A 1,153,433-nucleotide genomic window follows, 5' to 3' on the forward strand; every position below is an offset into this window, starting at 1 on the left:
ACATGAAGGTAAATATATAACCTTTCCTTTGAGGGTGAAAACATTATTTAGGCAAAGCCATGAGAATTCTAAATTATGAGGTAGAAGAAACTAGAGAAGAAATGAATAGAAAAGCAGTTGTCATGGTGAATCTGAAATACATAATAGAAGAAGAGAGTGAAGAGGTAAATTAAAATATCATGAGATTAAACTCAGCAGTAGCAGAAAATTAGATCCAAACCTACTCATCTGCTGCTTGGAAACTGTAGCCAATTCATTTTTTAAAAGTAAGAATTGCTTTCATAAGCAGGACCCAGGATTGTAGAGCTTGGTTACAGTTAGGCTATTATCTGTTAATAATAATGTAATTGTACAAATTTTACTTAAAGGCTTAGTATTTTTTAGTCATAATTTATGTTGTCTTAGTAACAACAAAACCAGACTATGGCTCGAGAATTTGACGGAGCAGAATTCAGGCTGCAGCTTCTAGGCCCAATGTGGTATGGAAGGGTGGCTCCCACCCAGAACAGAGTGTGGTAGTTTTTTATAACATAGTATACTGTAAGGATCAGAGTAGAGTGAGATATGGTGGTCAAAAAATAAATCATTTGATGCCAGCAGCTTCTAGGAAATGGGATAGCCACTTTCAGAAATCATTTGCATTGATTTAGGTGTTTGGCTATCAGGAATACCCAATTCTAAAGGGGAAATGAAATTTAGATTCCCATAAGCCTCAAAATTTATATCTTCTTCACTAAAATTTCTATCCCCACATCTTCTGCCTAAATTGTTGTTTTCCTTATTTTCCAATACATAGACAACCAGAGGCAGAAAACAGTGGCCTCAAAACTCCAACTTAGTGGCCCAGAGATAGAGCACATGGCCCAAGGATGTGACATCTTAATTTTACTGCAATATACTTAGATTACCAGGACACATTGAGGCACACCTTTGCAAAACTTGTGTAATTGGAGACATACATGGAAAATTCTTAAGTATATATTTCCAGCCAGTTTATAAAAGAACTAGGACACTGCATCAGAGATTTACTAATATATCTTCTAAATTATTAATTTGGATAAAATTTTTCTGGATAAAATTTTGATAAAATTTGTTGATATATGTACCATGTGTCAAGTTCCATGCTACATACAATGTACTGGATTTGTTTTACATAGTGGCATTCTGGTAACTTACGTCCTAGTCAATGAAATTGTTCCTAAGAGTGAATTGACTTCATGGGATCTATGAACATGAAATAATCCAGCACGAAAAACCAGAACTTTGAGTGTTTAATTAAATGCATTTCATATAACACTTGTCAAAAGACTGTCTTGGATTTTGAAGGAGCTTGGAAAATATTGTTGAATAATACAGTCATATAAAGGTTAAGAATCACCATATAGATGACTCAAATTACAAAACTGGAGATTTGTCAAAAATATATTTTAATGATAGTATGTGAATTTTTTTATGAGCCATAATATTTCATTTGTTACATTCTTCAGAAAGGTTAAGCAGGATAGAGATAGGTGTACTGATCAGGAACTTTGTTTTCTTATCAGCAATTAATCATATCACTATCTCCAATTTCTTCAATAATTTATAATTTAAAATTTTTTACATGATGCCTCTTAATTAACATATTCAAAAGAGTTTTTTTAACAGACACTTCTAATTTCATAGATGAGAAAACAGACACAGAGAATACAACTTCTGTTTAATATCCCAGAGATGGGCTTCAGATATATCAGACATAAAGTTAGACATATTTTAGTAAGAGACAGTAACTTGTGAGCTTACCATCTAATATTTAAGATGACATTTAACTGTGCATATAATAAACTTTGTATAACTTTTGTTGCTTATTTAGATAAATAGAAATTTTTTATAGTCTGACTAGGAGGGCAGTAATACAGTAAAGAAATATCTTTCTTAATAACATTTTAGAGTTAACTTTAAAAATGTTCTGTCAAATAATCTAGTAGGAGTCGAAACCCAGCAGTTGACACAGATCCACTCAGATATGCATATTTTCTTCAAAAGATATTGATTTCAAGGTGGTCAGGCATGAAAGCATGCATCTTTATTCTGAGCAGCTAGGGAGGCTGAGGAAGGAGGATTTCAATTTTAAGGCCAACCTCAGCAATGTAGTGAGGCTCTAAGCAATTTAGTGAGACCCAGCTATCCCTCTCCTGGGACTGTACCCAAAGGATTTAAAAACAGCATACTACAGGGACATAGCTACATGAATGTTTATAGCAACACAATTCAGAATAGCTAAACTGTGAAGCCAACTTAGATGCCCTTCAGTGCATGAATGGATTGAAAAATGTGTCATATATATACAATGGAATTTTACTCAGCAGTAAAAGAGAATAAAATCATGGCATTTACAGGTAAATGGATGGCGTTGGAGAATATAATGCTAAGTGAAGTTAGCTAATTCCAAAAAAAAAAAAAAAAACAAATACAGAATGTTTTCTCTGATATAAGGAGGCTGACTCATAGGGGAGTAGGCAGGGGGAACATGGGAGGAATAGATGAATTCTAGATAGGGAAGAGGGGAAGGAAGGAAAGGGAGGAGGCAGAGGGTTAGCAAGGATGGTGGAATGTGATGAACATCATTATCCAAAGTACATGTATGAAGACACGAATTGGTGTCAACCTACTTTATATACAAACATAGATGAATAATTGTGGTATATATGTGTAATCAAAATTGTAATGCAAAAAAACCCAAAGCAAAGTACACATATAAAGATATAAACTGGCGTGAACATACTTTATAAATAAAGATATGAAAAATTGTGCTGTATATGTGTAATAAGAATTTTAATGCATTCCACTGTCGTGTATTTAAAAAAATAAAATCAATTTAAAAAAATTAAGAAAAAACAGCCTGAGGTGATGGCTTCTTGGTTAAGTACCTCTGGGTTCAATTTCTCCTCTTATAAAAAAAAAAAAAGACTAGTGAGAGTTGCTACTTTTTTGAGGGATGAAAGTAAAAGTGTGAAAAGCAATAGTAGAACTAAAAGCTCAGGTCATTTGAAATGAACTGAAATATCTATGGAGTCTTCTCATATGGAGCTGAGTCCATGGAAGGAAGGGTTGCGCAAAGCAGGATAAAACTACACTGATGATGTAGGCAATACCAGAAATTCAGCCTCAGAGGGTGAAAGCATGAAGTTACTGTCTTCTAGTTTATTACTTGTGCTTCCCATTTGTAAAATTAATGTAAAAGAGAATGTTAAAGGTAAGTAAATTGAGTTTGCAGGGACATGTAATAAAATAGAGGAAGTATGCATAATGAATGTGAGGTCAATGAGCATACAAGGTAAATTATTGTATATAAAATTCATGACCCATTGTCAAACAAGTAGTTAATGGATAGAATTTCAGTTTTACGGGAATGAATTATTTAGCGTTTTGAGCAATCAATTGATTTGATTTGGTTGAATTACATTTCATACTTCATACTTCATATGAGAAAAAGTAGGCCGAAATTTTCATCATGTCGGATTAGGCCCCTACTTCCTTAACAAGACTCTTAAAGTGCAAGAAATAAAATCAAGAGTTAATAAATGGGATGGATTCAAAGTAAAAAGGTTCTTTTCTGCAAAAGAAACCATCAGTGAGGTGAAGAGAGAGCCTACAGAATGGGAGCAAATTTTTACCACACACACATCACAGCACTAACCTCCAGGATACATAAAGAACTCAAAAAACTTAACACCCAAAAATAAATAGCCCAATCAATAAATGGGCTAGGGAACTGAAAGACACTTTTCAGAAGAAGAAATACAATCAGAAGTATATGAAAAAATGTTCAACATCTCTAGTGATTAGAGAAATGCAAATCAAAACTACTCTAAGATTTCATCTCACTGCAGTCAGAATGGTAGTTATGAAGAATACAATCAACAATAAGTGTTTATGAGGATGTGGGGGAAAAGGCACAATATTACATTGCTGGTGAGACTGCTGGTGCAACCAGTCTGGAAAGCAGCATGGGAGATTCCTTGAAAAACTTGGGATGGAACCACCATTTCACCCAGCTATCCCATTCCTCAGTGTATACCCAAAGGACTTAAGAATAGCATACTACAGTGGCATAGTGATATCAATGTTTATGGCAGACCAATCACAACGGCTGAATTGTGGAACCAATCTAGATGCTCTTCAATAGATGAATGTATAAATAAACTGTGATATATATGCAATGGAATATTACTCAGAATTAAAACAGAATAAAATCATGGTATTTGCAGGAAAATGGATGGAGTTGGAGAAAATCATGCTAAGTGAAGTAAGCCAATCCCCCAAAATCAAAGGCTGAATGTTTTCGCTAATAAGTAGATGCTAATCCATAATGGGGTTGGGAAGGGATGAGCATGGGAGGAATGGTAGAACTCTCAATATAGCAAAGGGTAGGGAGCGGAAGGAAGGGGGCAAAAGGGTAGGAAAGATGGTGGAATGAGATAGACACTATTACCCTATATATATATGACTGCATGACCAATATGACTCTTCAACATGTACACTCAAAAAAATGAGAAATATATCTCATCTATCAAACATATCAAAGTGCATAAATACATTCTATAGTCATGTATAAAAAAATAAAACAAATAATTAAAATTTTTAATAAAGGCAATCTAAGCTGGTCTATAATAGTCCCTATTGAGAAAGGTGTTTTGAAGAAAGATTAGATATTGGGTGACATGATCTATCAAGTTTGAATATATGAGGATTATTTTTTCATGCAGTATTTAGGGGAAAAACTCAAAGATTGATTTTAAATTCATAGTTGAAGCCTGAATTTTATGTCCAACAATAAATTCTTCACAAGTTAGGAAAATAGGATATGTAACAAATTTGTGACAATGTTTTGGCTCTTAAGACAGATAGTATTACAGTGAGTGAACATGAGACAATTCCCAAGAGTTGTGTTCAGTGCTTTGCAAATGTTTTAATTGAGACATAAGTGAGTTAGGATGTATTCCAAGAAGAGGATGTAGCGGAGTGAAGACATTCAAGATTGAAGCACATGTGAGATATTATATAACTGGGATGCTCATCTTTTAGAAGCGATGAAAAAACAAACAACACATTACTATGCATGCTTAGGAAAGAGCCCGTGAGAAAGAAAACAAATTCTTTGTGACTCCACATTTCAAGTAAGAATGAGAACCTGGAAGTTACAGAGCAAGAATTTCTACTGAATAAAAGGAGGAACTATATAACAATAAAAAATAAAAAATTATAATGTGTCTTTGGTGAATTGCTTAAGAAGAATATAAACACATGTTTAGGTGCTGGGAGAATTAAGAAGTAGACAGATATCTAACACTAGACAACCAGTTAATTTCTTCACCTCTTTTTCTATACTTTGGGAAAATGACATACTGTAAGATATAACTTCACTTATCTAAAAAAAAATAGGACAAGAGAGAAAATTTAACCAAAACTCTTATGTGTTACATATTTTATATGGGTTTTGATCTATAGGTTCGAAATTATTAATAGTCATGAAGCCAATTTAGTAGATCAGAAAAGCATTTTCAAATGAATGAGGTGTAATAGATAACATGTGAAAAGTGGAGAAATTTAATTTAGAAAGAGTAAGTTTTGCTTTGGAGAGAGAGAGAGAGAGAGAGAGAGAGAGAGAGAGAGAGAGAGAGAGAGAGAGAGAGACTGTACTCTTTCATGTCATGAGATGCATATTTTGCTCCGGATCATGTTATAAAATTTTTGAAAAATCCTCACAGAACGTCTCTCCCTATATAAAATTTGCACAATTTGGATTAAAATTGAAAAAATAAGTAATAGGTATATTGTAAAAACAAGTGACTACTTGCCTAATTTTTGCAAATGAATTAGTTGATTTGATTTACTATTACTATAATTCCATATTTGCAGATTTCTTCTATATATCTTCCCTTTGAAAGTGACCACAATTTCTTTAAAATGAGATTGAGATCCTCTCAAGCAAAGGAGCGCTTGGGACCAGTGTCCAAATTAAGAAAAAGTAAATGCCTGGGTTTTTATGATCTTTTTATTTTGAGATTTGATGCAATCTTAAGAGGAGTCAGTAGTAAAATAAGCTATAGAACCTGGCATACTTGGATTCAGATATTGGCTATTGCATATTATTTAATCCTAAGCAAATTATTCCACCTCTAGGATTCCCAGCTTCCTACTTATATAATGAAGATTTTTTTTTTTCAGAGTTTGAGTTTTATACCTTGTTTCTTCCCTAAATCTAACTCTATAGTAAACTTTCAGGTCACAGAGACTACAGAAGTCATAACATCTTATGGTGGAATCTTAAGAAAAATAAATGGTGTGAAAATTCCTTCCATCTGCTTATTTTGTAGGTGTGTTACCTCATCTCTTGTAGAGTAAATTGTACCTGTATAACTAGTAAACCCTTTTCTTTACATGAGTATTTGAATCCAGAATAAAACCATGTAGAAAGGAAACAAAGAAATTTGTTTCATTCCAAGTATTTAATTGAGGTAAATGGGGTATTTCCCAATGGTTTTGCCACAGCATTCCAAGGTAGTATGCCAGCTAAGGATTTCAAACAGGTACCAGAAAGGTTATCTAAGAATTATTTAACAAATTTCAGCTATATCATGTCTATTCAGTAATCCCAAATGCAGTTACAAGTGACAATAAGCTGTGGAAAATTAGAAATTCAATATTCTGAGTCTTGAGAACAATTTCCTAAAACTATAAATGAATCACTGAAAATACTATTTGCAAAGTCATAGTTATTTTAATCTGGACCACCAGATTAAATTTAGATAGTTGATATTCACAAACTTCATACATAAGGCTGATTAATTAATCAATTTTAAGTAAAATGATGCTGCTCAAATAAGACGTGTACAAAAACACATCTATGTGAAAAGGGTATAGTTGTATTCAATAGTATGTTGGAACAAGCTTGAAATTGTTCAGAAAGAACCAATTTTTAAATTTTTAGGAGCTTTCAGTGTGGTTGTAAAACACAACTATTGTTAAAAATTAAGTTAGATAAGGGCACATTTTAATGAATCATTTTTAGTGAAGTAAACCCTCACTTACTCAGTCATCACTTTTAATTATGTCATTACGTTTTACTATTATCTTTGTTTTGTGGCTATTTTAGCTGTTTCAGTATGCCGAGAGCCCATAGCCAAGTAGGAATGACACATGGCATTTTGGATTGAAAGGTGACCCTACTCAGGGATTAGGGTGGCTCCTGGTTTAGGGTGGATCCTGCTGGGAATAGGGCAGCTCCAGGATTAGGGCATATCCTGCTGCCTCTCAGTATATTATAATTATTATAAATACAATAATATAATATTCCACATATTTTCCTAATGGTTAGCGATATCATGCTACATAGATATTGTTGGTAGTATTTATACCACAGAAATGGACAAGTATGTAAATAATATAAATCAGGGCTTTTGTAAGTGGGGGTTTTTACATAATTATAATCTAAGAGGAGAATTTTATTAAAATATTTCAAAAGACTTTGTGGGTAACTCTTGTTGGGGAGGATCCAAACTGTGAATTTCTGGCTATTTTAATTTTGTGAGTCTTCTCTACTACCGTATTCGTATTCCATTTAATTCTAGGAACACCAACAGGGAAGGTCTGAGGACTCTTCTAGGACTGCTTCAGGACCAGATACACGCATCTTACCCAGTCTGCTATCTAGAGCCACTGCAGGAAGAACTGAACTTCTCTTTGATCAGACAAGAAGAACCTGAAATATCATTCTTGAGTATGAAGCACGTTTTATTTTGAAGTAATTAGTATTTTCTGACAAAATGATTTTGTTTTTCCTCATGGTAAATAATTAGCTCTTGTACAAATGTGGTTTGAAATTCAAATAAACATGGATTGGAAGGGAGATTTCTATAAGATTATCACTGCATCATTATTGATCTATAGAAATGCATTGCCTTTCAATCATGCATTCTTCACAAACAACTTCTACAAACAACTTTGTTTTAATGTCAAAATTCAATGAAAAGACTAATGTATTATACAACATAACAAAATCTTGAATCGACAGTAAGGACCCTACGGAAAGCTGTGTAACCAAGTGCAGGACACATGGACCTTCATGCCAGCTATAGTTCTAACGCTGCATCAAGAGGGAGTCCATGTATGGGGGTTTTATGTCTACAGATGGATGTATGAATCTACATTACTGAGATACAGTGAAAAGTATGATTTGTTTTGTTTTCTAGAGTTCAGGGTGAAAAAAAATGAGTATGATATTTGAGAAACTAATAGCCTTTGGCAAACTGCTGGTCATGTCCTTTGTGGAGAAAGTTCTTAATGTAGTTTATTATTATCATTTATTTTGAAAAAAAGATATATAATTATCTGAGGTGTAAGAGATTCAAAGATCCATGATATTCAATTGTTCTATTCTAGTAGATGGACCTTTTTTTCCTTCTCATTAATATGCAGTCTATTCTCTTTCCAGAGATGCCATCATGATAATGTCTTTGCATTCACATATTCTTTTAGAAAAATGATGATTCACATTGTAGAGTAGAAGTTGTAGAGATTTCTCATAATCCCCTGCCTCCTCACATGGGTAAGTCCTCTCATTGTAAACATCCCTTATCAGAGTGGGAGATATCACTGATGAACCTGCATTGACATATCCTTATCAATCAAAGCCCATAGTTCACATTAGGTTCATTCTTGGTTGACAGTACATGCTATGGATTTTTAAATATTCTAATGCTTTATAAACTCTGCTTCTAAAAAAAAGGCAGATTATCTAGGGCACACTCTGCTGTGAGATATATCACTAGGACTGAATTTAAAATTTTAGTAAGTGCACCAAGAAATCGATTTATCACCTAATCTTCCCTCTGTATGTCCTAGCAATAAAACATTTAAAACATGTCAGGGGCTCTAGCACTTTCTCAGAAGTGAAAAGTGTCAGTAAAATTGTTATTTATATTTAGTTAAAACGAATGGGGTTTGAAGCACTCTGTAGGGAATTATAGGAGGAATAGAAGTTTTGCATAGACAATGTTTTAATCAGTTTTTATTTGCTTTTGTTGTTGTTGCTGTAACTGAAAGATTCAATAAGAACAATTGGAGGAGGAAAAGTTGATTTGGGGGGCTCACAGTTTCAGAAGACTTAGTCCACAGATGGCTGACTTTGGATCCCAAGGTGAGGCAGAACATTATGGTGAAATAATGTGGCAATCAAAAGTGGCTCAAGAAATGGTACCAGGAAGGAGAGAGGGGAGAGAGAGAGAGAGAGAGAGAGAGAGAGAGAGAGAGAGAGAGAGAGAGAGAGAGAGAGAGAAACTCCCCTCCCAAAGACAAAATATATACCCCATAGACACACCCCCAGAGACCCATCTTTACCACCCACATCCTCACAGCCTCCAGTTATCAACCATTTAATCCCTATTAGTGGATTAATGCACTGATTAGCTTAAAGCTCTCATGACTCAATCATTTCTCCTCTAAACTGTCTTGCATTGTCTCACACATGAACTTCAGGGGGACACCTCATATCTCAACCATAATAGGTGATAAGATTCAGAATCTTCACAGTGTTCTCCATACATTTCAATTCATTTTCCCCTTTGTATTTACTTGCCTTTTCGTTGCTCCATACTTTCTCTTATGAGTATTAGCATGCTGTATAGTTTATTCTTTTTGTATAACGATTAATTAAAGACTGAAGTATTGGAAGAATGTCAAGCTCGAGTCTATACCAAGATAACATTTCATAACCCCGTATTTTGAATATATATTTCTAATAGGAAGGAAAGGTGAAGTTATTCCAAATTAGCATAACCATTGAGAAAGTAACAGTTTTCATCTCTTAAGTTTTGTTATTAGTAAGTTAATATGAAGATCATTTGTTTCAGCTGAATTTTAGTTTAATTTTAAAATTTCTTCTGTGGTGCTGGGGATCAAATCTAGGGCCTCATGCTTGCTAGGGAGTGCTCTATCCCCAGCCTGCTTTTACATTTAGATACATTTTGATTTAATTCTGTAATCTTTATATTAGACAGATAAGGTATGGACTCTGAGGAAAATATAAGGGTTAAATTTGAAAGGATGAAATACGGATTCTATTGTCCTTATTACATTTCTACTACCAAACACTTCCTTAAGTCCCGCTAAGAATTTTTTTGCTGAAGTGGCAGAATTCCATCAGAGGAATGAGTCACTGGCATGCTGGTCAGGGTGGGTAGTTATTTATTTAAGTCATTTATTATTACTTTTTAAAATCTAGCAGCTAAATTTTAAGACCCATTGAGAGGTCATGGAATTGGATTTGGACCTGTTAAGGAGGCTAAATCCACAGACCAAAGGAATAGATTGATTTATTTTACCTTTATTCAATTTTGATCATTTGTTTAAATCTTACCCAATAATATTCCTTATTTCTTAATCTGACATGAGACACCATCCTGTGCTCTCTTCCAATTTTTATTCTTTTTTGATCATTTTTATGTGATAAAAGGACATACAGAAAAACATTTAGCATTTTAACCATTTTTAAGAGTACATTTTAAAAATATTAAGTACATTCATACTGTTGTATCACCATAATCACCTTCTGCGCCCAGAACATTTCATTTGGTAAATTTTGAACTCTACAGACATAAACAATAGCTCCCTACTCCCCTTCCCCCAAAACCCCAGCAGCCACCTTCTGCTTTCTTTCTCTGTGATTTTGAACTACTCTAAGTACCTCATATAAGTAAAAGTATACACTATTTATCTTCCTATGGTTAGCTTAACTCACTTAGTATGATGTCCTCAAGATTCATCCAGGTTGTAATGTATGTTAGAGTTTACTTTTTTTGACTGGATAATATTTGTTGACATTTATATGCCACCTTTTTCTTATCCATTCACTCATCAGTAGACATTGCAACTTTTGTGAATAATGCTGGTGTGGTCATTGGTGTACAGATACCTCTTAAAACTCCACTTTCAATGCTTTTGAGTTTATATGTCAACCCAGAAGTGGAAGTGCTGAATCATATGGTAATTCTGTTTTTATATTTTAAAGGAAATAATATCTATATTATTTTATATTTGCACCTTTTGTGTACAATTTCATATGAATTTTAAAGTAGATTTTTCTATTTAAGAAAAAGTATATTATTGTTATTTTATTAAATATTTTAATTAAACATATAGATCATTTTGGGCACTATTGTCACCTTAACAGTATTATGTCTTTAAATCCATGAATATCAAATATCTTTTTTAAGAGTTTCTCTTTGTTTGCATTTTCTTACATTTATTTAAGCAATATTTTAAGTTTTAATTTTACAAGTTTGAATCTGCTCTGTTGATTCTTACACACTTTATTATTTTTCTATTATGGTAAATTGAATTGATTTTAATATACTTCTTTGGGTTGCATGTTGTTAATGTATAAAATGCAACTGTTTTTTTAAATTATCAATTATCAACTTTGCTGAATTGAATAGGTTAATTTTATTACCTTTTTGTGTAATTTTGATAGCATATTATCTACAAACAGATAATTTTACTTCTTACATTCCTATTTAGCCATCTTTGCTTTTTATCTCATTGTTCAGGACAGAAATGCTAGTATTGTATTGAACATAAGTGAAAATAGACATCCAGACCTTTTTCCTGACTGCAGAGTTGTAGAAGAAAAATTTGCAGTTTTTTACCATGAAGTGTAGTATTTACTGTTAGTTTTTCATATATGGACTTTACTATGTTGAAGTAGCTGTTTTCTATTCATTTATTTTGAGAAATTTTTTATCATAAAAGGTGCTAAATTTTATTAAATTCTTGTTTTCTGCATTAATTGAGATGACGGTACATTTTCCCTTTTTTTTAATGACTATGGGTACTATATTAATCGATTTTAATTCTCGTTATATTGGATCATTCTTGTATTCCAGGAAAAAAATTCTACTTCCTCATGGTGTATAATCCTTTTAATGTATGGCTAAACTAAGTATGCTAGTATTTCCTAGAGGATATTTGTATTAATATATATAAGGGATATTTGCAGTTTTCTTTTAGTGTTTTTTTTTTTTTTGGCTTGTCTGTCACAGTAATTCTGGCTTCATAAAATGAATTTGGAAGTGTTGCCTCTTCTTCAGTGTTTTGGAAAAGTTTGAGAAGAATTGGGAATCTTTCTTTAAACTCTTGATAAATTCCACAAATGAAGCAATGTTCAAGTTTTTCATTGTCGAAAAATATTTGATTACTGGTTTACTATTCTTAGTAGTCATAGCTCTGTTCAGATTTTCTGTTTCTCCCCAAGTTAGTCTGCTAAGGTTTTATTTTTCTAGAAATCTGTGCGTTTCATTGATGTTATTCAATTTGTTGGTTCATAGTACTTTCTTAATATTCTTTTTAGTTTCTCATAGAATTGTTTGGAAAAGTTCTAATTTTTATTTCTAATTGAGTAATTACAGTCTTCCTCCTTTTCTTTGTGGCTGACTTAGCTAAAAGTTTAACAATTTTGTTGGTCTTTTATAGAATATTTTTGTTTATTCCTTTTTTAAATCTGTTTTTTACCTTTACTATAATCTATGATTTCCATATTGCTGCTAGCTTTGAGTTTAGATATTTGTTATTTTCCTAGCTCTTTTTGTTGTTAAAAAAAATTTAGATATTCGACATAAGATACTTTCTTCTGCCTTCAGTATTTATTTGAATTGATTTCTCCTGAACACTTACTTTTTCTGTGTCCCATACTTTTAATGCGTCCTGTTTTCATTTTTATTCATCTCTAAGTGTTTTTTTATTCTTGCATGTGTTTCATTCTATGATTTACTGTTTTTTGAGAGTTCACTGAGGAACTTCTACAAATGTTTGAATTTTAAATTTTATTTCTGTTTCTTTCTAGAGTTATGCCATTTTGATTGTAGTGAATAGATTAAATGATTTCTATATTTTAGAAATTGTTCCAGGTTCTATTTGTAGCCAAAAATGTGGTCTTTCCTAGTAAAAGAGTATTTGGAAAGAATGCATATGATACTGTTCTTTAATAGACTATTCTGTAGAATAGACTATTCTTTCCAAATACTCTTTGCCTAGCAAAAGAGTATTTGGAAAGAATGCATATGATACTGTTCTTTAATAGACTATTCTGTAGCTGTTAGATCTACTTGTTGTATTTTATTAGGTCTGATATTTCCTTACTTATCTTCTGTGTGTTCTACCCAATATAGAGTAGTGAAGAATTAAAATCTTCAACTATTACTGTAAAATATTTTAGGCAAAATATTTATAAATATTTTCTTCTTTTTTTCTTCATATATATTAATGATCTGTTATTTATTAGTTGTTAATGTTTGTAACTATTATATCCACTGTTATATTAAACATTTAGTAATTTATAAAATCTCTGTTTCTTGAAACTTTTTGATACTGTATTTTGTTTGCTATTAGTATAACCACGTGTGCTTGTTTTTAGTTACTATTTTATGAAAAAACCTTTTCTATCCTATAACTGAACCTACTTTTTTGCTTTGAATTGAAACCTATCTAGTAACAGATAATATATATAGTTCTAGTAACAGATGTAGTTCTAGCACATGTTTTAAATCTATTCTGCCAATTGTAATTTTTTTCATTAGACTTTAATGAACTTAGATTTAAAATAATTATTGATAATGAAAGGCTTCCAATGTACTGCCATTTGTTTTCAAGAATTCTTAATTATTGGTCTTTGTCCTTATTGCTTATATTCTGTCTTTGTGTTTTTGCGGGGGCAGTGCTTGTGTGTGATAAAATATTTTTATTCTCTTCACATTTCCTTTTGTGCATATTTTATGGTATTTTATTCTTGATTGCCATAGAGAATCATTTCTATCTCAAACTATAACACATTAATTTGAATTTAGAGAGACCTGTCTTCAATAACATACCAAAATTCTGCTCCTTTCCTCTTTCATTTGCTGGTATCTATCTTTATACATTTTCCATTCAAAAATATGAACTAATAATTGATTTATAATGGAGTTTTCTCTCATTAAATTTTGTATAAAATGAACCACAGACTCAAGTTCACATAATACTAGCTTTCATTGTTGCCTTTGTAATTATCATTATTATTATCTTTATTTCTTCACATAGATTTGAGTTGTTGTCTAGATGTCCTTTCATTTCATTTGTCTCAAATCTCTTGAATTTCTTGCAGGGCGTTTACTAGAACTAGTTACTACTAGAGTAACAGACACTTCAATTTTGTTTCCGGGAAAATCTTTAATTTCTTCTTAACTTTTGAACTTACAAAGGATAGTTTTTGTAGATGTAAAATTCTTGAGTGGTGTTTTTGTTTTTGCTCTTTGACATTTTAAATAAATGAGCCACTGCCTTCTGTTCTCTAAGGTTTCTGATGGGAAATAGTCATATATTCCTATTGAGAGCCCCTATATTTCATGAATCATTTTACCTTTCTTGCCTTCAAGATTCTTTTTCCTCTAGTTTTTTCGTTCGATTGTAACCTGTATACATCTGTGTCCCTTTGAACTCATTATGTTAAAATATTGTTGAGCTTCTTAGATATTTATGTTCATATCTTCTATCAAATTTCAGAAATTTTCAGTCAGTACCTCCTCAAATATTCTCATTGCCCCTTTCTTTCTATTTTCCTTCTGGGAATCCCTTAATGAATATGTTGATCAAAATGATAGTGTCACATTGATCCGTTAAGCTCTGTTCTCATTTATTTTCAGTTATTTTTGTTTCAGAATTAATAATTTGAACTTCAAGTTACTATTTTTATGCCTCTTCAAATCTACCTTTGAATCTCAAATGGTAAACTTTTAACTTTATTTATTTTACTGTTCAGATATAGAATTCCATTTTATATTATAAATCTCTGTATTGATTATTTTCATTTTTTTTCTCCATCATTTTCTTGACCTTTTATTCATCTTCCCTTAGTTCTTTTTTAGAATATTTTTGTACTATATCTCCCTTCAAGTCTTTCTCAAGGATAATTTTTGTTGACTGCCTTTTTTATTCCCCTTTGAAGAAACCATATTGTTTCAGTTTTGTTGTATGCTTTGTGATTTTTGTTGAAAACTGGCTGGTTTAATTTAACAATATAGTAAACCTAAAAAATAGACTTTTCTCTGAGCTAAGAGTTTGAGGATATTTTTGTTTAGTTTTTCATTACTGGAAGCTATCTTTGACCTGATCTATGAACATAGGCCTCTGAGAGTGTCTTCTGAGCTTTTCTTTGAGTATGGACTAGGACTTTCTAATTCCTCCCATATATATGGTTGCTTTTGAATGTCTAGACTTTAATATCTGGTTCCCAAAAGGAGAAAAAGAGAAATAAAAGTAAAAGGGTAAAAAGGCACTTATTCTTCAAATCATCTAGAAGCTACCTTGATTGGAGGAGGAGGGTCACACAATAATGGAGGTAGATGTAACAGTATAGCTATCTTACTGAGTGTGTATCTCCATGATCACAAGAAGAAATTAAGGATCAGAGCATGGATTCCTAATACCAGGAGAACAGTTTCATTAAAGTTCACCATGGGCCCCAAAAGCTTTGTATAAACACTTCCAGGAACATACATAAACTTTCTGCCATGAGACTATAATGTTTGGACAGGAAGGACAAGCAGTGTCAGGCTAGGAGCTAAAATTGACAAAAGAATTAGCCTCATTTTACTATCCATTCCTTCCTCTAAAAGTTGCAAGTCTTCACTGGATTCCAGTGTCCCAAAAGATTTACATCAGATGACTCTGCCAATGTAAATGTTGTCTTGGTTAAAAGAAATAGCTTGTAAATGCTTCCTATTCCCCATCTTCTGATAATCTTCTGAGAATTAACTGTTTGTTTATTCATTTCTTAATATATCATTAAAGTAAATAGAGAAATGGCAGAAAATCATATGTACATGTGTCTTACTACAAATATTCATATTAGTCTTAATAAAAAATATATGCACAAACGACTATAAGGCAAAATAGTACTCTCATGTTCCAACATCTGCTATATTAGTCTGCCATCACAGAAACAAACATTGGCAGGTATTTCAAATTGTATTGCAACTGTCAATTAAGGCTGTATCTCTAAATAATGGTTTAAAAAGATAATTCTTAATTCATTACCTTCGTGCGTTATCTATTATTTTTTAGTATTGAGAATTTGTATATTTGACTTTATCTATTGCCCTCTATTACGCCCTGAAGACTCTTTCCCAGTGACTTCTAGTGTCTATAGACTAGATGTGACTATAAAACTCATATAAACTTTTCTTTGGACTTGGTTTCACTGTTTACTGATATCTGTGACTTTACCTTTGTTTTCAAATTGTTTTGCACTAGGTAGCATGAATGAGTGGCAAAAGATTATTCTAAATGAATCAGCCCAGACACAAAGGACTATGCTCTCTCTTCATTCATATGTTATCCTAGGAAAGGCAAAACTATATAAAGGCCAGAAAACAGATTGATACTTTACATTGATTAGGAGTGGGAAGGTAATTTTCTTCAAAGAGCTGTAGTGTAAATATCTGAGGTGATGAAAGTAATCCATATTTTTATTTTGGTGATGATAAAATAATAAATGTAAATATATGCCAATATTTATTTAATAGTATCCTTTTAAAAGATAGATTTTTATATATTTTTAATATCTGAACTTCAGATATCCAGTGTTTTTTAAAGTGTTATTTTATTTCTTGTATCACTTCAGATATTATTACAAATTTCCCCAAGTCACCAATATCTTAAACAAAAGAAATGTTTATTTTGTTTCCTTCAAAGTCTGAGTTAGTATATTGTCTCTATTCCCCAAAGAAAGCACCACCTGTTATCCCTAACCTCTTATAGTTGAATATTACTGGTCTAGTATCTGCAATACTGTGTTACACCTTATTTTAACAAGTAGCAAAGAGGAAAGACCAAGATGATGATAAAACTCAATCTATTTCTTGTGAGACAATGATTATCATTTTACTTGACTTTTCCCATTAACGAAAATGTGGAAATAAACATAGATGACCCAAATGAGAACAAACACTGGATATTTATTCAAAGGTTGCAAGGGAGTTAACCACCAGTACTTTCATTTGTCAAAAATTCAAAGTCAGGTAGGAATTGAGAAGGATTTACAGTGAAAAGAGGGTTAAGATTCATGTATAATCTCATTGTTTCTTTCTAGCATTGGAATATTGAAAGCAGGCTAAATAGATGTAGGCATTTTATTAGTTTGGAGGCCACTTTTTGTTGTTGTTGTTTTGTTCATCTTGAGTTAGATTTAAAGACAAATTTAGGGAAATGGGCAATTGTTGATGGAGCCCTGATTGTTCTTTCCCTGTTGCTGCTGACATAGTGACTTATTTCCCAAGATGTTTGCTACAGATTTTTGGCATTAGAGTTATTTTGTTTGTCCTATGTAGACTGGCCATGTATAAATATGTATATGGAGCCTACCAAAGAATTGGTCACATGGTAACACTCTAGTAAAACAGTACACTGAGCTTTTGGTAGTTTGCTTTTGGTCTAGGTGGAAACTGTCCAGGTAAAATTATATATCTGTATATAATGAGAAGTCCCAGAGCCAGTTCTTGTGACCATTTAAAATATCTGTTCATATTATTTGTTCTTATACCCAGATTATGCTCAAACCAACCCTAAGAGTGATCATCTCAAAGTTCCAGCTAGTAACTATTTACAATCCAGTCTCTTATATATTTTAGTTGTGTGTTTTTCTCTTTCAGGACCATATGTAATTTCTTGGTGGAGATATTCATAAACCAAACTCAGCCAACATGGTTGAGTTCAAGCAAACGCATTGCAACTCAAATTCCTTTAAGAGATGGAGAAATACATAATTGTCACTATTGAAGGAAGTGATTGAGTCCTGTAATGAAGAAATTTCCAGGAGTAGAATAAATTTCTTGGTTAGCACATCGACTTGTCACTGATCAGGGTTTCTTTCTCCTACAATCTCTAAGTTCCTAACTTGCCCAATGCAGAGTAGTTCTTTGTACCTAATTTTCTATGGCCTATCTAAAGTGAACATTGGATGAAAACATCTTTTGGCCAGTTTGCAAATTACTATTCAATTTTTGGGCCTCTTTTTTATTACTTTAGGAATCCAACAAAGTCCTTCTCAAGCAAAACTAGTAATTTCTTTAAAACATTATTAAGAATTCTCTTTGATGCTGCACAATTTTAAGACACTGATATTTAGGAATAGTTCCTAATCCTAAAATCTATGATCTTTTATATACTAGTTCTGTGATCTTCCCATCACAGTCTCTTTCAATTTAATCACACATAACTTGGGGCCATTGGAAACAATAGGTTTCAGTGAAAAGGAAAAGACCTTTATTCCATTTATGCCACTTGATTGTCTCGTTATCTGGTAGAAAACAATTACTAGGTTATGTTTCAAAAAGCTGAAGGGCATAATCCTATTTCTGGAGAGCCATCAACAGCTTCAATTTAGAGCTGGTTTTTTTTCCCATTTCTGTGGACCTCAGTCATCTTGAAATCAAGTTATAGGCAAAAGGGCATCCTTAGCAGAACTGTTAGCAAAATGGCTTACATAATGTCTAGATTTAGATTACATTAATTCCCAATTTAAAGGACTTTTGTACAATAAGAGAAAAGTAATCACATGCATTAAAATATTTTTCCAATCATTTCCTCACTAATTATAGATTCTATTGGTTCATGGTTTACCTTAAAAGGTAGCACAGGTTCTCTGGTAATCAATAGATTTTTACACAGTATCCTCGATGGTCATTTTCCATGTCACATATTTTAAGTTTTGCTATAACAACATTCTATTTTAGGTATTCAATTTTACATTGGTTAGTGTATCATTTCACTTACATAGAAGAAATTCAAATTTAATAATGATGTAATTAAAATGATCATATTTTTATATGAAAATTGAAGCTTGTAGGTTAAATTTCCATGTTGGAATTTGACATGGTTCTAGACTTTCTCTAGTCGGTTGCTTTTGCGTTCTTAACACGAGGCTTTTATTTCATGGCACATGATGACCACTGCAATGTTTACTGCATTCCAACTGGTTGGGAAGAAGAAAAGTCAAGGATTCTCCTGGATGAATCATATTGAAGGCACAATCAGAGATTGCATAATAGATATTGCTGATATGTCTAAACTTGCCTGGAAGTTAGTTGAAAACTTTTCATCTTTATTTTATCATAGAATTTTTTATTGCACATCACCTAAAACCACAAAAGGGTTTCACCAGGAAAAATGACTGAGACAAAAATACATAAAACATAAGTAGAATTGGCAAATACTTAGGCAAATACGTTTTATTAAACTTAACTTCTTGAAAAGATGAATGTTGAAAAACAAAATTAACAGTAACATATTGGGAAGTACAAGATGTATATAGAAATAACATGTATAAAAATTTTATCTTAATGTAGGGTAAGATGTTAAAAGAAATATATTTTTATAATGTTCTTATATGTGGAATGACATTATAGTTTTTCATTATGCAGAGTAATCAATTAAAGAAACATGTAAATATTTACATCATTAAAAAAGAGAAATATATAAAAAGTCAATAGACAAAAAGTTAACATAATCAGCCATTATAAAATAATTAACTAATTTAAAATGTTAAGTAAAAAAGAAACATTGCATGAATTTTCCAGTTCTAAAAATTTTTGTTTAAGAGTCTAGCCAGTATCCTAAGGAGTGGTTAAAAATCAAGAGAAAAGTTATTATCCTAGTGATTTTAAATACCAGAGTATGTAATTTAGGATGACTAACACAGCTGGAAAATAAGGAGGGAAATTTTTAAAAAAATAAAGCAGAAGACTACTTCTTACTTATACCTGTGAACTAAGTCTAAATATTGCTTTGATCAATGAAGTACAAATGCCCAAGTAATATTCTAAGCAGCACAACCAAGGCTAACAGAACTGAAATTTTTGCTATTATCCACCACAAGAGAGACAGATGTTCTATTTCAAGCATATGCAAACTATTTTCCTAGTCAAATAAGAATATAACAAATAAACAAAAACAGGAACTTCACAAAAAACAACACAACACAGAATATTTATAATGTATCATTCACAATGCCTAGGATCAAATCTAAAATTACTGCACATGTACAAAAAATATATATAACCCTGTCCTAGTCCTTTTAGACTGCTCTAACAAAATAATATGAATGGCATAAACTTAAAAGAAAAAGAAGAAATTTATTTCTTATATTTTTGAAGCCTCAAATGTCCTTAATGTTTAAGGAGATTGATATTTTTTAATCTGATTCAAACATTATACTATGGATTCATGTATTGAAATCCGTATACCCCATAATATTTCTATTAGTTAAAGCTGAATATACCTCAAATTTTTAAAAAAGGAACCAAGAGGAAATTATGAACAAAATATATAATTACTGAAATTAAAATTCATACTATGACAACTGAACAGCAGATTGGAGAAGACAGGAGGGTTGGAAAGACTCAAGCAATCATAGATAGAATAATAGAAATGATGTGATCCAAGAAACAAAGGATATAGGGGATGAATACATAGTCTATCATACATATTATTCCTGTCCTGGAAGAGGGGAAAATACATGGGGGGTAATAATGTATCCAAAGAGCTAATGTCCCCAAACTGTCCCAAATATACTAAAAGACATATATACATTCATCAACTCCATAAACTCATAAAATCATAGGGAAAACTGAACATTCAAGATACAGAAAAATCTTAAAGTACTGAGAAAATTTTGCATTGCATAAAATGGATGGCATTATGAATTACTGCTGATTTCCTACAGGAAAAAAAATGGACCAGACAGTAGGGAAAATATATACTAATATGATAAGCATAATGCCAAACATGTAAAAAAAACTATTCATGATATAAAATATTGAATAATACAAATAAAATTATAGTTTATGAGACTGTATAAAACAGAGACAGTTATTAGCTGTTCACAAGAGTTGTGCTTTAAATATGACTAAAATTAAAATTTGACATGAACTTTGCAATAACACCTATAAAAAGCTAAGATTGCTACATTACTAATGAACAAATACAGCATAAGAAATTGAGCAATTTAAGACAAAATTAATGGTTTTCTTTAGATAAAACAGTAAATTCATGAAAAGAGATAATGCCAATGTCATAAAATCAGTAAATATTCAAAATACATGAGAAAGAACCTGGAAAATTCACATATATTTAAAAGATTACTAGATCCATTTCCTAATAATTGGTTGAGGCCAAAAAACTCAGAGATGATAACACATTTAAACAATTTTAAATCTAAAGACAACTATGAAATACTATAATCAAAGGGTAAAATAAACTTTCTTTAAGAATACATATAAGATCCAATAAGATATTTCACATATTGGGTGATTTTTTAAAAAAAATCTTAAAAATTTTCAGGAATTGAAAATTTCAAAGTGTGATCTTTCACTCTAAGGACTTTACATGGCAATTAATAACAAAAACATCTGAGGGAATTCTGGATATTTTTCAGATTTAGTAACCATATTTTAAACAACTCAAACAGAAAATCATGATGACATTTGGAAAATGTTTAAAACTGAATAAGATTTTAAAATATTATATTAAATTTTATGGGGTCTATGTGTTTAGAAGGAATTTAATAGTTTGAGTGCTTGAGTTAGAAAAAAAGAAAAGGTGTTAAAGGTATTATTTAGGTATTCACCTCAAATTATAGATATTATATCCAAGAAAATAAAATAAATAGTTAAGATTTAAACACAAAAAAATTAAATAAAAAGAGACAAGAAAAAATCATATCAAAGCAAAATTTTGTTCTTTGTAAAGATGAATAAAAAGGACACGTCCCTAAATAATCTGATGGGAGAAAATGGAACAAAACACAAATTGACAATATCCATAAGTAAAGAGAATACACCACAGTAGATTCTGTCTATATATTCAGACATCTGTAAATCAGGAGTTGATAAGATAGTTTTCAAAAGCATATCTTATCTGCAGTCTGATTTGTGAACAAGATTTTATTGGAATATAGTCATAACCATTTGTTTATCTATAGCTGCTTTCTCACTACAACAGCCAAAGACTATATGACCTGGAAAGCCTAAAATATAATCTAGTCCTCTATAACAAAAACAAACAAACAGAAAAGAAAGTAAAAGAAAAGAAAGAGAGAAAGAAAGAAGGAGGATAAAGAAAAAATGCCTCTGCTGAAAATATTAAAGGGACAATAGAAAGGAAATATTATCAACAAAATTTTGTCAATAAATTAAAAAACCTTGATAAATGTGAAAAGTCTATGAATAGGGATTAACAATATAAGTGAAGAAATACACAAGCAGAATAACCTTATATCTATAAAAACTTTGAACTCATAATTTAAAATCTTCCTATAAAGAAAAAGCTAGATCCATTTGCCTGTAATGGAAAATTGTATCAAATATTTCAAGAATAAATTATAATGATTTTATACAAAATCTTTATAAAAAGTTGGAAAGGAAATACTTTCTCTCTCACTTTTGCAAGTTCATCGCCTTCATTCCTAATACTAAGTGAAGAAAAGTCATTAAGACATTTAATAAATAAATAAATAAACATTTAATAATAATAAAAACATTTAATAATAATAAATAAAACTGAAAAAAAGACATTTAATAGTACATAGAAGTACTCTTTAAATATAGATACGATGATTCCTCACAGAAGATTAACAAATCAAATACAGAAAAAAAAATCTGAGGAATGCAATGTTAACTTAACATTTAAAAATCAATTTCATGTAATTCTTTATATTACTATAATAAACAAATTCTATGATAATTGTAAAAGATGCAGAAAAAAATTTTACACATTTATCCTCTGTACATACTTTCAGAAAAATATAAAATCATCAAAATTAAGATTATCTATAAAATTCCTACAGAAAATTTGTGTTTAATGGTGGAAAATGATTACTCTCTCCCTAACTTTAGATAAAAAGTAAATCCATCTGCTTTCAATACTTCTACTTAACATTGTGCTATTGGTTCTAGATGGTGCAATCAAGCAAGAAAAATAAATTAAAACATGCTGATTGGAAATAAACAAGTATTTGTATTTGTTCACAAGTCTGTGGTATTTAAGAAAAACACAGGCAATATGGGCAGAGGAATATCCCTAAAGACAGAGAGATGATAAAGGATAGATACATTGTTTCTTAAGAAGGTGTAGAAATTTAAGAATTTGACTGAAGAAAGTCACAGGCAGGAGTATCAGAGATCATGTGAGGGCATAGATTTGAGCAAAGAGAATGTTGGGGACACACCTAATCAGCCAGCGGAGTGAAGACTGCATTGAGTAACTACTACTTCATAGCATACTATTTCAAACTTTTTTTTTTTTAATAAGCATTTAGATCTCACAGTTTCTGAAAGTTGAGAATTTAGGGTTGGCTTGGCTGAGGACCTTTGAGAACCTCCTGAATTTTCAGTCAAGTTGTCAGTTGGGATTGTGTTCTTACCTGAAGATTTATTTCAGAGTGTGTATGTGAGGGATGTTTTTCTAAGCTCACTCATGTGATTGTTGGTAATCATCATCACCCTGTAGATCATGCCACAGGACACCCTCAATCATCGAAAGAGAATTCCGCCAGAGTGAGTCATTCAGGAGAGAGTCTGAGAAAGAGGACCTGAGAGAGATATCAGTGTCTCTTTAGAAATTAATTTTGAAGGTAAATTTTTTTTAAGAATTCTTTGAAAACAAGTCAGTCTAGCTCACATATATTGGGAGGGTAGTGTTGCTAAGGATGTGGATATTAGAAATTAGGGATAATCAGAGGACATCTTAGAGACTGTCAACCACAGAGTGCTCTTAGCATTTTCCAAGCAGTCTACTAGTAAAATAACAACTGGTATAGAATCAAAGATAACCAAGAAGACAAACCAACATGATAGAAAACAAGTACAAACAACAAACGGAAAAGTTACCTTGGGTAGTGGGATTTTTTTTCAAAAACCCCCCAAATTTGGTGCAAAACTTCTCATTCCTCTGGATTTACGTGATACAAAATCACACAATAGTGTAGTCATATAGAATTATTGTGGAAATAAAATATCATAATATGAACATTTCATTAAATAATTAGAAGACTTAAAGTTAGTGTTTTATTTATTTTATTTAAATATTTATTTTTTTACTTATAGGTGGACACAATGTCTTTATTTTATCTTCATGTGGTGCTGAGGATCGAACCCAGGGCCTCACACATGGTAGGCGAGCCATCTTCCTCTGAGCCACAAGACCAGCGCAAAGTTAGCATTTTAGATGTGAATATACTTAATGTCAACAAACACAATAGAGGTTTGATAATGCACATAAATGAAGAGAATATTAATGATCTACAGATAGGTCAGAGTAAGATACACAGATTCAAATATGACAAAGAGAAAATATAGGAAGTACAGTAGAAAAAGAATCAATGAAAGATCTGACTTACATAATTAGAGGCTCAAGAAAGGAAAGCAAGAACAATAATGATATATTTCTAAATGGATAAAATTATTAGTTGCAAGAAAAAAATGAACATAAATAAGAAATAAAACAGAAAACAATTCAAGATCCATTGATCAAGAGAGGAAATTTCAGAAAATCTGAGTAAAAGAAAAATTTCAACATTGGTGAAAAGAAGATATATTACCTTTAAAAGGACAGACTTTATACTGTTAATTAATGTTTGAAAAGAAATAGCAGAAGCCAGAAGATAATGAAATTATAACTTCAGTGTGCTCAAAGAAAATAATTTACAGTCGACAATTGCATAGACAGTGGAAATGTCCTTCACAAACTGACACAAAACCTCTTCAGACTATTGAAAACTGAAATAGCACACCAATACAGAACCCACATTTGAGGTTTCCTTTAAGCAAAAATAAAACAATACTAGATGGTAGTTCATAGATTCAGGAAGTAGATAAACAACAAAATTATACTTTTGAGTAAATTTAAAAGCATATATTATATATGAAATAATAATAATAATGTTATGAGAGTTATGAACATACATTAACATTTATTATGGAAATAGCATAGGCATTTGGATGGACATCAAGGGAGCTAGAATTTTAGAAGGTATTCATTTTTTTCCCAGTTAACCAAAATATCAATTAATATTATAGTTTAAGTCAAGGATGTATTTTTAATGTATTTTTTAATTTAATTTTTTTTCTAATTAGTTATGCATAACAGCAGAATGCATCTTGACATGTTGTACGCAAATGGTACACAACTTCTCATTCCTCTGGCTGTACATGATACAGAGTCAAACAATAGTGTAGTCATATATGTATATGGGGTAATAATGTCCATTTCATCCCACCATTATTTCCCTACACCCCCCTACCCTCCCCTCACTTCCTTCTGCCTAATCCAAAATTCCTGCATTCTCCCCTCACCCCTCTTTGTGAATCAGTTTCCAATTATCAAAGAAAACATTCAGCCTTTTGTGTTTTGGGTTTCACTTATTTTGCTTAGTATGATATTCTCCAGTTCCATCAATTTACCTTCAAATGCCATAATTTCATTCTTCTTTAAGGATGAGTACTATTCCATTGTGTATATATACCATGTTTTCTTTATCCATTCATCTGTTGAAGGGCATCTAAGTTGGTTCCATATTTTAGCTACTGTGAATTGAGCTGCTATAAACATTAATGTGGCTGTGTCACTGCAGTATGCTGATTTTAAGTCCTTTGGTATATATTTTAAAACTTATTTTATATATTTTTTTTGTGGTAATGGGAATTGAACCCAGGGCTTTGCACTTGCTAGGCAAGTGTGCTACCCATGAACTACTTCCTCAGACTTAAGAATGCATATTTTTAGTATATTTCTGTGATTATAAATATAAACAGGAAAATTGAAATTTTTTGCCAACTAAAGAAAAAGTAGAATAAAAAGAATAAAACAATGATAAGAATAGAAAGTGCATGGGAAAATAGTAGACTTAAATTGAATGCTAATTTAAACATTTTTTTGGAATGTAGATGTATTCCTATAAGCTGTATTTAATTATGTGAGTTTTTTTGTTGTTGTTTTGTATTGTTATTGCTATTTTTTATTTCCCCCAATGATATATTACTGTAACATTTTTTTTCTTTTTCATTTATTTATTTATTTGATTTATATATATGACAGCGGAATGCATTATAATTCTTATTACATACATAGAGTGCAATTTTTCATAACTCTGGTTATTACAAAGTATATTCACACCATCCATGTCTTTATACATGTACTTAGGATAATGGTATCCATCTCATTCCACCATCTTTTTTACCCTAATGCCCCTTCCTTTTCCCTCCCACCCCTCTGCCCTATCTAGAGTTCTTCTTTTCCTCCCATGATCCCTCTCCCTCTCCCACTATGAATCAGCCTCCTTATATCAAAGAAAACTTTTGGCATTTGGTTTTTTGGGATTGGCTAACTTAGCACTATATTCTCTAATTCCATCCATTTACCTGCAAATGCCATGATTTTATTGTCTTTCATTGCTGAGTAATATTGTGTATATATGCCATTCATCTAATTTTTAAATCAAAATGGAAAATAATTATTTAGGAGGAAAAAAGAGACACAGCAGAAACTATACAAATTTGATGTAACATTTATAATAATGCAAGATATACAATGTGACATTTTTACTAATAAAAATTTGAAACTTATTCTTGTTAACATCAACAAATATATAGACAAATGATGAGAAAAAACTATCAGGCAGGATATAAATTTGATATACAAAAATTGTTAATGTCATTGTTATTTAAATAGTTCTCAATAAATTAAAGGAAAGTGTTAACAGGAAACTCAGGAAAGAAATAATGAAAAGTCCCATATAAATTAAGAGGATCTTAAAATTAAATTACATTGCATATGGTCTACCTGAGCTCCCAGGTTTTGGGTTTTTTTTTCACTATCTAATTCAGTTTGACTTTTGTGAATCTGGTATAAGAGGACCAACCAGAAATTCCACTTGATATGAAGCTGAAACAGAGCTGAGTACCATTTAGTGAAAATTCAAAAATCTTTTTAAAAATTATATGTTCAACACAGTGTTTTTCCTTTCTGGAATTTACCCTAAATAAGCAGGGTAATTATCACAAATATTTGTGTATGAGCATGGTTATTTACTTGTTTTATTAGAATTCTGAAACAAGATGAAGATAGAAATGAGTCAAAAATAAACAATAGAAATCATTTGATTTTGGCTGATTGACAGAGTTTCAACCTTGTGTCTATTTTTGTTTATTTGTTTATTTTGTTTTTCTGGCACTGGGAATTGAACCCAGGCTGGTTTACCCCTGAGCTATATCCCCACCCTAGACCCCCATTTTTTCTTTTGGAACAGTCTTGCTAAATTGCTGAAGCTGGCTCTAAACTTGCTATCCTCCTGCCTCAGCCTCCTGAGCAACTGGGATTACAGGTATGCCTCCATGACTGAATAGTCTTGTGAGTATTTTTAATGAATATGTACTAATTATAGAAAATTGTAACATTGTCAGTGAAATGTGTAGAACATCAAAGCGAAATAAAACAAATTTTCAATTTTGTAACAAATATGGATAATTATTTTAATTAGCTTTAATTAATATGAGCAAATATGTAATGATCATACTTTGAGTATTAGATTTATTACTAATTTTAACTTTGTTTTGCTTGATTTTTACACAATTTTTAATTGAAGCTGTATAATTAATTATAAAATGAATGTTCACTGACAATTATGATACACTCTTTTTAAAACAAAGTGATGTTCGGTCTGCTAAATAAGTAATGTTTTGGAAATGATGTATACTGGCTTCTGATAGAGTCCATTCATACATTTTCTCCTAATACTGCTCAGAGAACTCATATTGGTAGCTTGAAATTGGCCAGGAGGAATATTGACACCATGGAAATCTGAAAACACTACAAACCTGGCTTTTTTATTATGGAAGGCTTGTTGTTAAACATTTACCATCACACTCCAGTGCTAAGAAAAAACAAATAAAGATATTTCAGAAAATGTGTCTAGTAAACAATTCACAATTCTCCTGAAAAAGAGTTTGATGACTATACATTTATTTCTTCAAAAATAATAGCTTTCATATATAATAATAGTTAGCAAACATCTTCTTTCCACACTCTTATTTCATGCTGCTGTGTCATCTTACTTGCCATTTAAGTTATTATTTTCATTTATTCTTAAGTCATTTTTGTTTAATGTTTATCTCATGTAATTATGCAAAAGAACCTGGTAGGATTCACACCTCTAGCAGTCAATATTTATGAAGTAAACAAGTCCTAGAGCAAGCTATAGATTTGGTTCCACATAATAACATCATAAAATGAGAGATATATAAATATAACACATATTAATAAAACTGCATCTTGCTGAGAGAAACCCAGGCTTTTTAAATCACGGGTGCTAATGAGACCATACCTGCTGAGAACGAGAGAAGCTGAACATTTTATGTAGATATATGGATACAACAGACACTGTGAACTTTCTACCAATGTCAGCCAGTTCTATTGATGAAGATTCAAAAACTATACAGGGAGAAAATGTATATTAATACTTCTTGTGTTATTATGATTTTTCACATATTTGTGTAGATTTCTAATATCTGTATTTGGATAATTCTTACTAAAAAGGAAGCTTTTTTTTTTTTGCCTTTTAACTAACGAATCCTATAATTCATTGTTGCTCAAAGTATACTCTAAGCGTAAATAAGCATCCCCTAGGAGCTTGTTAGAAAGGTCGATTCTCAGGCCTACCCCAAACCTACTGAAATAGAATCTGCATTATAATAAGGTTCACAGGAAATACATATGTACATCAAAGTTTGCAAAATATCATGTTATTTAATACTCAATGTCATCTTTGTAATTTAAAAATATTAACTACTATTTTAAACAAATGTGACATATTACATTATTCAGGGCTTTATTTTAACACTATAAATTTGTAAGGAATGGTGTAGCTCATATACTGTGTATAAGACTGTCTATATTTAGCCAAATTCTTGTTATGGATACTTCATATGTATTTTCTACAATTACATTACCATACTATTTGGAAAGTAGAAAGATCTATGTTCTTTAGTCTCAGATTTTTTTGTATTATATTACTTAGGCTATCTATATATCTATTTATTTTTTATTATAAATATAGGAAATACTTCATATATTTTGGGGGAAATTAAAATGAATTTGTAATAAAAGCCAGTGCCAAATCAGTTAGTAGAAATCTGTTGATTAGATTCTACTAGTATCTAAAGTTCTGATACATCTGAAATATTGGCTTTTCCTAATTCTCCAAGTCAATAAATATATCAGATACACGTTTTCATAATAAAGAACAATTATAGAAAAGTTAATTAGAACCATTATCTATGAGGTCTTTTAACTATCCTACTAAAACAATAAGAAAACTGTTCTCTTAGCTTATGTGTTAGTTAGCTTCATTGCAGTGACCAAACCACCTGACAAGAACATCAAATAATAAAAATTATTTTATCCATGTATCCAGAGGTTTTAGCCCATAGTTAGCAGACTCAATTGTTTAGGGCACCAGGTAAGACCGAACATCATGATGGAAGTGTATGAAGGAGGAAAGCTTCTCAACTATAAAAACAGGTAATCTAACAGAAAAAGGAAAGGGCCAGGGGACAAGGTAGAGTCTCCAATGTCACACCTCCAGTGACCTACTTCCTCCAACTTGGCCTCACCTGTCTATAGATTCTGTCACCTTCCAGTAATCCATTCATCTATCAATAACAGATCAGTCTTCTCATGAGGTCCGAGTCCTCCTGATCCAATCACTTCACAAAAACCCCACCTCAGGATCATCACTACGTTGAGATAAAGACTTTAACACATAAGATTTTGCAGTACTTTCCAGATACAAGCTGTAATAGTGTAAGAAAGAATGATTCGTGTGATCTGCTCACATAGGAAGCTTTACTATCCATATGGAATTTTTCAAATGTTGAAATATTTTGGCTAGCATCTAAAGAAAAGAATGCCACAGAACTTGAATCCAGTTTCAAGTAAGTAACTACATTGCAATGCTATAATATTATGATGACTTTAAAAATCTTGATACAAAGAAGAATTATTAAATTTGGTACATAAATAATCTTGCAGACAGGGTCTCCTGAATTCATTGTCTGCTTATAGATGTTTTGTCAACAGATTCTTGGGAGGTTGAAAAAATAAGTGCCTTAGATCTTGATTGTCTCTCATACCACGTAAAACTGTAGGACACTATTTTTTCTTAATTTTTTCTCACTTCAAGCCATATTAAAATGTTCACCACAGTGTTATGTATACTAGGAAAATTTTAAACAGGAATCTTCAAATATCTCAGATATTAAAGTGAAATATGATACATTTATACATGGAAGCGGCAACCAATTATGAAAATATTCATGCATATTTTGTTTGTTTCTTTCTTTTTTTATTAACAGGGATTGAACCCAGGGGTGCTTAACTACTGAGCAACATTCCCAGATCATTTTTACATTTTATTTAGAGAAAGAGTCTCACTGAGTTTCTTCTTGACATAACAGCTTATATATATTTTTATGTATTATCCCATCTAGAAGAATATAAATCTACTAATAAAAGAGGTGATCTCTGGTGAAAGGGTAATGATTTTTTAAAAAATTTTTAAACAATTTATCCAATGAATAAACAAGTATCTTATCATAGAGTCTATAAATTTTAGCTTAATATTAGACCCAATTTCAAGTTTAAAATTTTTGGCACATGAACGCATCAGAAAGAAGTTCTTAGGCTTAAATGTATTTCCTGAACTCAACAAAAAATGTCATTTGTTTATGGTTAATTGAAGATAGTAAAATTATTTCAATGTATTACAACTTTCATTTCCCTATGAATCAGAATCTCAGTCAATCAAGATATCTATGTGAGAAATCATATTTACTTTCTAAGAGAAAAAAAATGTAGCTTTGATTCTTTCTTTGTTGGATTTTCCCTCATCTACTATCAATAGCTTAGATATGCTTGATAACAGAAAAATAATTAAAACAATAAATCAAGATAATACATGGCAAAAATGTGACTTTAACTTTTCATAAGTATATTTTTCCTAACATAATACTTTTATGAATTAACAAATTATGAAATGGAGTCTAATATAAAGCTAGTAATTTTATATATTAAATAATAAAATTAATTGTTACATATATTCAGTATTATATATCAATGATACATCTAACAATATTCGCCCTTGATTTCATATTACTTCTGTGATTTGAAGAAAATAGAAAATAGTATTTGTGAATTGAACAACTGATTTTTTTTAAACATTTGGAAAGGGGTCATCCTTTTAAATAACTTCTACAGAGCAAAGCATATTACTTAAGTAGAAATAAATTTGAAACAGTCATCAGTTTTCATGCAAGTTCTTCAAAATTCAAGAAGATTATGATCTATTCTTATTTTATGAATATGTAATTTTCTGATTTTCACAAAGTCACACAGTCCTTTAGTATCTGTGGTAAATCTCTCACACTTATTCTTTCATGTATCATATACTTTCATATAGATTATTATTTTTTATACTCTCTTAATCTTTCTTTTATCACCCTCCAAAATATTCTAGAATAATGTATATCATTTAATGGCATAATTTGGCATTGTAATGAATTGACGGTGTTATTCTCATTAGATACATAGTGGAAAAAATAATAATTGGCAAGAGTATGTTCTCTATTATGAGAGAAAAATTATAGGAATCATATGTAGATAGAGGTGAGTATTGAAAGACTGCACAGGCAGCATATCATTAGTGCCTGTTATGGTTTAGGTATGAGGTAGCCCCAAAAGTCATATGAGAAATAATTCAAGACTTTTCAGGGATGAAATGATTAGGTTATGACAGACATAACCTGATCAGTGGATTAATTCACTTCTGTATTAACTGGAATGTAATTTCACACAGTAGGAGGTGGCTGGAGGAAATAGGTCACTGGGTGTTTGCCATTGGGGTTTACATCTGGTCTTCTGTGAACAGAGCTTTTTGTCTACTTCCAGGATATGATGTGCTCAGCTGCTTTCTTCTATCATGCACTCTGCCATGGTATTCTACCCCACCTTGGACCCACAACAGTGGAATCAGATATCTATGGATGGAGATCTTTGAAACTATGAGCCAATTTGAACTTCTCCTTCTGCATATTGTTTATTATCAAGTATATAGGTCACGGTGACACAAAGCTGACTAAAAGAAAAATTGTCCAGGCATGGTGGCACATGTCTTTAACTCCAGGGAGGCTGAGGCGGGAGGCTGAGGCAGGAGGCTGAGGCAGGAGGATTGCAAGTTCAAAGCCAGCCTCAGAAATTCAGTGAGGCCCAAAGCAATTCAGTGAGACTCTGTTTCTAAATTAAATATTAAAAAAGGGTTGATGAGTGTTTAAGCATTTCTGGATTTAATACCCAGTATCAAGAAAAGAAAATAAAAGAAAAATTGGTACCAAGAAGTAGTGTCTTTGTTACAAATTTGACCCTGATGTTCAGAAGCCTTTGAAGCTTTTTGAAATTTTAGGAAGAAATTTTGAAAGTTTAGAAATGCAGGCTAGAAAAACTTTATAATGTTGTGAGCATAGCTTAATGTATAATTCTGTTGTGAGCTACAAGACTAGAATGCCAGTAGGACTGTGGATGGTAAGGACTGGGCTCATGAGGTTTCAAAGGAGGAAAACTCTATTGGAAATAGTGAGAGACCATTCATACTATATTCTAGCAAAGGAGTTACCTACATTTAACCTATGCCCTGAGACTTGTTATGAGATTGAATATGAATGTGATGAACCAAATAATCCAGAGAAGGAAATTAAAAGGAAGCACAGCATTCAGGCAGTGGCATCGGTACTGCTTGCAGCTTTTAGCCAAGTTTACTTTGGTCATCAAGATCAGAAAGCAAAGCAGAGAGATTTGAAAAATTTGCAGTTTTCCCAGAAAAGTGTGAGTGAAAATGCATGTTTTAGTCAGCTTTTTTGTTGCTGTAATCAAAAGACCTGATAACAAATTTTGATGAGTAAAAGTTTAATTGGGTTTCACAATTTCAGAGGTATCAGCCCACAGATGGCCAACTCCATTGCTTTGGGCCTGAGAGATGCAGAATATTATAGTGGAAAGGTATGGAAGAGGAAAGCCACTCACACATGGAGCTGAGAGAGAGACACAGAGAGAGAAACACAAAGAGGAAGAGAGGTCTCCTCATCAGGGACAAAATATAAATCCCAAAGACATGCCCTCAGTGATCTACTTTCTCTGGTCTCACCCTTTGTGCCCACAGTTATGACCCGGTTAATCCCTATTAGAATTGCATTGATTAAATAAAGGCTCTCATAACCCAAACATTTAATTTCTAAATGTTCTTGCATTGTCCCTCACATGAACTTTCAGGGGACACTTCATATTTAAACCATAAAAACTGTGGATAAGGAAGGTATAGTTCACTAAAGAAAGGCTAAGTATTTTACACAGAAGTAATAGAAAAGATGGCATGAAGACATGTTAGAAATTGGCAAAACTATACCCATCTAAGGTTCAAAGGTGTAAAAGTAAAAATTCTTTAAAATGAGACCACGGGGCACCGTGCTTGCACAGGGAAGCCTAGCAAGTTGCTTCACTTGGCTCAGCTGCCAGGCACTAAGAGGAATCTCCAGGCATGTTTCCAGGAGACTTGGTTACTCCTTGATATGGTAGAAAACCTTGGCATCAACCACATGATTCTCTTTCTATAGGAATGTAGGAGACTGAAGTTAGGGGAAGTAGGCTTCAAGCAAGATTTCAAAAGAAAGCCTGGGAGGTCAGGCATAAGGGTAGACAGGGTCAGAGTCCCACTTGGCTTCCCCTAAGAGGGTAATTCATGAAGATATGATAAGGAAGCCAAAAATGCTGTGGAGAGCCTCAAGATTAAGATATGCCTATTCCACAGGATGTCACCAAGGAAAGCTGAAAATAGAAAAATAGTCAATAGAGTGTCTATGTAGGCTGTAGCCAACAAGGGCATAAGAAGATAGACAAATCATTGGGAGAAAACTTTATGATATATATGCATATGCTGAACGTGGAAGTACATAACTTGCTTACCTACCTGGATTTCAGTCTTTATTTGGTACTATTTCCTTTCTTTGCCCCTATTTATTCCCTGTGGAATGGAACTGTTTATTCCCTGCCATTATATATATTGGATATATGTTGCTTGTTTTGCTTGTTTTGAATCTTTACAGGAGAAGACATGCACGAAACTGCCTTGAGTCTCATATGAGATTTTGGACTGACTTTTGAGTAATGCTAGAACTATAAGTCTATTGGGAATCTTGGAAATGGACAAAATTAATTTTTCATTCTAAGATGGCATACACTTTTGGGGTTCAGTGGCAGAATGTTGTGATTTAGATAGGAAGTATCCCCAAAAATCTCATATGTGAGATAACACATGAATTTTCAGAGGTGAAATAAAAGGTGTATTTGAGATCTGATCAGTGAGTTAATGCACTGTATGGATATAACAGTGCAGATAAGGTGATCCTAGATGAAGTAGGTCACTGCGACCTTGCCTTTGAGGTTGACATTTTGTCCTTGGTGAAGAGAGGTCTCTCTGCTCCTGGCTGTAATTTTCTGAGCTCCTTTTCTCCACCACACCCTTCCATGATATTCTGCCTCTTCTTGAATCTAGAGCAATGAAGATGGCCATCTATGGACTGAGATCTCTGAAACTGTAAACTAAAATAAACTCATTATTGTCTATGTTGTTCTTGTCAAATCTTTTGGTCAAAGCAATATATCAAACAAACAATAAAAAACCTGAGTAAAATGGTGCCCCACCTTTAAGAAAATACATAGATCCAACTTTAATGCTAATGCGTAATTTCATTAGCACTACAAAGCATAAATACCAAAATAAGTGTAGTAAAATATAATTCAGTCATTCATCTTTTATTCTTTTGTTTAAACATGTGGATTGAGTACAGTACTAAATATGTACAAGGACTTCTAATTTTTAATGTGTACTATTGAGAATAATACCATACCTTTCACAAAATATTCACTGTGAAGATAAGACCTAAAGCAATTATAATGACCAAGATTTAAAACATTAAGTATTTGAATAAAGAGAGATAAAATTAGTATAGTGGGAATTTGCAAGAAAAATTAACTTTCCTATGGAGAAGGGATAAAAGTTATAATAACACAAATTTTTCAACTGTAAAGGAAGAATCTTGAAGATGAGGAACTGAAATTTGGCTATGAAAAAGAGATAAGGTATAAGAATCTCTACTGTTTTACAAGCACCCAATGACTTTTACATTTTGATTTCAGGAAACAACTATTGCTTTTATAATTAGAGGACAAAATTATTTGTTGTATGGCTTGATTACTAGATTCTAAATTGTAGGTCTCATGTGCCCACATTAAAATGTTTTGTAACTGATGCCCTTATGATGTCTTGGTATTGTGTATAATCAATTATAATTTTCACTCTCAAAGGAACAAAAATATGACTTTCTCAAAACTGAAATGTGTGTCTGCCACAGTTAAAAAAAAAAAAAACAGTGCATGAGGTTAAGGCTGATGTTAACTTTTTCACAGAGCTGGTCAACTGGGTTATTGTCAAGATTGTGAGTGGCAGTTTCACTTATAGGGAATTGTAACAACACTTTTTGAATGGATAGACTTGTGTTCTCAAATGATTCAACAATACAATAAAGCCAAGCCATAAAAATAGGTAGTTTAAGAAATAGTTATGCATAAAAGTACACTTTGAATTCATATATTTTAGTGAAAACTATTTTTTTAATCGAGGGGTAGTCTGGAGTTGTCAATCTTATTTTTTGTATAATCAGAAAAATCCAATAAATATTTAAGGGATCTTCATGGAATTCATTAACTATGGATAATCCAAGTTAAATATTTTTTTTAAAAAAAGAAAGGTCATAAACATCACTACTAGAAACAACAAATTTTGTTGAACATAAAGGAAAAGTACCCTGATTATAATTTAAATGTGATTTTCCAGATATAAATATATTTCAAACTTGTTGCTAGTTGCTATTTTGCCTGCCTCCCTACAGTTACAGGACATTTACATTCTCATCTGACTTTAGAAATTCCTCAATAAAAGTACTTGAAAATAATCACTCTAGGCTAATATTTATTAAAAAAATTAAATTGTATTTATTTTATTTAACGTCAAAATAATTGTAAATGGTTGTTCTTATCAAATAATTATGTGTTTTAGGAAAGAGTTTTGGCATGCATTTGCGTAGTAATAACAAAATTAAATGATATTAAAATACTGACATAACTTTTTCCATATTGAAAATATTTGGTATGTTATTATAAAATCATTGAATTATAAGAATTTTGATATTTCATTAGGGTATAATTTCTTAATTAATTGCTGTTATTGATCAACATGCTGATGTACCTTTCTGCTAGATTGTGAAGAGGTCAAGAGTACACACACACACTGGAAGGACCCCATTCTGATTTGCTATCTTTTTAAGATTATATTAGATAACATGACATTTTGCATCACATGCTAGTGGCCTCACTGTTGCCCATTCTATGGAGGAAATATAATTCTCTTTTATCATCTTTTATACTTCCGTGTTGTATTTCTATGAGCATAACTTTTATGTACATCATTATATGTCAATTTTATTATTTATTTAGTACTACATAGTTAAAAAGTAATGGTTTAATTAAACAAAATGCACATTCTCAACTGTTTTTGAGAGCTGTCCAATAGGCATCTGAAAATTTTGGCAGTTTTTCTTACTTGTAAACATGCACAACATTTTCCATGTCAGTTCATTGTAGTCAATGCTGGATATTGCAGCATATTTTAGTTTTGATTGTTGAAGAGGAAAATATGATCCCCTGTCATTTAAGAAATTCTATTAATTTGATAATTTACTGATGCAGAACATTTTCTTAAATGTTTATCACTTATTTAAATTATTTATTTTATGAATTACTTTCATGAATTTTTCCATTTTTGTACCATTTGATATTCTATTGGATTCTAAGAACATTTTAAAAAATAGTAATACTGACCTTTTATCCATGATACATATTGCAAATATTTCTAAAATTCTTCCTTGAATTTTAATATTTTTTGTTTCATATTGAAATATGTGAAATAAGTAATTTTCTTCACTTTAAATATCACAAGTTCTTCTTCAGTCAAAATCTCATATGTATACACATAATATTTTCTAAAAGTTATACTAATTTTTCACCTGAAATATTTGTATATTTAGTCTAAACCAAATTTAGTTATTATGAATACTGTATATAAAATCTAATTTTAATTATTTCTTATATCTATATGGTAAATCATTCACTGAGGAATGTATTTTTATCTGCTCAAATTAAATATTTAAAATATTTTGAATTATTTATCTAGAATGTTCATTACAATTTTGATAAAATTTTGTTTACTCAATAAAGTGGTAAACTTCCTTCTAGTGAAAACATGATGGTATCATTCTTAACAATACCAACAATGTTATTTTAATAATCACATTTTGCTTTGCATATTTTCCCTCTTCAAAAAATAACTCTTGCAAAATAAGCTTACTTTTTTATTATATGTTAAACTGTGATTGACTTTATATTTTGATCTTTTGGGTTCTCAAAATAATATTCACATTGTCAGCAAATAGAATTTTTTCTCCAATTTCAATAATTATATTATTTATTTTTCTTGTTAATTTCTTTTTACAATTTCCAAGAACAAATGCCAAATTATTGTTATCCCTTCAAGAATCGTGTTCCTATATTAAATATTACAATCCTCCCCATGAAGTAAACTTGATGCTTGCATGACGTATGTTTACTTATTTAAATGTTGGTGCAAATTTTGAATTTTTAATCATTATCATCGAGGCCACCATTAAGTTTTTCTCTCTGTATTATTCATAGGATGCATTTAAATCTAAGTTGAAATGGTCTTGATATAAATCCATCTTTAGAAATGCTATGTAAATGCTTAATAAAGAATTAATTCAATTGCTGGTCACATATGTATGGCCCCAAATATTGCTAAATAACATCTTGTTCTGTTTTCTTCCTATTTAAGTTGTAGTTGTTGTTTCCTATGTTCTATCAGAATTTGGATCATTAGGTAATTAAAATGGTTTTGGAAATTTTATATGATATGAAATACATTAAACATCATGCTAACTGAAATAAGCCAATCCCAGAAAACCAAAGGCTTAATGTTTTATATGCAGATGCTGACTCACAGTTAAGGATTGGTGGGCAAGGAAGAATAAAAGTATTTTTCATTAAAAGAAAATAAAATGAAGGCATGTGCAAATAGATGAATGGAGTTGGAGAATATCATGCTAAGTGAAATAAAACCAATCCCAAAAAACAAAGGACAAATGTTCTCTCTGATAAGTGGATACTGATCAATAAAGTGGGGAGGCACGGGAAAAATAGAGGAACTTTGGGAAAGAGAAGGAGGGGAGGGGAAGAGGCAGGGGGCAGGAAAGATGGTGAAATGAGAAGGACATCATTACATATATGACTGCACAAATGGTGTGACTCTACATCCTGTACTACCAGAGAAATGAAAAGTTGTGCAGTTATTGCGTACAATGAATCAAAATGCATTCTGCTGTCATATGTACTTAATTAAAATCAATCAATTAATTATTTTTAAAAGTACTTTGGGTTAGATAAAGGAGAATGAAGAGAAAGGAGTAAGAATGGTAATAAGAAAGGTAGAATGAATCAGACATTAGTGTTTTATGTGCACATAGGATACACCAGACCAATGTAATTCTACCCCATGTACAGTAAGAAGAATAAGAAATTATATTCCATATATGTATAGTGTCAATATACATTCTACTATCATGTATAACTAATAAGAACAAATAAGAATGAGAAAATATATATCAAAAATTAGCTAATTTATTTTGAATTTTGGAATATTTTAATTTAAGGATCTTTTGTTTTATTTTTTATTTCAGTTTACCTTTAATCGACACATGATTGTACATATTATTGAGTAAATGTGATGTTGCAATTGTTTTATACATTGTATAAGGATAATATTGGGATAAATGGCATATTCATTATCTTAAATATTTATCATTTTTTGAGAATATTAAAAACATTCTAGCTATTTTGAAATATAAAATGTATTGTGTTAAAATATGTATTCTAAGGACATTTTAGATATCTGGGATTCATTATATATATATATATATATATATATATATATATATATATAGCTAAATAATATTTTGTTCTGTTTTCTTCCTATTTAAGGAAGAATATATAAGATATATAGAGATAGATATATATATATATATCTTATATAAAAATATATATGTACCTAATAAGCAGAAGTAGGTTAGATCTCTTTGACTGTCTTAAAGTAGTAAATTGTTATATAGCCATTCCATTTGTCATGCCTCATTTCTTCTGTAGATGGCTGTCTCCTTTTTTGCTTGTCCTCTATATTTTGATGTCACCAAGGGGTTCTTCACCAAATGACAGTAATACACTCTTTTTATTGTCCAGTCACCAGAATCATAAGCTAAATATACCTATTTAGTTTTTAAACTTTCTAGCTCCAAGTATATTGTTATAGCCCAAAACAAGTAACACAAAACAGACTGAGGCAACTGTTCTTGTTATTTTCATTTTCATAAGAATTTTATCATAGCTTTTCAGGTAATATTTAAAAGTCTACTAAAATTTTTATTGGGATTGTTTTAATAATGTCAATAAATGTGAGAAAAAATTGCAGTCAAGACTATTCTTTCAATGTAGGAGCTAGGTATCTTTTGATTTGTCTAGGTCTTCTAAACAATATTTTAGAAGAAAATATTTTTCATTTTCTTCATTCACCAATATTTTGTGTTTTTTCTGTGAGCAGATATTTTACATATTTTGATAAAATTTTTTAGGTATTTCATTTTTTAATGCTCTTTAAAATTCAGGTTGATACTTCTAGAAATTTATGCTTAGTCTTTAGATTATACAATTATTTAGCATATAATTGTTCATAGTGGTCATTTAGAATCTTTTATTTCTTTGGTATCTTCTTTTTTCTTCCAGCTTTCTTCATTTGAGTTTTCTCTCTCTTTTTTGTTTTAGTCAATCTAGAAGGTTGTCAATTTTGTTGAACTTTTCTAAAAGCCAAGTCATTTTATTGATTTTTGGGCTGTTATTTTCTTCAATTTTATTCATTTCTCCTTCATTCTTTATTATTTCCTTCCATCTGCTAATTTGGCCTTAGTTTATTCTTCTAGTTTCTTCAGATGAAAGGTTATTTAGTTGTTAACTTACTTCTTTTTTTATGTTGGTGTTTACTACTGTAGACTGCTTTGTTAGTTCTGCTGTTGCTAAACCTCATAAATTTTGGTGTGTTATATTCTTATGTATGTTTCAGCATATGAACAGTTTCCCTTTTGATTTTTTACCTATTGATTTCTCAATAATTTTTAAAATTTAATTTCTATATTTGTGAATTTTCCAGTTTTCAGCTACAAAGTTGCAGCTTCATTCCATGTAAATCAGAAAAGACAATGATATATTTATTATATTTTTAATTTATAAGACATATTTTATGGCCTAATACATGATTTGCCTGGAAGAATGTTAAGTGTGCATTTGAGAAGAACATGAGTCTACTGTTTGGAAGAATGTTCTTATATGTCCATGTTAGGTCCAATTGGCCAATAGAGTTGATTTTTTAGTTTGCTGGTACTTTTGTTTATCTATCTGGTTATTCTATGCATTATTAGAATAGAGTATTGAAGCATCTCACTCATATTATCTCTCTAATACTTTCTTCAATTTTGGAATATTAGCCTTGAATATTGGTGTGCTCTGATGTTGGATATATGAAAATATACCCAACGGTCAATCAAACTGCCATGACATCATATATATACATATTAGATATTTTATTTTTTAATGCTCTTTAATATATATATATGTATACATATATTTTACATACATACATATGTATGTATGTATATATTTGTATGTATGTATATGTATGTATGTGTATATATATATATATATATATATATATATATATATATATATATATATATAATATCATGGCAGCTTGATTGACTGTTTTTTGTGTGTGTGTGTGATATAATGTTCTTCTTGTCTCTTGTGTTAGGTTTTGACCTAAAATTTATTTTGCCTGATTTCATATAACTATTTTTTTTGGTTATCATTCACATGGACTACTTACGTCATTCTTTCATGTTCAGACTATTGTCTTAAAAGAAAATTGAATCTCTTTAGAGGTAGCATATAGTTGGGGCTATTTTTTTTGATTGTCCACATTAACATATTATTGTGATTATTTTTATATTTCTGTCTTTTTTTACTCTAAATTATTGATTCATTTGATCACTTGACCAGTCTATGAATTTTAATTGGAGAGTTTATTCTATTTACAGTAGAGTACTTACAGAGAATGATTTACTATTACCATTTCATTAATTAATTTCTGCCTTTTTTATAACTTTTTTCCTCTTTTTCTTTTTGTCTTTATTTTTCATTAACAATTTCTACTGATACTCTTTGATCCCATTATCATTTTCCATGTGTAAATTTTGTAGGTATTTTCCTTGTGGTTACCAATGATCTTCCTTAAGACATCTTATAAGGATAAAAGACATGTAAGCTGATCAACTGCACACAAACTGCACTTCTACTTTTCATCACCCAAACTATATTATTGATATCAGAAATTATCTTTTTTGTATTTTCCATGTTATTATATTATTAGGATTATTTCATATTTTGTCTTTTTGATGCTAATCCAATATTAAGGGAACTTCACATATTATCATTCCAGGATACTGTATTCTGTATTTGTTTATATATTTGCTTGCAAGTAAATTTTATATGCTTTTGTGATGTCTTCTAGTATGCTTTTCTTTCAACTTGAAAATTGATGTAGCACTTATGTAAGGCAGGTCTGATTATGTTGAACTCAGCTTTTGTTTTTACATGAAATCCTGTATTTCTACTTCATTTTTGAAATATAGTTTGCTGAATATGTTTCTTGATTGAAAGTATTTTTTTTTATTATTTGAATATATCATTCTACTACCTTTGGGCCTGACAACTTTCAGCTTAAAATTGTGATGAGAGTCTTACAGAGGTTCTCTTGTATGTGATAACTATTTTCTCTTATGTCTTTCAAAATTATTTGTCTGACTTTTGAAATTTTGAATGCAATATATGTTTGTGTATGTACTTCTTTTTCAGACAGTTTGACTTCTTGAATCTACATGTACATTTTCTTCCCTAGATTTAATATTCCCCACACCCTCTTTCAGCAATCAGTTTATCTGAATATTCTGGTTGTTTCTCAGACCTTTTTTGTGGATGGAACTTCTTTTTTTTATTGGTTATTCAAAACATTACAAAGCTCATGACATATCATCTTTCATACATTTGATTCAAGTGGGTTATGAACTCCCATTTGTACCCCAAATACAAGTTGCAGAATCACATTGGTTACACATCCACATTTTTACATAATGCCATATTAGTGACTGTTGTATTTTGCTACCTTTCCTATCCCCTACTATCCCCCCTCCCCTTCCCTCTCATCTTCCCTCTCTACCCCATCTGCTGTTATTCAATTCTCTCATTTGTTTATTTTTCCCCTTTCCCTTCACAAACTCTTATATGTAATTTTGTGTAACAATGAGGGTCTCCTTCCATTTCCATAGAGTTTCCCTTCTTTCTCCCTTTTTCTCCCCCCACTCATCTCTGTTTCATGTTAATCTTTACTTCATGCTCTTCCTCCCTGTTTTGTTCTTAGTTGCTCTCTTTATATCAAAGAAAACATTTGGCATTTGTTTTTTAAGGATTGGCTAGCTTCACTTAGCATAAACTGCTCTAATGCCATCCATTTCCCTGCAAATTCCATAATTTTGTTGTTTTTTAGTGCTTCATAATACTCCATTGTGTATAAATGCCACATTTTTTTTATTCATTCATCCATTGAAGGGCATCTAGGTTGATTTCAGAGTCTAGCTATTATGAATTGTGCTGCTATGATCATTAATGTGGCAGTATCCCTATAGTATGCTCTTTTAAGGTCCTCAGGGAATAGACTGAGAAGGGCGATAGCTGGGTCAAATGGTGGTTCCATTCCCAGCTTTCCCAGTAATTTCCATACTGCTTTCCAAATTGGCCGCACCAATTTGCAATCCCACCAGCAATGTACAAGTGTACCCTTTTACCCACATCCTCGTCAGCACTTGTTGTTTGACTTCATAATGGCTGCCAATCTTACTGGAGTGAGATGGTATCTTAGGGTGGTTTTGATTTGCATTTCTCTGACTGCTAGAGATGGTGAGCATTTTTTCATGTACTTATTGATTGATTGTATCTCTTCCTCTGAGAAGTGTCTGTTCAGGTCCTTGGCCCATTTGTTGATAGGGTTATTTGTTATCTTATTGTTTAATTTTTTTGCGTTCTTTGTATATTCTGGATATTAGGGCTCTATCTGAAGTGTGAGGAGTAAAAATTTGTTCCCAGGATGTAGGTTCCCTAAGAAGAACTTAAAATATAACTATTTGCGGATGACATGATCCTATACCTAGAAGACCCAAAAGGGTCTACAAAGAAACTACTAGAACTAATAAATGAATTCAGCAAAGTGGCAGGATATAAAATCAACACTCATAAATCAAAGGCATTCCTGTATATCAGCGACAAAACTTCTGAAATGGAAATGAGGAAAACCACCCCACTCACAATATCCTCAAAAAAAAAATAAAATACTTGGGAATCAACCTAACAAAAGAGGTGAAAGATTTATACAATGAAAACTACAGAACCCTAAAGAGAGAGATAGAAGAAGATCTTAGAAGATGGAAAAATGTACCCTGTTCCTGGATAGACAGAACCAACATCATCAAAATGACGATATTACCTAAAGTTCTCTATAGGTTCAACGCAATGCTAATCAAATTCCCAACAGCATTTCTTGTAGAAATAGATAAAGCTATCATCAAATTCATATGGAAAAACAAAAGACCCAGAATAGCAAAAGCAATTCTAAGTAGGAAGTGTGAATCTGGAGGTATAGTGATACCAGATTTCAAACTGTACTATAGAGCAATAGTAACAAAAACAGCATGGTACTGGTACCAAAACAGGCAGGTGGACCAATGGTACAGAATAGAGGTCTCAGAGACCAATCCACAAAATTACAACTTTCTTATATTTGATAAAGGGGCTAAAAGCATGCAATGGAGAAAGGATAGCATCTTCAACAAATGGTGCTGGGAAAACTGGAAATCCATGTGCAATAAAATGAAGCTGAACCCCTTTCTCTCACCTTGCCCAAAAGTTAATTCAAAATGGATCAAAGAGCTTGATATCAAATCAGAGACTCTGCGCCTGATAGAAGAAAAAGTTGGCTCCGATCTACATATTGTGGGGTCAGGCTACAAATTCCTTAATAGGACACCCATAGCCCAAGAGTTAAATACAAGAATAAACAAATGGGACTTACTTAAACTGGATGGAACTTCTCTGCAATTGTCCATGTAAATTTTTGTTGGTTTCTTTGGGATTCTCGTAGTCTCCTGCTTCCACTGTTATCTGTCTGCAATACTTCAGGTTGTCTGGATGTCCACTTACCCCCCATAGCCCAAAAGAAAATAGCTCATATACATTTTTTATTCTTTGTCATCCTCAGGCATCTAGAATATACAGTATCTTATCAGTGCTCTGAATCAGGAAAGACACTAGTCCTTTGAATATCATGATGAATATCTGAAACTTTCTATGCACATTCTATCTCTTATCTTCCTTCAGGAATTAGGGATTTTCTCCTGCTTATAATGTACTGTACAAAGAGAAGTGATTATGATGAATTATAGTCATAATTCTCCTGCCATCTTCAATGTGACTGATTTTGAGCTTTCCTGGAGCAGAGAAAGTTCTTAACTTATCTCTGGATTCCTTATATATGGAATTGGTTTTGTGTATTGCAGTTGAATTTGCATTTCTATTTGTTGAAGGAGAACCTGCAATTTCCTATTCCATCATTTTCCTGATACTACCACTATATAATTTCATTTTTAATGGTTGCTAGCCAACATGTAGAAATTAAAAGAATGTTTAATAGATTTCATTAGTAACCTCTGTGAAATGATTATTTCTAATATCGTTTTTTGAGTGTATTTCTCAAAACTTCTACACAGATAATGATATTATATATTAACAAAAAATTACTTCTTTGTTTTAATCAATAACCATTTAATACATTTGTTCATCGTTTGGCACTCTCTAGAATGGCATTTACTGTATTGGAAAAACAAAGTAAGAGAAGACATCTAATTATCTTTGCCTTCTTTCAAATCAGAAGTGAAGGTATTCAGTCTTTTACCATTTTAGTCTTGCAAGACTAAGGCCATCAGTCCTGTAGAGCCTGTAGTTGTGGGAATGGGAAACAAAAAACCCTATATTGGTCATTGGGAGTGATGGTATATGAAAAACTAGCCTTATTAGTGACATAGGACCTTCCAAATATTTAAGATTTGATAAATAAATTATATTATATATTGGCACCATATTTTCAGAGTGTTTCCTCTGAGGTTATGATATATTTGTACCTGCAAATATCACTTGATATCATCAAATATGATTTAAATGATCCAAAACTAATGCTCCAAAATATTTGATCTTTTCACATTATCATTTTCTTATTTTCACATTGTATTATTTTATACAATTAAATGAAGAGGTCAAAGGAATTACCACACTTTCAAAATTTGGAGATTTTCATTAACCTCCACAGTTCTTTACGGGCTATGGCATTGTTTGCAATTAATTAGGAAGGAAGATAAATTTCTAGTCCTGTCTTTTATAATAAATTTTTACCTCAGAAGACAATTAACCATTATGAGTATTCTCCCAGGTGGTCAGGTAGCCAACATTAAATAGAATTGAAGTGCTGGAAACTCCTATGTATAATGTTGAAGAAGGATTCCAAAGAATCAGGGAGGTAGGATTGTTGCATCTGATTTAAATATTTTTTACCTTTTTGTTTTTTGTTATCTTGACAGTAGAAGTCTATTTTCACATGTTATACCCACATGGAGTATAATTTTCTATTTGTGTAGTTGCACATGATGTGGAGTTACTGTATATGTATTCATATATGAACATAGGAAAGTTATGTCTGACTCATTCTACTGCCTTTCCTATGTCCATCTCCTCTCCCTCCCTTCATTTCCTATTGTCTAATCCAAAGAAATTCTATCCCCTCCCATTGTGTTAGCTTCCACATATCAGAAAAAAATATTTGGCCTTTGGTTTTGGGAATTGGCTTATTTCATGAAGCATGATTATCTCCTTCCACTGGCAAATGCCATAACTTCATTCTTTTTTATGGCTGAGTAACATTCCTTTGTGTATGAATAAATAAATATACATATATACACACATACATATATATATATATATGTATATACATATATATATGTATCATCAAATGAATCCAATTGTGCCCCACAAGAAAGCATGTAGTATAATGTATTTGACAAAGTTTAGAAACAATAACAGCCATACTACCCACAATATCGATCTATAGATAGATAGATATTATATACTACCCATGATATATATATGTATATATAATGATAGTATATACTAACAAAAATTACTTTTTATAAAATATATATAATATATAAAAATATATAATAAAATTATATATTATATATTTAAATATATATTTTATATATATCAAATATGTATAAATATATATATATAAATATATGATATATTTACATATAAATATATTTAAATATATAAATAAATAAATATATTTATATATTTTTTAGTATATAGTATATGCATTTTTTATATTATATATATATATATATATAGTGGGTAGTATAGCTGTTATTGTTTCTATTATTCTTAAAATTTTTAATATTGAGAAAATAATAAGAGCTTATTTATAAACTCACTGGAATCTTTTTAAGATGAACCAAATGCAAAGATTCTTCTGTTGTTCAGTTCTCTTAACTTCCTACTTTAACCAATATACTGAAAAGATGTTCTGAGTCTACCTAGAATAGAGTTGGAGATCTGGCAATTTTATTTTCCCTCAGAGCCCAGTTAGGATGTAAACAACCTCTGTTCAATTTGAGACATGCTAGAGATATTTAATTGTGAACAGGAAGAGGGTACTGCAGAGATATTCTTCATTATTATAAATTTGCTTCTTCATTTGAGATATCTAGGCCTGTGAACTAAATAACGCTTAGAACTAAATGAAAAGTAATGATTATGTATCTTCCCATTCGGATTAAACTTCCCTTGCCAGGACTATTTTGTTGTTGTTATTATAGCTTTTATTTTTTTCCAATTATGGAAATGAAATTAGACCTTAAGAACTTTTCATACATTTTCTATTCGAGGAACACAAAGAACAATTAACAACCAGCAGCAGTTGCTTGGATTACATCAATGTAATGAGGCCCACTGAGGCCCATGAGGCCCACTGCATTGTATGATAACAGTTAAAGTCCTGGCCCTTAATGTCTAAAACCCTAGGTTCACATCTTCCCTGGAGAAATGTGGAAACCCATTTAAGTTATACAACTTGCCATTTGTGGCACAGATAAAAAATAGTGACCACTACAGTTTTCTCTCACCAAATTTTCAAAAATGTATTGTCTTTCATGTCCTTTTATGAAACTTAGTTAAGTTTGAGTTTATTGGTTCACAGAATAAACCAAACCCGACTTCCCTTAATAGTTTGGCCTCCAACCTCTGCATTAAAATTAAATTGCTGGCATCTCGATTTCTGTTAATGTTGGTGACTGTGGAATCTAGGTTGTACCTTTCCAACTGAGCAAAGAACAGGATTATTCTTAACTAGTTCACCTAAAACACATTTGTAGTATCTGATAAATACAACCTCTTGACAAATTTGACATGATCCAAAATTTTGTTTCTTTAGTTTTAGTCTAGCATCTGTATATGCCACAGCCCGGCTGGCTGGGCAAACTAACTGGGGGGTGACAAACAACTTGTGTACATTGATACAGAAGGAGTGGGAGCCATTTATTGTTGTAGGACAGGAGCAGTATATATATATATATTCCACACAGCTTATCTTAATTAACATAAACTAGATACAGCAGTCAACCAATAAGAAATCTCCACACTTAATGGCTCGCTGGCACCACCTCACAAACCACTCCCTCTGGCAAAATGCCAGGAGCCATCCAGACTTGTTTACAGACCCTAACATGTATATCCCATTTTCCATGTATCCTTGTGTAGCTCTGATAAATTTCAAGTAATTAACTTGTATAAATGCCTCATGCATTATCATTCCTACTTTTAGAGTTTCAAGCATTCCCAGGGAATGCCTTCGCTTTTACATGTGAGATCTGAAATGGCTATGATTTGTGACAATAATCTAATAGCTCACAACCTCTTACTTTTCTGTGTTATGCCATCAAATCCCTAGGCCTTTAAAAAAATAAAAGAAGTTGCTTTTAGGAAGTTATAGAAGCTCTCTTTGGTTCTCTGATCATTCATGAAGACTTGCTATTATCTTAACATTTTTATTTAAGGCTTGATAACTATAAGTAATCCATGTTTCAATCCATGTATTCCTCTTTTTGTTGCAATCATATCAATAGAAAATGTACTCTCACTAAGAACAAAATTCTTTTTTCTCTATATGCCATGGTGAAAAAGGCTGAATGAGTCAGTCGTGTAAGTTGAAGCTATATTTCTATATCTTTATGTGTCTTCCTAATATAATATAATATATTTTCTTAAAAAAACAACTCCTCATTGCCTACAAATTCATCTATATACCCAATACTGGACTGTTCTAAGTGAACATAGTGTTATATTAATTTTTAATTGCAAGCTTGGTGATTCCTTTATATAATGATCATTTAGCTGCTCAAGAAAATGTTACATAGTACTATTATCATTGATTTTTGCTGCTGACTTTATTGCTTTCCTTCTATTGTTTCTTCACTGTTCTTTAAAAATTTCTTAATTTTGCTTCAGAATAGCTATGACACTAATTAATGTACCTCTTTAATTGTCCATTGAATAATTACTGAAACAGGAAAATTAACAGGCACAGACACATACATGTGTGTATGTGTGTGTGTGTGTGTGTGTGTATCAATGCCCATAATAATATTAAAATATTTGAAAGTATGTTTTTGAATAATATAAGCATTTAAAAATTTTCTTATATATGGAAATGCCATTAACAGTTGATAAAACTGCAATTCCATACAGTGTAAAATCACCCTAAGTTTTCTCTGCCTCATAGCTCAAATTCCCAATTCAGCTTCAGAAATAGCAGAGACCAAGGCAATCCCATAGAGGCATAAGCAGGGTAATCAATTGAACAGTTTAGGAAAAATTATCTTCTACTTTTTATTTGTGGCTTTTGACCCAGAATAAATCCAGAAAGCTTTCTCTTTTTTATAACCAATTGGAAAAGCCGCTTGCTGTGTTTATCAATTAAAGAAAACGTCAATACCTGCATATGAGTTTCATCTCCATGAATAAATAGAAATCTTTTCTTAAAAACATTTGCAATGTTGTTTTTTCAACACAGTTCATTAATGTAAAAAACTGGACATAATATAAACATTTGTCAATAGTTGATGGATAAATATATTATGGTATATTCATAAAATGGATTATTATTTAGCAATAAACTAAATATGCACTAGTGTGTTAGAATCTGAAAACATATTGCTGAGTGTACTATGGCATACCTGAACAATACATACTACATATTTTGATCTAAGTTAGCTTCAATGAACCAAAATAAATGATCATCTTTGTACATTTAGATTCATAATCAGATAAGACAAACCTCTTTCTCTTTGTCTTAATTAATAAAATGTCAGAAAAAATAATACACTGGAATAAGTAGAGTAAGTAGAATGAATTTTCCAAAGCAGCAAGTATGGGTGGGTTTGGTGTTTAGCAGTTTTATTTCTTCACCTGCCCAGTGCTACATTGCTGTTAAAGTGATGAGAACTACTTTAACTGTGCGATTTGATATATGCACTTTGAGGGGCATGAGTATCTTATCATTAAAAAGAAAAGAATCAAAGTACAGTATTGCAAATTTCAAGTTAAACAGAACCATCATCAACCAAGAAGCAATAAAGGGAAAATATGTTTTAAAGAAAATAATGAGCTTTGAATTAGTAACTATAAAGAAAACTAAAGAATTCTATAGATTTCAAGCAAGAACCAGTGGTGGGTTGGAGGAGAGAGAGAAAGAGAGAGAGAGAGTGGTGGGGGTGTGGAATAAAAGTTCTTTGAAGTAGCTTTTTGAAAGTAACTGTACAAGAATTAAAAAGTATAATAACAGAGATAGTTATCATACTGATCATATGGAAAAGTCTGAGACCTCAAAAAATAATCCAATAAAACACAAAGACAAAAATTATGAAAAAAGCTTGAAAGATCAATAGTTGATTTGGTGTTTCCAATATTCATTTTATTTTTTTAGAAAATCCAAAGGGAGATATCTGAGACAACACATTTATAATAGTATAAAAGTATGATTGAGCTTAATGACCACAGGGATGATGTGGTGGTGCATATCTCTAATTCCAGTGCCTCAGGAGGCTGAGGCAGGAGGATCACAATTTTAAAGCCAGCCTCAGCAATTTAGTGAGGCCCTGTGGGTTAGTGAGACCCTGTCTCAAAATAAAAAAGAGCTGGGGATGTAATTCTGTGTTTTAATCCCCAGTATCAAGAGGGGGAAAAAAAGTAAAGACATCATTGAAGAAGATGTGCCAAAACTTCAGAAAAATTGATGGAAAGAGACCCATATATGTAAGAAAATTATTAACATAAATGTGAGATAAACTCATTAACAAGCATAAAAATATTAAACTCAAAAGTTAAAGTACTCACCATCCATCCAATTGCAGAGGAACAGGGAATATTTTTACACAGGAATGAATGTCATGGCTGTTTTCACACTGCTTATCTGAATTACACCATACTGAATATAGTGCTTTTGAATCATAAGAGTAAACATTTGAACTTAATTTCCCATAGATTGACAAACTTTCGATCAAGTATTATCTAAAAAAATACTTTTGTGACAAGTGAGGACTCAAAAAGTTTATATCTCATATTCCATTGTGGGGAAAAATATAAGAAGAGATGTGGATATAAATAACAGGAGGAGGAAGGGTAAGTACTAAAGCTTATAACTAAGTCTAAATAATTTTAGAGGATTCATTTGAAAAACTTAAAAAGAACTGCTAAGGATTCCAAAAATAAAAAAATCATAATATTTGAATGAATCAGCTTTTTGTTTCTTCCCCCTAAAATATGTAAACAGAAGAAAAAGAAATGGCTGAAAGAATGTTGGTAAAAGCAGTGAAACAAAAACATTTTAGGCAAATTTTCACATCACTCAATATTATTCAACTGAAATGATAATGGCATTTTAACAAGATTTACAGTACAATCCAAGAGGATTTATAACATAAGTCTCAATAAAATGAAAACTTTGAAAAATAATGATGAATAAACTATTAGACAAAAAAGAAAACAGATAATCTCTGTGTGTATATTTAATAATCCTCTTTCAAAAACAGGCAGATAAGTCAACCAAATGAAGTGAGAACATCTATAGAAATTAATAAAGGTAAAGCATATATGGGCATATTTAGATGTACTGAAAATTTTGTGAGTAAATTTATCAATAAAATGAAGCAATTACTATAGCATACACTACAGCTCTTTACATACACTGAAGCCTGATTCTTTATGTTCAGCTCCAATGATTGATCTGATTATTTCTGAGACACTATTAAATGGACTTTATCATTGTGGCTTTAAAGTGGATTAATGATGACCAATATAAATTACTCTTATTATTTCCATTAAAACTTCATTATTAGCTTTGCATCATTTTAATTTTATTAAATTCCTAAGGTGATGAAACTTGAGATGAGGGAGAACTTCATCTTTAAATATCTAAACATAAAGATGTGTTTATGATGATGAAGCTGAGATGCGCCATCCATCCTTTCAACATACATTCTGCCTCTAAGTTCCCCCATTTATTTGTTTCTTATTTTCCTCTGGATTATGGAGAGCTTTCACCTCAACAGCAAACTTAAATTTGAGCTGCAATTTCCTCCATTGCATGCACTTTGTCAACATTCTTTCATCCGTCAGATTTTTTTTTGAAATGTGCTAAAAGTTCTTTCCATTATTGCTAACTGCCACTGCTTCTTGTTCATACAAATTACTTCCCTTCACAATATTTTATAGAAAAGTAAATGGAGTCACTAGAAGGTGAAGCATGACCTTTGTTCTCCATACAAAATTAAATCTATATGTGTAGAAATATGCTTAATTTGCATTTTGCTTTAGGAACCCAGCTGTGAAAATCTTGGTAGGAAAGTAAAGCCAACTGATTTACTTAAACAAATTTATTTTGGGGGGCATATATGTATGTTGATTGCGATTAGTTACCATATAATAATATAAATGGTTTTGCTTTTCTTTTTCTATTTGTTTTCAATTCTAATAAAGTGATTTTAGAAAATCATATAGAAAACTGATAAAGAATCAATATAAAGTTTTTCCTTCTAGAAAATACAATAAATGATGATAAAATATAAAATTATATTTTAAGACATATTTCTGTTAAGACTTGCAATAATTGAACAAACGATCAAAATTTTTTTTTAGTTTGTAATCTATAATTATATCTAGTGTAAACATACTTGTTAAAGGGTCTTAAGAAACTTATTATTCATTGAAGAGGAAAGGGAATAGTCTTACTTAGGCATTATCTAATCTCACTCTACTTACATCTTTTAACTTAATCCCTCTCTGAAAAGGAGCATCTGAAGAAAAGAGACAACAAAAGACATTAGCTGGTCAGTGTTTGCAAAGGATGTGAAAGTGAATTCCTTTCATTAAAAACCTCCACACAATTCATTCTTATTCAATTCTACTGGAGCATAAGAAGAAAGGAACCTTAGTTTACCAGAAAATTGACTGTTTATAGTCTGTCAAAAATGAATTCATGGCCCAGAGATGCTCTGGATCTTCCTATTTTAGAAATTTTTAAAAGGGTTGGTTAATTAGCATGAACATGAAAATGGACATAGGTTAAATGTTGTCTCATGAAACATTTATTTGTGTTCATAATATTCAATTGTTCTAGTTAATTTGATGGAATCAAAATAACTTAAAGGAAATGAATCAACTAGTCCTTTTGCGCTTATCTGTGATAAAAAGATCAAAACCAGACAACATTCATTAAGTAAAGTGTAGCCAACTTTATTGATTGACTCTGTGACTGCTTCTTATTAATGTACTAATATGACATTAGATGAAATAATTTTGTCCAGTTCATTGGAGAATGCATCCATGATCTTTATGGTAAGACAACTGGAATGCTCTTGGTAGACTACTGCATGACTTCATCACCACACATGTTAAACTTCCTTTTCCTGTCTAATCTATATCATATGATCCTTTTTATTCCTGGTCTAAAAAATATCCCACCATCCTGCAAAAAATTTAGAAAACTTGCTAGACTGCATGTTCCCCACACTTAGTTTATCTTCTGCTTCTTCACTACCTAAATGCAGTCTTGCCACTGAGCTCCACCCAAATTCCTCTCTATGTGAAGTCTGTCTCATTTGTTTCAGGTTTTTTCTTTTCAGTTCTGGAAGTTCTGCAATTATTTTCTATCACCCTTATTTATTGCAATACAAAGCTATTTTCTTCTTTGCATTGATGCTTTCCAGGCAAATTCTAAAATAAATAAATACAGGCTATGATTTACACAGCCCATCCACCATGCCACCTCATACAGTTCTACATACAAGCAAGGCTCATGATACAAAATATAAAATGCAAATTAGCAAGATTTAAAACTAGGCATTTTCATTAAACATGGCACCTGCAAGTTTGCTTTACTTTATAACATCTGGTATATTTTCAGCTCTAAATAATTCAGTGACATTTACATTTATAAATTGTCATGACTGTATATCTCACAAAAAATAATAGAAGTCATTCTTTTCTTCTCATATTTTAAAAATAATTAGCTAAATAAGATTTGATTAACAACTGCTTTGATTTCTGAAAAAAAGCATATTTCTACAAAGCTGAGAGAAATACAATAAATACATGGAGAGATTTTTAACACACTTTTGATTTCTTTCCAAGTCCCTATTATGAATATGATTATAAATACATTTGATAAATTATTTCTATGACTTCTATGATAAATTATTTCTATGACTTTCTATGGTGTCCTGTGGTATTCAATGTACATATCCATTTATTTACTCACACATTTATTCATTGAACTCTCCAATTAACATCTATTGATTTAATAGTATGTATCATGACAACTCAGAAATTGTGGGAATGAAATGTGATATGATATCTATATTCATAATCCTTGTAGCTGTATGGAGAAAAAATTGAATACTTACAGTAGAAGTTTGTAGGTTCTACAAAAGAATATGTATGAGATTTTTAGTAACCCCAAGTTTGTATCATACATCTGAGGTGGATTACCTCTTTAATTAAGCCATTTTAGCTGAGTTGTAAAGGAATTATTCCTTGGAAGAGAAGAAGTTATATATAATCCAAATCCACCAACACTCTCGGAAACTTCATGAAAATAGAAATAACCTAACAGGTCCATAAGTGAAATATGTGAAGGATGTCAAAATATGTGACTGGAAAATCATCTTTGTAAGTCATGCCAAGGTGTTTGGGTATTATTCAGAAGGAAGCTTAAGACTACTGAACAGGACAAATCAGAGATCTTTATGATTAAACTCAAAGTATGGTATGAATATACTGGGCCTTGAAGGTAGCCTGCCACTGAGTCAACACTGCCACCGAGATAAATTAACTATGGCAAGTAACAACTTCTTTCTGCCTCATTGTGAAATTAGAGTAGTAACACCAACTAGTTCTTAGAATCATTAGGAGGTTGAAATGAGTTAATATTTATGTTTAGAAAAAAGTTGATGGGGTTTAGGTTTTACTAAATCATTGTTAAATATTTTTACTATTTTTTTAAACTGTTTATCTTTATTAAAGAATGGAGAGTAAGTTAGGATTCAGGAAACTGGAAATTTAGGGAAGAGGATTAACTAAAACAATGTCAATGTTAATAAAGCAATAAAAATGTTGGCAGAGCCTCATATCATGTCCTTTAAATTAGAAGTAGAGGCTGGTCACTCCAGTCTCCTCATTTTACTGATAGGACAGACAATAAATGAGATTATGTGCTACCTGGTATATTTTATCCTCATTATTATAGGTAAAGAGGATTACCCTCTCTAAAAAAGAACAGAAAGGGCATTCAATAAAACCCATTTTAGAACTAGGGCATTTCCAACATTACTGTATCTAGTAATGACACTGATTACAAGTATATAGTAAAAAAAAATAGCAGCAAATATTAGATCTTGGAACAACCACATTTTGATTACACTCACTAGGTAAAGTATCCCAATGAATTAATTCTCCTGAATAAGAAGAAAATATAAAATAGGTATTATCTAAGGGAATCATAACCCAAAAATGGGCTCATAACTGCTTAAAGAAATCTGGACTAATGTGACTTTTTCTCTTTTTTCCTCTTTTGATGGTGCTGGGGATTGAACCCAGGGCCTTGTGCATGTAAGGCAAGTATTCTACCAACTGAGCTGCATCCCTAGCCCTTGAAGAATCAGACCTGAGACCTAGTTTTACAACTTTTCTTTCTTTATCCTATGCATATCTGTGTGTATAGTAAATAAACATAAGCATGTAGAGACAGATGTATTCTAAATTATATGCATATATATTAAACCATGTATGTGATTCACCAAATTATAAATATGTAATTCTTAAAGTTTTTCCTCTTTTTTATGATCTCTCTGAAACAATGTAGACCATAGTTAAAATCTACTTTCTAAATTACAAAATATTAACATTGTGAGGTTATTTAAGGAGAAATGAACAAGACTGAGTAATTTGGACTTAAGAGATGCATGTAATAACTCATGAGACATGAGAGAATTGCTTGAAGAAACATTCCCACATGCTGGAAGGAATAGAGCTGATGGTGGTGCAAGTGATGGTGGTGGAGGTTTATTAATCTGAAATAGCACATTTGGTGTGGGACATCCAAATTGTGAATGTAAAGGAATACATTATTGGAGGATATTTTTGAATACTTGATATCTATTTTAAAATTTCTATCCATACAAGTATTCTTAACCCAGATAGAGCCCCAAACCCTCAAATTTTCTCACAGGACTAGTACATTCATATAAGTTAGTTCTACTAATCTGATATGCATTTTCAAGGGTTGGAGTTCTAAGAAATATGAGTAATGAATGGGAATCAATCTTTTGACAAGTATGTCAATTGTGGCAGTCAGGTCTTTATGGGTAACAAAGTAAAGAAAGGAATGGCATTCTTATAGTTAGATTTTGAAAGAATTGCTTTCACAGTGTGTAAATGAAAGTTTGCAAGAGGGGTGAGGGTTTATGTGTTTAGAACAATTGAAAAATCATTTTAGTACTATAGACAAAAGACATTCGTGATTTGGACCACAAGTGGGATGGTGATCTGGAAAAGAAGTATGCTGATCACAAAAGAACTTTGAAGACAAAACTGGAAAAACTTTTCAATGAACTTCTAGGAATGATGAGGGCCTGTAGCTGGAAATGATAAACCCCAAACCTAAGCTCAACTAAGTTGATAACACATGGGGTGATCAGTCTTCTGAGCAAAATTTATACTGCATTTTAAAAAGTCAAAGGTAGACTTAATTGTACTGTCTGTGAATAAAAAAAATAAATATGAAAAAACCTTATGAAAACAGTCTACAGTGAAAAGTGGAAACATGATTGTCAAAATGTGCTGGAAGTTGTTATTTTTTGTTTGTTTGTTTTGTTTCCGTAAAACCAGGGACAGTTCTTAACCACAAATCCCCATTTAGATTCTTCTGAGCCATCGTTGCTTAAGAATCACTTTTAAAAACAGAGTCAAAAGAGAAGAGAAACAAAATATCATATATCAATTGTTTTTCTGAGTTTCTCATGGATCATTTTTCATCTTTAAATGAATTATTTTACTTGAAATGAGTTATTATTTTAGTCAAGAAAGATGTTAATTTTGCCATTAAGAAATTAGCTAATTGACCAAATTTTTCAATGTTAATAAGAATCCAAGTTCTTCTTCTCAACATGATAAGCATAAAATGATTAAAAGAAAGATTATTAGAGCAGGTGCTGGCCCAGGGTAAGTCAAGTTGTCCACTATTCCTATGAATTTCAGAAATTAGTAATATTCATTCCTCCCCTTTTTGCACTTTTCTTTCCCACAATTCAGTGTATGAGAAAATCATTTCTGTTCATAGACAAGATGAATTGCTACTTTAACAGAGTACCCTCATTTGCATATTTCCTTGCTTAATAAGATTTTAGCTTTTTGTGAAGTGATTTTATTAGCAGTGTGTTTAAGGAAACTAAATATAATGGAAAATTATAGTATGGAAAATAGAGATCTGTTTTCACAAAAGATCAATACCATTCACACACAATGCATATGCACATCCATTTTTAATTGAAGGAATTAGTTTTGATTATAAAATTTCCATATTTGTATAGATGGTCATCATCATCTATACAAATATTTCAACGACTTAATTTTTACTTTTTCTGTACATGATTACATCGTATATTCTTCATATACATCTGTATAAACATTAGAAACATTATCTCATTATGAAATGTTTGAATTCCAACGTGTCTCAACTTATCGTGTATATTACTAATACATTAAAACTACATTTAAAACTTTAAATGCTTATGGAACAGTTATGTTTTGATTTGACTTGGTTTTGCCAAATGAAAAGGTGTTCAGACTTGGTTATTATGTTTGTTTTGGTCCACAACTTCCTTCCTTTTCATTGTGAAAGCTAATTTCTGTAATTGTATGTTAAAATTCATAGAGAAGATCTGTATGTCCTCTGGTAATGGTTCATGATAATTTATAAGATAATGTGTTCATTAAATCTGAACACATTCACTGATAATTAAAAAGATGAATAAAATAATATCTTATTAAATTATTGATTTTGAAAGTTAATTTTAAATGGTATAAAACTAATGAATGAATAGTGATTATAGGAGAAAATACATGAGACATTAATAAGCTCTTAAAATTTAGGCAAGGTTTTATCAGTTATTAAAATAATAATATTACATGCTTTATCTTAGCAATTTTCCTTCTACTTTTCATGTTCCTTCCTATCATATTTTTCCATATATTTCAAACTGAGTACTGTTAGCATTGAAATAGACCTAGTTGTAAGATTTCAGAAATGTCTTATGCTATAAATTTCTGTTCAATTATTTTTAACAAATTTTGCAAAACGATTTTTACTTCACCCAAATACAATGATTTTTCCATCTTTTCCTGCAGCACTATAATATATATAACATATATGGTGCATGTATATATACACGCACATACATATATTATATATTATGGGTGACTGAACATCTGTAAATCTTTTGTATAAGATTTCATGCCAGCGTGGCTAACAGGCTATACATTGGTTTTTTGCTCCAAAACTTACGATTTACTGGAGAAATGAATGATGACTTAAAAATATCAGAGTTTGATGTATTCTCAGATCATCTTTATCAATCTTAAAATAGATGTCACAATTTGATATTTTTTAATTCATTTTGGATAAAAATAGGTTTGACCTGGCTAATCATGTCTTTGCTATTTCTAGCATGCTCCTGTGTTTTTCTTCACCTTCTGAATGTTTGAGAAGAGAAAACCAAGGGTTTTGAAAAATAATTTATTATCTAAGAGATTAAGATAACATTCACATGTCAAATTCAGCATTTCAAAGACACAATGCATAATTGGGTTGTGTGTAGGAAGAAGTCAGAGAAACCAGGAAATAGGGAAATAGTCATATCTAAGTGAAATGGATTTGGAAGGCACCTGCATGTTGGTTTGACCAATTTGGCATCTGTCAGAGAAAGTCTTCCCAGTCAGCAAGTGTGCCAATCATCTCAAGCACAGCTCAGTCATAGAACCTGAATCTTAAAGCCAAACTTTATCTTGAATAACTTAGGCAATTCCTGCATTTAGTTTCCTTTACAATGGGGGCAAATATTTCAGATCATGAACTTGTAGGAAATGATTTAGGGCTTATAAAGAGGGTAGGAATGTGTTCAGCAATTATTATTATTATTATTATTATTATTATTATTATTATTATATGAATTTCTGTGAGTCAGGATGAACAGCATGAACTCCCTGGACTATGATCTTATTAGACTGTTCTTACCTGTATTGTTTGAATACACAGACATAATCCAATCACACAGACTTTAGTTACCTTGGAAGTGAGTATTCGATGTGGAATGCAGTGAAGAGCAATGTGGGTATGGGAGTAGAAGGCTGGATGCACCACTCAGTGTCATTTTTGATGTTTTACAATACCAACTTCCTTATCTCATACTTTGTTTTCAGTTGCCTAGATTGCTGTAATATTCCTCAGAACTGAACTAGCTGCTTGTGTGCACTTTCTACTTGGCCCATTAATATGTTAGTGCAACTAATAATTAACATTTGCATAGGGTTTTATAATAAACTTCTTCCATATTAATTATTTCACTAAGTTTAACTTATCCTACCTCATATAGATCAACCTGAGCTTTTGTAAAGTAAATCTCCAATAGAATCTTTACCAAGCATTTCCATTATTACTTACTATGTTTATGAAGTTTATTGCTGTTAATTTTTAAACTCATTTTGATAACTTTTATTGAAAATTTAGAAACTAAAAATATACAGTGACTTTTAAAATACCCATGATTATGTTGCTATGATATTAGCATGATTCTTAGCTTTTACTTCCCAAGTATATTCACGTTATCCAATTTCAATTTATATTTCTACCAGTTGTGCAGCCACATTTCTTTAGATGGTTAAATGTTGAGTCAACATCACATAAAGAATAGTTTGACTACATATTTTAAAACTTTAACATTTTTATAGTCAATATTTGGATGTGCTTTCCTGAGTTAAAAAAAAAAAATAGCCCAGCTCAGTGGTGCAAGCCTGTACTCTCAGTGGCTCATGAGGTTGAGGAAGGAGGATTACAAGTTTAAGGCCAGTCTTAGCAAAAGTGAGGCACGAAGCAACTCAGTGAGACTGTGTCTCTAAATAAAATACAAAAAGGGCAGGGGATGTGGCTCAGTAGTTATGTGCCCCTGAGTTCAATCCCCAGTAAGCCCCTGCCCCCACAGCACAACACAACAACAACGACAACTTTTTGGACAAAATTTACTTTAAATTCATTGTCAGATAGTTTTAATTGCTAATATGTAAAGAAATGTTTCAGTCACTTTATGAAAAGTATTCCTTGTGGCTTATCTAGTTTATATTTTGGGGGTTTTCCTATATAAATAAATTTCTTTGTTATACAGGAAGCCACTAAATATATATTCATGTGTAAGCATGTAAGGAAAGATAGGTAGATAGAGAATAAAGTGCTGGATAGGTTGTGGAGCTATTTGAACTTGTAGATGTTGGTGAAGAGAATGTAACATGTGCAGCACCTTTGGTAATGGTTTGTTATTTCTCCCTAAACATAAAAGTAGAATTCCCAAATAAGCCAATGATTCCATGCCTAGGTAGATACCCAAGTAAAATGAGAACATACATGTAGGGAAAAATTTTACATATTTGGTCATTGCAAGGTTATTCTTAAAATGGAAAAATGGTGGAATCAACCAAATGGTCATCAACTAATGAGTAAACAAAATGTTCGTTATCTATACAATGGAATAGTATTTAGCCATAAAAAGAAATGAAGTACTAATAACATGCTCCACAATAAATGAATTCTTAAAATTTTATCTTAACTTAGTGAATTCAGACATGAAATATCACCAGGTAGGATTCCATTTCAATGATGTGTCCAGAATCCACAAATGCAGAGACAGAAAGTAGATGAGTGGTTACTGGCAGTTGTGGAGAGGAGAGAATACTAATGGATGTGATAGTGAGAAAAAAAATGTTCTGGATTGATAGTGATGATGGTTGTATATCTTTGTGTGAAGATAATATAATTCATATATGAGAACTTAAAAAATAAAAATAAATGTATGAAATAGGAATTTTACTTCATTTTTTGATAAAAGGTAAGTCATTGTATGTGTCATTGTATAACAAGGTAATTTCCCACACTGATTTATCAATTCTTGTTTTATGATAAATATCATCTTCGACATACTGATCAAACTGAATATTCCTTTGATTCCATAAATAATGAAAACAACTATTTTTATGTATGTTAAGTACTCAGTTGAGATTCTGCAGACTAAATAAAGATATAAGACAATATGCAAAATGTGGTAATGGCAGAGCACAGTCTGGGCTCCCTGGGCAGATTTTTTTGGTGTTAGGTGATGAATTTTGGCTGCAGAGAGAAAAAGGGTCACGTGTGCAAAGAGGATATATTTGGGGATTTCTTCCTTTAAAATGAAGAATATCCATTAATTCATGTTATTCAGAGACAGCATTGGAGAGCTGTCCTAATTAAAAATAAACCTCAATTTGATGTTGCCATACATAACTAATACCTGCTCTGTTTCCCTACATTGTCACTTACTTTTTAAATATATAAAATGCATGCTCAGTCATAGAAATGAAAGACACTGTCTTTATATTATTCACAAATTAGTTCAGTACTGCTAAATATCATCATAAGGATGGCTAATGAGTTGCTTATTTAAGGATTTTAATTAAAATATTTGTTTCCACCTTGAAAAAAAATCCCAGCATAAAATTTCTACAAAACCACTGTTTGTGTCACATGTTGCATTTGGTGATAGCTCCTGGATGCATTAAGATGCATCATTGTAGCTTAGCTTCTGAGTTTATCATATGTATCAGTTGCAGGGAGGGATGTATTCAATTTTTCACACTATCTGAGCAAGTTTTGAATATTAAAGAACAAACACAAAGAAGGGCCACACTACTGGAACTGCTGACAGGGCTTGGGGTCCAGTTAATTGCTGTAAACAGAATGATTCCTAATGCTCTTTTAGTTACGTGTCTGTGGCTGCAAGCAGTGCTCAATAGGGCCTTTATAAATTTCTTCTTTATCTGTGACTCCAGTTGATTGACAAGTGAACCATGAGCTGGTGGTGTTTGAAGAAGTGCACTGGATTTCTATAAAGCTATGAATATTTCCTGAACCATATGCAACCAGATCTAAATACTACAATTCCAACTGTGATTCTTTAATGCCTGAAAGTCACTGGGCAGAAAAACCAGTAGAATAATTTAATGTTCAATTTATTCTTTTCTTTATTGAAAATGCATTCAGTGAGTACAGATTTTATGGTAGGAGTTTCTTATTCAGTATTTACTAAAAACCCTTTTACCAATTTGCCCATTTTTATTTTAATTTGATAATAGATGAAATAATGTTCCTATTTTTATTTGTATTCTCATTTTTAATTAATTGAAAATATTCATGATGCATTTTTTCTTAGTTTAAAATTATTAAGGTTATAAGTAAAGCCATTACTACTGATTTTGAAGAAATATTGTGATTTTTTTATAAAGAGGAGCTATAAAATTTGTTTATATTTGGTTTAAAAGTTCCAAATTAGAATATTTGTCTTTTTCCTCTACTTCCTCTACCTACCTTCTTTCCTTATTCTTCCTTCTTTCCTCTGTTTTTCTTCCTTCTATATTTTTCTATACTCCTGTGTTTGCTCACTATACTTAAATCAAGAAGAAAATTTAACCATGTATAATTCTGTGAAATGCTGGAATAATACTGTTTATAGGAATGAAATTTTAAAAATCTATGTTATGTATTTTGACCTAAAATTATCCATCTTAAGTCTATAGAAATCTCACCTAAGAGAGAGTAATTGAGAGAGAGTAATTTAAACCTCTATTTTCTGTTGTAAAAATCTTGTTAAACCTTTCAAAAGAAAATTATTGACAAAGTGAACTACAATGTGATTTACAAAAGTAAAAAATATATTAGATGATACTACAGACTCTCTTTTACTATGTAGATCACAATATTGTGTGTCTAATCTTTTTGAAAATCAACTTCAAAATACCTTTTTAACTACAACTGTACCTTTACTTTTCTTCTTTTCCTTTGCAGTGTAATTTTTCTTCTTCTTTTTGGTATTTAATCTTTGCATTGACTGATTAAGCAATAAGTAGCTTTTAGGTGTCCACAGTGAATATGGACTACAAAGATGAATAGTATTCTCCAACCAAGGATTGATATTTGACATTTGTTTCCTAAAGGAACATAACTTCTTAGTATGGTTATAATTTGTCTCACTATACAACATTGCATGTTTGCTTCCTATTATTTGGGGATCGAGTTTTCATTCCTTGATTTGCTCCTATCATTGGGATAAACAGAAATATTTTCAGAACTTAAATTACTGACTCAAGTAAAGTTAATTTGAGCAATTTTAGAAGAACAAACTATGTGGAACACAAATTTACTTTCTGATTCAAAGACCTTTTATTGTGTCACTTATACCATGATTATCATATGATGTAAGATTTGCTTGTTGGTATCTCAAGGTTCCAATTTCAAAGTGATATCTAAAATAATGGGTGAGAAAGCAACTATCTCAAAGGGCTTATTATTCTAAAACTACATGTTCTTTCAAAATTTACTAAAATTTAACATGTTTTTTTGTTAAAATGGTATATTATTGTTATATATTAAAGTTATGCATTATTATTATACATTATTGTTATACATTGTGACAGGTTCAAAGGAGCATGTGAGAGTTTGATTAATTTCATTCTGTTATTTCCTTTCTTGTTCCTCTTCTACCCACCTTTCTACCCCTTCCTCTACTCCATTGTTCTCCTTTCTATTTTCATGAGATGCCCACTCCACTTTTAATTCATTATTTCTTTCTATTTCCACATATAAGACATTCATCCTTTGTCTTTCAGAGTCTGCCTTATTTCATTCAGCATGATACTCTTCATTTCACTTCATTTACCAGCAAATGGCATAATTTAATTCTTATTTATGGCTCAGTAGAACCTCATTGTGTATTCATAACACATTTTCTCTATCCAATAGTCTACTGAGGGACACCTAGGCTGGTTCCATGAGTTGACTATTGTGAATTGTGCCACTATAAACGTTGATAAGAATGTATCATGATCAAATGCCGATTTTATTTGTTTTGGATAAACACCAAGGGATGTGATAGCTGGGTTGTATGATGGTTCCTTTCCTAGTCTTTTGATTAATCTCCATACTGTTTTCCAAAGTGGTTGTACTAATTTGCAGTCCCACCAAAAATGTGTACTGTATCATTTTCTCCACATATTTACCAGCATTTAGTATTATTTGTATTTTTGGTGATTGCCATTCTGATTGAAGTCTGATGAAATTCTAGAGTAGTTTTGATTTGCATTTCCCTGATTGGAAGTTATTGAACGTTTTTTTTCATGTTTATTAGCCATTGAATTTATTCTTTTGATAAATGTGTTTTATTAATTATCCCAGTTATTGATTTTTTGTTTTGTTTGTTTGTTTGTTTGTTTTGTTTTGCTTTGTTCTGGTGTTAATTTTCTGAGTTCTGCATATATTCTGGATGTTAATTTCCCATCAGAAAAGGATCTGGCAAAGATTTTCTCCCATTCTGTATGCTCTCCTTTTACAATCTTAACTGTTTCCTTTGCTGTGCAGAAGCTTCTTCATTTGAAGTCATCATTGATTCTTGACTTTATTTATTGAGCATGAGAAGTCCCCAAAATTTGGAGTGTTGACCCTGTTTTCTTCCAGGAGTTGCAGCATTTCTGCATTAATTCCTAGGTCTTTGATATATTGTGAGTTATTTTTTGTGCAGAGTGAGAGAAAGGGATCTAGTTTTAATTTTCTACATATGGACATCCGGTTTGCCTGGCACTATTTGTTTAAAATGCTATCTTTTCTCCAAAGTATTTTTGGACACCTTTGTTAATGATAAATAACTGTATTTATGTGGATTTTTCTGTGTCTTCTATTCTATTCCATTTGTATTTATTTCTGTTTTTGTGCCAATACTATAGCATATTAACTTTCTCAATGATAGTCATCCTCATGCTTATATAGCAATGTTGGATAGTAACATCTTTGCTTAATTTCTTATTCTAATATCATTATAAGAGGGTATTTTTAGACTTATTTCATAAGGTATCAGTTTTAAAGAGAATCCAAACAAAGAGAATCCATTTAGCTATTTGACAGTGATGGAAAAATTAGTACATGTTGAAAAATAATGGTTCTAGTCATGCCCAGGAATCTACAGAATTTGTCAAAGAATACTTTACTCTAAACCTCTGAACCTTACCTAGAAGGAAATAGAAAAAAAAAAAAAGCAAACTTTTCAAGTGGAAGGTGTTTTTTTGATTTTGTTTTTGTTTTTTGTTTTAGTTGTAGTTGGATACACTATTTTTATTTATTTTTATATGGTGCTGAAGATCGAACCTAGTGCCTCACACATGCAAGGTGGGCACTCTACCATTGAGCTACAGCCCCAGCTCTCAAGTGGGAGTTTTATTGCAGTGTCCTACATCCAATTACATCATTAAATACTGTGAAAACAAAATCTATGTATGTATAAGAATTTAAATATATACTATTATATACACACAAATTATTTATCATATGTTTAAATATTATATATATGCACACACATATATTACATATATATAGACACACAAATGCATTTGCTTTATATATAGTCATGCATTTATAGATAATGATACAAGTCATACTTAAAAATATTTGAAAAACACATTTGGTTTTGATAAGCAAGAAGGCACCACACTGAAAATCTGTAAAGGAACATACTGGTGAATTTTATTATACGAAAATAAATTAAATTTCATTTTGTGAAAACAGGAATATTCTGAAAAGAAAACCCAGCAAATAGCCTGAAAGAATTTATTTGTAATGTTTTTAAGTCAATTGATTAGAATATTATTATATAAATATTGTTTTCAAAGGAAAAAGAAAGTATTCAGCCCCACCAAAAATAAAAAAAATAGAGAGACCTCTCAAAGTTCACAAACTGTTATTAATATGGATTGTTCAATTAATGTAAGAGATAATGCAAATGATCTGTAATGTAAGTAAACATGTTAAAAATATTTATTTTCTCAAAGAATCTCTGAGATTCAAATTAAAAGTCATGAAAAATACCGTATAAGATAAAAATAGTTGATAATTGTCAAGATTATGGGAAAGACTCATTCCATAAATGGTGTTGGAAGATTAAGCTGGAGCTGCTCTTTTGAAGTATTTGGCAACCAGATATAAAATGCATATCATTTGATCCACCAATTGCATTTCTTTTATTTATCAGAAAGGTTGGCATCAGAAAGCAAAACTGTACTTAAGGATATCCAATATTTTTTATAATGGAGAAAATTTGACTCAGAGTAAGTTTTGTTATTAGGGAAAATTTTTTGAGAACATTCCAAATTACTTAAAAGAAAAATGATAGGCCTATTTTTCTTACAGGGAAAGATTTTTGGTTTTTTTGGACCAGGAATTGAACACAGGGGTGCCAGCCACGGAGGCTTATTCATATTTTGTATTTTTATTTTTTTTTTAATTTTGAGACAGGATCTGGCTAAGTTGCTTAGGGCCTAAATTGCTGAGGCTGACTTTGAACTAGAGATTCTCCTGTTTCATCTTCTTTCATTCTTTCATTCTCCTGTTTCTGGGATTACAGGCATGAGCCACCAACCACACTTGACCAGGGAAGGATTTCTTCTTTTTTTTTTTTTAATATTTATTTTTTAGTTGTAGTTGAACACAATACTTTTGTTTTATTTATTTATTTTTATATGGTGCTAAGGATCAAACCCAGGGCCTTGCATGCGCTAGGTGAGTACTCTACCACTGAGCCACAACCTCAGGCCAGTGAAAGATTTCTGAGACATAATTTCTTTTATGTAAAACAAAATACAAGAAAAAAATACAAGTATGTGGTACACAGTAGCTTATGTGGGAGGACAGCAGTTTCTGAGGTGCCATGATCCTGGTTGGGAATATTTTAACTTTGAAATGCATAAAATTTAGCATTCTTTGAATATTTTTTTTACAGAAATCTTATTTTTAAATATTTATTTTTTAGTTGTAGGTGGACACACTACCTTTATTTTATTTTTGTGTGGTACTGATGATCAAACCTAGTGCCTCACACATGCGAGGCGAGTGCTCTGCCTCTGACCCACAACCTCAGCCCTAAATATTTTGCCAACAGTAATCATGATATTAATTTTCAAAAATATTTTAAAACAATCCTTTGGTTGATAGTGCTATTGTTAGACTATAATAGTTTGTGCTTTAATATGCACTTACAGGGGTTATGAAAGGTATTTACTTAATCTGTTTATATAAACCACTCTACAACTATGATTTTAAATATATTCTGGTTAGCTGACTAAGGCAAAGTCTTTATCTCTTCATTTTCATTACAAAAGAATAATCTGGCATATATGAGTTTTGAGGTGTTGGAATTTTTTATAAAGCTATTATTTCTTAGGCTGTTGAACAAATTACATGGCTATTTAGCATAAATAACAAAACATTTACAAAATCCACAAAAATATTGATAGACTATCAAATAAAAATAAACTTCTGTAGTATTGAAACTTTATCACTGAAGTAAACATAATATAATATCGTACTTCTATTGTATTACCAATTAGCTATATTAATATAAGTAAATGTTTTCAAATTATTTAAATATCATATTAGAAGATAAGGAATACCTACATTTTATTACAGCCCTATAGTTTCATATTTGTTCAATTTTGTTTTACAGACGTCCATTTACAAACCCTGATGGCCTCTCAAAATTCATAATCGTATCTTCTTCTTATATAATAAGATAGGGAAAGTATACAGAATCAATAAAAGATTAACACATAAAAGGGTCAAAACTGAGTCAAGTCATAGGCATATTTTAAATTTAATTTTTTGTTCTAAATTGTCCTAAAAAACTACGTATCAAATAATACCACAACCTTGTAGGAAAACAACCTCTTCCTCTTTTGATATCATTGAATGGTACAAGATTTTTAAAAAGTTCTTATAATCTGAAAATGTATCTGATCTTTTAATTTTTATGTTATAATTATAAAGCAAAACTAAAGGAGGTTTAATAATGACTCTTGCATTTACAAGTTGTAATACAGACCATCTGGGTAAAATCCTTTTTGGTCTCAGCCATTTAACACATAAAGGAGAAACTAAGAGTGACTGCTTCTTGTGTGCTTGTGGGGATGATAAGATAATTCAAATACAAAATGTAGATAAAGTCTGGCTGAGTAACTGCTCAGTATTTCTGGTGTGTGTTATTATGAGTTCTGGTATCTGGGTTTATTGCTTTCCTTATAATAGACTTCCAAGCAGTCGATCAATAAATTCATGAAGAAAAATATTTTTGGTGCTACAAAATGTCTCTAAAATCATTTTAAAGATAAACATTTGCATATCTACAGGTTCCACATTCATTCAACCAACCCAGATCTATTAAAAAATAAAAATGTGTCTTTACTACACACACATATATGTATTTTCTTGTCCTAATTCCCTAACAATATGGTATAACTAATACCTATCAACACAACATTGCATTGTTTTTTAAAGTCTACTGTAGGTTACATCCAAATACTAGGCCATTTTATATCAAGATCTTGAGCATCTTTGGACCTTGGTATCCAGAGGGGATCCTAGAACCAATTCTCTGTGGATACTGAGGAATGACTATGTTCTTTAATATGATGTCAGGTAAGGATATCTGTGCCTAACCCAAAGGATGACAGATTCTGGCAGTGTGTAGATCATCCATTTTGCCCACATTTATATCAAATATCACCTTCAATATTTTCTAATAATCTCTATAGCTAAATGCACCTGCTCAATTACTCCTGATGAAAAAGTTAGGTATTATAATCATGAGGAAATATTAGTATTAATTTATAATCAGCACCTGTGTGTTTAGTGTCAGATGTTTAGGAATAATGTCTTAAACTTCACATGATGGCATTCGTATTATTCCATTTAATAATACTGAAACATTAACTGTTTAATGTTAAATGTTTCAGTAAACATTTTTAACTTAAAATTTTCTATCATGGATTTTCTTTCAGAGTAATGTTATTGTAACTACCTTGATTATAACATGAACAATTTTAAAGGCAGCAAAAATTTAAAAGTGATCCTAAAAATCTACCAAAGGATGTACTTAAGTACCACTACAGGTTAAGTGTGGTACTTAATGAAAAATTATGATACAGATTTTTTTTTAATTTTCAATTTTTGTATCATCTGCTTCTGTGTGGACACTAGAAATTTCATGACAATTTCTGTGTGTAGTAGATACTCAATAAATGTTTACTGTTTTGAGATTAAATATGCAGATTCTATTAAGACAAATTGCACTGGATTAATGATGCTAGAATTATTTAAAATATCTGTCTTATTGAAGACAGATGCATATATTAAACTCTAGATTCCTTCCTCGACATTATCAAAATTCTGGTATATGGAAAACCTTTAGCCTGAAACAGAATTTTATGTGCCAGACCTCACAACTAAAATGTAGTCCTCTTTCTTCCTCAGTTTAGCAAATGAAAACTTCATCTGTAAGTAGCTTCAAATATAGTGAAGTCATCTTTATCTCTATCATTATAAATAAATTAATATATTTATTTACATGTAGAATGATATAATGATTATTAAACTATAATAATGTAATAACAAATCAAAGAGATAATAAGAAGTTAAAATGGATTAATAATAAAACATAGTCCAACAAACAAAAGAAGAAAATGAACAAATGAAACCAAAAGAGAAGAAGAAAGATTATGGTTGACTTAAATCTGATTATATCAATTACTGCATTAAAACAAATGGTTTAAACATCCAATTAAAATCTAGATATTTACCCATTATATAAAATATTGATATGGAACTATATGCTACTTAAAGCAAACAGTTTAAATAGTAAAATATCATGAATAATTAGAAGTAAGATACTGGGAAAATGCAAAAGATTTAAATACTACAAAGGTACAGCCACATCAGTGTTTACAGCAGAACAATTCACAATAGCTAAATTATGAATTCAACCCAGATGCCAGTCGATGGATTAAGAAACTGTGTTTTATATACACAAGAGTTCTACTTATTCCTAAAAAGGATGAAATATGGCATTTTGACAGTAAATTAATGGAATTAGAAAATGTCATGCTAACTCAGAAATTCAAAGATCAAATATTTTCTCTCATATATAGAAGCTATAGTAAAGTAAAGGAAAGGGGAGGGTGGAATTGGATAACATAAAGACCTAATCAAACATAAATTAACAGATGAGCCAAAGGAAATCTAGTGGATTTGAGTAAATAAAATGGGAGAGGGGAACAAAGAGGGGAGGAAAGATGGGAAGGAAAATGGGGCAATCATGAATGGAAATAAATTTCCATGAATGTATGAGTTTGTCAGGACAAACCCAGCCACTATATAACTAAGCTCTAATAAGAAAAAAAATGAAGATTAGGAAAATTTATTTCATTTATCAGCAGATAAAAGAAAACTGAAGTGCTTAATTATATTTGGGGAATTCACTTTTAAGACTCAAAAAGACACAAAGAGATAAACCAGTAAGGATATAAAGTGCCAAATTCCATGACCTTATGTATACATGTATAACACTCCATACAATAACACAGAATATTTACTGTATTCAAGGGTACTTAAACCTTCACCTAGATAGACAATATTCTAGACAATTGAATAATTATCCATAAATTTAAGGCAATGAAAATTATAAAAAGCAAAAGCATGTTTTTGGGAAAAAGAAATGTAACTAAAAATCAATGTGAGATAATTTGTTATTTGGGAAAAAAGCAAATTAATCTTAAAATTTCATGAATCAAATAATCCTCGTATTCCCATTCAAAAATTTTCCTTCTCTTCTCTTGCTCAGAATAATCCTTTGATAAATACTAAAGTCCATGTTTTATGTATTGGTTTGGGAGTAGTAAAATTTTGCAATGGAAAATTCCACAAATGTGTTAGTATTTTCACTTCAAATTTATCCCAACACCTCCTTTTAGCACTATTCAGCAATAACAATATATTTTTTCCAAGGGGAATCGTTAGAGTGCCCAAAGATAATAATTTTATACCTCTTCCTCTCTGTTCAAACTCATTCTCACTCCTCCACTCTTAGTGAATGACTGTGCATATTAAATTATTTAAGACGCACTAGGCCTGGGACTTCAACCCCCTAAATGTCCTACCATAAAACAAATGAAATGATATTGTAATATTTATTGATGAAATTTAAAGTCAGAGAAGGTAAGTAATACCCCCAATTACTCTTTAATTCATCTCTGCATTGCTACTTAGAAACTTCCAGTGGGCCAAATTAAAAGTACAATATCTGGCTTACAAATTGTGTGTTTATTCAGCTTTAGTAAAGAATATTAAAAAGTTTTCCAAATCGGTTTCAACAAGTTGCACTCCAGTCAATGTGAATGAAAGTTCATGTGGCTCTATGTCCTTGCTAGCACTTGGTATCACTCTACTTAATTTCTGAACATCTTAGGTGAAAACATATATAGTCATGTATCTCTTAACGGAGATACATGTGATAGGTCTATCAATAGGCAATTCACCCTTGTGGGAAGGTCATAAGATATACTTACAGAAACTAATATTGCCACAATGTCACTGTGCAGTATAATATGGTTTATCACTGACCAAAATGTTGTTATGTAGCATAGTTTTATTGTGTGTGTGTGTGTATAATGTGTGTGGACATTTGTATCTTTGTCTATGAAATGATAATTCAAATTTTAGGCCATGGGTTTTCTTTTTTTTTTCTTGTATAGGTTTCTTTTCTATGTTTTGTACGTGACTTTGTTGATTTTGTTTCAACATTTACTGAGTACCGACTATATATGGGGAGTGGGGGGTGATGATGTTCTTTCTATCCAGGAGCTCACATCCTAATCGGAAAAAAAAAAAAAAATATATATATATATATATACAGATATGGATAAAACAAATTCTTTTTTGATACTCAACAACTTCTTAAATAATTTTCACTAATTATCATTGGTACTCCTGATTCCAGTTTATAAGTTCCTTCATGATCTGTTCAGTGTTATTGTTGTAAGATCCATCCATTAAATTCTTAAAATTAGTCATTGTTTCTTTTAATTCTAGAAATAATATTTAGTGCCTTTAATTTTAATTTATGGGGTACAGCATGATATTTCAGTACATGTATATAATGCATATTGATCAAATCAGAGTAATTGGCATGCCTCATCTTAAACAGTCATCCTTCCTTTGTGGTGAGATCATTAAAAATCCTCTCTTCTAGCTATTTTAGAGATATACAGTAAATTGTTGTTAACTATATTCACCTTACTGTGGTATAGAACATTGAACTCATTCTTCTTATCTAAATAATTTTGCACCCATTAACTGACTGGTCCCTATACTCCCAACCCCCTAGCCTTTGCAGCCTCTTGTAATGATTGTTCTACTCTCTACTTTTACGATATCATCTGTTGTAGCTTCCAGTTAAGAGTGAGAACATACAGAGGTTTTCTTTCTGTGTTTGACTTATTTAATTTGACGTAATGTTCTCAAGGCTCAGCCATGTTACCAAATGACATAATTTCAATCTCCTTTATAGTTTATCATTTAATATTAATTTTGTGTATAGTAAATTTTCTTCATAGTTTCATCTGTTAATAGACACTTTTAAAAAATCAGTTATATTCATTTTATGGTTTACTTTATATGTACTAGGAGTCTATTGGAATACTTTGAACAGGAAACTATATCTTCTGACTTACTTTTTCAAGGAATTCATCTGGCTTCTATATGAAGTAAAATAAAAACTAATATTTTTGTGGAGTTTGCTGTGTGCCGAGCACTCAATTAGAAGCTCCATATGAGTTATTTATTGTTCATGATAACTCAAATTGATAGTGTGGCTGGCCTCATTTTTACAATGCAAGAAATTGACTCATAACTAAGTAATTTGCCTAAAGATACACAATGATGATTTGATAACAAAAAGTCAGGAATGAAAACCTAGCTCTTGGTCATGAGGCTATTATGATCATGCAGACAAGAGATGATTGTGGCTTGGACTAGAGTTGTCCAAGTGAAGCTTATGACATATGGACAGACTCTGAATATATGTTAGAGATCCAGTCAAGATGATGAAAGACTGAATACAAAATGTGTAAGAGAATTACAGAAAATTTTTAAAATGATGACATCATGTTTTGATCAGTGGCAGCTTAATAAATGTATCCATTGCAGAAATGGAGAAGTCTGGAGAACAACAATTTGGGACTACAGGGAAGAATTATGTTTTGAACATGTTAGGTTTCCAAAGTCTATTTTGCATCCAAATCAGAATCATTAAGTCAGATACTAGGTTAAACTGTTCAGATAGTAGGTAAACTGAACATGGAGTAATCAATAATTTTATACCTGGAGCACACTAAAAATCTCACTTGGTCACACAATTATGACAGATCTTATATTTCTAAAGAAATAGCATATCCTCTTTCATATGTTTTTTTTTCATCATAGGAAAATTTGTATATTCTATACCTTGCTTTGGAGGTCAATACACTTCAAAAACCACAGCTTAGGAGAATGTTGAGTGCAACTTTTCTGCTAAGGAATATTCAGCTTACCAAATTGAGCTATATGAAAAAAATATTACCTGTATCATGCATTCCTTTTTTTATTTCTAAAAGAAAATTATAGCATAATCTTCTTAATTTGTTTGAATAGATGAGGATAATAGTTCCTTTTTGCATTTCTTTCTGCATTTTGCCACTAAGTCATGTTGAGTACAAATCATTTTTAAGTATATAAAAATATTTGTTTATTAAAGAAATTCAACTCAGTTCAGATAAACTACTATAATAATTTTGTAATGTCTTAGATTATGAAGATAATTTGTATATTTAAATTAAAGTCAGGCAAATTCATTATGTTATAAGTGGAAGGTAACTCAAGGTCAACTCACATAATACCCTGCACAGCAGAGATGGCAACAGGCAAAATAACCTACCAGGCTCTTTGAGAGAAATGGATGTTTGGCAGGAATTGTTTCCTTGTTTTCTTTTTCATTGCTTAAAAGACAATGTTGGGTTTCTTTTGGGGAACTCTCTACTAGGTGTTTGGATGCTTTCAGGTAGTATGATGGCAGGATACAGATGTGACAAAATCATTGTCAGACTTCATGAACCAAATGCTGGTACCTAGATGTGCTGTTTCTTAGCTGATGGTGCCCTGTTGGCCAATCTCAGGCTCTTTTGTTGCATCCAAGAAGGTAATGAAGATAGTGTCATCTGACAGTCAAAGCAGTCTATGTTGCAATCATCTTGCAGAGGCCTCATTCTAAGAAGAGCAGCTATTACACAAAATGGATCAGATCCTGATACTACTGCTCACTGGAAGCTGTGATGCTAACCTGGCTTCTCCACTAGAGTCTCAGATTGCTTGTTCTTGGTGATGTGGAAAATGAGCTACTTCATGATAGTGTGAAGAGGCTTTTCTTCTTTCATCCTGTTTGCATAATCTAACAGTTGACTGATAGTATCTGGGAGGAGATTATGGGTTGCATTGGCCTTGTAAAATGTTTAATGTAGAAGTTTTAGCTCTAGTAACAAGCAAAGGCCTTGTTTGAGTCAATGAGCAACTCAATCATCTTGTTCTCCTGATCTTTCCCTTTCACTAAGTCTTAAAGAGTCAGCTGAGTCATCCCCAGTCTAGTTGTTTTCTCACTTTCTGAGCTGAATGTTGCCGTCCAACATGTAAATGCAGTGTCAAGAGCCTACCAGGTTGTAGAAACAAATGGTCAGATCCCCAGAGGCAACTGTCCTAAATCATTTCTTAATAAAGAAAAAAATATGAAGGGAGTATGTTAAGGTTTAGATATGAGGTGTCCCCCAAAAGCTTGTATGTGAGACAATGCAAGAAAGTTTAGAGGTGAAATGACTGAGTTATGAAAAACTTAATCCATTCAGTGGATTAATCTGAATGGTAACTGAAGGCAGGTTGGGGATGGCTGGGGCAGGTAGGTCACTGGAATTCTTTATCTCTCTGCTTTCTGGTGTCATGTCCTGAGCGGCTTTCCTCCATCACACTCTTTGATCATGTTGTTCTGCCTCACCCTTGGGCTTCAAAGAATGGAGTTGGTTGTTTATGGACTGAGAGCTCTGAAACTGTGAGCCCTAAGATAAACTTTTCTTCCTTAAAATTGATCTTGTAAGGTATTTTGTTCAGAGCAATGAAAAAAAATGACTAAAATAGAGTATATTAAGCTAAGTATTATCTTTCTAGATTTTATTTATTTTGTTGTTATTTTATTGGCTTGATATTTAAAGTAAAATTTCCCTAGGCAAGGAAGATACAATGTCTTCCCTTTTTTATGAGTTTTCAGGATTTCAGGTTATCTAGGATCTCTGAGTTCTCAGAGATATCATTTTTCCTATTGTTAATATCCTGATTGTTCTCTATTAATATCCTAAGTTTCACATTCATATATGCATGCATGCATACACACACAAATAGAAAAATAAAACATACAAAAGTGTGTATTTAACTGTTGCTATATATCCAGAATTCTGTGAAAGCATTTGCTGAGTTAATAATTAGTAAACTTTTCTATATAGTTTTAAAAACATAGATATTTTTTTCTGCCTAAGTCTTTGCATTTTGTTTCATGCCTTGAGGCAAGAATCTAACTTGGTACTTGTCACTCTCTCCCTTTAAATGTTGCTATGAGTGATCTCCATTGGTGTAATAGGAAGGATAATAATCAAGTTTCCTAACAAAGGCCAAAATAGCAATGGCAGAACAAGATAGAATTTTAATGTTCTCTCCAGTGTCATCCAAGTATAAGTAGCCTAGGGCTGCTGTGAGTGTTTCTCAGTGTAGCTCTGACAATCTAAACCCTTGGAAATCACAGTGTAGCCTAAAATTGCTCTTTCAGCTCCTTTCACCAAGTGTATATTGTAATCATTGACTGTTTGGAAAAGGAAGCAATGAGCATGCCCCTTTGCTTGAATGGAATGACCCAGAAATGTGACATGCACATTTGCTTAAATACCATTGGCTGCACATCAGGAATACGGCCATATCTAGCTGCAAATTGATGAGCACAGGTAGTCTCTGGCTCATGAAATTCCCCAAAATATCTTATGGCTCTTAAGCAAAATATGTTAAAAGGGAGCAAAAAGTAATAATGATACTAGCATTATTCATCTTTAAATTATCTTCACATAGACCCATTAAGCTCATCTTTATTTTCAATGAATATGTGGATTTGAATTTCTGGTTCAATATTTGAATTTCTGGTTCCCCAATATATCCTGAATAATTGTATATAAAGTTTGCTGTGTAATCATTCACTTTCTTTGTAATAATTATTTGTAAATTAGCTTTTATTTCACTTGAAGTCTGTATCAGTCCACTTTTCATGGCCATGACCAAAATACCTGACAAGAACAACTTAGGTGAGAAAAGTTTATTTTGGTTCATCGCTTTAGAGGTCAGCCTATGGTTGGCCAACTCTATTGCTTTGAGCTTTAGGAGAGGCAGAAAATTACAGCAGAAGGAAAATCTACTTAGCTCATGGGAGCCAAGAAAAAGGGGAGAAAGTTGGGGGAGAAAGAAGAGAGAGGGAAATTTTGTTTTGAGGGGAACGAGGAACAAAATAAAAAGGGACAACCTCAGTTACCTACCACAGTTATTATGCAGTAATCTGTTCAAAGTCTTAGTACATTAAATGGACTAATCCTCTGATTAGGTCATAACCATCATAATCTAATCACTTCAATTCTGAATATTCTGGCATTGCCTGACATGAATTTTGGGGGTACACTTCATCTCCAAACCATTAGAAAGTCCTTTGTTTACATCCTTCTTTCTTTATCTAATAGATTTATTTTTATGAAACAACTATCTAGTTAACTGAATAAAAATCAGGGATGTTATTGAAAGGAAACCCCAGAGGTAACTTCTCTCTTACATCAATGCTAGTCATTTCTACCTTTCATTTTTTAAATATTTTTATTGATCTCTATGAAGAGAGATCAAATACTTCTGTCATCATTTTACCCTCTAGCCTCTTGCCTAGATATTTTATTCTCCTTGAGTGTCAGTTTTATGTCTTTAAAATAATATTATTCTTTCCTTTTATTGTTCCTTTATGTATCTACGTTAGTTAATTCCTTTGATGCCAGATATATTTTGTTACTTGAACATACCAGTTTTCACACCTATTAAATTAATTAATATGTATCACAGATTTATTTATTTACTTTTAATGTTCCCATTTTTTCTCATCTTTCTGGCATTTTCAGAAAATTGTAAACTCTTTCACATATTACACATATTATGTTTATTTTCTAAAAAGCTTAATTGAGAGCAAAAATTTATTTATCATTCCATAAGAATTCATTCATGAATACATGCTTCCACCTAAGTTTTTCAACTGTCTTTGTTCTTCTAATTCCTGAAATTTAAAGGATAAGAAAGAAGAAATTAACTTTATAATATAGACATCCACAAATTTATAACCCTCTATGTGTCCAGTAAAGTTGATTGTTCAAAGCTGTGGGAAGGTTGATTATGCAATTTTTTCAAGTTTTCATTGAATGGGATTCAGTGGGAAAGTTTGTCCTGATTAATTAAGGTGGAGGTCAGGTTATGACATTATGAATGATTATGTAACAAAACACCGGGCATCCCAAATTGTCATGTATAATGGGAAGTACTTGGAAAAATTGATGAAAGGCAGATTCTATTGCCTAAGGTCTAGGGTGGAACCCAAGGTGATACATTTTTAACAACCTATCAGCAATGTGGATGCTGCTAGTCCATAAACTGTGCTTTGAATACAAATGTGATAAATGTTCTCTAGTCAATTAGACCATTTCTCAGAGGGAACTTTCTTTGGCTTACATAAATGAAGATTCATGCACGTATGCAACAAAAATTTATTAACCCTTCACTTTATACAGGGCAATTTTCTAAGCATAGAAATGAAGCCATGACTAAAATGAGTTAAATCCTTGGCTTCACATAGCTTATATTTGTGTGTGTGTGTGTGTGTGTGTGTGTGTGTGTGTGTGTGTGTGTGTGTGAGAGAGAGAGAGAGAGAGAGAGAGAGAGAAAGAGAGAGAGAGAGAGAGAGAGAGAGAGAGAGAGAGAGAGAGGGAAACAGAGAGAAAGAGAGAAAGAGAGGGGTAGCACAGTGGAAAAAAACACTACAGAAAGAAGAATAAGAAATTGAGACAATAAATAAGTACTTTAACAAGGACATCTTGCATTGAAATATTTATTTCTACTTCCCTTCCAGTAGAACCTAACCTAGCAAGTTGTTCTTCAGAAAATGACAAAACTTAAGTTATTCTTTAGGAAACATGATAGACTAAGAATCTACTTATTCATATCAGAATAAGCTCTACTTATTTTACCTGACATAAGTCATGATATGACAGCATGAATTTCAGCATCAGGTTCCAGAACTTTAAAGGGTCAAACAGGTCAGCTGCATTAAAATAATCACTAGCTGGGTACGGTGGCACATGCCTGAAATCCCACCGATTGGGGAGGCTCAGACAGGGGTATTACAAATTCAAAACCAGACTTAGTGAGGCTCTAAGCAACTTAGTGGGACTCTATCTCAAAATAAAAAATAAAAGGCTGGGGTATGTGGCTCAGTGGTTTAGTATCCCTGAATTCAATCCCTGGTACCAAAAATAAAAGAAAATAGAAAAAAAAGGAAAGAAAAAAATCATTAGTTTAATGAATAGTCTAGACTTCCCACTGCAGAGACACGTCAACATGCATGCCATGTCCACCCCAAGCTCACCACTCCTTTTACCATTGCAATGAAAGTTCCATAAAAATGTCACCACACTGCCACCATAGAAAATAGGAGGATCTTGAAATGTGGAAGAGCAGTCGAGAGTTTTCAAACCTGAAATGGGGTGAAGACAGAAGTTATGAAAAGGGACTATTTTAACCAGTGTGAAAAGAAGGATTTCAGATAGAATTAATATTTAAGGTGAAATAAAAATGATTAAGCTAGGAAAACTGAGATATTGTTAATTGGAAAGTCAAATTGTATTTGTTAATCCATAGGGTGTAGGAATTGGTAAGACTGATAGAGAAGTGGCAAAAAAGTTATAATTTTTTTACACATCTGATTGTAGTGTGAATAAATTAATGATCACATTGTACAGCCACAGACTAGTTCATTAGACCCTTCTCTTTGATTAGCCTCTGCTACAGAGTTCTTTCATAATATCATCACTGAACTGGACACTGATACCATGTAATGGTAACTTATGAGTCCAGGAGTTCAATACCAGCCTGGGCAAAATAGCAAGACCCAGTCTCAAAACAGTCATATATCTTTCTACACAAACATAATTTTGTCTTGGAAAAGGTAAAATGTTCTTTATATTTGACCGTAATCCAACTAAAATCTCAAGATCTTGCTGAATCCATAGGATAAAAATAAATTCAGTATACTGGCTAGATGACCACGATTATTGGAAGTGATTTCTCAAAGAGACAGCAACACCCTCTGACCTCATCACCCCTTCCTGGGCTGTTACATCCTCATATCATACACTAGATAACAGCACTAGGTAATTATTTGGTAGCCTTAGGAGGATAAACACTATCTAAGAATGCAGGAGTACACCTAAATTTAAAATTAGAAATAAAAGTATCATTTTTACCTAAAATATCTCTATCTTGGTTACCTCACTATTCATAGCTTCAAGATCAGCTGTGTGTGGGATTTGTCATAAATCCCCATGACTTCAAAGGTCCATCCTAATGTTGTGTGACCTATAGCAAAGGAGATTACTTGCCATGAATGATTCCAGTCTTTAACCTAGAAACAAGATACTCTTTCAACACTAAGTAATTAGTTTTCCATCTAAATGTAGAAGTTTCAGTTTAGATTTTACTGAATAATCCTTCAACTGGAAGACTAATTTTTCCTTCTTTATTCCTCCTTCCCTTCTTCATCCATCCATCCTTCCTTCCTTCCTTTTCGGTTTTTCCTTTTTTCATTGTACTGTGTAATACTTAGTTTTAAATAATTATTTTTAAAACCATGGGTACAAATAAATGATATGTGGAATATATTATGTCATTTAACAGGACTATATATACTGACAGTTTAAAAAAAACAAACTTCCCTCCTCTATTCTGCCTCTATACCCATGAAAGTAGCTGTATTCTCTACATTATTTATTTTGCCGAGAGGAATGACATATAAGAGTCCCCCTGGCACAGACTGTTTAGAAAAGGTGGTCAAGGCTAAACACTGTTCAAGGTAAAGCAGAATTCTTGAAAGGTTAAAAAAGAAGTAGGAAAATATACATTCTATTATTTATGTGAAAATAGATTTTTTTTTATTCAAAGAGAAAAAGGAATTGGCCCTTAGGGCTTAAAGGAAATGTTAAACTCACAAAAGTCAAATGAATGTTTCTTCTAAAGTTTAAATAATATAATTATCAATCGTAAAAACAATCATAAAAGTCTCTATATTTAATATCCTATTATACTTTCTAAATGCTTTCCCAGATGTTTTCAAATAATTTTGTCCTCATAAATATCCTTGGGAAGGAGGGTGGGGAGTTATTAATTTTCTCCTTTATTCTCAGAGGCAGCCCCAAATCCTTGCTGAGTAGATTAAATATGCATAACTTCATTTTTCATTCCCTGCCTGATTCCAGAGTCAATATCTTAATATTGCTAAAAGAAGTTGCCTTTCTTAAACTAAGGCCTCTGTGATACAGAGAGAATATTTATAAGGTAATAAGTAAAGCATTTTTATGAAGGGAAGCCCAAGTATTATGAAAAAAACATATTTCACCTTTATTATATAACTTTAATTATTGGAGGGGAAATGTTTCAACTAGGAACCCAGGAATTTTTCCATAAAACCAGTGATATAGACTTTTATTAAAATGCATTTTCTTTGAAAATAAATTTTTGTGTGCTTTAAGATTTAACTCTTGCCCATGAGATAAAATTCGGAGTCTTACAAATTCAGGAAGAATTGCCTCACAAATTAAAAGTCCGTAAAGGAGAGCATCAAAAAACTGGTGTCAGAAGTTAAGGCTCCTCCCTGTGTACCAAGGCCTGGAATGGAAGTCAGGGACTCAGAGGAGGTAACAAGCTTCACAAATAAATTGAAGCCTAGAGAGAGGAGGGGAGCTTTAACTTCACTGATGTCCAAGTCAAAGGATGTTAAAATAAGCCACGGGAAAATTGCAAAGATGATGGTTGTATAAAAAGCATGAATATAGACCTTATCTCTAGGAAAAAGTTGTCAAAGGAAGAAAGAAGAAAATCCAAGCAGAAATCTTTCAACATTACTGCCAGAATTACTGTCTAAGACTGCCATAAAAATCACCCATCACTCAGTTAGTCAGAGGTGGTCTTTGCAGAGTTTTTTGCTGCATGCAAATGTACATAAACACATATTACATATATATATGTATGTATACATATATATATATATGTCAATATCTAAATATTTATCAGTCTATTCTATCATCAATATATCTAGGACAGGACTTGCAAATAGAAATGTGAGTCACAAATACAAGGAAATAGGCAGGTTAAAGTTCATAATGAAACAATTAAACATTTAAAAAGAATCTGGTGAAATTAAGCTCATTCAATTTATTATGTCCACAATATTATGATTTTTAAAATATGTAATAAAGATATAATATATAATTAGTTATAATAATATACGTAATCAAAATAAAATATAAAGAAATATATTCTTGAGAAAGGAGAATGGAACAAATGGGATAATTTGTATGGTTATTTATTTCTGTTTCCTTAGAAACTCTAATAAAAAGGCTATGCCTTTGAAACCTGGGAATGGAGACATCTTAATCCATCAGTCATATACATGTATTAGGAAAGAATGTGAAAATTCATTTTCCTTTATTTCTTTGGGTAATTAAGTAAAAAAAAATAAAGATATCCTTTTAGCAGCCACACAGCATTCCTTTGCAAAATTAAATAAATTAGATTAAATTGACTATTTGAGAAAAGTTCTTCCTCCATTTATGCATTCAAAGTTACACTTGCTGATCCACCCTTGGTGCACATGCAATTGACTGAAGGTGCACCAAAATATTTGAAAATGTAAGTCATGTGTAAAGAAGAATTTGTGAAGAAATAAAAAAAAATAGCTTGGACTAAGATGTCAGCTCACTCTCCTTTTCATTCAAATATTTGAGGAGAAAATGTATGCAGGACACAATGGTTCAAAATTGAATTGGAAACCGGGTAAGTTTCAAGCATCAAGATAGTAGAGTTCTGTGATAAGACTTGACTATGCTAGAAAAAAGAATAAAGAATAAAAACAAGTCAAACTCTTTCTAGAGGATGGAGAGCCCTTATCAGGGCCATAGATGCAGCTCCATACTTTTAGATGCTGTAATAAATAAAAATGTTTGTGTGCACTCATGGCTGAGAGGAGGGTATAAAAACTGTCCTCTCCCTAACATTTGGTGTTCTGCCAAGCCCCTTTCTCCACCTCTAGAGAGAATATCTCTGTCTTAGTTGAAGTAAGGAAGATAACCATCTGGATTAAAATATATAGGATCTCTACCCAACGCATTTTTATATTCCCGAATACAACATTTTATGAATTCCATAATTATTAATGGAAGCAAGTTGTTATGACAAAATCATAAGCAATGATTTTGTCATAATTATTTTGTCCTGTTGTTATTCTGGAAAACTAGATAACTGATTGTTACAACTTTTTTTCCCTTAATAGGAAATGTCATGTAACTGTTGCAATGCTGTCACTCAGACATGGTCAGAAACATATCAGAGTTTCAGTCACATATCTGTTTGGACAGCGGTTAGCACAGATTTATTCTACCTTGTTCAAATACAGAAATTAGAAGACCGTCTATTAAAGTACCATAGAAATCTGACAGGCAAGAAGGGAAAGATCAGCTGAAAAAGACTTTCAATGGTTTAAAATAATCCATTTCAATGTCCAGAAGAAGACTTGGGAATAATTAATAGACTCTCTATCTACAAACTGAGAGCAACCCTATAGAAGTGAATTTTAGGGGAAAAGGGGTGAAATGGAAAGGAAGAATGATAAACTACCAAGATAAAAAGATGGTGTCCAGTGGAGAGTGGTGAGGTAGGGAGGCTCTTTTGCACACTGAAATGTTCACAAAAGGTATTTGTTGTATGGGGAACTACTGTTTTTCAAGCTTAGTTTTGTTTTTATGTTTTTAGAAAATCTGCACTGTATATGCAATAACCTTATCAAATAAAAAATTTTAAACATTACATGAAATATGAAGAAACATTGAACAAAGATGGAATTGAAAACAGTTACAGAGATATCAAATAGTGAGAACCCCAAAGTTAATGACTTCACTTATTTCATGCAGACTTTTAGAAAACAGATTATTCTATACGTGTTTAAACTACTCAAGAAAACCATTGCACAACCTAATATACATTTTCCACCATGATGTCTCATAACTGTAACAAGGCTATCACTTGTATACATAATTATAAGCACAAATTATGCTTATAACCAAAGGTAACAACAATTAAAATGTAATGGATAACATAATTTACTATAAATCCTTACATAAAATACTGGTAATATTAGTTAAATATTCTTAAATTATACTTCTAAATATCAATTATGTAAGATTAAGCAGCTTCTAATAGTGGACATGGAATAAAATGTTGTCTTAATATGAGGTACCTCATTCTAGGTTTCTAAAGATAGTATTTTGTTTTATTAAAATTTCTAAGCAGTTATAACTTTCTGAATTATGACTTTCTTCCACCTGATAATTTTATGGACTCTGTTCTATCTTTCTTGATGCTAATGCTAATTTTTATCTTACTAACATGAACCAGAACATCTGAAATACTAGTAGTAGTAGCATAGGCATTATTTTTAATCAAAAGAGAATTTATAGTATCTTATCATTAGAGTATTAACTATTTTTAAAATAGGCATTACAATGATCAATACATGTTTCTGTTTCACTTTTCCTTAGAAATACTTATTGCATTAAAAATCTATATCACATTTGGGTGGGGGTACTAGAAATGAGCTCATGGGCATTCAACCACTGAGCCACATTCCAGCACTATTTTGTTTTATTTATAGATGGGGTTTCACTGAGCTGCTTAACACCTCACTATTGAGGCTGGCTTTGAACTTGTGATCTTTCTGCCTTAGCCTCCCAAGCTCCTGGGATTACAGGCTATACCACCACATCTGGCTTCTATACCACATTTAAATATAGATAGATAGATAGATAGATAGATAGATAGATAGATAGATGAATTTTTCATAGAATTCTCAATAATAATAGAAATGACCAAAGATAAAAAAAATTAAAGATCCTTTATATCATAGTGTAAACTTTATTTATATGCATCACATTATTTTTAATTTGCTGCCATAGTCCTATCAGAAATATTAATAGACTTGTTATGAGACTTAGTGTCTTTGTTATACTGTGTAAGATGGGAAGGGCTTGTCTTTTGTGATGCTTTGGTTGAGTAATTTTTCTTTTGGCCTTTTCTCTTTGCTTATGGATCTTTCTTTCTCTTCTTCCCTATTCTCTCACTCCATCTCTAGTTGTTCATCCATCTGCCACTTTTCAGGGAACTGCATCATCCTCCTCCTTTGGAGCTGAAAGTTCTAGTTGGCTTCAGAAGTTAAAACACATGGAGTCATTATAAGAATGTATTTATCACTTTGACAGAGTAACTTCTAGAGTATTCCCATGTATAGACAAATCATTTTTTAAAGTAATTTTTTTTATTGGTGCATCTTGGTTACACATGACAGTAGAATCCATTTTGATAAAATTATAAAAGCATGGGATATATCTTATTCTAATTAGGAACCCATTCTTGTGGGTGATCACGATGGTGGGATTGACTTAGGTGTTTTCATATGTGTACATAGGAAAGGTTTATTCTACTATCTTTCCTATTCCTATTCCCCCTTCTTTCTTTGGTTTCCTTTTATCTAATCAACTGAATTTATCTTCTTCCCCTCCCCCACCTTTTTATCTGCAAAGACATCTGTCATAGTTTGAATATGAGGTGTCTCCTAAAAGCAAGAGACAAAGCAAGAAGGTTCAGAGGAGAAATGATCAGGTTGCAAGAGTCTTAACCCAATCATTTAATTAATCCCTGATGGAATTAACTGAGTGGTAACTGAAGTGGTATAGTGTTGGGGGAGGTCGGAATTCGTGGCATAGCTTTGGGGTATATATATTTTGTATCTGGAGAGTGAAGTCTCTGTCTCTCTCTGCTTCCCCTCAGCCACACTCTCCCACCAAGATGTTCAGCCTCATCTCAAGCCCTGAAGAATAGACATTCTATTCCACATTCTATGGACCAAGACCTCTGAAACTGTGAGCCCTCAAATAAACTCTTCCTCCTCTATAGTTGTTTTGTTCAGCTCCTTTAGTTACAGCAGTGAAAAACCTCAGTAAAACAATATTCAACCTTTGATTTGGGGGAATAGCTTATTTTACTTAGCATGATTTGTGATTTTTGTCTTTCAAGTATGATCTTGGATTGTTTTTGTTTTTGTTTTTGTTTTTGTTTTTTTGGTCAAAAGCTTAGTGTTAAAACTAACACTCTTAATGTATTTGTACATGTTAAGAAGCAAAGATTTATTCCATCTGAATTTTTGTCTTTATTTTAAAACATGCTAATTTTTATTATGAAAACATCTTCCAAGTAACTTAATATACTTACTACTTATTAACAGCACATAAATTAGCTAACTACAAAATAAATAGGAATACATTATGTCTTTGACAAAGGAATGAATTATTAATGCTAGAAGAAAACTAAGGTACTATGGTAATAAGAAAATATGAAGAATAATCTCAAATCAAGTGTTTTTTTTTTTTTACCCACTTTTCCCCTTAAAAAAATTCCTAAGAAGGAAGTGAATGTGGCTCAGTAGCAGAGCACTTGCCTAGTATGTAAGAGGTGCTGGGTTCAGACCATGCACAATGAAAACATAAAAAATAAAAATAAAAAAACAAAAACCTACATTTAACAACCCTGTTCTCTGAATATAAATAATTAATTCTATAATTAATCCTATGCTGCTGAAATGACTAGGGTAAAACTCACAAGCACATTATTTAAGGCAATTTAAGTCCTTGATTACAAATCATGAGTTCACCTTTTCTGCCTCCAGGTAGCCATTCCATAAGTCCCCAGCCCACTCATACTTTCATTTCTTCTTCCTTTTTCACAATTTCTCACCCTTTTTCTCAATATTTAAGCACAGTAAATCTTCCATCTTCATGTTATGCCTTTGCCCTTGCTTTCTGCTTCATTGGAAATATAATTGAAGCCAAGGGGAAGGAAATCAGTTTCCTCCTCTCTCACCAACTCATGTACCACATGACCTCATGTACCATTATCTTTCCCATGGCTTTTTATAAAGTCCTTCCAAATAACTAGCTGCTCTGATTTGTCCTCTATGCTTGGTGCATCAATTTCCAATGAAACTTGGTTGATTTTAAATATGCTATGTGGTAGGTTAGGGAACTAATGCAGTGACTACATCAGAGCAGACTCCAAAGGGGCCTACCACACCTACAGATTTTCTTTTGTGAGTAAATCATTGTAAAAGATACAGGATTGACATATAAAGTGTCTCAAAGGACTGTGTAAGTCACTACAAACAGGAAGAAAATACCAGTTCCCCAGGGCGAGATGCAAGAAGCAAGCGTGTTCACAGACTGTCACTTTAAGGCATTTGTCCTTGAGAATCTCATTTGGACCCTTATCCTCTCGGTAAGGTTTTGACAGTTTATAATCAATGGCCCTAGAACAGTAAAAGTTTCAGATGTGTTCAGGTTCCTAATATTTTGACACTTGAGCATGTGCCAAACCTATATCTGTCTTTCCAAGCTAACCTGCATCCATAAATCAAAATCCTAAATTAAATACATGCTGTGTAGCAGATAGAGAAAATGTGCTTCTGAGTTTTATATATCCAAATTACCACACTGACTGAAAAACAGGTCTTGTTCTGAGATAAGAAAATGAGTACATTGTGGAAGAAAATGTACTTTATTATAATTGACTTTAAGTAAAGGGAAAAAAAAAGAAGAAAAAGAATATGGTTCCTTAAGCTAGAAACTCATCCTGATTTATTTTTTTTTCATATATTTCCAAGAAAAATAAAAGGCATTTTGAGTCAATGCCAATTTCTTTGCTTTATATTGAATGAAACCACAAGACAGACTTCCATGTGTTTCAAACATGATTAATATTGCCATCATAAAAGTGTATCAATGTAATTCACCAATGGTATATTTAAATTCTTATGCTCCAAATCACTTTCCTTATGAACATTCTGCTATGACATTATCAAGATGAGGTAGGCTTTGAAAAAATAATAACTAATTCTTTTTTAGATACAGTTTATGACAGCAAAGAAAAGAAATAGAGGCATTGATCATGCTTTAATTGGTTGGCACATTTCTTTTGATCTCCGTTTTTCAAGGTGATGGAAATGCCCTTTCATTTTTGCTGATCTGTCATATACTTTTTTGAGTGTAGCAAACTGCTCAAAGAAACCTGACGTTCAATAATATGATGAAAAATTATCTTTCATCTGGATGTAACATTCTTATGATTTTGAAACACCCAACCTTTAGAAAGTGCATTTAAAAGCTTTAGACTGGAATTTGCATCACCTACCACCTCTGAGCTCAGGAATATTTTGGCCAAGAGGGTCTGGAAAATTCCCAGAGTTTTTATTCTTATGTTTTTGTTTTCTTTTTTTCCTTTCTTTCTTTCTCCCTTTTCTTTTTTTTTCTTCATTTATCACTACCACTAAAGACACAAGTCACCTTCACAGTTTAAGAGATTTTCCCATCAAATAGTCTATCTAGAAAAACCCTCCAAAATGCACCTGCTATGTGTCTGTGTCAGAGGACCCTGCTTGATTCTGCACTTCATCATGTCTCTTAGACATTCTTACTCAGGATCATCCTTAACCTTGAGACTGGTTCTCATATGTGCATGTTCTCTCTGAGTGTGGTTTCCATTCCAATTCTAGATTTTGTTTTATGCGCAAATTTTTGCCTCCCTGATCTGTAGCCTGTCCTTCCCCAGGACTCATCCTTTATCTCCCTTTCTATGCTTTAAGGGAGTGTGGGGGAAAAAAAATAAAAGAAAATGAAATATATTAATAACGTTTTCTTTGATATATTGTAGAAAAGAAAAAAAGGTTAAGTCCAGACTGTAGGGCAGATTAGGGCAGTAAAATTTAAAGTGATATTCCTTAAGTTTGACAAAAGAGAGGTGTACAAGAGATTTAAAGGAAGAAAATGTTGGAAGGACAGAGCCCAATTAGGAGGCAGTGTGTAAACGTGCTTTAGAGATAAGTGTTATCAGCAAGATGGACTTCTTTCCTCCATTTTGAGAAAATGGACTGAATATTCCAAGCCTGGTACATAAAATATAGATGAATAAATATTTAAGACTTGTGCTCTTGATTTACAAACAATTACTGGATTTTCTTCAAGTTCATTTGACTTTACTTTTTCCTCTGAATTTAAAAGAAAGTACTTGTTTTTAGAAAATTGTTCCCAGAAATTCAGTCTCCACACCTATGCATGCTGCTCCTTGAATTTTCCAGCTTTTCAATATATATAAATGAACATTTGTATATATTTTGATGACATACTGCATGCAAATATTTTCTATCCCCCCTTAAAATTATTTTATAAAGCTCAAATGATTAGAACATGATCACTTTTGAAGACTTATGACTATGTTTCTTAGTTTGCTATGAATTTTACATCTTATTCATCTTGAGGAAGTTTAAAAGTTTATAGATCAAAAGAAGCAATAAATTTGTTATCAAAGTGTCCATATGAAACATGATCAATTTTGTGTTCTGCTTCTTTGCTTGATGTGATAAAACAGGGAAAAATTGAACATGAAGGGAAAGGTCAATATTTTTTGTTTTCTATATAACATTAAATCATTATATTTCAAAAATTATAAATACTTTGCTAAGCAAAAACTTAACTGTTTATGTGTATATTATCAGATCATATCTTTTATAATTATCATAGACCTATATGGAAGTATTCTATAATCTTACCATATTAGACTGTGAACTTGTGCCTCCTTATGTTTCAGGACTATTTTGTAATGAAAAATGTGTAATTTTCATAAAGCAATGGAATGAGAGAGAAACTTAGAAATCATCTAACCCAACAAATTATTTTATAAGAGAGAAAAATTTTCATAACCAAACCAGAACCAAAACTGAGGTCTTTCACCTCAGCCTACTACAAATTTCACTCAAGCTAGTCTTATTTGTGGATGACATCCTTATGTCTTTTCCAAAAAGAAGGAAAAAAATAGATATTTTTCAATGTTTAAGCATATCACCAACATACAAGTTTTAACTGTGCCTTGGCACAGATATTACCTTGAAAAACACATAAACATGTTCTTCTCTCATACCAGGGACTTGCTTTGTGTGTGCCCAATATTTCCATATTTCAAGTACTATTTTAAATTATATGATATATAAATATATACAATTTTCCCTATACATTAAAGTCTAATCTTCAAAATCTGATTCATTTTTCATAATGAAATAAAGAAAAATTGAAAAAAGTTTAGACAAATTAAATAACAGGAAAAAGTAATTTTTAGCAATATAAGTGTGTGTGTGTTTGTGTGTGTGTGTGTGTGTGTTTGGATGTGAGAGATGGGGGGTTGAACACAGGGCCACTTTACCATCTACCCATGTCCCTAGCCTTTTTTTATTATTTATTTTGAGACAGAGTCTCACTACATTGTTGGGGGTCTGGGTAAGTGGCTGAAGCGGGCCTCAACTTGTGTATTTGCAACTATAGTCAGGTACCACTATACCTGGTGCAGCATAATTACTTTTAAAAATAAGGAATGGAATTTATTAATTTAATGTTTTTAAAATAGGCAGATATATTAATGCTTTGGGATTTTATATGAAAAGCATTGTCTGTTTTAAAATGCAAACATGGATTTTATTAATTAAAAAAATGGTTTCTAAAATAAAAAACTATTATAGCATTAACTGGGGTGGATCTCCTTATTTTGTTTGAGGGTGTATGTATAAACAAATAAAAGAGTAAAAGACAATTATTACTAAAAATAAAATAGAAATGATAATTCAACTAATTTTTTAAATTCATATAACACCAACATAATCCAATACCATATATTCTAGTATGAGGAGAGAGATCATTTTTCCCAGCATTATTTACCTTATTCAGTTTAAATATTATTGTTGGAGTCAGTATGTAAATACATAAAAACTCTTTCAAGTAATTTTATTCCAGATTAAAATTTAAACGCCATCTCTCTGCTCATAATTCCCACAATGACGATTGAAGTGACCCAGTGTTCTTTCTCTCACTTTCCTTTCTCTGTTTCTTTCTCTTTGTATCTGTCAGCTCTGAGTATTTCATACATTCACATGCCTGTCTAATTTGGGAATGGCAGATATTTTCTATAATGGGAAAGCAGTAAGTTTTTCAGGTTTTGTATTATTTGATTTTTCTACCAATTTTTATAAATGTAAAAACCACTTTTACCTCAAAGACCATATGAAAATCGGTCATAGTGTGTTGACTCTTGGTTTAATAACATTTGATCTGATAAAATATGATGTGACCCACAAAAATTTTTAAATTTTCTTATTGTTCATTTTAACATTTCATGTAATTCTGTAGAGTCAGAATATTATTTTGACTTGTAATCAGTATAAAAATTATTGTTGTGGTTTGGATGTGAGGTTTTCCCCAAAAGATCACATGTGAGACAATAAAAAAGAGGTTTGGAGAAGAAATGGTTGGGTCATAACCTTAACCTAATCATTGAATTAGTGTCTGATGGGATAACTGAGTAGTAACTGAAGGCAAGTGTGTGGCTGGAGGAAGTGGCTCATTGGGAGCGTGGCTATGAGGTAATTTTGTATTTGGAGAGTGGAAACTCCCTTTCTCTTCTTTCTGATCACCATGTGATCTGCCTCTCTCTGCCACACTCTTCCACCGTGATGTCCTGCCTCAGTGCCCCAAGAAATGAAGCCTGCTGTCTGTGGACTGAGACCTATGAAACCATGAGCTGTCAAATAAATTTTTGCTCTTCTATGGTTGTTCTGGTTGGGTCATTTAGTCACAGCAGCAAAAATGCTGACTCAAACAATTATTAATGAGATAATTGAGATGCTTTGTTATTTTGATACTGTTTTTAAAATCCCATGCACATTTTTCATTTGCTATCATTTTTATTTTTCACATTTGTGGTTAATGGCTACTATATTGGACAGCATGAGTTTAATCATGTGAAACTCATGGTGTCCAAAGCAGAATTCTTGGTTTTTCTTTATAATTTTGATTCATAGTCTCCCCTTACTTAATGGAGTGTATTCCTCCAAGTTGCTTAGGCCCATATGCAGTGTTTTATTATATATCTTACCTTTTCTTTTAATTCCTCAACTAATTCCTGCTGCATTTGCACCACCATCTCCCACACCCCAGCAACTCCCCAAGTAGAAAGCCCATCTGCGTTTCCCTAGTCTCCATTCCAGAATACTTGCTTAGACAGTTTCAGTGGCCATGCTTCTACATCTGTTCTGATTGTTTCGCACTGTCATGGTATAATTTACTGTCTTGGTATAATTTACCTCTAAATTATAACATGTTGGCCCTCTACTTTAAACTTAAAAATAGCTCTAGCAAGATTTTGTGCTGTCTTTAGGAATTTCTGCATATTATGTTCATGTTATCAGCAGAGAAAATTTTGTCCTTTGACTTGTATGCTTTTCTTTTCCTTTGCTAATTGTTCTGACTAGGATTTTCAATATTTTGTTGGATAGAAGAAGTGAGAGAGAGCATTGTTGCAGAGTATTGGATTTTAGCAAGAAAGACTTTTGGTTTTTTCCTGATTATTATGATGTTAGCTATGGGCTTTTAGTATATGGACTTTATTGTGTTGAAGCAAGTTCCTTCTATATCTACAAAAGATGGCAAACATTGGCAAGAATATGGAAAAAAGGGAACACTTGTATACTGCTGGTGAAAGTGTAAATTGGTATAACATACATAATAGTATGAAGGCTTCTTAATGAAATAAAAAATACAATTATTACATCCTAGCAATCCCAGTTCTGAAATATATCCAAAGGAAAATGAATTCAGTACCTTCAAAAAATATCTTTATTTACATGTTAATTTTTGTATTGTTTACAATAACCAACATATGGAAATAATTTAAGTATCTATTGATGAATGGATAAAAAATGGAGTAACATTCAGTCTTAATAAAGGACATCCTGCTATTTGTGACAACATGGATTAACCTGAAGACTTTATACTGAGAATAAGCCAGACCCAAAAAGACATATACTGTACTATCTCACTTTTGCATGAAGTCTGAAAAAGTAAAATCATAGAAACAGAGTAGAAAAGTGGTTATCAACACTTCAGGATTGAGGCTGGGGCTGTATCTCAGTGGTAGAGTGCCCGCCATGCATATGTGAGGCCCTGGGTTTGATCCTCAGGACTACATAAAAATAAATAAAGATATTGTGTCCAACTACAAATAAAGACTTCAGGGTAGGGATGGTATACAATGTATGCAAATACCAAAATAGCAAGTGGTACACCTGACTATATAAATTATACATATTATAAATATATGTGTGTAATTTTATATATTACTATATATTATTATATATTTCCTACTTGTAAAATATACCTCCCTTAATAAGCCTGCAAAGAAAAAACTTGAAACTTATCCATCTTAAAATCTACCCTCCTTATTATCACATACAAGATCAAACATAATATGAATTTCTTCCTTTACCATCCACTCTATGCCATAAACTAATTGTTGTTTGAGCAACAATTAGTCCATTCCTGAACATTGACAAAGTTTTGAAAAAAATTTTTAAATACTGTGGATTGAACTCAAGGACACATTGCCAGTAAGATACATCCCTACCTCTTTTTAATTTTTAGTATTTTTTTTTTAAATTTGACACTGTGTCTCACCTAATTGCCTAGGGCCTGTTGAATTGCTGAGGCTGACCTTGAACTTGTGATTCTCCTGCCACAAGAGTGATTATAGATAAAATTTTCCCATCCTAAAATTATAAAAATGTACATTAATTAATTTTTTTCTTGCCCATAAATGAGAATCCTGTCTCACCTTTGGTGACATTGAAGTGTTAATGTACTAGCAGTTAATGGAATCATCTAAGATCTGATCTGAGGAAAACCCCAAAAGAACATGGAATGATAATAGACAATCCATATTTTCTGAGACGGAAAGCAGTAGAGGAAATTTTCATCAATATATTTTTTAATGTTATAGGCGAAATAAATTCCTCAACACCTAAAAAATTACTGATGGGAAACATCTGAATTTTAGCATCATTTTTCTTTTTAAACTTGATGCTAGTCCAGTTCCAAAGACAATGTGAGTAGAGGGCCCTAAACATGTTTCTCTTCTCAGTTTTTGATAGGGAAGAAAAGTGACTGAAATTTCATGAATATTCATGTTATCTTATGATAATAAACAGTTCAAAAATAACAATGTCATGTATTTCACACAACGTTAACATGTATCAGAAATTTAAATACAATTTTAACACAATATTTCATAAATATTAAAAAAATGTAATAAAGTCTATTTGTCACTCAGAAAGAACTGTAGACTAGGGGATTCAGGTTAGTGATACAGCATAAGCCTAAGGTACTAGTTTCAATGCCAGCATCACAAATAAATAAGTAAATAACTGTAAAAAAAAACTTGGAATATTTGATTTAAAGTTTTTTGGATTATTATCTAAGACTTAGGTCAAGACAAAATAACTTCATATTTCACATATCTAAATTACCTAGTTTCATTAAAAGAAGTTTTCTGAGACTCAGTTATAGGATTCTAAAAGCCAATTAATAACAAAATGTCTGTTCAACCTCTTTGTTCCAACTAATTATAGATATTAGAAAGAATACATGGACTTTGGTCAATCTATTTCTAAATTTAAGGAAGTTATGCAAAATTATTTCACAATGATTACATTTAAGAAGGCATCATTATATAATTTCACATTTTAATATATGACAGAACTTTGAAGATGGACCCAGTTTTTAAAAGATGTTACAGTATAAAGAATAATTATATAATGTGTACTGTTCATATATCTTTGGGAAATATCCAATTAATAGGAAAATTATTGTTTTCATTCAAATATTTTAATTGTAACATAAAATACACTTTCGTTAAAGTCAGCCTTGTTAAGCAATTGCCCTATTATCATAATAGCATCAAGAAAGAGTTTTACTACAGTCCAAATATGCCATTATTAATTACCACATACTCCAAAGTGTTCTAAATGGACAGTTTGTCCTTCTGATTATTAATTATTCTTTCTCTGATGGCTTTTTTTACCTGTTTAATTACTACTCACAAATTTGAAAATAATATGGTTATGACGTTAATTATACGCAATAAAAATATGATATCCAAAAAACTAGGTGGTTAAAAAGGTCAAATAAGGGTAATTAAAAATCAGTATATATAGAAAAATAATAGTAAAGTTCAAGTTAATAAAAAATAATCTGTGTGAAATTCAAGCATTTCACAAATTAATACCTCCACAGTTGCATGCTTCTCCCATTAAGATGGAAAATATAAAAGAAGCTTGTGTGAAATTTAGCTGTGCAGACTGTTATTGGCATGGTTACCAAATACTTTAAATATGAAACAATATTGTGGTTAAGATGTAGAAAAGTTCAAGAACTTAGTAATTTCACAGGAATTATTCTTTCAAAAATATGCCCTTTTCACTAGAATTCAAGTTCAGTGCATGTATTTAATACATTTTTTATATTTCTATGATGTTTGATAGTTTATAATTTATCAGCTCCTCTTACAGAACAGAAATAGTGGTTTAGAAAAGCAGCTTGAACCAGATCACCCTTATTTAAGAATATAAACTTGTAACAAAATCAAACTGTTCTAACTCTAAATACCCGTTTCACTAAATAATATGATTCTGCACAACATTCTGCTTAAATGTTTTTAATTCATCTTTTGTGGTGAGTTCTGATCTTATTTGTTTTGAATGTTGCTTTTCTCTTAGTGCCAATGGCAACCCCATGAAAATAATCATTGAGAAAAGGATCATTGCTAATAGGGTCAGATTACCTATTTAGAGCACAAAGGAATACGTAATTAATTACAGGCTGTGCAGACTATAAGAATATTAAAACATCTTTAAAACATCAAAGAGAACTTAGTAAACAGTTTGTCCAAGTTTTAAGAATTATATTTTTATATTAACTTAACATCATATTTTAAGTGGAAAAGGTATTTTTTACATTTATGATCCTTAACATTTAAAGTTTAAATGTAGAGTTTGTTTTAAGTTTTATTATCAAGAGTTTGTTGAGGATATTAAAAATATATTTAGCAATAGCCTTAAAATATCTAAGTGGACATTTTAGTTTCTGATTTAATATATTGTCACTATCAAACTCACTACAAGAAAAAAAAATGAACAAACTGAAAATCAATATCACATTTTAGATTAATCAGAATTGAGGTCACAGGAAAAGCTACCATTCTGAAACTCAGAGAGATATGTGAACACAGAGAATCAGAGCTGAGTGGGAGAAGAACAATTGAAGTCCGTTAGGAATGTTTAATATGTAATTTGCAAATTCATGGACATTGAAAATAAAGCAGTTTGAGAGATAAAAATTCCTGACAGCTCAGATTTAAGGGAGCCCTCAGATGTTGTTAGTACTGGTAGAAGCCCCAACAGCTTCTCAGGTTGATTATTGGTGAGGAAATCCCCCTCCTGCATTCATTCTGCAAGAGAAAGAAAGAATAAGCCAATCTGAAATACACCCTGAACACTTTGTTCTCATTAAAAAAAGACCTACTCTCAAGGAAAGCATTTTACCACAGCCTAGCCAAGATGGCCTAAGGGAAATACCCAACTCATGTACCCTTCAGAAAAGTGTTGGAACCCCATCATTGTGACTGGTGTCTGAAGTGAGAACAATCCTGGGAAACGGAACTTTAAACTTATGGATTCTGACACATTCTTGCCTGTTTGTGTCAGAAATGCAAGGCACCACTAAATTGAAGAGCACCAAGTTAGTGTTCAAAGAATGAGTCACTGATAATTAAAAGTAAAGGGATGGGGAAAGATAATCCATGCTAACATGAATCAAAAGATAATTTCGGACAAAGCAAATTTAAGAACTAGAAAATTATCATAATAAATTATGATATTAATAAAGAAAAAATGTGCAAAAAAGAAAGAAAGAAAGAAAGAAAAGAGAAAGCCTGAATGTGTATGCATCTCAATAAAGAATGTCAAAATTTTTGAAAAAATAACTGATAAAACTGCAAGGAGAAATAGATAAATCCATCCTTTCAGCTGGAGAATTATACACTATTATCATTAATTTACAGACATAATAGGCAGAAAATGAGGAAAAATAGATAGTTGAATTGAATATCACAATCACTCAACTGGATTTAGTTGATATGTATAAAATACCTGTGCAATAACATCAGCAGGATACACATTCTTCTAAATTGGAAATCAAATATTTACAAAAGACTATGGTCTGGATCATAGAGCATACTTCAACAAATTTAAAAGAATATCAATCATAACAAATATACTCTTGGAACATAATTGAAATAAACTAAAAATTTAATAACAGCTGAAAAATTCTAATGTATCTGGAGAGTAAATACCAGTTATATATAACACATGGATGAAAGAAAATTTCTTGAGAAAATTAAAAATATATATATTTTTAACCAAAACATCAAAATATAGAGGGTGTAAAAAAGGTAATGCTTAAAAGGATCATATTATATATTAATATGTATGTGAAGTATATAAAATTAACAACATAAGTTTCTACCTTAAGAAATTAGAGAAAGAAGGATAAATTAAATTCAATGTAACAGACTAAAACAAATAGTAAAAAACAGAGGAATTTAATGGAATTGTAATCAGTAGAGAAAACCAATGTAACCTAAAGCAGATGATTTGAATACAATTTCCAAAAACTGAGAAATTTCTAATTTAATAGAAATTAAATTAAATTTATTCCAGGCTAATCAAGGAATAAAAAGAGAAGACACAAATGACTAATATCAGGAGTGAAAGAAGAGCTATTACTACTGATCCTGTATATATATTAGAAGTAATACAGGAATGGAATGAACGACTCTATGTTGAAAATTGCATTAATTTTTTCAAAGATACATGCTATGAAAGCCCAACAACAACAAAAAGTTTTCAGAATAGACTTATGATGATTACAGAAATTCAATCAATGATACCAAAATAGAAAACACCATATGAATTCTAACAATTAAGAAAAAAATGATAATAATTTTGTTTCATAAAATGCTCTAATACCAGTAGTAGGCAAAGATTTACAAGAAAGAAAAACTAAAGACCAGTATATCATTAGAAATCCTCAGCAAGATATTAGGATTTCAAATACATAATATATAAATAATTATAAATCATAACCAAGAAGAGTTTGTTCCCAGATATTCAAGACTTGAGTCACCATTTGAAAATAAATGTAATCTATAACATCAAAATAAAACAGAAAATCAAATGATCACATTAGTACAGTAGAAATAACACAACAGTAGAACTAAGTAGTAGAAAAAGCATTTGACAAAACCCACTGCACATTCATGATTAAAACAAAATTCTCAGTGAACAAGGAATACACTGAAGTTTCCTCAACTTGATAGAAAAAAAAAGATTCTAAGTTGAAACCCTAGATACATGATGATTGATGTTAAAAACTAGAGTTGTCTCTCCAAGACTGAATGATTATATTCATAGAAAATCTTTCTCAAATTAAAAAATACCCATAAACAATGAAAGTGTTTATATGATGCAGAATTTACATTAAAATGAATTAATTTCTAAAATGTCATAATTTGAAATTATAAACAAGACTAGTTACATTAACACCAAAATGATGGAATACTTAAATGTAAATTTAATAAAATATGTCTAAGATATGTAAGAGGAAACCCGATGAAAAGAATAAACTGAAGATTTGATCTATAAATGCATAAATATTCTGTACTGAGAGAAAGGTAGATTTACTATTGTTATAATATTAATCATTGCCAATTTTATTTGTAAGAACAGTCCAATTTCTCTTGAAATACTAGTATTTCAATCTCTTTATATTGAGAAATTTATTTTACAGTTTCTATAAAAAAGCAGAAGATCAAGAATAGCCCGTAAGGTCTTAGCAGTAACAACAACAACAAAAATCCCCCACAGAATCAGAAGAATAGGATCACTTATACTAGAAGACTTCAAAATTCTAGATGGTTATGGCAATACAGATAGTATGATATTGGCATAGATCAACCGATTTATCAATGGAACAGACCAGAGAGCCTGGAAGTTGATCTACACAAATGTAATCAATCAATATTTGAAAATGGAATTAAGACAATTCAGGAGAGGTAAGAGGGTCTTTATATCACATGGTGCCAGGACAACTGTGCATTCACATAAAAAAGAATGTATTTTAAACAGACTTTACACCTTTTACAAAAATTAACTCAAAATGTGTGAGATATAAATGTGAAACATAAAACTATAAAAATTCTAGGACAGGAGATAATTTAAGAAAATCTAGGTAATTTGGGTTGGCAATGAGTTTCTAGATATAATACCAAGAGTAAGATGTATGAAATAAAGTTGAATTTTGTTAAAATTAAACTTTTCTCTGTGAAATACTGTTGAGAAAGTGAAAATGCATGCCAAAAACTTGTAGAAAATATTTCTAGAGCATATAGCTGATTAAGAACTGTTATAAAAAATGTGATACTTCATAAAGGATATACAGATGGCAAATAAGCATGTGCAAAGAACTCCAAATTACAACAATGACACTCCATTATACACCTATTAGAAGTGCTAAAATCTAAAGGACTAGCAACATTAAATGCTGGTAAAAATGTGAAACAATAATAAATCTCATTCATTTGCTTAATGAATGCAAAATGGTGAAGTCATTTGGAAGAGTTTGACAATTTCTTCTAATTCCAAACACAGATTTAGCATGCAATCATAATCCTAGGTGTTTTAATCAGTTTTGCATTACTGTGACCAAAATATCTGAAGAGAACAACTCAGATATTGAAGTTTATTTTGACCAACAGTTTCAGAGGTTCAGCCTTATTAGCTGAGTCCATACCTCTGGGCTCAACATGAAACAGAAACATTATGGCCAAAATGTGTTTTGGAGGAAAGCAGCTCATGTCATGGCAACCAGGAAGTAGCTCCACTCACAAAATATAAATCCTGAAGGCACATACAAAGTGATCAATTTGCTCTATCCACATCCTACCTTCCTACAATTACTAATCAGGTAATCCATATCAGTGAATTAACCTGATTATTAGGATACATCTTTAATAATATAATCATCTCACTTCTTGCATTGTGTCACACATGAGCTTTGAGAGTGCAACTTTTATCTAAAACATTCTATTCTACCCCTGGATCCCCAAATCTCTTGCTTATCTCACAATGCAAAATATATATAGTCCATTTTCAAGAGTTCCCATATTCTTAATGGATCTAGCATTACCCAAAAGTTCCAGTTCAAAGTCTCATCTTATTTGTCAAGTAAAACTCACGGATATTCGCGCCCCCCCTTAAATCTCAAAAGCAATTCATATATACATAATGGCATAGAGTAAACATTTCCATTCAACACTGTATACACAGGGACATAGAAAAAAAGTGAAAGAGCCAAAACAAGACTGAAAACTGGCTAGCCAAACAAGTCCTATGGCTTCACATCCAGAATCTGCAGCACATGCATAGTGATGTTCTCTCCAAAGGGCTTATGTAGCTCTTCCCTTATGGCCTTGCTGATTACAACTCATGTAACCTCTCTCTTGACTCTCTTGCTCAAGTACTGCAGCTTTCTTTAGCAGTTGTCAGTTCTCTTAATCTCAGGACTATCTATTGCAGATTTGGCTTCCTTCTCACATCTTTATGAATCACCCTGTCAGTGGCAGCCAAAAGGAATACTGACCTTGCTACACCTTGCCTGGCTCCATAGGCCTACCTTTGAAATCCCGATGGAAGCCTCCACCACCCCATAACTCCAGCCACCGGCATTCCTGAAGACCCATCATCAAATGATTGATGCCAAGGTCTGCCTACTTCTTGAGCAATAGCTAACATCCTGGGGCCATTACTGTAATACCCTCTAGATTGCCTGATTGGCTAAGTACGGTGAAATAACTTCTTAGGCTTCCTTGTGCACGTAGGTACTCCCAAGGTTTCTTTTCAAATGAATATTTATTTTCACACACTTGAGCCTGTGATGGGTGTGATCTGTCAGTTCCAGAGATGCCTTCAAGCCATCTTTTCTATTATCTCTGGGTAAATAACTTAGCCTTTCTTTAGTGGCTGTAATCACTTTAAGAACCAAAACTTCATTAGCCACAGTTTTATTCACACTTTTCTGGCCAAACTGCAAGTTTTTAAAATATTTCTGATTTGTTTTCTGCTCCTGATTATCAAAGGAAACTTAGCCAAACAACTGTAGCACTATCCAAGCCACCACCTGAATGCTGTGCTGCCTTGAAATTTCCACCACCAGATTAATTTAGTCCATCATTTTAGAAAAATTACACATACAGATTTGATTCTGTTTATATAAACTCTAGAAAATGCCAACTTATCTACAGTGAAATGCAGAATAATGGTTTCTGCATATATTCTGGAATGAGGTGGCTGAGGAAGGGATTTCTAAGGGATGAAATTGTTTGCCATTACAATTGTGGTGGTACTTGCAGAGGCATATATATATTTCAAAACTTACCAAAATGTTCACCATGAATACATTGAATTTATTGGAAGTCAATGATAGCCCAAAAAAATCTTTTTTAATATAAAAATAAAGAATCAATTTAACCTCATTTTTAAAATTTGTTCTTTTTAGATGTACAAGGCAGTAGAGTGTATTTTGACCTATATTATACATACATGGAGTATCATTCCCATTTTTGTGGTTGTACATGATGTGGATTTAAACTTGTTGTGTATTTATATATGAACATAAGAAAGTTATAATTGATTCATTCTACTGTCTTTCCCAGTCCCACACCCTCCTCCCTTCCTTTAATTCCCTTTCGTCTGATCCAATGCACTTCTATTTTTCCCTTCCCACCCCGTTCCTGTGTGTTAGAATTCTCATATCAGAGAAAACATTCAACAACTGGTCTCCAATTCCATCTATTTACTAGCAAATGCCAGAAATGCATTCTTCTTTATTACCGATTAACATTCCATTGCATATGTGTACCATATTTTCTTTGTCCATTCATCTAATAAAGGGCACCTAAGTTTGTTCCATAACGAAGCTATTGTGGGTTGAGCTGCTATAAACATTGATATAGCTGTGCACTGTAGTATGCTGATTTTAAATCCTTTGGGTATAAACCAAGATGTGGGTTAACTGGGTTACATAGTGGTTCCATTCCAAGTTTTCTAAAGAATCTAGTCCATAAAATTCAGTCTCACAGATGTGTCAGGACATGGGCAAAATGTAGACAACTTTTTTTTTCCAGATTTAACACAAATGGTCTCTAGTTCTCTAGTTCACTTTCCAATAATGTCCCATTTGATCTCTGGAACCTCAAGAGCCTTGTCTACTGTACACAGTCCCATGAGCATTCTGGTATTTTGAACTCCTTGCCTCTTAATCTCCACACACAATATTCTAAAGATTGTTCATCTTGTATTTCTAAACTTTTCAAAATTTCTTTTACCAACAAACTATGAAGACTTCTGAACCATATGATCAAGTTATTCACAGCAGTTACTCCATTTCTGAGTACCAATTTTTGTTTTAGTCAAATTTCGCATTGCTATGACCAATGTACCTGACAAGAACTTAGAGGAGGCAAAGTTGATTTTGTTTTATACTTTTGGAGATTCAGTCCATGATTGGCTGGCTCCATAGCTCTTGACCCAATGTGAGGCAGAGTATCATGGCAGAAGGGTGTGGTGGAGGAAAGCAGCTCAGTACATGGCAACCAGCAAGCAAAGAGAAAAAAACATTCTACTCACTAAGGACAAAATGTAAACCCTAAATATATTCCTCAGTGACCTATCTAACTAAAGTTGCCACCCTGTTAATAGTGGAGTTAATGCACTATTGAGGTTATACCTCTCATAATCTAGGCATTTCACCTCTGAAAATGTTTGCATTGTATCAAATAGGAGCTTGTTAAAGGTGCACCTGATATCTAAACCATAATTCTAGATATTTACCCAGATGAGTTATAAATTTACATAAACACAAAACCTGTAAACAAATATTTCTGGTGGTTTAATTCATAATTTCCAAAATTACAAGCAACCAAGATGTCCTCCAGGAAGAGAATGGATAAACAAATTGTAGTATATTCCTATAGTGAAATAAAATGCAGCGATTAAAATAAATATTCTACTGAGGGACTACAAGTCATAGAATAAATTAAAATGCAAATGGTAAGTTTAAAAACTTATTTGTAAAGATTTTATTCTGCGTGACTCCAACATTATGACATTCTGAGAAAAAATTATAAGAAGATAAATTTCCAGTGATTTCCAGGTGATTGAAGAGAGGTGAAGGAAGGGAACAATGACATGACTATGTGGAACTCCCAGGGTTTTTAGGGATGTGTGTGAAATCACTCTCCATTATTCTACAGTGATGGACTCATGACATTATGCATTTGTAATAACTCATAAAATTCTACAAAACAAGGAGTGAACCCTAATGTGTACTTTGAATTTTAATAATAATAATACCATATTCATAATAGAACATTAATTATAGAGAATGTACCCACACTAATGTATGATATAAATAATTGGGGAAAATGTCAGCATGCAAGGGAAGAGGGAAGGATATATGGGAACTATGTACTTTCTGCAACTTTTTTTCTGTAAATCTAAAACTTTTCTGAAAGACAAAGTGTACTAAAGATTTTTTGAAGACAAATGTATATTTTTGAAGACACATGTATTTTGTATTTATTCTAATGACAGTGGAATGAATTTTGACACAACATATATAAATGGAGTATAACTTCTTATTCATCTGATTGTACATGATGTAGAGTTACACAGGTCATGTAATTGTATATGCACAGAGGGTAAAAATGCCCAATTTATTCTATTGTCATTCCTACCCTCATACCCTCTCTCCTCCTTTCACTTTCCTCCATCTAGTACAAAATACTTCTATCCCTCCCCACCCCCTATTGTGAATTAGCATCCACATATCAGAGAATTGGCCTGTGGTTCTTTGGAATTGGCTAATTTTGCTTAGCATAATATTCTCTAGCTCCATCCATTTCCTGGCAAATGCCATAATTTATTCTTCTTTAAAGCTGAGTAATATTTCATATATATATATATATATATATATATATATATATATATATATATATATCACAGTTTTGTTATCCATTCATCTATTGAAGGGCACCTAGGTTGGTTCCACAGTTTAGCTATTATAAATTGAGCTGCTATAAACATTGATATGACTGTATCATGGTAGTATGCAGATTCTAAGTTGATTGGGTATTAACTTAGGAGTAGGATGACTGTGTCAAATGATGTTTCCATTCCAGGCTTTCTACAGAATCTTCATGCCACTTTCCACAGTGATTGTCGCAATTTGCAATCCAACCAGCAACATGTAACTGTACCTTTTCCTCCACATCCACACCAACATTTATGGTTACTTGTGTTCTTGATGATTGCCATTCTGACTGAAGTGAGATGGAATCACAGTGTCGTTTTTATTTGCATTTCTCCAATTACTAGAGATATTGAACACTTTTCATATATTTGTTGACAATTGTATATCTTCTTCTGGAAGTGTCTGTTTATTTTCTTGGCCCATTTATTGATTGGAATATTTATTCTTTTGGTGTTGAGTTTTTTGAGTTCTTTATATATTCTGGAAATTAGTGCTCTATCTGATATGCATGTAGTAAAGGGATTCTCCCATTCTGTGGGCTCTCTCTTCACATTGTTGATTGTTTCCTTTACTGAGAAGAAACCTTTTAGTTTGAATCTATCCCATTTGTTAACTTTTTATTTTATGTTTTGCACTTTAGGAGTCCTGTTAAGGAAGTCAGGATCTAATCCAACATGATGAAAATTAGGACCTACTTTCTCTTCTGTTAGGTGCAGGGTCTCTGGTCTAATTCCTAGGTCCTTGATCAACTTTGAGTTCAGTTTTGTGAAAGGTGAATGATAGTGGTCTAATTTCATTTCCTGCACATATATTTTCAGTTTTCCAAGCACCATTTGTTGAAGAGGCTATATTTTTGCCAATGTATGTTTTGTAGTATTTTATCAAGTATGAGATAATGGTTTTTATGAAAGTTTGTTTCTGTGTATTCTACTCTATACCTTTGGTCTGCATATCTATTTTAGTGCCAATACCGTGTCATTTTTCTTACTCTAGTTCTGTAGTATAGTTTAATTTCTGGTATTGTGATGCCTCCTGCTTCCCTCTTCTTGCTAAGGATTGCTTTGGCTATTCTGAGTCTCTTGTTTTTCCAAATGAATTTCATGATTGCTTTTTCTATTTCTAAGTAGAATCTCACTGGAATTTTAATAGGAATTCCATTAAAACTGTATACCACTTTTGGTAGCATGGCCATTTTGGCAATGTTAATTCTGCCTATCCAGGAGCATGGGAGATCTTTCCATCTTCTAAGGTATTATTTAACTTTTTTCTTTAGTGTTCTGTAGTTTTCATTGTAGACGACTTTCACCTCTTTTGTTAGATTGATTTCAAAGTATTTTTTAAAAGCTATTGTGAATGTGATAGTTTTTCTAATTTCACTTTCAGAGAATCCACCACATATAGGAATGCTTTTGATTTGGGGGTGTTAGTTTTATATCCTGCTATGTTGCTAAATTCATTTATTAGTTATAGAATGTTTCTGTTGGAATTTGGGGGGTTTTCTAAATATAGAGTTATGTCATCAGCAAATAGTGATAGTTTGAGTTCTTTGTTTTTTTTTTGTATTTATATCCCTTCAATTTCTTTATTCTAATTGCTCTGACTAGAGTGTCAAGGATGATGTTGAATAAAAGTGTGAAAGAGGGCATCCTTTTCTCATCCCAATTCTTAGAAGGAATACTTTCAATTTCCCTCCATTTAGAAGTATTTTGTCCTTGGCTTTAGCATAAATAGGTTTTAAAATGTTGATGTATGTTCCTACTATCCTGAATTTTTCTAGGGTTTTGAACATAAACGAATGCTGTATTTTGTCAAATGCTTTTTCTGCATCTATTGAGATAATCATATGATTCTTGTCTTTAAGTCTGTTGATGTGATGTTCTATGTTTATTTATTTCTAAATGTTGAACCAACATCTCTGGGATGAACCCCACTTAATGATGGTGTACTATTTTTTAATATATTTTTGTATGAAATTTGCTAAGATTTTTACTGAGATTTTTTGCTTCCGGTTTACAAGGGATATTGGTCTGAAGTTTACTTTCTGTGATGTTTCTCTGTTTGGTTTTGGTATAAGAGTAATAATGTCTTCATCCAATGAAGTTGGAAGGGTTCCCTCCTTTTCTATTTAATGGTATAGTTTGAGAAGTATTGGAATTAATTCTTCTTTGACAGTTTTGAACAATTTGGCTGAGAATCTGGGCCTACGTTTTTCTTAGTTGGTAGGCTGTTGATGGTGTCTTCTATTTCATTGCTCAAGATTGATCTATTCAAGTTTTGTATGTCCTCCTGATTCGGTTTGAATAAATATTATGTCTCTAGAAACTTGTCACTGTTTTCAAGATTTTCTATTTTACTGGAGTATACATTTTCAAAATAGTTTCTAATTATTTTCTGTATTTCATTAGCATCCATTTTGATATTTCCCTCTTCATCACAAATTTTAGTAATTAGAGTTTTCCCTCTTTCTTTGTTGGCATGGCTAAAGATTTATTAGTTTTATTATTTTTTTTTCAAAGAACCAAGTTTTTGTTTGGTCAAGTTTTTCAATTGTTTCTTTTGTTTCAGTATCATTGATTTCAGCTCTGATTTTAATTATTTTCTATCTTTTATTGCTTTTGTTGTTGATTTGTTCTTCTTTTCTCAGGGCTTTGAGATGTATTATTAGGTACTTTATTCAATGGCTTTCTATTATTTTAATGAAGGAATTAAATGCAATGGACTTTCCTCTTAGCACTGCCTTCATGGTGCCCCAGAGATTTTGATACGTTGTATCATTATTCTCATTTACCTCTAAGTGTTTTTTATTTCATTCCTGATTTCTTCTGTTATCCATTCATCATTCAATAGTGTATTATTTAGTCTCCAGGTGTTAGAGTAGCTTCTGTTTTTTTATTCTGTCATTGATTTTTAATTTTATTCTGTTATAATCTTATAGGATGCAGGGTATTATCTCTCTGTTTTTGTATTTGCTAAGCATTGCTTTATGACATAAAATATGGTCTGTTTTAGGGAAGGATTCACTCATTGATGGATGAAATATTCTGTACATGTCTGTTAAGTCTAAATTATTGATTATATTATTAAATCCAGAGTTTTTTTTTGTTTAGTTGTTGTTTGGAAGATCTGTCCACTAGTGAGAGAGTTGTGTTAAGGTCACCAGTATTATTGTGTTGTTGTCTATTTGATTCTTGAAGTTGAGAAGTTTTTATTTTTTCATGTATGTAGATGCTCCATTGTTTGGGGCATAAATATTTATGATTGTGATATCCTGTTGATATATAATTTCCTTAAAGCAGTATGAAATGTCCTTCTTTGTCCTTTCTAATTAACTTTGGTTGGAAGTCCACTTTATCTAATATGAGGATAGAAAACTTTGCTTATTTACACAATCCATGTAATTGACATTTGGTTTATTTCTAGTTTTTAATTTGACTTAGATTCTTCTTTGATTGACTAATGTTTTTAGTGTAGTACCTCCCTTCATTGTTTTTTTAATTTTTTTTAAATTTTATCTTCATGGAATATTTTGTTGGGAATATTCTGAAGTCCAGACTTTCTTGTTATGAATTCTTTTAATTTTTGTTTATCATGGAAGATTTTCATTCCATCTTCAAATCTGAAGCTTAATTTAGCTGGAAATAGGATTCTTGATTGGCTTCCATTTTCTTTCAGAGCTTGATATATGTTATTCTAGGACTTTCTACTTTTGAGGGTCTGAGTGGAGAGATCAGTTGAGATCCATATTGTTTTTTCCCTATAGGTAATCTGATGTTTTTCTCTCATAGGCTTTAAAGTTCTATCCTTAGTCTGTAGGCTAGGCATTGTCATTATAATGTGACTTGATGTGGATCTGTTGTAATTTTGCACATCCTGAAAGCCACTTGTATTTGATTTCCCATTTTATTCTTTAGATGTGGAAAATTTTCTGATATTATTACACTGAAAAGATCGTGCATTCCTTTGGTTTGTATCTCCATGCCTTTATTTATCCTGATAAATTTTATATTTGGGCTTCTCATCACATAATTCTTGGAAGTTCTGTTCATGGTTTCCTAATATTTTCTGTTCATGATCAACTCTCTTTTCAAGATTATATATTTTGTCTCCAGTGCCTGAGTTTCTGTATTCCAAGTGGTCTTCTGTTGGTGATGTTTTCTATTAAATTTTTAATTTGGCTTATTGTTTCCTGCATTCCAAGAATTTCTCTCATTTTTCCCCCAGCATCTGTCTCTTTATTGAAGTGATCTTTTACTACTTGTATTTGCTCTCTTATATCATCCTTTACTTTGCTGATCAGTTGAACTATGTACATCCTAACCTCTTTCTCTGACATTTCTTCCACTGTGGTGTCAATCGTTTCTGTTATTGGAGTATCTTGGTTTGCTTAGGGTGCTTTGTTCCCTTGCTTTTTCATGTTGTTTGAGTATCAAACCATCTAATATTATGGATATGAGGGAATAGAATTTCTATCTTGTGGACTGATAGTGACCCTGAATGTTTCCAATTCCTCACTGTGTAGGGGGATAAAAATAGTAACTAAAACCAGTGTAAACAATTTACAGCATTAGGCCAAATAGGTCCTACTATGATGTTTATATTGTTAATTATCACAATAAACAGAAATAATATGATCAGTTACTGCATATAATAAAAACAGCAAGTTTGCAAAAGGTTTCACATTTCCAAACGGTGGACAGGGAGAGAAGAGAAGTCATATAGAGCCAGACACATTGGGGCATGCCTGTAGTCCCAGTGGCTCAGGAGGCTGAGGTGGGAGAATTGCAAGTTGAAAGCCAGCCTCACCAAAAACAAGGCACTAAGCAACTCAGTGAGATCCTGTCTCTAAATAAAACACAAAATAGGGCTGGGGATGTGGCTCAGTGGCCAAGTACTCCTGAGTTCAATCTCTGGTATGCTCTGGCCACCAAAAAAGAAGTGAAATAGGATGTGATGATTATGAGGGAAGAAGAGGGAGGACAGAAAAAAAAAGATTAAATAAGAGTGAAATAAAGCACAATAGAAAGAGACTGTTAGAAGAAAAGTGTTAATTGACGGAAACAGTAAGGAGAAAAAAATATATATAAAAATAATTTTAAAAAATTAAAACAAAAAATAAAAGAATTAAAAAACAAAACTAAAATATACTAATCAAACATCCTACTTCATAAAATCTAATACATGTAAAATGATAGGCTTCAAAAATACTAGTGATAAGAAGAAAAAAATGTGAAACTGTATAGATGCCATGTACCATTAAAATTGCAATTAACTGTGAAACAAATTTTAAAAAAGGAAAAAAAAAAGTCTTGATGAAAAGTTAAAGAATTCTTTTCATTGGAGTTCAAAGTATTCTCAGTTTCTCTTCTCAGCAGTTTTAGGTGGGGTCTTCTGGATTGTGAGGCTCCACCCTCTGGATTTCTGGAGTGAGAGGTAATACTGTAGAAGGAATTCCTAGAGGCAAGGTTTATTATTAGGCAGGCTCAAAGCTCTTTGCTAAATGCTAATTGGTCTACAGATTTTAAATCAGCATTCCTCCAGGGCCCAATACTTGCTGGTCCATGTTGGAAGACATTACCCCAGGGATCTCCCTGAGTTCGGATCTCCTCTAAGTTCTCCTCATGTAGTGGGGTAGCCAATTCTTGGTCCCCCGTGTCACCTATAGACACCAGGTTTTCTGGTCTTGGGTTCAGTCTCCAAACAATATTTCCAGGGTCACCTCTTCCAACTTCCTTGCCAGATATGTTTCTACCAGCAGATTCTGCAAGCCATCAGATTGGATGGGGAGGGGTAGACCCGGGTGAGTTTCTAAGTTTCTAAGATCAGTTTTTTACTGTCTAAACCTCTTTTCACGTTTGATTTTTCTGGTCACTTAAGCACACTCTGTGTCATGCAACATGTGATTATTAGGCCTATGTTTGGGGCCAAACTCTGGTTTGCCAGGAATCAGCTTTCTCAGTTGCTGGAACCCACTGCAGATGCAAAATTGTTCCTTCCTTTCTCCTCTATTCGCTTCCTGGAAAGATGGCACGGCTTCTTTCCCCACACACAGATATTGTGTAGTGCATCCTTCAGGTTTGTTTGGCAATGTTCTTGTCTCTAAATGCTCTGTACCCATACATGCCTCAGGCCTCCCCAAAATGCAGGTTCCTTTAATTCCCTTATCCCTCTGCTATGCTTATAGAGGGAGCTCTGTGGATGGAGCTTCTGGCCCAGCTGTGGCAGCAGCTGTGCTGCTGGGGATTTTTTCCTTATTTTATTATATCCAACCTCCCCTGTCCCTATTCTGCTTTGAATTTCCATTTTTAGGTTCCAGGAAAGCCTCCCACCCCTGTTTTTGTTCACTCACCTTGAGGAGAAGCTGCCTGTCTGCTTTTTTTTGGTTTCACACTACACAGCAGCCAGAAAGGCAACCTCTTCTATTCCGCCATCTTGGTCAATCCTCTGTCATTTACAAGGAGAGACCAAAGAAGCTGGAGGCTGGCAAAGTAAGGTAGGAGAAGCAGCAACCCCTTGGGCCAGAGATGGGAGGCAGTGACCAAGAAGAGACAAATGTATATTTTTTAAAAAATCCATGACATGAGAAAAACAATGAAGCAGTACTTTCAAAGAGAATTGAGGTCCTAAAATAAAATGTCTTTGCCTGCTCTTTGTGTTTCTTTTAATTTATTTTTCCTGAAAATATCTAGAGAAGACTAATAAAAATGTAATTTAGAAGCATGTATAAAGATAATGGCTCAATATATTTTCCAAGATTATGAAAGCCTTGTTTTTCTTATTATTCACTGTGAAAGAAAACACTACTACTAAGATGATTCTAAGAGAAATAATATTTATATGACTTCATTTTAGTGAGTGGAGTTGGAGGTTATAATGAAGAAAAATGTAAGATTGACATTTTGTTGAAATTTTTAATGTAACAATAAACTTTAAAAAAAATCTAGACAATAGTAAACAACAGTAAAATATTTACATTCACTTGGATAATGTTTGATGACAAATTAAATATTGCAACTTAATATGTAACTTTTCAATTGTTTGCTGTTTTCATATAAATAAAGTTTGTGCGCTTTCCTTTTATAGCCTGTAAATTTGCTAAATGTAATGCCATATATTCTCCCCTTAGTATGTAATAATCCATCAGTTAAGGGTCTGAACATTTCATTCATATAACAGTTTCCATGCAATTTGTATATATTGTAGACAATTTTATTTTCCTTGCAGAAGAAGTACTCTTAAATACAATTACTCTCTTTGTAAAAGATATGCTGTTTAAATCCATGATATAGCAAGCCTGGATTCCTTCTAAGAAACATTATGTGGATAAAATTATTAAAGTAATGGAAACAAAATCCCACTACATTGCTAACTATTTCCTGAGAAAAATGTTGGAAGGGAACCCCTCCAACCAAAGTTGTCTGACAATATTCAAAATGAATAATTCCAATGAAATGCCGTGTCATCCTCAAAATGGTATGCTAAGTATAATTGTCAATCTTCATGTTTATACTACCATAAACATTTCTTCTTCCACCAATATATGTTCTTTTATCATTCCCTGTTAGTTTAGGATCCAGGTTAATAGCTACCCCCCGACATTTTAAACTGTTTTGCAAAGTCCACATATTCTTTTCTGAAGATTGAATTTATCACTATGATGGAATATTAATTTATTGCAATCCCACAGAAACCAGTTAGTTTCTTTGTTATGTTCATAAATAAAATGATCAACATAAAAGTGTGTCCAGTCATAACTGTAGGAAGCATTATTGGCAAAATGATGCTGGGAATTCTATGGTTCATGGGAGCATGTTCCAATGCTTCTTGCAGTAACTGTAATTGAATTTCACTGCCTGCAGTGTACGGCCTATCTTTAAATGATGAAGGTTCATTACACCCCAAAATATTTCCAACTTTAGCTGTAGGATATCCTTATTAAAACTCATAATTGTGTGCTCATTACATTATATTCTTGAATGTTTATTATTGCAGTCAGTGTAATGTCTGGTTCTGCAGCATATCGCATCCTATTTGCTGTTGGCAGCACTACTTACCACTCAACTTGAAGTGTTTATTTCCAATTGCATATTTTCTACTATGGTAATTTTTAAAATCTTGCATGTGAGTGCCTTAATTACATATTGATTTTGGACTCCTTCTTAAACAAGTTTCCTAGACAAACTCTTGGCTTTGAAATTTAAAAAAAAAATCAAATCTCTATAGATTAATTTTGATATCCCTGAAAAATTATACAAATAATATAACAAAATATGAATCATATCCTGGGAAGATAAATCAAAATTTTGAAAAAAGAAACTTCTGGGTGAAAAGATATGCAAAACAATTGTGCTACCAATTTATGTTTCAAAAACAATTGATTTTTTTTTAAAGTGTCTTTAGTTACCTAATAAGAAACTTTCTTATGAGTCTTCTAACATCAGTAGTACTTTCAGTTTCTTTTAATGCCCTGGGAAAAGAATGAATTCATAGATATGTGCCAGAACAGACTTTATAAGTGTATATGAATAACATGCTATGTTTAAAACCTAAATCATTTTAATATTCACAAAAATGATTTCTTGGCTCTATAGCCAGACTGACAAGATTCACATCCTATGTCTACTTTTCCTACCTGCATGGCTGGGGTAAATAACATAATTGTTCTGTATCTCAGTGTCCCTGAGTTCTAAAGCAATAGAAATCTGAATCCGTAGTAATGAGGGCTGATGTAACCCTGTGTTGTTCCTGGAAGGCATTTTTGAGTCCTGTCCATGTGGACATCCCCCAATACTGTCCCACTTGTGCACTCTTTCTTATGGCTCATACTAGAACATTCTTCCAAGGAAAATCCTAGGAAACTGAAGCTACCTAACACTAAGATGTTGGGCATGATACCGGGTCTTTGTTCTTCTTCTTCTTCCTCTCTCCTTTGGGACTTACAAACTAAGAAATATAAAACCACAAAAATATCCAGTCAAGTACTGGACAAGAACAAAAACGGTGTTTCTTTTATCCAAAGAAGGATCAAGTTTTTGGAACCATTTACCAACTAGAATCCCTTTGAGATGAAGTTTGGTTAGATCTTCCTAAATTCATATTCTTGCCTAAGCATAAAATTTATTTTCCCTTATACTGCTTTCTCTTGCCCTTATCGGACACCCACAAAACTCTCCTTTAATAAAAAACACAATCATAAAAGTTTGTTCTCAGGACCTGTTTCTGGGGAACCAAATCTAATGAGTTACCATTCAATTAATTAATTTAAAACATCACTCTTTCTGACACACTGTAAGCAATCAATAAATGCTCACTTCTATTTTAATGATTGATATGGTTTAAAGGGAAGAAAAATTCATATATTATTTAAAAGGATATTTTAATTTAACCTGTAGGAGATGGTGAGGATGAAAATTATATACAAACAAATCCAATGAAATGATTACTCTTAATGAATTATTAATGATTATTTCATTAGATAGCCAATTTTAAATACATCCTGGTCAAAAGATGATTATTATTTTTAAGGTTAACAAAGCTGGGGAAAAATAATAAAGACTAGTAGGTTGCTGTCTGTGAAAACTGATAGAAGACCTAGGAAATAATTCTTTTTTAAAAAACTTTTTTTTAAGAGAGAGTGAGAGAGGAGAGAGAGAGAGAGAGAGAGAGAGAGAGAGAGAGAGAGAGAGAGAGAGAATTTTTAATATTTATTTTTTAGTTCTCGGCGGACACATCTTTTGTTGGTATGTGGTGCTGAGGATGGAACCTGGGCCGCACGCATGCCAGGCGAGCGCGCTACCGCTTGAGCCACATCCCCAGCCCCCGGAAATAATTCTGTTAAGAATGCACTGGGGTATGAATGTCTGTACATATGTAGTAGAAAAACATTTGAGATTGTGTCATATGACTTCTACCATCATAAAAATGTGTACAAACAAAATTAAAAGTGTCTCTTCGTATTCATATTATATATAATGGGAAGAAAAATATAATGGACTGAAAAGAACAAATTATCATCTTTAATTATTTCTGTGTTTTACACTGTGATATACTAAATAGGAAGGTATGCAACATGAAGTGTTAGTAACCCAATGCTTTGAGAAAACTCGTCTATGGAAGTTTCAAGCATTTTAAATAGAATGGTATCATTAACATTTTACCAACTTGTAATAAGTTTTAATGCCAGAACTGAGTCAATGAGTTCCATGGTTTATGAAAGGCCAGAGGAAAGTCTGAAATTAGTCTCTTTTCCTACTGCCAAACTTCATAATTAAATAAATGATTTTACTTTGCATCAGCTAAATAGCAAAGTCAAAATCTCAGTGTGAAAATAATTAAGTATTACTAAATCAATATTTATTCACACAAGTAATTTGATTTTGTGCTGTTATATTTTAAGGGCAAAATTTGTAGAATTAAATCTTTTATATTTGATTGGAATCATAAATGATTGAATATAACAGATTCTTAGCTGTACTTGGTAACTATTCATTTTCTAAAAATAGTCATTATACACAAAATAAAATTGATAATAATCATAAAATATTATGCTACATAGAGATAAATATAATAATCTTTTTTTGTTGGACATTCTTTTAATAATTTGTTATGCATATATGCATTTTTTAATATTTATTTTTTAGTTCTCGGCGGACACAACATCTTTGTTGGTATGTGGTGCTGAGGATTGAACCTGGGCCTCACGCATGCCAGGCGAGCGCGCTACTGCTTGAGCCACATCCTCAGCCCACATATATGCATTTTTAAAAGACAGAAAACTATAGATTGTTTGTAACATAATTAAAAATATTTTTATATAAATATTATGAACAGCTTTCTGTATCATAACATACTATCTATGAAATTAAGGAAATTATTATATGGTATTCCTTGTTATGATGTCATATTGCATTCAGGGTTTTTGCTCACAATGGATACTTTTTCTTTTCTTGATGTGTCATTTTGTAACTTTTCTGAGATGTTGATTTTTGGGTTTGGATGGCCAAATCTTAAAGCCTCTGTTTTAATTCTGAGAATTTACTTAATTGCATTTATTTAATGTCTGAATATGCCACTTGCTCCTTTTTACTTTTTTTTGAGATATTAAAGCTGTGTTTACAGAATATATGATTGATTATAAGTTCCATTACCACAGATGGCTTAAAGAATTTTTATAATAAACTTTTTATTTTAGAAAACTTTTAGATGTGCTTAAATGTTATAAAGACCTCATAGAGCTGGGTGCAGTGGTGCATGCCTGTAATCCCAGCAGCTTCAGAGGTTGAGGCAGGATGATTGTGTGTTCAAAGCCAGCCTCAGCAACTTAGCCAGTCCCTGAGCAACTTAGAGAGATCTGTATCAAAATAAAAAATAATATGGGCTGTGGATATGGCTCAGTATTTTACTGCCCCTGGGTTCAATGCCTGGTACCAATAAAAAAAAAAAAAAAAGGACAGACAGAATATAGAATAGATTTCACATCTAGTTTCTCCCATTATTATTTCACTTTTACAATTAGTTAACCAAAACAATTATGTTATTATTAACTAATGCAAATACATTATTCAGATTTTCTTAGTTTTTACCTAATGATCTTTTTTTCCTCTGTTCCTGGATTGCATGTAGACACATTGCCTTTTGTATCCATGTCTTATTAAGATCATTTTGGATGTTAGTTTCTCAGACCTTTATTGTTTTTCATGATCTTTACACTTTTGAGGTATAGTGGCCAGGTATTTCTCAGAATGTCCCTTAATTTAGTTCTTTTCTGATGTATTTCTTATTATTAGACTAGGTTATATGTACTGGGAAAGAAGAGCAACAGAGGTAAAATGTCTTTCTAATTGCATTACATCAAGGGTACATATTCATTAGTGTGACTAATCACTATTAACACTAACCTGGATCATCTGATCATCTGGTAGTGTTTGAGAGGTATCTTGACAGTAGAATTTATTCTTATTTCTTCCTTTCCTTATTATACTTTTTAGAAGGAAATTACTATTTAAAAAAAAATGGTGCCAGGGATTGAATCTAGGGAAGCTAACCTCTGAGCACATCCCCAGCCCTTTTTATTTACTTTTTATTTTGAGACAATATCTTGCTAAGCTACATAGGGCCTCACTAAGTTGCTGAGGCAGGCTTTGAACTTGCAATTCACCTGTGTTAGCCTCTAAAATTACAGGCATGAACTACCACACCCAGCTTAGAAAGAAGTCACTATAGTGTGCTAGCCACACTTTAAAAACTGAGAATTGTGGTTTGAGAGTTGAATACGTACATAAATTACTTGTAATTACTCTTCATGGGACATTTGTCTCCTACTACACTAATTTACTTTTGGTGCCATTGTTCTTGCTATTATTATTTTGACTACCTCTTAATTGCTAGCACTAGAAAATGTTTGTTTCATCTGTAGTTTCCCTATATAGCAGCCATTTTTCCTTGGGGCCCTGCTTATACTTTCTTTGATGAAGTGTATCAAAAGACCAAGATCTCAGAGTTAGTTATCTGTAAATCTTATGTCCTCTCATAGCTTAGAAATGTGTGTACTAAACTTATCCATGTATATTGATATTAAGTGAAACAAGAGTTTATACTGATGACTTCAACTTTCATCTATTATCTCATCTGTCATACCAGCATTTTCTGCTTATTTGTCCGTTATCTCTGACATTGAGAAATCCAGTTCCCATGTACTTCATTTTTGAAATTTAGTCTACGTATATAGTGTTTCAAAACTATTAAGCTATAGTTCTATGAAAACAAACAGAAATCTTTCTTAACTAGTGTGCAGTGCTTCACGTAATTCCTTTTGCCTTTAGTCTTACAGTTTCTTTTCACTTGCAAAATTATTTAAGTTTCTTCAGTGAAGCTATTTCATACATTTTTAATATACTAAGATTTTCTTTTGTAAAATCACAGTCTGCATTCCATCCTGGGATCCCATGACATCATGAATGTTTTTTAAAATTTACATATATTAAGGCCCTCTTTTTCTCGTGTAAAGTTTTATATGCTTTGTCATATGTATAATGCATTAAAACCATTATAGTTTCATGATCCTAAAAATCCCCTATGGTTTTCCTATTCAACCCTTGCATGTCCCTAAATCTGCAGCAACCACTGACTTGCTTATCATCTCATATAGTTTTGCTTTTCCAGGCAAATGTGTAAATAGATCATAAATTATGTATCATTTTTAGACTATTACCTGCTTTTTACTCTTTCCTAATTGTTTCTTTTCAGCTGTGATCATTTTTGTCATTTTTTCTTCAAAATTTCCCAATTATTTTGGGTAAATTTTATTTTTTATTTGACTGTAAATTAATTTACATTTTTCAAATACTCATTTGAAACTCTTCTATGTTCAATTTTAAACATAAATCAATTTTTAAAATAAAATAAAATTATAAGCCAATCCCCCCAAATCAAGGGCCAAATGTTTTCTCTAATATGCAGATGCTAGTTTACAATAAGGAGGGGGACACTAGACAAGAATAGAGTTACCTTAGATTAGGTATTTGGAAGTGAAGGGAGGGATGTGGAGGGAATGTAGGGATAGGAAGAATAGTAGAACAAAACTGACATTAGTACTTTATGTATACATGTGACCATATGATCAATGTGATTCTATAACTTGTACACTCAGAAAAATGAGAAATTATATTACATCTATGTATGATATATCAAAGTGCATAAATGAATTTTACTAGTTAATTAAAACAAATTAAAAAACATTCCTCATGGTAAACAAAAAGAAAAAAACATATTTACCCTTTTCATGGAGTAAAAGGAAATAAACTCATGTTAATTACATTTTTATCTTCTCTAATTTTTCTCTTTTTTTTTTAACTTGATTTTTGTTTTTGCAGCACGAAGCATTGAACTCAGGGCTTGGTGTGTTCTGTTTTGTTTGTATATGATAATGTAGATTATGTTTATGCAATTTTTATAAAATATTTTTCAGGTTATAATATTAGTAATATTTGTTATTAATTAGTATGTTAATATTATACATGTATAATTTCTAACTACTGGTATACTCTTATATGTTTAAAAGTTGTGTTCTTTTTAAGTCTTTAAGATGACAATGAGACAAATTTTGAAATCTTTTGTAATTGTATCTTTCTTGTTTTTAACCAAAATGTTTTACAAGAATTTTTCATGAATCATATATTGAATTTTCTTTTCTTTTGCTGCTTATATATGGATTCTTCTCCTTATTATTTTCAAATAATGTAAAATCATTCCACAGTTCATCCTTGTCCAGAGATAATCAATTGCCAAAGATCAGTGTCTTCCTTGCACTGACTGTAATGCTGCCTGTATTGAGATCCAGTTGCTGTTTCAGCTATATAATGTTAAGGGTTTGCTTTCCTGTCCCTTACCATCAGAAATAAGAATGGGATTGTCAGGCATTCTATCAATTTGTTAACTTAAAAATATTTTAAATTATGTGAGAGGTGAAACATATTTTATGGTTGTTTTCAGCATCGAAGCATGTTTTCTTGTTCCTAAATTCCTTTGAACACTTATATGAAAATTTGGAAGTCTAAAGTTCTACAACCCACAGATTCACATTGCTCATTTTTTCTTGAAACTGAAACATTTTAATTTTGTCTTCCTAAATTCTGATGGAATTTTATCTTTTTTCCCTATCATTTTAGATAATCTAAAGCATGTATTAAAGAATAGAGGGCTGATAACATCCAGGATTTTTTTTTTTTGTACCAGGGATTGAACTCAGAAACACTCAACCACTGAGCCATATTCCTATATATTTTTTTTTTTTTGGTATTTTATTGAGAGACAGAATCTCACCGAGTTTCTTAAGTCCTTGCTAAGTTGCTGAGGCTGGCTTTGAACTCATGATCCTCCTGCCTCAGCCTCCTGAGCCGCTGGGATAACAGGAATGTGCTACCATGCCTGTCTTCAGGATATTTTTGATTAATTATCTGGAGCTTTGCACAAAATATTTAATTTGCATTTTTATCCTCTATTTCACTGCTCCTCTGCCAACCACATAAAGAAATTTGTTGTATGCTATAAGGTCTAACATTTTACCTGATACTGACTGAAATAATGGAGTACATTCTGAAATACATAGGGATTTAAGAGATAAGAGCTTAAAATTAAAAGAGCTCCTCTGAGAGAAAAAAGGATCTGACACTGTTATAATGTTTAATAATGTTGCATGATCTTTTTCAGCATTTCCACTTGAGGCTAAGAGACATTTGCATCACTAATATTTCACAAATGTTTCTTTAAGGGATGATATTCTCCAATCTCAAAACAGATACTAGGCTAAGAATTCTCTATGAAACACTAATTAGACCCATGAGTAAAAAAATTTCCATCCGTTTTTAAAGGACATTTGTGTATTAGAAGCAGAGTATTTATACTATAAAATATATTAATTCTAAGAATGGTATAGATTAAAAAGTTCTAAATAACCATTCATAAATTGCCCAGAATTCTCTCTGAGCAACTTTTAAAATTTTTACCTCATTAAGAACTGATGACTAAAATGATAATCCTGAAATATTTACATGTGTTAGGTACTATAAAAATAAAATTATTTAAATATTTTGGCATGTTAAATATGATTATAAATATTTAATGAAAAATAAACCATATATGTTGTATATCAAAACTATTTCACTGAGAGAGACCTAGATCCATAATTTATTGAATTACAGAGATGTGACTTTATTTAGTCATCTCCCAAACACACACACACACACACACACACACACACACACACACATAATTCACAGACATGCACATTCACATTTCATGATACTTAGTAAGTTATTTGCTAGCTATTATTTCCATTTTCATTGTAAAACTTTCTGCCATACCCCCATTATGTTCTGTTCTGACTTCCTTTCTCTGTGGTAATTTAGTGAAATTACATGTCATCAAAGCAAATATGAAAAATATATACACATATTTTACACATGTTTTCTTTTTACTACTCCATGTAGTATCAAATAAAGCATGCACAAAAATTGAACATCCATTGCATATTCAAATTTAATTTTATAAATCTTGGTCCTAAATTTTCTTTGAATATTCTGCCCGTTATCATTGACTTTATAATGACTTTGAACATTTCATAAATTCTAAGCAAGTTAGAAATGTTCCAAAAACTTTAATAAGTAAACTGCACCCTCAGTTTTATCATCACAAGACTCTAATTGGCAAAAAGATCAGATTTATTTTCAATATCTATGTTCATTTCCACTTTTTTTTTCTGCAAATGGATGAAGGCAAATAAGGTTTCCAAATTAACTGTACTCTTAGAGCTCAGTTAGTAGATATCTTCACCCCTGATCTTTCATTTTCATAATAATGATTAAAATTCTATAAATTAGTACAATCTAATTATTTCAGTACAAAAAATTGAAGAGCATGCTTTGGAAGTCCTAACCCATGAGCCTCAGTTTCTTCACCCATTTCCTGACTTTAGCAGTCTCCTCAAAATGTGGTTATAAGCTGATCACTGCTTCTACCTCCATGGATTCCGTGATGCTGTAACTCTCTAGGGTGGGACATAAAAGGAAAAGCAGCTTCTGTCTTGGTCGGTTATAACATCTGTGATTAGAGCCACCAGCTATTATTTAAAATCAGCCCAAGTCAGCTAAACCAAGAGGGAGCCAAGCCACTTGGAGAAACTATGTTTGGCTGGAGTAGGTATTCATTGTGTTCAAGCCTTCAGAGTTACCTGTTCCCATCCTATGTAGGGCATTCTCAGCTGAGGTTCTGGATATTGTACAACAGAGAAAAGCCAGCCCTGCGATGCCCTGTCCAAATTCCTGTCTCCAGAATCAATGCGTTCAACATATTAGGAGTTTTGTGTTACTAAATGTCAATTAATTTACTAAAAGTCAATAATAGCTTTAGCAAATGTCATCTGCCTACAGAACACTCCTAGAAATTCCTCAAAAATATGCTACACACAGGTTGAGGAAAAAGCAAATTAACACAAGGATTCACTTAAAGTTTGTTGGGGCATAAACAAAAGGGAGGCCAAGAAGAACTGTTCTGACACTGTTAGGACATCAGAATAGCAGGCCGAAGTTATGATTGAAAGAGTGCTGTAGACAGTGTTTATGGAATGATTATGCTAAAGTTTGAGAGGAGCGAATTTTAATTTTATTATCAGCACAAAGGAAGGCGCTGTTTCCAACATACTTCGTGTTGATCTTCACTTGCTGTAACATAAAACAATGCTGTGCAAGCCTCTGATGAGTGAGGATTTGGCTATCTGAGAAGCAGGCAAGAGTCTGAACTCACTACACTCTTCTAAACACATAACAAAGAAATGTGTGGGCAGGTACAGCTTGTGTCTGCCCCAAGACTATACCTTGCACTGTCCTCTCAAGAAGGAGCTAGTCTGAAAGAGCGTTCAGCAGAGGAATGACATGGTTTAGCTTCATTTTAAAAATATCACTCTGCCTGTCCCATGTAGGCTAGATTGGAGAGACACAAGAGTAGAATTGCAGAGATGTCTTTGATAGTTCAGGTGAGCGATAGCAGTGCCTTAGATGAAGTAGGCCCGGGGGTGGGGGTAAAGATGGTGAAAGAATACTCTTTTCTGTTTATTTTTCATTAATCTTATTCTTCATCAGGGAAAACCTCTCCACATTTGTTGTTTGAGTTGCTTTTGTGTGTGCTGACATCTACATCTTTACTTTTCTTAAATTATCTATCTTCTTTCAATGATGGCTTTAACTTAATTTGACCCTTATCTATCTACTTGAATGAATGAATCCTCTCACTTTAAGATATTTTGCAAACACTTTCCCTTCTTGTCATTCCCTCTTTTACTTTTGTTTATGGTGCTATTAAATTGCCATTCCAGAGTTTAGACTTTATTCACAAGTATTTGGTTTAACAAAATGTACCACATTAAACATGTTTTTATGTCTGTAATCTAAAGATAACAAAGACCAGAATAGACCCTCTGAAATAATTATGCTCCATCTAAATTTTAATATGTTTTAAGGAAATTGCTTACAGAGTAATTTATAACATCACAGAATATGCTCAATGTGAATTTGAGCTGGGTGTGGTGGCTTATGCTTGTAATCCCAGCCACTTAGGAGGCTAAAACAAGGAGGATTACGAATCCAGTGCCAACCCCAGAAATTTAGTGAGGCCCTGAGCAACTTAGTGAGACCCTGTCTTAAAATGAAAACTTAAAAAAGGGAGGTGAGAGCTGTGATATAGCTCAGTGGTTAAATACCCTGTGTTTAATCCCCAGTACCAAAATAAACAAACAAAAAAAGTGAATTTGATTTTTGATTTCCCAAGAAATATTTCTAGTACCAAAACATCAAATTGCTCAGAGGTCTTTACCCCAAGCATTTTTGGTTTTGTTTGTTTCTTCCCCAAACAGCAAACCTCTGTGTTTAACATCTGATAAGCTGTGTCAGATTCCTTTTAAAATTATTCCATTCTCTGGATTTCTACATGGATAAAAGAAAATGCAATGACTCTCAATGATTCTCTTTTATTTTCATCTGGGTTTGATAGATATGGACAAAGAACAGATTATGTTTTTTAGCAGAGCCCTTTCCAAATCCAAATTCTGAAGCAACAAATACTTCCACCCACACTGAGGGGAAAAAACCAATTTCCATATTTCCTTGTGCATGTCTGTATGATTCCACCATCCCGGAGTAAGCTTTGATTCAGGAACTTGGTCAAGACATTGTCAATTTGTATATCTTAAGTGAATAAATGAATCCTGTGCTGATTTAGATTTAGTTATGAAAGGCCAGTTGTATGAATATTTGATTATTCAAAATTACACCAAGTAATTATTAGTAAATGTCATTTGCTTGTTGAAAATGTGATTAATTAAGAAATCTTAGGGACCACACATATCATCAGCTATGTCTAGGCAAATATGATTTATCTCATGGCATAAGAAGGAAGGGAAGATATTTGATAGAGTACATTCAGGTCTGTATTATTTTGTGGAACTGATTCTCCTATTAACAAATTCATATATTTACTTATTTCTGAAAAAAAAAATACAAACATAAAATGTATAAGCTAAGTAATACTCACTTTTTAGGGGGAGGGAAAAAGTGTCAAGGTAAAAGAAGACAGGAGAGTTAATTTTATGATTTCTATAATCTTTAATTTGTTATCATATGTGCACTAGTTTATTTTTAAATAAAGGAAGACAATTCCCATACATAAATTACGTGTTTGAATTGTAAATGTGAGTTTCTGTGTAATAAATAACATCAACAATTGACCAATTATGTTGCAAATTCATTCTCAGTGCAGAATTGTACAAAGTAACTGCCAGTTTAAAAGAGGTGAAAATGTTTTCTGCAAAAAATGTCTACCTGACAAAACAACCTCCTCTGTGTGGATCCACTCCACTGTTCCTTGCCTAGAACTCCCAGCTCGCTGTGGCTCCAAGTGAAGCTGATTTATTCCAAGGCAATGAGCCATGACAGAGCCCAGGCTGGCTTCCCTGGACAGGGGCACCCTCCCAGTGTTGTTTATACACCCTGAGCTTTTGCAGCAGAATCAAGGTCATTTTAATTATCTTGGTTTTAAAAACAACATTGAATATTGTCTTTGCTATGTCACAATTTATTAATGGATTAAGGAGAGAAAACAACATCATTTCATATACTTAATTCTGCTATGAAAAAGTAAAAGAGTAAGACCTAGGGCGATGTGCATATATGTTAATAACAAAACATTTATATGCAGTTGAAGCCATACTAAATCTAAAAATGAAAAATATCTGTATAATCTGCATCTCTCTTATATGAATATCTTTTCATCTACCTTTCACAGACACAATTTTCTATAGCTATTACTATGTAATGGGTGTTTATATATATATATGGCTGTTTCTCTCTCTCTCTTTACTAAAATTATTTCCTTTTTATTTTAAATCAACTTTTACTGAAAATTATTATTGGTGCAAAGCATTATTCAGTGCTAGTTAAAGATTGTATAATATGTTATTATTTTGATTGAAGCAATTAACCTAAGGACATTTGAAATAATGGTTAAAAGATTAATTTTATCTTTAAATAGATGATGCAGCAGTGCATATCTTCAACTTCTTGGAATTTTTTTTTCCTTAGGATTAATTTTCACAAGAAAAAACAATAAATCAAAGGACATATATGGTACTGATAAATTTTATGAAACTCATTTCTAAGGTGCTCTGCTAATTTAGATATCCCACCAGAAAGACTCTCCATATTAGTATTCACTGTGTTTTTACTACTTAAATTCATGACTGTTTTCTTGTTTCAACTTAATTTGCTTTTCTACTAAAGGTACATTTTCCTACTTTCAGAATTCTCAACTATATTTCTCACCTGCGAATTGCTTTTTCATGCCCATTGCTAGTGTACCTACTGATATATATTTTATCAATATTTAGAAGCTCTTTTCATAAAATGTATTAATAAGTGTAGTTCAGAATTACTTTATATTCACTGGGTATGTTTTGCTTTTTAATTTTTTTCATAGGGAATTTGCTTTTCATTATGTAGACAATTTAGTCATGATTTTCTTTTTTTTTTGTACCTGTGTGCCTAATAATTTCTATATTCTTTTTATTTTGAACCAAGTTTTCCATAATTTGTGTGTCTATATTTATTTTTATGTCCTTCTGGGATTAAGTGTTATTTATTTTTATTTAAAATTATATGCAAATTTTCAGGAATTTATTTTTTTAATGAAAAATCTATGTATAATCTCAACCATGAAATTAACAGAACTAAGGAAAAAAGGTCTGCAATCTTTTCTATAAAAGATAATTTTTGACAATTTATGCTGACATGTTTTATCACAAAAATGGTCACATTTTCTTTTTGTCACTGCAGCAGGTCTTCATGTGCATGATACCCAAAAGGCTGTGTGGAGGCTTTGGATCAGCAGACAGTAGCAAACTTTCAGTGGAATTAGGCCTTCTCTTTCTGAAAGTTGAAAGAAAGTGAGAACAGGCATACCTGGGAGATATTGTAAATTCAGTTTCAGACCTTGAAAATAATCCCAATATTGAAATAAAGTGAGTCACATGAATTTTTTGGTTTCCCAGTGAATGAGTCATGCCTATACTATACTTAAGCTTATTAAGTGTGAAATAGCAGTATACCTATAAAACAATGTATATAATTATAATTAAAATATTGTAATTAAATCTTATACTAATATCATTAATAATTAATCACATTATAATTAAATAATATAAATAAATAATTAAAATTATTTTACTGCTAAAATCTCCTAAGCAATGCCTGAGCCTTCAGTGTGCTAAAGGAAATTCTTTCCTTGATGCTGATGGCTCTTGATTGAGTAGGGTGGTGGTTGCCTAAGTTGTTCCATTCCTTCATTTCTTAACTTTGGATGACAATGTTGTTTGCTGTGTTGATCAGTTATTTTGTTAAATATTTCTCTGTAGCACATGATGCTGCTTGATAGCATTTCGATCACAGTAGAATGTTTTTGCAAAGCTGGAGCCAATCTTCTCACACTCTGCTACTTTCTTAGTAATTACATTTACATAATGTTCTAAGCAGTCACCATTAGTTGTGAGCATTTCAACAGTATTCACAGCATCTTCTCCCAGAGTAGATTTCATCTAAAGAAGCCACTTTCTTCATTCTATGGAAGGCATAGTCTTATGAAATGTATTTTTTAAGTAATAAGAATTGAAAGTCAAATTTACTTCCTAATCCATGTACTGCAGCATGTATTTTGTGTTCCTACACATGAAAAACAAAATTAATTTCATTGTATGCCCCCATCAAAGCTTTTGAATGCATTGCCAATAAGCAATAATATTTTGAAAGTGATTTTTTTTCTGAGAAAGTCTCAGCAGGGCTTATAATATTTAATAAACCATGTTGTAAACAGATGTGCTGTCACCCAGGCTTTGTTGTTCCATTTACAAAGCACAGGCAGAGTCACATTAATATAAATTTTGAGGGCCCTAGGGTTTGGGGGATGATAAGTCAGCTTTGCTTTTACTTCAAGTTGTTGAGAGCCATGGTCAGGTCAAGAAGGTGCCTGGCATTTTGCCAGAAGAGGCGGTTCCCTGCCCGCTATTTTTGAGTTCTCCCGGAGTTCCCGTTGAGTTCCAGTTGAGCTCTCTGCGGAGTTCCTAAAGAGTTCTCTTGGGTTCTCTCCGGTTGAGCTCATGTGGAGTTCCTGGAGGGTCACATGGGTGGCGTTTGCGTGAGTTCAAAACTAAAGTTTGTTCCTGCTTGAATCTACAAGTGGCTCGACCTCCGGGTTATTTGTGCCCAGCCAGACTGTGGCATCAAGTCACTAGCTGCATATGCCTCTTCTGAAAGAATCAGCCTGTAGTTATGAAACTCTGAAACCAGGCATTGACTTTTCCTCTCTTGCTATGAGTATCTCCATCTAGGGCAACTATTTCCAATATAAGGGCAGTTAAGATACACTGAAAATCCATTTTTTTATTTTTAATCCTCACCAGTTATCTTAGATATAGCTAAGACTTCAACATCAGCACTTACAGTTTCATTTTAGTCTTTTATATTTTGGAGCTGGCTTATTTTTTTTCATATTATGAACCTAATTCTACTAGATTCAAATTTTCAGACATTTCCTTGCCTCTCTCAGCCTTCCTGGAATTGAAAAGACTTAGGGCTTTGTTCTAGATTAGGTGTTGGCTTGAGTAAATATCGTGGCTGGTTTGATCTTCCACACAACATGTGGAGATATTGTACCATGGTCATTCCTAAAAGTGTGCATACTGAGCCAGCCAAGCTAACATCCTCTAACTGCTAAAAATGGACATTCTTAGGCTACCCTAGACCTATGCAAACAGAACTTCTGAGGGTAAAGTACTGTAATCTGTGTTTTAATAAACTTCTCAGGTGTTTATGACATGTTAGTTTGAAAATCTCAGAACTACTGGTACACAAAGTGGGACTTATATTTGGCTTAGTAGGCAAACAGAACTTTGTCATTTTCCATTTTTTATGCCTAAAGATACTTTCTTATATATTAAATTCCTGTCTGGACATTCATTTTTATAAAAATTAACTCCTTTTACAAAACCATGACATTTTGGAAGACATTTAATTTATTAAGTATTTTGGAAGTCATTTAATTTAATAAGTATTTGGTATTTTGATGATAATGGTCCTTTTAAAAAATAAAGTTAAATCTGTAAAATAATTGCAATAGATTAGTTCACAAAGATATTATACTGTCTCTAATATGAAGGCATTTATAATAATATAGAACCAAAGAGATTTTAATTAAATAGAATATTTTATTTGACAACAAGTATATGCATGATTCTATGCGAGAAAAAAGAGAAAGAAGTGTAAAGGGGGTTTCTATGTGTTTTAAAATTAGTACACAGTAATTCAAATCCATAGAGGCCGAAAAATTATTACGTAAACACATAAAAAACAAACTATGCAAGGTTATTCTTGATATCCTTCTATATCAGGAGCTATTTAAAAAGGTTTTCAAATTTTATCAGTGTTCTGAGATTATAAAACAGGTTTGTCTGTGTGCATATGTGTGTACATATCTAAATTATATCTTAGCTACTACATAAACATTTCTAGTAATATTCTGGAGACACTGCTAAGTGTCCTACTAAGTTTGTGTGAGGCTTAAATGACATAACATATGCAAACTTAATTATGGCAGGTCCTCCACAGAAATGCCAATGCATAAATGTTAACAATCATTATTGTACTATCATTATTACAAAAGTTATTTAGAAGAATATCATGAGTAAAATATGTTTCTAATGTAAATGTAAATTATAAATTAAAATCACAATAAACATGTATACATGAAGAAAATGTCAACTAAAATTTGATGACTGCTGCTCCATCCCCTATTTTTATATTAGATAGCCTTGGTTCCAATTGCCAAAGTCTTAATTATTTCATAAAAGTTTGAATATAACATATAACATAATAGCAGGCATATAAATATAAATTTAATTTTAGAGACATATATTCATCCCATCTCAATCTTATTTCCTTGATGTTAAATTAAGGAAGCAGTTCATTGTTTAGATTTTTTTTTTCAAGAAACATCTGGGAAAGTAACGACTATCTAAATATGGTGTTTGCAAAATAATAAGAAGCATTGCTCAAAGCAACACTTGTATCCATAGTTATCTTTAAGAGATATAATATTGTGGAAAACCAGGATTATATAAATTGCATATATTCTTTATTATCTTCTGAGGTTTCAGTAGGCACAACTTAAAATGACAGTGTTTTACATAAGCTTATGTAGACTGCTGTAAACTAAATTCATGCAGATATTATTTTAAAACTATATTGACTGTCAACAAGACCTAATCACCTCCTAAAGACCTCAATTCTTCACACTATCCTCATGAGGGTTAGATTACAACAAATAAGTTCTGCCAGGAAAACTAGAAATGGGGGACATATATCTAAGTCATAATAGTAAGGTTCACCTTCATTCTTTCATATGCAAATAATCAGGTTTCCAGCACCATTGATACCAAAGAAAGAATACAGAAATATGCCCTCACACATATAACTAAGTAATTGGTAGAATCATGCATATTCCTGTTATCAAATAAAATATTCTATTTAATTGTCTTTCCTCCAATGAATGGTCCCAGCACCTTTGTCAAAAATCACTTGGCTATATATGTGAGAGCATATTTCTGGATTCTCTATGTCATTCCACTGATCTATATGTCTATACACCATAATTTATATACAACTCTCTGAAATAATTCCTTGAAAATTTTGTATAAAACTTTAAGATTCATAGGATCTATGTAACTTTGTGACATTATAACCAATAGTTTCTTGGGATAAATACTTAAATATCAAATTGTTGGGTAAAAGAGGACGCATATTTATTATTTTTCTAGATATTCTAATAATTACATTATTGGAATGTAAAAGTTTATTTTGGTTAAACTCTTATTTTCACTGAATATAATATAACCAATAGTTTCTTGGAATAAATACTTAAATATCAAATTGTTGGGTAAAAGAGGATGCATATTTATTATTTTTTCCAGATATTCTAATAATTACATTATTAGAATGTAAAAGTTGATTTTGGTTAAACTCTTATTTTCACTGAATATTAACTTTTGCACTTTTTAAACATTTTCCCAATTGCTATGTCATTTGATTTTTTTTCTGTTAGTTATTATATAAGTCTATATTAATTTTAGTAAATTGTGATTATTTATATGTATTAGGGACATGCGATGCATGCTTCAAATTTTCTTTTAAGAAAAATTCATAAACATTAGTAATAGAAAAAAATCACACAAGCAGGCATGCAAAGCATCATATTACTTATAATGGGTGCCAAAAAGAATTTAATTGAATTCAAGATTCTCTTCATGTAGAAGGGAAAGGAAAGAATAATGCAAAATGTAAAGTTGAAAGATTGTGATTGAATGCATTTAAATTAGCTAAATCATCATTCTTTTCTAGGTACCTCATAGAGGATTTTCTAACTTGTAAGGACTCATTTAATATGCCACCCACACAACAATTCTGGAAGTAGTACATAAAAATGTGAAATTAAATAATAATAAAAAGGATAATGTAGTCAAAGGAAAGGACACAAGGCAATAGAGCTAGTAAAGTTTGGTTGTGTCTATATGCAAATTAGAGTGCAGAAAAATAAGGGTGTGTAAGAGGTTAAATATGTTATAGAAAGTACAGTAATCAGAATCTGAAGCACATCATTTAATTTTGATAAATAATTAGAAATGCCTGTTTAAGTATAGCTTACCAGAGTTAATTACAGTCTTCAAGAATGGTATTCCTTAAAAAAAAGGAATATATAATCATTTGTGTCCAAGTGAACAAGATTTGAAATGCATGTGTAGCATACAAAAAGAGATGTAACCAGTTGCCAAAATCTAGATGTTTAGATGAAGTATAAAGGAAGATGATCAATAACATGTGTAATTAACATTCTTCCTTTTATAAAACAAAACAATTTTTGCTTTATCCTGCTATTATAAATATCAGGATAAATTCAAAACAACATTGTATTGGCACCAAAACAGGCAAGAAGACACATGGCACCGATTATAAAACACAGAGACAAACCCACAAAAGTAGAGTTACCGAATATTAGACAAAGGCGCCAAAAACCTATATTAGAAAAAAGAAAGCCTATTCAACAAATGGTGCTGGGAAAACTTGAAATCCATAGGTATTAGGACGAAATTGAACCCCTGTCTCTCATCCTGCACAAAGCTCAACTCAAAGTGGATTAAGGACATAGGTATTAGAACAAAAGAGATCTTGCACTTACTAGAAGAAAATGTAGGCCCAACCCTCCAACATATTGGCTCAAGCATTGACTGTCTTCACAAGACTTCTAAAGTGCAAGAAGTAAAATTAAAAACAACAACAACCAAAACAATAAATGGGATGTCATCTTTGTTTCTTCAAAACAATAAAACAATCAAAAGCATAAAGAGAAAGCCTAAAGAATGAGAGGAAATCTTTGCCATTTGCACTTCAAATAGAGTGTTAATTTCCTGGATATATAAAGAACTAAACACACACACACACACACACACACACACACACACACAAAAGCAAATTATTATATTAATAAATGGCTAAAGAACTGAACAGGCACTTCATAAAAGAAATATGATCAGTCAACAAATTTAGGAAAAAATGTTTAACATCTCTAGCAATTAGAGAAATGCAAATTCAAACTGCACTGAGATTTCATCTCACTCCAGTCAAAATGCAATTATCAAGAATTTTATAGTAATAATAAATGTTGGGAAGATATGCAAAAAAGGTACACTCATACATTGCTGCAAATTGGTGTGACTACTCAGAAAACAGTTTGGAGATTATAAAAAAAAAAAAACTAAGAATGAAACTATCATGTGACCCACCATTTATACCACTACTTGGTATATATCCAAAGGACTGAAATCAGCACACTAGAGAGACACAGCCATTACGGTGATTGCAACTCAATTCACAATAGCTAAGCTATGGAACCAACAGATGAATGGATAAAGAAAGTGTGATATATATACTCAATATATATATATATATATATATATATATATATATATATATATATATATATATATATATATATTACTTAGGCATAAAGAAGAATGAATTATGGCCTTTTCCAGTAAATGGATGGATCTGGAGACTATCATGCTATGTGAAATAAGCCAATCCTCCACAGCAAAAGTTTGAATGTTTTCTCTGATACATGAAAGTTAACCCATAATAAAGGGTGAGGGGGGGGGAATAATAGAAATTCAGTAGATTAGAAATAGGGAATGGAAGGAAGAGGAGGATAGGAAAAGAAAAGACAGAGGAATGAATCTGGCATAGATTTCCTAGGTATATATATGAAAACAACACAGCCAACCTCACCATAATGTGCATCCAGAAGAATGAGTTTCTGAAGAGAATAAAATATATTCCATTCTTACATAATTGTACCAAAATGGATTCTACTGATATGTATATCTAAAAAGAATCAATACATAAAAAAGAATGATTTTCAGAAGAAGTGCAGCCTAACTCAAATATTGGTAAAGGAAAAGTTAATAAGTATGCATCCTTTATAACCATACATTAGCCATGACTTTCTTTATGAAGTGCCTAAAGTCGTGTCATCCAGAGCACCATAATAAACACAAGTACTTTCCATTATTTAAGAGACAAATGGTCTTTAATGGTGTTAGTTTTATTTAAAAATTGTAGAACAAAGCTTTTGAGAACTCAAATGGTACTAGGAATTAAAAACAAATATACCAACCAATGTTTTTCCTTTTGAAATTTAGCTCATGTGATATATTTATTATTTCCCCACCTGTCAATCTCAATTTGAATATGTTGATAAGGGAAGCCTTAGGGTTAATGTCTCATTTTGAATGAATGGCTCCATAAGGCATTGTCAGTACCTTATAGACAGAAAACCCACAGATAGTGTGTTGGAGGAATCTCCAATGGCTTGATGTGGTTGTAATGTCTTATTGTTTTTAGAAGTAGTTCTACTTAGAGAAATCTAAGGCAACACACAGGGACAACAGTGTGAAGCTTATCAGAGGTCTTTGATACATTATAGACATGGTTAGTAAATTTTGTCTTGATTTACAAATTGACACATCTTGGCTTCCATGAATGCCAGAAGTTTCATTTTCTACTCCAAAGCATAAAGGAGCACATGCTAAGGCAGTAATTGAATACTGCATATCTTATGTTTCCTTCCTAATAGTATTAAGAATAAGCATAAGTTACTTCTTAGCCTATTGAATTGTTCTGAGGCTGCCACAAATTATAGAGTTTAAATTTATTAAGAATTGCCAAGTTTGAATTATTTTATGGCACTCTAGATACAATTAACTAACTCTAGGCTGATCTTCAATATAAATGATAATTTCTACAGTATACGAATAGAATGGAGTTTGTGCTGGTAAATGTGAGTCTTCTTTAGTATCATTTTATTTAAAGACAATGTTTAATTAAAAGTGTGGTAATAAAACTGTTTCTGATTTTGTTGCAACTGCATTTACTTATTTCAAGAAAAGAGTGATTAGTTGAACTAATAACTAAATTAATGTCTGCTCATCTTTTTAATACTATTCATGTGCTTATTGGAATAGTCAAATGATATCTTTTATTTTAAGATATATTTCCCTCAATTAGTTTTCCATTTTAAGTAATTGGTAATTGAAGAATTCAACCATTGATAATGTGAGAAATATTTCATTGTCAAAATGTTAATCATTTTCAGAAACAAAATCAGGCCAATGTTCAATTTTGAAAATTTTAGGATAGAATTTGAGGGCTTAATAATTTAGGACCAAACAAAATTGTTAAGAATCATAGTGTTTGCAAATATTATATTTTCCTAATTAGGAAACTCAAATTATTTAACCTGTATGACTAAGTAAATTAATTTTCACCTGAATTTGATTGACTTAAATGTATATATGTTATTAAACATTTAGTCTAATTATTTTATCATCATAAAACACAGTTACTTTAATTCTTCAGTATAGTTTATATTGAATATTGTTTCTGGTGCCTAAGACCTTTCTAGAAAAATTCTTATGCTAAGATGCTACTTTTTTTTTCGTTCCCTCTGAATTTCTTTAGTCCTCTTTATGTACATAAGAAGGAGAAATGGAGTGTATTTTGACCACAGGGAATAAGTAGTAATATTTGCATATATATATATATATATATATATATATATATATATATATATATATATATATTTGCTGTAATTGGTGTGGGGAGCTGCTACTTGTAACTAGTGAGTAGAGTAGGGGTGTCAATAAGTAACACAGTGCACAAAACAGCCCTTATGGAATTATCTGGTCCAGAATGTCAATAGTGTGAATCTGCAGAAAACTTCTACTAAAGTATTAGTGTACACTCATCAAAAACCTAATCTTCACCATAGACTCCCAGTATTTGTTTTAAAGGCCACCTCCCCCATAATTTACACCTCATTGGTGAAGTCTATTTCAAATAAGAGTATTTAAGTGTTGTATTTAGTCAAATCACTTAAATTAATGAGTCATTCAAGCACAATTCACAAATCACCAATAGAATCAATGGTTCCAACATTTTCTCGGAGGAACATTTTCAAAATTATGTAAGTGGAAATCATGCTATGTATGTGCAAGTATTAGGAGGTAAAAACAAAACACTGAAAATATGCAATATTTTGGAAATATGAAACATATTGGTTATGACTCAAAAATGCTTTTTCTCTGTAATTTATCCATAGGTTTTTGCAGTGTTAAAACAAAGGGAATTTGTACTTGTTCACTAAAGCTTGGTAGAATATTAAGATGCCAAATGTTACTTAATATAGCAGCCTTCTCATAAATATAATTTCTGAAAATATTGATGAATGATTTCTTATTGAAATAATATCTACCATTCTGTAGAATAATATAACATATACTCTATACTATATATATATATGATCATAAATGTAAGTATTTATATTGATATAAAAAGGCAGTATCATGCAAAAACTTTCTCATGACTCAAATTAGAAGTTGATTTTGATTAAAAATTTATCAAATTAAAGCTCAGGTGTTGCCTCTTCATAGTGATTACTTCAGTGAAAATTTGACCTAAAAGAATAGCCTAAGTAAAGATTGAATTGTTATGCAGCCCAAGAAGACTTACATTAAGAGAGTTTTGCTGACATTTCTGTTGACAGACAAATGGCTTCTAGCCTTACAAATTTGTTCTCTGTCAAAAGTTGCATGAGCCACAGGGTAATTCATGATATTCATATTCTACACTTTCAATACTTTGTCTATCACACTCCTTTGTAGGTTTTTTAAAGTGATCTTAATCTATAAATCTATAAAATATACAAATTATTTCCTTGAGAAAGAGAATTCCTTCAAATTTTAATATATATCGTATTTATGTGTATTCTCATTCCTAATGCAATACTAAGCAAATAATAATGAACATTCAGTAAAGGTTTGGCCATGGAGTACCATATTCTTACCTATACTAGTCCATCTTGTATTCAATGAATTACATTTATAAAGTAATTTATATGTAACTAGTGAGAGAATTCTTGAATTTGAGATTAAAAAGAGAAGTTTCTCCTAAGTCTTAATTTTACCTTTAGTTCATTTGCTTGGTTTTAAATGTGTGTGTGTGTGTGTGTGTGTGTGTGTGTGTGTGTGTGTGTGAGTGTATACAGACATATATTTGTGTGTGACTATACATATGTATTTTTATGGTAGAAATTCTCTTAGCCCTCAGCCCACAAGCCTTCCATCAATTGGTCTTGTACCTCCAGGTTTTGTATAAATGATGCCATCCTCTCCAGTTCCTGTAACTATAGTCAGTTCTTGGAAGCAACTCAGCATCCATCATTGTCTCCCTGAAGGAAAGACTAACTGGTCTCAGCCCACACAAACTCAGTGTTCAAGGGGTTATTGCTCCCATTCTTTTCTTGGCTCAGAATGAGTTAAATGCTCAGTGAACTTGTATGCTTTTCATTGTCCATACAACTTTAGTGTAAAAGAAAAACTTAAACAGGACAAAATCTACCTTCATAGTGTATAGGGATTTACATCCCTACATGTGTTCTCTGACTCCTTCAGGTGAACTGGTCTAGTACAGTCTGGGAAAAGGGTGAAAGGTGTAGACTTGGAATCCAACAGACTGGCTTATAATGCTGGCTCATCCTATATTGTCTGTGTAATGATGAGAAATTGAAAAATCTGTGCCTAGTTTTACCACCTGTAAAAGAAAAATATTAACAGTATATATCACATGTTTGTAAAAAATAAACTATTTAGAGGAATGACTGGCACAAAGGATCAAATTGATTTTATTATGATGATTGCTTATGAAATTTGATTTTGTAGCCTATTACACACAGAGCACAGACTGCTCTTCCATATGGTCTCTTTTTAAGTTGTACTACACATTTGAATAGGTCCAACAAGCCATCTTTGGTGTCCTAGCATCTATGTTGAGCATATGTCCCACCCAGACCATTTGAAACAAGTTCTTAGGTCCTGTAACCAAAGTGAGGTACTCAAAGTGGGCAGTCACCCATTCTTCTTAAATATCACCTGCTAAAATAAATCCTGTCCCTTAAATTTACAACACAAGTCATAATCACCAGAGATATTTCTTAGTTTGGGAGTTTTCAGGTTGATATACCTTAATCTACTAATACGTATTCAATTTATCCATTATGTTTATTAAATATGTTACAATTTATAAGATGTGGACTATTACAATTTATAAGGTGAAGTCCTGAGTTGTGAAATCGGTATGGAAAATATATGATCTGGAGGGCACTGAAAGCCTAGAATCATATCATTCGTGGCACACTCTTTCAACTTACCATCTTAATTTCTGGTGACATCAAAATTTCATAATGGTCCTTTCCTAACAGCAATGATCGATTATAGATGTTATATGTGAACAATATTAGTTGGAAAAAGTAATTTAGACACATGTATATTTTCCTGGGACATAATTGATGATAAATAAAAAATATACAAGACAATCAAAATATTTTTATAAGTATATGCGTGTATAGTGTGCGTTTTGTGTGTCTGTGTGCACACATATCTATGAGAAATCAGCATTTCTAATTCAGAATTACGTCCTGATAGGACATGCATTTTGGGATATCTGGAGAGTTCCTATTTCCATTCTAATAATGTGTTAACTCTTGAACTCTTAGGAGATAGGAATTACTGTGATAAGCATCTAAGTCCAGGTTGCCTTGTTATTTATGCTCCTGTATGGTGAAATAAAGTCTACTCTTTGATATCTACTCTTTGCTACTAAAGTATGTTTATTTTGTTCATTTACTATGATCATTATTAACTTCATGCTGTCTCCTTTATAAGACAATGACTCATTTGGGGACCTTGTAAATCAATTTATATATCTTACTACCCTAAAAACGTTCAATGCTAACTCTGAAGCTGTCACATCTGTACAGACAAAATCCACTTTTAAATTGTTGTTATATTTCATATGTGCCCTATATCATTGAAAATAAAGAGAGTTTACATTTGGGATATGTAAAATTTATTTATTTTTCCTATGGAAAGGCTCTCTTTCTTTAAAAACTAGGGGAAATTTATAAAGTCATGAATTGACTTATAAATGTACTTCAATCTGGACAGGCAGGAATTTAATGTTTTATAATTTACTAAACAGTGATTATCTTACATTTTCATTATTATTTTATATTGCATATGAAGTGAAGAGATTTTTTAATAGTTGTTGGGAAAACCCATGATAAATTCAAATTTTTCAAAGTTTGTAATAACAAGAAAGCTAGAAGTAGAATAACAATTACTTGATTTTCTTCTGATATAACATATTTATTATAATTCACATAGTATGTGATTTATCTGAGACTATTTAAATCTCAAAAATGTCCTCCCTCATTTAGAGAGAAGGAGGAAAATTAGCTAAACTGTAATGTTTCTAAGGTCATTTTGCACAATGCTAGTTGAGCTCTGATCATAAACATACATCCAGGATGGTATTACCAGTGATATAAGACACATTTGCCTAAAGATCTTGAGCAGGCCTGGTGATTAACAGCATTGTTACCCCATAAAAATGAAATATAAAACATTTCTCTATCAAGTAAAATTGATGGGAAAAACTTCAAAAATACATACAGACTCTGTCAAATATTATGAAATCTATTGGCGAAGAAACTGAACATGCATTAAATAAACACAACTATATTGATATATTTACCAAAATGGATACTGATATGAAGATTGTTTTAGTTAGTTTTTCATCTCTTTGACCAAAGTTCCTGTCAAAAAAAAAAAAAAAACTGAGAGGAGAAAAATTTTATTTTGGCTGGTGGTTTCAGAGATTCAGTTCATGGGCCCAAGGTGAGGCCTTCCATCCATCAAAATGGAAGAGTGTAGCAGAGGAATGCTGCCCCAGGCACGGCAACCAGGGCACAGAGCAAGAGCTCTGCTCACCAAAGACAAACTATGAACCCCAAAGGCATACTCACAGTGACCTAATTCCTCTAGTTACACCCTACCTGTCTACAGTTACCACCCAGTTATTTTATCAGTGTGGATTAGTCTACTGGTTAGATTATACATCTCATTGTTGAACATTTCACTTTTGAAAATTTTGCTTTGTATCATAAATGAGCTATATATTTGAGAGGTACTTCTTATCTAAACAATAATAAGGAGATATACACATACATATGTAACAGTCAGACAATCTTAGAAATTTTATATTATTCTTTAATATTATCCAGCTATCTCTGATTTTTTAGATAAGGGATGAAAGTTAGGCATTGCTGTGTTTTTTAAATTATCAAGCTTTATAGGGACAGATATCTTTGGATCACTGATAACCGTGCTTTCCTAGCAAATATTTGTCACGCGGAGAGAGAGCTACTAATGACACCTTAGAATGTCAACCTTGATACTTCAGTTTTCATGTTTTTTGCTAACATACTGTTTTCCTTACATTTAAAAAAAAAAAAAGTTGTACCAGTGTGGCAGAGAGAGAAAGATATTGACTGCAGTGTTATTTAAGGCTCCATGGATTGTTTGCTGAAGAATACCTGATTGAGCTGTTTGAATCAAAATTGTTCTGCATAGTACCTCATAAAAGACTGTGTAAATAGGCAATATCATATTATGGTAATAACTATCTAATTAATACAATTTTTGTTTATGGAAGATTTTATTAACCCCAACTTTGTAAAAAGTCAAAATCAATGAATAATTGCAATATGATGAAAATTAACAAGATACAATTTCTGGATATATCTAGACAATATACAAAAAATAAAAACCTTATTGTCTGTATTGTTTTACCTGCTATATAAACATGAGTCTAAGTGAAAATATTATAGTGGCACAAACATTTTTACTGTTAATATATATTTTCTATAATTATTCAATCAGGTCTCAAAGTATCTTTATTATATAAATTTGTGTTATCATTCCCTTACTGATAGAAGATAAACATAATATGTAAATGGTAAGGAGATTCATCACCCTGGTTCGAATTCAAAATTAAGATTACATTGTAAAATACCTACTATAACAGATTCTCCACCTTCACTAGATATCTAAGTTAAGGAGTACGAAATGAGAAAGGGCATTTAAAGTTATTCAAATAAGTATTCTAGATAACTCTATAATAAAATCAAGAATGTGAATTTATAATTTATAATTTGTCATAATTTAAGGTGAAAACAATTTTTTCCACCTTACTCAAAAGAGATGTAGAAAGAAAATTATACATAGAAAAAGTATTCAAATAGTTATATATTCCTCCAGTAAATATTTTTCTGTTGCTTTTACTCTTTTAAAATGTGTATATATATATATATATATATATATATATATATATATTAACATGGTCATAATCATTAGATGAATACCATTTTGCTTTCCAATTTTTGCCTTTGTCTTAAAAGTTATTTTTCTATTTTAGTTGGCACAGCTATTTTATTAATGAATATGTCATATTTCAATAAAATGTGCTGTGTTGTAAATTTATCTCATGACATTTTTTTCTTTTTCTTTCTAGTAATACTATAGTATAATAATACATTTGAATATTCTATTCTATTATTTTAAAAAGTCAATGAGGCCTGGGGTTGTGGCTCAGTGGTAGAGCACTTGCCTAGCATGTGTGAGGCACTGGGTTTGATTTTCAGCACCACATATAAATAAAATAAAGGTTCATTAACAACTAAAAATATATATATTTTAAAAATCATGGAATAGGAATACTAGATTAAAGGCTAAAAAGTGTCTATTAATAGTTAAACACATTGCTATGTATGTGACAAAAATTATTGTTCTAATATACATTTCCATTTTCTGTATAGGTTTGACAACAAATAGAAAAGTGTGTTCAGTATAACTTAAAATATAATATCCAATACTATAATAGTATATGGTTTAATCTTTATTTCTTTTCCTACTGGGGATTATTGATTCATTCTACATTTGCCACATCTATATTTCAGTGATTTGTTTTTTTGGACTTTCTTTTTCATTGGTGAATTATAATTACACAAAACAGTGTAATTTATTATGCCATATTTTTATACGTGTATAACATAATTTGATCAATCTTATTCCCCTGTACCTTCTCTTACGCTTTTTCTCCTTCCTTCCTCTGACCCACTTGCTCTATTCCATTGATCTCCCTTTTGTTATTATTGTTGTTATTTGTTCTATTTTAATTTGTGTATTATATTATATATAAAAATGGGATTCATTATGGTATATTCATTTATTATGGTATGCTCATTGTAGTATACAATCTTGTATAATATTATTGTATTTTATATAAGAATTTAATTCCATATTATCATGCTAAAGTTCTATCTTGGTAAAAATTTTCTGCCAGAATTGGTTGTTGATAAATAAAAAATTGTCCATATAATGTAAACAACATAATGTCACTGACCATGCATGATATTCTATTTAAAGCTCTAATACTAGCTATTTGTGAGATTTTTAGAAAGCTGATTATCTTAACTGTAGATTCTATATCTGTGTATTCATATAATCATTTAGATTTACATACACTGAGAGATTGTTTAAATTCATAGTTCTCAGTATGTTATTAAATACAGCTAAAGCATAAAAACATCAGAGAAAGTATTGCTTTATAAAAAGTATTCTCCATTCAATGAAATATATTTATTTCTGTGCAAGATGGTGAAAATATATGTTTATATATGCATATTAAAATCATTAAACTACATTTTATACTCTATTGTTCTATCTAGTTTATTAATTAAATCTATTGTCTTTCTCTCATTTCCATTTAAATCTGTCTTTGGAGTAATCGATTTCAATTACTGTGTTTGTAGGCCTAGAATTTTGATCTGATTCTTGTTTTCATATTTTACTTCTCTGCTGAAATTCTACATATTGTAGTCTATTATTTTTGTCATAATAGTAATAGTTATTTTCAGATCTTTCTGATAACTCCATTTATTAATCATCTGGGAGTCTATTTCTACAGTCTGTTTTTTTCTTTGATCCCACCAACAAGTCATCTCTCATTGTTTTCTCTGCTATACACTTTGCAAAAAATTTTTTTCCCTGTTTCACACCTGGTCATCCTGTAGATCACACAAACACTGGTAAATTTTCAGTCCACAAATGTAGGAAAGTCATTTATATGAAATCCCTTAAAAAATGTGAGTTTTCAAAGACTTTTGTCCCACTATATTGATACAGATTACTTCTCACTATTGTTTCATAGCATTCTCTTTTGCCCTCTTTTTCATAACATCCATTTTTCATAACCTCTAAATTATATAATCATTTTTGATTTTGTTGTTTTTGCTTCTAATTTCCACCCACCATGACCTATTTAGTTGTGGAATATTTATCACAAGTATACTATCATTATCAGTTTATTAATATCCTAGCCTATGTGATTAATTTTTCATTGATAGGTTAATGTATTGATTGAGAAAATGAGACACAATCAATTTTATGTGTCCGTATTTCAGTAGTTTTTTTTGACTACATTAACAAAATGAACATTGTCTTAATTAAAATATAATTGGAGATTACAGATTTTGAATATGAATATTAGTATCCTAAAATGCAGCTAAACACTAATAAGAGTTTAGTTTTCTTCAAATTCTTAATGAGTTAACTATTGCTGCTACTAGCAAGGAGAAGTTAATAAATTATGGCAAATAAATTGAAAAGGTGTAAAGGGCATTCATTTTGCAAAAATGAGTTGAGATTCCTCTTTCTGTTGAATCTGAATTATGTACTTAATTAAATGTGTCTTAAATTATTTCTAAACATATGAATGTGATTTAGATTTCAGTGTATGTTTATCTGTGGGGTGGAGCTAGCCAAAAAAGTATTAAGCATGTTCATTTACCATTTGAAGACTGAGGTGAGGAGGTTCAGGGACATTTAGTAAAGCAGAATAGGAAAAATTTTGAGTGTGGAAAGCAAAGAAAGAAGAGGCACCATGTAGACATAATACCAGGGCTGAGTAAAAAGAAAAGAAGGGCACTGGAGAGTGTTATGCTTTTTTGTCCCCCTTGTTTTTGTTCTTTTAACATACTTGTTTATGTTTGGTTGGTTTGTAATTTATTTGTATGATGTATACATATATGTGCATATCTATGTATTTGCACATATATATGTATATATACAGATACATACATATGGCTTTCTCTACCACTGTCCATTATTATCCATTATCCCATTTTTACTCTTAACATAAATAATCCATTGAAATCTAGTAGTTTAGGAGGGCTATCAATTCCTCAGCTTGGCCAGAGAAAGAAGGAGACTCTTTCTAACTGCCTTGCTTCTTAATGATATACTTCAATTCTGTTCATAGTCCATGGATGAGAATTATTTACATGTTTCACACAGGGTATGGCCCTGGCAGGACAGTCACTTTTTAATGATTATTTATGCTTTTTATGTATGTACACATTTGTATTTCGTCTAACTTTGGTCCATGTTTTTGTTGTTGTTGTTGTTTGTTTGTTTTGCAGTACTAGGTATAGGATTTGGATGCTTTATCACTGAAGTATATCCCCAGTCTTTTGTTGTTGTTGTTGTTATTATTTTATTTTGAGACAGGATTTTGCTAAGTTACTGAGGCTGGTGTTGACATTATGATCCTCCTGTTTCAGCCTCCCAAGTCACTGATACCACCATTCTACAATAGCCCTTATTATTATTATAATTTTGAAACTGTTCCTCACACTAATCATAGAATTCTCGAACTTTACCATAATAGACTTCCTCACTAGATCAAGCTATATTGAGTATGGTATCTTCATTTACATAAGAAAAAAAACATAATTTTTCATTTTATTTTTAGTTTGAGTTGAGATTTATTTCACTTATTATTTCAGATTTGTTGACACAGAACTTTAGTCTTTAATTGGGGAGAACTAATACTATCTTAGGAAAGAAAGTATTGAAGGAATTGAAGATGCCATTGATTACAATAATAATGATTGTTTACTTGATCAATTGATTGAATGATGGTTGCCAACTTACTTGATTAACTAATTGACTCATTCATTTTAAAACATTTTATGGAGGACCTGTAATTTGGCAGATGTTAGGTGTAATATGTTGAAGTTTAAAACAGAAATCTTCCATGATACTACCAAAGTATTACTAAAATTTTAGAAATACAGATTTATTTGAATGGTCTTGATATTTCAGGTGTTTAATAAAAAGTAAAATGTAAGCATGAAATGGCAGAGTTGAAAAAGAGTCACATATTGAACACATGTAATAAGTATTTTGGTGGATTTGTTTTTCACTAAATACTACATTTAGTCTGAGAATAGAGGTAGATTCTTCAAACCAGTGCATCATCTGCATGTATTTGTTAAAACTACTTAAAATTTGGAGTAATACATATATAAACCTTATATTCAGTAGTGTGCTAGTAAATGTTTACCCACTGGGTCTCTAAGTATAACTACAACAAGAGTATTGTCTGATATTTTTATGTTAATAAGACAAAAGTAACATGATGTAGACACAGGTTGAAACTTCATTTGTTTGTTGATGACATGAATGACTTGTTTGTTCAACCAGCAGAGAGCTTTCAAATATTGAAAAACTATTTCTCCATTTTTTTATATTTGCAATTAAATAGCTACAGACACAGTACACTTTTTAGTTGAGTCTGTTATTAATATGTTCCTGATTGTCTTCTCAAGTCTGAAAACATAACAATATAATAAATTACATATTTGCTGATTTCAGTATTACAAATACTCTCATTATGGTCATTTTCAAGTTACCAAAGTCAGGTCACTGAATTCTCTTTGAGGTAACAAAACTATTATTTCCTTAGTTTATAAATTGTCAAATCAGTAAATGCAAGTTTTAGGTCCACTATATTAGTCAACTTTATACTTTATATAAATCCTAATTGTTTTACCCTTAGTCCTCAGTAGGACCAGTTGCAGGTGGGACTGTGCTACCAAGGAAAAAGGAAAAGGTATAGCTGGCTTCTCTTATTCTTGCTTATCACCTCCACACATACTAACTACTATTTCTGACCTTCCCATGAAACTTCTGGGCTGACTGAAACTATTGTAAAAAGAATTTATGAGATCTCTGAGCCCAGAGTGAGATGTTGAGAGTTGTTTATTTTTGTTTTGTTTTGTTTTTAACATATTCTCTGATAGACGTGTAACACCACCATTAACAGTGTGCTCAAGACATCTGAAACTGATTTAGATCTACATTCTGTATAAAGTTATGCATATTATCTATTATTATCAGACTCAAAACCCTCTCTTTGTCATTCAAAAGCCAATAGATGGAAAGGAGGGTTGGGAGGAAGGTGGCAGGGTGCTATCTTTATAAAGAAAATCCACAGAGCTGAAATGATCTCAGCAACTGGTTCCTGTGATCCCGCAGCAAGGCTTTCAAATGGATAGCACAGAGTAACAAGCAGGAATTTAGTAGAGAGAAAGTGAGATAAGCACATTGTGCATGCACTGAATAGATGTCTCTGAGACAATGATGTAGTTCTTACACACAGTCTGGGTTTATAAAGGAATTGGGGTCCCTCTGTTCTTGCCCTAGTTTCTCATATCCCTTTAAGTGTTTTATTGCTCTTTGTATATCCCTTAGCAAATTTTCATTGTGAGGGTTCTCATGACCTCACAAGAGGTGCCTCTGGTAATTGTGACATGGTCTTGAAATGATAGTTTCCTTAAGGGGTTATAATGAACTCTACTGGGGGAGGTTTGACATTCCAATTCACATTTTTCCAGATATTTGTCTCTTTTGATCAAGTTTTCTGCTATCTAAAGTCCTGATTTATGGACTTTTTTTGATGGATATGTCTGATGTTCTCCTTGTAAATTACTGTCCTTCATTGTCCTCTCCCTATGCACCTGCTCCTGGCTGACTATCTACCTAATGCTTTCTTTCCAAACAAAGGTCATCTTAGAAAACTCAACTGCTCAAAGTGGCTTTTAAAGAGAAGAAAGGCTGGTAGTGAGATAATGGGAAGACTTCATGCCAAGGGTGGCATTCAGATTCAGGAACCTTCTTCCATCACTCAGGGCATGTTTTTCTTTCTTTTCTGCCAGTGTGATAATAATTGATCATTATCTTCTAAGCCAGTCCCCGTACCTCTTTGTTTTTTTCCCCACAATTCTTTAAACAAGCACATATTTCCCCACACATTGAACATTAGTCTACTTTTAATTAAATAACAGGATTAGCAAATCCTGGGCCTGAACTTTGATGTTATTTGAAGAGTATCAGATATTCCAAATTCTGAAAAACTAAAGATTATGGATTAGGAGGTCCTGGGACAAATGTTTTTTTTAGTTCCATTTCCTGCAATAACTGATGGTTGCAGTTAGTGTCCCAGTCACTTAAAGGCTGACAAAATGTGAATCAAAGGGGAAAAAAAAACGAAGAATAACTTTAGCAGGGTCAATTTGCATAGTAGAACTAATCTAGAATAGGGTAGCATAAGACACATTCCATTGGCAATATCACTATTTTACTACTGTCTACAATGTGATTCAGTCTTTTTCTTGATATCTTACACAAAACTTGCATTTTAACCCCATTATTACACTATAAAGAAAGTTGTCATCTTCAAGATTTTGTGATATACTCTAAAAGCTATTCTCATATCTCAATAACCAACATACATACTCTTCAGTGGATGAATGGGTAAAAAAAATGTGGTACATATATATACACACAATGGAACTTTACTCAGAAATAAAAGAGAACAAAATCATGGCATTTGCAGGTAAATGGATGGCCTTGGAGAAGATAATGCTAAGTGAAGTTAGCCAATCCCCAAAAAACAACCAAATGTATTCTCTGATATAAGGAGGCTGACTCATAGTGGGGTAGAGAGGGAGAACATGGGAGGAATAGACGAATTCTAGATAGGGCAGAGGGGTGGGAGGAAAAGGGAGGGGGCAGAGGATTAGCAAGGATGGTTGAATGTGATGGACATCATTATCCAAAGTACATGTATGAAGACACGAATTGGTGTCAACATACTTTATATACAACCAGAGATATGAAAAATTGTGTTGTTTATGTGTAATAAGAATTGTAATGCAATCTGCTGTCATTTATTTTTTAAATAAATTGAAACATGAAAAAATGAAAATTTACACATGGATAGAAAAAATATCGTGCATACAATATTTGTTATAATTAGAAATTAGAAAAAAAAAGACAAAGTATTTTTAACAGGCATAGTCAAATATATCCTGATTAAGCTTTCTAGAAAAATCATCTCTCAGCATTTTATTTTGCCCCCATGTAAATGAAAATATAGACATAAATAGCTAGACTCTCTTCATCTTGTGGTTACTGGAGTTCTCTGTCCCTGGTCTCCTTACATTCGACATGGTGGTCATACTTTCCTGTTGGCCAGTTCAAAACTATATTGTAATTTTAATGGCAGTATGCATTCCTTTTTATGAATATATTATTTTTTGCTTAACTAATCAATCATCTACTATTGAATATTTGGGTGGAATTTGTTTCTATGTAAACTGCAGTACTTTGAACAAATTGTATGTGTATCATTTATATTGATTTATTTCCTTTCAGTAACCACAATAATATTGCCTCTTGTGGTGTGCATTTGCATTTTAATAGGTATTAAGCCTTAAGCCAAAGGCACACATTTCTAAAATAGAAATTCAGGTATCAGTTAATGGGAAAAGGATATATTTGAGGGACATATTATCCCTTTCTGTTCCTGGAGAAATCTTAGTAATTAGACAATTGCCTGTGACTGCCTACTCATGAATCTCAGTCAAATTATGTGTGTTATTCCTATGATAAGCCTCTTTTAATTATTAATATTTTGGCAAATAATCTAAAACAAGCTATTTCTAAAAATATTCATTTGCAATGATCCACAGAAATTCTAGATGCTTATGTAAAATTCATTTAAAGTTCTCATGTCTGCTGAATTAGGTTAGCAATCATACTTAATAGTCTCTCTTCTGCATTCCATTGGTTCATTCTCTTGGATCATTTGAAAAAGTTGTTATCCCCCAGAGAATTATGTAATAAAGTAGTAAGAGTGGGGAACAAAATGCAGATGATGCATTATATTATTAGGGTTTTAATATTTATTAGAATTTTAAGAAAAGCATAGATTTTTTTAAGTTATCTATCTCATAGTTTACGATTTATTCAGTCTTCATTCTGAGGATTTCTAGAACTTTTAGAGAAATACCATAATAATACAGGATGGAAGTGCTTTTGTTTCACTGGTATTGCACATTACAGTAAAACACTTGCATAAGAAAAACGTGCATTATCAATGTGGATGGGTTTAAGGAAAGTGCACTAAAGATTCCGAGCTGAAATTGTACTCTTGTCCAACGTTTTAGTCTCTTACTTAACCTTCACTCATGGTAACATAGTGTACATGACAATTGCCTTGAAAGTAAAAACTATAAACTTTTACCAAGTCCCATTCTAGACTGCTCAATAAAATGCACAAAATTGGAAAATGTATGTTATATTGTTGAAAGCTGAGAACTTTTGATTAGACTTTAATTTTTTAAATGTAACTATCTTTACAATCTATCAAATTGCGTCTCCCCCCCACCCTGCAGTAAGAATGCTTCCTTATATGGTTAGTTTAAAAGTGTAAATAATTATAAACCAACGGCAATATTAAATAAAACTCAAATTTATCTGTCATTGAAAAAAAAATGATGATAAATCACCTGTGACGTGAAAAAAAAATTGGGGTCAAGACAACTTTGTAATTAATAAGTATTGTGTCATATTTAGAGGAGCAGTATTTTACTTAATATTTGCAGTCACCAGAAGGAACCATTTGGCATAAATCTTTCATAATTTATATTATTGGAGAGGGGAGGGGGAACGATCCTGTGCCTTTAATTTCCCTTTCTGAGCAAGGGAAGGCTGCACACCACTGACAAGCTCACTTGTTCCTGTCTTTAATGTGCAATCTGTTTTCTCCAGCGGAGGGCACTCAGTGTATCACAAACTCAAGCATTAGCACCAACAAGCTCTGAGCATCATCAGTCTCTGGAAAGCCTTCTGAATTAGACAAGGGCTGCCTCTCAGCACAGCTACAAAACACTTTAAACCTGACCAGCTAAATGGATAAACCTAGCCTGCATAGCTTTTAAACTGGGGTCTCATACAGCACAGGAGGCCTGCTTGCTTCAAGAACTGAAAATCCAGAGGATGAATGGCTTTATCTGGGAATGGCAAAAGCCAGCACAATAAGGAATGCCAGGTATTCTGAAGATTTTATTTTTTTCCTCTCTTTTCACAGAGAAGTTGGTTACCTCCGAGATGGGGCTGTAGCTCTTTTGCACAGATTGCCAATTACTGCTGATGGGTCTCTGGTGAATTACACAATGGTCCTCAGAGCCTAGAGGCCCTCCCCCCTTACCCACCCCCCCCCAACGGCTTCCTCCTCCCTGCCCCTTCATCCCACCCCGTGCTGATTTTTTTTTTAAATATATATGTATATACATATTTTTTTTGCCTGTCTTCTCCGGGGAAGTTTGTATGGGGCTACTAGCTCACATGCGGGATCAGAATGGTGTGAATGACAGCCGCACTGTGTCATGAAGGTGGTGGTGATTTCAGCACGAGAGACCAAATAAGAAGAAAGCTGAGAGAGGGGGGAAACGTTTTTGGATGACAAAGGATGGGTAAGTGAACTTTTGTTGTTTCCTTCTTAGCAAAGCTGATCCTCTTGCTTTCCTAGCCTCCGTCCTGGCATTAGCTGATAAAAGACGTGGAAACAGGCAAAAAGCGGCAGCCTTGAGTTTCCCAGTTGACTCACTAGAGTTGGTATTATATTTTTAGATCATTTTCCTTTTTGCAGTGTTTTTTTTTTGTTTAATCCATAAATGCATAACGCGGACTTAAACAGACTCTAGAGAAATATCTTTAAGACCGTCTCTGCTGCCTGCGTATCCACAGCTTGGGAATTGAGCAGGAGATAAATATTGTGTTTGCCTCTGTTCCTTGTTAATATTAGCCACGCTTGTATTTCTGGTTGCTGTCAGGAAGATTGTTAACACTTTACTGTGTGTGTGTGTGTGTGTGTGTGTGTGTGTGTGTGTGTGTGTAGGGGTGGGGTCCTGACTTTATCAAAGGTTGCACAAGGGCTTGTTTTATCTTTGAAGCTGTATCCTGAACACAGCTTCCAAATTTCCAGCAGTCATTTGCCAGTCTTATTTTTTCAAGTGTGACTGGCTTTATCCCCCCCTCCTTCCTACTGTCTGGGAGAGCTGGAATGTATTTCAATGAGTCTGTAGCTGGCAAAAGGACAGAGCAAGATCGAGTTTTAAATTAAAAAAAAAAAAAGAAAAAGAAACTTAACTGTTTGAGAAGAAGGAAGGTTTTTAGATTAGGGTTTGGCTGAATGCCTCTCGGTTAAAATATGAATATTAAAGAGAGAGAAAAAAAACTGCAGCACACGGTAGTTTTTTTTTTTTTCCTCCACCGTTAAGAAATAATAAATCTACTGTCGACGGAGGAAAGAAGTCCCTTAACATGCAATGACTTGGAAATGCAGCATAAGTGCCAATAGATTGCAACTTTGCAGGCTTTCTGAAGTTAATGGAGGCAGGGGAGAAAAAAAAAGTCAGTGAGAAATGTGAGCAGTTCCGGATAGTGGGGAGGGGGCGAGGAGTCTGCCGTCTCTTTCCTTGTTTATCCCTGAAATTTGCAAAAGCAACTCTGAAAAATAACAGCAAACTAATATACACAAGATTATTTTGCATTTTATGCAACTATTTAGTAAGAATTTAACAATCTTAACTTTGGAGTGTTGTCTGATAAGGGTGTTTCTGTCTCCTAGCTCTTGTGTCACTGGGGTTGGAGTCACAGTATGCAATAATATATGCTTATTAACAAATCCAGACTATCTCATGTTGTTATCAGTCTTCACACTATGCTTCATGGGCTGCCTATGCTAGTCCCAATGCCATTTTTCAGAGCTCCTATCTTTCCATCCCATTACGCAATAAGTGTACGAATTCAGGCAGGACAAACTTGGATTACCTTGACAGCTTCCTGAAGCTCGTTTGCTAAATCACAGGCTCTGTGCTCAACTAGGAAAGATGTGCAAGTACTGGGCTTATCAAGTCACACTTTTGCAATAGTACATTTCCTTTTGATACTGTTGTTCAACACAAGTTAACTAGCCAAGTATTATTATTATTATTATTATTATTATTAAAATCTCAGCTTCTAGTGAAAAGAAAGGCTCTATGCTTTTCTGTTGAGATACATACACAGGAACTCCTGAAACTCGGAAAGCCTTTTCTTAGTTCTACAGCTCTGTGGTGATTTGAAGATCAAGGAAGAAAGAATGAAACCTAAACAGCAAATATGCAACACTGAAGAAAATGATGCTTTAGTTAAATGTGTTCCTAAATCAACTGCCCCATTACTGCACTAGACAAAATGCCCCTGATATGAGTAAGCTGGTGGTGATGTATTTTAATAGCTTCACAATGTGCATCTGTCTTCTTTTTAATATTGTAGGTTTCCATTTAATTACGCAGCTGAAAGGCATGAGTGTGGTTCTGGTGCTACTTCCTACACTGCTGCTTGTTGTGCTCACGGGGGCTCAGAGAGCTTGCCCGAAGAACTGCAGATGTGATGGCAAAATTGTGTACTGTGAGTCTCATGCTTTCGCAGATATCCCTGAGAACATTTCTGGAGGGTCACAAGGCTTATCATTAAGGTTCAACAGCATACAGAAGCTCAAATCCAATCAGTTTGCCGGCCTTAACCAGCTTATATGGCTTTATCTCGACCATAATTACATTAGCTCAGTGGATGAAGATGCATTTCAAGGGATCCGTCGACTCAAAGAATTAATTTTAAGCTCCAACAAAATTACCTATCTGCACAATAAAACATTTCACCCAGTTCCCAATCTCCGCAATCTGGACCTCTCCTACAATAAACTTCAGACGTTGCAATCTGAACAATTTAAAGGCCTTCGGAAACTCATCATTTTGCACTTGAGGTCTAACTCACTCAAGACTGTGCCGATAAGAGTTTTTCAAGACTGTCGGAATCTTGACTTTCTGGATTTGGGGTACAATCGTCTTAGAAGCCTATCCCGAAATGCTTTTGCTGGCCTTTTGAAATTAAAGGAGCTCCACTTGGAGCACAACCAATTTTCCAAGATCAACTTTGCTCATTTTCCACGTCTCTTCAACCTCCGTTCCATTTACTTACAGTGGAACAGGATTCGCTCAATTAGCCAAGGCTTGACATGGACTTGGAGTTCCTTACACAACTTGGATTTATCAGGGAATGACATCCAAGGAATTGAGCCGGGCACATTTAAATGCCTCCCCAATTTGCAGAAATTGAATTTGGATTCCAACAAGCTTACCAACATCTCACAGGAAACTGTGAATGCGTGGATATCATTAATATCCATTACTTTGTCTGGAAATATGTGGGAATGCAGTCGGAGCATCTGTCCTCTATATTATTGGCTTAAGAATTTCAAAGGTAATAAGGAAAGCACTATGATATGTGCAGGACCTAAGCACATCCAGGGCGAAAAGGTTAGCGATGCTGTGGAAACATACAACATCTGTTCTGAAGTCCAGGTGGTCAATACAGAGAGGTCACACCTAATGCCCCAAACTCCCCACAAGCCTCTGGTTATCCCGAAACCTACCATCTTCAAACCAGATGCCAGCCAACCCACCCTGGAAACACCAAGCCCTTCCCCAGGGTTCCAGATTCCTGGCACAGAGCAAGAGTATGAGCATGTTTCATTTCACAAAATTATCGCAGGGAGTGTGGCTCTGTTTCTCTCAGTGGCCATGATCCTCTTGGTAATCTATGTGTCTTGGAAACGCTATCCAGCCAGCATGAAACAACTCCAACAACACTCTCTCATGAAGAGGCGGCGGAAAAAGGCCAGAGAGTCTGAAAGACAAATGAATTCCCCTTTACAGGAGTATTATGTGGACTACAAGCCTACAAACTCTGAGACCATGGATATATCCGTCAATGGATCTGGGCCCTGCACATATACCATCTCTGGCTCCAGGGAATGTGAGGTATGAACCATGATCCTCCTAAAAGCATTTCTACTGCGGGGAAGGAGAGGTAAATGTTTGAAGCTCTAGAGGTGTCTCTAATCACTAGAAAGATTAATGACCCTTTTGCTTTTGGGGTTTTGCTCAGTGTGAAAGGTTACTTAATTAAATTACAACCACCAGGAAATTGACTGCTTTTTTTTTTTTAATGGTTGAAACTTGAAGGAAGTTCATTCAAGGATGAGATTAAGTTGGAATAAAGCATTATGTTAAAACACCTGTTTTTTTTTTTTTATAAACAGTTTGTATACAGGGGTTGGACTTAAACACACACACACACACATGAAACTCTTTTCATTCTGAAACTTATGTCTGGTTCTTGGTATTTGACTTTTGTCATGGAGTAAAGAAGGAGGGACCAGCTTAATTTAAAAACAAAGTAAGCTTACCAAAATTTCAGGAGGTAACAAAGAAGATTTAAACCAAAGAGCACTTTACCCAAGGGTTGATTTTTGTTGTAAATTTTCAGTTTTAATTAAAGCATGCAACAGGGATCTCCTAGCCCTGTCACTTGCCGTTTAGTTATTATACCAGCATAGAGAATGTCAGAGGCCTACTGTGTAATTGTATCAAGCTATTAAGGATCCTTCCTTCTTTCCTTCCTTCCTTCCTTCCTTCCTTCCTTCCTTCCTTCCTTCCTTCCTTCCTTCCTTCCTTCCTTCCTTCCTTCCTTCCTCCCTCCCTTCCTTCCTTCCTTCCATCCCTTTTTATTATTATTTTTTAAATTACTGAGGACATAGATCACTTTTTGAAGGATTTTTTTTAAGTGCTGACTATTTGTGTGAAATGAGAATGAAACTTCAATTCAGTTTTGGCTCTGTCCTGGTAACTGATATCAGGAACAATGTTGTGGATGATTTAGCAATAACATAATGACAGGCATAACAGGAACTATTTGTCAGTTTTGCTGTCATCCCTCCCCCCCAAAAAAAATGACATATGGTCTTGTTAATCTTACCCAAAATTAAATGATGCAAATATTTACAAATAAAAGGAGTAAGGCTTGTTCTGGGTATCTCCCTATCTGTAGAAGCCTTGAACAAAGGTATGCTTTTCATGATATGCTATTTCTGTATACAGGAGAATAAATTCAGACCCAGTTTCGATTATTTAACTTTGAAAATCACTTATAGGACTGTGTTAATGAGTAGAAAAGTAGTCACAAGCTTCTTACTTGTCAATAGATGACACTGGATGTAACTGTTCTTTTCTTGGTAAAACTGATCATAATGTGCAAAGACTCTGACTGCCCAGGCCTTGTTGCTGGAATAAACTAGTGAAGACAGGTTGTGCTCTGGCAATATGCTCTTTTAGTATCTGATTTTAGATGATTTCTTTTTCAAAAGAGTTTTAGTGAGTATTTAAAGACTTTTCCCTTTCTTAGTTATAACAGTTGGAAAACATGATTTTCTCTTTGATAATATATACTTTAATTTTTCCATGATCTTAAATACAAATGCTATTGAAAATGTTTTCAGACAGAGCACTGAATTTGAAACAATATCCAACTCAGTACAAAAATTTGGACTATTGAACTGTTCTCCACAGAATCTATTTTCTCCTTTTTTTGTGTATCATTGAAAAGAAGAAACGAATCTCAGATAATAAATCCCTGAAAAAAATCTGTATAAGCAATTGCCCTTAAAAATAAAGAGAATAAAATATTTCTATAAAAGTCTAACAAAGCTTGATGTTTTTCTTGCAGGCCCACATTGATATAATGCAATGTGAATATAAGTAACACAAAGTTGTACTCTTTTATTCTGGGTTCTCCTTGTATTTTGTGTTCCTCTTAGAGGACAGTAACATAACAAAAGAAAAGGAAAATCCAGGTCTATTCATTCATTCACTCTTAACTTCTGGAATAGAATGGTAATCTTTATCTAGTGAAATCACCAGAAAGAAGAAAGATTCTTAAAAAAATTAGGACCTAAAAACAGGTGTCCTAAAAGTGTTCCAGCATTTAAATTACACAGGTTATTCCTTTAAAATTCTAGGCATTACCATGATAGGAAAAGAGGGAAAAAAAAAAAAGAAAAAGAAAAACTGTGGTACTACTGTGTATTGCATAGATGGAGTATGAGGTTGTGAAATTGCTCCAGCATTATTGAGAATGAAGTGGTTATTAAGGCATTAAAGAAGTAATAATTCTATTAACTATTGTAATGATGCTGTTGAGTCAAAAAGTTTGGTCTGGGGCAGACCAAACTCTCCATGCTGTAAAAAGTGGGAAATGGTAGGCTATATGTTTAACCCTATTGCATTCACTTGGGAAGGTACAGGAGTGCCATCAAACTATATGTAGATGAATATTAACTTGTTTTGAAACACATATATATTAAAGCAAGCAACACAGCCAACTATCTCCCTTTTTGACAGGGTATTCAGTTAGATGTGGATAAAAAAATAAGGAAAAGCAAATTCTAAGAAATGGTTATTACAAAATCCCCAGTTTATCCTGACTTCTTTGTCAACCCAACAAAAATTTATTCCTATTGAGAAACACCCCTGGAGAGAAAACTTTTCTACAAAATGGAGTCAAGAAAGAGGAATGGTTTTCCTACGTTTAAAATTATTTTAGGAAGAGTAAATATATGTTGAATTTGAACTCAGCATTATTCATAAATTTCAAATACCAACAGCTTAGTAATTGAAGAACAATTAATCTATTTGTAATACAATTTTATCAAGTAGTTTTTTTTATTTAAATGCCAAATTCTACCCAGTAAAGACATAAATATTTTACTAGAAATTGTAGCAACAAGTGCTAATTTTCTAAGATTGTGCCTTTAAGAAAAAAATTGCACTAAATTGAAAATTTACTTTCTACTTAATTTTTTATTCAGTTATGATAATGTAAATATAGTTAAAATATTCATTTATCTGTTTCTTTAAAAGTAGAGAGAGGTATCAAATTTTATTATTCAAATGACATCTGTAAGCAACTGCATACGTATAACATGTGATTTTCGAATTAATTAATTGTAATTATTTAAAACTTTGCAAGTTTTAATTTTGAAAAGCCCACATGCATGTATCATACTAATAAATTGAGAAGGAATCTTATAATAACTTAGGCAGTAAAATTTCTCATATCTATAAAAGAGGAATAGAGTAAGATAGTTATGAATAATTAATATGATTAATGGAACGAGTACAAGAGACACATATATCTCAATCATCATACTTTGAGTGGATCAGTGTGCTTGGTTGAACTGAATCATTTAATTTGTCCTCAGTAAGTATTCAGAAAAGAAAACTGAAAGCCCAGAGTATACCCTTTTTCTTAAAACTTAGGTGGGTTATAGAAAAATGGAGAAAAATGAAATATTTACTTTTGAAAATAGATTATGAACTTATAATCATTATTATATTTATCTCATTAAAATTTTCATAGATTATGAAGTTACGACAATCTGTACACCAAACTTTTCCTTAGACATTGTGAAGAATGAAATTTTGACTACCTGATTCTTCTAGGATTTGTTTTATCAACTGAATATAACAATACATTTATAAAATTAGCTAGTGTGAATAGAGGACAAAAGATGTTTCTAGGTTTTTTTATGTTTTAAAAAAAGTACAAATGGTGAAATGTTAAATGAAAGTAGTCTCTAGACATTCAATAATTGAAATGTAATATTTTATTTTTCCATAAAACAGGCAGCACTGCTATTAAAAAATGGCAGTAGAGGTGATAATTTAGGTATATGTTTTCCAAATATTTGACATTTTGATTTCATTCTTTAAAGTAAGCATGATAAAAGAACATATCTGTTGACAGGTTTGAACTTCAGGTACTTCTTTCACTACTGCAGTGGGTGGTATAGGCCAGTTTACACTTATGTTTATTGAAGGCATTAAATCAAGTTTAAATTATTGATTTCATTGTACTATTGACTTCTTTGGACACTTTAGAAGTTGTTATTTTAAAGTGTCCTTAATGGATTCCCAAGGACTCTAAGGCAAGTTCTAGGTTAAAAGAGGATTCTGAGTGAAGCAGATCCAGTATTGAATTTAACTAAGAGTTTATCAATAAAAAGCTACAGAAAATGAACTTTATTTAGGTGGCTGAATACTGTATCACAATAGAATGTTACAATTGAAACTATATATATTCACATAGGATATATTTATATGTATGCAGATGTGTGATTTATATGTGAGTTTGTATTTATATGCACATATGTAATTGGAGCAGGGGACACAAGAGGACAAAGAAATATTAATATTTTTTCATTCGAATTAATGTCCACTTTGAACCTTTTGAAATATTAGTTTAAAAAAATTATATTGGGCTACAAAATACCAGGATTTGTTAGTTAGGATTATATTTCTTAGGTTAAACATTTTATTATCTTAAATAGTATCTTTCAACTTCATAGTAAATCTGTGTCTATCCTTCATATTGTCATTGTTGGGTTAGTTACTTAATTTCTCTTTGACCCGTCACTCAAATGAGTGTATGTTGAAGATTAGCACTGTATTTCCCAACCCAAAGCAATCCTTAGACTAGTAAATCTTGTAAAATTTCTATATCATTTTCAGGACTAAAAAAGCAAGATGAGATATTAAGGGGAAATGAGCTATTTATGTTAATTTGTTGATAAGAATAAAAAATAACTTCTTGAGTTATTAAAAATTGGTGTGTTCAGGTCAACAGTTGTGTACTGTATCCAAGCTTCGGGGAACATGTAACATGCATACACAAATGCATGAGCACATGTGCATGTGCTCACGAATACTTCTCTCTTACATTCTGCCAAGGAGCTAGTTCTTGGGAAAGCACTTAAAGCTATAACTGCTTTTTTAAAAAATTGACTGTCAGAATTTGATCCAATTAAAATCTCTTTTTCAATAGCATTTTCATTAAAATTTGCAAATGGTAGTGGTGAAGAATGACAGCTGCCAAAAAGGTCTGACATGGCTAAATTAGGAAAGATTTTTATACTGACTGAAACTGGTTCAATTATTTTTCTAGAATTAGCTGGAATTTGCATCTCGCGGGCAAAGTTTGAATAATTGGGCGCTGTCTAAAGACTCCAAACTGTGAAGTCTGACTACCATTTTAGGAATATATGGCTTTGAAAAAAAAAACTCATAATCTCCACATGATTATAGAACTTCAATTTGTGAGACTTTTCTACACTCAATAAAATCTGATCATTCTTAGTTCTTCTCAAGAATTGCATTTACAGACAGTTTTAAACTTTAGGAGTTGCTCAGTCATATTATCATTGGAACTTGGTGACTCATCTGAGTTTTCATCAGTTTATCATGATTCACTAAATCAATGTGAAAGAGTGGCAACATGTGTATCACAAGATACTAGAAGTTTTGAAAAATCAGTAGTCTTTTGATCAGTGAAAAGCATGAAGTATTGTTGAATATGCTTTAAAAATTAAAATTGCTTTTTATAGAACCAGAAGAGCCATCATTCATGAAGTCAGTTTAATAAAAATCTCAATATTCTTAAAAGGGAAAAGAAATTATGGGGCTATTTTTCTATTGCACTCCATAAGCCATTAAAATTTTAACTGTGAGCTGAGGAAAGTTGGGTAAAACACAGTATTTCCTATAGTATCAAAACCACTGATTTTTAATGAATATCTGCTGACTACTGCTAGACATGTACAAAGGCTATATATTTAAACTCCTGCTCTAGGGTTTAAATACTGCCAAAAGAAATTAATATCTAGATAAATACAAGATGAGTCCTTTCAAAAAATAAAATATGTGACTTCATCAACAATATTGCAATATTTATAAATACAAGATTTGCAAGTAAAATGAAAGAAAAGCCTTATACACTTTAAGAAAAGGTAGAAAAAATGGGGAAAATTTAAAAATCTTCAGACATATCTTGTACAAAAATTATGAAGAAGCATGACTTATCAAATCAAACAATAAAAAAATACATAACTAAGGTTGTGGTATTTAGAAATGTTGTTTGCTCGTGAAAATGAATTATCCTAATATCTTTTTATGTTGAACAGAAATGATTCTGTTCAACACAAATATAAAAGTAACTAAAATATGATTGCATTTAATGAATGACATACAATTAAATACCCATATATCATGTGTAATTATTTATAAAATGCTGAAATATATATTATATAAAAACAGTAGAGTAACACACATTTCACTTTTGAATAAACCTAGTTCTATCCTAACTTTTCCAGTTTATAGGATTTGTGTCCAAAGCCAACATTCTGGGTAGATACAAAAAAGGGGAATTTAAAGTCATAAAAAAACCCTTCTTGTTGCCTCTGTCATTGCCTCAGTTCAGTCTTTTTCTGAAATTTGGGATCTCCTTACCACCATCTCTTGGAAGGTGGTATTTTCTGCTTTACCCCAGTTTTCCAATTTTTACTGAATTTTCACACTTCAAAGATAGGGGCAAAGACTTATTCATTAAATCCAGCAAGAAAGATGATCTTATTCATTGCCTTATATATTGAAAACACATTTTTTTCTTAATAAAAATAAGTTACAGTACACATTTTAGTCAAGTTTTAAAATAAAATTGTAAGTTCAAAAGAGAAGTTTCAGCTTCAAAACCTCTAGCACACATGTATAATTTTCATTTTTAGCTAATCTGTTAATTATTGGAATCTTCAAATTTCATGGAACTTAAAAATGGAAATGATTTTTTTATATTTGAATATTTATTTTAAAAGCTTACTTGTTTCACAGCCTACAAACTAAGTTGAATATTGATGGGTTAAGAGAAGTTGTTCTTTCTTTAGGATCTAGGAAAAGAAAAACTATATTTCAAAATTGGAATACATAGAGTTATGAATTAATTCTATTCGGAAAATTTTATAGTAAATAAAACCATGTGGACACTAATTTTGGAATAACAAATGATATAGAGAAGGAGAAAAACATGCTTGAGAAGGTTTTGTTCTGAAAAGGTTATAATACTTAATTCATCTGAACTCTATATTTTTACTTTAAAGGATTAACAATTGTTTAGCTACCTTCTTTTAAAAATAAATGTCATTTTATAAAGCAATGAAATTGCACAGATAGTATTAAACAAACTAGCAGAAATAGTCTTTGGGTATAAATTCAATACTTTCTTTTTCAATTTTTCCCTCCTCCTTCAAGTCACACTTACTGACTCATTGGTTCTTTCTTCTACTCCTCGACATCTACATAATTGAGGTGTTGAGAATTATTTAAAGGTGATTTTTTAATTTCTTGTAATAATTCAATAAATGTATGAAATACATTTATGTTCAAATGAATCCCTAACTATATCACTTGTTTATTACATCTTCATTTTGATCATTATGCATCTCACTATTGAAATATTTGTTATTTATAAATTTATTTTGACACCAATAATCATCAAGTATTTCTAAAAGACTAGGAAAAATGAAAAAAAAAAACAAATTAATTATATCTAACTCTTTTTTTGTTACCTTAGATGAAAAATTGATATTCTCTTCTGTGTTTATAGATCTGTAAAAGTAATAGCAGAGAGGTCAGCCTTGAAGCCCTTCAGGTTGATGGTCTAACCACAACATGGACTGATATTGCATTGGTCCAGTGGTTGGATCAAGGGTGAAAGAGAGGTCTCATATTTGAAACTGACTCACTTTACTTCTCTAGTATTGGACAAGTAAATATATATCTGACCTTTCTCTGATATAATTTTTCTATCTATTGAACTGGGATAATAACTTTCCAAGTAACTTGCTGAAATGATTAATGAGGTATTATTTGAAAAACCACTCTGAACTCCTTCCTAAAAGAGTTAGTGTAAATATAAATGATTATTAACTACATGCCCAACTATCTACTGAAAAATGCAAAATTCAATGTGGCTGTATTATTTTCATTGTTATTACTAGTTATATAGATGCTTACAATCCTCCCTGATGTAGAAACAAGTATTGTGGTTACATTTTAACTGAGGTGAATAATAAACCTGACCTTTCAGTCCCTTCTCTGAGCTGTAATTCAGTTTGGGTATCTGACAGTAATATTTAATAATACCTCAAGATTTGTAAAATATTCCCTTGGTTGAACATTTTATTCACCTTTCTCAGAAAGCAGCATTATAATTCTTTTATTGGTACTAACTCTGGAGATGAAATGGGTTATAGAAACAACTTATAAGTTCTCAATCTCATCAAATATTGCTCTTTCAGTTCATTTTCTTAACAAGTGAAGGAAGTTTTAATGCCTCAAATGTTTATGAATCTCAAACAGTGATTTTCAACAATATATGGAATGACCCTTATGGATTAAAAAGTTAATAACTAACTTCAAGAACTGATAATTCTGTAGCATACACACAGTCATTCATGGCTTAAAAACAGGGATGTGTTCTGAGAAATGCTTCTTAATGGAGATTTCTCATTTCATCATTGTGTGAGCATTGTAGAATGCACTTAAATAAACTAAAATTGCTAAACTGTCACTGGGGAATGTAATCCAATGGACCACCATCATGTCCTTAGTACTGGGTCAACTGAGATGTTGATATATAGCATACAGCTCTGTATGTGTGTATACACACACACACACACACACACACATATCTTTAATGCTTTGATGTGTGTAATATTTATATTTGTTGAATATAAACTGAGTTCTTATTTGTTGCAGAAACACGTATTGCATCATTCTTATTTTTGTGTCCTTTTAAGGTGAAATACGTTTTTAAGTTTCCTCATGGACCATTTCCCATAATACCTTTGTGTGCTATTAAATAGAGAAGGCAACAGTGGGAATGGTCCTTAGTAAATTCAAAATCCATACAAACAAAAAAAATAAAATAAGAATCTTCTCTTTGCTAGAGAAGACAAGGGGCATGCTTCGTGATTGGAAAAGCAGAATTGTTCCAGTGTGGGGAATTCTGCTCATTGATATGTCTATTATAATTTGATTTTCTGGAATGGAGGAAATAACCACAGGATGGGTTCAGGGATCCACAGCTCACTATGAGATGTACCTGAGCTAAAACTCCAGTCATCACCTGACCTCCACAAGTTCTTACTCTGACCAGAGGATCACAGTGATGTTTTGGATCATGAGATATTAGTGTCATTTCAATAATTGTCTAGAAAGCCACCAAATACAATCACTTCAAATTACTCAGTACACAGTCAACTTGGCAAACTGCTTCAGATCCCTTTGGGGAGGGGTTGGAGAAATAGGAATACTATAATTTTGGAAAAGGTAGCAGATCTTTTTCTCGATGGGATCTGGCCTCTGTTTCATTCAATGTGTTGTATGTTTGTCAGTTGGCTCACGTCTGGGAATAGCTTGTAGAGTTGTGATTCTCTCTTGGCAATTCAAGTTAGACTTCAGTTAATTCAACCTGGAATTCATGTGCTTATCCAGACCAAGTATGAATTTAGTAGACTGCCCATGTACTTCTTTTCTAGGGACAATGTGATCGTCTAGCCAGCATCTTCTGTCTCTTGTGAACCAGGCTATTCTTATGGCTTTGACTTTGTTGTCATCCTGTTAATGATGCCTGTCTTGTCTATGGTGATGAAGAGCTCAGCCAGGACTGTAAAATCCTGGATCCAATTGTTTTCATTACCTTTAAGGATCTCAAATTCAACTGTTCCCACTACAGTTTCTGAACCATACAGAGCAACCACAGAATTGATAACCCTAAACTTTCTTTACGCATTTTTTTTCTACCTATATTGGGACATGGCCTTTGGTACCCTAATCAGAACTTCTTTTTATTTTAATTTTTATTTAATTTTGAGAAACATTGCTTAAACCAGGCAGGGCTGCACACCTATAATCCCAGTGACTTAGGAATTTGAGACAGGAAGATCCCAAGTTCAAGACCAACCTCTTCAACCTAGCAAGACTCTGTGTCAAAGTAAAATTAAAATAGGACTGGAGATGGAGCTCAGTGGTAGAACACCCCTGGGTTCAATCCTCAGTACCAAAACAAACAAACAGCAACAGTAACAAAATACTGCCTAGATCCCAATTTTGTAATTGTGACAGATTGAAAACTTTAGATATAAAATTTTAACCTTTTGCAAATTACAATTCCTTTTGCTCTCTGTCCACCCATGATGCTCTTTTTTCAAATGACTGGAAAGTAAGAGATGCTTCAGAATCAGTTTCCAACATGTTTTCCCTTCAATTTTGGTATTACATCTTTTTTTGGAATAAATACACACAAGTGAACAAATATGAGTCTCCAGCAAAAAAAAAGTGAAGATGCACAAAGATCACTGGGAGAGAAAATAATTTTTATTCTCTTTCTCATTGAATTTTTTCTGAAAATTTATTGAAACATGGTGATTTATTATATACCAAAATATATCATTATATAATACAATGTTGTCAAACTCATTTCCACCCTACTCATAAAAACAATTAGAAAGACACAGTTTATTCTGAAGTTTGAACTCGAATAATTTTGTGGATTGACTTGATGTGTTTATTTTCCATTGCTTTCTAATTATAAAATAAATGAATGCTTGCATAAAAAATTTTGAAATGTTGAAAACCTAAAATTATTTATAAATGAACCAAAACTGTTACCAAAAAACTGTAATATGCAAAGATACTATTTTAGATTTTCTCCTATCATATGTACAGGTATGTGAGTATGGAAATTATACAAAATTATCTGGTATTGGAAACTATGTAAGTTTGTAAACTATTTCTTTCAAATTCACGTTTTGTGATAAATAGGAGTACTTATTTAATATTTTTAAAAAATTTATCCCTACAATATGCCATGTTTTATTTAAGCATTTCTTTTTTTGGTGGACAGTTATTATGCTCTGTTTCATTGTCATAAATATATCTTAAATGAATTCATGAATATACATTCTTAGAAGAAGAAAAACTTGGCCAAAGGTAATAAACGTTAATCATATTGCCAAACCTTTTAAAAATGTACTTTTGTGTATTACCCCAAGTTTTAAAAGTTTCCATTTTTTGACATATATACCAACATTTTTTATCATTTTATAACAAGTTGATAGGTTATTTATTTGTTTATATTTATTTATTTGCAGTACTGAGAATCAAATCCAAGGCCTCATACATGCTGGGCATGTACTCCACCACTGAGCTATATTCCCAGCTGGACAGATTATTTTTAGTGTTTAATTTTTTAAATCTAATCTAGTAGAATCTTTTTTAAAAAAATGATTTGTGTTATTCGATTTTTTATTTTGACATATACCATATTAACAGTTCTTCAGATCCGAGACCCAAAATAATGAGTTTAAATATAATTTTTAAAATTGCTTTTTTTTTTTTTAAAGAACTTTCCTGTCATGGTATGTATAGCAAACACACATTTTGCTTTGATCATTTCCTTTACAAGCCTATATATATATATATATATATATATATATATATATATATATATATATATATATGATTTACTTTACATACTATACTAAAGAAAGAACTACCTTGCTTTTTGCACCTAATAATTATAATTTTTCAAGGATGTTTTATATGACAGTAATATAAAATTTTCATAATCCAAATCATATTTGTACTTTCAATATTTCCCATGGGATTCCCTTTCTATCATTGTGTCATTCATGTGTTCTTAAACAACATTAAAATTTTACAATATGTTTTAATTTTTATAAATAATTGTCCTTGATTCAACCAGCAAATTATACATGTTTTTAATTATATTGGTTTATCTTCTGTATTTTATTTGAGGTAACATTTTGTATTTCTCTTTTTTCTCCGATGAACATACACATGTTATTTTAATTATGAATATATAAGCCTATGAATTAATTCTTAGATGATGGAAATCTTTAAAATTGTTATAAGGAATTTTTAAGAATAGTATAAAAATGGCTCTGTTTGTTTCATATGCTCTGTTTGTATCATATGCTCTATTTGTATCATGACTCCAGAGTTGATTTGCTTTATTTTAAAGTTCTAAGATATAAAATATATACTTCTATAGCTATATATAGTTATCAATATTTTGATTATATGTATTAAATTGACTAAAATTTTTAGAATACTATTATATAATTATGATGATGTGGAGCAACTATTTTTATTCCTAAAATAATGAGACTGCCTATTGTATTTCTTCCATTTTATATTTCTTCCTTCCTTCCTTTCTTTCTCTTTTCTTTCTTTCTTTCTTTTTTTCTTTCTTTCTGTTATTGGGGACTGGACCCAGGAACCCTTAACCCATGTGCCACATCCTCATACCTTTTTATATTTTATTTTGAGACAGGGTCTTTGAGTTGCTTAGAACCTCGATAAATTGCTGAGGCTGGCTTTCAACTTGTGATCCTGCTGCCTCCAACTCCAGAGCCACTGAGATTACAGGCATACCCCATGCACCCAACTCATTTTATCTTTCTATTTATTCATTTACTTATTCACAAAAATATATGTTTACCTATATCAGTAAAACTGGACTTAGTCTTATTTTCACAACAATGGAAAAAATCACTTTGTTTAGCCATATCTAATTTACCGCAATTAACATAAATAAAATCAAATTATAAAATCCAAATTTAACCAAGATGGACACTAAATTTTATTAAAGGAAATAAAATTTGTTGTTGTTGTTGTTATTGATGAACCTTTATTTCATTTATTTATTTACATGTGGTGCTGAAAATTATCCAATTATTCAAACATGGTAGGCAAGTCCTCTACCACTGAGCCTCCACCCCAGCCCTAAAGGAATTTTTGTCGTCACGTTTTTATTCTCTTGTGAGGCATATCTTTTTAACATACATCATAAGTTTTACATTATAACTTGTATCTTTTTTATTTTATAATATCACATGTTTTTTGCATTTATAGAATAATATGGTCATTAGTTTGTTTCTTTTTTTTTAGATTAGTTCTCACAGAGTTTACTATTTTGTAATTTTTATTATTCAAGTAAGGGCACCCAACATTATATTCTCTTTATTAGTGAATAATTTATAGTTGTTTGTCTTTTTCTAGCTCTAAAATGGTTAAAATATTGTGCAAATTGTTTTTTCCTCAAAATATGTAAAATATACACCAAAAGCTGCCTTTATAAAGCCCCTTATTAGATATATTGAGAAAATATTATAAATTTTATGTCAAAGTTACTCTTAAATATCTTTTCTGGTTATGTGTTTGTTCATTCAATGGAGTATGGACCATGATGCTGAAAATTGTAAATGAGACTCATGAGCTCTTGCATCTGTACACACAACCCAAGTAAGATGTTTGGATCATTAAATGTATTTTTTTCCTTAAAATGTTAAATTCTTTCAATATATATTTTTCCTTTAGTCTTGCTTTTTGCATATCACTTTTGTTCATTTAATCTTGCTTATAATTGCTAATGATCTTAAGGTCTGTAGACTTTTTTTTTTAAAGACCCTGAGGAGAATTTCCTTCAAATAACAGATAATATTATCTATGTTCTATACTACCCATGTCTGAATGACTCCTATCAATACTCTCTTACTTTATAGGTAAATTTACCTTACTAGTTACTTTTCTCTCTCTTATATAGGCAAATCATTTCTTTGACCAGGATCAGGGGTCAGCAAACTCTTCCTGAAAAGACAAGGTAGTAAATATTTTAGATGTTATGGGCCATCTAGTCTAGGGCACATCAACTTTGCGATTGTAGCATGAAAGAAGCCATGAAAAATGTAGAAGGAATGAATATAACTGTGTACAAATATAAAGGCTTATTTACAAAAACAGGCTGAATTTGGCACATGTGCTGCTTTGCTGACCCTAATTTATATCACTTTCATGACTGAGTGTTACCTTTCAAAAACGAAAAACAGATTTTTTCCCACAACCTGAACTCCTATTCTATCTACTCCATCACTATCTTTTTTCTCCCTTTCTTAGAAATAATTTCAGAAGATTGTACTTCAGTCTGCATTTACCCATCAATTGCTCAATTTCAATTCTTTAACCCAGTTGCCACTGACCTCATTATCATTAAATTTGATAACTATTTTATGCTTGGCTTTACTTTGATATTTCAATAATATTTAACACAAGGATATGTTCATCTTTCTTCATATATTCTCCTCTTTGGGCCTCTAAATGTGAAATCATTACTTTCCATTTCCTTTGTAAGCTCAAATTCCTTTAAGTATTACATTTTCCTTATTACTGCTTACTTGTTTTCTCTCCTTATACTACTAAATCATCTCTCTACCCCTCTTTCTTAGCCTTTCTCATTTGCACATATGGAAAAGATGATAATTTATTTACTAAAGATAAGTAGGGTATTGATTGCATGTCTTCTCTATGGTCCCCACATATATGCCAATTTCTTATTTACATCTGAATTCAGATATTTTAGAGACCCCTTAAAATCCCTTTCCAGAAACAAACTATGATCTTTCTTTCCAAATGTGTTTTTCTTCCCATATCTCTTGTCTTTCAAGTGAAGCTTCCAATTTAGGTAAGTCAGTTGTAGGAATTCATCTTTGACCCTTTCCTTGCTCTCCCACTCCTGAAGTAACCTGCCTTAGCATCCAGTTGATTTTTACCTCCTGAATATCTCTCAACTGTACTCGTTGCTCACTACCTTTATTAGTGCCTCCTTTTTGTCCTATTTATTCTAACTCATGTTTTGTTTCATCAGATTTGCTTTCTTACTGCAGACAAGGTACAGTCTTTCAAACAAATGCTTAGTCTCTTCCTCTTCCTTTATTTATTTAAGCCCTTTAGTGGAGCCCTGTTCATTAGAATGAGTATCTAAACCATTAAATAACTAAAAATAAATAAATAAACAAAACAGGATAACCTGTGCCTTCCCATACATTCACACCACTGTCTCTTTGCTCTCAATTCTCTATCCAAGGAGTCCTCTGCACTCTCTGCACTGGATGCCTTTTGTGTCCCTCCTATTTGTAATACTGCTTCCTTAGATATCTTGGCATAATCCCCACTCCAGAATGGTACTCACCTCTTCCCCATACTTTCCATTCAGCACCTCCCATGGAGGCAATTACTAAAATCCTAGTGTGTTTAAACTTCCCTGTTTCCTTCTTGTTCATCGCCATCTAATTATCCTGTATCATACGTATGCAAGTGAGATTATAACTTTTTTTCACAATGATTTCTTTAATACCTTTCATTCTTACTTAAATCTTATATGCCCAAAGGAAGATGATTTAATGATGATGTTTATGTTGAATTTTAAAACAACAGTAACTCACTCCATATCGTATATATAATAGGAATTTAATAAATATTTTATAATAATAAGTAAATGCATTCCTAAATTTTATTTCTTTGTAATTTTCAGCTTTTTAACTTGAATAGATCATCTTCTTTAAAAATTTCTTGATAAAATTAGAGAGTTTGCTTCATTTTTTAAAGTACAAAGCTATAGATTAACTAATTTTGATTTGACCAGTTTTTAATATATACATATTTATTACAAACTGTTCTCACTAATATCTTTTAAATAAAAATGTATGTTCAAAATGAGAAAATGTATAAAAGTAAAAATTAAGACTACCTTTATATATTTTTCTTATCATTTTCCTCGTATATGTGTGTATATGTATTATTATTACCCCCAATAATGTAGGTATTCATTCTTATTTATTATATTTTGAGAATTTTCTGTATCAATAAGCATTCATGTATATATAATTTTAGTGAATTATGTTACTTTACTGTACATGGGTTCCAGTTCTATTTTGTTGGCTATCAAAATATTTGGGGAATAAACATATGTAATATGATCTTTTGAACTTATATTTTTCCAAAGTACTTGATGATTCATAATTTATAATGACATTTCAATTCATCTTCTCCATTTAAAAATTTTTGGTTGTTTTTCCTTTTTGGTGATATGTTTCAGTTAAGCTCAAATGTATTTTCTTCTTATTTTTATTTTGGCCACTTTGAATACTAATGAAGCATAAAACTACTTTTTATATTGTATATTCTAATTTCTATAATTTATGTTAATTTTCTTTGCCTGTTCACAATTTTGTTGACTAATAATAGAATTTAAATAATTTATTAATTCTTTTGCTTCAGTAAGAACAATAAAGTGTTTTATTTTCAGTGAAATTTTTGCTGTATAATAAGAAAATTATTTTTATTCATTTAATTTATTCTATTTATATTATAATTTCTTTGCTGCACAATACCAAAGTTCACTATAGGACATAGTAAATAAATATTCACTTTTGTTTTCATTTAATAGTTTCATGGTGATTGCTTTTTATTTATTTATCATTTCAGCATGAAAATCATTAATTCAACTAACTTTTAAACATTTCTCCAAACTCATTTGTCATTTAATTGCAATGATTACATTTTATTAATTTATAAAGCTGTCAGTAGTTACTTATATATACGTATATTAACATTAACATTTTGTGCATATATATTTATGTAGTGCGAGCATGACTTACATTTTTACATATGTATTCTACATATATACAAATATGTATGAAGACATACTCTTCTGTTAAATTTTCCAACTTGCTGGTGGTTTTGCTATGCGATTTAGTTAATTAAGTAGATTAAGTTATGTTTCATTGTTATTATTTAAAGTTTTTTTGGATATAATTTTCAACCAATTACTGACAAATATAAATATATACATGGGGTTCATTTCTACTGTATTGTTTCTATTGCCTTTTATCTTCTCCAAAAATATAATCTAGAAATATGTATTCTAGCAAAAAATCATTGTTAATACTCTGTTTTGTGTTCTTCTGAATAGTTTCTATGAATATATTTTTCCTTTCTAATAATATTATACTAGCTATATCCACCTAATTCTTGTTTGTCTATATGCTTTTGTTTCACATAATATGCTTCAGACATTCTTCCATGACAGTAAACAATAACTTACCTCATTGTTTTTAACTTACTAAAATAACTCTCCTTTGGTTGACAAGTGAGATGTTTGAGGATATAAAAATGATCTTTAAAATTATGTTGGTAATCTAATAAAATGACTTTAATATATTTGTTGGACTTGTTTTATTTTTAAAGAATATTCCAGAGGGTATTAATATTGTTCATATTCTAAATCTTTCATCTTAAGATATAATAAAATTCTATAGATTTTTATGAGTAAAATATGTAGTAAAACACTACAATGTATGCATATTAGAGAAATTTTATTTTAAAATGATTGCATATTTTTAATTTTTGTTCACAATATAATTCATTTCTTTTCCATTTTTTTGTATTTTTCTGTTAATATAAATGCAAATTTTGTGTTTATGTATTTATATGGCTTTATTTATAAGGTGCATCTTACAACCAAAAATAGTAATATACTGATATTAATTACAATTTTGCTTGAAACTATTATCTTTGGTTTAATAAACAATACAATCTTTGCCCCTGACTTCCAACCCATCCTCATCACTTCAATTCACATTATTCATTTAATTTTATTGACCAATCTGTTTAAATGATATTGATCAATTAGAAGCTCTGAGATTGCTCACCAACTTCCCCTTCTCTTGCTTCTGCAATTGTTCTGAGAAGGAAAAGGATTACTGATTATTTGGGTCAAGAACATGGAACATTCTAAATCATGGAAGAGTATTTTCAACAGATAACAACAATCCTCTGAAAGAGGGAGATATAATAAGATGGTCTGGCAGCAATTCCCAATTAAAAGTCTTCCTACTCTGGAGAAGCAGAATTAGACAAGTTGCTATGAACTATATAAAGAAAAATTTTTCTTTCTTTATTATATATTATTAGGTTTATGTTAGCTCTTATTATCTCTGGAGTAGTGAGAACATGAAAACCAAAATAAGCATGTGAGTTTAGGACAAATTGTTAAGTGTGTGCTCTGTTTAATTTTGACTATAGTTAGCTTTTAACTAAGCTTAGGCAAACTCACATGCAAGAGAGGTAAGTAACATACATGGTACACAAAGGGGCAATGTATAAATAATAAGGATTATTATTTTGTGGGGACTGTGGAGACCTACAGTTTGCACTGTGTCTGTGAAGTCAACCAAAATGTAAACAATGTACTGGGCAAAGAAAATAGTTTAATTGAAAGTTCTGTAGCTGTCTACTTACAGTGACTATCTCTAGGCTTTAAAGGGATGAAAAGCTGTCTGAGGCACATGTTGTCTACTGCTGTTTTCCAAAAATAAGGTTAGGAACAAAAATAATAACAGAACTAGACAGCTAATGAAGTTTTTATTTGCTTAATTCTTTATTTTCACCTCACCTTTATCTTTTTACATCCCAGAGACAAGAGTAACATGTGGCATAGCTGGGCAGGTTCAGGTAAGTGTGTAGAAAACAAAGACCAGGAAAATCTTCCTTTCCTTCAGAGACTTACAAATGTCAAGTCAGCTTTTCTTCCATCTACATTGCCATAGCAAATAAATGAATAACTAAAACTCCTGACCTAGGAAAAGACCTATTAAAAGGTCCTCAGCACTGTTGACATTTTAGGCTAAATAAATGGTGAGGAGAAGGAAGTGAATACTTTAGGCCACATGACTGGCTTCTGTAGATTTTAGCATCAATCCTCATCCTTAAATAGAGACAACTGTGTCTCCAGATCTTGCAAAATGACCCACAGGGGATGTAAAAGTAAAACCACCATGACTGAGAAGAACACAGAATCTGGTCTTGGAATACATTTCATTACCCCAAGACCTCTCACTGTGAATCCTAGAATTTCAAAAGTCAAATGTCATACATAGTAATCAAGATATAATCTACACAGAGATAAGTTATATCTTGATCACCTATACAGAGATAGGTAGGTATCTCAAAGTTAAATGAGAACCATTCCAACTTGTATGTAGGTATTTCACTAATTGGTATCAGAATTTTGTTAATGAAGATGATAATATATTTCACTTATCAAGGATTGAGAAGTTTCTGCAGATGACAGACAATAGAATTCAAGTCTCGGGAAAAATGAAAATAAATAGTAAGTTTTGTGTTACTATTGTGGTATTGTAGTCATAGAGACATCTGAAGGAGTAACAATATGGGGTGAAGTAAGTACATGGTAGAATTTCCTGTGGAATATCTGATTTATTGGAGTAGGCGAACACAAATAGCATCCACCAGCTTTGAGAATACTTAATGTGCAGTTAGGAATCAGTGGATTTAGGAATATGCTTTTGCTTGCTTACCTTGGACACGTATGGAAAGGGAAGAGAATTGAATGAGAAAGTGCTTGCACTTAGTTCAGCATTAGAAACTGCAGAGAAGAAGAGTCAGGGGAAAATAAAAAGGAAAAAAATGGTTTTGAGTGCAGTGAATGAAAATGTGCAGGACGAAACTAGCCTCTGGGAAAAAAAAATTTGGAATCTGGCAAGACACTTCTGTAATTTTCTACACTCTAAGAAGAGTTTTTCAGATGACATGCTCTATTGGAGGAAGCAATTTTCACGGATGGTAGAATTTTCCCCTATTATATGGAAGAGATATGGTTAAACTCTTGATAAAAGATTTCTTCCAATTGAGTTTGAGGCTTATAGGTAATGAAATCTGAACAAATCTGAACAAATGCCACAGACTGACATGGAGAAGCTAAAATTAAAAAGAAAATACTTTTTCTCCCACTTCTTTCTTTAGAAAAAAACCTAAGACTCAAATATTAGGCTTGCCATGCTTCAGCTCTGGGATCATGAACAGACTATATAGGCTATGTCAACATGTTTTCTTATCTATAAAATAATGATTCTCTTTGTATCCTACAGGGTGCTATGAAGACAGCAGGTTGTGTTTGGTACATAATGACTGTTCTTAACAAATGATAGCAATTATTGTCATGTGTTATTCTGCTTCTGATGTCCAAATTTACAACCTTAGACATCACTACTTTTGTTAATGTCTATTAGTGTTAACAGTAATTTAAGCCTAGAATAGTATATGTGGCATGCTATTTTGAATATGCTATTATAGAAAATATACAAGATTATATGTATATGTGTATGTACATGTATACACTGTGTGTGAATGCAGATATAGACTTAGACAATTTTTTTTTCAATTCTTAAGACTATAGAAAGGTGTGACAAGCAGATGATCTGGAAGAAGACCATGATGACAGGCCCTGAAAAAACTAAAACCACAACCTGAAAGGGAAATTTATAGAAATATTAGTCTACATTAGAAAAGAAGAAGTATCTCACATCAAATGGCCAAGTTTATACTTTAATAAATTTTTTGAAAAGAGCAGATCATACCCAAACTAAACAGAACCTAATAAAGATTAAAATTGAATTTATCAAATAAAAAGTAAAAAAATACAGAGAAAATTTAAAAAATAGCTGAGTCCTTGAGAAAGCAATACAATTGAGAAACATCTAATTAGACAGATTTGAAAATATTTAAGACATGCACAGAAATTATCAATAACTGAAATGAGAGAGGTTAGATCTCACATCTTCAAAACATAATATGGAATTGTAGAAACATGTTTTGCCAAATAATTTGATAATTAAGATAAAATTTACCAATCACTTCAAAGATACAAGCTACAACAGTTTACAGAAAAAAATGATTACTGAATATCCCTATGTTTATTTATAAAATTAAGTATGTAAATGTAGGCCTTCCACAAGTAAACATCCATGTGTTGGTGGGATCATTGGTAAATTGTACCAAACAGAAAGAAATAATAAAAATTCTACACAAAATGAAGAAGACTGAAGAGAAAATTGAAAAGAAAAAAATATGATCCAACCCATATAAAGAGGAACCCATTATTCCAGTAGCTTGGGAGGCTGAGGCAAGAGGATTGCGAGTTCAAAGCCAGCCTTAGAAACTAAGTGAGACCCTAAGCAACTCAGGGAGAACTTGTCTCTAAATAAAATACAAAAAAGGGCTGGGGATATGGCTTAGTGGTTAAGTGCCTCTGGGTTCAAATCCCAGTAACAAAATAAAGAAATGAATAAATAAATTATAGAAAAGAAAACTATAGGTAAACACATCTCACAAATATATGTGCAAAAAATCTATACACATTTTAGCAAGTCATACTAAAAAATATATAATCATGACCAAGATAAATCTTTATCACAGGAATGCAGTGTTGATATAGCATCCCCATATCAATCAATGTAATTCATCATAAAATTTGAATATAATCATCTAAATACATGCAGATAAAATCTTGACAAAAATCTAACGTCTATTTTCTAATAAAAATTCAACAAAGTAGGAGCACTAGGAACCTTCTTAAATCAATCTTGAAAATCTGTGAAAATGATTACTAATATTATCAATAAAGGAACAAATTGATGCTTTCACCTAAGATCATGAACAAGACACAGGTATGAGTTATCACCTTTCTATTTAACATTATGCAAAAGTTTTAGCCAGTGGAATAAGTCAAGAAAACAAAATAAAAGATCTATGTTTTAGATAAAAATATATAAAACTAATTTATTTGCATATGATATGACCATCAGAGAATATAAGGAAATATACAACAATTCTAATATTACCTGACACATTTTAAAACTGGCATCAAGATAAACAAGCAGATCACTGGAATAGGATAGAATCCAGAAATAAACCCAAGCACACATATATCTAGTCTTTGAAAATAGTGCAATGCAGTTCAAAGGATAAAGCAAAATATTTTCAGGAAATGATTGATATCTGTACATCAAACACAAACAAAAAAATCCTACACTCAAATCAACTTGATTCTATGCATCATAGACCTGAGAATTCTAAAACCATAACATAAGTAGACATAAATGAGAAATCTAAAACCATAACACCTTTTATAACAAAGCATGGAAGAATGAATATCTTTAAAATATTCTATTAGGTGAAAATATCTTAGATATGACAGATGATATGACCATCACAAAGGTCTGATTCATGAACAAAGTAATAAACTGGACATAATTAAAATAAATCTTATACTTTTAAAGGCATTATTAAGAGAAAGAAAATATAAACTACAGACTAAGAGTAATAGGTAAATTGAAAATAATGGATTACAACAAAAAATTTAAAAAGATATGAATAGGGAATTTCATAAATTGTTGGTGGAAACATAAAGTTGTAAAATCATTTTGAAAATATATTTGGTAGTTTTTTTAAAAGGTGAAATGTGAAAGCAGCATTGTAACATAGTCATTTTATTTGTAGGTATTTAACCAAGAGATATGGAAAGTGCATGCCTTACAAAGACTGTACAAAAAGGTATAGCTGCTTTCTTTGTAATAACCAACTGGAAATAATCCAAATGGCCATCATTAAGTTAATGGATAAATTCTGGTGTCTCCATATAGTGGGACACTACTCAATAATAAAAAAGAACACACTATTGATACTAGGATATAGATTAATCTCAAAATATGCATGCTGAATGGAAGAAGCCAAATGAAAAAGAGAAACTTCTATATGGTTCCATACAATTTCTAATAAAACCTTAGGATATGCAAACTGATCTATAGTGATAGAAGATCAGTTGTTTCCTGGTAAAGAAGGAGACTAGAGATAGGAGAACTAAATGAGGCCACAAAGAAAGTTCTCAGGGTAGGAAATACATTCACAATTGCGATTATGTTATTGGTTTTGTCAATGTCTCTGCTTCTCCATCAAATTGTATGCTTTATATATGTACAGTGTATCCAATGTCAATTATGTTTAAAACATTCAACCATTCTTGAAGTTGAACATCTGGATGGATCCAGCAAAATAATAAAAGAAAATAGGAAAGGCCATGTACAGTCCTAGTAGCAGAAGCAATGGGGAGAAGCAGCCTCATTTTCCATCTGCTTGGATGGAAATCAGAGGATGGACCTTTCTGATCCAAAGGTTTCAGCCTATGGAATATGAAGAGAAATCTAAATGTTGGGGAACTATAGATTGAGTGAACACTAGCATTATCCAACACCCACCAGTGTGGAGGAGAACATGTGACCTTAGGGAACAAGATCAAAGATGATTTGCTTACAGAGAACTAGGGAATGGATTGCCTGTGGCATAATAAAAACAAGAAGAGGTTTTTAAAAGCATTTGGTTCTTCATTTTTAAAATTTAGTCTATTTTTCCTCTTTTGGATTTCTAACCTCATAGGCAGAAGTTTGGTTGAACGTCTGCATCATTATATGCAACAATAGCAGTTGATTTTATCTGTGCATTTGTTTACCTTATTGAGCAAATACTCTATTGCCATCAATTTATGATGATGTCATTATGGCACATCTATGGAGATGATTTCTTTTAACTTATTCATAAAGTAGACTTATTTTATGAGGTGTTCTAATTTTCAACCATCATTGTTTTATTACTAGAAATTATTTCTAGGAATAGAAATTTTATTTCTGTTTCATGAAATTTAATGGTAATATACAACTGAAGTAAATTGGTTATAAAATATTAAGTATTTGTACCAATAACTCTAAAGAAAGCAAGTTAACACTTTTGCAATTTTTATTAGTGAAATTAAACATGATTTTAAAATTATATTGCAAAGCTTTTGGTTGATTCTGAATCATACTCTATTTTAAACTATATAAATATGGAAATAATGCCTTGATTTTATCCTTGTAATTCTTCAATCCTGTAACTTTTGAAAGAAGATATATTTTTCATCATTTTTATATAACTTTTGTGGTCATGGATCTATTGAAATAATCCTTCTCTTTATGAAATAGTATCAAATATGTATTTTTTAGAAATGAATCAGTTTTAAAGATATTCAACATTACATAAAATTAGTCTTATAAATACTTTGATTTTCTGTGCATTCTTGTCTTTCTTGAATGCTGGTGCAAAACATGACATGTTGGCATAAGCCTTTAACCCAGAGACTGGGGAGGATGAAGCAGGAAGATCGACAAGTTCAAGGCCAGACTCAGCCACTTAGCCATACCGTGTCTCAAAAAGGATGAGGGCTGTGGTAAAGCACCCTGGGTTCAATCCCTAGCACCAAAGCAAGCAAACAAACCAAAAACCTGATGTCAAATATATATATTTACACAAACATACACACATTTCTTCTTTCTTGGTTTTGTTTCACAGAGGTTTACATATATTTATTCTGTTTCAAAAATGACTCAAAGAAGTATTTACTGAATATACTATTATGTCTCCAGATTTGTTATCATGAACTCATTTTCCTCATTTAATATTTATTAAATTGTATCTTCTAAATATACATTCTTATAACCTTTATATTAATAAATATAAATTTTAAATTTTAAAATATCCTTTCTTGTAGCATAATGAAAGTATAAAAGGTCATGCTATCAAATTTTGATGCATACATTTCTGATCATTGAACATTTTCAAATGGATTTTATTTTGCTGTTTTGTTTTCTATTTTGGCACTAGATTTATTAAAGAGAATGGTATGGTTTTGCCTGTTTGTAAGTGTTGATTTATAAAATTTTAAAGCAATGCTAGTTATTTTCTAGTTTTTTTTACATTGATTTATTTTTATTTGTGAGACAGATATTTAGCCATGTTGACTAATGTATAGATAATTTAAGTATCACCAGCTCTAGGTATGAAAATTTATTATTTATTTTTGTGACACAACTTTCAATAAATAAACCTTCCTAATATTGTTTAGAAGGTATAATCTCTTGCTTATTAATCTCTTGCTTATTAATCTCTCAAAACTGAGAACTTTGTGTTGATTTTGTAAATAATCCTTACACCTCAATCATTATTTTAATAACAAATTCTTACATTTGATCATTTCCGTTTTTAGTGTGATTAGATTGGTGTATAGTGACATAACTTTATGCTTTTTTAATTGTAAAATTTCAGCAATTTATATGTCTTCAGAATACTATCAATTAGAAATATACATATTGTGACTTTTATATATAAAAATGATCTTTAAGTGCTATTTTTATTTCATTTTAAATTTGTTATCTTAATTTCCAAAAAATGTCCAAATATATTTCCATAAAATATTTTTAATATTTTAGCTGTTATTTTAAATGTAGGGTTTCTTTCAATTTACAGGATGTAAAATAGTTAGCTTTATAGATATTTGTGTTTTAAGAACCACTAGAGCTGGGAAGCAGTGGAGCAAGGCTGTAATCCCTCAGTTTAGGAAGCTGACACAGGAGGATCATGAGTTCAAAGTTACCCTCAGCAACTTCAAGGCGCTAAGCAACTCAGTGAGATCCTTGTCTAAACAAAATACAAAATATGACTGGATATGTGGCTTAGTGATTGGGTGCCCCTGAATTCAATCCAGTACCCAGCCCCCCCAAAAACCCACTAGAAATTATTCTCACATATAATCACTACATTTTCTTGTTTTATAAAACATTTATATACGTTGTATCTTGACCCTTCTTTCTTTTGTTGTCTAATTCTGCACATCAGCTGTATAAGCTTTTTCCTCATCCTCATTACTACTTTTGAAGGTACACACCTTGCTCTGTGTTCTTCAAGAGAGTGTTCTTTTAATTCAATAAATGTATTTTTTTTAAAAAATATTTTTGTAATTATGTGTGTAAAACCCTAAGAAATATTAATTATTTTATTCCCACTAAGATTTTACTAGTCTTTAATCTTTTTGTTCTCTTAAAAAATATATCTTTATGGTGCTCTTAAATATAATTTTGTTATCTTTATTATCACATAAACTACAAATTATTTTTATAATGCATTTTATTTTTGTTTTCCTTTAGAATATTGTAGATTGATCAACAGTGTTTTCCTTTTTTTTCATTTGAACTAATCTTTGTGACCTATTTTATCATCACACCTTAGCATTTGAACTTGCTCATTTTGCAGGGCAACACAATTTCGTTTTACATTATTCTTGAATTTAACTAGGATGTGCCAAACTGTAGGAATGATAATGTTTGGATGTGATGAGCCAATTCCATTTATATATTGAGTTTTTTTCATCTCTGGAATATTTCTAATTTTCATCTGATTATTTTTGGTTTTTTTTAATCTCTTTTTCACTCTCAATTAACCCATATTTGGCTTTTTATTAACTTATATACCTGGTGGTGTTTGAATATTTTCTTCTGTATTTTTTATTTATCATTTGTTTCTTCCTCATTCAGGAATTTATTTTCAAAATTTTCCCCCATGTCACTTTAATTATCAATTGACTGTTTTACCCATTAATACCTCTAATATAAAGACTTTGATCAATCTGATCTTTTAAAATATTTCTTTTAATTTCAAAACTTTTATTTGGCAAGTATTACACGATGTTTTGATATATGCATACATTGTGGAATGACTGAATCAAGCTACTTAAGTTATATATTACCTCACATACATTTTGTGTGGTGAGCACAAATAAACACATTTTCTGAGTAATTTTTATTTTTAGTTGATATACAATAGTTGTATTACTTATGAGGTGCATTATTCTATTTATTTTCATGTATGCAATGTGTTCCTGAATTCATTTTTTTAAACTTTCTCTATTTCTGTGTCTGTTTCTTTCTCTTTCTGTCTCTCTCTGATCCTCCTTTCTATTTTCTCTTCCTGTTGCTTTTATATGCTAACTCACTTTCTAGTTTTTCTATTCTGTCATCTTTATAAATATCACATTTTTTACCATATTGTATTGAACAAAATGAATTGTGTCAACTTTTGCACTTATCCTTTACAAAGTTTTAAATATGTTTGTGTTTTTCTTCTTTCCTTTCCTTTATTTTTTTAGAATTTCCTATTGGACTCACTTTTGTTTTTGATGAAAACAAGGAAAATAGGTACAGTGTTTAAAAAGACATAGGGGTATAGGGCTGACATTGTGTCTTGCCATTAAGTTGCAGAATTATTATCTTAGATCTGCAGCAACTCTGGAAATCAATTTGTGTTGATGATAGGCTCGGTTCAAACTTCCAGTTTTGGGTTTCTGTTTTTTATTTTTTTTAACCCAGTGGCCCTTTACTCTAAGATACCCTGTTCCCCTTTCTGTACTGTCTGATTTTCTTATACTTTGCAGCAAGATAGAATGTAAAAGAACAATTTATATCATGTGCTGCTGCTATCCACATTCTTAGAATGAAAAGAAGTCTTCTGAGTACTGCCCCTTTCAAAATGTAATGTTACTCTTCTCATTACAGAAGAATTTAGGCATCTATAGAGATACTATACTTCTTACTTTCCTTGTTATTTTCTTTTTAAAATTTGCTTTAACTTTATTTCCTATTCATGAATCAACACTTAAACATGCAATGTACAGTCAGAGCCCTCCCACCATTTTTTTTTACTCTCATTACACAATTTTTTTCATTTTCAGCTCTTTGTTTCAAGTCTTCTAGGATAAACTCCATCTTTGAGTAATTATTTAAAGAACTGCACAGGTATAAGTGATATAACTTCTGGATCTTTATATGTATGCATAAGTCTTCTTCTTACCTTCATACTCAAGATAGCAAAGCTGAATCCAAAGTTATTTTTAGACATATACCATGCTACTTCTGATATTTGGTCTTGCAAATGAGCAGTTACATGTGTGAGAATCATAAATCAAAGGTTTTAGTGGCCAGTTTTCTTTGTGGTGTAGTTCCTGAGTCTCTGAGAACAATGGTGGAAAATAAGGAAGAGATTAAATGTTTGCCTGGTTATTTATGTAACTAATAGTTTATGACACAAAGTCTATTTATTCCATGGAATGAACCTGTATATAAATGTCTCACTCTGGCTCCATCATCTAATGGGTTCAGAAAAACCTCCAATATCTGCAAAAAGATTCTTACTGTTCTTCCTTTCAATTCTATTTTAAATCTTTATTTTTTCTATCTGTATATATTTGGATAATAAGTTGAGAGTATGTGTATAAGAGTCTGCTAGCCATATAACATTTTATATTTTAAAAAAATTTCATGCATATAATTTTATATCTATAAATATTAAATTCAAGTGTGATTAGTGTCTTTGGTCTGACCTACCATTTTTAAAGTATACTGATTGAGCAAAATACTAAATTAAGTATTATATCTTTTCTAATATAATATTTTCTATAACAATTGAATTATTTCAACCACATTTTACATAATCTGAATATCTAAAAATCAGGATAGGCAGCATATTCTCTAATAAGAATCTGATATACTCCATTGTACAAGACTGTAATTTTTCTTTAAATATCAAAGAATACCAAGGCACACAAAGGATTGGTGAATTACATGAAAGCAGTTAGAAATAAAAGATCTAGGGATCTATGGACTATTTTTATCATATTGGTCCATCTATCTACAATTCGTACATGTTGTGTTTTTTGAAATATAAAATTATTTTGGCATGTTCCAAGACTGACTATAATTATTTCTCAGGCAAAGTATTTCATGTTGTCAAAATGCAGAAAAATTTTGTACATGCATTTGTCATAAATGATAAGTGTTTCTAGTAGCATGCTTATGAAAATAAGGAAGTAGTTTATTTTCATGAACAAGCTATTCTTGGTATATTTTCTGTTGATTGGTGCACCCATACTTCAGAGTCTATGTTAGGAACAGTGGTTTAAATATTTTGATTAGCAGGAGCCAACTCTACAAATCATATTAAAAGCAGACTTCTAAGGAAGTGGTAAATAAGTGGTAAACATGGTGCAGGTTTATGTAAATAAAATTTTTAAAGGGCACCTATGGAAATTCATTGCTATCTGTTCCCAAATTGTGATATTTTCACAGGTTTAGACAGATTATAGTCTGCTGGATAAGAGAAAACTTGAAGATATCAGAAGTAAATATCATAGTATTACTGAAAAAACAGAATATATAGAAAGATAATTTGTCCATCATTATGTATATTACTTACCCATATATCTGTTAGATTAGAGTAGTAAGCTTTGGTAACAGTGTATTGTAGTTGATAGGGTCACAAGTTGATACGGACCATTAAAGTCCTTTACCTCATACCACATAGTTCAGTGCCAAATGTAAGACCCTTTTTTAGTACCAGGTGCCAATTTGACAAAGATTGTTAGCAAATAATTAAAAAGAGAAGATGTAAGTCATTTCTAGTAATTACTACATTGTTTAGGCCATAGTGTTAGAAATTAATTCATTTTCATTTGTACTTTGTAGTAAAAAAGAACTTTTTGTTATTTTGCTTACTAGATCTGAAAATATGTCACTTAAAATTCCATTAAAGTTTCAACATGTTGCTCTTTCCATTAAATTTTTAAGTTTTTGTTAATTTACTGGCATATACATGAAATTAAAATGATCTTTTGATGTGCTTTAAATTATTTGTATACATAGAAATGTTTAGCTATTTAATTTTGGATTCTTGCTCATGCTAAGTTATCTTTAATATGCTTCATGAATTCAAATGAGAAGGGGTCATTCCTACTATAAATCTGATATTCTTAGATCTCTATCACAATAGTTAGAAATGAGAACTATCACCATTATGAGACAACAAATAACGCATATCTTTGTGCATTGACTTATTTCTTCATTTCAGTACAATTATGTAAAACTGTATAGGGTGCAGTAATCACAAACCATGTGTAAGTAGTTTATAGTAGTTTCTCTTATATTACTAAATATTTATTACATTTATTATAAACTTTGCATGCATTATATGTTTAATCAAAACTGGTATCCCCTATGTTTGATTTTTAATTTAATTATATAAAAATAAAACTGTACATATTAATGGGGTACAATGTGATATATCAAAACTTAAATCAGGTTTAACGTAACTATCTCCTCAACATTTATAATTTCTTTATGTGAAAACATTCAAAATCCTTACTTCTAACTTTTGAAATGCAAAGTATATGACTAGTATTTATAGCCACTCTTTTAAGCAATAGCATCATGAGAGCTTCTTTTTTCTACGCAGCAGTAATATAGTACCCATTGACTGATCCTTCCTCATCCATGCCCACTACTCTCTCCAGCCTTGGTAACCACCATTCTGGTCAAAGCTTCTGTGAGATGAAGTCTTTTAGATCCCACATATGAGTGAGATTATTTTGTACTTTCTTTCTGAGCATGGCATATTTCATTTAACACAATGATCTCCTTTTTCATTTGTGTTGTGAAAAATTACCAGATTTCATTGTGCTTTCTGGCCGAAGAGTAATTCATTGTGTAAGTGTACCACATTTTCTTTATCCACTCATCAGTTGATCAACACTCCAGTTCTTTCCATTTCTTGGTCATTATGAATGGTGCTGCAATGACCAAAGGGGCACTGTTGTCTCTTCAAAATTTGGATTTCATTTTCTTTTTTTCCCTATTTCTTTTCCCTAGTAGAACAATTACTGGATCATATGGTCTCTAAATTTTTGAAACACCTTCATGCTGTTTTCCATAACAACTGTACTAAATTATATTCCATAAACAAAGTGCAGAATTCCTTTTTCTCCACATTCTCATCAGTACTTGTTATCTTTAGTCTTTTTGATTAAACTCTTTCTTACTGGATTGAATTGGTACCTCATTGCTGTTTAAAATTGAATTTCCCTGATAATTACTGATGAACATTTGCAAATATTTGTCATTTGTATGTCTTCTTTTGAAAAATGTCTGTTTGGGTCTAGAGTAAATTTTTAATTGGGTTATTTGTGGTGGGTTGTATTTTTTGCTCTTTTTTACCATTGATATTTTGGATTTCCTTATGTATTCTAGATAACCTCTTGTTAGATGGGTAGTTTGCAAATAACTTCTTACATTCTATAGGTGGTCCTTTCACTGGTTTTTGTTTGTTTGTTTGTTTCCTTTGCTGGCAGAAGCATTTAGTTTAATGTAATCACATTTGTCTATTTTTTTTCATTTGTTTGTTTACTATGCTTTTGGGGTCTTATCAAAAAAAACATTGCCCATTTTAATATCTTGCACCCCTTATATTGTGTTTTCTTCTGGTAGATTTATTCTCCTGCATGTGGTATCCAAATTTCCTAGCATCATTTGTAAGAAAGAATGTTGCTTCTCCAATTTGTGTTCCTAGCACCTTTGTTGAAAATCATGTGACTGTAGATGTGTGGGCTCACTTTTAGGCTTTCTATTCTTTTCTACAGATCCATATGACAAAATTTATAACAAAGTCATGCTATTTTGATTGTGATAGCTTTATAGTATATTTTAACATCAGGTAATATAATTCCTCCTATTTTGTTGTTATTTTCCTCAAGATGGCTTTGGCTATTTGGGACTTTTTTCCATACAAATTTTAGGATTTTTTTCCCCCTAGCTCTGTGGAGAATGCATTCTTATAGAGATTCCATTGAGTCTATAGATTGTTTTGGATAGTATAATCATTTAAATATATGAATTTTTTTCAATCCATGAACATGGAATGTCTTTCTTTTTTGTCATTTTCAATTTCTACCAATATTTTATACTTTTATAGATATATTTAAGTATTTTATCTTTTTGGTTAATTCATTCATAGTTACTTTATTTTTTGTAGTTATTATAAATACTTTTCAAGTTTTTATTTCAGATAATTTGCTATTGACATATAGTGATATTCTTAATTTTTATGGTGATATTTTATCCGAAGAGCTTACTGAATAAGTTATTACTTCTGTTTTCTTTGTGTAGTCTTTTTTATTCCCCCATAGGATATGTCATCTGAAAACAATGACAATTGACTTCCTCTTTTCCAATTTGGATGCCATTTTTTCTTTCTCTTCACTTATTTTTTCTATCTAGGACTTCTAGCAATGTATTGAATAAAATGGTGAATATGGGCACCCTCAATCTTAGAAATCTTAGAAATATTAGAAAATTTCCAGAGTTTCCTCATTTGGTATAATGTTAGGTGTTACCTTATTATCAATAACTTTTATTTTTCTCTACCAAATTTATTCAGTGATTTTTTTTAACCATAAAGGAATGTTGAATTGCATCCATTGCCTCTTCTATATCAAGAATATCTATTGTTCATTCTGTTGATATGTCATATCACATTAATTGATTCCATATATTGAACCATTCTTGTATCTCTAAAATGAATCTCCTTGAACATGTTGAATATCTAATCAGCTCTTAGATTTTATTTTCTAGCATTTTTTTGAAAACTTATGTCTCAGTGTTCATTGAGGATATTGAGCTATAGTTTCTTTTTCTTTTCTTTCTTTCTTTGTTGTATTCTTGTTGTTGTTGTTGTTGTGTCCCCATTTAGTACTAGGGTATTTTAGGCCTCATGGATGTGCTTGGAATTATTCCTTCCTTTTCTATTTCTTTGAATAATTTAAGAACATTTTTCTTTAAATGCTTGGTAGAACTTAGCAGTGAATTTGTTTGGTCCTGGACATTTCTTTGATGAGAGATTTTTTAATTATTGATTTGATGTTGGTACTTGTTATTGGTGTGTTCATGTCTTCTATTTTTCTCATGAATCAGTGTTTGTAAGGTGAATGCATAAAGAAATTTATCCTTTACTTTTAGGTAATAAAACTTGATATATTGCTCATTATTGTATATTGTTCATTATAATCACTGATAATATTTTGTATGTAATATCTCCCTTTTGTTCCTGAACTTCTAGTCTTCTCTTTTCTTTGTTAGTCTAGTTAAGAGTACGTCTATTTGGTTTATCTTTTAGAAGAATAAGTTCTTCATTGATATTTTGCAGTATTCTTTAGTCTCTATCAAAACTTCTCTGCATTGTTCTTTCCTTTTAACTAATTTTGGGTTTAGTTTTAGTTTTGTTTTTCTAGTTCTTTGAGATGCACCAATAAGCTGTTTGAGAATTTCCTCCCTTTTTGATGTAGGTATTGATGACTTTAAAATTTCCTCTTCATACTCCTTTGCTGTATCTCATAGGTTTTGACAATACCCATCTATTTAAAAAAATAGCATTTCCTTTTTACATTGATTTATTTCTTTAGCCATTTATTGTTTAAATGTAAGTTATTTACATATATTTGTATAGTTTCCACAAGTTTCTTTCTTTTATTGTTGTTATTTATTTCTAGTTTTATTGCATGTAGTTAGAACAGATACTCAATATAATCCCAAAATTTTAAATGTATTGACAATCATCTTGAATCCTATTGTATGATCCATTCTGGACAATATTTTATGCACTACTGAGAAGAGTTTGTATTTTTTTTCTTTTGTGTAAAGTGTTCTGTAGATGTCTGCTATGTCCATTTAGTTTATGGTACAATATAACTTTGCTGTTTCTTCAATGATTTTTCTATCTGGATGATCTGACCAATGCTAAATACAGGCTGTTAAAGTCCATATTTAGTCCACATTTAGCCCATTTACTATTATTTCTATTAAGATCTATATCTTTCTGATGTGATCTGCTAATATTTGCTTTAAAATGTTATGACATCAATATTTGGTGAATGTTTATTTAGAATTATTTTATTTCTCATGTTGAATTGATTATTTATGACATTCCTTGTTTCTTTATACTGTTTTTGATTTTTAGTTTGTTTTATCTGATACAAGCCTGACTACTACCGCTTTCTTTTGAATTCCATTTACATGGAATATGTTATTCCATCCCTTCATTTTCAGGTTGTATGTGTCTTTTGAAGTGAAGAAAATTTTCATAAATAGCATAAATTTGGGTCCTTTTTAAATTTTTTTTGTAAATTCAGTCACTCTGTATCTTTTAATTGAATTTAATTGATTTACATTCAAAGTAATTATTAATGCTGGATACTTTACTATAATCATTTTATAGCTTGTTTTCTATGTTTTTAAAATATTGTTTTAGTTGTAGTTGGACACAATAACTTTATTTATTTATTTTTATGTGGTGCTGAAGATTGAACCCAGTTCTTGCAGTGCTAAGTGAGCACTCTACCACTGAAACACAACTCCAGTCCCTTTTTTTCTAATTTTATTGTAGTTCGTTTCTGTTTATCTTACTGTTTTCCTTTCTGGTTAAGACATTTTCTTTTGGAATGTTATTTTATTTTTATTTACTATTTTTGTTTGTCTATTATAAATTTTTGCTTTGTGATCATCATGAAAATTAAAAATTTTGATTATAGCAACTTATTTTTAAATAATTGCAACTTATTATGATAATAAATATAACACCTGAAATTTTTTCTCTCTTTTAAGAGAGAGAAAATGAACTAATAAGAAACTGTATACTTTCACTCCATTTCTTCCCACATTTTGTATGTTAGTCATCCCATGTTACCTTTTCCTACATATCCTCTCTCTAAATATATGTATGTAATTACTTTTAATTGGTTTTTTTTAGCCTTTATACTAAAGATATAAATGGTTTAAAGCATCATGCTATAAATATTAGAACATTAGTAATTTGAATAGTTACTAGTATGAGTTTGTTTTAAATCTTCTGATGTTTCTTTTTAACTCATTTTTCTTTTTATTTGAAAAACTACCTTAAGCATTTCTTGTTAGCCAGGTTTAGTGGAGATCTATTATCTCAGATTTTGTTTGGAAATATTTTTATCTTCCCTCAATTTTTAATGAATAGCTTTGATCTGTCCAATATTATCTGTTGGAAGTCTTTTCCTTCAGTACTGTGAAAAATCTTATGCCATTCATCTGTCCTGTTAGTTTTCTGCTCAGAAGTCTACGGTCCTGTCAGTTCCACACCCTTAAGTGTTATCTCCTTTCTCTTGTTACTTTTACAATCTTCTTTTTATATTTCACCTTTGGAAGGTGAGTATATGCTTGGGGTATAAATGGTTGAGGTGAATCTGACTGGTGACTTTGGGTAATCTTGTTCTTATCTTTTAGATATTTGTATCATTCTCTAGGTTTGGGAAATGTTTTTGTTATTATTCTTTTAAATAAGCTTTTTCCTCCTTTGGCATTTACAAGTATCTCTTGAATCTCAGTAAACCAAATATTTGTTCTTTAGTTCCGCTCCAAATTTTCCAGAAGCTTTCATTCATCTTTGCTCCTTTCTCTTTGTTGTTCTCTATTTTGATATAAGCTGTCAGACAGCTTATTCTTTTGTTTGTTGTTTGTTTGATCTTTCCTTGTATCAATGCTTACTTTCACACTTTTAATATAATTTAGGATATTTTTCACCTCAAGAATTTCTGGTTTTTTTTTTATATTTTCTTCTCTTTGTTAAGCTTCTCTCTTACAGTATTAAATCATTTCCTTTATTATTATTTTTTTTCCTGTGTGAGTTTCTTTAAAATTGATATTTTAAATTCCCCATCAGAGAGTTCTCTTATGACATCCAGCCATGTTCTGGTACCTCAATTTGAGTAGTAAGTGAGGTCATAGTTACCTGCGAGCTCTTGATGCTTGCTGGTATACAATGTTGTCTGGGCATTGAAGAATTAGGATCTTATTCCAGTCTTCCTTATTTTCTTTGGGTTGTGTTTGACTTTCTAGAAATTCTAAGCAGGCTACTTATTTTCTCTAAGTTTACTATAGCTTCCATTATTTCATCTCTGAATGGCATCCAATTTATGTTTGCCACCAGTCAGCTGTTAGTGCATTGCCACTGTATCATATTAAAAGTTGATACAACCCGAGTCTGTCCCAAATCTGAAGTTTTGTTGTTCAGAATGAACCACAGGAGAACCTATAAAGCATAGTTAATTCTCAGAAGCCTCTCCCTGGGGCTGGTGTAGGCCCATATACCTTATTCACAGTCACTGTTCTGTTTCCAGGCACTGTGGTATCCTCCACCATGGATGGAACAGCCCCAGGCTATATTACACCCTGAGCCCACAGCTTAACAAGACCAGCATAGCAATAGGGTAGGACTAAGGCCCACAGTGCTGTAGTCTGCCTACTGCTGAAGTAGACTCATGACCAAGAACACTATAATCAATGATAGGTGGACTAGAAGTTTTCTATTCTAATCAGAAGACACTGGGCTACATATTTCTTCCAGGCACTAGGGTTGTTTCTAAGACTCCATCTATAGGCATGCCTAGGAATTGGGACTGTCAGGATGTGCCTATGTTAGGTTTAACCAACTTGACAGTATTCCTGGGCAACTTTCTGTGCTGGCTACTCTTTCCAATCGCCAAAGAATGGGAACTTTTTCATGCTGTTCTCCATAATTTGGAGTGTCGGTGAAGGCATTGTCTTGTCAAACTAGGCTGATGCTAAACTGTGTTGCACCTAAATCTCATAGTTGCAAGGACATGCACACTTTCAGGCCCATGCCAACTTCCATCCATGATTTCATTGTATCAGGTTATAGATCTCTACCTGGTGCCAGGGAAAATCTTTAACTCTGTCTTTAGACACTTACCTGGCCATACCTGTGCTGTCTGAGATTGGAGGATGGGTGATAGATACAGTAAATTTACCACCAAAAGTGATGCAAACCTATGTCACATCTGAGACTCTCAGACACAAAGATCTGCACAGTCTTAGGTGGTATCTTTCCAGACCAACTCTGTTGCCAAGGTTAGAAGCCAAAATTCAAGTCTGTCTTATGAGTATGCCCATTTGCCTGATTCTGGTGCATGCCTAGAAGATCCATTGGCCAGCTCTGGCCCATGCACAGTGCCCTTGGTTTCTACCTTGTGTTGAGTTTCATCTCCTGGGCCTGGCAGTGAAATCCAAGACAAAGTTCTGTGCTAGCTTTCTTGCCCTGATTCCCAGAAAGTAGTGTCCTATTCTCTTCTTTGCCCCTCAGGGGAAGGATGGTGAAAATAGTCTCTTACCAAAGTTCTAACAGTTCATTCTGCAGGTATTGTTTTGGGCATAGGAGTGATGTGGCTCTACCTAGTAGTAGGTCTCACTTGTTGGGCCTAGTACTTGTTTTCAAATTTCAGGTCTGTACTTAATCCCTCTCCCTTCCCCAAGAAAGAGATATTTCTCTTGAGGCTGTGCTGCCTGGAGTTGGGATGGGGTGACACAGGCAATTCTTCCTTCCTAACTTTGTCAATGTACCTTTTCAGTTTGTGATACAAAAAGCAGACATTATGATCTCTCACCCAGTTTCTGTAGTTCTTGTGCAGGTAATTTGTTATGTGAATATTTGTTCAACTTGTACCTGTCCAAGAGCAATTGCAAGATGATCTTAGCCATCTTGCTTTACCTCCAAAGAATTAATTTTTGCATCTTGGTTAATAATATAGCTTATTTGTTTCTTACAAGAAATATGTCATTCTACTGGACTCATCTTTACAATCCGTAATTTTATTTCTGCCATTTTATGTTATTTTTAAAATAAGTACATTATGGTTTCCTACTTGAAAGTATGTGAGAAAAAAATACCATCTTTTCTAAGACAGAAATATGAAAGAATGGAAATCAACATTCTTTCCCCCAGTTTTTTTATAATTAGGGAAAGAAGGGCAGCACAGTAAATTTTTGAAGCTTATTTCTAAAATCTTGTCCCACCCTGAATTATAAATCTTAGCTCTCTTGGGTTTTCTCTAACATACATACTCCAGCCTCTTTATAACATGATTTCTAACAGTGTGTCTGAATTAAAGTCCAGTTAATATTCATTTTCACCTATTATTTTTCTTTGCAGCAGGAACTCATTGGTCTACAATTATACAGGATTATTAAAATTTTCTTCACTCACTGGGATTTTTTTGCATATTTTCTTCTTGATGTAGATTACACTGTGTCCTATTTAGTCTACTTGCAAAATCACTATCATTTTATATTCGGTTCATTTTATCTTTGATCCTTCAACAGTGGTGCCCTCTTAGGTTTTCCCATAGTTTCCTTGTTCTCTCTCTCTTCTGAATTACATTATGCAACCAACTTTAAGGTTTTGTTTACACATCACTCTTTGCATTTGAATTTGAGCTTTTTATATTTATATTATGTTTATATTTTATATCCTAGAGTCTAGTAAATTTTATGTCTCATGCAAGCTTGTCCACAATAAATTTTAAAAGTAAACACCTTTTCATAAATATTGCAAATAACTCATTAAACATAATCCAATTCTGGAACTTATAATTCTGCTTAAGGTCTTGATTCATTGAGCATTTTTTTTTTACCCTGAGTGTTTACATTCTTCCCACAAAGATTTGATATCTAGGTATTCCTTGGTGTTATTTATTGATGAACATTCTATCAACTCCTACTTGTGCTTGGGCAACTGGGAGTTACAGTAATTAAATTCAGTAATCTCATTTTTTTATTAAGTGTTAAAAACAATAAAAGGAAAGTGTGTTTATCAATAAAGAACTGAAAACAAACAAAACCCTTGAAAATATGTTTAACTTATAAGCATTGGTACATAATCTTACAAAAACAATTTTGAATTTAATGATATTTTCTAGAGTTATAATTTTACATATTAACAATAAGAAATTTAAGCAAATTTTATTTATTTTTATTTTCTGACTCTAGGATTTATCTATTACATTGACAAAAAAATACTTAAAAGAAAAAATATAAAATTTAAAGACAGAAAAATAATCATACAGTCTAACACTGAATCTGTGGCCCCTTTTCATCTCACATCTGTCCTAAGAATATAGGAAGCCGTTCCAGTACAGACCATAAATCTTGCGAAAATATGTAAATAATTCCATGACGCAGTATTGTATAATATGCCATAAAATATAGTGAGCGAATTCTGGGAGAACAAAACAGAGCAAATTAAATGTATCAAAAGCAAGTATTAGATTATAAAAAGACATAAATTAGACTTAAATTCTTGGTTACTCTGTGGCCCAAAGTCCTGACTTTGTGCTTCAAACAGTCACATTGTCTACCTATAAATAACATATTCTTTTCTTTTAAAATATTTTTTATTTGTTCTTTTTAGATATACATATACAGTGTATTTTGACATATTATACATACATGGAATATGACTTCCTATTCTTATGGTTGTACATGATGTGGAATTACGTTGGTCATGTATTTATATATGAACATAGGAAAGTTATATCTGATTCTGAATGACACAATTCTTAACCTGTGCATGCCTAGACATCCTTGGTTTGACTCAAACAAATAAAATAAACGCAGCACATTTACAGTTCACTATGCTGTGGTTTATTGGTAATGCAACATATATGATTTGTGATCTTAGAAAAGCCTTTAGAATCGAATTACTAGTGATTGAAAATAAAACACCCACTATGAAGCGTGAAGATAGAGTTTCCATATCGGATGATAGACAGAATACCTGACATAGAATAGGTGAGCAATAAATGCAAGCTTTTATAAAGATAATTACCATCCAGCTATACTTGGATTATTAGCTTGCTATACTAATCACAGTTAAAGTTAGTACAAGTTATTAGATAGAAGTGTTTTTTTTCACATCATTCTTTCAACATTTTCTAAATTCACATTTATTTTTCAGATTTCAACTTGCACTTTATGTCATTTTTGTTCTCTAGCCAATTAGTTTATTCTTAAAGAAAAATTCACTCAAAGTTCTCTTTCCATGATTTTATCTCTTTGTATTATATACTCACCCATCTTCCAAATAAATTTTTAAAATTTTCTATATAGTCTTCTGGATCTTATTCTAAGGTGAAGAACTAACCTGTTATACATAACTTGTTAGAGGACATACATGTATTGTTCCTTCATACCTCATGGCATTTAAACCAATAACATGAGGTTATATTCTAGGTAGAAAAATATTTGGGGCATACAAACATGTTTTATTTATTTTCATTTAATGATAATTAGTTTTAGTTTAAGTACCTGAATTAAGAAACTTTCAAAATCAGCTTTTGATAAAAACTACCAGTTATTTGTACTAAAATTACAGATAGAGAAAATATCTTTTGCCATGACATATGTATGTGTGTATATATATATATATATAAAATTATTATGCAATTACTTTAAACTTCTTTTAAATTTATCATGTAATTGTCCTTTTCCTCTTTTAATCTTTAATTCTCTGTAATTTGTGTATTTTTATTTTCTAATGTATTTAAGTAGATAGAAAGTTAATCATAGGTAGCTTGTGGTGTTATGTGTGAGATTAAGTATTGTTATGGTATTTTTACGTTTAAAAATACATTATCTTTTATGGCAATTTGTATCTCTTGGTTTTCTTTCTGTCTTTCCAGTTATTTCCTAAAGTCACAAAAATCTCATGTAGGGTATTCGATTTATAAGCCAGTACCTTGTAGGAAATCAAATGAGAAATGCAGTTCCCTCTTGTTCTCTCACAGTTGGATAAAGATTGGTTAAACCATATTGAAAGAAAAAAAAACCAGCAATGTCAAATTACTGAGAACCATCTATGGTCCTTTAAAATATGATTATTTCATCTATTATTTTCTGTTTTAAAAAAGGCACTAATTCAATGTCAGGAAAAAGTTTAGTCATCCATTGACCTGGAACATATAACATTTGATTTGAAATATTATAACATTTTTTATTACATTCATAGAACTGGTTAGAACGTTTTAGTTCCTAAAAATTACAAAAGAACTTTAAAGCAATCTATGCCTGCTGAGAAAACTGGTACATTTTATACTTAGTATCAAGTCCCAAAATAACCTGAAGGAATAAAAAATAAACAACCTCAGCCCCAGTCTTATGTTTGTCTGATGAAACGAGTTAACACAGAACAGCAGTTTCCTTCATTGCTTGGAAGATCATACTGTTTTGGAAATGGAACATTCTATTTTGTGTATCCATAGAAAGAAACTGACAAGGTGTTTCTGAGACAACTACCACACATGTCCAATCTTACCACCCCAAACTAAGAAGCAAAGCACTTGGAAGGGGAAACTAAGAGGGTCTTCTATTAAATGAGAAGACCTGGGATGTTGACTTCTCTGTCCAGGACATGTTTTTCCATGTCCATAGATCCTAGAGGATGAGGAAGCTCAAATAGCTATAAAACAACTATTTTTTTTTCTCTTTTAATATTATGAAACTTCTGTATTTGAGTTCTTGGACAAAGGCAGAATCCACCTACCTTAGTCTGCTCATTCTACAATGTGCAAAAAAGGAGAGGGAAGTAATGGATTTTCATGCCAAAACCAATCCATTAGTTCCTCCCTCCTTTGATAAAGTTCATGGTTAGGAAAGCGGCTCCTGTAGCCAAATTGCTGCATTTAAAGTTCAGTTTTGCCTTGCCCCAGATCAATAATCCTAGGCAGGTTATTTTACTCCTCTGATACCCAATTTTCTTCACCATAAAGTGGACACAACATTAGATCTTGCCTTAAAGCGTCGAAGCAAGAATTCAATGGGCTAACGCACATCAGAACAATGCTTGGCATAGGAAAAGTAGTCAATAAAGTTAGTTAATATTCTTTTTTAATTTATTCTAATTTGTTATATATGACAGCAGAATGCATTTCAATTCATATTACATATATATAGCGCAAGTTTTCAAATCTCTGGTTGTACTCAACATAGAGTCACACAATTCAAGTCCTCATACATGTACTTAGCGTAATGATGTCCATTTCATTCCACTGCTTTTCCTACCCCCATGCTGCCTCCCTTTCCCTCATTCCCCTTTGCTGTATCCAGAGTTCTTCTATTCCTACCATGCTCCCCCCCTCCATCCCCATTATGACTCAGCATTCTTATATCAGAGAAAACACTGGCATTTGGTTTGGGGGAATTGGCTCACTTCACTTAGCATTATATTCTCCAACTCCATTGGTATACCTGTAAATGCCATGATTTTATTCTCTTTTAATGCTGAATAATATTCCATTGTGTATATATACCACATTTTCTTTATCCATTCATCTACTGAAGGGCATCTAGGTTGGTTTCACAGTTTAGCTTTTGTGACTTGTGCTGCTATAAACATTGACATGGCCCAATCCTCTGTATACACCCAAAGGAGTTAGTTAATATTCTTGATAGCAGCAATCAAGTGAGGAAAGAATGAGTAAGCCTAGTGGAAGAGTTGGGAATAGCCATATGGAGAGCTCACAAAGGTTGTCCAGCGCTTTCTTTCCACATAGGTCATATCTGAGAAACCTTCTATCAGTTCAAGGCTCTATCAGATTTGGCAGTTTTGGATGTGTTGAGTGACTCAGTTATGTTCTATTGATTTGCATGCAGCATCCAATTTTGAAGGAAAGGAAAAAGGAAATTAAAACTTGTATAAGAGCTAATCCAGTATTTGTTTCCCTCTCGCTCTCTCATACACTGCACACACACACACACATACACACATACCCCTAAAAAAAAGAAAAAAAAAAAAAAAAACAGATAGGAAATATGCCTTATGTGTCAGTCTTGGAGAGTAATACTAATACTGAGAGTTTTTGTCAACTGTGAGCTTTCATGCTTGTACTTTCTTTTTGCCTCCTGCTGCTAGCATTGCTTGATTTGCCTGCTTCGTTAATAGTGGCTGAATGGAGTAGGCAGAAAGGAATCTATCTAGGATTGAAATGATACATTAATTGATTTGCTTAAGCCTACTTGTGCATGTGTTCACAATCTGAGTTGAAAGATTGTAGGATGAGCAAATCATCCTTAACCCTGGATGAGGCGGTTGCTAATTTTCTGTGGGCTGTGCATTGTGCATTTCTCTTTGTATTGCTAATTCATTACAAATAGAAGAAGTAAACCATCTCACCATTGGGAAAAGGGCAAGAATTGGCACAAAGCATCTCTAAGGAAGAACTGAACACTTTCTGAATCAGCTGAATATAATCTGCAGGCAGGCAACAGTACTGGAGATAGTTTGCAAGGCCTTTGCCTCTTCTCTTCTGTGGCTCCATCGACTGGGCAATCTTGTCAAGGTAGAAATCCACAAACATCAACTTTATTGATTAGTCAGAATTTCCTGACGTTAATAATGGGAGGCAACATGGCTTCATGGAAAGAACACTGGCTGAGTCAGACCCCATGCCTCCCTTGCACCAAATCACAATCCTGCCAATGCTGGCTAAGAAAGCTAATTCTGGGAAGAATGCTTTCTTCTTTTGGTTGTTTGTGGTATCACCATCATAGGCCAAACCAAGCTAGGGCTTAGGGTGAAATAATATTTTAGAAGGGAAACCCTCATATGGTATTTAAAGTATTACTTGAAGTATATGTCTTTTTCCCTAAACCTTTAGCCTTTTCTTGTTTCTGTATCACCTGAATAACATATAGTTGAAGATGAAGTGTGCAATCGTTCCAAAAGGCATGAGGAGCCAGGGACATGAGAGGGAGAGAGGGCAGGAAATGATAGGAAGTACTGGCAGGATTCTTACCCTAACCCTGAGAACCACTGTGACTCAGGATGACTAGCAGGGCAGTAATATACTGTGTACTTCCCGAGGGTCACATTGCTTTCCCAATCAAAGTCACCTGTCTGTTAGTTATCTTTGTTTAGGGTCTGGAGAGATTAGCATCCTGCTAAGGTGCACACTGTCCAGTAAGCCCTGAGGACTTGCTTTTTGAAACCTCCAGAGCTTTTACAAAGTGGACTGCCTATTTGATCTCTTTTTTGTCAGTTGTACTTTGTTAACAGAAAAATATTCATTTCTGGAGTATCAGACTTTCTATACGGTCTTATGATGAGTGCTACAGTGCCTATTAAGAGACTTTCACATTTACCTTCATGTAGAAACATTAGACTTTGACATTAATGAAAAGGTCAACAAGGAAGTTCAATTATTTATGAGATAGAAAAGTCCTTATATAAAAATAAATACTGAATTACATAAAGATCCTTTTCTGTAGAGGATGGATCAAGACTCACACTTTTTAAATTTTCTTTTTAAAAAGATAAAACTTGTCAACTCCTATGTGGCAATTACAGCAGACATCGTCTTCACATTAGAGACCAGTTACGTCTCTATAGAAGTAATTGCCTCTGAAATGACATGAACAAATAAAACTTCATTTTATCTAATTGAAAATCTTGAAAGCACAGATTGCTTTCCAGGAAAGGCATTAGTGTGTAAGTGTCAGTATACTCATACAGAAGAGCATTTCTGAATGAGCAGCCATTTGTGCAAAGTTTCAAAGTTATTCAACGCCAAGGTATTTTCCTATTCAATGCTAAAGTCTTTCCCTTTAAGGAATCCAGTAGGATGAAAGAAATATTTAAAACACTAACTAGCTGCTAATCTAGGATTCTATACCTTTAGATATGTAAATTTTTCTAAATAATCTATAAGAACTCTAATAATTTAAAGAAGGGACTACAGAATAAGGAATGCATATTGGTCCTGAAACATTGAAACCTGAACTGGGATTTTAAAGCTAAATACTATTTGCATAGATACAAAGCTAAAATTACAATTTAAGAACATGTCCCTTTTTCTTTTGTCTTAGATCACATTTTCTGTTCACAATAAAATGATGATTTTTCTGTGAATAAGGTTTGAAACGTTTCCATTGTCTTCATGTAAGTCCTAATCAAGCTTGATAATAAGTGAGATAAAAAAGAAAAGAGAGGGGAGGGAAAATATTGAAAAAGCAGTAGGCAGTAAAAAGTACAGTGGCTTCTGAGGCTGCTGAAAATGAACTTTGATCTAGTAATTTATAATTTATGTAAACTTAAAGAAAATTCTAATCATATTTGAACATGAATCTGTGATTTATAAGATAAAATCATAATATTTCTTGCTTCATGTAATTGATTAAACCTACATCAAATAGAATTTTAAATGCTATGACATTGACAAAGATGCATTTCAAAATTTTTTAAAAGAGGAAAATAGTTTGTCATTTATACCTATGGAAAATTTTAAAATAGAGTTATTTCTTCAGAATGGGTCAGTGCTTTGACAAATCTCATTTTAGGATTTCCTGTAGTGAGGGTGAGTATTTCTAATTCAGAAATTCATTGCTTTTGCCATGGAAATTAGAATTTTTCAGATGCATTGTATTATGTACTTTTATTTTCTATGATGGCTCTTGATTTTCTCAAAATTTTTTCCCCTAAATCCTCTGTAAGTCTTCTTTAGTGTCAATGTTAGATGTTTGTGGCCTACATTCTGTCTTCCTCTATATCTCTCTCACATCCTGGCTCTTGTCACCATTCTCCTTTCCTTCTGTTTCTGGAAATGGACATTTGAAAGCCTAGTAAACCATCTCAATGAAGGATAGTATTTATCACACTCGTTCATTTGTGAGATAACACACATTTACATACACACCCCTCTCTTAAAAAATCATTATTCCATATATTCCTGAATTTATTTTTCTCTTTTAAGTGTAGTGCTTTTAGAAGAGAGATGGATGGTGCTTTTAGAAAAGAAACAAATGTGTACCAAAAGGAAAAAAGAGTGAATCAACTGTAACTTCATCCCTTAAAGAAAACCACCATTTGATTATTTTTCTGCTAAAATAGGCTGCAATATTTTTTTCAGTATCATTATTAATTAACAAAAATGAGGGGAGTACTATTAATGATGTTTATGACTTATTTTAGCAAGACAATCATTACATGTTATGCAATCTTGTAACATTATATGATGATTGCACTCTATAATATTGAAAGTTTTCGAAAATAATTAAGGCTTTAAGCAAAGCGCCATAGCACATGCCTCTAATCCCAGCAACTCAGGAGGTTAAGACAGGAGGATCTGAAGTTAAAGCCAGCGTCAGCAATAGTGAGACACTAATAAACTTAGTGAGACTCTGTCTCTAAATAAAATACAAAACAGGGCAGGGGATGTGGCTCAGTGGTTGAGTGCCCCTAAGTCAATCCCTGGTACCTTCCCCTCTCAAAATAAGATTTTGATCATCACTTTAACTATAATTCAGAGTTTCTAAACTATTCATCATATTCTGAGGATTTTCTAAATATTGGTTTTGGGATTTATTTCTCTTCTGCACAAATTATTAAGAATGCTTTTCTTAAATTGTGAAGTTTTTTTTTCTGCAAAAAATAATGTGTGGCTTTTGTTATATTATGATCAAATGATTCAATCTATATATTTACTGCTTTGAACTTTCTGTATTTACTTTCATAAATTTTGTAAATATTCTAGGAGCACATAAGAAAATGTCCTCTTTGTATTACAGATAATTCAATACATAACTCTAAAATTAATCTGCCAATTATATTATTCAAGTTTTGAAAATTTCACTTATATATTACAATTTTAGTACGACAAGGGTTCACTCTCTTGAAGAGTGGAAAAATTAAAAATTTGGATAAATTTATGTGTCTGACACATATATACCAACATTTTTTTCTCTGTGAGAAGTGGGCAATTAGTTTAATGGAACTGGTTAATTATTTTTAAAAGTAATTTATTCCCATGATGACAATAATACTTTACTTAATAAATGGACATATGAAAATACATGATATTCTTAAATATAGGAAACGTACAAGTAGATATTTAGATGACATCATTGGAAAGAGTTTTAGAGTCTGAGCACCAGAGAGGTAACAACAACAAAAAAAGAGCTCTTCTTTTGCTCTCAGAGTCCATTAATGGACTCAGGTGGTTCATGAGTTTTTTTTTATCTGTAGAAAAATTTTTCTGGGTACATTTTGCCCTGAGTAAAGATTCAATTAATTTAATAATGTTTCAGGTATGTTTATATTAGAAAAGGTCAGAATTGATCAGTAGGGGAATACACACATTTGCTTTTTTTGTATAATAAAACTTTAAACAAAATTACAATGAGAGTGATAATATATAGAATAATATGATGAAAAAAATAAGTTTTCATTAAATAGAAAAAGTAGACCTACCAATAAACCTATTAATGATAAAGTATCAGATATATTAAATAAAAATGGGCAAAGAATATGAACAAGCCAACAGAAAAAAACAAACTATAAATTGGCAATATTTATAAAAATATCTAAATTTAAATGTATGTGAAAGACATTCAAATTATATACTAAATACATTAATTAACTTCTTTATCATGGAAGAATAAATAAATGTATTAAAATTATCACTCTAGTGTTGGTAAGAACATGAGATAATAGAAATGTGCATAATAGGTAGAAGGCAATTTAGAAATATAAAATACTTGAAAATGTGCAAATTTTTTAAATTTAAAAAGACAAGTTTAAGCAACAATCGACATTTATCTTTGCCTGATCTGTGGGAGAAAATTATGTATAAAGAGGTGATAAAATTGTAGATTAGTTTGCTATATATCCTTTCAATAAAATACTACTAATATTTAAAATAGATGATATGGTTGTGCAAATTAGTTTAGCCATTGTTCATCATGTTAGCAACTTGCATGTCTAGCAGTATGCAAAGGGCAATAAAAGTAATACAGGCTACTTGTTCAAGTTTGAAACTTAAAGTTTTGGTATACCCCTCCCCATTAGAAAAAATATTGCCTCAAATTAAAGCTAAACTTCCCATAAATAAATGGAGTATTAGACCCAGCACCACCTGTGTTTCCCATAGGCATGGGTTTGAATTGCTTGAACTGTACAATATATTTGCTCTATTAAGGAAAGGACATTTTTTTTTATCTTTTAGACATTTTAGAGGAAAATTGGTGGTCTCAAAGTTTTCTTGATATCAGTTTTCCTGACTTTCAAGAAATCAATTGTCTGTAATATACTGACTCTGTCCATTATTTTAAACTTACTTTAAAAAGTGAAATTTGAACTTTTCAATATTACCTGGATGAACAAAATTGTATGTTATCATGCTGAGATTCTTCCTGGCAGTCAATGACTAGATTCTGAAAACATTTAAGCTATTCCTTTCACAAAGGTAGGTATTTATTATTTGAACATTCCATCATAGTGCATCTTTATTAGTTTATAAGGGGTGCAATGGGAAAGAATTGATCTCATAAACAACATAATTGACTCATAGGTGATCATTGCTACGTACACTTGAAATAGACATTAATCCTTAGTTATGAACATGTTTTATTAAGAGAGTCAAATATGGCTTCATTGTAAGTCAAAAGAAAAAAATAACTGAAGGGTAATTAAGACTTTATAATTTTAATTTAATGTTTCAGTGCTAGATGTTATGAGATTTATTTGAGTTTTTACCATTGTATTGTCTTGATTTTATTTTGACACTTTTTGATTAAACTGAATCTCACTACCATAATAGTAGTCACTGAAATAGTCTTCAGTGGCCACTTTATATACAGTAAATTGTCTAAGAGTTGGTAGTTCTGAACCCAGTTAGAAAGCCATGTGTATAGGTCAGCACAGCAAGAAATGAGATTGATAATTTATGTTAAAAAATCTTACTACCATAACCAGTTGCAGTCCTACATATCTCAAAACCTACTAAATCTCCTTGTTTTGGGGCCCTCCTCATTTTCTACTTCCCTGTTTTGCATGTACTCTATCTGTCCTCCCTCCTTTCTTTCGTGTTAGACAGTCTCTCCACATGCTAATTTTTAAAATGATTTCCTTTTTTATTTTCTATGAAAAAAAGAGAAAAAAGAATATTTAAAGACCTTCAATGTCATGGTTAATATTTTTTCTGTATTATTGACCCAGAAATAACAACGACAACAACAACAAAAGAAAAACACATTTCTGTCCCAGAATTTTAAAAAAATCAGAAATAACCAAAAAATTATATTTGTTTTAAGCTATAATGAATGGTTGCAAAATGGGAACAAAGCTTACATCCACCTGGCTTACATTCTAAGCAGGGAGTGACAATGAACACATTCTAAATTGCTAGCACTAATTGAGTAAATGATTACTTGTGGGGAGGGAAAAAAAAAGATGTATAAACAGGTTTGGCAAGGCTGTTGAAGAGCTTAAAATTCCACCTGCTAAAAGAAAGTGGAGGAAACTCACAATAGCAGGAAATCTCCTTTTCATTTCTTTATTAGTGTCACATATACAGTGCCAATAAAGCTGTCAGGCAGATGTTTTGGCTTAAATACCCCTGGCAGTAACTTTATTGAAAATCAACACAAATCATGGTCAACTATCCGTTCTTACTCCCCAAAGAAACAATTAAGTCACAGTGACAGCTCAGAAGCCCTCATGAGGCAAAAACCAAAGCTCAAGTCAGCCTAGAAGCTGCTCTGTGTCACAGTTGTCAGGTTGCAGTCAGGTCAATGGCCCTCTCTTTATTTGATTTTACTTATACTCCAGTCTCACTCATTTCTAGAAAGAAAAAAAAAGAAAGGCTAATAGAGCTATCAGGTGAGCACTGTGCATAAAATCAATCTCATTAACCAGAAGAAAGCAAAAAAAAACCTCTTTTGTCTGAGTGATGTTGAGTTGTGCATGTGTCTTTGGTTTCACATGGTTTCTTATTAGGTCAACAGGCTTATCCATCTTAAAACTGCCTCCCTCTGAATTCTTTAATAAACTATTATTCTAAATATTAGATGAATGCTTAATATTGTGTAATGGTTTTTTTGTGATTTTAATATGTCAAGGATTAGTCATTTTCAAGTTGCTTTTATATTTCTGTACTTCTTGATTGCTTTGACAATTCAGGAAAGTGGGCAGCGAAGATTTGTTTATTGCAGTGTCTCCTGAGTTCCAGAAAAATGGAACAAGCATAAATTCCAGATTCTCTGACTCTATACACTTGGCCTGCAGTCTCATCCAAGCTCCTTTTAGGTTTAGATTATTCTCTGCATGTATCTACTTCTGAATTTACGAATAATAATAAATCTTCATATTACAATTTGTTTTATAACAAGTGATACAGATTTCTCTGTGATTAAAAGTGATAAATTCAGGTTGTAATTATGTATCGTTAAATTGAATGAATTGCTATTTCATTCATTCATTTATCCCTTATTTCATATCATTTACCTGGAATATAACTTCATCATGAACAGTACTAAAATTGTGAGGAACCCCCAAATACTGCTTATTCCACTTCTTGCTACTGACAATTATCATTGTGTGGCATTAAGCAAGTGTTGATGTCCCTGTGACAAGCTTCTTTATATGTTAAATGCATGAAATAGCCCTACAACAATGATTTTCTGGGAAGATTAAATGATGTAATCACATATTATTATCACTACTGAACTTCATTCCAGGCTAAGGTCTTGTGTTTATGGAAAGTCCTATAATCTAGGAAAACTATAACAAGTAAAAGTAAGCTAATAGAGTAGTTAAATTTCATGTTGTATGAAGTAGACCCAAAACTGAATTAGCACATACTAAACTAATGATTCTAAGAGAAACACAGGGTAAGTTCCTGCAAGCCTCTCATCACAATACTTTTGTTGATCAGTATATATATTGATCAGTATATAACCTTGTTTTATATGTGTTTCTGTTTAAAGACACCTTATTTAATATATGTTGTTTGCTAACACTGAACTCACAGACAACAGTACTCTAACTCATGCCTAAACAAAGTTCTTCTAACATACATATTTTCTCTCTAGGACATAATGCAGCTTTCTTGAACTTAGTAACACTAGGCGGCACATCAGTACTACATTTGGGGGCAATTTTAAACAATAAAACTACCAGCCAAAAACACAAAAATGCAAAGAATATGTTACAAAGTAGGCCATGGAAAGGACCCTTGTTTACCATCAAAGCTGAAAAGTGAAGACAGAGCATCTCCTTGCCATATTCTCAACTGGGAATGAACGCCCCAAGTGTAGCAAATTTCTCCCAGCTCTGCATATGCCTGAAGTGACTATGAAAGCAACATGAGTATTAGATTTGATTTTACAAATACATTTTAGTGAGGAAGCAAATCTTTGAATACAGAATTTATGAATTATTATGACAGATTAAATGTACATGTGTATGTCTAAGTATACTAGGTGTTAAAATGTATTACAGAAGAAAATAAATCAGGGCAAACAGGGCAGAGATTACTTCTGGTGGTGATAGTGAGTGTGTGGTATGTCTCTAGGGTAGTTAGCAAAGACCTCTAGGATAAGCTGGTTTTGGAACAAAGACCTCCAGAAAATTAAGGAGGATGCCAAGTGGATATTTATTAGAATGACTTCTAGGCAAAGAAAAGCCAAGGGGCTAATGACTTGAATCAGGATCATATGGGCTAGTAAAAGGATGAACAAGAAGGCCAGTGGACTGAGGTGAATGAACTGGGTGATAAAAGGAGATGGAGTCACAGAGGTTGCAAGGGGGCAGATCCTGTGAGGCATTAGAGAAGGAAGTGACAAATCAATCAAGGAAGGCTTGAGGAAATGAATGACATAATCAGTCATACTTAAAATGGATCGCCTAGCTTTTTGTGGAGAATAGACACATTCTAAAGGTCAAAGTCTTCACTTAAGAAACTATTAAAATTCTGGAGTTTACTGTAGTAGTTTGGCTGAGAAAAGATAATCCTTTGGATCAGGAGTTGTTCGATTTAGGATTGTGTTGGAAAACAGAATTAATAAGATTTATTGATGTTGTAAAATTTATGGAAATAGAGGAATTTATGATAACTCTATATCTTTCTGAGTAGCTGGGAAAATGGAATTTCATTCAGTGAGAGAGCAGGAGATGGGTGAAAGGTAATTTGTGGGGGAAGGACAATAATTTGGTTTTATATATGTCAAGTTTCAGATGATCTCTGATACATTGATATTAGGAATCAGCAACATATGGAAAAATTTTAAAGCCAAAACACTAAAGGGATTATTAAGTATAAGCATTGTAAGTGAGGAAGCCCTAAAAGTGAATCCTATACATTGAATCAATAGACTATTTATGGTTTTGATAAATGTGTATGACTGCTACTGGCATTAATCGAGCCCCACAAAATTTCTGTGATTTTTGAGTCCATTATCATGATTCTGCTGTAGTTTAATTCTTATAATCTAAATTTAGAAAAAAAGTTATCTGTTGGAGGGAAAAAGTCAGGTTCTGTTTTAAAAACTGCAGAGTGCAATTTTGTGTTCTATAAGCTGCAAATGCACAATTTTCAGGCAAACATCCTTTAAAATAAGGTAAAGTGTTTTCTCTGATTAGAATCCACCTTATGGTGCTGGTGGACATTCATATGAGCAATCAACAGACAAAAATTTGTAGCTGAACCAGAAACATTCTTACATCATCCATTGCAACAGTGCCTGGCTCCATCTAAACTTTACACATCTGATCCAAATTCACCTGTCTGCACAGAGTATCTTTATTGGGTAGCAAACCAAATGCCTTTTGTAGGTTAGTATTTTACTTGTTCTAAAAATATATTATTTGACTTCCTTTTCAGAAGTACTTCATGCTTTTAAACACTTGCTTTGTGTTATTTGGTCTCTGTTTTATGTAATTTTCCAACATATTTGGCATCAACTTGGTGTGCCTTCCAAAATTCTTATGTCCATCCATCTGCTTGTCCATATGCCAAAACCAGGATATATGGCTCTTAATCCTTAGTTCTTAAGGGGAAAATTGGACTACTTAGGATGGATTACTTATTCTATCTTTTTTATATGGTATGTGGCCATGAATGACATACCTAACAACTCTGTTTAATTTTATGCATTTTAAAATGTTTTCATACCACACCTTCAAACATGTGCTCTCACTGTCCTGTGCTATTTTGTATCAGTCCTAAGAAATTATGCTTTATAAAGCCAATACAAAGAGTGAATTAACTTTCACTTTTTACCCTATGTAAACCAACAACAATACCTTTCAAAGCAGTTTGTAATCTGACATTTCCAAGAATACAAATTTATTGTGATTAACTGCACTTTTAAAAATAAGAAACCTTTGTTATGATCAATTCTGATATTAAACTAATCAGCACTTAAAAATGAGATAATCATATCTACCTTACCTACCCTCAGTAGTTCTGTAAAATGTCATAAAGAGTATGAAGTGCTTTAGAAAAAGAAGGTTTTTGCTTGAAAATGTAATGGATTATAATACAGAATATATGTATAGAAATATATGAATTCATATATATGTTTCAAGTACATATATTATACACACATATAAGGATTTAATCATCTCTCTTTTTCAGAGGGAGATTGATATCTTTGGTTTGCTGCAATTCATCATCTCACTTTCTTAAATCTTTTTATATATTCATCAAAATTAGGCCCTTTATTCTGGAATCAGATGGAAATGAAATAAAGTCTTTGGCTTTCTCATTTGCATAATTGCAAAATTTTGATTTATGTGTTAACCTGGCACTAATTCCCATCTACTTCTTGGCAGTGTCTTTGCTGTTAGCAGCAAGCTTATTTTTTCAGTACATTAGCTCTCTATTACTAAATTTCAGTTTGAATTCTTTGCAGGATTTTTTTTCCCTGCCCCCTGACACATTCTCCTTCTCCATCAAATAGGCTTCTGTTTGGGGAGTTTATTAGTTGCCTTCTGTGAAATAAAGGCGCTTCTGTGTGGGCTGTGGTTTGCCTGCTGCCTGTGCTTTCAGAGGCAAACCCTTGCTGCTTCTTTTGCCCAGGCATATTCTGCACAGTTTAGAGACCTCCACTGCAATCTAACTACTTTCCCAAAAGTAAATACTTAGCCATAAGGCAGGTCAACCTCGCCCCCTCTTGTATTTCCATCTGCATTTGCTTTTGTTCTTCCCTAAGAACGTAGCTAAAGCAGGGTGCGATGGTGCAGTCCTTACCTGAGACACCAGCTACACAGAGAGGGCACAGTTTGGCCACTCCTAAGATTAGTTTTCAATTTCAGCACCAATGTGGCAAAAGCTGGCAGCACACCAAGCACTTCTAAGTCATTAAAATCTCAGAGTGGCCTCCTTCAGCATAAGTTTTCTGTCATGTCCACCTTGTACTGCTAAGATGAGAGAAAGGAAAAATGATCAATTTGCAACTTAGGGTAGTGGACCGATGGGAGTGGATGTCATGTCGTTATGCAAGACACTAGAACCAGAGGGAAGCAGAAAGAAAGGCATGGTGTCAGGTGAAATCATCCAGACTCCTCCAGTCAGAATTAATGTCCCCAAGTCTGGGCTAAGAGCAACTAAGATGGCACCAGAGTTTTGCACCACTAATTAGCCCTGGACACGTCTGTCTTCCTCTTTAGACTCTAAGAACAGTGCAGACATGGTGCCAGATATTTCAGTATTTGAAGATTTACAGTATCTGAAGTATAAATAAAGACTATTTTTAAAAAGTACTTTAATTTTGCCTTCATTTTATAGCCCATTGTGACACAAGGCTCAATTTGCCTGACTTGGACTTCTTGAGTAAAAGATTTGTGTGTAGTCCAACTTTGCCTTCTAAATGAATGGCTCTGAGTCCATATGATTCCCTGGAGCACAACATAATACTAAGCTTGTAGTAAAAATTAAATGGTTGTCATATGAGGACACAGATGGAAGAGTAGAAAACAATATTATTATTATTATTTGTTATAGCTAAGCATATATATAATGTAGATATTTTTTTAGGGGTGGGTGGTATTGAGAATCCAAACTAGGGAGCTTTACCCCTGAAATACATTCCTAATCCTATTATTATTATTATTATTATTATTTTAAATTTTGAGACAGGGTCTCCCTAAGTTACCAAGGCTGGCCTCTAACTTACCATCCTCCTGCCTCAGCCTCCCAAGTTTCTGTAGTTTTGATAAAGGAGTTCTCTGTTGTTCTCTTATCCTTTGGTATTTATTCTGTGGAGAAGCAACAAGGGAGGGGTATAAAATGGATATTACTATCACTGGCAGTTTATTCCATGATGGATATTGATAATACAATAGACATTTGGATGAAAACAATTAAACTATAATAAAACAAAGAAAATACACAAATAAATAAAAATAAACACAAGTGACAGGATTTTTTTTAACCCCTTGGCTAACATCGAGTATATACAAGTGCCTTTGATTGCAACTCAAAATAAACAAGTATGAGGGAGAAAAAGGAATCAATAAATAACCTCTGACATTTAGTCAAAATATTTTTTCAGAGTTGACACATTGATTTTATGTTACACAAAATGTAGCTTCTTTTTCATAAAGTTCTTTTCATTTTTTCCTACTATCCAAAATTATTATCACTTTTTTAAATTTTTTCCTCAAAAATTATATGATGTTTGGAACAAAACAACCTTTTGGAAAGTGTCTAAAGACACTGCCGCATTACAAAATCTACTCAATCTCAGCATAACTAATAATCAGATTGTCCTTAGTCTTAATTTTTTTGACATTTATCATTTTTAGAATGTGTTCAAAAGTTTCCCTCACTGTCCTGGTGGTTAAAAATGCAAATGTTCAATTCTATACATACAAACACGCACTCATAAATGGGTGTGTGAATTAATGTGCACAGAATCCTGGCCCATCTCTAGTAGCATTTCATCCAAGCATCCAGACCCTTAAAGGAATAAGAAAATAACTAACTGGCTGGAGTCATTCCTAATTGTCCCTGGGAGGTAAGAATCCAGAGCAACAACAGCATGGCTTTTGTCCTTTGGGAATTCCACACATTTGAGATGTCACGGCTGGACTATCCATGGGAAGGACCCAGTGTTGCTATCATCCATGAGGGGTCATTCCAAACTGAGAATACTTAGAAAAGAGAGAATTGATGTGTTGTTCACTAGACTCAGTGAAAAAGCCAGGACTCAGAGCTGTCAATGACCTATATCTTTTATCAAACAGACGAGATTTCTCTCCTTAACCAAAAAGACATAACAAAAATAACAACAGACTTTTTAATATAAAAAGCATGTAAAATGTAAGCTTTAGTTTCAGTAACAACCATGAGTTTACAAAAAGAATGTCAATTGGCTGTGTTTTAGAAGCTTACTTTATCTAGGGTCAAATGTATTATTGGCGATAGATGGTTCTAGAAACAAAGAATGAGAAAAGGAATTTTATTGGGCTTTTGTCTTAAACACCTGAATTTGCTGAATTTTAATGAAAAAAATCAATGAAGTAAAGGCCTATTATCACTTAAGTGTTAACAATAATATGACATGAAAAAATGTTTTTAAAATGAACCAGTAAATGGATGCTGTTGTTTATTAGTGGCTTTAGTAAATTGCATCAGCATCTTTACTCCTTGCATTAAGGCATCTCTCCCAGACCATTAACCTCATCTTTGAAGTTATAAAATTCAAAATTCTTATACTTAGCTGCCAGATATTCTCATTATTTTATTTGCCTTGCTCAGTGGTAACCAAGAAAAAATTTGATTCAGATTCCCCTGAAGTAATTAATTTGGGGTCTTTTAAAAACCAGGATTCTGCAGAAGCAGGGTTCTTTCCACTTCCTTTCAATTAAATTCACAAGCCTTGAGTGTCCCCATATGCCCCTTTCTGATAAGCTTTGTTCAGAATTGAAACTCTGCGGAGAGCTGATCTGAATTTAATTCTATTGTTTCTTAGAAATGTATCCCATAGTTAAGTTCTTGTTGTTTTTCTCCAAAACAAAGATCTTCTCCTTACATAAAAAGAGTCATGGTTGCTTAGGGCCAGAGTTAGACAAGTTTTATGTTCTGTGAATGGATTATAATCACTAAGCAAAATAGAATCACAATGGAAAATAGTCCATACTACATTTGAGGAGCCTGCTGTTTTTACCATTACCTTAGGTGCCAGCTGCCTGTACTTATTGTTCTGTAACACCACTCTAATCAGTGCAGAGACCAGAAACACAATGTCTGTGAAAAATGGAGAGATTTTGCTTAAAACAATAAATCCAAACAAAAACTATAACTTTAGAACCGCTACATTCTGAAGGAAAATGCTTTTCAAGATCACTTCTTTTCTTTGGAAAAACCGAATGTGTTATTATTTTGAACCAGGTTTAAGCGCATGGGTGAATGGTAGCCACTTTGCTGTATAATAAAGTTTGGGGGTGTTGGGACTTTTAGCCCCCATCTCCTCCTGACCAGTGGGAGAAGCAGCAAAAGCATGCCCCACCAAAATGAGCCAAGAAAGGTAAAGGTCGACTGGCCGCCCACCCCAGCCATTCCTCCCAGGAGGAGAATCAGACATGCCAGGGAGAACAGTCAAAGCAGGATCTCATTTAATAAGTACACACAGCTTATATACTGCACAGGAGCCAATCAGAATATAAAGGTCAGAGGGGTGGATCAAGTTCACCTGTACACCCACCCCTTAGTCTGTAAGGGAAGGCATGAGCTGTCCACTAGGGCGGAAGAGTCTTGGACCTATCCTGAGGTGGTCCGCCTCCTCTGTCACCCCCGCAGCACCGCCTCCTGGCTGATCACCAGGAGCTGTCTTAGCCACAAGTGCAGCCTCAAGACCAGGAAGCAGGCAGCCACGCCCTACATGGGGGGCATTTGCTTTGTCTCACACCATTGTCACAAGGCAGGATAACAACCATTAGAGCAACCCCTTATAGAATGAAGAGTATCTCTTTGAGCATTTGCTTGTAAAATGCAAATGTTTGGGGAGAGAAAATATAACTCACTATTAAACACTATTGATGTCATGTACTTTTATCTTTCTCACAAGAAAAATGGACAAGCAGTTGGAAAAGTTGTTTTGAATAAAATCCCTGTACATATGAGTCATTCTCATTTACACAATAGTTTGAGACATGTATTATGTTCAATTTGTGGATTGTTGGAAATAACTTGGAATACTTGGAAATTATCCACTAAAGAAAAAAAATTCTATTTATTCATAGATGAAATCTCTGTTATCACCTAATACGTGGCCCATCACTAAGCAAAATAGAATCACAATGGAAAATAGTCCATACTAAATTTGAGAAGTCTTCTGTCTTTAAAATAATAACATATTTGCTTTTTCCAAAGAACACCAGGTTAAAGGTTTTTATTGAAGTTTTTTCATGCCAAAGTCAGAATGTCTGATTTAGTCATTCTTGATATGAGATTATTTAGTAAGTATCTGATATGATTCTACTGTAGGTGATCTATTGGCCACACTTTGATATATCATACATATATGATATTAGGTGATTATATATATTATGATTATCTATGTAAGGTGTAGATATATATATATACACCTTACATACATATATATATGATGATCAATCTTAAACTCATGACATTTATATGCTATTGGTGGTAGTAAGGCGATCAACAAGTCATATTACTGTGAAAGAAATAAGAATTTCTCAATTTCTGAGATAATGAAATATTCTATTTTTCCCCCTTACTGTTATTCCTTTCAAGGGAGACATAGAAATGATTTGATGATAAAATGTTAAATGTTTCATGTTGTATCTCTCCTCATACTCTTTATTTTTGGGGAGAAAATATTTTTAAATAAATGCTTTTGATTACTGCATAAGAAACATCAGGTTAGGGATTTTATTGCAGTTTCTTTTTAAACACCCTGTTTAGTTTCTGATTTAATCATTCATGATAGAAGATTAGTTATTAAGTATCTGAGATGATTCTACTGAAGGTGATCTATTGGCCACACTTTGAGAAGAAAATTGCTCCAAGGAATGGATAATTAATGTTGGTTACAAACCTTGATACCAGTCCCTAGAAGCAAAGATTCTGAAGAACAACAAACCAGTTCACATTAAGAGCTGCTCTATCAATTCTTGTGAAGCTAGTGTTCTCAACATGTGCATAGTCAAATTGAGATGGGCTGATTTATAAAAGTGCCTATAAAAAAAGAGAAGTTACATAGTTCAGTGAGAATCCTTTTTCATATTTTTATGATGCCATTAACAATTAAATTCTATAGGTGGCTTGTGTTTTCTTCCTATTGAACTGTGCTACTTTAAACTAAATATAAATGCTTATTCATTTGAAGAAAAAAAAATCTTAGGAAGGTGTTATCACTGTTCTCTTGAACTTGTTTCCAGATGTCGGATTCTTGCTTGGTCTTACCCACATCTCCTAGCTATACCAAGGTCAAATGTTCTCTGCCATTGCTAGGCTCTATATCAGCCTACCTAAAGGTCATGTGTCTTTCTTTCCGAACAAGAATACATCTCAAGTATTTGGCAGTCCTACTATTTCATCAAGATCAGTTCTAATTCCATCTCCTTTCAGAAACATTTCTAATTCGCCCCTATACTTATATAACTATGTATTAATTAATTCATCAATTAACTACTAGGAACTGTGGAACAAGCTACTAGGAACTGTGGAAGACACTTATGTATAATGGTGCAGTGGTAATATTTCCCATCATTTGTGTAGCCAACCATGTAGCATAACAGCCATGCAGTATACAGAGGAGGTGAGTAATCATTAGCTACACTAGTATTGTAAAATGTATCACTCAAGCTGATTCTACAGAGCCACTGCAATAAAATATGTACCTTTACTTTATTACATTATTCCATGTATTTCAAAGGGGTTCAACCAGGATTAATGTGACAAGGTCTGTGGATGAACACAATCTTAGAATCACTTTCAGGACATTAAAATGTGTAATAACTTATTATGTGTATAAAATGTGGTCACTGTTCTCTGGTGAGTTTTTTGGAGGCTAATTCCAATCATAGAAATCCACTTGTAATCTCCAAGCATGTTCTATAGTGTTGGATTATAATGCCAGTATTTTTATGCTACTGTGAATTTTGCAATTATGAACATGTGGGAGATTTTGATATATTGCTTAAAGAGAATATTTCTATTCATGCATGATATTTAAGATTTGTAATCTTCATTTTGTTTATAAAAATATTTGGACACAGAAACAGAGGCTTGTTATTTATTTGTTATAGAATGATACAAATAACAATTTGATTCTTTCTGGTTTCTTAATCATCTCTTCTTTGAGCCTATCATAGTGTTTGCCTAGATTGTTCTTTATTAATTTAGGTTATCCTTACTCCTCAAATCTAATAAACCCACATACCCACAAAATGAGCCCTTTTTGAGTGTTCACTTAAAATAAGAAGGGTTACCCTAGTCTCGCAATTTTAAAACCATGTGTGCATTGATTTCTGCACAGGTAGGCAATTTGTGATTTTATTTTTCCTTATGCTGATTGCTAATTAGGGCGGATGCAAGACCTGTTTTGTTTCCATTTAAAAGACTTAGCCTGGGAGTATTTCATCATCTGTGAATCCAGCAACAGCATGAATATCAAAGAGAGAGCTGTTGGTAGATCTTCCTGCCACCTGCTCTTATTTTATTTTTTTTTTACATTTTTTTCCTGGTGAGATGGTCGTGAATTTCCATATGCTAGAACATTTTCCTTATAAGGGTTCCTTATTTTCAATGCAGGCAGTTTACTGACTGGTGATGGACAAGAAGAAAAACAGGATTGTGTGAAGAAGTATGAGGACCATCCTGGCTCTAAATAATCCTTGTTGCCCTTTTCCACTGAGCCTGTGCAAATTTCTACAAGGACAGAGTGGTAGACCCCAATGATTCCTGTGTAAGGGAAGACTTTTCAAAGGTTTTGACTCATTACCTTTTGGCCAATGAAATTAATTATCTTAGAAGATTTGGTTCATTTTATGTGTTTGTTTTCTGGTGCTGGGAATTGAATCCAGAGCCTTGTGCTCTACCATTGATCTCCATTCCCAGCCTAGTTGGTTTTGTTTTGATAATGTCTTCTCTCTGTCATTTGCTTGAACAGTATACTAGGAATGCCATAGTGTATACTTCAGAGCTTACAAATTGCCATTTTCACAGTACTGAAAGAAACAGCAAAAAACTAAACTTTATAATAGGACATAGTAAATACTTTGGTGAAACATTGTATGAGACATTATAGAAACAGAGTATATGAAGCATTTAAGCCTGACTTTCCAAAGAAAGTGTCAATTGAGCTGCTAGGTTTAATGAATTGATGATGAGGGGAATAGGAGACAAAGTGCTCTCAATTTCTTTCAGATTGCTGTCAAAAAGGAGGAAATTTGAGTGTTTTTTTTTTAATTTAAATGCTCAAGGGTTAAAAACTGACTAATGTTAATTAATACATGCATAATGGCAAAAACTACCAATACCTTCTTTCCTAAAGCAAGCAGACAGATAAAAAGAGCCATAGGAGAAAGGAATAGCAGTTCAGTCAGCCATTTGAAGCAATTGATTGAAAAATCATTATGTAAAATTCTCAATATAATTTAACACTCCCAACTTGAGTCACCCAAATCAGTCAGAGCAGGGCAAGTTTAGTGTAAAGTCTCTGATGTTTCTAAATCCTCAGAAAAAAATCACATTATCAGTGAAGAAGTTGCTTACATTTTCAATAAGAGCATTGTACATGCAAGTTTTTTTAAGATACTTGTTATTTCAGAAATATCATAAAAATAGTCCCCATTAGAAAAAAGTTGATATCCTTTATGTTTATTCTACAGTACTGTAGTATACTTGTGTTTCACTCCATAATGGTAATTGGTGACATTTAATCCATATGACTTCTGAAGTTCTTAAACATTGCCAGGAAAGGAAGCTGTGTTCATCCAGTTACAAATATGAGAAGATACTGAACCAACACTCAAGTAAACAGAGCCAGGGAAATCCAAATACTGGCACTGCCTGACAATGCTGAATCTGAATACATTTCTCTACACTTGAGGATATAAACAATAATCAAAAAATTAAATACCTGTAGCAGTGCATATCTCTGGGTGATTTTCAATCTGTTTATGATATGGGCTCAACACAAAAACCACTTGAGATAACTTTTTTGTTGTTGTTGTTATCTGGGCCAAATGGACATGCAAAAGATACTATCATCATCTTCAGATTAGCAGCTATAAAGCCTTCTCTTTTACTGATAACAGAAAGCTAACAGTACTTAAGTAATTTAACTAGAATTATAGATAGCAAGGGTGCAGATTCAGCTTTATTTTAGTCCAGAAGTCATACTACTTCCACTACACACAAATAAATGTGATAAATAATATATATATTTTTAAAAAGACAAAATAAAACTGGATTTCAGTTTTGGGAAGCTGCCTAGATCAACTTGAATATGTGGGAGATATTCAGATTATCAGTATATTAAACATATAAAAATACATGTGTTCATCCGAAGCTATCTAGATATTTAGGTATTCAGTTAGTTTCCATATGTTTCCTTGTATTCCTCAGGGTATCAGCAGAGAATGCAGATGTGGAATTCTTTCAATTAGTTCACTCAAGTGGAAAGAGAAATGTAGTAATTTGATTATCATTTTTCTTCATGATCTTAAGATAGATTGGGATTTGATGAAATGGTCATTATAAGAAGAATTATGTGTCTAAGCATAATACAAGGCAGAAGCCCATTGCTAGAAGGCAAGATTAATTCATAAGCATTCAAAATTCCATTAGCATAAATGATTATTCAAAAGCCACATAATTTGATGGTGAGATTTTATCTTTTTTGGTTTCTTCTTTTGAAGTCAAATCCATTTGTACACGAAAAGTATGGAACTTTTAGAATGCATTTTTGGAAAGGAATTCACTTTTCTTTCTTCTGTTTCACTGAAGTATATTTCACTAGAGTTTCATCAAGGTGATAATAAAAAGCTAAATTCTATTTTTTTTAAATCTGAATTTGTGTTGATCAATAAGAGCTATTGTGGTTTTTTTTTGGTGTGTGTGTGTGTGTGGTTTTTTTTTGTGTGTGTGTCTAAGTGTCTGTGGCATTGGAGATTGAACCCAAGAACTTGTGATTGCAGACAATTCTCTGATGCTGAGCTAAATTCCCAGCCCAACAAGAGCTTTTAAATAAGGATTCTTAGTTGCTGTATTTGTATATATGATTTATTTATTTAAATATTGAAAATTACCCTAACTTTAATATGCTGGGCTTTGGGTACATTGAAATAATCACCTTTATTGGTGATCATTTACTTCTCTTCAAGTGATCTACAACTGAATACTGAGTAACAAAGATTAAGTCAAACCAGGCACACTATTCCCATGAATGAGATCAAAGGAAAGCTGAGTTTGGGAGGTGATGGATAATATTTCCTTCAGGGATTTGGAATGGGGGTTATTATTTTATTACTATTGCTGCAAGTTTTAGAGTTGCAATAAAAAAATGACTATCTGAATTTTTTTGAAAAAATAAACAACCTTGTGATATGTTCAAGATTTTCTAAAGTAAGAATTCCCATGTAATATTATGAACTTTTACAAAATTCATGTAAAAGATAATATACTATTAGAAGCAATAAAGAACCAGAGGACATGGTGTCATGTACTCATGGAAATAGGACTATGATTTTCAGTCACTGGTGTATTTAAGATGTGTATTTTAAGACAGCAATTGGAGATTACACATTTAAATTTTCTTCCTTATTTTTAATTTCCATCAAAACAACTGAAAATATAATAAAAGTGAAAATTCCTAACGATATCAAAGTCTAGGAGAGCACCCAGATATGAAAAAATTTCAACAAAATAAATTGTAGAAATTAACATTATAAAAGGAATTTCAACCATCCAAAGAGTCTCTGCAAGGAAGGAAAATTCCACCTGGATCTACATATGGAACAGGAGCTGCACTATGGAATCTCAACTAATTCTCTCTCCTTTGCACCAATGGAAGCCTGAGCCAAAGGCAGCCTTCCATTAGTTGATGAGAAGCAGGAATTGATCTCATTATTACCTCCAGATTTACACCAAACACTGGAGTTAGTTCCATAGCACAACCCTGCCTTGGTGCTGCCTCCCAGGTTGCATTGGCATATATGGCATTTTAAATAAATCAGGGCCGGGTGACAGCTGGCTCTGAATGAAGGAGCTCTAAAGAGTGCCACTGACCCAGCTAATGCCTGTTGCTCTGAGAAATACAAAAAGAAATGGCTTGGCAGAAAGGTGAAGCACTGTGTCTATGCTCTTTCTGGCTACAGCTCCCTTTGCTGCTCCATTCTGGCAAGTGAAAATAGAGTCACTCTAAAACTTGTCCTTTATTCTTTTGTCTGGCTGAAATATTTGAACAGAGATCAACATAATCTCTGTTAGATCCCATCTCAAATCCCAAAGTTGGAAAAGTATCATTGACTGTTTGTACTCTGTAGGGGTGAAAAAAGATTGGACATATGCAAGGATTAGTTTTCAGAAAAAGAGTTAATCTAAGGATTCAAACCAATGCTACCTATGAGGCAGCTTTGCCATCTCTCTTACCTGGATAATTTTAATTGTCACCAGATTGCATTCCTAGTGTCTAGTCTTGTCTTCCTTTCTCTAAATCGATAATGGGCACTGAAGCCAGAGTGAACTCTCTGAAATAAAACCGTGGTAGGAATGCAGGGTGATCCATGAAGATCATCTCTTTGATGGAGACTACTGAGCTGAGATGTGAGGAGCAGAAGAAGGTGCCAAGTGATGGTATTCTGAAAGATCCTTCTAGACAGAAGAGCCAGAAAGGTCAAAATTTTGGTTCAAGGATATCATGTTCATGATAGAAGGACAAAAACAGATTCAGTGGCTTCTCAGAACTGACAGAAAAGAAGGTATAAATATCAATTAAGGGAATTAGGAAGGTTTCTTAGGTCTTATAGTACATGATGTAGAACTAGGACATGTTTTAAGGGCAATATGGAAAGCTGTTATCTGTTTGTAACTAGGAGAAATATATGATATGATTTATATTTTAAATATTCTGACTTCTCTATTGAGAAGGAATGAAGGTTGGTGTGGAGGAAGTTGTCACTGTTTTCCATTTGAGAAGTGAAAGTGACTGGTTTGGAATTGAGGCTAAGAAGATGGATTATGTGCTGGTATCAAACAGAACTCAAAGAGTTTGGGGATGTGCATTAAGAGATGGAAATGATAAGGGAAACAAAAACATCAGGTTGATGTTTAGCCACCCCCATTTACTCAGAAATGGAAATCTGAAAGAAAAACATGCTTTTATGGTGAAGATACAGAAACCCATGTGCTGATGACTTTTTAATGGTAAAGATGTTATTAGAACTCTGTGGAGGAATGATCAGGATTGGCATATGGTGTAAAATTAACCAGAATACAGGGGTATTTAAAAAAACTACTGAGCAAAAAGAGAACCAAGGGATGAGAAACCAAAGAAGGCTTGCTGAAAAAGAAAATGAAACAGGGTTTGCTGAGAAAAAGGAGTCAGAAAAAAGAATAGGTTGGGTTAGGGAATGAGAGGGAATGGAGGATGGTGTTACAGAAAGTTAGAGAAGGGAATGAGTCAGTAAATAATTGTGATCAATATTAAGCATAACAGATAAGATCAGGAAATATACCAGGGGTCCTGCAAATTGATGTCACTTGTGACCTGATAAGAATCTTTTCAACAGAGTAGAAGTTTTACTGAAAAGCAGCCTTTTCCAGATTGGGGGTGAGCATCAGTTAAAAGGGAAATTTTACTTGAGGTAACTAAATATTAAATATTATTTAAAACACATCTGTAGGTAGATGGGAATAATCCCATGGAAAAAGAGAAATTGAGGATGTTGCACAAAACAAGGATAATTTCATGCATACTCGATGGTTGAAGAAATTTTGGAAAACAGATTTCAGAGAAATAGCTTACTTCAGATATGAACATGGACATATAACCTACTTTAGTTTGAAAATGCAGAGTATTTGTGGTAAGTTGTAAGTAGCCTTACCTGATAAGAGGAAAATGAAATACATCATTGTTTTAAACATTTCCTTACAAAGTATTAAGAAACATTAGTAGTTGAGAGCATGATTCTGGGGAAAGGTATTGGAGATTTCAGAGATATTTCAGTTTGGCATAGTAAATAAAAACTAGCAGATTGCAGTACGAGTTTCTGGATTGCTAAGTGCCTTCTTGACATTTATAAGTACAACAGTAAAGTGAATTCAGTCAGTAAGGGTTTGTGATTTTTCTATAGCAATGTTCAGTTGATTGGGTATAATCGGTTCTGAGATTTTGACAACAGAGTTCAAGATGGAAGAAGTGGAGGGAATCAAGTATGTTGAGAAGGAGTGTATACCATTTGTAGTGAGGTTATTCTAAACTAGGTATGGAGGGAAGTGAGGTCATGAAGGAGGTGATGCTGATGAAAACCGTTGATTACAGGCAAGGGGATATTCAGTAATGCCATGACAGTAAGTATCCTGAACTAGTGGAGAGTGACATTGAAGTATAGGCTATCTCAATACAGATGATATTGGAAGTGCAACTTCCAATTAAAAAACAAAATAGCACATGGCAACACAAGTGGAAGGTTAATGTGAAGTGGTAAAAAAAGACAAGTGGAGTGCAAGAGAGGCAATGTGTATGACAGATCAAGCCTGTGGGAACAAAGTGAGCAAATGAGAAAGAGTGACAAGTAATTCTGAGATAATAATGAGGGAGGAGAGTTAAGAAGGAGAAGAGAAAAAAAAAAAACACCAGGTTTGGTCAGAATATGAAAGAAAAGGGTAAAATGGGAGGGACACATATATGTATTCTATTAAGTTAGAAGAGTTTGGTTTGTGGAGGACAAACCCATTTTAGAGAAGTCTGCAATAAAACCAGGGTCATTGTGGGTCAATTCGATTTCAAGTTGGATAACATGAAGGGAGTTTGAGTCTACAAAAATGTTACTGAAGGCTCACCTAGAGTTCTAGCCCCTCTTATTTTGATTTTGGAATAAACATTGAAATACTTATAAAATTTAGCATAAAAATTACATGGGCAGGGTGATAGGGGGAAAGCTGCAATTGTATATTTTTGGTGGGATCACAGATGATGACAACCACTCTGCAAAGCAGTATGGAGAGTCCTCAAAAGCTAGGGATGGAACCACCATATGACCCAACTGTCCCTCTCCTTAGTATTTTCCCAAAGATCTAAAATCATCATACTATAGTGATACAGCCACCTCAACTTAACAAATCATCTAGCTCTCCTAATATTTTTTTGTTTAAATGAATTACAAAATATAACAACAATAAATAAAAACTTTTCTCTCTGTGACATTTACTGGACTTTGATAGCACTCTGAATAATGGCAATTGTTGCTAGTCACATATGTACCAAGAATTTCTGATGCAGCCAGAGTCTTTGAGTTTATTTCAAAGTCTTTTTCTATGTTGTACTTGTTTTATAATGATACAATTTAATTAAATATTATATAAACCCTGGAAATTGTTTATTTTATGAAAACAAACTTTAATGTTTTAAGACATGTGGTTAGAAAAATCACTGAACTCCTCTGCTATGTAGAATTAGATGTGATTGGGACAGTTCTAAATGACTGAGGAAAATAAAAAAGAAGACTCTCAAATTTCCTGACCAGTTTGGATAAGTTCCTGTTTCTCTTTCTTAAGAAATAAAGGTGGACCTCCATCTAAACATAAATAATACTACATGTGTAAATTTTAATTTAAAACTTTAAAAATAAGTTTTGTTTATATTATTTTATGAATATATGCTTTAACATATTTTATAGAATAATCAATCAGGATTTCCAATTTCCAACTGTAATCAATCAAGTATGTAACTGCAAATTATGATAGGGTATTTTTTTAAAAAAAATTGTAATATGTTGCAAGAAGAAATAACTAAGGGAGAGATCATTTCTGTGAGGTATGAAAAAAAGACTTGTGTTGAAATCTGAATTCTAAGAACTCACTAACCAGGAGAATCAGAAGGAAAATTGCTCTGGAGAATCAAAATATTAAGAAAATGTAATCACTATGGGAATGCAAGTAAGAAAATAAAAACTAAACAAAAGAAAAAATAAGCAATATCATGAAAGTATAAATAAAAAGCTTTCAAAATAAATATGCATAGATTAAATAATATATAGGAAATATATATTATTTAATTAAGTAATTAAATAATATATTATATTTAATTATATAATTAAATAATAATAATTAAATAATTATTATTTAACTCAACAATATGCATCTTGCAAAAACTTACACCCAAAGCAAAATACCACAGAACCATCAAAGATAGAAAGGATAAAGGACAAGCTGGACACATGCAAAAGACAATATGAATTTAGATAGGAACATTGATATCAAGAAAATTAGAATTCAATACTAAAAGCAGTTATCAAATAGCATTGATTGCTTCTCTACAAGGATCATATGTGTCATTACAGTTAAGATAGACCACAAAGGAATCTTTAAAAACCAATGCTTTCAAATCAATATTTTTAGAGAAGGTTAAAATGTAAGAAATTGACAAATTAAAATTGTGCTCGAATATATTATTATATTTGACTCTCTTTGGTATATCATAAAAATGACAAGAACGTAGATTTATAAGATTTAAACAGTATTAGTAATAAATTAGGATTAGTATTTCTATACCAAAATTTCTATACTCTATCAAGAAATGTTTTAAAATGTGCATGGAATATTTTTATAAAAGATCATGTCATTACATAGAAAGTATCAACTGATTCGTTTTGGACACTTGGAAGAAGTTAATCTTATGAAAAATAGCACTGAATAAGACTTAGAAGGTGAGAATGTAAGTCTTTGTTCTTCTCCTGGTACACTGAAACTGAGTTATAAAATCTTGGCTTAAAAAGCTACTGTCAATTCATGTCCCAAATTAACTTTCTAGTCTTAAGCATGATTCTCTGTAGGAGAGTCATTTTTCTCTGCAAAATGAAAATGCAGAACCTTTTCTTAAAAATTATTAACAAATTTGAGAATGGTATAGCTTGATATATTAGTTCCATTCCTAGTCTTTTGAGGAACCTCCATACTGATTTTTGTTGTGATTGTAATAATTTACATTCCCACTACCAAGAAATGAGTCTCTTTTTCTGATACATCTTAGCTAGCATTTATTATTATTTTATTCCTAATGATTGGAATTCTAACTGAAGTAAGAATAAATCTCAGTAGAGTTTTGATTTGCATTTCCCTGATTGGTAATGGTGTTGAACATTTTTTTTTCATATATTTTTCAGTTCTTTATACTTGTTCTTTTGAGAAAGCCAGTTTAGTTCATTTGATCATGTATACAATGGGTTATTGGGTTTTTTAGTGTTAATTTGTTTGAGTTCTTTATATATTCTGGATATTATTCCTCTGTTGGAAGAATAGCTAACAGAGATTTTCTCCTATTCTTTAAGCTCTTTCTTCACATTAGTGTTTTCTTTTTTGAGCAGAGTCTTTTTAATTTGTTGTTATCCCCTTTATTAAAACTTAGTATTATTTTCTGGATTATAGGAGTCCTACTAGGAAGTCATTGCCTGCATGTATATGTTGGGTTGTTTTTTCTATGTTTTCTTTTAATAGTTGCAAAAGAATTTCACATTAGCCACAGCAAAGCTTTAAACCAAACAAATGACCCTTCTGAGCATGGAGACTATGTCATTGTGCAGATGTCACAGCTAATCTCCCCTTAAAGCACCTTTCTCTGCCTCTGAACCTCAGTTAAAATGATTTTACCCCATTTTATTGCTGTGGTTTTGGTAAAATTGTCCTGAAATTCCCATTACACATACAGAATATATTTATTTGTTAGAAATGTGGTTAAGGTGAGCCATGACATATCCATTTTCAAAATTCTCAAAATTCTTTTATGTATCTAAGAATAAGATACAAAGTCCTTACTAAGCAATCAGAACTTGGCTTTGATTTCATTCTTGTTCTTTGCTTCCCACATAGAGCTTGTTAGCGAGTTCTATAGGTTCTACCACCCACAACAGTATAAATTTGTCAGCTTCACAACTCTGCTGCTATCCTCCTATTCCATGACACATGGGACTACTACAATAGCTGAAAAGATGGTATCCCTTGATCAATTTGCATTTTTAGAAAGCCATTTTCTACACAACTGTAATTAAGATCATAAGATGCCTTTGGTGGATTTCCATTGCATGTAATGTAAAATTTGAGCCCCCCTCTCTCTCTCCCCTTTCCCATCCATCCACCTCTTCAATCCATCCACCTCTTCTATTCTTCCAGTAGCCTATAAGTAAAAAGTTTACAAGAACATAAAAAATTCTACTTTTAATCATCTGAGATTCATTAAGGACTTGAGACTCTAACTTTTACATATCCCTTTGCCTGAAGTGCTTTCCAGAGTCCACAGGTGGCTCCTTCTCACTTTGTCTGTCTTAATTCGGGATCTTATCCATAGCCCTTACACTTCTAATGGGCTCTCCCCAATTATCTTTTGTTCCTGTACCCCATGGACTATATTCAAAGTAATTTTTGCCATCTGAAATTCCTAATTTATTTATTTAGTAGTTAGTTAGATAGAGAATTGTTGTGCTTCCAGCTATTTTAAAGATCTATGAGAAAAGCATCTTTTCAGTTCGTAGAGCAGTACCTTGAATTTAGGGAAATTGCAAGAAGAAACAGTGCAAGCTTCATTCTTTAACTCCTGTCAGAAAATTTAAAATTAAGGATTAAAAGAATGAGCAAGCACATGCAAGTGTTTTCCCCACATCCAAAATAAGATGCATGTCTGATTCCGTATTCCAATTCTCATCTCTAATCAAGTTCACTGAACCTCCATGTTTCATTTTCCAGCTCATCAGGAAGAACAGAACTGATGCTCGATTGCATCTAAAAATCAATTGACAGATACTTATTGATTGCCTCTTTTAGTCATTGAGCAGGATTAGGTGATGTGGGAAATTAAAAAGTATAACAATATTTGTACGACCTATTAGACGGTACTAGATGTTATCTAAGATGTCACACATGGGACACAATCAAAAATCTTAACAAAATTCATGAGATGAAGATTGGAGTGATGAGGGATGACTTCAGGAAGAACTAGTCTTCAGATCTTCTGTCTGGGTTTTCAGAATGACTTGCAAATGTGGATATAAACTTCTCTAAAGAGATTTTGTGCCACAGTGTGTGAATTGTTTTGTAAATTGCAAAGTGTACATGCAGACTCCATGGAAAATAATTTGGGGATTTATGTTTAGTTAAATTGTGAAGATGCTTCAATGCTAAATCCATTTAAAAGTCAAAATGCAGACAATGAAGATCCATAAATCATTTTTGTAGGGGATTAATATTAGGGAAAGTCGTATGTTAAAATTTAATCTACAGAAATTTGTAGAATAAGCAGGAACTTGGAGCTGGTAGTAAACGTTAGATTATAATTGTCTAGATATGAGATGATAAGTGTTTCAGTTCATATGTTTATATAGAAAATTGCACTGGGAAGATAAACATAGCAGGCCTTTACATGACCAGTTACAGTTTCTTTTGGAAGAACAGAAATCATAATCTTGGTGATTGTTTGAACTCTCTGTGACCTGAAGATGAACAGTAGGTGGAAACTCCTGATATAACTTGATTTCTGCTTTCCTAGAAGATATGTTTCAATTTTTTGAAATTTTTAAAAGTCTAGTCGAGAGTCAGTGCTGATTACAGGCAGTGAGGTGAAGAATAAATAAACTTGTCTACTTTATTTTTATATTTTATACTTTATATTTTATTTATTTTACAATTTATCAAGTGTTCCATTAAAATAGAATCAAAAAACGAATGAAGCTGTCCTCTCCTTTTGTTATTGACTTAAATTGAAATTCAAATGTAAGTCCAAGACAGATAGACCAGGGAAATGTAGTATCTGATTAATGATAATAGCACATGATAATTTTTATTAGGTGTTCTGAATGTTTTAACCCAATGAGGTGTGTGTGTGTGTGTGTGTGTGTGTGTGTTGTGAATGCATGTATGTGGTTTATTATAACTCCCAAACAATTGATTAACTTCTTTTTAAATCAATTATGAAACCACCAAGTAGTGTCAGTCATCATCAAAATATTATATCAAACATTTTAATAATGTTTTCAATATAACAATAATTAATTTTTGTGACTAAATTTTTTCTGACAAACATGTTTGAAATAATAATAGCCAGCCTTCATCCATTGAACATTCATTCACTCTATGCTAGTCTGACCTAAGTGCTAAGAATGTAACACTGAACAAGTCCTACACAATTCCTGATTTCTTGGAATTAATATGCATTGTTACTATAGACCTGTTATTGCTTAACTTTTAACATATGATGGGAGTCAAAGTTTATTGCCGAAAGAAAGAGAAACTGACTCTGAAAGATTTAAGTAGGAGTAGAATTGATTAACAGCAGAGCTGGAGAGACAGGATTTGAGTTGACGTTGCCAATATTAGTGTCCAAATTCATGTCAAAAGAAATGGTCCAGTGAAGCAATACTGGTTGCACGGGGCACCAGAGGCTGACGCTGGCAATGCCAACCCTACTAGCACAGCACACTGGACCCTAGAACTGCCACTTCTAGAAAGTAGATAATTTTGCCACAGTGGTTGTTGCTTTCCATGTTGGATTCTGTACAATTTCTGCTGCTTTATATCCCTGGCTTTTGTTTCCAGGTTGGGGAGGGCGTATAGATTGGCAGTGTCTCCTCAACTGAAAGTGCCCTACTAATGAGGGAGACTGAGAAATGAGGCTGACAGTTCAGTTTCTACAATTTCAGGAATGCTTTGCTTCATGAGGTGGAATATTTCCTGAACAAAAAAATGTCTCACAATTCTGAAATGACAAAGAAACAAAAACAACAAACTTCAACTGTTTTGATTTCTCCCATTAAGGCTTGCCACAACACCAATATTATAGTTATTTTTAAAATGACATAACTGTTGGGCAAAGATTAAAATTAAATAGTAGAAAGGCCAACATATGAAATAGTCTAACTATTCTAAATTCTATTCCAGTGAACATGTGTTGCAAAACTTTCATAAATTTACCAATTTTTAGACTTTTCTTTTTATTCTCCTTTATATTTACAAGCTGTGGTATGTAATGTATTTCTTAACTCTTCTTGGTTTCATCATTTCTACAAAGGGGAGAAATAACATTGGTCTATATTTGTCTATTAGTTTACTTTTTTCATTTTTAAATGTAAATTAAAATATTTAAAATTACCTTAAACCTATAGCCCATATTCACAGTGGCTGAAATCATCAAATTGATAAGATTCTAAACCTTCTATGAATGCAAAATTTCCAATGACAGGAATGTACCATATAAACTTACAAAATAATTTGTTTCTCAATTCACTGCTATTTCTTATATTATTATTCATGATATATGTCACAAAACAGAAGAAATTGTAAAAATAATTCTAGTTTTTCTATATTCAAGATCGTTACATTTCAAATATACCAATATCTGCTGCAAATACATTAAAATTGCTTAAACCTGCCACTTTTCATAAATATCATGTGAGAATTATTATCTATTGATATTATTAAATTTGAATAAAAATTCTGCTAAAAACTAAAAAGTACATTCTCAATTTTATTAGACACACTAAGGAGTAATGTACTATTTGATTTTGGCAAAGATCATCCACTTTAAAAGAATAGCATTGAGGATTACTGTACAACTGGGTATTTCTACTTTTAAAATTGTATCTCAAATAAATTCTTGCTCACGTATTCACACAAATATAGTAGTACCATTCATAAAGTCAAAACTGGAAATGGAATAGACATCTATTAATATAAGAGTGGAAAACAGATTTTTGCTCTATACAATAGAATACTGTACAGCAGGAAAAACATACTTCATTTGTGTTTCATTTTATATTTATATTATTTATATTGTAGCTGCATATATCAACATGAAAGAATCTCAAGGATATAAAGTTATATGAAAGGAGCAACTCACAAAAATCTAAATATGCAACAGGATTCCATTTATATAGTTTGAAATCAAGAAAAACCTAATAGAATCTTATTGATAATGGGACAATTATTAAGAAAGAGATTTATTTTAAAATTATGTGCAGAGTTTCAGTAGAAGGTAAAAAATAAGATATTATAAAAAATTGGTACAGAGGGAGTCTCGAAGGTACTGGAAATATTTAATTTTTTAATCTGTATCAATTTTTTTATTACATTTTAAGTAGTAAATACAGGTGTTATACACTATGAAGTACATAATATAATCACGTTTGATGAAAAATGACAAAGAAAGGTGACTGGCATATAATTCTTTATGCCAAAATTCAAAATCTTAAAATCTTTGATACTAGGTAATAGCTTTGGAGAACCATTAATTCTACTGGGGCTGATTCTATGCAGAGTATATGGGAAAGAATTTGTAACTTTAAAAATTCTGCCCTATCTACCTCCAACCTGCCGCCACCTTTTCCTGATACTAAAGGAAATTAAATATCTTTTATTGTTTTCTCGAACTCACTGTCAGTCAAGATACTCATTTCTTCTCTTTGTTCCATATAGCTATCAACTAGCCAATAGCAACATTGATTTTTTTCTGACCTTCCTTTTTCTATATCCCATATAATATTTTATTAGCATTTTACTCTCTTTTAGTTTATAAGAAAGATAGGTTAATTCAGGTGCCATACATATTTGTTCATATATTAACACTTTTATTAATTAAGGTCATAATCATTATATTAATGATCAGGTAGTTATTTATGGGTCCTGTTTGATACAAGGAGGAATATCCATATTTTAATGATTTTTTTTTCTGAAAAAAAAACCACTTCTTATTTTTTTGACAGTTTGGGTCAAAATGATTTAAATGTGGCTCTAAGAGTATTAGCATGCCTATTACTACTAACACTGCCACTATTCTTCATATTCAATATATGGTTCTGCTTATGATTCACCTGACTTACTTACATTCAGAAAAGACTTAGAGTGATAATTACAATGAATTTAATATTCTGCATGTTGATATCATTCTATAAAAAAACTAAAGAATCACTATAAAGCAAAACAGTTCAACCAAAGGAATTTAGAGACAGGATAAGGAACCCTACCTTTACCTTGTCAAGTTAATCAGAACATTAAAGGCACTATAGTGACCACTGTGGTTTAGACACAAGGTGTTTCCCAAAGGCTCATGTGTGAGACAATGCAAGGATTTTCAGAGGTGAAATGATTAGATTATGAGATGTCTAACCAAATAATTGGATTAATCCACTGATATGTATTAACTAGGCAATACTGTAGGCAAGTAGAATGTGCCTGAAAGAAGTTGGTCACTGGAAATGTGCCTTTGGGTTTATATTTTGTCCTTGGTGAAAGGAGTTCTCTATGCTTCTTTGTTGCCATGTTCTGATTTGCTTCCTTGTGCCATGCATTAGCACCATGATGTTCTGCCTTATCTTGGGCCCACTACTATGGTGTCAGCTGACTATGGACCAAATCTTTGAAGCTGTGACCTAATTGAAACTTTTCATCCTCTGTGTTGCTTTCATCTAGTCTTTTGGTCACAATGAGGCAAAGCTGACAAAGATAGTGATGCATGGATATACAAACACATATACACATACTTCTAAATACACAAATAATTTTATGCCCCTCCCCCAACAATACTGTTGAATCATTGAGACAGTGCTATTCTGTGTTTTCAGCATGATCTTTTATTTTTTCTGTTTTCCTTCAACTTATAGATGCATGCTGCAAAATATGGATCATGTATGCTCAATGACCATGTTATCTTTGGGTAGTTATGCTATTTAAAATGCTCTGAATTAGTTATCAACGCTTAAAAATTGGAGGATTTCACATAAATATTAGGATATCCAGTATCCTGCCGCAGTCTGGCTGGGCACAAAATCACGAGCCACTCAAGCAGGAACAAACTTTATTTCCAAAACTCCCGGGAAAATGCCATGCACGTGGCCTTCTCCCGGGACACACTATGCCAACAGGAAATCCCTCCTCCGGAATTTCTTCCTACCGCACTTCCCCAACCAATGGGAACTCTCCAGGAGACCTCCAAAGTAGCAGGCCCAGGCGGACAGCAGGGGTCTAATCTCCAATTGAATGCACATCTTAACATAATCATTATCATCTCAATGGCTTGCTGGTGTCACCTTTCAACCAAAAATGCCATGCATCATTCCCACTTGGCTATGGCTGTCAGCAGTATCCTATATATATCTCTGTTACATTCAACCTAATGAATGTATTCCTCCCCAAGTATGAGGTCAACCTGAACCCATGTTCCCACTTGGTCTTCATAACCAATCACCAACTATTATCAACTATAGCTTCAGAATGCCTTTAAATGCTATGTATCTTCTCTATACCCAAAGAATTTTTACTACTTTTGATGTTGCAATTATTGTTGATCTGCTGCATTATATTCATAGATCTCTATTTTTCTGCTCACAGTCTCTCCTCATTCTGATCAAATGTGTAAGTATTCCCCTATGTGACAGTTTTTTAATTGTAGTACATTGAGTCTAAAACAAACCTTAGATTGCCATGTCATAGAGGGACAGTTACATTCATTATGGGCAAGCCTGATTCTAGAGCCTCTTGTACCACCTCATTCTCCTACATGTGATTCTGTCTTGAAATTAGCAAATTATTTGCTTATTTGCTTATAGGTCCCAATTTCTCTCTCTCTTTCTCTCTCTCTCTCTCTCTCTCTCTCTCTCTCTCATCTCTTCTTTCTCTCTCTCTCCCTCTCTCTCTCTCTCTGTTTTTATCACTTTACCTCTGTCTTTTCCTAACTAATTCTTAGGGGATTTTCACTGCTCTACTTGTTCTTGTGTCTACAAAACTTTCCCAAACCTTCACTGTGCTGATATGTCACCCTTCTCTTTGGTCTTTTGAGTATTGTGTGCATTCTTCTTCGATCACATGAATTGTTGTCTTATTTATTCATTATTTTAACTACCTAAACAGCTTCTTTCCATTTATGAAATATTTCCTTGCAAGGATGATTTTCTAGCTATCTATCCAGTCTGTAGTAAAGCTAGAGAAACTGCATCTTAAGTTACTTTTTACTTCCCAAAGGATCATTGAGGCACATTCATGGAAATCACTGAGCATTTGTTCCCAGTGTCAAACCTGCTTAGGAAAAAAATCTCTGGAAGTGGGTCTCTGAAATCCACAGCTATTAAACTATTATCTCAGGTAACTTCTATACCTATTGAAATGGAAGAACCTCTGACCTAAATGAATATTTGTCAAGTGTTTCTATTTCAACCCATTTAGACTAAACTTAATTCTGTGATTAACTCTATAATATAGTCATAGAATCTATATTGGATTTTACATCTATATTTCTTATAAAAATACTTTTAACAATTTTTAACATTGGACTTAATGGCAGACAGTTTCAGAACTCTGTAGACACCCCATCTGTAATTGCAAAGGAAACTTGAACAATTTTCTAAAGAACAAATTTTATGCCCAGGACTAAAAAGTGAATCTAACCAGTTATAAGTTTTTCTTTTTCTTTCTTTTTTTTTTTCTTTTTGGTACTAAGGATTGAACTCAGGGGCACTCAACCACTGAGCTACATCCCTAGACCTGTTTTGTATTTTATTTAGAGACAGGGTCTCACTATGTTGCTTAGCATCTTATTGTTGCTGAGGCTGTCTTTGAACTCATGATCCTCCTGCCTTAGCCTCTCAAGCCACTGGGATGAAGGACATGTACCACTGTGCCCAGCAGAAATTTTTTCTTAACTAGGATCTTTTGAACTGATTTTAAGTTATTAGGGTCTATGAAAGTATTATATATTTGATCAGTTTGTTTGGGACCTGGTGAAAATAGTTTGAATTATTGCTAACACTTAATGTACAGAGGCATGTGATCTGTGGCACTATATCAAATTTATTTCTTCAGAATATTAAGAAAATTAGAAGTGAAATGAAACTATTTGTGTCCATTGATACATATCAGCTTCCTCCTACACATTTATCTGTAATATCCCATCTTCCTAAAAGTAAATCAAATGTGTTTTATACTGTCATTGTTTATGACTGAAATCCAAGATATTTTATAATGATAAAAAAGGAAAGTTTGACATAATAAGGATGGAACTTTTGCTAATTATTAAGGATATGATTTTAATCCTGTTAAAGCAGGTTATATCTAGGCACATAGAAATCTACAATATGTCCTCATCTCTCCCTTCCTAGGGTTTCTAAATAAGTCATATATACAGCAATAATAAAATGAGAATCAGACAAGACCTGGGAAAGCCTCAGTTTTCAGTTAAGATGAAAGTGCTAGAAAAGTCCTCTGGGCTCTCTCCTGGGTCTTTACCACCGAGGATACTAGAAACTGAATGGGAGTCAGGCACTGTTGTCTGGAGTACTATTATTACTCAAATGCTTAACACAGATATTTTTTATACTCAGTGGAAGCCCCTGAGAAAGCCAAATCTATATCCCCAAATTCTTTACCTCAAAAATTCAGCCCGAATTTATTTCCCATCTCAAATATTTCACACTTACGATTGTGCAATTGGACTCTCCAAAGATGATAAAATGAGTCATCCATAAGAACACGTTTATATAACAACAAAACATCTTACAGTTGAGCAATACAGGGTCCCACAACATTCAATAGGCCCAAATAAACATTAAAACCAAACAAGAATTTTCTTTTCTTCTCTCTAAAATAGCATCCCAAAGAAGTTGAAGTCCCCAGGTTTGATCAAAATCAACTCAGCATAACTTCACATTCATGAGACTCAGGATGGCAGCCTTGTAAATGGTGAGGAGTGTGCTCTTTGGAAAATCACTTGTCTCCTCTGTGCTTCTGTTCTCCCACCTGTGAAGCATGGGAAATACTAAAGTGAGGACACAGTGAATGGATACATGTGAGAGGCTTGGACATTTCCCTAGCATGTACTAAGTGATTACTATCATTACTCTTGGCTTTAAGTAATCAAATTAGCAAATACTGCCTTTCTTTCACCCTATGTGAGACAAAGGAAGGAAGAAAAGGGAGTGGACCTAATACTGGGAGAGAGTGGAAGTTTTTCACCCTCCACAGCTGTGATGTCATTTATTCCAAGCCCCACAATTTTCTATTGTGAATAAAAAGTACAAAGGCAGTACATTTAGCAAAAACATATCCAGCTGGTCACATTTACTTTGTTATATCTTTGTGTGTGTGTGTGTGTGTGTGTGTGTGTGTGTGTGAGTGTGTGTATTCAAAAGTATGTTCCTTCAATTTTTTTATGGAAAAATGGACCTAAAGAAGGAAGACAGTGAGAACAAGAATCATTTTTATAGCCACCTCACTGCTTTCCCCATCAGAATATTCCAGATAATGTTAATTTTGAAATTCAGACTACAGAGAAGATCAAGGAATCTTAAGAAATAAACTTGATATTTTTGGTGGTACGATTAGAATGATACAGACGCAAAACTTTAAATTATTTTTCCCTACAAGTTCAGTTATTGTTGTTGTAGAAAAAAAGAATAACTTAAAGATGAGCCTGGGGGAGGTATTATGTATAGTATGTGTATATATCACTTTTGTAAAGTGCTCACCTTTAACAGAAGCCAGGTATGCTCTGAAGCTGCCAATCATCTTCTGGTGTCCACAGTGGCACTACAGCCCTGGACAGGAGGTCAGAACTTGCTGAGCTACCCTCATCAGAACAGCTGATTTGTATGCAAAATCTTACTGACTCTGACAAAGGAGCTAATGCCACCTTCTGTGTAGTATGGCACATGTCCTACTTTTTAGCCCCTTGAGAGTGAATAAGAAATTAATTATAGAATAATTTTTAAAAAGGGATATTTTTATAATGTGTTTTCTCTCTTTTGTATTGTTTTCTTAATTTCCCCTAAGGTTCATACATCCAATTTTTTCTTTAAATAGACAATGACTTTTCTGCTTCTTATGTATAAAGGGAAATATTTAAGAAATAAGTTGTACTAATACAATGCTAAAATTCCCATATTCGGGGCTGGGATTTTCGCTCAGTTCTAGAGTGCATGCCTTGCATGTGTGAGGCACCAGGCGCAATCCTCAGCACTACATAAAAATAAATAAAGATATTGCATCCATCTACAACTATTTTTTTTAATTCCCACATCGACATTCATTACTAAATCCTTTATGTGGTAACAACAAGCTAAATCCACCAATACTAGGAATGTTTGCCAACTATTAAACTGCAGTTGGGTCTTCTGTAACATGACATATGTGTTCCTAAAAACCACTGAGCTATGCAAAATTGTGCAATAAAATTCATAGGGCTGGTGAGAAAATGAAGTTAAGGGCATAACACTCCAAAATTTCTGTCAATGACATGTAAAAAACAAACATAAGAAACTAATAAAATTATAGTACAGTTTTATACATATTACATTGGTTAAGGAATATAGAGCAAGGCAAATAAATGGCACATGCCTATATTCCCAGTCACTCAGGAAACTGGGGCAGGGAGATTACAAGTTCAATGCCAGCCTCAGAAAGAAATATAGCTGGGGGTGCAGTTCAGTGATCAGTGATAAAATGCACCTGGGTTCAATCTCTATACAGGAAAGAGAAAAGAAAAGTGGACAGACTACAATAATAATGGCACGCAGCCTTGCTTATGGAAGTGAAAGAATGATTAAAGACTGTGAGTTATTATAAAGTGACAGAAGGGGGGTTATTGAAATTGCACACAAGATGTGGATGAGTATGGCTCAGATTAGCTGATAGATATTTATTTGAATTTTAAGTATTTCCTACCTGGCTGCATTTAGTTGGGTGCAGTTTTCTGTATCTGCTTAGTGTTTTTAAGGGCACAATTGCACATAGGCAAATATATTTATATTTATATATGTGTGAAATAAACATCCATGTAGATATTCCTGCCTTCTAATTAATTACCTTAAAGCAAATTTTCATTTTCAAGGCACATGTTATAACTTATTTTTTTATGTTTTTTTTTAAAGAGAGAGAGAGAGAGAATTTTTAATATTTATTTTTTAGTTTTCGGCAGACACAACATCTTTGTTTGTATGTGGTGCTGAGGATCGAACCTGGGCCACATGCATGCCAGGCAAGTGCGCTACTGCTTGAGCCACATCCCCAGCCCATGTTATAACTTATGATATTTGGAGTTATTTAAGTACTGAGAATCTGATGACAGATTCTTTTCCCTTTACCACATATACACTCGTGCATATTGAACTTGTAATAAAATACCCTTCCTTATCATTTCTGGCTCTTGTGAAATGTTTTTGAAAAGTTATTTTGTATCACTATATTTTGTACTCACTTCACTTTACTTTGTAATAATCAAATTGTGGCAGTTTGGAATCTGTCAAATGGAAAACACTTCTTCAGTCAAAGAAGTTTTAAGTTCATTCTCAAACATGTTTCCCTAACCATGGGTACTTTTGAAATCTTGAAAGTCTGGTTGATTTTTATAGTACTTTTCTATCCCCTTAGAAAGAAGTGATCACTTCAACAAACATGGGTTAAAGAGATTATCAGAATATTCTTTAGGGAGAAAAAAAGAATATTTGCTTCGGTAATGTACATAAGCAGGGGGTTATGATTTTATAGGACCCACATTGAAAGTGCTGTCTTGTTATGGATAAATTCCAAACCCTGACTCTGGTTTATATCAATAAAATGAAAGAGTAAAATCAGTATGATTGATATTAAATCTTAAAAGAGAAGAGGAAAAAAGGTGTGTGTTTATATTGGAACTAGACAAAATTACACTCCACAAAGGACTAATTATTGTAGATCACTAATGGTACTGTTAATCATAAGAATAACCTATTTTTTAATACTCATTATAATTATATTTTGTTAAAGACACATCACTTCAGATCAATATAAAGCAATTGTTCTCAATCAGAGGTAATTTTTACTGCCCAGAGATATTTGACAACTTATGGAGACACATTATTACAACTGGGTAGAGGGTTGGGGAATTGGTATCTAGTGGTAAAACACTGGAGATGCTGCTAAACAGGTTATAAGTCACAGGACAACCCTCCATAAGAAATTAATTATGTGATCCAAAAAGTCAGTGGAGTTAAAGTTGAAAAAGAATAAAATAAAGGAAACATTCTATTTCATTTATTCAATTAAACTATAGTTCGTGTTGAGTGGAACATTTAATAAAACATTGGCCTGTTCTCCCTATGCATATAATATGATGCTGCTGCTGGGTTTTTTCTAAATATTTTTATTCTAATTTGTTATATATGACAGCAGAATACATTACAATTCACAATATACATATAAAGCACAATTTTTCATATCTCTGGTTGTTTACAAAGTATATTCATACCAATTCATGTCTTCTTACACGTTCTTAGGGTAATGATGCCCATCTCTTCCACCCTCATTTCTACCCCTGTGACCCCTCCCTTTCCCGCCCACCTCTTTGCCCTATCTAGAGTTCTTCTAATCTTGCCATGCTCCTCCTCCCAACTCCACTATGAATCTGCCTCCTTATATCAGATAAAACATTTTTTTTTGATTGGCTAACTTCACTTAGCATTTCTTCTCTAACTCCATCCATTTACCTGCAAATGAATTATTTTATTCTCTTTTATTGCTGAGTAATATTCCATTGTGTATATATACCACATTGTTGTTTATCTTTTCATCTACTGAAGGGCATCTAGGTTGGTTCCACAGTTTAACTATTGTGAATTGTGCTGCTATAAACATTGATGTGGCTGTATCCCTGTAGTGTTTTTAAGTCCTTTTGTGTATAGACTGAGAAGTGGGATAGATGGGTCAAAAGGTGACCATTCCCAGTTTTCCAAGGATTCTCCATACTGCTTTCCAAAGTGGCTGCACCAATTTGCAGTTCTGCCAGCAATTTATTAGTATGCCTTTTCCCCCACATCCTCACCAACACTTGTTGTTTGTATTCTTCATAGCTGCCATTTTGATTTGCATTTCTCTTTTGCTAGAGATGATGAATATTTTTTTCATATATTTATTGATTGATTGTATTTCATCTTCTGAGAAGTGTCTGTTCAAATCCTTCGCCCATTTATTGATTGGGTTTTTTTTTTTTGGTGTTTAGTTTTTTGAGTTCTTTAGAGATTAGTGCTCTATCTGACGTGTGAGGAGTAAAAATTTTCTCCCAAGACATAGGCTCTCTGTTCATCTCACTGATTGTATCTTTGGCTCAGCAGAAGCTTTTTATTTTAAATTCATCCCATTTATTCATTCTGATTTTAATTCTTATGCTATAGGAGTCTTATTAAGGAAGTTGGGGCCTAATCCCACATGATGGAGATTGGGGCCTTCTTTTTCCTCTATTAAATTCAGGGTTTACGATTTAATTCCTAGGTCCTTGGTCTGCTTTGAGTTGAGTTTTGCACATAGTGGGAGATAAGGATTTAATTTCATTTTGTTGCATAAGGATTTCTAGTTTTCCCAGCACCATTTGTTGAAGAGGCTAGCTTTTCTCCAATGTATATTTTTGGCACCTTTGTCTAATTTAAGATAATTGTAATTTTGTGGGTTAGTCTCTGTGTCTTCTACTCTATACCATTGGTCTACCAGTCTGTCTTCTTGCCAATACTATGATGTTTTTGTTACTATTGCTCTGTAGTATAGTTTAAGATCTGGTAGAGTGACATCAGTTGCTTTACTCTTCTTGCTCAGGAATGCTTTAACTATTCTGGGTCTCTTATTTTTCCAGATGAATTTCACGACTGCTTTTTCTATTTCTATGAGAAATGCCATTGGGATTTTGATCAAAATTGCATTAAGTCTGTATAGTGCTTTTGATAATATGGTCATTTTTATAATATTAATTCTGCCTATCCAAGAGAAAGGTAGATCTTTTCATCTTCTAAAGTCTTTTTTGATTTCTTTCTTTAGGATTCTGTAGTTTTTATTGTATAGGTCTTTCATCTATTTCATTAAGTTCCCAAGTATTTTTTGAGGCTATTGTAAATGGGATAGTTTTTCCTCATTTTCCTTTAAGAGGATTTGTCACTGATATATAGAAATACCTTTGATTTATGGATGTTGATTTTATATCCTGCTACATTGCTGAATTCATTTACTAGTTCTAGAAGATTTCTGGAACTTTTTGGGTCTTCTAGGTATAGAATCATATTATCAGCAAATAGGGCTAATTTGAGTTTTTCTTTTCCTATCCATATTCCTTTAATTTATTTTGTCTGTCTAATTGCTCTGGCCAGTGTTTCAAGAACTATGTTAAATAGAAGAGGGCATCCCTGTCTTGTTCCAGTTTTTAGAGGGAATGAATGCCTTCAATTTTTCTCCATTTAGAATGATGTTGGCCTGAGGCTTAGCATACATAGCCTTTATAATGTTGAGATACGTTCCTGTTATCACTAATTTTTATAGTGTATTAAAATGAAGTAGTGCTGTATTTTGTCAAATGCTTTTTTGCATCTATTGAGATGGTCATATGATTTTTATCTGTAAGTCTATTAATGTGATGAATTACACTTATTGATTTCTGTATGTTGAACCAACCTTGCATCCCTGGGATAAATCCCGCTTGATCATGGTACAAAATCTTTTTTGATATTTTTTTATTCTATTTGCCAGAATTTTATCGAGAATTTTTGCATCTGTGTTCATTATTGATATTGGTCTGCAGTTTTTTTTCTTTGATGTGTCTTTGCCTGGTTTTTAAGTCAAGGTGATATTTTCCTCATTGAATGAGTTTGGAAGGGCTTCCTCTTTTTATATTTCCTGAAATAAACTGAAAAATATAGGTATTAGTTCTTCTTGTACAAGTCAGCTGTGTATCCATCCAGTCCTGGGCTTCTCTTGGTTGGTAGGCTTCTGATGGTGTCTTACATTTCATCACTTGATATTGGTCTGTTCAAATCATGTATATCATCATGATTCAATTTGGGAAAATCATATAACTTAAGAAATTTGTCGGTGCCTCCAGTATTTTCTATTTTATTGGAGTATAAGTTTTCAAATTAATTTCTAATTATCTTCTGTGTTTCTGTAGTGTCTTGTGATATTACCTTTTTCATCATGTATGTTAGTAATTTGAGTTTTCTCTTTCCTTCTCTTTATTAGAGTAGACAGGGTCTTCTAATTTTATTTATTTTTTTTCAAAAACAACTTTTTGATTTCTCAATTTTTTTCTGTTGTTTCTTTTGTTTCAATTTCATTGATTTCAGCTCTAATTTTAATTATTTCCTGACTTCTGTTACTTTTGGTGTAGATTTGTTCTTGTTTTTCTAGGTCTTTGAGATATAAACTTAGGTCATTTATTTGTTGACTTTTTTTTTAATGAATGTTTGCTCATTGATTTGGTTTGGAACTCTATGCTATCCTCTATCCCAAGAACTCTTAAATTTGGTCTTTTTATGCTCTCCCATATTTCTTGAATGTTCTGCTCATGGTTTCTTACCATTTTCACTGTGTGATCTACATTATTTTCAAGATTTTATAGTTTGTCTTCATTGTCTGAGGTCCTGTCTTCCAAGTGGTCTACACTGTTGGTGATACTTTCAATTGAAATTTTATTTGTTTATTGTTTCTTTCATTTCAAGGATTTTTTTAAGAACCTCTATCTCTTTATTGAAGTAATATTTTGCTTCCTGTATTCGTTTGTGTAGCTCTTTGTTAAAATGATCTTTTGCTGCCTATATTTGCTTTCTTACATAATCCTTTAATTTACAGAACATTTTAATCATGCACATCCTGAACTCCTTCTCTGTAATTTCATCTGATATGCTGGCCATGAATTCTAATAATGTGGTATCTTGAACTTTTTGGGTTAATTTCTTCCTTTGTCTTTTCATGTTGCTCATGTGCTTTTTTTTACAGCACTGTGGATCTGAGGTGTTATTGTTTTTACCCTATAGGCTTATAGTGCTCCTATAGGGTTCCAATACCTCTCCTTTGTGGGTAAGGACAATGTTAACAGATTCCAATATCAACAATATACTACCTGTGAAAAATTTGTTGTTATTAAGATGTTTACAGTTTGGTCACAATGTACAGAAATGTTGAATTTGATTATTATATATAATAAAATCAGTAGGTTTATAAAAAGGTTTGCAGTTTCTGATGGTGGACAATGAAGTGGTAATGAAGCATAGGATGATATGCTGAGGAGGCAGGATATGAGGATATAGAGTTAGTATATCTTAGAAAGTATGAAAGAGAAATCTAATGAAGAGAGTTAGTAGCTGGAGAATACACAGAAAGTAATTTATGGTAGGCAAGTACATGGGAATACGATAGAGTACATAAAACAAACACAGGTATTATGAAAAATAAAGGATGTTAAAAGAGTAAAACTTGGAGGAACAAAAGAAGGAAAAAAGGCATATACAACTCCAGTATAAAATACTCTTCAGACATCCCAGTCCTCAAAATTCTAGTTCATGCAAAGTGTTTGTTTTCACATATGTTGGGGATGTGAGGGTGGGAGAATAGAGGGAGAGAAGTAAAAGAGAAAAAATAAATAAATTTTTAAAAATCTCAAAGGAAGACACTAGGATTGTTAAGTACTTTGGTGTCACTTGCTTCCTGCTTCCCTTCTCCTCCAATAGGTGGGGTTGCCTGTTGTGAGCTGGTATCTCCACTTCAGTTCATAGGTTTCATAGGTAGTATATTGTTGATATTGGGATCTGTTAACATGGTGAAGGTAACCAGGGTGAGGAGGCTGGTCCTGGTGCAGAGCACCTAGAAGTGAGGTGTGGCGCCTGCCAGTCTCTGAAGGGAGACTGCACCTCAAGGGTCTCTTTTTTGGTTCTGCTGGTATGACTTGAGCACTGGGTCCTAGCTCCCAATCTTGCCTGAAGATTTCCCAGGTCCTGGTCTCTCTGTTAGTCTCCAAACTGTTGCACCTTCTTTGTCTAGGAACCTCTCTTCCTGGGGCTCCCATGGGCAGTGTCCTCGTCACTCTGTGCACCTGTCTCACTGAGAGTTAGATAGTCACTGTTCTGGATTACTGGCCGCTGGGGATAGGGGGAAGTTGGAAACTGGATACATGGCCAGCTGGAGTTCTGATCTGGGAGCTGCCTCCACCAAAGGTGGTGAGGAAGGTGACCCAAGATGGAGTCATTCTGCTTCAAGTGTCTGGGTGTCAGATTGGGCTGGGGGAACTGAGAGATGGCATGTGATGTGTTCAGAAATGAGCTCTGCCAAGTAGCATTGGGGCTTTTGGTCATCTTCAGAGCCCGTGGGATATCCCCAGGTGCAGGCAGACTATCACGTAGGTGATTATGGGAGTATCTGTGGAGTCACAAATTGGAGGTGACCCGGTGGCTTGATTTCCTGTGCGTGGGTAGCAGCTGATTGTTCTGTGTTGGTGAGGAGTGGAGTCTGAGAATTTGGCACTGATACTGATGTGGCAATCCCACTAATGAACTCATGAACTCTGCATGGGCTAGTAAGTGGGGAGTTGGGTGTTGGGAGTCAGGTGTCAGGAGTCCTGCTCTAATGCTAAGGCCTGGATCCCTGTGCATGTGCACAGTGCTGGTGATTTCTGCCTGAGAGAAGGTGTGTAGTGGTCCTCTATCACTCTCAAAGAAGCAGTATTCCCACTAGTTGAGACCCCGTCATGGAGCGACACAGAGTTCTGCCTCCTTCTGACCCGCCATCTTGGATTCACTATGATGCTGTTATGAAAGTGCTTTTATTACATATCAATCTCCAACCCATCTCAAAGAAATGCAGAACATGCATTATGTTTTTATCTTATTGATTCTCTCTCATTTGGCAAAATACAATTAATAAAAATTACTAAAAATATTAATAACTAACATTCACTGCTTAACAAGTGTTACACAGTTTTGACTATTTTTACAATCCATGAGATATGTAAAATTTTATTGCTTTACATGGAGAAACAGAGGTTAAATAACCAAGTTACAAAGTTTGCTACCATAGAACTAAGAAATGGGGAATCAAGGTTTACTTATGAAACCATTTTTTTTAAATAAACTTGGAATTTAAGAATCTCACCTTTATTGCAACTGTGCCAAATCATATTTGATTTGGGAGTGTGGAATTGGACATTGAGCGCCTGAGCATATTTAGAATATATCTAAATGTGTTTCATTGATGCTTAGGGAAAGAATAAACTGTAATAGCTCACTTTGATCCCTTTATCACATAGAGGATTCAGAAATTATTTGAAGATTCAGCAGAAAATATGGTTAAATGGAAGAAAAATTAAAAAACAGAAAAGAAGAAAGGAAAGAAATAACAAAATATGGTGGACATTTGATGTGCAAGTTGTGGAAGAAAGGCAAGCCAGCATCAAGTATTGAGAGGGAAATAGCTTTCCTGAGGCCAAGAAAACAAAAACTGGTATTGCCTTACAAAATATGTATAAGACCCAAACAAGAAAAATGAGGACATAGGTTATCATGACAATTTCTAAGCATAAATCAGTTAGGGATGATTCCTTTCTGATGATCATCAGTCTCTTTTTGTCTCTCTCTGTCTCTCTCTGTCTCTCTCTCTCTCTCTCTCTCTCTCTCTCTCTCTCTCTCTCTCTCTCTCTCTCTCTCTCTCTCTCTTCTCTCTCTTGGTTCCTCTGGTATGACTTGAGCACTGGGTCCTATCTCCCAATCTTGCCTGAAGATTTCCCAGATCCTGGTCTCTCTGTTAGACTCCAAACTGTTGCATGTAAACACACATGCAATGCCTTTGTGTCTAAGAGGGTGGAGGTAGTGCAGATGTCTATGCACTGCATATTAATGTACCTAGAGCTCATTTTCAACAATGTTGTAGGAGGAAATTGGCATGATATGTTTAAGACTGACTTGTTTTCTAGTATCTTTCACAGATAGAAAGCTGAAGCATGAATTAATTTATGAAGTAAATTGTTCAATACACTGTTAATTTGAGTCTAGAAATTATCAGGTTTGACAGATACTGATATTAAAATATCCCTATGTTTAAATTTACTTTGTTATCTTGATATTTTCCAACTTCAAAGTATATTTCAACAGCAATATAGGCCTATTTTATGAGGCAAAATAATAAGTACAAAGAGATATGTATGTAAAGGGAACTACATCACCCATCTCTGCCGTATCTCCTCATAGATGTTCTTACCCCAAAATCAACAGTTTTTTTTTTTTTTCAGCCTGGAGCATATCCTTACACAAAAGTAACAAAAGAAATGCATCCATAATTCTTATGAATGAATGCTATTATTACTACAATGATAAGTTTAACTTCAAAATTACAAATTCTTGAGAAAATGGCCTCCTAGAAATTTTATGACTATATGACCGGGTTGGTGTGTACCCACTTCTTTTGCAGATGGACAATATATTAAATATCTATCTGTGAGCAACTAGTTATTACATAAATCTTGGAGCAACTGGGTATTATTAAGAAATAAGTCATAATTATAATTCTTAACTATCATCTTATGAAAAGTCTCTGAATTTTGTCATGACAACCTTCCTATAGAGGATACTTATAGAAGTATCCAATGAACAATTATTTACCTGTTCAAGTGGCCTCCCCTGGCATTTCCTCACTGAATTTAACTCTTTTCAATGAAGATTTTATGGTGTGATTAAGATGTAATCTGTTGGCTCTTCTCCCTGTATTTTTTTCTATTTTTTGTCAAGCTTTTCTCTTTCAATGTACTTATTCTTCTTCTTATTTTTTTTCTAGAATTCAACCCAAGAGTCTTATTGTCATAGATGTGTGGTTGTCTGATACTGCTATACCTATGGATCAATTTGGTGAAAACATTTAATTTAGAAAAGAATCAATGTATGATTTCATATCAAATGTCTATATTAGGAAAGCTATTATGCTTTATACAAAGTATCAGGAGACCCTCCTGTGGCTGTGGAAAAGCTTTATTTTCTCATTGCATGTTTTTCTTTCCCTGAACTCAGAATACTCCACATGCTGTATGTTTTGTCATTCCCATGTCTCATTACCTAACAATACTAGTAAATATAATACAACAACTTTTTAGCCTTTATTGAGTGTCAGACATTCTGGGACTAGAATTTCCTTTATAATAGTAAACCATTTTAAGAAAAAGGTGCACCATTTTCAAAGTCTGCTAAAATAATAAAATGTTTATTGACTATTCTATGGGTGTTTTATCCTCCATGGTACCATTCTTTTCTCTGAACAGCCACTACCAAGACAACTAATTGATGAATCTGCATCTGGTTTGCCTCCTTTCCAGTCCCTGTGGCTCATTGAAGCAGGAAGCATCTTTCACATTCACAAGTTTGTTCAGTTCATCTTTACTCTCCCCTTTCAAAAGCTTTCTTCAAATAAAAACAAATAAACAATAACAACAACAACAACAACAACAACAAAACAGCACAGATTTTACACCCTGGTTAGATTGGCTCCTACCTGTATTTTTCTAGCTCATCCTACAATATTTTCATCTTTTTCTTTCTACTTGAGCCACACTACCTTTCTTGTTAGCCAAGATCTCTGATGACACAGAGCTTTTGAGCATGTCATATTTCTGCTTTTAATAATACTACTATTACAAATAACACATACTGAATGAGCCTTTGCTTTTTTCTAGGTGCACACAAAGATGCTAATCACGATTTGGATCATTCAGTCCCCTTAATGAATATAAGAGTGACACATAAATGGTTAAAAATATCCCATTCCACTGTGTTCAAACCTTTTGTCTCAATCAGACCTCCACCCAAGGGTCATTTCTTCAAGTATATCCTTCAGCTAATATAGATGTCAAAACACAGGGTGCAGGGCTGGGGCTCTAGCCTAGTAGCAGAGCACTTGCCTCCTTCATGTGAGACACTGGGTTAGATCCTCAGCACCACATAAAAATAAATAATAAAGGCATGCTGTCCATCTACAGCTACCAAACCAAACCAAACAAAAAACAGTGTGTTTTCTCCACATAGATTTTAGCACCAAATGCTGAGTTTAAAAAAAAAAGTATCTTTGGTTGCTCTTATTGACTTCTTAGTTTCTCATAGGGTCTAGAATATGTATGGACACACCAAATATTTGCTTTATCAACAATATATATTTTACATTAAGTGTCAAACAAATGGCATACATCCTCAGACCTCCTCATGTCTTCTGACATTGTTAAGAGAAGGGCTTAGTGCCCATACAGCTTTGAGGGAAGTCATGTAGAAGGTGATAATGGAACCAAGTACACTACTTGGTTGGTGGTATCAGTGATAAAATTCTTGTTTCTAGAAAGAAGAGTAGTTTTGAGTTGTAGGACATAAAATTTCTTCTTTCTTTGGTCCAAATGTCCTGAAAATACTACTATATTTTAGGAAATCTGAAATGCTATAAATTGTAAGACTCACTCTTATTTTATATACTCCTTGGAAAGTTACAGGACTACCAGAAGAAATATGACATGTCTTGTTTATTTCACTAATGAAATAATATTCCATACTCATTTTTTAATGAAATGGACATTGATAAAAGGAAAACACAAGGGAAATAAATTGGCCAAGGTATTTCTGAAATCTCTTTATAAACCCTTAAAAATCTCTTTAAAAAACTAATTAAGAACCCTTTTCTTTTGTATCATATTTTTAGCTAGAGTCATCTGTGACCATGCTCTCCCAAATGATATTGTTCTTCAAGATATTGAGAAGGTTGCTGGTCAGCAATTTCTGAAAAGAATGCCTCATTGTGCTGGGTTTCTGTTTTCGACTAAAAGGCTCAGGGGTCACTCCAGTTAAACTGGGCTAGCTGGGCTGCACAAAATAACCTCACAAGAGACACAAATATCTTTTTCTTTGGGGTTGCTGTGACGGCTCCTCTGACCTTAAGGGTCCACAGAAAGAGAGCGAGAGCACGCGCTGATCCCTTTTATTGAGGAGAAGGTATTCAAATGAGGCAAAGGGTCAGGTTTCAGGGGTCTGAGTCTATCTTCATGATGTCCACTGTCAGCAGGTTGACTGACACCTGGGTAGGCCACACCCAAGGGCACAGTAAGAGGAGGGGACACATACAAGGCACTTCCATGGAAGATTCTATCCTAAACAGGGCAAGGGGTTATATTATAAAGGAACAGGTGAGCATAGCTTCACCCATGGGGCTGTAGCAAGACACAGCCCTGCAGAAGACACTGACCCTCGAACCCAAGAAGGGTGGGGAAAGCTTTGCCACATTTCTGTGACTATGCACCTCAGCACCCAGCCCAGGAGTATGACTCAGTCACGTGCAAGATTGGTCTCCCACACCATTGCTGTTTCTGTTTGATTGTATTTTTGCAATGTCTTCTTTTGTCTTTCCAAATCAATGACTTCTATTCTCCACATTTCATTGCTGATATTTTCTTCTATTTAACCAAAAAAAAAAAAATAGAGGCCTTCTAGCCAGTAATCAGCACTCATAACCTATATGAAAAGCTCCTTAACTTGTTTCTTGACTTGAGTATTGTGAAGTCACAGTTGCACAGCTACATCACCAGAAATAACAATTAGACAATATTCAAAAAAGGAAGGCTGTCCTGCTTCCATATGGGTTGATCAAAATTATAAGATGGAAAAAAATGTGCTGCTCATTGAAATTCCACTTGTTTAGTTTTTCTGTGTCAACTATGTGTCTAGCATGGTGAGTCATTATTTCTCACAACTTGGGCCAGATAAGCTTAATATCTCCATTATTCAGATGAGGAAACAAACCAAACGATCAGAGAAAAATCTTCATAAAATAACTAGTAAAAAGATAATTCATAATCTCTCTTCTGTAAATGTGGAGCAACAAAAATATGAACTAATTTGGTGATTGAAAGTATTAAATAAGGTAACATTTAAAATGTGTAAGATGATATTTTTCAAATAGTTGGTACCCAATAAATATTACCAATTTTACATAATTAATTTTTTCAGTAAGTACTTTTTGAGTATCCACATGGAACCAGTTACTGTTCTAGGCATTAGGCAGATAGCCTTAAAAATATTTAAAAATATAAACAAACGGTAGTACAAACAATCATCACTTTCCTAGTGGACTTTTAATAAATATGTATTTTTTTTAATTCTAAGGCTTTTGTGTAGTTACACCAGATTGTGAGCCAGGGATACAAGAGCATTTAGACACTAAGTTTTCCACAAATATATTAAATATTATACAAATTTATTAACAATGTCAGTTCTTAGACCATTTCAGTAGATTTAGTTCGTTGTAGGAATGATTTCTATAAGAGTAAATAAAAATTCTAACATGTACAACTGCACAGTAGTAAGACTTCCTCCTTAAACTTGGGAAAGGACGTCCAAATTTAAATATAAAATGGCCAGTCAAGAATATTCTATTAAACTATTACATGCATTGCTACAAAATCAAATCTGTGTAGCAGAAGTAGTAAAATGTATCTAATTTTCCTAGGGCATCTGAATTTTTCCACTGTCTACTTACCTAAAGGAAATTTCTTTGTGAGCCATTTGGTGTTTTGAAAATAATATGTAGTATAAGACATCATAGTCATTAAAAATAAATTGTATTTACCCTGTCTTTGTGAGAATCACTTCAACATCAGTTAATTAATTCATAACCACTGAATTGGTACTGATTTGCAAGCTTAAAAGAAGCTGCTGAGTTTTCGTTTATTTGTCATTAACATTCTGAGAGATCAATATCTAAAATAAAATTATTTCCACAGCAAACATGTAATTTCTTATTAAACTCTTTAAGAGAAATATATTTCTGTTTTTTTCCCCAATTGACTGCAATCCCATAAAATATTCTTTGCAGCACATGATTTTTGTTACATTCTTCAGTCTGCTTGAAGAATATTCAATTTCATCTATTTTTTCTTTGCCAGAACTATGTTATATTAATTACTATATGCTGACATATTTTATTGTTTCATAAGGCAGATGTAATTTTTTGTATTTAGATATGCAGTATAATCTTTAAGTGTAGCATCTACAGGGCTGGCCAGCTTTGTCCATCTTGTACTAGCTGTAATACTTAAAATAATACTCAACTTTTTCTTTGCTCCATTGATTTACTTATATGATGACAATAATATTGGTTTTGTTCTGAGAATTAAATGAGCTAATGCAGATAAAATAAAACGGCAATATCTTTTAGAATTGGCAAGGTAAGCAGTGTCAGCTATAATTATTATTGGTTGATTCATATTTTCTTAACATAGAAAAATTCATATCAAATATGTTCATATTTTCTTAACATAGTAATATTATTAACTTCTAAATATAAACCTGTTTGGTTGCTGATTGTTATTGCACTAAATTTGGACATAAATTCTAGGAAAATAGTAATCCTTAGAATAATGTTTTAGAACAATTTGTTAGAAATCAGAAAAAATACACTAAACCCATGACTATGTATGTGAATATACATATAATATATATAATAAAATCATATGTATACTATTTTCTTTGTACAAGCATAAGATTTTATTATATATATATAATATACACATACATGTACCTATGTAGATACATATGATTTTATTATTTTATTTTTGACTTTAGTCTATGACATGTAACTGATAGAAGGAGGAAAAGAAAGTGGAAAAAAAGAAGGATAGAGGAAAGAAGATTTTTTTAAGCCTTAAAAAAATCATTTGATATAGGCCTGCTAGGAATTTTAAGGAGAAAATCGTCTCATTTTTTTACAACATTCTGAATTTGCTCAGAGTTTCATTCCCTTTTTGAAGAAGGTTATAGAACCTTAGGCTTAAAAAGGATAACATCATCAGCTTCACATCACTTCAGCATGAATCTCAAAACTGAGCCTTACACTGATCTTTCTTGGTATCTTTCTTTCTGAAGAGCCCAGAAGGGCATTTTTGAGTTATTCTGTCTTGAGCAACTTGTAGGAGTGTTCTTTACCTTCTAAAGGGCAGGGTAGTGCAGTTTGCTTTTGTTCTTAAGTTATGGTTCTATCATAGCTAATCCACAAAACAGCGCCTCTGGTTTACACAGGTCATAAAGTTTTGAGGTTCCATACATGCTGAAGAGGAGATTTCATTTCGTAAAGTATTATAAGGTTCACAAGTGGGTGTATATTTGATAATACCTATGCTTGTGGTTTTTGCTTTTTATTTTTCTAATTATCATTATCAAAAGCAAAAAGTGACTTTTAGATTTCAACCTGTTTGGAATATAGTATTACTTCCACTCTCCCAACAAAATATTTTTTTAAATATAAAATCTGAGTTTAAATGTCATGTTACTATTGTGTTGATTTCTGTATTATACAACCTATGTCAAGATTAAGTTTATATTTTATTCAATTCTGTATTCTGATTTGCTACTCCAGTGAAAAACATAACTTTAGTACATTTCTTAGTTTGGCAATATAGTTTGTATATATTTTAGTCATACATTGTAAATGATTTTTTAGTACTATTCTGTGACCTAGTTATTTTTATTTTAAGAAATTTATCAGAACATGTCATTTATACAATAATTTTACCATTGGTTACAAGACTAAATTTTTGTAACAACATGATAATAATCTTGCTATGCATACAGAAAAACACTCTGCTTTATGCTTAAATGCATACTGTTAATTGTCATCCCTATCTATTGCTTTTTCCCCTCCCATATGGATAAAACTAACAAAAATTGTAAATTACTAATGCTGGGTAAATATGTGTTTAATTATTTCTTTACTAAGGGAAGAAAAAAATGTTTAAAGAGGGATGTATATAATATTAAATCTCAGATAAACAAAAAATTTAAAACATTTATTCATTAAATAGTACACTTTATATTTTCTATCAAACATGATTCAATTAATTTTTGTAATGGACCTTTTATGTTTGTCTTAATCACCTTGGTAACTTTTACAAGAGTAGTGTTAATGTTTTACATTTATTGAGTGAGTTAAATGTCCTCCTAGTAGTATACTTCTTTCTAATTCAATGAGTTTCCGTTCTTTTATATGAAAAGGTCATGCCCTAATTTTCTCAAAGCAACTTGGTTATTTTTAATATATTTTATTTTAAATATAGAGTATAATAGCTCTCACACCATGGCTTAATAAGTCAGTGGGGTTGAGATAATGCAATTACCTTGTTTTCTTGCATGAGTCAACAAATAGAGTTCATTAGATAGTTGAGTCTCTGTATAATAAGAAACTATTGTGAAATGCAGAGCATATTTAAAATTTCTCATGCTTGCCTGCTCAGAATGGCATATTAAATAAGCTAAACTTTTCATGTATAGAAATATCATTGACATTTTTGAATTTTAAACATATTAAACATTTTACTTGATCAAAAATTCATAAAAATCATATATTTTGTCAACAGCAAATGTAACAGGCCAGTATTATTGAAAGGTCATTTTAATTAAAAGGGATATACTTAGCAAATTCATTATACCATGGGTTCTTTCCAATCAGATCACTGTCAAAGCAGATAATCATGATTCTCTTTCTCATCCAACAAAGAATATATATGCTATTATTATACATTAATCATGTCTATTAATATTTAAATTGGCACATATTGTGTGGATTTTCATCTGATAAAAATATTCTTTATTGTAGAAGTATCTAGAACAGACCGTAACTATATTAAGCCCATCTCCTTAAACTCTATTTGTTATTTTAGGGGTTTAGAGAATTGACAGATTTATCTGTACAATAAAACATCTCTGTTAAATGCAGAAAATAATTGAGTATTATTTATCATAAAAGAACTAATATAGAATAAAGTTTTGGCATTTCAAAGTTACACGTTTTAATTTTCTTTCCTCTTTTTAATACATTTTATCATCTAAAGATTGAATATTATAAATTAATATCCATTTTAAATCTCTATAGATTTCTGAAATATATTTATTTGTTTAAGTGCCTGCCATTTCTGGAAGTATGGGATTGTGATAAATTGATCTTTTTTCCATTGGTCCTAAGTTTACTTTCTCCTAACATCAAGCTGTGACTAATTTTAACTTCATTTTTTTACCTCATGAAATCAATTATATTAAGTGTGTAATATCACAAGCACAATTGTATACATATGTAATTAATGTAATTGGACTTGTAATTATTTAACAACCTTAGCATTAATCTTCAAAGACAGATGATTCTCTATTCTTTAGATTCTAGCCATCATTAGCTAGGCATCACCAGAAGACTAGGGTATGTTTTCTGTGCTATAACTCCACCACATTGTTTAAAATTAATAATGTAATTAGAGTTCTTCTTTGAGCATTCTTTCTTAAAGTAGTTCATTAAAACCTAGAATATGTTTTTATGGAGGGACTTTTTAACAATTTTGGTAGTGCTTTAAAAATATTTTCTCATAATATTTATCTTGCTTGAAACTATCAATACCTCTTAATCATATATATATGATTCACATATATATGAATCAAAACTATTAAGGGGGATGCTTTTATTGATTAAATAAATGAAATAAAAATGAGTGAAGGAATGAGTCAAACATCTCAGCAACTGCAATATTGATCATTGATTTATTTTCCCCTGTGGTTATGGAGCAGGTAAATGTAGATTCAATCTTCTGGTTTTGTAGTTAAACAAGTTTTATGTTTATTGTTTAATTTTATCATCACAATTTTATTATATAAGGCAGATACAATGATCTTTCTTTAAGAAGTGAGAGACTGTTCACAACTAATTGACCTAAGAATTTTCAACTGAGTAATAAAGCAATTTGATCGATAGTTGAATAACAAACTTGAAAAATACATCTTATGGTGCAGTGTCTTGTTAGATGTGTCTTCAGCTCTTCTAATTACTTGAAGTCAAGTCTTCAACATTAGCTATGAAATTGACAGAAATTTGAAAACTTGAATCTGGATGGTTGGTAATTATCTACTCATTCCAGTGGCCATTCAGCTACTTTAAATGTAATCTACTGGTTCTCAACCAAGGGCTCCTTTTATTCCCAGTAGACATTTTTCAATGTGTACAGACATTGCTGTGGCAAGAAGAGATAGGGATCCCACTGGCATCTAATGGGAAGGTCCTACTAGCATCTTATGGGTAGGGACTAGGGATGTTGCTCAATATCCTACAATGCACAGGGCAGTCCTTCAGAAGACAAAGTTATTCATTGCATAATGTCAGTAGGGACAAGACTAAAAATCTCTAAAACTGGAGTAATCTGATGCATTAATGTATAAATGAACTCAAACCTTCAAAATAGTTTTCATATTCTCACTCAACAATATCCATATCCCTCCTTCTTTTTATGAATATGGGGTATAGTTTTCAGGAAAAGGAAAATTGCTGTGAGTATATTTGGGTTTGAGTCTTAATTCTACTGCTGGTTGGCATGGTAACCTTGGGCGAGTTACTATATTTTTAAAATAAGAATGTTGCAGTAACAATTTATAACTTATGAGGTTGTTTTGAGGATAAAATAATGCATGTAAAATACTGAATACCAAACCTGGAGAAAGTGCTTAAAAACTTATAGCTATTATATTAATCTTAGTTTCTTAACCTACTAAAGATTATCCGTTTTCTCTTTATTTTCAAGATTGCATGTAAGTTTCTGACTCACATCAAAACCTTTGAAAGGTCCTAGGCCCTTGGAAACTATTGGTCCATTTTATGTCTTTTACAACCTCTTTATCTCCTTAGTTCTCATTTATTAAGAGGTACACTGCTTTGCCATTAGGAAGATATTCTTTTTTTTCAGTCTGGGTTCTGATAAAGGGCCTACACACTTCACTCTCTCTGTTTTGATATCTTAACTATGACATCAGTCTCCGCAGATCTATATCCTCTTTAGAGGAGAGGACCTATTTGATATTATCCTTTACTTTTTGTCTCTGTAGGAAACTTACTAGGGCATCCTCACATATAGACACAATGGTCATGTATGTCCATTTTATGGCTGCAATGTGTTCACATACAGAGAACTCTAGAACCTTGTTCTTTTTGCAAGTCCATGAAACTGGCTTAGGTACCCTTTGCTCTTGGATCCCAAAACTTACTAAGGATTCTCTTATTCCTCTTTGTAGAAAGTTCAGTCAGAGGTGTAAATGTAACTCAGAAAACTGTTTCTCAGAGACCTGTTCCAAAGTCAACTGAATTAATTTGTTCTTCTCCCTGATACTTCCTATGTCTCAATGAATGAAAAGGTTTATCTACTATTGTGTAGAATCTCAATGGCTTTGAAACACGTTCCGTTTCTTTTGTTTTTGTTAGGATTTTTTTTGTTAGGATTCAAATTTTTAAAACTCAAAGCGAAGAAAAAAAATTTTTTTTTCCCCAAGTGTGTTATGGCTTCCCAAATTAATTTATGGCAACATGGCTAAAGGTCTTATAGCAGTAAATAATAATTACATTAGGTAAACATATCAAAGTATTATATAATCAGTATATCATTGTGTTTTACTGTCCAATCTACTTAATAATAAACATAATTCAAAGTTTTTGCTTTTTAGAAATCTAGTATTCTTCAATTTGTTAACATTGGTGCAACATGGAGATGGAAAGTAAGCTTCCATTTAACTTAGCCACCTGTTTTGGGTAGTTTTGTGATTCTGTTTGACCTTTCCCAGTTCTGTTTTCCACAAAATATGTTAGCCCCCGGGAAGGTCTTAACTTTCTCATAGTGTACCTGTGATTTTCTGTTTCTCTCTTCTCTACCGTTTCCATCTCTAAGCCATAATGGTCTGTTCTCCCTGAGGCCTTCTTCAGAGTAGGAGTCCAAACAATCGGAGCATTCCTTGAGGTACAGGAAGATGTCTCAGGGGTTACCAGGACACGCATAGAATTAAGGGATTTAATTTCAAGATCCACATATACTCTCTCTAAACAAACCCACCTGAGGAATGTCTAAAGGCTGCAAATTTTCTTTCCCACTTTCCCCTTCATAGTTGCCCTTCTACCATTCTACAGAAGATATATAACTCTTACTTAGCTACTATTTTTCCACTGGCAAGAAATGTAAATGTCTCCAGGGAACCAGAGAGGCAATTGAAGAGTGTTTTGTTTTTGAAAGAGAGTCTCAAGAGCAAAGCAAAGAAAGTGTTAGGAAGAAGTATTGAAAAGGGGAGTCTTATTTAAGCCTACTTACATACTTACATATTTCTTGTTTACACGTGGAATGAAATTATACTCTGCCCCTTATAATACTTTTTGTCAACACTTTTTGTGTTTTTTGTGTCTATTTCTATACACACAATGCATATATTTATATACGTATTTATCTCTCCCTTCCCCTTTCTCCATGTTTATGTGTGTGTGTGTGTGTGTGTGTGTGTGTATATTCATTTACTTACTTATATTTACATTTATCTCTATCTATAGGCCTCTATCTAAAACAGAATTATAATTCAATAGTGAAAACATCATCACAAAATATATGAATATGTTGATTTTCATAAAAATAAGTAGTCTTCCTGCCGGGTGTGATGGTGCACACTTATAATCCCAGCGGCTTGGGAGGCTGAGGCAGGGTGAGCCCATGTTCAAAGACAGCCTCAACAGTGAGGCCCTAAGCAACTCAATGAGACCCTGTCTCTAAATAAAATACAAAAAAAAAAAAACAGGGCTGAGAATGTGGCTCCATTGTTGAGTGCCCCTCATCAATCCCTGGACCATATCCTTTTTCTATGGAAAAGAAGTCAAATTTGAATTAATTATTATTTGATGATAAAAACTGGATTTTGTCAACGTAGAGATTTTTGTTAAATTGAATGAGATAAATTTGCTCCGCCAAATGTACCTTTTAATAAAAGATACATTTTGGAAGGGTATATGCATATAATTTGTCAAAGAAAATACATCTATCACAATTTGATATCATCTTAAATAATGCTACAGTATGAAAATTTGGATTTCCCCAAATTCATATGTTGAAACCTAATTACAATGTGATAATGTGAGGAGATGAGGGATCCTAGGGAAACCACAGGCATTCAATTCCAACTAATGAGAGCTGCTGCAGGGACTTCACCTAGCACAGTTAGAGGTAGGGTCCTGTGGAGTTTGGGGACATAATCCCCATCTCCATGTGTCTTGAAGAGAGGACATAGAGTCAAAGGAGATGGTTCTTAAGACTTAAGATATAATGTTGTTTTTCCTGTTGGGTTTTCAATTTACTTGGACCAGTTACCTTTTTCTTTCTATTCATTTCTCCCTTTTGAAATAGGAATGCCATTCTCACCATTGTATGTGGAAATCACATAAGTTAGGTATTTTTACAACTATCCAATTGGAAAGCAATTGGCTTCAGAATGAATAATACTTTAAGTCTCATACCTGATTTAGATGATGTTTATAAAAGACTCCAGATTTTCGACTTTTGAGTTGCTGTTGGAATGAGTTAAAAATTTGGGGGTTTTGAGTATGGAATGAGTATTTCACGTGTAAAAAAGAGCACATAAATTTGGGGTGAGGGGCAAGGGGCATAATTGTGTAGTCTGAATGCATACCTTAAAATTCATATTTTGAAATCTAAACCCAATGTGTTAGTATTGAAGTTGGGCCTTTTAGGAGGTAACTAGATCCTAAGGGTGAATCCATGAATGGGGTTATGCCTTTATAAAAGTGATCTTAGGAAGATTGTTCATTCCTTGTGCCATAAGAGAACACATAATAGCTTCCATCCTTGAAGTGGAGACAGCTTTTGACTGACACTGAATACACTGGCATCTTGATCTTTGACTTTCCATACTCCAGAATAGTGAGCAATAGGTTTCTAATTTTATCAATTACTCATATAATTAGTAAGAGTTTTCCAGAGATACAGAACCAGTAGAATATATGAAAAGATAAATAGATAGATAGATAGATACATGCATACATACATACATACAAAAATACATACATAGATGAGTATAATTTATAAAAAGAATTGAGTAAAACAATTAGGAGAATGCAAGCAGGGAAGACAATAGTATAATTCTCAGTCTAAAACCATGGGCTCTGTTGAAAGCCTTGGAATCCAAAAGATGGAGAACCAGTGTTCTGATGTTCAAAACAGGAGAAGAAAGGTGTCCCAGCTCCAGAAGAGAGGATATAGATTTGTCTTTCTTCTGTCTTTTTATTAGATCAGGGATCTTGACCAATTTGATGATGCACACCCACATGGAGGGTGGATCTTCCTCACCAGTCCATGTATTCACATGCCAATCTTCTCTGGAAACATCCTCACAGACAATCCCAGAAATGATACTTTATCATCTGTATAGTTATCTCTTAATCCAGTCAAGTTGATATCTGAAATTAACCATAATACAAATCTACAATATTTTCTTATAGCCTCCCTATTGACCTAGATAATGTCATCATAAGTAGGACAAGAAGTTACCTAATTTTCAAGTTCTTATATAACTCACAAGATCATATTTTTAAATTGACAAATAATGGTGTATGTATTTATTGTGTACAATAAGATGTGTTAAAATACATACATATTTTGGAATGACTAAGCATAGGGAATTAACGTGTGGTTTTATATTTTCCTTATTTTATGGTAAGAACACTTAGCATGTACTCTCTAATACTTTTAAAGGATATAATACAGTATCAGTTCTGAGAAATGTTTCATTGCATTAGGCAATTTTATTTTTGTGTGACTATCATAGAGTGTCCTTATGCAAATCAAGACCTCTACAACGTCACTAGGTGATAAAATCTTATGCAACTACTGCCATGTATATAGTCTGCTGAAGTTTCACAATGTTGTACTTGAACTGACTCTTGAAATTAATCATCCTATTGAACTTAAATTTTGTATTCTATGATTAATCCCCAGTCCTCTCTTCCCTACCCAAATTTCTGGCAACCATCAATCTATTCTAGTTCTATGAGTTCAACTAGTTTACATTCCACATAAAAATGAGATCATGTGGTGTATTTCTTTCTGTGCCTGACTTATTTCCCTTAGCATAACATTCTCCATGTTCATCTATATTGTCACAAATGACAGGATATCCTTTTTTGTTAAGGCTGGATATTATTCCATTAGGTATATATACCACATTGTCTTTATTCATTCATTTGTTATTGGACCCTTAAGTTGATTCTGTATTTTAGAATCATATATTGGCTACTATGAATAATGCTGCAATAACCAGGAGAAGGTAGGTAACATTTTGGCATTGACATCATTTCATTTGGAGTCATATACAGACACACACACACACACACACACACACACACACACACCTCCAATACTGGGATTGCTTTTTTAATGAAACATCGTATTGTGACTCTTAGATCATTTTCCTGGATTATAAACGATACTGCATTATGTATCATCCCATATCTAGAATTGTTCTTTATATGCTTTGCTTCACACTTGCCCACACTGGAGCTCAATTGCCATTTGTCTTACCCTGCAGAGCTTCAAGAGTTCTTCCTGCACTTTACTCCTACTGACTCAGCATTCCTTTGCTTAAAAGAGCTTAGATAGTTCGCTGTGTACTCCCACTTTTAGGTTATTTATAAAAATCTTTAAATAAAATGACTGTCAAACCTGGGGAATGACATTGTTCAACTTTCCTACCCAGTACAGATTTAATTTAGTTCTGTTCTTTTTCTTCTAATTGTGTCTACTGCTTATCCACTAATCAATATGCATTTGTTAAGCAGCACACTATGTGCTTAAAAGCACACTGGAGTCTCAGGGCATACTGATGAATTCTAAGACATTTAAGGGATTTCACTTAATCACAAGGCAATTAAACTGTATTTGCTTTTTTAAACAGTCTCAGTAGTGAAACTTTGCTTAACAGCATATGTTAATTATGTCCACAGTTCACTGTTCTGGTTCTCCTATTAATGAACAATTTTATCTGTGTTTCCTTGTGACAAAACATGGGCTGACTTAATTTTCCTTCCCCGTTTTGAACATTTATGTCATCAATACTGAAATTATTGTGAACCTGTATCTGATTGATGTGGACCAGTTTTTAGAAATATTAGAATATTACAAATAATGGCAAAAGTCAATATTTTGCTGTGGGCAAAAGTCCTTCACTATGTGAATGATTCCCAAATGTCAGACTGTGGGCCAAGGCCAGTTTTCTGATGACAGTTTTGCCAGGCCAATGTGAGCTGATAAAAAATGCAGAGATTCACCATTGCTTAGCAAGGAGGGTTAACATTTATTAAATCAAAAATCTATCCTTATATAATTTTGATTATTTTGTGTTTATATGTATTTGATGATTTGTTTGTATATTTATACACATATATGTGTATATGTATGCATGTATTTGCTGGTAACATTGTTAAAGGATGAGGACTATGGACAATTTTAATGTGTAAGATTATAAATGATAAAGCTTTCAAATTTATGACTGTCTTCTCCCTCACTTCTTGAAATGTTTTATGGTATATGGATTCTAAATATTAGTAACATTTATTTATACAAAATACACAAAGAATTTTATCTATTCAACTGAGCCTTGGTTTCAAGATCTAAATAAAGATAATATATTCCAAGTCTACAGTTATTCCCAATATTGTTTCCCTATGTCAGTCTGACAGTCAAAGCATATAATCTAAGGTAAAAATATAATATCAAAGAGACAACTATGTAGCTACTTCACACAGAAGATTTATCTTTAGCACAGAGCTTAATTAACTCATATTGACCTAAGAAGTTTATCTTCAAACTACCCACATAATACAATTTTCTCTGAATTATGTACTGATGGATCATTGTTGCATATGTTTATGTATGAATGAAATATACGCATGTTTTCACTTTGGCAAGCATGTTATCAAGAGGAAAGTAGTTGATTTAACATGATAAATGCATTTGTTAATGTATACATTATATATTTATAATATATTATTTTTATACATACACATATAAATGAAGAAAGAATCAACCTATGGATATTTGACTTGAAAGTATTTGTTATTTTTTTTACAAATTTCTTTCAGCACTAACAAGTTGCAGCAAGTTGCTTGGGACTTTATTAGGGCTGAAAATGGACTGATGGACTAAACTTAAGACAAACTGAAAACTACAAGAAATCAGAAAGAGAATATAAAGAGCTCTTACAAAAAGTTTGTATATGAAGCTATGATATCTTTAACTTAATATGTACTTTTCATATGCTGTGTTATTTTGGACAAGTAAAACCAAGAAGAAAAACTGAAGAAATATAAATCAAAAGTGTTGAAGGTTTTTAAGTACTAAATTTCTTACTATATGAATACATTTTTATTTGACATTATTTTCATAATTGTAATAGGTTTTTAATAGACACCATGCTTTCATTTTCAAGAACCTGCAACTGTGATTCAAAGATGTTTCATTATTGCACTTAAAATACCATGCATCTAATATATATATATATTTTATATATATATTAGTCTTTGTCCTAGAGATTTGTGGTAATAACTAACATCAATAATAGACATTAGCAATTACTGTTGCTGTCCACAGGCATTTGTGAGTCTATAGCCACACAGAGTCTAGCTTTCATCAGATGAGTGCTATGTAATTAAAGCTAGAATTTCCTCACATTTAAAGCAAGTGTGCAAAATAATTGTTAGTTCTGGTGTATCTTTTGTTAAATAATCTCAGAAATTCATGTCAACAAGGATGAAAATTTATATAATCATTATTCTGGCTTACTTGATGGGTTCTGGAAATGTTCTCTTACTAAAATATTTCACCTTTCAGAAGGGTGCTAACAGAGATATCACATAGTGAAATACATTTTCCATTGGAATAAGGATTTGGTTTGGCTAAGATTAAAACATTCCAGGGGAGAGTGATGAATTAGTTGATGTTTATCATTAATACTTCAGTAGTAAAGTGTTCATGTGATTTTTTCCCAAAGCAATTGTGAGCTAATTTTAGCTCACTGTATAATGAGACAAATTATGAAGAACTTTTGAAGGCCAAAATGTAGAATACAATATCTAGCTAAAGCATTCTCCATGGAAGATGAGTGGAAAAGTTATCTCAATTTTTTTAAATCAAATTTCCCAGTGATCAGTTATTTTATCAACAAGAACAACAAGCTAAAATGTACAGAATGCTTGCCATGTAACCAGGAGTTTGCCCGGTTTGCATGAATGTTAAAAACTCAAGCATTACACAAGACCAGGCATTTTAACTTGATATTATGAGCTTACTGCTTTCTCAGTCATTGTAGCACCTGCCACACACACAAATGAAACATAAATGGTTTAAAAATACATTGATACATAATAGGGTAATGACAAAACACATGAATAGATTATTTTTAAAAAGATGTAGTAAAATTAATGAAGATACAAAACAAATTTAACCTTATTGACAGCTCAATAAATTCAACTTAAGTCAGTGTAAAATTATATATAATTATTCAATGGATTGTGAATAATCATTCCAAAGATGGGTTGTCTTTCAGAATTTTGAAATATGTAAACCATGCCTCAGGTACTGTGAATTAGTTCACGTGGTGTCCATTCCCAACTACCCAATCTCTTTTATGAAGACCCAAAAAACAAAACTTCATATTTTCCTAATACACTGCTAATTAATGAAGTATGACCTTGCAAAACAATTCTGATTGATAAGAAATCAAAGAAGATTTCCTGTAATCACTTGTATATCCACATGCAAAGATAAACTTTTGAAAACAGATTTTGTTTCTTTCATCCTAATCTAATCTGGTCCCTAGATATAGTGTACTTAAGCAACCAATTACTACCACAAGGAAGCTGTGAACAGGGCAGAATCTCAGAGGAACACAAGGGGTATGTTACTGAAGACATTATACTACCCCTGTACTAGCCCTAGCCTTTTTATTATCTGAGACAAACAAAATGCTTATTGTTTAGGTAATTGTTGAAAGATGCTCAATTCTTTGTAGCCAAATGCTTTCTTAATCTCTACAGAGAATGATTGGTCTTTATGTCTCAATAATCTTTAGAAGGATGAGACCTTATATTCAGTAATTTAAATTCTGGGAATTATTCCAAGGAGATGGATTTATACAAGACCTCTAATGCCCTAAAATGAATGAGTTTGGATAATAAATTATATTATATGCAAAATGTGTTTATTTTGGCACTATTTATAATACTGAAAAGTAGAAAAATTAAATGGCAAGTAGAGGATGGATAGTAAACTAAACAAGTCACATTTATTTAGTGAGCCATTATCTAGCAATAAAATGACCCTTGAAAATGAGTAATGGTAAAATAAAACTTATTTTTATAGAAATAGAAATTAAAAATTTAACATTTGAAACTATATATACTATGATTACAACACTATGTTAAACCAACTGTAATGCTAGGTTGATATAAATTAATGAATATTTTGTTTATATTTTATTATTTGTTTCTTTTTCTTAATATGTCTCTTGTAATAACTTAAAAGGAAATTGTAAACTCTTAAACCTTCTATTGTGTGAAATTTCAAAAGCATATAAAAGCAGAATGCTATAATGTTTTGACGGTATTATGGTTTAGATATGAGGAATCTTCCAAAACCTCATATGTGAGATTTTGAAAGAAAGATCAGAGGGGGAATAACTGGGTTATGAGAGGTGTCACCTAATCGATAGCTTAATCCACTGAAATGGATTAGCTGGCTGGCAACTGTAGGCAGGTAGGATGTGGCTGGAGGTGGTAGTCGAGATACATGATGATGAAGTCATGGTTTAAGTGTCATTTATGTCAGCTATCATTTCCACTTAATGCTCACATTTTCTTAGATATGATATATATGAGCCTCTTCAGGTTGATTCCTAAATTCATTTGACACATATAATGATCTTACTTTCTGCTATAGTAAGTTCTTCCAAGCTAATTTTGTACCTCTCCTGCTCAGGCCCTTATTTCTCGAAAGGTCCATAATACATTTTGTAGGAAATGGAATTTAGAACTGTCTGGATAAATGAGATGCTCATTAACTTGTCTTATCTATGAACAAATGTAGAAAATATATGTGCGTACACACACATGTAAACACACACACACACACACCACTACACACCCACAGATTCATACTTCCAGTTAAATTTTAGGACTATAGGAATGCTGACTAGCCTTTTACCTTACAGCTGTATCTCCTTCACCCACTGCTGCACATTGTAACATCTCAGGATATCAGTGTATTTACTAATTTGCTTTATACTCCTGTTAGGCCGACTTTACAGTTACCCTAAAATCCCTACCTCCAGTTGGTCAAGCCCCACTTTAATCCCATCTTCTTCAGTGTGGGCTGGGCACGGTGACTTACTTAAAAATGAACACGATCTGGCAAAAGTGATGGGTGGTCTGCTCCTAGATCAGGTTACAGAGTGTGACTTCTGTCTTGCTAGTTTGATCATGTTCTATCACTGGTATGCTTTGAGGTAATCCATGTGTTGATTTGTCCTCTCGTGACACCAACAAGGCAGGAAACTGAGAAAGACCTCCTGTCTTCAGCCAGAGAAGAACTGAGGCCCTCAGACCAATAGCCCCCAAAGAATCAAACCCTGCCAACAAGCATCTGAGTGAGCAAGAAAACAGATTCTTTCCCAGTTGATCCTTGAGTTGATTCCAAAGACTGAAGCTGTACCTGACACCATCTTCTCACCACCTTTTGAGTAACCTCAAATACAGGCAGCCAATTAAGATGCACCCAGATTCCCCATCTTGAGAAATTGTAAGATAATAAATATTTATTGCTTTACGTTGCTAACCTCTTGGTGCTGCTGCAATAGATAACTAATACAAAATCCAACACACAAAAGCTTGTCTCATAAGAAATCATGCATATCACCCTTGCTGTCAACAATATGAATATTTAAATGTTTAAATTAGTTAGGATTTTTTGGGTCATTAATTTTGTATATAAATTACTAGGGATGGACAGTTATTGTGTTTTAAACTCAATTTAATTTCTATCCATGTGATTAGGCTGCTGCTCAGTACCAAATTATGTTCACTGTTTGTTTCTCATTGTTATAAATTTAGCTTTATTGTATAATGTGACAATATTTACATAGTTTAAAATCAAATACATAATCCAGGAATATTTTTTAAATTTTATTTTTGACCCTATTCCCTCCATTTCATCTTTTATTTAAATCCCATGGATAACTTTCTTTTTTTTTGTAAAGAAATAAAACTAAATAAGTTTATATACTTATCCCCTCTCTTAGGAATATAAGGTAAATTGTAGCATACCATGTACCTAGTTCTTCCCCTTGCTTTTTCTCACTTGCCAACACATTCTAGATGAGAATTTTTCTATTTCGGCATTTTGGATATTACAAGTCACATAAGTCTCTGTTGTGAGGACTGTCCATATCATAAGATGTTTACCACCCTAACGTATTTCTACACAATAGGTGACAGTAGCACTGCCCTGCAAGTCATAACACCACACGTAGTCTCAAACCATTGCAAAAGTCCTTTGGGGGAAAAACATCACTCCTTTTGCATAAGCGCTGTGTTAGATATAAAATATACTTAATTCTTTTTTTTTTACGACTTCATACTATTTATTTTTGTGTGTACACCATTGTTTATAAGCAGTGTCCTTTGCTACCCATTTTGGTGTTTTACAGGTGTTTACTGTTACGCATAGACCTGCATTAAGTAATCTTGAGCTTTTCTCTTTATATATATTTTAAAATATATCATTGGGATATAGTCGTAATATCAGGACTCTATCTGCATCTGTATTTTTGCAAGATGTGAGTAAATTCTACTCCCATATGATAGGGACTGAACCATTTTACTTCCCTACCATCAGTAAATGAGAATGTTGCCCTCTGGCTTTACCACATAATATGTTGTCAAATCGTATTGCTAGCTTTAGAGGGGAGTAAGGGGACCAAAATATCATTTTACTTCAATTTCTCTTATGAGGAGCAAGGCTCAGCTACCTTTCTTATATTTGATGTTCATTTTCACTTTTTTTTTCTCTTTGATTTATCTGATCACATCCCATTGCCCACATACTATCTGTTGTTTTACTTTCTTTTTCTCCTTTGGAGGTCTTTACACATTAGTTCTACAAAGAATTTGTTGCAGATGTAGAAAATATTTTTCCAATTATCTATTTTATTTTACTTGTTATCAATGTTAATGTTTTTATATTCTTTTTAAAACTGTGTTTGCATATTTATTTGTTGTATCAGAATTCTGAGCTGTAGCCAGTAAAACCTCCTATAACCAAAATAGAAGGGGGATTTATTCATGTTTTCCCCTACTAATTGTGTAGTTTCTGAATCATTATATATTCATTCTGTCATATAGTAAAAAAAAACAAACAATTTTATCTTTTTCAATGTGACTTTGCAGTTATTCTAACACAACTATTTTTAAAAGTTCATTTTCCAAACTGATTGGAGGAGGTGCTATTATCATATACTACATTTCCAAATATATTGGGTCTCTCTGGATTTTCAATTCCATTTTTAGCAGCTTTATTGAGGTATCATTTAAATACCATGGAATTTAGTTGTTTTAAGGACACAGCTAAATAACTTCTAGCAAATTTGCAGCAGCATAGAACCATTATGAAATTCAAGTTTAGATAGTTTCCATCATGCCAAAAATGTCTCTTGCTTTCTTTTCCTAACACTACCCATTCCCATCTCTAGCCAGAGGAAAATGCTGATTTTGTATTTGTCTTCAAAAATGTTATGCTTCTGAAAAATTTATGTAAATTCATTCATACATTATTTGATATTGAAGTCTGGCTTCTTTCACCTAAGCATAATGGATATTTTTAGGTTCGTCAATTTTGTTGTATGTACTTTTCATTTTTATTGCCAAATAATATTCCTTACTAGATATACCGCACTTTGAATTCATAGATCAATTTATGAATATTTAGGTTATATGCAGTTTTCAGCTACTATGAATAGTGTTGCTATCAACATTCATGCCCAAGTCCTGGACATACATTCTTATTTATCTTAGATGTATACCTAGGAGTGGAATTTCTGAATCATATGGTAAATTTATGTTTAACTTTTTAAAAAACATTCTAAATAGTTTTCTTGATTTTTCTAATATTAACTTTGGTTTGTCTTTATGCTCAAACCATGCTCATTTCTCTATAGAAAAAAAATATATAATAATATCCGTAAAGTCCCTTCTCAATAAGGTAATTCTTAGATACTTGCTCTCTTGTAATTTTTCAAAATTCAGTTTAAAAAAATGGTAATTTACCTAAGATTCCACTAAATGTGGTGATAACAGACAGTCTTGTGATATTAAGTTTTCGTTTCAAGAATGAAATATAATTTTCCATTGGTTCAGCTATAGTTTTGCATTTTTAAACAGAATTTTGTTTTAAGGTTTTATTGAAAGTCGTTTCCTGGGTATCTTTTGCTTTATAAACTATTTTAAAAGTAGTTTTCTCTTCCATTACATCTTTTAAGAGATTTTGTTGTTTTCTTCTGAAGGCTATTGATTTTTTTGTGTTGATTTTATAATCTTCTACTTTCCCCAATTATCTTGTTGTTTATAGTACATTTCCCATTGACTCTTGGGCTTTCCAGATCTATAATAATATCATCTGAAAATTATATAAAAAAGAGTTTTATATCTTTCTTTCCAATTCTTAAACCTCTTATTGCATTTTCTTTTCTAATTGGATTGGATAATATCTTCAATAAAATCTAAGCAATAGTGGAAATAGTGAGTATTTTTGCTTTATCTGCAGCATTATCATAAAAGGCTCTATAATTTCCCATTAAGAAAAATGTCATTTAGGAACTGAAGTATTTATCAATTTTTATATTATGGAGAAAATTCTCCTATAGAACCAACTGGATCTTAGCTTTTGTTTAGTTTTAGTGCTTCATTTACAAAGTTATTTCTTGCATGTTGACTAACCTTTTTAGGCTTTTGTCTTTATTGTGGGCAATTTTGTTAAATTGTACTTTTCTACTGATTTAGTTCTAGAAATTATGTTTTTAATCTATATTTTTCAACATAATTCCTTTTCTAAAAAGTTTAGCTGATTAGCTGATTCAATAGTTATTTTATCCTTATCATTTTTCTTCCATTTCTCTGAGACTTCTTTTGTTAAAGTGTAGTCTACTCCTGCTCATCCCAAAATTGGAATAGTTAAAACATTGTGTATTTTAATTGTTATTTTTCAATGTTTTTATTAGTGTTTATTATAATTATACACATAGTAATGTTTATTAGTGTTTTAGTTATCATAATATTGGGATTCATTTTTGACATAATTATGCCTACATGGAATATAATTTGCTCCCTTTCCATCACTAGTACTTCCACTACTTCCACTTTCCCTCTCCTCCTTCCTCCATCTGTTCCCCTTCCTCTACTCTCTTGGTGTCCCTTCAATTTATTTATTTTTTAATTTGTGCTTTTCACTGTGATATATTTATTTATATATATACATAATATGATTTCATTGTTATTGTCAAAGATATTATGTTTGTACTTATTAGTTTTACTAAATTTTCTTTTTTTGGGGGGATGGAATATGTTAACAAATAAAATCAGTGAACATGGAAATAAACAAAACAGAGAAATTATATTATCAGTCAGAGAAGACATAAACAGAAACATTTGACCAGGGACTCACTTTAAAGAGATATTTTGTTAGTATTTAGAAGAAAGTTTTGCAAGAGAATAAGATGAGGCATTGTGATATGTTGCTTATAATTAAAATTAATCATCTCAATTTATTTAAATATAAATATCAAAGGATAAAACCAATGGGCTAGTGATGTGGCTCAAGCAGTAGCGCGCTCGTCTGGCCTTCACGGGACGCTGGGTTCGATCCTCAACACCACATAAAAATAAAATAAAGATATTGTTTCCACCTAAAAATAAAAATATGTATATATTTTTAAAAAGGATAAAACCAAAAATGAAAATCTTAAGAAAGTCTGATGTATATGGTTAGTTGCATTTAAATTATATATATAGAGAGAGATAAATAGACATATATTTATATGTCTTTATATAGACATGTATCTATATATATTCTTTTAAGAGCAAAAATAGAAGAAAACCCAATAAGTCTGTTGTTTTCTGAGCATCATTTGTAAGTGAAAATAAAGTAACTATTTTACATTCTTATAATATCTAAATACTTAGCACAGTATTAAGGCAATCCTTAACACTACTTTCAAGTTGTGGTAAAAATCCCAATTCTTGGCTATAGGTATTGATAATGAATAGAAGGGAAGTTGTCATGAACAATTTCATTCATTCAATTTCATTCACTCATACTAGGAAGAATCAACCAGGTTGTTTAGTACAGAGGAGAGGATTGTTTTTTCTCCTCCTCCTTCTCTTTTCTGAGGCAGGAGTATTGCAAGTTCCAGGCCAACCTCAGCAACTCAGCCATCGCCAGACCCTAAGCAATTTTAGTGAGACCCTGTGCCCCCCCACCCCCTGCAAAAATAGCTGGGGGGCTGGGAATGAAGCTCAGTAGTAAAACACTTCTGGGTTCAATCTCTCAGTATGAAAAAAATTCACACCCTCATTGGACATAAAGTCTATTAGGAAGTGATAATAAATAAAATAAAGGAGGAAACCTAAGTTAGGGAACCCATAGGCTAATTTAAGAGTCGATTGATGATAGTAAAAAAAATGACATCATATTTTGAGAGCTGGCAAATGCTATAGAGATAAGAGATAAATACAATAGAATGGGATATAGGAACTACACATATGCTAGCGGAATTAAATTAAAATTAGATGGATATTGATGATTCTTTTAACAAGAACATTTTATGCTTGGCCATGTATGTAACCTAGGGGAAGACCGGACTAGGTTGTGGGAATATCAAACTCAAAGATCTGAGGCAGATGGCACCTGCTGTGGCCCCTGAATAGCAAAGCAATTGTGTGGCTCAGACAGAGTGAAGGGAAAGTGACAGAAAACCTGGGGGTGGGTGGTGCTCTCGTGTGCAAGGCCACATACACAGAAGATTTGTTTTTTTTTTTCCTTTTTTGTGCTCAGACTGCTGAGGCTTTGTACATTTTGGAGCAGAGAAGTTAGGACAAGAGAGATCCTACATCAACCTTCACCTTTAAAAAAAGCCAAGAGCATAAACTTTAGTCATGAAAGAGGAATTCTTCAGGGGAGCGAGTATTGCCTAATAATTTTCTAACATGACCTCAAATTTTCGGGTATCTTTGAGAAAAAGAAATAATATACTCTCAGATTGATGTTTCTAAAAATTCTTGAAAAGATTGAAATGAATGATAATATGTCAATCAACCAGATCATGTTGCATATTATTTTAAAAAATCATCAAAGATGTGACAGCTAACATTTCTATTGTTTCTCCCTCACAGAATGAGTTGAAACGCTCCTCGAGTCCACATTATTAATGTTCTGAAACATACCACAATTTTAGTGAAAGTGTAAACTAAGAACCCTTTGACACAGGAATAGTTGGAATCAGAATGTGTGTGTGTGTGTGTGTGTGTGTGTGTGTGTGTGTGTGTGTGTGTCTTCTTATTGACCAAAAGCTTCCCTGTTGGAAGTTCATACCTGCTTCCTTCAGATATTATCCTGTACCAATGAATTAATTTCCAGGAACTATTCATATAACGAATGCAGTTATGATATTCTTTGGTTCTTTCTCTTCCAGAATCCTTGTAATTCAAGTAGTAGTTTGCTACATTGACCTTGTTTATTAAGTTTTCACTCTTACTATATATTATCTTGAAATTTTGTTCAGTGTGTGTTCTCTTGGACTACAATAACAAAACATCATAGGTTGGGTGGCTTAAACAACACCAAAACATATTCTGCAATTCTGCAGGCTGGAATTTCAAGATCAGAGTGCTAGCATGGTTGTCTTCTAATAGGGTTTGGTTTCTGGCGAGAGTTCTCTCCAGACTTGCTGACAGCTGCCTTCTCAATATGTTCACACGTGGCACAGAAGACCACCAATGTTATCAAATTAAGGTCTTATATTTATAAATTTATTTAATCTTAATTACAACCTAAATGTCCTATCTTCAAATATAGTCACATTCAAGGTTAGATATTCAAAATATTGAATTTCAGGAGGACATAGTTCAGTTCAATGTCAAAGTCATTTAAAAAAATGATCATTGTTGGTATTTCAGACCACAGATTGTATTTCAACAATTGTTTGTTCTGTTCTTCTCAATGCCTTTTGTTTTTTTAAGTATGTACATAGATGTGTGCATGTGTGTATGTGTGTGTGTGGTATGTATGCATGTGTATACATATACATATACAGCATATATACATAATATGCATTCACAAATGTATATACACTATATAATAATATGTACATGTATATATGTACATATCTATAGGCATATATTTCAAATCATTCCTAAGATCTTTTTTTACTTAAGAATTTAAATTGCAGATGTTTTCTTTGTCTTTTTTCATAGTATTATTTTATTTTTATTGACACATTATAATTTTAGGACTTAAAATTATATGCTTATGATGTACAGTGTGATAATTCAATATATATTTTAATATGTAATTATCAAAGCAGGGTAATTAGCATTTCCACCTCCTTGTCATTCTAGTTCTCTATACTATAGCTAATAGGTACTTGAAAACTTCAGCCACCCTAGTGAGTTGTAGAACACTAGCATTTTTTTCCTCTTATATAACTGTAATTTGCTATGTGGTATTCAATGTTGCTTTAGCTCTCTCTCCTCCTGACCTGCTAGCTTCTGGTTATCATGCTTCTAGTTTCTCTTTCTCTCTCTCTCTCTCTCTTTCTCTCTCTCTCAGACTAATTTTTTTCCTTCCACATATTGTGTGAGATCCTGAGACATTTATCTTTTGAGTCTGACTTATCTCACTTAATACAACATACTTTATTACTGTTTATTTTTCTGCAGGTGATGGAATTTCATTTTTTAATGGCTGAATAATATGCCATGGTATACATGTACCATGTTTTTAAATTTTTATATCTGTTAACAAACATCTAAGTTGATTCATTTATTAGCTATGTAAAAACATGGGAGTGCAGATATTTCCTTGATGCAGATTTCACTTCCTTAAAATCCTTTCCTACTAAATTGTCTTCAGAAAAAAAAAAATCCTATTGCAATTTGTCATGTTGGTCACTGTTCTTCAAACCGCTGGCTCCCTTGAGCAAAATTTTAACTCCCTTGTCTACTCATAGTATTCAAGTTGTAATAACCCAACCTTCCCTTTGAGTGTGTGTCCTCAGTGCAGGGACTGGATGGTCCTTACACAGTTCAGGCAGCTAGAGAAGGATTTATTTGTCTGTGGACTGAATTGAATGGGCTTTGGAGCAGAGCCTCTTCCTGGGACATACAAGAGGTTACTAGTTCTCAGTTTTTCATAAGAGAAGGAAAAGTAGGTCTTTTCCTGTTACACTACAGAGAAATAATTTCACACTTTAACAGAGACCTTAGAAGGTAACCACAACAGAAATACTAGCAATATATTCTCAGATGTGAATCTAAGGTGCAGGCAGAAATGATTCATCCCCTAGTGTCAGGGAGATATCCTGGACCAGCAGGTATCCAACAGGTACATTCCACGGGCTCCTACATGTAAAGATACCTGAGAATATGAAATTGACATGTGTGCATCCCTTCAGACAGAAAATAGCCTCTTTTCCTCCTCTCCCATTCTTTTCTATCAGGGTTTCAATATTATGTTAAAATAATATATTCTGTTATATCCAACAGGATATAGTCCAGTAAAAACAAAGTCCTACTATGATTGTTTAGCCCTGTAAGAGCCAGGGCTGTCAGTATCTTTTGGATTTTATTTTTTCTTCCATCATCTTTCAGGGGTCAAAGATCTCAATTTTAAAAATTTATATTCACACAACCTGTGTTCTTGTTTTATTTTCTTGTAAAAAATAGGTTTAGTAATCTAATAAATGTTCATTTAGCAATGATTTTCTGCCTTTGTGTTTATGCAATTCTCTACTAGGTATAATTGAATAAATAATGGAATTGAAAGAGACTTCGTGACCTTCACAAGTTTATTATATAGTGAGAAGTTCAGGCATGATTGAATAAACAGAGATAATTAAAGTAAGCCTAGGATAAACTCCTTGCTGACTTTGATATAAAGTCTTGTAGAAATACAAAATACTGGTAGTCAGAATGAATTTAGAGTTCACAAGAAGATTTATTGGAGATGCCTTAAAGCAGTATTAAAGGATATCATGAATGTGAGAAAGTGAAATTGTTACCTAGTCTATGTAAAAAACAAAATAAACATATATAATATACAATATATAAAATATTTGTTATATATATATCATAAAGTATATATATATATATATATTATATATATGTAAATGTAGATAGATAGATAGTTCAATAGATGGGTAGATAAAGGTGCAAGGGATGTTTAGAAGACTCAGAAGAAAGCCAAGTCTGAGAAAATCTAGTTGGCATTCCTTTTAATATATTAGATTTACTTTAAGATGCACATACATACACACACACAGAGACACACACACACACACACAGACTCATTTCATTTAGTAAACAATTTGTATTTGACTCAACACAGTTCAGGCTTACTTTATAAGTGCTAAACATTTTTGTTTCATTGGTAATTATTAGGTTTTTTTTTACAATGTGATTAGTTGTGCTATGGAACAAGAGATTATTTCAGTGTATAATATTTTCTGATTTAACCAGAATGTCAGTATAGAAGCAATAGAAGACCTCGAATAAGAACTCCACACCAGTTTCACTACTGTAGCTTTAGATAAAATCAGTGGAGTAAATTAGGTATGATTTTCTTAGCAATATAAGATCAGATCTTCAAGGGAAATATTCTAAAGCACAAAAGTGATGCAAAATACATCATTGGAAAGAGGACTAGCCAAGAGTTTAAGGGGATGTGTGATGGAAATTAGCTTAGCCTAATACTATCTAAGCTGTCAACAGCTTTGTCTAGTAAACCACAATCAGGAAAAAAAACAACTGAAAAGATAGATTACTTTCTCATGATCCTTCTTGTATTGCCTTAGAAACTCTTGTGAACTCTTAACATTTCTAGTTTAAATAAAATGGTGAAAGCATATTAAAATGGTAAATCAGAGAAATGCAATTTATAAAACAGGTTCTGAGGGAGGTCCTCTTTGGAGTATAGACTACTTCCCTGAAGGACTTACCTAGCATTAGAAAAGATGGGGGCTGCATGTCATGCGTGCACATAAATTATGAAAGGGACTCTGAATAAGAACATCTAATTTTTCAATCATGTTATTTAAAAGTCAGTTATAGAGTTTCATCCTAAAATTAACAATTTTTCTTATTATTTAAATTGACAAAATTGCATGCATTTTTGTGCTTAACATGATGCTTTGAAGTACATATACACTGTGAAAGGATTAATTCACAAATTCATTACCTCATGTATCTATTTTGATGGTGAGGAAATTTTACATCATTCTCTTAGCATTTTTCAAAAGAATACAATATATAGTTTTGTTTTGTTTTGCCAGGGGTGCTTTATCACTGAGCTATATGAGCAGCTCTTTTTATTTTTTGTTTTGAGATAGGCTCTCACTAAATTGCTGAGGCTACTGATTCTCCTGCCTCAGTCTCCAAATTGCTGGGATTATAGGTGTGCGCCACTGTGCCCAGCAAGTTTACAACAGTGCTATTTGTAAAAGCCAAGATATCAAATCAACAAATAAAGAAAGAAAATTTGTAATACACACACACACACACACACACATACACACAATGGTAGGTATATATCATTCATCCATAAAATGACAAATTAGGAAATTATTTTGAAATGTTTGCTTTACAGTTACACCAGCAAACAGCAGGATAATAGTTCAAAACGTCACATGTTTAAAGCAAAATAAAATACATAATTAAAATGTCTTTTAGAAGATCAAAGTACTGGTACATGATATTTTTAGTGGCTTACTTCTTATCATATTTTCAAATTCCATGCCTATTGTTTTAGAAACATCTACTCTTAGAGAATATCTAGTGAATTAAAGCATATTTTTCAAAGTATTTACAAATAAAATTTAATGTAAATTCTTTTCTAAGCAGAAGCAAATTTAAATTTTTTAAATTATTGAAATTTTTAAAACATTGTGCAGTGATTTTGGAAAATAATTTTGAAACTCCCTTTTCAAAAATGTAGGCTAATCAAGTTGCATTGGAGGATAAAAAAAAACATACTTTTTTATATAACATTTAATATAATTTATTAGCACAGGAAAAATGCATTTGATGCCAGTTATACCCTGTTTCCTTGAAAGCTCTATGTCCTATGGTGAAGATAATAGAAATTTAATACCTTAGGTATTAGTGTTCACTTCAATAATGTTTTTAATGAGGAAAAAATCACTTTTATTGCATTCATATTGTATTAGATATTCTAAAAATAAGTAGTATTTATTTTTAAAAACGTTTTAATGTAAAAGTTGTGAAAAAAATTGCATGCCTTCCCCAAATGATCTTTGATTGATGAATTAAGTAATGAAGGAGGGAATTAGCTGCGGCAAAGTTATAGTCTTATTGATATTGCTGATCTACATCTAGCACCTCCAGCCACATTTATGTTAATGTATGTTAATGTATATTAATGAAGGTATTGTCAGAGGTGAAATGATTAAATTATGAGATCTATAACCTAACTAGTCCACCCTAGTTTGAATGAGGGGACTGCATGGTAACTGTAAGCATGTGAAGTGTGGCCAGAGGAGGTGGGTCACTGAGGTCATGCCCTGGAAGAATTTACTTTCTCAGTGGCTCCTTCCCCATTCTCTCTCTGCTTCCTGACTGCTTTCCTCAGCCACACCCTCTGCCAGGATGGTCGGCCTCACCTCAGGCCCAAATGAGCCTAAATGAACATTACCTTCTCTAAGGTGTTCTTGCCAGGTATTTTGGTCATAATGTCACAGAGCTAACTCACAGTACAGATGCGATTTGTGAAGAGAGTTTGCTGAATCAATGAATAAATAACTTATGGCCTGAGGAGTGACCTTGTGTGTTGCATGTGTGTTGCAATTTAAAAATTAAGGAATAAGATGTGATGGATAATGAGCGTATATTTTAGAAGGGAATTCTTTCTTTCTGTCTGTCTTTTTTTAATGTGTGGTACTGGGGATTTAACCCAGGGGTGCTCTACCACTTAGCTGTATTTCCCAGCCTTTTCATTGTTTATTTTGAGATGAGGTGTCACTAAGTTGCCCAGTCATAGGGATTATAGGCATGCCCTACTGTGCCTGGTTTAGAAAGCTTTTAAAGTAGTTTTTATAACTAGATTTCAAGAAAAATGAAATATTATAGTATTTTAAAGATAACTCTTTGGTTTGGAAACCCGTTTATTTCGTCGCCATATTAATTACTTTATCTCATTTTTAATCTTACCATTTCTTCTTTCTATTAAATGTAGCCCTTTTGACTGGAGATGGGATGTGCAGTTCTAATCTATAGTTTTGTCCAAAGTGGCATGCTTTTCCTAAGTTTCCCTTCATGAATGTGCATAGTAGGAGATACCTTTTAATAATAGTCATTTTGTTCATTTTAAGAATGGGTCTCATTATTGAGAATGAATTTGTACCTATTTTGATGTTAGTCAACTATAAACTTTATAAGAGGTAGGATATATTTATGAACGAACCCAAAGCATTAAACAAAATCATTTACAAATGTGTTTTAGTGCATACCACAAGGTATATGTAATTTCACACACACACACAAAGTGGACTGAATAATCCACGTGGCCAAAGAATACTATTTATAACTAAAGACCAAACAGTGTAATAGCATTGGGCTTTCTTATTTGTAGGCCACTCATGAGCCTACCAATTCACCTCATGGAGGTCAATATTTTTTAGCTGCTCTTGGTCATTAATTTTGCTGTCATGATTTGTTAAATCCATAAGATTTAGAGGGCATAATGAAAGAAATATTCTGCACTACATTAAAGCAGGTTGGAAAAATGGAACCACCATACAAAATGAAAATGGCAAATCATATTTTTTTTTAAAAAAGGAGATGGAACATAGTCTAGGGAAAAAAAATAATTGTGTAATTGCAAATGACATCTTGATTCTAAGCTATATATTCAGGGAATTATTGGGCAATTATATAGATTTTCTACAGTGAATTTCCACCAAAATCTAGTAATCACAAATCAATTATGTTTAGATTTAGTTAATGTACTTGTTAATCACACGTTAGTGACATTTATTTATTTTTTATCTAGTTATACATGTTACAATATCTTGAGAATACTAACTATGTACTCAAGCACTATATTAAGTTCTGTGATACAGAAACTGCTTTTGCTGCCATGGAATTAAGACTAGAAGTATACACAGAAATAGAAAGGAACCCACAATGCAAAATATTTGGAAAAATTTTAAAAGGACTCCTGGGAGATGAAACTAGATGTTGAAAAAGAGTTAACCACACACATAGGTGGGGAGATGGAAAGTTCTGTGCAGACAGAACATTATGTGCTAAGACCTCAAGGGGAGCCAAGGGAGCATGGATTTTGAAAGAACAAAATGGCGTGCACAAATTTCAACGTCACCAGGAAATCTTGACAGCCACCAATTGACAAAGAACAAATTTGATGGATTAATATGCTCTTCTACCTGAAAATTGAAAAACAACGTTCTATTGACAGATATAAAGTGCAGTCTTTAATGTAGTGAAAAAAAATGAACAAGTCATAGCATGAAGAAATGCACTTCCCTGACCAAAGTCTGATATCTGTAGTCAAGATATAGTCATTCTTCCATCATCAGAATTGTCTACATCAGAATGGTTGTCCTAAATACATCCTCCCAGAAAGGAAATGTTATCACGTATTTGAGTAAAGTGGGCAGACTTGTGTCTTCCTTAGTGATTTTTCAGGGAATTTGATTTGCAATGCACCGGAGTGCAAACATAGCATTACAATTTAAAATCATAATCAATAGTAGCTTCTTCCTAAATCACTACCATCAAATCTTTCTAAAGCTTGTTTTGGAATAATTGGATTTCAGTAGGACACTACAGGCTATCTTGTCTAACTTCTTCATACTATATATGACAATGCAGAAGAAAACAAAAAAAAAGCATTTGGAAAATGTCAATGTCTACCTTTGAGTTTAATCTCTGTGTTTGTACTTGATTTTTCCAAGCAGGTAGCACAGGTATCGGAAATGAATTATTGCTACTGAATGTGTGTGAAGGGCAAAAGGGCAGAGCAGGTATTTGGGAAGGACAGAGATATTGCTTATAGGTCACAAGATATTTAAGCATAAATATCTTGCTTATAAGACTACTGCATACTGTTGGTGCTTTTCAATAGTCTTTGTTTTGCTGAGAAAGTATGTTTATGTCAGAACAATCCCTCATCACTGTAGGAAACTGCAAAAAAAAAGTATATCCTCAACTGATAGTAACTTATACTTAAAATCCTGTCCTTGTGGAATTCATAGCCTTTAATTGGTTTTGTTGCTGGTAGTGGCTGTGGTTGGCCAAGAATTAAAGAGACAATTAAAACGATCTAAGATAAATAGAATTATGAACCAGGCTCCTTGGGAGCACAGATCACTAACTCAGACACAGTTTGGGGAAAGTGCAGGAGAAGGCTTCTTTTGGGCAATTGAAGCTAGAAGATAAGTTGTCCATAGAGCACTCAGTATTTCTTTTTTTCACAGCAATTATCAAACTAAATTATAACTATCTGCGTACTAATCTGTTTTGCTGTCAAGACAAGGAGCTAGCTTATTTACATTTATTTCCTTAGCCCTTATTATAGTGCTTAGCTCTTAGGAAGCCATAAGTATCTGTTTTTTTAACTAAAAAAAAAAAAGACAGGAAAGAGGTATAAAGAGAAAGTATGGAAACAAAAGAAGAAAAAAAAAAGAAACCTGATAATAATCATATGGGATTATGAATAGTTTAATTTAAGGTAGCAACACCTTCTTCTCCCAGCTCTCAAGTGCTTTATCAGTAAGGAGTATTACAAAGATTTCCCTATTTCCTCTGTGTATTGAAACATATTTGCAGTAAATGCTACTTAAGGCAAATACTCATTGACATTTTGGAGAAAGTTGCTTACCAACTTAGGGTCCCAGACCTCAACTACCCACATAGTCCAGATATCTCTGAGGAGATTAACCTAACCCCATCAAAGTAGACCAAAATGCAATTGATGTTTGCCTGGGGCTCTCCATTTTTAAAACTCATGCACTTGTATTCACACAATCTTATTCCAGGAGGTGATCATGTTCCTTGGGAGGAGGCTGGAGAAGAGCCCTGTAATGGCCATTTGTGTTTTGCTTCTCAACAACCAATCTCTCTCTGCTAGAAACAGTTTGCCATATCTCCTGTAAGAATCCACCCTGTCATTCTCATATCTGGGTAGAATATTCTCCATCTACTGCATTGCCTTCAGCCCCTTGGAACATCCATTTCCGGATTAATAATGATTGATTCAGAATAGGCAAGTAGCACATTAAATCGAAGGAGATCAAAGAAGCACAGCTGAGCTTTTAAAAGGGAAAGCCTTTCTCTCTTTGAAATGCTTCGTTGGAGTTTAGGAAGCTGAAGCCACTACAGTCACTTGGCTACATGAACAGAGAGACAGCTTGATGATGAGACCAACTCACAGGAAGGGGCCTGAGGCCAGGATCTCAGTGACCTAGTTTGAACCTTAGCTCCAACAAAAGCCATCCATACTTAGGTTTTCGAGTTTGTAAGGCAATACATTTCTTTTTAATTCAATCCAGTTGGCATAAGTATTTCTGCAAAAGACAATACAAAAGACCCTTAATGATGCAGAAAGTGAACTGAGACTACTACTACTACTAATAATAATAATATTTCTACCATTATTAGGAAGGCCAATATTTTATTTAGTGAAATGGAAGTGTGGTCTACCTCAAGAGATGAAGCAGCCTGGGGTTTCCCACATTCTGGGTTTTTATATTTTGACTCAGAACCTCCCTCCTATGGGACAATGTACTGAGGACATTACTGTGGTTTTCAGGCCATGGCTCAGTGTGTCTGAGCTGATTTTTCACCCCGTTGGAAAATTTACATTATTGTCTAAGCAAAACCAAAAGGCTTTTAAAGTCATAATGCAAATTTCCATGAATCAGGGTCCCCCAAAATGATAGTACCTCACTGCTCTGTATGTGTTTTGAAGCTGGAAAGTCCCTTCAGGTGGTGACATCATGTCCTTCTAGTTGAAGAAGGTAGTCTTTGTCCCTGAAGGAGGTGGGCCTATTGGCGGGGATTTTTGGTAATGTTTTCCCTCCTGGTCCCTCTTATGTCTAGCTGCTTTCTCTGGAATTCCACCCTCAAGACTCTTTGGAATTTTTGTCCTACTTGATCCAAAGCAGGTGACTCTGGCAACAGGGCCTCAGACATGAGAGGTTGATAGACTCCAGCAAACCTCAGGGACATCTGCAGGTTGGTGGTCTGTAGGCAAAGAGTAAACAGGGAGGAGGTTCAGCAAACAGGGAGAAGAAGTAGAATTGAGGGTAATGGTCCCACAAAGGGGAAGCCAAGAGGTGAAGGTGATCAAGGAATGGCAACATCAATATTCGAGTGTTGGTCTTGCCACGCCTGCACATGGGGACAAGTCACCTCTACAGGTGAGAAAAATAACTCCCAAAACCCTCCACAAAACCAGAAATATTTCCTGCTAACTTATTTATTTAGAATCTCAACAGAGATCATGCATTTGAAAGCAGTTTTTAAAGTAGTAAATTGATAAATAACCATAAATGGGTATTATTAATACCTCACAGGCATTAGGGAAGATTTATTATTTTTTTTCACTTTTTATTAAGAATCAAACTGATGTCCAAAAGCTAGATAGAAGAAAACTATATGAGGATATTTAAACTTTCTATCCAAATCTGTCATCCACCCTTATGCTGCTTATTTTAAATTTACATATTTCAAGATAATGGATCTCACTCTTCATTATTGATGTGGGATAATTTTCAAAATTATATTCTAATAGTGATGGTAATTTCTTATTAATTTCTACACACTTCCCCCGGTACTGTTATTGCAGCCAAAGTTATGCTTATAGGTTTTATTGCACAGATGTGACCTTGTGTTTCCATGTTGTCATATCTTCAGTTACAGGCAGACATGATTTGAAGCAGCCAATTTTCTTCTTTACCACAAATAATTCACATGTCGGCTGTTGGAAATACTCTGGGGGTTTGCACATCAAGAAGGCATTATCTCAGGATTAAACACTGGTGGCTGCTTGCAAAATGCCTGCAAATACTTAATATTTACTAGGTGACTGAACAGTTGCAATTATAGTATGCTGCAGAGAATTAGGGAACCTTTAAGAGTGGGACATATTAGGAGAGAATGTCTTCTTGTACTGTGTGCTAGTCTTTGTTCACAGATAAATTTCTTTCAAATGACATCCTGTTAGAAACTTGGTTGTACCGCAAGCTGAAATGTTTTCCCAAGACTCCCTACCTCTATGCCTCATGACCTTGACTGTTCCACTCACCTACCTCTCATTCCTGAAACTGAGAAGATATTTACAATGGAGGAGCTTGAGGGTCCCTAAGAATAAGGCCCTGCAGAGGCAGATCTCAGCCTGTGGGATTCAGAGACAGGTGGACAGTCCTTAGGGCATCAGGTAAAATCCATATAAAATCACAACAAAATTGGCTCCCTACTCCTGGGATTAATCCCATGTCCCTAAATACTAGTTAGGCTTAGGGGAGGACAAGGGATGGAGCAGGACTGATATCACAGAATCTCATTTCTAAAATAAAGTTAGAGAAGTCAGAGTACATGCAGTATGGCCACAGAAACCCCAAACTGAAATCTCATTATCAGTATTTCCTGTAATCCTCAAGGCTAAGAGTGACATGTTATTTATTCTTGTCTTTCAGAGCCAAGGACACTAGTTTCTGGGTTAGTGAGTCTTCTGTAAATTGGCTATGTAAATGCATTGGTTTGGAGGTAGGTTAGATCTATGGGAGAATCCCAAGGCTCTGGGATCAAATACTTGGGTAGCCAATTTGAGGAGAAAAAAAAAATGTCACATGAATCTAACCAGCCATCTCATGTTTTGCTGATAAGTAACTCATTATCTTAGGCCTAGTATAGCTTTGGGACACAAAGAAGACCAAGACTAGGTAATAGATGGCCAATAGATTCCTTTGGGAGGTACCAGGGAGAGTAGAGAGATGAGAAAGCTGCCCAAAACTTATGTCCCAGGAAGCCTTTATTGAGTGTTCCTTTTATAGGTAATATTCTCCTCTACATTTTATTTGTTTCATCTTATACTGTCTTATATATTATGCCTTGTGTTTTGAATGCTCATGATTTGTTGTTCCTGGTAGTTATAATCTTGAAAATAAGATTCATCTGTTCTGTTTGCATTAGGTGACCCGGGTGTCTTCCAAGTTTTCAGTGAAGTATTTGTTGAATGGAATTGAGCCTGAGGTAGTTAACTTGCTTACATTTTATGGCATTAGTGTATATAACAGAACCACCTAGAGAGAGTTTCAAAAATAGCAGACCTAGTCTACTCAGCAGATTAAAATGCATTCAGACAATTTTAGAGTTGTACCCATGATTTTGATACCCCACTCTCTCAGATATTTTCCCTTCCATCCCTGGTCAAGAATCACTACATTAGTGAGTAGAAAAGAATGTTGATTCCCAATACTTGCACCCCTAGGATAAATTTCAATTTGAACAAATTTTCTTTAGCATCCTGCCTTCTCAGTCAGGGTTCCTTTTCTCCTCTTATGTACCCCATCCTCAATGGACTTTCCCCGTAGGACCTATCTCACTTAATTAGCTGTCTGCCAGATCGGAAAGCAATCCCTGATCAGGTGTTAGCTAGTGCTTCCTATGGTGTTACATCCTGTAAAGCAATTTCAATTTAATAGGGAAATGCAAAGACCAAAATCTTCAGGGCTTAAGATATCTAATAGGGGTTTTAAGCACCATTGAGGGAACTATTTTCAGAGAACGGAGGTCTTTAAAATAGACCTTAAAAATCACAATAGAACTGGCTTCCTGCTCATGTGACTGGTCCCATTTTCACAAATATCAGACCCCAATTATACCTGACATGAAAAAATTTCAGGAAATTGCTTCCTATTGAATTTTGAAGTTCTGATGTAAGAAAATATTTATTTGTAGATTGTCCTTATGTATATTTTATTTTAAAATCTATGAGACTTCTTTGTTTTTTTTCCTTCGGAAACCAATAGATCAATGCAGATATGGATACGTACATTTAAAAACAAACAATTCTTCCAGAATATCCAAGGAATGCAGCCTAGAACAAGTTCAATGGGGACAGGTTGATTGATTCGTACCATCTCCATTTAGGAACCAAGTAAAGCTTTCTTCTTGGGTGGACATTGTCTACTTTCCAAATCAAGAAGTTGAGACCTAATGGGGTAAAATTTCCAGAATTTCTAGTAGAGAAAAGCAGGATTTAATGTTTATTACACACACATATACATGCACATAACTTTCAGTGGAAGAATGTTTCTTGCATGATTATATATATATATATGAAAATTACTCTATTTTCCCTATAGTTTCTGACTCATTTGTGAAATGTCCTCAATAAGTGCAAATTGTTAGTATCAGTAGAGTAGAACATGCACATGTGACTCATTATAATTTTCTTAACTGACTGTTTAGTTGGCATTCATCTTTTATTGAAACATATTTATTAAACAGATACTCTCATACCTCTACTAGACGCTAGAGATTCAATATATGCACAATTTCTTCTTATGAAGAACGTTAGTTTAATGGGGGGATATAAAGAAATAAAAAAGCAATTATAAAACAGAGTGACAAAGGCCACCATGGGGAACCAGAGTTTGACAGAGGAGGAGCACCTATCCCTGGCAGGAGGGTTTGCAGGCTTCTGGAAGCATGAAGGGCTCCCGGGTAATTTGGATGAATCTAGCAGTCAGAGGTCCAGTGGCTGCAATTTCTTATATTTATGAGAAAACACACAATGAGAATTATTTGTGAACAGAATTTCAGTAAATTAAGAATTGATTTTATATTACATTTCCTAGAGATTTAAATTCTCAACTCAGCAGATAGACGAAAGTCCTAATTAGTGGTAGCATCTTTTAATGACTGATTGCAAATTGGGGTTTACAACCTGGTTCAAAATCCATTTTTGTCTATAAAAGTTATGTGTGAATAAATATTTCAAACCATGATAAATACGGAGCTATTAGGATTTTTAATGTTTTCACTGTGAAGAAACCATAAATGTTTGAGGTGATAGATACATTCACATGGTTTTAAACATTATACAATGTATTTATGTATCAAAACAGTACATGGTGCCCCATAAATATGTATATTTCTTGTTTTTATGTATAGTTCAAATAAAACTTAAATGAAAGTGTTGAGCTATTAACTAAAAAAAAATCACTAAATTTGGAGGCAAGTTCAGTTGCATATATACTATGATGTTAGCATGAAGAAGAAATGTCATAAACAGGGTCCTGGCCATCATCTTATAAAGAAAAATGTAGACAGGAAAATATTATTCCACTAGAAAACATGATTAAAAGATGAGATTTGAGCCCAGCATCGTGATGTACGCACATACCAGCTACTCAGGAGACTGAGGAAGGAGGATTGCAAGTTTGAGGCCAGCTTGGGCAACTTAAAGAAACCCTGTCTCAAAACAAAATAAAAATGGCTAGTGGTTTAGTTCAGTAATAGAGTGCTCGCATAGAATGTGCAAGACCCTGAATTCGATCCCTAGTACAACAAAGACTAAGAAAAAAAAAGAATATGAAAACATCAGTACTAAAAACTGATTCTAAAAATGGAAAATACTGATGAGAAAATATCTTTCCTTGCAAGCATTGATACATTTTTTTGAATATTTATAGCAATAGAAATATCTTTATGTGTGGACTTATTCTTTTTATAATTTTTTAAGAACATTTATTGTATACATTTGGGGTTGACAATATGATTTTATGGAATACATATAGATGGTAAAATAAGCGCTGCAGTGAAATCCATTAACATATCTATCACCACCATAGTTTCTATTTTATGACAAGAACATCTAAACTCTACTTATATAACAAAAATCTCTTATACAATAAAATTTTTATTAATGCTATTCCTCATGTTGTACAATAGGTCTCTAAACTTGTTCATCCTAAATATCTAGTAACTGCATAGTTCATATCCTTTAACTGACATTTCTCCATATCGCCCCCATCCTTCACCCATTATAACTAATGTTTCATTTTCTATCTGTCTCTATTTTTCTTTATTTTGGTTGTTGGTTTTGATTGTTTAGATTCAACATATAAGTGAAACTGCAATTTTTTTCTTTGTGTGTGGTTAGCTTATTTCACTTAGTATAATGATTTCCACGTCCACATATGCTATACTAAATTGCAAGTTCTACTTCTCTTTAAGGTTGAATAATATTCCAGTGCCACAAGATTAATTTGGAATTTTTTCTTCTAAAACTTACCAACAGTATAAAGACAGGTGATGGGTTTGGACCAAGGGAACACATGTTAGGCATTTGTGAATGTTTTCTATGATGTCAGGTTATTTGATAATCATTGTTTTTTCAAAACCTTGAAGGAGAAATCATTCAAACGACCTAGAAAAAGGCTTTTGCAAGAGTATTTAAAGACAATTTTAGAGGTATTTAAATGATCCTAAAAAGTTAGGTAGGATTAAAAATTGAAATTCTCAAGCTGCATATATATGATATTTATCATGATTCTTGCTATACAAATTTAACAACGACTCTAATTACTAAATCAATACAAACAAACAATAAACTCAAAATGAAAAAAAAAACATAAACTCAAAAATGATATGCTTTAGTCCAAAATTAAAACTTTACTCTCTAGGGTATGTTCAGGCATAATTAACACAAAAATTCATCTGTAAAAATGGTCATGCTGTAATTATACCTCATATCCTTAAAAATATTTCAGAACACAGTCTTCTCTAATATAAAGGGAAATTTACTTGATTTATATACATCTTGTTTTCTCCTAGCCAAATTATTTTCCTTATTTGTGTGTGTGTGTGTGTGTGTGTGTGTGTGTGTGAGAGAGAGAGAGAGAGAGAGAGAGAGAGAGAGAGAGAGAGGTTTTCTTGGTAAGATTTAGTTTTAATTACAAGTGAACTCAATAATCTAAGCCCAGGGAATAAATTCTTTCTCTACAATTAGAAATTATTCATTTAAAAGATTGGCTTTATTGACCAACTTAACAGTAGTTAACTTTGTGGGATATACATCAGCAGCCTGCTGAAGGAGAGCTTATTTCTACCCCAGCATTAAGCAATATATTTCCCCAGTTCCTTTCTATTAGAATGAAAAAATATATATTTTTGGTAGTCATATTTAAGATTAAAAATTACTGTATTTCAGTCTTTATTTGTGGATTTGGAGAAGGAAAATATATTTTTCACTGTATTTATTTTTTTTTCAATTGGGGCATCTTAATTGTCCAGAATAGTGAGATTCTTTATGCCATATTCATACATGCACATAGCATAATCTGATCAATCTCATTCCCTAGTTCCTTCTCTTCACCTCCTCTCTTCCCTCTATTTTGTCTTTATATGAAGTGGACATAGTCTTTCCTCACACTGATGGAACATATTTATGTTCAATCCATGAACTGAGAAAAGTGGTCTGAGAACCATCAGTGATCATAGTAACAACCTTATTATTGTTTTAACATAAAATATTTGTTTCTGCTAATGTTAACAAATATGAGCATGAGAAGCAGTATGTGTAAAAATCCCTACTGAAGAACACATTGTATGTAATTGGTTGCTTAGATTAGTAGTTGATTGACAAATTGTCTCAACTTGATATCTTGGTCCAAACTCCAGTCAGTCATTTCCATGGATATCCTCTTTTCTCACCTCTCTGATTTATCCTCTTTTTACCCTGCTTCACCATTGAAGGAAGAAAGGATATTATGGCAAATATCTATCTATTAAAATACGAATGGTGATATTGCCATAGTTTGTTCTTCAATAAATTCTTTCATTTCTTTATCCAGTATCTACTGGTAACATACAAGTTGCTAGGTTTAGATATAAAGACAAAGAAAAGGAAGACCCAGTTGTGCTTTTAAAGACCTCCTTGTTTAGTGTGAAAGACAAGTGAACAAGAAAAGATGGCAAAGAGAAATTAAAAATATGAAGCCAATGGAGGAACACTTTAACAAGCCTGAGAAGAGTCTAGGGGAACTGCCTCATCCCTGAGTGTAGTCAAGCAGAGATAATCCAGAAGACATAAGGCAAGAAGACTCTCAGTAGACATGAGGTAGCTGGATATAAAGAGCTGAATCTTGGCTCTTATGTTCCACTTCAAGCATACTCACCAAACATAGCTGCCAACTCCTTTTGATTTGGGGATTGTTTATGTCTTTTTTTTTTTTTAAAGTACCACTATTACTAAATTTATTGCAGAAGATTAGAACAGAATTCCTGGAAGGATATATGTTTGGATTTAATATGGAACATAAATTGGTTTTAGCTAGGTAAAGTGTGAAAGGGGAGAGGGGAGGAAATGACATGGAGGAAGAAAAAGGGTGTAAAAGAAGAAAGACATATCTCCGTATCCTATGTTGAACTGAAGTCATGTTCAAAGCCTGAGAGATGTATCACATTTAGGGATGTCCATGTTGTTCGACAGAGTAAAAACTATATTTTAAAGGGGCAGAGCGGGAAGAGTTGAGCCACTTCATGGATATGACCAGTCTTTAACATGTTTAGGAGCTTCCTCCACACGCCTCCTCTCAGTTTGGATGGGTGAAGAACTTAACAGTACTGCTGGGCTTTGTAGAATTCACAAAAGGGCCTCAAGTCAAAATTAGCATTTTGCCCATAAATCAAAGTAAATAGTAATAATTTGGTTGCAATTAGAGTGAGACTGATAAGTGGAAGCTTTCAACTTAAACATCTGTGGAAGTTGGGCTTTTTTTATATTAGACTTTTAAAATTACATTATAAGAGTAATTTAAATCATGGCTTACACCTGCTATTTGGGAAAGTTGATTGCAGAGTGTTTAATAAGTTTATAAATTTACCTTAAAAAGTGACATTATCGCATTTACCAATAATGTGAAAATTCAATGATTTGAAAAGGAGAAGGGGGTGGGGTTCACGAAAAACATTGGAAACATTAAATGCCAGATGCTCAATAATTCCTGTTGCTTAACTAAATGTTGTTTTTTTTTAACTTTTACTCCATGCCAGTACCCATTTAGAAGTTCCCTGCAGCCACTTTAATTAGCTTTCTCACCTCTACTGTGAGATAGGCAGATAGGATAATGTGTTAACTCAGTCTGACTCTGGTTTAACTAGGTTTTTTTTTTTTTCATAGAAATCTGAGGGGGGGGGGCTGTAATTTCAAGGTTTTAAGTCCATTTGTCATTAAGCAGAGATAATCAGAGGTCAAAATATAATTTTGATGAATGTGGTAGTCAGAGTATCTAGCCATTATGTTATCCCAGCATTTCTTCTCCTTCTAAAGATTTCATTCACCAATTTAACTTTGCATGAAGGCAAATACATTTCTTTCTCTTAAGAGATTGAAGTGTGTAATTTTCTAAAATGTAGTGCCCAACAGAGACAGGCCTTATATTTTAAAAAATTAAAGTATTTCAATATTATAGCAAAATACTGATATATCAAATTGAAGACAACTCTGTCTGTATTAGGTAGCAGCCAGCTGAAAAATGGGAAAATTAGAGATGATGACAACTAAGGAGAGTGTTTTTCCCCAGCACACAATTACACCAATTTCAAATTTGCTTTTCATTTCTATAAATTAGTTATGTTACCATATTGTAAAATAGAGTGACTTGCTAAATCATAAGCCAGAACATCATCACGCAGCATTACCATAAAAAGAACTGATCTAAGGACTATTGTCATATATAAAACAATAAACTATAATAGAAATAGTATTGTCTTATTTATCCAGGCAAGACAACTTAATGATTCCAGCGGACTCATGCCGAATGCAAACATGTGTCCTTTAAAACTATAATAATAAAGTGTAGGGCTGAAATAAATATCTGTTTTTCATTTAAATGGGGGAAAATGACATACTGGTCTAATTTCTAAAAGTCAAACTAACAATTAATTATATTTAGCTTTGGGTATTGCAGGGTAGAATCAGGATTAGCTTTGTATTAGATCTCAAGATGGTGGTAGAAAATGTGACACATATCTGAGACCTGATAGAGAACAAGGCTTGAAGGTAGGAGTTTTCTAAGCCCACCCCTGTTATCTAAGACCTATCAAATTCCTACCCTACCACTAAAGTTAGGAAACATTGCTTAAATACTTATTCAGTAAAACAAAATTAAAGAAATAAAAGGATTGATATATTTTACAAGCATATAAAAATCACAATTCTATTATTTCTTATTCATTCATCCTTTATTGATATACTTATTAAGCACCTGCTCTATATCAAGTATACTGTACTATATTAAGTCCTGAAATGCAACTGGAACAACACATATATCCTTACCTCAACCCTATGGAAATTATATAAAATAGGCAGGAGATGACCATAATTATCAATGTCTAACAGTGGTGAGGTTTTTGTTTGTTTCATTTTGTTTGTAGTGGGTACAAATGGGAGAATATGTATTAAGACTTTGGGATAAAAGAACAAACTGATTATTTAGAGTTTGTCCTAATCAGGTTAGGGACTTTTGTTATTGTTGTTATTGTCATATCTTTTAGTGAGGTTAAGGGGCTGTCGTTAAAAGGTTTTCTGCATGTTATAGTTTGAATGTAATGTGTCCCCCAAAAGCTCATGTGTGAGATAACACAAGAAGATTTAGAGGACAAATGGTTGAGTTATGAGAACCAATCAGTTGATTAATTCCCTGTTGGGTTTAATTGGGTTTAACTGAAAGCAGATAGGGTGTGGCTGGGAGAGGTGGGTCATTGGGGTCCTACTTTGGGGGTATATATTTTGTATCTGGCAAGTGGAGTCTTTCTGTCTGTTTCCTAACATCACATGAGCTGCATCCCTCCTCCACATTCTTCCACCATGACGTTCTGCCTCACCTCGAGCCCTGAGAAATGGAACAGGCTATCAATGGACTGGATCTCTGAAACTGTGAGCCTCCAAACTTTTTCTCTTCTACAATTATTATTGTCATATCTTTTAGTAATAGCAGTAGAAAACCTGACTAAAACACTGCACATACACAAAATTGTTATGATCAGACTTGTACTTCAGTGGGAATTTCATCTCAGTATATAGAAGGGCTTAATGGAGTTAGAACAAAATGCTTATAAAAACCTAAGAAACAATAGATTTAATCACAATTAAGGTAGTGACCAATGGAAAGTAGAAAAATACGTACACATTTTCTTGGAGAAAGGCCTTATCTATCACTGCAATAGAAAGCCTTGCACATGGTGGATATTCAGTAGATATTTACAAACAAAGTAGGAATTTTTGAAAATTCTAGTTGGGGGATCTAAATTGAAAAGTAAAATTTAAGCTATGGTGACCAAAATCACATACTAATTGAGGGGGTTCAGGGTGGGAATTTGATTCAGGCAGAATGATGTTATAAGAGATTAGGCCATTGCCCAGATGTGAAAACATGGTAAAACAGAGCAAGATGTGAAAACAAACCTAGGAAAAGGGATAATATTGACTACCAGATCATCATTTAGGAGGGAAGAAAGCAAAAATTCAGTTCATGTTGAAAACAGAAGTTACAAGGTCCAAGTCTGTTTCACTAGATCCTAATGGTCAACCCCAGAGTGTGCATGGCAGATTAAAGAGATATTGTAACACTTACAGATATTCTGATAAAACCATCATATATGGTTATTTTAACATAAGTCAAAAATACATTTAATACACCTAAACTACTGAATGCATAGCTTAACAACAACCATGCTCACTGTCTTGATCATGTCAGTGACTGAGAGCTGCTGCTCCCTGCTGCTGCCCATCATCACATAACACATACTGTATATCACTATCTCAGGAAAAGGTAAAAATCCCAAACTGCAGCTACAGCATCTGCTTATGCTTAACATTTCCACAAACTTGTAAAGTCAAAAAATTGTAAGTCAAATCACCATAAGTCAGGTATATTTTGTGGTTGGAACACTACAAATTTAGAATCAATCCCTTATCAATAGAGGATTTTGGTTAAGTGCATATTATTTTTATTTAAAATTATCTTGACATTAAGAGAACACTTGATTTTATGGGCATATATGTTCAATATGTTCCTATGTACAAAAATAATTACATAAAATCTTTAAAAGCAATGAGCATTCTAAAAAATGATAGCCATTTTAAATACAAAAAATAATGGAATTCACCAGAGATTCTAAGTTTGTGAGCATATTGTATTTTACATAGCATTATAACTTGAATTTCTGAATTTCCAGTCTAACCATAGAAGATACAGGTTATATAGTTTTACAAATATTGAAAGATAGACCAATCATTCCTGACTATTGAAATACATAACTTATTTACGAAGTAAAAACTCAGGAAGATTATTTTAACTTTATTCTTGTGGCAGAATATGGAAAGGAAAAAATGGTCATACTTTCAGGGACAGGTTTAGATATTTATGAGAATATAAATTAAAATAAAAAAATGATTATTTATACATTCATTCATTAAAAGATATTTAACATCTCCTATGTCAGGCATTGTCCTAAATGCTAAGATTTAAACTATGAACATGACAAAGTCCATGACATATGTCATAGTGAGGGAAGAGACAAAAATAGATCAAATAAGCAAATTATACTTAATGTAATATTACATTGTGATATATGATATGAAGGAAAACAAAGTAGCCTAAAAATAGAGAAGCAATTTTAAGTAGCCTGGTTGATAAATTTCATCAAGGAGCATGATTACAGAAATGGTAACTGATTTAGATATAGAGTGTTGGTTTGCAAATATTAGCAAGCATCAAATTTCCCTAGATTATTTGATAGAATGCAGACTGTTGGGTTTTCCACCATATTTTCTGATTTAGCAAGTGTTTGGTGGGGCTCAAGGATTTACATGTTTTACAATTTCCCTGGTGAAACTGATATCAAGTACAACACTTTGAGAACTATTCCAAAATAAAGAATTAAGCAAACATTATTTCTATAAAGGTCCAGATGATAAATAGTTAGATAAATATTTAGTCATCTACACTGTTGTCCAAAGTAGCCATAGAAAATATATAAGTACATGAACAAATAAAACTACTTTTGGACAGACACAGTTTTAGTTAGGTTTAGTGTTGCTTTGAGCAAAAGACTTAACAAGAACAACTTAGAAGTGGAAATGTTTATTCTGGCTCACAGTTTCAGAGGTTCAGTCCATGGGCAGCAGATTCCATAGCTCTAGGCCTAAGGTGAAATCAAACATCATAGAAGAATGGTGAGACAGGGGAAAGTAACTTAGGACATGGTAATTAGAAAGCAGGGAGAGAGCTCCACTCACCAGGGAAAAAAATTTAAACCCCAAAGGAATACCCCCAGTGACCTACATCCTCTGTCACACCCCATTTGTCTATACTTATCACCCAGTTAATCCATATCAGTGGATTAATCCAAAGATTAGGCAACACCACTCATGATATAATTATTTCACCTCTGAACATTCTTGCAGTTTCAGAAGAACATGCAAGAACAAAAGCTTTTTTTAAATAACACACCTGATATTTAAATCATAATTGTCACTAAAATTTAAATTTTGTATAATTCCCACAAGTGATGAAATATTATCCCTCCTGACTTTTCAAAAATTTAAATATTAAAAAAACATCATTATCTAATGGGTCTTGCAAAATATAGATATGGGTCAGAAATTTTGAAGACCTTATTCAAGAAGTAAATAAAAAGATGAAAATCCCTGAGCCAGGCACATATTTGTTGTGTTCTAGGAGGAAAAAAAGAGGTGAGAAGCTGCTGAATTGGAACAGCCACCCAAGCCATGAGGTCTTATAAACACTTCATAAATTGTATTTAAATAAATATCTTATTAGATTTTCAGCAAGGAAACAATACCCTCTGTCACATTTTAATGTCCCTTCCTAGTTATTTATATTATCATGAGACAAAACTGCAGAGAAATAGAATAACGCATGAGATTTATCTGGAAACTCTCCCAGTTATCCAGGTAAATGCTTTTTGTTTGAACTCAGGTAATGGGACAGGAGCAATAGAAGACAAGTTTTTTTTTGTTGTTGTTGTTGTTTTGTTTTTAGCTTATAAACCCCTACACATGCTGATAGATGTGTTGAGGGATGAATGAAAAATGAAGTGAGAGACAATTCTGAGTCTTTCAGTCTTGGAAACCGAATTGTAAGGGACAATTACTCAGCAGTAGTTATTAGAGTAAATTGGAGAGCCAATTACTCAGCTGTAGGCAATAGATTGAAAAGGAAACAAGAATTGTAAAAGGGAAGAAGGAAGAATAGCTGTTTAGAAAGAATAAGGAAAAAAAAAAAGAATACAGCATCATGTTATCAAGAAAATATTTCAAGAACAATGGTGCCCAAATGGGCAGATATTGGGAGCTGGGGTAAAGATAAAGATGGATAATTGGCCACTAGCATAAAATTGGAGGTTTCTATAGAACTGTGAGGCTAAATTGTAAAATAATGAATAAGATTTAAGAGATGAGGGAAATACAGGAGAAATAGATTGTTCTAGAAGACTTTTGCTATCACAGAAAACACATATGGGGAAGGGGATAAAGATGTGGAGAAAGAAAATGAAAGAACCTACTAAAGATACATTTTATGGATTGTTCTGAAAGACATGTTAATAAGAACAAGAGGAATAAGAAAGGGGCTAAAAAGATATGAAGACAATCTCTTTCACATACATCTTTTGATAAAGATTGGGAATATTGCCGATGTTTATATGCTCATATAAGTTATCAATCAAGAGGAAAAACTTGATGGAGGGAAATAGATTGTGAAAAATGACAGATTTAGATTACTATTGAGTTGTTTAGAAAAGGATGACTTTCTGTTCATGGTTTAAGGGTTATTACCATATAGAGGAACAACTTATATAGTAAAACCATAGAGAAGAAGGACTAATTCATGAAGATGTATATAAAAGAGATTTGTGGTGGATTAGTCAGGGTTCTTCAGAAGAACAGAATCAATGGGAGATACATATATGTATATATATATATGTATATATACACACACATATATATATATGTATATATATAATGGGTTCTATATAAGACTTTATATATATATGTATGTATATATATATATATATATATATATATATATATTAAGATGGAATTATATTTACTTACACAATCAGAGGCTGAATAGTTCAACTATAGACTTGGAAAATTGATACATTGGTAGCTCTTCAGTCTCTGAAGCAGAAAACTTTAGAACAAGAGAAACCAAGGAAGCTGTCCCACTCTCACAGCCTGGAGGGCCCTGGAGAGTTGTTAACGTGAGTGTAAATTCAAAGCCTCAAGAATCTGAAGTCTGATATCCATGAGTGACAATAGTAGCAGCAAAAAAGCAAAGCAAAGCAAAACAAAATATGAATGCACATGAATTCTTCCCTTCTTCCACCTTTTCATTCCATCTAGGCCCCCAGCCTATTGGATGGTGCCACTCTGTTCAGGGTTAGACTTTCCCATTCAGTGTGCTGACTGGAGGCTAATCTACTAGGAAAATACCCTCACAGACTCACCCAGAATATGCTTTACCAATTTTTTAGTCACCTCTCAATCCAGTCAAGTTAACAACCAAGATTAACCATCACTTGGCAGAGGATGGACCCATTCTTTTCAGATTTCTTCTACTTTTTTTGTGGAATATAAGTGACAAGGAAACCCCTTACACACCTCCATATCACCTGTGAATTGGGGTGAGAGAGAATAAAGAAATCATGGACTTTGAAATAAAGTATCATGAAAGTCTTTTTGAAGAATCCATTTAAAAGGGTCTGATTTGAAGAAGATGTTGAGGGAACATCTTGAAAGAATCTTTTGATGAAGACATATTCTGAGATCCAATGCATCTTGGACAGAGGTTCAGATTAGGTTGTGTATAGCATATAAAGCAAAAGGTGTGCAAGAACAAACTGTTGCAGTTTCTTGAGATTGGGTGTATCATTGCTAGCAATATAGGAATGCTGGAGAACAATGATCACTGACCAGGAGAAAGAAGACTTTTGAGGATCTAAATCCAGTCATTTGACATCAGTAATAAGGCTTGGGGACAGGTTGAGGAGCAAAATGAGCCTGTGGGCTTCTTGTTAAACTCTGCAAAGACCTTTGTTCAGGTACCTGAGGGTAATTTATGAATATAAATTGTAATTTATGTTACAATTACAATTTATATTCATAAATATAAATTGTAATTGTAATTACAATTTATAATAATTTATTAATATACCCTATGCTGGGCCATAGAACATTATCTTATTGACTCACCTTAACATAATAAAACATAATACATCTAGAAGAAAATTATTTGCATTGATGAGAGTGTCTGCATTGGTGTATTGATGAAGAGACCAAAGAATTAGAATTTTGAAGTAGCATACAGTGGAAAGGAAAGTTCCTCTGAGTAAGGCCAGCTAATAGAATACTTTTGAGGCTTCATGCGTAGCATAACAAATAGGAATTTGCTGCATTTAATAATCTGTCTCAATCCTTGCAGTCTCTGAAATCTCTGTGACAATGTATATGTCATTTGATGTTTGATTTGATTTAATGAAGCTCATGTGATTGGGATGTAAACTATTATGTCAACCTTGTAATTTCCAGTGGAAACCCTCACTGCAAGTTTCTATACCTTTGCCTATAGAAAGGGTTTCTTTCTATAGGCAAAGGTATAGAAAGCCAAATCATACTGAAAATGTTAGTTTAAAATTTATTGATAAGGGAATAGCACATTCAATGGAACACATAAAAAGACAATGATATGATTAACTCTGCTCATGTAGCATAAAATAAGTATAAAAGCATGGGTTTACTAGTTAAAAATTTAAATGTTTGGTGGCATAGGTGTTATGTAAGTTGGGGATAGTTTCAAACAAAGAATCACACTGGGAACAGAGGAGACAATGCACATCCTGGAGGCAGGGAATCTTCTAGCTCTGTACATCTCTGGAATCAGCACTGCTGAGATTCTTCTATCCACATCTCCTTTATATTCTTTGACCTGCAAACTTCCACAACCCTAAGGGTTATAAAGATGCATTCTTTTTTAGAGATGATAAATATTTTTATCTGAGTATAATTCTGCTTGCCTGTGAGCCATCAAGTCTCCTTAAAATGTATTTTCTTATCTTTTCCTGATTAATTATCTACATTTAATTAGGAGAAATCAACCTTAGACTTCTTTCATCCACCTCCTCTTTCCAAGTTTCTAAGGTTTAGAGTATTATAATAAAAGAGGACTTAAGAATACAGTAAACCACCATGTAATACAAAATCAGAGGATCTGAGTTCCAGTCTTGATTTTTATAGCTTATTCAGAAATAGGAATTATTACTGCACCTGTTGTACACATTAACTATGGAAATGGGAATATTTTAGTTATTGCGTTATCTACTTGTTTTGATAATCAACTAAACAACATATACCAAAAGAAACATGGGGGGAAATTCTGTTATTAAATATATATATCGTTATTAGATCACAGTAAAAATTATACACTCTCTACACTTAGTGTACATTTGTTGAACAAATAAGCAAATAAAAGAAGCAAACAATTTATCAATCATTGAGTTTTGCTGTATTTGAGCCACAGTTCAAAGATTCTTGTTATGCATAATCTACCATTTTACCTATGGGTAAAATGAAGAATCAAAGTAAGAGAAGACGATAGTAATATGCTGTCCTTAATGTATAAATAGTCTTTTTCTAAGAAACATATATTCAGACTTTGATTTCAATTAATCTTTTTGCTCAACACTGGAGTAGCCACAATGCAAGTTAATCACTTTACTGTTCTTTGTGTTGTTCAGGAAAACATCTGTTGTGTAGGTTGCCTGGTCTTACTGATGAATAACCTCTTCTGTCAGCCATGTTTTGGAAGAATGTATCTCTGACCCTGTTTATCTTCACATTCTCCTGATCTACTATGTATTATTTATATAATGGTTTTCAGGAATTTTTGAGCTTATTTCTTATCACCAAACCACCCATACATGCCCTATGTGATTCACTTAGAAACACTTTCACAAAATGTACACCCTAGAAACACCTTTTTAGTGATTTCCCCCATCTTTTAATTCTCATTCTCTCTCTCCTATCTCTCTCTCTCTTCCTCTCCTCTTTTTCTGTCAGTCCCCCCTTCTATCCCCACTTCCTCTCTTTGTTTTTCCACTTCCTTCATTCATTTATTCTTTACATTATTTTATTGATGCACTATTTTGTAGGGCATAAGAAAAAGAGATTCAGATGATCAGAGATTATTTTATAAGCAAATATTTTGGATTTGCATGCTCCCTTGAGTACTTGATCCAGCATGGACTGAAAATGAAGGTGTATTGCAATATCTGTGGGGTGCATCTTATAGATAATCCCACAGGCATGTGGTCTGAAGCAAAGAACCCAAGGTGGACATCATCTTGGAATGCTTCCATATCTAGAATACTTTAAAAGATCTCTGTATATACTTCATAAAAATCTTTTATTTATCTAATTAACTGAATACTGAGTAATCAATGCTCTTTGAAGTATAGTCATGCATTGTTTAGCAATCAGGAAGTGTTCTGAGAAAAGCATTGTTAGACAATGTTGGCCTAGTGCAAACATCATAGAATGTATGCACCTTAAATTAGGATGACTGTGACATCACTGGGATGAGTAATCTTATCAGTCCTGCATTTTGATGTTGCCTGAGCTGTGTAATGTGGCATAATATGATATAGGACTGTATTAGACTTTTGTTGTAATAAACATTGAGGGAATAAAGTGTTCAAGGAGAAAAAAAACAGACATTAAAATGCTAAATATAAAACTACCATTTAAAAATGATATAACACATGAAAGGGACCTCAGTATTTAATGGGCTGAATAAGAGCTGTTTTCTTCCTTATATTAACTTACTAAATCTTTTTATAATATCATTTCTACAGATAGATACATTAGTTTGCACATACACACATATACTCATATGCAGAAAAGAATGACTTGGTGTTTTACTTTCTGTGCCCACATGACACAAGAAATAGTTATTTTCAGTGGTTTTATTAATAAATAAAACCAACATAGTTAATATTGCATTATTTTACTCAACATTCAAAATAAATCTACCCAGTATAAAATAATACCATTTTACAGAAAAGAAAACAGACACACAGTTTACGTGACATGTTCAAGATCTCACAGCCAGTCAATGACAGTCTGGATCCAAATTCTGATCAGTTCTGATGAGGTGGAGAAGAGAAACCAAGCTGTTAAGTGGCCCAGACTCTTACACATGCGCAAATTCAAGGTGATTTTCTAGCTATTTGAAATGTATGCTACAGGGAACTTCTCATTACTAGACGCAAAACTTTGAGCACATTTTTAATCAGTATTAATCAATTTTATCTGCAAGCTTCAACATTTTGCCTTTCTTTCATAGAAAAGTAGAAAGTTATTTTAACTACACAGGATTCAATTCAGGTTGTTTTCATTTGTTTGAATTAAATAATTGAAAAGAATGTAATTTAGTTCCTCTAAGAGACTATATGCCCAGAACAGGTGTAACACTGGCAAGTGCCTCTGAGTGTCATTTCCAAACCCTGATTTTGTTTTCTCTCAAGTATCTACATGATGAAACAGGACTTGCAATGCTTTTGCTTCTTTTCATAAAACTCATTTATTTTTATTTGTTCTAATAAGTTATACATGACAATAGAAGGCATTTTGACACATCATTCACAAATGGAGTATAACTTCTCATTCTCCTGGTTGTATATGATGTAGAATGACACTGGTCATTCGATCATATATGCATATAGGGTAATATTATCCAATTCATTCTATTATTCTTCCTACCCCCATAACCCCTCCTCTCCCTTCACTCCCTTCTGCCTATTCCAAAGTTCCTCTATTTTTCCCTAGCCTTAGCCCCCCTCCCCCTTATTGTGAATTATCATCCACATATCAGAGAAAACATCTGGCCTTTGGGTTGGGGGAATTTGTTTGTTTTGCTTAGCATTTACCGGTAAATGCCATAATCTCATTCTCTTTTAAGCATTTGCTTCTTGATATGACTATAGTTGGTGGGTCAACACCTATTGGGGTGGTTATTTCATCTTTTAGAAAATTAATAAAAGTAACAAATATTAAATTAGAAAATAACTATTTTGGTTGCCTTCTAAATGTCTTCTACAAACTGAGTTTATCAAGCAGTTAACCAAGTAGAGGAAACTTTCTTATTTACTAATAATTCCTAATATTCAAAAGACATCTGAAAATGGAACTTTCACATTTTCACTGGCCACAAAGGGAGCTTTCTCTGTTTCATGTTTTGCTATTAAGGAACAATGTATTGAATCTCTACAATGATATTTCTGCCCAGGACATCAATATGATTTTCTCTCTTTCAGTGAAGATACACTGAGATGCACTGTGGCTTAACAATGTGAGCTCCCAGGTATTAAAAAGCCTTTTTAGTCAAGGTTTTTCCCAAGCTGGTGATCTTCTGATCATAATTCCTAAGATGTTGAACAGTAATTTTGCTTTATTCTATGAGGTAAAAAGAAAGTACCAGGGGTGGGGTTGTGGCTCAGAGGTAGAGCACTCACCTAGCATGTGCAAGGCGCTAGGTTCAATCCTCAACACCATATAAAAATAAATAAATAAAATAAAGGTATTGTGTCCAACTACAACTAAAAAACAAAAAAGAAAAGAAAGTACCAGCCTGTGATTTCCATGTTTGATGACAATACTGGCACAGAAATAATTTGATTTTTAATAAAAGTTGAGAGCATCAATTAAATAAACCTGTGGACTTTTTCAGTCTTCAGTTCAAGATACATTTTCACTTTTATGTGCCACAATATGTTTTACAAAACTTTTCTTTCCTTCTAAGCATGCAGAGCACATATTTCAAAAGACTGAATGAAATTCAAACCTGCTATAAGTAATTAGCTGATTCTCTATTTTACAACGAATGCTCTTCTTTTACTTCATTCTATCTGCATTTTCTTTCTCTTTTTGTTAAAGAAATTATACAGATTTATTTGTTTTTATTTATCACTGAAAGAGGAAAATGGTTTTTAATAGCTTTATTTTCAGCTCAAAACATGGTGAGAAAGTACTTTCGTTCTCTTCACTGTCAGCAAATCTATTTGTAGAATTTCTTTTGGAAGTCTTGATGTTGCAGGTGACTGCTGTAAGTTTCTTTAGTTAGGTCAGTGACCTAAAAACCTGAGTGAGGATTGCCATGGGCGATCCCAGTAGGAGGACTTTGAAGCTTGACTGATTCTTCTCCATGTTGTTTAAACCTATCCTCTGGAGTTCTGCTGCAAGAAGTAGCCTTGCTCTGCCTCCTTCTCTGTGTCACAGAGAGCAGCATCAAGAGGGGTCTGTTGCATCAGAGAACACAGAAAACAGAGCCAATTTCAGCTTAGTGTGGCCATGCTTAGGCTTGCTCCAGAACCAACTGGTTCAGCAGATATTAATTTATTTTTATATATTTATTTTTAATTCAAGATGGCCAAAGGTTTTTTTTTTTTTTTTAAATCAGAAAAGAGCCATTGCACACCGCCCCCCTTCAATTCTCACATTTAAAAATTCAGGAGATTTCCTTTGACTTACTCTTTGTATAATTAGCAGCACCTTGCTTTTTCAGAAAATATATTTGCCCTTCAATTAGGTTCCATTTCATTTGAATTAAGCAGAGAGCCCTAAAAGAGTTCAATATGTGGATGTCTTGTCCCTTTTCACAAGCTTGATGCCAATTTTCTCTACCTCAATATTCCTTTGTTCATTCAGGTCAACTTTTAATATAGAGAGAAAGGTAGTTTTAGTTGTCAATTCTGAGGCCTTTAGCATTCTCTGTATATCCTCCTTATAATAAGCTTTTGATCTCAGCATTCTCAGACTATTCAGTTAAGTTGTTATATCAGGAACTGATAAAGTTATGCTTCACTGGATAATATAGGATTGTATAATCAGAAGGCAGGATAATAAATCTTAAGTATTTTCTATTTTCATCTGAAATCCCTTTTTAACCTCACATCTGTGGTAGAAGATGGCAGTCTATTGATAAAAAAAAATGATTTAAGATTTGGAAAGTAAAATATATCAGTAAGAAATTAAAGTAAGCTCTGGGAGAAAGCTTTTATAAAGACTGGATTTACTACATTTTGATTAGAAAAATTTCTAGTCTGAGAGATCAAATAAGCAAAATTTACATTTTCTGTCATTCATTTAACAACATTTAACAAGTACTCACAGTGTGCAAAGCTGTGTGTAGGCACTGTGGGAGATATAAAGATGAATTAAACACAGTGCCTACCTGTAAAAACCTTAGGGGAAACAAAAATGTGCATAAATAGCTAGAATACAAGCTGGAAATATGATAAATGCCTTCAGGGGAGCATAAAGTCTATTGAGTTCAGCAGCTTGTGGAGATTATTTTCTTGCTGAAATAAAATGTAGAATATATATGCATAGATGATTCATGTATGTGAACACACGTGGGTGGTTCTATTGTATGTTATGTAATCAGTCTTTGAAATGAATAATTGTTTGGTGGCTTTAATATGAAACCAATACAACTAAATGACCCTGCTTTTAATGTTCAAAGAAATGTTTCAGTACAAATTTCAATTCTAAGACGGGAAATATATGAAATAGCTAATAATAAGCAAAATTAACACCTTGGCAAATGTCATAGAATCACAACTATTTATATCTAATTTTTTCAAAGCTGGCAAAAAAAATTACAAGGAAAACTGGACCATTAAAAAAAATCAAGAAGAATAGCTGATATGATACTGAAATAAATATTAGTGGATGTTAACTCATCAAAATGATTTGTGTCATGAATAATTTGGAATAAGGCCTCTGTCCAATGGTCTTAGAGCAGAGAGATTCCAAAAATAACCCTGGCAGTTTCTGCACACAGAGAGCAGAAATAGTTTAATAATAGCAAGAGAGGCTCAAGTGAGATTTATAAATTTTCAGAAAGAACAAATTCAATATGAAGGAAGCATCAGAGCAACTTACTCAGAATTGAGAATTTATAAAAATTCTGCAGATTGACCAAACAGTCTTGAGTGAAATTACAGATGAGGCTATCTCTTGAAAGCAAAGGCTATGTTGACATAGCCAGAACTAAGTTCAAGCACTGGGTACTTTGGGGTCTCCTTCTGTGAATTGTGACGTTTTTAACCTTCTTGAGCCATTTTCCAAGGTAGATGTCTGAAAGCCCAGGTAAAATGAACATCTACCCCATTGATTGTTATAAAAAACAAATAAGTTTTTACATATGAAGCATAATGGTGATATCATCTCAGAAATTAGGTCTCCGTAACTAACTCTTTCTCACAGACAAAAGCAGAACCTGACAGCAGAGCCAGAGAAAGAAAACACTGACATGGGAAAGTGGAAAGTAATTATTCCTAATGCTATGATAGTTCCTTACTTCCCTGAATGAAAATTCTAAGTAGACGCCAGAAATTTTATAACAGAATAAAAATAATCATATCCTGTTTTTTATTCAAATTATTTTGTTTTTACAGAGTGAATACTTTCCTCTAGTTCTTTGTGACCCTAAATTTGCTTTTTGTGGCAAAATCTCTTTTGCTAACTGTTGCATAAAATGTTCTCATAATAATGGGCTAACATGCAATGTTTTGCTCTTTGTATACATTGTATAACGTGCACAAGAAGTTAAGTATACCTATCTCATCAAGTGTTTATCATTTTTTTTAAATGATGAATACTTTAAAAATCCTTTCTCCTAGCTGTTTAAAATACACAAACTTTATTGTGATTTATGGTCACTATACTTAGCAATGGCACCCCAGAACTTCTTGTTCCTCGTTTAATGGTAAGTTTGCCCATTCCACCTCACACCCATGTCCCAGCTCTCCTTGGCCTCTGATACAAGACTTCAGTTCTCAACTTCTATGAGATCTGGTATTCTTAATTTAAAGTGTTGAGTTGTATTAAATGATACACAAACTTTTATCTGCATTATAGATAGAGATTCCTGAATGTTGCAAAAATGCAGGAACTATATTTGATACTTCACTGTGGTACATTTGCCAAATTAATCACAGGGCATAATATCAAATTCAAATTTCAAATTAACAAGGGGGACTTTTTTGGTGGGTGTAAATATATTCTGAATTTTACATAAAACATTGTTATACGGAGAAATTATTCACTATTAACCTGAAATTCAAATTTAATGGTGCATATGGTATTTTCATTCGCTGAGTATAATAATCTTAGACTGTAGGAAGTCCACACATCTGCATATGCCAAACCCTAAACAAACTAATTAAGGAGTTGTTTATCCATTAATCCATTCATCTCTGTCCTCCTCCTCCTCCTCCTCTCCCCTCCTTCCTTTAGACCATAATTATTCTGACATAAGTAATTCCAATAGCCCACCAACTGCCTCTGGCTTTACTTTCTCCCTTCTACACTCTGTAGTAAAATGATTGTTCTAAAACACCAACCTGATCAAGGTGACTTGCATACTAAAATCTTGTTAATGGCTCTCCAATGCCCTCAAGATAAAATGTAAACTCCTTAGTAAATAATGTCAAACCCTAGGTGGTCTGCTTCTGTCTTCCTCTTCCCTTTGTTGTAAATTAAATTTAGCCACAGTTAGCCTCATCCAGTCCTGATGTGTCTGCCTAGAAAGATCTCAACCTTTCCCCATTTTGCCCCTGGAGAACTCCTGCTCACCAATCTCAGTCTTTGCGCATGGTGTTCACCTTTTCTCTTCACTTATCTTCTAGTGTTCCAATTTTAGCCTTTTATAACATGTATCAAATAGTACTTCCATTGCCTCTTTACTCCTTAGTCTCCCCAGTAGGCTCTGCCCTGGGAGGGAAGGGATTGCCTTTTTTAAGTTTAATACACACCGTTTGACACATTTTATTTAAAAAGGTGCATTGAATGAAGGAAAAGATTTTTAGTTTAATAGTATATCAGGGCTGCAGGTAAGATGTAATGAGAGCATTTTTTTGAAACAATAAAGCAGCAAAAATAAAGCAAAACTTTTAAACGGTTCTTATGTTTTGCTTTGATTATTCATTAATAGCATGGGTTTTTATTTTACAAGTAAATATTATATATATTTATGGTACACAAAATGATGTTTTGATATATATTTATTTAACATTTGGATTTCTTCACATAATTACAGATTTTGTTTTTTGTTTTCTTTTGGTCTTTCTGTGGTGAGAACACTTAAAATCTACACTCTTTGCAATTTTCAAATATAACATATATTGTTTTTAGCTATAGTCACAAAGATGTAACAGATCTCTTGGAATTTTTTTCTAATAGAAATTTAGTGTTCTGACTAACATCTACTCGATTTCCCCAGACCTCAGATTCTGGTGAGCTTTATTCTCTGTTTCCATTTTTTTTTTTTTTTTTTTTTTTACATTCTACACATAAGTGAGAACATGAAGTCTATGTTTTTCTGTGCCTGGCTTATTTCATTTAGCATAATGTCTTCCAGGTTCAACTGCATTGTCAAAAATGGCAGGATTTCTTTCTAAGGCTGAATAATATTCCTTTGTGTCTAGATGCCCCATTTTCCTTATCCATTCTTGCACTGACGAACAGTTAAATTCATTTGTATCTCGGCTTTAGTGAATAGTGCTACAGTGAATATAGGAACACCCTTGACACAGTTCCTGCATGCTAGGTAAATAGCTTCCAATTATTTTTAAAATATTATATATCACTCTAAGCTATAGTATCTCATTTTGATAAGCATTAAAGATAGATGTGAACTTTCTTACTTCTAATTCTTCTAAAAAAGAATTTTCTTACTTCTAATTGGGATTTTTTAAAACTTTGATATAAAACAAATTTTAATAAATTTTAATAGGTAATGAATAGACAGTATTCAAAAAGAACCAAAGGCACCCAGTCGTGTCATGTCCCCCCCTCCCCGCACACAGCCACTGATGTTCTGCCCAGCAGAAGCATCTTCAGAGTTCCTCAAGTGCCTTCCAGAGAATGTTTATTCAAATAAGAGCAAATGTATGTAAATAGAAACACACTTACATTTCCATTGTTTCTTTGGGTAATTAAATCTTTAACTAGTAAAGAATAAAAAGTTAGAAAGTTTTCATCTTACCTACTCAAGCAGCTATTTCATAAGAAAATTTTTTTTTGCTTGGTTTCACTATTTTGATCAGTAATTAAGTAATTAAATATTCATTAATGAAGAATTTGTAATGTCCTGATTGCAAATTTTAAGTGGGTCATGCTCCACAAAAATATGCTCCTTTTCATTGTCTTGAGGTTTTAAAGATTTAAATAGACGGCTTCCCTGAATAAAATGTATCTCCTTCTTTACCAGTTTTTTTCCTCTGTATTGAATTTTTGAACTATTTCTAAGGATCTTTTCTATTTCTCGAATACTTTTATTCATTCTCAATGCTCAAAACAATTTTTAAAATATTATTATTCACTAAGTATACAATGTTAGATATATTTTCATCCAAATATAAGTGAAAGTAAATAAAAATATTTACCTCTAAAACGTTATTTTTCTCTAAAATATTCAATGTTACATATTATAATTTGTGTTAACCTCTCAATTTTAACTATAGAAATAATTTTTAAAATCATATTTGTGGATAGATAATTTCATTTAGCAATTTGTAAAGTTAATGTTACCTGTGTATATAGTAATAAAACTATGTTAATTTTAATTTTTTAGAATCTAAGAACATTTCTGGATGTTAGTGTTAAGAACAGTGATTATTCATATGTATTTTGTCTAAACCTTCATACTTACACACTTATCAGTGATATAAATCACTTCACAGTGCAAAATGCTTTGGCACTGCTGTGTGAAACTTACATGAAAATTTCAAGAATGGATACTTCTGGAAGCGCAAACTGGAACAAGAAAAAAACATAGATGCCTCATAATTCTTAAAAATTATATTTTACTATGTCAGAATCTATTGCCCTCATGGTAACTTTCCAAGTAAATTCATTTATGTTCTTTTTCCTGAGCCCATTCCTTGTTCAAGTGCTGTACATAGTGTCAGAAGCATCATCCAACTTCCCATACATTACAGCATACAAATTTTTCAGAACTCAGAAACAGCTGCCTTTGGTTTCAAACGAATGGGGCAAACATGTTGAAAAGTTCCCTGGAATATGAACAATGTAGGATTAAGTATTATGCTGAACCTGAATGTTGAATTCTGAGCAACAAGATGTCAGTGTGTTCTGTACTGCACATTGTGTATGAGCTTTTGATATATCAAATCCCTCTAAGTCTCTGGACTCCATAGAGAGGCCCCTGTTGCCTAGATTTAATAGTAGCACTGATGTGCTCGCCTTGGCAGCACATATACTAAAATTGAAACGATACAGAGAAGATTGATGGTTGCACTGATACGATTATCAGGTTGTCTGCTGTCCTTACTAATGGTCTCCATGAATGTTCCCCCTACTGGATTCACAAAACCTAGCACAGTGTCTGGCACATATTTATTGGGAGCTCAAGAAACAGAAGGTACCAAAAAAGGAAGGGACAAAGGAAAGAAAGCAGGAAGGGTGAAGTACATTATATGTACATACAGATAGATATCGATGTAAATGTATTTCAATGAATGACAATGACATAAAACATATTCTCATTATAGTGCTTACCTGTAATCCCCTCCACTCAGGAGGCCAAGGCAGGAGAAACACAAGTTCCAGGTCAGCCTTAGCAATTTAGCAAGACACTGTCTCAGTGGAAGACTGCCCCTGGGTTCAATCCCTGATACTGAAAAACAAACAAATAAACAAACAACAACAACAAAAGCCCTGAACATATTCTCCAATATGGCTGCTGCTGTTTTAGTCAGGTTTTTGAGTCATTCTGAACAAAAAGTCAGACCAAAACAACTTAGAGAAGGAAAAGTTTATTTGGTGCTCACAGTTTCAGAGGTCTCTGTTAATGAATAACCAATTCCATTGCTCTGGGCTGAAGGTGAAGCAAAACATCATGGCAGAAGTTTGTGTGGAGGTGTGGAGGAGGAATGCAGCTCAGGACATGGCTATCAGAAAGAGTCAGGTAGAGGGAGCATGCTCTACTTTATCAGGGTCAAAATATCAACCCCAAAGTTATGGCTCCAGTAACCTATCTACTTCAGCCACACCCTGCCTGCCTCCAGTTATTTCTGTCAATGGGTTAATCCACTGATTGGGTTCCATCACTCATCAACTATAATCACGTCACCTGGGAACTTTCTTGCATAGTCTCACACTGAGCTTTTTGAGGACACTTCGTATCTAAGCCAAAATAACTACTTTGGGAAATATTGAGAAAAGACGCATCTAAAACAACTAACAAACTTCAAATACCTAAGTCACTAAACTGAATCACTGCTTTATAAGTAGAATGCTATTATGTTTGTTATGAATGATTTGATGTGCTAACAATTATATTAAAAATAAAAACGTTATGAATTAACCTAAGAAGGAAACAATAGTTATAAATCTCCAAATGCTTATATTATACCTGACTATAACACAACTGCATGAGAGAAAAATAATGTAATGGCCACACTAAAATGAAGGAAAGAAACAACAAAAAAATGGAGCTCTTCTAGATTTATTTCCCCCAAAATCAATTAAACTGTGACTGCATACTCCTTCAGCACTGCTGTCAGAGTTTTGAATGTCTGATGGAGATAAATAATATTCTGGACTTGTAGTTGTGAGATCTGTGTGCCACCCACTGCACAGCCTGACCTTGGAGAGTGACCGAGCCTCCCTCCATTTGGACTGGATGATATTTATGGTTCATTCCGGCTCCAGCATTCCATATCTCATCTAATCCTCTCTGTGAAGATTCATTTCGTTCACTTCATTCACACGTTCACACTAAACTTAAATAACTGTCACTCTCAGGAACCCTTGCTTGTTTTCTTTCTTTCTTTTTCTTTTTTTTTTTTTTTTTTTTAAGATTGAAGTTACTAATCTGACTTTTCCTTTTCCCATGATGGGCATGTCCCTCGGTCTTCTGCTACAAGTGTCAGGTAAATCAATTTATCCTGCAGTGACAAGACCTTTATCCAGGAAGTAGCATAAAGCCTGCATCAAAAGAGTGATTTGAGCAGGAAAAGAAAAAGGAACTCATCTAATCCTCCTCTGTTATGTGAAAATATAGAGAACACATTTATATATCCTGTGCCATATTTTTTTAATGTTTTTGAATTAAGATGTAATAAAGTTTGAGAATATTTTAAATGGTATGAGCCTTATTCAAAGAACATAACATAGACACTAGGGATGTAGCTCAGTAATACAGTACTTGCAATAACATGCCTGAGGCCTTGGGTTCAATTCCCAGCACCATAAAAATAACAACAACAACAACAACAACAACAACAAAAGATAACACAGTGGGTAAAGAAATTTCATTAACTTTTAGACATATGCTTTACAACTCACTACCATTTTCTTAGTTGGTATGATTTTTCTTTAGCTAAGATAGGTTCCTATCAAGAAATATGAAGGTGTTAGCCTGCCTGGAAGCTCACAAGTTAGCCTGGCCATATGTTCACAGAAGTGGACAGGAGGATCAGGAAGATTCTCTGCACAAGAATAGTCTAGTTTCATGTTCATGAGGTCCCCTTACCCACCTCCATGTCCCAAGGGTGATGCCGAGTAGTCCAACTTGATGTTGCACATGCAGTGGGTTTATGAGGCTCTTTAGAAACGTAAAGCTTAGGGAACCCTGATTTTTAAAGAGGACTGCCAGAAAACTGCCGAAATTTTACCCTGTAAGGAGGCATTCTGGAAAACAAGTGATTCTTCCTTTTGTTTAGAAGACATGCAGGGAAACATGAGAAAAATGGAAAATTATCTCCCAGTAGTTCTCAACAAACAAACAAAAATCAAAAGCAAGAACTTGAATATGCAAATCTGCATGCATGTGAATCAGTATGCTCACTTTCATGAGGAAGAAGTAAGAGACACCATAATCAAACGAATTTAGCCATGAGTAATATCTATAAATACCTGCCAAACCCCAGCCATTTCCACAAATTCTTCTAATTCTAAAGCAACTCCATGAAGAATTTCATACTATTCTCCATTGCACAGGGAAGGAAATTAATGTTCCTGCAAGGAATATTTCCTGGCTGTTGGTCCTGGAACCATTCATAGTAGCACTAGGATTCAAATTCCATAAAGAGTATTGAGAAACAATCATTATAAAGCCAGTATGTTGAGGGAAAATGATAAGCAGTTTTTCAACACGATGTTTCTCTTGTTTTATTCACTTTGTAGATTAGTCTGGATATATGTAAGCCAGTTGTTAGGAAGTAGTAATGAGGCTGTAGTGAGAAACTAAGGCAGCACCCAGACCCCCTTTCAAACCTCGATTCTTGTGATGGAGTCAGAAAGATTTCAGATGTGTTGCTCAGAGTAACAGGTAACAGAGTGACAGGTTATTGAAGAGACAGGAAAAGGAAAAGGGGACACTCTCAAGTGAGAGGATGGATACTCTCAGACAGGAGACAGTGTGCCTCTCTTGCACTCCAGTTTTATCCGAGATCCCAGAGAAGTTTCCAGAGAGTCTTGCCCAGGTCGACCTCTTGACTATTGAGTGACAGCAGGATGACATTGGACTTTCAAATCCCCTCGACCATGACAAGTCCAGGTCCTTTTGGCCCATGCTGACTAGTTCCAATTAGATTCTTAAATATAAATTCTTACAAATTTGGTACTTAAAAGGAATTATCTTTATCTCCCCGAGTTCTGTGACCTGGTCTATGAAAAGTGTGACAGAATCTCCCCTTTCAGGGTAACTTGTGTTCCTCTTATTGACATTATTTTTTCAGCCTACAATTCTCCTGAAGATAACAGGTAGTTTTTGCTAAGGAATGTAACATATCCTCTCCACTAAAGCCAGGCAGTTTCAAGTAAATTACTTCTAGGAACAAAAAGCATGTAAGGGTCCACAGAATGGGCCAATTTTATAGAATTATTCATTAACTTTTTGTTCCCACCACTCACATGTTTGTCCCCTATTGGTAGTAATTATCATTCTATAAATAAATTTATAAAATCACTCTTGAGTTAGAAAGCTTATTTATCTAATTTCTCCAATACACTTTTTCTTCTCATCCTTTTCTTTTCCCTCCTCTTACTCTTCCTCATCTTTTCTTTTTCTCTCTTTTTTTTGGCCTCTTAAAATGCAGTTATTTGGGGGAAATTTTGATGATGAATTGGGATCAATGACAATCAATGTCACAATATTTTCTCTTAGAAATAATCTTTCCATCCTCCATATCATAACCTATAACACCTAAAATTGTACCAAATAACATATCATAAGTATATTCTAGATCTTTATTTTTTATTAATAAAAGAGAAAAAATAAAGAAAAAGAGCATCTAATTATTAATTTAGTACCATAGGTGTTAATGGAGTGAGAGTTTGAGGTTTACGATTTCCAAAGCATGTTCTCATGTTTTAAAGTAATCTTTTTAGTCATTTTAAGAATATTAGAAGTTGTGGTTTTTCAATCTGAAGTTTTCTGTCATAGTAGATTTTAGAAAACTGCACTTTTAAATCTTATCTGTGTCAGAACACAACTGCCCGGGCAGTCAGTGAGTGGGTTAATGGTGGAACAAAGAATTGCAGTACATAAATATTATCAGAGCCAACAGCAGCTAAGAGGATTTGTTCTTACCAGTGAATCTGCTTGGGAAAGCTCTTTGGAACCACAGTAAACAGAATTCTATTCTCTTGCTTATTGTTAATGTAGTTGTTAGTTGACTTAATTTTGACTAAGCCCCAAGGATAAAAGGTTGAAAAATGTACAGCTAGAATTATTAATGGAATTTATAAAACCAAATGGGTCATTAGAGTGCAATCTAATGCAGATCGCTTTCGAAAGATTGTATTCTCCATTATCTTTAGATCTGTTTCTTGGACTCCAGGGTTAGCACAGGGAGATCCTGCTGTGATTATTAACCTCTTAAGAAGGCATTACCCAGTGTTGTTAGTGTCCTACCTCACAGTGTGCCCATTCTCCCCTTCTCCTTTCATTTCCATGTGCTTTGGCTTGGCACTTGAAGATGAAAAGAAATTCAGCATAACCAGGAGATTAGTGGCTTCTTGTAAACGCCTATGACTTGAAGATTTTCATGGTCAGATTTTTGCGGAAGCATGTCGATGTAACGTAAAATTTGTGTTTAATAGAGTTGAATTTCAGTTTACAGCATGATAAGGCCATATGTATTAACTTTAAACCTAAGCTTCTTCCATCTTTGCATCCTTGCCTTCATAAGTTCGGGGTTCCATCAACACTGGTTTATTCAGTTTATTCACTTTCCCAGAAATATTATTTCAAATTTTGTGATTTTTTAAATTTTATTTTTAATTTTTTTTCCAATTCCTTCTTTTTCACCAGAAGGAGGTAAAGACAGAGATGATCCAGTTTAGGTCCCATTCTTTTCTTTTAAACTTTTCCTTACACATCAGGGTCTTCAACGATTTTTTTCTGTTTCTTTAACTTCTAAATACTTCTGTTTTTCCTTTCATTAAGATCTCAGTAAAAACTGTCTATTGCTTGTGGTAATAATACTACGAATGTTAATAGTAATAACTAGTATAATAGCAAGGGAAGTAGTGATAACTAATTAACATTTATGGGTAGCTTAGTATACATCAGACATTGTACAAAATATTTTTCTCATTTATTTTTCCTAATAACCTAATAAAGTAAGTGCTTTAAGGAAGTTAAGATAATAGGTACTTAAATAATGAGACAACTTGCATAAAGTCTCACAGCTAATCAATGTTGAAACTGGTATTCAAATAGGTTTTCTAATTCAAGACCTCACATTCTAAACCATCAGACTTTATTTTGTGATTTTAGTGATCTCTTTTTAAAAAATCTTCCTTATCTCTTTAGAGTGCAAACTTTTTGAAGGAAAGGGTAATGTTTTGTACATCTCTGCCTCCCTCACAGAGTCTAATTTGCCGCATTAAGTCATTAATTGAACATTGATATAATGAATTGTAAGTTTGGATGTTTTACAAAATACAAATAAGAGTAATAATAAGACACCTTACTCATTTAAGAATGTCTCTGTCATTGGTCTCTATCCAGCTCTATATTAAACACCTAAATAGCACAGCTTGGTGCAGTGGTTCTCATACTTAAACTTGCATCACAAATCTTTGAAGGTCTTATCCAAGTATGGATTTCTCCAAAGTGTCTGATTCAACAGATCTCAGGTCTTAGAGAGCCATTAGCTAATGGCTATAGAATCATAAATGAATAACTAAAATCTCAGCACTGAAACTTATAAGCCGTGTGAACTTGAGTAAGTGGGTCTCAGTTTCTTCATATAAAGCAAACATTAAAAGTTTTGTGTGAATTCAATGAAAAAGTGAATGTAAATTTCTTAGAAGAGCCAGATAAATAAATGCTCAATAATTAATTGCATTGACTCTTTACTAACACTAATAACTAAATTATGAATATCATATCATCAGCTTCTTACTAGCCTGCCTTTTGTGTGGGAGGGCAAAAATCAAGCATTGAGAAGGAGACACTAGGCTGAGATATTCATTGGGCTATTCATATCCAAAACAATTAACAAAGAAATCAGAAAGCCCCTTGGTGGGGAGGAAGTCTCAATAACAAGAAGGAGAACCCAAGATGATTTAAAAAGGGAAAGAGTAGAAGTCAAGAAAATTTTAGTAAATGAGGGACCCATCTGCAACAGACAAAATGGAAGATGAATTTTCCTAATAACCATAATATTGTCACTACTTCATGGATAGTCACATGATACATATTTTTCTCAATCATCTTATTTGAGTTTATCAAACGTAAGTGTATTTTTAAAATTCAATTTGATACAAATGTGTATCAACTGTTCTATTATCTGTGAATATGCTAGCAATAAAATTAGAAACTGAGTGAATTTCACAATATGTTGCTACTAATGGAGAACCCCAGCAACTCTTTGAATCTGAATTTTTTCCTAAGAATGGAATATGCTGTACCAGGCTTTCACTCAAGTCAGGTTTTAAACAGCCAAGGTAACTACAACATGGTGTGATACCCAAAGATATGAAGAACATAGTCTACCAATTGGTCCAGTATTAGATTTGACCATTTATATTATATCCTTTGATTTCAATTTTGTTTTAAATTCAATTAAAACAATTTAAAGTAATGTTTATTTTTTAATGGTTTTGAGAAGATCAATTTATTCTTAGAAAATAAAGCAGTGGCACGATTTCCTATTTAACACTTTTAAGGAAAAGGGCCTCCTGTGGCCACTGTTGTGAGAATAGGTTCATAATTGTTTTCTGTATCCTCATGAAGCAGACAAGAGGGAAATAAAAGCAGATTAACATTGCCAAGACGATGTAAATGACTGATATTGCCACTGGATTTTCTTTGAATGTAGTCTTGAGGTACTTGCCCCAGAATCAAGCAAGACATTTATAAATTTCTGGACATTGGATCACTGATTTGTAACCTCTGGTGGTAAACACATGAATCGATCCCTGTATAGGTAAAATGAGCAATTTCTTTTCAGAGCATGTAGCTATCTGATGTTGCTCAATTCAGGTTTCCTGTGAAAAAATTATGTATTTTAAAAAATTACATTTTCTTCCTTGCTATGGTTTGAACATGGGTTGTTATTCATAGATTGAAATGCTAAAGGCTTGGTCACCAATGTAGTGGAGTTAAGGTCGCTTCTAGTGTAGTTTAGTAGGTCTTTAAGAGGAACTAATGCTTTTCTCAAGTAAGAGCATTCTCATTGGAAAAACAGCAAGCTTGGCCCTGCCCCAGTTTCTTGCTTTCTCTCTCATCACTGGGTTTCTGCCATTGTGGTGCCAACCACCATGAAGCCCTTATTAGGACTAAGTAGATGTTGGTGCCATGCTTTTGAACCTCCAGAGCTATGACATAAATAAAACTTTTTCTCCATAAGATACTCAGTGTCAGGTATTTTGCTATAAAAACAAAATAAAACTGACTAATACATCTCTTTATGTTAGTTAAGTGTACAAAAATTTTAAGTACATCAATCAGTTATAATAGGTCAGATGAAAGAATAAAACACACAGTAAACAATATTTTACTTTTATTTTAGCTCAAAATGTGCTGCCATATTTTTATGCATACCAAAGATTCAACACAGAAAAATCTTCAAGAGTGTACAATACATGTATTTATTTTAAATGTTTTTACCATGACTTAAAAGACAAGAGGGATTTCTAGTAAAATGTCTTTACATTCATTTTTACTCTGAAATATCTAAATAGATATTTATCTTGCATGATTACCATGCAGATGAAAACATATTGTATAATTTGTTTTTTAGTTTTTTGAGAAACTAAAATATTTCACATACTTGTTATTTATTATATGTTACACACTATATTAACATTAATATTCTTCTTTTTCAAATTTCCGCCATCTTGTCATTGCAAAATAGGACTGATTTTGGTACAAATGTATAGGAAAAGATATCAAAAATACCTAGATGTGGATTTTATGGATACTATTTTTCAAAACTCCACTAATTCATTTGCCTAAAAGGTTATGACAACTTACACTTTCACCAAAACATTAAAAGAACCAACTAAATTATCATCCACATTAGCTGTTAACACATTTTTCATCTATAACTATCATATGGAGAGAAATAGTATATGTTTCTTGCAATCGTTATTTATTTAATTATGACTAAGATTGCAGATTTTGATGCTTAATGATTATTTAGATACTCTTTGGTCAATTCTCCACCTGGGTCTGTTTGATCTTTTAATACTGATTTGAAAGAAGAATTTTGTGTTAAAACAGTTTTCTCTCTTGTTTTTATATGATTACCATGTTATTCTGGTTTATCATTTATCTTTTGATTTGGTTTATGATATTGTCTACTTAGGAGATTTAAAATTTTGTAAAATCAAATTCACTAGTATTTCCATTTTTGCCTTTGGTATTAGTAAATGTTTAGAAATTTTATCTCTTATACTTCTCTAAAACTTAAATCTCTTGCTTAAAAACTCCATTTCTTTGGTGTTCTTAACATATTAATAATATTCATAATTTAAGTTAAATATTAAAAAGTCTAGTTTATGTCAATTATTGTTACATTCCTTGTGTTGCTTCATATGGATAATTCATCTAAAAAGTTTAGACAATTTAGAAAAAATGGAAAATAAAATTTATGAAAATGCTAACACCAAGATACTGCTATTAGTTTATATATATGTATGTATATATAATTTACATCATGTATTATTATTTAGCATTTAGTAAAATTTCAATCCACAAACTTGACCATATTATTATACCATTTAGCATATCATTTTATAAAAAAAATTTTAATATGACCTACCTGATTTCATGTGAAGTCACTTAGAAACATTACTTTGATAGCTAAATAAGGACGTAATCACATAGTTACAATGTAACTTTTAAGCATGCTACTACAAAGTTTTTGCTATTTTACTAAAATTGTGTTGAATATCATTTTATATTGTCCTCTGAATAAAATTATTGTATTGAAATTTGAATTCTTAGGTCAAATTATTGAATAAATTTTTATCTCATTCCATATGCTTCCAAATTGCCCTAAGAGAGACTTTATTGACTGTTATCTCATGAACTGTGCCTCCGCTTTTCCATATAAGTGAAAACTTATCATTTGGTAGTGATTTTTTAAATGAAACAAAAACAAATCAAAAACTAAAAACAAAATATTTGAGAATTTAATATGTAAAGGCTGTTTTTAAGTGTAATTATTGATTTCTATGCACTATTTGTCCTGTTAATTAAGTATATTATCTAATCATTCATAAATTATATTATCTATACTACTTGAGTTTATTGCTAAAATTGTAGTCTCACAGCCTGCTAGTTAAAAAGTATTACTTAATTAAATGTGAGCCTCAGACTTCTTTTTTGCCTGGTTATTAGAAATAAATGTAGCCTTATAAAACTATAGATTGCCAAGCACTGAATGAAAAACTTAAAAAATGGGCACATATCAGAAATAAATCAACCACAAATTAACAACAGTGAGACTGAGAGCATACCTCTTAACTTCAACGAGAAAGACTAGCAAAGAGTAAAGTCATATTTTTAACTTGTTCAGAAAAATAACTTGCAGTCTTCTGACTCACATGCACTACCATTGAAGAAAGATGGGCACATAAAAGACAAGACAAGATAGAAATTACTCATAAGCCTTTTTCTAAAGAACTCTTGCAAAGTAATAATTCAAGAAGAAAAACAACAGTAGCAAGTACAGGAAAAAGAAGAGCAGAAAGTACAGGAAAGTAATGACAATGAACGAAGAAATTGATGATAGACACATAAGTAAATCTCTATAATTAAACTATAAATATCAATATTAATAGCATTATCTGTTGTGATTTCTAGTGCAAAATACAGGCAAAATAAAAGACAGCAATAGCATGCATGTGTGAGAAGAGCCACTGGAGTTAAACTAATCTAAATGCCAAATATTGTTGGAAAGGAGAATAGAGTTGTATATTTTCTTTATATATGGCCATGTCAAATAGTCATGTTAAAATATATACATAAATATTCAGATCATATAAATACAATGCATAACTTCCAATCCAGTGAAAAAATACATAAGGGAAAATACCCAGTTTAAAAAAAATTCATGAAAAAAATAGATGACTGGAAATAGGAAAAAGAGGAGAAAAAAAAATCCTTGGCAATAAAAGCTCAAAATAAAGAGACTGGGATTGTTGCTCAGTGGTAGAGCATTTGCCTTGTACCTGTGGGACCCTGGGTTTGATCCCCAGCACCTCATAAAAATAAACAAATAAAATAAAGGTATAAAGGCATTGTGTTCATCTACAAAAAAGAAAAGGGAAAAGTCAGAAAAAAAGCTCAAAATAAATACAAAACATATTAGTAATTCAAATAAGAAAAATAAAACCTACTCTGAAAAGAAACATATTGAACTTAGAAAGATTTTTTTAAGCAAACACCTCTAAAAAATAAAAATCTACAAAGCTTAAAAGGAAAGAATGAAAAATTATGCTAAGCAACTCCTTACAAATGAGAACATGGGACAAAATGAACATAAAGAGCATCATTATGCACAATGACAAAAGGAAGAATTTACAAGGAAGATATAGTATCTATGAGTGCTTGAATTGTGCAAAGGCAAGCACTCTACCACCTAAACACAGGTAAGCTCTGGGAGCTCCATACACATCCATTTGCTCAATACTTACCATAAAGAGGCAGGAGGGTCCATTGCACCATAAAGATACTGTAGTGGGTGAAGACTGCTATGCCCTGCCTGAGTGCACATATGTGGCCACAGATAAGGTAAATGTGCACCTGGTAAGCTTGGCTTAAAATGCTGGGTAACATGGAGATACAGCAGGTAACATGAAGATACCACCAATACAACAGGAGGCTTTCACCTTAGAGGGAAAAAAAAATATACCTTATGTCCAAGCTCCTGAAAAATTTTAACAGTATCTGCTCAGATATCAGGGTAAAAGGAAAATCTCAGACAGACTTGGTAGTATTAAACACCCAGATCAAGTTATTAATGTTCCCAGTTAATTGTGCATACACATATATGATCCTCTAAAACATTTTATATAAATTTTAAACACACACACACACACACACACACACACACACACACACACACACACACACAGGCACACTCCTTAGAAAAGAAATAGCTCTGAGTCATAATTGAAATATAATATATTGTGCATTTAAGCAATGATAATACCACATATCTAAACAAATGAAATAAATTTAGAGTAGAATTCAAAATAAATAATGTCAATTTAAACATATTAGCAGATAAGTAGAAAACCAATTAATTTTGTTTATCACAAGGAAACTAGAGATATACTGCCAAAACAAGGAAAATAATTATAAAAGTAAATTAATGAGAATGAACATGAATTGAAATATGTGTGTGTGTGTGTGTGTGTGTGTATATATATATGTGTATATATATATGTGTATATATATATATATATACATATATAACCCTAAAATGCATCATTTAAAAAGTAAAAGAAATATTTAGCAAGATCATAAAGAGGGGAAAAATATTGAAGGTTCAACAAAGTAATATTTAATGGGTATAGATAATGTAATCACAGAAAATTTTTTAAAATATGAAAAGATATTGTTAATATAAACCAATAATTCTAAAAATGAGCAAAATGAACTTTGCTTGAATATAAATTACCAAAATATTTTAAAAATATACAAACTGTTAATAGGACAATAAACATTAAAGAAATGAAATTGATTTTCATAAGATTAATAGGTTGAATTATTGAAGAATGGAAAACTAAATGCCTTCAGTTTATCTCATACACTGAAAGACCTGTGATACTCAGAAAGATACTTATATAATTTATTATATAAATTACTTAGAGATTTTAAAATCATGTGGTATTTTGTGGAGAGTTTTGCAAGCATTTAATATTCAGCACTTACTTTTTTAGCACTTTTAACCCGATAAGTAGCATTATCACATGGTTACAGAAAATATCATACCTATTAAGGAAAAGAATTAGAACATTCATGTGAAGTTAGATACTAAAACAAGATTCAAGTTTAGCAATGTCCTGGAGATTTCAGTCTAAGTCACAATAGTTAAAACTAAAGGACATATGATTTGTAAAGAAGAAATAAAATTGTGAAAGAATATGGTAACCCCTATAGAATATTCAACTATTTTTCTACAGAATATTACATGTGACATTTTAGAATTAAAATGGACAGTTTTAAGATAAACAATAAATGATAGTGATCTTGCATATTATAAATAATAAAGTAAGTTACAATTTTATTTAAAAATGGTCACACATTATTCTTTCCCTTGATTTCTAATACCATTCTCCAGAGTTCCTTTAAGAAATGATTGATTCTAGGGCTAGGAAAGAAAACGTATAAGATTACCCTTGAGTATCTTCTTGTTTCAGAAAGTAAACAAAACAAAACAAAACAAAACAAAAATACTCAACACACAAAAACATGGTGGACCTCAATGGCACACAGGAGACAATCTAAAAGAACTCCCCCGGTTGTCAATTCTGGAACAAATTGAACCACAAAGTAAATAACATATTACATCATTAGCCTATTATGCTACATAAAACAAATGAGTCCCTACTGACATAAATAATTCATTGAATAAATAAGTATAAATATATGGAGAAAGAGACAAGTCTCTGCTATAAAAGAATTTCAAGTGTTTCTTATAGATAATACCTCCACTACAAGGAAAAGAAGTTCAATTTCATTTTCCCTGTGTTTGGGATGTGCAAGAGACTTCCTTCCAAAGAGTAAAGGGTTAGAAGATGTGAAAAAGTCAATTTACAGTGGAGAGACCACACATACCACCTCAGCTGGAGGATCAAAGCTGTCATCACAAGATAAATCTTGTTGATAGTGAGTTGAAAAATCATGAAAACCTTACTTTATGTCTCTGGTTTTCTTCCACAAAATCTGTAACATCAGTCTCATCAAGAGAAAAGTGTATAATCAAGGAACATTCTAAAACATCACTGACCAATTCTCAAACTGTCATCAAAATCAAAGAAAATGAGACACTATCACCGACCAAAGGCTAAGGAAACAGAAGAACCTTGATTAGTATTGAGGATGGAAAAGAAAAATAACATGAGGGAAAAACTAGTGAAATCAGAATTCACTGTGTAGTTTAGATAATAATAAGGTAGCAATGTTGATTTCTTACTTGGGACAAATGCAACACAGTATTATAGGAAGGTATCCTTAGGAGAACCTATCCTTAGGTGAATGCTACCTGAAACTGTACTATCTTGATAGTTTTTATAAACCTAAAATAATTCTAATATGAAATTTTTATTTAAAAAAAGTAAAGGGAATTTCTTGTAAAAAGAACACCTCAAGGTGCTTAGAAATAAATCTAACAAGAGGTACAGTTTTCATACCAAAAAATTTTGAAGCACATGAAAACCTGTATACTAGAGACAGTCAATGAGGAAAAAAATAATATCACAAAATTGTTACTATCCTAGAATTAATTTAGAGTGTCAGCAAACCTTGTCCCATAGTTCCAATTCATCCTATGGTGCATGAGTTTGGAGGGTTCATTTGTCTTTGCATTTTTAAAGAATTGAGGGAGGGAGAAGAAACAAGAGAAAGAAATAGAAGGAAGGAAGAAAGAACATAAAAAAGGACTTATAAAATTCAAAATATCTTATCTCCAAGCCTTTATGAAAATATTTTTAATAATATTGATGATAACAGTATATAAATATATAGAGCATTTACTAGGTACCTTGCAAATTGCTAAGGACTTGGTTCATCCTCACATTTTGTTTCCTGTGTGCAGTCTTTATGTATCAATATTTTTCCCAATCATAGGAAAAGAAATCAAGGTACAGGATCAGATGCCAACTTTTCAAGATCCATAGAGCCTGCAAGCAACAGGGAAACAATTCCAATTCAGGCTGTCTTCATCCTGTGTTAATACTTTCTCAGCACTGGTCAGAATGATGATACCAAATATAGGACACTGTTTATGTCTGGGGTTTGAGAAGGGAGGAAAGCTCGGGAGCCAGAGACTTGGTTAAAATTATAAGGTGCTCTTTGGATTCCCCCCTTTCTTTGGCTTCTTTATTTGTGTCCTTTCCTTCAGAGAAAGCTGAAGGTAACTGGAGAAAAATATTAACAGCTTCTACTATATAATATCAAGTACAGGGGTCACAGGCACAGATCAGCGTTTCATGATTCCATTCATAAGAGTTACCTAAAACAGCCAAACACCCACAGCAGAAAAAGGAATGTTGGCTCCCAGGATCTGGAGAGAAGGAAAAACAGGGAGTTGCTCTTCAGTGGGTATGAAGTTTTAGTTATGAAAGGTGATTACTTTCTAGAGTTCTGCTGTACATCATTCTGCCTATAATTAACAATACTATCGATGCACTTAAATTTTGCCATTGCTAAGTATTCTGTTGAAAAATGAAACAGCTAGCAAAAAGGGGATAAAGAAAATGTTTGGGCCTGGGGATGTGGCTCAAACAGTAACACGCTCGCCTGGCATGTGCCAGGCACTGGGTTCGATCCTCAGCAGCACATAAAAATAAAATAAAGATGTTGTGTCCACCAAAAACTGAAAAATAAATATTAAAAATTCTCTCTCTCTCTTTCTCTCTCTCTCCTATCTTTAAAAAAAAAAAGAAAGAAAATGTTTTGTGTGCATATGTCCAAAGTCATCCATTTCATAAGATAAACGTGCAGCTTTTGTTGACATTATTATAAAGTTCTTAATTTTAAAAAGGGATCTCATGTTAAGAGCTCTCATCACAATTTTGAAAACAAATTTGTTTTAAAAAATAAATTAAAAATCCTTATGAGTTTAAAAAAGTGGCAATCTGCAATTTGTAGCATCTAAACCCTTACTGAGTGGTGAGGCTCACACAGAGGAAAAAACAATGAAGGAAGAAAAGAGTAAATGGAGATGGAACTGACATCAAGTTTATTTTAAAATGTTTGGACACAGAATCAGAAGAAACTTAGCAGAAAGAAAAGCTAGGAAGTTTAGAGGATTAGAAGAAATGAAGGAAAGTGAGAGATTAGTAGTATCCTCTGGTAGTCTCTGCAGGAAGTTCTTCTAGAAAGTGGAAACTCATTGGAGAAACAGAAAAATAATATGTTTCTTGCCTTTTCTAAAAAAAAAACTGAATTTTTTTTGTTTTTTATTTTGTTTTTGTTTTCTTCTACTCCAAAATGACCTTTGGAATTTTAAATTTATAGCAACTAGACAAAGTGGTGGTACAACCACAGAATGTTTGATACCGCATCTGCAAAGTAGATATAGATAAATCTCTGGGACCAGATGGTCTCTAGTCAAGAGTTTTGAAGGCAATAAAGGCTGACATCAATAAATTTAATCAGTCATTGTGAGTAATCAATCTGCTGGGACCATCCTAGCCAGGGGAGTGGGTGGACAAGTCCCCTACAAAAATAACTTCTCACTGTGAGCCCTAGAATTATCATCTAGTGAGTTTTCCTTCCATATTAGAAATAATTGGAATCTACACAAAGAATTTGGTATCACTCACATTTAAACAAATACTTTTTAGAAAATTAGTGTGCAGTTTCTATAAAAAAAAACCTTATATGCCAAATTGTAAATCATAATGAAATGGGAATTAGATGTTGATACATGTAATACCCTTTAACATCTGGGTAAATTATGAAGGGAAGAAGTAAACTGACTAATTTCATTGTATTCTCTGTAAGCTAATTTAATTTCCTACCTTCAATATATTAATTTCCATTAGTTCTGAAATCCTATGGGCAGATGGAGTCTGGACATAAGCTTCGACTCTAGCTTCAGATCTTAGCCAATGGAAAAGTGGATGTCAAAATCTCTCTGTTTGGTCTCTCTCTTCATTGTTTGTTTTCCTCTGTAATTGGGCAAGTCCATTTCTATTTTCCACTCCATGGTTTTCTGGTACTGTCAACTAAAGGGCACAGGAAAAAAAATGCAGACTTTTCATTGTGCATCAATCTTGGCTGTTTTCCTACTCCTGCCTAGACTTTTTTGGTGCTATGTTAACAGGAATGTGCACCTATATTAGGTACCATGTTTTCTCCTCTCACCCCAGACCCATCTCATTTCCTTGTTGTTTATTTTCTGTGAGCTTCATATCTGAATGTAGCTTTAAAAATAAAAGAGAAGAGAAGAAAAGTGATGATATTTACATAAAGTCTGAAGTTTTGTTGATTACATATAACACCAAAGTCAAATTCCTGTTTTTGATATTCTGGGTTTATAGAAGATATTTTCATTGGGAGATATTGAGTACAGGGCTCCTGGGAACTCTCCATTTTTACAACCTCTAGTGAATCTGATTATTTTTTCAAATAAAAAATAAAATAAATGAAAGGGAGGGGACATAATGTAGTGTCACAATGACCTCAATATGAAGTACTAATTTTGTAGGACATCTCTCTCATTTTAAGCTTTATATCAACCCTGGATTTCTGCATGTGGTGGCAAACAGCAATTTAAAACAAATATTTTTCTGATGTGTTTTCTCAAGTAAGTTTTATTACAGAAAGAAAATCCTGTTTTTTAAATAATGTAATAATTAATGCTATTTGTTTTTCTCATAATCTATTTTAATACTCTTATAGTTAATGGAAAGTCTTCAAAGATCCTTATTATAAATATCAATCTAAATTTAAATGTGTTAAGTGATTCTTCTTTTATTTTCATGTTTTCAGTTTTGGGGTGTTTTATTGTTTATTTATTTTTGGTGTTTTTTTTTTTTTTTCTGGACTGGGGAAAGTTGCATCAGGGCCTATAAACAGATGCCCTTTTAAGCCAAAAGTGTCCTAAATCTGGTTGGTATTCTTTATGACCCTTTTTAGTAAGCTTTTTTTTTTTTAAATCATTAAGTTTGTTTCTGTGAGCAATTAAATTGTGTTTGACCAGCTGTTCTATTGCACTCATTTCCAGAAGAATTAAATTTGCTTCTGAACTCTGAACTCATAATAGCTAAACTTGGCAAAATATGTTTTCTTATCCCTACCCCAAAAGACCACGCATACACAGTTATTTAATATAATGTGATTTTGACTGTTGGCTGAAAATGAAATGGAGATTTAGAGCAACTGCAATAGTGTATTTTCCATGATGCTCCATTTGTATATCTTGTAGAGTGAAGAAAACAGTGCTAATGCTGAAATATTATTTGCAATTTATTCCTCTTTATTGGATCAATACTAATATATGTGAAGATTTTTTTTTTACCAGACCTCAATGCTTAGGAACCTTTCAGCAGTTTATAATGAAATGACTGTGTATGATTTATGATTTATAATTAAGGGCTTTTAAAAGTCACCATTATTCTTGAAATGTGTTATGAGATTCATTGTGTCTATGAAGAATTCAATAGGATTCTTTGAGTCTGGTAGTGTGCTCTCCACCTAGTAAAATGTTTAACATATAGATAACAATCAGATTTCTAAAAAATTAATAAAAATACAAATAGATGACAGACAACCTATTAAGAAAGAATTCTCCATGGCATTTTTACATGTCTTGGGCATTTTTTGTTCCAGGTTATCTTTTCAAGGATGTTTGTATAAAAAAAAATGCCTTGGAAGATACAGATAGAATCTCCCTCAAGGACACAGGGCAAGTTTGTTCCTGAGAAGAATAAGAAAGATAATGTCCCCATCCCCGCATAGTGTTGGACAAGACTTGCTAGCAGCTTATTTCAATTCTGGAGTTTTCCTAAGGGTGGGTGTTTCCTTGGCTGTAACACAAACCTACCATTTGTACAGCAACCTCCTGTGCCAATTGCACCACTGGGACCTAAGGGTCATGGGAAACTAATGTAAAGATAAAGCTCATGCTTCTTGTTCTACAGGTAATAAAGTCCACTTTCTCTCACCCATGAGTTATGTGTGTTCTGCCTCTATGTATCAAACTGTGGCAGACAAGCTTGTTAGCCTTCAGATACAGGAAAATCTCATTCCCTTCAAGATTCCTGACACAACCATTTAGCATGGTGCACAAGGAGACTTTGTCAGTAGATAAAGAGAGCATGGGGCAAAGAGAAGGTCAAGGGGACTTAAAAGATAGAGCTGAGACAGGTGAGCCAACAGAAAAGGAGATTCTGAAGATTTGTAAAAGAGTTCATGTTGATGTATTCAGGTCCTAGAGAAGAACTCATAGGAGATATTCAAAGTTACAAATAATGAATCTAGATCAGAGCAGGAGGAAGGTAACTTTGTCCTGTGAGGCTGGGAAAAAGTACAAAAAGGTACAAGTGGAATAAAGAGGTGAAAAGTTAAGGGAAATCAAGCCTGGGAGAAACAATTTTTAAGGTAGTCATGGTATCTGAGAGGAGAGAGCTGGGTGGAAATTGAGCAGAGAGAACATTTTAGGGAAAGAATGATTCTGAAATTGTCAGGAAGAGAATGGAAGAGGTAGCTGACTAAATGCAGATAAAAGAAAGGGTAGGTGGTGCTGAGAGCCCAGCTGAGTTCAGAAAATATAAATCGGAAGATTTTTTTTAATGCTCATGGTTGCATTATGGTCTCTGGTAGAATTAAATTGCTTTGAAGTAGGAAAAATGCTAAATTTAAAAATTGACTTTCTTAATAAGCAGAGGGAATAATATTCATTTCTGAATATGTTGGGACAAACCTGTCAATCCCAGGTCCTAACTAATTATAAATTCATGTACGTAGCTGACCATTGAGATAATGGATGAGTAACTCACACTTTGATTCTCAAAAGCTGAGACTGAAAAATGTTCCAACACTTTTCTACTACTTGAGGTGGTCTTTCTTGTATGAGTAACCATATTACAGATTAAATCCGCCTTCTTTTCAAATCATATATTAATGAGGGGCCTTGGGCATAAACTGGTGCTAATTTGCATGAAGACCTCAGTTCCTTTTGTTTGTGAAGTCTAGCCAGACCATGTCACCAAGGAGCTGTGAGTGATGGGGAACTTCAAATGAAGCACTTGGCAAATGCATGTCAGAGAAATTCTTAATAATAATAAATCCTCTGACAAGACAAGAGCACTTAAGTCTGATGGTGACAGTTTAGTTTACAGAAATAAAGCCAATGTACTCTGCTTCATCTTCGGGGTCTGAATGGTTTTAATCATGCTGTTTGGCAGATAGCTACATCAATACATCTTATCATATCCAAATTCTGCCATCTTTGGCTAGTCATCCATATACATATTTCTAAATTTCAAAAACAAATCAGACCTATTTTTTTTTCTTTTTGTTCATCAGTCATAGAAACAGTCACTCATTTATGATGTGAAAATGAATGAAGCACTGAGAAATGAAACAATGCTCTATTTTCCCCAAATTAAGAGCAGAAAGATTACTGTCAAATTAATCTTCTGCAAAGATTTATGTTTTCAAAAAGTAGCACTAGCTAAGGCAGTAGCTACTATGCTCAGACTCTTAACTTGATGAATTAAATATCTAGTCTCACACAGGATTTGTCCCCATTTTCTGCCCTTGCCCAAACTTCCTTATTCAAGGTCAGTGTCTTCCTTTGTTTCTCTCTGGACTTTATTAGCCTCAGATGTACCATATTTCTATGGAAATGCCATATGATAAATAAGTGGACCCAAATCTGACTCATAATATATACAGGTTTCAACTACAGTCTGCTCAATTATTTTTAATGACTTCCTTTTGCTGGTCAGAAAAGTTTTGTTTTGCCTCCAATCCCAGACTTTTCCTGGGATAAGCCTTGATTATGCAAACAGCTTTACCTTTGTATCTTTAATCTCTATTCCTTTTTATATCTTGACCCACAGTGGACTAAAACTATAACTGAACACCAAACCTTATTTGTTTCTTTAGCCTTAGTTTCTATTGCACCCTTGCACTTTATAAACACTAGAAAAACAAATGAAAATATAACATGTTTTGAATTCATACAAACCATATAAATTTGAATCTGTGGTCTGCTATTTTTACTGCATTCAGGGAATCCAAAATTTTCTCATGGGTAAATAGAAATTATAACGTACCTCCTTATTTGTTATGAAAATGACTTAAAAGCTAATTAAGATAGATTATATGTTTACAGATGATAGTGTATATTCCAGGATTCAGGGGTAAATCATATTAGCCTAAGAACAAGGGCAAAAAGTTACTGATAACAAAACTGGATAGAAATCTGCTATGGATTTCATTTCTCTTCTAATTACTGATTTATGATACATGTTCTTTGTTTCCTGAATTTTGTTCTTCTGCATCCCCCAAACCACAAAGTAGAATTCATAGCTGAGTCACCTGGATAAAAATGATATTTCTCTCCATCAGTTCAAATTCCAAATTCCTTAGGAAAAAAAAAAAAACAAACAAGTTTCCCTACCTTGGGCACCTGCTCATACCTACTGTTCCTATGTGAAGGAGGAAGAAAATCCTGCAAAAGCATACAAAAGAAAACTTGTCCTTCTAAGTCAAAACTGATAGTATATGGGCCAGAAGATCAATCTCCTTTTGAGGCAGAAGAATCAAGAGTTTACCAATGCAGAGTTTATGTATTAAACCACATTGTGGAATGAATGACATTGTTCAATGGAGCTTTATATGATGATGGCAAAGAGTACCCAAAATACAATCACAGAAAATAAATGAATATTGTATTTTAATTAACTTAAATAGCCATACATGACTACTGGCTATTGTGTTGATCGTGTAGCCATCAAATATTGTAGTCATCAAGTGGAAACTGTTAGTATGAGATAATCTATAATTATTTAATGAGTGTGTAAAAGACTGACTAAAGGACAAAGCTTTTTCTAATACAGACCTTGAAGGCCACAGAGCAAACTGACATACTATCTCTTACTCAAAAAGGAACAACCCAATCCTGTAATTTTTATATTATAAATAATTACTCCCTTCTTCAGACAATTGGAAATATAAGTATCCTGGGGGTGGTATTGCTCTGAAAGAGTAATCATAACTGAAGGTTGCACTGAAAGATCTGCAAGGGTGAAAGGAATTGCTAGAAGTTGGAGAGTGGAACCAAAAAAAAAGAAGAGGACAAAAGATTTAACCATGTCTGCCTATCTTACAGTCTCACTTGAGGAAAGCTCTGCACAGAGGTTCCTTAAGCACATCATTCAATTTCAATCAGGTTTCTACTTCAAGTAGAAAATGGACTACTTACATTTCCTCTTGTATGTAAGTTTTCTTTTGCTAATAACTGGAGTTATAATCGTAAAGAAAAAGGGCATCTTGCTTTCATATAGCTTATTGTCTAGTAGGCAAAAAAGTAACATAATGCCATCAACAAGTGTAAGTGCTATAGAAACAGTATGTTATAGCTTGGATGTAAGTTGTTCCCCAAAAGTTCACATGTGAGACAATGCAAGAAGGTTTGGAGGAGAAACGATTGGGGATCATTTATGTAATTAGCCTTAACCTAATCAGTGAATTAATTACTGGTGGGAGTTGAATGTGGCTGGAGGAAGTGGTTCACAGCGGGCAGAGCTATGGGGTATATATTTTGTATCTGGAGAGTGGAGTCTCTCTCTTTCTGCTTCCTCATCATCCTGAGAGCTGTTTCCCTCTGCTACACTCTTCCACCATGATCTCCTTCCTCAATGGAGCCTCAAGGAATGGAGCTGTGCTTCTGTGGACTAAGACCTATGAAACCGTGAGACCTCAAATAAATCTTTCCTTCTCTACAATTGTTCTGCTCAGGTCCTTTAGTCAAAGTTGCCAAACAGCTCACTAAAACCCATTATAAAGGGAAGAAGAAGGCATTTACCCAGTTTGGTCGAATAAGAAGCTTTCTAGAGGGATCTCATTCTTAAACTGAGAACTCCAAAAGGAATACAGGATAATTAGGCCAAAAAGTCAAAGATGATCAAGTAGAGAAATCAACATCCTCAAATTGGTAATTGAGAGCACAGAGAAAATGAGAGGTTGGCCCCCACCCAGTGTATATGGAAAGGAGGAGCAAACTGTGACAGTGATGGTAGCAGGAGAGAAATTCTTTCACATCATTTTCACCATGATGTGAAAGAATTTATCTTTATAAAAGAGCCATGGAAATTTACTAAAGAAGGAGAAGAGAAAGGGATCAGTGATGTAGCTAAATTCGTAATTTTAAAAAAGTACGTTGTAGTTTGAGAAGATAGATGGGGGCCATGAGATCCTTTAAGTGACTGCTGCAATATCTGATTCAGAGGTGATGATGATTTAACCTAGAGTGTTGGTGCAGAGAAAATTGATGTATATGAATGATATTTGGTGAGTAGAATCCTTGTGATTAGAGAGGATTATTAAATATTAAAAATAAGTGAGATAAGCAAAATTGATGATTGTTGGATACTACACAGTTGCATGGACATTTGTACTTTTTTACCAAGAGGAGGGATTTAGGAGAGGTAGAAATGACTATAAGCTCATTTTTATAAGAATGGTCTTCAAGATATTTAAGTGAGACATCAGGTGGAAAGTTAGTTTAATTTCCTAAAGTTTCTAGAAGTGTCAATTTTAGGGGCATAAATTGGTAAGTCATCTGCTTATTGGAGCAAGAAAGACTTGGAACAGAAATGAGATGAACAAAAAAAAAGAAAATACAAAGTAAGAAAAAGATACCACTTACAAATAATTTTTGAAGAAATTGTATATTCAATGATTGGGCAAGTGGTAATATGGCTGCAAAGACAATGAATGACTAACCAAAAAAATATCAGGACAAACCCATATACTGGAAGACAAGGGAAAATGGGTTTCAGAAAGAAGGAATGGTCCACGGAGGTGGATGCAATTTGTAAATTAAGTAAAGTGAGTACTAAGACATGAGCATTAATTACATCTGGAGACCTTGGTGAAAGCTGTTACCAGGGAGGAGAATAGAAAAAATCACACTGAGTTGACAAAATCTGTGAGGGGGAGGGAGACCAAAGGAAGCAGGAAGCATGAATGATTCTTTTAACTAAAGTTGGCTTCCAGAAATAAATTTATTATATCTTCATTTATATGATGGATTTAATTTTCAAAGAAACCCACCAATCTGATACATTTTATTTCTGTTTTATATATCATGAATCCATGACCATTGTTTTGTCAATAAAATATGTAATCAGATTTTTAAAAATATACTATGTAATGAAAATAAAGATTAAAAAACTAAACGTTTACAATCCCAATACCCTCATACGTAATTGGTACTTTGTTTTCTGCTTGTAAAGTATAAGTTTGCATCAAATTTGTAGTTAGGGTATTCTGAAAACATAATTGTAGTTTAAATTTATATTCACTTAATATTATACAAATAACTTATTATAATACAATTTTGTTAAATATTTTAAATACAGCATAATATTGGGCCATAAATTTTTCAAAAAATGACCCACAAACATTAGTTGCATATATAAAACAAATATTTTATTTGCTATAATTAATAGGTAGTATTTGCATTAATATGTAGTAAGTTACTTAAGCAAAATTATTCTTATTGATTTACAGTCCTATTTATGTAAAGGTCTTACGAATTAATTTAGTGAAATGCAAAATCTTAAACTATTTACCTTTAATTAAAAACATAACTATAACCAGAGGGGGAAAAACATGAAAAATTTTCAGATTGCTTGATTACTATCTCTTTATTATTAATAATTTTAATGTAATTACAAAAGATATAAGTTTTCTACAGAGTTGAAATACAGTGTTAGCAATAAGTAATTAGACATTATATTGTAGAGACGGGGTTGAACTTTGTGGTCTTTTGAATGTAAGTAAATGGTAAGATTTTCTTCATTGACTAAAGCCTTTCCCTGAGAATATCAGTATTCAGTAAAAATAATTTGGGTAAATCTGATTCTACTTAAGGCTATTTTTTATATGTGAGAGTCAAAATGAAAATTAAGATTCTACATGAGGATAGAGAAAACATTACTCTTTTCTTTTCAACATGATTAATTCTTACCTCTTGCTAATATTCAACTTCTGCCCTGAAAATTAAAAAAAAAAAAATTAGTAAGTAGAGGTTTGGGCCTGAATGTGTTGTTGGAATCTATCAAAGTGATATGTGTCTTGCTAGAAAGATCAATGTTGGTTTTAAAAGTTTGATTTAAATGAACGTTGTTTGTTATCTGCTAAGAGGTAGGATTATATGATTATTGAGGATTTGTTCTACTCTGATAAAACTAAATACAGTGCTTTTCCCACACAATCTATAGCAATGATAGTAACCAAAATGACAGAGGCAGTGTTGCTTTTAGTGTTGACTCTGAGGTATCTGGGCATATTTGATATGCCCGCCTTACTATTAGGACACCTGTTTATTGGGATGGACTCAGTCACTTGTCTTGCTTCTGGGGGGAGAGGCTGACTTGCAGAGGGTGAGGCAGACACCAGGAGATGGAGGTTGTAGCAAGAAGAGGGAGTGAAAGGGCAGAATGGGAATTACAGAGGACAATAGGATTTTAGCCAGCCCTATAAATTCAGGGAAAGTTATATCCGATTTTCATTATGGCTGCTAGGCTGTTAGAGTTGTCCTTTTAAAATATGTCCAGATAGATATTTTACCTCTCAGTGAGCATTTTGTCCTCTACTGTTAGCATATCCTTTCTTGTTTGAACTTGAATCCACAATTTCCTATAATTCTCTATGTCCTTTAAAGTTGAATCAAATTTGTTTCTTTCTCCAAATACAGTGTGTGTGTGTCTTTGATATATATCTCTATTAGTTAAAGTATCATTTAAAGACTCAATTTTTACAGGAATTTTAAATAAATATATGCCAAGGAGCAGAAGGTAAACACTCTGGTGATCAGAGCCACCCGCCCTGCTATGATGTGGCAGGTGTGCTCATGCTGAATGCAAATGTTCCCATGCAGAAGAGTAAATAACAACAGTTTGTTGTTGTTGTCGTTGTTAGTCATCCATGACATTCTCTGCTTCTAAATACACAGTTGAAAAGAGAGCCTTTACCAAGCAAAATTTTCCTTTTGGGATTCAAATTTAGATGTGTTGAGAGGGAACACGTGCAGCTCATTTACCTTTAGTAATTTAGTAACTGTGTTAAATGTGTCAGTCATATGTGGAATTATATATCACTTGTATTTGAAGCTTTCCATTATGCCAAAAGTACTTTAGTTTGAATACTTTAAAGGGTTTTTTTTTTTAAATTTTGAATTCAGAGTTACATACTATGTTTAGTTAAAATGCCAAAGCATTCCTCCTAATACCTTCTTGAAAAGTAGGAGATAAATAATATATATGTAATCTCTGTTCAGTTAGAGCTGTGGTCTACACATAGGGGATGCAGCTATTTATGGTAAATTTGCCTTCTTTTATTGAGGACCTGATGTTAATGAGACAGCATTTTGAAGAGCACATTCATTAGTCATTTACTATTTATGTCACAATTCTGAGTCAGAATGGAATTTCGGGTTGGATGCAAAGCTCGGTAAACCGTATCAGGAAGACAAGACACAGAATACATGAAATTGTTCATGGCCTTGATTCCTTAAAGGACATAAGGGAAATTACCACCACTACTTCTGCTCAGCAAGATGACAGGCTTTGTTAGATTCCATCTCATTGCTGCTATTAGGGTTGATGCTGGAGTCGTCAGTTCAAGGCAATAGGCTATATTCCTAGGAGGATATTTTTTCTGTTCCTGTGCTTTTCTAACTTTACAGTTTCCTTTTCTTTTTTTCTTCCTGGTTTCCTACTTTTTCTTTCTGTTTAACATTCAGTTTTGAAGAACTGAAAATGTTTTTATAGCCAATCACGTTGACATCATATAAAATGTAGAAGTATACTATAATTTTTTATAAGCCATGGTAGAGTTTCCAGTAGATATTAATTATGAATGTAATATAAATTCCAACAGGACAAAATAACACTGTGGTTAAGAACATGGATCCCAGGGATAAACTATCTGGCTGCAAATTCTCATCTTGCCATATTCTTATACATATTCTTTGGGAAGGTGCTTAATATCTTAGGGCCACGATTTTCTCATCTGCACAATGGTGAGCAATAACAGTATCCATCTGGATTCTGGTGAAGATTCATGGCTAAATAAATAAAATTGTATATTCAACATTATATTTAAAAACATTTTACTTGTTGAAGTGAGAAATAGGTTAATATTGACTCTACAACAGATTGGAGTTTTTATAGACTGACTTCTAGTTCTACTCCTAAAAGTCCTTTTTATCTTACCTAAGAAATCTGTAAATCATACACTTGAAAGTGGGACTCATTTATCTGGTTGTCAGGAACAAAAAGTAAAGAAAGGCAGTAGCAGTCATAGTCGTCTATCTTATGATGGTCGCAGTGGCAGGACACAGCTAGCCCAACTACCAACTACGCTTCTGTCCATCACTAACATTTACTCTCCCTCAGACTGACTTCTTCCGGCCAGCAATAAATTCTACCAGTCCCTATATTACTGCTCATGGGAGAGAAGGAAGAATAAGGCCAATTTTAAGGTGATATGTGAATGGATTTGAGTGACATGGACCCCACTCACCTGTGACTAAAGTTCAACCTTTCTCTAATATGTTTCTAAGCTTTTATCTTTTAAACCATCTACTTCAATAAAGTTGTCACATTAGAAATGTTAGATTGTTCTCTGTTTTATGCTCACACAGTGAGAGTCATGTGGAATTCAGTTCAGTTATGTTTATCTTACTTGGACAGTGAAGTTGAATATACTAGAACCTTCTTTCTAGCTAGAAAACACTGAGCATATGGTAAAGGAGAGAATTTGGAATGAATAAAGCTATGAACTCTAGAGCTGCTTCCATCTGGAATTAGTTCTTGGATAGGCTTCTTCTGCAAATTAGCCTACTGGATCTTCCTTTTCTTACCTGTAAAATGTTAATTGCTTTCATGATAGATAAAAATAGAAGGATTTTTAGATATATTAAAGAGGTAAAACATGAAATTTCAACATGGAGCTGATCTAAGATGCCATCAGACTTCACCTTATGTCAATGATCTTTAGTTTCCAAAATCTTGGCTAGTTTTGTTGGCTTGTTTGTGTTATCTTCCATAGGGAGTCTAATGTACAGATTTTAGCATAGTTAGTACATTGAAAAGATAAGTGGCATGTTTTCTAGACAAATTCTTTCCAGTAGTATAGCTGTAAAGAGGATACACACGTAGGATTTCCATGAGCAAAAGATGTAGATTTGAGGGATGAGATAATGTTGAACATTATAATTTGTCTAAAGGAATATTATAAGAAAAAACAACAATGGGGTTGGAGAGAATGAAATGGACATGCAGTAGCATGTCTAAGCAACAGGAAAGGAAGCCTGGAAAACAAGGTAGATTTTATCTTGGAGAGGACACTTCATCTAAAATGAAAGGGAAAGATGGAAGAAGGCACAGAGTTAGATTCATTGCTTACAGCAAAAGGGGGAAGGTTATGCAGTTCTTACCAATTGGCACCCTCGACTTCTACTTTTTACTCAAGGAAGAAGAAAAGATGGTTTGTGAAGAGATTTGAGGAGAGGAGGCATATGGGAATGGAGTGAAGAAATCAATATTTAGAAGAATTCCTAGAGGAGTTGATAAAGAACTAACTAGTTAATTAAAAGATAAAGCCAGTATAAATTTTAACATACTTATTCACATGACACTTGTTTTTCAAATATATCTACATATCCTGTTACATATTTCCCTAGGATCTTCTTATAAGAGAGCAGCAATGAAAACTGGAGCTAAGAGCTCTAAAGTCCAACATTCAAAGGAGTTGAGATATATACAGGAGGATAATTCAGGTTCTATCATAATTAATAATTTAGAGACTATAAATATTCAAATATCAGTGGTGTCTCTTTTTAACTAGAAATTGACCATAATATAACTCAAGTAATTTACCCAATTAAATAGAAGTATAAAGAGATATAAAAAATAAGCATTGGGCTGGGGATGTGGCTCAAGCGGTAGCACGCTCGCCTGGCAGGCGTGCGGCCCGGGTTCGATCCTCAGCACCACATACCAACAAAGATGTTGTGTCCGCCGAGAACTAAAAAAAAATAAATATTAAAAAAAATTTCTCTCTCTCTCTCTCTCTCTCTCTCTCTCTCTCTCTCTCTCTCTCTCTCTCTCTCTCTTTTAAAAAAATAAGCATTATGTTTGGGGTACCTGGCATAACTTATCTCTCAATATACACAACAGTCATTTGAGGAAAGTGTGATTGCCTCAATTTTATAAAAATAAAAGAGAAATTTAAGTCAATTTTGAATAGCAGTAGCTTCAGAATCTAGCCCTGTGTAATAAAATATATGGGCCTCAAATTTTTAGCTTTTCCTACTACATTGCTCTTAACTTGCAGAAAGATATAAGAAGCCTTCTTAATAAAGTTGAAATTTACAACACTGTATTTCATAAATCTAAGCATGCTATGTAGAAAAATACTGCCACATTTTTCTCTAATGAAAAAGAAGCTGACCATATTCTATTATTAAATTGTGTGCATGTATGAATGTGTAACAACAAATTTAACCATTATATACACAGATGATGCATCAATTAAAAAAAAAAGTGGAAACACCAAAAAAGGGGGGAAAAGGCTCAGAATAATGTGGAAACTAAGAAAATTAGGGAAATATTAGATGACTAAATTATAAATTATAACAATATAGTGTGGCATTGAGGAAAATACTCTAAAGAAAAAATAAATACCCAAAAGGAAATCCCAAATTTAAAAAAATATATATATTTTTAGTTGTAATTGGACACAATACCTTTATTTTATTATTATTTTTTTGTGGTTCTGAGGATTGAACCCCAGGCCTCGCACGTGCTAGGTGGGCACGCTACTGCCAAGCCACAACCCAAGCCCCAGAAATCCCAATTTTTAAAGACTTTTATATATGCCATTTTATATCTCAAAGTAAATGACTGATTACATTAAAAAACTCCTTTCACTAATTTGGGTTGGGGAGAGAACCTAGATATAGAGAATCTTGCCTCAAAACATACTGCAAAAAAGAATTTCCTTTGGGGAAAAATTTAGGTAAATATATAGTGGTAAATATATCAAAAATGAAATGAGCAAAAGGCAATCATTTTTGACATAAAACATTGCTTGGGGGAAAAACTAAGAAAATTATTTCATTATATTCTAAGTATGGGAGAGTCTGAAAGTATATGAAGATGCTAATATTGTTTTAGGATATATATACACACACACATATATATATCCTGTAGTTATATGTATATCTATATACTAATGTAGATATTGGAATATGTGTATATTCCAAAGTTTTATTCATAAACAGAGCAATGAAGGGAAGAAATATATTTTAAAATAAGCAGTCTCTCAGAGTGGTGGGTGAATTTCTTACTATATATTTATTTTTTTATATTTTGCCCCATCAGTGTTTCTTCAATCCCTATCATGAGAATTTATTACTTTTAAAATGTTATATGGGTACTAATTTTATTTGAATTAAAATTATAAGTTATTCTTAAAGTTATAAATTTGTGTAATAATGTCATTCATATGTCATCCTTATCTTAAATGTATATAACTTTCAGTTAAGTTCCAAGTTTGTTGTGATAACACCCTGTCTTTTAAATGCCTTTGACCTAATGCCTAATAGAGATCTGGGGATAGAATGAACCATCAAATTTCTTTTGGCAAATGAGTAAAGTTCATATTTATATGCATAACTCTTGGGAAGATTTGAAGCAGATATTTAGTTCACTAGATGTTTTCCATTTAATTAGTATTCAGAAGAACAAAGAATATTGGGGAAGGGTTTCTGTAAGCAATGATTAAAATACCAAAGTATAATCAAATGTGTGGCTATGATGCTCCATTTTCTGTAGAATATTCCAGCTGTGCTAATTTATATTGTGCTATGGGAAATAGAAAAAGGTCAGAATCATCTTTACTCATTTTGATACATTATAATGACACTTTGCAAAATGTTATTCTTATTGTAGTTTTCATTTTATTTGTTTTTCTTCTTCAAAGATTTTTGAAATTAGCCTTCACTTCCATTATCTAAACAAAAAATAGAATTAGTTTAAACATTTTCAAGTTAGAGAAAAGAAATGTGAATGTCATATCTACACATAATAAAATATCTCAGGCAAGACATAATTTAATCTGATTCTAATTCATAACCATGAAACACAAGAGAATATAAAGTACATCATCTAAATAGTTTCAGTTTCTGACAACTTAGGATGCAACTGCACATTTCTTTAAACTGAGGAGGAAGGCAGAGTGAATTTCTAAGGATCAGTACTTTATAATACTGATAGGCAAATGGCACATTATAAACTTTCAAAAAATTTCAAGTGTGTTAATTAAGTTGACCTTTACAGTAATCATAATACCTAGAATATTGTGCACATTCTCATTTTTCAGGTAGAAAACCTGACATACACAAAGCTTAAAAAATAAGTCTAAAACCTCACAATTATTCACACTGGATTTCAGGTATGTTTTCATAATTACTTCAGGTGGACATTGGCACTTAGCCTCATCTACTAACTCCTGTTGTCATTTATACACAATTATGTGACTCTATATTCTAAAATGACAGCATAGTTATAACAAACATGTGGACAGATTTTTTTTATTCCTTTTAAAGGAATTTCTTAAAGTAATATGATGCTTATTATCAATTCTCATCAACTTGAAGACACCTTTTGTGTAATTTCTGATAATACAGTAGTTTCTAGAGGTGCTATATTTTCCTTGTCTGAGGTTTGCAATGTCCAAGTGATCTTTGAAGCCCCCTTCTCTTAGTTTCCACCATCTTCCTAAGTTTTCAGTTATTATTTTCCTTTGAGTTATCCATTCTCCTATTGAAATGTCACTGACACACAGTTAACATTAGACTTGCAAACCCAAGTCTAGGGTACTTCTGAAATCCCCAAGTGGTCATCTTTCCTTTTGAAATGATATAAAAATAGTCTCTAATAATTATTTTTGAGCAGTTGCTGTGATCATGTTATTTCCCTGACTAAAACCTTTAATATTTCAATTAATCTATGATCTAATTAAAAAGAACATTGTATCCTGGTATTCCAGACCTGTCTTTAATTTTTTTCCAATATAAACCTTAAGAAGAGTTGCCATAAATTCCACTGCACTTCTGCCATTCCCTCAGCAGACACTGCATGTATTTGCTTTTTATTTTTGTTTGATACTGAGAAAAGCAAATCAAATCCGTGTTCTCTTTGTACTTTTTCTCTGTGTGTTTTTACCCAATAATAGCATTGTTATAGCAATCTAGCGCCTTGCAAATAATCAGGAAAGCCAGCAATTAGTCAGAATGAATAATGTTACATAGAAAAGAACTTTTCCAACATAGACTCTCTAAGTGGTAGGAAATCTTCTGGAGATGGAACGCAAAGCATTCCACATTACTTTCTATTGTCCAATGTAAGTTATGGAGAAGGCAAGACTTGAAGCTATATTATTCATCCTTAAATTAAAAATCAACATTCAAATTGATTATTTGAAATTAACTGGAATTAGGTGAGGAAATTTCCAAAAGATGCTATTCTACATTATTTACCTACAACTACATGTAGGATAATAAAACGGACTTTTACTTTATTCATTGGAACAAAACAGTAAACACTAGAAGCAAGTTATTAAGCATTGTTTGTAACACAAAATCCATGCATGAGATCATCAGAGTCTTTCTTATATTCAATAGTTCATTTCTATGAGAGAAATTATTTAGTTGCCTAAATTGGTTTTATTTCCTCGTATTTTATTTTTAATCTCCACGTGTATTTAAAACCAATATAGGAAGACTTCTCCAGTGAAGGACAGAGGGATGTGGGCATTGTCTGTGGCCAGTAGCTGGCTGTGGATCTATTACTCTGTTCTGATTTAAGGCCTCTTTATGCCAGTGAAAAGAGGAAGAGGAGTTGGCCTTTCACCAGTGGCTGACCAGTGTGGAGCTAAAAGTAACTCAGCATAATTTACATCCTGGAGACCCACATGGTATCTGTAACTTGAAACCTATTTAAAATTACACCAGGGCTTGTCTCTTTCCTCCTGGGGACCTGCTTTCCCAATTCTCTTACCAGTGTGTGCTAGGAGCACTTCCTTTAATAAAATGCTTGACTTGATGGCTGGCTTCAAATTTCACTTCTGGGAAATTCAATAAGTTGCATAGTTGATTGGGACAGTCAAGTTTGTAATATGCCACTCAAGAGCAGCAGCATTTCCTGGAAGCTTATTAAAAATGCAAATCCCACTGTTCCACCCCATAGTCCCCCAAATAAAATTTCTGGTAGAAACATGTCTTTTAAAAAGATGTCAAAGTAAAATTGTAAAAATACTAAAGTGTAAAAACCATTTGTCTGACCACATATCTCCTTACTTCTTGAAATCCGAGCTTTTCATCTTGGTTTCTCTCCTGTACAAAACATATCTTTTTTCCCAAGTGTTCTTTTCCCATATTCCTTCTCTCATTCCTTTTTTTCTTCCTTCTCTCTTTTTCCTTTTTTCTTTCTTTCTTTCATTTCCTCTAATATTTATATTTCAAAATTATTATTTTTATTTGACAAATTGTATGTGTTTATCATGTACAACATGAAGTTTTGAAGTATATGAACATTGCTGAATAGCTAATTCTAGCTAGTTAACACATGCATTACCTCACAGGGTTATCATTTTTGTGGCCAGAGCACTGAATATCCACTTCCAGAATGGATACAATTTTAAGATACAACTTCCAAGTATAGCATAATTATCATCACCATGCTGCTAGATTTCTTGAAATTATTCCCCCTATATAACTGTAATTTTATATCCTTTAACCAACAATTTGCAAACTGATTTTGGCTTGGGAATTTGAATGTCACTCAGAAGTCCATTTGTAAAGGTTTGGTCCCTAGAGGGGCAGTGTGGGAGGGTCTTTTGTACCTTTAAGAGGTGGGACGTAGTAGGAGGTCCTTACATCTTTGGAGGCACACCTCCAAAAAAGATTATAGGAGCATGACCCTCTCTTTCTCTGCTTCATGCCTTGGGCTGTGACTGATCATTGCAACAAATGCTCCCACCTAACACCCTCACTAGAGGCCCAAACCATTAAGACTGTCTGATCTTGGATTTGAATATTTAAAACTGTGACTTAAATTTTACATTTCTCTTTATTAAGTTAATTGCCATAGGTATTTCATTGTAGTAACATGAAGCTAACTAATACACTCATATCCTCCTGTACTGTTTCTTAATTTTCATCATCTAGCTAATAAGATAAAAAAAAATGAATTCACTAAATTATATTAGGATATGAAGACAATGATTTCATTTAGAAAATTAAACAGTATTAGAACACCAAAAAAGTCAAAAGGTTAAAAGTAATATATACATTAACTATATAATGATATAATTATTTTTATAATTTTAGCATGCTGTCATTATCTCTCTATACTATTCAAAACAAATGTGTAGGAGAAATGTTTTACAGTTTTGTGTGAAATAAGGAAAAAGTTGAACCCATCTGAATGTCTAATAATAGATTATGGGTGTTTTATGTTATGGTTTAGCCATAAAACAACAACACAAAAGTCATCAATCATAAAATTGAAGAGTTTATAAAAATAAAAAAGAATGGTAAAACAAAATGAGCACAAAAGAATATTCACAAATTTATTTCATTTTTGCAAGGAAAAAAGACAATAAAGTCATACTTCCATTAAGTGAAAGAGATGATGCATTGTAATCTTTTTTTTATCGGTTGTTCAAAACATTATGAAAGTGATTAAATTCCTTTTTGTGTGGGTATTAAACTTCTCTTGCATAAAAATAAAACTTCAGTATTTCATAATGCTTAATTTAAATGTACAATTCAAATTTATACAATAAAATTAGCTGTAAATTTCAATCATTTAAAATTATTCATAAATGCAAATACATAAAATTAATTATAGTTACTTATTTTGATTTATGTATTGTTACCAATTAGGCTCTTTGCTAAAAGTCTTGCAATTAGGTGCGTAGTATTTACATATTTATTTGATTGGGTTATTTTTTGTTTCTCTGTCATTCAACTCTACCAAAAAGGCATTTTTAATAGCTTGTACAATAAAACAACAAAATTCAATTATTCTTTCTTATCCTTCATTACCTGGAATTTTCAACACAAATTGAAAAAAAAATCTTTGTTTGGAAAATGAAATTGTAGGGCTTAAGGGATCTCAGTATTGTCCCATTTGGACCAATAGCTCATATTAAAATATAGTTCTATGTGCAGAGGCAAACCTGGTCTCTCCTCAAATGTAAACACCTGGAACAATAAGAACTGATTACAACTCAGTTCCAATAGTCTCCTGGAATAGTGAGTTTTTTTAAATAAGACAGGGCATGCATAAAATTAATTGATATTCTTGGAGTTCACAAAATGACCCAAGGATGATGTAGATCCCTTAATAATTACAAGAATAATCTGTTTTGAATGTATTAGACCACTGAGGGAGAGGTTCAATTTATTCTTCATTGAAATCAAATGTAGGAAACTTACAAATTTTCCTCTGGTGGGTTATACATCAAATCAATAATATGACTTTAATCCTAAAATCTAGTTATTATTCCAACATTAGTAAGATCTAGACAAATAATTGCTCTTATGAAATGAAAGATCAAGCTCAGCATCAAGAGGAGAGAAAACATCTTCTCATAAATGCTAAATAGAAAAGAAAAGGTGTCCTGAAATAATAGACTCTTCACTTATTGCCAACTGATATTCATGTGATTGACTAGGGAGTATGACATACTTATGCACATTGGTGCTCCATTGCTCATTGTGAGTTACATTATCAGGTGTTTCACATATGGTGCAAGTGACTTCTTTACTGAAGTGGTACAGAACTGAAGCAATCTACTCAGAGAAAAAGAGACCAGAAATATCACCAAACATTTCTAAATGTGTTTTGTTGTAACTATTCATATTTCAGCTTAAAAATAATTCTGCAAGCATAAATTATACTGAACTCAAATATATGAATCCTTTTCTTTGTCTGTATTTTCTCCCTGATGTGTAATGTGATACAAAGTATGATCCTTTTGTTTTTCATTTTGCTTAGTTCCTCACATATTAATAATCCAAGAGTCTGCTCTAATGACAAAATGAATCGATTTATATATTTTTCTATACACCTATGCCATAGCATAAAAGTATATGTATAAATCATCTCATAAGCATACATGCATTGGGGTTTGTCCTTCTTTCACAAAAGTATATTATTTTTGTGTCTTGCTTTTATTATTTAGAGCAACTCATAGAAATTCTTCTAAATCATTTGCTATATTTCTGTTTATTCTTTACTAGTCAGTGTTTCAGATGTACCATAAAGTTATTTAGCCCTAAAATACTACTAAAGTAGAATCAGTTTACTTCATGCCTTTTATGTTATATTGTAGCAAATACTGCAGTAAATAGCTTTGTACATACACCTTCAAATATAGTTGCTATTTTTTAATGAAACAGAATATTTGAATTTGGAATATCATGTCCAAGAAACTGCATTTCCAAACTTCATGGATTGTTGCCCACTTCATTTCACCAGGAGCTATAACAGGTTGTATTCACTGGAAAATATTTTGTATAGTTATTTATATTTTTATATTTTCAGTGATAGATTTAAATTGGTATTTCACTCCAATAGAATACTTCTATGTGCAGCCTGTTCCTGTGCCTTGATAAGTCTGAACAAATTTTTATATGATATTTTAACTAAATTTGTTCCAATATGATTGTCAGTTCATATCCTTTATTCTTTGAATTGTTTGTCCTGATTTAGGCAGTTATAAAATTTGCCTTTTATATAAAATAATTCTCAGCTTGCTGATGGAAATTAACTTTTTCAAATTTATCATTTGTCACTTTACCTTGTCTATAGCATTGCTAAAACCTGTTTTAAATTATTTTTATATTGAAACATCTTCAATTTTTTTGCATGGCTTTTGGATTTGTAGTCTTGATTTCAAAGATACACCTAAGCACTCATTAAACATTATTTTAGAGTAATTCTTAGAGATACTTTAGAAAGTCATTTATTTCAAATGCATTACTTTTTCTCAAATTCTTTTAAATTCATTCTCTCATATGTAGGCATCATCAAGTCCTATGTGAGAAAAATGTATGAGAGATAATTTTGGAGTTTCTAATAAGTTAAATGTCCCATTGTTAAACCAATTGTTAATATTGTAGATCTGTGGTCAGGAGACTAATTTGTTTTTATAATTATAGATAGTATAAGATGGACTAAATTTTAGGTTCTCTAGCTAGCTTGGTGTATGTATAACACTAAGCAATTTATAATCCATTATTCACATACTAAATTTGAAGAATACAACAATCTAACTTTCATAATTGATATTATCAAATACACCAGAGATTTATTTTTATAGTCTTTTTATTCTAGTCCATTGACACATTATTTTTTATAACTATAATATGGGTGTGTTTGAAGTATAAGTTTTCTAATATAAATTAAAACATGTATCCTCTTTTTCTGTTATTCTTGAGCAAAAAAAAAAATCTTGTTTTTACACATCTATTTTTCCTTAAAAGATGAAGGAGACCTTAACACTTAATCCCAACAACAAAAACAACAACAACAACAATAAACCATCAATGAAATTCTCACAAGTAGTTGTCTTCATAATTATATGAAATTCATAGAAATTTTGTGGTCCAGAGCATAGACTCACAGAATTTTTTCTGAAGTTGTACAGAACATTTCTTCTGGACTGTTTTCTGAAATTCATTCATACTTTTTTTCTTAGTTGCAAATAACACCTTTTTTGGTGGGTGAGTACTGGGGATTGAATCCAGGGGCACTCAACCACTAAGCTGCATCCCCAGCCCTATTTTGTATTTTACTTAGAGACAGGGTCTAACTGAGCTGCTTAGCACCTTGTCATTGCTGAGACTGGCTTTGAATTCATAATCCACCTGCCTCAGCCCCTAAGCAGCTGAGATTACAGTTGTATGCCACCACACCAGGCAATAAAACCTTTTGTAAAAGAATTTTGATCTACTTTTCTAGGATACTATTAGTGAAGGAAAAGCTAGGATTTTGTTTTTAATGTAATTACCTTATAATTAGCCTATGTACAAAAGTAAAGCAACAATTTTAATGGCTCTTCACTAGTCTCAAAAGTCGCTAAAAAAATGATATTATCTCTACTTTTCTGATGTTATTTCATTTCTTATTGCATTCACTAGAGCCTATAATACATATTTTATTTTAAAAAATGGAGCTAGCTGACATCCTTGTCCAGGTCCTGATATTACTGGAAATGCTTTTAGAGGTTTGACATTTACAATCATATTTTCTGTCAGTTTTAATGGTCTTCTATTTTTGTTTTCTTGGTTTTTTAATATAAGTGGCTGCTGTACTTTATCAAATACCTTTTCATTTAATTTTATCATTAATTTATAGATACAATATTATGGTGATAGAATTTTTATTTTGTGTCTAACCCCTTCTCCATTCAGGAAATGAGTTCTACTTGGATTTATCCATTTTTTAATTAATTTCTTCTATTAGCTATATTTTTGTAAGTTTCTGTAAATGTTTTTTTTTAAATAAGAAGGTGTTATAGTGTACATGGGAGGTGTCCTCCAAAAGCTCTTTAGTGAAATAATGCAAGGCAGTTTCAAAGGTGCAGTGACTGGGTTTTGAGAGCCTTAATCTAGTCACTGCATTTATCCCCTGATAGGGATCAACTGGGTGGTAACTGTAGGCAGTAGAATGTATGTAGCTGGAGAGGCAGATCACTGGAGGCATAACTTTGGGACTTTTATTTTTTTTCCTGTTGAACAGAGTTTTCTCTCTCTGCTTCCCTGTTGCGATATCCTGAGCTGCTTTTCTCCTCCTCACCCTTCTACCCTCTGCCTTGATGTTCTGAATCACTTGGGCTGAGAACAATGGAGTTGGCTGTCTCTGAACTGAGACTGAAATACCCTGAAACTGGGATCCCCAAATAAACCTTTCCTCCTCTATGTTCTTCTCAGGTTTTCTGGCCGAAGTGGCAACCAAACAAACAAACAAACAAACAAACAAAAAACCTGACTAAAACAGATTGGCTTATAATATCTATATGCATTTATTTGTTCATTTCAAAATATAAGCTCAGTGAGGATATGATTATATATAAGCAAAAAGAGAATATATAAAAATATATAATTTTTTTAAAATATGTAGTTTTAACATAATGTTTCTTTAATCTTCCAGATACCTAGTCCTTTAAATATGGTATTTCACTTTATTTATTACTTCTATTTCACTTAACAAGTATTTTGTATCTTTTCATGATATATATATATATATATATATATATGTATGTATGTGTGTGTGTGTATGTGTGTGTGCATGTGCATCTGTGTACAGAATTTTATTTTAAAGTCTATATTATGTTCATTAAAATCATATCAAAACATTTAAACTCTTCTTTCTGTTTGGTCTTTCCTTGATGATTTTCTAACTTTTCTTGTCTTATAAATGGTATTATTAAGTTTAATTATCATATTGAAAGTATAACCATTTAAGCATTTAGATATTTTATGCATAATTTGCATTCCCCAGATAATATATGAAATAATATATCCTCTGATACTTCAGAAGTAAAAAATACATATATGTGTTCACAGGTGCGTGTGTGTGTGTTTTGTATTTTCTTGTCCGACCTTTTAATAAGTAGTTATTTTCATATTTAACCAATATTTATTTGGTACTTAATGAGTAGCAAGATGCTGGTTAAGTATCAAGACATAATACACACATAGATAAAAGTAGATATATAAATGTAGGTTAAATATAATTTATACACACACACACACACAAATAGATATAGACATCACATTATTCATTGCTGACTTTTCCATAGTTAAGACAAGAGCCACCAATAATATGATCTAAAAACTGATGTAAGCTCACAAACTACTCACAGAAATTGAGATCAAATATATTTTAAGCTTTTGTAGCAATTTCACAGAGTACTTTTGCACAAGTGGAATTAAAATATAAAATATGTAGGTGTGTATTTTTACATTTAAAAAAAATTTGAGGATATAGCTCAGTTGGTAGAGTGCCTGCCTAGCATGCACAAGGCTGTGGGTACAATACCCAGCATGACCAAAAAAAAAAAAAAAAAAAATTTTTCTGCATTTTATTTACATTTTGTTTTACAAAACTGTATATCCATGACTGATTTAAAAACTAAACAAATATTATTTTAGCAAATTTATTTATTATGTATTTTATTTATTTTAGCAAATTGTGTATTTTCCTTATAACTATATTAACATAATTACAAAATTCAAGAAACGTAAGTGTGTTTACATTTACTAAAAATATGAGAAACAAAGAAATAGTAGTCTACATAAAAGTTTAATATGAATAATAAATTGTAGTCAAAAAGTGATCCAAATAGCCTCCTATTATTTTTATCAGGTATTGTTTAGGGTACTGGCAAAAAGTACCATTAATTAAAAGGAAGTTATTAGCCTGGTGCAGTGACAGACCCCTGTAATCTCAGTGGCTCAGGAGGCTGAGGCAGGATCAAGAATTCAAAGCCAGCCTCTGCAAAAGCAAAAGCAACTCAGTGAGACTCTATCTCTAAATAAAATACAAAATAGGGCTGTGGATGTGACTCAGTGGTCAAGTGCCCCTGAGTTCAATCCCTGGGTGCCCCAAAACAGAGTGATTAACGACAGAGTTTAGCTAAAAAAAAAAAAAAAAAAAAAAAAAAAAAAAAGTCAGAGAGGATAATAAAAGACATACTGAAAATTTCTGTGATGTGTGTGCCCTTGTAAAGCCATCGCAAGCCTTAGGTCTGATTAGGAGGCAGTGGTTATTGGAAATTAATGGATTTTAGTCTTTATATTTTAATTTTATTATTTCATTTGTTCTTTTCAGATATACATGACATTAGAGTGTGTTTTGACATATATACATACATGGACTATAACTTATCCTAATTAGGATCCCATTATTGTGATTAACCACTTGATAGGATTATGATCTTTGGTCAATGGATAGAATCAAAATCAAATAACAGACAATAAGGAGAAAGCTGAAGAATAAATATTTTCAATATTTTTCTAACATTTTATTCTGATAGTGCTCTACATTGACCAAACCAACTGTAAACCAGCTTTCAAAGGAAGACCACTGCTCCCCTAGGGAAGGAAGGAGAGATTACAGAGTACATATATAGAGGGATTAGAAGATATATAGCATAATATACATAATTTGTGTCATTTTGGTTGTACACAATTAAGAAATATCAATTATTTATTAAAAGATTGCAAGTCATCTGTTTTTTTTTTCTTTAACCAATTTATAAAAAATGCATTGGGATTATTTTTCCCCAAGTAACCATTTTTTCATAATTATTTCTATAGCTACTAAGATTATTATTATTTTCATCATTGTTATTAAGGAAACCCTTATATTTATATTTCACTAATTAAGTCAATATTGTAAGTCACTCTACAATTAAAAAGCCCATCATATATTTCCATGTACATGCATGATTATTCCCTTATTTGATTTCTAAAAGCAGAGTTCTTCAAAATTTTTGAAAAATGTTAAGAAATACATTACAATTCAAATTTTCTGCTCCTAATATACATGGATATTCATTTTTCCCATATCCCAGTTTCTCACATATCCATGTAAGAACATAGATCCAACATATGCATGAATGTACTGACATGTACACATACATCCATTTAAGATTTTTCTGAAAATATAATATTTATACTACATGTAATAATCATACTAAATGTAAATGGTGTAGTAAAACTAATTAAACAATGAAAGATAATGAAAATATATTTTCCAAACAAATAAAAAGGACTTTATCATAGTTAAAACTTATGCTCTGAGCAACACAGTGGTAAAAGAAGAAAAAGCAAGCCAAGTCTGGGAGAAACATTTTCAAATCACGTATCTTCTTAAACTTATGTTTATTTGACAGTGAGATGAAAACAGTTTTTATATCTGGTCTTTATGCAGTTTTCTATAAACTAATTACCTTAATATGAATTTAACCATTTTTATTGTGTATGTTTTTTTAAGAAATTGGCAAGAGCCTTTCACAAACTATGGTTAATAAACTTTATGCACATGTGCATAACAAAATGTCCCCACCAATATAATCTACATTTACTTATGATAAATTAATTTTCTAACACAATTTCTGTCTTTGAATGTATGATCTTTTAAAAAACTCATCTAAAATTTGTGTTGATATTCTTTAAATTTGTATCTTTATATAAAAATTAACTTTTTATTACTGTTTACCAATGTATGTATTTTAATACATAGTTATATTCAAGCAATCACCCTGGCAATTTCAATATACAATATTTCTATAATTTTACCAAGTACTACTTCTTTGTGTCAAACTCTCCCTCTACTTTTAAACCTTAGGTTAAGCAAATAATCTGTGTACCATTTTCAGATATCATATTAAGGGATCATTCATTATGATGTATGTCATATTCATAATGAATTTTTTATTAAGTTATCATAATAACTTTGAAATGCATAATGTTATGGACACATATTGTTCATCTCCTTTCCCCACTTTTGGTATATACTGCTCTGTGGTAGGACGTATAATATTTATTTATACATTCAGTTGGTAAAGGATATTTACATTATCTTCATTTTTCTGTGATTACAAATGTAATGCTATAAATAACATGTATAAGTCTTGCGTGAATATAATATTTCATTTCTGTAGAGTAAATATCTAAGAGTGAGATGACAAATTCATGTGACAAATATTTAACTTAAAAGGAAACTGCTAATCTCTTCCAGAGTAACTTTATCATTTTTCACTCCTGAAGTGTGAGAATCCCAATTGCTGTACATACTTGCCAGAAGTAGGTATTGTCATAGTGCTAGCATTGTAATATTTTTCCCTAGAATGGTAGTATTTCATTATGTTCTTAATTTCTATTATCCTAATGGCAAAGGAGTTTGGACATCTTGTGTCATCTACATATTTTCTTTGAAGAGGTATATGTTCAAATCTTCCACACATTTTTTAAAATGTTGAGTGTTTAGTTTCCTTTATATATTTAGCCCCAGCCCCCATTTGTTTGTTTGTTTATTTATTTGAATCCAGGTCTTGCTAAGTTGCATAGGGTTACCAAGTTGCCTAGGGTCACTAAGTTGCTGAGGCTGGCTTTGAAATTCTGTCCTCCTGTTTACCCTCCTGAGCTGCTGTGATTAAAGGCATGTGCCATCATGCCCAATAGAAGTCCTTCTTAAAATACGTGATTTGAAAATGTTTTTCCCAGACTTGGCTTGCTTTTTCTTCTTTTACCACTGTGTTGCTCAGAGCATAAATTTTAACTATGATAAATTCCTTTTTATTTGTTTGGAAAATATATTTTCATTATCTTTGTTTAATTAGTTTCACTATACCATTTACATTTAGTATGATTATTGATAATGTTTTATTATGTCTCCCATTTTATTGGCTTTTCTTTTTTGTTTTTTTTCTGTTTTCTTTATTTTTTTCTTGAGTTTTGTATTTTTATAATTTAACTTGCAATGAGTGTTTCATCATCTATTTGTATGATTATTTTAGTTGTTGTTCTAGAATTTTGTGTCTGTGGTTTTTAGGAGTTTGATTTAGGATATATCTTCTTATGAATGCTTTTTTAATTTACCTGATTTTGGGTTCTTTGAGTTTCTTCAGTTTGTAAATCTATCACATTAAATGAATTTCAGAAGTTTCGAGTCATGATTTAACCATGTTTTATCTGCACCACAATTTTCTTTTGATATTATAATAATGCAAAAATTAAACTGTTGGAACTTCCCTATAAGACCCTAAGACTCTGTGTTCCTTTTCCCCCAATCTTTTTACTCCTTTTTTTTATCAGACAATTCCTACTGATATGTCTTAAAGTTTACTGATATTTTTCATGTAACTCCAATGTTTTGTATCAAGCCCATTCAATTATTTTTAGTTCTAAAATTTCCATTTAGTAATCTTTTGTCTCCTACTTTTCTACTTGGGTTTGCAAAACTTCCTACTTATTTAAAGAGCATTTACCCTTACTTTCTGCACTACTGTTATAGTCATTGTCAGATAATTTTAACATCTATATCCTCTCAAAAATTTATTGGTATTTGTAATCTTTTTATTTATTTTTTATTCTTTTTAGTGTAATTTTGTCTTTGGCTTCTGTCTTGGATTTTTAGTATAATGTTATGGAAATATAGATCATGTTTACATAATACAGAAAATGCTGATTTATTTTATTTATTTGTTTTATCAAGCTTTTGCAAGTATCATTTAGTGGCAAGACTAGTAAAAATTTTAAGTAGATCTATTTTCTTTATCCTGTCTTTCATGCTATATTTAAGCCTTCTTATCTTTCTTTCCATTCCTTCACTGCAATAACCTAATTTCCTGGGGACTATTATATCAAATATTACAACTTCCTGGAATGCTGTCCCAGAAATTCTATTTGCATGTCTTCTCTACTTTCATATAAGTTTAATATTCCTTCTTCAGAAGAGCCTTGACTGAGCACTTGCATAATTATGTATACACACACATATTATAATCTCTTGTTTTATACTCATAGTACAAACTATAAAGGTTTTTCCTAAGCTATTATTTTTTTCTTTGCAATTAACACAAACATAGCAGTCCTTTTGCAATAGTAGCCACCATATAATGCATGCTCAGTAAGCAAGTATTTACTGAGTAAACAAATCTGTTAAATATGCCTAGAGAGTCTTCTATGATTCTATATTATATAACAACCACAGTCATGATATTTTCAATTTACTTAATTAATTAATTAATTGTTTGCCTTTTTTAGATCTTTCCTGGGAAAGTCAGTATTGGTTACTTAAGGATAATAAGCCAGGTGCGACTAAAATTTGAAACTACATTTTAAAAACAGAATAAAGAAAAAAAATTGTGTTAATGACTGCTTGTTTGAGAGCAGTCAGTCTTCAAAAGCTAGCACAGTGGATGAAATCTAAAACATAAATTCAGGTTCTGGAAACTCTAACATTGTATTTCATTAATATGATACATTATTGTTTGTGAAACATTTTAATATTTAATGACATCATCCGATTAGGTTCCTAGGAAAATCCTATTAACTCTACTATATATATATATATATATATATATATATATATATATATATATATGTTAGAACATATATGTTAGAACATATATATATATGTTAGAACACATGAGAATTCTGTATTTTCTACCAAAAAAGAAAATTTTGTGCCTGTGTTTGTTAGGACTCCTTTTATCTCAAGTGAAAGAGAAACTAGCTAAAGAAAAATAGAGGCTGTGCTGACTCTACTTACCTCAAATGACAGTGGGAGCTGGCTTCAGTCATGAGTGAATATAGGGCTGAATTAATCATACTAGTTGTGTATCTCATGTTTGCCTTCCTGTCAGTGCCACCTTCAAACTTTCTAATTGTAAGTGATCTTGACTCATATCCAGGACAACTTTATCATAGCCTTGACAAGGTATAAATAGTATTTTTGTTTTGTTTTGTTTTGTTCAGAATTTTTGAAAAAGACATTTTTGAACCATGTACCCATTATCAGGATCCTAACTGAGACTAGTGGCATAAAGTACTAAATTTGAACCAGTCTGAGCAAATTCTTCTGCGGTGTCCATGAAATAAAAGTTTACAGAAAGCAATTTGGCTTTCTTAATTAAAAGAGAGTGAATAGGAATCTTGGGAAAAATCAAACCCAAAACAGCAACTCCATCTAGCTCCTACAATTGTTATTAAGTGACTGTTCTCTGACAGTTATTTTGCTTCACAATTTTATACATATTATCCTGCTTAACATAATGTTAACCTTCAAATTAAGTGATTTCATTCCTGCTTTTCCAGTGAAGCCCCTGAGGTCAAGGTACATTAAAAATGATTTGTTTAATATTTAACAACTATTAGGCAGCAAAATAGACACTTTGGATCTTAATCCACAGCTCTTGCTCTTTCACTCTTAGGATTTTTCAGCTTTAACAGTATTGATATTTTGGGTTGAATAATAATTTGTTGTGGGGATTTTCCTGTGCTTTGTAGGATGTTTGACATCAAATCTGGCCTCTATTTACTAAAAACGAGTAACTACCCCAGACTTACACAGCTATGATGGCACAAAATATGCTCAAATATTGCCAATGTCCTTTGGGGGCAAAGCACCCTACTTGGGAAACCACTGATTCCCAACATCTTCTCTGTGTACCGCAATACCTCATTTTGCTCTGTCTTGGCAAAAAAGGAGAGCTCTATAAGTAAACTTTAAAAGGCTCCATATACACTGTAACAAATTGTAAAGTGCACTGATGTAGTACATTGATATTAAAATGCCTCCTAAATTTCCTACAATAATAAAATCTATTCAAATTCCATTTTACTTTATGTTCTTGTGTGTCTAAACCATCAAATAGCTGATATAGAACCTCTGGGATACCACAATGCTTCATCCACCTATTTCAGAACTATTGTATATTCAATTAAACTCTGTACAATTTGTACATAAAAAACAAATATTCTGAGCTGGGCATATAGCTCAATTGATAGAGTTCTTGCCTCACATGCACAAGGCCTTGGGTTCAATCCCCAGTACCACATACACACAAAAAAACTATTCTCTATAAAAAGCTATTTTTTTATACCTTTCACCTTTACAGATAGTTTTTTCCTATAAATGCTCTTCTCCTTCTGGTCTGTCTGGGAAATTCTATCCATGCTTACAAGAGTCATATGAAAGGGTAATTACTTAATATAAACTTTCTTTTTTAAAAATATTGTCAACTGGTTTATTTTTTTCCAAATGAGAAATGGGCTGTTTATGAATAAGCAAATCTCCGATTATGTGTATTAAAATGGCAATCCTATCAACTAGTTGAAATCTAAATGAAAAAAAATATAGATTAAGGCACATTTGATCTGTGAGTTAAAAACAAACCTTCTGGTGTAATGACAGTCATTTCATTTTTATCTCCCAAACATATGAGCATCAAAATTATGTAAGAAATCTTAATATTTAGTAAAATAAAAATGTAAAAAATTAAGGAGGGTCAATGTAAACTTCCTAATCTTCCCCAAATATAAACTACTTTTTTATTAGAGATGTCTCATTCTAACTCAATTTGTCAGGTGGCATTCATTCTTTCATTTATCGGGTGGGTATTTATTGACTGCACACTATCATGCTATACAGCAGTGTGTATGTTTCTTATTCTCATAGGGCATATAATAAGCCATAGGAGAAAAGAAGTTCCTATGTGATTATTAATGAGAATGTGATAAGCACTCTCCTACAGGAAAGATGGATTGTCACAAAGCAGTTGATATAACCCAGGACAGGGGATAAGAAAAGAATTACATGAAGGAGTAATATCACAGCAGAAACCTCAAAGCTAAGCAGTGTCCACCAGGACAATGAAAGTTTAGATGGATGGGGGAGGCAAGAATGGAAGCATAAATCAAATCTCAGAGGCAAAGAGTGTTGTCCCTTTATATAAAGAATAACAGCAGCCTAAGAGGACAGATTGCAGATTTGGGGGTACAAGAAGAATCTAATACAGATGGGGATGCATTTTCTCTACCTGGGTAGTTCCTCCAGACATTGAGGACTGTGTCTGAGTTTTCATGCAGCTAATAGTGTTCGTCCCATGTTACTAAAGAAGTTTTTTGAGTGAATGAACTCTTAAATTATAGTTAGACCGTGGAATAGTGAGGGTTATCTAGTAAACACAATCTTGTCTATAGAGGATTTCATTTCCCTGGTAGAATGTCTGAAACTGTAATTGCAAAGTGCCATATATCAGGGTCTTACACTGCTTCTCTAACTCAGAAGTATTTTATGACATTGTGTGATATGCGCTGTTAAATTTCCACTCTGTATGTAGTCTCACCAATACTTTTTTTTTAGGAAAAAACAAATTTTTACTTTGAAATGTAGATCATGTTCCCTGAGCAAGGTCCATATTTTTATTCTATTAAACAACTTGTAGTGTCAAATGCTCATGAAGAATATTGAAATCATGAATTATGAAAGCTCAATTAAAATTATTTCTGATGCTCAATAAATGATAAATCAAGAGAATACAAACACAGAGGCACCATAAATTATTTTATTTCTATATTAATTTGAATTCTCAGTTCATAATTTTATCCCTACCAATTCTTTCCCATTTGTCTTTCTCAGCATGTGATAATAAAGGTGTTCAAAAGGTCAACAATGCATTATGAGATTTATTATAGTTAATTTGTTGGTATATCAGCATTTAAGTTTATATTCGGTGCCTTGAATGTGAATACCTAAACTTTAGTAAGGACTTGCAATGTGCCAGGTAAATATATTAAACTCCTCAGATCTATTAAGTTATGCAATCTTCAGAGTAGTACTACATGATTGATTTTATTATCATCTCATTTTTATAATTAAAGATACCAAATTAAAATGGAGATTTTCTCCCAAATAGGTGAGCTTATTAGTAGTGGACTTTTGAATCCTAAGCCAGATTTTCAACCATTATTCAATGCTGTCACTTCTATCCATGAATTCATGGATGAGACTGTATATATGTAAATATAGATATTAGAATATGTATGTGTATATATGTATATGCATATATACATCAAATATATGCAGTCAAACATGCATGCTAAATTTCTTCATAAGAATAAATTTTCAACTTTCTTTATTTCATCTTTCCTCTTGGGAACTGCATTGATAATGTGTCATCGGTCTTTTAAAAATATGGCAGAATGTGGAACATCCTATTTCTCATAGCATCTGCTTTACACCAGCATCCTTCAAATGCATGTCAATTCTTTCATATGCAGAATGTAGATTTATGACCTTAAAGTGTTTGCCCACATCTTTGGTCACAGACATTAATGTGCATCATTCTTGTTAGGCAATGAAACAACAGGCATTGAAGAGGCTAAATCAGGTGTGAGAGTTAAACCTCTATACAAGCTTCCTATGACAATCTACTCTGCTCAGAAGGAGGAGCCTGTTCTTCTCTTTCACTCACCATCACATCATCCTCAACCTCTGAGACCAGAGACATGGCTCTATCCTCTTACCTTCCACCCAGTCCTCATAGACCTGTACCCAATCCATTACATATGGCAGAGATGGAGTGGGAGGTGTTAAGAACTAAGAACTAAGAACCTTAGGAACTTTAGCAATTATGGTCTTTCATTTTCCTCATCGCTTTATTGAGAAAACTCATCTATGCATTACCAACAGACAAGGTTTATTTAGTTATTCATTTAACACATATTTATTGAACACTTTCTCCATACCAGGTAGAAATTTAAACATCAGAAAAACCTTTGGTTTCATCTTGCTTCCCCTAGGGAATGACATGGGGAAGACATATACTAAATAATAACAATGATAATAATAATAATAATAATAATAATAATAATAATAATAATAATAATAATAATAATAAAAAATAAAAGCATACAACCCAATAGTGTTAATTATTTTTGACAAAACAAAAAGGAATAGAACCTGCCAGAGAGTCAGAATACAATATGCTGGAAACTGTGGTCAGAAAGACTATCCCAAGAAATTGGCATTTAAATGAGGCATGAATGAAGTAGAGCAAGCCATGGCTTTCTGAACTGCAAAGTGCTATGTTCATATTTGATTTTGTGAATGTAAATCTTTTCACATTATTGAGAGTGTGCACCTCAGAGAAAAGAAACGGGCCAATTTCTTGGAATAATGTGATAGGTAAGACAGAGAACATCCATAGAAGAAGAAATACCTGTCAAAAAGTTCTAGTTCACCTAGCTAGGTATACACATCACTCTGAGGCCTTCAAATCATATGGGGCTTATAAAATGTCTAGTGGAATTTTGTTATGAGAACAGTTGGGCTATTATATGCTGGTGGCATAATACAATTTTGGTGTGTCAAATTATTTCACAAAGCCATTTTAAGTTTAGTGCCTTAGTAGTTAATAACATGTTAACTATTTCTTAAGAGGCTACGCCTCCACTTCATACTCCTTTTAAGTTGAAAAGTGCCTATACAGTCACAAAATTTCTATACTGTCCATTAAATAAAAGTGTGGCTTCAAAAAATTAGACCAGTTTCAAATAATATCAACTTCGATTATGATCTCTTAGAAGATATGTGACATTCTTCTTTGACTTAAATGTAAAAGTTGCAGTAAGAAAACTTCTGTAGCCCAGTTAAATAAGTTCAAGTTTTAAAACAAGGAGAGTAGATACACTAGCCTTGATTGCAGTTGTAAGCAGGGGCTAATCATGGAAGACCCTTGACTCTTATCTGTACCAATATCATGGTTTGGATATGAATGTCTCCAAAAGCTCATGTATTTATGCGGGAATGCTTGGATGTAAACTGATTGGACTGTGAGAGTTGGAACCCTAATTAGTGCATCCTAGTTGGAATGGACTGGGTGGTAACTGTTCGGGTAGGTTGTAGCTGGAGGTGGGACAATGGGGGTGCTTCCAGGAAGGGTTCATCTTTCCCATGGCCCCTTACCACTTCTTTCTCCCTCTTTGCTTCCTGCCGGTCACAAGCTGAGAAGCTTTCCTCCACTGGCTCTTCCACTATGATGTGCTGCCTCAGTGTGTGCCCAGTGTGTGGAGTCTGCCCTCCGTGGACTGAGACCTCTGAAATTCTGAGGCCCAAATAAGCGTCTCCTCCTCTAAGTTGTTCTTATTTGTTACTGTCATCACAGCAATGTGAAACCTGAATAAAACAACCCCTAAACAAGGGTCAGCCACCTTCGATGACCTCCAATCAGGGATAATAGCTGAGCAATAGAGTACTTGTCTAGCATGCATAAGGCCCTGTGTGCAATCCCCAGCACTGTGAAAAAAAAATATTTAAAACCAGGGTAGTAATGAACTCTAAACTCCAATTTGCTGATGGCAGAAACAGAGAAAAAAAAAAAAAAAAACATGTCCTAATCTAAATTTCAGGAAAGATAATTGCTTCAAATTAGGCTCAACAGATTTTTCAGAAAGTAATTTGAAGGAATTTTTGAGAATACATAAATATACGTTAAAGGAATTGCAGGAAAAACATAATCGTTTTGATAAAAAAATTTATTCATGAGCTCACTGTTGTAAGAGAGTGAAAAAGGCTCTCAAAATTTATGGGAGGGCATTTCTTCTCTATCCCTTCCTCCCTCTTCCTTCCTTCCTTCCAACCATTTCATGGAAGGATCAGTAAAACTATTAGGTTAGGAGTCAGCAAGCTCTGACCTGCAGAGCAAATCTAACTGCCTGCTTCTGTAAGTAAAATTTTATTAGAATTGAGGCACTCGTATTCATTTATGTATTGTTTACAGCTACTATTGTTCTATAGCATCAGAGTTGAGTGGTTGTGACAGAGGCTGTAGGGTCCACAAAGCCAACACTATTTGCTATCTACCACTTTATAGAAAATTTTTCTGGCCCCTGCACTCAACTCTAACTTGTCAAGTTTAAGAACTATTAGGCATGACAGATTAACAAAGAATCCTTTATAAGTAGCTCCAAAATAACTTCTCTCTGAAAACTACTGACTGCACTAAAGATACAAATTCAATTTTGGAGGATCTGCCAAGGGAGAATATGGACCTATTCATTTCATCTTGCAAAGTTAGATCAAACATGCTTCTTTGTGCCAACAGAATATTCATAGCATTGCGATCTAGGGAGAATCACACTAGGGATTTTATTACAGTACCTCACAAAATCACATGAGGAAAGTACTATTTTGTTCCTAAGCATTCAAAAACTGGTGCTTAGAGTATTTGAGACAAAAATTAGTGTCAGGATGTTTAAATACCCAAGCCTTTCATACCTCAAAGTACAGCCTCTTTATAATATTAGTATTAAATAACACTGTCTCCAGGGAAACATATTTTTACATTTTGAAAAATTATGTAAATATGTTAATAGTCTCCAATACAAATAAATTCATTTGTAATAAAAGTAGTTACTTATATAATAGTAATTTAAGTATGTTAGGTATGGAAAGAGAAAAATATGTGAATTATTTATGTTAATGTGTATTGAAACTACAAACAATGGGGAAGAAGGATTTCTATTTAATCTTCTTTAGAAGGCATCCAGATCTATATACTTAAATACTAAAAGCAATCTCACTCTATCACTAGATAGAGACATAAAACATCCCCCAATTTTTTAGGAATCCAGGCTAACATAATGAAAATTAGGAGAATAAGGATATAATTGGGTGAATAAATTCATTATTTTCAATAGTGTTGAGTACCAGCTATGAATCAGGCAATAGGGATTTATCAGTGTTCAAAACACACTTAAAATCCTGCCCTCCTGTAGCTTAAACTACTAGAAAAATAAATATGATAAATATTGCAAATTAAATATAATTTTCAAGTAATAAATTCAATAAAAAATAAAAGTAATTGAGAATTCTAGACTAGGTACAGTCTAAATAATATGATGAAGTTAGACCTTCCTAAGCAGGTACATTTGAACAAATACTTAAAGATGAGCATTTGGCTAAGGGAAATTGTAAAGTGTGTGCATTTGGGGCAGGAGAGAAAGCCAGGGCAAAGACCCTGAGAAGGGGAATGCTTGTTAGAGAATAAGCAAGAAAGACCCTGCTGAACTAAAGTTGGCTGAAAAGAGATACTCACTGGAACAGAGACCAAAGAAACAGCACAGAAAAAAAGACCACTCCTTGTTTTTAGCCATTTCAAGATAATGAATTTTATGCTAATGTGGAAGTGATCTGGAGGTTTTGGTAAAATATTTTATGCAGATTGAACCTGGAAAAATAGAAGTCTTGATTCCATTCTGGGTCAATTTTAAAAACTTATAAGTTTTTAAAAGACGGCGAACTATCATACAAAATGCAAATTGATATAAGCTATTAGCAAAAGCTAAACTATTACCATTACCTGTAAGAATTTAGAGCCAGTAAAATTAGAAAGTAAAAGGAATGAGCTAAAGTTAGAACTTTACTGAGACTGTATGAAGGGGAAGTGAGAGTGTTTTAACTAGAAACTAGCATTTGCTAAATGTCCAAAAGATGTTAGACATACTAGCATCTTGGATTTATTAACGGTTGGAACACAAATGCAAGAGAGTGTTTTTATTTTGAAGATGATGCAACTGCTTAATATACTCCATGTCTAAATAATAAACAATAACATCTAATGTTACCTATGGTTGGGATTTGGAAACTGAAAGACAGAAACACTATCAGTGTATTTTAACTAACAGACACATGATCTCTAATAAAACACCATACTACAAGAAAGATGGAGACAAATTTATAGAGACTAAAGAGGAATATAAGTGTACTGTACTGACCCAATATCATACTACAAGAAAGATGGAGACAAATTATAGAGAATAAAGGAGTAATATAAGTGTACTATATTGAAACAAAGGTTGGGGCTTCCAAAAAAGTACACAACTACAAATGCAAAAGTATAAAAACTATGCAATTATATGGTATAGGTGCAAAATACAATGCAATAAAACAACTAGTAACTAATCACATTCTGCAAGTGAGTATAAATCCAAATAAGTATTAAAAAGACATATTTAGGGATGAAGGAACATTTCATTATCATTACAGAGGAAAACATAACTATAATCTGATCTTTCTGTAGTTAATTTATAAGAACAAATGGCTAACAAGTTTTGGTTATTATTTTTTTTTACAAAAGCCAAGTGTAACTTGATATTTGATATGGTCAAGAAACCCTTATGATCAAATCGTAAATCATTACTACACGTACAAAAGTTTGCTAGTTCACTATGTTTTTAAAATACATTAGTGCAAAATCAGGTTCATAATAATGGAGGAGGACTATTCTACAATGTACTAATTATGCAGCTTCTGGTTTCCTTTCATTTTGGAAAAGAAAATCAATAAAGGAATTTAGACAGTATAAAATATGAAGTAGATTTTCCTAGAAAACTTGAAATGAATGTTCTTCCTAGGAAACATTGGCATTTATATTATTCATGACAACATTTGTCACTTTGCCTTGATATTAAAATTGATTTTAATTAGTTAAAATATATTTTCTTGTATATAGCAATAAATTTACAGAATTCAGAGAATCGTCATGAAAATAATTTACATGGTATATCCACTTGTTTTGTAAGTAGTTACCCCACTTCAATTCCATTTATTTTTGCCCTCTAAACACAAGAATTATATTGTCAAGTTATAGTTCTAAAGTTAGAAATTTTACCCCGTTTCCACTATGGTTAAAATTTCTAAGAACACAAGTAAGCATAAAATATGATCAAGGATGGAAAAGTCTACGACCTCAGACATCATTCTTTACATTCTTGCTCACCATATCAGGGCTTCTTCCAGGGCCAGGTTAACATAGAAGGCTTCTAAATAACATCCAGTTTAGGAAGAAGGGATGGAAATGGACCACATTAACTCTCCATTTTCACTCATAACCTGTATGTTCTGTCTTTTCCAACCAAAGTTGAGAATGGTCTGCAGGTCAGCGATTTAACCATATTCCTCAGCTTTCAGTTTACAAAGAGTTTCATGCAGAGTAGCCTGGATGCTGCTTGTTCCCTTCTCTGAGCCTAGTAATTATGCCTACTGTGATGAAGATATTTAACCAAACAGGGCTGTACCTGGGATTGATATAGAATTTAGAAGGGATATTTTTTATTTTTTTCTCCCCCTCCTTTTTTTCCTTACTGGAACTTTGAGGCCTATGCTGTGAAAAGAATACATACCTGAAGTAAGAGAGATTAATTCTAACCTGAAGAAGAAAGCAAGTTGAAGAACCAAAGAGAAAGGGAATAAAATGAAATGAAGAAAGAATACTGTTGGATTAATGAATTTGATCCCTAAAGTTATGTTTTCTTTGTATCTCTAGGTCTACTCATCATCTGCACATTTTTTCCTTAAATAGTATAAATTATTTTTTTAAAGAGAGAGAGAGAGAGAGAGAGAGAGAGAGAGAGAGAATTTTTTAATATTTATTTATTTATTTTAGTTTTCGGTGGACACAACATCTTTATTTTATTTATATGTGGTGCTGAGGATGGAACCCAGTGCAGCATGCATGCCGGGCAAGCGCACTACCGCTTGAGCCACATCCCCAGCCCTATAAATTATTTTTTGAACAGATTATTTTCACTTGCAAACAAAGAGTCTTAATGACTCAAAATATATACAGAGAAATCTTAAACTGAATTTCACAGCTTTATTTCTATAACGGATAAAATGGCATTTTGATGTTTGACAACGTAATCATTTTTCCATAATATAAAAATGTTATGAAATGCTCTGAAATGCTCCAAAATTCATTCCAATACAGAGAAGAAGGAGATTCATGAAACTTTCTGTATTTTATTGTTTTAAATACATGGCTTTACTGACAGAAACAGGTTTTTGTTGACAACATAGATGAGTGCAAACACAAAGAAACCACCCATTATTCTAAAGAGAGCAGCTAACATAGTGACATGTTTTCGTCATATACATATATATAAACAAGTATCTGTGCTTAAAAAATAGCAATCATATTGTACATCCAACTTATTCACTTTATTTCACTGTGGAAATTTCCTTACATCATTAAAATTCTTTTTAAGTAAAGTTTTAGATAGCAGATTATCAACTTATTATTTTTTTGTTAGCTTAGGATAAAACTCACTGAAGAGTTTCTTCTCTCACCACTCAACAAAACATAAACAATTAGTAATATTTTAAATATCCCTATTTTGATTGCAATCAGCCCTATTCAATAAAGCATTATTAATTGGGTACATGTCACCTTTTGTGGGTAGTTAGCAAGTAATCTGAACCATGTGGGCACATTACAAGTAACCAAAATGAGGGAAGCAAACAATTAAATAACAAAATAACTCCCAATCTTTTGCTGAACGCCTAATCTGTACTGAGAAAGTGATTCTCCACCTACAATCCTGTCATTCCAAATCACTCCCCTCCAAGTGACATTAATTTACCAAGTGACATTTCTAAAATACAAATTGGAGCCATTTACTCTATCACCCCAGACTTCTTCAACAAAATCAAGTTTTCTTCTTTAGAGAGAAAGAAGAGCTGGCCTGGCTGAATCTTCTTTGCCTCTCTTGCTTCCCCTTTCCTGCTCCCTCATGCTCAGGTCAGCTCTTTCCTTCAGATTCTTGACCATGACTAAATTCACACCTTCCAGCTGGGCAGGATAATTCAGCTTCTTATTAAAACAATAGGATGATTATCTACATCTGTAATGCCTTCACCCTCGCTCAATTAGGTCAGCTGGAAAAGTCCTGCATAATCCTGAAGACCTAAAACAAATGCTGTCCTCTCTGTGAGTCTTTCCATCACTTTGTTCACTCCTCACACATATTCTGGTCACAGGTATACATCTTCTCCACTCCCTCCCACATGCCCCTGTGTCTTCTGCTTTTAGAGTATTTATGGCCCATGTGACACATTCATTGACACTCCTGACACCTTCACTAATCTGAACACCTTCAAGGGCTGTGCTAGGTACACTTTTATAGTCTTTATACAAATACATTACAGGAATCTTTTTTTTTTTTTAAGCATTTAGCAGTGTTAAACATACTCTGGACATTGCCACTATAGATCCTTGGGGCCTATTTTGATTTTTTTTTAATAGGCTGGTCACCCACTCTGGAATGAACTTTTTCTGAACATAAGATTTTTGTTTTTAGTGTGCTTCTATTCCTCATTTAAAATAATCGCGAGTCCTTCCCATATTAGACACTTATTAAATACCTACCGAATGAAAATCAGTATTTGGTTAGAAAGTCAGAGGGCACAGACAACAGATAGATGTATGATTTTATATGAATGATTATTCTGATATATTAAACTGAATTCCGGGAATTTATTCATAGTTGAGTGTACCATCACTCGTCACGGGAGCACTGTGGACTTGTGAGATGAGCAGGCTGCTGTCCTACAGTGAATCTTATCTTGGGACAACCTGTCTTGAGTGTGATAACCTCAGGTGAAGACACTCTGTCGATAATGTTCCGCAGCTGTCTCAGCTGGGATTCATGAAAACCTTCTCTTCCTTACATTTGACAGGTGAGAAAACTCAGCACAAAAATGTAGGTAGGGGTAATGTGAAATTTCTCTTCCACCCCATGAATTTTCACTGAAATAAACTGACAAGCTCAGATTAAATAGAAGAGGCAAAGACCTATTAACGTGCAGGGGAGGGGAAAAAAGTCTTAGCAGGTGGGACAATCAGGAAAATGTGATTATCCACTAGGATAAACATCGTTCAGAAATTTATATACCCCTGTTTCTGTGGGGTAGGGGGAGTAATGGGGATGTAGGCAGTTTTTAGAGGTCTCTTAGATGATTTTTCAGGGACCCTCAGTGGGTTTGGAGAGCATACAATTGCCTGGGACAATGTCTGTTTGACCCACAGACACTGGTTTATTTATATATGACTCTTTGGGGGAGCTGAAATGGAGGACAACAGTGTGTGACAGAAATCTGGCCAGGTGAGTTGACAGATTTCAGTCTTTCTTCCTGAAATATGAGTTTACTTAATGAAAACTTAAGGAAGCCACCAGAGGTAATTGGTTCTTCGGTCAGTCCAGAGTTAGATAAGAGAATTTTACAGAAAGCCTGGGTGTGCAGGGGGAGGGGGGGGGGAACCAGGGAAGGTCACAGGGACCTTGATTCTGAGGTAGAAACAAAGGCCACTCAGAGTGTCAGAGCACCATGTCTTGTGGGGTATGGTTTTCTGAGTCCCAACTTGAAAGTTGTCACACTCAGCTCTCAGAGATCTCTGCTCCCAGGGATTCTGTACCCAGAGCACATGCAGTACCTTTTTGAGATATCAGGACTGAGGTATAGAAGCCATTCGTCAGCTTGTTTCAATTTATGTGCCTATCGGGCAGCCCGAAATCCCTAAACAGGAATAAATCACCTGCCGAGTTCTCTGAAGAGTCCCGTGTAACTTCTCCCAACGACAGCACTTGTAAACCATAGATCATAGCTCCCTGCACTTTCCCCCAGGGCTTCACATTTTGCTCATGAATGTATAATATATTTGGAAAGTTATAGTTTTAGTAACTGTCATTGTAAAGCTCTAACCCTTATATCCTCAAAAGGTGGGTCTGGAAGTGTACTAATGAATCGGTTGTGATCAGTGAAAGAAGGAGGGCAAGAAAAGAGGGAAGAGGAAAGAAAGAAGGGAGAGAGGGGAGAAAGGAAGATGACATGTGCCCCTCTGTTACTGAAACGTTCCCTTTTCAACTACATGGTTGTAAAAATGTCAACCCAAACAGCACGCTTCAGGATTCTCTATGGGAAAAAAAAAAAAAAAAAAAATCAGTGAACTCTCTGTCAGGGATCGCAGCTCAAGCTGGTGAGGTTGCTATGACTGCCAGAACAGGGGTTTTTATGTGGTTGGGATTTTGCAGAGCTATTATTCAGTGAGACCTAATAGCTACAACCTTCACCCACACCTTTGAGCTCACTTGGACTTTAAATTTAACTTAATCTCAGGTTATATCAAGCAGGCTATGAAGTTAATGGATAAAACCAATTTGCTGAAATTATAACTTTTATTACTAAAAATAGGAGGTCACAGAGGATTTGAGCACAATATGTAATAAGAAATGCAATGCCATGTCTCTCAACACATGTATTTTGAGAAAGGCAGATTCCGGCTGTAAATCTGTAAAATGGTAAATCTGCCAAGCCACCAATTTCTCCCTACGTGGTGTTTTCACTCACTTGTGGTTTGTTCTCGTCCTTTCTCTTTCTGGTGACTTTCCTGCCCTTGCTTTTATAAATCTTTCTGCCATCCTTTTTTGGGCTTCTTATTCTTTTTGTTTATTTCTGCCTCCCCCCACCTTTTTTTTTTTTTTTACTAATTTACATTTGCATACTTCCTCATATGTTTCCCTTTGCACATGAGCTATTGTGATTGGACATGAGGGGGACAGTTCTGTGTCCCCACACACAAAAATACTACCTAGAGAAGGTAGAGCTGTCTATAATTAAATTGAGGAAAAGTACAAGGTGGATAATGAATGTCATCAGTCCTAACTGCTGAAATTACATGGAGGAATAAGGGACCCCACCTCTCCTCTCTCTTTTCTTCCTATCTACCCAATTTATAATATTTTGTTCTTCTTTTCCTTCTGTGACCTATACAGAATTTAAATCATTTCTTCAAATAATAAATGTACCTTGATTAGTAGCCAGTTTTACAGAACAATCTGTATTCTATGTAGCCAATAGCTCTTCATTATTATAGTTATTGACTTTGTTATTAATTACCCAGGGACAAAAAGAACTCTAAATCACCTAAGTGCTGTGGAATGTTGGGAAGCAGCAGGAGCTAAGGATTCTAAAATTATGTAGAAATACAATAGTATCGTATTCTTGGGTTTGTCCCTCTTTTGTGTTTTCTATAGCATTTTGTATTTTGCACAGTGTGAAATTATTTGAAATCATACAACATTATTCTTAAGTTCCATAGTATATAGAAATAGTTTTGTACAAATAATTAGCTTGATTGCCATTCTTCTGTCCAGATGATGAGCTATCCTCCACATTTAATTCAGGAAGAATATACTCCCCTATTTCATAACCATATCTGTGTCAGAAGAGACAACTGTAGATTTAAAAACTAAATCAAACAAAATAAACTTCCATTTGCCTGTAGCATGTTCAGCAACAGGGCCATCTCAGGTCCTTTTATACAAAGTCTTTGAATTCTGAAATTAAAACAAGGATGAGAGGGAAATGGAAGCACATCAGCAGTTCAGCAGAATTAGGGAGAAATTTATTTGTCATATAATGTCTCCAACATGCATGTCATAAGCATGATGCATTGTGACAAGCTAGTAATGGGGAAAGGGAAAGAAATCTAGTTTCATTCAACACATTATCTTTACATCCTTTGGCTAGAAGTAAGTTTAGATTCTATAGATCTTATTAAAATTAGAGATGAGGAGAGGTGTGATGTATTTTGAGTATAAAGAGATATAGGCGGGCTGGGGTTGTGGCTCAGCGGTAGAGCGCTCACCTAGCACATGCAAGGCCCTGGGTTTGATCCTCAGCACCACATAAAAATAAATAAATAAAATAAGGTCTTGTGTCCAACTACAAATAAAAAATAAAATATTAAAAAAAAGAGATATAGATTAGAAAGCACTTTTTGACTATTATTGGATTTATGGCTGGTTCCTTTAAAACAAAAGCACATTAATAAGATAAACATACATAAATTTATTTAATGTAAGTATTAGAACATTCATAACTAAATAGAGACCAAAAGAAATGGGTTTGATGAACATGTTACCAGAGGCCTCAGCCAGAGATCAAACTCCAAGAATCCTCACAAACTAGGCCTGATCACTTGTACTAAAAAGTCCAAATAAAAAAGGCATAGTAAAGGTATAAATGTATTTAGTGTGGCCAAACTTGGAAGAACCAGGAGTGACCAAGAGTCCTCACCCCCTATCTTTGCAATACTGACAAGAGATTAAGGATGTTATGGGGAAGAAATAAAAGTGAGCTAGGAGCAAAAAGTACCCAGGGTCAAGCAAACAGTCTAGGTCAAGATCTGGTCTGGCTGATCCTTATCTCAAATGATGTTCCTGCCTGAGGAGAGTTTCTACTCTCCTCAGACCTACTGTTTCTGAAATTCCAGGTGACTACAGGACAGAGTAACTTGGGAGAAATCAAGGTGGCATTTCTTCAGGTTTAGGAAAATGACTGGGATCTTCTAGGAACCACTCTGGTGGTCTGTAACAAGATGCTGTGAAAATTGGACATTGGTAATCTCTTATTGTGATGTCCCTGTAAATCTTGAGAAAACCTTAGTTACTCTTAGCATTATGTTTTCTTCCTTGAAGGGGAAGAATTTCCAGTTTTAGATGAATACTCATTAAATAATTAATATGTCTAACCAGAATTGAGGAGGAGTCTGACCCAAACTTTAATGTAGCAAAGGAAAGAGATGTAAAATAAGCAGAGTTGCCAAGCTTTCATTTACCTATTGGATATCTGTATGCCCATGTAAAGAATGCTTTGTAGCAAAAGCAACCTCTAATTTCCTGTTTTACATGGAGAGTAGGGAAGGAATCTTCTTGAAAAATAAACGTAAATGATCTACTGGTGATAAATGGTCAGAAAATTAGCAAGTCCTTTTAGTATTTTTTTCTGGATGTTTCTGTGTCTTCAGCAACTTTTCTCTAAGTATAAAGAGGGCACATTTCAAATGAAGGTCTTATAATCTGCTTCAAGGAAGAAGGGTAGAGGGGAGATAAAAGTAAGCTTCTTGCTTCTGCTGTTTCTGCAAAAGACAAGGTACCACATTTTGGGCTTGCATGTCTTTAGTCCCTTCAGAGAGGAACAGCATGGTTTGAATACAACCCTTAATAGTCATACCACCAGGGTCAGCACCAAATGAAGCTGGTGTACTATATGGGGATGGGCGTGTGCAGTTACAAATAAAAAGCTGAAAAATTATTTGATATAATTTCTGAAAGAGTTTCCTTGCCCAAACAAAACAAAAGGGTAGATTTCCCAACCGAGAACAGGAAAGGGTCCTGCAGAAGAAAGTAGAGAAAACTCTGGAAGCAAATGTCTCCCAATACCTTATTTTTATTTATTTATTTTTATGTGGTGCTGAGGAAAGCTTTGATTTCTTTCTCATGCATTTTCCTCTCATTCTTATGCTGCATTTACTTTTTATGATATCTACACAATTTAATTATTTTCCATTCCTCTCTGAAATTCAGAACCTTATGTAGGTAAGCAATGACTTGGCATCTCTATTTGTTTAGCTCATAAGGGTCTTAAACACAATACATGACAACTTGAAGGCAAATCTTTAATAAGATCTACCTCCAGAGCACATAAAGTTTACTTTGTCCAAAAGGATTGAGAATAAGCCTGTAATTCACTTGTCTGTTGGCAACTGTCTTATTTATTAGTTCAGACTCCCTAGAAACAGAGACTGAAACCAAGATTTGAGTACACAAGCTATTGCATATAAATTAGGATAGTCTTTTAGAGATTGCCATCTTTGGCTGGGCTTGTGAGTCTGAGGAAAGAAAACTGATGTATTAGTTCCAAGATGTGTCTTATAATTCTCTGGAGAAGGGATAACTTGTGAGCCTAGGAGCCAACTTAAACACTAAGTGGTTTGGTAATGAGGATGTGGGTGGACACCATAGCATCTATTCCTTTAACTACATCTAATTTATCAATAAATGTTATTTTATTACATTTATTAAATAATCTTTGATACAGCTATTTGCTTTTATCATTCTGCCATCACCCTTGTGCAAGGCATTATTGCTTAAGACAAATAAAATAACCCATTAATTGTTCTTTGAAAATCTGCATGTATGCTTATCTAATTTTCCCCAAATAGTCACTGGCTTCTTTAGAAAACAAAATCATATCACTGACTTACTTAAAATTCTTAGGATGAATACCCAAGTTTATAAAATTACCTATAAAAGCAGAATGGTCTTATTCTTGTCAACCTCCTCAGTCACTGTCCTAACCATATATTCCATACTTCAATTTTTCTACTGGAGTATGTTAGAGAATGCTTATGTTTGTTGCTCTTTCTTCTCCAAAACTTCTTAACCCAAAGTAAGCTCTCAATATTTGTTGAGGAAGAAAAATCAATAAAGTGAAATGAATGTGGGGTAAGGAGGGAAAACTAGAAATATTGCAGTCACTGTAATCAGAGTTCTGTGAAAAATCTCATGTTACCATATTTATTTGAGTCCATTAATAGACATCCATGATGTGCCTGAAGAATTTGTATTCTACTAGTTAGGAAACCTGAACTGAAAACTAATAAATACAAGCCTTATGATTATGAGAAAATCTAATATCATGTGATTTATATTATAAGAGTAATTTTAAGCACTTTCTATATATTAGCTTCTTTTGTCTGTATATAAATTATAGATTATAAATTATAGATTATTGTTTCTATAAGTTTATGGTTGAAGAACTTGAGATTCAGCAAAGTTAAGCAACTTGCCCAAGACAGCACAGCTAGTTATGGTGAAGTCAATGTTCAATCACATTGTCTCATTCAGGATGTTCATACTGTAAAGTTTAAGAATGTGTGTTCTATAATCAGGAAGGTTCAGATTGAATAGTAAACTCTTCTTTTACATGTATGATCTTAAGGAAGTTATTTAAGCTAGCTGAATCTAGTCCCTTTTCTTTCAACCCAGACAAAAAATACCTCTGACAATGCATCCTTTGGAGACCACTCAAATAATACCTATCACCATTGCCATTGGGATTATGGATATTCATTTTTAAGCAGCAGGAAACCTAAGTTAAACTGGTATAAGAAATAAAGGGAAATGGTTCACCCATGCACCTCAAAAGTACCCTGAACTCCTGGCAAAGATTAGAGGCTTGACAATATTCCCCAGGGTTCAGGTTATTTCCAGCCCTGTTCTTTGGCAGTACTAGTTTTATCAAAGGCCAGCTCCTATTAGGATCTCAAGATGGCAGCAGACAATGAAATCTGGCTTCTTTCCAGTTCAGAAAGTGAATGTTTCTCTTTTGGCCACTGGAAAAAAATTCTGGGGAAAGAAGTTCTGGGATTTATTCTGCTTGAACAAACTTTGGTCTTTAAGTAATTCTGGTAGACAGGAGATTTTCATGAGACAATTGCAAAGGTCTGGGTCACTGCTCAGTGGGACAAACGGAATAGAAAAAGGCACCACTGTCTGATCATCAGAGTTCTCCCCAGAAGCCAATCCCAAATCCTGTATCTATGACACAGTGAAGAAAGGTTGATGCCTCCAAGGATGTTTTGGATATTTTTGAGAGACAATAGATATTGGATGGACAAAAAAAATGGATTTTGACTAAAAGTTACGATGCTTTGTTACTAATATTCAAAAAGCAATGTGACAGATAATTGATGCTAATATTTCCATTTTGCACACTGGTTATTGTAAGAAACTGAAAGAAAGAGGAAGAGAGAGAGATTATTTAATCCCAATATCTCAACCTCCCCCTTCAATTTGGTGTGTATATATCAAAATATGATATATTTAAAAGATTGTGTGGAATCAAGACATTTCCCTTTTATTAGTCTACTGGGTACCTGTTTGATAATGATATCTTACTGATATTGGAGTACATCAACATAAACTTTCCATTGCAGAAGCAGTTTCCTCCTAAAGCTATGCCAAAAGCTCATTTTCATCTTTGCCTAACAAATTTATATGAATGCCTTTTTCTGCCCATTGGATTCAGAAATTTCTAACACTTGGGGAAGTGTCTGTTGGTTAACTGTTCCATTTACCTTGTCATTTAGTGAAAGCAGAATCTCTTTTTAATTTAACTTTAATTAAAAATCATACCTTGAATCCCTGAAAGTTTAACCTCAAAGTGGTTAGAAGAGCCAGATATGGAGTATATATTATTAATGTCAATTATTTTACTTAAAGAGGTATGTTTGCAATATATTGGAGAGAGCAGCAAAGTAGCATCATACTGTGGTTTAGAGGAAGTTACCTATATGTAGGGAAAATTGTATTCACTCTCCTGTACCTACACCCAACTATCAAAAAAGAGTGTACTAGTAAAATTGAGGGGCTTATTTATAAATTAAAACACAACGCCTTTGGAAACAAAGTGTTGAATTTAAATGCCAACTTCATACTTCTACCTGTGTGACTTGACTTTATCTTGATCACCTTTGAAACTCAGTTTCTCCCTATGCAATGGGGAGGGGTGTTGATTTTGGAGAAAAGAAAAAAAATATTTTATACTGCTACATCTCAGAATTTTATATTTTTAATGTCAATTTGAAATGATCTATTTCAATCATCTCAAGAAAATGTAGAAAATGGGTTCTATTGAATTTAAAACAATGCTATATAGCAATAGTGGATTTCTTTGTTCTGTTTTTAAAATCCATTAGGTCAACTGCTCACACTAATACTTTTTTAAACCTAGAATTAATACCTTGCCTCATTTTTGAAATCTAAAAATAAAAATCTACACTTGTTCTTTGTATGATGATTTTTTATTAAAAATAAAAATCGTCACTTTTCCCTTGCTAATATTAAATTTGCACATCAAATTTTGGCATGGTTAAAAATATCTACCTAGTGAATATAAAACGTGAGGATATTTTCCTCCAGTTTGGTCTTATTTTACATCAAGTCATAGTAATTAATCCATTTTTCCCTTCTCTTATTCAGTCGACACCTATCTACTGTGTGCTAGAGTCAGGCAACAACCTGGGGTAGTTAAAAAGCTTCAGTTTAGATTTTGTAGTTTTCTCTAGGAGAGAGGACTCTGTACTTCCTGAACTAACATCTACCTTCTGGTTATATAAGATGGATTTAGATCAGAAAATACTCTTATTTATATACCTAAGATTTCCAATAAAAGACAAGCTGAAAAATTGATTTCCTTTGCACGCACACACATATAAACTAAAACATTTTACCAATAAAATCCACCTCCTGCTTCTCTAGGCTTGTAACTTCAATATGCAGAGGGCAATCTGCACAGGCATGCAACAGAGAAACATTTTTCTATGCTCTTATCAAAGGATCTCAAGACAGACAGATTGAAAATGCATCCATTTCTACTAGCCAGCAGATGGTGCTTTTAGTAATAAGGTTGTAAGAGTTTACTTGAATATCATTTCCGTAGAGTTTTAGTTTTTTTTTTTTTACTAACCAGAGATGAGACAAGGTGATATTTTTCCATGACATGAAGCTAAGTCTATGCTTTTTATTGTTATTAACATGTGCTCTTACAGAACTCAGTATGGTTTTCCAGTGTCACTGTTAGGTATTTGTCAAATAATGAGAGATACGAATATCAAAGAAGATGTAGTGTAAATAGCATATCCTAATAACTGATTTAAAAATTTTATGTTTATGTAGTTGGAGTTATTTAATTGCCAGCCAAGTTCCTATTCACAGATAAATTCACATATTTTATCTTAAGTGAGGTTGATTTGACAACCTATTCTCTTTCTGTGTGTAATATATTTGAATAGTAGAAATTAAACATTTTGAATAACTTATATAGGTAAAATTACCATTCAAGTAAGATTCCTGATCTCTTCTAACAAGTATATTAGCATTAGCTCCTAGATTTATTTGGTTTCCTTCTCTGGCTCTGGCTTTCATTTCACTTACATTAACATAATTGTATAATACTATTTTGGTCAGCCACTTTAAATACTATTTAGACAGACTTTGGTTGAAAGTAAATATTTAAGTAACACTAGACAGTATTTTGATAATAATTATAATTTCAAATATGCTATTCAAAGAGATCAGAGAAGAAAATCAGATTGATTTGATATTCATGGAAGATTTATGCAGATCACATTTGAGGTTGTCACAATGTGAAAGATGAAAAGCTATATTATACTGTCCAAAAAGAGTTCCATTCCACTTCCATGGCCAACATCTATGAGGCAGACTCCCCTTGTGTGAAATGAAGGGTGCTGGTGGGATACCCTACAACTTGTTTTTACAAGCTGAGACATGAGAAACTAGGATTGCTTTTATTATTATTATTATTATTATTATTATTATTATTATTTTAACCCTCCAGTCCTGTTATAACATCATTAAGCCTTTTTGTAGTTGTTATTTTCTTGTTCATTTTATTTACAAGTTCAAAGGCATGAAGAAATTTAGCAGATCTGATATTAATAAGGAATGTTGGGGGAGGGCAGAGGCATAAGGATACAGAATGTCTGGGAAAGCTCAGAAAATAACAGAGTAGGGACAACAGGGTGAATGGAGATTCTTAAGTACTAAGACACTGAGTGGGGATTATATTATTACCTCTTCTTTTACAGTCTTCAGTAAAAGTTTGTGAAAAAGAAATGTGTATTCTAATCACACAATGCTCAAAGTGATGTTCTGTATTGATTTTCATAAATATCATCCAATTATACAAGCCTAGATATATTTTGAATCCCAAATGTGTGTGTGTGTGTGTGTGTGTATGTAATTTAAAAATATAGGTGTCATCCATGTATGCCATGTATGGTATGATGGTACACAACTAATCGACTATAAGAGACTCAGGAGGCTAAGGCAGGAGAATAAAAAGTTCAAAGGCAGCCTCAAGAACTTGCTAAGGCCCTAAGAAACTTAAAAAGACCATTTTTTAAAATAAAAATAAATGAATAAATAAATTAGTAAATGGCTAGGCATGTGTGTGTATGTGTGTGTATGTGTGTCTCTTTAGTTTTTAAAAGTCAATTATAATTTTGTGCAAAAATTGATGAACTTGTATGGCTTTCACTCATATTTGAGGACCTTTATAAGTCTGTCCACCAGAAAATTGGACATGTTTATTCTCCCAAAATTCCAAGTTACCTTATTCCCCATAATCTAAGAGAAAAAAGACAAAAGAAAAAAACACCAAGTTTAAGTGGTAAAAAAAAAAAACTCTTCCAGTCTCTGAAAGACTCACTGACTCATTCCTTAGCCTTCCTGCCAGGAATCAACTCAGCTGAAGGGCAGAATGACAGATGGTTAAGTGGAATCAAGTAGCAGGTGGATTTTAGTGGAGTTATTTAATACTTATTGGTACCTACTGCTTTAACCCTAAAGCAACACAGGTGTGTTCCAGTGCCCACCCAGTATAATTAACTCTAGTCCCTGAGACACTTTGTGAGAAATACTCTCCCCAATTATAGAACATAAGCTGTGTCCAGTAATTCTTGGCTACATTATCTTGAAAGATAGAAATTGTACCTCAATGTACCTCTTTAGGTTGGGTGGAGAGACTCCAAAATTAAGAATGATACAAGGTTAACAACTTTTTAAATTACACTAATTTCCATTCTTCACATTTCATTTGAAGTTTGGAGAAATATTTTGGAAAATAGGTTGTTTCTCCCTACCCACTTAGCCATTTCAGATCTCTCAAATTCAATATTAGATCTTCATCTTAATATGTACCTTGTTGTTAATGCAGTTCTTGGTGTGGCCATATACTAATTTAAAATATTAGTCATATTAACTTATCAATGACTTTAAATTTACATGTCCTGATAAACTGAATTAAACATATCCTAGTAGTTTTTCTCTTCCACCAAAATCCCAAGTATTAAAACAGATTTTATTCCTAAAAATGCAACATTCTAATTTTGTTTTGTTTTATTTGAAATGTGCCCTCATTATCAGCATAATAGAAATGCATCAATACCTACAAATTGACACTTAAAATAAGAGGAGTTAACCTTCAAAATCATGCCTGATTTTTTCTTAATAATAATTTCTGTTTGATATGAATTACTCAGTATGAACATTTTGGGATAGTCACTTTACTGCTCTTACCTGTACAGCAATCCCAAAGGTATAACCTGCCCTAAAAAGCAAGGGTTTGATAAACTGAAATAACATCATGTAACCCCTTAGTGGGACAAACCCAGAATTGTTGCTCTTCAAAACAGCACTTCAATCTAGTCATGGAAAATATCAGATAAACAAAAGTCAGAGTATAGAGTATAGAATGACTAGTATCACTGAAAGTGTCAAAATCATAAACAGAAGAAACAAAATCAAAGGAATTGTCACAGATTGAAGGAGCCTGAGGAGATGTTGGGTTGAATACTAAGAACCATTTTAGTGGTCAAACTGGAAAAATTTGAATAGTAATTATAAATCAGTGAAAAGCATTTCATCTATGTGATTTCCTGGTTTATATCACTGTTCTATGGTTTTTGTAGATTGTAAACATAGAGGAAGTTGGACAAAATTGTAAAGGAATCCTATTACTTTTGCAAATTTTCATAATTCTAATGTTATTTGAAAATAGAATGAAAAAAATAGGCATTTACAAGACCATGATAACTCAGAACTCCACAAAGATCATCTGATTTACCTTAGTTTCAAATGTTCATTTTCTCAAATTTTTGTATTAGTGTAGCTTCAACGGAGAATCTGTTTATGCAAAGTATCCTTTAAGAAATTGCCCATACTAAAATGATAATTATCACTTTTGTATGCAAAAATAAATAAATACAACAAAATACATGACACACAAAGGAATCAATACTGCCTCTTCCTTTACCCAAATTAGATAAACTATCCTATTTCAAGCCACAATGATATTAAATAAGAATGTTATTAGATTTGGGCTCTGTTCCTTGAAAAGGGTAGTTCTATTTTCCAGGTGTCATTTTAATTTCCAGCCAGAAGATAATGTGATCTGCAGCAGGTCAATGGAAGTTTCGGGTCTGAGTTTGCTTTCTCATGGTCTCTTTAAACCCATAAATTTTTAGTCAGATCTTCCTGAGTTTCTCCACAGGAGTCCAATCTAACTATTTAAACCTGTGCCATTTATATCAACTGATTTACCATATAAGTATGTTTAAAATAAATACAAGAGTATTAGGAATTTAAAGAAAAATATTGGTTTTGAGACAAAAGCAATAATACAATATTTTTATAACTTTTAAGCAAATAAAATCCTCCATAGGAGTCTTTGCTAACATCCTCACCAAACTACATTGACTTACATTGACTTCAGGTTATTTTGATTGTTCTTAGATGTGAGATTTTTTCTTTTCTTTCTTTTTTTTTTTTTTAATTACCTGACAGTACACCCTCAGTGACATGTTTTATCTTTGTAAGGGAGAAATAAACCAATAAATCACATGTATTCATTTTGAATAAACCAGATTCTCCTCCAAAGTGACTGCAGTTTATGTATACATCAAATACCATAATCCGATGTAGTTATACCTCTCAACATCTAACCTATAAAAAAAGCACAAGGGAAAAAATGTCTGTTCAGGCTGTGAGGCTGTCTTGAAATCATAAAACATACTGGTAACTATTATATTGTTCAGAGATATACAATTTATTATGAGTCTATAGAAAGAAGTTAATAGTTCATACAAATAAAGTCAAAAATGCCAAAAGAAAGCTGTAAGAAGTATCTCATGTATTGAAATCTTTAATTCCTTATTTAGGAAATAATGAACTGAAGGAAAATCTTGCTTGCTTTTTAACTAGACAAGATCTACTAGATGTGGTTACTTTGATCATTTTAACAATTTTTTGTGATTTGTTGTAAAATGACAGAAAACTAAGATTCTAATTAATTTTAACGTTTTCTGTTACGCTTTTTGGACCACAACTAGCTTCCTTGATACAGAATATGTGCATAAAATATACTAAATATGTTCTTTTTCTTCACTTTATATTTTTTCGTTGATATTTTCTCAAACTATAAAACATTCTTACATACAAGTCCTTGGTTATACAGTACATTCTCTTGTACTTAGTTGTAGTTGCCTTATTTATTTTCTATGATTTCTTACATCTGTTCATAATTTTCCTTGTTAAAATAAAGCTGATATGAAAATAATTGAGTAATATTTTGTAATGCAAGACTGTTTCTAAGTCCTAAAAGAAGGACACTAGGTAGGCATAACTTAAATACTTTTGATATTTATTGACAGACCATCCTTCAGAAAGACAATAGCAATTTTTACTTCCATTCCTGGAAGGATTAACCTGTTTGAAATTTAGTCAAATAGAGGAGACTATTAAGACCTTCTTGGTCACTCACAACAATCTTCAATATTTAAAGAAAAAAAAAACCTGTTAGCCACGATTATTGTAAATAGTTTTATCAACTATATTTACTTTATTAATGCTTATGAAATATACTATTATAATCTACAGCATAAGTGTTTTAAAAATGAGAACACACAGACAAAAAACACTTTATACTAACTCTTTGTTATACAAATAAGTTACTTTTCTAATTAGCAGTGCTTTTTAAATATAATTTCCTATACTTCTACACTATTACTCAAAATTTCTATTTGACATTATATCCGTTTTATAATTAGACCAAACCTGAATTTAATATAGATTTAGTTTTCGACCAAAGAATGAAATATGTGCATCCACATACTATTCTGGAAAAAAGAATCAATTTGAATAATAATAAGATTATACTAATATATAATAACATATCTTATTATATAGTATGTACTATGTATTCTAGGTACTTTGGTTTTAGTTCTCTAAAGATTCCTAAGGGGAAGATATTATTTTCATCTGTATTTTTAATATAAGAAATTTTAATCACATAGGCAATAAGTTGTTGTCTTAAGGTCACACAGCTAGTAAGTGACCTTGCAAAATAAGTTTTAATTAGTAAAACTGCCAAGCTTAGACCATATAAGTGACCAAAGCTGATTTAAAAAGTGGTAACTATGTATGACCCTATTCTTAGAAAATGAGTGCAGATATATGTAATATATAAAAGGCTATAAATCAGTATCTGAACTTTACTTAACTCTGTTGAAAGTATAAATTTTATTTTCTATTTCTGTTAATCAGTATATGAACTCAAATTGCATTTATAATTTATAATATCATATTTCATATATATTTATATATTTAAAACTTTTTTCACTGAACACTAAAACACAGAAAAATATATGAAACAAATATGTCTAGAATATAAGGAAGACTATAAATATAGACACCCCCATTATAAATTTTAAGTATTTGAACACTTAAGGAAACCAAATAAATAAAAACATAGATACTTTAAATACTACAAATAAGCCTGATCTAAACCACATGTAAAACTTTTCTCTTTCCAATTGTCTGAAATCTAAATGTCCTCTAGATCTGCAAATTGCCTCTTTAGCCATAGAGGATATTATAAATTGCATTACAAACAATTGGGCAAATAGCAAAGGAAACTGCTTCAAAATTGTATATAACAATTCCCTTGAGAATATTTATTTCCTGTGCCATAGACTTTTGCAATAAAAATAGATAACATATTTTTATTTAAGACAGATAATATCATACTAAAATATTTTGAGGTGCCCATCTCTATGTATTATGCACCAATATATTAGTCAGCTTTTTGTGGCTATGATCAAATACCTGACAAAAAGAGCTTAGAGAAGGAAAAGTGTATTTGGGCTCACAGTTTCATAGGTTCAGTCTCTGCGTGGTCAACTCCATTGCTTTGGATCTGAGGTGAGGCAGAAGGATGTGGCAGCGGAAAGCTACACTGCTGTTGGTGACACATAAAGAAAGAGAGAAAAAGGCCAGAGGGAAGATGAAAGGTTTATGCTTCCTTGGTGTGTGCCCAAGTGACACAGGTCCTCTAGTCATGCCTCACCAGCCTACATTTACAACCCCATTAGTCCATACAAACTAAGATGGGCTGATTAGATTATAGCTCACACAATCTAATCATTTCCCTTCCTGCATTAACACAGGAGTTTTGGGGGACATCCCATATCCAAACCGTAACAACCAATACAACATTTTTTATTTGGGGTGGAGTATGGTTTCCTATGGAATTTGAGTGCTACTGGATAGCCTTTGGGAAATCCTTGGCATTCTGGTTTTTGATTTTTTGTTTGTTTGTCTTTTTTTTTTTTTTAATTCAAAGAGTAGGGTTGACACTTTTAGAGGCAGGTTTCAGGAACACTATCAGTTTTATGTGGGAGGAGAGATTGGAGCAAGAATATCACATATATGATTCTGATTACAATGAATAGAGGAGAGAGTGTATATGTCAAGTCTTCATGAAGATTTAAAAAAAAAGATATAGGAAGATATAGATATAGGACAAACAAGCATCAGGAAGGATGTCCTGAATCCCAGGAGGAAGGAAGAAGATGGGGAGGCTTGGTTAGCACCTCAGTTGCTGGAAGGCTGTTTTGTCATTTAGAGTTAGTTTTGATTTAAACTGTCTCAGAATCTACCTCTGTGGGCTTGACTTTCCTAGTGACAAAAGGAAATAAAACACTCTCAAGAGAAGATACTTACTTTTATAATAGCCGCAATCATTCTAACTCCTGGTGTGCATCATCCTTGTTTTTCCCGAGCTTACCCCTGCACTCCCAGCAATGTGTTCAAAAAAGGTGTCTTTCCTAATAACTCATTTGGCCATATTTTGTAGCTTCAAAATCTTCTCATTGTCTTCCCTAAGCTTTTCATGCCTCTAGAAAGGCCATCATTGTTGGAATTATTTGAATTAAGAGTTATTTTAGTTTTTTCCAGTGAAAATCAGTGTAGATGTATGTCTAAAATATATAAAAGGCTATGAACCTGGATCTGAACTGTGCTTAACTCTGTTGAAAGTATGAATTTTATTTTCTATTTTTGTTAATCAGTATCTAAGCATGAGTTGCATTTATAATATAATTCATTTCATAGGATTTTATTGGATAATAGATTTTTCATTGAACTAATTAGGATTTTATACAAACAATGCTTAATTCACAATTTGAAAAAAAGAAATGTGTGTGTGCAATTTAAGAACCATATAGGTATTATGCAGAGTTGAATTAATTGAACTATAGGTATTAAAAACCAAAGAGAAATAAGAGAAATGATATTTATATATTAATCAATGAAGTGTAAATTAAAAAAACATTTTTTAATTCAAGTTTTAGATTTTTTTCTTTCCTTTTCTTTATTCTCTTTTATTTTATTTATTTTTTGTGCTGGAGATTGAACCCAGAGACTCTCACATGCTACACATGTAGTCTACCACTGAACTAAAATATCAGCCCCCAGTTTTTTTGATTTTTAAATAGAAGTTCAAAGTAGATCATTTAATATGGTCTCCCAATCCAAAATCACCTGATGATGTCAGCAAAATAAAAATGCATTTATATAGTGGTGTTGATACCTTGTTTGTGTAACTGAATAAGATTCAATAGCAACATTTTTCACTGATTGAAGCCATAAAAGTCTAGCAGAGGTTGAAATGCAACATGAATAAGGGGGTCAGCTGTTGTACATTATTAGCAAAATTTAAGTGACACCTAAGTAATATAGAGAAATTATACATTTTGGTAGAAGAGATATACTGTTGAGAAATAGATGGGAGAAAGTGATATTAATGACAGGGATGTGTGGGTAGTGATATGGATAGAAGTCAAATATTTTTTGAAAAAAAAAAAAAAAACAAGACAAAACACATTTCAATAGTTTGAGTGCCCAGGTGGGTATGTGAGCTGTGGGTGGAGGTTATGAGAATTCATCAACACTGTAAAATTGAAGGGTGACAAAAGGGAAATGAATACTGCATCTGGTAGCCATTTTTGAAATAATAAAAAAGAAGATTCCAGTGCATTCAACATGTTTTGTCTCAAAGCCATTTAGAAGTAAAACCAAACTGCTATTTATTTAGTATAAAACTCTTCATTACTTTTTCATGCAATTTCATTTGCTAACAATGTTGAAATTCCCAGTGGTCTTGTGTCTTCTGGATGTCTTTGTTTGTTTTTAATCTGTGTCTGACCTATGCCTCCTGCTTTCAAGTAAATGTCTTGCTGCTCTAAGTGCTGCTTCATTGTTGCTGTCTCCCTTTGGTGGCTTTACAATGGAGGCCTGTTATGGCATCTCAAATCAGCATCACATCTGTCACCATTTATTTAACCAATATATACAGCTTTTGATATATGCCATCTATAGTACAAAACATTTTCTAAATATTAACCCATTTGATTATCAAAACAACCTTAGAAGGGAAACAGGCAGCTGTGTAATCATCTATACTTTAAAGATGTGCACAATGAGGTCTTGGAATGTCCCGATTTGCCAAAGCCAACAAACAGGATTCAATCTAAAGTGATTTCTGACTGCAAATATTAAGCTCCTCACCCAGATATTCTACTTTCTTCCCTATTAACACTCACATCTTATTTACCCTAGATTAGTAATTCCTCCTGAGCACCAGATTTCATGTATATGCCTCAGAGAAACCAGCAAAAATTAAGGAATCTTAATAAACAAAACAATAGCACACAGGAAAGAACATAATAAAAGTCTCAGGCTTTTCAAAAGCAGCACATTTCTACCTTACATTCTAATTTGTTAACCTAGGAAAATGTTTTTAAAAATGCATTTAAATTTGACAAATCTTTTTCCCTAAAACAAACAACAACAACAAAATAAAAAAAAAAAACTCATACCCACAATCAATTTGGAAACATTCTGTAACCACATTTGCAAACCTCTACCTACCTGCCAAAGTAAAGCAAACTATAGTCCAAAGCTTAAGTTCATACTGAAAATGATATACATCTTTCAAAATACCATTTCATATTCTTTTTTTAAGAGTCTATGTTAGGTCAAATGGTAGGTTAAAATACACATACACATAATATTCTATCTTTTCCTCTTTTCATCTATCTATCTCTCTCTCTGTCCATCGGTCTGTTTTTATATCACTTCATAGCTTATTGCCAGGGTTTTTACTCTTAATTCCACAATGATATTACTGGAAGCATAATTAATCATGGTGGTCTGATTCAGGTATTGACATATTGGTTGTAGCTGTCTGATCTTTTCTCCTATCACAGCTGGTAGACTCTCAGATTGAGCAAAGCCTTTGCTGCCACATCAGACAATAGTTTTGTGACAGATGTTCTTTGTTCGATTGAAGGAGCACAGATGAAAATAACAGTCTTTCCATGCTTGTGAGACCACAGTTGAAAATGAGCAGTTGTACCCCTTCCAGACTACTGCTATCAAACTCATAGAACCTTGAAATAATTTGCAGCCTGCCCTGCACTAGGATGAGGCTCACACAGTCCTTGAGTCTGGCAAGTCCTAGTCTACTGAAACACAAGAAGCGTCTTTGTTCCTTTTCTGAAAATTCAGCTGTTATGATTGTCTGACAACCAATGATACAAACAGCCTCAATGATTTACTCATTTTCTGCTTTAAATTATATTTCTGGTAGTATAGTTAACATATTTTTAAAAATAAATTTAAAAAGCAATATAATGACAAAATGAAATCATTAACAATCCTAGTAGTTGAGATAGCCAATGCTGACATTATGGTATATATGTCCCCAAACCAGAGACATGCACATGTACACACAAACAGATTTATAATTACAAACATATAAGCATAGTATGCATAGTTTTATTGCTTTTTTTTTACCCAGTACTAGCTAATGACAATGTTTCTGAGTCAAATATACCTTTTTCTTACCCAAGGGAAGAAAAAAAATTTTTTTTTTCGAAAACTTTTTTGTTCAATGGCAAAATGGCAAATATTTCAGACTTTGCTAGTTAGATGGTCTCTGTCATAAGTAATCAGCTTTGCCATTGTATCATAAAAACAGCCAGAGCAAACAGATTTAAAAATGGGTATGGATATGTCCCAATAAAACTTTATTTTAAAAAGGAGGACGTGCACCAGAATCCATCTGTGGGTCATAAGAGTTCATCCTAACCAACACTGCTATTTTAATAGCTGCATAAACTTCCAGCCTATGGATATGACAAGGTTTATTTAAGCCTTATATGCCCCTGAGGGATTTCTGTACTTTCAGCCTTTTGTTATTTAAGAAAAAAAAAATCCTACCTGCCAGGAATTCTACTACATGTTGCTTCCTGTGGTGCCTGGTATCTCTGGAGCATTATCAACTCTTTCCTCCTGATTAGACTTCCAGGCCTTCCCCCTTCCCAGCCAGAAGGCCTCAGTGGGCTTTGGATTACTTCCACTATTTGTCTCAAGTGTACACCATGTTATCAGAGAGATGGATTACAGCACATCCTTTGATAGGTGTGCTGCTTCATTAGGGCCATATCTGTACCTCATTTCACAGACATTCTGCAAAATGTCTGTGAAAGTTTATTTCTCATGGTTTCACATTTGCTAAATCTTAAAAATAGGAGGAAGAGTTGTACATTTATCACCCTTTCCTTCCTTTATATCCTTAGATTTTTTTTTAGTCCATGTTGTTATTCAATGTTATTTAAAAATTCTTTATTTGAACTCTGCTCCAACTTTTACTATTCTGCATTAGAAAGGATGGGTGAAAAATAATCATAAAACTGCTTTGTTTATGCTTCCTCATTCCTCATAATTTTCATTATTCTTTTCCCTAAATAGATTAATGGTAAAAATTAAGTTCAATTAGACTTCCTTATATGTACATTTCTGTTTGTTTTGTAATTTTTACTACTCATGCCAGGAGATGCTGGATTTGAAAATTATATTTTAATAATTATGAATTTTTGATTAATATTTTTGTTTATTTGTTTCTTGGAGTTATGTTTTATGTATTCTATAGATTTAGAATTTACTTAGCTGACATCACCCCATCCTCATACCCAAATAAATCATAATATAATACAGACTGCTACCAAAAAACAGCTGGCCTAAAAACAAAATAAAAGGTAGAGAAATGTAATGGCACTTATTACCTCACACAGTGTGGATTAAGAGCCATCATCTCAAGATGACAGAACAATAAATTGTGCTTTATGTTATTAACTGATAAAGATAAAAAAGAAATACCTATCTCTGAAACTTATCAGAGGAAGGCAACTAGGAAACAAATTCCTCAAATTAAAATATGAACTAAATTCCCCTTTTTACTGATTGAGGCTTAAAATCAAGAAATTGATTTTCAATCTCCTATTTATATTTAGAGTGTAACAAATATTATAATTACAATAGTGCTGAAGTAGTTCTCTAAGGATTGGAAATTGCACATTAAAAGGGAAAGTACTTGGGTCCTTTAGTTTTTGTTTTGTGTTATATTTAACCATTTGGATCTTTCATTGTGAATGTGAATTCCATTTTATCAATAATAAGTGATTCCTTCCATTTCACACCAAGCATTTCATTATTTTTTCTCATTCTCCTAATTCCTTTCTTTATGCAGAAACAAATACAATGCCAAATATACATATGTGTTTATATATAATAGAAGTGACAAATGTGTATATATAACATCATATTGTTAAATTTTACAAACAAACCTGTATCATAAACATTGAATATAATATGCAGAAAAAAACACTTGTTAATGAATGTGTAAAATCTTGAAATCAGAAATAGTGAAAGGATAAACATAAAAGAAGCACAGCTAAGAAGCGAAAGTGATGAGTAATTCATATTTCAGGTTGGTCTCTAAATCATTTAGATGTTGGTACTCAAAGTAAACTATAAAAATACTTTTAAAGTAAGTAAAATGATAGATATTATTTAATTTTACTTTTTAATTAGGAATTTATCTCATCAAACACAATTTATTTTTCACCATTTAACTTTTTTTGAGGAAAATCAAAACACAACTTTTTCTTTCTTTTTTTCTTTCTTTTTTTTAGAAAAATCAAAGTCACCATATTAAACCCTTTTCTGCATATATTTTAGTCTCATATTCTGACTTGGAAAGGTATCTGCATCACAGAAAATTGCATTGACTTTATCACTAACTGCTCTCAGGTTAACTGCTTTTAGGAGGAGAGAAGGAAAGAGATATTAAGGATTTATCAGCTGCAAAAGCTGAATAGTCATTTGAATACTAGAGGTGTCACATTTGCATAACATTTTGGGATATGTTAGCTCCCAATGCCTCAGGTGTGACTTAATGGAAACTATCAAATTTAAGGTTTTTGCATGATGGGGCCAATCAGCAATATCCAAAAGCCATGATAAATTGCAGTACAGCTATTGCAAGGAGCTTAGAGTCCCAACCTGATATGAGCCACTGTCACTACTGCCTGTCAAGTTGCATTGTTCAGGTGCTTGCAGATCTGTCAGGTGCTGCAGGATGAAAAAGGGCACAAAATTTTGTATGTTTTTTATACATAATAAAGGCAATGCATATTAAAATTTCTTTACTGAAAACAAAATTTGACCTAAAATTCCACTTAAAAATATTTTATCTTCTTTACATGACAGGAAAATTGAAAAATTGGTGACAATATTGAAAAATTGAATTTAAATATATCCAAATATCAAGGATTGATACATAAACTATAGTGCAATCCATATGTTATTGAATATGCAAATGTAGATACTTGGTTAAATTTAAGTAATATATAAATTTAAAAATGATGTGACTCAATTTATATCAAATTTTTAGATATTGAATTATTACAACATGTACAGTTTCAAAATAATCTATGATTCAAATGATTCAGTTATAATGAATGTACTAATATATTTTTGAAACTTAAGGTATATAGATTTATTATTTTATTTGAAAGCAGAAAGTAGATGGTTCTGAGTATACTACTAAGTATATCACCTTGCATATTTTTCAGAAAACACAGTATCCACGTTTTTTTCTCTAAATATCATATCAAAAAATCATCTGGCCAACTTTTAGTAGCCTAACAAAGCAATGATTTTAAAAGCTTGACAGTAACACATGGATATGCAATGAAAATTTTAAAACATGCATTGACTCATAGGACTATACTTGTTGAATATTAGACACCTGTAATTACTAGTGCCCAGTGTACCCTTTCCGACATAATGTGTATAAACTGTGGAAATATTTTAAAGCACCAGTTTTAATAAATAAGTAGCAACGTTGCAAAAAAAAAGTTGACTATAAAATATTTTGTTGTGTAATCAATTATGTTAGCTACCTGGACTGAAACTTTGTTTTCCTATGTGAAGTTCAAAAAATTATTGTGAGATTAGTATTTCAACATCTTGAATATTTATATTACTCTCAAGCATACCTTTGAACATATTCCTAGGTTGTCAGAATTGTTTGCAATTTAATTTTTATGAAATATACACTTGGTATTTCTAACAGAAAAAATAATAGATTTGAAAATTCGTGTGTAACTCAGCAAAGAAAGCTTGATGACTGATGGTACACTGGTTTTGAATTAATTGTTTTGAATTTAGAAAACAATGATTAAATAATAATCCCAAAAAATTAAGTTTTTTGTGTGTCTTTTCTGCCTTACCTTACATGACCCAACACTTGCAGAAATTGATGTTCGTTAAGGATGTTTCCTTCCTTTCATACAGACATGGTATATTACATTCTATGAAGAACTAATGTACAATGCATGAATGAAAGGATTGGCTATCTAGACTGTACATAATTGTAGGCATATTATAAAGGGACCTTGAATGGTATTGCTTTAATAAAATTAAATACATTATGATATTTTAAGAAGATCTGGAGTCAAAAAAAGCATGAATTTGAACTGTCCTGACTGTGGGCTAACTGTGTGATCTTGGAAAAGGTTTATCACTACAAACTTAAGTTTACTTATATATAAAATAAACATAATATAAATTCCACATGTTTATTTATACAGTAAAGGAGATAGTGTATTGAAAGTATTGAGCATGATGACTTATTAAATACTAATATCTCAGTACATGGTAGTTAACATTAATTCAATTTTTTATTTTTCTGGCCTTAGTACATAAAGTCTGACAGCCATTATAATAAAACAGATTAATAAACTCTTGGTTTTTCTGTTTGATTTTATTCAAAAGTCACAAGTATTTTTTCAGGTGTTTTGGTCATCTTTTGCATTGCTGTGACCAAAATAACCAACAAGTACAACTTAGAGGAGGAAATGTTTATTTGGGCCTTATTTAATTCAGAGGTCTCAGTCCATAGGAAGCTGACTCCATTGCTCTGGGCCCAAGTGAGGCAGCATCATAGGAGAAGGGCCCAGAGGAGGAAGGCTGCTCAGCTAATGGCAGGTCAGGAAAAAGAGAAAAGGAGAGAGGGAAGAAAGGACCACAGGAAGATGCACCCTTCCTGGGTATACCTCCAGTGATCCACCTACTCCAGCCATATCACACCTGCCACCAGTTTCTAGTCAGTCCAACTTAGTTGGACTGGTTAGGCTACCACTCTCACAATCTAATCTTTTTACCTCTGACTATTACTGTATTAATAGGAGCTTTGTCGGGGGAGACACCTCATATTCAAACCATGGCATCAGTGTGCCATTTATTTTTTGCCATTTATTTTTAGTCATTCATGGTTCAGAGAAGGTTTGTTACGTAACCTACGTGAAGGACCTCTTGCTACTAAACTCCAAACCTCTTCTTCTGGATTTAGGAAACTGGAATTCACTTTTTATAAGAATTCCATTCTTTTATTCAACAAAACTTTGTAGAATGTATACTACATGATCAGCACTGTTCAGAAGCGCTGAGGATGGAGTGGTGTGTCTTTTGGGAGATGAATGTGTGTTTGATAAGGTTTGAGCCAATAATCTGACCCTGCTAGTGTCCCATCACTCACATGGATAACGCCTGTTTCACTGCATTGCTTTTCTCTCTTCTCTATCAAAAGGAGTGTGTAGAATTCCTTATCTTGTTAAAAAATATAAATTATAAGCACCTACTCTGTTAAAATCTTCAACCTTAGTCAAATCCACTTTCAAATACCAACCTCTGACAATTGCAATTAATTCTGCAGAGAAAAATAGACATAAGAATTTTCAGCAGTTAATTAAAACTTTCAGTGGTATATTTTAGAAAGATTTCTCCGGAGCCCTATAGAGAGGGACATTGGAATCATCTAGTAAGAGGAAACAGGACTTGGATAATAGAAAGCCAAGTATATATACCCTACCTTAAACAGGGAATGATTCAGCCTACTGTACCATATTGTTTCCTTCTCCCCACTCCTGACCACTTTGGGGCTAGGGATTGAACCTAGGACCTTCTGCATGCTAAGCCCATGCTCTACTGCTGGCCTATATCTCCAGGTCCTTGTTTTTTTTTTTTTTTTCTCTTGCCCCCATCCAAGCAGGGTGGCCTTCTACCAAATGCTAGATTGTATTGACAGACTGCATTATCCTAACACACTCTTCACATAACGTAGCCCTGTCCCATTCCTTCCTGAGTATCCCTCTGACAGCAGTCCCCCCATATGCATTTCACAGTCTCAGGAAAGGATGTGTGTTTGAAGACATTTCAGTAGAAAATACTGCAGAAGGCACACCAAGGGTGTTAGTAGATGGAGTAGCTACACCTACTATTGCCAGCACGAATCCTCGTGCTGCTGAAAGAATTCTCCTGGGATCTTAGAAATCAGAGAAAATATGAGCTAATATCTGCTGAAAATACTTCCCCATTCTCATAGAGACTATGGTATTTATTTATTTTATTTTATTCTCACAACACGGTGAGATATATTCTGATTTCAAACCTGTGTGTCATATTCTTTTCATTATTATATCCACTGTGTCAGAGGAACTCCTGTGTTGGGCAATTAACGTTTTTTTGAGAGCCATTTGCAAGGAAATCAGTATCTGAATTACAAGGTTCAGTTATTACCACTAAACGTAGTATACGTTTTATGTAACAAAACTTTAATGTTAAAAATAAAGAGCAGAATTTATTATTTCTTGAAATAAATAAGAATAACTAAAATGATGCCCCATGGAATCAAGACCCAGTAGTACTATGACTCAGTTCTTTATATTTTTTTTTATTACGTGTATAGGTTATTACTTGAAATTTGGAACTCATTTTGAAATATTTTGATGGAAATTTTACTGCCCTAATGTCAGTTTGCTGTGATGACTAGAAAAGGATGTCTTTATTTCTATCTATTCCTCTATTGCTTCTCTGATGCATGGAAAATGAGCTTATTTCTGCTTAACTCTATTTCTACCTAGATGGCATAGAAACTAAAGAAATAAGTCTAAAATAGTATTCCAATGATTTCACCTTTTCTCATTCCTGGTGAGTCTTCCATGACTTTCATATTTTGAGATGTTGCTAGGCAATATCTTAACTTTCCTTTATTTCTTACAATTCCTTAACTTCTCCCTGGTACTGATAAGTTGTGAGTAGAGGTCATAGACGCACAATATCTAATATCATCCCTGTGTTTGAAATCTTTCTATGGTCTGAAAATAACCAAGTTTAATATGAAGGTAATGGGATACTATTCGTTTACAATTCTATTAGCAAAACTTCAGCCTAATAATTCAAACATAGGGAGAAATATAATTACACGAGTGGATTGCCAGCTGCCTCCCACATTCCTCTTATGTCTCATGGGGCAGAATAAAAGTGACTGCAATTATAGTTTAAATCTCAGAGGGATATTAATGTGATGGTTTTAGCAATAGCTTTTTTATTTTTTATCAAGTCATGTTAATAAAAAGGATGGCTCTGGTAATTTGCGCAATATTACATTTTGTTAGTAGTAATTACTACTTAATATAGTCTCTGTGACATAATGACATAAGCATAAAATCTTCCCAGAACATATACCATCCCAAGGTAAAACCTCATGAAATGCCATTCTTATTTCTAAAATACTCACTGATAATATTTTGTGTTGGCAGTGCCTACTTAAATTCTCTTTTGAAATAATTTATTTCATTCATTATGCTATTGTTACATTTTCAAATTTAATTGCTTTATAATATAAAGTAAAAATTACAAACTCAACATTCATGGTTATAAAATTAGGAATCATAACATTCATCCACTTTCTTAAAAAACTGTTTTAAAATGTAAAGTCGAACAGAAAAGCAACATTAAATATTTCATGATACATCTGTTTCATAGTATATTGAAAACATGTAAAGGGTATTTTTTTTCTGATAAGTTCATGTTAGGGCGGTTGACCCTAAACAAACTGAAAAATCTAAACAGCTTGAAAAGGGACACACTGTGACTTTGTGATCCCATTTAAAAGGTAAAAAAAAAAAAAAAAAAAAAAAGGAAAATGTCAATCTATTTAGAGTTATTTAAAGCACTTCTTTTTTGGCCACAACTGGATTTGTATTATGATTTGCATCTTCCTTTAACTTAGCATATGTTATATTTTTTAACCATGAGAGAATAGAATACACAAGATACTGTATAGTGCAAGTTGCCATTCTAATCAAATACATGAGGGTAATAGATAAGCAGGAAGTGAACCCACACATCACACACAAGCATATTAACTATATGCCTCAAGTACTATATATATATATATATATATATATATATATATATATATATATATATATATAGTTGTTTTTGGATACAGTACATTTATTTATTTATTTATTTATTTATTTATTTATTTATTTATTTATTTATTTATTTATTTATTTATATGTTGTGCTGAGTATCAAACCTAGTTCCTGGCACGTGCTAGTTGAGCGCTCTACCACTGAGCTACAACCCCAGACCCTCAGGTCCTTTTCTAAGAAGTACTAACTGATCAGAGAACATGCCTGATGCCTGCATAGATCGGATTTACAGCAGCAATAGCTGCTATTTTTAAGGGCTTCCTATGTGCTAGGTCCTCTATTGAATGATGTGTGCTTGTTATAATTTATCCTTCATTACAATCATATATGCTATTTATTATAAACCCCATATCACAAATGAAGAATTGAGCTATTCACTTAGCACTTAGCCCAAAAATGACACATATAGTCTTTGGTACAACTTGGTCATGATCCTACCTTATAAAAGTGAAGACTATTAACTCTTAATTATTTTGTGTTCTTCTAGGAGTCTAACCAAAGTTTAAATTTTTGGCTTTCCATGTAAATAGTAGTATCAAATGATTAGTACAAATCTTCTAGCTATGATAACAGTTTTGGTTAAAGTAACTGAGTTGTAAAGAATCACTTCTGCAAATTAAATATAAAGTAATGCCATATTTTCTACAAGACATCACTTTCATGGACTGATAGACTATGTGGTCTTCAAATAAATCTCTAAAAGTCATCATCATCAACATCTTGTCCTCTCAGTGACAATGTGTTGCCATATTTCTCTATATATCTCAACATGTTTGCTTTGAAAGGTTAGAAGTTTTTCTTTTAATAACATATAATGTATAAACTCTTTTAAAATATTTCCCACTTTTTAAAACTCTCTGGGTCTTGTGAAGAATAATGTTCTGGTTTTACTCAGACAAGCTTTTGTTTTTCCTGCACTCTGTTTTTTGGAAATAGATGGCTTGAACAAATATTCTACCACCAGACGGAAGGAAAACCACTCATGGTTCTTAGAGGCTGAATTTTGAAGAGTCAATTATTTAGTCCAGAAACCTTCTGTGAATTGTTTCCAAGTTGAATTAATTATCCTTCACTACTCATAATGTAGTAATGAAGAAAACAAATAAGCCAATTAGGAAAGATCATTTGGCTACAAATGTGTGGGCTGTATACTTTGGGTGAATTGCATGATATGTGAATTATATCTCAATAGAGCTCTTTTTCAGAAAAAGTGATTGTGATGCCTACGTACATATATCATGATAATTAAGAACCACCATGCATTTACCAGCTTTCTTTATGGTTGATCTGAATTGTTACAAATGACCAAATAGAATGTCTTATTAAAAATACATGTGTTATTCATTTTAGTTTATAATTGGCAAGATTGAAAACCCTCCACTGTTTTACTAAAAGTTAAAAAATTTTCTATGATATATGAATATTCTTGTGCAATGTTTTGTCTAATGTTTTATAGCAACAGTTTTTATTATCTCCTATATATCTAAAATTCATATTAGATGTTTTTAAAGATCTTAATCAATACTAACCATCAATGATATAGCAGAGTATAAATGAATAATAAAAGAAGATTCAGATTCAATCATGTGTTGGAAAACAAAATGAAGGTGGGATTATTTTTGTTCAAGTTATGTTTTTCCTTCCAATGAGAACAGCAGGATGTTTTCTGGTGAATGCAATTATTAATTAATTGCAAATTTCAGGAGCTAAATTGAGGAGAGGATTGACCAATTGCATTGTTAGTTTGTAATTTTGTTTGATCAATTTTCACAGTGGTTTTCAACTCTGGTGGGAGATAAAAATTGCTTCTAGAACTTTCATACAACATCAGTGCTTGGGTTGCACCATTAGGGAGTGATTGAGTAAGTCTGGGATGATATCTGGAAATTGATTTTAAACTTGCCTTTAGTAATTGTTATATAAAATAATTTTTGAACCATCTGTTTATCTTAGACTCTCCTTAATAACAGAGCCTCACAGAACAGTAGGTGATAGCACTCCCAATGACTGACTAATCTACTTGTCTCTTGATGAATTAGTGAAAGAGGGTATATACTTTTTTCTTTTTGAGTTTCTTACAGATTGCATGTATATATATCATATTTAATTCTCCAGCATACTGTGCATAATTGGAAATTTAAACCTTATGGAATCCTTTTGGCATATATATGTACACAAATATGTGTGTGTGTATACATACATATACATGTATATCTTTTAGTTGGATATCATGATATGATCTTCAGTCAGTCCTGAAGTAGCAATATCCTCACAAGGTATTACCAACAAGGATAGTTTGAAATCTGATGAAATTAGAACAGGAGAACCATCAAAGAGGAAAAGTTTTGTCATTACCTTGCTTTAATTTACTTTAAAGTCTGAATCTCTTGACTCTTTTATTAAAGTAAAAAATCTAAAACTTCCTAGGACAGTTGCCCTAAGTAACAGTTTCTCTTGGCTACAGGAACAGTAAATCCAGGCTTCCTAGGAAAAGAATTAGTTAATCCTTTGATCCCTGGCATAGGAAAGAAAAAGAAAATAGTAACCAGTTGGTGAATGAGGAGAATTCCTACAGATCCCTCTCATGTCCATTTGTAGTTTTTCTTACACCTAACTATGAGTTTTTAGATAATATTCCTAAATAAGAGAGAGTGGCCTCATCAGTGCATAATTAATTGTGGTGACTATAGAATAATTAGGGTGTTCTTTATAAGTCAAGTAAATAATGCCTTATTAAATATAAGCTAATTTTTATAGACCTGCAAGGGTCACATCGTCTATTGTTTTTATTATGATGTAAAATTCATGTAAAGGAGATTTTTTTTTCTTTTAATAAATAGTAAAATACACAGAAGGGGCTTCTACAGCCCCCTTGTGGCATGTAAAATGATTGAAGAAAACTTCCATAATGATTCAAAACACAAAAAGCAGTGGAGAAGACAACAAACAAACAAAAACAAAAACAGAATTTACTAGTGCCAGAATACTGAGGTATCCCTTTTTAGTACTTCATTGGGCTGTGATAAGGGCTAAAGTCCCAGGAACCCTTTTTCCCATCCTTGGATCAGGTCTTTCCATATGACAGAAGCACAGTGAAAGCACAGAAGCTCAGCCTTTGCCACCCTGTGCATCCTGGCTCACAGCTGGAGGGTGGATAGGCATCAAACTAGTATTCCACTCTGAGGCATAGAGAGTATCCCCAGCCCCACTTTCTTTATATCCACATGAGAAAAGGCAGCACTCAGGACACAAGCAAGTAAGAAGGAAATAGGAGTGAGGTGGTCAGTTCACCCTAGGGTATACAAGGCCTGAAGAAGCAAAGAACTTTAAGCAGGCAAAATTCCAATTTATAAATGATGATATGGATATCAGAAGAACATACACAATACAACTGTATATTCTTGTCCAAAAAATGGGCATTTTTATATAAATTAGTCAAACCACCAAATCAACTAAATATTGTAGAAAAATGTTTTGTCTTTTATATTTAGTACATAATTTTAAAAAATTGTACAGAAACAGCATACCATAAATAAAGTAAAGGGCACATAACAAATCCTTGAAAATAATTTAACATATTTTATTACAAAGAATGTAATTTATTACAAAAAAATTAAGTTACCAAATATAAAAATTGAGGGAAAAAAATAGAAAAAAGATTGAGCAGGTAATTCCTTCAGAAAAGAAAGAGAAATTATTTCTATAAAAATAATTTAATGTCTTTAGTATTTTGGAATTAAAATTTGAATTTATAATATACTATTTCATTTCCATGACAGAAGAGGAAATAATAATATAATTATAATAGTTATATTAATAATTAATATATATTATATCATTGTAGTAATATAATTATTACCATATGTATGGTGATTTGAGAGGGTCAAACACTGGATTTTGTGAATTGTAGGCAAGGGTTCTATAACTGAGATACACTCCCAGCCCCTCAAATGTTGACTTTTAAAATATCTAATCATTTGTATTAGAAAAGATATCGGCAAAAGTTGGCTCCAATATATTATATCCACAAAAATCTATGAATTCTCAGGTTGAGACTTTTTCAACAAACATCAAAGCTTATGAAATATTTACACTTTTTATCCATTTTGAGGAAAACAGTCTAAAAAAAGTTAAGTTTCATATCAAGACTTAACTACAAAGATACTTATAAAGAAATTTACTGTAGAATTTGTAGAACAATAATAAGAGCATTGGAAACATATTTCAAACATATTATATTATTAAATTAAATACAATTGTTATAGGCTGAAGTTTGTCCCCTAAAATCATTTTATCCTACCCCCAAATAACACAGTAAGTGACTGTGTTTCAAAGTAGGGTCTCTAAAGGAACAAATAATTTTGTTCACGGCAGACACAAAATGAAGCCAATGTGACCATCTGTGTGAAAGGGAAAGACTACAGTGTTTAAGGCAGGAAGCCAGGCCTTGACCACACTATAGTGCTACAGCACCCAGCCCTCAGAAGAAATCAGCCCTGCTGACACCTTCATTTTGGACCTTTAAGCCTCCAGAAGCATGATAAAACACATTTCTGGTGTGTAACACACATACAGACACACAGACACACACACACAAACACACACACAATCTGCAGTAGTTTAATGACAGCTCAAGCAAACTAATAGAATAAGAGTCAAGTGATAGAACTGGAGATGATGATATGTCAATATTCTTTGTCTCAAGTAATATAAAAGGGTATTATAAGTGTGTCATTTAATGTGTGGAAAAAAAAAACTCCTGCTTGCTTTAAATTTAATACTTCAAAAGAATGACTACATTTTCATTTCTGGAAAGTTTATTAAATTTATAACAAATGACAGTAATATAAGCACTATGACGAGAAATGCTAGCATTATTGCAAAAGTGTAAAGTTTCTGAACACTGGAAATGAGATGATTTTGATTCACGTGGAGTCATTTTAATGTTTACAAATTTTCATGATGATCACATAACTACACTTTATGTTACGATATTTTAATGTTACTTCAGTGCAACAGCACATGGGTTAAATAAAGAAAATAATCATAGATACTGAATGTTTGTTTTAATTTTCCCAGTTTTAAAATACAGGTAGTGATAGAATATAAATCTCATGTACATTACCTATTGAATCTGAGCTCAATTCTTTTCCAGTGTCATTTCAAGTTCCCTGTTGCCATAGTTGCTGCTAAGAAAATGCATTTTTCTAAAAGATTTATAAATAATGATCGCAATGTTTTTAGCTCTTCGTAGTGAAATACAATATCCAATGCCTCTGAGAGGAATATAAATCCAAGCACCAGGGATCCACTCAGGTCACACTTGAGTCTTGTTACAAGATGGGCAAGAAAAGTGTCTCAGTGGTATCCATTAATGTGCACTCTCCTACCCACTCAAAAGATAAATCCTATGTAGTTAAGTTCTAAAAACATGTATAAGACCCTTTTTAAGCTTTATATCTGCTTTTGATACTCCAAAATGTTGTCAAACATAAAGAGATTACAATTCATTAACTGTTCTTTTTTTCTGATATTGCTTATTTACATATTAAATTAAAATGCTTAATTTATGTGAACATGTTTTACAAAATACACACATTCTTACTCTCTCTAGAAATTTTGTAAATCATGATTTTTATTAAACAGGAAACAAAAATACCTAAGGTCGATAATATGATTAAAATTGTGGTTCTTGATCTAATCAAAATATAAAAATCCAAGCCTCATTCCACTCCATTTTTTTTTTACCAAAGACCAGTCATTTCATACTGATTGAATACTTGATGATGTTATTCTACATATACGGCATGCCATCTAAAGTGAAAAAAAAAAATGCACCTTCAAGAAGCCCAAACCAGAAAATAACATAAGTATCTACCATCTAGAGATGAGAAAATTAAGTGACGTCTGTGCACTACATATATACATGCACACACACACACACACACACACACACACAAACATATGCAATAAGCATATATGTTTGGGACACACATCTATTGCATGGATATGATGCAGTAAGGAAACAATTTTTCAGTGACATAAAACAACAAAGGCTTATTTCTCATATTTTTATTTAATACTGTTCATTGAAAGGGTTTGCTCCTTTAGTCACAGGAACCCTAGGTTGGCAAAATTTCTACCTGAATATGACATCACTATCACATCATGAGGTTTCAGGCATTGTCAGGACAGTGGAGAAGAGGACCGAAGCCCCCAGATCTCACAGGAGCAGTGAACGACTTTGGCCTTAGTCTATCATCCAGTCATCCGCATGGCCTTGTCTCTGGGCACACCATGGAGGACGGTCTTCCTCTCACAGGTCTGAAAGAAAGGATGATGTGGCTATGAAAAAAAATCACTGGAAGAGGCAACCACAATGTTTATTTATTCTTTTTCCCATTCTTATTTTGTGCCTCCAAGAAATGAATACTACCTATACGCTCACATAAAATTAGCCTTTATTTTGTGACCTGATCAAAAGAGGATATCCATCCTAATGTGGAGTTTGAATGGAGTGCAATATTTTTATTATTAATTTAAGAACATACTAAGAGCTTTGGCTAAGACGTATTCATAGAAATATGAATACCTTGGTGCTAAAATATAATGACCTCTCCATAACATGTTTGTTTGCTTATTTTTCTCGTCCCAAACAATTTTCTCTTGCTTATATTTCCAAACATTTTGTCTTATCTGAAAACCTGAAGCACACAGAAATTCTGTTGAATATTAGTATGTGAATACTGTATTACTTTTAAGCTTTTAATTTTTACAGGCAATGTTTAAGTTGATATCATTAGCAGTAAATAAGACACTCCTATGGAAATGCAAAAGAACTTATTATAATACATCTTCTAAAAAGTTGAATGGTGCTTTTGAATTAAAAATGTGTAAAAAATGCTCATAGCAGAATAGTTTAATACTAAAATCTCTGCTGACTTTCCTTTTTCCAATTCTTTTGACATAGTTTATTTGAAAAGACTTTTCTTCTATTTCTTTCCCCTGACAAAAACTCCACTTCTTATTCCAAATTAGTTTGAATTCTGTCACAATTTTTGTTAATTCCAATGCATTTACCAGAGAGGTGTAATAAAACTTATCTTTATTAGCATAAATATCATTTACTCCCATCTCTAACCTATAAAATAAAATCACAATTCTTCAGGTATTAAGAAAATCTATAAGAGCTACTAAATATCACCCATGAACTGTGAACAGAACGTAAAATAATAGATCACTCTCCTTCCCTCACTCAGTTGGTTAGAAAGTGAAGTTATATATGGGTTATGAGAGCATTAAAAAAAGACACATTGCCCCAGTATTATCCTCCTATATGAATTTTGCCTACAATGAGACCCAAAGATATCTGAACTGACAAATCAAAAGGGACTCAGGAGACACAACTGTGTCAGGGAACAGATGCATCAAGGAAGAACACAAATTTCAGGAACTCTTAGTAACTCAGTGTGGCTGAAGCATTAAAATAAATAAATAAATAAATAAATAAATAAATAAATAATAAATAAATAAATAAATAAATAAATAAAAATTTTAAGAAAACCCTGAGACTTTATTTAGGTTAGAGAAAAAGAAACTTGGAGGTTGAACTTTGAAGGTGATGAGACAGCACTAATTGCAAGCATTCAAAGAAAGCCACAAGATGCATGATTACTTCTTCCAAAAAAAAAAAAAAATGCATAAGGTGATTACAAAGGTTCTCATCCAACAGTTAACATCCACTTAACCACTTTGGGGTCCACATTAATATAAACTTGGCTTTTTATGTTCTATGATGTATCTAATGAATCACAATTTAGGGTTTTCCTTCTGATCTCCTCTATGTTTTCATTCATTTTCACCTTGTTTTAGCTCATAAAATACTTGATTTCGCTTATAAATTACTATTTAAAAAATTACACCTGATAAAGAGACAAAAGTCTTCATAACACCATAATCAGATGCTACTTTGTTCTGGATGGTTTTTACAATTTTTCTTTGGGGAATTAAGAACTAAATTAACTAGGAAAGGCCAAGAAATAAGATAAAGGGACATTATTTTGAAAAATATGAAAATGAAAAAAAAGAGATAAATGACGTTTTTTTTTGTGTTAAAAAGATTTCACCTCAGAGGCTTTAAATATGAAAAGTATTTTTTTTATTTTTTAAATACTAGAATTGGAAAAAAATCTTATTGCATAATCCTTGGATATTAAATTCAATCATCCTATCTGTTTTGGAGGCAGAAGTAGATCTATTTCAGTATAAGCCTAGGGTTCAAATTATCAATGGCAACCCGCCTATACTCCAGACAACAGTTCCTAAAAATACAAACTACCTTCTTGATCACACATGTGTTATTATTGGCTTGAGATAAAACAACAGGGTTCATTGTCAGCTGTGCATTATGAAGCCCATGGTTCATATAAATGTTAATCAGAGTTATGAGAGTAGCTCCAGAGATTATAATAATTGTGTAGCAGGTAAGGCAAATGTGGATGTGATTGTTCAGGTGTAAACATGTAGTAATGAAGGATTTCATCACTTAAACTGTTTCCATACTCTGATTTAGAAATGTTGGGACAATAATCCATTACCTTTTAGATTTTCCAACTGAAAAGAATAACTCTTATTTTATACTACTGCCTAAATTAAGATATGTTATTGAGTAAGAGAAAAAAAATAAAGTACTTTATCAATAAAGTAATATATATATTGCTACCACTCTGTAAACTCCTTTTACATACTGGAGATGATGAGCAAGGCACAATTCATTACAGCCATATATGTGGACTTGAGACCTTAAACACTATAATAATAAATACAAATACTATATTATAAATGTATTTGCATGTCAGAAAACAACTATTTATTTTTAAAATATTTTAAATATCAAACTGTTTAACATTTTGTGAATGTATAAGCAAAGATAAAAGTAAAGTGGTGCCTTTTCCCATCAGCCCCTCCCTAGTGCCATGTTGTGAGGACTTGAGACGTGAGGTGGGGCAGCAGCCGGTATTATGCACAGTGTGGAGGCCCGGTGGCAGGATGGGAGCCCAGCAAATTATAGCTAGAACCAGGGAACCATCATTATGTTCTAATTGACAGAAGTGGTCACCGGATTTCTAATAGGCCTGCCCAGACTCTACTAAGATATATTGGCCCCCTGGACATTATTCTCACAGAGGTACTCATTGAATTCTCTGGTTTCTAGACAATAGGAGAGAGAAAGTGGTGAGGCAGTAAGGCGCTGATAATCCACCACTTTTAAAGGAAGGGGATCATATAAGGACAAACCATTGGAAAGAGGCACGATATTCTCTTCCTATTTCCAGTGAGAGCTGCATCCAAAGACAAGAATCAGAACCCAATCCAAATGAAAATTCCAAAGAAACTAATCTCAAAGCCAGAAACCACATTGCTAGATCAGAATAAAAGTTGAGTTCAGATGAGGGAAAATCTAGGTAAATGAAAATGAAAATTTCCAAAGATAGCAGCCAAATTCAAACATGGAACTGTCCAGAAAGTGAGTGCAGTTTGAATTTGGAAAAGAGACAAAAGTCCTATTATGCTGGACAGAGGAGCAAAATTGAACAGATTTATGTGTTCTGCCAACAAGAGCCCTGTGCGCTACCAATGAGCATAACATGCAGTCCAGAACCTGGGACTCAAGAAATAGCTCACCACTTCAGATAAACCTGTGACCTTCCTGAGTACAATATCTGAGGCAGTTAATCAAGATACAGTCAAGGTCCAGGCTCAGCAAGTACCTTCTCTGTTGACCTGTGAGCAGCTCTCTGAGTTTTTCCAGCACTCGGGACCTCTGTGGCTAACTGGAAAGCCTACATTTGTTGATTTCTGGCTTGTACTAGTCCTAATATCTCTGCCTCCTCATGACCTATCCTGAAATGAAGCCAAATCTCAGAATCCCCCTAAAAAGGACTCAAGTCCACCCGATCCTGGTCAGGAGGTAACTGATACAGTCTGTGGTAACTGATACAGAACTTAACTGGTTCTGACTCTGTTGCCACATAACTCTAATTAGCAGAGTTAGAACTTATAGAATTACAGACAAATACCCAACACCTCTTAAAGACCTACAGTATTCTTCATTCTTCTATGTGATTTGCAGGGGTGATTTTAGACATGCTGTGTAAATAATAGCATGAGCCAATCATAGGAAAGGAAATTAATGTACTCAGAATTATGAAGTGTGTGTTTTATTGTGGATTAAGATTAAATATTAAATTTCATGTAAAAAAGGTAAAGTGGTTACAGCCAGGTAACTGTATTTTTGTGATTACACCCAACCTAAATTATCCTGAGCAACCATTGGGGAGAAACCTGACAGAAGAGAGCTCCTAGCTTCAAAGATGGCTGGGAAATTGGGAAGCAGGATGATAATAATGAGGTTGAACCATTGATAGTATTCAAAAAGTTATGTGATTACTTTCATTTTCTTCCAAAATATTAATTTTTACAATATAAAAATTTGAATTCAAACAAATCTAGATTCTTTTGCACGTATTTTTTTTTCTTTTTTTCTAGCATATGTGCATAAGGATTGTGTATTTATAATCTAAAAACATTACAATGGTATGTTTATGTATTGAGTACCTTACTTGGGAAAATAATGAATACTGTGTGCCAAGATAAGTAATCTTTTTCACACTTTATGGATATTATCTTCTATAATGGCATTGAATTTCTACATCTGTTCTTTATTTTTCATAAATTAGAAATTTACTTGTTTTGAAGCAAGTTTGCTTCTCATATACCATTATTCTAAAACATTTCTGTAATTTATTGTCTCCAAAATATTTACTATTTATCATTCTTTAATTTACTATTTATTGTTTCAGGGGTTGCCTTATACATTTGTCATTTTGTCTGACTTCTTAGTCTGTTCTCACCATGTCACAATCTTCTGATTCAAAAAGAAATGCTCTATTGTCATGTACTTGTTATGCCACTTTACCATGTTGGTATTTAAAATCTTACCTTGAGTCATATTTACTTTCATATTGCTTTGCTTTTTTCTGTTTTATTTTTGGTTCTTCTTAGTTATACATTATAATAGGATTCATTTTGACATAATTATAAAAACATGGAATATAATTTGTTGTAATTCAGTCTGCAGTACTTCCATTTCTTTCTTCTACCTTATCCTTACTTACTTAGCTTTCTTAAAAATTTTTTTAACTTAGTGTCTTGTTAACAGGATGGTGAGAATCACTGTGGTATATACATAGATGCACTTAGGGAAGTTAGGTTAGATTAATTCTACTGTCTTTCCCCATCCCCTTGGTCCTCCCTTCCCTTCATTTCCTTTTGTCTAATCCACTGATCTTTCTTCTATTATTTGTTTACCCAACCCCTTATTTTGGATTAGCTTCTGCCCATCAGAGAAAACATTTGACCTTCAACTTTTAGGGACTAGATAACTTCACTTAGCATTTAGGGTCTGGTTACATCCATTTACCAGCAAATTCCATAATGTCATTCTTCTTTATGGCTGAGTAATATTTCATTGTGTATACATATCACATTTTATTTATTCATTCATCTATTAAAAGGCATATAGGTTGGCTCTATAGCTTAGCTTTTGAATTATGCTGCTATAAATACTGATGTGTCTTCATCACTGTAATATGTTGATTTTGAACCCTTGGATATATACTAAGGTGTGGGATACCTGGGTCATATAATTGTTTTATTCCAAGTTTTTGTTTGTTTGTTTGTTTGTCTATTGGTACCAGTGATTGAACCCAGGGGTGTTTAACTACTGGGAAACATTCCAGCCTTTTTTTTTTTTTTTTATTTGGAGTCGCCAAGTTGCTGAGGCTGGCTTTGAACTTGCGATTCTCCTGCCTCAGCCTCCTGAGCCACTAGGATTTCAGGTATGTGCCACCATGCCCATCCCATTCGTAGTTTTTTGAGGAATCACTGTACTGCTTTCCAGAGTGGTTGCTCTAATTTGCAGTTCCAACATCAATGTATGGGCATACCTAATTTTCCACATTCTTGCCAGCATTTATCATTAATTGTATTCTTGATAATTTCCATTCCGACTAGATTGAGATGAAATCTCAATGTACTTTTAATTTGCATTTATCCAATTGCTAGAGATGTTGAACATTTTTTCATATATTTAGTGACCATTTGTATTTCTTCTTTTGAGGAGTGCCTGTTTTGTTCACTTGCCCATTTATTGATTGGATTCTTTGTTTCTGTGGTGCTAAGTTTTTTGAGTTCTTTGTATATTCTGGATATTAATGCCCTATCTGAGGTACAGTTGGCAAAGATTTTATCCCATTATATAGGCTCTCTCTTCACCCTCTTGATTGTTCATTTTGCTATGAAGAAATTTTTTTATTTGACACCATCCTATTTATTAATTTTTGATTTTACTTCTTACACTTTAGAAGTCAGTTCCCTGAGCTGACATGTTGGAGCGTTGGGCCTACATTTTCTCCTAGCAGGTGCAGGGTTTCTGGTCTAATTCCTATATCTTGATTCACTTCGAGTTGAGTTTTGCACAGGATGAGAGATAGTGGGTTAAATTTTATTCTGCTACATATGGATTTCCAGTTTTTCTAGCACATTTGTTAAAGAGGCTATTTTTTCTCTAATGTATATTTCTGGCACCTTTATCAAGTAAACAATAACTGTTTTTATGTGGGTCTGTCTCTGTGACTTCTATTCTATTCCATTTTGTCTTCATGACTGTTTTGGTGCCAATACCAAGCTTTTTTTCTTACCTTAGCCCTGTACCATAATTTAAGGTCTGGTATTGTTTCCTGCATCACTTTTCTTGCTAAGAATTGTGTTGGCTGTTCTAGGCCTCTTATTTTTCCAAATGAATTTCATGACTGCTTCTTCTATTTCTATGAAGAACATTATTGGGTTTGAGTGAAAATTGCATCGAGTGTGTGTGTGTGTGTGTGTGTGTGTGTGTGTGTGTGTGTGTGTGTATTATCACTTTTGGAAGTCTGGCCATTTTAACAATGTTAATTCTGCTTATTCTAGAACATGCATGGTCTTTCCATATTCTAAATTCTTCAGTTTTTTCTTTAGTGTTATATGATTTTCATTGTAGAGGTCCTTTGTCTCTTTTGTTAGATTAATTTCCACTATTTTATTTCTTTTGAGGCTATTGTTAATGGGATAGTTTTCCAAATTTATTTTTCAGCAGATTTATTATTAACCTATAAGGGTATGATTGATTTATGGGCATTGATCTGGTATCCTGCTACTGTGCTAAATTCATTTATGAGCTCTAGAAGTCTTCCATTGGACTTTATTGAGTATTCTAAACATTGGATCATGTAGCCAGCAAACAGAGAGAGTTTGGGCTCTTCTTTTTCTATTCACATCCCTTTAATTTTCTTCTCTTGTCTTATTGACCTGGATAGAGTTTCAAGGACTAGGTTGAATACTAGTGGTGAAAGTGGGCATTCTGGTCTTGTTTCCATTTTAAAAGGAAATGCTTTCATTTCTTCTCTATTCAAAATAATGTTGGCCTTAGGTTTGTCATATGTAGCTTTTACAGTGCTGAGGTAAATTCTTGTCTTCCTAGTTATTCTAGTGTTTTAAACATGAGTAAGTGCTATCCTATGTCAAATGCTTTTCCTGCATCTATAAGTTAGTATGGCTATGGATTTGTCGATTTTTTTATCCTTTCCAAAAGACCAACTCTTTGATTTGTTGATATTTTGTATCAGTTTGAATTCATTGATTTCAGCTGTATTGTAATTTCTTCCCATCTTCTACTCATTTTGGTGTTGCTTTGTTCTTCCTTTCCTAGGTCCTGGAGATGTATTGTTAGGTTATTTCTTTGGCATATTCCTATATTTTTTTTTAATGTATGAGCTCAATGGTATGAACCTCCCCTTGGAACTGCTTTCATACTGTATCAGGAAATTTGATATGTTGTTTTACTATTCTCATTTACTTCTAAGAATGTTTTTATTTCTCCCCTGATTTCTTCTGATATTCATTAATCATTCAAAAGTATATTATTTAATCTTCATGTGTTGGAGTGGTTTCTGGTTTTTTTATTTTATTATTGATTTCTAATTTTGTTCCATGATGATCTCTTAGAATGAAATGTATTTTCTCTATTTTTTTGTATTTGTTAAAATTTGCTTTGTGACTTAAAATATGGTCTGTTTTAGAAAATGTTCCATGTCCTGCTGAGAAGAAAGTGAATTCTGTCATTGATGAATGAAATATTCTATAGAGGTCTGTTAAGTACAAATTATTAATTACATTTTCAGTTATGTAGAATATTAGTTTTTGTTTGAATGTTCTATTCAGTAGTGAGAGAAGTGAGCTAAGGTTACCCAGTATTATCATATTATGGTCTATTTGATTCTTAATATTAAGAAAGGTTTGTTTGATGTTCTTAGATGCTTCTTGTTTGGGGGCATAAATACTTATAATAATTGCATCTTGTTGATGTAGGATTCCCTTAAGCAGTATGACATGACTTTCTTTGTCTCTTCTTGTGAATCTTGATTTGAAGTCCACTTTATCTGATATGAGAATAGCAACCCTTGCTTGTTTAGGAATCCTATGTGAATAGTATGTTTTTCCCCCCTTTTAATTCAACTTTAGTCTTGGATTTTTTTGCCTGTGAGGTGAGACTATTGCACACAGAATATTTTGGTGTTATTTTTTACCCCAATCTGCCAGCCTATGTCTTTTGATTGAAGAGTTTAGACCTTTTACATCCAATATTATTATTAAGAAATTATTTTTTATTTTCTGTCATTTTGATTTATTTCTAATATTTAAATTGGTCTTGATAACCCATTCTTGACTATTCTTCTAATGTTATTTCTCTATGAGTTTTTGTTTTCATCTTTCATTCCTTCTTCACAAAGTATATTATTGGATATATTTTATAGTACAGGCTTCCTATTTGTGAATTCTTTGAGCTTATGTTTATCATGGAAGGATTTTATATCATCTAAATTCTGAAACTTAATTTTTCTGGGTATATTATTTTTGGCTGGCATCCATTCTCATTCATAAACTTGGTAATATATTATTATAAGCCTTCCTGACTTTAAGTGTCTGGGTTGAGAAGTCAGTTGAAATGTGACTGGTTTATCAATAAATGTGACCCATTATTATTCTCTTGCAGTTTTTAAAATTCCATCCTTATTTTGTATATTAGGCATTTTTATAATAATGTATCTTGGAGTGAGTCTATTGTGATTTTGTGTATTTGGAGTCTATATGCCTCTTATATTTGAATTTCCACCTCACTCTTATGGTGTGGAAAATTTACTGGTATTATTTTCTTGAAAAGATTATTCATCTTTTGGTTTGTATTTCAGGGACTTCGTTTTTCTAATGAACCTTAAATTTGGCCTTAAAATGCTACTCCAGATTTCTGCTTGTTTTGTTTTTTTCTGGTGCTGGGGATTGAACCCAGGGCCTTGTGCATGCAAGGCAAGCACTCTACCAACTGAGCTATGTCCCAGCCCTACTCCAGTTTTCTTGAATATTCTCTTCATGTCTCTTGACAGCTTTTCTTTATAGTTGATTTTATTTTCAATGTTATATACATTGAGTCTTGAAAATCTATCTTCATAATGGTCAAATCTATTGGTGATACTTTCCATTGAATTTTTAATTTCTTTACTGATTCTTTGAGGATTTCCATTTGGTTCTTTTTCAGAATCTTTACCTCTTTTTTGAAGTCACCTTTTAGTTTTTATATTTTCTCTCTGATTTCTCTCCTTACATTGACTTTTAGCTCTTAGAACAGTTTAACTAGGAACTTTCTATATTCCTTTTCTGATATGTTCTCCACTGTGGTGTCAATGAAATCTGTTGTTGTCACATTATGGACAATTTGAGATGGTTTGTTCCCTTGCCTTTTTATATTCTTTGCACATCTACACATTCTCAGTATAGTTCAGGCATCTTCTTTTAAATGAAGGACTACTTTGTGAGCTTGTTTTTTGCAAGAGCTCTGGGTTGAGAGAATATCCAAATAATGATATTTTAATTCAATGTGTGACATCTGCTCATCCCAATATCAGCACTACTTTAAAAGATACTGTACAGCTCTATTGATTATGATCATTTCAGAGACAAACCTCATACTGTTCAACCTTAAAAGAAACAAAAACTTGTTGCAATTGTTCTTTATGGTTCCGCAAGTTAGGGTATAAACCTATAATACAGTTATGTTATAGATCAAAATTGGTGATTAAAATTTAATAAACATACTATAGTCTTAATTAAGGGCTAAAATGGGGGGTGGGAGAAAGAATGGACAAAAAGTTGATGGATGGGGGAGAGAGAGAGAAAGAAAGAGGAGAGAGAGAGAGAGAGAGAGAGAGAGAGAGAATAAAAATAATTTATACCAAGGAAGAAAAGAAAATTAGATGAATGATTGGTAATTGATGTAGTAGCTGATAATGCAAGAGGATAAGCAGGGAGTAAGAGGAGCAAGTATAAACTAGACCTAGGAAAACAAAGGCTGATTTTCATTAGTACTTTAAGCCATTAGATAAAATAAACTCCAATGGGTTGATGGTATAATGTTGGCTATGAGGCTGACAATTATTATTGAAGTTAAAAATTTATTTAAATGACCAAAGTTGACATTAGAGTTATTTATAGTAAACCATATCAAGATGTAGAAAATTCTTGTGGAATCTTGGTTTAGATTTCATCATCTTGGTTTAGATTTCATCGGGGTTTGGACATTTAGCAGATATCCGCAACTATCTGCCTGTGGATCTCCCCCAAGTTTCAGGGACACAGGAGCCAATTTCCTACTAGCAGCTTCTGGTTTTTCATCTTAGAGGCCTGCAATTGGCTGCTCAGAGGGTGCAGTGTTGTCACTTGACTGTTTCTATTGTGTGCAGTATGCACTTCAGAATGCAGGCTCTGTAGTGTCCCTGTGATTGCTGTGGATCACCATGTACCTAATCCTCTCTGCAGGATCTTTTTTCACAGTAGGAAGATCCTGGTGACTGTCTGTGAATGCAAGAACTCTGGTTGTAACTGGGCATGGTGGCACACACCTGTAATCCTATCTGCTTGTGTGGCTGTAGCAGAAGGATCACCAGTTCATAGCCAGCCTCAATAATTTAGGCACTATGCAACTTAGTGAGACCCTCTCTTAAAAAAAAAGAGGGCTGGGGATGTCAATCAGTGGTAAAGCACTCCTGGGTTCAATCAAAAAAAAAATGAAGTAAAATGAACCCCGGTTGTAGGTTTTCTGTGCATGTTCTATGACACAGAGTTATTCCCCTGGCTTATGCCACTGTCCGAGGTACAGTTGTGGAGGGCCTCAGGTAGTTCACCTGAACTCTAGTTTCCACTGCCCTAGGTTATGAATGGCCCCAGGTTGTGAATGATTGGCATTGATTCCCTCTGTTTCCTGAAATACAATGTCCCACATGTTTTTCAAATAATGCCTTTTCAATTTGCCAATGTGATCAGTCTGTGCCCCAGTGAAAGCTGGACTCATCCGCCTCCTACTGTGTAGTAATTTTCCAATGGGTCTCTATTTCACTAGATATTCAGGCAACTTCACGCTGATAAGGCTCCTTGATCCCAGGAACCATCCCTAGGCTTCCCATCGTACCTCCCCCAAATGTCCTTGGTCAAGGCCTCTACTTTTCTCTGTTTGGGGCCAAAGCTGCTTTCTTGCTATCTCTGTCTGAGTCCTGCCAACAGACCCTGCACAAAGCTTTTTTGCTCTTGCTTGGGTCACAGATGCTGAGCAGGGTTAGGTGCACTCACCAGCACCAGGTCTCCACCAGCCTTGTCCATTTCCTTTGTTTGCTGTTAGTGGGGAAGCAGAAGAGGTTTCAGTGATTTTGGGGCTAGTAGTGGTCCTTCTAGAAGCTCTTTGTGGCCAGATTCTTAAGAGATTACAATTCAGGGGGCTTCCCTCTGATTTAATTTGCGGCTGTCTGGGTGTGGGAAGACACTGTGCTATTTAAGGAGGTGATTGGTCAGCCAAAGGCTCCACCAGAAGGCTGCAGATCCCTGTCTCAGTTTTCTTTTCACAATTTGGTTTTAACCTGTTTTTTTTTTTTTTTTTTTTTTTTTTTTTTTTTTTTATTGTATGGATCCTTCTGTTACTGTCACACTTTAAATTTTGTCTTTCTTTCCAAATGTTTTCAGGTGGTATTGTTTAAGAGATGTTCTACCCACCTTGTCTTTCTCTCTCTGTTGCCCCTCCCCCCTTCTCATCTGCAGGTTTGGGTTTGGGGTTCGGGAACCCTGAGTTGTTTTCTACTCTGGTAACCTATCTTCCATTCTCTCCATGTCTCTCATTTTGTAATATTGAATCTTAAGAGTATTTATTTTGTTGCTCACCTCTCAATTCTGCTTTTATTTTTTTCCTCCCTTTTTGGTAGTAGAGATGCAACCCAGGGTCAATTAATCACTGAGCCACATCCTCAAACCTTTTTAAAATTTTTTTATTATGATTATTATTATTTTATTTTGAGGCAAGCCCTACTTAAGTTGCTTAGGGTCTCTCTAACTTGCTGAGACTGGCAATCCTCCTGTCTCAGCCTCCTGAGCTGCTGGGTTAATAGGTGAATTCCAGCACACCCAGCTCAATTCTGCTTTTCCTCCATTGCCTCCTTTTTGTGTATTGAGGAGACTGGAACTTGCTGCCTAGCTCACTTCCACAATCTTCCTGTCCCCTTTTTCTCTTTCTGTTACTGTTATAGTTCAGATATAAAGTGTCCCACAAAACCTAATGTGTAAAACAACACATGAGTGTTTAAAGGTGAAAAGATCAGGTATGAGAGCCTTAACCCAGTTAGTGAATTAATCCCCTGATAGGGATTAACTGAGTGGTAACTGAAGGCCAGTAGGATCTGCCTGGATGAGGTGAGTCATCGGGGGCATGTCTTTGAGATATATATTTTATATCTGGTGAGTGGAGCTCTCCCTGCTTCCTGATTGGATGTCTTGAACCCTTTGCTACACTCTTCTGCCATGATGTTCTGCCTCACCTTGAACCCTGAGGAATGAAAAAGGCTGTCTATAGACTGAGAACTTTGAAACCATGGGCCTCAAAATAAACATCCTCCTCTAATATTGTTCTTGTCAGGTCTTTTGTCATAGCAATGAAAAAGCTGACTAAACACTAACCATAAGAACAATGCTACTTCAGCTTGCTACCTTTCTGTTTGTTTGTTTTAATAAAATGTCTAGACAAAATATTTGTCTGATGCTTAGCTATTAATTATTGCCCTTTTTGCATGACTTTTTTTCTAGAAAATACAGATATTTCATAAGTGATGTATACATATATTATATTTAAGATTTGGGAATAGCGGGTTAGTAGATATGAAGAGCTTCCAATTTAAAGTAGGTTTTCATCATGATTCCTTTGTTCTAGGATGGTGCGATTCTCCTTCACACAATGCCTGGTTTTCTACATTCTAAAATAATAGAATATGAAACAAATAAGTCCCAAACAAATAAGGTCTAGTTCCCCACTTCCTGAATTTCTCTTATTCCTTTTCTTTCATCCTTATCACAAATAACCTGCCTATTCATTGCATAACCTATACTTAACCAATGAGAATGGTCTAGCTGAGCTTGAACACAGCATTATCCTTGATCTTTGTATAAATTCTCCCCATTTATGTACAGAAAAAAAGTGATGTGATTGGGTGGGAAAAAAAGCAATTTTGCTCTCCTATACTGGTACAAGGAAGAAAGGATAATTTAAATCTGTGAATATCTTTTCATTCTGAGTAAAGAGTGTGGAGTTCATGAAGAATTTTCCTAACTTTTATAAAGGAAATCTAAAGTATTTAATAAGATTAATTTGGAATATGTTTTCTTTCATGTAGCCAATAATCTTTAATTGAAGGTTTATTCCTCCTTGTAAACATGGCAAAAATAATGTCTGGTTATCATTTCTCCTGTTACTTTTATAGAATCTAGACTGTATTGTTGGCCCATATAAAGAAGACAATTTAAAACAAAATTCCTCTTCTTGGCTTCTGCTGTTTGGTTGAATATCAGTACACAGTTTCCACAAATTCACGTTCTCCTCCTTTGCTAGAACTTCTTTCCCCATACATATAATTTTTGGTGATAACTTATGATGAAAAAATGCTATTTGTAAAAAAAAATCATTTACATTTCACAATGCAAAAATAATAGATGCTTAAAGGCCAAAATTAGTTAACATTTAGTATGTTTTAATTAACTAGGCTTATTTTATAATGCAGGTAACCCTTTAAATGTTTCAATTAAATAAAAACACATGACTATTAGTAATTATGAGTTTAAATACCATCTCTATTTAAAATCAATATAAAAATGACAGAGTAATTTATCAATTATACCTTGACTACCTTGTATTCTGTATGTTTAAAAGTATATTCTAATTTTACTATTTGCTGAAATAAGTATGAAGAGTAGTGTTAAACTGTCCAAAAATCTAGAGTTTGACCCTCATATGACAGTAAAAATTCACAGGACAGAAACAATTGTTCAAATTGACTAATCCATAGAGTTCTTTCAAACTGTGAATAACAGGAAACACAGAAGTTTGCCATTTGCTCAAAAGTTTTATCACATGATGATTTTCCCATCAGCCACATCAAAGGCAGTTTGCATGCCATGAAAAAAAAAAGTTCAACATCTACATTTTATGTGTTAGGAAAAGTCATTTATGTTTAATGAAAATATTTTGCTAAATAACTTGATTATGTGGACTTTTTATAGTAAATATTTAGGTTTATATTTAGAAGATTTTATTAATTTAATCCAGCAGTATGTATTGTCCTATTCTGTGTTGTGAAGACAGAAATAAACCAAATCCGTAAAATTTAAAAGGATACCTGAAAGTATGCATTGATTGTCCTGTTTTATTTTATACTATCAGCTTCTATTTTTAATGTTTCTCTTTCTTATGAGATTGCTCTAATGTTCACTTATAATTCCTCATACTATTAAAACTTTTACTGTTTCTATTATCCATATAAAATTTTTCTATGTTGTGTTGGGACAAGATTAAATTTACATAGATTTAATTATACAGAACAAGGATTTAACCTGAGCACTGACATTTTTTTTAACTGCAAGTTGAATACATTCCCAATGCTTTTTAAAGAAAATTTGTGCTAGAACACTTTCAGATACTATTGGCTTTGTTTCTACTGCAAAAAAATTAAAAAGTCAAGGGAAAAAGCGTAGAATGTTATTAGAATAAAGTTTCCAACCCAGTTTTGCAGATATCAGAGGTTTATATCATTTGACCTTTAGTTAAATTTCTTAGCCTCCAGGATTAAAGACTCAATAGTAGCATTAAGTATTGTTGCTCTTATCTTCATCATCTAAATGTAATCTTTAGACTACTTAAGATTCACCTCTCACTGCTGGGCACTTTATTTAACACCTCTGTAATTGTAAAGAGGGCTTTGATGAGTGTATTAAGGTTTCCCTAGCTTCTGAGTGAATTGCCTGTTTAGTAGTAGATAAGCAGATTTCAAGCACTGTTGAGATTATCAACATTCGTTTCCTTTGATTTCTTCATTTTCCAATTTCTTTAAAATATACCTTTTCCTCACTACTGTGAAATCATGCAAGCAAGCACCATGTTAAGGTGGAAGGAACACAGAAGGACTTAGATGTCAATTGCATTTTTAACTCCATCATTAACTTCTAGTAAGATCCTGAGAAAATTAATAAAATTACTTGCAGAACAGAAGAACAGCTCAGAGATCTTGTGACTGGGAAATATTAGGATTATTCAAGAATTTTGTAATGCCTACTATGTATTCTTTTCTGTGATTCATGGACATGTAATATGAGTAAATATATCACCTGTCCAATGAAGTTTTAAGTCTAGTTATCTTTTTTTAAAACTACTTTCTATATTTAATGGAATGACAGAGATTTTTAAAAAGCTAACTATTTTACACATGAAATGACACATGTAATTTTCCAGCCCTTTAGATAAATTTAGACATCCGTATGTGTTATCATCTAACTTTAGGAGTGAGTAACAGCATCACTTTCTGTGACAATAAGTAGTATATTATGAGAATTGTCACTAACAGACCATGGGCATGGTGCCTAGTGTCAGAGGCACTTGTTCTTCCCCCATGAAATGCATCCCAGGGAAATGCATGGGATGGAAGGAGCTGTTAAGTTCTAACTCCCAAATGAGAGTGATTTTCACCTGTTCAACAAAGAAATGAAAACAGTCATACAACTTGAGGATCCATTCCTGGGATCCAGAAGCTTTTAATTTTAGATGTGCAGAAGATAGCAGAGGGACAAGGTGCTCTTGGTAAAAATATTAAGTAAATAAAATAAAAAGCATAACTTAAATTTCTTTATCATTCACAGTGTGAAATATATTTGTCACCTGTATCATGTGTTCTAATTATTTTATGTACATGACAAAACTGGGTGGTCAAGATTTCTCTTCACATACTCTTTCTTGTGCTTGAGTATTTTAAATTCAATGTTTTCCTTAACAGCTTTATCCAAGTCAGGGCTTCTGTTTCAACCATTGGCATACACCTTCCCACTCTTAAAAGGCTGAAGGTATTTGATATGACATATATCACATCTGCTATGCCCATTTTGTAAAAGATGAACTTAGCAGTTGAGAAGGGTTGAAAATTGCCAGCCCTATTATCTAAAGCACAAATCATATCATTCCTTTTTCCTACCATAATAAACTGAGCCACATATGGAAGTGATATGTGAAAATTCCTTCTGTACCTCCACAATTTTTAAAATTTGCCTTTATTATTCATCTAAGTAATAAATTGCTAGTTAAGACATGAAGATTCAATGTTTTTTGTTAGATGTTTAGACACAACAAGCAAGAGAGGGCAGTAGCCAGTTCTCAGTAAACACAGACTCTGAATCCACACATTAAACCAACCTAGGATCAAAACTATTCTCAGTGGGGGAAAAAAAGTACTAAATATTGTGCCTTTTTTTTTCTTGTCATGATTCCCTAAACAATATAGTATAACAACTATTCACATACCAGGTATCTTGTGTTAGGTATTATAAATAGTCTAAAGAGATTTAAAACATATGGAAGGATATGTATAGGTTATATACAAATACTATAACATTTTAGATGGCATATTTGAGCTTCCACTAATTCTAGTGTGTGCAGAAGGTGATAGAATTATATCCACATGGATACAAGGGGTAACTGTATGGGCCATATAAACTCTGGAAACATTATCATGGTTTCCAGGGATCATGAAGAATAAAGTGTCTGCAAACTTAAAAGTGAAATTTGCTAGACTGCTAGCTTCTTGTAGAAATTTACAATGCCTTATTTCACAAGAAGCACCTAAGCATGGTTCCTGGATGAAACAATGGAGTGAATGAAGAGACATTGGTCAGACATTAGCCAAATGAGATTGATATCGATTTCAGATGAAATTCTTGAACCAATTATAAACAAACTTATTAGTGAGTACCTGAAAGAAGGAACAGATACCACTCAGCTTCAATAAGGGTTCACAAGGACTAAGCCATGTCAGACTAATTCAATTTTTCCTTTTAATAGGGTTAGTAGCTTAATAGATCAAGGGATATTAAAGAGGCTTCAGACAGGTCTGGATTTCAGCCAGGCATGACAAGTTTTCTGATGTTTTCTATGTTGACAAGATAATTAAAATGAACTGAATTTAGAAACTATTTCTCCTTGAGGAAAAGTGTACGGTAAAGTATAAATAATTTTAAAGTATTAAAATAACTTAAGAATACTAAAATAAATGGTGAGAGTTATTATGTACTGCAATCCTTATAATTAATTCTCCATTATAGAACAGCAGAATTCTAAGGCATACACATTTGTTTTTCTTCACAAAACCACTTGGTCTAAGTTTGCTAGTACAATTTATAATTTAATAAATCCTGCTTAAATTAAAGAACCTTGTGTTCTTTCCTCATCTTAGAGTTACTATTCAACCAACTTCATGGCTTGTAAGACTCATAATGGTCTATATGTTGCAAATTATTGAAGTTGGGTGGGTGATGGCTATTTGAGAAGGTGATTGTATTAGTCTACTTTTATATATACTTAATGTTTCCATAAAAAAATTTAAAAATAGACCCAGGGATTTTATGACAATCTATCATATTTGTTTATATTATTATGGAAGTCTAACTATTGACTAATAATGTGTGCTAAATTAGTAGAATTATAATAGACAGAAAAAGAGAACATGATGTCTCATGATACAATGATTAAATAACAAGTTAATAATGATACACTGTTTTAACAAGCATTTTATGACAATACATAAGAGACTGAGGCCTAAAACTAATGGTGATAGAGTGCCTATATCACTTGAAAAAAATATTCTCTTCAAACTGTTAATGGCATGAGAAGAATTGGCAAGAAAAATTAATGGTGAAAACTTCCAAATTTGGGGGCTAATCTAGAGTAATCCAAGGGCATATTATGCTAATATAGTTGAAGAGGAAGATATAGATATAGATATAGATATAGATATAGATATAGATGCAGATATAGATATAGATACTCGACCCACACAGCATGTTACTTTTCAAATTAGAAAGTAAAACATGTCCTATGGACTCCACCACTTTCTGCTACATTATCATTTGGCATACTGGTTTTTCCTCCAATGATCACCCTCATGTGCTATATAGTTCAAATGTACCTTGACTGTCCTCGGTTGAGAAACATGCATAGTGAGTTGGCGCCAAGAAATGAGATTTCACTTGCCCTAGTGGTTTAGTGTGGTTGCAATAAGTAAGAATGACTGTAAATGGAAACCAAGTAAAGCATCAAACATGGTTTTAGAGATGATTGATACAGAAAGGACAAAGATGCACCCCTTACAAAATTTTAAGAAGTTCAGATTAGAAGAAACTATACACATTTAAAGTTGGCCATGCTGGTGCCTGCCTATAATCCCCAGTGATTTGGGAGGCTAGCGCAGAAAGATGGCAAGTTTCTCAGCAACTTTGTGACTTTATTATTTTTATTTTAAGACCCTGTCTTAAAATAAAAATAATAAAGTTCTAAGGATAAAGTTCAGTGGTAGAATGCCCTTACATTCAATTAATCCCCAGTTAACTCCTCCCTAAACAAACAAACCATAAGCATTTGAAGTCTAGCAAAAAGAAAAAAAAACAGCATTTTTATCACATTTCATGGGTCATTGTATTTTGAGAAAATTCCTTTTTCTTTGGACAACTCCAATCATTCAGAGGTTCAAAAATGATTTCCAGGGACATACTAAAATCTGGCCTCATCAGGGATCGGGTAAAAAAAAAAAAAAAAAACTATTTCTTTTTTTTACCACGGTGATTCTTCAAACATACAATAATGCTATTCCAGCAATCACCTTCTCCTCTCTTTAGGTTTTAGATAAGATAAATATTATCTCTCCACTAGGTTTGTTTTATATTGCTCTTCAAGCATCATTTTAGCTGTTGTCCTATGAATGTTTGCCAATTTGTCTACATTTCTTTCCATTGTGGTGTTAATGCTTTTCATATCTCAAAGGTGTCCATCAAGCATGCACAGACATATGTGTATGGTAAATTTTGAAGTTTCTTCCAGCTGTCATAGACCATGTTCCATGCAAAAACTATGTTTTTAACCTGTTTTTTAAAAAACTCATTTATGTATACATTTACCTTTGCTAAATGTATAGCTTTGATAGGTTTAATCTCTTATGGTATTTATGTGAACTGTTAAAAAAAAAAAGCAAAGGGATTATGAGGAAACTGAAACCTATCTGCTTTGCCCAAGGTCATATTACTGATTAGAGGTGAACAGGACTGAAGAGGTGCTACAAAGGAGAAGAACCCAGCTTTGAACTTGGGACTTCTAATTATAAGTTCAATGCTCTTTCTACTATGTCATGTGACCTTTCCAAGTAAAATGCCACATCTTTCCAACATGGCAATTAGCTTTCAGTGTGACTTTGAGGCAGTGATTCTTTTGGGAGTGGGGCAAGAGAGACAGAAAGACAGGGAGAGAGAATTAAAAAAAAAAAAAAAAAGAGTCCCAAGTGAAATACTCCAGTTAACCCTAGCAAATGAATTTGATTTATTTTCCTTATGGAACTAATCAGGGTTAGACTTAATCTGAAATGAATAGCTTCAGCTTTCTCATCTTTGGTGTGCCATACAGAGCTACTTTAAAAAGTATTCAGTGACATTTTAGAGTAAATATGACAAGCAAATGTAAATGTAATTATACAACTCATATATAGTGTGAGTCATTTGTAAAGTTCACTACCAATGAGCTATACTGAACAGAATCCATTTGTCACTTAAGAAAATGAGATCATCTGCTTTTATATTTGAAGGGAGAATTTAACAGTGCACTAAGCTCTGTTGAAGCCAGGAAAAAATATCATTTTTCAGTGACTTAGTTTTAAATAACCTAACTATTAGACTATTCCCTCATTTAGTCCTGTCCTAATGAATGCTGGTAGAAAGGAAAGGCAAATCTGAAGAGGGTGTATGTAACGTTAATATTTTGGGTTGAAAGAGTATTTGAATAAAAGAAAGATGCATCTCTCTGCTGTTTAGCTTCTTCTTTAATATCTGCACATCATTTACTTTGGAAATAGAGAAGTTCTCTGAGATAATATGCAGTATTCAATACCCAAACAATTATGTCCTATGTAATGTAACCGGGAAGACCAAAGAAAAAAATGTTAAATGGAACTAAATAAAATCATCTCCATTGCTTCATATATGTATTAACTCTGAAAATATTAAAATTTATATTCTCAGAAAGAATGCTTTGTGTATCATTGTCAATAACTATCTGCAACTGGTTTTGAAAATAACTGTTTTCAAAAAGTATAAAGATTTGAGGTATGTGCCACATTATAGAAAATCATTTCAAAATACACACCTTGGATTGTTCCTTCTGCCCTGACATGTACTCTGAAGTTGTAAGTCACTGACCTTGCCTGGTGCTTTTTAAAGATTGAACATACAAGAGCACAGAATACTGATAGAGGATATGAAGACATTATCTCAAGGACAAAGTAAAATGTGTCTACTGAGATGTGTATACACACCTTACCCCCTTTCCCCGGACTGAGAATGCGTCCTCTATCCTAGATTATTTTTGTTTGGGGTTGTATTGTTAAAGGGTACTCCCTTTAACAATAGACTTAAGCAGAGAACGTTCTCCATTTAAAAATTAGATACAAGGACTTTAGTAGATATTCTGGATGAGTCATAAAGTAAAACCTAAATGTTTTATGCTATAGTAATATATTTTTTAAAAAATCCTCCAAATTAGCCAGGTTTACTGTTATTTTTTGTTTTGTTTTCCAGTGTTGTGGAACAAATGTGGGGTCTTGTGCAAACTAGGCAAGCACTCTACCACTGAGCTACATCCCCAGCTAAGATCATACATTTAACAAGAGCAATAATAGTTGTTTGTTGTCAAAAACCTGTTGACAAATTCTAATTTGATTTTACTAATGTCACTTTGAAATTACTGATTGACTAGCATCATTGTACTCTTTTAGTACACTGGGGAGAAAGAAAAGCCACAGGGTTCTAAAATATTTCCCAACACCAAATCAAAAGCATTTTTGTTGCTGAGTAATATTCCATTGTATATATATATATATATATATATATATATATATATATATATATATGCCACATTTTATTTTTAATCCATTCATCTACTGAAGGGCATCTAGGTTGGTTCCACAATCTAGCTATTGTGAATTGTGCTTCTATAAACATTGATGTAGCTGTGTCCTTATAGTATGCTATTTTTAAGTCCTTTCAGTATAGACCAAGGAGTGGGATAGCTGGGTCAAATGGTGGTTCCATTCCCAGTTTTCCAAGGAATCTCCATACTGCTTTCCATAAAGGCTGCACCAATTGCAGTCCCACCAGCAATGTATGAATGTACCTTTTCCCCCACATCCTTGCCAACACTTATTGGTGTTTGTCTTTATAGTAGCTATCATTCTGACAGAAGTGAGATGAAATCTGAGAATAGTTTTTTAAATTAATTAATTTATTTATTTATTTTTAAAATACACAACAACAGTGGAATATATTGCAATCCTTATTATACATATACAGCGCAATTTGTTGTATCTGTATATAAAGTATGTTCATGCCAAATTATGCCATTATACATGTACATGTATATACCACAATTTTTCATATCTCTGTATATAAGGTATGTTGACACCAAATTTAAATCTTCATACATGTATTTTGTATAATGTGACCATCACTTTCCATATCCTTGCTAATCCCCTTCCCCCTCCCTTTCCCTCCCACCCTTCTTACTTATCTAGAAATAATCTTCCTCCCATGCTCTCCCTCCCTACCCCACTTTGAGTCACCCTGCTTATATCAGGGTTTTCGTTTTTTTGGAGTACTTTTGATTTGCATTTCTATAATTGCTAGAGATGATGAACATTTTTTTTCATATATTTGTTGATTGACTGTATATCATATTCTGAGAAGTATCTGTTCAGGTCCTTGGCCCATTTATTGATTTAGTTATTTGTTTTCTGGTGGTTAGCTTTTTGAGTTCTTTATATACCTTAGAGATTAGTGCTCTATCTGATGTATGAGAGCTAAAAATTTGCTCCCAAGATGTAGGCTCTCTATTCACCTTACAGAATGTTTCTTTTGCTGATAAGAAACTTTTAAGTTTGAATCCATCCCATTTATTCATTTTTTATTTTAATTGAGAATAAAATCATGGCATTTGCAAGTAAATGGATGGAGTTGTAGAATATAATGCTAAGTGAAGTTATCCAATCTCCAAAAAAACAAATGCCAAATGTTTTTTTCTGGTATAAGGAGACTGATTCATAGTGGGGTAGGGAGGGGGAGCATGGGAGGAATAGATGTACTCTAGAAAGGGTAGAGGGGTGGGAGGAGAAGGAAGGGGGCATGGGGTTAGCAAGGATGGTGGAATGTGATGAACATCATTATTCAAAGTACATGTATGAAGACATGAATTGGTATGCATATACTTTATATACAACCAGAGATATGAAAAATTGTGCTCTATATGTATAACATAAATTGTAATGCATTCTGCTGTCATATATAAAATCAATAATAAAAAAGAAACAAAAACATTTTTGTTAACTTCTAATCAAATATCATTCTCCCAATAAAACAGTATGATTAATTATATGAGCAGATTTATTTTTAATATTTATTTTTTAGTTATAGATGGACACAAAATCTTTATTTTAGTTTTATGTGGTGCTGAGAATCAAAACCAGTGCCTCATGTGTGTTAGGTAAGCACTCTACCTATGAGCCACAACCCCAGCCCAGATGAGTAGATTTCTTACCAAATGCTATGACCTTTATTACACCTGTGGTTGTCCCGTGTTCTTTTGAAGTTAAAGACATTTCTCCACAGATAATGATACAGCAGGATGCTAAGGTACATTTAAACTTAAAAATAACCAAATGAACATTCAAGTCCTTGAGTTCCACCTCTTCTAGATACTCATTAACCTTCTGGTGATAGATTGCTCAGTAACTTGATATATATAATGAATAGCAGAAAATGTTCATTCTTGGTTGTTAAAGGCATAGTATTATATATATATATATATGTGTGGGGTCATATGTGAGTACACATATAAGAGAGAAAGCAGTAAATGATAGGAGTGAGGGTTTTGGAAGTACAAAATGTGCATTATTTTTCAAGAGTGGGCATAAATGCTTCTAGGGTAATCAAATAAATGAAGTATTGCTGGAGTTTATTTTTAGGAAAGATTCAAAACATTTTGTGAGGGTCATTTCCTGAGTATTTTCTAATTATTAAAATAAGTAAGAAATATGAATCTGGCATTCACTAATAATAAAAAGAATTCACTGATTACAGAACACTAGGAGATATATATATATATAAAATCAGCCACAAAACTTGCAAAATCAATCAATCCATGATAAATACATTATCATATACTGAGTTTAAGAAGCTCGAGAGTTACATCTGCTTCTAAATGCCATTAGATGTCAAAAGCAAAACAGAAAACAGCAAGTACTTAAATTTTACTACTACTATTACATATATTGCTTTTTATGTTATTTCCAGTGAAGAAGTAATACATTTGTAGATAGCATTTTGCATATAACCCTTTTAAATATTTTAAAAATCTAATATTTTATTCTCATAAACTTCTAAATTTCTGGTTCATCTCATTGTTTCCTAAAAAACTTCCACTTTACATCTATCCAAACTCTTGGTTTATTTTTTGAAAGTGTCATCCACATGGGTTTGAACATTAGCTTATCTTCGTTCTAGTGCTAAATCCATATCAAAATAAAAATAGGATTTTAGCAATTATATTTTTTTTGCTACAGTGATTATAAAATTAAGGTAATAGATAATATAAGGTAGAGGTCTGTCTGTTCACTTCATGAAAGAACCTAAACTGTTGAAAGTAAAACAGATGCTTTGAAAATTATTGGACTTGTATTTAATTTATGCAGTTTTCCCATTAATAGCATTATCTATTTAACACATCCATTACATATCCTCAGTGTTAATTTAGACAGAAAAAATGTAGCAACTTCAAAAGGAAATCTTCCATTAAATTAAGGATATTGACTTTAATGGATGTCCCAAATAGACATGGAAATTAACAGGATGAAAAAAACAAGTTGATTAAAAGTGGTCCCATTATAATTTGTTATGCTGCATAGAATGAAAATATTAAGATGGAAAATCACTAAAAAAACCCTGCCATTGAAAGCTCTTTGTACTCAAAATACATGACTTCAAAACCGTTAAATCACTGAATCATATGTAAAAATGACTTTTCACAATTCTAAATAATTCAGTATCTTGCTGAAAAAAAAATCCACCTTAATATTTAGAAGGTGAACTTCTTGTGATCATCAAGGAGTTAGAGATGATGATCAATACACTTGTTTAATGACTTCATTTCAAGCAATGTCTGTATCATCTCAGGCATGGTGAATCGCTGCTGCTTCCACTCCTCCCTTCCTTCTTTTCCCCATATCCCACTCATTCACAAATAACCATTATCACATTTATTATATTCCTTGAAATTCCTTTTTAGTGATTCACTCATGAACATTAAAATTTGTTTTCCAAGTTACCCTATTAAAGTGCCAATATGCCTGAGTCATCAAGTAACAGCTCAATAAAAAATCATAGGTGGCAAGGATTACCCAACAAATCCCACAAAATTATCCCTAAATTCGCTATCATATATCATGCATTGATTAAAGTCTGAATAAAATACTCAGGTTACAGTGTAAGTGATAACTGTGCTTATTGAGAAGTGGGAAGGGATGGATGGAGAGTTTCAAAAAGGAGTTGGAACATGAGCCAACTTGAAGGAGGACTAAGAATAAACTAAGCAGAGAACCATAGAAAAGGGATTGGACATTTTCGCAAATGAACCCAGCAAGTATGAATGACTCAAAGGTGCGAAACAACATGAAATAGTCAAATTTAAATAATGTCTAATGTTTGATTTACTTGTGTCCATGGAGGAAGTATGCATGGGGCATGGTGGGTAGAAGAATGTTTGAATAGGAGGTAAGAATACATGAATAATCAATTCCTGGATGACAGAAAACTTTAATCCTATTATGGAGGACTTGTTCATTAACCAAAAACAAAAAAAAAAGTGGTAACTAAAAATGGAAGGACAGACAAATGAATAATCAGGTTGATGATATAGAAACTACAGACTGAGTTACAACCTGGGAAATGAATAAAAGGAGAAGCAGAAGATAGGAAGACCTTCAGAGTGGACTCTAGGTACCTATTGAGCTTTAAACCAAAAAAGGGAGAATGCAGATGTGGTGTAATAATGAGAAAGAAATGCAAGAGGGAAAATATAAAGAAGATCCTTGAGATGCAGGCACATGAAGGGAAACAGACATGCTTTCTAGAAAATGCCCTCATCAATATTAATTGTAAGGGCTATTTGCCATATATTTATTGTAATACCAAATTGGAATGATATTTATTTATTTATTTTTTCATAAAAAAAGAGCATTTGGAGGAGAACCAAGCAAAAGCAATCTTATTTTCACACCAATGATCATGGGGAGACCTCACGTCTAAATAATCTCCTTTTAGTGAACACAGAGAAAGGGCAAAAGGATGGAATTTCACAGCCTTCCTTGCCAAAGCTGGAGCAAGACCTATTACCTTTTCAATTTTTTCCTTGCAATTAAGTCCTAACTTTTCAATTTTCTAGGTCACTTTTCTAAGCTGTCCCTTTCTTTCTTAAAAACAGTGACCCAAATACATAACTTATTAAGATAGAGGTTCTTACTTTTACCCAGACCTTTGCAGAAGGATGCAGATGTACAAATGCCGCCTTATCAGTCAATCCAGACATTTTGTCACAGTTCAGATCTTAAGTAATCATGTTTCCACTTTAGCATGCTCCTGTGGCCAGATGACCTCAACTTCTGTGTCTGCCAGCAGTCACAGGTGGGAAAGACATGGCTATGCCGGCGCTGAAAGCATTGTCCTCCAGGAAGCACCCATGTTGCTTAGTTACCAGGCAACATAATTCAGAAATGTAAGGAACCAGGAAGCCTGGAGTTTAGTTCAAGCTCTTTCAAAGAAATCTCTGTTCCCAAGGATAAAACATTTAACCATTTATTCTATTATTATTTGATTTTGGTTGAACATAAGGTTTTTATATGAGGTATATGCAAGACAAACACGGATTGAATAAAGCTCCTTATACACTGAGCAAAAGAAATTAAAGCAAAGACTTAGCAAAGGTCCTTGTTTATAAGCGAGCTCTCTATCATGCCCTGTATAACTAAATGCCTTTTTTTCCCTTTTTTAAAGTAATTATTGAATATCAGCCATTTGTGTGCTTAAATTTCATTTGTATTTGTAAATGGCACTGCCTTAGAATGTAATGGCAGATATTTTGATCCATCAAGTTTCATAAAATGACATATAATCTATTGCCTTAAGGTCATGAGTCCTTGTCGTTAAAAAATGCAGTGTGCTAATTTATTTCATTTATCGTGTATTTCTGCCACTGTTTTATCTCCTTATTTAACATATTAATAGTAAAATAATATTTATTGACCATGATTTATGTGCCGCCATCCTAGATACATTTTGAGTCAACCTAACCAGATCTAGGTTCTCCTATTTTCTAATAAACTGATTAAGAAAATAGACATTAAAATAATAAGAAAATATCTAATCATACCTTTAAAAAGTTTGAAGACAAATGCACAAAGGTATATCAGTTTAGGACAAAAAAACCCACAAACTAGACATGTAAAGAAGGAAGGTCAGAGAAAATATCACAGAAAAATAAAACTTGAGCTCAGATCTGGACACTGATTAGAAAGTATATATGAATAAAGGAGGAAGAAGTGAAGAAATCAGAATGTTCAATGGTTCATTTGTTCCCAGCTTTAGAATATATCAGAATCACCCGAAAGGCTTTAAAAAACACATTTTTGAGTCTCATGTAGAGCCGATGATTCAGCAGGCTTGGGTTGGGGTAAAAGTTGGGGTAAAAGTATTTGCAGAAATTATATTTCTAAAAAGTTCCCAGGCACTGCTGTTGGTCTAGGGGATACAGTTGGAGAACCACTGAATTAAAGGAATTAAAGAAAGATAATTATGGCCCATCTTTTTTAGCCATGAGAATAAATGAATAAGCAGGCAAAATTTAGGGAGATGACAGATTATTTAAAACAGCCTTCTTTTTTTTTAAATTCCATGTTTTAAAAACAGTGGGATGAACTTTTTGGATGTGATCACATCTGTTTTGTAAAAAGATGACTTGGTATGTGTTGCATAGATTGAATCAAAAGGAAACCAAGAATATGTAGTTTAAAAGTAGTTTGGAGACTTTTCTAGGAATTCAGGTGAGAGCAATGCGGGGGTTGTAGGAGTGATGATATAAATATTTAAGAGAGGCAGGAGGATTTGGGGATCAATTTGATAATAGAAGGGACAAAAATGACTCATAAGAATTCTGCTTCAGGCAATTTAGTAGACTCAGGCAAGAAAATTCCTGGAAGAAGGCCAGGTTGTTGGAGATGGAGTGGATAAAAAAAAAAGAGGAACACACGATATGTATTTTGGTGCTGGGAGGATTTTTGTTTGTTTATTTTTTAACGGGAAAAAGTAAAATGAGCATTTATGTATATATTTGGACCTGAGTTGAATTGAGAAGTATGTGCCAAAACAAACAAACAAGCAACCAAAAAGGACATACAAATTTAAAAGTTATGACCTATTGGTGGAATTTGAAATTGCATGTATGGACCAAGGAAAAAAGCTACTGTTAGCATGACACATTATTTTCCTATGAACCTTTTGTAGTACTGTTTTCCCTCTTTTGAGAATGGTTAGGATTTTCTATTTAACCTCAATGCTCTGGCATTTCACCAGAGTATTCTGAAACTTTCTCATTTAAATTTTTTATTCTCTTTCTGGGTTTTTTTTGTTTTTGTTTTTTTTTTTTTTAGAAATTCTAATTGTCTAATACCATGATTATGGAATTCATAGTCCTAACTAGGACATTTTAAAATAAAAAGGAAAATTATAAATGTTCAGGAAAAGCAGTTCTAAACAGAAATATAAAGGGTGTATTTTTGTTTCTTCCAAAACTCATGTTGAAACTTAATCCTGGGTGCAACAGTGTTGGGAAGTGAGACCTCATAGGACATGCTTAGGACTTTGCTTTCATGAATAAATTAGTGCCACTATAAGCAGGGTTTTCAGGAGTGACTTTTCTCTCTTCTTCTTTTCTACTATGTGAGGACAGTGTTCTTTCCATCAGAAGGACACAGTGTTCTAGGTTGAAGGCACCATCTTGGAAGCAGAGAGTGGGCCCTGACGGAGTAACATGCAGGGTGGCTTGGACTCCCCAGCTATGAACATTGACTTTCTGTCACTGTAACAATATACCCGAGTTAAGCAAATTAAAAGGCAGAAAGGTTTATTTTAGCTCATGGTTTCCTAGGTTTCAGTTTGGTTACTTGGCCCTGTTGCTTTGGGTCTGTGGCAGCCCTGTAGATCAGGATGGAAGCACATGGCAGAGGAGGCATGTTTATCTCATGGAGGATAGGAAGCAAAGAGAGATAGGAAGGACCCAGAGAGTGTCTCAATATCCCCTTTAAGAGCACAACTCAATGTTGAGTTAACTTCCTCTTATCAGACCTCATCTCCCAAAGCAGTGACTTCACAGTGGCTACAGACTGGGGACAAAGTCTTCAACACTTGAGACTTTGGGAGACCTTCACGATCCAAACCATAGCATCAGCCTATATCCAGAACTATGAGTAATACATTTCTATTTCTGTAAATTATCCTGCCTATGATATTTTGTTACAGCAGCACAAAACTGCCAAAAATAAGGGATCTCCCTATATGAGTCATATGTTGGAACTTCCAGATTAATCACGTAAATATTTTATTATTTTATTTTTATCTTCTTTCAATCACTTCATTTTCTTCTTTCTGAGATATTCCTTCAGATAATAATGGAACTACAAAAGAGATTATTGGAAAAAATTGTTTAGAGACATGTATTTCCTGGGGCTTTGCAGTACAGAAAACATGAGGAAAATTGGGTGGTTTGGGTTGTTTCTTATTTTCGTTTTCTGGTCTTTTTGGTGAGAGAGGTCACCAAATGTCAATGTTCCAATGCTTTTACTTATTTGTTTGCTTGTTTTCTCTGAATTGTGCAGTTTATTCGACAAACTTCCAGTCTCTGACTTATTTTCAGGAAGTAGATTAGGAGAAGCAGGGAATATCTTTGACTTCATCTCCTTGTTGACCCTCCCTGCCCTCTGTCTTTGCCAGAAGCCTCATCAGAACATTTTACTGTGCCCGAGTTCCTTCACATCTGGAGCCTCAGCATGTCTGTGATCTAGAGAATACTATTCCTGATTCCTACAGTTAGAAGAACTAGGCCTTTCAGACATATTTTTAGCACTCCCTATCCACTATCTTAACTGCTGTACTCTCTGGAGTTTAGTGCAGCTAATAGGCCCTTTTCTCATCAGAATCCCTTCTGCAGATTCTAGGTGTGCACTCTTTCACTCTCGTAAATCCTTTCATTGTACTTAATTACTTGCTTTTCTTTTAGCTTCTTTCTTTTTAATTTTTTTAATTTGTTCTTTTTAGTAATAGGTGACAGTAGAGTATATTTTGACATATTTATACAAACATGGAGTACATCTTATTCCAATTAGGATCCCAGGAGATTCACTGTGGTGTATTCATATACGTACATACATCTTCTTTCTTTTCCAAAGAGTTAAAATATGTTGGTCCTGATGTCTGTTCCTTCCCTTCTTTTCTTCCTCCCTTTCTTGTTTTTTCCTCCTCCTATTCATTCCCCCTCCCAACCCCGCTTCTTTTCATTCATTCACTCATTCACTTATTGTGATTCTAGTACCTTTTATTCTCCTATTTTTATTTTTTTGTATATTGGAAATAAGACACTCTAAGCTTATGTTTTTGTTGTTTTCCATCCTATGATTATGCCATTTAACTTTTGATCTTCAATTTTACCTAATTGGCTGAGTCTTAAATGCACAATTTTTACAAATAACACAGCCAAGGCATCTGATATTCCTTTACGGTGTTTACCTTTCCTGTCATGTTTTAAAAGGCTTTCTTTTTTAAATTAAATTATTTATTCTAATTTGTTATGCATAAATATTATAGCTATACCAAAGACAATAAGTGATTTATTCTAATTTCTTATAATTTATTTCATATTACACATATAGAGCACAATTTTTCAAGTCACTGATTGTACACAAAGTACTTTCACACCATTTGTGTCTTCCTACATGTAATTAGGATAATGATGTCTAACTCATCCCACCGTCATTCCTACCCCCTTCTCCAGTCCTTGGCCTCCCTCCCCTTTTCCCTATCAAAAGTTCCTCCATTCCTTCCATGCTTCCTCCCCATGGCCATTACCTGTTAGCATTCTCATATCAAAGAAAACATTTGACCTTGGTTTTTGGGGGATTGGCTTGCTTCATTTAGCATTATATTCTCCAACTCCATCCATTTGCCTGTAAATGCCATGATTTTATTCTTTTTTAATGCTGAGTAATGTTCCATTGTGTATAAATACCAAAGTCTGAATACTACAGGGACACAGCCATATCAATGTTTATAGTAGCACAATTCACAATAGGTAAATTATGGAACCAACCTAGATGCCCTTCAGTAAAAGGTTTTCTTTTACCTCTAGATGAGGGAGGAGCAAATATCCCTGATGAAAAAGTAATTTTTTTTAGACTTTGCAGACCCATGTCCTCTATCATAACTACTCACTTTTACTACCACAGGACTAAAGAAGCCATGGATGATGTGTATATGAATGGGGCAAAACTGTGTCCCAACAAATATTCGTTTACAAGAACAGGTGGCTGGCTAGACTTTGCCTGTGGGTTATAGTTTTCCAACTTCTGTTTAGAAACATTGTTATGTTTTCAACAAGTAGTGTTATGCTTATATTTTTAAATTTAAATTGTATTCCACCTAAAATTTATATTGAAATATAATATTAAGTAATCTTGCTGCACTTTTTGCCCCAAATAATTCAACTCTTCTAGTATATTTTTATCACTCATTACTTTAATATCAATTAATGATTCTACCTTTATTATATATTAAAGACTTTTATATACTTCCTCTGGCTTGAAAAGCCTTTTTTATAGCTTTTGCATATATTAAATCAAACAAGTTTAAATATGAAGTTATATAGCATACTTCTTTGAACATGTTACTAATAGAACAGATATTATTATACTAGTGTTTTTCTTAAATAGATAATTACAGTAGTTAAAATGCAACTTTATAAATGTACTAAACAAGTAGACATTAAAAGAAACAATACTTTTCATATTACAACTTGCCTTTTATCATTTCCAGTTGGAGTAGAGCCTTTCTTTTGTTCTTTTCTTAGCATATTATGTAGACAAAACTTCCCTCTTAATTTTAAAGCTTTCTAAACTTACAAAAGCCATTCACTGAGTCTTCTCTTGGTGAATGGCTCATTATAATTTCCAAGACCCTGTTGTTTTACCATCTTTGAAAACAAATAAAAGTGACACTTCTAAACACTCTACTAAAACAAACCAGATTTATTCTGAAGAGTTCAGTGAACAGCATTTTGAATGAGATCCATAATGGGCTTTTTAATTAAATGAATATAGTCATTTCATAGAGGCAATTCTCATTAGTTGAGCAGTACTAAGATGACCATTTCATTCTAATTGTGCTGTGTGTTTATATAAGGGGCCTCATTTTAGGGTTGGTTTGAGTAGATTTATATCTCATCATGTCATGACACCTAATGCAAATTTAAAACATAAATATTATAGCTATACCGAAGACAAATAATCTCAATAAAACCAAAATTTTTACTAGCAGTTTATTGTCCTCTAATTTCTGCTAGGATAGAGATGTCACATGTTGCCCTCTATTAATTCTTTTGGTTGACTTAGTTTTCTTTATCTTCTGTAATGTGCTGAATATTTATCTCTCTCCAAAATTCAAATGTTGAAGCCCTAACCCTTGGTGTGGCCCTATTTAGAGATGGAGCCTTTCAGGAATTAATTAAGGTAAAAGGAGGTTTTAACAGGATTTGACAGGATTAGTGTCCTTATAAGAAGAGACAACAAGGAGCATTCTCTTTCCCTCCCCCTCCCCTCCTTCTTCCCTCCCCCTCCCCCTCCCCTCCTTCTTCCCTCCCCCTTCCCCTCCCCCTCCCCCTCTTTCTCCCCCTCTCCTTCTTTCTCTCCCTCCCCCTCTCTCTTTCCATGCACACACACAGAAGAAAGGCCATATGAGGACATAGGGGGGAAAGGCCACCAAGCCAAGATAGTCCTTAGCAGAATCTGATTGACCTTGAGCCATTCACCAAACCAAAACAAAGTGAAAATAAATTTCTGTTGCTTAAGCACCCATTCTGTAGTTTTTAGTTATAGCTGTTTGATCTGAAAAATATAATTTCCAATGTGAAATGATGAAAATGTAACATTCTGAGTTGCTGTGAGAGATGCACAGGTGTTCAGTGGACTTCCATAGGAAAAGCTTGAAGAAACCTGACCTGAATTTTCTATAACAAGTTAGAAACTTTAGCATTTGAAGGTCTTCCTTTGCCTGGAAACCAGTATGAAAAGGAACCAAGAAGTATAATCGAACAAGTGGAGAATGAGATTCCACTTAGAATTTTTGGACCAGGAGATGTCTGGGTGTAGAAATATGTATGCAAATAACTTCTTTTTATAAGGTATAATATGGAAAGATTGGAAAAGTGCAACTTTATAGAAGGGGACAGTGAACAAATACTACTTAGCCATGTGATTAAAGATAATAAGCATTATCAATGATAAGTCATTTTAATAGAATGTACACATACAGTTCGGTGAGGAGGACTATTTTTCTTGTACTATACTCTCAACACTCATTTAATACTTCACTTTAGACTCTAGATATGTGGATTTCTTCCCATGCTTATCAATTCTCTAAACAGGGGCTGAGAGTCCTATAATTCAATTCAATTCTGAAACTATCTATTTGAAGACAGTACAGGATTCCACAAGGTCTGTACTCAGTCCTACAAGAGCACCTCCCACTGCAGATATGAAAGGAAAGTAGTAGATCCCCAGTTTACGTATATATTCTAACCAGTTTTGCTAGAAATTGAAAATTTCTGTGTCCACTTTTTAGGTTTCATCATTTTGTTGCAGAAATTCACACAACTCAAGACAATAGTTTACTTTAGTAGATGACTGGTTTATTAAAGTCGACATACTGGGAATAAGCAGAAGGAATAGATGCATAGGACTAGATATGCGGAAAGGAGTACAAAACATTCATTCTGTCTCTGTGGGCTTCATCTTCTGCATATTCAATAACCCAACCTTCTCCTTTTGGGGGTTTAGTGAGACTTCATTATCTAGGCATGTTTGATTAAATCATTGTCCACTATTGGTTAACCTAACCTCCAGCCCCTATTCTCTCTCTAAAGGTCTGGTGATGGGCTCAAAGTGGCTTCTAAAATTCCTGAGGTCAAGTGAGCCTTCTGCTAGCTTCTCTACTACAAATTCCAGCTACTACCTTGGATCCAATCTCTTATCTTTATCTGTAGGGCTTTTCAAATATTATCTCATTAACATAACTTAAGGGGCCTATTATGAATAATATAATATTCTGAATAATAAAAAAATTCTTCATTTATCTTTATCATTCATATCACTTAGAAAATTCCCAGGGCTTTCGGAGATCTGTGTCAGGAATGGAACAATTATGTTCCTAATTATAAATCCAAATTGGGCAGTAGCTTTGGTATAATGTGTTATTACTACTCCAAACCCATAACCTCAGTCTATCCATGAGAAAAATATCAGACACATCCACATTGAAAAACAGTTTAAAAAATATATGACCAACCCTTCACTAACTTATAAGGGTCATCAAAAACAAAATTTTAAAAACTGATATACTCTATCAGAATCTAAGAATATTAAAAATATAAGAATATTATAAAAAGGCATTGTATTCTTGATGGGATCTTGGAACATGAAAAAAGGTCATTAGTAGAAAGTAAAGAAATATTATTTAAAATGACCATAGTTAAAATGGGGAGAGGGAGGAAGAAATAAGGAAATAGTGGCTTAAAGCAATCCAAGTTCATTTCTTTCTCACGTTTCATTTCCAGCTTGGAACACCAAGGGGTCTTCTTACTGAGGGACCAAGACTAATGGGAGCATCACATGACACTCCATCTCAAACAAGGTTCTTATTTCACCATAACAAGAAAGATACCCTGAATAATTACATATAGGCTTTTCACTGCCTGTGTCCAAAGGAATACTCCTTGCTTTTCCTCATAGCCCATGGGTAGAAATATGTCCTACAACCATGGCTAACTGTAAGAGGATGAGAAATGTAGATGGAAAAAATACAACATTTGTTGCATAATAAATTCACCACACATCCTTATTTCCTTATTCTTTACCAACATTTAGCTTCTTATATCCAATTTGTTTATTATTCATTTTTTTTAGTTGTCAATGGATTTTTTATTTTATTTATTAATATGTGATTCTGAGGATCAAACCCAGGGCCTCACACATGCCAGACAAGTGCTCTACCACTGAGCCTCAACTCCAGCCCCTATTATTATTATTATTATTATTATTAATTTTACTTTCAAAATATTACAAATTTTTTCACTGGATCTTTAAATTCCAGATAGTATATTGTGGGATTTTTTGGCCTCCATTAGCATGTAAGCAAATCTCCATAATAAAAAGAATCTCCTCTTTTATAAAAAAAAAAAAATTAAAAACTCTGCTTAACATTCTGTATTCACAATAGCTTCAGCCTTTTCTCTGGAGGAATGATGAACACTAACACAGATCTTGATTTTCTACCTACAGACTAAGCACAATACTCAGGCTTCTTTTAATTTAAGACTTATGAGTGAAAAGGGTAATAATAAATTTGAAATTAGTGAATCATGACTATTATTTTTAAGTCATTTCCTAGTGATAGGGAAAAGTTTAAGTTACACTGTTTTATCTGAAATCACCATAAGATTATCTCCAATTCCAGCTTCATAAATCCATAAACTGTCAAGCTGTATTTCAATCAGGCTTGGTAAGACTTTATTTTCATAAGGAAAGTACACACTTGCCTTCTAAATTGGGTAGTTTAGAATTCTAACAATCCGCTTCAAACACAAACACCCAGTCACCTATGAAAATGCTATGTTTTGACACTCATTTATTGCATGTGTGCCTATAAGTATAGTTGAATTAGCTTTTGCATCCTGTTGGCAAACTTATTCTATATTTACCTTTCTTAATTACAGCAAGAACTAAAATGTTGACAAATTGGAATATCTTTCATGATGTTGTAGTAGTTAATGGCTATTGTAAAAATGTGTTGGTAAATTATGGGAAGGAGTGGTTTGTTATATAAATACTTTTACCCATTTGTGTAGTGGTGTTGTGTTACAAATCTTATCTGATAATTGACAGCAGCCATGTCTTTACTTACACACACACACACACACACACACACACACACACCATTTATTGATATTTCCAGTATTTTTAATGTTCATTGAAGTAGTAAAGAAAATCGAATGTGCGAAGCCTGGGGAACTCTTACCCATGCACTTCTGCTCTGTTCATGTTCCTATTGTATTGAACTCTTCTAAGAAAGGTCAGAAGAGATTTTCACCCAGGTAACCTGTGTCCTGACCACATCTTTGTAAAGCTGAATATTGTGTAAATTCAAAAAATATTATCTCTTAAAAATGTAATGGGCTTTCTACATTCTGTTCAGACAGAACTATCTCCTGCTAGTTGCAAAAAGGAACCTTATGCTCTATTGAGCTACTTCTATTAATTCACATCTTGAACCTCCTGACACTAAGCTCTTTCTTGCTTCAGACTCTCCAAATAGAATGCTTTCTCCTTTCTTTTTCTGTTTTACCATCCACAATAGTCAATGGAAGTGTCACCTAGTTTGTTTTGACCTGCATGTCTCTTGACATGGCTGGTTCTATTAGACCACTCTGTCCATCAAACATGTAGCTGGTACACATGGAATAATTGAAAAATAAAAGCAGATTTTATCAACATTATAATAATTATTTCCTCTCAAGTTTGAGTACTGTGTGTCCTCTCTGTTGAGTCATGTTTCTTACTATCATAGCCCACTGCTATGACCCAGGACTCCGTTCCTGGGTCTTTACTGAGGCCACTCTCACTCGTTTTTCATTATAGTCTTAGGGATCACTTGTTTTAAGACCTATGCTCACACCTTTTAATCCTGGGTCAGGTTTCTTACCTGTTGACCTCTATATTCCCCATACCTTCCTGTGCAAATGTGTAGGAGGATCCCACCACATCATCATAGCTACTTGTTCTTTTATCTGTGCTTCTTCTATTGCCCAGGGAAGTAAGCATATCTTGATCATCATTTCTTTTTCAATGTGGTAATACGTGGTCCTTGAAACAGGTTGCTCTCAAAAGATGGTTGTTGAATGAATTAAAAATTAAATAATGATGATTATCATTGATGATCTATATTACATTTTTTCTGTGGGTCAGGTCCTCAACATTTTCATTGTCAGGGTTAACAATCCTTTTAAAAGCAGTATCATCATTCTCACAAGTATATGAGAGATGTTTTTGAGAGGCTAAGAACATTTTTTTTGTTGTTGTTCAATATCACACAGCCAGTTAGTGCAAGAGCCAGGATTTATATTTAAGTGTATATGACTCCTCAGCCTATACTCTTCACAGAATATTCTGACGCTGCTAATAATACTTTAGAAGACACTTAATTCTCTTATGTTTGTTTGTTTTATACTTTTTGCATGAACTCTGTGTTAATTTGTGGTCAATGATATATAAGTTTAGTTATTGTAATTTTACATATTTTGATGTATTTGGTAGAAGTTCATTTCCTGTGTTCCTATAGGCTGCCCACTCCACCTCTCTGTTGTTACAACTTTTTTGTGTTATTACTGTTTTTGTTTTTACCTCTGCCCAGTATCTTCTTAAAAATATTGTCCATATTATTCTTCTAGGTAAACTTTATTAGAAATAAGCCTTATTCCAAAGAAGGTCCAGATGAGGTTTTTATTTGAGATGAAGATAGTAGGGATATGTAGCCATTTTTTTATTTTGAAGTTTTTAATAATTTCATCAACATAATACAAGCAAGAATTTAATAGGAATAAAAAGTTCACTCTCCAACTGCCCTTTATGAATTTAACTATTTTGATCTCTGCTTTGTTGTTGCTGCTACCATATATAGGAAGTTGGCAGTACATAGTTCTCTCAAGTACCTTTCATTCAGTTTTCCTTATGGATTACATCTATTTATTTTCTTCTTCTTTTATTATTTTATTGCCATTATTTAGATTCTTTTTGTTTATATCCAGAAGAACTTTTAAAATGTTTCTTATTGGCATAAGATATTTTGTTATAAATTTTGAATTATTTTTTAAATTTTTGATAGACATAATGTTTGTTCATATTTATAAGATATTTTATTCATATTTACATTGTATAGTGATCAATTCAGGGTAATTAGTATATTTTTTATCTTAAACTCTGTCATTTCTTGATGATGACTACATTCAAGTTTCTCTCTTCTATTTTGAGATATATAATGGATTATTGTTAATTATATTCATCCTGCTATGTCATACATCTTATATAACTGTAGTATAACAGAAAAACAAGAAAACTGATATTGCTATAAAATATGATCATAGCTCTATGTCACTTTATTGCATGAAGATATTTATGAAACCATCACTCCAATAGACAATTGAAATACAGAAGTATTTCATCACTATAAATTACTGATCCCATTGTGCAATTGATCTGTTGTGTGGTAATGTCTGCTTAGCTGTTTAGAGAACTGCCAAGCTTTTTTCCATAGTAAATCTGCCATATTGCATTCCCATTAGCAATGATGAGAAATTGACTTTCATCTCATTTGCATCAGCATTTAATGGTGTCAGTATTTTAACTTTTAGTCATTATAATATATGCATGGTGATATCATGGTCTTCCCCAATGTACATTCACCTAATGGGTACTGACATTGAATTTCTTCTCACATGCTTACTTGGCACTTATGTAGTATCATCCTCACTAAAATGTCATATCGTGGTTTTGCCTATTTTCCAATTGAAAGTTTTTACTTAGTTTTGTGCGATTGTTCTAAATTCCTGACTTAAATCTTTCATCAGTTTTGTGATTTGCAAATTTTCTTCCTCTCTAGAACTTATTTTTTATTTTCCTTACAGAGACTTTTATAATAATTTTTGAACTCAAATTTTTCATTTTTCTTTATGGGTTGTCTTTTTAATATCATGTTTAAGAACTCACCAAGCCCAAGGTCTAAAAACTTTTCTCCTATATTTTCAAAAAGTTTTTAAGTTTTATATTATAAATTAAGATTATGGTCTATTTTCTGCAATCTCTTGTCTTGCAATGTACTTGAACATTTTTTATACTATATTGTTTTAAGTATGCCTCTTTGTAAAATTTTAAAGTATTTGCTTTAAGTAATATATAATATGTGTGTGTGTGTGTGTGTGTGTGTGTGTGTGTGTGTGTGTGTGTGTGTAAAGACAAAGGAAGAGGGAAAGTGGGGGGAAGGAAGGGAGGGAGGGAGGGAGACAGAGAGAGAGAGATACAGTTTTACAAAGTCTTCTAGGGTCAATATTTTACCAGCTGAAATGCCATGTGGGAAATTATTCTCTTTTTATATCTCATTGCCCTCCCTCAGTTATAACATAATTGTTTGCCACAACCTGTACAGGGAACGCAAGAAACTGGCAAGGGGGTGATGTGGGATTTAAGAAAGACACAGACCTTTAGAGAAAAAGCTGTGATCTGGTGGGACACTGATCTCTGGTGAAGAAGCAGTGACCTAGAGTTAGTCCAGCTCATTTATTACGTAGGGTCTCATAATCAGGAAGTTAAAGACGACAGAGGCATTGCTCTTTGTGCACTAGAAATTTATAGGGCTAGAAGTACTCTCATAGCTATTTCACTGTTGCAATGCTAGGAGCTTCCTGTGGCACCTCGGAAGCTCATTGTCCAAAGTTTCTATTAAGCTGGAAGGCTTGAAGGTTACAGCACTGATGAAACATTGTAGTTATCTTGCTATGTTCAAAATCCTCTATTCCTGGGAACTTGTGTCTGAGGTCTATCTAGATCAAGAACTGAATGGCTCTGTGGCCAGCAGAGAACCCTCCTAATGAACAGGGCATCACCATAGAAACTGAGCTCTCTCTTACACCTAGAGTATTCCCAGAAAAATATTAGGTCACTTCCTTTTTGCCTTGATAGTTTCTTAGGAGAAATCAACTGTTATTAGACTTTTTTTTTTTTTCATTCTATAGGTCATTTCTCCCTGTCTCTTTCAATTTTTTTCTTATTCTTTAATTTCATAAGTTTACTATTCCGTATGTCAAGTATGATTTTATACATGTTTGTGTATATATATATATATATATATATATATATATATATATATATATGGATCTATTGTTTTGAGATTTGTTTTTCTTGAATTTTAAGCTCATGTCTTGACAGTTTTGGAAAGTGTTGAAGATTTGTTTCTTTTTGAATATTTTCCAAAAATTCTCTGTTCCTCATCCTAGAACTCTAAACATGATTTTTAGATATTCTATAATAGTCTCAGAAGTTCAGAAGATTCTGGTTTTTGTTACTCCTAATCTATGTTCTTTTAGTTGTTCTATATGCACAATTTCAATGGCTCCTTCTTCACAGTTCTTTTTGTACATTGTATTTCTTTACTGAGTTTTTAATTCTTTATTTGTACCAAGTGTATTCATAATTGCTTATTGAAACAATTTTACAATACATGATTTAATATTACCTGTTACTTCTAACATTTGTATCTACTCAGTTTTGGTATCTGATGATTGTCTTTCGTAGTTGGTTGAGATTTTCTTGGTACATTTTATGTCAAGAGTTTTATTTTATTATTAAATCCTGGATAACCAGGGGCCATGTATGAGATTCTGGATCTCATTTAAAGATTATATTTCTTGGTCTTCTTTGGTACTACTCAATCTCCTCTGATCCATGTTCATGGGGAGTAAGGAGCTGAGCAGGTTTTTGTAGCTAGCAGAGGATAGAAATCTAGACTCCACAATGGGGACTTGCTGACACAGATGTAGTTGGGGCCAAAGATTTTTCCCATAAAATTAGGATGAAGTTAAATGGCTAGTTTCTAAAGTCTTTCTATTTTATTTGTTAGAAATGTAGTTCAGTGGCATAGTGTTTGCCTAGCATGCATAAGGTAGTGGGTTTAATTCTCACTACTGGAAAAAAAAAGTTTTCCGTATTACTTGGATACTTCTTTTTTCATAAATTTATTAAAGAGGAGAAGGTTTTTGTTAGGACCATTTTTATTTTCATTTTCTTTCATTTTGGCTGTGCCATTAGTATTTCCAGGCTGACTTTTCCAGAGCACCACGCTTGTAATAGAAGAAAACACAGAAAACACCCCTCTGTCATTCCCTAGACACCCATATTTCTTTCCAGTCTGCCTTCTTCTCCAGTGTTTTTAATTATATTTAGCAGGTAAAGTAGAAAAAAAAATTACTTCCTTTCTATCTTTCCAGAAACAGAGGTTTTGCTTATTTATTTTTCATTCTATCTATTGCCAATGTTTTATTGGATTACTTTCTTAGTCATCTGAAGAACATTTTTGAGCATTTTGATTGTTTCTTAAATGGAATTTTGAAATACTTGTATTTTTGACAATGTCCTTCTGGTGCTATTATTCATATGCTATAACTTGAAACAAAGAAAAAAAGAAAAAATGTAGACACCCATCTATATTTGTATATGTAGATCCCTTTCCCTCAAAATATGTTGATACAATTGTACTACAGCTCTCTGACATTACTAGCATGGAGGAAAATTCCACATCCGATATAAAAGGTTTTTCATTATAAACTCAGTATGTCTTTTTTTTCTCTATAAGAGCTTACAAACTTTTTTGTTGTTATTGTTGTCCTTGAAAGTTGACTTTCTACAGCATAAACACAATGTTGAATTTGTCTCTCCATTTATGTTGCCTGAGAGTTTTTAAGCAATTTTGATCTTCAAACTGAAGTGTTCCTTCAGCACAGAAAGATTCATTTTATTGCTTTTTGATGATTAATTTTCATGTTGCTCTTCCCCCAATCTAGACCATTAATTATATTTTTAGGTTACTCCTATGTGCCTTTCTTGCTCTCAAAATTGATGACTTCTATGCCTTTCCCTTAGGTATTTTCTCAAAGATTTCTTAAAGTTGACATCTAATTCACTCACGTGGCTTTTGACTATATCCAATGGTCCATACACTCCCTCCATCATAGTTTTTACATCAGCTATGATGTTTTTCATCTGAGGTGAAAAACTTCTTTCTCTGAACAACTGTTACCAGAATTTCAGGAAAAAAAAATATTTTACTTGTGGATGAGAAGCTAAGGGAATATTCAGGAAATGAAGGCTGACTATTGAAGAATAATTGTGAAAGAAAGAGGGTATAGAAAATTAGGGTGTGATGGAAAGCTCAGAGACATTCAACATGACATCCCTTGTGGGATTCCAGCACATTTTCAGTGTATGGATGTTTAGTTAATCAATTTTAGTAATTTTGCTTATTTGTGTGTTCGAATGGAATGAGTAAGTGCCATGGTTTATGGCAAAGACAATTTACTATAGCTAGAGTGTAATGAAAGAGACAGAGAGGGTAAAGAGTATGTAATTGGTCAGATATTAGCGTAGCTGTTCAGAAAACCATTGGACTTTCAGGAGCTACGGAGTCAGAGAGGAGTATAAAAGTACAGAAAGAATTAAAGAATTAAATTTCACACAGATTTTTAAAGTCAGAGATGCAACAACATAGAGGAAGGAGACCAGGTAAAGGCCTGGGGAGAAGATCACCATTTGTAAGCCATAGGTGGAGGCTTCAGAAGAAACAATTCTGCCAACACCTTGATCTTGAATTTTTAGTCTCCAGAATTCTAGGAAATCATTTTCTGTTGTTGAAGTGACATGCTGTCTTCCCGAAAAGCCAGGGAGGTCTGCATGAAGATGTCACTTCTTTCTTGGGTCACAGCTCTTCCTTTCCCATGGTTGCCTGCCCTCTTTAGGGTCCCCCACCCTGAGTCATCAGTCAGACCCCTGGTGACCTTTCCCAAGGCTATTTTTGAATCAAGATTTATACTTCCCAGGAACTTTCCTATCTTTGGACCCAGATATTCTGAAATAAAGATCGATTGAAATCTGTTCCACATATTTATGAGGTCAGCTGTTGTCTTGAATTTGATGAAGGACGGTTTTGTTGGCCTTTCATTGGATCTAGTTCTTTCTGTGTTAGATTTTGCCTAGAGTCCTCAAGTTTCTCGCATATGTGTGGGAATATTGATAGTTCTCTGCAAGTGTAGGGGAATATGGATGTTATTTAAATTTTGTTTTAAATTAACATAATTATGCCTCTGAGCCCCCGTTCGTTCAGTAAGCTGGCAGAAAATTCAATCTCAGAAATTCTCAACTTCTAACAACCATTACCCACACAAATACCATCATCCTTAGGAAGACAAATGTCTGGGGCTTTATTTAATGCAGTCACAGTGAAGAATTTGCTAACAAGATAGCATGTAAGTGAAGCCCAGAATCTCAGGTGGACATTATCAGTGAAAGAGTTCAGTGGGTGAGTACAGAGGCAGTGGAATCGAGTATTTCTGAGTCAAATAATATCTCTGCTGTTAGGTATGTGGTCTTGAAATATCTTGTCACCTGTCTTTGTCTCAGTTTTTTTTTTCGCCAGTAAAAAAGTGTAAACCCTAGTTCTTAACATCTAAAGATTTTTGTGCGGATTTAGAGAATAAACACAGGTGAAGGCTACAGAGCAGTTCTTGCACACAGCGAGCTCTAGAAAGTAGTTAATGTTATGCCCCTAGGGTCTTCTCTGCTTCCTGGGGTGGGTTCAGATGACAGATTTGTTGGTTCCCTTGTTGGTCTCAGTCTCCTTTCCATATAACATCTTCTTAATTCTCCTTTCTTCTCCTTTTCCCTGGAACTCCCAAGAGTCCACTTTTCTGAGTTTAAAATTTCACCAAAGAGCAGAAATGCATTTAGCTTCTTTTGGTTATTCAAAATCTGCATCATAAAATTTAAAAGACGAAATACATTCCAGAGCTGGCAAAGTGTAAACACTTAAGGATAATATGAATATTTTATTCTTTTGTACTTCACACAATCTATTACCTTGATTATTTTAGAGGGAATATTAGAGAAGAGACATTAAATCCTTGTGCTTATGCCTTTACCTTTCTGAAAAGCTTTCATTTATTAATTCTATTTTTTTGCAGCTACCGTACTAGAGAATATATATCCTTCTAAATTACATATAAATTTCTTTTACTAGTCGTGATTAATATAATGTTGATAAAATTACAATAATATAGAACTGATAAGAGGTTATGACTCCCTTTGTCTGTCACCAGTGAAGAAATATACAAAGTACACAACATACTCATCTGAAGCAAAACAACATACATTAAGCTTTTCACCATGGATTTACGAATTCACTGTTAAATGTTTATGATTTCATATCATTTCTGAATTTTGAGGAATAATATTTATAGATTTTCATAAAATTGAACCTCATAACTTACTTCAGACTATCAAGCTCGAATTGATTGATTTTCTATGAAATTATAAATATAGAAATTAAAAACGTTTTTATTCTAGTGGAATAGGGGTTTATAGCAAGTATTATTTGGTTTCATTATTTTCTCTCCACAATTTACATAAAATATACAAATATTTACTCTTTTATGTCCATATTTTGATTTGCAAATGAATTTATATTGTTTACATACACGTATTCACACACACAATCACTTTGTGTTTATATTTATCCTGGCAATAAATGCATGTCTGTACATTATATATTAATTAAAACTTAACTGAACCAGTTAATGTACCTATAAGTGCATTCAAATATATATATATTCATTTATATATCATATAAAATATTTCAGAATATTTTTGATTGGTTAATAGACCTTGTTAAGTTCACAAAAATATTCAGCAGAAGGTAACAAAGAATACCATATTTTCCTTGCCCCAATACATATATAGCCTCCCTAGTTTTCAACACCCCCTCCACAAGTGTGATATATTTGCTAGAACTGATGAGCCTGTACTCACACATCATTTTCAGAGTTCATAGTTTACATTCAGATTCACTCTTGGTGGTATACTCTGTGAGTTGGGACAAATTTATAATGACAAGTGCCTACTAGTACACTGTCAACAATTTTGCTTCTCTGGAAATACTCTGTGCTCTATTTTTATGGCCCTCCCTTTCCTAAAACTTCTGGCAAGTGATGATCATTTTGCTATCTTCATAACATTGCCTTTTCCAAAATATCATACAGTTCAGATGACATAGTATATGTCAAACTGATTTCCTTTAGATAGTAATATACATATTAGTTTTTTTTCTTTTTTTAATTGTTATTTATTTTAGTTTTAGGTTGACACATTACTTTTATTTTATTTTTATATGGTGCTAAGGATCAAACCCACTGCCTCATGTGTGCTAGGCGAGTGTGCTACAACTTGAGCCACAACCCCAGCCCCACATTAGTTTTCTCAGTGTCTTTTCAGGACTGAATAATTCACTTCTTTTTGCACTAAATAATACTCTACTGTATGGATATGCCAATTTCACTTGAAGACCACCTTTAGTTGCTTCCATGTTTTGTCAAATTCAAATAAAACTATGAGAGGATTTTTGTGCAGTTTTTTTTTATGTGTGTGTGTGTGTGTATATGTCTGTATGTGTGTGTATAATTTCAACTCCTGTGGGTAGATTTCAAGATGTATAAATACTATGTTTTATGGTTTGGTTCATTCTTGTAAGAAACAGCCAAACACTTTTCCAAAGTGGCTGAACAACATTGCATTTCCACCACCAAAGAGAATTCTTTTTCCTGTACATCTTTCCAGTGTTTGATAATGTCAGTTGTCTCAATTTGGGCCATGGTAATAAGAGTGTATTGACATCTCCTAGTTTTAATTTTTGTTTTTCTGATAACACAAGATTTTGAGCACACTTTATATGCTTATTTGTCATCTGCATATCGTTTTTATGTTTTTGTTGCTGTTAAATGTCTGTTAGGGTCTGTGGTCCATTTTGCAATAGATTGTTTTCTTTTTTTTATTGGTTTTTCAAAACATTACAAAGCTCTTGACATATCATATTTCATACATTAGATTCAAGTTGGTTATGAACTCCCAAATACAATACAACCCCAAATACAGATTGCAGAATCACATCGGTTACACATCCACATTTTTACATAACGCCCTATTAGTAACTGTTGTATTCTGCTACCTTTCCTATCCTCTACTATCCCCCCTCCTCTCCCCTCCCATCTTCTCTCTCTACCCCATCTACTGTAATTCATTTCTCTCCTTGTTTATTTTCCCATTCCACTCACAACCTCTTATGTGTAATTTTGTGTAACAATGAGGGTCTCCCTCCATTACCATGCAATTTCCCTTTTCTCTCCCTTTCCCTCCCACCTACTGTATCTGTTTCATGTTGATCTTTTCTTCCTGCTCTTCCTCCGTGCTCTGTTCTTAGTTGTTCTCATTATATCAAAGAAGACATTTGGTATTTGTTTTTTAGGGATTGGCTAGCTTCACTAAGCATAATCTGCTCTAGTGCCATCCATTTCCCTGCAAATTCCATGATTTTGTCATTTTTTAGTGCTGCGTAATACTCCATGGTGTATACACTTCAGATAGAGCCCTAATATCTAGAGTATACAAAGAACTCAAAAAATTAAACAATAAGAAAACAAATAACCCAATCAACAAATGGGCCAAAGACCTGAACAGACACTTCTCAGAGGAGGACATACAATCAATCAACAAGTACATGAAAAAATGCTCACCATCTTCAGCAGTCAGAGAAATGCAAATCAAAACCAGCCTAAGATACCATCTCACTCCAGTAAGATTGGCAGCCATTATGAAGTCAAACAACAACAAGTGCTATCGAGGATGTGGGGAAAAGGGTACTCTTGTACATTGCTGGTGGTACTGCACACTGGTTCGGCCAATTTGGAAAGCAGTATGGAGATTCCTGGGAAAGCTGGGAATGGAACCACCATTTGACCCAGCTATTTCCCTTCTCAGACTATTCCCTGAAGACCTTAAAAGAGCGTACTACAGGGATATTGCCACATAGATGTTGATAGCAGCACAATTCACAATTGCTAGACTGTGGAACCAACCCAGATGCCCTTCAATAGATGAATGGATAAAAAAAAAAAATAGATTGTTTTCTTATTGGGTTCTAAAATTTCTTTGTATTTCAGATAGGATTTTGCAGATATTTTCTCCCAGTTTTTCTTCTGTCCTTGTTCTCTTTACAGTGTCTTTGGCAAAAAAAAAAAAAAAAAAATATATATATATATATATATATATATATATATATAATTTCAGCTTATCAAATATTTCTATTACAGGTCATGATTGTAGTATTGTTATCTAGTATTGTTGTTAAACCCATGGTCATTTATATTTTCTCCTTTATGCTCTTTAAGTAATATAATTTTTCTTTTATATAAACCTACCATTCATTCTGCGGTTTTCTAAAAAGCATATGGTCTGTGTCTAGATTCATTCTTTTGCATAGGAATGTCCATTTTTTTTCCAATGCCATTTATCGGAAAGATTGTATTTTTCCATTGAATCATCCTAGCTTCTTTTTCAAAACAGTGGACTATACTTATGTGGATCTATTACAAAGCTTCTTTTACATGACACTGATCTCTTGGTGTATTCTTCGGGTACACCTTATTGTTCCTATTACTATTGTAACTTTATAAGTCATCTTGAAATTGGGTGGAGTCATTCTTCCAATTTTGTCCCTCACTTTCAACATTATCTTGGTTATTCTGGGTCTTTTGACTCTTCAGACATTTGTTAACATCTGTTTCTTGATCTTTAAAAAGTAACTTTCTGAGATTTTGATCAGGATTACATTGAATGCATGTATCAAATTTAGAAAACTGATAATTCAATAATATTGAGTCAGTCTTCTTATCCATAATTGGGGAATATTTCCCTATTTCTTTGATTCCTGGATTAATTTCATCAGGGTTTTGTGTTTTTCTTCATATGTTGTACACATTTCATTAGATATATACCTATATATCATTGTTTTAGAGTATACCAGTTTTGTGTTGATATTATAATTCTCAAATAAATGTATATGCACATACTATTCATTTATACACTACTTTGTATTTATTTTACAAATTAATGTACATAATTCATACATATATAAAATATATGTAAAATCTATATATTTATATAGTTGTTGGTGTCCTAGAGTAATTAACTTGCAAAGAGAAACAGTTATAAAGTTAAAAACAAATATACTAATATACTTAATTATTATTATTTAGCATGCGATTGATCAATATTAATAGAAATAACATTGTATTATTACAATGACCAATTGCTTTTATGAATTAGTACATATACTACATGGAAAAGCACAATTTAAAAATATTAATTAATCTTTATTTTTTGTGAACTTTTTTATACCACAGATGTAATCCTAATACATTTCTTCAATATCCACAAACACATATTTTTGGAATAAGATCTGATTCTATTTTTTTTTTTTTGTGTGTGTGTGTGTGTGTGTTGCTTGAAATTTCTCTCCAATCTCTTACCCACAAAATGTTGGCAGAATAATAAAAGCAAAAAGAGATGTGTTGAGTAACTAGGTTATGAAAAATAACAGTCCTCTTAGAGTTCTTATGTGGTTTGTCACTTCCAGGCTCACTGTCTTCAAAACAACAATGGATTTAGCAAAGTAGTTCTTAGTATTATGTACGAAGAATAAATAGGCCTATTAATCCTACAGTACTATCTAAAAGACATCATGGTTAGCCACTAGAATATAGGAGAAAAAAAAGAAAAAGAAATGTTTCATTTAGTTTTATATGGTATGGTTTTGTGACCATTCAATTTCATACATCAAGTTTTAAGCAAATAGAAATTGCACATACAGAATTTTGTAGATAGAATATTTTCAATTCCTTGTAAAGTTGTGTATTTGTTTTTATTTCACATTAACTATTCATATTTCACTCATTTGAAAAGATTGCTCTATTGTCAAGTGGTAATTATTTGCTATTAAAAACAAACTATAATACACTTCTGCACATCTGTTAAATGTGATGTTAAGTGACACTAATCAATATAATTAACAAACAAACTGCCTCCATGAAGTAAGAATTGTATAGGTCACGGTGATGAAGGTGTGATTTTTAAAATAATAAAATACAATAATTTTTGAAGGTATGCATAAGAAATCATACATTGTAATTGTTTTTATATGAACTGGCATATTTTCTTCAGAGAATGGTCTTATAAATTCACCCAGAAGTGTCATATTTTGATTTATAAAAAAAATAAAAACAATAATGATGATAATATACCCTTATCTATGAAGAAGTTTTACACCCATTATCAGTTGATATTTACACGTATATTGTGAGGTAAGCATAGAACTTCAAACTTTTCAAGGTGGGAAAATTAAAGATGATAATGTCTAGAGAAGTTTTGTTCAGTGAAAACAACAGGTCTGTGATGATGGAAATGTTCAATATTTGTTCTGTCCAATTCAATAATAACATGTGGCTATTGAGTACTTAATATATGTTTAATGTGATTTAGGAATGAAATATTTAATTTGATTATAATTGAAATGCTAATATTCACATATTCTGCTTATGAACAATGTAGAACAATATAGTTTATATACACAGTGATCCATTTTACCTTTATAGTGTGTGTACATGGAAGAAATGTTGCCAGAATTAGACCTGTGCTTTCAACGGTCACACTATGGAGCCAGTGAAACTTCTTGCCTAATTCCAAGTTTATGGAGGAGCAGAGAGTAGAAACATTCAGATGGAGATGTCCTCTAATTGCTAAGTAATTAGATAGTAGACTCTAAAGTGTTCATCAGCCACTGAATCTAGTGAAATAAATCATTTTGTCACTTGTAAATGTTTATATCTAGAATCACACACAGTTTGAACTAAAGGAAGCTTTGCCTAATCAACAGTAAAGTTGGCTATTTAAACAGGACTAGAAAAACAAAGAGAAGATAAATAATGCAGCTAAGGATTTACAGAGTATTTAGTGGCATTTAAAATTAATGGAACTGCCTGATCATGATGTGTGGTGGACCAGTGTAGATTCCTGGTAATTAGCAAGGACTGGATTTTTCTCTTGTAAGATTTCAGAAATATAATTCATGTAGCCCAAATATCACTGCATAGCTCCAGATTTCACTCTGAACTGGAGAAGGAAAAGTCAGGTGAAGTTATCTCTCTACCAATGATTGAGAATATTGTTTTGATCCTTCTCATTCTTGCCCATTCCACAACCTTAAAAACACAAAATACACATGCTATAAGTAGACATGAAAAATAATCTATTTTCATAAACTAAATTGAGAGCTAGTTTCCGAAAATTGAAAGCTAGTTTGCTCTGAAAAGGAAAAACTATAGGCTACTTCAGATAGAAACAAGAAACTATCACATACACACACACACACACACACACACACACACACACACACACACACAGACACACACAATATGTTTAAAATAAATCCAAGTTTTTTTTATTTTGGTTTTGTTTTCTTCAGAATATATAATTCTGGGCATTAGTAATTTATAACTTCAAGAATATACTTAGAAATATGTTTAGGGAATAATTTGTGGGGTTTTTTTTGTGTGTGTGTGTGTGCCTTTGGAGATTACTGCTACCTTTTAACTTTTTCATAATGCTTAAGAATCTTTTTTTTTCCCTATTTGTTTCAGTAGATTTTTGCCAAATATGAATTACTGATTTGGGAATAAGAGAACACAATGAAATGCAGTGGTTAATAAAGCCATTGTCTCACGTGTAAATGTGTCAGGAATCTGAGCTTGGTTTACCTGGGTTCTCTGGGTCACAGGGTCTCTTATAAGATTTCAGCTAGGGTTTTGGCCAGGGCATCCCATCAGGACTTTGCTGAGAAGAGATCCAAGTCCAAAGTTACTTGGATGTTGGCAGGAATCTTTTCTTAATGGATTTGGGCTGATGGCCTTAATTTCTTGGTTGACTGCTAGCCAGAGCCTTCACTCATTTTTTCCTGGGACTTCTTTATAGGTTAATTAAAAACATCATTGTGCCTTGCTTCAGCTGGAGGAGGGTGGTGCCTTTGGATTGTGATAGAGACTGAAAAGGAAGGTAGCATTTTTTTCCTTACCAAATATTAAAAATTATGTCCCATTTTTTTTTTGCCATATTAAGTTTGTTATGAGCTTAAGGCCTGTTAGAGCTAACCCACATTCAAAAGGAGAGTATGGAATTAGGACATGTATGTCAGTATGAACCCCACTTTGGAGCCATTTCTAAAGCTGCCTACCATAACCTCTATTTTTAGGTATCTATCAATATCAAGCATTTTTCCCCTTTTGATGCTACAAATTCTCTTTAAAACATCTAGACACCAGTATCTATTATTGATGGTAAAGACCTTAGAACACCATTAAACAAAACTGAAAAGTAATACAAACATATTATTTCAAGGGGCATAATCCAATTGTCCCTTTTAAATAATAAATGTTTAATTTGTAAAAATACACATAAATTTACCCATTGAACTATTTTTAAGTTTGCAATTCAGTACCCTCAAGTCATTAATGTTTTGGGCTGAGTTCTTACTTGCTAAGGGTATTTTCTGTGTTTTCTCTCTCAGGCTCTGCAATAAGTTGTCTCAATGTTTGCAAATCATTTCAAACTGGGACAGGGGAGGCTCTTTGATTTCAGGCTATTTGTGCTGCTTTGGTCTTCTTTAGTATTCTGGGCTAAAAATAAGTTATAATTTTGTTCATCTTTATGATTTTTTTTTTCTGTTTGTTTGGGAGTTTGGTCTTTCTATGAAATTCAGAATCTTATATGGAAGCAGAACTCCAGCATCTGTGCTATACCCACCTACCACCACTAACAGTGAAAGGTTTTGGGGGGTATATTCATCCAATGTACTATTAAAGTTAAGAACCCCAGAAACTCAAGCAGCATGCATGATCCCTAATGTACAATTTTCAACCCCAGATGCTAATAAGAATCACTAGGAGACATTTAAAAAAATATTGATGTCCAAGTTCCATCCAACAGAGATTCTTAATTAATTGGTCTGAGCAGAGCCCCAGGCACGGGTATTTTTAAAAACTCTACCCAGGTGATTTTAATGTTAAGAATTTCTGCTCTAATCATTCTAAATGGTCCAGTAAATCTGAACAATGTGTAGAATAACAAATTCTAGCATGTGAACCATCATAGTTTTAAATAGATCCTAATCATAAATTTATTTGAAGATTTTTTTTAAATCCTACCACTTAAAAAGAAACCATCCAAAACGACATATTTTATACTTGTAGACACATATTCTACCAGAGGCCACATCTGAACTGTAGTCACAGATTATTTGAAATCATTGCAATGACTTGGTTTTGTGAGCTGAGGAGAGAAAGTATCTTTTCTCAGATGTTAAATCAGCCCCCTTGGGCTCTTGTATTTTCATGGTTGAGTAGGCTATCAATGTAGATTCCTTTGAATCCATGGCACAGAGCATTAGGAACAAGGAGGGTTGTTGGCACAACAAGGACATCTATCTCCTTCATATGACCAGGTTTCTCATGGCCTGATTCAATACTACTATAGATAGGCACCTCATGTGTTATATACCCGGACATGCTTATATTCAAAATGGTCTTAAAAAAAAAAAAAAAAAAAAAACAAGACAGATACTTACTTGCTGGCATTCATGAATAAGAAAAAAAATCCTTTGATATTTTGACAAAAATATACTTTAATTATAATATTTTAATTGTCAGATATTTGAATTATATGTGAATTTGCTATTGAATAAAAACATTAAAATTTTGCAGTGAAATTACAATAAAAAATTGGAATTCATAATTTCTGATGTAGAAAATTAAAGACCACCAAAATAATACTATGAACTAAAATTTCCTTGAAAACTTTGAACAGAAGAGTAATTCTGAAGAGAAGCAAAAGGTATATGAAAAGTAAACTTTTGAATTAAGTATTTAAAATGACAGCTTAATAAACATATAAGAACTCAGAAATAGTGCTCCATTTAGGATAGGTTTAAATTATTAACTTGCAGTATAAAAAGAAAGTTCAAATACCTAACTTTAGAGTCATGTGTTTGCATAATGTTCTATGCTATCATATATGATTTATTTGACTGTTCGTAGATTTATGGCAATGTTATTTAATTTAGTCTTTTCTTTTTACACTGTAAGCTCTACAAGGGCACCTACAAGGGTTCCTGCAACATAATGGCTCTCAATAATTATTTACTGAAGAAGTAAATGAATGAATGAATTTCTTCTCTGTACATTAACAAACTTCTAAAAGAGGACAGATAACAATTAGTTGAAACTTTATGGGTCACGTTAGATTAGTGCATATTCTTACTTATAAATTAAAATATAAAATATAAGTTAATATATAAAATACACTATATTTTTACATTAAAAGTGTTTACAACCATTCTTAGCCAGAGTGCTATACAAAACGGGCCCTGGAGCAGATTTAGCCTGTAATGTGTAGTTTGCTGATCCCTGCTCTATACAGAATAAGTGGATCTTAATTTGATTTCTAAGGTTCCTTCTAGTAACATTGCAAAACAGTCCTGTGTGTGTGTGTGTGTATGTGTGTGTGTGTATGCACATACATGTGCACATGTGAACATGTGTTTGGTAGGCACATTTATTAGTATTTTTAAAGCAATAAAAATAGAGACTGTATTTAGAGTTGCTAAATAAAATTCAGGAAGTCCAGTTAAATCTAAATATTCATAAAAATCAAATATTTATAAAGAATAAGAATGTCTCCTCAATATTTAGAACATAGATAGAAAATTTTTTATCATCTACATATAATTCAGATTTAACTGAGCATTGTATATTTTTCTTTTTGCTAAACTTGGCAATTCTACCTTCATTGATTAGAAAACCCGTGGGTAATACTGACAAAAATGACCATTTTATACCAAAAATTATTTTGTCTGTTTTCAAAAACATCTTTGGATTAAACTTTCTTTTGTTTTTTAATTTTTATGTTTTATTTATATATGACAGCGGAATGCATCACAATTCTCATTACACATATAGAGCACAATTTTTCATATTTCTGGTTATATACATTATTATTAAATACATTACACTTTCTTTAAAATTGAAAGAATATTTAAGATAAAACTTGTCATTCTGTGGCTATATCAACTATGCTGTTCAGTCAGTAAATGTTATCACATTTATTATGCATGAAACCCTCATTTGTACCATGAGCAAACTAAGAATCAGAGAATTAAAAACTAAACAGAAGTAAAAGTTTTAGGCTACAATGTCAAACATCTTATAATTATCAAGTGATGGAATTACCATATTTTTCTCAAACTTTTCTTTATGTTGAAATTATATGAAGACCCTGTCCAATTGCCAATTATGCTGCACAGCTTTATGTTACTGCCCTTTGTCCATCTGGAAGTTATTTCTCCCAGTGGAACATTCCATTTTCTCTTTTTTCTCTTTTGATGCTGACTAATTTAGACAGTGTTTTTGAGGAGAACAATAGTGTCTTATTTATATGTACATGGTATACGTCCAGCAGTATTTAGCACAATCTCATAAGAACTTAAAAGTTTATTTGCTGAATAATTTATTAGCATTGAATAATTAATAATTAATCATGTGGTTATTTAGTATATACCTTAAATGTATGCAAAGAATGTGGCTCTTTTTTGTTCTTTTATTCTTTTATTTTATTTTTATTTATATATGACAGCGGAATACATTACAATTCTTATTATACATATAGAACACAATTTTTCATATCTCTGGTTGAATGCATAGAATATTCATACCAATTCCTGTCTTTATACCTGTACTTTGGAAAATAATGATCATCACATTCCACTATCATTAATAACCCCATGCCCCGTCCCTTTCCCTCCAACTCCTCTGCCCTATCTAGAGTTCCTCTATTCTCCCATGCTCCTGCTCCCTATCCCACTATGAATCAACCTCCTTATATCAAAGAAAACATTCGGCATTTGATTTTTTTGGATTGGCTAACTTTACTTAGCATTATCTTCTCTAACTCCATCCATTTACTTGCAAATGCCATGATTTTATTCTCTTTTATTGCTGAGTAATATTTTATTATGTATATAAGCCACATTTTTGTTTATCCATTCATCTATTGAAGGGCATCTAGGTTGGTTCCACAGTTTAACTATTGTGAAAGAATGTGACTCTTAATTTTAGTTTCAAAATAGAAGATTTTAACTGAAAGGGACTGAAAACTCCAAGAGAGGTATCTTTTATGTGCCAATAAATCGAGTCCTAGGCACTGAAAAATTAGAGGAAGGCTAAGAACAACATAACCTTTTTCTCCTACACTTTAGTTTTTCCCAATAGGAAAGACAGACCAACATTAAGCAATGATAGATATAACATGCAATGGGAAATGCAATGAAGAAATGTAAATTGAGATGAGCACATATTAAGATATTGTAGTGGAGGTGATATTTTCTATGAATTGTTTAAAATGGCAACTGTGATAAGTGGTATGTGATCAGAAATTTTTAAAAATGTAAGAGAGCAAACCACTCAGGTATTGATGACACTAACATTCTAGGGAGAGGAATATCTAGCAACAAAACCCTGAGGAGCATGTGCACTTGGGCTATCAACAGAGTCCCATTAGAACTGGAGAGTGAGGGTCAGATTCTGGATATATTCAGGAGAATTTTCAAGATAATTTGCTCACGGTTTGAATGTGAGATATTAGAGAAAGAGAAGGCAAAATGGTGCCAAATAGTTATTATCCAGAAAACTGCAGTTACCATTTAGTGATGTTGGTTAGAGGTGTACAAATTTGAACTTATTAAACCCGTGAGTCTACTTAGTGACCTAAAAGAAGATTTCCTTATAGAGCAAGGAAGGTTAAAATTTATTTGCTTAAGACTCTTTTACAAAATTGAGAAATTGAATGAATAATGAAATACATGAATTTGGACTTTGAGGTTGGAAATGCAAAGTGGCTACTCATTGATTGTGGGTGATATTTTAAGTCACGAAACAAGGTGTGGTTATTTGGGCAATGAGTTTAGAGGAGTATAGAAAAGATCCATGAGCTAAGACACTTTAGCTTTACAATTTATAAATTCAAGTACAATTCAACAATGAAGAATCAGAAGGAGTCACTAGTACAATAGAAGAACAGTCCAATGTGTGGTATTCTGGAAACCAATTAAGAAAGGCTTTCAAAGGATGGAGAAGAACTAATCCATGCTGTCATCCTCCTAGAAGGAGTGATATAATGATAGAGTAATAATCACTTGATTTGGAAATATGGAAGAGATTCTGGAAAGTTATTGATCTACATTAAAAAGGGGAGGATGTTGGAATCTCAAAGGTTATATCCACTAGTCCTTTGGGTTCACTGAGAAACAGGAGAATTAACAGCTGGGTGGAACCCCTGATACAGGCATATCCTAAGGTAATCCCATGAGACTAGTGGAAGTGGACTTTAGATACCAAGTGAATATGACTCCTACCCTCCAGAATTTTATATTGTTTTAAGAAAGTGCTACTCTTTTCCTGATAAGGACAAGGACAGGACACAATAGGAGCACATTGTGACAGAATCTTGGAGGCAGTCCAGTCCTGCTAACTCAGCTTTAATCATTGGGAGAAGCACCAACACTTTCCCCTGGGGTGATCAGTGGGTGAGGGCCCAAGCCTTGAGCTTGTAGCCGTGGAAAGTACAAGCTGACATCAAGGCTCCCTCCATGCATAAGGATACACAGTTGGAGGAACAACAGACCCTTCTCTGATATAATCCAGTACCTGAACCTCAGCTTTGGAAGTAGTTAGGTTTGAATGAGCTATTTGCCCAGCTTCGTCAACATTTTATGAAGCTTTACATGAGACCTGTACCTTTCCTGAGTGGCCAGTCTATAAGAGATTAGTCAAAAACAAGGAAGCTAACTAATCCTTCTCTCAAGGTGGAACAAAACCATATTAATAAGGGTTCAAGAGAACAGAGGAGGGCAGGAAGTGGAATTAAAGAGTATAAATCACAATCACATGGAAGTAAACATAAAATTATTATGTGAAATATAGTAAGGTTTGTTGGAAAGACCATGGATTTGGACAGCACCTACTGTAATTGAAATCTTAGATCTGTTATGCAACTTCAACAAAAAATTGAATCCCTTTAATTCTCAGTTTCTTCAGAGTTTCTCTGCCCAGGCTTGCATTGTGATATAGAAAATTATTATTGTGTCCTCTTTCAAAACCAAGTTAATATTAGCTATAATAATATTTCTGTGCTCCTTATATTTTATTTTTCCAAAAAAGTCCTAGAAGACATGTTTTTGATATATCTATTACAATTTAAATGGTAGCAATAAGAAGAAACATAATAGTCATATCTCATTTTGTTTATCATATCTCATAATGTTGGCATATGCATGTGCAAAAATATAACTATACTTTAAAGACTACAAAATGTGCTCCTTTAAACAATTCTTGTCATAAAGTAATAACTATTTATAAAAGACAACCGTTATTGGGCAATAATTATTGCCCAACAGTTGTTGGCATAATTCATAAATCTAACTGTGAAAATTAGATATCAGACTACATAATAAGAACTCCATTTAAATGTTTTGAAATAAGATGGAAGCCAAAATCAGTGAGGAAAAAGCAATTATAAACCCTACTATGTGCTAGGCCCCCCTAGACTAGTTCAAAGAAATAACTGGTAGAGGAATTTTTATAATTAATTTGAACTAACTTTGTCATTGTACAACTATTTCTTTCTGATATTGGAAAAAAAAACAAAAAATAAAAACAAAAAACAAGGACTTGTTGATTAATTGCTCTTGTAACTATCAGAATCACTTTTACTTATTTTTTTTTCTTCCTTTGTTTTCTCATGATTTTCCTCCTGCTCAGTGACACTTTGGCACCCTAGAGTCATTTTTGTAGAGATTACATTGATTCATCAAATTGTGTTTTTAAACTTTCAAAATATGCTCATTAGTGCTGAATTTATTTCACTCAACAAAACCCATTGTCAGTAATATTAAAATAAAATCAATATTAAGTGTGAGCTATGACAATTTGGAAAGTCATAATAGTGCAATTTTCTTTCCTTTTGTCCCTTGGAAGATGTATGTTAAATTCTTCTTTTAAAAAACTATATATATATATTAGTTATATATGGACATGATATCTTTTTTTTTAAATGTGGTGCTGAGGATTGAACCCAGGACCTCATACATATAAGGCAAGCATTCTACCAGCCCTTATGTGTTAAATTCTGAAAGATTGCTGCTAACATTCTTAAAACTGGGGTTAGTGGCAGCAAAAATGGTGGAGGTTCTAACTCTGCGTAATGAAGCAAAAACTAGCTTTGAAAAATTGAAAACCACATAGTGGTGGTATTAACCAATCTCATTTTGCCCCTAGATTTGGCTGGGATTTCACTATTGAATACCAAAATAGAAAAATTAGTTCATATCTTAAAGGCAGTGTGTATACATTCTGCCTAAAACCATCATCTAGCTAAAGTTGCTCAACCATTGGTACACCCAACTTGTTTCTGTGTGCAAACATTCTTCTTCTAGAAGAATGGCCAACTATTATTTTTTTAAGGAATTCAATGTAGGTCAAAGAGAGGTTTATAGGATATGTTTGCTTTGAGCAGTAAATCCAATACTTAAAAACAACTATTTCATTTTTAAGCTCAATATAATTTATTTATTCAATTTTTGAGACCACATTTGACAAAAAAGAACTAAGTGTAAGAATTGTTTCTGGCACCAACAAAACACATTATTTCTGTTAATAAACATATTAGTAGAGAATAGAGGACAAATTACAATCAGGATTGTGTGTTTTTTCCTTTAATTGGTGATATGGAACATAAACACATGTTTAAATATTCCTGTGTTCTACTTGGCAAGCACATTGAACTATGATTATAATTATTAAAGAGGAAAAGAAACTATGGCCAGCCATTTTTTTTTTTTTTTTGGAGTGGGGGCAGTAGTACCAGGGATTGAACTCAAGGGCACATGACCACTGAGTTACATCCCCAGTCCTATTTTGAATTTTATTAGAGACATGGTCTCACTGAGTTGCTTAGGGCCTGTTTAATTGCTGAGGCTGGCTTTGAATTTATAATCCACCTGCCTCAGCCTCCCAGGCTGCTGGGATTACAGGCATGCACCACTGCAACAGTATGGCTGATCACTCTTAATTTTTGTTTTTACTTTGTTATTACTAATCCCTCCTGAAGTCATTTTACCCAGGGTAGAAGTGAAAGAATTTTCTAATAGATATAGATTAAAGATATTACCAGTTTTAAATATTTTAAATGAAATGTTGTATAGAAGAATTAGAATTATTCTTTAAGTTTTGTTCTTTATCTAATTTACAATAAACATTTTTTAAAAATTAAAATAAATTACTTTTAAAGATAGTAATTACAAAATTTATAACTATACATTTTGTAAAATATATATTTAAAATATTAAATATGTATACTTTTTATTCTTTATTTTTATCCCCATGCAGTAAGAATGAATTACTTATCAGATATAATTCCTACTTACTATTTATTTCCAAACATAGCTATTTGATGTCATCTCTGTCTACAAATATCTATCATGTTTTCTCTCTAACATATTATATTTGAATGTGCTAATTTGTACCAAAAGCAAAGATAAAATTGCTAAGCAATTCAAGTCAGTTTTCATGTAACATTTTAATTTTTCTCTCTCGATAAACTGAATCTATTTAAAGACATGGCTATATATTGTGCACTTCGTGTGTATTCACCATAGCATATGTAGGCCTTAGCAAATGGAAAGCACTTGCTTTCATATACTATATAATTAAAATGTGTACATGCATTATTAATTATCCCAATAAGAATTAATGGATAATTATGAGACTAACACCATCCCAGAGACTGTAAGTTTCCATGATTTACCTAATAAGTACTCAGTAAATATTTGTTAAGGAAGAGAAAGAAGGGAAAATGACTTACTATATAATTTAGAATGTGGTACACAGCATGGACACTGGGAAATATTAACTGTTGTTACTGTCATTGAAATGACTTCCTAGAAATCACACAAATCCTTCTGTTCTTTTCTGCAAAATTACACATTCTATCATGTCCTCACCCCGAGAGGAATAATGTCAGGGTAGTATTGAAAGTGTTAATGGTCTTCCCAGCGCTATCACAGAGATGAGAGATACTCTTCTCAAAATTTCTTAGTACTGTGAACAAGAGCAAGGGTTATTTTTTACTATCTGTACCCACTTGTTAAACATGTTCCTATTTTTTCCCCCCAGTGGGCTTCCTGAATGTGAGGAATTTAGATTTATAAGGTAAATGGCTTGAGGATTTCTAGTATTTTTTGTTTTAGTGATTCAACAGACCCTGCTCCTTGGTCCATGATCCAGATAGTGACCAGTATAAATTCTTTATGTGGTTGGCAAAGTAGATACAACAAGAAATTGATGGTGCAAACCTTGTTTCTCTGTGTTTTTCTCCAGTAGTTTTATCATGAAATTGGGTCTCCCAAAGCCACACATATGGAAGAATATAAAGCTGGAACTTTTCCCCATCCAAGGAATTCTACAAAGTCTTAGGCTAAAGATGGTCAGATTGTATTTATCAAGAAATCTGCAGTAAAAAAAAAAGATTTTAGCATCACTCACAATTATTTTTCTGGAACTCTAGCAATGCCCAGAATATATCATGACATACGGTATTTTATTTGTTTCAACAGTGCTGCAAAATTCACCTTAACCAAATATGCTTCAGCTGTTGCTCATGTCAAGCTGGAAATGAAGAATTAAACACCTAAGGGAATAGAGCTAGAAGAAAAATGTTTGATAATACCACCAAACAGGATTAAGGATCCTGTACCTTTATTTAAAGTAAATCTCCAAGTCTTTCTCAAAACTTTTGGAAACTCTTTGCCTTTCATTAAGTATTAGATGAACCTTAAAATCATAATACCATATCACAATAAAATCACAATACCATAAGACCAATATTGGAAAAACATTCAAAAACTTTACAGAAAACATAAAGAAAAATCACATTAGAAAATATTTAATTTCTGGAATAAGTTACAGACAAGTTTTTCTCTACTTTTTTTGATTCTTTCTTCCAGAAAACCCACAGTGAAGATAAAAGTTCTGAAATAAAATAAGTTATTAGTGTCCAAAATAACTCAATTCTGAGCAACAGCTTTCAGGAAAAAATAGAGATCAATTTTATTTAATGAATATTATGAAAACCTTTCCTATGTCACATGTTGCACAATGACTACAGTTGTTAACAAAGCAGGCACAATCTTTCAATATAATGATGATTGTGCCCTATTTACTTGGGAATCATGTGTGGTATGAAAGATCAGTATGTTCCATTTCCTCAGGAACAATCAAGGATACAGCAGGCTACTAGGGACAAATAAAACTGGTGAAGACAATGCTAAAGGAATTAAATTGTAGTTATTGTAGACAGAAAGACTTAGGATTTATCTACAATTGGGATACAACCAGTTAGGAGAAAAAGCAACACTGTCAAAACAGAAGTGTTGGGACATGGAGCAAGAACATCAGAACAGCATAAGGAACATGACTCAAAACCAATCATGTTTTACTTGGTACTTCCAGCTCTAGTGTAAATAAGGAGTAACCTGAACCCAATTCTAGGAACACAATTTACTTTATTGGCACATTGTCTTCAAGTTAAATCCTAAATAAACATGTGCAGTTCGTTCTGTGATATAGCCCAAGTCATCCCCAACTAACATAATTATATTACAGAGTAAACAGAAGTCAGGCAAAATTCTACATTTATTTCCCCAATTATGGTGTCTAGAATTGGAAGAATAGGTTAACAGGATTCACTAGGGAAAAATAAAATGATTGACATCAATTTTATGCATCAAAGTCACCAGAAGAATGTTTAAGGAGAGAGAAAAAAAATGCTTGGATAAGAGTCCTGCAAGTTCCCTGAAATCCTGAATTCAGTGGGCGAAGATGAGTCTTCTTAGTTTTCCAAAGTCTAAGTGATCAGGCTTCCGTAGCTAAATTTGAGAATCTCTGAATGTTTCCTCCTTAAAAGTCTTATTCTTATGCATATGTCCTTTCAAATAGAAAACATATATTTAGGGTGATTCACTTTTACCTGCTTAGGTGAAAGTTATCTTCAGGGAAGACGTTTTGAGTACATGCTGTGATTTATATCATGTATTTCTTAAAGTAAGTGCATTATTACTTTTCTAAGAAGCACTCTATTAGCTAGGCATTCTCATTAAGCAAAAAAAAAATGAGGCAAGCTCTCATTTATTATAAAATATCTGGGATGCTTTTGAAACCAGGTCGATCCTAGTTTTGCATTGGGGCAATTTTATCAAGCAGATTTCACTTCTCCATCTGTCCAGGAACGTTTCCATTTATACTTCTGATACCCCTGCAATGCTTTAGAACTTGTTTTCTAGTTTGTCCAAGTCCTAGTTGCATTGCTGTGGTAGGAGTTTTTTTCAAAGCATCCTTGTTCCCATCTTCTCGCGAAAGAAGAGAAGTTTCTGCAGTTCTTATGCTAGCTCCATCAGTCTCCATGCAATGCAGCAGGACATGGGGGCAAGGATCAAATGATGTAATGGGGAAGGAAAACTCTTGTGGTTGAACCATAATTTGTCAATGATGCCATTAGCAATAATAATTACGAAGAAAAATAATGCTTATAAGTATTTACCCATTACTTTAAATTCTCCACTAATTAAGATGGAATGAGAAGTTAAACTCTCTGAGGTTTCATTATAATTAACATTGTTCAGCAGTGGCAATTAAAATCAGTCATTCCAAAGAAACTAGACAAACCCAAGTTCAATTAAACTTTAATAGAAAGGAAAATTTGGATGTTTAGTCAGTTTTGAAGCAGCTCACTATTAAGATGAATAAAATAGTGGCTCATAGTGACTTCAAATGGAATTGGTAGAAGCCAAGCTCAAAAGTTTCCACCCCAAAAGTAAAGCTTCAGTTCAGGTTTACTCTAAGTATGACGAGATTAGGCAATTTGCATCTAATGAGGAGTTATCAAGAATAAAGAAAAAATAGGTCATAATTCTACCCTGTTAAAGTTATGGTATTAGACTACCTCCTAATTAGCCCATGATATTTTCTTAAAGGCAAGTAAGGCATCTGGGAACGGAAGTGTCCAATTGCACTATGTAACTTTGGTGTGTATTTTAGGAAAGCTACTCTTCTCATTAAGGAAGCATCTCAACCCTTTCTAGTAAGCAACAGTCACAGGTTTTAAGGGTGACTTGCTTGTTCTCTGACCTCATTTCCTTCAAAATCTCTGAATCACTTTTTCTTTCCTTCTACCTCCCTAGCATTTTTTTCTCTCCTAAAATATGTTTTTTTTTCATCATCCCTTTACTAATTGCAGTTGAAACTTGAAGGGTCTTATTATACTATTTAATAAAGAGAACTTTTTGTTAAATCATAAAGTTTGCTTATGTTAACTGATAGTCAATGTAGGAGCCATTCTTAATTGATTATATTAAGCCATATGTGGAATATACTTAGTCCATATTAACTTACTAAAAAGAGACAATTGGAAAATTACTAGATATAAGCCAATTAAATTATACAGGAACTTAGATATTAGTTAATTCAAATAAAGAATAATCTTATCATATTACCTCACAGAAAACTATGTCATTATGGAATAAAGATAAGAAATTGCCTCTTTAGGAAGCCAAACACCACAACATCTGTTTAATTCAAGGAAGGACTATGTTCACTTGAATTATAAATAAATCTTTTTGAGAGGAAAGTTAACAGATGGCTAGAGATGATTGTCCATATTAGCAAGTTTACAATAGTAAAAAGGAGTTATATGGAAATTAGTAATTTTGCCACTTACCTCTTTTTCAAATTATACTTAGGGAAGGTTTAATAATATAAGCATTGTATGTAACCTGAATAAATCCAAACTCAATATATTAAATCTTCTCATAGCTCTGTTTTATATTAAAAATATCAAAATAATTTATCATATTGGGGTTGATTTAAGGAGGCCTAAGTTCTACCATTGCGTGGAATAATTGTCATTGCACTGAAAACATAAACTCAGTAAGTAACAATAGCTTCATTTATTGTGATCCTGCTGTGCATCTGGCACAGAGCTGGGCATTACATATGGTATGCTATTTAATAACACTAACAATTATATAAAGAAATATTATTATCATCCCTATTGTAAAAATAAATTAAAATGGGAAGGCATAGAGTATGAACACAGGTTTCTTTTGTTCTCAACTAAACTTTGTCTCATGAATCATTTTTATGGGTCCCTATTTCTACTACCTCACTTGCATGTTAGAATTATATTGGAATATTGCTTCTACATAAGAATTAACTCTCAAGTAAAGGCAAAGCTTTACTGAATTCATTATTGCTTGAACAGAGTCAGGTTTTTGCTCAGATTCAGAATACAAGCGCAATAGGAAACCTAGATTATCCCACAGGAGAATTCTGACTTCCTACATTTCAGGTTCTTCTAAGGCTCAAGATACAGTGTTTTACTGCAAAAGGTGTATAGCTAATTAACATTTTTCTTCCTTATCTGCTCTACTACAGAGATAGATGAAGTATGCTAGAGTTCCATCAAAGGAGTAATCAAACCTTCCCAAAGATCCCTAGTGTGTTGCCTCTCTGAACAGGGATCTAGAATAGAAAAGATAACTCAACCTATCTCCAAATTCCCACCTGAGTTTCTGATAGTTCTTACATAGGATATTCTAGATTTCCTCACTCATTGGGAAAAAAACAGCTCACAGAGAAGTGGTGGTGTCTTTCTTATCTTTTGCTGTTGGCAAATAGTTTTAAGGACCTGTTTTCAAATTCGTATATAGTACAATAGTAGCAGCTAATATTATGGAAAGTACGCTGTGTGGCAGGCACTCTTTTATGTCATTTATATGTATGTGTACGTGTGTATGTGTGTGTGTTGTATATATATGTATATAAATTCACTTCTTTTTAATAATGACCTTGCAAATGACTATTATTACCCTGACCATTTTGTAGATGCAGAGCCCAAGACTCAAAGAAGTTGACTAACATGACCAGGTGACACAATAAGTTGAGAAGCTGGTAGGAATTTAAATCCAGTTTGTCTGGCTCCAGAGTTTATACTTTTGCCACTACTCTGCCCCATCCTTTGCTGTTAAAATAGCAATGTCTCTAGAGGTCTGACAAGAGAGCAGCTTCTCTATTTTACAAGCTGACTATATAACATGAACTATAGTTCGTGTTGCCTATATTTAAAGCAAAATGAAAATTATATTGACAAAATGACCTACCCGTGTCTTTTGTTTCCTGGTAACATTTGTAGGTGTTAACATGTCTATAAAAATTGCTTTAAAACGAATTCAGAATAATTAATTTATGTTTGATTTGAGGATCATTTTGTAACCTTGAAACAAAATTTTGATGGCTCAAAGTCTTTAAAGAACATATATTCTGTATTTTTAATGAGTTACATTAAAGTTCACTAGGTGATCAGTGGGGGACAAAAAAATAAGTTTTCATGCACAGAAATGATATCCTATTCCTAAAGATTCTCATTTAATCTCAAAGAATACATGCACAAAAAATGCAATACCTTTAATCAATAAAAAGATCGTATAATCAATTATACTAGAAATAAATTATATCTGATATAATTTATATCCTGTTATCTCAGAGGTATTTTTTTTCAGATACAACATAGTATAAAGTGGGAAGTCAATATTTGTATGGTAGATTGAGATTCTCACACAAGTACTAGCATTTGCAACTTATTTGATGTAAGGATGTTTGATTAAATTTCTTTACCCTCCATTTTTCTGGTCCATCAACTAGGAATATACATATTGATCACATGAATTAACTATGAGGATTAAATAAAAATTAATATAAATAACTTGGTATTCATTAAGCAATAGTTCCAAAATTCAAGATTGAATTTTCATTTCAAAGGAACTCTTCTATATAAATATGTTATTATCATGATAGTAATTGTTAGTATTTTTCTTATATAATCAACCTAATATAATGCTTTTCTTTCTAAACATTTGAAAATTAAAAATGACATTTTGTCCTTTTAGTAATGTTTTGCCACGTCTTTTGTATCCTGTACATTTAAATATCTCTCATATATCCTATTAATTTTAATATAATATGTACAATAAGAAAAGTTATCTTTTACTGTATTCATAACATAAATCAGGTGCCAATGGAACTAAGAAAGATTATTCATTGTCTCAATCCACGTAGACCTTATTGCTAAGTTGGAAAGAAAATATTCATGAAGAATTAATGAATATTATAGTACACAATAAAATTTTAATTGCACAGGAAAATTAGGACATGGAACTGGATGTAATAATGTAAAAATTCAGCTTTATTCCTAGAGAATTTAATATAAAATGAAGATTGTTGAAATATTTGAATAGTATAGAGAATATCTAAGACATATTTAACATAGAAGTCTCCTTTAGTAGGCTTTAAACTGTCAAGAGACATAGATTTTTGAATGGAGTCTTACTAATGGCTTCACTGGCATTAAATTGAGCATGACTTTTTATATACCTTTTTGTGAAAATCAGTTCTAGTCTTTTTTCTTGTAGAGTTGTTTTGGTCTTTTTATTATTGAATTGTAGAAGTCCTTTGTATAATCTAGATAAAAGTCCTTCATCAAATATGTGCATAGCGAATGTTTAATTTAGGTGGAGTTTATTTTTTCACTTTCTTTTTAAAATTTTTTTTAATTTTTAATTTTAATTAGTTACATATGACAACAGAATGCATTACAATTCATATTAGATATAGAGCACGATTTTTCATGTCTCTGGTTGTTCACGAAGTAGAGTTACATCCTTCGTGTCTTCATACATGTATGTAGGGTAATGATCACCATCGCATTCCACCATCTTTTCTACTCCTATTCTCCCTCCCTTCTGCTCCCTCCCCTTTTCCCCTTTGCCCTATCAGGAATGTTCAACTTTATTGAATCAGAATCAAGTCAATTGGACTGGAGATAGAACCAATCACTTGCCTATTTGCTCTCATAAAAATTACCCTATGCTGTTTCCTTGCCCAGGAAACAAGGCTATTAGTTTCAATGAATGTAGGCAGCAGCAGGACACTGAGAGTAGAAGCAAGGGGAATGCTTCTCATCTTTTTTTCCTGCTTTGGTGATGATACATGCACTCTCTGCTTCTCTTTCATGGTTCCAGTTATCTATTTGTTGCCCTCTTCTCTATCTTTCCAACTTTCACATGATGGCCTTACCATTAGGTTTTTATAGCAATAGCCTCTATTTGACCTTTCATCCAAAAACTGAGGGAGTTTCTATGGTTGTTTTCTTTGCCCGATCTTGAAATAATTTTTAATAAATTATTTTGTAATAATTCTATTTCTAGTCGCCCACATTGAAACATTTTATGGAGTTACGTTGGTTCTTTTCTCCTGGATAGATCCTAAGCACTACAGGGGTTCAGAGGGACTCTTGATGGAGTTGTTAGTGGAGTGATGACTTTTATACCCATTAAACATTACAGGAATGAGTAGGCTACTACATCTATCTTCTCTTGTACTGCTGAGCAGTTTCCTGTACCTACACCACAGTAGAGATAGTGTTTTTCTGTGCTCTAGATCTGTTCCTCTCTTTTGTACAGATTTGGTGAATGGGGTGAACTTGCCTGATAGAAAAAAAAGATACTTCTTTTATTCAGGAGGGTGATTAACAGAAGGTCCTCAGGTAGAAGCTTTAAACATGATCTCTATTTCTGTTGCTACTTCAAAATCATCACCACATGCTGAAAATACAGAGGGAAAATAGCGTATAAGATTAGGAGTCAAACTGAACTTGATTAGAGTTTTATTTCCATCATGAGCCAGCTGTGTGACCTAAGGTTATGGGGAGGAAGTCAGGTAAAGACTCTGGGAGGAGACTTAATTGCAAACATTTAGAAAATCACTCACGAATATGACAAAAAAGATAAAATCAGGACAACATGGTAGTGCTTTATAAAAGTGGTGAATTGATTAAAAAAATTCCTTTTCATTTCCAAAATTGTTTTTAATGTTGCTTCATGACTTTTTTCTAAGAATTTTAATTTATTTTAAATGATTATATTCTCTCCAAACGTTAGCTAGCTAAAGGAAAGCTTTATGTCAGGAAGGGGAAGGAAATACAGAAAAAGGGATGAGCTTCTAGGAACAGTTCCTAGAAAAGGCAAAAAGGGTTTTGTGTTATTGTGAGAAAAGAAGAAGAGATGCTACTTCCAATGGATTTTTCTTTAAAAGGACAACAGGAGGCCTGGAGGAGGCAATAAAGAAGTTTCATCCATTTTGCTGTTGTTTTTTCCTTTGAATGACTAGTCAATCCCTTGGTGTGTGAGAAATTGTCAGCAATGTTGCTAATTCTTTCCATAAATAAGATAGGTCTTGGGATAGCTGTAATATATACATACTTGTGAAAATGTAATGCTCAGATAAGCTGGACAGAATCTTATATGGTTGCATTTTGGGGTCAAGAACACAAATTTTTGAACTCAGGATTCAAGGAGTTACTTTCAGCATAAGCAAGAAGTGTAGAATGAGAAGTAGATTTAATAGGGCTTTGTTGTTTTGGTCCTGCTGAGTTACTATTATCCAAAACACACAAAAGCTGTTTTCACCTTGCTCACAGTTTTTCCTAATGGCTTTTTCCAGATAAATGTATTTTCAATGTGTGGTTATTGAGGTCAGAGCATTGTTTCAATGTAATTGTTTATGTGTTGCCTTTTATGCCTTTTAGAAAATCACATAAGAAAATTACAGTTCACTGGAATTCTCTTTCTTTAAAAAATTTTTGTGCTAAATAAATTATGTGCAGGTAAGGGGTCAGACTGACAACGTATTTGAATGTTCCAACAAATGAACTTTATTTAAATCATACCATTGTTAATAATACCTAGCTCTAAAACGTTATCTATGATTTAAAGGACATTGACCCTGTCATTGAAAAAAAAAAAAAAGAGTAACAATTGCAATTTTTGTGTTTTTGCAGTTTGGTATTAAGTTGGTTAGTGGTTTTTTTCTTCCATACAAAAGCTTCTCAAACACAGTACTTTTCTCAGTGCCAGCTAAGTACTAACAGTGCCGTTGATATGTCTGGGTACTAAAATCACCTTTGAAATTTTCCCCAAAGAACCTTTGCCCAGACTCTGTTACCTAGGCATTCTAATTTAATGTTTATCATGAAGCCTGGGCATTAGTATGTTCTAACATGGAACTTCCTTGGGAATTTGGCTATAGGGATGCCAACTATTATATGGCAATATTTTCCTCCAAGCATTATTTTACAATCTTGATAATTAGACAGCCAAAGTCTTAAGTTCTATTAAAAAAAAATTGAGTGGAGGGAGCCATATGAGGAGAAAGAGCTGGTAATAGGATGGATTGGGTATTTTCCACAAAGGTTGGATGTTGAAGGGTGCTGAGTGGAGATTAAATAGGAGGTGAAATTTCACCTGAAAATGAGTATCTGTAAGTTAGTGCTGAATCACAGAATCAATAACATCTCTAAAATATGTTGGCATTTTTTACACATCAGTTTATTAGCCTGTGTGGTGAAAATAACAAACTGGGTTAATTCACCCACAAATACAATTATTTTGGTATATAATACAAATACATTTATTTTTCTTCCTTCCACCAAAACTTTCAGAATCCTGACCCCATCATTTCTGACAAGCTGTTAATTTGTCTATGACTTAATTTTCTACTCTAGACTTCTGGCCTCTCAGTTCCCATAATCACAATCCCAAACAGTTCCCCTTTTCAAATCCTCTAACTTAACTCCTTCTCCAAAAACCTAACCTCATAATTTCTGAAACCATTAGGACCATTACAACTCTTTCTATAGCAGCTGACCAACATCTCTGTCTACAATATTTTCCTTCTTCCCTTCACAGAATTAACATTCTTCCTCTAATATTCACATCCACCCTGGGCCCTAACTCTGCCTGGCTCCTTAGGCATAGGAGGAATTTATTCTTCCCATAAAATTCTGTTTATCCTTCAAAGCCTTGTTCTTCATCTCAGGAGAGAAGGTTTCCCATGATTTCCATTTTGAATATGGCAAAAAGGGAAGAGAAGGGAAATAAATCTCTATAGCACCCAGTTCCCATATACTACCTGTAATAGATGATTCAATTATTGGCGGCGTTACCTGCTTTATTCTACAACTCCTCAAAGAAGCCACCTTGTCTTATACTAGTATACAAAAAAATTATAGCAGGGAACAGAGTATACAGAACCAATTCTATTCATGCAGGAAAGAATCAATGATTCATTTCTAAATAGTTGATGGCGCATGCAATTTGTATTTTATTTATGAGTTGAATATATGAAAGACAACCTAGAGATCTGCTGAAATCTCTGCACTACCTAGAACTGTCAATGATTATTTTAGGCATTTAAAGTTAATAGCATAATGAGACATCAAGGAGACCTACTTGTGAAGCTTTAATATGAATTTATAACAAATGGCCAAATGCTGTGAGCTCAACTCTGCAGTGGACAATAAGTCACAGGGAGATTGAAAGTCAGCGTCAATTATAATCTCATTCTGATGACATGGGACAAGGAGACCAAGAGGTAACATAGAAGTGTGTCCCAGAAGTTTTCTGGTGAAATCAGGGAAACATAACATTTTTAGTTTCTTGAATCTGAATTTCAATCAGAAATGGCAAACAAAGGAGAAAATGATAAGTCACATTTCCTATGGAATGTTTTGGGCTCTGAAGGGACATCATGGGAAATTATCCACAAATAACCTCACTGTCCCTGTGAGATTATTTGAATGTTGGTGCTCCATAAATGAGTTGCTGCAGAAGACTTTTCTATACTTTTGTAATTTGGGGTCTCAGTTTAAATTAGCTGTCTTTGATGTGAAATGTGACCCACACTGCCTTAATTAAGGCCGTTTTTATTGATCTGTCAACAAAATCATTTGGGGGATGTTGGAGAATAGAGAACAATTAGACTAAAATGTTCATCCAGAATGATATTGAAATCATTATGTAGTATTGTAAAAGAGGCAAAATCTCTAGCAACATCATCATTAATGATGTCTGAAGTTTATATAGACTTTATTCATTCAATTTGTAACAAAATGGGTACATTCTCCTTATAATAGCTATGATTTTTTTTAAATAACTTAAATTGTGCTGACAAAATGAATGGATTTCCACTGGAATCAGAATAACATCTAGATTGCCATTGTGCTCAAAATCTGGAGTCTGAACCTTTCTCCTTCTCTGACCTCATATTACTCCACACTTCTTCATTTTCCTCCAGCCTCCATTGCTCTCCTGGTTCTTTGTACAGCCATATACACACCCTTGTGAGAGCCTTTCTTAATGTCACTTCTTTTACTTGGAATGGTGTCCTCCTAGTTCTCTGTGGTGATGGCCACTGTCATCATTTTTATCTGAAATTAAAACACACGTGCACACACACAAGCACACATGTCTTCAGAGAGACTGTCCATAACCATTTCATCTAAAAGAACAGAAAACACTACCTCCTAGTCCCCTAGATCCGATTACCCAATATCATTTTCTTCCAAAATACTTTTAAATATCTGATATTAATTTGCTTGGTTTCTTCCTCTACCTCTACCAATATTCATGAAAACAAATGACTGTATTTATGAGTGTATTTACAAAGGAATCCCCAAAATCCATGAAAAAGGGTATTGAAATGGCTGTGATTTGAAAGAAAAAAAATGAGTATCATAGTGTGTGTGTGTGTGTGTGTGTGTGTTTTAATACACACACACATTGTTACAGGACTGAAAAATATTTATACTCTCTCAATGAATAAGAAGTCACCTTTGGATCTCTGAACATGCAGAATTATAAATATCTCAAAATCTTTCTGATATTATAGAATATCAACAGCCTTATGTTTTCACTTCAAAAGAATTTTGCATTTAACTATAGGAGAAAAAAATATTACACTACTTATGGATGCTGCTGGTTTATATCAGAAGAATTTACTTATGGCATTCTTAACCAAGTCAATTGGTAGTTAGTTATACTATGACAATTGATTAATTTATTCCACAAGTCTTAATTGAGCACCCCTATTTCCACAGTGCTCTGCTTGTTGTAGGGCATAAATTGAAAGGTCTTCAACTTTCATGGAGTTTACAGGTTTTTGAGGGACAGACCAGAAATCAAACAGTTCATCACAAACAGCGCTATGATAGGGGAGGAATATAATGTCTTGGACACAGGAAAAGTCAGAGCATCTGTCTCGATTTAGGATGTGAGAGAAGACCTCCATAAGAAGTAACATCAAACTGGAGCTTGTAGAATAGGTGTTAGAGAGGAGAAATCATGTATCCACCTGGCTTGACCCCCAACTAGAATAAATGCTAGAGTCCAATCTTCAAAATGTTTCATCCTATGAAGTGTTAAAAAATTGGTTAGCTTCCAAGAGTGTCCATCTAGTTTTTGCCATTATCATCACCGTCACTATCACCATCATCATCATTATTTATTGAAGAGTTATTTTTAAATTCTTTACATGGTTTAATCCTGGTAGTTTATAATGACCACAGAAATAGGTACTAATTATGATATTTACTTTACATATGAGGAAGTGAAGCACACATTATTTAACCCTAGTTCACCTGGCCAGACTGTACCATGTGTTTCTCTTCTGTTGTTTCCTATGTTGTTAAATTTGGATTGTTAAAATAGATGACTTCATTGGTTTATAACATTGGTCAGATGCCAGTGTCGATAAAGGGTGACCTGTGCTGCATGCCTGACACTGACCTTATGAATTAGAAGTCATTTCAGATAATGGTACCAGACACTCAGAAGGTGGCTTCAGTTCAGTCTAGGGTTGCTATAGTGACTTACTCTGTGACCTAGAAAGAGGCAAAATGCATTCTACTTCAGGCTGCTAGACAAAATATCAGTGAAGTCTTTAGTTCCAAGGCTCTCGTAGATATTTTGGAGGAGCAACATGTTTTTTAATTTAATCCTATAGTAGAAACTCTGAGCATAAAGTTTCTGGACAGAGAGGAGTTATCATTGTACTGGATATAACAAAACTGCTTCTCTTATAAATAAGATACACTGTCATTGAAACAAACCTCTGCATTTGATTTTCTCTTTTATGCATTTCCCACAGCTTAAAGCTCTTTCCTTAGGGCGAATCCATCAGTTGTATTTGCTAAGCCACAATCTGGAGCATCATTATAGAGACACATAATTTGCCTGCCTGTCTTATCTAGGTCTAGGCTCTACGTGCCTCCTTATCCTTGCAACAACAGTGGGCTGTCTGTAAGCTATGCCCCACTGACAGGTTCCAACACCAATCTTGGCCACTATCTGGGACTCAGTTATATGTGCAGTTCTTCCAGCAATGATAGGATCATCCATTTCTAGAAATCCTTTTCTTTCATTGTTTACCTCTCCTGATCCATTCCCAGGAGGCCCAGATTGTTTAACTTAGCATTTTCCAGAGCCCTTGCAGTTGCTGTTGAATAAACTCTCCATTTCTATGCTGTTAACAGAACCTGTTTTAGTCTTGCCAGCCTTTGTGTGAAGGACCTCATACACAACTGAGTTAATAAAACAATGCTAAGCAGTCCCCCCTCTTTATTGCAAGATCTTTCAAATCCTAGGTAATTTTCTGAATATTTTGTTATTATCAAATAAGAATGGCTTATTGCTTTGCTTCTCTTTACCTGTAAGAACCTATTCATACTTGAATCCCTTCATTGTCTTGCAAAATTTTTAATCACTGAGACCAGGTAGATGATTTATGTGTGAAATCAGCCAGGTGGAAATACAGTGATCAGTAGGCATATCCTAGGGCCCATAGTAATTCCTGTAAGGCTCATTTTGACCACTTTAGAGTGTAGTCCTTGTGTTCCCACATATTCTATTTTCCCTTAGAAAATGAAAATTTGATTTTATGTTAATATCCATTTGTTTAAAAATTGAAAAGTAATCCAGAAATTTTAAAAGCAAACACTGTGAAGACAAAAAATTATATAAAACAAGTAAAACAAAAGGGAAAGTATAATAACTTTCTGAAACTTCCCTAAGTCTTTCAACTAATACCAATGGCTGACATTACTCCAGTAATAATCATCCAGAAAAATCAGCCAATTAAAGATTCTGGATTCCTTGTGCTAACATCACCTTGGAATATGAATCTTAAGCAAGCCTCTGCCTTATTTCTTAGGTCCAGTCATGCTAGAGAAAATAATTATTGAAATTCTAATGTAAAATTGTCACCTATATTGGTTAAACACTTTGAGAGATAAATGAAAGCCATGGACTTTTATGTATATGTACATGAATGTTTGCAGTATCACACTTACAGTGATATTTGTACTACTTCTAATAATAACAATAATTGGTGTTATTTAACTCTATCAGGAGTTTTCAGATTTGAAAATGTCAAGGTCTAAATCTTCAGATTGACGTGTCTGAGGTTTTTTTCTCTTTCAACTAATCTGATTAGTTCCTCACTTCACTTTCTATGTAAAGAAAGTGTCATTATCAGCAGAAGTGGTGGTTTTAAAGCATAGCTGGAGGAAAAATGAAACATCCAGGATTCCCAGAGAGATTTGATAGATTTACACAAGTCACTGTCTTCAATATCTGGGTCCATTTCTATTTCTAGCACCCTTTTACTTTTTCGGACAACATGTTCTGAGCGGAATAATTTACCTTATCACCTGACATCAGCTATCATTATAGAAATTTGCCAAGTCAATTCAGGGAGCTTCTGCACAATGGGGCGGGGGGACTTCAACTTTTAACAACCTTCAAGAAAGCGTAGTCTCATCAATACCTTTTGTCAGCTTGTACATGAGCTCATCTTTTAGTTGCAAAAAGTTGGCAGATTAGAAGATTATATATGACAGATCTGAAATAGCATGGATGACACCCTTCCCCAGTAGTACCTCTGATAAAAAGCATAATGAAAGATTATATTTAGAAATTCGATAAGTACTTTATAAATTGAAGGTGGTTAGGTTCCTGGCTAACTATTTATAATTTATTTTATTTGTCTGTAATAAAAGTCCTAGAAAGTCATGCATTTTTAATCTTACAAGGATATTTTTGAAAGAAATGTTTCAGAATGTTGTGACTTCTTGGAACATATTAGATGCTTTGTTCCTGTGCTCCAATTCATTTATTTTACCAGGGAGATTGGAAGGACACTAATCTTTTGAGTATAGCCCTTTGCACTTGAAGAGCTACCTCTTCTTTCTCTGCACTCTGTTTCTGAAGTTTGATTATACTACCCTATCTGCATACCGATATTGTACAATGCACCTCTTTTGTCACATGGTCTGAAAAAATTTTATCAAAACAAACTATATTTTTAAGTGATAAAATTTAAATTTCCAGAATTTTCAAAATTTTAACTTAATACACATGGAATTTCCAGTTTCTAGAGATCATTATCACATAACCCAGTTTGTTATGGGCTTAAACTAAGTCTAGACAATAGCCAAGAAATGTAGTAGTTGGTTTCTCTGGGGTACTCTTGTGATAAGGAACTCCCATTTTGATATCTGATACTCTAAAATACACATTGCAGACCAGTCTTAAGAGCTGTATAGTTATGTCTGAGAGTCCAGGTTAGCAACGACTTCGCTAAAGCCCTACTTGAAAGGTCTTAAATTTCTCTTTTGCTTTTTCCTTTACTGTGTGTTCTTTATACTTTGAATATTTCCTGTTTTCTATTCTTCCTTTGTAAGTCATTGATTTTTAAGGCACAATAATATATAGGATAATTCTCAAATCAATGTTTTGAGGGAAGACAATGGTGTTGCTAATTAAATTGTGACATACTGATTTATACTTGTCTTGGACAAATAGGAGGAGCTTGACCTAAAGCATTCAATTGTATGCCATGATGCTCTGGGTTAGCCAGTGTGGGAGGAAGGTGGTTGTGGCAGGTGGAGTTTGAATCCGAAACATATTTTGTAAGTGGGAAGTCATAAACATCATAGGATGCTATCATGCAGCCTTTTACCAGTTTAATAAGGTAAAAAGAACAGTCATCATATTAAATTATGTCAGTTTTTCTAGGAACAGGTGACAGAATAAATCATTTAAATCTCCCTCATTTCATATTCTGAGAATCCAGAGGACTATAACTGTTGACCTTTGTAGCACTGAGATGCAACTTGAAGAAAAGAAAGAGTAACTATTATATTTCACTGAACATTTTTATCCTATTCAAAATAATACTAACCAACAACCCACCCCTATAAAATCTAAGAACATGGAATCTTTCATAAAAGAGAGATTTTAATATGGATGCTCATATTTTTCATAACATTTTAAAAAGTGAATTGTTGTATCCAAATTTAACTTGAGAAGGAGTGTGTGTGTGTGTGTGTATGTGTGTGTGTGTATGTAAAGGGTTTGTGTGTGTGTGTGTGTGTGTGTGTGTGTGTTTGTGGGTGTGTATGTAAAGGAAAACAACTGTATATGTATATATACATACACACACACATTTAATTGGTTTCATCAGCTAACACCTACATTAGGTCAGAGAGAAAAATTTTTATCAGAAAATTATGTTATGAAGAGAGCTAAAATTTTGTGTTCCTTTCAATTCCCTGGAACATTTACAATGAACTCACTATTTTTCAATTTCTTATTTTATTCTGTTTTAGTTTGAAGTCAGCATTTCCTGTTTCCTAGGGGATGTTTCAGGGAACATTAATTGCACAAGATACTTCACAAAACAAATGGGTGTTTGATGGCCCCATAAATTTGGAAACACTGTTGTTGCTTTCAAAAGAAGTATGTGATTTCATAATCATAGTGAAACTTCTAAAAAATTAATGTGAAAGTTGATTGAATATTAATCTAAGCTGGATGCAGTGGTGCAAGCCTGTAATCTCAGTGGCTTGTGAGGCTGAGGCAGGAGAATCACAAATTCAAAGCCAGTTTCAGTAACTTCGTGAGGCCCTAAGCAATTTAGTAAGACTCTATCTCAAAAATAAAAAAGCAAAAAGGGGGTAAGGATGTGGTTCAGTGTTTAAGCACCCCTGGGTTAATCCCTAGAACAAAACACAACAACAACAACAACAGCAACAACAACAAAGCACTAATCTAGCATTTCCCACACATTTGACTTTTGAAATTGAGATTCTGTGTCTATGTTTTTGTCAGCTTTTTTTTTTTTTTTTTTTTTTTTTTGTAACTGTCACCAAAAGACCCAAGAAGAACAACTTAGAAGAAGAAAAGTTTATTTTGGGCTCACAGTTTCCAAGATCTTAGTCTGTAGATGGCCAGCTCCATTGTTCTGGGTCTGAGGTGAGGCTGAACATCATGAAGGAAAAATGTGGGGAAGAAAAGTAGCTTAGGACATGGACAAGGAATTGAAGACAGACAGTTCCCCTCATCAGGGACAAAATGCAAGCCCCAAAGGCACACCTGCGGTGATCCACCTCCTCCAACCATCTCACCTGCCTATAGTTACCCTCACGTTAATCCACATCAGCAAATTACTCCACTGACTTGGTTAAAACTCTCACAATTCAACCATATTACCTCCAAACATTGCTGCATTGTCTCGCATGAGCTTCTGGGGGACACTTCATGTCTAAATCATAACAACCTGCTTCTTAGAGATATGCAAGTATTGAAAAAAATTCACAAAACTTTTGAACTTTTCAGGGATATTTATGGTCTATCTAAGAGCGTTTCCTTCAAATAATCCTTTTGATTTGAACCTTTCTCTTTAGTGTAACATTCTTGAAATAGATTAACATTTACTATTAATTATCATGAGTAAACCTTCTTCATTAACATCACACAATAATTGTTCGTTGTCTTTGAACTATAATGACAGCATAAGGTAAGCAAAGTTTGTATCACTCTGTCAGCTATATTTAGAAGAGATTATGAAGATCCTTATATTTAAAAGTTTACAACTTAGAAATAATTCCCTAATATGACTTTTGGACTCATAAAATAAAAAGTGAGATGTGGTGATCATTTCCTTCCATATTTTTTTTCTACAGAAGGGAAACAAAACAAGCAAAACAACTAATTCAAAACAAAAACCTCAGTTAAAATAGAATTTACCAATAATGAAGCATCATACACAATGGTTGAGGGCACAGGCTCAGGAGCCAGCCAGTCTGGGGTCAATTCCTGGAACTTCCAGTTATTAGCCATTTGATCTTGGGCAAATTGCTTAGTCTCTGTATTTTTAATTCTCTGTGTGTAAAATGTGCATAATAATAGTACCTGACTCAAAGAATGCTTGTTTTGGACCAAGTGAATTCAAATATGTAAACTTTATTACCTGATATATAGCAAGAGCTGGAAAAGATTTTGCTATTATTACTATTAAAATCCAAACCTCTGATTCATAACTAAGGTTCTTTGGATGAAAATTTATTTAATGCCTCTTTAACCAATATTTAATAATATAATGAATTATCATTCAGTAAACAATACCAGAAGAACATAGAGAGCTTTATGAACAAGACTGCAAAATTTGAAAGCAGTTCCAGATACTAAGAACACAGGAATTCAGAAGTTGGCACATCAATCACTATGTGGTGGGTTCCAAAGATACATGGGATAATGGTGCAGTTGGGTCCCTGATTATGCAAGATTTACAGTCCAAGGAAGGTGCTTGGTCACAAGAAATATGAGAAATAATGTATGCAGGAAATATGATGAGAACTAAAAAGGGAGTAATCAGAATGGTTACAAAGAGATTGTTCTCGATTTATTTTTGACTGAATAGGTAGGGAAGACTAGATTCACAGAAGGCTTTGCAGAGGGGCTAAATTGTGACTGAAGCAAATAGCTAAATTAATGACTTTTGTAGCTACCTTTTTTTTAAAAAAAGTCTAGTTTATGAATTCTGGGATCAGACATAAGGTTTTTTATGCTTTCTAAGTTTTCATACCTTTACCTTCAGATAATACATTTTCTATTTGGTTGAACCACCACAAATAACCTTGATTTAAACACTTTTAGATGAAAGAACCAGAATCATTCAACCAGCTCAATTATGTTGCACCTGAAGCTAACAGATACAAACATATTTATGATTTCTGAGCTATTGAGATTGCTCCATGTGAGACTTTAAAGATGTTGCCTGACATCCAAGTTTCTCTCTCTGATCACAGTGAGAAAGGATGAAACTCCTCACACCACTTTGGTGAGGTGGGGTATCATTGCTTCCAGTGGAGGAATGTGACAGGTGTCACACCCCAGCCAGAGTCTTGGGTTATTTAAGAGCCCTCTAGAGGCCCCTTTCCACTATGGCAAGAGATATCAGGCTGCCATGCTGAAGTCTCAAGTATGTCTAGGCCTTAGAGAACATTCAGTGGTCAAAGCAACCCTTGTACTATTTTATCAAAATGGATTCTATTCTCATGTATAACTACGAAGAGCCAATTAAAAAAAAGGTTAAAAAAGCAATGCTCAGTGCAGAAGTTGCATGAGTAAGAAATAAACAGTTTTGTTTAAGCTCTTGAGATATTGAGAGTTTGTAATGCAACATAAGCTAGCCTAACCTAACTGATATTTATATCTCTCAACATAAAATCATGTAATTGTGTGTGTGTGTGTGCATGTGTTTCTTTTTCTCTTAAAAGTGGAAAAGAAAACTTAAATGAGAATAGAATTCAAACAATATTTTCCCTGGTTGATATAATGCAAGCAAAGAGAAAAAAACTGATACCTCCTTTAAGTCTTTGCATGGTATTAAGTTTTCAATAAATGAAAGAAAAAGATTTAATCTTGTGGCATTCCATCATTTCTTATCATAAAATATTATGTAGATCAACAAGGAGAGTTGGTCATTACACAAGACATCCTCACTGTACAAAGGGAAATGAAGTTCAGCTATAATGGGTTAGTTTCTCAATGTCTCACAGAAAAATACATGCAAAATAATGAGAATATGCCTCACTGATCCCAGTCCAGTGTGTAACCTCCTAACTCATTCACATTTTCAATGTGTGATTTACTGTTATAAAGATTTACAGAACAATATTTCTGGAGTATTATAAATTGTCTTTAACTATTTCAAATAATAGCTCATTGTATTAGTAATATTTATGTGATTGAACAGAAAGCCATAAGATAGGTGTTTTTCTTTAAATTGAATAACCTCTGAAATTAGTAACCTAAAATCAATCATTGTAATGGATGTTATCCCTCATTTCCAATACTACAGATTTATGGAAAAATCTGTGACAATTGTACCATTCTACTTTATTGTGTAGTATGTGTAGATTATAAATTTTACTTTAATAAGTTTATTAATGTAGCTTATTAATAATGTATTGGAGCCACCTTCTTATTTTCCAGCATGTCCTTAATATTCTCAAAAGTAATTTCCCAGGAACACACTTATTTTAGGCTGCCTTAATCTATTCCCATTATTGCATGGAAATAAAATGCAGGGATTTCCATTAAGATTAGGAAAAAGGCAAGAATATCTACTATTTATAGTGCTGCTCAATGTTGTAATGAAGATACAAATTTAGGATGTCTTAGTTTAAAATAGAAAATTCTACTAAAATCAAGACAGAGAAAAATGCCAAATTTGCTACAGATTTAGTAACAAGAATGCTTGAAGCCAACACAAGGAGACCAAGAAAGTAATAGGATATTACAACTAGAATAAAGCAACTCAGGGTCCTGGAGTTATATCTTAAATCATCCTAATATTTCAACAGATTTTTTAAAAAAATGATTTCTTATATTTTTACTGTTCTTTACATTAATTTTAGTAGACTTATTTTACTTAAAGATTAAATTTCATATTACAGGTTCAACTTACATGAATTGATTAAATAGTTACTTCTATATTGATTTGATGGCCTGTGGTATTCTCATAATGCCCTTTAATTTTCTAAGATTTCCCTTTAAACCTGTACAGATTTAATCCCCTTATTCAAAAATACATTTCTCTTCACTATCATTGAAATCTTAGTAAATAATAGTAATTAAACAAATGTGCTATTATTTGTAACTTATTAAATAAAAGCTGAATGTCTTCATCAAATGTAATGGGGAAGTTGGAGAGGCATATAAAGATTGGTTTCTTTTTGTCCTCGAAGGTTAATTGATTTTCTACATATTTGAATATCTTTCTACATAGATTCAATCTTCAAAATCCATTGTGACTACTACTTCTTCTAAAATGTCATTTCCTCTCCATACCATGGCCATACATCATTGTTTGAACCTCAGGATTCACTATGATTGACCTCACCCAATATTATCTCTTAGCAGATTTCATGGTCTCTTTGGATGATCAACAACATAGTCTCATACCTACCTAAGAAAAAAATTAGAATAAAAATTAATATTTTTGTATCATCACATTACTTTATTAATCTTTGAATTTTAGAATTAATTTATAGTAGTTTTTCTATTTGTGGTTTTGCTTTTCGTGATTTCAGTTATCCATGGTCAATCACTATTCAAAACTATTAAGTAGAATATTTTGGAAATAAATAATTTGTACATTTTAAATATCACACATTGTTTGGAGTAGTGTGATGAAATCTTAGTTCATTCTGCACCTTCCCCTGGAGATGAAAAAAAATCCCTTTTTTGTATAATATATGTTTGTATGCGCAAGTGTCCATTCATCTTCTAGTAGCTATCATGGATATTACATTGACTGTTGCAGTATCTAAGTTCTTGTGTTTAAGTGACCCTTACATAGTGCCTAAAGCTGCATCACAATGTCCACACATTTTCATTTCATCTTATCACATAAGCATTGTGTTATGGTTTAGATATGACATGTCACTCAAAAGTTCATGTGTGAGACAATGCATGAAAATTTAGAGGTGAACTGATTAGTTTATGTGAAATGTAAACTAATATTGGATTAATCCACTGATATGGATTTAATGAGTGGTAATTGTAGGCAGGTAGAATGTTGTTTCAGGAAGTTGGTCAGTGAATGCCAGCCTTTGTAGTTTGCATTTTGTCCCTAGTGAGTGCAACATGCTTCCCTCCACCCTGTTTTCTCTCTCCTTCTTGACTGTCATGGCCTGAACTGCTTTCCTCGGTCACACTCCTTGCCATGATGTTCTACCTCACCTGCCGCCCAGAGCAACAGAGTTGGACAATTAGGGACTTAACCTCTGAAACAATGAGCCAAAATGAACTATTCCTTCTCTAAGTGTTCCTGTCAGGTCTTTTGTTTGCAGAAACACAAAGCAGTATCATCTCATATCATCACAATAAGTAGGGAGACAATAAAATATTTTGAGAGAGAAACCACATGCAAACAACTTATAGTGTTATAATATTTCTGTATTTAGTTACTATTGTTAATCTCTTACTGTGACCCAATAATTTTAATAATAAAGTTTTAATAATAATAACAAATAAAACTTTTATCAGTTATTTACATACATCTAAAATATAGTACATATAGAATTTGGTACGACCTGCTTGCTGTTTCAGACATTTACTGATGTTCTTATCACCCAGGGAAATAAGAGGATGTTTGTAATTTGGAATTTGACTATCACAGTTATTTGATTGTATTTAACTATATCTTCATCATATTAGTTTAAAGAAAAGTATTTAATATTATATACATTTATTATTTTACTGGACTATAGATATAACTGTATCTGTATCTGTATTCAACATGTTTTGATAAATTTTGAATATATGAATAATAAATTTTGAATATATGAATAATCTTAATTTTAGATATAGTTCTTTATAATAGATGATATATTTTACCACTTGTTAAGATTTATTAAATATGTGCATAATTGTTTTGTTTACTTAAAATATAAATGGTAGCTTTTAAAATTTTTTATAAATTATTTCTTTAGAAATAACTTGCTATCTATTTCTATGGAATAGTGTCAAAGAAAATATCTGTGAAAATAATTTATTAAGTAATTTCAAGTTGTAAATCAATTCTAAAATACTTTCAGTGGCATATCACTTTAGCAAAAGACAAAAAAGTTAATAAGTTTAGTTCCTCCCACCCAATAAACTTCTTAAATAATACATGCTTATTTTAAATAATTCAAAAATACAAATTGATACTTAGTAAATATAAGAAAAAAATGTATATCTTTGAATTTACTGTTCTAAAACCCTTTTGTGATATTTAAGTGATCTTTTACCATAGAAATTATCAAACATTTTAATAGCTTCAGCATATCTATGTAAATAAAACAAGAAGTATTTCAAGTTTTTGATTTGATAACTACACTAAAACTGCCATTCTTAAAGATAAATTTTCTTCTCTTTATTTAATATAAATGCATCTGGTGTTCTGATATGGGTATTTAGGACTGTAATTAAAAATATATATATAAATACATTGGCTTGTTGGTAGTTAGTAGGACATCATGATAGCACTTATTCTTTTATACACTCTTCCATGGTTGCAGAAGAGAAAACATCCAGTACATGATAATAACAATTTGTTCCTCCAAAGTTAAGGGTCAGAATGCTAATGGTTTTCTCTTTTTTATTATCTCATCTGCAAGACACAGGTGGCCCTCTGTATCCATGGGTTTTGTATCCATGCATTTAATCATCAATGGAACAAAAATATTTGAGAAAAGAAAAATTACACCCATGCTGAACATATATGGACCTTTCTTCTTGCCACTATTCCCTAAACAAGACAGTTTTTACATAACACTTATATTAAGTATAGTAAATCTAGAGACAATTTAAAATATCTTTGAGGATTGGTTGTATTTCACACACAAATGGTTATGTGCCATTTTATTTAAGGGGCTTGGGCTTCTCCAAATTTTGGTATTCATGTGGCTCCTGGAACTCATCCCCTGTGAATACTAAAGGATAACTGTATTGGCATATTTTCTTAGATTGACTCCTCACCTGAGTACTACTCTCTAAGACCTGGGCAAGAGGTATTCTATGGCATGTCACTCCTTAGCTCCAGGGAACATGCCTCTACATCCTTAATCCCAACAATCAAAACAAAATGTCACCACAGTTGAATGCCTGTGAGATATGTGGGTGCTGCTGCTGTCTATTTCAGAACTATGAAACTATAAGCAACAGTTAAAAAAGAGAAAGAAATTGAATGACCTGTAAAATTCTTAGAATAGTCTCCAAAGATTCTGGCATAATCACTTGCTACAAAGAACTAGTTTCAATTTTCTTGCTCTTCGTGAGCTCGTAATATTCATCTAGGTTAGTGATACACAAAGTGACTGAAATAAATATTTGTAACGTTAATTTTTTTCTCAAATGTGTGTATATTTAATTTTAATAACAAGAGTAAGACATGATTCTGATTGTTATACTTCAAATAGATGGATTCTTAAATACAAAATTATGATTTTATTTTATAAAATATTTAACAGCATTTAAGTGATTTACCTAAAATTAAGTTTGTGAGTTAGATGTACAAGCCAGAATTCTAACTGAAAATTAGAAGTCTTATTTTTGCCATATAGTTTCTGTAGCTCCCCAAAATTTTACTATGCTAATACCATAAATGTTCTTTGGAAAAATTCTAATATTACACATGACACTTTCTGAATCACCCAAAGATGAAATATTTTATGATATACACAATAAATTTAAACTTAAAACCACATTTAGACACACAATGATAATGCCATCTAAATTCTGTAAAAACTATTTGATATAGTAGGATACAAAATGTACTAGAAACAAATTGTTATTTTATGGTAAAAAATCAAATTAATTTTGAACTTGTACTAGCTACAGATTTTGGAACTGCTTTAAAAACAATGAACATATTTTACTTGGCTATTTTACTGGGAAAAAGTTCAAATTAGTTTAAATGTATGCTTTTTCTAAATTTTGAAAAAATGACTTAGTCAAGTAAATATTTTGTTATTATTTCCAGCATTTTTTCTTCCTTTTTTATTTCTTCTTTCCTTTTGTGTGTATGGGGTGGGAGGGGGCAGGTTACGCACTTTAGTAAAATATTAGAAAAGAAAGAACTGAAAAGTTCCATTACTTTTTTTGATGGCAAAGGAATATTTATCATCAATTTAATATAATTCATAATCAAGTTAAAAGTATGTGGTTGTCTAATTTAATGTCATTGTGAATAAAATGCATGTATAGTAAAATCTTGATTCAAATGACCTTACTTGTGATTTTGATTAAGTAAGAATGATAAATGTTTGAAATATTATACATGTGTTTTTTTAAAAAATAAAAAAATTTGGGGCTGGGGATGTGGCTCAAGCGGTAGCGCGCTCGCCTGGCATGCGTGCGGCCCGGGTTCGATCCTCAGCACCACATACCAACAAAGATGTTGTGTCCGCCGAGAACTAAAAAATAAATATTAAAAAAAATTCTCTCTCTCTCTCTCTCTCTCTCTCTCTCTCTCTCTCTCTCTCTCTCTCTCTCTCTCTCTCTCTCCAAAAAATAAAAAATGACATTGGCAAATTCTTAAAAAAAAAAAAAAAATTTTTATTTTGTTATTCTCACAAATATCTCAGGTTATGAATACTCAGAATGTGTAATAGTATTTAAATGCAACTGTCATACACGTTTTCCAATTTCTAGTTATATTATATTCCAGCTTCATAAACATATATTTGAGAAGTTTATTTGTTATGAGGAGAAAGTATACCACATCTTATTTTCCAGTTAGGTGTTTTTTTTTAACCTTTTCAATATTTAAATGTATAGTATGTAGAGGCTGATCTGTATACTTTTGTCCCTGTAAAGTCAAGGGAAAGAATGGAACTGTTCCTCATGATTATGATTATAACATTATTATCATTTATATAGGTAGTAGAGATGTAGAAAAAGTTTGTGTACTAATACAAATAGATCTTCTACATGGCAATTAATTTATCCATGTTTTCTCTTTCTTCCTGAAACAAATTGCATTTTACCTAAAAAATTTCCCATTGAATGTATATTTTAAAGTGTGTGTGTGGTGTATTTAGACAGAGATAGATATATTCTTAAAAAAAATAGTCTCATAATTTCAATCTCTTTATATAAAGGAATAGGATTTTAATTTTAAATTTCCATTGGTCTTCATAATTTTTATCTCTGTGAAAATTGGAAAATTGTATATTTTAGTATTACTTTTAATTACATTTATTATTTCTATGATTTTAAATTTCAGATTATATCTCTATATTATTTTCTGCATTACATAGATTACATAAGTTTTTTCAAAAAAATTTATATTTGAGAGATAAATATACAATTTATTCTTCATTCTTGCATAATGAACTTAATTTTCATATACATATTCATCAGGTTAGAGCTTTGATGGTACTTTGTAAATTTCCATACTCTGTGTTCTTGCTGTTCTTGATTTATTATTAGTCTAATTTTAAATTTTATTTCCTAATTGATTGAGAAATTACCTAGAAGTGTTTTTGGTTTTTTTTTTTGAAAGAAAACGTTCTGAATTGTTGGATTGTTTTGTGTGTGTGTGGTGGTCCTAACCTGGCATTACTCATTTTTGTTTACAGTATTTGAAGAATATGTCCTACATGTGCATTTGGAAATTTACAGAGATTTTTTTTTTTACATCTTAAATAACCATGTTGAGTACAGAAAGATTTTCATTTGGCAAAACATTGTCAATTGAAGCTGAATTTGAGTATGCCATCTTCTTATTAGCTGTTTGAAATTTGCTTCCATGTTCATGAAATGAAGAATTTATTGCTAGACACCAGATGAGATGGGATGGGTAATGGGGATAAGAAAGTTCATAGAGGTGATAGAAACAAGATGAATTCAAGACATCAAGACATATTTTCAAAATAAAAATGGTAGAACTCGCTGATGGATTGGAATGGGAAACAGAAGACAAGGATAACACTATGCTTTTGGTTTTAGCCTCTAGTTGATTGTAAACTTTAAGAGCACAGCAAAGGATAGGGCAGAGGGCTCCATTTATTGCCAGCTCATTAAGCACATGGATAATATATCATCTTCTCTATCCCACTTGGTAGTGTCAATCCTTGAGGTGTTAATGGCTAACAGAGAAGTTTTCTATGTGGATAGATCATGTTTCCAACACTGGTGGAGCATATAAAGAGAGATACCAATAAAGAGCTGGATATTTGAGTTTAGTGCCTGGAAAATCAGTTTGAGATAGAAATATAGGTATATAGTGACCAAATATAGAGGGGAATATCAGGAATAAGTTATGTCCATGAAACTAAGAACAGAGAAGAAGGAACTGACTAGGTGATATGAAATGAGAGATGAGGAATTAGCCAGAGAACCTTTGAATCATGGAGAATTTTGTTGTGTACCATTGTTGCTCACAGACAGGAAACACCTTGGAAATAGTCATTATAGATTTAAAGTGTAGAAGGAAAAAAATAGATGAGTGTGGTCCCTAAGAAGGTAAGAAGTAATGAAGCTCAGCACATGTGGAGACCTTGGTCTATCATAAGAAAGAGTCCCTTTTTTTTTTTTTTGTCACAGGAAGGAAGAACATTGATGTATAATCAGGTTAAGAGTTTCATGGAATAGTCACTATATTCAAAGTTATCAGACCAACATTTGTAAAAAAATAAAAGCTGAGTGTAAAATTTTGTATGGAGTACAATTTACATCTAATAAAAACTTGAAAATACATAGAAAATAAAAAAATATTTGTAGAAAATATAGTATTTGCAACAGTTACTTTAAAAATAACTATTTAGATACTTTCATAGGAGGCATGGCTTACAATTTTATCAGAAGAAAACATTTTAATATGATTCCCTTGTTTCCCTGTTGATTTTCTCTAAAAGGTTCTAATTTGCATGCTTGTATGGAAAACATTTTTTTTCCAGTTCAGTGATGAGATTAAAAAGATTTAAAGTATTTACTTGTTAAGGGATGAAGAATTTTTATGAAAATAAAATAAAGAACTATTTAAAAGATATGGTTAATACAGTTATCTTTGAGTATGACTAAATATAGAAAAGCTCAGAGAAGTCTATTCTGCGGAAATAATTTGCTGAAGAAGTGTTATAAGGAGAAGAATCTGTGATCTGGAGACAGGAGAACAAACTGAGCAAAAATATGGTTTGGCTGAAATCAAGGTTCAACCTGGTCTCAAAAGCAATTCTGGAACAATAATAGCATCACAATGGCCCTACCTCAGAGCAATGGAACTGGGCTCTTAGTAACTCCCAGTCAATCAGCCATAGATTATAGACCTGCCACCTACCATTTCGATTATGGAGGCTCCTTGTGTAGAAAGAATGCAGCACTGAGCCTTTCAGAAGCCTTTGAAAGTTGCATCTGCTGTAAATGGGATATGCATCTTCTGAGATATCTATACTTCCACTTACAATGGATAATGGAAAAAGTCCTGTCCTTGGGAGTCAGAAGAATTAGTATATAGGCCTCTTTCTGCTTTTAATCAAGACAACAACCATACCTTCCATCTTCATCACAATGAAGTTGCTTTTTTGAACATCATCTGTCTGATGACTTCAAAACTTAGTAACACTTGGGACTTTTGTAAGAGACTTAGTAATAATATGAGAAATTTAGACTTTTTGCTCACAGGTAGACACCAAGTACCAAGTATTGATTTCCCAGTATATGTCTCTCTTTAAAACAGTTAGAAAAATGACATAACTGATGACCAAATATAATAAAAGCACAACTTGGATGGGTAGTTACTGCATGCCAACTCATTTTTAACCTAGAGAGTTATTTCTTACATAAGTACTAAGTCATATTAATTGGACTTAACTATCATTGTTTCCACAATCTTTATGTCAATTTTTTAAGGAATTGCAATATGAATATTGGTAGGTTCACTAAATTTTTTAAAACATTGGCAAACAAGTATTAAATGCTGATTCTAAATAAGATAATGAACTGAACGAAGGTGTAAGACACAGGTCTTCCTACCCAGGAACATAAAATTCAGTGAGATAATACATTTTCCCAATTCACAGTGATCCATGCAAATCTTTGATGAGTACCAAAGAAGAAGTGCTTGCTAAATTTGTTGATGAAAGAGCAAGTAATTCCTGATGATGCGGAAGAGATTCATGGAGGAATAAACACAGCATTAAAAAGTAGATCAGAAGGTATTATAGCAATTAACAGAGTCAGGGAAGTGTTGTGAACAGTATTAAAGGGAGGCACCCAAACATGGATAGAAGAAATAAGTTCCAGTGTAAGCTGTTATGCATTTTATGGACAACTAAAAATGAGGAGTTCAAAAGCTCCAAACACAAAGTAATGATAAGGAGATAGAAATGTTAATTGCCCTGATTTGATCATTATACATTCTATCCATGTATCAAATTATCACACTGTGCTCTATAAATAAGTATAAATAAAGTAATAACAATTTTTAAAGTACTAACAAATGGCAATGAAGAACAGAAAGATTGGATGAGAATTATTTTATGACACAGAATTGAATGTGCAAAGGAGGCAATTAAATTTCTGCAAACTATTTTGAAGTTCACAAGAATGAAAGTGGGTGTGTTATTGAAGGTATTTAAAAACAAGGTCTATTATCTCCAATATGCCACTTTGTAGTCTTGTGATATAGCCAAGTTTCTTTATCAGGTCTTCATTTGCAAATTAGTGATGCTTGTGAATATAAGTCAACTACTATGTGCCAAATACTGTCCTGAAAAGTTTGCAAACATAATACTACATAATCCTCATGTCAAACTCTTAAACTGAACCCTCACTTTATGGCAGAGCTAAGTAAACTCAGAGAGATGCAGTCATTGGCCAAAAGTCAGATCACCAGTAAACAGATGAACAAGGATTCAGACAGGCTGGGTTAGACTTCCATTTCCATGGATTAATTCTAGCACTGTTCTACCAACCAGCTCCCCTCTTAACTCCCAGGGTACTGGTGACATTAAGAAGATGCATGTGGTTTATAAACAACTACCTAATCTTTAATGAGGAAAAAATCACATTGTATAATTTAAAGTCTGTTCCTTATTCACAGTTTAGTTTGACTTCACCACTATTCTCCAACCCTGAACCTCACAGTCACTCCAAATACCCACACACTATGCTTGCTGTAGGAGTTTGGTCACGTAACTTTCCTCATTCTGAGCCATGAAAGTAAAGTAAGCTTTAAATTATCCTCTTGGAGTTTTGTGGGGAGGAGAGTGATATGTAAATAAGAGTTCTTGTAGCCACTAATTTCCAGATCCAGTAGAGTGATAAAGTGATAAGTGTATGACAGTTATCACTGATCCAACTGTTTTGAAAATGACTTTAGATCTATGGCCAACTGGGCTTGCTAATGTTTCATCCTGTGGGCAGCATTACACAACAAGCGAGTACCCCTACTGGGAGTGACTCCCTTACCACAGACAGAACAGACCAGAACAGGTGGTATATAATTAGGCTGGCATCTCAGGATGCTGCAGCTGTGTTGAGCATGCTTAGTTCCTTCTCCAAAGATTGCTGAATGAATAATTCATCGCTCCTCCCACCGGAGAGAAAGAATGATGGGAGAAATGGAGATGGACAAAATGCAAAAGTTTTAGTTTAGAATCATGGTTCTCTTCCCTTGTTATTACTATGCAATCTGTAGAACCTACCAGTAAAGACTTTTTTCAATCACTGATCTGTGACTTGGGCACCAGCAATTTTTCCATACACACACAAAAAAATAAAAAATAAATGCTGGGATCAAATGTTTCCCCAATCAATCCTCTTATTTATTAATATATTGACTTGTGAAAAATATAAAATATCTTTCTGGCTCTCACTTTTATTAGATTGGAAGAGAATATTAGAATATTTCTCTCTTTGAAGATAACATTTTCATTTTTATATGAACACACACAGATTTAACATTTATGTATAAATCAATGTCCCCCAGTTGTGCTTGTTTTATTTATGTCTGGGATTAGAGAGGCATAGAGTGACATGGAATTATGGCCAGAATCATTCCAAGGACAAATTTTGAATGGAATTCCTTTAGGAAAGATTTTATGTATGATCTTAAGAATCTGAGCATTATTTCAAATTGCCCAGATAGAGCAATGACATTTAGGGAGCAGGGCAAGAACAATAATTCTACTTCCTTAGTAATTTTTAATAAAGTGCTCAAGATATGCTCACCAGAATATCATTTTTATAAGAAATCATGTTTTCAATGATCTGTCTCTGGGTATTTTGTAAGAGATAAGGCATGGGCATAAATCTCAATGCTCCTGCTTTCTTCCCCACAAGACCAATGCCAAGTTAGGATTATCCTTTCTGTGCCTGTATTTTCTCATTTTAGAAAAAGAGATGATAATATTTAGGAAAAATATTGTGAATATTAAACAAAGGGATTCACATGAAACTGCATCGGAGAGTGTGTGTGTGTGTGTACGTGTGTGTGTGTCTGTCTGTCTGTCTGTGAGAGTCTAGGGAGAAGGGATCTGAATTAGATGAATCTGAATTACATTACATAAGTGTCTAAAGATCTTTCATTAAGACTTCTGGATCCTGACTTTCTATTGTCAAGGAAAAATCAGAGTATTTTTTTTTTGTTTTCATACAAGTAGAATGAGGTACAATATATTAATAATTCTTGTAAATATTGTAGGAAAATATTGAAACCTTTGGGCATTAATATAATTTTAGTACTTCATTAGACTGGAGTTCTGGAAGCGACATTATTTTTTCTTTTGGCATATAATTTATTTTAATATATTTTCAGAATAGCTTTCATTAAAATTTTAATAAAATATTTTGTGATGGAACAAAAAAATTAAAAAGCAGCTGAAGAAAATAGGGGAAAGGAAAATAACATTTAACTCTAAAACCTTTGTTTCTGTAGCCACAGATATTTTTTGATAATTAAAACTACATTTAAAATGATGCAGTCTTTTTCCAGTTGTTTCTTTTGTGGTTTCAAAATAAGCTATGATTGATATTTCAAATTTTATTCTAATTATTTTACTTTTAAAAATTTTATTTATCTAGTGTATGAAATATGATATGTCAAGAGCTTTGTAATGTTGTGAACAACCAATAAAAAAATAAAAAATTTTAAAAAAATAAATAAATTAAAAAAAAAATTTATTTACTTATGTATTTATTATTTGTGCTGCTGAGGATTGAACCCAGGGCCTTGCCCATTCCAGGCAAGTGCTCTGCCACTGAGCTACGTCCCCAGCTTATTTTACTTTTTAAAAACAGTTCTTAATTCAGTTACCATGGTTAATTCATTCACAACAGTGGAGAAGCAAGATGTCTTTATCTTTTCTTGATTTTAATGAGATATTTCCATTATTTAGGATTTCAGCTTTTTTGTAAAAATCATTATTATGTTAATAACTTATCCTTTTTAAATTTCTATTTAGTAGGTGTGTTGCATTTTTTTTAAAACAACGTGCATTGCACTTTATCAATTTTTTTGAATCATTACTCCAGATTATATCTTCTTTTACTTTAAACTTCTTAATGTGATGAATTTAAAAAAAATTTTTTGTTGTCCATGGACCTTCATTTAAATGCGGTGGGGATAATCGAACCCAGTGCCTCGCACACCCTCAGAAAGTGCTCTACAGTACTCCAATTTTTAACATGTGATCAAACACCCAAAAGTTATTTTAAATAAACTTAAAATATTTTCATTTGTGAGACAAGTTAAACTAGTTAATAACGATATGCAAGGAAGCATGTATACAACCAAAAAAGAAGTACAGATCAAATTCTACACTTAAAAACCAAAAACACAGCAGAAAGCGCATGAATTTTCATCACATTTCCTAATACAAACAATTTTCAGAATTTGGGAGTTAAAATTTTTTGTGTTCTCATCTGTTGTCTTGTCTGGTGATGATCATATTATTATCATATTTAATAAAAAATGCAAAAGCTAATTATTTCTATTGAAACCATAGGTAAAATTTAGTCATTGACTTTTCCAATGTACAATGAGAACTGTCTGCATGATTTTACTTCTGTTGTCCTTACCTTATACTTCTCTCTCCATTTAAATATGGCATAGTCATATTAATAAGAAACCTTTGGTTTTAACTCTAGAAGATTATGGCTCTTAGATTGAATGTCTTTTACTTAGTCATTTTCCAACTGAATATGGTTTGCAACAGAGTCATTAGTAATGATAAGTGAAATATGCATATAGTTGTTTTTATTAGTCATAGCTCTTTCAAACATATTACATGCTATTAATACCTTGATACCAAACTGAAAAATTTTATATTTTGAACATTATTTTTCTTGTTTGCTAGCATGTATTGATAAGTGTTGTAACTTTATCCAATGGTACTGTGCTTCAGTTTTTCAGATTTTATATTGTATCATGTCGTAATATGTTCCTACACTGTTTTTTACTCTTTTAACTATGCTAGTTAAAAGAAAATTTGCTAATCTGTTAGATAGAACTTTGTATTTTTATGTGCACTTTGAAATAATCTTGTTAAATCATGTGTCTCAAAGATATTGCTTTCTATTGCATCATGTTAAATTTATTAGTTATCATAGGGAAAGTTAATATCTTCCTATTTACTCATGATCTGTATTCTGTGTTATGCATGTTCATATTACCATTCATATTTTTAAATGTATGTCTGGCTAATTAACTCTTTCTTGTTATCGTTACTGGTTTTATAGGACGTGTTACTTTTGTACTTATATGTTTGCATTGTTTTTCTCATTGTGTTGGCAGAATGGTAGTTATTCTTTCCTGTCCAGTACCACTGACCTTCCCTTTAATCCATTTTAATGTATTGTTACCTTTGCTCCACCAGATATTGAATCAAATACAAATCCTTGAATATTTGGGTAGGAATGTTTTGTGCAGCCTCTGATACTTGGTCTACTTTTCTAAGTCTTTATGGTATGAAGATTTAAAAGTTCAACTCCCTTTCATTTCTCTTTCCCCATGTACTTCACCTTCCAACATCAGATCAAATTGTTCATGGGTCTTAGTCACTCTTCCTATCATACACATGTGGGCTCTTCCTTCAAGCATCATAGACCCTACACTTAATTCAGTGTAACCTGCAGTGTATCCTGACATTGAGAAATTTATGTTATCTTGTGCTAGAATCATTTCTACTTATTATTATATCTATTTGAAAAAGTCATTTAGGATTGATCTATGGGCTCAAATCATAGTCTCCATTTTCCTTCATGTCTATTTATTCTTCTAAATCTTTTAAGAAAAAAGATTAGAGAGCTTTATTAGAGTGAAATATAAAGTTATAGAGAGTAGACTTTATATAACAAATGTAAGTGTACTGAGATGTCATATATTTCAATGCTTATTATTCATGCCTGATTCAGAGAGTATGTACACAATGTCTGAAGAGATTAGAACATAGTGTTCCATAACCTTCTGAATTCACTGGAGTTTTTTTTTCAAATGGTTTTTGTTATACTCATTTGAAAGCTTTTATGACAAATAGATATCATCAATTCATGATACAGAGACATAGATGAGGCAGTCAGAATTTTCTTTCAAATACAAATCAAAGTGAAAATAGCTTATATTCAACATTATGATATTAAAGATAGTTTTCATGATTTTCCACAAACTAACTTGAAAAAAGAAAATGATAATGATGGTTACAATTTATTGGAGCAAAGGTTTTCAATGAATTTCTCAATAAGTGCATGAAATAGGAAGAAATGAGTCTTCATTTTATTTTTGGAAGTTGAAGCAAAAAGAGGTTAATTATCCAGGTCATACAAATAGTGAGTGGGTGTGCCAGGATCCATACCTTGGTCATTAGACTTTATAACTGCCTTTTCACTGCTTCTGTAGATACAAAACACAGAGGAAGGGAGGGAGTGAGAAAGAGAGGAAGATGAGAAAGAGAGAGAGAGATATTAGATAGGCAAGGGGGATGCCATATGCCATGTGGTTTATTCAGCCACCTACAATTATTCTCCATTCTTGAAAGATAATTCTCCTGGAACTTAGAATCAGGCTTAGATCAGGTACTTGTCATTGCTTCCTGGTAGGCGCTTGTCACAGTTATAATTCTTATTGCTTACAAGAGATTATGATAGTACAGCAAGTTTCTGAGCAGATTCTTTTGTATACTTGAATTGCTTCTGATGTGTTTTCTAATGCTAACTTCCTATTCTTTGATGGCCAATAGTAGATGTAATCTCATAATCATGTTAATAAACTCTCTTGTTTTCTTTTGCTCTTTACTTTTTAATAATAGTAATTTTACTCAGTTCTCTAATATATTTAGAAAACTTTTAAAATTCTATTATAACTTTATGCAACACATATTTCAGAAAAATAATTTTGCTTGTTGGTGAAATTTTGCTTTTGTTTCCCTAAACAACAGGGAACTAGTGACTTAAAAGGATCACTTTTCTAAGTCTGTGGTCAAATTACTTTTCATTTTTGACTGCATTGGGACTAGCATCCTGGATATGAACTGATTATGCTGATAGGAAATAAGTCTTGTCTTAGTAATAAAACAAGTTGGCTCTTATTCTCATTTTTTTTCTCCTCTAGCTGAAGCCCGAATCATCCTTATTAGGACAGTTTTATGTTCTAAATTTTTTTAATAGAGTAAAGCCTGACATAAATCAATGGAAAATCGAACATTAAGCCCCTAAACCTTAAGTGACTTTACTCTCAATTTAACCACACAGTCTTTTTGAAATACTGATGAATGACAAGTAATTACTTACTCAATGTAATGCTTGTCAATCAACTGAACAAACAATTATGAAAACTCACATAATATTATTCAGCAAAACCCAAGCAACACGCAAGGGGACAAGTTAAATATTTCAAAGATCACTGACTCAGGACATCTGTAAATACATGGTTACGACTTTGTTCATTGACTTTTTTTTGACTTATTTTAGGTGCAATGCCAAATTAGATTTCCTAAAATAGAGTTCTCCCAGTGCTACTTCTATATTTCTAGAAATGTACTGACTGACATGTTAATCATGCTTGATGAAATAGTGATGTTCTAGGTTTGTCATTCAAAGACCTAGGTTTTGCTTCTTTACTACTTCCGGACTGGGTCATCCATAACTTTGCTGTAGCAATTTTGTGACCTAATTATGTATGCACTATCATCAACATTGAGTATGAATTTTTTTTTAATTATGCAAAATTGTTCTTTAAAAAATATTTAAAATAAAGTTTAGAAAAGCCAAAATAAAATTATATGACAAAGATTAGAGCTACCAATGCTTATATTCAGTTATCTACAGACATTTATAAATATTTGAGAAGATGTGGGACATTTTTCACTACTGGCCTGAATGTAATTTGGCCACATCTCCTTTAAGAGAAGTTTTACAATATGGATCATATATTTTAAAATTATATCATTTTTGCTTAAAAATTCCCTGTGGAATTTGATCTTAAGGAATTAATTAACACTTTGCTGAAAAGTTTAGGTAAAAGAACACTGAAAAAATATTTGTTCAGAATACTGAAATGTTAGAAACAATTTATGTTCATTATTAGAGACTACATTAGTAATACCACATTCTTAACTACATGAGAAGTGACTCTGCAGTTATTAAATGAATACATGAAATAATGAAACAGTGAGAAAGAAGTTTTAAGATTTATGCATGATTTTAAATATACATATTATTTACTAAATATTAAAAATTTTCATTCCTGAGCATAATAATGATAGATAATTTATACATTTGTAATGCAATTTAATGATTTATATAATAAGAAAGCATTTACTCATTATAATGTAGTATGAAGACTTGGTTAATAATTATTGACATCTTTCAAGCACTGTTATGTGCCAGTCACTCCTCCAAGTGTTTTACATTTGTTAACTCACTTAGAATGAATGAGTTTGCTGTTGCAATAATATACAAGCACATATAAGCATATGAATAAGGTCTTTCTCCTTTAGGACTCTCAGCAGGAAAGCTTTCCTAAAGGAATTCTGTTACTTATAATCAACAGCAAATCATCTGATGAGTTTTAGAGACTTCTGATAAGTAGGAAACAAACAAGCCAACAAACCAAAGGTGTTAAAGGATGGAGAGCATGAGTGTAGTCCACTGACTTCAGATGCCAACAAGGGATTAACTCATGGAGGCTACAGCTAAAATTTGTTTAAATGAATCAAGTCCTTAAGAAAACCTTTACTCCCAATGTCAACTGGGAGCTGAGCTGCTTATTTGAAAATGTGGATACTGTTCTTCAAAATTTTTTAGGCAGTGGAGGTCATGGAAAGATTCTGCAAGGATTCTGCAAGTTTAATTGAGAACCTGCTTCATGGGAATAGGCAGACAGCAGAACAAAAATGCTTTGATTATATCTGGTAGGTCTCTGCACCTTTGGAAATGTTAAGGAGATTGGAAGAAACCTTGAAGCACACTGAAGGTAGAAGGCACTTTGGGAGAACATGGTGAGAACTGGAAAAGTATTCTGGGAAGCAAATCCATGCAGTCCTCTTTCACATTTTGGATAAAGAAAATGCTTTTTCTTTCTAACTAGAGCCATAACCAATGATTCTAAGAGACAAGGTATTTTAATCTGCTTTTTCACTGCTGTGACTAAAAGACCTGACAAGAACAAATTTAAGGAGGAAAAGTTTATTTGAGGGCTTACAGTTTCAAGGGTCTCAGTCATAAAAGGCTGGCTCCATTCCTCAGGGCTTGAGATGAGGCAGGACATCATGATGGAAGAGTGTGGTGAAGGGACGCAATTCACATGATGATCAGGAAGCAGATATACCAATTGCCAGAAACAAAATATGTACCCCAAAGGCATTGCCCCAATGCCCTGCCTGCTCCAGCCACACACTACCACCTTCAGTTACCACTCAGTTAATACAACCAGGGGATTAAATTATTTCTTCTCTAAACCTCTTGCATTGTCGCACACAGGAGCTTTTGGGGGACACTGCACATCCAAACAATAACACATGAATCAAATAATTTTCTGTTGTTGTTTCTTCAGCATAAATCTAATGTAGATGACACTGACAGCTTATCAGTGGGCCCATCCCATCCCTGTGGAATGCTGAAATATCATAAAACCAATAGATAAAATCAGTCTCCTAAATCTCTTAATTCACAATATAGTAGGCAAACCCACTTACTTTTAAATCACCTTGGTCCTGACAATCCAACTGCAAAGGATCCATTTTTTTTTTTTTTTACTCCTGTCTCCACCCTCTTACTGCCTGACCTATTGATTTGATCATTAGCCTATGTTCTAGAGGAACTGCAAGGAAAAGAGAAAGATATTAAAACCAGATAAAGAACAATTTGTTCTCTTGTGATGGTTGTGAACCACCAAAGAATTGTGTACATTGTAAGTTGACTGACTTTTTTCCTACTTGAGCAGAACTCTCCTTGTTTTAATGTTGAATGTCATGTGCCAAGGGAGCTTTCTCAGTCTCAGGCAAACCAGAACCATTGCTCACCTTAATTTTGCAATCTGGATACATACCTTCACTGAGGTCAAGGATTGTATCTGGAGTGATGGGTGACAAATGGGAAGAGGCATTGATAAACTGGATAGTAGTTCTCACCAGTCTGGAAACATTAACCTGATTGCTGACTTTAAGCATCTGAGAAAAGTTCATAAAAGAAAGCAATATGTCACTAAAGCGGAGTGCTCAGCAGCCTAACAGTGAGCTTGATTTTTGGCTTAAGGCAATAAATACCATTCAAATCACACCATCTGCCAAGCACCCACTATCTTAAGCTTCAAAGCTCAGGTAGACAACTTCCTGTTATTAAAGTGAGATTCCCAAGCAGAGGCTAAATTCATGTCTTGGAATTATAGAAGATATTAGAATTTAGAGTCAAAGTCTAAGATCCTTTCTAACTCTGACATTCACATTATGAGGACATCAGGAAGAAAAAAGTCAAATGGATGTCTTTTCTTCCTTTAAACTTAAAACAGACTAAACTTTGAAATAGTGTCCTTCTCATTTCTCATTTAACAATATCAGTTTGGAATCTTTAGGATCTGGCAAAAATAAATGAAATCAGAAGCCAAGTTCAATTTAGGTCCCATAATTGCAACTCTTCCTATTGATCTCTGGGTTTATTTATGTTTATTTCCATGTTAATCCCTTCACTCTAGCTAATCAAGATTGTATCTTCCTTTTTACAGTATTGTCACTTACTGAAAAACTAGCCCATCATTGACAACAGATCATATCATTCTTTGCTTTACCGCAATGTTTAAGAAATCTAATTCAAGTCCCATATGTCTTGTCTCTTTTAACTCATTATCTTTCTCATTTCCTTATCTTCTCAAACTTTCTTCCACTTTAGAATAGGGAAGCAATTGCCATTGTTCAAGCTATCATTTCTTCCTACTACCCCACCACGACTTGAAAACCCTTGACCCAAATTTATACTGATTTTCATTCACTTGCATTCTCTATGCCTTTAAAACATTCACTTCTGTCTCGAATACATTCAACTCTTCATCTACAGTAAAAAGGCTTCTACTTCATATCAGTGTCTTGGCTACCTGATACTGCTTTCTACTCTATCAATTAAAAGGTATATTGATTGAGCAACCAATACTTCAAGGAATGCAAAGTGAAATATTCTGATTTCTCTTTTCTTTGAAAGCTCTCCAATTGCTATTCCTTCTTATAGATCTCTTATTAAGCATGATATATGATACATAAAAGTATGTTCAAGTTTCTTCAAGCCCAAATACCTGAAATGGTGATTGTTTTAATTAGCTTTTCATTACTTCGACTAAAAGACCTGACAAGAACAATTTTGGAAGAAGAAAAGTTCATATGGTCAAAGGTCTTCACCTGTAGATGGACAGCTCCATAGCCTGGGCCTGAGATGAAGTAGAACACTGTGGTGGAAGGGCGTGGGGGAGGACATCAGCTCAGGACATGACAATCAGAATGCAAGGAGAGATGAAGCCCGGAACAAAATATATGCACCAAAGGCTTGCCACCGGTGACCTCCCCCACCCTCCTCCAGCCACACCCTTCCTGCTTATTCCACCCAGTTAATCCCTATGAGTGGATTAATTACTGATTAAGTTAAGTCTCTCATAGTTCAATCTTCTCATTTTTAAACTTTTTTTTGTATTGTCTCATAATAAGACACTGAAGAACAACTCATATATAAGCCATAGAAGTATGATTCTCTTTTCATAGATAATTGGATATTGTGTTGTATGATAAAAGGAGGCAGATGAAGGGCAGCCAGGAGGTCAGAGAAGAAGAAATGGATAATAGGAAATTATCTATGGCTGAGGATTTAGGAAGGCACCTCCATTTGCTGAAGAATAATTTTTTTTGCTTAAAAACAAACAGTATGGTAGCATTATTTTTCTTCATGAACACTGTTCTCATCTCTTTTCAAACTTACACTCTTCACAAAGAAGAAAGATATGAAGTGAAGAACCAGTTTATAGAATATTTTTTAACAATGCATTGAAAATACCCAGGCCTCTTCTTTACTCTAGAAAACTACTGTCTAACTTTATGTTATTATTTGGCCATTTTTTAGTCTTTTTTTCCAGCTTAAATAGTCAGTCTTCATTTAAATATTCAAGTCTATTTTTGTTTTACCAAATTTATTCATCAGATTATACTTTCGTTAAATTACTGATCTCAGATAAACTTTAATAAGAAGAAAACAGGACATCAAATAAATAATCAATTGTCTTATTTCTTGAGTAATTTTTGAGAATTATAAATATCTTAATACATTGTTTCTGCAACACCTTGGAGGAAATAGCTCAAGTGGCAATGTTTGCAGTTTTACTTAGTAATCATGGGGAGAGAGAAAGGAAAATAAATCATATATTAAGCTATGAGTAGAATAGAGAAGCTTAATCATCTTGTAACACCTATCTACAAAAATGTATGTATGCTCAAATACATAATCTTGATTTCAAGTAGAATAGTTGAAAATAAACAACCTAATAAAATTATGAAAATACATATGATAACAAGCTACATTAGGTAGAAGTATCTAATGTACATTTTGCTTTACTGTCTTGATTATGCAACTTGTACAACCCTAATTTCTATCATACATTTCCATGGTAAACATCACTGCCACCATGGATATCTGGTTCCCTCAGACATTTGAGAATATCTAAACAGCAGATACCCCAACCCTTCCATAGAATTAGGCATTGCAGTGTGACTTGACCTGGCCAATGAAGTATGGAGACAAGTGACTTATTAAAACAGTGGTGGTGCACACCTGTAATCCTAGGGATTCCAGAGTCTGAGGCAGGAGCATCCCAACTTTAAAGCCAGCCTTAGCAATGGTATAAGTCCTTAAGCAAATTAGCGAGACCTTGTCTCAAAATAAAAAGTAAAAAGGGCCCAGGATATGGCTCTATGATTAAGTGCCCCTGGGTCCAATATCTCATGCAAGACAAACAACAACAGCTATAAACCCTTGCTCAATTCTCTATTTTCTTTTCCTTCTGTTGGCTAGACTGTCAATTTTCTAAATGAGATAGCCTCTGTTAGCCTGGGTCCTAATGTGAGGAAAACATGCCTCAAAAACCCGCTTTTGATGCATATGAAAACAAACTGTCTTAGAAATAAATCTTTCTTATTTTTGAGCTGCTGTGTTTGGGGGTTTATCTTTACTGAATCATAATACTACCTATCTTCACTGATTCATCATAGGGGGATCATGATTGAGCTAGAATAGAAATAATATCACAGAGATTATACCTGAAAATTTCTGTCTACATTTTTGAGAGAAAGTAAACATATTTTTTGTTGGGAATAGATAGTTACATAAAGCTCAGTGAAAGAATACTATTATTTCTTACAATTTAGATATTTTAGTAAAGGCAGAAAGTAAACATACATACACCTTGGGAGCCCCGAAGAATGACTTACTTGTAGCTGTGACTTTGAATTTAAAGTGCTCTAGACTTTACAAGGGTTATGCAATTCTGTAATTTGCTATATTAAAATCTTCCTATTTGGTTTTTATTTTCCTGACTTAATTAAATGAAGACAAATGGCCTTTATTCTTTTTCTTTATTTTAAAAAAATATTGTAATGGGCTATTTAAAAAATACAGAAAAATGGAAATAGTAATTAATTTCCTTATCCAAACTTAACAAATACGAATGCACTTTTTCATCTTTGTGTATATTTTAATTTAAAAAGAAATACAAATACAATACATAGGAAAAAAATGTTAAAAATGAGAAATGTGGGAGATGATTTGTTGCTATAAACTTTCCTGTTATAAAATTTCTAAAAATACTTGGTAAAATTGCATACACATATGTTTATCAAATATTTATTTGCAAAACTGAGCTCTAAAAAACATACAGTGAGCCCGTTGCAATGGCACACATCTGTATTCCCAGCAGCTTGGGAGTCTAAGGCAGGAGAACGGTGAGTTCAAAGCCAGCCTCAGCAATGGCGAGGTGCTAAGCAAATCAGTGAGACTATGTTTCTAAATAAAATACAAAAAAATAGAGCTGAGGATGTGGATAAGTTGTTGAGGGCCCCTGAGTTCAATCCCCAACATCCCCCCCAAAAAAATTTACAGGGAATACTTAAATAATTAATATGGTTCTGAAAAAGCAAGCCAACTTGCTAAATCTAGTTGCTTTACTTTGCATGGGGAAACAAAACCTTGTTCTACACAAGATAGTTTGGTGGATAATTTCTTATACATAAATGCATGTGTATGTATGTGTGTGTGTGTGTGTGTGTGTGTGTATAAAATCAGTTTCAGATCACTTGAGTTCAATTAGAATTAAAAATTAATGTGCACACATGTCTTTCAAGTACACACATAGTGAAGATAATTGCAAAGGTAATGAATACAGAATTATTTTTAAATAAGCCAGAGAGAAAACAAAAACAGAAACAGAGTACCTACAACCTACAAGAAAGAATGTTTTACTGGTAGCTGGTAACTGATTTCTGGAAAACTCAACAAATGTCTACAGAGAATGAATTAATCTCAAAGAATGTTTACCATCAGACTCGTTCATTCTATGAAATAATATTTTACCAATGAAGAAAAAAGTTAGTCATTTTCAGAGGAAACATAAAATAAACCCTGATAATTTAGTACCTGTGGATCCTGTCTAAAATACTGTTAAAAGTTATACTTCTGAAGAAGAAATTGAACTCTACAAGAAAATATTTGGATCACAAAAATGAATAGTTCACATATAAAATAATAAAGTGTTGCTAAATTTGACATGTTGATAATAATAATCATGTTTAAAAGTTTTATTTTAGTGTTTAAAATATAAAGTTTATTATGGAGAAACATGTATATAAATGAAGAAGAGTTACAGAACAAAAGCATTGTAAGATTCTTGTATTTTGAAAAAGGCAGGTGATAATTAATCCGTTTTACACATAATTAGTTAATTTAAAGTTAAATATCCATGCTAAATTTTTCTACCTTTTACAAGATTAGAAAGTGAATGTATAATTTCTTCACTTTTAATAAGGTAAATGGAAATGGGATAAAAAATTCAGTCCATTGGAAAACAAGAAGGGGAGAAAAATAATAGGAAATACAGAAAACATAAGATAAAAGCAGATGTGAAGTTAATCATACTCCAAATTATAGTAATAATGAATGAACTAAATGCTTACCTTAAAATGAAAAATTATCAGAAGGTGTAAAAAATGCGGTCTAATATTTTATTTCTAATATATATCTAAAACTTAAGAAAACACAAACATTGCAATAAAAAGAAGAGATGTCAATGAAATATATAATAAAACACAACTGCTGTCTTTATTCAATATGATGCAAAATAAGGTTTATAGTGTATTTTGAGACATTCAAGATATAAATTGTTTATTTCACCAAAAATGATAAAATAATTTCAAAATACCATATGTCTAACAACATAGTTTTAAAGTCAGTAATGTAAAATTTGATATATCTGTAAGGAGAAATTGAGACATCCCCTCTCCTGGTGTGAAATTAAAACATACATCTATTTTTAAAAATTTTTTATTGTAAAATAAAACAAAGAGAAAGTTACACAGAAGCAACATACAACTTAGTGAATTGTTATAAGGTGAATAGCTTAACCACCACCTAGGTCATGAAATTGAACACAGATTGACTCCCTCAAAGTTCTCTTTCTGTGTTGCCTCCCATTGACAGCCCATTCTCACTTCAATATTGATTCAAAATCCCCTTGTGTTTCTGTATGGCAGATTCACCCAGTGCAAATCCTTGGACACTATTGTTTAGTGTCCCACCCTTTTTCTTTTTTAACAAGATGTCCTTTAAGTCTCTTTTAATTCTTCCCTCCATTCTTCTCTCTTTCATGTAATTCATCTGTTGAAAAAAACCAACCCATTCGACTTGTAGAGTATCCAGTCTGAATTTTGCTGAAGGGATACTCACAGCACAGATCTCCATATTCCCCTGTCCCTGGATTTCCTGCACATTGCCTGATCACACTCATGTCAATTCTTTAGCAAGACTCTAGCTGGTGGGGTGACAAGATCAGGACCACAAACCCCAACCTCCTAACTTTGGATAGAGGAAGTAGATGAAAATTCCCAAAGACGCAGAGGAATTTTACATCTTAGATATACCTCTGGTAAGATGTAGAATGTTATTTCACTCCCTGACCACAAATATTTCAAATTGTATATCAGTATCAAAAGATAACTATCTTTACACATTTGGAAAAAGATAATCTTTTAAAAATCCATCAAATATCATATATTGCAATGGGATTGAAACATGAATTTTAAAGTCGAGAACAACATAAATAAGACATGATTTATAAGCAAAATCAAATATACATGTGCTTTTACTTTTCAAAAATTATCTTCTTGGTCTTTTTTTCCTTCTGTTTTTTATTGGTGCATGTGGTTGTGCATAATGATGGGATTTGTTGTTATACATTCATACAGGTGCAGAAGTGCATCTCTGTAATTCCATTGATTCAGGAGCTAAGGCAGGATAATTGCAAATTCGAGGCCAACCTCAGTAATTGAAACTCTTTTTCAAAATTAAAAAAAAAAATTTAAAAAAGAAGACTGTGGATCTGGCTCAATGGTAGAGTGCCCTCAGCTTCAATCCCTTATACCCAAATAATTAATCATCATCATCATCATCATCATCATTATCATCATCATCAAGTTAAAGAGTAATTTGAGAGGAAACAAAAAACATTAGTATGAAGTTCAAGGTCTAATTGTATATCTCTCTTCAATTCGTATCTTCCTACCTCTATCTGAATTTTATGTTTCTTTGCACTTTTTTGCATTAATACTTCAAATGTGTTTCTAAATTATATATGACATGGCTATGCATGTTTTTAATCTTATTGGCATTGTTCTGTGTATGTCCTTCTGTATCATTTTAGTTGTATTTTAAACTCAATGCCCATTTTAAAATGTAAGCTCTGACTCATATTTCAGTTCCATACAAATTTCTAGGCTTAGATATGTTATGATTTATTAACTATTTTCCTTTGGCTGATTTCAGAGAAATCAGTTTTTCAGCTGATTTGTGTGTGTGTGTGTGTGTGTGTGTGTGTGGTGTTGGGGATTGAACCTGGGGCCTTGTGCATCCATGCAAGAGCTCCACCAACTGAGCTATATCCCCAGTCCCCAGCTGATTTCTATAATTATCTTTTTTCAGTTCTGTTTTTATTTTTGTAAGGTGTCTTTTCTTTCTCTCTTTTCCATTCCCACCAGTATTTCTTTAATTATTTTAAATTCTTATAGCTTTTGTTTTATTATTTTATAACTGTATTCCTGTTTCCTACCCTACTCTCTCATGGTACATGGATATTTTTTGATGTTATTTTTTTCATGTTGTTATTCAATTGCAATTATTTTTAAGTGACTGCTCTTATTTAATGTAGTGCTCCCCAGTTTTCCACATAAAAGCACTTTGGGTGTTCTTGATGCCCAAAGGAGGGATCCTAGGGTTTATTTTCTTGAGAAGTTAAACTTCCTATAGCTAATGGGAACACTGTTTTTCTAGTCCTTTTTTTCAAAGATGGATCTGCCCCTTGAAACTTTGTGCTTCACACTGGGGCTCAAATCTAGCTCCTGTCTTCCACTGTGGGAGTCATCAACCAGGGAAGTTGGGCCAGGGGCAATAGAGCACTTTAGTTTCAGAGCCCACATTTGAACTCCTATTGAGTTCTTTTTCTATTTCTAGCACTTATGAAGGTTTTTATCCTCTACCAGAGTAATATATTTATAGATGTTTATGCATGTATGTATGAGTATATAGTATATGTACATAAATGTATATATATGATAGTATTCAATTTTTTATGTTTATAGCACAATTTGGAATCACATTGATTCATCACAATGCCTGAGTTGTCCAAACACTTTGAAAATATTTTATCATTTATAAAAACTATATAGTTAATATATAGTTCTTATATAACTATATGATATAATCATATATAAGGACTATATAATTTATCTTTTAGTCTTTTCAGTGTAATTTGGCACAATTAATTAAAGATTCTATTTTTCTTCAAATTCCAATGACAAAACTTTAGCATTATATACAAATTAGCAAATACTAAAATTATTTTTTTTCTTTTTGATACCTGGAATTGAACTCAGGGGGCACTTGACCATTGAGCCCTATTTTGAAATTGTTCCAATTTTTTTATTGAAACAGGGTTGTTTTTGCTGAGGCTGGCTTTGACTGGCAAACCTCCTGTCTCAGCCTCCTGAGCCACTAGGATTACAGATGTGTTCCATGGAGCCTGGCTAAATTATTTTTTTTTCTGTAAAAATTAATTATGTGTGACTGTGGAAAAGCTTTAAAGTAAAAATACAACACAAAATGTATATGAATTAATATTTATTATTAATATTAATTAATAATATTAATTAATTAATATTTAAATAAGATTGTACTTTACATAGGTCTTTGCTGAGAGTTAGTTGTTGCATTTTGTTAGACAGCAATTTAAGACTTATTTCCTATGTCGATTGACATAGTTTTGTATGATCATTGTTATTTTATGTGTAGAGAGAGTATTTTAGACTAAAATTGAAGGTTAATATTGCCAGCTCCATGCGAATCATATCTTCTTTAGTACTCTATGATGAAGACAGTGTTATTCCCACTTTAATGGGTCAAAACAGAGTTTCAACGTGGTTAAGGGTGTTGCACAGTTAAATAATACTAGAGAATTGCAAAATCAGGAAATGAAACAGACTCTGACTCCAAAGCCCATGCATGTTCTGAATGTGATGGCCTTGTGCAGAGTCTCATTCAACATCCATGTAACTAATCTATTCTTTAATATTTGTGTTTTCATGTTTTGCATTTTTATTTGCATTCAAAAAGGAATACATATGAAATATTCTTTTTTATATCTTTATTTTATTTTTATGTGTTACTGAGAATCTAACCCAGTGCCTTACACATGATAGGCAACATGCTACCTCTGAGCCACACCCTCAGCCCCTGAATATTCTTAAGTACAAAGTGTAAATTTCCTTTATAAATATACCCAGTATCTCAGTATAAATTCTGCTATGTGGAAATGTTGGATTGATACGTATTCTTATTGCTTTTCATTCATTTTGTCAACCATCTGTATTTTATATATACATATATGTCTGTGCCTACACTAGTTATGATTGCCCTATTTCCTCTGTGTCAATTGTCAATTGCATTGTCAAAACCCATAAATCATTACACATTTTTCTTCAAACTTTAATTGCATTTTATGAATATTTTTTTTTTCACCAAGGAATCAAATACCCATAAAATTGAATAGGAAAAGAAAGAAATTTTTAAAAGGACTATAAGATATATTCAGTTGAATTCTAAAATTACTAGACAGAGAATGAGAAAAAGAAGAAACTAAATAGCTTTCCTATTTAGTGTCACAACTTTCATGGGAATGCCTGGTCTACAAACCAAATATTCACAGACTCAAACCAGGACATTTTGTGCTATACTCCATCTTCTCTGTGTCTGGGCTTGATTGATATTGATCATGTTTAATAATTCAAAAAATGCTGAGAGTAATAGAAATCTATTCTATTCTCCTGTGAAACAATTCTGAAAGTTCCAAGATAGTTTAAACATAGCATCTTACAACATATTTAGTGTGATTAAATAAATTAGATGCTAACTGTGGACCACTATAAGCTTCTAGTAATTAAATGCTTCCTTTGTCACTTGGGACAAAAATGCACTCTTTAAATCAAGAGGATAATTATTTTTCCTGACAAGATTTCACAGTGCTTGATTAAGATTTTTGGATGCATCCATATGAGTTGACAGTTTACATTTGCTATTTTCCCTTAGGTAAAATCTAAAAGCATTCCTAAGGTTTAGAATTAATGTGTATAAAATCCGTTAACCCTAAAATGCCTTTCTGCTCAAAGGAGTAATCCACTTGGAAAGTTATATAAAAATATTTCTTACCATGAGGTGTAAGCCTGGCTTTTTGAATAAGGCATGGGGCTCTTTGAGTTGAGACATAATAAAAGAAAGCAATTCTGCATCCCTGTTCATAATGACTGTATTTATCCTGCCTTTTAAAAAGAGAGAAAACAACACATTTTATTTTTTACATTAAATTGACTGTATTAGTATTTCTTGTATTTTTAACATTGAGATATATTTAAAAGACTCAGAGAGCTAATTTCACTAAAGACTTAATGTACCTGGGAAACATGCTTCTTATCTGTAAGCATTTGACCAATTATTATAGAAAAGATGAGCAGAGAGGCATTCTCTCCCATTCTTGGGCAAGCCAGATGCAACATGCACTTACTTGTCAGTGACCATGAAGAAGAGTACAGAACTAATCTGCCCATCTTGGCACTTCTTTCTCTGGAAGTTTCAGTATTTGTTTTAAAGGAGAGTAAGTGATCTGAGTGCATTAAAGGAACAAATGAATTGGTGCAAAATGGAAGGGAGAATAAATCTTGCTGTAAATATCAATAAAGAAGGTTGAAATTTATATATTTTTATTTTTTTAAATTTATATGACAGTGGAATGAATTGCAATTCTTATTACACATATAGAGCACAATTTTTAATATCTCTGGTTGTATATAAAGTATACTCACACCAATTCATGTCTTCATACACGTACTTTGGATAATATTGTCCACCACATTCCACCATCATTTCTAACCCCATGCCCCCTGCCTTTTCCTTCCCACCCCTCTGCCCTATCTAGAGTTTCCCCTCCCTACCCTACTATGAATCAGCCTCCTTATATCAGAGAAAATATTTTGCATTGGGTTTTTTGGGATTGGCTAACTTAGTGTTATTTTCTCTAACTCCATCCATTTACCTGCAAATGCCATGATTTTATTCTCTTTTATGGCTGAGTAATATTTCATCATATATATATATATATATATATATATATATATATATATATATATATCACATTTTCTTTTATCCATTCATCCTTTGAAGGGCATCTAGGTTGGTTCCACAGTTTACCTATTGTGAATTGTGCTGCTATAAAAACTGATATGGCTGTGTTTCTGCAGAACACTGTTTTTAAGTCCCGTGGGTATAGACTGAGGAGAGGGATAGCTGGGTCAAATGATAGTTCTATTCCCAATTTTCCAAGAAATCTCCATACTGCTTTGCAAATTGGCTGCACAGTTTGAAGTCCCACCAGGAATGTATGAGTGTGCCTTTTTCGCCACATCCTTGCCAACCCTTATTGTTGTTTGTCTTCATAATAGCTGACATTTTGACTAAAGTGAGATGAAATCTTAGAGTGGTTTTGATTTGAATTTCTCTAATTGCTGGAGATGATGAATATTTTTTTCATATATTGGTTGATTGTTTGTATATCATCTTCTGAGAAGTGTATGTTTAGGTCCGTGGCCCATTTATCGATTGGGTTATTTATTTATTTGGTGCTTAGCTTTTTGAGTTCTTTATATACTGTAGAGATTAGTGCTCTATCTGATGTATGAGGAGTAAATATTTGCTACCAAGATGTAGGCTCTCTATTCACCTCACAGATTTTTTTTTCTGAGAAGAAATTTTTTAGTTTGAGTCCATCCTATTTATTGATCATTGATTTTAACTCTTTTGCCAAAGGAGTCTTATTAAGGAAGTTGGGGACTAATCCCACATAATGAAGATTAGGGCCTACATTGTCCTTCAATTAGACCCAGGGTCTCTGGTTTTATTCCTAGGTCATGGATCCATTTTGAGTTAAGTTTTGTTCATAGTGAGAGATAGGGGTTTAATTTCATTTTGTTGCATATAGATTTCCAGTTTTCCCAGCACCATTCATTGAAGAGCTATCTTTTCTCTAGTGCATGTTTTTGGCACCTTTGTCTAATATAAGATAATTGTACTTTTGTAGGTTAGTCTCTGTGTCCTCCATTCTGTAACATTGGTCTACCAGTCTGTTTTGGTGTGAATACCTTGCCATTTTTGTTTCTATTGCTCTATACTATAGTTTAAGGTCTGGTATAGTGATGCTACCTGCTTCACTTTTCCTGCTAATAATTTTTTTTAGGTATTCTGGGTCTTTTATTTTTCCAGATGAATTTCATTATTGCTTTTTCTATTTATATAAGAATCTCACTGGGATTTTGATCAAAATTGTATTAAATCTGTATAGTGCTGTTGGTAGTATGGTCATTTTGATAATATTAATTCTGCCTATCCAAGAGCAAGGTAGATATTTCTATCTTATAAGGTCTTCTTTGACTTCATTCTTTAGGGTTCTGTAATTTTCACTGAATAGATCTTTCACCTCTTTTGTTAAGCTGATTCCCAAATATTCTTTTTTTTTTGAGGCTATTGTAAATGGGGTAGTTTTCCTCATCTCCTTTTCAGAATATTTTTCACTGATATACAGAAATACTTTTGATTTATGGGTGTTTATTTTATATCCTGCTACTTTGCTGTATTCATTTACTAGTTCTAGAAGTTCTCTGGTGGAACTTTTAGAGTCTTCTAGCTACAGAATCATTTCATCAGCGAATAGTGCAAATTTGAGTTCTTCTTTTCCTATACATATCCCTTTAATTTCTTTTTTTTTGAGAAAGAGAGAGAGAATTTATATATATAAAATATATATAAATTATATATATTTATATTATATATTTATATTTTATATATATATAAATTATATATATATAAAATTTTATTTCTTTTAGTTTTCGGCAGTCTTTAGTTTTTCATATGTTCAACCAAACTTGCATCCCTGGGATGAATTCCACTTCCTTGTGGTGCATGATCTTTTTGATATTTTTTGTATTTGATTTGCCAGAATTTTATTGAGAACTTTTGTAACATCTTTATTTGAATGTGGTGCTGAGGATTGAACCCAGTGCCACATGCATGCCAGGGGAGTGCGCTACTGCTTGAGCCACATCCTCAGCCCATCCTTTAATTTCTTTCATCTGTCTAACTGCTCTGGCCAGTGTTTCAAGAACTGTGTTAAATAGAAGTAGTGAAAGAGGGCAACCCTGTCTTGTTCCAATTTTTAGAAGGAATGCCCCTCCATTTAGAATGATGTTGGCCTGAGGCTTAGCACAGATAGCTTTATGATGTTGAGATATGTTCCTGTTATTTTCTAGTGTTTTGAACATGAAGGATACTGTATTTTGTCAAATGCTTTTTCTGCATCTATTGAGATAATCATATGATTCTTATCTTTAAGTCTATTGATGTGATGAATTACATTTATTGATTTCCATATGTTGAACCAACCTTGCATCCCTGGGATGAATTCCACTTTATTGTGGTGCATGATCTTTTTGATATGTTTTTGTATTTGATTTGCCAGAATTTTATTGAGAACTTTTGCAATTTTGTTCATTAGAGATATTGGTCTATAGTTTTCTTTCTTTGTTGTGTTTTTGCTTGGTCTTGAAATCAGGGTGATATTGGCTTCATACAATGAGTTTTGATGTGCTGCCTCTTTTTCTACTTCCTGAAATAAGTTGAAAACTATTGGTATTAGTTCTTCCTTAAAGGACTTGTAGAACTTGACTGTGTATCCGTCTAGTCCTTGACTTTTCTTGGTTGGTAGACTTTTAATGGTATCTTCTATTTTTGTCTCTTGAAAGTGATTTGTTTAAATTGTGTATATCACTCTGATACAGTTTGGGCAAATTATATGACTCTAGAAATTTTTTGATGCCTTGAATATTTTTTTATTTTATTGGAGTACAAGTTTTAAAAATAATTTCTAATTATCTTCTGTATTTCTGTAGTGTCTATCATGATATTTCATTTTTTATAACATGTTAGTAATTTGAATTTTCTCTCCTTCTCTTTGTCAGCATGCCTAAGGGTCTGTCAATTTTATTTACTTTTTCAAAAAACCAACTTTTTGTTCTGTCAATTTTTAAAATTGTTTATTTTGTTTCAATTTCATTGATTTCAGCTCTGATTTTAGTTATTTCCTGTCTTCTACTGCTTTTGTCATAGATTTGTTCTTTTTTTTTCTAGGGCTTTGAGATGTAATGTTAAGTCATTCATTTGTTGACTTTTTCTTCTTTAAGGAATGAACTCCATGCAATGAACATTCCTTTTAGAACTGCTTTCACAGTGTCCCAGTGATTTCAATGTTCTATCTGTGTTCCCATTCACCTTTAAAAAATTTTTAATCTCTTCTTTGATTTCTTCTGCAACCCATTGTTCATTCAGTAGCATATTATTTACTCTCCACGTGTTAGAGTAACTTTTATTTCTTATTTTATCATTGATTTCTAATTTCATTCCATTATGATCTGATAGAATGCAGGGTAGTATCTCTACCTTTTTATACTTGCTAAGAAGTGCTTTGTGGCATAATATATGGTCTATTTCAGAGAAGAATCCATGTGCTGCTCAGAAAAAAAATGTATTGTTGAAGAATGAAATATTCTATATATGTCAGTTAAGTCTAAGTTATTGATTGTATTATTGAGTTCTATAGTTTCTTTGGTCAGCTTTTGTTTAAAGATGTATCTAGGGATGAAAGAGGTGTGTTAAAAACATGCAAAATTATTGTGTTGTGGTCTCTGAATTGTGGACTCTTCAACTTGAGAAGAATTAGTTTGAAAAACATAGATGTTCCATTGTTTGGGGCATATATATTTATAATTGTTAAGTTTTGTTGACGTATGGTTCCTTTGAGCAGTATATAGGGTTCTTCTTTATCTGTTTTGATTAACTTTGGCTTGAAGTCTACTTTATTTGATATGAGGATGGAAACCCCTGCTTACTTCTACAGTCCATGTGAGTGGTATGACTTTTCCTAGACCTTCCTCTTCAGTTTGTGGATGTCTTTTCCTATGACATGAATCTCTTCAAGGCAGCATATTGTTGGGTCTTTTTTTGGGGGGGATCCAATCTGCTAGTCTATGTCTTTTGATTGGTGAATTTAGGCCATTAACATTTAGGATTATTATTGAGACATGATTTGTATTCCCAGCCATTTTTGTTTATTTGTGGTATTTAACATGACTTTGTTTCTTCTATGAATAAATTTTCCTTTAGAGTAATACTTCCCTCTGCTGATTTTTATCATTGTTTTTCATTTCCTCTTCATGGAATATTTTGCTGATGTTCTGTAGTGCAGGCTTTCTAGTTGTCAATTCTTTTCACTTTTGTTTATCATGGAAGGTTTTTATTTCATCATCAAATCTAAAGCTTAGTTTTGCTTTATATAAGATTCTTAGTTGGCATCCATTTTCTTTCAGAGCTCGATATATGTTGTTCCACGATCTCCTGGCTTTGAGGGTCTGGGTTGAAATATCTGCTAAGATATGAATTGATCTCCCCCTATATGTGATCTGATTCCTTTCTCTTGTGACTTTTAAGATTTTATCCTTATTCTGTAGGCTAAGTATTTTCATTTTAATGTGCCTTGGTGTAGATATGTTGTAATTTTGTACATTTGCCATCCTGTAAGCCTCTTGTATTTGGTTTTCCAACTCATTCTTCATGCTTGTGAAATTTTCTGATATTACCTCATTGAAGAGATTGTGCATTCCTGTGATTTGAAACTCTGTGTCTTCCTCTATCTCAATAACTCTTGGATTTGGTCTTTTGATGCTGTCCCATAATTCTTGGATATTCTATTCATGGTTTTTTACTATCTGCACTGTGTGATCAGTTTTATTTTCCAGATTGTATACTTTGTCTTCATTACCTGAAGTTCTTTCTTCCAACTGATCTTTTCTGTTGGTTATGCTTTCTATTGAGTTATTTATTTTGTTTATTATATCCTTCATTTCAAGGAATTCTGACTGTTTTTTTTTTCCAGAATCCCTATTTCTCTCAAAGTGATCTTTGCTACCTGTATTTGCTCTCTTCTGTCTTCGTTGGAGTGATCAATTTTTGCCTGTATTTGCTCATCTAGGTCATTCTTTATTTCACAGATAAATTTACTTATGAACCTTCTGAACTCCCTCTCTGATATTTCATCAACTTTTCTGTCCATAGGTTCTGTTATTGTAGTGTCCTGGTTTGTTTGAGACACTTTCCTCCCTTGTATTTTTCATGTTGTCTATGTGTCTTCCTTTCTTGCAGTGTGGATCTGATATATTACATTTTCTTCCCTATATCCTTGTAGAATCCATACAGATTGTCTTTACCTCACCTTGATATTGGGCTTCCAGCCCCTGCTGGTGTCCCTCAATGTATGCTACTGCATGTAAAGGTGGTGGCAGCAATAGCCGAGGTAACTTGAAATAATAGTTAAGATGCCCCAAGATGGAAACAATGTCTTACAGAGATGTGGCTGAAAGGGTGGGCCTCACACTCTCTTTGGGATGCCTGCTCTGAGAGGCAGCTGCTTCTAGGTCCTGTCTACTGTCAAAAAGTGAGGGGCTACTGCATGGGGGAGGCTATGGTAATGACTGCAGTGTCCCAAGATAGAAGTGGGTTAGGCTTAGGCTCTGAGATGGGAGGGGAAAGAACTCAGACCTACTGTGGACCTGGGTCTTGCACAAATCAATGTGGGTGGATCTGGGCCGGGCCTGGGCTCCCAAAGTAGTCACCTGTCAGAAGAGGCAATTTGATGCTGGAGGCTGAGCTCCACGGGTGTCTGCCCCACCAGTGGAGGGGATGGACCCAGGTTTACTGTGAGCCTGAGTCCCACAGGCTGGTGTGGGTGGATCTGGAAGAAGGTTGAAATTTAAATAGAAGAAAAATAATGAACATTAACACTGAGTGTCTCTATACCTCACATATGCTTTCTGTGAACTAGCTCATTGAGTTTACACAGGAAACCCTTGAAGCAGTTTTTTCTCTACTTTATGAATGAATAAAGATACAGAAAATTGAAGAAGTATATCCCAAATTTCTATGTCATATGTGTTTGTACCTTAGTAATGTAGCTCCAGAGTAGCGGCTCTTACTGCCAGGCTCTTTGCTCTCTGTTGGGGTTAAATGGCAGATCCCATATAATGTGTATGAGGACACTAGTTAGGGTCCTTTGGCCAAAATGAGATAACCTTTGCGAATCCATTTGGCAAGTCCCAGATGGAATTATGTGAACAAATTGACCTAAAGTCAAGACAAATTAATTAAGGAATTAACTAGAGAAAGCTAAACTACACCAAATTTCTAATTTTCTTCTTTGCATTTTTATAAATGTTTGTTAAACTTTCCATTCGTCATGTGTGGTGATATGTTTCTCCACTTAGATACCCAATTTGGTAACGTTTCATTTAAAGGAAGTGTATTCTTGGTATAAAATTCTTTGTATTTTAAAAAATTTAAAGGTAGATATAAGACAACATGAATATAAGAAAAAAATAGTGGAATGAAGGATTTTTAAAAAAATATATTTTTATGTATTATAATGAACAAAGAAAGGCCTTTTTGTTCTCTAAATTTACTAACAATGCACAACTGCATTCCATTGTGTTTTTCATTAAAGTATATTTTAAAAATCATATGAATGCTATATTTACCCTGCTGTGATTGACTTATTGAGTATGATTTCCTTGGTTTATCCATATCACAAATAAAAGGATTTCCCTCTTTTAATTAGGTCAAGTAATATTCCATAGGGTATTTATACCATATTTTTTTCATCTGTACATATATTGATGGACCCTTGCATTGCTTTCATGTACTGGATACTATGAATACTGCTATGAATACTATGAAAAGAACAGAAATGTAGAGACATCTCTTTGAGAACCCTGATTTCAATTATTCTGATACGTAGCCAATGTGGAATTGTTGTATAATATTGCAATAAATTCACCTATATGAGGTAGCTATCATAGTCAAACATATAGAAATATGGAATACAATAGTGATTTTCTGGGGCTATGGGATGGAGTAGATGTGGTATGTTTCAAAAATCTTAGATAGATATTCTAGGGATATAATGTATTATTTAGACTTTTAGTTAATAATACAATATTGTACACTCTCTAAGAGAGAATATAACATGTTAAGTATTTCTAACACAGGCACAAACACATGAAAACATGTGGGGCATAAGGAAATTTTGGGAAGTGTCAGATATATCTATTGTCTTGATTGTAGTGATGGTATCATGGGTGCTTGCCTATGACCACACATCAAACTGCATATACTAAATACATGTGTTTCTTTGTGTATCAATTATACTTTAATAAAACATTTTAAAAGGTGCTTGAATGTGCTTAGCTTGAGGAATAAAGAAAAATGAGACAAGGAGAAAATTAACTGAGAAAATCAAGAAAAACTCCAAGAAATAATGATTATGGCAAAGAAAGAGGATAAAACAACTGAGGGATGGTGGTGGTGTTAGGAAAAACTTGACACAGTGATTCAACTTTGAAAATGTAATTTTATTTTCTAAATATAAGTGCATTGTACAAGTGTGAAAACTGACAATAACCAGTTCATCTATTTCTGGGCCATACAGGCTTTTTTTTTAAAAAAAAACAGATGATTACCATAATTAGTTCCTCAATTAGATAGAAAAACATTTGACAGATATGATTCATATGTTCCAACATATATACAGTAGTTATGGAATGAAAAATATAGTTCATTTAACTGAGGTTTTAAAATCATTGGGGGCTTCTGGATCATTCTTATTTACAGTCTGTATTATTCTGTATTTACAGTCACTCAGCCAATAAATCAATCTGTCTCTCCAATTTAGTTCCCACAATAAAACAGATTTACAGGATTGAAGATCCACTATTTCATTATAATTTTTTTAAAAAAAATCTTCCTTTTGTTTGAAAATAATTCCCCTTATTTAGGAAAAAAAAAGTGGAAAATAAGGGAAGTGTAAAATGGTAGAGTCAGGTCTGTGTTACAGCATGCATAAGAATGGAATTTTTGTACCTTATTTTGAAGGCTATAAACTTATACAAAAAGGAAAATGAATTCTATTGTTTCAGTATTTTTTCTAATTTTATCCTAGTATTCCTATTTCCTAGCCTAATGATGTACTCCTATCAGGAGAATTCTCCTTCCTGTTTTTCAAAAGTTTCACCTAAAAAGAGAGCTCCAATGCATTATTTAAGCTTCAGATTCTCTTAAAGCTGTTACTCCTTTACTCTCTGCTAAATGGATGATGTCAGAGAGGCAGCCAGGGAAAGTATTAACGTTAAAATCAATGAGGAAAACGTAACAAATTTTTAGCCTTCTTTTTTTTAAAAGAAAAAATAATATCCCTAGAACATCACATTGATTGTCTTCCAATCAGTAATGCTTGTAAGTGAAGGTAGTGGACTCAGGAGCCCATGTCAGGAGAGAGCACCTTCAAAGCAGGAAGGAGAGTGAAGCAGAAAATGACTGGGGTAGTTCCCTGGGAGTCCAAGTTCAAGGGGGTGTGAGATCCCGGCAGGTGAACACCCAAACTTGGCAGGAAGGCATGCAGCTCCTCATGAATGTGTGTGTCCACCCAGTCACATTCAGAAGTTCTCATGTGCCTCTTCCTTCTCACACTGATTTTTCCCTGAATAGTGTAAATTCTCTCAGAAAAGCCTGACGTATCAGAAACGAATCTTAAGTGCTTAATGGAAATTCATGCAGATTTTGGATGCCCTGACAAAATGGTTTACACTTTTTCACAGCTTTGATACACTTATCAAGTACTTTGGTCTTTTTATCCATGATAGGACATACATCTAAAAGAACAGTTGGTTCATATAAAGAGGTTCTGGTTCCTGTTCTGCAATAGACCATGCAATCTGTGAAACCAATGAAAATTCTAGAAGATTATTGTGCCATAGAAGTATAATTGGAGACAAATGTGAGTTCTGTATAGAACTTATAATTTTCTGTCCATCACAGTGAAAACTAAAATACAATAAAATTTAGTATTTTATTTGGCCCAAGTATTGTATTTGAGCATGTAACCAGTAAAAAGGTATTACTGAGATATTTTTGCATTCAGTTTTTTAAACCAGTGTTATTCTTTTGCTTATTTCACATCTCCATTCAGAGAGATCATAGTTTGCATGTTCACTATCTACAGTATTTACTAATATAAATCTTGGCTTAGTCAGAAAATCATGCTATGAATAAATACAAACACAATTTTACATAACATTTCAGGGTATCTTTGGACTCTAAGATTTCCTACTTGTGTACTTAAATTTTATTTTAAAATGTGTTTATGTTAGGAATAGGGATTATAGATAAAATTTATGAAATATAGGCAATCTACAGGCCTATAAAATTAAAGGCAAATAGTATTAGGAATTTCTATTATAAACTTACCATCTTTTACTGCCTAATTTTTGTTCCTTCACTGAATGATGAATATGCTCAATATTTCACAAACAGCTTGTGAATCACTGTAATTACCCTCTACTGCTTCAATTATCAATTGTATGTATTTTCCACACACTTTTTCCCTCTTTCCTCCTCTTCTCTGTCACACTTGTGTCTATATTTGCCTAACTCGTGTGACGGCAGGTGCATTCCCACTGTTCAAATGCAGCAGAATTATCATTCATAAAAGTAAATTGGCTAATGTGGGGGCTGTGTTTTAGAAAGCTAACTCATTTATGTATCCAGCCTTAGGAAAAAAAGAAAAAAGAGTGATTGATATATCATGTAGAAGTTAAATTCCTGACATCCTTAGTATAGCAGTTTAGATAAAAGTCTCTGACTCAATTGAGTTCTCACAGGAGTTTTCCTATTTATCTCCCAGTTCATTTCCCACCAGAATTTCATAGTATGCCAAGACGATTTTCATTTTGCAAGACATCCAAGGTATTCACAAAATGCATTTGCCAGACTGAAATCAATAGCCCCCCAAGAAATAGCTAATTACACATGTTCATGAGATACAGGTTAGAAAGAAAGGTAGGCATTATACAGTAAGTGGTTACAGGAAAAGAGATGGGGGTTCAGAGTTGGATGCCAACGCATGTTAGCCATATTGTAAAAGTGGCAAATAAAAACCACTTGTGTTGAGTACAGAGGGGAAATAGAAAAAATAGAAACCAGGGGAGAATCTTTCATTATCACAAGGTTTGCAAATCTTATTCAATTCAACTAAAAGTTGAATTATTTATCATGTATATAAGAGCTGCATGAAATCACTTCATTTAACTAAATGTTGAAAAACCTTCAATGTTTGAAAACAGAATTTCAGTAACCTATTGTATCTGTAAAGTAGATTAGTTTTCCTACTTTATTTACATATTAGGCATAATACCTAGTATATACTTCCTTAACAAGTCACCCTCAATTCATATCAATGCTCTTTTTAAATATTTTAACTCCTCTGCTAATATTTTTGCTTATTTTCAATCAAGTCAAGAGGAATATTTAACCAAAAATGTCAAAGATTTTAAGTAACTTCTTTTTTTTCTTTTTTTTTAATATTTGCAGTAGTACAATAGAGTAACTAGCTAGAATTGAGAGAAAAAGAAAGTATCTCAATGGTAGATGAGAACGTATAAAAGCTAGAAAATAAAACCTTATTTGTGGATAAGAATGAAAACACAAGTTTTTAAAAAAAACAAAAGAGTGTCTTGGTAAAAGGATAGAAATGTGATGGCATAACATATATGTAATACTCAAGTAACATTAATTTGAGGAAATACTGAAGTAGATTCAAGTCTTCAAGTGGAATTTCCCATCCCTAAGTAATAGAAGTCATGAATACATCAAATCCAATGACACTGTTCAGACAATAAAACATATATTCCATACCATATGCATGTTTTGATTTAGATGTTTAAAGTCACCCAAAAGTGCATGTGTTAGGTAATAGATGAATGTTCAGAGGCGAAATAGATTAGATTATGAGAATTATAATATCATCAGTGGATCCATCTACTTGATTAATAGTTTGCATATACCCCTGCATGGTAACTATAGGTGGGTGGGGTGTGCCTAGGGAATTGAGTCACTGGGAGCATGCCCTTGAGGACTTTACTTGGTCCCTGGGTTCATGCCCCCACCTACCTCTCTCTCTTTCTCTCTCCCTCCCCGCTTTATGGCTACTATGAACTGAAAGCTCTCTTCCCCCACATCCATCACCTGATGTCTGCCTCACCTCAGGCTCAGACCAGTGGAGTCAGAAACTCTGAAACCATGAACCCAAGTAAACTTTTTCTTCTCTAACTTTTTCTTGTCACATATTTTGGTCACAGTAACAAAAAGCTGATTAACATACCATGATAGATCTTTTCCAATCACATGAAACCACTCCACAAAGCCCACACAGGAACACTGTGCCATTAATTTTGCTCTGTTGTTACGTACACTAAGAGTTCCTGTCCCAACTAAATTTGCTCCCGGAACATATGTTTTATTGTCTGAGCTGTGTCATTAGGACTTAATATACTTATGACTCTGTCACTAGGAATGGAAAATCCCTCTTGGAGGCTGATATCTGCTTCAGTGTCTTCCTCAAGTTAAAGGGCTAAGAGCAGATCTAAACAAAAGTCACAACATTGAAATCATCCTTTTGAACATAGAATATTTATAGATTTTTGTGGAAAATAAATGTACATATAGGAAATAATTTTATTCCAGTCATCCTTACATTTATGTATACTCCTCTTTTTGTCTGGGAAAGTCTTATCATTTAGAAAATTTTAAAAAAATGTTATTAAATTTATGAAATCAGATTTTTGTCAGTTAATGGTGACTTATCTTGTTTTAAGTTGATTTTAAATTGTTTGTGAAATAAACCAGGTTCCTCTAAATTCCTTTTCTGTATCAACAAAAATATTGCTTAAGCAGTTTTTGATGATAAAGGAAAAAAGGAGAACAACAACAGAAAGAGGAGAGATCATTAATTCTTTATATTATCTGAATAAGTTGCTTTACTCAGTGAATAAAATTATTTACAATTGACTAAGTGCTTAGAATTTGATTTAGTCCTCCATACTTTAAATGGAATGTTTCCATAAGGAAGAAATAGAAAAATATTGTGAAGCATGTTTTATTTTCTGGAATCTCTCAATTCTAACTCATGGAAATATCGGACTTCTCAAAAAAAATAAAAAGCCACATTGCAGCAATAGAAGAAAGTTTCAGTTCTAGTTACCTATGGCCTAAAATTTCACAGCCTTTATTGTTTTCTAATTTTCAAAGCCCCTCAATTGAAACAGCACCCTTTATTTCATAGATTTACTTATACTGTGATATCTAGCTTCAGTACAACTTTTCAGTTCTGAAAGCTTAAACAGGATGAGCCCAGGATGAAATAACTTTTAGTAAAATTTGCGGCAGCACAGGAGAGTAACTAGGTGGAATTTGTGAAAAAAAAAATCAAAAGAGCTTCAATGGTAGATGGAAAAACATAGAAGCCGGAATACCTTTTTGTGTGCTTGAGACTACACACCCAAGTGATGTGTGTCCTGGTAACAAGACAGAAATGTATCATATACTTATTATGTGTCAAGGTCCTCACATAAACTAAAGGTAGGCTGACTAACTGATCTTGAAGAACTTTGAAAGCCAGGGTTGAAATTAAGAATGAAGAAAACACCTGGCAGTAAAAGAGTTCTGAAATTCGTCTTCCTAAAGTTACACACAATACCCTTTAGCTACCATAATGCTGCTCTCAGACCTTAGATCCTCAATTGATATGGAATGAGATGGAGGACAGGACCTTAATTCTCTGGGGACAAAAATATTCAGTGTTACAGTGTATGAGCATTAATTCTAAAAGTAGTGTCTAAAAGAAACAAACAAATAAATACACACTGAAACAAGAAGTTAAATATATGTCATCATCAGAGGGGGTCTGAATATAGATTTTAAAAGGCCACATTTTTAATATTGTTTACACAATTTCAAGAAGATAGAGGACTGTAGATTAAAGATGACATATTGAATGAGCTGTTCCAGCAATGGGATTTGAAAACTTTGATCTTAAATTTTCTTGACAGAAGAATAATCTTTGAAACACAATACCAAGAATGTATAAAATGCCCTCAAGCTACCTAGCTTCCTCTCACCCAAGCACACAGGCAACTCTTACAAGAAAAACTCTTATGAAATCTGAGATTTTAATTCCTTCATATATTCTTTGTATAGTATTTGCTGGTTTTGCCGTGAAATTAACACGTGTCAATATCAAAATCATAAAATATAGATGAGGAAAACACAAAGTCCAGTGGTTTTTTTTTTTGTGTGTGTCCACACTTTTTTTTATTTTTAGTATTTCTTTAATTAATGTTTCTCTCATTAGCTCCACTTTTTACTTTTGGAGTTTTAATTCCATGAATGTGGTATTTGTCCTATGTTTTGTGTGTTATCTTGATTTTCTCCTGCTAAAGTTTTTTCATGCTGCATTTAATACATTTGAACTTGCTTGTTAAGTCAATAAATTGGTTTTTCTCCATGTTTTCTTTGCTTCGCATTACTTGGAATTATTTTATTCTTAAAATTTTCTCTGCATTCATATATATATATATATATATATATATATATATATATATATATATAAACACACACACACACATACACACACATACATTTCAAATCTCATTCCTCAGTTCATAAATGCAATATCCTTTCAGATCTTATGAAAAGTAAGAACTTCCACAGGTTCCTCATACCAACTCAGTTGCATTACGATGCATTTGCTCTTGCTCTTCTTTGAAATCACTGAATTTCTTCATATGACGGTTTTGTTTCTTTTCTTTTTGATCATCTTTCCATGGAGAGGAAAATATAAGTTCTGTCATATTTGTTACTCCCTCTTTTAGTATTTCATATTTGCATAAAAAATGATAGGAAAAAACTTAGCTCTTTTGTAGTTTTATTTTTTCTAGCACTGAGTTGCTGTGGTCTTTGTCTATCAGCACAGTAGAGTAGAGCTAGAGATGGAGGCAGCTGTCATAGGAGATTCATCTCCAGGACAGTGAGTCTTTCTTCCATGTCAATCACAGCTGATTCTACATTCCCTTGTGTAATCAGTATGACTGTTGTCATCAGAAAATTGTTTCAGTTTTGTTCCCTCTTAACACAGTAATCTTGTTGTGGTCTGAGTCACTGTGAACACTGTGATGATGTACTTCCAGATCTCCCTTCATGAAGGATCTGTAGCTTTTGTTGTTGGGAATGTGGTGGGCAGGCAGCCCTTCAGATATCAGCCTTTTCAGGATCGACCTTATTTATGCAAAGCGATGAACATCAAAGCCACAGCTCTTCCAGGAACATCCACATTCAGTGAGTAATTGCTGTATCATCAAAAAGGCCTGACCATCTTGGCTTACCTTGAGACAACTCTAGGATGTCAGACACTGAGCTTCCCCTCAGTTTGAGCAAATCTATTACTGGGACATCATTACAGCTCAGCTTCTCCCTCTGCAGAAATTGCTGGCCCTCTCATTCCTTCCACGGTTGTTGTCCTCAAATGGCATCTCCTAATAAATATACTACACATTAGGTTGTCTCTGAATCTGCTTCCAGGGCAACGGACCTTACAGCAGTAAGTTATATGCAGTGTCACAGCGTATTTCATCTGTGTGTGAACTCATTAACTTAGTGAATTTACGGAAGACACATGCAGTATCTAGATGTGGCCCCAAATAATTGACCCAAGTGTCTCTTGCTAGCAGTTGGCATTGATAATCTCTTAGTGATCTTGCCCATTTATTTTACTGCTGAACTCTTACTGTATTTGTAAATAATGGATCAATTGGCCTTTCCTCAATCTAACCTCTCCTTATGCACATCTTGCAGAAATTCTGACATGCTTCTGGTTGGGGATGACATAATTTTCCTAGTTTCTCACATTTTTATTACTAACTCCCTTTACTTTTTTGAGTGTGTCATTTATTATTTTCACAGAAATTCTGGAGAAACAGGGAGATCTATAAGGATGAGCATAGATCACAATCATTTTTGTTGTTGCTGTTGGGAGAGGGCATCCTGGGGATGGAACTCAGATACACTCAATCACTGAGCCACATCCCCAGCCTTATTTTGTATTTTATTTAGAGACATAGTCTCACTGAGTTGCCTACTGCCTCATAGTTGTCAAGGCCAGCTTTGAACTTGTGATCCTCCTTTCTCAGCCTCCCAAGCCACTGGAATGGCAGGCATGCACCACTGTGCCTGGCATAAATCACAATCTTAAAGCATATTACCAAAATATATTCTTGATATTAAAATTAATATTTTAACACTACTAAGAAAGAATGTAAAATGGAGCACTGACATTCATTTTTTAAAAAAATGAACAAATATTAGAGTGTTTTTTTCTTATAATGATATTTGAAGGCCAAATAAAAATAAAACTATTATCTTAAAATCACTTTTTCTATAAAGACCTTCTAGTTAAAATAAGATAAAATTTGCCCCAGGTTTTCTAATTGAGGTTACTTAATTCAGAATACTTACAATTGGAATTAAAAGTCTAGATTTAAAAATCATTCCATTTGGATTTGAATCCTGGATCCTTCACATACTTGTCTCAATGTTTTAATCTGTAAAATGGAGAATAGAGTAACCTCATGGGATTATTATAAAGGTTATAAGGAAAAAATACATATAGAGCTTTTAATCCAGCCTGTAATACAAGTCTTTGATAAAGTGTGTGTGTTGCTATTGTGTTATTATTGTTGGTATTACATTTGTTTAAATGTGAGGATATAAAACTGAAATATAGGTAGAATGTAACCCTTTATTACAACATAGTTTCCTGAACTGAAAATTTAGATTCATGTGTGGCTTTTTCACAAGAGGAGTGACCTTGAGAAATTCTTTTAACAGGTCTGTTAACCAGTTTTCTTATCTTTAAGTGCAAATTAGAAACAGTCAAACAAACCTGTGTACTACAAAGTTCAGAAAACTATGTGTTAGGGGAATCAGATTAGAGATAAAGATGAAACTGTCTTGAAAACATTTTCGTTTTGTAAACAGATAAGAGATCACTGCCTATCATTCTCTTTCTCAATATCCTTTCTTAAAGTTTGTAGAAGGTTCTCACCAAGTGGATGGTCTTGTTATCATATTGATTTTCCTGGCTTATTTGTCAGTGATAGACATATGTAATGTGATAGAAACTAATTTTTGGATTCAGAATTAATAATGAACCTATTTGGGATACTAAATTTAAACTACCATTTCATGTTCATCTAATCAATAGAACTGTCAATTTTTCCCTAATCAGTGAAGCTTAGAGAGAGATTGTGTGTGTGTGTTTGTGTGTGTGTGTGTGTGTGTGTGAGAGAGAGAGAGAGAGAGAGAGAGAGAGAGAGAGAGAGAGAGAGAGAGAGAGAATATGTAGATGGTAACAAGCAGCAAAAAAAAAAAAAGGAGAATGGCTCATTAGATTTTCGATATATTCTAGTCTTTGGACAGGGCATCCTGGGAAACCATGGAAACAAGAACAAGAACTCATTCACAGGGAATGAGATAGAAGATTTCAACCAGCTAAAAAATGTTCTTAATTTTTTTGTGTGTGTGGCAAAGAAAGTGCAAAACAATTTGATATTGCAAATGTTCTAATGCATTTTCAAGGATATTAATTCCAAATGTTCGAATCCCTGAGGAGGAATTCTAGAAACTACTTTGCAGAAATGATGGCCAACTATAAAATCTATAACTTTTGGGTGAGGCATTCTTACTCCTTGTGTTATGCCTGTATTTCAATGTCTTTGTAGCTGGAAGTTTTTCAGTCTACTTTAGCACTGTCTCTAGCAGAGCTTGTAAATATGATTTCTGGAGGTAAATCTAATAATTCAAAAAGAAGAAAATTGTGATGAAGACTTTGGAGTTGAAACCCTGGACTAATATTCTCACCCTATTTATTATCTACTTGCAGCATGATTTCTGTAAATTTCAATATCCTCAACTATAGACTGATTATACCTATTATATCTTTATGACTTTTATGTCATAATATAAACAATTTGGTGACATACATAGTGGTCACAAATAAAGGTTTATAACAATAATTAAAACAATATTGATTTTGGCAACTTATTAAAAGTCATTAGAAATTAAAAGTTCAGGAGGTCTCTTCTTAGACTGATTTTATAACTGATAGTTTGAGATGTTCGAGTTAAAATTTGTTAAATAATTTCCCAACTTCTGTATTTTGGTATTAATATTGAATGCTATTTTGATTTTAAAAAGAAGAAAATAAACATTTATTTACTAATTTTTGCTTCCTTAATTCTTTTAAAAGTGATTTATTATTTATTTCTTTGTAATTTTCATATTTGTAGTGATTATTTTCAAAAGCCTAGCTTATGAATTACTTTGAAAGCCTTCAAAAGTAATGTTGCAAACAAAATTCAACAATTTCACAATATTAGACTTCTCTATAATCAATTGCTTTTTGAGAATTTTCAGACACTCTCAAGTAGTGTTTTATTTCATGGGGGGTTTATGGTAAGTTTTAAAATGATATGATGCAAAGTAGTTAGAATGAGTCATTATAGTAAATATAGAATTGATTTTCTAGATCAAGTTATTCCACAACATTATATGTGTTTATACATATGTGTATTTAGGCATACACACTCAAACATACACATTCATATCACACACACACGCACACACACACAGATACATATCTCACTATTACTGATCATATTATTCTCTAATCCAGAAACTGCAAGTGGCTTTGCGATGCCAGGCAATCCTAAGTAACTTTGTAAAGAATTGATTCTTATTAGGATGGATAGGATGGGGACTCTTCACTGATCACTGGGGACCCTGGCAATGATGAGGACAGAAAAGAGAAGACTTGTGTAATAAGAGAGGAATGTCTGATCTTACACATGGACTCTCTTGTGCAAGAAAATTCTGGTTCATTTAACACCATCAGACTGTGATCAGTGATCTAAGTTCCACACCTTGGCCAGCGCCTGGAAGGCATCAGATTCTACCGAGGGAATGCTGATCTGATGCACAGCCTTCCAAATTTGGGTTGGATGTGTTTACTGTTCTATTTGTAATGATGAAAGAAATGCATTGGTTGTGTTAGGTCAGGGAAAGTGTTATCAATATTCACCTCCTTTACTGCTGAGCTGGCCTGTCTCTGTCTTAGATAGTTGTAAAGGTGCCAACACTAGCTTAACTGCATTTCCAAACAAACAAAATACAATGGAGACATAATTTAAATCCAGAATTCTTACTACGGCCTTGGCTAGGCTCAATAACTGGAAGTAGATTTTCTGTGAAGCTGCAACATTTAATCCAGCCAGGATTGGTTGAATTCGGACAGATGTTTTCCAGAAAATAGATGAACGCAGGCAGATAGATGTCAGGATGTGGTATATCAGTGTTGATTCTAGGCTGTACCAGTCCCTCCTCCCCTCTTTATTCTTCTTCCTCTTTTGCCTATTTTTCTGCTTTAAAATTTAAAAAAAAAAATCTGCTTCTGCATTTGCTATGGTCTGAATGTCCCCCAAATTCCTGTGTGGAAACTTTATTTGTCTTCATGACAGCATAAAGTGGAGACAATTAAGACACTAGGGCAAAGCCCTCAGGTTCAGAATTAAGTCCTTTAGAAAAGAGGATTCACAGAGCTTGTAGCCATTTTGCTCTTCTATCCTTCTACCATGTGAACACACTAAGTTCAAGACTCTACTGTGGAAGCAACACAAGAGTTACCAAGACCTTGATCTGGTACTTCCCATCTCACAGAGGTGTGCAAAATAAATTTCTATCTATAAATTACCCAATCTACAGGTTTTTTTTTTTTTGGCAGCACAAATATTCTAAGAGGGAGACCTTCAGGGATGTGTCCTCCTAAGTATTCACCAGTCAGGTATATTCACAGAAATTTCATTGAAAAGGTGAACCTTTTAGGTCTTCCCTTTGGAAACATTATTTTTTAACTCTTTCCCAGAGCACTGAGTCATCGCTATTCCATTCATAGTATAAAGTCTAGATTAGAAGGATCTTTGACAAAATTATCTACTAGAGAAGTTGATGTTTGGCCTTCTCTCACTTCCCTAGATCATATACCACCCTGGTAAATCATGTTCTGACAACATACAACATATTGTATTTTATTAAGTTGTTTTGTTATGGTGACCAAATACCTGACAAGAACAGTTTAGAGGAGGAAAGGTTTATTTTGGCTCAGAGTTTCAAAGAATTCACAATCAACTTGCTCCAAGATGGAAACATCATGTCTGAAGGACATGGCAGAGGGAAGATGCTCAGCTCAAGGCACCTAGGGGACCAAGATAGAAAGAGAGGGGCCAGGGAGAAAATAAACCCTTCCAGCACGCACCCAGTTGACTTTCTCCAACTAAGACCCCCATGCCAGTAGTCTATCTAGCTATCAATGGGTTAATCTATCAAATGCCTTAATCCACTAAGGTCAGAGACCTCAGGGTCCATCATTACCCCAAAGCGCCCCCCTCCATCTCCTGCTGCATTGAAGACCTTACTTTCAATACATGAACCTTTTTAGGGAACATTCCAGATCCAAACCATAACAACATGCATTTATGTTACTGAGCAAAAGTCAGGCCAGTTCCATCAGTTTTCTTTTATGCATTTAATATACTAGAATATAACAGCTAATTTGTGAGTGATAGAAACATTGGTACTTAAAAGGGCTGAAATTTCAGTAAAAGTGATTCCTTCTAGATTTCATACTTATACTCTAAGTCCCCTTAATTAGTATAATATCTCTGAGTTCTGATTTTCTTGTCAATAAAATGAGAATAACACTAATACCTACCATATAGTTTTCTGTGATTAATTTAAATATATATTAATCATTTACTTGAAGCTTTATTTATGTTATAAATTCATATATAACATTCCTCCCTTTATGTGATACACATAAGATAATAAGATAAAAACAAAACATGCATAATTATATACAATATAGTACCTGACACCCCAAATAATAACTGATATGATTTTTTTTATTTCTTACATACATGAAAATAGTGGAATACATTATAATCATAATTATCCATTCACAACACCATTTTTTGTAACTCTGTATATAAAGTATGTTCATGCCAAATTATGCCATTATACATGAGCTCTCTTATTATTTTTTTTTGCATTACAATTCTTAATACACCTTTATACCACAATTTATCATATCTCTGATTGTATATAAGGTATGTTGACACCAAATTCATATTTTCATACATGTATTTTGTATAATGATGAGGGTCTCCTTCCACCATCCATGCTATTCCCCTTCTCCCTCCCTTACCCTCCCACCCCTATTCCCTATCTAGATGTAATCTTCCTCCCTTGCTCTCCCTCCCAATCCCATTTTGAGTCACCCCCTTATATCAGAGAAGACATTCAGCATTTGTTTTTTGGGGGATTGGCTAACTTCACTTAGCATAATCTTCTCTAATGCCATCCCTGCAAATGCCATGATCTTATTCTTTTTTATTGCTGAGTAATATTCCATTGTGTATAAATCCCACTTTATTTTATCCATTCATCCACTGAAGGACATCTAGATTGCCTCCACAGTTTAGCTATTGTGAATTGTGCTGCTATAAACATTGATGTGACTGTGTCCCTGCAGTATGCTGTTTTTAGGTCCTTTGGTTATAGTCCGAGAAGAGGCATAGCTGAGTCAAATGGTGGTTCCATTCCCAGCTTTCCAAAGAATCTTCATACTGCTTTCCAAATTGGCTGCACCAATTTGCAGGCTCATCAGCAGTGTATGAATGTACCTTTTCCCCCCACCCTGCATCCTCGCCAGGCCTTGTTGTTTGCCTTCATAATAGCTGCCACTCTTACTGAAGTGAGATGGTATCTTAGCATAATTTTAATTTGCATTTCTCTGATTGATAGAGATGATGATCATTTTTTCATATATTTGTTGATTGATTGTATATTCTCTTCTGAGAAGTGTCTATTCAGTCCTTGGCCCATTTATTGATCAGATTATTTGGTGTTTTTTTTTTTGGTGCTTATCTTGTTGAGCTCTTTCTATTAGAGATTATATTAATCTAGAGATTAGAGCTCTATCTGTTGTGTGAGGGGTAAAAATTTGTTCCCAAGATGTAGAATAGAGGACACTTGTTATTAGCTATTGTGAATTGTGCTGCTATAAACATTTACACCAATTACACAGTTACACTAATTACAACTACCTTATATTAGACAAAGTTGCCAAAAGCATGCAATGGAGAAAGGATAGCATCTTCAACAAATGGTGCTCGGAAACCTGGAAATCCACATGCAACAAAATAAAATTGAATCCGTATCTCTCATCATGAACAAAAGTTAACTCAAAATGGATCAAGGAAGGATCTAGGGATTAAAACAGAGACTCTGCATCTAATAGAAGAAAAAGTAGGCCCTAATCTCCATCATGTGGGACTAGGCCCCAACTTCCTTAATAAGACTACTATAGCACGAGAATTAAAACCAAGATCAACAATTGAGATGGATTCAAACTAAGAAGGTTTGCTCAGCAAAAGAGATAATATGTGAGGTGAATAGGGAGCCTACATTCTGGGAACAAATTTTTACCCCTCACACATCTGATATTATTTTTACTAAGAAAATGTCTTCAGTACTGTCTACATTATACAGATAATGATCAAAACATAAACAGAACTCTCAGTCTGACGCCGTTTTAAATAATCCAAATCATGACATATCACAATAATAATGTTTTATCATCCTTTAGAAAAGGGCATTGACATCCCCAAACGAGATCATGTAAATGATGCCAAATTGTTAATAAAGTTGGAATTGCACAGAGTGAATCACACATTAAATTATTCCTATGTTTTTTTTTATTTTCTTTTGTGAGTGTGTGTGAAATTCACTGTCTTTCCCTCTAACTAACTTCTGTAGTAATAAATCCATTACAAAGCATCGATGCACATTAAAAACAACTATGACAAATAACTCATGTTCTTGGCCCCAAGCCGCATTTCAAACGTCTTTGTTCTTCTCTGGGTTTTGAATAGTAAACAAGAAATAAGTCTAGTATGTCAAAGACTGAAAACTGCATTGAGCAGAATTTCCAGGCATAGAATAAAAGTGATTCAAGAGGGGGGAAAAAACTGGAAGCTTGTTATTATTGATGTTTTTAGACATGTCACTCACACCCAAACACACACACACACACACACACACACACACACACACACTCACACACTCACACACACACACACATTCAACACATCCTTCTAAATATGAAGGAGTAAAGGTCTCTCTCACTTTAGCTAACAACTCATTTTTTTTCTGCATTTCAAAAGTTATATCTTTCCAGGTAGACAGTCAGATTAAATGATATGAAGATGGGGAAGAAGTGACTATTTTTAAAAATATTTTTTTAATTGTTGATGGACCTTTATGTTATTTATTTATTTGTGTGCTGTGCTGAGAACCGAACCCAGTGCCTTACACATGCTTAGGCAAGCACTTTACCACTAAGTTACAACCCCGGCCCAAGAGGCTGTTTTAAAGGAAATTTAATTGTGAACACATCATTTGTGTCTGAAATGGGTAAGTGAAAAAGCTTCTGGATTTTTTTTTCTGAAACAAATGTGATTGAAGACCTCTTTATCAAGACCTCTGTTTCTCATTCCTATCATTCTCATTTGTTAACTATTGGCAACCCTCTTAATTAAACTAGAAAATAATGTGCATTTACCCACATAAATAATACATGGCATGTAAAGTCACTGATGAGGAGAAAATGGAACATTTATGAAAATAAAATATCTAACTCCCCTTTCTATAGGCAAAGTGCTTATTAGAGTCAAAGAACTTGCAGCAAGACTGGAGTATAAGACATGTCCTAATGAGTAAGAACCTCCAACATGCAATATGATATTCATAAATTCACTTTCAAAGAAGACTATATACACATGATAGTTCTATCTCATCTACCTGCAACTACCTAGGTTGTTGCAATTTGAATTCCAAACCTAACATTTCAGGATGTTTGAAATCATTGATGAACACTATGTGTTGCTAATCATTGCTTTGGCAATTCCTACCCCAAGGAAAAACCAGCAGTTGGACAGAGTGGACAGAGACAAGTCTGTGGAAAACCTAGGGTAGCACAGATGCCACACCATGTATAGTTACTTCCCTGACATATGCGGAGGACCATGGTGCTGCAATCCATGTTCATATGACTTTCCTGGGAGCTTTGTGTCACTAGAATTGTGCTCTTGTGGAGGATCGTACGTCTGTCTTCGCTTGACCTAAGTCTGTGTTTGGCAAACCTTGACTCTCATCACCAAGGAAAAACCATAGCATTTCTTTGAGGTTCAATAATCAAGTGAGAAATCCAATTGAGGCCAAACAGGTTTCAGAGCAGACACGTTTTATCCCAGTAAAAGTTGGAAACAACTAATTTAGATATAGGGGGAAAAAAAGATATTAAAAGAAAAAAAAACAATAGAAGTTTGGTTCACTCATTCAGAGGGACTTCCTGCTGCAAATCATTCTACATTTTCACTTGTCCCAGATAAAATCGATCTGTTTCTTCTTCCTGGCAGGGGTTACTCAGTCCTTCGAGACAGCCATCTCTATATTAAAAACACTTGCTTTTTACAGAGGTTATGGAAGTATTGTTCTTCCTTCACCCTTTTCTGTAAGAGGGCTTGGTGTCAGAAATCAGTGGAAAGCCTGTGTGTCCATGAGGAGACCCCTGGGGAATTGAGAGATCCGTAAGTCCTATGGCAATGGGATGGACAGCCCTGCTCTTTGTTGTTGTTGTTGTTGTTGTTTTGCTGCAAGTGTTATCTCCAGTTGAAATCAATGTTCTCAGACCATTGCAATGGAGTTGGAACTGTGAAAATATGTCATGAAAAAGAGAAGCCCAAGAAGACTAAGGGCATTCAGAGAAAGAAAAATATGTTTTCTTCTGTTGGGAACACTTGTTTGCATGGTCACAATGGAAAAATCAAAGAACGTAAACAAAAATGTGAAAAATAAAAATTAGATACAAATTTTTAAGATGAAAATATTTGCACAATTCTCCTTTGTCATAACACTCAGCACAACCTTTCTTTTGACTGTAAAAGAAAAGCTTAGAGTTGACAAGGTTTTACCTGATGGGACTTTTGGGGAGATTACTCAGGACACTTTGCTTCTTGGGTCTGATTCTGTTACAAATGTAGTCACATCAGTAACAGAAGATTTTGTCTTAAATTTGAAGGCACATTTCACTTGACTTGTATTTTTTACTTGAATCTTTCACGGTGAAATTTAAGATTTTTGGCTCTTTCATTGTTATCTTCTATCTTTTGTACCCAGATATAAACTACAGAAGAAGAAAACATACAAGCATTAGCACTTGCTTATAAGTGGCATTTATTATATATATGAAAAGTTTAATTTTCGTTTTCCTTCCAAATATTGTATTTGTATTATTCCACAATTTAGCAGCTTAAAAAAAAAAAAAACAAATATTTACCTCAAATTTTCTCAGGACCAGGAAGGAGTCTAGGTGCTTCTGGCTCAAGGTTTCTCCTGAGGTAGTCTTCAAACTCTCCGTCAGGGATACTCTTGGGTTGAGAACACAGTGTTGGTCCCATAAGGTACTTTTTAGGGACACTTCTGTTCTTTCCATGTGGGCTATCTCTATGATTGTTCATAACAGCTCTTCTTCCACAATAAGTGATCAATGAGAATGATACACGAGAGAAAGAATAACTAGTCACCTACAACCTACTCTTTAGTGTGACATATCATGATTTCATAATTCTAAAGGTCACACAGACCAATTTTAGCACAGTGAGGAAGGGGAATATACACACTGCAAATATCAAAAGCGAAGGATTGCTAGGAAACTATTTTGGAAGTTAGCTACCACATCATTTATTAGTTTACTGATTCACATGATTTATGCCTTTAGATTCAAATACTTTTTATTAATTCTTCATTGAATATCTGTTACCTACATATCATGAGCCCATGGAACTTGAAGAGAACCATGTAACAGGATATTTAAAAGTAATTGAGAAAAACTTCAGCTGGATGCAAATATCTTGCAAGGATTGAATGCCTGACTTTCCTTTTATCATACCAAAAACCTTCATCTACTTTGTTCTTCCATTACTAGGTGTTACTAAATCAACTCCCTGAGGACCCCATTAATGGCTCTAAACTTTTCCAGAAATGACCTGACAAGACCCCTATGTCATTTCACATTTCTGTCTACATCCCACATTTCACTTGTAGGATGGGAGAAATCCATATAAAGTGAGTTTGGAGAATTGATTTCCCATGAAAAGAATCTATCTTTCTTACTTAAATAGCCTCCCTTGTAATGGAATCACCATTTTACTTACCTTTGGGATACTGGATGTAGAAACTTTTTCCCTTTCATTTCATAGTAAGAAATATAACACACTAGAGGCAAGGGGAAGACACAATAAATGATACAGATACCTAGAACATCAAACTTTTTTTTCTGCCTCTCCTCATTTTATGCCCCATAGGCTCAATATGAAATTCCTGTATTTATTTCCTCATTAACCTGTCATTGTTGACTATGCTTACAAATTTGTCTTTTTCTTCAACTTTTGCTTTCTCTTTAGAATTCTATTCACTAATATATTCCTATATTAGATTATATCACCAAATTTGAAATAGAGTATAATTAAGGCAAGTTAGCTTTACAGCATAGAAGCGTAATTTTCTTTGCAAAAAAAAAAAAAAGTGAATTCGGGGATAAAAAAACTAAGAATTTCATAAATTGATTTTCTTGACACTACAACATAGTTATTTTTATTTCTGATTGCAGACAATTCATCCAATTCATTTTTACCCAGAACAGGCACATTGTGTATATTTATACATAATCCAGAACATATAAATGTGTGTACAGCATAGCTACATACACAAATATAAACATATACATATAAACACATATTTACACACATACACACACAAAAGCATAAATATATGTGCTTGATATGTAATTATCTACTTAATTCACTGAATTTAGAGCTCTGTTACTAATATCAAATGAAATTTCTATTATGCACAAATACATAAGCTAGTAATGGTGATCTAAATTTTCTAGTGTGGAGGTTAAAAATTTCATCTTTATCATTTTTTTAATCACACATAACCACAACTTCAGACACACACACATATGAGGAGCATGAACGAATGAGTGTACTTCAATTTTATTTGTTGGGAAAATAAAAAATAATAGTAGATGTCAAATAATAGAATATTATGATAAGTGAAGTAAGCCAATCCCCAAAAAACATAGACGGAATGTTTTCTTTGATAAGTGGATGCTGATCCACAATGGGAGGGAGGGGAGCATGGGAGGAATGGAGGAAATTTAGATAGGGCAAAAGGGAGGGAGGGGAAGGAGGGAGCAGGGGCTTAGGAAAGATGGTAGAATGAGATGTACGTCATTATTGCAAGTACATGTATGAAGACACAAATGGTGTGACTATATTTTGTGTACAGCCAGAGACATGAAAAATCGTGCTGTATATGTGCACTATGAGTTGAAATTCATTCTTCTGTCATACATAACAAATTAGAATAAATAAATAATTTTTTAAAAAAAGAAAAAATAATATTGGATATTCTACAAAATATCTTAAAAGTGGCAAACTCATTAGCTCAGGACAGGTCAGTCCTGGTTCAAATATGTTGCCTCAGTAGTCCTCAGTCTAATGGTATAGGAGGCTTGACATGAGTTTAGGATAGGAATGAAAAGCAAATTACAAGAAAAGTCTGCGGATCCTCTCACTCTCCAAAGTGAGTGGGAAGAAAGTGACTACGGGGCGCTCTGCACTTGCATGCTCCTCTGTCTCTGATGGAAACATTTCCAAAATATCTTTTTCATCAGATGTTACGTAAAAATACAGAAAAAGACTTTACAGAAACTTTTAATCAGCATCTTAGGACCCAGGACTACAGTTTCACAGACAGCATTCAAAATATGGCTTTCTTTTGTGAAGACAAAACCTTGTCATACACCAAGACAACCACTCAAACTTCAGCAGATATGTGTGGCCAAAAATTGGGGGAAAATATCCTATAAAAAAATCAATCCACAATGATATTAGCAACTGTTTTATATCATTTTAAATCAGTTTCATATGTTAATAAAAGGAGTAATTTGTTTTTGAGTTTTATGGAACTCTGACGAGGAGAATAGAGAAAGAAGCAAGCAGTATGCTGTTTCAGCTTATTCAAAATGTAACTGGTCCAACCAGGCTCAGGACGCAAGCAGAAGCTACATGTCTCTTTTTGCTGATCTCTATTCCCTGAGGACACATCTGTAAGACATGCAGGACAATAGACATGCTTTTGAAAAGTCAGCACAATGTTATGTATCGACCTGAAGAAGATGGATGTCATGAACCGTATCACATCCCCAAACACTACAGTCAGCAGAATATCTTGCTGCCATGTTCTATTGCCTGGAAAACATGCTACATAAATCTGGGCTGATGGCTAGAAGAGTACAAAACCGAATAAAAAAAATATTAACATTTCCTTTAGGGAACTAGAAACTTGGAGAATGACTCCAATATTGTCAATTTAATCGAAGGTTGACAAGGATTTTCAGAGGTAGTATGGATCTTCTAGTTATTTTGTGACATGGATACAAAAGCAGCAGCGAGGCTACCTTGTTGGTGGCTTTCATTTACCCCCAAAAGTGTCTCCTGGACACCCTTTTGTTTAATCACCTCAACTAGTGCTTCTTTCTACCAAAATTTATGAACAATCTTGTTTTGAAGAAGGGGGACTTCAAACACTAACCTTCCTGTGTCTTCAATGTTATAGCCTGAAGTTTCATGTCCTTCTCGTTCTGCTTCGACATGGTCCTGAATATATTTAATTTGGCTCCTATATTTGCAGTTCTGTATAAGCCCTAGGCCACTTCCATGTCCTGTTACTCTCATCACTCCTTTCTTCTTCTTGCTATGATGTTTTGATTCTCTTTGCCACAGCCCACCTTTTCCAAATATCAGACACTGATTTGAATTTGCCCATTCATCCTTAGGGCAAGTCCTGCCCTTGAGCTCTAACTGTGACTTTATTTCTCTGATGTCAGACATCCCTAAGGCTATATCCCAGAGTACTGGGTAAGTCATTACTGCAATTGTTAATAGCATTCCTGGTCTACATTAGCCCAAGGAGTTTTCTCACCAACTTCTGCATATCTTTAATTTCTACCATCTTAACAGCTTGAAATACCACATAAAATGTACTGTCTTCTTTTTGCTACCTAATTCTGCTGTATGATGCACTTAGAGTACTGCTACACACTGTTGAGGCCCAGGAGAAAGGGTAAAGTTCCATGTTAGTACAGCTATGTCTTTGGGGTTTAACTGAAGTACTGGTGTGCATGCCATAAATATTTTTTGTAGTGCTACTCAACATGCATTAATATAACTCATATTAACTACTGATGTGAAAAATAAATAAAACTGTATTTTGTGTTAAGCAGAAAATGGTTCCCTGCATTATTCTTTTAAAAGACAAAGACATAAAATGAGATGAAATCCAGAGCATCCAAAATAAAAATAATTAAATAAAAGTTTTCTTACACAAATGTCACTCCAAAAGTGTTTTTTATTTTCATTCCATTTTTCTCTGAAAAACATATTACTTAAGGTCAAAGAATAGACATTAGATTCATGAATCTGTGCTATTATGGACACTTTCTGCTCTCAGGTGTTTCTTCAAATCCTTGTTGTTTGTAAAAGCATAGTCCCAGAAGAAATGCAGATAAATTAATGAACGTGGTGGAAATACTTCAACAATCCTATTTAGTTTTCAACATAGTTCAATTAGGGTTTTTTTTTCCTCAGTTACTTGAGTCTGCAAGCCAGCAAAGAGAAAAAAAAAAAATCTACAAGACAGAGTTCAACAGGAAAGTTAATTTACTTTAGTGTGAGGATATGAAAAGCATGCCAAAACAAAAATTAAAAGATTAATTATGAACACATTTACCTCTCCCCATGTGTGAGATTTGTACATAAGAAGGTTATTTTTGTTTGTTTGTTTGTTTTGAGGTTTTTTTTTTTGCAAGGGAGGGTGTTGCTTATGTTTTATTTTTCTCCATCAACTCATCATTTGTTTCCGAAATGATTTTCACTATGAAAATTAGTTTGAACATTCAATGTTAGAAAATTAAGGAAATATTTTCCACACATGTAAATTGACTCTAATCCATTTTTCTTTGTTCTCAACACATTGAGCAATGCCAGTAGTTTTTGGAATAGGGTCTCATCATTTTCTGAGTCTTAGAGTAGATGCACATGAAACTTGACATACCCTAAATAAATAAAAGCCTCAAGGAAATATGAGGGTCTGCTGAATCACTTGGAGTGATAAACTAACACAGATAATACATTAAAGTTTAATTATGCCTCACTCATCACTGGTGGCTGGATTTTCTGAGTTGTACCTCTCCTGAGCTTATTGTCCCTTATATTCTGACAAAAACTTTGTATTTGACTGATTGTCATGTATTCTGCTAACTTGGTGAACAGACAGTCTCATGGGGAAAAGTACATTCATGGTGAATGGCAGAGCCTTAAAATGTTAAAATACAATGTTGAACTTTCTGAGCCATATATGCAGATTCTAAGAATGGTATGCAGCTGTCCAAAATATATACTTCTAAAATTATGTGTGTGTGTATGAGTGTGTGTGTGTTTGTGTGTGTGTAAATCTAGTATATCCAACATAAAGACAGTGTTCTCAAAGATCCTTAAAAAGGAAACAAAAGTCAAAATGTACCAAATAACTCCTTACCCTTATTTTCACACTTCCAAAATAGTTTTATGTTCTTGATGTTGAACTAAGGCTCATAATCTGACCAAGTATAGTATTGGACTTAAATAGTTCTCATTAAATTGAATTTATTAATTTTATAAGTTGTTCGGTTTCCTTCCATGACTATTGTATACAGCTGCTAGTAAAAATCTTGTTTAAGCAAAGCCTTTTATGTTTAATGGTATATAAAATAATATTCATTTCATGGAGTATATACGTATATATAAATATTGTACATATCTGTCCTCTAAAACAACAGTAGCAGTAGCAACACGTTAAGTAATTACTGATAATGATACTACAAGTCTTTACTAAAATACACAACAATCTTGAGACTTCTATATTATTCCAAAACATAAATTTTAATCAAATTTATACAAGATTGATATATCTGAAGATTCCATGTTTCAGTGGAAAAGGAAATCTACAAAAGAGGTAGGCCAATGTCATTTATCCAGGAAAATTGGACTAAAACCAACCTTCAGATGAAGGGGGAAACCCTGAGTCATCTTGGATCCCTGCTTAGTTGGTCACACTTTGGCTATGTTTGTGGAAGTTTAGTTGCACGCAAATCTTTCATCTTGTGGAGTTCAACATGGCATAAAACTCACCTGTATTTGTAAGCAGTACCTGTCTATCTCGCAAACTCAAGATTTTTGCAGTTTTTCACAGTAAACGTCTTAATTTCATAATCTTAATTATGTGCCTTTTCAATGTAAGCATTAAAAAAGATGTCTTTTGGGGCGAGGATTGTGGCTTGAGTGCTTGCCTCATATGTGTGAGACACTGGGTTTGATTCTCAGCACTGCATATAAATAAGTCAATAAAATCAAGTTCCATCAACAACTTTAAAAAATGTCTTTTGTGAGCACTTTTCTTGTTTGCCTTAAATTGAGGACAGTTCACTTATTTTGCTGTTCTTGTCTAAGTAAAGTTCAAATTTAAGAAAATATGGATATTGATGTTACTTTATACTAAAGGAGCTAATGATTCAAATTATTACATATAGTTCATTTTTTTAAATTAAAATATTTTCTCTCATGTAAAACAAACTGTAGACTAATATAGATGTTAGAAACATTAATGAAGTAGCAAATTCCTAATTTGCCTTTCAGTTTTGTTTTTGTTCCTCCTATTTTCAAAAAGCCAAGTTTTTCATTCAGATCTAAAACTTCATCTCTTGTCCTATTTTTCCTTCCTGTCATTATCTTCCAAACAGTATACCTGCCCATACTCACCCCCACACAAACATCCCGACATAAATCTCCTGTGTATCTTTTCTTTTCTTTTTTTTTTCCATTTTGAGATTGCTTTAAAATTATTCTGAACACTTGAGGTTCTGCACTGAAGAACTGTAGACTGCTGTTATAAAGCCAAATTAAATTACATGTTCTCAAATTGTCAGAGAACAAGAAATGTTGATAGGAAAAAGTTTTCCTCCGCTGACACAAATATCATGCATCAGTGAAGTGAATGCGATGTTTGGCTGTATCAGAGATGCCAAAGATATTCTTTGAATGTGCAGATTTTGTTTTCCTACCAAGATAAATATTGTCATATATATATATATATAACATTTTAGGCACTGTCAAGGCATTTCTCAGTGGACTTAAGTCTAAGAAAGTGAGCATATAAAAGAAAGATGCTTCAATCTAGTTTTGAAAATGAAGCATCACAAGTATTTAAAATCCTATGTATTTGAATCCTTTAATAATGGCCCATTCTTATATTTCCCCTTATATATTTATTTACTTATTTATTTATTTTTTGGTTGTGACTGGACACAATATCTTTATTTTATTTATTTATTTTTATGTGGTGCTAAGGATCGAACCCAGGGCCTCTCATGTGCTAGGCAAGTACTCTACTGCTGAGCCATAATCCCAGCCTCTCCCCTTATATTTTTGAGTTAAATTTGGGAACAGCCCTTCCTTTAGTAGTTTCAATAACTTTCTTTCTGAAACCCTGTTTCTTCACTCTTCAATCAAGGAAGCACATCTTTGGACACTCTCTGTACCACTCTTCACCTCAATTTCTACTTAAGTCCAGGGCTAAATTTAACTAATAGTAGATCTCTTTTCAGCCAACATTCCCAGTGACAATGTCCTCAATATTTTTCAAAGTCATTGTAGAAACTTCTAGACTCATAGGGATGAAGTATTCTCTGCATCTCGTATAACTATATAGTTTCCTGTGTCTTTCAGCTCTCTTAAAAATACCTTGGACCAATGGGTTATATGCATAAAAGATGTGAACCTTATCTGGAGTAACATATTCTAAAACCATTTTTTAACCTTCTAGAACTTCTCTTCTTTTTGGTTGATAATTATGAAGTAGTTACAAGTAGGCTTGTTTACAAGATAGACATATCCTGGATCACCCAATCACTGTTTAGAAGCAGTTATAGAAATCTACTCAACCAGGAGACATCTATGAGCAAAAAGTAGGCACTTATTTGTTAAACACTGAGTTTTAGTTTGTGTCTGGGGCAGGGGGAGGGGTTCTGGCTGTTTCAGCATAAATGTAGTTTACCCATACAATTACCATCAGGTTCTACTTATTCAGATACAGTAGGTCTTAGACCAAGTAATTCAGAATTTCTTTATACTTCAATTCTAGACAAGATTCAAAGAGTGGGAAAGAAGCATAGAAGACAGAACAAGTTACTCAGAGCAGTGATCTTTAAAACTCTGTGTTGAAGCCAAGCTTCCTGTGAATCTTTTGCAACAGAAGCAAACCTATGTCATGAGTGACCTCCTTTTCAACTATTTTCTGAACAATTCTGTTTCTACCTGAGTATAAGTTTTAGGAAGTAAATTATAGGAAGCAGGTACTCTCTTTTAATTGCTCTAACATTTGCCCCAGTGCTTGGAGTAGAAACAGGGCAAAAGGTAATTTGCTAGCTATGTATGCCTATGAGTTAAGTCCCTGAGAGAGTGGTTGAATTGAATTTTTATCTTAGTTGCTTTTATATACTTGGACTCAGCCAACTTCCTTAATATCTAAGAAATAGATTTCTGCTCCAAAAATGTAACGTGAAGAAACTTACTCAAGTAGAAGAAATCATTCTTTAACAATTTCTTGGAGAAAGTTCAACACTCTTTTAAGTCTCATAAATTGACAACTCAATTAAGCAGTGTCTGTGAATGAAAAAGAAAAAGGAAAAGGAAGAAATTAGATTGTAAAAGAGACTGACAAAGGAAGTTGGAAGAAGAGTGGAGGTGTGATGGAAATGGTTTGGTGGTAAGCAGTCACTAACTAAAGGGAGAATATATTGTATAGACAACAGGATCAATTGATTCATTGAAATGGTGAGTTCTTTGTGATAGGTTAAAAGGGTAATAGATCTTCATGAACAAAGAGGACGTGTAAAAATTTTAAAACACAGGATGAATATCCCTTATCTACAATAGTCTGGAATGGAAATGTTTTGGATTCCAATATTTTTTTAATTTAAATATTTGTTTCATAATACAGAATAATATATCTTGGGGATAGGACTCCAATCTAAACACAAAATTCTTTTATGTATCATTATAGCATATGCACACAAACTGAAGGTCAATTTATACAATGATTTTAATAACTTTGTGTGTGAAACAAAGTTTTATAGTGTGGAATTTTCCTCTGTGTCATATTGATGCTCAAAAGTTTGAATTGGAGGAATTTAAGATTTTGGTTTTACAGATTAATGCAGTTCCCCCGTAACACTAATCTTCTCTTACACATATTCATACTTACTAGGTGACAAGCATCATGCTAAGTATGTTTTACATAGAGTAATGTGTAGACTTGTTTAGTCCATCTTGGTTTTTATATGTTATCCTAGTCTAATTCTCAATACCTCCCTTTCTCAAAGCGTCCTAATTAGTAGTGACAGTTATATCTATTGTATTTGGTCCATCTAGCATCATGAGATTTTCTCATTTGATCTTTAAAGAATTTGTGTGCCACTACCATTCATATTACTTGAAAGGAGAGAAAACCGAGGGCAAAAAATTTGACTGACCTGTCCCTAGCTCCCAAATAATTAATAAATCATGAATCAGATCATGTGGCTCCATAATGCATCCTCTTAATCACTAATTCTTACCACTTTTTCCAGGAACATGTCAATTGCCTTCTGGGATGAACATTCATTTTCTTTTGATTCAATTTACTAGATTCTAAATTACACATTATCAAAAGCTAAAGAGTGTCAGAAATGTCAAGATGCCTTAGCAATGATGCACATTCTAGCCCCTATTGGAAGATTTTAAGCTTTAAGAATGAGCAAGTATAAGAAAGAAAACTATGCATCTGTTTACAGCTAATAATAAATTAGGAATTAGTCACTTAACAGCTGCAGTGATGTTACTTGAGACTCTATACCCTTCCTTCCTGAAAATAGTAGAACTCCTCTGAGTTGGCCTGTAGCTTTTTTCTGACCATAGCATTTTCTGAGGATAACAGCATTCAAGATTTCTAAGCCAAAGCTACAATTTAATAATACTTAGAAGTATAACTGTCCCTTTAGTTTTAAATTAAGTCTATCTTATCAGCATGTGTTTGTGTGTTTTTGTGTGTAGATTGTGTGTGTGTGAGAGTGAGTGTGTTTCTTTGCTAAGAAGGTGGCATAAAATGAGCTTCCCACCTAGTGGCAATATGTCTACAAAATCTACCAGTTTCTAGCAGTGACAGGGTTTGACAAAAACTCTGGCCTTACGTAAGTAAATCAGGTCAGTGTGATGAAGAGGGAGATTTCCTGAGGACAACAAATTTACTCCTTGTTACAGTATGCATTTCCAAATTCAATGAACAAAGGAAATGATGATTTACTTGTGAAATAAACTATAGATTCCAGCTGTCAGCAGTTCGCTGTGTAGCTCCACTGTGAGGACTGCATTCTGCGGATGGAGGCCAAGTTCCTCTAATGTGCTGGAATTGCATCTCTTCTCACAGCACACAGATAAATACATCCAATTAACTCTTGAAATCTTAAAGCTGAAATAAGCTCCAGCATCTAGAGCAATCAAGACTCTATAAATGTTTTTAGGAGGTTTGAATAAATTCAGCTTTTTATGGGATTTTTTTTAAATTAAAATGTATGTGTATTTGTGTGCGTCTGTGTGTGTATACAATATGAATTTCCCACACGATTAAAACTTTTTATAACTTGGATCAGCTGGGCTTATTTTTTGCACCATTTTAATTGCATAAATAGGTGTTGGTTTGCAATGTTATTTATTTATTTGGTCATTACTGACACACAAACAAAATATTTTTTTTATACAATTACCACGCCTATATGGAGCAGTTTATAGTAAAAAGGGAAGAAGAAACAGACAAAGGAAATTATGGTTGCTTATTATGCAGAGTTAAAGTATTTCCTCAATTCTCATGAAAAAAGAAAAGTGGATACATATATTATTACAACATGTTAGAGATGATGTTTAATTAACATTTACAAGTTTTACAACAAAAACTATAACATTTTTCCCCTCATTTGATTCATCCTAATTTGCCCATTTCTATAGATGTTTTCTCTTAATATTTTTATTAATTTAAACTACACAGATATTTGCAAATAAGCATCATAAAAGCCAATAAATAAATGAAAGAAAACCCTTTATGTTCAGAGGTAAACTATAGCATAAAATACAGTCAGTGATTAAATGGAATGAACTTTGCATACATAGTGTTACAAGAATGAATCTCGAAAACATTATGCTTACTGAAGAATCCAGAAATAAAAGATCATGTATTGTTGATCTTACTTATAGGATTTAACGAGAAGAGCAAGTCTAAGGTGACCAAAAATTGTTGCCTGAGGCACGTGTGTTTACATACGTTGTGTGCATAATCATAGTTACTGCCTATGAGGAATTTTGCAGGAGTGATGAAAATATGCTAAAAACTCACAGTAATTGTTGAACAACTTGGTACATTGATTAAAACATCATTGAGTAGCACTTGTGAATTGGAATGGGTGACTTACATGGTATGTAAAGACACTGATTACTTTGGAAAGAGAGACTGCTTGATTATTTGGGAGAGCAGAGAAAAACTACCTTTACAATATGAAAGAAATTTCTTGTTAAGCTTTGAAGGACTGTTCTTAACCAGTGAAATACTTCCAATAATCTGAAATAAATTTAGCTTGTCATGCTGTGCTATAGAATGGTAAAAAAAAAAAAAAGATGACTATTTTGCTCATGGTTAGAAAATAAGTGGGTAGCAATGCTAAATTCAAAATATTAGTTTGCTAAAAATAACCTTCAATCTTTGGGTAGCTCTCCCTCAACTGCAATAATTATATACATGTAGTAATTACACATCCAATAAACTCTTAGGTTGCCTTTTCTTTTATATTTCTCTACAAGGAATGTTTTGGTATTAATTTTGAGTTTATTCTTATACTTCTGCTGCTGGAAATATTGCAGGATAAATCCAACATTCTATGTTGGCTATGTTACCTGAGATTCCTTTGAATTTCCTAAATTCATCGCAGTCCAAGATTTAAAGAAAGACATCTTCCAATTTGTATAAAAACTCATATTTCTTCCGAGTCTCACTGTTTAGTGGGACTTACACTTTAATGTTTTGCAAGGCACCTTCCTAGAATATCAAGGTCATCTGGGTTTTCAGACCTATATTATTTTGACAGTGTCCAGAAAAAATACCCTCAGAAAAAGTTTGCTAAAGCCTGCTTCGGTTAAGATTTTCTCTCTGTTAAAAACCTTCATAATCTCCCTCCCATCCCTCCCCTTTGCCCAATAAAAGTTTCCCCATTTTTCCCATACTTCCCTGCTCCCCATTATGGATCAGCGTCCACTTATCAGAGAGAATATTCGGCCTTTGGTTTATTGGGAGTGGCATACTTCACTTAGCATGACATTCTCTAACTCCATCTATTTACAGGCAAATGCTATAATTTTATTCTCTTTTAATGCTGCATAATATTCCATTGTGTATATATACTATAGTTTCTTTATCCATTCATCTATTGAAGGGCATCTAGGTTGCTTCCACAGTTTAGCTATTGTAAATTAAGCTGCTATGAACATTGATGTGACTGTCTTACTATAGTATGCTGATTTTTAAGTCCTTTGGGTATTGACTGAGAAGTGGAATATCTGGGTTAAATGGTGGTTCCATTCCATGTTTTCTAAGGAATCTCCATACTGCTTTCCAGATTGTACCAATTTGCAGTCCCACTAGCAATGTGAGTGTGCCTTTCCCCCACATGGTCGCCAACATTTATCATTGTCTGTATTCTTGATAGCTGCCATTCTGACTGGTGTCAGATGAAATGAGTAGTTTTGATTTATATTTTTCTAATTACTGGAGATGTTGAACAATTTTTTCTTATATTTGTTGATCGAGTGTACATCATCTTCTGAGAAATGTCTGTTCACCTCCTTAGCCCATTTATTGATTGGGTTGTTTGGTTTTTTGGTGTTTAATTTTTTGAGTTCTTTATATACACCAGAGATTAGTGCTCTATCTGATGCATGTGTAGCAAAAATTTGCTTCCAAAATGTAAACTCTTTGTTCACCTCATTGATTGTTTCTTTTGCTGAGAAGAAGCTTTTTAGTTCAAGTTCACCCATTTATTAATTCTTGATTTATTTCTTATGCTTTAGAAGTCTTGTTAACGAAGTCAGGGCCTAATCCTACATGATGAAGATTTGGACTTACTTTTTTCTCTATTAAGCTCAGGGTCTCTGAACTAATTCCTAGGTCCTTGATCCACTTTGAGTTGAGTCTTGTGCATGGTGAGAGACAGGGATTTATTTTAATTTTGCTGCATATGGATTTTCCCAGCACCATTTATTAAAGAGGCTATCTGTTCTCCACTGTGTGTTTTTAGCATCTTTGTCTAGTATGAGATAACTGTATTTATGTGTGTTTTTCCTCTCTGTCTTCTATTCTGTACCATTAGTGTACATGTCTATTTTGGTGCTCATACCATGCCATTTTTGTTACTAAAGGTTTGTACAATAGTTTGAAGTCTGGTATTGTGATGCCTCCTGATTTACTCTTCTTGTTACAGATTGCTTTGGCTAGTCTGGGTCCCTTATTTTTCCAAATGAATTTCATGATTGTGAGATGGACATCATTACCCTAGGTAGATGTATGACTGACTGCACATACTGTGTGACACTAAATAATATACAACCATAGCAATGTAAAGTTGTGCTGCAATTGTGTACAATGAACCAAAATGCATTCTGCTGTCATATAGACCTAATTAAAATAAATTAATTAATTAGAAAAATAATATGGAGAAATATGTATATCCATAAGAATGTACTTGTGAAAACCTATAGAAATATGCAGGATCTGACACAGGCAAGGAAAAGTATGCATCATATGAACATATATTTTGTACATATAAGGAGACATATATGAATCCTATGTATGGTATATTGTGATATGTACGCAAATTTAACATCCAGAATAGAAAATAAATGCAAAATACAATTTAGAATTTAAAAAAAAAAGCCTTCACAAGAAATTCTCAGGTATTGCACTTTAAAATCAATAATACTGTTGAACATCTATAACAGATTTGCTAATTGTAAATGCCATATAAAATAGAAAATATTCTTTATAATTTCAAGGATACCTTTTCAGTGTGTTTTTATGCCTCAAGGTAAATTAATATGTAGTGTTATTTAAAATAGATATGCAAATAAGAAAGCACTTTTTTTTTTTTGCCACTTCTAGTTAAAATGGAAACTAGTTCCTGACTTTCTTTCTTGGTCTCTCAAGAAAATAAACAGCCAGCTATGAATCTTGTTTGAAAGAAAAACCTAAGCAAATAAAAGTAAATATTAGCAATCATCAAAGATACTACAAAGTAAAAGTCAGTTTTTATAAGATTATATTGTAGACCTCTGGATATATTATCATATGTTGAGAATAGTCAGAATGCACCCGTTGCCTTAGAAACAGGAAAGGATTCCCAGGGTCCTTCTTTTCCCCTTTCCATCCTCCTGTATCACACAATTTTTAAATTAAACTTGTGAGACCAGAAGTAGAGGTTCAATATCAAACTCTCAAACTTCTTTCACTCATGAGCTAATCAAATCAGCACTTTTATGCTGCTTTCTTTTCTGAATTCTGTTTCTTCTTTCCAACTTTCAAAAACTGAGCCACCATCATACCCAAAGATAGCATTTATTTCTAATACTTTTTAATACAAAGAAAAATTTTGCTGTAGATATAATCTAAAAATACTGTCAAGCAAAAAGTCAGTTAAAATGTATTCATAATTCTACTACTAGAGATAACTGATCTTAATATTTGGGGAGTGTGTATCTAGTAATATTTTAACAAAATTATGATTAAGCTCTATATGAGCAAGAATTGCTTTCGAAATTAATATAACTTAGAAATCTATCCATGTTTTTAGACAGCAGTCTTTATATACTAATTTTATTCAAGATGGCATAACATTTTAACATTTTATGGTACTTTAAAAAACACTTCATTTTTTTGGGAGTCAAAAATATTTTTATTTCAATGTCATAAAAACAAATAAATAGATCATATGATAAAATATTTGCACATATTACAAAAATGTTAGGATAAGAATTCTAGTTTAAAAATTCCTAATACACAGAGCATGCACATTTTTAAAAATTATAAAATATAGAAGCCAGTTTTTGTTGTTATCAAATTAAATTTCCAATCCTTAAACTGACAATTTAAACTGGCAATCTTTACAAATAAAATACATTTTTGTTCTAAATAAGTAACATAGGAGATAATTCAGCAATATTGCTAAACTATTTTGGTTTTTATCTGTCTGAATATTGCTTTTAATTTATATTGTTATTTCATTGCTTTTAATTTATATTGTTATTCATTTTCACACAATAGTTGAGTAGGGTATAAATTCAAGATTCCCAGCTATTTTCTCCCATTTTAATTGCCAGACCACTTGTCTTTTCTTTAGAAGTGTTTAGTTTTTTGGTTTTTGTTTGTCTTCCTAATGAAGACCATTCATAGTTTAGATGTCAAGATTAGGTGTGGAGTTCCCTTTATCCTGCTTAGATTTTCCTGTAATGTTTGTATTTAAGGAATCATGAATTTCATCAAGTATGAAAAATGTGAAGCCATAATTCTTTGCATTTATCTCTCCTTCATATTCTCTGTACTGTTTTTTCCCTTGAATTGAAAATATATAATATGTATTTCTTTTACAATTTTTGTTTAATTAATTAATTAATTAATTTAGATACTAGGAATTGAACCCAGGGGCACACAGCCACTGAGCCACATCCCCAGCCCTTTCTTGTATTTTATTTAATAGAGCCAGGGTCTCCCTGAGTTGCTTAGTTCCTCACTGTTTCCGAGGCTGGCTTTGAACTCATGATTCTCCTGTCTCAGCTTCCTGAGTCACTGGGATTACAGGCATGAGCCCATGCACCCAGATATCTTTTACAATTTTTGTGTCATAGCTTCTTCTCATACACAGAGGGTAATTTCTTCATATTATCTTTCAGCTCCCTAATTCTTTAGGTCTTGAAGACATTTTTTTTTTTTATTTTTAGTACCGCATTTTTCATTTATAAAAGTTAAAAGCATTGTATTTTTCAAATTGTCCTAAAAATTATTTGTTTATGTTTTGCTTTCATCTTTAAGTATTCTTTCCTGTTTTTAAACAGTTTATACTTTAACATTTTATACTTAGTTTATATTCTTTATCTGATAATCTGCTTATCTGAAGTTTATTGTTTTGTTCTTTTTGTTGTTGTTGTTAATCACCCTGTCTTATATTCACAACGATTGCTTTTCTTAATTTGTTTTTATATTTTTGTACCCTAAGTTGACATTTCGAGTTAGGAGGAGTCCTATTCATGCCGTAACTTTTTAAAAGTTTGCAGTACGCTACCTTATTTAATTTAAGGCCTTGTCACTCAACCTAGCAGTTATTAAAGTCAAAACAATTTTTTAGCACTTTGGTTACCATTATGTCTTAAAAACAATAAAAAATACTCGAAATACACATGGCCAATGAAATATCCATGTAAACTATGGCTTTAATTTCTGTTACTTTGAGGAATTCCTTTCTTTTTTTTTTTTCCAATGTATGCTTCAGTGTAACATAATTGTTTTTTCAATTTATTTTAATGCATTTATTTTTGCAGAAAATATTCTTATATTTAATATAAGTAATACAAATTATTTTACATCATGATTTAACATATTATCATAAATTAAAATTATAAGTGGTTTATTTGGGGTGTTTTCCAGAATTATGAAGTCTGTGGAGAGATTTTTGTCCTTTTAGATTTTATTCTATAGAGTGTTCATGTGCCTTTAAAAATTAAATAGCTATTTCCTAAAATAGTCTAGAACCATGTGCCTGTACTTAACTAGTTCTTTGAGAAGTTAAAAAATATATAAATTCTATAATTATTGCAGTTCATTTTTAATTGACTATTCAAATATTTATAAAGCACTGTCCATTGCATTAATATTTTAAATTTTTAAGCAGTGGTAGGAACATTTCTTATAAAATGATGTATTACTATTTTTAAGAGTCATAAAACTCCTTCTCTTTCTTCTCCTCTCACTCTGCCTTTGTCTTTACCCCGTCTTCCTTCTTTTCTTTCTTTCCTTCTTTCTCTTGTATTTCTTCTTCTTTTCCTTTTCCAATAACACATGTGGATTCTTTTTGGCCTCTTTAGCCTCCCAGTGATGTTTTGTTTTATGTTCTTTTCAATGAACTATCGTTTCAGATTCCTGTTTTCCTCCTGCTCTTTTTAGTATTTTTTTTTCTAATTCTTCCTCTGGATGTACTTACTGGTTGTTTTTCACCTCATTTATTGTGCAATGAATTGAATTTCCTTTATTAATTTTGAAATGTCAATATCTCCATATCTATGAAGAGTTTTCTTAGAAAAATATCATCATATTTAACATTTAGTGTAGAACTCCCCCCTGTTATTTCCTAAACATTTTGTAATTGCAGGTTCTTTGCTTTTGTACCAAGAGCAATTTGGAATAGTTTTAAGTCCCCAGTTACATTTGAATCTCTTGCTATTTATATTCAGTCTGGTCATAGAATATGGGCTATTGCTTTTCTATATTTTGGAACATATTGAGGTTTTATTTTTACCATGTCTAGAAAAAAGTATGTAGATATATTTGAAAAATATATTCTCTTTTTTTTAAACATTCTCTCACATTCTCCCTAAATATATATTTATTAACACCTACACATAGTTTAATCAAGTGTTTTTTGTAATATGTAAAAATGCTGAAGTTTATTGTTCTTATTGTGCCAAAAACAAAGGAGAGTTAAATATATATGTGTATGTATATATACACATATATATTTATTTATTTATTTATTAAAAAATATATAAAATCTCTATAGAGATACAACTCACATTCAAAGGAGAGTTATTAAATGCGGTTCCCTTTTTAATGTTGTAGATTTCTCCGCATATTTTTTTTCTTTCTTTGAATGCATGCAAATTGTATACATTTTCTTTTCTTTTTCTTTTGTGATTTATTTTTAACTGATACCTAAAAACATTAAAATTATACGTATTTGTGAAACAGCATGAGACGTTTTGGTATATGTATATGTTGTGTTATATTTAAATCAGGTTAAACATATCTGTGTCCTCAAACATTTGTCTTTTCTTTTGTGATGAAAGCATTCAGAATTTTTTTCTTCTACTTCTGAAACATATGTACATAATTGTTATCTATAGTCACTGTACTGTGCAACAGCACCCAGAAATCCTTACTCCTATTTGTTACCTAGTACCTGTCCATCAGGCTTTCCCCATACTCTGGTCAACTCTTCCCAGCCTCTGGTAACCTCCATCCTATTATCAACTTCTGTGATCTTAACATTTTTAGATTCCATATGTGAGTAAGATCATGTGCTACTTGTCTTTCTGTGCTGTGAAACATTTTTACTTTGAAATTGTTTTCAGTAGTACAAAAATTGCTCTGAATTCTATCTACATTATTGTCTACAAATATTACTGTTTTATCCTGCTTTCTGTTGATGTTCTATATATTTTTGACAATACTCTTATTTTTGTATTCTTTGTATAACTTTGTTCACTTTAAATCTCCCATAGTTGGATATCTACGTTCTATCTGGAGTGTTCTATTTTTCCCTTAAAAAGACTCTTTAGGGTTGGTAGTTCAACTCAAGGGTAGAGCACTTGCCTATTAGATGCTAGGCCCTGTGTTCAATCCTCAGAAATTTATTTTATTTTTGGTTCTGGGGTTAGAATCCAGGGGTGCTTTAATTTGAGTTGTATCTTCAGCTCTTTTTGTTTTTCATTATGAGACATGGTCTCACTAAGTTGCACAGAGCCTCCTAAATTGCTAATGCTGGCCTTGAAGTTGTGATCCTTCTGCCTGAGCCTCCTGGGCCACTGGGATTACCAGTATGCACCACCCACACTTAACCCAGAACCATATTTTATAAAAAATATTTAAACAACTAATATAAAATTAAATCTTGTGACTTTATACCTTTAATTTTGTATTTTCATTTTATACTTACTTGATCTTACTTATTTTTTTAAACTTAAAGATATTAAAATTTTACCTTTCACTTTGGTTAATTACATAATATCTTTACACTATCTAGTAGTCTAGATATATACATTTCTTAACAAATTGCTCATTTTTGTTACCACATTAATGTCCTTCGGAAGTAAGAAATTTACTATCGAGTATCCTCTCTTATTCACATTCTTTAGCTTCCAGTTGCTCTTGAAATGATACAGAAATTTATGCTTAGGTTATCATGTTTCAAAATATTTTATTTATTTCTCGTTCTCAGTACCTTCCCTTCCCCTTTCTTCCTCTCTTCGCTGATCTACTTGGTCTACTCATTTACCTTCTATTATTGTTTTAATTATTTCAATTAGTGCATTATGATTTTATATATAATATATAATAGGATTCATGGTAGTTTGTTAATATGTGGAAATAGCATAATTTGGTAGATTTGAGAGTGTCTCTGGAAATTAAAATCTGTATCACCACTGGCTTCAAGTTCTTGCATTGACTTTTTAACTGAGAAGTCATCTGAAGATTCTAGTGGGAAAGTGACATTGTCTGATCTTGAAAAGATCACGCTGATGATGACCCTTGTGGAGAGGGGATGGGGACAGCAGCGACAGCAGGGAGGTTGGCAGAGAAGTTTTCACATCAGTCTTGGTGAGGGAGAACGCTAACCTGAACCACTGAGCCACAGGCAGAGCCAGGAACAGAAGATGAGGGTGACTTAGAGGTGGATAGATTCTCCACGGAGTTGAAGGGAAGACAGAAATCAATGACTCTTAGATTTTGGAGACTGTCCGTAGAGGAGGTTTCAGGACTAGAAATAAAAATTTTATCTGCCTCCTGTTAAGTTCATAATGCCTTTATATTCAAGTGCAATTGAAAGATAAGCAGTTGAATGTTTGTTTCTGAAGTTCCAAGGACAAATAAAGACTGAGCTCCATCTCAATATCTTCTTTCTTTGTCCTCTTCTAATGGTTTTTGTCTAAATTCTAGAATTACTTAAATCAATTAAATGAGTTTCTCACAGTTTGCGACCCGCTGTTTACTACTTCCACTGTATTTTTAAACAAGAAAACCTTTCCACTGTCTTAGAGTATCTCATTTTCTTTTTTTTTTCTTTCTTTTTTTTGTACCAAGTATTGAACCCAGTGGCACTTAACCAGTGAGCTACATCCCAGCCATTTTTTGTATTTTATTTAGAGATGATATCTCACCTAGTTGCCTCCCACCTTAGGGTCTCCCTAAGGTGCTGAGTTTGGCTTTGAGTTTGCAATCCTCCTGGCTCAGCCTCCTGAGCAACTGGGATTATAGGCATGAACCACCATGCCTGGTGACTATCTCCTTTTCAAAACTGTCTCCTCTGTTATTTTATACATACATACATGCATATTTATACATACATATTTATTTATAGACATACATATTTATTCTACTGCATTACATTGACAATGCCAATTAAAAATACCATAAAGTTTTAGCTTTTTGCAACATAAATTTATTTCTAGGAAAATACCAGTGTAGAGAGTTTAATAATTGGTCCCCTTTTTCAAAGGCTGAATCTATTCACATGCCCAGTGAGCAAGTACTTTCTTACTCTTACAGAGTGAGGGCTATTTTTTACACTATGGGGAATTCTCTTGGAGATTGTGTTGAGTTGTTTAAATCTTTCATGACAAGAGAGATGGAAAAAAGTTTAGATTCACTTTGCCAATTTAAATCTTCAATTGCCTGTGCAATCTCTCTCATATCTATTGTATCTCTAGAGGCCAAAGTGTTTCTTCTATTTTCTGTGGTAACTGAATATTTTTTCTTTCTCTTTTTTCTGGTGTTATTTTTCTTCTCCAAATGTCCTTACCTTCCGTTATTGTCAGCTTCTTATGGCAAGTCACTCAATCTCTACCATATTGTCCACTGCCCCAGCCACAAACAAAACCTAGAGTGAATGTTATGATGCAATGTCTTCCTTGTTTGAATTCTTGCACCTTGGCATAATATTTGGAATTAATACTGGGTTTAACTTTTTTTTTAATACAAATGGTATAATATTTACCCTTCCATCTAATATTTTTTATAAAGTCCCAGACAGAAATGATTTGGGCTTCTCATGCAACTTGTTCTCTATCACTGTCACCCACCTGTCTTTGTAGTACAAAAGCAGCTGTGGATAATGTGTACAAAAGTGGGTGTGACTATGTTTCAATAAAACTTTGTTTTCAAACCTCATTTATCCCACCACTTTTAGCTCATGGACCCCTGTGTTATGATTGTACTGGGATTCCACTGAAAAACATTTTCTTTAAATACAATGTTTCCTGAAGCAGCTTGAGAAATACAGATTTCTTGTGGCTAGCCTTTCCTTCAGTCAAAATCTTGCATTTTCTCCACTCAAAATCTTGCAGAAAAATTTTTGTTGATTAGAGGAATAGAATTTCCCATCTACCCCATTCGAGTATTATATCCCTTTCACCATTTTAAAAATTAATTTCAGCAAATAGGAGAATTAAATATGTGCTAAGGTCCCCATTTTTTGAACATTTTTCACTCAGATCTAGTCAGATTAACAGTGGAGATGTTTCCATCAAAGGGAATCTGTTTATTTGGATATTGGATGTTTGAAGGAACCTGGAGAGCCCTCACTGAAGGAAATAGAAATCATCCTTAGAGTTGATGAAAGAAGTAGAAGTAGATGGGATTAATAAAACTCAGGAGCAGCAAGACGGGCAATCGTAAGTACAGTGCTTTTGATGTGGAAGCAGGCACAGGAGGAAATGAGTAAGAGGTGCTTATGCTTCTGAGAAGAGTGAGCCCTGACTAATTCTTGGGCCTGCAGTGGGTGCAAAGCCTAGAGTGTGGCAGACTGCAGTGAGGCTGATACTTTATTTGCTGAGAAAAAATGGTTACGAATGAGGTTTGGAGTAGAGAAAAGAGCTATGGGCAGGAGAAACCAGTTGTCTTCTGCTGCTGGAAGGACAGACAGAAACTAGGAAGCAGGAAGAAAGTCCCCATGCTTGTTCCATAATCTCCACTTAACTCCTGCCAGTATATAATGGTGTGGAAGGCCAATGTGGGAAGTGTAGTTTGTAGAAATGCATAAAAAGAAATCCTAAAGTAGATAGGCTTTAGGCTACAAGACAGTAGGTAAATGATCAGCACAAATTGGTTTTAGATATCTTTTTCTTAAATTTTTAGTGGCTAACTATAGTATGGGGTGCCTGAAGAGGGAACATGTCTATTGATATTGAAATATAAGCAGAATCTTAAAAGTTTACTATTGGACTACAGCATTATTCAGTTTTGATGGTACTTTCTGAATCTCCTCATTTTGTATTTATTGTGTTTTGGAAAAATTCCTAGTTGTATATACAGGGAGTTTCTGTTACTAAGATGTCTTTATTCCCTGGACTTTAAGAATATATATATATACATATATACATATATATATGCACATATAAAAGAGCTATCAAGATAATTTCCCCATTTATTTATTTGACTATTTCCAGGGTCTTCTGTGTACATAGCATTGTGTTCAATCCTAAAGAGATCTAAAAACATTTTTATACTTGCAATGAAAAAAGTTTCTAGATACAATATTATCTAAAAGAAGCAGCTAATTTGGTAGAAACTTATAGCAATTCCCCAATTTGCATATACTTCAGTAGTATCTCTTAGTTATAAGATATAACAATATCTTTGAAAAACACCATTTGACAAAAATATCATCAAATAGCTAATCCTTCCATCTTTTCTAATTGCCTCTATGATTTTTTCCAACTTGATTTATTCTATGCCAATTGAAACATGACTGAACCATGACATTTCATTATTGGATCTGCTAGGAGGTTAAGAAACCTCACCATTTGGATTGGGAGTATGTATGTTCAGTGGTAGAGTGCTTGTCTAACATGCACAAAGTTCTGGCTACAATAATCAATACTACAAAAAAATACTCACCTTTTATTTTTTGCAATAATTATTATTGAAAAGCCAGGTCTGTGTCCTGGCTTTTCAATAATAATGTCCATTATTCTAGATTTGGCAATTAATTCATTGTGGTGACATGTCACTTGGCTATCTATCCCTACTGTTTCCTCTATTAGAACTAAAGATATGACTTGACTCAACAATGCTTTGGTATCAAGAATACTACAATAGTGCTATGAATTTCCTATTCTGCTATATAAAATTTTTGCAATATCTGTTGTAGGTATTTGGAGTAAATTCAGCACAAAGTTTAGATTTTGGAGAAGTATGTTTTGGTGTTATAATGTATGTTCTGATGAAGTGCTTAATGGTACAAAATAAATTTCTTAGCCCAAGATGGCTCAAATTCTTGACAAAGTGATGGTTCTCCCCTCTTCTACCACAGCCAACATTATTAATGCAAATGTGTCAAAATAGTGGGTTGAGGCTGACAAGAAAGTTAATGTCTAAATGATGCTGAAATGACAGAAAACACATAGAATGGTTGTCAAAGAACCAAAAGGACACCTAAGAAGAGAAAAATCTATTAGCTGCTTCGAGAAAGAAAGGAATAATCTGTATTCATTCATGATAAAATAATTATGTTACTTTTACAATATTTCTTTTATGAACTGCAAGAAGTTTACATCTGAAATTTGTTCTCCACATTCATTTTCATGTGACAGTGACTAATATCTTATTATTTCAATTGATACTAAAAATTAGGTAAGGATTAGTAAGTTTAAGTGAATTTATCTTACCACCAGCATGTAAGAGATTTTATTTTTTTCACCTATTTGCCATCATTTGACATTATCCAACTATTGTATTATCGCCAACTTAGCAAGTATGCCAAAGATGTCTCATCGTGGTTTTAAAGTTAATTTTACTATCAATGTCATTTAAAAGTTGCTTCTTTATTCCTTGCAGTTTCATCTATATGAATCACCTCTTTATATTTTTTGATCTTTTCCTACAGATTTGTTGTTTTTTATGATTTGTAAATATTCTTGACTTCTATTGGAAACTCATTTTATGTGTAATATATTTTATATTAGAACATTTAGTTAGCAGTTTATATTTTTATTTATTTTTGTAGCAATATAAGTTATATCTGTTTATAACTTCAGCATGGTCAATTTTATCAATCTTTCTTATTTGTGGTTTGTATTCTTTTTGGTTCTATTTAAGTAAAATTTCATTAATAAAGAGGTCTTATGAATATGGTCTTATATTTATTTCTACCCATTTTAAAGCTTTATTTTTTATATTTAGTTCTTTAAACTGTAACTATAAATTTATGTCTTTGGTAAGAGGTAGACAACTTCATCTTTTCCTAGGAGAATAGTCTTTTTTCATGTCATTTTTGAATAGCCCATCTAATCCTGAGTGATATTCGGTGTCATTCCTGTTACATATTAAGCTTCTATACCTATATTCTTTTTTCCAAACTCTCAATTATTCTCCTCTACTCTATTTGTCTATGTTGATATCAAAACCACATAAATAATCACCACACTGTCATCGTGTTATCTGATAAGGTTTTTCTCCCAAATCATTCTTTAAATTTATCTTGGATAATTGTAATTGTGTCTTCCACAAAAATTGTAGAATACAGTTCTAGATGTACCACCAAGTGTTAGACCTATTCAACATTTCTACTTTTTAGTAACAAATAAGTTTTCATATTTTATTTTATTTATATGAATAAATAAATAGAGAATGGGTGTCCCACTTATTTCTTAAGTGTCTACTTTATATGGGTCTTCAAATATATTTTTACAATGTAGTTCATAAATATTCTCTAATTAATGTTGAAATTCTCTGTTGGGACTATAATTTTGTCACCTTTTTATTCTTATCTTTTGTATTTGTTTCTTCTTTTACATGTGAATAACCTCTTGAGTGCTTGTAGGTATTATTTATCTTTGCAAATAATCACCCTCATCTTCAATGATTCTCTTTCTTGTTCCTTGTTTTCTATTCCATTAATTACTACTTCTATCTTAATTATTTTAAGAACTATTTTTGGATCACATTCTTCTTTTCAATTCTTTAACTCACATGCTTGGATAATTAATTTTCACACATTGTTTTTTCCAAACAGAAATTTTTATAAGGGTTAAAAATTTCCTCACATTACCACATTTACATGACTTATCAATTTTATTATATTTGTGATTATGTTTTAGTTTTACTTTCTAATTTTTAATATGATTTTTCTTCTAATTCATAACCTTAAAACGTGTTTAACTGTTCTCGTGTTTTCAATTGTCTTTTTATTTATTTCTATGTGTTATAGCTTAGTCCATGAATACTATCTCTGTGACATGAAATCTTAAAATTTGTTGAACAATGCTTTTTGGCTTTCATACATGCAAAAATAACATTATTGAAATAAAAGATGCAAAGTTCTATAAATATCACTAAACAAGTTGTTATCAGATTATTCAACATTTTATTAGACTTAAAAGTACTTAACTCTCATATTCTTGATTTTAAACTTATTTTTAGCTGATACACAAAAAAACAAAAAAAAATTGTACATATTTTGGGGGTATCATACAATATTTTGATATTTGTATACATTATGTATGTTTAAATCATTAAATATATGTGTTTGATACACACACACACAACACACACACACTTATCATCAAAGAGTTGTCATTTGCTTATGGTGAAAACATTAAAAATCCATTCTTCTAGCTTTTTAAAATATATACTATCTACAGACATTTTCATTATCTATAGTCACCCTACTGTACAAATGCTTACTAGTACCCATTGTTTCAACTCTCCTCATTCTTTCCCATCTCTTACTCTCCTCTACTTCTGGTAACCAGTAAAATTTTAAATTCCACATATGAAGGAAAACATACAATATTTGTCTTTCTGTGATTTCACTGAGCAAAACAATCTTTTACAATGCTGTGACTAAAGGAGCCAACCAGCACAATTATAGAGGAAGAGTTTGGGTTGAGGGCTCAGATTTCAGAAGCTGCATTAATCAGGGTTTATGAGGCTGAACATCATAGAGGGAGAGGGTGGCAGAGTTTAGCTCACATTAGGGTGAATAGGAAACAGAGAGAGACTCCACTCCATTCCCAAAGCCATGCCTCAATTCCTACCTCCTCCAGACACTCCCTACCACTTCAGTTATGATTCAGTTAATCTCTGTTAGGCTGTTAAATCCCTGATTAGGTTAAAACTCTTAAAACCCAATCACTTCTCTTCTGAACCTTCTTGTATTGTCTCACATATGAGGTTTTGGGGGACAACTCATATCTAAACCATTACAAATCTCCAGTTTCATCTGTGTCATCACAAATAACAGGATTTCATTTTTTTATAACTGAATAATGCTCCGTCATGGATATGTACCTTATTTTCCTTATGTTCACTGGTGGATGGGCATTTAGGGTCTTTTCATTTCTTGGCTACTGGGGATAGTGTTGTAGTGAACATGGTAGTGTACATATCTCTTCAAATGAATAATTTCGTTTTCTTTGTGTATTTAACAATAGTGGAATTTTGGATCATAGTATTTTTTTTTCAGAAAACCCTTTTTCATAAATGGCTGTACTAATTTACATTCCAACAGCGTACAAGAGTCCCCTTTTCTCACATCCTCACCCAGACATGGTTATCATTTATGTTTTGGATAACAGACATTCCAATACAGGTGGAGTTATATCCAATGGACTCTAAATTGGTCCTACCTGCAAATTAGAAACATCAAGAATGTTTTCATATATATGATTGCTATTTCCATCTCTTTTCTTTGGAGAAATGTCTATTTAAGCACTTTACACATTTTTAAAAAAATATTTATTTTTTGGTTGGACACAATACCTTTATTTTATTTATTTATTTATATGTGGTGCTGAGGATCAAACCCAGGGCCTCCCATGTACCAAGCGAGCACTCTACCATGAGCCACAACCCAAGCCCTATACACATTTTTAAATTGAGTTATTTCTTTTCTTATTCTTTGAGTTATTGGAGTTCCTTAACATATGGAACACTCATCAGATGTATAATTTGTAACTATTTCCTCCCAAAACATGGCTGGTTTCTTTACTCTGTTAATTATTTTTTTCTGTATTATGTGGAAACTTTTTAATTTGCTGTAATTACATTTGTCTATTTTCATTTCTGTTACTTGTACTTCTAGAGTCATATTAAAAAATCATTCTCCAGACTAATGTGTCATGATACTTTCTCCTGGTGTTTTCTGCTAATTTATAGTTCAGGTCTTAAATTTAGTCTTTATTAATTTTTATGGCTCAAGATAAAGGTCCAGTTTCATTTTTCAGCATGGTATATTTTGTTTTTCCAGTACTTATTAAAGAGACTGTCCTTGACCTATTGTGTATTCAGAATTAATTGTTCAAATTTAATTGACCATTAATATTTGAAATTACTTCTAGATTTTCTATCCTGTTTCTATACCAGTGCTATGGTATTTTAATTATAAAAATCAAATTTTCAAGATTATGAAATCAGGAGTGTCATGTCCCCAGGTTTATTCTTTTTGTTCAGGATTATTTTTCTTATTCAAAGTCCTTCCTGGTTCCATAGAAATTTTAGGGTTTTATTTCTCTTTCTGTGAAATTGACATTAGAAATTTGACAGGAATTTCATTGAATCTTTAGATCACTTTTAGTAGTATAGATAATTTAACAATTCTTCCAATCAATGAACCTGAGATCTGTTTCAATTTATTTGTAATATCCTCAATTTCTTTCATCCATCTTGTATAACCCTCAGTGTGTATACCTATCACCTTCTTGGTTAAATTTCTTTCTTAGTATTTCAGTCTGTTTGGTGCTATTATAATGGAATTGTTTTCTTAATTTTTTCAAATGGTTGGTAATTAGTATATAGAAGCGTGCTAGTTTTTGTATATGAAGTTTGAAACCTATAATTGTATTGAATATTTATCATTTCTACCAGCTTTGGGGTAGTAAAAGATGTGTCATAAGCAATCAGAAACAATTTCACTTACTCCTTTCCTATTTGGATGCCAAATAGATACTACAGTGTCTCATACTTCAAAAGCAATTGGCCCTTGGTTAAGGCAAAAGTCATATAATGCAGGTCTGAAGTTAATACAATGGGTTAATTTAATTATAATGGCAAGAGGGTCTATAAGCAGAGGTCCCAGAACACACCTTGGCCTAATGGTGGTTATAGGGGTCCAAACTCTATCAACCATTCTACCATCTCAGAGCCTGGCTGGATCTACTTGATTTCACCCTCAGCCTCAGAGTGTAGGAAGTGAAACACTGATGTGGCCAATTTTGACCAATCGGAGATGAAATACAGTGATGAAGATTGATTCTCATCTCTGTTGAGGCAAGAGCAAACATTCTATCTGACAGGACGCTATATAGTTGCTAGCTCAGTAACACGTTCAGCACCCTCTCCTTGATTTTATTGTCTCCACCTTCCTCCTCTCTTCCCTTTTCCACTCCCTTATATTTCCGTGGCATTGTACTACTCCCCAATAGAGTGTTACTGCATGATCTTCTCTTTCTGGAGGAAGGACACTTTGGCAAAGAGATATAGTGTTTTATTCATTACCTTATTTTCTACACATATATCTCTCAATACATTAGATCTCTCTCCTGGATTATTTGCTTTAGCACATCAATTGAGGTTACTTTCTTAAGTAATTATATTAGTCCTTTGTAAATGCTCTGTTTATTTTTCTTATCTCCCCACTCTCTTTTCAATTATATTTTAAACATGTTAATTTTAATATTACTGCAAGTTAGGCCCTGTTTTTTTTTTCCTTTAATCTGATATTTATTTTCTTTATCCTATGCTGCTGGGTTTAAGTTTTAATACTTTTGTTTCTGATGATTCACACTTATTGTGACTTATTCTTATGTATTGGATAATTTTAAATGGGGATCTCAAATGTCTCAAGATTTAATCTGCAGGACCTTTAGGAAGATGAGTTGAATGTCTTTACCTCAAGAGTATATTTGAGCTTAGTTCAGCTAGGCATTGTAAGTTACTATCAACCTGGGAAAATTTTAAGTGAACTTATTGCTGGACATTTTCTCCTAGATCACATAGAAATTATAAAATGAAATTCCTAACTGCTGAGAACAGACTATGATTTGTACTTTTTATGGAAGTGATTTTTTTTTTTCCTACCAGGTTCTAGGCCAAGATAGGCAAATTTGCTTGGTTTTATGGAAGTATTTTTTTGGTTCATCAAATGAATCTGGAATGTAGGCTTTTGAGAGTTCAACTTGAGGGGTGTGTGTGTGTGTGTGTGTGTGTGTGTGTGTGTGTGTGTACACCTTCTTGATGTTTTGTGCTGGTTTCTGATTTCTAATTCTCTTTTCTTTTGTGCCTCTGGTAATTCTGATATTATGTTGGGAGCTCTGCTACAACATTTAAAAGGTTGTATTTTTATATTTAACCTAGAATGTCTAGATGTGCTTTGTCAGTTGTTTCTTCAGGTTATTTAGATAATATTACTGCCAGAAACAGAAGTCTGTTCTCTGACATTGAATTGTGGTATTAATTCAGTGTGCTTGGGCTTAATAGCTTTGTACCTACTAGTATTTTAAATTATTACATATGGCCTCTAAACATAATTTCTGAAAAACAAACAAACATGAAAAATGTTTTAAAAATGACAAAAACAGCAACATTTAAGAGGCCATAGTATGTAGGTGGAAAACATAAACTTTGCAGGCAGGCAGTCTGAGCTTGTTTTCTGGCTGTATTTCTTCTGTGATGTTAGACTCTGGGCCAGTAGCCAACCTCCTTGACTTTCTTTTATCATCTACAAAATATATGTGTAAATAACAGCATCTCCTTCATCAGAGGGCTGATATGGTTAAATAAATTCGTATAGAGAATATATGTAGAACTGTGTCCACACATTTAAGAAGTCTATATATTTTCCAAATATTATTAAGATTCTATACTGTCCACCTTTAGAGCAATTCTGAATTAGTTAATCAATATGATTGAGGCACTCTTCCATGAGATATTTTTTTAAACTGAATTTAACTCACTTGCTTTCTCCCTATCTCAAAAAATAAACTCATTTTATACTGCAGTAACCAAAAATATATAAAAAAAAAGTTTATTCCTTTCCACTCCTCATTATCCACATAAGTTCTGTGAGGATAGGAATATTCATGCAAACAGGAAATCTTGAAAAAGTTTAGGAATTGAGAACATTTAGAAACCATTTTGCGTCCATATATTTTACCTTAGGTAATCAGTCTGTGATAAGAAGCCATATTTAAATTAGCAGAAAATCACTAGATGATGTACAAAATGCCAAAAATAAAATAGGATATCACTTTTGAAATAGAAAACTCTTTAAATGTTCTGTTAGGTTGAGCATATTTTTCTTGCTAAAAAATTAAAAAGAATTGTGTCAGGCAGAAAATTGTGTTCCACATACTATTTGCTGCAAATGAACAAATGACACACAGGCAATTAGTTTTTCCTTAGAATGCAAGGCCACATTATTATTCTTTCTTAATATATATTCTGTGTCAAAGGAAATAGGGAATTAAACAAATTTTTAATCATTTTTGGTTTAAGTTAATATACTTTTACTTTTAGAAATACTATCAGACTAAAAGGTCTCCAAAAATATACAAATAATATTCTTAAATAGGGGAAAGAAAACCTTGGAGGAATATTTTTTATTCAAATCTTAAAACAGTGTTTTTTAACACTATTTACCAACATCCCACTTATAGGTAAATAAATGTCCACAAATGAAAGATTGTCTGTGAAAATTTTTTCCTCTTTTAACTGAAAAAAATGTACTAAATATATATATATATATATATATATATATATATATAGATTGGTATTATAAAATACTTTAATACCATAAAACATTTGTTTATAAGATAAAATTCCCAAACATAGCTCATCTAGCAACATGAAAATATTTATTTTCCAACAATAGGAAGCTTTATTTTTAAAATATCCCACTAAAAGGAGATCAGATTCACTTGATATAGAGAAATTCTTTATTATATTATAAACATTTGAATTTTTTCTTTATAGCAAAGATAACAACTTTGATTTTTCCAGTATTTGTTTTGGAATTTAAAATTTAAGTATGTGTGTACATAAAATTATCATAATTTTAAATAGTAACCTTTAACCTATGTAATATCTAGTGCTTGTTTTACCACTCATAACTGGAACAAATGTGAAAGTGTGATTCAGTGTATGCCTGTTCACCTATAAATTTTTAGTTATTAATATATGTTCTATTATGTTCTGTATGTTCTATTATGTCTTGTATATATTATCTAAATCATTTTTCATTACAATGGTATGAGATAATAGGTACATTTATAATAACTTTTGTGATTAATTGATACTTAGAGATTTTAAATAGTTTAGAAAACTATCACATCTAAGAAGTAGAAGGCTAAAGTCTGTCAAACTCCAGAGCTAATCCCCTTAACCATTACTTAGAGGTGCACAAGAGAGAATGGTCACATTCTCTATTTCAATTGGTTAAACAACCATGATATCAAAATTTTGAAGTAAGTGATTCTCTAAGAATAATATCAGGATAAATCTGGAAATGCTGAATACATTATAATTACATGGGACTCTGAGAGAAAATGCAGCATAGTAAATATCATTTAACAAGAGATACATTCTTGTCCCACATAGAATTCTGGAGGTTTATATGAAAATTTTTCACAAAGCCCTCAGGATGTAGGCTGATTTCACCTCACTACCCTCCAATTCCAGGGTATGATCCGTGTCTTCAGAGTTCCAAATTATTGTTAATAACCTAGCTATCACCTCCCAATTTACAAGTGTCAGAATTTAGGACTAACTAAAGATGGGCAAAAGACAAAGTCAATTATCTTAAATAATGTTCTTGAGAAGTTCCCCCAGACATTCCTCTGTCTATATATCATGGTTAAGATCTTAGTCACATTCTTTATTCAAAATGAAAAAGGATTCTGTGTTTAGTTAAAAATTGAGGAGTTTTATTACTATGGAAGAAAGGGAGAGTAGCTACTGAGGTATAATCAAAGCTCTCGACAGAGTAACAGGGAATTAGAGTTATTGCTCTTTACAAAATAATCATTAGGCAGTAGAAATAGGAGAGCAACTTACTTTTTTTTTGATAGTTGAATATTGAATATTTGCCAGGACTAGCCTCCCATACCCTGTTGCTGTTATTCTTTTTGGTTAGCTTAATGATTCCAAAGCTAAAATCAATGGTTGGTGGAATGTATGGATGATTTTCTACTGGCTACAGCTTCTGAACTGGACTCTTTGAAACTTCTTGTATTGTTTCAATGCTTTTGCCAGTAAAACCTTCAGAGTCCCTTAGGATGTGGGATCTCAGCAAGTATAAACACTCCTCAAGACCCGTTGCATGTAGCCTGCTCCACAGCCTCTGATTGAAAAGATCCTTTACTCCATGGGACTACTCATTCAGCTCTGTGAAACTGAGCCATTAACCTGTGTGCTATTTAGCTTTTCATCACTGAGACCAAAATACCTGATGTTTTAGTCTGACAAGAATTCCATAGAGTAAGGTAAGACTTCAGAGGTTCAGCCCATGGTTGGTGGACCCATAGCCCTGGACCAGAGGTGAAGCAGAACATCATGGGGGGACAATGGAGTGGAGGAAAGTAGCTCAGGACATGGCAAGTTGGAAGGATAAACAAAACATACCCCTTATCAAAGGCACAACCCTAGTGGCCTACTTCCTCCTTCCACATCCTACCTGACAACAGTTATCACTCAGTTAACTGTCTCAGTAGTTAGTCCACTGATTAGATTAAAACTCTCCTATGTGAGCATCTGATCTCTGAGCATTCTTGTATTCTCATAACATGAGTTTTTTATCTCATATATAAACCATAACACCTGTTCTGGTCAGCTTTTTCACCGCTGTGACTAAAAGGCCCAACCAGAACAACTGTAGAGAAGGAAACGTTTATTTGAGGACTCACAGTTTCAGAGTTCTTAGTCCATAAATGGCAAGGCTCCATTCCTCAGGGCTTGTGAGGCTGAACATCATGGCAGGAGAGAGTGGCAAAGGGAAGAAGCTAACATGGTAATCAGAAAGCAGAGAGAATCCTGTTTCCAGATACAAAATATATACCCCAACACAACGTCCTTAATAAACGACTTCCTCCGGTCACACCCCACCTGCCTCCAGTTATTACTCAGTTAATCCTCTGAGGTATTAATTCACTGATCATGTCACGACTATAACCCAATCATTTCTCCTCCACACCATCTTGCATTGTCTTACATGTGAGCTTTTGGAGGACACCTCACATCTAAATCATAACAACATTGACAATAATATCTTAGAGGAGGAGAGATTTTTTTTTTTTTTTGGCTCACAGTTTAAGAAGTTCTGTTCATGGTCTGTTCACTTCAAGATAGAAACATCATGGCAGAAGGATATGGCAGAGGGAGATTATTAGCTTATGACAGCTGGCAAGCAAAGAAAGAGGAGTGGGGAAAGAGGCCATGAATAGATATATTCCCTAAGTCCACATACCCAGTGACCTTCCTCTAACCACACCCTGTCTACCTATAATTACTACCCAATAGTTAATTCAAATCATTGACTCATGAAATGGATTAACCCACTGAAGTTTTCAGCCCTCATAAGATGAAAATATTCCCTTAAAGCTCTACATCGGAAACTTGGCATATTATGGACCATGATTTCAATGCATGAATTTTCTGGAGGACATTTCAGATCTAACCCGTAACCCTCTACTACATTTTGTGAGCTTTTGTGTTCCATAGAATTTACACCTTTCTGACTTTCAATGTATGGAAATTTGAAGGCTTGGAGTTTTCCAAGTCTTAATAATAAAGAAATTTGGAAATATTAACCCCAAAACATACGTATATATATGTGTGTGTGTGTGTGTGTGTATGTGTGTGTGTGTTTTATATATATATATACACACAAATATAATATTGTAATTTTGATCAAAAGGAATAGTTAAAAGTAGTTAATTAATAAAATAGACCCTAAAAATAAAAGCTTGTCAGCTTGAATTATTTTAACCATTTTTGGAATATTTAAAAATTTTGAAATTATTACAAATACAATACATATAATAAACTACTCTCCCAATGAATAGATCATACAAAATAAAAGGTAAAATATTGCTAGCTTTATGTATATAGTATTTTTGGCAGAAAATTTGTGTTTTTTAAGAGCAGATGCACAAAATATCATGAGAAGTAATGAAATTCTTATAATCACAGAAAAATATATTCAGTATAGGATTTTTTTCTCTGACATTAATGTCAGAACTAAACTAATGGCCACATTTTAAAATACAAGTACAAGAATATGTTTTCACACATTGGATTTATTGTTACTAATTTTCAGTTTATTGAGACAAAAGCAATTTTCTGCCCTGACCTGTATACTGTATTCAAATTGTGTTCTTTTGAATACAATTATTCTTTTTCCTTTTTTTATTTGTTCTTTTTAGATATACGTGCAAGTAGAATGTATTTTGACATATTACATATGCATGGAGTATAACTTATTCTAATTAGGATCCCATTCTTCTGGTTATACATGATGTTGAGTTTCACTTGTCTTGTATACATACATAAGCATATTAAAGTTATGAAATATTCATTCTGTTGTCTTTCTATATTCATCCCCTCTTCCTTTCCTTCATTCCCCTTTATCTAATCCAAGAAAATTCTAGTCTTCCCACCTCTTCCATTATTGTGTGTTAGCATCCTCACATCAGAGAGAACATTTAGCCCTCAGTTTGGGGAGGTTATCTTATTTCACTTAGCATGATAGTCTTCACTTCCATCCATTTACCGACAAATGTCATAATGTCATTCTTCTTTATGGATGAGTAATATTCCATTGTACATATGTACCACACTTTCTTTATCCATTCATCTATTGAAGGGCACGTAGGTTGGTTCCATAGCTTAGCTGCATCACAGTATGCTGATTTTAAGTCCTTTGGATATATAGTAAAGAGTGGGATAATTGTGTCAAATGGTGGTTTCATTCCAAGTTTTCTGAGGAATCTCCATAGTGCTTTCCAGAGTGGTTGCACCAATTTGTTATCCTACCAGCAATATATGTGTGAACCTTTTCCTTTACATCCTCACCAACATTTGCTGTTACTTGTATTCTTATAATTGCCATTATCACAGGAATAAGATGGAATCTCAGTGTAGTTTTAATTTTCATTTCTCTAATAGCTAGAGATGTTGAACATTTTTTCATATATTTGTTAACTATTCAAATTTTTTCTTCTGTGAAGTGCCCATTCAGTTTCTTTGCCCATTTATTTTTGTGTGTGTGTTATTTGTTTTTTATCAATTTTTTTCAGTCCTCTGTATATCCTGGAGACTAATGGAGATTATCTGAAGTACAGGTGGCAATGATTTTCTCCTATTCTGTAGGATCTCTCTAAACATTCTTGATTCTTTGCTGTGAAGAAGCTTCTTAGTTTGATACCATCCATTTATTGATTCATAATTCTATCCTTTGCACTTTAGGAGTCTTGTTGAGAAAGTTGGTTTCTAAGATGATGTGATGAAAAGTTCTCGATATTTTATTCTAGTAGATTCATGTTCTCTGGTCTAATGCCTAGGTCTTTGATATCCTTTGAGTTGAGTTTTATGTGGGGTATGAGATTGATGTTGAATTTCATTATGCTAATATGGATTTCCAGTTTTCCTACCACCATTTATTGAAGAGGTTAAATTTCTAAAATGTATGTTTATGGTGCCTTTGTCTAATATAAAATAACAGTTTTATGTGGGTTTATCTCTGTATCTTCTATTCTGTTCCATTGGACTTTATGTATGTTTTGGTTCCAATACCATGCTGTTTTGTTACTATTGTTCTTTAGTAATATTTAAGTTCTGGTTGTGATACCTCTTGCTTTACTTTTCTTGCTAAGGATTGCTTGGCTATTCTGGGCTTCTTATATTTCCAAATCAAATTTTAAGTTAACTTTAAGTTGTATAATTGCTTTCAATAGTAGATGCCATGCAAATTCACCCTGAACTTTATGACTGCAGTATCATGGAAATTAACAATTGCTTCTATGATAAAATTTATGAAAAGAATAAAATAAAGCAAGATACTAAGGTCTTTAAGTTTTGTAAATATTGGTCCATCTCAGCATTTAGTTTAATGTTATTCACATCGAAGGTACTCAAAAAACAATTATAGTAATTTTTAAAACTTTTTTTTAGTTGTAGATGAACACACAGTATATTTATTTACTTTTACATGGTTCTGAAGATTGAACCCAGTGGGTCACACATGCAAGACAAGAGCTTTACCACTGAGCTACAGCTACAACCCTAATTGTAGTAATTTTTAAGACAATGCAAGCAATAGAGAAAAACAAAATGAAATCTGCATCAGAAGAAAATTCAAAAAGGCACATGAATTTCCTACAATCTCACATGAAGTATGATGGATTGAGAAAATTAAGACAGAGATGAGAAAATGCCTTCAACAGAAGCAACACTCTTTTGGGGCCTATTTATCTTCTTGAATGATAGGAAGGAGTAAATAGTCAACAAAAGAAAAATATAAAGCAAAGATGAAACATAGATATAGATATATTTAAGGCTATTAACCTCAAGTCTTTCAGAAAATATATATGGATTGTGAGATGATATTCTCCATTAAAAAGAATTTTGACAATAGTTTTATTTTTAGTCTTTTGGTAATTTAAAAAAACTGAATAAACATATCTTTGTAAATTTTCTAATGGATTTTGTAGCTATTACTATTGGAATATTGCTTCCTGGGATGAGTATATCTGATTGGTTGAGGAGGATATTTAGATGGCTCAGCAATCGCCCAAGGCAAGAAAGTTGAACCACTCTTCAATGTACAGTATTATCAGAAAATTATGTCTAGAACATTTTAAAAAACCTATCCAGAATGTGTTTCCAACTGATAAACTGTCACTGAAATGTCAGATTTGGAAAAAATATACTGGATCCTGAACTTGAAAATATATTTGCCATTTATTGAAGAGAAATATTTCTCCACAGTAAAACTTTTGAAAGTGATGAACACCTGAATTCTTCTAGTGTGAAGGATAGGTAGACATGTTTGACTCTATGTGCACATGTATACATGTTTATTTCTTATAAATATATATGTGTACATATGCGTATACACCCACATACTATTGTCAGTTACTGTTTGACGTATTCATGGAAAAAGATGAAGATTATTCTCTTTATGGGATTGATCTATCAGAAGGACAGATAATATAAAAAAATCAAAAAGCAAATTCTAGACTACAACATCAGATACTGAATGCAATGATTAGTAGCAAATACAGAGTAGGATGAAAAGGATCAATTAAAAGTACAGGATGGGAATTAGAAGCAAAGAAAGAATTGAGGGAGTTACCAAGCATGAATCTGAATATGCAGGCACTTATTGGTTGGCAGGGATGTGAGCAGAGAGAATAGCAAGCATGAATGCCCCAATAATAAAGAAAATTTCCTAATAAGGTAGAGTTGGTGTGGTAGAGAGGATCAAAATAGGAGCAAAATTATACTAGACTGAGAATTACCAGGGGGCTGATCACATAGGGCATTATAGGCATTAAAACTACCTTGAGGGCAAGAGGAGAAGACGGTGCAACAAACATTAGCTGCTTTGCTTGTAAAAGTTGTGATGCTTAAATTTTGTCCATAAATTGAAGGTGAAGTTGTTATGTTTTGTTAAAATGGGATGTGATTCCATTCCCAATTTTCTAAGAAATCTCCATACTGCTTTCCATATTGGCTGCACCACTTTGCAGTCCCACCAGCAATGTACCAACACTTATTGTTGTTTGTATTCCTAATAGCTGCCATTCTGATTGGAGTGAGATGAAATCTTAGAGTGGTGTGATTTGCATTTCTCTAATTGCTAGTGATGATGAATATTTTTTATATATTTGTTGATTGATTGTATATCATCATCTGAGAATCATCTGTTCAGGTCCTTGGCCCATTTATTGATTGGGATCTCTCTCCTCAGCCTATACCCAAAGAACTTAAAAACAGCATACTACAGGGACACAGCCACATCAGTGTTTATAGCAGCACAATTCACAATAGCTAAACTGTGGAACCAACCTAGATGCCCTTCAATAGATGAATGGATAAAAAAATGTGGCATATATATATATACACAATGGAATATTACTCATCAATAAAATAGAATAAAATCATGGCATTTGCATGTAAATGGATAGATAATGCTAAATGAAGTTAACCAATCCCAAATAACCAAATGCCGAATGGTTTCTTTGATATAAGGAGGCTGATTCATAGTGGGATAGGGAGTGGGAGCATGGGAGGAACAGATGAACTCTAGATAGGTTAGAGTGGTTGGAGGAGAATCAAGGGGGCATAGGGTTAGAAATAATGGTGGAACGTGATCATCATTATTATCAGAAGTTCATGTATGAAGACATGAATTGGTGTGAATATACTTTGTATACAACCAGAGATACAAAAAATTGTGCTTTGTATGTGTAATAAGAATTATAATGAATTCCATTGTCATATATAAATTTTTTAAAAGTAACATAAAAAAGTGAAGTGTGAGACAATGAAGAGTCAAGGATAACTTCAAAGATTTGGTTTCTATTGCTGAGATGGAGTGGATGCTAGAAGAGTCAATCTGGGTTAGAAGAGCTATCAATATTTCAATGTTTGGCAGGTTAAATTTCAGACATCCCATTGGACTCCCAAGAAGAGATGTCTAAAATGAAATAAATATAGGGCTGGTGTTCCAGAATAACTTAAGGATACAGTGAGACATGGGTGGGGTGTGCACAAATGGGTATAGATTTAGAAATGTGATCAAGGACAGAGTCCAAAGGCAACTAGCTATTCATAAGAGGTGGAAAGCCAAGGAAAAGTCAGAAAAAGAGATTAAAAGAAGCAGCCAGTTATATAGGAGGAAAATAGATGTGAATGAAATCCTAGAAGGCAAATACTAAAAAAATTTCAAGGAAAAAGGACTTATCAACTCTTTCAAGTGTTGCTAAAAGGTTAAGCAAAAGAAGTGAGAAATATTGAATTGGACAATGTAGATGCATTGAAGACTTTGATGAGACCAATTTGAACATTTTTGTGGGAGTGAAACCATGAAAACATTTAAAAAAAGAATGTGAATTAAAGAATTAGAGACAAGGAAACATAAATAATTGTTTTAGGGAATATTTTTATATTTTTATTAGTACATTATAGTTATACCTAATAATGGGGCTAATTTTCACATAATCATACATGTTTGGAATATAATTTGCTCTGCTTCAGTCCCCAGTACGTCCCATCCTGTCACCTGCCCATTTCCCCTGTTTCCCCTTCCTCTACCCTATTGGTCTTCCTTGTATTTATTTAGTTTTTTTTTTTTAATCAGTGCTTTAGACGTATTTAATAAACGTAAATTTAATTCCACATTTCCTCACTTTCCTTTCTCTTCCTCCTCTTCCTCCGCCTCTTTTTCTACTCCACTGATTACCCTTCTATTTTCATGGGGTTCCCTCCCCAACCTTTTCCCTTATTTGGGTCTAACTTCTACATAGGAAAGAAAACATTAGACTTTTGACTGCATGGGTCTGGTTTATTTCATTTAGCATGCTGTTTTCCAGTTCTATTTATCTACTACCTAATGCCAAAATTTCATTCTTTTTTATAGCTGAGAAAAACTCCATTGTGTGTGTGTGTGTGTGTGTGTGTGTGTGTGTGTGTGTGTTTATAGAACACCATACTTTATCCATTCATCTGTTGATGGGACTCTGGCTAGTTCCATAATTTGGATATTGTGAATTGCGCTGTTATGGAACATTGATGTGCCTATATCATTATGTATGCAGATCTTATTTTTTATTCTTATTTTTAAAGTTTTAATTGAATTTCTATTATGTATGTATGTATGTATCTATTTATACTGGGTATTGAACCCAGGGGCATTTAAACACTGAGCTACATTCTAGGCCCTTTAAATTTTTTTTTATTTTGAGATCGGATCTCACTAAATTGCTTATGGCTTCACTAAATTGTAGAGGCTAACTTTAAACTTGTAGTTCTCCTACTAGTATGAAGATTTTAGTTTTTCAGGATACCAAGGAGTGGTATAGCTGTTTCCTGTGCTGCTTACATTGATCTAACAGGGATCCCTTTACAAGTTGCATCCAGACAGAGTATTAAGACAACCCATTTCTGAGGTATCCTCTCTGGTTTTATTTGTTGCTATCTGAAGGTGAAGAGAAGCTGTGTTGATCTAATTTCTTTGAAGGACTTTGACTAGTTGTAGACTCTCCAAAATGACTGTCCAGCTCAGTACAACTTTCAGTCCACAATTTGGGTTAAACCGTTTGATCTCCTTCACTGTCTTTGCCGCTCCTATGTTATTTTAACTTGCTCTCCTTTTCTTTTCCACTGTCATGAAGGAAGTGAACTTATGGGCTTTTCCTCTTCCTCTTTCTCTCTTTATTACACCTCCTGCCTGACCCCACACTGGAAGTCAAGGAATTCTGTCATTATTTTTTTCTCTATTAGCCAAACTCTAAACCCCTCTTAATCTCAAATTGACTAACATTGAGTTTCATAGTATTATCTTGGTCACCTACTTCTCTGGTCAACTGCTTCCTTTCTGGGGTGTGGAATGGTTGAGGGTTGTTGCCTAGATCAGCTCTACCATTTTGAAAAATATCTTATGAGAAATTTTGTTGAAAAAGAGAGCAAAGAAGCTGGAGGTCCAATTCCAGTAACTCATGAGGCTGAGAAAAATAAAAATGGCTGAGGATGTACTCAGTAGTGGGAAAACTGGTACTGCAAAAAAAAAAAAAAAAAAGAAAGAAAGAAAGAAAGAAAATTAACAAACAATTTTAAAGTGCTTTAAAAATTATATTCCTATTATAAAATGAATATTTAAAATGGAACCAAATTAAAATTATATTTTCTATGATAGGAATTATATATGAACATTTCAAAGAATTAGAATACACAGAAAACTAGAAAGAAGAAAACAGAAGAATGGGAAAAAAAACACCATTATCCTATCATTTAATGAATAGTACTTGCCTTTTAGTTAATATTTGTTTTGCTTCATAAAACAGCAAGACCCAGAATCAGAATAATTTTTTAGATAAGGAGTACATGACAAATCCTTTAGGCTTGAAAATCTTAAGATCCCTGTCCTATTCAACATGACAATTGTCTGGTGATTGTAGCCACATAGTATGTAAATCAATAGACAAAGTTGTGTTTCAATAAAACTGCATATACAGAGACAGGCATTTATCCCTATTTGGCTTATAGCTCATAGTTCACTGATCTTCATGCAAAACTATCATGCCATTCAAGATTCCAGTTTTTAGATTTAGCTTCATGAAAAAAATTTAAAATGTTGGGTATGCATAAATCCCAAATCTATTACTGATGCAAAAGACAGATTTCTTTATGTCAATGTTTTATCTTTACTCAGAATATATTTGCTATGATCTAAATATCTGTATCTCCAAAATTGTTATTTGAAAGTCCCAACTCTCAGTGCCATGATACTAGGATGTGATTAGGTCATGAGGCCTGAATTCTCAAAAATGGTTTTAATACATGTATAAACCATTCCCAACAGAGCTCTTTTTCCATTACTACCATGTGAGACAATGTCAAGAAGGCACCATCTATAAGATAGGAAGAGAGAACTCAGAAAAGACAATCTTCCAGAGCTAAATCTTGGATTTCCTAGCCTCCATATCTTTGAGAAATCAATTTTGGTTGTTAATAAGCTATTCCTTCTATGCTCTGTTATAGCACCTTGAATAGCTTAAAATCATTTGGATAAGTTTTTTTGCCAATGAAAAGGCAATTTTACAGAAGTCTGTACATATTTTTCATAATCTCTTGCTTGTTATACAAGGTTTGTATTTTTGCCAAGGTCCCTAAAAATCAGCCTGACCACAAAATTGTGGCAATTGTTCTACATTGATGATTCAAGCTTAAGCATACCAAGACTTTTTATGTTCATAAAGTATTGCTTTAAATTACATAGTCTATAATTAATGAATATCAAGTTCACCTCATTTACTTTGCTATTTTTTAAAGTCTTTGCTTCTAACTCCTCTGTTATTATCTAGATCACAGAACATGTGTGTGTGTGTGTTTGTATACTTCAATAATACCATTTCCCTGGATGTATTATTGTTTTAGAAAAAAAACTGGATATGAAAAAAATAATAAGAGAAACTAACAGAACCAAATTCAACACTTCCAGTCCTTACTAAATTTGTTTATAGCATATGTTAAGTTGCAAAATGACAGAATTATTTTTTTAAAGCTATACCACTTCTTGACATTTATCCTAAAGAATTAAAGTCATCACGCATGATTCATAACAGCACCATTCTCAGTAGCCAAACGATGGAACCATCCTAGGTGTCCATCAATAGATGAATGGATAAAGAAAATGTGATATATATACACAATGGAGTTTTATTCAGCCACAAAGATGACAGACTTCTTAATGAAATCTCAGATGACTCATGGGGAGTCTATATAAAAAGTTAATGACAATGTTATTTATTGCCTCAAATAAAAAAGACAAAAGCAAAACAGCCACAAAGAATGTTTTGCTTGCAGAGTTAAAAGAATAGTTAAGCACTTCAGAAAGAAGTCCGGAGTTCACTGCCAAGAAGTTTTGGGAAACTGGGATTATAAAAGATTCTGATGGAAATGCAAGGAAGCACATTATTTTACTTCATTGTGTGTCTCTTTCTTCACTTAAAAATATAATGCCCCTTTGTTGTTGGGGACTCTGAAGATTAATTGTTTGACATGTACTAAGTACAATGAATGTGTTCCATGTAACTTCCTCATTAATCAAAACTTAAGCTCTTTCAATCTTGGTCAATGTATTATTTCTAGAGGTTGTTCCTAAGTATATTCTACACATGTGAAAAGTGACCACGTAGAGTTTGTGGAGTTTCTTTTTTCTCCTAGTTCCTATACCCTCTCAACAAGAGCCCTATTTTTGCTACTTGACATCCTTGTAGGTCTTGTGTACTGGAATTATTTCAGCAATTACTAAACTGTAGTTGGGGAACCCTGCTGAGAATCTTAGAGGATAGTCCTACTCAACTGGGTTTTCCACTGTGGTCCACAGGTAGCTCTGGAGAGGTAACAAAATTTATAAATTATTGCAGGTGATTATATTCACACCAGAATTTCCTAAAATTTCTGACCTAATTCTAAACAGTTCCTGGAAGAACTGAAAAATATCTCTGACATGTCTGATGAATAGTTCTCTTAGGATGCACTAAGACTTAGGTCCCTAGAATGGAAATAAAAAGTAAGATTAAGATTATATCATCTTATATCTTCTAATTGATAGTAGTTATTTAAGAGATAGAATTTTAAGACACTTAGTGAAATCTATGGAACAATTTATTGATACTTCTATTATAAGTGATAATATAACTTGATACATGAAAAGAAGTCCCTATATCATGGTCATAGATCAATATGTAAGTTATCTGATGTTCTATTTTTGTGCAATTTTTTCACATGGTTAGATACTATATCTACAGACTAATGTAAATGAAGGAAAATGTGTTGGGTTTTTAGACAATCTATATACTGCCCAACAAATAATCTATTGAAGAAGAGAGGTTGCAATAGTTGTATTCCCTGTCTTAGAATTGTTGCTTTTCATCTTTGTTTAACATAATTATTGTTAGAATAAACAGGAAGAAGAAGGGGGAAATGGTTGATAAAGGGATACACTGATGCAAATTTGGGTACTTATAAATCCAGCACAGATCAAGTAATAAAGCTCTTACAATTTTCTGCTTTGTTCAAAGCCACTTTCTCAAATAAACTGGCATCCATGGGTAGTTTGAACAATGACAGAGTTATCTCATTATCATGCAATGTGAAACTAAAGAATGTGGGGGACATAAGCATCTTGTTCATTTGCATGACTTTTATCCCATCATTTCTACTAATGTAATATTTTAGGGTCATTTAGACACACATTCAATGACATTACCCATGCTTCATTGCAATGTAGCAAAAGAAATTAATCCTATTCCCCAAAGAAACACAAGAAGATGGTTATGCTCATTTGTTATAAATAAGCAAAAACAGTGCAGTGTATCCCTTTTATAATCATGGCAGTTGTTACTGTAATATCTGTTTTTATGCACTGCTTATTTTATTCTCCAGCTATACTTTCAGCATGAGGAGAGTGACAGCAAACTGAAACTGTTATCCCATTTTTCAACCTGTGAACTAAATTATATTACATAAGGGATTCATTTGGTGAAATATTCTTTAAAGTATTTAAAATATGCAAATACATTGCAGCCTGTGCATAATATGTATCCCTACAAATTAGAGTAGTTAACTTCTCAAGTTAGAACCAAGCACTGAAGGAATTTTTCGATCTTCCAAGGACAGTGTAAGTTCTGCTAAGTATTGTAACTCAGTGACAAGCCATTTATGTTAGATGTGCTTCTAATTAATGTTTTCCCTAGCTGCACCATCTTTCTCTTGGAAGAATAGCTCCAAGAGAATGAAAATGCCTTTTTTTGCTTTATGTAAATGTCAAAAGCCTCACTGATCAACATAGTGCTTAAAAAAAAAAAAAGTACTGAAATAAATGGAAACAGGTTTTGGAAGCAAGTTTATACCAGATTTTGGAATGGCCCTATAACAAATCAGTTTAACTCCTCATCGCACTTTATTTCAAACAAAATTGAAAATTAGTTTTGATTCTGATTAATTCTGATTATCACATTTGGATACTATTTGCATGTGTGAGGTATATAGAACTTATTGCTATGGAAATTTTATAAGGGGATCATAAGTAGTAGTGTTATTGTCACCCTCATTATTTCCTCTAAACTTCAGTGAAGCAAGTTGCAAATTTTTATGACATGTAAACTAAATATAAAGCTAAGGCGCTACTTAGTTGGGGGGAATTTAAAACAATTTAACTTCTGGTTTCCTTCCCAAGACAAATAAAGAAACAAACACAGAATTCTGCTTATTTGGTGATGAAGTCTAAGCTTCACTAATTGAAGAAATAATAATAAAAAAATTAGCCCTTTTTAGGAACAAAATTATTCCTTCAAATATCAATTTTTATGTATGTTCTAAAAGTAGGCACTGTCTATGTCAATCTATTTCAACTTTATGGTGACAGGTATTAGCAGAAGCATCTCACCTCCTAATTAGTTGGTCTAAAAACATTACTAATGCTAATAAAATACAATAAAATAAATATTTAACTTTTTTATGTGACAATGTAGGTCTGCTTCCTTGATTAAGGAGCGTTTTTTGGCTTATATTTGGAAATAGGTATGAGTCTACACATGATGTCAACTACATCTCCATTGAAATATGTACTGAATAAAATAAAGAGCACGATTGCATTAAATCTTGGGGAAAAAAAAGTAAAATTTAAAACAAATTTTTGCCAATGTATCTGACTACCTTTAAGCCATAACTTAATGAAATTTATTTGAGTACCCCAAATTCTTGCCCATCTTTGCAGTGCTAACTGGGTATTATAGGAAAATCCATTCTCAGCTTTGTCTGACTCTTAGTTCAGGAAATCCAGATCTTAAACCATTGATCTACTGTCATTCTAATATTTTAGAACAGCAGCTCTCCTTCCCTCTTTTCCATATCAGAACCTCTCCTTGTACTTACGTTTCATAACGTAACTCACAGTGGTAAGTCCACTCAGCAAAGTGTGATAAATCACACACACACACACACACACACACACACACACACACACACGCATAAATCTGAGTAAAAAAAATTCAGGGTTGTGAAACTTAGAAATGTAGTCACCAGAATGATTAACATAAATTTAGTAACAGAAGCAATTCAAGACAATTCAACCCTTAACCTTGGGTTACCATAATTCCAAGTAGTAGGGGAAAGAAAAGATATTGTCTTATTACTGCTAATTCTCAAATGATAAAATGTATGTCAACAGTGGGAACTCTTCAGGGCACTGAGGACAAAAATGCACTTTCTACCTACAGATATGATGACGCTTATCAGCTGGTCCCAAAACAGTAGGTTTTATGAACCAACACAACCACATACTTATACTATTACAAAGGTTGATACGGATCTATGTTTAATGGACCATGCCTATGATTGAGGACAAGTACACAAATTGAGATATAACAACAGAATAAAATTAAAAGGGAACTATTTAAAGACGAACTCAGAGGTAGCTAAAATAAATATCTATTAGAAACTGTAAAGTTGCATAAAATAATATTGTGCAATACTGAATCACCAATATAAATGGCAGACTTTTAAAGGCTTTCAGAATGCAGTCAAAAAAGTACAAATATGCATAATGATAGTCACAAGAAAACCAATGTAGAGCTTATTAAGAATACATTTATCACAAACAGAAATGGTAAAGATCATATATCTTAAATAAAATAACCTCAGCTAAAATAAGACAGGAGTATACAATTCAAAGGGCTTACCACATTCCTAGAAAAATGTTTGCAGAAGATCACATATAGCTATGGTGAATCTTTAATTATGGTTAAAAGAAATATATGTTTGTTTGTGTGTGCGTGTGAATACCTAGACTGAAAAATAAACTATCTACAATAGGCAAAAAAATCAGAGTATACCTTTCTAATATTAAACTAGAATGTGTCCTATATTTTCCACAATACTTATTCCTCAGACTCAATTTTTTCCATATACTCAGCTTTTTTAAAATACATATATCTTTATTTTATTTATTTATTTTCATGTGGTGCTGAGGATTGAACCCAGGGCCTCCCACGTGCTAGGTGAGCGCTCTACCATTGAGCCCCAACCCCAGCCCCACACATACTCAGCCTTTAAAATACATTTATGATAAATTTATAAAATAAATGTACTCTAAATACATTATGGCATAAAATGATTATAACAGAAATTTAAACAAACTCTCTGTAATCTATTATCTTATTATCTCTGATTGTTAGGGCTGAAATCAGGACAAGTGTTTTTTGTCCTAAAAATCTATCTTCCAAACCATCTTTAGTGATCTGACATAAGTAGTTAGAAAACTAAGAAAATCTTAAGTTTAATGATTGTGGGAAGGATTGGTAAGGTAGTCGTCAGTGAGTCAGGATGATATTATAAAATCTTAATTAATCATATGTTCTAAGTCTTCAAATTCATCTATTTTGAAATCATATATATGTGTATATATATTGCATATATATATATTTGAAATTAAACACATAAACGTATATATTTAGACCATTAGTTTTTTTCACAAAACTAATGCTTCAGTTATGATGAAAAACTTGCTGACTAGTTAGTTTATAATTACAGAAACATGAGTTAGCTAAGTAAATAGCAGAAGACCACCAGTTTAGAAGGGATTAACCTATAAGTTTACACATATTCAGCACTGTAATTAGTTGACTTATTTTTTCCCATTGTTATGCTGTTCACAGAAGCCATTAGTTCTCAATCTGGTGTTTATAAGTTGACAGCAGGGAATGCAAAAGTTTGAATATTTAATACCATTTTTATAACTGAGTTTTCCAGATTGACTTCATTTTAATGTATCTATATAGATATGTCATTAATAATGGATATTTCCCTATTAGGTGAAATCAGTGAAAAGTTTTGTGGGTTGTTGGGAGTAGTAAAATAAATTTTATAGTTCATGGCTATAAACTAAAATAAAAGAAACTAACTAAGTCAACAAATTTTAGTTTTCATAATTTTCACTACTAACTGGCCTGATGTTGCCTAACCTATTAAAATAAAACTTGCATACTTTGTTATCAACATTCTTTTACAAATCTTAGATTTTGGATTTTATTTAAAAACTTCATCAACAACAGATACTGTGTAGTTTTCTTGAATTTTGCTCTTTATAAAAGACTAGTGCATACTCCCCATGTATATGAACAGATTCTTTAGTTGATTGTTATTAAACACACTAAAACAATTAATTTTTGATTTTTTATTACATATTCATAATTTGCATATGGTTAGAACTTCAGATTTTAACAGACTCAGCTTGTGTCAGCTTGTGTAAGACAGGTAACTCTCTGCTTTCTTATTTTTTACCTCTACAGGTCATAGTTAGAATTGATTCCTTTTTGTACTCTTGTCTTGGGGAGAAATCAGGAAAAGTATTTTAGCTTAGTGAACTCCATCTCACTTAAAATATTGAGGGTTTGGGGATGGTAGTTCAAATAGTATTTTAAATACAAGGGCGATATCCTCATATCATACATGAATAATCAATTTTCTCTGGATTTAATTAAAATAAGGCATTCTGCTAATTTTATAATAATGTGTAGATCTCTGGAAAACCACAACAATATATAGATATAATTTGGGTTTGGAAGCTTTTTATGGTTGGAGCATTCTTTTCCACATACAGAAAGATGTTCGAGATATGTATTTATAATATGCAGACTAAAATTCATAGTGATATTTTATGTGTCATATTTACATGCTTTGTAAAGATTTTGATGATTTGGTTTTGGCCTTCAAAGTGTGGATCTCAAAACTTTTTCAAATAGATTCTTTATTTTCCTGTATTTATCTATGTGCATTGTTCCCAAGAGACATGTGATGGATGACTGGGGTTAAAAAAGAGCAAAATTTTAGGCATGCTCAGAAAGTAATGCTGAACATAGAATTAAAACTCCAAGATGCTAAGGAAACACAGTCATTGGATTTTAAAACTATTATTTCAAAACTTATTTTGAACTGATACTATAAAAAGACACAATTTTATTATTTTCTAGAAAATCCAGAAAAAAAAAAAACAGCAGAAAGATGAAAACATTAAAAGTTTACTAATGTTATACTGATAAACAGTAGTGTTGTTTTAGCTTGTTATCCTGCATAATAGTGAACATTTTTAATGTGTAATTTGGCATTTCCATTTTATCTATAAGACATTCTATGTAGGGGGATACCAGTGAAAATGAAAGAGTGAGGACCTGCAGAAATTTATCCATCTTTAAAATCTACTTGGAAACTGGCAAAAGTTGTCTGAAGCAAGTTTTCGTGACTGTTGAAACTAACCAAAGGTCAGAAACCACCTGTGAAACACTTATTCAAGAAAAATAAACGAGTCTCCATAAGAACCATAACTTCAGTGGCATTTTATTTTATCTTATCCTGGTCCCTATCCTAGTTCCATTTCCTGTCCTCAAGTCCGTCACTATCCTTGGTAAAAAGCAGCTTGCATTTCAGGTATGAGAAGGAACAGAAGAGAGCAGGAGGCTCTCATGACCTCATTTCCAAGAATTGCCCTTATCTGATCTGTCAGGTCATTACCTGGAAGTCTCTCCTCAAAAAGCTTGCTATTATTTGATCTGACTGGAGCTTGGCAAGTCTAAAAGCTTCTCAAAGGGGGTTGTTTTTTCAAAACATTCACAGGTAGGTCTTTTAAAATTTTCAGCTTCCCAAGGCAATGGACGGAATAGACAAGCCAAAAGTTGGGCAAAGAACAGACTAACCAAAAGGCTTGAAAGGAAAAGCTGAAGAATGTGACTTCCAAAGGTCTTTGAAAAACTTTTGACATATTCCTGGTCATCTAGAAGGAAACTGATATGTGTAGGGCTGAGAACTGCTCAAGAAAGTATTAAAAAGGCCCTAAGCTTCCACAGATATATATATATGAACCTCTACACAAACCAGGAAGGAAAAGTTAAGGAAGAGTTAAAAAATAGCTGGGTGAGGGTTGAGGTCAAGGCAGGAAACTCAAAAACCCATTCTCACAGATTGGGAAATTGATTGGTTATAGGCATTTGAGAAAACTGGTGACCTATTGTTAACTAATGAGTACAATAAAACAGAGATTACAGTGCCTCTCTCTCTCTCTCTCTCTCTCTCTCTCTATATATATATATATATATATATATATATATATATATAGGCATATATTTATTTTATATATATGGGCATATATTTATGCCCATAGTGCATAAATAAAGATTGTACAGAATTACTGTAGTTAATTCATTAGACAAACACTACTACCAAGAAATAGCAATGAAAGTCCATGTCATATTTAAAAGAAAATAACAAATACACAGTCACTTTGTCACAAAGCCCCAAAATATCTGAAGCAAAAACTCAGAACTGGTCTAAGGAAATAAATGATGAAACAATATGGTTGGAGACTTCGTTAGTTCACTCTCAACAATGAAAAGAACATCTAGATTGAAGATTAAAAGGAAAAGAGAATACTTTACCAATACTATAAACCAAATGAACTTAATAGACATCCACAGAATACTCAAAACCAACAACAACAGTACATGCATTTTTCTCAGGAGACATGGAATATTCCTGCAGGTATGTTTATCCATAAAGCAAGCTTGGATACATTTGAAAAGATTGGAGTCATACAAAGTATGTTCTCTAAACATAATGAAATAAAATTAAAAATCAAGACCATAAGGTTATTCATAAAATTCACAGAAATATGAGAAAAATAAACACAAAGCTAGTTTAAAAATAGGTCAAAGGAATAATCAGAAGAATTAAAAACACTTTCAAGTAAGTGAAAATGGAAACCAAACTTTTAGAGGTTGCACAAGTGTTGTTTAGTATAAAATTCAACAGTGCTTACTTTTAAAAAGTTTTTCCTTAAAAAAAAAGAAACATAGAAAATTTGTAACTTAATCTTTCAGCTTAAGAAACTTGAAAAATAATAGCAAAAACCCCCCAAGATAAGCAGAAGAAAGGAAGGAAGGAACGAAGGAAGGAAGGAAGGAAGAGAGGGAGGGAGGGAGGGAGGGAGGAAGGAAGGAAAGGAAGGAAGGAAGGAAGGAAGGAAGGAAGGAAGGAAGGAAGGAAGGAAGGAAGGAAGGAAGGAAGGAAGAAAGAGGGAGGGAGGGAGGGAGGGAGGAAAGAAAGAAAGAAAGAAAGAAAGAAAGAAAGAAAGAAAGAAAGAAAGAAAGAAAGAAAGAAAGAAAGGAGGGAGGGAGGGAGGGAGGGAGGGAGGGAGGAAGGAAGGAAAGAAGGGAGAAATATTATTTGAGAAATCAACAAACCCCAAAAGTTTCTTCTTTGAAAACATTAAGTTTATAAAATTTTATTTAACTAGATAGACTTAGAAAAAAGAGATGAGTTTCAGATTACTAAAAAAGAATGAGAGGGTATAACTACAACCTTAAAGAAATACTAGAGTATAAAAAAACACTATAGCCTGGCTTGGTGGCACCTGCCTATAATCCCAATGGCTGGGAGGCTGAGGCAGGAGGATAGAGAGTTCAAATAAACAAGATAAAAGATAAACAAAGTAACAGTGAATTTGAAATAATTTGAAAACACCATTTATACAAAAAAGTAGATACAAATGTTCACTAAATACATGAAAAGATGGTTAACATAATTAACAATTAGAGAAAATATCAAAACTGCAAATCGGTAATATAATTGCATACATAAAAGTGAGCAGTTTTTTTATGTCTAAATTATTGACCTGCATGTTTTATCTTTACCCCAATTCATTCCTTACATGTAGGTTCTGTCTTTACAGTATTAGTAATCAGAATGTTACCCAACTGTATATTGTTTACTTTATTATAAATACTGGTGAACAATTATCAATAAATGTTTTAAATTTCTTTTTAAAAACTGCTGAATGATACTACTTGCTCCTGGTTCACAAATATTTCCCCTTTTTATTCTCTAGATCAATATTAGAAAATAGGAAGTTAGATTTTTTAAAAAATTGAAATACATGGTTTTTAATTTAATAATAGATTATAACCTAATAAACCTTTCTATAATTCTAAAAAAGAAACACCTCTACATAGATCTCTTATAGTTCACGTCTAGTGTTTATATATTTGTATCAATGAAATATGTTAATTTGTAAAAAACCTTTACATTGAAGTTTAAAGGCACATATTACAGTATTACCTTCTTTTCAATTTTTATACTTTAAAATGCGTAAATTCATTATTATTTTACTTTTTTGTTTTAAATGCACATCAATATTAGCATATATTTATATTTATAGTTATATATTAAATTTTACTGCACTCAGAGATTTTTCTCTTTCTCTCTCTCTTTCTCTCTCTCATTCTCTCTCTCTCTGTCCTTCCTGGTGCCATGTTCCCAGTTGCTTTCCTCTGCCACACTTTCGCCATGATGTTCTATCTAACCTCAGCCCTACAAAATGGAGTAGGCCATCTATGCCCTAAGACCTCTGAAACTGTTAAACCCCAAATAAACTTGTCTTCCCTAATTGTTCTTTCTTTGGTCATAGTGGTGACAAAGCTGACTAAAACAACTATTGTTCCTTTTTGATTCACTTCAATAGGAATTACGAAAAAAAATGATGTTAAATTCAAATTGTCTCCTAAAAGGTATCCAGTTGGCTTATCCAACACTGGGCTATAATAGTATAAAGCAACTAGAGTTTGACATGCTTCTAGTTCTATTAACTGGAAATATGCTAGATTCTAATTATAATGGGGAATCAGAATGTCTTTCACTCTGGTCAATACATTTTTTTTTAATAATTTGGAGTTTGGTATACCCCTCACCTCAGGAACACTGAGGTAAGATTCATAGATTTGTGATCAGCTGAAATTCAGCCCCCACTTGCTCTGTTCTGCATATTTTAGTGGGCATTCATGGATGATATCATAGGCATCTTTGAGAAAATGCTTAGTAATGCTTCCAGATTCATACTAAAGGTCTAATTCATTTTTTTAAAAAAATGTTTTTAGTTGTAGTTGGTGCAATATACTTATTTATTTATTTTTATGTGGTGCTGAGGATCAAACCCAGTACCTCACTCATGCAAGGCAAGTGCTCTATCACTGAGCTACAGCCCCAGCTCCCTCTAGTTCATTTTTTTATGAAATGACAATCTTCATTGGTTTCATATTTTATTATTTTTGAATTGCTTTCATATGTAAATGTATATATTTATGTATACTCACACACATATATATATGCATATATATATATGTATACAAATGCGTGCACACACACACACACACTCACACTTGCCTCCTTAGCAAGCCGGCATGACATGGATGACCTTCTAGCTCTTTTCTTCATATTGTCATTGTATCACACTAGATGCTCAAATAAAGGGAAACTATTGGGCTTTCTCATGACACTACTCAAGTCACATCCATTAATACATCTCCATGTGCATTAAAGACTCCTCTGCAGAGTGGCTGGGACTTTAAAAATGAATCAAGTTGGAGAATTTGAACTTCAGAGGGTGATTCTATTACCACAGGTGGCAGTGCCTACAAAGATGATGCCCATTCATTTTCTGTTTTTATTGAATTTACCACATGCAGTTCTGAATCATTTTCTTATTGTATACATTTAATACAACATAACTAGCAGGTCCAGAACTACTATTAACCGAGTTTTATAGGCAGAGGAACTGAGATATATAAAAACTTAAATAACATGTGGAAGGTCACAAAATAGTAATTGATAGAGCCAGGGATTGGAAAAAGCAATTTAGTTCAACATCTGAACCCTTAACTAAATAAATAAGTATATTGTTTTGTCTCTTACAAAGGCAAACTCTTGCTTTTTGCTTAGTAGAATGTGAGAGAAAAATCTGGGAATAAACCAATTGTCTTCTGCTTTTCAAAACTAGTTTCTCTTTCTTGTGGCATCCCATAAGAAAAAATTTTCTTATGGCATCCCATAAGAAATTATCAAAATATATGGAAATGATTTTTTTTTATCTCAATTTAAAGGAACATGTCTTAAGTACTAACTGTGTGCTTGGGGCTATAGTAAGCATTGTACACATATGATCTCATTTAATATCATCTTATTTAATATAATACATCTACTAGTTACATTCTTTTTTATATCAATATAAAAATTGAATCTTACTGTTGGAGTCAACCATGTAAATGTTTGACAGGTAAATTAGAAATAAACCTCATTCTATTATCTAATGGAAGAAAATCAAATGATATGATTAAGAGATTTCTGGCTTGGAACAGGAATTTGCTGAACTTCAGCCAAATATTTTATTCCTAATATATGCCCCTGCTTAATATCAAGAATGTTTCTCCTGACTCACAGCCAGAGATCTTCCCCAGTATAACAAGAAATTTCATTTTATATAATCCGGAATGTTATTCTGTCAGACTATGTTGTTAAAAAGTGTGATTTAGTAGCATGTGGTAGTATATATAGTATTTATCCACTCTTTGAGTAAATATGCATTGCCATCCTCTATGGGAAAATTGAAATGGTGAGTAAAAGAAAACCCAATAACAAAAGGTCAACAAAGAGAAGGACTTAAATCAATTTTCCATTGTATTCGAACTTTATTTTTCATAAGTAATCTCCATCATTGCAATGTGAGTTCTCTGAGGATAATGACTGTCTTTTATCTGTATATCTTCAGAACCTATTGGTGAGAACTCACTCAAGTAATGGATAAAAGTTCATGGCTCCAGTCTGACAAATTTGAGTGAAAAACCCTGTTCTGCCACTTAATTAACACTAGGCATATTACATTCCTCATTTTTGGAAGCAATAGCACTTGAATGGATTTTTATGAGAATTAAATGAAACAATACTTATGAATTGTCTATCATAATACTTGACACATAATAGTTTTTCAATAAAACATTAATATTATTAATTATTATTAGAAATTTAAATCAATATATGTTGAACAATCCCATAGTAGAGTGCAGTAGTTGCTATAATCAACACAACACAATTAATCATAAAGTTTCATCAGATCATATATTATCTAGGGACTAGTTGTGCCAAACTGGACAGGTTCCAGATTGTTGGTGAAATCTTAGGTAAGATCTTCAGGAGTTGATAAAGTTGGTCAATCAGTGCAGAAAGTTCAACCTAGATTATTCCAAAGTCCCCCTGTATATGACAATTTCTTTCTCAAAATGCTGCACAATTTTATGGGAATAAGTTCTTAAAATAACATGAAGAAAAGGTGTCACACAGATCTAAGTTGTTGTTTATCTTATGGGAGAACTGAGCATTTGATACAGTCCTGGAGTGCATGACAGATGTCACCTTATCTGAAGATAAACTGAACCACTCTAAGATATGCACACTACTCCCTGGGCCTGAAGAATACAGCTAATGAGTGTGCTATGAAATTATTTTTGACAGATGCCTTTCAATGCATTTTTATCTGTGTCTCCTATCGCAATTTGCCTGAAACTCTCATTGTGAAGAAAATGTCAACTTTAAAATCCACTTTTAAATAAACTTATTGAGATACCATTTCTTCCTCTGTAATTCTCAGGTCTTTATCTCTACTATGTGTACTGTGGTAAATGAGGTATTTATCAGGTGGTCCACTGAAGGTCTATTTTAAGTGATTCATAATCATACTTCTACAACACATGATCTCACAATCATAACTTCCTTAATCTTTATGCAATGTTATCTAGGTTAGGTACTGAAAGATAAAATTAGAATGCCCCCCTCCCCGTTTTTTCAACCAATACTTAATCAGTTCTGAAATAAAAATATTAACTTTCCCCCCAACATATTTATTTTAGACTATATTTCTACATTGCATAAATGCATAAGAAAGAGAAGGAACACCTTAGAAACATTTTTTTTGGTTTAAAATGAAATTAAAATTCAAGCTGTAAGTATGCACACAAGCATACAGTTAATTTAATATTTATTTCCATGTATGCTTTCCCTTTTTTAATATTTATTTTTAGTTGTAGTTGGACATAATACTTTTATTTTATTTATTTACTTTTATGTAGTACTGAGGATGGAACCCAGGGCTTTACACATGCTAGGTGAACACTCTACCACTGAGCCCCAGCCCCAGCCCCTACTTTTCCTTTTGAATCTATTTTTCTAAATAGCCTTTGTCTGTTAAAAAAGAAAAAAGTCTACGCCATCAGTATTCTTTATTTTAATGATGTGCTAGACTTCCAAGAACAGTAGAACACTGACTTGATTGAATTAGAGGGAAACAAAGAAGAAGGCATTTAACATTTTTATTATCATGCAGAATTTTTAGTTTATTATAATAAGCATTTGGCATTGTAAGTAGTATTTAAAAGAAAATGTTTTTAAACTGGTAAATTTAATTTTGACTGACAATGGCCAATTTTTAATGTTACTGAATTTAGGGGAGTTATAAAACAAGTTGATGTAATTTTGAACTTGAATCACTTTGCCTTTTTTGTATTCTAGCAAATTTTAGATTCTGGAAAAGAAAACATAATTTGTAAAAGATTACACACACATCTCCTGTTGACAAACAATTTTTGACAAACAAATGGAAGCTTCATTTTTCTGTTTTATATATTTTTTTCTTCCCAAGACAATAATTGTATATATAATTTGGTGGAAACAGAGGCATATGATATAATGGCCCTGTGGTTAGGAATACACAAGGCTAAGGAGGCAGCATTACATTATTGTAAATAGAAATATCTCAACAGATGTAAAACAAGTCTTTAGAGATATCTGCATGATATAAAATCTGAACACAATGATGACCACCAGGTTATGGTTCCATAAAAAGACAAGGGAAACTAAATACAGAAGTAAAATACCAGAAGACTATCTGAGTCCTGCAATTTGCACTGATGAGAGTTAAGGCCCTCCTCTGCTTTCCTGCATCCCTACTGCAGAATGCTGTATCCTGTGCCAACGTCACAGAATGCTGAGGAGTGATTAAGCTTTGGAGATCCATAAGCCACCTGTCTCAGCTGCACTTTACTGAAGACAAGAATAAGACATCATGAAAGATATAATACTAGGTTGTCTGAGGAGAGAGAAAGAGCAGAGAATATCTGCTTTATCCTTTGAGTTTTGTCTCTACTGCTGGGATTTAAAGTATCAGCATAAACACATATGCACATTGGCATTATGAATAATATTTAAAAGAATTTTTTTTAAATTGGTAAATCAAGCAAAATATGCTTAATAGAAAAGAAGCCTTCAAGTATTGGTGAAATATCTTTTACTTTACCCTTTAGTCCTCCTTAAAATGGTCAAGTCGGAAGGACTGGTTCATTTTCCAGATAAGCTTTTGCTGAGTAGGAAAACCTGCAACAATTACCAGATCAGAATACTCATCTGTTTAAACGGTGATTGAAATAATTATTAACTTTAAATTTATCACATAACATTGTGTATGTTAGTTATTATTCCAAATCCTGATTTATATCATTTTTCTACAGGGACTGTCATGTATATGGGCATCTATCATTTTAAATGGATCACATTTTCACTTAACATACTGCTTTTCTCCCTGCCATGTGCTCTTTGATTAATCTAGTTTATGAGCCAAAATAAACTACAAATACTGATGTTTCCATTTTACTTAGATCTTAGAGTTATTGTCTAGTGCACTAGGGAATTACCAGTCTGAAGACAAATCCAGTAATGCAAATTTACAGAGACTTATTCAGGGGGAAAAAAAATCAAGAGTTAATTCAAGTCAGAGTTTTTAAATCAAGCAAATGTTTTGGCTATTCTGCTAACCTCTCCATGCCCCTCACACATCTGTCACAGGCATATACTGGAACACTAGTTATTTTCATTGTGCTGTGCTTTATAGGATCAATTGTGCTTTACACACTCTCAAGGAGACTGCGTAAAATATTTTGTTTAATTGGCTCATTAAAAGCTATCAACTATTAAGTACTGTGAGATGACTTTGAAAGTCATCTTGGGTTCAATTTATTCATCAGGCAACAAAGATAATACAGTGGTTAGTTCTCTGTGTGTGTGTGTGTGTGTGTGTGTGTGTGTGCATGCACGCTTAGAGGAAGAGAGAGAGAAGAAGGAGAGAGAGAGAGATGGTTCTAGTAACTCACAATTCTTCCCACTAATGAATCACAGTTTCATAGAAGTTAATGGATATGATTTATGTAGTACACTACTATATATATATATATATATATATATATAATTTTGTGTAATATACTATATATATGTGGTATTTTTTACTAACCTGAAAATTAACAGTGTTGCAAACAAAGCAGTACTAATCATTTTCATCTAGCCCCAGGCTGAACTTTCTTCCTGAGATCTGAATATTTGTAATTAACCCTAAGACTAATGTACTAGACCAGCCTAAAGATGGACTGATCTCATTTTAAAAGCTATTGCATCAAATTGAGTGGAGAACTAATTAATGTGTGGGCTTTCAGTATCTCAGCAGGTTTATTATGGTATTTTGATTTTTGAAGACTACTTTGTTCAGATTCTGGTGGACTAGAGTAAATTAAGAAACTGTTAAGGACAGCCTCAAATTAAAAATTTGAATTACTGGCATTAGTGACATAAGTGAACTTTTCAGATCTGCCAAATATAATCATGATAATAAAAATTGGACCACTATTTATAATGAAGAATATTCCATTATTTAATTTGCTTCTCACCATGTCGTTGTGAAATAAGGACAACTAATTGGTCCTCATTTTATACAAGTAAAGAGATCAAGTTTTTGAAAGCCTTTGAATATTTTTCAATGTTATAAATCAAGGATGTGGCAAAATTAGGACTTGAAATATTTTTTGTTTACACCAAATGCATTTTGTAGTACTCTAGCAATTTTTTTAACTGATATAACTTTCTATTGTTTTTATTTGACACTTAGATTCAAAAAGAAAGTTACACATGTTGGTAGAATGAATTTATATAAATTCTGATCAAGTCATAGTTTAACATTTATGGTCCAAGCATTGTGTTAAAATCTTTCCATAAATTTTCCCAAATAGCCCTAAAAATACTCTGATTAAGAAATACTATATTGTGTTTCATTTTGAAAAAAAAAGAAATATCTTAGATAAATCATACTTACAGAAGTTAAGAGCTATAAAGTAGGGATAGCCACATATTGAAATATAAACAAACTCTAGATCTAGAGCTATTTGGTACAAGACAACACGTTGTCTATCATATATACATGTTCCCTTGTCTTAATATCTGTATTTTGCCATTAATGCAAAATAATTGTTAAATCATCCAATTTAATCACAACTCATGCTTAACTTTTTTCTAAAAGATTTCACTCAATTTAATAACAATAAGTAATTTTTGGCTAAATTTCTTTAGATTAATAATTTTAAATTTCTAAAACATTAAAAACCTAAATTTCTTTTCTCAAATATGCTAATCCATTCTTCATAGGGGTATTTATTCTGAATCTTGCTGCAATTTACTATTTTATTTGAAGAGCAGCTTTATAGTAGAAACAGAGAAAGGGGGTTATGCCTATTCAAAAAAATTACATAGAAAACAAGGATAAGATCATAATTTTTCTAACCTATACTATCGATTATTAACATTTAGGTATATACATTTATAGGTTTTAGTTTTGTACAAATTGTAAGGAATTTACAACATAGAAATTTTGTTTATTTGGCTCGAGGTCACATAGTCAAACAAAAATGGAATCCAAACATATTGATGAAAATTGTTCCCCACCATCAAATTAGTTGTAAATTTTTATGTACCGAAAATACAGCTGGCTAGTGACATACAACCAGAAGGTCATATTGGGCCTGCAGCTCACAGTTTACCAGTCCCTGCAATTGTCTGCTACTCTACCCTGGTCTAAAAACATAAAGAAAGCAAGCACAAACCAACAAAAGAAAAAAAATAGACAAACAAAAAACTCTTTTGACTGTATTGTTTCTTAAGATGGAAGTCTATATGTTGACCAGTTGGAGCTAAGTCTGAGTCTCTTCAGAGGAATCAGAAATATGACTTGGGATATAACAGACTAATTAATCAATCAAAATACACTTAATAGAAAAGATGGCTTCAAATGTTGGTGAAATGTCTTTTACTTTACTCTTCAGTCTTACTTAAAATTGTCAAGCAAGGATCATCAAGCAAATATTTATTTCCCCTTATGATTTCCCATGTACTGCTACTCTATGTGGGTTAATTATTTGTTATAACACATGCCCATAAATGAGGGTTGTTCGGGTTTAAGGAATCCCCTTTAACTCATTTGAAAAGGAAAACAAAATTATCAAGTATCTTGCTAGTGACTTAATTCTAAACAAATTATGCTGGTCAGGCATATGGAAAGTATTATAAATGATGATTGAGAAGGAACTGGAACCTCACTTTCAGAGCTTGCATTGTTGATTATAGACCAAAATATAAGCCATTATGTGTAGTTTCTTGCTATTTCATTTTAATATTGAAGTGCTAAAGTAACCCAAGTAAACCAAAATTTAAAAAGAAAAGATTTTGGAATTTTTAGACAACTCTACTAAAGTGTTATCCACTATGACAAGATAATAGTTTATTACTGAAAGACAAATGGCCTTCCAAATCCAAAGACATTTGTCAAGAAATAAAAAAAAGAAAGAAACAAACACAATATATTTATTTTGAAGTGCATTCTTTTAGGATAAGTCTAGATCCCTTGATTCAAGTATGCTAAATTGCCAAGTATAAAAGAATAAATTTAGCTTCAGATTCTGAAAACCATTGCCAAGTTTAGCAATAAAATAAAAGAGATTGAAAAAGTTAAGTGGGAGAAGAAAAAGGCTTTGTTTTGGAAATGACAACTTTTTGGTTGTTCTAACTAATGGAAAAATTTACAAAAGTTTCTTTAAAAATGGCGATTTCAATACTCAATCATTAAATTTTCATTCCTAAATATATTTATAGGTATTCAATAAATAATAATCCATTGATAAAACTGCAACTGTTTGACTGAAGATTCAAAGGAACTAATTATTCAATATCACCTGTACTGAATTGATACAAGAACCTTATCTAAATAAATAAAATTAATTGGGTCATATGACTACTGGTGAGACCCAGAAAACAAAAAATCTAGCTTTGTTTGATGTTTTATAGTCTGTCTTCATAGTATGTTTCAACTTTTTAAAATATCATTGTATAATAATATGTTTTCTGGTTTTAATCTGGAAAACTATATATTGAAATATATTAGAAAGACAAAGATGACTTCTGAGTATTTTACTTTCTTTCAGGAAAACAAAATAGTAAAAGAGATGAAATTATTGAAAGAGAAATACTGAGTGATGAAGGGAGGAAGCAAAAGAAAAGACAAGACAGATGATAGAAAGGGAAAGAGGGGAAAGGACTATAGGTTAAAGTGGGATGTTAAAGATTCATATCACAGTGACTTTGCGGTGGACCTGCCTCTCCTGCTCATCCCCTGCAGAAAGCTGACTCATCCATGGACTTGGCCTTCATGGTCAGGAGTAATCACTGACATTAACTGGCCTCGCTCCAGTCCTAGCACTATTTATGTATACTCTTTCAGCCAGAAGCACTTGCTACATGCACAAAGACCAGCAATTTTAAAAGTGCCCACTCACTAATGACCTCTGCTCCGTCACTAATAAAATGCTATCAGATATGTGCGTACTCAGATCTGTTTTTCCTTGTGGGTTTTTTGTTGTTGTCGTTGTTTTTTTTTTGTTGTTGTTTTTTTTTTTTTTTGGTTAGATTGTTTGAACCAGGAAAACAAAGGAATTCGGGATAAAAAAAATTAAAAAGTTACCACAAAATGTCATTACAAGATGAACTAAATGGTCAGAGGTCCATGAGAAAATTAAATTATTGCCAATTTTTTTTTTTTTTTGGAGGAACAGAAGAAACCAGCAGAAGCCATTTGATAGCCAGCTATGAAAAAGCTGACACAAGGAAATGAGGCTGAGTCACATTTGTATGTAGATATACTTTTGAAGAACTGTCCTCAGTTCTAGGTTCTATGAATTCTGGGCACCTATAAATCACATTCATAGGTTTCCATAAAACTCATATCCCCACTTTATACCCATCCTTAACATAGGTCCCCACTAATGTATATGTCTACATATATGTTTACTTTTTCATTTATTTTAATAGCCCAATTTTTTCTTGACCCTGGCTGCCCATTAGAAGCATGTCGGGGGAAAATTGCCAAGAAGTTCACATTTAATGGATCTGAGAAGACGTTAGGGTGCTGGCATTTTGATTGAAAGCTCCTTTAGTGATTCTCATTGCAGGAAAGGATATAAACACTACTGGACTAGCTTGGCTGGTTCTCACTTCCTTGAAATCCAGAAAGTCAGGCTAAAATCCATGTTATTAATAGTAAGAAAAGGTAAAATTGACCACTGCTGCCCTGTGATTTAACAAGTAAATTGTATGAAGACCATTCTTGTGGCTAATGATAATTCAGTTAATTTACATAGCTTGTTCCAGGTTTCAGAGCCTTTTCATATATTTTCTGTTACAATTTATTTTAATTTAAAGTACCTATTATATTGTTAACCTCTTTTCTACAAATTTTTGACATATGTGTGTTTGTATGTATATATATATAATATATATATATATATGTGCATACATATGTGTCATAATAATAAATCACAATTATCTAGACTACTTAATATTTTATAGGATATCCTCCACAAATTATTTTATATCTTTATAGGAAGCATAAATATGTTATTTTTTTAATCACATATTTTTTAGATCAAGATCAAGATCAGTAAATTTTGTATCAGGGGTCATCAAAGATTTTTCTACAAAATCCTAAGTAATAAATATTTAAAGCTTTGTAGATCATACAGTCTCTGTTGCAAAGACACTGTCATTGCAGTGTGAAAACAGCCATCCCTATACAACCTGCAAAATGTAGACATGGCTGTGGCACAAGAAAACTTTATTCGCCACAACAGAAGATGAATCTAATTTGGCACATCAGTGTAATTTGCCATTCCCTGTACTATGTGAATAGTCATTTAGCTCTACAAACAATTCTTGTGCTCTAATCATTAGCTTTTAAAAATTCGCAGATGTTGGATCTTGTCTTTAGACATTTAAGATATAAAGGGCAATTAGATAAATGCAATTTTCCCTCAAATAAGCAATCATTTTAGGGAGGAGGACATTGATGCATCATTGATTTCCCCTCCTATAGTATCAGAATTAACTACTTAGCTAAGAATATATGCAGGTGTAGATAACTTTACCTGCTAAAAGTAATATAAAATCTTAAATATGTTTTCACACATTAAATCTTATGTACAAATTTCCTTAACAGTGTTTTCATGCATTTTAATTCTTTTTATCTAATCACTTTTATGTCTTTGTTTTTTTTCCCATTGATCATGAGCCTTGATTTGTGATTTATTCAGTTCTCTGTTATAGGGAATCTGTTCCCTGTTGCCTCATTTGTATTTTAGATTTATGTTAGCCTTATTCTTGCTATTTTCTTTGATGTCAGATCATGATCATTTCATTTCTACCAGTTTTTGATATATGGAACAGCTCCACTTTTGAACCTAGTGGAAAATTGAGTTTCAGGCTTTACAAAAATGTCTAATTTCTTTATTGCCTGCCTATCTTCTCCCCTCCTTCCCATTTATCTGTTTAATTTTTGCAGTGCCAAGGATCAGTCCCAGAGCCTCACAGGTGCTAAGTTAACACTCTACCCCTGAGCTACATCTCTAGCCTTTCATTTTCTTGAGCAGAGTTTTATTTTTTAAACTGTTAATCAGTTTTTCTTCACTGTAGAAAAGAAAAATCTGAGGAAGAAAAAACTTAAAGGAGGGAAAGTTTATTTCTGGTTCACAGTTTTTGTCCATGGTCATTTAATTCCATTGTTTCTGGGCATGTGGTGAGGCAGAATATCATGATAAAGAGAGTGTGGTAAAGCAAAATCACCTCATGGCAGCTGAGCAGGGGGATGGGGAGGACAAGGACCAGGGACGAAATATAACCTACAAGGATTGTGATTTCCTTTCTTCAACTAGTCCTCACCCTTTAAGTTTGCATCACTTCCCACTAGCCTATGAACCTATGAATTATCAATGGGTTAATCCATTGATGATATTAGAGCTCTTGAGGATCCCAGTCATTTCCTTCCTCTGAAGGCTGCTGCAGAAGGGACCAAGACTTCAACACACAAGTTTGGGGGGGGGGGGGAATTTTATATCCTAACAAGAACGCATAGGAGAATTCATATGCTTTGACTGGTTTTCTTCTCTTGAAATTGCCTTATCTTTTCATATACCACATGGTTATTCTCAGGTTGGTATTATACATAAAAGATGGATGTGTGCCCAGAAAGGGCAAAACTAATTTCTATCAACAGCTGGGTGTGTTTTTTCCTTGAGTGTCAAAACGTCAGTAACAGAGAAAAGGAGTAATATATAGTTGTGTTTTTTCACGTGGCTTCCTCAGGTATTCAGTAGCCTAGGAAAGGCTGAGGGAGAAAACAAGAGTAGGAAGCAAGGGTAATCCCTTCTTGTGGGACAGCTCCTTTTCTGATTGTTGTAGAAACTCTAAGCTAAGTGATTCAGCACCTCGTCCTCCGTCCTCTGTTGGCATTCTTCCTTTGATGAGAGCCAGCTGTCACAAGGTGTGCCTTTTGGACCAGCCTTGCCATTGCAGCAAGAATGAATGCAACTGTTGAATTCTTGCTCTGTGGGAAGCAGATGATCTGCTTATAAATAAATTGTTAAGGAAAGAAGGTTGCAAATGAACAAGTCCAAAACAAACTTGTTGAAATGATAAATTGGTCAAAAATGAATTTTTCCAGTCACCGATTTTGCAATTTTTCCAGTCACTGATGCCTGCTTTATTTTTAAAAACAGCAATTACTCAAACTAAAGAAAGAGTAGCATGATTGTTTCTACTTTTAAAAACAGTGGTCAGCCATTGGCAGTCCCTCTGGTTTCATAAACTATGATTCTTCATACTGAGCATGTAGCTCTTTCTAATTATAAATGTGTGCAATTAGACAAAGGTTGTAATCATGCCTATACTTATTAGGGCCGCCAAATTCATGAAAAATTATCTAGGTTAGGAATTTTTCTCTGAATAGCACCTACTTTAGCTATTTAACTATTTCACTGTATTTATTCCATTTACTCTACATGGTTTTTTAGTTCTCTAATTAAACTAATTTGCTTTGATAAAGTCTTTCTCATAAAATGCCACTTGAAATAAAAAAATGAATACTATTTTAATTGTGAGAAATCTGTCTAGCCTCCCTTTCATTGATCATACTATGAGACAGCCTCTATCACTTTGGCCAATTATTTACAAATCAAGAGTGAATACCTCTGTAAAAGTGTTTTTAAATCAGGAATTGAACATATTCACATTGCATTCATTTGTTATAGGGACAATGCACATTTTTTCCAACCATTAGGTTGTCAAGAATTTACTTGGGACTATTCTTGGGGCTCCTAACCACTTGCCAATTTGGATAGGAACTTATATAGGCTATGCAGACATCTTTCACCAATGCCCACCATTCCAATAGCCTGCCTACTTGTGGATGCCTCAGAACAAACTCACTCCCTGAGGTAGATACTGCCTTATCCTCATGTTTTAGATGAGGAAACTTAGGCAAAGTTTCTCAGCTATCTACTAGGCAAAGCCAGATTCCATTTTAGGCATACTGACTCAGGGACAGAACTCTGAATATTCTCTAACAATACTTGTGAAGGAAAAAGTTTTTAAAATGTTTCAAAGTACATTCCTAACTCATAATCATTTTTTAATTTATCTACCATTCATATAAACACTTATATTTTGAAGATTCTCCAGTAAATTCATCTGATTTCCTTTGGCTGTGGTTTTGGTATATTTAACAAACAATTTAAGTGAAAGTAATATTATTTAAATTTATTTTAGCTCAAAATTTTTTAATTTAATTTTTTTTTAGTTTTTTTTTTTAACTTTCATATTGTGACCTAATTGTGTACTCGGTGTTCCTGTTATGTTTGGCAAAGATACTCATTAATTCTATTACCTCTAGCAGGATAAAAGGGGAATTTGGAAATGGCTAGCAGCTACAGATCAATACCCTAACTCAATAGAGATAATTATTGGAATCACTAGGAGACTAGCAAGCTGTCAGCTGAAAGCAATCATCTTAGGCCTGGGATAAATCTACAGAAAACACAAAGCAAATTTTAAGCATATTATTTTGAAATTAAGAGCATTATACCTACGGATATTTTTCTGTTATTTATTCCTACAAATCTGTTATCATTAGACCCTGAGGATATATATATTGATTTTTAAATACTTTGACCCATTAAATTTCATAAGGAAACTTAATTCAGTTTTTTTCAAAGAGAGAATGAGAGAGGGAGAGAGAGAGGGAGAATTTTAATATTTATTTTTTAGTTATCGGCGGACACAGCATCTTTGTTTTTTTGTATGTGGTGCTGAGGATCAAACCCGGGCCACACGCATGCCAGGCGAACGCACTACTGCTTGAGCCACATCCCCAGCCCTTAATTCTGATATTTACTTTATTTCCCACCTACCATCCCTGCTTTGTTGTCTTATTAAACCATAAAATTTTATTTATTTACTCTATATTTTTAAATATGGGCAACTTACTTGGACTGAACTATGAACAGATTTGGAAAAGTAGGAGAAAATGTGTTCATCAATAAATGGAGACAAAATTTCCCATAAGCACAGTGTCTCTGATCTGCATTGTGGTTTAGTGATAAGTTTTCATTTTGTCTGCCAATTATGGGTTTTGGAACCAATGAGATTGTAGTTACCATCAAGAATTACTTGTTTATCTTTCTAAGATTCATAGTTTGTTTTTTTCTTAAAGTATGATAATAAAATACCCTTTTCACTCCATTTGACAGTTCTTTTCTTTTTTTTAAACTTCTATTCTGGGATAGAAGCTTCTTTTAGGAAAATTATTGAATGGAGCCTAAAAACCCATTATATTCCTGAATTCAGATGGAAAGCTATTCCTTTGTACATTCCCTGAAGAAAATCAATGAGGCTAAGCTTTATATCAAGCACATGTTTCACTTTTGTTTTGGATTTCTGTGTCAGCACCTTTGGTATTATAAGAAAATAATTAAATGGAAAATTAATAGAACCTTTCACAAGGATTTTATATACACACACACACACACACACACACACACACACACACACATACACACTTCCCTAATATAGAATAGTAAGTGCAATGCTTACGAAAATGCTGGAATAAAGTTTGTTATAATGAAGTTTGTTATAATGACTCCAACATGTTATCATTATTAAAAATTATGTGGCCTGGCTTTGTCTTTCTGATCTGTAAGAAGTAGATGGGTTAAAGGGATTAGATGATTAACCTAGACATAAATAACCTTTAAGAGCTTGATTATCTTTCATGCAAAGGAATATGTGATCTTGTCCTTGTTTCCTCTTGTATTTCATTCCTTAGGTTCTGAGCTCTATATCTTTTCCTAATCTTCAAAATCTTCCTCTTTAAATGTCAAAATGTCTCCAAACCCAACTTAACTCCAACTTACAAAAATAGATATATTTCTTTAAAGTTACAGATAAATTACTTTAGGACATTGAGAGACAAATGGAAATTAAAGCCTTTAAGCCAAAGAAACAAATGTTTCTTAAAACCATAGCATACTGGAGGAAAATGGATGGTTGATTTTCAAAGATGCTTCCATTGTCAAGAAAACCACCCACTGTTTTTATAGTTCCCTGTTTGGCAAAGTTAGATGAAGAGTTGAAGCAAGGGAAAAACAAAGGAAAAATAGTCCTAATCCAGGTGCTTAGGTTGCAAATTTGATTATCAATTTAGTCTTTAAGTAAATAGTTTATGCTAACAGATGATACTCTTACACAAAAACTGGTTTTATAGATATCTTGGGACATTTGGTGTATTATCTGTCCCAGAGGAAAAGTGTGAAAAGTAGTTGCACACCACGACATTACATGTATTAATTTTAGAAGTAGACTTGCACTCATGGCTAGTGATCCACTGGCGGAATTCATTTATTTTGGTTTCAGCTGCTTAGTTATAGGCATTAAGTTGATGGATTTATCCTGACCTTAGAAGCTTTCTTTTGAAAGTCAAACTTCTGTGGTCCAAAGGAGAACACTTTATTTATCTGACAATAAGAACTTCTTCTCTAAGAAGCATGTAGTGAAAATGAAAACAGTTCCCTCATTCTCAAGTGTTCTGTAGACATATGTTTTCCCACCTTCACAACAGTAATTCTTTAGTTTATGGTAATAAATTCTTATTTTGGACTAAACATTTTTTTTTTTTTTGGTAAGGGGCTGTCCTTTGCATTCTAGGATATTAAGCAAGCATCCTGCTTTTTCCCATAAGGTGACAATTGCATCCATCCCTAGTCTTGACAATCATAAATGTCTGCAGATAGGTTGGGGATACAGCTTAGTTGGTAGAGTACTTGCCTTGCATGCACAAGGCCCTGGGTTCAATCTCCAGCACCACAAACAAACAGAACACTCTATTTGGGGCTGGGGTTGTGGCTCAGTGGTATAGCGCTCTCCTAGCATGTGCAAGGCCCTGGGTTCCATCCTTGGCACCACATAAAAATTAAATAAAACAAAGGTGTTGTGTCCAACTACAACTAGAAGATAAATATTTTAAAAATAAATAAATAAATAAATGTCTGCAGATATTACCAAATGGGGCCCCAAACATTCAGGGTTAAGAACCATTGCTTTAAAGTTAGTATTGTCTATTATTTGATTTTCAGGATCTTGTTGACCTATATACAGAATGTTGAAGTTAATTACCAATGTGTTTAAGTCATTTGAAAATATAAGACATTGACATGATTATTTAAAGAATGGATGTTTGAAATATAAACCTATTTGTAATACAAATAGGAAAACATTTAAAAAGGATTTACTTCAGCAAATATTATTCTAGGCAGTTAGTGTTTATTTATTTATGCAATGCTTACTTAAGCCTATGAAATAAACACACAATTACTTTTTCATCTTACAGAAGTGGGAAGTGTAGTTTGGTGAGTTAAGTAATGTCAAGATCACATATCTAGCAAAAGAAGTAGGCATTCAAATAAATAGCTTTACAATACCAGAGATAGAAGTTTAGATCACAAACTACTTTGTTTCTAATGATACCAAGCTGATAGAGTTAATAACCTTTGTCAGAGTGTGAATAAATAGATTTTGCAGGTGTATGTCTTTGATGTCCTACTTTTATTGCCTAATTCTTTACAGAAGTTTCTGACATCTGATTCTTCATACTTAGTTTCCAATAATTTTGGTATTAGATGATGATCCCAGGGGCTTTCTACAGGTCATGAAGTTGAAGAGAGTGGGACTAATTTAAAGCAGATAAAACCCCACACAAACAAATATGCAATTTGTAGAGAGAATGGGCTGTGGTAGGGACAGTAGCCAACTGCAGAAGACCTGCTAAGCCAAAAGAGTGACAATGTTTTAGCTTTAGCAGATAGATGGTTGCCATGCAGAAATATGGAGCCAGGGATTCTGTATCTGCTGATTCAAAAGATAAGTAGGAATCCCATATTCTTTGATTATTCATAAAATTTAAAACAAAGAAAAGAACAAAAGTCATCTACAGAAAAATATATATAGTTCATTTGGAATTGGTTTAGACATCTGCTTCAAATGATAAGAGTCAATGTGTTAGGGCATATCATGAAGTCCATTCTTAATTATGAAACACAAACAACAAAAAAGAAACTCTATTCTTACAGTAGTTCAATTCCTGACCATTTTTGGTCATGGAACTGCTTCTCGGATTACATGGAGAAGAATCAAAATTCTATCAAACACTTCTTTTACAATGTTATTATAATAAAATTTCAGAATACTTTTGCAAACTAGAGAATATTATGCTTATTTTAAAGAAAAGAAACCCACAGAGTTAAAAGCCTTGCTCAACTCATATAAATATGTTATGTTCCTGAGAAGAGAATTGCTTGGATAACGAATATTGAGACTATTGTCAAAACAATGTCTATATATATTCTTTTTCTTTTTTTTTGTCTCTTTTCAGGACAAGCAAGGAATATTATAGTTCTGTCATCAAAATTTCCTAAGAGATGTCCTTAAAAATACTTCAAAAGCAAATGTATTTGGAGGTTTTTTTTTTCCTTTCAAATCAGCAGTGTTTATTTAGATCTGTCATTCAAAATATAGTTTTAATCCTGTATATAAAGAAATTTTTCTATTATAACTTCAGTTTTTAGACAATTATATTAAGCTGCTTTGACACAAATTAATTTTATTGCCTACTTATAAAAAGTGGTCTAAGTGGGGAGGAGTTATGAGGATTAGAAAAAGATGGTAGAATGATTATCCTAGGTATATGTATGATTGCACAAATAGTGTGACCCTACATCATGTACAATCAGATAATTGAAATGTTGTGCTCCATTTGTGTATGATGAATTGAAATGCATTCTGCTGTCATGTACAACTAAGTAGAACAAATTAAAAAATTTAAAAGGTGGTCTATCTATAATGGCAGTTGAAGCATTTAAAAAAATAATTTATGCTAAATCATGGTCATAATATGCAGGTACGTGTATTGTTCCACTTCTCTTGATTCACTTGGCATAAATGCAAGTTTTCTTGAGAGTACATCAGCAAGACCATCTGAATACACCCTTATACACCCAGAGAAACATGCACATATATCGGTATAAAATCATGAATATTTTGTGCATAAACAGAAGCATCTACTTATTTGTTTTTCTTTTATCAACACAGTATATTAAATTGCTAATATTGACTTTATTTTCAATTCATTCTTATTAAAAATTAAAATAAAAATTCAGAGAGATGCTGATAAGACAATCATAAGTTGTGTTTTAATCCAAATATATTTTTAGCTAGATATGAGAATAATGATCTTTTTTAAAAAAATATTTATTTTTCAGTTTTAGGTGGACACAATATCCTTATTTTATTTTTACGTGGTGCTGAGAAGCCTGCCAGGAGAGCACGCCACCACTTGAGCCACATCCTCAGCCCAATAATGATCTTTTTTTAACAAAACCATACATTTAGTACATTGAAAAAAGTTAGTTCACTGCTATTGCTAAGGGTAATAGCTTATGTTTTCCAATTTGGGTGGATATACAGAATTAACAGGAAAGCTGTCTAATAATTCAATGACTCTTCACAAGTAATGTACCTTTCCCTACTCCCAACCTCAAGGGAAAATTTGGCAAAGGTGATATTTGTATACAACAAACACACAGGGAGGACATTTTGTAAAAATGCCAGCCAAGATCTGGGTGATGTTTCTACAAGCCAATGAACACTGGAGATTACCAGAAAACCTGAAGGAGTGAAGGAGAAGTCATAGAGAAATCTTTCTCTCAGCATGTAGAAAGAAACAGTCCTACTCACCCCTTGATATAGTCTCTGCACCTCTTGGACAATAAACACCAGTGGCTGAAGCCACTTAGTTTGGATTCTGTTTTATAGCAGCCCTAGCAAACAAATACACTATCTTTTAAACTTCTCTACCACATGGCTTAGGGATTCTACTCTGGAACAGATGTGGAAAAATAATAATAATAACAATAAACCATTCTTAAGATGACTAAGGCTCAGTTCATTTAACATTGCACTCAATTAAATTCAATGTTTTGTTTGAAACCAAAACAAAGACAACACATACTTTGCCCAAGGTGTGCCAAGATGCATCACAGATGCCAAGAACAAGCACTTCTTGTAAAGTTTCCTCCCTGGCTAAGATAGAACATGTTTCTGAACCACTAACTACATTTTTATGCCCAACTCATGATAAAATGTGGTTTGATTCTTGGACATTTGCTTCAAGATAGGAGCAGGATACCCTCTTGCAGAGCAAACTAGGAATCAAAACAGTTGCATTTATAAATATCAGAATTCTGCTTCCCTTTCATAAAGGTAGCTAAAGCATCCTGGTTTTGGTCTATTTGTAATTGCACTGTAATGCTTCAGATTCTTAAGTCACCTTATTATCCTTCATGTGTATGTGGGCAGGGGGGGCGTGCATGAGTGTGCACAGAGATATACACATATATTGTATACTGGGAACACATGTACTTGGGAGGAGACTTCTTTCTGCTTTTTTCCCCATGTGTCATTTTTATCTTATGCCTTCTACCATTTTTCTCAGTGTGAATGTAGTAACTACTTCCTGGGAAGAAAATGGATTGTTCAGCACTTCGGCATCAAGGGTGCATGTGCCAGAACATCAATGTCTCCCTTCTGAGCAGTATCTATTCTAACCACTCTGCTGAAGGCTCCTCTAGGGACTGCATCACCAACACTGTCAGCCAGGGCTTTGTGGCATTCAAATATCAGATTATTTTCAAGAGTACTATTTTGTAGGGTGATAGAACATAATGGCTGGCATCAAAATTTCTTTTGCCAAAGATTTGTAGCTATTTTTCTGAAAAAAAAAATCTACCCATTGCAAATCTTGTATTTTGATTGCCGTGGTGCCTTAGTTTGGTAAAAGTTGTTTCCAGGGATAGAGTTTACAGTCTAGTATAAAAAAGGGGTCTTGAAGTAAATAGCATGGGTTTTGGAATCAGATATCCTTTCTTATAGGCTTCCAAGGTTGACTCCAGAGTAATGCATGGAAAATATGACCACCTATGAAGTATATTTTCCTAAATAGTTGACCACAATCAAACTAAGTTTCTAGGCTTCTATTCAGATGATACATATGAACAGAAAATTTTTTCTCCTCTCTCCCTCCTTCCTCTCCCTTTCTTTTTTTCTTGAAACCAGGGATGAACTCAAGCATGCTTAACCACTTAACTACATCCCCAGATTGTTTTTTAAATTTTTGTTTATTTTAAGACTGGGTCTCACCAAGTTTTTTAAGTCCTCTCTAAGTCACCAGAGTTGTCTTTGAACTTGTGATCCTTCTGCCTCAGCCTCCCAGACCACTGGGATTACAAGTATACACCACACACCTGGTCAGAGAAACATTCTTAAATGTCAGTAAAAGGAATAAACATACAAATTCAGAATGTGGAACATTCTAGAGAACAACTACTCTGATTTCTATAACAAGTCAATGAAGCACTAAAAGAAATAAGAAGGAAATTATACTATATTACACAGATTTAGGGACATAAATACAAATGCACTGCATCAATTACATCAGTATTCAACCCAAGGATGAAAAGATATTTTTGAAGCTATCAGGAAAATTTTATTTATACGTATATATGTATATATAAAATTTGATTTATACATATAAATCAACTATATATAATATACACACATATATGTAAACACAATATATGTACATGTGATGTGTACGCACACATATTTATGTTTTGTATTTACACATGTAAACATGTAAAGATGTGTGTATTGTTTATACATTTGTGTGTACGTATGTCAGCAGGTATGTGTATATATGTACATATATTCAAAAGAGAATTATGCAGAATAAGTCGTTTTCACTCTCATCAAATCCATACTTTTCACAAATGAGTGTGCACACACCTACAACTTGACTAATAATTGCCATTTGTTTAGAAAAACACATTACCATTAGTAGCATTTTGAATGTCAACTTAAATTGCTAAATGAATTTTCTCTTTCACAGTAGCTCCCTTTTCGAAGAAGTAAGATCAAGGTTATCAGTTTTGAGCTTTCCATAGACAGCAGTGTTTAGACTCTTTGATGTAATTGTCGGAATTTTGAATGAACATAAACACCATATTTATACAGATAATTTTTAGCTGAATTGTTTTATTTAAGTAGTATATGTTTAATTCCATTAGAATGATACTATCTTTACAACTTTTGTATACTTTCTATTCAAATGGGTTCATGGAACACAAGTAAAAAGGAAAGTATGATCTTTAAAATGTATCTCCATATCATGAGGCTTGCATTACTCTAATGCATGTAAAGGTAATTGAAAATACCTACAGGACCTTCACTAGAAGTTGTAGTACATTTATAATTTCTGTCTTCATCTTTTAATCTGGGAAGATGGTGAAGCAAAAGCACAAAGAAATGAAGGAGAAACTGAGGAAATCCTCCTTATGCAAATAAGTGGGCAGGTGGGATAACACAATACCATTGTGCCCAAGATGTGGGCTGAAAACAGTTTTTGCCTGTTTGCAGGCTGCAGAATTGACCATTTTGCTATTTTAATTGCAAATAAATTATAATTGATTTCTTTCTTACCTGACACACAGAGCTTAACACCCATTAGTTATTATTCCAGTAGAAATCCTTCATCACTTTAAGATGAAGGATGTTTGCAAGAGGAATGCTGCCAGATTATAGGATCATTAGACTGGTCCTGATTCATCATCCTTCATAAAGTTTGGCTGTAATCTGCACATTTATATGATAATATTCCAGTTATGATTAAATGTTCCCATATTATACTTTTTGAGTGAGACTGTACCTCCTTAACTCTTTCTGTCTCTTCTCTCATGCAGTGCCACTGTTGATTATGACTTGAATTTGATTTCAGTGAACTGCATAAATTGAACACAGTGACATTCATTTAGGTGTCTTAAAAACCCTTTTGTAAGCATTACAGGAATACCCTCCAGCGGATTAGAAATTTCTCAGCAGTGTTTCTTGTTGCAATGTTATATGTTGTGTTAGAGAAGGATAATAGCGGTTGGGAAACAATGCGTGAATCCTCATTTTCTACTGTCCTGTAGACAATACTTCAGATAGGTGGTGGAGAAAATTTAGGCACACAGAAGGACAGATGTCAGTCACAACATACCCTAGACCTGAACACCTAGATGAGAGGCAGGCTCTGACTTATACAACCAAAATTTAAACAGTGGCCTCTTTTTTTTTTTTTTTTTTCTCAGAACTACATCTACTTACACACAAATAGTAATGAAATCAGAAACTTAGATTTTGTAGTGATGGAAGTGTAAAGGTTTGATAATGACCCCTGTGACCTCAGGGAATGTTGTTCCTCTCCACCCACCCTCGTATTTGAATGGTATGGAGTGGTCATGGACAGTATAAGAGACAAATCAATAAAGATCAAGAAAGCAACAAAACTTTCTTCCTAAGTACAAGGACAGAGTTGAGCTGACGAAGCCACACAAGAGCATGCCTATGCATGAATAACTCAAGAGACCTAGGACATCTTGAGGGAAAACATAAAAAGCCCAAAGAAGACACACTTCAACTCATGTTCCCCCATTTCCCACACCAATATCAGATATGACTTTAATCTCTTTAATTGCTCGGTACAGAAAATTCCTGTCCAAAACCACTATAGCCCATTCAAATATGGGGGTGGGGGTGGAGAGGAACACCATCCCCTGAAGTCACAGGTGTCACTACATGCCTTTACCCTTCCATCACTAGAAATACTCTTGATAAATTTAAATTTCTAACTATTCCATTAGTAACATTAATTCATATCAATATTCACATGAATCATTTACATTTCATTATAAAGCTTATTAAAAAGTTAGATTTTATTTTATTAAAATAGTTTCTATAGGATGAAAAGTCTTCTATTTTATTCCTATACAATAAAATTTCCATAATTTTATTTTGGGTGCTATATTATACATATAAATTACAGTCTTATTATAATTCTGATTTGGTTTAGCACCTATAATAAAATATGTTATTAAATTATTTATTATTGTTAATTTATTTTGATATATAATAAAATCTCTTTCTAATAAAAGCATTATACATCAAATTAAATTTCATAATAAGGAGAGGTATTTTCACTGATAACTTTAATATTTTTTAACTTTTTATTTTGATGTAATTTGAGTTGCACAAAAACATACAATGATGAATACAGACTTTGCATAGATCCTTCACCCTTAGTCCCCAAATGTTAACATTTTGTCATATTGCTTTATTGTTTTCCTTTTTTCTATTTTATCCAAATTACCTCAAAGTAGCTGCATGCATAATGTCTCTTTACCTCTAAATATGTCAGCATGTATTTTCTAGAAAACAAAGTCACTCTTTCACATATTGATAGCCTAACTGTCAACATCAGGAAATTAAAAGTGATTCAGTATTATTATTTAAACTACAAACTTTACTCAGAATTTTTCAGTTGTTCCAATATTAGTCCTATAGTTAAAAATTAGTTAATTAATTGAAGGTTTAAAAATTCTCTGATTCCACATTACACTTTTAAGTTTCTTTGATCCTTTAAAACTACTAGAACTTTTCTCAATTTAAATACACAAAGAAAATGGACTCATAACATTTGTCTTTTTTCATGATGGTAAAAATGAGTGATTGGGTTGGCTTCTTAATTTTTGTTACTTTGGTTTTATAAATTCATTCATGGCTCAATATAACATGTCCTCTCTCCTGCCATATGTACTAGAATATGTATTCGAGTATTAAATTTCTGCCATTCAAGAGGTTTCAGAGTATTTGCTCCACTGAGTAGCCCATCATGCATTAGCACTTCAAAGTAGGCCTACCAAGTCACAGCCATGAAGATTTTTTTGCCCATCTTACTGAATTTATTGAGAATTTGTTGAAATTTATCAATTTGACAGTTCATTTTGGATTCAGATGATACAAGCTCATTCAAGCTTCATTTAGAGATTCAGTAGATTAAACAAGACCTGTTTATTTTTAGTTATTCCATGTGTAGCATTTGTCAAAATCTCATCAAGCATTTAGAGAATGAAGACTTGTGCTTTGCACACGTCACCATTATATATTAGATACAGAATATAAGGGAGATTCAAGACATGTCTTGATTAAGGAAAGAGCAATTATATTTTAATACTATGGAAAATCTGTACAGTTTTTTAAGGTCTCATAGATTTAGAATACAATGAAATTTACAGCAGTATCCATCAGACTATGTTTTTTTTTTCTTCTGCCTGCAAACTTGTTCTGTAATGTGAAGAAATGCATCAAGATAATTTGATTTAGCCAACAACAGATGACAAAATTCCGATACTCTTCTTCATAAAGAGAGCTTACTACAATTTTAAATAATCAATATCTATGAAAATAATCATTTTAAAAGATTTTATTGATAATTTCTGTCAAAAATTATCTTGAGTCTTCTTTCTTTGGCAATATTATTCTGTATTAAAATAAAGAAAATCTTCTCTTTTGAGAGCTCAATGTTGTTCTAAGTATGTTGTACTAGTGTTTTACTTTATGAAACAACTAGGGGGAAGAAAGAAATCAATATTTCTTAGAAATGACTAATATGAAAGAGAAAATATTCTAGTATAAGAATAGAATCTTACATGTAAATAAACACAAGACAACATTATTCATATTTATATGTGTTGAAAACTGACTTTTTCATTATTTTAAAATAATTTTCTAACAAGTAGAAGGCAGTTTGGTGGTGGGGTTGCTTTATAGAAGTTAAAATATAACTTCAAAATTGTTTCTCAGTGACAATCCTGTGTATTCCAAAATTGAACAGAAATATTCATAATGACAGAATGTGGAAACATACACCATTGATCCTAAAGGAACTGATATTAGTCAAAACATACATACCTCTCCAGGATTATTGGTGCACACCTGTTATCTCAGCTATTCAGGTGGGTGAGGCAGGAAAATTGCAAGTTCAAGGCCATCCTAAGAAACTTAACAAGTCCCTAAAACAATTTAGTGAGATCCTGTCTCAAAATAAATGGTTAAAAAGATTAATTAGTGATTAAATGTCCCTGGGTTCAATCCCCAATACCAAAATAATAATAAGAAAAATCATACAGAGCTTGATTGAAAAAGCATACCTAAATATTATCCTCTGGCTTTCTTTAATTTTTTTAAAAAGAATTACAAAGAATATTTGATACAGGTTTTGGATTCATTTCAATATGTTTACGGATTCAGACTCACATTCTATACTAAAGAGAAAATTCAGCTGCCCAAAGTTCTCACCTTCAGGAGTTATCCTGTGTTCCCCTTATTCTAAGATAACAAATGTATTCAGTCTTAAATATGCCATTTCTTGGTTTTCTTTACCGTTTTATAAATTAATTACTTCCTTTGTTCTATTTGAGCAATAAAGAATTTTGATTAATTTTTTCCCATTAATTCTACTCATTGTTGGACGGCAAATACATAGCCTTTTTCTGTTTTCTGTAGAACAAAAGATCTATGGATCTTTACTGGACCTCTAAAATTGAAACTACTATATTATTTATTTTATACATTTTTTAAAAAAACAATATATAATAGGGACAATATCACATGTATAATATAGTGCCTAAGCTCAATTACTTGTAGACTGATGTGGGCGTCAGATATACAATGAAATAAAACACAGCATGAAATGGAAAGATATGTATACAATAGTTTAAGAGAAATGATTCCTTATTATCATTGTGATGCATAATAACTTTAATCAGCATAAAACTCATAATTAATTGCATTTCAAAGATAATTTCTTAAGCTCTAGCTTTGCAAAGGCAGACGAACACTAAAAGTAGAGGGCAGGAAACTGTTATGACACAGCTCAGTTCTTTCAGTGGCATGAATCTTATAAACCTGCAGGTGCTGGTAGGGATAAAGGAAGAAATTAAATTGAAGAGAGGCCAGAATTTGCATCTTTTCAGTATTTGGCATATTAAATTTATAGTGCTAAATTATGACTTCATAGAGTCTAAATGATGCTTTATATTTTTTTTTCTAAAATAAAAATTCAGGCATTAAAATACAAAGGAAACCTATGAAAAACAAACCAGTTCAAACCAAACCCAAACAAAAGCAGATGCTATTTTAGGACAGCAGTTAGCTTAACATGCCTAAGGTCAAGTGAATCCTAATCACAAAGCTGTGCCTGACTCTGCACGCCAAATAATAATCTATTAGGCAAATTTCAAATGCTGAATTTTTAATGCAATATGGTGATTCAAACACAGTCTTCATTTTCCTTCATTTTCCCAAGTACTTGTAAAAAAAATCATTGAAAATCATACAAGAAGTATTTTATTAGTTTTTGCAGTTTTAATACTCAAAGGTCCACAGAGATCTTCTGCGAAAATGTAGTAGATATTCATTAATGCATATTTAGGAAAAAAATAAGTGGTTTTAAAAAGAGACCAGTACTTCACTAGGGAGAAAAATCTGCTTATTTAAAATTATATGGATACTTTGAGGACCACTAAGCTCTGTTGGACTTCCACAAAGAATAGAAGCCTGTGGATTCCAGGGTTCTACTGGGCACTGGCCTCTTTCAGGCACTTTTCACTATTGGTCTTCAAGAGAGCAGGACAGATAATTGTGTACTTTCTCCCAAGTGCATTAGTAAGAAACCCATTTTAATTGTGAAATTAACATTACAAGAGCACTTGCAATCTATAATTATTTGATTATGTGTTAAAAAAAAAAAACTCTAGTTGTAGAAGCTGGAAGCTGAAAACAAAACCAATAAAGATACCCCAGTTGTATACTTAAAACACATTTAAAATAATCTTTCCCATGATTAGAGTTTCTACATTTTTAAAAACGGAGATCTGTGTAGCCTATTTGCATGTGATATTTTTAAATGTATTTGAGACTTTTCTTTGGTTGATTTAGTTGTACAGAAAAGAGTGACAGGAGAATTTTTTTTTTATTTGTGCAAGTTAAAAGCTTTAATCATTGAGACAAACAGAACATTTAGAGGTTGTATAATGCTAGACCCTCATGCAAGGAAGAATTTAGCAATCATCACTGAGAGAAACATTATGGACTTCTGAGATTTTGGTGCTTGAGTTTCTTATGAATTGAACACACACACACACACACACACACACACACACACACACACACACACATACACACACACACACACGCCATATTGTTTAATATGCACATGCATAGCCACATGACACACTGTTATGGTTTGGATGGATGTAAGATGTCCCCAAAAGCTCACATGTGAGACAATGCAAAAAGGTTCAGAGGAGAAATGATCGTATTATGAAAGTCTTAACCTAATCAGTTGATTAATTCCTGATGGGATTACCTGAGTGAGAACTGAGGACAGGTGGTGTGTGGCTGAAGGAAGCGGACAATTGAAGGCGTGGCCATGGGATATGTTTCTGGAGAGTGGAGTCTCTCTCTGCTTGCTGATCACTGTGATGTGAGCTGCTTCCCTCTGCCACCCTCTCCAGCCATGATGTTCAACCTCACCTCCATCCATGAGGAATGGAGCTGGCCTTCTATGGACTAAGACCTCTGAAACTTTTCCTCCTCTATAGTTTTTCTGGTGAGATCCTTTAGTCACACAGCGAAAAAGCTGACTGAAACACACACAAAGTTTAGAGGTGGCCATATTGTTTAATAACCAATATGAACTTTATCTCTAACATGGTTTGTACAAAGTTATGTTAATACTCACTGAAATGGATGAAGATTTTTCTTGGGAAATTGTGATCTGTGAAGCTCACATTCTTTCTCTCTATGTAGTGGAGATAATAGTAGTAAATTTACACCCTTGGCTGCCTAGATAATTGGAGTTTATCAAAGAAACTCTGTCTCATTACCTCAGTGACATGATTTAAGAGAGAGGCAAATGGTGAAATTGTTTCCCTCAGTTCCACCCTATTGAGGGGCTATCTAGAGGAATACCAAGCAATTGGTAAGGGGGAGTCTCAAGAATACTAATCATCTGAGTAACCTCTAATTTCTATAGAATTAACCAGAGCTCAATCACTTCTGGAAATTTTTAGAGCATTGGTCTAAAACCTAAGGTTAGTAAGTCATTTCTATGCCTTCCATGAACAACAGAAGATTTATTTAAGAAATTCCTGAGTTGGCATGAGAGAGAACTAGATAAAACATCTCTCACCACCTTTTTTACTCAGTCACTATTAGAGTCAGCTGGAGAAGGCTTCTTCCCCCCAGAGTCTCAGCAATACCTGGTTGACTACTCAAGAGCCTCATCTATCAGGTACAAAATCTATACTGTTTGAAGGTCTTGGTACTTTTTGCCTATTGGACTATAAAGAAACAATCATTGTTTCACAGAATGTATGATATAATTAAGAAATAATACATTTTAAGGTAAAAAGGAAAAAAAAGACATGAAAAGAAAATGCTGAGAAGTAAATGAATAGTTAGGATTGCAGAAACCTAAGTGTTGGTAGAAATTTAGTTTACCTGTGCTGGTCAGGAGTACCTCTGCTGAGGATGAGATACCTGGGCAGGATTCTGAAAGTCTACTTTCTAAAAGACAAAGTTTGGTTTGCTAGAAAATGTAATTATGTTCCTGGGGTTGAAAACCATATCAGGATAATGATGTTTGGTCCATGATACTGTGAAATTTCTTTATAGAATTGAGGAAAAAGCCAGAAATGCTATTTCTATAAGATAAACTTTGTTATGCAATTTTTTTGCTTTTCTGTATTTTCCCATACCCACAATGTTCCCTCACTTTTGTTTCACACACCAACATAAATGCTTTTCTGTGATGTTTCTGTTTTATGGTCGACAGTATTTCTTTAAGCAGGTGATCCATTGCTACTCATGCATATGAATAAGCTATCAATTTGTAGTCTTTAGCTTTTATGTGGCAACATCCATATCACAATGGGAATCATATGTCTTAATTAATTACAGGCCCAAACTAATTCTTGGAGAGTGAGGCACTCAAACACCCTAGAGATACAGTTGAAGTCTGGAACTCAAAAACCATTAGGCTGTTCCTCAGAGCTTAATCAAATCTCATTCTAAGGGTACAGAGACTTAAAAAGCCCCCTGATAATGATTAAATGACATTACTTATTAAATTTGTTTAACTGCCAATAGCAGTCAAAATTTTTGTAAAGTGTTAAATTCTTACATAATTCTATAACTCAGGTGCATTTCAGAGAGTATTGTGTTGTACTTTGCTGTGAAAATAGCACTAGACTTTGAATATTAGTAAGCTAGAATTTAGCCTCTTTTCTGCTATACTATGTAGTAATGTCTCACTTTTGAGAAAAAAAGATATTATCTGGTCCATTTCATTCAAAAGGGTTTCTTGAGGATTAGAGGACTATATGTATAAAGTTGAACCTTCTAAGGTATATTATTTTTTAAATCCCATATTTTCAATCATTCAATCACTCTTCAATTCATTCCATATTTAGCTTCCAAAAAATACAAGTCCGCCATATGTGAGGAATAAAATGTCCTTTACAGCTAATAAAATAGATTGAAAAATAGTGTTCTCCCTGTCTCAGAGAACTTGCTCTTCCCAAGGTCATCAGTAATCTTCATGTGGCTAAATCCAACTGACATTTCTCTGTCCTCATCTTACCCTGTATGGCCTTCAACAAAATTGACATCTCCTCCTTTGGAGCACCCTCCTTTTTGTTGATCCCAAGGCACCACAATATGCTTGATTTTCTCTTGTATACTGGAAATCAATTCTGAACGTTTTTGTTTTTGCTGTTCTATCTATCCTGTGGACTAACCTTAAGTGGACTTCTAACTTATCAGGAGAAAAGATGAATCCTCAGGATTTGATTCTTTTTCTTTCTTATACCTGATTTTTGATGAATCTGATTTTAGAATATTAGGTAATTTATTAACATATTAGTTATGCTTGATTGCACTTCCTCCCTAAATTACTAGAAACTTCTTTAAAAATTTTTTTAAGAATATTCATTTTTTAGTTTTAGGTGGACACAATATCTTTATTTTATTTTTATGTGGTGCTGAGAATCAAACCCAGTGCCTCAGGCATGCTAGGTGAGCATGCTACTGCTTGAGCCACATCCCCAGCCCCCCAATTTTTTTTTTGTAGTTGTAGATGCATTGCTAAGGATTGAACCCAGTGCCTCATACATGCTAGGCAAGTGCTCTGCCACTGAGCTATAGCCCCAGCCCTAGAAACTTCTTATTGATTCATCAAATTAAATACATACTTACTGAAAGTCTATGCCAGCCTTATGGTAAGATTAGGGAAATGAAATGGTGGATAGAGCAAGTTATATTTGGACCTTAAGGTCTCACCCAGGATGGACACATTCAATCATCATTTTTTGTGAGATTGTGACTCTCCATTGACTGATGCAGTGCAGATATAACCTGATTAGTGTTAGTCATCTAAATAGACAACAGGCAAGGTAACAAATAAGTGTTATGCTCTATGAAGTATTTCCGTAGACATAATCTCAACTTTTTCATTAGCTAAAATGTTGAAGTTATTCATTTTCTTCAAATAGATTTTACTTTCATTCTAAATAATTATTTCAAAATAGTGATCTTAACACTTAAACATTTTTAAAAGTCCTCATGTACTTAATATACTAAAACCATTCATGTCTTTCTCAAATTTTAAAATTTAATATATACTGATTCAACCAATCTATCATCAATCCATCTATGGGGAGAGAGAGTTTCTCATTCATTCATCATATATGCATATTAATAAATACATATGTATATATAATGCAAAAAGGAACAGAACAAAAAATGAATCAAAAATATAGAAATTTCCCCTAAATATTTTATATGAAAACTATTTCTTCTATATGTTCATATATATTTTCCTCTAAAATATTTATTCTATATTAACTGTATGATTAATAATCATTTTATTCCCTAAAAATAAATCAAAAACATTTTTTCAGGTCAGTAGTTTTGCCAAAATGATTTTTATATGATTCCTTGAATTTCATCTTAATGATATGCTATTTGTGTGTTCTATATCTGTTGACGTAGGCACTACTTTCCATTTTTTAATATTCTGGAAATATAATTTTGGCATTTGATTAGTATGCATTTTCTAATTTTAAAATTACAAGTGGAATATACTTCTCTCATTAATATCCTAATGAAATAGACTGTATATATTACATCCACACATATTATAGACCTTTTTTTAAATTCCTAATTTTGAGTAAAACATTAAATAGTCTTAGAATTATGGTGCAGCTTAATAGTTTAATATTCTTTTGGACATTTCAGTATGTTTCTGGGGCTCAAGAGTACACAGGAAATGTGATGAGAATGAGCTTAATATATAACTAGTCATTCCTCAATATTACTAGTAGGGCAAGTGCTTAGCATGTGTCAGATGCTGAGTTCAATCCACAGCACAAAAGGAAAAAAAGATATACATGTAAATATGCATAAGTAATATACAAATATTATGCTGCTTTACATGAAACTTGAGTGTTTGCAGATTTTGTTATCCACCAGGAGCTCCGGAACCCTCAACCTCTATGTATATATCACGTTTTGGGGTGTTAACTTGCTATTCCTTCATGTACTAGGCTTTGATTTCCTTTTCAGTTTATTTCTTTTATACATCAAATATTGCAAACAATTTTCCATTCTGGAAAATGCATTCACAACATGAAAGTTGAAATTTTGTGCTCATTCTCGGCCTTTTGCTAATGTCAGCCCATATTGACCATGAAGCATCTCCTATTCCTTTTCTGTCTTGCTCTTAAACAAAAGCTTCTTTCCTTCTCTTTAGTTTATAACAATCTTAACTGTGCATAATGTGTTTATTGCCTTTAGTTTTTGTGACATATTGAAGAAATAAAAGACCTTGCTTCATACTTCAATGTGTTTTTAACTTCCTTCAGTTCAGTTTTGGATGTTTTAAAATATTTTTAAATTAGCTTGAGAAATACCTTTATTTCAAGATTATTTTTTTATTTCCAGAAATTTATAGGGTAGTACACTAATGATGGTAATGTTGCATTTTTCCATGTCTGATTAAAAAAAAAAAAGAAGAAGCATAACTTCCCCCTCTGCCCCCACACATTGAAACACTACTCTTCATCCCTCTCCCTCACAGGTGAACTCTTTCAGGAAATCCCTTGTCAAGATGCATATGATTCCTGCACTCTTTTCTTTCTTCTTGGTGAAATGATGTGAGATAGAGTTAGCTTAAGAAATAAGGTTGCTTATTTTCTCTGGAGCCATGAAGGACAATTTGGGGGTAGTATGGAAGACATTTTAAAATTTAATTAACTTTGTTATTTTGAGGAATCTGGTAATAGATGTGTTATTACTTAAGTCTTCCCAAGTTTCACATAAAATGGACAGATAATTAAGTTCAATTAAAAACTCAGGAAAAAATGTTTATTAGAAAACTAGGTGACAAGATAATTCTTATGCATAAACCAAATTCATGCAGAAAGAGAAATAAAATCTATAGGGTTCCGTAAAGATGTTTTAAAAATACTATTAGGCATATGGATCCCAAATAGCCAACAAATGTTTCTTGCAAAGCATACTTTGGCCACTTTTCAAATTGATTTTGCACTTGAAAACATTTCATACAACCTTATTGTCTGTGATGATCTAATAGCAAATGATCTGGGACCAGGTCTAGTGGCATTGGAAGATCATAATATTCACGAGATCTCAATATTAATCAACCTGTTCTTTTTCTAGAATAAATTTTTAATTGAGGAGAAACTGGTTGATATAGAATCATAATTGAGTAGGACAAGGACAATAGAAATGGAGAAAAAATAATTATAAGAAAAGGGGAAAGCCAGAAGTTCTACAAAAGTAAGCTATTATATTTGTAAACACTACAGAAAAATAATAGGAAAAAGAGTAATACCAGGTCAGAATAATTATCCTAAATAACTCTCCTTGTTAAAGTTGAGAAAAATTTCAAAATCTCCATAAGATAAATTTACCCTAGTGATTATATAAAACTAGAATCCATGATTCAAATTAAGCTAACATGCATTAAGGTTAAAATGTACAACATGAAAGAACAAAATTAACAAGAATTAGAAAACCTTAGGGCAATTAGATGAGCACAGAAAAGAATTAAAATTTGACACAAAAACTCATTTCAGAAATAAAGATGAAACTAGAAGGAACACAAAAGCAAATAAACCACACAGATAGTATCTTAAGAGAAATACATAAGATAAAGAACAATGATTTAATATTCCAGAAAATATAAAGAAAATTTTTAAACGATCAAGATAAAATGAAAAATAGTGACGACAAATAAAGCTTGTGAAGAATAGCATTCAAAACTAAAATTCATACCACATACTTGAGAGTAGTGACCTAAAACAACTGACCACCAGAGACTTACAATAAAATTTCTGGACTTTAAGAAAGAATGGGGGTAGAGGAGAATAAGAAATAACAGAGGAAGGAAGGAGAAGGAAAAGAAAAAAGAAACACTTGCATATGCAGACATAAGAAAAATGATTTTATGAGGAAAGAAGTGCTCAACAAAATTTTCAAAATTAGTGATTTATCCAATGATAAATGCAATTTATCTGGGTGTGGTGGCCCAGAGGCCCACATCTGCAATCTCAGCAACTCAGGAGGCAGAAGCAGGAGGATTTTAAGTTTGAGGCCAGCCTTAGCAACTTAGCAAGAACATATCCAAAAATAAAATAAATCATGAAAAGGCTTTGGATGTAGCTCAGTGGTGAAGTTCAATCTCTAGTACAAAAAAAAATTAAAACAATAAAGAAAATAAATCTGAGTGAAGAGGTTTATAGCTTTCTACTTCAAAATTCAAATATAAAGAGTACAAATTGTAATCAATGTCAGAATACAACTCGAAAAAGATTCTTCCCATGATGAACTTATGAAGCACTCATTAGAGAACAAGCATCAGCTGCCTGTAATTATTAGAGAGAAACTAATATAATGCAAACATGAGAAAAAAATAGTGACTTACAGACTTAAGATGAAATGAGAGAATATTAAATAGTACTTAATTTAGCAGACTATTAGGGTCACTTCAGAATAAAGTCAGTACACAAGAGACTTTCTAATGATGGAAACTTGGAATTTCATTATGGATAAATAATTGATTCAAGTCCATCAATAGGATTAAATCGATTATAGTATTTTTTTAAGTTGAGCTGTCTTTTTTTTTTTTAGAAGAAAGAATAAACTTATTTTGCCCCATTCTTTCCACTAATTGCAACAAAAATACATGGAAATTATATATAAAACAAATGTAAGAAATCATTCAAAGATGGAGAAAAGAAGGTATAAAAGCTAAGGCCTCAGGACTTCAGTAACATGGTGGTGAGTCCTCTGATTTTGGTTTTGGGCTTTTTGACTCATGTATCTCAGAACTGAAATGCCAAAATGCACAAACAAAACAAGTCCCAAAAAAAGCTCTCTCAAACCAAAGAAAATTGTAACAAGACAAAAATCATTTACACAAAAACTATTCTACTGCATCCAAACTTCAATTGGAAGGGGAGGAAATCATAGCTCCGTTATCACCCACTTCAGCAACACCTGAGTGGATAGAATTCACTTTCATCCTTTTGAGGATGTTAACAAGGCACTTCAATTTCTCCATCAATGTAGTAGTCACAGAAAGCAGAGGATGAATCCAACTTCACTGTACTTTATAACAAGACCTTCTACATCACATTGGCAGTGGAGACCAAATAGGAATTTGTAGCCTTTCACCTCTACCAAGCATAATTAAGGTCCCTTCACCCTCTTTACTTGATAGTATTCGTGAAGACTAATGGAGTCATTAATTTTGCTGAACCCAGTAGTCATAACATATATTTACCAGGGTATCATTAGAGACCACATGAGGACCTCCAACCTGAGTAATGTAGAGCTACATTCCTTTATGTGTCAGTAGAGACAAAAAGGAAACCTAGAATATTATATCCTTTCAAAGAAGAAGTAGCATACTCCTCTTCCTTTGCTGTCATGGTATCATAATAAGCCAGTTAAAGTGGATTTTTCAAATAAGGTCCAGCATTTTATAATGTAAAAGTTCATGTTTTAGTTGAAAAATCACTTAATTCTCAAGAAGACAAAAGGTATCAAACTGAATGAAAATAAAGACAAAATACACCAACAATGAGATGACAAGATTATTATAATTATCTGACATAGATTGTAGATAAGCCATGATGAAAATGTTTTACTAAGCAGTCATATGTATACTTGAAATATATGATAAAATGAAAGCCTCGACAAAGAAATAGAATTTGATATATATCCCAAAGAAAAAATTTAGCATTAAAATATATGATTAAAAAAAACTGAGTGAATAGGTTCAATAGACATAGGTTGGGAACTGAGGAAACAATCAGTCAATGGGAAGGTACAATAACAGAGACAATCCAGTCCCAATATGTGGAAGAATACAATAAAAATAAAAATTAATAAACACTGGGCTATATGAAGGAAGATAACAAATGTATAGAATAAACTCAATGAAACAATGGCAAGAAGCATCATAATTCAACTTTAGATATCAAGACAAACTATTAAAAGCATTCTGAGGAAAATAACAGAATTCCGATCAGGAACAAATGACTTGAATCACAGTGGAGTTTTTCTCAGAAGTTGTACAATATCATTTAAGGGCCGAAAGTAAAGAACTTAACCCAGGATGCTATACCCACAGAAAATATTCTTCAGAAATGTAGGGGCCATAAAGATAGTCTCAGATAAAGGTACAATGAATTTTTAAACAGCAGACCTACAGTAAATGAATAACTAGAGGGAATCAAATGAACAGAAAGTTAACAGTGAAAGAAGAAAGTTTGTAACATGAGGAAAGAAAAAAATTTTTACTTGGTAAGCAAAATTATGGGTCAATATAATAAGCTTTCCTTCCCTTGAGTTTTAGAAATTAAACTTGATGGTTGAAACAAAAAAAAGTATAGTATAATTTATTTCTGATCATTTGTAGAAAAATATTTTACATTATTATATTATAAATGAGGGAAGATTAAATTAACAAAGAGAAGCAAGGTTTCTATACTTCATTCAAACACCAATATACTATGATTTTATGTACATACATATAGGCACACATATCTATATATACATGGCTTTATTTCTTTGTACAAATAAAATGCAAGTCTATAGAAATTACTAAAAAAGATATATTCAAAAATTTTATCAATTATTTAAAATGAAATCCTAAAATTGTTTAAACCAAAGGAAGGCAGGGAAAAGAAAAAAGAAAAAGAAAAACAGAAAAAATTAAAACAAAAAATTAAATGAAAGATGTAACCACTAACATACAAATAATTACATAAATGTAAATGTCCTAAATACCCCAATTAAAAGGTTGAATGAAAGTAAAAGGATGAAAAAAGAGATATTATGCAAATATTTTTGAAGTAAAGCAGGAGTAGATATGTTAATATCAACAAAGTAACTTCAGATACGTGAAAATAACCACAGACAGAAATGAAAATTGTAATAAAATAGTGATTTTACCAAAAAACAATTCTAAATGTGTATGTAGTAAAGAATGGATTACAAAATATACAATATGAAGATATTATAGATTCTAGAAGAAACAGAAAAAACTACAATTATAATTTGATCATCAATACTTCCTAACAATAAGTGATCAAATAAATAATTAGAAAATCACCTGAGGTAAATAAGAACTCACAACAAGACTAAACAATGGGCTCTAATTGACATTTATAAAACATTCAACTCATAATACATAATACACATCTAATTAAGTACCCATTGAACATCTGAGAAGGTAGATCGTTAAACAAATCTCAAAAGATACACAAGAATCAAAATCACTAACAGTATGATCTATAACACAATGAATTTAAATTAAAACTCAATAACAAACAGGTAATAGAAAAACAGCATGCCTTTGAAAAATTATTGTATGAAAGACAATGTCTCAAGGGAATTTTAAAGTACATTGAATTGATCAAAAATGAAAATAATGGAAATTTTATGGGACACAGAGAAAGTAGTGTTAAGATGGAAATTCAGAGCACTGAATGTATACATAAGAAAAAAGTTCTCAGATCAATAATATAATCTTCTACCTTGAACCTAGAAACTAGAAGAAGAAAATAATAAATAAACAGAAAGCAGGAATTAATAAAGGTAGGATAAGAAATCAATAAAACTAAAGACAAAGCAATGGAGAAACTTGATGAAACAAAAAAGTAGTTCTTTGAGCACTAGATGGAGTTCTCAGGTTTGACAGTAAAAATGATCCATAAAAGGATAAATAATATAGTAGTCTTCTTTGAAATTAAATACTTTTTGGCCTGTAAAATTTATTTTTGAGGGGACAAAAGGAAGAATTATGGAATAAGAGAAAACATTTACAAATCATTTGTTGGATGAAGGACTAGTATATAGAATATATAAAGAAGTCCCCAAACTCAACAGGAAAAAAAAAATCCAATGGCAATTTAATCAGTGGCCAATTGAATCCATGGACAAAACATGAAGAGACATTTCACTGCAGTATATACATAGATTACAAAAAGCCCAAGGCAATATGTTTAATGTCATTAACTATTATAGAAATTCAAATTAAAACCTCAATGAAATGTCATTTCACATCAATCTGAATGGCTCAACCTAATATTAGTGAAAACACCAAATGTTAGAGAAGACATAGAGAAACTGGATCACTGACACATTACTAGTGAGAAAGCAAAATGATACAACCACATTAAAAAAAATATTGGACATTTCTTTAAAAATATAATGTACAGCTATCATAAAATCAATTTCATTCCTAATGTTTTATCCCACATAAATGAGGATTCGTATTCATATCAAGCCCATACACATTGCAAGTCCTTATTCATACAATTGAGGTAAGCTGAGCAAAAATTGTAAACTAGATCTCTATTTTTTGTTGTAAATGCTTAAGAATCTATAATTATATGAAAATAAATTTTTTTAAAAACCCACTAAACTTCCAAAATCATATTATATTGTTCTTTTTCACCAAAGACGTGATTTTTAATTCCTATTGTCTTTTAAAATTCTGGAATAGTATAAAACTGCACTTTGATGTTGCCAAACTAGCTTAGACATAAGTTAGACTACAAGGTAGATGCAGAACAACTTTTAAGGTAACCACTTTATTTATAATCATTAAAAACAAGAATCAATTCAGATGTCCTTCAACTGGTGAATTATTAAAGAAGCCTTAGGACATCATAACATGAAATACTACTCAGAAATAAGGACTATTGATATGTACAACAATCAGGTATTCAGAGAATTATGCTAAATTAAAAAATCAATTCCATTTATACAAAATTCTTGAAATAACAACATTATAAAAATAGTAAAAAGAGTAGTGTTGCCTGACTTTGTGAAGGGGCTGGGAGTGTGGAAGAAATAAGTGTGAATTTAAAAGGGAAATAGGAAGTATTTTTGTAATGATGGCTCTTTTATCAGGAATAATAACCAGTTTGTAGTATTACCTTCAGTTTTGTAAGATCTTGCCTTTACAGAAAACTGGGCAAATAATTCACAAGACTCATTTTTATTATTTCTTATGACTGCATGTGTATTTACAAGAAACTTAAAATAACATTTTATGTGTAATTACCTTCAGAAAATGGTAGCAAACCAATTCATTTTGAAAAGTCTCCAATAATGGGAAAAACAACCTACTTTTACTCTTTGTAACACTATATAAACTACTAACAGATGAATGGAAGTTTCCCTTTATAGAATTATTCTTGCTAATAAATGAAAAATAAAATTACAAGTAGACTATCACCATTTTATAACCCTCACAAAATAACAAACACAGGTGCTGAAGTTTAGTGGTTGCCAACCTCACCACAACACCTACAAGCAGACATAATATGCTTCAGGATAAAAGAAAGCAAATAGAGACTTCAAAATGATCAAAGCCTCAGACTGAGCTGCCTATTGTCAGGACAGACCAGAAACAGAGGGACATGTACAACTGCACTATGATTATAAAAGCAACATAATCCAATCTATGAGATCCCCAAAAGTGTTCTACCCATAAATAGTAAGAGAGAAAAACATGGAAATATCTGTAGATTGAACAGAAACTTGAAAGACATTATATTTTTTTAAAAAAAGTGAGTAAGTTTAAGGGCTGCAGTTGTGGCTCAGCAGTAAAGTACTTGCTTAGCATGTGGGAGGCACTGGGTTCAATCCTCAGCACCAAAGGTATTGTATCCACCTACCACTAAATTATAGCTTAAAAACTGTAAAAATATTAAACTATCATGTCTAGGAATGTATCCCTTGATATTAAAACTAGAAAACTCACAAAAAAGAGATTACTATATGGATCAAAAAGCAGTTTAATTTGGGGGGGAAGAAGAGGATTGCAATTGAGTTGAGACCCTTCTGCGAGAGTTCTGGAGGGTTATCAAAGTTCTGTTTCCTCCCTTGGATATTCATCTTATAATACTTTTTAAGCTCTGAATGTATTTTCAGTTTTTATTAATGAAAGAATATTAAAATTAAAAAATTTCCAAATTTCATAAATACTTTAAAATCTTTATTTTAAAAGTTTTATTAGACATTAATGGTCTCCAATAGATTCTTAATAATTTTTCAAGTTTTCTGATTTTACAATGGTGCAAAAGCAGTACACATTCAGTAGGAATTGCATTTCTGATTTTGATTTCTGGATTTTTCCTGGGCTAAAGACGGGGGGCAGGATATTGTCATGTGATGCTGAGCAGTGCTAATAGAGCCGTATCTCCCAGTCAGCCATGAGATCAAGAGAATGAGCAACTAATACTCCATAATGTACCCTGTTGCTGGGCTCTGATGTTTGGTAGGTTGGGTGTACTAAATGTATATTCAACTCAGTATGTTTTCAAATTGGTTTGGTTTATTTGGAGGTAATCCAATTGTAAGATGAGGAACATGTCTAACATTTCAAGGTAAAAGACACTTATGTAGAATTTGCAATAGGATTCTTTCTACTGCTAATACTAGATTTTAATTATCAAGAATTGTAAGACTACTTTCTATTGAGAGGTATGGAAATATTGTTTGTATTACAATTTCAGCTTCAGGTTTTCCGTTTCTCAGTTTTTATATTTCCTAAAGTAAAGGACGTAAAAGATTGTGATGGTCTGAACAATTTCAGTGTGTCTTTATTTAACATTAATATCCATATCCTTCTTTATAAATTGATTACTTTTTGGTATTAGCCCTCTGTTTTAGTGAGCTCTTTCATCGCTGTGACCAGAAGACTTATCAAGAGCAATTTTATTTTATTTTATGTCTTTTTCTAATTTGGGGGGTTTTTTTCAGTTATATATGAGAGTAGAATGTATTTTGAGATATTATATATACATAGAATATAACTTCACATTCTTGTTGTTATATATGATATAGAGTTACACTGGTAATGTATTCATATATGAACATAGGAAAGTTATGTCTGATTCATTCTACTGTCTTTCCTTTCCACCTCCTTTCCCTTTATCCCCCTTTGCCTAATGCAAAATTCTTCTATTCCCCCGCCCATTGTGTATCAACCTCTGCATATCAGAGAAAATATTCAGCCTTTGGTATTTTGGGACTGGTTTATTTCACTTAGCATTATAGTCTTTGCTTCCAACCATTTACCAGCAAATGCCATAATTTTATTCTTCCTTGTGGCCAAGTAATATTCCAATGTGTACACATACAACATTTTATTTATCTATTCATCTGGCACCTAGGCTGATTCCACTGTTTAGGTATTGTGAATTGAGCTACTATAAACAGTGATGTGGCTATGTCAATATAACTATGCTGATTTTAAGTATAAATGGAAGAGTGGGATATAAAATATAAATTTGGGGTATAAATGGAGGAGTGGGATAACTGGGTCAAATGATGGTTTCATTCCAAGTTTTCTGAGGAATATCCATAGTGCTTTCCAGAGTAGTTGCATCAATTTGCATTCCCACCAGCAATGTATGAGTATATATTTTTCCCCTTGCATCCTCACCAACACTTATTTTTCACTTTTATTCTTGATGAATGCCATTCTTATTAGAGTGAGATGAAACCTCAGTATACTTTTAATTTGCATTTCTGTAATTGCTAGAGATGTTGAACATTTTTTCACATATTTGTTGACCATTCATATTTCATCTCCTATGAACTATCTCTTTAGTTCCTTTGCTCATTTATTGATTGGGTTCTTTGGTTTGGGGTGTTAAGATTTTTCTTTATATATCCTGGAGATTCATGCTCTGAGGTGCAGGTGGCAAAGGTTTTCTCCCATTTGGTAGGCTCTCACAAGAGCAATTTTAGAGGAGGAAAAATTTACTTGAAGCTCATGATTTCATGGGTATCAGCCTGCAGATGGCCAACTGCATTGCTCTGGGCCCATGAAAAAGCAGAACATCATGGCAGAAAAGTGTGGTAGTGGAAAGCAGGTCAGGATATGGCCACCAAGAAGCAGAGAGAATGAAAGTGATCTACTCAGCACAGACAAAATATAAACTTCAAAGGCATTCCTTCAATAGCCTACCTCCTCCAGACAAAGTGTACCTGCCTACAGTTACCACTCAGTTATACCCAGAAGGTGATTAATTCACTGATCAGGTGAAGACCCCCCAAGACCCAATCATTTCACCTCTAAAATTTCTTCAATTTTCTCACATGAACTTTTGGGGGATCTTTCATATATAAACCATAACATTCCCTAAATAAAACATTTAACCTTGGGGAGACAGTAAAGCAAATATGTATTATAAAAGTAATTAGTTTCATTAATTTTTGAAACAAAGTGAAAATGAAAACACTAATTCCTATCTCTATTGATAGCTTTTGAAGAGTTTGGATTGTTATCATTCCTTAAATCTAACTGTGAAGAATTATAGTCAACTCACAGATCCCAAAAGAGAGGAGCTTGTGGATTTGTGGTGGAAGAAGTCTTTGAATATTCTGTTTTAGAAATGTCTCTTTCTTCAAGGAAATTGATATTCAGTACACAAGGAAATGATGATTTAATTTGTCAATATTATTAACAGCTCCATGACCAATATTATATACAATATTAATATCATAAGAATAAGAAAACTAATTATGCATTTATTACTTACATAATTATGAACTAATTACACTACTAATGGAAAATGTCTTTCGTTGCTGTTAGACTTCAATAAAGATATTTTTTATAATCTTTACTTGGCATTTAGTGTGCAATAAATGTCTTCATAAATATAAAGTCAATGCTTTCTTGAGAGAGCCCATTTAAAATAATAAATGCATGTGACAATGAGATCTTGTTTAGAAAATATGAGTTTTAAATACTGAATAGATTATAGCCCATGTTGGTTCCCAGGAATTATTGTTCTTTCTTTGTAGTTAGGTTTAAAAGAAATCTCCCCTGGAGATATTATTTCTACAGCAGCTTTTCAGTCACTTTTCAACTTAAAAACACCAGGTAAACATGGGTCATGTGTTTTTCAAAAGATCTTTCATCTTTTTCATCTACATGCTATTCTTTTGAGAATTTGAACATAATTATTAAGGCTGAAATGTGCCATAAGTGGATAACTCTTATTTAGTAAAATCAGTAGAACCATGTTCTATGATATAATAGGCAATTAAAACCCAGCAAGAAAGAGAGCTCGCACATTACAAAGTCTCATAAAATCAATATGACAAAAACGGTGGTAAAATACAAATGAGCAATTCTAAAATCATTATTGAAACATAATTACATATAAATAAGTGCTATTTATAAATTAGAGAAATTTAAAGTTGAGTTGAACAAGTAAGACTTAAGAAGTTTCTAATGCAACACTTTGGAACATATTAGGTAATAACACATAGACACATACTAATGATCAATTTCTCCTCCTTCCCTAAATTTACTCCGTTAGGAAAAAAGTGGATTAAAATAGAATCAGAAAGATTTTAATGAGTGAACCTTTCTTTCATTTATTCAATTGTTTATTTATCCATTCAATAACTACATTACACTCATACTAGGTGCCAATTTCTCTTCCAACATATGACATTTGAACAAACTAATTATGTGCAGTCATGAAATGTATAATCTACTAGAGAAAGACAATGATCAATGAAATGGATATAGAATAGTTCAATGGTGAATGTTATAAAGGAAACTAATGAAAATTGGTTGAGTAATGGGACTGGACGGGGTACTATTTTATATGAGATTTTTAGGCCAACCACTCTAACCTGGGGAAAATCGAGCAGGGATTTGATGCAAATGAAGGAGTTTTCTGTGGGATAATTTCAGGGGACTTTTGCAGAAAGAAGGAAATGTTAAGTCTGATTTTTTTTTTAATTGTACTGAGGAATAGGAGCTGGAGTAATGGCTAGAGAAGGATGGATCATGCAGAGCATGGTAAAATATACTAAAGAACTTGGATTTCACTCATTAAGATCAGCCAGGTGCATGGCACACACCTGTAATCCCAGTGACCAGAGAGGCTGAGGCAGGAGGGTCACAAGTTTCAGGCCACACTCATAAAAAGGTGAAACTCTGTCTCCAAGTAAAAAGGCTGGGGATATAGCTCAGTGGTAAGATGCCCTAGGCTCAATCCCCAGTATATATTTGAAAAACAAAACAAAACAAACAGAAGGAAAAATGGAAACTACAAGAAATTTTGGGGAAAAAAAGGGCAAGTTAAAATTTCATTCTGGCTTCTTTGTAGCAAAATAAATAAAATCAGGGATCAAATGCAAGGATAATGGCAGAAAGACTTTTGAGAAGCCAAAACAAATATTGCAGGTCCAAAGTGATGGTGGTTTTCACCAGGACAGCCGCTGTAGAGGAGACAAAAAGATATTATATTCTTGATATCTTTTAAAAAGTATTGTGATGAGTTTTGAGATGCGACTAGAAGAAAGAGGATTTGACAATCATACTAAGGTTTGGGACCTGAGCAACCAGAAAAGTAGAGATATAGAAGGAAAGGAACATTGATGTTCAGAAAGAGATTTCATATAATTATAATAATGAATAATCATATAATAATTCTTATTAAAATATATGAATTCAACTCATATCAAATGTAAACACACACACAAATAAATGAGATAGTGTTTCTTATTCTCGGGAGAGATTCTTTGGGGGATGATCAGACATAGCTGACATTTAAAACCATGTTCCTACGTGGGATCACTGACATAAACATGCCCTGAAAAAAGACTGGAAGACTAAACCTTAAGACTCTACAAGGTATTCTGCACTCCGAGAAATCTATGGTTTATGATCATTCATAATTTTTGCAGAGCCTTTATTTGAACAAAAATTAGTTGTAGCCATGTGAAAATTTTTAAAAATTTGGCCCTAAAACAATTGTGATCCATATAAAAAAGGATGTTCAATGTCCACCTCAATTTTACAGCAAACTAAATTTTGTATAGATTAAATGACTAAATGAGAATGTAAAACCAGAGGACAGCTATAGAAATATAGTTGATCTCAAAAGTGGTGAAAGTATTTGAAAGTCTAAATTTCGATGGAAAACAAAAAAGGTAAATTACTACATGACAAACAGAGCCACCTTTTCTTTTTTTAAAGCATAAAATATTAGGTATGTCAAAAAAATGTGACATTAAAAACAAAGGGCTAATTTAGAAATATACACTTTATAATATAATAGAGTACTAACTTCTACCTGTATGTTGTATATGACATACTATAAATTGCAGTTGCAAATCCTGAACAAAAAGTAATCTAATAGAAATATGAGAAAAGAGCATCAACAATTTATTCACAAAGGAAGAAATACCTAACACAGTCAATTAAATGTCTTAAAATATTTACATCATTAATTATCAAGACATTGCAAATGAACAGAACCATAAAAGTAAGAATATTAGAACCTGAATAGAATCTAACCTTTGACAGTGTAGAAAAAAACAGTTTCTTTAACACATTGGGAGGAGAAAAGTTGTTGTAAATTTTCTGATAATTTGTTGCTACTTATCAAAACTTTGAACAAAACCTATAATCTTTAGCCTAGAAAACATTTCTAGAAAAACTACTACAAGGATCTAAGGATTTATTTTTAATGCTGGCACTTGCCTCATCTACTTTTATTTTCATATTATAATTTTTCATTATCTTGTTTGTTGTTATTTCGTCACATTTTTAAAATGTTTTAATAGGTAAATTCAGGGGGTTTTTTTATTTAGTTTTTTTTTTTTTTTTTTTTTTTTTTTTTTTTTTTTTTGGTACTGGGGATTGAACCAAGGGATGATTTACCTCTGAGCCACATCCACAGTCTTTTTTGAGACAGGTCTCACTAAGTTGCTTAGGGCCTTGCCAAATTGCTAAGAATGGCCTCAAAACTGTGATCCTTAAGCCACAGCCTCTCAAATCTCTTTTCTCTTTGTTTTTAGGCATATACCAGTGAGCCCATCTAGACTCAGATATTATTTTTTCATCATCTATAAGTGGAAAGTATAAATCCTGTTTTGAATATTGATAGTCCTCATCTTTAAGATTTCATAAATTTAGAACTAAATTCTAAAATGTATACTAAAGATTCCTTCTTAATATTTTCAATTTTATTGCTTTGATTTTGTTGTTAAATATGTGATATTTGACCCTGTATACAAGTGCTTATTGGTTCACATTTCATTTTTAATGAATCAAATAGAATACCTAAATTTAAGATTTAGCTATAAATATACTTACAAATTCCTCATCCTGAATTCTAGGCTATTTTATATGAAATTATTAGACTGACCTCTCTGATATAAAGAGAAAGTACTAATTGCTGAAATGCCCAGTTAGATTCTTATTCTGTAGTGCTGCACTATATTGCTACCACTCTTGAATTTGTTTTAGTCTTCTGATTTTGCTTGGTGTGTTTTCCCCTGAATCTGTGGAATTCTTGGTCACCATGGACACCTACTTTATCTTGTGGTCTGCTCTTTGTTGCCCTGGGTTTTGTTTCTAATATCTCAAGGATAATGATGATTCCTTTTATTCAGAAAAAATAAATAAATCTTGCTTCAGCTCAAAAATGCTTTATGTTACTTACATCTTTTATTATTTCTTATTTACCATTTATTTTATTTCTTCCTCAGAATCTCTAATAATTGCATATAAGATTTCTGTTTTCTGTCCCCTTTAGCAAACAATCTCATTTTGAGTTTTTGTCTATGAGTCATCTCTAAATATTAGGCTTATCAAACTTGTGCAATGATAAGCTCTTCTTCTGATGACTGATTTTATGTTTTATGAGTATTTCAATTCTCTGTGGCTTTCTTTTAGTCTATCTTGATACCATCATCCTCTTCCTGTGTTGTTCATTCTTTTGCTTTCTTTTAACCAGTATGAGAGTCATTTTTTGTTCTATCTTTGATATTTTGCTTTGTTCTCCAAATTTATATTTCCTGCTTGTCATTGAAATTACAAAAATCATAAGTTGGCTGTCTGTTTCCTCCTATCTTTTTTTTCAATATGGTCCCATAGAAACTAACACCTAAGGGGTATTTTTGAGACTTCAGTCATTTGGACAATCCTTTCTTATATCTTTATATTCCTGTGGGCTTTTCCAGAAGGGTTTTAATGGACTGAGGCAAGGTTAGAAAGTTGATCTCAACTTAACGTTTTTCCTGGAAATTCTCTGATTAATGTTTTTAAGTGCTTTCTGACACTTGATTTCCATTCATGCTTTTGGCTTCTAATGTTCTGCTTCTATATCATTGAACACTTGCCAATTTTCTTAATCTATGCACCTTTCATTTCTCGGTGAGTCATCTGCTACCTTCTGATATCTCTTCTTTCCTCCAGTCAGACTTTGGAATTAAGATTTCAGTCCATTTGCCTTTCCTTTTCTGGCTGAATTCTAAAGGGAGCTAACATTCTTTTTATCCATGCAGAGTGTAATAGAAGGTAGCACCATGAATAATTGTTTATGCATTTTTAATATGAGCAAATCTCATCAAACTAATATGAATATGAAGTGAAAATGACTTAATTTTTTTATATTTTACATTATTGCAAGTATGTGTTTCTTTTTAAAAATTTGAAGACAGATACTAAAAAATGAGCAAAAGATATAATAAGCAGTTTAAAAATTTCAGCATTAATTTTATTGATAATTTTTCTTTGAGCAGTATCAATGTTTCTCAAATGAGTTTTTAGTGAATGTATCCACTTGTATATCAAAAATAAACATGGTATGAATTATATGAACATGGTAAAATTAAGGCAATGAACATTACAATTCAAAATGTCTTAAAATTCACAATATTTCACTTTCATGTTATTATAAAAGCCATAGAGTCGGGCTGGAAATGTGACTCAGTAGTAGAGCACTTGCCCAGCATGTGCAAGGGCCTAGGTTCAATCCCCAATACTGCCAAAAAAAAAAAAAAGAAGAAGAAGAAAAAGAGACAATAAATAATTAAGCAAGAAGAAATGACTGTTGACAAGTCATGACTAACTATAATCATTTAGAAGGCACTTAGTGATTCAGAAGGCATGTGCACTGATGTTCCACTGATAGGGTTGGTACTCTCATGCCATTTGTTAAAATATTAAAATTCTTCTATACTATTGGTAAATAGTTTTTACTATTAGCCCCCTGGGTGCATACACATCTATTCTATCCCAGCCACCTGGCTACTGAGATTAGAAGCACTTCATTGCTCCTAAAACCTTCAAATCACTGAAGCATGCATGTACTGCAAATTAATTTCTGCATGCTGTGACTATTCAGTCTACCACGTAGGCTATTTTTAAAAGCATTTATTATTTCCTTCCTATATTCATCTCTTCCAATTTTATAACCTTAAAATAAAAAAAATCAAACCTCAGGTTAAAGAGTCTATTTCCCTATTAAAATTTCAACCTTGCTCTTACATAGCACTTTCTTTGGTTTGTGCTTGCCTGAGAATAAAAAGGGAAGGCCTTACATTGTTTGTGTCCAAAAAGAAATATCACATCTAGTATTGAAGGTGGTCCATAAATAATTTAGAGAAGGCAAGAAAGGTGTGCCCTGCGAGGTATGGTATAAGGATAGTCTGAGTGTTGCTATAATCTCAATGAGAAGTATAGTAGGAATCAGTAGACCAGTGTGGTAGATGGAACAACTCAAATTCTGTTCCAAAACTGTAACAAACATGAGAGATATATTTCTTTGCCTGCCTTATATTTACTTCATATGTTTTCCTTCAAAAAATAACATGTTTGGGGATATTCTGCTAAAAATTCAGGCACATTTAACACTTATTTGCATTGTATTTCTGGATATTGAAGACTTTTTTGTATGTACATGTATGCCTGAAGTTCCAATACTGTAGGTATCTTCAAAAGTATAGTTTTATTTCAGACAAATATATTAAAACAAATTTGGATTAATGTGTGTGTGTGTGTGTGTGTGTGTGTGTGTGTGTGAGAGAGAGAGAGAGAGAGAGAGAGAGAGAGAGAGAGACAGAGAGACAGAGACGTGCAAGCAAATTATAAATGATTCTTTTTTCATTTATATGACAATAAACTGGTTTTCAGTTTTTATTGAAAGATCTACCTGTATATTGTATAGTAGTTAAAATATAATCTGATATCAAAATTTTAAATACATACGTATATACATATATATATATATAGGTTATTCTCTTATGATTATTTTGGTTATAATTATGCAATATAAGTTAAAGGCAATAAAAATTTACTTTCAGTTATTTTGATACTTCAGGGTTTTTTTTTTTGTTGTTGTTGTTGTTGTTAACATACGTGAGATGACTACTCTCATAATCATTATATTGGTCAAGGACTAATGATTTAGGATCTAGAAGCTATGTAGTTGATTCTTAGCTCCACCTTCCAAATTGCAAAAGCCTTTTGATTTCTCTGAACCTCATCTCCCTTATCTATAAAATCTGGAAAATATAACATCTACACCCAGGGGTTTTACTGATGATTGATTGAGATGATGCATGTTATGTACTCAAACAACCCTTGGAATCTAGATGCTATTATTATCCTAGTTGTAATAAATCAAAAGATTCTTTTTCCTGTGGTGTTAATTACTAGAGAACATTTCACAGAGTATGCTGTGGTATCATTTAATCCCCAGTAAATTTATTTATCCAAGACAAAGAAAATAACATTTTAGTTTAGTATATGTTTATAATGCATGACTTTTAGAACTACGAATTCATTGCTCCCCCTTTGCATATTCTATATTTTTATTTAAATAGGAGGTATGTGCAGCCATGCCCCATAGCTTCTTTATTTAATATTATTTTTTCAATATTTGAAAGGAGTAGTCATTGAGTTCAATATGTTGGGGATACTGACATAATTAAGAAACTTTGCTGAACATATGTGGGAATGGTTCTCAATAAATTGGCATCCAAAACAAGGAATAAAAGAAATAATCATGAACTTTGTTCCTGAGGTGGAAATGCTTAAGATTTCATCATATTATGTTTCTCCCTTGGTCAACATTCTTTAGGGCTCTATTCCTATCCTGTCTACTTTTGCCATCACCTCCCTTCATCCTGATCCTTTTCATTTAGTCACTTACCAAGTTACTACATAACAGAAAAGAGGAAATAGACCCCATTTTTCTTGGCATCCAATAATGATCATATTATTAAAAATATAATACTTTGAAGTATTGATTTTATTCACTTGCATTCATATCGGTGAGCAAAAAGAAAAAAAAACATTTTCAGAATGTTAATAAGAGGAAAAGGAAGAAGAGGAGGAAGATGGGCAGGAGAATAAAAATTTCCCATTTCTATCAACTGCATTGTTTTAAATAAGGACGAGATTAATGCTCATTTCTATCTCATCAGTAAATTGGGATAAACTACTCTCATCATTGGGAAGACCTTTTCCAGGATTTTTCCTGTGTTTATTAAAGAGAGAAAGACCTAGCAATATTCAAGAAGGAAAGATTGGCTATTGTTATAAACAATAGAGAAGGAAAAATGGATCTGATAGTCATATCAATAATGAGATCCCTCCTGTCGACTTTTATAAATATCTTAACTTTAAACATTTCATATTATTTCAGAGTGGTTCATATTTATCATGTCATTTAGTCCTTAAGTGGGACAATGTTAAGTGATTGAAATTCCCTGGAAGAGAATAAGAAATAAAATAAAAAAGAGCAGAGGTTGTATGGCTTATTTGCAGGCATTCAGTTAATTAGAAAGAAAGAGATTTGCTTTTTCCACTTTTTCTTTTCTTTCTGTTTATAGAACTTGAATTTTCTTAATTATTTTATTATTTTTGCAATCATTGCATGCATTTGTGAGATTTGGTGCTGGTATGTTATCCCACACAAAAAAAAAAAAAGGAAGAAAAAGAGGAGGAGGAGGAGGAGGAAGAAGAGGAGGAGGAGGAGAAGGAGGAGAAGGAAATCCTGCCCTTTTGACAACATGGATGAACCTGGAAACATTACACTGAATGAAACAAACCAGAAAACCAGTTGCAGAAGGACAAATAATGCATGATGAAAGTTATACGTAGAATCTAAAAAAGTTAAACTCAGAGAGAACAGTTATAACCAGGAGAGATGTTGGCCATAGAGATGATGGATATGTTAATTAATTTGATTTTGAAAATAATTATGCAACACATATGTATATTAAATCATCACAGTATATACTTTAAATATATCCTTTAAATATTTAATGACTTAGTATTTTCATTGACTGTATTTTCATTACTGTATAATCACTTCCAAAATTTAGATACCTGGAAAAAAACCTGAAAAATATTATTTTGGTGTTGTTTTTAATTTAGTGGGTTGGAAAAAAGTTTCTTCTGGTAATACCACCTGGGTTAGCAGAAGAACTTTTAAAACTATATTCATCAGGTAGTTTGGTTAAAACCTGGGCATTGTTGGAATGGCTGGAATAACTAAGGAGTCTTGAAAAAGGAGCCATCTTTTCTTAACATGGTGATAATTGGTAATCCCAGAGATGCAAACAATTATCATGTTTTCATTTGTGTCATGTATGTTAATGCCCCTTTGGTTATGATGTCAACATGAAAAGGCATGATCTCAATGCATGGATGCTAGATGGAGTGATTCTTTGGGATCACTGAAAGAACATGTTATCCTGGAGTTTGTTTTTTTTTTACTCCAATTATTAATCACACTAGGTTTAATCCTTACTTGTGAGGCCATTTCTTACTTGGAAATTGTGTTGCTGAATAGAAAGATCAGAGGAAATGGTTTTCTTTTTAGATCAAATGAGTTCTGCATTCTATTTTTTAAAAATACTACTTGTAAACTGAAATTTTATCTCTCCTTACATCTTTCTTTTATAAGAAAATAAAAGAATATATATATATATGTATGTGTGTGTATATATATATATATATATATATATACACACACACATACATATATATATATAATTTTTATATACAACAGAAAAAACAAATTTTTACTAAGGTCCTAGAAATCCCCTTTGATTCATAAGTAAATTTTTGTTTCCCAAGTAACTCAGGAGACAGAATGGCCAGTGTTTCACTACTAAAATAAACACAGATTGCCATTCTATTCAACTGCAATCATGATGTATTCACTTGTTTTCCAGGCTTACTCATATCTTTCTGCCATTCTTCAACCTTCATCAGCAGCCTCCTTGATACTTTCTGGCCTTTTCCACCATCTAATTCCAAACCCGGTGCTACTTGTTTTTCAAGTGATTGCATTCAAACCTCACTTCTAATAAAATTATCTGGCCCAATTATCTGTTGCTCTATAATGAGTACCATTAATGTGATAATCTATTATTGTAAGCAAGTTGGTTTCTTTTAAACTCCACCCAGATATATCATAAAACAAGAAATTGGCTTTCTCTCCCAATTGATTTAAATTTTCTCACTTGCCTAGCAAGATAAATACATGCTAATCCTTATGGGCAGTTACTGGGTGCCTGGCATTGTGTGAAGGGTTTAAATTTGCTTCCTCTTCACATTTTCACCGCAGCTCTCACCATGAGATTGACAGTGTTATGCAACCTTCACCAGGCCATAGAAAAAGTAACAAATGTAGATTACTATTCTGACTTCAGAGACAGTACTCTTAAATACTCCACAACAGTGTCTATAGTGTTGCACAGCAGGCATTAAGGCCTTTGGAGACTTCATATTGACAAAGGATATCAATAAGCAGGGTCAATACACTCTGTCTCCTTTCCTTGTAGAACAGGAACAAGCTTTGTATCCAATAGTATGTTCTTGAATAAATCGCATTTTGTAAAACTCAGTACTATCTGTGTGTTGGGGAAGCTATATTCTGACTCCCTGTAACAAGTCTAAAAATTGAGTTCCATATTCCATTCATGAAGTTTTCCACATAGCACTGTGAAATGAACAGCAGATTGGAGCTTTCCAAGGCGTGATGTTTGAGATTGGAACTGTGAATTCACTATATTTCTGTTACAAGGTATTTCTTTTTTTTTTCTTTTGAGACTGAGATGGTAAACTAAATGAGAATGATCAGAATTTGGAATATTTAAGAACATTACATTGTAGAACATTCCAACTCAACAAAAATTTTGCTACACCTTAAAAAATCCTTGAGAAATTGCTTTCATGAGAGATGATTACCACAGATGTCATTTTTTTACGTGGAAGTCGTATATTTTTTCACTTCATCAGTTTACATAAATATTTTAAAAGACTTTAAAATTTTGCTTTAACGATGGTACTTGCCTATTTAGTTAGTAACTTTCTGGGTTAAGGTCACCCTTTCAGCCTAACTTCTGAACTATTAGCAATTTGGAATTTAACTCAAGAAAAGTCAAATCCATTTGTCTTTTATCCTAATTGAAATCTAATGATACCAGAAATTGGCCTGGATGCTGTTGTTATCATAAAGAATGGAAGAGATTGAATCCTGCCTTCTGCTCAGAAGAATGCTGTAAGAACTCAGAGTCAATAGCCACAGTCATCCCGAGGTAATCCATACACAGCAGTCAAGCCCGCAAGGCTATCCAAACACTGATATGATATGGCAGCTACATGGTTTGTTCTCTGAAAGGATGTAAATGAGAAAATCCCAGCCATCAACAAATGAAAGAAGCCTTAGGGGTCCTTCTGGTATCAAAGAGCGCTTTACACCCCTCCTGTTCTTCTGTCACCTGCTCACAGTCAGGAAAAGAGCAAAGACAAAAAATAAAAGCAACTGAGAGCTTGGAACTCTATGGCTAAGTGAAACGCACTTTTGAACAAAGAAAACAGAAGCATTTTTCTTCAGGGAACCTATTTTTCATCTTATAACAGAAATTAAATGTTTGAAATGGAAACTAGATTTCAAAAACATCAAAATGCAAAATAGTTCTTTCAGCTGTTTCCCACACTAAACAATTTGTGTAGCATATTTACAAATAAGAAGTCAAGTCCATACTGATCTAAACATACATATAGATGAACCAGATATTTAGATTAATTTTACATAAAATATATTTATAGAGTAACATGCCCTTATGATTATTTGTTTACATCTTATCTCTTTCGAGCCCCCAACACTTCTTGTTTTAAATAAAAATATTTCCTGATACATACTGTTCCAATGATAATGCATGCTTGCTAAATATTAGTGCATGAGATTCTCATGTTCTGAAAACTTGTAAAAAGCTAATTAAATTAATTAATGAGGAAACTATACATAATGGTTCTGAAAATTATCTTTGAAATCCCATGCCCAATTATCTTTCTTTTTAGATATTTTAGTAACTACCCAGGGTAGTGGGGAGAGGGAGCAGGAGAAGAAGAATTATTTATATTCATGTTGTGTTGAGTTTAAGTACTCCATGATCTTTCTAGGTCTGATGAAACCTCCATCTGGGTAGGATATTTCTTCACTGTAAATGACACTTGAACGTGAGAAATGTAGACACCATTTTCATTTAACTTCAGCTTACCTGTATTTACCAGATCTTAGGACATACAAGTAATGAAGAGGATGTATTATGAAGAAAAGATTCTTTTATATTTCCTCAAAATTAGAAAGAAAAAAGGATCAGTAAGAGCAATAAAGTCATATCAGTTCTACAAAAAGAGCTTCCAATATATCATTATTTTTAGTGGGTGATTCCCAAGGAGTTTCACAAGTAATATGGAGATAAATTTAAATGTGACTTTAGAGAATGCATGCATCATTCAATGGGGCTGAGCAAAAAGAAAGCAAGTCTTGGTTAAAAATCTCATTTCAGCCGGGGGTAAGATACTTCATTTCTGGGGCTTCAGAGTCTTCATCTTTATGATCCTTGTCCAGAAAGAATTCATTTTGTTGACACTCAGGGGATATCAAACAAAGGGCAGAGTGCCTACATCCTATTGTAGCTTCTCTTCCCTCAGGCCTTTAAAATGAGTAACACCCAATATACTTTAGCTGAGTGTAATTGAAAAGGAAGCTTGGAGTATTCCTGGTTCCTTGCTATAAAATAAGGAAAACAAGATAGGATCCTAACTACAGTCAAATAGAAAGTGCTACTTACGCATTTCTCTGCTGGCTATGTCTCCTTTATTTTAAATAAATAAATAAATAAATAAAAAGGAAAATAAAAAGAAAGAAAGAAAAAAAAAAAAAGTCAATACAGTATCATTTCAAATCTCCAATTGGCCTTGCTTCCTAATCAGTTTCTGCAGCCAGAGGCAGCAAATGGCCAACTAGGCAGTAGGTGAGAATGTGAAGTTCCCAGAAATAGCAAGTGTAATTCTAATATGTAATTCACTAGAGGAAACACTTCAAGGCCTCCATTTATCATTTTTGAGCAGGGGGCCTCTATGGGGGGAAGTTTATTTGCATTTTCAGAGGCAAAATATTCTTTCTTCAGAAATAGCACGAAAAAAAGAGAGGCGGATGGTGAACCGGTGCAGAGCGCTCCCCAGCTGCAGTGACGCATCATCAGGTTGGTGGTGCTTCACACGGGAAAAATCTCACTTTTGTTACTCTGACCCTCTACACTTGACAAATTTGCTTCTATTCATCCATCAGAGCTTATTTCCTTTTCCCATCTCCCTCACTGCTCCATCATCGCTCTCAAAGCCAGGCTGGTTAGCAGGGGTGGCTGTCATCTCACTATTTATATTTCTCTGGCGTTTTACACCTAGTATTTAGAGAGATTTTCCGAGAAATTTCAATCTCCAAACTTTTTTTTTTTTTTTAAGATATTTGTTTCCGTTGTTTTGTTTTGTCCCTCCTGCCCCCTTCTTAGACACTTTATGCATTCACTAGGCAGATGCGCTTTTTGTGTTTTTTTTGATTACTCTACAGTGTGGTAAGGCTGTTTCTAAAAGGGAAACCTTCCTCCCCCTATTGGTCAGGGAAGTGGAATCAGAAGGAGATGGAGAGGAAGGAATTCAACTTGAGGAGTTGGCTTGTATGATGTTAGGACTAGCCAGGCAACACTGAAACCCATCAAGGTGGTTGCTGGAAGGACAGACTGGAACTTCGGGTACAAGAGAAGTTGCTGCCCACAAGAAAGTTTTCATCAGGGAAGGCTCAGCTCTGCTTCTTAGTTCTTCCAGTTTCCATCACATTAGATCCACCTGGATTATCCGGAATACTCTCCTGCCAACTGATTATAGTGATGTTTTAATCACATTCACAAAATACCTTCGCAGTAACAGCTAGATGGCTGCTTATTGAATAACTAGAGATGGACCAAAAAAATCATCATACTCACCAAAGAATAATGCTCTCTGAAACAAATGAAAAATCAACTATGGTACCACATCTGATCAGATATTTCATGATCACTATTGCATAGTCTCTAATAATGATGTTTGTAGAAGGTTTTAGGAAAGGACACATGTGCTTCTTCTGCATTGATCTTGATAGAGGGGAGAGTCAATTAGATATGTTTACTATCTAGAAGATCTTGTTAGGAAATGAATCATATTACAGGATGAATTGGGACCAATGTGTGATTATATTGGAGGTGAATATACTTCAAATTTCAGTTTTCTATCTGAGTTGTTTCTGCCTTTCTATTGGTTTCTTGTTCAGGTCTTCTGTCCAAGAGAGTATGTAAACTTATTGGGAAGAATGTCGCTTAGACTAGCTTTCAGGTTGGGAGTAACCTTAGCCCATGTTGCCACCACTAATAACAAGCCAGAGGATGCTGTACTTAATCCTATTCTTTCAACACAGACTGTTAAGCCATGCATTTTGGAAGGTCTGAACTATCTACCCATTGACATGATATCCTTCTCAGCCCAATTTTAATTCTTTGAGTCCTCTCAGGTCTGGCTATAGTTTCCGTTTGTGTTCTAGCTTGCCCTGCCATGCTCATTGCAAGAACACTTTCCCTTCGCTGTGGATCCCACAGGCAAGCTGGATTGATAGAGATTACCCTTTCATACTGCCTGGGAGTTGCAGGAAATGCTAAGCACTTTCTCTGGCTCTACCTGTGCCAAAATATTGCACAATACCATATCTGCTCTATGCAGTCAACTGATAAGAGCAGGAGAAATTAACTGGAACCAAGGCATACATGTCCTGCTCTCTGCTTCTACCTCAAGTGTTCTGAATGGTTCCTTCTGTTTGAGATGATTACCAAAGATGAGTGCTGTGATACTTTTCAATGAGAAAGCTTACTTAGAGGGAAAAAAAAAAAAAGAATGATGCAAAGTGTGAAGAAGGTAAATCCATGCTTTCATTATCATTCATTCACGTGTAATACCATTCATGCTACATCCTCTCTAATTCTGTTTGAATCAAGAAAGTACCTCTTAAATATTTACCTTGCTGGCATGTGCCATAAACCTACCAGTTACCTAATGTGTCACATGCTCATTATATAGGAATGTTATCAACAGTAGGTATTACAAGTAGATATTACATAGCTTTTTCTGAGTCAGTAATCTTTGTTTAAATTAGTAATATTATCTAATTTTTTTCCAGTACTAGGAATTGAACCCAGAGCCCTGCATATGCTAAGCAAGTGTTCTAGCATTTAGTTATATCCCCATCTGTTCTTACCTTATTTTCTTATTTTGTTATGGTTCTATTATGTTCGATCTCTGAAAAGCAGTGTCCTGCTTTTACTGAACTGCTGCATGATTTGAATGTCACTCAATTCATGTTTTTGGGTCTCAGTTTCTTTTCTGGAGAGTCAACCTGATAATTTGAAAAATTATTTCCAGTTCTAAAAACTTATGATACTTCTACTCCAAACATTCCATTAGAACTTTGACTTCAAGTGCAATTAACATTAATCAATCCCGCCTGGACTTTGCAGGTGTGATTCTTGATATTCTTTGATATCTCTGCAATTAAATGATTTTGTGTTGGATCTTATACTTCGAATTAAAAAGAGAGAAGAGTAAGAGAAATATATGAAATATATGCCCATATAAACTCTGTAGGAATTAATTTCTCAGTGCAAAAGCTGATTATGAACTACAAGAGACTTTGTTAGAACATCTGACAGTACTTGTAAATACCCGAGCATCTTCCCTCTCTGCTTATGGTGTATTTATACTTTACCAATTTAGAAGAACTGAAGTGGAATTTCCAAGAATTCAATTCCTATATGTTTTAGAATTTATACTGGGCACAAACAACATTTTGCAAGAGTTGTACAAGGCAGAAGTAAATCAACAGCCATACCTTTATGCTTTCAGCTTTGATGTAAGGCTTCAAGCCCTGTGATAGATGACATATTGTTATCATTGATCTGTTAACTCACCTTGTATGTGTGGGGTAGTGTCTGAACTTGTAGCTTCCTCACCTCCTAACAGTTTTCTTCCTTTGGCAACTCCTCGGGTGAACCATAGGGTTATTTAAGTCCATAGCAAATGTACCAACTTGTCTTGAAAGTCATCACATCTAGCTAAAGACAGTGAGAAATACAACTGTGTTACAGTTTGCCCTCTGCCTTTCATGTGTTCTTTATCCATGTCCATAAAATCTTCTTCCACATTTGTAAGTGTGACCCACAGAGTTATCAGGCTCAACATCCAAACCTTGCATCACCCCTTTCATCAATTCCCATAATAATGTAAGTTCTAACTTCAAAAAATCATCCCTTACTCTAGCTCCATTCTGTCCAGTATGATAACCATTAGTACATATGGCTGGCTACTTAAGTGTAACCAGTCTAAATTCAGATGTGCTATAGGTTTTAAATGCAATCTATATATTAAAAAAAATGTAATGTGATTATAAAAAGAATGTAAGCTGTCTCATTGATGATATTATATGTGATTTTATGTTGAAATATTTTTAAAATATTAAATTAGATGAAATAAAATTAATTTCAGGGTTGGGGTTGCACAATCTTAGTGGTAAAATGCTTGCCTAGCATGTATGATTCAATCCCTAGTAACATACAATAATTAATTTCACATCTTTCTTTGTATTTTTGTTAAACAGAACTATTAGAAAAAAATTAAATCCACCATATGGCTCAAATTGGTGGCTTACATTATGTTCCAGCTAGTCTAGAACACTCAGAGTACTTTTGCTTCTTATCAAAAATAATTGAGGCTGGGTGCAGTGACACACACCAGTGACTGGGTAGGAGAATACCAAGTTCAAAGTCAGCCTCAGCAATATAACAAGGCCCAAAGCAATTTACTGAGACCTTGTTTCAAAATTTTAAAAGTTAATAAAAAATAAGGGGTTAGGGACATAGCTCAGTGGCAAATCACCTCTGAGTTAAATCCCCAATTTAAAAAAAAAAAACTCTACTCTTCACCAACTTTAATAGCTTCTGCTCTTATATTGATGAGTAATATCAGAGAAAATTCTGAAAATAAGATTTGATGTCCAGCTAATCAATTATTTTCAGAGTTGCTTTTCACATGGTTGTGTTGTGAGAAGGGTAAATTAACTTTAGCTTTCAGGGCCTCAAAACACAATCAGTCTCAATTTAGAAAATTGCCTGTGGATAAGACTTAAGTTGAACAATATCTTTTCAATCATTAGATTCATCCATTTGTTCATTCATTCAACAAATATCCTTCAAGTACCACCTTCAGTATCTTTCACTTTTCTAGTGTATGGAGTGTATGGAGGAAAGGCAGATATAACTTTGAACATAAGACAGAAGGGTCCCTCTCTACATGAAATCACTATGTCAAAAAGACACCTGCACTTCCATGATCATGGAAGCATTATTCAGAATAAGCAAGATATGGAATCAACCTGTGTCCATCAACAGATAAATGGTTAAAGACAATGTTGGGTATATGCCCAATGGAATTCTATTCAGCCTTTAAAAAGAAGGAAATCTGACATTTTGACATTGTAGATTGACTTCAAGGATATTATGTTAAGTAAAACAAGCTAGGCATAGAAAGAAAAATATTACATAATCGAAGTATATGTGGAGTTTAAAAAGTTGAGCTAATAGAATAAAATGATAATTGACAGAGTGAGGAAGGTGGGGAGATATTAGTCGAAGAACACTGAGATTAAGTTAGAAAGAAGGAATAAGTTTAAGAGATTTTTATTCATACTGACTACAATTTATAAAATATGGCATATTTGAGAATTGCTAAGAATAGATTTTAAGAATTCTTACCACAAAAGAATGATAAATGTGTGATGGGACACACGTTAAATAGCTTGAGTTAGCCATTCAACAATGTATCCACTTATGGAAGTATTATGTTGTATACTATAAATTTATATAATTTTTACTTGTGAATTTAAAACAAATCAATGAATGGTTGTTGTTGTTTTTTTTTTTTTTAAGAGATCTGGCCCTGAAGAATTTTGAGCTTAATGAAGGGAGATAGATGACAACTGTTTTGAACAAAATAAAAGAGAGAAGTATGATAGTAAGTGGAACAAAATAGTGTTAGAAAATGATTGTTTCTTTCCCATTTATGAATACATAGTGATTTACATTGTGACAAATGGCATAGTTTATTGATAAAAAAGTTTATATAGTGTAAAAATAATTCCAATTTTTGTAGATTTGAAGCAACAAAGGGGAAAATTATAGAAAACTATGAATGTTGAAATATAGTTGACAGCTGTTGATAATGAAGATATGCCTACTGAGCTGTTAGACCTGGTATGTTCAAGTTTAATGCTAAAATTGCAAGGCTTACCAGAATCCTAGCTGTATTTTTGAATTGTAGACAGGAAGTAGGGGATCAATTACAGGTTTATTGGCAAGGATGAAAGAATCATACCTCTTGGAGCTTTTAAATGTGTTTATTAATATTTAATGTGTCCATAGGATGCTTTGAAGGATATGGTTTATACAATTAGAACATTTAAGAGGGATGAGTCATAGTATATGAATCATGTTTATAATCTCTTGAAATTTAAAATCACTAGCAGAATTACAAAATGCATGCTCAAGCTCTAAGGAAAAGTGCAAGAGGACAAACCTCACATGATAAAATAAATAATTTCACAGACCACACTGCAGAATAAAACAGCATCCTATTTTTTCTTATAGACTTCAGTGTTGAAATCATACAGTACCTGCAGGGAAAGAATTCACTGGATCCGACATTTTTACTTTGGGTTAGCCCATGAGTTGTCAATGAATGGTGTCAGATTCCTATTTGTGCCCCAAACATACAATAGTTCAGTGCCAAGCCGGTTTTGACAAACTTTTTCAAATGTGATGCCGATTCACATGATGGTGTGTTCTCAGCATTTACCTTTGAATTTCAAATGATAGTAAAACTCTAGAGTTCACACTCTGTGAATGAAAGAAGACAAGAAGATGTCAGCAAAACCGTTTAGCTGCATTTCGTCATTTTTTTTTTCTTCTTGACTCCACAGTGGCTTGAAATCTGGCATTACTGTATAACAGTAAAGTGTTAGACAGAAAGTGCTAACCCAGTCAGAAACAGTGAATCCTACAAGGAGAAAGTAATAAGCCACAGGAAAGGCGACGCAGATGCCTTGTCATGCCTTCAGGCTTAGAAAACAATTATAAAAATGGTATACTTGGAATTCACTGTGTCCTAGGCAGAAGGAATAAATTGACTAAGTTAATGGACATGATTTGACTACTGATATGTGCATGAGCTACATGACAAACACACCTCAGCAAGAAGGACAAGCTTTAGTCTGCTCTCCAGATGTTATTCTAATATACAGCTGTTAGGCCTCACATTCCCAACCCTTAGTGAATTTAATTCTTCCAGCCCCTACATTATTTGTTCATGGTAACAAAAATGGTAATGTTATTCATAAAGCTTAACCAATATCACATCAGAGCTGAAGTCAAACTGCCCACACACACTTATGCTATCTTTTGAATAGAGCTGCATTGTTTTGAACATAGGGATCTGAACCTTGTATTCTATGATACCTCTGTGATTCTGCTTTTAGGGATGACTGAGGTTTTGAAAATTGCAATGTAGAAAATATTCGACAATCATAAGGGAAACCATAGTTAGAAGCTTCATATAATATGCCTGGATAAACATAAATACGGGTATGGCCAATGCAAGTAGCTTCTGCTTTAGTCATTCACATTTCAAAGTAAAGAAAGCCATTGAGGGTGACATTACCTTACATTAACCACACACCACATTGGAGGTTTGCACTTGTTTTCTGTTTTCATTTTTTCCCTTCATTAGTACATCTGGCCAAACATGATAAGTGGTCAGCTAAACAACAGGATTCCACAATTGTTCAGGTCCATGTGGTTTACATTTTACTTCCATATTTCAATTTGGTGAAATGGGGATTAATACTTCGGATAATATATCTGGTACACAGTAAAAGTGTGTATTTTTAGTGAATGATTCAATTCATTGAAAGAACAAGAAAGCTATATAAAAGTCCTGTTGGATGTAGGACAAAATCACTTAACCTCTGTCATATCTTTTGTAGGAGGGTGTAGGTTATGGAGTCCCACTCAGGAGCTGATTTCCAGGAGAGTAATTAGGAAAAGAGCCAATTTTCCATTCACAAAAAGTCTCTCTGAAGCAGAATAAAAGAAGTGTAGGCTTTCTTTTCCACTGACCCATTACAAGAGTACTTTAAATAACTTGCTTTATTCTGTCCTCTTAAGGGAGACTTGCTTGGTAAGATATATTTGCAATAATATTCGCTAATAATACACTTGTATTATGCCCTTACCCAGCAGAATAAAATTTTCTAGAGGTTTCACATTTAGATTGATAATATTCTCTGGTAGTGTTTTAACTTTCTTTGCATTTACCCAGGTATTACTGGTTCTAGATATAGAACACGGAAAGGACTATGTCTTAGACCTCAGAATCAGATTTTCCTTAGTCCTTCTACAGGTGGAAATGCCTATTACTATTTATAGCCTTCCCTGCTTACTAAATATATTCTTTCACATGGGAGGTGAATTTGATTATATAGCCAGTATATTTTAGATGCATGGCTGCTATCTCCCAATTGATCATTTTAAATTGCTGTAATATTTTGCACAGTGTCTACAGGTATTCAGTGTTTCTTTTAATGCAATACACAAGGCAGAATAGGTATTCACCTCCTCTTTGCACAAACAATCCTCAGCATTTCTTAAATTTTCTCTTACACATATTAGAATTGAAAATGTGCACACATTTCATATAATAAGTGCAAAAATTAATATATTCCTCTATTTCTTATTTTTTAAAGAGAGAGAGAGAGAATTTTTTAATATTTATTTTTTAGTTTTCAGAAGACATAACATCTTTGTTTGTATGTGGTGCTGAGGATCAAACCCAGGCCGCATGCATGACAGGCAGGAAGCTACTGCTTGAGCCACATCCCCAGCCCCTATTTCTTATTTTTATAAATGCTTGAATTCTCTTTTTTTTTTCAACTTTCCTTAGTCAGAATTGGATTTTTATGTTTAACTCAAATGTCTTCTAATTATAGGTAATCGGAAGTTTTAAAACATACACTTGTATAATCTTACTGAGAGAATATACAATTTAACCTTTACCCTTTGTGAGTTGGGATGTAAGGGGGAAGTTTGCCTGATTATGCTTGACTAGAAACTCATTTGATACAATTTCTGTCTTCAGGAGCTTTGCTGATTTTGGAAGGGTTCAGATCTACCCTAGTCTCCTCCTCTGTGTCAAGGTCTGGTGCCCATTGAAGGTTGGAGGGTCCTACCTGTTCCTTCCAAGTGGTCTATTGCCATCTGCTATACACCAGTATCAAAAAGTCCAACCTCAGTCCTTGTATTCTGACCCCACACATTTCTGATCTTCCAGTTTTCATCAGGTATTCTATGATATTCTAGCAGATCTCAGCTTATTTTTCTGCAACATGTTGGTTTCCTCAACCTCTGGGTGGGGTGGGAGTGCTCTGCATGTAAACAACTCAGAGACCTTCCTTATCTTGATTAATACTTTTATAGCTTAGCCTATCATGAAGAATAAAAGGCTTTGAAAGTGTAATCTTGTTGGTCTAAATGTTCTAATTTTCTTCTCTTTCCTACATCTTCATATAGCAATATAAAATTTTCTGGAAACTGTTGTGACATATGACTAAACCAATCAGGGTCACTCCAAATGAATTTGGGCTGACTAAATAAAGACACAGACACAAACACAGAAAGTACCTTTTCTTTGGGTTCAGTGACCACTCCTCAGCCATGGCTGTCCACAAGGGGGACAAGGCAAGCAAGAAGAGAAACAGCACATGTTGAACCCAGGTTTTATTGGGGAGAAGCCATTCAAAAGAGGCAAGGGGTAGGGTTACAACAAACAAGTGGTTGTAATCTAATCCCATTGGGTGATGCCCACTTTGGCACCCGCACTTCTTTATCTGAGCAGAGGTAAAGTCCACATTGTATTGTGGAGTGCAATTCAGTACCTCTTTACTCAGGACTTAGGTGTGCACATAGTTCCTGTCCAGAGAGGTTCCCAACAGAAAACTTTACTTTAGAAAAGATACTTCAGGTAATATTTTTCAAATATTTCTTTGCCATGGCCCAGTGACTATTTCTTTGTTTCTATATGTAGAAAAACATGAGCTTTGGAATTCAGAAATATCTTTTCCTCAGCAAGGACTAGGTTTAAAGTTACTGTAATTCTTGGATTCACAAAATGTTAGGTTTGAGATTAAAAAATGATCTGTAACATTTTATTGAAGGTCATATTATCTCCCCTGGAGGAATAGGTGCCCTTTGTATAGGAGCCAGAAATTCTTGGAATGATCTATATGAGAAAATATTTTAAATATGTCTGTATATAAACATGTATAATATATTTAAATATTATGTTCATATACATATACTTAAAATGTATATGTTCAAAATGCCTATATGTTCATTATATATTATTATATTTATGTAAATATAATAATATATTATTATAGTAAACTTTTATAATATAAACATGTTTATTAAATATAAACATATTTATATACATATATATTTCATATATATTTAAAATAGATATTTATATGTGTGTGCATGTATTTGTATATATACATACAATCTTTGGGACTTATTCTATATTCACTTAAGTCTGGATTCTGAATTCCAGACTATACAGATCTGAATTTAAATCCTGGATTCTAAATTTATTGTCTACATGTTTATGAGTCTGACTTATATTTTGTCCCTCTATATCACTGATAAAACAAAATAATAGTAATATATAAGTAAATATTCACAAGGATATTTACTAGTAGTTGACTTAGTATCTGTTAAGTGCTAGAGTACTTCCTCAAAAATTGTAGGTTCTATATAAATAGAAATAATAATGACAATGATAACAGGAAAAAATAATAAACTAGACTCTATAATTTTAAAATATGTATATATATATATATACACATATATACACACACGTGTGTGTGTGTGTGTTTGTGTATATATATATATGAAGATTTAGCCTAAGGGACTCTCGGAAAAGAGAAATTTGATACCTTATTACTGTTAAGTAATACTTCAATACTTTAAAAACTTAAATAAATAAAAATTAAACTGCATACTCACTATGTGTCCAGTCTGTTCTAGGCATTGTGGTTACCACCATAAACAAGACAACTTTCTTGCTCCAGGTAGAATACATTTTTACGGTGAGTGAAAGAGCTGTCAATCAAGTAAAACTGAATTGAATAGACTAAAATATTGATTTAGAAAACCTGTATGAATAGAAAAGATTAAAATGATGAAGAATATGAAGGAAGAGGGAGCATTTGGATCTGGTATACCAAGGAACCTCTGAAAAGGGACCGTTTTATAGAGACTTACATGATGGGAAGAAGCCAGTCTTGGGAGGATGTGAGAAATGTGAGAATCGGCACACCAAGTGATCATCAAAGGATGGTGAAAGATTGAGCTCTGTGCTTAAGTATAAAGCACACTATGAAGCGAAGCCTTGGGAGTTTAAGCAGAAGAGTGACATACTCTGCTTACATTTTAAAAGAATGCTCCGGCTGTGATGAAAAGAATAGGGCTATAAAGTGAGGAGTAGGATAACTGTATCAAATGGTAGTTCCAAACTTTTTGAGGAATCTCCATACTGCTTTCCATAGTGATTGCACCAATTTGCAGTCCCACCAGCAATGTATGAGCATATCTTTTCATCCACATCCTCGCCAACATTTATCATTGCTTATATTCTTGAAATTGCCATTCTGACTGGAGTGAGATGAAATCTTAGAGTAGTTTTGATTTGCATTTCTCTAGTTGCAAGAGATGATGGACATTTTTTCATGTTTGTTGATCAACTGTATTTCTTCTGTGATGTGTCTGTTCATTTCCTTAGCCCATTTATTGATCGGGTTATTTGTTTTTCTAATTTTTTGAGTGATGTATATATCCTAGAAATTGGTGCTGTATCTGAGGTTTGTGGGGTAAAGATTTTCTCCCATTCTGTAGGCTCTTTCTTCACATTATTGATCATTTCCTTTGCTGAGAAGAAGCTTTTTAGTTTGAATCCATTCATTTAAAGGATGTAATATCAGCATACTACAGTGACGAAGGCACATCAATGTTCAGAGTATCTCAATTCACAATAGCTAAACTACAGAACCAACCTAGGTGCTCTTTAACAGATGAATGAATAAAGAAAATATGGTACATATACACAATGGGATATTACTCAACCTTAAAGAAAAATGAAATTATCGAATTTGCAGGTAAATGGATGGAGCTAAAGAATATCATGCAAAGCAAAATAAGCCAAACCCAAAGAACCAAAGGCCAAATGTTTTCCCTGATAAGCAGATGCTGATCTATAATGGGTCAGGGAAGTGGATAGAAAGAACGAAAGAACTTTGAATTGTGCAGAGAGGATGGAGGTGAGGGGTGTGGGGACTGGAAAGATGGTGGAATAAGACGGACATTGTTACCCTATATACGCATATGATTACACTATTGGTATGCTTCTGCATCATGTACAGCCAAAGGAATGAGAACTTGTAATCCACTTATGCACAATGTGTCAAAATGCATTCTACTGTCATGTGTAACTAAGTAGAACAAATTAAAAAATTAAAAAGAATAGGGTTTCATAGGGCTAGTGTGGAAGCACCAACACCACTTAGGAGTAAAGAGTACTAATTCAAATGAGTGATGGATTCAGAGTGAACAAAGTCAGCAATGATGATTATGGAAGAAAGGCTTATGTACTATTAATTTTAAAATTTGTCATTTGCCAAAGATCTGCTTGCAGGAAAAATGAATCTCCCCAGCTAAGAGTTGGGCATCTACCACACTTCTCTCATTATCACGTCATTTTTCCAAGTCCTTTTTTATGCATGGGTGGGGTGACACTCTGACTCTTACTCCTGCTGGAGAGACTTTAGAATCCCTAGTTTGTGGATTTGAAAAGAGGCCAAGTGTACATATGAAAAGAAGGAAAAACACAATATTTACTAAAGAAGAATGCAGAGCCTGACATTGAAGACCTTGCAAAGATGTCATGATGTTGATTCCAAGAGAACAAAATATTAGCATATATTTTATACATGGTGTGGAAGAAAATCAATCAAGGATTAACATAAGCCTTTATTGAAAATGCCAGCCATGAAAAGGCAACCAAGGAACACTATTTTTCCCCCCAGAATAAAGCAATTTAATTGCTGAGAAGATTTAAAATATCCATGGTTAAAGATCTGATGACTATTCACAACTGACAAGGAAATTTGGTTATTTTTATAGCGTATAATGTTTTAACATTAAAATTATCATGGCTAACCTACCAAAAAATATCTGATTTATAGGAATGCTATACAATTTTGGAACATATATTAAAATAATGCATTCATAGAACTCTTAAATATGTGTCTTTTGTGTTTCCAGGGGTCCTCTGGAAATTCTAAATTTAGTTTTAGACAAAAGGGTTTAACTTTAGAATTACATTTTGTAAGTTTGTCAAGAATATCAAAATGTTGAAACAGTTAAAGAGGATAATTATGAAATATAACTGAGATGAAAAAAAAACAAACTTTTAAGTAAAAAACCTTTCACGATGTCCTATTAAGAGCAGGTCAATGCTCCAAGAAAACTACCATTTAACACAGGGAATATTTAGCACCAATGCTCAATCTTCAGAAAACGTGTTTTTGCCAACCTGATCACACGTGAAATCTTCCAAGTTTCATTCTTTTTTAAAACCCTTTTCCAAGTTCCTCATGTTTATAACATTTTGTTCAAACCCTTCTCTCTGTTACTATAATATTTTCTCCTGAATGGGAAAAACTACTGTCATTTTAAGGACAAAAAAATTATTTATTTTCTTCAACATATCCTCAGATTCCATAACTTTCTCATAAAATGTGTCATTTTCCTCACACACAAAGTTGTTTCCCTTTTTTTCAGTTTGAGTATTAATACTAGGTAATTATAAACTAGCATCCTATAAACTAAAATCTCTCTCTCTCTCTCTCTCTCTCTCTCTCTCTCGATATATATATATATATACATATATATATATATATTCTTATAACACAATATTTGAATGTAGAAACAAATCCAAATGTAGTATATCAGCTTTAAATTTATGCTTAATAATTAATGTTCTGGTGTTTTAAACTTATGTAGATACAAAGTAGATGTATAATGAACATTATTTCACTTAGTATAATGTAATATTAAAATTTGAAAGCACTGTAAGAGATTTTTGAAGCTAAGAATTCATTTACAAATGTCTATTCCATTTACATTTATGTAATTTGCTTATTAAAATTCTGTGTGAGTTGTTCATGGAAATTTTATGAGGCATTGACCAAAACTAGCTAGCCACCATCTCAAGTTATTTCCCTGGTAACCATTTTCTCAGCATTTGCCCAAGCAAGATTTTTAAAGTTAAAAACATGGGTATTATGTTCATCTGATGGCACAGCTGCTTTGTTACTAAATCAACAATTTTAAACTCATCTTATTTACTTAAGATTTTCCTAAGTTATACAGTCTTTGAAAAGCATTTATTTTCATGTTATTTAATTTATAAATATTTGTTTATTTCTAATTCCATTTGGTACCATTTGGGCAATGTATAAATATGTGTGTAGCTATTAGTATAGATGTAGACAAAATATAGAATACACACATATACACATATATACATAAGAATTCAGACAAATGAGGATCTTAGAGCTTTGAGATTCTTGATTTTCTAGATTTCAAGTAGTTTACTTTTCTTAGACTATCAATTTTTTGATTACTTGTTCTATTGTTCCAAAGTTTCCATAGTTAATCAGTCCTAAATCTGCATTTACAAAGTATGACTTTTTAGATGAAACAAGAAAAAGCATTTACATCAAAGAAGAAAAACAGCATTATTTACGGAGACAAAAAAGTGTATGGGTTAAGGTCCAGCTTAGATAAAATGGTCAGGGGGACACTTGTTATAAAAATTTAAGTTCTCTCCTCATTTCACAGTTGGTCACTACCTGACACAAAAAATCTTCCTTTACAGATGTAAATTTCTATTACAGGAACATCAAAATCGCTAAATAATGTCAGAAAGTCATATTCCAGAGACTTACCTAGTTGATAGACTTAAGTCCTTCTAATGTAGTTTTTTTGTTTTGTTTTGTTTTGTTTTGTTTTTGTAATCAGACCAATGAAGTTTGGGCAAAACACTTCAATGGATAGGTCAAAGAGCATTTTATATTCTTACCCTTCCTTAAGGAGTATCTAGGACAGCTTCCTCAAAGTGTTCTAAAGCTTTAGCTTCCTGTTATTCCATTCTACAAACTGCTGTTTGCCCTGAGATGCTTCGCGTGAAGTGCAAGTGGTCAGGTAGAATAGTTTAGAAACTTGTCTGAGCAAAAGATAAGTATTAGATTTTGAACATACATGACTTACTGAAAAGAATAACTCCCAGCTATATAGCAAAATCATAGGGCACAAATTGATCAATAAATTAATCTTGTTAACCACCTGTGAACTTTATGAAATTTAATCAGAGGTAGAGGAATTCATGGGCATATCAAATCCATATTGGAGAAACCAGGGATGTGAGTTTATAAAGCACACCCTGTCAAAGAGTAGAAGAAACTGCTTTACCTAAAACGCATAAATGAAGGGACACTTGATGTGGTATGTCCATCTGTGTCCCAGCAACTCAAGAGGCTGAGACAGGAGGATTGCAAGTTCAAGTTCAGCCTCAGCAACTTAGTGAGACCAGTTTCAGAGGTTTAGAACCTGGTCAGCCTTGCAAGGCTGAAGGGCATGCTAGAGGAAAGCTGCTCAGCTCATGGCAGCCAGAAAACAGAGAGAATAGAACATTTCTATTTGGGGAAGGAGGGGAGAATCTTTAAAAGGAGCTTTATGAGAAGGGATGAGCTGAAGGAAGTTCAGCTAGTTTCAGAATTAATTGATCAACAGTGGCTCTTGGAAAGGAAGGAATTGTTAGTGAAGCTATAGAGCAGTAAGGAGGTGAGGTCATGTACAAGAGATGGTGGGAGAAGCAGCTGCCTGGGTACAGAAATGGAAAACACTTTGGAAAATGATTTTATCCTGCAGTGTCTCTCATAATTGAACACCTTATATGGTCTGGTTTGGATATGGAGAGGCCAACATTGGAGTAAGAATAAGCATAGAAAAGTGTGAGAGTGAAGGAAAGAGGGTTCAAGGTTGATGCCTTAATTTGGGAGTATGCACTGAGGCCCTTCTTACCACCTATTCACAAAGTATTTATGGGATTTCAAAAGGGAATGTTTGATCCAGTAAACTCCATCATGCATGTAACAATTGGCTCAGGAGTACTGTAGTACATTTTGATAATGTTGTCTTATGAGGCATCAGGGAAGATGGCATTCCTGAAGTTGGGACCCAGACGTTTCATTGAATTTAATGATACTTCCAGATCCCCTGTGGATTAATTAAGAAAGAGTAAACCACAACTTAGAACTCTCATGGTATGCCTGAGATATGCTGGAGAAGAGGTATCTTCTCTCTTTGTGTCTCACTCCTTACTAGACTGATATGACACCTGTGACCAAGAAATCAGTTCTTTACTGGCTCTGGGCCTGTTGCTCCAGAAAAAAAAAAGGCAGGACAACATTTGCTAGTTAGTTTATTTATACTGGGCAGGTCTTTTTGTCATCATTTCAGCTCAGCAACAGTATTTTCCTTTGTGGCTTTGTTATTATTGTTTTAAAGTCTCAGACTTTTCTGTTCTGAGATATAAGGTGGCTTCTCTCTCAAAAAAAAAAAAAAGTGTTGAGGAGGCTTGGCAAAGAGATTTCCTACTGACTAAGAATTAGGATGTTTCTGTCAAATTTTCTTTTAATGACCCCATGGAAGGACAAGGATTGATTACGCGGGGGAAAGGATTGAAAGTTTCTAGAGATAGGGACAGAATTTAAATGATGACTATGGAAGAAACAAAACAGGGCTGAGGTTGTGGCACAGCAGTAGAGTGCTTACCTCGCACGTGCGAGACCCTGGTTTCGATCATCGGCATCACATAAAAAAAAAAAAGTGAAATAAATGTATTGTGTCCAACTACAACTAAAAAAATAAATATTAAAAAAACAGAAGGTGCAAGAATTGCAAAAGTAATTTTAGTTATTCCACCCCACCTCAAGTTCCTAGGACCACTCAAGACATGTGCTTCTCTTTTGTTCTGTATTCTAAAAACTTACCAACTAATGGGACCACCTCTTCTCATTTAGGCTATTGGCCTCTGCACCTTTAGAGTCTGCTGTGCCTTAGCACCCTTAGCAATGCTAAAAGTTACAGGCTGCTTAATGACCCTCCTTCCTTACATGTCATAGATATGGAGACCCAAAATATAGCAGTTCTCAACCTTTCCATTAGCAGATTTGAATGCTAAACCTGAATGTCCCAAGCTATCATTTAGTATAACCTTTGAAACTTGAAATGTCAGCATCTGTGTTATGGAAAAAGACCACACAATTAGTATCACTTTATTTCTCCTGAAAATCCGTGAGGGCTGAGAAAGAGATAGACTGGATGTTCAGTTCTGAAGAGGAAATTGCTCCTTAATGGGGGTAAATCATGCTCTTGTGCTGCAGTTGCCCCTGCAGGCTCATTCACAGTTGTGATTCGGGGTCATGCTTGTCCACCTGTGGATGTACTTTCCAAGGCTTGCTCTATTCAGCCATTATCAGAAGCTATTGTCAATTCATCAAGTTAAATGAGGCTAAGAAACCGAAAACTCATGTAGGTTATATTTTTCAGACTACCTTCAGTAAAGTGTAGAGAAGAATGATCCATGGTACGATTTCCTGGCTGAAAGAAACTATTATCATTGTCCATTTACTTCTCTCCATAGTATATTGGGCTGTCACACCACCCTAGACACTTTTAAACTGTAACAACTTCGTTTTAAAGTACAATAGAAGCCATCTAAAAATAGCATGCGGAAGCAGTTTTATGAAAGTTTGGAATCTCTCTTTCATAATTCTTTGAAGTGATTTCTTGTGGGAGATCCTGAGACAAATGGAAAACAGGTACAGGTATGGAAATTCTAGATGGTGTGTTATGGAAGACAAACTTGAACCCGTATTAGCTAGATGAAGAAAACTTGATGTGCCAGTTACCTGCCAACTGTTTCTACCATAGTCAAAGTTTATATGATTCAAGTTTTAAATCCTGAAAGGAAGAAAGGGTAAGGAAACTTTAAATGTCCTTCTGCTGTTCTTATTACTCAGAATAGGATAGCTGTATTTTATCCTGCCTGGGCTACATTTCTGTTGATTTTAGAAAATTGAGAAACGGTTTATGTACCACACATTACCACTTACAGACTCACCAACCGCCTCCCCCACAACCTCCTTTCTTGCTATATTTTGTGTTTTCCTTCTTGGATTTAAGTAGTTTTTATGGCTCTGTGATTGGTCCCTTGAGAGCCCTAAGTCATAGTCATCGTTACTGTGAACCAGTTGCTCAAGTACATCTTAGATTCTATCAAGATATTTTCTGAAACAGTTCACTGGAGAATTTGTATGGGCTCCCAGGATAGGAAATGGAAAGAAACACATGTTAGGGCAAGTCTTTACAGTTCTTATCCTGTTGAGTAATATTCTTTATGATAGTGATTTAATTACATTGATTTATTGATTTTGCTGCAGTTGTTTGAAAGTGCTTGGGATGAGTCACAACCACAAAGGGACTATAAGTCATGACTGACTGAAGGCAACTTTAACTTTCGCCTGACAGTAAGAACAAAATGAGGAAAAACAAAGAAAGAAATGGAGAAAAGAGTAACCAGGGACTCTAGCAATGACTTTCTTTTTCACATTGTGTGTTTTTTTTTTCCTCCAAAGGGATACCCATAGATTTTATAGATGTGGATGTCAGACTGCAATGTGTACAAAAATCATCAGGGACTTCTTCCTAATTGCACAGACCCCAGAGTCTGCCTAAGGTTTCTTACTTTAGGGGTGGAATGCGTCTGAATGTTAGAGCAGTTGCTTAGCATGTGCTAAGGCCCTGGGTTGGGTCTCCGGGGTAGCAAATAAACAAAGAAATGAACAACAAAGGCTTCTGATTACACAGTTTGTTGTTATTGGTGTTATTGTGTGTGTGTGTGTGTGTGTGTGTGTGTGTGCACCCATGTGATGGATCTATAGGCTTAATTTGCGCTCCAGTTGATTCTGATAGAGATAATAGAGGAACCTCACATGAACATTAAGACCATCCATAGGGACCCAGGGAAGATACTGTATGCCAGTTGTCAAAATTATCCAGGTCCCGCTGCTTTCTAGTTGGATGGATGGTAAAGCCTTCTACACCTATGCAGAAAATAGGAAAAGATAAGTCAGAACAATCTGTATGAGATACCAAGCACAGGTCACTGCATGGAGTAGATATGGTGCAAAATATGAGTTCAGTTTCCTGCAGCTATGTAACAAACCACATATCCTTAAATATGACTCATGAATTCTTCCTTGTTTAAACAGGGGTTATGTAAATTAGTGGAACAAGTTAGCAAATGGGAGATGTGTGGTCTCATGGAAGACTAATTTGGGTTGTACTGGATCTCATAAGGTAGTACTTTAATTTGGTCTCATCATTGAAGGATCTCAGATACATATTCTATCAGTGTTCAGAGGTGATGAGGTCTGAGATGGAGGACCAAGTCATGCTAAAGAAAACATCCAAAAGACTAAGGTAATTAAGAGTTTGCTAAATCTTTAAACACACAGTGAGAAATAAAACCCATTGGCAGGTACATCAATGTATTTATAATCAACAACCTTCTCTCTATTCAAACTGAACGAGAAAGTGGGGAAAATTTTTCAGGACTGCAAGTAATAATTCATTGCTAAAAATCACTGTCAAAGATATCATAAATATTTGAGTTCCATTTGATTGAGCTTGATAGATGGATAGTTGCTTAGGGAGCATTGAATCAGAAGGAGGGAAATTAGGTTAATTAAAATTTTACTGGCTTTAGAATAAAACATTCTAAGAAAGTCATCAAAAAAAAAAAAAACCATTTCAGTTCTACGTAAACACTCAAAATAACTTGATACCACTTTATCCTTCAGCTTTGGTTCCTCTTCTGTTGACCAAAACCAGGATTTCTGTTTCATAGTGTATATTTGCCAGGCTGGATAAGTGTGTACTCTTGATTGTTTTCTGAAAAGTTCCAGGAAATTATCTACAGGAGTAAAGGAATGTGTCTCTAAGAAAATAATTGTGATAGGTGTGACTCTTAAACTAATAACTTAGTTATTATATTTATATATGATATATATATATATTTACATTTAAATAATTTTATTTTTTGTAACTATACTTCATTTTATTTTTGCATGTTTTCTGGGCCAACTGTCAAGAAAGTTATCATCAGTCATTAGCATCTCTGCACAATTACTCCTAAGGAATATTACTAGAGATGTTTTCCTCTTAACCCCCTACTGTGGTTACAAGTACTTAAGATGCTTTTCCACTTTGCCAGGCCTGGAGAATTAATACAGCTTTATATTTGTCCTTGGTTTTTTTCTCTTAATTTTCAGTGACATAAGTTATTAAGTGAAATTTTACTTTACCTTATGCAATCATTAAGAGTTGGCTGCTCTGTAATTCAAAGAAGTAGTTCCACTTTACTATTTTCCTTTGAAATATTCTTTTTCTGTTTTGGTAAGCTTGAAAAAGGATACCCTATATTGCACTAAGCAAAAATCATGCAGGTTAACACAATTTAGACTTGTAGGGCACAGAAAAAATTTCTCATGATTAATGTTATTTGCAAGGGTGGGGGGATTACACAATGGGAGCTTTGGTGAGGTTGGATTCAGATTCATGAGCTTTCTATACCATGCTCATCTGAATCAACAAAACTGGTCCAAGTTACCTATTTTTTTGTTGTTGTTCTGATGCTATATGGATATTATAGAACTGTTGAGAAAAAGCTCAGTCTCTCAGTGTGCACTCTGTCAGGAACAAAGTAGCAAACATTATTGAAGGACTGCAATAGATCCGAAGATGTTGGGCCAACATTTTAGTAAAGTATCAAGTCCACATAGATTGTCTATCAAAACACATCTTCACCTAATTGTGAAATTTCCACGCACAATCCCATAGCCCTTCTCCCACCTCACTCTTGCCTAAGACTATGCATGGGGGAATTTGAATTTGGCAACATGTGGCTACATCAGACCTGTTCCTATATCACCTTTTACTAATAGGGCTCTTCTTAAAAATTAAAATAAAGCAATCACTAACTCACCCTTGAACATATTATATCTTAGAAGAAATAAAAAATTTATGATTTGAAATGCCGCCTCCAACTCTTCTCTCTTGGAGGAACCTAAAGAACCATTAAATTTTTCCAGAAAATTCTCTTTCTTCTTTCTTCTTCCCATGCTGTGCCATCATTACTTCATATTTTGAGTTCCGACTATTCTAAAAACTCTGTAGAAATGTCTTTACTAGAATTAATGACCAGTCTTCATGTTCAAATGCAATCCAAACCTCAGAAGCATGTGTTACACTTTCCCTTTTTTCCTCACATGAGCATGCATAGCCCCCTTTATGCCCACACCAGTGTACAGCTTCATGAGCATTTGCAAGTGAAGTACCAGCCCCTTTTTCCACATCTTTGCAAATGATGGAGTCCCTCTCACTGTGCGCACTTGGCTTTGTAGAGAAATGGAATAATATTCCTCATAAACCCTGTACAATGAAGAATTTTTCCAAATTCTTCAGTACTGTTGATGTTTACTGGCAGGTAGTAGTTTAGCACAGGGGACAAAATCCCATCCAAAACCTTGCTGGCTGTTGCCATCTCTCAGCTGCTGTGAATAGTTTAAGAATAATTGACACTTTACCTTTCCTTCAACTCAGGACATTGGCTAACAGCCCTCAGAACCTAGCACCCTGCTTGGCATTTACTTAGCACTAACTAGATATATATTAAATAAATGACTAAATCTCCCTCAATGCCTCTTTATACATGCTTAATTTTGTACGTTTCTATAAATGTCTAAAGTGATTTATGGTATCTATTGATCCTCTTCTTGAACAAGACAATGGCCTTTTCATGCATTAATCTCTAAACTCCCCATCCACAGTCTATGTTATCGTTATTTAGCATTTTGAATCCATCTTGCAGAAAAACACAGAAATACATTTTTCATTTTTTTAAGTCCTCTTAGTTCCTAGCCCCACAGCCCTCCACCTGGGGTCACATTTCTTATGAATGAGCCCTGTCTTTGGTAGTTAACATGTGAGCATTTGTTCACATCAAATATTTCTAATATTTGAAATCAGAAGTTAAATTTAAAGCAGACATACAGACAGTAGTTTACATCAGTGTAATATTTCAAGGCTTTTGTTATTTTTCTCTCAGACTTTTGAAAATAATGGATGGTGATCTTTGGCAATTGTTATAGTTAAAAAGACCATCAGACTGTCTTAGTTATTGTGATCACTGTCTAGGTATCTGTCTTTTAAGAATTTTATTTTATCTTGGTTCTTGGTAGTCTTCCTTTGTTCAGGTGGGCACTAATTTAAAAAAAAAAAAATCCATCTCATCAATGCTCATTTCTGCTGATTCATGTCTTTTCATTGATACACAGTTCTTAGCCATTCTTTCTTTAAACATTGCCTTTCCACCATTTTCTCTTTTATTTTCCAGAATATTCCTTTATTTCTTTATTTGGTACTAGAGATTGAACTTGATGCAATCAACTACTGAGCCATGTTTCTCTTTTGCATTTTATTTAGAGAGGGGGTCTCACTGCATAGCACCTTGGTTTTACTGAGGTTGGCTTTGAATTCACTAACTTCCTGCCTCAGCTTCCTGAACCTCTGGGATTACAGGCATGCACCACAATGCCTGGCAATATCCCTTTATTTATAAGTAAAAAAATTAAGGGGCTGGGTTTGTAGCTCAGTAGTAGAGCACTCGCCTAGCATGTGTGAGGCACTGGGTTCGATTCTCAGCACCACGTAAATAAAATAAAGGTCCATCAACAACTAATACAAACATTTTTTAAAAGATTTGAAACTATCTTTTATTTCTCTTCTTTTTTCTTTCTTTCATTTTTTGTTTCATTCTGGCTGTTTCCTCATTATTATATTACAGTATAATAATTTTCTCTATTCCTGGGGCCTTTCTGAAATTTATCTCAATTGTTTCTTTCATGATAACATTTTTAATTTTCAGGATTTCTGATAATTTTACATCTCAACTAATTCATGATTTCTATCTAAATACGTTTTGTTCCATCATTTCCTGTTTATGACTTATGAATGTTATTTCTTTTTTTATGATTCTGAATATTTGAAGGAGAATTATTTGTAAGGCTTTTCACAAAACTTCTACATAATCTGCATGCTCTATCATGTCAATTCTCTTTCTTTTTTTGCAGAAAGACTTTGTGTGTGTGTGTAAATAGATTTTTTTGATGATTGCTGTTGACAATAAAAGGAAACCAGTTTTACATGTTTATTGGCACAGGAAAAGATAGATACGCTTTTATGTAGTCCTTTGTTGGTTTCCTTCATTGTAAGTGCTATGGTCATAAATTAGTGAATTTAATCTTTAGTGTATCAATTGAAAATTATTTAAAATATTCCTTTAGCTTTGGAGTTTCTTGGGAGACTAATGGGAAACTTTTAACTTACTGGTTTTTCTTTGTTCTTTAGACCTTTAGAACCAATTCATCTTGAATGTACATGAGCACATATTTACTTCCTATTTTATATGCTCACCTCTCTCTGTCTAGTGGTGTCCATCCTGCAAATCAGAATCCTGCATTTGTATTGGAGTTTCAAAGCTTTAATCCTATGGAGATATCTTGATAGCTTACCCTGGTCTTATCTCTAGTTCCCCCATGTCATTCTTAAATGGAAACTGCAGAAAGTAATTGTAGCTTTTTCACATCTACTTTTGTGGGCAATCCAAGATTTCAGCATGCCTCTTACCACAGCCTGGATAATTGGTGATACCCAACTGCCAACTGCCTCTACCAGATTTTGATTCAAAAACTTTCTAGAATTGTCATCAGGGTTTCATTTATTGTTGTGGTCTCAGTTCCATTTTCATTTCATTGAGATGATCACATGGTATAAGAAAACTTAAATGCTATGTTTGGGGGAGGACAATGGGGAAGGATTCCACTAAAGTCACAGCAATACCTTGGCCAGAATTCACAAGCATAAGCATTCTGCATTTGCAATTCTTAGGATACAAACTCAAAGACAAAATGAACAAACAAACAAAAAAAGATGAATATATTACATTGCAGTATACTGTGCTATCTCTCAAAGATGTGTGAGCTTCACTCTTGAGAAATATTAAAATAAAGGATGTTCTAGGTAGCCATTTCAATTCAAAATTATTCTATGCCTTTCTTTCTGTTTTTTTTTTTATAAATTTTTGAACTATACTTCCATATAACAAATTTAAAAATTTAGTTTCCTAGATCATATTTTTCCTTACAATCACAAGTCTTATAATAAGACAGACTTGTCAGCTATCAGATTCAACTCTGAGCTCTATCCTTGGAAACTTCTTCTTGATTTAGATCAAAATGTCAGGAAGGGATTGAGTAGAGATTTCATTTTCCTAGTTGGATAAGGTAATCATTTAACTTGGAGGGAATGCCATAAAATAGTTTCCTCACTTGTTCTGGATATAACTTTTGTGCATTGTTGTTGATAGTAGGAGGAAATCAATTTTACATGTTCATCAATACAGCAGATAACACACTTTCAACAACATAGCAGATAATATACATTTATGCAATGCTTTGTTAGTTTTCTTTCTCTGAGCACCAGGCTCATAAAACAATGAATTAAAACTTCAGTGTATCAAAATCTAAAATTATTTTAAAAATTCCTTTAGCTTCAGTGTTTCTTTGGAGACAAATGTTTTATAATATCTTTTTTTTTTTTGGAGTTAAACTATGTCAAGAATTGTGCAACCTCTGAAATTTCACTTACAAGCAAAAGTATTAGCCTACCACAGTTTTAAGGATGTTGGCAAAGACTGTGAGATTCCTGGGTCAAAGACAAATGATTTTATTACTCGTGGCAACAGCAGTAGACAGAACCTCCTGTTGGTTTTCATCAGTTCTCTAGGACTCCCTGCAACACACTCCTACAAGGGAAATGGAAAGGGCCCATCTTAGATGCTTAAACATGAAATTGGTTAGGTTACAGAATAGGAACACCGCTTTGGTGATTCACCACTTTTTTAAAAGGGAAAAGTAAGCCTACAATTTGTCTCATTGAAACAGCAGATGGTAAAGGGGATGGGGTGTTATCAAATCTATCAGGGTTGCACTACAAATACCACCTTGATAAATGGTCCTGGTAATGAGAAATTAGGGCATTGGCTTCTAGGTTTGCCCAACGGGAATTTGCAGGGCTACTCAGAGTTCTGAGGAATTGTGTCTTCTCAAAAGGAATTAGGAAGGATAGTTGCATTTCATTTACTAACCAATGATTATTAAAAATTGTCAAAGGTATTTTATCTACTTTATCGAGATTAGATTTTATCATTATCCTCTTGGATTTTTAATCCCTTCCTTCTAAAAAAAAAAAAAAGAAAAGAAAAGAAAACAAGTCCACATATCTTAAGTCATTTGCCTAAGACCAGTGCAGCCAGATGAAAGGGAAGGTTAGAGGCACCTTCAGAATGATTTTTACAAAACAAATGTAACAGAGAATATATTTGAATAATTATAATATAAGCTCTTATATGACAGGTATCCGTTGTTTTTAAATCAAATCCTCTATTATTCCCATTTTGTAATTCAGGATACTGAGACCTAGGGAGGTTAAGTACTGTTGAAAGAAATCTGAAAATTGTCAGAATTAATTAAGTGTAGTTGCTTATGTCAACCCCAATCAAAAAGAAAAAAAAAAAGTAAAAAAGAAAAGCAAAGCTGAAAAGAAAGTTATGATGTAAGGATTCCTTATATAAATTTCCTGAGAGTAACTACCACAAATGTCCCTGCCAAAATCACGAACTTGCACAGAGGCCATCATAACCTTATACACAAAACATTTCTACAAGAACATCTGCCTAGCAACTGTCTACTCCACCTCTGACAAAATTCGTATTATTAGTCATTGTGGCCAAAGGTTATAGTTTTAAATAATCTGGTATAATCCTCATTTTCTTTTTCTTTAAAAACTCCCCCTTGTCACAATCTCAAGGGGAGGATTATACCAGATTATAATCCTTGGCCACAATCCTATACAGTATGTGTGTTTTTGTGTGCTGTATTTCACAGGAGAAGAGAATCAGATGTGGTCTATCTGAATAGCTTTGATGGGTGAAAATATGAAAGAAATCTCTTGGTTTAAGAATCTTAGTAGTAGAAGGCATTGAAAGCCTAGTGGCTCGGGAGGGTGAGGTAGGAGGATTGAAAATTCAAAACCAGCCTCACCAACGGCAAGATACTAAGCAATTCAGTGAGACCCTAGCTATAAATAAAATACAAAATAGGAATGGGGGATGTGGCTCAATGACTGAGTGCCCCTGAGTTAAATCCCCGGTACCACAAAAGCAAGTCAGCAAACAAAACACTTCTCCTTGTCCTTGTCACAATATATTTGGGTATACCTGTAGTTTTCTATGTCATGTGCCTCCACATTACCATGTTCTGCTGTTCCCAAATAATTATCACTATTTTTTGGAGAATCTCCTCCCCTGTATTTTTTATTTAGATTGACAATACCTTACCCAAGTTAAATAACAACTAAAAGACAAGATTGCTCCAGAATGATCATTTTTAAGCCATTTTTTTTATTGTCTCTCAAAAGATAATTACAACTTCATATTAACTAACATATTCTTTTTTTCTACTATACCCAACACGTGCAATCTTTTTTTCATGCTATTCTTACATAGTTGCAGATTTTAAAATTTCATTAATTTTTCTATACTGGAGAACAAGTAAACTATTTTTTTTTCAAAGTTTGAGATCATTAATAAGAAAATGTCTTTGTTAGGGGTCCATCACAGACAACCAGTGCTTGCTTTGAATAGAGATTGTGGTACCGTATTCAATAAATTATTGTGGTACCATATTCAATAAATTATTATATTTTAAATCTAGTCTTCTACTCTGCCACTTAATCACTTTTTTCAGGGATATGGAGTTCTAGATCTAAGATTGATAATAACAAATGTATTTCAGAAATGAAGAGAGAAATGAGAATGAAAACTGTGTATGTAATAATACAAAAAAAAAAATTACGTTACATTTGCCATGCTGACTTTAGTTGCCTATGATAAAAAGCAAAATCAAATGAGCCAAAGGCAAAGAAGAAATGTATCACTCTTCATAGCTGCAAAGTTCAAGGAGTAAAACTTGTTCCAAATGTGGCTGGATCTTAGAGTGCAAACAATATCATTTTTTCCATGTCTTGGCTCTGTTTTTCTCTCTGTTGATTTCATTTTCAAACGAACTTTTTCTATATGCCAGAAAAGCTGTGCCAGTTAGTTCTAGGCTTCCAATGCCTTCCACTACTTAGATTCTTAAACCAAGAGATTTCTTTCATATTTTCACCCATCAAAGCTATTCAGATAGACCACATCTGATTCTCTTCTCCTGTGAAATACAGCACACAAAAACACACGTACTGTTTTCTTTGCAAAAAGTTTAAAATTCCAAAAGGAAAGACACAAGTTATAGGGAATACTATGAGAGTCACAGAATGGGATCCACCCTCAGAACCGAAGCCACCATGGGGGTCTGTGACCACTGGTTCTTGCAATATTGCCTGAAGAATTGCAAGTGAGTTGTACATAGTAGAAGGCAGAATTTATTAGAAGAGAAAAGAAAATGGAAAAGGGCCCTTATACGAGAGAAAAGGAGAGACTGAATTCTCTCTGAGAGAAGGATACTATGCCCCTCTTCCTTTCCAGTGTTTCTGGGAGTATTGACTTTAAACCAGACAGGGTCAGAGTGGTCTTAGGTAAATTTCTTTTAAAAAGAAAGCATGTGGAAGTCAGTACAGTGGAACAAGTCTATAGAATTACCCTCTCAACCTTGAGTTCCCATTATTCGCGTCTTTCTGGTATCTGCTATCTACAATGAGTACTCTAAAAGGGTTACATTAAATCTGAGCGGAACAGAATCCCAGCAGCTTGGGAGGCTGAGGCAGGAGGATCACATGTTCAAAGCCACCATCAGCAAGTTAGCAAGTCCCTAAGCAACTCAGTGAGAACCTATCTCTAAATAAAATATTTTAAAAGGGGGATGTGGCTCAGTGGTAAAGTGCTTCTAGGTTCAATCCCTAGTACCCAAAACAAACAAACAAAAACCTGCCCAGGATTAAAAGAATGACCCAACATTTTATTGGTTTAGCAGAGTTTGTTGGATTTTTATGGTAATTTCTTTAAAGAGGGTCTAGTGAAACTAAGTTACACCTGGTTTTAATGTTTGATCTGATTAAGAATGAAAATAAGGAAAAGGCAAGCTTCATACACTGTAAGAATGAGAGAGCAGAAAGAGAATTTTAGTAACACATGATGATGTAAGAGTTTAGCAGAGAGTGTATCTGCCTGTTTTTCCTGTGGTGATGCCTGGTGGTCTCACAAGAATCTACCTGTATCTATATGTATAAACAGCCTCTGATCTAGGTCTTGCATTCCATCCTAGTGGTACTGGGGCACAAGTCAGGGCTTAAATCTTGGGTCCTGAATGTTTGAAATCAATGCCTCTATCAAGAATTTTTAAAAAATAAATTAATTAAACAAAAATGAACGAATTTAATTACAGTTTGATTAAAACTGAGAAGACAACTAATCCACCTTCTCCCCAACCCACAGAAGCAGCGTAGTTTATAAAAGAGACAATTCGTGGAGAACTAAAGCCAAGATCTATGTATACACAGATTCAGCCTGGCTGTTGGTCCGCCATGCCAGTGGAGTCATGGGTTGTAACACCAGCTCTGTGGGTTCTGTTGCATCCTCCTGACTTTGGAGGCCAGGGATTTAGGGCCAGTTTCAGCTTCTGTTTTCAACATGAGTTGACTATCCTTAGGAGGCTGGAGTGGGAAAAACAGCATAAAGAACAAATTAGGAGTAAAATGGCTGGAACTGAGAAAAAAAAAAAACAATTTGAGACTTCTTTGAAAATTCCTTATTTTATAGGAGCCCCATTATTCTAGGGCTACCCAAGTGAACGATGGTGAATTGAGAACTCAGGGATTCACAGGGTGAATTTTTTTTCTCCCCAGCTTTTTGGAATCTTTAAGCAAGTATGTGAGTGGGGGGGGGCGTGGCGGGCGGGGGAGAAGACAGGTTTCATTCTTTTCTGTGCATTTATTAATGTTTCATATTGTCTTTTAATGTCTTTGTCATTAAAAATGATGAGCATGTGGTCTGTTAATAGAGCTACTGATGTAAACTAAGATGATGCCATTAAAAGAAGCTAGTTTTTGATTGAAAATAATAATAAAAGGCAGTAGATTTCATCTGTTTTTTTGATGGCTTCTCACATGTTCTTCGGAACCTTCCAGCTTCCTTAATAAAAACTTCAATTCACGCGGCAAGACTTTTGACATAACAGAACCTTCACGAACATCCTTTCAGCAGTTGGCAACTTTTGTCTCAGGAGGGAATTTTTCACCCTGTGTTGGGTTATTAAAGCTAATTAAAGTGATGACCCCTGTTTGCCTTACTGCCACTCAAGGTCTCTGGAAGGGGCATCCTATTCTTTATTGTTCCTGCCTCCCTTTTCTATGATATTGGCAGAAGAAAGAAAGAAACTGCAATCCCACTGGGGTTTCTAAGCTGAATGCAAAATCTGTGAATAGTTATTTTTCTACAGAGAGGGGAATTTCTCAATTTGCTCTTAAGGAAACATTATCCCCCCAATTAATTCACAGCTGGGGGTTTGTTTAAATATACAAAAGTTTTACATGTTTCCAATACAAACTCTCTGATCAGATTTTCTAATTGAGAAGAGTTTTTTAAAAGGATTTCCTAAGGAGCACCAATGTCTTGAGAAAAGGTAAAGAAATCCTTTTATTAAAAAAAAAAAAGACTTTTATCAAAAGATATAAGAGGAATTGATTGGAATTTTAAGATTCAAAGAAAACCCATACTTTAGAAAAACTTACTGTGGGATATCTATCATGTTATAATAGTGTAACTTTTATCCCCTGAAGAACTATAAATTCCAGAATATAACCTATACATTGCTTTGAAATTCTTACATTGTCAACTCTCCCCTTTACTATCTGCTTAAGCAAATCTGAATATGTTATTATGCCCATTTCAATTCTATAATCATGTTAACTTGTAGGTGGTTAGTCTATTTAGGTACGGTTGAATTTATACCAGTAGGAGCTTATCCCCTACAATAATAAATCCTGACATGAGCAGTTTGATGTAGTCAGTGTCCCCACCAAGTTCCCAACTTCTCAGACTTCTGCTGCTTTTCTAACTCAGCAGTATTAGTGTTTTGTCCCTTAGCCTCAAGTTATCATCAGCCTTTTCCAACTCTAGCCTCATAATTTAGCTCAGGAAGACAAGAGTAGTGCAAAAGGCCTGCGCCATTCAGCCAGTTTCTCCTTCAGACTTATAGACTAAAATTTCTCCATATGACCATTCACACGTATCAGTAAACTCAGAGGAAAGCAGATTCTGGATGTAAAACAACAAAATCACTCAACAATATGTGCTACAAATCTGCTGTTTTTCCACTTTGAGATAAATATGAAAATTTTAAAAGTTTCTTTTAAAATTTTAAGTTTTTTTGTGGTTCTATTAAATATGGAGGTTCTACCACTGAGCTATATACCCAGTCATTTTCATTGACTTATTTAAATTTTTGAGACAGGGTCTCATTAAAGTGCTGAGTCTCACCTCAAACTTATGTTCCTCCTGCCTCAGCCTTCCAAGTAGCTGGGATGACAGGTGTGTACCACATGCCTAGCATTTTTCAATTCTGTAAGGGAATATTCTAGACATTTTTAAAAATATTGAAACATGTCTGGATTTGAAAATAAATCTCAATCAATTTATATTAATATTAAATACATTTTTCACTAAGAAGCAGTTGTTATTAAAGTGATAATACGTTTTAGGGAATGTGAAAAGATGACTTGAATCACAGCGCATAAATTCTTGGTGAGATGATCCCTTTGTATTGTGTGTCTGTATTTCTAAAATGAGACTACTAACAAGTTTTATTTAATTTTAAAATAATTCATAATTCTTTAGGTAACCACATAGTGAATATTAATTCAGAGGATGATGACAAATAGCAGGTGCTTAGGTAGTCACACTGGAATTTGCCCCATTAGCTTTCTTTCTTTCTTTCTTTTTCTTTCTTTTTTTTTTTTAATAAAAGATAGCATGCCTTTATTTATTTAATTTTTATGTGGTGCTAAGGATCAAACCTGGTGCTTCACATATGCTAAGCAAGCACTCTGCCACTGAGCTATAGGCCCAGCCCATTCCATTTTCTTCCAAATGGATATTTGTTCAAATTTGGATAGTCCTGCACTCAAAAGTATACAAAATAAAAAGAAAAACAAAATGCCATCTGAGAGCACAACTCTTTTGTGGCCTGATAACACTTATTCATTTGGAGTTATTGTTTTTTTTGTTTTATTTTCCCATGAGCTTAGTCATTATGAAGGTAATTAAATTTTAAAATATTTTATTTCCTTATCTTTTTTTCATTTTTCTAACATGATTTGCAGAGTTGAAGAATAAGATGATTGAAAATGATCCCAGATCATTTCCTTTCCAATCTTGTGTATGATTGTGAAGAACAGGGTCAAATTAAAAAAACATTTCTGTTCAATAATGTGTGACTTACTGCCCAGAAAAAAAGATGTGGAACTTAAGATCAATTGGGACCCTTGCACCTTATTCTAACTATATCATTACCTTGAATATGTAAGTTTATTAAAACATTACTGAATTGTGCCATGAATTTATACCAATAGAAATGAAGGCTGGGGATATAGTTCAGTTGGTAGAGTGCTTTCCTCACATGCACAAGGCCCTAGGTTCAATCCCCAGCACCACACACACACACACACACACACACACACACACACACACACACAAATAGAGATGAAAAGTATTTAGCATTTTTACAATATATTGGAACAAAGAGACTATTTAAAATTTGAGTGTAAACAACATAACAACATTTATAGTGAGAGGAATTAAATATATACCCTTATTTGATTTGATGTAAGAACTTGAATTAATCTTATAATGACCAGAGCTGCAACTTTCTTATCTGTAATCTGGGCATAAGAAAAAAGTGTTTTAAGAAATGCTTTTCCATCAGGAATAGTGGTGCATGCCTGCAATTCCAGTGACTCAGGAGGCTGAGGCAGGAGGATTGCAAGTTTGAGGCTAGCATCAGCAACACAGTTAGGCCCTAAGCAACTTAGCGAGACCCTAACTCAAAATAAAAAATAAAATTGACTGGAATGTTGCTCAGTGGTTAACCCCTGGGTTGAATCGCCTATACCAAAATGAATGAGTGAATGAATGAATGAAAATAAATAAATAAATAAATGCTCTTTTGCTAGAGTGCTTGCCTACCATGTAGGAGTCCCTGGATTCAATTCCCATATCACCCCTCCTTACAAAAAAAAAAAAAAAAAAAAGAAATGTTTTTCTGCTCATGATAAAAGAGTCAGAGCTGGGAAGTAAAATTATAAATAAAAACAGAAATAATAACTTCTCTCCTTATTCTTTTTTATTTGCATGTGTATCTTATTTTTGCAAATCTATTGAAATTTAGTCACTTATTATTTACATTGGTGTTTGGTTTTCATCTGACATCCTTTCATCTATTTGTACTTTCAACCTCTCTTTATCTGACTCTAGAGTTGACCCAGGTCACAGCCTGTGTCTTTGGGTCGGCTTTTGGTCCTACTCTGCCAATGCTGCAGCATCAGAATAGGTCACATGTGACTCCTGAGTTCCCTACTCTGGGCACAAATTTCTCCACCTCCAGTATTCAGCTGACCTTACCCATAGGGAGCCATCATGGTTGGAAAAATGTAAAGAATCATGGAAAGTCACCTTTTTATTATTACTCATAAAATGAGGTGAAGTTAATGTAGTTTAAATACTTCTTTCCTTTCCACTTAATTTGTGCCCCCAAAAAGAGGCCGATTGCTTGCAAGTCAATTCTGTGCAAGGTTATAAGATATTTTCCATTTCACATCATTGGGATTGTTATAGTGACTTTGTATATATATTTAGATATGGTCTTGAAACTTTCTAGAAATTCATTTTATTTTCATGAATTTCATACTTGGTTTTTACTGTTTGCATTCCAATGCAAGAAGACTGAATGAACAGATCAAAGTTAATGGCAGACTTACTTTTTAAGAAATAACTACAGAAGTAGAAAATATGAAAATTGGCAAATGATACTGTATTCACGGATATATACTGGAGCAGGACACAAGACTGTTGAAGTCATAAAAGAAGGTAGAGATTCATGGAGCACAATTCCTTTGTTAACAAATATGCTTACCTTGTTAGAAGTAATGCCCTTCTATCAAAGAGTTAGCAAGCCTACTCCATGGCAGTTTAATTTTTAAATCAAGCCAAATCCAGAAAACTCGAGAATCTTCAGACTTCTTAAGTTTTATACACATCTTTTGTCCACTATTTATGAAAAAATTCACATTATCAGTCCCATTACTCTACACAGAACCCTAAATCTTTTCTTAGTAGCTCTTTTTGTTTATATATTTCGAAGTGTACATGTTGCTTATTATATTTCCGAGTAGTGCTAATATGAAAATCCTACAATGAGAATGCTTGTGAATTTGCAAAGCCCAGCCGGTTCTGTCATGGCAGAGTGATTTCTGTTGATGGTGCCTAATTGCTCTTCCAGACCATGCACTACTGAGTGAGAGGTAGTCAAGAAATTATTTCCTTTCCACGTTTCACTACTTTCTTGATTTCTCTTTAAAGACAGAGGAGACAAATTTTATAATCACATCTCCATATTTCCCACATATAACTATAGAAAGTGTAAGTTCTGACTAACAAATTAATTAAAATTATCATTTTTAATATCAACAAGATAAACAATGATTATATTTATTCTTTGAATATGAACATTTTTTATAATGTAAATATGTGGTCAGCAATTAGAATTGATCTAAACATCATTTAATATCTATGTTCACCTCCTCTTCCTAATTTTTCCCCAAAGAAACTTAAGGCCAATGTTAAAGAACAAGTCATTTGTATTTACTAAACAGAAAAGAATAGTACATAGCAATGTGTAATTATAGGACATTAATATTCCAATTTCCATTAACATTTTCAAGATTTGTAAGAAGTAAAATTTAATACAGAAACATTAATCAAAAATACCTCCATTTCTTCTAATCCTCTCATGATATTTTCTATTCAATCACTATCTCTGGCACTAGTTTAGATCTAAGCTGGAAATGTTGGAAGTCTTCTGTCATGGTCAGCAAATGTTGGCTGTGCTCACTTTCAGAGGCATTACTCTGGAGGCCCAACCAGGTGCTTCCTTCAGAATTGCCTCATGGTTTTCATTAGCTTGCCAACAAACCAGGTAAGAGTTTACCATCTTATTTTCATTGATGCCAAAAGCAATTCTTCTAAGAATTTGGCTCCTTTCTATCTGGGTCTTTTCTCTCTTTTATTGAATCTTTCTGCCAGCAACATATAGGTCAATAGCAATATTCCATCCTTTGTCCTCTGTCACCTATTATTTTTTAAATTAATATACTAGAAAATAATTGATCAACCCAGCTTTATTGTTCAGTACCATTTCTTTTGCAACTATAAGATACTACACTCCAATTAGCTTGAACCTGTGGCATGACCTGATATAAGGCTATAGAAGATGCTCATGGAAAACATGAGGATAGAAAGTCCAAGCCTCAGTAACTCCTCCACCAAGGATTTATACTGTTATCAGGACATTATCTCTATGTCCCATTGTTGCTACTCTCTGGGTATGTGTGATACTCTTCTTCATTACTGAAGACTGACTTTTTATAATCTTCATTCTGTCTAGCATATAAATAACTTGGACTCATTTAATACAAGTGCCTCCTTTGTATGCTGAGTGCCTAAAATCTAAAGTACTGTGTTATATGTAAGTTTACATAGTATAATTTTAGCTACTGTGTTATTGTGTTTTTTTTGTTCCTGGGACAAAATGCCTAATAAAAACAACTTAGAGGAGGAAAGATTTATTTTGGTTCATGATTTAAGAGGTTTCAATCTATGGTCTTCTGGTTCCATTGCCTTGGGCCTGAGGGCCCAAAATGTTTTATGACAAAAGATCAGAGGTAAGTTGATCACCTCATGGAGCTGGGGAGGAGAGAAAGAGAGGAGGTGGGGGTCAAGATATAGTCTTCCAGGTCATGCCTTCAGTGACCTGCTTTACCATATTAGGTCCACCATTACACAGTCTCCACCACCTCCCCATAATGCCATTTAGTCATACATCCCTCAATGAATTAAACCATTCTGATGAGATTAGAACCCCAGAATCCAATCACTTCCCAAAAGTTCCACCTCTGAACATTGCTGCTTCGGGAATCAAGTCTTCAACCCATGAACTTTTGAAGAACATTTCAGATCTAAACCATAACAGTTATCTAGCGAAAACCTATTCTCACTCTGTGTCATCTAAAAGACAGAGAAAGACATGAAGCCTCAATTTAGATCAGGAGTTTCCCTCCCACTATGAATCAATCACCTGTGGCCAGCCAGGCACTCTGAAGGTAGCTGTCTGGATAGTGTGGAGTTATTTGGATCAGAGTTACTTCCCAGCAGAAAGGGTGAGAAGGGAAGAAAGTTACCAAAATAACTGAAGTAAGTGGCAGGTAGTCAGACAGGAATCTAGACCCTGCTTCATGAAAGAATCCACTCTTTTCATATATCGCCATGTTGTTGTATAAGCTGAAATATCTTCAGTCATTTCTTCAAGAACTTCCTGTGTCTCATCTGTCACTTATGCCCTAATTGAAAACTGTGCTCCAAATACAAATGTCTTGCTATTCTCCTTCCTATAGTAAATTTTATGCTTTACCTGTTTTTATTTTCCCCTCTTTATCCAAATGTAGTTTTCCATTTTGGATTCAGTACCTATCTTCTGTGTTCCCACATAATCATACCTGAGTTATCACAGCCTCTTACACTAGGTTGTACTTAACTTCTTCATCTGTCTAGCATATGAGTAACTTGGACTCGTTTTAATGCAAGTGCCTCCTTTATATGCTGAGTACCTAAAATCTAAATTATCCCTTGAGAGGAGATCTGCTTTTCCTAGACTTCAACACTATGCCAGTAAAAGTGAGGTCAAGTTAATAGCAGTAATAGAAATTTCACTTGTTCTTGCTTGCAACTACTCATGCAGAATCGGAAAGGGCCTTCCAAGGAGTCCCTCAGGGATGCTGGATACGTGGCCATATGTATATCTAATAATACTGAAATTTGATATTACTCGCTTAAACGCAAATACAGATCAAGCATCCTCACTGACCATGAAACATCCTGTTCTCTCTGACCCTTTTCTGATGGATGAAGAGAAGATCAAGCCTCTCTGTGTCATCTCCTATTGTCTATAGATGTAAGGATTTCAGGGTATCATATTAGGCTACGTGAAAATAGCTTTTGCCGTTTCCCTTAATTTCTGTTGCCTCAGACTCCAGACCCAATTCCTGCTGCTTGATCAGAGAGGGCACTATATTTTCCCACACCATCCCCCATCCCAGTCTCAATTTCCGGATGCCAGCATTCCTCAATTTCCCCTTTACCTTCTGCCAAAATAAATATGTTTTCATGCAAACCACTGACTTGAGGGTATGATTATCAGTTCTCCAGGCACACCCAGGCAAGTCTGAACCTCAATTTCTGTTCCAAGTGGTAAATCTTAGAAATAGGCCCTGTATAAATATGTGTTGATTGAATAAATGACAAAATGAATAAAAGAATGATTAACAACACAGTGGTATCTCCCCAGTTTTATTTTTATTCTGTATCTATCTCATCTATTGCTTAGAAAGCAAGTGCCTTAAGCTAGAGGCAATATAGTTAGAGAGCATTTGGATTGCAGAAAATAAATGTGAAAGCAGAACACTGAAAAAAACATACTTTTATGTTATATAAGAAAAAAAAATGACTACAGCCATTACCGTTCATCACACCAACGTAACTAAGCAATAAAATCCTCCAACTTAAGCCAAGCTTGTTCCTTCTTCTATTTTCCTGTTTCTAAATATCAAACAGCCAAATGATTTTTGAAGGCAACATCTTAGGAAAGCATCACTTTTCTGTAGTAGATGGAAAGACACTTGCCTTCTGAGTCATTCATGCTGAACTGTCTGTTGGAGGAGGGAATCTGTTTGTAGGCCAAGGGGGAGAGTAGTTTGGGAAGGCTCATAAAAGAAAGAAAACTATGAGAAGGCTAATGGTTGCCATCAGAATATAATTTGTGTGAGAAGAGCCAGATAAAGTATTAACCTTCCCCATAGACTCATAAGCCATAGGTTTGACCATATGGAAGCTCACATTCACACTGAGTGAATGTAAATAAAGGTTTTCAACTCCAGTGCTATCAAAGCCATTTATGTTTCTGGCTCAGCAAGCCTTTCAATTCTTTTCTCGACATAGTTAGCATAAAAGGGCATCCCACTGTTTTCACTACATTTGGATGAAAAAAAAAGTTTATGCCCTAATCCTTATTTGTTTTCTTCTAATAGGTTTTTGAAAGAGAAAACACATTTCCTATGCTTTCGATTGCTCCTTCATGACTGAAATATAATAAAGAATCACCAATTGACAACCATTATGCCAAGGAGAATGAAATGTCGCATTTTCCTAGTCTAAATGTTATCAATATTCTAAAAGAAATAAAGCTTTACTGTGAGTTATGTCTGTGGGGACCTAGGACTCCAGTAACAGTTTGCGACTGTTATTACATTAACGCCTTGGGCACTGAGAAGCAGACTCCTGTACTGCAGAAATGAACAGGCTACTGGTTCAAGTAAGAATGAGTGAAGTAGGGTAATCCTAGCCATCTGAAATTTTAGTTTCACATTTTGAACAAGTCGACATTTGTAGTCTTTAAGAGTTTGCTTGCAACGAAATGTCTTCATGCTGTCTGTACTCTGCAGGAATTATAATTTCTGCCAGATGGGTAAATTTTATGGTGTTTTGTAGTTCGATTGGTCAAAAATTAAGAGTCATATGTCATTCCTAGGAGAAGACCTGAGCAAAAGATATCAAATCTGAGAAAACACAATTGGGAAAGGGTATAGAAATTCAGTATAACATCTAGGTATTTCTTTTTTAAATGGAATTAGTTGCTGGTGTGATAAAGTTTGCTAGGAGATATGGAGTCCAGGGTTTAATTTTGGATTTGTTAATGTGGATTAAGAAGAACCCAAAGGAAGGGATGGTGTTGCTAAATCAAAGGGAAGTTCTCCATTGATGGTAAAGAGAAATGACACAGGTGAACATACATTGTCATGGGTATACACAAGGACACATGATATTGACACTGTGCACTGTGCCCTGGTTATCAGGGATGAGTTCTGCTCTCTCACTTATTGAAGTTTGAACATTAAAAAAGCAGGCTGAAGCAAGCATATAAAGCAGGCTTTTTTTTAAAAAAGGGTAACATAGACTTCTCCTAGGAAGGCGAAGGGGACCATGGCTGGTTTCCTGGATCCCTAGAAGCAAGCCTTTCTGCCCTTTTCATCTGTCCTAGGTTTCTTTTATTCTCCTGATTTCTTCCTCTTACCTTTCTCTTTCCTGTGTTTGTGACTAGGCCCAGGAATGCTCCATGGGATGGCCAAAATGTGGGATACAGGTGGGCTGAAGGGGGAAGGGCAGGATGGAGCAGCCCAAGACACATTAATTAACAACCTTATAGCTCACAGTAGGGAGGGGCAATTCCTGGGGAAAGGTTACTTTAGTAACTGGATGGTGGGGGGCTGGGTGGGGAAGAAAGGTTCTGAAGGAATTAACATTTCAATTCCCCAGGGGACAGTCTGCAACTTCCTGACTCTCTCAAAATTGTTCTCCTTGATTTGACCTGATTTCAACCTGATTTACTTATCTATACTGACTGTCTAATTCTGGCTTCAATATGATATATCAGCATACCGAAGCCTTTTCATGCCATAGAAATGAATGATTGATAAGAGGAGTGGAGAAGTAAAGAAATGAAATTTTTTGAGTCTGGGTCATACCAACATTTGGAAGACTAGTAGAGCAGAAGAAATTGTAAAAAGACTTAACAAGTGAGACTAGTGAGCTACATGGGAACCAAGAAATAACTACTGATATATAATTTAATTATTTTTCTTATAATTAATAATTACCTTAGCCTTATTATTCACGAGTTTTTGTATGATGTTTTTTTCCTACTTCAATATTTTCATTACATAAAATAATCATCATGTAAACACAGGATTTTTTATATCAAGCCCAATATGTTCTCCTTTCCACAGATGAGTGGTATACATAAAATATATTTTAATTTCATTTATTCTCATGATAGCGTTATATTCTATGTATTTTGATATGAACACATTGTGTTATTACTGACAGGCTCTTTGAATTGTTAGTGGCATGATAAGAATGCAAATGTAAAAGTTCTATCCCATCACTTACGTATGCAAAGCCAGACAGAGGATTATAGTGTATGCCTGTAAATAGATAGGAATTGTATAAGGTTTTGAAACTATACTATATAAAATGCACATAAGCCAGTTTTCAATAGAAAGACCATATTTACTACAAGGCAAGCTGTAATTCAATGGAAAGAAATACTATTTCCCCAAAGAATTAGAAGTAAAGAAGAAAATGCACACACATCCCTTGACTGACCAAGAATAAAATCTACTTATTTCATTAGAAAGAAAGAGAAATAGAAAGTCAGTTCTTCTCAAAATGTCCTTATAACTTGCTAGTGTGCTTCCAATTACTGTTTCTAGATTACTAAAATAATTACTCCATTAGCCAAACAAACAAACAAAAACATAAACAAAAAATAAATAAATAAATAAATAAATAAATAAATAAATAAATAAATAAAAGAGAGATTGCTTTGACTTCCTCCTTATGAACTGGCCTGTTGTTGTAACATTGTTCACTACTCAGGGCTTCTGATAAGGCACTGTGTCCCAGTGATCCAATGACTTCATGGCTGTTTAAGATTTTCTGCTTAGCAACCTTCTTTCACATGTTGAACCAGGATGCAAGGAAAAGACCAGGGACTCCAATTTTAAGTCAGATTAAAGCAAGCTTTTATTGTGTACACAAGAGCTAGCCAGGACTGTCTCTCCCTAAGCCAGGATAGAGATCAACACCCCCAACTCTCCAGGAACAAGAGTTTTTAGCACAAAAAGTTGTAAAGGGGGGTGTCTTGAGAATTTACATCTAATAGGATTTTGACAAGCATAATACAAAGGCAGATAGTAGGTTAATGATCTACATGGCATGATATTTCCAAGTAGGGAGTAATTCAGATCCCAATATCTGGATTTATGAGGTGCCACTGAGGTTTCAGAGAGAGTTATTATCTGGTCAGGGAAAATCAGGCATGGGTGAGTTCACGGCATGGGCGGAAATTCTGAACAAGTTTAGAAATCAGAGTAATTTATAGTAAAACAGAAATTAACTTTTCATGACTTTGTGATGAGATGGTTCCCAATCTTAAAATGGAATTAGGCTGGGTTCATCACAGAATTAACTCCTACCATGTGCCTCACAAGCATCTTTTGATTTTTAGTGGAGGTATAGTTCTATTTTCAACATATGACAATTGAGATGCAGGTATGTTACATAAAGTGCTCCAAATATTAGGAAATACTAAGAATGACAGGACTATGGCAGAGACGTGATATCTTTAACATCACTCTTTGTCCTTTCTATGAACAGCCTCCTTGTACTCCCAGATTTTCCCTAGAAAAAAAAGTCACATAGGATTAGGTGAGAAGAATGAATTTGTGTAATTCCTATAATGATTTGTCCTCAAATCCCTAATGAGCAAGTGGAAGTGAATTCTTCTTGCCTAAATTTGGTGTTAAGCAGCAACCTATCTGGATTCTCCCAATGTGTGCTGGCAAAGAAGGGTCCTCTTAAGGAAATCACCATGTGCTAATCAGCCACTGTTGTTATTAAACATTTATGAGCATATTAATCAACCTCACTAATGTGATACTTAAAAATAGCTAGCACTTTCCCAAGTGTCATGTAATTTATAAAATTTTTTATTTTCTAAGAATAGGGAAAGCATAGAAAGATTTTTAAAACAGAAAAAAAAATTTAAAAGACATACCAAGATGAATATTGTTGTGCCCATTTCTGCAAGCCCCTCATGATTTCCTTAGATTAAAGGTAAAAGAGTACCATGGTTGAAAATATAAAAGAAGATAATCAAGAATGTCAATTAAAAAATGAAATGTATTATTGACCATCCTCCAGTAAAATTTTTGGAGAATTAAATTTATAATACTACTATATTAGGACATTCATTTGACTTTATTCTCACAAAGGTCACTAGTTTTCCCCAGATTCAAGCACAATTTACTGCAAAATATAACTTTGTACTGATTTGAAATTTTAATTTTGAGACTAAACAGGATGAGTGTGATTGGATAATTTCTCAGTTTTTTTTTCATTTCTCTGTGTTTGTGTATCATAATGGTAATAACATGGTGTTTTATTTACAAGTTTATAGCCATAAAAGGTTTTAATTAATACTTTACAAAATATGTCATGTTGTAATAATAATTCAATCCTTATTTTGAACCTTTCTAATATTCTCAAGATAAATATTATCAACTAAAAACCTTTTTTTCTTTCAATTTTGGGATTAATAAATACAAATATGTTTAAAATTGCTATTTTTGTTGATGCTCAGGTATCAAATGAATCATACAAACACACACATATGTATATGTGAATGTATATATAGAGAGATATATATAAAAGTATATAGCTTGCTAGATATATTAGAGGAAGTATATTAATAATTATATGATTCAGCATTAGAAACTGTGCATTTATCTGAACAAGGTGGTAAAACCTTTCTCCGAGGAACAGGAAATTATTATCCTTTACTACTATGTTCCTGGCAGTACTACTTTTTCAGAAAAGAGATGGAGAGAACATTTTCCTCCATCTTGAAAATGTGAAAAATGACAAGCAACACCGGTTGCATTTCTTTCTGAGCATGAGTTTCATTGATCCTTTACTTAAGAAAAGGTGAGAAGTAACTTTCCATTATATTTATCCCATGACACATAATTTCAGCTTTGAGAATTAGTAAGAGAATGAGTGACAAATGATGGAGAAGAATTGACAGATGCTAGTAATTGTATGCGCTACCTTGGTTATTCTATTCTGTCCAGACTTATATATTTCATTTTGTCATCCTTTATACATTAAGCTCACTCATCCATCTTCTAGAAAGATGGAAAATTGCATAAATGGGTTATTCGGTTGTATTAGCACTGATAGAATAGAAATGAGCATTACCGTCAAAAGTATGTATTAGAGCTCATCAGAAGTGATATAGTCTGCAATGCCCCTTGTCTCACAGGAAAGGCAGCATTTTCTTGATCAGAATGTTCCAAATACAGAGGAAGCGTTCTGTCCTTCTGAAAACTTAACGGGAAAAGTAGACAGCATGTCTACCTTCAGAATATACATGACAAATGTAATACAATGGCTGGTTGAAACTCTTCCATGTAGTAAATTAACAAAATAAATAAAATTTTAGAAATTTAATCCACTTAGAAGCTTGAACTCTACTATTTTATAAACATAATAAAGTGATACAAAATTACTTAAAGTGTGACTCAGGATATTGTACAACTATTACTGTCAAGACACTGAGAACACAGAAATCATATTTGAATCATTCTAATTCAATGTCACTGATCTCCCAATCTTTCCTTGTCAGCAGTCAGTCTTCTGGTAACTACCATCAAATATAGCCCTTTCTGTGTAATAAAATTAGTTAATATCTCACCAAATAATGATTCCCATTCACTTCACAGAGTCAAAACCTGATTTTATTGTATAATAGAATACACTTTCTTGTATTTTGTAAAATGTAGGATACACTTTCTTTGAATAAAACACAGTATAATCTTTTGAAACATTTGTAGGGGAAAAAAATAACTTTATTCTATACTCTGGCCTGCCTTTTACAGGGATTATAGGAAAAAGAAACAGAATTAACTCTAGCAAACCTTTTCCATTATATGTCGTCCATGATTTCACTTGGCAAATATTCTTCATGGGAGGTGATATGAAGAGTGACATAAAACCTGCCATTGTGGATTTCAAATGCCATGAGGGTAAGGACATCAACAATCTTATATAAGGATGTGTCCAGGCCACTACATGGCAAATAGAGAAGCTGATTAAAAAAAAAAAAAAGTTCAGTGAATTAATTACCCATGATGTATATACAAGGTAGAGTGTAAAAGGTGGTGTTATGGTTTAGATATGAAGTACCCTCTAAAAGCTCATGTGTGAGACAATGCAAGAGTGTTCAAAGTTGAGTGAGCTAGAACACCAGTTTGAGCTTTTCTGCAGGTGTTAGGAGAACTGTAACCTAACTGGGTAGTAACTGTAGGTATGGAGGCTGTAACTGGAGGAGGTAGATCACTGGGGACATGACTTTTTATATTTTGTCCTTTGTAAAAGAAGCGCTCTCTCTCTCTCTCTCTCTCTCTCTCTCTCTCTTCCTGTTTTCCATGTTCTGAGCTACTTTCTTTTGCCATAATGTTCTGCCTCACCTTCACCCAGAGCTGTGGAGTCTGCTAACCATGGTCTGAACTTCTGAACTGGGTGGTAACTGTAGGCAGGTAGGGTATGGCTGTAGCCAAAATAAACGTTTTCTTTCATATTATTTTCTTGTCGAGTATTTTGATCACTGCAACACAAGAACTAACTAAAACAGGTGGCTTCAAAGTACTGTTAGTTAGCAGCTTGCATATACTTGAGGAAGAAAAGATTTTGTTCTCTGCTGAGAGGCTCACTGTGTTTGCCATACAAGCATGCCCAATTACTCCCCGGACCATCTCATCCTCCTCAGTCCTCTCACTTCTAATTAGATGAGCAGATTTGACCAAGATTTCTTAAAGAAGTCCTATTGGATTCCTTCTTTTCACTAAGATGGATTCTTCTGTGGAAACATCAGTTGAGAATAACAAAGTTTTTACAAGAGTAGAGGTCTTCTGGTAAAGGGCTACAATGACACCCAGATTCTAGTGCTGCATTTTAACTGGACTCTACAAAGGGAGAATAATAGTAGTACCACAGTAAAGGTTTCTGTCCCTCTGCAATTCAATGAAACAGCATGATTTGTGGGACAAAATATAACAGTATTAGCAGGATCATCAGTCTTCATTTTATAGAAAAGTAAATAACCATTAAAAAGTTTCCATTATAATTTAAATCCTATTGATTTTTTTTCTCCTGTTTTGTTCATATATTTTAGGAAGGAATCAGTAGAGGCTATTGTTTTCTGTTTTTCTTTTTTACTGTTTTTCAATGGAACTTTGAAAAAAAATAAAACCTAACCATGAATAATTAAATTTGTTAATACATTTTAATACATTTAAATAAAATTACTACTATGAAACCCTGACTCTATGTTTCAATTCCAGGCTTATATCCTTATATCCTTTTACCATCCTTGTTTGTTCCATTATTATTTCCACAAAGGGTCAAACCAATATCTATTCTCTGGAATTGAAGCCTAGCCCAAACAGGAGGCTTGTCACCCTTCTGTTTGACAGACACCTCAAATGTGATCTCTCCTAGTGTCCCTGACGACCTTCCCAATACAACTCATGTCCTTTATGGGTATCAAGCCTCCTAGTCATCTGCTTACCTCTGTCAAACTATTCGACAGCAAACTTCAGAGGTAGACTATTATCAAACTTGAGCATGCATTAAAAATTGTCTGGGAGTTGGTCAGAGCTATATTCTTCCAGGACTCCAACTAGATGCTTCCCAATTTGGGTAGGTTTGACTAAGCAGTGAACAATTTTAACAAACACACAGGCTGATGCAGACACAGATGATTATTAGAACGTTGAGAAAGTTTCCTATTTTAAAGTTCCTACTTTACTTGTCCAGGAAGAACTTGCTCTGCAGAGCATCAGATCCACCAGAGCTAGTATCAGTCTCAGGAACCGGAGTTTCTAGATCATTAAATTACCTACTCAATTTACCTCTGCTGTGGACTGTCATCACTTTTTCTGTCCTGTAAGCTCTCGAGATTCTTTGAGTAGAAAAGCAGGAACAAAAGAGCAAATAAACCCATGATCTCATAACCTGTGGATGGATCTCAATGGCAACTCCTTCACAGGTTTCTTATCTCCAAGTCATTCCCTGAAACTGTGAAATTAATTGTAAATCAACTTTTCCAACCTCTAACCATGGCATTTTAACATAACGAGTAAAGAAATATCACAAAACACCTTCCAATGAAATCAGTATATACAGTTGTAAAATAGAAATCTAATTACATTGCTATAGCTCTAGGGTGTGAGGTTCAGCTTTATATAACTTTTGGCAGAACATACGTAAAGATGGTGTGAAATTGCTTCAGGGTATTTTCCTTTTATGAGAAATTACAAGTTTCATAATGCAAACCAATTATTTTTCTGGGGTTATTAAGCTGAGGGTAATAGTTACTCTATAACATTTATAATATTCATATGATATGCAACAAATATTACTGAATTTATATAACTTCTTATGAGTCAATAATATACTTGTAGAGTAAGTACTCAAACCAATATGCTTAGCACTTTAATAGGAAAGAAACCAACAAGGGGCATCATGAGAATTTTCAATAAAGTAAAAATGATTTTCCCATTATTTATGGTACTATTAGTTGTCATGAGCACCCGGGGAAGAAAAGACTGTTTCCGTATTCTGTGACATGCGCCTTTTCCTCTCTGAAGAAAATTGGCAGCCTGATATACTGTGTTGATTGTGTATTTTGGAGATTTAAAATATTCTATCCTTACATGCTTATTCACAGTTGCTCAAACTGTAAGTCCTAATTTTTGGAGCTGTGCCTTGATTTTAGATGTGATGGAAGGAAGTCTGTATTTTGTGTCTGGAGATTAAACTTGAAAGTCTGCTTTGTAGCACACCTGTTGAGTGAAGAAGGATACATCATTTAACTTTGTGGTTTTCAATTTCCTCTCCCCAAAATGAATGCACAGGACTAAGTCATCTCTAAAACCATTTTGACTTGAAGTTACATAAAAATTTCCAGAATTCTCAGCAGAATAAAGGTGTTTTGAAGATTTGAGACTTTGGGTCGCTACTAATTATTTTCAATCCCCAGTTTCTTGTTTGTTACCTTTGTCCTAGAAAGAAAGACATGGATTTCAGCTTTTGTGATCTTTGTAAGGTTTCATGAAGATAGTATAGGTAAAGCAAGTGGCAAGTAGTCCATAATCTATTTTAAAAATGCAACAGAAGCTCAAGCTCATTACCAAAATCATCAACATTATCACAACTACCAATATTACTGGCATTATTTTTATTGGAATTTTTTTACTGTTAAAAAAATCTTTTAAAAAGTGCAAAACTTGATTCAGCATGTAATTCTTCTTTGGTTGTCTGGATAAATACTTGAATGACCTACACTTTCTCCATCTTTTGAACTGCACTCAAAGGTTTTCCAGATTTATCTTTCTTGGAAAAAATCAAGAATATGTGTTTCGGGGGGCGGGGAATACTAAAAACATAGTTCTTGCATTTTGCATCTCCATATGTGGCAACAGCTAGAAACAGAAATGACAGAGAATGAAAAATGAGATAGATGAAATGTTACTAGAAAGTCTTCAAGGTAGAATAAGATTTAGTTTGCAGAGTGACGAAGTCTATGCTACTATTCCTTTGGTACATAACTTAACCTTAAAGAGGCTAATTAGCTGGTAGTGGAATGTTAACATGAGAAATAGTTATTTTTAAGAAGGATCAAGCCATTACAGTGTGTACCTGTAATCCCAGCAGCTTGGGAGGTTGAGATGGGAGGACCACAAGTTTGAAGTCAGCCTAGAAATTTAGCAAGGCCCTAAATAACTTAGTGAGACTCTGTCTCAAAATAAAAAATAAAAAGGGCTGGGGATGCAGCTCAGTGATTAAGCATCTCGATTTAATCCCCAGTACAACACACACACACACACACACACACACACACACACACAATGGACTAAAAGCAGCTATTTAAAGTTTTTTTCTGTTTTAAAAGTTAGATTTCTTCAGTTTTACAAAGTGATATGGATAATAATAAAACCTGGATATACTATGTAGATGGGCAGTGGTCTACTTATTTTACTTGTTTTACAATTATCAAAAGCTAAATGATGCAAGGTAATTGACAGTTCCCTAGGCACTGATGGAAGAAGCAGTTTTCATTTAACACATTGACAGCAAAGCTCTGAGATTGTGAAGTCTTTAACAGGAAGCCACAAATCAATGAGAATAGGGATCCACTTTAAATGCTTTGCTGAGCAGAAGTCTTTGAACTCTGAAAGACTGGCTTGGAGTCTGGGTGAGGGAAAGACAGTTTTGCAGGGTGAAGATTCATACCAGGCAGTGTGGATTTGCTGGACATCTTGTGTACAACATTTATCTTTTACTCCTTAATTGTTCCTATTTTTCTTCTACCATATACACTTATCCCTTTCTTCCTCTGACAAACCTAAAATAGAAGAACTAGCTAAAAGTAAAATTAGCTAAGGTTTAAAGAAAACTAGGAACACTAGGATGGCTCTAGATGAATAAATATTTTTGAAAGTTTAACCTGAATAAATATCTGTCAAGCATAAGAATTCAAATAAGTAGATGATAGAAACATGCATAAATAGATATAGATAGGTAGATAGACAGATAGAGGAGACAGAAGGGAGAATACAAAATTAAAAGATTGAATTGTTTGTTTTTCTATAATTCATAGGCTATATTTTTTACATTTTTACCAGCCCTATGGAACAGGAGATTCTGGGTTCACTGAAAGATTTATTTTTCCTTTTAAAAAGAGTTCCCAATATTGTTTTGATCAACACTAATTTGTTTATGATTATGAAATTAACCAGTTTTTTTACATATGCATTGTGAACTACTTTTATTCTTGAGTAGATTTGCATAAATGAATGACTAATCTACACCAAAATTTTAATAACCCACAGATCTGAGTGGTACAATCACAGTCTTGAGTTTTTTTCTCCTTTTCATTTTTGCTAACTTCCATCTTTAATCTTTTAATCATCCATCCTCGATTTTTAATCAGATAAATACAGGAACAAAGACATGTGAGTCCTCAGTCAACATTCATTTGCCTTCGTATTTGTTAAACTACTAATGCCATCAAGCTCTGAGCCGGTTGCTGGGAATAGAGATACAATAAGACAGTGTCTTTTCACTTGGAACCCATTAGCCAAGGGGAGAGTGTAATGTGTGCTGTAACACTGGTGTTCACAGGTGTCATTTAAAAGGAAAGGAAAAGAAATGTGTACTTTGAAGAATTAATAGGATTTTGACAAAATGATATAAGCAGCTGAGGAAAAAAAAGATATTCTAACAAGAAGAATCATCATGTTCAAAGGTGTACGTTTTTATGAATATGGTCAATTTGATGAATTACAATTATTTTGTGTGGTGAAACAGAAATAGGTAGAAAGGTTAACCGAAGAGAGTTTTTAAAAGGACATACACAGCTGGTTCAAAAGGTTTCATGCCCATATTTTAACAATACCCAAGAGATTAAAAATTGGTTCTATAATCATGGGGAGTCCAGTGAACGACTGTACTTTGGAAGTCACATTATCAAAGTGTAGGATAGAAATACCAAATCAATTGACTTGTGTAAATGGATTGGTGGGTGGAACTACATATGGTATTAGAATCTGAATTGATAGTGACTATGCAATTAGAAGGGAAGTGGTCAGAGTGGTTAAATCTTTAATATCTTCTGATTAATTGAATTTGGAACATGTTAGGGAGGGAGATTTCTGGTAGATGTCTGCTAAGAATAAAAATCAGTGCATGGGTAGACATTCATTCTGAGAGAGGGTGTTTGTGGGCATAATAGGTAGCAGTATGTAGAAGACAATAAAACATGTAAGTTAGCCGAGTCACAGATGATATGTGATGGAAATACTGACTTAGGAGCTAGTAAATAACTTTATGAATTCATTTGTTTGAATTTAGGTGGGCTGGTAGCTATAAAAGCTAAAAACATAATGGTATTATTATTCAAGGAAATACATGAGAATGAAATTTGAGAAGGCTGCATGAATAGCTTGGGGATAAATTTAAGGTCCCTGAAGAAATAAAGAAACCAGTGAAGGCAACCTGAAAAGTTGTCAGAGAAATGGAAAGAAAACCAGCAGGGAATGTTATTAAGGATCCCCATAGAGGATTAATCGACAGTGTCAAACACTGTAAAATGTTGTACAAGAATTGAAACATATCATTAGAATTGGTAATGAAATTGTCATTAAAAGCATGGCACTACTATTTTCTGTGGAGGAAGTCTGATAGAACAAGATTGTAATAAGAAGTGATAAAGTTGGGCACAGTGGCACAGGCTTATAATCCAAGCATCTTGAGAGGCTAAGGATGGCAAGATTGGGGCCAGTCTGGGCAATTTAGCAAGTTCCACTCTCAAAATATAAAATAAAAAGGGACTGGGAATAATAAAAATGAGTGTTAAAGCACCCATGGTTTCCATCCCTAGTGCAAAAAAAAAAAAAAAAAAGAATGAAAAAAATGAAAGGTGAGAAAGTACAAAGATTTCCAAGAAAATTAGTTCCAAAAGAAGTAAAACAATTTCAAAGGGAAATATAGAGTTTAGGAAATTGTTGTTGTTGTTGTTGCTTGTGTTTGTTTGCTTATATGTTTATTTATTATTTGTTTCCTTAGAGGTTGAAAAGGCTTATGCATTCTTGAAAGTTTATGAGAAGGATCCAGTGATTATTTTTTCTCCCTTGAGTTACCAAGTCAACTATAAACATGAAGGCACAATCTGAAATAAAGACCAAAACAGACACAAAGATGCATGCAAGTGATCCCAATCCAATCCCTTCTTTATTATCATCTACCATCTCCACCTTCTCCTCCACCTATTTCATGTCCTGCTGTATCTCCTCCTCCTCCCCCCATACCTTCTTCTATTTTACCTGCTCTTTCTACGCTTTTCTTACCAACCTTTTCTTCTCTCACTCCTTTCCCTTTCCTTTTTGTTTGGAACTCAATTTGATGTTGCTAAATTCAAAATATTTATTGCTAATGGTTATAAACCCTATTAAGAGAATTTGGTTTTGGAATTATCTCCCATGCTTTGGAAACCTCTGCCTATCTTTTACAGAGATTACAACTTTATAAAAACTATTGTCATGCATATAGCAACCACGTGGATCCAAGTCTTACTACCAGAATAGCTGCTGAGAAATCTCTTTGTACTTTGGTTTTGAAATTGGCTGCAACCATCCCCCAAATCACAGTATGATGGGCGTGTACCCAGGCAATATTAGATACGCTATGTTATTTTATTTATGTTCCATACCTTTATTTACCCAGCTTATTATCGCCACAAATGAGCAAGAGTAATTTTTGTAATGACAACATTGAATCAAATATTTTCACTTAACACAAATTTGTTTTCAAGGACTATGCATTTTACATTTATAATATGTTACAGCATTTATTTGAAATGCTTAATTAAAAAGTTTAATAGGGACAAGTATTACTCAATGTGGATGCAACTATAATTGAGCCACCTCAACTCCCAATAATGATTTTCTATTTATGAAGTTTAATAATTCTAAGAGTTAAATATGCAAATCTGCACTTTCTTCTGCTCTAAAACAATCATTTTTTCACTATGTAGCTTCAAGATAAATATTTACAAAGTTTAAGGCATTTCTACTCCTACCTTATACCAATTGATATCATCCTATGATTTTTCTTCTTTATGGTGTTAATGTGGTAGATGACGTTAACAAATTTTTGAAAACTGAATAAATTCACTTGTTCGTGGTGTAAAATTCTTGGTTTATAAACTGTTGAATTTCATGTGCTAATATTTTAATTTAGATGACTTTTTTGGGGGGGGGGTACCAGGGTTTGAACCCAGGAATGATTAACCATTGAGCCACATCCCCAGTTTTTAAATTTTTTTTTTTAAAGAGAGAGTGAGAGAGGAGAGAGAGAGAGAGAGAGAGAGAGAGAGAGAGAGAGAGAGAGAGAGAGAGAGAGAGAGAGAATTTTTAATATTTATTTTTTAGTTCTCGGCGGACACAACATCTTTGTTGGTATGTGGTGCTGAGGATCGAACCCGGGCCGCACGCATGCCAGGCGAGCGCGCTACCACTTGAGCCACATCTCCAGCCCCCCAATTTTTTATTTTTTTTATTTATTTTGAGACAAGTTCTGCTAACTTGCTTAGGGCCTCACTAAATTGCTGAAGCTAGTTTTGAATTTGCAATCCTCCAGCCTCAGCCTCCCCGGGCCCCTGAGATTACAAGCATGCTCCACCAAAACCAGCTATATGAGGACTTTTGAAGTTATTTCCATGAGTGATATTGGTGTGTAGTTTTGTTTTTCTCTTTTGTAATTTTTAAATTTGGTTTTGGTGTTAGGGTGATGCTTTTTTTACAGAATGAGTTTAAGAAATATTCTCTTTTCATCTATTCTCTATGGATTGTGGAGACTGGTAACAATTCCTATTTAAATGTTTGGTCAAATTTCCCAGTGAAACTATCTGGGTCTAATTCTTCACTTAAGAAAAGTATTAATTGTAGATTCAATTTTTAAGGGATATAGGCCAATTTGAATAATCTATTTTTATTGAATTTGGATAGTTTGTATACACTTATTTCCTTGAAATTATTAAATTTGTAGAGAGTTGTTTAAAATATTCCTTTAGAATTTTTTTTAATGTTCATAGGGTAAGTATTGAGGATTTTTTCCCCCATTTTTCTTATTGGGAATTTTTGTCTTCTCTACCTTTTTTCTTAGTCTGGCTAGATTAGGTTTATCAGTTTTATCAAAAAAAACCCAGCTTTTATTTTGATTGATTTTCTCTTTTGTTCTCCTGTTTCCACTAATTTCTGTTCTAATTTTGCTTTCCTTCTTCTGTTTAATTTAAGCTTAAATTGCACTGCCTTTTCTAGCTTTTTAAGGTGGAAGCTTAGATTACCACACTTAGGTCTTTCATCTTGTCTAATAAATGCATTATTCGTACCATTCTGAAAACACAATGTGATTTTAGTTTTCAATTTATCAGTAAATATGTGGCAGGTGATACCGTTGCCTGCAGAATTATTTGAATTTTATTTGAACACAGGAGATGTTGTTAAATTTCAAGACTCCTGCTGGAAGGTTTTGCAGAAGTATCAGAGAGACATTTCAGATGATCTGTCTTTTCATTTAGTTGTTCTCTTGAGATTATTCACCAGAAACTAGGTATTTGCAGTGATACCAAAGTCACATTCAAAATGTGTCCTTTTTTACAAAAACAGTTGGCCATTCCAAACATCAGTTCAATGATCCTCAAGCAAAGTTAAAACAGAGAGACTCCATTAGGTTACTATAGGGTTTTTGATCAACTGTGGTTATCATCAATGTATATGAGTTATATTGAGAAGAAAAATCTCACAGAACCAAAAATACTGTACCCTTAGTGTGGAAGGGTTTGTAATTGCAAAGAGACTTAAAAATTGCAAAGATGACCCACATTAAATGGGAGCTATTATCTTAAATTCAGTTTTAAGATTTAACAAATGTTGAGGATTCTTAAAGCAAAATTTAAAATATATTACTGAATTAAAGTTTACTAAAAGTCAGATACATTTGCATATCATGTATCACCCAGAATTTGAGAGCTAAAATATATTTTTGTTCCAAATTTATTATAATCCCTCATTTTAGAAGTGAAGGAACAGGTTCAGAAATATAATATAACTTCATTAATATAAATTTATTAGTTTCACTTCGGCCCTGAGGTTCTAACACATTTCATGAAGTTTGTTGGTCCAATCTCCATTCCATTTATATAAGTCTCTCTGTTCAGGTACTTTGATTACCCTGGATATTTTTTACTTGAACTATTCTAGCTACAGTACAAAAAATAATATATATAATGAATTTCTAAAAGTTCATTTAAGGTATCCATTCCAATAATGTAAGTATTCCTTACCTTGGCAGAGACAAAAGTCTGGAATGACATAGTTCTTTTCTTGATATATAAAAATGTTGGCAAGCTAATAGATTTGTGAAATTCCACCTCTGATATTTCAAATACGCCATATTGTAGCATTTGGAAATTTTAATACTAGGAAATTGAGAGGCGTACAAATCTTTCATGTTTGGGCAACTCATTTCCAATTATATTAAATAAATATTTATTCACTTAAGCCAACTGATAACAAATTCCACTGTCTACAATGTTATATGGTCAGAAAACTCAGTTCCATCCAATAAGAAGAAAAGTTTTTACCCTGCTGTTATAATAAAAATGAAAATAGGCAATATGTTAATAGATTTGCATCATGGATGCAACTTAAAATAAGATTTTATATTTTCACTCATCTTTCACAAGAATGGATTACAAAATCACATTGAAAAAAAAGAGATTTCGCATAGAATTACTTTTATATCCCCCACAGTCCTAGCACAATATATTATGAAAGTAGTCACTCAATAAAAATGGTGAGCATTTATTGCTTATTTATACAACATGCTAAACATCCCCTAAACACTGTATGTGTATTTTTCATTTCAAACCTCATAAAAATGGCATGAGGTAAGTTAGGATATTTAAGTGATTAGAAAAAAAAGCCTTACAGTTTTTATTTAGGAAAAACTTGTATCACATAAGAAATGACAGGTTAAAACTTACATCATGTGATCCTAGAGTCCCTTTATTTTCATATCATATTGATCTTCAGGAAAATATTGTTGAACTACTAATATTGAAAATAGTATCTGATCTATGTATGCATGCATGTGTGTGTGTGTGTGTGTGTGTGTGTGTATGTACCTGGGGCATGCTAATGTAAGTGTCTTTGATTTACAAAAACAAAAACCAAAAAAAAAAAAAAAATGAAAACCACATGTACCTAGCAGAGGTCTTGCAGTGGTTAATATGTTAATTTCTTTCTTTTTATGAGATAGCTCTGAGAATGGCTATATAGTGTCCCTGTAGTTCAAAAAACTTACACTTTTAAATTTTCATTTTTCTTATCTTTTTAATAACAAGAATACTTGTTTATATAAATTTAAAGATATAAAGTATAAAATAGAAAAATAAAACTTACATGTAATCTCCTACATGCTCTTCACTCTTTACCAAATATTTCTAAACAAAACAACAACAACAACAAAAACCCAAACAAAAAACAATAAAGCGAAAGAAAACAAAATAATAAAAGAAAGAAACCTAGATCTTAAATAATTCATCTAGCAAGCTACTTACTTCCATAGTGAGTGATAAGAGTGAAAGATAGTTCAAGATTAAAAATCAGAAATATTGTATACTCTTCCTTCTCAACTACACATGGTCTTTTTCTTTTATTTAATACCTGCCATTATCATTTAGAGAACATCATTAAAAAAAAAAAAACTATTCTTCTTTTGCAAGTTGTATACTCAATTCTAAATTAGGCTCTATGGGATACAGAAACAGGAGACAAAAGGAAGAGATTGTACATAGAGTACCCTTCAAATCATTTTCCATCTTTTTTATTCCAGATCTACTTGGGATTCTCTGGCTTGCTTTTCTGAGGTCTGTCTTTTCATTGGTCAGAACAAAAAGAGACATCCTCAGGATGTGTGTGCATGAACTGAATGTTAGATTTGGGTCATCACCCTCACTGAATGCCACAAGAGGTGTGAGAACTACTTATTTACAATGACAACTCAGTAGGAAACTGTTAGCAGCGTCTATATTTTTCAACAACTTGTATTTCCCTCTATATTTGTTTTTCACAACAGAATAATCCTTAAGACCTTAGGATCCTTATTACATGGTCCCAAAGCATGTGACATGATTTCTGACAGATTTGCATACCAAATTGTAATCTCAGGGAAGCAGGAGTGTGAGACCTGCAGTTTTAGCAGCATCTCCAGTAATTCTTATACTTGCTAAGGTTTCGGAATCATTGACCTAAATTACCCAAACGGGCTGATAATTTAGCTGGTTCTTCAAATCTCTCTTGAGTTTTCTGCCTGAAGGGGATCTTTTCACACTACCTTTACCTTCTGCTTTACTGAAATGAACTGTCAGATCAAGCAGCTTAAGTAAAGATGAAAAACTGACAGCTATAGAGACCTGGTCAGAAGGAGACTGAGAATTTTACAGGGTCAGGTTTTGGACTCTGAAACCCAGAGAAGAAAAGCAGAAAGGGACTTGGCCTGTGATTGAGTGGTAAGATTTACTGAGACTCCATTACCTGATCCAGAAATTTAGAATCAGGTCTTTGAGGTCTCAGCTTAGGACTCAGAAAACTATGTCCTGAAAGCCAAACGTGTTCTGCAACCTGTTTTATTAAATATATTTTTATTCAAACACAACCATGCACTTTCATTTATTTGTTGTCTGTGGTTGCTTTTATACTACAGATGTAAGTAGATTTGAGATGTAAGTATACCTGGTCAGAAAAGAGTAAAATATTTACTAATTAGTTTTATACACACGTTGCCAACCATAATCCAGGATAATTTCCATCTACGTGAAATATTAGTTTAATGAGTTAGCTTTGTCTTATATTCAGTGAAACATGAAAGCTATCCAAGATCTGTTGCTTGGTTCAAATTGAACAAAGAACATGAGTAAACTCCAAGAGTTCTGGAAAGTGGACATGGTATAAGAATTCAGGGCCTCCTTGTAAGCCATAAGTATCTTGTCTGAGTGGATGCTAAGTTGACTATTTCAGGGTGTCTAACATTTTGAAACCGTAATAACTCGCTACTAAGCATTCAAAAGGGTTCTTAGTTGGCATATTCAATCATCACACTAAGTTTCCCTGTGCATGGAAGTGGGTCATAAAAGGGCTTTCCTTTTCAAATGATTATGGGCTTTCAGTTGATTAGGCTGTCTGTTCACTTTGGAGGTAAAAAATCTATCAAAAACCATAGCAGAGAGCCACAGAAAAGACCTAGGACTTTCAGCAATCAAGAGATTCTGTCAATTTTTTTTTTTTCTGGATTGCACTCTAGATTCCTCCAACAGATTGGGAAAAGAAATTTGTCATTACGGTGATGACCTGGCCCTCTGCCTAGCCACTGGTTGACAGGTGGTTAGCTTTTCTGTAAATATTTGATGTCATACTAAAGGAAATGGTGGTGGAGTGTTTCCTCCCACAGAATGTTGTTGTAAATAAAACTCTCCGCCACCTGTGAGTCATGTCACAGTTGATCTTACAGTTATAACAATGCCTAAGGCTAAGGCATATAGCTAAGAAGAGGTGAAATTGAAACCAATTACAGCAGAAGACTTGATCTTAATTAAAATAAAAACATATATCTCTTGAGAGACTGCTTGCCAGGCAGAATTATATAAGTCAAGACCATGAGTGTGTACCAGTGTGAGAAACTTATTATTTATCATAGCCACATTTTACATCTTATTAATAGAAAGTAATGTGTGGTCATTTTCTTCCTGAGGCTGCTTTCTAATAGGACTCTCTGAGGTACTATGAAATAAATTTTATGAAATAAATTTAAGACTACCATGAAATGACAGTCAAATATGATAATACAAGTTTGCCAAAGATTGATAATGGATTTTGGAGCTGCAAAGAAATTTCCCTCTTGAAATTGTTGAAGTTAAATTCAAAATTTGGATATAACTCCCTATAAATTTAACACTTCTGTGTATCATTTTAAAAGGTAAAGCACAGTAAAATAGTATTTCTTACCTTGAAATTATTTTCTTAGCTTGGTAAAAGTATCTGAGTCTATGTTCTTAACAATTTTTTTATGCATACAATAAAATATTAACTCTATAAGACTTGTTTCAGAGTGTATCTCCAGACCTTTTTCATTTTTACATGACTAAAACTCCATACTCATTAAAGAACAACTTTCCATTTCTCCCTCCCTCCATCCTCTGGCAAACAGGCCTCCTCTTTCTGCTTCTAAGAATCAGACTACTTCACATATCCCCTAGAATTGGAATCATATCTTATTTGCCTTTATGAAGCTGACTTGTTTGGTATAATGTCCTCAAGGGTCACCCAGATAATAGGACATTTTATGATGGCAGGGTGAGATTCCACTGCGGTATAGACTTTGTTTTCTTTATCAGTTCATCTTTTGAAGAACGCACAGGATGTTTCTACCTCTTGATTATGGGGAGGGATACTGGAGTAGACATGAATTTATTGTTGTTCTTGCTGTTGGAAGCTTTTGATTTATTATTCATTCTTCTTAGTAGTTATAATTCTGTTCAGAATTTCCATTTCTGTAGCCTTCAGTCTTGGTAGTTTGCATATCTCTAAGAATTTATCCATTTCTTCTTGATTATCAAATTAGTTGGCATGGAATTTTTCACAGTCTCTTTTAACCCTTTCTATTGCTTTCCTCTCCCTCTCCTTCTCCTTCTCCTTCCTTTTCCTCCTCCCTCTTCTTTTGTAAGGGTGAGTAAACCCAGGGGCACTCAATCATTGAGCTACATACCCAGCCCTTTTTATTTTTTATTTAGAGACAGCGTCTTGCTAAGACGCTTATGGCTTCTCTAAGTTGCTGAGGCTGGTCTTGAACTTGAGATCCTTCTGCCTCAGCTTCCTAAGTCACTGGGATTACAGGCATGCTGCACTGGGCCCAGCAACCTCTTTTGTTTTTTCTGTATTGGTTGCAATGACTGCTCTCTCAGTTGTGATGTTATTTTTCTGATTTTGGGGTGGTTTTTTTTTGTTTTTTGGTTTACAGTACACTAAAGATTTACCCATTCTGTTGATTTTTTTTAAAAAAACACAATTCTTAGTTTTATTGCTTTTTTTCTATTGTTTTATTTGTAAATTCTCTATTTTATTTTCTTATGATTAGTCTTTTTTGTTTTCTGCTAACTTTAAGTTTAGCTTTTGTTTTAATTCGTTGAGATAGAATGGAAATTGTTTATTCAATATATTTCTTCTTTCCTAATGTAGGCATTTACTGCTATAAACTTTCTTCTCAGTACAACTTCTGCTTCATCTCATTGGTTTTGCTATATTGTCTGTTTTGTTTGTTTTGTTTTTCTATGAGATATTTTCTAATTTCCTGTGGTTTTTTTTCTTGGTTGTTTGAGTATGTTTAATTTTCACTTACTTTTGAATTTTCCAGTTTATCTTTTCCTCCATAAACTTCACAAGTTTTTGACCATTATTTTATTAAGTATGCTTTTTGGCCCCTCTCTTTTGCCTCCTCCTTCTGAAATCACATTTTGGCTCATTTGATGATGGCTCATAGGTTCCTTAGGCTTTATTTCTCATATATATATATATATATATATATATATATATATATATATATATATATATTTCTTTTTGCTTCTCTGGCTAACTAATTTCACATGATCTTTCTTTGAATTCTGATTCTCTTTCCTCTGCTTGATTAATCTTCAGTTGAGCATGTCTAGTGAAATTTTCAATTAAGCTGTTATTTGTTTTCTTTAAAATTTTTCTTTTTGTTGATATTCTTATTTTGTACATATATTGTTTTTCTAAGCTTTATAAACATCTTTTTGAGGTTCATAATTCATATACATAATTCATATGCATGTTACATTATTCATGTACATCTGCTTCTTTAGATTCCATTTCTGGTAGTTCATCTTGTTACTTTATTTGGGCCACGTTTCCATGTTTCTTTGTGAGACTTATACCTCTGTACTAAGATTCATGCATTTGAAAAAAGATTCTCATACACAGAAAGCTTTTCACCAACAAACACAGTTAGAATCTATGGAAGCTTCTCAAACCTTTTATGGACATGCATTTTTTCTTGGTTTCTGAGTATAATTTCTCAACAGTAGATGTTTGCTCATTTCTTTCTCAGCATCTTATAGTCTCCTGCTCTCTCTGGTGTCTATGGTACTATCCATCTATATATCTATGGTACTGCAGGCTCTCTGGCACTGCCACAAGCTGCTGAGCTCTCATTCTCTCTGGCCTCCAGATATTCAAAGTCTACCAGCCCTCTGAGTCAGACAAGACAGAAACCAGGACTTCAGGTAAGCCCCAAGGTTGAGTGTTATATGTACATCCCACTTTTCTCTTTTCTTCTCTAAACATTCCCTTTTCGCTTTCCTTCCCAACAGAGAAACCATAAGCTAGGAGCTTACTTCATATTGTACTAAGTGGCATTTGGTAGTATTAGGGTCATCTGGTGCTGCTATAATTTGTTAAGCTTTTCTTTGATCTCTGGTGCCCCAGCCATTCAAAGTATCCAATTCCCTGTCAACACACAAAATCAGTCCCTTGAACAATCTGCCTAAAGGGGTAAATGTTGAATATATGTTCCAGTCTTCCCTTTCCCTCCCAGAGGTATTCATGAGTTGAATTTTTTCTTTCAATCATGAATATTGTGGTTTGAAGGGGGGTTGAATTGGTTGCAATGAAAAAAATTTTTTTTATTCATTTGAAAGTGACCATTCTTGGCTTCAAGTTTGCCTGGGGCACTGTTACTTTATATGCAATTTCTAAAGTATTCATAATGGTATATTTTTTAATCACATATTGTTGTTAAATTGTTCTAGACTTTCCTATTATACTATCTTGCTGACTTATTTTTAAAATCTTTAGATTATCCCCCTCTCAGATTAAAAAAAAATCCAAAATAATATTTGGAACAAGTGGAATTGAAATTATAAGTTAGCAAACTGTTCTTTTCTTTAAGAGAGAGAAATTCTTGTGTGTGTGTGTGTGTGTGTGTGTGTGTGTGTATGTGTGTGTGTGTGTGTGTGTGAGTGTGTATGTTTTACTGGGCATCAACCCCAGAGTTTTGCGCATGCTAGGTAGATTCTCTATTACTGAGCTGTATCTCCAATCCAAGACAGAGCAATTCTAGTTAAAGACAGATTGAGAGAACTGAAAAAGTGAGTGAAAAAGAGGCTGCTCTTAAGAGTAACAGACCACATGTCCTTATCTTACTTCTTACATATTAACCATTAAATTGTTTGCATGTTGATCAACAGAATCATAGTCTATTAATCACTTCAGTTTTGTTACTTCTTGCTTATAGAATTAATTTTAAATTTAAAATCAGTAGAAAAAAATTCTTTATTATCGTTTTACTCACTGATTTTTTCAAACTATTATTCAAAGAACAGATCATCTATCATTTGACTTTTGTACAAATCCTTTATGCATAAAACCATCATTAAATTAAATGTGATACACTAATTGTATTTCTTTCTTTCTTAATGTAGAAAATATTAATATGTAGTTCTATTCTTAAATTGCATTGATGTATTCCTCCTCCAAAGTGTTGAAATGAAATTTAACAGGCTACACGTGAATGCATCTGTCTGATATATTTGGAAGACATGTTGTCAGGAAAACAATGAACATTTCCTGACATCTGGGAAACTCGAGTTCATTTTATCTTCATTAATGATGCACATTTAGATATTGGGCAAAGCAGCTTCTAAATAACTCAATTATACTACATATTCACAGTCATAGCAGAATCCTTCCCAGGAAGTCAAAAGAATATGCCACTATTATCCCAGTAATAGCTTGAGTCAGAATAGTTTCCATTATACAGACTAGTGTACTTGCAGATAGCATTTTATTAATCCCTGATAAATAAACCATTAACAATGCAAAGGACATTATTATTCAATAATCCAAACCTTTTATTTCCATGTGAATTTTATTGCTTGTCCTTGGGTAAACTTTACAATTACCCCCAAAATGAAGAGCTAAACTATATCCGGCTTCAGTAAAGATACAAATGTCTGATGCAACCAATTAGGAAATAGTTGGCTTTTCCATTCAAACATAAACCAGTTAGGAAATAGTTGTCTTTTGCATTCAAACATAAACATAAACTTTGAAAGCAATAAATTAATCTTCTAATGCCTTTCAGTGGCATGAAATCATCATATTGTTTTATCACCAAATGCTTATTTTATGAAAGACTGCAGCATTAGCACTTTTTCACTAGTTTGCTTTTCTTATATTTGATACAAGGACAAATGTTCTCAGGCACAAATTATGGAATACTGATCAAATTTAGGAATATAATGGGAGTTTGCTTTAGTATTTTGAAAGGGATGAATAGTGCTCAGATATTAATTTTGTTGAAATAATTGCAAACTTACTTTTAAGTTTAAGTTTTCATGTTTGGTTATTCTCAGAATGTTTTGTCTCTGCTTCAAGCAACACATAATTATTGGTCATGAGCAAATGAGAAGTGAAATGAAGTTTCCAATTCCATATGATTTAGAATTTGGTCTTAATATGGCAGAAACTTCTTTTCAAAGAACTTCCAACTGCAAGCATTCTTAGGAATGTTTCGTTTTTAGTAATAATTTGATCAAATTTAAATACTTCCTATTTTTTAACATTAAAAGTACTTTTATAGAAGGACTAACTTAACAATACAGTATTTGGTGTTTATGTGAAATTATTTGTAATATAATTTATTTGAAAGTTTGAAGAGCCATCTGTTCTGGTCAAACATTTAATATGACACAGATAAATCAATATCGCATTGAGGCACCAAGGGCCTCAATTTTTTCCAACCTTTTCAATTGAGATACAATATTAATTTTTTTTCTTTCTTGAAGTTAATATAATTTTCTTACACAGCTCCCTTTACTTGGCATTTGACAGTTTGGAAACTATAAGCAGAAATGATTTTCTACCATATGGTTGGTTAGGTTGAGCTGCATAAGTGTGAGGTTTTATTGTATTTATGACCAGCTCCACCCGGATACTTGAAGTGTCCTCATTCACATGTCTCCAAGGATACACGAGGTAAAAATTCAGTTATACCATAAAGAACTCTGAGGTAAACTGTTTCTTATGATTCTAGACTTTTATTCAAAGGTAGGGGCTGCTCTTACTCTTTCTTGGCAAAGCTGTTTAAGCATTACTGATTTCCCATGCATATGCTCTGAAATCTGTTTGGGAAGGCATGCTTATCTCTCCTTCCTATGGATTACTATTACTATTACTATTATATTACTATTCCATTACTATTCTCATTTTCATAATTTGCAAATCCACTTCTCATGATTTGCACCATGGTGCTTTCTCTTACCAGTATGTATGTTTGTATCTATACTTATACCTCTTTCACATTTACCAATTTTATGATTATTCTTGTATGTTTTCGGGGAGAATGGGGGTAGGGTATACGTGGGATTGAACTCAGGGACATTTGACCACTGAGCCACACCCCCAGCCCTATTTTGTATTTTATTTAGAGACAGGGTCTCACTGAGTTGCTTAGTGCCTTGCTATTGCTGAGGAAGGCTTTGAACATGTTATCCTCCTGCTTCAGCCTCCTGAGCCACTAGGATTACAGGAGTGTGCCACCACTTTTTTCTTGCATTTTATCTTTCATTTTTCCATACTTTTCTCATAATTCTTAATTTTTTTGGTTATAATGGGTCTTAGTCTATGATCTTGACCAGTCAATGATAATGCTGCTTATCTCTTGTCTACTAGAGCAATCGTTGCATTTTCTATAAGTTATTAATATTATCATAAAAATATTTGCATACCCACCTAAATAATAATGTCTTTACAATCACAAGGTAGTTTAAACATCTTGATGTGTTTGAAAAGGAGAATCCTGTTAGATATGAGCAAATTATCATAATTACTACCACATTTTATGGAGAGGTCAGTGAAACCGCATATCAGAGGAAAGTGAGATCTTTCCACTGCACCTTGTGATCATAGAGCATCACCATTTCTCTTTTAATATTTTTAGCACATTTTCCATGCCACCTTCAGCAGCTGAAATTTCTCTCATCCATCAATTCTTGCTGAAAGTATTATATCTTCTATGAAGCATTCTTTTAAACTGCTCAAGCAGAAGTAATTGTTCTCTCCTGGGGTACTTTATTCTGTTCCCTAGTACAGCAGGTTTTACATTTTATTGTATTGAGTTGTATGTGGACCTGCATCTACTGTATTGGGAATTTCAAGAGACTGAGCAGCCTGGCTTCTTTATATTTGTCTCCCCAATGTTTCATACAGAGCCAGAAACAAAATAACTATTCATTTATTTGAACACATATTCTGTAAATTTCACCCAGATTCAATATTGAGAATGTCTCTAATAACTGAGGCTCTTAAGCAGCAGAGAATTGGATATTAATCTACTTTTGTTAGCTAAAGCACTGTTTATTTCCCTCAAAGCACTCCATTACTCTTAATTGTATGAAGTGTTTGGATTTGGGTACAAATATAAAATATTCACTAGGGGGAATTAAACCTGTCAATCACTTAAAACAAAATAGCTTATGTAAAGATATAATCACCAATGTCTCCAAATCTCACACGTGAAGCATAATCAAAATAAGTAAAATATTTTAAATCAAATCCACCAAATATCATAAATTCCTTACCATAAAATGCACAAATCTAGTCATGATTAATAGTATTATTATAAGTTCCAAATCTCATTATTGAGTACTGCTGAATTTACTTGCAGTTCAATGTTTAAATGTAGTAAGATTAAAACTATTCAATGAGTCCTTATAACTTGTGGCAAATCATTATTACTTCTTTCAATTGCTATTGTAATATTATTAATCATAATGAATTCCTTTGAAATTCAGTGGAGCAGCAATATATTATTCCATATGCATTTCCCTTCTAAATTAGCTCTAGTGACTTAACCATCTAAGAACTATTATTAAGTTACCATATAACACCTGCAGAATCATAATCATACCAAGGCATTGATTGCAAATGAAATTACTCTGACCAGTTCTACTGGAAATGGAAATCAGATAAATGCAAAAAGATGAGACACCCTAAAATAAAGTATTTTTAAATAGTGTAGGATTATTAAATTTCCTTTGCAAATAGGTCCAATAGATTTCAATGAGAAAAAATTAAAATGCAAAGACATTTGTCTTCACTTGACAAAACTCAAGTGAATTCAGTTATGTAGGTAACACACATCTTCAGTCTAATTAAATGAAGAACAGGATTTATGGGGGTAATAAGATCTTGGCTCCAGTGTATATTTATCATCACCTTTATCTGTAAAGTTTCCTTCTCACAACAATAACAGCAGGAAGAAGTAAATATATTCATGCCTCCCTTGTCAACGAAAGGATTTGTGATGATTTGTGATGTTGGATCCTTGCTTCTGTCATGCATCTTGCAACACTCACAATATTTGGGAATCAATATCCCGAATCAAAATTTCTTTTTCTATACTGTTATAAATAAAATAAGCTGAGGAATTGTGAAAAGAAAAATACTGTAAAAATAAGGTGATAGTGTACAGTTAAAAAAGATGCTCTGGACTGGTAAATAAAGCTGAAGATGACAGTATCTGGGCAGCTTCTAATTTTGATTTTAAGAGTCATCTTGCAATTCCCTTCCTTTGTATGATCTTTGTTAAGAATCTGACATATATATGCTTCTTCCTTCAAACATAAGAAGAAAAAATTTATTTTCAAAGTCAAGCATAAATGACATTGTGGCTAATAGTGTATTGTATTAAAAGTACTGCTGCTTCTTTCTAAAGAAGCAGCAGTACTTTTTTTTTTTTTTGGTAGGGAGGTACCAGGGGTTGAACTCAGGGGCACTTGACCACTAAGCCACATCTCCAGCCCTATTTTGTATTTTATTTACTGATTTGCTTAGCAACTTGCTTTTTGCTGAGGCTGAGTTTGAACTCACAATACTCCTGTCTCAGCCTCCCAAGCCACTGGGATTACAGACGTGAGCCATTGCGCCTGGCTGAAGTTTTATCTATTAATTGGTTTATTGAATATACAAAAATAGATAAGATTTGGATACACACACATATACACACATATGTATATATATACATATATATGTGTGTGTATATATGTATGTATATAAATGAGCACCAAGAGTGATTAAATTATCTCAATATTTCATATTGATATGATATTGATAAATAGAGCTTCACAAAGCAATTCAATATACCCCCAATATTGTATTTGGTTTATGACAACTGTTTAGAATAATCTGGCTTCAAACTCATGCCCGTTCTCTACTGGTTTTATTATTCCAGGCATGCTACATAGCTTATCTGATCTAGTTCTTAACTTTCTCATCTCTATAATGGAGAGAGAATTAGTAGTAGGCTATTATGAGACTCAAATGAGAAAAGACCTGTCTCATCTCAGTGTAGCCTCAGGATTATTGAGTACATTCAAATAAATATTAGTTCTACTTCTGTTGCTGCTTATTATCTGCTTATCACTTCATTATTTCTTCTGTTGATTTGCAGTTGACAAGGGCACTTAGCATTTTAATAGTTTCATTTTTTTCTCTCTTAAAGCTCAATACTTCCTAGAAATTCCAAGAGCAGAATCAGAGTTTAAAATCTCTCCTTCTTCATCCAAAGCTGGTGATTACATTACATTCATGAGTTAGACTTTGTTTATTATTCAATAATTGTTCTCTGCTTTCAGGGCTTCCTTTTTAATACTGAAATCCTTTCAAAGGAAGGGCTTGATCATTTGTTTTCTTCTCCACCTGTGTATAACAGGTGTACCTCATTTGCCAGAGAAGACATATTGTGAATAATGGTGCATAAATAAATTCTTGTATTTTGAATGAGGCTTCAAATGATATTTAAAAGTTTAGTAAAACTTTACAGAAAAAAAAACTTCATTTTTTTATATTGGGTAATTTTGAAGATTATAGACCAAATTCTTACCCTAAGTATGAGCTGGGAAAACATTTTAACATTTTTTGCATGCCTACAAGGTTTTTGAAACTGGCCAGATTATGCATGTTTAATTTCAGTTTTACTTATTTCTTTAGTGAAGCTAGCAGTGCAAAAAAATGATTATCTCAATGTAAAGATGAAAAAATCAAAGTTCAAAAACAATAAGTTCATTCAGTGCTGGGAGGTGACTGAGTGGCCCAATGTGTGTGACCTTTTAACATTTCTTTTTAACTGTGTCACTGCTAAGTTTTCTTCAAACTCCAAAAGTCTCAGTTTTCATTTTATTTCAAGTCTACAGCCTAATTTCCAGCATAAATAGGAGCACTGGACCTCTTCTTCCCAAGCAAGCAGGAATAGTGTTTATATTTATCATATATATATTTTTTCTTGTTTGGATTTGACTTAATAGATGTAAAAATAGTAAAAAGAGGGATGTCAGTAATGTGTTGGGATAGGAATATTATGATTTCGTGTGTGTGTGTGTGTGTGTGTGTGTGTGTGTGTGTGTGTGTAAGATCACGCCCATTTAGAATAATTTGGGATGTTATTTCTCTGGAATATTTACTCCCCAGAAAGCCTTCTACCATCGTTCAGGAAAGCATTTATATTGAGGGAAAATATTTACTTCTAAGGCATTTATTATCCCTGGAGACAAGATACAATGTGTCTGTACTTATAAACCTTGATAAAATGCTGTATTTTAATGGTGCTATGTTGAAATTTAAAATAGAACTTTAAAGGATAAAACACTCTACCATTTTAATAGAAACCCCGTTTTCTTATGGAGAAATAGAGAGGACAACAAGCCAGATTTCGTACTATAATTTCTTAATCATAGATATGATTTTGTAGCTGAATGAATTCAAGTTTCATAAGTCAATTTCACTGTTGTGATTACAAATCTACTTTTTTATAATGCCTTTTTACAAAACAGTTATATATACACACATATATTCATTCACTCAAAATGTGATTGTTTGATATATTTCATTTTTCCCTCTCAAATTATTTTCCACTTGCACTTGTCAAAATTTTACCATTCTCTTTGTTTCTTAGTTTCAGTACAAAACCTTAAAAAAGAATTGTATTATAGATATGCAGATCTTTTCCCAGTGTCTAGATTAAAATGTCTTTTTAATCAAAATAATACTTTGTATTTTATGGAAAGCTATTTCAGACCCTGTACTATACCACCAGTTCTTTCTTTCGCCAACTGCGTTCCACATTGACTGTAGTTATCTTCCCTCTTCATCAATATTGTCCCATGCCTTATAGAGCCATTTTCAATCTGCTAAAATCAAACATGACACATTTTATGGTGGTGGCATTTTCACAGCAAATGTTTCCACACTGGAAAAGTTGTTACTCTGAGACCAATAAATATACATTAAAGTGAATCTCATTCTCCTCAGGAAAATATAAAAAGTGTCATTTAGGTATATTAGTTGCTTCATTTTATGAACAATTTCCCTGAAGTTGAGGTTACTTGAATAGTCCATCTTCTTTTTACAAAAATAAAAGGAAAACTCTTGAGTGATTACATTGGGTAAGATTCCCATTAAGTTCTTATATTTAGTTTATAATCATCAACATGCTGTTATATCAACATGATATAACCCTGACTTGTGTTATATCCAAGACATTGGCCAAAACATGTACCTGTCCTAATCCCTAATTAAGGTTTCCAAATCTTCATTTCTGGGTCACAACTCCTCAGAATTTCTTCCACAGTCAACAAACCCAGTAGCTTCTTAAAGTAGTCCTGGAATCCTAAAAAGAAAACTTTCCATGCAAGTTCTGTACAAACTCCATAATTTGCATTTCCCTCCTTTTACTTTAACTGAAGAACAAGTTAAATATTCCTTGGTCATGTAAATTCAACCTTTACAAATGGATTATCTTGATTGCTTTTTATTTCATTGTGAGGATCTTTTCATTCGCCTTTGGTCCATTTCCTCACCATTCTATAAACTCTGAGAATATCTGAGGGGACAATTCTTGGTTTCCCAAATGAATATCTTGAAAGTTTTCAGAGAAATGAACGTTATTATGCTTCTAGGACAAAATTGAAGACAATGGCATTATATTTCTGTGATCTTCTTTTGCCTCTTGCCCCTCCCCTCTAATTCCTAAACCTAAATGAATCTCCCCATACCTGCTTCATGGTAAGGTGTTTCCTTTTATGTTTCTAAACAACGTGTTTACCTCTGCTCATTGATTCACTAAGCATTTGTGTGTAATTAGTGTTTCTCAGACACTGAGAAGAAATTCACTGGAAACATAGCTGGGGGCAAAGCCAATGTGTCCCACCAGAGAGCTTTCTGTATTTTTGAGGAAATAAGCACGTAGAGAATTAAATATGATGTTTTATGTGCTGTGATGAGAGAGACACAGTCGCATAAGAGTCCCTAAGAAGACATTTCTTCCATATTTGAGTGTCAGGAAAGACTGTAGGAAGGAGAGGTTCTAAGAATGTGAGTCTGGAGTAAAAAGGAAGAAAATTAGGAAAGTATGATTTTAAAAGTGGTTCCAGCAAAGAGATAAGCAAGAGCAAGATACTGAGAAAGACTGAAATCAGGGAGACCGATGAGGAAGTTTTGGAAATAGTGTGGTCAACTAGGAAAATGGCACTAAGGTATTTCCATACATGAATAAATGTAGACAATGCATGAGAGACAACACATGGGGACTTTCTGGAATACAGGATTACCTGTGAAGGAAGAAGGCAGGCAAGACATTAAGGCCAATGCTCATGTTCCTGGCTTAAACAAGAGAGTGAATTATAGTGTCCTTCGCTGAAATACACAATAGAGAAAGAGTGGATTTTAGGCAAATGTAATAAAGTTACATTGCAGTCATTCAGAATGCAGGAGGGTATAGAGATATGGATCTCACAAAAATGGAAGTCAAGTTGTCATTGACAATGAAATAAACTATAATGAGAAAGTATACAAAGTATACACTACAGATGTGGACATGTCTTTATGGCGTGTTTACTGTTTCCAGAGAATCTTTGAATTAAGTGGTGTTCAAGCCGGTATGCATATCATCAAGGGAAATTTTGAAAACAGTAATGTTCTAGCCCCATCATCAAAAGATTAAATTAGAATTTGAGGATTTGGCTGTTTCAGGCTTCAAGGGTTGGTTGGCATTGTTAACAGCTTTCTGAGAATTCTAATATGAAGGCAGGGTTAACAGCTATCATGTTGAGTCCATCTCCAGATAATCATATACTAACATACTTAAAACTTGTATCTACTCTATAAAGGAAAACAAAAAAAGCTCTGATCCTAGAAGTTGATTACTTATACAAAGTGCTATTGCAATTTCACTAATAGACATAGTATTCATAAAGTGGGAGTCAAAACTTTTGGACATATTATATTTGCAATAAAAATTTGCACATTTTATTGTTTATCTGGCTAAAACTCTCTTTGAGAGAGATTTTATTGCAGTGCAAAGTTAGCCCAGAGGTTTAAGCATCAGGAATACATATTCTTTTATCAGTTCTCCTCAGGGGGCAAAACACCAATTATCTCTAAATCTTAATACTGTATCATCTGACTCTTCCTTGAATGCATTTAGAGTGCATTTAATATAAATAGCTATATTATTTTTTACCTGGGAATTAATCAAATATGACTCAATGTATAAAAGATAGTGTGTGTGTATCTTGCTAGGAAATACTGCATATGACATAGTGATTTCTATATATTTTTTTCACATCTTTATGTCTCAACTCTGAAATAATATAGAATATGTTATTTTCAATATTACTTTACCAGTCACAAAAATCACAAAAACAAAACAATCATTTGATTGGCTTTTACCATGAGAATTAACCTCAATCCGGAAGAAAACAAAAGTGGTGCAAAGTAAATAAGGTTTGAAGTTCTGTGTAAAGTTAGACTTCTTAATTCTATTATAATAGAGAAAGAAAGAGGTCCCTAAGAAGGTGATTTCTGCTAAAGCTAAAGTAATGAGTTTAAATTCTGATGATAGAAAAAGAATTTAGGTAGATGCCTTGTAAGTAGGGTAAGGGGAGACTGAATTTGCATACTTACTTCCAGAAATTTCTTTCCAAAGTTCAAATAGTGATTAAAATCTGGTATCTGCATGTCATAACAAGTGAACAAAGTGTATGTGAACAGCCGAACTCTTTTTTACTTGTAGAAATGAATAATTGTCACCAATATTCATTTGAGCACAGCACTAAGTGGTAAAAATTGCAGAACTGTGGGAAAATCCTCCAAGACATTTATTTTTCTAAAGTTCCTGGGACATGAAAAGCACTTAAGATTATCTATGGCCAATTAGAAAACAGCTAATATTGATTGGCCAACATGATATCACTTAAAAATCAGATCAAATAGACGGTTTGAAATATCTGCAATAATTTTGGATAAAAATTGTTCTTCAATTTTGTGGTCAGAGGAAAATTTATTATTTAACATAGTGAAAAAATAAGCCCTGGCATTTATAATACTGATATTGGTTTTATTCTTTCAATACCCAGACTGGCAAATAGTTAGGGAGCCATCCAAGCAAAAACTCCATTTCTGGCTTCCTTTTAATTCTGGCAAGACTGTGGGACTGTTTTCAGCAGTGGAATGTGAACAGAAGGCTGCTTGTCATTTTCCAATTTTTAAGGAACATGCATGCCCTCACTACTGTTTCTCTCACTTGATATTAAATGTAATGGATTCCAAGCCCTTAGGGAGTAGTGGAGTTACAAGATAAAAGAAATCTGCATCTGTACGTCTTCATGCAGAAGAAAGGCTCTGAGAAAACCTGCACTGAAATGTTATTTGAGTGAGAAATAAATTCTATTGTGTTAGCCACCTAAAGTTTGAGATTTGCCTGTTATAGGAAAAAATATTGCAATAAAAGCACAATTAACAAATTTCATTCAACATCACGTAATCATTTTTTTTTAAAAAAAAGCTAAAATCTATGATTCCTTTTTCTAGTAAACATGGACGTTTTTGGAGTTTGAATATTTTTCTAAAAATTAGTGCTGGGCACAGTGGCACTTGCCTGTAATCCCAGTGGCTCGGGAAGCAGAGGAAGGAGGATTGTGAGTTCAAAGCCAGCCTCAGCAACTTAGCAGGCACTAAGCAACTCAGGAAGACCTTGTCTCTAAATAAAATATTAAAAAGGGCTGGGGATATGCCTCAGTGTTTAATTGTGTCTGGGTTCAATTCCTGGTACCAAAAATAAAAATTAAAGTGCCTTCTATTCTGTACCATTAGTCCACATATCTGGTTTTGTGCCAATACCACACCATTTTTGGTACTATGGCTCTGTAGGATAGTTTAAGGTCTGGTGTTGTGATGTCTTCTGCTTCACTTTTTCCTGCTAAAGATTGCTTTGGCTATTCTGGGTCTCTTATTTTATGTTCTCTTTATGAAGCAGACACTATGCTTAATGTTTCAAATACATTATTGCCAGTGAATCACATTTGTATAATGAAGCCAGAAGGGTTCTGTGTTTAAATTAAGGGTTCTAGTGTTCTAGGGACTTTTCTAGATTTTCCTAGTTTGTTCATGATCAAAAGCCTCAAATCTTAGAAATAACTTCAAAGAACTGGTATCTTATTTCTGATTGACATTTCCTGACTTCTGTTCATGGCATGCTATTCCTCTGTTGTCGTTTATCATACCAAGTATTGATGTTTATTATTTGTAGGTTTTGTTTTACTTATTTTTTTTTGAAATTTAACCTCCTTTTGATCAACTGCCCATGGCTTCCTCACTAATAGAACAAAATATGTAAAATAATATACATTCTCCTTGAGGTTCTATGTCTCATGGGCCTGATGGAAAAGTTATCAGAGTACATAGACCCACAATCACTGAAATCTACCTGAACTATCAGAGCACTTTTCCTAGGGAAGATGTGAATATAGAAACACCACGGAAGGAACATTTATTTTCTTGTTTCCATGTGGACCTAACCCTCAGACGGTAGTGAAGGAAAGCTGAACTAAACAAATGCACAAAATGTAGATGTACACAGATGTATAAAACTTGTCTTGTATTGAGAAGACAGCCCGAAGCCTGTATTCTGAGAGGTATAGTATTTTCCTTATCATTCCTCTCTAGATTTGATCTAAAAAGTTATATTACAGCTTACATATCAAGAAAATTTAGACAAAATAAGAATAAAGTATATAATTTTATAACATTGAGTATAATGTTGGCTGAAGCCCTAGGCCCTTTGGTTATCCCAAATTCCAGCTAGGAGAGAGAAAATGACATAAAGAAACAATTAATAAAAAAAAGAAAAAATATAACCTATATCTGCACAAGATATTAACTGTAAAAGTTCTCCACCTAGTATGGAAATATAGTCAGTATCCTTGATTATGACACAATGTTATCAATACTTCTACCTTAGTGTGAAAGAGGATCAGGGAAAGAAAAATGGCCAAGATTAAGGATTCCTACTTTCAGGATGAGGATATACCTCAGTGGTAGAGCGATTGCCTAGCATACAGGAGGCCCTGGGTTCAATCCTCAGCACTGAAAAATGAAGACTAAAACAAAAAATATGAGAACCTGGAGTTCTTTATAGAAGTCAACAGGTATCAGACAATGATGATAAAATGAGTATCATTATTATCATTATTACCACAATGATGAATATTGTTAACTCTAGCTTTTATGTTCTCTTTCTTATTGCATTTTATTTTTTATTTGTTCTACTTAGTTTCGTATGACATTAGAATGCATTTTGACACATTGTATATAAATGAAATATAACTTATCATTCATTGGTTGTACATAAGGCAGAATCACACCAGTCATGTAACAATATATGTACACAAGGTAATAATGTCTGGTTCATTCTACTATTCTTCCTACCCCCATAACATTTCCCCTCCCTTCACTCCCCTCTACCTAATGTAAAGTACCTCTATATTTCCCTAACTCAACCCCCATTGTAAATTAGCATCCACATAGCAGAGAAAACATTCAACCTTTGGTTTTAGGGATTGATTTATTTTGCTTAGCATGATATTCTCCAGCTCCATCCATTTACCTACAAATGTTGTAGTTTCATTCTTATTTATGGCTGAGTAATATTTCTTTGTGTATATATATACTACCTTTACTGTATCTATTCATCTGTTGAAAGGCATCTAGGTTCTATATTTTAGCTATGGTGAGTTGAGCTGATATAAACATTGATGTGCCTACTTCACTGTAGTATGCTGATTTTAAGCCCTTTGGGTATAAACTGAACAGTGAGATAGCTGGGTCAAATGACGTTTGCATTACAAGTTTTCTGAGGAATCTCCATAGTACTTTTTCAGAGTGGGTGCATCAATTTGCAGTCCTACCAGCAGTATAAGAATGTACCTTCTTCCCCACATCCTCAACAACATTTATTATTGCTTGTGTACTTCATAATTGCCATTCTACTAGAGTGAGATAAAATCTTAGAGTTGTTTTGATTTGCATTTCTCTAATTGTTAGAGATCTTGAACATTTTTGCATAAATTTGTTGATGTAGTTCTTTTTCTGTGAAGTGTCTGTTCAGTTCCTTTGTTTATTTATTGATTGCAGGTTTTTTATGTTATTTATTTATTTTTTTTAGTTCTTTCTATATCCTGGAGATTAAAGCTCTACGTGAGATGCCTGTTTAGATTTTCTCTTGTTCTTTAGGCTCACTCTTCACATTACTGATTGTTTCCTTTACTGAGAAGAACCTTTTTAGTTTGAACCCAGCCTATGTATTGATTCTTGATTTTACTTCTTGCACTTTAGGAGTCTTATTAATGAAGTCAGTTCCCAAGCCAACATAGTGAATATTTGGGCCTACTTTTTCTTTTATTAGGTGCAGGTCCCTGTTCTAGTGCCTAAGTCTTTGATCTACTTTGAGTTGCATTTTGTGCAGGGTGAGAGATAGGAGTTTAGTTTCATTTTGTTACATATGGATTTCGAGTTTTCCCCAGCACCATTTGGTGAAGAGGCTATCTTTTCTCCAATGAATGTTTTTGACACCTTTGTCAACTATGAGATAACTGTATTTGTGTTGGTTTGTCTCTGTGCCTTTTATTCTGTACCATTAGTCCACAAATCTGGTTTTGTGCCAATACCACACCATTTTTGGTACCATGGCTCTGTAGGATAGTTTAAGGTCTGGTGTTGTGATGTCTTCTGCTTCACTTTTCCTGCTAAAGATTGCTTTGGCTATTCTGGGTCTCTTATTTTATGTTCTCTTTATGAAGCAGACACTATGCTTAAAGTTACAAATACATTATTGCCAGTGAATCACATTTGTACAATGAAGCCAGAAGGGTTCTGTGCCCAATGCCTACAATATTTACATTAGTAAATGTTTTAAATTCTAATATGTAGAAGGTATTATACATTTCACATTTCTACAAGGCTCATGCCTGTTTGAGTAGTTTCAAAAACTTAATACAAAACAAGTAAAACTGTTACCTCATTTGTATCATTCGTCTTTGTATATATTATTATATGTATACATTTGTATAGAGACATTCATATGTAGCAGTATGATTTAGACTAATTTTTAGATATTTAATCCTACAGTTAAAATAAATACATAAAATACAAATTATGAATGAATTGATATACTTCAAGTCAATGTTAGCATAACAGGAAATATATTCCTCAGCAAGCCTCCAGAAGATTCAAACATTGCATGAAATTCATGACTGAAAATGTTTTTACATATTGTGTAGTCCATAATTTATACATAAATAAACTAAGGAGAAGAGGCTAAATAGATACACAAATTCATAAATACAGAGAAAGACACCAGGTCTCCATATTCCCTGTCAAGTACTTTTGTGAGCACACTTAAATATAAAATAGATATATTAAGTAACCCAATTATTCCATGAAGGAAATTGGAACATGAATCCTCCAAGTATTTTAGTAGTATTTTGTGAACAATTTGATTTTTGTAATATAAAGAGTGTGGTTGTAGTTACACTCTTTTCTTTTGCAAAACAAAACACGATATTCCTTCATTAATATAAGATTTATTTAAGCAGATTAAATTAGTATTTTTCTATTTCTAATTTTTTACTTCTTTTTACTTTGAAAAGCCTTGGAAAGCCCTTTACCTCAGAACTTACATGCCAGTTCTATACTGACATAAGGCAGCAATTCAGTGATTCTATGGATATTCTACAAATACATGAACAGGCCTGCTATGGTTTGGATGTGAGTGTCCCCCAATAGCTCCCATGTGAGACAATGCAATGAGGTTCAGAGAAGAAATGATTGAGTTGTGAGTCTTTTAACCCAATCAGTGAATTAATTCCTCATAGGATTAATTGATGTGGTAGGGTGTAGCTGGATGAGGTGAGAATTGGGGCATGGCTTTGGGTATATATTTGCATCTGTCCAATGGAGTTTCTCTCTCTGCTTCCTGATCACCTCAATATGAGCTGCTTCCCTCCACCACCCTCTCCCGCCATGATGTTCAGCCTTACCTTGAGCCCTAAGGAATGAAGCTGGGCTTCTATGGACTAAGACCTCTGAAACCAGAAGCCCTCAAATAAACTCTTTCTCCTCTATAATTTTGCTGGCTGGATTCTTTAGTCATAGCAGCAAAAAAGCTGACTCAAATAGGCCCGATGACCCAGTCTTTAGTAGAAACCCTGTAATACTCCCAGACTCTCATCAATGTACTTGGTGGTGCAAGGTTAATAATACAGGTACCTCACTGCTCCTCTGTTGATTTTAACTTTAAGAGAGTTAGCCTGCCTAATACAGACAGGTTTCTTTGTCTGTCTTTGGTCTGCATGTCCTAATCACTCCAGTTCTTCATACTCTCGTCCCATTGCCATCTGAGTCTGGTTTGATACTGTTACTCTTTGAATTTCAGGATCTTGCTCAGGACTTCCAAACTGCAAGTTCCATTTTGTACTAGCTTTACATTCTTTACCCTATGTGTAAATGTACAACAGATAGTCTCTTGCTAATGGGTCATGTAACTAAAATTTAGTGAATTATTTTGCTCAGAAGTTCCCATCCCCATTAGGTTGAGGATGAAAAAGGGCCGTGGGAATGGGTGAAGTGCAGAACCAGCAGTCATCTTCATTTGTTAAAGATCATGTAGGTTAATTCCAAGTTTTCATATGATACTCTGTAGTTTCCATTATTAGAAGAGAATAATAAAAATGTGTTACCTTCATGGTGTCCCTTACACAAATGACGTTTTAGAACAAATGTGCCAAAGGTTGATGTGAACAGAAGCCCTGCTCTTACTCTATGGACACAGAAGGATCTACAGAGAATAACTTTGCTACATAGAGAAAAAAAAAAGTGCTGTTTCATCTTTTTCCCTAGGAATTTTCCTACTGGGATCCCCTGTGAGACATACCGGATTCACAATATTGAAAGACTAGTTTAAAGGTGTATATACCGAATTTAAATTTGGCAGGAACACCTGATAAAAATAAGAACTTTTAAAACATGAATAATTCAAACATTTTGCCTTTCTTATTAAGTATATTTTTTCAGATGTTATAAATATCCCTATCTTTCAAAAATAAGCTTCATAATACTATTCCTGCTTGCATATAATTATGATCAAAAAATTATATAGAACATCATACGATCATACCAGGACCTTTTCCTGAAAAAAATCTGCTTTGTTTTTAAATGTAAAGTTTTTGAATAATATGAAGGTAAATGGTCTCTCAAAATGTAGTATCTCAGCCAGTTGCGCTGGTGCACATTTGCTTGTAATCTAGCTACTCAGATGGCTGAGGCAGGAGAATGGAAAGTTTAGGCCAGCCTCAGCAACTTAGTGAGGCCATAAGCAAGTTAGCAAGATTCTGTCTCAAAATAAAAAAAATAAAAATGGTTTGAGATATGGCTCAATGGTTAAGCGCCCCTGTGTTCAATCCCTTGTAACCCGCCCCCACAAAAAGCAATATCTCATTTTGTTCAATCATACTCATTATAATACAGCTCATTAGTCTACAAATGCAAGCATATCAAATGTCAAATCACATCTTCCCAAACATGGCTACAGTGGTCACAAAGAAGGACAAGCAGCTATAAAGCAGACCTTTCTAATAGGATTATGGAATATGTCATCAGTAAAACTGTTCGAAAAATATCATAATAGCTTGAGATAGAAATTGTATAATAATTTATATTTTTTGTTTTGAAAATTAAAATATGTCACAGTGGTTTTATTATAACTTCTAAAATATGATCAGTATGAGACTCTTTACCAGTTGCTTAACTTTATGAGACAGTTAGGAACAAAATTAAGTATGTTTCAGTAGTCTGAGTCATAAAGAGTAATCTTTGTAATCTAACTCTTTCTGCACCTGTGAATTAGATGGACTTGGATCTGAGAAATGGGAGGTGAAGAAGAATAACTGTCGAACTGATATCATGTAAGGAGAGATAATATTAACAAAGTAAAGCCAATAAAATAAAAGCCTTCATGTTTTAAATAAAATTAACATGTTTTCTTTAACTGCTTTTGGCTCATAAGTGATAATTTGGTCCAAGAACATACATTCAAGTATATTATTAATGTGGTTAATTTTAAAAATGTGGAGGATTTCATAAAGACCACTAAGGTCTCCATATCCTCTTATATAATGTTATTTTATAAAAATAACATCCATATATATATATATGTATATATATATATAAAATATCCTCTTATGTAATTAATTTTTGTTTTATTAAAATAAAAGAATAATTTGTTGCAGAAGCAAATTCAAGTTTCAAATCATTAGAAAAGTTCATCTCGGGTTTAAAAATAATTGATCCCATATGGATTCTGTTGCCACATTGTCTGTGGCAGCATGAGAAAGAAAAGAACTGTCAAAACATTACACTGACTTGGAGGACTATCTACAACCCCATTTCCCTCTTCATATTATCATGGAAAAACTTTCAGATTTTGGTTTGCATCTGATAAATAATCTTCACGAATAATTTTACCCTGTATATTGAAGCTACATCTAAAGGTTATTGGGTTCAGTTTTGGTTCCTAAGCAAGGAGGCCCCATTTGCACTGTGTGCTGAGTGAAATTTTCCCATGGAGTAGGGCAATGAAATGGTCCTGCTGAACACTCTCACACCACACTTATTGAGTTCAGCTATGCCTCCCTGGTGTCACTGAAACCATGGATCTACTGACAAAATGATGTTTTCATATGTACTGAATTGAATCTTTGAATTAAAAATTCACCAGTAAAAGTGAGTGGGGGAAAAAAAAAGTGTAACTACAAAGTTCTTTCATATACAATATGCAACTTGACCTAAAAAAAAAAAAAAAAAAAAAAACAGTTCCCATTACCTCTATTTGGGTTGCAGGTACTAGATGCCATTTTTCATCTTTTATCTTTCGTGTTCTTGAATGCTGAGGAATGTGTACAGAGACCATTATATTGATTATATTATTATTTCATTTTTAAAAAAATTTTTGTTGAAATGATACTAAATTGAGAATGTTCAATAACCAGCATATGTAAGTAAAAGTCTTATCTTACTCATCTCCTTTTTCTTTTTTTCCTAAGAATATGGAATTGAGAAGGAAAAATTTCCATTTTCCAGAATTTTATTCTGAAGATAAATTAGCTTTAGAGTTTTATATTTCTATTAAGTGGATAAACTAATAAATACATTCTTCATTTTCTTCATTTGAAAAATGTCCATAGGATTCATTCATATACAGATTCATTCCCTAAAGACTTAGTGAGCATTTGCTATATGTGAGACACAGTACAGAGTACTACCATTTGTATTTTCCAGTGGGAGCAGCATTGGCTGAAAGTGGCTTATGCCAGTTTATAAAAACTGATTCTGCACCTCTATTCCCAATCCTATATTCAGTGAAATTATGTTGATGCCTTAAAATTGGACGTGGTGGGAATATGATTCACTGTAGATTGACAACCATGACTGGGGCATATTCTTACCTGGAGAAATGGTTGTTACACATTTACTAGCACATGCCTAAATGAAAAGTCTTGTAAAAACTATCTAAGAAAAGGTGATTTGAATTTACAACTTGTAGGTGATCTGAAATACAGTTGTCCAAATTTTTCAAATAAGACATACAAGATTCCCAAATTATTATGCCAAGTCCTTATTCATATAACTGTCATATGTACAATTAGATCTAAAAGCAGGTCTGGAGCCTCTAATTACTTTTTCACTATTTAATACAGTTTAGCATTTTACTAAAAATTTGACTTCCATTACAGTTCATATCTCTGATAATATTATATATAAGGAGGGATATCCAATTTTATTACACTTAACATTATAATTAAGTCATAGTGAAATTTTTGAAGAAACCTTCTAGTTTTCAAGGATGGATACCCAGGTTTATTTAAATCCTCGTGAGATTTTCCTACAGAGTAGAGTTCTTCATTTCCATTTCAGGCAGACTCTTGCCATGAGAACTAAAGTCCCAGAGCAAAGTGGACACTGCTAAATCAGTGTGAATGCAATCGACATCTTAGCCACTCTCTTGAAGATGTTATTTCTCAGCATGGGGCTGTCTGTGTAAAGCAGACTATTCCTGATACATTTTAAATTTCTACCTTTAATATCTGAGTCAAATAGGAAATGAAAGCATGTAAGTTTGGGGTGATGGTAAATTTTTCATCAACTTTCCCACAAATGTCATGGATACCTCTGAAACTAGCATTTGTACGTGCTAATAAATGCCCAGTAGGAATAATTCATTGATTCTGACACTAATGCTGTGCTCAGAAAGTTCTCCCTCTTTATTTATTTAAACCATCACTCTCTGGTTTCAGTCGACACCTTGTAACTGAAGAGATTTATCTGGGCAGCTTTCAATCAATATAATAGATACTGCTAGTTACACCAATGGATCAAATCTTGGATACTATTATTTCAAAGCATGATATCATGGAAGGAAGGCAATTAATAATAATAATAATAGGCTAAGTTTAGTAATAAATTCTAAAAAATTAATAAGCACTCCTCTCTATTTTCATACCTCGATTCTATTTATCATCAATGAATTACACCACATAGTTAAATATGTAAAATTTGATTCTTATTCCAGTGTTCAAAAATGATCCACCTCTTTGAGCAAGTAACCATCAATTGTATAGAATGAGTATAAAAAGATTGCCTATTTGGGAACACAGAAAAAAGTGTGTGTGTTTTTTTTTTAATTGGTGTGTATTAATTATACAGAATAGTGAGATTTTGTGGCATATCCACACATGCACATAACATTATTTGATCAATTTCACTACATAACACTTCCCTTCGCTGCCCTTCCCTTCCTCCTTCCCCATGTTGTTGTTCCTCTACCCTGGGTTCCCCTCCTACTTTCATGAGATCTTTTTGTTGTTGTTGTTTAGTTTTTATTCCCCTTGAATAAAAACTATCCCCTTCTATACATGAAAATAAACACATGACACTTGTCTTTCTGAGTCTGGCTTATTATGCTCTCTAATTGCGTCCACTTTCCAGCAAATGACATAATTTCATTCTTCTTTGTGGCTAAGTAAAGCGTCATTGTGTGTGTATCACATTTTCTTTATTCATTCATCAATAGACATCTAGACTGATTTCATAACTTAGCTATTGTAAATTGTGCTTCAATAAACATGGGTATGTCTATATCTCTAAATTACGCTGAGTTTAATTCTTGTGAGTAAGTGCCAGGAAGTTGGTATAGCTGAATCATATGGTAGTTTGATTTTTCACAGTGGCTGTACTAATTTACATACCCACCAACAGTGTGTAAGAGTTCCTTTTTTCCAGCATCCTCCTCAGCCTTTATTGTTATGTGTATTCTTGATGATTTCGATTTTGACTGAGATAGAATCTTAATGTAGTCTGATTTGCATTTCCCTGATGGCTAAAGACATTAAACATGTTTTTTTCCATATAATTTATCGTTTTTACTTCTTCTTTCTAGAAGTGTCAGTTTATGAATAAACTAACATTTATTGAATGGGTTATGTTTATCAGTGTTGATATTTTGAGTTCTTTATGTATTCTGCATATTAATCCCCTGTGAGAAGGTAGCTAGCAAAGACATTTTCCCATTCTGTAGGTTTTCTCTTTCCTTTATTAATTGTTTCTTTTGCTGTGCAGAAGTTTTTAATTTGATGCCATCCTGTTTATCGATTCTTAGAATTATTTCCTGAGCTATGAGATTCCTATTGAGGAAGTTGTTGCCTGTGACTACAATGGTGAAATGTTTCACCTCTTTTCCTCTGGAAGTTTCTAAGTTTGTGGTCTTACATCTAGGTCTTCACTCTATTTTGAGCTGACTTTTGTACACATGGATATCTAGTTAGAAAAAATAAAAGATTCAATATGTAGTAATCGGCACCTTATATAATAGGGGAATGGGATAATTATAGCTATGTTGTTTGAGGAAGCATATTTCTCTCATTGAGTGCTTACTTGCTGAGGGCCATTGCCAAGTAGGAATGACGCATCGAAATCTCCTTGCCAGCGTACCCCATGCTGCTTAGAGGACATTCAATGGGACATTGCATGTATGCTTTAGTTAGGTGACCTTGCTCAAAGACCAGGGCAGATCCAGGTTTAGAGCTGATCAGGTTTGAGGAAGTTTCCCGCTCCTTGAGTTTAAGGCATTCTGGGTTTAAGACAATAGGGGTTTTAGGGAAGTTGGAGGTTGAAGATTATTCCTGCTGGGAGTAGGGTGTGCCTGCTGCCTGAGTTCCCCTTGAGTTCTGGTGAAATTGAGAAAGTATTTGGGATGTGAATCGTGCGGGCGGCAGAAGTGGGAGCGGGCAGAACGCGATTTTCCCCAGAACGTGTTTGTGTAGAGGCCAGTGTGAGTTCGGGAATAAAGAATTGCTGTTTGAATCTACAAAGCTGTGAGTGGCTCGTGATTCAGTGCCAAGCCGAGACATTGGCACTTACTGATTACTTTAATGAGATTCAGATGAAAGGAACTGAGTCATGATGAATTTTTAAAGTATGCAATATCAGTATTTCTATTGTCATTATAAGTGTACTTACTGTTGCATTCTGTGCTCAAAGCCCAGTCACTTGGGATGTGGTCACTTGTGAAGGTGATGAACAGTGCTCATTATGCCTATCTCTGCCTCAGCCACCATGCAGTAAGGACTAGGATAAATACAGAAGCCACTGTGATTATAGTGATCAGTTCCTAGATTAAAGTCCTTAAGTGAAATATCGTGTTGAGATGCATTTATTGAGGTTTAAGACACTAATTTTTTACTCACAAGTCTCTCTGCCCTGCCCAACCTTTTTTTCTTCTCAACTTAATAAAAATTATCTTGATATTGAAATTACTGGAATTTTCAGGGAACTAAATGATCAGACCTACCCACCTTATTGGTTCTTAATATTCTGAAAAGTAAAACCAGAGTAGGATAGGTATCAAATATGTAGTTCATATTAGCCAAACCTGGACAAAGGGAAGTGCAGGATCCTCTGACCATGTGAGGTTTTATAGGGCATTAGGTGATAAGGACGAGATGGAGAGACACAGTAATCAGGCACAGTGTGGGCACAGCAGGGAACCTGATCCTACACTCATGAATCAGTATAGACGTGATGAGAAAAATCAAGGATAGCAAGACAGTAAGAATCAAGCCATGGATTAAGAAAGGAAATGAGTTCCCTTCCCTATTTCTTTTATTTTATGACAGCAAGTGATTTTAACATAGTGTTGGTATCCATGGATCTCATTATTATTATTTTTATCTCTCATTTCTCCTCCTCTTCTCCCCTTCTCTCTGTTTCTCTCTCATTCCTATTATTTCACAATCTTAGAGCCTTTTTCTTACATGGGTAAGATATTGCTACAAAAGAAATTTCCAACAAAAGTCTAATACCTCAAAGATCACATCAGTCCAATAAGTTTCAATCAGTATTGGCAGAAGTGGTGTAAATATCACTAGGGACAGTGTAAAAGATTCCTTTGGATGATAAAAAAAAAAGATGATTCAGGTACATTAATAAAAGTGTGAGGAAAATAAAATTATGATGATTTATTTTTATATGATATTTCATTATTTTTTAATATTTTAGTGTTTTTTCCCCCCTCACTGAAGCACCTCTCAGGCATCTTGGAGAAGAAATTACCATTCTTTTATAGAGTAAGAGACTAAGGACAGGAAGAATGCTTGACTTTTTCTAGTGTGAGGAAACCTATCCAGGCTTCTAAATCTGGCACTCTGATTCCACATCCCTTGCTCTTTCCACTACAGCATGCTGGAGTCACTAGTGAAAAAGCACTCCATATGTCACGCAACATGCCATAAGATTGTCCAACTATTTTGAAGAAAATCTCCCAGAGAAATCAATGACCAGGAGAGAATTGCAGAAAGCAGATGGTGTCATCAGCACACTTCTGGTGCGGCATCTGCGGTTACTTCTGTGCCTCTAGATTGGATTCTACTTACACCGAAAAAGCCAATATGTGCAAGAGAAAAAAAAAAAAGTAATGATAAAATAAGGACAAAACCCACAGTACAGAGACATTTGGTGACTACAGAATTGATGATGGATATTTACCATGCTGCATGTGCGAATGTGTGTGCACACACGCATGTGCACATACACACTTGAGCATCCTCTGAGGCTTCTCTAATGCTCAGTGAATGCTGCAGAGCTTTGAGGCCCAGAGGCCAAAGGCACCCCGAGAGACTTACCTAGACATCACAGTAATAGAGTTGCAGTGGAAACCCCCTACCTAATTACAGATGGTGCTCAAGGCAAATCCCATTAAGACAAGTTTTATGGGGTTTGTTGTGGATTGGCTGTTAGAAATTACACCATTAGTACCCAGAGCCTGAAGTCAAACTGTACTGATCTCTAGACTTTCTGCAGAGAGATAATAAATGAAAGTAAAACAAACAAAAACAAAAACCCAAACCACCACAGATAGTTTTTCAACTCAAACTGGATTTCATTCTAAGCAAAATTCCCTTAAGACAAATTAAAACATACGCACACACATACACTATTTGCAACCAACAACTCTATAGAGCTTTACTAAAAACACATTCACCTATTTTGTTTTTACTATTTAATTCTGCAAACAAGTTATAAAGCTAGTATATGTGAGGTGACTTGTTCTTCTTTGAAGTAACGTTCCTTGTCAGTCAGATGACTAAAGAGGACATGTGGTATTAATCTTGAACCCTTCACCTAATTTAGGAATGGATGTAATCCATGTGCCCTAGTTTATGGGACATCTAGGTGTTTATTAAATACTCTCAAAGAAATAAACCAAACAAAACCTCACCCTTCATTCCAATGATATTTTGGATCCTCAACCCCATGGCCTAAATTGTTTTCATTTCCTTAAAACATTTCAGAGCTTCTCCAAAGAGGTTGAGTTTGCAAGTTTGAACTTGAGATTAAAATATCTGGTCCCCAGAGCCAAGGGTACAGCACATGCTTAGCATATATGAGGTCTTTTGGCTCAATCTCTAGAACCATAAATAAATAAAATATGTAGTTACCAGTATCATTCAGAGTTATCTACTAGTAGGAAGATAAAACTATGTTTTGATCATTTGCTTACCTCTGTAATATAATGGATCACAAAAATCATATTTAACTTTCTGTAAAATAATACAGAAAATTGTACTGTTCATGTAAAATTCAATATGGTAACAAAGAACCAATCACAGCAAACATACTTAAAATGTTTTAGTATTAAAAATGCCTTATCGCATGCTTGCTTTTCATACTCCTTGCTTAATTCTAAACGGTATAAATTAAGGAACAGATGAAAGAAAATGATCACCAATAATGCAGCAACTTTGACAAGTACTTTCTTATTCCTTGAATGGGTTAATCGTTCTTCAGTTAGCCTGAAAAAACTGAGAAGTCATTGTGATGGGCTGGAGTGTTTCCTATTTCTCTAAAGAGAAGGTTCGATGGATTCCCTACCATATTGAGATAGAAAGGAATTCCATCTCACTAGCACCAGCAGCTTCATCCTGGCCCTGAAATTATTTAAGGCATGACTTCCTTTAAAATGCATGAACCCATATTTGCCCTCAATGTTCCAGCCTTTGATCTTTCACCACTGATTGTTCCACATCATCAAAAATCCTCAAAGCTCCTCTGTGAACAGTGGTCAGGCCCATAGGCACACGGCAGAATTTGATCTAGAAACCACAAAATTGAAAGTCTTTACATCTCAGCCTCTAGTCCTGCACTTGTTTAAACATATTCATAACACTTCAGAATGGCTTTTGCTGTTATTCAGTCAATTATACATGATACCCGTTTTAATGTTTTAAATGAGAGAACTGACAGTCAAAATAGAGAATTCCAATTAACACTGAATTTTTATTTTATCAATATTTTAAAGGATTTGAAGCATCAGATATGAAGTGTGATTCTAAAGTGTGACTTTCATCACAAACCCAAATTTCCACATCCACATGGCTCCTGTCCTTCTTTTCAACTCAACAAACATTTATTATGTGGCTATTATATGTCCAGTGAAAAGCCATAAATGTCAGAAAAGGACATTCTGTGCCTTACAAGAGCACGAAATTTAAAATGGCAATTTGGACATGCATTTCACAAAATCAGTCAGCTTATTTGAATCATTTTAGTTTAATTTCTCTTTAAGAACAAAGTCTCTGAAATAAGTCATGTGAGGAAATAAATTATATTGCTTTCTGTTTAGAGGAAAATTTGACCCTTGATATAGCAACATTTTTACCTCCTGCTTAGTTTTGCTGTCTCCTGTCCCAAATGTTAAGAATGCTACAAAGAGACACTGGTGCTTTTAAGTAGATATATCACTTTGAAATCAAAATTTTACTAAACTTGTAAACTGAGGAAACATAAGGTAGAAATTAAGAAGCTAAATAATATGTTCATTTGTTTGCAATCTCTCCAACAGTTTATTAATCAGGATCCCATTGTTTTTTTACAGAAACTCAGGTAACTTAGTGAGAAGGAACAAAACAATACATTCGTTCTTGGAATGTATGATAATTGGAATATCAAGGTATGGGAAAGACTGTCCCTGCAAGAACTAAGCTCTGCCATGAAGCTTGTTCCAGTTCATCTTCTGTTTCTATTTCTCTCTGGTATTTGTTTCATTATTTCTCATACTTGACTTGTAGGAATCATAGCTATCCAGTAGCACAAGGGTTTACCTTTGAGTATTTCTATATTGGCAAGGGCAGAAATTGAATTGCCTCATCTTTGGACACATCTCTATACCAAAGTAAATCAATTATGTACATAATTCTGAAGGTAGTTATGTATGAAGTCATGTAGGGATCTGGTATTTCCTAAGGGGATACTATGTGGGTATAGCAAAGGAGACTCCCCCAAAAGAGGGTTAGACAATCACTGATAAAGGGCTCTTTAGAGACCCAATTAACAATATGAGCATAAGTTTTGCAAATGGCTAACAATCATAAATTCAAAGGTCATAGATAAAATCACCATAAACTATTACCAATTTGTAATTTGAATGAAGAAATAAATTAAGCAGCTTTAGTGTATTCTGTTCCCATTTATCATCTTGGTACATTTTCTGTGACTTTTAGTCTTGGTATAACCAGTAGGAAATTTTGTATTCATGTGAGTTTTGGTAACATAGATTTTAGGGAATTTTAGAATAAGGAATAGATGCAGGTTTTTAATAACAGAATACTAAAGACTGGGTAATTTACAATGAAAAGAAATTCATTAATTCACAGTTCTGGAGTATGAAAAGCCCAAGGTCAAGAGGCCAGTATCTGATGATGGAACTCTAGGTACATCATCCCATGGCAGAAAGGTGAAGAGGGGGTAAGAAAGAAAGCAAGAGGGAGCTAAACTCAGTATTGTACAAAGAGTCTACTCCTGTCATAATGAACCTACTGCAAACATAATGGTCTTAATCTTTTCATGAGAGCCGAGCACTCTTGGTCTAATCACTTATCATTAGGCCCACTTTTCAATACTGTTGCAATGGTAATTAAGTTTCCAACACATGCTTTTGCGTGGACACATTCAAACTGTTAGCATTCCAACCCTTCTATCCCAAACTTATGTCTTTTTCATATGCAAATATATTTCATTCCAATATTCACAAAGTCTTATTCAAGCACCCAAAGTCCAAAGACTTGAACCTTATTTAAATCAGGTACAGTAACTCTCAAAGTAATATTCATCCTCCAGCAAAAAAAAATATCCATCTATCTGTGAATCTGTGAAATCAAAGCAAGTTTTCTACTTTCTAAATACGGTGGTGGAAAATGCATATGACTGACACAAGTAAAGGTTGATTTTTTTTATGAAAACCCATTATCATAATAGTTGGAGCAATTTTATATCAACTATAACTCGGTTCTATTTTACTTCATCAATCTACTCTTTAGTAAGAGACAACCATGGTCTTTCATTAGAAAGAAGAAATCAGAGAAGTAATGTGCTGTGTTTAAAATTTATTACATTAATATAGACTGATTTGTTACTACTGCTGATTGGCAATGGTATAGTTTTCTTTAAAGAGTTTTCCTTTGTAAGTCTTTTATTATAGATTTCTTTAATTTGTGTTTTACCAACAAATTTTTTATTTATTTTTGGTGGTCCTCGAGCACTCTACTTTGCCACTGACCCACACTCCCAGCTTGTTTAAATTTTGAGACAAGTTCTCACTAAATTGCTAAGGTTGTTCTCCAGTGAGCAACAATGTTCTTACCTCATCCTCTGGAGCTGATGGGATTATAGGTGGGCACCACCATGCACAACACAAAGGAAATTATTTTAAGACCTTGGTTAATTCTTTACAAAACATCACTTTTGTTTTTTTTCCTGTGGTGCTGGGATTGATCCCAAGACCTTGTGCCTGTGAAGGAAGCCCTCTACCAACTGAGCTATATCCCCAGCCCCTTTACAAAACATCAATGCTTACAGCAAGTCAATTCACAATAGCTAAAATATGAAACCAATGTAGGTGCTCTTCAATAGATGAATGGATAAAATGACAGATGACTGACATATGTATTTCAAAAAAGTCACTTGAAAAATCAACAAAGCCTATGGGGAAAAAGAGTTTGGATCATAATACCATATTGTTTTTTATTAGAGACATTTGAGAAAAGAACAGGACACTTCTATACAAAGTGAATGGTTAGGAAATACAAACATACTATAAAAAATATGATACTCAACTTGAGAAGGACTTGAAATTTGTGAATATAGGTAACACTGGTTTTACTCTTTTTGAAATTTTTGTTAGCTGTAGATGATCACAATATCTTTATTTTTATTTATTTATTTTTGTGCTGAGGATTGAACCCAGGTCCTTACACATGAGAGGCAAGCACTCTAACACTGACCTACAACCCCACCCCTGGTTTTGCTGGTGATGTTTCACAAATCCCCACAAATTTGATGCCTTAAAACAACACTCATTTTCTGTCTTGAAGTTCTATAGGTCATGAGGCCAGGAGGAATCCAAATGGCTCCTCTGCTCAGAGTCTCTCACTCTGAAATCAAAGTGTCAGATTAGGCTCTGGTCTCTTATAAAGCTCCAGTTCTCTTTCAAGGTCATTCAAGTTATTGGCAAAATAGACTTTGGGTTACAGGATTGAGTCCCTCAGCAACTCCCACAATGGATATAGCCTCACTAATGCCTTTTCATAGACAGCAGGAAAACAACTAACTTCTTCCATCTCTAAAGTCTAATCTTTCCTTTCAAGGACTCACTTGATCAGGTGAATCTCATTCTAAATAGTGTACCTTTTAAATCAACTGTCTTTAAATTTTCTTCACCTTTGGCATACAATGTGTTATAAACATAGGTGAAATATCCCACCACCTCCGCCACGTTTTATTGTTTAAAAACAAGTTACAAATCTCTCGACTCAAGAGCAGGGACTAAGGCAAAGCAATGAGACACTGTAGGTCTTCTGAGAATTTTGCTTAAGACAGGAGCTTTCCAGCTTGTGAGTTATTGTGAAGAGGTGGAAGTAGGGCTATATGAAATTGGCTGGCAATTTTTAACATGAGAGGTAGCTCAATGGGGCTCAAAACACATGCTGTGAACTGAGGCAGGCTGTAGATGTTTAACATGTGTATTTTGTGTATTCTTATGTGGTAGCTCAATTCAGCTGGGTGCAGTATTCTGCTTTCAGCTAGTGTTTTCTCACAGATGAAATCATGCATAAGCAAATGTGAATTCTGTATTATGTTCAAATTGTTCCTTAATATATCAGTAGTATTGAAACCAGTGTGCATTTTTAAAACAATCATTATAGCAGGGTGAACTATCTATTTATCTTTCTACCATATTCAATGTATGTTGTCATAGAGTGGAAGTTTAGTAATATCTTTTAAATTGAATAGAATTAAAATAGACTTTGGAATTTGGGACAGATATGTGAATGGGCTTTAGTTAAATCTATCAAGTCCTTGCTGAATTGCGTTCATGGCCTCAATGAGCTAAAGGAAAAAAATGAAAGGATGATATATCATTTATCGTTGCAATCACATAGAGCTTATGGGGCCCAAAAGAAGAGAGTTGAGGAAAATATATATTGTAAAGATAGTACAAGGCAATTTGAATACCTGAGTTCTAATTTAAAGACTGTCATTATGATCTCTATTACATGTATTTTGCTTCGGTTTTAAAATATATGTTTTTGGACAAGTGAGTTTCCAAAAGTAGATGATTTTCTATAATAGAAACTTTGGAAATACATGACTAAGTTTGTCTTCATTTATCACTTGAGCTCTTTATGAAATGCTGTCCAGGTAATCAAAGCTCCATTATAATTAGGATATTTCAGCATATACCCAATACAGCTTCCTCTATTGGAGGGGATTAGGAACATAATTGAAAACATGCAAAGTATCAAAAACATTTAACATGTATACAAAAGCAATATTCAGGATGCCTTGAGTGTATCACCTTTTTTGACTGTTTTAGGAATTTGCAAAAGGCAATAAAATACTGTCTTTGAAGACAATAATTTCTGACCATTCACGTTACCACCAGAATTACTATTGAAATATCTATCAGTACATAAAATAAGAGTTTTCTTATTAGCCTTTGTGAAACATAGTAAGAAAATTGCCTCAAGCAAATATAAAATGTGAGAATTTTCCGCAAAATACTAATGCAGTGGGATTTCACTGAATTCCCAAACAAAGTATAATTCCATAAGTGCACAGGAAGTTTCTTAGAATATATAGGTACACATGGAGCTGAGAATAAAGCTTTGTATTAAATAGAAAAAAAAGTAGGAAAAGAAATCAAAGGCAGTGGCTAAAAAATATGTGTAAGAATGAAAATAAATTCATGTTTACCAGCTCTAGTAATAAAAGTGAATTTTTGAAACTTTCTCAATTAAAGTCAGTGAATCCCAAACATGTTGTTTTCGAACACACATCCTAAAACAAATGCACTGAAAGAAAATAATAGAGGTATGGATAAATTTTCAGTAGGCAAATGTAAACAGAAAAAAAGTCAGTGATAAATTAGATAATATTAGAACAAGTCCAATTCTGGTATATATATGGTCCATTCCACAATGTTTAGGTACTATGGCCAGAAAAGTTGTTGAGTATTTCATCTATCAGGTCAGAGAAAACACTCTCTGGTTGTCCCCAGCCAGGCCTTAGCCAGGGGTCCTGTGTCCAGGCTTTACATCTCTGTACTAGGCACTCAACATTTCTGCCATGTTGGCCATGGAGCTATAAAATAATAAGAAGAAACTGTACTTAGGGATTCATGTAATGTGCTAATTTGAAAATTTCAAGTTTTCTTTGACAAACACTGAAGAAGTGAACCCATGAAAGAATAACTTAAGTTCTAAACCAACAATAAATACTCTGCTGGCTCATCCTAAGGCTATAGTGAAATTCATGTTCTTTCAGAGGAGAAGGAAAAAAATCAACTTTAAAATATGAGAGAATTAGTGACACTTTAATGCTAGCTAAGGTTTTGATGATATTATAGGTTTTTGATGATTTTTTTTCCCAACTTTGATAATGACATTGTGGTTTTGTTAAAGAAAGGGTTTATCTTTTAGAGACTATATAGTTATAATGATAATGGGGCTTAGATAGCTTTGGGAGAAGAGCTGGGAGAGTAAATGCAATGAGATTTTCCTTTGTTGATAATTGTTGAGATTAAATGCAATGAAATTTTCCTTTGTTGATAATTGTTGAAATTAAGTAAAGGAATTTACATGATTCACTAATTTTCAACTTTTGTATATGTTTGAATATTTCCATGAAACAAATAAAAAAGAATCCAGTAGCAAGGAGCACATCCAACATCCAAATCTCAGTTTCCTCTTTTCTTGAGCATTTATTACATTTTTAACATAATTTACTTAAATATAAGTTCACATACTTTTAAACAATGGTTCTGTTTTATAACCAGCTTACAAACTTTCTAGAAATTTAACAACTGGTTTTAGCAAGCTTATATAAGCTAGGTCTAGGACACCACTAGATTCAAGACGGTTCATAAACTGTTTGGATAAAAGTTTAACATAATACATAATACAATTGCATTTCCCCAAGTAAAGTCAGTAATAGGTAAATAAATGATATCAAAGAAGTTTGTGAGTTAATATTTTTCAAAAATTACTTTTTTAGTCTTTATGGTATTTCAAGATTATCAATTTTTTTTTCTAGCTAAGGGATGAAAATCATTCTAGCTTTGCCTCAGTCTTACTTTCCTACTGGCTTTGATTATACCTATATCATCACGTCATGGCTGCAGCATATGTTGGTGTCAGACCTACACATACAAAGAAAATTTTCCTGAACAAGATCCTAAGATTTTTTTTTCTGATTGGGTAGCTTTAAACCACATGCTCACCTCTGAAGCTAAGAGTAAAAATTTCTTCCAAGTTTTATTGAGCTGTCATTGACAAAGATAGTGAACATTTAAGGTATATAACATGATTTTTTAATATATATGTGCATTGGGAAATCATGAACATAATACTTAACTATGCCTCCTCAACACTGTCAAGTCAACAAAAACAAAGTCTGAGAAACTATCAGAGTAAAAAAGGAGGCATAATGACTAAATTTATTGATGTATCCTAGATAGCATCCAGGAATAGAGAAAAATGGACATTAGTTGAAAACTAGGGATATCTGAGTCAATTATGGAGTTTAGTTGTTAATAATGCACCAAGACTGGTTTCTTAGTTTGGATAAATGAATTAAATTAATGTAAGATATTAAAAACGGGGAAAATGGGGTTGGGGCATTTTGGAACTATTTATTGCAACTGTAACTTTTCCACAGATCCGAAATAATCTTTAAAAAATTTTAGATAAATTTATTTAAATCAAAAGAAATAGAAACAAGGAGAAATATTTTTAAAGTGTTTAAATAAAATATTATAGAGAGTAGGCCTAAAAAATGGTGTGTTAGCAAATGAAGTACAAGACAAAAGACCATTTGTTGAGAATTCACCATGGGCTGGAGTCTGTGCTGGGTGGTTCCTCTCATATACTACACTTCATTTATTACTATCTGGTCATTCTATCTTTATTTTTTTTTTATTTTTTTAAATTTTTTTTCCCATCTTTTTTTTTTTTTTTTTTTTTATTGTTGGTCGTTCAAAACATTACACAGTTCTTAATACATCATCTTTCACAGTTTGATTCAAGTGGGTTATGAACTCCCAACTTTACCCCGTATACAGATTGCTGTTTCACATCAGTTACACTTCCATTGATTGACATATTGCCTTTCTAGTGTCTGATGTATTCTGCTGTCTGTCCTTTTCTCTACTATCCCCCCTCCCCTCCCCTCCCCTCCCCTCCCCTTTTCTCTCTCCAATGGCACAATCTCATTGGAAACTGTTTAATGTAAATCTTCTTCTCAAGCTCTTCGTCCTTACCCTGTCCTTGTTTACTCCCCTTATATCAAAGGGGTCATTTGGTATTTGTTTTTTAACGATTGACTAGCTTCACTTAGCATAATCTGCTCTAATGCCATCCATTTCCCTCCAAATTCTATGATTTTGTCGTTCCTTAATGCAGAGTAATACTCCATTGTGTATAAATGCCACATTTTTTTTATCCATTCATCTATTGAAGGGCATCTAGGCTGATTCCATAATCTTGCTATAGTGAATTGTGCTGCTATGAACATCGTTGTAGCAGTGTCTCTGTAACATGCTCTTATTAGGTCTTTAGGGAATAGACCGAGAAGGGGAATAGCTGGGTCAAATGGTGGTTCCATTCCCAGCTTTCCAAGAAATCTCCATACTGCTTTCCAAATTGGCTGTACCAATTTGCAGTCCCACCAGCAATGAACAAGAGTGCCCTTTTCCCCGCATCCTCTCCAGCACTTATTGTTGTTTGACTTCCTAATGGCTGCCAATCTTACTGGAGTGAGGTGGTATCTTAGGGTAGTTTTGATTTGCATTTCTCTAACTGCTAGCGATGGTGAGCATTTTTTCATTCATTCTATCTTTAAATACACATGAAAGCAACACAAAACTAACAACCCCCCTGCAAATATCTACCAGCCAAGCTTCCCAAATTAGAAATATTTCACATTGACAACTTTTGAATGTCATTAAAACCAACATAAAACCCAATAGGACAAGTATGAAAATGCATTCTTCGGGTGCTAAAATAAATTATCAAATTCTCAATGTCGTTGTTTCATGAAAGTGCAAAATTTTATCTTTACTTCAAAATCAATTATTTGGGCCTGGAGAGTATAAAAGATGTCTAGAATCTAAAAGTACGCCAACGAATGCAAGGTATTGCAGAAGAGAAAATTTTGAAAAGTTAGGGTTTAAAAGTAAAATATTAAAATAGAACAAAAAGAAAAGAAAAATGAACGATGTTATATATTGACCACTTTCCTTAAGTTTACAAGGTAATGAATATCTTCTTCAGAGAAATTTTTATCAGCTGTTGGTTTCACACTGAGGTCCCCCATTGTGTTTTGAAACAATTATATGGCACAATCTCATTGGAAACTGTTCTATCTGGAATTCAGATTGAACAAACAATATATTTATTGAAAGCTCATTATACAAAATACCGAACTAAGTTAGTGGAAGTAAAAAAAGTCTTCAAGAACACATAAATGAGGCAGGTGGGTGGCACATGCCTGAAAGCAAATGAAAGAGAATACAAAAAGAAAAAGGATGAGAGACAAACCTCAACAGATCAGTAATGCTCTATTAAGCAGTGGAGGGGCACATTTTCAAGATGAAAAAATGAAGGCAGACTACTACAAGTGTCTGAGTTTAGCAGGGCCAGGTTATGTGACAAGCTGGCCAGTTACTTGTAGAGGGCTTACTTTCAGGGGATAGGGGGATTTTAGCAGACAAGGGAGATTGTGACAGCTCAGATTCCTGACCTCCTTTTTTCTCTGAGGGTTTTATAAGTCTCCATTTCCTTCATTCCAGACTCTAAAGTAGGGCATAATGAATTGGGGCTACATCATCACATCTGGCTATTTCCTGCTAAGAAGGGACATCATTGGGATATCTTCTAGAGTCTCAAGGAAAAACATAACTTTCACGTGTCTTTGGGTGGTGGCCCTGGAGATGATGGAGACATGTTCTGTTTGAAACTTCTGCAAAAGATTAATGAAACATGAGAGAAGGGAGAGAAATCAGATTAATCTGGATAAATGGGGTCATAATGAGCCAAATCCAGGTTGGGAGTCCTTCCCACCATCCAAATGGGGAAGAGATGGTTGCTAGGATAGCAGCTTATTCCTTTTGCTTTCTTATCTTATCCCTTATAATTTCTTATTTATGAACACAGAAGCAATATTCTTTCTCAAGGAAGAGGTATTGGCCATCTTGTTCTACAGTAAGATCTAGGCCCCAAAGATTTTGTAGGATTACAGACACCAGGGAATCCAGTTGATTTCGTAAAGGCAGTACCAAATTGGCAACCTGTTGGATATCTTCAATAATCTGTCCTGACGATTTGTTATAGTCATGAATAGAAGTTCCTAATCCTGCTGCTCCTGTGCCAATCCTGGTTGATATCTCTAGCCCTATGAGTAAGAGAATAAACTGAAAGGCTCTTTTTTTGTCTGGTGTGTTATTAGGCTAGGCAAACTTTGGTTAGTAGGTAGAACATCAATTTGAGGAGTAAGGTAGACCAAGGTACAGAGGGCAGTCCAATTTTTGGTAGAGGTAAATATGAGCCTCGCAAAGAAAAAAAATGCCTCAAAATTTGGAGGGCACCAGGGCTCTGGGGCCGACACAAGAATACATCTTATGTTCCCTTAAAAAAAAACTATTTTCTTTTCTTTTAAATGCCCAGGTACAGCTGTATTTTGGTGGTAACTGTTTTTGCTAGGTCTTCAAGACCCAGTTGCTCAAATAGATGGTGTTTCTATCTCTAGTTAAGAGTCCATTGAGTTTCCTCAGGGGGTCACTCTTGGGAACTTGTAAGCAGCCCCTAGCTCTTTTAGTGCCATCTGTTAGGATGGGTCAGTGTCTCCTTGATCAGGTGGCTTCCCTTGAAAGCATCAGGGATGTCTCCTTCTCCAGTGACTCTTGTCTTTGCAGCATGTGTACTGGTCAGCTCTCTGATCTCCAGGGTCTTATTAATATACCTTGTTGGTAAGTCATATGGCCCAGAGTCACAAGACCTCAGAGAAGTGTCCTCATTATTACCTCAGGTTAACTCAGGCTGTTATATTATAAGTTGTACTTTTATAAGGCACTAACAGATAATAATTAAAGTTACAAAGAAAATACGAAATGAAATTAACAGAGTAAAAATATTTTCAGTTTGTATAATAGTTATGAACTAAGAAACATAATTTTTATAATTGCAAACCTTTAACAGTTGCTTATCTAGAGTTATACACACTCTAATTTCTTTCTTTATTTATTTCTTTTTTGTGGGGAGGGTACTAGATATTGAACTCAGGGGTAGTTGATCACTGAGCCACATCCCCAGCCCTATTTTGTGTTTTGTTTAGAGTCAGGGTCTCACTGAGTTGCTTGGCACCTCATTTTTGCTTAGTCTGGCTTTGAACTCCTGATTCTCTTGCCTCAGCCTCCTGAACCACTGGATTTATAGGTACACATCATGACACCTAGCCACAAACCCTAATTTCTTTAAGACAAGTTTCTCTAAATAATAATACTTAACAAACACAAGAAATTTTCTTGATAGATAAAATAAGATTAATGTTTTAAGAAATCCTTGTTACTTCAACCTATAGAGGATTAAACTTTGGTTTATATTAGTACATTACTATTTGACCTTAGGAAAAATCTTTAAATAATATAATTGTGTTAATTATACATAAATAATTTAATTTCATGCAAATTTTAAAATTTAACCTCCACTTACCTTCTGCAACTTACTTAGACATTCTATAACTCTTTATTTTAGCACACAAAATACTTCTCATCTAGAAACATTTTTTCTTTCTACTTTCATACTAAAACATATTTCCATGCCTACAATCTTCTTATATCTCTTTCTTAGCTGTTGAACCCCTTTCAAATTCACATTCTGAAACAAACCTTATGAATCTTCTGAATTTTTTCCAATTATTCCTCTTAATAAGATAAAATACATTATGCTATTTACGGTAGTTTAATTGAAACACAGCTGAAATTTTTGAGGCTCTTTGCATATAGAATTACACCTGTTAGAACTTTAACACTTAGTAATCTTGCTTTACTGAAAACCAAGAAACGAAACAATCTTAAATGCTATTTTCCATTTATCAATTTAAAAAATCACGTTTAATGTTTGAATATATTTTCTTTTGGAATTTAAGAATTTGAGAGTACTGATTTCATATTTAGTATTTGATGTGTTAGCACTGTAACTTTATGAATTAATCAGATATCTCCTCTAACAAACACATTGATGTTGATGTTAAATATAATTTACTCTTTTGTAAAAACAGATTTCAGAAAAATGTAGTTAAAACTTGTAGTACTTGCCAGTAGTACTAGCTATCTCTTCCCTCCTGAAGAAAAAAATCCTAGAAACAATGCATATTACATTCTAAACATTTATGGAAGCCAACACTCTGTTAATTATCTGACTACCTAGAAAAAATTGTGAGTTAGTAATTTTAAAGACATCTTTACTCTCACTTTTTTACCTAGTTTAAATTAAAGTTTTAAGTCACATGAACTAAAAGTTATTTGGATCCATTTCTTCTTTAAACTTTATTTTATGGTCACTCATTTATCTATATGCCAATTTTGATACCATGTACATGATATATGGACACAAGCATATATGTAGACACAACAACATAATATAGGTGTGCACACATACACAAAACAGAAAGGAAACAGAGATCTTGCAGCTATTTGTATGTAAATCTCCACCCTTGGGAAAAAAATGCTACAAATGTTTATTAAAGCCTCTATTAGTTTTAAACTCTTTGAATTAAAATAAAGCTTATCAGACTTTCCCATTATGCTTTAAATAAAGAAGCTTGGAAATATTAGGTGTAAAGTCTAATAGCCATGGTGGATACTGAGATCAAAGATTCAGGTGGCTGCTTGTCCTCAATGGCTATCAGATTTTTTCCCAACATCACCATGTCTATGTTCTTTTATAAGGTTTTGCAAAACAGATTCTCCAATGTATTTGGGAGCTAACCATTGAAAATTTGGCCTTTGAACAAAGGCAGAGTATAAAAACTTCTATAGTTAGATAAAAATAAGTCTGATCAGAAAAATAAAATTAGTTTAGGCATGCAGGATCAAATGTGAATTCACCGTAAAACCATAAACTCAAAGATACACAATTTTAACAAACAGGAGTTCTAAAAAAGCCAAAATGACATATCTATAAAGTAAAGGGATATGCAGAACATCTTTATCAGTTCAGAGTGCACTCTTGTGTCAGATTAGAGTCAGTTCAGATATTGAAAGAATGGGAAAACTTTGAAATCCTTAAGTAAAGATTCTCAATGTAAAGAAGACTTGTATATATGAAATCACTCCATCTTCCCTCCCTGTGCTGTAGTGTTTAGGGAGGGACTTGTTGAGAAAACAGCATGATTGACAGCAAAGAGAAGTTAAAATGGCCAGCCATTTATATTCCACAAGTGGCCTTAAACTTAAAAGTGAAACTTTTTTTCCTTTGTTATCAACTGATTCTCTGCAAGCCTTGTAAATCCTGCAAGCCCTGCAGGCTCTCCAAGCCTTGAAGAGAGAGAGAGTTGTGGCAGAAGTTAAGAAGTGAGGGAAGCTGCTGTTTTGAGCAGAACCTCATGCATAGGGCATTTTAACCATTTTTCATTTCCCCAGTTGGTAATCAGGCCAGGTTTGGATGAAGAAAATCATTTATACACAATGGAGTACTATGCAGCAATAAAAAATGACAAAATCATAGAATTTGCAGGGATTTGGATGGCACTAGAGCAGATTATGCTTAGTGAAGCTAGTCAATCCCTAAAAAACAAATACCAAATGTCTTCTTTGATATAATGAGAACAACTATGAACAGAGCAGGGAGGAAGAGCAGAAAGAAAAGATTAACATTAAACAGAGACATGAGATGGGAGGGAAAGGGAGAGAAAAGGGAAATTGCATGGAAATGAAGGGAGACCCTCATTGCTATACAAAATTACATATAAGAGGTTGTGAGGGGAATGGGAAAGTAAACAAGGAGAGAAATGAATTACAGCAGATGGGGTAGAGAGAGAAGATGGGAGGGGAGGGGAGGGGGGATAGTAGGGGATAGGAAAGGTAGCAGAATACAACAATTACTAATATGGCATTATGTAAAAATGTGGATGTGTAACCGACGTGATTCTGCAATCTGCATTTGGGGTAAAATTGGGAGTTCATAACCCACTTCAATCTAATGTATGAAATATGATATGTCAAGAGCTTTGTAATGTTGTGAACAACCAATAAAAAAAAAAAGAAAATCATTTATCATTTTCTCTATCTCAACTATGATTAGATTATCCCCTCGTATCACATTTGAGAATGAGGCTCCCTTCTAAACAAAAATTAAATACAAACAAACAAACATACAACAACAACAACAACAAGTGAAAGAGAACAGAACACGGGCTCCTGTGTTGAGACAGCTCTCTTTTTGGCAAGGGGACATTTCCCTAATCCTGGATCCTCTGGGCACATCAGCTTCTGCCTTTCCTTCCATGACCTCTAGCTGGGGCTTCACTCAGAATGGAGGACACTGACTAACTTGTTGATAACTATTTTAATTTAAGGGAGGACACTTGCCAGTTAGTTGTGCATTTTAGATTGTTTTCCATGTTCCCTTTGTCCTTTTGAATCCTCATATTCACAGGACCAAATTTCATATTATGCTCTTCAATTTCAAGCTGGAGGCAAGCATGTTTAGTGGTCTCAGTGATGTCCCCAGTAAAGAAAATAAATAATTTGGATTCCTGAACTAGGACAGACGACGGGTAGTTTTACTCCAATTACCTGAGACAGATTTTCTGGTCTTTTCCTTGCTAGATGACGGGAGTATAGAAAAAAAAAATGTGTCCTATGAGAGTCTAGAGAAGATATACTAATTTTAAAGCTAGAGGAGCTCTATCTCTAATGATGGGTCCCTGTTTAAGAGGCAGACAGTGTGGACAGAATTGGGGTAGAAGTATTTCTGAAGAAGTGGAGATTGCTTGGTTCATTCTCTGGGGATTAATGGGTCACCTCTTTCCCATAGACCTCAGATCAGACTGGGATTTCATCTCAGGATCCAACATCCATGGGGTGAGGGTGCCCTCCACCCTCAGGTCAAGTTAATCAGAAACAGAGACAGATATTGGCCAATTCTTGGTACCCCTGGGGGCTGTCGGGGTCAGACTCAGGACATGAGAACTTCATGCAGCACCTGGGAGTAGCCCTGGCCAGATGTCTTCAGTTGTTTCAAGCCCTTGTCTGTCTCACACACAAACATTTCTCCATAGAAATGAAACTGAAGCAAGACAGAACCGACATCCCCAACACCTGAGTGCAGGCGGATACCACCCACCTATTGACTTTTGACTGACAGCAAGGGGACATCACACTTTCAAGTCCCCATTGCCATGGCAACTCTGGGTCACCTTGGCCCATGCTGACCTGTTCTAATTGTATTCCTAACCCTACATTCTTACAGACTTTATGACTAGGAGGAACTATTTTTTATCTCCCAGAGTTTCAGGATCTGGTCACAAAAGTCCCCACCTTCAGGGAAACTTGGGTTCCTCTGATCAACATTATTTTGGACCTGAATTTTTCTTGCAGTGAATAGGTAGTTTGCTAGGAATGTGAGGTATATTTTCTGCAGAGACCAGGCAGGGTTGCAGGTAAATGGCTTCTTGGAAAAGAAAGCATGTGGGCGTCAGCACAGTGGGTCCATTTGATAGAATTATTATACACAACATTTAGCTTTTTTAATGTCACAGATGTCCTCATGAGCTGTAGTTAAGATGTCTAATGCCATTTGATTTTTGCAAAATATCTTTCTTTTGGCATTACCTCTATGTTTATTAGAAATCCCATTATCTCTATCAGGGCTTTCTATGGACCACATTACATCTCTTAGACCAATATGAGGGATAAGTATTGGGGCTTAATAATCATACTAGCAAACGCAGAATCACAGACCAAGCCTGCTTATGTAGAAGGTTAGGAAGATTTGTAGGTCTCAAATTAACTCAGAAAAAAAGCTGTCACTATGACAATCTCTTTTCATAGTTGTCAGTTTCACAGACAGACACCTCTCTATGAAACTTTTCTTTATAGCCTCCAGTGTTATTTACTTCTTGTGGAGGTTCATCTGTTATTTCAGGGGCAGTAAATGAAGAAAAGAGCTAGGAGTCAGGGCCTGAACTAGGGGCTCATGGAGTGAGGAGTCAGTGAAAATTAATCCATGGTGGAGCAGAGCAAGTTGGCATAATAAGGGCCTTGTGTGAAGATAAAAGAAAGCTTGGAGGAACCGCAGGCCGTTTGCTATTTCATTGGAGGAAATTGTCTATGTCTTGGAGAATTTGAAGGTAAAGATCTCAAATTCCGAAATTTGAGCCACTGACTAAAGTTGTCTAATTTAGATCGTGGCTAGATCTGGGTGCTAAGTCTGATAAGGCATTTGCTTTTAAGGTTAGATTGGAGATAGAGAATTCTAAAAATTTTGATGAGACAACTTAAGGGGGAGTTCTGTGGGATAGACTGGTTAGCCCCCACAGTGGAGAGGTTTGACTGGGATGGCAGATGACATCAAAGCATCCCTCAATGTCTCCTGTTGTCACTGGACAGAGTTCCACTGGAGAATGTGAGGGTGTCCTTACTGCAATCCTAATGGTGGAGGACCCCCTGGGTCTGGATGAGCCAAAAGTTAAGGATCTCAAGCAAGGTACCTCTGCAAGAGACCAAAGAGGTTCTTACTTCTCTGAAGAATGAGAAGGCCCATGTTGCATATGGGAACAAATTGGCAGAAAGAGGCCTCTGACCTGGAGGTCTGAACACATGAGAGAAGGAAGGAATTAGAGAGGATAACATTAGAAGGAGGATGCATGCAACACCAATCAAAGACCCATCACCGGTCCTTGCACAATAAATTAAATTTTAAACTTTAATACTTATTTCCTACAAATTACTTGCTGAACTGATTTTAATCCTTGTTCAAGCTACGTGAAGAAATTTCATAAATGGATTAGGAGGGTAGATAAAAGTGGATTTCTTGTACACTGGTATATTATCACAATTTTTAATATTTACTGTTAAGATCGCACTATTATAGTTCTGTAAAAAGATGATACATGAAGAATTAACACTGGGAAACCATCGAGTACTTTGAGATATCATTCTCTATTCCTTGACCCAATGGTGAAAAATACCAGATTTTTGCCTGTTATAGTCAAGATTGATGACAAGCACTACCCAGAGAAGATATTAAAGCATGTTTTTACTTCCTGGAACATAATTAACATCAAAAAATAAAAAATAAATAAAAAAATAAAAACAAGAGGTGGGAAACACTAGTTAAAATAATTTTGGTAAAAAAAGAATAAAAATAGAGGAAGAAACAGAAATAAAAATTATTGTCTAGCTTTTTGATAACCTGCCCCACAAGGAACACAAGTGTATCTTGTGTCAGGGACACAAGAGTGAAGAGGACTATTAGGGGCATGATTAAAAATGACCACGGATGGGTGCAGTGGCACACTCCTGTAATCCCAGCAGCTCAGGAGGCCGAGGCAGGAGGATTTCAAGTTCAAGGCCACCATCAGAAACTTATGAGGCCCTAGGAAACGTAGTAAGACCCTATCTCTAAATAAAATATTCAAAGGTCTGGGATGTCACTCAGTGGTTAAGTGCCCCTGGGTTCAATCCTGGTACCAAAAGGAAAAAAAGAAAAAAAAAAAAAGACCATGAATTATAAAGGAGAATAAATTTGGAGCTCAATCATTTTGATTGCTAGTACTCCATAGCCTTGTAAGAAAGAGCTCCCTGAGTTTTCTATATAGGCAAACAGCCTGGAAGAAAATCTAATGTTTTTCATAATTCTGAGAGATACCGAGAGCTTAATAGAAAGAGTTAACTCCCCCCAGTGGAGATGACCATGCATGGATCTCTTGTTTAGAGCAGAAGCCACTCTTCAAGAACAACAGTGCTCAGGATATGGGTGTGCTCTTCCAAAACAACAACAACGAAAATATAATGGTGATATTTAAATCGCATATAATTTAGAAAGAGTTCTGGGAAATTTGTGGACCACTGTTCAGCTAAGTACAATTCATGGATTAAAATAAGCCTTACTTCCTGTTTTTGCAAACCAGGATTTAAGAGAATACAGCCATGTTTGTTAATTTGCACATCGTCTATAGCTACTTTCATCACAACAGTGGCAAAGTTCTGAGCTACATGAACAAGAGTACCTGGCTCATACAGCCTAAAATTTACTATCTGGCCCTTTTAAGAAAAAAAATGGCCAAAGCCTGTTCTACACCAAAAAAGATTATGTTAACAAAAAGCACCTATATATGACACCCTCTGATAAAAAGGAACATGAGCACCAACTCTTAGATGCTATAAATGTCTTACTGCAATTTTAGAGCCAATGAAGTGAACAGAAGAACTCAACTATGGGCTTTTATTTGAAACACAGGCTTATAGATATCTTATCTGGAATTAGCAGGACTTAAATTAACTAGAAATAACTAGATGAGCTTTCCTGCTAAGAAGCCAGTTGGGTTTCCCAGTGAGATAGTAAAGATAGTTTTAGAAACATAGCTGTATTTTTGTACATTTGAGTTTTGTGGATTTAGAATTTTTAGGTCATGATATTTTTACCTCAAAACACTGTGCCTTTGAAATTAGTGAAGGCACAATAGCTTTTAACATTTAAATTGCATATTTGACCCTTTTAACGTGACACCAGGGCCTTTCAAATACATTTGGGATTTCAGTTAAAGAATTTTTAAAAAACTTTGATGTGATCAGATGCTAGTAATTTTTTACTTTTTTAAAAAAATTTTACAACTTGTGGTCACATTATTCTACCATTACTATGGTTAAATTATCATAATCCCTCTCTTTGTTTTATTATGTCCCCTAAAATTCATGTTACACATACACTTTGTCTCTTACATCTACTTTATAGGTCATTTGCCCCCGTATTACTGGCATTGTTATTTATAATCTTTGATTGTGGAAAAATTTCTTCATTTGTCTTCAGTTATATTCATTGGGCTTTTCCAGTAATTAATCAATGTCTTGCCATCAAAATGCCTTAAAAATGAAAAGATTGCTTTTTTCCCCCAGTAAGCATTTTCTCAGTAAAGCTCATTGCTCATTATTTAAAATGTTCAACTTGTGTGGAAAGTGTTGTTGAATATTGAAAAGGATATGAGAGAAATAATTTATAGCTTTTTCCCTTTCTTATAATAACTTTTATATATATACACACACAAAGAGAAACTACCAGAATTAATTCTTTATTTAGAGTTTTTTCCTGTTTCATTTGAATTTTTCCTCTCCAAGAGTGAACTAGTGGGGAGGTCGTGATGGTTTCCAGAAGGCAAGGCACGAGAGGTCTGAGTGAGCCTTTTGTGTGCTGATAAGAGAAGACTGTAAAGAGAACATTCGGATACCCTTGAGTGACAGAAGTAGATTGACCCAAGTACACTGACTATAACCATGAACTCCAGTAATGTTGGAAGCCTTAGCCTTGGAAGCAAAGAATAGTACTACAGCCTGAAGTGGAAGAAGAAAATTATTTTTGCCTCTTATTAAAAGTATATCTTGCAAATTTGTCTGGAGCAGTGTCCTAAAATTTGCCCCAGCTTTACCCAGAACAATCTCCAGTACTTTCAATTGTAATTGTTAGGATTGGATCTTATTTTGATATTTATACTTAACTGATGGACTTAGGAAAGATATTCCCCAGAGGCTCCAACCCATTAGCCCACCTGTTCTTTCTTCTGCCTCCCTAAGCTCCAAATAAGATGCATTAATCCAACTTGTTCCCAGTGTCCACCTCTTATTCTCCCTGTGCAAAGCAATTATTATTTTTTGTATATCACAAATTATCGGTTGTCTCTTCTTTTCATTTTGACTAATTTAAATTTCTTGAGATTTTTTTAAAATATATTTTTTGATGATTCCATGACACTTTCCCTCCAAACAAGTTCACATCTCTTCCTATGTTTTTTTTGAGTATGTGGAAGGTACACAATAGATCTTAAGTAAAGGTATGCAATGTACTTCAACATCAATGAAAAAGGGTGTTATTCAATGTTTATTTTTTGTGCATAACTGAAATTTCCTTTTTGTTTTAGTAAACTCAAATTACTCTGCAATCTATAATCTTTGCTCTTTATTAATAGTGCATCTGTATCACAAAGATAATAAATATATATGATGGTAAAAATTTAGTTAAACTTGGAAATAAATCTATTTTGAGATTAAATGAATATACTTAGATTAAATAAAATAGAGAATTATATAAAATTAAACACACTAAGTATTCAGTTGGGCATTTTATAAACAGAAATTGGAATTTTGTGTATCAGAGCATACACATTAAAATGTGTAAATCTCTGCCTTTCACTCTAATATACCATTCAGTTTGTTTCAAATTGACACATACATGATATTATATCTTCAGTAAGAATTTAATAATCATGATGTAATAAAGGTAAAATTTGCCATATAGAATTAAAGATGCACTAGTTCAAATTATCATGAAAGTTTATAAAACAAGTACTTGCTAGAGTATTAATCAAGCTTAAAGGGAATTCCAAATATAAAAAAAAGTGGAAGGAATTCTGTATACATTATTTATTCACAGTGAAATTCAGAAAAAAAATAACAGAAGACTAAAGAAATAAAAAGTAATCAATACTTTCACAAAGGGAACAAATGAAAAATGACATAACTACAATTAATGAATGGTGTATTATGGGAATGTTAATTAAATTCAACAGAACAACACTACCACTACCACAAAAAAAAAAAATTAGAATAGAACTTTGGGGAAAAGAATTTAAAGCTGTTGAAGAATAATCAAGAGGAAAGATAATTTATAAATGAATACTTGACTCTTAAAAATCATTTGTTTTATGTTATTACACTTTTCAGATATATTTTGAAAATTTAATTCTTCACTTACTTTTTTAATATTAAAGATATGTGTATTTCCAAACAATTTTGAAGCTTAGTTGCTGTTAGTTTTACTTCACTGTGACAAATACCTGATATAAATAACTTAGAAGTGGAAAAGATTGATTTTGGCTTATGGCTGCAGAGGTTTCTGCTCATGGTCATATGGCCCTATTGCTCTGGGCCTAGGTAAGCCAAAACATCATGGTGGGAGTGTATAATAGAGACCTGTTTATCTATGGTGTCTGAAAAGCAAAAGAAAGAGAAAAGAAGATTCCAATATCTCCTTCAAGGGCACACCCCTAATGGCCTCAACTCTAACAAGGCCCCACCACTTCCTGCCTAAAGGTTCTACCATTTCCCAGTAGCACCACAGACTGCTGTCCAAGCCTTTCAGCATATGAGCTTTTAGGAACATTTAAGATTCAGTCTATCACAATGACAAAAGGCTAGAGTGTTCACTGAAGTAACAAAGGAAACAATTTAGCATAACTATTTTTTATACATTTTTTAGTGCTTCTAGTCAATACATTGAAAACAATTGATGGAGGACTTGTGAGGACTGGGGAGTATATAAAAAAAAGTTGTTCTCATTTGTAAATACAAAAATTCTTTAACTGAAAAAAAATTGCATTCAGTTTAAAGAATTTTGATTAACCAGAGGACTTGTTAAGATATTTAGTTAAATAAGTTAACAAACACCAACAATTCTATATAAGTAATAACCCTACAAACAAAATCATTAAAAGAATTCACTTTAGAAAAATATATATGACAAACCAACTGATATCTTTAAATGAAACATCACACAAAGGGAAAACATATTGCTAAATTTTCTTGTTTCCAACATATCTAGACCTATTATGAAATTAACAAACATAACAAATATTAAAAAAATGCACCAAGATCATAAATAAGCAAAGCATATCAGATATAGATATAGACATGTTCGATATGAATAGCAATATTGCTGGAAAAATAAATTATGATTTTTAATTTGCAAAGATTAGACCCTATCATAAATATCAGTGTTTCCCAAGGTAAGGAAATGGAGCCTTACGATATCAAAGACATTTTTAGTCAAATATAAAGTAGCAGAAGATTTCCAAATGATATTGTCCCTGTTTTAGTAATTTTGGAATTCTGCATTACAAACTGCTTGTGATTTTTGCTCAGAGGAAGTAATTCCAATAAAATAATTAAGAATAGATGAAATTTTATACCCACAGAGATTCATCATAACATTATTTACATAGCTAAATGATGGGAAGAAATCTACTCGAAAAAATGGCTTTTATACCATTTTTTCAGAAGTATATACATTGACATGGAATGAGAGTTCTCATAAAGTAAATGCAAAAAGCATAAAATTTTGCAAATAGTATGTTCTATTTTATTATATGCACATGCCTAATTAAAACGTCACATACTAGTGACTTTCTGGTTCATGGTTGTGGAGTTATGGGCAATTTCAAACAACACACACACAAACACACATATCTTTTTCCTCTTCCTCCTTCACATCTTTTTCCTCCGCTTCCTAATTATTTTCTCATTTTCTTTCTGTTCTTGTTGTGAATATTATGTGTTATCAGAAAAAGTGATAAGCTCTTTCCACTTTTATTGCCTTTTCTTTCTCTTTTATCCTACCTCTTAATCTTTCTCTTTCTTCCTCATTACCTTTCTGACTTTCTGTTCTGTCTCCTATATTCAATTTCTCTTCTTTGAAAGCGTATATCAAAGTCTCATAATGATCCATTCAAGGACATCCTGATTCACACCCCACTACCATTAACTTGAACCATAGGAAAGATGTCAGTCTTAAGTACAGATTTAAAATTTTTGAAACTCTTGATAAGATTACAAAAATGGAGAGATGTTCACAGGTTTGATGTAATCATTTCTTGGAAAGCATTATGATCTGTCACAGCATTTTTTCTTCTTTCTCAAGGAAAATTTTTTATTTTTCTTTTCAAGAAATCTTTAGGGAACTTAAAATAATTGTGAAAATTCTACTGATTATGATTTAATTAGCAAAAGTTGTGATGAAATGATCACGTTTTACTTCACTAGCTTCACGGTACATTTATCTATAAAAATTCCTACCAATAGATTCCTTTGCAAATCCCATACTAGAATGACCAATATTCTATGATTCCAGGAAAAATGGCTCTTCGTAAATGATTCATTATTAGTAAAAGGTACCTTTGAAGATATTTCTTTTTCACTTTAATTCTCTAAATAAAATGTATGAATACTATTGATCAAAATGGAAAATATTGTATTCAACAAAGTTTTGCTCTCTTGGATTGTTTCAGTGCATTATTGCAATCTACATCCTCTGTTGAATACAGGCATTTTATGTAGATGAATTTATTACTCAGTATCATCAAGATCATTAGCATCTTATTACTATTTAGACTTTATGTAGAATTCAGAAGAATAATCAGAAAAGACTGAATATGCCTAATGGGAGAATTAAAGTATATTCCGATGTAGGGAGAAAACTGACTTAAAAGGGAATGAGAAAATAAGAGATCAATTAGTATTTTTCACCACAGACATTTTTACATAAAGAACATTTTTGTGAATTAAGCCACGCTCCGGCATCTTGATCGTTATTTCATTGCAAAGACCTCTTCACATAGCCAGTTATTAAGTAGAATGGTATGTAAAGAATTTAATACTATCTTTATTCTTGGTTGAATACACATACACTTTGAGAGGGATATTCCATCAAACCATGACATGAGAAATTGATAAATATTTATTACTAATAATAGTGCTCCAAGATGAGGGTGTGGCTCATATGACTTTCACCATAGCATTTCCTGGTGGGTAATTTTATACCATACTGCAATTTTTTTTTTCAAGTATGTGATATTTTGGTGTTGTCTCAGGTCACAAGACTTGCTAAGAGTGTATGGAGTTCAAGAATGAATTTTCTAACTTCAATGTCAATGTTCTTCCCATTGTGCCAGCAACATTCTAAGATATTGATGCAGATTCCTTTCTGCTTAGACATACAACCTTTGATCCTTTAAGGGTACTCAAAGTCTTCAATACTCTCACAGTATTTATATTAACACTACTGAGGTATGCATGTTTTAGTTCATCATAATTCTCACATTCATGGAGCCACACATATTATTTTCTATAATGAAAATCATATAATGATTATAAAATGTAAGGGCATCATGTAGCATAAGTATATGTGCCATAACACCCCATTCATGATTTGTTTCTTTCTTGAGCAACAATCTCTGAATCAAATCCGATGCTGTTGATATAGCTGTATCTTATTAAAAAAATACAGCTACTCAAATGATCAGGTTATATTCATCTTAAAAGATAGCTAGTTATGCAACATAACCTCCATGTTTTTCTCCCTCAGCCTAATCTATACAGACATAAAACTATAAATAATAGCTGGCATTGAATCACTGATATTTATCATCTTTCAAGTAGGTAGTTCCACATTAACAATCCCTGTAGTAAAAAACATATAGGAAAAAATCAGTATTGGTAGAGACTTAGAAGGATCCACTCAATCATTTTTTGCCCCTGCAGACAACATTTGAAACAAGTGGCACCTAACACCACCATGAAAACTTTCATCTATTGTTAGCACATTGACCTCATTCCATTGTTTACAAATTTTATTTTCTACTACTAAGCTGAAAAAATTTTTCTTATACTGGTGAATTCAACTCAAGACTTCATACTCTTTTTTTGCAATAGGACTAAATTTTTGAAGGTGCTTTTAAAAATAGTTTTGAAATCTTCATTTTATTATTTTTACTATTTGAGTCCTATGTACTAAGAGTAACTCACTAGTATGTCAGGCTTTGTTTTTAATATACTTTTTTTAGTTGTAGCCAGACAAAATACTTTTATTTTACTTTTTATGTGGTGCTGAGGATCGAACCCAGTGCCTGCCTCACATGTGCTAAGCAAGCGTTCTACTACTAAGCCACAACCTCAGCCCCATGTCAGGCTTTTTAAGTAAAATCACTTTCAATAAGTTTTTAACTGTCTTTTAAAATTATGTTTATTTTCTATTAAAAGTAAACTAATATAAGAATTAACTAATTTTATTACCAAAAGTTTTCAATAATCACATCATCATTATTAATATTTTTGAGCCTTATTTATATATTTTTATTTGTAATCCTGCAAATGGTAAAATATTTATTTGATGTTCTCATTACAATAACAATATAATCATTATGATTTTGAGAAAAGGATAGTAATTTATTTTATTTTCATTTTACAATCAAAATACTTTGATTTTATCTGACAGAATGCTAAATGCTGAATAGTTGTGATTATATAGTCTTAAAGGCAATTACCTGTGTTCATCTCAATTTTATTTGTTTCTATCAAATATATTTGGGCTAGCATTTTAAACTGTGAGCCTTAAGTTGTTTCCATATGTAACATATGGCTTATAAAAACAATCTTGTAGTGTGAACATAAAGATATAAAATACATGAAAATGCTTGATATTTGTTGGGTATAAAGCAAAAAGTTACTTTTCTCTTTTACTCTGCTCTTCTTTCATAAAGATAGCATGCCAGGTTATGCCAAATCAGCTCAAGTTTTGCCATTTTTTGTTCTGGTCTGGTTTCTTATTTTTTTCTGAATGATCTTTCATTTTGTATTCTCTATAAACACATAGTTCTTTCTCTCTCTTATGCTCTCCCCCAAATGAGGTTCCCAAGAAAATTATTTTTGTTCTCAATAAAATGTGAAAATTTCCATTAGACAAGTAGCTGACATAGCTTAACTGAGAGATAAAAAGGTCTGTAAACCATGCTCCAATCATTCAATAAAAGACACCCCATGGTGTCAAGTCACATGCTGCTCTCCCCAAGGCAATTATTGTGGAGTAGAAGGAGCACAGGATTGAAGGGTTGTGTCTGAATGCTAATTTTGCCAGGCTGTGTCAACCCAGGAAAGGAACTCTACGCCTCTTCATTTCAGTTCTTATAAGTAGGTAGGAAATAAATTTACCACCATCATTGCTGAAAAGATTACCTTAGATGGAATGTGGAATGCTTGGCATTCAACATTTTTGCTAAGTTGGATTCATATATTTGAACAATAGTCACTCTCTTGATGCTGACACATTTGACAGATTATCATCTACATTTTAAAACATTTGGGTTATCAGTGAATGGGCATTGTTTAATAAGGGCTTCCATTATAATGGGAAAATTACATATTTGAGAAAGGAAGCATACCCCAACCCCTGGCCTCAACCTTTGTATAATCAGCTTGTTAGTAATTGAATCCATAAACATTTGAAATATAAGAAAGGTACAATTTCTGGCATTTATTTGTAATGAAAATTCTTTATAGAGGTTTCTCTTATTTATTTATCCTACTTACAAGAATATCATCTTATTCAGTGTGACTCAAAACCCTAATTTCTCTAGGCAACAGTGTCATCAACAAACATTAACAAGTTTAGATAAAATAAGCTTTTGCACTTTTAATGAAATCTTGATGAAAGATAAGTGAAATCATCCGACATGTCTTAATGAGCTGAGAAACTGTGGAATGTGATCTTCAGTTAACAATTACATTACCCTTGACCCACCCAGTGTATTAGTTTATTATAGAAAAAGTAAATCATGGTTCCTGGAAATAGAACTAATTAAGAGATACCGAAAAAATGGTAAAAACCCAAATGAACATGATAATATTTTCAAAAACTCCCTTTGAATGCACTGGGGAGATCTATCAATTTAGGTCTATTTCATGTACAATTCAATAGAGTATTTTAAAATTAGGGCAGTTTGATTCTAGATAAGTATGCAGTGAAAAATAAAGTGGTGGTATATAACAGAACTTAATACAGAGAACAAGTCCAAGTAAAACCAAAAATAGTTTCTTAACTGAACCAAAATCTCATGCAGGAACACCCTCCTTGTGTTTATCCATACGGACCCCCATTTTAGCCCTTGGTCTTATGAGTCTCTTGTTCATACCTGTTATCTTTAAGCTCCACTTCAATATTCCAGACTTCCAAGTCTCCTCTCTGTCATCAATCTGCATGTCTCATGTTGTTTTCTTGAAAAGCTCCTGGTTAATGAGAAGTGACTCAATATACAAATTCTTGCTAAAGCATGGATGCGGATTATTGCTAAAAGTACATTACAATGTTTCAAATATGATTGAATAGGGGCTGGTTAATTAATCAAAAACAAGCCTGGTTATTTAATTTTATGCAAGGTTGATTAAAAAGGGAGAAATATAATTTACTTCTGACCTACTTATAATGCAGCAGGTAGGAACAGTAATACTTGGGTATAGCCAAAGTAGCCTGTAAACTCTATTAGACAGTCTATTTTTAAACGACTTGGAGATTGACCTTTAATTTTTTAGTCAGGTTATTTTCTCATAGATAAAATTCACGTTTTTTCTGCTTTTCACTGGACCTTGTCTGAAAAGAGTTAAAAATTTTAAAAAAAAATTGTATTCTGGGAATATTTTCTTTAAATCTTCTTGCTTTTACTCATGGGAAGAATAAAGAGACTGTAAACTAGAAACCTGTGACCATTTAGGTTACATGGCCACGGACTGAAGATTGCATGTGGAATTGTGGTTGCTAATCACTGTAATAGGTAGATAATTCTAGATTCTTCATGCAGTCCCAATATAATCACAAGGGTCCTTTTCAAAATGGAAGAAAGTAAAAAAAGAAAAACAGTAGTATGTGACTATGGAAGACAGATTATAGAGATACAGTGTTGACTTTGAAAATGAATGGGCCATGAGCCAAAAATGCAAGAACTGTAGGCAGCCCCTGAAAGCAGGGAAGCCAAGAAAATGCCTTCTTACTCTAGAACTTCTAGAAGGGAGCACAGCACTGCTGACATCTTAATTTTAGCTTGGTAAGAAGATCCATGCCTAACTTTTGAACTACAGAGCTATAAGATAATAAATTTGTGTTATAAGCTGCCAAGTTGTTTGTGACAATCAGTACAGGAACAATCAAAAAAGATATGCTTCACATCCTTGGTCCATGCCTTTTTCTCCAAGCATAATTCACCTATATATCAGCTAAATTATCCAAACGGTAATTATTCCTATGAGTTATTTCCACAAGAATTATGAAAATGTGTGTGTGTGTGTATGTATATATATATATATATATATATATATATGAGTTTATATGGATTATTAATAAATTTTGGAGATCCCAGGGTCTTCACTCTACAAGTAAGAGGAAAGCTAAAAAGTATTAACCTAGGGACTGGTGTTGTGGCTCAGAGGTAGAGCACTTTTCCTAGCATGTATAAGTCACTGAGTTCATTCATCAGCATCACATAAAAATAAATAAGTAAAATAAAGGTGTTGTGTCCATCTACAATGAAAAAAAAATATTTAAACAAAAAGTATTAACCCCAAGTTAAGGGGATACTTTTCTGATCCCAGAATTTTTTTTTTCCTATTAAGTCACATTCACAGTTATATGACATTCTGGGCTCTGATTTTTCTTTTCTTTTTTTCCTGGCCTCAGAGATATCCTAAAGAGATATCCTAAAGCGTTTTCTATGGGCCTTCCCTGTAGCAATAAGAGAATGAACATGTGGGTTCAGGAGTAAGGACTCTGCCCCTGGAGCACTCTCTTCTCACTGTCCCCTCTCTAAATCATACTGGCTCCATTTAAAGGATGTGTGTGCACATTGGCTTCTGATGAGACATTTTCTTTAGTAAAATAATTTGTTCCCAAAGTAAAAGAAAAAAAAAAAGAGAAATGTCCAAAACTGTGTAGATTTGTGTGGTTTAGAACTCTCACAACTCTAAAATCCAGTATTTCTAATCAACATGATTTCCTTCAACAAGTGTCCGTTGAATGTCAGAGGATTTGGCATCATACTATTTTTATTTAGTGTGCTTCAGGAGCATTTTCTCATAATGGTAAATATCCATGTTCTCTGTACAGATAATTCTTGTGATATTCTATCAAATAGCTATGTTACAATTTTTAACCATTGTGTCGATTTTATAAATGTAAGGTTGTCTGGAATTTTTACATTTTATGGTACCAAAATGAGTGTCCTTGTATATAAATCTTTGACCACGTTGGTTATTTCAATTGGATTATTTGGTAGAGGAAAAGTATTCATTTATTAAAGAAATATATAGACAGAACTATGAGGTACCAGAAACTATTTTATGATTTGGCATACAGGAAAGAACCAAACAAAAGCATTGCCCTAGTAGATATAGTATAAGTAAATAAATGTATAATTTAACATTAGGAAATAACTATCGTTTTGAAAATAATTTAAAAAGTTCAAGGGGCAGAGATAGTCGTAAAACAATACAAAGTTTTATTTTATTTTTTTTTATTGTTGGTTGTTCAAAACATTACATAGTTCTTGATATATCATATTTCACATTTTGATTCAAGTGGGTTATGAACTCCCATTTTTACCCTGTATACAGCTTGCAGAATCACATCAGTTACACTTCCATTGATTTACATATTGCTCTGATATATATATATATATTATGGTCTAATTCTTTAGAAAATTCACGCTATAAAACTACTAAAAATTGCATATCAATATCTTTCAGTCTGCATTTCTACTAGCATATTTTAAGTCATTAAACAATATTCAAGATGTATTTAGCATAGTCATCATGTAAAAAACAGGGTTTAAAGCACTTTTGATTCCACAATGAGAAAAGAAATGTCCTAGCTGTCATAGTGCTTGCTGTCCACTGGATAGTCTTTTTGCTGTAATTCCTATTACTATTTAACCTGCTTGGTCTTTTGCTTAATTTGTCTTTAATGTTCAGAAAGTGCTCAGACCCACAATAATAAAATCTACAATATTTTTGATAAGCCAATCCATAGTTTTAATAAATTCTCATCTACTCTCTCTTTCCAGCTACACTAATTTTCTTTTTAAAAAGAAAAGAAGGCATCAAGTATTAGTTTACATCAGCGCCCTTCATAATTGCATATCCTCCATATATGTTTCCCTCCAGAGATCAGTAGGGTTTATTTCTCACCTTCATTTTCTTTTGTTCAATCATCACCTCCTCCATATGGATTACCATGACCAGTCTATTTACAATTTTTCAACCATCTTTTCTCTTAATATTTATCATGTACTATCACAAAACAGTTTAAATATAAATGTTATTTTTTCTTTCTCCCTTCTCCAATAGAATTCAAGATCCATAAGGCTGGTATTTGTGGAGCACATTGAATAAACTATTGAAGTTCTTTTCTATCTTGAGATATATAAATATTAAACTATAGTTCATTTCAATTTTTAGTTTGCTCTTTTAATGAACCCATTATTCAGTAGGCTGTAAGGAGTAAGGTAAAAGTCTCATATTTCTTCAATTGTGTAATTAACTGAGTTTTACAATACTGTACTCTCATAAAATTTCCTTTCTCTACTGATTTGTGAATATAAGTTAATCAAAAAGTACATTCTTATATAAATTAAGTTCTGCCTTTGGAAAATTCAACTTTTCAAAAAATTTGAACTGCTAAATGAAAAATTAAACTAACAATTTGTCTACAAATTGTGAAAAATTATAAATAAATATACAAATGTATATGTTATATTCCTGCTAGTACATATTAGTTGTTTTTCAATCTAGTAACCATATTCTGTAAGTTTCAATATGTTTAGATTCTGTTTTCTCAAAAAATTCTTTATGGGTGTGAAAAATGAAAACATTAATGCAGATTTGAACAGAAGACATTATTTTGTTCCACCACCCACCACTGTACTGACTTTTTTGAATGTTTTCAAATTATCCTATTATACGGAAGTAAAATGTTGATTTGCAGCATCTAAGCAAAATTATTTAAATGGCTCTTTAATATATATGAGACACTTACATAATCTGATGATTTCCAAAAGATTTTCTTTCAGAAAACAAGTCATTTAGAATTGCTAATTGTTAAAATATTAAGAGAAAACAGTGATTTAGCTGAAAAACACTTACTTATTTAAAATAAAATAATAGTCACTACATAATGAATATTTATTTTATTTTTATAAGAATTGAAAAGCAGAAAAAATCTAAATGTATTAAAAGATGTATAGGTGACTCAGGAGACAATCTTTATAATACAGAGGAATATTATTTATAAAGGAACCGAGTTTTCATGAAGTCTTCACATTTCTTTTGGGTAAATTTTCTCACACCAGAAAGCATTTACTCATTCACTCATGCCCTGTCCTTCTTTCCATTTCTAAAGAGAAATTATGGAGACCATGGACATAGGAATAATCTTGACTATTTTATTAGAGGTTAGAGTTTACATTTGGAAAAATTAGGAAATTAAAAATTTTAAAAATATTTCTCTATATTTTTTTACTATGTGAAATTCCAACTATTTTGAATACTTTGTAGTTTGTTGCTTGATTCTACCCATACAGAAAGTCTGTACTGTTCTTCCTCCCTCTGTGAACTGCTGTTATTTATTGAGATGGGGCTCATGGGACAGTGTCCACAGAGCAAGTGGCTAGGTTGAACCTGGGCAGTAGGAATGCACATATGGCCAAACCTAGATCATTGAAATAGACAGGATTCAGGGAGTCATAACCCAGCTTGTGAATAAACAATAGATTTTACTTAAAATGTTTTGCTTCCTATGTGTATTAACTGTAGATGCAAGCTAATATAGGTAGAACAACTGCTTTAATGACTATCTTCAACAAAGTTTTAAGGGTTTGAGACTACATCTCACTCTTTCTATTTTCATTCATCACATCTAATATTATGTCTACTTACTAGAGATCAATAATAAAAAAGTCAGTTGTGATGTCAGTCTACAGAGTGTACAATAATGTAAACATCTGTAAGAGAATTTACAACATTCACTTTTCTTTCATTTATGCCTAAGAGTGCTAATAACAATAACTATTCATCACACACCAGGTCTTATATTTTACTTTAGAGAAAAATGAGATGTTATAGGTGTTGTGTGATTACATTTCTTTCTTCTATCCTTTTGTAGTATAAATTTCAGAGAAGTAGGTTTTCTCTCAATACAGGATGAAATGTGATTGCATTCTCAGGCAGGGTCTACTCTGCACTGGATAAACAACTAAAATTCAGTTCAGAGCTCTCCTCCTCATCTCAGGTTCTCAGAGTATGTGGGTTGCTTTTAGACTCAGTGGAGCTATGACAGCAGTTGTTAAGCAACCACCTCCTTTCTGAAATTAAAATAACCTAAGAATGTGCATCTTAGTTAAATATGCTGGGCAGCCTCATCAAAATATACTCTTCCCCAAATTCAGTTCAATTGAAAGTAATTATTTTGGATTTTTCCTAATTTCTCTGTTTTAAAAATTTGTAGAGTTGCTATTATTTTGATAGAAATTGTTTTATATAGTTATTTGACATGTTTGGGTATGTGTTGTGTTGCCAAATCATGGGCTTTTGGTACAAGGAACAGATCCTGTATATCTGTGCAGCCTCCATGGTCCTCAAAACAGTGCATCCAAGAGGGGTGCAATAAACATTTGGTAACTTGCAACAAAGAAATTTAAAATCAGACTGACCCTTAAATTTTTAATTAGATGACATCTTCCCTAACTAAGTGAAAATATAAGATCATAATTTTGAGTAAGGTCCTCTTTTGGGAAGACTGAAATGACATGTGGCCTGTAACAATCTGAATCATATAAACTTTTGCCAATTATAACATTTTTAGTGTTTTAAATCTTTGCCACTTCATGAAAATCTTCCTCTGAGATAAGTCTCATAAATTTATTTTTTTTTTGTTGTTGTTTTGTTTTTGATAAAACAGAACATAATTTGCAGTACTCCAGACCAAGGTCAGGAAGAAATTTAAAAATGTTCATATCTGATGAACACTAGTCATCTTTGTATTTAAGCTAATCCGCTTTTTTCATCCTATTTTGTTTTTTTTTTTCAAACCGTGATAACATAGGTTAGAATGTTTATTATCCAAAGTATTTTTCAAGTGATCATTTTGGATACAAAATATGAAAAATGTGTACTAAAAAGTAAAGTGTGTGAATGAGTGTGCAATGGAAATTCCAACCAGTGTAAATATTGCCCCCCCCAATATTTACATGTATTTTAAATTTTCCCATGAAGGATACTTCATGGTGTTCATCTACGAAAGAGACAATGATGTTAAACATCTATGAGACAAGGCGAAGTGTTTTTCCAAGGACATCAGACTTGACTTGGCATACATTCACACCTGTATTCACACACACGGCAGCACAGGAGCCTGCTGAGTGCTTTTATTCACCCTGTAAACCTAACAGATGTGATCCCAGTGAGGTTCCACCATCTTCCACAGCTGAATGGAGCCCATATGTTATTGAGAAGAGAAAAAGAAAAGAAGGAGATTAATTCAGTTGTCAATGTAAGTAATTGGGGTTGTGTTGCCACCCTCCACAGACTGCATGGAAGTTAGCCATTTCCCTTAATTATTTATTTAAAGAAAAAGAAAAGGAAAAAAAGAAAAACAGCACTGGGCTCAGCACCACTGATACATTTTTCACTAGGTGTTTACCCCTGTGGCTCTTTACATTCCGTTCAGATGGAGTGTTGAAGGCACAGATTGTTGCCTTAATTGTTCAACATAAAGAGTTTGCTGGATTTATAGACAGGTAGTGGACAGACCTAGAGTTCAAAATTAACAGTAAAGAAAGACTTAAATCGCTGATGGTCTATTTGGTTCTTTTTGTCAGAAGCCAGGACTAGGAGGGATAAGTCATTCTGAGGGCTATACTTTCAGTTCTATGCCTATTGGTTTGGAGGATAAACTAGTTTATCTTAACCTATTATCCAAGTCTGCCTTTGTTCTGAGACTATCAAATTTAAATATTTGTGCACTTGACTGATAATTGTACAGGCTACACAAATTGGTACAAGATATTTTTTGTTGTTATTTTTTATAAGGACTACTTTTTCTCTCAGATGGCTAAGTGGTGCAGCAATTTGACAGTATACATACTAGTAAAAAATTTAAAGGTGATCTATCTTTATGAGGCTTATTTAAATATGAAGTATTTTTATCCATGGAAAATCAGTCTACCATCTTCCACAAGTGTTATATAAATAGAGTTGGAAATTAACACAGAATGCTATAAAAAGTAGATAAGTTACAAATAGAAATGCAAATGATGTGCTAAAATTTTATAACAGGAAAATATCTACCTAGGATAGTTATATTAAGTCTGGCTCTATTATTTTTTAAACAATGGCATTTTTGCTCAAGTGTTTTCCTTTGTTTCATTTTAAAATGAAATGTCATTCCCCAATATTTGGTAAATGGCTTTTCTAAAGAAGTGAAATATGTAATATTATAATTTACTATTATAATATGTTATAATGACAAATCAATTTGTTATTGAATCATTATTTTTCACTACCTATGTAGCTAGGTGCATGCATTTACACATAAATTGTGAATAACCAATGTGTGCAGGTGTGTGTGTGTGTGTGTGTGTATGTTTGTATATGTATGCAAACATACACATAGATACATAAGATGTATGTGTATCGTGTACCCACACAAATGTTTACGTAGAGATATATGGTGATCAGATTTAGAACCAAGTGATTAAAACTGTTTTGCTGAGTTTTGGAGTCTGTGTATTTAAAAAAGTCATTCAAGCTACTCTCAAAAAATTTTGTAATTGATTTCATTTAAAATAAATCACCAAATACAATTCAGAGCCTTACAATAGAGTCAATGCTTGCTCAGACCAAAAAAAAAAAAAAAAGAAGAAGAATATTAACATAAATTTTCAAAGTAATATCATATGATTAAAAGCATGTGAAAAAAATCAGCTCACCCATCTCTAGCTATTATAGCAATCCAACAGTTAAATTGTGTGTGTGTGTGTGTGTGTGTGCGCGTGCACGTGCTGGGTATCAAACCCAGGACCTCACACTCTGTCAGTTAGCACTATACCACTGAGCTACATCCCCCGCACACAGCCTGAGCATTCTAATCAATTATAAAAAAGCTAATTGATAAGATGGATTAAGTATATTCAACACTGGTCAATTTAGATATACTAAGATGACAAAGCTCCTCTATCTACAGTAATAAATGATATGACAGCATGTTGTGCAAACAAGAATGAAAGCTTTTTGAAATCCCAGGCCCAGTGAGACCTTCTATGGTAATACTGTCTCATTTCTCACCAGCACTTGAATTCTTGTTAATTCATTATCAATGTCATCATAAAGCTTTCAAGCATATATAAGAATGCATTAATTAAGGGATTGCTCACTGACTTCTGAGGAATCTTATTTTATTGTAAGAGAAATTGAATCTTAGAGAATAGAAGTTTGGAATAGCCAGAGTACATCTACTGTTTATCTGTGTACATCTTGAATACAATGTTCTGATCAAGTCCATGATTACATTTAATTACTTTCTGAATTTTTCAGTATGATATGTTTATTTGAATGTATCTAATTAGGAGAGTTACTTATGGATGATTGAACCAGCAATTCTATAAACTTGCTTGAGTGAGGCCATCAAAAATCTGTTAAAAACCTCCTCATAGACAAATCTATTCTAATTTGGGAGGGACAAGCTGTATGCCCTGATTCATCATTAAATAGGGAGAAATCACTTCTTCTTCTGCTACTGATAAAGAGATGAGAATACCCTAAAAAGGTGTGAACTACCGAGAGTTTTAATCTGTATTTATTCCTTTAATTTCACTGGGTAATTAATTTATGAATTTAACTTATATGGTCAGCCTTTTACTTTAACTTTTGTATGATGATGTTTTTGTGCTTTGTTTGCTATTAATGATAGTCATACCTTTTTCTCTGAGGTTCAGATTAATTATAAAATCTCTAATTATGATTTCAAACATCTTTTTGTACTTTTAGGACTTGGAATAATTTAGCAGGAGAGACTTAAAAACCCCAAATCATTCAGTGGAGCTCTGTTTCAATGTTTCTTATCACATTTTCTTTTTAGTCAATATTTCCTAAAGAAATTTATGAGGAATAGCAGTATTTTAAGATGCTCCTTGAAGAGTGGTTTGGGATATAAATATGTTTGGAGAATGCTGTCAAATTCATTCCCTTCTTGTAGGGCCATGATGAATATTAAAAATGTTGTGACTTTCCCAGTTTGAAATGGAAATTAATCATCAGCTTTTCCTAGATGTATGTCACTTTGAATCTTACTTTCCCCACTGATTATTTTCCCTTTTCAGATTAAAAGTACTAACAATCTGTGGCTCCTTGGAACATATTTTAGGAACTCTGGGTATACATCACTGTCCTTAGGTTTACTAAAAAAAAAAAAGTTTTCAGTTCACTAAAATAACTTTTCAGAAGGCATAAAATGGAAGAAAACATGTCATTCAGGCCTATCATCTTTTCCAAACTCTGCCGTAGGATCCATACAAATGAGATGAGCATTATCACCTTTATGTTATGGACCTGGCAGGAAATTTGGTAGCAGAGTGCAATAGCTAGGGCCTGTGGCATGGATTATCTGTGCTGCCATCCCTAACCAGACAACTAGGAACTGCTGTTCAAGATCTAAACATGGAAGAAAAATTCACCAAATGAAATACTTACAAGCAAAATTTAAGACCATTTTATAATTTTATATCAGAAAGGACAGAATGAGACTAAGAGAGGTAACCAAAGGGACAGTTTCCCAGTACAGAAAGGCGAACTAGCAGGAAAGGTCCACAGTTAGAGAATTGAGCTGTTTATCCCTAAGTCTAATTCATCATGAACTCACACTTCTATTTCTTTTCTCTATCAAGAGTCAATGATGATGTTTCACAGGCTAAAAATATTTTGTTTAAGTCTGCTTTTCCTTAGATCTGCCCCTCAAGTACAATGTTTTGAGATCCAAATGAAGCCTTTAGATTGGAAAGATTAAAGACTGACAATTTGTTTTTTTGGGGATCATATTGGTTAGAAATGAACCAACAAATGAAAGCAACAAAGCAACGGTATAGTTATGTACAGTGGGTGGCTATGACAGTTGAAAAAATTATATTTGACTAGGCTTTGGATTATTATATGCACAGTCTTATATAATTGCTTCCTTGTGGCCTTCTAACTAAAGCTAAGTGCCAAAATGGGACTTTGGCACTCTTCTATATGGATTCCAAAGAACAGCCAATATTTAGGAATGAAATGACCTACAGCTTTTGAGAGGATCATGAGAAAGAGCTGAGGAAGTATTTTTAAAGCTTATGATGATGCCTACATAACACATTTTTTTGAATTGCAGACTATCCAGCTAAATATCTGTATATGACTTTGCCTATCCATTATTGACTGACTTCTATATTCCAGAATGAGAAAGTCCTTTTTAATCAATAAGAAGTAGTTAAATAAGATAATGATTGTTATCTAGACTAGGGAAAGATTTAATAAACAAAATACTTATTTTCTAACTCATTTAAAGTTTGCCAGGGAAAGAGAGATTGTGTCACCTCTAAACTGCCTCCCTAGATAGGAGAAGAAAGCTACTTAGGTATAGGTGGAAGCTGCCTGAAATAATTAACTTTCTAAAATATCCATGAAATGGTGAAACAGGACTTGGGAATAGATTTTTCCAGTCACTAGAGTTTTGACAGAAATGTTGAAATTTGAAATCATCATACATCTAGCTCACCCAGGCCTGACACCAGTCTAGACTTGTCTCCATTCACCAATTTTCTGAATCAGGTGTTCTGATCATCAAAAAATTCTGCAGCTGGGGTTATGGCTCAGTGGTAGAGTGCTTGCCTGTCATGTGTGAGGCATGGAATTTGATTCTCAGCATCACATATAAATAAATTAAATAAAGGTCCATTGAATGAACACACACACATACACACACACACACAAATCCTTAAGTATAAAAATCTCAATTGATTTCTGATGCTGGTACATGGTAAGCAATATTTTTTTATTAATTGCTCATTACAATACAATAATCTTGACATATCATACATTTGATTCAAATGGGGTATGAATGGTAAGCAATATTGATGGAAAATGATTAGAAGTTGAGATGCCAGGATTGAATCTTGACAATCATACCCAAGAATGCCAAGTTGAAGTTACTCAACAACATCTTTTCTTTAGTTTCCTCATATGTAAAACAAAAGTGATAGCTTCATGGGCTTTTATTACTTTAGAGACGGTAATATAAGGAAACTATAAGAAACAGTGATAGCATGCTTTGTTTTCTAAAATAATAACAATTGTTATTATTGTTTATATTTCATCAATATTGGAAGTTTAAGATGTGTCAGTTTTGAATCAATTTTGCATCAATATGTATGAGTGAAATGAATGGATAATTGTATGTATGCCCAGTGTATGTACGTGTTTAGACAATAATGATCAAAGAGCCAAGTATATTGCAAAGACTTCCCTCATTGATCTGGCTTCTAACTATTGGAAATTGATCAGCAAGAAATGACACAGATAATTTAATTGTCCTAAAAAAAGTGTTAAACCATTTCCATTTTCAGGAATTGTTGCCTGAATTCTTTATATAATAGCTTAGAGTATATTTAAATTGCTTTTAATTTTTCTAGTGTTTAAAATAATGTCTTAGGACAATTTCAGTAAAGTAATAGCACCATAAGAGTTACTTATTTTCTATACAGTACATCAAAGTCTACTCTGCTTTTCCTTAGATCTGCCCCTCAAGTACAATGTTTTGCAATTTATTATGTTTTTTATTTATTCAGTCCCATATAATATTTTAGTTATTTATATATTAAATTACTTTTTCATCTGTGCCATATGATGCAAGTATGTTCTCCTTAATGATCTTTTGTGTTTTACCTTTGTTAATTATGGGTTATTTTGGTGAAAATTTTGTCAAATTAATATCTTTTTTTTGCATCTGTATCTTGAGACATAGTTTAGAAGACCCCTCTCTCTATTTTCAGTTTATAAATTATCTATATTTTCTTCTAGTACAGTTGTCCCTAGGTATCTACAGGATGTTGATTTCATGATCCCAATGTATGCTAATAAATCTCCTGATGCTATGGTCTCATATGATATAAGTGTCATATTACTTGCATAAAATTTTATGTACATCTTCACAATATATATGAAACATCTCTATATTACTTATAATACCACATACAATATAAACACTATCTGAATAATTGTTATACTATAGTGTTTAGGAAATAATGACAGGAAAAAGAAGTCTGTACAAGTGCAGTTCCTGTACAATCCTCTATTTAGGCATTTTTGATTTGCAGTTGGTTGAATCCAAAAATTCAGAGTATGGAGGGCCTGCTGTACTTGTATATCTTTATATCTTGTTCACTTAGAATTTATTCTGATATAAGAGTTATTAATCCAACTTCATTATTTTTGACTCTTTAATTGCCTTACATATTTTATCCAAAAAGCCCCTATTTTCCCCAGTGGTTTGGAAAGATACTTTTATCATATGATAAATTTCCATTTATATTTATATTATTTTCCTCTTTTTGGAAACATTTTTTATGATGTATTTCACTTTTTTCCTGTTATTAAAAATTGGACTTACTCTTCTAATGTCTTGTTCTCATATATGGAGATTATTAATTTTTGCCTGATCATTTCATACTCTTCCACCTTAATGACATGTTATTGTTTGTGTTAATCTTATCATAGATTGTTTAGGGCTGAGGTAATAAACTTTTACTTAAGGAGCTCTATCTAAGTATTTTAGGCTTTATTGACAATACAGTCTGTCACAACAAATTAACTCCATCGTATAGTGCAAAAGCAGTTATAAATAACACACAAATGAATAAAAATGGCTATCATTCCATAAAATTTTATTTATCAAAGGAGCTAGACTTTGCTCACTTCTGCTGTACCATCTGGAAAAATATTTTTATTTTGCGTTCAATTACTATAACTCTAAGAGTTTGGGGTTTTAAATTTTATTTGTGTGTGTGTGAGTGTGGTGTGTGTGTGTGTGATGTTTCATTTTGTTGTCCTCTGAATATGTTGGATATCTCTCCAAGGTATTTGTTAGTGGAGATATTGGGCAACTTAGCCTTTTATATAGTTTTAGTAGGAATGTATCTAGTATTTTCTCATTGAATGAAAAGTTTGGTCTAGTTCTAAGGTGTAAACGTTTTTCTATGCAAAGCAAGACAATTTCTACTTTATGAAGTGTTTTGTATTAGGGATAAGTGTTGGATTTTATGGAAATCCTTCTTAGTTTCTATGTAAATAATCATGGTATTTCTGTTCAGGTCTATGAATAGAAATCATACCAAAGGACTGAACATTAACATTCTTAGAATAAATTCTACTTGATAATCATGTATTATTTTGTCACACTTAAACAATTTTTGATAATATTTTATTTAGGAATTTTACATAATATGTATAAGTGAGATTGGTAATGTGTGTGTATAGAAATGGTATATGTAAATGTTTAGACACTAATGTTAACTTTCCTTAATCTAAAGAATCTGGGTGTTTTCTACTTTTTTGTTCTCTGCAAAGATGTAAAATAATATTGTAATAATGGTTATATTTGGTAGCGTTCCCTTGTAAAATCTTGTGGGACTAGAAATTGTTTGAGTAAGTGGATCTAGGAGAATGTTCTGCCTTCCGATACCCAACAGCAGAAATGCATTGATTTTCTTTCCTTTAAAGTAAGTTTGTAAGGGTGTTGCCTGCTCTTTTGTCTACCTTGAGATTCCTTTTATTTTTTTTGGACCAGCAATAAAATGTGCTTCTTTTCAAGGAGGAGTGAACTACATTTCTTTAAGAGTTTCTCCCTTGTTGTTCTCGAGGGAAGATGTTTTTGTTTTATTTTGTTTTGTTTTAGCAAACTTCTTGTGGAGAGTGATGTTGGGAAAGTATTCATCATGTCTTTTGACTTTGTGATTCTCTTTTGTTTATGCAGAATCTTTAATTTTCTCCTTGTCCAGACTGAGCAGCCTTCAAATGATGTCTCCTCTTTTCAGTTCATCCTTCTTCTTTCATGGAGGTGGGACATTAGGATTGTCACTATCCTTTCCTTGAAAGTCCCAGATCTCTGGTTGCCTTGAAAGTAATCATCCTCCAACTCCCAATCATAGATCTGTTCTGATGTTCCCCCATCAGAGTGCTCTTCTCTCTCTGGGGGTGATCTATCCTAAGTTCTGCCAACATTAGTCCTCTGCAGCCCTCCTTCTTTCCTTTACTGGATCTGAGTAATCGTCTCTTTGGGCACAATAGTCAGAGATGACTGCCAGTCTAAATTGATTATTTCCCCTCTTGCCACAGTCCGGCTGCAGCAAACTAACCAGGGGGTGACGAGCAACTTGTGTACATTGATACAGCAGGAGTGGGAGCCGTTTATTGTAGGACAGGAGGGGTATATATACACTCCACACAGCTTATCTTAATTAACATAAACTAGATACAGCAGTCAACCAATAAGGAATCTCCACACTTAATGGCTCGCGTTACTTCACAAACCACTCCCTCTGGCAAAATGCCAGGTGCCATCCTGACTTGTTTACAGACTCTAATGCCCTCTTCCATACGAACTCAACTTTGTAGCACTCTTTTTCTATACTTATATTTTGGGTATGAATTATGTTCAATCCTATTTTCTATTTTTGTTAATATGTCTGATTTTGGGGAAGTTTTACTGATAAACTAAGGATACTAAAGAAACATCATGTTATATTTTACAGTTTACATATAAATGTACATAAGCACATATAAAGCATATAAAAAACCATATATATGTTATATATAAACCAAAGTGTTTTTTCTTTCCTTATTAAGGTTTACATTTCAATATTCACTAACAAAAACTGTTAATTGAGTCTGAGGAAATATCAACAGGAAATAATCTAAAAAAAGTAATCAACATTGACAAGATCCAATATGACCCCTTAGTCTCTGAAGCAACTTTTGAGAATTACATAAAATTATACTTACCATGGTTATAAAACTTGTAGAGTCAAATATTAAAATGGTCAGGACATAATATCATTTGTTATGAAGTTCAAGACATTTCTTTTTAGAATTTTTATTTGTGGGGACTCAGCATAAATGTACTCTTGAATCTGGCTAGGCAGTTAGTTGGGTGGCCTTTCACAAACCATAATCCCAGTCTTCATAGAATTACTGTGGTAGGATGATGAAATCCATTATCAAGACCTGAAATTCTGTCTTGCTTTTGATAGCATCTGTGCTACAGTTATTTCTTTTCATTGACCCTGGATAGGACATTCACTGGCAAATGACATTAGATCCGTATCTATTGACAGAATAACAGAAGTCCCTGAATATCTCTGGAGTCATTTATCTAAGACTAGGTTACAAACAGAATGCCTGAGATGTACACTGGTTCAATACCTACACCTATGGCTTAGGAGTTATTGAATGCTTGCTTTTGTAATAATTTTATCACAACCACTCTCCCCTGTTTCTTTCTTTCTTTCCTCTTCTCCTTTGTTTTATCTCCCTCTTTTCTCTTTTCATGCTTTCCTCTCCTGCATGGAATAAAACACAAAGAAAGACAGAAGCAAGTATAATTTTTCTTCTAGATTCCTGACATCCTCTAAGAATATGCTGGGGCCTTGTTTCAGGTTGAAGCACAATCTTTTGCCTGCCTGCCTCTTTCCTAATTGGATCATCAGTTAACTTGATCTTCCATTTGCTGCAATCAGTATCCTTGGATCTTTGGTGCCAAATTATCATTATGTGCATGTTGCCAAGCTTCTGTCCTATTATCATCACCTTCATTACTTAAATTCATATAAATCCAATATTAAACAGTAATAATCTTTAAGATTCATGCAAATATCAAAACAAGTGATGGTTGATTTTTTACTTTAATCTCACTGAGAATGAAAGGTATATTTCAAAGAAGAGAACTTTTCATTTCTTTCAGTAAGACGATAAAAACAGAAAGCTATATTTTGAAATGCATATAAAAGCATTTATTTCTCACAATCAGTACCTGGTTTCTTAATCTAAACTCCCTCTATCTAGGAGGTTTGTGGTTTGAAGAATTTTTAGAACTAAAATTGAAAATGTAATTTGTAAACAGATGAGTACAATGCTGATTAAAACGATGTCATGAATTTTACATTCGTTGCAGTTAATCTAACCACAGAAATGTTCATCATCTTACCTGTCTTTCAGGAAAACACTAATAAATAAAATGTTTCACATTCAATTTTTACTTTTTTTTTGCTTTTATGATATTGCCTTTCTAGTTCTGAGTTAAAATAGAAATATTGCCCTGACATATTTAGCGACACTGGTTTCCATAGACAAAATAAAAACTTGTTGAAATACGTCTGTTTTATAAAGAAATACTAGGTTTCTGACATGCCTTAACAGAATAATTTAGACTTATATTTTTCTCTTATAAAAGAGAAATCAGAATATATGAATTAAGTTAAATAAGTATCAAACACTTTATAACTGCAAACATGATTAGATGAATAGTTCATAAAAAATTAAAGAAATATCTTTCTGTTTGGATATGGTTACTAAGTAAAATAATTCCCCTGAAACTATAGATTAATTTTGTATAGATTAATTTTTGTATTGAGTTTTCCATTTATAATCTCTCATTGTATAATGAGAGATTTTCATTTGTTTTATTATTTTAAATCTATCAGAAAAAGTGTTTGGTTTCATTGTAAATGTTCTGCACATATGGTGTTCAATACTTTGCCATTTCATTTTCTAAAAGGACATTTAGAATTTCTAGGAAAGTTCTTTTTATTTTTTATTTTTGTAACTCATCATTTTAACAAATATTTTTATTAAATTTATTGTTTTTTCAATTTATTTCCTTCTGTTTTCCAGGTAGTAAAATATGTCATCTCCAAGTAACGATATATCTGTTTTTTTCCTCTATATTCACTTATATTAATTTCTTTATTGCTTTTTATTACGTCACATAGAAGAAAGTTTTATAAAGGAACTGTTCATGGGAATCTTAATTGGTTCTTGACTCTAAAAGTTACATTTCTAAAATAGAGGTTCCTAACCTGAGTTTGATCAATATTTAAGAGAATTAGATATTTATGTTTGCATGAATATGTCACAATATAACCACCATTATGTACAATTAATATGCACCCATAAAAGTAAATCATGTTCCCTAATATTGCATTAAAATATTGTTTGGGGCTGGGGCTATAGCTCAGTGGCTGAGAGCTTGCCTAGCTAATGAGAGGCTCTGCTTTTGATTCTCAGCACCACAAAATAAACAAATAAAATAAAGGTATGCTTTCCATCCACAACAACAAAAACTTTTTAAAAAAATTTTGTTTGTGCAAGTTTAAAAGTGTCTAATTATCATTAATGACAAATTCTCCAAAGAGTTGTGAACCAAATGGTCAAATCTATTGATCATCAATACATATAACTTTGGTGTTTATTTGAGATAAGGGGTTTTTATTACATTAAGAAAAAAATACTTAAAAATTTTTACTGTAAATTCCCCCTCAAATTTCTTAATTTTTGTTTCCTTTACATTTCTATTGAGGAAATTGATTTTCTTCAAATGCTGCAGTTTAAACTTTGATACAATAAATTATATTGAACAATTTTGTATAAATGTTAGAACTGGGTTTGTTACTAGTGTATCAGGATTATTTTTTGAGCCATTTCTTATTTGTTCAAATGAATTAAAAACATTTCTGTCTTTTTAATAATCTGGAAGGACTTACATTTAAAATTATTATTTACTAGTTGCAAATGTGTATGTGTTTATCATAAAAATCCCACAGTCTGGTGACAATTTTTAGGTTTTTTTAGTACATTGCTGAAAAGGTTTATTTCCTGTTTAGCAGTCAGCTCAAATCTTATATATCTTTTTATTGGTGATGTTCATTCTGTCAGCATTTATGGAGCACGGAGTTATAGGCAATGGGTATAAAAGTATAACTAAGGCAGTGTCCCTGACTTTTTAAAAAACTTTTAAAATTTGTTTTAATTAGTTATACATGACAGTCAAATGCATTTATGTATTTTGATGTATCATACATAGATGGTATATAATTTCTCATTTTTCTGAGTGTACAATTGCAGAATCATATTGGTCATGCAGTCACATATATACATACAGTAATAATGTATGTTTCATTCTACTGTCTTTCCTATCCCCACATTCCCTCTGCTTTCCTCTCATCACTTCCCTCTATCTAATCTAACATAACACTATTCTTCTACAGCGCCCCCAGCCTTATTATGAATTAGTATCCTAAAGCTAAAGAAAAAAATTGGCCTCTGGTTTTGTGAGATTGGTTTATTTCGCTTAGTATGATATTCTCCAACTCCAACCATTTACTGGCAAATGCCATAATTTACTCTTCTTTAAAGCTGAGTAATATTCCATTGAGTATATGTACCACATTTTCTTTATTCATTCCTCTATTAAGGAATACCTAGGTTGGTTCTTGTGAATTGAGATGCTATAAACCTTGATATGGCTGCATCACTATAGTATGCTGATTTAAGTCCTTTGAGTATAAACCAAAGAGTGGGATAGCTAGTTCAAATGGTGGTTCCATTTCCAATTTTCTGAGGAATATCCATACTGCTTTCCATAGTGGTTGCACCAGTTTGCAGTCCCATCAGCAATGTATGAGTGTACCTTTTTTCCCACATCCTCACCCACCATTGTTGCCTACATTCTTGATGATTGCCATTCTGACAGGAGTGAGATGAAATCTTAGAGTAGTTTTGATTTGCACTTGTCAACTTCAGACCAATATTCCTGATGAACATAGATGCAAAAATTCTCAGTAAAATTCTGGCACATTGCATACAAAATCATATTAAAAAGATAGTGCACCACAATCAAGTGGGATTCATCCCAGGGATGCAGGGTTGGTTCAACATGAGGAAATCAATAAATGTAATTCACCATACTAATAGACTCAAAGATAAGAATCATATGATCATCTCAATAGATGTAGAAAAGAGGTTTTGACAAAACACAGCACACCTTCATGTTCAAAACACTAGCAAAACTGGGGATAATAGTAACATACCTCAACATTGTAAAAGCTATATATGCTAAACTCAAGACCAGCATAATTTTAAATAGAGAAAGATTGAACGAAGTAAACTGGAACAAAACAAGGATGTCCTCTTTCACCACTTCTATTCAACATCATCTTTGAAACTCTAGCCAGAGGAATTAGACAAAAGAAAGAAATTAAACGAATACAAATAGGTAAAGAAGAAGTCAAACTTTCACTATTTGCTGATGACATGATTCTATATCTAGAAGATCCCTGACTTTCATAATTTGCAATCTAATAGGGAAGGATCTTACTCTGCAAGTCACCATTTAAATATTTTTTTTAAATTATGTATTAATCATTCTTGTTAAAGGATGATTGGAATTTAGAACAATTTATGTTATTTTAAATAAAAATAATACATGATAATACTAGAAAGAAATCATAGAATGTAGAAAATGATAAAGAAGAAAATCATTCATCTTATTCCTCCCCAGGAAGAAGTACTATTAACATTTTGGCCTGTTTATTTTATGTATATTTTGTGTTTGTTCATCTTTCATGATAATGTCATGCATACAACTTTGTACAATGTAATTCTGCTTTCAATTATTTTGAAGCTCTTTTTTATGGTCATTGAAAACATTTTGAAGTCCTAACTCTTATATAAAATAACATTTTATATGTGTAAGTTATTTATCTTGGCAGTACCTACTTGAACACTTAAGTGGTTTACATTTTTTTCCATTTTAATGAACTTTTTCATTCACAAGTATTTATCCATTCCAAATACTCTTTTATAACAGATTTTAAGAAATGAATTACTAAGTTAAAAGTTCAACATTTTAAAAGCTTTTGAAGCATATTGTCAAAGGACAAAACTATTTTACTGGTTCTTGTTCTTTTTACTCCTCCATACTCAACATACTGTTTTAGTTTTTAAATCAGATATATAGATGTAATCATAATGTATGTAAAATTTTGTATTCTAATTATTCAGTCAAACAAAAAAATTTCAATTGTGTTCACACATAGTGTGTAAGCCTTTAATACATGCATAATAGTGGGGATATAATTATAGATTGATTGAACATTTTCCTATTGTGGGGGTTTCTTCTTTGTTTCAATTATCAGCATTAAACACCATGGGATTTTTTTTTTTTGCATAAAGTAGACCATATAGTAGTTATGATATGAGCTTTGAGAGCTGCCTTTGAATCCCTGCTCTGTTTTAATTAGCTCCATGACTTAGGCAAGATACTTCATTTCCTTAATCCCCTTTCTTCTTTCCAGAAAAATGTTATAATTTTAGAAACATATACTTCATAGGGTTGTTGTGAAAATGAAATGAATTAATATAACAGAGTTTTGCACAATGCTGATTATAAAACGCTCAACAAAAATAGAATTCAAAGGCGTTTTTAAAAATCACATTTCCCTTATTTGGCTCAGTTTAAATCAGTTACCAGTAAAACTTTCAAATGTTGATTAAGTTAGGATGAGTGTAACACACCTTCACAATTGCATAGAGCTTGTCTGCAATGCTTCACTTCTATTCTCCCAAACCATGGAGGGCTGAAATGGCTGATGGAACACTTTTCAACAGAATTATCAGTGACTTGATTCTGCTCCAAGTTCTGCAGTTCTGGGGTCACGTAGGCGGACTATAGGCAAAGTGGGCTTGAAGAAAAGAGTTGGGGTATATTGAGATGTTTTTAACTTTTGTTTGCTAATAAGGATCCCCTCATCTTCTCTTGTTTCCATCTCCTTGCTTCAAACATCCCTTTGGAGTCATTTGATTTACTTTCTGGTGGGGCTCATGAGAATCAGCCTCTCAAACCACAGCTTGTCTGGCTGCAGAATCTTTCTGCACACTCGGCACTGGAGTTCCTTTCTCTTATGAGAATATGTCAGATTGCTACTCAAACATGGTGATCCTGAAAGGGCTGGGTCTATCTGGTCCCTCAGAGTTGTCACAAGAGAGAAGGAAGCTTGTGGAAAGATTCATAAGAGCTGAGAAGATGGAGTTCACAAATGCAGCACAGACCAGGGTACAGGGTACACAACAGTCACAGGGTATCCTGGTCTTCAGTCTCCATGACCACAGGGAAAACATGAGATTTTACTAGACCAGCAAAGGGAGCATCAGATCTAAGGGGTCAACACAGGAGGCTTGGAAAGCAGATCTGTTCAGGAGAAAAGGACAGAGGGGAGTCCTGCCTGGCAGCGCTATGGTAACAGTTTCTCCCTGCTTTCTCATTTGGGAGACCTGAGAGCTAATAACTTGGGAAAGTTATGCTTCCTCCTGCAGGGTGTCCTGCAAACACCTCCACCCTATTTTCAACAACTGGTGTTTTCCTGATCAGGAGATAAGTTTCCAGAAGCCATGCTTCTATTTCTGGCCTCAGCTTTTCAACAACTGGAAAGAGCTGGCCACTAATAGAGACAAGATTGTGGCCTCCTAAGCTCTTTTGGTGACAGACCTCTTTAAATCAATTTCGCTGATTCACAGTTTTTAAGATAATAATCTCATTCCTGTAGAATTCAATTGACTCAGTAAAATGTTATAATATGCCCTATATTACCATTTTTATTTCCGATTTTTACATTTTTAACTTGAAGTAGATTGATGAGTGCTCTCATTTTCTTCATAATCATTTTACTATTAGAATATATTAATTAGTAAATTAATTTTTCATTAAAAAATTAGTGAAAATGGTATAAAAGCCCAGACTACTCCTCCATATACAGAAATAATAGTCTTCATACAAAAAGAAGCACACAAAACAAAAAAAAAAGAAAAAGAAAGTACTGATATTTTAGAGAAATTTAACTTTGTTGAGGCCTCTCAGTCTCAGACTCTCAGGCCGAGCAATGCATACCAAGTGCTATGGAAGAAGGGATTTTTACTAGGAATTCAATTTTAAAGCCAAGTTGTGATTTACGGTAATGTCTACCAAAATGTGTGTAAGGAATGAACATGGATTTAACTGAGCACCACTTTCACCAACAGAGAAACACTAAAGGGATCCACATTCTACTTTTTACATAAAAATATGATTGGCAATACTAGCAACCTCTTCTAGTGGAATTACATGTAAATATGTTATATTAGAATAGAATATACCATTCAAATATTGTTAAGGTTTAAAGAAATAATATATAAAAATCAAAATGTACTGGAACAAAAATGAGAGAGCAAAGAGAAAAAAAAATGCCTTATACAAGAGAAATGTTTGTTATTTTTTTTTTTTCATCTTAGATAACAGGGACTAAATGTGTTCTAATTCATTTTTGATGATGGATATTAGAAAAAATATAGGCTCAATTATTTATTTTTTCCTAAGAGTGAATCCAGGAGAATTTGAAGCAGAATGTTAAGATTTCTAAAACAGTAAAATTAACATTAAGTATGTGTAGTGAAAAACAAAAACAAAAATAAAACACAAAGCAAAAAAAGACAGCAAGAACACAATTAAAATAAAATAATGAAGACAAGTCTCTCACCTCAGAAAAGTCATATTCTTACCTGCAACTCCAAATATATGTTAGAATTATAAATGTAAGTGAGAACAACTCCAAATTTAAAAAGGAAGAACCTAACAGATCCCGTGCCTGGAAGTGTTTCATTCTATATTTACACTTCATTCTAATGAGGTCCTGCAGAATTCTGGCTTCAAACTGACTGTGCTGGGGATGTTAAAGATATTCTTCCTCTCTTTGTGAAGAGGGTCACTAAAGAAAAATCAAATACCAATCAGGTTCTCATTCACTTGGGAATAAGCTGTGGCTGCTATTCTTCTGGTGTGGCTGTGACTGTCATTTCTATCTCTGAAAAATTAACTCAGTTCCTTCTCTAGTCATGAACTTGTCACTCACCAGGTGCAGCACCCAGGGATCTGACCAATTTGAAGCAGTTGACTTCCTGTGGCCCCAAACAGTCCTTTGTCAGTACTCATTGGATTATTGACCTTCCTCCTTTTCTTTGTGTTTTTATGTTCCTTCTGGAATATCTGATAGACAGATGTCGGATTTGCTTCAATGATTCAACATGTCTTTTAAATGCTTTTCCCTTGACTCTTTATTCCTGTAACTTTTCACTCCATCTTATGAAAAGTTATGCTGACATCAACTCTCAAAACTTGGCAATTTCTTTGTTATGAAACTTAAAATTTATATTGAATTTATTTAATCTTCAGTGATTTTGATAAAATTTTTAACTTGAGAAAAATAACATTTCTAGAAGCCACAAGCAATTTTTAAATTTTATATTCTTAAACTCAGAAATAATTTATAAGTTAATATTAGAATATAAAGCACAAAGACATTTTAATTTTGACCATAGTGCATTGATTTAAAATTCCAATTATCATAGACATTATTTTACACTTCACCCTGAGTACACTAAAGAACATGTAATTATGATGCAATGATATATTAGTTGATTAACCATTGTTCCTAATATCAAAATAGTCCTTAATTCTGAAAAACGAAAAAAAAATAACTTAGAAATATTAGTAGCAAGTAATTTGAAAGTGAACTATAAAATGCATATTTTTTTCTGCTTAAATTACTTTTAGTCACAAAAAATTATGAATATATTAAATAATAAAAACAAATTTTCAATAAATAGTTTTTCAGATTATTTACTTAAAAAAAAATGGAAACACTTTGCTAATGAAGCAGAGCAAAACCAAGCTACTCGAAACACAATGAAATTTACTAGTAGCTTACAAAAAGTTTCAAAATGCTACCAGTTATAAAATCTTTCTGTATTAAGTATAGAAAAACCTTAATTATTTTTATTCATTTATTGTTTTTTATTTTATTTTATTTTATTTTTTTGTGGTACTGGGGATTAAGTCCAGACATCCTCTACCATTGATAAATATCCTCAGTCCTCTGTTTTATTTTGAGACAGCATATCCCTAAATTGTGGAGGCTGGCCTAGAAATTGAAACCTCTTGCCTAAGCCTCCCCAGTTACTGGGATAAGAGACCACGCCTAACTGAAAGACTTGATCTTTAAAATTCCCCCAATTCATAAAATTATTTAAGTTTAAAGTATACTCTACCACCTACCAACTGTAAGACACTAACATTTTAATATTTGGAAAACCAGAGATTAAAAACACTTATTGGGAATACTTTAACAATATGAATTTCATGCACTATTATCTCCTTCCTAATCATTGCATTGATTATCAATTTGTATTTCTTATCATTTATCAAGTTACAGAATTATTTTTCTATTGTTAAGCAACAAGTTTTGTGTTTGTACACAAGTGCTTATGCACGCGCGCGTGCATGCGCACAGACACACACACACACACACACACACACACACACACACACACAGTTAGCCAGAGTTAAAGTGAAAGCTGATAAGTAAGAATACTATATCTAATTTTTGGAAGTATATATAATCACCTTATATATAAAAATATGAACCAGATATATCTAAAATTCATGACATAGTACCTTCCACTTAAGAAGAAAGGATCTAGAATATGATGAAGGAAGAAAGCAAGAGAGCACAAAGGATAATGTTCAACTTTGTGTAAAAGAACTTGTTAAGGAACCCTGTCTGAGGCAAATATGCAAAATCATAGACATCGTATATTAATGTGGGCTAGGAGGTTTACAGGTATTCATTATATTATGCTTTGTAATTTTCTATATTTTTATCTAAGGGAAATGAAAATTAAATTTCTTTTATAACATAATGCCTTAACAGAGATACTTTATTAAAAATAAAATTAATTCAAACACACTTACCAAACCTTTAAACTAGCAAAAACTGTGTAATAATTTTCTAATCTTAATGAAATAATGCATGTTTCAGGCAGTTCTTGATTCTTGAACCCAGTATTAAAATTAGTACATCATTCACTTTTTATGTACCTTTTAAATTAAGAGGTATTGTAGAAGAACATTATTTTTACATAAATTATAAATATGTAAGAATTTAATGGAATTTAATTCAAATTTTAGTGATTTGTGTTAAATCACCTCCCTTTCCCTCTAAAATCTTTCAGCATACTTAGTTCTTTACTGTGTGTGTATAATTCTTACCTCCAGGGAAAACACCAATTAGACTTGATTAGAGAGTAGAATCCTTGGGGACAATTGGAGAAAAGCACATTAAATTCAATTATTGTAGAGATGGCAACAAGTTAAAGGATGGTTTCTTCTGTAACTGATGTTCCAAGTCAATAGGTACTTTTACTCAGGATGTGTTCCCACCCTGTGCATTTCTAAGAACACTCCATAATAATATTCAGCTGCAGTAAGTATCTGCCTGTGGCAATTGTCTAGAGTCCCAACACCCTATCTCAAAAATTCTGATGGCTTTGGAAGAATGGTTTTAGTTGAGGATATTGAAGTGTCTAGAGAGATGTGTCAATTTATGAGAGGAAACTAATCCTCATACATATGAAGACATCAAATGAATGATTACTCAATGCTAATGGATAATTCAGAAACTATAGAGAAATAAGCAAAGGTCAGAGTGGTTTTCTCCCATAAGTTTTGCCAGTATTAGAATTCCACTTTCCTATTCCCTTATATCCTCGCTCTCTAGAATGGCAACACTCATGGACATGCATCTTAAAAATGCATTTGATGTGTTTATTCACCCACACTCACGAATAACTTACTCCTTTCCCAATAGCCATTGTCAACAAAATATATCAGAAATGGAATAAACATGAGACTACAAAGGTGACCTCCTGGGAATTTAGAGAATCAAAACCAAATCAGTGTATAATCTAAAAGCAAAAAGATGAGTACATATAGAGAATTTATGTAACTCATGGAGAAGCATTAAGAAAAGAGGTACCATTTGGGGAAGTATTAAATAGGGAAAGTTCCTGACGTAAGAATATTGTAGGATTTAGCTGATATCTACTGCAGACACATCTTTTACTGCCTCAAGTTTTACCACAGAAACATTTATCCACCTAAAAAAGGCAAATATAGACTCTTTATCCTTTAATGAGACTATGGCTATTTTTAACCCATATTCTCCTTTGCCTCATGCAGAACCTTCTAGTTTCTGTCATTGTGGATTAAAATATATGAACATAAAGATGATTTTAAAAATTAAATACTGCTCCAGTAGTAAAATAGAACAGAGATATTGGCATATAAATCTGAAAATGAGAAATTCCAAAATTGTAACAAGAAATGTAAATTATTATAATCGATATCCAAAATATATATAAATGGAATGTTCAACCTCCATCATGCAACTTTAACATAAGAGCTGATTCTTACCTAAAAAGTAAGGAAAATTTTGAAAACAATCCCCACTGCTAACAAAAGTAATCTGGCAGTAATAACAAGAACCTTAAAAGTATTCCATTTCTAGGAATTCATTCTGAGCAAATCATCAGAAATAGAGATTTAGGATTCTATTACAAAGTAGACTATTGAATTGTTATCTAAAATAGCAAAGCATTAGAGATAACATCAACAATTGACAAAAACAACCAAACTTTCTAAATAAAAAGGGTTCATTTGTGTGATAGGATATCACATAACTATTCAAAATCAAATTTTCAATATTTAACTATTTTAAATATATCCATTCTGTGTTTCTATTCATGTCTTTCGTTCATCCTCATTGTTTACCAAATGTTTTCTAATGTTTTACCACATAGCTAGTGCCACACCTGTTTTAGGAGCAGAGTAGTAAGTGAGACATTATCTTTGCTCTCAATAGGATTAAAGTCCAGCCACAGAAGTATGTAAAGATTCTGGGAAATTAAATGCATTTTGTGTCTCTCTGTGTGTGCATTGAAAGGAAGGTACTTGAGGAATGTACAGAAAGTTTGACAAAACAAAGCTTGTTTTGTCAAAGTAAGTCCACACTTTCTTAAGTGTTGTTTAACATTGGACAAGAACGATAAACAGGATTTAGATAGACAAAGAGTGTTTAGAAGAAATTTCAGCCAGAAGGAAAATTATATACAATATGCAGAAACAAAACAAAACAAATAGAAATTGTCCAATATGGCCTGAATTTTCTGTAAAGTACTCCAATTTTATAGTTGCCTGAACTAAAAATGATGTTCTGAGAGAGGGAGAGTTTGGGTTGATATCAATATTTTTTCCTAGGTCCTAAAAATTTCATTAAATATTATTTACAATCAATATGATTTGCTATTAAGTTAGGAAACATTAACCTTATAAATTTTCAAGAGATTCAAATTATCAGAGGAGTCTGACCTTCAAAAGACATAATCAATACTTAAATTTATTCTCTACATCGTTCATGAGTTCTCTTGTGTTTGAGTACATTAGCATCAGGATTGGGATATCAATCTATCAACCTGCTTCACGTGATTCACCTATTAAAAATTTTAACTTCCAGAAGCAGAGTATGGGGATTAATAATAAGGTCATATGATAATATGTTACCCAGAAGCACAAGTTCATCTTCCACGTGCCAGGGGTTACCAGGAGATCACACAACTCAAACATAAGTACTCTAATTACCTACCTGAATGGCAAAAGAGAAATCAATAGTTTCTCTAGTGGATCTAGTTGTCTTCCCCCCCCCCAAGAACTGGTTCACCATCAGGCTATTTATATATAGATGACTAAGAGGCAAGAAATGAAATTGTGCCAATGAATATGATGGGTCTGAAAATAACAACCAAATTACCTAATTTCATACCTCTAGATAGCAAGTGAATTTTCTCATGTCTTGAAAACTTCAGATATTTGAACTATCTTCTTAAATAGATCATAAATGATTTATGTGGCCAAAATTTGGCACCATTCTTAACAGATCCAGTTTACCTTCTCTGTCATATATTGTATTATGCTAGTGTTACAAAATGATAAAAGGCATTATACATGCCCTTAGGAAATTTTAGACCATTAAGAAAATTTGAGACCATATTAGGAAGAGAAGATATGCCTAGGTACATTGTAATACTTACAGTAGTACCAATACCATATCTTAGTACCACATTAGTCACACAGTCAGTTCTTATGGAGGGAAGATGGAAACAAAACCAAATATGGTCACTAGATGTCAGAAATGGCTTCCTGGAAGTATCATTTGAGCATTGAAAGAAGCAGAAGATATTGGAAAATAGTAATATAAGAGGGATCTGCTTCATTGTGAGCAAAGGCATTTTGCCATGTAATTATATTTTTCTGTTTTATTAATGCCATTTTTCATTACTGCCTTTACAAGTTCACAGTTGCCATATTGATTCATAAGTTTAAGGGAGATTTCATGATTTTGATTTTTATCTGTCTTTAAAATAAGAAATACTTCAATGTTCCTATATGGCAGTTACATTTCCTTGAATTATTCTGATTATGCAGTGCTATTTCATTCAGAAACATATTTTGTGAGTTACCTTTTGGGACATAACAAATTATCACAAATTGAGCAGTTTAAAATAACACATGGCCGGGTGCAGTGGTGCATGCCTATAATCATAGCAGCTCTGGAGGCTGAGTCCAGAGGATGGTGAGTTCCAAGCCAGCCTTAGCAACTGTGAGGCGATAAGCAACTCAGTGAGACCCTGTCTCTAAATAAAATACAAAATAGGACTGAGGATGTGGCTCAGTGGTTGATTGCCCCTGAGTTCAATCCCTAGTGCCAACAAACAAACAAACAAACAACAATAAAAAGAACAACACATATTCATTACTTCATAGTTTCTGAGGACCAGAAGTCCAGGCATGGTTTAATTATGACTTCTACTTAAAGAGCCTCCATATAGCTGCAATCAATGTACCACCCTATGTTGGTTTTTCATATGAAAAAGAATCCTCTTTTTCATGCTCACTTACACAGTTGTAATTAGGATTCAGTTCCTTGCTGATTGTCAAAAGTAGCCCTCCATTTCTTTCCAGTTGGAGTCTCCATAGCACAGTTCATGACATGGAAGACAGCTGGCTTAGTCAAAATCAGTAAGGAAGATAGTCTGTCAGCAAAACCAAGGTTATAATTATCTATAACCACAGAAAGGAATCCCATCAACTTTGTTGTGTTCTATTGGTTAGAAGCAAGCCACAGCTTTTGGTCTCTCAATGAAAAGAAATTAAACAAGACTATAAGTCAAGAAGGGAGAGATCTTTGGAAATCATCTCAGAGTCTATGTGCCACACAAATTTGCTTTGGATACAAAAATTATGGCAAAAACAAGTTTTTTAATTCAATACATAGGATGATTTTAGATTTCCTTGACTAGAAAATGTGGTAAAGCTATTTAAACTGCTACACTTTCTCCTGGTTAAAGTAGATGGCAGTCTATAATCTAGGTGTCTAGTAACTACCTTGCAATATTGATCAAATCCTCCATCTTACGGATGCCCAGCTCCATTATCTGTAATATCAGGAGATGGAACTAGAAATCTTCTAAAGTTAATATTTTATGAATGTACACCAGACATAATCATTTGAAACTTTAAGTTTGGAGGAAAGGTTTTATGGTTTTTTTTTTCCTAAATGAAAGGGTTTTTTTAAATTTATTTTTTGTTCGACCAAGGCATCTCTATATATATGGAAATTGGGACAATGTTTGTTCTCTACAAAACAAAGTATTCTATTTTAAAATATGGGTGACCATGCTGATGCTGTATTGATTTTTTTCAAAGATTTTATATTCAACATGTTACTGTGTTGCAGCCTAATTGTGTGGTCTGTAAAATGTAGAACTTCTAAGCATAGTTAAAAGCAGTCTCTGGATTCACTCACAGAGCAAATCTTAGCACAAAGGAGGTGTGATTAAAGTGTGGGTTATTAGGGATCTGCTGAGTCTAGACACTCCTGTTTGTGGTTTCCTGTCATCTCACCATTTAACATTCTGCTTTCGTGTGAGCCATGGGTGTGGTGATCACATTTAATACATAATAAACATGAGGCCACTCCAGGAGAATGCCATTTCTATGACATTACAAATAAATATTGACAAACCCTGCTTCCAGTGAATCTCAAGTCTTGTTATATTAAAAAGGATCACTCGGAAAGGGGAAATATTTAGTGTTCCATAAAGTTAAGATGCATAGGGATATAGAAAAAGAAAAGTCTAAAGATATTAGGAAAGGAATAGGCCTGATACTCTGTTTAACAGCCAAAACAAAGGTAACTATAGTTAGCTGCAGAGTTCATTCTCCATATGCCTCCATTGGTCCATTGGCCAAAAATGTCACTTCATTTTTTTTTCTTTTAGAAGGAAAAACAAATATATATTGATATCCCCCCAAAAGGTTGCAGTTCAACTTTTGGGGAACCTTCAGAGTGGAGTTAGGATTTCAGGATGTTATGACAATAATCACATAATCATTATTCAAGAAGATGGATTTGGAGAGAGATTGCCAGGGAGGCTTGTTTATCGTACAACAGATTCTATTCTACAAAAAGAACCTTGCCAGAGTCACCCAGCAACTCAACAGATTCAAAAGCAAATTGTATATTCTTCCTGCAGAAGGTACAAGTATGCAAAAATGCTGAGCAAACAGGAAACCCTGCAGAACTCCAGTGGAGTAAAATCTCATATATCTTTCTGGTGAGAAATAGAAAAAGGATCCTATCTACCATTGAGCTGTAAAGATCCTGGATAATCTGCATGAGATAGGACTGTTAATCTACGTGTTTTGACAAAAGTTCCAACTTGGGTAATTGTTTTCTGCTTTCCTAAATCTCTTCCCTTTACATTTATGTTGAAAATGTCTCTCTTTCTATCCTAGTTGAATCATGTTATCATTCACCAGAAGGGCATTTTATAGGAAGGCAGGTATAAATTTATTGTGTAAAAGCAAAATATTGTGTGAGTGTATTGTTATTCTCACTACCATTTTTAATTTTGTGTGTGTTATTTACTAGAATATTTTTATGTCCTTGGATATTGTTTTCTTTCTGTGGCTTTCTCTCAAGTTCTCTTACAATCCTGTAATACAACCTCTCAATCCTATTTCCTAGATTAAATAAATTCATTTTGCCTCTGGTTATATTGTATTTCGATTTTAATAGCATAAGTTAACTTCCATTGCACATAATGCCAGCCATGTTTTTAAGTATATATTTGGAGTTGGGCAGACATTTTTTAAAGTTCCCCCTAAAGGGCTGACCTTTATAAAAAAACAAAAAATCAATCATATACCCTTTCCCACCTCCCATTCATTTTTCAAATCAGCCTCAGAATAAGCCAAGCAGTATCCCATGAGATTTCTCAGTTTCACCAGTCTGCATTTTAAGTTTAAGATAAACCTCATGGAAGAAATATTACAAAACTTGGTGACCAAACTGTTATACAACCTGAAAGGCAAAGAGAAAACTCAGCTATTTCATCCTGACACCTGAAGTTCTTTGCCTCCCCTTACAGTGACACTGGCTTTGAAAACATAAAACCCCAGGGAGGTAAAGTTGTTAACATTAGAAATACTAGTAGGGTTAAGTAAATTCCCCATCCTTTCCTGAAAACAATTTTTAATAGGGTAGTTAGGGAAGGTATGAGAACACAGATACTCAAGAAGAGAAAGGCACAAAGGGTAATTTAATGGGGTGTAAAATTTAAAAAGACTGTCCAGAAAAGTTCTCAGAACAATCATGGACCTACTTCATACCCTTTCATCTGAGTCTGACTCAGTTTAAGTTTTTTATGCTTCTTTTTATTAAGTGACCAGGTTCCCACCTACATGTCGCCTGCTGCAAATCCACTGGATATTTTTTTTATTATGTTCTTAGCAATATTTCCACATAGAAGTAGACAATATAAAAATAACTTGAACTTCCTTAAATTGAAGAAAGGCTCCACAAGGATTTTTTATTCTGCTAAATCTTTTTCCTCTAATATAATCTTAAAAATAGCCCCATGAAATTTCTGATACATCTGTGGGAGTTTAACATGAGTATTCAAAGGAAAAATTAACCATGTAGAGTGAACAAAGAATGTTCTGATTGAAAGGTGCTATTTAAACGAGGGATATTTTTTCTTTTCCTTTTCACACTGAAAAAAAAAGTTGTTGAAAACTGACCATAACATACGTCTATAGATAGAAGACATGGGAATTTTAACAAACGTGATTCAGATTGTGTAGGAGTATAGACTGAAACTTAAATTGGGTACCTTCCTGAGCTATTACATTTACCAATAATAATAATAATAATAATAGTAATGATAATAAAAAGTAAATTCTAACTTTGTTGTGAGATTTTGGGATGAGAATATCTGCAATCTTACTATACACTGTTTGACTTCAGTTGACAAAATATCCTCAGTTCCATTTGATGACTTTACATTCTTTTCCTGACTCAGCCTTTGATACATTAGCCAGGTCCTCATATCTTGTATAGAACAGAACATTCTGAGTCAACAGGAAATGCCACTATCGCTGAATTGATTCAGCAGGGCTTGTTTGGTTAACATGGCAATACTAATCAATAAGTTCTCATGGAGTTGCTCTCTCTAGAAAATTCCAAATGATATTAAAAGTCAATAAAATCTCAGTCTAATGTGTTAAGGGATATAAGTGAGTTTCTGTTCATAACTAGAATGAAAAGAAATATGAATACATGCATGAATTTTCTCTGATGGAAAATACATTCTGTTTTAGAAAACTTACAGCACTAAAACTGTAAAGCCACAAGAGGTGCCTGTTTCACAAGGTGAAGCCAGAGGATACTCACGAAACAGCATCACCAAGTGGGGAAGCCTGTACACAATGATGGGGAGTGCATTGTCTTTTCAGGATCACTGTAGGATCCGTTACACATTAAGCTAACAGCAAATATCTCTTCAACTGAAAAGTCCCTGAAGGATTTATTACAGCAGCTAACTTCTAGCATTCATAAAAAGAAAGAAAGAAAAAAAATTAAAACAAACACATTTGGATTCGCATCAATTATACCCAGAGGAAATCAGCAGAAAAAGGTATTTCCAGGGTTTGAGCCATATCCCAGTTATTTTAACTTGATGTCTTTTATACTTGGACTTCTTTGTGTTCAATTTGGTTTGCAAACAGGAGCTGAAGGCTTTCATATTTGTATTCAGTGGCAGAATTTGTTGTAAAGTCTCAAAGAAAGCCATACAGCAAGCCTCCCCTGCATCCTAATGCCTCTTGTGGAGTTCAGGCCATCATTCTCATTGGCTTGTTGACTGGTAGAATGCAAGGAGACAAGAGTTACCTAAGGTGATGTGACACAACATGACACATCAATCAAGGATTGTTTGCAGAAGGATACAGTTCAGGGTTTTCAAAGTTTTTGCCTTTTGCAAGGAAAAGGTTTTACATTTGTTTTTTTTGGGGGGGGGAGAAAAGAAAAAAGAAAAGCAGATCCACAATTGAAGGAGGAAAAAATACAGTATCGATCCAAATGCTGCTTGCTGAGTCATAAGGAAATTGAAATTGCTCTAAGGAAAGAAAGGTAACCAGCAGAGCTCATGAAAACCCTGAGGAAAATGTTCAGAATGAGATCGCTGCATCGTAATCATTTCATGTTGGCGATCTCTTCAAGATTTGAAAAGAGGTGGATGAAGAGAACTAAGGCTGCCCTTCAATGGCAGAATGTATAGATAGTTTCAAATTAACCTCTTGAAATGCTTAGTGGCCCCAAAGGGACTCCTTTCTTTAAAGCAGGATGGTTCTGGCAGAGAAGTTAGATAACTGGAGTTTTCCATGGCCAGAGTACCATCCTACTAAGGAATGTTGCCACTTTATTTTATATCCATTCAGGGTGAGGATTTGGACTAGGACCAAGGCTCATCCCTACCTGCTCCTTCCACACTAGCTAACAAGTGAAATCAGATGTAGAGTTTTGACTGATCACGCCAAATAGTAATATGTATAATTTTCATTATTTCAACAAGGAAACTTGAATATTCAAAACATTTGTAAAAATGTGAAGTGACATTCTGGACTTTCTCCATCTACAAAAGAGTAGTATTTGTATTTCTTACTTGAAATATGCAACATGGCAGGCCTAACATAGTCTTCCTTTATATATGAAACAGGGCCATCGGACAATAACAGCCCCCTCACCTTGGCTTAAATGTACAGTCTTCACCTTTTATTCAGTCAATGTCTGTATTTCAAGCAAGCGTATTGCTACCTGATTTATCCCTGCAAAGTTGGAAGAGCTGGGCTGGGGATGTAGCTCAGTGCTAAAGTGCTTGTCTAACATGCATGAGGCCCTGAGTTCAATCCTCAGTACTGGAAAAAAAAAAAAGTTGTTAAATACTTCCTTGATTCTAAAATATCACTTAAATCTAGACTTTTAGCAATTCAAAGAGAGAGAGAGCTCAAAATCATGAGTTCAGATGTTCAATGAGAAGGTAAGTGAACATCTAGGAAAATATGTCTTAACTTAGGAATGAACATTAGATGAAAGGATAATACTTTCTTTGATAAAGTGATACGTTTGGACAGAAACTACATAAGAAATTTCAAATATTGCATTGGAAGGAAATTTTTTGAATTTTATAAATTTAACTCAAGGTGATCATGGAGGAAGCAGGTCACCTAGACCTAATGGTGTTGTGGGCATCAAGGTTATATTGGCCTTTGACACTCATTCCCTGGGAACATCCAAAATTGGATTCCAAATGGAAATTCAAGAAAATTATTAATCAATCAATAAGTTATTTTAGTCAGCTTTTTTTTTATCATTGTGACTCAAAGTCCTGAAAAGAACAACATAGAAGAGGAAAAGTTTATTCAGGGGCTCACATTTCAGAGAGAGAGAGACTGCAGTCTCCACATACAAAACGTGTACCAAAGGCACAGCCCCAATGCCCACCTCCTCTAGCCACACCCTACCTGCCTTCAGATACCATTAAATGAATCATATCAGGGAATTGTTTTATTTGTATACATCACAGAAGAGTATATTTTGACATATTGTATATATATGGAGTATAACTTATTCTAATTAGGATCCCACTCTTGTGGTTGTATATGATGTGGAGTTTCACAGGTTATATATTCATATATAAAGATAGGGAAGTTATTTCCAATTCATTGGACTATCTTTCCTATTCCTATCCCTTCTCCCTTCCTTTCAGTCCCCTTTATCTAACCCAAAGAACTTCTAATCTTCCCCTTCCTACTCTTTATTGTTGTTAGTTAGCACCCAAATATCAGACAGAACATTTGACCTTTGTTTTTTTGGGGGGGACTGGCTTATTTTATTTAGCATGATAGTCTCCAGTTCCATCTGGTTACTGAAAAACACCATAATTTCATTCTTTATGCAAAATAATATTCCATTGTGTATGTATACCACATTTTCTTTATTCATTCATCTGTTATAGGGTACCTAGTATGGTTCCATACTTTGGCTAGTGTGAATTGAGCTGCTATAAACATTGATGTGGCTGTGTCTCTGTAGTACGCTGATTTTAAGTCCTTTGGGTATATGCCAAGGAGTGGGATAACTGAATCAAATGTTGGTTCCATTCCAAGTTTTCTGAGGAATCTCCATAGTGTTTTCCAGAGTGGATGTACCAATTTGCAGTCCCACCAGCAAGGTGTGAGTGAATCTTTTCCCCCTCGTCCTCACCAACATATATTGTTACTTGTACTCTTGATAATTGCCCTTCTGACTGAGTGAGATGGAATCTCAGTTTAGTTTTAATTTGCATTTCTCTAATTTTTACAGATGTTGAACATGTTTTCATGTGTTTTTGACCATTCATATTTCTTCTATGAAATTCTTGTTCAGTTCCTTTACCCATTTATTGATTGGTTTATTTAAGTTTTTTTTTTAGTTCTTTATATATTCATGAGATTAATGCTCTGAGGTACAGGTGGTAAAGATTTTCTCCCATTCTATAGGCTCTCAGTTTGCATTCTTGATTGTTTCCTTTGCTGTGAGGAAGCTTTTTAGTTTGATACAATCCCATTTCTTGATTCTTGATTTTACCTCTTGCATTTTAGGTATTTTGTTGAGGAAGCCAGTTCCTAAGCTGACAATGTGGAGATTTGGCCCTACTTTTCCATCTGTTAGGTGCAGGGTCTCTGGTCTAATGTCTAGGTCCTTGATCCACTTGAGTTGAGTTTTGTGGACGGTGAGAGATGGGGTTCAATTTCATTGTGCTACATATGGATTTCCAGTTTTCCCAGCATTATTTGTTAACAAGGCTATCTTTTCTCCAATGCACGATTATGGAGCTTTGTCCATTATGATATAAATGTATTTATGTTTGTCTCTGTGTCTTCTATTCCGTTTCATTGATCTGCATGTCTGTTTTGGTACTGATATGTTTTGGTACATGGTGTTTTTGTTACACGAGATTTGCTATATAACTTAAGGTCTGGTACAGTGATGCCCCCTGAATCACTTTTCTTGCTAAGGATTGCTTTGCCTACTCTGGGCCTCTATTTCTACAAGGGATACCATTGGAATTTTAATAGGGATGACATTATATCCATTGCACTTTTTATAGTTACGTCATGGAATTAATTCAGCATTTGGGTTAAAACTCTCATAACCCAATCGTTTCACCTCTGAATTTTCTTGTGTTTTCTCACACATGGGCTTTTGTGGGATAGTAAAAGTATTTCTTGATTATCTTCTCCAGGAAGGTGAGTGGACAGTGTGTATCAAGAGGGACATAGCCCTACCCATGAAAAGAAAGGAATGAATGCACAATGCTGAATATGTTCTTAAGATAATCAGTGGTCAAAGTATCATTCATCATGCCATTTTAGAGTCTAGTGAGACAACCTAACTTACCCAGAAATGAGAGGTGGGAACCTTTTCAAGGTCCAATAACACCTTTCTTATAACAATACAAAAAGTAGATAATTGTCGGGTAGAAAGGCAATGTGGAAATAAAATCTGCTTGGAGTCATAGCTAAGTAAGAATTGAGATTTGAATGGAATCAAATCTTTCCAGTATTTAATGCTAAAAACAAATCATTCAAATTCCCAACAAACAGCTTTTACATATTATCATAAGTAATGGCAAGGATGAGGAAAGTTCCACCTCCTGAATATTTTATTCCATCTTTGGACAACTTAGTTTCACACTGACAGGTAATTATTCTACTCCATATTCTACTTTTTTACTTGAATTCCATGACATCAAAAACAAATACAATTAGTTCAACTCTTGTTCCCCATAACCATGTTATCAAATCATAGATAATAAATACAGAGCCCTCCACCTGAAAAGTATAGTGAAAAGAATGGCAAGTTTATGTCAAGCAGTTCAGAGTTCATATTCTATATCTATTAGCAAGTTGAATAATCTTGAGAACATTAATAAAGTCTGAATTTAGGCTTTCTGACCTGGAAAACACATACACTTAATTATATCTTACCACAACATCATCATGAGGACTGAATTATTATATGCAAGTATGTGGCTTTTGGCATCTGGATGTTCTTTCTCTCCAGAATTTTGAAGCTGGGGGAGATAGACATGCCCACAAATAATAAAAGAGTTTCAGTGAAAACCATGGGCACATGGGGGGTAAAAATATGCAGTTCAGAATGCATATAAGTTGCAGGTTATATGCTTCTAATTTGAATTTTGATGTGATGGTGTATGATTTTAAATTCTGTTCTGACAAAACCACTTAATTGAAGCACATAAAAACAATTTGGAAATAGAATCCGCTTTGGGTTACAAAAATGCTTCTACAGGTAGCATTACCCTTAACAAAACGATGTTCTGTAAATAAGAATGCATCTTGCCAGCTAGGTGTCTTCATTTATTATAGATACACTCTCCTATTTAGCTGCAATTCTCTTTCAAAGTCAATACATATATGTGAATAAGATCCTCATTTTCAGTTCTTAGATTGTTCAAACATGATTAAACAGAATTCAGTTTAACAGAGAAGTTGCATTTACAGAGCATCCTTTGATAATATTATAGCTTTATTTTATGCCTCTCTCTATATATTTGTATTTATATGTGTAAAATAGTTTCCTTTCCTCAAAGTACAACATCTTTTTCTCTCAGGAAGGTCATGTTCCTACTATCAATTGTTATTGTATCTAGTCAAGAGTAATGACCTTAGGAATCATCTTCTTGAGACAACAGCATTTCTCGACATTTGTCTCTCTCCATAGAAGTGGTAGCTGATTTTATTACCCTTTCTATGTACTTTTCTGAATGAAGAACAAAACTCATAGGAATTGTAGGTAAAATCAGCAAATGACAACTGGTTATCAGGTCTTGAAGATAACATTTGCAATGTGACGCTGTAAATTGTAATTTAATCAAAGTCTTCCTCATCTCAAAAGAACATGTTTTGGGTTGGGCTATGGCTCAGAGGTAGTACACTTGTCTGGCATGTGTGAAGCACTCAGTTCCATTTTCAGCACCACATAAAAATACATAAATAAAATAAAGGTCTATCAACAACTAAAAAACAAAAACAAAAAATTAAAAAACAAAAAGGATACGATTTGACCCAAGAGGGACTGAGCTCTAGAAGTACAAGCACCCACTTCCTGTAAGCCTGTTCTAAAAATCAAAGGCACCAAATGATACTGAGGCTGCTGATATTTGGAAGTGTTAGTCCCATTTTTTTATGATTTTAATATAGTTGAAATAGTGGTGCATCAGTACAGCAATGCAAAAAATTAAAAACCTGCTTTTTTGAAAATTCCTAAATGACCAAGAGTTTATACCTGTGTCTCAATATGAATATGATTATACTAAGCATAGGAACAGCCCAGAAATTGTCAGAAAGAATATTCCAGCCAATGAATGCCTTATTTGATATAGGAATACAATAGCTGCTTCAGGCCTTAGAAAGGCCCACAATAAAACCCTGGGTTTTATTGATGTATTTCATATTTCATATATGTCTGTGTTATTTCATATAAGTGTCATTATAAGGATAAAGCAGTCATTCTTTTACAACAAGAGAAATTCAAAGCCAGCATTATGCATCTTGACTCAAATTCTCTTCTCATGGTTTGATCTAAAATTATACACATTAAAAAAAAAACTTTATTACCATTAATTAATATGAGTCATTGTATTATATAAAGATTCCTAAAAAGAGGAAAATGCTTTTCTTAAACAAGTGAGTATTCTATCATCCTGGCAGATTATAATGCTTTTGTCAAGATTAAGGACAGCCAGGACTCATGCAGATTTCCTAGGAAAGGACAGAGACTGTGTCTGTTGAAAAGATTGTGTTGACAACTGAACTGAGAAAGCAAAGGACACCCAATAGACCATTAGCAAGAAATTGAAACTGTGAATGAATCAGACCGCTTTGATGGAGAAGAGAAACAACTTCACTCCTCTTGGAGATAAGTGACATGCAGATAGATACGGGAAGAAACATCAAAATGCTGGGGGAAAAGGCACAGGAAGAATTTTATTTTGGCAAATACTAACAGCAACAACAACAAAAAAGAATGCAAACACAGGGATGCTTCATGTGTTCCTGAGCTTCATCTTTCCCTGCAGTCTTTCAATTTAAGATATGAGAATAAATACATAAGACATTGTATAAATCTTTCACCTGTTTTGTTAGGTTGATTCCCAAGTATTTTTTTTTTTTTTGAGGATATTGTGAATGGAGTGTTTTTCCTCATTTCCGTTTCAGAAGTTTTGTCGCTGATATACAGAAATGCCTTTGATTTATGCATGTTGATTTTATATCCTGCCACTTTGCTGAATTCATTTATTAGTTCTAGTAGTTTTTTGTAGACCCTTTTGGGTCTGCTAGGTATAGAATCATGTCGTCCACAAATAGTGATAATTTAAGTTCTTCTTTTCCTATTTTTATGCCTTTAATTTCTTTCCTCTGTCTAATTGCTCTGGCCAGTGTTTCGAGAACTATATTGAATAGAAGTGGCGATAGAGGGCATCCCTGTCTTGTTCCAGATTTTAGAGGGAATGCCTTCAATTTTTCTCCATTCAGAATGATGCTAGCCTGAGGCTTAGCATAGATAGCTTTTACAATGTTGAGGTAAGTTCCTGTTATCCCTAGTTTTTCTAGTGTTTTGAACATAAAGGGATGCTGTACTTTTTCGAATGCTTTTTCTGCATCTATCGAGATGATCATATGGTTCTTATCTTTAAGTCTATTGATGTGGTGAATAACATTTATTGATTTATACTATGAAAACTACAGAACCCTAAACAGAGAAGTAGAAGAAGATCTTAGAAGATGGAAAAATATACCCTGTTCATGGATAAGCAGAACTAACATCATCAAAAAGGCGATATTACCAAAAGTTCTCTATAGGTTTAATGCAATGCCAAGCAAAATCCCATTGGCATTTCTTGTAGAAATAGATAAAGCAATCATGAAATTCATATGGAAAAATAAAAGACCCAGAATAGCAAAAGCAATTCTAAGCAGGAAGTGTGAATCAGGTGGTATAGCGATACCAGATTTCAAACTATATTACAGAGCAATAGTAACAAAAATAGCATGGTACTGGTACCAAAACAGGTGGGTGGACCAATGGTACAGAATAGAGGACACAGAAACTAATCCACAAAGTTACAACTATCTTATATTTGATAAAGGGGGCTAAAAGCATGCAATGGAGAAAGGATAGCATCTTCAACAAATGGTGTTGGGAAAACTGGAAGTCCATATGCAACAAAATGAAGCTGAACCCCTTTCTCTCACCATGCACAAAAGTTAACTCAAAATAGATTAAGGAGCTTGATATCAAATCAGAGACTCTGCGTCTGATAGAAGAAAAAGTTGGTTCCGATCTACATATTGTGGGGTCGGGCTCCAAATTCCTTAATAGGACACCCATAGCACAAGAGTTAATAACAAGAATCAACAAATGGGACTTACTTAAACTAAAATTTTTTTTTTCAGCAAGAGAAACAATAAGAGAGGTAAATAGGGAGCCTACATCCTGGGAACAAATCTTTACTTCAGATAGAGCCCTAATATCCAGAGTATACAAAGAACTCAAAAAATTAGCCAATAATATAACAAATAACCCAATCAACAAATGGGCCAAGGACCTGAACAGACACTTCTCAGAGGAGGACATACAATCAATCAACAAGTACATGAAAAAATGCTCACCATCTCTAGCAGTCAGAGAAATACAAATCAAAACCACCCTAAGATACCATCTCACTCCAGTAAGATTGGCAGCCATTCTGAAGTCAAACAACCACAAGTGCTGGTGAGGATGTGGGGAAAAGGGTACTCTTGTACTTTGCTGGTGGGACTGCAAATTGGTGTGGCCAATTTGGAAAGCAGTATGGAGATTTCTTGGAAAGCTGGGAATGGAACCACCATTTGACCCAGCTATCCCCCTTCTTGGTCTATTCCCTAAAGACCTAAAAAGAGCATGCTACAGGGACACTGCTACATCGATGTTCATAGCAGCACAATTCACAATAGCAAGACTGTGGAAGCAACCTAGATGCCCTTCAATAGATGAATGGATAAAAAAAAATGTGGCATTTATACACAATGGAGTATTACTCTGCATTAAAAAATGACAAAATCATAGAATTTGGTGGGAAATGGATGGCATTAGAGCAGATTATGCTAAGCGAAGCTAGCCAAGCCCTAAAAACTAATGCCAAATGTCTTCTTTGATATAAGGAGAGTAACTAAGAACAGACTAGGGAAGAAGAGCACGAGAAGAAGACCAACATTAAACAAGGAGGAGAGGTGGGAGGGAAAGTGAGAGAGAAGGGAAATTGCATGGAAATGGAAGGAGACCCTCAGGGCTATACAAAATTACATACAAGGAGAAGTGAGGGGAAAGGGAAAAATAATACAAGGGGGAGGAATGAATTACAGTAGTGGGGGTAGAAAGAGAAGAGGGGAGGGGAGGGGAGGGGAGGGAGGATAGTAGAGGATAGGAAAGTCAGCAGAATACAACAGACATGAGTATATCAATATGTAAATCAATGGAAGTGTAACTGATGTGATTCTGCAAGGTGTATACGGGGTAAAATGGGAGTTCATAACCCACTTGAATCAAAATGTGAAATATGATATATCAAGAACTATGTAATGTTTTGAACAACCAACAATTAAAAAAAAAGAGCATACTACAGGGATACTGCCACATCGATGTTCATAGCAGCACAATTCACAATAGCTAGACTGTGGAACCAACCTAGATACCCTTCAATAGATAAATGGATAAAAAAATGTGGCATTTATACACCATGGAGTATTACTCAGCACTAAAAAGTGACAAAATCATGGAATTTGCAGGGAAATGGATGGTACTAGAGCAGATTATGCTAAGTGAAGCTAGCCAATCCCTAAAAAACAAATGCCAAATGTCTTCTTTGATATAATGAGAGCAACTAAGAACAGAGCAGGGAGGATGAGCAGGAGGAAAAGATTAACATTAAACAGAGACATGAGGTGAGAGGGAAAGGGAGAGAAAAGGAAATTGCATGGAAATGGAAGGAGACCCTCATTGTTATGAAAAATTACATATAAGAGGTTGTGAGGGGAATGGGAAAATAAACAAGGAGAGAAATGAATTACAGTAGATGGGGTAGAGAGAGAAGATGGGAGGGGAGGGGAGGGGGGATAGTAGAGGATAGGAAAGGCAGCAGAATACAACAGTCACTAGTATGGCATTATGTAAAAATGTGGATGTGTAACTGATGTGATTCTGCAATCTGTATTTGGTGTAAAAATGGGAGTTCATAACCCACTTGAATCTAATGTATGAAATATGATATGTCAAGAGCTTTGTAATGTTTTGAACAACCAATTATATATATACAGAAGTTCATCAAATCATTGAATGGTTAAGTTGGTGGTAAGACTGAAACAAACTTATTCTCAAAAAAATAAAAAATAAAAACAAAAACAAAAAACACAACTTGTCTAAACTTAGACATAGGAAATCAAAACTAACAAAGGCCTAATATATTACCAAAAGGCATCTATTGTTTAAATGCAAAGTACATCTTCCTATTTTGATCTCAAAAAGTAGAAGGGAAATTTCTGGAAAAAGATTAACTCTCTCAGTCAGCTTCCCTGATCTGTTTCCCTTGAGCTTACTCTCCGTGTCTTTATGTCTTCATAGTAAAACCCGTGCTTGCTTGCTTTTATTTTCCTTGCTTCCTTTCTTCCTCCCTCCCTCCCTCCCTATCTCCCCCCACCCCCACCCTTTTCTATTTTCTTTCTTTCTTCCTTTCTTGGGCACTTAACCACTAAGCCCCACCCCAGCCCTTTTTAAAATATTTATTTTATTTTGAGACAGAGTCTTGCTAAGTTGCTTAGGGCCTCTCTGAGTTGCTAAGGCTGGGCTTGAAATTCCTATCCTCCTGTCTGAGCCTTTAGAGCTGCATGTGCTACCATGCCTGCCTGATAATAGAGATTCATATTCTTTGACCAGTAAAATCTTCCTATAGTTTGAAATTGCCAAGTAAGACCCAATTGGCAAAGAGTAGTTAACAGTAGTTAAAATGTCCATGGGTTACTTGACATATCTATTGTCTCTAAAGGGATAATTCTGCCATAGTGGTGAAGCTGTATTATGTATTACCAAATAATGGGGGACCCTTCACAATGGGAGGGACATCTTATTAGTTGGCACTCTCCAGAGAAACAAAACTAACAGAGTCAGTAAAATTAGAATTTGGCTTATGCAATTATGGAAGCTGACACATCTCAAAATCTTCAGGGTGGGTCCACATACTGGAGCCCCAGGAAAGCTTGTGTGATATATGGATCCAGTCAGAATCCAAAAATGGGAGACGCAGAAGGAGCAGTAGCGTGGTTTCAGCTGGAAGGATGGCAGCTAGACACCCAGGAAGAAGCAGTGTCTCCATTTGAACTCAAAGAATAGAAAAGATCAAGTCCTAGTTTGAAAGCAGGAGGAATTCTCCTTTATTTGAGGAAACATCAGGCTTTTGTTTTATGCAGGCTTTTACTGGGTTGGATGAGGCCCATAAATGTTAGGGAGGACAATATGCTTTATGGGGTCTACCAATTCAAATGTTCATTGCACTCTAAACACCCTGATAAAAACAATCAACATTTATTTAGCCAAAGATGTGGCACTCTCTTGTCCTGTTGACACATAAAATCAACCATCTTGATATCAATGGCCCTTTTAATTTTTCACATAAAGGGGTCATTATCAATTTTCTTTGAATGGTTATATAATTTTTTTTACAAGATAGAAACATACATATGTTAATAGTCCCAAGAATTACCTGAGGCTGTATTGAGGCACCTTATGGGAGAAAGTTCCTCAGTTGCTCATTTATATCTTACTTTCTTTATAATAATCTTCTTAAAGTCACTTCTTTATTAACGTGGTATTTTACTAGTTGATTCCTATAATGTCTAAAATGTATGATAATCTTCCTATTAGAGGAGATCAAATAATAATATTGAATTAAAATGAATCAATTAAAACTATTTACAAGAGCATATTTTCATAAAAGCCAAGGAAAAGAGACAGAACTGCTGACATGAAAGTATGTTGCCAAAAATGGAATGGTTTCTTTTGTCAGTACAGAAAAAATGTAAGACATTAATTGGTAATTAAAATACAAAAGACTATTATGCCAGACATGTTTTCACTCTTGAATATCAAAATTACATCTGCGATACTTCTAAATAAATGTGTCCATCTATGATACTTCTAAATAAAAAGAATTATGAAATCATTTATATCCTAAAACATTGAAACAATTTTGTTAAGAAGTTGAAAACATTTGCTATAAATTTTACTTTTGTTTTCATCATATTTTATATTTAAAAAAGTGTATGTTTACATTGGAAAACTTAGAGAAGAGAAAGCAAGAATGTAAACAAGCACAAATCACTCAAGATACTACCAAAAAGACTAATTTGAATTTTTTTGTATCTTTGTATATCCTTTATTTCAGCCATGGATGTATATGAAATTCATATATCTATAAAAATCCCAAATTCCATATAGTTTATAACAAATATCTAGATTAATTTATATAAGGAAAAAGAAATATTTCTAAGTAATTTGATTAATAATCAATATTTAATTAATAATTAAACATTACTTTAAATGTTAAATTATATGAAATATTTAGATATTTTCCTGCTAAAAGAAAATTTGCAGACAATTATTTTTAACACTAAACAGGATTAAATCCTGTAGCTGATATTCCTAGAAAGCAAATAGCTGAGGTAAAATCTGAATGTTTTGTACATGTGGGCTACTCTCTTAGTAACACAGGTCTATTTCAGTATTTTTGTTCACATATACAAGAGGCTTTCTTTACACATACTTAAATCAAATAGCATATTTTACCTAACATAGTATTAACTGGACAATATAAATTGATAACAATAGTGTCATTTTTTTTTACTAATTTATATTTCTTCAGGTTCCAGAGTGATTGATAACCAAAGTGATATTTGAAATTCTTGGATAATTTGCTTATTTCAATGTTCCACATTAAATATAACTCTTCACCAAGCTTTACCTAAACAAACTGTGCCATTTCTTCTTACTATTTGAATAGTGGCATTTCTTATGTGTTCTCTGGACACTCACCCAACACAACCCTGTCTCTTCTAGTTCTATGCACCAGCACTTTCGGAATCATGCCAACAGGGGCGTGATTTGTCCTCCTCCAAGAGAATGCCCTTAGACACACTTTCTAGATTGATCTGAATTACTTGCTTTCAGAACATGTTTTTACATTTTTGGCATGCTAATGGTTTCACTTGCTAGTTTTTATTTTAATTTTTATTAGAAATCATCTGACTTTTTATATGCTTTTAGTGGTTTCATTAAAGAGAGGATGGAGGGCAAAGAAGCCGGCTCGTGGAAGTGAAGTGTATCTTCTCTTGTGCTAATCTCTTCCCGGAATGTGTTTTATAATTTGATTTGGTTTTAAAGGAAACTTGATAAAGTATTTGATATGATCCTATTATTTGTCAAAGTAGAGTTTATGTTTTCTTATATAACAAAGTGGAGAATTTCTAACATTTTGGTAGCTTGGATTCTATCATTTAAGGGGAAAACATTTTCTTTTCTGTTAGAATATTTTGAGTCCTAAGGGAAAATTGATTTCATAGAGCAGGAGTTAGTGTTAAAGATTGTCAAAAAGAATGAGGCAGGACATTCATAACTGTCCATCTTTGTCCTAGATACGAGCCAGTGATTCCCATTAGTTATTTTAGCAATAATGTCCACTAACGACCTTCAAAGCCTCCATGATCTTATGGTCAATGCCTCTTTTATTTTCTCTCCCTGTTCACTTGGTTCCTAATGGTTCCTGCAGGCTATTGAAGCCCCTGACCAAAAGCATTTGCTCTGACCATTCCCTCTGCCTGCAGTGTCTTCTTCAGGACCCCTATGTGGCTAAATAGTTCCTCTCTTTCCAATTTTTTTTTCCACGTGTCCCTGACTCAATATCACAACTGCACCATCTTATTTATTACTGCTATTTTCCTTCTTAGGCCACTGGATTCTTTTATCCCTGATCCTTCTTTTTCCTTCTGTGTTTTAAAATAATGCTTACTAATTTCCAAAATAAAATGTAACATAGGTACCTATTATTCTGATTGTTGATTACCTTCCTCTTCTGAATTTCAGCTCCAGGAAAGCAGAAATGCTCTTTTTCTATTTTGCATACTAACAAATTCCAAATGGTCTTAATAGTTTTAGATTGTGGTAGGTACTCTATAAATATTTAATTAATAAAAGAATACATGACATCTTAATGTCTAGAGAAAGTGCAGTAGGTCATTTTTATCAACAGATACCTGGGAAGTGGTGTGCTGGAATTTCAGTGATTAGTAGATTTTACTGAGCTTTAGTGAAAGTCTTTATACCATCATAATTGGAAAATCCTAGTGAATCAAGACATTTTTTTTTTCCCTCAGAGAGTGATTGCTATGCACATCTAAAGATCCAGAGTTTTTATTCCTTTTGTTGATTGACCAGTCCTCCCAATTTGGATTTTGGTCAGTCTGCTTGGTACTTCAGATTGAAATAAGACCACTACTTCAGTGGGTACCTTGCCAACATGTAAAGATTTGTGTGTCTGATGAGGGAAAGAGGAAGCAGATTCTCAACATACTAACTCTTTTACCAGACAGTCAAAATCCTCCAAGGGGCCTCCTAAAATATAATGCTCACCTCTCATTGGTCTGTTCTTGCTACAAGACCATCTATCAATTACTCAAAGAACTGCAAAAGTAAATGTCTAACAATAGAAAATGCTCTTCCACTGTTGGCTGAGAGTAATCATAGTACTTCTCATGGGAAAGTGATAACATTTCTGAAGGAAATAAAGAATTTGTTGCCAAGAGGGAAGGGGAATGTGAAAGCTATAAGGTTGATACCTTAGAATGGTTGTTACTACAGACTAAAACTCCAATGAAAGGTCTTGTTCAGTAGTGGAAACTTTTTTTTTTTTAAATAAAGTTTTACATATGTTTTTTTTTTAATTTTTTATTTTTTTTATTGGTTGTTCACAACATTACAAAGCTCTTGACATATCATATTTCATACATTAGATTGAAGTGGGTTACTTTTAAGGAACAAAAAAAAATAAGTATCTGAAATTTTGAGGAGAGGCAGATACATATGAATTTTAAATAATATCCACAACAGTAAAGAAAACTCAACTATATATTTTTTTACATTGAGAAAACAAAATACCTTTGATACTATATATGGTAGGTTAGTAGCATGTAAGAATTAGATATAGTACTGCAATTGCATTTGTTCTTGTAGAAAACCAGCACAATTATTTTTGAATTTTTTGTTTCTTTGCCCTCTGGAAAATTACTTAATCTGGGATTTAACACTTTTTTTGTAATGCTTTTTATGCCTGGTATACACTGTGGAAGAGAATTTAACCTGTTTTCAAGATCTTTCTTCTTTGGGATTAACACATTTTTTTTTTCAATACAGAAATATATGCCACTTAACCTATATTAAGTAGTACCATAGAGAGGTAATTTTTAAAACGTGCCCTGGGTATCATTTTCCAGATAAATCATGTACAACTTAGCAGCACTTTCATTCAAAAATAATTTTAACCTCTAAAGTGCAAGGACCAGTTTCATCTGTTTAAAAAAAGAAAAGAAAAAGAGAAAAAATGCTATTGAGTTCTATTTAGATGGTGACAGGTGCTCTCAACAATTTTTATGTTGAAATAAAGGCAGGCTTGTATTAAAAATAAAAATAGAAAGAAAAAAAACAATCTGGAGGGACCAAGAGTCTATCTCAATTCAATTCAGTTTTGCTGATTATATTTCTTGAACATCTCTTGAATCAATTTTTTAACCTCTCTTTCTTTGCCACATCTCTACTAGTGACAACAGCCTCCTCTCCAATTCATCGGCCACATTGTACTCAGCCTTATCTCTCTAATACCAGATCTGATGGCAACAAACCTCTGCTGTTCCCAAAACAAAACTGAAAAATCTGTAGTGTCTCTCTATATCAGGACGAACTTTTTTATTAGAGCATAAAACAGTTTTCAGCAGACAGGTACCTAGTCAGAAACCCAAGCCTGTCTCTCAACTCTTCAACTTGCTTCTGGGACACAGACCAATATCCTTTTCCCAGAATAATGCTTACTTCTGTTTTTATACATATTGCTTCTTCAAATATCAAAAATTCTTCCCCATTTTACAAAAAGTCACTTTTTTAATGATTTGTAGCTTTTTCATTGATACATATTGCAACTTATCATCCCCTCCACAAACCATTTCCAAATCTATTCTTATAATTACATTTAAGCCAACTTTATTCATTAGTCATATTATATGGCATTTTAGTTTGTTTAGGGTGTATGTATACCCTGAGTTCTGAAAGGGTTAAGAATGCCTTATCACAATTCTTGGCCCTAAAAGAAAACAACAACAACAAAAATGCCTTATCATATTTAAATATTTTAGGATATGAAAGTCAGATTTTTGTTGAATGAACAGTCTAGAAGATAATTATTGTAAAGTACTAAATGACCAGAAGAAATAAACTTTTTCAAGTAGGAGTTGATAGGCCAATGCTAATTTAAACATCACAACATAAATGAACAGCAAATTACATTCGAGTGATAATAGACAAAATGCACTATATTCATAAAAGTGAGTAAATAAAATCTGAAGTTTTTATTTCGATTCACTGAAGGGAGTTGGGATCTCATTTGGACCTTGACACAGTTCTAAGTTTTGCACGGTCAGAGGAAGATTGAAAAAAAAAATGTTTAAGAGTGTCAGAAAGGAGGAATGACTTTGAGGATGGAATGAAGCTCAGCCTGGTAGGTGCCTAGGTTGAGTAGCACTTCCAGTGTGTGCTGGGTGATAATGAGGGGTGGATTCAATGGAAAAGTTATTACGAAATGATGCTACATTTGGAATTATAAAACCTGGTGTTGGAATCTCAATCTTCCTTTCTCATCCTGTGACCTTCAGCAAGGCTGATGTAATAACATTCAGTAATGAAGGTGAAATTCCCCAGTACATTGGGAAGTAGTTAGGAAGTGGTCAAAGTTACTAGTTAAATCTGAACAGAATTAGAAAACATATAAAGTTCCTTTGAGTCTTTCATGTACAAGCAGTATGATTCAATCTTATGTAAAAGTGAGCTATATTTAAACTCTAGAATCATAAAAGTATTTTGTTTTCCTTCTTCCTTTTCCCTGTAATCACAGGAATTGTTTCCTCTGTGATGAGTAAAATACATCCAAAATTTTAACATAATTCAGGATCAAAAAGTTATGTTTAACTTACCAACTCTTCAGAAGACAGTGTTACTTTAAAAGACAGGTTTCTTAGGATGACTTGGAAAGAGTTTCAAAAACTTAATTAGTTGAAAAATCTAAGTGTGCCAGTTTCCTTAGAAGAGAACATTTCTGGTCTTTGAAGGAACATGAAGATCATCTACTGCAACTCTGTCAGATTATTGATTAAAAAAGAAAAACTGAGCCTGTTAAGATGAAGCATCTGTCTAAAGCCAGTTAGTCAACCAGATGGCTTCCATAGGAAATGTCCAGGATCTCTAAGCTATCGCTTTCTTCTCATTGGGTCTAGGTGGACATCTGTCTGTAACAGGAAGGTCAGGTCTGTGTTTTTATCTTTAGATCTTTTAGGTAACTCATGTGTGCTTAATGCAAACCCAATTTTAAGGCATGAAGAGATGCCCAGACAAAACCCCAAATTACATTTGCAGCAAACCCCTGCTATTTCAGTACATTAGCTACAGATTCAATAAAGGTAAAGTGGTTGTTAAGCTTTTCAGCTTGAATGGCATCATTTTTTTTATTGCACTTGGAAGAAAAATGTGGTGGCACCCACCCAAAATCATAAAACCAGAGCATCTAACAAAAGATGCTGTGAGCCTTGAGCTCCATTATAATTTCAGATTTGGTGTGCTTCCCACTCTGTAAATCACCTGAAATTTACAGCTGCACCTGCAAACCCAAGCAAGAGGCTGAACTCTTAGATAAATAGAATTGCTCACAGTGTTCCCTGAATGTGCACTGTTAGCAAAACTGGGCCCTCAGCCCAAGTGGGGCTCCAGATTTACCCAAACTGGCTGCTTCTATTTAGTCAAAATCAGTTGGTTCTTTGGGGATATACTATTTAGAAACAGTGTCAATCTTTTAGACATCCTAAAGGGGTCTACAGTCAACCATGTTTGAAATTAAATTGATATGTCATAAATCTCAGTTATGATATTTGATCATTTCATAACTTTCTTTTTCTACTTCCCCTATCATTATTAAAGATTAACAAATTTTAAGATCCAGCCAAGTATTGGCAGAATATGTGTAGAGAAAATACTGTATATAACACTGGACTAGTTTCTATGAGGCACATGCATGAATAAAAGTTTCTGATGTCATTAGAGCAGATTATGCTTAGTGAAGCTAGCCAATCCCTAAAAAACAAATACCAAATGTCTTCTTTGATATAATGAAAACAACCAAGAACAGAGCAGGGAGGAAGAGCAGGAAGAAAAGATCAACATTAAACAGATACACTAGGTGGGAGGGAAAGGGAGAGAAAAAGGAAATTGCATGGTAATGGAGGGAGACCCTCATTGTTATACAAAATCACACATAAGAGGTTGCGAGGGGAACGGGTAAATAAACAAGGAGAGAAATGAAATACAGTAGATGGGGTAGAGAGAGAAGATGGGAGGGGAGGGGAGGGGGGATAGTAGAGGATAGGAAAGGTAGCAGAATACAACTGTTACTAATAGGGCATTATGTAAAAATGTGGATGTGTAACAGATGTGATTCTGCAATCTGTATTTGGGGTAAAAATGGGAGTTCATAACCAACTTGAATCTAATGTATGAAACATGATATGTCAAGAGCTTTGTAATGTTTTGAACAACCAAAAATAAATAAATAAATAATGCTCTATTATTAGTAAAAGACTTCCACCTGTGGGCAGCCAGAATGGTTCTCTCCACCATTCACACCCTATACTCCTTTCTTCATCTGCCACCAATTAACTACTACCTTTTTGTTTGGAAAAGAAAAGGGGAGGGGGAATAGAATTATAAATCAATTCTTTGTATGAAAGGAACTTAGCATTAGCATTCCTTTTTAAAAATTGTCATCAACTTTTAAGGGATTCTTTTAAACACTATGAAAAACCTTCGTTCATAAAATATACACCACACAAGAGATCAGTTTCTCGTGATAATCATTTTTCTCTTCAGTGCCGAGGATGGAACCCAGTGCCTCCTACATGCTAGGAAAGCATTCTTCCACTGGGTTACATCCCTGGCACTAAAATATAGATTCAGATTCAAGAAGATTATAATCTAGTATCAAGCATTTGTTGTTAAAGTGCTTCAGTTTGGTATTAATATTAGCAAAGCTTGTTTTTTTTTTTTTTTTTATTTTGCGCAACTTATTTGCAAGGAAGAATTTGACAGAAACAATTCATTGGCATGGAATTTTTTTCTTTGAACAACTAGATTTTATTTTCAAAGTTATCTTTTATGGAGGTATAAGTAGCAACATATTTCGTTTGTGCAGTCTTTTTGCCCCATCATTATTTTCAGAAATGTATAGCGTTTATTTTGGATAATTTGTTCCATGGGACTATATTTCATGTGGGAGATATTCCAGCTCTGAATTTTCAGTTTTTACACAGAGTTATCACAGTGGATAGATTTTCATTTTTCTTCCAAAAATTGAGGTGTGCTGTCCCCTAAAAAAGGTGGAAGAAGATCATATTGATAATGCTGAATTTTTTCAGCACTATAGCTGGAAGGATAGAAGAAGAAAAATAGTTCTCCAGATGATTGCCTTTCCTTGGTTCAGCCTCCTCTCTCTTCTTGCACTATCATTCCCACATCACTCTCCAAACTAGCAACTATCAGCCTTTATTAAAACCCTGTGCTGTCATCTAACGCAGGAAAAAAAATTTTATTTTCATTTTATCTCAAAAGACAGAAGAAAAACACCTGGGGTGGGGTAAATTTGGTACAATAGAGAATATAGATCTCATTTGTGTGACCTGCTACCAACTAATATTTGCTAACAAGGACTCCCCAAAGTGTTTAGCATAGACCATGCCCATCATTATATAATTCTCTCATGATATAAGTTTCCAGAATTCTGTATATGCCCCCATGAAAAATAAAGCAACAATTCGTATGTACATTTTCTATTGCTCCAAATATTCTGTTGGGAATTAACTTTATAATTGCTTTAAACACAATTCCCAAATATTTGTTGAGCATATAAAGCATTTATTTTTCTGTAATTCCTTATTAATTCTCACACATTATAACATAGTTTAGAAATACCTGTCAGAAATTATGCACAGATAATAATAACTTTATTTCAAGTAGAATAAAATGGTATTGACAATAAATTTTAAAATAGTTATGAACAAGAGATTTTGCAAAGAAAACTCATAACTAAAATTGGCTTAAGAAAGACAATTTATAGATGGTAAATAAGTTCCTTTTTTCTAGATATTATACTTAAGATTAATCAAATAGGAAAGATAATTAGAATTAGTAACAAAATTTCGTAGGATGGCAAATTCCAAGATAAAAATGTATGAATAAATATTGTTGTATAATATCAACAGTGACAAAATATTATATCATACGGAAAAATTACCATTTCTCACAAAAAAATTAAAATCTAAAGGGACAATCCTTCAGAGAGAGAGAGAGAGAGAGAGAGAGAGAGAGAGAGAGAAATCGATCAAGGAAGAAGAAAGGACAGAGGATGCATACACAGCTTTCTAGAAAAAAGACAGCACTAAATTTCTTCTAAGATACATTGAAATTCAATCCTGCCTTGATTTTTGCTACTCCTTTATCACTGACAAATAGGTCTCACATTTCTTAACCAAGTGCTTCATAGGGAACACACACACACACACACACACACACACACACACACAAGCCTACAATGTTTGGGCACCTGGAAGATGAATGTTTTTATAAGCCTTTCATGGACATTTACCTGTTATGGAAATATGAAGATTTAAAATATCAGTTTTAACATCAATCAGCTCAAAGTGTTCATGAAAATTCATTAAACATTTGAATGAGATTTATTTTGAAATTTTTATAAAAGGTTAATATAATAAAGAATTTCTTACAAAGATGACCAAAAATGAGCACATTTAGACGATCTACAAATAAGTAACAGTATCAGTATGCATAGAAATGTTCATTTTGTAATAATCAAATGACATTTTTTTCTTCATTTTCAAGAATAATTGTCTGATTATATAAGTGATTAAAAAACTAAGTATAATTAAAATAAGTGTTTAAAGAAGCCCTGAATTTCCTGCTGGCCATCTCTTTCTTAATCACAGAATTTACTTTGGTAACCTAATAGTAAAACATCTACATGAAAAAGGGGACAGAGGAAGAAAAGATAATAATAAATAGGAAAGGCACTGATCCATGCAAAGTTTATTAAATGCAAAGAACATTTCTTTAACTTTTTAAAATTTTCTTCAAAATATTTCTAGTATTATAGTCATAACAATTATTGCAGAAAACATTTTTGGTTGGGATAGTATGCTCCAAATATAAGATATTCTGTGTATTATAATTTTCAACACAACTTCTGTGTTAGTAGAAGCATTAAGTATACTGGGAAGAGAGACGAAGGAGGAATAGATGGCCAAAATATATTATTTCAGAAAATTTGCAACCATTCCCTGACACAGATGTTGAGAATTGAATAATTGTTTCTTTACACTTTTGAAAGACCACCTGAAGTGGACTATTCCTAGTCAATTTTGGTATATAATCTACTTGGAGAACATTGACCTAATAAATAATTACTTGTTTGACCTTCAAACTCTATCTCAAATATCATTTTCTTCAGAAAAATCTTCCCTGAATCCCTCCCACAGAAGGACTATGATTTTTATTTTCTTTCAAATCAAAGACCTATTTATTTGCATGTATCATGTGAACTTTTTATCAAATCAATTTTACTTAATTATGAACATTTTTTCTTTATCCTACCATGTGGCGGGCTAAATTCAGGAAAGTTTCTATGTAGATTTAACTCTGCGGTTCTTTTCTTTTTTAATGTTTGTTTTAGTTGCAGGTGAACACAATAACCTTCATTTTATTTTTATGTGGTGCTGAGGATTGAACACAGTGCCTCATGCATGCTAGGCAAGCACTCTACCACTGAGCCACAACCCCAGCCCTCTGCAGTTTTAAAATACAAAGATATTCTTAGCATATAGTCTAGGAAAGAAATGTGGTTATTTACTAAGATTTGTATGTAAAAATGCTACAAAAGAGGAAAACCAATTGACTATGCTAACTATCTCAATGCATTTGTAATTGAAAGAATGTTTCTTTTTCTCCATGATAAATGGGTATAACATTACTGGATACCTTTTCTGATAAGTAAAAGAAATTGCTACTAGCTAGCAGTTATCTAGATAGATGAATATATAGATAGATATGTGAGAAGTATGTACATGAGTATGTACAAACATACACATGTGTAAAACAATATCAACCTGATAAATTATAAAATTTTATCTATTTAAACATTGTGTTTGCAGTTATTCAGAACATGTAATATTATTTGTGAGAAACATGTCATCTGTGGAGTTTGCTTAAGGTGCCTAGACCAGGTCAACACGGGGAATGTGAGGCACTTAGGGTATGGATGGCAAGCAGGTTCTTATCAGGTGCAAGTGCCCAACAGCCCTCTAAGCATGAGTGCCTCTTTAAAATTTGCACCCCAGGCATCTCTTTCACATACATCTGGTCTCAAAAACTCTCCCCCTTTTGGAATTGTTTCCAGTGTTATAAGACTATTTCCAGACTTCTAGAACCTTCTCACTAATCCTAATACTTTGAGGTAGGGCATTGTTTTAGTCAGCTTTGCAGTGCTGTGATCAAAAGATCTGAGGAGAACAACGTAGAGGAGAAAAAATTTACTTTGGCTCATGGTTTCAGAGGTCAGTCTACAGAGAGCTCTATAGACACTTCCATAGCTCTAAACTCAAGGTGAGGAACAACATCACGGCAGAAGTGCACAGGCAGGGGAATGAAAACCAGGAAGCAGTGAGAGTGCTCTGCTCACCAGGGACAAGATACAAACCTCAAATTTATAGCCCAGTGACCTACATCCTGCAGTCACACTTTACCTGCCTACAGTTACTGCTCAGTTAATATGTAAATATATTAATCCACTGATGAGCTGATACCTCCCCTAATCTTATCCCTCCATCTCTGAACATTCTTGCATTGTCTCACACATGAACTTTTGGGGAACATCTCAATCTAAACTATATATAACAGGTATTGAACCAGTATTGTGTTTAGAAGCTCCTCTCTCTTGCTACCTTATCAAAGTTTTAGTCTTTTCTGCACCTTTCATATGAAGAACACCATAGATGCTATAGATGTGTTTATAAATAGCCATTTCATTTTGAAGTGAAAAAGACTGAAACATATTTCTTGTTAGCTTCCCCAGTGCTAATTGTGTTTTATTGAAAATGCCTTAGTAGAAAGAAATTTATTTTTAGTGTCTTCAACCTACTTGCATCTGCTCCTAGGTCCTCCTGCAGCCTCTGTTGAGTCCTGCCTCCTGGGAGATTCTTTCCAACAGAGAGCAGCCACTAACATTCCTGCTCTCCACCCTTCTATGCAGTTGCATTTTCTTATTTACTATTACATTTAGCAACTATGCTATATATACATTGATTGATTACGTTGATTGTCTTAGTTTCTTGAAAGTCAGATTCTGCATTTAGACTTTTTAATAAATCAAAAAGTAATTGTTCTCAGGCATCAAAACAGACTGAAATAGGGTAAAGGAAACTAGGTTTGGGGAGTGATAATTCACTAAAATGGATTCACATTTGCAAGTCTGTCATACTTAGGCTTCAAAGAGGCCCTGTGAGCCTACTTTTTGAACCTTCTTTTTAATGCCTCCTAATTGGTAACTGAAATATTCCATCTTTATTTTTCATAATGAAGAAAACATACTGTGATTTAAAAGAAAGGACTTATCAAACTCTAAGTTGATATCCAGCCACACAATATGTAAGGGTTTGGTGACCTAATGCCATAATCCTCTATTAATAAAGTCTCTAGGCAACAGTAATCCATCATTAAGTAAGATATGTAATAACTTCAGAAGGGGCAATTAAGAGACACAATTGTCATTAAGAACTATGGTAACATAACTTTTAGCATAAGGCTCAGTAATTCTAAACTACATTATTGAAAATGTTGCATTGCTTATTTGATTTGTCAAACTTCAGTTAAGAAACTAAATTATATATTAGCAGTTCAATAATAAATGTTCATTTAACTTTTGCTAATACACACACAAAAAAATGCAAGAGAAAAGATCAGGTCCCTAAAAACAGAAATGATGACTCTTATTCAAGAAAATACTTATAAAGAAATTATTTGAGGGTTTTAAAGCGTGAGCTTTGGAGACAGGCCTAGAATCAGTGTTGCTTTAATATTTCATAATGAATATACACATAAGTAGTAGTATATAATAAGCCCTGCTACCATCTAGTCTCAGTTTCCCTCAACCCTGGCCCTCCCTCAACAACTATCTATCCTGCTTCCAAATTATTTGGATTATGTTATTTATCAAAGCATGTTATTTATCAGATTATATTTCAATATGTAATTCTAGAAATGGAAGCTAATGTTCTTAATATAACCAAGTTATTATCAGATGTCAAAATTTTAAAATGTTTCATTATATTATCAAATATTCTGTCAGCTTTGAAGTTTCCAATTGCTTATACATAAGTACGAGCATTTAAACCCCACTTTTTCACTTTCTGTGTGGCATTTTCTTCACCTATATAATATACATGAAAAACCCACCTGAAAACAATTGTGAGAATTAAATCAGATGCTCATGTGTGAAGTGTGAAGGTATACATACATTTTTTTATGTATAATAGGTACATATGCTTAAGAATGAATCCAGACCTATTATAATTCATTGAAAAAATTTTTAAAAGAATATCTTTGGAGAGCAATTTTAGATACACTTGAGATAGATAAAATGTAAGTTCTCAGAAATTTTTCAGGTACAAATACAAAGAATGGACCCTGGAAAAACTACAAATGATACACTCTGACCATGACTGATTCCTCCCTTGTTTCCTCTTGTCTCCCTCCTCTGGGCCCTGCGATTTTCTACTACTACTAGGGGCGTGGTATCATCCACAGTCACTGCTCTTACTTCTCCTTACTTGAATTTGTTGTCTGTTTGTGCCCAATAGAAGGAAGGCCATCACCAGTTTATCCCTCAGAGACTACATCATAATGTTGAAGTTGCCATTTTTAAAAAGAGTCATCATGTGTAACTTTCCACTTACGTCCAAACTTAACTTTGGGATTTGGGGACCATTTTTAAAGATAAAGAAAATCCTTTAATGTATCTGAACCTGAAAGAGGAATAGCTAACTCCAACCATATATTTATAAATAGTTGATATTTTTTTCCTAATATAGGTGAATCTCAAAAGATATATCCTATTCACTTTGTACTTATGAGAAAATAGGAAAATCCCCTCCTCTACTTTCAATGGGCACTAATATAGAATATTATTTATTTTGATGTTGCTTCAAAGGAACATAGATGTTAAATCTAAGAAGTTAAATATAAATGTCAAAGTCCAAACAGGGATTCAACTGAGGGCCCAACAACCTGCTAAGCAAACATTCTACCAACAAGTGAATTCCCCCAGCGACAAATAAATTTTTAGTCATAGATAATGCTCAGTTTTTCCCTAAGAATAGAAAGTATTGTCAGGGTTCTTCAGAGAAACAATGAATGAAGTGTGTGTGTGTGTGTGTGTGTGTGTGTGTGTGAGAGAGAGAGAGAGAGAGAGAGAGAGAGAGTGAGTTAGTTGGGACATTGCCTCAATCCATTGGGAGGCAAAGTTCCACCTTCTGCCTTCTGTAAGCTGGAACATCAGGAAAGTCAGTGAAGTAATGTGAAGCCCTGAGAACCAGGAAGTCAATGTCAATGGCACAGATTCCTGTCCAAGTCTGAAGTTCTAAGAACAAGGTGCCTTAAGGACAGGAGAACATGGAATCCTACAAGCTTAGGTAATTAGGCAGAGTTAACTCAATGTTCTTCTACTTTCTGTTCTATCCAGGTTTTCATTTATACAAAGTCATCCGCTTTGTTCAGTCCTCCAAAATTCAAATTCTGATCTCTTCTAGAAATGCCCTCACAGACATACCCAGAAATAATAATTGACCTGCTCTGTGAGCATCCTGTGACCCACTCAAGTGTATACACAAAATTAATCATCAGGAAAAATATCTAAATTTGGCCTCCTATAAGCAGCATGTGTTTGATCACATTGTCTCACAGCCTCAGTAATCTTCTTTTTCAAATTTTCCCCATTTGATATGTGAAAATAATATCTTTTTTTTAAAAAAGTCACACTTCTTTCATTTCTAGTATAATTTAATATTTGATATTTTACTTACCTTTTATTTTTATTCATTTTATAGACTTTTTATATCTTTCCATGGGGGTATTTGCCTCTTTCATGTTGATTTTTTTTTAAATGTGCTCACAGTATAGTTTTCATCCTCTTTTTTCCAGGTTGTCATCAGACACTGAGGCTTCTATATTTTTGATGGGCCTTGTGGGTCTTGAATACTAACAACCATCACAATTATATGGCATTTGAAAAGTTGAGGATTCCAAAGTATTTCATAGTAATGAATTCCCAGGACACCCCATTGTTACAGATGCCTTTAAAATACAGTAAATTAAAAGTGACATTTTCCTGGATATATGGTCAAAGAGACAGTACATTTATGATTAGAAACAAGAATCCAGATATCAATACTAACTCCATCATCTGTCTTTTTTTCTTCTGTATTTTCAAGCAAAACAGAGAAACTACATCTACTCAGGGCTTCTGTGAAAACATATCTAGTTGTTTTCTTATTTGCTATCATTTTGGTTTTTTGTTTGTTTCATGATCTTGTCTCCTGTAAGTCTTGATCAGTAAGTGGAACTTGCCTGCTCACTGATATGGCTCCATGACTTCATCGATGATAGCCAATAGCCCATCAAGGACACATAAGCACCTGTTAGGTTCCTAGGAATGTGTTTTGAAATTACAAATTTTTTCGACCTCCAAAGACTGGGTTTGTAGATAATTTCTGAGAGAATGCTTTTGCCCAACTAATTTGGAGGTATTTTTGGAATTACCTTCATAAACTATTTGAAGTTCATTAGTTTAGTTTAAACATTTTGGGGGTGGGGTAGGGGAGTACAAAATTGATGATTTTGTCTTCCACTAAAGCTTAATTCAAAATCAATTTCCCTTGCCTTGTCGTCACCAAATACTGCTTTATGAGGAAATTCATTTTTAAAGGAGAAGAGTTATCATTATCAATGATATTCAAGAGTTTAGTGTGATTAAGACCCTGAAAGAAAAGCTAATGGAGACCCCTTCTGGTGTAGAAGAAATATTTGGCCTGTAGATATGACCTCATTCAATACTTTGCCTCTAGGTTAGGCTTATTGCTTTTTTTTACTAAGTCAGTAAAAGAAAAATTCTAGAATCATTTGATAAAGCAAGAATTTCCTAATGTAACACTAAACTTGAATGTATGCCTCATGCCAAAGGCACAGATATTACCTTTATACATTTTCCGACAGTTTTATTTTTATTTTTATTTTTTAATTTTCTTTGTAATTGTGTATGGACAGCATGACTTCATTTTATTTGGTTATTATTTTTTTCTTTATGCAGTGCTAAGGATGGAACCCAGTGTCTCACACATGCTAGGCAAACACTCTGCCACTGAGAGACAGCCCCAGCCCCAAGATTTAATATTTTAAAATATAAACTTGCATTTAGAAATTACTTGAATTCAACAATCATAGGTAAAATATTATCTTAAAGAAATATGTTATATGATATATTCAGATATATGCTTATAAATATTATTATCTACCTCATTAGGGGGTAAATTTTGTTGGAATAATAATGTTTTAATAAAACAACTATCATGACAAATTCCAGTATAATCATCTCCAGTTAATAAGCATGATTAGTTGGAAATGGCAGGATCAAAAAGATCTAGGCAGGATGACTTGGTATTGCAACTAAGGCTTCAAATGTTAGAAAATAAAATTAATTACTTAATTATAAATAAAACATTTATTTCTGGTAAAGTTATTATGCATTATTATCGTTATCATGTACTAAAAGTAGTCTACTTATTTCTTATCACTTTAAAATCACCACTTGAGAATTTAAGGACAATAAAATGCTTTCCGTTGTAACAAAATTTAAGTGAACATTTTTCCCCCTTCTCCTGTGAGTCTTGTCTCCTCTGACACCTGACTGGGAGTGGCAGTACAATCTAGTGTTCATGCTTTGAGAATTTCTGTATCTCTTTTCCTCATTGACTTGCCATCTGTTGTCAACAATAATTGGAAAGCATTTCTTGTTTTCCTCACGTCATCTTCTAATCTCTTTTTCTCTGTTTAGCCATTTTATAGTTAACACTGTATTGTGGTAAATATCCTTGGGAAAATGGTACAAAAATATTTCAATATGAAGAATATTTACATTACAGAGGACATGAGGTAATCTGGCTTCCTTAATGGTTCCCCAAATTTCTTTATTTTCATTAAGGGATAGGATGTTTCATAACAATAATTGTTAGTTAAACACAAAATGATTGTGTAAATTAAAACAAGCTGGGAGGAAAGCTTTGTTTTCTGAAAAAGAGAATAAGTATACCTCAACAACGGATTATTAACTTAGGATCACTTTTGAACTTTTGAAATTTTCTCAGATCCATTTCAAAGGTGTATTGAGTTTATTTGGCGCTTGAAATTTATCTATGGATCCTTATTGACACCTCTCACTTTCATTGTCAAACTGAGAATATAATTTCACTCTAATATCACCTCTGTTAAAACATGCATCTTTATGAATTTATGGATGTTATTCCAGGTGTGATTCAGAGAAGAAACTGACTGTAATTTCAGAACTCAGTAAGTGTTACTGGTAGCTTCCAGTAGAGAGTGACATTTTGGCTTCTTTCGTGATACAGAATAGTGGTGGAGTGGGGAAATGGAAAATGGATTCCAAACCTAATTTGCAAAGACACCTGAGATAGGGAAATCAGAATAAGTTTCTACAAGTTGAAATTCTTTTGCACTGTCATTAAGAATAGTAGGGTAGTGCCTGGAATTTTTACATTAGTTGTCTTTACTCAATAATGTATCATTCTTGATTTAGAGTTAGATATTCAATTTCTTGCAGAGGATCTTCTTAAATGAATTAATTATTGTACTGGAAATAGAAAAACAATGATTATAAATAGTGTACAGAATAAAACAGTTGAGATATGCTTTTGGATTACTGATCTGAAATCATTTCCTACAGTGATATTAATTGAATGATAAAGGTGATTAGGTGCCTCTTGTATATTAATTAGCTGAGTCACAAATACAAATAGTACTAAAATAGCTTGAACATCTCCAGTCTGTTCTTCTGCTTCCTCTCCTGAATACTTAATTTCTGAGAGGTACAAAGGTGACAGATGAACCCAAATTAAGTCTCATCTTACCTGCATACAACTTTGAGAAAATCCTCTGATATTGTAAATTATTTTGATTAACGGTAGTAATAGAATTTAAAGTATTCTTGGAACAGAAGGGAAAAGATAGAACAATCCATCTGAGACCTACATAAACAATTCATAGTCGAACATAAACCTGAGAAAATTGCAAATGAGTACTAAGGTACTCTGCCCCCTCGACTCAGGCTTTGGGAAATATATTGCATACTGAGTTGAAAACATCTTAGGAGCAAAACATGTGAATTTTTTTCTCAGTCATGCTACTCATTAGCTCTGCAACCTTGGAGAAAGTACTTAATGCCTCTGAATCTTTTTTACTGCCTCTCAGTTCTTAATGTATGGAATTTTTATCAGAATTAGATGATATGTCCAGAAAGCATTGAACACAGCCTCTAATGTATATTAAGTATTCATTAACTTAATTTTTTCACAACATTGTCTTCACGGATGTCTTTACAACTAAAAATAAATTGAAGAGTCAAGAGGAGAAAGGGCTGATGGAAAAATGTGTGGGAGAAAAATGAAGATTAGAAACAAAATACGAAGGCACACAGAATGCCCTGGAGTAGTGACTTGCAAATATTAGCAGGCACATGATCAAAGACAACAAGGAAGCTGGTGAGATTGACTTAGCAGCTACAATGGGGCCAAGAGCTTTTAAAATAACTCATCTCAATAATTAATCAGCTCATAAAACCTGATTAGATATTATCACATCTTTCTGTTGGTTATGAAACTCAGGCTTAGAAAAGTTATTTGGTTGGTTCAGAGTCAAAAAGATAATATATTAAAAAAATTAAATGTGTTCTTTTTAGTAATATGTGACAGTAGTATGTATTTTGACATATTATGTATACATGGAGTATAACTTCCCATTCTTGTGGTTGAATATGATGTGGGGTTACACTGGTCATGTATTCATATATGAAAGTTAGGCCTGATTCATTCTACTTTCTTTCCTATTCCTACCCCTCTTCTCTTCATTCTCCTTTTTTTTAATCCAATGAACTTCTATTTCCCCACCCCCTTATTGTTTGTTAGCATTCACAAATGAGAGAGAACATTCAGCCTTTGGTTTATTTGTGATTGGCTTATTTCACTTAGCATGATAGTCTCTAGTTCCATCTATTTACCAGCAAATGTTATAATTTCATTCTTTTTTAACCTATATACAGTGTATATACACCACATTTTCTTTATCCATTCACCTGGTGAAGGGTACTTAGGTTGGTTCCACAGTGTAGCTATTCTGAGTTGAGCTGCTATAAACATTGAAGTGGCCAGTCACTATTGTAGTATGCTGATTTTAAGTCTTTGTGTATACCAAGGAATGTGATAACTGAGTCAAATGGTGGTTCTAATCCAAGTTTTGTGAGGGAATTTTAAATGCCTATTTTCTGAAATATTTAGCAACAGAAGTGTTTCAGATTTTGCAATATTTATAGGTATATAATGACGTAGTAGGCATAAGACCAAAGTCTAAGTAGAAAACTTATTTATCCTCATGTGTACCATGTACACATAGCCTGAAGATCATTTTGTACAATATTTTAAATAGTTTTTTGCATTCAACAAGTTTTATGGTGTAAAATTTTCTCCATGTGGCATTATGTTAACAGTCAAAAGTTTTGAATTTGGGTACATTTTTAATTTCATATTTACAGATTAGAGATTTTCAACCTGCAAAAATCAGGTATTTTGATTAATTTTTCATAGTCTTTATTTGTCTACATATGTTTATATCTGAAGGCTGGAAAATTGCCTCCAAATACTAGGCCAGGGATAAGTTCATCATTGATATTCTGATCTACAACCTTACACAAGCTAACTTTCTTGATAACCAAGAAAGGAAAACAAATATCCCCTGAGATTTAGGGGATTCTGCAATGATCTACAAATTCAAAGACATTGCTAAATTATAACATTAAGTTGATCTTGTGTATTTCCAATCCTGTAATTAACCAATCCAGATGTTTTCAACCACTTTCAAACCTGCATTCATCTTCTATTTTCTGATGAAATTTATTTTTCTAGTCATGGTTAAGGTTAAAGTTGTAATTAGAATGCTGGTGTACCAGGGTAACTATCCTTAAGTGACCATATTAAAGACGTTTTTGAATGTGTAAACAAATATGCACCCAAACAGAGGTATGAATTGTCAGGTTGCATGACAAGCTTGTTACTGCTTTTCTCAATGTACTTTTTGTTTGGTGTAGGGGTTCTGGGATTGAATTCAGGGGCATGTGACCATTGAAACACATGTCTAGCCATTTTTAAATTTTATTTAGAGATAGGGTCTCACTGAGTTGCTTAACTTCTCACTGTTGCTGAGGCTAGATTTGAACGCAACAATCCTCCTGTCTCAACCTCCCAAGCTGGTGGGATTACAGGTGTGGACCACAGCACCTGGCTTCTTGTACTTTTTGTCTTCCAGAAAATACTCTCCCGATTGAAGGCCAATCCCATTGTTATTTTTCTGCCTCAAATGATTAAACCTTAGTAATGTTCATACAAGACTACGAATAAAGGACACTTTTTAGTCAGAAAGTTCACTTCCTTTTTATGTTTTTAAACAGGAATTAGAAACATTATCTCTCTCACACACACACAAACACACACATTAAAAGCTCACATTGTCTGTGTTTAACTCTACCATTAATTTAGAGTAAAAGATGATATAAATTAGCATTTGTAGGTAGACAAAGTATTTCTCACCTCATACACCTATGCACTTGTTAGAAAAAAACACATTTGTTCATTTGTTTACATTAGCTGCCCCCCAGGGCTATTTTCAGCTTTATTGAAATATAAATGGAGGACAAACACTTACAATGTGCGATTTGATCTGTTATTTTCATTATACTTTAAAGAAAAAAGTCAACCAAAGAATTTACATGGCTTGCCTAATACACATAAAGTTCTGAATCTATAGATATATATTACTTTACACAAAGGATAAATTAGACACTAAAGACTTATTCCGTTAAGCTAATTTAGAGTAGTATTGGTGTCTTACATATTGCTCATCATGTTACCAAAGGAATGATTTCTTTTGATACAACATGTACTTGAGGCTAGTATTAGCCTATAAGTATCTAGAAGTTATGTCTCCTCCAGATCATCTAACTTGCTAAAATTAAAATAACCTAGTAACTTAACTGTGAGTATTCTTTCTATTGTTAACTTTACAGATGAAGGGAAGATCAGACCTTTGTGATCTTCCAAATACATATTCTTGGCTACAACCTGCTATGGAAGAAATGACTTCAGCCTTGTCTGAAATTACTCACTTGGCATTTATTCAAGTACTGCTGTGTAACAAAATATGCACTATTGTTAGCCTACTTTAACTTCGAGAATTTTATATATAAAATCACCTTTACAAACAGATCTATACATTTCGTGTACGGATTATCTCTATCAGAAGAGAATAAAAAAGAAAACTAGATATTTTGATATTTATGCAAATTTCCCTAAGAAGGAAATCATTTAAGTTGTTCTATTTTCAAGGGTTTTTTTAATTAACATGTAAACATTTTTTAATCATAGGATTTACTTTAGTAGATAATTATGATGAAGTAAAACAGCTGTAAAGACTACTAATTTAAAACTATTAATAATATCTTTTATTATATTTGTTTTATTTCTTAAAAATATATCATAATTAAAAACATTGATTTGCAAATGGGTATTACAATGTATAGTTATATGGAAAAATCAACAATTAGCTGTCTTCTACTAGTTTTAATAATGATCACATTTGAAAATTGTATTTGATACAAGGAAACTTATGTATTAAAAGTTGTTTTTTAAAAATCTCTTATGTTTCCAGGTCTTAGATAAAATATGTTATGTATAGATAACTTTATGGGTTAGACTACTCTGACCCACTTAGAACATCCATACGAAGTTGGAGAAGTGGCATATTTACAATCAGAGTTTGCTGCAGGGACATGGATGGATAAGTCACAGAGGATTCTTTTAAAGGAAAATAGAAGCTTTCAAATAAAACTCCTCACCCTTTGTGATCACTCCCTTGCAGAGTTCATTTAGTTTTATGGCTTAAACCATTATTTCTATGTTAAACAACTCCCAACTCTGTATTTCCAACCACAATCACTCACCCAAGTTCTGAATCTATATTTCACATTCAGGTCTACATAGATATCAGTCATATAAACTTTAAACAGTTCCCTGCCACCTTCCTGCCCAATCCGTGTGTTCTAACTTTCCAACATTCATAATAGTATCATAGTGTGTCTGGAGTACCACACCTACCCTCATCTCTCAATAGGAACAATCTGCTCACATCTTAATTCATGTGGGTCTTTAGCTCCTGGTTCTGTCACTTCAACTTATGCTACTAATTCTTTCACCCTAATCCTCCATAACTTTCTGTTGAAACCCTAGAGCCCTAATCTGGCTTTCATCATATCATATCATATCATATCATATCATATCATATAATGTCATATCATATCTATAAATCTTCAGATGCCTTTGTTCTAGGTACACTGGAAATGTCATAGATGGCTTTTAATTATCATTCCTGCCTTAACTAAACACTATAGTTAACTAAAAATGGCATGACATTGGAATTAGAATGTTGTTATTTAAATTCAATCTTCATGTGTTCAATGCATTCAGTCTAACACATCTTTGTATAAGAAACTGGATTTGTAAAACAAATTGAATATGTGTTGAAATAATTTAAACCTTAATAACAAAGGTAAAATATTCCTTCACACTTCAACAAATATTTATTGAGGACCTAAGAGAATCTTAGTCTTCTCTGTCCTATTAAGCAGTGTTGAAAGAAGAATTGCTTCAAGGTTGCACTGAAACAGTTAGAAAATGAACTGCAGTAAATCATGAGATGTAGAAACAAGTCGGTGGGTCAGGGAAGTGTGTATGTGTTTGTGTGTGTATGTGTGTGTGTGTGTGTGTGTGTGTGTGTGTGTGACAGAGAGAGAAAGAGATTGCTGCTTTAATCAACCAGAATATATGTGTTAGACACTTGCTTCACATTCAATATAATATAGGCTCAATAAAGATACATCAAAAGCCTAAGATAAACTTCCAAATTACTGATAATCAAATTGGTTATAGGGAATTCAGACATGCTAAACAAAGGCAAATAAAATAAAACCAAATGCAGACATCTCTAAGTATCAAAACCTAATTTGTCCCCATCAGTGTATAGCAGCAAATTTTCAAAAAGTGGGAGCCTGCGTATCTTCTTTTAAATGGGGAAAAATTCATGGGTTCCCATGGTAAGCAAACCCCCAGACATCTTCCTTCAAATTACTAAAACATCTTTAATCACCAGTATAAAAATTCTTGAAGGGTTTCTGCAGAATGTAATGCTTTTAAGGCACCACTTATCAAGTTATATAACATTTAATGAGCCAAAATGGGTGTGTTTGTGTGCAGAACACCAATATAACCCAAAGATGTAGATTGTATCTCCTTCCTACACTGCAACAAACAAATATGTACCAGTCTGTAAATTGTTTTTTTAAGGAAGAAAAACAGAGAAAATACTAAATGTAGCATCTTAATTGCCCCCAGTGTGGTAGTACTCACAGAACTTGGTGCATGAAACACTGAGACCTATGACAGGTTACCTTCTCAGGGAGGATGGGGAAGAGTTTAATGACAATAACAGAGGGGTTGAGCTGAGATGTTAGCATTCTAATACCCTTTCTCCCAGATGTCAACATGTTCATTGGTGTGTGAACATATTCATTAGAGCAGGATTTCAATTTAGATTCTGAATTTGGGATAAACCATTTTGCAAGTCATTATTGTAAATGTTGAAATATTGAATGATCAGGTATCCAGGGATACATCTTTTTATTAGCAACTGAATTGTGTGTTTCAGATTATATATGTTAGAGAATTGGACAGATGAGAGTTAATAGCAAAACTAGAATAAACAGGAAGCATATCAGGGAGAGGCTATTCAAGTAGATACCAAATACTAGATGAAACATTCCTAAAAATGTATAGAGCAGAGGGGCAGAAATGCAGTGAAGGTGATTATTGTAAGGGACAATTGTGTGTTCATGCACAGACATCAATTAAGTTACAGAGGCAAAAACTAATTTAAAAATAGTCTCTAGAAGTGGAAAACCACTTTCATAAAGTCTTAATATATGTTTACTATATTCACCGCATATCTGTGCATATTTGTCCATTTTATCTATCTATAGCATAATACATATTTTCAACATATGTAAGATATGTATGTATATAAATACATGTGCATAATCTAAAACAATTCACTATATTGTTAACCATGGTTTTCCTAGAGATTTTAAATTACAGAAAGAGTTAAAAAGAAAAAGCTCTACTAGTATCCTCACCTTTAAACAAGATGGGAGATGAAACATCATTAACTTTATTAAAGCAAATTAAAGTGTTACAAATATTAAGTAATTGGCTAAATAGTAAAACTTGTTGTGATAAATTATAACCACATGAAATAATTCTATTTTAGAAAGATGACCATGATTAGAACTATGACATTGTTTAAATTTTTATATTTTATTTATTTATTAGGTCAAAGATAAATATTCACAGCAGACTTGTGATTAAAAAAAAACAAACTAGATCAAAATTGTGTGTGCAAACATACATCACTGTACTTTAAATAGTGTTTTTTAAAAATAAAAATGTTACCTATTTTTTAATACCTTTATTTTATTTATTTACTTTTTTAAAAAATATAATGCTGAGGATCCAAGCCAGGGCCTTGCACATGCTAGGCCTAGGCGAGCATTCTAATGCTAAGCCACAACCCCAGCCCCACCTATTTTTAAATAAGCACAAATTTTCCATTTTTTCTGCATTGTTAGTTTACAATAACATTTTTAAAATACTTTCATAATATAATGATTAATTTTAAATTTAGAAATACATTCCAACATTTATATGTTGAAAAACATACAATTTTAGAATATAAAAGTTACATTCTGCTTACATTCCATTTTTATGCTCCCTAGAGCATTAGTACACTCATGCATAAGCACACACATACACACACACACACACACACAAAAGCACACACAGTCACATGCTGCAAACTTATTTTCAAAGATTAAAAAATGCAGGCAGAGATAAAATATGTTTCTAGTCTTACTCTTTAACCACCACTTGCCGGAATAAAAACAAAATCCCAGAATTTAGAAATTAAATGTACAAAACCAAATAACCCATCAATAAACAGACAGACAGAATACCTCGACACTTCTTAAAAGAAATACAAATGGCCAACAAATATATTTAGAAAAAATTCACCATTCTAAGGAAATGCAAATCAAAACTACACTGAGATCTGGTCTCACTCCAGTTAGAATACAAATAATAATAAATGCTGGTGAGGATGTGGCAAGAAACATACACTCATACTTTGTTGGTGGGACTGGAAACTAGCACAACCACTTTGGAAAGCAGTATGGAGATTCCTCAAAAGACGTGAAGAAATTAAACCACCACATGACCCATTTATCCCACTCCTTGGTATTTATCGTACAGATCTAAAATCAGCATATTATAGTGATAGAACCAATTCAATGTTTATAGTAGTACAGTTTACCGGAGCCCATTTATGGGATCTGCCCAGTGCCCATTGACAAATATGAATGGATAAAGGAAATATACATCTATAATGAAGTTTTATTCAGCCACAAAGAATGAAATTATAGAATTTGCTGGTAAATGGATGCAACTGGAGAAGATTGTACTAAGTGAAATAAGACATACTCAGACAGTCAAAGTCAAATGTTGTCTGTCATATTCAGAAGTTAAACCAAAATAAGGCAAAAAATTGGGAGGACATCCAGGAGAAGGATAAAGGAGGAGGGAGAAAGAATGGAAAAAAGGGACAAAAGATGGAATGAAATTGATCAAATTATGCTATGTACATATGTGAATATACCACAGTGAATTTCACCTTTATATATATCTATAAAGCATCCATCTAAAAAAAAATAAATGAGTAGGCAGAAGACAAGAACAGTAAAGGAAGGAAAACAGGGAGGACGGAGGGGAAGAAAAGAAGAAATATGGAAACTCAAATGGGGTAAATTTTTTTACACACATGTATAGATTATGCCCAAATGAAACCCAGTATTATGTATAACTATAATACACTAATAAAAACATAAAACCATATTAGTGCTAATTACTGAAATTAAAAAGTGCAACTATTTAAAGACGTATAGTTTAAAGGATAAAAGTAGAATAGAAATATCCGACTTAAATATAAGATTTTATAGTTATATTGTATTTGAATACTTTGATGATAGTAAGGATAACATAGTATATTGCACATTGAATGTGGAAGAATTCAGAGTCATTAAGATTTACCTGTATAGGCAATAGTCCTAATAATCAGGTTACTGTTACTTACAACATATAACATGATGAGAATTTTTTTTTCTATTCTGGGAGGTTTATATTATAAATCAGTCATGTTAAAGCTTCTCAGAGTCCTGTAATACACGCTGTTGGAAGTCTAAGGTTAATTGGATGAACAATTAGTCTTTGGTCATCTGTCAAGGATGCTGTGGATTCCTGCCAAAAAAAAAAAAAAAAGGTAGATTAAACTCTATGACAATTCACAATTCTTCAATCCCTATAATTCTATTATTTTAAAAATAAATTTGGTCAAAATGTATGAGTGAAAGTTATAAAATCTACAATCTGGATCAATTAAAATGCAAGGCTGGGGTACAATATTTCGAGGAAGCTGTTAAAACACCAGAATACATTGCTTCTACTTTCTGAAGGCACATTAATAATATGAACAAGTCAAAGAAAAATGAAAGAGAGAAGTAGATTAATATACTCTTGTTCTCCACATACATTTATCTAACAAACATGCACTATGCATAGCAATAGATTTCTAAGCAGTAAAAAAAAAAATCTAGTTTACATTAATTACAGAGGGTGGGGGAGCCTAACCAATCAAAGAGCGATGACATAAAAGTATCTGATCAAGATCAGATTATGGAGCAGATTTTAAGAGCTCTGCAGTGATAAGTGACCAGCTTCTCTGTGAAATGAAATAATCAGTAAAGTTAGTTAATGGTAAGATTAAGCTGAATCATTTAGGCAGGGGAGCTCCTAATAATCATGGGTTGGGAGCAAAGGACAAATGAATACACCTAGCCTGAATCCTGATGCTCCTCTTTTCCTATTCCTTGTTCTTCCTGCCCTCCAGTGGCCTGTGTACATTTGCAAGGACACTCTCAAGCTAAGATTTAGTCTCTTCTTAGGGCGATCGCTACACAACTAATATTTGTTCCTCAACTATACCTTATGTTTGTGTGCCCATCTCCAGGGGAGCTACTTTGGGGTCCTTTCAACAATAATGTGAGAACTAGGTTTCTAAAAATGTAGACTTTCAAGACAATACAGGTTTTGAATAGGGATATTCCCCTGTTTCCATAGACCCTTGGCACACAAGGAAGTTCACAACTGGAATAAGAAGCAAGATAGGCTCTTCAAAGCAGATGGAGCTTGGGAAGAATTCAATGAGCACATTTTATGATATGAAATTGCAGAAGGATCTCAAGGTCTAATCACTGATTAGATATTAGAGACTAGGATTTAAAGAATAATTTACAGGCCACATTGAAAGTGGGAATCGCAAAAAGAAGACTGAAAAGGTGAATTGAGGTTATTAATAAGTTTAGTGCTATGCATATTAAATGTGTTTCATTTTTATAGAGCTACAGAGTAAAAAGAAGCTGGGAGCCCGAAGACAAATTTACTTTCAGCTACTAATAGAAAAGAAAAGAAAAGGCAGTAGGCAACTGTGTTCTGAGGAGCTCAAATTAGTTAAAGTGTCTTTTGAGAGTAAAGAATCAAGGTCTAATGTTTTTAAAAACACAAGGGAAAATTCAGTCATACCAAGCATTTATGTCACCCACCACTTGATAACTATAGTAAGAAATTGTTAATTCTCTGATGGATGTGTATACTACCCTCTTGTCCTCTCTCAATAGACTGCATTACACTAATATTTGAGAATAAATTCTTCAGCTTCTTCATAAGTGTCATCATTTCATTCTCTGAACACTTCAAAGCCTACGAAGTTAAGTGAGCTAGCACTGAAACTCTTTAAAATGTGTATGACAATGATATTGCTTCCACTTCATGTTACTATTGGCTCCATTTTTAGACACAACCCCGTGCAGGATTTGAGCCCACATAAGATGCAATTATGAAAGAGTTGAAATGGAGGAGGTCATTGCTCTTGAACTTCTAAGAGCTTTCCTCCTTTACTGTAATTTTGGAAGGAGCAGCAACCCTTCAGAAAACTCAATAGTGTTCTAAATGACATGCTCAGGAAATCAGGGGATCACTTGCCATTAGGTCACTTGACGCTAAAGAAAAACACACAGGAGATCGTGCTAATTCAAAAATTGGTAGTAATAAAGGTGTCCAAAGAAATTCTTCTTCTTTTTTAGTGAATCCAAATTCACTGTGTAAACACTTAAGCATAAGCAAGACTATACTAACAAAGGCAACAAATCTTTTACTCCCTATTTCTCAATAGCAAATGTAAATGCTATTTTCTTGTGTATTCTGAAAATAACATTTGTCTATTGTCTTCTTCATCCAGACAGTTATTTTTAAAATTAATATTTGTGCAAAATGGAAATAATCATTCATGTTGAATCACAACAATAAAATTAATCTTATTTTAACTATCTAGTTTCCATGGGCAGATAGAAGAAAACAGGCATAGCATCTTCTGTATTGATGGGTATTGGGACTGCCTCAAACTAAAGCACCTGGTTTGCAATCGTATCAGTACTCAACATGTTGTCCTCAAATACACAATTAAAAAAATAGGATAGGTTTTCCAATTTTGTTATCAGAATATAAATCTTTTTTACATGAATCTGCACATGGGTCATTTAAATTGTTCATTTTCAGAATCAAATAAAATCTTTTTTGAAGCTATAATAATTCCCATCATCAATTCATCAATTTATAGTCATCATAGTGTGTAGTTCACAGCGTCAGTTAATGATTTAACCTAAACTGTGTAGCACTCTGGGCTTTTGTTTTAATAAAGATTTATAGTCAGCAACCATTGGGACAAAACCACAGAAAACAAGTTAAATAACAGTCTGTTTTGCAATTTGTCTACATTTATCCCCTTGAATTCTAATAATTTTACAAGTGCTTTAACATCATCCAGAATACTAAATTTTAAAATAGCACAACAAATAAATTATAATAGCAAAGTCCTCTGGAATTTGACCCTTCTCTTTTAAGACCCGAAACTTTTCTCTTTGAGTGCTCGCAATAATTAGGTCTTGAGAGACTCAACATTGCTAACTAAAATGCTCATAATGCTCAGCCATACATCATACATCAACTTTCATGTTTATTACTTCACAATGGAAAAAATATGTCATAAAGACCAGAAAAACCTACTGTTAATGTGACCAGCATATTATCATCTCTGTATTCCAACACTTTAGGAAGCCAAGTCAAAATCAGAAATCACTCTATTGATTTACCATGAGTACTAATGGTCTCAGTAGAGGAAAATACTCAAAAGTCCATTAGATCGGTGATTCTCCTTAAGAGATGAACATGCACAAGAATCTGAAGATGGCTTGCTGAGTACCAAAGCAAACCGGGAAGCTGGCCGAATCAAAGCTCAAAGCACCTGAGATGGCTAGAAGCCACTCATGATTGTGAGGAGTCTCCCTTAAGACTAGAAATATCCATCCCCTTGGCTACTCAAGTTTTTACTCCACGAATGGCTTTTCCTTGAACAGATATTTTGAGGCCATGATTAATCTGCACTCCTTGCTGCACACTACTAGAATCAGCATGATGAGCATCTTCCCTGGTGACTCTCTTTTTATCACTGCTCTTGTGACTGAGCAAACCCTTCTTCAGAATGGCACAAGATATTTTTAAAGTAGTTTAATGCAGTTTGTTTTAAGTGTTGCTAAATCCTTCGGGACTTGTAGTTATATTATTTCTTAGGGGTAAATGTCAAACACCCTCCAAAGTGTGTGTGTGTGTGTGTGTGTGTGTGTGTGTGTGTATAATTTTCCTGTATAACAGTTTATATTTCAAAGACAATCCATTCTCCATTTTTCCAAAATCACTGGGTGTACACTACTACAGACCTTAATATCACAAAGTTTCTTCTGTTTTTCTTTTATGTATGATGAGATGATGTTTAAAGGGTTTATGTCACTTATTTAAGATTACACATCTGATGCCTAGATTCAAAACCATCTGTTTCTCATTCCTAATATTAATTTCTTTGCTACTTTATTAAAGTATGTGTTTTCTTCCTGCTATGTTTTCCTTTTGTTTCTCTAAGATCTTTGTGTGATTCACAAGTTCATTTTATAATAATCTTGAATTCTCAACATTAAGAAAAAAAATTTCTATGTGGATTCCATGACACTTCTCTGTCCTACTCATAACAAACATTACGGACAGACTTGCTTGTATACCATCTCATCTTAATTTTCCTCATCTACTCTATGAGGACATCTATCCATTCAATTACATTGAAACTACTTTTATCAACATCCTCAATTACTCTTTGTTAGCAAATCCAATATCCATCTCTTTGATTTTCTTTGAACATATTCAGAAAAATGGAGTACATCTTTTGTAAAAATAATGTCTGCTCTTGAAAACTGCACATCTATATCTTTTGTATTTTGTCTTATCTTACTGCCTGCTTCTTCTCCTTCTTATTATTTGGAATTTCTCTGTGACTTAACCTTTGAATATTTTAATGCTCTGGGCCCTTTTTCAGATGGCTCAGCCTCTACCCTCTCTCCCTATATATTCACCTTCAGTCTCATGAATTTAAACACAGTGTATATGCTCAAGTTTGTATTTCTAGCTCTGACCTGTCCCTAGCACTTCAGACAGTATATTCAAAAGCCTCCTTGACAACTCTATTTAGATGTCTATCTATCATCTTATACTTAATGCATACCAAATGGACTTTCTAACTTGCTTCCGTAGCCAATACCCACAGAAACCCTCACTCTGCATCTTAGTCTCTTCCACATCAGAAAAAAAAAAAAAAGGCACCCATCTGCACAACTGCTCAAGTAAATTAGCTAGAAGTCTTGGGTAATACCTTTCATTCTCCATTACCTTCCTTCTTCAGTATATCGAGTCACTCTGTGTTTAGAAGATATCTTGAATCAGTCTGTTTTCTTGCACATCTACAACTCTTGTTCACTTCTTTATATCACTACTAGTGTCAGAATAGTTGAATCAGCCATTGTCCCTAACTTCGGCTGTCACACAATGTCTTAACTGTCCTCTTGATTTAATGTGTACTCCTGCAATCCAATTCACCACCCATCAGCTAAAATGACTTTTTAAAAATGGAAAGCAGACTGTTTCTTTCCTCCTTAAAGCTTTCCACTTCCTTCCAATCTTCCTCTTCTGACATTTAGCATTAAATACAAATGTTGTATCATTTATCTGTTTTACTAGAATTATGACCATTGGAATCTCTTGAGCTTATATCTCTGTATTGAAGCACCTAGGAAAATTGTCTATAATATTACTATGGTTAGCAAATATATCTAAATAAAGTAAATAATGAATAAAGCACGCTTTGAATGGTGGAATTAGGTGCATTGAAAGTGTCACTTGTTGATTACTCCATGTAACATGTGAAATCTGTCCTGGTTGTTTTTGTTCCCACCATTTCCCTTTTCTGGAAGAAGTCCTTCATCTCCTCCATCCACTCAAACTCTGCCCATTCTTGCAGGTCCATCAGATACACCCCCAATGCCTACCCTGCCATTAGAAACTTCCTAAGATCTGTCACCTTTACTTACTGCTGAAATACCTTGGAATAATGCTAACATGCCTTTGGTACTTTTAAATCCTTATTAACTGGTTTCTCTTTCAGTAATTATCCTGAAAAACCAAATATGTACAAATAATAATTGGTAGTGTGAGTCTCCAATAGGAGTCTACCTATCTATAGGGCAGGTGGCATGTCTTATTCTTGTCAATCTACTTTTACCTTAGTATGACAATTATAACAATACTCAAAACAAAGCAGCATGCTAATGATTTTAAGGAGCTGAGTATATAGGTGCTACCTAGATTAAAAATTTATCAGATGGCTTATAATTTATTTATTAAACGGGAGAATATCCCAAGGAAATTCTAGAAACATTCTATTTATATGTGATCTGTGACTGATCATCAAGTATATATGAAATAAATATGTGCTAAAAAATTATATTATGCACACATATTTATGAGGAAAAAAGGAATTGCTATAACTACTAAAAAAAGATAATACAAAAGAACACACATTTAAAGACCAATAAAAATGAATAGAGGCAAATGGGTCTTCCACGACAAACAGGTGGTTGGGAAAAGTTGATTGAACCTCTACCAGGGAAGACAAAACTTGCATGTCTAAATATAAAAATTATTTTTGTATTATTATGAGTTATCTACAACTCTCTGAGTTTTTGTAATATAGTTCTAAAACAATGAAAGAATAAGATACCCCATAAGGATGTACTCTAGACAATATATGTTATATTAATCTATTTTGTGTTACTGTAATGAAATACCTGAGACAGGCTAACTTTATTTTTAAAAAGGCTTAGGTAGCTCCTAACTTTTAATATTGAAAGCCCAAACAACATGAGTCATATCCTGGCAAGGGTTGCCCTTGGCTGTATCATCTCATGGTGCATGAAAATTATAGGAGTATATGTAAAAGGAGGAGATTACCTCTCGAAACAGGAAACCAGAGAGAGTTTGCAGTCCCAAAGTCCCTTGTAAGAGCATAATATCAAGTTACCTAAGGAACTATCAGTTCCTTCCACCTCTTAAAGAGCCTATCTCCCAATATTACCACACTATGGACCAACTTCCCAACACTTGATCCTTTGAAGAACACTTGTAACTCAGACCTTGGCACATGGTTTTTTATTGGAGCACAGACTTTTCTCTGATCACTGAATGCAGGCCTTTCTATATAAGTAAAGCTGAGTAGTTGATAAGAGTCTTCATTAAAGCGACAAGAAATTTATCACATATTATTACATTATATTTAGGAAGTAAAATGTACATGTTTATATGCTTTTGTTGATTTTTCTTAGTACTATTTTATATAAATTGTCAAAGCATATATTTTTCAAATATTCTGTTCTTTAATTTTTTATGTGTTTGATAGATGGAAATTTAATTTTTGTATAACTGAATCAATTTCCCCACTTATATTTTTATTTTGCTTATTATTATGCTTTTGAAGTCTCATTTCTCATGAATGAAGAAATACTTGTCTTTCTTTTAGTTTGCTAAGTGTTTTATTCTATTACATATGATGGCATGATTTATTTGGCTCTTATTTTGATATAAGAAATGATCTAGAGATGAAATTGTATTTTTTTTTGGTAGTTAACCATACATTTTCTAACAAATTACTTAATACATCCTTTTCACATTAACAAAAATGTACTATTGCTTATGTGGTTGTAGGAATAGTTCACTCTTTTACTGTATTTGTGTGTGTATGTGTGTTTGTGTGTGTGTGTGTGTGTGTGCGCATGTGTATGTTTTGTGTGGTAAGTATGAATAATGAACATAAATTTACTTATTTTATGCTTTCATAATTTCTATATGAATATGTATTCATAGCTATTTATTTCCATATAAATTCATTTCATTGTTTAAAATAGATCTATATGAATATGTATTTATACCTACTTTTTCCATAAAATTTTACTTTAATCATTATTTTAAATAGAATAAGATAGGAGATGACTCTATATTTCTTATTTTATTCATTATTAAAAAAGAATAAAGTTGCATTGTGTTGAAAAATATTTGTTGAGCCAGACACACACCTGTAATCCCAGCAGCTCTGGAGACTGAGGCAGGAAGATTGCAAGTTCAAAAAGCTACAACTAAAAAATGAAAATATTTAAAAAAAAAAAGAGCTAGCCTCAGCAACTTAGCAAGGCTCTAAGCAACTTAGCGAGAACTTGTCTCAAAAAATTTAAAAAAAGGGCTGGGAATGTGGCTCAGTGGTAAATTATCTCTAAGTTCAGTTCCTGGAAATAATAATGATAATAACAATTGTTGAATTTAATCCCATGCCCAGTTGATGTTGATGCGTTTCAGTACTTGCATTTGTATACGTTCTTATATAGAATTTTTCTCTGTCCCTTTGTATTAAGATTGATTATTGAAGATGGAATACTGTCATTTTTGAAACACATGTAGGTAGGTTTTAGTATTTTAGTTAATTATTGCTACATAAGAAATAATCCTAAGATTCAGTGATTCAAAACAGCAGATATCTATTATTGGATGGTTTCTCTGGGTTAGGAATTCACAGCTGCTGTGTTTGGTAATCTGGCTCTAGCTTTCTTCATGGTTCCATAAGAGTCACCAGGTGTGGCAGTCACCTAGCTTCACTGGGGTGGGAGGCCCCCTTTGGAGATGGTTTTCTCCTTTATTGGAAAACAGAGCTCATTACTGCATGGCCCTCTCTGCAGGCTGACTAAGTGCACTTATGACAGGGTATCCATGGTCCACCAGAGCAACCAATCCAAGCAAATGCAGGTGATAAAGAAATATGTGCCTTCAAGGGCCTGTTCTCTGATGTCACACTGTTACTCTGCCTTATTCTAGTAGAGGTGAGATTTTATGTCCAGTCAACACATAAAAAGAGAGGAATTAGGCTTCATTACTTGAAAAATACTAGACATTTTGCCAATGTATTTTCAAATGGTCATACGTTACTGGATTTGTGAATCTTTTATTTTATTTTCAGATATTAGCAAATTTAATTGCTAGAGATGTTTCTACAGGTTTTGCTTGCTTCTAAGTTTTATCTTAATTTTTCTAATGTTTTTTTTCTGATTTGATGTATTTTCCCATTTTTTGATATAAGAACAGAATATATCTGTTTTTAATTTTTTCTAGAGATTGGTATGATATCCAGCTATTTTTAGTTCTACCACGGTAAACTAACTCACACTCTGTGACATTAAGATAGATACGTGATCTTTTCATTCCATGAAAAAATGATGAAATCAACCATTTTAATTTTGTCCCATTTCTGCTTCTCTCACTTTTGAGTTATTGTGGGTTCTTCCTGTCATTTTTGGACATGATTTACAATTTTAAATGTTATTTTTGAAAGCACAGTAGCTTCAGTGTTCTAGAAACATTGTATGAGTTTTATTTCTCACTGTCTCATAGATAACTAAAGGAATTTTGTTATTTTTATAACAGTGAAATTGTCTAGTGAAAGAATTCTGTGGAATTGAACATTTACTTCAAATATCCTCTGGCCAACGGCCAGCTCTGTGTTGTACAAACTTCACCTCTGATGTGAGGTAGACTGAGGATCACACTTTAATTCCCTTCCCCATTTCATAGCTAGCCTGTGCCTTCACTTCAGAGTGCTTTGTTCTTGTCGATGTCTTCCATAGGTGTTAACTAGTTTCTCTCTTATCCTTGAAGGGTTTTCATTTCCTGAGGAAGTTATGATTAGTGACTTTTTATTTTTTTCTTCCTTGGGATGATAGAGGTTTCTTTACATGTTACATCCCTTATGGAAAGTAGTGAGCACTTTACCTTCAAAGGTTCAAGGTGTTCATGTAAAAAAAAGTAACATTTACCTCTTGTTTGCTCTCTATTATTAATTTTATTATACCCTGTTACTAGTCTCTTCTTTTAGGAAGCACAGTTTTCTCCATTTTAATCTTTGTCCACTTTTTAATAGCTGATGAATTCTTAGTTGGATTCACTATTAGAATTATAAAGTTTGATTTGCTATGTTCCTTTCTATTTTGTTTGCCCTAATGTCATTTTCAATTCTGTTATCATATTTCAGTTTATTTGTAAATGAAATAAATAATATCTACCTGACTTTTTATTTCTGCCTTTCTTAGTCATCTCATTCTCCCTATGAATCCAGGTCTTATCATGTTTTCAGCTCTAAATCCATGTTTTATTTCATTTATTTTTGAGAGCTCAAAGCATGTTATTTAACCAAGAAAAGTATTCTTTAGGTTAACTTTTTCCCCTGGGATATGATTTTTGTTTGACTCTACAGTATCATATTTTCATACTATCAAAATTTTAGTGAATATTTTTATAAACCAATTTCTTTGTTTCACATTTTTATCCTAAAATCAGGGTAGATTAGTTATCTCAGGATTTCCTCAAAAGAAGTCATGAGAGTCTGTGCCAACCCATTCTGCGGAATATTCTATGTTATGAGGTGGCCCGGAAGGCACAGAGGATGAAGGAGAGAGGGTGAAATCATGTTAAAGTTCATTTTTGTCCTACTGTTTGATAAGCTGATCGTATTTTCTTCATGGCCCATTTTTTATTAGGTGGGGAGAAACTCCTCCAATTCACTCCACCTACTGGGATTCGCTGAATCCATTGTCTCCTCGTTAATACCAAAGAGCCAGAGAAGTCCAAGGAGGTGTTGCAAGCTGTGCGCTGCAAAGTGCTGTCAATATTTGTGATTTGTTTTTATTATACCCTTTCCTGATTTCCATTGAAATGCATGTTGTCTCTGGGGTTTTGATTCAATCCAGTTCTGTAAATTTAACACCTAGAAGAATGCCTTTAAATTTTCTGTGATGTTTCAGAAATGATGAAGGTCTTTGTCTTCTTAAAATATAGTAATTATGCTAGAATCAAGGAGAAAAGGAGCTAGGCATCCAACTTCAATTGTACATAATACCCAGAGTCTGTGTGCGATCTTTCTTTCATTTGAACATAATCCTTCCTAGAGTGGAGAGGGGCAGACAGATCCTTTGTCCTACTCACTTTTTATGATTTTCTCAAGTTGTCGGATATAGTTTGGGAATATATTTAAGCAAAATACAATCATCTCTTCTTAAATATGTGCTGCATAAAAGGTTTGGCTTTGTGTTGCTGTGTGATTATATGTGCCACGTTTTTGAAGCAATTCATTTTTTCTGATCCCTGATCACAGACTGCTTTAAAAGCACTCTCCCATTTATTTATTTTTGATTCATCAATATCTACCCATGTGTTTTTTATTCACAGTATCAGTGGGATACATACTCCTACACTCCATGGTGACATAACCCATAGTTTTACATCAAGACATATATTTAATCAAGTTATTTTTAGTGCAAATGCTGAATGCACTAAATGCATTAGCCAATATTCTACCAGTTTGCCCTAATTTTCTCAGTCTCCAGAGAAATGAGGAAATGGAGAATTCAGATACTGAAGCTCCTTTCATTTCCTTGTGTGCCTTAGTGACTTTCCATTTTATTTAGTGCCATAACAGCATTCCCAGGTTTATATAATATGAAATTATAAACATATGTCATTAATATCACCAGTTTGATGCATAAGCTCACTTTTCTATTATTTTTAATGGAAAGAGAGCTTCAGTCTCTTATTAATATTATGACAATTGATGATGTGTTATAAGTAATTCTTCTATCAACAAAACCCACCAAAACAATTATGTACAGTTGGGTAGTGATATATGTGTTAATTCCTTCAATAAGAACATATGTAAAACTGAGTTCATTATTTTTGCCACAAAGCTCTTTTAGTGATACAACTTCCCAGGGATTAAGGCTAACGTGAAAACAGTGATTTGTGCTATAATTCTATGTTGTTTTTTTTCCATTCCTATTTCCATAATAACATGGAGTAATTTTAAACTTTCCCTTCATCTGCAAACAAGCACTGCTTTATTTCTGGACCTTATCTAGCCTGAGTTTTTTTCTTTTCTAACTTGATATAGTGAGGAGTTAAAGAACATAGAACTGAAGGTAAAATGAGAAGACGTCCCAAGACAGAAAAATAAGGAATATTAATACTAAGAAGCCAAATGAAAACAAAAATTTCCACAAATGGCTGAAAGAGACCATGAAAAATGAAAATTTATAAAGTATCAGTTAAATTTAATAACAATTAAATAGCAATTTCATTATCATTGCAAAACCCAAATCTTGGATTAAATAGAATGGGAATTGAGGAAATAGAGTATGTTTAAGTTTCATTTAAAAAAAATACATTAAAACCTGACAAAGTGGAATGGGCATGCAGAGGGACATGTGGGATTGGAAAGTCTTTCTTATTATCGTTGCCACTGTCAGTAAGAAGGGTACTGTGAGAATATGGCAGTATGTCAAGGGGACAGTGGGTTAAAGATTTAGGCCATAGAGTTGTTGTGCAGATGAATAAGAATGCCTGAAAAAGTAAAAATGGATGGGCTAGATTTTCACAGTAGGGCTATTGAATTGAGAGGAAAGAAGGATGAATGTGCATGAAAGTTTAATATGATGCTGGGATTGGAGTCCTATATCCCAACAATACCCATCTGATCTTATCTGTTTTCTCATTTAAAAATCTAGTCACAATGGTAGGTTGAAAATAATGTGAAAGTATCACTATTGCTATGACAAAGTCTTTGATCTCTTATTTCACTTAGTATTTTTTTTGAAAGAGATTTTAAAAAAATATGTATTACAAAGTGAAAAGGGGTTTTTGTCAGCTTTTGATCACTATGACCAAAACTCCTATGAAGAACAATTTAAAGAAGAAAAGATTTATTTTGGCTCACAGTTCTAGAGGCTTGAATCCACAGTCATTTCTGGGCCTGAGGTGGGGCAAAACTTCCTGGCAGGGTGACATGGCAGAGGAAGACAGCTCAGCCCACAGTAGCTAAAAGAGCACACCAAGAATGAAAGTTCTGTAGGCACACCCCAATGTCCTACTTCTGCCACCTGGATTCCAACTCCCAGGATCCACTCAACTACCAAATGGATTAATCCACTGAGGATTTCAGAACTCATAGTCCAATCACTGCCTAAAATCCCCACTTCTGAGCATTACTGTGTTAGGCACCATGCCTTTAGCACATGAGCTTTCAGGATAACATCCTGAATCCAGACCATACAGAAAGCATCACTATTTTATATTCAAGAAATCGAGAAAGAGAAGATTGGCGTCCATGTTGCTTTCCATTCACACCATGTTCTCATGTTCACATTCCTTCTCTCTAACCAAGGAGTTTAAGGGACGATTTTACTTCAGATTTCATGTTTGGGAATGTGAAGAGTCGATGGGTTGGTTTTCATGCATTTATTATTTTTTTCCTATTTTTATTTGTCTTAAGGAGAAATTTGATATTCCTTTATAAGACTAGGTCCTATTAAGTTCCTACACCCTATTCACTCACTAAGGGTATATACAAAATCAATAACACATAGTATTTTTAAAATAAATTGAAAGAAAACATTTAAGTTAAACCATGTTTCATTTGCCCTTTGTTGTTTACGAAATAAAAAGTTGCAGAATACATGTATATTACAAACAATACCACCGTAGTTATTTTCCCCCTCGACAGAAAGGCACAAATATCCATGTTCATCTTGCCATCTGCATCCTCATTAGCTTTTAAAAGAACTTGCTCTGAATTTTTATTTCCTCAGAGTTTAAGAGAGCATGAAACCCCTTAGTGTTTTGTCCAACATGATTATGTTTTATGAATGATGATACTCTCCATGCGAAATACCACAACTCTTCCAAGAGAAGAAAAACAGCCTTTTCATGTGAAAGACGGACATCTCTGAAGCAAGATGATGTTATTCTGCAGCTCAGATTCATTAACACAAATTTGATAGTATCATTAGAAGTATCTCTTGTTCAAAGAGCATGTAAGCACATTCCAAAGCACTTTTCATTTTAAAGTGATACTAAAGGAAGTTTTCCAAGGTAGCTGCAAGGGACTTGAGTTCTTATATAATGGGCATAGCCTCATTCTCTGATTGTAATTCTGACTGTTCCCAGGACTTTCTACTGCTAAGCACAGAATTATGGAATGAATCTCATTAACTTACTAACTATGTGACCTCCAATAAGTTTCTTAACTTTTCCAAGGCTAATATTTATCACCAAAAAAGTGGTATTTCTGCACAAAAATAGAAAATAAAATGAAGTCCTATTCATTCAGTTCCCAGGCAATATAACTTCAACATGTTAGCTAATTGCTCCACCTCCTACATCCCAACCCTAACTCCACTTTGCACCACTTCAATCCTCCACCTTTTATTTGTGTTACAATCATGTCAGCTAATATACCAATGAAAAGCTTTGACTCAGCAACAACTGAAACCAAATCTGCAATCTGATCCTACACTGTGATGACGTATCATTGCCAGCTATACTTTAGGATACACTATCAAACGATCGAGACCATTTGCTTCATTGATACTAAAAACAACTAGGCCTGCTCTTGGTACCCACCACTGCGATTCAAGCTGTTCCCTCCATCTGGAATTCTCTTCTTTTCTCCCTTCTCTCCGTTTGAGTCTATTAAGTCCTTAGAGAACAAGGCCCATTTCCTTCTTATTGTAAATATCATAATTTTAAGATTTAATAGAGTGATCTGACTTAACCTGAATATACAGGGCACAGTTACAAGGCTGTGTCATTGCTTTGGTGAACTGTCCCCTCACCCCACTTTTTGTGAAGAATCCTCCCACTTTTATGTGGGGACTATTCTCTCCAACCTGAAAGACATTTCTGTTTCTTGTTTGGCTTCATTTGAAAGAGCATGGATGCACTTAAAGCACCAGAAAACTTACTAATTCTAAGTAAAAGCAGAATTCAGATAATCTAATGGCAAATCTGAAGGAAGTCACATGAAAGAAGAAACAGGATACAAGATGGTGGGCTAGAGGGCTTTCTGATCAATGTCACCACATGAATTTCTTGAGATTCCACAGTGTTGACACAGCTTATGACATTGGGAGCTGGCTGGGGAAAAACTAATAAAACAGTATACAAGAGTGACTATCGTTCAATTTATATTGGAGTTTTTAAAAAATACAGATTCTAGATTCTTTTACAGATTATTATGTGTTCTAATAGATCAATGTGAGTATCTGTTTTCATTGGCAATGCTTGGATACTTCTGATCGGTAGCCAGTTTGAGAACACTGTGTTTGGATAGAGGTCACTAGTTATGAAGCAGATTTTTGCTGTTCCACAGTCAAAGCAGCCACTCCAACACTGGGGGACGATGGTTCTGAAAGCTACCTGTACCTGATGGGGTAGGGTCTTCTAATGATTTATGCTGTCACATGTCTCTTTAATGAACCCCTTTGCATAGTCTTTTCTGTGTCCAGTTCTGTCTAATATAAATAAGGTCACCTTCTCCAGGCAGACAGAGGAAAGTAGGGAGGATATAGTTGCAGAACTGTGACCTTCATCTCTCAGTGTGGTATTGGTTATTCTGGAAGGTTTAAATAGAAACAGGTGTATAAGAAATTTTACCCTCCCCAATCAGTAACAATAACAACAACTAACAATAAACAAAATAAAATTGAAATATGTTTTTTAGAGAAAAAATAATACAATTTCAGAAGCTTTCAAAGAGCCCTACTAGTTATTGGAAGATGCTAAAACATGCAAAATACAGAAATTCATTTCTTAATATTAACATTCTGTATTGTTTCAACCCACATCATTCCACTTTATCCCACTGTTTGATAGATATTATTTTATAAATACCTGCAAAATCAGTTTTTCCTGTTACCTCTAATGTATGTGTTTGGCCAGCAGTCTGTGATTTTATGTAAGTCCTACTTTTTTGGGTTCCTCAAACATTTCATGATCTTCAAAAAAATTCACTCATATAAATGCATTAACAAAAAAAATCTATTTTTAGTAATTATTCCTCCTTCTATTACTAACTGCACAGCACTGTTTGTCAAATTGTGTTCTATGCCATTACATATATTAAATCATTTAAACTGAGAGAAACTAATAATTTTATCACCTGTTTTAGGTGTTTTAGGCAACAACCATATATCCAGCTTTGTGAATTTGCCAAAGGCAGCATAGCTGAAAGACAGATATAGGAGATGCTTATTAAAATTGAGTCCCTAGCTTCTGGCTGGTTCAGGGTAGGCCCTACCCTGTAACATAAGCAATGCAGCAGTCCTTTTACCGAAGCTCTTTGAGTTAGTTTTCTGTGGCTTGGGAACAACAGACATTTAATTTACAGAATTAGTCCAACTTTAAGTGTGAACTGGGCATAGTAGGGGCATTCTTTTTGTGTGAAGTGTCATTGACTCATTCAAAAATAACTATTTTACTAATTTTATTTATTGCTTTATTTATTTTAAATAAATAAGGCTGTGTGTTTCAAAAGGCAGAAAGTTAAAATGAAATAAACACAATGAACTTCTCATATACTCATATACCCACTCTCCCTAGTTTTTACCCCTCTATGTATCCCACAACCATCAATCACCATTAGTTTTTTAGTGTCGTTCCAGATTACAAGCAAATCCTATGTAATCTTAACAACCAAATACTTTTCTAATTTTTTTATACATCTAGTAGTGTATTGAAACCATACTTTTGCATCATGGTCAATTTTTTTTACCTAATATTATTCACTTGGATTTATTTTTTCCTTTTTAGCTCATAAAAACTTTCCTCATTTTTTTTCAAATTTTATTTTAGTCAATTTTATGAATATATATGGTTTATTTAGCCCAGCTTACCCTGTGAAGATTCAGGCTGTTTAACATATTTTGCTAATATAAAGCATGGAACATTGAGTGATAGTTTGCATTTGTTATTTGGTGCATATAAAAATATCTTTATAGAATTAATTCCTATGAACAACATTACTGAATCAAAAGGCATATGCATTTTTAGAAGGGGCTATCCTTATGTGGATGAAGGGCACATGTGAGAAATATCTCTGTCTTCCATTAAATGTTTCTGTGAACACAAAACTGCCCTAAAATAAAGCCTATTAAATTTATTTCAAAATAAAACAAATAAAATTCCCTGAATAAAAAAATATTTATTGGGTATTTACTTTGTACTCTATTGTCAACATCTGTGCCCAGAGGTAATTTAAAGATCAATCTCAAGGAACTAACACCATACCTATGATCATTTTTCTATATTTCAGGTCTAAAATTCTGCAATTAATGATTCCTTTGAAGTAAACACTTCTTGTTCTGGAGATTTATTGAAAAACATAAATACCATTGGGAAAAATAAAACCCTAAGGAGTTTTCTCTGCAATAGCACTCTCATCATACTAGATCATAACTATTTGTGTATCTACCTTTTCTAGACTGTTGATTTCCACGATGCCCATGACTAACATGGAATTGCCACTCCATAAAAGTTTGCTGAATGGAATTAAGTAACGAATCAAAAAATTGGGTTATCTAGTCAAATATGATAAGTAACAAGTTAAACAATGAGGTATTCGGTTATTTGGTTAATGAGATGCTTACCCTCATGACAAGTAGGGCCAAATCAGCACTGAGTGCCACAGACTGAGACTCATGCTGAAAACCAAGGAAACAGAAGCAGAAAAGAAGAAATGCTTTCAAAAACAGATTTGATGCACTTTACAATTCCATCTACCATTAACTCAAGTCTTAATAACCATTTACCTGATGTTAGAGAGGTTTCCTACAACTGACTCAGAAACTGGACCTTAGAAATTGCTTTTTCCTGTTTCCATTTCCTTTTATTAATATGGTAAATATACTATTTTTCAACTCTAAATCTACTCACAGGTATTGAAAACTATTATTATTCCCATTTGCGGAAGAATATTCTCTCACAGTATTCTCATTGAAAAGAAACACGTATGAAAACATTGGTACTGGTAAAGATATTGCCTCCTCTCCTCATCAGCAAGTGGATATGTTTCTTTGATGTAAAGAAGTAGGATTTGAGACACATCCTTCACTAAAATATGTCCATGACCTTTGACTAGAGGATATGTGGTTATAGTGACAAATATATATTTCTGGACTGGGGTTATAGCTCAGTATCAGAGTGCTTGCCTAGCATGTGCAAGGCCCTGAGATGAATCCTCAAGCACCTCCCTACCCCCCCAACCCCTAAAACAAACAAACAAACATATCTTTAGATCTTAAAGCCTTTTGAGTACTGATACTGTCATGATGTCAAATAAATATCACAGTAATATATTGTAAGCCAAAAATTAAATAAATATTAATGAGTCACTTTAATATTATTAAGAAATTAAGAGAAAGAGAATAGAAAAATCTTCAGTGCAAAAAAATTTCCAAAGAAGCCATATAAATACTAATCCTTCAAAGAGGTGGAACATAAATTCCCTTCCCCGAAGTGTAGTCTATGCACAGAGACTTCCTTCCAATGACTACAATGTGGGAAACAGGTGAAACAAGAGTAACTTTATAGTTACTGACAAATACCAGTACAAACTGGTGATCAATCAGAATTAGCATCATCGGTGATATACCATGCTGATAATATGCACTCTTGATGTACTTTATGAAAAAGACAATTTACCAAGACTCATAATTTCAAAAGAACCATGACAAAAACATCAGATTATTCCCCATTTATGGCAGACGACAAAACACCCAAGCAGTATTTTTCAAAATTTCAGTCAGTGTTGTAGGCTGGATATGAAATATCCTCCAAGGGCCCATGCATGGAAAGGCTTGGCCCCTAGGAAGGACTTTGGGGTAGGTGGTAGAACCTTTAAGAGGTGGGACCAAATGGAAGGTCTTTAGGTTATTGGAGGCATTCCCTGGAAAGGGATAATGGACCCCAGTCCCTTCCTCTTTCTCTTTAGCATCTCAGCCATGTGGTGAGTGTTTTTGCTTCACTACTTGCTGCCACTATGATGTGCTGCTTTACCAGAAGTCCAAAGCAACAGAGCCAATAAATTAAGAAATGAAACCTCCAAAGCTGTGAGCCAAGATATATTTTCCCCTTTGTGAGTTGATTCTCAGGTATTTGTTACAGTTATGGAAAGCTGGCTAATACAATTATCAAAAATATGAGACACTGTTACAACACAGAACAGGTTAAGGAGAGAAAAAAAAAGATCATATATAGTGAGGAATACTAAAATAGGAAATCAACATGAAGTAACAACTAAAAATATCTGAATAAACTTTGGATAATAATAGTGTGCTAATTTGGTTCAATTGTGAGAACATAATACTAATGCAATGGTAATCTGAGGTGTTAAAAGTAAAAGAAACTAAACAGTATGTGGGAACTCTTTATACTGTTTTCACAGTTATTGTGTGAATCTCAAACCATCTTTAAAAAAGTTCATTAAACAAAAGAATACTCCATCCTTCTCATCTACCCTATCCTACCTCTAGAGAGGAAATAAACCTCAAACCTGTCAATCACTCCCAATCCAAAACTCAAGAAGAAAGTTATATACCAAAAGTTAACTTGGCCTACTTGGTAACTTTTTGCTGGCTGGGATAATTTTTATTTACTGTTTATATATATATATAATCTGTTTCTAAAAATGCATGAATTATATTTTTAATAAAATTTAAATGAAAATGGAATCTGAGACATGAAGAGCAAAGTAGCAATAGTACTCTGTATCTTGTGGAACTTCCTGTCATAAAATTGTTTGCAGACCTGGGTTTTCATATTTCTCTGACACAAGGCAAACTTGAGAAAGCCCAGGGTTGATAAAGGACATCTGGTGAGACAACTGATGAGAGATGGTCCTTGTCTGACAGGAACAAGATTATACCACTCATGATGATTTAGGTCAAGAAAAATTGTTCCCATAAACAATTCCCCAGTGGGATGATTTCCTGTGTATACCCTTCTGCATAAAATATGTATACATATTCCTCCTTTAAGATGTCTGAGGAGTTGTTTAGCAGAAAAAGAAGCAAACTTTCTTTAAATCTGACTTTTGAAAACCCTATTTTAACATATAAATACAGTGTAGCCACCAATCCCAATTAAATATCCCATTTTAAGATAAAGTTCAAAAAGTCTCCTTTCTTGAAAAAACAGCTTCCTTGTAACAGTCTCCTTCATAGAAATGCATTAGGGCTGGAGGTGACCTGTGTACCCTAAAGCCAATAATTACACCAAATGTCTCTTGGTGATACCAGCTCTTATCAAATTCATGCCAAGCCTGATAAATCTCAGTGCAATACTAACAAGTATCCCCAGTCAATTTAATCTAGAGTTTAGCAAGCTTCCCCTCTCCGACCTTCCCAACAGTTTCTTCAGAATGGAGAATTTATTGTCTAAGCCCTTACACCCATCAGCCTTCGTTAACCAGTATTCCTTCTAAGACAGCATTTCATTGGTTAGCAGCCAGGAAAACACTCAATGAACTTTTCATTCTGTCGGGTTCTTCTATAGTACCAGGCATATACATAATATAATTAAATGTCAAAGAAGTTTATGTGGTGTTTAAGTGACTAGAATGGATCCTAGATCTGAAAATTGGATTAGATATATGAGATGGGAGGAAGTGTACATTGTTTCATTCCTCCTTCCAGACCTCAAAGACTTCTACTAGCTATGTTTATTATTCAGTTACACTATAAATTTTTCCTTAGTGCTTTATGAAGTTCAAATAACTGCATTTATCAAAAGAAGTATGAGTTATCTTAATGCTTTATTGCTAGTGGAAAAAAATAAGCTCAGTATTTGAAATACAATTCTTAGGAAACACACTTAGTAAAATGGGAGTGAGGAAAATGAGACATTAGCATAAGAAAGGTAAATGAGTAAACTTATTATATAACAAAAGCAATGAATAAGACAAAAGACTGCAGAAATACAGTATTGTGGATCTTCCCATACTGTATTTCTTTGATTTCCTATGTTACAAATCAAATGATGGTTTACTTTCAACCACTGGGGACTTGGATTCTAATGGGCTGCCTCACTTGTGTTCAGGACAGGTAAAATGGAAATGTGAAGATTTTGTTCAAAAATTATTTCATACAGCAAGCACAGGGTCTTTTTGGAATGGGTTCACAGGTCATTCATACAAGATATCAGTTATGTCAATATGTATAGCTGTTGCATATTGGCCTTTCTCTGCTACATAGACACATTCATCTTCTAGATGTAGGCATGACAGAAACAAAGGCAGATGCTTTGACTAAAATAAGACACAGAAAGGAACAGCCCCCTTCTTTTATATGACCTTCATCAAACTTACAACATAGGAGATAGTGGGTTGTACACTATTCCCACTGAGCTCTTGGGTAAACTGCTTTCCTGCCTGTAAATAGTCATTGTCCCTTTTCTGTCTTGTATATGGTTGAGCGTCCCTTATCATGTTGTTTTGCCCTCACTTGTCTTCAAAATGTCTATTCATCTGTCTTTGACCTTTAAAACCTCTGCAAGCACTTTTGTGTCAGCTACAAATTTGGAAAATATTTAATTGAGACAATATAAGGTGCTAATGCTTATTTTCCTATTGTAACATTAATTCATGCACACACAAAACCATTCTCTGAAGGCTTACAAGATGTCGAGAACTCTGTATTTAAGCATGTTAGTGAAAGCCCTTTGGAGTAAAGCCTTAATAGAAAGAAATGCCTGTGTAGGAATGGAGGGTCCCTGTCTGATACGTCCAGGTAAGGATGGAGCTAAGGAGGAGATGGGGCAGAGCAGGAGGACATTGTCTCAATTAAGTGGACTGAGCATTTCCATTTTTATTTCAAATGAGTCACCTCCAAATATCCCCTGGTTCATTTTCAGTGGATCTCATGGTTTTTGACCTGTGTATGATATTATCAGATGTACTATTGAACAGGGAAGTATTTCATTAAAAATAACTAGATAGATATGTAAGTGGTGAAAGAGTATGTGTGTTATGTTGAATAACAACTAGGACTAAGCCTCATGAATATTATTTCCTTCAGAAAACACATTCAAAACTTATCAGCATGTCTATCAGTTTTATCCATTGATCTCAAAGCATAGTTTTATTTAGAAATTAGAATGTTAGTATTTTAGTGAAAAATATTAAAAAGGAAACCCAGGAAAGATAGTTAAGTTCCAGCAGACTATTAACACAAGTTTTATTTTTTGTTTTTCTTTTGTTTTGTTATGTTTTGCCTTTATAATGCAATTTGCATCTATTTTAAGACTTCTTGGTAAATCAACATGGTCAGGATTTTTTTAAAAATTCCCAACTTATTGATAGTTGCACCATATAGAAAACATTCATATAAATGACATCAGAGTAATTTTATAATACCTAAAATATGAAAATAAACATCTAAACTCATAAGCAAGTGCAGAATATAAAAGAAAATAATCAAAACTCAGGATGGATAACATTATAGGTAAACAGTTATGCTTATAAATTTCTTTGTGGAAACATGAATTAGAATAATCTGCTATTGATAATCATAGAATGTTCAATTTAAAAAAATAATATGTTATTACTGTTAAAACACAATCACAAATGAGAAACATCTTTCTTCATAAAATAAACCCATTTATTTAAAGAAAATGTTAAATCAATTAATTTGTGTCACTCACTTTCAAGATATTGGAAATGCAGTGATTAAAAAAAACTGATAATGTATCTTCATTCAGCTTATATCCGGAGGGGATGAAAGATAGAACAAAATGAGTACATCAATATATGACATAATATCAGTTGGTGATCAATACTTAAAGAAATACTAAACAAAATGTAGAAGAAGAAATCACAGGTGATGTCTTTCTTAATAGTTTGGTAAAAGAAAGGTCTCCGAGGTGGTGAAATTTGGACAGGAACTGTATGAAGTGAGAAAAGGTATATGAAGTGAGTCACAGGGTGTCTGGGGAGGTGTCTTATAGCACAGCAAACAGAAAATGCAAAATCCTTCAGAAGCAAACTTGGCATGTTCAAGGTTCATTAAAAACAACAGTTGGTGCTGGAGCCACAACAGGTCACAGAGCAGCACAGGCCTATCATCTAGGTTCTCATGAGCTAGTAAGCGACAGCTCATGGTTGGTGTTCTATTTTCAATGCAATGGGTCCTAAGCAGAGTCCTATATGGACTGTCTTCCATTTGATCCAAGGTAGGGATGACAGATTGAAAGAAGAAAGGTTTCCCTCTTAACACTAGAAAAAAAGAAAAAAAAATAGTGATTGCTAGGTTAGGAATTAGCAGTAGAAGATTAGGAAGTGTATAGGTCATGAGTTTATTTACTACTTTATTATTTTTCTTTATGTTTTGTAAAGTTCTTAAGATTTTCTGATGTTTGCATGTGCATTGTACAAAAGAATTTGTAAAAGAGTCTGTAACTTGAGGCCTTTGCAATTGAGGGCTAGAGCTGACATACTGATAAGGGGGCACTGGGGAAGGAGCAGGTGGAGGTGAGGTGGTGGCCACAGACTGCAAACACTGAAGTCTGTGCTCTGAAAGCATACTTATAAAACTGGAAACTATTCAAGCTATGTTATGAGGCATAAAGCTATGAAACAAGACATATAATGAGATTTATTTGTATGTGTATGTATGTATGTGTTTGTGTGTATATATGTATGTGTATGTGTATATATATACATAGATAAATATAAAACTGTTATCAGTGATAAAAAAGTTGACATTATTTATCACTGGTTGATACAATTATAGCTGACTCTGATTTTTTAAAATATTTTTTTAGTTGTAGTTGGACACAATAGCCCCTGACTCGGATTTTCTTTGTCATTTTATTCTCTATTTTCCTTTTTTTTTTTTTTTTACTATAAACATGTGTGTGTATTGAATCAAGGATAAAATCATTTGAGATAACTTTGAAGATCATGGAAAAAGATAATTGGGGTAAAATATGGTTGGAAAAAACCCAGCTGTTTGAAAATCACTTGAAACATCTGACAAACACAAAACACAGCTGGTTTGGAGGACAGAGATATTATATAATTTGAATTCTTTACTGTTTCTGCTAAAATGAAAAAAAAAATGAAAGAAAACATCTCCTTAAAATAAGAAGATTGCCATCTATTTTCTGAGTTGAACTAAAAAAAAATCCAGATGAAAATTCTCAGCAATTTGTATTGTTTGTGAATTTCCCAACAATGACCTGTGGAAAAGGGTGCTGACCACACACATGATATTCTACACCAACGAGGCAGGTGAAAGTACATTCCAAAAATATCCTGTGCCAGTTCTAGGAATTTGAAAGTGGACTTTAGGATACTTTTCAGGAAAATAAAACTGGTTACAAAAATAATGTCAACAATATTTTGCATATTTAAAAATAGTGTGTGTGTGTGTGCGCGCATCAAGAGATAAAAGAAAGTACAACCCCTAAATGTAATGCTGTCTTCAGGGTAATGAGAGTTTAGTGGCATTTTTTCTCTTTCCTGTGGGCTTATATATTGTTCAATGCTTTTCAAAAGCAACATACTGGAGTTGGGGATATGGTTTAATGGTATAACATTCACCATGAGACTTCAGAACTGCAAAACAAACAAAATAGTACATATATTATTTATGTTATGAGAAATATTTTATTATTAGAAAGTAATAATAAACATTACAGATAATTTAGAATAAAAAATAGAAGAATATATAGAAGTAAATTTAAAACTTTGAAAATAAAAAATCAAAACAAATGATAATGACAGAGATAAAAGATAGTATGGTAAAGATTTTATTTTATAGCTTATATGTGTATATTATATATATATATGTTCATTTTATAGTTGAATATATATTTTATTTATACACATATATGTGTGTTGGCTTATTTACATAGATCACTATGAAGTTCATAATATATATTCTGGGAACCTATTTATCTATTCTATATAATTATAGATTCCTTCACCATAAAACATGCAGAATTCACACAGTGGCAAATGATGTGGTTATGCTACAATTCATTTAATTTGTCCTTGTAGTTGGATTTTGTTGTTCATCACAGTATTTCAGGGAGCATTTCCATAGATAAACAGTGCAGATTATTTCCTTTGACTCAATTCCTTGAAATAGAATTGCTAGCTGTTAAAGTAAGCTTTAATTCCATACTGCAAGTAGATTTGTGTTCGTTTCCACATTCCTATAAAGTGGCAGCTCCTTTGCCAACATTTCATTTGCAGTGCATTTTATAAGTGTGTTTTTAAAATTTTTCTCCACTGACATGGGGCACAATAGCACATGGCTGTAATCCCAACGACTCACCAGGCTAAGGCAGGAGGATTGCAAGTTCAAAGCCAGACTCAGCCACTTTTCAAAGCTTAAGCAACTTAGTGAGACCCTGACTCAAAATAAATGTTAAATAGGCTGAGGACTTAACTCAGTGGTAAAGCACCTGTGTGTTCAATCCTATTACCAAAAAGTAAAAATAAATAAAATAAAGTTTTCTCTACTGATAATATTTTGAAGTTTTATTATTTTTAAGTTTACATTTATGTGATTACATTGTCATAAGTTTGTCACTTTTATATCCTTGTTTTTAAAATGTATTCTAGGTTTCTTTTTTTGGTACCGAAGCTTGAACTCAGGGGCACTCAACCACTAAGCCACATCCCCAGCCTTATTTTGTATTTTATTTAGAGACAGGCTTTCACTGAATTGCTTAGTGCCTTGCTTTTGCTGAGGCTGGTTTGAACTCAAGACCCTCCTGCCTCAGCTTTCAGAACCACTGGAATTACAGGTGTGCACTACCTCACCAACCTCTAGGTTTCTAACAGTAGTAGGCTGAATAATGGTCCCCACCATACCAGTTCTAATTCCTAGAACCTATAAATGTCATCTATGTAAATTATGTATTATGTAATGCCAAATGGTTCTCCAGAAATAATGAACCAATTAAAATCCTCACAAGAAGATGCCTATTTCTATATATTGTATTTAACCATATAATCATCACAGATTTTATTCCATTTTTTTTTTGCAAAAAATGGAGTGCAACCATCATGTGAAACTGTTTTAGAAGAGAAATTGTGCCAATTTTACTTGATAATCATTTATTACTCAACTGTCTTTGTATGCAAATGTTCATGAATATACATTACAGTGGAGTAGTCCAAATTGACATATAATAGTTTAGGGAACTTTTTAGTTCCCTATACCTTTTTTTAAATATTTATTTTTAGTTCTCGGCGGACCCAACATCTTTATTTGTATGTGTTGCTGAGGATGAACCCAGGCCGCACGCATGCCAGGCAAGTACGCTACCACTTGAGCCACATCCCCAGCCCAAGTTCCCTATACTTTTTAGTTCACAATAGTTTAGGGAAACTTGCAATAGTTTAGGGAAACTTGCAATAGTTTAGGGAAACTTTGCAATAGCTTAGGGAACATTTTTCTAGTTGGGGAAAAAAAAGTTAACTCATTAGTAATTATTGATTTGTGCACTATAGTCAAACTATTACTCTTGAGAAAATTTACTACAGTGTTGCAGAGTACAGACTGAGAAAATTCAGTCTGTGTCTGAAGATTCTACACCATTATCATAGGTTTTGTTATCTGATGCACCGTCCTCAGCACCATTCATGCAAGAATTGTTCACAGTACAGAGTGCTCTAAACAAATCATGCAAGTCCGCTTTCAGAACTATACTGGATAGACATGCACTGAGAATTCTAGGCTCAAGGTTCACAGTTCTCCAAAGATAAATATGTGTCCATATATCACTGATGAACGTATTGCTGAGCTGGTATCCTTTAAATACATCATGGCAAAAATAATATATGTCATGTGAGGATTACAGGATAAAAGGTTTGGAGACTGAAACAAAACAGTGTGAATATTACACTTGAGCAGTGATTATATGGTAAAATATGGTAATATTGACAAAATTATCTGTTTATGTTAAGGGTACCTCAGGTCACCTCTTTGTTTAGGAGGAGGGTTTGCAGGACTCATTACAGCAAAGTGATACAAAGCAAAATCAAAAAAGGAAACGTTTACATGGAGCAAGTTGAAGGAAAGAAAGTACAAGCTTTTAAGAACCCTCTCCCAAAGGGATCACATGGGACTTGCTTAATTCCTTAAGCAGTGAGTTGTGACAACATGTGTGAAAAGTCAACTATGAGGAAAGCTCATTCAAGACTCATAGCCAACCTTTTCACTGGGAAAATGGTCAGGGAGACACCCTCTGCTTGTCACATAACAAAATTCTAGGTACCAAGAAGCAAAGCAGGTTTTTGGCATTGCATATATTTGCATGAATCTTTTAGGCATGGTTAGCCACTTGTATCAGTTACTTGGTGGAAAGATTCCCAATATGCAAGTTACCAGATGCCAGCTAAGTGTCAACATTACAAGCAGACGTTTCTGAGGGTAGCATTCTTAGGTCTGCTGCATTCATTGTTTTCTACCATATCCTCTTTGGAAAGCTTCTCATTGATCTTATTTCCTTTGTATATACCCTGGTAATGATACTGCTGGATCACAGGGCACACTGTCTTCCATAATGGCTACACTAACTTATATGCCCACCAATAGGAGAAAACTGCCCTTTTCTCCACATCCTCTCCAAAACTTGTCTTTCCTCCTTCTATGAATAGCTATTAGACAGATGTGAGGTAGTACCTTGTGACTTTTATTTATATTTCTTGATTGTGGATTGTTTTAAATATTTTTTATGTATCTGTTAGCCATTTATATGTCTACTTTTGAGAAATATCTATTCAGACTCTTTGCCCATTTTTAATCAGATCATATATTTTCTTATTATTGAGTTGTATGAGTGCCTCACATATTTTGGATATAAACCTTTTATCAGAAAATATGGTTTGCAAGTTCTCTTACTAATCTGTAGGTAGTCTCTTCATTCTATTGATTGTTTTCTTGGCTTTACAAAATATTTTTAGTTTTCTATAATTCTATTTGTCTATTTTTGCTTTTGTTGTCTGAGGGTTTATGTAAAAAACAAACATATACATATATTTTTTTTCAGGACAAATGTAAAGAAACTTTCCCCTTATATTTTCTTCTAGTAGTTTTATAGTGTTGGATCTGGCAGTTAAGTTTTTAATCTCTTTGAGTTGATTTTTATATATTGTGTGAAATAAGATTCTAATTTTATTCTTCTGCTTGTGGATATCATTTGTCTCAACATCATTTATTGAAGAATTCATCGTTTCCCCATTATGTTGTCTTGGTTTCTTTGTACAAAACCAAAGGACATAATTCATGAATTTATTTCTTGGCCCTCTATTCTTTTCCATTGGTCAACTGTTATTTCTGTGCAGAACTGTTTTGACTATAATAGCTCTGTAGTAAATTGTGAAGTTGGGTGACTGTAAATGCTTCCAGCTTGTTCTTATGCTCAAGATTATTTTATATTCATAGTCTTTTATACTTCCCTAGAAATTTTGTGATTTTTTTTCTATTCAGTGAAAAATATCATTAGAATTTTTATTTCAGTGATTATGTAGGTCACCTTGGTAGTATGGACATTTTAATAGTATTATTTCTTCCAATTTATGAACCTAGGATCTTTTCATTTATTTGCATCTTTCTCAATTTATTTAATCAATTTTTTGTAGTTTTCAGTAAACAGGTCTTACCCTCTTGGTTAAATTTATTCCTAAGAAGGTTTAGCTACGGTAAAGGGCATTGTTTTCTTCATGTTTTTGTAATTGTTCATCGTTATTATAGAGAAATGAGAGTAATTTTTGCATGTTGATTCTGTATCCTTCAACATAACTGATATAATGTTCTTTTTGTTCTAGCTTAAAAAGTTTTCTAATCAGACCTTCAGGAGTTTCTATATACAGATACTTTTTTAGTTATAATGAGGTTACATTCTGTTAAGCCATTTATAAGTTGAAAATATCATAGATAAGGGTGCATTCAGCATACCTACCTACAAAATATCATTACTCAGCAATACATAACCCTATATAATATTGGTTTCTTAGCTCTTATGATGTCATAGTGAACAGGAGGCTTGGCACCACTGCCCATCATTACAAGATAGAATCATATTGCAACTTGCTAGCGCAAGATCAAAATTCAAATTATGATTTCTTCTGAATGTGTACCACTTTCAGCATTGTATAGCTAAAAGATGGTAAGCTGCACCATTATAAATAGAAGACTGTTTCTATAAGGTCAAATCATATGCAAATAGGTGAATTTATTTATTTTTTCAGTTTCCAGGAAGGATGCCTTCTATTTCGTTCTCTTGTCTGATTAGTATAGTTATGACTTCACATACTATGTGAAGTAGAAGTGACAAGATGGGTATCCTTTCCTTGTTCCTGCTCTGGGAGGAAGATCTTTCAGCTTTTCATCATCAAGTGTGTTATTAACTGTGGATTTATCATATAAGTATTTTATTGCCTTGAAGTACATTTCTTCTATGCCTAATTTGTTGAGATTTTTTATCATGAGAGTATTTTAAATATCCTACAATGCTCTTTCTGCATCTATTGAGATGATCATGTTTTTGTCCTTATTCTATGAATATGGTATATCACATTCAAAAATTTGCATGTTTTATCACTACAGTGTATCCCACTTGATCTTGCTGAATGAGTTTTTTATTGTTCTGTTAAATTCAGTCTACTAATATTTTGTCCAGATCTTTGCATCTATGTTCATCAGGGATATTGGCCTGTAATTTTCTTTCCTCGTTGTGTCCTTCTTTGGCTTTGAGGTCAGAGTGGTGTTGGCCTCCTAAAATATGTGTACAAAGGTAATAAAATCAGTATGGCAAGGAAATATCCCTACTCTCCAGTTCATTGCAGCATAATTCATAATACCCAAGGAGCAGAAACAGAATATCAGTGGATGAATGGATCAAGAAAAGGTAGTTACATTTGAATACTATTTAGGTTTGAAAAAGAAGGAATTTCTGTTTGTGGCCACATGAATGAATGAACCTGAAAGACATTATATTAAATGAAACAAGCCAAGTATAGAGAGACAACCACTGCATGATTTCATTTATAATCAGAACCTGAAAATGTTGAACTCATAAAAATTGAGGCAGAATGCTGGTTATCAGGGCCTGAGAATGGGGGTTTGGAGAGATGTTGATCAAAGGATACAACATTTCAGTTAAAAGGAATAAGTTCAAGAGATATGTAAATGATAAATATACAGTTTTTGTTTATAAATTAAAGTAAATTTTAAAATGTCAATGAAACTTTTTTCTTTAATTCCTTTGTTTATTAGTGGATGTGAGCACATTTTCCTGTTTATTTGTCATGGCCTATTCATGTGTTTGTCCAGTTTAATCTTAATGTTATAAGAGCACGGTGTATTTAATATATCATCAGTATATTTGCATATGTGTCAGAAGTAGGATTCATTGTGGTATACTCAAACATATGGTGGAGCACCCCCCTAGCAAGGGCGGGACCCGGGTTCGATCCTCAGCACCATATAAAAGTAACGGCATTGTTTTGTGTCCATCTACACCTAAAAAATAAATATTAAAAAAAATAACATAACTCTTCTAGAACTGTGATTTTTCAACTAAGACAATCTTGCCCTCTAGGAGGATATTTGATACTGTCTATTAACATGTTGGTTTTCACATTTGGGTATGAATGCTAGGGAATCTGGTTGTGAGGCTGCTAAACATCCTAGAAGGTACAAGAGAACACCCCATATTTAACAAAGCCAGTCAAAATACCAAAATAATACCAAGCTGAAAAATCTTGTAAAAAAAAAAAAGTAAAACATTGAAAAAAGGAGATAAAATTATAATTATTTGAAAAAAAAAGCACAGGGCCCTGGTTAGCAAAATCAATAAAAATAATCTATAGTTAATAAATCAATTTAATTAGGCTAAATAAAAGAGAAATAGCAGGAAATATTTTATGTCAATAATAAGTGACTTTAATGAGCAGGAAACAATTCATTCAAAATTATAACAAAATAAATAAGATACCTGGTAAGTAACCAGCTTGTATTTTGGCAACATTAGGGATTTTGATGTATAATCCATCCTCAGTTTTTCCTGGGGCTCACTTTCCTCCTTCTGAGACCTGGCTTCCTTTCAGACTAATATAGGTATTACTTATCTCTGATCTAAAGATAGGGCTCTTTCTCTCTTTGGAGTATAAGAAATATTCAGATAATTTAACAAGGTCAGGCTCAATAAGCTGCATGCTTACATAGTGATCTCTGCTTACTTTGAAGTGAAATCACCTCTAGCCCCATCAATCACTCTCTAAAACCAGATGTTCTTCATTCCTGAGTGTCACTCAGGAGACTGACAGCTACTCCTGCAATTTTTATTCCCTAGTGGGGCTTCCTTAGCACTCAATATAAATCCAAATTTTGGCTCATACAGATCACTGTTGGATATCAATTTTAAAATCCTCTCCAAAACATAAATGGAATATTGCTGTATTAGCATTTTGAGATTTCAGAAAACTTTGCTCTGGCCAATGTGAAGAATCATTACCCAACTAATATTTTAATAGGACATGTAAATCTGTGACTTTCTCTCAAGTTTGTAACAATACAAATGTTTCTCAGAGGTCTGTTTTCTTATCCTCAGTCAGCACTTTGCCTTCTAGATCTCAATCTGCTGTTTATAAGTTTGTATAGGTTGTCAAATTCTCCCAGATTATGATGAAATGAAAGGTATTCTGTTCAGGCTCCAATCCTCAAGTCATTGACTCTTCATTTACAACAGTCTCATTTATTTCTTCTGGGCCATCTCCTGAGAATCCCCTTAAAATTTACCAACAATACAAGAGAAAAACACTGTAAATTACCTACCAGAGTTTTTTAATATCAAAATACGGTATAGCTTCTCAATATCTAGATATTGACCACAAATAAATCAACAAAATACAATTTGTGTTAGATAAAAGTAAAATGGTAAGAGAAAATGATGTCTGAATTTCTTCTTGATTTCTTTTTTCTAGGAGTTGCTAAAATGTTTTTGTAAAGAGATAAATAGTAAATACAGTGGTCCCTTGGTATCCATGGGAAACTGGTTCCATGACCCGGTAACTACCCAAATCTAAGGATGTTAAGTCCTTTATGTAAAATGGTATAGTATGTTCATGAAGATATGTATTGTAAATTATTTCTAGAATATTTAGAATACCTAACATAAGGTAAAGGCTGTGTAAATACTTGTCATACTATATTGTTTAGGAATAAGAACAAGAATAAAGGCAGTGAACATTCAATATGAACACGTTAATAACAACTATATATAATTATATATGGACACAATTTAATAACAATTGTATATATGCGTGTGTGTGTGTGTGTGTGTGTGTGTGTGTGTGTGTATGTGTATGCAATTGGTTGAATCTTTGGTGCAGAAACCTCAAATTTAGAGGGCCAATTAGAGTTTAGACTTTATGTTCTAGATAGTTTCTGCCTTATCTGCTCAAGAGGGTTGTAGTGGAAAAGCAGCCAGAGACAATTGTTGGCTAACCTGTGATCCCTGCCTTTGGTATTTAACCTCTCTGATGGTGAGGAAGAGTCAAAGAACAGTAAACCAATATGAAGAATACTAATGGAGCAGGGTAAATGGCATAAACAATTCTCCATATTCAAGGGATCTCCAGATCCTACTTTCCTAGAGACTTATGTGGGAATACTAACTCATACTTCCATATTCTATGAGAAATTCAGAAAGTTATTCAATAGTGCTAAAGCCTCAGTTTTATAACCAGAAAATGGGCAATTTTTTGTTTTAAAAAAAATCAAAATGGATCAAGGAGCTTGATATCAAATCAGAGACACGGCATCTGATAGAAGAAAACGTTGGCTATGACCTACATACTGTGGGGTCAGGCTCCAAATTACTCAGTAGGACACCCATAGCACAAGAGTTACTATCTAGAATCAACAAATGGGACTTACTCAAACTAAAAAGTTTTTTCTCAGCAAAAGAAACAATTAGAGAGGTAAATAGGGAGCCTACATCATGGGAACAAATCTTTACTCCTCACACTTCAGATAGAGCCCTAATATCCAGAGTATATAAAGAACTCAAAAAATTAGACAATAAGATAACAAATAACCCAATCAACAAATGGGCCAAGGACCTGAACAGGCACTTCTCAGTGGAGGACATACAATCAATCAACAAGTACATGAAAAAATTCTCACCATCTCTAGCAGTCAGAGAAATGCAAATCAAAACCACCCTAAGATACCATCTCACTCCAGTAAGATTGGCAGCCACTATGAAGTCAAATAACAACAAGTGCTGTCGAGGATGTGGGGAAAAGGGTACACTTGTACATTGTTGGTGGGACTGCAAATTGGTGCAGCCAATTTGGAAAGCAGTATGGAGATTTCTTGGAAAGCTGGGAATGGAACCACCATTTGGCCCAGCTATTCCCCTTCTGGGTCTATTCCCTAAAGACCTAAAAAGAGCATGCTATAGGGACACTGCTACATCGATGTTCATAGCAGCACAATTCACAATAGCAAGACTGTGGAAGCAACCTAGATGCCCTTCAATAGACGAATGGATAAAAAAAATGTGGCATTTATACACAATGGAGTATTACTCTGCATTAAAAAATGACAAAATCATAGAATTTGGAGGGAAATGGATGGCATTAGAGCAGATTATGCTAAGTGAAGCTAGCCAATCCCTAAAAAACAAATGCCAAATGTCTTCTTTGATATAAGGAGAGTAACTAAGAACAGAGTAGGGAAGAAGAGCATGAGAAGAAGACTAACATTGAACAGGGATGAGAGGTGGGAGGGAAAGTGAGAGAGAAGGGAAATTGCATGAAAATGGAAGGAGACCCTCAGGGTTATACAAAATTACATACAAGAGGAAGTGAGGGGAAAGGGAAAAATAATACAAGGGGGAGAAATAAATTACAGTAGAGGGGGAAGAGAGAGAAGAGGGGAGGGGAGGGGAGGGGGGATAGTAGAGGATAGGAAAGGCAACAGAATACCACAGACATGAGTATGTCAATATGTAAATCAATGGAAGTGTAACTGATGTGATTCTGCAATCTGTATACAGGGTAAAAATGGGAGTTCATAACCCACTTGAATCAAAGTGTGAAATATGATATATCAAGAACTATGTAATGTTTTGAACAACCAATTAAAAAAGAAAAAAAAGAAAAAAAAATCAATAAGGACATCTACTTTCCATTGGGATAGAACAGCAGACACAGGATTCACCCACCCATCCACAACAATAAAAACCCAAACAAAATATATGAAATTAAAGTTTTTTGGACATCAGATTTTAAGCAATGCATAAGAGTAATCCAAGAGAGACAGGAAACAAGTAAAGTGAGTTCTCTGATTGCTCCAGATTACTTATTTGAATGTATTTCCCAGCTGCCATGCATGAGGAATCCAAGCAGAGCCAAGTTATCTCCCTTATCTGAAAAGACAAGGCAGAACTGAGAGTTCTTAAAAAGTTGAATTTACAGAAAAATACTGGAGGAGAGAGAGTTGCACAAAGAAAGGTCCAGTGATCTGTAGAAGGTACCAGCCATGTATTTATCAGATGCCTGATCTTGACAGTAGCAGCATTATCATTCCTAAGGCAGTTTCTGTTATCTGAAATGCTTTTTCCCCTAACAGTTACTAGAAATTTAGCATAACATACACTGTGCCATAGGTCTATAGTTTAATAGCACACACACACACACACACACACACACACCTTTGGATATATGTCTTCCTATCTTTAGATTATGCATGGTTCCTAACAGAATGTTTTGTAAATAATATCTATCATTTTCCTGGAGTTGAATATTAGCATTCTATAATGACATTACTCCATTTTCATATATTCATAGTCTGTGTGGTTAATATATTATTAAATGTTTAATGTGAGAGTGTTTGACTTTCTTTTTACACAGTTATTTTAAGTTGATTGAATCTGTATTTTTAATAGTGAGACATAATTGTAATATAGATGGAGTATTGCATAAAAATCATGCATTTCATCTGTTCTAACTCTGCAATATCTCTCTCTCTCTCTCTCTCTCTCTCTCTCTCTCTCTCTCTCTCTCTCTCTCACTGGGAAACACCATTTCTATAAATATGGGCATTTATATTTTAGATATTCTGCCTGCCCCCTGGTTTGTATGCTTAGATAAACAAGAGCTAACTTTCTTTCTGAAATAGAACTATACAATAGAGAAAACTGGGAAGTAATGAAATTTATGACCCAGATCTGATACAGAAACATGAGAGGGTGATACGCTAAACTACTTAGGAATTTCTTGTTTGGTTTTCATATTTTGCTTTTCCTCAAAAACTCTCTGGGGTTTGCAAGTCCATTTTATATTGAAAACTAGCTTATTACAATGTGTTGACTTGATTTCCTATGACAAATATTGTTGGCAAAATAAATAAGTATTGCCCTGAAGCCTGCAGCGCCTATCTGCTGTGTATCTATGGACTATGCAGCTCCACATGCATGATTCGTTCACCCATTTGCATGATGACATTTTTCTGTATGAGAACATAATAGGCACTGAAATTGTGTCTTTAGTTGGTCCTCACAACTCCAGAAGGTTGTGTATAAAATTCAGCAGCCTTTGCTGTTTTTCTAATACTATTGTGCTTCCCTATATATCTAGTAGATAGGATTTGTTACTCTCTGAGCATTTATGCTAAAGTACAAGCCTCCAATTTCTTTCTTAAACATCTGAGCCCTTTTTTTCCCTTGATTTTTCAATATCCATATGATGTTCTCATTTACCTTTCCATAAATTCTCTGATGCATCCCCTGATAATTACCTATGAGACAAGTATTCCAATTCTGCAGTCAAAAATATTTCCAGTGTGTTTCAAAACTTGCCAATGAGTATGGGTAGAATTAAAGGAGGAGTTTTGTTATTTCAAATAGGCAAGACATTCTAGAATTGATGAAATAATCCAGTAGAGAGTGGGAAAGTGTTCTGCCCCTTTGAAGAATGGGAATTCCTAATATGTTTGGTGTTCTTGGAGGACCAAAAAATAAGACATGAGAAACAGAAGAAATCCAGAAATGCCTTGCAGAGTAGAAAGGCAAGCATCACAATGTGGATGGCAAGGCAGAGGCAAATACTGCACTATCATGAGTTTTGACTCTTACTCCTAGCCTAAGAAAGGAAGTCTAGTGAACTAAGCTCAACTTTTTGGTGTCTCCTTCATTAAATCTGGAAAATCTGCTTTGGTACTTCTTAGGGTAAGTCAAAATATCTGATATAAGAGAACATCTCCTGCAGTAAAGATGAAGGGAACTAATGAATAAGCAAGAGAGAACACCTGCCCAATTCCCTCCAGTGGAGCTGTGGGGAAAGAGCCCCCAGACCTTACACCAAGGAGGAGATCCTTGATTCTGGAAACTGCAAAGGAGAACAAGACCATTTAAAAGTGAGATAATTAAGAACTAAAGAGAATTTGAAATTACCCTATGTTAAGGTCTGTAAACAAGTCAAAATAACACCTGGTATTTTGCCAGGGTAATGTTAGAGTTCATAAACAAGTCTGGATGGTGCCTGGCAAAATGCCAGAGGGAGTGGTTTGAGAAGTAACAAAAGTGAGCCATTAAGTGTGGAGATTCCTTATTGGTTGACTGATGTATCTAGTTTATGCTAATTAAGATAAGCTGTGCGGAATGTATAAATAGCTCTGTTGTCCTACAATAAAGGGCTCCTACTCCTGCTGTATCAACGTACACAATGTGACTCCTCTGGATCAACCCTGGAGTCTCCAAAACTGTGACATATGCAAGGACAAATGGGGAATGGCATGAATGAAGGAGGTGCCACAATCTCCTCCTAAAACAAACAAAAATATGCCACTCAAACTTAAAAGCAAAGTCTAATTATTTTTTAAATTTCTATCTTCAGCTATCTATATAGCAAGACAGAGCCTCCCAAAGAAGAACTATATGTCACTCATGCAATTATCCCTTGCTAATGTTTTTTTTTTTATTTTTTTTCTTGAAAGATGGAGATGATTGTTCTAGAGCAGAGAGTAGAGATGGGTGGTGAGGACAAGGGACTGCAGAGCAACTGAAGTGATATAAAACAAGAAGGTTAGATTCCTAAATGTGAATCTCATCTACTTAGTCACTTTTTCCTGTGTTCTCCTCATGGTTCATATTTTTTTTTTTGATTGCTGCCATTGTTAACACATACTGTGCCTTATTATGAATAAATATAAAGGTTGCATCTCTTGGATAGTTGTAGCTCAATTCCAGGGCACTTTTCTGGAGACAGGGAGGGTCAGTGAAATGTTGGCTGGAATAGAGTTACCTCATCTGTATGGCGGGTTGACTTGCAAAGTGCACAACTTGATATACTCTATGAATTTGAGAGTTATCCAAAAATTTGTCAATACTCTAGGTATGTAACTTATAATAATAGCCCATTCTGAATTCAAGGAAAAACTGAAATTGTGGGTTTGATGCATTGAAGATAGTCAAGATATATGCTTATACCATCCATTATTTGAGTGACTATTAACATTACTGAAACTACTTAATAAGGTTACTGGTGTAACCTAATCTGCAGCTTCATTTTCTGGGGTTTCAGTTACCTGTGATTGACCATAGTGCAAAATATTAAATGGAGAATTCCAGTAATAAACAACTCTTTAGTTTTAAATCGTGTACTATGCAGAATAGCATGATGTAATCTCAAACTATCCTACTTTATCCTGCCCAGAGTGTATCATTCCTTTGTCCATGGCATCCATACTATGTGTTACCTGACAATTCGTCACTTAGTAGCCATGGAGGTTTTCTGATCTACTATTGTAGTAAAGTCATGTTTGTATATACTCTAAGATTCTGTATGATCTGTGGTTTCAGGCATTCATTGGGGATCTTGGAATGGTATCCCCTTTGAATAAAGGATACTACTGTATATGGGGGTTGCTATGAGTCTCCTTGATATTTGCATGGTTTTTTTTTCCCTCCAACTAGATCAAAATCCTGTGCCTTTCATTAAAATTTGCAATGAATTTGTCTTAAATGGTCCAAAATGCACTGAATGTAACAGTTCTGGGATAAAATATGAATTTATATAATTATTTATGATTCCCAATATCATAGTATGGGGTGGTAAAGGCAAGAAAGGGACTTGCTTCCTTTCTTGGCCTAATTGGATCCTCAGTCATCATCCTTTGTAATTCTCCTGGAATTTAAAGAAAATAAAGATTAATGTCATAGCTTCTTCTAATTCTAACCTCAAAGCTATCTCTTTCCTGAATGGGTTCATAGCCCTGAACTTCATGACCCCTTGAATTTTCTAAGCAAAGCATAGGGTTATTCCTTTTATTTTTCTGGGGGTATGGGGAATTGAATTTGGGGGCACTTAACCACTGAGCCACATTCCCAGTCCTATTTTATATTTTATTTAGAGATAGAGTCTCACTAAATTGCTTAGCACCTCGCCATTGCTGAGACTGGCTTTGAACTTGTGATCCTCCTGCCTCAGCCTCCCAAACCACTGGGATTACAGGTGTGCACAACCATGCCTGGCAGTTTATTTCTTTATTGAGAAGCAACTGTTGGTAGAAAAAGAACAAAATTGCAGAACCAGAAAGGCAGAGTGTCAACTATTAGTTGTGTAAAAGACTTTATTTCTGGAGGACTAAACTTTTTTCATCTGAAAATATGAAAAAATCTCTGTTGCAATTGTAGTTGGGAAGTAGAGGAAATACTACATATAGAAATTATTTTGGAAACTATAAACCCTATAGAATAAGAACATTTATCATTATTAGACATGATAAATGATAAAATCATCTATCATTATTATCACAGACTTTAGTATAAACACTTCTGTGTGTTTAAGAGCCATCAACTATAAAACAACATTAATAGTCCCTTCCCTGAACAAATTCCCAGGGTCTTGTTGCTGAAGTGATATTGATAGTGGAGGTATAAAATGACATTGAACAGAGATCTCAGCAGTACAAAATCTTACTAAAAGGTAGTGACTTTTCTCACATGTGATTACCTTTAAAAAATCAGCATTAAATTTTGATCTAAACTTAACCTTGATTTATAAGCTTCTTTGCACTTATTTTGAAATTATCTCTCTCATGTTTCCTTGGCTAATCTCAGACACTGCTAAATCCACATGGGTTAAGTAGAGAACATTACACTTTGGGTCTCTGCTGACTTTCTAGTACTAGTAAATGTGACCTTGTATAAAAGCTCATTTTCTTTCTGATTGAGTACAAAAGAGCCTATTCACTCATTGCTTTTATCCTGATTCTATGTTTAAAACTGTAATATCTGATTATAGTTATTCATCAGGGATATCTGGGGCAAATAATATGATTGGTTAACTCCTTTACTAATCTCTCAAAGGTTGCTCCCACCCACACGTTTTTCTCTTGACCTTAAGCCACAGTCAATTGCTGTTCTGCCCACATTTCTACAGGACCTTGTACTTACCTCAATTATGTTTCTTAACACATTGTATTGGAACTACTTATTTAGTTGATTCTCTCACTAAACTCTGACCTTCTTTGGTTGTAATCATGATCGTATCCAGGCACTTAGAATCAAGAATGCTTTCTTATACCAACAGTAGCAAAAACTGCAAAGTTAATTCATCTTTACCTATACCAGGCAAGTTCTAAGCGTTTTTAACACATATTAGCTCTGTTAAAGAAAGTGTTTTTAAAATGATAACTTCATGAATCTAATGTAGAGACACAAGTAAACATGTGTTGAGAATCGTCCATAATTCATAATGAAGATGTCAGACAGAGGCTATATTAGTTCAGAAAAAGAAGCCAGAGAAGCACAGATTTGTATAGAGTAAAAGGTTGGTGAATTTGATAGGAATTTGCAACTAGAGAGAAACTGGCTTTTTCCATAGAGAGTAAGGGAAGACAACTGAAGTTCCATCTGACAGGATAGATTTGTTATTTGTAGAGAAGAGTAACTTTTCATGGTTGTAAAAATAACTCCCTTGGATCAGAATCAAATGTGCCAGTAAAGTGTGCTCTAGACAATGCAGATTTCCACTGAATCACAAGTATTTCCAAGAACTCTGGAGCTTCTCAAACACACACACAAAAAAAATAATACATATTCAATTTAATCCAGGCACTACATTTTCCCATTAACTCCATAGATTCTTTCTTATCTTTCTTCTTCCTGTTTTTAATTCCCTCTCTCCATTTTTAACAGCACACTTAATAATTAAATGTTTCATGTTTACCTCAGTAGATTGTGAGTTTCACATTTGATAATCATGAACTCTGGAAATGTTTGAAGGACTAGAACCTAATACATGAGAAAATGCAGAGCAGGCTACACCTATCAGTACAGAGGGAGGGCAAAAGAGACAAAATAATTATGGACTGAATATTGCCATAAAGGCAGGCTATGTCGTTAACACAAATTCAAATCTCAGGTCAGTTGTGCCCTTGTGTTAGGTAGCTTTCAGTTTCTAAAACAAATACCTTAGGTAATCAATCTATAAAGAGCAAAAGTTTATTTTTGTCTTATGTTTTGTCCCCACTACTTTGGAATATGTGGTGAGTCAGCACTTGAGGGAAGAAACATTTCTCACCAGTGGTCAGGAAAAAAAAAAAAAAAGGAGGAGGAGGAGGAGGAGGAGGGAGGAGGAGGAGGAGGAGGGAGGAAGAGGGGGGAGGAGGAGGGTCCCACTCCCTGACTATCCTCTTCAGAGGCACACCCCCAATGACCTGAAGATCTCTCACTAGGCCCCACTTCTTAAAGGTTACATCACCTCCCAATAGTATCATCCTAGGGAAAGTGGCCTTTGTCACATGGATCTTCAAAGAAAAGTTATGATCCAAAATGTAACAGCACCGTGACTTATCTCTGAGGTAAACTTTCTCCACCCAACCATGATGTTTTCCAGAACTATTTTTTGTTCTTTATTTTTATTTGTTCTTTTTAGATACACCTAACACTAGAGTGTATTCTGACATATCATACACACATGTAGTATTCTAGTTAGGATTCCAGTCTTGTGGTTGTCCATGATTTGGAGATTCACTGTGGTGTATTTGTATATGAACATAGGAAAGTCATATCTGATCCATTCTACTGTCTTTTCTATCCCCTCCCTCCTCCCTTCCCTTCATTTCCCCTTTGTCTAATCCAATGAACTTCTATTCTTACTTTCCACTTTCTCCCTTTTGTAGCACACAGTTTCTTTATCTGCCTGACAGCTTACTGTTTCCTTTACAACATGGACACTGACCCTCCATTTGCCTTTCCATATATTAATTTTCCCCAGCTATGGGCATTCCTATAGCCTTCCCTTAGATATGCTTTAAGTTCCTAAAGTCACTGAGTCAGGGCAGAAAGTTGAAAAAAAAAAAAAAAAGGTAGTCACATTTTTCTCCCCGACAATTTTTCATTGTGTTTAGCCAATCGCAGTGTCAGGAACTTGCTGATTGGGGTGGCTTTGACTTTGATGTTATCAACACGAAGAAAAGAAACAGCAAGGGAAGCAATATGAAAATCCTGTTGGCTCTGCATTCTTTAAGCAAACTATTTTTGGCTTGTCACCCAAGAAAATGATGTATTCCTTTGCAACAATCTTGTAGCCTGTTGACTCAAGATAAAGAAATTGAAAGGGGGCCACTTGAAGAGCTGAATCAAAGAAGTGTGGGAAAATTGTCTGAATTAATCTGCACCTCCCCCAGATATTTTTGAAACCAAATTACTCCTCTGCTCTTAGTTCTCTTGTTATTTGGCTTCTCTGTAGATTTCAATGGAGAAAAGGTAATGGGAAATTGAATCAGACAACTCCCTCAAGGACTAAAAGAGCTGCATAACATATATTTATAATTTTCATTAAATTCAATGAGAGCTCTTTTTATTTTTAGAGTATTATAATAATGTAATCCATGACTGAATTGAAAATATTGTATAAATACTGCTAAACAAATGTTGGAAAATCTTGGAAAATCAGATAATAGTTTGCCTATTCATCATCTATGTTTTCTCAAATTCCTTGCATGGAAATTTATCAATTATCTTAACCAAAGAAACCTTTTCACATTTGCAATTTAAGAAAAATTGATCAATTGTAAAATATCGTTTTATGTGTGGCATATTTTTAATGGTTCATAGTTTATTTAGGCAGATAGGTAGATTTTTTTTTCATTTAATCCCTCTATGAATAGGAAATAATTCGTACTATTCCCCCCACCCCCCAATCAATTATGGCAGGTTTCCTAGATGCAATTGAATTTAAGGTGAAAGTTGAAGATGGAGCTTTCCAAAATACTCCCATAGCTCACATTTTTTGGACTCACAAACTATTAAAAAGATAGGAAACAGTGAAGTTCCACTCAGCTGAAGTACATGTTGTGCAGGAATCAATCAAGTCACTGATTAACTTCTGCTGCTGGTGTTTCTACCCTGAACTCATTTTGGTTTTGGTTGATCCACAGACAAGACTTCCTCTTCCTCCAGCAACTCTGCAGTTGCTGGTTGATCTTTGTCTTTTAATATCCATCATAAATAAAATCGAGAACATGATGTCTTAAAGCCATGTTATCGGTTTAAATAAGAATTTGTTAAGCTTCTTGTACATCAGAATCAATTTCACTTACCATTAGTTATTTACTGAATGTATATATATATGAGAAGAACTTTCTTACCTTAATACCCTAATATATGCCATGTAACTATTTATACTCTTTATGGCCTTTTGTGAAGAATGTTATTAAAACATGCTCAAAAGAAATTATTTGTAGTTAATGTGAACACTATAAATATAGTCTAAATTAAGCAAAGATCCTCGTTGCCAAAATAACCCAAAGATATCAAAGCAGCTGCTATTTTTGTTCCCAACCAAAATTCACTCTCTTGAATTCTCCTGTGCCACTTAAATATGATATTAATATATTGATATTATAAATTATATCATTATAAACTGGTGCTCTGTTTTGCTTAATTCTTCTACTAGTGTTATAAGATCACTTATTCCACATGTTTAATTTGAGAAAAAAATAGTAGTCCCTCCCCCATTTGAGAAAAACTTTCATAATACTGCAAATTAATCATCGCAGAAGTTTCTCATTCCTAAATTTAATGCGACTACTCAAAAAGCAGATGCTAATTATCAACAAGATTGCAAGTTTCAATTAATTGTTTATCCTTCCTTCTTTGAGAAACTATGCAGCAAGATATCTCCAAAGAACTGATATGTAAATAGTTAATTTTCTAAACTATTAGGAAATTGAATGTTGATTGCAGCCATATTATAAGAGTGACAACTAGAGAAAGTTGTCTATAGGGAATTTGATAGGATAGAATAAAATGAAAACCTCAAATTGCTGTTGTGAAATCTAGAGTGCAATCTGGCACTCAGTTTATTGCAAGCCTCTATTTAAATTGAATTAGTTTTGTGCAAAATAACTGATTATGCAATCAAAGCATTCATGATGTTCTGGGGCTAAGCAAATAGTTTTCTTTAAGGAATATTTACTTAACTATCTTTACAGTATTTAATTTTTGTGAAACTAAGTTAAAAAAAATCACACAGATATTCAGTCTTGACAAAATGACTGCCCAGCACTCTTATGGTATTTTAAAAGCTGTTTAGAGGTGGAATATTAATAGATCACAGGAAGCAATTCATGCATGAAATAAAGAGAACATTACATTCATCATCTCAAAATCAGTAGAGTTAAATAATAAATACAACTTAAATGAATACAATTACACTGAATACCTAATTTTGAAAATGAAGCACCTTTAAATTTTATAGTTATTAAAAAAGAACCTAAATATCAGCTTCTTCTAATTGCCCAATTAAAAACATGGCATTCACATATCTATTCATATATTTATATACGTTAGATGTATTTTAATGGGAACATAGTAATTTATGGCCTGCAGTTAACATATGACCATACGTATGGAAAATGTTTCAAACATTACATATGCTTTTTCATAAGAATTTTCAAAGTCTGCATAGAATTACAAAGCATGAATTAAAGTGTTATTAGTTATTTATCTGAATAATGCATTGAACTGAAGAAACTGAATTATTTTCCAAAAACATTCATTTAGAGATACCTACGCTTCTTTGTTGTGACACAACTATAGCTAGAATTAAAAGTTAACTCACATAAATATGATATATCATGGCTTTTGGGGTTGTTTTAATTCAAAAGAGGAACTTTTAGTTAAAGATTAATTTCCCAAATCAATTACTTACATTTTCTCACCTTCAAAATAATTTTAAGATGTTGGGGGCCGAAAATCAAGTCAAGATGGCGCCTGGCAGTTTGCCAGGAGGAGTGGTTTGTGAAGCAACGCCAGCAATCCATTAAGAAGGTAGGGATTCCTTATTGGCTGACTGCTGTATCTAGATGATGTTAATTGAGTCAAGCTGTGTGTAATCAGTTAGGTATATATATCTCTGTTGTTCCGCAATAAGGCGGCTCCTGCTATCTTGGGTGCCTGCTACCTTGAGTCCCACTCAGTTCCCACTGAGTTCCTTAGCAATAAAGCAGTTCCCCCTTCAACCTTCAAGTTGCTTATCACCTCCCGGTTATTTTGTCCAGCCAGACTGTGGCATTAAATAGACAATTCAAGTAGCAACTTTATTTAAAATTCAAAAATATCTTGTTAATCCTCCAGTTGTACATTTTTCCTAATGAACAATCTATTTATTACTGAGCATTTCTGTTATGAGTCTTTTGTATCATAAATTAATTTATAATTAATGAAATGTTCATAATTGAAGATTGCAGTTAAAATACAGAGTACCATTGAATTCATTGTCCACTTTTTGATCTCAGATAAGCAACTTGTTTGCAATAAATATCCAAGTAGAGTAAAAGTTTGTAATGGGAAATAACATTTTCAAATGGTATTTTGAAATATGTAATACAGGAGCCGGATTTTTAATCCCGGTTTCACTGCTAATAGCACTATAGATAATGTCAGCTAAATCATCCATAAAGGTACTGAAAATACCCACTGAGTCACTCTAAAGTTGAGAAGAAAGGGGCAGAAGGTCCAATGCATGCCACACAGTTTTCACTCAATAAAAGGTAGTTAATTTTATCACAATATAATCCCCTGGTATATTTTCCTAAGAGACTTTTTATATTAGCATTTTCTGCAAAATCTACACTACAGAGCTGGTTGTCAGAAGTGAGAGGGAGTATAAAAGGGAGTTGTCATTTGATGGGTGCAGTGTTTCAATTTGGAAAGAGAAAACGTTCTGGGGATGAACTGTGATATTATTGTGATTATATTTAATGTACTGAGTTGTAAGATTTAAAAATGGCTAAAATGCATGTTATATATTACATATATATACATTATATATATTTTAACTACAATTTATAAAAATTAAAAAAATAAATAAAATAGCCCTTTCAGTGGCTATTTGTCTTAATTTACATGTTTGAAAGTAACACCATTTCTTCTGTGGATAGCCACCTCCCCCTATATCACCAGCACAGCTTGATGGTAATAAGACAAGGCTAAGTTTATTGCTGGCAGTGGAATAGGATTTTAGACAGGGAAAAAAATGGGAAGGTAGAATTTTATTAAGGATTTGAAGTTTTGTTTAATGTGGTCTTTCAATAGCATGTCTGTATCAGGTTTGTATATTGTTACATAACAGTTTAAAATTGGTAGAAAGGGCAAGCATTTTGAGATCAGGGACTCACAGAATCTTAAGACAAAAAGATTCTTGGAGCAGGAGGGCTATGCCAATGAAGCAATGGAATAATAAAGACATGGTAATTTGGAGATTAAGTTGTATGTGTGGTAAGAGAGATGAGGGGGGAAGGGGCAAGTACTTTCAGTCATTAGAGTCCAAGCTGTATTTAGGAGGGACAGTTGTAGTTCTTACCCGCTATGTTCCCATGTTTACATCTGTATGGTAGAAAAAGAAATAATTTAAGTTGAAGTCCAAATACCTGAGTCTTAAAAGTCCTTTAGTATCTGATCCTCTACCTGCATTTAACCCCCAATCTTTTCCCTGTCTCTCTCCCATATACACACACAGATACACAGCCACTGTCACCATGGATGACTTTCAGTACCTTGAAAATGTATAGTGTTCATGTGCCTCCTACTTTTGCCAGAAAATTCATCTTTGCCAGAAAATCCATCTTCCCCAATTTGACCCCTTTATATGGTATGTAATAACACAGCTCCAGATTACAAAGTGTCTGTCTAACTTCTCATGATACCACCACAACTTCCTAACATAACTAATGTGCTGTCTCTCTTCTCCAACAGACCATGAACTGTCTAAGACGGGAAACTTGTCTGTTTTTTCTACTGTGCACCTCCCAGGGTCTGACTTAGTGACAGGTGCAATTAAATACTGATAAATGAATGTGTCATCACTGCAGAAAATATTAGAATATATAAATAAACAGAAGGGAAATACATGCTTCATATTTTATGAATATTTTCAGAGAATAATTTAAATGATTCATACAATATTATAGTTATTTTTCCTTTTATTTGATCCAATAATTTATTAAAATCACTTAAGAAAATCTCTTAAAAATCTCCCTTATGTATTAATTTTATTATTATTTTTGTTTGTTTAGTTTCTTGAAACAAATGGTTAATACATTTACATTCATTCTTCCTGTCTAAATCTAAAAACAATAAGGTTCTATATTTTCCTCTAAATGACAAAAATGCAATTTATTTATTCATTCTAGGATGGTAGTATATGAATTTTTCCCAGGAATGATTAGCTCTGGCCATTGTATAAATAATGCTTCTCTGAACACTCTTGTATGTAAAACTTGCACTTAACCAAGCATATAGTTCACATACTGCATATATATTTTAAAAGAACAAAAAAAATATAAAAGTTAAAAGCCATTTTTCAAGGAATCTATAATCTCTGAATAAGGGCTTAAACAATTTTGCTATATGGTCTATTCTTTTAAGATAACTCTCTACAATTTAGTCTCCCAAGTAATGATTTAAAAATCTCTGAAACCAGTGGTTTAAAACCAAGGTAATGTGCTTCTCTTTATACTACTATTTTTTTCCATTTATCTATAACTACTTCAAATTTAAGATATATTTGGTATTAATGGAATTAGGAATTCTATAAATATGTCTAATAAATAAAATAGATTGAATTCAAGACTAAACTTCCTAGATTCTTCTTCATAATTATTCAAGTTTTTTTGTATTTATAGTTGTATATTTTTTCTAAAATGTTTTACATTTATGTATTTCATTATGTGTTCCATATTTGTATAAACAATGCATCTTTGGGAAGTATTCAACTTAAATTTTTATTTTTTATTTGCTTTTATTGTTTCCTTGTTTTGAATCTACTTCATTAGAAATTAACACTTTTTCACCCAACTCAGCTTCTGGAATAGAGCCATATTCCTGTGGGAAATGATGTTGAAACATGTCTGATTTGACTTGCCCCACAAAATGTTTTATACAATATACTAGGTTTCCATAACAACAACAACAACAACAACAACAAAATGCCACGAACTGAGAAACTTTCAATTTTATTTCTTATAACCTGGGGGCTGGAAAACCCAAGGTTCAGGCAGATCTGGTATCTGGGAAAGGGCCCCTTCTTGGTTCATAGACAGTTATCTTCACACTGTGTCATGTGGTAAGAGAGCGGAATGAGCTCCTGAGGTCACTTCTATGAAACACTAATCCTATCATGACTGCTCCACCCTGAGGTCTGAACTATTCCAAAAGGCCCTTCCTCCTAATATCACACTGGGGATTAATAACTCAACATATAAATAGGGAAGGGTGTGAGCATTCAGTTTATAACTCCATTCCTACATAATCCCTTACAAATCTTTGCTTTTGTCTTATACCTGGGCCCTCATAGTTTAAAGCTTATTTTGTCCTTTTTGCCCTCTTTCTTTGATGAGATCAGGGAAATACCAGACAGCATTTTTTTCCTCAAAATAACCTGAATTGTTTTTCCTCAAATCTCCCATTGTTCATGTGGAGACAGTTAAAGACCTCCTCAATATGACAGTCAAGGGCTGCTAATAAAACAGACAGAATTTCAGATACCAGACTAAGAGGGACAATGGAAGTCAGCAATCTCTGGTGTATAATAAGAGAAAGATGCTAAAGTTTGAAGTTTGGTCTTCCCTGTTTGCTTGGTCCACATGAAGCACATTGGAAAACAGTCTTAGACGCAACTGATTTTCAGTACAGCTGCTATTGATTCCAGGGACAGCATGCAGCCTTCTTGCTGCTTCAGCAGAGTGTTCTGGACAAAGCTCTTCTAAGTGACAGGCTGGCCTCAGATCTCCCAGGCAGCTATTTAGGAATGCTGTGGAAGCACAGCGGTTAAAAGGATTCTGCATGGAGCCTTTTCTGCTGTCCCACTTCACCTTCATTCTTCATTCTTACAAATAAGGTCATTTTAGTGGGATTTTGTCACATCTCATCTAAATCATACTGAGTAGTTCTGAGCCAGCCATTGTTTTGATTCTTGTCTGGCTCCTGTTGCATTAAATCTCACAAACATCCTCTCAGGTCATGGCCAGTGGATGGTACTTTGTACTGTGTCCAAATAGCTGATACAATGATTCCAGCCCCGTATCCCTCCTCTCATTTTTTTCTTCCTTTAATCATTTCTTTACATTGGAAGTGAGAGGAGATGAGGGTTAGAAGTCAATAATCATAATGTAATGCTATATATCTAACAATTTGTCATCTCTAAAAAAAAAGTTCTTTTAGTATTAAAACTGGATTAGAAAGCAACCTGGAAGAAGGGGAAATAAATATTAAGGAGCTAAGAATATCATTGTCAGCCAGGCATCTAATAGCTGTATTTGAAAGTCAAATAGTCACATTTTTTTCTTAGGATTTTTTTCTAACTATTGTATAAAGGAAGAACCTGTGCTAGCACTCTATTTTGTGAGTGTCACAGAGTCAAGACTAACTTGAACTCTTGGAATGTGTAACGTAGCACAGTGTGAGTACTTCGTTGACCTAGAAACGCTCTCCAAGGGACCTAGAAACAATTAGAAATTTAAATGCATGAAAATGGAGACATATTTTATGTTATGTCAAATGTTTCAATTGTACTACTGGGGGGTAAAAGACCTTCTATGACATTAGATTTTTTTCTAGTGCTTAATATATAAAAGGAGAGGTACTGAATATTGCTTACTTTGAAACAAAAGATCCCGAAACTGCCTTACAGACAATGTTTCATCTTAAAAAAAAAAAAAAATAGAATGGACTAAAATAAATTATCTAACCTAGAACAAGGCAAAAATGGGCCTTTTCAACCCCAAACAAAAACATGAACATCTAGAAGGCATATATTAGGCATTAATGATGTCACGGACCTCATTACACAAGTGAAAGACACAATCCCTACTCTCCAAACCCTTATAGATAATGTAATTCTCCTGCGGTCTCTGGTGAAAATTATTCAAAGTAAAAACCATGACATAGTCAATACAGACAGTGGGAATGGGTATTCAAAATAGCAAAAAGTTACCATATTGGGGAATAGGTTCCCCGAAGGAACCTACTGTGGTTTTTAAAATACAAGAATTTATGAAATTGGAGAAAGTACAGTAACTGTAGTCCTGTCCACACATATTATTGTACTAATATTTTAGAACAGCATTTTTTACATGGAAGAAATCCATTTTCCCTTTAAGCTCCATTTTGGAGTGTCTATTTTCTGCTTCTTTGATAATTCCAGATACTACTCTGCAACCATTCTCTGTGTGGAGTCACCCATAGGCCTATGCAACTACAGATGCCTGGGTCTTAAACCAAGAGTTTTGGGATAGGGTGTAATTATTTGCATTTCAAACAAGTTAATAGTTGATGCTATAACTATTTGTATGAAAGAAGCACTTCTCAGTTATAAAAAAAATTATATCACTTGATTTTAGTGCAGTTTTGATCTAGGCATGGTGGGGGAAACTCAGGGCTGCAATTCAGTGTAAATATCATTGCTGTTCTGGTAGATGATTACTGTGAGACAACTGATCTGTGAAGCAGTGCTTCACAAATTTTAATATAAATATTGAGCACTAGGAGCCTTGTCAAGATGCTGATTCAGATTCAGTGAGTTTGAAGTGAGATCTGAGGTTCTGCATTTCTGTCAAGGTCAGTGCTGTAGGCTGTATTTGGAGAAGCAAGGTGCTGAAGGATTTGGGTACACGTGGCAACTCTGAGAGTGGGGTTTCTTCTCAGTTGCAAATGGGTTTCTTTCTAGGGGAATCTCAAATCCCAAAGTCATCTTTATACTTCTGCAACTAGGTTATGTTATCACATCAACTATCCTCAACAGAAAAGATTTTCTATTTACATAAAACACAGAATAGAGCAAATATCTTCCAAATTAATTCATTCATTTTACTCAGCAGGATATTTTCTTAATCTTGCACCTAACTGGGAATAAGAAAAATATGGTGTAATCATTGGATATTTCTTTGTTTGTGTGAATCTCTTAGGGTAGACTTAATCTAAAAGTAAAGAGGTTTCGTAAGTAGCCGTCACAGTTTATGAACCCAAGAAGTAGCATGACCCTTCTCACTCCATGATAAGGTTAGTGACCTTCACTTATCTCTTTTTATGGCCATGAAATGAAGTACATATTTTATAATCCCGATGCTCCTAAAGCTAGAAGGTGATTATGAGGAAGTTCTCAGAGAAACATGACTATTTCTTAAGCAGTACCACAAGATTCTTCATTCAATAACTTTGTTGAAAGTCCTCTAACACTAATTAAAGTGATGTACACAAAATATAACTTTGTGTCACTTTCATGTGAATTTCAGTGTTATGTACCCCAGCACATTCCATACCTTACCAAGAATGAACAGTGCAATGAATTTACTCCTCCTATTTTTAAAACCCTGAAGAGTGTTAGGTAGAAGGAACCTTATCCTGATTTCTTTGAAGTTTCTGAAATAACGAGTGAGAATATTCTTGTTCTTATCCTGCACGTGAGATATTGTCATTTAAAAAAATCATCATGAACAAATACAGAGCTTTTATTTCCTTAATATTTGAGGCTATCCTTTTGCCCATGAGAGGACAAAGTAGAAAAGTGCTTTGAATTTAAAAGCATAAGCTTCCAGTCCTAAGTCTTTCCATTTACAAGTATAGGAAATAATATTGGATACTGCTCTCAATATTCAAAAAATTGGAGATATTTTTCCTTGGAAAATAACTTGTATATCTTTAGAACTAGTATTTAAACTTCTTTAAGGAAGCCGTCAATTCTAGGTAGTTTTTTTACGTGTTACATATTTTGAGTTGACCTAATGAAAAGCCAATATTCACTCTAAAACAAAATCTTGTTTCATTTTTCCATCAATGCATCCATTTATCATAGTGTCATCCACACTCAGCTTTTGATATTAAGTATTTTAATAGATATTTATTGTGAAAAATGGTGTAAAGAAGTTACCATCTTTAGGACCGCTGCATGTGAAACAATAACAATACTTTACTCGTATGCCGCAATTCTTTAGGAAGGAGAAACTATTACTTCCCCAAATCAACATTTTATGTTTTCAAACCAAAGCCCTTACATAAATTATATCACTTTGCCTTCCTACTGCTCTATAATATGCACATCTATAATTAAAACCTTTTTTCCTCTGTATTGCCTAAGCATAGTCTTTATCAATCAATTGATTATATGTTATGAATTTCTGATGAAATCGGCTTATATTGTCATATCAAGTCACTGGCATTTGGAAAACTAATGTTTAAATGATTTTATGCCTAACATTTCATGACATCCCAAGAATAGGCTTAATTAATATTTCATGCATACTATTATAATGCATAATTTAATATTCTGTTCCTGATGGTTTGAGTGCTACTCTCAATGAAAAGAACTTAGGATATTTTAACATTTAGATCCCAGAAACAAACCTAACTCTTAGAAAAATGGGCAAAGGCAAAGAGAGGAAAGAGTAGAAGTTACGGATGCATGCAAGAATAATGCAGAAGGAGAAACAAAAAAATAAAAGGGAAGGACAGGAGGCAGGAAGAAGGTAAGGACAGAGAATCAAGGAAGGTGGAATGCCATCAAAATGGCCCAGATGCCACTCTGAAAATTTGCCATTGCTTCCCATTTGACTGGTTAACTGGAGTCAACTACAGCTTTCTTTGTCTTGAGATGTTGAGAGTGCCTGTTTGCCATAATGGCTAGGTATGAATGTCAAGAGCCACCTTCAGTCTGTGAATCTGTGCGGAACATGTCACTCCTGTGTTTTAATTTTACCATTTTTTTAAGTGGGAATCAGATTTGTAACCAAATCAAATGAGTTAATTTTCATCAAGGACTTATAAAGAAGGGAGGCTCAGAAACATCCTCAATAAATGTAAACACTTAAGACTAGTTGAAACGTTTGCCATTCCACCTCTAATTTAAACAATCTGAACATAATGTGAAATGTCAACTATTATATGTGGACCTAAATTCCACAGGAGCCAGAATCCCAGAAAGAAAGACTGTACCCTTAAGAATTTTAGCCAAGGAGAGTTTAATGATGGGAATTTTATAGAAATGAGAGCGAAATTAAGTGAAAATTTTCAAGGGTTGTTGAAGAATCTGGATAGAAACAGAAAGAGTTCTTTTCCCTCTCCTTTAGTAAGGCCGGAGGAGCAAAGTGAAGGTACCCTGTTGCTAGATGTAGAAGGAGCTACAGATACGAACACTACAGATTCACAGATTTCACAGATTCATCTAATAGGAGTTATTCTTTTTATGTCTTTATAATGTAGATATATAGAAGGAGGAGGAGAGAGAAAGAGGGAGGAAAGAGCGTACCCAGAAGATTGTTCAACAGTAGCATTTTTGACATCTTACACCTGATAATTCTGCATTAGGTGGGGATGTCCTGCACATTGCAGCATGTTTTATAGTATCTCTGGCCTCTACCAGCTAGATGCTAAAAAAAATCCTCATCTCTACAATCTAAAATGCCTCCCAACATTGCCAAAAGTTCCCCAGGAGGCCAAACTGCCTTATATTGGCAAACACTGCTGTAGTGGGAATCGGACCTTCCAGAACCATAGGAAGGCAATAAATATCTTGACCTCTGACTCCTGTCACTGATGAACAACATCTCTTATTTACTGACACTTAGCAAAGCCAGATAGCAAGGTGAAGGAGTCTAGGTAAGAAATGAGCTTCCTTGGGTAGAAGGCAAGGCAGCAAAGGGTAGGCAAAGGATTCAAGAAAGCAAAAAGAGGGTGAACAATTTGCAGTGCCAACACATGTATTAAGTTAGATTACCTGGACCCCTTTTCACTAGTCATGATCCTTTAGGGTGACAAAAAATAACAAGGAATACTATGGCTTGTAGGACCTTAAGAAAATGTATTAATTTCAGAGTTCCCAGCTGGACAATAAAGGCAACAATACTCATGTAGATCTAAATGTCTGCAGCTTGATTTTTCAATGTTCATTTAAAAAAATAGGCAGGCATAAAAAAGAAAATTTAAAAATCCAATCATGTATGACCCCTTACAGCTCTGACCTCATTTAAAAACTATAAAACAACATTGAGAAATGGAGGATAGGGGAAGATGTTTGTTTAGCCCACTATTTCACCACTGTGACTAAAAAACCCAACCAGAACAATTGTAGAGGAGGAAAAGTTTATTAGAGAGCTCATGGTTTCAGAGGCCTTAGTCCATAGAAGGTTGACTCCATTCCTTGGGACTCGATGTAAGGCAGAACATCATGGTGGAAGAGTGTGGCAAAGAGAAGCAGCTCACATGATGATCAAAGAAGCAGAGAGGATGGTCTCCACTTGCCATATACAAATATACACCCCTAAGCCATTCCCACCTCCTCCCGCCACACCCTACCATTTCAGTTGCCACTTGATTAATCCCTAGGGATTAATCAGGTTTAACTCTCACAACCCAATCATTTCTCCTCTGAATCTTCTTGCATTGTTCCACATGTGAGCTTTTTTGGGGACACCTCACATTTAAAACGTAATAATGTTCAAGAAAGAAGGAAATGGATTATCATTATTCTAAACACAAAGGAGTTTTTCCTATAGAAAGATCTCAGCATATTGTAACCAATATACTGATCCTTGGGGTCTTCCCTTTGGTCCTGAATGGATAAATCAACTAAATGCCACATATATCCCTACATTCCATTATAAAGGTACATGATTTTACTAATCCCTCTTTTAAGAAATTGTCTCTTGATACATACAGAACATTGTTAAATGCTTTCTTCCCAAATGCTTTATCAACTGCAATAACATTTCTTGCACCATTATGAAGTCATCCACATGTCTTTATGCAAAGCTGCAGCACACCATGGTGATGGTGCCCATATACATTTACTCATGCTACCATAACAAAATGCTGTAGGCTGGGTGACTTAACCAACAGAAACTAATTTTTGTTATTTGGGCAGCAGTCCAACATCAAGGTACAAGCAGAGTTTGTACTGTAACACTCACAAAATAGAGTGCTAACACAAACCCTTCCTTTATAGAATGAAGAGACTCACATTCTGAAGTCTCTGCTTTTTGGTGTGTAGACTGCCCCCATATTGCTGTTGCTCATATTACTTCTTCTTACTATTGTGGGGACAGAAAATAAGAGAGAGAGAGAGAGACAAAAACAGAAGGAAAGAGCTGTCTGGTGTCTCATCTGGTAAACAACACTACTATTATTGGATTAGTGCCCCAAATTTATGCTCTTGCTTAGTTGTAATTTCTTCAGTAGAGTCCTTATATCCAAGTATAACAACCCTTATGGTTCAGGTTTCAACATATGAATTTGGGGAAGATACAACATTCGGTAATAATGTTTTGGTCCTGACCACCCCAAATTATGTCCTTCTTGCACATAAAATGCATTTATTCTGTTCTCATAGTCTTTAAAATCTTAACTTATTCTTGCATCGACTGTGAAATCCAAAGTCTCATCCAAATACCACTAAAGTCATACAAGAGAGGAACTGGTTGTACGATTAATCCTAAGGCAAAATTCTTCTAGAACTCAGAAACTGAGAAATCCTGCAAGCTATGTGCTTCCATAATGCAATGGTGTGGCATGCATAGGATAATCATCCCCCTTCCCCAAAACAAAAGATAAACTAGAAGGAAGAAAAGGGTGATGGGTCTCAAGCAAGTCCAATGCCTAGCAAAGCATATTCCATGAGATCTTAAGGCTCAGTAATGATCCCCTTTGGTCGCATAACGCACCTTACAAGCATACTGGGTTGGCGTTCCCTTCTTGACCAACTGAAGTGCTGGCCTCCAGGGCTTCAGGCAACAGTTCCACACCCACCTACAGATCTATTAGGGTCTTTCCCCAAAGCTCCAGGAAGCAACATTGTGACATGTTGACCTCAAGTGGGAATGTGCCTTTCCCCTGGAGGATGTGGAGAGAGTCTCAGTTCTGATGATCCCTAAATCACCTCAGGCTCATTATTTCCTTTTCTTGAGAGAAAAGCATGTTTGCTACTGGATAGTTCTGTCGTTCCATCCTGTAGAATCCCAGGAGTCCAGCAGCCTGCCTTCTGTTCCATTTTCCCTCTCTCCCTTAGTTCAAATGTGTTCTGTTTCTGCTCATGCAAACCCACAATGTCTTTACCAAATGATTGTTCTGCTATGACTTCCTCATTTTTTTTAATAATAAGGACAGGTTGACAATCTTGTAAATGTTTAAGTTATGTTTCTTTCTGCTTAACAATTCCTTCTTCAATCCATCTCTCTTCTCTCACCTTTTGCAATAAGTGGTTAGGAGAAACCCAGGATGCATCCACAATATTTCGCGTTAAATCTTTTTACCAACTATAACCTGGTCCATCCAAGTTCTTTGTCACCTTGAACAAGGACCCTGCCATTTTCAAAAGCCTGCTCCTTATTTTCATCTAAGACTTCACCGGAATGACCTTTGAAATCCATATTTCTACCAACAATGTCTTCATAGCAACATAGGTTTTTTCTAGTATGTACCTCAAAACTTATCTAACCTCTGTCACCTGGTTCCAATGTTATGGCCACATTTTTATGTATTAGTTATAGCAGTGACTCACATCACAGTATGAAAATCTATGTCGTTTTGGGTTGCCATAACAAATCTGAACAAGCTTGGCGGCTTAAACAACAGAAATGTATTTATTTATTTATCTTATAATTATGGAGGCCAGAAGTCCACGACTAAGGTAATATCAAGGCTGATTAAATTTGAGGACTCTTCCCTACACCATATTTCTATGTATTCATGATTTCTTTTTGCAAGGACAAAGAGAGAGAGGGAGAGACAAACAGAGAGGATAAAAGCCCTCTGTTGCTTCTTATAAGGACACTACTCCCAACAGATCAGGAGACATTTTTATGACAACATTTAACCTTAATTACTTCCTTAGAAGCTCCATAATCTCATATAGTTACACTCAGGTTTTGATTTTCAATATATAAATTTTGAGAGAATGCAACATTCCATCCATAATAGTGCTCTACCATAAAAATGCCACTTACTAGATAGATCAAGGGTATGAGCTCTGATCTTCAGAAAAAAAAGGGGGCAGAGGGAAGAACAGACTCTTTGGCAAGTGTATGCAGTGTTTTACACCCAGTGTGTCACAAATCTTTTATGAACCATTTCATTAACTTCTGATCTATCCAGTCCTCTAACAGACAACAGAAAATAAGGGGATGCCTTTTCAGTATCTCTTTTAATCTTCTCAGTTTCTCCAGTTCCTGATTGCATATCTGTTCTATCAGATTATATAACCTCTCTACCGGTCAAGGAAAGAGTTGAGAAATACCATTATCTACATACATTGGTAGCTTGATGATATTTAGTTAAATTTATATTTAACTGAATATAAATTTCTTATTTTACTCAATGAAATGAATTATGTTCTTATACTCCATAATGCATGATCCTTATCGAAGGATCCTCTGCTAGTTGATCTGAATCATTGCGGTCTAGTTGCATATTTAGTTAAAAATATCATGAGTCATTTCCATGTTTTTAGTACCCTAAGTACAAATCAGGCAAATAGCCATTTGGAAGGCACAGAAAATTAAATCCATCCAAGATATTGTGGATTCTTTTTTTTTTTTATCAATATCCCATTGCTAATCTTGGTCTCAAGAGGTGTTCTTTTGAGAATTTAAGCTCATGAGAAATAATAAACTTATTTATAATCACTTAATGAAATTACTTAAATAACCTAAATAAAAGTATTTATAACTTTTTATTATAAATAACGCTATTTCTGTAATAAACCAGCAAACCACAATTCGGTTGACAGCGTAAAAAACTAGTTGTTCCATTGAGCACTCTTAATAATATACATTAAACCTTCTTGCTGGAAAACAATGGCACATCTGTGTTAAAATACAATTCAGAAATAAGAGCTGCCAAATCAAAAGAGCAATGGGAAGAGAGTAATTTAGGCAAGGTACACTGACTAGGGTTAAATGGCCACAAGTCAGGGTCTAGGAGAAACATGAAGAACTAGAACATGACAGATGACAAGTGGCCTGCTTCCACGGTCAAAAGTACAAGGTACCCCAGTCATAACAAACAGCTGAGGAAGCTATACATGTTCATTGATGTGGTTTTGGATAAAGAGTATTTAATGATGAAACTAGAATTTAAGAGGTCAGGGAGGGATATGGGGTGGAAATGAGGAAAGGAGAAAGAAGACTATAGAAACAGTGTGGAGAGGTATAGATGTCCAGAAAAGGTTGTATTTTGGCCAAGAAACACAATGAAATGTAGCATGGTAGAATTTTCCACTCCTCTGGAGTATGATCAACCAAAGTAGCTATTCAATTTAGCTTCATTCTGAAATAAGGGTTATAGGAGTTTGAAAAAGTCAGCTCTGTAGTGGTGTGAACTATAAGCAGGTGAACACGGTGGTGTTCTGGAGCACAGTGGTGAGAGACAAGTAAATAAACCCTGTGAACTTGGAGGTAGCAGTTGGAATTAAGAGAGGTGTAGAGGATGGAAAAATCAACACCTTCAAGCTGTTCTCTGTAGTATTGCACATACAGATAATTCCTTCCTATTATTTATTACTACAGATGGCTCATTTCATCAATTATGTGTTGACTCTTATTATTTCCAGTGTCAGAGGACATCCTTTTATAGCCCCCTATGTGTACGAGCATCAGGTTGTTTGAAAGCAAAGATGAATTTAATGATCCTTCCCTAAGTTTCTCCTTGTCATGATTGCTTACTTGCTAACACATTGGGGTTTTAATTCTTTTTTCTTTTCTTTTAAATTTATCGCTTGATGGAAATAATTGGAAGGTTTGAATATTTTTCAACAGTGGGAGTCATTATTAGCTTTTAAGTAGATAAAAATATCTTTTCTTCCCCATAGTGCAAAGTGGAATGGGCTATTACTACCATCCCAGTAAATTAAATTACTTTAAAAAAAATAAAAGGAGTGGATTGTGAAAATGTTTAGCCAAAGGAGTTCTCCAGCTGACTGAACATTTATGGGCACTTCGCTACCAAGGCAAGGTAAATTCACCTACAAGCAGCTATTTAGAAAACAAGTGTATAATGATAGTTGTTCAATTTGCCCAACTGAATTAGCCCAAACTTGAGGGGAAAAAAAAAGTAGAAACTATGTATGTGTATCTCCAAATTGATGATAACTAAAAAGATGGCAGTATAATCACTGACAAGAATATGAATGGGACCAAGTGAATAAGCTCAAATTGGTGAGACAGAATAAAATCAGTAGTAACGAACTGAACTTATGAAAAAGGAAAGTTTAATTGGGAAATCAAAAACACACACATGCACACCATGTTTGTTGGCTTCTGATTAGAAAGTAGTCTGCTTTGTTTTAAGTCAAGCAGTCTCCTGGCAGGAATAGGGAATTAGGTAAATCATAGCTGGTGCTCCCTGCTGGGCTTACATCTTTAAGCCACAGCAACCTAAATTTAACAATAAGCACTGCTGTCAACCTTGAATGCACATTTGAATCACCAGGGATGCTGTTTATTTAAAATAGAGTGGCCTGGGCCATACCCAAGAAATTCTTATTTAATTGATGTGAGATAGGGACTAGAAGAAAAAAGGAGTTTTAAAATCACTACAGATGTCTCAAAGTTGCATCCAGGCTGATCACACCACTGCTTTAAGGGCAGTCTACATGGCTGAAAAGGTTTCAAATGGCAAATGAAAGGAAGGTGAAGCATTGCATTTCTCCCTGTTTCTGAAATTAGGGGTGGCAGGCAAGAGTTGATTGTTTTGACTTTTAGAAGCAGCAGAGACAGCAGCTGTAGCAGTGTCCTGCCCTTCCACCCTGGGGTCAGGGTCGGTCTCTACTGCTCATTATAACGTAGGAAGGATTCCTTTGCAAGAAGCTAAGGCCATTTTGGGTTGAGAGTTGAGGATGATGTCTGAAAAGATCAAGGGTGTGGAATCTATTTTGTACCAGGGCAACTTGTGGATGAATTGGGCAGAGTGCTAAAACTTGTCAAAGAGTGACTTCACGGTATACACCATGGCACATAGACAGCTGTGCCTCGATGGCTGACCCAGAAGTACTGCCTGTGTACAGCTCTGTGTTTTGCAGGCTTTCTGCTAATGGTTTTGTAGACATCTATTGTTTGGGTTAGAAACAATCTGGTAATCATCCCGCCTCTTTCTTTCCTTCCACATAGGTTTTCAAATTCTTCCAGTGTGGCATTTTATAGTGTAAAATTCTGCTCACATTTGTCTTCTATATCAGGTTATAGGTTTTTTTTTTTTTTTAAAAAAAAAAAAAAACCCTTAAGGTCATGGATAGCTTTAGTAATTCTAATGTCTTTAGCTCTCCTAACAATGCGGTGCCTGTAAGCATTTGTAGATTAAGTATGTCTGAGTGTGATCCTAGACCTCCTGTTTCAATTCATAGCTGAGAATGGGTGGGAGACAGTAGAAAGAAAAAAAGAAGAGAGAGCAGCTTACTGTTTTTGAGGTATTATCTCTTTGAAATAAAACACAATTCCCCACCAAATGCCTCTCATAAATTTATACATTCTTTTAACTCACATTTATTGAAGAGTTTTAGGCAGACAACAGCAGACAAGTCAGAAACTGACATCATGGGGCTTACTCAGAGAACGGGGACAGAGAGTAAAGGAGCAAAGACACACATCGTCAAGAATATTCGACATTTTGATAAATGCTGAGCAGAAAATAAACAGGGAATTGAAACAAGCAATGGCTTACATATGTAAATGGGGGTGGGATGGCATTTTAGACAAGGTGGTTAGAGAGGGCCTCTCTGAAACATGAGATTTAAGTTGAGACTCAAAAGATTAGCATAAGCCCACTGAAAGGAAAAAAAAAAGGCTATTCCATGCAAAGAGAATGGTAAGTACAAAGACCCACCAGGCACAGGAATAGTTTAGTGAGATTGAGAAATAGGAAGAAGGCTTATTTTTAACTTTTCCATGAGAAAAAGTGTGGGTGGGAGGAATCAGTTTATGATTAGATGACCCCTGAACCTAACCACTTTTACAAAATCACTAAAGTTCTCTTGGGTCCTGTGTTAGAAGCCATCATATACTCAAGGGCAGGTTCATTGGTTTAAGAGTGTCCTGTAAGATCTTTGCTAAAAGGTCACTGGGCTTTTATCCTGTCAGAGTACATCTGATCAAAATGCCCTGGATGGTGACCTCAGACTTCCACCTGGAGGTTCAAGTCTGACTTCCAAGTACCAAGGTTGCATGAGTCTCACTCTTTGTCTGGAAGCCACTGAGAGCTTTATTCTACAGAAGAATTAGACCTTCGGTGTAAATCTGCAATGCTGGGAGTGCTTTTCTCTCTCTGTTTTGCTGATATGGATTCGGTGGTCTAAAACACAGGGAAGTGTAATCCTGTTCATCTCACTCTGTCACTTCTTAATAAGCTCCAATGTTGATAGTACTTAATCTTAGGTTTTATATATATATAAAACCTAACACAGTGCCTAGATCACAGATAAATGGACTGTGAATTAAATGGTCAATGTTTTTATAAATGGTTAAAAAAAATGAAAGAAAAAGATTAATATTTTAACACATAAGAATCCAATGAAATTTCAAGTTCAGTGTACATAAAGTTTTATTGAAACAGTCATGCTAATCCATTCACATTTTGCTTACGTTTACTTTCATAGCATAAAAGCAGAATTAAGTTGCAGAGTTCCGTAGTTACAATAGATATTGTATGGGTCACAAGCCTAAAACACTTACTGCTGGCTCTTTATAAAAAAAGATTTGCCAAGCCCTGTGATAAATATGTGTCATGTGAATGAATGAATGAACACATAAATACATGAACTATGATGGCAAATTCACTTTGATATAATTACTCCTTAATAGTATAGACACCATGGCAGAGATCCAGGCATTGACCTAGACCTTTAGATATTTCATATGAAGTATGAAACCAGTATTATTTATGAATCACTCTCTTATGCTTTTCTAATATATATTCAATCAGAAAAAAATTTAATTGCATTTTCTTAATGGGTATCTTCTATTTTTATAATTAAACATACATCTCAAGATTTTTTTTTTTCATTAGAAACATCCAGTCTCCCAAGGAGTTCAATTTAAATGGTATTAGAATCAGGGTAGTAATTTCATCCTATCAATTATATGTAAAACCTTCTGGGCCTTTCCTCCTTCTGTGTCTATTAGTTGGTTCTAAAGTTCTACCTTGGGTTATGCAATACTGTTTTACAAAGGTACATGCCTGAAAGAAACTCAATCACCTCCCTTTCATGAGAATCACACTTCAATTTTGTATTTGTTAAATAATTTCTAACTTTAAATGTATGCCCACTGCATTGTTAGATTAAATATATTAGGAGAGTCACAAACTGAATATGTCTTCCAAGGGAAAATGCATCAGTTACATTCTGGTTAATCAAGAGCCACATTTTTTTATAAAACCCATTTATGGCAGATAAATTGTTTAACATAAATCCAAATAGAATACTATGCAAACTCATATGGAAGACAGAATAGGCTGCTCTGCACATTGAAGAAAGTGAGAGAGGGCTTGGGTGAAAATTGTCTCCAGTGTTGACAATACTTCCTTGGTGCAGATATTCCTGCTTTCATTTCCTTTCCCAAACTGCTAGAAGGGATGAAAACAAAACCATCTTACATTGAGTCAATTGCATATGCTGATAATTTTCTTTTGTTTGTTTGCTTTTGTATGTATTTAATTTTCCAAGAAGGAATCTAGACCCACACAAGGATCACCATCTTAGGAAAAACTTTGTCTTTTGTGCATCATCGTATATTACTGAAACTTCCACATTGGTTTTTCCATAGAGGAGAAAAATAATGTAATTTGAAATTTCATCATCTCTATTTTTATTTAAATACTTTGTAAGCAAATCAATGTAGATATGTTTAGATAGGACGTTTGCTTCCAATACACTGTTGGGGAAGACCTTCCTCTTCCTAATTTAGAGGCCAGAATTATATTAGGAAATCCTTTAGAAATTAATACCAGTTAATTAATCCAGCTCATTAGCCCAAAACCTCACTGAATGTTGAGAGGGCTGCTAATGTAATAAGCTTCCCAGTTAATGGAGTCAAAGCTAACTTCAAAGAACAGCTAGTACCTCATTCATTAACTTAATCAACTCTCTCGACACCTCATAGACAACAGATCCTAGTAGGAGAGCAATAAAGATGCAAGTGGATGTTCTGTTCTGATATCCCACTACTGTCTTGAAAGCTAAAATTTGGTCAGCCATGAGTGCACAAATAGTACACATTTCCACCCTTGAATAAAAACAGAACAAGAAAAACAAATTCTATACAGCAACTTTCGTCAGAACTAAAGTTGAAAATGGCCTGAATACGTCCAGGCAATATAAAAAGCCAAATCTATTGTATTTAGCATTGTATATTTCACATGCTAGAGCTACCATACACATTTTAGCCCCTGAACAAACTAGAAGTGAATAAGTTATCAATTTGACCTTTATCTGTTTTGTTTTTCTTTGAAGATGTTTTTTAGAACAAGGGTCAATAAATGTAATAAATTATTTAAAATCTTTATGATAGATTTTTTTCATATTTATTATTTCATCTTCAAAAGAAATGGGGAAAGGATAAGACTCTTTAAGTGCTTTCATTTGATAAATAAGTGAATACCCATAAGTATCCAAGAAATATTTTAGATGACAAACTTCAATAATAATGTGTTTCACATAACTTCTATTTTTCATTTATTCTTAGTAAATTTTGCTATTTGCTATAATCTCTTGGATTTATCATCTCCTGGATTCTTGAATCTTTTTTATTTCTGGGATTTTTTTTCTATTTTAGCTACTTCTTATTGAGGCAGGTCTTTGTGTGCATCAAGTATTAAGATATCAGATATCAGAAATGGCATTTTTTAAAAAGAGGTTTCATTTGATTAATTAACCCATCAGCTTTGGCATGGGTGGAGAGAAAATGAAGAGCTATTGGTGAAGAAAAGAAATTGGTGAACATCAAGAAATAAAATGGAAGAGTCTTTCACATTGGCACATGCCTGTAATCCCAGCAGCTGAGGAGGAGGAGGCAGAATTGTGAGTTCAAAGCCAGCCTCAGCAACTTAGGGAGACCTTAAGCAACAAAAAATAAAAATGACTGGGATTTTGACTCAGTGGTAAAGTACACCTGGGCTCAAAAATAGATAGATAGATAGATAGATAGATAGATAGATAGATAGATAGATAGAAGAAAATGGCAGATACAGAAATTTTGTAAATGGAAGTCTAATCTTCTGGTCTGGGCTTTCTCCTTCCCTAGTGTTCTGCAGTGTGAGTTATGGGAGTGAGATGTAGGCTCCTCTTCTTCCTGTACCTCTAATGCTCTCCCTGATTTTACTCATGGCCGGGAAAGTATTCAGTCCATTCTTTTCTTTCCTCTCCAGCACCAAAAACATCACATGGTTGAGGGATTCATACTTAGGGAAAATAACTTTCAGCAACCCAAAACAGCTTTTCCTACAGCCTCACTGAATTATATGATAGCATTTTTTTTAAAGCACTATCCTCTCTACCTTGTAGAGGTTTCTTGGAGTTCTGACTTAGGAATGGCAGAAAGCAAAAACTAAAAATGAGAAACATCCTTTATGTAGAATAGCCTTTGTTTGTTGAATGGTAAGTTAGAGAGTTAGTACTCAAAGGTCAGGGCTCAAATTTCCATCCAGACATAGAAGAACAATTATTAACTTTTGAGTTCAAAATACTTTTTTCAAAGTAGTGTCACAAAAATAAGCCTTCTAACAAATATTGTATATGACATGCCATGCTCTTTGGGAAGTTTGACTTTTAATTGAACAGAATTTAATGCTTAGATTATTGATGTTTTCTAATTGAAAAGTAAGCCTGCATTTTTCAAATAAACAAGAATGTTACATGGTAAATGGGATCAGATAATGTAGTATGATAAATTGATTTGGTATTCATCACTTATCTTGGTTGGAATACACAAAACTCGGGAGCTGTGACAGTCTTGAGTTCAGTCAGGTGTAGGAAGTTATTTGGCACTCAGGGTATGAAGCTATCATGCATGTTTGATGGAAGAAATTTCGTGACATCTGTGTTCCTGAGACTCAGTGGTGCCTTTGTTCATCCTTCAAATTAGCTATTAAATCCTTTCTTGTATTTTATGAGCCAATTAAGCATCACTTTCATTCAACTGACTTAAATGAGTTGAGATTCTATCAGTTTTAATCAAAATTCCTGAAAAAAATAATAACTACCCAAACTTGTTTACATGTACTTCTTCCTTTTCCAATCTTGTCACATACTAATAGAGTGAGTAGAATAAAGTTGAAGTTATACACTCATTTAGCTATTGCCCTTCATTTTTAATCAATTTTACTTCCAATAAACCAAGTGTCCATCTTCATTAAGCAATTCAACTATATTGAATTTTTCATCTGGATTTATATGATGGTACTTTTTAAATGGTCTGAATACTCAGACACTATCCTTTAATTCTGGAAATTAGAGAACAAATGTCATTTAGGAAATTGAAAATCAACCTTTTATGACTTCAATTGAAGGAGCTCATACTGAAATGTGAACAATGTTCATGAAAAGTTAATAAATAAGACTAATGATAGTCCACGGTAATTTAAGAATGATCAGACTCTTAAACTACTTATAACTACTTATAACTCTTAAACTACTTACATCTTTGAGAAAAGAGGTTAACAATATTGGAATTTCATGCTCATAACAAAATTGAACTTCAAAAGACTTTGATCAAATATATAAAGAATCCGTTTCATATTTCTCTCACATTTACTCTACACATTCATTTCTCATTTTAAATATAATTATCACAGATGTAAAATTATGAGATGGAAGTCAATTTGCAGATTTTGAAGCTCTACATGAGTAAAATTTCATTGTTCCTCCCAGATTCAAAAATAGTCTCCCCCCCCCCCCGACTTCTCTCTTTAAATCATGAGCACTGCAAGACCCTGCAATTGAGAGGAATGTGTCAGGTTTTTACTCTCTTCAGTGCGTTGGAAGAAAACATATCCTGGCAAAGGGTAAATGATGCTTTCAGAAAACCAGAACACACGCCAAGGTTTCCAGCTCCTTAGTGCACCAAGTAGGATTGAAAGCCTTTGGTTAATGAGCCACTCTCTGACCCTCGTGGCCTGCATTTCTCTGAATGGAAACTATAAGACAAAAGACAGGGCACATTTCCAGAAAAGATGCTGTCAGTATCAAATAAAAAAAAGCATAAGAATATGTCCTTTCACTGTATTCCTTTTCTTAAGAATCAGGGAGGCCTTTCAGGGTTATCTGAAATTTATTATCGACATAAATGAGGTGTCATTATTATCCCCATTTTCAGAGGATTCACATGAAATTCAAAAGAATTAAAGTGACTTATAATTAGTCATAATGACGGTCCATCCGCCTTGCAACTTACCTCTGATTTAGTTATAAAATATGCCTCTACAGATGTTTAAATGTGGTTCACATTAGAGTGCTCATATCCTTCAGAGAAGTGAATGGCAAAATTTCAATATAATAAAATATATTCTCCTAATATGATTTCTAAAATTCTGTGTACCACGCCCATTGTCTGTAAGTAAAGCATAGCTTCCAAAGCAGCCAATGTGTAGTCAAGCATGGGATCGAGGACGTCTTTAAATAGGGGTGTTCTGCTGAGCTACCCGGTAAAGCCCATCAGAGAGCTGACGGAGCACTGGGACCCTTTGGAAAAGCTCTGAGAACACATTTACAAAAATACCAGAACTGCATTCAGGGAAGCTTAAAGGATACTTTATTTTGACTACTGGAAAGGAAACAATGATACACATAGGGACTCAGGTGGTTAATGTACTGTACATTATTACTATAAAGTACAAGACCTCAGTCTCTTAGCTGCTCAGAAACCACAAATTCCTTTGATTACAAATGTCCTACAGAATAGACTTTAAGAGTAAATGAACAAACATTGTACTATCTTTTCAAACCTTGCCAATTCACTTGGCTTTTGAACTTTTGCCATTGGTCAGTTTTGCAGAAGGCAACTTTACAATGGTTTCTGGTCTTGCAAGAGGCTCTAAGCCTGTCTAAAATACAATAAGAAAAATGAAACGAATCCTTGTATATTGCAAAAACAACAAAACAAACCTGTCCAACCCCAAAACTTTGTAATTAATGCAGGTTCCTTGACATCTGAGTCAACTTAATTTGAAGACAAATAGGATTTCTCAGCTATGAAAGTGTTAATTCTTATTTGAAATTCAATGCTGTTTACCTATGAGCTACTGATGCACAGAAGGGTCTAGAAGACTCTTAATTCCTGTCATATTAACTAACACATGTTTGCGGATTCAAGTATGTGCTCTTGCAATGACTGGAGAAAGGGCGTTTGTGGTGCTATAAGACATTGAAAGAGGCACAAGTCGGAAGTAATATTAATTTTAATGTATTTTTTGTTTTGGTAAGTTGGCTAATTTGGAGAAAACCAGTCATTCCTTCAAATGAAATTGTGTGGAATAAATGTTTATACCTGGTAAGTATTTGTGTAGTTTGGAAATAATGTGTTGAATTCTTAGAATGTTTTCAAGCTATACCTATCTACCTATTAATGACAAAAAGTAAGAATGGACCATTTTACTCTTAGGTAGGTCTTCTCCAAATTATTTATCCTATCTAGAATGCCAGAACAAAGTATCTGCTTCCGTTGATGTGCTTTGTCAGAGTTGTGGTGACCTATGATACCAATCGCAATCTCTCTTCCTATCTGACACACTGCAAAATCCTATGAGATTTCCCAAGACAGAGCTTGTTGGCAAACAGTTCATGTCTGAATCTGTACAGATATATAGAGGTCTAAATAAATAAGAAATAATATCAAACCCGCAGATTTGTGGTGAGGTAGTTTAGACATAACTTTGTATTTACTGTCAAGTAATTTGGACCTGTTGCCTTAAAATCTGTTCTTTGATCTATCAGCACCAAAATAAATGTCTAATGTCTACAACATCTCTACATCAGTCACAATTAACCTAGTATGTAATGTTTCCAAACCTTTTTTTTTTTGGAGACTGGATTTGTATATTCAAGGTTATATCAACAATTTGGTGAGAAATTCTGTTATTATTTCTGATTCATCACTATTTATTAAATCTTGCTGAAAATAATGTCTGCTTTCCTTAGAAGTCAATGTACCTCATTACAAAAGTGCTCTCCCTGTGTGTATGTATACATAGAGAGTATGTTTATATTATAAATATATAAATCAAAAGTATATATATATATGTATATATATATATATATACATATATATATAAATTTAATTTCCCACCTCATCATGAAAAATACTGAATCATATGCATTTAGAAAGAATATTAAGAGCAGCATGGCAATTTTTTCTGAACTATTGCAAAGACTTAAACTGTAATCTGAATATGTGATTTGATCAAGTATTTTTCAGAAACATTTTTAACTGTGACCTCCAGATTTTAAAAATTCACAATGTGACCAGTACATACACAAATATGTGTGCATGTCACTTTGAAGCAAAACTCTAATGGAACAATATACCCTGAACTTTATTTTGATACTCTCTGTTCTAGTTAGAGAACGTAGTCCAGTTAGGAGACAACGTATCAGTTATTCTAACAAACAAGGCTAATTAAGAATTGCTAATATGATATAGAATTATTAATTAATGAAAAGACTAGAATAGTGCCAAGGTATCACAGACACAAGTTCAGGACGTAGCCACCACTCCTTCCTCATGTAGGGTTGACGGCACAAAAGGAAGATGTTGAAATCACTAAACCTAAAAGTTTGGAGAAAGGGCTTTGAGGAGATGACCCTTATATTTCTCTAGTGTTGGTATCTGGTGTGTGTGATGGGGCAGGGGCTGGAGGGGTGTAAGTTAAGTTTTAACAAGTGTTTCTATGTTGCAAATATTGGAAAGACTGAAACCAGGTATCACCTGCTACTATAGGAATGAAATGAAACAGGCAAAATGAAGTAGTATTGTTGGAGTGAATCCCTGAAGGAGACAAAGATAGACAGCCTACACTGAGAACAGTTACTCTCCTTCTTCTAAGCCTTCCCATGCTTAAAACAGGTAAAAGAAATGCAGTCTATAAAGATCCAACTCCGGGATCATAAAGCGTACAACAAAAGTGGAGCTGAAGCTGAGAGACAGAGGTTTAAAAACTGCCACAACTTCTAACTTCACAGAGCCGTGATGCAATCATACTCTACCATCTTTGGATCCCTAATCAACAGTGTCAAATTGGATCTAACAGGTTATGGGAACTGTTCTAGAAAGAGATCAAGAATTGAGCAATCATCAATTTTCTTTTTCTAACACTGGAATGCACTTTTTTTAAATCAAAAATTTATGGTTTAATAAAAAGCTGCAGAGCAAATCAAAAGTACTCTAATATGTTCAGGTTTTCCTGTTAAAGGAGTTTCTGTAGACCATTTATTATACCATCAGTAGACACACATTTAGCATCTTAGCTTGAACACAAATAATAACATCACATGTTATGAACACAAAGATATGTCTTTTCCCATGATCCCAGAGTTCTTTGGAATAATATTTTTAAGTAATGAACTGTTAGAAATGATTTGTGAGAGGGCTGGGGATATGGCTCAAGTGGTAACATGCTCACCTGGCATGCGCAGGCGCTGGGTTCGATCCTCAGCACCATATAAAAGCTCTCTCTCTCTCTCTCTCTCTCTCTCTCTCTCTCTCTCTCTAAGAAAAAAAAGGAAAAAAAAGAAATGATTTGTGAGATTATTGTTAAAATTAAAAAAAATTATATGTGCCCATTATAGAGATTTGAAATACTTGAAATGAAAAGTACAAATGAAAATAAAATGTTTGTAACATATATGTAAAATATACACGATTATATTTTTATTTACAGAAAATGAATCAAACATTCTCTTGCACATTTTAATTTTTCTGCACTTAATATGTCTTACCGTATTGCAACACAACCCATATTTGTAATGTCTGCTTTTCTGCATTTGAATGCATGGATGTACATAATGTTTTCAATTTCTCTGTTGGAGGAATTTCTCTGTTGGAGTTTCTGACTTTCTGTAATGGGGATATGGCAATGGCTACCATGATAGATGATAGTGCATTGTAGATTCTTTGTCTATGATTTTAAGTGCAAAGCATATATAAATTATCCTGGAAGAATTTTTTTTCCTTAATAACTAGTGTTTATTAGTCATTCGATCCGTATTCGATATGTCTTGAAACAGCATGGGGAACAAAAATATCATCTGCTTACCTTTCTGAAACATTTCTGTTATCAACTCGTCTTTCCGTCTCTCACATGCAGATTCCACACCACGTGAAGCCCTTGCCCTACTATAGTTACGACCAGCCGGTGATCGGGTACTGCCAGGCTCACCAGCCACTGCACGTCAACCAGGGCTATGAGACAGTGTCTCCAGAGCAGGAGGAGAGCCCCAGCCTGGAGCTCGGTCGAGACCACAGCTTCATCGCCACCATCGCCAGGTCGGCTGCACCTGCCATTTACCTGGAGAGAATAACAAACTAGTGCAGAAGCCAACTCCTCACTGGGGGACCTCGCCGTGGATAGGGAGGGCTTTCATCCTAAAGGAGATATGGGTGTCCCAACCCAAGCAATCAAGCAAGCTCATCGTTCCTGTTAAACAAACAAACAAAAAAACATAAATGGCATAGAGAAAAGAAAAACCAAAACTGCTTACAGAGGGCAGCGGATGCACCTTCAGCATAACCGGGAGAACTACCAAACTTTCTTTGCTTTAAAACATAAAACAAACAAAAATGCTCCCGGATGACACTATGTAAATAGTCCAGAGTGTCAAGTTCTTATAAAAATAGATTTCACCCTAGCTATCTATAGGTTTGTTTGTATATTTGATTTTTCTACACTGCATGGTTCCTGGGCTGGAGAACCACAGGGGGCAGGTAAACAGGGGTGGGTGGGAACTTGGGGAGACAAAACGGTTTTCCTTGTTAGTTGTGTGTAACACTCACAGACTTTATTTCAATTGCTTTCATTTTATTTTCCCTTTAAAAATACTATGTTCTTGTTTGGTTGGTTTAATTTTTCTTTCTTTTTTTTTTTTCTTGATCAAGTGATTCTGTTTTTTTTTTTTTTTACTCTAAACATGGGCATTAAAGCTTATGTTGTACCAAAAGAAACTTTGCTTTACCATAGACCACAAATAAAGTTGGCCACAAAGTTTGATAAAACTACTGGAATGAAAATTCAATAAATCTAACTGAATGTTCCTTCAAGACAACATTGTACACAATATTAGGAGTTTTGGGTTTTTTTTCCCCATTGGCAGCCCTCACTGTAGACAGTCCGAAAGAGAGACCTGTGAAGACCTCGGAGTGGGAAGACCAACAGAATTATTCTCACAGGGACCAAGGGTAGACGACAACAATGGCCATGTGGTCCATGAGTGAAACTGCCAACCTGACCAATTTCTAAACACAACATGATGTGTAACATTGCTTTTTAAATTGATGATCAATTAGCTTTTGTGTAGTTTTTATCAATAAAAGAAAAACATGTTGAAAAATAAACATATTATTTTGTGGTTGGTATACCACACTTCACATTAATGTTGAGTGCTTTATATTTGTGTTATGTTTCTAGTGTATATCAGGGCAATTCAATAAGAATCAGTAGGTATCTACTAAGTGCCTTCTGTATGTTTTATGGCTAGACAAGGAGGCCAGAAAAGGTATAAAAAAGAAATGAGATATGGCTCATGAGCTAACATATTTCACAATTCTTTTTATAGACATGTGGCCTTCCTTAATAAAAGCACATAACGTGAGAAAAGTAGTTAAGTATCCTCGTAAGTTCTAAGTCATATGATCTTACAGGAGAGGAAGATCTGTGTAAAAATTTATCACTAACTAAAAACAAAAATGCTCATTCATATTTCTTTAACAAAGGAAATAATTCTCATAACAGTTGAGCCATTTTCTCTTCACTTCCTCAGCATTGTGATACTATGTTTCACATTTCCCAGACTCACTATGGACATTCTTTTGATGTACTCACTGGTTTGATTGACCTACTTTCATTTTTAAAACAAAACGTAACTATGAAATGTATGTCATAATTTATTAGAGCAAGTTTTACATTCTAAAGTGTGCTAACACATTGTGGTACTACTGGATGTTGCAAGAACCAAGTTAATAGCTGCTATTCATTTAATTCCAAATTATATGGAAATAATAGCCAAAGAGGTTTCTAATACCCTCATATCAAAGTAAACCAGCATAGGGTACTGAGCATGACTTTTATTCTCAAACTGTTCTCACTTGCTACCATTCACAATTAGACTTGAAGTTAAATTCTGTCTTAACTGAGAAAAACATCACGTCATACTGAAGGAAAAGTTCAATCAAGAGAAGCCCGCTCATCCCACACACAATAGTAGATATGGCCATTGCTATCAAATTCTGGACTTTCCAGTTAATATTTATAATCTGGGTTACACCTATTTTCTCAACCATGCAAGTAAAGTATGTTGACTATGAATTTAAAAGTTAAAGATAATTCTTTGGCATTTTTATTTTCCTTTAAGGATTTGTTCAATGGATTTGAAGTGGCTTTTCAAACTACAAGGAATTTTTTTAACTCCCCCACTTCTTAATGTGTGCAGTATTATGCATATATGTCATGCCTACCAGATTTGATTTATTGGAGATCACACCTGAAGAATCTTGATCAAATTTGACTTAATTGGGCTCCAATTTATTTCTGTTTCTTACAACTTAAAACAGTGCTATAGAGATCCTCCATGCTATTTAAAACTGCCATCTTTGGCCAGGAGTTGCCTCAAGTCAAACATAAAAGTGAAGTGAACTACTAGCAAAACATATAGCATTGCGAAAATTGTACCCTCTGAACATGAAAACTTTCAAAAACCTTATTTAAAATAATTTTCATATGTCAGAATAAGTTTACACAGAGCTTTGGGAATCTACTGATAATTAAAACCAAAATATATAAAAAAAATATTCGAATGGCGATTTTACCTGAGTTAGCTTAAGCTAAGCCCTCTTTTGAAAAATTCAGACTTAATATTTTATGATGGATCATCAGGTTTTCAGAGAAAACAACATCATTTTTTTTAAGTTACCACTATTTCAGTAGAAGATTTAAGAATATAATATGGGATTATTGATCCTTTAAGCCCCAGAGTCAATCATTTTTATGCTGAAAGCCTGATGTAACTAAGCAGGATTCAAGGCTTCTGCATTTAGTCACCACTCGGAGACATAGCGAAATGATTGTCTGGGTCTCTAAACAATAGGGAACAAACTTGTCTATGCAGGTCACTTTCATTCCATTTTGGGTCCGTTCATGTACTTAGCTGTGCAATCTGATTTCCCCAGAGTCCCTCTTTCTCCCTTAACATGGAAGAATGTTTATAATTCTGATTGTGACTCTAGCTAATATAAAAACTTTGCACTGTCTTCTAGAAGGCAGCAATGATGTCGACTCTACTTCTTGTTCATGTTGAAATGTTAAAGAGCCCTCTTAAAGAAAGTTATGCATTATTTCAATGCTCTCCTAATTAGAACTTTGATTTTCTACTATAATGTTTATTGAACCTCTGAAGGATATGCAGGTTCTAATTTCAAAGTTGAGGAGTCTCGTGGAGTATTTATAGAGGAAGGGCATTAAAACCATGCCTAAAAGCAATTATGAATGTGACCCAGTACAGATTGAAACAGTCAATTATATAAGCATTTTGATTAACTTTTTTCATAAATATTCTTAGTAATGCTGAGTTTGCTTTTACTTATTGTAACAAGCCATAAGTAAATATCTTAAGTCAGCAGCTTGATGGATATGTGTATAGGAGTAACTGTGCTTTACATTTTCATCCCCTTGTAGCTCTGCTCATAATATTTCATGTATGACCTTCTGAAACAGAGGATATAAATAATAAGAGCCATCACTTGCAGGATGCCAAAAAAACCCCAAGTACTTTCTAAAATAAAAAATACATAAAGTTATAATATTTCAAGTAGTTTTATTCAATAATGAAGCAGTGTGGGTGGAAGGAAGGCTCAAGGGGAATGCCCCCAGCATCTCTCCTGGGCCTCAGGCCATACTTCTGTCAGTAGCTTGAGTGTAGTAGAGGCAAACATACCCTACATAATCACTGATGTCATAAAACTGGGAAAAAAGAAGAAAATGTTTTCTTTCAATCTGTAAACCTTTGCCTATTATCAGCAATCATGCATTTTAATTAAACTTGGGGATTTAAGTTGAAAGATAACTTAATATTACTCAATAATTCAACAAGACCACCAAAGAGAAACAGATCATAGAGGTGTACCTAATAAGGAATATCACTGTTCATATCTAAACCTGGCTGGTCAGAACACACTTGGAGTTTAGTGGTAGTATCAAACTTCCAAGACATAGCTGTAAGCATAGTAACCTGAACATAGAAAGTCAGTGCATTCCATATATCCCTGCTTAATGAAGAGCTGGAATCAGGATTATTTGCTAGCTAAAGACATTAAAGCAATACATGTAATCAAACCATGGAGAGAAGCAAATGATAGCAAATTCACTCTGCTCCATAAGCCCATGATAGCCAACCAGTATTGGTAATTTATTTTTTAAAGAATCCAAGGCTCTTATGGCATTAGCTTGCCCAGGTCCTTGTTAAACTCTCCCACTCTGCACTTAATTTCTAATGTCACACATTCTCTGATTAATGCATATTTGCCATTATACAAATGTTACATAACTTTTAATTCCTTTAATTCAGAACTGTATAAACAGTGTAATTTCAGAAAATTGGGTTATACATCCTTAAAACTAAGATTTTTTTTTTTTTCGGTTGGTTTGGTTTGGTACTAAGGCTTGAACCCTGGAGTGCTTAATCACTGAGCCACAGCCCAAGGCCATTTTATATTTTGAGACAGGCTCTCACTAAGTTGCTTAGGGCCTCACCAAGTTGCTGAGACTGGCTTTGAACTTGGCAGCCTTCTGCTTCAGCCTTCTGAGCTGCTGGGATTCTAGGACAGTCCTACCAACCTGGCCAAACTGAGTTTTACCATCATTCATTCCAAATACCCATATGTAGTGACATTGTCTCAGCATTGTCCCTGTTTAAAAAAAAAAAAAAAAAAAAAGGTGCTGCCTACCATTTTGTTCTCTGAAGTTTTGAGTTCCTTCTGCTCTGATGTGCCTCTAGGTCCTGGTTTTTCTAAGACTGAATATCGTGTTGTCTATATTACCAAACAGCAGATTCCTACCTGTGAATTACAATCATTTGTTACTAAACCTGCTTTGCTTATGACCATTAATACCACTGTGCTCTCCACGGCCAGCCTTCAATGCTACCCTGAGACAGGCAGTCTATTCTCTTGTCCTGCTCACTAGCTGACTCTTGTCCTGTCCACTCTCCTGGAGATTGACTACTCCAGAGGTAAAATGTTTTGCAAAAGTACCCTGTCTACTCCAGTAAGACCCAAGTCATCACTCTGATTCTAATATGCAAAATTAGTGGTCATCAAATATTTGCATACATTAAATTACCTGAAAGACTTTGGAAAACAGACTTGTGTGTTCCACACCAACATGTCTGATTCCCTGGGTCTAGGATAAGGTCTGAAAAGGTCTCTCGAGAAGAAGACTCCAAGTAAGGCTGAGGCCACTGACAAACTACGTTGAAGGATGCCTTAAAGCACAGATAGTTACTTTACATATAGCTTTGCTTCATGAAGAGCTGAAAACTCTTCATCTGCCTATGGAGTAGAGTGAATTTGTGACTATTTGCTTCTCTCCATGGCTTAATTACATGTATTAATTTAATTTAATATCTTCAGCTAGCAAATAATTTTTCTCTAGATTGATGATTATGGGCATTCAGAGTTTGTATTTTATATTTTCCTAGTGTTTAATATGAAATGAATCTGAAAATAAAAATTAATTAAAAACAAATAATATCATGCAACATGAAAAGTCCAAACATTTTCATAAAGAACATTTTCTAAAATATGCTATAGAATACTAACAGGCAATATTCTCTATGAAAGCAAAGAAACAAAAAAAAAACCCACTAAATTACATTAGCAAATTTAACATTTAAATAATATCAGAAGTATTATAAGAAAAAAAAAGAAAAATTGAACCTGAGTTTTCTAAATGTATCCAACCACAAAACCCTTCCTTATTCAATACCTAACAAAAACCTTGAAGAACTAATTTTCTATAGAACCCATTTGAGAAATGTTGATTTAAGGACCATCAAGAAAAGCATGTACCTTTGCAGATAACTACTTAGACATTTACAAATGACACAATGTATTCTTATTTCTGAGATGCATGGAGGCTCTTTTCTTTTTTTAAAATCAGGAACTCAATATATTTTAATCTCTAATAATAAAGTAAATGTCAAGCTCATCTGGATTAAATGAGAATGAATAATTAAAATGATGAGAACCTGGTTTCATGAATGGGAAATAGATCTCTCCATATCCGACATTCTTTTTTTCTTGGAAGAGTTTAGGCTCATTGTTTCTACTATGTAAATCAAAATCATAATAAATCATCAAAGAACCCATGAAAATGTGGAGAGCTTTTATTATCTCAGTTGACAGCCTCCTGATCAGTCACCAGGCTCTGGTGATGTCACTCATTCCTCTGTTTCATGGGCCAGCACTACTGGGAATAGAAATGCTGGTGGCAAGGGGAGATGAGAGGACCAGACATGCGCCTGAGCTTATCCTATCCAGGTCATTTTCATTTTCTTATAGATTCAGGGAGCTGATTGCAGAGTCAGAATGAATTTTAGACTTTCTCTATCCATTATTGTTTGCTTTTCAAAATCACACACACACACACACACACACACACACACACATTAAAATGAGGTAAGTACATGCTCAGATTTTACAAGTTTAAGAAAAAGTTATCCTACTGATAATAAGGGAAGAACTATGTAACTATTATTCTGGGATCAAAATGTTTATATTATCCAAATTCTTGAGGTTGGTTGTACCCCTTAACAGTAATACATGTTTGATTTCATATAGTAAAGGGAATCCATCACAATTATGCTGGAGGTGAGGATGAATCAGTAAAGGTATTAGTATACTCTGACTGCTATAACAAAACACCAAAACAAAATGCATAATCTTAAACAATGAAGATGTGTTCTCTCACACTCTGGAGGTAGAAAATCTAAGACTAAGGTTCTAGCAGTTTGCTTCCTGGCTTGCCACTGCCACCTTCTTTGTGTGTCCTCACCTGGCAGACAGGAAATGAGCTCTGTCCTGTCTCCTCTCAGAAAAGCACGGATGCTATTAAACTAGTTCTCCATTCTTGGAACCTCATTTAGCCTTAATTACCTCCTTATAGGCCCAATCTCCAAATAGACAGGTTGGAGATTAGGTCTTTGCCATATAAATTTTAGTTCATAGCAGGCAGGAAATCAAAAACAGATAACTGCACAATATCTATGAGAGTGAACCAACTGATTTCAGAGAGAAAAAATATAAAATATGCATAATAAAAAGAGCCAGTTTATTCTAGCAGAACTGTAAATGTATCTATAAGTAGAGACTATATGGTTCACTTTCCATATTAGACACATGCAGTATTAAAATATTTCTTAATCAGGTCTTTGAAGTAGTTAATTATCCAAGTTTTACATAGAATCTTAATTTTTTAAGGAGATCTATTACTTAGAAAAAAACATTTTGCAAACTGATTTTGTCGTAGTCCCATGATATACTCTGCACAAAAAGAGTTACAAGGTCAAGAAACCCTAAGAGAAAGCTGCATATTTTATCAACTCTCAGTTCACATTAATATATTAAAAGCTTTGAGAATTTCTGTAGTAAAGAAGCCTTTTTTAATTCAGTATTTCCCAATTTTATTAGATTGTGGAACATTTCTTTAATTGAAATAAAGGCTATTGAGAACCTGTAGAGTTAGTTTTCCACAGGGCACATTTCAGAACACATTTTATATCTGTTACAGACCTTACCTAGGGAAGAGAGAAAGGAACACTTAGCGTGGGTGTAGAGTTCTAAAACCTACCAATGTCAATTTCTGGAAAATATTCCATTAAAAATGTTTTTAATTTTTTGTCTAAAGTAAGTATTTAGAGTTTTTTGATCAGAGTATATTATGTAAACAATACATAGAGCTCTAATTCTTATATAAAGAGATCATCTGAATACTTAATATTTCATCATGGTTTGATGAAGAGTGGGACTTTCACTTTGAAGTTCACCTAGAGCACGGTGAGTAGATTACTGAGATGTTGAAAATCATGCCAGAATTGACAAGCGAATTAGAGAAATTTAGACTCAATAAGAGATTCAAGTAGGGCAAAAAATTTCTGTTATCAAAGATTGAGGTGATTTTAACCTAAGAATAAGGAACATGTTTGTTTCTTTTTCCAGATGCAAAAAAAAAAGGACAGATAGTATACAGTGTCAGATTTCAACTAAATGCATTTATTTATGAAGTGAATATTTAATAAGTATTACTATTTATCAGCCACAAATCTTTGTCATATTAGAGATTATATTATCTCCAGGGATATTTCATAGACAAGAAAATTAGCAACTGTATTCCAAGCCATAGGAGCCACAGTAAAGAAGAAATGGGCAGAATTGAAACACGTATTAGAGTCACATAATTGATAAGATTGGAAGTATTGCATGTAGGACTGATGATGCAAAAAAATATTTCAAGAAGGGAAACATATCAGTGATCAGAAAGAACATGAATATTTCAAGGTACTCAAACATAGTAAGCTACAGAAGAGGTGATACCAAGTGAAATTGGAGAGGTAATCAGAGGATAGATCCCATGATGTTGGGAGGGGGGGCTGTGCCAAGGAATTTGGACTTGAATTATAACATTGAAATCATATTAGTAATAACCAGAGGCTTATAAATGGTTGATGACAATGCAATAAACATATTTTGAATTTGATATGAACCTGAATGGAAGATCATAGATCAGAACTGTAGAGACCAGTTAGTAGTAATATAACCCTTGAGAAATGGCAAAGGACTCATCAAAGAAAATTCTAATGAGAATTGAAAGCAGAAAAAATGGAGAGGACAGTTAAGATTCATAAAGTGTTTTTAATCTACTATGCACAGATTCAATAGTTTTATGTTTAACAGCCCACAGCAATACTTTGAGGTAAGGATTTTGAAATTATTGTTAATCACATGTTAAAATAAGGATGCAGCTAATAGAGAGATTAAGGTAATAAATGATAGGACATAACTCAAAGCCAAAATGTCTCAAGAGAAAGGAGTTCTTAGCTCTTACTTCTTAAGACTTCATATATTTAGGTATTTAGGAAGTAGAAGCAGCAGGATGAAGAATTGGAAGCAGGCAAGATTTTGAAGAAATCGGAGGAAGTTGATAAGGATAGTACCCATATTTCTGTCTTGAGAAACTAACACATGTTGATGTTATTCTTTGAGATAGCAGTCACAGGAGAGAGGACTTGGTTTGTGTCATGAAACCATAAATTCTCATTTGGACATGTTCAGTTTTAAGGGATTAGGTACTTTCAAGTGGTGTTGTTCAGGAGCTGATGAGATAGGTAGACCTGAAACTCAAAAGAAAGATGGTGCTGTATGTATTAGATTTGAAGGTGAGCCTTGAGAGTCACATAAATAAACTATGGACAAGGTTGGAGATCGATAAAGGAATGGGGACCACATTAGAACCCTGGAGAACAACAAAAGTGCTATCAAAAGAGAATCAAGAAGATTATTCCAGAAAAATATCATAACAAGAATGATAGATTTCCTTCAAGTGAAGGTAAGCAAGTTTTTCCACTTTTACAAATAATGTATGGACCTGTCTTGGCATATAGTAAAAATCTGTTAATGGAAGTATTGACATGGATGTCTGAAGACTATCTTCAGAGATAATGTACAAAGCAGTTTGCATTCATTAGGAATTTAAACTAGATAACACCTTGATTCCTTCTAATGATAATGATATAATGTTATATATATATGAGATTATATCTATGTTATATATATATATATATCCAAAGCCCCAAACTATGTGATTACTTTTAGTATTTGAGATTTAAAAAATAAATACAGCCTGGATTTCATTTTCTTAATTCTCAGTATCTCCCAATTTCTGACTTGATAGTTATAGTTGACATATCAAGTATAAGAAAATACATAACATTTGCTAAATTATATAATACAGAAATTAAATATTAAATGATCACAAAGCTATTTCTGGATTTGTTTCAAACTGTCAATGAACTACTCACAGGCACCTGGTATACATTTGGCATCCAGTAAAAAATAAATAAAATACAGTTCTGGTTCACAGAGCCTGGAGGATGGAGCAATTAAGAATTGCTAATCAATAGGTATAAAATTTCAGTTGTGCAAGATAAAAAAATTCTAGAGATTTGCTGTACTACTACATTGTACCTATACAAAATAATATTATATTATACACTTATAAAAATCTCAATTTATGTACTTATCACAAGAAAATATTTTTTAAATGAATTTAAAAATTGGCTAGGTATGTTAGCACACACCTGTAATCCCAGTGACTTGGGAGGCTGAAGCAGGAAGATTTCAAGTTCAAAACCAGCTCCAGCAACTTAGTGAGGCCTTGTCTCATAATAAAGAAATAAAAAAGGCTAAGAATGTGGTTCAGTGATTAAACATCCCTGGTTCACACTCCAGTACTTAAAAAAAAATTAAAAATCCATGGTGATTTTAGGTAATTTCTTGCCTGAGAGTACTGTGAAGATATTGATTTTGAACACAGCTTTTAAGTTTTGTAGCTCCAGAATACATTCCAAGGATGATTCTTAGATTGTTTTTACCCCAAGGACAGTCAAGGACCTTGCCTGACAGAAATGGAATAATTATCTTATATTCCTGTAATTTTCATTTGCTACTATTAAACATCTATGCATGTAAAAGTTTTCAATGCTTGTTTGAGAAATCGTTTCAAATCATAAAAATTAAGTTGTCCCATTTCTTATTAATATTCATAAATCATTTCCTCACATAAGTCCAGTTTAAAATATTGAAATAGTAGGATTTGCTGGGTGGTTTATATAAACTCCAGACAAGCTCCAGAAAAACTGTTACAAAGTATGATTCCTGTCTGATGACTGGTACCAATTTCAAGCTTCCTTCCTTTACTTTCTCCCTTTGCCCTACATCTGGATGAACTGATGAGAAACTTGAGTGCATTCCCCTTTGGTGTCAAACCATGCAAGCCCCACCTGCGTGTAGGTTCCAAGTCAGTCTCTTTCCCTCTTCATACAGGACCATTATGGGACAAGCTTGAGAGCTTGCCCTATTCTGAGAAAGCCCTATAATATATATGAGTAATTAGCCTTTCCATACACTCTTGGTGCATGTCAGATGTCATCAATCTCAACCTACAGACCCTCCAAAACAAAAGAGACTGAGCATTGTCTGGTGGTTCTATCAATCATCTAACATTTAACATAATTTCTATCACATAACTCAGCAATGGTCACATTTTTAAATGGTACATTAAAGAATCAGTTTTTTTTTTCCTTTTAGAATGATTTTCATCTTTCTCCTACTTTATTCTTCATTGGTAAGCTTACATATCTCAAATTGTCACTTAGGTCTTCTGTTACATAAACAAATTAATCAATTTATAAATGGCCCAGAGAACCCTTCTTTACAAATTTGAAAATTTTTATCAAATAAATACAAAAATATATATGTATACACATCATTCGTGTACATGGCTTTACTACTCCCTGTGTATGAATTTGGGAAATATGGTGACTAGTTGCTCTATGGATGAGGTAAATTTTCTTTTCAAATGTATATTTTTAAAAGCTTTTGGTAACTCACTAAATTGTTCATATGTTCCCCAAAGTACAGTGGTAAAGACTATATGCTACTCATTCATGAGATCATTTTTCTGTCTCCTATAGAATACTGGAAAACTACCATGACCAGTATAGTTGATGGGTATATTTAAGATTCCTGGTTGTGTTCTCACCAGTACAAAAGTGATATGTCAATTATAGCCTGAGGCAGTTAAAAGCAGTTGGGAATTTTTCATACTTTCTTTACTGTTCATGTGACTGGTACCATTCCTGGCTCCCTGAGTTACTGTTAAGGAAAAGGTTCCAGATATAGCCACTTAAAGAAACCCAAGATTGCTGGTGATTTGAATGTTGTGCTAAGCTACTGAGATTTCAGAGTTTTTGTTACTCGTGCAAAGCATAATTTAAGCCTAAAAGTAAGCAATTCCAAAATATCCACAAACAACCATTAATTTAGCAATTAAATGTCTCCATGTCCTTAAAAATATCTTTAGTCAGTTACTTTGGTGTCAGTGAAACAAATCACACACACACAAAAATGTTCAATGATACCTGCTAAAGCATGGAAAAGGGTTTATTCAGAACTATTGTGATAGGTATAGGGGTTATTGCAGTGGAGTTTTGCACAGGGAGAGAGAGGCTGGACTCATTGCAGCACTTGCAGGAGGAAATGTATAGCCAAGGAGCAAAGCAAGTCTCAGTGAATAGAAAATCATCAATAGGGAATATCAAGGGTTAGGGGGTTCTGGCTAAACCAACCTACCAGGATTCTGGTTGAATACCATTCAGGATGATCAGACATCACCTGGGAGATGATGAAAAATGAGGAATATGATCAGACATTGAAGGTGAACAGATATTCAGGATAGGGAATTTTGCTAAACTGCCTTAGAGGAGTTCTTTCCTAAACCTGAATATTTAAAAGGAAGTACACAAATAGGGCTAAGAGAAGGTTAAGATCCTAACTAAAGTTTGGTCCAGCAGAAAATTTTTGTTAGCATCCACTGAAGTAGTATTTTTAATGTTTTTTTTCCACAGTAATCTTCCTAAATATTCCACTCTCAAAAATCTTTGGATTGCTTTTATCCATTCCAAGGTCACACTTGTTTTTCTCTATTTTATTGTCCAGTTCTTTTAAAGCCATTTTCTTGTTTAATCTGTCTTTGATGCTATCTTTTCAAAGAACACCTTAGCCTTTTGGAATCTGCCTCCTTAAAAATGAATGTATCCAAAAGGGCAGCACACAGGAACCCTTCTTGGCACCTGAAATTGTCCCCTGAGCAATCACAGAAGCCATTTAATAGTATACCATTGAAGGTAAGATCAATTATTTTGCTTGGAGTGTTTTGTTAATTTATATATGTGTGTTCTCAAGGTCCTATTACTTATTTGAAAGAGAGGTAAATTATGTGCATGTATGCTGATAGGCTAGCTATTTGAAATCATTATTTCTTTACAGTCAGTGCTCTGAGGATCCAACTCTTGATGGCTGAATAGGCCTTAATTCTATTCTTTGTAGAAATTTTGGAAATATTGACTCGCTGCTGCATGCGTGATATAATTTTACTTTTCAAGTATATTTTCTTTGTAAAACTCTATTGTCAGGCTTTTATAGCCCTTCATTTTCAATCTCTTGTTAAAAGAGAACAATACAAATACATCAAAAAATTTGAGACAACAACCCAAATATTAATGTGATTTCTTCATGGCCTGGACAAGCAAATAATGAAATATAATGCTCTGTTAAGTTATATGTGGCAGATGCTTAAATCAGCTTTAATTTGATTGTAGTTACCTTTTGAAGCTAGAATTATGGATGGTTTATAAATGTCTTTTTCGAGAAATTGTGGTGTTTTGTTGATGACAGAGATACATTTGGGTATTGCAAATGTGTAAATAATTTCCAGAGATATGACTTCTACAACTTTTCAGATTGAATCATAAATCAGGGGTAGTCTTTTCTGTTACTGTGTTTAAATTGAGATTCTAAGTGCAAAAATAGATTTGTGTTGCATATTCTTCTCTTCCTCTAAATTACTATTATTTGCTTTGTACTGCTTTTTTGGAACTTAATCAGATAGCAACTGCTTGACATCTTTTATTATTACCTTACTTTTTACTAATTCTGTCTTATTTAGAATTATTTGTTTATAACTCTTGATTCTCCACCTAAATAATAATGCAATCAGAGGCTTTGCAATACCATATAAAGCCTATTTCATAGTAAAATCCTTAAAAATTATCTCCTAAAATATACAGTAATACTTTCCCAGACTTACATAGAAATACAAACCAATAGGGAACACTCAAAATATATACCATAGTTCCTCCTTATCATGATTTTACTTTTTGTATTTCCAGTTACTGAAGATCAACAGAAAAAAAATATTAAATGGAAAATTCCTGAAAGAAAGAATTCATAAGTTTTTTTAAGTACATATTGTGTTGTGTATGTAGGTTGATGAAATCTTACAATCTTGCTCTATCTTACCTGGGACATGAATCATGCCTTTATTCAGTATATCCATGCTGTATGCAAAATCTATGCATTTGTCACTTAATAGTCATCTTAGTTATCAGATCAAGTGCTGTGCTATTGCAGTGCTTCAGCTCATGTAACCCTTATTGCACTTAATAGTAGCCAAAAGGTACCAGAGTAGTTATGCTGACTATTTGGATGGGCCAAACAACAGCCTGATGGTAGTTCCTCTAAGTGAAAAAGTAAAATTTCTCAACTTACATAACTTCTTTTGTTTTTAAAATTGTAAGGTGAGGTTGCTAATATATACAGTAAGAATTAATTTAAAAATGCAAAGATATTTAGGGTTCAGAACTATCCTGGATTTCAGGCATCCACTGTGGGTCTTGGAATGTATCCTCCCTGGATAAGAAGGGACTGACTACTCTATATCCACATATCCTTGTCCATATTGACAACAATTGGGTCGTGAGGACAAGTATACTATTTAAAATCTTAAAATGTGTTAGAACAGCAGCCAGTGACAGCATTGATTACAACTGCTCCCTCTTATAATTGTACAGAGTGTCTAAGCATTTATTCATCAATTTAATTTTCAAGAAATTTCTAGATGAAGATATCCCAAAATGACTAAGTGATAGAATGTCTAGCCACAGTGGGGAGCGGGCTATTTCATCAGACATTTTTGGTTCACAGTATCCAAATAGAGGGAATTAATAACTGTAGAAATCGTAATGGCCCATCAACTGTCAGATGGCTTGTGAAATGGTGAATGTCTTAATGACAGAAAGATGATTTTTCATGGTACCTATGACAAAATGGTACTTGCTGTGCTTCAAAGTTCATGATGATTGACTGGTGGATTAGCATTTAGGAAGGACAGCTGTAAAATTTTTTATATTTGAGATTGAAATAAATTTTATTGCATGACTTACAAGTAACAGATTTTTTTCTATATATAAATGGCTAGAAATCTATCTTTCACTAAATACTGAATAGATTTTATGTGTGACTAATATATACATATAGATCATATCTATGTATCGAAATACACACACACACACACACACACACACATATTTTCCTTGGTTTCTGGTACAGAGCCTTAAGAACTCTTAGAATTTTCCTAGTGTTTTGCTATACTAATGACATGACATAGGCTAGGACCCTAGGTAGCTTCAAGACTGAGGTTTATTGCCTTAAAATCCACTTAATTTCAGCCCCATCCCCTTGTTGACCTCTGAGGAAGGAAAAAGATCTGGAGATTGAGTTTAATCACCAATAACCAATGATTTAATCAATCATGCCTAAGTAATAAAGCCTCCTCAAACTCTTTAAAAAAAATGAGGCTTGGGGAGCTTATCAACTGGGAACACAGAAGTCCGTTGGTGAGTATAGAAGATGAAGCACCCAGAGAAGGCATGGTAACTGTGCCAATGCCCTCCCCAGCACCTTGCCCCATGGACGTATCTCATGTGATTGTTCTTAAATCGAGTCCTTGATAATAAAACACAGAATTTGTAGCCAAGTTGGACAGAAATATAGGTATGCTGCACATTCCAATCATAGCTGGCAATTATTTATCTTTCTTTCAGAAGTAGGGGCAGTCGGATGAGATTGAAATTTTAACCTGTGTAATCATTGGCATTAATTCTGGGTGGGTTAAGTCTTAGAACTGAATTGAAATGTAGGACATTCATAGAATTGTTGCTGGAAAAATAAGAGCATAGCAAATAGGTGATATGTTTTCTTTACCACATGTACCAAAATTACTATTTCACCTACATTATCTTTTATGATTCCTAAAACAGATAAAATATTTCAGGTCAAATACAGTGGAATTTTAAAAACTCTCCCTCGAATTACAAGATCATTATTATTGAAATAGAGAACATATGTGAAAACATGGGGCGTATAAAGATTCTTTGTAATCTCAGTAATCCAAAAAAACCCACTATTTTCAAGAGTTGTGTCTGTGTGTGCGTGTGCACACACACACACACACATATATGTATATATTTTACATTTCCTGATTATTTGTATTTGACTTTGACTTGCTTCTAATATGTTATTAATGTTTTCCTATGTCAAAAATAGTTTTCTAGAATGTTCTTTTATAGTTACAGGTCATAGAAGAAGGAGTCTATACCTCACCATTCTGGCCAGTATTTCAAGACCACATTTCTCGAGTTATTTCTCTCATAAGACTCTGAAATGCTGAAAAGAAGCCTGGAACCAGAAGAATTTTAAGCTTTGTGTATGTGTAAAATAGGAGTATTTTTTGTTTTTAATATTTAATTTTTATGTGTAAATTTTATTTGGTTTTATACCTATCTAAGTTCTTGGATCATATGCACATAATAACATCTGCTTATTGGGGCTTATTTTTTATGTCTAAAATTCATCTAAAATTTTTTTGGCTTATAGCCACTTGGTTAGACTCTGCCTCTGAAATCAGATATATCTCAGATGTTTGATGATTTATCTCAATTTCTACTAACCAATGTTTCTTCATTTACAGAGTGGGAAAGCTTATGACTCACCTCTTAGGATTTCTGTGAGAACTAAATCAGACGTTGAAAGTTTTTAGCACAATACCTGCAAACATTCAATAAATATTAGCTACCCTTGGAGAGCATTTTTTTTCTTTTAATTGTTAGTTATCCAAAAATAAGTTATGATATCATTATTTTGGAGGCTTGTAATGTAGCTTGGTGGTAGATTATCTTCTCTATTATTAAAAATAAATTATTTAACATGTAATGTGCAGGTAAATGACATAATGGAGGCTGGGCATGGTGGCCCATGCGTGTAATACCAGCAATTTTGGAGGCTGAGGCAGGAAAATTGTAAGTTGAAGGTCAGCCTCAGCAATTTAGCAAGGCCCTATGCAAATTAACAGGATGTTGTGTCAAAATGAAGTAATAAAAAGGGCTGTAGATGTGGCTCACTGGTTAAACACTCCTGGGTTCAATCACAAATACCTGTTCCCTCCAATAAATGAATAAATAAATAATGGTGTGAAGATATTTTGCTTACCCAGCGATTTTACAAACTGTAATAGGAATAATCATGAATATAATAAGATCATGGAAATAAATTTATCAAGTTCTCCAATATCAGGTTCAAAGTCTATCTAGTTTTTGGCCAGTGACACCTACTATACGATATGCACAAATGAAAGAAATTTAGGAAAAGTTGAATGGGACATTGAGAGAAGAAGTGAGAATCAGGAAGTACATCTGGGAGCCTGTATTGATTTTTGCCTCTTTTCTTTGTTATTTTTTTTTTCCTTTTTGCTTCCCTTCCATTCCCTTCCCTCCTCTTCTCTCTCTTTCTTTCTTTTATAGTGGAAATGGAAACCAGGGTGCTCTACCACCTAGCTTCATCCCCAGCCCTTTTCAGTTTTTTTATTTTTATTTTTTAATTTTGAAATAGGTTCTTGCTAAATTGCTGAACTAAATAGGTTCTTGCTAAATTGCTCACCTGGCATGGGTGCGGCCCGGGTTTGATCCTCAGCACCACATACAAACAAAGATGTTGTGTCCGCCGAGAACTAAAATAAATATTGAAATTCTCTCTCTCTCTCTCTCTCTCTTTAAAAAAAAAATAAAATTAAAGGGAGACTTTTATTTAAAGGGAAGAGAAGTGTCATTTCCCCATCCCCCCATTGGAACCTAAGAAAACTTGGAAGAGATCCCCTAAGATTAACTTAGTATCAGATCAGAAAGTGCAGAACCATGCAAACTGCCCTCACAGACATGGTAGACATTGATTCAGAGTAACACCCAAAAAAGGTATGTTTCAAAGAGGTGAATGGGTGAGCTTAAGGATGACCTGAGTCCTGCACAGAGCCACAAATGCCAGAGGAATATCTTGGATTAAATTCCCCATGAATAATCACCCCCAATGGGACCTCCTGCAACACTCAAAATACAATTCCTTGCAAATCACCATCCTGGTTAGGATTGTAGAGACATACAACTATTCACATAACAATTTCAAGCAATCAAGAAGGGGTCGTTTGAAACACCAGGCCAACATTAAACAAACAAACAAATAAAGCACCCCAGTTGCAACTCTAACTCTTGAGACAACAGAAAGCACTAGGAAGCTGGTTGCTAATGTGCAGATGACACAATGCTGCCTAAGCATCCTCTCTGTAAGTTCAGCCTGAAGAGGAAAACAAGAGAATTGTAGGGGAGAAGGAAAACATTGAGTCATATATGCAACTGAATTTTTTTAAGGGACTGCATGTTTTTCAATATGGGATTAGACCAAGACAACATTATAAGAGTAGACAGGACAAGAGGAAATATGCTTTCAGTTCTGTTTTGGTTTGAATATTTTTTTTAGAGAGAGAGAGAGAGAGAGAGAGAGAGAGAGAATTTTAGTATTTATTTTTTAGTTCTCGGCAGACACAACATCTTTGTTTGTATGTGGTGCTGAGGATCGAACCCGGGCCGCACGCATGCCAGGCGAGCGCGCTACCGCTTGAGCCACATCCCCAACCCCTTTGGTTTGAATCTTAAATGTGTTGAAGGTTTGGTCACCAGCCCACGGTGCTACAGGGAAGAGGGGGAACCTTTAGGAGGTAGGGCCTAATGGGAAGAAGTTAGATCATCAGAGTGTGTCTTTGAAGAGGATATTGGGAGCACAGTTCTTCCTCTCCCTCTTTTTGCCACTTGCTAACATGAGATAAACTGATTTCCTCTGTCTCAGACTCTTGCTGTCAAATAAGGTTCAGCCACAGACCAAACAATGGGGCCAAGCAATTATGGACTGAAACTGTGAGTCAAAGTAAAACATTTCCTTCTTTTAAGTTGATTTACCTCAGGTATTGGTCAGTGAAAGTAGACTAACACAAGTTGCTCCAGTTTTGGAAAGTGAAAATCATATCATGTTTAAAGTGCCAAAATAAAACATTTATGTATACTATTATACCAGCCATAGACTTCTAGTCAATTTCATTTGGTTATATCAACATCGATAACAGAGAACAAGCTCACTTGAATCATTCATTATAGATTTGTTGCATGAAAAAATATAAACATTCTCACCATTATTAATATTCATTTGAGAGATATTTAGGCTAGTGGCCCTCAAAGGGTAGTTTCTGTCTCAGTAGCAAAAGCCTTCTCTGGAAATTTGTCAGAAATAACAGTTTTGTGGGCCTCACCCCCAAATTTCTGAATCAAAAATTCTAGTTGGGGGTGAGGAGTAGAAATCTAGGTTTTGACAAACACTCTGGGTAATTCTGACATATGTTAAGGTATGAAAACCTCTGTTACAAGCTCTTCTCTATTTGTTTTTGGATGCTCAACTTGCTTATTCATTCACCTTCATGTTAATTATAATACCACTTTGTATCAGCCTAGGAGAGATAGATTTTATGCAGGAACTAATAACCCCCAAATCTCAGTGGTGCAAAATGGCACAGGTTTATTTCTTATTCATATTACATGCTCACTGTGGGCTGGCAGAGCCCTTTGCTAATCATTAGGTACTAAGGGATTTGAAATGATGGAGCAGTCACCATCTCAGTCATTGTTGGTTGTCTTGTCAGAGCTAAAACCCAAAGCCTTCCATAATTCCCTAGAATGGAAGGAGATCAAGAGAGTCACAAATACAAAGCAGCAGCTTTGCATGTGGTGGAGCTCTCATAGCAAATGATGTGTCTGCCTTCCCACTTGTAGTACATCTCAGAACTGCCTTATGTTCAACATGCATGAGTAGAGTCTGCAGAAACCCAATATAGTATTATGCTTTCCAAGTCCTATTTATCACAGATTCATCAGTGTAGCGTCATGAATCTCAAAAAGAAGTGTTAAGACAGATTTACTGCTCTTGGCCCTGAAAATCACATTTAACCATATTTTCAATTTGCAGCATGTACATTTATAGACATGCTACTACAGAAGAATTAGTTACTAGCAAGCTTTAGATCATCCCTGTCAATTTAGGTAAAATAGCTGAGAACTGGCCATCCCCTGAATCTTAGGCAACCTCACATCCATTTGGCATCAGTTTTTATATGATATAAAACTCTCTGACCCAAGATAAAATAATGTAATGAGCATTATATATAACATTTTGAGTCTTATTTACCGGTGCCTTTCAGTGATTTAAGTAATCCAAATATATACAATAAACCAATGGACATATTTATATATACTTCAAATATTTCAGGGGATAGTATCTGATTCAAACTCATCAAAACAACCATATGATTTCCAAATCCTGGTGTTATTATCTAAAGAACTTGGAAAGGCACCTAGCACATAACAACTGATTGTTAATATTCGTATTCTCTTCCACACAAGAGTCAACATTAATGACTGTTTGGGCCCATCTTAGATCCTCAAAATTGAATGGGTCTATTTTGAAAGAGCAAGAGCAATCAGAAAATAGTGACATGCTGAAGCCCTGCAGCACTCTTAATTGGATCTGCCCCCTTGCTAAACAAAGAAATCATCTGATTTTTTTTCAATCATGGCACAATCCTTGGGACCAGTTCTATAATATGAAGACGGTACAATATGAAGGTGCTATAACATAAAGAAGACTGTGGGATGAACTAGTGCTGCTGAGCCTGCATTGACCCGTCACTTTCAAGGTTCTGAGGAGAGGACTAAAAATATTCAGGAAGTAGAATGACCCTTGTTTGGATCTCTGCTAAACTACTATTGTCCCACTGGTGAGGTTATTATGGAAATTCTGTAGTTGTCAAGATGTATACACTATCGAGTATGATGAACAAGGAAACCTGATATTGCCTTCTAAGTAAAATAAACTTAGATGCTTGTACATCTGATGCATCCCCAGTATTTACTAAAGTCCAGATGCCCTACCTACTTTAGCATTGATTAAGATAATAGTGACCAATAGGGATGGTAAATGGAGGACACATACTATATGTCCTCCTCAACAATGAAACCAACAATCAACAGACTGGAGTTGTATCAGAATTCTTCCCTGAATAATGAAGCTTAGCTGACATCAGTTGAGAGGACTGTTGTGGCTATCCCCTCAATTAAATTCCAAAAACCCTTCTTGGGTGTCACTAAAAGAAAACAGAGGAAGAAAATTTTCCTAGGGATCAGAACCTGATCTGATAGCAACTTCCTCCCAAGTAGTTTGCTTAACTGCTAGGGAAATATGACTACGATATTCTAAGTTTTATCACAGAGGTTGGCCATTCCTAAGTGTTCTCCACCCTGAAGCTTTGTATATGGAGTAGACATGGCAAGAACTGGAGACTTTCCCCTCAGTGTTTAAGTGGGAACAGAGGCTCAAAGTGTGGAGTTGCCTTGGTGGTTTCTGCCTTTATTTTTCTTTTTCTTCCGTCATTATACTTTGCAACCATTCTCAGGCTTAAAAATTATGAAACTTCAAAGTTGAAATTAGTTCCTGCCCATTAAAAACTGTGAGTAAGTAAAAGTAGGACAGAACAGTTACTTCAGGTAAGCAGAGGTAAGGCTGGGAGACGGTGATGGATATGAAGTCAATGTACATAATCCAAAGTAGGTGAGAGGTCATTGGGAGACAGACAGAAGAACAGGAGGATAAAAGAATGCTGGAACAGATGTGGGGCAGGGGGCAGGGAGGATGGGTAGAACAGATTTTCAGTTCACATGTGTCAGAGCCCTGATCTATTTTAATGAAGACTCTATACTTACAATGAAACTGTCTTCCTACCTTTGTCTGGAATCCTGGCTTATTGAAATTCTGCTCTTAAAAATAAAGGGACTTGATTAGATCTGTCTGTTTTCTGCTATTTCTGTTGAAAATGGCCCCATTCAATAGGATGGTCTGACTTTAAAGTATCACAGTATATGGAAACAACACAATAAACATTGTATCATTGTCTGAGGTATACCTCATTTACACTTGTGAAATAAGTGTAAAAAATTAAGTATTTGTAACTTGATCCCAATCATGTTTGTGTAACTCCACATAAAAATCTATGAAGATTTCTTCATTTAAAATGTTTTTTGGGGGTTTATCTTATGTTTAGAACAAAAAGGAGGGGTATTTGGTAAGAATATTTATCCACAGGTACAATTTAACTTATGTGAAAATAAAGACCATTTTGTTCCTGTTATATCACCAGTTTTTAATATGTTCTTATGGAATTAATGAATGCATGAATGAATGAATAAAATGTTTTTTGCTAAATTCTATGTATGTATTGCTCTTTAATGTGGAAATTTAAATGCTATGTGCCGATAATTAATTTTTGTTGAAATATAATATTTGTGCACCTATATTTATGGGGTACATTATGATAAGTAGATACATGTACACAACATGTGATAATCAAATCAAAGTAGTAAATACTTCTATCTTTTCAAATATTTGTCATTTTTATGTGTTGGGAATTTTGAGGTCTTTTTTTTTTTTAGTTATTTTGAGATATATTATAGATCTACTGTACCCTGCTGTGCTGCAGAAATCAGAGCTAATTCCTCCTCTAACTGTGTTTTGGTGCTCCTTATTAAACTTCTTGCTGTTCCCTCCTTCTCCCTTCCTTCCTTGATCTATAATGACCACGATTCTCTATCTTTCCACAGGATTGACTTTTTAGTGTCTACCAATGAGTGGGAACATGTTGTTTTGTCTTTCTGTGGCTCTATTGTTTTATTTAACACATTGACCTACAGTTCTACCCGTGTTGCTGCAAATGGCATAATTTCATTCTTTATTTTAGGTTGGACAATATGCCACTGAATAATATTGTTCTACTTTATAAAAGCAACCCATGGATAATAAGGCAACAGAGAATATGTCTTTATTTTTTATGACAAAAGAAAGTCTAAAAAGGCCATGTCAGTCTTCTTCAGATGAGCAGTGACATGGGATCCAGCTTGGGCCACCGTATCACTTCATGCTGCAGAGGCCTTGGGGGAACACACTGTTCCCTGGGACTGGTGAACTGAGAAAGAGAGGGAACACAACCAAAGGGATCACAGAAGGACCTACTGTGTGAGCTCATTCCTTATGTCTTCAGAAGTTTCTCCTATTTAAGGATCTGCACATTTGGATCTGTGGTTCTCAACCCAAATGATCTCCACCCCCACTTCAGGGTACAAATATAATATCTAAGAACATGTTTAATTATCATAAATAGTACATATGGTTATAATTCACATCTGGCAAGTAAAAGTCAAAAATACTGTTAAGCATCTTGTAATATATAGAAAACCCCTCCACAACAAAGAATTATTTATCACAAAATGTTAGTAATGTTACTGCTGAGAAACCCCCATAGAGTGTTTTGCTTTGATAAAGCACCTATGAATTAATGAAATTGGTATTAAACTGAATGAAACTCAACCAAAGGCTGGGAAGCTCTGCTATGGACAGAGATGGGATCAACAGTAACTCACCTCATGGTGGCCAAAGAGAGGTCCTGCGCAGATAAACCAGGGCAAATAAACTGAAGGAATCCATTAGCTCCCAGAGAAAATGGCATTCGTTGTTAAGGGCCTGTTATTAAATCTTGAAAGGAAGGCTCCTCCTAGAAAGGTGTTTTTCAAACTGAAGATTAGGACCCATCGTTTCTGACCCACTACTAGTACCAATTTGGTGGATGACTTGTCAATTATAAAAAATGAACTACAAGAGAAAAGGGAATAGAAATAATCCAAATATATATCATACTATGAAATCATGATACTTTAAAATTAGATGTCTATTTGCTGACAATGAAAAATATGTCTCTATATAGATCACAGCTAAATCATGCGAAAAATACCTACCACACACCATGACTTATGGTTTGTTAATTTCCTCAGAAGCATTCTTGTTTTATTAATCAACATTTTTTCAGCCAATAGCCTGTTCTCAAGTCTTCAAGTAAACCTGAACTGGGGAGCCATCTGCAAAAAGTTCATGAGAATATATATTTGTTAAAAATAAAAAAAAGATTACAAAATAGGAAGATATCTACCCAAGTGATGATGATACATATCTCTGAGGGTAATATTTGCTTATTTTTATTTTTCTGTATTGTTCAAAATTCTATCACTGTAGAACTTTCACACTTCTGTTACCTTTCTAGTCAGAAAACACATTCCCATCCACAAGAAATATTGCTATCATTAGAGAAATTTATTGCTGGTGGGAGAATCATGAGAAACATAGGTCTGAGTGGGTTTAGGAGAAAATGATGTAATAAATAGGTAAGTTGTTTGGAAGTAAACAGGATAGCATATTAAAGGGATATTAAAAGGAAGGTAGAGAATCTTTTGTTTCATTTTTAAATAATTGTATAAGTTTGTGAGAAAACTGTAAAAAGTTCAAGTTTATAGAGATGCCAACTGCGAAAAAAAATCTTTGAAAGATTTTCAAATAGTAATGTAGGTACTAGTGTAGGTACTTTTGGAAATGTAGGTCAGTCTCTGAAATAGTATTTTGAAAATTGATGTTTATTTAATCTCATAAATTATTTCTTATTATTTAGGTTTGGCATCTTCTCCATTAGTAATCACACAATCTAAATAACTACACAGCTGTAAATATGTATCAAATTGTTCTCATGAAAACAAAACCCTTCAAAGCCTTGTTGCTATTCTTCTCAGTCACAGCAAAATAGGATAGATCACTTCAAAGCTTATAGCCTTAAATGAATTTCCAAGAATTTAAATATTTATGGTAAACAGCAGATCATAAGAGTGTGTATATATATAAATCACGAATTATTTATGGACTATTATAAGAGATAAATTGTTTGCAAATATTTGCAAACTATTCATAAGGCACATTAACCTTTTGAAATGATTTATCATGTAACAGAATACATAAAATTATGACAGGTAACAAATCCCTTGTAAAATATTTACAACATATCAGTTGCACTAATATTAATTAGTATACTCATTATTTCAAGTAATTGGTAAGTGATTTACAAGTTAGTTCTCAGTTCTTTACAGATTGAAACAAATATCTCCTTAGAGAATACAACCACTTTTTACACCTCTCTTAGTTCTCCTATTAGTGACTGAGTACAAATTTTATTAATTAGGGCATTAGCAGAACCTGAGGAATTAGTCAACTGAGGAAAATTTGGTAAATTGGTAGAAATTAATAAGTCTTAAGAATTCCAGTAAAGGTATTGAGGATCCCTAATCACAAAAGAAGTTAATTTCTAGTTCTTTTTAGAAAGCTGTACTGGTTTTCTGCTTCATTTGGTTCTCCCACCATATGTACATCTTGTAAGCAGAATCACTGTTGGACAGCACCTTTTCCAAGTCTGTTCATTGTGCAAACATTTCTGAAAAGGTAGCTCAGAGTAAAGTACAATGACTCTGCTAGAAAGATGTGCATAATGCTGAGTCAATCTAGAGATTCATCTCCCGAAAAAAAGCAGAAACCCAGTAGAGCTTCCCCACAGAAGCTAGAAATTAACTTATGTTGTGATTTTGGGACATTTGATACCTTTACTGGAATTCTTAAGACTTTTTCAAGGTATACCTTCTAAAACGTGATGCTGCTGTTTCTCATCTGTGCTATGAGTAGTTTTTTTGTTTGTTTTTTGTTTTTTTTTGTTAATCTAGCAAGGCTAAATTTTGAACTTCTAAGTAGGGTAAATCTCAGACTCTAATTTTTAAATAGTTCCATGTTTTACTGTAAGGAATAGGCTGGTGGAACATTGACACTATTACCTTTCTGTGGAACATTACTAAAGAACTTAATGACTAATGAAATCACTCTCAAATTTTCCACCTGGAAGGAAATACTGTTTCTTTTCATAGTACACCAACTAAAGCAGGGTTTTTCAACTTTGGTACTACTGACTTTTGGGATAGATTATTCTTTGTTATAAGGGATCATCTTGCATACCATTGACCATTTTAACAACATCTTTGGCCTGTACAAAATAAAATCAAGTAATACCCCTTCTCTATTGTCATGACAACCAAAAATGTCACCAAATATTGACAAATGTCCCCTTGGTGGAAAAATTCTCCCTTGTTGAAAATCATGAACGTTGGCCTAAATCGAATCTCATGGCTCGTTTTAGTCAGCTCTTTTGCTGCTATGACTAAAGGATCTGACCAAAACATTTGTAAGAAGGAAAAGTTTATTTGAGTGCTCATGGTTTCAGAGGTCTTAGTCCATAGAAGGTCGGCTCCATTACTTGGGGCTCTAGGTAAGGCTGAACATCATGCTAAGAGAGTGTTGCAGAGAGAAGCAGCTCACATCAGAAAGCAGAAAGAGACTCCAGCTCCAGATACAAAATATATGCTCCATAGCCATGCCCCCAGTTAACCACTTCCTCCAGCCACACCCCACTGCCTCTAGTTATCACTCAGTTAATCCTATTGGGGATTAATTCACTGATTGGGTTAAGACTGTCAGAATCTAATTGTTTCTCCTTTGAACCTTCTTGCATTGTCTCACATGTGAGCTTTTGGGGAACACCTCACATCCAAACCACAGCATGGCTAGACCTGATTTTCATAGGAAGAAGATATATAATCTTTCCCTTGGGAAGGGCACTATATATGGATTCTATAGGATAACACTGATTTGTCAACTGTATGGTTAGTAGAGGATGTTTGCTCTCACCAAAGTTTTAGCTAATTCAATAATTACATGAAAGGTTTTACCCAGTGGAAACTATATATTCCTTGTCTTTAAAGACTCCACCTGGAGTATGGTGCACACTGCCAAATGTTCTCATTGGTAAAGTGAACTTGTAAATATTTTTTACCATTTTCATCTTTCTTTGGAATAAAAAGTAGAGAAAGTAACTCCCATAGTTTTATGTCCTACCAATATAGGACATATATAAACATTTTCAGTGAGGATAAGCAAAGAGAAAATGCTAAAAGTTTCAAGGAATTTGAACAATTTGAGAAATTAGAGCCATTATCAAAAACTACTGGGTTAAAAGGTGAGACTTGGGGAGAAAGTCTTCTGGAAATTAAATATACATATAATACACATGTTGTTTTACCATGAAGATAAGTGACAATGAATTTACCAAGAAGCTAACTGAACTATTAGCTTCAAGATTCCACATTTTCATGGACCCTCTCTAGAATTCCATTTTAAAAATGTGACCACATTATCATTGATTTTTTTTGGAAAATTTGCAAAGGTATTTGGTTTAGATCACCGTATTGTTCTGTTATCATGATCCCTTTGCTACCTTTTTTTCCTAGTAGGATTTACATGGCAATTGGCAGCTTGAATTTCACAGAGTCTTAACATATGTGTCCATACATAGTAACCAGAGTGCATACATGAATTTTGGGGAAAAAGTACATGTCTACGTCTACTTATTATTTTCTTTACTTATGAATGGAGACAATAAACCACAGGTAATTTGCAATACTTGGATTGTTTTTCACTAATTGGATTTACCTATATTTTATAATGTCACAGGATTATAATAACCATCTCATAATATCAATTATTTATCACTTATGAACTCATGGGAATTAGATTTTTGCAACTTAATATAATAATAAAGACATTTTACTATAATGGTAATATTTTATGTCTGTATTTCTACAAAATTATTTATTTTAATGTATTACTTTATGCTTTTATTACTCTGAAAATACTATAGGTTTCAAATTTCCAAAGAGTTCCATGGAATAAAAAAGGTAAAGAATCCTTAGGCAAAGAGGGCAGTTTGTAGGGAATACACTTAGTTGAGGTTTAGAGGGACATATTTATGTGTTTAGTTGTCACTGCTGTATATAATTAAGTTATAATTCCCTGGCAAAGTAGTAATGAGTTTGAGAAATCATTCTATTGCCCACTGATGACTCATTCACAGCTGAACATGTAGGACCAGTGGTCAAATCACTGAGCAAACTTGTCTTATAGCACCTGGCATTAGAAACATATGGATAGTGGAGAAAAATAAATAAGCTTTGAAACATATGGAGCCAGCTGCTAATCAGTGCAAAATTTTTCCAATTATCTAATCCATAAACCTATCCAAAGGATTCAGTTCTCATGGTACCTAATTAAAATAATATTTTGCTTCTGTTAGAATATAGTTGGAAACACTATAAGGATAGATATACTTTATTTTCTATGGGAATTAATGAACATAAAATTGATTAAAAGTAGGATAACTGTAAAGCACAATTTCACAGGAATATAAGAGTATGAGTTTAGAGATGCAAGCATTTGTACCCATGTGGTGTTAGAATTTACCTTTTGTGCATTTTGATCTGATTGGTACTGGGATTCCACCTGTGCTAAAAAGAGCCTGAAGAAACAAATGTTCCTGTAATAAATCTCTATTCACATTAATTTAATAAGTCAACAAATTCAATGTATGTGGTTTAAGAGTAATTTGATTACATAATTACCTAGCTCAATACAACACAGTGCTAATTTTGAAATGCATTTTGATTGTTCCTGTGCATGTTAATTTTAGATTAATTTTAATTACTATCTTCAGAGCTATTAATCATAAAATTCATACCCAATGAATAAGAAGAATGTTGGTCTACACTGAACATGTGAGTTGAAAGGAAGAAGTCAGGCAGAAGTTACGACACAGCAAAACAATAGTCAATTTAAAATAAGCTATATTGTTGGCAGATAGGGATTGTATATAGTCACAAAGATAAATAAAATATATATGGCAAAAATGCAGTATGGGGCTGGGGTTGTGGCTCAGTGGTAGAGCACTTGCCTAGCCCATGTGAGGCCCTGGTTTGATTCTCAGCACTGCCTATAAATAAATAAAATTAAGGTCTATTGACAATTAAAACAATATTAAATGAAAAATTTATTCTCACTTCTGAGAATAACAAATGGGTACCTGAGATCAGGATACAGAAATGGGTTTACCTTTTAACATATCATTATGTACCTTTTGAATTTTTACAACATTCCAAAGGGTTTTTTATATAAGTGCATTTATAAGTAAATTTGGCTGAAATGTAATTCTCAAAGACAAGGAAAAACATAAATCATCTGTATGGTGATATGGAATAACTTTTTAAAAACTAACTAAAGAGATTTAACAAAAACATATTAGGCAAACTATATTACAAACTAATGCTAATTGTTAAGACAGTAATTCAGGTGAAGAAATTAGATAAAGAGGATTATATTATTTGTATTTAACATTCACTTCAAAATGAATATATTTTTTACCAATATTTATACAAGTAGATATATAAATCCAAATACAGATGATATTTCCCTGACTCCAATTTTACTGGAAATTTTTGATTTAGCTGTTAGACTGAAATTTACAAGAAAATAAGTAAATATAAAAATTCAGGGGTGGAATATTATGATTAATAACAATGATGCTTTAATGGTTTCATATGAAGTGTTTTACCCTACTGAGAATATATACTGTTTTTAAATGTCTGCAAACATTTCTTAAAAGTTCGATTACAAAGAATATCTTATGAAGATTGCATTATCTGACTTCTACAAGATGATTTCAGAAATTAATAATAAATAAACCAAAATAATCAAACTACTTGGAAACTAAAAGCACTATCCTTAATAACTTTGGGGTCAAAGAGAAATCAAGATTGCAATTACAGTCTTAATAGAAAAAACAAAGATGACAAGCTATATATCAAAGCATATGAGATGCAACTAAAAGGTAAAATCAGAAAAAAATAGAAGCAACAAATACTTTTATTATGAAACAGGAAAAATAATAACAAATGAAGTCAGCATTGAATTAAATAAGTGAAAAAAAAGAACATGCTCTGTATTCATAAAGACTATGCTCTGTATTCATAAAGACTAAAATTAAATGGGGAAAGATTTAACGTAAAAGGAAGGATAAAAGCAAAACGATTGGATTAGAAAATATAAACATTTAAGAATAAATAAAACACCCTGACACCGGTTATTTGAAAAGATCGATATAATGAATAGCCCTCTGACAATGCTATTCAGAAAACACCAATTCAAAGGACAATTAGAAATGTTATATAACCACAGAGAACTGCGACTTGCGATGGCATGCGAAAATTGGATTTTTTTTTTTTTAAGATGGGAGAAACTTGAGTGTTGCTAAATTTGAGGGTGAGAAGCCACTAGATAGAAATTTATTGAAGAAACACAAGAGGGGAAATCAATAGGGCAAGTTTTTCAAGAAAACAGGAGCACAAGTAAAGAAATAAGCTACAAAAAGGACAGACAACTTATCTATTCTAGAGCAAGAAGGGGGAAAGTAGGTAGGAGCAGACTCAGGTAAATTGGTAAGGTGATGACAGGAAGCCAAGGAGTTGAGAGTATAAGAGAGTCTCTCTTGTCTTCCTGAAGTAGGCTACAGGTCATCTGCTCAAGAGGGGAAGTGACAGAGTCTGAAGTCCAAAAATAGAGGCAGAGGATATAAATAGCCGCTGTGAAAATTCTCCAGGGAAACACCACCTAATGGCTAAGAAAGGACAAAAGAAGCAGGAGACATCATCTCTGCGTGAGAGCCAGAGTCTCCACTGAGCCACTGTCCTTGCCAAGTTGCCACTCACAAGGTTCTGCAAAGGGGCTTCTCAACGGTGGAGAGCAAGTCAGGCTTGCTGAGTTGCTCCAAGTCTTGCTGCCTTGGAAGGCTGTGCATTCAGGATGACTGAGAAACACTCTTTCCATTGAGATTTGGAGTAGTGGAAGTGATTCGGGGGCATTAAAATGCCACCCTCTGCTATGAAACTACTGCAGCGAGGAGAAAGTATGTAACTTATGAAATACCTGGACATTCACCTAACAAGAAAGGTAAAAGACTTCCATGGAACGTGGTCCACATATGACTTGCAAGACAAGAGATGCAAAAAAGGGAAGTATTGGAGATTACAAAGTGAAAGAGTTGGCACTGCACTAATGTACTCTCCAAACTGATTTATAAAACTAATATCATTGTATTTGCAACCCCAGTGGGATTTTTATATTGTTGAAAAATCACAAATCACACACAGATCTAATAATGTGTAATAATAGGAATAAGATATTGAAAAGGAAGCATAATGAAGGGAAAATTGCATCTTCAAAAGTTAAAAATGCACTTACGCTATAATAGTTTTTTTTTTTTTAAGGCCGCACTGCAACTCAAAAAACATTTTCACATAAAATCCCAAACTCCTGTTGGCAATTACCCATCAAGAACAGATTATAAGTATTATATTACCCACAACAACATACTATAAGTATTCATGAGTATATATGCCCATTTGCATATGCATAAATAATTTAGTGTTTTTAAATATTGCTTTTTACAAAACAGAGAAGGGAATAAAACATCCAACAACTTAGCTGGCACTATGGTGCACACCTGTAATACCAGTGACTTGGGAGACTGAGGCGGGAAGATTGCAAGTTTGAAGTCAGCCTCAGCAGCTTAGCAAGAACCTTGGCAAATTAGGGAGAAAATAAACAATAAAAATGACTGGAGATATAGCTCAGTGTAAAGTGCCCCTGGGTTTATCCCAAGTATCAAAAATGCTACTAGCACTAGTACTACTCTTACTAACAGCACTATAAAATAGATGCAGGATATTAGGAAAATACTAAAGGCAGGAGCTATAAAAATTAAACATTCTATTAAATAAAATATTAAACTCTGTAGAAGAAAAGAAATCTCAAGCTCATTTGAAAAACAGGTGGTCCATTAAACTAATTTGAAACATAGAGATAATTACAACTACATGATAACCATAATATGTAAAGGATTCCCAAAAATCAAATCAGTGATCAGTGTCAACATTCTGGTTTTGATACTATTCTACAGCAATATAAAATACAAGTATAGGAAAAGAATAAGATGTGGTTATATGGGAAGCATTTGTACTGTTTTTGCAATGTCCCATGAATTGATAATTACCTCAAATTTAAAAGTTTAAAAAGTAAATTGCATATATCAGGAAAATTGTCAAAGACTTATAAATATCCATTTTATTCAGAGTTCTCATAAATATGCACATGTTGTGTTTTATCCATCAGTAATCAATTCATTCTAATGAAAACAGTAAAGATAAATTTGTTTTTTTCTTAATTTATTAAGTTAGCTAAGAAAAAATATTCTTTGGTGTGAAAATGAAGACATTTTATCATGCTACTGCTGGAAGTTTAAGTTCTGAGAAATTAAGCATTAGATATTAAAATCTAAATTGCATATCCTTCATCCTAGCAATTCCTGTTTCTTATTCATCATAAGAAAATATTAAAAGAAATTTTCATATACGTAATGCCAAGATTATATATTAAAGTATGTTTTATAAAAGCTAAAAACTACAAAAATCTCCAAATCCACATCAATAGAGAATTGGTTGGAATGAGCACACAACTCCATTAAAATGATCATTTATAAATAACAGTGGTCTACATTTTTTGTTAAAAAGTAAATATCAGTCAGAGCTGTAGAAAATTATGTGTGTGATTGTATCTGAAAATACATATATGAGCTTATTTTGTGATGGAAGTGTAATTTGGATTTTTCTATTTTATCAATAATCATCTTATTTCCAGACTGAAAATGACTTATTATCTTTTTTAAGAAAAATAAGTTCTATGTTTATTTTAAATTGGATTTAAAATGTAAAACAAAACAAAACAAAACTGTATCAACATCAAGTGGTTCTAAAAGCCCTATCTCAAACTACATTTAAAGCTTTGTTTCACAAATGAACATGACTTATTTCATGTACAATATAAGGTGTTATTAGCAATTTTATACAAATAAATGCATGAATGTGACATTGGACATTGTAATTTATTTTAACCTTCAATAGCTGCTTCAAAGATTCGCTGGCTTTTTACTTGCAGAACTCAGTTGTGCTGTTTTGTATTTCTAGGAAAAATGTATAACTTTTCCTTCTATTCTAGTCTGAAACAACATCGTCAATCTAGTTAACGGTGAATAAGAATATTAGAGACATATGTGACAATTGATGTGGAAAAATTAGGTTCCTGCTGGCAATTACCCATCAAGAACAGATTGACTGATTGCCAGAGTTAAAACACATGCAAACCGTCAACCATCATAACAGGACAAATATTCCAGAACCCTGGTGCAGCATCAGGTAGAAATTCAGTTTTCACTGCTGGAAACCTGCCCTTGATGCCACACATTCATAATCTCTTCCCATCAAGCCAGGTCTACACATTCAGAGACGTCCATCATTCCAACAGTCAAATATATGTCCTGTCAAATACATTCAATGGCTCTCATGATAGGTTGGACAAGAAGTGACATGCTACACATGATTGAGTAGAAGGTGCATATCATATACAATTCCTGCTGTCATACTTTGTCATTCTATTTCTATATCTAGGTGAGGGACTTAACCTTGACATTTCCTAAGTTTAGATATTGTGGCCAATGAATGGAAAAGACTAGTGTAAAAAAAAAGATTTCAATAAGTTGCATATAAAACAGAACTAGATGATAAGGGAGGTAAGTCAAATAATAAAATTAATTTATTCTTTTAGTAAAAGACTACCAAGATTTGTTGATGTTGTGTGTTGAAAACAAGTGTATTGAGATTTAATGATAAGAAGAATCCAAATAGGAAGCAAGTAAAACTGAACTTCAGCTTTTACCTACATTTTACCTACATTGCCAAAGGCATCCTACAAATTCCGCACTGTGCTGAGGTGTTAGAAGGTATTATCTCCTACACTACACTCTGAAGATGTGTTTCTCATTACACAAATGAAATATCTCTATATCAACAGTGTATTCAGAAAGCATTCATTGAAATCTGCCTTTGAGCCAAATCCAAGGCTAAAGAAAACAAACTGAAGGGCCTGTGAAAGATAAAACATATTCTAAAATTCCATCAAGATTTGGCCAATGAGAAGTAGGTGGGATAATATTTTTCCTTCACCTTCATTTTTTTAAAAATTTTTAATCAATGAAACTATGCTACTATGGATACACCCACTTCTCCAGTTCAAACCTCTTTTCCCCTCCAGTTTAAGGACATGAAAAAAGGGAAAAGAAAACCCTGGCCTCTCTCTGAATGAGCTTCTACATTTTTTTAAAAAATGACATTTTATTCGTAAAAGAAAACAGCTTCTTCCTTTTAACACTCATAAAGTTTTAATGTGTTTCCTCTAAAATTTGGGTGTTAAAATTTAAGGTCAATGAGATTGGATTAAGAATTAGGACCTTTATAAAGAAGGTGCCATGAACCTTTCAGTGAGTTGTTCTTTTTACCTTCTGTCACATAAAGATATAATCTTCTTTACCTTCATGAGGATGCTGCCTGAGAATCAAACCTCATGCTTCAACTTGAATTTCCCAGTCTTTCAAATGATGAGAAAATAAATTTCTGGTTTTTATTAATTACCCAATCTCAGATATTCTGTTTTAATCATACAGAACAAGACCCAGAAAGACAACCTTTAGGTATGACCCTAGTACTTGTTACCTGCAAAATGCTACATTTGGGATTGGCTTAGATCATATCTGTAACTTAAAGCAATATGATCGTGACCCATTTGTTATGATTTGTATCTGGAATGTTTCCCAAAGTCTCATGTGTTTAGAGGTGGGGCTTTGGGGAAGTGATTAGATCTTGGGGACACTGACCTTATCTCTATGGAGTAATCTATTGGTAGCTGAATGCATTACTGAGAGGAGGGACACAGCTGGAGAAAGTAGGTCAGTCGAGGTGTGCCCTGGGTTTACCATCTCTCTCCAACCCTCTCTCTCTCTCTCTCTCTCCCCCCTTCCAAAGGCCATGCGTTGAGCAGCTTTCCTCTGCTACACCCTTCCACCATGATGCTTTCTGCCTTGACTAACCCATTGTAACCATGAGCTTACAAAAATCTTTCCTCCTCTAAGTTGCTTTTGTCAAGTATTTTGTTCTCAGTGACAAAGATGACTAGCCCACCACTGTTTTTATTTTTTCATTTGTTGAGTTGTGTAGTTATTTATAAGTCCCTTATATATGTTATATAGTTTGCAGATATTTTCTCCCATGCTATGGAATGTCTTTTTGCATTCCACGTTTATTTTCCTATGATGGGCAAAAGTTTTTAATTTTGACAAAGTTCAGTTTATCTTTTTTTCCTGTGCAGTTTGTGTTATATCTAAGAAATAGTTGGCAAATCCAATGCTGTGAGATCTTCCCACTGTGTTTTCTTCTTTGAGTTTTACAGTTTTAGGTCCTACATTTCGGTTTTGATCCATTTTGAATTAACCTTTTATATGGTGCTAGGTAAGGATCCAATTTGATGTTGTCTATATTCTTGTATCTTTGGGGTACTTCTCTCTTCCTTTCAATAAAAATCATTCTATTCCAGTATTATTTTAAGTTATTTTAATTAGTATGACTAACCACATGCACATATGTACACATTAGATTAGGTAGTCCAAATTGTATTAAATATGTATCATAATTCCATGGATGAGTTTTTAATACAATAAATGCTAGTCTTCAACTCCAGAGTTTCTGATTCAGCAAAGGTATAGAGCCTTAGAAATTATATTTCTAAAAGTTCTGAATGATTCTGCTATGAACCACTAGGCTAAGACACTTCTTCAAAATATGATTTATGATCATCAATAATATGTTTTAAAAAATGAATCATATTTCTTTAATTAAATCACATCAAGTCTACCTAACTTTCCTTTACAAAAATTGGTCTCTCAATCTCATACAGATAAGTTCAGTTTATGGCTTTTTGTCTCACTGATGGGATTGTTAATAGAGAATCTCAGGTTGGCACAGTCTACTTTCAAATCCTAGTTTCTGCCACATTTACAGATCACAGTAGATACTCTTTGCACACAGATCAAATGTTTCTTTCACATGTTACTTGTTTGCTATTCTAAACTAAGTTAGTATATTAACAATTATTATATTAATGACTATATTTCTAAAACATATATTTTTATTTCTATCCTTCAGTAGTGTTCTCTTGTACACTCAATATTGGTTTTGTTATAGAAAGCACCCTCAACCCTACCCCCCAATCTACCGTAATCATATACTGCTCAATTCCTGCTCAATTTGACCTACTAGCTTATGGGTAGATAAGAGAAAACAGGATTAAAGACATTGATATATAAGAGTGCTATTCTGGCAGTTTCATTACAAAGTGTCTGGGCAAAACAATAAACAAAAACCAAACAGAGCCAACTTCCTGCTGGTTTGAATGATACAAACCCAGGATCAATGAGATCGACAGTAGATGAAGGGAAAGTGAAATCCTTGGTGGATGGAAAGATTCAGCACATGCTGTTCCGGTAAGTACAAGCTCACCACAGATTAATCAGTTTGGGGATTACTGACAGGAGTTGTTTGGGATGCCTGCTACTCTTACTGTAGGTGTTTCTATAGCTCCTTCTCCCACTGCCATGGTAATTCATTGAGTATTAGGGGAAGGGAGGAAGTAGTAAGAGTTCAAGACAGATATCATTTTCAACCAGAGATTCATTCAAGTCCAGTCCTTTTATACAAAAGCTAATTCCAATGATTAGTAACTACCTAACACTGGACAAATAAACTGGAGTTTGTTAACTAAAATCTTATTAATTAGTGCAAATGTATAAATCACTTATTGACAAAGAACTTGTTTGTTCACACTGCAATAGTTTTTGTGAAACTATCATCAATCACTTTTCAAACAGTTATCAATAAACAAGAAACCATGAAGAGTCTTTTCAGAACAAGCAGAAATTTAAAATTAAGACACAGATTATGTCTGTTTCACCCATTGGTATACTATTCATGCAAAACAAACTAATTAAAAAAACAGTTTTATAATTAAAAACTATATTAAGTATTTTATTATCACCAAATTTATTGGTGATAATAAAATACTTAATATAGTTTTTAAAGTAGATGTAATTTATTTAACAAAATGTTAATGCTAACCATTGAATTTATCTTTACCAAGAAATGCAAAATTAGCCAAAGGTAGGATAATGTTTCATAGTCTAAGCATTTTTTTCTAAACGTAACTAATTGCTCATTTTTAGGCTTTTTTCATAAATGAATCATGACCTCCTGAATGGTGATAGGAAAAAAAAATCCACTGAAAGCATATTTATGAGACAGGTGTACAAGGCTTACTTTTCATTCTTAAGTATAAAATGCTTTAATAATGTTTACTTCTTCATCATGCCTCACTTATCCCAACAGACATTTCCAATGGGGTTTCAAGAAGTTATCTCATAGAACAAGGCCACAGGGAAGGCTCTAGAAACCAAAATCATTTTTTTTTAGAGTTGGAGGCAGCTCACCCTCATTGTATTTGATTTTTTTTCTTCTGTATTCTAAGTAAACATGAGATTCCAAATGAGGCAGTTGTGGACCTGCTGGTCTGCAAATAAGACAAGGTATCTGGGTCATTTTTCTGTTTAAAAGACAATAGTGACCTCCCCCTCGTAACCTGACACTTGCTTTCCAACTGTAAATGCTTTTATTTTTAAATTTACCTCATATAAGCTATAGATTTGAACTTTTTTAAAAATTGAATTAGGCTATCTGGCATATAGGAATGGCAATTCTTTAGCTAAAGTGAATGTTATTACCTCCTAAGATCAAGAACACAGAAAAAAAAAATCCTTTCTTGTCACTTATATTCAATAAATGGTGCTAGAAAAATTCAATTCCCATATGAAAGACAAAACTTAGAACCTGATTTTATACCTTTTACAAAATTAATCCAAATTGTCAATAGACCTAAACAGCACTTTCAAAATTAAAATTTCTAGAAGATATTGAAAAAGTAAATCTGAATTTGAGTTTGAGGGTGAATTTTTAGATAAAACACCCAGTTATGGCCCTTAAAACAGTGATTACTTGGGTTACATTTAAATTTAAATTTTCCACTCTGCAAAACACACTGTTAAAAGAATGAAAAGACAAGAAGCCCACACTAGTAGAAAATAAAATAGTCCCTAACTAATAACTTGCTATTTTTTTTCTTTATGATGGATTTTTGTGGGGACATAATCCCATAGTAACATTTGTATTTATAAACATTTATTTGATAAACTACTTGTACCCAAATATCTCCAAAATCCACACCCCAGCTAAAAGTGGGTGAAAGATTTACACATATAACCCACCAAAGAACATATTACAGACGACAAGTAAGGGTTTGAAAAGATTATTTATATCATATGCATCAGGTAATTGATTGAAAATTAAAACAGCCATAAGATACCACTATGTACTTAGTGGAATAACTAAAATCCAAAAACCAGGCAGTACCAAGTGCTGGTAAGGACATAGATGAGCTCTCAATCATTGCTAAAGCAAAAGGGAACAGTCTCTTTGGAAATTAGTTTGCCAGTTTCTTACAAAGCTAAACATAGTCCTGTTTATACAAACCAACAAGCATATCTCCTCATAAAAATCTACACAGACATGTTCATAGCTGTCGCGACCCCTTGCCGGCAAGGAAGACGCAACTCAGGAATCTTCTTTCAGCAGTTTATTCAGGCCCTTGATATTTCTTCTACTAATCCCTCGGATGCCCCTCCCAGCCTTAATATAGCATCTCAAGCCCCAATGCGAAGCTGCCACGTGGAACTTTCTCATAGGGTGCTGAAAAACCATGCGCCAACTCTCCCAAATAAGGAGTTGTTTGTCACATACCACAGCGGAGCCAGCGCCATCTTGTAATGGCGACCATAATCTGCATAAGCGGCAGAGGCGGCTCACCACACATAGCAACTTCACTCATAATCATGAAAAAAAAAAAGTGAAATCAAATAAGATTTTCTTCAAGAGGTGAGAGCATAAACAAATTGAAACACATTCATACAATGGAGTAGTGTCCCATGATAAAAAGAAATGATTGATCTGATCTAGCTATAAAACCCCATGAATCTTAAATGCAGGTTGCTCAGGGCAAGAATCCACATTGAGGAGATCACATATTGCACACCATTCATGCCTGCATATTGTATGAATTCTGAAAAAAGTAAAACCAGAGAGTTATCAAAAAAGATTTGTGATTGCCAGAAATTTAGGCATGGGTTTTGGGATCACTGAATGTGTAAAACACAAGGGATATGTTTAGGCCAGTGAAACTCTTGTGTTTATGTATATGATGCTGTAATTGTGTAATTATGGCTAAATGACATAGACATTGCAATGTGAAGAACGAATCTTTAAGCAAAAACAAAAATTAAGTCAGGTGGCAATAAGTCTATGAGGTAAATGCTGTTATAGTCTCCATTTTCAGGTGGAACTAAGTGTAGAGAAAACTAACACCTCCAGCAAGGTCACAGAATTTTCAAATGGTCAGCACAATTGAGAGTGGATATAAGGATTCCCAAGTCAAGTTTAAAAATCTTCAGTGAATGCAAAGTGACATAGGATTTGGTATATGACAGTTTTCTTAAGGATATTTAATGCTATGTGATATAAAACTATAGAGTAAGTATTTTATAAATTTCTTGCAGAGAACCTGTGAGGTAGCAATAGGTAGCAATAGGTAGCAATAGCATGGCAACACACAAAAGGTGGATTTAGTTTTGTTTAAATTTGTCTTCTCTGATATAAGGGGGGTGACTCAAAATGGGGAAGAGAGGAAGAGCATGGGAAGAAGATTACCTCTACATAGGGAAGAGGATTGGGAGGGAAAGGGAGGGAGAAAGGGAATTACATGGATGGTGGAAGGAGACCTTCATTGTTATACAAAATACATGTATGAAGATGTGATTAGGTAGAAAGAAGGGATGGGAGGGGAGGGGAGTGGTTCAGGAGATAGGAAGAATAGTAGAATGAAACAGACATTATTATTACTGTGTGAATATATGTGACTGCATGACCAAAGTGATTCTGCAAACTGTATACTCAGAAAAATGAAATATTATATCCCATCGGATTCAAATGTAGATTATGTCAAGGTCATTGTACTGTCATGTGTAACTAATTAAAACAAATTAAAAAATATCTGTAGTGGAATATTATCTTTCACACCTGGTGGATGAACAAAGAAATTTGTAATACATCTCTAAAAGCAGTTTTCTTCAAATATAATGTTATTCTCACAAATACTCTTTCATTGACCAATCTTTAAGTAATTCCAGACAGGTCACTGAATTTCTAGTAAGGAGGAGGGACAAAAGGAATAAAAGTCTTTAATTTGATTTCTATGTGTGTGTGTGTGTGTGTGTGTCTGTGTTTGCTTGTCACTAGATTTGCATTGTTTGTGTGTATGTCTTTCAAAATAAAGAAACAAGAAAGGAAAATGAAAAGCAATACTGCCATTCAAATAATGCAGAAGTACTGAAATAAGAATGACACTTTGGTAAATTCAGAAGATAAAGAAAAATATAGTAAGAATAAAAGGTGGGACAAGGGAGAAATGAATGGATAATTGAGGGATGAAGAAAGGGAGAGATTAAAACAAGGTATGTAGAGAGAATGTGTTTAAATGTGTGAATGGAGCAGAACAAGGAAGAATAGTGGGTGATGGGAAGAATTGACAAAAGGGAAACCTGACATGTATTTCATCTTTTCAAGTTAAAAGTTCACAGGAAAAGCAGTGTAATAACTGATATAACTTTTCTATGTATGTATATGAATATGCCACAATGAATCTCCACATCATATATCCACAAGACTGGGATCCTAATTGGAATAAGATATATCCCATGTTTGTATAATATGTCAAAATTGACTCTACTGTCATTTATAAATATAGATATAGATATAGATATAGATATAGATATAGATATAGATATAGATATAGATATAGATATAGATATAGATATAGATATAGATATAGATATGCTGAGGATTGAGCCCAGGGCCCTGTGCATGCAAGGCAAGCACTCTAACAAAATAAATAAAAATTTAAAGAACAATAGTATACAAATCTTCCTTGAACAGCATAAGGTAAGTTTTAAAAAAAATACGGACTTACCACTTTTTTTGAAAATGAGAAATTGTACATGTTGCTTTACTTAATTGAAATTCAGTAATTTTTTTCCTACCAATTTTTGTCACTTATGTATTGACACCCAATTTGCAATAATTGAAGCAATGATTGAAAAAAAATTATACGCATTTCTGAATATGTCAAAAAGAACCCCACTATTATGATATTATGTATAACTACAATGCACTGGTAAAATAATTCTTTTAAAAGATTAAATTTAAAAATTCATAAGTGAAGATCAAAGCAAAATACTTAAAGATAGAAAGTCAGAAAGATACCTTCAAGGCTTTGTGGTACAAAGAATCTCATGGACACTCATGTCTAGTACAATATGGTCAGACCCTGGGTATAAATTGATGAGAACATTTTTTCAAGATGATTTACAGTATTTGTAATAGAATCAGATACAGAAGAGTGTTATATCACAGAAATGGATTTATTTATGGCCATGCCTTAATGTATGGATATAATAAACAACCAAGAAGTACTTGAAAACAGAAGCTTGATGCCATTTAAAATTTCCATGATTTATGGAATCACCATGAGAAATAATTCAAAGATAGGTTATAGAGATTATACCAATAGATATACCAACAGATTTTATTTTCAAGTTTTAAGCTTCTTGATTGTTATTACTATTGTTATATTTGTTTTTGTTCTTTTAAAGCATTAACTTGATACTGAGCACAGTGACACACATCTGTGTTTCCAGCTACTCTGGGGACTGAAGTTAGAGGATCAACAAACAGTTCTAGGCCAGTCTGGGCAACTTAATGAGACTCTATCTCAAAATAAAATAAAATAAAAAGGACTGGGGATGTACCTCAGTGGTAGAGTACCCCTAGTTTCAATCCCACTAGCTAAATAACTTAATAGTGACAAACAAGAAATTAAACAGGCTGTTCAAACAGTGGAATCAAAATATTACAATATTCAGATAGTCTGACTTTGCCAAAGCAGTCATCCCCAAAAATGCAAGGATTAAAAAAAAAAAAAAGTCTGGTATTCTGAATCCATGCTGTCTAACTGCTATATTAAAATAATGCTGAAAACAGTATTATTTTAATTAAAAGGTAAGTACTGAATGATAATGTACTCCACTCTCTACCGATGTTAGCAAATAATGTTTAACTGTCATTGTCTCAGCCCATTAGCTTCTCCATCTGGTTATCTTATTATAGTGGCTCAGTAAATTAGTCAATGTTCTTATAACCTCCAGGAAACCCAGAACAGGTCATGTCTTTTGCTAGATTGACTGGAAATTGCTATCATTAGGTGACGGTGTCTGTATTCTCTCCAAGAGCTAATGGGCACGACTGTAGAGTGCGTCTGGGCCTGCAGTGCGGTTGTTTTTCTATCTCTTTGTGTAGACCCTGGAGCTATGCAAAGATGGATCACTGAGGCTTTTACAGGTTTATTCCTGAAAGTACTCCATTAGCCTCAACAGTTCTAACTTTATCTTAACACTGAATTGCACTTGTCCATTAATATACAACCTTTATTGCTTTGGTTCTGGGATGCTGTGCGATGTGTAAATGCTTCAAAAAGACTCTTTCTAAAAGTCCTTATCATTAGGGGCTGCCATGTGGTTGTGGATGATGTCATCTGGGATCAGATTACTAATGACCTTTAAATTGTTGTGTGACTTTTCTTCTTTATTTCTGAATGGGTGTCTATTATAGTACATCATTTCCAATAACTGCCTTGAACTGTGATTTTCAGTAAGAATTTTTCTTTACTTTTCATGTAACTACCCTGTGTGCTGACCACACAAAAAGTAAAAACTAAAATCACCAGGACACTTATTAATTTGTGAACTATAAGAGAGAGACATAAACAAAATTTGGGCCAATTTGAGTTAAAATTTCAGATTTAAAATGTATACCTCATAAGATTTTTTTCTGTATTATGATAACCTGTGTGAAACACCTGCCTCAATAGTTAAAAAAAACACAGAGGTAATAATAACATAAAGAGACTGAGAAGGAGAATTAGGGAAGAAGAGTGGTCAGGACTGGATGCTGTTAAACCACTGGGAATTACTAAATTTGAGGAGGCAATAAAATCAAATCCATGTTTTGGAAGAAGGAACTAGCAATCAAGAGATAATAAAGCTGAATTTTTTTGTTTTTTGAACCTGGCAATATAGCATTACATTGGCTACTTGAGACAGGAGAAAGTGTTACTATGTAACTTTAAAATACAATTCACCTTGCAAATAAAGTGCAAAAGTACAATATCTTTATATAAGTAGCAATCACATTTGAAATTACAATATGGCTTTTATTTCCAAATTAGGATGTATTTACAGAAAGAGGAATTGTAATTGAGAAGAAAATATAGTTCTTCAAATGTACCATTTTCTTCCACAGTATTTCTATATTTGCCTGCAGTTATGAAAACTTGCCACTTTAACAAAACAGCAAATCTTCATGTGGACACATCTATTTGGGGAACAAAAAACTCTCTGATTTGTGTTTGAAATGTTAAGCATCCACCTACTAATCCTATTTCTTCCTTTGCAACAGAACTCTATTTTAACTGTATTATGTATAAGGTATGCTTTTTTGTGTGTCTAAATGAATACAAATATATGTATTTTATTGAAGAGCTTATTTATATAAAAGTTGATGAGGGAAATACACATCTTTTACGAAATGGATAGGAAAAGAAGGAAAAATAATACAAAATAAAATGGGCCAGGTTGTGTTAAAACCTGATGGGTTTCATGTCCTAAAACATTAAGAAAGGGAAGAGTTTGCTTTGTTTTATCAAATTGTGTCAAGTAGCTTTGCTTCTCCAAGGCTGCTCCCTCTGGTGTGTAGGAGACAGTAGCAGCAGGCTAATGTGCCAAAGCAGCATGGAATAAGCACAGGGTCAGCCAAACCTGATAACAATGCCAGCGGGAGAAAAAAATCACCTCAACTCAAGGAGAATTCATTTAACTGTAGCAATGGCTGTGCTTTAGGTTGTGATTTCTGAATCAGGCGCATTGGGATATTTCCTTTGAGTTTTATTTGCTATTTGTGCATGTTGTTGCTGATCAGATCTGTTGTGTTTCATCCACATCATCTGGTGCAGTTTACCTTGCAGTTCTAGTGCAGAGCACCCAAAGAAGGCCTGGTGGAGCAGAGGACTGAAGTGAAGAGCTGAACACCGTGTAAACACACACTTCCTCCAGTCTCCCAGGCCCTGAAGATGCGTGTAGAAAAGGCAGCTGGAGCACAAACAAGCGTGGCCTTTGACATGTGATGGATCCTCCTATGCTTTCTCTGTGTGTTCTTTAGATTCTATGCACATATTCTGTGTTTTCCAGACTTTTCATTCATTCTAGCATTAAGTAAACAATGGAAAGACATCTGAGACAGGGACCACTCCTCATCTAAGATAAAATGCATGCCCATTCTTCCAGGAAAAAAATCATCATTTTCATTCATTTCATTCATATCTCTCTCTCTCTCTCTCTCTCTCTCTCTCTCTCTCTCTCTCTCTCTCTCGTTCCAGCACTCGCTTGCTCACTCTCAATATTCAGGTCCTCTAACTTTCCTAAAGGAATCATCCAAAAAAATGCAAGGAAAACGAATGTATATATGGGGCAGGCATATTGTATGTATGTGTATATATAATACATATACACATAATATATATTACGAGTGGTGTATATTTTATATGTATATTATTATAATAATATAATTATTGTATAAACATTATGTTTATCATATATTATATAATGTATTATATGTATATATACATATATATATATTCATGCATATAATATATATTATATATACATACACACACAATAATGGTTAAACATTATAGGCGAACATCAGTAGAGAGTGGATTACATTGTCACGTAGTACTTACCTTTTAATTAAAATAATACTGTGTTCAGAATTATTTTAATACAACCGTTACGCAGTATGGATTCAGAATACCAGCCAAAGTCCAAGTCCAAACTCTCCTTTCCAGACTTATCATTCATTCTAGCATTAAGTAAACAATGGAAAGACATCCATGTCCCACCTGCCTACACTTACCATCCAGTTTATTCAAACTAGGATACACTAGTAAATTTGCAGTTATCTCATCTAACCATTTTACCTCTAAATGCTCCTGAATTAACAGGAGCTGTGAGGATGCCTTGAAACCACACCATACCATTTTAGTCCTGGCCCCCCAAACTCGTGTCCATCTTATAATACATTTAGTTCACCTTTAAGAATCCCATACTCTTAACAATTTTAAATTGCCCCAAAGTTCAAGTCCGAAGTCTCCTTTGAGACTCTAGGCAAACTCTTGGCTGTAATAAGTCCCTGTAATATTCATACATCTAGTATACAATGGCACAAGGCAAACATTCCCATTTCAATAGGAAGGACTAGTGGCATAGAAAGAAGGAATGGGGCCAAAGAAAACCCAAAATCCAGCCAAGCAAACAGGTCCCATTACTCTCCCTGTAACTGCAAACATCTGAGACACATGGGCTTGCATTGTATTCTCTGAAAGGCTCAAACAGACCCACCTCTTTGGCTTTGCCAGTTGTAATACACTTGGGCACTTTTTAGCTTGGCTTGTTCCACAGCCATCAGCTTTTCCTGGTAGAAAATCCATGTTACCATCATTTCATAATTCATGGGGTCTCCATTGCAGCTTTGACTTCACCTTCACAGCTTCACACATCCAACTTTCAAGAGAAGTCTCTGGGGACATAGATCCTGCTACACTTTGTCTGGCTTCCCAGGCCTTCCTTTAAAATTTCATAAAAGAACTCCATGATCTTTTTTTTTTCTTTCACTCAGCATAATGCTTTTTTTTTTGCTTTTTAAAACTTTTTATGTAAATTTTTTTATTTATATATGACAGCAGAATGCATTACAATTCTTATTACATATATAGAGCAAAATTTTCCATATCTCTGGTTGTACACATAGTATACTCACGCCAATTTATGTCTTTATACATGTACTTTGAATAGTAATGATCATCACATTGCATCATCATTAATTACCCCATGCCCCCTCCCTTCCCCTCCAACCCCTCTGCCTTATCTAGAGTTCTTCTATTCCTCCCATGCTCCGGCTCCCTATCCCACTATGAATCAGGCTCCTTATATCAAAGAAAACATTTGGCATTTGTTTTTTGGGGATTGGCTAACTTCACTTAGCATTATCTTCTCTCACTCCATCATTTTACCTGAAAATGCCATGATTTTATTCTCTTTTATTGCTGAGTAAAATTCCATTGTGTATATATGCCACATTTTTTTTATCCATTCATCTAAGATGAGAATTTTGAAACAACTTCCTAGACCCCCTGTGCAAGGAGGGCACTACCAAGATTTCTTCTCAAAGGAATTTTCTCTTCTATACCATGGACCCTGTAAAGGATGTAGCCTTACACATTTCTGAGATGTCCTCAAGTTACCTTTCCTATTGTCTTAATGCAAAGTACTTAATATCTCTTTAGAGTCTGCAATCTCTTCAACAAGCACGTCTTTTTTGTTCCCAGCTTTACAAGTCTGCTTTCTATTCCTGACTCTCACAATAAACCTGCTAAAAGCGTCCAGTACCACTCAGGGAATGCTGTGCTGCCTTAAATTTTCCTCTGCCAGATTAACTAGTCTGTGATGTTTAATTCAGCCTTACACAAAGGCTTAGGACATAAGAAAAATGTAGCCAAGTTCTTTGCCAGACTCTTGTGAATGGTCTCTAGTTCAATTTCCAATAGAATCCTTGTTACCCTGTGAAACATCCCAAGCATGATCTGCATTCCTAATGGCATTCTGGTCATGGAAACTTCCATGAGAATCATCCATTAAGATCTGCTTACAACATTCTCAGGCTTTTCTACCCTGTGTTTCTAAAATTTTTCAAATTCCTTTTGCTAACCATTTCTAAAGGTTTCAGAACTACATGGTCTAATTATTCACCATGACTCTCCCCTAGTACTAATTTCTGTTGTAGTCATCTTCATTGCTGTGACCCCTGTGACCAAAAAAAGAAAAATAAGGTTAGAGGACAAAGGAGGGGAGGGCTCACATGATTTCTATGATCACTTGACTCCATTGCTTTGGGCTTCTGGTGACATCACTTAATGTGGCAAAGGTCCAAATAGAAATGCTGCTCAGCTTATGGTGGGGTCAGGAGACAGATAGGATGTGGGGGTGGGAAGGCAAAGAAAGAGGAAAGGAGTTGAGGGAAGATATACCCTTTCAGAGCATACCCTGAGTGACAAACCTCATCCAGCTATATATACCCACCCACCACCCACCCTTATCTATAGTCACTACTTTGTCAGTCCATTCAAAGTAGGATAGAGTGATTAAGTTATAGCTCTCACACTCTAATCATTTCACCACTAAATATTCTTGTATTAAGAGGAAAACTTGAAGGATACCTCATATTCAAACTATAACAAAAATCAAAAATCAAAATAAAAATAAATGTTCCAAAATAAAATATTTTTGAGTGCCAACATCATGTCCCAAGTGGAAAATTTTATCTCTGACCTCAGGTTTTGAGTTGCAAAGTGTCAAAGTGCAGGCATACTAAAAATATTGTAAAAAATAACCTTTAGGTCATGGGTTTACATGAAAACAGTGTAAGTGAATTTCATGTTTATATTCAGGTTCCATCTCTAAAATATATCATTATGTGTATGTGAATATTCCAAAATAAAAAAAAAAATATCCAAAGCACTTTTGGTCCCAAGCATTTAGAATAAGGTGTACTCAACCTGTAATATATTAGCATAAACTTTAAAATTTTCTTCTCTTTTTCCAGTTTCCTCCAATTTTCTATTTCCTTTTTGCTTCTATCAGACTTTGAATTTTATGTAAGCTTTTGTCACATGTACCTTTTATCCTTAGTAGTTCTGTTTCTATTTAGAAAACTTACAATAGTGTTATATATATATATATATGAGCCAAGATGTGAGTTTCTTTGAAAGATTATCTCTTTGGCTTTTGCTTTGGTCTTTTAAATATTAGTTTTCTCAGGTCTTTCTTCTGGAGCTAATCAGATTCTTCAAAGAGGATCTTTCCAATCTGCTGCCAGGAGAGTGTAGACCTGCCTAGACCTGCCTTACTACCACAGACCACTGAGGTGGAAGAAAGTTGGCTGTCTTACCATTTGGTGTATACTGACCTAATTCATGTTGTTGGATGAAGGTATACAGCTATCAACTGTGCTTTCTATATTCACTTTCTAGTTTATTATGCCTGAAAAAGAGAGGGACAGACAGTTATACAGAATTGGGGTAGAATTTTTTTTATAATCAGAACACTCAGATTTTTAAATAGCCAGTTCCTACTGCCTGCCATGTTGTTTTATTCCAGTTTTGCTCTAAACTGGTAAATTTCTGCTTTTAGCCCCATTTTCAGCCTAAATTCTAGAGCACCTGTTGCTGATAATTTCTAAGACTTTTTGGTAATTTCTCAAGTTTTCCTACTTTGGCTCTATATGCTAAAATAGTTATCACTCATCTCTGTTTTTTGCTTCTAAAATATTGGTATGGATTTTTTTCTTAATGAAATTATACTTGTTAAAAATCTCTTTATTAATGTTATATGGGGTTTTAAGAGGAACTCAACAGAAACATGAGATGGGAGGGAAAGGGAGAGAAAAGGAAATTGCATGGAAATGAAGGGAGACCCTCATTGCTATACAAAATTACATATAAGAGGTTGTGAGGGGAATGGGAAAATAAACAAGGAGAGAAATGAATTACAGTAGATGGGGTAGAGAGAAAAGATGTGAGGGAAGGGGAAGGGGGATAGTAGGGAATAGGAAAGGTAGCAGAATACAACAATTACTAATAGGGCATTATGTAAAATTGTGGATGTGTAACCGACGTGATTCTGCAATCTGCATTTAGGGTAAAATTGGGAGTTCATAACCCACTTCAATCTAATGTATGAAATATGATATGTCAAGAGCTTTGTAATGTTGTGAACAACCAATAAAAAAAATTTTTTTAAAAAGAAGAACTCAACATTAATCTGATAGTTTTCACTATCATGTATATTAATGAGTATCAAAAATTATTCATATTTGCACAATAATTTTTCAAAAAAAATTAATAGAATTTCCAAAAATTAGAAGACAGAATCTTGTCTGTTCAGGAAGTAGATTTCCTTTTAGGATTTGAGCAATCCTGATATAGGGTCTCAAACTGTAAGACAGAATCCGACATGAACAGGAAGCCTGGGAGGAGCCAGGGCTTGATTTCCAAGAACAGAAAAACATTACTGCAGAACTTCAATGGAAAAAAATTGACTTTGAGGGCACTGTGGTCTGCTTACATCACCCCCTACACCACCACCACCAAATTTATATGTGGAAATCCTGACTATCAAGGTGATGATCTTGGGAGATAGGCCTTTTGGAAGCTGATTAGGTTATGGTGTTTGACTCTCAGGATGGGATTTATGCCCTTATAAAAGAGGTCCCAGAGAACTCCTTGACTCTCCACCATGTAAGGTTACAGTGAGAAGATGACTATATGTGAAGAAGGGGACCTACAATGGACAATGAGTTAGCCAGCACCTTGACTTTGAACTTCCCAGTCTTCAGACCTGAAACACATTTCTGTTGCTATAGTATTTTAGTATATATTGACCACCAATCTGTAGTACTTTATTATGTCAGTTCCAATAGACTAAGATGGAGGGTTCACAACATGTTAAACCCAGAAAAACCCAGTGAGTTACTGACATGTTAAACCCAGAAAAACAAAATTGTGTCATAAGTTATAGAAAAATTATTACAATTGGAATAACGCATACCCTGTCTTTGGAGTTACAAATTCTCAAAGCCAAGGCTGTGCAAACTTTTGTGAAAAGTGCTTAATTAAAAGCCACAGGTTGAGGAAGAAACATCAGAAATGGCAGTGGAATACAAAAGCATTGGAGATGTTCCCAAGCAAGAGTATTGAGGCAGTGGTGTTACCTATTCAAATTATGGGTACACGAACAAGGAAAAGAATTAAGAATGTATCCCTCAGGCAAAGCCCACACTCAATCTGACATGAAAATGGCAGAAAGAAAAGCCACAGGGGAAATAAGAGCTTTTAAACAAGAGAAACAGACAGAATAATGAATGATATAACCTCAAGGTAGCCATTAATAAACTTGGTCTAAGATTTTAGAATTCCTGTGAGCACAAGGATGACACCCTGATATCTGCCTATGATATGTGTCTCGTTAATTCACTGGAACTCCTGAAACGTGAGAGTTAAGTGATTTTGTATTAGAGTGATCACTTATTAGTGAAGGAGCAGCAGTAGTTCTATTGGACACAGACCAAAAAGGATTGAGTACTGGACCCTGCGTGAGAACTGGCTCTTAAGAAAAGAAGTGAGAATGGAGAGCTAATTTGGACTTGTATTAGAAATTTAATTTTTCTAAGCAAAGAAAAGACTTTTCATATAGCAAAGGCCAACCTGAACATTTTCTAATGCACTCACTGTCATATTGGTGATATATTGCTATTTGTTTCCTATTTGGCTAATGAGTGTAGAAAATTTAGACAAGCATTATTAAGACAGGAGAAAAGCAGGTATTTTTAAGTAACTTCAATGTAACTTTTATAACATATCTTAAGTTACGTTACTTGAGATAATAGCATAGTGCTTATAAGTATATATGTCAATCAGTAAAACTTGGCCTTAAATCCCTATTCTAAGGAATCAAGTAATTTAAAAGTTTTCCTGCAACAATTTTCTCATATAAAGTAGGAATGACAATTTTCTTTACCACAGAGAGGTTTTTCTTTTGAAGGTTAACAGAGATAATACACTTTAAAATATTAGCCCTGGCACAGTGGCACACACCTATAATCCCAGTGACTGGGAGGCTGAGACAGGAGGATCAAAAGTTAGAAGCCAGCCTCAGCAATGTAGCAATACCCTAGGCTTTAAGGCCACACTAATCTGGGTTCTTGTTTTCTGCTTCTGGGCATGATTTGAAAGGGAATTTATGACTTTTTTTTTTTAATGGTAAGAACCGAATAGCCGAAGGGAAATCCCTTCATCTAGGGTCAGTACTTTAAGCACTAACAAATGCACAAAAGCAATAAGAAAAAAGATGTCCAGTTAAATTTGAATTTCAGACAAACCATACATAAGTTAAGAAATATCTTCTGTGTAATATTTGGGACAAGTTTGAAACTACTTAAGCATTTTTCGTGAATTTCTGGGTGATCTGGGTGATTGAGTACACTTGAGGAAGAAGATCTGATGTGTTCAATTGAGTAAATGAACAGTCCTTTCTCCTTAAAATAAAAGTAGCTGTGGGTTTTCCTTATTCAATTCCTTAGGAATTGAGCAAGGCTTAATTAAAACACACTGAAAGGCAGCTTCAATACAGGCCTGACTGTCCGTAGCGTCCCAACCACAGTCCAGAGGTTTCTGCAAACCACCTCGGCCAAGGTTGCACTGTATTGCACAGAACAGCAGCCGGAGTGAAGGCATGGGTTGGTTGGTTGGATTTTCTCCCTTCAGCGTCTTATCTCACACATCTCTGCCTAACATGAGTCATGCTTGGCAAGAACAGTATTTCATCAGGTCTCATTAACTCTCCAATTGAAGAATTTCACCTTCGATTTAAGACCTTCCGTCTTTGTAGGGAAGGGTTGTTTTCTGAATTTTCTGATGGCTGTTTTTTTTTTTTTTTTATTTCTCATCTTGTCTGGGAAGCTCGTGAGATTATTCCATCTTTGTGCTCTAGCAGTCTGCTTCCTTTGTCACTCAGCACTTTCACATCATGAGAATGATAATGAAAGCAACCGCTTGGTAGCTAAAACATAGGCTAGATGTTCTAAAACAGTGTTTTAGAACAGTGAGGCGTCCCCCAACAGGTCCTGTGCAAAACAATGCAAGAAAGTTTAGAGGTGAAATGATTGGGTTGTGAGAGCCTTAACTTAATCAGTGTGTTAATCTGGTGAGAGGGATTAACTGGGTGGTAACTGAAAGCAGGTAGGGTGTGGTGGAGGAAATAGGCCTTTGGAGTTTTTAATTTTCTTCTTGGTAAGTAGAGTTTCTCTCTGCTTCCTGGTTCCATGTTCTGAGCTGCTTGCCCCCACCACACCCTTCCACCATGGTGTTCAGCCTCCCTTGGGCCCAGAACAATGGAGTGGAGTCAGCTGTCCATGGATTGAGACCTCTGAAATCACAAGCCCCAAATAAACTTTCTCTCCTCTAAAATTGTACTTGTCAGGTCTTTTGGTCACAGAAATGAAAAAGCTGACTCAAACTGACAGGTAGCATAAGAAGGGCTTTACAGACATTACCTCATTTGATATCACAGATGAGAAACCTGAGACTTACAAATGTTAAATAATATTCACCTTAGGCATGCATCCATAGGGTATCAGAACCTGGAGGTGACCTCAAGTTTTCTTTTTTTTTTCTCCCCCAACTCAGTACATAGGAATGAACCCAGAGGAACTCCTTCCCCAGCTCCAGCCCCCTCCCCTTTCTTTTTATTTATTTTTTAGTTGTAGTTGGACACAATATCTTTATTTCACTTATTTATTTTTATGTGGTGTTGAGGATCGAACCCAGGGCCTTACACATTCGAAGTGAGCACTCTACTGCTGACTCACAACCCCAGCCCCCACCCCTCATTTTTTTTTTTTTAAGATCAGATCTCATTGAGTTGCTGAGTCTGGCTTTTAACATGTGACCCTCCTGCCTCAGCTTCCCAAATTACTAGGATGACATGAATGTGCCATTGTAGCTGACTAATCTCAGATTTTCTGAATCTGGAAGTCATATTACACATTACAATAGCATGTTGCCCTTCAATGGTCAAATGAGCCTATTTTATTTAACGGCTACTTTGGGTCTGTTAAGGATGTTCCACAAACATTTAATCAACATTTTCTATATGCCAACCAGGATGTTGGACTCTGTGAATGCAACATGAATAAAAGGTGGTCCTATCCTCCCCTCTATGACCAGCACAAAGAAAACATGTATTAGGTGCTCATGGTATATTGGGAGAATGGCCTTCAGTATCAGCATTTAATGGATTTCATTCAATGTTATTAAGATAGGGTATTAGGCTTATATAATGCATATATATAGCAGTTTAATATATAATTTTTGCAAATATCATTTAATAAAATTTACAAAGATGCTCATTAAGTGAAATATTTCTTTTATGATGGTCTTTGAATCACAAAACAATTATAAAAGGCTGAGTGGTAAGGTTATGAAAAACAGAATATTAGTGAGATAAAATGTGCAGGTATGACCAAACTGACCTGTTAACTCTACTGCTGGGTTACAAGAAGTGGAGGAGCCTGAAATTAGAGGAAAAACTATACAGTAATCAGACTTCTGAAAAAGGCACCTCAAAGTAGAGGGGAAAAATAAAAAGAAAAAAATCATGATGGGAAACATTCTTCTAAAAATGTACATCCAGGCCTCTAAGGAAAAGGGCGATTTCCATTGAGGTAGAAAAGGGGCTCTGAATAATTTTCTTTTCAAAAATCTGAAGGGCAATAGCACATGTACAGTGCCTCTTCTGGAGCAGAATTGTGAAAGAGATGAAGGAGAAAACACTTACTGGAACATCTGCTGTGCAAACCACTTCAAGAAAAATAAGCAGGAGACAGAATGAGCACATCTGCCTGATGTTCAGCACATGCAGTAAAGACATGGCATAAGAAGAAAGGCTCTGAAGGCACGGTGTCCTTTAGATTTCCCCAGAGCTTTGCAGGGAGGAATTGAAGAAGGGTTAATCATCTAGAGGGTGCTTTAAGATTGGAGACACTCCTCTCAATCTGGCCACCACATGGAGAGCTGTCTGTGTAGGAAATGTAATCACAGCAGCCAAAACCTAAGAGCAGACTTCAGAGTCCATTGATCGCTGTACGTGTGGGAATGGGCATAAAGCCAGGGGCTGAGAAGCTCCCTCTGCCTAAGAGAGTTAAGTCTCTCAGGTGAATCATGACGTGCCCAAGCCCATCAGGGTCTCTACAACATCACTGGGGGCTTCTGCTGCAGAGTAAAATAAACACGTGTATGGGATTCTCAAAGTCCAGGTTTTTCAAATTGAGCACTCTACCATTTTAAATGTCAACAAATATAGGGGACATGGCCAAGGAGCAGGGTTAACTACAGAACAATCCGGAAATATCACTGTGGGTCTCCAAGGCAACGTGTTAGCTATAACCTATGGTCCCACCCTTTCCTGGTCTGGTAATCTTATGGTGTTCCCCAAAAGCTCATGTGTGAGACAATGCAAGAAGGTTTGGAGAAGAAAGGATCGGTTTATAGCCTTTACCTAATTAGTGAATTGATCCCTGATGGGATTAACTGGGTGGTAACTGGAGGCAGGTGGGATGGGCTGGAGGAAGTGGTTCATTGTGAGCAGGGATAAGGGGTATATATTTGTAACTGGCAAGAAAAGTTTCTCTTTCTCTCCTTTCTGATCAACATGTGAGCTGCTTCCCTCTGCCACACTCTTCTTCCATGATGCTCAGCCTCACCTCAAGCCCTGAGGAATGCAGCCAGCCTACTGTCTACAAAGACCTCTGCAACTGTGAGCCCCCAAATAAACATTTTTTCCTCCTCAACACTTATTCTGGTCGAACCTTTCAGTCGTAGCCATGAAAAGCTATCTAAAACAGGTAGACTAAGATCTCATAAATTCTAGTTAAAAGTTTTCTCAGGAAATGAGGCAAAATTCATACTGAGGTCTAAATGACAGATTCATCAAGAGGCTTCTGAATTTTTTTTCTTGACAGTTTATTTGCAGAATTTCATGCTTATCAATATCCTAAATTTTGCAACATAGGAATATGTTACTTTGTATAGCAAAAGGGACTTTATAGATATAATCTAGTTAGAGGCCAAATATACTAAGGATAAAAGTATTCTAAGTCTCCAGAATCTCTTTTGGGAACAAAGAAGATGTAATACTTGTTATGAGACCAATACTACCCTAATACAAAAAAAAAAAAGTAGAAGAAAAATTAAAGACTGGTATCTCTTAAGAAATTAGATACAAACATCCCCAACAAAGTATTAGGAAATTAATTCAACAATGAATAAAAATAATTATACATTAAGATAAGTGGAATTAATCCCAAGTGCATAATGCTAGTTCAACATTCAAATACAATTAATGTAATCACATTTACAGACTAAAAAAATCACATAATCATAATAAATATAAAAGAAGCATTTTGAAAAGTCCCATGTTATGAGATAAAACATGCAGTAAACTAGAAATAGGTTGTAACAACTTCAACTTGACAAAGAATATCCATAAAAATCCCACAGCTAATGTTATACTTACTAGTGAGTAACTGATTGCTTTCACATCAAGAGTGGGAATGAGGAAAAGATGTCCTCTTTCACCACTACTTTTCTAAATTGTATTGGAAAGTCCTAGTTAAGGCAATAAAAAAAGAAAAGAAAAAGTAGCATATTGGAAAGGGAAAAAGAATAAAACTGTCTTTGCTCATAGATGACATTATTATCTATGTAGAAAATCTGAAAGAAATGGAAAAAAATACCCTTGAAACTAATAAATGATCAGAGCAAGATTTCCTGATATAAAAAGCAACAATCATTTTCCTATACACTAGCAATAAGCAAATGGAATTTGAAATTAAAAGAATTATGCCATTTATATTACCACCTCCCAAAGTTAAGTATTTAGGTGTAAATCTTACAAAATGGATTCAAGTTGTACATGAGGAAAACTACAAAACTCAGAAAAAAGAAATTGAAGATTTAAATAAATGAATATATATATTCATATATATATATGTGTATATATATATATATATATATATATATATATAAAATAATCAGATAGACAATTGTTGTTAACATTTCAGTTCTTCTCCAGTTTTATCTACAGCTTCAAAATACCCCCCCAAAATCCCAACATGTTATTTTGTGCATAGTTATAAACTAAATCAAAAGTTTATATGGAGAAGCAAATGACTCAGAATTGCCAACACAATAATGAAGACAAGAAATAGGGTGGAACACTAATATATTATCTGATTTCAATACTAGAAAGCTACATGAATCAAGATGATGTGGTCATAGTGAAAGTATAAACAAATATATCAAAAGTAGGTAATGGATGGTCCAAAATAAATCTACATAAATATATTGTATTTAAACTTAACAAAGTAACAAAGGTTTCTTTAATCCTTCCCTACCTCTGCAAAAAAAAAAAAAAGTTGGAACCATTGGATACCCACAGCAAAAAAATTAAAAAATAAAATGCCTAAACAAAGGTTTTATAGTCTTCACGAAAATTAATGCAAAATGTTTCACAGACTTAAGTGTAAATGCAAACTCTAAAACTCTAGAAGATAACCTAAGAGAAAAATCTAAATAACCTTTGGCTCACATGATCTATGAGAGAAAGAATTGATAAACTGGACTTAATAATTAAAGGTTCTACACCATGAAAGATGCTGTCAGGAGAGTAAAGGAAAAGGTCAAAACTGGGAGAAATTATTCGCAAATAAAATATGTGATAAAGGATTAGATCCAAAATTCACAAAGAACTCTTAGAATTCAATAATTAGGAACCAAATAACTTATTTTTAAAATAGGCCAACAACCTTGACAGATACCTTACAAAAAAGATAAGTAGTTGGAAAATAGCTATATTAAAAGATACTCCACATCACATGCCACCTGGAAAATGAAAATTAAAACAACATTGTCATAGAACTATAAATATGTTAGAACCATAAATGTGTTAGAACAGCCCAAATCCAGAATACTGTCAAAAACAAATGTTGGTTAAGACATGGAACAACAGGGACTTTCATTCATTGCTCATGGTTTTGCAAAATGGTAAAGGAAGGCAGGTTGGTCATTTCTTACAAATATACAGCATAGTCTCACTATATGACCTAGCAATTGCACTTCTCCATATTTACCAAAAGAAGTTGAAAAAAAATATGTTCACACACAAAAACTGCACAAAAATCTTTATAGCAGCTTTATTCATAATGAACAAACTTAGAAGCAAACAAGTTGCTTTCAGGAAGCAAATTGACAGGCCACAGGATATCCAGACAATGGAATATTGTTCAAAACTAAAAAGAAGTGAGCTATCAAGCTATGAAAAGACACACAGGAAACTTAAATGCATAAGACTAAGTGAGAGAAGCCAATCTGAAAAGGTTGCATGTTATGCAATTCTCACTATATGGCACTCTAGAAAAGGCAAGTTCAGGGACAATAAAGAGATAAGCATTTGTGAGGGATTATGGGGTGGGTGGAATGAATAGGAGGAAAAAAGAATTTTAGGACAGTGAACCTACTTTGTATGATATTGTAATTGTGGATACATATCATTACAAATTTGTCCATACTCTTAGAAGGTTCAACACATAGAGTAAAACCTAATATAAACTATGAGCTTTGAGTGAAAATGATATATCATATCATAATAATCTTTCATAGCCTCATCATTTTTATCCAGTGTATATTACATATTGATATAATGGGAGACACTAAGCATGTTTGGAGGCAGGAAAGGTTTGAAAAACCTCTGTGCATTCTGCTTAGTTTTCTTTTTCTTTTTTTTTATTGGTTTAAAAACAATAAATGACAGTGGAATGCATTACAATTCTTATTACACATATACAGCATATTTTTCATATCCCTGGTTGTATATAAAGTATGTTGACACCAATTCGTGTCTTATACATGTACTTTGGATAATGATGTCCATCACATTCCACCATCCTTGCTAACCCTCTGCCCCCCTCCCCTCCCACCTCTCTGTCCTATCTAGAATTCGACTATTCCTCCCATGCTCCCCCTCCCTACCCTACTATGAGTCAGCCTCCTTATATCAGAGAAAACGTTTGGCATTTGTTTTTGGGGGGATCGGCTATTTTCACTTAGCATTATCTTCTCTTCTCCAACGTCATCCATTTACCCGCAAATGCCATGATTTTATTCTCTTTTATTGCTGAGTAAAATTCCATTGTGTATATATGCCACATTTTTTTGTATCCATTCATCTACTGAAGGGCATCTAGGTTGGTTCCACAGTTTAGCTATTATAAAATTGTGCTGCTATAAACATTGATGTGGCTGTGTCCCTGTAGTCTGCTGTTTTTTAGTCCTATGGGTATAGAATGAGGAGAGGAATAGCTGGGTCAAATGGTGGTTTCATTCCCAGATTTCCAAGGACTCTCCATACTGCTTTCCATAATGCTGCACCAATTTGCAGACCCATCAGCAATGTATAAGTGTAACTTTTCCCCCACGTCCTCGCCAAAACTTATTGTTGTTTTTCTTTGTAATAGCTGCCATTCTGATTGAAGTGAGATGAAATCTTAGAGTAGATTTGATTTGCATTTCTCTAATTGCTAGAGATGGTGAACATTTTTTCATGTTTGTTTATTGGTTGTATATCACCTTCTGAGAAGTGTCTCTTCAGGTTCTTGGCCCATTTATTGAATGGGTTATTTGGTTTTTTGATGTTTAGCTTTTTGAGTTTTTATATACCATAGAGATTAGTGCTCTATCTGATGTGTGAGGGGTAAAAATTTGCTCCCAGGATGTAGGTTTTCTATTCATCTCACAGATTGTTTCTTTTGCTGAGAAGAAACTTTTTAGTTTGAATCCATCTCATTTATTAAATTCTTGGTTTTAATTCTTACACTTTAGGAGTCTTATTAAGGAAGTTGGGGCCTAATCCTACATGATGAAGTTTAGGGCCTACTTTTTTTCCTATTAGATGCAGAGTCTCTGATTTAATTCCTAGGTCCTTGACCTATTTTGAGTTGAGTTTTGTGCATGGTGAGAGATATGGGTTTAATCTCATTCCATTGCATATGGATTTCCAGTTTTCCCAGCACCATTTGTTGAAGAGGCTATCTTTTCTCCAATGCATGTTTTTGGCACCTTTGTCTAATATAAGATAATTGTAATTTTGTGGGTTAGTCTCTGTGTCTTCTATTCTGATCTACCAGTCGGTTTTGGTGCCAATACCATGCTGTTTTTGTTACTATTGCTCTATAGCATAATTTAAGGTCTGGTAAAGAGATGCCATCTGCTTCACTCTTCCTGCTAAAGATTGCTTTGACTATTCTGGGTCTCTTATTTTTCCAGATGAATTTCATGATTGCTTTTTCTATTTCTATGAGAAGCACCATAGATATTTAATGCAATTCTGATCAAAATACCAATGGCATTCCTCATAGATATAGAAAAAGCAATTTGCTTAGTTTTCCTGTGAACTTAAATTGCTCTAAAAATAAAGCTCATTTTAAAAAAGTTTGAATACCTAGCTAATTAATGAATTTAATTATTAAGTATTTGAAAGGACCCACTCCTTTCAAATATTTCTGAATTTACAGAAGCAATTTCACTATAGACATGTGAAATATAACTCTCAAACAATTCTTAGAAATCTGGAAATACTTATTCCTATAAATCCCAACATAAATCATCCAAAAAAGAAAAAAATGGGAGTGAAGAGAGTAAAAACCCTACATTGGTAATTGAATTTGTTTTAATAAATGCCAAACACTGAAAATTTCTGTTAAATGTAATATAAGAGGGACACAATATGAAGAGAAATAAGGGTGAGTATAAAACTTATGGGTCCATAAGGCATCCTCTGACTCTCTCCACTATCTGAACTGGCCCCTCCAGAGGTCAGACAAATTGCTGTTAAAATGCCTCCTTTTTCTGCCTCCTTTCTGTTAGAGCAAAGAGACCAGGCTGGACACAAACTTCATCCATCATTTCAGCCCTTATTCAGGAATGGGACTTCACCTACAGGAATGGATCCACTTTCCTGGTTGGAAAAAGAGCCACTAAACAAAGGAGGAGACTGGGCTTATGTAGATTATACTGAGAGGTGACTTAATTAATGAGCATGTCAGCTTGGGCAGTCAGGAATTTGGGGTTTGTTTTACTTGGCAAAATGGGAGGGAGTCTAGGGTCAGCAGTCAGTCTCTGGGATTTATCTTACTGGACTGAATGGAGGACCCGGGATCTGTGGTTGGTATCTGGAAAGGATTTGTTTATGGAAGGATTAATGCTTTGGCCTCTTCCAGAGACTGCCTTTTTAGGTTTGAAGAACACCTCTTTCCCAGGAAAGAATGTATTGGGAAAGGATCAAGGTTCTCCATGTATGGCTTTCCTTCTCGTTCCCCTTTACCAGGTCTCAATATTTGGGGGGTTTGTCATTTTCCATGCATAATACTTTCTTTGTGATTTATTCACACATTTTAATATGCTTGCTTTTCTTCTACTCATCTCAATTCATGTTAAAAATATCCACTCTATGTCACCGCTTAAATGTGGCAACTGAGGAAAACTAAAAATCCAATAATGAAAGGCTGCACAAAAATATAAAAGACATGTAAACAAAACTACTCGAGTTGTCACAATATTAAAATAAAAATGGAATTGAAGTTTAAAATCGATACTTGAAATGAAAAAATATCTAACTCATTTATGACATTTACAATCTGCCCATGACAGAACTGTCATGAGGTTTTCATTTTTTTTAATGATGCTTATAAACAAAGATTTGAGAATCACATGGAAAATCATGGACAAAAAGTAGGAGACTTTTTTTTTTACAATTGTTTAGACCATTGAGTATGAACAACATAAAAAAGGCATAAATTATAATAAAAATTTTTAAAATTTCCCTATTTCCAGAATATTTATTTATGACAAGTTGTCTTGACCCACTCCTTTCATGTGACCTTGAGTAAACTTTGCTCATTATAACGCTGAATTTTCTGTTCAAAGGCCTTTTTATCTACCATTTTTTGAATGTGTGATATGTGAAGAAGCATGTCTGTAAAAGCCCGCTCAAGAATATGCCCACCTCTGTATGCGGTGATGAATTTTCCTGAGTGAATTTGTATGTATTTCCCCAACAGAAGCCCCTTGCTTTCTTTGCTTAGAGAGACACTGCTTTCTTTAACACTCTCTCCTTGTGCTTCTTGGCTTTGTACTCACCAAGAAGCAAACCCACTGTGTGCAGTTATAATAGTCATTATGATTATGTAACAGTGTTCCCTTCACCTTCTAAATATAGCCCTCATTGCTCTAAGGCTTATTTTTTTTTTAATATTTTTTTTTCTATCTTCTCCCCTCTTCCCCTCCCTAACAAGATTATGGAGACAGTGTTATCTTTTCTTCCCCTTGTTAATTGCCCTAGAACACACCCCCCACTACAGACAGGAAGGAAATGCCTGCCTAGGATCTGGGAAATGAATATCTTCCAATTAACAAATGAATCCTAACATGCCATCAGAGGGCCCTGGGACCCCTTACCAGAGCAGGTCTAGAATGTAACTCTTGAAGAGTTCCTTTAAAATACCCCCCCCACCCCAGCCCCTTCCTGATCTAGAGAGTCACAGTCTTTGGGACTAGAGTTCCTCTGTGTTTCTCCTTTGCTAACAAAGCAGTAAAACTTTTTCCTTTTTCTCAAAACCATGTCCTCACAAGTGTCCAGGCCACAGCTTTAGTAAAATGCAGAATCCAAGACATTTGTTATGCCTATGTGTATTAGACCTTGAACTGCACTGGGGTGACAGCCTTCTTGAACCCCTTTTAAATTGGTCCACCAACCTTCATGGTGGGCCAGTTTTGCAGTATTGTTCTCATTGTCATTGTGTTTCCTCAGAACTTCAGAAGCAGATCCTAAATGGGTATTTTTGCATGAGTAATTAATTGAGGGAATACACTTTGAGAAATAAATAAAGAAAGCAAGATTAGAGTGGGGAGAGACTTAGCAAGATGTAGCCTGTGCCTGAGACAAGTTTTAGCTTTTCAGAGAAGTCTGGGGCATCAGTAGGATTACCTCAATGACCACATGTCAACCAGTTATTGTCTGTTAATTTTTTTCTGGGGAGAATGTCCAGGATGAGGCAGTCACTATTGACCAAAAATGAAATGCTAGAGCAATGCACCAAGTCAGTGAGTCAATACAGCAGCTGGAACATGGTGAACTTGCTAGTAAGGAGAATGTGGCAAATAATAATACCATCCACAGAGTGACACATTCAGATTACAATTTGTTGTGCCTTTTCTTAAAATAATCTACAAACAGATAAAGCCCTGTATTGCATATATTGCTTGAAAGAATGTTAGTAGTTTCTATTATGCACGACTAAATCTTAAGAAAGTCATGAGCAATATTCATGAAAAATCAAATTGTCCTACAAAATTATTTATGTTGTTTATGTAACATCACTAATAACCAAATAGTGCAAATAAGAAGGAAAACTCATGAATGACATTTTCTCTATATGATTAAGATAGATGAAAAAAGGTTTACTAAGGTGTAAAGACTGAATCTTTGATTGTTTCTGGTGGTAGGTTAAGTTAGTACTGCTTTTATGGGAGGGAACTTGGCAATATGTCAAATCTTTAAAAATGAGCATCTCCGTCCTCTCTGACCTAGCAATTCTACTTGTAAGAATTCTAAAAAACTAATTTTAATAATTCATAAAATTTATTTTAAAAGTTATACTTAATAGAAAATTAATCACAAAATATTTATAATAGCAAAATTTTGGAAAGAACCCACATTAAGTAATATAGTCTGGAATACAATAGGAACTACTAGTACCTATAGTAGGTACTACTAGAAGAAAAGGAAAATGTAACAGAAATAATCATTATGCATATATATATATATATATATATATGTGTGTGTGTGTGTGTGTGTGTGTGTGTGTGTGTGTGCATGTGTGTGTGTATATATACATATATAGACACTACAGTATGTATATTATATTATGTATACAAATAAGCAATATATATTTATCAAAATCATAATGTATAATAACAAAATTGTCAAAATGCACATGAAAAAGCTTTTGAAATAGTGAAGGAAAAAAAAAGAAAAACTACCTTGGTCTTGCCACCATAGACCTGTGAATATAAAAAAGTACCAGGAAGCTAGGTGTGATGGCGCATGTCTGTAATCCATGCAACTTGGGAGGCTGAGGCAGGAGGGTCACAAGTTCAAAACCAGACTCTGCAACTTGGCCAGACCCAGACTCTGTCTCAAAATTGAAAATAAAAAAACTAAAAAGGATTGGGAATGTGGCTCAGTGGTTAAGTAAGTGCCCTTGGGTACAAACCCTGGTACCAAAAAAAGAAAAGAAAAATACCAGGAAGAACTAGTATTGAAATATATAGTTAGAAGAAACCTCTAAGAAGGAGAATTGTGGTCAATTCCTATTTCATTCTTTTTTGCTTATCTTTATTTCCTATTTCTACTATGATAATTCTATACTACACACATTTTTTAAAAAAAAAAAGAAACAATGTATGAGGCTTATAAGACAGGGATCATCAAATCATTAGAACAATTCTTCTAGTTTCACGACTCAGGTAGCTATGCCATAAATCAACCAAAATTTCATGTGGTTTTGAATTCTTTCCTCCCTGCCCCCCCTTCCTTGATTTTCTGATCTGACACAAAAGACTTGTCAATATTCTTTTTCGTACTTCTCCAGATAGACTGTTCACACCTAACGCTGTGGGCTCATCTATCCAGTGGGCCCAGAAAAACACTATCAGGAAAATACAGTGCTGTGAAAGGGTGTGATGATTCAGGGGATGGAAATCTTTAGCATCTATCAATACACTGGCAGTTCAGAGAACCAGGTAGCCTTCAGGTTGTGACAGGAATATGAGCTGAGAGTTACACCCTTGTGTTCTGTTTTACTTGCTCTTTAAGGATGAATGTAACAGTTGAGAATTAGCCCCCGCCACACTTCCCCACCTCATATTATAATTTTAACCTTGTTCACTGCACCAGTTATTTCCTGTGGTTGATTCAAGGCGGGACCAAACTGTGAATTCATACTACATAAATTCATCGTCTCCAGACGCATGCAGCTCTTCTGGAACATTCTGCAGGGTTGTCTTTTGTTATGACCTGCTGTAAAACCTGATGGTGTGTGTACTGTAAACATAGAAAGGTCTAGCTAACAAATGGTTCTCTGGTCATTTTTTTTAAAAAAAACCCATTCCTACTTTAAGATATTTTACTTATGTGCTGGAGCATGCGCTTTATTTATAAGTTCCTTTATTATTATTTTTAGGGTTTTAAAATTATTTTCTTCTCAAATGTCACAGAATGTCTTACCACCCATCTGCTCAAAAGGCATAATTATGAAACTGACAGTCTTTTTCGACACCTCCCTGAAGTGGGAGGAATGAACACATTTTCATTCAGTTTGGGAACTCAAATTTTTGGCTTTCTTCTCTTACAGAATTGAGTCTTTTGAGCAGGGTTTGCATTACGTAAGTATTTGCAAGATGTGTCAGAAAACAAGGAGTCTTTGCGGGACATTTGCCTTGTTGACATGCTTAACCATTTAAGCCACAAGTGTAGATTGTCGTTTCAGACCCTAACTGGCTAATGCCAGCAATTAAGGCAAGAGTTTCATCAGAGTTACCTATACATTTACCTCTTCAGATCAAGGTAGGTAGTACATGACACATCAGTAGTTGTTAAGTCTAGCAATAAATAATAATATTTATGCAATGTCTTATAATGCACTAAATACTATGGGGATCAATATCCGCTTAACATACTGATTTATCATTGGTTCTTGTCTATTTTAAAAGAACAATACAAAATTTTCTGTATTGAATGCACTGTATATTTATAGATTCTTATTTATTTTTGAAGCAGTCTTTATTAGGGCACTTAAGATGTGTCAGCCACTTAAAAATCATTTTGGGAAAGCCTGAAGTATAATCATGATAAGGTGATCCCATTCAGTATGGCCTTTGGTCACCTATGACAAAGTGATAATTCTAAAAGTGACATTTCAGCACCAGTAAATCAGATTTTTTGTGACTAAGCATCATTTCAGAAATAGCTATTTTTGTAACATTGGACAGATTTCAATTCTGGTAGCAGAAGCTCTGAGTAATAAGTTATCTATTTATATAAAAAGTCTTATTTAAAGAGTGTACCAAAAAAATAAAATTAAATCAATAAAAAGACAAACAGAAATAAGGGCAGGAAGAATTATTTTGTTACTTATATGCATTGTAGTTATTCAAGAATGCATCTTATTCGAACATCCTTGATGTCAGGTTAGATCAATCAAAACCTACAGTGTTATATGCTGGGAGGCATGGAACATATAAGCCTTGTTTGGCCCCTGGTGTAAACCCCAGTTTCAGCTTATAATGTCATTGAGAAAACGTAAATATGTGAAAAATATAGGGATTACATGAAAGTTCAAAATCACAGATGTTTGCAAGAGGAAAGTTTGTCCATTTGTTTCATCAGTAAAGGTTTACCTCTGCCTTCAGAGAATCCTAGGAGGAGTTGATTCAATACATATGTTCTTCTAAGGCACCTACTCTTCTCATCTAAAAGACCCTTAGGTAACGTCCTATCTAAATATCTGCCCCAGCAGGTCATCAGAAACATGACCAGGTCAGTGCAATGCACCAAAAAGACATAACAAGAGCTGGAATGAGACAGATGGCAACAGATAGGAAGGAATTATTGACCACTATCAGACATATGAATGCTCGTATTTGCCTCTCAAACCTATCAAGTAGGTTTTAATGTACCAATCATTCATATGAAGAAGCTAATAGCAATGAGAAAATGTCACATATAGACTTAGGGTGTGGCAGGATTTATTGTACCTAATTGCAACATGATTCCCTTGAGGAAATGTGATTGTCATAGAAGAGTAAGTAAGATGTAGAGACTTTTTAGGTATTAGGGATGATTTTAAAAGTAAGAATAATATAGTACTACCATTTAGTCAGATTTTTCACTGCTGTGACAAAAAGACCTGACAAGAAAAATTAGAGGAGGAAAGTTAATTTGGGGGCTCATGGTTTCAAAGGTCTAAGTCTGAAGAAGGCTGGCTCTGTCCCTCAGGACCTGAGGTGAGGCAGGACTTCATGGCACCCAGAAGATTAGAGACAGTTCCACTCAACAAGGACAAAAGGCTTGCCCGCAGGGACCCACCTCCTCCAGCTACACCCTACCTGCCTACAGTTAACCATCCAGTTAATTTCTGCCAGGGTATTAATGTACTGATTAGGTAAAGGATCTCACAACAATCATTTCACTTCTAAACTTTCTTGCATTGTCTCACAGATGAACTTTGGGAGCATACCTAATCTAAACCACAGCATACTATAAATTAAAGAATAGGAATGTTAGTTGCAGTGACAGTTTTTGTTTTAAACAAAACTATTGCATTTGGATTGGAGAGAAATAGTTGGTTTATAATAGAGCAACAAAACAGTGTGTGTGTGTGTGTGTGTGTGTGTGTGTGTGTGTGTAAATGTATATTGCATGCCCATAATCTTATTCTTAATACTGGCAGGTCACTAAAAGTAGTTTCAAAGTGATCTACCCTGATGTCAAAGAGTTTTAGAATAAGCCACTTTCTTGAGCTACTGTGATATTTTTAATTCCAAAATAATTTCTCAGGTTTTCAACTTTGTGTGTGCAAGAAGGAGATAAAAGAATATGTGGCATGGCTTAAATCATTCCATAAATACGGGTGGATGTCAAGGACATAGTCATCTCATTGGAGTACAGTATGACTGTATGAGTCAGAATGCAGTTGCAGATGAAAACTAGCTCTCTTAAACAAGAAGATATTTAATCCTGGGATTTAGGAGCCCAGTCAAATTACTGGAAGAGCTGGCTGAGATGTATTAGAAGGACATTAAATAGAAACTTCATAGAACTGGCCCCACCAAAAGAAGAGAAAATTCTTCCAAAATCCAGAATCTTAAAAACAGGGTAGCTATTGACCCAGGTCTTTGAGTTTTGATCATGGGATATGAAGTTACTGCCGTAGTGATTAGCCCCAGAGCCCTGTTGTAGCTGCTTGCAATGCAACAGCAAAATGGATGTTTCAAGGGCTATTGCCTATCTCACAACTTAACTTAATTACAGACTCATTTAGGCATGGTGGGTCTTAAATTACATCTTGAACTGCAGGTGAAAGGGAGTCTGGGAAATGTAATATTTCATTGTCTAGTCTCTGCAGCAAAAGAAATTTCCCTAAAAGAAATTTAGAACAGGTGGCGAACAAGGCAACATAGCCTATCTACCACAATAGATCAGCACATATCCTAGAGAAAATTTCTCTAATGCATGCTACCAAGGTAAAAAGGAGAAGCTGGTGGACAACTGGTAGCCACTTTCAGGTACATACAATAAGAAAAGTAATGATCACTAGGCTCTGAGCAGTCTTGCAAAACATTAGTATAATGAGAAAGACATACGAATTGGGGATTTCATAAAAACTGCAGTATACACTTAGAGTTTCCATCCTTTCTAAGGTTCCTTTAGTGACTTGATATAGTGCCAGAAATAAGAACACCTTAGATCAAGGCCAGGGATTTTCTGGAAGGTACTCTTTCTTCTACTGCATAAGTAACAAAGGTGAAGAATCCTATTAAAGAGATTGAGTGAATTGATCCTAGAACCACAATGATGGAGTTTGTTTCAACTGATCTTTTCAAACCCAATTGCACTGTATGTTCTCTATGTACTTGGAAAATGATCATTCCATATGATAAATTCATACTGCAAATCCTTGTAATGTGCCAAATGAGCTTTTATGTGACACAGTAACTTTTAAAGCTTGCCAAAACTTTGAAATGTTGGAAAAGGTGTTGCTAGCTTTCAACATGTGCTAATTGGGTTTGCCTACCCAGATGGCATAGAAGGAGGGGGGAAGAAAAGGTTACAGTTTCTAAACTGTTCTATTCAAGGAAAAGAATAAGGATAAACCATACAAAACAAATCATTTAATCTTCTTGTTTACACTGGTGTATATAATAGGGGGATTTTATTTATCATGTTTTGAGGAATTTGTGCGTACAGTTACTATTTAGGGGAAAAAATAGAACCACAATAGCATAAAATAAATAACAGAGCTCCTATAAGATTCTGAGCACAGTTCTCAGAATCTCTAACTTAAAGTGAACCATCCAAATTTTATGATTATATAAATGGATCTAGTGTAGATGTTTAAACAGAATTGCATCTATGTGAGAAAATTGGTAGGATTTCTTGTTTCTCTGTAAGATTTCTATACTGAGGTTTATACCAATAGTCTTTTTTTAATTCTTTTTTTTTTCCTTTTTAGCCTGGAATTTATATGATGCTTGAAATCTACTGAAACTGAGATCTAGCTAAGTTGTAATGTATAAATGACTAAGAATCAGTTATCTAAAAAGACCTGTCACTTTCTGTTTTGAAGTCTGTCCTTCTTAATGTTCTTATTGACCTAATATTATGTATATCACTGTTATGTATGAGCACTTTACATATTGTCAGATATTTTTAAATAATTCAGCAACCAGAGTTTTAACAATAATTTTCTGCCAACTCATTTATCAGGCCAATAAAGCTATTTCACATCCTATTGTTCCTTCTTACTGATACTATCTGATATTCAATTCTGTCAGAAGAACTAGCCATGTGATCAAGAAATTACAACTAAGAAGATGTGACCTTGTTGAAAGTTAGTGAATGATTGATTTGGAAAACAAGATTCTTCATTTAAGCCAATGACATTGATGATAAAAATTTAAATTTGAAACTGATATGAAATTATCATTTTGATGAGAAATCAGAAGTGTGTTATCAATGATGTAACTGTTTTCATAAAGGTCATAATATTAAAATATTTTAATATGATTTACAGAAGCCCACCTGGTGAAAGAAATATAGCATAACAGGAATCTAGTAGAGAAGGATATTACAAAGCCTCATTCATTTTCAGTCAGTTGAAGTCAAAAACTAGAGTTTGTATGATGTCCTTGTATTGAAAATGATTTTTGCCAGGAGAAATTGTATGAAATAGCCTAGGGAAAAGGCTGTAACAAGAGAACAGGCCTTCATCACAATACAGTTCTTCTAGGATATTGTAGTTGAAGACCTAAATGAATTCTATTTTGAAAATATCTTCTAGATGAATGCAAGAAACACAGGTAAAATAATTATTTTTTTAAAAGGAAAGGAAAGAAAGCATAAGACTATAAAAATAAAATATATGCCATCATTTAGTTTAATCCATGATGGTGACATTTTCTTTTTAGTCACATAAGGCTACATAGAGCACATACAACAAAATGATAGTTGTAGTTATGTAGAAAGATAAGTTAATACATCGATAAGTAGGACTTTATTATTACACATTGGTTAAAACTCTTCAAAGACTCATGAAAATGAAGTAAATATTAGAAGATAAGTTTGCATATTACAAATCAATAACAAATGTTCCTAATTATCTCTAAAACCTTAAGAAAAGTCATTTAAAATGACTGAGGCTTTGTTTTCTTATATTAAAAAGAAAATAATATAATGACTGATTTTTCTGTTAGATAAGGTATGTAAAAGTCATTTCAATATTGCCTACCATTTAATAACAGTTATTTTGAAAATTACTTAGACCCTGATTGATTATAATATCTTCATTCTGCTATTATGGTTTAGATGTGAGACAATGCAAGAAGGTTTACAGGAGAAATGATTGGGTGATGATAACCTTAACCTAATCAGCAAATGGATCCAGGATGGGACTAACTGGGTGGTAACTGGAGGCAGGTGAAGTGTGGCTAGAGGAGGTGGGATATTGGGGTCATGAGGTTGGGGTATATATTTTGTATCTGGAGAGCGGAGTCTCTCTCTGCTTCCTGATCATAACTTTAACTGCTTCTCTCTGCCACACTCTTCCTGTATGATGTTTGTCTTTATCTCGAGCCCCAAAGAATGAATTCTGCTGTCTATGTGTTAAGACCTCAGAAAATGTGAGCCCCTAAATAAACTTTTCCTCCCCTAAAATTGTTCTGGTCAGATTTTTCAGTTGCAGCAGTAAAAAATGGCCAAAACATCTGCTTTGTCAAGTCCTACAGGATCCAGCTCTTATTTACCCCATTGCTTTCTGCCTTCTAAGGTCTCACCACCGGCTGTTTTTCGTTATTGTTGTAGTTGTTGCTTGACAGAATATGGCTGGTTCCTGCTCATCATTCAGGTTTTAGTTCAGTGCAAACTTCCCAGAGAGAAATACCCTGGTCAATATGTCTGATGTAGACCTTTCAACCTGTCTCTGATTGCGCTGTCATAAAAATTGAGATCCAAACCTTTCTTTATTCTTTAGTGTAGTAGTAGTAGAATTGTGCCCCTTCCTCCCAGGAAAAGATATGTTTAAGTCCTAAGCCCCAGTATTTGTGAAGCTTTACAGATGAAATTAAATGAAAATGAAGTAATACTGGATTAGGGTGGGCCCTGATTCCAATGAGTGGTGTCTTTTTGAGAAAAATGAGCTCTCTAGATCCATAAACACAGGGATATATATGGAGAGAAGAAGATACACAAAGAGATGAGAGTAGTAAACCACAAGCCAAGTAAAGCCTGGTATCCCCAGAAGATGCAAGAGGAAAAAGGGATTCCCCCCAGAGCCTTCTGAGGTAGTGTGGACCTGAAGACACATTGACTTCAGATTTGTAGCCCTTAGAACAGTGATAGAACAAAATCTAGTTATTCTGACTCACCCAGTTTGTGTTTATTTGTTACAGCAGATCTAGGAAACTAACACACATTGTTTGAAATTAACTCATTTACTTTTGATGTTCTGCTTGTTTTTGTATTCCTGCAGGAGCAAGTGTATCTCAAGAGCATAGAAGTTTGTCTTCTTCACTACCGTATTTCCAGTAATTGGAATGACGCTGGCTGGGGCACAGAAGCTATGGATTAAATGAATTAATAGATAAATGAATTATGAATAGATGCACAAACAAATACAATAAAAAATATGATGGCTCACTACAGATTATAAACAACAACATTGAAAATTGTTCCATTTACTAATCTAGAACCTGCAGTTAAATAAAAGTGAGATAAAATCTTTAATCCACTTAATTGGTAGGTGTTTAAAAGTCTCTATAATACATACTCTCAGCAATGACAGAGACATAAACAATTTCATAATACTGCTAATATTCATAATATTTTTATAATTGTTTGGGGAAATGAATTTAGTAATACATATTGTTTGACTCTTCCCATTAATATTTTCTTAAGAAACTGTCATAGAAGTTGACTGCATTTTGTTTTTTATACGTATGTATGTTCTTGTTAGGCTTTTCCTCAATAGTTTAAAAACTTGAAAAAAGCAAATTAATAATAATGGAGTATTGTCTATATTGAGTAAATAAATGCTGTTATATTAGAAATTTATGTCCACACAATCAACTATTTATAAAATAGTTTACTATATAAAGACCTGCTTCTGATTTATTTTCAGTGAAAAAATCAGTCCAATAAATAGTGGTGTACTATTTTCCTAATTTTTTGAACATAAAAATCTATTTGCATGCATATATTGGAATACTGTGTGGCAACAGTAATTATTTCGAGTTGTGCAATTCAAGCACTTTTATTTTCTTCTTTGTGGTTTTCTACATCTTTCTACATCTTTCTCCATGAATAGTTATTCCACTTCAGAAAAAATAATTATAACATGAATAGAATTGAAGAAATAATTCTTTTATGGCTCAGCTATTGCATGCCCTTGAATAATGATAACGTGCCTTTTGTAAATGATAGGCTTGTATTTTTCTGTCAATAATACTTTTAAGTTTAAAGACTTTCTATAGCTAATGATGTAGCACAAAAAATAATTAGCCAATTTACAAGTCAGAGTTCATTTACACTTCTCTTGGGAGTCTTAATTATGTGTTACCTTAAACTGTACCTTGGTTGTACCACAGTTTGGTAAAATGTGCAGTAGGAGATGATCTACTGGAAACACAACCATGGGAAACTCGAACATATTTTCTATGCTATAGAACAGTGATGGCTTTAATGAATGCTGAAGAGTTGCTCTAAAATTATTTTCCTCGGGGAGAACAACACGGCAGAATTAATGTATTTATTGCTAATATTTTTTTTCTCCTGGGGCTATTATGTTTGGAAAATATGAGAAAAGAAGAAAAAAGATCACTGTGCTCAGGAACTCAGGGCTCCATGTTGAAATGTGATATTCCTAGTCCCATAGAAAGACACTGTGGGTCCGATATACAGAGTAAAAGCAGAAGATATAGTCAACAAATTCTCTGTTCTGAAATAACGAGAAGATAATGCTTTTTCCTTTCACCCCCACCCCCAACCCCCTGTGAAAGAAAGGTAACTGAAGGCCCATGGGGATCCCCAGCCAGGGCCAGCTTCCTGGAAGACAGCCAAGCCTGCATGCCCACCCAAACTCTGCTAGTGCAAGCTCTGCAACCTTGCATTATTCATTTAACTTCTGAGAATCCTTTTTTCATTCTTAAAACATCATAATATACGAACACATTATCTGAAAATTTTCTTTGTTACCTAATAAGCGCTTTGAAATTTTGCAGTGATTTCCTTTCCCCGTGAGAAAAATGGGCTGATTTGTATTTGAGCCCTCAAAAGTTTTTTTTTTTTCATTATTTTGGTGCAGAAATATACCCATCACCCTTGGAGGAGTTCACTGAACTCTGATCAATTTACCAGGACATCTCTTCCCGTTCCCCTGTCAAAGCTGGAAGAGAGCCTGACTAACCCACTGATATCTCAGACTTTGTAAGTTTGAGATGACACCTCGTTGTTGACCTATGTCTGCTGTAAATGCCATCCAAGATACATAGGCCTCCCCAGTTACAATACCGAGAGTTGAGGGGAGGTCAGAGAACCAAGCTTTTCCCTGTCATCTGTAGGCTAGTTCTCAGTGATTCTACCAAGCCATATTTACTTCTCCCCTGTATTTTTGCCCTCTCTTGGGCTTAAGCCATTGATTGTCTGGAACGGCCCACTTAGTGTTTCTCAAAATTATGTTTTAAAACATTGATACTTAGTGGGCTATAATTCAGTGGTCTTGCATTAAGACAAAAATGAAAAATGGAGCATTCATTACTTATGTTATTGGTTTTTTCCTTGCAACACATTCCAATCTTATTTGCACTAAAATACAGATATATTAAGCATATCTCATTTTATTGCATTTTACTTTATTGCCCTTCACAGATACTATGTTTTTGTTTTTTTGTTCTTGTACAAATTGAAGGTTTGTAGCAACCCTATGTGGAACAAGTGTATAATAGGGTGTTTTTTTTTCAATTTCTGCTAAAATGATTGTTAGTAATCTTTAGCAACAAAACATTTTAAGTTATGTACATTGTTTTTTAGACATAAAGATATTGCACATTTAATAGGTTATGGTGTAATGTAAACATAACTTTTATATGCAACAGGAAACCAAAAATAATTCATATTGACTTAATGTTATTGTGATATTTGCTTTATAATAGTGGCCTGCTTCTGAACACATAAAATCTGTGAGGCATACCTATGTGTTAAATCCATATTTAATATATGTGCTAAATACCAAATGTACACTAAAACTTAATATAAATTTAGTATGAAAATTCAGTATAAGTATATACTAAATATTAAATGCTATATATACTACATGACATTTAGTTTTTCAGAAGAAACCATGATTTCACCTGGTTTAATGAAACAATTTGCAGTATTTTGAGACTTTTCAACATCATTGGGCTATAAGTCTTATCTTTCCATTCTTCTTTAACCTATTTATTTTGGCAAGGCAAAAATTGTTTATTGCTGACTTCATTCGTTTTGGTTGATGAACAAGGTTTAGCATTTTGATTTTGAGATATGTAAGAACAATGCACCCCAAACACTCTGAGTACCTAACACATTTGTTATTCAATGGCTATTTATTGATTAGACAATAAATGAGTGAAATACTGGGGGTCAGTTATAATCATGTCTTAGATTTTGTTTCAGGTATGGTGAAATAAATTCAAAAGTTTTTAGAATGATCATTGAAGTATAAGTAAAACCTGTATTTCACTTAGCGAAGATGCCTTTGTACATGTTAAAGAAAAAAAAAATAGTGGCTTCCATGCTCTTTTGCAAGCTTTGTGAAGGTACTCTAGTGAATTAAGAGCTCACTTAGACACATACATATAGTCCAGCCATCAGCATTGTGCACCAGTCCTGAATGGCAGTCAGATAATGTCCCTTCCTGATTGTTTCTTTTATTTTACTTTCTGTCTCTCACACATACCAAATGAACAAGAGAGAAATGAGAGTCACACATATAACCTTGATTTGAAGATTAGTTTTATTAGTTGTGCTTTTACCTAGATATTTTCCCAAAAATCATTGTATACCTTAGAGTTAATGTGCATACATCTTACTTACTTGTTTGAATACACTTCAGTTTAGAGACAATGTCATGTAAGGAAGATAATAAACAAATTTAAAAAGCTTTCACTGAATGAACTGTTAAAATGAGACTCCAAAGATACTGAGACAAGTAGTTCAGCATCATTTTATGCTGGTTTGAATGATAACCATTTTCAAAATGCATTTTGTTTAGTTTGAGCTGAAGAATGCTTTCTTTTCTCTTGTTCATTTGTTTGTATTTTACAGAAATCAAATAAAACATAGTGCTTCTGTGATCTTTAATTTGAGCCACCTCTCATCTGAATCTAGTTGTGGTGAAAATGTTAGGAAACTGTGATATGCCATGGTCAATTTCAGTGGCATGAGACCAGTGTTAGAACAGTATTTTAAATGTATGCATATGCAAAGCTCTATTTAAGGAAAATACCATGATACATCATTCCCAGTGAAGGATTTACTGCTACTTTCTACTGTATATCTTGATCTTTAATCACCTTTTTCAAGGCTGAGGCTCCCTCCTTTCAGATATTTGCAGTCACTAAGCTTCTAAATTAGTCTGTGATCAGAGTAAAGGGACAAAGGAACTCAATGGCCTTTTGAGCTGTGGAAACTTATTGTTCTTTCTGTCCTCACTGTTAATAGGAATACGCCTTGGCTCTTCTACAAATTAAAGTGAAATTTTTAAATAATTGCCATTTGTTCTATTAGATGGACAAGCAAGAATACTGATGCAAATGTTCTCATGTGCACCTGCACAAAACACATTACATGATTGCAATATTCTTTCATGTGGAAAATATTTCATTTATACTCGATATACAGAAAAACACTTAGGAATATGGCAAAGTGTGAATATGAAGGCTATTAAAAGATCAGTTCGATATCTTCTGGCTGAAAACTCACGGCTGTGTTGGCCTTGACATGACCTATAGAATTTTTCGTTGGCAGGAAACCAACTTTGAAATTTGCTCTATAGCAAATCATCGTGGCAATATAGTTCCAGGAATTAAACCCTTTACATCGTGCGGCAGTGTTGCCAGAGAGCGTGTAGGGTCTCTTCTGATAGGAACCACGAAGGAGTCTTTGGCCAGAAATTCAAAGCCATATGTTAGTCCTGTCAAAAATGATATGGATCTGCTTACAAAAACCTTGCTCAGTGGCTCTGCCAGGAACCCTGTGGCTGTGTCCTGCCGGAAAGCTATTGCATGCGTTATCATTGCCAGAAATTGATGCTGCCCTGGGATGGTCTAATAGCACTAAAAACTCAACCTCTGGGTTTCTATTGCCAAACTCTTAACTATTAACAGAGCTGTGAGTGTATTACAGGGAAGCAAGGCCTCTCTAGGGTGAGGGTGGGCAATCCTGTTGGCTTCCAATTTCTGAAGCTAATTAGCTCTTTGGAAAAGATTCTGTCTGAGATTATATTAGTTATTTGTTTCCTAATGCATATGAACTCTAGCTAACATTTTCCCCAAAATACACTTGAATAATCATTTTATTTATAGAGGAGAAATGGGCAGATAAAAGTGAAAGTCAATATATTTTGTCTGTAGAGAGTAGTTAGTATATTACAAAGGGTACTAAAAATCAATTTGGCATTTACTATATAAAACCTGAAGTAATCACAAAGTTTTCAGCTTTGAACTGTTGTACAAAATCAGATGATGGAAAATAACTCCCATATTATGGAGTATAGTCATTATTACTCAGAGACTTTATTAGGATAAGTATATACCATAGTGTAAAATATGCCAAATAAACTGTGTATATATATTTAGCATATTTGGGCTTTGAATTTTTTGTAAGACATTTCAATTTTAAATTGAACCTACTTATCAAACTCGTACAAAACTGTGATCTGCACAGTATGGTTCACAGGCTGCTGTCATTTATTAAGTACTTATAATTGGTCCACAAACAGATAAGTACAGATCAAGGGAGGTACTTAGAAAAATTATAGCAATTTGATATGGCTGAAAATATTTCCTTATATTTTATTAAAAAAAAACTGTGATAGACTGGAATTTGAAACACAAAAATAAATCCATACCATAGAAAGTTTGAAGAATGTTATCCTCAAGAAATGGCATGGTTGTCACCATTTCTTAATCTGATCATCATGCAGACACTGCTAATTAATCATGGATTGATTTAACCTTTCCTTTGCCACAGTTTCTATAGGTTTAGTCATTTTTCTATTATGAATTAACTCTATTATAAAATCTGTGCATATTTATATTTGGGTGCCTCTAAATTCCTGTGCAAAAATGCTGTTAGCTTATCCAGTGACTATAATGTGAGCCCCTTCTCCTTTTTTTTTGCCCAGATCCATTCTGGGGAACCAAAAGAAAAAAATAATAGCATCATTATTTTTATTAAATGCAGCAGTTTTATTAAAATGTAACATTCTTTTCTATTACTTTCTTTATAACTGATGCTCAGTTGAAGAAAAACCAGTATGTAATTTCTCTACATTAGTTGTAAAAATAAATTGTTTTATAAAACTTATTTTGGCCCTTAGTTTGATTAAAGATATAATTATGTCAGGTTCATAGTCACATGGTTTACTAATAAATTTCCATAATCAACTGTTTTATTACCCATTGTCTTCATCACTCATGTTTTATAAACTTTTTGCTTGTTTTGTTTTTTGAACCTCGGGCCTCCTACATGCTAGAAAAGCACTCACCACATAACTACATCCCAGCCTGCCACTTGTGTTCTGAACACATCTGGATTTCAAATTTTACTTCTGGTTCCCATTTTGTTTTCCAAATGAGGTATGCTAAATCATCTAGTCCACCTCTAACTTTTATCCAGAAAATATTTCAGATATTTCAATGTTAACTGGGCCTTGGGATCATAGTAGGAGATAACAATGGATACCATCTCTGCTGTCAGGACACCTTGCAAGGGGAAAAAAAAACCATTAACATAATTACACCTTGTTATCCTGATACAGTGCTTACGGGAACAGGGACAGACAGATTGGGTGAAATTTTGTTTAAGTTGTTTAATGTTATTTCACATGTTAAAATAAATATGATTTTTTGAGATCAGAAACATTTCCAGCATATATTGTTTGGATAAAAGCAGATTATCAGAATAACATACATAAAAAGTAAAAAGAATGCTTTAGTCAGCTATTTCACTGCTGGGACTAAAAGATCTGACCAGACAATTGTAGAGGAGGAAAAGTTTATTTGAAGGCTCCTGGTTTGGGAGGTGTTTGTCCCTAGAAGGCTGCCTCTATTTCTCAGGGCTCCAGGTGAGGGTGAAAATCATGGCGCCAGAGGGTTGCAGAGGGAAGCAGTTCACACATCCTGGTGATCAGAAAGCAGAGAGAGAAACTCCACTATCCTTAGCCACACCTCCAATTAACCACTTCCTCCAGCCACAGGTCACCTGCCTCCAGGCGCCACCCAGTTAATCCCATCAGGGATCAATTGATGATTAGATTAAGACTTTTGCAAGCCAAGATTTCTCCTCTGAACCTTCTTGCATTGTCACACAAGTGAGCTTTTCAGGGACACCTCACATCCAAACCACAACAAAAAATAATCTTACAATTTTATGTGCCTCAAAGCAGAGAATTAATATTTGGATAAAATTTTTATCAAAATGCTAGCTCTGGGGGCTGGGGATATAGCTCAGTTGGTAGAGTGCTTGCCTTTCATGCACAGGGCACTAGGTTCCATCCCCAGCACCAAAGATCAAAATAAAACACAAGCTACGGGAAAATATGTGTGGGAAAGTTTGGGAGTGATGTTTCTATTATTCTTTGTACTTTTCTGAATTGTTTTGATATCTTTTAATAAGACTTGAGTTCTGTAAAAAAAACAATAAAGGTTTATTTTGAATGAAATATTTTCATCTAATTCTTTGTTTTCTTCTTATTATGTTTTTGATGACAGAGCTCTTTAATTCCTCAACAATTTCATTACAAATTTCTCCCATAGGTGTCATGTATAAAAAAGCACTTCTCCAGATTACAATCTATGTTCAAATTTATATTCTAGTTATATTTTGCTTTCATGGTTTATTATTAATTCTTTACTTATTTTGGAATTATTTTGATGCCTTAAGTAAGAAAAGCATTTTCTTCCCCCCACCCTCTGCAGTTGATCAGTTACTAATTGATCAATTATTCTGGCATTGTTTTTTAAAAACTTGTATACTTATTTCGAATCTAAAAGAATAACATCTTACTCATATATTAAGTATACTCTGATTTATTTCTGAACTTTCCATCTAACTTACTTATCTATATAATCAGTAGCCAGTTTCATATTACTTAAATTATGTTGATTATTTTAAGTAATTTTGATGTCTTTAACATCGGTCTCCATGTAGTTTTTATATTTCTCTTCCATTTTTTCAAGTATAAATTTTTCATGAGGCAAATAATGAAAAAATATTTGAAGAAGATTTACTCTACATTTTTATATTGAAATTAAAGAAATTTTAGAATATTTAAAAGAAACATTTTATTTAAAAAAATCAGGATTTTGATTCAAATTGAATTAAATATCAACTAGTTTAAGAATTGTTACATATTTATTTAGTCTTTTTATTCTTCAGTATGATTAAACAGTATCTGACAATTTATTGAAATCAACAAAACGTTGTTATGCTTTTTATTTGCTCTCACCCATTTATTATTATGATATTCCAATATTTTTTACATTTCTTATTATATTACTTAGAATTTTCTTCTGTCAGTTATCTATTTTGTAAATATCGTTCAATTATCTATCCGTATTGGGTGATAACAAGACACGAGCTAAATATCAAAACACTTGAATTTTCATACTGCTTTATTCTGAAAAAGTTAATATAGCAGATTCCTTTCTCTTCCCCATCTTCCTTTTATCTTTCTCCAGTTTGAGCGTCTTATCCTTTAAACATTGGTACCTGGCTATCTCCTTTTCTGCTCTCTTACTTCAGCTTTAGATGTGTGGTTTCACATTTGATCTATTGTTCTTTCATCCCTGGAGCCATTTTATCTCTCCACAAGGAGCCAAGGAAAAAAACGTTCTTGTTTCCCCTTTGAGCACTGGCTTTAAAAATTAGATAAACCATTATTAACAAAATCTCACAGCGTGGGACGGGATGGGGTGGCCCTGTATTTAACAGATAAGTACAAATTAGTTCAAAGCCTTAGGAATAGGTCTCCAAATGTTGAAAATGTTGAGAAACATAATTGAGGCTTAAATTTTATTGTTTTAATAAAAGCCGCATCTACTACAGAGATTTAGTGAAGTTGTTAAGAACTCACATGGACCAGGTTTATAAACCATGCCCAAGGTAGTTTTTTGTTGTTGTTGTTTTGTTTTCTTGGTGGTGGTATTGTTTTGTTTTGTTTTGTTTGCATTTCTGTGCACCAAACCCAAGGGCCTCCCACATGCTAGGCAGGCACTCTACCACTGAGCCACATCCTCAGCCCTAGGGGTAGTATTATGTTTGTTTCCTCAAGAACATGATGTGCATAAATGGCAATGGATCTTTTTTCTTAAAATGTAGTGTAACATTCTAGCAATTCCAAAATCTGAGTAGTTGGAAATTAAATGATTTCATTTTGCTTTGCATTCCTGCTTCTTGAAAATCAGGTGAAGTAGTCTCACACTGTGTTAACAGTTTCATTAAATAAGTGTTTTTGAGATTTTACCGTGTGCCAAGAACTGTTCATATTACTAGACTGGTTGTCACATCAAAATCTTGGGCTAATACAGTTTATATTCGGAGGGCAGATGATAAATACATAAACATATAAATATTTTTGGATAATAATAAGTGTTTCTAAAATTATAAAACAAGGCAGGGTATCTGAGAATGATAGGTGAGATATTGTTTTTCAACTAACTGTTAGATGATGGCCTTCGAGGTATGCTGAGAAGACAGTCATGCGAATAGTGTTCAGAGAAGAGACAGAATAAATGCAAAGAACCGAAGGCACATTTATGTTTGACCTCCTCCAGACACTGAAACACAGTGAAGAGGAAGAAATTGATAAGAGATGAGGTCAGAAAGTCAGGCAGGGCCTTGTCCACCTTGTAGAAGACCATTGAGTTTGAATGTTGGTCTCCCTCACAAACACTATACCTGATCAATCTTTGAATCCTCTTGTTTTCCCACCACTTGGTAGGTGCTCAATAAATGTGACTTGAAATAAACATGGACTCTCAAATGGAGAATGCATAATTATAGCTATTATTTCAAAATATAAACATAAGAACTAAAGCTGAAAGTTGATTATAAGTATTATTTTCTTTTCTGTTGTAAAACATATGGCTCAGAAGCTGCCTTTATTCCTCTTTTCTTTTCTTATAAATTCTAGAAAATGAAATATAATTAACTTTCAATAAGAGTTTTCCATTTGGTTAGAGGAAAACACTGACAAACAAAATTAAATTTCCTTTGAAAACTAATTGTTTCATAAAGGAAAACCCAAACATTATGGAGTGTTCCTATTTCCAAAAATAATGAGTCACTTTTTTATTCTGTTCAAAAGTATTGAACAACTCTAGTGCTTTGAAATTTCAAGGACATCATTTGCATTCAATTTATGATTTTCTTCCTTTTTACAATACTCCCATGGTGGGTGGAATATTTTTTCTTAACTTCTCTTAGTATGAGTCCTTTAATATTTTAGATGATTTTCTTCTTTTTCTTATTTATTCTAAGGGACTAATTGTTACCACAAGTACCAGCACCATGCTCATCACCCCCAACACTACCACTTGTTCCTCTGATGGGCTAGTAACCACCCATCACACTCAAGCTGTCCCAGTTGACATTCTATAGCTGACATGGTAAAGCATGGTTTTGTAAAACATGGCTTCTCTGGAGCTCCCCCATTATCCCAGATGCCCCAGCCCCTTGTGCCAGAATGCTAAGACCCTTCTCCAGCATAAAAACCTGATTTTCCTTTGATCAATTAGTGACCATGATAAACTATTCTAAAAATATCTTTAAATATTACTTCTGCTTTTATGAATCAGTCACTCCCAGTGGTAGGCAATTGCTAAACCTTTTAACCTGATGACCTTATTACAAGAGAAAAGACCATTACTTCCCTAAGTAGTTGGAATTATCTCCATTTTTTTTTTTTTTAATTTCTTTGGTACCAGGGATTGGATTGAAATCAGGGTCACTCAACCACTAAGCCACATCCCCAGCGCCCCCACCCCCACACTTTTTTGTATTTTATTTAGGGATAGTGTCTCACTGAGTTGCTTAGGGCCTCTCTAAGTTGCTGAGGCTATCTCCTTTGAACTCTTAGAGATCCTCCTGCCTTTGCCTACCAAGCCACTGGGATTACAGGTATGCAACACCATGCTTGGCTCTGTTATCTCCATTTTAAATGTGGGGAAACTGAAGCTCAAAGGTTATAATTGACTTGCCCAAGACCACACCTCCAGTCAAGGGTTAGAAGTAACCCAGGACTGTCTGATTCTAAGACACTTACATGTAAAGCAGGGCTCATGTTTCTCTGCTATCCGAAGTTATGCGGGTATCTCTAATAAATCGTTTAACATGAGATTAAAGGAAAGACAAACTATTTTTACCAGCTCGAAATCTACTTGATTTGGGAGGGACTTTCTGGAGAAGCCTGATATTCTCTTGGGGAAATATTTCAACTTTCTGAGATGGCAGCAGGTCTTCTCATGATTAGCCTCAGATCTGTGGGCACAAAATATTTGTTCCCCTTTTAGAATCTGTTTAGAGATTTTAATATTAAGGGAGAAATGTGTTCACTAGGGACGAAAGAATATTTAATTTGGGTTGGAAGTTGAAAAACACTGTCAACACACCATTTTGTGTTGATGATACTACTAGAAAAATAGGCCCAGAACAAGTGCTATGGTGTCACACCATGTAGTACTGCTCTGTGGAAGCAACAAGGGTGGCTATCTTATGGAATCAAGGAGGCATAAGAGCATTCATGGGATTCCTAGAGTGCCACTTAAGACCACAAACAGCAGAGCCATCAGGGTTCAAATCTATTAGGACTAAAGACATGAGTCACCTAACTGTGGATAGATCATTGACTAATTGAAGTGCTGGATAAAGATAAAGGGAACATTTATTTGTGACTAGGGAACAGAAATAAATCCATTCCTGTGAAGAGTTGTAAAATTAAGGATTAGAGTATATACAATTATTTTTTTTTCTTCCTCTGTGTGTGTATATATCTAGTCTCTGTGTGTTTGGGAGAGAGAGAAAATACTTTTCAATTTTTCTTTCTCGTTTTAACCATTGTTGAATATAATTGTTTAACTAGTTTTATTGGTTAGGGAGAAATAAAAGAACATACATCATAAAGATATGGCAAAGGTATGACTTTAGATGTGCTGTTTTGGTGGCGAGGTGAGTTGTTTTGCTTGCAATATAAAACAATTGCAAGATGATATGCAAGACCATTGTGATAAAGGTAAGAAATAGGCAAACAATGTTTAGATATAGATATTTAGATTATAGATAATTTGTATAGATGTTTAGATTGTAGATAATTTGTACTTATTTTTGTTCACCTATCATTTGAATAAATTTTGGAACTTCCATTTTGTTTAAGCCTTGATAGGAACTAGAATCTGCTGTTCCATATAGAAGCTGAGAAACCAACCACCTTTGCAGCAAAAGAAAAGGTGAAGTATACATGTTTTAACTTTAAACACACAGTGGGATCTCCAAATGGGGATTAGTGATACATAGCAGCAGGAAAATAATGCACTCAGTTTTGGTTACAGTGGTGGTAGCAGCAAAATCAACTTACTGGATACAACGGTGCATGTGGAAAAACTAGAGTCTTGAGATGAGACTCGATTCACTGCTTCTGTTAGCAGGTGAGACCAGAATTTCTCCACTTCTGCTGGCGAGAAGGGTCTGTGTTAGGTTGTAGGCCTTCGTAGCTGAGAAGTGTTGCAGCTTTAAATGGTGGGCTTCGTCCTGCCATGTTGCAGCCATCCCTAGGAGCTCACCAACATTTCCCTCTCTCCTCCTCCTCCACTTCAAACAATGAAATCCAGAGACCAGGGTGAGTGTAAATAGGATTTATTCAAGCATGCATACAAACAGTACTCTCACAGGGTGGGAGGGGATCCAACAGGGGTTGCCCTCTGAACAATCCCTTGGATCAATGCTATTGGCCCAAACGTCATTCAGAGTTTCAAAAAATTACGTCATTCAGAGTTTCAAAAAAGTACCAACGCTATTGGCCCATAATTATGATAATTAGAGTTTGGAAATACTGATGCTATTAGTTAGCCCTGAATCCCATTGATATTTGCTTTACTTCTGTTTTCTTCCCATTCCCCAAGAAGCCAGAGGTTGAGGACATTGAATTGGGCATGCCTGGTGGTGGTGGTAGGGGGTGTCTTCAGCTTCAGTGCTGCATTCAGCCTTCTCGGACTATACCCAAAGGACCTAAAAACAGCATACTACAGGTACACAGCCACATCAATGTTTATAGCAGCACAATTCACATTAGGTAGATTGTGGAGCCAACCAAGATGCCCTTCAGTGGATGAATGGATAAAAAAAAAATGTGGCATTTATACACAATGGAATATTACTCAGCACTAAAAAAATAACAAGATCATGGCATTTGTAGGGAAATGGATGGCATTAGAGCAAATTATGCTAAGTAAAGTTAGCCAATTCCAAAAAAACAAATGCCGTATGTCCTCTCATATCAAAATGGGGTAGGGAGGAAGAGCATGTGAAGAAGATTACCTCTAGATAGGGAAGAGAGGTGGGAGGAAAGGGGTGGGAGAACGGGAATTGCATGGGTGGTGGAAGGAGACCCCCATCGTTATACAAAATAAATACATGTATGAAGATGTGAGAAAGAAAAAAAAAAGAATAGTGTCACCTTAGATTGGGTAGAGAGAAGTGATGGGAAGTGAGGGGAGGGGATGAGGGGATAGGAAGGACAGTAGAATGAAACAGACATTATTATTACTGTGTGTATATACGTGACTGTATGACCAATGTGATTCTGCAACCTGTACACTCAGAAAAATGAGAAATTATATCCCATCTGATTCAAATGTATGCTATGTCAAGGTCATTGTACTGTCATGTGTAACTAATTAAAACAAATAAAATATTTTTTAAAAAATAGAGAGAGAGTGTCTTTACTGGGCCAGGGTGAGCTGTGGAGGGATGGCAGGTTCGTGGGCCTTGGCTCACCTGAGGTGCTGGCCCACCTAGCCTCAGGCCCATGCTCACTGTCTGTGCTCCAGGCAGCCCAGGCACCTGCCCCTACACTTAGGTGCTGTTTCTTGGCAGGGGACCAATGGGCCGGCTGTGGGACTTGACTTCAGGGGAGTCATGTTAGTGTGTCCTGTACTTCATTGCCAATGGAGAAAACTAAAACATTCAGAATTCATTGATAGAAATAGTGAAACTAAACCGAGGGATTTAAATCAAGAGGGAAGGAGTCTTTATCATTCATGGACGCTGGGGAAAAGTAGAATAAAGCAATAGTAGGCAGATCTCATAGTTTATAAATGCTGTAGATGCTGTCTCCTTTCCAACACTGATCTCAAAAATACTTGGTGATTCTGTTAGCAAATTCATATTTTTTCAATAAATTTTATCACTTGTAATTAGAAACTCTGTATAATAAAATATTAGATTTTTCTGTTGTATGAGTTTGGTCATTTCAGGGAAGATGTTGCAAGAGTGTATCATAGACTCTGATTTCCAAGCTGGACAGAGAACTTCTGCTATTTTCTCACTTTGAATTTTTAATTGGAATTCCAAATGCATCATTAAAAAATGCAGGCTCAAGAGAAATATGACAGCCTCCAGCTAAAGTTGAAAAGTCAATTCTGATAAAATGTAACCAGTATAGACAGTTGTTGTATTCTTTTTTTTTTTCTTCCAGGATCCATGAATGATTAAAGCTCTTTCCCTCTTAAGTACTCTAGTTTAGTTTCAAATAATATTCTGGTAAAAACAACTTTTTACTCTTATATCGTTGAGGCCTCCAGGTATAATGAAGCTGATTTTTAGTGTGTACAGTGGAATTTTCCAATTAATGAGATTAAAGAATCTGAGCTTTCACCTCTTTTCTCTTAAGTATATCTCACAATGATTTTTAAAGGTTAACTCATGACTGATTCAGAGATCCAAGCCTCCAATCCATTGTGGTCTCATTATTGAAGCAGATTTCAGTGTATCCAGGCTCATTATGAGTTGGAAAATGCTATGATGTCTTCAACCCTTTCTCAAACAATGAAGGTGTTATACTTGTTCATTAAACAGTTGCCTCTGAGAGGCTTAGACTTCATGAAGTAGCCCCATTAATCTCCAGCGTGGAACTCCGAAATTTTTATATTATTGACCTTGCTATTCCTGTTGTATATTTTTAGCAATTTGCACCCACAATTATTTCATGGTCATACAATTCTACATTATTGTTTTGAAACCTGAGATCTTTCTACGAGAAAATATTTTCAACTTATCACTAGACTTTTACATTGTTTCAAAAATAAATGCCTGCACTTCCAATTTCTTATCGTACATATCTACAGCTTGAAAGTTGTCACTGAGTCTTAACAAGTAGGAAGGTAAACAAACTGAAAAATCAACAACTCTTCTTATATTAATTGAAAGTATCGGGTTGCCAGGCAAAGCATTGCTCCTAAAAATAGAAAGACAGACAGGTAAATATGGAGAAATCATAACTTATCAGAGCAGAAACCAGTAATAGAAACCTCTTTGAGAGCAATTGTGAGGGTAGGAGAACTTAAACTTCAATTGACAAATTACTGAAAATTTCAAGGTAGAAAGTCAAAACTTTAGGGGAATGCAGTCCCCATAATTTTATGGGTTTCACATCCAGGGATTTGCAGGTTCTCGTAATAAATATTAGGGGAAAAATCCCCATCTTCTTGTGGGAAAGAGAAAGAACAGATTTGAAATATACGTGAATTTTCTATTGTTTCTGTAAAAGCTCTGAATAAACTATGTAAGCTGCTGAGAATTTCATAGAGCCTGAGAGATCTAGGAAAAAAGGAATCTACAACTGTAGATAATTCTTCCTACCTAGTCTCATCTAAGGCTTGGAAGAGGGCTGAGAAGCACTTGTGAGGAGACACCTGATCACTGAAAGACTGAGACATAATTCAGAAATGTGGAACACCTCTCTTTTCCCACTATTGTCCAGTACATCACTAAGACATAAACTGGATCAAACAAGGTTATCAAACTATGTGTCGTCTATGAATATAAAGACACATATTAAAAGTAAATGGCTGAAAAAGATAAATCATGCTAACACTAATCAAAAAAAGTAAAAGCTATATTAATTTCAAACAGATTTCAAAGAAAGTAAGTTATCATGGTAAGAAAGAAGTGAATTCTCCAAAGAGACATAGCAATCTTCATATGCATGTGCCTAACAATAGAGCATCCAAATATGTTGATAAAGTAAATGAAAGAAAAAATCACAAGTCAGGCAAAATAAGAGAGATTCCAAGTTAAAAATGTTATATATGAAAAAAAAGGACAATAAGTTCAGATCTCACTGGCATTAATAGGAAAATAAAAGAATATTATAAATAATTCTGTGCCCACACATGTGATAACCTAGATGAAGTGCACCAATTCTTTGAAGACACAATCTCCCAAATCTCAAACAAGAAGAAATACACTATCTAAATAGAGCTATAACTATTAAAGAAATATAGCTCTAAGTAGAGCTATAACTATTAAAGAATTAATAGCATTTCAACACAGGAGACACTAGGCCCAGATAACTTCTACAAAGGAATATTAATATTATTAAAATCTGTGAATTCTACAAACTAAGAAAAAATTAAACTGATTCTATTCAATTTCTCTTAGAAAGGTAGATGTAGAGAGAATGCTTTCTAACTCATTCTATGAGGCCAACATTACCTATCTAATGTCAAAACAAGGCAAACCCACTACAAAAATCTGTAAATCAAGGACTGGGGTTATGGCTCAGTGGTAGAGTGCTTGCCTCACATGTGTGAGGTACTGGGTTCAATCCTTAACAGCACATTAAAAAAAGAAAGAAAAATATTGTATCCATCTACAGCTAATTTTTTAAAAAAATCTATAAATTAAAATCTCTCATAAATTTATCTGCAAAAAATCTTCACACAATGTTAGCCAATTGAATCTAACACTGTATAATATGATTTATTCACTACAACCAAATGGAATTTGTTTTAGGTATGTAAGGCTGTCTCAACATTTGAAAATCAGCTAATGTAATTCACTGCATCAGCAGTCTTAAAAAGAAAAACATATTTTAATAATTTTTTATAAATGCATTTGGAGCTGGACACTGTGACTCAGGAGGCTGAAGCAGGAGGATCATGAGTTCAAAGTCAGCCTCAGCAAAAAGCAAGGTGCTAAGCTCCTGAGGGCCATTGCCAAGTAGGAATGACGCATCGAAATTTCCTTGCCAGCGTACCCCATGTTAAATGGACTTGCCTTGGAAATTCGCTGTGACATTGCATGTGTGTTTGAGAAAGGTGATCCTGCTCAAGGACCAAGGTGGATCCAGGTTTAGGGTGTATCCTGCAGGTTTTAGGAAGTATCCCACTCCTTGGGTTTAGGGCATTCCTGGTTTAAGACAATTTGGGTTTAAGGCGTTCCCAGTTTAAGACAATCTGGGTTTAGGGCAGTTCCAGGTTGAAGGTTATTGCTGCTGGGAATAGGGCGTATCCTGCTGCCTGAGTTTCCGTTGAGTTCTCCTGGAATTGAAAAAGTATTTGGGACGTGAATTGGCGGCAGAACTTGGATTTCCCCAGAACGTGTTTGTAGAGGGCCGGTGTGAGTTCGGGAATAAAGAGTTGCTGTTTGAATCTACAAAGCTGTGAGTGGCTCGTGATCTCGTGCCCAGCCAGACTGCGGCACTAAGCAACTCAGTGAGACCCTGTCTCTAAATAAAATACAAAAAAGGTCTGGGGATGGGCTCAGTGGTTGAGTGCCCTGGAGTTCAATCACTGGTAACAAAAAACAAACACAAAACAACAAAAAGCATTTGGAAAAATTCAACAAGTAAACTAGATACAGAGTGAAATTTTCTTATATTGATAAATAATGGGCACAAAAATATCTATAACTGACATTATGCTTAATGATGAGAAAATGAAGCTCTCTGAGATCAGTAGAAAAGCAAGGATGACCCTCTCACCATACATATTCAACATCATACTGAATATCCTAGCTAATACAATAAGACAAGAAAAGAAATAAAAGGTACCAGATTGGAAAGAAAGAAAACAGTCTTTGTTTGCAGATGATTAACTTTGTTGAAAGTGCTAAAGAATCAACAAACAGACCCATAGACCTAATAAGCAATTACAATAAGTTTGCATGATACAAGGTTACAAAAATCAATTGCTGTCAAATTTGCTTCTGCTTCAGCAATAAACAATGAATTTAAATTAAAACGATTTACATCTGCACACAAAAGTGAAATATTTAGATATAAATATATCACGTATATGTATAATGTACACACACATAAATATAAACTCTACATGCAGAACATTACAGAACTGATAAAAGAATTCAAAGAAGAAATAAATAAGTGGAAAGATAGTCTATGTTCATGGGAAGGAAGACTCAACATTGTCAAGATGTTTTAAACAATCTGATCTGTAAATTTAGAGCAATACTTATCAATACCCTCAATTAGAAATTACTAACACATAGTTCCAAACGTGTTTGGAAATTACTGTGTAAGTAGTGACAATCTGATATAATGTTTCCATAGAGAAGTAAAAGAACTAGAATAACCAACACAGCATTGATGGAGAAGAATGAAGTTAAGGGACTTATATTACTCAACTTCATAACTGACTATATAGGTCCAATTAACAAGATGCTCTGATATTGGGGAAAATATAGATAAACAGATCAACTGAACAGAATCTCATTCCAAAACTGTTTTATCACACCAGAAGAAAACCTTATAACCGCTCATCCTCTATCCCCCCTTCCCTAGTCCCCTGGCAAACATAATCTATTAATCTATTTTATCTCTATTTCTATTTCTAGATAGTCTCAAAATATGAATAGTGTAAATTTAAACAATGTAAATAGACATATAAATAGTGTCGTATAACTTGTGGTTTTATGTCTCACTTCTTTTACTTAGTATAGTATTTTTAAGGTACATGTAAACAGCATATATCACTTTATTTCCTTCAATGGATGAAATCATTCCTTTAAAAACATATAACACATTTTATTCACTCACCTGTTGGTAGACATTTGGGTTGTTTCTCCCTTTTGAGTATCATGAGTGATGCTGCTATGAACATTTGCGGAAAACTAATTACTTGAGGTTCTGTTTTCAATTCATTAGGGTACATACAAAGGAACAGAATTACTGAGTCAAATGGTAGTTCTATATTTAACTTTTTGAAAAATTACCACACTAAGTTTTAAGTGGCCACACCATTTCCTTTCATCAGTGTGTAATAATACTGATTTCTCCAAGTCCTCACACACTTGCCAGTTTTCCTTGCTCGTTTTGTTTTTGTACATCCATTCTAGTAGGTGGGAAGTGGTATCTCACTGTGCTTTGATTTGCATTCTCTTGATGACTAAAAATTTTGAACTTTTTTTTCCCACATGCTTACTGAACATTTGTTTATCTTCTTTGGAGAAATATTTTTTGCACATTTAAAAATCAGATTGTGTGTATGTGTTTTTTTGTGTGTGGGGGGGGAGACAGGGGTATAACCGAGGATTGAACTCAGGGGCACTCAATCACTGAGCCACATCCCAGCTTTATTTTCTGTTTTATTTAGAAACTAGGTCTCACTGAGTTGCTTAGTGCCTCACCATTGCTGAGGCTGATTTTGGTCTTGCTATCCAGCTTTCCAAGCAGCTGAGATTACAGCCATGTGCCACTGCACCAGTCTAGATTGTTTGTTTTTTTTTATTGTTGAATTATGTGTTAGATTTGCTTGCTATGACCCAAATACACAACTAGAACAATTTAGAGGAGGAAAAGTTTGCTTTTGGCTCATGATTTCACACATGTCCATGGTTAGCCAACTTTATTGCTTTGGGCTCAAGTGAGGGGAAATATCATAACAGAAAGGCCTGATGGAGGAACACTGCTGTGTTCTTGGTAGCCTGGTAGCACAGAAAGAGAAGGGAAAGGGGCTACAAGGTGAATGTGTGCTTCTACAGCACACCCCCAGTGACCCACCTCCCTAGTCCTGTTCCAACTCCTTCAGTTACCATACAAACAAGGACGGACTGATTAGGTTATAGTTTTCATAATCTCATACTTTCAGCTCTGAATATTTCTGCATTAACACAGAAGCTTCTAGGGGATACCTTATATCCAAACCATAACAAGTTATAATAATTCTTTATACATTCCAGATGATAGCACTTGGGTCAATGCTATTGGTTCAAACTTATGCTAATCAGGGTTTGGATAAAAAAAAGAAAAATACTATTGATTCAAAATAATGCTAATTGGGTTTGGAAAAGTAATAATTCTGTTGGTTCAAATTTATGATAATTAGGGTTTGGAAAAGTACTAATGCTATTATTGGTCAGCCCTTGAGTGTGAACTTCCATTCAGGTCTGTCCCACTTCCATTTTCTTGCCATGGATCAGGAAGTGGGAGGTTGAGGTTGTCCTATGGTCTATTCAGGCAGATTCTGGGCTGCAATGCCACATGGAGAAGATTTGCAGGAGCAGAATTCTACAATAGGAATCTGCACCATACCTAGGCCTGGCCTCCACAGGGATGGCAGGTCAGTTCATTGGCTTGCAGTACCTTAGGCCCACCATGCAGGTATGGTGGACTCTGTGTGGCTGTGGCCTGAACTTGTGTCCTGTGCTGCAATCCATCCCCCACCCCCCTGCCTCCACCACCACCATTTTCCTGCTCTACTACTTCATTGCTGTGGCTTGGGAGGGATCAGTAGGCTTACTGTGCAGCTAGTTAGCTTCTCAATTTCTTGATAAAATCATTTGTTAGACAAAAGATGTGTTTTTGTTTGTTTTGCTTTTTGTTGATGATGTTTGAATTGTCAGATTCTTCTTTTCTTGCTCATGTCTCTGGTGTCATACCTAAGAATTCACTGTCAAATCCTAAAACATGACAATTGACCACCTGTGTTTGCTTCTAAAAATAAATAAATAATCCAACCAGGAAAAGAGCCACAAATTAAGACTGTCCCAAGCAAACTGAAAGGTAAACCTCAAGAAATCTGGATCAGATTGGTGAGAGTATTGCCTGCCCCCTGTTTTCGGTGCACTTTCTGTGATATGTAGAGTTTTATACCCACTTAGGGATTTCTGAATTCAGCAGACTGGCACTATGGTAGCAGAAGCATGTGTATCAGGGTCCTTTGACTTGCTGCAAGGAATCAAGAGTATTATTTGGACTTAAATTAGTCCTGTGAGAATCCAGAACCCAATCAAAGCCCAATAATGGAAAAGTCCAAGTCATAATGATTAAGCTACAGAAACAAGGTCATTTTTATGACCACAAAATAGGGTCTGCTAAAAACCTGACCACTTTGGTGTTAGAATTAATGCTAATATGTCTGAATTGAAAGTTCATGTTATTATTACATGTTATAATAAAATAAATTAGTCACTTTTTTCTAAGAAAAATTATACTTTTACCTTTTTTAATTTGGTGTTTGCTATAACTCGGGTTAACTTTTATGTAAATTGTATTAGATGCAAATCTCGCTCTATTCTTGTTCATCTTAGAAAATCTTATCTTCCATTTATGTATGTATGTATGTATGTATGTATGTATTAATGGTGGGAAGTACTAGGGGTTGAACCCAGGGGTACTTCATGAAATCACATCACCAGCCCCTTTTTAATTTTTTTTTTTTTTAATCTTGAGGCAGGCTCTTGCTAAGTTGTTTGGGCCTTGCTAAGCTGCTGAGGCTGACCTCAAACTTGGAATCCTCCTGCTTCAGCCTCCTGAGCTGCAGTGTGGACCACCAACTGGGCTCCCTCTTCTTTTCAAAGGAAAGTATAGCTAGTTTTTTTTTCCCCCCCAACAATTAAAAAATGTTACAATTGTATTCTGGCCTCCATGGCTTATGATGAGAAACTAGTTGTGAATCTTACTAACAACTCCTTATGAATCACTTCTTTCTAGTTGCTTCCAAGATAGTCTTTAATTGTTGGTTTAGGGACATTTAATAATAATGTGTATGTATTTGGATTTTTTTTTGTAATTTATCCTTCTTAGAGTTTGTTGAACTTCTCAGAAAGAAGTCATGAACTTTATCAGATTTTGGAAGTTTTCAATTATTATTTCTTTAAGCATTTTTTTCCCTCTTTTTTTCTCTCTCCATTTGAAACTCCTCTGATGTGCAGTTCATAAAATTGATGGCATCTCTCATATGTCTTAGACTCTGTTACTTTTCTTTATAAATGTATATTTATACTCCTCAGACTGGATACTTTCTATTGACCTATCTTAATGTCCATTGAGTCTTGTGCTTGCTCAAATCTTCTATTGAAACAGTTTCCTGAATTTTTCATTTCAGCTCTACTTTTCATGCCAGAGGTTCCATTTGTTTTATTTTCATAACTTTTATCTGTTGATATTCTCCATCTGTTCATATATTGTTCTAATACTTTCCATAAACTCTTTGTCCATAATAATTTCCATTACTTTTTGTAGCATATTTTAGATACTTAAGGACTTTGCCAAGTAAATTCAATGCTGGTGCTTTCTCGGGAATAATTTCTTTTTATTCTTTCTTTGAATAAGCTATATTTTTCCCCTTCTTCCTGCTTTCTGTGAGAGGAAGTAGTTTAAATAGACATGAGCAAAGAAGGTAGGGAAAGCGAATTCAGGCTCTGCCCCTGAAGGCCACCCAGTGTGTCATAACACTGCCCAGGGACAATCCTCTTATAATTAGATAGCTTCTTGTCAATCTGGAGTAATCAGTGGTTAGTGGGCTATATCGGAAAAATTTCCAACATGGAAAAATTGGCAAAGGTACACTGAACCATGGCAGGAAACTGCATAACTGCTCCCAAATACATAATGCACGAAGAGGGAAGTTCAAAGACCAAATATAAACAATAGAAGACTTCAAGCCATTTCCTCTCATGGATGTGGCCCACTCTATGTTGGGTTGTACTTTCATTTCACTAAATAAATCTTTTATGATTTTTTCTTTAAATATTCTCTCAATGGAAATCTGTCTTTGGGAATGATAAGAACTAAGGAATCCTTCACTTGCTAGCACTTCCTATTTGTTGTAAACCAAATATTTGCACGATATGCTATAATAATTCAAGAAATAAGATGTTCTCCCATCTTCAGAGTTTGCTTTTGTTGTTTGATATTGACTTTAGCTGTTATTTTACTTACATTTCTACATTATTTTTTATAAAATCTGTGTTCAGACACGTTCATGTAGGATTGGTGAGCTATAAAAACTAAGAGTCTTTGAGACTCTTTTCTGAGCAAGCAAGTGCCCTACCCTCAGCATTCACATGACTATAAATTCTCCAGCATACATGGGCACTTTTAGATTTCCAAAATAAACAACTAGAATCTTTAGTCCCAGTTCTCAATAAATTGTTCATTTGCACTACAACGTTTTTGAGAAATGCTCACACACTTTCCATTCTCAGTGAATTGAAAGTTAGACAAACAAAACCCAGCTTCTTGTAATCAGTTCTCAAGTGGCCCCACACATATTAAAACAGTCAAATACAGATCTTTGAGAATTAAGTCCACTCTGCTCCTTGCTGAGAAGCTGGGACCACACTTCCTTGCTGAGAAGCAGGCTGCCACCTTCACGCCTGCTGCCAAGACAGTGTGAAGTACCACTGAAATTTTTCTGCTGCTTAACAATTGCATTTCTTTTGATTCAGTGTTTGCTTAATTGCTGAAAACATTTGATTGTCTTCTCCAGTTCTGATGAAGTTGATTCTAACAGTTGTTGCTTGAGCTTTCAGTGTTCTTTTGGAGGAATGGATTTTTGGAGCTACCTACTCTGATGTCCTAAAATATTATTTTAATAACTGAATACATTTATTTGAATGATATTTGAACTATATTGTAGGTAATATTGGTTAATTTCCTCTTATTTAGATAAGCCCTTTTCTTTTTTTCTCTTAGTACTGGAGATTGAACACAGACACACTCTGTAGTCCTAGCCCTTTTAATTTTAATTTTTTTACTTTCAAACAGCATCTCAATAAGTTTCTTTGAGCCTCTCTTAGTTGCTGAAGCTGGCCTCAAACTTGCAATCTTCCTGCTCCAGCTTTATGAGCCACTAGGATTATAGTTGTGCACTAGGTAATTTTTAATTTTCTAAGAATTACATAGAGAAGCTGTTTTGACATGTCCAGATAAAAAGGTTTGTCCCTCCACTTCTGCTTCATTTAATTGTGACTCTTTATTTTGCTTAGTTGTTTCTACCCAAGCACAGAAACTTGTATGGGGAAAGAATGCTTCCAGACACAGATGTCACCCCAAGGTAGTAAGCATGTGATTATCTAAATTTTGATGGTTTTAGGACCTGTATTTATGACATATAAATATGCAGAGTAGGCATTATATATCTTCACGATGACCATATATTTTACCATCAACTTTGGATGTATTTGCCAACATTTCATTTTAAAATTTATTAAACATACAACCCCAGGACGCTTTGAAAATAAAAGCAGATTGACTTTGGCAAATTAAAGGACAGATGCTCATACTACATACCAACTAGTGGTTGGATGTTTGTTTGCTCAGTCCAGCTTTATAAATCAAGTGCCTAGAATTCAGTTGGCAAACAATCTCAATTTCTACTGGAGGGAGATGTACTTACATAGTTAATTTTGTTGTGAAATAATTAGAGGCCACATGATATTTACAACTATAAGTCATTCCTCTCTTAACTTATATGTTAATGGGCTAAGTTACATTATAGTTCAACATATTTTTCACCTCTTTTTGGGCAGCCCTTCTGTAGCCACCGTCCCTTAGGAATAGAATTCTAGTATTCTCATTCTCAAGTGTGAACACAGTACCTGCTTTGGCCAATCACTTATCAGTGCTATTTACTAGACTGAGCGTAAAATGCTGACTCATTTCCCACAAAATCTTCCTTCATTGGTTCCAACTTACATTCTCTACAAGAGGCTGCTAATGTCCTAAATAAGGGCTCCTCTGTAAGTCGGAATATTGGATTAAGATAACATGAAATAGAGTCAGAGTCAATTTATGATAGAAATATATAAGAAAGAAAAGTATGTGTTGTCATGAGTTTCTAAAATTTTGGTGTTGTTTGTCATAGTATCATAACAGAGCCTAAACTTACAGTCTATTTAGGGAATAGCTTATCCAATGCATGAAAATGGATTTGGGTATTATCCCTAATTTGATAAATTCTTAATTTATTCAGCCATATCTCTTTTTAACTTAATAACTCATTACTCTTGATTAGATCTATTTCAATTATGTATCCCATTTTCATTCTTAATATATGCACAATTAAGGATAAAATGTCCTACTTATTAATGATTCATAATCTATAGCTGTAAACTGGGTACAGTTCTATTATGATTTGAACCTGGAATGTAACCCCAAAGAGCTCAAGGCTTAATCAACAATGTAGCAATGTTCAGAGGTGGGGATTGGGGGATGTGATTGGATCATAAGGGATTTAATCTCATTGGTGAGTTAATTCACTGATATCACTTAATTCACTGATATCTGAATGGGCTAATGGGAAATAGGGGCATTGTTGGAGGAAGTAGGTCACCAGGCACATGGCTTTGAGGACTACAACCTGTCCCTGGCTTCTATCTCTGTTTCTGTCTCTTTCTTTCTCTCTCTGTTTCTCTCTCTCTCTCTCTCTCTCTCTCTCTCTCTCTCTCTCTCTCTGTGTGTGTGTGTGTGTGTGTGTGTGTGTGTGTGTGTGTCTTCCCAGCTGTCATGAGTTGACAACTTTCCTTTACCATGGCCTTTCTACCATGATATTCTGCCTCACTTCAGGCCTATAGCAGCAGCATTGTCTGACCATGTACTAAAACCTTTGAAATCATAAGCCAAAAAAGTTTCCTCCTTTTAGTTGTTTATTTTAGGTATGTTGGCCACAGCAATAAGGCTGGCTAACACTAGTACTGGCTAGCACTAGTACATGAAGACTTATTCCATGTCTGGACTGCATGATCCACACATGAGAAAATTTGGATAAGGATATCTTGACTCCCCTTGGAGACTATAATAATTTCTCTAGTGGTTCCATTCATAACAAATTTCAGTGTAGGAGTTCTGTGTTTGGGATTGGGGTCCCTATGACTTCATGGCTGTGGCATGCTTTGTGCCTGGAAAAGTTTCTGTGCAAAGGCATAGGATGCCTGGTTGCTATAGTAGTGTCCTGCTGCAGTCCGGCTGCAGCAAAATAACTGGGGGCGGGGGGGGGGGGGTGACGAACAACTTGTGTATGTTGATACAGCAGGAGAGGGAGCCGGAGCCGTTTATTGTAGGACAACAGAGGTATATATACATTCCACACAGCTTATCTTAATTAGCATACATCAGTCAACCAATAATGAATCTCCATACTTAATGGCTCGCTGGCGTTACTTCACAAACCACTCCCTCTGGCAATATGCCAGGAGCCATCCAGACTTGTTTACAGACTCTAACAGTGCCCTCCATGCTAGATTCTTATCAGCTTTGACCTTAATCTTAGGTGCATAACTCCTGGGAATAAAGGAACTTGCTTGCTAGATAACTACAATGTTTCACCAAGCTCGGGTTTTCCTGATCTGCCCGCCTAACCATAGCTTCAGACAATGGACCTTCTTGAGAACTGCACAAAGCTCCTAACATTGCATATTGTAACTGTGAAACATAACTTCAGAATAAGCAACCTTAGTGATACTGTAAACAATAATATGGTTATGGTACTAATGACCTATTGGTATAAATAAACATGGCCTCGTGGACAAAGAGCCACTCTGCCACCTTCCCTGCCTCTGCACCTTGTTTCTGTGTCTCCTCTGTATTATTAGTCCTTACATTTTAATTCAATCTAGATGCCCAGGATAAAAGTTTCAAAGAACACTTTTATTTTACACTTCTTAAATATGAGGCCCTAAAGAAAAATTTTGGAGTTGGAATTATAGAAGTGAATACATCAGAATAAAGTCATGTAAATGAAACCTTTGAAGGTTCTTGAAATTTGAGAGCAAAAGGATAAGAAATCTGTTTCAAAATACAAACCTTAGCAGTTTACCTGTACCTAAAAGCCTGCCTAGAGGTACACTTCATCTGACTTTATCTTAAGAGGCATGCATTATATTTGTAAACCTGAGGTAGGACATCTCTACTCTACCCCCGCTCATATAGATTCTCATATAGGGTGAAATCAAACAGCCTTACAAAAGCCTGTACCATATGAGTTGAGTGTTTTAGGACCTTAACCAAGGATAATTCCACAAACAGAAAGATTTACATCTCTCCATAAACTCCAATGTTTGATTTAGTTTCTAAATTAGCATTACTCTAGATTGGAATAAAAAAGATTCAAGGGGTCACCTAATTAAATATTCCAACGTGAGTTATGAGATCAAATCTTGGTCCAAGGGATTGTATATTTGATAACAGAGAAAGCATCACAGCTGAGTCTTAGATTACAGAATGCTTACGTCCATCACTGCTGTAACTCTGGTTTTATTAGTTTATTTCTAATAACGCTGGAACACTGATATTTTCTCCATTCACTTGTACATGGTGCCAGACCCGGCTTCTTTCATGAAATATAACGCCTTCTTGGAAAAAGGAGGAGTGCAAGGAAGACTTGTGAAACAGTCAGGGACACTGGCAGAAGCAACTCTGCTGGCAACCGAAAGGAAGGAGGGGGCCGGGAAACACATCAGTGTTCACAGCTCCAGTGAATGGTACTGAACATATGCAAGCCTTGCACCATTTCTTGTCACTTAGTGGAGAGATGGCGGATTCAAGTAAACTCAAGCTGTCTCTTTCAGGTAGAGGGGGAGGATATTTATATAACAAAGGAAAGTGCTGGTTGCATTTCTCAAGGCTTAGAATATGAAGCAGAGGCCACTGTACATGTATCAATTTTGGCTAAACTTCTGGAAAACTATAGTAAATACTATAAGGCTAAGCTTACTTAAGCTACTTTGGCTCTAGTTCTTAGAGATTTCAGTTTGTATACTTCTGAATACAGTAATAACAATACAGGGTAGAAATTATGAGACAGAAAGAAAAATAATGAAAGATAAAAGAGATATACAACTAAACACAAGTTTCCTTAAGTTTGATTTGATAATTTAAAATATTTAAGGTCCATACTAAAAGACAATCTTGTTACCGGTAAAAAAAAAAAAAATGTGTATTAGAGAAGCATATCTGTTAGTAAAGATTTGTCAGGCGAGTAACTCAGAATTCTTTTAGAAATGAAAAGGGCAAAGTCAAATATCTCCTTCTCATCGAAGTTCTTTTATTGGAAATCTTAAGGTTCATGTATCTTGGCCATCAGATAAAGTATTTTCTTGAAAATATATAATACTCAGTTTTAGCTTTGACTTTAAGAAGAAAATATTTTTAACAAGACACAACAAGGGCAGGATTACATATGAATTCTAACTGTATAGATCTCTTATGATTAGGTAATTTGATATTTTTATGAAAAGTTAAGTCATTTTAAATACTGGAAACATTTTAAAACCATGATTTAATCTAGTAAATATTTTCTAAGTATTATCTTTGAGTCAAGTGTTGTGCCAGGTTCATCTTTCCACACAATTATGGTCAGGACTAGGATAGACAAAAATAGGTAATAAAAACAAACACAGTCAGTATTAAGTACTTCCTATGGGCCAGGCATCTTTGCTTATTTTTCATGTGTTACTTCATTTGCTCTTCCCAACAACATAATGAAACAAGCATTTATCATGAGCTCTAATTCTACTCATAAGAAAACTTAGGTGTTAATAATTGTAACTCTTTCTCAGTATCGATCAATAAGTAAATGCCACAACTCAGACACAAACCAGGGTTTGAGTTAACAAGTACATTGTAAAATGATCATTTAAAATTGCATGCTGTGATTCATTTAGACAATCAACCCCTTTTTACGCAGCATACTGGAGTGTATTTTGTCATTCCATCCAATGTTGGTGAGGACGTGTCTGATACACAGCAGGCTGAGCATGCGTGCTTACATCCAAGAGGCCAAGCTTCCCCTGGTCTGCTAGTCTTTGGATTCTGTGCAGCTGTAGCTGGCTGGATTCACCTGACTGCTCCTTGTCTCTCCCTACCTGATATTTTTCTTTTCTAATCTGAATCACTAGTCTCCTTGGATTTGCTGGTCAAGCAAACAACTCACAACTGTATTCTTTCTTCCTGTCTTTCAGGGGGCAGAAATCAGGCTTAGCTGGAAGGTTAAATGATGGGACCTGTAGCCCCCAAATTAGATTTATATATATATATATATATATATATATATATATATATATATATATATATAACTGAATTTTAAAAAATAGACGTTAAAATATTATTAAATATAAATTATATCATTTATCCTTTATTAGAGATAAAGGATAAATGATATAATTTTTTAATCTCTTTATTAGAGATAAAGATAGAATCAACCTTTTCTGAGACCCAATACTAGATCTTAGAATTCAACAGGCAAAAAATACAATTTGATATTTTTTTAAATTTTCAGTAGAAAAACAAAATGTATGAAGCCTATGAAAATGTAAACCGAAGAGTACAGTCAATGCATGTCTTTTAATATATGTCATTCAAGATAATTAAACAGGAAAGGAGAAATTATAATGAGGTACTTCACAGTAGGAGTTTCAGAACAAAATCTCAATTTAAATTCAGATTTCATCTTTTACTTTCTGTATAACCACGGGCAAGCTACTTCTTCTGCCCATTTTCTTCATAAATGAAAATGGGTCCGGTTTAGTGTTTCTCAGGTCAGTGCTGTGAAGATTACATGAACTCTTGCAGTTCCTCGTAAAAAAAAATAATAAACAGAAAACCCAAGAAAACAAACCAAAACTGATAGATGAAGTCAATATAGTCAATTATCATGAACATATTGTAGGCCAGGAGATGAGATATTTTTAGCATCTTTTACCAGTTATTTGAGGGTGTTTACTATCCTAGTTGAAACCTATCCCTGTGCCTCCTCTTAAAACAAACAAACAAACAATAAATAACTAAAGAAAACAATTCCTATATCTTAAGACAAAGCCTGCTAACTTCTGATTGCCCCCACAGTTTTCATAGGGCATGTTATCAAAACCCTACTGCAAGTGACAAGATTTACACTTCAGCCTTATCATGGTCCACCTGAAATGAACACTTGACTCTTTCAAATTACATTTGTGCAGCACTTTACAATGTCAAGGTGCTTTCCAGAAGTACTATAAGTACCTGTCCTTATCCACGAGAGATGACGTGTCAGAGATGCTCAGTTCACTCCTAACTCATACCATTCCATTACAAATCCTTTTTTTTTTTGAACTTGCTTGTTCTATATGGCAGTATTTTTAAAAAAAATCAATATAGTTTCAAGTAAGTGATTTAGCTAATATGATGAAGACTCCTCAGAGAATGAATTGAAAGCATGTTCCATGTCCATCCAAATGTGTTTTGAAGCGTCCGTTGTATTCAACATGATACTATCAGGTTTCTCTAATATATAAACCTGACTCATTTATTTGGCCCTCACCTCCTTCATAAGTAGCCAGTTGAGGGCAATTTAGGTATAGGAGTGGTTTCATCTTGCCAACATAGTGGAGAAATTCTGAGAGTTCATGCACAATCAATCATGCAAATATAACATATGTCCATATGCCCAGGGACTAGAAGACATCACACCACACGTTGAGCATGCCACATATTCTCACTAAATATTTATTCTTGATTGATGAATTGCTTAAAATATGACCAGGTCACTGGGAAATCAGGCAGGGAGCCAGTCAGAATTTTAATGAGCTTGGCTTTCTGCCCACTTCTATCATAATCCATGCCCTTCTTTCCCCACAAACATTTAAGGTTGTAAAGCACAACCTGTCATCTCATTCTCTAATTTTTTTTTTTTTTTTGCTTATACTGAATTTGTAAATAAATTCAGTTATATTGGCTCTTGCAAGTGGCTTTTAAACTATAGTGCACATAAAAGTCACCTTGGGGAGCTTGTTAAAAATGCAAATTTCCTGCCTGGTTTCTCCTCAGAGATCTGGAGACAAAAAAAAAAATGTGCTTTTAGCAAGCACTTCTCATGTGCTTTGTCTGGGCCATGTTATACAAAGAGAGATGTTATAAAGATTCCTTACATTTAGTTTTGAAAGAGACAGAGACACAGTGTCATACTGTTAGTTTTAGTAAAGAATGCTAACCCTTTTGTATATATTTAGCAACATTAACATTCTATTTACCCTCAATCCCACTAGATTGTTGATGATGATTAATATCCTCAGGTAGTTTTATTCATCAGTTATGGCATTACCTCTCTGAAAGTTTGACCTGCAAAATAATTGCTGGGTTCATGTCAATGATAATAATCAAACTAGGTCATCCTTAATAATAGAACTGGGCCCTTTAACGCAAGAAATAAATTTTATTAATTATTTTGTGCACATCAAAATTGATCAATATATTTTACAAATGTAAATGTATCTTTTTCATGAATCCCAAATAAACAAAAACAAATGAAAAGATATGAAGAATAAGAAAGAAATTTTATAACTTAATAAGCATACTAGAAGTTGATAGGTAAAGTAGAATGAGCATTTAGTGATCTGGTAATGATATTGAGAATCATTATTTTGTTATCATATTTGAAAATACTAGCCACTTATAAATCTCAACATTATCATTTGATGGATTTGAATATGTATTTGGCTATGAAATTGAATAAAACAAAGTATCTTCTATCAAGATACTGTTGTGCCTGTACCAGTGTTAGCAATAGTGTATGGAACAGTTTTCTATTTTAATTCAAGATTTAATATACATGTTTGTATATTTGCATTCAAGTTTCTTATATCTTAGAAATATATTAAGATGCTGCTTATAGAAAGCCCATAGTTGTACACTGTGGACACTTTGAGAGTGTTCTGTGTAAATTTTTCCCAGAGACTACTCAGCACAGTTGAAGGACTGGTGCACACTTCTGCCTCACAGTTATATCTTTAACTCTCTGTCGTCTTTCTCATGAAAACAGACTAATCCTTTAAAAATAGTAAATACTGTTGCTCCTTTACCCAAAGCCCTGGGATACATACACAGTTTGCTCATATTAAATGTCTAATTCATGTCAGTGATCCTCAAAACTCTTGAGCTTGCAAATCACACATATAATACACACCACTACTCTAACATAGGCCTTGCCAAACTTTGGTTTGCACAGACTCTAATAATTTATGGTAATTTTAGGTAAATCTCTAAACTTGTCTAAATCTCAGTTCACTCATCTGTGAGGAGTCAAATATCTGCTCTACTAAATTAAAGAAATCCTTTGGAAGATCAAAATTTGGATTAAATACGTGAGTACTACACATATATAAACTAACAGTATCAAAGTAAAGTGTTTCTCATTTCTTGTGTTAAAGGGCCCAATTCTATTATTAAGGATGACCTAGTTTGATTATCATCATTGACATGAACCCAACAATTATTTTGTAGGTCAAACTTTCAGAGAGGTAATGCCATAACTGATGAATAAAGACAACAGATTTTGAACTTTGATATTCAAATAATTGGAGAAAACATATAGCATGAAAACAATATAGATTTCGGAATGAACAGAGAATATTGGTTTAGTTTTCCTCTTCACTGAATTATTAGATTTCCTTAAAAATGTTCAACATGTAAGAGAATTTGAGGGGATTTTGAAAGATATTTGCAGTACAGGTTAAGGGTGAATCCAGATAAACACATATCAGATATCTATGTGGTACGTGTAACCTGAGTACCAGTTGTTGATTTACAATGAAATGATAGTGAACAAAGTACATATTAAAGTGCAAATCAGTTTATTTACTTTTGTTGATAAGTTGAAAATAATCATGAGGTAATCTCAAGGCAGTTTTCTTTCTTTCTACTTAAAAATATGTATTAAGTCAACGCACAATCTAATATCTCCTCAGATATCTGTATTTGGTGGGGGGGCTAATAATCTATAATTCTGACATTACATCTCAATTTAAGTTCAATAAGAACTACTCAGTGGTGTTAATTAGGCAGTGCTATCAACATTTTAAAGCAATACAATGAGGAGAAACCAAAGATGATCATTGGACATAGTTGCCAAATTTTTATTTGCTTGGCAACACCCTTAGGAAGAAAAAACAACACTAACACATTATTTCCATCAAATAAAATAGGCATTAATATGTTTTTAATTGACTACTTTTGGTTTTATAAAAAATTACTACATTTGTTTATCTTTCTGTTTTGTAACTATCTTCAACTGAGAAGAGTTACTCTTCCATAAGGCAACGTGATAGAGTCCCAATACTTCCTTCCCAGGGTCCCCCTTCCTCTGCAAGGCAGCAGGATTCTTTCATCTCTGTTTATCAATCAGAGTGAACACAGACTGACCTCAATCGTTCTTTTGCTACTATTTCAGTGAAAATAGTCAACAGAAGGCTTAGAAAAGGGAGTTTTTCCTTCAGGAGAGGAGTGAAGGATGAGTCCTGGAATGGAGCTAGGTTTTCCCCTGCTGGACTTGATGGACTCACCTCACCACTGTACAGTCTTTGAAGGAGTGGGGGGTGTCAAAGGTCCTACAATTAGTTATGAAGACCCACCAAACAGGGGCCTGAGAGAGTCCCAGACAACTGGGGAAGCCTTGTCTTGGGAAGTATGAGGGCTTGCTTCAGTTACATCCGGCATCCCTATTCAGAATCCACAAAATCTTCAGTTTCTTCCTTCCAATTAGAGAGATTCACCTTTTCATCTTTGTTATGTTTTGTGTCCCTTCAAAATTTGTATGTTGAGACCTAATTTTCTAATTTGTAGGTGGGAACTCTGGGAGGTGATGAAGTCATGGAGGTGGAACCCTCGTGAATTGGGTTAGTGCCCTTATAGGAGAGGCCCCAGAGAGATCCCTCACCATTTCTACCACGTGAGGTTATAGTGAAAACAAGCTGTGGTGGTTTGAACACAATGTATTCCCCCAAATAACTCCTGTTAAAGCAGCAATATCCAGAAGTTCAATGATTGGATGTCTAGAGCTGTACCCTATTCAGTCCATTCTAATTTGAATAGACTAATTGGGTGGCAAGTGGGATGGCTGGGAGAGGTGGGTCATTGGTGGTGTGCACGGGAAGGATTCATCTTCCCTGTAGCCTCTTCCTCTGTCTCTTTCTGCTACCTGGCTGCCAGGAGGAGAGCATCTTTCCTCTGCTGGGCCTTTCCCCTATGTTGCACTGCCTCACCTTGGGCCCAGATCTATGGAGTCAGCCATCTGTGGACTGAGACCTTTGAAACCATGAGCCCCAAGTAATCTTTTTTTTTTTTTTTCTTTAAGTTGTTCTTCTCAGGTATTTTGGTCACAGTAAAGAAATAGCTAACTCATACAACAGTCTTCTAGGAAGTGGGTACTCATCAGATATTGAATCTGCTAGTGCCTTGATGTTGGGCTTTCCAGTTCCCAGAATGGTGAGTAATACATTTCTATCATTTATAAATCACTCCGTCTGTATTTTGTTACAGAAGTGAAAGGAACCAAGACAACCCTTCATTTTCCACAGAAACATGGATGATTGACAGAAACTTGTCCAGTGGGAATGAGCAGTTGTGGAGAGCATAAGCAAAAATCTTGAGAAGTTGGCAGATGGAGGAGGATAGGTCACAGACTACAGGGAATATCAGGCTTTGTCCTGGAAGTGACATCAGCAGCTGAAAGTTGTCACTCATCGCATATTTGTACTTACACCCAGTGTGTGTGGAGGATTCAGTGGTCTACAAGAAGGAGGAAGAGGTCCTGGGGATCCAACATGAAGGCTGGGTCACTAATTCAGCATGGAGATAACAAGACTTGAAGAAAGGCAGATCAGTGAACATTTGAGGTGAGAAGAGGTAAGTGAGGAATATTTAACTAGATTTCATGATATGAGAGGTAAGAAAAAAACTATTTTTGTGTTAAAGAATAGAATTTAGAATCTTTCTTGCTTTGGGGCTAAAACAATGAAACCTGTTGAGTGTCTTCCCTTTGGCATTTCAGAACTAATTTAAAAATTATTTTCTAAAACTAATTCTTCCTCTTTGTCTGCTTGCATCTACTCACCTGAATACTATAGTCTTGGTGTGGGAAAAGTCATACCAAGATGGTAGGGACTTGCCATCTACCTTCTGTGGATCTCAGCGTGGTCAGCCAGCCATCTGAATTAGAACCTGTCCTATGTTTTAGGACTTTCTCCATCTACTTCAGGGGTTTATGCTTGCATTGACTTCTCCTCTTACATAAATTAATGATCTTGAACAATTACTGGGCTGCATCAGATCACAAATACTCCTAATTTCAATAGTCTGAAATTCCACCCCAATTTTATTTCTTTAGGTCAGAACCCCTCTTTGACATTGGTGTTTGAAATGACCTTAGATTCCCAGTAACCTTTTTTTTTTAACTAAGATTTGCCGGATGTTTTGGCACCACCTTTGCCCAGAGTAGTTGCTTCATTCATTCTCCCTGGGTTTAGTTCTTATTCACTTGTACACCACATAGCTCAGAAAGTCTTTGAGAACTAATGTCCTGTTAGGCATCAAAAACATCTATTCTGCTTAAGACTTAGAAAAGACTTGTTGGAGGGGTTCTCATTGTCTGTTATGTATCAGAAATATTTGTAAAACTTTAAAAAATCAAAATGAAAGAAAATGAGCATAAAATTGAAATTAACATATTGTAGATTAATTAATTTCTGAATGAATATTCTGTTTCGTTTGGTCTGAATGGAAACTATGTATCCTTATTTTGTTTCCAAAGCTCATAAGATGTTTCTAATTATCTTTCAAGTTTGAGAACATTAAAAAAAACAGATTATGTAGTTTAACTTCTTACTTTCAAGAAGGACATGAGACAGATTTGAGTGGGATCTCATAGCGAGAGACAGAAGTAGAGAACAGGACTTCTCTCTCAGACTACTGTGTTATCTGTCTCTAAATTCATTGCTTTCATTACTTGGCTCAAATAATTTAGTAACAATTAATATGCATCTCCTTATAAAACCTAACCCATAAGTTCTTCCATTCTGGTGGGTCAATAAGTGTTGGAACCATATGCTACCACCTATTGCTCAGCCAGACCTGATGACTGTAATATTTAATAAAGCCTTATAAACATCAAAGCTGGTTGTAGTCAGAATAACAGAAACTATTTATGTAATCAACCAAATGTGCACAGCACAAGCTTTTTGGAGCAGCCCAATAAATATCATAACGTGGACTCAACTGTGCAACTGCCAGTCTTGCTCATAATTCCCCTTTTATTCAGTGTTTAGGAGTTTGGGCTGCTAACAAATGTCTGTTCAGCATTATTCCAACCTGTTTGAAAAGATGTTACACCATTCATGATTATGGAACTATCTTCACACCAGATGATAAGAGTCTGTCTACAACCTGTTATGTTAGTTTTGAACCTCTTGTGAGATTATGATAATAACATTGATTGCAAGTTTACCTCAGTGTGATTCTTCCTTTATTTTTGTGTTTGAGCATGACGGCTACCATCATATCCCAGACTTTTTTTTTTCTTTGTATGAAGTTAGCATTTAAAACCATTGGCTCTGTTCAATACTTCCTCTTGTTGGTGAGAAAGAACAACTCACCTAACGAAATCCTCTGCTACGTCAGCATTCAGCCCATTAACTTATATTAGAGAGGTGTGTCAAATTGTGCTGTGGACAAGTGTCCTTAGATGACCCAGTAAGTAAATCTACTTGACAATTCTTTAGTTTTTTATCTTGGCAGAGGTGTTCTGGCTTGAAATGTGCTTCATTCTATGATTTTCTCTATTCAATATAGGTTACAACTGGATTAGGCTGTCTTTAGTATATGCTATGAAATTGAGAGTTCTTGTTCTGTATGATTAATTTTATCAGGGTATTCTGGGATATTTCAGTTACTGCTTAACTCTGTGGAAAAGACTTGAGGCAACCTAGAAAAGATGCTGAGTTGAGAATAGTCATTTACTCTTCCCCCACATTCCACTTTCCATTTCTTAAGTGAAATTTATAAAGATATGTGTACATTTATGTGTACGTATGTGTATATAGCTAGATAGATAGCTAGATATTTGTATGTGTATGTGGGGGGGCGGGGAGGGTGTAATCTAGATTGGGAGGATGGTCTTAACAATGAAAACCCAGAAAGGATGGTAATTGAGCGGCATAAAATGGAATAGTTTTGATGAGGTTTAGTATACTGATAGAAAAAAAAAATGAAGACTAACTTACAAATCCCTAACCAAGAAAGCTGTGCAAGAATTATAGAAAATAATTAGAGGAAATCCTGGCAGGATACCACTCACACACTATAATTTGGAGTGTTGCCTAAGGGCCCACAAAGGAAGCATCCAGTTTATCATTAAGTTGGCTGAGATTAAACATTATTCAGGAGGAGCTGACCTAGGATGCTCAGATATGCAAAATAACACCAAGAAACAAAACAAAACAATGACTCCAATGAGAGAGTTTTTTTTTTTTTTCTGGATTTTGACATCTTTGGATGAATTTGGAAACAACATACCATAGATTTTGAAGAGGAACTTTACTAAACACAAAGGAGTAAATATATGTTGGTGTAGTTATTTTCCTGAGATTATCCTTTCCCTATTTCTCTGTTTGATTACCAAGGACATATTAATTTGTATCAACAACCCTTGGTTTCTAATAGCATGCAAACAACTTGGAAGTCATCACTGCCAAATATCACTTCGGAAAACAAAATAATAATAGATTTACAAAAATAAATTTAAAAAACTAAAACAAAACAAAACACAAATTCAAAGAACTAAAAATTAACAACTTTTCTTAGATTTACAACAGAGCTGAGATCACAGAACACTGCCCGAAAACTGGAGAGAAGGACAAGCAGATTCACAGTCACAAATTACCAGAGAAGAAACCCTCAAGCAAGTACCTCTTTGGAAACCAGTATAATGGTATGGAATTGTACATTATAATTGGTGAATTGCAGAGGCTTCATGTGGACAATTTGAGAATTAAAAACGTCATGGGAGCCCTCTTCTGTTTCACAAAACAAGTTATAATAGATTTCCCTCTAATCAATAATTCAATAAAGACTAGGAATCTAAAAGTAAAATCTCAAGTCTACAAAATATGTTGCCATACAAAAGAATGATAAGTATAACACTTGGGAAGTATAAAAATAGTATTGTTTTTACTTACAATAAAATTTAATAAAATTATAAATCAATAAAATAGTAGACTATGTTTGAGAAGGAAGTAAAAAGAGAGAAAAAAATTAAAAGAACTTTGTAGAGTGGAGGAAAGTTTAAAGTGAACTAAAGCTAATGGAATGAAATATTTTATTGGAGTCAAATCAAAGAAAATGAATTATATTCAATCCCTAATACTTAAAAAAAAGAAGAAGAAAAGTAAGTTTTAGACTCTCCAGCAGAAGACTGAAGAAAAGGGAGAAAAAGGGAAAAAAGACCATCGTAATACAGTAGAGAAAGAGCGAAGACAATGGATATAAGATATATTCATGATGGAGATTATTAAGATGAAATTGAGGCAAGAGAAACAGAAATAAACAGCTAGCTATACATATGCTTTGATAAAGACTACCATCAACTGACAGGTAAATAAAAATAAATTATGCACTGATGTGACTCATTGATAGATTATAAAAAATTAGTTTTGTAAAAGTTAAGATTAGCAAAGTTTATACCAAAGGCTGGGAAGGGACGAGTTGACCAGTGGGTACTGAGCGAAGTTAGAAAGGAGAGAGAAGTTGTGGTGTGATATCGTACAGCAGCAGTAGGGTGGTCACAGAGAATGGTAATCCACTTTATATCTCAAAAAACTAAAAGAAGGAATTTCAAAGGTTTATAACATTAAAGAAATGGTGAATGTTTGAGGTGATACGGTCAACCTGATTTAAACATTGAACTGTGTAGACATATATCAAAATAACACCTGGGACCTCATAAATATGTGTCAATTCTATGTATAAATTAAAATAATCTAATGTAATTCTTTAAAAAATTATGCATTAATGGTATAAAACCCAGATAAAAATCCTTAAGTACAGTATAGTACAAATAACTTCTGAATATGGTTATAAATTTTTCAGAGATGGCATACTTTTTGTGAAGAATTAATAACAAACTAGGATAAATATCACAATTATTAAAATTATTAAGCCTTCCATAGGGAGATTGAGATACACTAATGGGATAAAAAATTTTGTTTATTCTTTTCTCAGAGGAGTGCTTTGCTAAATGCTATTTCATCTTTAATTCTAAAATCAAATAATCCTACCCCCAAATATTTTAAAATCCTTAAAAGTAATTTCTGCTGGAATTAAAAGAAATACCAAGAATATAAAACCCCCTTCAGAGGACAATGCTGCTATAAAATAATAGGACATAGTGGGGACTTCTCTAAATGAAGAGAGACAATTCTATCTAAAGGGATTAAATGAAATTCATAAAAAAATATCAATGGTACAAGAAAACACACCCAGCCCTACCATTATTCTTGGAGCCAACCTCAAGCACACTTACTGTGTAACTGAAGACAGTGACATAGGAAATAAAACCTAAATGGCCAAGGACAGAAAACAAAAGGGCAAAAATAAATAAATACATGCATTTAAATAAATAAATACATGTATTTATTTATTAGATAAAATAATTTATTTATTATTAAATAAATAAATTATAATAAATAAATGCATGTAGGTATGTGCAATTAAAAATAAATGTAGATAATTTTATTTACAATTATGAAAGCTTTATTAGAAATAATTTCAGATAGGAAACAATAATGTAAGTTCAAACCTCCTTCATTGAGAAACATGGTAATCACACTAGGTCATAATAATGGCATAGCCAGTTCTTGGGAGGTGCCTAGAGCCTGCTGAAAGTCTTGACTTTGGGCATAAGCATCACCCACTATGCTGCTATTGATTGAGCTCTCCTTTTTGTTTGTTCTTCATGGCATTCCTTAATTTCTACGGTTTTCAAGAAATTTTCCCTTAGTATACCATCTCTCTGTAACCTGCATTTCCACAAGTTTTGCTTGTCCCAGTTCCTTCCAGATAGTTTAATCTTTAGTTCCTACTCTGTGTTAATTGTTCAAGAGTTGTTTGTCATCTCTGCTTAGATTTGGACTCACTGAGGACAGGAGCCATGCCTTTCAATTCCTGTTGATCATCTACGATTTTGAGCAATCATTTTTAAATGAGCACAAAATAAAATTTTTCACTTTGTTTGTAAAGGAAAAAAATAAATAAAACAAGAACACACTTTTCTGCATTCTCTGCTCTGATATTTTGAAAAGCAATGATTGATCTTCCATTTGTCTGATATAGCAGCGGGACCCTTTGATATGGTTATATTTCTGTGTCCCATAACATGCCATGCAGTGTGTGAATATTCAAAGCAGAATTAAAATTTGACATTAATTTTGCAGGTCGTTAATCAATTTAAAATTTAGTATACAAGTAACCTTGGAAACTGCATTAAATATAATGTGTTAGTAAAATCAGATTGACCTATTTGTCCCTTATCAGATGTTTCAGAAGTGATCCAATAGTTATTTTTAATTTAATGTAAATATTGGACAATTGAATGTGTCACTGCAATCCTGCAAACTGGCAAGCTTGTCCTGTAACTTACCAACCACATCTTGACAAATAGAGAAAGACAGGAAAGTCAGTTAATAAAATCCTCATACTTTAAAATGAGTAGCTGACAGGAAAGCCAAGCAGCGATGACAATGACTATATGAAATATTTTTTTTCTGGCTTTACTTAGATGCTGTAGTTTCACTATTAAAATAAAAGTCTTTTGGGGAGACTATTTCAAGAAAAAGAGAAACTTGTGCTACAGGGAATATTTAGTATTAGAACAAATGGTTTGCCTTATGCTTGAAATTTATATATGCAGGTCTTCTAAAAGAAAGAAAACAGTTCAAAGCATTTTCTGCTGTAAGGTAGAAGAGTGTGTTCAGTGGTATTTCCAGTTTTCCTAGGGTCACTGGGATATCTACGATCTAAAAGTCAACTTGATGATGTAGAAGGGAAGTGATCTGGGGGACATGGTGGATAATCAAATATAAATCTTTAATATGTACACTTTGATCTCCATATATATTTTAGTCTAGCTCTAATTTTAATAAACTACAAACATAAAACACACTACATACACTAATATTAGTATAGGATAGTGTATAAGATACTAGAAAGCAGTAGAGGAATAATTTCCTGAAACTGTATTTAAACCTACAAGGTTCTTACTTATAGATCTCTAAAGGAATTTTAAATGAAATGAATATATGTCTTTAAAAATGAATCTAACATGTAAAAACTCAACCAAAGTTGATTTCATTAAATAAACTAAATAAACAGAAAACTAGTTTTTATAATACAAATCTGTTTTTTCCCTCTACTAAATTTTATAACCTGTAGGAATTTTTCAAAAACTGATTTGAGGAGTTTGGGATGTAAGGAGTTAAGATTCAGATGTGTATTCCTTTACAATGAAAAATCATGTCAGCCACTAACAAAATAATATACTTATGATTTTCCTTCCTTTCCTGTCTCCGGGTTGTGATCCTAAATGGTCAGAAAGTTAACAGCAAAAATTGATGGAAGTTTGCTAATGATCAGTATCAAAGGTGATGGGCTCAGTTTAGGATGCTAGAATTAGAGCTCTGAATGGTTCCCAAGTTTAATTACCCAGATGTTAATGGCAGTTGCCATATATTGGGAATAGAGGAGAGCTGAGAATTAGAAACAGGAAAGTTCAGAACCTGGGGAATCAGCAACATTGGCCACAGATGAAAGAATTGAGGCTGATATTGATTTGGTTGAACAGCATTGCTCTCTCCAAACAAATTGGGATATCTATCATTTATCTTTCAACGAACATTTACCTCTGCTTGTTCTTACATCTCAGTAGCTTAAATAAGAAGACCCACAACTTGTGGAATCACAGGTAGTGTGTACTGACATTTGTTTAATGAGCATGAACCTGAAAAAGATTTTCCTGGGTATGCAGTATCCAAGGTTTAACTAGAAAGCAAAGGGGCTCTTGGGAGCAATGAATGAACCTGACATTCATGCTAGGAAACCTAAATCCCCATCTGGTCAAAAAGCTTATTGTAAAGCTCTACTGCATGTGGTTTTTGTGCTGGCCACTTGAGTAAAGATTTACTTAAGTTCAGAAGTGATACTAAGCTGGAATGAAAAGCATCAGTGGATCCAGATGTGCAAAGATAGAAGGAGCTGACAATAAATAATTTTGCCTATGCTATCAACTTCTATAAATCACAAGGTCAGAGGAGTTTATTATTTTTAGGTAGATTTTCGGTGTTTGTTATTTGTCAACATAGATGTGATACAAGTATAAATAATAAAGAGCAGCAAGAGGATGGAGTTGCTGGAATAGATGATGGAAATAAAAACTGGTAGGTATATTTGCTAATGTGATCCCATTTAAAATGCTAAGCTGTTGAGGAAAAAAAAATAGGACTTATACAAATATAGTCAAGGAAATTCAGTAGAGCCTTGGACATCAAGAGTAAGAATACCTAACTTTACCTGGAAAAGTAGAGAGGTTTCACTGGGATCGAAAATACTGAGGGCAATATCTGAAATAGCTAAAAAATGGAAAAGACTCCCAAGTGGAGAAATAGCAGGTCAAAGGAAAATCTGTGGAGACAAAAAGGAACAGCCAATCTGGAGTTTGGAAATTAAATACAGGTCGGAGTCTGGAAGCAAAGGGAAGAAGTTCTTATAAGGGAAATGTAATATAAAGGGTTGGAAATGAAGGATGGCATGCTATGCTTGGTCATACAGAATTTCCTAAATAAGGGTTGTATACAGGACTATGGTTACATTTGCACCCGATAACAAGGGTGATTCTCAACCCAGAGCCCAACTAATAAGCAGTTCCAAAAATTCAAGTGGGAAATGAGGATTTGAGCTAAGGTATTGATAGTTAAGCTTAATCTTACTCATCTGTTAATGAGTAAATATTTTTAAAAAAAATGATGAAAAGGTGAGGATTATCAAGATGTAGAGGAAGAAATACAGAAATTGGACAAGGTGACCCATTGGGTGGGGAAGGGCAAGATGTCTAGCATTCTGCCATTTTAATGACTTGGATGCAAATAGCCTGGTTCTGGGGTACAACAAGAGAAATGAATTTGCTTTTTTAGAGATGATTTTGGACATTAAGAGATCCGACTCATTTGAAAGCACACATTGGAGGTTCAATAGCATATAGCTAATTATGCTATATTCTAGTTTATCTCAGATAGCCTAAAAAGCTTAAAGAGACATTTCTGAAATTTTCTTTTCCTATTTTATTTTTCAGCTTCTAAGTGTAAACGTGTGTGTTGTGTGTGTGGGAATACATACATGTATGTGAAATTAAATCCTACATAGATATATATAAATATCATAAAAGAGAGAGGATTATTAAGGAGGTTTGTATTAGCTCAGGATAGAGAAGATATATTTTCTATTTCTTCAAAGCCTTGATAATACTTAGGATAACAGTAATTTTGAAACCTCCAAGGGGAAGATGAGATTCTGAAAATCAAATGTATTACATTCAATTTGCATTATCGCCATATGGGAATCCCCAAGAGCCTTAGAAGGGGCCTGTTGCAGAGGAAGGAGAAACTTACATCTCCCTTTAGGAACCCATCCAGCAGAAGTCCTTCAACCACTACTCATAGGCAACTATCTGCTGTGCTTTAAATCTCTACCACCTCCTCAGGAAAACATTTTCAAAACTCCTCTACAGCATGTGTTATATTTTTCTGTCTGTAATTATCTCATTGACATAGAATTTTCTGATTAAAAATCTGGTCTCCCTCCTCTGTTTAGCTCAGATATCCTCTGTGCTGGGAACATTGTCTCAATGCCTTTAGTATTTGTAGTTCTTGCAGAATGCCCAGCAAATATTTTAATATGAATGTTTTATTTTAAAATTTAATAATTAATATATTATTCTAACATATTAATTATTTTAGTGTTCAAATAATTTTTTAAATTGTGTTCTGTCAGTGAATAGGATGTGAAGCCCAAGCCAAACTAATAGGTAGAATCCCACCTGGTTTTGAGGAGAACACACTGAGTATGGGTTTACAATGGTATGGAAGGACCACCCTACCTGCCATACATCATTTTCTCACATATCAAAGGTGAAATGGCATATTTTTTATCAAAGGTTTCCTTTGATAGTTAATTGAAATTGTGTACTCCAAACCTGTGGTGGATAGCAATCGTGCAATTAAATGAAATTCTCTTTTGTTTTCCTATTCTTCTTTCAGATTCTCAACTTCAATTCTAGAATATAGACCCAGTGTCTTAAACATATGTGTATAGTTTGCTGATAATATCATAGTTGAAAATTGTTTTTTTTCCTTTTAATGCTTTTTCCTCTGTCCTTGCTGACATACACAATTTTGAAGCATAATAAAAATAATAAAAAACAAATTATAATGATCTCCAAAATGATGATGTCCCTGGGTGACTCGTGTGAGAAAGATTCTGACATTATAGGTAAATGGATAAATTATGAAAAATAAAAATGACAGTTGAAGTTGTATTAAGTGCAATATTCAAGCACTGACCATAGATTGCCCTAAATAATATTCCAGGATCTCATGTAAGAAAATTGAAATTACTATGATGTTGTGTGAATCATTATTAAGAGCCTAGTAGAAATCTGTTGCCACTTTGATTATTATATTGTTTTCTTTTCCTTGATTTCTTAAATGACAGTGAGTCAAAATCTCATGTATCAACAGAATAGAATAACAAAACACACAGACTCAAAATATTTTCCTATTGCCAGATAGTTTCTGAAGGCAAATTAGTTAGTTCTTAACTAGGGCTTCTACTTCCTGACTGTGAATCCTAGGGTACCTGAGGAAGCTTTCTGTTTTCCCAGTAATTAAATAAATAAAATAATTCTCTCTTGCCGGGTGTCGTGGCGCAAACCTGTAATTTCAGTATCTCTGGAGGCTGAGGCAGGAGGATATCAAGTTCAAAGCCAGACTCAGCAATGGTGAGGCACTAAACAACTCATTTAGACCCTGTCTATAAATAAAATACAAAAAAGGGCTGGTGATGTGGCTCACTGGTTGAGTACTCCTGATTTCAATCCCTGGTAGCCTCCCTCTCACTCCACCACACACACAAAAATTCTTTTGTTACAAGAAAGTGAGATATCTAGATTGGTTCCACAGTTCAGCTATTGTGAATTGTGCTGCAATAAATATTGATGTGGCTATGTCCCTGAAGTATGCTGTTTTTAAGTCTTTGAATATAGACCAAGGAGTAGGATAGCTGGGTCAAAAGGTGATTCCATTGCCAGTTTTCCAAGGAATCCCCTTTCTGCTTTCCATATTGGCTGCACCATTTTGAAATCCCACTAGCAATGTATGAATGTGCCTTTTCCCCTACATCCTCACCAAAACTTATTGTTGTTTGTACTCTTAATAGCTGCCATTCGGACTGGAGTGAGATGAAATCTTAGAGTAGTTTTGATTTGCATTTCTCTAATTGCTAGACATGTTGAACATTTTTTCACATGTTTGTTGATTGATTATATATCACCTTCTAAGAAGTATCTGTTCAGTTCCTTGGCCCATGTATTGATTGGGTTATTTTATTTTATTTTATTTGGTGTTTAGCTTTTTGAGTTCTTTATATACTCTAGAGATTAGTGCTCTATCTGATATACAAGTGGTAAAAATTTGCTACCCTTCTGAAGGCTCTCTATTCACCTCATTGATTGTTTCTTTTGCTGAGAAGAAGCTTTTTAGCTTGAATCCATCCCACTTATTAATTCTTGATTTTAATTCTTCCACTATAGGTGTCTTATTAAGGAAGTAAGGGCCTAATCCGATATATGAAGATTTGGATTTACTTTTTCTTCTATTAGATACAGGGTGTCTAGTTTAATTCCTAGGTCCTTGATCCACTTCACTTTGAGTTAAGTTTGGTGCATGGTGAGAGAGGGGTTTAATTTCATTTTATTGCATATGGATTTCTAGTTTTCCCAGCAACATTTATTGAAGAGGTTGTCTTTTCTTTAATGTATGTTTTTGGCACCTTTGTCTAATATAAGATAACTGTAATTTTGCAATTAGTCTGAGTGTCCTCTATTCTGTACCATTGGTCTACAAGTCTATTTTGGTGACAATACCATGCTGGTTTGTTAACTATTGCTCTAGAGTATAATTTAAGGTCTGGGATAGTGGTGCCACCAGCTTCACTCTTCTTGCTCGGGATTGCTTTGGCTATTCTGGGTCTTTTATTTTTCCAGATGAATTTCATGACTGCTTTTTCTATTTCTATGAGAAATGTCATTGGGATTTTGATTGGAATTGGAGTAAATCTGTATAGTACTTTTGCTAGTATGGTCATTTTGACAATATTAATATTGCTTATCCAAGAACAAGGGATATCTTTCCAACTTCTAAGGTCTTCTTTAATTTTTTTCTTTAGCTTTCTGAAGTTAATGTTGTAGAGATCTTTCACCTCTTTTGTTAGGTTAACTCCCACAGAGTATTTTTTTTTGGATGCTATTGTAAATGGGGTAGTTTTCCTCATTGCCCTTTCAGAGAATTTGTCATTGATATACAGAAATGCCATTGATTATGGGTGTTGAATTAGTATGCCCTTCACTAGATGAACGGATAAAGAAAATGTGGTATACATACACAATGAAATATTACTCAGCAATAAAAGAGAATACAATCATGGCATTTGCAGGTAAATGGATGGCATTGGAGAAGATAATGCTAAGCGAAGTTAGAGGAACTCTAGATAGGGCAAAGGGGTAGGCAGGGAAGGAAGGGGGCATGGAGATAGGAAAGATGGTGGAATGAGATGGACATCATTACCCTAAGTACATGTATGAAGATAGAAATGGTGTGACTCTACTTTGTGTACAACCAGAGATATAAAAAATTATGCTCTAAAAGTGTAATATGAATTGTAATGCATTCTGCTGTCATATATAACACATTAGAATAAAAAAGAAAGTGAGATAGCCTATATAAAGAGAGATTACTATATAGATAGCGCTTAATAATACACTTTTACCATATCAAAATTATGTCAAAATTTACATACACATCATTTTCTTACTTTTTCATGAATCAATATATTATGAATATTGATTCATATTAATATTCTTCCAAAATGTAATTCTAAACTCTGCATGCTATTTAATACTACACACCATAATTTACCTACCTGATACCCTATTATTTAGCATTTGGATTTTTCCACTTTATCAATCATATCTAGCAATTTATATAAAACAATTTTATGCACATCTTTGCACACATCCTTCAAAATTTTCTTAGAATAAATTTCTAGAATATGAATTTGTAGGGAATAAAGTGTAAATATTGTCAGGATACTTAATAATCTCTTTAAAGCTTCATAAAAGTGCCAAATTTTCTCTCCCAGCAAGAATTTTTTTCATTGTTTCTTTTTCTTTTTTCCTTTATGAAACAGCAGCAAGCCTTCTTGGGCATTTGGGCATACATTTAATACTGTTTGAATAAGATTTCATCATACTCATTTTTAGCTGACTATTGCTTATATATACTGAATATCTCTTAAATGTATATTTTATCTAGTTAATTTACTGATCTGTGTTGTTCTTACAGTTATAAAATGCTAACATCAATTGCTTGTTTCTAACAATACAATCTGTGTAACCTGAACATCTTTCAGATATAAACACTTAGAAATGATGTATGAGATTTAAAAAAGAAAAAAAAAAAGTTCAGACATAGAAGAATTTGCAAAGACCAAAAAACAAAATAAAACAGAAAACAAAACACAAACAGGAAAAAACAAACAAACAAACAAAAAGAAACAAACAAACAAAACTTTCAGATACTAGATGAGAAACTGAAAATTACTGTAATTTTGAACTAGAGTAGAGTTTAATGGAATAATCAATTCTGTTAATTTAACAGCGGAGCTTTAATCGTGATGCAGGTAAAGAAAATGATCCTTTTAAAGTCAGTCAAGGGGGAAGAACATGGCTGCCAGCGAAGAGGCAGCACATACAATGCCTCCGTGGTAAGGGGATCAGAGAGACTCATTAATACACCCACAGGCGTCCTGCGGGGAAATTTCAAGCAAATTTCCTCTGAAAGGAGACCTTCCTGGAACTAGTAAGTTTAATAGGAGGTGTCAGATTGTCACAAAATACTGAATCTCGGCAACCCAGAGCAGGGGCACAGTCCCGCCGGGGGCCGCCGAATGGCCGCTGCCTACACACTGTAGTGAGCATAGGAGCAGACACTAACCGCCTGGACCCCCGCGGGCGGGCTCTGTGAACCCAAGCCGACCGCTGCCCACACGCTGCAGCATTAGTGGGAACGGTCGTTGCCTGCCTGGGTCCCCGCGAGCTGGCTCTGTGAATCGCAGCTGGCGCAGGCCACACGCTGCATTGTTCTTGGGAACCATTGCGGCCTGCTTGGATCCCCGCGGGCGGGCCCTGTGAACCCAAGCCGACCACCGCCCACACGCGGCAGCGAGTTTAGGAGCAGGAGCGACCTGCCCGGATCCCTCGAGCTGGCTCTGTGAATCGCAGCCGGCGCAGGCCACACGCTGCATAGTTCTTGGGAACCATTGCTGCCTGCCTGGACCCCCGCGGGCAGGCCCTGTGAACCCAAGCCAACCGCCGCCCACACGCTGCAGAGAGTTTAGGAGCAGGAGCGGCCTGCCTGGGTCCCCGCAGCCCGGCTTTGTGAACCGCCCACACGTAACATCGAACTTGGGAGCCGTTGCTGGCTGTCTGCCTGTCCCCCCCCCTCCCCCGGGCTGGCTTGGTGAACCTCAACCAGCCGCTGCTCACACAGTGCAGTGAACTTGGGAGCCGGCGCTGCCTGCTTGGCTGCTTGGGCCCCCGCAGACCAGCTCTGTGAACCGTCGCTGGCTACTGCCAAGCGGCAGCTGCCTACACCCTTGCAGTGAGTGGGGGAGCAGGCGCTGCCTGCCCACCCCGCGGGCCCGACTCTGTGAACCTCCTCTGGCGGTTTGGAGCTGCAGACGACCACCCTCCACCTGCCAACCCAGTGCTGCAAACGACCCCTGACCAGCTCTGCAAAAGGCCCCGCCCACACAGCGAACAGCAGGAATGGAGACCCGCCCAATCCGGGAGGAAGTACCGCTGCACAGTGATTGACTCCCGCCTACTGAGAGGAGAAACTTGGCCTGGTGGGCATAGCTCCACCCACTGGAAGAGCAGTTAATCGAACTCTAGGACTGCATTTATAAAATTTTTTTTTGTTGTTGTCTTTTTAAATGTTTTTTAATCCATCTTATTTTATTTTATTCTATTTTTTAAATCTCATTTTCCATTTCTACTATTATTATTTTTCTTTAAATCCCTTTTAATCTTCTATTTTTTTCTATCCTTCTTTTCTCCTGTCTTTACATCTCTTTTTAATTTTCTTATTCCCCCTTCCTTGAATTCTACCTGCTTACTCTTATTCTCTTTAGTGACTTCTACCCATCCCTTCTAATACCTTTCCTCCCAAGCTTCAAATATATTTATAGGAGTAAACAGTAACTCAGCAGTCAAACAGAACAAGAAACAATATGAACAGCATGAAAAAGCAAGGAAGAAAAGGAGTGCAAACAATGCAGGGCAGCCTAAATATTCAGGAGGATATAGAATCACCAGAAAAATGGTCATATAAAGAACTCATGGAACACCTGAGACAGATGGAACGGAACCTTAAAGAGGATACAAGACAACAAATTCAAGCAGTGAAAGAACACATTGAGAATGTATTACACAAACAGATAAAGGAAGAAGTTAAGCATCTTTATCAGGAGATAGAGACTATAAAAAAGAATCAAACCATAATCTTAGAAATGAAGGAAACTATAAACCAAATTAAAAACTCAAATGAGAGTATCATTAATAGAGTGGAGCAAGTAGAAGCTAGAACATCAGATAATGAAGACAAAATATATCATCTGGAAAAGAGGCTAGCCATCTCAGATAGGCTGGTTAAAAATCATGAGAGAAGCATACAAGAGATATGTGATAATATAAAAAAACCAAATTTAAGAGTCATTGGGATAGAGGAAGGGATAGAGATTCAAACAAGGGGAATGAGTAATCTACTAGATGAAATAATCACAGAAAACTTTCCAGAATTAAAAAAGGAAACAGATATTCAAATTGCAGATGCATACAGGACACCGAACATACAAAATCACAGTAGACCAACACCAAGACACATTGTTATGAAGATATCCAATATACAGAACAAAGAGAAAATATTAAAAGCTACAAGAGAAAAGAGAAAGATTACATTCAGGGGTAAACCAATAAGGTTAACAACAGACTTCTCAACTCAGACGCTGAAAGCGAGAAGATCCTGGAATAACGTATTTCAAACACTGAAAGACAATGGATGCCAACCAAGAATTCTGTACCCAGCAAAATTAAGCTTCAGATACGACAACGAAATAAAAATCTTTCATGATAAACAAAAACTAAAAGAATTTGCAGCCAGAAAACCAGCGTTGCAAAGCATCTTGAGCAAAACACTTCACGAGGAAGAAACGGAAAACAATAACCAAAGCCAACAGTGGGAAGTACCTCAGTAAAGACAGATGGAGGGGGGAAAACTAATCATGGTGAAACAAACGCAATTAAAAAAAAAACGAGATAGATAATCAAATATGGCTGGAAGTACAAACGGTATATCAATAGTAACTCTAAACATTAATGGTTTAAACAATCCAATAAAGCGACATAGGCTGGTAACATGGATCAAAAAAACAAATCCAACAATATGCTGTCTCCAGGAGACTCACCTGACTGGAAAAGACATACACAGGCTGAAGGTGAAAGGTTGGGAAAAAATATACCACGCACACGCTCCTCGCAAGCAAGCAGGGGTGGCCATCCTCATATCGAATAAAATCAACTTCAAGACTAAGTTAATCCAAAGAGATAAGGAAGGACATTATATACTGTTAAAAGGAACCATTAAACAATAAGACATAACAATTATCAATATTTATGCACCAAATAATCACGCTTCGAAGTTTATAAAACAAATTCTCCTCAAGTTCAAGAATCAAATAGACCACAACACAATAATAATGGGTGACTTCAACACACCTCTCTCACCATTGGACAGATCCTCCAAGCAAAAGTTGAATAAAGAAACTATAGACCTCAATACCACAATCAATAACCTAGACTTAACTAACATATATAGAATATACCAACCATCATCGAATGGATATACTTTTTTCTCAGCAGCACATGGATCCTTCTCAAAAATAGACCATATATTATGCCATAGGGCAACCCTCAATAAATATAAAGGGGTAGAGATTATACCATGCATTTTATCTGATCATAATGGATTGAAACTGGAAATTAATGATAAAAGAAGGAAGGGAAAATCCAATATCACATGGAAAATGAACAATATGTTACTGAATGATCAAAGGGTTACAGAAGACATAAAGGAGGAAATCAAAAAATTCTTAGAGATAAATGAAAATGCAGACACAACCTATCGGAATCTATGGGACACAATGAAAGCAGTTTTAAGAGGGAAATTCATCGCCTAGAGGTCATTCCTCAAAAAAAGGAAAAACCAACAAATAAATGAGCTCACACTTCATCTCAAAGCCCTAGAAAAGGAAGAGCAAAACAATAGCAAATGCAGCAGAAAGCAAGAAATAATTAAAATCAGAGCGGAAATCAATGAAATTGAAACAAAAGAAACTATCGAAAAAATTAACAAAACTAAAAGTTGGTTCTTTGAAAAAATAAACAAGATTGACAAACCTTTAGCCATGCTAACGAAGAGAAGAAGAGAGAGAACTCAAATTACTAACATAAGGGATGAAAAAGGTAATATCACAACAGACGCCACAGAAATACAGAAGACAATTAGAAACTATTTTGAAAACCTATATTCCAATAAAATAGAAGATAGTGAAGACATCAATAAATTTCTTAAGACATATGATTTGCCCAGACTGAGTCAGGAGGACACACACGATTTGAACAGACCAATATCAATGGATGAAATTGAAGAAGTAATCAAAAGACTACCAACCAAGAAAAGCCCAGGACCGGATGGGTATACAGCGGAGTTTTACAAAACCTTTAAAGAAGAATTAATACCAATACTTTTCAAGTTATTCCAGGAAATAGAAAAAGAGGGAGTCCTTCCAAATTCATTCTATGAGGCCAACATCACATTGATTCCGAAACCAGACAAAGACACATCAAAGAAAGAAAACTACAGACCAATATCTCTGATGAACCTAGATGCAAAAATCCTCAATAAAATTCTGGCGAATCGGATACAAAGACACATCAAAAAAATTGTGCACCATGATCAAGTAGGATTCATCCCTGGGATGCAGGGATGGTTCAATATACGGAAATCAATAAATGTAATTCACCATATCAATAGACTTAAAGATAAGAACCATATGATCATCTCGATAGACGCAGAAAAAGCATTCGACAAAGTACAGCATCCCTTTATGTTCAAAACATTAGAAAAACTAGGGATAACAGGAACTTACCTCGATATTGTAAAAGCTATTTACGCTAAGCCCCAGGCTAGCATCATTCTGAATGGAGAAAAATTGAAGGCATTCCCCTTAAAATCAGGAACAAGACAGGGATGCCCTCTATCACCACAACTATTCAATATAGTTCTCGAAACACTGGCCAGAGCAATTAGACAAACGAAAGAAATTAAAGGCATAAAAATTGGAAAGGAAGAACTTAAATTATCACTATTTGCATGATTCTATACCTAGAAGACCCAAAATGGTCTATAAAAAAACTACTAGAACTAATAAATGAATTCAGCAAAGTGGCAGGATATAAAATCAACACGCACAAATTAAAGGCATTTCTGTATATCAGCAACAAAACCTCTGAAATGGAAATAAGGAAAACCATTCCATTCACAATATCCTCAAAAAAAATAAAATACTTGGGAATCAACCTAACAAAAGAGGTGAAAGATTTATACAATGAAAACTACAGATCCCTAAAAAGAGAAGTAGAAGAAGATCTTAGAAGATGGAAAGATATACCCTGTTCATGGATAGGCAGAACTAACATCATCAAAATGGCGATATTACCAAAAGTCCTCTATAGGTTTAATGCAATGCCAATCAAAATCCCAATGGCATTGCTTGTAGAAATAGATAAAGCAATCATGAAATTCATATGGAAAAATAAAAGACCCAGAATAGCAAAAGCAATTCTAAGCAGGAAGTGTGAATCAGGTGGTATAGCAATACCAGATTTCAAACTATACTACAGAGCAATAGTAACAAAAACAGCTTGGTACTGGTACCAAAACAGGCGGGTAGACCAATGGTACAGAATAGAGGATACAGAGACTAATCCACAAAGTTACAACTATCTTATATTTGATAAAGGGGCTAAAAGCATGCAATGGAGGAAGGATAGCATCTTCAACAAATGGTGTTGGGAAAACTGGAAATCCATATGCAACAAAATGAAACTGAATCCCCTCCTCTCACCATGCACAAAAATTAGCTCAAAATGGATCAAGGACCTTGATATCAAATCAGAGACTCTGCGTATGATAGAAGAAAAAGTTGGCTACGATCTACATATTGTGGGATCAGGCTCCAAATTCTTTAACAGGACACCCATAGCACAAGAGTTAATAGCAAGAATCAACAAATGGGACTTACTTAAACTAAAAAGTTTTTTCACAGCAAGAGAAACAATAAGAGAAGTAAATCGGGAGCCTACATCATGGGAACAAATTTTTACCCCCCACACTTCAGATAGAGCCTTAATATCCAGAGTATACAAAGAACTCAAAAAATTAGACAATAAGACAACAAATAACCCAATCAACAAATGGGCCAAGGACCTGAACAGACACTTCTCAGAAGAGGACATACAATCAATCAACAGATACATGAAAAAATGCTCACCATCTCTAGCAGTCAGAGAAATGCAAATCAAAACTACCCTAAGATACCATCTCACTCCAGTAAGATTGGCAGCCATTATGAAGTCAAATAATAACAAGTGCTGGCGAGGATGTGGGGAAAAGGGTACTCCTATACATTGCTGGTGGGACTGCAAATTGGTTCGGCCAATTTGGAAAGCAGTATGGAGATTCCTGGGAAAGCTAGGAATGGAACCACCATTTGACCCAGTTATTGCCCTTCTTGGTCTATTCCCTGAAGACCTTAAAAGAGCGTACTACAGGGATACTGCCACATCGATGTTCACCGCAGCACAATTCACAATAGCTAGACTGTGGAACCAACCCAGATGCCCTTCAATGGATGAATGGATTAAAAAAATGTGGCATTTATACACTATGGAGTATTACGCAGCACAAAAAAATGACAAAATCATGGAATTTGCAGGGAAATGGATGGCATTAGAGCAGATTATGCTCAGTGAAGCTAGCCAATCCCTAAAAAACAAATACCAAATGTCTTCTTTGATATAATGAGAGCAACTAAGAATAGAGTAGGGAGGAAGAGCAGGAAGAAAAGATTGACATTAAACAGAGGCACGAGATGGGAGGGAAAGAGAGAGAAAAGTGGAATTGCATGGAAATGGAAAGAGACCCTCATTGTTATAAAAAACTACATAAAAGAGGTTGTGAGGGGAATTGGAAGAAAAATAAGGAGAGAAATGAATTACAGTAGATGGGATAGAAAGAGAAGATGGGGGGAGGGGGATAGTAGAGGATAGGAAAGGTAGCAGAATACATCAGTCACTAGTATGGCACTATATAAAAATGTGAATGTGTAACCTATGTGATTCTGCAATCTGTATTTGGGGTAAAAATGGGAGTTCATAACTCACTTGAAACTATTGTTCGAAGTATGATATGTCAAGAGCTTTGTAATGTTGTGAACAACCAATAAAAAAAAAAAGTACATCAAAAAAAAAAAATAAATAAAGTCAGTCAATATGGAGTTGGAATGAAGGCCCCCATATTTGATTGTGACTATCAAAATCCTGTGTGCTTCCTTTAAGAAAAGGTGATATAGAAAAAGATACATGTACTCTTATGGGAAAATATGGGTTTATAGAGAACATATTTTGATGTTTCTGCATGACTAGGGATTTTTGAACAAGAATACTGAAGTCTGAGTTAAAAGATAGGACTTGGAAATTAAAAGATAATTTAGATGTCTCTGAAAAACAGACTTTCCTCCCTTGAGGTGTGCATTCATATGTAAAAAGGTACTCATACCTAAAATAATTTAAATTCCAAAAGATTTGTTTGCTTTGGAAATCAGAAGATTTTTTTCCTCTCTTGGAGGAGAGTAAGGACTGCTATAAAATCTGTTTTATATGAACTCCTAAATTCTTCATATTTCCAATCCTAGAGTGCATGACTCTAGAAATGGAAAGAACTGGAAAAATTGGGAACTGATAACATCTATTTCTGTAATAATGATGATCTGCTTTGATTCATAAAGTTTATTCACTTTCAGATACAAGAATATGTTCTAAGAAATTATGAGACTACAAAAATGTCATGTATCTTCCTTTGGGTTCTGAATGTAGAAACATCTGCCATGAGAATTTGAAATCACAAACATGTAGTTCACCTAAATTTAATGTTTTGATTTTTGCTAAGCATCTTGGATTTTTAATCTGAGAAATTAATACATAGAGTGCTATTGAGTCAATTATATGCATGTTGCTCCTGTCAGAAAGCTTTCAAAATCACTCTTAAAAGGCACTTTGACAACATAAAGCATGAGGAATTATGAAACAAGAGAAATAAAAGCCCCAGTAAATATAATCTTAACATCAGAAATTACAAAATAAAATATAAAAGAACACACTGGTATTGTAAACAGATCAAAAACCGGAATAATTGCAAGTGTGAATACCAAATAATGGGAAAATAATCTGAAAGAATATGCAATATCTTTTTGCAACCATAAAGGGCATAAATTATGGAATCATACTTTAGTTATTTAAAAAAGAACATTCATTTTTTTTAAAGAGCTAAATAAGATTGTCAATATATTTTAAACATAGTTAGTGAATCTGAGTCCAGTAAGTGAGTTAGGCAGAAGATTGAACATGTATAGGGATAGGACTCATCAATTTCAAATTAGATATGAGGAAATAATGAAGAATGAAGCAGTGAAGTATAAAAGTTAAAAAAAATAAAATTTGAAAGTACAAAATGTGTAATTAAAAGGATAAAGTGGAAAGATGCTACATGGGAATAATGGACTTAAGATAAAGTTATAAAGAAATTGGTGAAAAGACATCAATAGAATTTATGGTTGAGAATTTTCCAAGATTGGTGAGAATTTCAAGAAAAAATAGTCATTCCTAAGCAAAATAATTAGAATAAATTCCAATTTGTATACATAAGAGTGGTTCTGCAAACCCAAGCACAATCTTAAAAGCAACTAGATAAAAAAAAAAGAAACAGACACAATAAGTTGTTGTGATATAAATTTAATTTAGAGTGATAGAAATCTTGGAGCTGGAGAGGTGGGTGGATTCACTGAAAGCAACACAGGAAGCTTTATGGGGTGGGGAAAATTCCTATACCTTGGTTATCAAAACCTATTACATACTATATTCAAAATTGGTTCATTTTGCTGTCTATAAATCATAGTAAGGAAATTGCAATGCAAATATCAATGAAATAAAAATTTGTACCAATCAGAATAGGAAACATTGGTAGGTGTAACAGAACTCTATTTTGAAGTATCTACTTAATGCCGAAGTTGCACATATTATAAAATTCTCACATATATTCTAAATGGAAGCTTGGGAGAAATTCTTGTGTATGGTCACAAGGAGACCTGAGCAATGATATTTATTATGCATGTCCCTTTACAGAAGAACAGTAAATCATTCATGCCATAATTATACAATAAAGCAGCTATAGTACTTAATATGAATAAATTGTCTCACTATAACAACATAAATAAGTCTTAAAAATAAAATGTTGTATAAATAATTTTATATATGAAAACAACAACAAAAAAATTCTACAGGGTTTCATGGCTCATGCCTGGAATCTTAGCAGCTCACCCAGCACTTCTCCAGGCTGAGGCAAGAAGATCTCAAGTTCAAAGGCAATCTTAGGAAGTTAGCAGGGCCCTAAGCAACTCAGTGAGACTCTGACTCAAAAAAGAGGGCAGGGGGCAGAGATGTGTCTCAGTGGTTAAGTGCATTTGTGTTCAATCGCTGATAGAAGAGAAAAAAAAATGAAAAAAGAAAGAAAAATATCTAGTTATGCAAGTTATAAAAATGTAAAGCATAGTTGTAGGAAAATACTCTAAGTAGTTATGAAAAATAATTGAATTTCAAGAGGGTAACAGTAACTTGGACGTGGGGGAGGAAGGAATAACTAAATAAAAAATAAAATGCTAGCTATTGTTATTTTAGATTTACTTATTGTCCTTTATTTGTTGATGATGAAGAGTCATTCCAATAATGTAAAATGCATATTATAGCCACTAGGGATAAAATAATATAAAAAACAATGCAAGATCTCTCTTCTCCTATACAATCTTATTAATATAAATATAAAAAATTCTATCAGCATATTTCTTAATATTGGAGCATTCAAATTTGAGAACAAATCATGATTTTTTTCTAATGTACTTATGATTTTTTGCTCTATATGCAAAACTAACACATGTAATATTGTTTGTAAATTTCCTTTTTGTATCTTTGTTCTTTTTCATGTAATTCAAAACCTGTAAAATAATTTGAGATAATACTAAGATATCTAAAATCATCAAACAGTTAGAATAGAAATGAATTTTGGGCTGGGACTGTAACTCAGTGATAGAGCTCTTCTCTAGCATGTGCAAGATCTTGGGTTTGTTTCCCAGCACAGAAAATAAGAAAAGGAAAGAAGTAAATTTTCATAAAACCTAGAATTAAAATAATTTGCATGAGATACCTCTTTTCTGTTTAGTTTTTAACAAACTTTTATCCAGCTACTACTAATTAACCAGCTACTATTATTATCAGTTAATATATCATTCCATCTGTCCTTGAATAATATCTTAAGAGTATAAGTTATTTTAAAATAATATATTTATGGTTTCCAAATTAGCATATTAGAATTCTATCTTTAAAATTACCTCCTTCTCAGTGTTAATATATCCTTTTTCATATGCAATGTTTTGAAACTTCATCTTTCTATGTGGTGAGAGATCTTATCTGAGTTTATGTTAATTTATCTCATTTAATAAAATTAGGTCTTTACATTTATCAATGTTTCTTTTTCTATAACTAACTTATGTGCTAATTATATTTTTATCATGATCATTATTAATTACTTTCTCCTGCATTTATTTCACTTATCTTATTGGACTTGTTTCTTTTTCTTCCTTTTTCTGGTTTAAGTCTTTTCAAACACATATTATCTGTCAACACAACTTTACCAGTATCTTGTAGTTTTAATAAATGTTATTTCTATTGATAAAAATTTATAATTACTTTGAAACTGCAATCTGCAGTTCTGAGAAATTATTTGAACCTATGTTTTACTCAGCTCAACGTGTTTAGATTCTCTTGCTCATGTATTGTTCATTTTAAAGATTCTACCAGTTTCTGAGTAAGTATATTGCATGAAAATAGCACATACTAAATAAATACATATTTTAGTTGATATATCTGCCCTAATTGAAGTTGAAGAAGATGATTGATAGAATTTCTAAATTGGGCATGTTCTATAGTTTTCTGGTGCTTAACACATTATTGAGGTTTATTTTTCTTTCAGGCATATGTGTAAAAGAAAAATGTATACATTATTTATAGAAAAAATGTTTGATGCATATGATTTCAATTATGCTACATTATAAATATGTATATGCATATTAGATAAGAATATCATTAAATTTTTTGCTTATCTTGAAGAAATATTTTCCATCAATCAATTATCTGACATGCATCAATCTGTGTGTGTGTGTGTGTGTTGTTGCCTGCTTAGGTTGCCAAAGTTTTAAAAATATGATTATGTAGTACACTGATGTTATGGTTAGTATTTAATTTTGGAAGAGTTATTTTATTTTAATAAGCTTTCATGGTTATACATATGTATTCAGGAATTTTATAACTTTATTGTGAATTTTATATTTTATGAACATCAAGCTATACAGAAATATATTCACACACATGATTATTAAAGAATATAAATATATATTTATGAATATGGTAGTAAAGGACCTTTTTATTCTTAATTACATATTCTTTATCTCTAAATAATTTTATCTAATATTATCTTCCTTCTCTCCATATTTCCTATTAGGCTGGAAATATGTTTATGTTGATAATGATCTCTATATAGTTTTTAAAATTCTCCTTTATCTTTCTATATATATGACAACTTATCACTATTTTTAAGACATTTATTTTCTTTTTTATCTTTATGAACTTTTACTTTGCACATTTTTTCTGATTGAATTGTAAGTGAACATGTTTCTTCATTAATGTGAGAGAATGTTTCAATGGGGTCTTTCTGAGTAAGATAAAGTATTTAATAAATCTTCAATTTTTCTTAATAACATTGAACTCCAAATCTATTTAAATAACCTGTGATTTTAGATCTATTTTAATTGAGATTCTCTTTTAAGTTGAAGACACTGATCTTTCCAAGAAATATTTCTTTTAATATTTATTTCATTATTTAATACTTTCTTCTTCTATTTATTTGATGGACTCTGCCTTTATAAACTTCAGTGTTCTGAAACATTTCTTTTAATTATTTGGTGCTTACATTAAAAATTAAGCTATTTGATATTATATTATTTATTGTATATTTTGGATAATATAATTCATAAATTAATAAATTCAGCAAAATCAAAAGTATGAAATATGATATGTTAAGAGCTTTGTAATGTTTTGAACAAACAATAAAAAAAAGTAAACTGAGATTTCATCTCACGAGTCCAAATGGCAGCCATTATGAATACAAATAAGAGGATGTGGAGAAAAAGGAACACTTACACTGTTGGGATTGTAAAAAATTAGTACAACCAGTTAGAAAATCAGTATGGAGTTTCTTCAAAAGACTAGGCATAGAACCACCATATGACCCAGGTGTACTATTCCTAGATATTTATTCTAAAGAATTAAAGTCATCATACTATAGGAATACACAATATCCTTGTCTATAGCAGCATAATTCACAATAGCCAAACTATGGAACCAGTCTAGGTGTCATCAACAGAAGAATGGATAAAGGAAATATGGTTATATATATACATATATACATATATATATATACATATATACATATATATATATATATACACCAACACAATGTAGTTTTATTCAGTCATAAAGAAAAATGAAATTGTGTCATTTGCAGGAAAATGGATGGAACTTGAAAACATTATCTTAAGTGAAATAATCCAGTCTCAGAAAGTCAAGGGTTGTATGTTTTCCCTCATAGGTAGAAGCTAGAGAGGAAAAAGAAAAAGAAGGGGGAATGGATCTCTTAAAAATCAAAGGGAAACTAGAAGAGGAAAGGAACAGGTGTGCAAAAGGGGAGGGACTAGGGAGTTACACTGGCCAAATTATATATTGCTATATTGTGTGCATGTAAAAAATTGTGAAAACAAATCTCACAATTATGTACAACTATAATAAACCAAGAAAAATATGAAATTAAAACAATATTATTGCAGCAGGGCACCATGGTGCATGCCTATAATCCCAGTGACCCCAGAGGCTGAGACATGAAGGTCATAAGTTGTTCAAGGACAGCTTGGGCAACTTAGGAAGACCCTATCTCAAAATTTTAAAAAAAGTAATTGCATAATGTTTTAAAAATCATTTTCAAGAATGAAGTTTTAGTCAAATATTTTCTCCAAAGCTGAAAGTCAATAGTTTATTCTTTGGAACAATATTGCTTATTTTTAATCCTGATTTCTACTATCTAGATGAAGAACTTGAATAAGTTTTATTATCAGTTTGTGTCATAATTTCCTCACCTGATAAACTAGGATAACTGTACCAATCACAGGGAGATATAGGAAGGTCTCAGATTGGCATTGGCATATAGCAAGTGTACACTAACTTTATTTTTGTGATTTTAATTTATTGCTTAAAATCATGAACTTGAGAATTTGGATTTACTTCTGGATACTATCATATACTAAGTATAAATTTATGGATACATTACTTAAACTCTTATACTTCAATTTTATCAGCAGCAAAATTGAAAAAGTAGTATCTGATGAATATAATTTGGTGAGAATTTTAAAGGAGAAAAAAAAAATGTTACCACATATACTTAATTTAGAATATCTGCCATAGAAAATTCAATTTAAAAATTTCTTCTTAGAACTCCTAATACAGTGTCTAGAACATTTTGGAAAATTAAATATCCATCAGATTAATGAATGAACAATTTTCTAATTATTGGACATTTATGTTACTTTGAACAAAATTCCATGATTATTCCTCTAAATAATAATATGTTTACCAATATTAATAGCTTATTGATAATTCTAGAGGAAAAATTAGTAGATTAAACATTGCAATGATAATATATCCTTATGTATTTCCAAAATGTTATCAACTTTATATTCTCTTCAGTATCCCAGGACAATTCTCAATTCATTGAAGATTATAACTTTTAAAACTCTGTTATACAAGTTAAGAACACTATCTTTAAAGTAATCATTTTCTATTAAGGTTAAACCTTTTTTTTTGCCAAAATGTCTATTAGGCATTCATATTTATTTTAAGTCAATATTCCATTCCCTACTTCACTTTTTTTGAGATATTCAACTTTTTATTTGAAAAATATTTTACATAGTAAGAATATTTATTTGTTGCCTTTTATAAATACTACAAATCACATTTCCTAGTTTATTATTTCCTCCTTTTATCATTAACAGCCCTGTACTATTCATACAAAACATAATTATAAATCATTTGTATTTAAAAACAGTTGCACTATAACACAAGTATATTTTTATCGCCTTTTATAAAAGAAATAGTTCACACAATTGCCAGAAATGGGTTTCTTGCTGAATATTATATTTATATCAGTGCTAATGTCCTCTAAGTTGATCCCATGCTGTGGTCTGGACCGTGATCACAGTTAAAACCATTTATGCTTTTTCAGTATCTGGAACTTGTACGAGTTCAGTTCAGACATGAAGCTTTATCTACCCACCCACTGCCACAGGAGCCATTATTCTCTCTTACTGGGACCATCAGGTATATGTTAAAGTGTTCTAAACTTAGCTCAGCTAATTTAAGCTCCATTACCATGTGTCCTGCATGTGAAGTCTGTTTCTCTTTAGCTATAGTCATCAATGCCAGAAGATTATTAGCAGATAAAGGCATAGATTTTTCCTCTGGTCACAGATGGTGAGGATAGAGAAATACCTGTGATGTATCGAATTTTTGAATCTATGGTCAAAAAGGCCATCTCTCAAAGGATCCTTGCTCTGGCAGGCAAGGTAACTGTTAAAAGCTTCAAGGTGGGCGGTATCTTTCTTTGATTCTACCTGAATTAATGCCCTGAAGTGAGGCAGGTCACTTACTTGTATGTGTGAGCACTTAAGGCTTAAAGCTTTTGAAATAGAAAACAGTGCCCATGTTTTAGAGACTTTTATTAAGAGTTATGAGTTTTGTTTTCTCCACACTTGCTGAAGATAAAACATTCTATTACATAAAAAAATGTGATATTATGGCACCAAGGAGCAATCCAGAAAAGATTTAATCATTTAATAAAAAACTTAATTAAAGGGTCAAAGAACTAAGTCATTGTTGGAACTTTGGCCTGGTTCTGGATGAGGAAAAATGAATGGAATTGAAAGTGTTCTCGGGAGCCTTTTTTGAGTGTTTTATCTTTTATTCTGTGTTCATTTTGAAGACAGAAGACTGTCTCGTTTCTAACCATTTCTAAGAATAACTCTTTGTCTCAATTCTCTTTCTCCAATAAATGTTGCAAATGAGGGTTTTGCTATACATTACAGAACATTCTTAAATATGTGATCTCCAAATTCATTCAGCAATGTGAATTGAGTGACTACTTTGAACAAAACTTTCACATATTAAAGTTAAAACTGATGTGTAAAAAGTATGTAAGAGTAATAGAAAGTGAAATGTCTTGAATTCGTGGGGTTCAAACTGATTTTCTTTTGAGTTGTAATTCAGTCCCATGAATGTCCTGATCTGTTCAGAAGTGTCAGGTCAGAGCCCTCAAACTCAAAATCCCAAAGAAGCAGTTAATGAGTTACATATTATGCCCTCACTGAACTATCAACTTTGCTAGCAGACTCCCAAATCTCCATCACCTTAGAGAGACTTTGTTAGGGGTTAGCTGGAACAATGAATGCCACAGTCCTTTGTGAAGAAACTACTTAATATTTTGCACAATGGAATCTTGGTAAATTCATAATAGAAATATGTTTCTCAAATGTATGAAATGTGACAGTTTTGACCAAATAGCATTATCATTCTTAACAGTGAAATCATATAAACATTCTTATAGAAAGTAGACAAAATTAGCTGATGTCACCTCTTGTGTTTAATATCATTTTAGAAATGTTAGCTGAGGAATAAGAAAAGAATATGAAATTCGAAATATTGCATTCATGGCAATCTGATCATTATTTTAGATGATATGAGTTATAGCTGGAAAACTAAAGAGAGTTATATAGAGATAAATAATTTGTCAGAATAAAAAAGTGATTATATAAGAACCAATATATATACAAAAAGCTAGCCCATTCAAAATATAATGGACACACACTCACACACACATGTATGAAAACTTCTAATCAAGATACATTATAATATCTCCTATAACTACTTTATAAAGATATAGATAGGAAATATTGCAATGAATCATACAAATGAACAAGTAACAAAAATAAAATAGGGTGTGATGAAACAGGCATTCTCATATACCATTTCGGTTGTTCATAGTGCTTTAAAGAGGTAGTTATGTCAATACATAACAAAATTCATTTAAATATTCATGTCTTTATTTACCACATAATACAGCTAGTGAGAGTATGTCTTAACAAAATTAAAGATATGTGCAGTGTCTTACTCACATGCAGCTTTATGTTTCAGCTGAGAATAGGAAGTAGCAAAGAATATCTGATATAAGGGATTGATCAGACATATCATAGGGTTTCGGTAAATTGAAGCCGGATGCAACATTAGGTCTCAGATTGCAATAAGAATCTTACTGCTATAGAAATATTACCATATATGTAAGCTCAAAAATTTAGAGTATATAATAAGATCTGTGTAACTTCTGTTCAAAGATGGTGCATGAGGCAGATATTTGAATATCTAATAAGTATTCCAAACTTAAGAGCACTGAGACATTAGAGAAATTATGTTCCAAAATCTTTTCCTCTCTTTTCCATAGTAATTAAACATTTAGCTGGTCATGGACTGATCAGCTGAGGACTGCATGACCCTGCCTCCCATGTAGTGATGAGGTGTGTCCCTGTCACTAGGGTCTAGATATCGGTATACATGTGGAAGTGATGTGTGTGAATTCCAAGTCAGTACTTCTAAATAAAAAGGACATACTTCTCTTTTTTTCTTCTTTCTTACTTTCTGGTAATGAATATGGTCTTAAAACATTTTTTTTCAAAGAGGACAGAGCAAAGAAACAAATTTCTGTTCCCTAATGCAAAGGATCATATAAATCTGAAATTCTCATACTTAGATTTTCACAGTATAGTGTATAGTAGTTATCAATGTATCATCCTTTAGCTTCAAATCCACCTTCCTGTGGCAAAGGATTTGTTCCCTGTAAATATTTATTTGCCAACTAATGCAATGTGAACTCTACATAGAGGATGCTAGAGGGACACTTAGAACACTTGTTTTCTGGTTTTGATCTCTGACCAGGCACCTGCTTTTGTATCCAGGGGTCAACAATTTCCCAGGCGTCCCAACGTGTAGATTCGAAACAAATGAAATACAATCATAAGATACCACTAATGAGTAAAAATGAGATGGGCTTCTTGACTTCAGTGGAATTGATGAAATACAGAAGTAGAAGAGGATATATAGCAACATTTAATCACAAAAGACAAGATGAGCACATTTACTTGAAAAGGAACCAGGGACAAACATCTATTCCACATGCCTTGTTCTGCATATATATTCAGCAGTGACTAATCAATCAAGGTGCACTTGTAATTAAATATTTGGGCAACCCACTCAAGTACTACTTGATAAATAAGGCAGGAAAAACTCTAGATCTGGTAGCAAAAAATATGACTTGAATAATCACAGTGCAGAGTTATGGTCTCTTATCTATTCTCTCTGCTTTAAGTCAATTAGCAAATACTATGCTGAAGCTTTGGTCAATTTGAGGAAGAGACGTTCATTAACTGCCAAAAGTAAGTCATCACAATTCTTCCCCCAAATATTTCCTTAAAAATCTATTTTTTTATAATGACTATAAAAAGATAGACTGTAAATATGGTAAAAAGTAAAACAAATGAAAAGATCAAAGTTAATATGATTAAAAAGGTAAAACAAAACAAAACAAAACAAAAAAAACCAACTAACCAGATATTTCAATTTCATTAAATACTGGCTCTGAAATGCTGCTCATACGCGTGAATCCAATATGCCACCGTGAGATCTGGTAAAGTAGTATGAGAATGGGCCTTTCAAAATGGTTGCAGACTGTAAAAGGCGTTGGTGTCCCATTGTGAATACCCATCAAAGGACATGGTATGTGAAACTCTTTACTAGTCAAGTGGGCAAAACGGCATGCACCTTCTGAGGCTATCTACAGTCTCACCCCACCTCCCCAAAGCTGCCTCTCAAGTCCCCATGAACAATGAAGCCATTGTGGCGGGGTTGGAAGCCAATAATGAGGTCCACACTGTGATTTTTCCCCACCAAGGCTCCCATGGACAATGCTACTGCTGGTTACCTAATCTACCAATAGTAAAGGTCAGCTGTACCTGATATGGCACCACTTCCTGGGAATAGCAGTCAACCATTTTTTATCCGGCAGATTACTTTGAAATATTCTACCTGGGAGTAGTCGTGCATTCCAGACATGGATTTGCCTTTACTGCCTCTGGTGGGTTTTCCAGCACCACCATCCATAGTTTCACAGAATATTTCCCATCGTGTTGCTTCTAATAAAGGCATTACTTTAGCAAGGAAGTGCACCTTAGGCTCAGAGCCCATAGAATTAACTGCTTTACCACATTCCCCACCTCCCAGAAATAGCTGTTCTAATGAATAGTGAATGGTTCCAGTGGCAACTTCTGTTGGGAGACAGTACCGTAAAAAGATGGACTTCTACCTTCTACATAAACAAGTACATATGTTTTGAATCAGACACATAATATTGCAGTTTTTCTTTCATAATCAGAATACATGAATTCAGTAGTCAATGGTCACTCAAACAGAAGTAGCTCCTTTAACTAATAGACCTAGAAACCAAATCAGAATATTTCTCTTATTTTAATAACCTTAGACTCTGCTGATTTTGGACTTCTTAGTTCCCTAAATCAGAATGCTTTGGCTGTATTATCAAAATACATTCAGAATCCAATAATATCTCGCTATCTCCATTACTATTACTTTGGCCCTGCTAATTTTTTTTTTTTTTTTTTGGCTGGACCTTGTCACTAATTGACCCATACAGAAGACAGTCATTTCAAAAAATACAAATTGGATCATGTTTCTCCTCTGTTTAATGCCTTCAGTGACATTTCCTCTCATTCAAAGTAAAAGTTCCAAAGCATTGTCATGTTTAACAATGCATTACACAAGTTGCCAGCCATTTATCTCCTGACCTCATTTCCTATCAATTACCTTTTCGATATGATGTTGGCATAGCAACATCCTTACACTTTTTTGAACATACAAAATACATACCTTCTTGAGATATCTGTGCCTGCTTTTCCTCTATGCAGCAGACTCTGTCCAGATAGCCACATGATTATCTCCTTCCATCATATATGTTTGCTCAGATAATAACCCTGTTTCAGAGAATCTTACATTCTACCCTATAATTGTTTATTATCACATTCTATCTATGAAGTTATTTTCTGTCCATCTTACATATTTATTTATTTGTTTGATTGTCTTCAATAGGGAGAATATCCATGAAAGCAGAGAATGTGGATGTTAGGCGTTTTCCTATGCATTGTGGAATGTTATGAACCATACTGCCTTTGAGTCCCTAAATATCAGCAGCATTCATATCCCAAGTTATTATAACCAAATGATCTCCAGACTTTGCCAAGTGTCCTATAAGGGCAAAGGTGCCCTTGGATGAGAGACAATCATGTAGATTAACTGGCTGGACCAAATTAAATCTGAATAATGAATGAATGAATGACTTAAAATATGCATGTATGTGCAGAAAAAAAAATTGAATTAATATGTACTGAGATGTTATTTGTGCAGAGATTATTTGTGGATATGTGGTTTTTGAATCCAAGGTCATTTTATTACTTATACAGAGAAAACATAATTCTTGTTAAATCTTGGAATAGGCCCCTTTGTTCTATTCCTCCACATTTTGTTTAACTCCTCTCTGGCCTACAAGAGACTTTGGCTGAAAATTTTGTTCTCAAACAGTCATAAGACAACACGACCTCCTTTCTTTGTGCTTAAGAAGTTCTTCTAATTGCACATTCTAGTTTTTCTCAGTTTATTCTACTCTTATTCTCCCAGAGAAGGTCACAGACAATTCTATATATTTGCAAAGAGTGTGACCATAGTTTTTATTGCTAATGGTTATTAAGAGCCAAAGGTAACTTGGTAAAAATCATGTAACAAGGCAACTGAGCCACGAATGTTCATATAACTAGCGTTGTTTGGCCTTCTTAACTAGATTTTCTCAATCTAGTAAAATGCAGAATACAGCAACAAGATGATGAATTTGAGCATTATAAGGTGCTAAAATAGTTTTTAATGGATGGAATGCTCCATAAGTCTTTATTTTCCTTTAGAAATATGACTGATCATTGCCTTATCATTTTAGTCCTTAGAAACTTGTGTTAAAAACTTATTTTTTACATGTTAAAATGTCAAAGTATCCCTCTTTAGAAGTGTTTATTTAACACTTAAAATGACTTCAACACGTAAATATATTTCCTTGCATATCATATATTCAAACTAAATTTATTCTTATATTTTCAAATCCTTCTGGATATTCAAAATTTCTCTGCCATTATCTTCTGTTACTTGGGTACAGTAATGACCACATTCTTCCTAATGTCCTTTACATTACATTAAACAGTTGATGATCATATGCATTCTCCTGCAGTTTATTCCTTCCTTCTCCAGACATTTACTATGGGAACCTGAGAAGGACTCTTCCTAATCTCAAAGTCTTTTCTTGTTGTTGTTGTTCTAATTATAGCAGGATGTGCTAAAGGGACCTCCCTAAAGCAGAACTCTTTAAGGTCTTCTCAGAATGTCAGTATGAGAGTTGTGAAGTAATACAGCCAACTCTTTAATCCATCATTCAAAGGTCTCTAATCCCACACTCAGGATATATTTCTCCTTCGCATACTCCATACACAAACCTATCCATAGGCCTTCCAATTATCATGCTGCGTTAGCCAAATATCTCTACCTCAAATGTCCTTCATGTGACCATATGATACATCTTGTGCCTTATCTCTACCATTACTTTAAGCTCCATTCAAATATGTCCTTTTCCATGGTGCTTTTGATAACTTTCATAATGTGTAAGCAATGTTTCTGTTTTCTGAATTTCTAAAATCATTTCATATTCACATATCTTATAGCAGTTACTAATTTCCACTTTAAAGGACAGGTATTGCAAATGTCACATTTATTGTGTTCCAATCCTTAGGCTTAGGAAAATTTGCACTTGCTTCTGTATTGTTTTTCTTTCCATGGTTTCCTAGGTTCTTCATGAACATGTTTTTATGACTAGAATCTATCTAAAGATTACCCCCCCTCAAAAATTTTTTTTAAAGGGATGGAGTTGTGGTTCAGTGGCAGTGTGCTTACCATGTGAGGCACTGGGTTCAACCCTCAGCACCACATAAAAATAAACAAAATAAAATAAAATAAAAGCATGTTGTCCATCTACAACTACAAAAAAAAATTAAATCCCAGTAAACCTTGTCTTATTAAGATTCATTCATGTGAGTTCAAATTGGCAAATCTTTCCTTTACTCAATCATAAATAGGCTTACTTTGAGTTCTGTTTAGCTATAATTATTGTCTTAAAGTTCAAAGAAACTAAAGGCTCGAAGAAGTGAATTTAACCCAGACAAATCCTCATTGTATTAAAATGGAAAAACTCTGCCTGATGCCATTTCCAAACCTAAAATGCTGAAAAGACCACTTTTTTTCTATATAAAATTATATTTCAGTTTATCTTGACCTATTCTTTGTGTCATTTGTACCTTGACATTACAATGGTATTCTTGTAGATTTGACAACATGTCTTTGGTGATGAGATTTTGAGTATATTTTACTACTTTCTTTTTCTGGTACCAGAGATTGAACCTAGGGAAGCTTAACCATATCTACATCCCTAGCCCCTTTAATTATTATTTTTTAAATCTTTTTTATTATTGAGGTCTCACTAAGTTGCTGAGACTGGCCTTGAACTTGCAATTCTCCTGCCTCAGCCTCCTGAACCATTGGCATTACATATGTGCAACACCACACTCAGCTTTTTTTTTTTAATGATTTCTGCATTAGATTATGCAGAAATAATCTAATAACATCCAAAAATACCTTTTGTAATTAAATTAATTAAAAGGGATGTTCTACATTCTTAGAGAGTCAGGCAATAGTTATTTGCTTCAGATAATTTCTCTTTTTGATATACTGCCATGTGTATACATTTTCCCTGTATACTTTCTTTGCAAAACGTTTTTATCAAAACAAACATGGCAGCAACTATTAAAAAAAAATCAACCTACACTAAATATATTGCCCATCCCAAACCACCCCTGATGTTCCTCTAAGAACTAAGAAATGATTCCCATGACTAGAATACAACTTTCTACAAATGTCAGAACTAAATTGATTTCTAATGTAATTGTGAGGAAATGGACACACATCTTAATGTGATCAGATTCTTTCCAGGTTTTACTTTGGAAACTCTCTGTGATTACACATGGATTCATGACCGAACCTTCAGTTTCACATGGAGGCTCTAAGAGCTAGGTCTTGGAGGAAGCAATGAAGTCTGCAAGCAGCACATACACTGTGTACATTTTCATTTATGCCAACCTCTTCCAAATTTTCATTGAAATAATGAATATAAAAATAAGAAAACACTTGTTTTACATAAAATCATGAGAGGAGTATCATGTATAGACTGTAAATACGTTGAGTTTTTGCATATTAATGTAAGCAAGATAAAATTAAGGTGAAGAGTTCTGGGATTGTGGCTCAGTGGTAGAGCGCTCACCTAGCACGAGTGTGACCCGGGTTCGATTCTCAGCACCACATAAAAACAAAGGCATTTTGTTGTGTTCATCTACAAAAAAGATTCATTCTACTTTCTCTCTTTTTTTAAAAAAATTAAGGTGAAGATAAAGAACACACAACTTAACATATATAAATGTATTGCATGCTTGCTTGTTCATTGAATAAAAAATATCCTTCCATAAGTAGAAATCCTCTATCCTTTCTCTACTAGGAGAGGATCTTGGCAATATAGATTTGTTGCCAAGGAGAGAATTGCTTTAGGTATCTAGACTATGCTGTTATTGATAGAGATGAGCAGGTAAGGAAAGAAAAAGCACCGACATGATTTATTCTCACTAAGGCAAAAAGTTGTCTCAGTAAGAGAACAACTGAATTTCCCCAGTTGAGTGTCTAATTATTACAACCAATATGTATATAAAAATTAAATTAATAGACTTAAAATATCTCCTTATCAAAGACAATCAACTTTTCATGAAAATGCATGCTCCCAACTTCATAATCTTTTATTTAATTTCTATTTTTCAGTACCAAGTATTAAGCCCAAAGCACTTTTCCACTGAGCCACATCCTGAGCCTGTTTTTTTTTGTTGTTGTTGTTGTTTTGAGACAGGGTTTTGCTAAATTGCTTACAAACTCACTAGATTGCTAGGGCTGACCTTGAACTAGCAATCCTCCTGCCTCAGCTTCTTTGGTTGTTGAGATTACAGGTTTGTGCCACCACATCCAGCCCCATATTTTATTTATATAGTTACTGCTGAATATTCTCTGCCCAGTCCAAAGCTATATCTTTTAATTTATCTTATTATACGTGGGAGTCACATGACTAATATGTTCCAGTGAAATATGAAAAAAAACAATATCTCTCAATTCTGGGTTTAGGAATTTAAGTAGGATATGTTCCTTTATCATTTCTTTTTTGTTGTTGTTGTTTGGTTTTTTTGTTTGGGGTGTTTTTTTTGTTTTGTTTTGTTTTGTTTTTTTTTTGGTACTGGAGATTGAATCCTGAACCTTGCACTCACACATGACAGGAAAGCACTGAGCTAAATCTCAAGTTCTTTTATAAATTTTATTTTGAGACAGGATCTCACTAAATTTCCCAGGTTTTCTGCCAACTTATAATTCTCCTACTTCACCCTCCCAAGTAGCTGGGATTACAGTCATGAACCACTATGCTTCACCTTTTTTTAAAACTAAATAAATATTTTAACTGACAAAAAAAAATATATATATATATATATGTATACATATATATATATATTCATTGTTTACAACGTTTTGAAATATGTATACATTGTAAAATGACTAAATTGGTCTAATTAACATACATAGCATTACCTCACATACTTATTTTCTGAGGTAACAACATTAAAATTTAATGTCTTAGCAATTTTCAAGAATACACACTAAAGCCGGGTGCCGTGGTGCATGCCTGTAATTCCAGTGGCTTGGAGGCTGAAACAGGAAGATCACGAATTCAAAGCCAGCCTCATCAACCTTGAGGTATTAAGCAATCCAGTGAAACCCTGTCTCTAAATAGAATGAGAAATAGGGCTGAGGATGTGGGTCAGTGGTTGAGTGCCCCTGAGTTCTATCCCCAGTACCCCCCCCCCAACAAAAAACAAAGAAAGAAAGAAATACACATTAAAAGCAAATTAACTATGGTCACCATATTTTCAATAGAATTATTTTATTTGTTCTTTCTATCTAACTGAAATATTCTCTTTTGATCAGTATCTCCTGAATATTCATCATATCAAGCTTCCGGTAATCCTATTATACTTTCTACTTTGGTGAGTCCAATTCTTTTTACACTAAATGTATATAAGATCTGTGCCTTATTTCAATGAGCATAATGTATTCTAGGTTCATGTATGTTGTCACAACATGCTAAATTTTTATTCCTCTTCCTTTAGTGCTAATTTAATATTTAATGGGTATATGTCTTTATTCTTATTTTAAGACAAAATATCTATATGTATCTCTCTCTCTCTCTCTCTCTCTCTATATATATATATATATATATATATATCTCATATATATATATGCTAAATTTTATTTATCCATTCATCTTTGATGGACACTTAGGCTGATTTACTATCTTCATTATTGTGAATAGTACTATGATGTATGGGGCAGAATGATTTCATTTCTGATAGCTATATATCTAATAGTGTAATTGCTTGATCAAGTGGGAGTCCTATTTATAATTTTTTGAGGAACCACCATACTGTTTTCCACAATGATTATAATAATAAGTTTCTACTAACAATGTGAAAGGATTCCCTTTTCCATATCCTGTTCAAAAATATCCTTTTTTAATAAAATGTCTTAACTTTTTAAAAAAATATTTAAATTTTAGTTTTAGGTGGACACAATATCTTTATTTTATTTTTATGTGGTGCTGAGGATCAAACCCAGTGCCCCACGAATGCCAGGCAATCGCGATACCACTTGAGCCACATCTCCAGCCCCATATCCATTTTTTTTAACATCACAACAAACTAAGAGGTGTGAAGTCCCATTGTGCTTTTAATTTGCATTTCCATGATTAATGGTTATATTGAATATTTTTCCCATTCCTGTTGACAATTTGTATGTCTTATTTTGAGAAATATCTACTGAGATCATTTGCCCATTTTTAGTTAGGTTGTTTTCTTATATGGATATTCCAGCCTTTATCAGATAGTTTATAAATATTTTCTCCATCTTGTAAGTGGGCTTTCACTCTGTTGATTGCCTCCTTGGTTGTGCAGAAGGTTTTCATTTGTTTGTTTGTTTTTTAAAATTTGATCTATCCCATTTGTCTATTTGATTTTTTGTTGCTGGTGCTTTTGAGGTCTTATCCAAAAAGTCATTATTCACACAATGTAATGGAGTTTTCTTCTAGTAGTTTTTCACGTTCATGTTTTCTGTTCTTTAATCCATTTTGAACTGAATTTTGTATATAGTATGAGTCGAATTCCATTCTTCGGCATGTGGATATCCACTCTTCCCAACACCATTTATTTCAGAAACTGTCTCTTCCCCTTGTGTGTTTTGGCACCTCTGTCAAAACTGTATCAATTGTAAATGTGAGACTTCATTTCTGGTTTCTTCATTTACTTCTCTATGTTTATATATCTGTGATGCTGTTTGTATTACTATAGCTTTGTAGGATATTTAAAGTCACAGTGAGATGCCTCTAACTTGGTTCTTTCTGCTCAAAATCACTTTGTCAATTTGAAATACTTTGTGGGTGTTGCCTTTCTCCCTTACATCTCTATCTGTACCCCTTGCAAGCTACACACTGAACCAAAGAGGACAGTTTTCCCTCCCTGGTCTTTTGTTAAGGACATGAAAGTAGCTGTGCTTTCCTGCTAAAGATCCAAGCAAACCTTCAGATTCCTTTTTTCACTTGATTGTCCTCCATCTGCTGAGTGGGTGCAGAGAACAGTAGTAGAGGCAGAACCAAAAATCAGGGATTCCAAAGTCCCTAAACTATCACAGGAGAAAAGCCTTCTGCTGACATTTGTATTGGCCCCAAATAGAAATCCACTTAGTTTGTATTAAGACGTGAAAAACTTTTAGTATATTTGTTTTATAAGTCAGAAGTTATTTCAACAACTATTTCTCAAATGCTAGGAAACTTCTGACATGGCTGAGTTAATCTACAGTAATCCTACATTAAATGATAATGTTACAGGGACTCCTTGGTAGTTTCTGACTTACCTGCTGGGCCAGACAAATATCAGAAACTTAACACTCAAAGTAAGCTGAGAAGTATAGATTATTCTTGTTAAAAGTTCTTGGAATATGAAAGGAGGATCATATTTTCCTCTGTCCGAAAACTTTTTAAAAATTGCTTAGGCATGCCACTCCTGATATCTACTCTTAACGTGGCAATGATCTTATCTCTCCTCTCTCTTGCTGACCCATCTCTCTTTGACTACTTTGCTCCTTGACTTTCCTTAGCCATGAGTTTCTTTTCATTTTTTCTAAACCTATCCACCAGTTCTCAAGCTTGATATCATTGGAAGTTTTGACTTTTAGAGAATATAACTGAGACTGAGTTTGTAGGGTGGGTACTTCTTTGTTGTGAAGATCTATTCTGTGCATTGTAAGAGGTATATCAGCCTCCCTGCCCTCTACCCACTAGAAGCCAGTGGCTCTTCCCAGTGTAACAACCAAAATGTCTATAGACATTGTCAAAATTTGCCTAGGGCACCAAATAGCCTTGGCCTATTAGGCAAAGCATTTTAGACCTCCTGCCTTCTCTCTCCTCCCTGTCAAATTACATTTCCATTCATCCAAAAGAGTTCTCATTTTTTTCAGGATGCATCTTTGTTCTGGAAATGAAAGAATCATAGATTCAAACAATCTAAAGTGAAAGCTCAGTCTTCAAAACCATAATATCACACACACACACACACACACACACACACACGTGTATATACCTATACATACACATATTTGTGATGTTCTGATATACTTATATATCATAATAAAAATATGATATATAACAAGATAAAGTACATAAAAAATTGCTGGACATGTGAGAGTATATATAAAATTAGAGATTAATTGAAAGAAATAAGTTAAAAAGTTTACAAATACAACTTACTCAAAGAAACAAATGAAAACTCAGAAAGGGACTAATTTATAGCAAAAGAAAATTTCATCTATGACCTAGGGCCAGAAGTTACATTGTGAAGTTAGTGGTTCTGAAGTATCTTTACATAGTTATTTTGATTCAGACAGTAGATTAGAGACAGACAGAAATAAGTGATGAGAGTCAAGGCAGAAACCAAAGATGCACATTTGTTTACATCACCATATAGGATGATGTAAAATAATCTATAGATAGAAATTGTTTGGATTGAAAAATTAACAATATGAGAAAAAATACAAAGAAAAAATTTCAAGAAAAGGGAAAAAATAAAGGAGTTGAGAAAAAAATGATGTCGCTTCAACATATCACTATATGTTATAATCAAAACATATTTTTCTTTGGAAAATTACAAAGAAAGCATTTGAGTTCCAATCCCACACCATTTCCCTCTTCCTCACTGCTAAGACAATTTTAAACTAAGCATGTGCTCTTTGTTTTAATTTTTCTATTTCTTTTTCTAAAATATAACAAAGGTATGTGTTTTAGTTAGTTTTTTTCACTGCTGAGACCAAAAGACCTAACATGAACAAGTTTATTTAACTTTTATTTTTATTTGTTCCTTTTAGATATACCTATCAGTAGAGTGTATTTTGACATATTATATATATATATATATATATATATATATATATATATGGAGTATAATTTATTCTAATGAGGATCCCATCCTTTGTATTTTACATGGTTTGGAGTTTGACTGGTTGTGTATTTACATATAAACATAGGAAAGTTATGTCTGATTTCTTCTACAGTCTTTCTTATTTCTATCCCCTGTCCCTTCCATTTATGCTCCTTTGTTTAATCCAGTAAACTTCTGTTCTTCCTTATCCCCACCTTTTTTGTGGGTTGGCATTCACATATCACAGAACATTTGGCCTTTGGTTTTTTGGAACTAACTTATTTCACTTAACATAATAGTCTCCAGTTCCATCCATGTACAGGAAGATGCCATAATTTTATTCTTCTTTATAGCTGAGTAACATTCCATTGTGTATATATATCACGTCTTCTTCACCCATTCATCTGTTGAAGTGCACCCAGGTTGGTTCCATAGCTTAGCTATGGAATTGAGCTGCTATTAACATTATGTGGCTGTGTCACTGTAATATGCTGATTTTAAGTCTTGGGGTATATACCAAGTCATGGAATAACTGAGTCAAATACAAATGGCTAACATACATATGAAAAAAAAAATGTCCAACATCTCTAGCAATTAGGGAAATGCAAATTAAAACTCCACTGAGATTCCATCTCACTCCATTCAGAATGGCAATTATCAAGAATACTAGTAACAGTAAATGTTGGCAAGGATGTGAGGGAAAAAAAAGGTACACTTACATTCTGCTGGTGGAACTGCAAATTGATGCAACCACTATGGAAAGCAGTATGGAGATTCCTCAGAAAACAAGAACAATTTTAGAGGAAGAAAAGCTTTCTGGGGGGCTCACATTTCCAGAAGTCCTCAGTCCATAGAAGGCTGAATCCATTGCTCTAGTCCTAAGTGAGGAAGAATATCAGGGCAGAAGGTTATAGTGGAGGAAAGCATCACAGACTATAATCATCAGGAAGTGGAGAGGTAGCTCCCCTCATAAAATATAAATTCCAAACACTTGCCCCTCCCTCAGCAATTCATCTCTACAGCCACCTACATTTACCACCCAGTTAATCCATTCAAGTGGATTAATTCACTGATTAGATTAAGGCTTTCATAACTCAATCTTTTTACCTCTAAACTTTCCTGCATTTTCTGACACACGACCTTTGGGGAAACCTCATATCTAAATTATTACAGAATGACTGGGGCTAAATGATGGTAACGAGATCACGTTAGTTCTTCCACATCAACAGAGTATACTTCTCCCTTGCTGTCCTTTTGCTTTTCACTCATGAGTGGACCTTTATCCCTTGCCTTTGTGCCATTTTGCTGGCTTGGCTAAAGGATAGCATATTGATATTTACAACTGCTTATTTCTACATTTAAATCCTCCTGGGTTCTTGTATTTCCTTTTTACCACCTCCCTGGCTTTCATTTTTGACTGAGTGATTTTGAAAAAGCAAAAAAAAAAAAAAATTTCCTCAGCTCTGCTTTCCTCAACCATAAAATGAGAATGATAATAAAGCTTGTTCAACAGTTTTGTTTTATCAGTCACTTATAATAATTCTTTGTAAAATACTGCCCAAATATTGGTTATTTTCAGTATGTCAGGATATCTTAGTATACTCTGCCCTGTGGTTACCAGGCACAATCACTGAGCTATTATCAATAAATTACCAACAACAATTCAGTACAGCTCTGAAGTTTCACCTGAATAGTTTTCAAATTATACAACATTAGAATTTTAAAAGGGAGAAAAATAAAATACAGAATGATACCAACTTACTCAACTTTAGATATATATCTGCACCTCATATGAAAGCAAGTCAGTTGTTACTTCAATTCCAGAGCACTTGTCTGCATTTATACATACACATTCAAGTTGCTAAAGAGTAAATATGGCATATTACCAAATATTATCTGTATGTACCATGGACAAAATTTTTGCATTTATAAATAAGACAGGGAACCAGATTATAGTTTAGATAAAACTGTTGATGAATCTAATCTTGTGTATACCACCTATTCACTGTAGGTATGTGTCTGCATGTCTGCGTGTGTGTGCGTGCTAACACAGTGGGCGAAGGGATATCTGGTGGGACCTAAAACCACAGAAAGGGACTACCTAGAAGAAGGTGGATTCACAGCCAATACTCTGTTAAAAACAAAGAATACAACGGACACTAGTATGGCAATATGTATAAATGTGGATGTGTAACCGATGTGATTCTGCAATCTGTATGCATAGTAAAAATGGGAGTTCATAACCCACTTGAATCAAATGTATGAAATATGATATGTCAAGAGCATTGTAATGTTTTGAGCAACCAATTCAAAATAAAAGATCTGAATTTCTAAGAAAATAAAATTTCCCCCTCTCTGCTTTCAAAAAACAAAACAAAACAAAAGACAATAGAAAAATCCACATGACTTTTTCATGCCCCTCCATTTCTCCATTATCCTTTCAATGTCTCCAATATACCTAGCCTGACTGAATTCCAGAGAATAAAGGATCCTGGGAATTTACTTCAGTGAGGGTCAGTACCCTGTGTTAAAAAAGCAGACCAGGAGAAGAGCATGGGGAAAACAGGCCAATGGGGAATCAGAGATAACAGGGAAATGACTGACACAGGGAACAGAGGAGGTCGGGAACACAGGCAGTTTTAGTCAGCTTTTTCACTCCTGTGACCAAAAGACCTGACAAGAATAATTGCAAAGGAGGAAGAGTTAATTTGGGGGCTCATGGTTTCAGAGGTATCAACCCATAGACAGCTGGCTCCATTCCTTGGGGCCCGAAGTGAGGCTGAACATCAGGGGAAGAAGAGTGTGGTGGAAGGAAACAGTTGAAGACATTACGTTAGGAAGCAGAGAGACTCCACTAGCCAGATATGAAATATATACACCAAGGGCACACCCTTAATGCCCACGTCCTCTACCCACACTCTACCTGTCCCCAGTTACCACTCAGTTAATCATTATTAATGCGGATTGATAAATACATTGATTGGGTTAAGGCTATCATAGCCCAATCATTTCACCTTAAAACCTTCCTGCATTGTCTCACACATGAGCTTTCTGGGACCACCTCATAACAGAGGTGGAAATAATAAATAATAAAGTGAGGGATAAGCCTATCATAGACTAAGGCTACCAGCGTACCATGAACTGAGTGACTTCATGTATCTGAAATAAGTGATAAAAGGAATGTAATCTTATAAATAATATTACATTATTTAGCAGTGAAGTGAAAACCTTATACAATAAAGGTTTTCAAATTTACCAGTGTGCTGTAATGCATAATTAATTATTTTAAAAATGATCTGTGGGAGATCTGAGAAGTAATTATTCTGCATTTTGATAAATCCACAGTATATCCATAACATCACATTATTTCTGGTGCACATAGGATCTTCTCAAGATAAATGTAAAATTTCAGGGATTTGGATGATAAAATTAGTTTGACATTTTGAAAATCTTAATCATTTCTCTAAGCAAAGAAAATAACAGAACCCATATATTTGTTTGCTTAAAGATAGAAAATGGTAAAAGATAAACACATATCTAGTGCTTAGTATTGGTCAGTCCCCACTTGTCTGCTTACTCATTTATTTGTCTCAACAGCTCTATGAGGGATGTACCCATAGTAGCCTATTTTACAGATAAGGAAGCTGAGGAGTGGAATGATTTCAATATTGCCTATAGCACACTCTTAAGTGGTAGATCCAGAATTCAAATTCACTCACTCTCCACATAAGGTGAGTTAAATCCAAAAGTTAACAATAGATAAGTGACTCTTGTCTTTCTAAATTTGACTTCCTCTATGGTCCAAATTAATTGCCTTGATCACATTCCAAAAAGTCTAAGAAATAATATTCTCTCTTGGCTTAGTTTGGAACCAGTCTGGTTTTTATCAGTCTTTACCAGGCCCTGCTGTCACTTCCCAAAGGAAGGGAAGCCCCAGCCACAGAAGAGGGAGGCTCCAAACAGGTCCTACCTTAGCCTACAAGAGACACTGGGTTTAGGATAAATCAGAAAGAAACCAGAGAATACAGGTTATTTACTTCACATCCATATATCCATATATATGTCCTTTACTCTTTTCTCCATAGCCATTAAGTCCCACCAGCACCTATCTTTGTAGCTTGGTATTCTCTTTGTTTCCTTTATGTCTATCAGATGGTATTTTCATTTTAGATACCTTGAAGATGAGCACCAGTTTGCCCCCTTGTCTGAAGGAATGAGATATGGAAACAAAGCTATCATAATTTAAAATGCCCATTACTATATATGTGTCTGAATGAGAAAACCAATAGACTAATAAGGTTAAATTCAATCAATTGTTTAAAAATAAATTAAAATATCCACCCTTTTAGACTTTGTTAATGATTATATGATTTTCTATGACACATCAAACTTCAATGAATTTGGTCTTCATTCAGCTATAAATGTTTTCTCTTGATTAACTTAGATTGTAGGCTGAGCTTTTCAGTAAATCTAAACTTTACTTGCTTCTATTTTGGATTATTCTAAGCAGGAAGGTAACATCCTTGTACAGAAAGATCATTCTGGAAAGAAGCACAAGATTTAGTTCTGCAACAGTTTCTCAGGAACAAATTGACATGGTCCTCCTCTGATTTCAGGGTCTCCTTCTCATGCTTTATTAAATGACAGTAATTCAGACTCTGAATTTCTTGAGGAAAATAAAAATTTGATTATCAGGCTCAAGACCAGCAATTACAAAGAGGTGAGGTCAAGGTGAGGAATCTTAAATTCCCTAAAATGAATCTCTATAGAATCAAAATGTAACTGAGAATTCTGAAAGAATTGTGTTGTTTGGGGAGATTTTAAGTTGTCAAGATGATGTAAAATAGAAAACTCACAGTGCTGTTCTCCAATTCCTTTGCTTGTCAGTAGCATGGATCAAAACTGAAATGACAGAGGTGACATTGGCAGAAAGACAGTCAGTGTGAATAAGTCTCTCAGGTGTGTGCCCAGAGAAACAGGCATCGATCTGACTGGGCACACGTGGTGGTGCTACCATCTGAATATTTACTCCTCAAATATATATATATATATATATATACATATATATGTATATATATATATATATATACATATGTGTGTGTGTGTGTGTGTGTGTGTGTGTGTGTATGTAACCCCCAATGTGAGAATATGAGGTATGAGGAGATAAGGTATTTGGGAGCCATTACCAACAGGATTAGTGTCTTTTTAAGGGGCTGAAGAGACCAGAGTTTTTACTTTTTGCTATGTGAGGACACACAAAATGATACCATCCATTAGCTAGGAATGGGCTCTCACAAGCTAGTTTATCTACCAGGCTCTAGAACCATGAGAAATAAATTTCTATTGTTTACAAGCTATAGAGTTTATGGTCTGCTGTTGGAGTGTATAAAGTCTGAGAGGAAATAAGGAGGGGCTAAAGAAGTTTCATCACATACAGTTGCAATTTATTCCACTTATTATCACAAAAAAATAAGTTCTCTTTCCAGTTCTTCACAAACATAACTGTTGTGTGTGATCACTGAGTTAATATTAATATTAGATTACTAAATAATTTCTTGTACACATAATATTTTCAAATAAGAAAAGGGTAAGTTAAATGTTCAACAAAGAAGCAAGTCTAAGTTTCACAGAGTAGCAGATTCCATTGAATTTGTGTCTCCACCTCTGGGATCTATTTTCCTTTCATCTGCACCATCAATCTATGCTAACAGTAGTAACACATGCTCCAGAACATGCTCTGACAAATCCTTTTCCCATCACAGAGGCAACTTATCTTTAAAGTTACTTAAATTACTTATGTAATAATATATTTAACAATTATAAAATACTTTAAGATTAGACACACATGTGCATCCATACTCATGTATACTCATACACACACACACACATATATATCTATATCTATCTATCTATATATATATATAAAATGTGTTATTGTGCATTTTTTACTTCATGTTATATTGTTAATATTTTTTACAATGTCAAATGTTTCTTGAAGTCATTATTTACAACTTTATTTAATATATCAGCATACAGATATAGCACAGTGTATTTAACTGTGACCCTAATACTGGACATGTACATTTCTTCCTGAAGTCACTTATGTCTCATGGGCAACATAGAATTGCAAGAACCCTTTCTCTAATATGTAATTTGCTGTCTATTATGGATGAGTTGTTTTCCAGTTTTACATTTACCAAAGTAATTGAAGATTCCATCTGTAGGCAAAAATCCAATGTGTGGGTTTTTTTGTTGTTGTTGTTGTTGTTGTTGTTGTTTTTTCTTTTTAGGTCTGACTTCAGGCAATTATAAGACTTTACCTGGAAGATTTCATAGGGGAAACCTTCACTTCCCTCCTACACCAAATTCGGTGCACTGCAGGGCAGGAAGCTGTTCTGAAAGGAGTTGGAGTCAGGCTCAGGATTCCTTGCCTTACTCATATGCAGATCTGCATTACTAACCCAGGATCCCCCACACAGACCTTCGTAGCAGGGGGCTGCTTTGGGGGCCAATTTAATTTAGTGCTTTTTCACTCCTGTCTACCCTCTGTTCTTACTCTGCATCTTAGCATCTTGTGTTCAGAAAAAGATACTAGTCTTTCATTTAGTGTTCCTAGGCAATGGGACAATCTCCGCTGTGCACACTGTGTACACTGACCCTAGCAGTGCTGTTCCATGAGGAAAATGGAATATCAGGAAGCCTGCATCTATTTTTGCCTCTTGATTACATTACAATGAGTGAGTAAAGGTGCCCTTGTTACTTTCAGTTTGGGTCACAGTCTCCTCTGAAGACCTCAACACTTGGCAGTTGGACCCTGACAAATATTTTCTTTTTTTCTATCTTTCAGATTTACAGTTGAAGACACAGCTCTGTCTCTCCTTTTATTTCTTTTTCCTCCAGAAATGAAAAAACAAGTAAAATAAAAGTAAAAAAAAAAATGAATGGAATAAAATTAATATTTGCAGAGTAACTTTCATTCTTAGCACTGTTCCCTCCTCTGGTCTTTGGGAAGAACTGATGCAGTCAATTTTCAAATTCAGTTTACATTTACCTTCTCATGTAGCCTCCCCTTCATGCTATAGCGGACAGATGAGGCAAGGCACCAAAGATAGCAGGAAACAGTTTTATTTGGCTGCAGCCAGGCTCAGAGAGTACAGCTTTCAGTGTAATCAATTAATCCCCTGAACCCTGAGTTCATGTCATTTCAGAACTTTATACCCGGCATGTAAGTGGAGGGGCTCAGAATTTTACAGTCTGCAGAAGTTTACATAAAAGCAGCTTTTTCTTTCACTGTTCTGAGCAAGTTAACGCTTCAAGGACAACACCTGAGAAGCAGACAGTTTCTTCTCCCATTTCTTTCCTTCCCCTGCGAGCTGTTACCATGGAGCCCAATTGGTAACTTCTCTCATCTTAGAAATGTAGACATCTCTGTGAAGCTCCAGCTCAAGGCCAGAGGCCTTGTTAAAGGATTTGTCTCTTTATTATCACATTTTGCATTTGTAAACACACTTCTACAAACTACTATACTGGATAAATGTTTGCGAGAGACTAGTAAAGGGGCGTTCAGCACCTGGAGTTCTGATTTCTTCCAGGCCAATGACCACGTAAATTAGAACAACTGGGAAATACAAAGTTTACCTACATTGAACGTTTTTGTAGAGTCTTTTTTGCTGATAGTCCAAAAATCAGTTATGATGAAGATTTTTAGAGAAACTTAGTTAAGATTTTCAGTGGAAGGAGGGGGTGCCATTACAATAAGGGAGGTTTTATCTATCCATTTCCCAGGTAAGAAAATTCAGATGCCATTCAAACTAATTACCTCTTGAAAATATTCAACTTTCTCTCTCTAGCAATAAAAACAAACAAACGAACAATTCTATTGGTGGACAGAAAGTTTTATGCTTTTGGAATAGGTAAAGTCTATATTTCTCATATTTAAAGACAGTATGAACAAACAAATACTGAACCGTAAACATACATCTGTTTCAAGTTCAGTGTGCCAAGTAAAACATCATTCACCTTGATGTTTCCTCAGAAATATGTTTTTGCCCTTGGGGAGACAAGATTTCTAAGGGAAGTAAAAGTAAAATTCTGACTTTCATTCTTAGCACTGTTCCCTCCTCTGGTTGGAAATGGTTGTCAGGAGAACTTTATTTCTCCCAGGAAATAAAGCATATTTAATTCCTGCCAAGGTAAACTCCAAAGCTGGGAACTATGGAAAAGAACACTGCACAGCAATGTAAGATAGGCACCTGCTTTCCAGTCTCCTGTGAGTTGCCATTTTCAATTATTTACCCAGTAGAAAATAAAATGCCAATAAGAAGATGTAACTTTATTATGCCAGAGGGAAAAAGAAAGGCAAAATAAGACATGATTCCCATCCCATTCCCTTTAGAAATATGCTTTAAAAAGGCAAAACAGAAATTTGGAGCTTGAGTTTTGAAGAGGCCAGTGAGAAAATATAAAATAGATGAATTAATTATGGGCAGACATGTTTACTAGTCTGGAGCTCTAAAAAATATTCATCTGTATGCTGCATCTTTAAGCTCATTTTTCTATTTTAGAGATTTATATTTAGTAGCGTCTCAGAAAAAAATGACATAGAAAAAGATTTTTATAACTGTTACTAAAGGGAAATCAGTGTAGATACATAAATTAGACATGTACCCCATATTTCATTAATTGATTAAATAAGTTTCTTTGCTTATCAGTGATAGTTAGAATTTGCTTTATTTAAGTATGAGTTAGACATTTCAGGATCTTAGAGGACTAACTAATTTATATATTTTTTTATTTTTTTGAGAATCAGCATTAGCTACATATTAAGCTAACCTCTAGGATTTATCTAGCAATAAGAGTGGTAAGGAAGCCAACTTCTAGTAATTGAATTTGTATGTAAAATCAAACATTAGAGCAGATAGCAAAAAAAAAAATAAGAAATAGAAGCCAATGTTTATAATGGGATAAAATATGGCAAAATCAAGAGGGTTTAGATAAGAAGAATAAAATGGGGGGAAAGTAAAATGATATGAAACAAGAAAAACCATCTTCAACACACTTTCTCAACATGTAGACATTTAGAAGACATTTATCATAAAATCTATATTTGATGCTCAAAGATAAAATGTTAGTTATATCTGTTACAAATGACATAAAACTGCTTATAGCCGAAATATCAAGGTTCATTATGTAGTACTTCAAATATGCTTACAAATGCATTGGTTGATAAAATGTATTTGAATTCTCATGAGTGCATTTGCATTACACATATTTCATACTTCATTGGAAGGACTGATGCTCAGTCAGTATGATATATGCTGATATTTGAAATTGATAATGCTTGAATGTGATGTTGATTACTTATGTTGATTACAAAATGGTGTCAACATGAGCCTCTTTTAAAACACTAGCCCTATAGTTTGGTCTGGTGATTTTTTTTTTTAATACCAGGCATTTTAGAGTAATTATGAGGGGGAAATCAATTAGTACACTTTATTATTTCTTCTAATACCCACATAAAGTCCCAAGGTAAAAGCTCTCATAAATCGAATGTTCTTTCTCAGTCACAACTAGCAGTGATACTGCTATGGGTCTTGGCTATATTGACCTTTGATTTTTTTGTTACTTGGATTATTTTTATATAAAAAGTGTGTGGGATTCCTGGTGGCTCTTAAGCCATCTTTGACAAAGACAGATATGCCCTATAGCATAACCAGTCCCTGACTGACAGAAGCTTCTTTTAGGACTCCAGTAATTCAAACTAGGGTGATTGATCATATGGTTTTGACTCAAAGCCATCACATTAAAAATGGAATCCTTTTCTTCAATAGCTTATTTTTTTCCTGGTATATAGTTGTAACAGAGAGAGGTTTGGCCTAATGACTTACATTGAAGTAAGGATAATTTCATAGTACCAGAAATTAAAATATTTTAACATTTAAATTATACCAATCAGTACAATGTTATATTACTCAAGAGTATGTTTTATGCTAACTTAACATCTGATGTCATTATAGTGGCTTATTCTATTTTATTCAGAAGAAAATTCATGTGTGTTAGGAAAATATCCAAAACATGGGTTTTCAGATTTTTGACCCCAAATCAGACATTTCCACGTATTTCTCATAAACTTCTTTGGTATAAATTAATATTTAGATATAAACTATTTCTAAAATGCATGTGATTTTTTTTCACTGCATAAGTGGACAATAAATATTAATCATGAGATGAATGAATGGTGGTAATAATTATATGACTAGTAAAACAGCATAATTTTTCACAAAGGAAGTTTTAGAAAAGGATATTCTTAGAACTAAAAACAGAAATACAGAATTTCAAAGCATCAAAAAGACATCAAAGCTACTAAAATTTTGCAAGAAGAGCAGTTACAAAATTGGTAAGAGTAATTTTATTGTTATTAGGTAACTTTGTAACTTTTAGATTCTTTGACTGTGCTCAAATATAAATTATATTATAATTTAGCTATTATTGATATCATGCTGAACATGTTTAATAAAAGACACATTAAGAAAATTTAATAAAAATATATGTATTTTTACTTTCAGATGAAAACTAAAAATATCACTGTGTGTGTCTATGCATGAGAGTTTGTTATCTTCCCTTTTTGAATGTTTTTTTTTTTTTTTGCTCCTTTCCTAATCTTCTACATCTCTAGGAGAAAATAAAAATTTGATCTTATGCCATAATTATTCTGGGGCTTCTTATTTGGTCTTTAATTTTTTAACTATTATTATTAAGATTATAACTCCCATCAATTTGCCTTGGTAGGGTATTGCAAAGATGAATGATATCATGCTATCACACTTGGTAAAATTACAATTATTAAAATTTCCTATGCTCTTACAAGATAAAAGCAATAAAAATATGTTGTTAGTCTTTCTTATTATCGACATTACTAAAATTGGAATTGAGAGGCAGACTCACTATTAAAAGAGATGTCACTTCTATGTGGATGAAATTTCTCTTGCAAAATATTACTCTAAGATAAAATTATTCTAAACTATGCAAAAAAATGTCACCTAGAATCTCCTATGTTTTATTATTTTTATTACTTATATTCATTTCTGAAATGAAGATCAGCTATGTGTTTTATTTTTTATGATATTTTAGTTTATCAAGCATAATATAAATTCTAAATGTTTACTAATAATATTAATATGGACCTCTCAAAGATGAAAGTACTTTAGATCATATATTCCTGTAAGGCCATCAGTCAGTTTTATGCTACAGTGAAATAATCTTCCTGGTATGTTGCCTGAAAAGTGAACTCTCTTTTAAATCATCTCAATTTAGGTTTTCTCCCCCCTCCCTCCCTCTGGAATGCATTTTATATCAGCAACAAATAAATAGTAATGATTTGTGCTTTTGTTGTGCATGCAAATCTTATACGTGACACAGAGAAGAAAGAATTCTAATGATTCATCACAACACATTCAGAGAGATACAAATGCTCACAACAGTCTTTCTAATCTATAGTATTGACTCACAGAGAAATCACTAGAAGAGTAAAACTTAGCTTTAAAAAAGAAGAAAGCTGAACTGCAATGTAGCGAATCACTTTGTAGTACTGATGGGAAGGGGAAGGGACAAGAGTCCATATTGAACATTTATTGAGTGACAAACAGAATCACACAGATCAATTTTAAGTATATGGTAGAGAAAAGGAAGTGTGGTGCATAATTTAAATGACAAAGCATAGCCCTATTAATGTGGAAATTGTCATCATAGAATAAAGTTCTATGATGACAATTTCCACATTCTTTAAAGTGTGAAAAATAGCAAAAATACAAAATCAGAGGATGGGAGAAGGGGCAGGAAGAAGTATCAGTACATCAATTTCATAATTTCATGGCAAGAAGTTAGTATTGAAATAGTGGAAATGTTGGAAAGACCAGAAAAAAATTGATAAAAAATTGAACCACAACAAGTCCAATATTTGAGGTATTGTAGAACCCCTCATGTCAGAATAGATTTCAAAGAAGCATTTTCTCCTAATAAACTATTGGCCTTAAATTCAGTAAAATCTCTCATTTCATTGCAGGTCCATTTTTTTTCCATTAAATCCATGTGAACATTAATACATTTAACTAAAAATGTTACAAAATATAAAAATATGTTTTCACTATCTACCCATATATGTGTCTACTCTTTCCATTGGTGCATTGATACAAATATGTTGTGAACAATTTCTACCTATGGTTCATATTTCCCCTTAATATTGTTACTTATTTCTATCTAAAGTAAATATATTGCCTTATTAATTACATTTGTTATTTCCTACATTTAACTCTTATTGAATACTGTACTAAAAACCATTAGGTGATCAAATTAAAATATAATTAATTTTTAGTTACCTAAATCCCACTAGGCTGATACTTTTGACATTTCAAAGGAAGTTCTGTATCTTGTTTATCACTAAGAAATGCAGAAAAATAAAGCACAAATTGCTTAAAATGTTAATCATCCCAGTGAAATGGAAATATAAATTAATAAATGGATGAAATTACTAAGCATAGAAAACATGTTTAAATACAATTATTATAGTTGTAAGATTCAGAAGAAAATAATAGAATAAATATTATCAGTGTTTTCTCCTCTTACTTAAAAGATATACATACTTGTGGCACATTCTAAAGTGTCTGTTTTTTTTTTTTCTTTTCAGTCATGGAAAATAAATCTAATATTTCTGGCTTAGTTTCATACTGACAAGATAATATTCAAGAAATGTGTGGTTTTTTTTTTAATTTATTTCACCTTTTTTCAAGATTCCATGGCTTTTAAAGAAGGTGACCAGGTTTTCTTCCATAATTAATATTATTGAGGACAAAATGTAACATATAATAATCAACCCACTCTTTGGTGTGTTTTCAATGTGCCTATCTCCTTTTGCTGAATATAATGAGACTACCTGTGCACATTCTTCAGTAGCTGCTTCTAGAATCCTAGTAGAAAAGATCTCTGTGAATAGTCAGCTGAATGCATAAAAGGGCTTTGAGCTTTTGGAGCAGAATTTTTTTGTTGTTGAGCTCCTCTCTCTTGCTTCAACTTGAAGCCATTCTGTGTACTTTTCAGACTATTAGAAAGTTTCGATACGCTGAGGTAGAAAGTGAATTTCAAAGGCCTTAATGGAGATCACACATGATGATCCATGGAAATTCAGTTTAAGTACCAATGAACTGTAGGGCAGCTATTAAAAACCATTGATAGCTGGATGAGAAAACATCCCAGCATTTACCCCAAGCTAAGAAAGAGAGGTAGGAAGAACTATGTAACTAACCAGACAAAAAAGTTTCTTTCTTAAAAGATGAAAGTATTAAAAAAATACACTAAGATATAATCATAAAAAAAAATAAATAAGGAACGAGTAGTTTTGAGCAATATAGTGAAAAATGTTCAATGTCCACCTAATATTGAGGTAAACACTCTCAGATTAACATTATTTTACTTTATTAATCAAATGCCTTTTCAGTTGCTGCCAAATTGGGAGAAATCAGCAGAATCCTAAGGGGCATAATGAAACCTCCAGAGTAGACTAAGCAGGGATTATCTAGAAGGAGCCTGGAATCTGGATCCTTCCTATGTGGTTCAGGAAGGGAGTGCGAATGATGGAAGAGCCTCAGTTCTTTCTCCATTGGCCCTCTAAACTTGCCCCACACCCGACAACACATTTCTGTTTCCAAGACCCAATTGCTCTCCCTTTTTCCTGCATTTTTGTTTTCTAGATTAAATATTGTTTGCAATTATCTGAGATCACTTTTTTCTTCTTCCCATAAGTGCCTGGACATCTAGAAGTTTTTCAACATTTGAAACAGCTGCTGAGGAGACTCCTCCCATGGAGTGTAACATCCAGAAAGTGAATGCATGCAAAAAGTGGTATAGACTGTTGACTACCTATTGCCAGAATGTTGGAATGAATAGCAGGGTCATGGATTGACTAGGAGGACCATGAATGCTAGAGACCTACCTTAAAAGGCAATATATCTCAATGTATTCAGGTATTTGTTTCTTCATTTATGTTAGTTTATCTTTTTTGTACCATGGATTGAACCCAGGGGTGCTCAGCCACTGAGCCACATCTCCAGCCCTTTTAATTTTTTGAGACACAGTCTCGATATGTTGCTTAGGGCCTTTCCAAATTGCTGAGGCTAGCTTTGAATGTGCCATCCTCCTGCCTCAGCCTCCAGAGCTGCTGGGATCATAGGTGTGCACCACTACCCCTTCAGGGTTTTAAATGGACAAAATTTAAAATGATTACAAGAGTTTAGCACCTGATATCATGTTCCGTAGGGACAAAAACAATAGGTATCCTTATTCCTGCCTGTCAGACAAAAACATGGGATGTGGATAATCTGAGGGAATTTTCTGAAGGCAATGAAAATTTGAGGAGCTAAAAGTAAGATTTTCAACAAGGTATTCAGATTAATTCTTCTTTGTACCCAATGCTGTTTCATTATAACTTATCATTCAATTACATAGTTTATTTTATAAGTTCTTTGCAGCCAAAGATAACATGCATGTTTTCTCCGTCAAAATGCCTACCGGAGAGTTCCAAGCCAGCCTCAGCAAAAGCTAGGCCCTGAGCAACTCAGTGAAACCTTGTCTCTAAATAAAATACAAAAAGGGCTGGGGATGTGGCTCAGTGGTTGAGTGCCCTTGAGTTCAATTCCTGGTTTAAAAAAAAAAAAAAATGCCTACAGATCAAATAAATAAATAAATAAAAGAGGTAGATTCTCAAAGATAATCCCTCAGTGCTTGTTGTTGTTGTTGTTGTTGTTTTGCATTATCAAAACTGAGAGATCCACACATAATAACAACATTAAAAAAGCAAAAGTTTTCACAAATATTTTTTATCTTTAGTTTTATTTCCATTGTAACAATCTAGAAAAGAATGAAAGAAAAAGAAAAGCAATGCTACATTTAAGTCAGAGTGGAAGTGAAGCTAAATAAGTAAAAAAATTGAGTTTTTATGTTTTGTTTTGATATATTAAAACCTGTGGATCCTAGTGACCAACATAATTTCTGATAAAGAAGAAATTGATTAGGGGCTGTAGCTGTGGCTCAGTGGTAGAGCACTTGCCTAGCACATGTGAGGCACTGGGTTCGATCCTCAGCACCTCATAAAAATAAAATAAAGGTATTATGTTCACTCACAACTAAAAATATATACATTTTTTTAAAAAGAAGACATTAATTAAATCAAGATATATGTTACTTTTGAAAATTTAAACTAAAGAGTATCAAGAATTCAGAGAAATTCTTAATAAAGTAGGTCAGCACAATTATGTATATTTTTATATTTTCCCTAACCCACCATAGGGATCAAAAAATAATGTCACATTTCACCTAATTTTCAATGCAAGGAAAAAAATTAAGATGGAGTTTATCATCAAAAATCAATTGGCAACAGCTAGATGAACACCAGCTACCTTGTACTGGGGAGTAATAAACAAGGCTGTGTAAAGAATGAATCATGTCAGATTAATCTAATTTCCTTATATGTCAGAGTGACTTAGGAGATCAAGGAGAAGCAATAGATTAAATATATCTTGATGTTAACAAGATTTTCAATGCTGTTCCATTTAACACCATCAATCATTAACAAACAAGGAAAAATGTGGCTGAGTTTGCACTTAATAGACGAGTTGGCACATATTTGTAAGGTGTTCAACATATGTCAATGGTGGCAGAGATACAAAACTGAGGTCCCACCAATTCCTACTCTACTCCATGATGGCCTAACATGATGCAGATATCTTAAATCAGTTGTTTTTTCTTAATAGATTAATGTTGGTGTAATAATTAAAGATCATATATAATGCTCATCACAGTGCTTGGCATATAGCAACCCTACAAGAAATGGTACCTTCTACAACTGATGTTAATATTATGTCCATCAGTATGACTTGAAGGTTTTAAAACATGAGATTTACTTGCATATTCTTTTTACTTTGTTCACTGGGCCACCTGTGTGATGGTTCCATTTTATATGGTTCAGAAACCTCAGAGATTGGAAAAAGACTTGTCAGTATATTATTACAAATAATAACTCATAAAACTTTTATACATTTAAGGTGAATTATTTTCTATCTTTCTATATTTTCTATATTTCCTGCATACTGAAATAGTTTTTTAAAAAATTAAAAAATACGAGCTGGGGATGTGGCTCAAGTGGTAGTGTACCCGCCTGGTATGCGCGGGGTGCTGGGTTCAATTCTCACCATATAAAAATAAAATAAAGATGTTGTGTCCACCGAAAACTAAAAATAAATATTAAAAATAAATTCTCTCTCTCTTTAAAAAAATTAAAAAATAAAAGAGAGTTATAATTTTACATATTATTATTAAGAAAATTATATTGATTTGGTCCTAATTCTAATAGGGTTTAACAGACCTATCCTTCCTCTATTTATTAGAATTGTTTCACAGGTTTATATTTCTGGATATATGTGAAACTTGTCAATATTTAATTTAATTTTCTTTAAGTAGTCTGATTATTTTAGTCAAATACTCTAGAACATAACATAATTTTTGTTCACAATTTGTTTGAAACTAACCCACACTCAAAATTTTTTAACCTAATTTCAACTTTAAAATCTCTTTGTAGACACATATTGCCGCAGTCCGGCTGCAGCAGAATAGCCGGGGGGTGACAATAACTGGTGTACCTTGATACAGCAGGAGTGGAAGCCCTTTATTGTAGGACAACAGAGCTATTTATACATTTTGCACAGCTTATCTTAATTAGCATAAACTAGATACATCAGTCAACCAATAAGGAATCTCCACACTTAATGGCTTGCTTTTGTTACTTCTCAAACCATTCCCTCTGGCTTTTTACCAGGCACCATCCAGACTTGTTTACGAACTCTAACATTCCCCTGGCAAAATACCAGGTGTGATTTTGACTTGTTTACAGACCTTAACAACATATGATACAATGCTATTATTCATGAAGGTAAATTATTTAATATGAATTTATTTTGTAAACTCATACTTTTATTTTTTAATTACATATTTAAGTGAAAATAGTTGTGACTTAAATATTTTCATAGATTCAGGGAAACAGAATATACAAAATTTCTTTCTATATTTTCTGTAGTGTATTTATGACTTATTCCATTCAAGTTGCTATAACAAAATACAACAAACTGGGTAACTTATAAATAATGGAATTTATTTCTCACTGTTCTGGAATTTGGAAGTCCAAAATCAAGGTCCCGAAGACTTAGTGTCCAATGAAGGTCAACTTCCTTACAGATAATAATCTTCTCACTCAAACCCGAAATGGTAGAAGGGATGAGGGAGTTAGTTCTCTAGGACATTTCTTTATAAAGCAAAGAATACCAGAAGGCCCTACTTCCAGAATTTAATCACCTTCAAAGGGTTGAGGACCTATTAATACCATCACCTTGGAAGTCAAGATGTCAAATTATGAATTTGGGGGATGAAAGATTTAGATCATAGCACCCTCCAAGCCAGACTCTCCTACCGAAATTCATCAAGTAATGTTTTCCTAATTCCTGGAAATGAAGCTCTAGTTCTGCCAAGGCTTCCTCTCTATGCAGGACTTTGCCTGCCTGGGTTCAGCTGCCTTGCCACAAGTTTATCCAAAATCCTAAAATGAAATCTTCCTGCCCTTAAGGGGCATATCCAAATCATATCAACTTCATGAGAGCATTGAGAGGTATTTTATCCTTCCATCCTACTTTCTTTTCTTCACATTGACTATAGAATTCTAGAATCACTTCCTCACAAGCAATTTCCACTCTTACTTGCTATCCATACCTACTCCCTTAGTGGGACTCTGGCTACAAACTTCTTGCTTTATTGCCTATCACACTGTCACCTGTTTATACTGAATTTCTTTTCAGTTAGAAGGAAACCTACAGAAATTATTTCATACAGGAGTGTGAATCACCAAATGAAACTTCTAATACCTTGTTCAAGGATATTGGTATTGTGCCCTACTCCTCAATGGTTTTGATAATGGTTTGATAAATGAAGTCAGCTGAAAAGAATTTCAACTTTTTACTGTAGTTTGGAAATGTAGTTTGTGTAACAGTATTTCTTCAGTTCATCTTCTATTTTATTCTCATCCACTGGATGAATTTAATTAACATATGCGTATGAGTCATGTTTCCTTACAATTCCTTGTCAGCTACTGATATCCTCATTTCCTTCTTTCCCTCTGATGAGTGAGTTAGACTAAACCTGTGACGATCAAACCAAGGATTTTGTCAGCTCAAAAGAAGCATGGTGCCAAAAGAGCAGTCACTGAAGTATGTTTTAAGTATGAGTTTCATTTATTTTCTCGGATGATAATAAGGGATACAGGTTGTAATTCTTGAATTCCCATTTTGACTATGAAATATATAAAATTATTTGCTTTTAATGACAGAAATGACTTTAGAAATCAGTGGGGCACAGAAGACATTATTTTTCCGATGAATAAAAATTTGTGAAACGACTTGGCCTAAGCATCTCTGTTAATGGTCAAGGGAGGTTTGGCTCCAAATCATGTTCTCTTTCCATTATGCTCTGCTAATTTCTCAGAATCATGGCAGATAATCAGTAAAAGGTAATCTATTTATGGGTAATTGGTTCCTTTAAATTCTTATAATTATTACAAAAAGAGAGTTGCTTGAAACAGCTCTGGCATTTCAGTCATTTAAAGAAAAAAAATTGTACCACAAGCATTAAGTGCTTTCCCAACTAGGGAGCATGGTCAATGAATTGATGTAGATCTGGAAATTGTGTATCTTTATCTCAGGTCAACTCCCGCCATGCATAATCACTTTGTTAATTGGGAGGCAGATATTTTCTAAACCTAACTCCCCAGTGTAGCACCTAACAGAAACTCATTTCACAATTCTCATAGCGCTGTTGTCAGGAATAGCTAATGACTGCTGAGCATTTTAGAAAAATATGCCATATAAATAGTTTATAACCAATCTCGTATTCCAAGTGCATCTGTAATATTTAGACCTAATAAGTACAATCCTTTCACCAGTCATTCCATGACTACACTATGGAGCATTTGTGCTGGGAGTCAGCAGTTTTTCCAGTCTATAAGCAAAGACAAGTATTTACTGCATTTTTATATTATGTTCATTTGTTCCTTGTCAAAATTGTAAGGGAAGTTGGTCTTTAGGTTGAATAGTTGCTATTTAGTTTGAAAAATGAATACTCACTATTGCATTTTGAAAACAGGCAGAATGAGCATTCACAAAAATGGATATTTATTTGACTGTCCGGGAGCTATTCATAGCAATGGAAAGTACAATGCGAGGCTTAATAACATAGGTATATTTCAGGCAGTAGAGTTTTATTAAAATGAAATCTTTTCCAAAAATCAGAATCTCTAGAAGAAATGAACTACAAGTGACCGGTGTCATCCCCAAAACACTATCCATACTGGTCCTACTGTTATTTTATCAGGCCAAAAGAAGCAGCTCAGAATTATATATATTTTTGTTCACCTTTAACCCCTTTTAGTAGGAGCTGTGCCGTGTCTTCTTGCTGACACATTAGCCAAATGAACCCGCTGGCAGTTTGTCTATTTCTTCTCATTACACTAATATGGAAAATTAACTAGGAAGCATGCCTTCTCTCCTGTTAGACCAGTGACACATTTATAAGAACATCATCGAGACTGTTCCTTTTATTCCGGCCCCAGGTTCTCTCTGGGTACTTGCAGCTCTCTAACCACTTGTAATTTCTCTTCATTATCCTGCGATATGAGACTATGGAGAGTCTTTTGTTGCAAGTGGCTATAGACATGGCTGTCATTTTGTCCATTATTAGGTCAGTGGTGTGAGTTTTGAGAACAAAGGCAATGGACATAGTAGTTGGTGTGAGATATTAAAGTCACTAAATTACCACAGAGGATCCAGAGAGGAAGGAGATGATTGCCCTTATTTTCACAGATCATAAACAGATACCCAATGACTTTTCAAGGTCAAGAAAACCAACAGTAGGTAGAGAGAAGATTAAAACAACGTAAGCCTATAGCAGCATATTTTATTAGGATAGAGTGGCAAGCTTCTTTCATTCTTCTTTATTCTCTAAAGATCCTCCCAGGTAGACTATGGGCTGATTTTTCTCCTCCTTTAATATCAAGTTACATTTTTAATATTGAATGCCTTATTTCCTCTTTATATGCTGACACTTCTTTTATTTCATTTCTTTAACCAGAAAACCTATTTTTCCTTGAGCTATTCTCCTTGAAAGGGGTTTTGGAGAAAACCTCCCACTACTGTTTTAAAAACCTGCTAATAAAAGAATTGACTTAAATAATATTGTTTCTTTATTTCTTTTATTCTGAAATTAATGCATTTAATGCTTGTAAATAAGAGAGCCTTATGTTTCTGTGACCTTGGACCACAATCAAGATTTGGATGATGAGAAAGATGGGCATGATTTCAAGACTATGCATGCCATCTTTGTCCTTGTTTTTCATGATATTTCTGGAGCCTGGGTGTCAAGCTCACACCTTAAGGCCTTGCTTGAGCTGCCTGAAATAGTATTCTCCAGTCACCTGTTTGGCTTACTCTCACCCACTCAGTCTTTCCTCAATCTCTTTCCAGGGCCCTGATTGCTCTACTCAACACTGCTACCTAACTCTGCCCTCCCACTGCGGGGCCTCTATGCCTCCTGGCTCTGCCCTACCTAGTCATGAAATCCTCAGAAATCTAACATGGTATATTTATTGTCTGTTTACCTAGCATATTTTTATTTTATTCTTACTTCCCCAGGCTGGAGTTTGATTTTTTGAGAGTGGCATTCTGTTTTTTTTTTTTTTTTTTTTTTTACTGAAACATCTACAATGTCTGATCAGTTGACCCGACACCCCATCGCTGAAACATAGAACATGGAACATAGCTGGTGCTCAATGAATATTTGCTAAAGGAAAGAAATACTTGGGTCTGGCTCTACCACTCTTTTGTGACTTTAAGGGAGTTCTTTTTAAATTTCTCCAATATTTTCAGATAAAGTGTTACTTACTAATATTGCTATTAAGAGTAAACAGACATGGCAGTGGCACATGCCTGCAATGTGAGGCAGGAGGATGGTGAGTTCAAAGCCAGCTTCAGCAAAAAGCAAGGTGCTAAGGCATTCAGTGAGACCCTGTCTCTAAATAAAATAGGGCTGGGGATAGGACTCAGGGGTTGAGTGTCCCTGAGTTCAATTCCTTATACCAAGAAAAAAATAATAGTAAACAGACATGGGCTGGAATTATGACTTAATGGTAGAACACTTGCCTGCATGTGTGAGAGCCTGGATTTAATCCTCACCACAGCATATAAATTAATTAATTAATTAAAAGTCCATTGAAAGTAAAAAATAAAATAAATGAGTAAACAGACAACTTTCGAACATAGTGTTCCGAGGTTATGTTTTCATTTTTGTTAATTTATAACTGCATATATTTTTAAAACTCAGGCACAAAAAGGTGTGCAGTGAAAATTGACGTTTCCTTTTTCATTTGTTGGTGTCCAGTTTCACTGTGGAGACATTGGGATAAATTCTTCACATTACTTTTAGAGTTAGTTCAGTTTAATATAATAATACATGAAGAAATATGTCCATATCACAAAAAAATGGTACAATGTTAAATATCAAGGTTGGAACTTCTTTTTCATATATTTTTATTTTTGCACTTAACAATATGTCTCAGAAATGATTTCTTAAAATACTTAGAAAGCAGAGGATCCAAGATGGTGGGCTAGAGGAAGGCTATATTCTGGGTGGCTCCATGACCTGGGATTTAAGTAGTGGGAACACTGTTTCTCTGTGAGTTATTAGAGGACCCCCAATAGCTGCTCCAGCACAGGAATCCCAACCGCTGTGCCTGCACAGGTATCCAGGCCTCAGCATCAGTGCAGGACCTCTGAGCTGCCACCCGGAGGTGGACACCCATCTACCAATGTGGGGCTCCCCCAGTTGCCTCCATCTTGGAACACTTTGACCACTGCCCTACTCCACTATACATGGTAGCTTGCACCTGGGGACACTGCACAGGGTTTGGAGACAGCTTCCAGCTACACATTGTACAGAGCTCCAATTCTGAACACACCACCCAATGCTACCACCAGGCCCCCCTGGCCCGACATCTCATCACTGAAAGCAGTTGCCTCCATCTTGGAACACTTTTGTCGCCATCTTTAGTTGGGGCAAATCCCAGCTCAGGACACCAGCTGAGGCCTAGAAGCAATATCAAGGTACCTATTGAAAGGAAAGTGAGAAAGTGGGAGACAGGCAAGTGAGAAACGAAGGACAGTGACCAGGCAGAGATTCACACAAAGGTTTATTTGTCAAAGCTGACAAATAAAGGCCATACTTGTGTAGAGTGGAGAGAGGTGCCCACCATGTTCAGGAATCCATATGTTTTGGGGTAGGGGATGGGAGTTGTAGTTGTGGCCCTAGGGGTACTTGTGTCAGAGCTAGGCAGATGGAGAATAGCATGAGGTTGGCTTATGTTGATGGCCCCATGGGGCTTTCCAGAGTCAAGAAGTCATGTCCTTATGGAGTAGGTCACTAATGGGGGTGGGGGAGTTCAGGTTAGAGGAAGTACAGGAAAGCAAAATTTATCTCATAAGGTGGCAGTTAACATTTAAGATGGCTGCTCAGATGTTAAATCAAGACCCTATACCTATAGTCCCCAATTCCCCCCTTTCCTTGTCAGCCACTAACCCAGCACACTGCTTTATGCAGCCAGTCTGTAGCTTGCAAAGCCTGGTCCTGAACTGCCCAATATTAAACAGCTCTCCACGAGATGTCCAGCCCCCATAGCACAACCCACAAGACCTCCAGAGAGAGAAAGATTCCTGATTCGGAAGTAAAGGTATGAAGTGAGTGATATATAGTTTAGAGAGTAAATTAGAGACCAGGAATTTTGAGGTCTATAGGCAATATAAGGAGATAAAATCAGGCTCCCACATCACATGAGAGAACCTCAAAGGAGATCCTCGGGGTTCAGTCTACCATTGGGGACCAGCAAGTGGCATACCCACCTCCAGTAGCTCTGCCCCCAAAACCAACCCTCCCACCCTAATAACATTCACCATCCTGAGGGTGGAGATACCAGCAAACAAAAGACAACCCCACCTACTGGATGAAAAGGGAAGCAGGAAAGATACTGATATTTAAAAAACAAACAAACAAACAAAACAACCAATAATCCTTGTATCTTCCTTCAAGATTTTTTTGTTTTCTCTTTTCTCTCTCTGGCTCTCTTGTATGGTCCTCCCATCCCCCAATATTTGTGAAACTAATACTTTTCATGAATAGGCTACTGAAGTCTGGGATATCTGAATTGTATATTACAATTGTGTTGTATACTCCTTTATCTCTTCATTTTACATTTTTAAATTTTTCTTAATATTTATGTGTTTTTTTCTTGTACTCTATTGTCTTCCCACTTACTTGTGTCCCCAAATCACTTTCTTTCTCATTTCCTGCTACTAACCAACTTCTTCAGTTTCCCCTTTCATGCTTTCTAAGATCTAATAACTCTATATCCTCAACTCCCACCTCCTTAACCTCATTCCTGGTTCTCTGTTTGTCCACAATCAGAAACTGTACACTCTTTTGAAAATATATTGTTTATATTGTAGATAATAATTGAACTCACCATTTCTGTATATTGTGACAAAACCATAAATGCCTTAATAGTAGCTATTTGGTTTAAGGCTGTATATTGTTTGTATTTGGATCAGTTAATAGTATCTTTCTTCTTAAAGAAGAGATATCAGAACACTTCAGGGACACTATAAGCCTATAAGGTAATGCCTTGGATCCACAGAGCTAAAAGGAAAAACACATGAATAACATGAAAAAACAAGGGAGGAAAATGCCCCCAACAAATCAAATACTGCATTATTAGAATCCATGGCCAGCACAACAGAGAAATGACAGAGAAGAAAGAGGTTCAGGATGTACATAATTAAAATGATCTGTGAATTAAAAGATGATATAAGAGAGCAAATACAGGCAGCAAGATATCATTTCAATAAAGAGCTACATAAGCAAATACAGGAAGCAAAAGATTACTTCAATAAGGAGATAGAGGTTGGGGGGGGGAAATAGAAATTCTTGAAATGAAAGAAACAATAAACCAAAATAAAAACTCAATAGAAAGCACCACCAACAGATTAGATCACATGGAAGACAGGACCTCGGACAATGATGACAAAATATATAATCTTGAAAAGAATATTGACCAAACAATAAAGACAGCAAGAAACCATGATCAAAACATTCAAGAATCATGGGATAACACAGAAAGATCAAATTTGAAAATTATTGGGATAGAATAAGGCATAGAGTTAAAAACCAAAGGAATGAACAATCTATTCAATAAAATAATATCAGAAAATGTTCAAAACCTAAAAAAATAAATTGGAAAATCAAACACAAGAGTCTTACAAGTCACCAAATGTGCAAATCACAACAGATCCACACCAAGGCACATTATGATGACAATGCTTGGCGTACAGAATAAAGAGAGAATTTTAAAGCCACAATGAAAAGAAATCAGATTACATGTATGGGGAAATCTGCAGATTTTTCAACCCAAACCTGAAAACTAGAAGACCCTGGAACAACATATATCAAGCACTGAAAGAATATGGATGCCAACGAAGAATCTTATATCCAACAAAATTAAGCTTTAGACTTGATGTCAAAATAAAAACCTTCCATGATAAACAAAAGTTAAAAGAATTTACAACTAGAAAGCCTGCACTACAGAACATCCTTAGCAAAAATATTCCATGAGAAGGAAATAAAAAACAACATGCAAAATCATCAAAGGGATGTATTACAATAAAGGAAAAAACAATCAAAGGAGAAACACAGTCAAATTAAATACAAAAATATAAACAAAAATGACTGGGAATACAAATCATGTCTCAATAATAACCTTGAATGTTAATACCCCAAACTCATGAATCAAAAGACATACACTGGCATATTGCATTAAGAGAAAAGACCCAAATATATGCTGCCTTCAAGAGTCTCATCTCATAGGCAAACACACCCACAGACTAAAGGTGAAAATTTGGGAAAAAACATATCACTCACATGAACTTCAGAAACAAGCAGGAGTTTCCATCCTCATACCAAATAGACTTCAAGCCAAAGTTAATCAAATAGGATAAAGAAGGACATTTAATACTGTTTAAGGGAACCATATATCAACAAACCATAACAATTGTATATCCCCCAAACAATGGAGCATCTATGTTTATCAAACAAACTCTTCTCAAGTTGAAGAATCAAATAGATCACAACACAATCATTCTGGATGACTTTAACATACCTCTTTCACCACAGGATAGATCTTCCAAACAAAAGCTAAACAAAGAAACTATATAACTCAGTAATATAATCAATAATTTAGACTTAACAGACATATATAGAATATTTATACATCAATGAGTGAATACACTTTCTTCTCAGCAATACATAGACCTTTCTCTAAAATAGACCATATGTTATATCACAAAGCATCTCTTAGCAAATACAAAAAAGTAGAGTACCCTGCATTTTACCAGATCATAATGGAATGAAATTAGAAATCAATTATAAAATAAAAAATTAGAAACTATTCCAACATCTGGAGACTAAATAATATGCTACTGAATGAACAATGGGTAGCAAAACACATCAAAGAGGAGATTAAAAATTCCTGGAGGTAAATGTGAACACTGATACAACATATCAAAGTCTCTGGGACACTAAGAAGGCAGTACTAAGAGGAAAGTTCATTGCATGGAGTTTATTCCTTAAAAGAAGAAAAAGTCAACAAAGAAATGACTTAACATTATATCTCAAAGATCTAGAAAAAGAAGAACAAATCAATACCAAAAGCAGAAGACAGGAAATAATTAAAATCAGAGCTGAAATCAATGAAAGTGAAATAAAAGAAACAATTGAAAAAATTGACAAAACAAAAGTTGGTTCTTTGAAAAAATAAACGAAATTGATAAATCCTTAATCATGCTAATGAAGAGAAGAGAAACTTAAATTACTAACATCCATTATGAAAAAGGAAATATCACTACATACACTACAGAAATACAGAAGATAATTAGAAATTACTTTGAAAATTTGCACTCCAAGAAAATAGAAATTACTAAAGGCATCAACAAATTTCTAGAGTCATATGATTTACCCAAACTGAATCATAATGATATACACAAGTTAAACAGATAAATTTCAAGCAATAAAATAGAAGATACCATAAGAAGCATACTAACCAAGAAATCCCAAGACCAGATAGACACACAGCTGAGTTCTATAAAACCTTCGAAAAAGAACTAATATCAATACTCCTCAAATTAGTTCATGAAATAGAAGAAGAGGGAGCACTTCCAAACTCATTCTATGAGGCTAATATGAGGCCAAAAGCAGACAAAGAGATATTAAGAAAAGAAAACTACAAACCAATATCTCTAATGAACACAGATGCAAAAATTATCAATAAAATTCTGGAAAATTGAATACAAAAACATATCAAAAAGAGAATACACCACGATCAAGTGGGGTTCATTTCAGGAATGGAAGGTTGATTCAACATATAGAAATCAATAAATGCAATTCATCACATTGATAGACTTAAAGATAAGAACCGTATAATCATCTCAATAGATTCAGAAAAAGAATCTGACAAAATACAGCACCCCTTCATGTTCAAACAAGAACATATCTCAACATCATAAAAGCTACCTATGCTAACTCCCAGGCCAACATCATTCTAAATGGAGAAAAATTGAAAGCTTTCTCTCTAAAAACTACTTCTATTTAACATAGTTCTTGAAACTCTAGCTGAGCAATTAGACAAATAATAGAAATTAAAGGAATATAGATAGGAAAAGAAGAACTTAAACTATCACTATTTTCTGACAACATGATTCTATAACTGGAGGATCAAAAAAATCCCACAAGAAAACTTCTAGAACTAATAAGTGAACCCAGTAAAGTAGCAAGATATAAAATCAACACCCATGAATGGAAGGCATTTCTGTACATCAGTGACAAATCCTATGAAGGAGAAACTAGGAAAACTATTAGACAAAGATGCCAAATACATATATTTCAGAAAAGACAGCCTCTTTAACAAATGGTGCTGGGGAAACTGGAAATCACATGCAGCAAAATGAAATTAAACCTCTAACTCTCACTATGCACAATACTCAACTCTAAGTGGATCAAGGACCTAAGAATCAAACCAGAGACCCTGTGCCTAAGAGAAGAAAAAGTAGGCCCAAACCTTTATCATGTTGGATTAGGCCCCAACTTCCTTAGTAAGATTCATATAGTGCAAAAAATAAAATCAAGAATCAATAAGTGGGATGGATTCAATCTAAAAAGCTTCTTCTCAGCAAAAGAAGCAACCAGTGACATCAATAGAGATCCTACAGAATGGGAGCAAATGTTTACGACATGCACATCAGATAGAACACTAATCTCTAGGATATATAAAGAACTCAAAAATCTTAACACCAAAAAACAAATAACCCAATCAATAAATGGGCTAAGGAACTGAACAGACACTTCTCAGAAGAGGATATACAATCAATCAACAAACATATGAAAAAATGTTCAACATCTCCAGCAATTAGAGAAATGCAAATCTACTCTAAGATTTCATCTCATGGAAGCTATTAGGAATACAAACAACAATAAGTGTTGGAGAGGATGTGGGGGAAAGCCACATTCATACATTGCTGGTGGGACTGCAAATTGCAATCTTGAAAGCAGTATGGAAAATTTTTGGAAACCTTGGAATGCAGCCACCATTTGACCCAGCTATCCCACTCCTCAAAGGTCTTAAAATACCCAAAGGACTTAAAAACAGCATACTACAGTGACGAAGCCACATCAATGTTTATAGCAGCACAGTTCAAATAGCTAACTTGTGAAATATACCTAGATGCCCTTCACTAGATAAATGGATAAAGAAAATACACACACACACACACAATGGAATATCACTTAGCATTAAAAGAGAATAAAATCATGGCATTTGCAGGTAAATGGATGGAGTTGGAATAGTATTCTAAGTGAAGTATGCCAATTTCAAAAAATCAAATGGTGAATGTTTTCTGTGATATGTGGATGCTGATCCATAATGGGGATGGTGAGGGGAGCATCGGAGGAATGAAGGAAATTTAGATAGGGCCAATGGGAGGGAGGAAAAGGGAGGGGCCATTAGGATAGGAAAGATGGTAGAATGAGATGGACATTATTACTCTGAGTACATGTATGAAGACATGAATGATATGACTCTACTTTGTGTACAGCCAGAGACATGAAAAATCGTGCTCCATATGTGTAGTATGAATTGAAATGCATTCTGTTATAAGGTATAACAAATTAGAATAAATGTTTTTTTAAATTACCTATAAGCACTGAATTAATGAATTCTGAACTAGTGATCCAAATGCTCCAAATATGGAATCTTTGAAAAATAAGTATAGACTATAATCCCTTTCATGTGTCAGGAATAAAATTCAGCATTTTTGATGTTAACATATTTTCAGTGTGGACATCACCTTAATGCAATATTATCTGGATTGCTAAGGGAAGGCAAGAAAAATAATGTGCAGAGGAAGTCACAGGTTGATTCATGAATGCTCTCTGACTAGCAGAAAAGTAATTTTTTTCTTTAAGTAATAATAGTTATTACTTAATGCTTTAGAATTAAACATATTCTTTAAAGCATGAGGAGTATAAATAGTTAATTGATGATAACCTGCATTTCCAACAATTAGAAAATAAATGATTAAAAGTGAAAAAATACTTAGAAAGCATACTCATTTATTATAAAGTACTTAAGGCAAAGATAGAAAAATATAATAACAAAGTACAAAGTACAAAGATTAAAGAAATGTACACCTAAGACTTACTACACGATGTAAGAAATTGAATACTGCTGATAAAAATAAAAATCCTGTCAAATAATTGAAATCCTCTGACTGAAAAATCTTATCATGCATTTATCCAAGTTTCCAGAGGGGAAACTAAAGACCCTTGTGAATTTTATACTTGGCATTTCTCTCTCTCTCTCTCTCTCTCTCTCTCTCTCTCTCTCTCTCTCTCTCTCTCTCTCTCTCATCTCTATCTCTATCTCTCTCTCTCTCTTTTGCACTGTACTATATATGCCTTACCCTTACAGTCACATTCATATTTTAAAATTTTATGTAACTGAGGTTATAACATGCATAGTGTTGTGTAACTTTTTATAAACTATTTTATTTCTGTTTTCATTAAAGATTATGTGGAATTATTTCAGGTATTGGTCTGCGGCATTGTGTCCTGTTGTGAAAAACAAGTTGTTTATTGATTCTCCTGTTTAATGGATGTTTACATTGTCTCTCTATTTTTTTTTTTTTTTTGGTGTTCAAGCATGGCTACAGTCTTCACCATATGAATGTTACTTAGTGCATATATGAAAGACTTTCTCTGGACTATATTCTTAGGAAGAGAAGTGCAGAGATTTTATGATATACATGACTTCAACTTTATTAGACAATACCCAGTTTCTATAGCTATAATAAAGGTTTACATATCCTCCAGAAGTAGATTGGAATTCTAGACTAGTCTAAGACCTTCCTCAAACTTGGTGAACTTTTCATATTTGCCAGCCTACTTTCGCTTCAGTGGAATGTTTGCTGGATTTAAATGTCTGGATTTCATGAATTCTAATCGTATTTTATGTGTTTCCATCTTTTTTGGCCAATTTGTGAAATAATACCTACCCACATCTTCTGCTTATTTTCTACTAAATTGTTTTCCTTTTTTTTTCCTTAAAAAATAGTGGAGGTTTTGTTTTTTTCTTTTTAAAAATATACTGTCATCTTAACATTTTTTTTTCCCAGTATGTGGGGCTCATATTTCTTATTTCAGCTTAGGGTTCCTATGAACAATTCTTTGAGATGTCTTGACATTTAAAACTTTGAGGTTTTTTTTTTAAATTAACTTACTTACTTATAGAGTTTATATTTTGTATGATTTGATTAATAATTCTGTGTGGATTCAAATTTATAAGATATTCCTAGTTTTTATAACTTCTGGATTCAATCTAGAGTTACTATATATCATTGTAAGAAATATTCCAATTTTTCCCTAGTATTGCATATTCTCTATTACATATAACTCTTCTAAAATCATATAGGTATTTATATACTATAGGAATGCATGTTTACATAAAATATTAAATTTACCTTCAAGGCTCTCAACTCTATTATTCTGGTCTGCAGGAATCTCTATTTCCTCCATAAAAATCCATAGAAGTTTTGCTTATCCTTATACATTTATACATTTTAGAAGTAACTTGACAAGTTCCAGTAAAAAAAAAAAAAAAAAAAAAGACTTTCATTGTATTTTTGGTAGAAACTTTATTATTCAATATAGCAATTTGGTGGAAACCAATATATTTAAAATATAGGTGTCATTTTACTATATCATAATATAACTTTCTTCTTAATAATCTGGTCCAGGGATATAACTCAGTAGTAGGATGTTTGTCTAACATGTGTGAAACTGTGGGTTTGACCCCCAGCGCCATGAAAACAAAAACAACAGAAAATTCTTAGCACAGTAAAGGGTAAGTTAGTAAGTAGTAGATCTCCAGTAAAGTGTTTAATGGGATGGTGTTAGTAGCATTCTTGCCTTACTCTTGATTTTAAGGAGAATGTTTCTAACACTTTCACTAAATATGATTTGCTATAGGTTATGATAAATATCTTTGATCAGGCAATGGAAATTCTGTACTATTGTTTCTTTTTTTTTTTTTTTAATCAGGAATTGGTGTATAGTCTTACCAAAAAAAAAAGAAAAAACATTTCTTTTTTACATTGCTAAGATGATCATTTGGCTTTTCTTTTTTGATATAAAAATTTCTAATATTACCCTCCTTCTTTGCATTTACTCTATGTGGTTACATATATTGCATTTTTAAATCTTTGATATATTTACTTTTATCATTATTGTGGATAAAATTAATCATAGATGCTTAAATTAATTAATCATAGAACAAGTAACTTGAATCCATTTAAACCAACATGATATTATTTTCTTCCAGATTAATACTGGAGTGTTACTATGATTTTGAGAAATCAATTGTATTTCCTTAATCTTTGTTAACTTTTGTACAGCACATATACATGCACATGGATTCAAGTGTATGGGAACCTGCATCACGTTGCTATAACTAGATAGAATAAGTAAAATCTTTATTGTTATTTAGTTGTATTCATTTAGATAAGTTTTTGGTAAGTAGTTTTCAGGAAATTACTCAACCCTTTGAAATAAAATTTCTTCTTCTGTACTTTGTTATGCCTTTGTGATATGAGCACTTTGAAGATTAAATCATATATTTGTGTCTAATAAATAGTAATACATTTTTGTCTTTCCTTAACTCCATCTGCATAAGCAATAACTGAGATTTATAATTTTAAAACTTTGGCAGCGATTATGGAATTGCACATGCGAATATTCAATTAATACAGACCAGTCTACGGAGACATGTCTCAACTTAAAGTACTTTGACTTAAATTAGTGTGAAATTAAAAAGCTTCTAAATTAGAAATTTTAAAAAGCAAGCCCTTCATTCATCTCTTATTTTGGAATTAATTCCTCTGAAAGTTCACTCAGGTCAAGTTTAATCAGTTGCCATCTGGGATGCTTATATTATAACAGAAGGCCATCTTGTGATTTTATGTTTGTGGAATTACTCCGAGTGGATGTCCCACCTCCAGGGATGGTATTCCCAGATGTGACTTCTTCCTCTGTGTCTCCATGGTGCATTGTTTGTAACCCTAACCATGGAGCTAAGTTTGTGCTGTGATTTTTATTCCTTTTCTTATTCATAACTTCTTTGGTTAGGATGCCTCATCTGTATTTCTTTGCTTGGTATATTTTTTGTTGTTGTTGTTGTTATTGTTTTTTGCAGTTCTCAAAGCCTGTTGAGTGATAATAATTGCTAATGCTGATATACCATTTTCCCTGAGCCATTTACTCCTTCAGATCTTCATATTATTAATTCACTAAAAATTCTTAACAATTCTACAAGGTATTATTGGTATCTTATTTTTTTACAAATGAATAATTAATGACAAGTGTATGATCAATGTCATTCTTATTTGCTGTACTTTTTTCATAAGCATTCATGTGTAGAAAATAGGGGTAACATCAGTGTGGTTCTCCTTGCCTGGGTGGTTAACAACTATATATTGAAAATAACTCTGCAACACTTTTCCTTTTTCAACATGTGCTGTGTCCCTAAACATGGTGGTTTATGTTGTTTTGACACCTTTATATGTCCTCTTCATTTCTATGCAAGGCCATCTGTGCATTCTTAAAAAGCCCTAGTCACTTTCTCCAAAACGACTTCCCATCTACAACTTATTTGGTTTGTTGTAGCTCTTGTATACCCCCACTCTCCAAAGTTTGCTATCACTTCCCTAAAATCTTCCTCACCTCACTCTAAATTGCTTAATACCCTTCTTTCATAGGAATCAACCTGCCCTCAATTTTGTCAGCCTCTGAGTATATAATCTTTGACCTCTTGGAAATCTTGTACTTTATCTCTATTCTTTAGGCCCTGTGCAGAACAGACCTAAATCTCAGATTCATTTCAAGTAGAAGGGGATAGGACAATATGCATGATAGCAGGCAGCCCTTCAGGTTCCAACTATGATGGGAAATGTTTCATCAGCTGACATAGAAGTTCCATTCAAGCCCTTACTTCTAAACTTGTTTGTATGTGGAGTTAGAACAGATCTTGGGACTCATTTTACACTTTTGCATAACTATTGTCCCTTTCTTCCTTACCTCCATTATAGCCCATTCTTACCCTTGAGAATTTTTCTAATAGTAAACCAGATAAATGTTTTCTTTGATGCTTAAAATTTATATATGAGAGATTGAACATAAAATTCAACAATCACTAGATCATATGTGGTGACAGATCTCTGACTTACAACCCCTACAGAAATAAGACCAGAATAGTCAGGACTTGGTCAATAACTGTTAATTTTGTTGTTGTTGTTGTTGCTGTTATTGTTGTTTTGTTTTGTTGGTTAGTTTGACCCCATCACTAACTCAGAACTGACCAGAGGATTAAGATACTCTCCAAACCAATTATGTAAAATCTAGTTAGGCTGCCTCCATCATCCCCATGCAAACAATTTCCAATCACAGCCTGATGGTGGCATTCCCTTGTCTTATTGATAAAGCTTTCCCACTCTTCTACCTGCCTTTGAGTTTCTATCAGATACATGTGATAGCTGCTAACTCTGCAAGCTCCAAATAAAATAGACTCTGTTTGGTCTGGTTTTGGTTGACTTCAGTTATTTCCACATCTTTATAAACAATGATTAGGATCCCTTTCTCTAGATAAATTAGAAAACTATATTGTTTCCAGCCTAGAAAAAGGCATGGAAAATTGATATTTTATCCCTTGAAAATGGCATAATCTTCCTTATGCCTATGAGACATAATTGTTAAGTTCACCTATCCCAAAACACCCATCAGCATTTTTCATATTTTTTGAAATGTCCAGAGTTGAAATCTCATTATTATTCAATTCTGCCTTTTCATTTGGAAACAGGGTTAAATAAGCTGCTTTAATTTTCCTAACATTAGAAAAATGTTAAAATTATCTCCTCTTTAAAAAAGGGAAGATAATTTCCATTCTCGTTACAGATGAAGATATTATTGTAATGTTCTATTTCTATCCTTGCTATTCTAACAAATTTTTCTGCTTTGGCATGTTCTAGCTCTAGTGTCTCTTGTTCCCCTGGTCTGTCTCGTATCTATGGTGAGGTTGAGAGGCAAGTATTAGATGCAGTAGTTAAGAAGCTCACTGTGGAATCCAACATGCCACCAAGATATAATGTTCATTTTTGTTAAGTGCTAGCTGTTTGATATTTGGCAAATTCTTTGTCAAATTACTTGCACTTTCTCTGCATTCTCAGCTTCAAAAATGAAAGTCAGAATCTCATCTAAAGAATATGGTTGTGAGCCAGCTGCGGTGGTGCATGCCTGTAATCTCAGTGTCTGCAGATGCTGAGGCAGGAGAATTGCAAGGTCAAAGACAAGCATCAACAACTTAGGAAGACCCTGTATCAAAATAAAAATAAAAAGGGCTCTCAGAATATAGCTCAGTGGGAAAAAAAAAAAAAGAACAGAAAGAAAACAAAGAATATGGTCCTGGTGAGAATTAAATATGCAAATTTATGTGAATATTTGAAAAGACAGGCTTTTAAATAAGCCCTAAGTGAGTTTGATGATAACAATGATGATGCTTCTTTTTCCTAGTTAGGGTCAATTATAGCAAATGGAATAAAGTCACCAAACATCAGAAAAGATATGCTGAAGTCTGAAGTCACTAGCACACCAGGTAGCAATGTCTGATTGCTATAATCTACAAATTTTGAGACAAAATAGAAGTATATTGTCTTTGTCAATTTGACCTCAATATTTATTTATGTGACCCCCATATAAGTGTTATCAGTCTACAAAGTATTTATGAAAGATGTGCTCTAGGTGCTGCATACATAGAATAGCCGCCTGTGGCTCATGTAACATCATCCTTTGTTGAGAGCACTGTCCTGCTGTGTAGACTTATTTAGTAAGGATCAATTTCTGATGTGAATACCCCGATTCTGATTTTGTGATGTAATTGATGTTGACACTGGCAAACAGACCCAACTGCCTTTTTCTCTCTTCTAGTTCAAAGATCATGAGATCATGTGATTAGCAAAGAGGGCAATACCTGTCTTTCTGTTTGCTTTAGCAAATAGATCAGCATTTAATTGGTCTAATCGCTTTTAAACAATGTGAGATAATGAGTAAAGGAAGGACAGTCTTAGCATCGCACAGAATAGCGATTTATCTGCCATACCAACTTGCCTAATTTCTTCTCCAGTAATGTTTGGATCTGGACTTTGCTTGGAATACAAGCATTGCATTAATATTAATGTACATCAAAATTACATTTTGGAGAACTGTGCAATATGTTGATTTTTTAAAATTATATTTAGAGGAACTATTAATAGGTAAATCTTCTAGTTTATGCATGATTCCTTATGTTTGCACCTAATTCCTCAAGGCTTTAACATCAATGTTCTGTTTTTTGTTTGTTTGTTTATGTTTGTTTGCTTTGGTCCTTGTTCCTTTTACCTGCATTTCTTTTTGCTCTACCCAGGCTTCTTGTCAGATTCATTTACTTTCATATTTTGAGAATTTGTCTATGGGAAATGACTTGAAGATTTCCTTTGCCCTCAACATGTATAGTATTTTTCAGCGTTAACACCCACAGCATTATGCAGAAAAATATCATAATGATTTTCATAAAACAAATAAAAGAACAGTAATGATAACTTGATGATGATAATAATAATAATAATAATAACTATTATATACTGAAAGTAGTGATTTTAAAAACTAAATACCTGACAACAGGCAACAACCGTGATTCGAGTTACCATCCCTATGGAGTATATACCATATTTTAAATGTTTTGCAAGGATTTTTTAATTGAATGCATAATACAGTTTAGAGAATGTGGTATAATTCCCACTTTAAAGATAAGGAAACCGAGGCATAGTAAGGATAAATAACCTGTTTGAGACCAGGGACGGGAAAACTACAGCCCTTAGACCAAATATATCATAAATAGTGTTTTTATACAGACTGTGATTTTTACATGTGTAAAAGATTATAGCATACATTATAAAGAAAACATGACAGAAACCGTTTTTAGTTCAAAAAGCTTAAAATATTTCCACAAACTTAAAATATTTCCTATCTGTTTCTGTGTTATAAAACTTTGTGGATCCTTCCTTAGACCACCAAGCTGGTGATAAATTACACTGGCCTTTTGTTCAGGTCATTTAGACTACAAAGTCATGCCCTTGACCATTACACAATACCTAACTTCAATATCATTATATTAGCATTATCCACATATTCTCACTACAACCACACATTTTTTAAATTAAATTAAACTTGGAGCTGGGCATGGTGCACGCCCATAATCCCAGGGGCTTGGAGGCTGAGACTGGAGAATTGCAAGTTCAAAGCCAGCTTTAGCAAAAGCAAGGTGTTAAGTAACTCAGTGAGAACCTGTCTCTAAATAAATACAAAATAGGGCTGGGGATGTGGCTCAGTGGTCAAATGCCCTGAGTTCAATCCCCAGAACCCCCTAAAAAAAACCAAAATTGGATTCAATATTTAGTTATTTAGCATCACACTATTTTTCCTACTACTCTTATGACTTTAGGAAAGTACACTCTCAAATTTGGATTAACAGCCACATATTGTCTTTGGTAAACCTACTCAATTTACAATCCTTTTACACTTTATATAATCTGAGATTATTTTCAGGCAAAAGAATCTTCTTTACAGTTTGAAAGAAATTTACTAATCATCTAGTCTGCCTATCCATTAGGTTGTCCCTGTGTTCAGAATCTCTGTGGGGATTCATTTTACTTGATTGTTTAATGTAAATGTAATGAGGGTTCCTTGAATTTGTCCCACTGCTCTTTGATATCTATTTTTCTCATAACCTTGATTGTCTATTAGCTTGGTGTATAAATGCCTTCCTTGGGAAATAGGCTGCCATTTACAATGAGTTACAGATCCCTCGGAAGGCATGCTCATGGTTACTTACATGAGTTGCATTCCAGGACATTAATGTCCATTTGTATTGAGAACATCTCCTTTCACCTTCCTTTTTATAAGTATTTAAAGTAATTAAATTCTGCAAAGTTATTATTCTAAGCTAATGACTTACATATAGTGCTCCTTTCTGGGCTTGCCAAGGAGCAAAAGACTCCAGGATCCCACTGCATCAGTTAGCAGGCAATGATGTCCACTGTGAGCCAGCAGAACTTCCCTGCACATGCACAACTCTGGCACCTAATTGCAATTGGCACCTAGCTTGCTCCTGTCATTAAAAAAGTGTGCCTTCTTACTGAACTTGCCACAGATTTGTATCCCAGACTCCTCTTATTTGCATGAAATCTCCATTTAAAAAAAAAGAATTATGATACAATAATAACTACAAAGCAAACAAAACAAAACGAAGTGGGTTTTCTGGGAAAGAATCATCATTACAAGTGGAGGTAAAACACAGAACACCAAAGAAAAATACATGATACATTTTAAAAGGTAATAGTAAGCCTCCTTTCTCACATTTTCATTCTCTCACTCTCTCTTCATTCCTCTCCCATCCGATCTAAGACCATCTATTCTCATCATGAGGCTATCACCTTGCTTCTTGTAAAGGTTATTAGGTCCTATGTGATTCTTTACTCACTATAATTTTCAAATATTGAGCTTGCTGTTATCTAGGATTATATAAAATTTTAGTAGGTCTGCATATAGTACCCGCACATCCTCAAGCAACCACTTATTGGCACAGTAGATTCAAAGAAAGATATACAAAGGAGTAATTTCATTTTGTTTATTCCTGCAGAGTAGAGTTTCTCAATTTTTTTATTATATCACTCAAGAAGCCTTTTTTTTCCAATGGCTCTTCCATTAAATTTATTACCAGAAATATACTGTGTATCACTTTATGTGGTGTATGCATAACAATGTTTATGTATGAAAAAGTAGAGTATTTTTTAGCTCAAAAAAAAAAAAACATTTTTTATCCCCTTGGAGACTGAAAATGCAAACTCTATCCAGAAAATAGTGTTCTGGTGATTCAGAGTAGACTACAAATACCCAGAATACTGGACTGAATAGTATTTCCAGCACCTTACTCTTTAAAAATATGTATATTCTTTGTAAATATGTTCTCTGTAGCTCAATTTATCTGGAATTTGATAGGGAATATATTTCCCAGGGATAAATCAGAATAACTAGAGTGCTTTACCAACTTACACAATGCAGACACACATACTCACACACACACACACACAAATATCATGTTATGTGTATTAAATATATACAATAAAAAGTCACAATGTTTCACGCCTACCCACTACAACAAGGATTATTAGGCCCTTTTTGCATGCGTGTTTGTATATCTCTGAGTTTAATATTTAAGACAGGGGAGAACTAACTGTAGTGTATGTGAGAGTGTGTGTATGGGTGTATGTATGTGTTAAAAACACCTAAAATCTCTTTAATATATGTATGTGGATCTCCTAGAGGGTTATCTATTCTATTCTGTTGATCTATGTGTCTATTCTTCACCAATACCACACTGTCTTTATGACTGACTGTTATTATACAATAAATCTCGAAATTGGGTAAACTGATCCTTTTCACTTTGTTCTCATTTTTCAAATATTTTTCACTATTATAGCTAGTTTACTTTTACATATAAAGTTTATAATTCTCTTGTCTATAACTGCAAAAATCTGTGTGGTGTATGATAGAAATTGTATTAAAATGGAGTATTAATATTGGAAGAATCGATATCTTTATTTTTTTCTAATCCATGAATATAGTATATCTCTTCCTTATATACAGATTTTCTTTAAATTGTTTCAAAAACATTTTGCAGTTGCTAGTAAGTAAATACTCTAAATGTGTAGTAGACTTTACACCAAAATGCTGCTTTTTAACTGTATATTTAATTTGACTCTCACATGTTAATTTATAGTGTATAGAAAGGCAATTTAGTTTGGGATTTTTATACTCTATCTGATGATGTTGCTGAAATCACTTATTAGTTCTAGTAGTTTTGGGGTTTTTTTTTGGTAGATTCTCTGGGAGTTTCTATATAAGTGATCATTTCATATGTAAATGGGGACCCATTGGGTCCTTCTATTACAATTTTGTTTTGTTTTGCTATCTTATTGCACTAGTTAGAATTTCCATCATTATACTAAATAAAAGTGGTGAGAATAGATATCTTAATATTACTCCCAATTAGGGGAAAAGAAGCTGTTCTTTCACCATTAAGTATATTGTTGCCAGTAGGCTTTTGTGATATTTAATAAACAGAGGAATTCCTCTTTTATTTCTATTTTGTCAAAATTTTATATCATGAAAAGGTGCTGTATTTTGTCAACAATATTTTCTACATTGATATAATATTGTTTTTCTTCTTCATATAGTTGGACTACACTGATTTACATTCTAATATTAAAGTGACCTGAATCACGGCAGTATAACCCACTTTGTCATGGGGTTTATGTGTGCACATGTATATGCAATTATATTTTGTTAAGGATTTTTACATATACATTATTTACATATATATTCTTGTAGAGTATTATTGTCTACTTTGGGGTAAAGAAGCATATCATAGATTAAATTCAATTTTCTAGAGGAGTTATATTGAATCAGTGTACTTTTTTTTTTTAATGACTGATAGAATTAATACCAAAATAGCCAATTGGTATTAAGGATGTTTTTTCCCCCTGTGGAATTTTTTGAATGTCATATACTTAATTATTTCATATTTGAGTCTCCATAATAAAGAGTTAAAAATATACAATACCTTTAATTAACTGTACCTCATAAAATTCTAGTATGTCACCTCCCCCATCAACAATTTCACTGAGTCCCACAGATAAATTGAATCCAAACAAAATTAATTTCCTTCATTTCTCCCTAGGGATAAATTTAGAAACAGAATATTGACAAAACATCTCATCTCCCTCATTTTTTACTAATTAGACTTAGCCCTAATTAAAAGGATCTCACTGGGATCACAGAGGGGATGCAAATTGCTCTCCAGGGCAGCCCTCTTCAGTAACTGATGTATATCTTTAAAGATCATTCCAGTCTTCTAAAGTTCCTGAATAATAACAGAAAACATTCCAAGCACACAGCTCTTAAATACCACTTCCCCACCCAAATTCATGCTCCCAATATATAATTTTATAAAACATTGAAGTACACTAATATTATCAGATTTACAGCCAAAGTTAGGTTATTTGGGATAAAAAAAAAATAGACTGAATAAATATGAGAAACGAAGAAAAAGTGTGTTTGTTTTTAACTTGACCAAGTAAGATAATCCATGCTGGTTCAGTCAAAGATCAATACCTAGGAACATCACACTCAACAGGGAGTAGTCTATCAAAAGAGGAATTTGACACTATGCTTCTGAAATTCTATGTGGGAAAAAAAAATACACCAGTTAGACTGTCTCTTCTTTATAAGAGAAAGCATGTCAGCTGCATCTCAGGGTTTTTTTTTGTTGTTGTTGTTGTTCTTTTTGCGTTTTATTGTTTCTGTGTTTGCTTTGTAAAACTTATAAATTAGAAATTTTATGCCCTATCACCTAAATATGTATAGAAATCACTTCCTTTCTTCCAATATTTGTGTCTAAAATTTAAAGCTACCACTTTCTTTCAAAACTTTCAGTTGATCCTTGTGTTTCTCGTACCTTAATGTTGAATAATGAACTCCAGCTAGTGAAACACTATTTCGTTCTTTATGCACATAGGATTTCATATAGAAATGCCTTATAGAAATTACAATTCATACCAGCCATAGGCAGTTCTTCAAGCAAATGTCTTGATACTAAATGGTTCACAGTCCCTGTTTCTGCCCTTATCTCAGTATTTTTCCTTCTCTAGAGATAGTGCAGAGACCATAGTCTCCTGTGCCTTCATGTTCCCTTTGTAGGTTACTATTTCTGCATCCACTCCTGGAATTCTTTGAGTCTAGGGATCCTCTATTCAGGCTTATTGTATCTCTATTCTCTCAGTTCTCCAAAAGGTAGCTGAATGGGAACTATTGGTGCTATAAGAGAAAATATCATTGAGTTGGAATCCTAAAAAGTCCTATATCCTGTACCACGTGCTCCTTCTTCAAACCGTCTTTTGAGAACTTTGGAATTCTTCAACCCATAAAAATCCTTCTCTTACTGCTCTTTCTTTTCTGTGGTTCAGTTCCATCTTTCTTTTAATGTCACCAAATATTTTTCAAATTAGTTCAAATTGATCTCATTCCTTTTCTATCATATGTTAGTATTCACTTTGTTAAGGAAATTGTTGTTCTTTTTTTCTTCCTAATTTCATTTAAGTTTCAACATTAGAAATCCCTTTAATCCAATCCTATTTCTCTCTGGTTTTCTCATGTCCAAACCCCAGGGAACTATTATCATGACATACCTAATCTTGAAGTAAAAATTATCTTTTCACTGCTATTTTTTCCCCTTGTTTCTTACCCAGAGTGTGCCCAAATTCTTAAAATGTGAATATGTTCAAATTCCTAAAAGCTTATTAGTTCTCTCTCTGAATTGTTTCATGCCCATTTAGATCTATTTTTTTTTTCTCTGCAGTTCAAGAAGAGAAAACATCCTCTATCCACTCATACTGTACAAGGAAGGAAACAATCTTATTTCTTTTTAGTTCCCTGCTCACAAAGTCACTAGAGTCAAGCAATATCCCAAGTTCTCATAATTCAAAACTGCTACAAGTATTCAGTCCCCTGACAATTTTAAGTCTTACATACAATACAAGGTAAAGAAGGAAAGAGAGGTTGTGCTGTAAACCAACATGTGCAGCCCACTGGCACCTTGTTGCTTGGTGGATGTCCACCTAGGCTCTAGGAATGAATGTTGGCTTGCCCAAGGCTCTGATGGAACTGCAGGAGCCACACCTCCTCTACTTGAACACTGGCCTATGCAAAATTTGCCATCCAACTAGCAGGTTGTGTTCTCCTCCTGAGCACCCTCTGGCCACACAAATGAAGTAGATTAAATTCAAAAGATGATGTGGATTTGCAGGAAGAAGCCAGCAAAACTCCAGCCAAAACATTATAGAGATTGGAGAAAGAAATACAGAGATTTTTTTATTGTTATTATTTTAGAAATCGGTTAATAAAGGAAAAGTGTTCCTGAGACAGGGATATAAAGAATTTACTCATTGACAGGAAGTTGATAGGGATTTACATGAGGAATTCTTATAGGAAGCAAAATCTGGACCATACTAACTTTGGATTATACCCCAAAGGAGAGACAGAGATAGGTATGCAGGCATTTTAATTTAAAAATCATTCAAGAGGTTAAGAATGTGGGAATATGTGTGAGAGGAGAAGGCGGAAGGTGAAAGGGCCAATATAAGGTCACTTCAGAAGTCTAAAGAAAATTGCAGTATTATTATAGAATGGATGTGATGTATCCCCCAAAAGCTCATTTGTGAGACAATGTAAGAAGGTTTGGAGGAGAAATGATTGGGTTATGAAAGTCCTCTCCCAAGTAGTGAACTAATCACTTGATGTAATTACTTGAGTAATAATTAAAGGCAGGTGTGGGTATGGCTGGAGAAGGTGAGGCACTGAGGATGTGGCTTTGGAGTATACATTTGTACCTGGCAGGTGGAGATCTCTTTCTCTGCTTTTTTTTTTCTTTTCATTCCTTTATGATTTTATGGTGCATCTATCAGAATGTGAGCTGCATCCATCTTACAGAAATGTATTTTTATTGATTTGTTATTATATGACAGCGGAATGCATTACAATTCATATTACACATATAGAGCACATTTTTTCATATCTCTGTTGTATATAAAGTATATTCACACCAATTCATGTCTTCATATATGTACTTTGGATAATGATGCTCATCACATTTTACCATCATTTCTAACACCATGGCCCCTCCCCTCCCCTCCCACCCCTGCGCCCGCCCGATATCTAGAGTTCCATCTATTCCTCCCATGTTCCCCCTCCCTACCCCACTATGGCTTTCTGATCATCATGTGAGCTGTTTCCCCTCTGTCACACTCTTCTGCCATGATGTTCTGCCTCACTTCAAGCCCTGTGGAAAGGAGTCAACTGTCCATGGACTGAGACCTATGAAACTGGGAGCCTCCAAATAAACTTGTCCTCTTCTAAAATTGTTCTGGTCAGATCTTTTCGTCACAGCAGTGAAAAATCTGACTAAAACAGGTAAGATCCCTGCTGGGATATTTTGAAGAATATACAGGGAGGTTCTCAAAAAATTATTTTCTCAAGAATGAACCAAGACCTGTATTTTCTACCTGAGGTCCATTCCCTCCCTACTGTTGAGGATTGTTCCTGATACCACAGTCATCAACTTCAAGACCCCCACATTAAGGATTTGCATATTTGCTTGATATTAATTCAATTTTGGTACACCTAAGAAGACCAGAGGCAGGAAATGTCAAGGGGGGTAAGCAAAGAGTTGAATCTCACATGGAAAGTGTCTACCCCACTTTGGCTGAAATGAGAGCCAGGCTGATAGACTATAAGTTTGACTTAAATTTTGTTACAAAATTCAAGATCAAGCTGGATGTGGTGGTGCACACTTGTAATCTTAGCAACTCAGGAGGCTGAGGCAGGAGGATCAAAAGTTCAAAGCCAGCCTCAGCAAATGAGCAAGGCTGTAAGCAACTCAGTGAGACCCTGTCTCTAAATCAAATATAAAATAATAAAGGGCTGGGGATGTAGCTTAGTGGTTAAATGCCCCTGAGTTTAATCCCTGGTACAAAACAAAAATCAATAGCATTGGTTTAGGGATCCTTACATCTCTAGTAAAAACATCATCTCTATATGTAGAGGGAGGGATTAGCATCAAGCTAAAGCTTAGAAGAAGGAAGCATCTCTGATTAATAGATGTTAATGTTTTAGGGCCTATTGAGAGATCCAAAGCTCCAGAGCTGCCTCATTTAATCCCTCATTTAATACTCCTTCTATTTTCCTACTGGTCATGTCATTGTTCTAGATGACCTAAGAGAATGAACAGCATTGATAGCGACAGGCCTGGAATATAAACTACATCAAGATATAGAATTTGTTATAGATCTGGATGAAAAGTTCATATTCATGCAACCCATTCCATTCATGCAATGGGTTAGCATAGGCAAACAGAGGGAAAAAAGATTAGCTCCAGGTCCCTCCGTAATATGGGACCTAGCTGGTATTTAGGAAACAATACTGCCTATTTCTTCTGGACCAAAAAATCCTAGAATTTCTTTTTAATCCCAAGCCTCTCACTGACTCCAAAAAAAGAAAATATTTGTTGGAAAACCATTTAGTATTTTGCATTTGTGTAGTGGAAACAGCAGACTTTTGGCATCAGCATACCTGAATTTAAAACTGTTTAACATTCCTGCATTATGTAATCTCCTGAGATTTAGTGTTTAAACTCTTAGATTCTTATTTTATTCAGCTATAAATAGGAACTGACTATCATATCATTTCCACTCTCTTCCAGATTGTTGCAAAGTCAAATCCTAGAACACACATAGAAACGTTTTATAAAGTATCCAAGAAAATGATGGTGTTCAGAGAGGCATTTTTGTCTGTTATCTCATGTGATAACATGGGCAGGGATTCATGTTTGCCATGTATATGCTTTAGGTGCATGTGATTGTGTCTCAATTGACATTTCACTTACTAACATTTAGTTTTGTCAGATATTATTTGACAAGCAAAGTATAATAAAAGGGAGAGCCAGCGAGACAGTTGCCAAGACAGCTTTTCTATAAACTATATTGAAGTGTGTCCAGGGAACCAAAATATCACCAGAAATGTGATTAGTAGGAAAGCACAATATTGAAAAATACACCTTTTGGATGAATACTGGATGTACCTAAAGGTAATACTTTCTGGGAGATAAGTTAGGAGAGGGATGCCCCAGTACTTTGTGTACTTCATTTAATTTTTTTTTTTTTCTTTTTAGACTGCCATAATACCTTTCAGAGATTCAAATTGTTCACTCATGTTTTTAATAATAATATGTTGCTCATTATTATCTGAGCATGGCCACAGGTTGCTCCAAGCCGATCCTCTGTTATTTTAGCACTGCCATCAAACATCTCACAGTTATTCTTGTTTCTGGCATCATCAGGATATTCTAAGTTTGTGTGATGTTTCCTGGGCAGAGATGTGGAATCACCTATTGTCAATATGTCAAGACCAGTACCTAGGGACCAACGGAACCACCACAGCAAGTGAGCAACTGCTGCTACTGAGTGGCTTTGGTGACAGAGCTAGAAAAACATATTCTTTTTTAGTAATATAATTTTACTTTCTACCTGTCAATCATTTGTATCTTTCTAGTCTAAATAATCAAATTACTACACCTTATTTTTCTTATGATAAAAGGATTTGGCAACAACTGAAATATTTACTATTCTGACAAACAAGACCATAGGTAAATACTAATTTTTGCCTACCAAGGACAAGTCTTTGGTAATGGGTTATTTTATGATCTTCACAACTAAAAATTGAATTCTCCTTCTGTGCTGTGACTAAGATTTCTTTTCAATTATAATGAAAATTATTGCAATATACTAATACAATTTCAAGACTGATAATAATATAAGGGAGTAGGAAAGGATGCAATTTTTGCCTTAGAAAGGTAATTTAGAGGCATATGCAATGTAAATCCAGCTAAGATAGGAAATGAGATATAAATGAGTGAGATAATTGCCAACATCCTAATTAAAAACCAACTTTCTTTGCAATTTTAATAGATTTCTTTGACTTTCAAAATGAAGTAAGTCCCAAAAAGGGAGAGCAGCTGAAAGAACAGAGCACCCACATATATTTCAGAAAACTCCTTGTTTTGAACAAGTAAAAACAAATGCAAAAAAAGACTGTAGAGTTAACAAGAATAGTTTAAATGATATTTAATTTAAATAAAAAAGAGGCAGCTCCTGACAAATATTTTCCTTAATTTTTCTTTGCTCATCTTTTATTACTAGGAAGATTTGCATGAAAATAGAATCTTTGCTGCTGGAGGCTTTTGTTTTATTATAATGACCTGATAAAAATAAAAGTTATAATAGGTACAACATTATCTGATTCACCACATAAAGCAATGCTGTTTAAAAATAGGACAAGAGGAGATGATTTTTTTTTTTTTTTACTTGAAGCAAGGCACCTTATTTTACCTTGCCAGGAAACCTAATCTGAAAAATCTCTATTGTGTGAAATACCCTGTTTTGTTTGTTCTGAATAATACTGCATCTATTTCCCCCATCAGCGGGATACCTAGAGTTCATTATTTTGATTAAACTATTGATGTTTAGATTTTGCAGGAGAAGGAAAAGAATGAATGATAAATATTATTTATTTTAGTTTAAAATGAAATAAACCAATATACAAATGAGGCTATTCATATTTGATTTATATTCCATTATCATTCGATAAGAAAAAATTTTAAATTAAAAACCTGTGTGGACATGGTTTTTATTATTTTATTATCATTTTTCCAAGTTTGTTTGGGACATGCGGGGTGAAGGCATGATCTACATAACATATCACTTTACTCATTTTTCCACTGTGAAGGGAGTACCTCTTTTAAGAAATCAAAATAAATATAAGCATATAAACAAAATATTAGGCTCCTAATACTTCTTTGCTTGTAATAAGGAAAAAAGAAACAATAAATTTATAGAAATTTGACCAGTATCACCAAATTCAAACAACAAAATAATTTATATCTATAATATTTTCCCCATATAATCACCAGTTTATATGACCATGATTTATATTTTTTTTATAAAGGAAACAAAGATAAGTTGGTCTTTTCTCTAATATCAGATTTCATTAAAATCTGATAGTACAAAAAGGTTTATTTTGGTTTGTATCATACTCTTTACGGTAGTGTTATTGAAACTTTTAGGATTGCTTTCAAGTAGCAAAACTTCTGTCAAGCAGCAAAACTTCTGTCAAGGTTCTTTTATATGCGAGCTATAAGATTTCAAGAAATTTTAAGTTTCCTTGGGCAATGACTAACTTGGACTAGTTCAGAATTGATTGTGTTCATTTGCAGTTTATCACTTCTGCTCTCATATCATAGGTTGGGGAAGAGTTGGTCCTGAGGGCAGTAAGCAGTCTGCAATAACTTAATTATATAAAGACATATCTGCAAACCATATGTAAATGTTCCAATAAACCTACTGCAAATTTTTCTATTAGCCGTATATTCCCAAGTCAACTTCCCATTAGCTAGATCCCAAAATTGCCCAGAGCCATTCCCAAACTAGATGATAGGAGACGGTATGCTATACACAACAAGAGAGGAAAGATACAGTGGTCTAAATAAATCACAGCTAACATGTCTCATTTTGAAATGACCATGTGAAAAAAAAAAAAAAAAAGATTTTAAGTTTCCTAAAAAGGACTCTGGGAGTGAAAGTAAGTGAGAGGTCTTGAAATTTAAGCTTCATTAGAATTAAGATAAATTTTCTTTCTTTTACTTTTCTCCTTTATATTATTGTTGTAGTTGTTGTTGTTGTTGTTATTTTACCTTTGGTTGAAAAGTTTGAGAAGTATAGATACTGAAAAGGCAAGGCTCGAACTGTGATCTGATAAGTTGCTTTAAATGTTACCTATCCACAGGAGAAACAATATTGCATTGTTTATGGAATAAATATAAGAAAAATAAGTCTGCATATGTTCAGGAAAAAAACAAATATTTTTTTCTGAATATTTTCAATCCTTAGTTGCTAGAATCTAAGTATCTAGAACCCATGGATATAGAAGATCAATTATACTCTATAAATACCTAAGCTGAAAAATTGAATCAATTATAATAGGAAGAAATTAGAATGGGACTTTTCTTTATCCCAAATATTAAACATAATTACAGGAATATAACACTCGAAAATAACATTATTGTAATCAAGTATCACTGTACTCAATAAAGGTTACTTTCATATGTAAATATAATTTAATATATGCAGGAGTTCATGGGATATAGCACCTATCTAGCATTCCTGAAGACTAATCACTTTAGCTTTAAACTCAGTTCAAGGGCTGGGTTGTAGCTCTGTAGTAGAGTGCTTACCTAGCAGGAAAAAGGAAGGCCCTGTGTTCAATTTCCACAACAGCAAAAACAAAGCAAAATACAACCAAAGGGCAATTAAATTACAAATAATTTTAAATACTAGCTGCAAGTGATAATACAGTGTTAATATAATCAACTAGTATATTGTAAACATAATTAGAATTATTGTTTTTAAACTACTGTATTTAATATAGTAAGTCCAGTAATTCAACTCCTGAGAAAGCAACATGTAATTTTTCATGATTTAAGTACAGATTTCATAAGGTCTGTATGTAAGTTCATCAAGAGCAGTTTAATTTACACATTACAAAATGTCTGAATGGGTTTTAAAACAATTAAATAAAGGGATAGAATGTAATATGAGTTTATTTCAATGACCATTATCTAAAAGCTTTGAGTGTAAACATTTTTATAAAAATAAGTAGTTATTTATAATCACAGATCACAGGATGCGTCCACATTTTTTTTTTTACTCAGAGTAATCTCATGAAAATTGACAGCTAATTTTTTTTAAAAATTTAAAAAATGTTAAAGATGAAAACATGCATATGTTCAAGTAATTATTATAGATCTATTAAATACAAGTCAGTCAGAGGGGATCCAGAAGCCCTCTACTTTAGATTTAGGATGACTGAGCATAGAGAAAGCTTCAAGGATTCTCTTTTCAGGGTCAGTTGGGGACTGCGAGGATCTGATAAAATGCACAATTTGTCACACCTTAGGTTGGCGGTGCTCTGATTCTCCATAAAGTTGGAGCATTTACATTTAAGCCAAACTGGCCACGGAGGGGAGATTTTCTGAGCCAGTGGAGCTATCCACTCTTCCTTCAAAGTGCTTTGGTACCTCTTCAAGAGATGTTAATGAAGTTCTCCTCTTGGGTTTGGGAATAGGGAAGAACAACAACAGCCCAAAGTCAAGAAAGGATACGTTTTTTCGGCACTCAGATTCCAGTCACTCCAGCAGCATCTTTCAGGCTCAGATGCTCAACGAAGCTGAACTCTGTCAGAGCAGAATCCTGTGTTGCCATTTTACTTGGATCAATGCCACTAATGAATCAGGATTAAAAAGGATTCATGATATTAGGTATGGTGATCAATTGTGCTTATAAAAGGAAAATGGGGGTTCCTAGGTCCAGTGGGCATTTGAAAGACCATATGGAGACATGGTGGGCTGCACCAGCGATCCCAATCCACTTCATAGAAGACCAAGGCTACACCGCATGGTCAAGAACTCCTATGTTAAAAAGAGATTAAATGGTTTCATCACTATATCAATTACAAAACCTTCTATGGTAAGTAATAGATATCCCAGTCAATGGGGGCAATTTTTGGAAAGATAACAAGAATTCATATATCTGAGGAAAGGCTGAAAGATGGGGTTTGAAAATGAGCATGAACCAATGAAGCTTCTGAAGCTATGAAAGAAATGCAATAACTTTCTGTTAGATGCCTGGGCAGAGGTTTATATCAGCCATGTGACTAGAAGAGTGACAGCCTTCACTGTTAGAGGTGCAGCTGTGCCCTACATTCAAACCATACAAAATTGGTAATTGTTCAGAATGTGAAATTGTAAAATAAATATGAAGATCTTTAAAATGACAAATATAGAGTCATTTTATAAGGATCAGTAGCCAGCTGAGGAGTGTGAGATGTGGAGATGGAAACTCATGAGTGTTCAGAAGCTGCATGAGGACATGCATAAGTCAGTGTCTTTGGCTCATTTTTTTAGACTGTTATAAAAATATTTTTCCTTCCAAAATACAGTAAAAATTTTAAAATTATCCTTCTCCTTTGTGAAAATAGAGATTGTTTGTCTCACTAGTTTGACAAATTTTTACCAAGCTTGATTTGCTAAGTGCAGGATCCTGTTGACTTGCTCCTGAGTTTTGCTGAGGTTGTTGACCTAGAGTCAAGCAGCATGTCCTCTACAAAGTCAGCAGTTGACAAGCACCAAATCAGGTTTAACCTCAGGACTTATGAGCCCATGTTCTTTTTAGAACCAGGTTAGAGTTACAGAGAAATAATAACTTTGACATTGTGTAGGTTAGTGCTCGTAGGTTCTGGAATCAAATTGCCTGTGTTCAAATCTCCTCTCTATCCTTATTAATTAAACGACTTTGGACAATCTTTCTTGGTTACATAACCTGTGAAATAAAGAATATGATGGCGCCCACTTAAATGGTTCATGTGAAGTTGGAGTTGGTCTTACAGGAAGGCCTTAAAGCTGCATTCAACATGAAGTCACACTCAGTGTTAACCAGGTATATTACAAATATCTATTTAAAACTTTAGCTACCTCACTTCATTATGTTTTATTGGGTTCCCCACAATTTAAGTAGAAATTATAAGATGCCATCGTCCAGTAGACATGTAATTGAGGTACACAATACGGATTTTTTTTAGGAACCTTAGTTAATTTATTTTTGCAAAACACAGTTAGTCTTTTCTGCCCTTTAGTCATTGTGCTGATCATTTTCTTCTGCTTTTGGTAGTTATTTTATTTTCCAAATCTCTTTGGCTTACTCAAATCTCTCTTTACCCTTCCTCTGTACTTACACCCACAAGAAATATGTGCATATACAATTCATAGACATAATGTACAATGAAGAGAAGCTATTTAAAACCTTTAAATATTGAAGGAAATTGCATGTATGACATTTTTATATTATATTTCATAGAGGAAGGGAGGGTTATATAAGTCTAAGCATTTTGATGGTGTTCCTGAATACTGACTATATATATATATGTATGTATTATATATATATGTGTGTATATATATAATATAAATGATATCTGTGTCATGTTGAGGTTTACAAACACCACACTGATGCAGCATGATCATACTATGTACAAGATCTGTGGGCAAGCGGGGTACAGTGGCATATGCATATACAGTGGCATATCCCAGTGGCTCATGAGGCTGAGGCAGGAGGGTCCTGAGTTCAAAGAAAACCTCAATGGCACAATGCTAAGCAACTCAGTGAGACCCTGTTGCTAAATAAAATACAAAATAGGGCTGGAGATGTGGTTCAGTAGTCTAGTGCCCTTGAGTTCAATCCCTAGAAACAAACAAACAAACAAAAAAAGTCAATCTTTGGGCAAAAAAGACAAAAGAGAGCTCATCAATAAGATGTGCTGCTTACGAAACATGATCTTTACCAATTGGTATTAAAGCAATCTGAATGCAAGCATTCCAGGCATGTGCACTCTGTCTGACCAGAGTTTGTGATAGGAGCAGACATTTTCTTAGTTTTGGTTCTGCTGAGTGACATTCACCAGCATTCTCATCTTCTGTAAAATATTATTTGTCCTTCTAAGATAGGAAATGTAAGGATGAGACACTGATCAGGTAAAGTCTTTCATAATCTCATTTTTCCATATCTAGTAAAGTTAAATTATTATGAATAAGTGCTAAGTGTCTGGAGATCATAAGGCAAACTAGTATTTGATTCAACACTTAGCACTTTTGAGGAATCCAGAGTAAAGAACACACAGCACATGTTATTTGTGCCATTCAGTTAAGCAAGATTATATCCTATTTGACTTTATTTCTGCTGCTGAACAGTGTCAATTAGTGAAACACAAAAGAAAATTGTTTCTACCTGAAAGCAGTGTCTCAAGCACAAGATCATGGCCTTTCACTTAAAACCTGAAAGCATTGTTGGGATGCAAATATTTGAAATCTGATGTTCTTCTGATGTGGAAATATACCAACCAATGATCCTTTTGATGTTTGTTAAACTAATTTTTAAAATTTCTTTAATATCTACACTACTCAATGTTTACCTTAGACTTATTTGGAAAGACTCTCTTCACTATTTTGTCTAGGCAGGGACCCTCTCTCCTTTTAGGAAAAAAAATCAGAGCTTTCCTCTGTAGTACTGCTTAAAAGATAGACTTATTTGTGAACACTGGAATAATTAAGACAATGTAAATGCTGATTCACCGCCCCCCTCACACACACACACACACATACTTCAAATTCATGTTCATTGTGCTTCTCATTATCCACTTCACCAGGCTAGAACTATTTGGTAATTACACTCCTCCTACAACTCCTTTGATAGTGCTAAATGACAAATAGGAGTGACTGCTACAATAGAACTCCTTTATGAAATGTTCAATAAAGAAAATGATACTGATATAATAAAAAGAGGGAGGAAAGCTGCTTTTGAAGCCTATCTAACCACTCCCTCTTTGAAGGTGGTTTAAAAATCCATTGACCGTAAAATGTGGCATGCTTTCTTTTTCATTTGTAGCTGATAAGGGGATTTATGGGATAGTTCAATGAGAGTTAAATATTTCAAAAAGAGTCATCCACATGCCTTTAAAATGAAAACAATCAGGCCTGGTTCAAAATAGCATCTAATTAGCAGCCCTTAATGATATGATTAATTATAACTGTCTACAAACTCAAAAGTTCAGAGATTTTTCTTTTGTTTTACTTGCTTATTCATTGAGAACTTAGCCTCATTTCCAACACCCCCTCTTAAAGGAATGACAAAGACTTAATTTTGGATAGTTTTATTCCTTCCTCTCTTTTTTGCCCAACATGTCAAATTCTTGACATATACCCACAAATTGAGAGTGTGGGGTAAGGACAAGATATTGGGGGGGGGCATTTGATTATTGGTATCACCTTCCTTTTTGGCATCCATCAAAATAGCTTCTGTCTCACCTGCTATTTTGCTTGGATCCACATATGGATTTTTCTATATTCCAGTACACAATATCCCTCCAAGTACAGTGGCCAGAAATTTTGTGGCATTGTTAGACACATAAAAATGATTCTGCTACTTGTATACCATGCAATGTCAAGGCAACATATAAAGCTCTCTAAGTCCCTCTCTTCTATAAATAGTGGATGCAACCCTTTATTTCCGGAAGACTTTTTTCTTTAGCAGTCAATCGGTGATAGAAATTCCCCCTGAGTTCCATTCTTTAAACTCCAGCTTGACCAAGGAGCAGGGTTCAGTGATCCCTTTGAAGGCCCAGACACACCTCACAACTCTGATGTTGCCTCTGTCCATGGCCTGGAAGTCATTTTCCATTTTGAGGGAGGTCAAAGGTGGTCGGTAAAGGCATCCTGTGCTCCCTCATCCAGTCTTTCCATGACTTCTTTATTCTTTATGTTTTGGCCTCTCAAACTCAAAAGGCAGGAATACACTCTTTTCTTTCCTGGGTTTTTCTCTTGTCGTTTTCCTCTCCTAAGATATTCTCCATTTCCTGCATTATGGGTTCAGGCAGAGAGAGGAACATTATTGTAGAAATCAAGAGATGGCTGTGGCTATATTATTATAGTAAAGGTGTAGGTATAGAAATGGATAATTAAATCTGTGTGTAACTTCTCATGGAAATCTTTATCAAACTATAATTTTGTGTTACTTGATTTTATTGGTGACAAAATAGGTTTATTGAAGTGAAATTTCTTTAAAATTGAAGAACAACTGAAGTTAAATTGTAGGGCATTAGAAACCACATTTATCTGATTCTTTACTCCCATATGACTAACTTCTAACTGTACAGTTTCACAAGCATTTTAACATAAATATGAGTGTACATGTGCATGTATGTATACACATGTATATGCTACAATAATTTCTATTAACCTATATATTAGAATAATATCTACATTAGATTAACATTTCCATGCAATGGCTTTAAGATATCAAGTGTTACATCTATCATCTATGCATGCTTGGTCTGGAACCTAATAGACACTAATAAAATTCCATAAATTAACTAGGAGAGAAATACCAACAACAATTTTCAGATAAGACCCAATGTCTCTTCCTAGTTTCCTTGCATGGTGTTGTGAAAAAAAGGAACATAGAAAAATTTTGAAATTTTTCATGTTTCTAGGACTAATCTGTCAGTTTTTTAATATTGCCCTCATACCATTGGTTTGGCGTTCTCCTGCCAATTAACAAACATGTTATTTCATCTTTTAAATAACAAAGCCAAAAAATACTACCAACTATTTGTGAGTACCACTTCTATGTGATAGAGGGGATACAGCCATGTGCCCTTGAATAATGAATGCTTCAGCCATAAATATTTTGAGATAGAAACACTTTTATCTATCTGCTCATTAAAAATACTTACCCCTTTTCAAAATAGCTGAGCATTTTTTAACAAACGACTTATTTATATTTGCATCTTTTCTTTCTGTAAAGCACACCATTGTGTAATTAATTTGATGAATTAATTAGTGTTTATTTTTAAAGAAATGAGAGACAAAAATGTATTTTGTTGAATTTGTTGCTAAACTGTATTTTTATTAAAGCAACCAGAGTCAGCCTAAAGTTAAATACCTACTGGGAATTCCCATAATGGTTTTCCCTTGCTCATCCTTAAAGACAGCTTACTTTTAAGGGCCAGGTGAATATGTTCTCTAGTCTTTGGTTCTATAAGTAATTAATAGGAAATCCTAAATTAGCTATGTAACATTATAAGAGAATATAAATGGAAATATTTTGTACTTAAAATAAAAATCCTTTGGACTTTATGCTTATTTGTTAATAATTTTCTTTATATAAGAAAAATGCAATCACAGAAGCACAAATAATTGAAAAAGAATATTATCCCAAATGTCAGACTGTTAGAGAAATTATTGTATTTACCTTTGCTCAGCACACAGTCATAAGCAAAACAGAATGGAGTCAGCCAGCATAGAAAGGAACCATAGAGGGAAGCAATTTCAAAATTGGATTGTGTATGTCTTCCTGGATGCTTTGCTCATCAATTTGCTTTAAACTTCTGGGTCATGGAGTCTGCATCAAGTCCATAGTTCAGGATCCTCTGGTTCTGGTAATAGAGCAGAAAGTGTGGAATCACATAAAAAAGTCATAAGTAAATTTTGGAGACACATAAGGAGTATGGAGAAGACAACTAATGATTTGAAAATACAAAATGCACATAAACAAGATTAATGAAATAAAGATAAATAAATACAACTCTCAGGATATTGAATAAGAACATAATTTTGAGAACAAATTATTTCAGGAGGCTAATATATTTTAAACTCTATCTGCTTTAATTCCATATAGAAATGAAAACTAAGCCTAAAAATGATTTAAAGTACTTTTACAAATCAATGGATATATTTAATTTTTGAAATACTGGATACATGAGATTTTTAAATTAATCATGCAAACCAGCAGAACAAAAATCACCATATATTATGAAATATTAAGCCAATAAAATCCATAGATTCAAAAAACGTATATGGAAAGTTTAAATTGAACTATTTTCTTTATTTTAAATGTAATCAATTCAATAAGTACTGTTTATATGCATGTTGATAATTTCAGAAATATAAATTCAATTACCTTTTTTTCTGCTGTACAAATAGTTGTTTAGAGAACATAAATTAACTTTTTATGGTAGAATTTATAATCATTACAATTAGAATTAAAATAATAATAATAATAATAATAATAAACCTGTGTTTCCCAACAGAGAATAAAGAGAAAGCAAATGAACATAGATGAAATGACAATAAGATAACATGGAATTTCTATGTTCGGTATTCAGCCAATGTTTACGATATAATAAGTCTCTTGGCTCCATGCTATTGTCTGTCTTATACAGTTATACAGTTGGTAAATATTTTAAATATTATCTCAGTTATTATAATTACTATTTTTTTGTAGTAGTAAATGGACAGATGCCTTTATTTTATTTGTTTATTTTTATGTGATGCTGAGGATTGAACCCAGTGCCTCACGCAAGATTGGCAAGCATTCTGCCACTGAGCTGCAGCCCCAGCCCTATTATAATTATTGAAATGGATTAAAATTGACCCAAACACACAAATGAGAAGTTAAGATGCAAGTAAAAAACAAAAAGTAAAATAAAACAAGAGTTCAGCATTTCCAATTAAAGAGAATTAACAAAAAGGATAACAGAAAAGAATTAACTTTCTCAGACAGAAGTACAAAAGGACAAAGTAAAATAAGGGGAAAACAAACATAAGAAAGTTTGATGACAATTGTAGATGATTGATAGTTGAATAATAGCTAGTCAATAGAGACTGGGAAAAGAAATTATTAAAAATTAGCTGCCATAATTTTTGTCAGAATTGAAGAATATGAGTTCTTTTAGATTGGAATACCCACAAGACCCACACATTCAATGAATAATGAACCTACTCCATAAATATAATAGTGAAACTTTCAAAACACCAGGAATAGAATTAACTAAAATTTTCTGAAAAGAAGATGACACCAATATAGAATGGATTTAGCAAGACATCAATGGAGTCACCCATTTAGAAATTTTAAGGGAAAATTATTATTTTAATCATTGTCCACATGGTTGAACTCAACCTCCAGCCGTCTCTCTCCCTGGAGGTCAGGTTGGTATCATGTGGTGCCTATCTTAAATTCTCAACGTTGCTTTAAAAAAAAAAAATGGTGGCCTAAAACAAACCCAAACACAAAATTATTCTCTGAATTTCTGAGGCTAGGAGTCTAAAATGAAGACATTTGCAGATTGGTTACATTGAATCTCTCACCTTCCTCCCAGCAAATTAATAGCACTCTTAGGCTTTCCTTGGCTCATGGCAACGTATCTCCAGTCTCTAACTCAGTCTTGACATTTTCTTCTCTGTCTTTCCCTTTACAGTCCAACTAGCAGTGTTTCTGAAGTACATGGCTTGTTATATCAATAACTAACACAGTCAATTTCAATATCAAAATTTGCCCATCACATAAAAAAGTCATAAGTAAATTTTGGAGACAAATAAGGAGTATGGAGAAGACAATTAATGATTGCCCATCTTCAAAATATGTTATCTATATGCTCAGGGTTGATTTTTTTCAAATCACTTAAGTGCTGGTTTATTGTTGCTTAGCATATCCTTCTTCAGTTTATCTCTTTCTTTCATTTTTTTAAACATAAACATTAAGGAGAAACCAGGAAACTCCCATACTTTGCTCTGAGTCTCCTCAACTAAATATTTTAAATTATTGGCATAGAAAATGTAGTTTTCATCTGACAGAAGAATGGAACTCAACCAAGTCTTCTGAAGCTTTGTAATAAAGATCACTTTCCTCCATAATTTGTTCCTCATTTCCTTTTAAGATCTCATCTTAACAAAGACTTCATTTTCAAATAAGGCAGAGTTATAAGCATGGAGTCCTTTATTCACCTCCTACACGTCCTGTTGAAAGAGGGATCTCCCACTCTAAACAGTACAAGATACAAGCACAGAACACCTGAACATTAACCATGGATGGACATTATCTATAGCAGTTTATTAGTGACAGACACTCAGCCTGTGCATGAGGGACACTGCAAGCCATCCATCAGCACATAGGGGTTTTGGCATTCAAGGTGAGAGTAAAGTAACTCATGATTATGCCTTTGAGGTACTATAAGGCATTTGGGTCAAGACAGCACATTAAATTTTAAGTACTTAAGGACTTTAACCTGTCTTTTTGGATGAAATAGTTCAACTTATAATATAAGCCAGAAAGCAAACCTCAATCAATTATTTTCAAAAGTTATTGTCCAAGTCAAATTAGAGAGCAAAAATAGATTTATAATAAATTTATAGACTATTCCACTATTTTAAAAAAATAGGGTAGAATTGTACTATTATGAAACTGAGAGTTCAAGAAAAGCATGATGTTGATAAAAAAATTAGGCAAATACATAAAAACAGAACAGAATACAGAACACAGAAATAGACCTACAACTATAGTCAACAGGTCTTTGGCAAGATTCAAACACAATTCCATATGTAAATCATCATCTTTTCAATAAATGGAGCTGGAATAACTGGATACATGCAAAAAATTAATCTGGATTTGAACCATACACATTATATAAAAACCAACTCACAATGAACCATGGACATAAACATAAAATATAAAACTACAAAATTTCTTGAAGATAACAGGAGAAAATGTACATGATATTAAATTTGGTAATGAGTTTTTAGGACCAACATCAAATGTGATCTGTAAAAGATAAAAAGGATGTTAAACTTTATTAAAATTTTAAAAAAATCAATCTTCTGTACCATGAAAGACAACCTTAAGAGAGAGAAAAGACAAGTCACAGATCAGAGGAAAATATTTGAAAATCACATATTTAATAAAATCTTTGTGTTCAAAACACAAAACTCTCTAACATTCAACAATAACAAAAGAAATAGTCCAATTAAAAATGGGCAAAAGATCTGAACAGATATCAAAGAAGACAGACAGGTGATGCTATGCTTTGTATGTGGTTGGTCTCCCAAGCATTCCTTAACTGAAAGCTTGGTCCCCAGTGTAGTGATGTGAGACGTGAACCCTTCAATAGATGGTGCTAGTGGAAGGTAAAAGTCACTGAAGGTGCCAACCCCAGCAAAAAGCTTAATACTGGTCTCACAAATTGAATCATTTACCACAAGAGTTAGTTGTTATCAAAGAGCAATACTGGTCCCTCCCCCGTGTCTGGCATCCTGTTTTGTCAGTGATTGCTTTCATACACATCCCAGCTATGGTGCTGTCCACCATGCTATGACCCAGCCTAGGAAAAGCTTACCAGAACCAAGCAGATACGTCTTTTATGTTGTTAAATATCTAAAACAGTCAGCTAAATAAACCTCTTTCTTTTTTTTAAATACCAGCCTCCAGTAGTTTGCTATAACAATGGAAAACAGATTAATATAGGTGACAAGTAAGCGTATGAAAACAAGTTCAACATCAGAAGTCACAGGGAACAAGAAAAAAATGAGATGCCATGATCCACTTGTCAGAACAGCCGAAATTCAAAATATGGACAATATCAACTACTGGAAGAGATGCACAGAAAAGAGAACTCCTAGTCATTGGTAGTGATTCATAAAAGAATACAGCCACTTTATGCACAACCCAGCAATTTTTTAGAAAGCTAAACATGGTTTGAATATAAAATCCAGCCATTATAGCATCTAAATATTTACCCAAATGAATGGGAAACTTATGTCCACACAAAAATTTGTACACTAATAGTTATAGCAGCTCTATTATTGTTGTCAAAAACTGGAAGCAAGATCCTTTAACAGGTGAATAGATAAATGATTCATAGTGTATTCATACAATGAAATAGTATTTCATAATGAAACAAAATGAGCTATAAACCCACCAAAATATATTAGGAAAGCATAAATGAGTATGACCAAGTGAAATAAGTAGTTGAAAAGGCCACATAGTGTATAGTAGCCTGGAAAAGTCAAAATTATAGGGATAATAAAAAGAGGAGAAAGGATAACTAGATGAAGCACAGGATTTTTATGACCATGAAACTATTGTATATGATATTGTAAAAGTATATATATATATATAATATTTGTTAAAAATCCACCACATAAATTGCAGACTGTAATTATTAACAATGTATTAGTAATGATTCATTAGTGGAAATAAATATATCATACCTATGATGTTATTCTGAGAAAAAAGGAACTCTTGGTACTATCTGCTTCATTTTTATATAAACCTAAACTCTTCTCCAAAATGAACACTACTTTAAAAAAATTAGATATTGTATCAGAATTACAAATATCCTTGGTGTCAAGAAAGAACCAAATTTATAATCACTATTTTTTTTGCTACTACATCTCAATCTTTATTTATTAATAGAGAAATTTTCAGACTTTGTATTTTATTAAAAATGATTACTTAGCATTCAACTTTCAAAATACTTGAATAAAAAAAAAGCAAAAACAAAGTAGGATAATGTATTAATATATGTAAATTATGTTAATGTAAACAAAAGCAAAAATTAGTAAACTAAAAGTGAAAAATATTTATAATAAATCCAAGTATATTATCTTTGAAATATTGGCTAAAAGAGAAGTGTACTAAAATATCTAATCAAGTATAAAGGAGAAGAATGATAAATACATACTAGGGATGATAATGTGATTAAATCACAAATACAAAGATTAGAATATTATGAGATATGTTATTATGTGCAAGAAGATGTTAAAATTTAAACCCAGTTATTCTAGATGCTTGCCAAAATCAAAATCAAAATCTTTGAATGTAAGATTACTCTGTTGTTCTTTTAGATTAAAAAGAGGTGGAGCAAAAATTATAGGACATTGAGAGACATAAAAAATACACCAAGGGAATTTTTTAATATCCCTACATTATTGTGCTTCAAATAAAAATTATGTATACTTGTGATTTATAACCTGCTACTTTGATAAATGTATACATTGTAGAATGACTAAAACATACCCTTACTTTCACACATTTACATCTCTGTGGTGAGAACATTCAAAATCCACTTTGTTAGAAATTCACAAGTTAATAATACTTTGCCATTAACTATAGTCACCATGTTATACAATAGATATCCTGAACTTAATTCTCCTAGTTAAAATTTTATATCTTTAGATGAACATCTTTCCATTTATCACCACAACCCAGTCCTGGTAACCACCATAATATTTTATATACCCATGAGTTCAAGTTTTTAGATTCCTTGTAAAAATTGAAAGCAGACTACTTTCTTATTTTGTATACTACAATGTCTTCCAGGTTAATTTATGTGGTCGCAGGTGACATATTTTCATTTTTAAGGGCTGAATAATATTTCACTTTATATGCATACCACTCTTTTTATCCATTCATCAACTGACATTTAGGTTGTTTCCAACATACTGGTTATTATGAATAATGCTACAAAGAACATGGGAGTACACATATTCATTTTACATATTGATTTCATTTTCCTTGGATATATACTAAGTCATGGGATTGCTGGATCATATGGTAGTTCTATTTTTAATATTCAAGGGAACTCTATACTATTTTCTGTAACAGCTTAACAGTTTATATTCACACCAACAGTATATAAATATTAGCTCCCCCCCCCCACATTCTCGGTAGCATTTGATACCCTTTGTCTTTTTGATAAAGATCATCCTAATAAGTATGAGGGAATCAGTGATACTGAGAATTTTCTTGTAACTTTTGTACATTTGTAGGTATTATTTTAAAGACTTTTCAGATCCTTCACCTATTTTTTAAATTAGGGTATTTATTCTACTGCTTTAAATTATTTATATATTTTGTATATTAACCTCATAAGAATTACATAGTTTGCATATTTTCTTCCATTGTGAGGAGTGCTTCTCTGCTCTTTTGATTCTTTCTTATTAGTTTGATGTGAACCTATTTGTCTATTTTTTTGTTTTTCTTGTCTGTGCTTTTGGGGTCATATACAAAAATTTTTTACCCAAACCAATGTCAAAAAGATCTTCTTTGATATTTTCTACTGACAGTTTTATAGCTTAAGAGCTTACCTGTAAGTCTTTAATCTGTTAATCTCTACATTCTCTATCAAAATAATTGTTCCAGTGATTATTCATGCATAACAAATTATCTCAAAATTTAGTCACTTGAAATAACCATTTTATTCCAATAACAACATTGGAATCCCATAGAGAATTTGAAAAGAACTTCTGGGCACACATTCTCTTGCAATCTTTGTGTCGTTGCTGTCAGATGTCCACTGGAGTTATCTTTGAAAAGTTCCATGGGTTAGATTTCCAGCATGGCTCCCTAACATGATGGGCACACGATGCTGGTAGTCACCAGGAAAAGGAACCCCTTGGTTTCATCAGAGTTCCCACTATCTCAAACATGGAGGACTCTAGGTAATTGTACCTCTTATGTGGCAGCTGGATTACCCCAGAGGTTGCATGTTCAGAAACCACTCAGAAGCTGCTTCTTCCTTATCAGTTCAGCCTCAGAGGTATTGCAATATCACTTCTGTTGCATACTATTCCTTATGAACCAGTCACTAAGTCCAGCCTAGATTTAAAAAGAGGGGCATGAATGGCTGCAATAAAATTACAAAAGATTCAGAGACAGCCACAGATGATTTTACTTCAGTTTGTGAGATCAGTTATATTCATGAGCTGTTATGTATTTTTGGAAGGGAATTTAAACCAAAGAATTTTCCTACATGTGCATCTTTCTTCCTCTCAAACAGCAGAGATGTCATGGCCTATTTATGTACTCTACTGAGGAATAAAAGAGACCATGGTAACATCAATCATTACACTATTACTTCTGTGAAGGCAGATTTGATGGGCAGGCAGTCAATTTTATTAGCAAATTTATTAGCAATAACAGCAGCAACCTGACACAATTTTTGGACAAAAGAAATATATAGGAACTTTGCTTAAGTTATGAATTATATTTTTCATTGCAATAATGTGGAATGAATCTTCTTCAGAAGTGAATACAGAGATCTCACTGAAATTTATATGGAAAAAGGTTAATCACTATTTGTTACCTATTCTTGTTCTTAAAAAAAAAAGGAAAGAGTATATATATTTTAAAGAAGTTTGAGGCATGTAAATACTGAGGAATTTAAACAACAAGCAAAGAAAAAAAATAGATAATGTACTCAAAAATTTTGTTAGGGAAAATAAATTCTTAATATTTACTAAGATGAAGTCAAAATACTGCATATAGATAAATATAGAAAAACAATGTGGGGGTTTTTGTAAAGCCATTTCTGAAAAGATAATAAAAAGTATTTTATGTGTAATTTCCTTTAACTTCTTAAAAATAAATATTAATCCGTTATACTCCAGAGATTATAAAAATTTGAATGCCTTACTTTGTACTATTAACTGAATTGATATTAGAAATATTAGAATTGATATTAGAAACTAAAAAAAGGAAATTACAAATATAAGTCACTATGCCTAAATAAAATCAGGTAAAGTAAAAATAGAATATATAACCCTGTTATTCCTGTTTGCATCCCAGCTCCAAAACATACTTTCTGTGTGAAGATGGGCAAATCACTGAATCCTTCTATGTCACTGTTCTCCCATCTGTAAAATGAGAATATTAATACCACCTACTTATACATAATTAATATATGAATATCATTTTGTTACTTTTATTGTTCACATATACCCTAATTTACTTAAAACTGAACTCTTAAATTATCTTTAAGTTTTTCTTTTAAGCCATAGCCAAAAACATGCCTTGCCAGCCACTCAAGAGGCTGAGAAAAAAGAATTGTAAGTTCAAGGCTAGCTTGGGTTACTTAGCAAGAGTCTATCAGAAAAAAAAAAAAAAAAAAAGACTAGGATAAAGTGGTAAAGTGCCTCTAGGTTCAATCCTCAGTACCAAGGGGAAAAAAAAAAATTGCCTTAATCTTGCATACTATTGATACTACTTTTGCACATCTTCCATTAAATAATTATTTGGTGAAAGAGAATATAAATGTTTCAGTTTTTGCTATATTGTTTTAAATTAATCTATCTCCAATTCCTATGTAACAGTTGATATTTTTCTTTCCTTTTTTTTTAACCAGGTAATGAACCCAGAGGCACTTAACCACTGAGCCACATCCCCAGCCTTCTTTATTTTGAGACAGGTCTCAGTAAGTTGCTTGGGGCCTCTACATTGCTGAGGTTGGCTTTGAACTCATGATCCTTCTGCCTCAGTGAACCTCAGGGATAACTGGCATGTGCCACAATGCCTAGCTCTCCTTTCCTTTAATGTTTTAATTTTGTACTGATATGATAAGACTATATATCATGTTGCATTCATTTTGGTTTCTTAGACTGCAGTCTAGTAAATTTATTCTTCAAAAATGTTTAATTTTTTAAATTTATTTTTTAGATGTTTTATTTCCTAATGGCATGCTTGAATTTTTAATTTTTTTCTTCAATGTATGTGAGAGCTCATCAAACACGATTGAAATGAAGTCTAGTTCTTTTTCATGTACATTAAAAATAGTTCGCCTACTTTTTAAAAACATTTTAGTGTTAATATTGAATTTTAGTATAGATATTTTGACTTTTCTATTTTTATATAATAATTTTGACTTTAAACATTAATTACAGAAGATTATGAAATTAGAAAGTGACATAAAATGTCCTCTGTATTTTCCAATAAATATTTAATTTTTGTTTTTGTGTCAATATATTTAATTTACAAACCTGATTTTGGAATATGATGGGAGATAAATTTTATATTTTTATTATTTTCCCCAAAATAGTATCATTTTTTTTCTTCTGATTTGATATTTGACCTTTATTAAGTGTTTCTTAATATTGAGATGTATCTGGAGCTATTACTCTGGTCCGTTTACTCAATGGTTTTCATAAATTTCATAAATATTCTTGTTTTCATTTTTATTTCTTTCTAGTCATTTTAAACAACATTTTCTTGGTTGTACTTTTATAGAAACATCCTATAAAAGGCTACAATTTATATTTGTAAAGTAATAATTGAAGTTGTTGCCATTTTAGTTTTTGTCTATAAACATGGTATCTCTCTGAATTTATTCTACTCTATTCATGTCTCTCAAAGAGGTTTTAACTTTTCCATGTAGGTGTTTGCTCACTTCATTTATTTCTAGATAATTTTGCTTCTGTTCATCTTAAGAGTGAAGCCATTGTCTTATCCTTTATTTTTTCTATTAGGTCTGATTAATAAAATACATATTGCTCCTTAATATGTTTTACTACAGACGAATTACTGTGGACTCTCCATGTCCAACAATTAAACAGCATATCTTCAGGGTCCAATGAAAAACATTAGCAAGCATATGAATTTGACCTTAACAATCATGGGAACTAGTTAAGCACAATCTGGAATATTGAGTTCTCAGATCTCAAGCTGTAGCTTGGGATCTACAGGATGACAGTCCAGAAGGAAATATGGTTGTACATTGTAGAAATGCAAAAGTAACTTGAACCCATAAACTAGTGTGGCCTGTGTTACATAGAAAGAAATCTCTATCAGTTCTTGTTGCCTCTGATCTTGATGGTACGGTGTCTAGCAGAAGCCAAGATTCTTCATCACTACTACTGATCCAGACATAAGAGAAGGTTCAAGGGAAAAGAGAGCAGTTACATGCCCAACAAGATGAGTCAGAGAAAACTACCATCATGTATGAATTACAAAATATCTGATGCTGTTTCTGTCCTCTACATCTGTCACAAAAATCTCTTCTGAGCTAGGATTGTTTGCACATGCCTGTAGTGCTATCTACTCTGGAGACTAAAGCCCAAGGGTCACATGAACCCAGGACTTCAAGATAAATATGGACACATAGAGATACCAGGTCAAAAAAATTAAATAAAAAAATTCAATGTCAACACAATGTCTTCATTTCTATTATTTAGACTTCTTTTCTTCTTATGACCTTGTTTAGAAAGAATTAAAAAATAATGCTGGATTATTTTGCTCTCACACAATTTGAAAACCCACATTCCTTCTGATAATAGCACCTATTAGTTAAAACTAAATTTTTATCAATATTATTCCTCTTATAACTGATGCAGAAATTCATGAAATATTTTTCAGCATTTTAAACATAATTATTTATTAATATGGAATAGGTTAAATAACAATATGCTTATTTTAAAAATAATTATTTGCTAACTATGTATCAGGTATGAGTCAGCATATATTTTAGTAATAATTTTTAGTTAAACCAGGGTAATAGAGATACTACTGTGCATTCTATCAGATCATAATGGAATGAAATTAGAAATCAATGATAAAATTAAAAATTAGGAGCTACTCCAACACCTGGAGATTAAGTAATTAAATTTTTAAGAGATTAAAAGTTTTTTAGAGGTGAATGAGAACACAGATACAACATATAAGAATCTCTGGGACACTATGAAGGCAGTTCTACAGAGGAAAGTTCATTGCATGGAGTTCATTTTTTAAAAGAAGAAAAAGTCAACAAATAAATGACTTAACATTACATCTCAAAACCCTAGAAAAAGAAAAACAAATAAACACAAAAAATCAGTAGAAGACAGAAAATAATTAAAATCAGAGCTGAAATTAATAAAATTGAGACCAAAAAAAACTGAAAGAATCTCCAAACCAAAGTTGGTTCATTGAAAAAATAAATAAAATTGACAGACCCTTAGTCATGCTAACCAAGAGAGAAAACTCAAATTACTAACATAAGTGATGAAAAAGAAAATATCACAACAGACAGTAAGAAATACAAAATATAATCAGAAATTATTTTGAAAACTTGTACTCCAATAAAATAGAAAATATCAAAGATATCAACAAATTTCTAGAGTCATATGATTTGCCCAACTTTAATTAGGATGATATACACAATTTAAACATATCAATTTCAAGCAATGAAACAGAAGTTGCCATCAGAAGTCTACCAACCAAGAAAAGCCCAGGACCAGATGGATATATAGTTGAGTTCTACAAGACCTTAAAAGAAGAACTAATACCAATACTCTTCAATTTATTTTAGGAAATAGAAAAAGAGGGAGCACTTTCAAATTCATTCTATGAAGCCAAGATCACCCTGATTTCAAAACCAGGCAAAAACACATCAAAGAAAAAAAAAAAAAGAACTTCAGACCAATATCTCTAATGAACACAGATGCAAAAATTCTCAATAAAATGTTGTCAAATTGAATACAAAAACATATCAAAAAGATAGTGCACCATGTTCAAGTGGGGCTCATTCCAGGGATGCAAGGTAGGTTCAAAATACAGAAATCAATAAATGTAATTCATCACATCAATAGACTTAAAGATAAGAACCATATGATCATCTCAATAGATGCAGAAAAAGCATTTAACAAAATACAGCACCCCTTTATGTTCAAAACACTAGAAAAACTAGGGATAACAGGAACATATCTCAACACTGTAAAAGCTATCTTTGCTAAGCCCCAGGCCAACATCATTTTTAATGGAGAAAAATTGAAAGCATTTCCTCTAAAACCTGGAACAAGATAGGGATGCCATCCTTCACCACTTGTATTTAACATAGTTCTTGAAACACTATCAGAGCAATTAGACAAGACATTAAAGTGATACAGATAGGTAAAGAAGAAGTCAAGTTAGCACTATTTGCCAACCATATGATTCTATACATAGAAGATCCAAAAAATTCCACCAGAAAACTTCTAAAACTAGTAAATGAATTTAGCAAAGTAGCAGGATGCAAAATGAACACCCATAAATCAAAGGCATTTCAGTGATAAATCCTCTGAAAGGGAAACGAGGAAAACTACCCCATTTACAATAGCATTAAAAACAAAACAAAACAAAACAAAACAAACAATCAAACAAAAACCCTTGGGAATCAACAAAAGAAGTGAAAGACCTCTAAATTGAAAACTACAGAACACTAAAGAAAATGTGATGTAGAATTTTTGATAACATTAAACAAGAACTTAGAAGATGGAAATATCTTCCTTGTTCTTGGATAGGCAGAATTAATATTGCCAAAATGACCAGATTAGCAAAAGCACTATACAGATTTAATGCAATTCCAATCAAAATCCCAACGGCATTCCTCATAAAAATAGAAAACGCAATCCTGAAATTCGTCTGGAAAAATAACAGACCCAGAATAGCCAAAGCAATCCTTAGCAAGAAGAATGAAGCAAGTGGCATGGATATACCAGAATTTAAATTATACTACAGAGCAATAATAACAAAAACAGCATGGTATTGGCACCAAAGTAAACTTGTAGGCCAATGGTACAGAATAGAGGACACAGAGACTAACCCACATAATTACATTTATCTTATATTTGACAAACGTGCTAAAAAACATGTATTGGAGAAAAGATATCCTCTTCAACAAATGTTGCTGGAAAACTGGAAATCCACATGCAACAAAATGAAATTAAACCCCTATCTCTCACCATGCGCAAAACTCAACCCAAAGTGGATCAAGGACCTAGGAATTAAACCAGAGACACTGCATCTATTAGAAGAAAAAGTAGGCCCAAATCTCCATCATGTCTAATTAGGTACCAAATTCCTTAATAAGATTCCTGTAGTACAAGAATTAATATCAAGAATCAATAAATGGCTTAGATTCAAACTAAAAAGTTTTTTTCTCAGCAAAAGAAACAATCACTGAGGTGAATAGAAAGCCTACTAATTGGGAAAAATCCTTACCACATGCACATGAGATAGAGCACTAATCTCTAGTATATAAAGAACTCAAAAATCTTAACACCAAAAAACAAGTAACCCAATCAATAAATGGGCCAAGGAACTAAACAGACACTTCTCAAAAGAGGATATACAATCAATCAACAATGATATGAAAAAATGTTGAACATCTCTAGCAATTAGAAAAATGCAAATCAAAACTACTCTAAGATTTCATCTCACTCCAGTCAGAATGGCTGCTAATATGAAGACAAACAACAATAAGTGTTGGTGAGGATATTGGGGGAAAAGGCACACTCATTCATTGTTGGTGAGTCTGAAAGTTAGTGTAACCAATCTAGAAAGCAGTATGGAGATTTCTTAGAAAACTTTGAAAGAAATCACCATTTGACCCAGCTATCCCACTTCTTGGTCTATACCCAAAGGACTTAAAAACAGCATACTACAGGGACACAGCCAAAGCAATGTTTATAGCAGCACAATTGGCAATAGTTAAACAGTAGTATCAACCTAGTTGCCCTTAAGTAAATAAATGGATAAAGAAAATGTGTTATATATACACAATGAAATATTATTCAGCATTAAAAGTGAATAAAATCATGGCATTTGCAGGTAACTGGATAAAGCCTGAGAATATAATGATAAGTGAAATTAGCCAACCCCCCAAAAAAACAAATGTTGAATGATTTCTCTAATTTAAAGTTGCTGATTAATAATATGCTGTGGGGCAGGTGTTTGTGTGGAAGAATTAAATGAACTCTAGATAGGGCAAAGGAGAAAAGGGGAGGTGGGGGAGGAAGGGGGCATAGGAGTAGGAAAAGTGGAATGTAATACATGTATGAAGACATGAAGTATGTGACTTAACTTTGTGTACAACCAGAGATATGAAAAATTGTGCTCTACATGTGTAATATGAATTGTAATGTATTCTGTTGTCATATATAAGAAATTAAAATTTAAAAAATAAACCACATTCTTATTTTTTGATATAAAATTTTTTTTCTTTTCACTTTTTAAAAACATTTTTATTCATTTTAATTAGTTATACATGACAGTAGGATGCATTTATGCATTTTGATATATCATACAAGTATGGGATATAATTTCCTATTTTTCTGAGTGTACATGTTGCAGAATCATATTTGTCATGTCTGTTTTATTCTATTATCTTTCCTATCCCCACATCCCCTCTCCTTCCCTCCCATCACTTCCCTCTACCTAATCTAACTTAATGCTATTCTTCCCTAGTGCCCCTCACATTATTGGGAATTAGCATTTGCATATTAGAGAAAACATTCAGCCTTTGGTTTGGGGGGATTGGCTTGTTTCATTTAGCATGTTATTCTCCAACTCCAACCATTTACTGGCAAATGCTATAATTTAGTTTTCTCTAAAGCGGAGTAATTTTCCATTGAGTGTATGTACCACATGTTCTTTATCCATTCATCTATTGAGGGGCACAAAGGCTGATTCTGTTCCATAGTCTAGCCATTGTGAATTGAGCTACAATAAACATTGATGTGGCTGCGTCACCATATAGTATGCTGATTTTAAGTCCTTTCTGTATAGACCAAGGAGTGGGATAACTGAGTCATATGGTGGTTTCTTTCAAGGTTTTCCAAGGATTCTCCATACTGCTTTCCAGATTGTTTGCACCAATTTGCAGTACAACCAGCAATGTATGAGTGTGCCTTTTCCCCAAAATCCTTACCACATTTATTGTTGTCTGTATTCTTAATATCTGCCATTTGGACTGGAGTGAGATGAAATCTTAAGTAGTTTTGATTTGCATTTTTCTAATTGCTAGAGATGTTGAACACTTTTTCATATATTTGTTGATCAATTGTATTTCTTCTTCTGAGAAGTGTCTTTTCAGTTGTGTGGCCCATTTATTGATTTTTTTTTTTTTGTGGTGTTAAGATTTTCAAGTTCTTTATATATCCCAGAGATTAATGCTTTATCAGAAGTGCAGGTGGTAAAGATTTTCTCCCAATCTGTAGGCTCTCTCCTCACTTTATTAATTGTTTTCTTTGCTAAAAAGAAGCTTTTTAATTTTAATCCATCCCATTTATTGATTTGTGATTAAAGAGATAAAAATAGGTAAAGAAGAACTCAAACTACCACTATTTGCTGATGACATGATTCTCTCTCTAGAAGATCCAAAAAATTCCACCAGAAAACTTCTCAAACTAATAAATTAATTTAGCAAAATAGCAGGATATAAAATCAACATGCATAAATTAAATGCATTTCTACATATCAGTGATGAATCTACTGAAAGAGAAATTAGGAAAACTACTTCTACTGAAAGAGAAATTAGGAAAACTACTTCACTCAAAAAATAATAATAAAATACCTGGGCATCAATCTAACAAAAGAGAACACTAAAGAAAGAAGAAAATCTCAGAAGATGGAAAGATATCCCATGCTCCTGGATAGGCAGAATTAATATTGTCAAAATGGCCATACTACCAAAAGTGTAATACAGATTTAATAAAATTCCTATTAAAATCCCAATGACATTCTACATAGAAATAGAAAAAGCAATCATGAAATTTTTTTTTGGAAAAATAAGAGACCCAGAATAGATAAAGCAATCTTGAGCAAGAAAAGTAAACCAGGAAGCATCATAATACCAGACGTTAAACTATATTACAGAGCTATAGTAATAACAATGGCATGGCATTGGCACCAAAATAGATTTGTAGACCAATGGTATAGAATAGAGGACACAGAGACAAACCCACATAAACATGGTTATGTCATACTAGACAAAGGTGCCAAAAACATTCACTGGAGAAAAGATAGCCTATTCAACAAATGGTGCTGGCAAAACTTCAAAACCATATGTAACAAAATGAAATTAAAACTCTATCTCTCACCCTGCACAAAAATTAACTCAAAGTGGATCAAAGACTTAGGCACTAGAACAGAGACTCTGCACCTAATAGCAGAAAAAATAGGCCCAAATCTTCACCACATTGGCCCAGTATCTGACTTCCTTAACAAGACTCCTAAAGTGCAAGAAGTAAAATTCTTTTTTTAACATTTAAAAAATTATTTTAGCAAATATATCTTCCTGGTATTTTATACCCTAAAAATTTCCTAGTTTATTGAATGATATTCAGATAATTATGTATGTTAGGACTTGAAGAGTCTAAAAAATATTATGGAAGTCATAATAATGTTTTGCAAAAATGTAAAATTGTTTTACATTTGCATGAGAGTTTATAAACAATAAAAGATGAAAAGTTTTGCCAAAGGCCATAGAGGTATTATTAATGGACAGAAAATTATAAACCTTCCATCTTGCTTCGCTGAGCAATGCTCATTCTACTAGATCATGGTGAAGCTCCTAATTTGGTGGGCAGGCAAGGAGCTTATCATTGTGGTTAGGAACATGGATTTTGGGGTAAGACTGCTTGATTTTAAAAGCTTTCTAGGCAATAAATCTCTGTGTTCTCTATACTTCTTATTTGTCAAATAATTTGTATTTTGGGAACTGTAAGAATGAAATAAAATATTTACATAAATTGTGTTTAAAGCAGCACCTGACACCAGAAACAATAAAAAAATCTTAATAATTATGGGTATATTGAACACAAAAAAGTCCTGGAATTAGCTTTGATTTTTAATTTTCTTCTAAAGCAGGTGAAGCATATTCTTTCTAAAATGTGACTTTTCTAGTTCATTCTTCTCCAGTTTATAATGCAATTGAAAGGTCGCAGGATCACTGATCGTCTCAATCAAAAATTAAGACCTTATTGCCAATCTAAAGCCCACTAGCTCGAAAATGACACCAGACATAGGAAAATGGGCAGTGAAATAGCCTTTTAGCAGTTATTCATAAATGAATCCCCCCTGGAAGATTTTGGAGAAATTATAAAGTGGCCATTAAACTAGATAATGGTCCATGCAGTTTTCACATTACATAGAAAATAATTCCGATGAATTTTAATTGTAGATATTTTCCAAGAGATTAAAATACTTTACACATATTGAAGAAAGCATGATTTTTTTTCATTTTTGAAATTAAACATATAGTTTTCTAAATGCCTGTATTCTTAATAGCATTGCAATTTTTATCCAATCTAAAAATTAATAATTGCTTATTATGGAAAATTTTGCAAATTGGGGAGAGTTTTAAAAAAATAAAACCACTGCAGTTACAAATACAGTGAGTGATAAACATTTTTAAGGTGTTAATCTAAGGATATGTATATATATATATATATATATACATATATATATACATATATAATATACATTTATAAATTCATCTAGACATATGTATACACATGTCTGCAAAATCTAGACACATACATAAATTAAATGCATAATGTTGATTTACTTGACATAATTATTTTATATCAGGATCAGTTTTAGGTACCAAAGATACAGATTAAAAAACACCAAACAGAGGCTCATTGTTATGAAGCCTTCATTCTAGTATACAGAAAAATATAACTGTATAATTTTACAAATTCACATCATACTTTTAGTATTTGCCCTTTACTCCCATGTGTAAATTATTAACAGTTTTTATAACAATATTTTTAACTACCATCCAATTTTAGATTCAGCTTCTTACAAATGTAATGGCATGTATCTTTTTGGAGTAATCCAAGCATGAACACAATTAGCATTTTATAGCTACAACTATTTATCTAAAAATGTGTTTCTGTCCAATAAATTAAGAATGCAATTGCTTTACCAAAGTGGCAAAAGAGAAAAATAAAGGATACTATACTATCAACAACATGATGGATCATTTACACTTGAAATATATTGAAATATTTTCAATTATTACACAATTAACTGCATTTATATATGATTTAATTATGGAGATATGTACAAATATACTCACAGTTATGTTTCTAAAAGGGGTTTGAAGAGCAGATAGAATTATTTAAATCGGTACCAAGTCCAGATGTTTAATTATTTTACTTCCAAATCAATGCATTGAGTCCCCTGTCCCCTAAACTACCTTTTTTCTGAAACCAATATCAGATGAGAAAGAACATTTTAATGTGTATTCTCTACAAATATCTCTGTAAAAGAGTCAAGTACAGCAACATATTTACATGTTTGTCTAGAAATCACAGGCTGCAACTGAGGAGGCAAAGAAGCTGGAATTGTCAACATCATCTTCTGGCTCTCCACCAAATTTCTTGAACAGTCACCTTGACTCTGGTATTTTAAAATGTTAAAGACAAAACTTCCCTTTACCTCTTTTGCCTCCTGCCCCTTAAGTCCTAGTGACTTTTCTGTGATATTGTCTTCTGAATCTATTTCTTTGTTTGCTTATTTCCACCACTGATGCGATCCGTTTTGGGAGCTTCCCACCTGGGTTATCAACTCTTTTCAATTCAACTTGTCTCAAATGAAAACCTTCATCATATATTAAAAACAAACAAAACTCAGTATTTTATTTGGAGGTAATTTAATTCCCTCTTGTAGGCACTTAATGTGATTACCTTAAATGTGAGATGCTATTTAAATTTTAAAAATTAAGAGTGAAAATTTTAATGTATTTTCTTCCTTTATGAATTTAAAAGAGTAATTAATATTGATTCCCAATTGTCTCCCCTCTCCCCCCTCCCTAAAAAAAATCATAGTACTTTTGAGGATGTTAAGCCTCAGGTTTCTGGATAGATGAGAACCAAAACCAAGAACCATCTCAGAGGGTAGAGCCTTCCACTAGAGAATCCTGATCTCACCAAAGCAGCCTCTGGGTCCATAAAGCTGAGAACCTAGTTAGTAGGCACTAGGGACACTTGAGGAAAAAATGGGAAAGGTCTACACTAGGAATAATAGGTGAAACTTCTCCCAGTCCCCAGAGCATCATGAGCAAATGCCACAATGTTCTTGCTTGAAGGGATCAAGATAGACATGTTTGAAGGTGGAATTGCCTTGTCCCTGTCTCATGAGTGATGGTAGCAAGTGTATTCAAACACCTTTTCCTAAAATGATGCCACCTCTCCATGGCTGCACCAGAGGCTATAGCTTCAATAAACTAGAAGACAAAGACATCAGTTTAACTTTCCTTGTGAGCACATCGCACGTGCTCAAATTGGAATTTCAAATCTTTGGGAAGTTAAAATTTAGAATCAAAGGATACAGCAACATTCTCTGAAGTTTGAGTACCTTAAGACACCTCTTTTAGATATAACAGTTGCAAAGAAAGTGTTATGACAAAAAATATGATCTGTAGTTTTGCAGAGAGAAAATATTCTTCAGAGCTTATCATTTTTTTAATCAAGCAGTTTGAAGAACCTTTAGTTTTTGAGGCAAAGGAAAATAATTATAAGTCAGAAGTGAAAGATAAAAGTAGTCTTGAAAAGCTCAAACTTACAAAAACCTCATGAAATTATTACCAAATGTAATATAGGACAGGTTATGTTTTACATCCAGAACGTTCTTTTTATCTGAACTCAACCTGTGCATTCAGAATTTTTTCATAAATTTTTACTGGCTGACACATGATTGATGTCCAACAACAAAAAGTTGAATAAATACATGAACTTTTATTGCAGTCACTTTATTTTGGTCACTGGCCTCTCCATAAACTCCTTTCTGCCTTTGCATGGGCCATCTCTTCCACAATATTACAAGACACACTACATTCTATGTATTTTATCAGTCTTATTGACCACTCTGTACCTTAGATCATCTATCTATTCTCTGAATGGCTTTCTATGGCTTCTTTTTACTACTTTAAATCAGTTGGCCACTAACCCAAGAGCTCCTAGTCCCTGTTCCCCATTGAAACAGATGTATTTTAATTTTCAAATATGAGCTATATCTATTTGCTTACCCTCACTCTGCCTGATTTCTCTTACTTGTAAAGTAAAAGTAATAATAGTATGGTTTAGAAATGAGGTGTCCCTCAAAAGCTTACTGTGAAACAACTCAAGAATTTTCAGAAAAGAGATGATTATATTATGAGAGGGGTAAACTTATTTGTGGATTAATCCACTGATATGGGTTAACTGGTTGGCAACTGGGTGATAACTGGGAAGGTAGAAAGAAAGAAGTAGGTCGCTGGGATCATGTCCTTGAGGTTTATATATTTTGTTTCTGGTGAGCAGAGATCTCAAGATCTCTGGATCTCTCCCTCCCTCCCTCCCTCCCTCCCTCTCTCTCTCTCTCTCTCTCTCTCTCTCTCTCTCCACTTTCTGGTTGCCATATTCTGAGCTGCTTCCCTTTGCTCTTCCTTTCCCATATCAGGACCAGAAATGTGGAGTTGGTTGACCATGGACTGAACCTCTGAAACTGAGAGCCACAATAAGCTTTTTCTCTTCTAAGTTGTTCTTTTCAGGTCATTTGTTCAGGGATGAGAAAGGTAATTAAAACAAATAATCAGAGGCCGCGGGTGGGGAAAATGGCAGACGGGGAAGGCAGGAGAGGAGAAGCCTGAAAAGCTGCAGCGAGTTGGAGCCGCCGGAGGACCTGAAGAAGAAGCAGAAAAACCTGTGAAAACTAAGACTGTTTCTTCCAGTAATGGAGGGGAAAGTTCCAGTCGCAGCGCTGAGAAGCGATCAGCTGAAGAAGAAGCTGCAGACCTCCCAACAAAGCCTACAAAGATCTCCAAGGTTGGATTTGCCATAGGTAGTCTGACAACAAAGAAAGCATCAGCCATATCCATCAAACTTGGATCAAGTAAGCCTAAAGAAACTGTTCCAACTCTTGCTCCAAAAACCCTTTCAGTAGCAGCAGCTTTTAATGAAGATGAAGACAGTGAACCAGAGGAAATGCCTCCAGAAGCAAAGATGAGGATGAAGAATTTTGGAAGGGATACACCAATATCAGCTGGACCAAACTCTTTCAATAAAGGAAAACATGGGTTTTCTGATAACCAGAAGCTATGGGAACGAAATATAAAATCTCATCTTGGAAATGTTCATGACCAAGACAATTAAATGATGTGTTTTGAAATTGGGGTATGGGGTGGGTGTAAAGTTAAAAGGAACAGTTTCCTTTTTTAAAGAATGGTATAAGACTATCTTTGGAGCCGCTTTTTTTTCTTTTTCGTTTTTGTTTTTGTTTTGTTTTGTTTTTTTAAGATTGAGTGGTACACTAATAAATGAGAGTTTGAAATTAGAGGTAATTTATGTTTTATATACAGATTTCAAGACATTTGCTAATTTTGTAGTTTCATGTGATTAGTTTCCAAAGGTTACAGATAATAAAGAAATCAGAAATGGTACCTTTTTAAGAATTGCATATTTTTTTAGGCACAACTATTAGCACATTAAGAGGGAAACAAAAAGTTACTATCTTTTTAAAACTGCAAGCAGTTACTCTCCTAACTTAACTCCCTCATTACCTAAAGTATCTGGCTCCCAGGAACAGCCTTATAGAGAGAAGGGAGTGTTGTACTGAGAGGAAAATGTTACTGGACTATTGACTGATAATAAATTTAGATAAAATTAAAATACAGCTTTTTTTCCTTATGGGCATTTGTTTTGTTTCAAGTCATCATATACTAGGTATTGGCATTGCTATCAGTGGATACAAACGCTTAGCTCTTAAAAATGTTTTTATTTCTTTTTTAATTTTTATGTGAAGTATCGAGTATTTGAAATGGGTCTTGTCTACCTTCATTAGTCTTCAAAGAACAACCATTTGCTACCAAAGTAAATCAGTATTCTGAATGTGCTTCTCTTGGTTTTTATTCATAACTAGTTCCTGTAGGCATTTCCACCAGAACTTGAGGCAAATCATAAGGAAGCTGTTTCTTTTAAAATACAAACCACCACCAACAATTTAAATGTATATAATACTTAAGCGTTTGGCTGGTTTTTATTTTTTAAAATGTATAAAAACCAAAAAAGAAATAAAAAGAGAGAGAGAGAGAAATTTAACATTGTATGAAGACAACATGAGAAGATGCACTTTCTGTAACTTTGTCTAATCATTTTAGTTACTAACTTGTTAAACCCAATTTAAATTGAACTCACTGCAGGATTTCTTATTAGTATAATCCTATGGTTTATTTGAAATATATATATATATATATTTACTGACCGGTGTCTTCTCAAAAGCACATTTTAGGTACTAAAAATAGAAGGAAAGAAGATGCATCTTCAATTACATTTTATGAAATCTCCCATCACATATACTATTAAGATTTGCATATCATAAGGTGTTTGTTTTGTATTTTTGTATTGTATATGGACATTATTTTTTAATGTGACAAACACATTAAAAGCATAGTCACAGACAATAAAAATATGGTAATGTGATTTCTTTGAAAACTCCTACAATGTTAAATTTGGAGGCAGCTTCAAACTATTTTATTGGTGGTAATTAACTCACTGAGCTCTTTTAATTGGAGAAGCAGCCTGTATATATTCCTAACTCTTGTTCACTTGCATTTAAGTTTAGAAAGAGCCCCAAGTAAAACAATGGAAATGTATATACAACTATTAGTTCTTAACATGATTTAATTATATCAAGAAACATGAATTTAACTTACTTTTATGTAGGCAGACTATCCATTTTGTCCATTTTACTGTTTGTTAAAATAACATCCCTCTCCTACATATTCTTCTCTTGACCCAAATGAAATATTAACCAAAGGTCAAGATGAGGAGAGAGAAACGACTGAGATGAATGTCTTTACTAAAATACCAATAAATTTTGTCAAACTCAAAAAAAAAAAAACAAATAATCATATGAACTTCATAGATAATGAACAAATTTACATATAAAGTGATCAGAACAGGACCAACTACAAAGTCAGAAATCAATATTGGTTATTAAGTCACACAGACAGACACACACACACACACATACACTCCAAAACATAAACCATCCCTCCTCCTGTCTCTCATCTATATGGGCTGTCACTGTGAAATAGCATGAAGAGCCCTTATCACATGAATGTTCATTACTGGAAGAGTGACAGCTGCTCCAAAAGTGGTGCCTCCTGATCTACCAACAGGGTCAGCTGGTAGGTTGGCTGAGTGAAGCCAGATTCTGTGCAGGGAGGGTAATGCCTTTGCCCCTGCTCAACTCCATCTGTGGCCCTATATCCCTGAGGCCTCTCTGACTGTGGCCAGAGCTTAAATCGGAGGTCAAAGGGACATGTGGGTCAGTTTATTTCCGCTATGGTGCCTCTCTTATGTTCTGGACTCCTTCCCTAACTTCCCCATAACATTTCTGGTGTCTATCCAAAATTTAAAGCTAAACATTTCTGCATGTGTTATATCAGTTTTGTTCAAGAATATCTTTACAAGGATGTTTGTATAGCAAATAACCTTGAAAGTTAGAGATAGTGTCTTCCTTCAGGTAGAAAACAAATTTATTTTCTCACCAGGATATTAAAGATAATGTCTCCCTTCAGGGAAATATTTAGGCAGGTTTTCTTAGAATCCACTAAAAAATATTAGGATTTCCTAAGAAACCTGAGATTTGTCCACTCTGAGGCACAGTTCCTCTCAGATCTCCTTGCCATGGGACTTGGAGAGAAAAAAAAAATGATACAAATATGAAGGTCTTGCTGCTTGCTGTACCATTTTTTCTCTGACTTGGGAATGCTGTAATTTCTATCAGCATCCATGAAATAAGTTAGCTTGCAAATAGAGGGAAATCTTAGTTATTGACAAAGACATAACAAGCCTTAGTAGAGTAATTTGCTTTTCTAAGCCTTGAGATAAGAAAAACTAGTTAAATGTACTGAATGCTTAAATATGCATTATACATATTTTGTATTATTCTCTATGTTTGTATGTGTAGACATCCTTATGTTGTAGATGAATATTTTACCAATAGATTAGGGTAAGGCATTGAGCTATAGCATTTGACTTCCCTCCAGAAAATTAAAGAACATCATGTACAGTGTTTGCCCTCTATTCTTAGACAATTCAGGAAAATGAGAATATATGTAATTACCGTTACAGCTTGGCCTTCTCTCTCTCATTAATGAATAAATAAAGAATACATTAAATAACTATTACCAAATTTAATTATATGATGAGGAAAAAATGGCTTAGCCATTAAAAATATTATTTTAGTAAAAGATGAATCATGTTTGATAAATTACTTGGACACATGAAAACTGGTACCTATGGATTATACACAACCAAGTTACAATCCTCCACAAATGCACACAGTCCTGCCCCACATAATAACATTTCTGCCAACTGGGCACTGTATGTGTGACAGTGATCTCATCAAGTTAAGTGACATCACAGCCAGTGTAGTGTATGTGAACACACTCCATGATATTCAGGTAATACTGAAATTATCTGGTGGTGGATTCCTCAGAACATATATAGTTAAGAAACACATGGCAACATTTCAAAGGCATCAGGTTTGCCATACAAATTGGCCCAAGCAATACATAGTGTTTGACACTGTGAGTGAAGGGATGGCAAGAAATATGCACACAAAGAGGAAAATTTATTTCAATCTTTTTAAGGCTACAATTAATTGAACCATTCACTACAATGGAGACATTCTTAAAATAGGAACAATTTCCTGTAAAGGTGGGGTTCCTTTTGGAAACTAGGTTGCAAGTCACTCAAAAAAACAAATGTCTAAGATGAGGAATACAAGTTGTATCCCTCATATGGTGACTGATATAAATAGTTTTCTCTGTTTGATTTGCCTAATGTTACTTTCATTTTTAAAGATTTATTTATTTTTTATTTGTTTTAATTAGTTACACATGACAGTACAATGATCTTAACATATCATACATTTGAATCAGATGGGGTATAATTTTTCATTTTTTCTGAGTGTACAGGTTACAGAATCACATTGGTCATACTTTCATTTTTAAAAACAAAATTTATGTATAAAATAGATTATTGTCCACATAGCTTGGCTATAGGTACAAAGGATAATATAGTGAAATGTGGTCATTGTCAATAGCATTTGGTCTTATATGATTATACCATGTATAATTTTTCCACAAAAATAAATCTACTAATCAGTTATCATTATTTTATGCATCCTGAGCATGGTGAAGGGAGAGGTATATAAATTTCCCCCATTATTATTCATTCAACACTTTGCCTTCTATGTTTTGTGACCATTGTTTATATGTTCCACCTGCTTTGCGATATCTTGATATCAATAGCATAGCATTCTACTAGACTGAATTTAAAGTACATGCTATTTCTATTTTTTTTCTTTTTTCTTTTTTTAAAACATATTTTGGCTTTAGAAGAAGAAAATAGTCACTTTAGCATGAGCCAAAGAGGAGAAGACACAGGTGCTTTAGAGACGCTGTTTTCTTAGTTCCACATGTGTGCCTTGTGTTTAGGGCCTCTGCCGTGAGCCTGCCCTTTGGACAGACACCTGCCACCAGGCCTGGAAGGAAGGTGAAGTCATACCTGCTCTCTCTCCATCATCTCAGCCAAGTGCACACTGAGCCACCAGCTGAGAGTCAGACAAGATTCTCCCTCACAGATATCTGCTAGTAAATTGCTAATTGGAGGTTTTCAGGTCTTCGACTCTAAAAGCAAAAATTTCGGTTTAAGTTTAAAGGGAAGTTGGAAGCAATATTTCATGAGGAAAGCACTGGAATTGAAATCTGAAGATGGAAATGCAAGAAGAACATGAAGATGGGTTTTTCAAAAATTTTCAAAATTCTTTTCTGGTGAAGAAAATTAATGATTTGTTGGTCTGCTTTCTAAATTTGGATGCAGGTGCCACAGTGGCCTTTGAGATGCTACTGTTATGCTGTCAACCTGGCTGCTGTCCAGCTCTTCTGCCCCTGCTGCAGTCAGGGGGTCTGGGGCACCTAGACTATAAGGCAGTGCAAAGAAGACTGGATTAAAAACTTCTCATCTCAAATTCCATAAAACCTTATGGAACTTTATGCTGTGGTTCAGATGCCTGGGTTGATTCTGTATCTTGCTGTCAGAACTTGTTTCCTCATCTTTCCCTCAGGGCCACACCTGGATTCCATGATTCTGCCTGTGCAAAACTCGTCTGCCACTTGTTCCTGACCTGTCATACCAGAGCACTGGACCCTACATCAGCCTGGTGCCCGAGCCATGGAAGCTGCTTTAGCTTAACTACTTGAGCATTGCTGCCTGCCTGGGAGACACACAAAATTCACACGGTTCTCCAATGTTTATCTAATTCATGGTATCTGTCTAGTTGGTCTCATTGCCCCATGTCTAGCTTCTGTGAAATCCTTCATTAAATAAATAAAGGTTGGCACTATAGACATTAAAAGCAGATACCCATCATAATTATAAATTTTGTAATTATTAAAATTCACTGAGTAATTGCTTCTGGCCAGAAATATGTTTCTTGTTTTCCTAGGGAATTCCTTGTCTGGTTACCATAGCAATAATATACATTTGGAAAAAGAAAGCAATGATTTGATTAAAATTTGATTGAATATTTTATTCCTAGATTATGTTACAAAACCTTTTTTTCTTTTCAAACTGAATTAATTTTACCTCTTATATGCATGCACTGATGCTTGCATTTCAATAGATAAAAAGAGTGTATAGTCATTATATGTTAAGAATGAACAATTAATTCATTCAACAATAATGCTCAAAGTTCAGGTAATGTGCAAGGGAGGCAGCTGTGAATATGATTTTCTGCCTTCTTAGAGCTTATAGCCTAATGAAGAAGTGCTTTATTGAATAGGAAAAAAAAAACTCTTCTAGAAAGTAGTGAATGTGTCCTATGTATCATATAACCAGCCCCCTCTACTACCTGCAGCATTATGCTTACATGGAGCAAGCTCATTACACACATTTAGTTTTCTTAGTCGACAGTTAGGAATAGAATAAATCTTTACTTAAAAAAAAATAAAAATAACATAAGTGCCCAACTTTTTATATCCTAATAATGGGGCTGTCTTCTCAATAAAACCAATAAAAATAGAATCCTTTATTGAGAAAATACTAAATATCTCCAAGGCAAAACAAAATTAATCCATTATCAAAAAGCATCTAATTAGAGAAAAATCCAAACTTACAATTAATCAAGTTTATTTTTTAAATAAATTAGTAAAATTAATTTTCAGTTTGGCAGCATGTAGGATTTAGTTATTATAGGGTCTAATCAGGTTTTTCTTTTGGGGAGGGTAGCAAGGATTGAACTCAGGGGCACTCAAACACTGAGCCACATCCTAAGACCTTTTTTTTGTATATATATATACAAAATATATATATATATATATTTGAGAGACAGAGTCTCACTGAGTCGCTTAGCACCTCATTGTTACTGAGGCTGGCTTTAAACTCACAATTCTCCAGCTTCAACCTCTCCAGCTTCTGGGATTATAAGCAATGAGCCACTACGCCCAGCTAGTCAGGTATTTTCTGAAGGATTTTAAAGGCACCTGGAAGAGATTTTACTAACAGTGATAACCAACACAAAGCCAGCATCACAAATATGTGAAGAAGAAGAGGGAAAGAGAAGGAGGAGAAAGCAGTAGTAGTAGCAGTAGTCCTTTGGAGAGAAATATACCCAGGTGAGCAGAGACACAAGATTAAAAAGAGATTTGAAAAAGGTGGATTTATAGGCCTGGGTATTATGATAAAGAGCTTAATCATTTCAGTTTGAAAGAAAGTAAATGTGAGAAAAAAAAAAAGGAAGAAGTTCAGGTATATAGGTGAAGAAAATCCACAGGAGTAGGTCATTATCGGTATTAAGGTGATGGGGTTGAAGGCCTCTGCTTTCCCTTCTAGAATGATCCCTCCCCAAGGTCAAATATGAATTTTTGTTCATAATTAATATAATAATATTTATCCAGGTATGCACCTATAGTCCAAACAGTTCATAAGGCTGAGACAGGAGCATTGTGATCTCAAAGCCAGCCTCAGCAAAAGCTAGGCACTAAGCAACTGAATGAGACCCTGTCTCTAAATAAAATATGAAATAGGGCTGGGAATGGGGCTTAGTGGTTGAGTGCCCCTGAGTTCAATCCCCAGTATACACCCCCCAAAATTAATATGATAATAATTATATGATTGAGGGAAAACTATGAAACCATAGGTTCCTTAATTTGTCTTATCATTCTTCCTTAATTGCTCCATCATTTCGAGAGGTAATAGGAAAAATTGGAAGGTTTTGTTTATCCCTTTGATGCCTGAAACAAAGATGAAACCATCTATCTGCCTGTTAAAATATACTGTCTTTAAGATTATGAATGAACAAGCAAAGCACACACATAGTTGTGATTAAGTAAATTAGTTAAGTAATGTGTGATGTTCGACATGTCATAACCTTAAAATACTAAATATTTGTTCACAAGAAAAATATTATGCTACATATTTGGAATATTAAAATATTTGCCTTTTCTAAGGTAAGTGTTCATGTATATTTTTAACATATTAATCTAATGGATAATGCTAATTTTGAGTAGGTGCTCCATCTTATTTAAGCAAACACACACACACACACACACACACACAAAAAAAAAAAAAATGTTCCCAGAATTCTGTGGCTTAAATATCATTTTGTGTATTTGGGATTGAGTAATTGATGGAGGAGCAGGAGTAAATTGCTGTTCTTAGCAGAGAACTGATTTCATTCAAATTACCCTCTCCCTGTCCTTCCTGCCCACCTTTTTGGTACTGAGGATTAAAATCAAGCAAGGGCGTATTACTACTGAGCTAAATTCCCACTCCTATCTATCATCTATCTATCTATCTATCTATCTATCTATCTATCTATCTATCTATTTATTTCTTATTTTGAGAAAGAGTCATGCTAAATAGCTGAGGCTCATGTTGAGCTTACAATCCTCCTACCTCAGCCTCCAGGAGCTGTTGGAATTTCAGGAACATCACCAATCCTCTTTATGTCACTGTCCCTATAGAAGATTAGCCTGTTTTCACTAAAAGTCTAAACTGCTTCCCCAGTAAAAAGCAAGCCTGATGAGCAATGCTTGTCAATCAAGATGGAATTAGAGCTCCCCACTGGACAGCTAATGAAGGGGATCATATTGCTACCCACACTCCAGCAAAATGTATTATGTTATTTTACAAGGTATTTGCTCAGAAATTTCCACAGAGAACAAAGTAGTATATTGTCCAGATTAAGAAAGATCCTAAAGGGAAATTAGGAGTGAAAGAATAATTAGGTGATACTTTTCATTTGTAGTTCAAAATTCCATTTAAACAAATACCAGAAGACTATCCAAATGAAAATTTGTTGAATCAAACAGTGTTTGACTGAAGTTTCACTAAGTTCATTAGATGTGACACATTATAAGTGTCAGGTTTTATGTAATCTCATTTCCACGCTTTAGTGTATAAATTGAAGCTTTTGTGGGTATGGACTATAATGGCAGAAGGAAAGGACACTCTTTGGAAGGCACAAGTGAGACTCTTGCATATTTGTATAGACATATACCTCACAGAGTCTGCAATCCACACTTCTTCCTCTCTTTTCCTTGGTGAATGTAACATCTCAGACAGATTCTACATCTTGACCTACAGTGGAAAAGGTGAAGGAAATTCATTTCAAAGTAGAAGTCATGGGTCTAGTATACCCTTTTAGTAATTTTTTCTCTATAAACACTTTATTCTTTCTACTTCCTAATTCTTTAGTGAATATAACAAATAACAGATAATTGAAATTTCCAAGGGTATGGCAGATTTTTTAAATATTATAGAGGACCAATGGCAATGCAAAGTGATTCGGTTTTCTTTCCTTTGTAAGGCTTGATCTCCATAAATGTACTTTGATTCATTTATAAACTTGTATATGACTTACCTGTTTCCCTAAATGGACTGTAAAAATCCTTTCAAGCAGGGGTTATGTTTTTTTTTTAATATTTTTTCCCTAATACATAGAACAATGCCTGGTAAATAAATAATTGATGCCCAGTACATGTAGAATGAATGGATAAAGCTACATTCATTTCCCATAAAAAAGAGCAGGGCCCAAAGTGTTAGCAACAGCTACATTACTGCATTGGCTCTGAAGCTCTGTAAAACAGGCATATTGAATTTTCTCTTCAGCCCAACAGATACAGCAATTAGCAAGTGATAAAAACGAACCTAATCTTAACAGTTATTTGATGATGACCTTGTTTGTTCTGGTGTTGACTCTCAGCTCATATTTTGTTGTTGCAGCTTGCAGCTGCAGTGTTGTGACATGTAGGGCATAATTTGGAGTTCAAAATTGTTTATCAACTTTATAAAAAAATGTGCTACAATGAATATGAAGCATGGACATGTATCGTCTGTAGAATGTGAGAACATTCTCAATTAAAAATAATTGGAACAATGAAATAGTACTCAAAGTTTCAACAAATGGCAAGAAGTTTCAGTTGATGTGACAAATAAGCCAGTTTAAAGGTGCAGAAGTCAGGGGAAATGATAAAGACCTCTGGGGATTTTAATCTTGCTTGTCAAGAAGTATCGCAGCTGTTTTTCTAAATGTGGAGAAGATAATCAGTGGCTGTAGTAAACAGAAAATGGATCAAAAGTGAGGGTGTTTTTTTTTTTTTTCTCCAAGACACCATAACCAGGACATGTTGACTTTTAAAGAGGCAAAAACAGTGACACAAGGAGATGCAATCCAGATAACGTCTCAAATGAGCATGGTTCTGCCTCTGACTCTTGCCAAACACCCGGGCACCTGGGTCTTACAGAGATTTTGATCTTAACGTTGCTATCCCACACGGTCTTTCCACGGTCTTTCCACAGAACTCTTTCCATAAATTCCACCTGTGTGCTTGCCATTGTTTCTACTACATTAAATATTTAAGGCTCCTTTTGACTTTTGAAAAGCAACCAACTGTGCTACCTGTTTCTTAGGTTGATTCTTGAATTTGTGTTTCTTTATATAGGGGATTCTGTATTTTTCAGGAGTGATTTAACAGTCTCATAGATATCTAACAGTATGTATAACATGGTGGAAGACATAACTAAAAACTTTCAATGGTGAAGTCCTTGGGCATAGATCTCATTAAGTTTTTCTTTCTTTTTTTCCTACCAGGGATTGAACCCAGGGAGCTTAATCACTAAGCTACATCCCCAACCCTCTTTTCATATTTTATTTAGAGACAGGGTCTTCCTGTGTTGCTTATGGCCTTGTTAAGTTGCTGAGACTGGCTTTAAACTCACTATCCTCCTGCCTCAGCACCCACAGCTGCTGGGATTACAGGCATGCCTCTTGTGCCCAGTTCATTAAGCTGTTCTTTATAAGGTAGGAACTCAAACTGCTTTTACTTTCCATTGTTCTTCATACAATCTTCTCAGAAATTGAAGAAACAGGGAGGGAGGACATTCACTTCTATCACTCATGTTTTCTTTCATTTACATCCTGGCAATGATATGTGTACATGGGTATGCGTATGATGTGTGTGTCTGTTTAGAGACAGACAGACTGACACTCTTTTTCTTTATATGGTTAAGGGTGATTCATTTTCCTCTAAGATTAGTAAAAATTTTGCTTCTGCAAAAATTCTTAGAGAATATGGCACACCTTAGTCATTACAACATGTTCAATAGCTAATGAAATGTTTAGCCCACCGATACAAGAAAGATCAGTTGAAAGAACATTACAGTAGCACGGAAATACCTCCTAGGCCTGAAGTTGTTTTAAATTTCCAAATTTGCCCCAAGTATATTTACAGGAAAAAGTACAGAGGGAAGAGAAAAGTCTGCACCAAACCGGGGGAGGTTAGAGTAAAAAGTAGATGTGTTTGTGGACATTTTTGAATTTGTATTCATACCTGTGTTATGAATTTGGAACAAAAATAATGATACATATGAATATGAAATTCTGTATTCCAAAATGTGCATCTTCCATCATGAAGACAGGATGAATGAAATTGACTTCAATTAGTTATCAACCTCAATTTAAGAAAGTAAAAAATCTGAGTTGAGTTAGTAACATAAACTAACATGGAAAGAGGAAGTGTTTGTAGCCTTGAGAAACCTTAAGTGAACAATCCCTAGAGGATGCTCAAGAAGCAAGGACAAATAGATCTCTTACCCTTTCCTGTCTAAATGATAAGTTTATGTGGAGAAATTGATAGTTAACATCTGGACTATCAAATAATTAAGCCCATATGTTATCCATCAGTTCCATCAGTTATTGCAAACTTTCCCTAGGGTTAATTGTTTTAATAAACTGTATATAGTTGATTATAGGATGTTACTTCACTTTCAATTCATCATTTTATGACCTTTATAAACTCTTCAAATGAATGAACCTTTTCAAGCATTATTAAACACAGGTACCTGAAATGAGAAGACTCATGTTTACATTCAAAGTGTTAATTCTAAGTGGTGAGTAATTCTGTTGTGGCAGAGACTACTAATAGGACCTAATAACTAGTCCTCCTGTTTCCTTTTGAAAACAGAAGCCCCAATTTTAACTGATATGTGGCTTCATAGTTAAAGGCAATATTTATCAGCCTATCTTGTAGTTAAGTATGGTGTTGTGATTAAATTTGGGCCTAAGGACTGAAATGATGTCTGAGACTTCTAGTTGACATCTTTTAAAGGAAGCAGTTTTACCTCTTTCTCCCCATGGCCTGGGATGCTGATAGGATGCAATCATGCTAGATTTATCTATAAGGGTGAGCAAATACCCCAAAGTAGATAAACAAAAAGAAAAAAGAAATCTGGGTACCTAGATGTCCTAACTGAAAAAAAAAAATTCCCAAATAATCAACATGCTTGACCTTTTAATTATAGGCATATGAGACCCAAATGAGCCTTTTCCTTTCTTTTAAGCTACTGTTATTTGATGTCTATTAAAATAGGCAAATTGATAATATTGTTACAACTCCTATGACCAGTGTGAAAAATAAAAAAAAAATTAATAGAAGGTAGAAAGGACAGTCTTCACAAGGCCACCTTTATAGTTCCATCAGCAGACTACACCTACAGGGGCAGTCACTCTGTATGATGGGAAGGAGTTATGTAAGTAATTAGGAGTAAGTAATTACTTACTACTTATGCTGGAGGAGGATGTCCTAGACTAATTAAGAAAAACTAAGAATTGATGTAAAGATGCTGGTGTAACTGGTGTGGTCAAAGAGCTGTAGTATGACAAAGAAAATAATAAATTTAGAATGGCTTTTAGAAGAATTTTCACTAAAACACAAGCAGAAGTGAAGTCAGGGGTCAATTAGATTATTACAGAAAAAATAATAACTTGGGGAATATTTTGCTCTTGAGGCAAAGTTTTGTTTGGACATGAAATCAGAGCTTGTGGACCTGCTTTAATTTGTTACTTTCCAACTCTCTGCAACAGTCTTTCTTTGACACAGATTTCTGATATAGCATCAATCAATTTTCTATTAGTAAAATCTGCAAAAAAGCAACATTCTTATCTTTTGGGGCAGGGGTCCTGGAGATCGAACTCAGGGGCACTTGACCACTGAGCCACATCTCCAGCCCTATTTTGTATTTGATTTAGAGACAGGGTATCACTGAGTTGCTTAGTGCCTCACTGTTGCTGAGGCTGGCTTTGAACTTATCATCCTCCTATCTCCACCTCCAAAGCCACTGGGAGTACAGGTATGTGCCAGCGCCCGGCAACATTCTTATCTGAATTAGACAAAACAGTAATGCTGGCCACTGACAATATCAGTGCACAGTAAATAGCTACATAGTGAAGATATTTTGTCTCATTTTGTTACATAATTAAGAATTTTGCTTTGGCATACGTAAAACCGAGGATCATTACAGTATCTACTAAGGCTTTTGAGATAATAGTCTATTTCACATGTGTTAGTTAAATTGAAATGCCTGATACATTGAATGAATGAAGTTTAATATAAAGTCAGAGTACTTATGACTCTAAAGATGTAGTTATATGAATACAAAATAATTTCTTATAAGTGAATTTCGAAGAATATTTTTAGGTAACTTTCACCTGTACATTAATTCTGTCATTTGCAGCTTGACAGTATAATGCCTGAAAAAAAAAAATGTGTTTGTCCCAAATGAGAAGAGAAAATAAAATGTGCTATTTTCAAAATTCACCTTGTACTTTTCTGAGGGCCTTTGTGGTTAGTAAATCAGGTGATTCCTACAAGTTTTTAACCCTATAATGCCATAAAACATATATCATTAACATTGGCAGATAAAACTTTTGAGGCCACCAAACCATATGTGACTTCCTCAAGATTACTATAAATTATATCAAAAAACAGATGCTTTGAGCCTAAGACTTTAAAATACTCTTTCCTGTGTCCATATTTAATTAATCTTTATCAGTACCCAATTGCTAATTTGCTAAAATTTGGGATTATTTTAAAATAAAGTAAATCTAGGCTTTCATACACCGCTGGTTGTCTCTTCTATATCTAATCTCCTCTTCTTTATTGTTATTAAAACTCAGATTTTATCCCAGAGCAGCTGACAAAGTAGGAGGCTAGAAAGAGCCTTGCTTTTTTCTTTTCCTAAGCAGCTACATCAGTTTTGGGTTGTCTGCAGGTGAATGAATGTATGTTACAAAAGAAAATAGACGCCTTATTAGCTAAAGCTACTAGAATTAGCTAACAAAGATATATCTTTTTCATATCAGAGAAATTATATTCTAATATTTTTATTGTTTATTCATCTCCTTGCTTCTCTAATTGTTCATTCAGGAAAACATGAAATATATTCTGAACACCTATTTTATATCAGGCACTATCTGATAATGGGAATGAAACCATAAATAAACCAAGTTTTCTACTTCTGCTGAGCTTGCTTTCTTACAGAAGTGTAAGACAGTAAATAGGTAAAAAATAATAATATAACTTCAAACTCATATTAAGACTGATGAAGACTGTATTTAAAAGCAAAATGGCAAGATGATGACAGGGTGATTATAGATAGGGAAGTTTTATTAAGATAGGAAGGCATGTTTTAGGAAGGACATTTGAGCAAAAACCCTGACCAATGAAGAACAAGGATCCCTGCATGAAGAAGAGTAAACACAGAAGCCCTGAGGGGCAGACAATCCTGATATGTCTGAAAAATGGCAAAAATCCCTTCATTAGTTATTAAGAAAGATCATGGTGAAAAGTGGGAGTCGGAACTATGCTGGTCTTCTCTCTTGCTCTGCCTTGTATCCTCTTGGCTTGGAAGAAAAATAAAGGAGAAAAAAAATGATTACTAAATTTCAAAGGAGGGAAATTTTAAGCACACAGTCAGAAAACCCCTCAGAGAGATGACATTTTTAAACACAGGTATCAGTTAGGTAGTAGAGCAAGTTACTTGTACATCTGGGAGAAGTATGTTCCAAAAAAGAAGACAAAAGTGAAAAACTTGAAGTTGCCTTGATAAATTTGGAAATGCCAAAAGATCAGTTCAGTAGGAGGGGAAATAAGGGTTGAGGAGAATAGGACAAGAGGTTAGAAAATATCAGGGATCCAAAGGCCATTGGAAGTACCCCGTCTTTTACACTAAGAAAGATGGAAATCCCTTGGATAATTTTGAACACAAGGATGATTTGAACTTCAGTTTTAAAGGAATCACTTTGGATAATTGGTTAAGAATAGGGTGTTGGTTGAAAGTAGTAGAAGAAAACAAGGTAGAAGACTGTTGCAATAAAACCATAATAATCTCATAGGTGTATTTTTTCTAAGCCATCATTTTTACACTTACAAATTTCATTTATCTTTATTCTGACTCTTGAAATATCTAGTTTGCTATCCCATTGATTAGCTCAATACATTTTGAAATATGCAACCTGTCAATTATTGCTTGCACTAAAAATCACACTTTTATAAAGTTCAAAAAACGAAGTTCTTAAAGTGCGTATTATTACCCACACTTCTTTGTTGGAAATAGTGGTTTTAGCTGGAAATGCCTTGGCTAGTAGTCATTTGATAGAAACTAAGATAGTCAACAATGTCATTTATTACAGTCATTTTATAAATGATCATTTCAGTAAACTATTATACTACCTTTTAGGTGTTTTAGTAAATTTTAATTTATTTTCTAAATTACACTAGTAGTCAACATTCAAACTTTTTTTTCATCCCTTTTTAAGTAGTGCTCAAATTGCAAAAACTCTACCAAGAAATCATATTTTAAGAAATGTTATGTTAACAAAAAAATAAACAACTTTGAAGTTTTAAAAAATACTTTTGTAAAGAATATAATAGAGCAAATATTTGAAAATTTATATTTCACTGAACTTCCAGTGACCATTTTCTTTTAATGATAGTTTAATTCATGTTTTACCAGCATGATTTTTTCCAGTGGGGAGATATATTTTTTATACCTGTTCTGTTTTTTAGGAGTATAATCCAGTTGTATATTGGGCTAGGCACTGTGGTATCACATCACTGAGCTGCAGGTAGATAAATCCAAGGGCTACAATCTCATCTTTTTTCATTCTCTTTCCCACTCAACAGAAGATGTCGTATGGATAAAATAAAGTTAAAAAGAAAAAAAGAACTGCAGAGGGAATCAAAAGATAATACACAGCCAAGAAGGTGAGCTTTCTCTCTAATGATGCCATGGCCACAGTGACCTTCCACTGCTCTTAACAAGGTGGAAGAAAGTCTGCTTAACACTTCACCGTGGGGCTGTTATTTTTCTACCTCAGTGGGCTCATTTCTTTTGGACACATAGACAATAAGACTTTTTACTCTCAATATGGCCGAGACTACTTTTGTGCATAAGGGATGAGAAAGTCAGTAAGTTTGAGGAAAAACATTAAGTCCTTTTGAAACAATCTAATGCAAAACCATTTTTGATTCTCATTTAAAAAAATATGATCAATTCAGATATTTACTGCAGCTCTTATTGTAAGACTCCAAAGTTTTGCTTTGATGTATATTTTGATGAAAGAGGAATGTCTCCCAATTTTATAAAATTGTACCAAATGTAACACTATTGGGCAGTCACCACCATGTATGTCTTCGGGGAGGGGGGCGGGGGGAAGTGCCATTGGGACTGTATTTCCAACTTTAGGCCACCATATTGCTACAGAGAATATAGTACCAAGAAAAATACTTTGCACATTGTGGATAGTCAATAAATATTTGAATGTTTACTACTAGCAGGGTATTTAGGGGACCTAAGCACAAGCACACATATTTTAATACTAAGAATGACAACATTTAATTCCACTGTAATGCATGCATAATTGTTAACTGTTATGATTTGGATCTGGAATGACCTCAAAGGCTCATATGTTAAAAATATGATTCCCAAGGCATTAAGGTTCAGAGGTGAGCTTTTAGGCAATGATGGATCATGAAAGGTCTGACTTCATCAAGTAGATTAATCCACTGATAGTTGGATGGTCTATTGGAAGTGGGACCTAGTTGGAGGGAGTGGGTCACAGCAGGTATGCCCTGGAAGAACCAGGCCTTCCCCACTCCATTTCCTGACTGTCATGAGCTGAGAGCTTTCCTCTAACAAGCTTAATGACATGATGTTCTACCTCACCTCAAGCCCAGAGTAATGGAGACAGCCAACCAGCCAACCACTGACTGAAATATCTGAAACTGAGAATCAAAATAACTCTTTCCTCTTCTGTGTTGTTCTTGTCAGGTATTTTAGTCACAGAGATGACCAAAAAAAAAAAAATGTCGAACATAATCATTAAACAGACAATTACATGAGCATTATACTTAAAATAAGCATAACTAAATACAATTTAGCAGATATATTTCCACATGTACCATTTGCCAATATTCTTGGATTTCTTCATGATTCTGAGTTAGACTTACTTTTTAGAAAATGTCTCAAAGTGAAAGTAACCTGCAACTGTCACAAATAGAGCAGCTGTGACTCTGAAGCTCACTAGTGCTCCCACCAGGCTGATGGGAACAGATTCAGAGCTAGCAGAATGAGACCCAGGGAAATCAGTCAGGACAAAATGATAGTGACACAGATACAAAGAAAAGTAATAAAGCTAGATATGTTCAGTGGTGAGCCAAAAGGATGGTCTGAGATAAGGAAATAGGCCATCAGAAAAAAATAATAGTTGGCGTGATGGTGAAGATTCAAAAAAACATGTGAACATAAACCAAGAATTGATAAAGTAGGAAGAAATTGGGGTTGGAGTTGTGTCTCAGTGGTAGAGCACTTGCCTAGCATGTTTGAGGCATTGGTTCAATTTTTAGTACTGCATATAAATAAATAAATAAAATAAAGGTCCATGAACAACTGAAAATATATAATTTTAAGTGGGAACAAATTGAAAAAAAAGCTAGACTAAGAGATAGGTCTCTCAGGCTAATGGCTAGGTTTCAAATATATACTTAAAGAAAAACAGGAAGATGGACAGAAAGATAAATTGAGTTTCATGGACCCTTACAATGGAGAACTAAGGGAATTCTGTTGCCTGTATATGACTGGGTGTGGCTCAGGGCTCTCAGAGATTATAGCAAACTTGAGGCACATTGGACATAATATGTGAGTAAATTGCTATGTATTTCCATGTGAAATTTTCCCTCGTCTAGTAACAGTATAATCTGAAGAAGTTCATCACTTTGGGCAATTTGGAGAGGTACAGGTTGACAGCCTGTGGTAATGGTCTTATAATGTTCCCATTTAGCTAAGCACATATGAAAAATTCAATATTCATTACTTAATTTGTTCTTCTCTGTTTTTCTTCAATAAACATCTGTAGATCTGTTTTGTGAGCCAAGATTATGCTATCTGTACCACTCCATTAATAGAACTCCTTAGCATACTAAATTATTATGCTTGTGATAGAATATCTATCTATATTTTAGCAAAATGTTAAAGTTATGTGTATGTCTAAAATCTATGATAGATCTAAATCTATGATGGACATAAACCCAGGGCTGTCCTGAGGCAAAAATGATCACAACAAAAAAGGAAAAAAAATGTAACAGATATTTAAGCAAGTTTGTTTTTATAATTGTGAAAACTATTGTGTGGCTCTAGCTTGTAAATATAGTCTTTTTAAAAATGTATATTTTTAGTTGTAGAGGCACACAGTACCTTTATTTTGTTTATTTAAGTTTTTTATGTGGTGCTAGGGATTGAACCCAGTACCTCAGGTGCGCTAGGTAAGTGTACTCCCACCAAGCCACAAGGGCAGCCCATGAATATATTCTTGAAAGACCTTTAGACACTAGTAATATCTGAAGTAGTCTATATTGGCATGGAACAAGTTTTGTAGATAAAATGATAAATGCCATTTTTCAAGCCAAAAAGGCAATGAATAAGTAAATAAGACAAATAAGCAAGGAAAAATCCTTTACTGAGTGTCTAACTTAGGCAAAATCCTATGTTAAGTAGTTAACACAAAGTATTTTTGGTTTTTACAACCATCATAGGAGATAGGGTATTGGCTTCTTCGCTTTAATCTAAGCCTAGAATATTTTGCCATATATATAAAGAAAATCTACACAAGCTAAAAAATGCTTATTTTTGCTGTGCCATGTTCTAATTAAGGTACACTTTGAGGACTCTGTCCATAATAGACAGATTTCTTCAGTTTGAGTTTGGTAGGTTGATAAATTGGCAAGGACTTTTCACCTGCGCCATTGTATCCCTCTTCTCTGCATATGAGTGCATATCAAGTGATAAACTAAAATCAAAAGAAATAAAACAGAAACATAATTTTTGTTTGAAAGTGAATTTGGGGGCAAAAGTCTAGAAAGACATTGGTCACATATATAGAAACATTGAGTAGCACTTACATATTTTGTTAAATACAAAATATAGCTTTTTATATTGATTTTTTTTTTTGGTCAGAGTGGGATGCTATAATGGTCTAAGGGAATTTTGAATTTCAAGAAAGCTCCGTAGCTGTCAAATTGGTGCTGCATTATGGCTCCCATTTTAAGCTTAGCACAAGTAGAATATGTGTTGGTCACAACGCTAGCAAATAGAGATAAGAAAGCTGTTTTTCTCCATACTCTGTCCATTTTTCTCTGCTGCTAGCAGCCATGAACTTCAGATGTGTTGGAGATGAACTAGAAATAATCTTTCTTCCCAAGGGTCTTTTCTTTGATATTTTTCCCCCTTTGAACCAGAGAAGAAATTTACTTTATTTTATGACAAAGTTGTCAAAATAGGAAAAGGAAGACAATCCTGGTGTGGAAATGGATTAATGAAGACCTAAGGGTAAATTTAGAATGAAAAGGAATGCCATAGAACCTTTAAAAATAGAGGCACTTCCCTGTCTTGGGGGACATTAAAGGTCTCATCTATAAATGCCACTTGCAATAAATTGAACTACACTCGGATCATTCACCTTGGGAGAATGAGTCAAGCAAAGTGTGAACTTCAAGCTGTCACCTTTGGAAATTGTGAGACTGACCTCAGACTTTACCTCTAGCAATCAAAATTGAGAAGTTAAAAAATTAAATGAAATAGCTGGATGTTGCTTTTAGTGGAATTGATATCTTTAGTTTAAATCACTGCTGGTAGAAGAATATAATAAAGCACTGTTTTTATTGACTTAAACTAGATCGCAAGTGCACTTTTGACAAGCTACAACTTATCCATGAAAGTAAATATAAATGCTATTAAGGAATCTGGACTATACCCTGTAGGTTAAAGTTGGGGTGAGGACATCACTTTGAATTTACAGTGGGCAGCTCTGTCAAGGAGAGATCCTGTTCCACTCCTGTATTTCCATGTCATCCTATACTTGTTCTTACATTTATTAACTTTTACATTTTAATGATGCACTCCTCTAAATAAACAAAAGGATTTTAGCTTTCTGAGGGTAAACACTGGACCTTGTTCACTTTTCTACCAGCACATTCCACACTATTCTAATTAATGTTAGAATAAGTAACGAGGTTTTGTTTCTGAAAACTATCATGGCGCCTTTTAACCTGGTTCAAAGTGGGGGACATTGGAAGCAAAAAAAACCTGGGATCATTATTAGTGAGGAGGGAAAAGATAACATTAGCCTGCTTTAGTCCAGAGTCAGTGAAGTTGGAAAGAAGGCAATGAATTTAAGCATTTTAGTAAATAGAATCAAAATTAGTTGGTGACTAGTTTAAAAAGTGAAGATGAGCGAGCGAGCGAGAGAGAGGAAGAGAGAGAGAGAGATATTAAGGTTTATACCTGTGTTTCTGTCTAGCTGATTGTGTGAGTAGAGATGAAATTAGTGTCAAGGATGCTTCAAGCATCAAGAAGCAAGCTTGGAGTATAAGGATAATGACATTTAACACTTAATAGTGCTATGTCTTTTACTCAGGTAAAAGAGTATCCATGGTCTCAGTAGCATTTTTGCCTTCCACACACTTCAGCTTATCAACATCAGGTTTTAAGCATCTTTTGAATTCCTTCTATCCTTACCTCCTTTCAAAGTCATTCTTTCATAATTAAGTAGTATATTATTCTTTTAGGATGAGTTATTTTCCTTGTCAAATACATTTTTCCTAGAGCAAGTTCTCCTGAGTTATTTATATAAAATGTGTTTAGCTTTGTTGTCATGACTGAAAATAACTTTTGTTCTCAACTGTCCTTAGCAGTTTTCAAGAGAAAATGTACAGCCAACTTACAGAAAGTGCACAAGTCAATTACTTTGTTCAGCCTTGATTTATTGACTGAGGTGCTGTCCATAGTTATCACTGCTATCTTCTGGGGGTTATGATAAAAAGAAAGAGAGATATGAGAAGACACATTTATTTTTAAGTCCCTGCCCCTTGGCATTCACTAAATCTTCTTGAGCCTCAGTTTCTCTGTCTTTAATAATTTCTTCCTAATCACGTTGTTGAGAAAAAGAAATGAAATAATGGAATAGAAAGTTTTAGTTACAAATTTCCATTACTTGCTTAACCCATGGTCTAATTGATGCTTATATTTGTATTCAAATATTTTTCTTATGTAAGATGGAGAATTCATAAATAACTGTGAGGAGCGGAGCATTACCAAAATAAAGCAATGAAAAACTACATTTTTTTATGTGTAGGTAACACTAAGATTTTAAATTGTCAAATCCATTTTATAAAAGTGTCAGAATTCAAAAATAGTTCAAAAGGCTAAAATAGTGAATTGGAACTAATAAGACATTGAATGGGGTAAAAAGTGAAGCTGACAAGAGTTATAAAAGGCCTAGGGACTTTGAGTTGACTCCTCGTCTAATTAATCAACAATATGGCTGCCTGAAAAGAAAATCTGTCCTCATCTGCATTAATAGAGGTGGAGGGTCCAGAACAAAAAAGGTGACGGCCTACCATTGTACTTGTCACTCGTCAGATATCATCCATGCAGAAGGAAAAGGAGAATTAGCATAAAATGGCTTAGCAACCAAATATTATATAGAAAATAGTCAAGGAATTGGAGAAGTCGAAATTGAGTATTAATTCATCTTCTATAAGATGATATGGGGAAAAAGATATGATCTATTCTACTATTCTCATTACTGCATTATAAAATTCCACTCTAAAACTTAATTTAGTAAGACAAGAAGCATTTTAATATGTTCATGGATTCTTTGGATTAAGATTCAGTAAAATCACAGTAGGATTGGCTCCTCCCCAAAATGCCATTCCGGGTGATTAGAATAGGTCAGGGTACCTCAAAGGGTTGGGTTTTACAAGAACTGGGCAAGGGAAACTCCTTCCAACAAAGCTTATTTACTGAGAAGTCTGGTGCCTGGATTGAGATGGCAAAAGGACAGTCATATAAACCGTCAATTATGGCATGGCAGTTTCCTCTCCAAGATGGTAAACTCGAGATAGCCAAGCTTCCAATGTGGCAGCTCTGTACTCCAAGGGTGAATGCTCCAGTGAAGAAGGCAGAACCTCCACGGCCTTTGGTGACCAGTGATGGAAATCAGAGTTTCACTCCTGCAAACTCCATTGTGAGAAGTTGTTAGCCTACATAGATTCAAAGGATGGGGACAGTTGTCACCATGTTTTGCTAGTTTCCAACTCTCAGATACTATAACATTTTGTCTCATGTCTATATAAAAACAAGGCTGATTTTGGCTCAAAGTAAAAATAAAAAATAGTTTACCTTATACTCAAATTCTTGAAATATTTTCATAGTGTGACCTATGAGAATATTATTCCGGATATGCATATGTTACAAATGAGATTTAAGAGCATATGAAGAGCTCATTATCCTGTGAATCTCAGGAGACTTACAAAAAACTTGCTATTTGAATTATTACTAATACTTCTTGGTAGTATTCTAAGTAGAAAAATCACATGAGAGTATCTTTAAAGTAATTTCCAAAAAAAATGGACAAGAGGCCAAATGAGAATGAATCACTATTTATAGATGGGTCATCATCAATAAAAATGTGAGAAGCCATTAAACAGGACAAGCTGTCTAAATTAAGTATATTCTTGCCATAGGCAAAAAGGGATACATGGCAAAGAACTGTATGTCTGTCTCTGTGACTTTAGATATAGGAGGATGCCTAAATTTCATAAGGGGGAAAATAAAATTAAGAAAATATCTTTTTATTTTTCACTAGAGAAGCTAATGCAGGGTGGTTGAACTGATAAAGGGGCATTTTTTACTTTCAACAGTGAACTCAAAGAACCATAGCTAAGAAGGAAAGGGAGATTGCTAAGGATGAGGGGTGAAAAGCAGAACCAAGTCCAAATAAATTAGAAGTTGTCAACTCAATAAAGGCTACGTTTTTCTTCCAGAGTTAATAGTTAATAGCAAGGGTTTGGAAATTTTGGAAAAAAATACTAGATGGAAACTGAATAAACTGGCTGAACACATACCTGAAGATGGATTTTTAGATTATCCCATGCATGTATGACAGATCTATGAGCTTAGGCAGAAGATAGGTACCATGGAAATAGAATGTGACAGAAATGAGTTGCATGATTCTTTCCACACCTGGGGAGGAAACAGTGAGAACATGGTTCACCCATTCAGTAGGGATAACCAAATATATTGGCATCCTCCTATATCATAATGGAAGAAATTTAAGTAAACAGGGGAGAAATAACACTTGACAAATCCAGGTCATTTTCTATCTACTTATAGTCAAATATCAGACAAAGGCAATTATTAATCAAATGGTTTCCAAACCAAATCTTTGTGAGAAGCTTAGCTACCAATATTTCAAACTAGCTGTTTATGTGGATCCAGGATAAGGCAGTTCAGTGAAGCAAGCTCCCCTGTGGGTACAAGGCACAACTATGGCTGTGATGAAGCAAGGGGAGGCTTAGGGAAGTGCCAGGGATTTAGAAATAAGGACATATGCCTTGCATGCCATATATATATCAGATTAACTGGAAATTTTGCATGTTACAGAGTTGTTATGAGAAAACAAACAAGTTTGTATTTTCAAGTAGAAAGAATAGTGTATACGGAAATAATAAATACTGACTGAATAACATATCTTCCCAAAGTTACTTCCTGATCCCTTCCTGAGCATCTTCATCTTTCTTCAGCCACGAGTCCTTCACAACATGGACTACTTGCATCCAGCTTTTATACTCTGGTTCCTATATTTAGATGTTTCAATTGACTCCTCTCACTAGGCAAAGTGTGTGGCTCAATCATTACTCCTGTTTAGCACATTGTTCATTGTAATTTGCTCTTCAGGGTTTAGTGGCTTTGCTTGTTTGGTTACATTTGCCCAACATAGACAAGCCTACACTTCTCAAATATGAGCTATGGGAAGAAAAGTGAGTCAATAGTGTCTGTTTATAAGTCTGGAGATCAGTGAACAAGTATAATGTAAGTGTAATTCAAATTATGTGTGATTTTTTAATTCAAATTCAATAAAATTGACATTTTAACTATAGTTTTACAAAATGTCATTTTTCACCCATTCATTTTTTAATTTTTAGCTTTGACTTTGCATTACTCACGAAAATGCCTTAATTTAAGAAGAGTTGTAATTTTAAAAAGGAGGTTAATCAATTTGTTACTCTAAGCTAATTAATTTAATTTAAGTTGATTCTTATGGTGTGCTTTTCTAAAACTAGATTCTTTGACAGAGAAGCAAATCGATGGTTATTGATGTTTCCAAAATTTCTTTAATTACCGCAGAGACAGACTAATAGTCAAACATTTTTCTTTTATTTTTTTCAGTGTACATGAATACAAATTATAAAAATATCTTACAAGATGGAGGTAAGAATTTTAAAAAAATTAAATTCACCTGTAATTTTTACATAATATAAATTTATGTGCTTTCCTTCAAATTATAAATATATTCATGTATATACATATATATTTACATACATACATATTTGCCACATAAACAGTACTATATATTCTTTTAAAAATACAATTATAAATTAATGTCATATATATACATACACACAAATATACATTTATATCTTACAAAGAACTTACAAATGTTTCAATTTGCATGAGGCAAATACTGGTACTTTGGATATATTCTAATAGCAAGGTCAGGATTAAAATTATTTAAATCCATGCTTTTCAGTACTTCTTTCATATATTTTCCCATTGAAATGGTCAAAGGATGGTTGAAATGGAGTAAAACCTGCATTATCACTGAAATTTTGTTATAGGTACAATCTAGGTCTCAAGAAAGGAAAGGGCATTGTATATAACATACAAGACTATGAAGAGAAAAAAAAACTTAAACATCACCAATAGACTCTAAGGGAAGAATCTGAAGAAGACTCACAAGTGGTGCTAAGCCTAGATCTGAATGTGACCACATGTCCCCTCACAGTCCATAGTTGAGAACAGAGGTCCTCAGCTATGCCCACTTGCAACTAAGGTGGGGAAATATACTTTCTTGCTATTCTGTGTGGTCCTATGTCCAGCCACCATTCTACTGCTCTGGAAAAAAAAAAAAGAAAGAAAGAGTAGATTTTATCTCTTAACTGACAGTACTGTCACTCTCTGTAATTATTATTAATTGCAGAAAACAAATTTTTAAAGACTATTTTTTCTCAGTAATTCAATTCCCTCTTTCTCTATATCAAATCAAGTGTATATAAAATGAAAGTCTATGAGACCAAATGTGTATAAAAAGAAAAATTAGAAGGCTTTAGACCCTTTGTAGAATAAATTTTTAGATTAAATGGACCATGGATTGGGCTGGACTCTTTTGAGGATATTACAGAGGTGGAGGTAAAAATGGCAAGCTCAGGGCCTCTTGTTGCGTTTATTTTGAGTTCTACTTCTATTCCAAATTTTATTTTAATATCTCTCTTCCAGTTTTGGACTTCTTATTCAAAGCTTCCCCTTAGTGACAGTTCTCTTCAAGCATATAATATATTTCACGTTTCTGTGCCATGCTCCATCAGTATTCTCTTCTATCTACTTTCCTTCTAACAACACATTTAATGTTTTTCTTTAATTACTGATTCAGAGCTTTTCTTTCTTTGTTAAAAATTTAAGAGACTTTAAGAGGTTGAGATGGTTAGTTCATGGAGCACATCTGACATCTTGTACCAACTTATTTACTCACATATAAATAGAGTAACATCATACATACAGTTTTGAAATTTTCCTTTTGGTTAGTTATAAAAATACACTTTTGTTTATAAGTCCTTTTCTGTAACATTTTTACAATTATATAAACATTTTATAGACGCAAACAAATCAATAGGCTTATTTGGAATAAATCCCTTTCTCCATTTAAAAAAGTGATCAATTCATTTCCTTGTAATTCTATATTTGTCCTAGACAAGAATTGAACTCTTAGGATAAATGGCTAGAAGTTAAATTTCTGAGTGATAGGTTCCTGTGTTGCCAAATTCCCATATGAAAAGCTTTGATAATTTATATTTCTACCATAAAAGGGAGAAGATTAATAAAAGTCCTTTGGGTTTTATTATTTTAAGGTTGCACAATATGTAGCAAGTAGATAGAGCATGCGGTTGCTTACTTTGCCTTTCTCTGATGACTGCACATTGGGGAATTTGAAATGTCTGTCCACACTCTTTGCCCATATTTCTACTGGCCCTTTTTCATTCTTCAAATTGATTTCAAATATAAGTATCTATATTAAAAATATGAATCTTTATCCCTTTATTTTCCTTAACATTTCCCACTTTGTATTTACCTTTAATATTTTCATAGGTTTTGCTTTATTGATCTAAAGTCATGTTACAGAGAAAAAAACCTATCAAATTGTTGAAATATGTTATCTCCATTAATATCATGCATTAAAGTTTACCATTTTCCACAAAGTAAGGTGTTTTATATATAATAGTTGCTTTTATTTCTATGCATATCACTTTTATTTGTTCATATTCAAATATTTCATTTGTTTACAGTTTGTTGTGGGAGCATATGTGAACAAGTATCTAACATTTTTTTTTGCCAAATATCCAATCAAATGGTTTGAAATGACACTGATTTTGTTGAAGTGAGCTGCCATATTATAGACATAAATATGGAATCGAGGGAGTTGGCAATTGTGCTCTTCTATTCCATTTCAAATGTCTAGTGGATGTGTGTATCTTCTTCCAAGAATGAAGCAACATCTGAGCATTTTCTTGTTGTTGTTGCTGTTGTTGTTGTTGTTTTTAACAGCACTGACAGGTGAGGGATCTTTTCTGAGGATCACTGTCCACCTAATGTGGTGGCTGGACACTCTTCTCAAGTATGCAACACGAGGAAATGCATAACACCTGCACAATTTCAGCACCCAAAAGGCTCCATTTCAGCCTCTTTCACCCTAAATTCCTGATTTTCTGATATTTTGAAAAACCTGGATTTTAAGAAAACTATATCACCCGGAGTGCATTGTTCTTAAGATTATTCTGAGACTTCCAAGGAAAAGGAATTCTCTGTTTCCTTCACAGGATGGTGCCAAGAGAATAGAGTGTAACACTGCACATTTTCAAGTTGCTTTTCTTGGTGTCCATGAATCAGGGAAAAGTAGGTGAGGAAATTATGAAAGAAATTGCTATATTCTTTTCTTAATTCCCTATTTCCTGAAGTCAGTTTGAATTGTAATATGATTTGGAACACAGATTATTTCATTTATTACTTCTCAACCCAACTCTGCCTTCTTCCATGCTTCTTCATCCTAGACAGCATTACTAAATAATCAGACTTAGTTTATTAGATAAGTTTTAGTGTCAGTTTTTTTTCCATTTTCTATCTCTCCCCTCCCTCTGTCAATGCGTTTTGGTATCATAATAAGAATTTAAGTGGAAACCCAAAATATCTGTTTAGTCTTTGTGATTTGGAGCCAGTACTCTATAGCGTCTAGATTCAGTTGTTGAACCTGATTAGTAGTCTGTACACAATAGAACAGTGTTTGATATGTTATACACATTTGATGGTATATACTTTCAATGTTTCACAAAATTGCCTTTAGAGAAGAAAAAGAAATCTGTATTGATAACCTAATGTACAACATAAAACAATGATTATTACAAGTCAAAATAGAACAAAAGAAAAATTCCAAGCTTTTAGAATTGTACAACTGGATTCAGTCCTGCCATTAGCTTTTAATATCGATATGAGTGTGAGCCTTTTTTATCCTTCTGAATTTTAGCTTCTTTATCTTTCAGTTTTCAGTGATACTCAGGACAGACACGGAGCAGCTTTCCTTCAAATACCCCTTAATTTACAGCCATGTTATTAGACCCGAGGTTTCCAGGGCAGTGATAGCATCAATGAGAAATTCCTTAGGAGTGGGAATTTGCTGACCTCAACCTGAACCACTAAATCAGAAATTGTAATGGTGGAGCCCAACGGCATATAACTTAATAAACTCCAAATAATTGTGATGCATGTTCCAGTTTGAGATACAATGATTCACATTATACTATTTGCTTGTATGTGATTTTCAATAAATGACCATAGTGAATCAAAATTAAAATACAACTAAAAATCATCATGGCAACTGCGTATGAAAGAGTAATTATAGACATAAAATATCTCATTTCTAATTTCCTTATGGACTATATGGACAATATGTAATGCTTAACCAGGTTAAACTAATGATTGACAAGCATTATCCTGAGCATCAAAATGCTCACCATTACCACTAGCCTCAAATCACCCAACAACATTTCAGTTCTTAACATAAAATAGAGTCTATTCTACTATATTTTTTTTCTAAATGCATTTCAAATATAGGCCAATAGCTTGTAATTTTTCTATGTCACTCTCCCTTCAATCTTTTTTCTTCTTTCAAAAGTGTTACATTTTTCATTAAATTGTTTTGACCATGAGTCAGAAAATATCTCCTAGCCTACACCTGCACATAGTTATCAACATATGGAGAGAGTTGAGATGACTCTGACCTCTTACACTTTTCTTAGGAAACTGCTTTCCCAGAAATTTAATGTGTGAATTCTATGGATTCAATTTTCCTGCATTATAGGTATCAGAGCAAGCTGGCAACTGCAGTCTTTGAGGTCAGCAGACAGTATTAATAGACACGCGGTTAGTGTTGCAGCTGTGTTAATGTAAAGTTTGAACCCACTGATTTAAAAAAAAATGGCAAAATGTATGTGAAACTTTCTGTAACTCCTCACAGTGTGAACTTTCACTAGGATTTTTCAAAACAGACTTCTTCTTCTACCCTACTCCCTTTCCCACTGGGTGGTATTTTTTTAATTCGTGTTTAAAAAAAATTGTGGGAATCTATTGTTAAATCTTTATAAAAACGTCTTTTACCTTTTCAAGACATTCATGTAGTGGTGCCTTTTGAAATATCAGATACTAAGTTCCCTTTAGGGAGCCATAAAGTTAAAAAATTTACTTTCTTTTCCCTAAGGAAACTACATACAGTGGTTTATCATTCACTTTCTAAATTCCTTAATTTGGTTTCCAAGAAGTAACCATTTTATGTGCATTGTCAAATATCTGACAAGAACCTACTTATTTTAAAGCAGTTAGAATAGCTCTCAATATTCCTAAGGGTTTAAATTTTGAAGGTTTCTTTTAATGACTGTTTCAAAACTTTTGTATCTCTTTGGAATACAGAGATAGCAACTGTCAATGGAATGTGCTTGAGTTTTTCTGATTGCAGATCAGTTTAAAACTTCCAATTTAACATTTAAAGAAGATTTGACATCATGAAAAGAAAAACAAACAGATAAATGAAGACTATATTTCAATAGCAGAAAATAATTTTACCTTTTTAAATTATATGTCCTTTACAGACTTCGGGTGACAGACACAAAAGCCAGCAGAGAAGCAAAGTAAAAAGAATTGGCTTTGGAGATAAAAAAGAAATGACTGCTTTATCATATCTCGTTGCATTTTCATGTCACCTGACCTCTGTGAATCCAATCTCCTAGCTGCAGGGTAGAGATGTAGCACCTGCTTTATATGGCTCATTTACAAATGAGAGTTAAGGTAATATATGCGAAGTACCTAACACCATGCTTAGTGTATATGGGATCTTATTTGCATTTCATTTCCCCTAACACAACAGTTCTCAATCATGGGGGTGCATTAGTATTCCCCAGTGAACTCTGGTAAATATGGATTATCTTGACCCTACCACCCAAGCTTCTGATTAAATTGTTCTGGGCTAAATTCTGGATATCTGTAGTGTGCAAAGCTCCCCAGGTGACTGCAATGAGTGGTCAAGGTTCAAAATCTGTACAAAAGCACCAGTCCTCAAACTTTTATAAGCTTCAGAAATGCTTGTGGAGATTTTTTTCAAATTTTATGTGCCTGGCCTTTAACCTTGGAAGACTGATTCAATGGAATGGGACAAATTAGGTTAGGAGTTTCAGGAAGATATTTTGGTGTCACTCTTATGGAATGTCTAAAAGCTTAGAGCCGCTCAGGTCACCTATATTCTGCCTTAGCTTTAGAATGGTTTCTGAGTAACTCTCCTAAATTTTCTCATTTGATGACAATTATGTAAAATAGATATAGCAAAAACTGTCACCTCTACTTGACAGTTCAAAAGACTTGAATTTGGAAAAATGAAATAGTTTTACTCTTAACACGCTGTAACTGAAAGATAAGACTCACATTTGGGTTGTGTAATGATAATAATTATTATTAACTTATCAAGAACTCACTATTGCTAGGCATTGTGTTAAGCACTTTGCATTAATTCTGTTAATACCAACTGACTTATGCAGCTATTATTTTACTCCCTCTTTATTTTATAAGTAAGAGAACCACAGCCTAATTGTAAAGAGTAACTTGATTGACAGCACACATCTAGAAGTGCCAAAATTAATTTTCAAATGAGTTTTCTTTGCTGCTAATGTCCTTGCACATCATCACCCACACTTCTCTATCTCCTCCAGAAGCTCCAGGGCCCTCTCCACCCCTTCACACTGCTCTGGAAGCCTCACTGACAGCATTAGACAATGTCTGCAAAGTGTATTTCAGTATTCTAATTCTTAGGAAAAGTAATAGGAAAACTACCTTCAGTATTACCATTTTCTTGAACCCTCTGATCCTGACTTTGACTCTGGTACTCAAAGCTTCAAACTCTCTTCCCAACTCCAACCCAAACTTTAGTTTTAGGAGCTAACCTTTTGGAATTTCTTGGTTCATGTAAATTTGGAAGAATCCAAAGATAGGGATGGCTTCAGCTTTTGCTTAATTTAGTAAGAAATGAAATGGTGTTGCCAGGACATGGTTTGGTCTGTGTCTTAATCAGCTCCTACTCTCTTCCTTAAAATGTTGACTTGTATTTAGAGAGACTGACCTTTATGATTGTAAAATGGCTCAGCTTGATGTTCAAGAGAACAAAGGATAAAATCTGCTCCCCACAGATACAACATTTATCCATAAACTCAGTCTTATTACTTATAATTGGTCAGATGCCCATCAGACCCACACATTCTAAGCTACAATTCAGTTGTTTGTTCTATTTGTCACAACAATCTCCTATTTATATAAATCCTTATATTTCACAACATGTGTTCATATATGTATTAACTGATTTCCACTATTCTTAAATTTACTCCTAATAAAATTCACTGCCCAATGTTTCTTATCTTTGGAGGTTATTTTTGGCCAATATATACTAATATTCAGAATGAAGTTATAAAAGACTTAAAGGTTAGATGGACAAGATTAACTGCCCATCAAGAGAATCACAGAATGGTTCCCTGGCAAGGAAATGTGTTAAACTGGACTTTTTTTTATTCCATTTAATAAACTAATTTTGCCATAGCTGCCTAAATACATGTTTCACATCCAGGAAGCAAACACGCTAGCCTATAGTGAGTATTAATTTGGCTTAGAGACTTCAGCAATATCAGCCCTGCTGCAGTAATTCCAGGTAACAGCAGCTTTTGAGTCAAATATAGTGACAAGTCAAACTAAGCCTATATGGCAGGCTGAAAATTATGCTGTGAAATTTCTATTATTTTCTTACTGATCAGGGGCCCTTGCCAGAAAAAAGAGAAATCTTTGAAAGAAAGTGTCTATATTGAAAATGCTTTTCAGCCCCACTGAAGAGCAGCCAATTCAACCAAATCAAATCCAACATATTATGCCTTTTTATTCATAATAGAAGAATATTGTTTTCACAGGAATATAACTAAATTTGTAATAATATCTTAACTTTTAAGATACTCAGGGAATACATGTAAAAGTTAATATTTTGCAATTCATCAATTGATAATACTTTTACAAATAAAAAATCCAAGACATTTGAATCTCAAAATCTATTATTTTCACAATTATGTCTCTATATCTAGGGGTTTCTCATTTAAAGCTTCAAATAATAAATGTAATTATAGAGACTATAGAGAATGTGCTCAAAATAATATTCTGATCTTCCAGAAGAATGTTTCCACATTAAAATCCTATCTTATAGTGTTTTTAAGCTGAAGGGAAGCAAAATTTTTCTTCAGTATAATACTTTTATAAATATTCAGAGAATTTTCATTCTCCTCTGATGTCATAATTAATGAAAAGAGCTGATTCCTATTTGTATTAAGCTCATTATGATTTTTTATTTTCATCTTATGTAGAAGACTCTTTAATGAGACAATCAGAATAAAAACTTTACCTCAACAAGATCCTAAGAGGCTTATCTATCCTAGTATAGTCAGAAATTTCTCCTGTAATCTGATCCTTGCCTTGCCTTTTTCAAAGAATCTTGTTTAGACCTATCACAGTATAAAATATAAATTATCCCTAAATTGAAGAGAGGAGATAAAAACTAGTTTATTGACATTTCTTTAGAATCAACCAATTTGATGCAAAGCAATTCCATGCATTTTTTTTACTAAATATTCCTTTTGTTTAGAGGAAAATAATGATACTATGATTTCACTAATTTCTCCTTTATAAATTGCTGAACACATTAATCCCACTTTCTTGTTTCTTTTAGTATGTCATTTCATGGTGCACAAGTGCCAGAGCCTTTACTTTCAGTAATACTGGGTGAAATTTTTCATGATTCTGCTTTGCAGAGGAAAGAATTGTAATATTTAATTGCCTTTTCTATTGTTTCTGATAATAAAATAAGTATAACCTAAGTATAACCTAAGTATAATAAGTTTTCCAAGATAAAAAAGATAGCTTTATTAATTTTTATCAAAAGCACACCAAGTAGCATTTATACCAGTCCCCTTATTTAAAAATTATTTTCAAATCAAAGAGATATAGCAATTTTTTCAAATATAAGCAGTCAGGTCAAGGTTCAAAGGTAGTACAAGGTAAGGAAATCATTTGCTTCTGTAGGAATGATTCATGTTCCATCAATTATTCTCCCATGTTAGTTACATATAAGACCTTAAATAAGGTAAGGTACAATATATGCTATGCAAAGGTTTAAGTTTTAATCACATGAGACAATGTGCGTAAGTATAAGAGTCTGTTCCCATGGAACTATAACACATTTTAAAAACTTTAGGCAAAAGACGAAGAACATGATTTCTAATTAGTAGGTCAAGGAAGAAGTTTCAGGAAAGATTGTGCTTAATTTTTCATCCTGAGGGAGGAGTAAATTTACAAGTGTAAATAAATGGATATCTCTTCAAGGTAAAGGTCATACCCCATGTAAAGATATAAGTCCTTAGAGAACTAAGCAGCTATTATGTTGCTGGAATGTAAGCTGGACATCAGGAGAAGAGTAGCAAGAGAAGAGGCTGAAGACAAGTAGATATGAGAGATCTTGTGTATCATACTAAAGAGTCTGGGCATTGAGCCTTTATCACATGCATTTTGAGCACAAATGATCAGATAAGAAATTTTACTCCAGGATTTCTTTTCTCAACTTATATTCTTGGATTCTTTCATGATAACTCTATGAAGATGCCTACAAATTTTTATATCTAGTCATAATTTCTCTTCTGAGTTTCATGATTTTTGGTCATACCCATAGTTAAAAAACTATCACAAAAATTAAATATTAATAATATGGTGTGAATTATTTTTGTCTCTCCACTTTTCTTTTTATGAGTTATTCCCAATCAAGGTAATGACAATGTCAGTCTCCTGAAAATACACTAAATTCTTCCTTCTCCCTTCATCCAGCCAAAAGTCATTTGGCATTTAGTAAGTCACCAAATTCCTCTTAATTGTTATGTTCCCTCTTCTTCATATTTGGTTGGTCTGCTCACATTTATCTTTTTAGCTAAATTCTCTATAAAATGTTTTTCAAATAGCATGAAGTGATGTTTATGTAGTAAAGTCAATGATGTTATTTTATCTCATTTCTGAGGACAATGAGAACTAACTCTTTATTGTAAAACCCAAGCAGCAGAGTATTTATGCATGCCTATAATTTCTGAGATTCCAAGGAACTGTATTTATTAAATTAGCTTGACTCCTATATATCATTTTCTTGGCCAACTTTATGAATACAAGACCCAGATACTACAGTGTGAAAATAAATTTAATATTCTAACAAATATTCGCTGGAGGAAGTTCTATTTGAAAAGTAACAATCTGTCTAATGCAGGCACAAAGAAAGGAATTTTGGTGCCATTGTATATGAGTTCCATCCTGGCACACACTTATAATCCTAGTAACTTCAGAGGCTAAGGCAAGAGGTTAGCAAGTTTGAGGCCAGCCACTGTAACTTCGTGAGACCCTCGGCAATTTAGAGAGACCCTGTCTCAAAATAAAAACTAATAAAGAATGGGGATTAACTCAGTGGTGAAGTGTCTCTGGTTTCAGTCCTCATTATCCAACCAACAAATTACAATCTATGGTTTATAGGTCCCAGAGAATTATTACTATTCAATATATGATCATAAAAAGGTAGGTAGAAGATAAAATTATGTTTAAATAGGGGAGTTGTATGGCACATAAAATCACATATAACACATAATATTTGATAATGACAATAACTCTGATACTGTTTTATATATTTACCATATTTTTCTTTTATCATTATATTAGAGTTTATTTCTTCTACTTATTAAAAAACAAAGAAGTTAACTAACTTCAATCAGCCTCAGGCAGGTACCTCAGGAGGTGTTCCAGAAGAAAGCATTATTACAGCTCCAAGTATTTCATTGCTCCCAGTGACCTTCCAGTGGACAAGATGTGGAGGTGGAGACAGCAATCTGACTATCCTTGACCCTGCAGACAAAGAAGTAAACACATGGAAAAATAGTAAAACATTTATAGAAGAAGGATATAAAGAAAAAATTAATTTTGTATAGCTAAATGTTTGTGTTTTAAGCTAAATATTATTTTAAAAGTCAAAAAGTTAAAAAAAACTTAAAACATCCATAAAAGCGTTACAGCCAGCTAAAGTTAATTTATTATTAAAGGAAAAAAAATATTTTAATGCATTTGTGCAACCTAAATGCACCGTGTGTATAGACTGCAGGAGTGTGCAGTAAGGTCACAGACCTTCAACTTCAGTTGCTGCTCATTCATCCAGAGCAACCCCCAATCCTGTAAGTTCCATTCATGGTAAACAGTGTAGAGATATACCATTCATTATTTTTATACTGAATTTTTACTATACCTTTTTTTGTTTAGGTATGCATGTACCACTGTGCTCCACCTACCTACAGTAGTTCAGTAACTTACTGTATAGGTTTGTAGCCTAGATGTAATAGGCTATACCATGGCCTCAGTGTATAGTAGGATGTGCCACTATATTCAGTGGTATTAACACACAATGAAATCACCTAACCACATATTTCTCAAGATGTGTCCCCATCATTAAGTGATGCATAAATGTACTATATAAATATATTAACACAGACTGCAGGACATCACTCTAATAATATTTCTGTCTGAAAAGAAATATGTGTTCTGCTATTTTGCTTTTATGCTTATTGATTTCCTGTTACATCCCATGGATGTATCTGAGGTGACAGAAATGGGCAATGATTTACTTGTGTATGTGCCATAGTTGACCCTTTTGCAAAATGAATAGGCAATCTACTTATGTGATGTTACAGACTAAGTTCACCTTTTCAAGTCTATTCAGAATTTCCATTGCTGTCTTCTGAATGTTTGAGAGGGTATTTAGGAGAAAAGTGTATTCACAAAGAAAAAAAATAAGAATAAAACACTATATTAAGTCAGACTAATTCTTTCATGACTCATTTTATAGAAATATATTTTGTTGGTTTTAATATAGATAAAATAACAATGAACTACTAATTTCCAGTACACTGCAACATAAATGGGTTTTGTAAAATTTATGCAAATTACTATATATTCAGCTGAACCATTAAATCTCTTCATTTTAAAATACCTATTCAACTGAACTAATGAAGTTGTAGAACATTGTCAAATAATAACAGGCTACAGAGACAGCTGTCAATATCATTCCACTCCTGTTCACTTCTCAGTCATAAACATTTTCATTGATATTTAGGTGATCAGAAACAATAGCAGAGTAATTTTGCACAACTTTTGAATTTAAGAAATAAGTATATAAAACCAAATGACAATTTTGAGTAAAATCTCAAATGCAGATATGACATATGATAGTTTAGTTTCCAGTACATCATTTCTCTTCCCTTTCCCAGCCTGAACAAAACCAACTCTGTCCCTGGTTTCTATATTCCCTGCATTTTGTACCACTCTTCCTTTTACCTATTTTTGAAGCTTTGTGATATCACTGATCTTCCTTTCTAGGTCCCATAACACACTTGTAACCCATTTGAGTTATTTTCTTTTTTCAATCTCCCACAAACAACCTTCCTCCCCTGTCTTAGTTGCCAACATGAGGACTGAAATGCTGATTTATGGATTCAAAGATGATTGTAATGTTGCCAATGTCTCTCAAGCTGCCAGTCTCGTGCACACTCTTCCTGGCACCTTGGGACATCAAACACTGCTTTGATTGTGATCTTACTCAGCTTTAAAAAAAAATGGTTGACAACTGTCCAGTGGCTTCCTGATTGTTTCATATTTAAGAAGAAAATCTATATCATATGTCAAGGTTGAAGGGTCTTGCTTTTCTCACCATTCCATAAGCCTGAGCAAACTGTTATGTTCACTTCTGCAGGTATCATTATGCTTTTGTTCCTGCCAAACCTTCTGTCAAGAATATTTTAGTTGAGAGCAGCTTGGTGATAGAGCACTTACCTGGCATCCATGAGGTCCTGAGTTTGATCCCTGGTACTGAAAAAAAAATACAAATACATATGTATTTATATGTGTGTGTGTGTGTGTGTGTATATATATAGACACAGCATATACATGTATAAATATGTATGTATATGTGTGCATATATACATATAGACACAGCATATATTTGTAATTTTATGTATGATACACATATATCTCCTACCCATATCCTCCAACTGTGAAATCCTAGCTTATAAGACTCCTTCTTTAAGTAATCTTTATTTCTTTAACAATTGTACTCCAGGTCTTAATAGCTTTGTATTTCCTTAATTATTTGTGTTGTTTTGTTCCTCTTGTGATAAAAATTAAGTGTTCATTTTTGCCTTTCACACTGTATTTTTACCACCATCTGTAGTAGATTGTCATACATGTATGTAAATGATTATATGGTATATATAGTATAGATAATGTACAACAAATACATGTGTATATGTATACAAACCTGCATATATGTGTCCCTGTAAATTACTTCATACACCCAACTCCATCATATTAGTGCATGCTATCCAAGCTTATGAGAACCTTGGACTTAAAGGCAGAGATCTTATAATGTTCATCTTGTTAGAATGAGATCCCTCATTAACTCAGAGTATTAAATGAAACACTTGAGTTAGTAACCAAATCGACAAAGAACCAGTTGAATATATGTCCGATTAGGGACTTTATCATTTTGTTCTTAGATTAATTATATGGTTCATTATACTGGAATGTGTACTTAATTTCAAAACTAGTTTTTTTTCCTTAGAATTTTATTCTTGCTATCTGGTTTTATGGAATTTCTCTTTAAAAATAGGAACTGTAATTTATATATCCGATTTCTGGCAAAAATAAATAAATAACTAGCAGCTATAAAAGAACGAAGAACATTGCCCAATAAAGAGAACTAATTTTAAAACAAAAATTAGATTCGAAATAAACCAGTGGCTTTGTTCAATGAAAATGTGTCAAGGATATTTTGGGGCATAGCCATGTAAAACTGTTAGTTAGTATATTCTATCCAAAGAACAAAGGTTGTCATAAAGACAGCAGAACATTGTTTTTTTTTTTCTGTTAAATAAAATTAATAAATAATCAAAGCACACATTTATAAATTAGTCCTGGTCATTTTAAATAGCCCCTCAACCCACATCCCTTCTTTAAATAGATGAATTGGCTTCATTTGCTTACATACATTTTTCTATCAAAATTTTTCTATCAAATTTTCATTAAATATATTAAGAAAATTATGTGTGGGAATATGTTTTACAACATCAGAAATCAGGGAAGGCTGGCCTTACCAAGTTGAAGATTTTTTATGAGAAAGTTTATGAGGCCAGATTGAGGAAAATAACCATAAAAGAAAGAAAAAGACATCTGGAAAATTAGTAAGCAGGTTTCCAGCAAGATTCCCTTAAATTTGTGGGAAAGGGCAGGATATAAGGTAATAAGGAGGTTAGTAAGAAAGACAGGGATCTCAACTGCATATAACAATAAAATCAATAAAAACAAGCAAAACAAACCTAATCATTTTTCTTGTTGCATGTTGGTATTACAGAATGTAGTTTTGCAGTCTTAGACACCTCTCTTCCCTGCTCTCATTCTACCTAACAGAACTAAACTCAGAGCTTCCCTTACCTGGGCTGAATATTTTGAATCACATATTCTTTCTTTCTATCTTTTCTCCTTTGTTTTATTCAAACATAGGGGTGGGAAACTTCCTATGAAGTTCTTCGAAGTTTTCCCATGTCTTCTTGATTGCCTGAATGTCTACAATTGATTGACCAACTATGAAATACAATGCAGAAAAAACTTTCTCTAGGGACTCAAGGGCTTAATTCCAATTCTTCTAGTATATATTGTACTACTGGTAATAAAACAATAATCCCTATCTCATTCCAGTCTCTTGCAGCAAACTGTCTTACTTTTCCCACAGTCTTTCATTTTTTTTTCTATAGAAAATTTTCTTTATCTCTGCTGTTCACAGTGATGAATCTAGCTATCATTTTTATTCATTATGGTAAACATTTATTGGCTCCATTGATCTTAAGACTATATACTTAACTCTTAAAGTTTCTTTTATAATATTTCTATTCTCTGTTATCTCAATTCAATTCCTATTTTAACTTATTCATCTATAGTTAGACCCCTAGACTGTTTTTTACTTTCTGTCTCCTCTTTCTCTGCCCTTTTTTCTATTATCACATAGTGTCTTCAAGTTTTTCTTCTGAACATTCCATTGAATATTTATTTTACAATCATAGTTTAATTTCCAAGAGTTCTTCGTTGTTCTTTCACTGATCAACATCCTTTGGATTCTCTGAGGATACAAATAAGGGATTGTATCAGTTAGAGTTCCACCATAAGTACAGAATTGGAGAGAAAGAAAGATGAGAAAGAGACAGACAGAGATAGAGCAGAGAGATCTTTACTTCTAGAAGCTGGTTTATGCATTTATTGAGATTGCATAATCATATCTAAAATCTGTAGGAGAGGTCTCCAGGAAGGACAGGCTAGGAATTCAGGCAGGAGATGAAGCTGTAGTTGATATGTACTCCCCCCACCACCACCCCGCCTAGGAAAACTAATTGAAACAGACACATTCAGGTTATCAAGGATAATTTTCTTTCTTCAAAATCAAGTTATTTTGTATGCTAATCACATCTACAAAATGTCTTCACAGCAATACTTAACACTGTGGAATTACTGAGGACTATGGCCTAGCCAGATTAATATATAAAACTGACTATCACAGTCAGACAGGATAGTTAGTATTCTTGCTACAAGGAGGCAGAAAGGATAGAGGTACACATATGTAGTGGCCAAGAACATGGACTCTAGTCAAATCACCTAGGGTTTAATTATTTTTCATTTAATTATTAATTATAATATGCAGCTTCTCTGTTTTCTTAACTATACAATAGGAATAATAACATTTCAGAAGTGTTTGTGAAGATAAGATTTAATACACATAAAACATTACAATATTACTTGTCACATGGTAAGTACTAGATCAAAGTTTGCTGCTGCACTACTCTCTCTGGTGTTGGTATATTGATACTGGTTTGAAGGAATTCTGTGGGTACTGTGGGGGAGGTCTGACACCTGGCCCAGGCAGAGAATACCACAGGTGACTATTTCTAGAGAAACCTCATCTGCAGAATAAGACAATCCTTACTCACTAAGTTCCTGCTTTTTCACGACTTTCATAGCCTGCCCCCATCTCTCTTCCCGCTAGAAGCCCAAAACTCTCTCTTTAGCTCTTTGCAAAGTTCAATCATGTTGCAGCTCCATGTTTACACATGTAATAAAATTTGCACTTGTAAAAGTCAACAGTAAAGCTATCTATTTTTGGAGTATTCTTTCTTAAAAAAAATAGCAATTATTAAAATTTAATTTGGAAATATAGATACATAAATAATATGAAGAAAGAAAGGGAGAGAAAAATATAGTTCTCTCCTCATTTCCCTTTCTCTCTTTTATTTTTGTAAAAGGAAAGTACTGCTTTTTTAAAACAATGGTTATTTTTAATTGTAATATGACTAAGGGAACCTAATTAAATTCAAGTGTTCATCTAGAATAACTAGGGATAGAAATGAGAATGATGAAATTCATTACATTTTTTAAAAATGAGAAAGTCTTTTAAGAGCTATACTACAATAATAATTAAGACAGTAGTTCTAAAGGAATCAGCAGATCAATTAAGTAAAAGAAAGATAAGAAGTAGATGTGCATATGAAAGGGAAAGAGAATTTAGTGATATTAGAAAAGTTAGTGGCATAGATGGGCTTTACAAAAGTGGAGAAATTCTGGGTTATTTAGTTACAGCTGTTGAGATAAAATAAAATTAGTTTCTGACCTAAGGCATTACAAATAAAGAATTCTCATGTGGAATAAATATCAAATTTAAAACAAGGCCAAAATGTATAGGTGAATATGTATGCATATATGTATGCCCAGATGTAACATATATTGCAATATATGTAGGCCTACACTTTATGCCAATATATGTATGAGATGATGCTTTATTACCTGAATGTTTATATGTTTCAATACAACGTATATTGCATTATATCTTCCCAAAATTCATATGTTTCCATCCCAACTCCATGACTGTATTTACTGATACGATCTTTCAGTCTTTATTTTAATTAAGGTTAAATGAAAATCATAAGGTTGGTCTTAATCTGATAGAATGGGTGGTCTTAAAGAGGAAGTGGCACCAGGGATCTTTCTCTCCATGCATACACAGAGGAAAGTCAGATGAGGACACAGTAAGAAGGCAGCTTCTGCAGGCCAAGAAGAAAGGTCTCAACTCTGCTTATACTTTATTCTCAGATTTCCAGCCTCCAAAAATGTGACAAAATAATTTCTTTTGATTAATTCCCCCAGTCTGTGCTATTTTGTTATGGCAGCCCAAGAAGACCAGTACAATGTACTCAGAAGAGTTAGAGGAATTGGCTTAAACCTATTGTATGGCAGAGTGAAGGAATCCCAAAGTAAATAGATTTGACTTCATGAAACTTTAAGTATTGAATAGATTAAAGAAAACCTGCAAACAGCATTTAAAAACAGGCAATGCACTACAAAATATTTGCAACACATTCTAAAGAGATGTGTATTTTACAAAGGGGGAAATTCAGAAATTTGAAGTTAGCTTTGTCTAGCTCAAACCGGCTAAAGTCACCACCAGTCCCTTCATGTGGGCTTGTGTAAGTTCCTACAAGTGACTTTTAGATGTCAGAGGGTCAACATTCCACCTGCAGGTCATTTTCATGTTGCCATTTTCTGAGCATGCATCCTATGAAGATCCATGAAGTTTGATTTCGCACACATAGGTTACGGATTACTCCTTCCATCACCTGTCCCCAAGCCTTAGACCATGTTTCTTCTTAATTCCATAAATACCTCAAAATTCTTGCTCTGGAAGGTGAATTTGAGATTTGTTCTCCTGTCTCCATACACTTGTCTGCCTTATGAATTAACTCTCTTTTAAAAAACTCATCATTTCCATGATTGGCATTACGTGTACTAGGCAAAGTCAAACACAAACAATAACATAGAAGTTAAGTAGACATTCTTTGAAAAAATTCAGTAATCATGTACAAAAGTATTCCAACTCAATAATGATTAGAAAGTATTTTAAGTGAAAAGTCATAATGTTTCTCAAATATGAAAATGGGCATCATAAAACATACATATGGTAGAATAGATTCAGGTACTTGAGAAATCAGTTTGTCATTGAGTATCCACATCCTATTTCTTGACCCAGAATTACACTCCTAAAAACTTATTCTTAAAACTAAAGTGATAATAATATTAACAATAATGTTATTATTATCATTTTTATATTGGGGATTGAACCCAGGAACCCTTAACCACTGAGAATGGAACCACCATTTGATCCAGCTATCCCTCTTCTTGGACTATACCCAAAGGAATTAAAAACAGCATACTATAGGGACACAGCCACATCAATGTTTATAGCAGCACAATTTACAATAGCTAAACTGTGGAGCCAACCTAGATGTCCTTCAGTGGATAAAAGGATTAAAAAAAATGTGGCATATACACACAATGGAATTTTACTCAGTATTGAAAAAGAACAAAATCATGGCATTTGCAGGTAAATGGATGGCGTTGGAGAAGATAATGCTAAGTGAAGTTAGCCAATCCCCAAAAAACAAATGACGAATGTTTTCTCTGATATAAGGGAGGTGACTCATAGTGGGGTAGGGAGGGAGAGCATGGGAGTATTAAATTCTATATAGGGAAGAGGGATGGGAGGGAAAGGGAGGGGGAAGGAGATTAGCAAGAATGGTAGAATGTGATGATCATCATTATACAAAGTACATGTATGAAGACTTGAATTGGGTGTCAACATACCTTATATACGACCAGAGATATAAAAAATTGTGGTATATATATGTATTAAGATTGTAATGCAAAAAAGTACATGTATAATGGAATAAATTGACTTGAACATACTTTATTTACAGAGATATAAAAAATTGTGCTCTATATGTGAAATAAGAATTGTAATGCATTCCACTGTTGTCATGTATTTAAAAAAATAATAATTAAATTAAAAAATGGAAAAACTTATTCTTAAAACTATAATTATTATTATTATATTAATTATATTATTATAATTAATAATAATTTTTATTATTATTATTATTGTTTTGGTATTGGAGATTGAACTCAGGAATACTTAACCACTGAGCCATATCCCCAGCCCTTTTTTATTTTTTATTTTGACACAAGTTTTACTAAGTTGCTTAGTGCAACCTTAAGTTGCTGAGGTTGGTCTGAACTTGTGATCTTCCTGCCTTGGCCTCCCAAGTTGCTGGGATTGCAAGCATGCACCACCACGCCCAGCAAGAAATATTATTTTTAAAGATAAATATTTTAACTCTAGAAATAAGGTAAAAGTTTAAAAGCTGTTCTTTTTCTAACAACAACAACAACAAAAATACAACCATTATGATAAAACTCTATAAACCAAGAGTGATGGCTTAGTTTCTCCCTACGCTGGCATACCCTGGAGGAGGCTAATAATACAGAAGACTTGGCAGAACTATACAGCAGGTTCCAATCATGAAGGAAAATTCATCTTCACCTCTAACTTTGTTGGACATAAATAGTTATATATCTACCTCACTTTAAATACTAAACATGGCATAGTAACTAAATTCAAGTTGTAAGCTGTAACTTGCAGCATTCTACTTAAGGCTATTACCTCAAGTGCTTTAGGAGATAGTATGGACACACCCCCACACATAGTCTACATTATTTTAATATTTATTCCACATAGGAATTTCTTTTTTGTAATGTAAAAAAAACTAATTTCATTTGGGGACCTATGCTTGTTTTCCTAGCAACTAAGAAGACTGAGGCAGGAAGATCACAAGTTAGAAGATAGCCGGAGCAACTTAGCAAGAACCTGTCTCAAAATAAAAAGACTGGGAATGTATCTCAGTGGTTTGTGCCACTGGGTTCAATACCCAGTATAATAATAATTATAATAATAATAATAATTTTGTTTCATTCCAATATCTGAATCTAAACAATTCAGAATTTCTACACTTTTCTACAAACTACCTACATGACTGTATGTATGACACACAACACCACACACACATGTACACATGTATGTTAGTTTGCACACAAATACAAGAAGTATGATCTAGTGAACATTGGGCTTTGTAAAAGGAGAACCAAAGGTATATAAAAATTTTTGGCAGTATATAATTCATTGCATCATTATTTGCTCTAATAGTAAAAATGTCTGTTACACTAGGTTAAAGAAGTTATATGTTCATAAATGGAAGAATAAATTATGCCAGAAGAGAAAGAAATTCAATGACATGAAATGATATAAACAGTAAAAAGGCTGCTTCTAACTTATGGACATCAGAAGTAAATAAGCAAATATACCTTCAGCAAAATTGATTGAGCCTCTCTTATATGCCTGACACTTTTTAAAGGGCAATATATACAGCTATCAGAAGACAATTATTTCAGTGATTTAAGAGAGGTTAAAAGCTTTGTGCAACTGCTGCCTATCAAGGGGCACCCAATGAACAGGTAACTATCAGACTAATGCAAGGTCATATTTTTATGGGTCAAAGAAAGGTCAATTGTATGTCTTGGTGGGGTTTGGCTCCGGAAAGCTATTTTTGTCTAAACACCAAACTTGCCCTATTCCCATTTAGTTTGGGATTCAAGGTGTAATTCAATCAATTAGAAAAGAAGGGGTGGGAGAAAAATGAAAAAGAAGTGGAAAAGGGGAAACCAAGGATTTCATTTGGTTTTGGTCATTTCAAAAATCAGTGAACCAAGTGCATCATCTGATCTCCTTGGATCCGCTTGTCAATAGGAAGAAAATGACAATGATCAAAATAGGTAAATGTGAAATGCCAGCAGAAATGTGTTACAGGAAAAGATAAAGCAGGTTAAGGAAGACAGAGCAGCTGAGCTCACGCAGTATGTGGGGTAGGATTGGTGGCTAGATGTGATCAGGAGATGCCTCCTCTCATGATTGAAGGAAATGGGAGTGAGTCAAATGAGAACCTGGAGGAGAAGCACAGGGAATGACAATGCAAAGCATTTTGCTTAGTGCTTCAGGATAGACAAGAAAGAAGCTAAACTACAGTCACTAGGGGACAGAGAGAAGAGGGTTGAATGCAGAGATGCAAGAAGGAAAAGGAAGGGTAGACTAAATACATTCTTGTGCATGATAGTAAGACTCTTCTATTTGATCATAGGGATATATGAAGGGCCTCAATTGCAGTTTTAGGGGTTAATGAAAAAATGAAAAATAATTTGTTCATTGCCAATGCAGAATACTCTATAAAATGCATTTAAAATGGAAAATAAAGTTGTGTGACTAAAAATGTTAACTGTTTTTTTGAAAATACCATAACAAAATCAGGTTGAAGGGATCCAGACAAGAATAAAATAAAAATCGGAATTGACAACAGATAATTGAATGTGATGCCATTCCATTTTACATTTCTCAAGCAGCACATAATATTTTTTCTATGGGTATCACGGGAAAATTTTGCAATGAGATATATATTCAGCTTCCTTAACTGCACAATTCCATAATACATTTTATATACCAAAGAGCTTAACATAGATTGACATTTAAAATGAATTACTTTATTAAAAAACAGACTACACCTCTAATGGATTTCAACAAAGAGTGTTTTTCTCCTATAACCATTAAACCAAATTCTGTTTTTTTATTCCATATGAAAGTTGGTTTACTTATTTTCTCTCATTTTTTGGCTAGTTTGCTTGCTGTGCCAAGAAACTTAAATGAACTAACATGCAGTTTCTCTCTTTTGTAGGTTAGTGTCTACTGATACTACAAAGGAAAGGGAAAAAAAATTGACTTTGCTAGCTTTTCTAGAACACAAAATTATAAGTTAATTGGGAGGCAGAATTAATGAGAGGAGAATGAATGTATTTCAAATAGCTCTTTCACTGAAAATATCACCTTGAGCATGAGTGTTGTTTTCTGTTGTCAAAAGCAATTATTGCAAAATGATAATAGTCTTTTCAACCTAACTTTGTTCATGCATATTTATCTTCTAATTTTTCCCTTTTCATGACTGCTTTTAAATTATACTTTTAAAACATTGGAATGAATTGTATTCAAGTGCTAATACAATTTTATATTTTATTGGTGCTCTAAATTATAAAATTATACTCCTTGTTCCAAATAAACTCCACTTACATGCTTCAGAGTTATCATTTTGGATTGTTTTCTTGAAGATGTTTTAAGGGTTACTTTTACCTGCACTCTCTTTATTCATATATATAATGGTTTATTGTTTCTGAGGGGGGGGTGGTACTGGGGATTGAATTCAGGGGCACTCAGACCACTGAGCCACAACCTCCGCCCTATTTTGCATTTTATTTGGAGACCCTGTCTCACTGAGTTGTTAAGCGCCCCCCTTGTCATTGCTGAGGCTGGCTTTGAACTTGCAATCCTCCTATCTCAGTCTTCCAAGCTGATGGGATTACAGGCCAGTGCCACCTCGCCCAGCATTATGAGGGTTTCTTATAAATAAATTATCTCTATTGATACAATACTATGAATGATGGGAAATCTGTTCTGTATAAGTCCTTCTTCCCTTTGTATTCTTCCCAAATTCTATATAGATTGACAGACATAGATAGGTGTAGATATATATAGAAAGACATATAGAAATACAGAAAAAGGATAAAATTTTATTCTATTTCTTGACCCAAACATATCAGACATTTTTTTTCCCACAATGTACAATGAAGAAAATTGCAACACTATACTCCCATTTCTCTCTTCACCTGATCTGTCTCTTGAAATCTCTCAAGTAGGTTTGCCTATTCATATTGCCAAGGTTATATTTACTTTTTTGTGTATGACTGATTTTTTTCATGCTCTTTTTGATTCTAAAATTGAAAACCACTAAGTGACAATTGCAATCTCATGGAAATGAAAACATTTTCACAAAGCCAAGAAAGACGAGTGAATCCATAGATAAGATGCTATCATCCTAAGTCACCAACCTTCTGGCGCTGAAAAGGATAGTATTACAAACATCAAGATTAAACCAATCCATCACATACTCAGAATCAAACCATATTTTGCTTACTTCTTATTCACACTGACATTTCTGTCATTTGTTTATTATGTGTTTTTGTGTGTATATCTGCATACACACACAAACACACATGTATATGAAGATCAATCAGAAAAATAAGAGTCATTTGAAAAATCCGATATTATTGATAAATTCCTGGAAAGCACTATGAAGAAAATAAAGAAAAGAGCCACACACACACACACACACACACACACACACACACACACACAAACTGGGATTAAAAGAAAAAGATACTAAAGATTTTACAAATGTTAAAAAGCAAAAATAACAATTTATATATTATGGCAGTAACTCTAAAAATTAAATAAAACAGGTGTAATTTACCAGCATTATACAAGAAAAAAATTATAACTGTGAAAACCTGTTCCTATTTAAGTAAAGGAATCCATATTTAGAAAAAAAATTCAAACAGGAGATTTATAACTTCACTGAATTTCAACATTCATGAAAACACAACACCAAATTAATTTCAAATTTTTCAGAGAACAGAAAAGGAGTAAATACTTTCTAAACTTTTTGATGAATTCAACATATAATAGATAGCAATCCTGAAAATGATACAGCAAAACAGAAAAATTAAGGGTAATTTCTCTGTGAACCATAGTTTCAAAAATCCAATAAAAGTCAAATCAAAATTCAAAGAAAAATATTTGTTTCTAAAAATTTCTAGCATTTCAATAGTTATCAGTATTCACAGAATAAGACAAAAATCATATGATTATCTAGAAATGCTTGTAAATTTATAAATAAATTATAATATAAATTTAAGAAATAATTATTTCTGATTCCAAAACTTTGCATTTCAAAAAGCAATGAATTCACTTCAGTATATTCACAGAACAAAGGAAAAAAATCATGACTATGTACTAAATACATAAATCTAATGCAATTAAACACTAAATGAAGTAAAATTAATATAACCTTACTCATCGAACATAAAGCTATTAACAAAGTAAGAATAGAATGGGAGGTTCTCAAAATGACAAAAATTATCTATAATTAATATTACAACAAATAATATTAAATAACTTTAATTTTTAGAAATCAGGAGATAGAAAAGGATGATGGAAGTGACTACTCCGATATTATTATACTAAAAATTGTAACTAATACAAAAATATGAATAAAGAAATTAAAATTATCAGGATTGGTAAAGAAGCTAGAAAAAGCTATCATTATTTTCAGATACGATGATTATTTGCATATAAAATAAAGAGAAATCAAAATATAAGTATTTGACAATACATTCAATGAGACTTTAGTAACTAATTAATTGGATTATAAAATTTTAAACCTCAGTACCATTTATAGCAACATCAAAACATCTAATATCTATAGATAAATCTAACAACAATATTGAAAACCACTATAAGAAATTTACAAAACTTTATTCAGAGTAATTAAAGTTTGTCTAATATACAAATGGATATAATATTTTATGAGTTTTGGAAAACTCAATATTGCAAAGATGTCAGCTATTTCCAAAGTGATTTATATTAATTAATATTAATTCCCACTTAACATTGTTATATGATCAATTTGGTTGTTCTTCACTATTGTATAAAATAATAGTTAAATGGAAACCAAAATTTCAAAAATATCCAAGTAATTAAACACAATTGAAGAATTTAGAATAATACATACCAACACTTAAAAATGTACATAAGTCTATGTGGCTCAAATACAAGGACAGCCACAGAGAACAATGAAAAAATATGTGAAAATAAACTCATTCCCAAAGGGACAAGCTATGACAAAGGTGACATGATAATAATAATGTTGAGTAATGGACTGTACTTTCAATAAATGAATCTGCATGATATGGACTATCACATCAAAAAAAAAGCAAAGGAATTTTGACCTTCAGTATACCCTAAAATGAATTCCAAGTAGATTATAAATTTAATATGAAGAGTACAAATAAAACTTACTGAAGATAAAATAGGAGAATATCTTTCTACATCTGACATAAACATTATTAAGTATTACTGAATTGTGCACTAACCTTAAAGAAAATTATTATAAATTACACTCCTATAAAGTTAGAAATGATGCCACAATTAAATAAAAATATATCCCAGAGGATGGAAGAAAGCATTAATAATATATCAACCCCAAACTGACTTTTACCCAGAATATGAAAAATAAAAAGCCTCAGAATTATATGAAAATTACAACTCCGTAAGAAAATAGGCAAAATACTGTAACAGGAGTATTACACTGGATACTATATATCCAAATATATATCCAAATGGACAACAGTCAAATGAGGTGCTAAACTTTACTAATCATCAAGGAAATGCAAGTTAAAAACATATTGAGTCCACTTCAAGGCCATCTAGGAAGACTAAAATTAAAAAGATTGACAATTCACAACCCTAAGTCAAGAAAGATATGGGTTAACTAAAGTCTTAAATCATCCTGATGGGAGGGTAAAATGATAACAGCACTTCAGAAAATTGTTTGGTAGCTCATACTAAGTTGAAGGTGTTCAGTCACTGTAACTCAGAGATCATAAGATAATGACCCAGCATATATGCTTACTTCCATGCACAAAAAATATTTATGGTAGTATTAAGAGTAGCCTTGTTTATGTTAAGTAATTACTGAAAACTACTGTGATCCATTACTAGAAGCAACTAAAACGTTTATCAAAAGTGGGATGGATAGCTGGGGGCTGTGTCTCAGTGGTAGTGCACTTGTCTGTCATGTGTGAGGCACTAGGTTTGACTCTCAGCACTGCGTATAAATAAATAAAATAAAGGTTTATCGACAACTAAAAAAATATTTTTTAAAAAAGTGGGATAGATAAATAAATTACAGTATATTTTATCTCTAGAACATTATGTATCAGGGAAAATGAATGAACAGTTGCTACACAAAACACCATCATGGGAAAGATGGAAGATGTAACATTCCAATACAAAAAAAATAAATAAATAAAGAGGAAGAAGAAGAAAAGAAATAAAAAGAAAGAAGTATGACTTTCTCCAACCTGAAAATCAACAAAGTCTGGAAGATGTAACTACTATTCAATTTTTTCAACCTGGGCTATGCTTACATCACTATGTTTGCTTTAGTAAAAAAAAAAAAAAATGAGCCATGTGTATACTTAAGATTAGTTCACTCTTCTGTGTTATGTTACATTCAAGATTATATCAGCTGGCAGGGAAAAACTCACCTCTCCAAGCCTCCAATATTTCTTCCAATGATGAAGAAATTTATAAAGTTAAATAGTTAATAAACAAGTTCATATTTAGAGTTAGGTGCATGGTATTATAACATCCATAATATTTTGTTGTCTGCTCACATTATCCTGTTACCACTGCTTTTATAAATGTTTCTTGCTTCTTCCTTCTTTGCTGTCCTATTATGAGACTCTCATTAAATAGATAAATAATTCATCTCCATCTAGAATACCACTTAGAACCCAAATTCTCTTCTAACTCTCCATGTCATTTATGTTGCAAATTTAAGTTAATTTGTACTGTTTCCTGTTGCTTAATAAATATGATTTCATTATTCAAGCTAAGAACCATGCTACTTTTTTTTTTCCACTTCTGAAAATACATTACCTTCTTTCCTGTTCAGGACCTTCAAACCTGAGCATGAATTGTCTTCTGTCTGGAATAATCCATCTCCACCTCTCTGCCTAACTGGACATTATAAGCTTGCACAGTTTCAATTTATGATCTGTCTGTCTGTAATGGGTTCTCTTCTTGTTCTAATTTCCACAGTGACGATTTTCATATTAACACATATTCACCTAAAATGAGAAATAAGTTCTGTTAATAATCATCACAAACACAGAGGCAAGCAAATTGCTTCACTTCCAGTGGATGCTCAAATAATTATTGAATAAATGAATATTAAGGAAGGTTATCAATTAGGACAGTGTTTAGATATAAGTAATGAAAACAGATGAATTGTAGCTTCAACAACTAGGAATCACATGAAAATGCCTGGAGCAGGCAGTGTATTTGGTGGTTCAGTGGTTCTGCAAAGCTCTCAAAGGACCAGGCTCTCATTTTATTCCTCATGTGTGTCTTTCCACATGATTTTTTCAAATATTTTGCAGCAGACCAACACATCATTCTATTTCTTAGGGTAGAGAGTCCCTATCACTGGGAAGAAAAAAAATTTATTAGAAATCAAAGAAAATGTCATTGGTCTAGGACCAGGTCATATTATCACCCCTGATGCAAAGGGAATGAGAAAGTCCATCTCACTCTTTAATACTGTATGGTGGGAGATGAACAAGGGAGGTAAGAAGTAGAAATATCTTTTTGGTAAACCAATGAATCTTCCACAAAACTCCAAAGGTAGATTTTTCATATATCACTGTGTACCTATAGTAAAGTCTAATAAAGAATTTTCCTCTCTACTTATAACACATACTCAAAATAACATCAAGTTTAACAACTGTCCTT

General features: G+C 33.5%; 2 protein-coding genes and 1 long non-coding RNA gene across 5 annotated transcripts; 2 read left to right on the forward strand and 1 right to left on the reverse strand.

Moving 5' to 3' along the window:
• The first annotated feature begins 147,432 nt into the window (after positions 1 to 147,432).
• Lrrtm4 (leucine rich repeat transmembrane neuronal 4) lies at positions 147,433 to 882,046 on the forward strand. 3 transcript variants are annotated; one of them, XM_021729160.3, is made up of 4 exons: positions 147,434 to 147,743; positions 148,017 to 148,167; positions 150,014 to 151,560; positions 880,770 to 882,046. In XM_021729160.3, exons 2-4 carry the CDS (start codon positions 148,164 to 148,166, stop codon positions 880,989 to 880,991), a joined length of 1,773 nt encoding a protein of 590 aa, XP_021584835.1. In that variant the 5' UTR covers positions 147,434 to 147,743; positions 148,017 to 148,163; the 3' UTR covers positions 880,992 to 882,046. The 3 variants fall into 3 exon arrangements, with proteins under 3 accessions (XP_040127146.1, XP_021584835.1, XP_077885073.1); XM_040271212.2 differs by lacking the exon at positions 148,017 to 148,167 and having other exon boundaries at positions 147,433 to 147,743; XM_078028947.1 differs by having other exon boundaries at positions 147,434 to 148,167.
• On the reverse strand, positions 294,755 to 301,585 carry LOC144369589 (uncharacterized). The gene is made up of 2 exons (XR_013429372.1): positions 301,359 to 301,585; positions 294,755 to 295,069 (listed from the first exon to the last, which is right to left on the reverse strand). It is a non-coding gene; the product is annotated as an uncharacterized LOC144369589 (long non-coding RNA).
• A 193,756-nt stretch (positions 882,047 to 1,075,802) lies between the features above and the next one.
• Positions 1,075,803 to 1,102,776, forward strand: LOC101955686 (PEST proteolytic signal-containing nuclear protein). The gene is made up of 2 exons (XM_078027900.1): positions 1,075,803 to 1,075,931; positions 1,101,959 to 1,102,776. Exons 1-2 carry the CDS (start codon positions 1,075,803 to 1,075,805, stop codon positions 1,102,487 to 1,102,489), a joined length of 660 nt encoding a protein of 219 aa, XP_077884026.1. The 3' UTR covers positions 1,102,490 to 1,102,776.
• Positions 1,102,777 to 1,153,433: the final 50,657 nt, after the last annotated feature.

This window comes from Ictidomys tridecemlineatus, chromosome 12 (assembly GCF_052094955.1).
Source record: "Ictidomys tridecemlineatus isolate mIctTri1 chromosome 12, mIctTri1.hap1, whole genome shotgun sequence".
Lineage (NCBI taxonomy): Eukaryota > Metazoa > Chordata > Mammalia > Rodentia > Sciuridae > Ictidomys > Ictidomys tridecemlineatus.

Bases quoted from the DNA above. Each gene is read 5' to 3' on its own strand.
- Lrrtm4 (XM_040271212.2), top strand. The intron at 151,561-880,769 runs GTATGAACCATG...TCTCACATGCAG, and splicing joins CTGGCTCCAGGGAATGTGAG to ATTCCACACCACGTGAAGCC.
- LOC101955686 (XM_078027900.1), top strand. From the start codon at position 1,075,803: ATGGTGGGCTGCACCAGCGATCCCAATCCACTTCATAGAAGACCAAGG. The intron at 1,075,932-1,101,958 runs GTAAGTAATAGA...GGAAAATGGCAG, and splicing joins CAATTACAAAACCTTCTATG to ACGGGGAAGGCAGGAGAGGA.